Here is a 1,153,433-nt window from a genome sequence, read left to right as displayed (position 1 = left end):
TCGCGTAATAGCTTTATGCCATCAGCAATGGTTTCACTCACGAGAAGGACGTCATCGACGTAAACCAAAACGTTTCCAGTCTCAATCAACCTTCGAAGAGTACCGTTTATTATCCTCTGATAGACAGTGGGGGAATTGCATAAACCGAACGGCATCTTTAAATATTCAAAATGGCCTTCAGGGGTCACGAAACCAGTTTTGTGGATAGAGTCCTCATGAATAGGGATCTGGTGGAACCCTGAAGCCATATCCAAACACGAAAAGTATTTAGAGGATCCTAGGCGATCGATGTGGTCATCTATGAGAGGGAGGGGATATCTGTCTTTAACCGTGATCCGATTAAGGGCTCGAAAATCTACACATAGCCTATCAGAACCGTCCCTCTTTTTGACCAATAGTACAGGACTAGCATACTCTGATTCTGATTCTCTAATTATGTTTTTATCTAATAAATCTTTAATAATCTCTCTAACTTTTAGTTTTTCTTTATAGGAAAGACGATAAGGGTGATAAACTATGGGCGTTTCGCTTGTCAAACTGATATGCATTTGTCCTGTTTTCACGGTAGTAGTAGCGGTGCCAGATATTAAAAACTCAGAGAACTCATCAATAACGACCATTAATGCAGTAAAATCAGCTCCCTGTAGAGGAGTGTTCACTATACTTTGCATATCAATTCGAGTCGCGTTTACTTTAAGAACTTCGTTTGAGGATCGGCTTAAGTATTGTCTATCTTTTGTTCTAATGTAAACTATGCCGTCTCTGTTAAGAACATCTGTACCGATAATAATTGGAGTGTTCATACATGATGCGGGTACGACTACCAGGTCTACTTCGAGGGAAACGTGTTCAAACTCGACGGTGACTGTAACGTATTCTCGAGAAACTATTTCGCTATCGCTCACCCCCTTAATAACGCAAAGCGTTGATTTTCGCGGACCAGAAAATAATTTGGCAACATCTGAAGAGACTAATGAAATGTTAATCGCGCCGCTATCTATCAAAACATCTACCGGTATGCCTTGGACAACAGCAGGAGACACGTCACTATTGCTACAACTACTCGCGAGTTCCCTACATAGGTTAACTTTCCTTTGATTACCGTTTTGTGCCTCTGAGCGCTGTTTAGCAAAACAGTCTGCTTCCTTATGCCCGATCTTCTTACAGAACGAGCACGTTAATTTTGAGAAACTTCCTGAAGGTTTTGCAACGTTTTCAGATGGTTTTTGATTTTTAAAACATTTGTAGCTCATGTGTCCAGTCTGACCACATGAAAAGCATTTATTATTCGTGGGAACGTGACGTCTTTTTATTGCATTAGAGGGGGGCACACGCGTCTCATTTTTAGCACGGCCAGGCTTGACATAGATTGCTAAAAACGATACCAGATTTTCGATTGTCAGATCAGCATTCGCGGCAGCTGCACGAACGTGTGGGTCCATAATACCACGCACTACAATCTGCACTACGAGTTCGTTACTCAGACCCTTAACAATACGTAGCCGTAACAGTGAGCGTCGGGCATATTCGGCGTAAGTTGGGTATTTATCTGAAGTAGAATTCATGACTTCGAACAAAATGTTGGCATAGTCAAGTTTACGGGGACATAACGGTTTAAATTCTAATTGAAAGTTAGACCAGGATCGGTCATTAGTATTCCACTCACTAAGCCAAGTTTTCGCATCACCTTTAAGGCAGTTAGAAACTCGCGAAAGGCACTCATAGTCGCTCCAATGGTTTGATATCCTAGCGCGTTCCACCTCTTCACACCACACCTCAATGTCATGGATGGCGGGATCAAAATTGGATACGTAATAACCATGTGTTTTTGTTGTTTTTAACGTATTTAGTATCTCTGTTAATGTTTGTGTTGTTGAGGGTGCGGCGACATTTTGAGGTGTGCTGTGACCAGCGGGTCGCGGTGGAGTTTGAGGTACGCTTGCCGAACTCTCCTCGATTGCATTCAAACGCGAGATGATAGTCTGTAACGCTTGTTTTACAGAGCTTTCCCGGCTATGAGATCTGCGATTGGATCGCTCACGCGACCTGTAATGAGCTCGTGAACGTGAAACGCGTTGAGAACGAGACCGGGACCGGCCGCGAGACCGGGAATGAGACTGTTTACGAGATTTTTTACGATTTTGAGTGTAAGATGAGTCGGATGACACACTACGCGATCTTGATCGAGGCATTACTCAAATCAGTAATAGTAGCTGATTGTTTCCAAATGTAATTTTAATGTTTGTGGACACAGGCGAATCCCACTTCTGATTTTAGGAACCTGAAGTGGCTATTAAATAAAAAAAAACAATCGTTACACCAATCTACCTTCTATTTTATTCATACGCTTATTAATTACAAAATAATCACACACTTTCTTATTGGAAACAATCAACTACAATAAAACACATAAAACACAATAATCAAAAGAAATAAACACAAAATAACCACTTAGCTGTTATCTCTGACGAAATCCAACGATCTGTCCGCTTGAGCGTCTACCGGCAAAAAGGGGCGCTGTACGAGTGACAACTAGTTTTATAGACGTGGATGTGACGTCACAGATAACAGCTGTACAAAAACATTATTACTCTAATAATACATACATTACTTATAAAAAACCGGATTAACAGTTTTGCTGTACCAACAAAAACTAATATCCTAGATTACCATTGAAGTATAAACAAAACAGATGACAGGCGATCTAGAGTAATAAATAAAATTCGAATGTTTGTTTGTGCAACGTCACGCTTTCTATCCCCGAAGTGGTAGGCAGAGTAGCTGCGGACTACCTAGCGGGTTTATCGGGGCTTCAGCTAGAAAAGCAGGAGTAGGAACGGGGTGGTTTTCAGTCAGTAAGAGTCTGACACTCCCTCTCGCCTCGCCCAAGGCAGGAGAAGTCATTGGATGATTTTCCCCCAAGGGTAGAGGTGCACATTACGGCACTTAACGCCGCTATACAGTGTATACCCACTTTTCGCCATAATAAAGGATGCGCCTATTGCCATAATATAATATTATTCGTTTGTAATATTGACATAACTGCATTTTACTACATGCATTAGAATATTCTTGAAAATGGTATACATGATACATATACCAAAATAATATTTTATACAATTTTGGTCTGTTTGTTCTCGCTAATCGTTGGCAGGTACTATGGAGTAACTGAGGCTACTTTTATTTGACACAAAGTCCACGCGAGCGAAGCCGCAGGCATCAGCTAGGCAAAAAATAAATATTAAACATAACTGTGCCATCAATCTCACAAATTATTTAAGACATTTGCTTTCATAAAACTCATACCAATCAATGTTTATTCTGTGTACAGTTTGCAATAAAAGTGGGTTGGAATTATTTAGAGGAAAATTATTTTATATGGCCCAATTATATCTTATTTTATAAGCAAAAGACGGGGGATTACTTACTTATGGGGGTGATTGCTGTGGATGCATTTGGCTTCATCAATCATATGCATTGGTACACATACCTTAGCACTGGTGGAAACGGTCACATAGTTTCAGACATAGCCCCTCTCTGGTGGAAAAGAGATGGATCTATTAATCTGTCTAGGATCAAATAAAAATGTATTCAAGTTCTAAATCTATAATAATTAGGAAAAGAGATTGATTACGACAATAACGAGAATTTACGAAATAATGGATCTATAATTATGAATTTACCATCATAAAATCAGACCACCATGCAACTACTAAGAATTACCAGACATAGAAATACCAGAAGAACAAACAAACAAAACCGATGCACCAGAAAACAGAGACATAAAACAAATATTTCATAATAAACAAGCAACTGTAGAAGCTATCTGTACTAAGCCAGCAAAAACTTTATTAGGTTAAAGCGTAGTGTTGATTCAATTGGAAAGCTTGCAGATCACTGAATGATGATTGAATATCTTAATGACGGATTACATTGACACGCTACTCATTTACTACAAGACTTTTATACTAGTCATGTTGTGGGGGGCTTGGAAATGATTTGTTATAATAATTTACATACAATAATGTTTTGTGTATTTTCCCACGATAGGTTTAGTAAAGAAGATGAAATAGATTTTGTGAACTATGCATGTTTTGATTTGTATCAAGATATAGACTTTAACAGCTACACATCTAAAAGCAGAGCCTCTTTACAATCACTCAATTCAAAGTCAAAGTTAATGCATTTATTTTAATTTATATTTAATTAGGCAATTTGAAACATCAAATTGAATTGTCCGTCAGTCTGACTGTCAGTGAAGCTAGGTGATCGTTCCAAAGTGTAGCTTCGAGGATGCATAGAGGATTGATTATCGTCATATCAATGGTTTGACAATACTAAATTCTTTATGACTTTTCAGATGTAAGGCTTAGGTGCTAAACTTAAATATGACACAATGTAGAAGCAAATAAGCCGGTCGCTACTCTATTGAATTGATGAAAATTACAAAAAAAAAAAGAACGTAAATGAAACGAAAACATTTATTCCCATAAAAGAAGTAAACCATAAAGTTGCTGTGTCACAAAGAAAAATAAAAATAAAGAAGTTACAATGTATAAAAAAGTCACATTTTCATACAACACAAGACTCCATTTGCAAAATACCAAGCCTAATCTATATCTCCTATGGGAAAGGCACACAAGACGAGCGATTCATTCAAATATTGCTACTGAACTTGTCTGAGGGCGCAACACAACAATGGAACAGGTTGCCGCCATTTATAGCAAACAATTTACTTATTAGAAGAGAGAAAAATTGTGGCGCTAAAATGCTGTGTTGAGGTTAAAATTCCTGAAATTCTTTGGTTTATTTTTGTATTATAAGTATCGTGAGACATACAATTTGTCTACGTGTGTAATCTTTAAATATAGGAGAGCCATGCTTCGGCACGAATCGGTCGGCTCGACCACATCTCGGCCTCACAGAAAATCAACGTGAAATAACGCTTGCGTTGTGTTTTATTGTGTGAGTCAGGTTTAGGCCCAATCCCCGATTCCCCAACAACCTTTAAATCCCGCCCGGCAACGCACTTGTAGCGGCTCTGGTGTTTCCATCATTACCATCCAGGTGATCCATCTGCTCGTTCACCGGCTTGTTATATAAAAAAAAAAACTAATTACTCATCTAGTTTCATGCTACGTCAATGGCCAAAATTTTGTTGATGTTGGTGTTGTTATTTCTTATTATATCACCATTGTATTGTAGTCAATAAAAAAGAGTGCTGCCTATGCCTAAATTTTCTATGAGCATCTTTCACGATGAAGTTTATGGTATCTTCAAAGTAACGTTACTGAACTATAAAACGCTGCATAAACTTATATAAAACCACTTAAAATGCTCTCAGCATTAACAGGAGATAAACACACCTGGCTTAGCAACATTTTAGGGTCCCACAAGCAAGTTTTTGCGTCCAACCGATGAGTCACAGAGTCAACGCACGGAACCCAACCGCGCAGCTTTGATGGTACTTTTTGCTTTAAACCTTTTTTGCAAACCTCTTCCACTGGCGATGAATTCAATATTATTTACATTAATAAATTCTTTCGCGTACATATCTTTGTTGACTTGATCTGTACCGGTTTCTTTTATTCTAGAGTTTTTAGTGCTTGTATTTTGAAAACTAGGTCATATTAGCAATTGGATTTATTGGTTCAGATCATTTAGTGAGCTTGATTGCATGTTGTTTGTAACTGGACTTGCAGTGTGACCGGCTTTAATGTGTTTTCTCAAAAATATTCATCGTATTTTATCGTCTTTTATGTTTCTGTTTTCTTTGTCAGTTTTACTTAAAAGCCCGCAGATGATGTTTATGCTCACCACATGAAATCGGTAACTGTTGTACATTTGGTAAGTGTATATGTAACATGGTCTACATACCTTAACTTAAAAAGCGAGAGTTACCGTCAACATAAAAACCCAGTTTTAAGTCCTACTACAAAAATCTGCAAGAAAGTAAACAATTCTTATTTCCATCACCAGCCATCCATTCAATCCATTAACGATTTAGTATAGACCCATCTACAGGTTCAGAGCAACTACGTCTATACCCTATAAAATCTATATAATAAATCTCTTCATAACATTACTATATCAAACCGCTTATAAAACTTTCTCACCAAGAAAACATCTAACAATTAACTACCATGTACTAGAAATTACCCTGTCTGTAATTACGGTGCAATATTAGTATGGTCTCATACAAAATGTTATGGGGATCTTAAAGGCAATGATGACAATAAAAACTAATAAGAAGCTGAATAAACATCTTCAGCTGGTGGTAAGAAAATTGAAGGAAATAATCCAGTAGAAACTGATAAGCATCTTGATGAAGGTAATACCAGTTAGGAAAGCGGTAGTAAAGTAGGTGAATTAGTAGTAATTGCTATATCCTACGTAAAATGTTGAGTGTGAATCAAATTACATTGTAAGAAATGAGGGAAGCTAAGAGATGACTTACTTTATCATAGCTGATTATGAGATTATTAATATGGAGAGAGGAATCATTTCATTATGGGGATAAATATTTTCCTGAATTCGTTACAGAATGAAATTTGAGCCGATACGTTGCTCAGCAGCCAATTGCCCAGCCACCACACCCATCGTGCAGTCAATCAATATACTTAATGTATTGTGGAGGCCCAATTACCCCCTTCCCAATCCCCGATTCCCCAACAACCCTTAAATTCCTAACCCCCAAAACCCCGGCAACGCACTTGTAACGCCTCTGGTGTTTCAAATGTCCATGGGCGGCGGCGATTGCTTGCCATCAGGTGATGCGTCTGCTCGTTTACCGGCTTATTCCATAAAAAATTTAGTGTTTTAAACATTACATTTTTATGCGGCTCCTTTACTATATTTAACTTCATATAAAAAAATAATTGCCTCTTAAAGCATTACACATACAACGAAACAATCACAACTAAAACATATTTTTATTTTATATATCCGGTAGACACTCAACAAACCATTGCCTATAAACTGTACATGCATAATTTTGTTCTCACATAAAGTCAATTCTCATTCAACACACGAATGCGCCCCACATTTTATTTAATCACATTCATTTTTCAAACCCTTTTTCGGGTTTTAAGTAAACAGTTGAAACTTCGTTTTTTACCTTTCTACATATTTATTACTCTGTATGTGTTCAAGTCGCCTGTCAATTGTATTATTTTTAAAGGGATATTGGAAATATGGGATGGTGATTTTAAATTAAAAACTATGTACAATAAAACGCGTCCACAAGTTTGTTCTCATTATGAAACTTGAACCAATTTCAAAATTATCAACCATGACCAAAATTTGCCACAAAACAATTCAACGAACCGAAAAAGTCTAAAAATAGCATTCCAAAAGAGTTTAAAATAGAGCTAATAATGATTCAAACGAAGGAGATCGAACCTTGCCCGAAGAAATCATTAAAAAATATAAAGTTTCAAACTTGGGACCCTTTTTTGTTTAGCCGAAGCCGACACCGACTTCTATTGATGATATTAATAAAATTTTAGATATTTCTATCACGGCTTATAAAGATAAAACGCCAAACATTATAATGATTGATTTAATAGATGTCTCATTTACTGAATTAAATGATACGCCTGTTAGTATTTGCATAATTAATGAACACAATTTTGATTTTGACTTTGTTGATGTTTAATCAAAGCAATCAAACTGAATTACTATATTTGTATTTGACAGACAAGTTCTTAATTAGAGCTACATGCAAAAATCAACAGAGCAACGGTATTCGTTTAATAAATTGATGACCAACATTAACATGATTAAGGACAACTAGAGTAAACTGTCGTATAGAAAGAACTCAGTCAATAAAACATCAATAGCAACTGACAATAGTTCCAAAAACCGGAATAATAGCAACATTGTTAATAATGATCTCGGACAAGGTCCTAACTTAAGAGTTCGTCGCATAAATCCGACACAAAAACAACAAAAGGATCTTTTTGTGAACGAAAAAAAAATCTATGGGAAAGAAGCGAGGGCCGAACGCCTAAAAATGTTAGGAGCGCGTCTCACCCGGTACGGGAGCGGAATTTTAAACAGAACTCCTTAAAGGGAACGTCAGGGATGCCTTAGGCTTTGACGAAAAACATCCAGACAGTGAATCAGAACCTTGTCTGGCACTTGAAATTGCTGGAATTATTGTTTTCGATATAAATAAAGATGGGCGTGATGGCATGAAAGATGCAGATGATACTGGTTTAAGGGCAGGTGGACAAGTGATTTAGAGAGGTTTGTGTTCTCTCATAGCGACAGAAAAGAAAGTTATTACATCTAAAATGTTTCCTGATTAAAATCACTAGGAGTTAGATAAAATAAATGTTATATTAGCATTAACAAAAAACAACGTCAATGTAGAACGCAAACAGAACGAAATAATTTATTATCTGATGCGACTAGTAACTAGAAACAACCGCCTCGATCTCTGTACCAAATAATTTTAGTTTGATTTTTTGCTGAAATTAATACTGAGGATTAAAAAGTAGCGGCTGAGCATGCTAACAAGCTAATTAAAAACGTATAAAATAATAATATATGTAACTTAATATTAATCTTGTTAACAGACACCGTTCACAATCCAACTGAGATTCAAATCTATAATTTGCGGTCTACTTATCAGTAGTGTACCAACACTTGTAGAACTGGATCAAATTTATATAGCACATGTATGTATTATAAAATTAACATATTCTCTCGTTATTTTAATATGTACTTTACCATAATCTGATCTTGCACAATTTTCTTCACCATGAAGACATAATTATACGCAAAAACAGCGAAAAAAGATTCCTTAAAAGACAAGAGTTTTTAAAACACGTATAATGCTCAGGTAATTCGCGCCTACTTACATTTTAAATCATGCGCAGCATTTATAAATTGTTCAGGTTTTCCATCATCAATTTTATTACGCGGAATCCGCCCAACATCTGTGTAAGAATGGGTCATTATTTAAATGATGTATAATGACAAGTGTTTGGGATCATTAAAATAAAATCCACCTTTTACGATTGATCCCAATCGATACAGTTTCGAAGTGTTCGAAGATCGATTTAATGAAGTGAATATATGAATATCGATCGGGATTTTTAAGGGACATAAATTTTGCTGTCGTTTTAATTTCGAAATTATATAACATGGTAGTATGGACAATGGTACACCTGTCAAGGAAAGTGGGTCGATTTTAATAAATGCCTGCGACTTTATGAGTGAGGTGTTCCGCGGAGGTCTCTACATGGCATTAACAAATAAAGCTCAATGAATACGTCGAGTCTGATCAGTTTCAATTTAAATTAAATCAAATAAAAATATTTTACATTTGTTGGACCATAAAATAGTAAGCGACTACGAAAGGCAATTAGTTGTGTGTATGTGTAAGTTAATGCGGTTTATTTTATTTTTGTCTTTATTTAGGTCTGTAAGTGGTATTTTACCTTGATCATATTTTTTTATCAAAATCCAAAAGTATGAAATATAAATGTTTACTCTTCATATTAATTCCAATTTTAATAGACCAAAATTACTTATTGTCTCACGTGTATTTTGCAATGCAATTTATACCCCTATTTACTTATGCAGCAAGATCGAAAATGCAAAAGCAATAATTTCCAAAATTGTTGTTTACCTGTTCTGAACTTTCACTGTCGGGTATCAGTTTGTCATTCTTGAATCACTCACGATGATTAATGGCGTACAAAATTATAAGGTGGTCGCGACTGACGAAATTGGTCGGGGAATCATAGGGCCTTGGACCATAAAAATAAAGAAAGACGGTGTGGGAACATCCTTTCAAACATTACGTTGGTTTTGCCCTTTTTTCGGCTCATCGCAAGGAAGCACGCTCCATCTGATCCAATCTGATCAGTGTTTTATAACCCACTCACCAATTTTATGGTTTTAATTTCAATCAAGGGAGCTGATAACTTTTCAACTTTGATACATTTTGGAAAGAAATTTAAAACGGGTCACGATCACCCGCTTCTTCGTAAATTTGAATACAAAAACTGTATTGTTAATGTTAAGTAGAGGGTGGTATTATTACTATAGTATTGGCGCATGCGGACAGAACAATGCGTGTACTCACGGGAGGGGCACGCGACCCCTTTCGCAAGTAATTCGTGTACACCATTATCACACAGATTGTTTGCATGTTGGTTTTATTTTAAAAAACAAATTATAATGTGGAATGTACAATTAATTGTGCTTTTAACTTTAAACCAGTAAAATTAAGAATTATAGCGCACTCAATGTCAACAAAAGATAAGGCTATATAAGGAACAAAACATACAAAACAATATAGAGTATGTATAATCAGATTATCATGCAGGTCGGTCCGTCCAACATGAATCTAGGCGCACATGTCGGAACCGCGCGCAGCGTCATTCGCGTCAGTGAGACGTCGCGCGACGGACGTCAGCGCGCGCGCCGCTTACGTTAAAATTCAAATTTGAAACTGTTAACAGAAGCAAATTCGTGACATTGTTGGATTTGAGAAAACAAAGCAAGTGTGTGATAAACCTAATACGTTTATCAATGTTGTGTGTGAATGCAGTGATTTTTTGAAATAATTTATTGTTCAGTTGATCCTGTACTGGTGTGCATGTAGAGACAAGTGGTTGTGACCTTCTGTGTTATAAAAAAGGAGTTTGTTCTCAAACTTGTATATGCAAAAGTGATGGGAATATGAATTCGAAAAAATTGGAATGTTTTGACGACGATGATTCTGTGGATGGCAAGCCGAGTCTCAGCTTTTTAGGTAAGTTAGATATAAATAAATACAAAGTAAATCTATGTATAGAGAAATGTTTTCATTGATAACTCCTGATATTTATGAGGTTGGCTGTTGATATGAATATCTTGAGAATAGTGTGTCAGTGATAAAGTATAGGGTTAGGAATGCTATTAGTAAGTGTCGTATCTAGTGAACTTTACTGCAGAAATCATGACTTCGTAATGTACAATTATTATCTTTAGATTAGATTTCTACATCAGTAATTTGAAAAGCCATTTATGATTGCCATAATAGGGTGTTGTCTGATTCTAATTTGAATTCAAATTGAAAGGGGAATAACAGATTGGAGTCATTCTGAGTGAGACAGTTTGGCATAATGGGCTTTAATCCCTGGCCCTTGATTCTGCAAGACTTAAATCTACTTTCATGGTGAACTTGATAAAATGAATAACGGTTCTAGCTTGGTCACGAGTTAATGTTCAACTTGTACAAGTGATATACTAAAAAGATCGTGTCTCGCAATTAACCTTCGCAGTGTCCAACGACTGCAGTAATTATTCCCCTCCATTGAATGCGCTACACGTACCAACGTGTAAGATTTTTAGTGTTTTACAAAAAACTTGTTTTTGTCCGCTAACACTGCAATTGTTTGCGGAAACGTTAGTTTTTGCTAAGCACTATTATGTATAATTAAGTTTTTCATCAACAACATGGATTTGAATAACTGTTTATACGATTGTATCATAAAGAAATCTATCAACTTCAGATTTTATATTGCCTATAACTTCAATAGTAGAAACTCCTTCTTCGTTCATGGTTTTTGGAGAGGTCCATAAAAGAAATTGCTCAAACATTTCCCAATATTTCATAATGTCATCTGTATCTGGATTTTGTGGGGGTGTTTTGACTCATAGACAAATGAAGCCACGTATCCTGGTATGAGTCAGGTCCACCGAAGGTTCATAACCCACGCCCATAACTATGCCTGTCGGCAAACTGAAGAGTTTATGTAGGTAGTACAAGTGAAACACAATATTCTTTGCCAGCAAGAAATGTGTCTGGAACTCGGCAAGAAGCAAAAGAATTAAAAACAATATCAATAAACAACTTTAAGTTAAAACAGTTCAAAGAAACTGTAATGCGAAATGAGGTTTACAATTTCAAAGTGAAATCACTGGTGTATGGATTTTGATTACTTTTTAAGTAGTCTGACTGTCCGCTTTTTAATATCATGTTTCTGTTCGTGTTGAATGTAATTTAACACTGAATTAAGGATAATGACATTTCTAAACCACCGCTGACCTGGTTACGGTATCGTCTCCCATTAAGTCTCTGTCTCTTGGCCACGGACTTTCATGCTGTGCTTTTTCTTGTTCAACAGTTACAGACGAAAGAGATAAGATTAATGATATGCATTAAGAACAGCTTTAATCTTCCCCCATTTTAGTGTTATTAGATGAAGAAGAACAGACAGACTCTAACGAATCATTCGATAGAACATCTACAAGTCTAACTGCAAGTTGGTCAAAAATCTGCTGTAGAGTTTTAATTCTATTTGCTTGCATGCCTTTATACATTTGCGCGTACTGACGAAGAAAAATACCATTCCAAGGATAAAACCATGTCACATAGACCGGGTCAGTAATATTTATCATATTCATCAGGCTTTACATTATACCATTATTTTTGAGGTCAGTGCAAAGTCAGTTTTTTCATTCCTTACACTTGTCATTAGTGAAACAACTGTTTTTCGTTTATTAATGATCCTAATTCTTTGACGTGGGTTTCTAAAGGATTATGTTTGACCTTAATGTAAGTTGAATTGTCTAGAATAATACCGTAGGTAGTGAAAGAGTTAAATTCATTGACGAAGACGAAATATCTAGAGAATGCTATATCAAAAAATATTGAGTCAAAGTTGCATGTGACCAAAACTGACTGCAGATTGAAATGTCAATCAAAATTGCACAATGATTAGAGTTAAAACAACCAATCTTATAAGCATAGTCATAGAGTCCAAAGTGCAAAACATTACTTTCATTTTCATTAAAACAATAAACACAAAATTCCAACCGATGTCCTTGCGAATTAATGAATAAATTAACACTAATGTTTTCATCTATCAACGACTTTAATAAAAAAGTCCATTAAAATCGGAATGAAATTGTCGTAAAATCGGTATTTTGTTGTATTAACGCGTTTTTATGCCTTAAGTTGACTTATTGTTTTATAGTGCTGTTACACTTCTGAATTCACCAAGGTTTGTATCGAATTGATTATGTTTATCGATTCTTAGAAATTTTGCATTTATCTTTAACATCTGATTTTTATTTTTATCAAATATTATCTTTATTACGTATGCCACACGTTTTATTATTGCTTTTAAGTAAATGAGACGATTTATTGATTAAATTTTTATCGATTTATTTATTTGTTTATGTCTGCAATTTGTTTCTTTTATTGTTTTGTTTATTTTCATGGAGGATGGATTTTATATTCCAAAAATAACAAACACATTCTGTCAATTCAATCTAATTCAGTCTTAATTATTTTCGTCTCTTTCTAAAATTAGTAGCTGCTTAATTGTATACGTTTTTTGTTATTAATAGGTACTTTTTATATGATCAAAACAAGATTTCGATCGTGTCAACTTATAGTCAACTGGTCCAATTTGCTTGAACCATAACAAAACTAATTAGAATAAAACTTGATGGTCCTGTTTTATCGACAATTTAACTGGTTTCAACTATTAGCGATTAATTGAATTAAACTTATAGTCATGTATTATCCATTTAATTTAACTTTAATTATCTATAAGAAGGTAATAAAGTTTTATTTGTCCCTTAGGCCTATTCGGGACTTTATCTTAGATAGCTCATTATGCAAATGATATAAAATGAATTAATATTACTGTTCGTGTATTAAATCCAGATGGTGATATACTAGACTGGTGACAAGATTTTAATAAAGAAATAGATTTTGATAATAAATTAGAAGCTCATAAAATTAATTGAGTACACCTCTAGATTTCCTCTCGTGAACAAATGTTTGATAAAAACACAGGTGCACCCTAATTTAAACAATCATAGAAATCTAGGTTAATTTGTAATGCAGCAAACATGTTTAGAAATCTTATTATTATAATAAAACATTAAATGAGGACATTACTACTAAAAACTAAGATAATATTTGATATTTACACCAACAAGATTATACAGTCAGAATGCAAAATATTCAAGATAAAAAATCAATCGATCTTTGTTGCATTCTCACACACAGAACAGATTTAGACTTATTTAGAATACAGATAAGTCACAATCTTGCTATTTAACTACATTTTATTTAGCTTAAAATGGTTAAATGCTCACAAAGCTAACATGCGTTGTTACCTTTTAGTCTAATGACTTAACCAATTTAGATAGTGCAGGTATCATGGGCGTAGCTTATCGTCAAGTTTAAGACTAGTAAAGTACTTCAGAAATATGAGTTATTTTCCTCTGCACTGTTAAGAACCATTTCAAACCATTTATTGCTAACGTGCTTTTGATTATTGCTATACAATTCTAGACCTATATCGTTAGCCGCCTCGTCATTTAAAACATATGCTGTTAAATCTGTCTGGTTAAAACACTCAGTTTCAATTTGTACCTTCTAACTTTTGCAATATGTTTCAATTTCATTCGTGCGCTAACGCCCTCATGTTGGTGCCCCATTTTTTGCCAGACGTCGCAATGAGGTTTCGCTGGAACACCTGTACATGTTTTAGAACATAAATAACAGTTAGAAACAACTTCGATGATCGATATATTTAAAGTAATATGTCAAAATCGATCTGAGACGGTGGGATGACGTAATAGTCATTGTAGAGTCACAGTGACCTTGGATTAACAATGTGCGGAAGCATTGTTACGAAGTTCAACAACTTTTTATTAATTGTGATCTAATAGTAACTATGATGTTTTAGATAAAAGTTTAAGAGGTAGTTTTTAATTTGATTTAGATTTCGTGATAGCGGCTACTATTGTTTGTGGTTTAGGTAGATGATCTGGTTATCAATTTAACAAAACCACAACTAAATGAGCTTTTAAAAAAGAAACAACATCTTTATTTATTTCTACATTTGTTATAAAGCTAATTCAATGACATATTCAGACAATTCACTTCAAATGACTTTGGTAAAATTCATAAATTTCACATGGGTCCTAATATAGTCCCTGGCGGTACTCCTCAAAGCTTGTAATTGCTAGCGAACAGATAGTGCTGGCTAGTTTAAATATCGCAATACTTGGACTTCCACTCTCTCTGCGTATCTCTGTCATGGTCTGACGTGCCAAGATATGCATGTAAAGGGTGAAAGTTTTGACTTTGAAGGGTGAGTGAACGACTAGAGGAAATAAGTCTACAGTTTTAATTGCAATATTACGTAGGACTTTTCTCTAATTAGTTTGTCTTTTAGAATGTATGTTCAAGAAGGAAAAAATGGTACTTATCCAAATTAATTCAGAAGCTATCTAAAAAAAAGTTAGTGTAGCTTAAAATTTTAAAGTACATATTGAGTATTCTATTCATAAAGTCGATTCGTTTTCTGTATATTCCAATTACCATAATTCTTTTTCCTTGAAACAGTCTTAAAACTCTCTCCTTGAATTTGAATATTACAAAAATCGATTACCAAAACGAAGTTCCCATAATCGAATCAATCGATACCAATAACATCTACATAGTACCGAAACGTGTATCGTTTTATAATAAGCTCTTTAATTCCCTCACACCTGACAAATTCTTTACAAGATTATCCAATGTAATACATTTGGTGTAATCGCTTGAAAAGATTTTACCCACGGCACTATAAGCTGTGGGTAGTTTTTAATCTGTTTTATGACTGCGTTAAATTGGCGTGGTAATAGTCGTTTTTTCTGTCATTTGTTTAAATTGATCATGTAAACGTTTTACCATAATTTACTTTTAAGAGTTTGGTCAACAGTCTTCACACTCATGATGTAGAGCTTCATTTTGGTTTGATACTATATATTATTTGCTTTAACTAACACATTATGAAACAATGAATGTAAATGAAAAGTCTTATTATTGTATTCTATTTTGTGTTCCAAACAACAAAACATAATAATCCGAGATTTTTTCTTCAATTCGACCGATTATTTTATCACGTTCCGTCAATGACCTCAATTACTTTTTTTAATTTAATTAACGGTCTATGTTTATCCACAGAAGATTAGCCTGATTACATTTTTACATTGCATGCTTAGATGGATTTGGAATAAAAACTACGATAATCCCACGGATTTGTGTTAAAGTCATCATTTGAAATCTTTCTCACCACGGACCATAATTTTAAAGATCTTATTATGAAATAGGTACTTTGTGACTTAATTAATTTTGGTAAGCTTCAAGCTTTTTATGTTTCTCAACAAAATGCTCAGTATCATTGAATTCCTCTTTCAATTCCTTTATTGCATCAAACCCTAAATTTTTCCTAACAACAGTTAATTTGTCACCATATTTCACCCCATGCATCCCGTTAAGTCATCTTTATCCATTTTAATCCCTTCACATAAAGCTAGTTACACACCAGTGAGTGTTCATGCAGTGTGGTCCGTCGATCAACAAAGGGGCCGTTGGGTCGTGTGTCGTTGCCTTAGATACCGCTACCCTTAGTAGTTTTTTACCACCATTAATGAAGTGGCGTTAACTTGGACTATTCTACCTGAAGGTAGCAATAAAAGGTAAAGTTTTGCTCTTTTTATGGCATCGGTTAAAGTTTCGAGGAATGGTTTGATAGTGTCACGCTATGTAACTTTGTGAATTACTGTTTGCTAGTAGTACTGGTAGTAGTATTAAAATTACATTTACTATATTATAGTATCTTTATAATTTCTAACGTTGAAGACATAATTCCTTAGCTCACAGAACATGGGATAAACAGGATATAGGAATCTTGTCCTGAATCTAAAGCTAAACCTTTGACAAGACAGTTATTTAATACTAAGCACAGATATACCTTCCTAATTTAACTTATATAAATGCAAACATCTACAACCTTAATCAAATATTTAAATTGAAACCAAAACTGGACATTTAGATGTTTGTTCAAATCCGTGTCAGTATTTAAATAATTGCTTTACTATCGATGTTAAATATTTACATAAAAGCTATTTGATCTTTAATTAGATTTAGGGTATCAATACTATTTTTTATTTCGCTTTCACATTAATTTCAATATGTTTTTTGCTGTCGTAAATCTATAAATTGCTGTTATATTGCTGTAAATCTTTTATTTCTTTCTTATCTCGTATTTTACCTTTATAATAATTAGCCTGACTATCACTTTCATCCACAAATAAATGTTTTTCCACATCAAAAGCCTAACTTAAACCACCATTAACCTTATTCAAATCTCCAGCTTCAATAGTCTTAACTTCCCATACACTTTCATTAGCACTAAAGTTCTCCAAAGTTGCCTATTAATTGTCTAAACGATATTTCAAATGCAAATACATTACAGAACTGTATTGTTGACATTAACAGCCTAATGTCAACATTGCACCAACGTGCTTACATAACCTACACAGTTCTCGGTACATGAAGTGTTTCTCTTTCATTTTGCTCATTATTACTTTTAACTTGTTCTACTTATGCCAGTTTACAATTGTTTTGGTTATGTCTTTGTTATTTAGCTTTTACTATGTAGTTTTTGTTTTTAAAATTTTGAAATATAGCTGTTTTTAGGCTACTTGTTAGTGTAATTTCAGTTTTTTTATGGAACACGAGTAGAAGCAGAGCGGATGTATCACCTATTATTATATGGACACTTGAAACTTTAGACGTTCAAAAGTGCATTGCCGGCTATTTGGGGTTCGGAATTTAATTGTTGACTTTGATTTTGTAATTTTGGTCCTGTCATCACCAGCGTTATCTATATTAACTAATCTTGCTTCATTTAGACCATTCGTAACACAAAACTTGAAGCTTTTGTATTAATTTCACCAGTAAGACAATAAACTTATTGATGGTTTTAATGTTCTTCGAGACATAAATGGCCACAAGCAGAACCAACCTTTTCACTTTCCAATGAACCGCATACACCGTTGCTATTGTTTCCATTGTGTCTAGGGACTGTCTTCATTCAATTTTGATTTATAATCGTGCTTATATTATTAGAATTTAGAATTTAAATTCCCCTGCCTTAACACATTTTAATAATGTTTTATACGACTAAACGGTCGCATTGCTTCTTTTATGCACGCCATGTCTTAATGCATTTCGAGCATAAATATTAAGTGCACTATATTTCACGAAATCATCAACTCTGCAATCATTAAGTCGTTTATATTTCTTTTATTGCCAATAAAATGATCTTGAATTACAAAGTAATTAATACCTTTAAGCGTATTCTATTTTTAGGTCCTCCAAGCTTAAGTGTTGGAGTGGTCAAGCCAGTTCGTAAAATGGATCCTTTCTTCGTACTGCTTGATGGAGATCCATCAATACCTGAGTCCACAGTTGGGGTTAAAACAAAGGAGGGTTCGTCAAACAAATGGTGGCGGGCTCCCTCTAATTTGTTGGGTTAATATTTGTCTTACTTTTACGCTTCCTAAAATAGATAATGGATTTTAGAAACGCACACCTTTTTGGAAATAGCGTTATGTTAACAAACATGTTGGTTTATTTTTTCTTGGTCCATCTGTGGTTTTAAAATATGAATTAATCAAAGACGTTTTATAAATATTATGAATATTAATGTTTGTGGAACTTATTGATATATCGATTTAATCTAGTTATTAACGGTTCCTTTTAGATTTCCCCAAATTAGAATATCAATCAAAATCAAGAACGCGGTATTGAACTTTTTTTTGAAACTAATGAAATGGAAGATACTACAGACATCGGTGCTAATTCAAAACATAACGTGAAAGCGGCAAATCATAAAATAGAACGACAATATTTATTGCAGTCTGCTATAACCAATATAGATAAACTCAAAGCCATCTTCAGTCCTCTCAATCTCAATACCATCACAGTAATTAATCTATAAAATTTATCTAATGAAGAGGAAGTCAGTAAAACTGTTCTGGCTTATAATAATTTTCACATCGAATCTGATGATAAGGCCGTACAAGGCACTGATGTTAGGACAGGTAGTCATGTTAGGGTCTCAGACTGACCTTAGGAAAAGCAAATAGAAAGTCAAATCGAAATGTGACAGGTAATTTATGGGATAAAATGTAGCATAGTATGTGATGAAAGTTCAGTTTCATATTTAATCTATAGATGATCGTAGTGTTCGTTTGAATTTGCTTCGTAAGATTTTTGTAGTGAAGTTTTATCGTAGATACTTATAACTCAATATGAGGTAAAAGAATATTACAAAACATATAGAGCAAAATATTCCAGGTAGTTTTGTGCAGCGGTATTCTGAGAAGGTCTCAATTTGAATGACGATATAATTAAATCACTATATAGATATACTGAGACTATTATTACTAACTGTCCAAAGACGGATGCACCATCGGGTCAATAAACTATTCCAATTATTTTGAAACTGCCATTAATATATTACTGTTACAAAATTTAGATTCTGTAATTTAGTATTTATTGTTTTTCAAACAAGTTCCTATCCGGATCTGCATGCAAAAGGATGTTTTCATTTCACATTGTTTAAGTCGGTCAATGACATAATTTTACACACTCGTCCAAAGAACCGTTTGGTTATTGAAAAACATAAAATACTAGTTCTATGCTAATCTATTTATCAATCTAATCTGAGTATCTAAGATAGGATCGGTTTAAATAGAATCGCGGCGCCTTTAAGTTGTCACATATAAAGATAGGAGTAATCATTTAATCATTGTTGTGATAGATTTCATAGTTGAAATTGATAGCATCGATATCAAAAAAGTTATAAAAGATACTCTAGATTGTTTTACTAGTTAGATGTCTACAACTATTTGCTCAAGTAAGGAAGAGAGTACAAGAATTTACAAAAGCAAAGCCAACTGACCCAAAAGTTTTGTCGGTACACCATACACAACAGACAGATAAACAAACAAGCCTACGTGACGTTTTTTAAGTCCCAAAACGAAATAAACACCAACCTGCTTCCATCTATTCGTTTGCTTTTTATATTAGCATTTGTATGGACTCTATGCACCACACTTAAAGCCTTATTAAAAGCTATGAAATTCTCCAGCGTATGCCTCATCACGTTTGGCTTTCAAAGGTTTCAATTGAGTTCTTCTACGTACTATCAGAGGAGGCAATCTAAACGGATTTGTTGGAAATTTACGATTTTGGTTCTTTTTCTCTTGCATTACTGATGCCCTAACCTGTTTCTTCATTTCTTACTTCAAGATCAAGTTTACAGCATTCTGGTCTAGGATTGAAAAACTTGGAGTGTTACTTATCGTTTTGCGAAAGTTATGAGTCATAAGCCCTCAGACTATGGAGTGCTAGGCCGTCTCGACATTAATTGAAATATTTTATTCAGATTAGCTTTATCGAGGCTTTCTTCGCTACAAGTACTTTGCAACTCGTCTCAAAGTGGTTTTGCAAGCGTGGCAAGTTCACTCTTAGATGATGTTGGAGTAAAAATAAGTTAGATATGTTTAGTACAGAAATACTGATAAGTTTTTACTTTATGAGTTCATTTTAAATTATGTTTCTGATATAATCCTGGATATGACTATGTTGCATTTCAAAAAATCCTTTAAAAATCGACCAAAATTTTAATAAACCGACTTCAACAATCTTCATAATTATGAATTTAAAATCAGTTCCAAAGTAATAAAGTTTTAAATACCGTAACTAGTATATCCAATCAACTCGAAATTAAAAATAAAAAATAAAAATATAACATTAAAAGTACCATTAACAACATAGCTAATTGAATCGAGATCTTTGGAACCACGGGAGTCCCGTGGGCGTACAGAATTGATCTTTTATCTCCTTCTGTCATGAACTGTTAGAGGGAGAAAGAAATAGGGTCTATTTTATTGTTAGGGTACGGCAGCAGGTTTGAATAAGGGTAGCCATGTTTTATATGGTCTTTGAACCGATAGCTTTGAAGTGTTAAAAAAGATAACGCATTTTTGGAGGGTGTTTGCTGTGCGATTAGAATCAAATTATGCAATATTCATTTAAAAAGCTTTGGAAGATAAGCATTATTAATGAATGTGACTTATCTAACGCCAGTAATAAAAATGTTCATCCGATCATATTAAGTATAATAAAATTACTATGCAACAACAATTTCATTCTTTAACACAATGGTTAAATTTTTAAGTTTGGAAATAAAATTATTTTCTGTATCTTTGCCATTACTGAATATTTTTTTATTAAATCGAATATCCGATTGGAGATCTATTCCCATGTACCTCACATCAAATATCATCATCCTTAGAAAATGATTCTACATCCATTAGATAATTTGTTCTTTTAGCTTTAAGAAATTTCTCAAGCCTTGTGGATCCTTGAAAACAATTTCTCAGAAGTGGTCGCCCTAAGCAGGATGCCATACGCCTTACTGGTAATAGCACCACACGAGTATGGTTCTTTTGTTACCATATTTATGTGACATGTTTATTCATATTCTGATTATATAGGAAGTCTTAAAGCCCTTATAAAGTGCTAATAAGAATCGATAAATCTTCACTTCGCAATATGGATTTTGTTATTATCTGATTTATTTAGTAAGAGAACTGAGATGTAGGTTTTTTTTCGATTTTTTGGTTAGGTTATTCTGAAATTCTTACTGGACAGTTATTTATTGCATTCAGGTTAAAGCTTTCTAAGTCAAAGCATTTGAAACGAAAGACACTTTTGAAACGTTAAATTGTATTGTCTATCGGTATGTCTATCGGTGAAGCTAGGTGCTCGTTCCAAAGTGTAGTTTCGAATGTAGAAGAATGAGCACGACACTCCATCGCTACTCTTTTCAAATTTTTATTTCATTTTGCAATCTCTTTACCTTCTAGATTCTTTATCAACAGTAATTTAACATTCATTAGTATCTCTATGTGAATAAATAGTGCTTAATGTAACTACCACCAAAATCAATAACATCAGATCTAAACCCGAAAAGACACCTGCAACAGTCCATCGAAACGGTTTGTCAGTTACATCTACCCATCTACATTTCCAATTTCAACCAATACGAAGAAAAAAACTAATAGACCAGTCTTACACTACCTGTCAATAAAAAAAAGTGATATAAGAATAAAGGGAATGAAACGTTTGCTACAGTTTTTGTGTTTCAACAACTGCTAATTGAAAAGGGTCTTTTGAATTTGAAAAATTGTAATTATCACCTTGATAGTGAATTTTATGGGATTAGAAGTGGATTTAGATTGCCATGTCCTTTTTATTTTTGTATTGTTTGATTCAGGTGTGAAAGAATATAAAATGGAAGAAATGTGTGGATTTTAAAACAATTTGTGGAAGAGAAAATCTTGAAGGTTGCTAGAGATAGTACAATGGATTTTTTTCAGAGGATGCCTTTGCTAAGAAGCACTCTGAACTCAGAGATATTTTATAACTAAAGAGATTATAAAAGAAAGCAGTTCAAGATAAGAGGCTTATTATTATTATTATAAAAGAGAAAATAGTCCTACAAACATGTTAGTTATGTCAAAGCTGTCTCAGTATTTATTTACTGTTTTTGTTTTCATTACAAAACTACGTCCTAAAAACGACAAAATTTCCCATAAAGGTAAAGTTGACTTACCTAATGAGCTAGAAAAGGGCGTGTACAAAATAGAAAGTGAACATAACAGCGAAGAAAATGTAATGAAAATAACAATCTATAAAATAGTTATTTATAATTACCATAAAACAAACCTAGCCAATAGCAACCACTAGCACTGCTGACCCAAATTAAACCATCAGATACATGCACCTTTCATTACCACGGTAGAATATAATTTAGAAAGCATTAAAATCTACAGATTAAGGCTTGTAAACCCATACTAACAGAACAATCGACATCCAACTTTAACATTTGAATTATAAGGCTGATTTTAAATCTGATTGCTGAAGCAATTTGTCTCAACGAAGTCCTGTAATATCGAAATTTATTACTAAGAATTAACTATTGATTACCCCAGGAATGGTTCGCGTTTAAACTAACAATTTATAACGAACAATTTCAGTTTAGTATGACTGCTCTATTAATGTAGATATTTTTAATGATAATCTTTAGTTGGACAGTGATTTATATTCGAAAGTTTTTATTAGCTTCCAGTACTCATATATAACTTCTCTTTACTTTTTCGTTTATTTCTTCCATTTTGGTTTTCTTTGCTTCAGGTTTATTTGTTTTAACTAAATTACTTTTTTCATTAATTGTTGTTTTGGTGTTGTTAATTGTTATCATGGTGGCCCGGAGATTTAAGACCACCGCTTCTAACGCATAAGGGCGCGGGTTTGAGACTTACGAATAGCAAGTACCAATGTGACTTTTTCCAAGTTACATGTATTCTCTCCATGTAAGAAGAGGCCTTTGGTTAGCAGTGGCCACTTACAAGCTGATGACATGTGATGTGATGTTATTGTTATATTCTACCGTTCATTCGGTTGATTGTCATTTGTATATTATTTTATTAGGTTCTTTAGTAGTTTCATCTTAGTCCTGTCTAGCTACGTGTTCTCAAATTTTTGGGAATACGTACGTGCTCTTTTTAAACCTTAGAACTAGCTTCATATGGTTCATTTTCTAATGATACCTTTACATTTTTACTAACCTGTCTCTACTAAACTGTTTGCTACCATTCTTAATTAGTATTATTTCGTCGAATAATTGTTTAATTAAAGTTCAGGGGCATTGCAACACTATTTTGATTAAACCATTTAATTATGTTGTACGAAGGGCTATTACAGTTTTTTTCCTTATCGTTGTGATTTAAAAAAACGTAATTACCTTTGGTAAGGGCCGTAACAAATTAAGATTCATTTCTTTGGTACTGAATTGTGTCATGTTTTAATGTTGCGCAATGAGAATTACATTGTGTACATTTTTAATGGCACTTTGTACCTAATTACCTACATCTTTAGTGCCACTTTAGTCTAATTTGCTGAATTTAGAGTCGTCCACATTTATATTGCAATTTCGTCTGTTTCTGGGATTAATTTTCTATTCGTATAAAAGCTATGCTAAGGACCTCTATGGAAGATTTTAATACTAATTAAACTAGCTACATATCGAAACAAATTTCTACAAATTCTCAAAACGACTGTTATCTTTATTACAAATAGTAATCAATATCAAATCTATCATTAAATTAATCATTTGTCAGTTTTATTATTTTCATAAAAAAAAGGCTTTAGCAACAGACTAACCAACGCCTAGTTAATTAAAATGACAACAATAGTTTACCAATTTTGGCACAACACAGCTGTAAAACACCAAAATCCTATATTCAACTAACAAAAAGCCTTCAAAACACTACATTCGACTTTGAACCTTGGAACTAGTAACTTTAAAATACGTTTTTGCTTTTCACTGTCCATTTTAAAACATAAATATTTTGTTTCATTGTGTCTATCGCATACAAAGCATAAGAGGATTAAAACTGTGCTTATGCAAAGTTAAAAGTTAAATGATATGGCTATTTAAATATGAATTATAAGCCTTATGACACTAGTTTTTGTCAGTGGCTTTGTTTTGCTTTAATGTACTGAAAAAAAAGTATTATGTAACATGCTATGTATACGTATGTGTCTCTCGTCGTACATATTGTTATATTATTTGGACATACTAAGGTATATATAAAAATGTCGTGGTAGCTCGGAGGCTAGGGTGCGGGCTCGAAACCGACCAACGGCAAGTTAGTCCAATATGACTTTTTCCGAGTTATAATATTATGTACTTTCTGAGATTGATTATATAGACACCTAACTAAAACCATAAATAGATACTTTTGAAATGTCAATGAGTAAATAAATAATAATCTGTCAGTCTGTCTATCCGTCCGCTAGGTGCTCGTTCTAAAGTGTAGCTTTCATCACTGCTAAATAGCCAAAATCATCATTAGGTATCATAAATTTCTTGTCATCGCGTTTAAAAAGGTAATATAACAGAAAACGTTAATCAAAAGTTATAAAAAAATAAATAAGATAATGTTTTACAAGCGTGTCATTTGGGAAAGAGGGTCACACCTCCTCCGCAAATGTGAGGAAATAGATGTGACCTCAACATTGATTTGTATAGATTACCGTTAATCCCTCTTTATCAAAAAATCATTCACAAAAATGTATGACTAAGTGTTTCTGAAGAAAAAATTCTGCAAATCATTTTAATGGCCAATCTTGAAGACTTTGTGCAAAAAAATAATCTAAAGTCTTTTTTCTACGAAATAATAAGCTATATTCATGACTTAGCTTCTGCCAGTGGTTTCGCCCGCGTTACTGGAGATTAAAAAGTGTTAGATGTGATTTCCAAATCCAAATTTCCCTTATCCCCTCAGTCATTTTAGCATGATTGACTAACAAACATACATACAAAAAAGTCTACCCTCTCGCCTCGCTTAAAGTCATTGGATATTTTTTCCTTTCAAAAGAAAAATCCCAATCCAAAAATTAACCTTTACAACCAACTTTTAAACTGAACCCAACTCCTCAAACCCACCAGTATCAGAACCACCCACCATACGAAGGTACTCAACAAAATCGAAAGCAATAAATTAAGTTAAAGGCAGAATTTCTCACAACCTGATATTACCTGGCGTATGTGTTCACGATTACACGTGAAGGTATACAAAACCAATATAAACTGACCTTCGAATGTTTGAAAAGACCAAACAAAGCAAGACCAAGATAAACTGGTTATGTACAGCTATAAGTACAGCCGTGTGTACGCACTTCATCATATTTTACACCCTCAGGCTGCGCATGCGCAAAGAGGTCGATCGTGCTCCAATAAGTATTAATACAATGTTTTTTTTTATGCGTACTATTATCGGGAGTTTAATAGACTGTTGAGTAATACTCGTTTGGTGTAGACTACACCTGTTGTACAGTGAAGGCATAAAAACTGAGGCTTAATTGTCTAGCATGTACTATGACATCATCGTCGTGTTGTGTTTCTTTGACAGATTCGTCTTTTAGAGCCAACGTAGCTTTACGTTGGACAGTTTACAAGTCTGTTCCCTAAATCGTAGATAAAGTTACCGTACTCTGAGTAATTTGATAGTTACTTAGTCCAATCCTTAGCAACTGTTTTCTAAAAACATTAAATGATTTTGAGCACGGTAGATAGGCAATAAAATTTAACCCTATATCATAAAATTGATCACTTTAAATTCCGAAATAATTCAGTAATAGAGCACTTGCTAAAACTTTAGTTTCGTGCTACTGTTCTGAAAAGCCTCATCTGATGACTGCTCGTTTGCCCTCCTATTCCATAAAAAAGCCTTTAATGTTGGTCCCATATCTAAGGACTGTTGGTACCTTATTTTCTTTGTTAATTAAAGTCAGTGCACCAGTAGCATTATTTTCAACTTAGTATTTAACATTTTTCTTTAACTTTTAGCAATACTCGTACCTTGACAAGTTGTCCAAGCGACCATGTTTATCGGTAACCACATAATTGATTTAGGCGTCTTAAAAGTTCTGACACGCGGTGTATTTATACAAATTTGAGGTCAGATAACCTTTTAAGGGAACGATGGTACGATGCATGTTCAAGAAACACATGTTTAACCTTTTGTAAGATTACGTTTAAAACATTTTAAACACACGATTACCTTGTTGGTTTAGTAATTGCTGAAGTAACTGTTTTACGATAGCGTTGCTGATGTAAATGGGTGTTATTTGGAGAGACCTCTGTTTACTTCGTGGGAAAAATTGAAGAACATAAGCTTCAGTAGGTAAATTAATGCTACCTACCAACTCCCATTTCTCTACAATGATGTTATTTGACTTAATGAATCATCATAAGACTAAAGTAAGTTAATTGTCAAACCCTAATCTTAATGCAGTCCACGTGAAAACTAAGAGTTAGGATATATTTCTATGGAATAGGCTCATATTACATAGGACTTATAACATAAATGGTCAAAAATGTGTGTATATTGTAGAATGGCATTACGTGCCACGTAATGTAATGTGCACATCTGCTTACCCCTTCGGAGATAAAAGACATGACGATATTTTGTTATCTTTTTGACTTTAACTGAGATTAACTGATTTCCTAGCTTTGTGGTAGAAAATATATTTTTCAAATCCAAATCAAAAACCCAGTAACGCTTCACACAACTTTTACTCCAAACTCAGGAATTCAAGCAAGCACTTACGCTAAGTTGGCTAACAGCGTTCAAAGGCAAGACGTAAACATCAAAGGTGGAAAAGTCCATAAAATTTGTCGAAACTGGGTTTATTACACACCTCTGCCTAACTAAGAAGAGTGCAGTCGTGATTTGTGTCAAATGATGAACTGAATTGGCTTTCTTGTTTAAATAGATGACCATGTGGGTGTGGGACCGTCACTAAAGTGGGTAGTTGTATTTGAAGGTAAATTAAGACAGTTTTTAAATTGATTGATGTATTCCGTTTTTGGTATATTGCGGATTGATGTTTCCTGTCTGTTTTAGGGCTTTTTCTTTAACATTATTGATATTATTGGTAACATCAATGAAAGAGAAGAAAACTAAAGAAATATATCTATCAAAACATACCATGTCTATCAGAAATAACTCATCTTTATGATAATCAGTCTTGTCGTTACCTACTATAATTTCTGTATCAATATAATTTAGGTGTGCTTTATATTCTACCACTGGTGTACAATGCTACGTTGCTGTGGATACATTTAGCTTCCACCAATTATATTCATTGGTACACATAGCTTAACACGTAACGTTCTCAACAACATGAGTATCAGAATCCGTGACGAAAGTCAATACGTTATTTCAACAGCTCAAAGTATTAATATTACATTATTGTTAATAAATTTCTCAGCTACAAGTTTGTGTTAAAGTTATTAATGCCTGGCTTTGCCTGCTTTCCTTTCTGTTACGAAGAAGCACGATGCGTTTGGAACATGGAGTGAAACTCTATTAATTAGGATTTACTAGTAAGTTGGTTCAAGTATGACGGCTTTGTAACTTGTGAAGTGCTACTATGAAGATGAGATATAATATCTTGAAGAAAATGTTTGAAAAGTTAGTGAATTAATAGGTCACTGTGGCTTTTATACAGAATAGATTTTTATCATAAAATTGCAAGGATGATGGGGATTATGTTTTTGATAATAGCATGGAGTCTGGAAATGAATTTGCTTTTAAGAATGTTTCACAAGGTTCAAAGTACAAGTTAAGGGTACAAGTGAATGCACCTAGTATATTCTATAAGTTGCTTATTCATTCAAACGAAAAAGATCTTTATAAGCACTGATTTACTTAATAAATATGCCTCACTTTATCTTCTTTATCATAGTGTTTTCTGCTTTCCCCAAGTGAAAGCAGTTTCTTATTGCTATTAGGCGTCGATATTGCCGCCCTTGCACTTAGATGCATTTGTAGATAAGCGTCACCTACACAAGACATATTTAATTTAAGAATATACCTATAAATATTACCGACATTTTTGTATTTGGTAACGCAACTCCATAATATTTATCGTAAAACAAAATTTATAAAAAAAAATGTATTCGTGATCCTTTCGTATGTACCTATAACTTAACAAACATCAGTAGGCTGCACAACGTCGCTGCGTCTGCGCACGCTGCTCATGATGAAGAGTCCCTCTGTGACTCGAAACTTATAGAGCTTTTCTATATTAATGTACGTAAGTAAACCGTATTTTTTTAGGTAATTAACAAAAATCGTAAGATTGATATAAGTTTCTGAAATGGCACGTGACACAGTTGAAACACCAGCAGCTGACTAGTTAGCTACCTCAAACAGTAGCCATAACATGAGTGGCAAGAAGATATCTATTTACGGCTAGAATTCCAGAAGCTATTTTCTTTCACTACTAAATGCTCAATCCATAGAAAATTCAGGTTAATTTGAGCGTCATCTATCACGCTGTTGACATTAACGGCTTAAAAGAATGATAAACGAATGGATACTGTCTTTTCTATCTCCATAACAGTACATAACTTCATTTTGTTTTTCTTGAATGAATAGTCTGAGTGGGAAGAGTATACCATCATCAATAGCGTGTGGCATTTCAGTGCTAGAATATTTGTCATTTTAGTCTTACTAAAAGCAGTAAGTTTTACCTGTGGGAGAGCCATATCGCGGCACGAATGAGCTGGCTCGACCGGAGTGATACCATGGACTTACGGAAAACCGACGTGAAACAACGCTTGCGTTGTGTTTCGTTGTATAAGTGAGGTTACCGGAGACCCAAATATCCACTTCCCAATCTTTTCAATTGCCGATTCCCCAACAATCCTTAATTTCCTAACCCGCAAAAGGCGGCAACGCGCTTGTAACGCCTTTGGTGTTTCGGGTGCCCATGAGCATCAGCGATTGCTTACCATCTGATCCATCTGCTCGTTTACTGGTTTATACCATAACAAAAGTGAAACGAAAATAAGTATAAGTACACCTATACCTACCTCATTGAGTTATAAAAGGTGTGATGTTAAATAATAATCCTCATGTAAAACCAAGTGTAAGTAATGCCCACAAAGATATAAACAAAATAAAAGGCTATTGTGATTTTAACACGTTACAATAAACTTGTACGGCTTCGGACACTACCCTTGAGTCAATGTTAATACAATTAGTGGTTACACTCCTTTTACCATCTAATATGACATATTTACTTCCTGGATAGTAAAGCACCTAAACTTAGACATTTTCACACATGAAAACATAAAATGCTCTATTAAATTTATTGATACTGAAAATACTACCCATAAATTAAGACATGACAATAAAAAGCAAGATCTCGAACTAACACTCAACACTAAAATTGATGAACAAACCGAAGATAAAGTCAAACGAAACAACCATTAGCATCTATACAAACAATCACAAGCAACAAAACACGGCAATAATACAAAAACACGATTCCCATCATGCAAATACTCTGTCAACCATTAGGATAGCCAAGCGTCCGTTAGTTGAAATAATTCCTCATTGTAACAAAGTCGTGTCTTCCCTTGCTATCAATATATCCAGATGGAACGATACGCAGCATAATAAATTGGCTGTTGACTATCTCAATGCATACCGTTAACGAGTTATAGATAAAGTTCCTTTCACACGAACGGATGGTCGCTGCGATAGTTTAATTAATTTCCCAATTGTTGCTTCAGGACTAATTGGGATGAAAATGTTCAAATAGGAACGTGTACGGATGATTTATTCGTGTTACTTGATTCAAAGATTAGTAGGAGTTATAGTAGTAATTGTGGAGCTACGAGTTGTAAGATAAGCACAATTTATGTATCTAATGTGGAGATAATGATGGTGTTTTAAATGGAAATTAATGTCTAAATTAGAAGATGGTATCGCTTTAAAAGTCAATAGGCCCACTGGTGATTAGAAAGCATTTGGGTATGTTGTAGTTGAATCTTAATGTTCCCGAATTTTAATTATTCTGATAGTATAGACACAACAAGAGTTTCTATGACGTGGGACACTAATTTTAGAGACAAAAACATCTTAAGAACTGGATATTATAAGTATTTTTCAAGTACCACATAATTATTGTTCAGTAGCTACCTTTCTAAAATCGTCATCATCACTGTCTTGAGTAACATCATTAGCAAAAGCCGCAGCGACACCACCACCAATGTGAAGACCCTCTAACAAAATATCGAAATATAAATTATTTTCCGAGACCTTTAAAGAGAAATGCAGCAATAAGTATAAAATAAGGCTACCACCCTTCAATTTCTAGACTTTCACTATCATATTGCATAGGATTGTGGCTAAATAATCTTTGTATAGTAATGGTTCTATAATATCTCTTTAGCTTGTAAAGTTATTAAGGTATACTTCCAGGTTGTTCTTGGAATAACAGATGAAGTTACTTAACAAAAGGCCAGTTTTAAATGCTTTTAGACCTTTGACATGGATTTCTGTTTTTACGTAATGATCCTTCCATTGCTTTGTTATTGTTTTGTTTTCTTCTTAGAATAGTAGTTTCTGCTTCCGTAGTATTATAGTTGCTCTTCTTTGAAACGATTTTATTAATCTGCTTGTTGTGCCCGCTACTGAATGGTTATAGGTACGTCTCTTTACATCATTTGTATCTTTTTCTATTGCTATTATCATTGATATTATTTCGTATTGGTGCTTATATGTAGTATTTAGACAGAATATACTAGACAACGAGGCCTTTGCCCTGCCGTGGGACGATCAAGGCTGAAATCTAATGTAATCTAATTACACTAAAACTCCTACTACCTCTCAGATCAATACATAAAATCTCTCAAGGACCTAAAATTCAAAGTATTCATTCGAACCAGATAGAAACTAGAGACATTTCACACAGTACATAAACTGGTCACTCTTGACCCTAACCCATTTACAGCTCCATAACTCCTCAAACAAAAAGTGATCAGAGGAATTTCCACCATATTTTACCCGGAAGGCTAAGACAAAATTGCCCATAATTGCTTGCTCATGTCAACCTATCTCTTACAAAGTAATGCAATAGATAGTTGTAATATCTCTATCAATCAAGTTCTTACATAGTAACTAGTCCATTTCGTAAGAGTTACAAATGGTAACGTTAGGCACCTTATCAGTAGCATTGATGTTTTATTTCCTGTGCTTATCTCATTTCTGGACTTGTTTGAACATGTCCGTGCTTAATCTTGCTTTTTACTTATTGTGCTCTATTAAAAAACTTAATTTGTTCAATATTGGTAGAGTACTGATCCCAAATAACTTTTACATTAGGTCCAATTTTCAATAATTGAAAAATCTATCTAACACTGTTATAGATCAACTTACTCAATTCCTGAGAACATTATTTCAACTACACTTATCTTATAAAATATAAAATAAAATGGCTGCAACTACACTACCGTAGACTAGACAATTCACAATGCATTAAAGCAAACATAGCACCCAATATTGATTTTAATATTTAGTGCTAAACATTAAACTGTTGTGAAATGGATCTACTTATTTATATTGTTATGGGACCAGACCATTTAATGTTTAAATTCAAAATGTTTTGGCCTAGTTCATTTTAAGCTTAGGTTAGGAATTTACTCTAAATAGTCGATCTTTTGCATTACAATGAAATCAGAAACCTTGGCTTGATCTAGCCAACTTTTAATCAAACTAAAGAGCTTTTTGATTCGAAAGAGCTAATTATAAATAGATCCTAGTAACTATAACCTCTAGGTTCAAGCCAAAAGTTCTGAACACCTAAGAAAATTGTAACACTTAGATAGAAAGTGACAGACTTTATAGAAATGATATAAGAATATTTGACAATGGTACTTGCTACACAAGATCACCACACAACTATTGAGCAGAAGTAAGACTAGACATCAATTTAAAACCTTCCAACAGTAATAGCCATACCAAACAAGAAGAAACTCAGAAGCACTTAACTAATTATAGCTACCACAAAAACTTGCATCCATTATAATAATACAAACAATTTTCACTTAGCAAAAACTGTCATTATAATCAATTAAAGTGAAACTTTGAATGGTCACAGCAATCTTCATCCAGACTTTCTAGACACCAATTAACATTGCCTACTTGTGTCTAGATTGTAAGCGAAGATAACTAAGATGAACTATCGCGAAATTGAAATATCTGTACCTGAATGTTGGAGCCTGTTTTCGCTTTGATAGCACTTTGAGATGTTACAAGCAACCGCCTTGAGAAAGGAGTGCCTAGTTCAGGAGATAAGGTCACTGTTTTAGCAAAATTAATAATTAATAACGTTATAAGAGAGAAAGATGGTAATAATTATGGAATACTAGCTGCTGTGAATGATAGTAACGGTACTAAAATAGATGACGATGAAAATGTTTAAGCTGAGTATAAAGCAATTAAAGTTTCAAAATTCAAACATAAAGTAGTGCAACTTGAAAACAAATTCAATCAAACTTCTGACCACAACTAGGCCATAACAAATAAGCACCACAAAAATTCTTACGTAAACGATAATAACTCCTAATCATGGGGACATAACGTAGGTTTCAGATTACAGATTTAGCTATTATCAAGGTCTTTAAAACGATTATTATGGACCAAATTATTACCTAAAGGAGGTGAGTCAAGAATCTGATTAATAGAATAACCTTGTATTACCAAATTGATACGGCAATTTGTCTAATATAAAAATAAACAAATTCGTATTCAGTCAACGCGGTCCTACTTAAGAATTGCTTTTTTGGTGTGTATCTTGATTTGTGTCTTTGGATCGGGTATTTTACTCGTGTTTTTGTTTTAATTATTGCTTTCAAATATTCAGTATCGTCTTCATTTTCCTCCAACTTTTGATTATGCATATAATCAGCGAATATCTTGACAATTAAAGTAAGTATTATTTGCAAAATGGTTATTTTTATCAGTAAGCAAATGCTGAAACGAATCATACGTCTTAATATAGGACGTGTAATGTGATTTATTACCTTGTTCATTCTTTTCATCAAAATATATACCTAGTGCATTTACTAACACACAATTTATTTGAAAAGCCATAAATATGTAAAGATTTCTATGATTTACGAGAGTAAACTAGATTAGTTTTAAGGGCTTGGTAAGAACATTAAACTGCAGTTAGATTGATTGAACTAATATAGAATAATAAACCTTCATAAAATTGTTATTGACATCAAAACCGTAGATTTCACAATACTAAGATTCTCTAACAGTACAATATTTTTTGATGTACTTTTACAAAAATCACCATACAAATACCAAAAAACGTAAAACATCTTATTCTATATTTCATTCATACATTAACAAACTCTTCAGCACACATTGTACAAAGAAAACGATTACATAAGTATTGTTCTATTTGCATAACACAAAATACCGGAATAATTATGGAAGAAACCAAAGTACTCCTAAAGGAAAGATTAAGAGGAAAGTCGGTACATTATCCGTAGATTTATCTCATCTGCATTGCATCCTACGCAAGCTGTCGATGTGAACTGCAGTAATGTATCGATGCCAGCAGTGGGCGATGGGTCAGTTACCTTTTTTACATACATAGCTTTGACCCTTAACCTCATACTATCTACAACACTTTGAGTAATATTAATGTCCCTTGTTGACTCGTTGGTGCTATGGTCAGCTTGATTGCTTTCTATATTAGCCAAAGTTTTACTGATACTTACAAAATTTTTAGTATCTGTATTTGTATCAGTGTTTAGATTATCAAATTCTTCATTAACTACCCTATCAAGTGACGTTAAAAATTTTGTATAACTTCAAGATTGATTTTACCACATCCACATAAAATAATTTCATAGTATTACAATGTCTATCTTAATCTATATTTGCTTGAGTAAACCGAAAGCTTGGACATTTTCTAATCGTAAAGTCAGCGTTGGACCCATGGACCATTGAATGTTGAGAATCTAGATTTAATTGAGCAAGCTAATTATATTGAATGCTGAGGTCTAGATAAAATCTTTCGTGGGAATGAAGTCGTCTAACATGGATGGCTGAGATTACTGTAGATAGACCCAAACTAATGAATTTCGCTTGAATGGAAACAGGAGTTCAAAGATTATGGAAGCCATTGTTACTGTAGATGTTAAAGTGATGTTTTTCAAATAAATTTGAATTGCAAACTATTCGTTTGAAACAAAGAAGTGTCATGTTGATAATTTATCATTTAGCACTTTCAACCTTAACTTGTTTAACTTAGAATGCGATTTCTAGTGAAAACTATCAAAAATAATTCTTAAGATTAATTTTACGGGCGATTTTAAGATTTAATAAAACATTTCAAAGTAATAAACAGCAAATATTGTATAAAATTCTTGTACTCAATGGCGACCATAAAGAAAGTCATATAACAAACATTTAATTTAATCAAAACTTCGTTTCCTTTATAAAATAATAATTGCATAGATATACAATTGTTTTATGAATACTATCGAAATAAAATTAATTGAATAGCTTTATAACTGACGGTTAACAAAAGAAAACGATAACTCGGTACCAGTCATTAAATTCAGTATAAAATTATTACATAGAAGTTCCGAGAAAGGCTATGAATAGCATATGCATTATTATATTGAAGTAACGATATACGTTATCTGGTTGATAAAAGAACAATATGACTTTTTATGGTATAAGCCGGTGAATGAACAGACGGATCACTTGATGGTAGGCAATCGCCGCTGCCCATTACCACACCCGTAACATCAGAGGCGTTACAAGTGCGTTGTCGGCCTTTTGGGGATTAGGAATTTAAGGGTTGTTAGGATTGGGATGAAATTAGGAACAGGGATAGATTGCGCTCTGAAAAAAATCATAGGACTTTTTATCATACGGGAAAGCAAGCGAAGCCACGAGCAGCAGCTAGTAGTAAACATAAGTCACTGTAGCTCTCCAAATAATATAACAAGTTGATGACTAAGAAACACACACGTACATTTTTTCTGATACTCGTCTTTAAAATCCTGATGGCACTGCAGATTACAATTTTGATGTATATCACGTACTTTCCCACGAACGTCTACTGTCTAGTCGTCAACTAAGTCTCAATTCTCTGGAAATGTTAAACAGTAGACTATAACACACGTCTAACATTATGACCTCACCGTTTTATTACACGAATGTACGTTTTGTGCATTTCTTTTATTATATTCATCATAGTATTGCAAAACGTTTTTGAAATTGCTTTGTAGATTTCTCAGGGATTGGCTGATAAAGAACGATAACAATGTACATAATACTTGTCTGTGTGGCGATGACATCAGCGTTCGTCATGATAATTTCACTTTCTAAGTAAATAGCGATTGCTAGTCTATTGTTGGCTTTGCGATAGTGTTTGTGTTTGAGACTTAAAAATGAATCGTTTTTTTGTGGCAGATTAGGAGGATTCAGGAGACTTTTTGTAATTGCTTATCCATGCATGAATTTAGCTGCTTTCCTTGACTTAGTGTGGCATTTGCTGATCACTACAGTTGCATAATACGTATTTTTAGCTACACAGGAAATATTAACACTAATAACCATGCATTCACAAGAAAAGCCTAAAGTAACCTCACGAGTAGTTATCGCAATAGGGTAGATGACTAATTTTTATTTTAATGTCCGTCTTGTAGATTATTTTAAAATATTAGATACGTATTTTTTATTTTCTTACGGAAACAAATACTTTCGTAGATATATCGATTTGAAATATCGCGTGACGTCACTTTAGAGTACGTTTTATACTCAATAGTGACGTAGTTAGCTCCCACTCCTAAACTTTGATTCGTTTTATCTAAGTATTGTTATCTTATATGACAAAATAAAAAAATACGTGTCTAATATTTTTCCATTACCTAACTGACGGACTAAATAGATTTTTAATTTTCGTACCCCGTCATCATCCCTATTGTAACTCAGCCACGAGCTACTTCACAATTCGCATAAGAACAGAAAATTGTGACATCAGACAAAACAAGATAACAAAGCCTATACAATCCCTTTTATAACAGCAACAAAACAGAAAACATTGAATAGCAAGTAAGTTTCTTAACAAAATACGCTACTTGGTAAAAAAATTCAAAAGCAAATTACCATTGGGGATAATTCATGAGGCATTCTTACCCATAAATGGGTAGCAGAAAGTGATAGCAAACGGTTCGTACCGTATAAGGCATTACGATCCAGTTTCAAAAGCAAAATGCGAATTAATGTGAACGAATAGTTGGACAGAGTTGAAGATGGTTGTTGGGTAATCTTTGGTTATTGTTAGTTTTAGAATGGAAACTTTACTGCTTACGAAATCTTACTAGACTTTGGTTGTGTGGAATCTTGCTGACTCTTCTTTGCTTTAGTAGCTGAAGATACAATAACCTATGCTGCATTTACCTATTATTATTTTAAAAGAAACTTATAGCCGTTTTAACCAACCACTCCGAAACAAACTCTTAATTAAGAAAGATTTACTTAGCATGAGGGAGTATCAAAACTAATCAGTTATTTGCACCGTTAGGTGTCACTTATAAGTTGATGAAAATCAAAATATCGTTAAATGTCATCTATCTTATTTTATATGTTCCTTAAAATTAAGGAGAGACTGATAAAAACGGGCATTAGCCCTAACGTCTAAGATTACTGATTGAAAATTGTACTTTCTTTTTAAACGTTGCCCCACACTAGGATTTTCTCCTATGTCATGGATGCGTTTACAAACATACAATTTCACATACACATGACACCCAAACCCAGTGACCAGATACATAGACTTGCTATGTTTAAACCTTTTTATAACTTCATGCTACACTGCATCTACTCCAACTTGTTTAGCCTCCTAATGCTTATCTTTCTCACCAAATTGAATATGATTTACAGTATCCAAGTTCATATCTCCCCACGTTTCTCATAGCGATCCATCACTTTTTATATTACTCTGTTATCAGTTATCTGCACCGGATCAAACTATTTCAATGTTGTGGTTCACGGTCTCGGAATTGTATTGAAGCTAACCGCTTTTTATTTTGTTTTATAAATTCGGTAGTGTTTTTTGATTGTATTCGTTGTATGTGTTTTGTTTTGTTTTATTAGTCGTCTGGCATGAAAATAGTACAATCGTTAAGACCATATCATAATTGTCTTTCTTACTGTGATTTTGATGAAACCAAAATAAATAAATATGTAGTTAGAACTAAACAACAACCCACGAAAATTTTGCTCTTTTTTAAATAGAATAATTGACATACACATAACACCCATACCCGATACAACAATTTGTTGATCACACAAAGAGTTGATCCGTGTGGTAATCGAACCTGCTAAACGTTGTACGGCAGCCAGTTACCCAGCCAACTGAGCAGTCCTATGCTTCTATATCTCTATGTTCATGCTTCAAATAAGACCAGTTAAATAGGATTTGCGAAATTAATTATTATCATTAATCTTCTCAAAATATAACAAACCATTTTTGTAGTTGGACATTCCACAGGAAGCCGGGCTATTGATCACACGTCACTCAAGCTAACCTTTTTCGACCTCTTGTCGACCAACTGACCCTGAGTTGACCTCATCACTAACTCCAGTTGATAAGACTTGAACACGTTCATATATTTTTTCCTTTTCATTAGCAAATTGTGTGCTTAAACTAATTTTCACTTGATATAAAATGGAACAGTCAGAATCAGTCAGGCACATTTTGGCTTTAAGTAATTTTAAATGTATATTAATGGAGAAAAGCTCAACTGCACGACGTCGCTACGTCTGAGCATGTTCCTCGAGATGATACTAGTAGAGCTTTTCTCCATTAATACACGTGAGTAAACCGTGAATTTAGTAGTATGTCTCACGATAGCTATTATAAAAAAAATTGGTACCTAACCAAAAAATAAAGAAACTACAGTTTTAGAAGCTCTGGAAAGCTTGAAGCTCTACTAAAAATATCTGATTGATTTCCTCGTTGTTTCTCTGTTATGCTCACAACCACGAACCGAAAGAAACAGCCCATGATTTACCATAGTATGTACACGATAAATATTAATGGCAACAATAGTTACTACGTTAACTGACCACCTGGCGTTTGTATGATTATAATTGTTATTTTGATTGATGCAGCCATTAATGGAACACTGTGTTTTATTAGCTACATGATCTGTCGGATTTGGTTTCGAGCAACTAGGGCGTTTGTTTAGTTCAGGTATTGATACGCGGATCAGATTATCGATGTGGAGAAGTGATTTAGTTTGGAAGAAAAATGTATAAATAATCTATAGTACTAAATATAAGTGTCGTGGTGGCCCGGTGGTTTAAGACGCCTGCTTCTCATACATGAGAATGCGGGTTCAAAACCTACCAACGGCAAGTACCAATGTGACGTTTTCCAAGTTATATGTACTTTCTAAGATTATTTAGACACCACTGACAAACGGTGAAGGAAAACATCGTGAGGAAACCTGGGCCGTTCTTCTCCATTCGAAGCTGCATTTTGGAACGAGCACCTAACTACACTGACAAACAATTCAATTAGACGTTTCTAAAGTGCGATGCCTAAATAAGGATTTTTAATTGAAATAAAGGATGACTTGATAAAGCATTTAGCCCTAGTAAGCTACTACTTTGTAGTAATATACTATAGATATATTTAAAAATTATTTCATAAAGTTTTCTTCAATTGATAATCAGGAGACCAATGGAGACGCGATGACAAGAATGCAGTGTGCCCAAACAAACGTAACATTACCCAATATAATTTAGTTTTCAATTTGAGATATGAATTATTTAAAGCAAGCAGTTTGTATTCGAAATTTGAGTGGAGGCAGGTAATATGCCAATTTTATGTTGCGAATTCGTGATTGGTTGAATTATTGTATTGAGAGTTAAGTTTTGTATTCATGATTCAAAACTAGTGAATGTAGGACATACTATAATATTAGAAAATGACGATATAATCTTGACGGAAGAACAGGAGATATCGGGGTTCGATTAACGACAACAACTATTCATAAAAAGAATACTATGAAAGGTATAGTACAGAGAACCCGCTACACGTTGCGTGGCAGCCGGTTGCCCAGCCACCGTGCCAACCGTGCAGTCTGATAACATATTTTGTCGTCGTTTAAAATCGCTACTTTTAAATACCTAATCACCTTTTCTCATACATCACGCTACAACTTTACAACCAAAACCACTCTAAGCTTATCATTATCTATAAAACAGAGGTAAAACCGAGGTGAAGGGCCTATCTAATAAACCCGTTAATTCTTGCCATCTGCTCACAAAGACACATAAAGTCATTACGTCATTATCTCTTCTTGTAACAAGATAAACTTTATCTCCGTATAAAATTGCTTCTCGTGCATAATTATGCATTATTCCATTATTCCATGCGCATATATTTAATAATGGAATAGATATCCAGTCGTTAAATAGTGATATTCTTATTATTAAGGTCTTCTAGTTCACGATTTGTTTACGTTCTTATTTAGTTCAGTATTGTAATTGTAATTGTTTGTTCAAGGTTATTTTTGTTCTAAGATTATTTGAAGAAAATTATTAATAAGATTTATTTGAATATCGAAGTTTTTTACAAAACAATTGTAATCTGACCGAGTAGAAAACCTTCAAAAGGCGTCTAGCTTTTTGAGAAGGACTATGGAGTGTGGGATTTTTACCTCACTAAAACCACCTTCAGTACCGATAAGGGGCACCGAGTCTTCTCATTAGACCTGTTCCGGAGTCCTTATGGTGCAGCGCCTGTTACAGCAGACACCCAGCACTTCACAACGCTTCAAAACTCCAATCTATCAATCAGTTTTATTGGTCGCGCCAACGGCCCACGACAGTATATCTTAAAACAATAAAGTTGAAAACTTAATAAAGGAAATTGACAAAAAGGGTGTATCTTGCTAGTCGTCTGTACCATTGAGTTCTACAGTAATTAACTTCAAAATATTTTTTCTAATCGTTTCGCAACTTAACCCTGAAGACACGACACGTGGTTTAAACAAAATAAACCCAAGTATTACATTACTTACATATTGTTTAAACTATATGTTATAATAACTTGTAATAAAAATAAACATATGCAACATATTTTTACACGTTTAGCGTCAAACAATAACAATGAAACAGCTGTTTTGTATAATGTTATGAGTTGTTTTAATATGTATGTAGACTTGCTAACTTAGTCTAGAGTGTAGTATGTAGTCAAATGTCAATTATGATTTGCTTACGTATAGTCTAAGTGTCTAGAATAACGGTGTTAAATAACATCTCGTTTTTACAAAATAGGCAATAGGCATGTTTGTTTGATTATGCGTATTAACCACATTTGCAGTATCATCAAATAAACAAAAGGTATATAAACAAATCAACTGTATGAAACTTACACCAAAAACAAACTGATACGCAATGTATAGCGTATTATATTTTGACGATTAAGTGAATTTTTATATAGCAGTTGACACCGCGCTAAACACGCATTTAATAGTTTGTAAATTAATACCTACAAAGAACTCCTCAATTCAAGTATGGCTATATTTATATAAAATTCAAATCGTCACATTTCTCACCGTTTTTTTCCAAAAAAAAACTACAAAAAACGAGACCATTTCACACATTGCCATATCGAACTACACAATATTCATTCAACATTACCATATTTGGGTCAAATCGTTGATGCAATGTTTATTTTTCATACGATTCACGAAAACCGTTAATACCGCGCCCAACAAGTATTGGTACTTTAAAAAAAACATGAATGAATATGTCACTGACAAGTCCTCAATAAAAAAATCATTCGTTCATTCATTAACTGATCTTTACACCTACGCCAAAATATTTTATGGAATATACAGGCTGTGTTTTGTATGCTGTCATCGTTTAGAAATAAGAGGTCTTTGTCCAGCAACGGCCGTCTGATGTTGGTTATCATTTTGTTAAAATTGTTGGTCAGTTCAATTTAGTAGCTTGAGGTGGAAATTACCATGAGTCTCAAGTAGTGACTTCCCAATTAATTTGGGTCGTCACCGAATCTCGAAAATGTTTATTTAAAAATAGGCTAACTGCCATTTGGCTTCCTTCAACTCTAGGACTTACCAAAATGCCATGGTATTCTTTGCAAGACGTAAAACAATTTGCAAAGTTTAACTGCCGTTTTCGTTTTCTACCAAAACTTATTTAAATTTTCCTTATACTATTGTGAAGACAAATAAACCAACCTTTCTTTTCTAAAAGTAACTTTACGCATACTATTTTGTTATCCTATTAACGTCAATCTTCTACAAAAACGGTATGCCCTAGATACACCATGTACATAATATTATTCAAGCACTGATGTCAGCGTATAAATATTTCCTAAATGACGTAATATTTGTTCTCGTTTTACAACACTATCGAATATTGCATACGATCGAGGCCTTTGTTTAATGATAATTATTCTTTTTTTTTTTGTTTCAGGTAAATATTTGGAGTGAAATTTCATAACACTTTTTGGATTTTGGATTTAGAGGTAACACTGAGGTAACAAGAGTTGTCAATACTGTAATAGTAATGGTAATACTGTCAATGCTGTTTCTCTTTCTTGTCAATTTTTTTTAACTATACCTAATTATGAGTTCAACATTTCATATTTGATGACTATAAGTGGTCTTTTGAGAAATCCAGACTATTTTTTCCTTAATTCCAGTAGTCAATTTTCAGTCAATTTTCTGTACAATTTTTGAAACTAGAAACTCTTTTCATAACAAGTACTTTCCATTTACAATTTACAATAGACCTTCACATGCTACTAACTCTAGCTTTTAAGCAAAATATGCAAATATTTTCTTAGTCTGCTCTCAGTGGCATTTTTACCAGTTAAAAGTGCCAGTAAGTTCCCAGTAAACCTGCGTGTACTGACTGATTGATAGACTATTGTCTTCTAGTCCGGCTATAAGGAACCTGTTTCTGATAGTTACCCTTTAATGGCCCTTTGCACAATGGCCCGTGTTGACCAATTTCGACGCCTATTTTAGTACGTCTAACTATTATTTTCCAAGAAGAGCCTGATTGGATGGATAAAGTATGTTTTTTGTAATCAAACGATGATGCTGTTTTAACAACTACTCTAATTTAAAATAAAAGAACAAGAGAGAGAATGACATATTAGCTATAATGAGTAATTAAGAAGTTATTTTTGATTCCTTAAGAAAAGAAAACATTTACAGACGCGAAAATAAAGCAGAACTTAAAAGTGATCATACACCGGCAGTATATACAAACATAGTCAGACATCACATTGGATAGATTAAAAATTCTAAGATAAAGCAAAAGCAATGCTTAATGTTAAACTTATGAGCTGCGGACAACATAATAATACATAACGTACAGACAACGTAACGTAAAAGGTTATCGGGGCTCCGGCTCAAGCAAGAGAAAGACCAGATTTTTGTTAGTCATTAAAAGCCTCACCCAAGGCGAAAAATTCATTGGATGATTTTCCCTACTCAAAAAAAAAATGTTAATTCTAAATAAAACTTTCACCATCAATACCCACATTAACTATCCCACAAATGCTATAGAAATCAAAGAAGGAAATAGGTTATCAGATACCAATAAGAGATGGGCCATTATGTCAACAGTTACGCACGTTTGTGACCTTTGAGCTAACGCGTGATTTCTAATGGTGCCAACACGTTCTGCTTATTACTCGCGAAGATTTGCTAGGATTGCAAAGGATTGATGAGCAATTTAATGAAGTTTATACTTTAATTGTGAAGATTCAGAGACTAGATTCGATTGGACATGAGATGGGTAAATTAGGAAATTGGAAATTGTTGTGTCGTTTTCCTCATAGAATTACAATTTGGTTTTAACAACTGTTGACCACGAGCTTTAAGGTATGTTATTCATTAAAAATCTTTTTCATATTGTCACAATTATTAATGCTGTATAACAACCAACTTCACCAACCCTACCAAAACATATTTCATCTTCCTTTTTTTCTTTGTCTAGTCCAAAATTACTATTCAAAGTCAAAGTCAAAATTATTTATTTTAAATAGACCGGAAAGGCACTTTTGAACTTTACTTACAGTAAAATGGAAATACATATTTAGGTATCCTCTTGAACTTCCAACTAAATACATACCTACATACTTAAGCTAATCTCTGTCACTTCCTATGTGACAGCACTGACGTCATAATTGACCCTCTTCCTAAACGACATCCGCCCATAACTTAGCGTCACTGATAAAGTTAAAGATTCGCGCTTATTAATGAAGTAGACACCGACTATTATTCGGAACAACAAATATAATAGGGTTATCATGTAATTTTGTCAATGACCCGGTAAGAAGATAAATTCATTCATGAATTTTACCACCGATTTGTTTAAAGACTTAGCTTGTTGCTTGAGTAACCGGAAACGCGATATTAATGAATATTGGATTTACTGTTCGGTTCTTGGGTTGAGCAAAGTATTATTGGGCATTTAGATTTTAGAAACTGTCTGTCATATCACTTGTTGTGTTATTGTCAAAAAAATCAAAATGCCCAGCCTCTGCACCAACCATGAAGCAGTGTTATACAATACGTCAAAATATTGGCTTGTTCTTTGCTGCTATTATTACTCAGAATTTCGGATAATTTCAAAATCTCAACTTAATCCACGAACTAAGTTCGATGTCCTAAAATCCTTTGCTCAAACATGGTACCATCGACCGCTGAACTAACAAGACAGTCACCAATAAAACACTATTCAATAAACAAAGCATCCAATCAAAGCACGCGATTTCCCAACTGAAACCTCACAAACATATCAGAATTCGTCTCGCTTCGTTACTCCCAAAGAAACCAAACAATGGACTCCCATTCTGATATTCTGACATTTATATCATGATAACTCTTTCTCACAAAGAATGCGGTAGACATCTTGTCTGGAAGATTGACGCTAAAATTGTATGGCGTTATTGTATTTTGGAAGCTCGAGGCGAAGTAACTTGGTAATAGTAACTAAGCTTGATATGTATGGAAAGTTAATGATATTGCCATTAGATGTTTAATTGGGTTTAGTAGTGTGATTCTTTAAGAGCGGTTTGCCATTATTACCAATTTTGATAGGTGATTTGGTAATCGTAGTTAGACTACTATGTCTTGGTGGTTAATCGCATTTTAGGGTGAACCTGAGTAGTCTGCACTAAAAATACTTCTACTATCATCTTTGTGGGTATATCGTGTAACTCTAGGCGATACACTTGTAACGCCTCTGGTGTTTCGGGTGTCTATGGGTGGCGCTGATTGCTTACCATCAGGTGATCCATCTGCCATAAAAAACCTCTTTCACTTAGAGTTATGACTATATATAGCTAAAGTTTTGATTGTAACCAGTTTTTCTAACGAAACAGTCATTAAAGATGATGTTGATTTAAAAGTTCAATAAAATTTGAAACGCCACCAATAAAACGTAATGTTTTGTAAAAGAAAGTGTGTAATCGTTATAGTATCAATAAAACAATCTTTTAAAAAGACATTATAACTAAGAAATGGTTCGTTAACAAACACTATTACAATCAGTTACATCAACATTTTCTAAACAATAATTTCTACTCCAACTTCTATATATTTCAGAACCAAAACTCATTGAAAACTTGTCAGAAGTCTTTAGTATGAAAGCTTAATTAAAAGACGAAGACAAATAAATTCACTTTTTTCTTTACAATTCTAGCCAAGAATAGTACTATTTTCTATAATTAAAGTTTTACAGTAAACATTACTGCTTTAAATGGAAAGTCTAAAACATTCGCTTTTACTGGCGAAGTGATTAACACCCGAAGTAGTTCAGTAGATCGAACTCAGTGATTGGGAGAACAAGTGGTGTTGGTTTCGGAGCCTGTTCGATGCTTGTCCTATTTAGTATATCTACCTAAGTAAAGGAGAGTTGTGATTTTGTAGGACTTTTTAAATTAAATTCTAATCTTGTTATTAGATGACTTTAAATTTTAATTGGTACTTACTATATAGTTGAGTATAATAGCAAAGTATCAACAGAATATTATATGTTCAAAAATACTGAGAGTTAAATAAAAACTGACGCACAGTGGAGAAAATTATCAAAATTGTAGAAAAAATATTTGTGGCTACAAAATTTTGCAGACATAAATATAATCTGACAGTGACACTGTAGAATCTATTACTTACTTGTGAATGCTAAAAATCCAACATAATAATACGAAGAAAGCTTATTACAATACAATTTAAAACTTCATTACGAAAAACCCGAAAAATTCCCAATAAATAAAACTTGACTCAATCATAAAATCGTATCCAAAGCAATAGATAAATGGTTTTCTAAAGTGCTGCTAAACCTTCTACGCCTGTTCCAAGCCAAGGTTAGGAGGTTTGACAAGATTTTAGATTTTAATTGAAATTTTAATTGGACGCTGAGAAAGCAGTGGCCTCGTGAGTACTGGCTCTGTTTATTCATTGTAAATTAGCTTGCCAACGTACTAGACTGGCAAGAAAACTGAATATTGAGTTAGAAAACTTTTCTTTAATGGAAGGTTTATGGTTTAACTAGTTTTGTTTATGCATATGAGTTGATAACATAAATATATGTTATTATTAATTATGTGTTTATGTATGGAGTCTGGTTTGGAACTACAAAGTTACCCCTAACATAAGACTAGTTGGCAATATGACTGGTAAAAAGTGTATCTATGTTAAGTATGTATATGGTACCTAGCGTTTATTACATATGATTTTTAGTCAGTATCTGACTCCACCCAAGGTGGGAGAAGTCATTGGATGAAATGCTAAGTATATATACTGGTATATTACATATTATGATTGGCTACCTCTTGAGAAGCCAAAGGATATGATGTCATAAACATTTATACATATAGTAAAACCACTATCAAAGATAACAAAGATGTTTTTCATGACGCAATTCAATAAAAATCACCACTTATACAGTTTCAATTATACAGAAAAAGAAATATAAAGCCATGTAAAATGTTCTTAACCGCAGTGTAGGTGATGAAAGTAGGAATAACTTGAATCGTAAACATTATACTTAAAACCCAAAAAATCTCTTCGTAAACCGCAAAAGTAATATCATTAGCCGTAAAATACCAACAATGTAATGAAATGTCAACACAAAGCGCTTTATTTACTCGCCGCACCAAAATAAAAGTAACCTTGAGTTTCCATACACAAAATATCGTCACTTTCGATACAACTTTCATTTAAACAAAACACTAAGAATATACAAAAAATAATTAAGCTATAACAACTACACGTGTAAAAACTATTTTGAAGGCAAATAAATGTTATACCATCTATAGAATAAAACGTGAGAATAAAATATGCACAGTGGCCACAAACTATCGCCCACTTGGACAAATCATTTATTTTGGCAACAAATAAATTTATCTATCGGTCAGTAAATGGAGCACTAGTAGTTTCAATGGCAGCATTTCGCAACGCTGTATTTGCAGACAAGCTGGCGTATTTCTACACAAGTATTCATTGATAAAGGCCGTGGGCGGACTCGACGTGGTCCACTCCATTCATGAATTGGGCAACGCTTGCCCACGCGCCTAACGGTCGGTATTAAAGACGTCGATGCATACAAGTAAATTATGAACTTTAATTAATATGAATTTGTGTTTTCTATCGTAAATTCTACGGAACATGAGAAGCGAATGTTCTATAAAAATGTGAATGAAGAATAAAATGAAATCCAATATTGAACAGAAGCTTGTTTTTAGTACTTTTGGTCGGCTTGTAGTTTATACAGTCAGTTATGAGGCACTTTACAAGTGTTGAGCTAATACTAATTTGAATACAAATTGCTTGGCTGCGCAACAACCAGAAAACTACCGCGTACATAAAATTCTAATTAAAATTCTCTAAGTGGCTTTTAATATAAAACAACAATTTGATGGGTACACCTTGTTATTACTGGCATCACACATGTTAAGATAATTGTAAGTGACTGGTGTATTATTTTGACCAACATCAACGTAATTTACCTTCGTTTTAAACCAAATAAGTTTAAGTGACCTTCAATTTTAACTTGAATTCCTCAACTCGATTGCATTTTGATTGGAGTCTATAAAATCTGGGCTATAAATTGTCTACTATATAACCCAAATCCTATACATAAATTAAAATTATGTCTCCCTATCTAAAACCTACGAACTAAGAACGAGTTGAACTCGGTACCTGTTAACCGCAACCTCTTTAATTACAATTAAATCAAACACTATCATTTCTCTCATCATGAAAGCCCACTGTTTCAAATGTCATCTAATTAAATTTTGATTACACAAGACTATTACATCTGGTTCTCGTTTAATCATACACTAGAGATCTTAAATCAAACCTTTTTTGTTCGGAAACTTGACACCCACGTGGCATAATGACAGTTGACACTATTACAGATGTCTTGTCGCGGCTGTTAGAGAGAAAAAATGTGACGTTCGTTTGTTTAAATCGTTATTGCTTTGGGTAGTAAAAGTTATGAGGATATACAACTAGTATGTAGTTTGAATTTGTAGTTTTGTGTTTATAGGCTTGTAAAATGGTGGTAGAATTGTACTTTAAGAGTTGTATTTGGGATAATAAATGTGATAATATATGTTTAATGAAAGTATTTGTTCAGCATAGTATAAAACTTATACATAGATGTAGGTAAGAAGGTGATCTATTGGGTTTTTAAATTATTCATGTAAATTAACTCCATATCCAAAATAAATTATCATTTCTAATACTGAACAGTAACGTAATTTGAACAAATACTTAGTGTTTAAAATAGTACCTATGATTAAATTACTCTCTCAACATATTCATAACCATGTAATCATTTAAATATATACAGCTGATCATAATTTAATAAAGAACCTATGAATTAATTATAATCAAGTTTCAACAATATCCATATAAAAAAAAACTTTAACATTTTTTTTCTACAGTTATTTTGATTTGTCACACTGTGTGCCCTGAGGACTTTTTATAATAATTTATTTCTTTAGTTCATTAATATTTATTGCATATTGATAAAATACATAATGAATGAGTTTGAAAGAATATTATTTATACTTTATTCTTGAAGATAAAAGAAATGAGTGAGCGCCTGTTTCACCACCTTCATATAAAACACTTAATAAGGCAGAAGATAGTTCATTGAAATGACGTTCTGAATTCCCATTTATCTGGTATATAGCGACTATCCCGAGATCGTGAAATAGGCCCTTATATATGTTGATATGTACTAGTTTTCCACCTATACTTATCAGTAAATTCAGTACTGAGTACAAACCTCTTCTTATATGGAAAATTTGGTGCAATTTTATTTTGTTTGAACAAAATGATAATTAAACTTTAATTTGTCATGAGTTCAATGGTCACTGGAAGCTACTATGACGTGGTGGAATCACTCTATAACTGTCACAGAATTATTCCTATGACCGAGGTCATTGTTGATAGGGTTGCCACTTTGTGAAGTAGTAGTTACTAGCAAAACTAAATAAGATTAACTACCTCCGACTAGATAGCTTTATACATTTTTACTTTTTCCACTCTCAAAGGGATTATAGTTATATTATGTTAACTAGGCTCATATTTACCTTTATTTTATTTTTTTAAGACGACAAAAACTTAAACACTTTTCGCAATACCAATTAATAGGAAAAATAAAAATCTTTACGACAGATTTTATTAAATTTAAAATCACAAAATTAAAATACACATTTTACCAAGAGAATGAACACTGCATCCACTTCAAATACCAAATCAGCACCTTTAACAGTCACCCCTTTCGACTAACTATGATTGACAACTGCTTCAAATCCAGTACCAACCCTACGAGTCACCGTTGACCAGTCAAGTCCATTGCCATGCAGGCTACATTTCCATCGCCGCCTTATTGTCTGCGGTCCCCATGGCAAACCAGTTCGCTAAATAGGCTATTGTTCTAAGATATCTTAATCCTTAAACCATTGTGCACTTTTATTGGCATTTTGCCTCGTGCCAACTTTTGTGTTTAAGATTTTTTGTTGTGGGTGAAAAAAATGGTGGGTTAATTTTTTGAGGGATGCAATTTTGACAGGTTTTGTAGGTTGGTTTTGTTAATAGAGTTACGAAAGCTACTGTTACTAGTGAAACAGTATTTTTTATTAGCTAAGCTGTGAAACTATGTGACCGTTTCCAATGATACTAAGCTATGTAGCTATACGAGGAAGATGTAAAGCTCTAGTATGCGATGTATCGATAATAGAGAAACCATCCATAGTACACATCCATAGCACGCATTTTTTATATTAAAAATAGACATAGCTTAACTGAATCTGTTTCCATCATCCTATGCTATGTGTACCAATGAATATGATTGTTAGAAGCCAAACGCATTTACAGCAACGTAGTATAGCACATATCTGGTGGAAAAGCATCCTAACACGGCGGCGCGGTGATATCACGAATCATAAGGTGTAAAATACCATAATTACAATTGCAACACATGTATTACATAAATATCATAATTTCACGAAAACACATTATAATATCGATACAGATTATATTGAATTAACTGCACTGTAACAAACGCACGACTACTTTCACTACTGGCATAATTCTGGAATCAGGTAACATGATAAATACTGTTATCAGTTACATAGTATTATGTATAATATTACCGACTTAACACATAACGTCACACCTTTAAATCCTCGAAATGGGTAGGCAGAGGTGCACATAGCACCCCCATTTCTCCAGATAAGTATAAAAACAATTACATTTTGCTAGCAACAGTGCCGAAATATCGGAAACTCATCGACATAAATAAACATGGTAAATATCCCGTATCAAGTTCTAATGATAGTGTTAGTGACCATGTCAGTTTAAAAACTTATACATTTTGCTTGTTGCGGGAATGAACCTGTATTTGACATTCGCACTTGTGACCAATCGATAAAAGGGGCAGAAATAATATGTTTTTTTCTTTATAACTAAGTTATTCATAATTTAACGTACAATAACAAAATTACAACAACAATCACCCAATAAAAGCACAACTTTCATAACATAATTTAATTCATGCGTGCACGCATAAAAGTCAACTCTTTTTTTCACCAACGTGCGCAAACGCAAGTTAAATAACGATTGACATTTTCGAACAAGTACGTTGGGTAACCGATATACCGGTTCGGGGTTCGATTCTTGATTGGTGTAATACGTGTCGTGTCGCTCATTGAAGAACTTGTTGATACTGCGCCATTGAAATCTTGTAGCTGAGGATTAATGTCACCTATTGTCCGAGGTGATAAGCAGAGGTGTAACAGTACACGTGTTTAATAGGTACCTTGATTTTCAAGTAGACAAATGACTAGATAGGTCGCTTCTTAAAGTCATTGGTGGACACTCATATTTACTTGAAGGCTTGTGGCTCATATGATAATAATGATATCAGAAAGGCATCGAATTTATTATAACATTATTAGATACAGATGGATGACTACATTTTCACTGCAGATGATTGGTGCGGTGGCTGGCTGCCGCGCAACGTGAAGCGGGTTCGATAGAGCAACTCTTTGTGTGATCTCTAAATTGTTGTTTCGGGTCTGGGTGTCTTGTTAATGTTTATAAACGCAACCACGACACAGGAGATGCTCGTAATGCTAATGTGGGGCAACATTTAAAAAATATGTGGAAATTCTACTCTATTTTTAGGTTTTTCTAATCTAAAAAGTGTTCATAGATTACCAGTTTTACCTTACAATATCAAAGTATAATAAATATGAATATTTATTAACCCATTTCAACCAGAAGCCGGCTTGTCATACCGCATATAATTACGTATTTGTCAAATATAATCGCATGCAAATGTACTATTAATGTAATCTTATTGAATTTTATCTCCGAATTTTACTCAGCCTGGTCAAAAGGTCCACGCTATCTCTGTTTCTAGTAATAAATATTAACACTTAATTAAGTTAATGTATTCCGACTTTGACGTGGGTGGTCTAACCGAAATACATTTTTGATTAGGACAAAAATCATAATTGTGGTGAATGCTGATATGCTTGACTTTATCGGTAGGTCAGTTCAGCTAGTGTTAGGAAATATCTTCGAAGATTTAGGTTACCTATTTTTGTGGCGCCGTTTAAATGGTTTTATTGTTTAAAGAGAAAGAATGTTTGATAATTTATTTTAGCGGTTAAGTACAGACTAAACAATAACTCTGGTATCGTAAGAGAAATATTTATATCATATGAAAGTAGGAGCTTTAAACCAAACTGCCTTTAAAAAAATCACATGATAAGACAAAAAACCAACTTTAAAATTAGGACAAAAGGTAATGTCTAACAATTAACGAGACCAATCTTCAAAAAAAAAAACAATATCAACCCTAGAAGAGGAAACAAACTGACAAAAAAGAAATCAATCTCAAACATTTGACAAATACAACACCAATGGAAAACACACTAACACATAACTGTTAACCAAAATCCGAATGCACGAAATGAATCAGAAATGTCATCGGATGCGAAAGAATATACAGCCACGTGTCTAGACGCTTCGTAATCAGTTAATGAGTTATACATGTGTGATTCACTTTATGCAACACTATGTGATTCATCAGACCTTGAGATTATGCTGATGTGAGATTGACACAAAGAAAGTGAAGGTTAGTAAGTGTAACAGCTTCTAATTTTATATTCCGTATCGTGATCAGCTGTTTATACTTAAATGGTAACTGGTTTAATAATTATGGTAGTATAAAATAAAGAAGTTGATATTTAGATTTGTTCTAGTAGTCTAAAATTAAATCATGATCTGGTTTGTGTTTTAAATCATTGTTGCTTTGTATTTCATCATTTGTTGTAAGTCTCATCTCACATCTATTCATTTCATCACTAAGGATAGGTGTTTCACAAGAAAAAAATGCTCAAATTAGAATGAGTCACCTAAGCTTATTCTATATATATTTCACTATAGGCTATAATTTCACCACACTAGATAATAATATTAAGGCAATACCTAAGTTCATTGCTACCATCTCACACATGGCTTTGCAAAGGCTAAGCATCTCAAAATTCCAGTACCAACGGACATTAAAAAAGATCGTTACATAAAATATTTCCAAGTATTACGTCATTATCTACCATTCTTAAAATATTTGGTGATATAAAAAACTCGGTAGCCATCTGTGCAAACTTGGCACTTGAGTCCAAACTGACAAGTAGAGACCTGTGCAAGCAATTTCTGGGGCAACGAACTTGTGTTGAGAAAAAAAGAAATATGTATATGCGCCGTATGTGCAGAAACTGTTCAAACAGTTGCCATGACAGGTAGCTACATTAACTGTAATATTCTCACACAATTTATGAGAGAACTTTGAAACATGGCTTGGCTAAGCAACTCAAAAGTCAAAGCATATTTTAGATAAAAATAAATATCAAAGTTGAAACACCACATTTTTAGGAAAGACAATTCTTGATCTGCTAATTCTGATACTTTCTACCTATATTAGTTAAAATAATGAATATAAGTGACAAAATAAAGCTTTAGTTCTCAAATCCCAAGTCATCATAATCATCAACACGATCAAATTCTAAAAGGAACAGAAAAATTACAGTAAGCACATCATACTCAAGAAGAAAAATTGCTTCCTATTGCCTTAAAAGTAAACATAATGATTGCACATAGTGCTGTAGTAGGCAATAAAGCTAGAACGTTTACCGGCTAAAAAAGGAGATTTTTAGTTAAAATTAAGCTGATATTATTACAAGCATAAAGTAAACACATTGCTTAGACCGCATTACAAATAAAAATGCCAAAAAAACAACATCTGTTGAAGTGTGTGAAACTGTAGCAGTTGACGAAGCTATAGAAAAAAGTGAACACAATGTTATTGGAATCCCAATAAAAGGGCATGTAACAGACTTCCCTCTTATGAACACGTGTCGAAACAGGAAGGAAACGTTCATTCAGTTTGATGTCAATGAATGGAACTCGGTTGTTTTTTTTTAGTAGTAGTCAATTAAGACCTTGTTTCCAACGAGCTGGGCGATTGACGAATTTTGTTGTATGATTTTAAAGTATATTTATTTAGACTAGACGATAGACATGGATGAACTGTGGAAATAAATCTTAAAATGAATGATGGCTTGACAATAGCTGACTGTTTCAAATGCATAGAAGCTCATACTCAGAAGGAGCTCAATGGAAGTTAATAAGGAATCTAAATAAAGCATACCCATGGCAATGTTATTAAGTTAAACTTTTTATCCCCATTGATATGCATAATAATATAGAACAGCTCAAGTGGCTCCTAGTAGAGCAGAGGATCGTATAATCGATTAAGAGTAATCTTCAAACATAGTAAAGCAAAGTTCATTGAACTATTCACTTCAATGTGACGTTGGTATTTGATGAAGACCATGGTCAAGTACTGACTCTTAAGAGTTAGTTTTATGCAGGAACATTTTAATAACTTTTTAATGTCTCATAAAATACAGCTGTTCTTTCATATGAACATTTCAAACCATACAATTTGACCCTAAAAGTATTTACAATATCTTTTCCATTGAATTTTAATAGTTTTATTACCCATACTAACTATACTCCTATAGATTATTTAAAATCAACTGCAATAAATCCTGCATGCTTCTTTCTAGTATCAAGCGACAATAAACCAACAGTTGAGGTATTGACTTGCGATGTGGAGGTCGTGAGTTCAAATCCTAGCCGTTGAACTATTGATGGGCCCATGTCTGGTGTAAGTTGCATAGCGTTCTAAGAAAGTATGTCTACGTCTGCAAACGGACAGACAGACAGAAACAAAATACTCTCGACTATTCTTATAGCATATGCATGAGATTCAAGATTTTATCTCAGTCGAGTAAAGAAGTAGTGAAAGTTTAGTATGGCTGTTTTTTTCTACCATTCCCATCAATAGATACATCTCCACTGAAGCTTGGCACATCCACATTACTATTAGTTGCTATATTCGTAATGTACGTTTCACATGACCACAAATCATCTTTATACTAGTGCCAGACTGGTATTAACCGATGAACCGATGTGAGTATGAAACAAAGGAACTTCCATTTAACTGAACTTCATTTACACCGTGTTGTAATAAATAAAACGACGATAGTCATGGGCGATGAAGAAGAATAAATTATTTTTGTGCTTCTTAAATAGTGCATGGCAAATGTAAAGCAGTTTTGTGGTATGTCTGAGATGTAAATCAATTTACAGGAAAAGTTACGATAGCGAACTCAAACAATGCCGTCAGCTAAGTTGTTTAGGTACTATATTTTAATAAACTTACCATCACACATTTTATCTGTAAACACAATAGAACACTAAACTAAAATGCTTCACCAATAACACGACATTTCAAATAAATCTCAAAACAGAGTGAACTTAAACCATACCAGACAAGTCTATTCAACCGCACATATTTTGCTCGATTTTCTCCAACGCCCATCACACATCGGTGTAACAGGTTCTCATGGACCGTTTTATCACACTTCCTATGCAAGTTTGCGGGCAGTGTTGCCCTCTCAATTGCTAGGCTGATGCCTTCAATGGTTATAGAATCGCACCATTGTTTTATTGTACATTTGATATTATACGGGATTTATGGGCGTGCATGTGCATTTAAGGGTATTTTTGCCGTGTATTTGGGTATTATATTCGAGGTGTACCGCAAGGTGCTATCTTGGGACCTTTGTGCTTTGGACCGTCATTTGAATTAGCGGGACTTATACTAAGCAGGACCAAACTCTACTTAATATAAGACAATATTATATAGAATATTTACTTAATACAAGTAAAATTAACAAGTTACTTTGTAAAGTTAATCCCAGAAACCTTTATCTGTACTTAATTTCCCTAAGCACGAATCGTGCGTACATTGACACACATCTTCGAAAACAGATTGGATTAAGAGATTTGATTGCAAGTAAGACTTGTTCCCAAACTAAGACTACAAGAGATTTCCTTAAAGAAAACATGTTAGTGAAATCAACAATAAATCCGAGACTGCACGGTGCACTGTGCTGACCCCATGATGTTATCTTATCAGTAGCGATAAAGGAACCCACTTACCTGTTGTAAGTTGCGGAAGTCTTGAACCGTTCATTGTTGACTGAAATGTTACGTTTAGTTTGGTTTATTAGGAGATGTGTGTTAGAGTAAGCTTTTGATGTAGTTGATCGAATTACATACACAAACATTGAATACTGAGTTCATAAAACGTTATATTATCGTCATTTTTCATTGTGCCATGCTAGAGGCTCATATTTATAAGCAGCATTGGCTTGAAACTAGTCGAGTTCCTCGTCAAACACTCACAAAAGTTATAATAAAATTTTCTTCTTCAATTGCATTTAACCCAAGCATACAACTTATTATAAGAACTAACAAACAAACATACAACAAAAGATGATTAAAGATCCTTCCCAAGGAGAAGACATGATTAAAATTAATGAAAGCCTCTTTATAATGTATTCACAAGCTTTTTTATGAGTTTACTCAATCTTCTTAACACATAACCGCCACACAAGCTCCAAAAACTAAATTATCAACAACATACCCCCCATGACCAACAACAATCAATTTCCCAATGGCCCAAAAACTGCTTCATTTATCCACCTCATCATTATGCAAATTTTAACGCAGTTTCAATAAAAAATGAACCTATACCCGTTGCAATTAATCTTCATTTTCATTGTAAAGGTAAAAATAACGTTGGGAAAGGTATGACATAACCAAACAATGAACTTTACGAAATGCGAAAAAGCCATTTTCTGCACGTCCACAAACGGTTGTAATGTTAGTCTTGTGTGTGTGAATAGCAAGGAATGTCTTGTCGTTTCTTTATTATATTTTGACAAATTATTTGCTCACGAAGACTACAATACAAGTACTTATTTATCTTGTGATCTGCAAATAGTAGAAGATATTATTTTAGATTAAAACAATGAAGGCCGCAAAGAGAATGAGCTGTAAATTCTTTAAAAAAAAAATGAGTTATTCAAAGAAAACCGGCCTCAAAATCAATAGTTTCGAACTATTAAATAAATGAGAGCTCGTTAAGATACTCTATACTGGTTTTCTTTTTAAAAAATATTGACACGTAGATGGAATTTTCAATACTATTGATGCTAAAGTTATCATCTTAGAATACTAAGCTCATGGCAATAATCACATTTTTCATCCAGTATCAACAAACTCAGTTACAATAAAAACAGTACCTTTATTGTCTACTACACATCTATTAGATGAGCAACAGATGCCAGACAGAACGCCAGACGTGCACAGCTTTCAAGATCATTTCTCAAAACTGTATACCATATTTTGTTCCGTACACTTCTACATTCTGCAGGCTCGTTGCAAATTCATCGTCGTATACTGCTCATGTATAAATCGGATCACATAGACGTACTCAGTCATTGTCGTGACCACAACACTGTTAGGCTAGCTGTCTGCTGAATCAACAAAATGTTTATCTACTACCAAATCAGTGTAGGAAATGTTTATAAAAATTGAATACAATACGTACTTTTGTATTTTTTACGGAGATTGATGCAGCTGATGTGACTGGTTTATTTAGTTTCAGTCTAGCGGGATTACTGAGAATTTTTGGAGCTCTTTTTTTGTCACTAGGATTTCCAGTTTTGATGAACGTTAAATACTGCTAAAAGCATTGGAAACATGTCTTTATCAATGTCAGCTTAAACGCAGTCCAAAATCAAAACCAATAAAATATCTGGTACCATTTACGAAACAAAGTAACTCGTATCTTATACTGAATTTATTTGGTCCTAAGCCAAACCAGATCCCAACGTTTCGATTTCTAAATAACATTTATCGAAGTCCTAAATATATGGTCCAATTTACTTCGGGGCATCTACACCGATGGGTGGTCGGAATTTTACAAATCCGTATTGCAAGCGATAAAGCTTAAATTATTGTTTAAATCCTGTGATAACTATAAAATTGGAGTATTGTCATTGTTCGTGGGCTTAAAAGCATCTTTGATACAAAAAAGGCAAGAAGATGGGTCGCATGATTAGTATTTATGTTAAATGGTCTGAGTGCATGCGTTGAAGCAAAAAAATTGTTCAGGCAAATGGCATCGGTCACTCATCGGTATCAGTTTCAAGTTTTAATAAAGAATACGAGTATGTATCCTGTTTGAAAAGTGGCCCTCTCTTATAGATTCTCCAGTTGTATCGTAAGAGTAAAATTTTCTTCCTTTTTTAAGGGTATGGTGATCTTGAAGTTAAGCTATTAATCTAGAATAAAAAAAAGTAATTTGCGACAACCCTTTCACAAAAAACTATAACACTGCAATAAAAATTCCTAACAATACAACACATACATTGCAACAAAACGAAACATCATCATTCAACACAACAGTAACACTATGGAATTGTTTAAACATATTCAAAGGACCATTGTTTGCAATAAATTCGCAAACATGACATTTAGTTCTAAAATCATTCTTCAGTACAAATGGAACTATTAACCTTGTGCACAGGATGTGTGCACAATGGAACTCGGATGTGTGGTAGTTACATATCGTTGTTCATGAATCATTTTTAATATGCACACCATGTCATTTTTTGCAAAAGAAACAATTGATGATGATGTTGTTGGTATGTGAAATTGTTTTAACAATGATGGTGGAGTTTGCTTAGTAACTGATATTTGAGTGTGTTTTGATGAAGATAATGTTTTAAATATGTTTGAAGATATTATTGAGGTAAATGGTTATAATGAACTCAATGTAGTGAAAACCTCATAATTTACTAAATTAACTTCAAAACTATAGCTATCCATCTATGTATGATTTAAATCTTAGGTATGGATATAATTATAAATTAATTTATGTTAAAGGATTCCCACAAAACCTATTTCTTCAATAGCTATATATTATTAACTGTTAGACAATGCCAAATTGGCATGAAGTTCATCATTGTTTCAATATACATAAAGTGTAAAATAAAATAAAAATAAATAAATATAAACTATCACTAACTATCTTAGAATTCAAGTTATGAAAGTAAAAAGAAGAAACAAATAAAGGTACAAGACACAACAAATAAACACACAAACAAGAACCTACGACCTCATAACTCTCTTCAAACACACAGTTCCTATATCCGCATTGACATAAGTCCACAAAATTACCTAACCTAGTAAATGTCACGTGCAAACAAACAAACATTTGACTCCTACATACAAAACCTCACGAAATACTCGCCCTACACCTGTAGGCGATCATTCTTCCACATTTACTTGTCAAATGCAATAATCTTAAACAAACATTAAACAACAATAGTTTCCTATTGAACATCTTTATTTACGACTAGCTTCCGCCCGCGACTCCGTCCGCGCGGATGTCGGTCTTCGCGTGGAAGTTTTATTTCTCTGTTTTGAGTAACTCTGACAATTACATCTTCTAAATATCTGTTGGACCCAAATACGGCGGGGCCCATAATAATTAAGGAGACCCCTTTATTGAGCTACTGCTGTTGATCAGAATAAAACTGAAAAATAAAGATTTTTTTTCTACGTATTTTTCCACGATAAAAAGTAACCTATTTTATGCCCAGGATAATAAGATATAATTATACCAAATTTCATCGAAATCGAACCGTTAGTTTTCACGTGATGCCTGAACATATATAGACAGAGAGACAAAAAAAATTAATCACATATTTGGGTTTGGTATCGATCCAGTAACACCCCCTGCTATTTATTCTTTCAATATTTTCAATGTACAGAATTGACCCTTCTACAGACTTATTATAATATAACCACATAGTTCCCGATCTCGCGGGATCTCTTCAAAAATGAGATGTGGAAGATATTCCAGGGAACTCTTCAAAAATCAACATAATGAGCTCTGCGTTTGAATTTAATAGATGTATACTCACTTAGGGCATTGAAAAAATAGTTTAAAAACGGACTTAAACTAACTTAAAACTAAAGAAAGCTACGAATTACGAATTTATAACAATTAAAAAAGAAACTATAATACAACCTATCCTCTATGCTATAATAACCAAGCTTAAACTAAATAATTTAAAAGAAACGACTTAAATCTAATCTAATTAAAAAAAAAATTAGACTTACAATTTTATTAAAAAAACTAACTACAGTAACTACTAATAATCGATATCAAACTAAACCTACGTTAAATAGTTTAACCAAAAAACCAGGAAAACCCAACAAATAAACTTATTAATTGACAAATACAACGAAACCAATTTAGAATATACGAAACAGCAGGACCACTACAGACAAATAATCATACGACTGATAATACACTTTTTCGTAAAGGTCGGTCGGCTCTACGATAGTACCGAAGCGCTCGGCCGATACCCAACCAAATGAATGTAACGAAACCATAGCGCGATCTATTTCGATCCCAACGCCATCTATCGAGGATAAAGACAACTTGGATTATTTATTTATACTCCGTTCGGGCATTTTCTTTGTACTAAAAGTTTAATTATATTGATATTATTTTTTTCATACCTTTTTACTATTTATTTACTTTTTTTCGATGAATTAAAACAATAACATGAACCGAAGTCGTGTAACGATCGACATAGAATTATCTATACTCCGTTAGAGCATTTTCTTTGTACTAAATGTTTTATTATATTGATATTATTTTTTTCATACCTTTTTACTATTTATTTACTTTTTTTCGATGAATTAAAACAATAACATGAACCGAAGTCGTGTAACGATCGACATAGAATTATTTATAAATAATTTATTTCTTATTTTTATTTTTAGATTTTTGAAATAAAAATATATCTATGTCCTTTCTAAGGTTCTAAACTATATCTGTACCAAATTTCAACCAAATCCGTCAAATAGTTGCGGAGATTAATAGTATAAGCATAGAATGTTCGACGTGATTCTTTAATTTGACATAACTTTTTTATTTATGAACCGATTGACATGAAACAAACACTAAATGTAAATTTAAGCATCCCACAATATATTCGTGAAAACCGCATCCAACTCGGATCAGCCGTTTCTGAGATTAGCGCGCACAGACGAACAGACAAACAGACAAACAGACAAACAGACAAAAAAAAAGTTAATTACATTTTTGGGTTCGACATCGACATAACAATAACCCCTGCTATTTTTTTTATTTTTATTTTCAATGTACAGACAGCACTTTTCTACGATTTTATTATATGTATAGATAGCTCACTTATCATTGGAAATTGTGGAAAGTATGAGAAATAGTAAGTATGCACTGTTAAGTGTGGTATGCAAATCATTGTGAATATTATAAGAAAAAAAGAAATGATCCAAAGACTAATAACAATAAATGAACAAGAAAAAGGTATGGCCCTATTGCTATAGCTACTACATACTAGAATTTACTAGATCATGTAAAAAGACAGCATTATAATCACTAATTTACTGTAATGGCACAAAATTATAGCAAAACTAAACATAATGATGACACATCTGAGAGAGACCAATCTATAAAAAGATAACCAATATTTATTTGGTGCAAAATATATTTTAGAACACAAAACAGCAAACACAAAAAGCAAATACATACATATCTCAAAACCCACTCATAACTAAACAAATAACAAAATGAAATGGGAACAGCGAGTAGACTAATGTAAACAACACACTCATTAGGAGATATCCGCAATAATATCAGTCATTCATGATAACACTTAAAACAAAGATAGTATTACTAGTATCAATGAAGTTAAGTGTAATTTCATTGATGCATTCATTGATAGTGATGTCAGTTACTCGAAATCTAGTCGGAAATTGAAAGGATATGAAATGGAAGGAGCTAAAGAGGGGCTTAATGCATTCCATGCCATAATATTCTTGAATGGAATTCCAGAACTGTTAAGTGCTACTTGTACGAACACTCGTACTGTGTGGAAATTTTTAAGCTTAGTTGTTGAAGTGACCGATGAAAAAGAACATAACGATGATTGGAAAATTTCTGTTGATAATAATTTCCTTTTTAATACCTACAGATAAATATGTGACACCAGAGTAATACCTATATTCAATAAACTCCTAATTCAATACATAATATCTACCCCTTGAGGTAGAAGTAAGAAGGAGTGTCAGATTCTTACTGACTAAAAACCACCTCGTTCCTACTCTTGCTTTTCGAGGCAGAGCCCTTATAACTCGCTAGGCAGTCCGCAGCTCTGGAAATCCCTTACGGAGTAATTACTTGAATTTTACAATACTTTCATTTAATACATAATATCTACCCCTTAAGGTAGAAGTGAGAGGGAGTGTGACTCTTACTGACTAAAAACCATCCCGTTCCTACTCCTGTTTTTCGAGGCAGAGCCCTTATAACTCGCTAGGCAGTCCGCAGCTCTGGAAATCCCTTACGGAGTAATTACTTGAATTTTATAATACTTTGAGCACAAGCTCTCAAAATAAAAATAGACCAAACATTTCTCTACGAAACAAGAAATAATCAGCCATGATATCTAAAATCAGGATCCGAAGCAACCTTAGCGTGTTTGTCTCTCAATATTTTTCTGCAGTTACAAAAAGCTGAGCTGAGCTAGTAATCTTAACATCAGTATCGCTGTCGGCCATAACGATCTAGTCTTCTGATACTATTTTATCGAGCTACCCACGGCAACACATCAAACTACACGAAACCAGTATAAACTGGCCTTCGAATGTGCGCAAAGATCATACAAAGCCAGACCATGATACACTGGTTCTTGGTAGCTTGATATGAAGCCAGCAGTTCACGTAAACTTGAGCAATTTTTCCTGTTATGTTGTTTGAAAACCTGTTCTTAATGGATGGTGTTTTTGAGTAGCTTGAGCTATGGTTCTCTGTAATGGGTTAGTTTTATGTTAGTTTTGTGGAATAGCTCTAAAAAGTTATATGACATTATACTGGATATTTTCCTTAAAAATAAAGAGAATTGCACTTCAGAGTAACCACAAAGTACATTTTTGTCCCCTACTCTAACAGCGGGTATCGTACCTAAGGGTTTTTTTCATCATCATCCAATGACTTCTCCTGCCTTACATGAGGCAAAATGGAGTGCCATACTCTTACTGACTAAAAACAACCCCGTTCCTTCTCCTGCTTTGAGCCGGGCCCCGGCCCTGTTACTTGTCCAGAGGGTGTTTTAAGGGCTGACTACACAATACACATATGACAAAAACCAGATATCAGCGCTTTCTAATAATCCTTTTAAGATTATCAGTTTAATCTTGTTTGATGAATTTGCACTAATCAAAGTTCAATAAATATCTTTATATACGTCTAATATATATCTATTGCTACATAAAGTACTTTAAAGTAAACATATAAAATCAATTAACACTATTGAATCAGCTTTGATTAGAAGTTATCATCGTGTTATCTAGACGCCGTTTTCCGTCAACATTCTGTTTACAAATCTTTAATTAAATTAATTAAAAATACTATTATGTAATAATTACACAATATTTAGATGAGCCTATTTATTTAAACGATACAGATTCATATTCAATAATCAAAAAAAAAGATTTGTAAATTCTAAAAAGTATAAAATTATTTTGACTTATTTTATGATAACGAAAACTCTCAGTGGTTCTGGTTAATACCAAACTCTAACTACCGCATTTAAAGACATTTAATGATAACTTCAACTATTCTTTAGTAACGATTTTGTATCGAAAACAATAAGGACTAGGTTAAGTAATCATTAAATGACTCTAAGTACGACGGTTAATAATTTTATCCTTAAACTAAAACATGTAAAAATACTATATTATTAAGCAACAGCTACTGCATTTTACAACACTCCTCAACTATCCGATTTAAACCATGTTATACTACTACGAACGAACCAATAATTAGAACACAGTCTATCAACACTGCTATCGAAATGTACCGAGACTTCACATGCGATACAATCGCAAAACTAGTTGTACATTATCGGTAATCTTTGAAGGAACACGCAGCTGTTAATGCAAGTGCAGAAATGTACGTTAAGCAACGCGTTATGATAAGATTAGCGGATGTGCGTCGGCGTCGATTCTGACACTTTGGTCACGAAGTTATGATTGCTATCTTATATTAAGTTTGTATTGAGAAACTTTCTTTAGTTCTTAAATGAAATGTTTTTGAAGATGGTAATGTTGATTTTTGGATTTGATTCGGTTCGGGAAAAGTATTGTTTGGCTTTTTTCGGTTTTTCGAAAGTTTGTCAATAGTAGCACGGATTCCAGTATATGGCAATATGCTTACCCTGTATTACATGGGTCATATAACACAAGTAGTGAAAAATAGGTGAACCTACATTGTGCATTGGCATAATGTGCCGTAATGTGCACCTCTGCCTACCCCTTCGAGGATAAAAGACGTGAAAACAACTCAAGAATCATGATATCGTAATCCCAAACCAAAGAATCTCACAAAATGGTCTAATAACCAAACCCAACAGAAAACGGATAAGTAAAGGAAGCAAATAATACAACAGCCAAACAATTCCCAATCAGATTTCTTCATAAAACAATTCCATTCTTAAGACAAGAACGCGTTGAACCAATATTTAAAGAACAAGCTTCAAGCAAAAGATCTTAAACGAAACCTATAAACAGAAATCTTAAACAACAGAACAACTAAGATAACAAAGCCAAGAAAAGGCCAAATCATGATAAAGGTGAGAAAACAGACAAAAATGAACCTTAAAGCTATAACAGTAAAGACATACACAGTAAAAGGTGTAATTACAATTCATTTTCCATCGTATATCATCCGTTCTGATAGCTTTCTGCGCTGATTAATTAAATGATAAGCATTACAACATTGATTCATTAAGTAAATTGGTTTTTAAAACCTTTTTATGTCCACCTTATTAATGTCAAGCATTGGACTGAGATATGTCGAGGAAGTTAAGCATTTCTTGTTTTTAATCGTCTCAAAATTTGTACCAAAATTTTATTTACATAATAATCATTATTTTTCAAAGATTTGCAGTTGCAGATAAAGTTAAGTGCAACTAAGTAGTGTTTCTTATTGGCGTTTCGATTGATTTTAACCAAAATCAGACTGTATTTTGAACTTTAATATAACTTAAGCATAAGTTACACAAATACGTTCAGTCATTACGCTAAGTTTACTAGTTTAAATAATAACTACGAATCTAATTCAAGTTACTACAGATATCCATTTACAAAATATACATTTGCTTTTCCTAATCACATTATTTACCTCCCCACTATCGGGCAAATAAATTTCTAATCAAACTACGGCGCCAATTGCTACAGTTTCTTCACATCCATTTAGTGATAACAACAAGCCAATTTAAACAGATAACACATCGGAAGCTGATAATAATGCATTAAGATATTTATCTGCTAATAAAATTTTAAAAGCATATGTTGTACACATTAAAATTAAAACATTTACTGATTATTAATTACATTAACATGTAACTATTGACGTCAAAGAAATAAAGTAAGGAGTAACACATGAAAAAGCAAGAAGCAATCATAATGAAATCGCATACGAAGAAAAACTTGGCAATATCAATGTTTCTAATGTAACAAAGAATAAACTAAATACTATTGCAGGCAAGTAAACTAAGATAAAAGATAACACAAATAGAATAAATCAAACTAATGACAATAAACTCAAATCTAATAATCAAATGAGTGACAAAATCGATCTAAATGACACAAACCCTCATCATATTAATGAAATTGAACAAAAAGACTATGAACCGTGAGAAAGCGAAGACATATACAACTAATGGACTGATAATAATGATGAATTGTGATAAACTTGATGATATTATTCTTTTTAAACCAATTACATTCGTGGCCACAATAACTGGTTGTAAAACAAAAGAACGATGAGAAACGAAACGCGCGCTTGAGTGCATTAATGGGTGAACATTTTAGATATGATTTGTATTAACTATGAAAGATAGGGTTTTAAGAGAAGCCTCGAGAAGAGAACTACATGAGACACAATGATTATTATACAGTAAAATGGTCTATAACCTATTAATGTTTAGTCTGATTAAGAATAAGAAATAGAATCTGAAATAGAGCTTCTTGCTAGTAATGCCAAAAATAATATTATAATAGATGTACCTATACAAAGTCAAAGTGAAATCATTTCATAAATAGGTACTTTTGAAAACTTAACAAATAAAGAAATAGTCTGTCAGTCTGTGTTAATGAAGCTAGGTGCTAAGTACAATCGAAAAAACTACTGGAAAGATGTTATAGTAACACGTTATGCTACCAACCATTAAAAAAACATGTCACAAATCGATAAATAAAAACAAAATGCAGCTAACTGCTCCATCGATATCTATCGAGGCCACCACGTATCTATTCTATGAAGCAATAATATCAATTTTATCGATACATGCACGATACGACACTGCTCTACATGAAAACTTACGTAAAGTGTCTGGTTCAATATCTTTATAATCCCATTGGCTAGCCTCCATTATTGTTAATGCAGGGATTATTGAAATCTGTTATTCCCAAAGTGTTATTATGATATAGGTGCAGCTACTTATTGTGCATATCCTTGCTTGTTATGCTTTAAGTACCTACTTTAGATAACGAGGTAGTAGGTATAAAAAGTCGGCCAAAATATTATTCTAGCAATTTCATCAATGACTTAAAATTTTCAAGTAGTAAATGATTACTATTTTTATTACAGCCTACTTAAACTACCTTCTTCATAATGTACTTATGTACATAATTATCTTAATTAATTAATTATGTAATTAAACATTATTAAACTTAACTCAATTTTATTAAACCTAATTTAGTATGTGTATATGACGATAGCTATCATAAAAATATTTTATAAGATTTTAATGCTATAAAAATTTGAGAGGATAAGTTCCTAAAGGCATATTTCTCTTTTTTTAATCTGTTCGACAATCCTGAATTACTCATGTTTCTATAAATGTTACAGAACTCAAACCAACATCTTAAATCTTTACTTCTCAATTAACCAACTTAACCGAACTAGAAGTACTCATAGACGAAGACGAACTAAGCCCTTTAAATACCAAACAACCAAATACCAAACACGCCTAATTAAGCATCTCTTCAAAAATAATTGAAAATGTCACTCAATCTAATGCTTCTGCTAATCCTTCTACAATAAAAAGCGTGATTGTTAACTTACGTCTATAGCCGGAGAGTGATCGAGTTTATTTAACGGTGTCCCATTGTGCGCAAGCGCAGCTTCCTGTGTAAGTAAGAAATTACTGAGCGATTGTGACTTCAGTTAACTTTGTTAGTACCGGTTAAGTGTCAAGGGTTTGTTGGAGTTTGGAAATGTTATTTCCTGTTTATATTATCATCTGAAGATATGTGAAAGAATCATATTAGATAATTAAGACTACCTTAAAAGTCGAATTATCGCAAGGAAAAATAGACTTTGTGTAATATATTTTATGTTGCCCACAATAAAAATTACAATGTAAGTCACCAAATAATGATAAGGCACTTCCTCCCTGTACTGTTAGTTGGCCCTTTCCTTTTTTTATTTGGCTCCCGAGCACATAATTTGAGTACGATCTCAAGATTGGCAAATCATTCAATCAAAGACTGGATTTTAAGACCAAAAATTTACACTAATAACAGAATACCTTAAGTCTGTGATTGACTTGAAAGACATACACAATAAGACTAAATAACAATAACTGCGTGAGTGTATACTTTATGTACATATATATGCACATTCACTTACACCTCTGCTTTCGGTGAATAACAAACATGAATACATAATATTTACGAAACATATTTCTAGACTATTCAAACAATTCACACCTTTACCATTATCAAAGCTATTAAAGATAAAAATAACGATATTCATAACATTATCGCTGGCTTATCACATGAAATTGGCGGTCAGGCGATGGCGCCAGTCTGTTCATAAAAAGGAATGATATGAAAGATTATTGATAATATAGATTATCGTAAGTCCGTGGCGTGGGTCCTGACAGCTGTTTCTGTAGATGATAACTGTGTTATATTGAATGGGATCTGAGCAACGGGTGGTCGACAGGCTTGACGCGTTATTGATACAAGTAATACTGCAGCCATTTAACTGTATAGCCCAAGTCCTTAGTCCTACGCTTGTAATAAAATTCTGATTGGTATTCGCAAGCTCTTGGGTGTTTGAATATCTGAATTTTAATGTGTTGTCATGCTGGTGGGTATTTTGTATGCGGTTTTTTTTTTTTTGAGGGGGGAAAATCATCCTGTCTTCTCCTGCCTTGGGCGAGGGAGTGTCAGACTCTTGCTGACTAATAAAAACCACCCTGTTCCTACTCCTGCTTTTCGAGCCGGAGCCTCAGTAAACCCGCTAGGTAGTAGCTCCAGATCAGGCATCAGCCCTGGTAGTCTTCATCTGTGGTGGTTTGATGGCTCTTTGAAGCGCGCGTAGAATGGTATACGGTTTTGAATTAAATCTGTGATATATCAGAATTAAGAATGAGACATCTAGTGCTGCATGTAGGCCTCTCTCAATGAGTTCCAAATCGTCCATTGATTTTGGTCAATGTAGTCTAATCTTCTGCTCCTGTTTCTTCCATTTTCTAATTTGCTTTCACTAACGATTAAGTTTCAAAAGAGTTTCATATTTTCTTCACCATTTAATCTGATTCAAAATCATATCTGTCATTAACTTAATGGTTTCTATGATTGAATATAAAATTATTTCCATTGCACACATGCTAACCCGTACTCGTTCATAATTATCACTGCTCGTAAAATGATATCCTGTAGCGCCCAATTAATTACATCAAAACCAATTTCTTTATGCAGTCCAATTTCTATTCCATCATTCTTATCTTCTCAGCTTTAAGGTTGAAAATCGAGACGTGGCTGTAGCATCGCCTTCCTTCATAAGTTTGTTCGCTTTATCTCAAATGCAGTGTGATGCAATAAATTGTTTCTTATTTCATGCGTACTAAAGTCTATAATTGTATATTTTTTAGTTGGAAAACCGTAAATGTTTTATTGTTTTTGTAATGAATGTTTTCTTAAGACATTCTTGTCCATAAATAGTATGAGCATAATGTAGCAGGCGCCGGCTTGTGTACTTACCTACATACGACGTCGATATCAACGACGATTGTCAACGTCTCTCTCTCTCTCTCTCTCTCTCTCTCTCTCTCTCTCTCTCTCTCTCTCTCTCTCTCTCTCTCTCTCTCTCTCTCTCTCTCTCTCTCTCTCTCTCTCTCTCTCTCTCTCTCTCTCTCTCTCTCTCTCTCTCTCTCTCTCTCTCTCTCTCTCTCTCTCTCTCTCTCTCTCTCTCTCTCTCTCTCTCTCTCTCTCTCTCTCTCTCTCTCTCTCTCTCTCTCTCTCTCTCTCTCTCTCTCTCTCTCTCTCTCTCTCTCTCTCTCTCTCTCTCTCTCTCTCTCTCTCTCTCTCTCTCTCTCTCTCTCTCTCTCTCTCTCTCTCTCTCTCTCTCTCTCTCTCTCTCTCGTGTAAATGGTTCAAAGTCTAATCAAATGATTGAAATTGGGTTTGGTGTTAAAAACCCAACGGCAAAGACAGTTCTAATCGGTTGAACAACAGCTATTATGAGACATTTGTCAAAAGACATGTGGGCTTTTATATTGACTCAATTAGAATATCGTAAACATTCTACCATTTTTAATTTTTTGGAGGGGAGAATCATCAAATCACTTTTCCCGCCATGTATAAGTCGAAAAGGAGTGTCAGAGTTTTTCTGACTAAATATCACCCCGTTCCTACCTCCCTTTCGAGCCGGGGTCACCCAGTAGTCCGCAGCTCCAAGTTGCTAGTTGATTGCTCAAGGGATTTTTTTATACACTGTCATCGTATATGGACATGTCACGGACTTCCATACTACACAATGATCTTTTGATTACAATTTGAACTCTATAAACACACTAACATTGAACTTGAATACACAACACAATAAACCTTTCTCAGCCCTGAAAATAGAACTCAATACAAGCTGAAGCAGACTAAAAATAACTCCAACGTATTCATAAGTCAGTAAGACACAAACAAAGTAAGTATATTTGCATAAATAATGAAACTTTCCGGTGTTAAGCCTTTAGTTAGAGAAACAAACTCTGATTCGCAGGAACGCGTGAACGGTATAAGAGGAAATGCAAATATACTGATGCAGACAGAAAAAGTAAAATGAGATTCTAATGTTTGTGAACAAGAAACGAAAGTTTTATTTATAGATACAACAATTTAACATTGTGTTTCTTATTAGCACCCTTTTTGCCAGTCAATGGTAGGCTTTATAGTTAATAGGAGCAGAGTTTTGTCAAAGAATAGGCATGGTTAACAAGTCTATAAATCCGTATGGACTTCACATTAAACTCTAATAAATACGTACAATGGTGGTCACATACACTTGATCACCACTAAGTCAATGTTAGCTTACACCTGATGAAATCTACTCTCTAACCAATGACCTTCAATTGACGAATGGATCAGGCTGGTGGACGATACCAGTAATTTTAACAGATTTCAGTAATTATTAGTCTCATATAAAAGAGGATGAGCAAAAAACAACACACTGGGTAACTAAAACAGTTCCAGCCTCAACCAACGTTGCATTTGCCCGACTTGAAAATCAAATTTTAGACCTTTTGCTTAGCAGTTGTGCTTCCAACCATTAAATTAATAAGGCGTGTACATACAACCATATCTCTAGGTTTAAGTATGTAGAAATGAAAGTGCTTTATTCTTATATAAAAAAGAAAACGTTACATTATGTTTTTATAGCATACTTATGGTGTTATGAATCTCTATTATGGACGTGTCAAAATAATCGTGAGAAGTGTTACATTTTATGAATTTTATTGGGCTTTATTATGTGGTGAAAATTGTCTTGAATAAAAGATAGCATAGGTTTATATGTTACATACATTTCTTGATTGAATTAAGTGAATGTTTTTTTTAAATAAGTGGTGATATTGTATTGTGTTATGTCGAGAAAAACAAACGTCATTGTTTTGTAGTGATTTTATTAATTTTTCTCTGTAACACTCAAATAAGTAAATAATTTGAATGATAATTAATAATTATACATACATTTGGATTTGAAAAAATTAACTAGGTAATGAATTTATTAAACTATTTAAAACAACTATTAACATTGGACTCTTAACAAACAACTGGTGAAAAGTGGGTATTAAATATCTACAAATATCACCTATTTAGTACATAAATATTATTACGTACACTTCTATTAGCACTTCGTAAATTCCCAACGTGACTATAAAGCTACCTATCGTCACGGCTCCTGCTCTAAACACGTTCATTGTACCTGAACGTGCAGTCTTCACAAACAGTTGCACAAGCTGCACTGTGATTAATCGTATAGACGACGACAAAAGTAATGGGAAATTTAATGTTACTCTATATTTAATTGAATGTCAATAAGAACTGTATTATTTCAATTCCAAATCTTCATTCAAATTCTTCTTCTTACGGTAATTCCACTTCATTCCTGAACGTCATTTTAATTTGTCCTTTGTGATTAGTATTACTATTATTTTCTCTTCTCAATCTTCCTAATTGCCGATTCCTGCTCTCCAAAAGGCCGATATTCATAGGCACCGGCGATCATGTGATCCGTCAGTTCGTTTACCGGCTTATAACATAAAAAATAATGTTGTGTTTATTTTAGTTGTGTTAAAGACCTTGCTTTCTCTCTGACTGCTAAAACTGAATTCTTTCAACTAATGTATTTACAACGTGATAACTTGCTAACTAATATATTTACCAACATTGAACTACTCAATACGTATAAAACATGATTACCTATTTTATTTATTATCAAACGTCCAACTGCACCACAATCTCCAAACCGAAAGGTTGAGATCGACTTTTATCAACAACTGTACATATTAGAAAGAGATTGTAACATGAACTCGTGACTTTACAATATCCTAAAACCTTTAGGGCTAACCGTAGCACTGATTTAATTTTCGGTTCCAACATCTTGATCTATAAATTGTCCAACATGAGTGTTCGCAACTCGCTTTGTTACTGATTTATTGTAACAGAACTGAAATTGTGTCGATTGGAAAATGTATCTTATCTTCATTTGTTTGAGAATCAGTTTTGAATGTTTGTAGACTTGCATCTTTTAAAAATACCACGAGTCAGCTCAACTGGACAACTACACTTTTTCAAAAAATCTTGTAATTATTATTAAATGCTTGTCTGTACTAAAATCAAAGTTTGTTTTATAATCCGAAGCAGAGACAGAGGGTCTCTGACAAAATATTTTAACGAAAACGAGAACACAAAGAGAGCTTGCTCCTCTATTGCTAATAATAGTAACCTTCACGACTCAGAGAGGGGGTTGTATTGAACAACGCAAAGGGGAGATTTTAGTACCGAATTCGCAACTAGATGGCGGTGTGCAATGACGTCATTTTCTGAATCGCGGTGTTAAGATTCTCCGGCGTTGAACGACCCTCGCGGCTCGCTCGCCGTACGGCATACTTACCTGGCATAGGGGAAACCGTGATCAAGTAGGCGGTTCCCCCAGGGCGAGATCCTCTCATTGCACTGCGATTGGGTTGACCTCTGCGATTATCCCTAATGCGGATAACTCGGATGCGTAATTTTTGGTAGTGGGGACTGCGTTCGCGCTGTCCCCCAAGAATTCCTTAAAAACTCTGTTAGATAGATAACTAAAATCTGTTGTAGTTACAAACAGAGAATGCTATTACCATGAAATCGGACTTAATGCTATTGTTATATGAAATTATGATTTCTTTGATTTCATTCAAAATGATGTGGTTTAATTCTTAAAAAATACTTAACACATTAAACCTGTTTTTTTTTATTGCGTTTTTTTTTTTGTAACATCACGCCTTTTATCCTCGAAGGGTAAGCAGAGGTGCACATTACGGCACGTAATGCCACTGTACAATGTACACCCACTTTTCACCAATTTAATTGCGTTAAAGTTGATATCCTCTTTTCACTTTCACACAACAACAGTAGCTATCTGTTTTATTTCCTATCAACTTCTGGTTATAAAATCCAACCACATTGAATAAGCAACTTGTACCTACCAAGTTTATTATTATTACATAAGCATACTATAGAACAAAACCCAACACAATCTACTGGATATGCAAAATTAACCGCAAAAGCCTTGTTTTCTAATGAAACTCATGTTCTTTGTATTTTATTCTTATGGCAACCGTGTTTGTAATACTTAATCAAAACTTCTTTGTTGGAATCGCGGTTTTTTCTTTATAGCGGATAACTGTTATCCGCAGCTGCTGAATTTTTGATGTGGTTTTCTTTGAATGCCTTCAATATATCCATTTATATATCAGGGGTATACATACCTGGTATACCTACTGGGTTGGCAGTAGTACTGAATATTGGAAACGTCTTTTATCTTCGAAGAGTAATCTGAGGTGCACATTACGGCACGTTAAGACTGTATCGTTGGTCGAGTGGTGGCCATTGCGACTGCCGGGCAAGTGGTCTCGGGTTCGATTCTCATCGCGGGCAAAGTATTACTAAGCTTTTTGAAAATTTCTCAGTAGTAGCAGTGGAATTGTGTCAGGTATATGGCAATAGGCTCACACCCTATTACATGGGACTTACAAAACTAGAGAAAAAGTGGGTGTAAATTGCCTTAAATACTTTTCATAAATAACCACTTAGGTACTAGTGTTGGTGCAAAGAGAAAAGAAATGTAGTAGGAAATGAGGACAACGAGGTTTTCTAATTAAGTACACATGTCCTCGTGCTAAAGAATCAAAGGGAAAGTACGGTAAAGGGCTCAGTCGACACAGGAAGTTTAGTAGCAGTTGTGTATGTTGTTTTAAACTCATTGAAATATCAACTAAAATCGTATATAAAAGAAATCTTGTTATAAATTTACTAGATACAAAACATATTGAAATTAAATTAAATGAATTTGTTTACTGTAAATAAGCTACAAGATATTCCTTCCGTACTTACATACATCGATATTCCTATAGAAATCTTCGACCAACTTTGAAAATTCACTTCGCCAAAAAATGTTACATAGTATTCTAGCAGAGAGAGCAGTGACACAGAGAGGGAATTGGAAGGAGGATAGGGAGGCCTTTGCCCTACAGTGGGACGATCATGACTGAAATCAAATCAAATCAATCAGTATTCTAACAAGTTTTTTATCAAAATTGCTAGTTCCAAGTTTCCCAAAATAAAACGACTGTGTCATCATTTTTCCTTAGTAATTGTTGTCACGAAAATCATCACTGTTTCTTAGAAAACATTCCTCATTGTGCTAAATGTTAATATCTATTGTTTATTTGTTCACAGGTATGTCCTCTTGGTATTTAAAGAATGCTTCTGTAAAGCACTGGACGTGTTTTAGCATAAACCTCGAATGCTAAATGATCTTTGGTTGGTAAGTGATTGTTTATTATCATCAAGTCTCCTTCTGCTTAGACAATGAGGAGTCTTAAAGGTTAGTAGCTATTTGGCGCTGACAGTAAACCATCACAGATTGGGCTTGGTAGGGCTAATGCAGACCCGGAGCTTCAGACTACCTAGCGGGTTACCGGGACACGGGACAAAAAACAGGAGTAGGAACGGGGAGTTTTTAGTCAGTAAGAGTCTGACACTGTCTTGCCCTAGGCGGGAGAAGAGATTAGATGATTTTCTCCTCTTAAAAAAGTATTGATAAAACGAAATCTCTATATAATTTTACCTGATGAATGAATAAATTCCTAGAATAATATATTAATATCATTGTCTATCTTAGAATCTCGTTGAAATATGAGGCAATTTGTAAGACAGAGATTTTTTTTAAAGGAAGTGTGTTTCTAAACTCTGGTACCATACAGTTAAGTAAGACTTCCAAAATTAACGCATTAACGCTTCATAAAACCATATAAAAAGCCCCTTTTATTTACCCTGGAATCAGTCACCATGGGATCTCAAGTTTATTTATTCCACACTAAAAACTTTATAGAGCCTATTTACTTGGTAGTAGAGTTCAAAATTGCTTGATTGTACCTCGTATGTTTGACGATGAAGTTTATATTATTTGCCGTTGATAAGTTAATTTGGTTTACGGTGTTTTGCCCCCTAACGTAAAGTTTGAATGTAGCTTGAAAGTTGGAGTGTTACTTAAAATAATGTTGAGACTACTTTAGGCTTTTATACATAAGTAATTGTGCTAAAATAAAAGGCTAAGTACGTCATTGTTTTTAAAAAACAATATTGCCTACATAAAGGCATATGGATAACTTTTTAAAAACATATTTAGAAATATCAGTTTCTTCTTTCTTCGAAGTCAAATTGACTTTGATAGGCGAACAATCCTCGACACGATCCTTAGAATCCGTTATCCATTACAACCCTCTAACTTAATTTGACCCCCTTTTTTAAGGGGGAAAATCATTCAATGACCACTCCCGCCTTGGGCGAAGCGAAAGGGAGTCAAACTCATACTAACTAAAAACCACCCTGTTCCTATCCTGCTTTTCAAACTGAAGCCTAGGTAATCGGTGACAGTCCGCAGTTCCGTGAAAATCCTGTCACACATAACTTAAAAACCCAACAGACTACCGCACTCAGAGACATTTAATGATTACTTAAACTATTCCTCAGTAACGATTTTGTATTGAAAACAATTGCTAAGGACTGGGTTAAGTAATCATTAAATGACTCTGTGTACGGCAGTAAGAAACATAATTACTTATCTACACATCTACATCTAGGTCCAACCGCTTTCCATTATCCATTACTCCAGAATCGAATTAACATTTAATAATGAAATGTGCGAACATATCGGTTCATAAATCTTGGCTGTTGGGGAGTCAGCACAAGTCGTGACTAAAATGCCATCGACGCTTGTGTTGTTAGTAATTTATTAACTAACACTTTTAAGCTTGTAACCAAGGTGGTGATTGTTTTAAGTTCACTCTTTGTTTTTGTGGGTGATAGTGAAACTGTTTATATTAGAGCTATTAGATATGATAATAATTTTGGCAAAGAAAATAGTAATGATATAGATGTAGATGAAATAACTGAACTATTAGTAAAAGTAATTGCTTTGAATATGCCTCTAAAATTAACTTTAAAAGACAGGTGAAAACAGGACAATCCAATTGTAGTAAACACTAAAACAAGTGCATGTTAAGATTATAGATTATTGGCCAAGTATAGGTAAAAAAGATGGTACCTTATAAATACCGAACGGTAAAGACGTAGCTTATTATGAAGATGATGATAATAGTAATGCCGATAAAAAATATGATAATACTCTTATAGACACTAAAGAGAAAAAGATTAGAACACCTGTTTTATTAGACACTGTCTTAAGATGATGTGTGAATAGAGAAAACGTTACGAAATAATCTCATTCGCTAATCACGTGTGAGAAAAAGCTTTCAAAGATCATATATGCTGTAAAACCATAAAAGATAATAGAGGAAATCGATCCAGTTTTGTAAGTGAGACATAAATCAGAGCTAAGTTTAAAAGCATTGTAAAGCTATTGACCTCTTTGTGAATGCATAAATCATAGTGGATTCACTTTTGTTGCTATTATCAGCTTATTAGTTTCTTTTACGCAACAAGACGATACTATCTATTTTGCATTTTCCTAAAAAGGTAGCAAATATTGCTTAATGCAAATATGTTCTACTAGTGTTGTTACTTAATATTAAAAATATGCTTATTTCTAGTTTAACTTATTAGATACCTATTATGCAATCAGCACTAGCTTTATCTAATAATGCTTACCTTGCTGCTTAAGTTACGGCATGAACAAACCAATTTGCATCATTCTAATAAGCATCTAAACCAAAATCATTAACAACAATCGCTTATTGTTCCACTCTATCACTTCCCTCATCACCATCATCTACAAAACAGTCATCACCATCCAAATCTATATCATTAATCACCATTTCATCTAGAAAGCTAATTATATCGTCGACAACTGATGACATTATCACAAAGATTATTCAACTAAATACCTCTTCACGGTTGGTGGACGGAAAACAATCATATCACAGATCGCCTGCTATGTCCGAGTTTAGTGACCTGCCTTGTAATATATCATAGTTTTTGTTCGCTGACAATGATAATATATCATCATATTTCTGTTCTGCAAAATGAGTAAAGCGACAGGTTTAGCCTAATCTTTTGTTGAAACAGAGTCAAGTTGAATGTTAAGATGTTAGTCCGATTTATTGTAAAAGGAAATTGCGATGGCTGTATTTTTGGATAGCAATTTGTTTTTAATTGGACGTTATTTATTTGTTTTGTATAAATAAATAAACTCATAACCAAAACAATCTATCGCTTCTTCCTTTTGCTTCTGCAAACTGCTAATCCAGAAATTGCCATTGATAGTTTGTCATCCCATAAACTTCAAATAATAAACAGCGATAGTCAAAACATCTAAACCATTGAATCACTTCATTGAAGAAAATCATTCAACACAATTTCTCAAAACATTACCAATTCTAAATCTACAGTAAATACTAACAGTTTTCGTAATGCCCAACACAATGCCTAACTTATAGTGAAGATAGAATAAAGTGCTATTGTTAACGGAAGAGAGCTTCGCTTTCATAAAGGTTACGGGTTCAAATTGTATTCCATTCACATCATTGCCTCTGTTTCTACCAAATGGCTCAAATAAGTATGACGTTTAACGCCATTCCTTCAAACTAAAATTCTATATGACCAATTATAGCTACTCAGATTTTCAAAAATGAATAACCAAAATTTTTTAAGTGGGGAATATCATCTAATGTTTTCTCCCGCCTTGGGCGAGGCGAGAGGGAATATCAGACTCTTACTGACTAAAAACCACCCCGTTTCTACTCCTAATTTTTGAGCCGAAGCCCCGATAAACTCGCTAGACAGTCCGCAGGTCCGGAATATCCAAAATTGGTTCAAGTATCACATGTTCCACAGTTGTGACTGCATCCACAAGACCACCGTAGGCTTCCATTTTATCGTGAAACCATTTAACAAATGAAGAATTCTTTTACAGATTTCTAAAATGCCTTCTGAGAGAGTAGGTGTCTAAATTCTTATCTATAGCTAGTACACGTTATAAATCGTCAGGAGTTTCTATTCCACATACCAAGAGTACAATAGTAGTAGCCTGACCTTTGTATCTTGGTCCGATAAGCAGCTGACACCCTCAATTCTTATCATTTCCAGATCTGTTTATAGGTATTATGTCAATACTGGTGTTTCTATGTCCTTTGGTAGATTGACCGATCGGATAGAAAAACTAAAACATCATGAATTTTTATTTTCGAAATTGATAGTTCTTCCTTTGTCTTGTCCTGTAATTGTCACCAATCCATAATTTAGACTGATGTATAAGCTACTTATTTTAAAATGAAAAAACTAGTCAACTCTAAGTCATCAAACAAACATGTTTCTCATTGTGTCACTTGCCCATTATCAAAATAAAGCAACACTTGCGATTACATCAAGCAAGATGTCATCCACATAATGTAGAAAACGAGACGAAAATTGAGAACAAGATCGTTATTAAACGCTCCACGAGAATCTGGAACATTGACAGCCATCAAGCACATATCACAGGTATCCATCTAAAAACCTCATAGTTCAAGTAAAAAACTGACTCGTGCCGCGAACTCACATCTAGTTCGCATTTAAATCGTCCATCTTAATAGGCCGCTTTCACAAACCCAACGATAAACAAAATCAAAACAACGCAGACATGAATCCGCATAAATTCTCTTGCATTCAATACGAAATGTACGTTATATCTGATCAGCGGTTGTCAATGCGAAAATGGCGGAGCGCAAACAATATCGGAGACGGTAAATGCCATCGGACGCACTACGGGCGTGGTCCGTTCGACAGGGAGAAATCGAAAAACGTACAACGATTTTGTTATACACAATGTATAATTTAGATATCGTCTTAACGGTCACTCCAATATTAGTCACGTTTTGCGATCGAAACGCTTCTGTGACCTCTCGCCACTTATATGGGCACTAGATATTTACACGCTAAAAGCCATTGTCAATGATCATCGTTTAATGAAATTTATTGTACCATAAAAACCGAAATTGTCTTGGGGCGTCATATTTGGATGGAGCATCTAATATTGATTGTAATTTATTTTATTGCTGGCGATATATCAGTGTGCAAATCAATATAGGAATCGATTTATTGATTTAGTATGTGTATCTTATTGTCACCATTGCCAAAAAGGAAAATTTCATTAGAAGATTTGGAGATCGTCGTATCGTCGACAATAGTTTCACCCACCTTAATGAGAGTCAGATAACTGGTGAAAAGTAAAAATCACATTTAATATCTTAGATCATCGTGTAATTTTACCTTTTGTATGGCTGTAGACTTGCTTTCTATTTTCCAGGACTAAAACAAATATTTCTGATACTATGCGTAAGTATGTTTCTGTCCAATCCTTAAAAGAAACAGGTGTAACGTTATTGTACGAGTATTTTCTATCGCTTCCTTATGGAATGAAGTGAAGCAGTCAGGTTGATTTAATGCCTCTATAACCATAATAACAGCGTAACAATGTCGTTGACTTTGAAAACGGCAATGTGAATGAATTGTATAGGATTACGGAACATAATGTTATACCTAAGTCGCTGTGGTTAGAAGGCTGGCTTTTCTAATTGAGATAACTACTTAGCGTTTACTTCTAAGGTAGGTACTGTAAGGTCAAGCTTGTTACTCCCGAAGGGGTTATACTCCAACAGAAGTGTAATTAGCCATCGTAATAATAGGCAACGAAACTTTTTATCACTATTGAAAATATTTTTATTTGATCTAAGGAAATCAAAACTAAGACGGCCGGCTTGACTGGAGTAATAACCACGGCGTCACAGAAAACCGACGTCAAACAACGGTTTCGTAATGTGACTGAGATTATCGGGGGCCCAATTACCCCCCTTCGCAATCTTTCCAAACCCCGATTCCCCAACAACCCTTAATATCCTATCCCCAAAAGGCACACTTGTAACGCCTCTGGTGTTTCGGGTGTCCATGGCCGGCGGCGATTGCTTTCCATCAAGTGATCCGTCTGCTCGTTTAAAAAAAAACATCATCGTCGCTATTAGTTTCATCAACCATTAAATCCACGACACAGTCTATAACACTTTTTAAATAGACACTTTCAATACCAACAAAATGATCCTCATCAAAAAATTAACCTCTACAAGAGAGGAGTGCAAATAAAAACTTCATGTATACGTTGTCAAGCTTCACTTTCGGTTTTGATTAAGTAATTGATTCTTGTCTAGATAAGACTGACGTGTCGGCCATAAAGAAAGCGATCCATATCTCCCGTGCATAATGTTACAGTGTTGTGTCGTGTGGTCAGTTTTTTGCTGGACACACCGGCACTTTGAATTGTTGGGCTTTTACAGTTCCGTTTGGTTGGGGAATAAAGTGTGTTGAAATTGTAGTGGGTTTTTTTGAAGCGCGTCTAGGTTAAAGATTACAGTATGATATTTTAATTTGTACATGGTTTTGAAAAGTAGTTACAGTTTACTTTAGATCTTTACAACATTAAAATGACCTAATTGAATAATGGAGATAAGGTGTCATTCTATTGTTGCCAGAATTTCAATCAGGATTGGAATTTTGGCTGGTATTTGTACCAGGGAAACCCGAATTCCTTCATGTGTGTTCAAGCGCTGCATACCTTGGCAGCTGCCATTAAAATTTACACTTAAGATGTTCCAAAACCACAGAAGCATTATTAGACACGGCACAGCTTCAGCACGGTTATTTTGCTTTGGAAACAATATAAAATGCTGTAAGCGCGTTGTCACCTCGCAGCCCGCGCGCTTTCAGCCTTCTTGTATTGACTTTATGAAATATATCATACGACACAAGGATTTAATGTTCAAATTGAAATGACAAGTTATTGCTGGGCTTTAGCAGTGCCGTTAAAATGTGATATGTCCTTAAACAACATGTATCCGTTCAATTTAAATAAAGCCTTCAATTTTAATCGACCTTAATCGACGTCAGACTACCCAGATCACTTCAATCAAAAAATTTCCTTTACCAACCCAAACCATTACTGTAGGAACAAAGGCTTTCTCAAAACTTATCTGTCCATCAAACCAACGGCTGTAATAAAACAAACCGGAATATTAAGATGATGAACTGCACTCAGTTTTGAGAGCAACACACAAGACTCACGGAGTCACGAAAGTGAGTGCACGATTTATGGAGTACCAAGTCTGCTTGTGACAAACGCTTGGAAGGAATTAGGGCAGACAGTTATTTAATTGCAGTGTCAATGTTTTGAGTCATGGTTAAGATGATGGTATGCTGAGGTTTACTAATTTGCATAAACATTTTTCTCTAGTTCTAATATATTACTCGTCCCGATGTTATAAGGATGTCATGTATTGGGACCAATGCCACTCTCTCTGTTGTGTTCTAAGGGATCCGAAGTCGAAGTTCAGTAGCATTTTTGACAATTAAGGATTCCAGCTAGACCTTCCGCGTCTAGCGTTCACATTTTCGGAGCTGCGGGCTGCTCGAAGAGCAGAAGTAGGAACGAGGGTTTTTAATTAGTAAGAGTCTGACACTACCTATCACTCAACCAAGGTGGAAAAACCATTGAATGATTTCCCCCCCCTCAAAAAAAACCTTCACATTTTTGCCTAATCGTCCTTTTAGTAAGTGTTATCCTTAACGTGGGCTAGTTGAAAAAAGACTTTCTGTTACAAATATAATAATTTCGTATAATATATTTGTTATCCCTACCTTTCTTTAAACAATAGCAAACATCATATCAAGTTTCCTATCCACACATAAAAGTGAGAAAACAAGTCAAAATAGATTGTAATCGCAGTAGTAACATCTACGTCTACACAGACAGGTCGGTAACGTTCAAAGTCTTCGCATAATGTGTCGCGTTCAACGATAATGATCGCTTACAACCAGGCCCGTTAATTCATCGCCCACGGACACACTACTTCCTAAGATCTTAAAGCTATCAGTTAGTATAGCCTGTATTTTCTTTGTTAGTATATTATTATCATCTTTTTACGTCTTGGCTGTTTAGAGAATGGTTATGTTTCTGCATTTCTTGACAAAACCATTGTACCTACGTTCTTTAATATGCGTTAGTCCCGTTGTGATAATTTACCCTAATTTAAAATTAGTTGCATTTACTATGGATGTCTTCCTCTTTTTCGTCCTTGATAATCTGTATCAGCCGATATATTTGAAGTACTGAATCAAAATTGTACCTTTATAAAATTTTAACATCTACATTTCAAAATAGAATATCAACCAATCCTCATCCATCAACACTGCTCACGCTGTGAACTTTCCAGAAAAGTATAGAACAGTTCATTGAAAAAACTTTTTCATCTTGTTTACACAGAAATTCTTCTTTCCATCTAGAGAACCCGATATACCAAGTCAGGGTTGATCTACATTGACGTATTAGTATGTTAACGTTACTTAATGATACTTAGGAAAAGGTTTCCCGGTTCCAAATATGGCGGTGGATTTAATGTTATTGATACTTGATCTAACTTGTGCTTTATCTTCTTTTGTTTTATTGACTAATTATAGAGGTTTTATAGTTATTGGCTCTGTAGGTGGCATGGTTGTGACTTTACATTGAATTAAATAAGTTACTATTATAAATCTCCTTTAGTTCTTCACCTACTCTTTTGTTAGTTTTTTTTAAGTCTCATGTCTTAAGATAATTAACCCTTCGTGTGCCGGAACACATCCATACGAGACTCAATGTTTTCTATTGTCTTATATTATACAAGAGGTTAAAATATTTGACTCAGTTTGCTAAATCAAGCTCCATATTTGCTTGCAAATTCATAAAATACATTTCTTTATCAGTAGATTGAACCAAACTCATATATCGTCGTCTTTATGTATCTAATTTGATTGTAAACGTTCCATATGAGAAGCTCTGCGCCATCATAAACCCCGTTTCACGGACCTATGTACACAACTAACGACCCTTTCTTCAACCTAACAATGCACCTCAAATAAACTTTATGGCCAACGTAACATTTATATACAAATTGCTATCTCAAATTCCATGACGCATAATTAGAGCCTTGCTAATTACAATTTCCCATGTACAAGTCGAAGCTCATTAGAGGTTCAATTAAGTATCGACTACCGTTACGCGATATCGCTATCAGATGCTATCCCAATGACATTGATTCTCATTGATTTATTTCTTGCTTAGAGGAAGTTATGTGTTTTGATTAAGTTGGTAATTAAAAGGATTTTCTATATTCGGTATTGCGTACGGAGATACCGGTTGAAATAGCATAGAAATTGCTAATTGGACTTGAAAATGTCAATGAGTTTGTTGACCTAAGATTTGTTAGTTTTATGATGTAATTACTTTGCTTGACATTCGCTTGAGCTCAAGAACCTCTCTAACATTACTTTTACTGGTAGCTAATGAATGAAATTAGCAACTATGTATACGAGTATAAGCTTGAAGAGGAACTGCCGTTTTATGTTGACCTACAAGTATCTTGAGATGAGTACTTTTTTAATTCTTTTTAACAATCACTCACTCGTTAAATGTCTGCTAGATCTGTGTCGTTTGTGTGATCACATTTCGGTGTGTCAATAATATTATACCGAATTGATTTCCGCCTCTTTTTGCTTTTAGTTTTTCACTTTTATCCAATACTTTGGGAATATACAAAGACAATTTGTTCAACAACACTGCACTAAAACCCAAAATAAACCAGCTGTCTCTAATTGATCACCAATGTCATTTAACATACATATCCTTAGAACACCCAAACTCAATCCCGACAAGTTGAAACATGTTTTTGTTTCACTCGACCCAAAAATAGCTCTCAGACAGACAGACAAAAAGTAAAAAACGTACAGACAAACATAGCCGCTGGTAAGGGCAATGTTTGTATTGGAAACGTGAACACAGGCAAATTGAATTTGAATGGAACAGATGATGCTTTCAAGGTGAAGGCAAATATAGATTTAACTGATGGTAAGGGACAGGTTTTAATGATAATATAGGAAAGAAGGACAGTTAAAGGGTTGGTCGGTCATGATTTGATTTGAGTTCCAAACAAAAATGAAGAGCAATTTCTATTGCTCTTCATTTTTATTTTTTATTTATTAAGTAATTCTTTACTAAATTCAAAATACGGCAACGCACCTGTGACTCCTCTGGTGTTGCGGGTGTCCATGGACGACGCTGATCGCTTACCATCAGATGACTCGTTTGCCACCTATTCCATAAAAAATAAAATATAATGACTCACAAAGACGAAATGGCTAATTACAGCACAATTTCGACGTTTAATATATTTCGTTCCTGTATCTAATTCCTTCCTAATCCTTTGGCGTATCTGAACTCTTATTTAACCTTGTGGCAATGACTTTGAAACGTCCTAAAGTGCACCTGTTGTTCCCACTCCAGTATAATGTTACTCCTCGATATTTTTAGGTCATAAATTGCAGAGTGATTTATGGATGTATGCTTGAACAAATTTGAACAGATGTTTCGGTTGGACAGTAAACTTATCCCTATTGTACGATTAAATAAAAACGGGTCTCAATACACACGAATTTAGTCCTTCAGGTAAACGAATATTTACTGCCGTACTCCTCTGAGTACTGTAGTAAATATTTAAATGACTCTTCATTTAATGGTTACTTAATCCAGTCCTTAGCAATTATTTTCGGAACAAAATCGTTACTAAGGAATAGTTTAAGTAATCATTAAATGTATCTGAGTGTGCCAGGTAGTGTTACTTTTCTTTTTCCCTATTATCTCTCTTCGATGGATCGAGCACTTTAATCTTACCTTCAAAGGAATAATCATGTGCCTATAACGTTTACCATAAACCACTTTGTCTACTTCACACCTCACTACTTCACATACGGAATCATTTAAATTGTCGTCCTCGATAGTTTCCTGGTACATATACATAGGTTTTATTACTAACGGGACTATGCCACTTAGATTGGATGATGTAGCTTTTTTTAAAATAAAATTTTCATTCATCTTCAGTTGTCTAGTGTTTGTACCTACTACATATTACTGTGGCTGTGGCTATATAATATCAGTTAACCACGTTTCTTATCTACATACAGTAATTAATAATCCAATTATTACAAGAAATTAAACTCTAATCAGTTGATTACAGAGTACGATGATTTTGACTTCAATTACGTACATAACCTCACGCCTGTCTCCCATGGGGGTAGGCAGAGACTATATAGAACTACGAACTAATTGCTACGAAAATTATCGGTGCTGCGGCTTGGACATGTCTGAGACTTATCTCGCCTCACCCAAGGCGGGAGAAATCATTGGATGATTTTCCCCCACCAAATAAAGTGGAAGCAATTACAAATGTATCTAAAAACTTTTATACTAAAACCTTACTATCCATATACTAAGTCCTCACTTATATGGACACTAATGGAATAAACGTTAAGAAAACATTATTACCTGATAAAGTGACTCGTAAATCTGTCCGTCTGTGTGCAGTTATCTCAGTAACTAGAGTTTATCAGGAGCATGTGAAAGCTTTGAGCTAAGTGGAGTTACCTATTGACCAACTGTTTGTAATGTATTGGGATAATGTATGTTGGTACCTACTGGGTTTGGCTACAGGTACTGCATCGAAGGAATTTACATTAAAATACTGAATATTGGTTGGATAGTTCTCATTCTTCAAAAACTTACAAATTCAAGTCATCTGGTATTGCATGTATTTTTATCAAATTATAACTTTTATACAGCAAGAAACGCACCTAACACCAGATAATAGTGCTATTTCAGATTTGGTTGTAAAAAGTTTTCATAATCAAAAAAAATATATACTTTGACCCACCCAAGGACCAAACCCTAGAGTCATACCCAGTTAATAACACTCGACCAACAACTCAGTAATTACAACAGCTACAAACAAACAAAACCATGGGAAACATAGTAGTAACAAAATAATTTCTATCTAATAATATAATAATGTAAGCCTGGCTATTTGTCACGGTATATGGCTTCAAGCGTAACACCCTACGTAACGCATCGGTCACTTGCACCCCATGAGCCTATTGAAACAGGTGTGAGGGTCAAGGACCATAGGCTTTGAATGGCAGGTTAAAAGGTGTCCCTATTTTTGGTTTGTTATGTGGCTTCTAACGTGGTAATAGATAGATTTTTTATTAATTTTGGTTATCAATTTGTTGAAGTAATATTATTGGAAATACAAAACTAACGTGGCATGTAATGATGATGATGATAATAGATGTCACTAGCGGTAAATCAAAGCTAGTTTAACTAAATGCTTCATATTTTAACAAAGATGAATCATGCCAAAATAATGGTAGAGAATTCAATGAAATTGCAGATTGCAGTATTAACAGAAACCAAAGAAGAACAGCACCTATAGCAAAAGAAGTAGACAAAAAAGAAAATCACACAAATACAAACCTTAAACCAGTTAACAATACAAACCAATTTCCAAAAACAAAAACAGTATACATCAAAATAAACGATCTCCATTCATGAGTAACCAAAAACAACGTAAAAGAACATTTAACCATACACGATGGTACAAGAATCGATGATATTGATATTTAAACAACTTATCTTGACGTTGAAGCGGCGCCTTACAAGTATGAGGCACAACCAACTTTATTGAACTTAGATAACTGGCTTCCGACCGTAAAAATGAATGAAAGGTACCGACTGGAGTTTTACAAGGCAACTTATCTGTAGCTGTACTTAATGTCATAAATGCGCAAGCATTTGATGATCGTATTAATGAAAGATGAAATGTTTTGCTAGTTAATCTTGTCCTATTAGCTAAAAGGATTTGAGAAAAAATACATAAACATTTCTTGGAAAATATCAAATCACTCACTGACTGATAATTGATTGAACGGTTGACGCGGTGGATGGGCAATCGGCTTCTGTGCAATGTGTAGCGAGTTTGTTTCCTGTACGGAGCAATTCTGTGTGTGATCTTTGTGTAAACGCACCCACTACACAGGAGAAAATGCATGTGGGGAGCAACGTTTAAAAAAAAAACTCGCTCAATGACACAAGGATAAAACTTTTCAATTACTATTATTTTTGTAGACGATACTGTAGTTTAACCTTAATTGCAATAATATTAATAACATACTGGTAAAATCTGATTATGCTGCAAAAACGCTTCTAGTTACCCTTTTGGAGAAATGAACGTAAAGTTAATAAATTAAGCAAATTCACATCAAACACAGAATCAGATCCCACAGCATTTATCGCTAAATATTAATCACTATACATTAAATTAATTGCTTTATCAACTAATAAATCATTGCACCGTTATACGGTAGCTGGGTTATTAGAAATTCTAAGTGTACGTATAAATCATACGGGTATCGATTTGGATAACATTGGGAGGCGTGGAAACGTATTTAAAATATTCTGGCACTTAGTTATACAGAATTTATTAGTACATACTTACTTTTTACAAGCTAGACTTTCTCTCAGTAATCTCCTATAGATTGTTATTTAGTATGAGTACCGAAACGTAGGCATATTCATCTGAACCAATCTTGATTACTCACTAGGGATAATATGAAGTTTTCTATCTTTCCGAACCGATACGACCTTCAAACCTTCAAGAAAAGGGCGTACCTTCTTAAACCAGCAATGCACTCTGTTGATGTTGTGGACAAATGGACACCTACCATCAGGTGACCTGTCTGCTCGTATTCCCTATTCCACAAAAAAATCGTATTACTATACTTATACGAGTATGCGCCCTGAATTATTTATGAAATCCAGAAAAATGTAAAGATAGCAGATTTATTACTGATACAACCTAATTAGAAACATTTTACGACTCAAAACCAACACGGAACAGTCTTACTTCTGGAAAGCAGATGGACCACAGTACGCATCCATTATGGGCTTATTATGGGTATTAAAACGTACCTACTATTTATTCACGAACCAAGTTTACTATGTAAAAACAAAAATAAAGAAAACTTTAGTCCGATTGAATGGCATGACGCCAGGGGCCATGTGTGTAGGGCACTATCAATCAAAGGCAATGAGCGATCGGAACGATATCGTAATAAAATTGCATTCCGTTATGACCGATGTGTCTCGAATCTTGATGGAAAGACAGCACATCATACTATACACCGACACCAGTATAAATCAATCTCTGATCTTAAGAAAAGTCCTCACAGAACAAGGTCTTCATAAACTGGTTCAGTGTAGCTTGTCGGTGTTTAATTTTGAACATTCGTTTTGGACGTAAAGGGATTTATTTTTATCGATAAACTTAATGGTGGGTCGGATATTAAACAGTGATGCGTTACTGGAAAGGAAATTAATAATACCGATGTTGGGGAGGTAAGAGCACTCAGTGTGCCTATATAAATACAGTTACAAATGTAGGGTGTGAGAAAGAGATACCTTGTTGGCCGAACTAAAAATTAATAAGCTAGATTTGGGATCATTTCAAAGTATCTTATCTAAACCATGCAGTGAAGGTGTTAGCAAAATTTATAAGTTTGTGTGCAGCTATCTCTCAAAAGGTGTCTCAGTATAGTTAAGTGTATCTATCTCTATTAACGAGATACGATGAAGCTGATATAGTTATTTAATAATAAATAAAGATATAAAAAATATGGTGTATTCTCTAACTAAGTCTCTGTTGAGCAGAACAACTCCAAAGTTGTGTCTTAAATGTCACTTGGATCTTACTATCTAAACAAGCTACTAAAAGTAAAGCAGAAAGCACAAGAACAATTCCTAAATATACTTAGCATTCCTTCAAATAAGAAATGTGAACAACAAATCAATCTGAAACAATTAACTATCTGGGTGGATCGCCACGCAAACGCCACAGATGTTTCTGAGAACTGATTCGCGATTGCAGATCGTAATTGTCATAAAGAGATCGCTACATAGATGGTAATTGAGCCTATTGAAACTGAACAGTCTCGGGCGTAGATTTATAGAAAGATATGTCATATCTTTTATTCTAAGAGAGAGTAAGTACACGCACATCGCTATATTCGTCTAAAATGTATCCAAAACTAAAGTTAATTGAAGATTTAGAAGGGTTTCATAGCCAACAGCTTTAAATAAAAAATGCTCTATAGCTAAAATAATCTCTCGCATATACATATGAATATACAATAATCTTCACTAATATATAAATCGCATTCCATTATAAAAATAATATGATCATCATCATCATCATCAGCCTGTTTTCGTCCACTGCTGGACATAGGCCTCTCTAATAATATGGTGCCTATACCTAAACTGAACAACTAACTATCTAAACACAGACCATCAACACACACCTATCATCTAAAGTCAAAAGAAAACTATGAATAGAAAAAAACTCTATTCCAAAGTCCACTACACCTGCCCCGAACTATTTTGTAAAGCAAACATCATCATGGTGTATGACAGAACACAAAGGCGGATGACACATGAGTGCAAACAGAATGCTTCTCTATTATGAAGAAAAATTTACGGACGAGATTGCAGCGTTTGTGTGTAACCTTTGAAATGGTAGGTAGAAGTCTAGAGTAAAGTTTATGAGATAATCTCTTTTCAGCATTTGTGTTGTAAGACCCATGTAATTGGGGTTAGCCTATTGCCATAATTATATCGGCCATAATTCCAGACTCCGTGGTATTAATAAGAAATTTTCGAAAAATCGAAACTCGCCCAGCAATATTTTGCCCGACCTGGGAATCGAACCTGAAACCCCTTGCCTGGCGGTCGCACGTGCGACCACTCCAACGAGGCAGTGGTAACAAGATAACTGTAAATATAATTTTGAGTATAACATATTGTAGTGGAAATGTACAAGAAGTTGGTTTTATAAGAAGCTAAAAATATAATTCACTACCTCATTCACCATCATTACGATGAGCTACCATTAATAGGAATGATGATCATGTTACCTTAAATGGTAAAAACACTTTTAGTACTACTCTTCAGAAAAAAAATGGCGTGAAGGTTATTAGCTATATCATGTTACAATACATCTTGACACCAAGCTAAGTCAACTCAAGCATCAATTCTTTCATTGTAATAAAAGAACTAGTGTCACTGATCCTACATTTCAAAGTCCAATAAACATAAGCGTCTATTTAAAGATCCAGCTGATCAAACTTATATAAAATACTAATTTATATCAATAAAAAACGAGGCGACATTAATCAATGCATTGCATTGCAACCGATTCTGTAAATTGTATTGTCTCCACATGAATTTTCCAATTCTAATTTACCCAACATTGTAATCACGAAACCAAGAAAGCAAACCAAACAATAATCATAAATAATGGTACCAAACCAATAGTATACAAAACTATCAATACACTAATTACTAAAAAAAAAACATTGATTCCAAATATCCCTTTGAGCTCATATGGATATTACCATCCGAACTATTACGACTTACCGCTCCAAAAACCAATGAAGCCATTTATCAAAATGAATGTTGTAATAGGAGTCATTGGATTCAAAATATTAGACCACCGTACTATGGTTGGAGTCAAAGAATGTAGATAAATTAATGCCCTTCACTATAATTAGGGCAATGGTGAAGTAAGGAATGATACTTTCAAAGAAGACTGCTTCGTTGGTCGAGTGGACGTAAGTGTGACTGCCGGACAAGGGATCTCGATAGCTTTTTTCGGCTTCATTGTAAAGCGGCATTACGTGCCGTAATGTGCAACTCTGCCAACCCCTTCGGGGATAAAAGGCGTGTCGTATATAATGTATGTAGTTTCAAAGAAGATGATTAGACAATGAAACGTAAATAAAACTAAAGACTCGAGTGACTTAAGTCTAACTTTCGACAATGAAGACTTACATACTGAATTGAATAACTGCCAACTTACGACAATGAATATTTAGACATACTGAATAACATAATATATGCGTAACTATATGTACACAAAAAAAATGTGAAACAACACACCAATGGATGAAATAGATAACAATATTCAGACAACGTATAAAACTAGTTGAAGACAGACCATTTAAATTACTGTTGCAAATTAAATTCAGCGAATTGCAAAACAAAACGTCTCACGTACTAATTACATTAGAAATGCTCTGTTATCTATGAATGAGATCAGTCTTTTGCAATTAAGAAAAAAATAACAAAATCGTGATCGTAAGAAACATTAAAATCTATTAAAGTATAATTAACCTTGGCTATTAAGAAAGCAATCATAATTATTATTTAGGACATAACAATTATATTTAGTAAAGCAATTTAAAGTTTAAATATAAAAATAGTATAGAATCTTTTCAAAGATGATCTAGATAATGGGGAGATTTCTAAAGCTTTTTCTAATAACACTTAACTAATAAAATCCAAAAAAATATGTACTGATAATGACAGTGATAACTATTTATTTATGATATAAAAGATTAAAAAATACCATCTAGTTAAATCGAAATCTGCAAGGAATCTAAGTCAATACTTTGCCCTAATATTTCTACTGAGCCTGCTTGAAAAAGCTATTTTTATCTTCAACAACATCGCATAAGGAAAACCATTTCAAAAACTCTACAATCAACATTCTCATTATTACATTTACACTTACTCAATACAGTTCACCGTCTACAAACAAAACGATATTTAATTTTAATTTGAAAATAACAAAAAAACTTCCAAGATTAATTAAGTGAAGTGACCGGAGAAAGTAAATCTGCATAATGTAGAATTAATGAAATGTCTATTAGTCGTGTAATAGGACATCAGTTCAAATGACTAGACAACTTCTTACAATAACATTCTGTCATTTATTTGTAATATCAGCACATTGCTGACAACAGCTAGTGGAGGTGCTATTTCATTGTGTTCTTTCATTTTTTCTGCCATTGGGTCAGATGTATCTTGAAGAAATGAAGCTTATACTTCCTTTTGATATCCAAAATGTAATTTTGCTCCAATCTCTTCACTAATTTCGTCTAATTTAGTATCATGATACACAGCTTCATAGCTATCCATTATTTTCTTGTCTGTCTTATTGTACTTGAACAAGTCTACGTCTTCCTCAGAAAATCTACTTACATCGATAACCCTAACTGTACACTTCTTGATACATTATACGTTTTCACCTTGACGTTTAGTCGTGCGATTTTATCATGCGACATAAATGAAAGACAAGTCGACTGTATCGTGGAGTAAACTTTCTAATCTTTGACATGTTCATTACTCATATTATACCATTTCAAGTACCCTCTTAGTTACTTATACGCAATGAGGAATAAGTAAGTGTTCAGTCAATATTAGTAGCATTCGACATAAACGGTATTAGGAAAAAAATAAACAATACTTATGGTTAGTTAGCTAACCCTTAAATATTAGTGTTTGTAATGGATGAAGAAGGTGATGGCGATGGTGTTAAGCATATGACTTCTGACAATGGTATGAACGGTCACGTGCAAAGTAAAGATAATAAAAAAGCTGCCCAGGCGTCTTAATGGAAAATCATGAATACTCTTTTATTAACATAACTGTGAAACAGACAAGTTCAAGTACTGCACGCATCTTTAATACAGTAAGTGATATATTTGCAAACGTTAATGTTGACTACATATTTTTTTATGGAACAAACCGGTAAACGAGCTGTCGGATCACCTGATGGTAAGCAATCGCCGCCACCCATAGACACTTGAAACACCAGAGGCGTTACAAGTGCGTTGCCGGCCTTTTGGGGGTTAGGAATTTAAGGCTTGTTGGGGAATCGGGGATTGGGAAGATTGGGACGGGGGGGAATTGGGCCTCCGGTAACCTCACTCACACAACGAATCACCACGCAAGCGTTGTTTCACGTCGGCGTTGTTGGTCGGTCGGTCGGTCGAGCCGACTCATTCGTGCCGAAGCTTGGCTCTCCCACATTTCATATAAATAAATGACAATTTCTTGCCAACTTACCAACAATAATTTCAAACAAACTAAATGTGGGAAAAGCTTACGTGACCAATAAATCAGAGGAAAACAAATAAAGCAGAATTAACATAGGAAAATACTCATAAGGAAATCCGCAGCTCCAATAATAATAAAATCAGCCCATATTGCCACTCTGAATGCGACAGAAGCGCCACCTGCGCCACAAACGTGACGTGTTTAGCATTAATTGCCCTGATTGACGGCTGATTAAATACATATGACGTTACGTCAAAAAGTATCATGGTTTGAAAACATGAGCACGTAACAACGAGTGAAGACATGGGTTTTAATGTGGTTGGAATTAGTAATGATGTTACTGAATTAAACATTGATTAGGACATTTTTGTGGTATGTGTGCTTTTCTATTTGCATCATAATATGTGTTTGTTTAATATTAAAAGTGAAAATAGTGTAAGTAGTCAATGAATAGAACAATGATAGATGTTAGGGCAAACTTAGAATTTTGTCTCTTATTGATATTACTATAGGCAATAGATCTTAATCAAAGATTTAAATAAATCAATCGAGTTAAAGACTGTGTAGTATAATATTTAGTAAGCAAATATGTGCACAATATTATTGTTAAAAAACCAAATCTTTTTGATTTCTAATTTTTGAAACATAAGCAGCACTCTATAGAGTGTCCAATCAAGTCAAGGGCTCTCACTTAACAACCATTAGTAATATACCAAGAAGAAAATATTAGAAACCCACATCATCATTAAGATACACCATCTTAAGACACTTATCATCTTCGCAATAAATCTTTCAAAGCACATCCTAAACTTTCGCGGACAAAATTCAATCACTTTATGGTAATGACTCCTTTCAACAAATACTCAATTTACTGGGCTATTAAAATACTTCTTTTTACTATAATTTGGCCTTAACGAAGGCTCGATAAATCTGATCTAAGAGAGTCAATAAACTAGTGATTTACGACGGGTAATCTCAAGACGCTCTAGTAAGAAATTACTGTTTTGTACAGGATGTATTTAATATATGAGAAGCATTGTATTTAAAAATGTATTTGTATTTTTAATGGGTTCTCTCGATAAACAAATATCCGTTTAATCAGGATTCCTGTTTTCATCTTGGAAGGAATTTTATTGGATTCAAAGTGAAAAAGAAGAGTAAGGCATACATTGCTTGACATTTAAATTGTTGATCGTCATTTCAGAAGTAATATTCCATACTATGATGCGTAGTGGAAATATTATACGGAATCATTCTACGATCTAGATTTGTGTTGATATAAACATATAAGACACCATCTTTATTTACCCAGTAAGTTTACTTGATCAAGTACATCACATACCAGTTATACATGATACAGCGGTTCTTACATCACGCAATATTTTCTTAACACTCAAAAATGTTTAGAATACAGAATTAGGTAAACTTGATCTATATAAACAAACCTAATTTGCACCGTACCCTTTAGAAAATAGAGTTGACAAACGATGATCAGGCAAATAGCACAATAAATAAACTACGAATTTTGATGCAAATCTGCCAACCTAGCATAACTCAGTACAAAGTTAAGTAAAGATTAGCTTATCTTAACCTACTTAAGAAAGTGTCGTAAGCAAATGAACCAAAAATCTATATGAAACGAACGGCAAGGCACAATTACCTTAAACGGTGAAACTTGTCGCGAACGGCGCCGGCGCAGCGACCGTGGCGCCGCCTGGTGAGTCATGCCGTCACTGCGTACACGTACGTGCATGGATTGCACCGTGTTTTATGGTTCGTTGGTTGCATAAAAAGCGACACGTCATTGATTAAGGGAATTTTAATTGAATATCTGTTGATCTGAATTTTTGATCGATTGGGCCTACTTAATGTGTTTTTGGAAATACAGTACTTGGCTTATTAACTGAAACAAATGTACCGTTTACATTTAGCCCCATATCATTAACTACACTCATGAATATTATAATCGTCCTTCTAATGGCTACTACATGCAAATCCATCTCCATATAGCTGAATCTTTCAACTAAATCAGTAATAAGGAAATCACTAAAACTAAGCAATTAATTAGTCACTTAGTGCTAAAGCTAAACCTAAGTGATTCACACATCCTGTTACACATTTTTATGCCCAGTAGCCGGGCAGGTACCGTTACAGTGCAGTGTTGCTTGTGGAACACTTCTACCAAGCACACGGGCGTTATCAGCACAGCTGTTAAAAGCCAAATGTCTTTTTACTGTTGCTAATTTCAAAAATGTATTTGTGTCATATCAGTTTACTTGAAATTTTAAGTTTCTCGTTAGCGGTGCACCTAGCTTCACTAACGTACAGACAGTCAAAAGTCAAAATAATTTATTTCAAATAGACCAGGAAGGCACTTTTGAACGTCAGGAGACACAATAGTAACACATTTCAAAAGTACCTAGTATGGTTTAGTTGAAAAAATATCTTGACTTTGACTTCAGTGTGACTACAAATACAACGGCCGGCAAGGCAAGGAACCTCTTTTTGGTTTTGTTTTTATCACTATTCCTAACTACCAATTAATTCAGACCCTACAGCGTCAAATACATCATTTGACTTCTTATGGTCAAATTTTTTGCTCCAACACATAGCAGTAAAGCTAACATTACCGATGATCTAATACTACAAAATAGCAAAACTCCACAAAGCATGGAAACACATTGTTCATATGAAACACCAGAGCTTTACACCGTTTCGAATTCAAACAATCAAAGCATGCACGGATATGCTAATATTTGAATGTGTGAGCACACACGCGTGAGAGGCGGGGCCTAGTGACTGCGTTTTGGTGGCTAATGATTCAATTAATGCTACGGTTAATGATTGGGTAATGACGCACGTGCTTGCTGCTTTACTAAGATTCTTAAGTTTAACAAGTAATAGAGTCGAAAGTATATCATTTCTAGCTTAAAACTTTTACTAGTATAATCTATTTAGAGCATTAGACCATTGTTTGTATCCAGTATACTGTTGAATTGAAACTAAATAATTCTTACCTAGACCCTGTGCTGCGTTCAGTATATTAAGATTATCAAAGTCTTACTACTTACAGTGATATATATTTCATATATTTTACTAATTATATCCATGATTTATCATGAACAGCTTTCACACTATCAATGCTACAGGTTCTTTCAATCTCTCTCTAATTCAAACTAACACATCTTCGACCCACAAATCTATATTAACATGGCTAAGCCCTTTCGCAAGAACAATGAGGTCTGTACGTCCACGCTCTGCCGGCCACTTTGCTGATGATGTTAATATAGAACAATTGAATAAGTAGCTCGTGGGTGGCAATCGACATACCAAGGGAATTTGACTTTCATTCCTCAAAGAGATCATCCGTGATGTTGATGTAGATAAAATGGAATTAATTCTTACCGCCGTACTCAAAGTCATTTAATGATTACTTAACCCAGTCTTATATAATAAATCGTTACTAAGGAATAGTTTAAGTAATCATTAAAAAGACACAAAACAAGTTGCCATCAAAAATGCTGTTTGGCATAGGTACACTAAAATTTTTTCTCAATCTTCTATACAAAACAGTATCTACATAAATTAGAAAACGATCAATGCAAGCATATGTGATTGAACCTAGTCTTTTTCAATAGGTTCCAATCTTCATATATACAGAAAACTATCCAAAGACCATCATTCACAGTTATCGCAATTGCGACCACTAGACTAGAGATGGTCATAAAATAATAAATAGGAAACTATCAACTATAAACACATTAGATGGGTAGATGAATCACATAAAAACTACCATCAGTTATGGGATTTATAGTCAAATCATTTATATACGTGTATGAAACGTTTAACGACATCTCTTACTTCATTAGCCTGACAGATTTCTAACGCCCACAACCATCGCTACAAACAGGATACTTTCTTTATGTCACTCTCACGATGTGACACACTGAGAAATTACATTTCTACAACAAAATAGTGCTTTACAGTCTAAGCTAGATCAGTTTTAATACTCCCATTAATATTAATATTTTAAGTCAATCAGTATTATTAATAATGGACCCAAAATACTACCTTGCGGAACCCAAGCAAAGGACTAACCTAATTAGTATACCCTTTTATGTCGATTGTTGCAAAACTGTAGTAATAACATAATTATTAAGAAGGTATGATGTTTAAACATAAATAACACCTTCAAAATCCCATGCTGACTCTCGACAGATCTAATTATAGGGAGTCGAATGCCTACCTAAGTTCTTAAAAGACCTTAAACGGCTCTTTTTGATTATTTAAACGCTAAATATGCAGGCCATTTCCTAAGCAGGTAGAATGTGCAGCGAAACTGCATTTTTGTGTGATTCACCGACAAATTTAAACTCACAATTTATGGGTATGAATCATGTGAGAAAACTTTAGTAAAATGATGATGGTAATGATTGAAGTCACCATAAAGTTTAGAAGAAAGGTGGTTTGTTTATGGACGAAAAGATCTTAGTAGTGTTTTACTTGGTATGTGATATAAAGGTGTTATTTTATATGATGTGCCTCCAAAGGTGGTAGGATTTTTATCAACGTAGGTATACCGCAAAAGATTGATGAAAAAATTACAAGATTAAAGTATAATAAGAGTAGACTATTTTTCAAAATATAAAGGAATTACCATTTATATGGCATAGATTTGAATGAAAAAAAATTACACACAAGACCAAAAACAATTGGTAAAAAATATTAAATAAAAAGGATTATTTGCTTTTAAAATAAATACAAAAATATGAATCGTTAAATGATTTCCTCAATGATATGATGATCTTAAAGAACTTTTATTGATATCAATATAATAATTACTTTTCATTGAAAATAAACATCTATAAAAGGAAGCAAATTGCATTTCAACTAATAATTTAAAGATACTTATCAGTAGCAATTAATAAATGTCAACTGAAAGTACATTTCAATCTTCGATCAACTATTTTTATTGCACACTTAAATTTTTCAATAAAATGAAACTTTCCAATCGATATGTAATAAAAATATCGATATATTATCGATAAACTGTTAAGTAGCATTTTTAAATGACGCAATTTTAATTGTTCCCTCATTTTTTATTAATTTTATTAATTCCATGACACTGAAACGTAGGTGTTAACTTATTATGTAGTATCTTGGTCTTTTAATTTTTATTTTTCACATATTAAACTTAACCTTACGGCTACCTTTCACAAGATCGAGTGCAGTTTTAAATATCGTTATTTTACGATGTCGACTTATCGATTTTTCACGACACTAAATGTAAAATTTAAGAGCGTAGTGTTGTTCGTAAGAAATTAGCGATATAAAAATATTTTTTTGATGACCTTTAAGAGATAAGGAGGTATGTGATAGCTATAAATGATTATGTTGCGACTTTTATTTCTTGTCATATTTTTAAAATATAGTTTGTACGGAAGCCAAGGACCCTTTTTTTAAGAAGGGAAATCATCCAATGTCTTGTCCCACCTTAGGCGAGGCGAGAGGGAGTGTCAGACTCTTACTGACTAAAAATAACCCGTTCCTACTTCTGCCCTTCGAGCAGAGCCCCGGTAAACCCGCTAGATATTCCGCAGAGCCAAGGACCCCAAGGTGCTTTAGCATCAAGCTTTAGTATCACACTTCTTAGTATCTGTGTGTACCGTAATAACCAGCTAAACATATTTTAAGAATTTCTAGGTTGCTAGGAAACCTTGCCTATCCTTTTCCGGAAAAACAATTATTATAATTATGTAGACTATCTTGATCTAATAAAGATATATATGTGGAGTCATCAACACCGGAAAATCATTTCCTTTGGCATCTTAGCATTCTACTACTGAATGTAAGGAATTGGTGAATAATTGCTTCCTTAGTAGGTATAGACGTGTCAGTAAGGCATTTGATAATTAATTCGTATATTTAAAGTAATGACTCGAGTCGTTTAGGAAGATTATTATTTTACTTAAAAGAAGAATTAAAAAACCAGGATTTACTCGTTGTTTTATCTACTTTATTTCACTTATATCTAGTTTATTATAGAAAAAATCTCACAAGCTTATTTTAAGAAAAACCTTTAAGTTTCCTCAATTTATTTTTTATTACATCATTCAATATACACCTTTAAAATTAGTGCCAATAATTATCCATTAGAAAAAGCATTAGCATGAATATTTGAGCTTAAATGCATTTTCGTATTAGCTTGAATGCATTTCGTTAACCAAAATCTTTATTATAATCAACTAACAAGATACTAGTAGTTAACAATCAATATAAAATACATAACAAAACATTATTCGATAATTAATAAAATACCTTTCGACACAATCGTTAAATTAAAAGTTAACGAATTTAACGACACATTTACTACCGATTTAACGACTAATTAGTAAAAAGCTCGAGCGGGAGAGTAAAGTTGAATTCATTACGGTAATTTCATATTGCTTTTAACGGAATCGACATATTTACAACTATGATTACGCTCTATCAATATTCATAGACCATGTTATGTGCGATATCTTAAAGCTCAGTAATTAAAGATTAATTTAAATGTTTAATCGTAAAAATAGGAAGTATTCCTAGGCTTATAAGGTAGAAATTCATTACGAGTTTTCCTTTATCGATAGGAAACTATTTTAAGACCTGATTCAAATTAGTGGTCTTAGTTTCCAATTCGATTAACTCGTGTCCTTTTGAAACTGGTCCTTTTAACTAACCACTTTGATTAAGATTATTACAAAGAAATACATACCTACATTTTGCCTCATTTTATCATGAAATAGTGCAGGGTCCTGTTTTATTAAAAAGGTTTCTTTCTGTAATATTAATAATATTTAGTTCACGTGTAGCATTTAATTATAAAAATAAATAAACTCTAATCGCTTAGTGTAAGACTTACAAATAATCTAATTTAAAAATCGATGACTCAATTTTTATAGTCCTTTTTGACAAAAATCTTCTATTAAACCTCATACCATCATGACTTACCCACTAAAATATGTCTACAAATAACGTGGTCCTATTTGGTCCTTCGGTACAAACACAAAAATTCCCGGTCCTATCCCTACCACATTACCATCAGTCACTATTTACTATTTACCCAGGTGAGACGTTACGAGTAGTGTTTAAACAACAGTTTAACGGGAGTTCAGACGTGATGTCTTCTTCATTATTGTTTGTTACTCGTACAGAAGGTAGTATCGAGTATTGTTTTATGACATAGATATTGTTAGTTCGTTGATATGTGATTGGTTATGAAATGTACTATTGCAGAGGTTTGAAAACAGGATAGAATTATTGAACCTATCAATCACTAACTCAGCACGAAAATATACTTTCTTACCTATACTGGTATCTCTTCGCGCCTATAATATAATCTATCATATCAAACAAGATTCTAAGAATTCTTTTTAATAAAAGAAATAAATTTCTTCGTCTATGTGTAACCTCTACCTTTTATTACACAAATACACACATAAACGACTACCTGTACACACAGGAAATATTAATACAAACATTACATTTTTCTTCTAACAAACCAAATATAGAAACGGAAATAAAATAACACATTAAAGTCATACCTTCGCTTGAGTGAAACCAAAACCTAACATTACCTTTTATAAACTTATTGTAACAATCTAAAAATATACTAAACGTTACATTAAAAGTAACTGTCTGTTACAAATATTATGATTAATGTTACACAAACCAGATTTTGGTCCTTCGAGACTTTCTTTGAAATCTTTTGGTCCTATGGACTACAAATCAAAATTACGTTTATTCTGAGTATAAACTGACAATGTGCTCGCCGGATTAATTTTACGATTCTTATATTTATATGGATGTGGATTTTTATATTTCATGTCAGGATTTTAAGGAAGGAATTCCGTTATTTATTTCTTTTTTATTTTCATATGTAAACTGCTTGGGAATGTTTTGGTTAGTCCTTCCATACATTTTGAGATCGAGCTTATTATTGACATCGATAACTTTTCATACATGTCTAATGATTCTCTTTATTTTTGTTGCAGGTAAGAATTCAAAAAGATCATGTTGGAAACAGAAGCCGTTGTTGGTGAAGGTTTGAAGGTTTTAATTAATAGAATCTATGTATAATGGAAATGCAATGAAGAAGCTACTATTTAATTATTATGTTGACTTACTCACGTAACTGTTTGACGAGAACTCGACTAGTTTCAAGCCATGCTAGAGGCTCATATTCATGAGCAGCATTCCACGACACACGACGCGGCTATTGTCACGCTGCTACTATTTGATTTTTTTAATATTAAGTCTAATTTTATCTCATTTGGTATCAAAGAGGAAAATTTTCAATACAAATATTATATTCTCATGCCTCTACTTACCCAACAATAATTTCCCAATAAATACTTGTGTTCTAACAAGGCACTTGTTCAACAAAACCATTAATTCAAATTAAAGGATTAACAAACGCAGCTTTACGTAATAAAATTTATATGTTAAACTTTGCTCCTAATCTGATGTTTATTGCAACAACACTTAAAAGCGGTTTATTAAACTACTGCAAACGCTTTCGAGAGTTTCCGATCCGATATATCGGCTTAGGAAACCGATAGCCGATGTTCGACTAATCGATATCATTTGAAAATTTCGCATAATTCCGATAAAAACGTTCTTATATGGTCAATTCCTTGATATATTTTTTTAAAAACATAGGTACACAAAGATAATTTAGCTTCATATAAATACATAGGTATTTACTTAAAAAATAAATTTTCAACAGCTGAGAGGCGTTCTATTAGCACTGTTAAACTATCAGTGTCGGATCCGACGTCCGATATCGGATCGGATGATACTTAAAACAAATAGCTACACATTTTACTCACTCCGATATCGTATTGGTAATATAAACAGCTCTATTTCTTCATGAATAACTTATTAAGAGTATTAATAACACATATTTAAGTTACATGGTTTAAAATTAAAACTAATCCAGTAATGACAGGAAAACTCTAGTTAAATGTCTTGTTACGGATAAAATCCTATGTAAAGACTTAGTTTGTATGTAATTAGCACCTTTAAGTTTCAATTCGTAGTGAAAAAGTGTTATAAAAATGCTTTAAGACTAGTATTTTTTGTGTCGTATAATATGGTGTTGATACACGCATTTACAACACTTGTATATCTGTAAAAAAGTTTGTATTAAGAGCCTATTTACAGAAATGCGATTTTATACCTGTAAAACTAATGTATGAATAGTATAATGTGTGTGTAATAACTCGGTTTTAGTACTGACTAAACACGAGTTTGCTTTACGTCGATCGAAAACTTTTCGATCGTTTCGTTTGATCGTTTCGTAAATCAAATTTATACTAGGGGAACTGATCAAAATGCTTAGGGTCATGTTCATGCCCAAAAAAATTAATCCATGGCTTTTATTCTGCATTAGAGCTTCTATTTTTCTCAGATAGAAGACTAGTGGCCAGATCAACTAACATAAGTGATCAGCGCTGTCTATTGATACCCACAACACTAGAAACGTTACAAATTCATTCCTACAACGGCGAAGCGTGTGAAACAATTTTCACACTCAGACCATTCGACAAATATGGCAATTTCGATTAATTTATTTGCCAAAATTTACAAAAAATAAAATATTTTGTAAAATAAACTTCATATGTTAATAACTGGTAGACTTTAATGGTATATTGATACAACAATATAAATATAATTTTTGGATTTAACCTACAAACTACAATGTTGTTTAAAGCCATTAAAAGCAGATATTATTGGCCATAAGATAACACCGTTTATGTCCAAACTATTTTATCGATACAATTATTGGCGCATAAAACGTACACTGTTTTTATTAACCAATGCACCAACTGATAGTAATAAAATATGTAAAATGTACTTTAATATCCTTTAGTTACGACAGAAATTGCATCAACATTTATTTAGACCACCATTTAACCACATTTAAAAATAGATAAGAATAATATCTGAGCTTGCAATTTCTTAGAAAAACATTCAGTTGCGAGTACAGATAGACTGATAACACTTTACCTGACGCAAGAATCGAACCAAAGACCTCATTCTCAGTAATCGTATTAATATCAGACACCTATTACAAGCAAATCATCTACTTATTTTATTTCCTTATAAACTAATCCAATCCAATTCAGATATAATGTTATACTTACAACCCATTTCAATGGAATATGAATTCTATATCAAAGTATCTAAGGCTGGTTTTCTAATAGTACGGCAGTCAATTGTTTGAATATGGGTACCAACTCTCGCGCCGATGTAATTGAATAATTTGAGTCTTTCTAGAACAACGCTACCGGGACTCTGTGTTAAACAGGTTATTATCAGAAGTAGAACATGGTCCAAAACTTTTCTGTATATTATCTACTGTGAGATATGCCAAATTCATAAAAATATATGACTCTTCGAGAAAATCTCTACTAATTTCAAGTCATACCGGGACTTATAATCATGAGCAGCCTGATACTACTACTAAATACAATACTCAAAGAGTGTTTATCACAGTCCAACAGAGGGACAACGTAAAAGCCTATTAAAGGACTACTTATTTGACAACACACGACAAGTCAACAAATTTTAGATAAACTTGACTTTAATAAACCCCAATCCCAAATCCGTCTGCCAAGTGTGGATATTGCGACGAACTCTATAGAAAAGGCCTATAGTTCATAATTGGGACTATCACAGACTATTGATGATGAATATGAAGATTTTGTCAAAAAATGTTCTATGAACCATGTTAAAAATATGACTAGTACTTCTGCATACTCCCTGTATTACATACAAGTGGTCTAAGGATACTTTCTACTAGAAAATGTGGTTAAAGAACTGCTAGTTACATTTCCGACTATCTGTCACTCTGATTGGAATAGTTACGTGTTTTTATTAATTGATTTGTTATATAACATAGGAAAACTAATTTTCCTTGTCGGATAACGAAAATGGGTGAAGAAAAAAGACTTTAATTATGATGGGTTGCCAGGGATTCGGCTCTAAGAGCAGGAGTAGGAACGGAGTGGTTTTTAGTTGGTAAGAGTCTAACACATCGGAGCTGCGTACTACCTAGCCTTTAGGCTCCGGTTCGAAGCCAAGGATGATTTTTCACCCTAAAAAAAAATAAATAAAAATCTGATACTCCCTCTTCGCCTCACCTATGGCGGGAGTAGTCATTGGATGATTTTCGTTCCTCAAAAAAAGTGTTTTGCATTTATTTGTGTCCATACATAATTTTCTCCACACACAAGTACAAGAAATGTGCAAACATAAGCCTTCAGGACAAATCATTAACATTCCTATACAAGTTAATACCGTATTGTTGTTTCTTAGTAACCAATATAATCACGCTTCCTCCATCTCCGGAGGGTAGGCAGAAGTGGTGCTTGAACGTAATTACAGAGGAACGTGTTTTAAATTTAAAGAAATGTGTATATTTACGAAGAGAATTTGTGTAATGAAGGCTAAGTGTGTCTGAGAAATGGAGTTTGCGGGAAATAATTAAAAGGATGACATTACATACAACACGTATATTTGTAGACCAAAAATAATGTTCTAAAAATATACTATTTTTTATATCTTTTGAAATATACATAAAACTACAGTCTTTGTAAACCTCACAATTAAAAAAAATTACCCGTTGCTATAAGGATCACTTGACCTTTTTTTTTTTGAGGGAGGGAAATCATCCAATGACTTCTCTCGCTCTCTCGTGTCAGACTCTTACTAACTAAAAATCACCACATTCCTTGTCCTGCTTTTCGAGCCTTTTCGAGCCTGCTCCGGAAGATCACTCAACCTAGAAAATAAAACACAGAACCTCTTTAGTCAACTCTTAACCAACAATACACTCAAACTTTAAAACCAGTTCCTCAAAATGTAACAAATTGAAACACCTTAATCAAATACTTGCACACAATATCCTAAATTCCTCCTTTACTACTTCAGTTCACAATTTGTTTAAGCCCAACAAATCATAATAATTGACAATCACACAGCTCCAATTACAAACAAGATATAGTAACTCGTTTAGAGAATAAATTCCATTGATATTAACTATGGTAGATATAAGTTGTATTCTAGTCTGTTTGTCTACTCGTAACTCAGAAACTGCTGGCTTGCAACTGATGTAAACGACGCCAAATAGTCTAGTGTTGCTGCAAATTCTTGATTTGATTGTTTAGGTTTGTATATCTGACAGTTGTTAAAGGAAATAATATCTCAAGCTTTATATATATTATTATTCTACATTTTCTCAGGTTTCAAGTTGGTATCCTTTTAAATCAAACTAATAATTTATTAGACTTAAAATTTTTCAGTGATACTATGGCAACTGTATAAAAAAATATCAACCTAGAAAGCACCAGAAAAATTACTCTTTTAACTGCATGTAAAACCTTAGGTTTACAAGCAAAGAAAACTGACGTAACCGCGAATGTAGGCTGCATTAATGAATGCAGAGATTGTCCGATATAAGCTTATACAAGCGTAAAGACATTTCGATCAAAAAGTTCAGAGAAACCCAGTACTGGATTAAGTAATTACAGCATTGAACAGAAGGGCCGAGTCGTGACTTTATAAGAACTTGTACATCATTAATAATAATCTTTTGATAATACATTTGTCTGTGTTGAAGTCACACCTACTTTTTAGGGCGTAATTATAGAGCGTATTAGAAGGAATTCGATTGATAGTCGAGATAGAAAGCTTTGGACTATTGTTGGTACTCTTTCGTCTTGGAATTTGAACACCTCTGCTTATGCTCTAGTTAAGTTACTTCATTATAAAGAGTTGCTTAACTATTTGTGTCGTCTTTCGATTAGAATAAAGGTCCTATTCTTCTAAAGTTTGCCAACTGCTGTCTTTTACCTCTTGATCAAAATTATTATTCAAATAGTCTGATAGTAATCGATAAGAGATGAGATACTGTAGAGGTACTTTTGTATCAAAGGCCTTTGAAGAGACGTAAAAGTAAACAATTACAACTTTAAGACATTTTTTATTGGCTTTTCATACAAAATGGCTTATTGTCGACTATATTAATTCAGCTTTCATATGACAACAACATGGCTTTGCATATTAATTCAAATCTTGACACAATTTCTAAGCATATCAAGTAAATCGGCCTTGGTTGGGCTTCATCGACGCCCATTTGGGTCACGGTCCACCGTAATCCATTCTGTAGGGCTTCCCATTATCTGATCATCTGGACATGCGATTCATGCCAAGCAATGCGCAACTTTAGTAATCACGTAATTGGGAAATTGTTGAAATGATTAGAGAATACTAATTTTTGCTTATATGTGTAGCTAAGCTGCCATAAACTTTCAAGATTTTTAAGGGATTTGCAACATTACTTTACGTTGAATAAGGTTTAAAATCCGATTTCAAAGATTGGGGTAGTTTTATGTGCTGTTGTCTGTGCATAATGTGTTTGTTTGTATGGGTGGTGCAGCGAACTTAGATTTTAATCTAAGTAGATCTCAAGTATTAAATATACCGGCCAAGAGTAGAGGGCATTTTAGTACTGAAGAAATGGATTTTGAACATGACTAACATAACAAAACGGCAAATGTTGTTCTTTGAAAAGTTATGGAAATGTGCAAAAGAATAAGCATTTAAATTTAAGAATACTCCGATAAATCTTACAACCGTTAGATACCAAAAATACCCATCATCTAGAATTCTTCTTAAATGCCTACAGACTGAATATTGAGTAGATCCTATTGATTGGGAAAACCATTGGCTAAAGACGAAAGTACATTGCTCAGTAACATCATCAGTAGTCAAAATGTGAGCGGAATACTAAAGACACGTACTTTACGTTGAGTGACTGTCATGTTATGTTTCATTGTATCAACTTCACGATTGGAGCTGTAGGTAGCTGACGGTGCATGTATCACTGGTCTGCTACCTGTACTTAATTATTTTGTGGAATTACATACATACATAATTCGAATAAACCAACCAATCAGAGCTCCAAACGCACTCTCGTTTCGATTACTTTAAACGTAAAGCAAACTCGTACTGAGGTACTACTGAACTTGTCACTTCACTAGTGGTAAAATGTATTCTTTTGTTTTTTTTTTTTCTTTTTAGGTACTAAGTATTGCTTTTAGCTGCTTCTTTTTGTTTTAGTATGAAATAAGGGTCGTAACATATTGTGTTTATTGTGACTGTGCAGAATAATAATGCTTGTTTTATCTTGAAGTGGTAGGCACCAGTAGGAGTGCCTACTGGTGACTCTTTTGTTGAACTTTAAACGATCGTAAAATGTATTACACATTTTTACGTAGATGGATAATGAGCCTTGAGATTTTTGGTCTCACTTGTGACCATTCTTCCTACGATACTGCCTACGGAAGTGTTCGTAACTTATCTACTTAGTTCACGCATTGCCTAAAAAGGCCACAAAGGTGAAGATAAAGCCAAAAAGATTCAGATGCGGCTGATATGCTCTCCATAGTGCGAGATTTGTAATAATTTGGTTTAAAAGTTTTACAAATTCACCAAATTTCATCAAAATCCATTCAGTAGTTTCAGCGTGATTGCCGGACAAACATCCAAACAAACAAACTTTCACATTTAGTGAAATATAATGTGATGAAGAAAAACTTCGTTAGGAAATTTAAACTAACCATTTGCTTCAAAGCAAATAATAATTATGATGATCAACGCTAATATCTTCTCTATATGAGAAGAAGAATTTAAATACTCAAACTCATAAATAAAACCTAAACTAAAAATATATCTTACTACAATTTATTATGAAGCAACACTGCAATGTTACCGTTAATTGCTCCCGCGGTCTTGTCAACCCCGCCTCTCGCTAGTGTTGTACCCGCGCTTAATAAGTGTAATCGATAGTCGATGCTTTGACAACTAGGTCGCAAGTAAATAAGGTGGGAGTGGTGATTTTGCACCAAGATTCGGTTTCCTTTGCTATTAAAACAAGTACACAACAAGCTATACAAACTAGTATAAGCTGAGCTTCGTATGTGTGGATAAATTATACAAAGGGGGTCCATGATATAATGGTTATGTTTAGCTTGATGCAGTGAAGAGTGCAAAAGATTTTATCGATATTGAACTTTTTGTAATTTGCATCCTTAATGTAATGTAAGATGATATTGTGAGTAAATGTGTTTTAAATTGGTATCTTCTGCGTGGCGTATTGGACTTTAGTGTTAAAGTAATTGAAGTTACCTTGGATGTTCTTTTAAGATAATTTTCAATAATAGGCTTGTTTCCTACTAGTCAAATTCAATACGTATTTTGTATGAAATAGTGCGTTTTGACGTCAAATACCAGACTAATTTCTGGAAAAGTAGCTAGAAAACATATTTACCATTTTATTTTTTAAGTAGATAATCAAATCTATGAATGAAATTGTGATTTTTTTTGATATATATTTATTATTTTATAATTAGTAAGTCTCAGTCAAACTGAGGAAACTACTCACTTGTGGCTCTGGTCTCATGAAGGAATTTCCATAGGAATCTACATTTTGGAATGAGCATATATCTTCACTACCGACCGACACCGACTTTTAAATATTTATTTGACATACAAAATTCGGATTTTTTATTTTGACTTTGACTCATCATCGTTCGCCTCTTACGGGTCCTATAAAACAGACGATCCTATTGCCATATACCGGCCACAACTCCGGTACAAGAACCCATAAAACATAGAATAATACTTCTAAGAAACATAACATACCTAGCAAACTGAGACATATCGTTTTTGCAAGAAAAACTGCACACCGGTGAAAGGCATGGATGTAAGCTCCACATCAAACTATACATAACCAGCATATCATGGTCCCGCTTTGTATAAACCTTTAGCACTTTTAACGGTTCAGCTTATACTGGTTGTGTGTAGCCATGTGTGACATTGCACATCAAACCATACAAAAACCAGCGTATCATGATCTTGCTTTGTATAAACCTTCAGCACTTTTAACGGTTCAGCTTATACTGGTTGTATGTAGCCATGTGTCACATCGCCAGTAGTAGATCTGGATTAGATCGATGAAGGAAAAAGTTTATCAAGTGAATTATAATGTGGTATAAAGGAGATTTGTAGTGAGGATGTGATGGTGGTATTGGGTTTTTTGTTTGTTGAAGTTTTAAGAGAGTTTGGTTCAAATGAGTACAACATAAATACGGTACCGTACTAATTTCGTCAAGCATTCTTAATTCTAGTGTGTAATTTTGTAGGGAAGATTATTCTTATATACTATTTTTATATTAAAATCATCCAATGACTTCTTCCACCCTGGTTGAGGCGAAAGGAAGTTTCAGACACTAACTGACTAAAAACCGCCCCGTTCCAACTCCTGCTTTTCGAGCCGGAGCCTTGATAACATGCGAGGCAGTCCGCAGCTCCGACTAAGGAATAGCTAAAGCAATCATTAAATGTCTCTGAGTGCGGCACTAAATCTCCTACAATTAATATAATTACACATTAATGTAAAACAATAGTTCATACTGTTTGAACTGCGACCCGATCCGATACAAGTCCTTAGTCACTGCCCTTTATATCTAGGTAAGGTTAAAAATATCCTGTTACACAAAGCTAACCTATAAGATTATTAATTAAATCAATCGACGTAATTATTTATAGGAAACGTGAAAAGGCAGGAGTGTACTTACTTACTTACTTAGAGTGCTTATCCACCTGAGATGTGCTATGCTACGTTGCTGTGGATGCGTTTGGCTTCCACTATTCATATTCTTTGGTACACATAGCTTAGCACTGGTGGAAATGGACTCAGCTAAGCTATATTTTTTATATGGAAAGATGCATACTATGGATGACTTCCCTACTATCGATACATCGCATCTTCCTCGCACAACTACTTTGCGGCGACGCATCTTCATAGCATATCTTACTCGCACAGCTACATAGCTTAGTATCAGTGGAAACGGTCTCATAGTTTCACAGCTTAGCTATTACATCTTCGTAGCATAGCACATCTCTTTCTACCGAGTAAGAAATAGAACTATTCCTCCCATTCCATTTCACCGTTAACGTCACAATAAACAAAAAACAGAATTTAACACCCATTTTGAACCATTAATTTCAAAACACATCGTTAATTTGGGCGCTCGGCTTACGGTGTGTCCGTAATAAAATATGAAGAACTTAAGTTTTTTTTTCGTCCCAACTTTTTACTGTTTTAGGACAAAATGAGCACATAAAAATGGAGCCTGGTATGCTTTTTTAATCATCCAATGACTTATCTCGCCTTGGGCGAGGCGCGAGGAGTGTCAGACTCTTACTGACTAAAAACAACCCCGTTCCTACTCCTGCTTTTCAAGCCGGAGCCCCAGTAAACCCGCTAGGTAGTCCGCAGCTCCGGAGTCTGGTATGCTGAGGTCTAACGATGTTTTTTTTTTTATTCTTTTCTAGTATATACTGCTTATTGATTCAATGATTTCGATGAATGAAAGTAAAAAAACGTGTTATGGACTTATGGGACTAGTAATGGTAGACGGCCTATTGAAGTTATGATTGAAATGTATGTTGGTGTTGGAAGAAAAGATATTAAAGATTTTATTGATCTGAATTAACGGGGAGACTAGGATATGATATTTGTGTTAGTGATTGCTCCCAAAACCGCTGCAACTGTTAAATCAAGTCAAGTTAGGTTAAAATAGTTTTTTGTCATAGACCAGTAAGGCTCTTTTGAACGGCACAACAAATATTATAATATAAAATAGATGTTTGTCTATCTGTCAGTCCTATAGTGAGAAGCTCTGGAAGCCAGGATCAACAGTAGTACAACATACAGTAGATACAACCATATAAACACCGGAACACTAAAGCAAAAGTCCGGCGCGTCTCAGGGTCATGAATAACTGTCTTAGATCCCGTAAGGAAAATGTCGTCGTCTAAATGAAATAAATTATTTTGACTTTGACTTTGCAAAGTCAAAACAACCACTTGCAAACACTAAATATGAATACTTTATACACATAATAAAGATAGCCAAACAGCTAATTATAAATAGGCGCAAATTATCGTCAAGACATATCAAATTACAAGTAAGCAAAGAAGCGCTGAAGCAAGCCGCTTGATAGTCGTGAAGGATAAACGGTAAGTTATGATTGAAGCGCTTGATGTAGATATGGGTACTGTTAATGTTACCCGGTAAAGCACCGTTATAAATATTGTTAATAGAGCTCATATTCCTACGGCAGATGTGATGGTAAAAATGGTAGTATTACTCATTCACACACTAAAACACAAGCAAAATTACCAAAGAAACAGCATTCCCATTAAAATGTATAACAATGCAAAGTATTAATTTCTCACAAAACTTAAACTCTTACATAATCTTCCACCACAATGAATCATCATTCAAAACAAAATATTATAACATCAACATCATAACATCAAAAGTATGAACATTAAAACAGTTGTTTTTATCGTAGATATCTAATTTCGGTCAGTTTTCTGCGAACCGTAGAACAACAACGAAATTGTCAAGAGAAGCCTTTACAAGCACTGATTCTACACGACCGGTCGTAATTCCACACCTATAGGGATGGGACATGCAGTTGTCGATAAAAATAAATATGTTACAATTTCTGAATTATTGCAACGTCAGGCCTTTTACCAGGAGTAGGCAAAGGTACACATTACGGCACGTAATGCCACTATGCAATGTACACCTACTTTTTACCAATTATGTTACAATTTCTGCTAATCAAATAATTAGGCTTCATTTGACATTAGGAGAATAAATACATAAAAGGTAATTAAAATTGTATATTAAAGTGCTTATCTCATATTGAACAAACACAATGAAGAGAAATAAACCCTAGTAATTATTGCTATATTAAGTAATAAAATACATTCAAAAGACGTTGCTTAAAATCTAAACAAACAATGAATATCTAAACAAGCAATCCACCATTATAGAAACGACCATCTTCGCATACAAACTGTCACTTAGCGATACCACTGAGATGTATAGCATTCCCTAATTTTATGGGTCATTTAAGATTTACAACGACAATAAACTTCGACAAATTCCAATTGTAATACTAAATTAGGTGCTCGTTTTACTACGCTATAGATTCAAATGGACTATTTGTTTTCCTCGGAATAAGCAATAAAACAAATGAGGTATCCTTTATTGACACTGCTTGGCTAATACCTATCATAATAAAATGGCAATAAGATTTGATTTTGTGTTTATGTTGCTGTAGAGATTAATTTAAGTGGGTGTTTATCTTTTCCACATTATCGATTTTCCACAAAGTAATGTAAGTGAAGCTATGATCAAGTTTGCCCAGAGCTGCGGACTACCTAGCAGATTACCGGGGCTTCGGTTCGAAAAGCAGGATTAGGAACGGGGTCGTTTTTAGTCAGTAAGAGTCTGACACTCCTCTTGACCCGCCCAAGGCGGGAGAAGTTATTGAATGATTTTGCCATTTCAAAAAAGTTACGTATGTAAGATTCGTAGCAATTGGCATTCCATTGTCTCTGTCTGGGATCCCCATGGAAGACATGCGTAAGGTTATGTATGATTAACTTCAACTCTAAACAGAAAGCTCTGCATAGAAACGAATAGAAGGAGGGTAGGGAGGCTTTTGCCCTGCAGAGGGACGACCATGGCTGGAAATAAAATAAAATACTTAAATAAATAACTTCAACTCACTCAGCACAAGAGCGAACATCGATATCGACACACCCCCACCACTAGCGACCAGACAGGTATTATTACATCTTCCTGCTCTCCATTCGCTAACACGACAATAAGCGCACTCACTTCCAGACACAAGACGCCATGATTTGTTAGTTTTACAGTTACCTTAGATGCGGACTTGTATGTAAAATGTAGCTGATGTAGCTATTTGTAGTTCATTCAATGTCTGAGAAATGGTTGAGGTACAGTGAAGCTTAGATTTATAGGCAAGTCTATATAAACCCTAGCTTTTGTCCTTTGGGAATAAAGCCACAACAGCGCCACCTACAATGACCTAGATGCTACTATTGTTACATATGCTTCTTAAGCTTTAATTTTAGTAGACTTACTTGTAAGGTGAATATAACTAAGTGTACCTGTATTGCGCCGCACTGGTTGGTGGTTTATTCGAGCTGACCAATCAGACGCCGAATGCGCTCTCGTTTTGTTTACTTTAAACGTAAAGCAAACTCATACTAAGGGTACTGACGATGAAGAAGTGAAAGTCTAATTTCCTAGTCAAAACGCTTCCAGTAATGGTTTCAAGCAATAATGATATCAAACACCAAGGGCGTAAAGATAAATACAGTACAATAAAACATAAAAGCTACTCTTTAAACCAAATAACCAATCCCTACCTCATAATTAGTACCAAATAATAACAATCGATTCAAAATCGATTACAAAGTAAAAACAACACTATCACCCCTCAAGCGTATCGATTGTATCTAAAAAACCACACACATAATCATAAAGAATCGATTATATCCGTAAAACGCCTCGAGATAAAAACGAAAGTCGATTCCTAAAAGTAATAATCGTTATGAAATCTCGATTCGAATGAGCTTTATCGATAAGAGTCGTGGCGTTGTGCTAAATATTATTTTTGCGGACATATTCGTTGATATGCTGTGAAGGCATGAAAATACGCCTTACGTATTCGCGTACAAATTATTTACAAACAAATGATGTATTGAAAATGATAAATATGAATATTCAATGTTATTACGGTGAGCTTTGGTTTATTTTAGCATGGCAAATTAAAGTAACGTCACGCCTTTTATCGCCGAAGGGGTAGGCAGAGGTGCACATTACGGCACGCAATGTCACTGTACAATGTACAACCACTTTTCACCATTTGTGTTATACCCTAAATTCCATGTAATTGGGGATGAGAGAATTAAGGATTATTTCTATGTTTCTAGTCACATATCGTACGATTTTTCATAATATCATAGTTAATTTTAATTAAAAACTATAATTAGTGTGTGGCGACACTCTGACAAGTGACAGATGACAGAAGTCGCACATAGACTATCGACGAGCAAATCAACGGATGACGTCACAAATACCCTGCATCGCACATATGAAGTTTACATGCGAATTAACACGGATAGAAAATCCCAACGAACAACAGTTGGGCAGAAAGCCCACCAGGCATGATCACCTCGCCTGGTCGGAGGATCCTCCTTTTCTTAGGGAACTTTACTCGCTGTTCCCTAAAAGTGAAACAACTTGCCACAAAAACAAAAAAAAACATAAAAATAAAGGGAAATATTAAAAAAAAATAAGGTCGAGATTTTCACGGGCACTGCCATTTCCACAAAGAAACTAATTTGCGATAACAATAGCTACAGTAATGGCTTCCGTAGCATTACGTCACTGGGGGCAATGACCTCAACATTGTTGCTGGTACCAGTCAGCTGTTCTTTATAAACTATGGGCTATTTAACTTGTTGTTCTTAAAGACTAAAGGTTAGCGACGTTTTAACCGGAGCTGCAGATAACTTAGGGTGTTTACCGGGGCTCCGGCTCGAAAAGCAGGAGTAAGATCGGGGTAGTTTTTAGTAAGAGTTTGACACTTCCTCTCGCCTCGCCCAAGGCAAGAGAAAACATTGGATGATTTTCCCCCCTTAAAAAAAAATCAAATGACTGATGTATGAACGGCAATTGAATTTTTAAATTGTACAAACAAACAAAACCAAAATAAATCAACATCAGAAAATTCAGAATACTTAAACAAGACTATTAAACATTTTAAATATACCCAACTATACTTTCACAGATAACAATGCAAATCAGAACGAGTCCACCCACCAATTGAAATGCATCTATCCATTAAGACAAGAGCGACACACCCCCAAATGGAAAGAACCTTGTACTTTCAAACCAATAAACTGCAGCGACAATCATTGATGGCACCAAACGCCATCAATTACCATCAATTGGCTGGTCTTCCATGACGAGTCCAAATTCCCCGCAAATGTGTGTCAGAGCAATTGGTTTGGGGGCACGGCTACGATGGTCACTTGTCGGTATTATGAGTGCGTGTCTGGCAAATCATTTGTTGGATACAAAGTCTAGAGTTATAGTTTTTATTAGATCTATATATATAGAGTCGGAGTAGAGTGTGTAATGTATATAACATTTTAAATTTTTAACCGACTTCCTAAAATGGAGGTGACACCTAACAGTAATGGTGCTTTTCCACCAGAGATGTGCTATGTAGCTGCGCTACGAAAATGTAATAGCTAAGCTGTGAAACTATGTGATCGTTTCCACTGGTACTACTAAGCTATGTAGCAGTGCGAGGAAGATGCGCAGTGTGATCCATAGCACGCATCTTTCCATATATAAACATAGCTTAGCTGAGTCCGTTTCCACCAGTGCTATGCAATGTGTACCAATGAATATGATTGGTGGAAGCCAAACGTATCCACAACAACGTAACATAGCACATCTCTGGTGGAAAAGCACCCTTGAGGCTTATATAGTTTAGGTGCTACGTCACACTCAGTAACTTTTAATTAAATAATGGTTGGTGCAATACCCACATACTTTGTCATAGTGTAGTAATATTATGATTTCAAACCATTACAAGCCAAATCATTACCCAATAACATTAAGTGGAAGATTAAACACAACACCACATGTTTAGCAGCTGTACTTGCCACTCAAACAACTTCATAATTATGTATTTATTTATGTAACATAATGTGATGAGATCATATTAATATTTACACTCGTTTCTTTTTTTATGGCGTTAATAAATCTTGTACATAACTAGCTCAAGTGTAATTAAGTCGAAAGTTCTGATTCCTGATTGGTTAACGGAAGTGTGAATATTTCACGCTTCTCTTCATTGGGTGAGAATAAAGAATAAATCGTTAATAAATGAATGCAACGATTTCACAGTTAATCGTGAATTGATTGAGTTATTAAGGGCCTTTTCACATGGTTTTATTTTAACGGTAGTTGTTATTGGGAGTGAAGGGAAAGGTGTTTGTTAGGTGACTACTTCTTTTCCTAGAAGGCTCCGCAACAGGTCTAGTAGAGGACGGGTGATTACAGGTGCTAAGGGTGGCCACTCTAGTAAAGTCAAAAGACCGCACTTGCTGAGCTACATATACACTATCTTTAGCAGGGCAGCTGAAAGCAAAAGTACATTAAATAACAGATACCAAATATGACAAGAGCATGGACCAAGAGTACGTAGAGAACTAATACAAACGGGATTTCATAAAAAAAGGATGGCCGGGGTGTTTTACTGAGGTAAAAATCCTAGACTCTCTAGTCTTTTTGTCTAAAACGCTGCTCATCATGAAAATTCTCTCTGACTTGAAACTAGTTTGAGCCTTTTCTTCAAATATCTACGCGAGTAAACCGTGATTTGTAGTTAATTTAGTATGTCTTACGATAGTTATTACACAAATAAGAAACATTAAATAAAAATAAACATTTTATGCCAACTAATACTTATTAAAATTCGTCATCCTTCGTTCGAAACGTTTTTGCAGACAAAAAATTAGACTTTATTTTATTCCATTCTTTTTTTGCAAAAAAGTATGTATGAAAAAAGATTCCAACTGATACAGTCTTCCATCTGCCATATTTGGTTCGCCTAATTTTAGCAATCTATTTCAAGTGCTATAAGGTTGAATTTTCAAGTGTATATCATTACTAATATGCTGTTGGCCGTATAGAAAGCGTACATTGTGTGATCAGCCTGCGGCCGCGAAAGTGCCGACTCGGGAACATTTTCAATTGCAAACTTACTTGTGAATTGTATAATCGATGAATGGAGACTTGGAGATAGGCAGTCAAGTGTTCTGTAGTATCTATTGACTTGGTGCCTATATTTTTTATCAATATGTCATTGGAAAATCTTACTAACACATATTAGAAATGAGAAAGTTTAAGTGTGTGTTTGTAACTCAATCACATCAAAACGGCTAAAGGGATCGAGTTAAAATTTGGAAAACAGGTAAATAATTATAGTCACGAATAGCTACTAATATGCTACTTTTTACAAAGAGGGTGTACAATGTATAGCGTCATTATGTGCCGTAATGTGCACCTCTGCCTACCCCTTTTGGAATAAAAGGCGTGAAGTTGAATAATGCTACTTTTTATCACAGAAAAACGTAAGCGAAGTTGCTGGTAGAAGCTAGTATGTCAATAATACATAGGTGTGGTCTCGTTAAAGGTTTATTATGTATGTCCAACAATAAATAACACAATATACCAATTATTGACTCGAAAAAACAGTCGACAACTACTAGTTATTTATTCAAAATGTATAGGTGTAATGAACTGATGTTTTTGCGCTTTCGTTATAATTGGCCCTTTAGTTAAAATGTTTTTATGATGGTAGGAAGTAAATACTATACAGCATTTAACTCATACAGTAGTAATAAATAATAAATAATTTTGTACTGGTTTCAATGTGTAATAGTATAGAATTTTAAGTGTGGGAGAACCATGCTTCGGCACGAATGGGCCGGCTCGACAGGAGTGATACCACGGCCTCACAGAAAACCAACGTGAAACAACGCTTGCGTTGTATTTCGTTGTGTAAGTAAGGTTACCGGAGACCCAATTACCACCTTCCCCAATCTTCCCAATCCCCGATTCCTCAACAACCCTTAAATTCCTTTCCATCGCACTTGTAACGCCTCTGGTGTTTCGGGTGTCCACAGGCAGCGGCGATTGCTTACCATCAGGTGATCCGTCTGCTCGTTTACCGGCTTATCCCATAAAAAATAGAAGTTATTTCCCACAACTATTTCGATGATAGTTTTAATATATAGACATAAATAAATGAATGAATGAGACTTTTTAAATAAAATATGAGTCCAATCCATTTTTAATCAAGACAAATTCCGTCTCAATAAATAAAAATCAACACCAATTTGTCGAACCACACTTTCATTTCTAAATCATAAATAAAAAATACATTTCAAATGAAAGCATAAAATAAACGTAACAAGCAAATTAATTTTTAATGTTTTCATCTAGTAAGTAGGTACTCGTTATTTTTGTTTGGCATGAATAAAATGTCATGATTATTAGCATGCTGACTGGGTCATTGATCTACCAATTGAATTGAAACAATAGTACAACAACAAGATCCAACATAAATTGTTTCAAACTTAACTTAGGATTTAGGAACAAAGAATTTAGGAAACGATGTCCAATATTTATCATTACACTTCATTGAAATCAAATCACTTTTTGTATTCATCATGATCATGAATACCTATTATTTATTGATTATTTATCCATCGAGTCTGAATAAAATAGGTGTCTTAGAGTTAGTTCTAAATATGTCCACAGGTGGCGTTAGTTGTCATCTGTCTTTTATCAACCATTGTTCTACATTTTTCTATTTAAAAAAAAGGATTAAAAACTTATTCAATTTGATGTCAAAAGTCCAATACTCGATTAATATCAGCCATGAGACGTCAATTGCTGAATAGACTTCCTGCATCACCAAGATTTTACTCACTATTCAACCATCGTTCACATAAATAGATTTAATAATATTAATATACATACATAACTAACCTAACTGGCGAAACCTACACCATAAACCTCAACATATTTCATATAATTTATAAGTCATGATTACACCTTAGTAAACTTATAAATACCATAATGAATGATTTCAATAATTATAAACTTGGAATGATGAGACCGGTTTGTAGTAGCTACCGAACTGAGATCAACATTTTTTATATTAATTATTGAGTATTGAGATTTGCCATATAATTAAATCGGTTATAGATTGATTGAGTTTCGTCTCGCTAAATAATAAGCAACGGTTGCTGCTTAATCTAGAAGCTAGAATAAATTATAGTTATAGCGAAATGATTACTATTTCTGTCTTATTTTGATGCAAGTTGTTCAGGTTAAAATAATGTGTTTATTAACTTTTTGGTGGTACTATTCGCTGTAGTAGCAATAACGCTTTTAGAATTCAAAAACTAGTGGTTGGTAACTGACAATGTTTAGTTTAATTTTAGCGCTGAAGCCAGCGCTAAATTCTTTCTTGTTACTTAACAAGTTTCTTGATACTTAACAAAAACCTCAAGAGTCATTTACAGCGATGCGGACGAGTACTTCGACACCTAACGCCTTTATTTTAGTTATAAGTTAGTTTTTATTCCTTTTTTTTGGTATTTTTAAGTTGTAAATAATGTGTAAATAAATCAAATAACCTGAAAAAAAAACAGACACCACAAATACATCAATAAAGTCATCATCATCATCATCCGGGACAGGGCAGCTCGAGGGGGCCTATATCCACTGCTGAACATAGGCCCCCCTCTCAATGACTTCCAGATAAGTCGATTGCAAGCGTTCTACTCCCTGCGATTTTAATCAGGTCATCTAAAGAGAAATAATGAAAACTATTTAATTGGTCCTAATATTTTTAATGTGCAAGTTAGGAAAAGAGACTCAAGTTGATATTTTGTTAAAAACTAAAAGTCTTTGAATTCCGTCACACTCTTAATAAATTAGACACCCATATTTATAAAATTAGTTTTTTAATCCCACAACCCGCCAAAACAATCTTGATACCAAATTTCACAAAGGGCGCGAAAGTATAATTTCTCAAATGTTTCACAAAAATTATCAATTAAAGTTCACTTTACTGTAATTATTTTTAAATTCCAGATTTTTAGTACCCATCCCACACTTCAAACAACTTTAAACCATATAAGACTTGAACTAAAGTTGCAATTACATTGGAGATGATGATAATATTTTGCTTGGAGACAGGGCTTAGCCATCCCGGGACTTGTAACAATCCCGGACACATTCCGGGACACAAAACAAGGAATGCATTGTTGTACTAATGAGTTTTTAAAGTTTTTTAAAAGAATGTCAAGTCTTATAACTGGTTGCAACGACCTTTGAGGTTTTCGAGATCGAAATTCCAAACTTAAAAGCGAAAATGTGTTTCAATTTGATATATTTTATGAGAGTTCTTAACTTTGTTTGTGCAAATTTAGTTTGGTGGTGTAAATAAGGGATTTTATGAGGCTTGTAAGGTATTAATAACGAACTTTATTTAACGAAGTTGATCAGGAATTTGATTAGATTCAAGCTATACTAGGGGCTTATATTTATTAACGGCATAGCGTGACACGGTTACGGGAGTAAGCCGAAAAACATAATAATTAATTGAATATTAATTATTATGTTATATTAGCTGTAGCAACACCGAATGTGAAATATCAAAAATTTTTACTCATTTTTATTAAATCCAAAATAATACAATTTTGAAGCATTTTACAGTTTATAACAAATAAGCTATATAATTCAGAAAGAACTTTTTACAAATAAATAACATGAGAGAATTTAAAAACCAAAATTTCACAAAAATAACGAAAAATAACAGTGACATGACATTAGATGTCAAATGGTAATGGGTAAAATCACGATATAATCACAATATGATAACACGAAGAGCTGCAGCTATACAAAGGACACGCCCACCATCTCCGACCTCGTCGCCCAGCTCCGCCCCGCCATCATCGGCACCACCACCAGATGCAGTGGTGTCACCGACGGTTGCAGGCGCGTCGAGCTCTAGCGACGAGTATTTTTCCCCGCCCACGTCGCCACCACCTACACGTCGCCGGGGAAGACGTCGGCCACCGAGTGGCTTAGGACCACGAGGCCCACTGGCTTCGGGAGGAGTCCCAGCGCCCGGTGGTAATGTGTCGCGCATGAAATGGACAAGATCCATTAATGAAAATGTCATGCGCGCATATTTTAGGGCAACAGAGGGAGGAAGGAACCTGACAGCGTACCGTGTCAGAATGCTTGCCTTGTTTCAGGAGCTCGAACCAACCATCAATGTGTCGGCACAAAGACTGTCGGATCAGGTGCGAGTCATTCAGCGTAATCGTATGTTGGATGATATTGTACTTGATCGACTGCAAAGTGAAGAACTCAGGAGTCGTGTCATCATTCCGCTGCAACAAAATATAGAGGAACCAACACAAATTGAACCTGTTATTGCACCGAATGATGATAGGACTACGGAGGTAAGTACTCACAAATGCAGTGAAGAATTGAGGAGGGCTTTGGAGGATGCGATTCGGGAATACCGGTTTATATCGCCCTCTCTTAGACCGCGTTTACCTCGTCTGCCCATGCATAAAAAGAACAGGGCGCTAGTATGTGCCCTGGACTCGGAGCTATCAAATTATTTTGATAGTTCTGAGGACCTTATCGATAGTCATTCAATTCTGTACTGTGGAGCAATAGCAGCATGCCGTGTAGCTAACGTAAAACTACTCGAAAGAGAAAACAACAGCACACGGCAGAAACCAGCTGTACCAGCTTGGCAGTGCAGGATTGAACGACGTATCGATGAGGCTAGGACACTTATTGCCAAATTGATCTGTTTCAGGGAGGGCAACACGCGCCCAAGAGTGATGCGTTTTGTGAGGCGGGCGTTCCTGGGGATGGATATAAACCCCCAGGACTATGTCTCACATATTACGGAGCGTCTTGACTTCCTGAAACAGAGAATTTATGCATGGGCAAACCGTATTCGTCGGTATAAGAAGCGAGTGGAACGGTATACACAGAATCGCACATTCCAAAGGGATCAAAGGTGGGTGTATAGAAATTGGGAGCTAAAAGAACAGACTAGGACTGACACGTGCCTACCAGATGCTGATGTTACGACGTCGTTCTGGCGTAGCATTTGGTCGGCACCTGTTTGTCACACTGAAGGGGATTGGATTGAGAAGGTTAGGCGAAAATGTGAACTGGTACCAGAAATGGAACAAATCTCCATAACCACGGAAGATGTGTCTAATGCAGCCTATCCGTTGGCTAACTGGAAAGCTCCAGGCCCGGATGGGCTGCACAATTTCTGGTTAAGATGGTTTACCAGTTCGCATAGTCGCTTGGCATCTCAATTTCAGTCAGCTTTGGAGTCTGGATCTTTGCCTCAATTCTTTACGACTGGGTTAACCCACCTGCTCCATAAATCTGGAAGTACCGCGGAACCCAAAAATTATCGGCCGATTACGTGCCTACCGACAATTTATAAACTCCTAACATCCATTTTGAGAGAAAAACTTAATAAGCATATTGAAGACAATAATATCATGTCTACCTCTCAAAATGGATGTAGGAATAGGTCCCGTGGTACTAAGGAGCTTCTCCTCATTGACATGTCCATTTGCCAACAGGTTCGTAGATCTCACAAGAATTTGTCCACATGCTGGATAGATTATAAGAAGGCCTACGACTCCGTGCCACATACATGGCTCATGAGGGTACTGGAGCTGTACAAAGTCGATACAGCTCTGCGTGCTTTCCTGATGTCATGTATGAGACAATGGAGAACAGTTCTTCGCTATCCAGGATGTCGACAAATTTGTGAGAACGATGAACCCATTAGGATAGAGCGTGGTATATTCCAGGGTGATAGTTTGAGTCCATTATGGTTTTGCTTAGCTCTGAATCCTCTAAGCACTTTGCTTGAGGATTCCGGGTTAGGTTACAGGTTGAGAAGAGGGGGAGAAATTATATCCCACCTACTTTACATGGATGATTTAAAGCTATTTGCTCCAAACAACTCGCATCTAATGAAATTACTAAATGTCACTGAAACGTTCAGTAATGCCATTAGGATGGAATTTGGTGTGGACAAATGTGCAATCATGCATGTAAAGAGGGGGGAAATTGTGGAATCAGATGAAACACGAAACTCTGATACCACAAACTTTAGACTTCTCTCTTCAACCGAAACCTATAAATACTTGGGTATGTCAGAAGCGTTAGGCATTGATGTAGCTGTCATGAAGCAATCGTTGCGGGAGCGCTTCTTTGGCCGCCTGAAGAAAGTTCTCAATAGTCTTTTATCAGGTGGTAACAAGGTGCGCGCTTACAACGGTTGGGTCATGCCAGTACTGATGTACTCTTTTGGCATACTCAAGTGGACTCAAACGGAACTGGACGCCCTGGACAGAAAAGTCCGTTCATTGTTGACTGAGCATCGGATGCATCACCCACGATCATCAGTAATGAGACTGTACATACCACGTAAATGTGGGGGGCGAGGCTTTTTAAATGCCAAAACCCTACACAATAGTGAAGTGTGCAGTCTCCGAAAATATTTTTTCAAAATGGAGGTGGGGATGCATCGAGATGTTGTCTCAGTGGACAAAGGACTTACTCCGCTCTCCTTGGCTAATAAGGACTGGAGAGAACCTATAATACTAAGCACTAAGGATCGCAAGAATGTATGGCAAAGTAAGGAGTTGCACGGACGCTACTATCGGGCCTTACATGGGCCAGATACAGATTTCTTAGCGTCCGTATCCTGGCTACGTTTTGGTAACTTATTTGGAGAAACGGAAGGTTTTGTCTGTGCAATTATGGACGAAGTTATGTTGACGAACAACTACCGAAAGTATATTATAAAGGATGGAACGGCTGACATTTGTCGGGCATGTCATCGCCCAGGGGAATCCATTCGACATATAATTTCGGGTTGTTCTCATTTAGCTAACGGAGAGTACTTGCACAGACACAATCTTGTAGCCAGGATTATTCATCAACAACTTGCTTTAAAATACAAACTTGTTGAATCTGAAGTGCCGTATTATAAGTATCTGCCTGACCCAGTTCTTGAAAATGGAGATGTCACACTGTATTGGGATCGAACTATCATCACAGACAGGACAATTGTTGCTAACAAACCTGACATTGTGGTGATAGATCGACCAAGCCGTCGCACAATGATAATTGATATAACAATCCCACATGACGAGAATCTTGTGAAAGCTGAAAAAGATAAAGCCAGTAAATATCTTGATTTAGCTCATGAGGTTGTCGACATGTGGGATGTAGATTCAGCAATCATTGTGCCGATAGTCGTATCTGCCAATGGCCTTATAGCCAAAAGCCTCGACCAACACCTGAGTAGGCTAACGTTAGATGGTTGGATCAAGAGCCTGATGCAGAAGGCAGTACTTCTGGACACGGCGCGTATTGTCCGGAAATTTCTCTCTCTTGAGCCCTGACCACCGGTAGCTTGGATTTATCCCGTTACTGGTGGGCTACTGCTTTTTATATTTTTAAATGTTTTATTTTTTTTTTTTAATTTAATATTTAAAAATGTAACAACCAAGTAAAAGAAATAAATGAATGATCGAACAATTGAATATGTGTCTGTATCGCGAAGGTTTTAATACGAGTACAAATTAAGTTAATCCCCATCATTTATTCATAACCTACTTGTACACAATGAAACAGAAATGTAAACATTATTTCAATATCAAAATATTCTCCCCATTTCTCACATATAATCTAATTTAATCTTGACCTCTAATAATAAAATAGTTCGAACGTCAACAGAAACTGGCATATAATCACAACTTATTAATATAAAACCTTTCTAAAAAAAGGTTTTAATTCATTTACCCACCTGACATAAGCCTCTTCCATTATAATAATCAACTCGTTATAAATCCAAATACAACTATTTTATGTCATAAATAACTCAATAATAAAATGTATTTATGCACAAAATATCAACCTATTTTCAATGTATAAATATTAATTTATATCTAATAAAGTCTATAAATATATATTTTGATCTGTAAAAGAATTTATATTATGTATAATTTTAAATATTTTGATATCATTTTGCTAAGTGAGACTTATTTTGACACCTCAATTTAAAGTCTTAAGTTATTTATGATCAGAGACTTTTATGATCGTATTGACAACGAGGCGGTTTGTTTAAGATAAATGTCTAATAATAAATTTGTATTAATTATCACTTTTATAAAATACGAATTAGTAATTTAACAGCATGGCATGGTAATTGGTATTTTCGGATAGGACAGACTAAAAAGTTCTAGACTTTTTTTGAGACAAACCGGTCACAACCTCCCAACGCCGCTGCAATTTCTGTAAGTCAGGATCTACAGTAGATACAACTATGAAAACACCGGAACAGTGAAGTCCGGCTTATTTTGCATCCCAGGAACAAGAATGACTGTCTTGGATCTCGCAAGACATTTTTATCTTACTCGTTTTTACTCAAACACATCAAAACGGCTGAAGGAATCGGAATGTAATTTAGAACACGAGTAGATTATGCTCTAGAATAACACATAGGACATTTTAATCCAACGAGAACGTGGGTGAAGCCGCTGACAGAAGCTAGTATTTTAATATTTGCTTCGAGGTTCATAAATGCCTTACTGATCTATTTGAAATAACTGACTTTGACTTTAAATCAAACACAGTAACTACACACAAACAATTTTAAACCCTAAACTAGACCAAAACTAATTTAATCTTCCTACAACCTCTCAAGATTTAGCGTAAAGATACCCGAACATCTACCAGGTAATGTGTTTTATCCAAATATGGAAAAACTAGGAAAGACTAGATGCCTAGACGATTTCAATCTACACATACATAAAGCGAATTATTGGGTCTGAAAATGGCCAAAACACATTTAGTAATACCTAGGATTCTAGCGCAGAGCTTGTACCCATTACCTACCGTAACCTAGTTCCCTAGAATCTAGACTAGATCGATTTATAGGTAGACTAGTGAAGCAATGGCTAGACTAAGCTCTTCAGTTCTTTATTTATCTTTGTAGAGTATTTTTAAGTCTTGGAAATTTAAGTATACGATTATTTGAAAATTTTATTTTTAATTTTTTACTATAATTTATTTAAATATACTATACTTAATAATATTTACAATTAAACTAAATTTATAAAAAAATACGTCCGCATAGTGAATATTAATATCTTAATATTTAATTATATTATGTAACATGACTTGTGATTTGATTTATATTTTAAATTATTTGTTTTTATTGTTACAGGTAAGTTTTTGATCCAACATTCCCGCCAATCAATAAATGGATGTCTCACCTCAGTTACACGTATTGGTAAGCTTTAATGAAATCTCGATCTCGCGAGAACTCGTTCATTTCAACTGAGATTAATTTCACTTGAAAAATGGTTCATTTCATTTATTTATCTAACATTTACATTTATTATAATTATATGATAGAAGTTCTACGTATATTATGTTGTCACAGAAAGAAATAAATAAATGGCAGTAATTTTACATTATATTTTACTTTAAATCTAAATATTTATTAGGTGAGAAATATTATTTCTGCTTCCAAGTATAGTAAGAAGTAAATAACTAGTATAATATCCGCTATTTACATACATATATGGTAAATGCTACAAGAATGTTAATTCTTGCTATTTATACTGGTTGGTGCAGTGTTATCTGGCCATCTGTTTTTAAAACTGGGCAGCCATTTTCTTTTGTCCTTGGTTAGTATTTAAACTACCTAGCTTCTACCAGTAACTTCGCCCGTGTTCCAGTGAGATAAAAACTCATACCCAATCGCCCAAGTCAGCTCTTACCCTAGTTATAAAACAAGTTTTATCAAAATCCGTTCAGTAGTTTCAGCATGACTGACGGATAAACATCCAAACAAACTAACTTTCATGTTTATAATACAAAGTGAGATTAAAGAAATAGGTTTGTTCGTCTAGTTGTACTATAAAAGGCAAAATTCAATAATAAAATTTAAATGAACTAGTTCATGTTTTGTTATGTTGATTTATGCATTAAATATTATGAAGCTTGTTTTAAATGGACTGGATTGATAGCTATAACTATATTAAAAAAATAAATCTTTTTATCCTAAACTATTATCTTTTTTATTCTCTGAGTTCTATATCAATATATAGAACTCTGATTTGAATATAATATTTTTGTACATTCTTAAAATATAAGAGCTCCAAATGTTTGAGAAATATTTAAGTCGGTTAAAAATTACTATTTCTTTTCCACGCATAGAAAAGTACACTTAGTTACCAACGGTTTAACTACAAAAACTTTATCATTTTTGAAAACAGTTTAACTTTTCATCAAATCAGATATAAATATAAAAGTATTTTTGTTGGATGTTTGTCCGTCACTCACACTGATACTACTGAACGGATTTGGATGACATTTGGTATACAGATAGAGTATGAGCAGACTTTGTAGATAGGATACTTTTTATCCCACTAAAAGCGAAGCGAAACTAGACATTTATAAAAAGTACCAATTCACCACTCTTGCACAATTGCGCACGAGTGTACTGTTTAGTTTGCCTACTGTACCGAACGCTTGCGCCATTGGTTCAGTCGATCAGTTAAGTTGATTGCCCACTGGGGCCCTTAACTGAGGTCAACTAAGGGAAATGAGCCATCACATCTCTATGCAAATTGTTGGACCACCATCCTGTACATATGACGTCATTACTTAGGTACATAATATGTAATGCAATGTTGTTTATTTACTTATGGTGGTAGGAAGTGTAGAAGCAACATATTGAATTAAATGTGATAGGTACTCGTAAGTCATTTAAATAGGACTTGTTCAAGATATATATTAGCAAGTAGAGTAGCAAGAGTAGGCAGTGATGCACATTGTGGTACGTAACTTCATAAACGTTGTATTAACTAGATACCTATAATTTTGAAAATAAGCACGTATCTCAAAAATCGAACTCATTTCGATTGTTTTTGACAGAAACCAAAATTTTAATAACAAACTTAGCAAAAAGTTTTATTATTTTGTAAAGATTAACTTATATCTTTTAATCATTTGAATATAACTCAACTTGAAAATAAGAGCAAGGTACGAGGACAAACGTTACCGCTGCTGAATAAAAAAAATAGCAAAATATATGTTCCTCACAAATAAATCAGTACGAATTACCTTAAATCAGAAGTTATGCCAATAAAAACCTAATTCAATCACCATTACAATGTAAAATCGATCGTAAAAATCGCTCTATAAATAAATTATGAGAGTTCGTATAGTAATTTATTTCGCGAAGGTATTTAGGCATAAATTATACGAAGCCTCCATGGTATGGGTTTTGATAAACGAGGTCATTCACCCATCCCCATTGAAACACCTTGAGCTTATAAGATTATTTTGATTTTCCTAAATTATTATACTGAAAGCGATTTCGTTATAATATTTATAACTAAGCATGGCGGAAGAATTCAATTGTTTGAACGCGCTAATTTCAAGAACTACCTAATGGTTCGATTTCAAAAAATATGTTCTGTGTTGAATAGCAGATACATATTTTATCGACGAAGGCTATAAGGCTATAAAACATCACGCTGCGATTAATAGGAGCCGAGCAGAGCGGGTGAAATTATGCGAGAATAACTAGACTAGTAATAAGATTTCATATTAGTTTTATTTTAAAGAATTTCTTACTGAAACACAGGAGAAAAATATGTTCTCTTTAATAATACTTAATTACATTTTAAATATTACTTTTAAATATCGGATAACTGTAACCAATTTCTAGTCTAGTATTTATCTATTTCTAGATCGTAGCCTCTAGCTGTATAAGACATAAAATTCTGTTCAAAACATGTCCCATATTTCCCAAAGCTATCATTAAAAACGTTGATGATCTCAACATAATGTCCGGGTTTGAAACCAGATATGGCAAAAACGGAGATAAATCCTACTAATATATTTTTAAATGCGAAAGTTTGTCAAGATGTATGGATGTTTGTTGCTCTTTTACTCAAAATCACAAACGCAACGTCACGTCTATTATCCCCGAAGGGGAAGGTAGAGGTGCACATTATAGCCGCTATACAAGGTACACCCACTTTTCAATATTTGTGTTATAAGTCTCATGTAATAGGAGGTGAGCCTATTGCATATATTGGGCACTATTCCAGACTCCGTGCTACTACTGATAAATTTTCGAAAAACCAATAAAAGCCCAGGAGTAATTTTAACGCGCAATCATGTCCATGTTACCGTATCGGCTATAGAAATCTATTTTCTTATATCCATGATGTTGCCACTCTAACCGTTGAGCTCCAAACCGCGTGTGGTCCTCGTAAATTAAAAAGTCAGTTATGACATTTATCGTTAGAACCTTATACCAGCAAATGCATATCAAGAGCACAACTCCCAAATAGCAAAACTGACCCTTATCACTTCATCTTAAGGTACAATATAGGTCAAATTGACGACACCTTAAGTAGTACAGACTGATCTACTACTTGAGATAAGAAAATGAATTTTACGACCTTGAAATAAAGTTGTATTTAGATTGTACATGTTGTGATGGACCTGCTAAGTTCTTGGACCATAAACACAATTGAATGTGGCCGGTAATGGGGCACGCCTTTTCTTAACACTTGTGATTGACATTGATATTTTGAGTGTTGACATGTAAATTTTGATGTTGAATTAGTTAGGGCACTTCCTGGTTATTAAAAAGGTGAGTTCTTGGTTTAAATGGTAACATAACATACATACATACATACATACATACATACATACAAAAAGACACCCGAAACACCAGAGGCGTTACGAAACGAAACGTAACCCAAGCGTTGTTTCACGTTGGTTTTCTGAGAGGCCGAAGCATGGCTCTCCCGCACTAAAAGAGCTCTCCCACACTTAATTATCTTTGTTCAAACGCCTACTAAAGGTACAGAAATATGTCTATCAATTTGCAAAACGTGACAACACATAAAGAGATAAAAAACATCCCTTCCCATATTAATAAACCATAGAATACAAAGGTCATGTCAATGACTGCTTGTATGGGATCAGCAGTAAATGTCAGATGGGAAAAACTTGAAGGGGAGGATAGAGAAAGTATTGAACATTTTTTTAAGGGTAAAATAGTTGATTTTTAATGGATATAATTTTTTTATTTTTGATATATTTATTACTAAGAAATTTAATCGGAGACAGCTTTGAGGGGCAGGTCTTTGTTGAGCAGTAGACGTCTTATGACGATTTATCTGAATTTCTTTCTGTGAGGTGAGATGGAGTATCAGACTCTTACTGATTAAAAACCACCCCGTTCCTACTCTTGACTTTCTAGCCAAAGCTCCGGTAAGCTAAGCAGTTCGCAGCTCCAGGAAAGTCCGCATTATTATGTGCAATCTTAATACATTTGTATCATTCCACATTGTATTACTAGCTTTGTAGCCTTCAGAAATACTTTACTTAACTAAGCTGTTTATCAAGGCTTTACAAAAAGTGAATACCTGGGACTAATGTGCAATAAACGAACAACGACCCTTTCGATACATACTACAGGCCCCTAAAACATTGCGTTTTAATTGACTTCTAAGAACAAAACTCGTTAGGAGAAATTACTAATTAATATGAATGTTTCATGCTATACAATATACACTTCAAGTTAAACAAACCAGTGTAAGCTGACCGTCGAGTGTGCAGAAAGGTAATACAAAGCGAGGTCATGATAAACTGGTTATGTGTAGCTTTATATGCAGCCGTGTATGCCTCTTTTTCTAATGTCATGTTCGAAGTTCATCAGAAATATAATTTATAATTTACTTTCAGTTATGTTTGGTATTTGGTACATAAATATGGATTGCGTTTTTAATTGTTCTGCGGACCGGTATAGAGGGGTACTAAAAGTGTTTTAAACGGTAGCCATTAATGTCGAATTTATTACCTAATTGTCTGTCCGATATTGTTCTTTAATATTTTATTTGGTTTTAGTACGTTTACGTACGTACGTACGTAAGTTTTTTTGACTAAAATAAAAATCTTTATTAAGAATATAAATGCGAAATGTTTTTTTCATACTCTGACATGGTCACTAGTAATATCATTAGAACTTAAAATGGGATATTTACCATGTTTATTAGTCTTTGTGAGGCACTATTGCATGTATGTAAATGGATAAACATGGTAAATATTCCGTTTTAAGTTCTAATGATATAACATATCATAGTGTCACAAAATGTCTAAAACTTGACCAAAACTATACACAGTAGTACAGTTTTGGTCAAGTTTTTAATCAAAAACGATATAACACTTTACACATAATATAAAGTAATAAAATGTCGATAAAAATACCAACTAGTAACAGTATTTATATAGTAAATATCGTAATAACTGGTAAATGTTTCAACAAATAAATCATTTACACTCCTTGACATAAAAAGTGCGGCCAAAGAATTTATAAATACAATATGACACCAAGCCTACCCAACCGCTTTGCTAACACATAAATCAATTTTAAAAAGAACTTATATGTTACTTTAAATGTTATTTAGTGTGAGTAGTTAGTGTAGGATTTTGAGCTTAATAGCTATGCCTATTGACATCATCATTTAAGTTGCCAAGATATGTCGTTCTCCGAAGTGGCGGACTACCAAGCGGGTTTACCGGCGCTCTGGCTCGAAAAGCAGGAATAGGAACGGGGTGGTTATTAGTGAGTAAGAGTCTGACACTCCCGCGCGCCTCGCCCAGGGCGGAAGAAGCCATTGGATGATTTTACCCACTTAAAAATAAAAATGGATAATATGTCGTTTGCTGTGCAAAGATTTCCTTCTTTAGAAAGGGTACGCAGTAAATAAGTAAGCTATTAGGTGACTAAAGATTTAAAAGATACTAAATACTACTCCTGTTTTGGTAGCCTCTGTGAGTTGGTGATAATAGGTCTTAAACCACATTTTTGATAATTTTATGTAATTTATTTCAATCATTTATTTTTTACTCCTCCCACCTTGCTTGAGGCGAGAGGGACTCTTACTGTATTTTAGCTATCTCAGCAAAATACCTCTATGTATATTTGAGTAGGTATACTCAAATTACTTATTGGTATCTGAATGTAGCAAATAGTAGCAATATATGTACTACCGGTACAGTCAACAAGTCTGTTTACTTACCCATTAAAGTAAAATAAATATACATAGTTACAGAATGTGCGCAAACGCAAGTGTTCGTCAAACTTTACTAATGTAACTGACATTTATTCAAATATTTGATATTATGTCGGTATATGAAAGTTTACGGTTACGGTAATTTTACTTTTTTCGCTAGCTTTAGCTAAGCTACTGACTTCGGTTGCATTTTGAAATACAAAGTAGACTATGTGTTATACTACAATTTGTGTTTAAAGCCCAATTTTTGTTCATATTCTCGGGTTTGGCAAAGTAACATGGACATTGCGCGTTAAAATTACTCCTATAAGTTTTTTAACCAACTTCAAAAAATAAGGAGGTAGGTATCCTGATATAAGATATTATAAAGATGCTCAATTAGAGCACCCAAGCTAAGCCATTAAAATGAGCCTAAAGGTATCTTCCTTCCAGTTGTAGTTGCAGCGCATTGTTATGTATATGCATGAAGGTATGTTTGTTCGCCATTATCTCGCAATTGATTGAACCGATTTTGATGCGGGCGGTGCATCACACATGATGTGGTATAAGAAAAATGTTTATTACATTTATTTTGGTGCAACGATTAACCAACTTCATAAATTGTTTTTTTTAAACGTACTTTATAATTTTTTTTAAACTTTCCAATCCATGAACTTTCCTTTCTCACATGTACCTATAGGTACTACATAATATACTATATTGTATAGCACTAAATAAGGTAATACCATGTTCTAAGACTGTAATAAACAGCATTATGCAATTATTAATTACCCTAAGGCACGGATCAAATCCACTCGTGCGCATACGTGAACCGCATTACTCAGTATTACGGGGATTAAGTCCCTAACTCCTAACACCGGCCATTATGAGCGAGAAAGCGTGTAATTAAATGTGCGCGGATGTTTATATCGATTTCATGGTTATGTGACGATTATAGGACATTGAAATTCGTTTGGAGATTATGGGAATGGTGATTTGATTGTAAAGCTCACTCTACTGATAGTTGGCTCTTGGTATAATTAACTTTGTATCAAAATAACCTATTATGAACTCAAAAATTCATGAACAATAAATATTTAAGTATGGAAGAGCCATGCTTCGGCACGAATGGGCTGGCTCAACTGGAGTGATACCACAGCGTCACAGACTCATACCTCGCTTGCATTGTCTTTCGTTGTGTGACTTACTCACTCCGTTACCGGAGGCCCAATTACCCCAATCTTCCTAATCCCCGATTCCCCAACAACCCTTAAATTCCTAACCTCCAAAAGGCTGGCAACGTACTTGTAACGCCTCTGGTGTTTCGGGTGTCCATAAGTGCCTGCGATTGCTTGCCATCAGGTGATACGTCAGCTTGTTTACCGGCTTATACGGTAAAAAAAATACGCAGACCACACTCAATATACAGCATGACGTGCTAAACAGCTGTGTAATTCAAATGTGCTTTAAAATTATTTATAATTAATTGTATTTATGCAACACACATCGCTAACAAGTCAACGACCTTACATGATAAATTAATTGCCAAAACGTAATGACTTCAAACTTCTCACTTCATAAAAACTAGAATAGACATAAAAAAGTATGATATCACCTAACTAATCATAAAAAGCTATAACTCAACACTTTTCTACATGTTTTTGTAAAAAGACTAGCTTCTGCAAACGGCTTCGCCCGCAGTCCCGAGAAATAACGAACTTTCTCTATACCAAATCTTATTGTAATCTATACAAAGTTAGTATAGTTACCAACTTTAAAAGATGGAGGAGGTACTATGTTCGGATGTTTGTTTTTTTTATGTCTGTTCACAGATTACTCAGCCAATCATGGACCGATTTTCAAAATTCTTATTTTGTTCGAGTGGTTATACTTTTGAGAGGGTTCTATTTGCACCAGGTCAGGATCTGATGATGAAATCCTAGAGAAACCGAGGGGAACTTTCGAAAATTGTAGGAGTCGTTTTTTTATTTTATCCAATTAAAATATACTTACTCCACAGCGATTTATTTGTTACTAGTTTCTGCCAGTAGCTTTACCTGCACTCCTGTCGGATGAAAAGTGTCCTATGTGTTATTCCAGACCATAACACACCCTTATTCCAAAATTCATCTCGATCCCTGCAGCCATTTTGACATCATTGAGCAGCAAACATACACACAAACATTCCAATTTATAATATTATAAGATAAGATGAGAAATAAAAAATGTCTGTCATTATTCTAATTTATTCAACATTTTTATAATTATTGTGATGAGCAAAAAAATCGTTATCTTAAATGTAAATGTAACATAGCTCCGAGGTATAAAAGTGTGAACTTGGAATGATTTATTGTTAAGTTAACTTATACCTACGAGTATTTTTAGAAGAAATAGCGGAGTAGCGTAACTTATATTTATAACCCAAATGAGAACGTATAATTACGTATTGTACACATACAGTGTAGTCCCTTTAGTACGACTTCGCATATAGCGACCAACCGTTTTTAGCGACGAAAGTTTAGGCATTTGTTTGGTTTTAGTATAAACTTGCATTAATAGACATTCGTTTATTACGACTCCGCTTACAACGACCAACCGCTTTTAACGACCGAATTTCACACATAATTGTCCGGTTACAACGACAAAACGACGAGCGTTGCCGTGTTTACAAATAATTCATAGAAAATAATGAAATAAATGAATAGCTATCTCAACTATCGCCCCGCGCGACGCCTCTGATTGGAAATTGACTGTTTATTTTATTTAAGTACGTATTTGTAGGTAAATCCAAGTGACGCGATAAAACGCGAATAAAACCAAAAATTAAACAAAAATTACAGACTTTTTGCATTAAATGTAAAGTTGTTAGAATAGATTTACACTTCCATATAAGAAAGCGGTAGGTACATTATGTACGTACATTACACATCCTTACATAATTTGAATAATTAATAAATAACTATTTTGATTAAAATGAGTTTTTTTTATCTGCTCATCACCTAAACGGGCATTTAACTGTAATATCTGTTATATAAAAAAAAAACTTTTTTCTGTTCGTTTAATACGACTTCCGGTTAGTACGACGTAATGTCACCGGTCCCTTGGTAGTCGTTATAACCGGATTCTACTGTATATTTATTATAAACGTAAATCCAGACGTTTTGTTAATTTTTTTAACTGATATTAATTACTTTAATTAAAGTTTTCAGTACTAAAAAATTCAGAATGAAAATGTCTAGTGTACTGAGTGCGCCTAACTATTGAAAAATGATCTCTGATAATGATACAAGTGCACTCTCTGTTCCCCCACCCTCTAAGCCCGATGGGACGGCACGACGACAACCGGAGAAACGTAGGACCAACGGCTTTACGTGCTTTTCGAGACACGGGGGTGAAACACCGTCAAACTTCCTGACTCCGGGCTAATAATGGTCATTTTACTCAGAAAATGCCATTGCATACTGTCACTTATTGTCCAGAGCGAAAATCGAACCCGAACATTGCACAGTAGCCGGTCACCCAACCACTGCATTAACAGAGCATTCAATAATATGGCCATAATGGATCAGTAACATGGACATCATATTGCGAACATTGGACACTTAACCCGGTATCGCCTGGGCAAATTAGCACGCGTTGAGTGACCACAATAAATGTAATGTGGACCGATGACCAGTTTATGTGATTCGGTTATATTGGCAGCGGACAGCGATTTTAATTAATAAGTTTATGATATTATATTTGGCGACAAAATTACCAATGCCTCATTCGTTTAACACAAAATATTAATTTACATACTGACTAAAACGGACCCTGGATTTGAAGCAACTGCGTGACTAAAAACGCGCCCAAAATTCATCCTTGTTTAAATGTAAAAATAGTTGTAAATATGTAATTAAGAATAATATTTATTAAGTTATTTCATTACGCTTATCATAGGTAGCTGACACAAATAGGTACCTCATCAAATTCATTAAGTCTGAGAAAAAAAACGGAGATGACTTTTCTTTTCGCCAATTGAACATTCAGATATCATATTTCTCATCTTATCAGTTTGGCTTCCGTTTAGCATTTTAACATACTATTAAATTAAGAACATCATTGAAGTATAAAATTTATTACTCAAGATAAGAATTATAACAGTTCGTAACAGTAAATGTTTTAAAATAAAAAATAACTTTATTAAAATGAGCAATAAAATTATGAAATCTTTTTGGTTTATGACACATATAAAATGTACATTTTAAGTAGCTTCAGCTGTTAAAATTGTCATAACATTTATACGTTAAAAAACAATAAAATTTTGCGAATGCATAAAATGTTAATAATAATCTTATTATTTTATAGCAAAATAAAAAATAATTTACATCTCAAAATTACCTACTTACTGGTATTTTTATATTATTTTAAATATTCCACAAATATTTACTTCATAAAATTTATTTATTGATGGCAACAAATATTTCGAAAATGGCGTCATGTCACATTTCCCGCCTAAATTCCAATGAGCACAGCGACAACTGTCAAATCCTTTTTACCGAGAAATTAAATGTCGCTGTGTATCGTCTGTAGTCATATTAAATTAAATTTACATCAATATTGTGTTAATTTGGTGTTATTTTATACTTATTTTGCTTTTTCTGGTAATAATTGGGTGTTTCTATATTGGTAAGGTGACACTGTCAAATTAAATATACATTTTTTGAAAGAAAATACATATAATTAGAGGTTAAGAAATATTATCTACCACAGTCTTTAGCTTACAATAAAATTACACTGTACTTATAAAAATCTGCAATATTTTTGGTATTGTAGGTTTGAATTCGTGTAGATTTTAATGCAAAGCGATTACTTTTGTATTTGTAAGACTTGAAAAGTTGAAACGTAGTAAATAGGAGACACTCTTAGGCGAGAAAAATTACAGTCATTATGTTGTCAAAATTGTTTAATAGCTCAAATTAAATATACATTACATACAAAACAAAACAGAAATCCATACACAATGTAGGCCACCAAATTTTGCTCCAATTAAGCAACCACAATGGACAAAAAGTATATTAAAATGATAAAAAAAGAATACCAGAACCAAAATTGTGATGTAACAACATGAAATTAATGCAAATTATTTGTTAAATCTCGATGAAAACGGTGAACGCGTGCGTTTTGAGTGAAACCGTTTTTTGGTTTGCGCAAAAAATTCACAAATGTATGTGGTATACGACATAAAATCGTATCGATTACCGTTAAGGGATCTTTTTCTTGGAATTCCATGCTTTTACGAAGATACATGTATGATGCGTTTATCAGTAATGGGGATTCAATCGTTTAAATAAAATGTTATTTATTAACGGATTCAATCGTTTAAATAAAATGTTATTTATTAACGGTAGAATAATGTACTGGAGCTGATTACCGTTATTAGTAGCACTTGGGTGTTCATTATAAAGGACTTTTAAATGAAATTGGATGTTTGTTTCTACCACAGTGTACTAGATTTGCTTGTGATTCATCAACATCATGATTAGTTAAAAGACGTATGACGATTGCTGAATAATGGCCTGCTGTTTAGTGTTCCAGAGCTGATGGTCTAACAGTTTACTGAGAATCTGTTCCGGCTCAAAGCAGAAGTAGGAACGGGGCGGTTTTAGTTTTTAGTCAGTAAGAGTTTGACACTCTCTCACGCCTCACCTAAAGCGGGAGGAAATATTTAATGACCTGATATTTTTTTACCGATTTCAAAACAAAGAAGGTTCTCAGTTTGACATGTATGTATGTTTGTGCTCGATTATCCCGCGTTTGGATCAACTGATTTCAATGCAGTTTTCAGCATAGTATCTTATACTTAAAATAATGGAGGTTCGCACAGTAACTATATGTAGAAGGCGGATTTTTTTAAAGAAAGTTTTATTTTAAATACTACTTTTACCCATTATTTTCCTTACATACCTATAGGTACAACCAAGCTCCTTAACAATACCTTGTTAGTAAATAACAAGCGTCATTTGTTTCAATTTTACATAACACCAGTTAAAATTCTGACGTAATCCTGTTGAGAAGGGCTTTATTATTATAAAAACAAGTAGGTAATATATGATGCAGTTGAGTAAGTTGTATAATTTTACAATTACTGCACAACCGTTGCAGGCGTGAGTTACGTAATAAGCGCCTTGTTGAAGTTTAATATCTTAATGTTTAGAATTCGATTGTAATTCTCTATTCCTGTTCGGTAGAAGGTGTGTCCCTATTTAGGAATAAATGTGAAAATAAGTAAGCTTTTTCTTGTTTAACGGACTCTTGCTACATTTGAGATAAAAAAATAAGGGAGTATGGGATCCTTAAAAAATCCAGGCATCCATTGTGGCCCTACATTTCTGATCTCAGGGAACTTTACTCTCTGTTCCCTAAAACATGATATGTCAAGTCAAACACATACACTTCATCATATATTATATTGTAATCGTGACCAGTCACCATGAGCAATGAGCCATGAGCAGACATTACCCTCATTTCTCAAAAGCGACAGCTCACAAATGACATACATTTTAAATTTAAATAATCAGTAGTAGTGCCGCCATAATTGGCAGTTGTTATCTACCTGAAATAAGTTCTTATATCCTTCACATCACTCTTGAGTAACCTTAATTCTCTTTTATCACGATTATTTTTAACTAAAAGTTAGTGTATGAGCTTCTGCGAATGTCCTTTTAGATATCACCCTTTGTTTATGTTACTCGAGTTATCAAGTTATACATATCCCATGTATTAATGCAAAACTTAATCTATCTGTACCTACCTGCTTATATTATCTAAGTATGTTGAGCAGTCTTTGAGTGAAACCTTAACTAACGAGCATACATGAAAAGACTAATGAAGCGAAAGAGGTATGTAAGATTTGTAACAATCGACGTTCCATTGTAGAGACAGAGAGATAGACAGAAGCCTACCTCCATGGGGGACAGGCGTGAGGTTATGTATGTTTATTTTTGAGTGAAAGATTACATAAAAGTTCTAAAGATTGCGTAATCATTGTACTTAACTGTAATACCTACCTCTACAGCAAACACTTAGTTTAAATCCAGTCATTAAACCCATTGTTTCCAAAAAATAAAAAAGAAATCTATAATAATATCGACCTGATGCATAACCAAAATGGCGCATGGCCGAAACTGGTTGATCAAACAAGACGATGGAAGCCAAAAGGAGTAAGACTAATAATGTGGACCGAATGTACGCGACCCGACATCGAGACCGATAATAATTGGGGAAAATAATCACCATACACTTGCCGAATGTTTGGCCAACATGTTGGCGGACTTGTTGGCTATAGGAAGATATCCAAAAATTGAATGTCAGTCACAAGATATCCACTATTGAATGTGGGCCTCTTAAAATGTCCCATAGTGACACAATGGGTTTTGGCACTATGCGCTACCACCACCATTGTATCTCAACATATGAAATTTCTGAACTAACTAAAAACAACTGTTCACTCACGTAAATATATTGAGAAAAGCTCTACTAGTTTCGAATCATAGAAGGACTCTTTATCAAGCGCAGTAGGCGCAAACGCACTTTTCTCAATACAGTGTGTTGTTTATAGTTAATTTATTATGTCCCACGCAATATGCAATTTCTGAATTAAAATTCTTCGCAAAACAATGTTTTTATTAAATATAATTAAATTAAATCCATATTTGGAGAACTTAACCATCCAATCCACCCGTGTGTCTCCATTGTAACTCTTAACATAAACTTTATTGGGTGAAACTTAACTTTTTCCCTTAACCGGCGATTGTCACGAGAAGTTAACGGCAACAGCTTAACTGCAGTTAATTGTATGGTTAATTTTAACCAAATAAGAGATGCATCTTTTCAAGAAACGTTTACAAATACCCTTCAGATTGATTGATCATTTTAAGATAAGTAAATACGTCAAGAAAACAGATATAAAGTCTGCAATTATAAGGTAAGAATTTATGTTAAACATACAACCTTTTCAGATTGACGGGGTCGGTTATTAAACGGTTTTATTGAGCTGTTTGTTTGCTTGGGTCATATTTAGTCATTGGATGGTCAATCTGATATTTGGTTCACATTAAAACGTTTAACATAATAAAACTTAAAAAAAAGGAGCTGCCTTCAATTTTAGTTACCGTCTCCATTTTTTTTACTCAGGTGATATCCTGATGTGCTTCCTCCTCCTGATACTCTACCGAAAATCATATCAAAATCGGTCAACAAAACGCGATATTATCGCGCCCAAACATACATACAAGTCTAACTGAGAATTTAATTGTTTTATGAAGTCGGTTAAAAGTATCTTTTATTTCTAAACAGATGAATGAAAGAAAGAGTCTTGAACTCTAGTTGTTGTATGGGTTACATACGTAAGTAAATAACGAAAATTAAGTCTTACAAAATACATGCAAAGAATATCTTAATTTACATTGTCGAACAGCTGTCTACCACTCGAGACAAAGAATCATAAGTGTTTAAAGTTTTCGCAATAAATCCTTAAATGACAACATTAAAATACAACGTAGTCTAAACAATAGACAACAATTAAAATAAAACAAAGAACGGTTAACACAAAATTACACTTAGTGTTTCGAAATCATCAATTTATCACTGGCAACACCTACCAACGATACTTAAATCTTAACTCGAAGCCATCAATAAATAATATTGCGAAAAAGCTTATTTTCACTCCGCTGGTTACTATTACATACCCGGGGATCGAACCCGAGGCGTTGTGCAAGCGCATCTATCGACCGCACCATAAACGGATGCCATGGTATGGTTGGCAACTTGGTAATGTTATGGTGTGATGCGGTTGTTTAATGTTTTGATGCAGAGCATAAAATAATAACAAAAACAACATCGTGCTCTTTTTAACCAACTTCAAAAAAGTAGGTTCTCAGTTTGACCTGTTTGTGCGCGATTATCTCGCGTTTGGCTTAACCGATTTTATAGATATTTTCAGCGTTCGTTTTGGGTTCAGCGTTTCAGGTTTTGGGGATATCACTTGACTTAAAATATCCACTTGACTTAAAAGAACCAGTAAAGAAAATTAAAAGCGGTTCCCTTTTGAAGAAAAGCATTATTAAATGGGTTGTATTTAATATGGATAGATCAATTTTGTTAAAAAATAATAATAATAATGGGATCACTCCCACTTATAATTTTACCTTTTTAATAGCACATCTTTCTCGCACAGGTACATAGCTTAGTATCAGTGGAAACGATCACATAGTTTCACAGCCTAGCTATTACATCTTCGTAGCATAGCTACATAGCACATTTCTAGTGTAAAAGTCTTTACCCAATCTATCCTAAGTAATATTGGAAACTTAATAAAAGTTATAACTAAGTGCAACACATATCAATATATTAGCACCCAATCGCCCTACATTCCCCACAAATGAACATCTTACATTTATGCAGACGACTAAGTAAGGCACGCAATAACTTGTAAGTAACAGCCCTAACAGTCTTCAAGTGCGGCTGTTGACATTTTAATTCGAATACCTTCCAATATTATGTCCGTACTGAGCATTATTTAGACAGAATGTCATGATTTCTAATGTATAGTACTTTAGCTGTTGGAATTAGCTGTCTAGATTATTTCATAGTTCAGTTCGCTTATGTTTTTGATCAAAATGTTAGAAGTGGGAAAATTAAAACTGTTCTGTGTTCATTGATTTACTATTGCTGTTTCTGTTTGTGTTTTGAAACAAAGATTATCCAACTAATCATTACTCATTCACGTCAAAACGGCTGATATTGGAGTCTGGAATAACATTTAGGCCGAGTTACCAAGAGGTAACTGGGGAAGACCCCAATCTTCCCATTCCCCAATTCTCCAACAACCCTTAAATTCCCAACCCGCAAAACGCTGGCAACGCACTTGTAACGCTTCTGGTGTTGCGGGTGTCCATTAGCGGCAGCGATTGCTTACCATCAGGTGATCCGTCTGCTAGTTTACCGGCTTATACCATAAAATATGACCGCTTTTTGAAATGATGCTGAAAAATATTGATTAAATTTCAATGCAGGTGATTAAGTATTGTTTTTGAAGTTCCATAATCACATTTTGTTATCGAAAGCAGCAACATAATAATGGAAGTTTCATAGTCCCATAAACTTCACACCAAAGCGAACAAACCAGACATTGAAGATAAAATAACAGCAAATAAAATAACAGTAGCCAACATCTCAATATCAACGTTATCATTATCATAATGAGTTCTACATCAATAACAATAATTTATAAACCACTGCTAAGTATTGGAAGAGAAATCAGCAATTTATTCACTACCAGTACTAAACGATGTTTGAAAGTGACATCTGTCGGTGGTTAGCTTGCAACTTTCCATTTTAGTTTTTATTGCCTAGCGCCGCTTGTAGATTTATTCAAGTCTAATGTGTCAGCCTACTTTAAAAGGGATGGTAGTTATGTAGTTAAGATTTCTGACATCCGTGTGACTCTTTACCAATTAGATAACCAGATTTCAGTTGATCTTAACAATATCATGAATAATAAATAGGTAAAATAGTTTATTTTTTTAACGTTTATACCTATTGCTACGTACTCCTTAACCCTAGGAAGCATGTCCTTTTCTTTCTGGATAACAATACTGAGTCCTATGAAATCAAAGACCGCCTGGTATGCATCATTGTTACATTTAAAAATTGCTCCAAATATTTTTGTCAAATTACCTTTACAGTGTTTCTTGTGGTAGACGAAAGATATTCTACACATATTAAACAGGACCGTATACATCCGAACCGTCTTTGACCTAAAAACAGCATCAAAGAAAAAGCCCTTAAGCCTATTGCCAACAAGACGAATTAACGTCTATAACAGGAGCTAATGCCCACTACTATTATCATTGATTATGCGCAATTGTATTCACCATGTACACGACTACACATCAAACTACACAAACCCAACATATCATGGTCCCTCTTCGTATAACCTTTCCACACATTCAAAGCTCAGCTTACACTGGTTATACACAGCCTGATCAATGTACTACATACATCACCCGAGTCCGCCTGCAATGAGAAAGCGAATGATTTATTACAGGCCTGATTCATAACGCGTTGATTTTCTATAGACGTCATTGGTTAATGATGGTCGGATGTAGGTCTTACAGTTGGTACAGTTTCCTAAGATGGGTATTCAGATGACCAGGGCTTGTTTTGTACAGTGGACAAAGATGAGGTTTGAAGTGAATGACGAAGACTCATTTGGCCATATAGGTAATGTTTCGATGGTGACTCTATAAGCGTATTCTAAGAAAAATTGTAGTGTCCATGTTAACAATTTAGAGTTACGTAAAAAATCGTACGTAAAATGAATGATAGGGGTAAGTGATGTAAAAAATAGTGAAAGACCTTATTCTACCGTGTATTATGAAACAGATTATTGTATAAATTACATTTATTTTATTTAATTATTTTCTTGTTTTGCCTGTATTATTTTACAATGGTGGAAATATTTTTTTTTCTTTCTTTTCAATCATTAGAGATGTTTAAATGGTTGAATGGTCTGGATCTTTCTTTTCAAAACGGCTGACATTTTAGAAGTAACTGCTCCTTAAAAATCTTTGTAGACCAATACCTCTTCAAGCCAGCTCCAACCGTTTAGCATACAATTTCCAAGGACCATCCTTTCACTCAGCCGACACGACAAAATGTTCCGATTTTACTCCGATCATGTGTTTTATCCGTCTGCTCCCAATTCGTTTCTCACGACCAAGACCTTCACATCACGGAGACACTGGCAATTTTAACTGATGTCAGTCTTCAACTGTGTAAATGATTAACTGCGATTTGGGAATCATTGTGGCGATACATGACAAGTGGCAGATGACAGAAGTCGCACATAGACGATCGACGAGCAAATTAACGGATGTCGTCATAAAAATCCTACATCGAACATGTGAAGTTTATATGCGAATAAACATGGACAAAAAAATTGATTAAAAATAAACTATATATAAATAGGGAGTCCTTCTGTTTACGACACCCACGAGAAGAGTTACAACTGACACAAACAAAAAAAAATACAGGACTAAAAAACATAAATCTTCTACCTTTACAGTATTCTTGCCCAATAACACTGTGGCGCCATCTGTTGACTGTCATTCTGACATGGTATTCATAATTTATTGTTCATAATCGTGTGGGCTTACCGACTTCATTATAAAGGATTGATTGGAATATGAAAATCAAGTTAATTGGGCTTAGATTCCATATCCGACAAATATATTTTGTAGCCATTAGAAATAAACAATCCCGATCCGGAGCAGCGGACAATGTAACAGGTTACCAGGGCTCCGGCCTGGTTCAATGCAGAAGTTGGAACGGGGTGGTTTTTAGTTAATAAAAGTCTGACACTCCCTCTCGCCTTACCCAAGACGGGAGAAGTAATTGGATAATTTGTCCCCCCGCAATTAAAAAGGGATTATAAAGAATAATGAAATACTTACTATACATATACTTTATTACTATCCATATACTATACATATACGGTATACTAGAAGTACGCATAAGTTATGTGTTGTATGATGTGTGAATATGTATCTCATGTTCTCTTTGCTTTGTTCACAGGTAAACAACAATTATCACAAACATTGTCAATTCAGAATCCATGTGTCCTGAAACAAGGTTTACGTAAGTTAGAACATGACAATAAAACAGCTCCACGAATAAATCTCTTAGGGTGCTTTTCCACCACCGATGTGCTATGCTACATTGCTGTGGATGCGTTTAGCTTCCACCAATCATATTCATTGGTACACATAGCTTAGCACTGGTGGAAACTGACTCAGCTAAGCTATATTTTTATATGGAAAGATGCATGCTATGGATGGCTTCCCTACTATCGATACATCGCATACTCAAGCTGCGCATCTTCCTCGCACAGCTACTTTGCGGCGGCGCATCTTCATAGCACATCTTACTCACACAGCTATAAAACTTAGTGGCAACATTTACAAGAATCCTTTTTTAATCTACTTATTCATTTTAAAACAAAATATATTCTCAGTTGTAACTTGTCAGACATTTTAATAGAGGTAAAAATTAACACTGAATGCTGTCAGTGTCTAGCCTGGCGAAGGGTTCCGGCATTAGGGCCGCGCCTTGTTAGCCGTCAATATATTAGCTCTTAATGAATAGACTAGATTGAAGACTGCTGATAATGTTTTTATAGATTTTATCTTTTTATTTTAAATACAGGGCTTGTTTGTTACAGTTTAGTATTTGAAATGCCAATTTTTTTAATTCGATTTTCGATTCGATTCGAAGCAGAGTATGCTGCGCGACGTCGCCGCGTTTGCCTGCCTCCAAATATAAGGTGCACAGCCTTAATTTCGAAATTAAAATTTTGAGATAAGTAAAACTTAATTCTAGATTTCCACACAGACTATCAGTTATTTTTTTTTATTATTTCTATAACTCTTACATTTTTATTTACATTACAATGTAGCTAAACAACGAAAGCCTCTAAGAGATTAGAACCTCTTTATCTGTGTGATGACCAGTCGTTTTTAGTAGTGCCCTATAGTATATAAGCCCTATTGTTGCCCAATATTCTACCAAGGCTGTAATATTGTAACTAAACCCATATATTATTTACTATATTAGATAATAAACTTATAAATTACATGGCTATCAATGTCTAAAGCACTACAGTGAGAATGTGACATTTGGAAGATCGCTCAGTAATTGGCGAAAAGCGTGTGAACTAAATCAGAAGTTACCATTTGTTTTCGAACAAATTTTATTTGTATTTAACACATTAACATATATATTTATATAATAAGCATATATTTAGGTTTAAGTGTGGGAGAGCCATGCTTTGCCACGAATGGGCCGGCTCGACCGAAGTGATACCACGGCCTCAAAGAAAACCAACGCGAAACGACGCTTGCGTTGTGTGAAGGAGGTTACCGGATGCCCAATTACCCTGTTCCCAATCTTCGCAATCCCCGGTACCCCAACAATCCTTAAATTCCTAACCCGACCCAAAGGCGCACTTGTTACGCCTCTGGTTTTTCGGATGTCTATGGGCGGCGGCGATTGCTTACCATCAGGTGATCCATCTACTTATTTAGCGGCGTACTTCATAAAAAACCGATATTTCAAAGATTATTTTGTAAATCAGTATAAAAGTGATGTTAGTATTGGAATTTGAAACGGGATATTTACCATGTTTTTCTATTTCTATGAGTTTCCGATATTTCCGCACTGTTGCAAGCGCCATGATCACGGATGAACACTATTAGTGTGTGTGTATAATACTAGTGTTAGTGACCATGTCAGTTTAAAAACTTATAAAAGTGATGTTCCTTAAACAACGTATACTTTACACTCAAATCATTCAAAACTCAAAAACTTAAAACTCAAAATATTTATATGCATGTTAAGGTAGGTATTACAGGTCTTAATTTAAATGTTATGTACATCTTAACTGCCTTTTTCAGGCGTTGCAATTTGAGGGCTATCGCTAACTTATCCTAGACTACATTTACGTAACCTAGGACTTAATACAAACTTAATATGTAGTAGTGTTTATTTCTTATGTGTATTCGAGTTCCCACAGTATCCTGCGAGATCGTGCTCACTTAATAGAACCTGCACTAACTCACTACGTGATCCTCTAATTGCTTGCTCTATAACGGACGACTTCTCTCACCCCGGCCCTGTTACCTATAAAAGCAGTCATCATTACGAAATGTTACGCCTCTATGTCTTTAAAAAAGGATCCCAGATTGTAGAATTGCTTTTGAAATCTTTTTTTTTTTTTGGTCGTGTATTCCAATCCTGAAATTGGTGGTGTACCTACTCATACATATAAAAATAAGTGAAGCCTAGTTACATAATTATTAATATTTTTTTTTCTAATGCCACTGTACAATGTATAGCAACTTTTCACCATATGTGTTACCTGTCCTTAAAGTACTATGTCATATATGTCACATATTATGTCATATATTTCAATTTAACATATCCTGAGATCTTGTTTTTAGTAACTGCTATGATTTTGACCATCTAGGTATAAAAAGCGAACCCAAATTATATTATGACTGCGAAAATAACCCCCAATCTCCTTGAAATATAATATATTCACGCGGTCAAAGCCGCAGGTAAAAACTAGTCAGGTGATAAATAAATGCATTGCGTTAATAAGCCAGTATCTCACATATTAAATAAGGTTCCTACTGCAGTCATCAGCTGATTGTAATCAGAAGCCGTTGAACTTTAGTACTTGATGACGTTTTCTTAAGGTTCATTGTTATTTATTGCGTTGATAAATGTTCACATTTGGATGTAGTACCCATAACTTTCATAATAAAGAATTGAAAAAATCATAAGTCATATGAAAAAGGTTCAATTTTGATTGTCATTTTGATTTTTTAAAGATTGAGAAGGGTGTAATGGATCTCTGGTGGTACTCCTTGGGTAAGCGTTGTTTCGCGTTGGTTTCCTGTTAGTACGTAGTATCAGTACCGGTCGAGCGGACTCTTACTGAAGCATGGCTCTCCCACACTTGCGTTTAAAGATAATTAACATTTAAACTCGAAAAACCGCCTGTGGTCGAATTTCATTTCCTGTCTCAGCAAGCACCTACGTCTTAAAAAGAACCCCATTCCAAAATTTTACGTTCATACCTACATACATCCACCTTTTTTCATATCAAACCAGTGCTTTTCAGAATCATTGGTTGTCACAATAAAGTGTGAATGAATATCGCTGAAGTTGTTCGATAACCCTGTCAGAGCCAGAAGGCAGACACTCGATTCATATCAGCCTGTATCTTACAATCTCTGCACAATGGTAGCGTCTGGTCGTAGGGTTGGCTCAAGTAGTAGTATCTAAATTTTTGGCACTCGACACGATTGCTTTTCGTACTGTCTGTGAGTTGTTTCTATGTATTTATTTATCACCATGTAAAATGTACTGATCCTTTTTCAATCTCTTGCTTAATGAAAATGAAAACATATATCTTCTAAGTTTAAAATTCCTACAATAACTAATATTAGAACTTGAGACAGGATATTTACCATGTTTACCTATGTCTTTGATATAAACAGGGTAAATATCCCGTCTTAAGTTCTAATATCAGTGTTAGTGACCACTTCAGTTTAAAAACTTATTCCTACAATCAGCTTAAGAATTTGTTTCTATCAATGGATAAAAACGAAATATCTTCTGGTTTATTCATTGTATCAAGACAGTTAGTAGTTCATGTCCCTGAGACGCGTCGCACTTTCATGTATTTATATCTACTGTTGAACCTGTCCCCTCAATTTTCCACCAAACTCTTACGCAATCAAAACATCTCCTACCTCATCTTCTCTTAGAAAGTAACAGTAGTAACTACATATGCAATAATTAATATAATTGAAAGCGACTAGTAAGATACACATCATAACCATGAGGTTATACTGAGGAGATATTATACTGCGTCATCGCTTGCACTTTCCACGTTCAGTATAATGTTACGAAATTCGCGATAACCCTTTTTTTTTTTTTTTTTTTTTTTTTTGAGGGTGGAAAATCATCCAGGTGACTTCTCCCACCTTGGGCGAAGAGGGAGTGTCAGACTCTTACTGATTAAAAACCACCCCGTTCCTACTCCTGCCCGATCGAGCCGGAGCCCCGGTTTAAACCCGCTAGGTAGTCCGCAGCTTCGGATTAGGCATCAGTTGATAAATGGGCCCCATCTGTGGTGGTCTGATGGCTCTTTGAGGCGCGCGCATAACGCGACGCGCCGCACGCACGGGTCTGGTTCTGGTCGGGCGGCGAGCTACCCTTGCTCGCCGTCCGCAGACCCGCACTTACGGTGGCCGGAGATCGTTGCGCGACCCCCGAAACCCGGAGTGTCTCTCGCAACGGCTGGGGCGTGAGGAGGGGCGTTCGTTCCCTCACGCGCCCCGCCTCCTCCTTAGCTAGCATGACTGCTTCGCAGAAGGAGGAGACGGCATCCCAGTCCCCCTCGCTCCGCACCATGGCTTGTATCAGTGCCGGATGCGAGAGGGCGCCGTCGCCGACCACATCCCTGAGGACACGGCGGTGCTCAGCCCACGCAGGGCAGACCGCAAGCGTATGTTCTACCGTGTCCTCCGGGCGGTCTTCGCAGTGATGACACCCGGGCGTTTCCTCCCGCCCAATCAGAAACAGGAACCTACCGAAGCTTCCATGTCCGGTAAGCACCTGCGTCAGGCGGTAGGTGAGGACGCCGTGGCGCCTCTCTAGCCACTCCTCAAAGAGGGGACTTACCGCTGCAATGACAGCGAGCCCAGCCCTTGGTTGCGACAGTCGCTGCTGCCATTCCGCCATGAGATCGCGCCGGAGCTCATCCCGCCACGCATTAATCTGGCGCGGCAGTGGAGTTTCGCCCCGGCGACGCGCGTCGGCGCGCAAACTAAAGACGCGCGCGAGCACCTTCGCTTCCAGATCCCACGACGGGAGTCCGGCAAGGAGGTTGGCCGCCTCTCCGGAGATCGTGCGATATCCGCGGATCACTCGAATGGCCATGACCCTCTGGGACAAAATGTGAGCAGCGCCCGAGCTGGCCGCCGCATCAGGTTCGGCGCCCACACAGGGGCGCCGTAGAGGGCCATGGACCGCACGATCCCCGCGTACAACCTCCGGCAGGAGGCATTTGGCCCCCGAGGTTGGGCAGGAGCCGCTTAAGCGCAGCCCCCGTCCGTTCCAACTTAGGAGCCAAACGTCGGAAATGCTCCACGAAGTTCCATCGACTGTCGAGGACGAGTCCTAGGTACTTCATCGTCGTCTCGACGCCGATGGTAACCCCTCCTGCCGTTATTTGGGACCCATCCGGAGGTGGCGCGTTCGCGATAATAACCCTAGCCATACGTCGCGCGATAATTATCTGATTTAAACAAAACTGACACTTCTGCGATGGTATCAGAGCTTAGGGTTGTTTAAACACTACTGGGAAATAATAGATTTCGTATCTGGCATAGAATTCATTGAATAATTGTAATTAAATGTTTGATGATTTTTTTTGAAGTTTATAGTTTGAAAAAATATTTTCCGTATTGTAAACTATTTAGCACTGAATTGTCTGAGATATAAAGACATCGTAACTCTCACTAACTATTCTCATAAATCATTTCGTAAAGGTGTAGGTACCAAACTTACAAAAACATAGCAATACTTACTATAAAGTCTATCCTCTCTAAAACCTAGGTATCATGCTCAAAAGTCATCGACGGTTCTGTTTCCTATTAAAAAATAAATGCACAGATTAATTTTTAGGCCAAGCTGCAGACTTATAATTTTATAATATCTATCTTGAGACATACTAAATTAACGAAAAATCACGGTTCACTCACGTATAATGGAGAAAACTCTACTAATTTCGAGTCATGAGCAGCGTGCGCAGAAACGGCGACGTCGCACAGCCTACTATCTTTAAAAAAATACATTTCACAAATCATCAAATTCAGTAATTCTTAACAAAGTCCCCCACTTTTACACCAACTCATCTCATCACGATCAGTACGGTACCACATAAAATACATCGGTTTACGCCAGAGGGCGCCACGTGACAGTTGATACCTATCGCTCGTTAGCTCTTGATTATTGACACTATAAAGTTTGCGAGAAACCAGGGCTGTCGCAATCAGCAGCAGTGGAACTTATAGGTCATTATGAAGTAGTAAACATTGAAATGTGGGGGTTAATTTAATAGATGTTAGACGCCCCTAAAATAAATAGTTGATGAACCATTTGTATGTGCAGTTCCGCATACCTTTTCGGAGATTACAAGGCATGATGTTTTGACTGTCTCGTTGATAGACTTGTCACAAGTGTGACAATCAAGCAAAAGATTTTCAACCTCAATTTCTAAGATCTACTCTACACATAAGAAAAACGAAAAAGGCATGAGTCTACACTTTCGTTTGATTGGTCATCTCATCATTACTATCAACAGCCCGTGACTGCTGGAATGAGCAGTTTCATAAAAGGATTTCACTTCACATAGAAGTTTTAATTCGCTTTGAATTATTTCCAAAATGAAAATCCACCGTTCAAAAACCGACCCAACCCTACTCCAATGTTGCAACAATAACAGTTCGTGGCGAATCGTACGAATTTGTCGTCACGAACCGCTACGAGATGCAGATCTTCCGAGAACTGGCTTGTTCCACGTCACCAAGACTTCCTCGAACCGACTGACTGACTGGCTTTAGCTGAAAATTAAATACCCATTTTGAATCCTAAACTAGGGGTTCCAGTCACAATGCTTCGTAGAAGACAATATTGAGCAGTTAATCCCGATAAAGTAGCTTTAAAAATATGACAACAGGTCTTACCAAGAATATAGTACGGAGGGTGGTATGGTGATATGGAGGGTGCCTAATTAGCATGTGGGCTCCAAGTAAAAAACTCACAAAAAGTTACTAGATATTAACTATGTGCAAAACTTCAAGATATTAATCGTTTACCATCAGGCGATCCATTTGCTCGTTCGTCTCATGCCATAAGCCATGAAAAATAAGGTAAGAAGTCAAGTACAATTTATACTTTTGAGAATAGTTCTTTCATCACTTCTTGCTAAATCATTCCGGAGCTGCAAACTGCCCGATACTGCGGACTGCCTAAAGGGTTACCAGGGCTCCGACTCAAAAAGCAGTAGAAACGGGGTGGTTTTTAGTCAGTGAGAGTCTGACACTTCCTCGAGAGAAGTCATTGGATGATTTTACCATCTCAAAGAAAAAAACCTACCTAAAAAGTCATCAAGTATACAATAGACAATTGATAATACCAACCAACCCTTAAAATCTTCAACTAAACAAACAAACAAACAAACCGATTGTTTTAACCGGCAAATATTTAACCAACTTTCAACTCCAGTTAAAATAGTAAGACGGTTGTCGGTATCGGTTACGCACAACACAGTCACGATCGGGAACCATTCAATGGAATTACGGTTATAGTTCCAACTGAGAATTATTATTACCCATAAACTGGACAAGTACTAAATGTACGTACTTTCACCGGTATTACTAGAATGCCCGGATAAAGTATTAAAATGTCTTTCAAGATTTTCTTTACAAGGTTTCAATAATAAGAATAAAATTAACAGTATTTTTGGGAATAGTCCCTTTATAGACCTTTTTAGAAGGTTATAATAGCAAATCTGTTACTGATATTTCAATGATGTTGCCATAAAGCAAAGATTTAACGCCTGCTTAGCTAACTACATCTTAATTTAAGTGTCATTTCAGTATTCCACTTATATTTGAGACGTTCTTAGTTTTGAGTTGCACTTAACTGAGGGCTGTATTTGAGAAGCCTTGTTACTTTGCTTAAATGGAATCATTTAAAAAAGGTGTCAGTTGGAAGTTTCAGAAACACAATAAAACAATAATTTACTTTTGCTAAGGTCCAGTAACTCGTTCAAGTTACTCGTCCTAGTGTAAACGAGCCTCGACCATTAGCCATTAAGCACTCGAATAGCACCTCACGTTTTGAAAGGTCTAACAAAAACTAAAGCATCACCTCAGTGGCTTAAAAATACAACTTTGTTCATATTTTTAGAAGCAAACGAATCAATATTTGTCCTTCAAACATGTCATCCTAGTCACAGCCGGAAATCGTTTAAAAAAACAAACCTTACAGCCCTTCCCAAACTACTTTTTCTTTGCACTTTCTAATATTTAAATCAATATTTAATTTATTTCTCCTTAATTGGAACAATACTTCTTGAAAAGCCGCCTCGAATTAAAGTACACCAAAAATGGACATCGGCTTTCGACGGCCGTACCTATCCAATTTACTTAAGTAATATCTTTACGCCAGCTCGTTTCCGGGGAAGACAGGAGAGGGAACTAATTAGAACTCCACTAATTTTATAAGAATATACCCACATACAGAGAGATGCACTTTAATTAAACTTTGTTCCCACGTTTGGACGCATAAATTGATGCTGCGTTCGAACGTGCATAGTTACTTGAACGAGTTGAAATTCTAGTCGAGTGTTAAATGTTATTTAAACTGTGTACAGAAACGTGTTTCATTAAACTATGTTATTTTAGATTTATAATATTATAACATTTTGTGAATGTCTGAAATGTTCTAGGAACATTAAGTAAGTAAGTAACATTATAATGTTGGCGTTACGTAAAACGGGAAGCTTAATAAAGTTCAAAACAAACATTATTAGCCTCTGTAGCTGTGAAAGTCAACGAAGAAAGTTAATCGACATTTAAGCACGCACTTAACGTCGATAACTTTGTGATTTACTTGACGATGAAAATGCATAAATCTTTGCTAGTACTTGCTTGCAGTAATCGCATTCTAGTAACATAATATTTGCAAGTTGCTGTTTTACATGACTTTTATACATAATTAGTACATTTTGTATGCACCACTTACCTTATATCTAAGGTATTTTCTGGAGGTGAGTGACCACAAAATTCGTTCCTTCTCGGGGTTGACACGAGAAGGAGAAGCCTCACATACATTTTATCTTACATACTATATTTACTATTTTTTTTATCTATAATATAAAGCTGAAAGGGTGTGATAGCCAAGCAGAGTGGGTGAAACCGCGCCAAACTCGCTAGTTATGAATATGTCTATATTCCCTGTTCACTTTTTAACCTAAAGAATTAAAGGTGTGTTTTGACTGATGCTATAATGGAAACTGACAGCATATCAACTCTTTGACCAGATAATCTTGTACAATAATCATATATAAACACTTCATAAAACAGAAATACAAATTACTTAACACTATTTCATTATAATATTACTCATATTAGCATATAGTTTTCATTTATAATCATTTATTTATAAAGTACATAGGAATATAACTAAGAGTACTAGAACATAATACAATTAAGATAAAATCTTACAGGCTTGGTTCTTATGTAAAATAACTTATGGAAACTGTGTGTCCTTGCATACGTATGATCACATTTCGTAAATAATAATTATTAATTTTATAAACATGGTTATAAGACAAGACGGAGATTTATTTATTACACAATGTGCACGTCTGCCTGCCCCTTCGGGAATAAAAGGCGTGACAATACGATACGACACTATTTGTCACCATCCCTGTTCCATTGATCCTTTTAACCTAAAATCAACCGATACGACCCTCAAACCTTCAATAAATGAGCTTATTCCTTTTTATAAGACCGGCAACGCACCTGTGACTCCTCTGTTGTTGCGGGTGTCCAAGAACGCGCTGATCGCTTACCATCAGGTGACTACACTGCTCATTTGACCCCTGTTCTATAAAAAAATCTCCAACCCGCTTTCCAAGCGTAGAGATCATAACAAGTCTTCTTGTATAAAGAAGGCCCGTAAACCAGTAGTGAACTCTCAAGAAAATACAAACAAGTAATAAAATTCTAGTTTCCCCATTCTAACTCATTCAGGTAAACGATATCTTATCTTAATCAAAAACCTGATATTTTATAACCGATTACAGTTTAACCTATGCTCCTATCATAAAATAATGCAAACGCAACAGGTCCATATTGCTAAACAGATACTGGGCAGGTATTTACTGAAGTTTAGTAACTATTAATACCTAAATCTAGGCATTATTCGCTACTGCTGTGAATACTAAAATCGTATTGAGACATTATTTATTGTAATTTATAATATATTACGTTACATTATACTTTTATTTGAATAAAATATTATCATGAAATCTTATCGTTTATTAGCTGTGTTTAAAAGTTAAAATGTCAGTGGTTTCAATTAAAAACTTCAAACATACGTACATAACCACACGCCTGTCTTCTATGAGGGTAGTAGGTAGGATAGATAATCGACCGGCAATTGCTACTAATCTTACATGCTTATTTCGCTTTATCAACAGTAATCAGTCTTTTCATGTATGCTCGTCGGTTAAGGGTATATACTTTTACAATTAAAAACTAAACAGAAATATAGTAATAAGTTCTCACTTCATTGCGTCAGTAAATAGGAATGTAAATAAGGAAAAACATATTTAAAATTCGACTTGACATTTCAAATCATATTTAAGAATAATAAAGCGATTAATGTAATCATAACAACACTACCCATTCACTGCCTGGACCATAAACTGCGCCATATAAGGCAACAATATAACACACAGTAGCACAACAAAAAACCACTTTAATATTACTTAAAGAAATAAAAAAAAAACATTTCATTCTTCTCTACTGACTTGCGTACCAGTGCACTAGCATACGTTTAAACGAAGCACCAAACATTATTCAGGTACACACGACATCAAGTTATACAAACCAGTATAAGCTGAGCTTTGGATGTACAGAAAGATCATACAAAGCTAGTCCATGTTAAACTGGTGTTGTATAGCTCGATGTGTACAGTCGCATCATAAATGCATTCGTTGATAAGTGCACCACTGCCCACGCACTGTCACTTTTTTGTTGTATTTTGACAGCGAAGCAAACGTTCACAGCGTGATATAGAAAGCTTTTGTAAATAAACATGTTTTTGTATGTCACTGTACTTATTTATAGTGTGAATGAATTAAGGGATTGTTAAGAAGGACGAAGTGATTTGAATAATTTGTTAAGTGATTGAGAACTCTTAAGAATTGGTAGGGAGGTAGTCATATGTTTAGGAAAATTTCTGTCTTGATTCTAGTTTTAGTAGGATAAAAATCAGCCTATTTGTTATTTCAGACCCATAATCTACCCCAGTTTCAAATGCAATTTGTATGTTTGTAACTCCTTTACGACAAAACGGCTGAAGGGACCGAGATGAAATTTGAAATCTCCTGAAATTCAAGGCTGTTGAGATTATAGTCTAGAATATAACACATAAGTCACTCACACTATTTTTTTACTAGTCTTCTTTAAAGGCAAAACGAACCCGCTGGCTAAAGCTAGCTCTTCTATCTATAAATCTATCCAACAGAAAAAACTCAATTATTATCCCAAAATTCGCATTTGAAATCTGATTAAATCACACCAAAACAGCTCAATACGAAACAATAAAATTAATACTCTCTGATTAAAATCTTACAATACAAACAAACCAGTTAATCCAAGCTAGAGACCAGTTAACTTAGTTAAGTAATCCACGGTTTCCCAAGATGATTATGATAAGGAGGTCTTGTTTTAGCCAAGTTATAACTTGTCACTTGGACTTATCTCATCATCTGTAATGTTCATAAACGTTAGTGTGCTTTTCCACCAAAGATGTGCTATGCTACGTTGCTGTGGATGCGTTTGGCTTCCACCAATCATATTTATTTGTACACATAGCTTAGCACTGGTGGAAACGGACTCAGCTTAACTATGTTTTTCATACGGAAAAGATGCGAGCTCTGGATGGCTTCCCAACTATCGATACATCGCATACTCGAGCTGCGCATAGATACTTTACGGCAGCGGATCTTCCCAGCACATCTTCGTCGCTCAGCTACATAGCTTAGTATCAGTGGAAACGGTCACATAGTTTCACAACTTAGCTATTACATCTTCGTAGCATAGCAACATGGCACATTTCTGGTGGAAAAGCACCTTATGACTCTATGACATTTTCGCTAGTGCATTCATTCTGCAACTATTAGGTCATAGAATAATAATATGACGATGTATTATAATATTACGTCATGGATAATGGTGTGAGAGGTTATTCGTTGTTATATGCGTTTATTATGACCTGTGTTAAAGGTTTTAGTAGCCTTCTACATTGTTTCTGTGCGGAGGGGTCTCCGATTGATTCCTGGTTCAGATTCTAATGAAAGAACAATGATTCGAAATTATAAAAAGTTGAAAACTTGCGCTACTGGCCCTCTTTATGGGATAGGTATATTAAATGAAAAATAACTTTTCTTGTTTAGACTTCAATACAATCAAACACTTGAACTTGAACACTGACTTTCTCAGATTTATGTACATATATGTACTTTCTAAGATTATTTAGACACCACTGACAAACCTTCTCCGTGCGAGAAGAGCTAACCTTTAGTCAGCAATGCCCACTGACTAACTAGGTTGTTAAAGTAAAAAAAGAGTTATCAAACATGTGAGGTTATACCTTAAACTAAACACATCGCACAACCAGTCAAAATCAATTCAGTCCTTTAATACAATAGCATCAGAAATAATTTAATAACCCCAAGACAGTATGCAAACGAACCAATAGAATACCGAAGCCCTAACATTATTTCATTTACCGCTGCGTCTCCAGATCTGAACAATTTAACCGCGCCGTTAACTTGATGAACGACAGTTATCCAGTTTAACTATAACCATTACTTCAGGATAAGAGAAATTTAACTGTTTTCCTAATACAAAAGTGTGTCGTTAAATGTCTTATGGTTAAAGACAAAAGTTAAATTATTGAGGTTTAATATTAATTAGAGAGCCAATTTAAATTTAAATGGACCACCTAGATGAGAGTTATGTACTAAATTGTACACATTTTTATGGTAAAGCCTGATAAACGAGTAAAATAAGAAATAAAAACCTGATGGTAAGCAATTGCCGTCGTCCATGGATAACCGAAACACTAGAGGCGTTACAAGTGGGTGTCTTTTGGGGTTATGAATTTAAAGATTCTTGGGGAATCGGGCATTGGAAAGATTGAGAAAGGGAGCAATCATAAGATTTTTTTTCAAAATTATGTCCTTGCCTAGGTAATTGAAGACTACAAACAATAGACCTCACAAAATTAAACTTCAAACAACTAAAACACACATCTACCCTTCAATAATGAATACAAAACTACATGATCACATACCTCAAAGATTTCCATATGCAATATTGTCGTCGGCTCTGCGCGCGCGCAGGCCATAAATCTTCGCAACTCTGTATAGATCTGTAGATCATTCAGACGTGAAGTGATCTACGGCTGTTCGCAGATGTCTATATGTCAAAAAGTACTGTATCTGGGTGTTTGTGGTCGAAATGGGGTAAGCAGAGTGAGTGGTGACACAGTTTTGGGTCATGTGTTTGGTTATTGTGTGTGGAAAGTGTATTTAGTTATGTTTTTGAAAATTGGACTTTGGTGACTTTTGTAGGGCTTTAGGCGTACTCATATTCTATGGAAACTTTGGCCTGCATCAATGTTCTCGGTTAAAAATAAATAAAGTCTATGGAAATTACCTGCCTTCTGTAAAAAATTGAATTAGATACGTCAAATCAAAATCTATATTCGAATCGAAGGAATGTAATAGGCAAATCAAAATTAGGATTTTTTATACATAATTGAAGAAGAAGAAGACTGCCTCGTTGGTCGAGTGGTCGCAAGTGCGACTGCCGAACAAGGGGTCTCGGGTTCGATTCCCGAGTCGGGCAAAGTATTACTGTGCTTTTTATGGATTTTCGAAAAAATTTTCGGTAGTAGCACGGAGACTGGAATTGTGTCCAGTATATGGCAATAGGCTCACCTCCTATTACATGGGACTTATAACACAAATGGTGAAAAGTGGGTGTACATTGTACAGCGGCATTACATGCCGTTATGTGCAGGTGCACCTCTGCCTACCCCTTCGGGGGTAAAAGGCGTGACGTTGTGTGTATGTGTATACATAATTGATATCTTCCGGCCATAAGGGGTAAGCGGGATCATACATTCAATGGAGAAAAATTCAATATCACATAAAAATGTCGCTTACCGTCTCTTGGTCGGAAAGCATCGATATTTAATGGGGTGGCATAATAGATGTTATGTATAGTCTTAGGCCTAAAATAAAATATCTACATTTATAAGAAAATTCAACAAAACTGATATTTATTTTCTTTGTTATAAAGGTACCAGTACTGTAAAGGATACTCCTCAGCGTGCGTGAGTCAATCATGATATTAAACTAATGAAAACAATTAAAATAATACCCAATAACAACGGGTTACGGTCTAATATCAATTGCTTTACTCACGCATTGTAAAACCTTATTTTTTAAATACATATATGTAACATCTTTAACTTGATTCCTGTTAATCCCTGGGTCGAAATAAAATTAATTTTATAGGTACGACAATTCTCGATTTGAGATTCTAAATTGAAACTTCTGAGTCCTAAGTACGAGTTTGTATTACGTTTAACGAGATCGAAAAGAGAGCGCGTTCGACGCTGTGATTGGTTGGTTTATTCGCGCCGGTCAATCATAGCGCTCAACACGTCGTCTTCGTGTCGTTTCCGTTCAACGTAAAGCAGACTTGTACTAAGGACGGCCAATCAGAGCACCGAACGCGCTCTTTTTTTGTCGGTTCAACGTAAGGCAAACTTGTACTAAGAGTACTGGACTTAAACATAAAAATGAATCGTTAAATGTGTTGCTAAGCGTAAATCTCATTCAATCATTAGTGTTTTGTTGAGTTTGTTATTGTTAAGAGAAGTTTCTAGTATACGAAAATTCCAAAAAAAAAAACTAAAATTGTGGTCTATTAGTAAACAAATATAAATTACACAACACCATACATGTTACAAAATAACTAGGTATTTTGTACTTATGTTATTACACCATTGACCACAAAATATCACAATAACTATATTTCTCTAATCATCACATACAAAGCCAAGACAACCTCGTGATTACCACAGTTGCATTTCTGTGGTTACTGTTGAACCACATAATTAAACCATCTGCTCATAATAAAGGTACAAGTATTAATATCTGCTGTGTTATGGTATTTACAATTATATAAAAGAAAATAACTGCCTTTAAAAGTTTTTGAGTGTGAACCTCAATTTTTTTTTAAACTTTTCCTTTAACCAAACGCGAGATAATCGCGCACAAACAAACATACATATAGGTCAAACTGAGAACCTCCTTATTTTTGAAGTCGGTTAAAAAATACCTGTAACACACTTTTTATTCCCAGAAAATGTAGTCAGAACCTATTAATACGTGACTTACCCAGTTAGTTTTTTTTCTTATAATAAATTTTATCAATTTCTTCATTAGCTATCAAAAAACCAATCAATCATACTTACTTTTAAATTCTGTGACAGTTTTGAGAAATTAAACCTGAAAAAAATACCGTACTTTTATGTAATAGTTACTTAACCCAGTCCTTAGCAATTGTTTTTGGTACACAATCGTAAAAAGTCAGTCAGTACTCTTAGTATGCAGGCGCTTTCGGCGATTTGATTGATTAGTTTATTTGAGCCGGGAAATTAGAGCGCTTGTTTCGATTACTTTAAATGCAAAGCAAACTTATACTAAGGGCACAGAACTTTCATACAACCGTCTCTACTCCTAATTTCTTCCCACTAAATACCATCACACTCGACTTGACAAAAAATGCTAATTCCCATAACTTGATCCGCGGGTCGTAGTAAATTAACGGCCGCATGATTAATTGGTTCAATTAACGACTAGATTACCACATTAGTCAGATGTGACTTTATTATACTGTGGTGATGTCTGGGAATGTGGACCTATGGTCAAATATATCATGGCGTAGACATAGATGAGGTGAAATGTTGTTAAAGGAAGTTTGGGATAGGAGTTTGTTAATTAATTGTTTCAAGAAATAATGAATAGCAATTTTAAATACCTACATAAAAAAAACATAGTTTAATAGTTAAACGGTTTTAATAAGCTCTCTATTCCACCATAGACCATAGCTATTTGTAAAAATAATATTAAAATATTGTATTGTCATCTAGATTAAGAGAGTGTTCCAAATATCAGATCGATCTGTGGTCAGGGCAGAAGTAAAATTTCAATCACTAAGCAGGAGTACCTAGGAACATGATGGTTTTTAGTCAATAAGAGTCTGACACTGCCTCTCTCTTGCCTCACACTATGAAGAGTGGAGATTTAGATTATTTTGCTCTTCAATAAAAAATGCACTCCCTGTTCCCAAATATGAGAGTTTGATAACAGAGAATTAGATAGACTTGTTGTTCGACAGGGGGACAATCCGAATCCATTATCAGACTGAGAAGTAGGTACATCTCTATATCTATCTTCTAACGTATCATTCCAAAGTTCGAATCACTAATTACTATAGAATTTGTCAAGGGTATCACAGTTACTATTTCTGATTGTAGAAAAAAATGGCGGCTTTAATTCTGAGGTCTACCGATGCAAATCGATCATTAAGCCATGGCGAATGTGCATTTTGTATGCTTACGCGGATGTTAAATATAAATAAACATTGAATGTTTTTATAAAATATTCGACATTTCATAGAGATTGTTTTCCATGAATCTTAAACCTGAATACGTCTGTACACTGCTTTACGAAGATCTCTTTCTTTAAAGGTCATTGTGCTTGTCTAGCAAGTTAGGGATTACATTTAGTTCTATGCCTTTCATAACTATTAAAACATCCTTTTAACCGAGTTCAAGAAAAGGAGGTTCTCAGTTTGACCTGAATGTATGTCTGTGCGTCATTATCTCGCGTTCAGCTAAACCGATTTGAATGCGATTGATTTTCAGCATATTATTTTTTATTTTTAGATTTTTTTTGTTTTTGAAGGGGAAAATCATCCAATGACTTCTGCATAAGCCCTATATGTGATTATTAACTTTAGATTTAGGAGAAGGTTTTAGGTTTTTAGGTTTAAGTCTGGTGACTTAAGAAGAAATTGAGGTTCGCAGTTTAAATTGTGAAGGTGTCAGTATACAGAATTTCATCTAAATCCGTTCTGTAATTTCAGCGTGATTGGTAGCCAAATATACAAACAAACAAACTTTCACATTAATAATATTAGTGTGATGATAACTGGAACGAAAAAATAAAGACATTTTTATGTCCAGGAGAAAGGAGATTGCTCCTTAATTATTTCAGCCAATTTGTGCCCGGTTTTATAACTCAATCATGTTCTCGAAACCAATAAATATGAATTCTTAACAATGAATAATTGTGAAAACTGTAGCAATAAGCTATTGCAGCAATATAAAGCGTTTCCTGCTTTAAAACAATTAATTTGTATAGTTTAATTAATATTATAAATGAGAAAGTAACTGTTTGTTTGTTTAATCCGCTGTCACGGCCAAACTGATGAGCTAATTTTAATGAAATTTGATACATAGATGTGCTAGAAAATTGTGTTTGTCTAAAATACTACCTGGTTTATCAAGTATTCGATTGTTATCGATTAAGACTTAGGTTTCTTTCAGGATTTTTAACCGACTTCCCGATTCTACAAAAAATTGCAGTTTTAGTATTATCCTCTAATCTTATAGTGTCACATAGGTGCTCCATAAAATAAATGCACTTATGATTACAATTTCGAAGAATTAAGGTGTATATTGCTATTTTTATGTAACTACAGATGATAAAGGAATCATATTTGTCCATTCATGACACGGTTGTCAAGATAAAGTTTTATAAAAACAAGCAATAAAGCTGTTTATCAGCGGATAATAGTTGTTTCTGAGAAATTTGTGAATTACTAGTAAAACCTAATAACATAACGTATAGGTTGTAGATAGCCCCAATCGTTGTTCAAGGTGAAACCTAAAATATAGGTAGTAATATAGGTAATAGTATTAAGTGTTCCGTATATACCCATAAAACCATATATTTTAAGACTTTGTGAACACTAATGTGACTACCAAAGAAGTGGAAAGACTATGTTAAATTCTGCTGACCAAAAGTCTCTTCTCACACGGAGAAGGTTTGAACATTAATCACCACGCTTGCTCAAGACGGGTTGGCAATGACATCACCAACGAGTCAAGTAACTATAATCTAAATAGAAGAAAGGCATTACATAATTGTAAACTAGAACAGATCACAAACAGCCTTGAACTATCAGCTATTCTGAATGAGACCGTAGGAGGGAAAGCAGAGGCGGTGAGCATGTAGGAAGATCATGCGAACAATATCAATAGATCCAATAGTACTAATGAAAGGGTATGAAGGCTAAACTATAGAAATACTAGATTTGATTAAGCAGGTAGCAGAAGTATGAATGATCACATCATCACACTTCACACTAATTACACTAATATGATAAGGGAAAAAAATTGTTTGTTTGTTTGGATGTTTCTTCGTCATTCACGCTGATGCTGAAACTACTGAGCGTATTGTGATGAAATTTAGTTTACAGCCAATTTATGAGCTGACTTGGGTGTGACATAATGTTTATTTGAGCTAAGTAGCTTTTTTATTAGATGCTGTCTTGTGTATCTTTCTCATTACGCGGACCATATTTTGCCTTCTATGTGGTCTATATCCTCTATGTCCATAAAGGATCCGGTGCCTCCCCATACTCCTGATAGGTACTGATGGCTACCGGCCAGCTAAACTAACTGATGACCAGCCTATGGGATTTTTAAACTAAGCACATTTGTATGCCCTTATGAAAGACTAATTTTAATTCAGTCTAAACAAAATTTTAAAATGTATACAACCCATTCATTGTAAGACTGACCTCGACATATTACTAATACCTACAGACTGTAACCGCAATTCCTCAAACCAGATACGGAATACTGAACCATACAGTGCTATCTTATCAGACCAGATTCTAAGAAACATGTGCGACTAAACGTAATGGTAAAATTACCAGTACTCGTAACATGAGTTTTATACATGTATTGTACATATGACAAACTTTATGAACAGTCTGCTGACAATCTGCTGGACTGGGCCTTCTCTACGTTTGCGTTTAAAATCACAATGAAAAGATTACCAAGTAAAAAACTTCTATTTTTAATTGTATAAGCCGGTAAACCAGCTGACGGTTCACCTGATGGTAAGCAAAGCAATGGAAACCTGAAACACCAGAGGCGTTACACGTGCTTTACCGGCCTTTTGGATTTTGAATTTAAAGGTTGTTGGGTAATCGGGGATTGGGAAAATTGGGAGGGGGAGGTAATTGGGCCTCCACTAACCTCACTTACACAGCGGAACACAACGCAAGCGTTGTTTCACGTCGTTATCTTTCTCCGCTCGAGTCGGCCAAAGCATAGCTCTCCCACACTAAATCTAGCAACAAAAACATCTTTAAACAATTACTTAAACTAGTACGTAAAGTATAAACAAATAGGTTTTGCTCTAGACCAAAACAATCACCTTACTAACCTAAAAATAACGGCAAACAACAAAACATAATAACGCTGTCTGGCTATACTAGACAAAAAACTTTAAACCACTAAGAAATTGATGAGTTCTCTGAGAGAAAATTACTTTAATATTCCTATTGAGGCGTGACTTAAACCCGTTTGTGTTAAAACCAACTTAACTGTATCATCCCTTGAATTCAAATGTAGATTTAAAACCTATAGGGATAGAGAATATATTCGTCTGCAAGGGTCGTAAACTGATGGTATAATTAAGTTTGTAGACGCAGTCGCAAATGATTTTTTACCTTCAGTCGATTTGCGTGAGTCAGCGTCCGTTGCCAGACAAGCCTCATACCATGGGGCTTATGGTGTGAACTACTATCGTTTACTATGGGAACTATACATAGGATTCTGTGGTATAAGTAAATGGAGTTTGATATGTATAGTAAGGATGTTTTATGGATTTCAATTTTCAAAATTCTTATTACATAGTACATACATAGTTGTGTTCAGTCTGGTGTTCAGATTTTAAAGAATATGTTGTAGTAGTTTTTATCAACCAAACAAAACTAAATTTCCATTACATTAGCACACTACATCATGTGGTAACTCCAATACTATATCTCCAAATCGATTAAAAAGCAGCACGTAGGTTTTACGTTGCCAATATCTTAATTTATTTGTACTGTACACTGTACACGAAGGAATGCAAAATTTCGTGGTAGACAGAGCAAAAACAATGAAGCCGTTAGATAATTGACTCGACTGGCATGCCATGCTACCGTAGACCCCATGCGGCTATGATTTCATCATAGCCAAAAATAGCCTCTGTTTTTAATGCCTAAATTATATCTAGATTAATAGTACGCATGTGTCATTTTTATTCGCGTTGGTCTTAATATATATGTAGCTGAATGAAAGTAAACATAATCATATTTATTTGAAAAAATAATGATGTTTATAGTTTATCCAATCCGGGAATAAACTTTAACGGTTTCACTGTGAAGTCTCTTTTAATTATAATGATTTTTCAGCTTACTCAAGTAAGCATTTGACAAGGAACTCGACTAGTTTCAAGCCATGCTAGAGGCTCGTATTCATGAGCAACATTCCGCGACACACGACGCCGGGACTGTCACGCTTCTACTTTCTCTATCTCTCTCTTTCCCTAAATTCGTTTAACACTATCAATCAAGCAAACACAGCCCAAAACTAATATCATTTCCGTATTCTTCCAAAAGTAAATAAATGTCAAATAGCCGAAATAAATTAACATACTAATGTGTATACCTTTGAGAAATAAATTAAAATAATCAACATCGTGTTGAAAGGTGTGATTAATAAGATTTTATCAGATTAGTTTTTGGAGAATACGAAAAATTTATTTCTTGAGCATATAAATAATTTTGGCCTATCCAGAAATAGACATTACTCACCAATCACGCTAACAACTAAAAACTGCAATATACACCAAAATCGTTTACTTCAAAAAGACACTGTATTTTCAAAAGCCATAAAACTAATTTTACTTTGCACTCATTATTTATTTTTGCCCCATAAAAATCTTTACTTAAACAATTTATAGACAATATCAAAATATTAAACCACGATGCTTACGTTTAAGGGTTTAATAAATAACCATTATGCCTTTACACGACTATCATCGATACTTAATGTTGTCTTATCTACAAAAAATAATCTTAAACTGCACCTTTTAAACATTTCATAAGGTAACTCCTTTTTACTCTCTAAAGGTAGGTCCTATTAATCCTTTTAAGCAGACTAGTGCACTTTTTATAGCCTTATTTGTGATATGTCATTGGCTAAAAAAGAACTCTGATTTTGCCCTTTATGTTAAGAGTCTTTGAAGCACTGAATCTTAAAAGTGCAAAGTAATATGTATTACATTTTAACCACCCAAGGAAATTTATGAGGCACGGTCTTTTCTGTTAAGTAGTAAGTTCTATAGTACCAAACTCTATAACATTACTTTAGACTTTGCTATCTATACAAATTCACGTGAAAACTTTGCTTACACTATGTAATGCTTTTTTTATGTGATCACCAAACACTACCTTCTTCAAACCAGTCAATAATACTACTCTCCATTTAAGATCATACTCAATTACTAGACACTGTAAACAACTAAACTCTTTTCACAAGTACCATAACAAAACTTGCGTATTCTAGAAAAAAAGTATCAATTATGTCACGTACTCTTACATCAAGAGACTCATAAATTATCTTTAACTGCCTTCATTAACCTGCACGACGTCATAAACACGTTATTCGCCTGTCACTTACAGGGGAAGCATTTTGGTAAAGGTCAGAAAAGGAAAGCGAGAATGCAGCCTCATATAACTCACTTCAAGACTGCCCAGCACGCACTCCGTCTCAAAATGTTCAATTCAATTAATTGACGCCAGAGTTAATCCTGTTAATTTGAAACAAAAAAACTAATTTCGCCCACAATCCTCAGACGGTAATATAAAGAAAAGAAAAACCTGTAAAAGAGCTCGCGGTATGCGCATACGACGGTCAATCTTCTCATAATGTCATTTGTCCGTGGAATCAGGACACGGCGCGAGCTTTAACGTACGGCGGAGCGAGACAACACATCATCGCCTCGCCACCCCGCCTCGTGAGGCAACACGTCTCGTATTTAATTACTTCGTTTGCAGACACTTGATTTACGAATCGCTTAATTTGAAAGTGTTGATTTAAGTTTTGATGAGAGAGCCTGCTTCACCAGAAGTTATAACGACACCCACGTATAAATCAGTTTGTTTTAAACTCAACCGCCCGTAACATGAGAAATGTGAGGACATAAACATATTTATGACGCAATTACATTAATTTTCGAGATATAAAAGTACATGTATAGCAAGGAAACATTAGTGAACCATTAAACATCGTAAAAACTCAGTCATTTACTGTCGGCCCATAACTCCATTTAAATTCCGACGCAACATCCTCATTCGATATAATTGCTTATAACAGTCCGCCGCTGTACAGTTCAAATTATATTATTATCCTAAGCTAGAATAACTTCAAGGGTCGTTATTGTGTAAATCGATTGCCACGCATGGAGCGCCATGCGCTGTCGCATACTAATCGGAGAGTGACACAACCAGCGTTATAATCAAAACAATATTAACATGCTTCATTCCTGTTGCAGACTTGGCGGCGATACGTCAACTGCTGGAGAGCGAGACGGGAGGCACCACCTGTCCCAGCTGTAACATGCCCTTTGACAAGGGCAAGAAGAGGAAACTGATCGACACTTGCGGGCATGAGCGATGCTACTCGTGCATGTTCAGGAACGAGGCTTGTCCGACGTGCGCGAGGAATAACCAGGCCCAGCGGCGGCCGGTCATGGAGAGGTACACTCCCTCGCCGCAGCGGCAGGAGCCCGACTGGCAGGCGCCACACCGCCTGCCCAAGCCACCGAAGCAACCCTCCAACCTAGCACAGAGCTGCCCCACACCACCGCACACCAGGAGAAGATTCTTCCTGAGCCCCAAATCGCTCCGCAGTCCCTTCGGGCAGCGCGCGCGCCACTCGCACGACAACCACGTGCCCCTTTCCGGTAAGTAGTTCGCACGCACTCATATTTGCATACCCGTGGGCCTGCGCGTGGTAGCCGCGGATTTGCATCGTTGCGCAAGCGGCTGCACACGCAAGCTACACTTCATTGATCCCTTCTTGGGCAAAGTTGAAATCTCATTCACAAGCAGGTCGCGCAGCACCTCTCACTTCGATGGCCCGCTTTATGAGCTTTACGAAAACCGCGAGGATCCCTGCGCCGTAAATATCAGTGAGTGACAGTTGCGACACGCGCGCCCACGCAGCGCCGCGCCGGATGTACGTAGGGGTTCCTTAAAGGACCGGTTGTCTGTCTACTGTATTTATTAGTTAAAGTATAATTCCGTACTTTTGCAACGCTGCCCGCGCAGACAGCGGGCCGGCTGTGAACATTATCTCTGTATCTGTTACATTTTCCATTTCCATTAATTATATCATTCCGGTCCACCAGATTTCTTGGGTAATTGAAATATACACTTCGTTCACAGCTGTGAGTTTCTTAATAAACTATTAGTATCAATTCGCCACGGCCCTTGCCCCTTCACGTTTGTACTTAATCTGTCGATTGCTAACATTTCTATCTGTCGATATGAATAATGGTATCTTTTACAATTCGTAATGGTTTGTTAATGCGGCGAGGTGCAATTAGTTGACGATCGGCGTTCGATTGGGATCGTGTGATACAAATGTTACCGACTCCAGTGTTGATGGATGGTGAGAGATTTGTTGACGGTGTACTGGGTGCTTCTACAGGCTTGCCGGAGGAAGGGCCTCGGAATGCGGCGTGGCACAGCTTGGTGTTCAATAAGATCAGGTCGCTGTGGTCCACGCACTCCTCAGTGCCCCAAGGACTCAACCAACTGACAGGCACGAAGTCTTAATTTTGCATTGGAATGTGGATTATACCGATGTTGCTCATTTAATTGCAAATGTAGCTTTAAGAATCAATTATACGTTTGCATTTTAATGTTCTTAAATGTATTGTCAAGTTTCTGGAATCGATTTGGATTCGATAGTTGGATTATGTGGGGAACATACGACGAATAATTGATATGGTATGTTTCCCTGAACTGTATCGATTGATGGATCGATTAATGTGGTATCGATTGTTGCGGTAAATGAACAGATCGGTATTCAGTCCGCATTCCCTGGTGTAGCACGGTCGTCGTTTGATTTTTGCACATCTTATTGCCTGTACGCATCGCTCCGTGCGTTTGACACATAGCTTAGTACCGGTTTTACTTTACCATTGTCTATTTGCATTCTGTGTGTTTTTGAGTTTGTTTTGTGTTCAATTTTTAACGCTTGAACCATTTTTGTGTTGGATTTTATTTGAGTGTTAAGATTCCATGATTTATGTTGTAATACGCACATTATAATGCTAAGATGTTTATTTGCACAAAAATGTATATATCAGTGATTAATTTCATTAACCGATTTTTAATCGAAGCACAATTTTAACCGATATAAATACAATATTCACTCGCATGAATCATGAACGTATAGAACACGATGAAGACATGAGTAATCGATTCTTCAATCGAGATAAAGAATCGGTGACAAAAGTAACATCGATTTGTGGCCAAGATCATCAGTATCGATAAAAACTGATCGTGTCCGGAGATAAATACGAGAGGAATTATGATTTTCAAAACGTTTGTTGTGTGGATTATAAAGATTATTTGAATGGCAATATTTTTCTTCGGTACTATAAAATTTATTGAATTTATTTATAAGATGCTTTCTCAGGTACAATTAGTTATATTATACGGATATGAAATTGCTATTGAAATAACAGCAGCTTTTCTTTCTTTTTATTACATACACCGGTAAACTAGCAGACGGATCACCTGATGGTAAGCAATCGCCGCCGCCCATGGACACCCAAAACACCAGAGGCATTACAAGTACGTTGCCGGTCTTTTGGGGGTTAGGAATTTAAGCGTTGTTGAAGAATCGGGAATTGTGAAGAATACTTAGTAATTTGCATAGAATATGGAACAAAACTCCATATTCGATAATAAATTGTAAATAATTTAAACGTGTATAAAACACAAATAAACCTTTACCCAACACTTTAAAGAACAGCAGGATATGATATTTTATGCAATAACTGGCAATTTCATTCACGACCTAGTATTGCCAGACGACAAAACTCAGTGGGTAGTATGACGCGACGTGACTTTACTACGTAGGTTGGGTAGAGGTCGCTAGTTGTCACCGAGAGAGACGAGTGAGGGCGGGTCGTTGTCTACTCGGAACGGGTATTTGTATCAGTAAAAGTACTTAGGTAGTGTCGAGTTTGGCCTTTAATATGAACGAGAAAAAGAGAGGTAAAGTTTTTGGGACAGTTAATTGTTTTGATGTTTTTTATGTATAAAATTTTGGTGGTCTAAATACAAAAGGAAAAATCTAGTATTTGTGTAAATATTGATCCTATCGTTTACTTAATAAGTAATTTGCTTATTAACGACTGCACGGCTGGTTGGGCAACCGACTGCCGCACAATATGTAACGGGTTCGATTCCCGGACAGAGCAACTCTGTGCGTGATCCACAAAGTGTCGTTTCGGGTCTGAGTTTCATGTATATTAACTTGTATACTTCCGTTCTCAATTTTCCCAATCCCCGATTCCCCAACAACCCTTAAATTCCTAACTCCCAAAAGGCTTGTAACGCACTTGTAACGCCTCTGGTGTTTCGGGTGTCCTTAGGCAGCGGCAATTACTTACCATCAGGTGATCCATCTGATTTACCGGCTTGTAGCAAAAAAAAATAAAAACAAGCAGAAGATCTATTTAAAATCGCTACAGTTACCTCCAAACTGCTTAAGTTTAGAACTGTACTGTACTTGATAGTACATTCACATTACAAGTAAGTGAATGAGACATTTGTATTAGTTAAGGTTTGAAGTTATTGCAGTGTGGGTGATGTTATTGATTTTATAATTTGTACTATGTTATTGGATTAGACAATCTGGCGTGGTCGGCAGACATACTGTATCTCATTGTCACGATATTCTTGAGTTGAATTGGAACGAAGTAGACTTTTCGATTTTCTAAATGATATATTATGACGTAGGGCTGATGCCTGATCAGGAGCTGCGGATTACTTGGCGGTTACTGAGGCTTCAGCTCGAAAAGCAGGAGTAGGAACGGGATGGTTTTTAGTTAGTAAGAATCTGGCACTCCCTCTCGCCTCATCCAAGGCGGAAGAAGACATTAGATGACTTTCTTCCCTCAAAATAAAATGATATGACATCACATCTATACCAGGAATCGGATTACATAATCATCAAAGGCACGATTCAAAAACTAACCCTGACCCATTTCCACACTTCAACAACTAAAAACTTAACCCTAAAATGCTTTCCCCAAACCAGGAATTTACCCTCTTGACTCAAGATTCTCAACAAGGCAACATCAAGTAAGTCAACACCACGATCACTGCTCATACCCCGAACAAATGAAGCGTGTTACACCCGATACGATGCTTCCGTCATTGTTGTGAACACTGACCGATCATGTTGCTAACGTGTCTGGGTAACTCAGGTTTAAAGGTGACCCCGGCGTTTAAAGCGACCTTATGTGATGGTTTTATTAATCTGAGGGGCTTAGTACGAGTTAGTGAGAACGCGTTCAGCGCTGTGATTGGTCAGTTCATTGAAGCAGACCTATCACAGCGCCTTACCCAGCCTCGTTTCGATCTCGTTGAACTTAAAACCAAGGCCTCAGATCAGTCTGATTATAATGATTGTTTGTGTAAGATAACATTGAATGTTCAAACTCATTTCCCGAAGAATTAGACACGGGTATTTTAAAATTTTACCGGGGCTCCGGCTCAAAAAACAGGAGTAGGAACAGGTGGTTTTTAGTCAAAAAGTGTCTGACTATCCCTCTAGCCTGACCCAAGGTTGGAGAAGTGATGATGTTCCCCCTTAAAAAACATAGTTAAAATGACCAAGCAATCAATAGAATTGCGAACTTTAACATTTAATTTTAACATTGAACTCAAACTATATAACACTACATTTTTACATAACACATTGAACTATACATTGCGTGTCTAATTGGATAACCTTGACAATGTTCGTTCGAACAGGTTGTAATGGTTGCAACCATTATGTCACTCATTTAGTTAGTTAGAGTCAGTCGAAGAAGTCATGGCCAACTCTGATAATTGTAAAGGTTATTTGGTTTTTGATAAAGGTAGCTATGTTATTTTCTACAAATATCTTTACTACAAATAAATGCAAATCTATTAAGAAAACAAATACCTAATATTCTGAGTTTCCCTATCTCGGAAAGAGAAGAAGAGAATTAATTTAATAAAGAACTTAAGTGTGGAAGAGTCATGCTTCAACACGAATGGCCCCGACCGGAGTAATACCACGGCCTCACAGAAAACCGACGAAAAAAACCCTTGTGTTGTGTTTCGTTGTATGAGTGAGGTTATCTGAGGCCCAATTACTAACATCCCGTATTCCCTGAAATTCCTAACCCCCAAAAGGCCGGCAACGCATTTGTAACGCCTCTGGTGTTTCGGTTATCCATGCACGACGGCGATTGCTTACCATCTAGTGATCCGTCTGTTTAATTTAAAATTTTAATTAACCTCTAGACACCTGGAGTACTATAAATAGTATTAAATAAATGTTGCTGGTAAAGGCCGAACGTTATTTAGCGGGAAAAAACAAACACTCGGGAATTGATGCTATAAAAAGGCTGCCCGGTCGTACTCGAAGCACAAAGTTCTAAAACGTTCGGCCTTTACAGCAACATTTATTTAATACTATTTATAGTACTCCAGGTGTCTAGAGGTTAAACACAATACTAGACTAAAATATATCTTACTGCGCTGTCATAGGTGATTCATAAGCTTACAATAAATAATTTAAACTAAAATGTGCTCAAATATTTAACTGCAAATGACTATTCTAAGTATATAGAAATCACCAATCACTACTGAGCATAGAATAGCATACTCATACACCTTAGAACACATTAGAACAAGCTTACAGAGCGTGGGACTCGACAGTTTTTATCCCGACCACATCCCATCCCTATTGATTGGAAGGAAGTGGTCGGTTTTTGCTAGTAAACTTGTAAAGATAGACTTTTAGTGATGTGATGAGAATCTGTTAAGTGAAGTTGTGTTGTGTGAGCATTATTTTTTTATAATTGCGCCACACTATATTCTCCTGTGAGGTAGGTGCACATACACATGACACCTAGACCCGAAACAACAATTGGTGGATGACTCAATGCGGGAATTGAACCCGTTACACGTTGCGCGGCAGTCGGTTGCCAGCCACCGCACCAACCATGCAGTCAACTGTTGATTAAAAGCGTTATAATGTCGAATTTTGATAATTTGTGTTTATCAAGGAATTTGGAAATGTATTTAACAGACACATAAGCATTAAAAATGGGTCAGTTTTCAATGGATAATGTCTATTATATGAGAAAGCATCAAAAATCTCTGGATTTTTATTTGTATATACTGGTAAATGAGCAGACAGATCACCTGATGGTAAGCGATCGCCGCCGCCCATGGATACTCGAAACACAAGAGGCGGTATGAGTGCGTTGAAAGAATCTAACTTAAACATAGGACCACGTCCTTGACAGTTGCTCTTGTTTTTACCAGTGACGCATTAAAATGAAAGTGTTCCAAATATAAATCCATTACAACAAATGAGTACAATCATAATGAGTAACGTGATCATTCATGAACAGACACAGCAGATCAACATACCCGAACCAATCAATAGACATTCTACTTTATCCCAAAAGAACAAGATTGAAAATCGAATAAAGAAAATTGTCAGAATAGAATAGTTTGATGTGCAATGAATGAAGTAATTGATTCCATTGGATCGTGATGTTCTAATTATTAGAATTAATTACTTATGGCTCTTCTATTAATGGCTAATGAATTGGTAGTTCTTAATTATTTATTGCTGTGTGTTGAAATAGACTTAAAGCCAGCATTAATATCACTATGTTGGTCAAAAATGTGAATGACGAATATTACCGAAACTTTGTTACTTAGAGAATCGGTAGGGATGAATGCATGGCTAAATCTTCAGTGAATTACACCATTTATAACTTACATGTAATAAGTTTTTTTGAGGGGGAAAAATCATCTAATGACTGCTCGTGACCCGCGAGTTCGGAAAACGTTTGTTTAAAACCGTAAACATTTAATAAGGACATAAAGTATCTCCAACTTAACACCATTCGTATATTATTTTGTCAAATTTGGAGGTGATTTTTATCGTGAGACATATTAAATTAACTAAAAATCACGGTTTACTCACGTAAATTAATTTAGAAATGCTCTACCACGAGTCACAGAGGGACTCTTCGAGTAAACCGTGATATTTAGTTAATTTGGAGGTAACCTCAAAAGCATTTGAACTGCACACAAGCATAAAATGAAGCCATTCACTACAATATGGATGGATAGTAAGTCTGTCTGTAAGTATTGCCCTTTCACGCTAATTTACAAGCAACAAAATGTCAAACATCAAGCGAAACAACATGACATTTGGCAAAAATATCTTCATTTAGCAGCTTAACGAAGACATTTCAATAAATGCGTTAATTAACATTGAGCTGTATATTTATACGGTGACAGTTCAATTTAAATTGACGCCGGTTATTGAGTTAATGCGTTCTGGCTTTAATTGGTTATGTGTTTGGTAATGAGTAGTAAAATATCAGTGTGTGCTTATTAACTTACTAGCTTCCCGACTGCGGCTTGGCTTGTGTAAAATTTATATAGTTCAGGTCTTGTAGAAATATCAGTAAAATACGTAGCTTAGACCCTGGAAAAAATACAATTTCTAAAGTTTTTTGCATTTGAGAAAGAGGTCCAAAGGGAATAGACTAGTAGTCAAATTCAATCCGTTTTTCAAACATCAAAAACCATTTTTTTTTAATTTTGTATAAAATAGTGCGTTATTACTTAATCAGATTTTTACGTCAATTTTTTTTTAGAAATGTTCGAACGTTAAGTTGATCATCATATCAATGAATTTATATTGGAATTACTTTTGAATATTTTATTGCTTTAAAAAGTAAAATTTATTTTTTGACTGAGGAAACTACTCAACTTAAATAAATGCATTGCCAGACATCTAGAATCTTATTATTCTGAAATAAATAAATAAACTAAATTCCCTTAAACCTTGACAAAGCCACACTCATTTGTTTATCACACTATCCTTGTAACTAAGTAAGACAAAGTATCAAGTTCAAATGTTGGAAGTGCGATGTTCCCACGCCATCGTTTCCGCACCTGGTGTGGATCTCGCCTTACACCGGACAGTATGGCCGGTATTGCAACTTGGAGTAAAGGAAGACGAAGGTATATCCTGTTGGATAATGTCAAGTAAAAGTAATAAAGATAGCAGTGACTCCTGTAGGCTAATGTTAAGTTAAAGTGAAACAGAGAATGGTATATTGAAGGATTTCTTTTTCTTATGGAATATAATAGGTTTGGCAAACGTTAGACTTAGTACCTACCTATAAAATTTGACAGATAGGTACCAGACAGCAGCGCTCTCCAACACATTTTTTTTGAGAGTGAAATGACATCCTATATCTTGGGCGAGGCGAGAGGGAGTGTCAGATTCATACTGACCTAAAAACCACCCCGTTCCTACTTCTGCTTTTCGAGTCGGAGCCCCGGTAACCCGCTAGGCAGTCTGCAGCAGCATCAGCCTTACTGGGCCCCATCTATAGTGGTCTGATGCTCCTCGCCTAAACAAGGGTCTAGTTCTGGTCGGGCGGTGAGTTACCCTTGCTCGCCGTCCGCATTCTTCAATGCATACCTTCCTATAGAGAAATCACCCATAGTCCAACACTGTACTGCCACGGGCTGTTGATATGAAGTCACGGAAATAAGACAATACTGTGAATCTAAAGGAAAACAACTTCCTCATCTTTTCTTTTAAACTTTTTAGAAGTCTATCTCCCAACAATTGTTTCGAAGTAACATTCCCAACCGCTTCCAGTGTTAATTTCTTCCGCTACACAACAATTCAGTTTAGCACACAATGGATGACGCAAAAATATCTTGCAAAGACCTCTTTTAATTCCTAATATGGTGGCGCTTCATTAAACTCTTTAATTTGTTTCAAAATGTCATGGGAATTGAGAAAACAAAGGATAAGTATGGGTGTATAAGTTGGGCTTCTTACTGGTAGAAATAATTATCGGAAGTCGTTTAAAGGGATCGAGTAAATTAATTATTATTGGCGGTTGTTTTTATATGAAAGTCGGTGCTTGGTTAAATATGATGGAAGAAATGGTGTATTTTCTTTTCTTATTCATTGGTTGAACAAATGACTACGGACATTATTTTTCAGCAGTTTTGTTCTACAGAATACTTAGCTGTTTAAGTGTAATTACGTTATATAAAAAGTTATTAAATATTTGCGTATGTAATAAAATATTTCTTTTTTCATTATGGATTTATTATGTCATTTTGAAGTAAACTGATAATGGGGTAATGATCTAACTTAATTTGATCGTACTAAAATTTGTTAGTTTGGATGTTTATCCGTCAATAACACTGAAACTACTGAATGGAATTTGATGCAATTTCGTATACAGACATGGATACGAAGCCGCAGGCAAAAGCTATTTTGCCTATATATCACATATGTAGAAATACTAAACCTCACAATGAACATGACGCGAAATGAATTTTCGCTTTTATAAGAATTGAGTTGATAAAAAACATCTGATCGTCACATGATTGGAATAATTTCTTTAGTTTTCCCTTTGTGTAAGAATATTGCACGATTGTGTATATAAATGTATATTATGCATGGAGTTCACACAATTTGAATATTTCGTTGTTTTTATTCAATTGTTTTTTTTTTTTATTGTGTGTTTTGTTGACAGCTTGTGAACATAGGCATGTTTTATGGAAAGCAGTATTTGTAAATGCGTTTTGTTAATTGTTAGCCATGATTACACCGTTTGTATTGTTTGTATATTTTTGCACCTTTATGCTAGAAGTTACAATAGCTTAGATTTCAAAGTAAGAGTTTTGTTGTGAAATCAATTTTGCATTTAGAAATTGTTTATATTTGTAAGTTATTTTCGTATGATTTTGATCGTTATGTTACATGATTTAAAGTTAAAGATGCAATGAAAGATAAACACTTTTAGTATAGCTATGATAATTTCTAAAGTGAAATATTATTCTTATTTTCAAACAACTCCATATAACTACTTCTAACTATCTCTTTTTATGCTAATCTCCTTCTTCTCTCCCACAGATGACGAAGGAGGTCACATCAAACAGACTGGTTACGAGTCCAGAAGGCAGAATGACCTGTACATGCGTTTGGGACTACTTCTGGGCGAGAGAAGAGGAGCGAGGAACAAGGCTAGAGATAGCTGTACTTCTCTCGCTTCTCTCGATGCACATACGCTGGCGTCACATAATACCAGTCCTGTAAGTATTGCATTTTATTTCATAGATATTATGAAGATATATTGTTTGTCCTAAAGAACATCATGAAAATAAGTAGTCTACATAGTATGTATTTTAGTTTTTCGCTAAATTACGAAAAAAATATCGTGTTAAGGTTTTGAGTCACATATAACTTAAGAGAAGCCTTTATGTTGTTCATGCAATAACGTAAGAACGAAGCGAAATATGTTCAAAAGCAGACTTCTGTCAGAATAGTCTTTTTAAATTTATTTTGTCATCAAATCTTTTATTGTCATTCCGAACGCAGTAACATCAGTTACCTCAGTAAGCAAACTCTTAGAACTTTGCTTTACGTTGAATGAAAAGGAAAAGAAGCACGTTCGATGCTCTGATTGGTTTGTTCAATCGCACCAGCCAATCAGCGCTCTCGTTTTGTTACAGTATTCTTACCTTCAATATTCTCAAACAATTTCTGCAACATATACATATATTTTACCCTTCCAATAACCCTTTCCTTCCAGGTATCAACCCTCACTGGTTCTTCAGAGGTGGAAGTAGCGACGCCATTGGGCCGCGACTCCTTGGGCTCTCTGGCGTCCATGTCATTATCAGCAGCCAGCAACTGTTCCTCATCCAGTCCTGGCAGCAGACGGCATTCTGTTAACAGTGAGTAGATACCTGCATATTATATATCTTTTCTTGTTTTTCTTGTTTTTGCCTTTTGAGTACTGCAATAGAAGACCCATAGTATTTCAATTAAATTCGTTTCAAAACATATCAGTAGCTACCCTTAGTATGAGTTTGCTTTGCGGTGAACGAAAACGAAACGAGAGCGTTTTCTGTTCTGTTATGTTCTGAATGGCCGGTTTGAATAAACCAACCAATAAGAACGCCGAATGCGCTCTCGTTTCGATTACTTTAAACGTACTAAAGGTACAGGTTAATGAAAAAAATTGAAAATTTATAACTAACTGAGTTCGAATTGGAACTAAACTCAAATCCTTAATTAATTCCTATAACTTAAAAAATGTAAAATATTCTTTAAAGCATTCTCATCCCTTCTAGGATTCCATATAAAATATGTCAATGATAATATAATAGGAAATGATACAATGACAAGCCATTTATCATACCAGTTAAGAATATTAAAATCCATTATTTAAACCACATTTCATTAGCACAATTTTCGCCGACAACATCCCAAAAAAAAAACAATCAACTAATTAGCCAAATTAGTTTCCTAATTCCCTTTCCTATCTCTCCTAATTAGGCTCTTGGAGATTAAAGTGGCTGGTCATTAAGATACCACGCCCCTCCGTATTTATGGCTGCCAATATCGACCACTCACAAGGAAATGTTATTAGGTTTGGACACGAGAACCATTCATAGATTAGAAGTAATTTGGAAATTTTGGGTATAGGGATAAAAATAGACTGGGTTTCTGGAACAGTTTAGAGTTGTTGATTTGTTTTTTTTTTATTATTATTTTCCTTTTGTTTGAGATGAGTTGAGATTATTGGTCAAGTAGTCACGTGCGAATGCTGTACAAGGGGATCTCGGGTTCGATTCCTGGGTCGGGCAAAGTATTACAAAGCTTTTTTCGGATTTTCAAAATTTTCTCAGTAACAGCACGGAGTCTGGAATTGTTCCCAGTGTATGGCTATAGACACACTCCCTATTATAACATAAATGGTAATGAGCTCCTCTGCTTACCTCTTCGGGGATAAAAGGCCTTGTTTTTATTTGTATGAAATTCTTGAGTTCCACTTCATCGTTGTTTATCGTAGTATTAATCTTTCCTTCTCCACCCATCGTATTATTCTATCTTCCACTCTCTGTCACACAACAATCAGCTTTAATCATTACATTAATAAAATTGTTTTTCCCATAGCTCTCCAAAGCGGCAGATCAGATGAGCTGACGCGAATGTCCAGTGGATTCTTCAAAACACGGAAGACAGCAGCGAGACGATCAGCCAGGGTCAACAGCAAGCAATCATCGACATCATCAGAAATCAAAAAAGGTTATTTGTTTTTTTTTTAAGAGACGTAATCGAGCAGACTTATTACCTGATGGTAAGCAATCGCCGCCGCCCATGGACACTTGAAACAACAGAGGCTTTACAAGTGCGTTACCGGCTTTTTGGGAGTTAGGAATTTAAGGGTTGTTGTTGTTGTTGTTCGGGAATGGGGATGGGGAAGATTGGGAAGGGGGGAATTGGGCCTCCGGTAACCTCACTCACACAAAGAAACACAACGCATGCGTTGTTTCACGTCGGTTTTCTGTGAGACCTTGTGGTATCACTCCGGTCGAGCCGGCCCATTCGTGCCGAAGCATGTCGCTCCCACACTTGTAAAGCTAAATTAATGTTTTTTCCTAGTCTAGCCAGTAGTCACTATTCACTCACAGCAAAAACGTCCAAAAGATATTATTATAATGTAGTCGAAGATTATTTTTAACGTAATTAGGTTTCTAATTAAATGCAACTTAGATTATTTTTAAACATCTTCGGTAGGTAAAATGAGTTTTTGATTGTAATAAAACCGATTTAGACAATGATTTGCAAATCGTGAGTAATAAGATTTTATATTAGGTACCTACTTATTTTATGTTCATATGCCAATTCTAAGAAACATATCGATTAAGATTAAAATTAGTTCATCCGTGATCATGGCGCTTGCAACAGTGCCGAAATATTGAAAAGTCATAGACATAAATAAACATGGTAAATATCCCATCTTAACTTCTAATGATAAGATTAAAATTGTATCGCAGTCAGTAATTCGTTCCATATTATCGTTTACGTACATTAATGGAGAAAAGCTTTACTAGTTTCGAGTCACAGAGGGACTCTTCATCATGAGCAGCGTATGCAGACGCGGCGATGTCACGTAGCCTACTGACGAGTACGAGACGACATAAACTATGATTTTTACTTAATTCTTGACGATCTTATGCAAGTTACATCATTGTTCTAATAAATAAATTTCTCCACAGTTCATCCATCACCCCAGCTGACGTTACGACCACTATTCTTCGAGGTACCTTCAACAGACAACCAGACGTTCTTCTCAGGAAGACAATGGCTTATGAGGGATATGGAGAAAGCTCTTGATTCTAGTGCCTCAGGTTTGTATCGTACCTTCCTAATTTTTATCTTTATTTTTTACACAAACTATTTCAACTAGTCACAAAATAGATAGAATCTGAAAAAATACAGTTTTCTCTTCCACATGTCTAAAAAAAAGTAGATTTGATAGTGACACATAATAATATCGTAATTTTATCTTAAATTGTGTACCATTTGTAAAACTGTGATCATTAATTCACAAACTCCCTACTGTTTAATTTAACAAAACTTCTATTCCTTCTACAGGTATCATAGTATCTGGTTGTCCAGGCACTGGAAAGACGGCACTAATACTTCAGCTAGTAGAATACTCCTGCTTTGGTAGAAAAAGGAACTGCGAGTATGAAGAGCTACGAGAACAATCAGACATCAGGGAGATGCTTCCAGAGGAGCTCACTATTGGCATGTTCACCCACCTGGCTTCACATGTAGTCGCTTATCATTTTTGTCAGGTAAGTTTTGAAACGAAAGTAAACCTAATCACATCACAATTAAGCATATTTTTGTATAAATCGTTTGCTAATACGTGTTTTATTTTCAGGCTGATAACAACAGTACCTGCCTCGTCGGTGAATTCGTCCATTCTCTAGCAGCACAACTCTGCCAAGCTCCTAGGCTACAAGCCTACAGAGAATATCTCCTTAGCGAGCCTCATCTACTCGCTTGTCTGTCTCTGAAAGAATGCATCGCAGACCCAGACTTAGCCTTCATGAGAGGTATAATTGAACCTCTCATAATCCTGAGGAGGAATGGAAGTATAGACTCCTCAAATAGCATCATCCTCGTAGATGGTCTTTGTGAAGCTGAATATCACAGACCAGATCATGGATACACCATCGCCTCGTTCCTAGCAAGACATGTACCAGAAATGCCGACGTGGCTCAAAGTAGTTGCTACTGTAAGGACACAATTTTTGGAGCTGTCGAAGCAGTTGCCGTACACCAGGCTCAGTCTGGATGAGTCAGACAATGTCAACAAAGATCTCCTGGAGTATTTCAACACAAGACTACAAGCTGCTCCTATCATAGAAACAAATATCAAGTGTTCAACTGGAAAGTCTGAAGGAGTCCACAATTCCGTGATGAAGTTCGCTCAATATGTTCTCCACTTAAGCCAAGGCTCGTTTTTGTTCCTAAAATTAATTCTAGACCTACTTGAAAGGAGTCATATTGTTGTAAAATCCACGAATTACAAAGTAGTACCAATATCATTGGCCCAAATATTCTTGTTGCAATTCAATCTGCGGTTCCCTACGGTACAGTCATTTGAGAAAGTCACGCATATCCTAAGTGTGTGTCTTGCAGCATTATACCCTCTAACTTTGGTAGAAATATACTATTCAGTGAATTCATTGCTGGTCAATACGTTCCTTCCTTGGGATGAGTTCTGCCACAGATTCGAATCCTTGACAGACTTTCTGGTGAAAAGGATCGACAACACATACATGTTCTTCCACCCTTCATTCAGGGAATGGTTGATAAGAAGAGATGATAATGAAAGTCCAAAATTCCTCTGTGATTTGAGAGCTGGACATTGTGGTATTGCATTCAGGCTTTCTAGGGTACAAGCACCATTAGACTCGGAAAAGTCAATGGAGCTAGGACATCACATCTTAAAAGCACACATGTACAGAAATATGGGTCCAGCGCAACTAGGTTTATGTCCAAGAGATTTGCAAGCAATGTTGGTGGCAACAAGTTCGGCCAATGTTGGTGAAGCGATTGCCAATTTGAGGAATATTTATACTCCAAATGTAAAGGTATCTCGGCTGATGCTCTTAGCTGGAGGTTCTCCCAACCAGATCACGGAATGTCTTGGTAGCGCTCCATTACTATGCATGTATGCGTATCAAGGAATATTGGCCATGGTTGGGCTGTTGATAGAATTTGGAGCTGACATGGAAATGACAAACTCACAAGGTTGTACAGCTTTATCTTTGGCGTGTCAGAGAGGACACACTGATGTTGCGAGGAGACTTATAGCTGCAGGTAACTTTATGATCTAATTTTGTAACACTAAGTTCTACTTTTGATTGCCTTCAGAATTGTTTCTTTGATTAACCATGGTTTTATTATTTCAGGTGCATCACTTAGTCATACAGACACTGCAGAACAGACTCCTCTAGTCCACGCAGCGAAGAATGGCCACAGGGATACAGTAATTTACCTACTAGGTTGTCAAACAGGCAACGATAGAAATTCCTTAGACATAGATGATGGCAGCATTGAGCAACTAGTGCCAGGATCACGACACGCTTTGATAGCAGCTGCCCAGAATGGACATTTAGATATTGTGGAATACCTTCTCGATACTGCTGAATTAATTGTAAGTGTAGTTCTTATTCTTATTATTGTTTATATGCATAATGAAACTTTGCTAACTGCTATTCCTTAATAGGAATGGTATAAAATAACTACTCTGTTCTTATTTCTGTATAAAATCTATCCAAAGGAAAACGTTGCCTTCTTTGATGTTAGTTTTCCAATCACTAAAACAATGATTATTATTCTTTTCCAGCCTGACGGTATATGCCCAGTCACAGGAGAAACAGCTCTCACTGCAGCCTGTTCATCAGGCAACGCTGCCATAGCAGACGCTCTCCTCATCAGAGGAGCTACACCATACTCCCTAAACGCTCGGCAACTATCTCCACTGGCACTTGCAGCCAAGAATGGCAGAACCGCTTTAGTACTAAGACTCTTAGATTCAGGAGCTGATGTGATGGGTTCTGGTGGAAAGATTCCCTTGATATTAGCAGCAGCTGAAGGTCACGCTGACGTCGTTGAGATATTATTAAATCAAGGTGAGTTTTATGTGCATTTGTAAAATTTATGAGCCTTAAAATTAAACCCTAAAGAAATGTAATAAACTTTAAAATTGTCTTGTTGTTTGTGTTATGAAATCTTAAACTTCATATTAAAATTTGGTTTTTGTCTCAGGTGCTGACCCAGACGCTGTGGATGGTGATGGAATATCAGCTCTTGGCTGGGCGTGTCTAAGATCCAGATTGCCTACAATGATAGTGTTACTTGACAAAGGAGCTACCATAGGTAAATAGACTTAGCCACTTTTTTAGACATCGTTTATAGTCATAAGGTAGTGGTAATACCAAGAAAGCAGTCAGTCACCCAGTAACTACTGCTATTAAAAACTGTTCTTGTATTGTAGATTGCTCTAGACTAGCTATGTCTTATAATACATAATCAATATCTCCACGATGTCTCTCTTATCTTCAGGAAAAATGTGGTGTTAGTTTCCAAATTAATCTTTTCAACCACTTCTTTTCAGATCAACCTGACGGTAGCGGTCGTACGCCTCTGGGTTTAGCCTGCGGTGGACCATCAGATCTCGTCGACATCCTGCTGGAAAGAGGAGCCTCGTTGGAAAGAGTTGACCACAGTGGCCTCAGGCCACTCGACAGAGCTATTGGACAACGGAATGTTCCCGTAAGTTATATTTTCTATTATAGTTAACGAGTAAGATACAAATGGCTATTATGATTTAGAGAGCTTAAACTCTTTATCATCATAATCTATCATAAGCTTTTGCAGTAATGCATTTGAACACTCTATTGCCTTTACCATTCAGTCACTTATAAATGGTATAGAAATATCACTACTCTTTCAAAATACTTTTTTATATCTTATGATCAAATATTTCAAGTGCCTTACCTTACACCTTTACTAATAATCAAATTGCTATTTTTACAGGTCGTCAATTGTTTCCTGAGAAAAGGCGCTAAACTCGGTCCAACCACATGGGTTATGGCTTCAGGCAAACCAGAATTCATGTAAGTGATCAAAATAAGATGGATAACATTTTAAATTATGACTGCACGGTTGGCGCGGCGGCTGGGTAACCGATTACCAAGCAATGTGTAGCGGGTTCGATTCCCGTAAGGAGCAACTCTTTCTGTGATCCACAAATTTTTGTTCCGGGTCATGTGTATGTGAACTTGTATGTTTGTAAACGCATCCACGATATAGGAGAAAATCCTAGTGTAGGGCAACACTTTTTATATAAAAAAAAATATGATGCGGGTGAAACTAATAAAACTTTTCTCCCTCAGGCTAATACTGCTAAACAAGTTATTAGAAGACGGCAACATGCTGTACCGTAAGAACCGACCTTCCGAAGCAGCTCACCGTTACCAGTACGCGCTGAAGAAGATCAATCCACTGATCAGTGACGAAGGGCTGACAACTCCCACCACTCAGCCAGTGCCACATGAGCACGTGTCAGCGTTTGTGCAGTTGAAGACGAACTTGCTGCTGAATTTATCACGATGCAAGAGGAAATTGAATGTAAGTAATTTTGTATTTGTATATTACACGGGACTTATAACAAAAACGGTGAAAAGTGGATGTACATTGTATGTGATATAATGTGCACCTCTGGTTATTTCTTAGGGGATAAAAGGCGTGACGAGGCGTATTTGTAGAGATAAACTTTTTTACAATTAGATAGCCTTGAATAAGTAATTTGAAGAATATTTGACTGATTTCAATCTTGGTAACATATTATACATGTTACAATATAAAACAAACAAATAAGAAGCTAACCTACTTACTTTACTTTTTACTCGAACTAATTCAAATCATATTAAAAAGAAGAATTACTACTGAACATCTAATGAGACATTATAATCATCACTATACATACTTAACTTATCCTATCGACATTTTGATAAAATACTTTAAATATCACCATTATTATTTTCCAGGAACCTTCAGAAGCGTTAGACCTAGCGGCACGCGCCTCTGGCTTGCGTCCCAACGCCTTTGAGTGTGCCTACGCCATGGCCCGCGCCATCCTCGCCCTCAACAAGCCCTCAGAAGCTCTTCCCCACGCCAGAAGAGCACTACTTCTCGCTCCAACCACCGATCTCTCCGCCATGCGAACATTAAAAGCGCTTCAACAAGAAATTTTAACAAGGATCAATACTGGGTCCCATAGTCTTAACGGTGATACTCGATCCATGAGGAATTTTGACACAATCAGCCTTAATATGCCATAATGAAATTCAAAATGTGTATCAATATACAAAGTGTTATGTACAAAAATAGATAGAACATGGTTTTGTTAGATTTTTGATATGTAAAGTGACCTGGCTTTTGACGCTGTTTTTAATTTATAATTAATATTTCTGCATTGATATATTTCACGTAATAATTCTTTGAATCGAATTATTATGCTTGTAAATACTATCTATGGAAACGAACGATCGAACTCTTTAAAATGGAGTGTCTTTATAAAAGTCGTCATTGAGAAAAAGGGACAGAGCATCTTCTGTATACCTCTATCCCTTTTTTTCGCTGGTTTAGTGATGACTTATCACTCCAGTTATTATTGTATCTGTATAAAAGAATGGAGTTACTTGATTATTTTACAACTTTTACTTTAATTGTAAATGTTTTGTTGCAGTTTTTTTTCTATTGTTATTCATATTAGCAATAAAATAGTGCTTACATTCTACTTTAAAACATTTTATTAAACTTATAATGTTCATCTTATATCAACAAACTTTATAAATTATATAGATTTTTTGCGATATGTACCGCCTTATTCAGAGACATTTAATGGTTACTTAACCCAGTCCTTAGTAATTGTTTTCTATACAAAATCGTTACTAAGGAATAGTTTTAGTAATCATTAAATGACTCTGAGGACGGCAGGTAAAGTTCATTGAATTTGATTTGACTTTTTTATATACGTAACTTTAATGTGGTTGTCTTTTGAGTTTAGAGCTTTAAATACCTATCTATTTGTATAAAATATGCATGATATTTCGTATTTAAAATATAGACAGGCTATTTTATACGTAATACCAACAAGTTTAGAGTTCAAAATTGATTGGATTAGTCCTTCTTATACTTGATTTTTCATTATGTAGATATTGTTCTTTTTTTTAAATGACATGTTTTTTTTACTATGTAATGGTAATACATGTAAATATTGTAATTCATCCTATTACGGTATAAGTACTGACAATGTACAGCGTCTTGGAATATGAAAAAATATAGTTATAACCTCGAATAATATAATCGTTTAAAAATATCAATTGCTTGCCATGTTTTTTTTTACTAAACTATTTAGGGATGGTTCATATCTGACGGAACATGCGTCGCGTATCATCGGTCGCGTAACGCCAGAACAGACAAATGTATAGGAAAACAATAGGAATGATGACTGGGTTAAAAATAAAAAAATATTACAACTTTTCAATACAATAAAATATTGAAAAATAATCACACTCTCATTCATAAATTTTATGAATTATCTACTTAATTTTCGATTTTTTGTAGCTAAATTTCTAGAAATAAGTCTGCTATTTGACGTCAAAAACTAATGACGTCATAATAGAGTATTTCATACAAAGTTCATAGAAAATATCGTTTTTCACGATTCGAAAAAAGTATTGAATTTGACACACTCAACTGATGATACGTCAGTACGACCGATGATACGCTCGACGTATTTTACGTCAAATATGAACCGACTCTTAATGTTTTTTTTTTTTAATATCGGTGCCTAGAATTTTTTGGAATTTTGCAATCTTCTTTTTTTTTAATTTGTTATTTTTTAATCTATTTTAACATTTGAGTGAAACTCATGTGCCCTTTTTCTTGCTTATTAATAATTATCTTAATTAATTATAATTTATTAAAAATTTTTAGAGTGAATTTAAAGTATGAGAAAAAAAAATGATATGATGAAAATATGTAGTGGATTTGTTTGTTTGTGTTGAATGTATCTATATAAAAAGAGTGATGTACGTTATAATTTAGTAGTTTTTATAAATAATTTTATTTATTATTCTTTTTTGAATTCTTAAAAGTGCATAGCCGAAATATTAGCGAGTGAAAATCAAAATATATGTTAATCAAAAAATTTTAAAATAAGTTTATACGAAAAAAAATCTAAATATTTATGGAGTAATTAAAACGATTTTTTTAAATGAAATTTGTGAAATGTAATCTGGCCAAAATTATATACATTTGTATGAAGACTGAGGACAACATATTGGTGGAAAATGTTTAAGTAACAGATACTTATAGCTATGATATAGTATTGTAAGAAATATATTAAGTACAATAGTTACTCAGGCAGTACATATTATGATTGTATTAAATATCTTTTTCATATGGCTTCAATTTTGTTTTTTTTTTTTATTAATCTTAGTAATTAAACACCCTTTTTATCCTTAAAATCAAAGTATAAAGATATAAAAACCAATTTTCATAAATACTTATGCTTCTGAGGCTCACTAAAGAGGAGCGAAGATTTTGTGCAATCCTATTGGTTAATATTTTTCACAGATAATTTTATTATGAAAAGAAAATCCAATCTTTACGAATTAATTGAGTTTTAATAAGGAAATGCTCTATCTAAAAGCCACTAACAAAAACTACAGACAGAAAAAAAAATCAATTTGGAAACTATAGATTATTTAATTCCATAAAAAAACACTATTCAGGTCTCCCCAAATCCAGATCCCTATCCAAATTATTATCACTAATATATCTAGTTGGCAACTCGGGAGTCGGATAAGGAGACATCGTAGTCAGTTCAAGAGTCGCAGCAGTAGAGACTTCAGGAGAAATGGTCGAGGTGCTCATAGGCCTGACTTGAGGTATCAATAAGGGGTTTTGATGCCAAAAAACATTACTTCTGAACACACCATCACTCACGCGACCTCTTATAAAAGACGGAGGTCTTAGGTATACTGGGCGAAGAATTAATGGGGGTCTTACTCTGTGCGAAGGAGGTTTAACATGAGCAACTTTGACTGGAGGAGCATTCTTCGAATTAAGAATCCCGAATTGGTAGGCAGGAGTAACGTGTTTGGTATGCTTCTTTCGTATAACCACGTCGGCTCTGGAAGGCAATGGACGTGTAGGCATAAACACATGGTGGTAGTGCTTCATAATTTCTGCGGCTTTTTCTTTGGTCACGTTCTGATTGTCCTGTGGCGTTGATTTCACCATGTCTATGAAGAGTGTGATGCATTGCGGTGTGTTTTTACGCTTCGACACTGGACATGTCTGTTAACAAAAGGAATTCATGTAAATTACAGTAGCAACGTCACGCCTTTAATCCCTGAAGGGGTAGGCAGAGGTGCATATTATGACAATTAATGCCGCTATACAATGTACACCCACTTTTCACCATTTGTTTTATAAGTCCCATGTAATAGGGGTGAGCCTATTGCCATAAACTGGGCACAATTCCAGACTCCGTGCTACCACTGAGAAATATTCGAAAAACCGAAAAAAGCCCAGTAATACTTTGCCCGACCCGCGAATCGAACCCGAGACCTCTTGTCCAGCAGTCGGTACTTGCGACCACTCGACCAACGAAAATTTGTTAACTGGAATTTAACCCCCTTCCTGACGTCCGATCGATCTATTACTTGGTACACACTCTTAATCTTCATGACCATAAAATATAAGCCCATTAAACCTACATTAATATTACAAAGATCTTACCATCAACATAGTATCGATGACATTCAACAGCTTTCTCTCCGAGGTACAATGGTCCCCATACATCGGCAAGTTGATATACGCGCTGGTATAAATATCCATCATGGCGGACCATACAGGCTTGTCCTCAGTAAACTGCCTGATTCTATCCTTCATCTTAAAGTAGTCCATGAATTTATACCTGTTCAGGATCCCCATTTTATCCATGATACATGTTGTTTGGGTTTCTAATTGTTTGCACTGAAATTTGAGGTAATAATTTAAAGGTGACGTAAGTATAACAGGCGCAGTATGAAAATAAAGTCTTTGACTGCCAGTAGAAAACTGTTGAAGGCAAATCTTCCGCTAACTTCGGTCACCGGTGACCACTACGGCGTCCAATGTGTTAAAAATTAAAAATCTGGGTCACATCTGTGGTGGTTTGATGACCAGACCGCGTCGCGAGCTACTCGTGTTACCCGTGCTCGCCAACCGCAGGGTCGTGTTTATCTATGCTAACCCAGAAGGTTAAAGCCATCGCAACATATGTATAGTGATGTGAAGATATCCAACCTAAATATTGTACTCAACAATATAGATTTGTTGTTTTAACTACAAAAAAATGCGAAATGAAGTATAATTTAACTGTGGAAACTGTGCTATTTAACTGTGGAAACTGTTCTGGATCAAGTGTTGGCTATGTTTTTTGTGATTAGTTGTAAGATGATATCTGTTTGTTTCCCTAATAAAATAAATTACTATCTACAATAACGTACAGTGTGCCACCATATTTTTAGCTACATAGGTAAATTGTAGTGATGTGAAGATATCAAACCTAAAAATTGTACTCAACAACTCTCTAGAACTACAAAAAAATGCGGAATGGAGTATAAATTACTATCTACAATAACGTACATTATTCCAAAACCTCGGGAACGCATGTTTCTTATGTCTTACAGGCACCGGCACGCGCTCCACCTGGTATAGGGCATCCAGACCACACTCGTGCAAGTGATCGTGATGCACCAACTCCGGTAGAAGGCAGATCTCACGGCGGTTCTTCTGTAAAGGAATTTGAACTTTAAAGCTATAACATAGAACTTCAAGTTCACGTGACGAGGATCATGGTTCGGCACAAATGAATTGAAGTGGTATCTACCATGGCCTGCAAATTGGTAACTGATGAAGGGTCAATTTTATTTGTCTAAAATCCAATAATAATTTTATTTTAAATTAATAATATCCGAATAATTTATTAAAGGACAATAAGAAGGTGGAACGGTTGGACTAGATGTAGAATAGATACAAAGTCTAATTTTCTTACAAAGTAATAAGTTAAATTATTTAAATATAATATACTTACAGGTCTCGATTTTGATGAACTTATTTGACATGGAACCTCATGTTTGCCGTGCCTGAAAATAACATAACAGAGGGCTTAATACGAGTTTATTTTAAGTTGAATGAGATAGAAAAGAGACCGCGTTCGGCACCGTGATTGGACGGCTGCAATGGTACTTGCCAGAATTCGAAAGATAAAAAAATACTTTTTTTGACCGCACGATTGGCACGGTGGTTGGGGCAACTGACTGCCATGCAACGTGTTGCGGGTTCGATTCCCGCACGGAGCAATTCTTTGTCATGTGTATGTGAATTTGTATGTTTGTAAACGCACCAACGACACAGAAACAAATCCTAGTGTGGGGCAACTGTTAAAAAAAACCTAATAATCTATAAATAATAGGGACTTACTTGCAAATTCCTGATTTCCTCTTATACGGGCAGTGCTGTGGAATGAATTAAATAATTAATTACGCATTTACATTATGCATATGTATATAGTACTAACGCATAATAATACATAATAGATTCTGAATAATAAATTCCATTTGAAAAATAGTAATTTAAATACAAATAAATTGGAATAAGTAACTACGCATAAGAATGGATAATCAATGGATAATCAATCAAGTGATTGACTTGACATTATAATAAACATTTTAAGACTTGGCGAAGTAGCTGGCCAGCTGACTAAAACCACCTTGTTCCTAATCCTACTTCAAGCCGAAGTCCAGGTAAACCGCAAACCAATAGAAAGAAAGAAAGATAGAAAGAAAGGAAGGAAGAAAGAAAGAACGAAATAAAATAAATGTGTGTACGGCGCAAAAAGCCACGTGCTCAATTAAAATGCCGTGACCAGAGCGCAATACCTCGAGTCGCAGCGCTGATCATACATACCTCAGTGAGCACATCCAACGTACAAGCCAAAACGTCGTTAATAAGGCAGTCGCTCCTATGTTCCAGGTTATTAGCATTCAGACACCTGGTCACCACCTTTTCCGTAGGTCCGATCCACGCTTGATGAGAGCCGGTGAAGTTATTAAGCATTTCCATGAATGCATTTTTATCAATTTCTGTCCCCTTTATGATCCCCAGGTTACGGAAGACACAGGTCTCCTGTGAGCACTGGAAATGTTTAAATTATATTAATATTAATTGCAGGTTCTGCTTAGATCATTATAATAGGATAGGATTAGGTATCACATGGTCATCACATCACATCAGCCTATAAGTGGCCATTGACCAAAAGCCTCTTCTCCACGGAAAAGGTTTGAACATTAATCACCACGCTTGCTCAATGCGTTTCTTCACGATGTTTTCCTTCACCGTTTGTCAGTGGTGTCTAAATAATCTTAGAAAGTACATACAGGTCAAAACTGACAATGTTTCCCAATCTAAAGCAGTTGGCTAAGAATTTATGATTCCATTTTACTGGAGCACTACTCAGGATAATGTAAGAAAGACTAGAGACGAAAAAATAAAGATTTGTAGCAACAAGAGTCAAAAGACTGGCACAGGGTGTCGATTTCAGGGACACCCTGTATAACTCGGAAAAAGTCACATCAGTACCTACTTGCCGTTGGTAGGTTTAGAACACGCACCCTCATGCATGGATAGGATAGGAGATTTAGGGATTATAGAGGGGTCTCTATACTCACAGATTGCGGCACCAGCATAATATCGTGTAGAGCGTCAGTTTTCTCAGTAGTGGTCGTAGGTGGCTCAGTGGCTGGTGGCTGTGAGATGGACAACCTCTCCTTGCCTGTCCATTGCAAATGGAAATCGCATTCGGATTTCCATGAAGATTTGATGAAGTCCTCCATGTCACAACATTCCATCGGATCCATTATTCCCTGGAATATTTGGTTTTTAATTTTAATGCTTCCATTTTTATAGATCGCTGCGACATAACATGGATGGTATTTCCAAATTTAAAACAGTGGAATAAGTACCCTTAGTATAAGTTGTTTTACGTTTAAAAAGACCAAAGAACCAAAACGAGAGCGTGTTCGGCACTCCGATTGGCCGGCTCAAATAAACCAACTAATCAAAGCGCCGAACGCGCTCTCGTTTCGATTGCTTTAAACGTAAAGCAAACTCGTACTAAGGGTACAGGGCATTTTTCAGGACATTCAGGGTCTTTGAAATGTACAAAAACGCCAAACGCCAATTTGAAATGTAAAAAATGTACAAAAAGACCCATTTAGAAAAATAAGAAAATAGATTAAATAAATAGTTGTTATCCTTACACTTCTAGAGTTATCTTGTATTGTGTTCAAATCAACAATTTTGAGTCCATTGCTTGTATCTATACTTGTGATCGGAACAGGGCTAGTCACTCCGGGCATCTATAAAATCGAAAAATGTTAATCAGTGTTGTAATATTACCTGGAAGACCATCTTGTTGCGGTTCATGACAGCCGCTATTACCTAAATAATAAATTATAATTTAGGTAATAGCGGCTTCGCTCACATGCAAGCATTGCCAGTTAAGAAAGTTTCCTACTGAATCCAATTTAATTTAACACATTCAACGCCGTGGTGGTCACCGGTGACCGACGTTAGCGGAGGATTTGCCTTCAACAGTTTTCTATTGGCAGTCAAAGACTTAGACCAAGAAACATTATCTGTCCTCAATACAGTATTTAAATTAACTAAAAATCACGGTTTACTCCCATAAATTAATGGAGAAAAGCTCTACTAGTTTCGAGTCACAAAGTGACTCTTTATCATGGTACGCTGTGCACTCGCTTTTCTCCATTAATTAACGTGAGTAGACCGTGATTTTTATTAGTTAATTTAGTATGTCTCACGAGAATTATTATCTAATATATAAAATTGTCGTGTCACAGTTTTCGTTGCCATACTCCTCCGAAACGACTTGACCGATTTTAATGAAATTTTTGTGCTTATCCGGTGTCTATAAGAATCGGTCAACATTTATTTTTCATCCCCATTTTTTTCCAGACGAAGTCGCGGGCAGAAGCTAGTAAAAATATAGTATTTTATGCAACTGTCGTTATATATTTTGTAAATTCTTTAAATTCTTACCATAGTTGCTTCAGTCGTTGAATAAGGATGTTTTACTCCATGATCAATGTAGTTTATCACAGAACTGAAGCCACACTCTTCGAGAACCGTCGTGTTGAATATCACAGGCAAATCGCAGCAACTCTTGTCAAAATACTGTTGAAAAATCTCATATGAAGATACTTTAGACAAGATCAAATATATTATGGGCTTCTCATTTTATTTTTTTCTTAAAAAAAAACATTATTTTCTCTGCTCGATTGGTGCGGTGGCTGGGTAATCGACTGTCGCGCTCTGTGTACCGCGTTCAATTCCCGCACGAAACAACGGTCAGTGGGTAGCCTTAGGGGCGGATTTAACTCTTTATCTCTCTTTGTGTGTGATCCACAAATTGTTGTTTCGGGTCTGGGTGTCATGTGTATGTGAACTTGTATGTTTGTAAACGCACCCACGACACAAAATAAAACATTAATGTGGGGCAACGTTTTAAAAAAATTTAGTTTTATTTATTTTTTTATCTAGTTTATAAAAAGGATTGAAAAGGATAAAACTATTTTCATTAGCAAAAATACGTGTTTTGTAAAAACCAACCAAACAATACTGCAAAGAGGTGCGTTCTTTTGAACATATTCATTAAAAACTTACGTTTTTCAAGAACCAAGTCGGACGACGTTCTCTTGGCAAATTCTTTTCCAAATCCATGTAGCGACTGCAATTATAAATAAACTTTTTTCAATTTCACACGCTCATTAAAATACTAGTTAGCATTGCCAGAACGGAAAAGCATGCATCTCTCTTTACAATGATAACAAATTCAGCTTTTCTAAATTAACTTTAAAGTACCTTTGTGAAAACATATATTTCATGCCGCTTATGGACGTGACGACGGAGCAAGAATCATCATTTCTCAAACTGTTTATAGGACAAAACTGTAAAGAGTGCAAAAAAATAAATTAATTACATTTATAAATCTGCAAAAAAATAGAAGAATGTATAGACTCGAATTATCTAGAGAAATAGGTACGGTACCGTACCTACTTATTAATTCAACAACATTGTTCCAAAACTCAATTGAAAAACATGTACGAAAGTCTCTTTTTAAGGACATAGTCCAATTCCAATGACTTCTCCCGCCTTGGGCGAGGCTAGAGAGTGTTAGACTCTTACTGACTAAAAACCACCCGTTGCTACTTCTGCTTTTCGACCCGGACCTCCGATAACCCACTACCGTCCGCAGAAGTATGAAAGTCTTATTTGTTTTTTATTCGACAAAAACTAATGCTTGACTACAATCCCACCTGATGGTAAGTAGTGATGTAATCGTTGATGGTGAGGCGCACTAGTTTCTTAAGAGCCTATTCACTCTAGACTTGAAGACACCCACATTGTAGTCCGATGGAAAAACCGCAGTAGGCAGATTGTTCCAGTCCCTCGATGTACGCGGAATAAACGAAAATGAAAGTCTAAGGTATATATATACGAGTAGTAAGGGTTACACTCAATTTTCTTGACAAACTTTGATCAAAATAGGTAGGGTACCTATCAGAAAACCATCATAAGTAATCAACTAAACAATAATCAATCTTATAACAATAGCCATAAAACTCACATCAATCATTTGATCTACAAGACAGTGCATCAGAGCCTGTCCTGGACAGGTGTTGGTGAACCTTCGAGTCCTGTTCACATAGCACTGCTCCACAATGCTTTCCACCATATCCTGCCATGGTCCCTGAGGAAGTAACTGCCGAAGTACGGCCACGCTCTGTTCCTTAGGTGGCAAAGAGTCTTCGAGACCCAATTTTGTGTTGATGCAGTTCCATTGGCGACACTGTAAAGTAAATGGGATAAACATGAAGATTTTTGGCGTTGATAGAGGCGCTGGCGTCGCATAAAAGGGACCTCATAAAAAAATGTTTTTATGGTATAAGCCGGTTAACGAGCAGGCGGATCACCTGATGGTAAGCAATCGCTGCCTTTTGCCTTTTGGGGGTGAATATAAGGGTTGTTGGGCAATCGGGGATTGGGAAGGGTAATTTTATTATGCCTTTGGTAACCTCACTCACTCAACGCAAGCGTTGTTTCACGTCGGTTTTCTGTGAGGCCGTGGTATCACTCTGGTCGAGCTAACCCATTCGTGCCGAAGCGTGGCTCTTCCACACTTATATTATGGTACTAATGTAAATTATTTGTAATCTAGCCAAATGGAGTCACAATATCTACGAGGTGAAGTCAGAGGCAGCGGTCAGTTGCCAGTACAGTCGAAATACAACTTTAATGAAATCTTTAAAACATTGTATATTAACTTAATGTTGTTTACGCCAATGTTCTTATTTTTCGGTCACTCAGTTATCATGATACTTATTCGGATGAATAGGCATTTACTGATTAAATTGTTTTTAAACATGTTCAGGGTTCCGCACTTTAAATAACATAACACGTATTATTGGATTCCTTTTCTTTTAGGTTGTCTGTCCGTGCGTTGAATATGAGGAGGCGTACTTCTTAATCTGATAACTAAAAAACTATATAAATAAAATGTTGACCAGTTTAATAATTAATAGGTTACTTACCAAACGAGAATTCCCCAAATATGACTTTCCGAATCCAAATTGTCCAAAAACCTGAAAATATTAAAATACCAATTGTGATTTATTTATCAACCAGACTTAAGCTTACTTTGTAAGTAATGTTCGGAAGTTTTGCAAATGGGCCCACTTCACCCAAGGTCTGTCCAGGGTCAGAGCAAATATGTCTGTACTGTGTGTGAAAACAGGGCGTGAAAAGCTAAAAGAGTTCGAAAATTTCGGATTTTTTTCAATAGGACCTCTAATTTTTGAGATTTTAATAAAGATCTGAAAAAACATAAATTGAAGACTGTGTAAAAATACTTTTGGCATGTAAAAAGGAGTCTGTAAGAGCAGCCTTTTACCACCCTGTTTCCGTAGCCGTCACCAATAAATGACGATGATAGAAAAATAAATATTACTACTTCCAAACAAAGTTCAATTTCCAGTAAATTATTTGAAACGATGTAAAAATGCATACAACCCAACTTCAATTTAATACCCAAAATATTTTCAAAACCTCATACATACCGTTGGTAAAACCACAAATAACCACAGTAACCACATATACTTCATATTTAACGGAAGGTTCAAGAATAACTGAGTGTTCACAATAATGATAATTCGCTCCTTGTATCTGGGGTCACGACTCTGATAGTGTGTGTTTTGCGTTGTTATAAACGAGGACAACGTATTCGTTTGGCACGTGGCTACTTCTATACGAAATTAGACCTTATTGCTACTGTACCTCCGTCTTGAAAAGCAGGAGTAGGAACGGGGTGGGTTTTAGTCAGTAAGAGTCTGACACTCCCTCTCGCCTTGCCTATGGCGAGAGAAGTCATCGGATGATTATTCCCCCGCAAAAAAAATGGCTACTGTGCCCTTTTTAGAGGGGAGAATATCATTCAATGACTTCTCCCACCTTGGGTGAGGCGGGAGAAGGGACTTGGGTCAGACTCTTACTGACTAAATACTGAGTTTGGTTTATGTTTAATGAAGTTTGAGAGAGCTATGCTTCGGTACGAATAGACCGACTCGACCGAAGTGATGCCACGGACTCACAGAAAACCGACGTGAAACAACGCTTACGTTATTTCGTTGTGTGAGGTTACCGGAGACCCATTTACCGCACTTCCCAATCTTGAAAATCCCCAATTCCCCCGAACCCTTAATAACCCCCAAAAGGCCGTTTCACGTAAAACAGTAGTTATAATAGCCTGAAATAAAACCATGAGCTATTTTTTCCGATTTTCTATAGGTAAAAAACTTAAAATTGTTAAACGATGGTTTTGCAAGGAAAAACCCGTCTGAACACACTCTTTTAGTGATAATAAGAATAGTTTGTTTATAATACTTTTAATGGGATCACGATCTCAATTAATGATTCTGACAATCGTATCTAAATATTTGTGTTAAAAAATACATATTCATGTTAATTGTATTGGTCATTAAAGTTAGGTTACCTAATTGAAGGCTATTGTTTTTGTGATCACAAAATGGTGATATTCTAAACGAAACGACGGCGCGTACGGCGCTCTGATTGGTTAGTTCATTCGCGTCGGCCAATCAAACACCGAACGCGCTCATGTTTCGTTTTCGTTCAACGTAATCTCGAACTACTGTACTGTTTGACCAATAGAAACTTGTTTAGTGTCACACCACTGGGCAATCAATTTTTGACAGCTACAGTCATTGGACAAAATAGGATCGAACACAGAAACCTTCTCCCTCGTTTCTTTAAGGTAAAAATAAATAAAAAACAAATTATATCTAACATAATTTATTGGTGAATCAAATCCCATAAATTAAAAAAACTCGTAAATCAGCTACTTACAGAAATAAGCTAAGAACATTGATTCGGGAACACAGATAGATATACAAAGTGTAAAGAGGCTCAGCGCAAACCGGAAGAATGACGAAAATACTGAAGATATAATCACTGTAAAATAAAATAAACCTTAACTACTATAGCATACGGATGAAAACAGCATGCAAAAAAAATTAACAACGCACCGCGCGCCACTAAAACATGCCATTTTTATCCTTACGCCATAGTACTTAAAGTTTATTCTAGATTGATTTATTCTGAGTATCTTCACCGTGCCACCGCTTCACGCTGCGCCAGAGACCGAACTATACCAATCAGTGATCTCTTTCTATTGCGTATAAATTAGGTTAGAGTGAAAGAGATAGCGTATATGCGCTCGCGCTTAGCAATGGTGTAGTTCAGTCTTCTTTAAACCAAATAATCGTTGCTTTTACAGGATCGCGTGCGAAGGAAGATCAAGCTATAAATAAATATCGGATAGTTTTCATATAAAACAGCCAAAAATTTACAGAAAAAAAAATTAGTTAATTCATATTTTTTTAACTTATTACATGAATTTTAAATGCCATTAAATATTGCAAGATCTTTTTTAATCCAATACAATATAGCTAAAGGTATTTTTTTATTATTATTATGTCAAGACACTACCTGTATAAGACTAAAAAGCCAAGAAACTTATTACCTAAAAAAAACAATAGTACATAAGTAGAACGTTATTTGATTAAAGGTAAGCGTTCTCAGGCCCGCATCGTACGCATTCCGTATGACGTCATCAGTACGCATCGCATGTAGGCATTGCCGATGATGCGGTCCGTACGATGCGGATCAGTGGACGCACTTGTATGAGTTTGTATACAAGGCAAACTAAAATCCGTTGCATACGGTGCGTGCGATGCGTACGATGCGGGCTTGTAGACGCTTACCATAAGAGGGTGTATAATTTTCGTACGTTTATGTACTATTTTAAAGTCTATATATCTGTGTTTACGACGAAATTTTGATGTTCTAGGCGCAAACTAATTATAGTATTAGCTTATAAGATCCTTATTATTTCTTTACTAGTTATTATGGACGTGAATTCAAGGCTAGATTGAGATATCTGTATTGATAATCTTGGCTGCTAAACTGTCACTGGGAAATAAACGCTCACAGCGCCATCTAGGCATAGCAGAAATTAAAAATACATTAGTAAATTCTTGTTGAGTATTTATGGTATTTGGTGCTCAAATATATATATTAATTCATTCAAAATGACTAGTATATAATCCATATTGCATAAATATTGCATTTTAAACCTATATACCATACATATATCAGTGAAATACGTATAATATATAATTCTATTCAATAAAAATCAACATGTGATTACACAGCAGCCAAGATTCTCAACATAGAATTGTAAGTACAAAACACACAACTACTATTTATTTTAAATCGGTTAAAATTACTAATGGGGAAGAACAATGACTTTCAGCCATACTTAGAGCCATTTAAAGGTTCACCCAGTCCTTAGCAGATTTCGATACAAAATAATTACTAAGGAATAGTTTAAGTAAGTAATCATTAAATGGCTTTGAATGCGGCTGTTTATAATATTTAAGTTAAGTTTTCCATAGGCCACTAAACGAGGTAGATAAATGGCAGTACAACTGAAGTCATCAGAAATAATTTACCTCAACAATTGTATATTTATACACTAAACTATTTGGATAACATTCATATAATTATTATTATTAGTAACTAGCAAGCCACTGCATTCGATCTTAAACCTTATATCTGGCGTACAAAGCGCTATTTACCTTGCAATTCATTAACAAAGCATCACACAGGATCATTCAAACAGACATTACCTTCCTAGTATATCATTAATCAAGAAAGCAGTAATTTTAAATGTATCCATACAAATTCAACTTAATATACAGTGTTATAAAGTTGAAAATTGTGTTAGCATAGGCTTGTGTTCGCTTTAGCATGGCTTGCAATAACAATGAAACTTCTCATAGATTTAATTCCAAAAGAAATAGTATACAATCACGTCTGCTCTTGTTAAAAGGACTCTAATAGCATACATTTAAAGTATCCTTTTCATTAACCAGTACACACTATGATTTTAAATCTGTCTATTTACCAATACTTTAATAAATATCATGTTTTTTTTATTCTAGGGCTAAGAAAACTCCATTCAATATAAAACCAGTTCACATAGGTGATAATTTTCGACACTAGCGCCACTTTTTAGGTACTACCTCGGAACTCGACCGCAAATATTGGAATTAATTAAAAAAGTATTACTAACTAAAAGCCTTGAATTCATATCCACGGCAGCGCATTCACAAACCGGCATAGTTAAGTTATTCATCACAGTTTCATTACAAAATTTACATAAAATGAAATCTTGCATTGTACAAAACTTGTCGTTTTCGGGTGCTATCTTCAACAGAACCGCTTTACTGTTAAAATTCAACCTGGAATGAGAAAACATGTAATTAATAAATATTGTATTAACCTACTCGTAGGCTACGCACGCTGCTCATGATGAAAAGTCCCTCTGTGACTCGAAACTAATAGAGCTTTTCTCCATTAATGTACGAGAGTAAATAATTAATTAAATTTATAATATAACAGTAAACCAACAGCTACCGCCAGTTACGTTATTTATACAGGTTACATTATTGAGGCATAGCTTCATGCAGAACTCGATCCCAAGCCATCGCTAGGAGATTGGAGCAGCAGGCAGCACCCAGGTCATTAACCATGTACTTGTGCAGTCAGATAAAAAGATAATAAAAGACGGTAAAGTAAAAGGGGGTGAATAGAATTCAAAGGCTAAATAGACACAAGAATGGGATGAATAATATTCAAAGGCTGAAGACCCAAGAATGGGGGTGTTAGAACATTTTCCCAACTTTCACCCCTTTTTTGTCCCTCCATCCCTCAAATTCTATTCACCCCATTTTACAGTACTGTAATACAACTCTTAAATCACCCCTGACTAAGCAACACATACCTAATCAGCGTACCGCATCACAGGAACGCTCCGAAGCCGAAGGCTCGCTTAATACTGTCGAAGTAGTACCGCCGCCAGTTGTCGCGGGTCTGGTCCACCTCCGCGGCAGGCACCAGCTCCTGCTTCACTGTCACCAGGGTGTGGTCGTCCTGGAAATATTACCAAGAGATTTGTGAGGGACAAGTGAAGTGACTTAATATTTCGGTAAATTGAGTACAAATTAGGGCATTATTTAGTCCATAACTATAGAGATTAATTAGAGTGGAACAATATAACAATTACTGAGTGACGATATCAGAGGAAGAAACATGAAACATGAAACAGAAAAACAATTACTTCAAATGAAAGAACGTAATTCAGTTCAACAGAGTAGCAATTGATTTTCAATCTGCAACTTCAAGTTCAATTTCTTCACATCTTCTTAATAATGGCAAAAGATATGACATGAAATTCAATGAAGTAAACCTATCTTATAAATACTAAAATACTCATGAACAACAAGTAATACATATAAATATTTTATATGAAACTGTTTTAATGAGTCCTTATGTTGTATGGTCATCCAAATTAAGAGTGTGTAACAAATATCAGATTGATTAGACGTCAAGAAGGAGGTTAAATGCCAATTACAAAGACCCAAACAAACAACCCAAACAAATAGGTCAAATAAAAAAGCAGTTCTATTTGCTTCTAGAACAAAATATTCCTAAAACACTTACCTTCTCATCAATGATGAATGTGACTTCAGAGAAGTGCTGGTCGGGCCACTGTTTGTACCGCCAGTATTGGACTATCTTCTTGGGAGGCACCAGCTCTCTGAACTCGCCCGTAATGTTGCCACCAAAGAGAGCAAACTTGCCACCCTTCTCCGCTTCCATTTTGACGTGACCCTGTATTTGAAAATGGTTTGTTTTATTTTTGTACTTGTTTTACTAATTTAGTTAATGATAAAATTGGTACATGAACAAAATACTAACAATTAATATGTAATTTCAATTAGACACCTCCAATCCTCCAGAGACAATTAAAGCATTAACTGCCAAGAAAACTGTTGAAAGCCAATCCTCCGCTAAGCGTCGGTAGCCAGTGACCGACGTGGCTGTTAACGTGTTAATGATTACTTAAACTATCCCTTATTAATGATTTTTGTATCGAAAACAATTGCTAAGGAATTTTTTATTTAAGTATTTTTCTAAGGATTATAGTTCTCTGAGTCATTAATATTAACGATTTCGTAAAAAGCTATGTGAAGTCCGAATATTTTTACGAAACAAAATGTTACATACCTGTGTAAAAGCAGTAACCATTTCTATTCGAGTCATAGCATCATAGAACTCTTGCGCACGACACTGGAACTTCTCCGACAGCTCAATACTCTTTGTATCCAGCTTGCAACCAATCTGATTATTCTTTGGAGCTACTATAGGGTCCATGCTAACTTTCTTATTGAAACCGCTGGTGATCATCGAGACATTATCTGGTTTAACGGTAGTTTCTCCCTTCTTGGGAAGAATGAGACCTTTGGAGAATTCTTCTTTGAGACTGCGGACATACTCGGAGAGTTGCTTCCGGATTTTATCTCGGCCCACATTGTGCATGAACGCTTTGACCCTCTGAGCTTCCTCACCACTGCCTTTGATTGTGACTGAAATCTGCAATGGAATTTTGTAAAAGCTAATTAGAATCGGCTGATAACATGTTAATTTAATGAAGCTTCTGTTTTCAGCATGTATAGGTATACAGTCTATTTCTGGATTGTAATGAATTTGAACTTTATAATTTTCATTTACTCAATTTAGTCATATCAGTAACTATCATTATATTGAGTTTAGTTAGTTATCCACCATGAAATTCTGAACAGAATTTTGCAAGCAGATTCATGACAAGCATTTTTTATACAATAACAAAATGTAAATTGCGATTTACAGTTGAATACATATAAAATTCTTAGAATTTTGTATTTCAGTCTGATCATGCTGTTTTCATGAATTTATTTATGCAAGTGATCTGTTTACAGTTACAAAACTGCTGAACAGAATCTTTATATTCATGCAATATGTCAATAAGAATGGTGAATAAGAAAAATATAGAAAAAGGTTATTTTGTAGTTTAATACTATTATATAAAGCTGGAGAGTTTAGATTGTTTGTTTGTTTATTTATTTGAACACTCTAATTGGAAATTAAGTAACTACTGGCCAATTTCAATAATTGTTTTTGTGTAGGATAGTTCTATTTATTGAAGAAGGTAAGGTAAGGTAAGGCTATATGTATTTAAAACATTATGCTATGATAAATAGGAGCTGAGCAGAGCAGGTTAAACCTTACAGAAGTAACTAGATATTGAGTAAAAATATAGACAACTTTTTTATAAATTACACATGTTTTACTCACATTACCCTAATTTTAGGCTATTATATAGTTAAAACTAAGTAATCAAACAAAGGCATTGTGTCATTATCAAACAAAAACCACTTACTTCCTATCTGTGGTTTTAATTTATAAGTTTTATGATAATATGTGACTGAACATGGGGCTATTAAGTGATACCATATAATGTATCATAGGTAATTTATTCATCTATGTGATCAGTTTTGATCAATCAACTTACATGTTGAGTTTCAGCATATAGTTAGTTAAAAACAGTTATTATGACTATGGAATAGAATTCTAGGTTATCTAAACAGATGTTATTTCAATGTCACATTGCTCAGCTAGGAAGTGATTTAATTACTAAATAATGTATGAATACTCACATCCACTTCACTAACGTCGTTCTCCTCAGACAAGTTCGGGATGCTCACTTCTCCCTTCACAATATCCTTGCTACCAGCCAAGGTGCCTTCCCACTTCAATTTAATGTCCCATTCATAGAAAAATATTAACTTTCCTTTCCTATTATTTGCCGACGCCTCACCATCCAACTTCTCCACCTCTGTCACCTTACAATCTATACCGTTTTGGGCTATCTTGAAATTATTCAGCAATTCTTTTAGCCGCTCCTTCGACCACGGTCCTGCATTTTTCTCCGTCCAATGCCAGTTGTTCACATTTGTCGCGTCTGGCCGCTCCTCCACAATCCATCTAGGATCACCTTCGCCCCATTTGGCCATTTTTCAAGATTGATTTTACACACAAGGTCTCAGAATTAACTTTTCTTGAGAACACCACACACGGACTCAAGTCAAAACCGTGACAGTCAAGATTTTTGACACGTTGTGATCAGTGAACCCGATCGTAACGCTAGAGATTGATTCAACACACAATATGATTACAAATAACCCGCGTGCTAGTTAGCAAGCACTTCGTTTTCTCGTATTTTTCGAGAATAGTCTGGTAAGAAACGAACCATGCCATTAACAAGTGACAGTTACGGTGTTGCCATAATAAAATTTAATTTACCCGTAAGTCTCTTCTACATATTATCCAAAATTACAAACTAACAAACGTTGTTTGTTCATTGGTGTGTTCAATTCATTACCAAATATAATATGAGTTTTTTTTTTAAATTGGGGTATGTAAGCAAGCAAACTCTTGATAGTGAGCACTCGGCACCACACATAGACGTCTACAACACCAAAGGAGTTACTAATAGGTTGCCGATATTTGAAGATTAGGGATCGGAGGATGAATTGGGCCTCTGACTTCCAGAGTCACGTTGAGTCAGGTTTCACTCGCATAGCAAAACACACCATAATCACAAAATATACACACACACTATAATAACTCAATAGTATCTGTTCAGAACTAAAAGCAATTCTTTGCTATAATTACTATTCAATAATATATAATTCATATTAATTAATTTTATAATAAAGTAAAGTGATTCGCAAAATTATATAATTTAACATTTTTCCTTGTTTTTGTATTCATTAACTTAGTATGGCAATAAATTGTCAGTTTCTGCGTTATTCTAGAAAACAGAGATACCAACCTTACCAATACGTCCGGCTGTCAAAGAAAATTACGTTTCGTTTCACACAGCAACTTTACCGGCGTGATAGCAGTTTATTGCATACCATTTCCATTTACATTATAAACCAGTATTTAAAAAAACTTAACTTAAACTAAATGCCATAATTAATTCAAGAGTGTGAAGAAGCTTGTGTTCTTATTTATTAACTTAAATGAAAATGTTCCAATAGGACAAATGCCTGATGTATTGTAGGACATTGTCTAGTTGTTGTACATTTTAATTATTCCATGGTACTTAACTTATTTGTTTATTTTTATAATAATATATTTATTTTTGGACTATATAATTTGGACAAAAGGTTTTGTAAGTTTGGGTACAAGTTTAGGCTGGCTGATGACAAAGTGCCTAGCGGTTTTTATGAGCAAAAAGTAAACAAACATAAAAATTGATGTTTCCCTTTTTTGGTTAAGTAAATAACTTTGTGTACACAACCAAAACAAACATCTCCTAAATGCACATAGATTATAAGTACCTCTATATTTACCTATATAGAATAATGAAATAGACTCAATAAGCAGGTGTTTTAGATTTATTACCATTATTGAAAACATCACCGGGAGTCCGGGACCTAAGCGTCTTAAACCAAGGAATTAGATGGTACTAGAAATCGATATAATAACATCTATATACTAAAGGCTCTTCTTAGCTAGATGTATAGATATCTAAGAGTAATTCGTAACAACTCAGTCTATCAAGATTGGTGCACGCACGCACTAAGTTGATCCAATCTCGTGCTACATCATCTGTTTTAAGGAATTAATGGATCAATTGATTGTAACTACATTGTATCCTGTTCAAAAACTTCGCTAGCGAAAGAGAAACAGATATAGGCCAGTTTTAATCAATGCCAAAGCTTAGAAGAAAAAACAAACAAATTAGAATAGTTGTCTAGCTTCTTTAGTGTTAAGTATTTACTTATGTATGTGCAGGGTAGAGGATACTGTAAAATTAACACAGTTAGTCATTAACATACTAGGTAGGTAGGTATCTATCCATTTATTCAATGGCATAATACATGCTACTTTAAAATCATTTACAAAGATAATAGAGCACAATAAATTCGTATTTTGTAACTGTCAAGGTCACCAAAGTAGATTTGGTCGAACTCGAAACACGTTATCTTCGTGTGAGTGAGATAACATACCGGTCCCGAGAAATCAACTCAGTTCGACTCGGAGTTCGGTCAACGCAGGCGCGGCCGCATCTATTGCCTGTTGCAAACAGTATAAAATAATTAAAACAACAATGTTCCCATTACGCCGCGTTGGCAGCAAGGTGTGTGATCAGTGCTTCAATAAATAAAAATAAATATTACACTATGGTTCCATTTGAATTCGAATTCGATTTGAATTCTATTTAAAGTTTAGCCAACATTATGAATATTGATGTAGATAATCGATTGAGTTATAGTTAGATAATAATTATGTAGTAAAAAGTTATTTAAAAGTAGCCGGTTTTGCAGATTCTGGAGCAATGGAGGGCTCCCGTGGTAGCGGCAAAAGTGCACAGGAATTACAGCTCGGATGTGGTCACTCCTCAACCGTTGTCCGTGTTGACCGAAGATGAACTCGCCATGAAAGAAACAAGTAAGTGCGATTCAAGATTTTAAAACGCAAACAAACATGGTATGCGCACATCCGTAAACTACGCGACTCAGTAAATACATATAGAAATCAACGAAACAGCAATAATTATCCTGTAAAATATAAATAAAAAATAAAAAACAAGTTTACTTATCATTAAAATAAGGCGACACGATGCTATCACATAATAATTTGACTTGTAATATCAGCAAGTTACAATACACACGGATCAATAAAAAAAAATGAAATATGATCGAAGTTTACATTTATTAGATACTTATTTGCATTGTCTGACGCCATTTTTTAACGATCGTCTATTGTTTTAATTTTTGTCGTAGTTAAATACCTCAGTAGGTTCCATTTAAAGACTCCTTTCTTTGCCCTATTTCTATCTATCAAAGGTCAGTAACATACATCTGGTTAGATTCATATTACTGCTGGATTAACTGAACTCTGCCCCCTCTATATTTAGACATTGTCGGTTTAAAAATATATTCTTTAAGTAGGATGTAATGGACTGGACAATCAAAGTGATTGAATAAATAAATCTCATATCACACATCCAATTTTGACTGGACTTGAACCCAAGACTTGTGGTCTTATCAGTTATCACTAAGTAGGTGGTATGTCATAACGATAGGTACTAAAAGATACACAGACATATTTATAACTAGGTATTAGATAGGTTATATAGATACCTAGGTATACATAAGTGATACATGTATATGTATATCATCTTTACAGATGGTATCCAGTCATCAATGTGAACTAGTCTTTGAGTTTCGTCCTAGCTTTGCTTTTCAGCTTACCACTGTTAGGCCAAAAACATTTATGTAGGTAGATAGTTTTAGAGTAAGTTTAAAACTAACCCATTTTCATATAAACCATGAACCACCCAATAATATAGGGGTAGAAAAAATAAGATTGAAAAATAGTTTGTAACGATTACCACTGACCATTTTATTTTTTTACACACCTACCTATTAAAAAGTATCTAATCTTCAAATTAAATGTCTAGCTATTAATTATAAAAACCTTAGTAAAATTAATCGACTTATTATTGTAATGTCATAAAATTTAATGTGTGTGTGTAAAAAAGTTTTTCAGAAGATTAGGTACCGTTACTTGGTTACGTACTTATACCTTCCTAAGTAGTTGTAGTGTTTTAATCATTTGGCGAAAAAAATAAAACACTTCTATACATTATTAAATGTTTACTATTCGAAGACGCAAAAACTGCTAAGCGGATTACGGTGAAAATCGGCGAAAAGATGAGAGGCTCGTTTGCCAATTATCGATCCCATAAAAATACTACGAAAAATAATTATTTTTTGCTGGCGCTTGTACCTACTTTAGATACCATTATCGTATTATTCAATCTTACGATACAAATTCAAAGGTACCCTATAAAGCTGATAAAAATGATTACGATTGATTACTTAAGCATAACAATAAAAAAATTAACAAAATAAATTTTAATGTTGCTATCTTATCAACATTATAGACATACCTACGTAAGTAGTTTGATAAATCGATGATACTAGTTACTGCCCGTGGCCTTGCCCCTTTACTTATCGTTTAGAACTCTTATTTCAATTCTAGTATATTCCTCCCAATTTTGGGTAAAAGTCTCCCATACTACTGCCTGAATTCATTGAGTTTTGTAGCCTATAATAATAATGTAGATACATGACCTTTTTTAAGGGCGAAAATCATCCAATGACTTCTCCCGCCTTGGGCGAGGCGAGAGGGTGTGTCAGACTCTTACTGACTAAAAATCACCACTCTAAACACGCTAGGTAGTCCGCAGCTCCGGAGCTACAGCTACATGACCCTATTAATCGAGACGCGCTAGAGCACGTCCAGCCAAAGTCCAAACTCCCAATCTACATTACATTAGTGTCCATATCGATATCGAAATTCAACACTTTGCTTGACTCGAATTCAAAGCTGCAATCTCGTATTTGTTATCATCTTCTACCTTTGTCATAATAACACAATAACCAATAAGTATCATTAATTATTATATTATCGGCTTACTCACGTAACTTTTGATAAGGAACTCACCTAATTTCAAACCACACCAGAGGCCATAATCACACGCAGCATAATCGAGTCATCTTGTCAATAATAAGCCGTACAATCTCATTCATTTAAAATTAGCCTATGAAACTCAGCGACAAATATTATGACGTAGTTATACATGTTATGTATGTACATATACATGGTCGAACTAGATAGATAAGTAATATTAAATTAAATAATAACATTACCGGTCGTAACTGCTATCTTGTGTGCTCTTTATAATCGTTATGATGCAACACATCGTTATTGCGGTGTGATTGTGAAATATCAACAAATATGGAAATATTTCGGTGCATCTGTGTAGGAAAGTTTTAATTGCATATTGATACTATTAATTAGTCGTTGATGAATTGAATTCTGGGTAATTTAACTGTAGTTACCCACTAAGAATCGTGTTTTGTATCACAAAACGTTTTCTGGTAATGTAATTTTAATTGCTTACCTACATAGCACAAATAATATGTCCAGTGGCGTTACATGTCTTGGCTATCCCCGTATAAAAAATAGTTGAGGCGCCCATTTTTTGGGGTGAGAAAAATCATCTTCGATTTCTCCTGTGTACCGCTACTATAACAGCGAGCCCATGTTTGGGGCCCTTTATGACGACGATGGTGACGATGACGTTAATTTTTCTAAAGTAGCTGACTACTTTTGAAGGAATACATTATTTAAACATTTCTTGATTTCTGATTTCTTAATTTCTTTGTTTATGCACGTTGGGGGCCCTGCTGGCTCGGTGGCCCCGTTCATACGGCAGATACGCCGTAGGTAATGGAGCATCGTCGCCTTACATTTTCAAGGAAAACACACGTCGTGTTACTTGTTTATGTTTCCTCAATGATTTCCATCGTTGAGTACTTTGCTGGTATTTCTTTATAACAATCTCCTCTCGTCATTTCATTATTTTTCGGTTATACGCAATAGCAATAGTTCAACTTCGACCTATTACTAAAATAAATAAATAAAAGCTAGTTGTGACGATAATACATATGTATTATAAAGCTATAATTATCTTGTAAATATCGCACATGTGGCGGAAAAAGGAAAACATGTTATTTTGTTATAACCGTGTGTTGTTGTAATTTGTTATTTATGATGTAAACTAATGCCATAATAAAGTCTTAAAGCTGTTATGAATCAGATAACAATAAATGTGTACGCAATATAACTTCACTATATCATCACGCCTTTTATCCCCGTAGGAGTAGGCAGATGTGCATATTATGGCACGTAATGCCACTGTACAATGTACACCCACTTTTCACAAGTTATTTGTAAATCCCATATGTGGTGAACCTATTGCCATATACCGAGTACATTTCCAGACTCCGTGCTACTACTTTTCAAAAAAGCCCAGAAATAGGTACCTACTTCGGCCAAGTAACAGTTAAACTTCACAATACTACCTAAATTCGGAAACGCACTTGTAACTCCTCTGGCGGCGCTGATCGCTTACGATGGTAAGCGATCAGCGCCGCAATGAGCAGACTGATCACCTGATGAGGTGATCAGTCTGCTCATTTGCCACTTATAGTTCTATCTCACAAAAATATTATAATGCTTGACTTTTCAGTAGAAAACTGAACGTTCTAACGTCATTTATCAGGCTAGTCAGGAAATACCAAACTCGTCTGCAATTGCGGACTAGTTCTAAACGGACATACGATATCCACAAAATGTTCGTGTCACTAAAATCATTTGTAAAAGATACCTAGCGACTATCGGGACTTCGGCTCGAAAAGCAGGAGTAGGAACAGAGTGATTTTTAGTCAGTAAGAATCTGATTGAATAGACTGAGAGAATAGCTGAGGCGGTACGATGTTTAGTAGGCCAGCTTATTACTACAGAAGTTACTTTAATCTTAGAGAAATTAGCAACGTTATTAACATTTTAATTTCAGTGCTCCACGCCCACAGGCTAGTTTTAATCGTTGCTATTTTAGTTCGACTGGACTTTATCACTAACCTATTACGAAAACCGACCTATCCTCGCATGAAATAACGTAATCTTAACAGAACAACTGTAGTATTATAATACTTTTTATCTATCTTTCGATGTTGAGTCGCTAAAATACTTGGCAACAGCGCGCAGTAGATAAACGCTTGTTTTTAAACGTATGACTTTGATAAGATGGAAGAAACAGCGATAAAGAAACGTGGGTGTTACCGAATTAAACATATATTTTATATAAAATCGCGAATGTATATAAAGACTGAAATATGTGCTGTTGCGTCGGCTTACGTCTGGACACACCCGTTTTCTTGATACATTTTTGAAACGTGTTTATAAATACAGAAGCGTCTGTTTATTTCATCTTGAAAGTAGATTGATAGTTATAGTATCTAGATTGTCTCGTGGCCCAAAGTATATGGTCACGTGGTGGTATATGTGATAACTGAAAACTGTCTATATTACCTTTGAAAGAAACAGTACAAACTCTATTCAGTTTTTTTACGTTGAACTTTGCTCTTTTTTATGCGAAACTGAAAACGTTTCCGGTTGATACCTACAGAAAATGACTCCTGACTCTTTTACGATCACATAAATCTATGGAACTGCGACACTGCCTAGTGGATTGACCCTAGACATACCTACATAAATGGAAAATTGTAAACAATTTGCTACTTATTTCCAAACGCAAATAAACACCAATACTTATTTAAACAGCTGTTCCACTAACCTAACACATTATGTACCTACTCACACTACCTCAAAAAAATCTCCTTTATATAACTCAGACATTTAGCCTACCTAGCTTGCGTTTCACCATGTTTTTAGAACATAGGTACTTACAAGTTAGACACGCGACCATAAGTATAGAAATACTAGAAACCTAGAATCATAAAATATGACTCGACCGTCCTCAATAACATAGCATTTGTTGTACGAACGCTTTGCACGGCTGCTCGTTGAAACGATAGCGTGACATGTTTTTTAAGTACCCAAGTGCTTTATCGTCATTTAAATGATGGTGGTCGACGGTATCGAACATTATTATTATGACCGACTACTGATGTTTGTTTTTAGTCATATATACCCGTAGATGGGTAAAGTCAGGGTTTAGAGGCACATTTTTAGTGTTTTTGGAACTGAAATGGAACTACGGGTTCATGTTGTGATATAAAGTGTGGGAGAGTCATGCCTCGGCACCATTGGGCTGGCTCGACCGGAGCGATACCACGACCTCACAGAAAACCGACGTGACACAACGCTTGCGTGTGAGTAAGGTTACAGGAAGCCTAATTACGTAGTTTATTATTTAGTTATTTTATTATAGTTATACTACATGTATTAGTCCACCTGGTAGTGGCCTCAAATATTTTCAACTACTCTATCTTATGTAAACTTCTAGATGGGCCAGTCAGTCAGTCAGTCAAGATTGGATGGATTTGAGTGGGATAATAGTAAACCATCGCTATCTCTATGATAATAATCGACAATTGATGTGATAAAAGTAATACCAATAGACAGAGTTGTCCAAATAGATAAATAAGTAGGTACAACACATACTTACTTACCTATACAAATAGATAAATCATTCCAGAAATAATTTGGATTGAAACAAATTATCCTGGGTGTACACCCAGGATAATTTGTTTAACCATGGAACCTTTGTTTTACAAGACATATTATTAAATGCCATATAGTTGAAATGGCTCCTTGATGATTAACTCTTTATTTTTCTTGGTTACAGTCAGAAAACTGGCAACAGAACAGATTGCTCCCTTGGTCAAGAAAATGGAAGACGAACACCGCATCGATGACAGCATCAGGCAACTGCTTTTTGACAATGGTGTAAGTGTTCACTTCAGTATTATCATCACCATAATCTGAGGCCGGTCTCCCATGGGAATAGGCAGAGACTGTAACGCCAATTGCTTACATGACAAGAAGTAACCGAAAGATCGCTTCATCAACAGTCAGTCTTTTCATGCACGCATGTTGATTCATTGATTTATTTAGTTCCAAAACAAATCACCTCTTTATTTCTGCAGCAGGTAGGTCGTAAAAATTAGAAAACCCTCTTTGAAATGTGTGGTTTGGGAAGCTGGGAATACCAACCTAGGTAGGTACCTGTCTTACCGCGCTATACCAATTTCAATCGATCAATAATTAATGTATAACACTGCATTATGTGCATAACTAAAAAAAAACACCTATAAACATAAGTACCTAAGTAACTACTTATCTATATAGGTACATACATAATTACATAATGCATTTATTGTGCAAACAAGTGGCAATAAACTCTGATGACTTACGATATCAGTTTGACTTTCAATACAATGTCATGGATTTAAAAAGACTTAGATAACATCTTTTATATGCAATATTTCAAGTAGATTTATGGCTAAAAGTGAAAGGGGATTTTAAGGAGATGACTGTAGAAGTAATGCAATTACCTTAAGTACCTACATTCTACCTATCGGTGCCTAAAGCACTATCTGCCGAAAGAAAACTATTGAAGGCAAATCCTCCGCTAAAGTGTCGGTCACCAGCAGTGACCGAAGTGGCGGTTAACGTGTCAGATGATGATCTATGTTAATATATATGAGTACCTTAACAGATAGAGGTAGGGTTGCCAACTTTTTTTACAAGAAATAAAGTATATTTAGGTCTGAGAAGGAAAGTAAACAGTATTTTAGAAAAATTAACAGTATTTTTTTTTTTTAAAATATGTGTGAGCGTCTAACATTTAACACTGTGTAGTGTTAAGCATTTTGAAAACAGTATTTTGTATACTTTATTATTGTTCAACAGTAAAAAGTATAATTTAGTGAAAAACAGTATAATACTGTTTTTAACAGTATAGTTGGGAACCCTAGCTAGAGGTCACTTTCTGACTCATAAATACTTAAGTCCAATTTACAGTATATTTACTTACAGAAAGTCGTTAATGTCGTGTCATTTATAAATATGTAACTAATTCTTCTTATCTACATACAATATAGGATACCTAAAATAATGGAGATCATTATATTTAGGTTAATTTTTAAGGGAGCAAAATCAAGTTAATTTTCTTGCCTTGAGAAAAGCGAGAGGGAATGTCCGACTCTTAATGACTAAATTAAATACCACTCGTTCCTACAACACACGTTCCTACTCCTGCTTCAAGCCAGAAGCCCGATAACTTGCAAGGTTGTCTACAGCTGGTCAGGCATCAGCCCTATCTTCTTATGATCCATCTTCGATATCATCATTAAGTTCACCTGAAACCACAAAATTGACCACCGTTTCTCTGCTAAAATAAAATTCAGCCAAAACTATTAATAAACATTTAATTTTCTCCACAGTTAATGGGTATCGAGACCCCCACTGAATACTCAGGCTCCGGCTGCGGTTTCCTCACGATGATGCTGGTCGTCGAAGAGTTGTCCAGGGTCGACCCTGCGGTAGCTGCCTACGTGGACATTCACAACACCCTGGTCAACTCCCTGTTCATGAAGCTTGGTACTGAAGAGCAGAAACAGAAGTATTTGACCAAACTCTGCACAGAATACGTAAGTACTTTGACTTGATTACATCTTACTTTTTAGTTTTAGGATTAAAGACAATTGTGACTATTTTAGCTGGTTTCGAGTCGGTTAGGAGGTTTCCAGCTAAATAAACCGCCAAACCCATAATTAAGACTTATGGCATAACTGTATTTTGAATACAGTTCTATAGGGAGAACTGTTTATGTGGTATGCCACTTATTTCTATAAATAAAGACTGGAAGAATGTCTTCAACTAAAAATTCTAAGATTTTTCACCTTCCTTGAAGGAATTTAATATTATTTACATAATATACATGCATTAACATTATTTACATATTATAAACAGAATATTCATTTTCCTTTCTTCTCAGGCCGGCAGTTTCTGCCTCACAGAACCAAGCTCAGGATCCGATGCGTTCGCCCTGAAGACTGTTGCCAAGAAGGACGGTGACCACTACGTCATCAGCGGTTCCAAGATGTGGATCTCCAACTCCGATGTCGCTGGAGTGTTCCTCGTTATGGCTAATGCTGACCCGTCTAAGGTAAGAAAAGAGAGTTCCCTTTATCTGGCAGAATTTTTGCTATGAAATTTGTTTGGCATAACAGACTTGGCATCATCTTCTTTAAACGAATATACATATGGCATAAAAATCATTTAACATAATTATTGTTTTGTCGAATGTTTATATGTCCGAATTTACAAAGGCATACTTTTAAGATGGTAGAATTTTATTTGGCATAATTACGTTTGGCGAAGCTTAATTTTGCATAATTTTGTTTCACATAACGTTTATTTAGAGCGACGATTGTTTGGCATAATTTCACTTGGCATATTAAGAAGATGGTAGAATAAAAGTTAGTGAAGTGACAGAACCGAATCGCTGCAAAACCGACTGCACGTAGTCTTGTCTGCCCTACCCCTAGAGTGCAATTTAAAATCGCGTAGGCGCGGAGGGGCGAGGCGGCCCGCGGGCTGAGGAGCAGGCGGCTATGAGCGAGTCGCCGCAGCTGAGGCTGGCCGGCGAAGCCGGCCAACAAGCCGAAGTTGCGGTGGTGAGCGAAAGCCGTCTGCGACGATTAGCGCGCGTGGGACCGCCGGAACCCCGCAGCGCCGGAGCCGTGACAGAAACCATGGTTGCTTGCATGCTGCATGTTTGCTTACATGCTGCATGCTTGCTTGCTTGCTTGCATGCTGCTTGCTTGCTTGCATGCTACTTGCTTGCTTGTTTGCATGCTTGCTTGCATGCTGCATGCTTGCATGCTTGTTTGCTTGTTTGCTTGTTTGCTTGCTTGCATGCTGCATGCTTGCTTGTATGCTGCATGCTTGCGTGATAGATGAGTCTTTCAATTATTATGGATATTAAAAGTATGCCAAAAGACGATTCTAACTGTGAACATTCTGAGATATGATGGTTCTACTTTTTAATTATTATGGTTATGAAATTTATGCCAAAAGACGATTCTGACAGTGAACATTCTGCAATATGATGGTTCTACCTTTCAATTATTGTGCGTATTAATTTATGCCTAAAGATGATTCTGACTTACAAAATTATGCATTTTTAATGTATTACAAATGATGGTATACCAAATGATTTTCTGCAAAATGAAGTTTCTGCCATGCGTTGTTATGCAAAATAAAATTAGGACCAAAAAAATTCTACTAATAAAGGTAGACCCAAGAAAAGACTAGCAGTCATGATCGACTTCAAAACCGAATATAAGTCTGTTTATATGTTTTTTTGCGAGTCTTGAATTTGATCGATAACTGAATATAGGTAAAACCACTCCAATGACTTCCAGATCGGCTAGTATTGCTCCAATTATGCTAATTAGCAAAACTCCATCACTAAAACACCCCTAAAATTGCAGGGCTACAAAGGCATCACCTGCTTCATCGTGGAGCGTGATACCCCCGGTCTGACTGTTGCCAAGCCTGAGACCAAGCTCGGAATCCGTGCCTCAGGAACTTGCATGGTGCACTTTGACAACGTGAGAGTCCATGAAAGCAGCATTCTTGGAGAATACGGCAAAGGGTGAGTAGAAACTAGATGCTTACCGTTTCCTGAATAGAACTATAAGTCTCGGTGGTAGAGCCTAACCGCTTTATGTAATTTCATTGAGGTTTGGCTCAACTAGGGAAGTAGGTACCACCCGCCTATAGCATGCCAGTCTAATGGTATCGTACATAATGTTACTGAATTTTGTCTGGTAAAGGTTTCGAATGGCCAAAACGCTGTTTAGGTGCGTCATCATTTTCGGGGAGACATCGCTGTAAATTAGTATGGCACAAACGTAGGTAGTTGAACTGCTTACCTAGTACCTGGGTAGTAAGGAACTACTATCATTCAACTACAGGAATACGTAGTAATTTTATTGTGTGTCTAGTTAAGGATTTATAGGTATGCAGGTACTTACCTACATATCAGATTGTACGGTTAGTGCACTAGCTAAGCGTAGGTAGTGATTAGCTGCTGCGCTGCATGAGACGGCACTGAACAAATAGATTCCTACCTACCTACAAACTCCGATACACCTATTTCTGTGACCTATGAATAGACAAATACCTACTCTATAATTTTTGCATGTGAAGATACATAATCTTCTAAATCCAATAATTTCTTCATTCCAGTTACAAATACGCAGCCGGTTTCCTGAACGAGGGCCGCATTGGTATCGCGTCGCAGATGATCGGTCTGTGCCAAGGGTGCATGGACGCCACCATCCCTTACACACTTGAGAGGAAACAGTTTGGCAAGAGCATTTACTCTTTCCAGGTAAAAAACACCCCCCAATAAAACCTGGTATTGAAATAGAGACTAAATACTTAGACATATTGATGAGTTAAGTAGGCACTGACACTATTTTGGTAGGTAGCTATAATTTATGTAAATAAGTATTAACAGATATTTAATATTCATAATTAATATTCTAAGGTTGACTAGCAGAAAAACAGGCATTTTCTGTGATTATTACAAAAAAACCATACCTACACCTACTTGCGTACTTTTTGTCTACTGTTATGACTGTCTAATAGAATTTAAATTAGTATGCAAATAGGGATGATGACGGGGTAAAAATAATTGTAATAATCTATAAGAAATTATTGTATTGTATGGAATAATTATTAATCTAAACTAACATATTATTTACAACTTAAAAATACCAAAAAAAAAAAAATAATAAGTAATCTATAAGACGAAAATAAACATAAAAATTAGTCATCTCACTTAATCATAGTGATGCATAATTGGGTAATTATGCATAGTGGTGTTATTGTTATTATTCCACTTCCTGCTAGGGAGTGGAACTCCTTGCCGGAGTCTGTTTCCTGAAGGGTGTTACCTGGGTGTCTTCAAAGCCCGAGTGAATAGGTTGCTTATGGCCAGACGTGCTCCACCGTAGGCCGCAACATCAATTACCATTAGGCGAGATAGCGGCCCATTAAACATAAAAAAAGTACGACTTAATAAGTATTAGCTATAATATGGACTATTTTATTCACACAGGGTATCAGCTACCAGATCGCTCACCTCCAAACTCAACTGGAAGCCGCTCGTCTCCTGACCTACAACGCTGCCAGGCTCAAGGAACATAACATGAGTTTCGTCAAGGAAGCTGCCATGGCTAAATATTACGCTTCAGGTAAAATTAAATAAGTAAAAACATTGGTCATTAAAATAAGTCATTACCTCATTGATCAAGTGATGGCACATCTTTTCAATGATAGAATAGACCTTAAGATAAAATTTAAATTATATAGAAACTTAATTTTCACATCAATGAAACTGTGGGCAAAAGATGGTTTGAGCCCACCAGAAAAAATATTGTACCTAAAACCAAAAGTTCACTAACAACATGTTTAATTTACAGAAATCGCTCAGAAGTTGACATCAAAGTGCATCGACTTCATGGGAGGAGTAGGTTTCACCAGAGATTTCCCACAAGAGAAGTTCTTCCGGGACGCAAAGATCGGTACCATCTACGAAGGAACCAGCAATATGCAGTTACAAACTATTGCCAAGCTGATTGAGAAGGAGTACAGCCAATAGAGATTATAAAATAAAATTAAAAGTATGATATTTTGTACATAAAATAATTTTGAGAACATCCGAATTTAACGAATAGTACAGGTTACTATTTCAAAACGTTTGCATTTACTAAATGGTGAACTAAAGTTTGTTATTGCTATGTATACAAGGTAAAGAGATTGTAGTTGATATTAGTTAGACATTAATTATATAATTATAAATAATTATCTAAGAATAATGTCTTCCCTTTTATACAAAATCAAATTTTAATGTAACTAAAAAATATATATTTTATACAAATTGTATTCCAAATAAAAGACTTTTATAAACTATAATATTTGCATTTATTTACAGAAAACTAAGTCTACCTAAGATTATTGTTGTGTAACTTTAAGGTTTCGGTTCATGAGGCATTTTGAAACCGACCATTCTTGCCGTTTCTTCAACACTCCGTTCTCCCTTTCCTTTGAACTCTGCATTGATTTCTTTGTACCTTCTTGAGTGGTGGAGATAATCATAATAAGACTTAGCTCTGAAATGCATCTCATCCGCAGCCTTGCACAGTTGTTGGTCTGTAGTCTGATATTTCCTGTACTCTCTGAATATGTACTGAACCATTTGATTCTCTGCAAGCTTTGATGCCGAGCTCTGTTTACGTAACTCTGACAACAATTGCCGTAGAGTAACTAATGCTGGCTTCGTAGAAATGGATGCCATTTTTATACCTTCAAACAAATTAAATGTTCAGCTGCTTTACCATGAGAGATGTTATGAATTCTTCGGTATTTTCGTAAGTCGGTTTGTCGCCTTTGACCCAAAAATCTGAATCAAGTTGTTCTAGATTTTCTTTAGTAAAGTAATGGATAGCAGTATCATTAAAAATGTCAGTGAATTTGAAATTATTAGTTAGTGTCTCTTCGGAAGTGTGTGGGAATATTTTAAATATGTACGGGACAGTTTCTGATAGTATTCTACTCGGTTGATTGTCAATTAATGAGTGAAAACTGTTACACATGAGTACACAGTTTTGTAAATTAATACCCCAGTTGCTCCAAAGGAAATTATTAGTCAATTGTTTTGGGCAGTGAGGTAAATAAACAAGAGTAGGTCCTTTATCAGATATTACATAACCACCTTCATTATTTTCTGATATAACTTCTAAGCCTAACTTTTTTAAGACTTCACACTCCTTTTTATAGAAAATAGGGTCATGTACTAACACTTTAGTAGGTTTACAATGATCCCTTAGACACAGCAAGAGAGCTAACTGATACTTTGAAATATTACATTCTGCGACATGTCCGAGGCCTAAACAAACTATTTCTACAACTTTTCTGTCCTTTAAAATGCTACTCACGGATTTTATAACGTCCTCTAAGTAGCTAGACAGCCGCAAATCGTCTACAGCGCAGTAAATCCGTCTGTAAGATAGTAAACAACAAATGATATAACCTCAAAATATTGTCAAGATGTTTTTTTGGCTGAGTTATTATAGATACTTACTGAATGGTCTTGTCGACGTCTATATCAAGGTCTAGTTTATCAAATTGTATATCTCTGCTTGGTATTTTAGTAGGCTTATTCTTGGAAATTCGTTTTGATTTTACTTTCTGAAAACCATCGCTGTCGAGTTCGGGTTTTGACATTTTGTTGTAAATTGTTGCCAGTTGCCACAGTACAAGGAATTAAACGTTGATAAGACACCAGAAAAAATGCAATAAAGTAACCAAAGAAAATTGCTTCTATTTGTAGTTAATATAAAATTATTAACTTTACGTAAAACATTTAACATTACACATACGTTACATATGTTATCTGCCAAAATTAAATGTACGTGTGTTTCTATCATGTAGCTAGCGCCATCTAGTGAAGAGTTAGTTAGATTATTAAAATAAGAAGTATAACAATATTAAATTCTATTGTTTGCTAATAAATAAAGGCGGTTAACCTGTAACAATATTTATGATTAATCGTAATTTTATTTAAACCTTGCTAAATCGCCATGGCATGAAAACGTCTTGTTAATATGCGTCATCCCTCATCCCATAAAGGCAAGACTAGAGTTACTTACTAAAAACCACATCGATCCTACTCCTACTCTTCGAGCCGGAGCTCCAGTAACCCGCTAGGTAGTCCGCAGCTCTGGGTCGGGCATCAGTTCTACTGGGCCTCATGTGTGGCCTGGTTTATTGACTAGCACGGGTCTGATTCCGCAGACCCTCACTTACAGTAGTCGGAAATTCCCGACGCCCGTGTGTCGCAGGCTGCGCAGGCTGGGACGTGAGGACGTCAGTTCCTTCACGCACCCCTCTATCCCTCACCCTATAAGCTAACTAACTATAAACCATTCCATTCCTACTCCTACTCTGCTAAAGTGGTTAGGTAGCATGAGTGCTTCGCAGAAGGAGGAGACGACTTCCCAGTGTCTCTCGCTCCGCACCATGGCTTGAACCAGAGACGGACGCGAGAGGCACGCGGACGCGAGGTGCTCAACCCATACAGGGCACACCGTCACCGCATGATCAGTAGATATAGATATCTAAACACATAGAATTATAAAAAGGCTGACTGCTCAACAACTTAGGTACATTTTTATGCAGACAGACAAATCATGGAATGTAGGTAACTACTTTGAAATAGACCTACCTCCCATATCGTTTTCAACTACCCTAATTCTCAATTTTACCTAAAGTGGAACATTCAGGTAAATAAACTACACGGCCTGAATTATAAACGAAGTATCGAATGAGGGCGCGGCCTAAATTCGGCATTTAATTCACTTATGATACCGTTCCCACACGAGACGTCCTTGATCAGGTATTTGGGTTAGAAAAATTGCCTACTAACAAAACAGCGTTGAGGACGGGCTGTGGCGGCGCATACCGAATACCGAATACCTATTGTCCGTTTGTATGGGAGGGACAATCAAAATCTATGAGCAAAGCATTCGAATCACGCATCCGTATTCGTTCCAACATACCGTAACACGAATAAGGCGACAATTGTGCACCGAGCGATATTATTAACCGCGTATGTTCAGCCAAAGGACGACGCTTCCCGCCCCAGCCGGTCGGCGCGAAAATTTTATTTTTAAATTTTCCGCGTTCCAATTACGAATTTAGTTTGTTTTCATAAACTTTCTAATGTTTACTTGAGACGCAACCGTAACGGCCTCCTTGGTTATTTATTCAAGAGTTTTGAAGTAATTAAATCGTATTCGGTTCGTTACTTTTATATAACTTTATTAAAATGTTTTGGTAGGTAGTCGGTTTGTTTTCTATGTTTTAGTTGTAAGACGTTAGTGGACTGAGCCCAACGTGTGTAGAAGTGAGTGCGGTGTTTGCGGATGTTTTTCTTTTGAGTGATAAACTGATTGCTGAGCGGAATCAGAATGGAACGTTACGTGGTGACTCGTCGTTCTAAACATAAAGCTGATGGATTTTTGACAAAATGCAGGAGAAAATACAGCGTGCTGCGGAAACGTTCGTGGATCACTAGCGGTTTCGACCTCAATGTAAGTCATATTTCAATAAGATAATATTTACTAGACAAAGTGTACCTAATTCTGATTAATTTAGTGGTTACAAGAGTGACCACAACAAGCAACAAATAGGTATGTCTTAAGTCCACTGTCCGATTTAGAAGATCGATTTCGAAGTTACATGTAGTCCTCACATGGCTCAAGTCTCAAAGAGTAGAAATAGGTACTTATTTAAGTACCCATGTCTAAATTCTCAACCCTAACCGGGACTAACGATGCTGAACGAGTCCATGAGACCCCGTGCCCAACAATACCCAGACACAAACGCAACACTAAGTAACAAACCATAAAATAATATTATTATACATATATTTTTATGGGAAGTAACTAAAATAAGTAATTAATAGGAATTCTCAATTAATATTTCAATTGAATGCATAGTTTCCTTCACTTAATACATAACACACATTAATGGAATGAAAACCTCGTTACGTTTGCGTATAATAAAAATAATTCAATTTCAACAATAATGGCTTCCTATGTAATACCTATGTAATAAAAATGGCCGCAAATGTAATAATATTTATGATATACTGCAGACAGAAATATCTATTACCTTTTTGTGTTTAATTGATTGAAGTTGTTCGTAATAATTAATTACGATTAATCCAGTACTAGATCTTGAATTTGTCGACCACCTGTAACTGGGTCAATCTCAAACAAAAAAAAATATTATTTGAATATTAGGTATATCATTTCCATTAAATATCTATATCTGAAAAGCGCCAGAGATCACACGGATTCGCCCGTTTTGGAGATTGACCCAACCCCTCTCGAGTTGCGAGTGTCCAGTTGCATCAGGTGATCCGTCTGCTCTATTCTCATCCATAAAAAAGACCCTAAGGTTCTCAAGACCAAAGCTCAAAACCAAGATTAACAAGACCCGGAGTCTTGTAAAAATGTCGGAACGCATTGAGAACCTAATTTCTTTTAATTATCTAATTCAATTAGCGTCGATACACTAAATTAATAAATAAAAAAATCTATTAAATTAACCGATGTTAATAAATAAAAAAATCTATAAAAAAATTACCCATGGTGTGACAAATAGGAACATCCAAAAAAACACGACCCTTTATTTTAAAAATTCTCAAATAAAAAAGTTAATGACAATAACGTGACATGTTCTATAAAAGTTTTGACAGACGACCCAAAGGTTAGCCATTAGCTTTCACTTCGATTCTCCGAACTATAGGTAGGTTATGGTTTGGCCAGTAGCTTCGTTTTAAACACCTTGTCACGTATACTGAATGCATTCTTATTACGTGACTCGAAGACAATCATGACCCTGTGAAAAACCATTATGTGTGTAATGGGTCTTGTTAACATATTGTATTTGTGGGTGTTATTTTTATAGGGTTTTGTAGCTAAAAGAATTTTTTGGTCAATAATGTTGAATAGACCTTCAAATACAAGGTGGACAGTTGAAGAAAATACCTAAAAGTTGCTGCAGGGAGCCGTTTGGATACAGGTCATTTCCAATAATTGAGGGAGGTCTACGTTTAGTATTTAAGTAAGAATTACGATGGGGTTTCTCGCTGATTCTTCTCTCAACCAGACTACTAATTTATAATTATCCATTTGGAAATCAATCAGCTTATCTTTAAGTTAGATGAGAAAAAGTAGGTTGTCCGTGCGATTATATTACTGACTACTGCGTAACTAGGTCTGCAGGTCCCTTGCTTCGATAAAATGGAAACTGCTCATAGAATTGCTCATTCTCAAATTGTCACAGCAGCGACGTGATTAGCGAGAGACATATTTTACTTCATGCCTTACGCACTAAAGTTTTTACAATATTCAAAAACAATAGCATTTGAAACAAACGTTAGGCATAATAGAAATTTAAAAACATTATCTTTATATGCACGCTTGCTCGTAATTTGGTAAACAAATTATAAATTCAAAACATATCGACACTTTCTCCGATACAATAATTGTCACTTTTTTGGCGCGCATTAGCATTGGCACAATGCGTGACGCTTCCTTACATGAGGCAGAATGACTAGACTCCTTTGCCAACAAATATGGCTGCACTTCAAATGACGTTTAGGTATTCTATGTAAATTTTTTGCCTTTGTTTTGATGAATTCTTTTAGCGTTAGTGTGTCTGGTTATTTGGGTGACCATTGTTTTTCTAGACTAGGTTATTTAACTAGTCTAGTTAGTTATTAAGAGTTCATGAGTACATTTCATTATTGGCCATTTACATTTCATTTTGATTGCTCCCCGCTTTTGTTCCGTGCGGGAATGGAACCCGCTACACGTTGTTGCGTGGCAGTCGGTTGCCCAGCCACCGCTCCAAGTGTGCAATCAAATTTTATTTGCTTTGATAATTAATTAAGTAATAAGATACATAAAGTGTTGTAAATGGCAGAAGTGATATATATACCTAAATAATGTTCTAATTATGTGTTCAGCGAATAATTTGATCCAAGAACCCTAGGCTTATGAAACAGTTCTCAGTAAGGAAACTCGAGTCTAAAGATAGCTGCATCCAGTTAGGAATGCACCATTTTAGGCATGCGTATGAGATTGCATTCAAATGCATAGTCATAGATCATATGAAATGAGGCCAATTATGCCTAGCACACGTCTGTGTGTGTAGTAGAATCATAATTTAATACGTACCTTCTTTGTTTTATAAGAAGAATAGGTAGCCTATTGGCTACTAGGTGTTGCCTATTGGCTATCTCGTCTTCTTCAGATATGTCTGTCTTTAATTGTCCTATGGAGGACAGTAGAACGATTTTTGGAGTTGACATGTAAAATTAGTTTTTCCGTAGGACGGTTAATAAAATAACAATGTCCTAAACGAGAAAATCCTTTAAATTACAACACAAAAATCATGTCTCCTTTTGACCATTTCATCTAAAAAGGGACCTTAAACAAAGCACGTAAGATTTATTATTCTATCTACCAGAGAAATTAAGACGAGACGTTCTAAAACAGAAGTGCATGGTATACCAGCCTACCTGTTCTATTGAACAAGTCACGTTTCTGTCAATCATTACCTACACAAGGTTATCGTCTAACGCGCTATGAATAATCACCACCAATTCTTATTATTATAGACAGAAAAGTTTGTTTGTTTGGGTGTTTGTTAAGTTAACCGTTAAATGTTAACCGCTGAATTGCTGAGCAGATATTGATGAAATTTATTTTTGTTTAGAAAAATATGATTCACCCTTATTATCTAGATAGAGGATAGACGACTACTAGATTGTAGTCAAATGCAGTATAGGTATATATAATCTAAGTAGATAAGGGTCGGAGAAAGTTCTAAGTTCTGTTATCTTCTGACTAACTTACAGCCACACTCAGAGACATTTAATGATTACTTAAACTATTCCTTAGTAACGATTTTGCATCGAAAACAATTGCTGAGGACTGGGTTAAGTAACCATTAAATGACTCTGAGTATGGCAAGTACCAAAGAATGTCTATTTCATTATTCCGAGATTTGATCTGTCGCATAGCTCTTTCGTCCTGGCATAAAGGATGCAACATTGCATTGTCATTTTTGCAATGTCTTTTCAGTATTTTTTCTTAAATTGCCAATAGGAATGTGCGGATTTTAGAGATACATTCTGCATTCTGACGATATTGACACTCTGAATGCCATAGCAAAATACCAATACCAATATCAAATTCATAGGATTGAATAATACTTATTTCAAATTCATTCAATTGAATAGATACAAATATTTCTGAATACTAATAAAACACTTCTAAAGCATGTACATTTCAGAATGTTTATAGAAATTCAAATCAATGCTAAAATATGAAGACAATAATACAATTGTTTTGAATGACAAGATGAAATCAATAGAACATGTCGATTGTACGATAGTTGCACAAATATTGCCGCAAAACCGCAGTGTTGCGTATTTTCTCACGAATCCTAGCATGCCGTAACTTCTAGTATTTACTGGGTTAGTCTGTCTTGTATTGTTTTCTTACGTAATCTAGGTATGTTGGGTATTTTGTCTAGGTATTGTAGTTTTGATATCATATTGTGACTTACTTCTAGTAAATACTTAACTTTGACAATGGCCACGTGCTTTTCAAAATATATTTTTATTTTTATAAGTATCGTCTTTACTTTTCAACAATATGATTGTCTTCGATTTAGCTCAAGACTTCAAATTCAAATTCTTTATTATTTTGCACACTGTGGATGAGTTTCTATTTTCAGATTTGATTAGAAACACACGTAAATATGTACAAAGAAGAGGAGAAAATATTATTCTACTTTATAAAAGTTTCATATTTTTCGCGAAGAAGTAGACAAACTTCATGAGGAAACATAAAAACTTTTACTAGATAAACAACAGAAAACTATTAGAATCAGTACCAGTACGAGATTGCTTTACTTTTCAACTAAAGTTATCGAAATGATAGCACATTCTTCGCTCTGATTGGCTGGCTTGAATGAACCAACCAATGCGATCGCCGAACTCGCTCTCGTTTCGATTACTTTAAACGTAAAACACACATCACAACCACTCTCTATGCTAGGACTTGATCTAGCCTAGGTTTATAAAGTATTCCTAGACAAGTCAGACAGGTTGCTAAGGTTATACACCTGGCAGTGCTTTACTTTGATATAAATAGACATCATTAAAATAATTACATCAAGTATGGGATAAAATTATAAGGAAGACTGACTGAAAGCGAGAATTTAGATAAAGCAGATGGTAGCATTTTTGTAGCTACTGTTTTTGGGTGGAAAGTCATCAAATGACTTCTGGAAAGGAGTAGGAGTAGGTGCACTGGAATCCCCTGAATAGATGATGATACGTGGTAGATGTATACTTTTAGATACACATTATTTCAGTTACCTACATTATCGTTGACTACCGTGCAACGTGTAGCAGGTTCGATTCCCGCACGGAACAACTCTTTGTGTAATCTACAAATTGTTGTTTCGAGTCTAGGTGTCATGTGCATGTGAAATTGTATGTTTGTAAACGCACCCACGATACATGAGAAAATCCTAATGTCCCCACATTAGGTCACATTAATGTGTGGACACACGTTACACGTTGCACGACCGTCAATGATAATGTAAGCAACTAAAATTGTTTAAAAAATATCAGTTCTTTCAAAGTCCTTTTTAAATTGGTAAAACGGGGAGTCAAATTCGAATTTGGGGGAAAACCATTCCGTATTTTTTATTCTGTATCCCAAAAAGATGTGCCGTGATTCTGTGTCCTCTCGAAGAATTATATTAATAAGTACTTTAAATACTATGTATGTGACAATTTCATGTATAGATCTACCTATACTAAATGCATCTACCAAAGCGCCTTGTATGAACTGCTCATGAAGGCTCGCTAGCCTTTTATGGGAGAACTAATGTATTCTAGTTACTATGCTTTATAGTGTGTGCTGTTGAAATAAATAGATCAATAAAGGACAAGGATACATAGGTACTAGTCGATCGATGTGGTGCAAGAACAATTAACCGCCGTACTCAGAGTCATTTAATGGTCACTTAACCCAGTCCTTAGCAATTGTTTTCAGAAAAAAATTGTTACTAAGGAATAGTGTCATTAAATGTCTGTGAGTTTGGCAGTAAATGGTATACATGTTAAAAGATTTTTCAGTTATATTTGGACCCACAAGATTCCTTAAGTAACTCGTACCTTTTCGTAATAATTAAATGTTTCTGCGTAATATATGGCCCCCGACTACATGGGATGTATAACAGAAATAGTGAAAAGTGTACATTGTATAGCGGCATTACGTGCCGTAATGTGCATCTCTGTTGTTCTCTCAAATGAAGTATCCTCTGATTTGCCAAAGAAAGTTGATTTGAAATTTTACAACATTTTGTTTTTATTTATCAAGAACTAACGTCAGTAGATGTAACGTTACCCGCCCTTCCTGCGCCGTCTCGTAAGTCGTAAGTTTGAGGAAATGAACCGGTTGCTGGTGCAAAAACTATCAATCTCATCCGGATGATTGAACCGTGGCCAACGGTAATCGTGAACTTCCTTCTAACTTGTCTATTGGCTAGGGAAATGTACAGGGCGTGTTTATACAAGTTTTATAGTTCGGTACGATAAAATATGAGTAAAAGTTACTTATTAGTACGTTCCTAAGGTGTACATTAAAATGGATGTTATGGTATGTACTTGATCTTGAGCTGCGGACTACCTAGCGGGTTTACCGGGGCTCCGGCTCAAAGCAGGAGAAGCGACGGGGTGGTTTTAGTCAAATTTAAAAAAGCAAGAGTCTGACACTCCCTCTCGTTTCACCCAAAGCGGGAGAAGACATTTGATGATTTTCCCCCTCAAAAAAACGTAGGTACTTCTTACTAAAACAAAAAGAAAACAGAAAGTTTAAATACCAAAAAATAAATGTAGCAAGCAAGCAAGCAACTTATTAATAATACACTAATGCTCTACTAAAGTACCAACATAATAAACTTGAAACTTTTTCTTTTTTCACGCTTTTCTGAGTGCGCGTACCATACCATCATTAATTATACGGGTCGCGATCATGATATAAATGCAGTACTATCGTAAATCCAATCTGCACGTATTGAACGTGTATTGCACCTAGAAATAGACAAACTTAGCACTTATAAGAACTCTAAGCCCCTCAAAATAATCTCCACCTTATTGCTTAGGTAATAAAGCACATAGATGAAGTTCTACGGTATCGCTAATACTCCGATTGCGACAGTACTAGTCAAGTCAACGTTTCTTACTTATAAACATTATGCTTGTTGCGTGGTTTAGTTGCTTACAAAGTGTTAGAAGGGAAAGGTTTGCGTACAAATCGCATTCTTTAATTCTAAAGCTGCAATTCGCATTATTTATTTACTGTTATTAAGATTAAAACGAATAAATCGTAAGGATTATTGTGAAATTGGTTCGTTGGGAAATCAGTTTGCCGCCATTTCGAAGTTTCAAAAAAAGAACGGTGACCATGACATTGAGTGATAAACAAAAACAAAAGTGATGTTCTTTTTGCTACAGATAAAAAATTCAAAAAAAATAAATTAGAATTCCTTTTCGTTCGGGTTGACAATTTGACATTTTGTCATTTGTGTTTGTGATTGTGACGTTGGTGGGTTAAAGGTGACATTATGCCCCAGATTTTCTTCAAAAAAGTTATGGTGGTAAGGGACCGAGCAGACTTCGAGGTGAGCTACTTTCACTTTCCGCGCCGGTCCGTGGCGTATTGCCCCTTGCGACTACCGTGTAACTTGTAAAAATATTTAGAACTCAATAATTACTTACGGGTTTTGCTAAACAATAAACATAGAATTTGAACTAGACAGCTATTTCTTTTGCAGATTTTGTAATGTCTTGCGTGTTGGCTAAGTAATTGGGTAATAAAAATTTTTGTAACAATATTTAAGAAACATGAAACTTTCCAATGATTTACTACAATGGACGCATCAACACTGGTTTTAAAAATCTTATTAGCAACTATAAAAAAATTACCCTTACTTAATCTCAATTTAAAATTGGAATAAATAAACCTTTAAAAAGTGAAAACAAAATTTGATATGAATAAACATACTCATATAAAAGTGTAACCGATTAAAATATTCATAGAAAATACGGCAATTCGATTACTTAACTGGAAAATCGATTACACAACGATTCTAACTCGAATAAATATGAATTAATTGTCCGTGTGCGTATATTGATAGACAATAATAAATTACATTAACTAACATTTTAATTACTGTGATTTATATCTAGTTTTGTTCATACATTAATTCATTCGTAGATTTATTTATTTTCCTATTATCCAAGTCCGATTTAATTAGTTTAATTTCCTAATCACAAAAAATAACAGAAAGAAGAGCGTACCTACTTTTTAAAAGGCAACGAATCTGTGACTCCTCTGGTGTTGCGGGGTGTCCATGGGCGGTGCTGATCACTTACCTTCAGGTGTCCCGTCTGCTCGTTTGCCCTCTAATCCATAAAAAAATATAAGTAAGCTATTCCTGCGTGGTTTGACCCACTCCTCGGCTCCTATTGATGGTAGTGTGATGTTTTATAACCTAAAGCCATCCTCAATAAATGGACTAACAATCCAAAAAAAAGTTTTCAATTTTTTAACCAGTACTTCCTTAAGTTATAAAAAAAATTACTCGTTAATGTGTTAAAAGTGCTTGATTGCTATTATTACGAAGGATATTACTAAATTACTTATTCTGAAATATCTAAATGTCAAAAAATGATAATTGAGCACTCAGTAATTACAGTAAAGAGCTACTAACATTTAACTATCCTTTAATATGACAGTCTAAACGACTCGTTTCAAACCTTAGGCAATGTTTAAGTATTTTGTAAATGACAGGCAAGATTTGTATAGTCTATCTCTAAAGCTAGACTAGAATATTGGAATTAAAATACGAAATTCAACACATTTTCCCTTTACCCCCTACTTTTTAGAGATAGTTTTATTTTGCTAAAAATGTAACCTGTAACGGTATATTGTAATGCCATCTAGGTCTGCATTGAATTTCATCACAATCGGAGTAGCTCTAAGTGAATAAAATTAATAAAACTCCGTTTACTTATACTATAAATAACTAGCATTCTGCCCATGGCTTCTCTTAGTTGTGTCCATGAAGCGAGAATAAAGAGGAGATGCCATAATGTGATTGTGCACTGTGACACAAATCGGCCCTTCCCAAAGATATTTTAAGCAAAAATGTGTAAATAGGTTATAAGCGCTCTGAAAGTGACACATTAAAATGTGGACAATTGGCAACGTTTTTTGTAGTACTTATGGGACCGCTAGAAACCCCTTTTATGTAATGGGGACCTATAGTTCAATAATGACCTGTCATAAGCTATCGATGTTGATGATAATAATATCGTCACTATTCTGGAAAATGAGTTATCTCTTTATAACGACAAGTACTACACCCCTTCCCAATCTTCCAAATCCCCGATTCCCCAACAACCCTTGAATTCCTAACCCCCAAAAGGCCGGCAACGCACTTGTAACGCCTCTGGAGTTTCGGGTGTCCATGGGCAGCGGCGATTGTTTACCATCAGGTGACCCGTCTGCTCGTTTACCGGCTTATGCCATATAAAAAACGACACATAGCTTTGCATAAAAGCGAGACAAACAAACATACAAACAATCTGCAATATTCACAATACTATTACGACAAATTCGAGAATAATCTTGAAGGTCTAACGTTGATTGCATGTGCACCTCGTATTTGGTATCTATCTATCTATGAACAACGCCAACTATACAACACCCAATATGGAAGCGTGGTAAACGATACAACGGTTGTGAACCTGTTGATTAAAATTAAATCTTATTTATACTATGCATTAGAACTTATTATTAGACCCTTCTTATACTGAAAAAGTATGTAGAGAGTAGATACACTGAATCTTCAATTCGTTTGATATGTATACTTTACTACCTGTGTAAGAAAGAGTCAGCCAATTGCTCAATATAAGGTAAATATAATAAAAGTTTCGTGCCACTGGTAATCTAAATCAAAGTCGACCTAAAGTGCTATCAGACCGCCACAGATGAAGCCCATATGCTGATGTTGTAGGCTGCCTAGCGGGTTACCGGGGCTCCGGCTCGAAAACGAGATAGTTTTAAGTCAGTAAGAGTCTGACACTCACTCTCGCCTCGCCCATGGTGGGAGATGTCATAAAAAAGTCTTTGGATGGATTTAGATTTTTGTCGCAAACCTAGATCGTTGCAAAGATTTTGTATTCAGTTCGGTAGGTAATCAATTTCGGCGGTAAGGTAATCCAAACTTCTAATGTTGAAGATGTTATTATTTTCAAGATTTTTGGCCCCGTCTCATTTTAATATCTATGATTAAATCCTATAAAAGACAACAGTCTCCATAAAATTATTAAACGATTGTTTGGACCTAGGTATTGTACGTTTCTCTTGATACTGTCATACCATTTATAAAGGACTCGCCTTACATACGATACGTAAACAACATACTTTTAAAGGTACAGAAGCCAGCTCATCAAGCTACCCGACATCCAAAAGAATTTCAGCTTTATTTCAAAACACTTAAGGTTGAAAACGATATTTGAGATATTCGGATAGCTTCATGAGCGGCCGTCTGTGCGTAAGTTGGCACATAAATTGAAGGTTAATGACCTCCATCGTATTTTGCAATCAGAGCCAAGAATGGGTTCCAAATGACATGACAATGCAAGCATCCTTTAACATACATAGTAATGTTGTTTGTAGTACATAATGTCATACCTATTATTCCTCAGAGGGATAGGCAGAGGTGAACAGACTTATTAAATGTTACACTTATATTTCGCCACTTTGTAATGATAAAAATTCAATGTAAGTATTAAGAAGTAAGCCCTTGCTATTCCGTCAGATCAAACGTCGCAAGTGGGGATGAATAGGCCATTCGCTCAGAAGCGGTCCCGACCATTTTCCCAGACAGGTGGGATTGGGTGGTGTTTCCCAAGATGTGTGGGAGAGCCATGCTTCGGCACGAATGAGCCGGCTCAACCGGAGTGATGCCACGGTCTTACAGAAAACCGACGTGAAATAACGTGTTGTGTTTTCGCACGCTGCTTATAATGAATAGTCCCTCTGTAACTCGAAATGATTAGAGCTTTTCTCCATTAATGTACGTGAGTAAACCGCGATTTTTTAGTTAATTTAGTATGTCTCACGATAGTTATTATAAGTTATGTTATGTTACAAGTGCAACCTTTCGGTAATTTTATCAAAACATAGTAAATTCCACATACCGTAACTTACGTTGTGATCACGTAATTCCAATTTTACGGATTATTTCACTTGTATGGAAATTGTTGGTTTGTGCAGTTAAACAATGTTCAATTTTCATAGTTTTCTACCAAGGTCGAACCGTTACGAAATAACTGTGTTCGTTATTAATATTTATAATTATTCTTCATAATTGTTCTTGTAAACGTTGTGTTTAATTGTTCTTTTCCCGTTTATCGTAAATGCGACCTTGGCCCCGAATAGATAGAATTTGAAATTGATTGTTAGGTCTATGGCACAGATACTGGAATATTTCAAAAGAAAAGTTATGGCTTAATATTAAATTCTGAATTGTTTTCCTAGGTAAACCAAATTATTGGTCACAAAAAAACTGTTACAATTTATTCTGGAATTATGTTGCATTGGAAAATTCATCTCTATTCTTATCAGCATAAGCTTTTAATTGAATTACATTGATTTTTCTCCTACTATCGGTTCCATACTCACTCGATTATCACGTAGAGATAACACACTGTCAAACAAGTCACGTCTCAATACTATGCAAAGGTATTTATGCAATGCCAACACGCAAAGATAAATATGTAGTTAGCTACACTAGGATATAATGATATAGTTAAAATAAATTTATTTGTAGGGTCTTCAAAGAGATTGCAAATCTCCATACTTTTAATATAGTTGTATTATCTTTATGTTCAACTTTGGCGACGATTACCATACCATGTAGGTAGATTCTAGTATATTTCTCGGGTTGAATTGTTTTTGTGTAATCTTTATTATTTTATTTAAAGTGCTATAAGAACGGTATAATATTATAAAAAAAAATGATTTGGTTGTTTGTTTCTTTAAATAAGTTTCAAAATAACTGATGAGGCTTAATCAATTCTATTACAATTTACAATCTTTGAAACATAGACTATCTACTTGACAAAACGCTTAATTCCCAGTGCCAAGGCCGTATGAAGAAAAGTAGCATTTAACCTCTTTTCTGCCTCTTGTATGAGACACAATCGACAGACAGACATTTTATTTTAATATTGTAATATTTGCTTTGACGTTCAAAAGTGCCTTCCCGGTCTATTTGAAATAAATAATTTTGACTTTGACTTTGAATAGAAAACATATTGTGTCTCACGCAGATCTGCGTTTCAGCATACCATGGGTTATTAACCCGTCAGCGCTATTTCCGAACCGATACGACCTTCAAACCTTCAAGAAAAGGGCTTACTCCTTTTTAAAAGGCCGGCAACGCACCTGTGACTCCTCTGGTGTTGCGGGTGTCCATGGGCAGCGCTGATCGCTTACCATCAGGTGACTCGTTTGCTCGTTTGCCACCTATTCCATAAAAAAAATCTACTATATGAATAGTAGCTGCTCTCATTATCACTTTCCACTTCCAATCGAGTTACCAAAGACCCGTAGTACTGGTAAATGATGGTCACGTGCCATTAGCTGACGAATCAGAGCGCGGCGGCCCCGTTGCGTAACTCGCCTTGAGTGACCGCTGATGGGTGCTGAGCTCCCAATCCGACATTCGGCATGGTATGGTCATGCACGACCGGTTGCACAGATTCTGATTGTTAGAGTTTAATTTGTTGCTTTAGGATCGTGGCTACTGTTGTTGGTTTTGTAAATGAATGGTGGGTAATGAGAATAGATCAGGTAAATTACTTTTTTTATGTACTTATTTATGGAAGTGGGTACCTATGTATGTCCTAAAGTTGCTGGAAGGAAATGTTTAGTTACTAGATCAATGATAGCAGCAACTGTGTCGTTTGTTGGACATGACAAGCGAGACTATGACTACCGAGCAAAGGGGTTTTGGGTTCGATTCTCGGGCAGGACAAAGAGTTTGTTATCAAAAAAAAACAATATAAGTATTATGGGCAATGAGAATGTTAAGTATTACCGATATACAATTAATGGACCTCATAACTTACCTGCCGAAAAGTAGGACACCTTTTAGACACTTTTGGTGGACACACTGCCGTACTCAGAGACATTTAATGATAACTTAAACTATTCCTTAGTAACGATTTTGTTCCAAAAACGATTGCTAACCATTGGGTTGAGTAATAATTAAATGACTATGAGTACGGCGGTAAGTTCATAAAATGATCTCCCTATAATTTCTGGCGCCAACATAATCTGCGTTGGAGGCTCAATTGTCTACATAAATGATATCAAAGAGCTTAATGTTCCTATACTCATTAATATAACACCTACACCGCCTACTAGTGTAGGACATATATCAAATTGTAGAGTATCGTATCGAATTGTATGAGAGGACAGGTGATTCATTAAACAGGTGGATTTGGTTCATTCTTTTGGATATAAATCCGGGATCCCAACTGTCTTGGTGGTGGAGAGGTTGTGAACGTAAGCTGCTGAGCAATGGACCTCTGGTTCTAACAAAAGGCAGATGATGATGGGAGGACATTTTATTAAGGGTGAAAATACATCCTATGCCTTCTCCTGCATTGGGCGAGGCGAAAGGTGTCAGGCTCTTACTGACTAAAAACCACCCCGTTCCGATTTCTTTTCGAGCCGGAGCCCCGGTAAACCCGCTAGGTAGTCCGCAGCTCCGGATTTGCCAGGACTAATATGGCGAAAATGAAAGTAGTTCCACATGCTTAAAATAATTATAGTTGACTTGTAGTGTGACCGGAAACCATCTGCAAATATTTACTTAGTAACAAAGTTAGATAAAACGATTGAGATCGGTGTATTGCCGCATGGAAATAATAAGGCGCATCGCGTTTGTTTCTGTTTCTTTTTTATATTAAAGTGGGTATATCTGCAAGGACTCGTACTGATACGAGTATGTTTTATGACTGATCATAAAACATCAACTGTTGAGCGTAATGACTTCCAAAAACATAAGCGTGCCAAAAACATAACTCCAAATTGATTCAAACTCCATGATCTAAATGGAAAACATCACTCACTCAAATGACTGCACCGGTATTTAGTCCTCTGTTCAAAGGTATACTAAATATAAGTGTATCCCGATCCAATCCCCAATAAGTGCGGTAAGTACAGCGGCAAGCATGTCAAGCTACTCCAATCTGTGAATGTTTTCATTGGATTTTCGACCTTATCTGAAAATAATAAAGTTGAAAACAAAGAGATTGGTAAAAAGGTGTAGGTTAATTTGCTGTTGCGTACAGTAAGGGTATATTTAGGAGTTAGGAGCATTCCTAACTTCGTTCAGGGACACGCGAGAACAATCACCGCTGTTATTTCTGTTGCTTAGCAACGAGTAAAATAAGGGGTGATTTATTATTTGCAACAACAATGACAGTTTTTGTTGATTGTTTTCCAAGAAATGTGTGACACAGAAGTTCCAATGGTGGCTTAAATAAAAACAAACCCTACTACATTTAAAATAAAGTCCACAAGCATAAAAACGTTCAAAAAGGATGTGAGTGACGTCAAGCGGCGCCAACAGATGGCGTTAGTGGGTGCATTGCGCTTACGCATGCGTCACTTGTTGATTGATTGTGTGATTGTGTTGAACTTTTTAGATGCCAGAGACGTTAGTCGTTTGGGTTCAAAGTTACATACATAGATACTGAGTACCGATGTAAATATGTAAGCAAGAATCGTTTAAGTAGTTAATATTAGGTTTAGTAAGACTGCCAAACCAACACGTTTGAGAAGTAGGTGGTGTCTGGTGCCTGATTTTTATGTTAAGGCAAAAGCATATATTTTTTTAATATGAGATATCTTTAATTTGATAAGTTTCCTTAATTTTTTTAAACGTTGCCCCACGCTACGGTTTTTACAAACAAACAAGTTCATATACACATGACACTCAGACCCAAAACAACAATTTATGGATCACACAAAGAGTTGCTCCGTGCGGTAATCGAACCCGCTACACGTTAACCAACCATGCAGTCAGAATTAAATAGACACATCAAGAAACTAAGAGTCACCATAACAAAAACTGAAGAAAGTCTGTCAGTAAAAACGCTGACTACCCACATTTTTATACATTTCTATTTACCTATTAAAAAAAGAGTTTTGTAACATTTAAATCACTAATTAGATAAGCTTTTAATAAAATTATTATGCCGTGAAAGTTTCTGTCGTACTTCTATTTAAAAAAATAAAGATGCATCACTTGTCAGATGTCATATTTACCAAATTAACTTTGCGGTTGGTAAAATGGAATTAAGTTCAAATATCAGCCTTATTGCTTTGGGTTAGGGATTGTTTTGAAGTGGTTTGAAATGTAAATGCGATTTGTAAGTGGCAGGTACTTCGGTCGAGAGGTTGTGAGAAAGGTGTTTGGTTATGCAATAGTGGGGTGTGGCGCAAACTGTAAACTTGAGCGAGTTTAAAACTTAAGTATATTTAATTATTATGTTATCGGCTTACTCACGTATTTGTTTGACGAGGAACTCGACTAGTTTCAAGCCATGCAAGAGGCTCATATTCATGAGCAGCATTCCGCGACACATAACATAATAATTAATTTAGTATGTCTCACGAAAGTTACAATAAAATTAAGTATATTTAATACGAAACTTGAACATGTACTTAAATGTTAAATGTTATTGATTAGAAATTGCAATTCAATAATAATAAATGTGGTGACTTTGCATATATTTTAAAACATTTTCTTTAAAAAACGCTGACCTGCATTAGAATTTTCTCCAAACAGTTTCTGGATGACACTAATAGTTCCTCCATGCAGGAATCTAACTCGCTACACGTTGCGCAGCAGCCAGTTGCCCAATCACCGCACAAATCGTGCAGTTGCAATATAATTGTTTCTTAAAAAAGTGAACCTTGATTAATTCAGCATCAAGTCAAAATTTGCGCATGAACCGCATAATATTACTAGTATAACTACGTTTCTTCGACTAACTGACGAACTAGTAATTCTAGTAAATCCTCCGATTACCATTGATATTCAAGTCTTTCAAAAACGTATTAATAACCGCATTTCATTATTTTATCCTTGATAGTCAAAAATTAGTCAAAAGTTAAATTATTTCTTCCAATTAAACCATAAATACCTAGGTACTTTTCAAAAGTCAATAACTAAAGAAATAAATACTAGTCTGTCAGTCTATTATCAGTGAATCTAGGAGCTCGTTCCAAAGTGGAACTTCGAATGGAGAAGAACGAGCAAGAAACTCCATAAAAAACAACTTTTTCCTAATCGCTACCGCCTATACACTATCATCGCTACCGCTCACACCTTACACCACACACCTAGATCAAATACTATCACGTTCAGTTATGACAACTTATAAAATAATGGAGGTTTTCTCTTTTTGCACACGTGACGAGGCGATATTGTTCCATTGTCTGTTATATTACTAAACTTTATCAAAATTACCTTCGAGATTCGTGAAAAGGTTTATATATTTTTATAATAACTATAGTGAAACATATTAGTAAAAATCAGTCAGCCAGTACTCTACACGACGACGCCGCGACTGCGCACGCTGTTTATAATGAAGAGTCCCTCTGTGACTTGAAACTAATAGAGCTTTTATTTATTGATGTAAGTGAATAAACTGTAATTTATGGTTAATACTTTGACTGCCAAATAAAATCTGTTAAAGGCAAATCCTCCGCTAGCGCCGGTCATATTTGCCCCCATGACGTTTAATGTATTATGCCATTAACTGTATCAAGTTTAAAACTCATTCAATAAGATTTTGCATCTGTAATTTAGTATGTCTTACGATAGTTATTAGTCTTAATGGCAACGACATACCAATCAATTTTGAAACATTTCTTTAGCGAAGTTCTCAACAATCGCAACCACCAAACAAACAATTTTGAAGGACCAACACTTTCCTAAATGAGGTTAGCCAGTTCAATCCGGTTGGTAACTAGTAACCAGTAACTAAAATTGCTTAACTGTATGTAAATAGATTTAATTAACTAAGAACAGGTCTAGTGGTTGAACCTCTGTCTTTGTAAGACTATACGGGTTACACAATAACCGCTCTGGATTAAATTTAAACTTGTATGTGGTTACCGGATGGGAACATGGTTGAAAATAATTTTAGATAGTTATAAAATAGTTGTGGTTTGTCTGTGACTTTGCCCCTGTTGTTGGGATAACATAGCCTAACTTGAATATCATACAATATATTCTGATTTATTTCCTTGTGAGATCCAAGACTCCAAGAGATTAATGTCCCTGGGACGCGACCCAGTGTTCCGGTGTTTTCATGGTTCCGCTTACAGGAGTTGCAGCGGTTTTGGGAGGTTATGGCGGGCTTGTGTATGTACGATTCTTAAGTGTAATTTATTCAAAGATTTCATATGAAAGCGTCAAGAACAATCCAGAACATTGCCATTTTATTCTTTTTTTCGCACATCACACACTTAGTAACAATTAACTCGTACATTAACAAAATTAATATTATCATTGCCACCAAAATAACCTCAAACATTCGCAAATGTCCAATTTCGCGGCATATTTGACGTTTCTAACAAGATGGCGGCGGACGCGGCAAACAGAACGGATCGGTCACCTCTGAATGGCGTTAAATTTAAAACAATGCCGGTGAGAGCGGCAGAATTTCACTGACACTTGCTCTAATGACGATTCCATTACGTGAAATTGTTTAAAGTTAAACAATTTGTAACATTATTGCAAAATACTGTCAATGGAATGATGAATGATCATCTAAAGTTTCATAATTTTAATAATGACCAAGATTCATTAACTACATAGCTCATGGTCCTACAGTAACCTAATCTATTAGATTTGCAATTTCTTCTGCATTAATATTACCGACAGAAAAATTTCGGGATCATGACTTTTTGTACTATTTACACTATAATATATCTTTGTCCGGTCTTTATTATAATTCGTGCAGCTATTTTGACAGAATTGAATGACAAACATCCGAACATCTACAATACTTTTTAACCAGATTATCATTTGCATGATTTTGTATCTACGATTCAACGTAACAACGTCTTGAACATCTATCGCCTTTACTGCATACAAGAAAGAAATTACTCATATATGTACATTGTATGTATGCAAATTCTTATGTATATAAGCATCATGAATAATTCACAGTACAAAGAAGAGAGAGTACTAAGTGTTAACAAGCCGAATTACTGCCCGTTATATCAATATATCCTTTCGTAATCAGTAAAAGTAAGATGCATTGCAAACAAAACATACTTACTTATATTTCTTGCACATACCAAGTTATATTTGCGGATCAACGAACACAGCTTCATCATTCTCAACCTTATCATCAACAAATTAAGAATCAATTCTGTTTTTGTTGATAACTTCGATGGTAAAATTAACTTTGTCACCGTTTACTTGTTTTGACATAATATTTGGTGCCTATAGTGATTGGTTATGTAATCGTTACGTATTTTTTCCTCAATTATGAAGTAAATAAACCTTTCTTCGGTCGTCATAATCATAAACAGTTAAATACTTGTTTCAATCAATGGTTTTATTGATCCCTCTTTATATGATCTTGTTGTGTCATTAACTCATTAAATAACATGTAAACATGTTTGTACAATCTCTTATGTGATTTACACATATGATGTATGTCTTATGACTTACATCTTCTCAGCCTGTAGCCAAATGTCATTGAGCGCTTGACAGAAAACTGCATTGTATGGGATTGACGTACATTTTGATACCTGTCTGTGTCATTTGGGGATGATCGTGGCATTGATGTTTTCTTCTTTCTGTAGACAAGCGTTAAAGTGGTATTTGGCTATAAGGCTCTGGAATGTTTCGTGGCGTCCAATTATAACTCTTAGGTAATGTTTTACTGAAGAATAGGATTAATCAATTTTGTTCAACAAGAATGTAACTGGCCATCTTCATGTATCATTTCCTTGTTCCTTAATTATCTTCTACCTGTTTTTATTTACAGAGTATTTAAATAACGACAGACTTAAAGCCATCATCTACATTTTGTTAGAACCCAAGGTCCCTTGCTCAGCAGCTTCCGTTCACAACCTCTCCACCACCAAGACAGTTGGGACAGCTACTCTCCAAACACACTAACCGTGAAAATATGATGATACACAGACACGCTAATAACACCAGTTCACGCACATTTTAACACCAATAGTGGTAACTTGAACACCTCAGAACAATAGCAAATTACCGCTGATGGTACAAGAAATATGACAAGTAGGCTAAATCAACAAAAAGGTTTTGATACATGACTATAGTTTAGTGGAAAACATCGGTTAATGAGGAAATGTATAGCTTTTTGTCTTATCAATTAACCTTGTTTCTAAGACTTAAGATTATACACAGTTGAACATACATCACATTGATATATCATGGGTTTTATATGTGAATTTATAATTAGCTTTTTACCCCATCGTCAAGTTCATTTGTTATATTCTAATCTTCATAGAGTGTGTAGGCTACTGTGAGGACCGCCCAGAGGATACGGTGAAGCATATGGTGGCGGTGTACCCTGCATTGCTTGGCCTCAGGGATGTGCTCGGCGACGGCGACTTCTCGCGCCCGGCGTTGGTTCAGGCCGTGGTATAAAGCAACTGGGAACTAGTGATGCCGTCTCCTCCTTTGCGAAGCAGCCATGTTAGCTATGGAGAAGGCGGGGCGCGTGTGGAAACGAACCTCCTTGTACTCCAGCCGTAGCGAGAGACCCCGAATGTCGGGGGCTTTAACTGTACAGTTAAATCGTAAGGTGTATAGCATGCATTAGTAAAAAGTTCCTTCCTTTCTTAGGTAAAGGTTTAACTGTTTTTGTTCTCATCATAAAATACATGTAAGAACTACTCGTAAGAACATATAATGTTATGTCTATTTCCCCAGCAATAATTTTAATATTTATGACTCAATATTAACAACGAAATCGTAACAAATACAATACAAGACATAAGTTCCTTATTGCAATGAAAAACTAATTAAATGTAAGTTATGTAAAACTTGTAGAACATACATACATAAGCACTATATTAAAAAAGTTATTAAATTAGTAAGTACTAAATATACATAAAATGCATTATTGTATAATAATGATGTTCATACTAGCATACTAGGAAAAAATAGCGTATAAACACATAGGCAAATTTTGCCGATTGAAACACAAAATTTGGTTTTAATAAATTGAGCCATGTCACTGCTCTCAACCAATCCAATAAAAATAAGGATGATAATAAGCTACCACGATGCTTAATAAAGCGGGAGAATAATGATTTGTTAAATAAAAGTTAAGTTTTTTGAAGAAACACCCTGGTACTGGCCAGTCGCATTTCCAACTTTTCGACTACGATGCCTGATAACGAATCAGATGTTTTTAATTACTACCAAGCTATATCATCCGGCGTGTGAAAGTATGTGTAAAAGTTGTTTTATAGGCTTCCTAAACCGGTTGTCTATCTCTCTCTTTCACACGTTAATCTATATCACCATCTCCCTCGCACAGTGCAATGTCGTAGTACCGTTGTAAGTAGTGTTGCGAATTGCTTATTGATATAATTTTATCGATAGTTACACTCGATGGTTTATCGATGTTTTAAATGTCATTAATGTTTGTAGTGAAGATGATTAACGATTGGTTGTTAAGTTTTATTTTTGTCGATGTTTTTTGTACTTCCTTATTCGTTTTAGGTAACAATGTTTTTTAGTACTGTACTTTTATTATTTGTTACTTTTATTAGATGTTTTCATAATATGTATTATGAAATGTGTCTTTGAATGGTTGTAATGTGCAGAAGGATTCTGGTTCCATACCTGCCCCCAAAGACCAAAGTGTTATGTTATAATTTCGATTAAAAAAATCTTTGCAGTAAGAAAAATGACAGAATATTCGAAACGAAAAACGAACGTGGGACTTGTAACTTGTAACATAAACGGTGAAAAGTAACTTTAACATGTATACTTCTGCCTGCCCCTTTAAAAAACCGGAGTATTATATTATGTAATTACCATACACATACATAAACGGAACAATAACAACTTAATCATTTGACTACTCGATTACCCATTCAACCGATTCACATCCGATTATTCAATTCGATTAGGAAGCACATCACTAGTTTACGACATGGAGCATGTTTTTGCGGTATTATAACGATTACTGTAACTCCTAGCATTCTATGCTAGCTATATTTATAATAAGATTGCGGTTTTTTTGAGGTCAGCGAATATAGTCAGCTGTTATGAAATTGAAGGATGTCGTTATTTTGTTTGCTTAATATTAGGATAGGATCTTTAGTTTATATACCGCTTACTGCCACACTCAGAGTCAGTTAATGGCTACTTAAGTCGTTCCTTAGCAATTGTTTTCCATACAAAATCGTTACTAAGGAATAGTTTAAGTAAGCATTAAATGACTCTGAGTGTGGCAGTTTTAGATGTATTTTCAGCGTCTGGTGAGCAGCACCACCCACAATTAATGCTCATGCAGCAGAGGTGCAACATACATACGACATGCAACAAACTTATGCAACTCGACATACATATGTTTCGCTCCTCCACGGAGAATCTTCAGGAGGTGTTGACTCGGCGGCTCCCGCAACTCGAATTCGAGCTGTAAATTCCTAGACAGTACCTAATATATTCTATTCTATATACGGTACCTAGACCGTAGATACCGTCTTACTGAAAAAGTTGTTCTTAAATTATAGATAGCATCGGCAGACTAGTCCAATAGGACTAGTCTAGTTGGACACAGACTGGTCCCCATGATTGATATCGATCGGGAGATGATTGTATTGGCGATATAGGTATTTAGTGTCAGTACTAAACAAACACTAATAATAATTACCTCAAACTTGTAAAATTATAATGTTTTATTATCTTCAGCGAGTATCTAGTTAACACGAATTAATAATTTATCGTCTAACAATAATAATATCATAGTACTTAGATGTTTAACAATCAAGACACACGGCAGTGTGTCCGCCAAGTTCGAGCAAAAAACCGACACACCGGCCGTGGGTTATATTACACGAACCATTTCGGGCCAAGTTCGACCCACCTATAACTCAAAATCTATTTTATCTACGCATATGAAATTTCTAGTATCTGTTGAGATCTACTTACTTATCTAAAATACAAAATTTCATTAATGTACCTATTGTAGGTCTTGAGATATTGACGTCAGAAAATCGCTATTTTTACTATACACTCACTGACTGACTCACTCACTCATCAAAAACCTAGACCACTTCCAATGGTCGTATGACTTGAAATTTGGCATGGAGGTAGGTCTTTAGGTCAAGGTAAAGGAAAAAATCTGAAAATGGCCAAGTGTGAGTCGGTTTTAAAAATAATGAAGGTGTAAATTCATACCCCTAAGGAACTAAAACAAAAAATTTATCTATATCTTCCAATGGTCGTACCGACCTAAAATTCGTTACGGAGGTTTGTATTTAGTCAAAGTAAAGTAAAATAAGAAAAAAAGAAAATAAACCTTACAAAAATAAATGAAATCCCACCCAAAACATAAATGTGAAAGGCTGCCAAGTTCGATAATATTGGAATGCTTCGCCTATAAAAGAAGTGAGATCTAAATAAGTACCGAGTTCCATACACAGACCTCAGTTAAAAATGATATAACTTGGCAAGTTTTAATAGAAAATTATATACTTGACTCATTACGTTTAGTAGGTTTATAACAAAGTGTGTGAAAACTTGCCAACTTGTTATATCATTTTTAACTGAGGTCTGTGTATGGAACTCGGTACTTATTTAGATCTCACTTCTTTTATAGGCGAAGCATTCCAATATTATCGAACTTGGCAGCCTTTCACATTTATGTTTTGGGTGGGATAGTTAATATACATTCTGATCACGATCTCAATTGTAAAGTTTAATTAAGCCGTAAATTATAATTGTTCGCTGTTATGAAGATAAATTAATTATTTCTATCTAATGCTTAGTTTCAGAAAGATTTTAATCTAGAACAGGGCTTTTTAATGTGGGGTCCATGGACCCCTAGGGTACAAAGAGTACGAAGCATGTGTACCAGGGGTCAGTTAAAAACAGTAACAAAACATTAGTTAATTGAACAAAGAAATAAGTTGTGCCATTATTACTACCAACTAATAATTTTCAATATAAATTAGCTTGTTTTCTTAACTTAATATTAAGATATTCTTTGATAGAAGTCCGTGGAATTATTTATATTGTGAAAGTGGTCAGTGACTGTAAAAGGTTTAAGAAACCCTGAACTAGAATGATGCCCGATTATTTATTTATTTGCAAATGTAAAGTACCATATCAAAGTAGGTACAGATAAGATCTATGACGACACAATAATCACACTATTTTGGGTCGGCAGACATCTTAATTTATTGATTGCACCTGTGAAACGAATTGATATGTGATTGTTTTTTGTACGAACGAGATTTAATTGTTTTGTATCTGGAACTAGCTTCTTCCGCGCGGTTTCACCCGCTCTGCCTGGCTCCTATTGGTCATAGCGTGATATTTTATAGCCTATAGCCTTCCTCGATGAATGCACTATTCAACACAAAAAGAATTATTCAAATCGGACCAGCAGTTCTGGAGATTAGCGCGTTCAAACAAACAAACAATCAAACAAACTCTTCAGCTTTATAATATTAGTATAGATAATTATTGAGTATAAAGTGATTAAGATAAATGATATTGCGTATTGCACAAACCTGGTTTATTTTGAATATGCATTCGTGAAAAATGACCCCGTTTGATAGGTAGGAATATTCTGGTGACTTAAGTGCAGTCACCAAGTCGCCAAATTACCTTTGTATAGTGCCCTTAGTACGGTTTAATTGGTTGGTTTATGCAAGCCGGCCAATCAGAGCGCCGAACACGCTCTCGTTTCGGTTGCTTTAAACGTAAAGAAAAGGGTTCAGTACCTCTACCATGAGTTTGCCTTGTATAGTTTCCGCAGACAGTGTAGTTGAAAAAATGTATGCAAACTGGAACAGCGCCTCTAGCGGATAGTTTAAGTACCAAAATTGGTAGTATGAGTTGCTCTAACTATCACTGTCATCAATGTCATAGTTTACTATACTACAATGACTGTAGTTTAGCCATGATCGTTCATTCTTTTCAAACAATATTGGTACCATGAGTTACAAGTTTAGCCGTTGCTATAGCGACAAACTATTACTACCGTAGTTGCGGCACTCACCGACTTTGATGTACGTGACAGCATCTATTTATATTTTTCAAAAATAAATATTTTTGATTTCACTATGTTTAGTAGAACATATTTTGCATACGATATGTTGGAAACTGCTGCATTAGAGGATGATCGACAGGAGCAAAGAAAATATCAAAGTAACATGCGTAAAATACTTAAAAATAATTTTGAAAATATTAGTGACACAAAATTTATAAAATTATATCGGCTCACTAAAGAAGTTTTTAAAAAATTGTGCGATTTGTTACGCCAACACACGAATTTAAAATCATCTCAAAGGGTTTCATTAGAATCCAAGGTAAGCCTAACCTAGAGCTTAGAAAAATTGCTTTGAAACCCCATAGAAACAAATAAGTTTCCTAATCGTTTTTACAGGTATTATGTGCTCTACTATTTTATGCTCACGGGGACTATCAGCGCGTTGTTGGAGAGGCAAACCATTTTTCCCAAGAAGCCATGAGCGTATATATACAAGAGGTCACTGCAGCTTTGAACCATCCAGCTATCGTAAACAGTTTTATAAAGTTCCCGACGACGCGCCAGGAACGAGATTTTGTTAAACAAGGGTAAAAAACTATTACTAAAGTTTTGCCATTGGTACACACAGTTTTAATATTATAGCATCTAATAAGGATTCTGTTTAGTTTTTACAGGAAATATCAAATCCCTGGTGTGATTGGTTGCATAGATGGCAGCCACTTTAGAATTTTTAAGCCCAATCATGAAGTGGAGCATCTGTTTTATTGCAGAAAAAATTATCATTCCTTGAATGTCCAAATGGTAATTACTTAATTATGTATTAAATTTGATATATATTATGTAATACATATTAAATCACCTGGCACTGTTGATTTTAATGTTGTTGCTACATTTCAGATTTGTGATTCTAACTGTAAAATAATGTCAGTTAATGCTAAGTTTGGTGGAGCAACCCATGATGCCTTTATATGGGAAAATAGCGATGTCAATAATTACATACAATCATTGCATCGAAGTAATGAATCATCGTGGCTCCTGGGTGAGTGTATCAAATATACCAAAAGAGTACCATCAATAAAAATCTCTTCGATGTGATGTTTTTTTTTTTTCATAATAAAATTAATGAGAAATCATGTGTATTCTTTATTACAGGTGATTCTGCATATCCACAAAGGCCATGGATGATGACGCCTTATGCAGACTCATCTAACCCAATTGCAGAAATATACAACAAGAAACATAGTGCGACTAGAGTTGTAATCGAAAATACTTTTGGTCGACTGAAAAATCGGTGGCGATGTGTGTGCAAAGACAGGGTTTTGCACTATAAACCAGCCAAGTGTGCACAGATAATTATTGCGTGTTGCATACTGCACAACATTGCCACCGATTTTAACATTCCAGACCCTGAGGACAGTGAAGGCGATATTGCTTTGACAGGTTAGTTGCAAAATGCACGTGTTTGTATTTCTAATAATGCACAAGTTTTAGATGAAATATGATTGTATATTTGTTTTATTTACAGACACATCTGTCAATGATCCAGTGCATGAGCATGAAATCAATAATGATTTATTAATGGGAAGAGCTGTGCGAGACCAACTTGCCAGGAGAATTAGTGGAATAAATGTACAATAATAAAGTAGATAAATTGAAAAAATATATTTATTTATTTTTAAAAATATCAATCGCTTGATTCATTGTTTGGAGCAGTTGCTGAAATAGCTCTTGCCATCGAGCTTGCTGTTGCAGTTCCATCTCCCTTATCCGTAAATGCTCGCGTTCCCTGTCTTCCATGAAGGCGCGCCACTCACGATCGCAGTTCAAAAATATTTGGCGAGATATTTCTGACTGAGTTGGCTGGCGAGCATTACGGATAGGGGAAGTAGCAACTCGTACTACTCGCCGACGCCGTCTGGGAGTACCCCGTACTGACCCTGCCAGTGGATGCGATGGAGGTGAGCTCACTTGCTGTCTGGCACGTCGTCTGGGAGAAACCCGCACAGACGGTGGGTTTGATGGAGGCGGGCTGGCTTTTGGTTGAGATGCACTTAAGATGGCAGGCTCAAGTGCTACATCACCACATTCTATTGGTTGGGTATTCCACTGAAATGCTGAAAATTAATAAAGGCACAACCATTACTAATTTATGTATTAAATGCTGTTTACAAAAATTAGTTTTAACATATTATAGCCTCTTCTTTAAAAACAACAAAAGGGCTAGACACGCAGGTCGATCGATTAGTAATATTATTCCTGCCCAGTAAGTACCTACCTACTTGTGTCATGTTGTAAATTGTTTTAACTTTATTTGAACTTACAAGCTTCTGATGCGTGTTGGGTAACTGGTGGTGGTGATGTAGCTGGCCCAATTTCTTCTGAGACGATTTCCTATAAAAACAATGAGTTTTATTTTAAATAGAATCAAAAACTTTATTAGAATGGTTTATCAGTATCCATTAAACTTCATGTTTAACCACCGCGGTGTTCATCCTCTGCCTGTGGCTGTGACACGGGTTGCCGTTGCAGATTTACCGCATCCGTAAACATAACCATGGCTTGCACGACAGTCAACAGTGAGAGATCATTCCCGCCGAGCACTGTAATGACTTCATGGCGCAACCCATGCAGTACACTCAACGAGCGTATGCTGCGCCGTAGTACCGTATCCTCCAAGCCGTCATTGCAGTGATGACACGTCGACGTCTGCTTCCGGCCTATATGGCAAGTAATTCCCAAAGCAACCATGTCCAGAAAGAACCAATATTAATTACCACAACCAACCCTAACCTGGTTTAAGCCAATTTCCGACACCTCCGTAATTCCGGTTGCTGACTGAGTCCCGACAAGATTGAGCACTCGTTCCTCAAGCTCGCTTAGTTTTAATTTTGTAGCTGGCCCACCACCAGTTCCACTTGCAGCTCTATAAATTCGAGCTGCCTTCCTTTTTGTGTTATTTTTCAAATCACTCCACACCTTCAAAAAATATTTTATCATAAGTTGTATTTCAATTGAATATTCGAGCTAGTATGTATGAACTTATGTTTTAAACCCTTGACTCACAAACCTTTCTCCATTTGTCAGTAGATTTGGTATCTCCTGCGGCATCGGCATTTAAAATATTCGCCAGTTCAGACCAGGTCTTTAAATTAGTTAGTCTCCCACTTGGCCCTTCTGTGGGTTTGCTAAGGTCTCCATTTCTGTATAAACAAAATCATATGTTGTACACAACTATACTTACCAGAAATACATATTAATCAACCTAACCACTTCGATCTTGTGCATTCCTCATCTAAGAGGAAGCTAAGTGTTATATCACAATGTTCTTTTGGTAAAAAAGGCTCAAGCATTTTCTGACGCAAAAAACAAGCTTCTTTGATAATTATTATTAAATTAAGTAAATAAAACGTATGAAATATTATTATCTCATGAAACACTTACCTTTCCATAAAATCTACCATCATCTCGAATTGGGTTGCACTTGTCTTAGGCATTTTTTTAAACAATTATTATTTAGGTAAGAATAAATGTATTCGCAATCCCGGTATGTCACGAAAACAAACATGCTACAAAAATGTCCGGCTGACAATCAATGTCAAAGAAATACTAATAAATTTAAAATGCTCACAATAATACCAAATAATGTGTAATCGATGTATTATATTTTTTGTTGGTTAATATCACCATTTAGATTTGAAACATAAACAGTCTTTTCTCTCTTTCTAAGTGATGTGAATAAAAAGAGTTAGAACTACGATAGTTGAAGTTGGAAATATAGTGAACGATACTACGAACGATATAGATTCAACTATAGCGAGGGTAGTTGACATCAAAACATCTCATGGTACGAACATTGAAGCCATCTATTGTAGTTGCGTTCTCACATTTACTACTGTAGTAGAGTAAGATGTCAAAACTACGTCAACTCATGGTAGAGGTACAGGTTGGATGTTGAATTTTACCCCTAAAGTCTATGTTGCGTCATTTGACAAATACATGCATGCGATAGGCGGATTTTTCAAAAACGATAGATAGACTTTTCACCTTACCTCTTCGTGGACAGTTTTCATTGTTTCTAAGCAAGATGTGAGCATTTGTCTTTTGTAGACTGCCTTTTGTTTATGAGGGATACATGCATTATTACGAATTTCTATTACGACCCTTCTTACGATTAATAATCCGATTAGTCTGAAATAAGATCCAGTTATTTAAGATTTTAGGATTCGAAAATAAGTTCTCGAAATATTTGAAGATTTCAAATCATTTTCAACGTGTCCAATGGAGGATTAGTTTCTTAATCGTAATTGATTTGTCACTGCAAGTAACTAACACGCCAGGATATTATTATTATGCAAGAACGACAGTGAACGTTGCATTTAATGAGAACCCTATAGACGACGACCTTAGACTAGTTTGCTTAGTGGTGCAAACCACATACAATTATTGACAACTAGTTTTTACACGTGACTTTATTTGCTTTTAAGGTCTCTTATCCTAGGCTTGTAAACAAATAGTGTTATTATAATATTATTGGGCAGAGCCAATTTTTGGTGTCACAGTGCACAATATTATGGCATATCCTCTTTGTACTTGCTTCATGGGCAGCACTGATCGCTTACCATCAAGTCTTTCATCTGCTCGTTTGTCCCCTATTCCATGATCTATCTGTTCACTTGCTCCTATCCCTGTTCCTTAAACTGTTTTTGCAATCAATCTGATATTTAGACCCATCGCATTTGTGTGCGTCTATTCAGAGGGTTTTAACACAATTGGATCGAAAGACAAACCAACTAGTTCAGTGTTATTAGATCGGATATTATAGAAATTGTTTCACACCTCAGTAATGGCCGTTGGTCACCTGTCAATAAATCTCAGTGTTACTAAAAATTTGGACGGAATTGTGGCAAGGTCTTACGTTCGATTTGGTTTCGAAATGTAGGTAATGGTGAAGTTTTTTTTTTATATAGTAAACATGTTCGTTAATCTTAGTTTTAAGATACAAATCTCCGATTCTTGCCTCGGGTAAAGTTACATTAGTTGCTCTATTTTGTGTTCTAATAATCCTCACACTTGTAAGCTTGATGATCCCAGTTTGTTTAATGAAACTTTAAAGAATAGAAAGAATGAATATCCTACCCATGTAGTAAGATACAACAATAATAAGAAGCTAGTCTTACTAATATTATAAATGCGAAAGTTTGTGAGTTTATGTGTATCCTTATTACTCAATTGCATCAAAACGGCTGAAGGAATCGGGATGACATTTGGAACAGGGGTAGATTATGGTCTGGAATAACACATAGGATACTTTTTATCCCACGAGAACGCAGACAAAGCCGTTGGCTGAATCTAGTAAATAATAATTATACATTAGAATGTCTAATTCCACTTAGAAACATCCAGTCATACTACCACCGCGTCTGTGATTTCTTACATCATGCGTATATTGCGCTAGCGCCGGTCACCGACAGACCTTGGTGTATATTTCCTATACAAGTTGTTTACCTGGCGCCACTTATGTATAGACCATAGCACATCTAGATATACTAGCAGTCTTTATTAGATTTTCAACTGTTTAACAAAAATTCTAAGGTTGAAAATTGATTACAAGGTGTTGATTATTTAGGGTAGGTTGATTTGCGTCTGTACCTAGTTAGCAAGTCGGCTTTACTAATTACTTGGTTTTAGATAAAGTTGAAGTAATTTTGCTGTCAAGTGGTAGAATGTTGGTGGTTTTTAGTACATAAGTGTTTAAGTACATATTAAGTTCCGATTGATATCCTGTTTCTTTCGTTTTATCCTTCAAGCCGATATCTTCATGAAAAGAGCGTAAAACCTTTTTTAAAGACCACCTGTAACTCCTCTGGTGTTGCGGATGTACATAGGCGGCGCTAATCGCTTAGGACATGTCTGCTCGTTTGTCCCCTATTCCATTAAAAATCCACTTTCATATAATCTGATATATAGGTACTTAGACCTATATGAATACATACCTAGGTATACTACGCGGGACTTATAACACAAATGGCCAAATTGGGTGGACATTGTATAGCGGCATTACGTCCCGTAATGTGCATCTCTGTCTACCTCTTCGGAGATAAAAAGCGTGACTTTGTTACCTAGGTATATTATTTGATGATGTTATTTTTTCAGATTTTAATGCATAATTGATTATATTCCTTGTTTACATTATAATCATCATCAATAAAAGAACTAAGTAGTTATCTTTACATTATTTATTAACTTGTATCAAAACACCATACAACTTTACTTACTGTAAACCTGTAACAACTGTAAGATTATTATCAAATAAGCCAGATGAAACAATGATGCGTATTTTATGTTCCCTGAGAAAGGAACTGATGATATAACATACACAAATAATGATTATTGCACTTCCTATGTGCGCCAGTGTCCCACCGCGCTTCGTTGGCGCGAGACGTGCACACCGCCATCTTGAAAAAAATAACAAACGTCATTCATTGTCTGTGACTGTGGAGTTCAGTTATTCCAATTACGAAAATACTTTTTTTTTTGTTATTTTTTTTTTATTTGATTGTGTTCTGTTTGTGATATTATTATGAAGTTTATGTAAAATTGTGTTTTGTTGAGTTAAGGATTTGTCTGAACGTAACGTTTTGCGGGTAAGTCAGTTTTTTTTTATAAATAAACAAAATATTTTTGGTGTTTTGTGTATTAAAGTGTAGGTATTTTCTTCGTAATGTTTGTGATTCATGAATGAAGCATTATAATCAAATTACCTGCTTCTTTTATTTTACTTTAGTTATCGTCTATTTATTTACATAATTATTAAGTAAATACTTCAAAAATTAGCATCATCATTAAATTAGACTATATTAAGCTACAACATCTATAGCTACGCTTAATTATAGACCTCTAATAAGAAAAGCAACGTTTGTTGAGGTTATATTTTGGATGGGAGATTTATCTCAATAGCTTGAAACTTATTCATACTCCTAGCAGCCTATTAAGAATTCATTATTCTGGGTAGCAATACGGAATATGGAATTAGGATTGATCCAAAGCATTATATGGGATAATACGCCGACCAGGAACTCATAATTTCCCTGCCATGGAGGCGGGCTCCTCTAAAGACCGGCAACGTACTTGCAACTCCTCTGGTGTTGCAGGTATCCATGTGCAACTCTGCCAAGCCCTTTGGCAAACAAGAGACTTACTGCCGTACTCAGAGTCATTTAATGATTACTTAAACTATTCCTTAGTAACTTTTTTGTACCGAAAACAATTGCTTAGGACTTGGTTAAGTAAATGACTCTGATTACGGTGGTTAATGTTGTCGTTTATTGTAAGTCTTTGTTAGCAAAGACGAAACATATTTTATCTTGAACTTGATGTAATCTTATTGTTTCCAGTTTCATTGTAGACTGTAGTTGTGATAACGATTGTTCTGCTTATCAATGAATATGGGATCTGCTCTTAATCATTCAATGTTTTCATAACAATATCACGCTTCTACAGAAGTTTTTTGTATGAAAAGGTAGACGAAGTACTTTAACATCACGTATTTTGTGGTTCAATGGAGGAGACAGATGGTAAGTAGTAAATATATCTGTATTTTTTAAATTAAGTTAATAATTTCGACTAATTACTCCTGGTTGAGTAACTGAAATTCAGTATGTATTCTTGGTGGCCTGAAACTAATAAAAAACTGAATAAGTTAATATTCCTGACTTATGGCCATGGCCAGACTTTATTGTATAGTAATATGTTTGACAAATTTGACACTTAGAGATAGTCAAAGTCAAAACATTTATTTCAAGTAATCCTTAATTAGGTTCTTTTGAAACGTCAAATAGAATTGTCCGTCAGTCTGACCGTCACTGAAGTTAGGTGCTCATCCAAAGAGTAACTTCAAATGGAGAAGAACGGGCAAGAAACTCCATCATAACTGTTCCAAAAAGGTTACAGACAGATTACTAAAACTTTAGAATTTGTATTCCAGACCAAAAATATGTGTCCTGCATTGCAAACGCATCTGCTATAAATCTGACCAGTGATTAAGCATCTCACATTTCAGTAATGAACTGTAACCAATTACAATAACAAACATTACATTAAATTAAACAAACAATCCAATGATTCGTGTGTCCAAATTATTGTTTACATAACATAACATTACAAGGCAGACACTTGAGTAAATGTAATGTAAACAAATAAAGGACAATGTACAACACAAGGGAGTTTGATCAACAAAGTCTCGTTTCTCAAATTGTAATGTTACTTAGAATACATCTTATTATGTAGTGGGGGTCCGAAGGTTTAAGGCGCGAGTTCGAAATCTACCAACGGCAAGTACCAATGTGACATTTTCAGATTTATATGTACTTTCTAAGATTATTTAGACATTTTTGTGTATCGTGAGTGCGTTTACAAACATACAATTTACATACACATACAACTAGGCCCAAAACAACCATTGGTGGATTACACTAAGAATTGCTCCGTGCGGTAATCAATTTGCCCAGCCACCACACCAACTGTGCAGTCATGTATATAATTGACTGCACGGTTGGCGCGGTGGCTGGGCAACTCTGCCGCGCAACGTGTGGCGGGTTCGGTTTCCGTACGAAGCAACACTTTGTGTTATCCACAAATTGTTGTTTCGGGTCTGGGTGTCATGTGTATGTGAACTTGTTTGTAAACGCACCCACGACACAGGAGAAAATCATAGTGTGGGGCAACGTTTTTTAAAAAAATATATAAATAAATGTCAATAAATGTTAGTCATCTGTAAATAAATAAATGAATGAATTAACCCCTTGAATCAATAATTATAATACCCGAATATATAATAAACCTCACTACTTGCTACTACATAGCACCGAACGAATTACCAATCAATTCCAAATTGACATATACCTAATAGACAAGTTAATAAGCCTTATTATCAGTTGGTCTGACGTCTGAAGGTCTGGCTAGCATCAGAGCGTTGCCATCGATGTTGCAACCCGTTGCAGACACTGCACATGACGAAAACGCAACGATTTCCATGTCTGTGCTGGCGTAAGACTCGATACTTGGCTCTGAGCCGTTCTTTTGTTTTAATTATGGTGTAATGTTGTATAGACTATGTTATATCTTATATATGTATATGTCAGGGGATCCCAACCACTTTCTGGTCTTTTTTTTTGAGGGGAGGAAAATCATCCAATGACTTCTCCCGCCTTGGGCGAGGCAAGAGGGAGTGTTAGACTCTTACTGACAAAAACCACCCCGTTACTACTCCTGCTTTTCGAGCCGGAGCCCCGGTAAACCCGCTAGGTAGTCCGCAGCTCCGGATCAGTCATCAGCCCTACTAGGATACAAATGGGGATCTGTGGTAACCTTTTTCTGGTCTAGGACTACTTTTATAAATCTTATTATGTTATGGACCACTATTAAGTATTACTTTTTTCATGTGATCCCACGCACTGATTTTGTTATTCATTCATAAAAATAAAATGACTTGTAAACATACCGTTTATGTCACTTGTTTAACTTAGCGTGTGGAATTAATGTTTTTCTTTCTTTATTTCTAATATATTACTGTATTTTCAACATCAAAGTATATCGTGAAATAATATCTACCTATTTACGAGTAATTTCTTTCTAAAATCAGCAACGAATACATCGTGTTTTCGTGTTAATAGCCAATTAATTGGCATCTGAACAATGTACATGTCGAGTGTTGCGTTTTCATGATCAAACACTACCGCGTTTCAAATCAGACACTTGGAAATCTGCTCACCCCAGTTGAGAATGGAGCGTGACGTTTCACATCCATGTTGAAGTAACCAGTAATTAAGTTTTGTTTTAGATAAAAGTTGGTTTACGTATTTGTTTGTGTGATATAATAAACTGTAATGTTACTGACCGGTGTCTATATGTATAGTTTGTTATTAGTTCAGAAAAAATACAGTAAATATACAAGCTTCTGCCAGCGACTTCCTCCGCGTTCTTGTGGGATTAAAAAGACCAATCAGTCAAGTCAGCTCATACTCTGTCTGTATACCAAATTTCATCAAAATCCGTTCAATAGTTTCAGCGTAATTGACGGACAAAAATCCAAACAAACAAACTTTCACATTTGTAATCCTACTTACCTCCTACATGTGACACTACAGGTATAGGAACATCCTTCATCATACATCACATTTTTCGCAGGTGTGGCGTCCATCATTGCTTGTTTGCCTCCCTACCCACTTATCCCATAAAAAACGTAAAATTAAATTATGATTTAGTCCCATGTAATAGGTGGTGAACCTATTGCCATATACCTCAGACTCCGTGCTACCACTGAGAAATTTTCGAAAAACCGTAAAAAGCAGCGATACTTCGCCCGAGGTCGAACCTGAGACCCCATGCCCGGTAGTCACATTTGCACCACTCAACGAGGCAGTCACTTTATAGTTTACTCCTACGAGATTTCTTGTTATGATATTATCTAATACTATTATTTAATATTTATTAACTACAAAACAAACACAGCTGTCTATTTATAACGTTAATTACATAAGTGACAAAACGCTAGATAGACGCGTTTGGTTACCGAGATCAACTTTCGCGAACATAAAAATTAAATATTAAATATTTAGTCCTCGTAATATTTGCAAATTAGATAGATATATAACATATCTATTTATATTATGTTAGTTATATAAATTGAATATTATGCAATACTTCCTTGAGGTAGGTTTGATAGGATTTTCTAATTTATTGAGTTTTTTATTACCCTTGTTGTTTAGGAAGTAGATGGAAGTCGCTTCATGTAATATAGTGGTGTTCAGAATCTGATTCGAACTTAAATCATACGTACATGAGGGTAGGCAGAGGCAATGGAACGCCATTTGCTACAAATCTTACCTACCTCTTTCGCTTCATCAACAAAACTTAATCGAACTACTATTACCTTGGAAGGTCGACAAGGGTCTTAGTGGTCCTTTGAAATTCTTGTTGGTTGTGTAGGTTTGTCCTGTAGAATCTAGCATCTGAAAACTGAATACTAAAGCATCAGGGCCTCCAGTTTTATGACTATTTGCATAAAATAGGTTCACAATAACACTTAGGAAGAATTAGAAATTCCAAAAAACGCGACCTCACACCTTTTATTCCCGAAGGAGTAGACAGAGGTGCATATCACAGCAAGTAATGCCACTATACAATACACACCCACTTTTCACCATTTGAGTTATACGTCTCATGGAATAGGGAGTGAGAAGAAATCCCATGTAACAGTAAATATCGTACATACATAATTCCCGATTAAGACTGTGTACTGAACTACTGACTGACTACCAAGAAGTCTTTAAACATGCATTTGATTGAACGCCTTAATGAGTTATTGGTAAACCACACAATGGGGTTTGTTGCCCCATAACCATATGTAGCAGAACTCAATGAAGAGTACTTCGGTACTACAAATGGTATTAGGAACGTAAATAAAACCAGTTTCCCAGGATTTTACACAAATTTTGACGCCTTTTATACAGGGTGTAAACGGAACGCTCCCAAAAACCGCAAACAGGCGATGGTAAAAAACATGTTTTATTAATAAAAAATAATTCTTGAAATAATAATGTAATTAACTGCTAAGGCTGATGTTGTTATGAATAATACGAAAACTAAAACGATTAAAATTATAATCTACTACTCTGACTGCCTCGTTGGTCGAGTGATCGTAAGTGCGACTGCCGGGCAAGGGATCTCGGGTTCGATTCCCTTTTCGGGCAAAGTATTACTGGTTATTACTGAGTTTGTTTCGGCATTTCTTCTCAGAGTAGTCCAATAGGAAATGCCGGCCTCATCTAGTTATTTAAGAGATTGACGTGTAAAAGAGTTACATTGTAACCTATTTGCAAAAATAAATATCATTTATCATTAAAAAAAGAAATGTTTTTCTGGAGCGTTCCGTTTACACCATGTGGCATGCATATACCTGAAGTTTATACTGAACTAATATCTGTATAGTAACCAAAACAGACAAACAGCAATAGGACATTGAGACTGACCATAAGAATATAGATACAACTAGAGATAGTAAAGGTTACAAATGTAATTTCAAAACAGTTAACTGCACGCTGCTAAGTTCACAGCATGTAGGCCACGTATAGTTAGCTCACAACGGTATTCAAACCACTAACCAGTTCCAATGATGATCCTAATGTATGGCTGTTGCTTGGTACTTCGGTACTTGCTCATTGAATGTCTGGTTACATGTCATTGGAGGAATGAGATTAGATAGGTCTGATTGATTGATGTGTGCCATTTTGTTATGGGTTTAAATGTATGTGGATGGTTTCATGTGTTATTTCGTTAGATCTTTATTAAGCAAATACTTAGAAATAACCTTTTTTGAGACAAGAAAATCATGCAATGACTTGTCCCGCCTTGGGTGCGACGAAACGGAGTGTCAGACGCTTACTGACTTTAGTCATTTAACGTCTAAAACCACTCCGTTCTTTCTCCTGCTTTGATCCGGAGCCTCGGTAACCTGTTACGTACCGCAGTTCCGGACTTAGAAATAACTTAAAAAGGAAATTAACATTAGCCACAGTTGTTCCTTTTTTTCTATAAATTCTAAAGTAATGAACACAGTTAATGTGAACATTAATGTCCGTCTCTGCCTAAACTAAACTCTTTTCTGGGAAGAAACGTGGTTTTATGTCATATCAAAGCCGAAAATCTTCAGCACAACATCATATTTCTATCAATTTTGTTCCCATCGCAACATCTAAGGTATCTAGGGCAAATTAATATCGTACAAACGGTACAATTCCAATCAGCTGATAACATTCCAAAGTAGACCATTGGTTATTGCAAGTTCAGCAGTTTTAATGAACTACGCTCCCAGTTGTAATGAGGAAGATGAATGGACATCAATTGGAGTCGAGGTAATAGGTATCGACCTGATGATTGATTGACCTGAGACAATTCGATTATTGGGTCGAGAATAGTATCATAGTATCGCTGACTGCACGGTTGGTGCGGTGGCTGGGCAACTGGCTGTCGTATGACGTGTAGCAGGTTCGATTCCCGCACGGAGCAACTCTTTGTGTGATCCAGAAATATCTGGGTCTGGGTGTCATATATGTTTGTAAACGCACCCACGATATAGGAGAAAATCGTAGTGGGGCAAAATTTTTAAAAAAAAAAAAAAAATCTCATAGTTAGTTTGTGTAATGAGTTAAAAGCTTAAAGTAATAATGTGTAACAAATACCCTTACAACGATGGATGTGTGACTTTAAAACTTCAACACTTCTTCTTCCAGCGCTTTTATCCTAGATATTAGCGTATTGAGCAGTAACAGACCAACAGAAAGACAAATTGACATAAAGATATCCCAAATTATACACACTTTAAGTGCACGACTGCCTCATTGGTCGAGTAGTCGCAATTGCGACTGCCGGGCAAGGGGTTTCGAGTTCGATTCCCGTGTCAGGTATTACTGGACCTTTTTCGGTTTTTCGAAAATTTCTCGTAGTAGTAAGGAGGCTGGAATTGTGTCCGGTACCTATATGACAATAGGCTCATCATATTATATGGGACTTATATAACACAAATGGTAAGAAGTGGATGTACATTGTATAGCGGCTTTACATGCTGTAATGTGCACCTCAGCTTACCTCTTCGAGGATAAAAGGCGTGACGTTACATTATAAGTGCACCTTCGAGGAATTATGGCAAGTTTATAAAATTGTATATGATGAAGTAAATAGGCAACCGTGCCACGCTGGCTTTCTAGACGCCATATTGCAATTATCTCAAACACCATAACGTACAATCAGTGAGGTGCGCACGCGACGCTTATGAGACGCTTTGCTTAACCTAACTGTAAGTGTATGAAGATGCATTATTAGGTAGATGGGCGATGTTAATTGTAGTGTTTGTGTGATTATCGTGATCTCGATAGTATACACATACATATAAATTCAAAGAAGATATTATAATGTAGGTTGTGGAGGGAGATATTTAGCTTTTAAAGTCATTAGATCAGACAGATCAGCCTCATCTAGTTATTTAAGAGATTGACGTGTAAAAGAGTTAAGTAAAGCAGAAAGCTTTGTCGTACCCTACAACCAAACTCTTCGGTGCAACTTAAGAATGACAAAACGTGTTAGTGTAAATCCTACTAATATTATAAATGCGAAAGTTTGTGTGTTTGTTTGTTACTCCTTCACATTAAAACGGCTAAGAGATCGAGATGAAAGTATAACCATAGCAGTGTATTCTACTAATATCCAGGCCACATTCAATCAGTTACTACTGAAACTATGTCAATCTATTTGCCAGTAATATATTCACAATTTTAGATGAAGATTAACGAACAAACGTCGTATAGGTACTTTATCAAACTCAGACAAAACAAACAAATAACAACCCTAAACTCCCAAAAATAAGGTCTACATCAAATTGCAACAAATAAACCAAGTCAATGTACCCGAACTGGGAACAAAAACAAAGCTAGACAAGGTGAAGGTTACAACTTCATATACAGGATGTTACAACTCCTTATACAAAGGATGTTACAATAACGTCCGGTAGCCTTAGCCTACGTTAATCGGCTAATTTGTGCACATTTGTTATAAGGGCTCCATATAAGGATGTACGGTTGAACTCACGAGTTGATTTGCGAGCGTAAATTTTTATATGCGTGTGCGCATGTTTTTGTGATTTGCGTGTTTATAGAATGTTGTGTTAAACAAAGTAAGTAGTTATAAGATTAGCATGCGTTTTAACTTCGTGTAACTAAATACCAATATATTGTGTATTGATGATACGAACCGAATAATATTTCCTTCTTTTTTTAGTTGGACGTATGAATAGGAATGTGTCCAGATCTTAATCTATGTGCAATAACAATACAACTTTTGCTTATACTAGTATTGGTAAACCAGGGATTAAAAGGAGGATCACGGGTCAGCTACTTTTTAAAAATTTTGTCAGAATTCAATTCAGATTCAGAACCCAATATTCAGTAGTTGCATTTACTCGATGTCTCTAAAAAAGTTCCACCTAGAAAGAACGTAAACAGGAGACCCCGAACTCTCAAATAGAAATTACAACGAACGAATGATATCTGTAGGAAGAAATTCCTTAAGGAATATGCAGTCCCTTTGTACATACCTTTCAGTGTGATGTCCTTTTTAGTATTGTCTGTGTGTGGTAAATAAACAAATGAATGCAGTCTAAGTAAAAATAAGTGAAACTAGCTATAATCCCTGGCATAACACGTATAACAATACTATATCTCAGAAACTAGACAATACCAGCTCAGTGCAAGAAATCTTAATGAACCGTGAAGGAATTTTAATTAGTCTGTCTGTATGAACGAATGAAAAACGTTTGTGTGTATGTATGTAGTATGTGTGAGCTAATCTTGTTGCTTCTGGGAATTTGGTAGCGATGAACTGTTTATTATTGGCAGTTTAGTTAAAGATTTTTTCATGAATGAGGCATGGGTACTTTGATAAAAAGCCATTGATGTTATTTAAAGAAAAAACTATATTTTTGTGTAACTACATATATTTTAAAATAACTACATATCTATACATATAATAAAATCGTAGAAAAGTGCTGTCTGTACATTGAAAATAAAAATAAAAAAAATAGCAGGGGTTATTGTTATGTCGATGTCGAACCCAAAAATGTAATTAACTTTTTTTTTGTCTGTTTGTCTGTTTGTCTGTTTGTCTGTTTGTCTGTTTGTCTGTTTGTCTGTTTGTCTGTTCGTCTGTGCGCGCTAATCTCAGAAACGGCTGATCCGAGTTGGATGCGGTTTTCACGAATATATTGTGCGATGCTTAAATTTACATTTAGTGTTTGTTTCATGTCAATCGGTTCATAAATAAAAAAGTTATGTCAAATTAAAGAATCACGTCGAACATTCTATGCTTATACCATTAATCTCCGCAACTATTTGACGGATTTGGTTGAAATTTGGTACAGATATAGTTTAGAACCTTAGAAAGGACATAGATATATTTTTATTTCAAAAATCAAAAAATAAAATAAAAATAAAAATAAAATAAAATAAAATAAAAATAAAATAAAAATAAAAATAAAATAAAAATAAAAATAAAAATAAAAATAAAAATAAAAATAAAAATAAAATAAAATAAAATAAAATAAAATAAAATAAAATAAAATAAAATAAAATAAAATAAAATAAAATAAAATTAAAATTTATTTAATATAAAATAAAATAAAATAAAATAAAATAAAATAAAATAAAATAAAATAAAATAAAATAAAATAAAATAAAATAAAATAAAATAAAATAAAATAAAATAAAATAAAATAAAATAAAAATAAAATAAAAATAAAAGAATAAAAATAAATAAAAATAAAATTAAAAACCCTAAAATAAAAATAAAATAAAAATAAAATAAAAATAAAATAAAAATAAAATAAAAATAAAATAAAATAAAAATAAAATAAAATAAAATAAAAATAAAATAAAAATAAAAAAAAATAAAAATAAAATAAAATAAAAATAAAAAAAACTAAAAATTAAAATAAAAATAAAATAAAACCGGACATACAGATCTATTGTTCAATTTCGTACTTATAGCACGGAATTGAACAATGTCCTGTTCCTATACTCCGTAGATAGATGGCGTTGATCGCGCAATGGTGTACATTACAATTGTTCAGTTCATGTTATTGTTTTAATTCATTGGAAATTTGTTTTTACAAAATAGTAAAAAGCAATGAAAAATATAACATAATACAACTTTTAGTACAAAGAAAACGCTCTAACGGAGTATAGATAATTCTATGTCGATCGTTACACGACTTCGGTTCATGTTATTGTTTTAATTCATCGAAAAAAAGTTAACAAATAGTAAAAAGGTATGAAAAAAATGATATCAATATAATTAAACTTTTAGTACAAAGAAAATGCCCGAACGGAGTATAAATAAATAATCCAAGTTGTCTTTATCCTCGATAGATGGCGTTGGGATCGAAATAGATTGCGCTATGGTTTTGTTACAATTATTTGGTTGGGTATCGGCCGAGCGCTTCGGTACTATTGTAGAAAATGTGTATTATCAGTCGTATGATTATTTGTCTGTAGTGGTCCTGCTGTTTCGTATATTCTAAATTGGTTTCGTTGTATTTGTCAATTAATAAGTTTATTTGTTGGGTTTTCCTGGTTTTCTGGTTAAACTTTTTAACGTAGGTTTAGTTTGATATCGATTATTAGTAGTTACTGTAGTTAGTTTTTTTAATAAAATTGTAAGTCTAATTTATAAATTAATTAGATTAGATTTAAGTCGTTTCTTTTAAATTATTTAGTTTAAGCTTGGTTATTATAGCATAAAGGATAGGTTCTAATATAATTTCTTTTTTAATTGTTATAAATTCGTAATTCGTAGCTTTCTTTAGTTTTAAGTTAGTTTTCATCTTAAGTTCGGAAAGATTATAATATTTCTTTAGTTAAAGTCCGTTTTTAAACTATTTTTTCAATGCCCTAAGTGAGTATACATCTATTAAATTCAAACGCAGAGCTCATTATGTTGATTTTTGAAGAGTTCCCTGGAATATCTTCTACATCTCATTTTTGAAAAGATCCCGCGAGATCGGGAACTCATCATCATCATCATTGCCTATAGCTATGGGAACTATGTGGTTAAAACCAAAAATTTGCCGGAAGTCACTATTCCACGCGAACGAAGTCGCGGGCAAAAGCTAGTATTTTAATAATATTTTTGATTGAAATAACATCGTAATATCGTTATGGCATACCATTTTTTGTCCCTATGAAGTAAAAGTTAAAGCATTTATTTCAAATAATCCTCAATTAGGCACTTTTGAAACGTCAAATTGAATTGTCGCTAGTGTGTGTGCTAGGTGCTCGTTTCAAAGTGTAGCTTTGAATGGAGAAGAACGAGCACGAAACTCCATCATTACTCTTTTCAAAATAAATTCGCAATACAGCATTAGACGCCCACGTTATTTGACACGAGACTCAAATAAAATCAATATCTCACTCACTCGTAAGATTAGGAATTGATACTATTTATATCTTCCTCTCTTTTATCTATCACGTCAAATCTTATCAGTTCTATCACAGATGTGAGCCGCGACTGATAAGGAATGTTGTCAGAAATACTTGTAGATAAGTTTTCTTAACTTTATGGGAAAATTGGAGAGAATTATTGCAACATACATTTACTTGGAAATTAGGTGTGGCCTGCATATTTGGGGGATAGTGAAATGGAGGTACAAAACATTCACTTTTCACCAGTTAGTAATCGTCCCCTACCTATGTATTAGATATGAACTATAGCCATTATAATTGTCAGTCTGTAGCAGCTACCCATTGCCAAAGAACTGTTCTCAAACGGAAAAAGAATGAGCATTAGTCACTACGCTTGGTCAAGGCGAATTTTATCACTATCATTAGAACTTGAGACAGGATATTTACCATATTTATTTATGTCTATGAGTTTCCGATATTTCGTCTCTAGTTCTAATGATAGTATTATGACCATGTCAGTTTAAAAACTTAGAATTTTATCTTTTAGGTACAAAGCACATTATCTAATTATTTCTTTTTCCGAATTTCTAGAAAATAAGACGTTGCTTGTGTCTGATATCAAACTCTTTGCTCGCTAGTTGAACGAACTATGGATACTAACCCTTCTCTCTGACTTCCCTTCAGTCTTCAGCAAAAGTGATGTGTGAATTAATGGAGTTAAACTTGCAACAGCTAAATCGTCAACTCTTAGATAACTATACAGTATACAGTTACATATAACAGTACAGAGATAATTGTCGAAGCTATGTACTTGCAAGCAGTAAGTACTTGTGTGCATTCACAGTCAACCGTCGCTAATGACTCGCTAACGGTGCGCGGTGTTTCCAAATCATAGAGATCATGCTGTCAACTGTGAAATATGGCGATTATGGTGAAGAAATAGGTTTTTTTTTGTTTTCCAAATCGATGTTTTGATTGTTTTGTTACTCCCCTTTTTTTAACTGGTAAACTTTTCACTAGAGGTGAAAAGTAGAATCTCTTATTTCATGAAGGTATAGATATAATGTCGTGGTGGCTCGGAGGCTTAAGATGTTTCTCATGCAGGTTTGAAACCTACCAACGGCAAGTACCAATGTGACCTTATCCGAGTTCTTTGTTGCACTTTCTAGGATTATTTAGACATCACTGACAAATGGTGAACTGAGAAGAGACCTTTGGTCAGCAGTGGCCGCTAATAAACTGTTAATGTGATAGATGTTAACAGTCTTTGTCAGTTATGTAACCTCCTGTGTATAAAACCCTGTTACATATGACCCATTATATACATAGCTCGCTGAAATGAATACTGTATAAAATTGTAGACCACACTGTAGTTACACTATGGATGCGTTAAAGTGATTTGATTTGATTTGAAATGTGTAAGCTACCCTATTACCATTACCTGCATTTCCAATTTCCATGCTATTTGTAATACGACTTTATTCGTCCTTGGTTACAAATCCAAAACCTTGTTTGCAATTCGAATATTATAATATGTTTATGTAGGTTTCGAATAAGTTGGTCTATAGAGACTTCACACATTAGTATTACAAAACTCCCAATAACACTTTACTCTTCCAAGTAATCCTCATTATCGGCAGTTAGTTTATTTAGTGTATTTCAGCATACCTAAGTTTGCTTAACCTTGGAGTATAGACAGGAGTGTGTACTCATAGAAGTGATTGTGCACATCAAGAACATTACGTGGGAATGTAAGTTTGTTCGTAAAGTGCCGCTAAACGTCGATTTAGCATTAAGATTGTAGTTGTAGTACCGAGTGGCGTGGGAGTGTGTTGTATGATGCGGACTGTTGGTATACGTGTTCTTTACCCTTAGTACGACTTCCCTTTACGTTTAAAGTAATCGAAACGCCAGCGCGTTCGGCGCTCTAATTGGCCGGCTGGAATAAACCAACCAATCAGAGCGCTGAACGCGTTCTCGTATCGATTACTTTCAACGTAAAGCAAACTCATACTAAGGGTTCTGATCATTTGTTTTGTACGTGGGATTCTTTTGTGGAGTCATCTTCAGGTACATTGAGAGGAGCATTACCACCTCTTTCGTTTTCATCAACAGACATTAGTCTTTTCGTGCATGCTCGTCAGTTGAATGTACTTTTAATTTGTACTTTCTTTGATATATCGCCAATCTGGTTGCTAAATGGCCGTCTTGGCCGCCCTCTACCAACAGCCTCATTCAAATCCGCCTTCTTTCCTAAATCTGTTTTTATCCAAGCTTTTTACATGTCCAAACCATCGTAACATTACTTTTTTTCTTTTTCCAAACGTTCATAGTTAAGCCACCAAAAGCTTAGAAGACGCCGCTGTTACTCCCCCAGTGGCTGCTTAATTAAAGGATCCGACTTACTAAATCAAAAATTGATTTATCTCCAATTCTCCACACCCACAACACATTCAAAATAAAATTACATACTATCAACAAAATAAAGTAATGATGAATTGAAACTCCTTCGCAATCCTTTTAAGGAGTAAAGTTCACACGTAGGTGAACATTATAAAGGATGGAACACACGTGGGTTTCTTATAGTTACTTACACAATTTTCTGATTAGTACCCATTATATTGTCTAAGTAATCCATGATTTAAATGCCAAAACGCTTTAAGCTTTACCTTGATTGGTTTTACAAGGATTTTTTATTGTATTAGTGGCTGAAAATGCGATGGGTGAATATGAAGTCTTACATTATCTGCTAATTTAAGACTTAGACTTCTTCTGTAGTCTTCTTCGTACGGCACAATTACTTCCTCTGGAGTCTCTGACATGCTATTCTTTAAAAATATGGTTTTAATTTCAGTGTATGACAATTTAATAGCCTTAAGATTTTTGTTAGACACTCTAAGTTAGACTGCCTCGTTGGTCGAGTGGTCGCAAGTCCAATTGCCGGGCAAGAGGTCTAAAAATAAGATTAGTTTGTTCTGTTTATTACAATGGAACTAGTAACCTATTATACTGTCTAACCATTCAGAACATAAATAGCGTGATCATATATCCAGATAAAATAAATACATACATAAAGGTTGTCTGGAAGAAATCGCCGTGTGTGATAAGACCGCCCATTGTACTTATATTACTATTAATTACAATGTAAATGTGTTTATGTATGTGTGCAATAAAATATAAATAAATAAATAAATACATACATCTATCACACCTATCTCCTGTGATGGTAGGTAGAGACTATGGAACACCAATTGCTATTACTACAAATCTTACATACATACCTCTTTCTTTACAAAACAATTAAAGTTTCAAAATCTCATTCGTGATTCTAAATTAGTCAAACTCCATTTGAGAGGAGACGAGAAAAAAACAAGTGACGGTGCGTTTTATGGCGACCGAGACGAGGCAAGCGAACGGAATTGTGGTGAGGAGCTTAAGTCAGATTAGACATACCTACATTCAGTTTTATAGGCACTAAAAAGTGTTAGGTGACGTCGTTATTTGGTATTTTCGGAATAGATTATTAGACTCGAGTAATTTTGGCTTAACGGAATCGTAAGGCTTACTTTAAACTCGATTTCTATAAACAACCAATTAGTATATCACTATTCAGCGTAATTACCATCGGAGCTGTGGACTACCTAGCAGGTTTACCGGGGTCTCCGGCTTGAAAAGCACAAGTAGGAACGGGGTGGTTTTTAGTCAGTAAGAGTCTGATACGAGAGAAGTCAACGAATAATAATTTTCCCACCTTAAAAAAGAAGCTTAAATTACCATTCGGGGTCAGGCAGACACAGAATATACAGGACAGCAAAGCTAAAAAAAGACAAACAAACACATTTTGCATTAATAATCTATACATATAATAAAATCGTAGAAAAGTGCTGTCTGTACATTGAAAATAAAAATAAAAAAAATAGCAGGGGTTATTGTTATGTCGATGTCGAACCCAAAAATGTAATTAACTTTTTTTTTGTCTGTTTGTCTGTTTGTCTGTTTGTCTGTTTGTCTGTTCGTCTGTGCGCGCTAATCTCAGAAACGGCTGATCCGAGTTGGATGCGGTTTTCACGAATATATTGTGGGATGCTTAAATTTACATTTAGTGTTTGTTTCATGTCAATCGGTTCATAAATAGAAAAGTTATGTCAAATTAAAGAATCACGTCGAACATTCTATGCTTATACCATTAATCTCCGCAACTATTTGACGGATTTGGTTGAAATTTGGTACAGATATAGTTTAGAACCTTAGAAAGGACATAGATATATTTTTATTTCAAAAATCAAAAAATAAAAATAAGAAATAAATTATTTATAAATAATTATATGTCGATCGTTACACGACTTCGGTTCATGTTATTGTTTTAATTTATCTAAAAAAATAGTAAAAAGGTATGAAAAAAATAATATCAATATAATAAAACATTTAGTACAAAGAAAATGCCCTAACGGAGTATAGATTATGTCGATCGTTACACGACTTCGGTTCATGTTATTGTTTTAATTCATCGAAAAAAAGTAAATAATTAGTAAAAAGGTATGAAAAAAATAATATCAATATAATTAAACTTTTAGTACAAAGAAAATGCCCGAACGGAGTATAAATAAATAATCCAAGTTGTCTTTATCCTCGATAGATGGTATCGGCCGAGCGCTTCGGTACTATCGTAGAAAAAGTGTATTATCAGTCGTATGATTATTTGTCTGTAGTGGTCCTGCTGTTTCGTATATTCTAAATTGGTTTCGTTGTATTTGTCAATTAATAAGTTTATTTGTTGGGTTTTCCTGGTTTTTTGGTTAAACTATTTAACGTAGGTTTAGTTTGATATCGATTATTAGTAGTTACTGTAGTTAGTTTTTTTAATAAAATTGTAAGTCTAATTTTTTTTTTAATTAGGTTAGATTTAAGTCGTTTCTTTTAAATTATTTAGTTTAAGCTTGGTTATTATAGCATAGAGGATAGGTTGTAATATAGTTTCTTTTTTAATTGTTATAAATTCGTAATTCGTAGCTTTCTTTAGTTTTAAGTTAGTTTAAGTCCGTTTTTAAACTATTTTTTCAATGCCCTAAGTGAGTATACATCTATTAAATTCAAACGCAGAGCTCATTATGTTGATTTTTGAAGAGTTCCCTGGAATATCTTCCACATCTCATTTTTGAAGAGATCCCGCGAGATCGGGAACTATGTGGTCAAAAACCAAAATTTGCCGGTAGTCACTATTCCACGCGAACGAAGTCGCGGGCAAAAGCTAGTATTAGAATACTTATATCTAATTAAGTAACGATCTAAATTAAACCACACACTCACAGTAAGAAACAATTAAGATAAACCGGCAAAATGAGAATCATCATTTGTTTTAAATCTATTATAGGAAACGGATGCGTCCATTTTCTTAACTAAAGTTTAAAATTACCGTTTAAAATTAACCTCTGTTTAATTTCAACTCATCAAGTTAACTGGAAGGTTAAGATGAACGGAACGTTTGTTTTGAGAACTTAAGAGAATTAAAGTTGTTGTATAAATAAACATTACCGGTTTTTCAAAGTTGTGATTTCTTAAAGGATGATCGACCATACTTTTATCATCACGATAAATGAAATATCAAGCCAGATATTTTCACATTCTCAAAAAAAACTTACTACCTATTTGTTATAGAACATTTTAAAACTGGAAATCAGACTAAAGCTCATGTTAAGCAGATACCACATACGACGTTTATATTAGTGTTCGAAGGACGAAACACAACGCAAGCGATGTTTCACGACGACTTTTTCTCTCTCCGGTAGAGCTGGCCCATTCGTGTATGGCTCTTCCACATGCAATGGCTCTCACATAAATCATGATAAAACCATACAAATGGTTGTAGCATTAATTGATCACTTTCGTATTGATAACCATGTGAAGAACACCATGTGTCGAACTAATTGATGCCCATTTGTCCTATACATGATATTATCAATGATGGCATCGATTAGGTGACCCTCTTAAAACCTTGTATAGTTTTCTCCTGATAACTTGGGAGAAGCAAAGTTAAATAGCAAGATATTATTGGAATCAATTCCCGGACAGCGCATCGTATTATTGCCTCTTTTCTCGAAAATTCTACTAGAAATTAGCGCAGACACTAGATTTGCGCCTGGATTGTGGTAAATAAGCTCATGCCCTATTAACACACTCCTCGAAAAGTAGGCGTCTTACATCGAATCTGCTGTTAAATCACTTCGGAGACTAAAAACAGGTGATATGTGAAGAATACCACATGTTAGACAAATGAATTACTATAAACATCAATTGAGGTGAACTCCTAACCCCCCGAATAGTTTACTACTGATAATTTGGGAGATAATCTCCCAAATTGGGTGCTTTTGAGGGGAACGAATGGTAATGAAACGATGGTTGGAAATAGCTTCTCTATTAATAGCGTTGAACAGTATTTTTGGAATAATTCTCAATCTTGTGCTTGTGTTCGTAAAGATTGTAAAGAGAGTGTCTGTTGTATTCCATATTGGGACGTCAAATGTTATTCTTTAATGCTTTAAAAAAATATGAATAAGTATTACTGGCCAAGACAATGTTATATTATTAAAACAGTTTATTCTAAAACTTTTGTCTATACTAAAGTTTTAGAAAGAATAAGAAAATATTAAACACATATTTGAAAAAAAAACCCATACCATAATAATAGTTTACATGCCCTGTAAAGCTAAAAATATAACCAACAGAACATAAAAGATAATACAAACACACAACACCGCTACAGTTTCAAGCAAAACGTTAATTGTAAACAATTAAGCACATTAAAGTTAGTTAAGTACAAATAAGTTCCGTAGTAGCGGAGTGCATGTGAAAGAGAACAGATACAAGCGAACAGACAAACAATGGATGGTAATTAACACGATCAATGAAGCCGCAGGAAGCGTGTAGTGAATGGAGAAGAGCTACTGAGATGATTTTATAGCAGTTGTAAACATATGGAGTGGGTAAATAAATAAACTGTTTCAAAGATGAAGTGTAGTTATTGTGAAAGGTGATGTAGATTTGAATGCAGCCGGTAAAGGAGCAGACGGTTCACATGATGATAAGCAATCGCCGCCGTCCATGGACACCTGAAACACCACAGGCGTTACAAATGCATTGCAGGCCTTTTGGGGGTTAGGAATTTAGGGTTTTTGAGGAATCGAGGATCGGGATAGTTAAGTACAAATAAGTTCCGTAGTAGCGGAGTGCATGTGAAAGAAAACAGATACAAGCAAACAGACAAACAATGGATGGTAATTAACACGATCAATGAAGCCGCAGGAAGTGTATAGTGAATGGAGGAGAGCTACTGAAATGATTTTATAGCAGTTGTAAACATATGGAGAGGGTAAATAAATATACTGTTTCAAAGATGAAATGTAGTTATTGTGAAAGGTGATGTATATTCGAATGCAAGATTTTTTATGGTATTAGCCGGTAAGGAAAAGAAAGAAAAGAAATTAAGAAAGCTCTGGATAGGGACGAGTGGAAGGAGGGTAGGGAGGCCTTTGCCCTGCAGTGGGACGACCATGGCTGAGAATAAATAAATAATAATAATTAGCCGGTAAAGGAGTAGATGGATCACCTAATTGTAAGCAATCGCCGCCGTCCATGGACACCCGAAACACCAGAGGCGTTATAAATGCGTTGCAGGCCTTTTGGGGGTTAGGAATTTAGGGTTTTTGAGGAATCGAGGATCGGGAAGGTGGGTAATTGGGCCTCCAGTAACCCAGCCGACATTATCTACAACAGCCGTTCTGTTGTAGATAATCCGGCAGAATTCAGTCATACTACAGATTTTTTTTCTGTGCACTGGGCATTTCCAAGTAACGTATCGGAATAATTGTGTATATTATCCCAATTAAAAATATGCACAAATTAGAGTAATTTTGTATTTAAAATAACGTGAAATACATTCACCTTCGTACTTGAGAAGTTACACATTAACTTTCATATCATTATTGCGTAAAAATTCCGTAAACTTGATTTTTAAATATCAAAGGTACAAGAGACTTGTAAAAGTCTGAGATTTAATTGTACATGCATACCTATGTATTGCAAATTTACTTTTAAACGTGAGGTATTTCCACTCTCCCATCGCGATCTCGCGATCTCTTCTAAATAATCGGATAACTGTCAACATTATTTGACCATTTGTCAGTTTTACTGATATGATTTTTACTTTAGGTAAAAATTCAACATTCAGCTTGTCGAATTCTGATCTCACTATCAAAGTTTCGACATACTTAGTTCTGAAATTACAGTCAAATGTTCATAAAACTAAATCATCTTCTATTAATATCGCCTGTCTTAGAACTAAATTTAAATTAAACCGGATTAAAAAAAAAGTTTACTGTCTAATTTTATTTATTTATTTATACACTTTATTGTACACTATAAAAGAACAATTATGAAAACCAAAATGGACGATGACTAAAATAGTTTTAGAATATAAATTATACTAGCTTCTGCCAGTAGCTTCGCTTGGAAATGAAAGATATCATAATAAAACTTTATGATAGATTCATTCAACTTTTACACCAATATAGTATGTACTAGCAAACCCGGCGAACTCCTATCGCCAGCAATGATTTCCCTGTTTTCCTGCTTTTTTTCTTGAATTTTTCCTGAATTTTCTGCTATAAACCTTACGGAGCCCGATACCTTTCCAACGAATGCAAAATCGTGCAAATCGGTTCGTGCCTTCTGGAGTTACAGCGTCAGGAAGGAAAACCCGACTTATTTTTATATAATAGATAAAACGGTACAAACCCACAAAGAGTGAACAGTAAGCCATAAAAATGTACATTTATAACTCACTTGGGTATTTGCCCCAGAAATCCTCACACTTCATACATTGCTAGTTAAGTTTTTATGATCTTAGAGTGTTTTAGAACAACATCGTCAGTGTATTTTAGGTCATTAATGACTTTCACGGATTTTGTAAACTTTGAAATGTTTGCCCAGATTCTGTATTGGATATTATTATAAGCATGATCATAGTTTATTTTTATTTGTAAAATTGAGTTGTTGTATTGTTACCAACGCCTTTGACGAATCCAATAACCTAAACAAACAATGTCGAAGGCAAAGTCAAAGTCAACTTTATTTCAAATAATCCTAAATTAGGCACTTTAGAAACGTCAAATTGAGTTGTCCGTCAGTCTGCCTGTCAGTGAAGCTAGGTGCTCAATTTCGGACTTTCAGAATTCCCAGTCAGGTTTTTTTACAAGTTTTAAATCTAAGACTTTCTGTACATTCCCATTAACCCTTTGAGGAAAAACAACTCTAATATTTTCACATATACAAGATTTTCCCCACACAACAAAACACCACCGCCATCTAGGGAGAAAATTAAACCAATCTTGCGAGATCAAAGCGATACAGTCAAGCGGCGCATACGCAAGTAAATGGTAAGCCGTTTGTAGGCGAAGGACTATTCACCTGTCCAGTGGCGTAGCGTGAGTGTCGGCCGCCCGGGGCGGAAGAGAATTTTGCCGCCCCCTTATTTAGGTATTTTAATTTAATATATACTAGGTACACATTACATACATTCATAATAGAGAACTTTTCGGCGAGAACAGTCATGAATCAGAGCACTCCCCGTGGTATAGGCGATATAATGTACAACGAAGCTACATCTCTACGCATTGCCAAAGTGTCAAGTCGGTTTTAAATTTCCTGCCACTCAACAATCCAATTCGCACGGTTAGGTTTGGGTTAAGTTTGGTTTTAACCCAAACCTTTTTTTTTGTTTTTTTTTTGTCGGGGTGAAATCCTCATGGATTTCCTCTGGCCGGGGAAAGGCGGAGGGGTATGCCGGACTCTTACCGGCTAAAACCCCCCGGTGTCTACTCAGCACGTGATCGTGGGGGCCGCGAGAGTCCAGATTCTTCCGCAGCCCCACATCACATGCCGGCCAGGTCCGGCCTGACCACTTCTCTTGCACGGGGTAGGTAAGTTTGGGCTACCCCGTGCATCGTCTCGGAGGCGCGCGCCGACACCCGCATCAACACCTCGGGTCCATGGAATAGTGGGCGGGGACTTCCCCAAGTCCCGCGCCCCTGGACCCATTTATGGGGGCTGGAATTGGGCGTTGTCCGCCCTTCTCCTGCGCCTGGTGCGCCTACTGCGGGTGGGAAGGGAGTCGAGGTCTCCCTCTCCCGCTCCGCAGTTTCCTTCTGTGACAATATCACGTCCTCGCAGAAGGACACCACCGCGTCCATCAACACCTCGGGTCCATGGAATAGGGGCGGGGACTTCCCCAAGTCCCGCGCCCCTGGACCCATTCATGGGAGCTGGAAGAGGGCGTTGTCCGTCCTTCTCCTGCGCCCGGTGCGCCTACTGCGGGCGGGGAAGGGATTCGAGATCTCCCTCTCCCGCTCCGCAGTTTCCTTCTGCGACATCACGTCCTCGCAGAAGGACACTACCGCGTCTCACGACTCTGCGCTGTCGACCATCTTGCGTACGACGGCCGGCAGCGACAGATCCTATTTCGTTTGTCGGCAACAGCCAATCCCTTCAGGTTGGAGGACTTGGAGGCCACCTCCAAAATTTCTTCCTTGTCCTACAGCGCCATTTGCACTAGCTCAGCCACTGAGTGGTCTGCGTAGAGGACGTTGGGAGCCCCGTAGCCGGCCCTGGACCTTGCGGCACCGGTTGCGCGCTCCTTGGCGGCGACCTTCTCCTCTAGGTCCTTTTGCGCCTCCACCCGCTTAGCTTGCGCCAGAGACGCCCTCAGTTGGCGTTGAGCTTCATCAAGTCCCACATCATGGGAACTTGATTTTGCCTTCACCTTTTTTACCCTACCAATTACTGGTTCCGACGAATCGTCGGAATCTTGCCTCAGGTTGATTCTCTCGGGGCAGGACCACTCGTTAAAGGTTCCATCCCCACTATCACTACTTTCTCCGATCTCGTGTTGCGAAAAAAATATAAAATGGTTGAAATATTTACAAAATATTTTTATTATTTATTGTTTAAAATTTGCCGCCCCCTAAAAAGTGCCGCCCGGGGCGGGCCGCCCCTGCCGCCCCCACTACGCTACGCCACTGCACCTGTCACTGTTGTTACGCACATGCGCCTGCGCACAAGTGACCTTTTAGCGTATATTGAATATGAACACGCGACGCTGATGGTACAGCGATAAGTATTTTGCCTTGTTAGTAAAATGGAGCGTTTGTGCAAGATTATGTGCATTATATTGTTTTGTGTACAGATTTTGTGTATGTCCAATTACTGCAGTGGTTGTATGTGTTATTGTCCAGTAGGAGGTTTGATCATTGTAAGTTTTTTTAAGGTTAGGTAAGCATGGAGTCTGAAAATTATGTCGATATAAATATTCTAAATTGTGAGCAAAGCCTCAGGACGAAATTTAGTGTATGACTGCCGTACACAGAGTCATTTAATGGTTACTTAACCTAGTCCTTAGCAATTGTTTTCGATACAAAATCTTTACTAAGGAATAGTTTGAGTAATCATTAAATGTCTGTGAGTGCGGCAGTATGTATAGTAATCTTAACTACTCTGTTCTTTATTTGTCTGTTTGACTTTTTTCTACACACTAAGTTTTCTAGACAGTCTAAAACTGACTTCGTGAACTTATCGAGTACAATTAAAATGGTATAAAAAGAATGTTGGACATTATTCTTTATGCATTCAAGGTTAAGATACCTTTTACAATGACATTAAACACAGGCCCTTTGCCGAAAATACTTCGTGAGTCAGATACCCAAGGTGAAGTTTGAATCACTATATAGCATCTTGTTGTAAATAGAATATTTATATTAAGTGTCGTATAACAAAATTAAAACATATCACTTTTATTATTAGTAGAGGCAGATTTACTGCCTCGTTGGTCGAGTGGTACGGCGGCTACCGGACAAGGCGTCTTGCGTTCGATTCCCGAGTCGGGCAAAGTAGTAATCGATTTTTTTTCGGTTTTGTCGAAAATTTCTTAGTAATAGCATGGTGTCTGGATTGTTTATTACATATTGTTGCATTACCGTAATTTGCAACTCGGTTTACTCCTTTGGGGATAAAAGGCGTGACGTTTTATGAACCAAACACAACCATTGAATAGTCGGTCAATCTGTCGATCAGTGAAGCTAGGTTCTCGTTCCTAAGTGTGAGAAAATTGGTGCGGAGCGAGAGGGACTGGGATGCCGTCTCCTCCTTCTGCGAAGCAGTCATGCTAGCTAAGGAGGAGGCGGGGCGCGTGAGAGAACAAACCTCCTCACGCCCCAGCCGTCGTGAGAGACACTCCGGGCGTCGGGGATCGCGAGACGATCTCCGGCCACCGTAAGTGCGGGCCTGCGGACGGCGAGCAAGGGTAGCTCACCGCCCGAACAGAACCAGACCCGTGCGTACGGCGCGTAGCGTTCCGCGCGCGCCTCAAAGAGCCATCAGACCACCACAGATGGGGCCCAGTAGGGCTGATGCCTGATCCGGAGCTGCGGACTACCTAGCGGGTTTACCGGGGCTCCGGCTCAAAAAGCAGGAGAAGGAACGGGGTGGTTTTTAGTCAGTAAGAGTCTGACACTCCCTCTCGCCTCGGAAGACATTGGATGATTTTCCCTCCTCAAAAAAAAAAAAAAAAAAAAAAAGTGTGAGAAAATTCCTATCAACAGCCCATTTTCTATCGACTAAAGACCTCTGGCTTTGCCAATGCCTTCACCAAATCGTGGTTTCAATGTTTACATTGCAGATTTAACTCAAAGCAAACATAATTTAGATCGACCCCCGTTTCAAATCAAAACCAAACAATAATGTTCTTAACTTACACAACTAATTTCAATTCATTGTCTAACAAGTAATATACTAAAGGCACTTAATAATTTTGGAAATGAGCAAGTCCAAGGAACAAAGGGAATGCATCCACCACCCCCAGTACGGTTCACTGGAGTGTGACCCCTACAAGAGGGGATCCCAACAAACAGTCTCTTTGTTTTGTTGAAAGCTTTCTGGGATTGGATGTAACGGAGTGATTAGTGTAGAAAGCCAACTCATGTTCCTGTTCAATAGATTTGGAGATAGATTCGGAAACCTCTTGTTAATATTGTATAGTGATCGTATAGGTAAAATTTTATGGAAGAGTCATATTTTTACACAGTGAACGGATCGGTAAACGGAACGCCGATAACAGGTGTTAGTAGAAACTAGTTTTATTTTCAATTCAAAAGAATTAAGGAATTCAGGCTAATTTTGCAACGTGTAGCGGGTTTGATTTCCGCACGGAGCAACTCTTTATGTGATCCACAAATTGTTGTTTCGACTCTGATGTCAAAAATTGTATGTTGGTAAACACACCCACGACACACGAAAAAATCTAAGTATGGGACAACGTTTAAAAAAAGTTAACTATCTGTACACTTTATAGATGTCCACAAACACTCCAAAAACTCTATTATTAGAACTTATTACGGGATATTTACCATTTTCATTTACTTTGGTGAATTTCCCGTAATAAGTTCTAATAATAGTGTTTTTTTTTTTTTTTTTATATGTTTATTTACATTTGTTCTCCACGGACTCTTGGTCCGTGCCCTTGTCATACAATTTGTGTTTCTTTTTACAATAAATTTTATCAATATGGTATCTACCTTACGCACTACAATTAAACACAACTATTAGATTATAACTACAAAAATACTTATGATTAACATATTTGGTTTTTTTTATCCACTAAATTAAATTTACCGGCGGCTCTGCCAAGTCAGTCCACCGGCGCGCTGGGAGAGCCGACCTGCCCCAGCAGAAGGCACTCGTTCACGAGTATGACGTGTGTGTCAGCAATTGATCCGGTCAACCATTTTGTTGGGAACGGAACAACCCAACACACAGCGCCACCGACTGTAGGACATTTATGTGAGCGTGACGCCTCAACCCCTGTCGGGTGGGCTGACTTCAACAGAGCTTACAGAAGTCAAAGAGTTTACAATTATATAATTATGTATATAGCAGTTATGTACTTATTTACGATTTCCGCATACACATTACCTCCCACTATATAAATTTTTATTTTAGTCCAAGGAACATTTCTCACCCAAAAGCGCCCCCAGAACTGCCGCGTCTCTGTGTTTGATGGCCATTTTCAGGTTGTAGTCCATTATCCTATGGTCGCTCTCTTCAGCAGCCCTTCTGATCAATTTGCTTATCGCGTCATCACAGTTGTCCGTGTAGTAGATGCAACTATGTGTGTGACGCGATATTGCAACTACTGCATGTGGTACGCTGTCATGAATTTTCTGCCTCTTTGTTGCTGTGTTCACAACTACCACCTTCGCGGACGAAAGCCCCTGAGCCTCGTGTATAGTGAGAATGCGTGATCCCTCGCCCGACCCGTATCCCTGGTTCTTAAGGGATTCCTTTTCTGCCTGGGTGTGTACCAGGTATAAGGTGTCGGGGAGTGATTTTGGGATCATCGCTCCCGAGAATCTTTTTGTCTCCAGGGATCTCACGCCCGACCTGGACGAGTATATGCCACTGTAAACTGTGTTGAGGGCATAGGCCACGTCCATTGGATTCCTGTGGGTACACAGCAACTCCTGACTTATGGGTGTGATATGTGTAGGGCGGCCGTAGTGGAGAGGGAAGAGGTTGTCACGATCAATGAACGGGAGCTGATTTATGTCACCAATTAGCAGGACCTCCTTGGCTAAAGTTATTCGGGCGGCCATCACCACCGCTCCAAAGTGGTTCATAAGAGCCTCGTCTACCATTAGTCGAGTGCAGCTCTCTCGCCCCTTCAAGCCGTTTACTAAGATGGACGCCATTGTTCGAACCCTAGATTTGACTAGTAGTCCCCCAAATCGGCAAGATAGTTTGCCTCTGAGGTCATTTGCTGCTTCAGTTGTTGTGGTGACAATTAAATCTTTGTCCGCATCAAATTGATCCACTATCCAAGTCGTTTTACCGCATCCAGGGACCCCGTTCGTCCAGTGAAACCTCGGAGTGCACCAGCTCTCAAAGGTTATGCCGTCCGGTCCGGATTCCGATATGGATTTTGCCATTTCTAATATCCCATCGTCTAGCATAATCCTGGTACACTTGGCAACCACCACTAGGGAATCGTTGGGGGGAGTTTTAAACTTCACTACTCCGCATCGATTTGATTCCTTCTCGTCGAGAGACACAAATCCTGCAGTGGCGTTGTAAGCTGCCATACTACGACTTATAGAGGTTCCTCTCAGCACTCTCGATGTATTATTGTCGTATATGACTGCTTCTGCTGCTTCGAGTCTATCGTCCAGTATCAGCTCGTTACCTTGCAGATAAGTCTGCAGGATGGCTTCGCAATTCCGCAAGTTAACCTGCTTAGTTGCTTCTATTACTGCGACAAACTCGAGAAAAGCGTTTATGAGATGGTCTCTGGGAGTGGCGGCTTGTCGAAGCTTCGGTGGACAAACGTGGCCCATAGCTGCTCTTGTTGGGGATGACCTAGAATGAGCAGACTGTATTTGAGTGGGACAGCTCTCCGATCCTTGAGTGGACTTGGATGCATTTTTCCTGAAAGGTGACGCAATGAGTCCGGTTACTGAGCATATGGATGTTGTTATTGCCCACATTCTGCCTCGGGACTGTAGTTTTTTATTTTCCCTTTCGGTGGCCCGCTGTTGTTGTTGCAGAGCGCTCTGTTGCAAATATTGTTGCTGTAAACGCTCTGAGCCGCTTGGAGAATCCACCCTTAGCTGGCGCTGAACTGACCTCTTGAGGAAGCTCAAATCTTCCCCCCTGTCCTCGTACACGATGACCTCATGATGTTCTGAGGCCCTAATACAGCCCATAAGGTCTGCCGTTTTCCCTTTTTCATAAGCCACCACTGCAGCGTCTACGCTAATTATTCTGGAATGTATGCCTTCTACGTCTCCCCACTCACCCACGCCTGACAGCACCCCACATGCTTGTGCAAAACAAGTTATAGAGTCGACGCTGGAAAACATTGCGATTGTTTTATTGCGTGTTCGCAACAATCGACAGCTTCGACCCAACAGTTTCATGTCTGGTAGTGCGTCATAGACTTTGCGTCGCATGCTTGTTCTGGATGTGCTGCCATTGATCAGGGAGGCTAGGCCCGGTGAAATAGTGAGCCATTTGCTATTCCTTTTTTCGCAGAAGGCTATCCCTAGTCTTTCGCTGCTGGTGTTCATGAATAGGGCCACACCTCGCAACCGTATTCCTTTGGTGCCGCGTTCTCCATGTAGGAGTATTTGCTTCTCATTGATTATGAGCGGCTCATTAGTACGAGGGGTCTCGGGTACTGCCGTGGCAGTTGTTAATTGATTCTCCAAGGTGGCTATTTGGTGTCTATTATTTAATGTGCTGTTTCTTTCAGCTGCCCTGCTAAAGATAGTGTCTATGTAGCTCAGGAAGTGCGGTCTTTTGACTTTATCAGCTAGAATGGCACTCAGATTGGAGGTATCCAGATTTGTATCTATTTGAGCCTCTAAGCTGGATCTGGCGGCCAGAAAACGGGGACAGTCGAGAATAATGTGCCATACTGACTCACTGATGGTTAAGTCGCATTCGCAACCTGCATTTTCTTTTAATTTGAATCGATGCAGGTACTCAGCGATCCCTCCATGTCCAGTCAACGCTTGTACTTGGGCAGGTGTCAACTTTGTCGATCTCACTAAACGATATGCCTCATTGACATCCGGGAGAAACGTCTTAGTGACCTGCCCAGTAGTGGAGGTGGTATACCTGTCCTGCCACTTTCGGATGGTTTCGTCTCTGATTTTCTTTTTGACGTAGGACATGGGTACCATACAGTAGTCTGCCGTGGTGTTATTTTTCTTTTTGGCAGCAATTTTAGCTAATTCGTCTGCCCTCTCATTCCCGGCCGTTCCGACATGGGCCCTCAGCCAGTAGAACCGGATTTCTCTTCCCTGTTCCTCCACGGTCTCCACACACTGCTTTATTTCTTTGGCCAAACGATGGGTAACTTTGGGGTTCTTTAAGATGTCGAGTGATGACCTAGAGTCACTCATGATGTTTACTCTAGTTGCTCTGCTGTCAAGAACCATTTTGGCAGCTCTGTTCAAAGCGTATAGTTCAGATTGGAAAACCGTGCAGGTAGGGTCCAGGCTAAAAGTGGAGAACACCGACTCACGACCCTCCTCCCACCAGGTCAAGGCAGAACCGACGCCTCCCTCAATTCTGCTTCCATCTGTGTATATCTGAGGGCCGGTAATTCCTCGGACGAGAGGTGTTCCAGAGTCATCGCTCTCCAGAAGCTCATAGTTGATAGATATTAATTTTGAGGGATGTGGCTGATCTAGGTAGTTAACCTGCCTTTCTAGCTCCTTATGAGGTGGTAAATAGTCTAGAGATAATCCTCTTTTAGTTAGATACAAACTGGCACACTCCTGGACTCTCAAGTCGAGTGGGAGAGTACCCGACAAGACTGTTGCTGATGTGAGCGACACTGTACGATACGCTCTGCAGATTTTTTGTGCAAATCCCCTTTGAAGAGCATTTAATTGTTTTTTAATCAACTGTAGCTCCGTCACTGGGGCCCACACGTTTGCGGCGTAAAGTACAATCGGCTCAATGACCGCTACGTAGATTGTTCTCGTTATCTCGCCATTAAGACCCCATGTCACTTTTGCTGCGCGTGCCAGCTGTTTGTAAATATCCGCAGCTTTTTTACACGTTGCGGATATGTGTGACCTGAAGGTGAGTTTTCTGTCTATGGTGAGGCCCAAGAGCTTTACCTCATCTACAAGGTTTATTCTGGTGCCTGTCATGAACAGTTCTGGGGGTTCAAAAACAAGCCTTTTTGTCAGCAGCATAGCGTTGGTTTTGCTTGCTCCGAACCTAAGCTTGTTGCTGACTCCCCATGCTGCAACTATTTCCAAGGCACTATTTACCGATTGCTCCAGTGCGCTCACCCTATGGTTCGAGAATAAGAGAACGACGTCGTCCGCAAATGCCTGGCAATAAACTCCTTCACCTGTTAGTCTGTGTAGCAACGAATCGAGGATTAGGTTCCAAAAAGTGGGTCCACCTACGGACCCTTGTACACAGCCCTTATTTGTTCCCTTTTCGCTGCTGGCTCCGGCGAAGTTGACTTTGACTCTCCGTTCGCTGAGGTAGGAGTTTACCATGGCATACAGGTTTTTCGGACACTTCCTGGCTATCAGTTGATGTTTCAGGGCCGGCCACCAGGCGTTGTCAAAGGCGCCCTCTATGTCTAGTGACACCAGAACGACTATCTTTTTTTCATCCATCTCAGTTTTTATGCGGTTGACCAGATCATACAGTGCGTCTTCCGTTCCGCGTTGAGGCAGAAATCCATACTGGTTTTTGTGAAGAGTTGGAAGGATGTGCCACTGGATTCTGCCTATCATCAGTTTCTCAACTATTTTTCCAAACACAGACAGAAGTCCAATTGGTCTGTAGGACTTTGGATTAGTGTAATCATCTTTGCCTGGTTTTCGGAGAACTATAACATGCGCAGATTTCCATTGCTTTGGGAAGTATGCCCGCTCTAAGCATGAGTTCGCTATGGCAAGAAACACCTCCCGTCGACAATAAATAGCTTCTGCGCAGATATCAGCTGTCAGACCGTCGGCGCCGGGGGCTTTTTTAGGATTGATCTCGTTGAGAATCAAATCCAGTTCTGCCTGTGTAAAGTGAGGGTCGCTTTCCGACAGCTCCTCCATCCCACCTAGACATCTTCCATCCGTTAGTGCACGAAGGTCAGCATGGCCGGGATCATCCGTGGAGGTAGTGTCATCAGGGTAAAAAGTTTTAGCCAACAATTCCGCTGACTTGTCCGGGTTCAGTGTTTGACCCTCAGAATTTCTAAGCAGGGTGTTTTCTCTACATTTTGTTGTTTTCCTGATGACCCTGTATATCCCGTCCCACATGCTTTCCCTCTTTTGAGTCGAGCAGAACTCCTTCCAACTCTTCGTTTGTTCTTCATCGGCTTTTGACGTGTATGTTTCTTTTGCCCGCAAGTATTCCTCAATGACGAACTGTTTGCGAGAGGGAGCTGCGTTCCTTATCCTCCTTTTTCTTCGAAGCACGTCAGTTTTGAGATCCTCTAAAGAGCTCGTCCACCACGGGGGTTTTGATTTCCCTTTCCTCGGCTTATTTTTGGGTAGGGTGGCATCGCATACCTCCGTGATAGCATTTATGTAGGTCGTAATCACGGTTTCCAGCTCTTCAGGTGACTGAACACTCATGATACTTTCTGGAGTTATTTGTTTCTTCTCTAGAGAATCTCGCAGATGTGATCTAAATTTTGTCCAGTTTGCGTTTTTGGTGTTGTAGACTCTCGTTGTTATGGGCTTTGGGGGTTCCAATGCCTTTTCCAGCTGCAAGTCAAACGTTATGGCATTGTGGTCAGAGGTTGTAAGGCCTCTATCTACCATCCAGTTCTGAACTTTTGCTAGCAAAGATGTACTGCAGGCTGTAACGTCCACTATGCTTGTGAAAAGTCGGTCCCCTCTGAGTGCTTCGAAAGTTGGTGTATCCCCTGTGTTGAGAATGTGGAGGTCCATTTCGTTTAGGAACGAATTATAATCTGCTCCCCTCTGGTTCTCCGAGGCGCTGCCCCACCACGGGCTCCAGGCGTTCACGTCTCCAGCTACGATGATATTTTTTGTGGTCAGTTTAGATATGGACTCCTTTAAGCGGGTTAAATTTAGATGTATGTCTTGGTCCCCCTCAAGGTAAACCGATATCACTCCAAGCCGCAGGCTACCTGAGACCAACAGTATTGCTACTTCAGTTTCTGTTACAAGCTGAGGATCATGTATAGTCCTCAGCTGGTCTGAGAAAACGATTACGGCCGCTTTTACTGGCTTTTGTCGATTCATAGTACACTGAATTATTCTTGTGCCAGGGTATTCTTGCATTTCACCAGTGTTCCCTACGTAAGGTTCCTGAACCAGTGCTACAGATATACCTTTTTTCTCCGCAACTTGTAGCAATTCTATAGTGGCTAGCCTGGAGCGATGCAGGTTTGCTTGGATGATACGCATTCTGCCGTTGTTCACCTTTGAGGGGGTTGCGTCCTGATTCGCCTGGTCAACTTTAGCAATATGATATGCGGGAGCGTGCTATAGCATCCCATTTTTGACGTTCTCGACAGACTTCGCTGAAGGCATTATGCGTTGTCTCCGGCCCAACTCCCTGCGCCCTCAAGCAATTCCTGCACGTCGGCGGTTTGTTCGAAAGCCTATTTGGGCATTTCTCCCAAGTGTGTGGGTCTCCACAGTGGCTACAGACATGTTCTTTAGCCTGACAAACGGCTTTTGTGTGACCGTATTCCAGACATTTGTTGCATTGTACCAGTGGGGATTGGTCGAACACTGGTCTCCTCTGCAATCCCACATAGATTTTACCGGCCTCCAGGAATCGCTTGTGGGTACCCGGTGACAATTCCAATACTGGGTGACACTCATGTGGGTTTCGTGCCTTTTTTCTGTACTTCACCCTTATGATGTTGTCTTGCATACTGACGTCACCCAGAAGATGTTTGTTTTGGGCAAGTATGAGTTCTACTAGCTCTGCGTCAGTATGGTAGGACAGCACATCCGCTATTCTGAGCAGTGGGTTACTTGCTTTGGCAACTTCCACTTTGAGGTCGTCCTTCTTTTGGACCTGGCTTTGGACCAACTTCATGTCTTCTTTGGTGCTACAGCTGATAACTATCTTTTGGTTCTTAGCCTTTCTCACCTTTTCCACTTTTGCTCCGGTTTTTTTACAGTCCAGAGCAACCCTTATTTTTTCAATTACATTGTCCCCTGTGTTTTTGGGGTCGGTTGAACTGATTATAAGGGTGTGGTTTGGTTTGTGGACAGGTGGTTTGGATGCCACTTGCGCATACGTAGGTTGACGGATTTGTTTGACAATGTCTGCCAATGCCATTTCCGTACACACGCTGTGTGCAGGTGGGGGAGGCGTTCGCTCTTTGAGCTGCCTCATTGTCCGCAGTTCTGACGATACTGCATCCAGGCGCTCGGTGATAGGCTGAAGATTCTGTTCTAATTGAGGAGCTTGTGCCGATAGTGTGGAGGCGTCTCTGATGTGATCCGCTATGATGTTCATAGTTTTTTTAAGTTCGACTATGTCGTCCTCAATTTTTTGCTGGCTTTGGTTTGTTATTTCTGCTGGAACATTTTGCTCACGAGAACCTAACTTATCATTAATCTCTTGGCTTACTATCTGGAGGGTGGTGGTATTTTCTATGGCCTTGTGTTGCCATCTGCGCAGTTCGTCTAGTTGCTGTGACAATGTTTGTACTGTCGTGAGCAACTTAGCCTGTTTTTCTTCAAGAGATTTGAGGTCTGTTTGAGATTTCTGTGGGGATTTGTGACTTAGGTTTAGTTTCGTCACAGTTGCATTAATCTCTTTTGTTGTTCTTTCGATGTCTTCTATCCTCTTGTACGGTTCCATTGTCTCATAGCCCAGCCAAGCACGGATACCCTTTATTTCTTTGAGGCTCACTGTTAAATCGTTTCGGGCCAATGCTATTTCTGAGGTCAGTTCTTTTGTTACCTCAGCAATTTTTTTGTTGTGGGCCCTCTCGATTGCAATAATTTCCCGTGCATGACGAGACCTTTCCTTCTCCAGGTTTAGCATATGTCGTGACCTGGAATCTGAAAGAGCGAGACAAGTTTCGTAAAGGGACTGAAGACACTCTATTGCCGTTACTTTAAATTCTCGCTTCATGTTCCCGGCAGATTCCAGCGCTGTTTTGCCCCGCTGCAGCTGTTCGTTGGCATATTTGTTAGCCAGGTCCATGGTAATGCCCGAGCGTTGTCTGTCTGTGGTTAGCATGCTCTTTCTTCCTTGCAAGTCTGACGCATCCTGAGATCCGATTTCCCAGGCTTCGTCGTCTGAAAGGATGTCTGCCTGTTCCCAGATTTCTACTTTTTTATTGCTTCTGCAGCTTGGCAGGAAGGTGAGCGAGTCGTAGATCCGTCGTTCATGGATGACGTCCCTGCCATGGCCATCAAATGGTTTGGTGTACGCGAAGTCAGTGACGCACACCCGGACCGCGGAATGCTCGTCACTGTTTTTTTTACAGGAGATGGTGATGTGATTGTGATGGCGGCTGAGCGCTTACCGCGTGTGCTGCTAGTGGTAGACATTTTTAGTCTTTGTGTAAAATATAAAAAAGAGGGGGAAATGTGTATGCAGTCTAGTCTAACAGAATGTTTGTTTTGTTACAATGTTGTTTGTTAGTATTTTATAGATTATGTTAGTTTATTTTCTAGGGATTATTGTTGGTATTGTTAATCTATGAAGTATGATAGTATCCGACTGGTCCGCTGATGTCCTGCAGTGGTCGGGGTGTGGTGATGTAGCGCGCACGGCCCGACGTGTGTAGAACCACTGGTGTGATTGGTCCTGATGTTCCGTTCGTCGATTGTGAAGTCCGCTCCTCCTCGCGCGGGGCCAAACAGATGTTGCCTTTCCCAATTGTTGACGACCAGTTTTTACGGTCTATGTCAATGGGTCGGATATTTAGCCCTTAGCGCCGCAATTCTTGTGTGCAATGGAATTTGATGTGTCAGCAGTTTTGCAGTAGTCAGTTGTTATCGCCTTTGATTAATATGTTGATATATACGAACGTGCTGACGGCGCGTGCCTGAATGAAGGTCACGTTCGTGCGTTTGGTGATGCGGCGATTTGTAATAATTGTTGATATTATTACCGAAACATATGGTATTATTTGTTTTGATGTTTGTTTAGGGACAGAGAGTCTCTTTGCCCTTAGTAGTGCCTGCAGGTTGTGATGCGGCTATACCAATGTTCAGTTTCGCCGGAACGAGGTGATTACACTGACCTTTCTGGGTTTTATTGCTGAGTACCAGGAGTCTGGCTCTTTATTCCTGATCCTGTTGAGTTCCAGATTTGCCCACACGGTCGCTGATGCGTTGAGTATTTAACTTTCACTTTCTAACGATCACACGCGAATAGCTCAAAAATATACTATTTATAGCAATTTTTACGCGGAGCTAGATGTTTCTTGTTCAAGAGTCGTACGTGTTCTTTTTAATAATAGTGTTAGTAACCATGTCAGTTTAAAAACTTATAACTCCATAAACTCTCTTCAAACCAAGGTCAGGCCACAAAAGCACACATTCCCCGAACCCAGTGCACTGGGGTGTGACAGAACCGGCTTCCCATTCCTCACGATGAGAAGGCAGCCGAGCGTGAACTTCCACACGACCAGGTCTCCCACGGGCGCTACACTTCCTGCTATAATTGCTACTCCTGTGTGGTCTTAAGGAATAATGATGTGCATAATCACCTGATTATGATTACAAAGACGAAAGTCTAGACCTCTACTAGTCCGTATTTGTACCAGACAACATTCATTTGTAGTCATTCAATTGTATACTTATTTCTTAAAAAAATATTCTTATGTATGAATGCTGAGTTAAAGGCTTTTTTTACTCGGTAGGTATAAACGTGGAAATATTTTACATTCCCAATAATATTTTAAGCACACGTTTCACATCAGTTGCTTAAAAATAACATTACATTAAACCCTTACATTTACGTGCAAAGCAAACAAATTCAGGGTAAAAGAAAATAATTCATCAGTCCTTTACCGTACCATGGACCTTCTCTACACAAGAGGAACTGCTATACCAAAATCTTTTAATTGAAATCGATTTTGACATTTATTCTGTCAAAAACTTATATCAATCCAGAGATTTTCTATTAAGATCACTTGTCTTATGAATTTCGGCCATAAAGCCCTATCAGCGACCACTACTGCCCAGAAATACTAAGGCAAATTCAACAATAAAATAGCACTAACTCAATCTTAGCAACATAGTGCTTTCTACGTCCCGTATCCGGGACTAAACTTGTTATTAAAACTGTTAGAGAGGGACAGCAGTAGTGTTAGAGGGAGAGGCCCGGGTTCGTCGCACTGTACCTGTTCAGCCACTCAATAGCCTATAAAACATAAGAAGCCGATGTGTTTCGTAATATCAAGTGTACTAAATCTGTGATTTTTGAGGCATAAGCGGGAGCGATTTTGGGTTGTGTGAATGAAGTGTATAATTGGTATTAGCAAGTGCGAAGTTCAGTTCGGTAATTAGACATACCATTAGCACAGATGGATTTCTTTAACAATCAATCATAATAAGTTGTGTCTATCTTAAGATCGCCTTATTTTTAAAGCATTATCTGCCGAAAGAAAACTGTTGAAAGGAAATTCTCCGCTCAACGTCGGTCAGATAACGGTAGCTGTTAATGTGTTAATAGTTAGTCATGGTATTATAAAATTGAGCTAAAGCTAGAGGGAGACACTGAACTTATTTAGCAATGGACGTCTTTCACCTTACTAATGATGAACTGGCTACCGAAATCAGCGAATCGGAAACCCAAAATAGTGAACAAACCCTGATGCAAGCAGTGGGATGATCACGGGTAAAAATAAATAAATAAAGTAGGAAAATTTGGTGTTCATTTCTTTCGTTTTAGGGATAAAACTCATAAAGTTACAAAAACATTCCTACATACCCTAGATCCGGTATGACTTCTAACAACAAATACCTAAGTACTCCATTGCATGATGCACTCATTATTCATTAGTCACTGCAACTAAACTAATACGTGACGATACTGCACTTAGTGTTACTGAGACATAGTGGTTACTTCAGTACTTGTAGTTTATCTCGAACCTTCGTTAGTCATGTTTTATTATAAAGAACGTATTGTTTCGTTACATAATTGACTTGTTTCTGTATGAGGTTTCTTTGTTGCTATCTGTATGAATATCATGTGAAAAATATCGATTCGGTTGATCGATCTCAAAAAACTTAGGATAAGGACGAAAAGATGTATTGAAAACTTTAATTAGGTTCTAGTTTTTTAGTAAAATTTTAACGACTTAGAAATACATTTTCGAAATTCCAAAGGTGTAGAAATTACCAAACCGCAGTACAAAACGAATTAAAAGTGAATTATTATTTTTCAAGTTTTCTATAAAAAATAATCTAATTTAGTTTAGCTGTTTTAGTATTAAAACGTGTATAATATGTTTGTGTATTTTAATACCAAATATTCATAATTCATATTTTTGACATACATTTTCAATATCGCCTACCGCTTATATCAAAGACCACACCTTTAAAAATGTACTTACTCAAAGTCAAAAAGAATGTGCATTTTGTCTCGACACTGGACAGTCACACAAAGTCCGGGTGTGCAAAGTTATTCTTACTTGCATTGAATTTTTATTGTCGCTGTCAAACAGGAGACAAGCAAACTAATTTATGAGACACTGGTTCACATAGTATCACGTTTTGGATTCCCTAAAAGGAAAGGGAGGAGTTTACTGATACATGATACCTACCTGTCTACCAACGAAGTATTACAGTTAGATGATAGCTAGAATGTTTTTAGTATATAGTTCTGTACTAAGTATTACTGGGCTATTTTTGGTTTTTCCAAAATTTCTCCGTAGTATCCGTAGTTTCTCTACAAGTTCACAGTATGAGTAAGCCGTTAACTTTTATTATGTTACGATTACCTATATCTATTTACATCTCACGAGAATCTTCTAAAATATTTCCTTACTTACGTGAGATAGTATCAATATAACTTAGATTAAACAAGCCATACAAGTACCGTGTACTTCACAAACAATTATAAACCGTATTGTTATGGGAACTAGAGTTAATTACTAATGAAATATTACTCCCAAAACGACTCTGGGAAAATATTTCATAACCAAATTTGAACTCTGTTGTGTATTCAAAAGGTTGTTTATAGTTTGGCCAGTGTGTGTTGGTTGAGACATTTTGGTATATTTGAAATATGAGTTTTCTCTAAGAGAATTTTCTTATTAAATATCTTATGAAGTTATAGTTCTCATAATTTGAAGGTGAGAACTTTTTTCGACTTGCCCAATCCCTTTCCCCTATTACTCAAATTAGTTAAGACTGTTATCTGAAGACACTTTAATTAATTAATAAACTGTTTAAGCAATTAGATTTTTAGGAGATGATATCAGGAGAGAAATTATACTTAAGAACTGTATAATACTGCAAAATAATATAATGATACAAAAAATCTGATATAAAAGGTAGACGCATTAAATAGTACCTATTGCAAGATAACTCGACCAATGGTGCAGAACTCTTATACTTAGTCTTAAGAATATAAAAATAAACCTTTAAAAAGGATATACTCATATCCTATTGTCTGTAAGATGATGATCTAACTGAGACTATATACATAACTATGTACCTATGTATGTACATAAAGGCAACAGTTATTATTAACTCTGTGAGCACATGATTATCACACGTGGCTTATATACCCTTATATACTTAGTTCACATAGCTAGTCTAGTCATTGTATCTGTATAAGACTTATCTAGGATGTGTTGATAATATCTAAGTGTAGGAAGTACTCTCCCACACTTAGACCGGCCGGAGTGATACCACGGCCTCACAGAAAATGATGACGTGAAACAACGCTGGCGTCGTGTTTCGTTTATTACCACCAATAACCCCCCTACCCAATCCCCGATTCCCCATCAACAACAACACTTAAATTCCTAACCCGCAAATTACCGGCAACGCACTTGTAACGCCTCTGGTGTTTCGGGCATCCATGAGCGGCAGCGATTGCTTACCATCAGGTAATCCGTCGGCTCGTTTGCCGGCTTATACCATAAAAAAACTGTGGAACAATTTCTAGTTCTAATCCAATACACCGACCTGGAAGTAGCTAAAAGGTCTAAGTTCATCAATCACCGTTTTTCTGACATAATTTTCTATTTGGTATACCTAGGAACACTTTAGTTACAGGGTTGTAATGAACATTATTCTTGGTTTTCACTCCTAGAGATATATAGTATATACTTTCTTTAACACTATTTTCAAGAAATCTACATGCCACGATGTTGACCTGGTCTAGTTTCACGGCAATGTGCAAATTGTAACAAATGAGTTTACCGATTCCAATAGATTATGCTAATTGCTGTTTGCGCGATCTATTTATCTAACTACTCATGTTCCAATTATTGCAGACTTAGCATACGTCACGTCATGTGACGTCATTACCCATGCAGAAAATGGTACTTATAATTTGAAGTTAAAATGACAACTATCTTAATCAACTAAAAATTCACGGTTTACTCACGTATTACATTAATATTAATGGAGAAAAGCTCTACTAGTTTCGAGTCACAAAGGGACTCTTTATCTTCATTATGAGCAGCGTGTGCAGAGTGTGAGTAAACCATGATTTTGTTTTAGTAACTGTAGTAATGTCTCACGATAGATATTATAAAAATATAGTAGAGTTTTCTTCCTCTGTTATATACGACAAATACCAACACATAACTGCTGAAATGCATCTATAAATTAAATATAAAACTTTTAGTAGCAAAGAAGTCGTACTATAATAGTGTTTTATATGCTATAATAGTATTTATATGTTAAATAAAAGAAACGTAAATCTTTTAATATTCTAACCGAATTATGCAAACGTTATGTCAAAATTTATTGCGGTCTTATTTAAAACGGTAGACGGTGATATATTAGTTAATATTAGTAGTGGCCATCGTTTATACAACAGTGAATATAAATATCTTTAATGGCTTTCCTAATGCTAATACTTATACAACAAGTATTATAAAATTACTTCCCAAATTTAACAGGACACGTTATATGAATGAAAATATATTTTAAAATATATATATGGATTATAATTATTATTAAACCAAAGGTTACACATATTTAATTATGTACACTAAATTAACTAAAAATCACGGTTTATTACTCTAGAATAGGCTGCGCGACGTCACCTCGTCTGTGCACGCTGCTCATGATGAAGAGTCCCTCTGTAACTCTGAACTAGTAGAGCTTTTCTCCATTAATTAACGTGACTAAACCATGATTTTTAGTTAATTCAGTGAGACATCTCAAGATAGTTAATATAAAAATATGCATACTAAAATTTTAATTAAATTTTTTACAACTGTTTATTTTGATTCAAAATACTGACTACCGTTTATCAGAACATAATACTTAAATGATTAATCTCACGAATGATCAGTTGATACGCTTTGATTGTCATCACACGTCGTAACGTAAGCTAAGTATACACAGTCATGATGTATATCATACAGACACGATTAACCATCATCAAACGAAAAAAGACCTTACCATCCAACTTTTAAAGCTTAAAATCTCTTACAAGAATTTAATTAGCAATAATATTGAGCTCTATTTCATTTGATTAATGTGTTTTTTTTTTATTTCAGGTAAGTGTTGCAACTCGTAATTTTTCAAAAGCTACGGTAAATTTTAAGACAGGTAAAGTAAAAAAAGGTAGTTAATTACAGTTTATGGTTTATCAGTAATAGACTATGGGTGTAAATTGTGTGGTTTTTTTTTTAAACGGATATTCTTCAATCAAATTAATTTACAAACAAAAGCACATTAAGCTATCCACATTATCTTCAATACAAATTCGACTTTATCCCAAAGAGTGAAGGTGGAAAATCAAATACGAATGAGTGTATGTTGATGTGCTTTGGTATCTGTTTAAATGGTTTAGAAAGACTACCATAAAAATGTTTAATTACGGAAATATCAGTAGTTTATGTGTTAACGTTCTCTCTGGTGGAATTCAGGTCTTTTCTGTGTGATTCAAACGGTAAAGGTGTTCCGCCTTACTATCTAAACTTGCTCAGTTATTTAGAATTCAGATCATGTGAAGTAAAAATGGCATGGAAATAGTCAATACACAGCTTGATTCTTTAACATTTTCTTCACCAAACTTTTTGAGAGCTAGATATATTTCTTTAAATTTAAAGTTTATACTAAAATTTAACCGACTTTAATGAAAAATAAACCTCGTACTTAACGCTAACGTGCGCCAGATCCATCAAACCACCACAGATAAGCCACAGTTGCACTGATGCTGACGCGAAGTTGCGGACTGCCTAGCGGGTTACCGGGACTCCGGTTCGAAAAGCAGGAGTAGGAACGGGGTATCTTTTAGGCAGTAAGAGTCTGACACTCTCTCTCGCCTCGCCCAAGACTGGAGAAGTGGCGAAGTCATTGGATGACTTCCCTCCTCAAAAAATCTAACGTTTAACGAATAAATATCATCCATAGTTAATTATAATAATTGCAGACATATAATAAAAAACTTAATTAAAATTTAAATATAGTCACATCTGACCGAAATATAACGTTACGTCAACACAGACACCGGACTTAGTCGCTCTATTGACCGGAAATAAATAATAGACAAAATTAAAACTTTTTTTATAAAGTTGCCAGCCAAATAAATTAGTTTTGCTCACGTTCCGAGTTTATATTTTGAGGTTAGTTGTGTGTGATCATTATAATATGGTTTCATACACATTTGAATTTTCTCAGTTAATTAAAATTAAAACGAGTAATTATTATGAGAACAATTTCACAATGTAGGTATAGAAATTAAAAGTAATTTCGTTGAAATTTCTCTAAGTAGAAACGTTAGCCCTACTATGGAATTACTTTTACTGTTATTTAAAAAAAAAACAGTTACCAAATTATACTAAACTCATGCTTCATTGTGACTTAAAATTCATTATGTTTGTTTTGAGAAGCACTTGTGTTAGTGTATTCAACCAATATTTTGCATTACTTTTCAAATTAATTGACTGCTATAGTGTTAACAAGATTTCGTCAGTTATTTTATGAGACTCAAGCTATATTCGCAGGTTTTTTGTAATACACCGATCACACTTGCTACAAGATCGCAAAAAACGTAAAGAACACACAATTTTAATTATCGTTTTTTAGTGGGGAAAATCATTCAATGCCTTCTCCCGCCTTGGACAAAGCTTGTCAGCCTCTTACAGACCTAAAACCACCCCGTTCCAACTCCTGCTTTTCGAGCCGGAGCCCCGGTAACCCGCTAAGCAGTCCACAGCTACAATAATCAAACCTCACACTTGGAACTAATAGACCGACAAGTCAATCAAACACAAATAACACTTATCATTATATTAATAGATAACATAAATAAATAATATGGCCGCAACAAATCGGAAGACAGCCTTAAGAGGTTGCGTAATACAAATAAAATGAATTATTTCGTAATATTGGACGGCCGGAACGAACACAACTGTGAACTCATTATATTTTGAGGTTAGAGAAAGTTTAGTGTTGCCATGCGAATTAATATCAGCGTCTTATCAGTCACAAGAGGTCTAGTGCTGAACATAGACCTCCCTCATTGACCAATGATCGGTTTGAAGCGACTCGTATCGAGCAACTTCTTGAGAACTTTATCTGGTTCTCTGTCTACTTTGTGAGTAGATGTCCTGTCCAAACAGAAAAGCCCCAATTTAGCTTTTTTCGTTTTCAAGATCATCATTTATAAATCTACTTTCCTTCACCCTTTCAACATGTCTAAACCATCGTAACATTCCCTTTTCAATCCTTATCACTACATCGCCTTTCAATCGTCAAGTCGTTTGCCTCTATATCCCATAAAAAACATACATATTGTACTTTATTTTTTACATAATTCATTGTATCACAAATAAAACATTACATCACAAAGGATCCTATATAAAATCATCATTAAATCTAAAATCTCGTCCTCTTTAAAACCCCATAAACAACTTTCTTTTATAGTATCGAGGACATGGTGACGCTTGCTGCCATCTCACACGTCATCAGCTCGATATTTTGAAACAGTTCCAATGTTACTGAATCATCCATTCATGTTTTACAACACACGAATGCCAACGGAAAAAATCTAAATGCTTTTTTTCTTTCTAGGAATTCACAGTCAAAACATCTGACTAGTGCGGTCGTTTAATTGTGTGATTTCTAGTAAATGTATGATAAGTTTAATAATAAGAACGTGTAAAATGTGTGTCTCAGGACACAATTTTTTCATATTCATTGGGACGACCTTTGGCCGCTATCTCGAACATGACTGCCCATAAGCTACCTATTCACTCGGGCCTTGAATGCACCTATTATACCCATTATGAAACACAGACTCCGGCAAAGAATTCCACTCCCTAGCAGTTCAGTTCAGCTTTGTGCGAGTGGGTAGGAAATCATGGCCATGGTGTCCTCATGGTGGCGAACGAGTTAAAGATCACAGTTCAAACGGTTCAGGTTTACTATAGAGCACTGCTGCTAGATCTCTGCCTAATTTATAATTCACTTTTTATTTTTTGAGGGGGAAAATCATCCAATGACTTATCTCGCTAGGGTGAGGCGTGAGGGAGTGTCAGACTCTTACTGACTAAAAACCACCCCATTCCTCCTCCTACTTTGAGCCGGAGCCCCGGTAATCCGTTACTTTTTCCGCAGCTCCGGAGACAAATGTATATCAAAGACTGCCTTAGTTACTCCGAAAGAGTATGAGTTGTGATTCAAGAATGCTTTTCAAAAAAGCGCTAATAAAACGGGCCCGCCCTTATTTCAAAACACAATATGTCACTAATTTGTTCTCGAAACAAGACACAGAGACACGATCGTATCCGGCTTTCCCGTTACTCTTGCGTTGCTCTTGCGCATCCACTAAAAATATCGGCCCGGGTGATGAACCCGCGACCGATAAACGTTTGTTAATAACGCTAAATGTATCCGTTCTAGTTACTATTGACGTTTCCCCTTTAAGATCATTTTTCTTCTTCTTTCATTATTTAGTCGAGTTGTCTCCGGTTCGATTCCGGATGGGCAAAGTATTGTCGGGTTTTATTTTTAATTTTCTTGACTGACGAATTTGTAACCCAATTTCAAATTCAATCAGCTCTATCTGGTTAGTAGTAGAACTAGCAGTAGTGATGGACTGCCTCGTAGGTGCGAGTGGTCGAACAAGAGGTTTCGGTTTAGGTTCCCGGGTTGGGCAAAGTATTACTGGTCTTATTTTAGATTTTTAAAATTTCTTAGTAGTAGCACGGAGTCTTAAATTGTGCCCAGTATATACTGAAATTGTAGCCCATATGGCAATACTCACCCCATACTACATGGGACTGATGCAAATGGCGAAATGTGCACCTCTGCCTACTCCTTCGGGGATAAAAGAAGTACGCATTCAATCATAGTTGTTTGTCATCTCTCTCTAGAAAAATCATTGAGTTTACAGTATCACATCGTATTGAAGAGTTTACGTAAAATATAGGTCACTCCACATTAGCTGATTCACACTTTGAAGAAATGAGCCAATGATACGTCAGACACATGCAATAGTTTCTTCAAATGAAAAACTGTTACGTTAGCATTAACTATGACTAATGCTATAACATTAGATACAAGTGAGTGTTATTCATCACGCTTGGCCATTAGTGGGGTAGGCAGAGATGTAATATTATACTATTAGGCCTATTCTTTCAAACACTTAAGGATTAGTCATCTTAGGTGGATTTAGTTTGCAACTCTTTTTGTTTAGTACTATCATTATTTTGTATTCTAATGGGAATGCTCCTATTGCCATACATTGTTTTTTTTTAATAAAACTTTGGCACCAGACTAGGACTTTATCCTGTTTCTCCTGTTTCATGGGTGCGTTTACAAACATACAAGTTCACATACACATGACACCTAGACCCAAAACAACTATTTGTGGATCACACAAAAAGTAGCTCCGTACGAGAACCCACTACACGTTACACGGCAGCCGGTTGCCCAGCCACCGCAGCAACCGTGTAGTCAAATTGATCATCCTATTATCACAAAGAGATAGTATAGTTTGAAATTTTGAAATTAGATACCTCAATAATCTGCAACTTGCCAATTATAAGAACTATTCTACTATACATACTACTGAAATAAAATACGCAAATAACACCCTGGTTTAGTTTCCCCAACTCAAGAATTAAACCAGAAACCTTTGTTTGCAAACCATCCGTGCAATTCCATTAACAAGCCAATTGTATATCGTAAAAGGATCAAGAAATAACAAGCAACACACATCAGTAGAACTCCAATTCTAGACATAAACTATTTGGATTTTAATGGTAATACTGAACAGAGCCTAAATACTAAAGTTAGTTTCAACATTAACAGGCGTTGCTAAACAGATAAACAGTCTCATCTCGTTACCGGGGAAGACCACATCAAAGCAGGCTTAGTGTAAGCAAAATTGCTCTAGAATACATTAATTGAAGGATATTAATAAAGACCATGTTTAAAGATTTGAACGATTATAGCCTCTATTTATATTAGAATAGAGAATAAATAGATTTTAATAAATTACTAGCTGACCTAGCAAACTTAACCTATTGTTCTCACCTTTTAACCTTCCCTGGACTTCCACAAAAATTCAAAACCCATATTTGCCAAATTTTCACCGTTTTCGAGTTTTAGCGAGACAAACGAACAATCAGAAATTATATTTTTTATATATACATAGATAATAAAGACTATGCATTTGTAACTCTTTTGATATTACGAATGTCCACAGGTGCCGATGACCAAATGATCACCTACTATTAGTTAAGTGGAATAAACATTGTCATTTTATTTATCAACACTAGCAAAAATTATTAATGATAAAATATTATTCATACAATTTCGTAAATCTGCATCGTGTGCAAGGTAATCAACCTTAGAAATGTGCTCATTTGGCACAAAAATTCCATTAATTTCGCATGCAGCTTAAGCATAAATTATAATAAACATTTACGTAGTTGTATAATTTTTATCTGATTCTTGATCATATTGAATTTCACGCTTTCGTAATTCCCATTATAATATAAATTTACTTTTATTGGCGAATCATCAATTTTATACCCAAGTTATGATGTGTGATAACTTCGGTAGAATCAATCTTCCTATTTTCTCCAATCAGTAGTACCCTTAGTACGAGTTTCCTTTACGTAGAACGAAAACGAAAAATAAACCGACTTCACTAAAAAAGTTAAAAATAACTTTAATTTCGGAAGTCGGTGTTTCTCGGTATTATTTGTTTGCTACACCGACTTCCGAAATTAAAGTTATTTTTAACTTTTTTAGTGAAGTCGGTTTATTTTTTTGTAAAAAAGTATTTTATTTCACACTTTTTAGTTGCAATACTCAGTATCGCAACTAAAAAGTTAAAATTCTTTATCTCAATAACTACATACTTTATTTATTTGTATTGTCACAGTCACTTAATTAACTTTATTGGATTTCTATGTGATATGAAGACCATTGGCCAAATCTGGTCTTCAACATCAGTTCCACCTCTTCAAGGTTACTTTTTGACTGTAAATGCTTCAATTCTAGATAATATACCAAAATCACTATATAGTTCCTCTATAATATTTGAGGAGTTCCCTCGATTTCTCTAAGATTCCATCATCAGATCCTAACTTGGTGACAGTGGGACCACCTCAGAACTATCTACTTTCGAACAAAAAAAGTATTTTGAAAATCCGTCGACAATTGACGGAGTATTAATTAACTTTATTGAGATTTCTATGTGAGTATGAAGTTCCATTGGCCATTTCTAGTCTTCTTCATCAGTTCCACCTCTTCAAAGGTTACTTTTTGACTGTAAATGCTTCAATTCTACATGAATATACCAAAATCACCATATAGTTCCCTATAATATTTGAGGAGTTCCCTCGATTTCTCTAAGATTCCATCATCAGATCCTAACTTGGTGACAATGGGACCACCTCAGAACTATCTACTTTCGAACAAAAAAAGAATTTTGAAAATCCGTCGACAATTGACGGAGTATTCGATGAACAAACATACAAAAAAAAAAAAAAAACATACAAACAGCCGAACATAGTACCTCCGCCTTTTTGTGAAGTCGGTAAAAAGAGAGCACGTTAGGCGCTCTTATTGGTTGGTTAATTCACGCCGGCCAATCAGAGCGCTGAACACGCTCTCTTTTCATTTTCGTTCAACGTAAAGCAAACTCATACTAAGGGTACTTATGTTATCTCACCATAAACGCCTACTTCTCGTCCGTCTTTTTGATCATCCCATTAAATTCTAGCCATCATTATTTATGCAACTTTTTATGAATTAAATCATTATCAACTTATAGACATCTGCTAAACAAACATTTAGAAAATACTGCTGTCCGTCTTTCACACCTGGGTCCTATTATTGAAAGAATCAAAATATTTACATCGTAGACTTGTCCTTGTGTGTGTGTAACAATGTGTTCATACTTATTACAGTTATTACATAATGTATGTAACATCACGCCTTCGAGTTATCGAAGGTGTAAACAGAGGTGCAGGGTTAGTGCAAACATGTGTCACCACTTATATAAGTCCATTGTTATATCGGGCAAGCCTAATTGGCTCCAGCTCGAAAAGCAGGAGTAGGAACAGGGTGGTTTTAGTCAGTAAGAATCTGACACTCCCTCTCGCCTCGCCCAAGGCGAGAGAAGTCATTGGATAATTTTCTCACCTTAAAAAAAATAGTCTATAGACCAATTAAATTAGGATTAGGTATAATTAATTATTGTAATAAGAAGAACCAAGCGTATTAATTGTACAAAAATATTGTCACACAATTCAATTGGTTACGGTCAAATCATTGCAAATTGTTCCTAACTTGTACAACTACCTTTATTTTATTTGTCAACCTTGTGTTCACGGCCGTTATATACTTGTATACTTTAATATTTTAATTTGCTTTGTTGACCATGTAGAACAAGTAAATGAATTGTCAACGCTTACGGAATTAGATTGTGTAGAAGATATGATTAAAATTGATTATTTTTGAAGTTATTATACAGTAAATGTTCGTATTTTATATTGACATGGTTCTATAATTTTGCTGCTTAAACACTTTAACGATCACTTATTTAATGTAACTTTTGTCATGTTGTAGGGGGCTTATAAAAGGCTAGACACCTAGCAATAACAAAGTTACCGACGAAGCTCAAAGGATTAGCAAGCTTAAGTGGCAGTGGGCCGGTCACAATTGTCGAAGAACCGATGACCGCTGGGGTAATACGTGTTCTGGAGAGGAGACCGCGTCTAGGCAAGCGTGGTGTAGGGCGCCCTCCAGCTTGATAGAGTGACGATATCCGCAAGGTGGCTGACAGTGGTTGGATGCGTAGAGCTGAAGATCGAGTTCAGTGGCGTGCTATTGGAAAGGCTTAAAGGTACAGCAGTGGACGAGAACAGGCTGATGATGATGATGATTACCTAGCAACATCCTCTACTAACAAAACTCTGACGAATAATTAGCAAGAACTGGTCGACGAACGTTCCATTGTCTCTCCTACCCCCATGGGAGACAGGCGTGAGGAATGTATGTATGTATGTATGTATGTATGTACTGGAAATCGAAAACCTCATCATTCGTTAATTGGCTTGCAAACACTCGACAATTAACACTAACAAGTATATTATGCAATTTCTTTATCGCATCATTAGACTAGAGTGTAGACACGCCTTATATGACACACATCTCCTAATACGGTAAAGATGACATTAAAAAACTCACGAAACATTTGTCAACCTTGAAATGCTAATAATTTTGTGGTTTTGCATCATGAGTCACATCTTCTATTAAAAGTCACGTCTGTTCTACCTCTGAATTACTTTTTATTGCTGTTCACCTCGAGTGAAAAAAGTGGTAGGTGCCTATTTATTTAAGAACAATGAATTAAGTTGCTTTTTTATCCAGGGCTACTGTTAACAATGTCTGATTCATCTAATGTTTTTTCAGTATAGCGTAGTCTAGGTACTATATGTTCAAAAGTTCGCCTTCTGTACCATGCTGCTCTTAAGAATTGAGGCTGATAGAATTCTGCTTAATGCTCTAAACAAAATGAGTTTTTATTCTAAGTATTAATATTTTATCTGTCATTCTTTTTATGTTTGAACCTTTACTCTTGAACCCAAGTGCTCACTCTGTCAATGCTAATTTCAGTATCCTTATAATTTCAATCTCAATAATTATTCAATGTCAAAACTATACAACCACAATTGTTGCTGTTAAAATAGGATTCAGAGTATGCAATATAAAGTTAAACTCAACATCCACGCAATACGGATGCAATGGGTGCTATTGCTGCAACTCAAGAGTACGAAATTTCACAATATAAATGTTCGTCGATCGGAATCTGATTAAAGAATAAGCCCCCAGTTCTGTTTACTCAGTCTGTATAAAAACTGCCTCACGAATGTGACCTATCAAGCAAGGGGTCTTGAATTAGTTTCTCAGTTTCACTTTTTACTCAAACATTTCAAAGCAGCTTACCTATAGTTGCACAACTTGATTCCTCCTAGTCCTTTCCATCATCGAACCACAAGACAATCGGCGAGGCGTCACCGTTTCATGGTGGATATCCCACCCACTCGCACGAAGCGCTTCGCTTCAAGCTTCCTTGTGCGAACTGCTAGGGAGTAGAACTCCTTGCCGGAGTCTGTGTTTCTTGATGGGTATAACCTGGGTGTCTTCAAAGCCCGAGTGAATAGGTTGCTTATGGGCAGACGTACTCCATCGTAGGCCGCATCATTACTTACCATCAGGCGAGATAGCGGCCAAACGTCGGCCCATTTAACATGAAAAAAAAAGTTACTTAGCAAAATAACCTAGTGACACTTGGCTGACTCACAGTCAAAACAATATAATGCTAAAACCGTGACTCGGTCCGGTCTCCCAAAACAACTGAAAGGGAAACCACATTAGCTGACGATGCAACCGTGTCTGTAACGGTCCACGAGCTGCTCTCGACACACTTACCACCGTGAAGTTTGGCCAAAATATTAGCCATGCTGTGACCTCGTGCGAAATGTGTAAAGAAGAGTCTGAATTTAATTAAATCCTTTTTTTTAATAAGAACTGGTTTGCAATGATGCTGTATTAGATGCAATATGATGCTTTATTAAATGTCGTGGTCGCCCAGAGGTTTAGGCCGCCTGCTTCTCATGCATGAGGGTGCGTGTTCAAAACCTACCAACAGTAAAGTACTAATGAGACTTACATGTATAATTTCCGAATTATAGGTACATTCTAAGCATATTTAGACACCACTGATTAACGGTGAAGGAAAACATCGCCATCGGCATGCCGTAATGTACACCTCTACCTACCCCTTCGGAGATAAAAGATGTGACGTTGCAAAATAGTGATGCTCATGTTAATACATATAGTATGCACATATCTATGTAATGTATGTAGTTAGAAACAATTATTTTTGATCTTCATAAACTTGAATTGTACGAAGTCGGTCATATCGTGACTAGAGCTACGTAATTACCTTCCCTGTCTAATTGGCTTGCTCGAAATAAACATATGTTTTCTTTTACTTTGCCCTAAATGGTTCTCTTTATTTACTTTTCCACTCAAATCGATTTCATGGTCTGAAAGAGTTTAATGTGTGTTTGTTTCTGAGGTAAACTTTGCCTTGTTTGTCTTACCTAAAATATTTAGTTTCATGATTCCTAATACGTACATTGTTGAATATTTTAAGTTCTTGCTTTCCGCCTACGGGAAGGGCATGATTTTGAATGAAGATAGCATTACGATCGTTTTTTTTTATTTCATAGGTACTGATAGTGCTTTTTCACCAGAGATGTGCTATGTAGATATTCTACGAAAATGTAATAGCTAAGCTGTAAAATTGTGTGAACGTTTCCACTCATACTATGCTATGTAGTTTTGCGAGAAGAAACATACATATCCATAGAAAAAATATAGGTAATTCAGCTGAGTTCGTTTCCACCAGTGCAATGCTATTCAGAGTAGGGGTCGTGATAATGAATTCTGATCTATCGTCATCTTATGTGCTGATGATATTATTTACCCAAAGCACTAGAATAAAATAAAACACACAAAATCAACTTAAACCAAAATACCATAACATGACGGACACAATATACCATTTAATTACAAAGAATGCGTTTAATAAAGCCACAACGAACCATTTCTAACGACTCCCCTCGTGTAAAAGAATTAGCCGGTTAGGACAATCACACCAATTGAACAATATGTCCGACTGTCTGTCCGTGTGTTCGAAGGGAGAACAATAGTGACAAATTGTTATAGCCCTTTGACTCTTTAATTGGAAGTTAATACTTTAATTTCTTCGGTACTTTTACTTGTTTGGGAGTAGTTGTGCAATGGGTTAAAACTATTATCCTTTTGGGGTTTTTTGTATCACCGTTTACTCGTCTTAACAATTTTGTTATCAGCATTCATAAGTGACTTTTCTGTAGTATGAGTGGTGATGAATAAAATTGTAAGATAGGCATAAAGGATCAGTTAGATTCGGCAGTTGGCAAATTTAGAAGATCATGGAATTCTGGTACTGAAATTGGGTATGTCATATCTACTGCTCATTTCGGCAATATATCGCCTGGATGCAGGTCGCTTCCAACCGGCTTATCTTGAATCCATTGAGGGAGGCCTATGTTCAGCATGCAGCAACTGTGGACGTCTTGTGGCTGATATGATGTCGATGAATATATCGCTTTTCTAGCCCTGTAATTATCAATGTAAAACTGTTGGTGCCATACTAAGTTCATCAAATACTGCGTCTTTTTCTCTCCGGTTAAAACCGATTGGCAGACCTATCACTACAATGTCTACTAAAACCATAAGTTTTCTAATTCTACCGTTGTTTAAATTCTGCTTTACAGTTTGCTAACGGCTCTCAGTAGTTATAGCGAATAACCCAAGTAATTGCTTCTTTTATGAGTTTCATAATGTTCCTAGATTAACTGTCTTTGTTCTTGAATACTTTGTGTTCAAAATCTTAATGGTGGTAGGTAAACGTTATGTTAATAGTATGCTCAATGGAGAAAACTTTGCAAATGTTAATGATATTTGTATTAGCGTATGTTGTGTGTATGGGAATAATCTTTTACTTTATTTGTATTGGACTAAGTCATACTAAATTGACTGCACGGTTGGTGCGGTGGCTGGGGAACTAGTTGCCGCGTAACGGGTAGCGGGTTAGATTCCTGCATGGATCAATTAATTATTTGTGTGATCTCACATAATAATATTGTAGTTTCGAGACTGGTGTCATGTGTATGTGTACTTGTATGTTTGTAAATGCACCCATGACACAGGAGAAAAACCTAGAGTGGGGCAATGTTTATTTAAAAAAAAAAGTTGTAAAAGACTAAGAGATTACGTAACCACGATAGACAAAGTATAACTTGTAAAGTGACCGATATGTTTGAATAGACAAGATATTTAAAGTAAATACGCATATCGATAGATGATAACCTGATAACTAGGAATCCCTCGTTTACTTTAGTAGAAGCGGAAATTAGTCATATTAAGTACTTTCTTTAACATATTACTCGTAATTTTATTCCAGACAGACAATTGACTTATGTACCTACCAGACATGGATATTTTATCTTTTATTGAAGACTAGCTACTTCCGCGCGGTTTCACCCGCTCTACTTGGCTCCTATTGATCATAGTGTGATATTTTATAGCCTTATAGCCTTTCTCGATAAATGCGCTATCCAACACAAAAATAATTATTCAAATCGGACCAGTAGTTATGGAGATAAGCCCGTTTACTTTACAGAACAAATTCTTCAGCCTATATTAAGTAAAATATAAGTATAGATATCTTGTGTCTGATGTGATTGGGGAAAAGTCAATCTAAGTTCAACTTACATACTTTGGAGATTAGATCATGGTGAGATCTTCAGATCGAGGAAAGAAGTATTGGGTTTTTACGGAAAGGACAAACTCGGAATAAATCAGTTAACCTTTAATTTACCGTTACCTGATTTAATTTAGGCTATACGCGACATAGCCGAGGCATGACTGCAGCGCAGTATATACATGCATGTGTCTCCACCTCTACTGTTTGGGAATACATTTTTAAAAGAACCCAGCAGGCGCATTTACTTCCCAATCTTCCCAATCCCCTATTCCCCAACAACCCTTAAATTCCTAACCCCAAAAGGCCGGCAACACACTTGTAACGCCTCTGGTGTTTCGTTTCTATGGGTGGCAGTGATTGCTTACCATCAGGTGATCCGTCTGCTCGTTTGCCGGCTTCTACCATTTAAAGGCACATTCTCTGATGGACTTAATCCTTTTGGACTGCGACTTCTAACCCACTTGTCAAGCGAGAATATGGATTCCAAATCCATATTCCAGCAAATTCCAACAAATACATAGTCTGAAACATTAAAATCAAATCAAGAATCAAAATATAGGTTAGGAAATAGAAAACCCTCATCCTCATTCAAACCCACTTTTCTTCAAACAACAATAGAAATCCACAAACATTAACAATACAATGACTTTTGCTCCAAAAATTCGACAGGCATATCATTCATTTCAATGTCATCCGTCGACTGGTGTCGGGTTTTCTACGGCGGGCACAAATATCCGACGTAACGCGACACTTCTATTGGATATCGCGTGACAGTATGAATGTTTTGTTTTCATTGATATTTCGTTTTTATTTGTCTTTATAATTCCTCTATTAAGTTAAGAGAGTTTAGTTTAGTGCTGTGGTTTGTTGTTTTTATATTATATAGAAATAGTTTGCTCTCCACGGACTCAATTACATGCCCTTGTCATACAATTAGTTGGTTATAGTTTTACAGTCAATAATACTTGTGTTGGTGTGGTTGGTTAAAGAGTGTGGTGAAAATTGTTAAATCTTTGTGGTGTGAGAACGCTTCTGCTCATACCTGTAGCTAGTTAATAACGAGCTACTATACAGCGTCTATCAAGTCGAAATGTCCTGCAGAATAAATATTTGGTATAGCCAAACCCTAAGGAACAACACCACGACCATGATTGTAAATATTTCTTGATTTATACGATAATTTGATTTTATTGTGATCAAACTTCATGGGTTACTCTATTTGAACCCCATGCTTTTTATAACCCAAAGCTACGTACTGCATAGCGTGTTACCAGGGTTCCGACTCGAAAAGCAGGAGTAGGAACGGCGTGATTTTTATTCAGTACGAGTCACTCCCTCTTGCCTCGTCCAAGGTGGGAGAAGTCATTGGATGATTTTTCCCCCTTAAAAAAATGCTTTTTGGAACAGAGTCTAAAATGTATTGCAGAAATACTCATTTCAGTTCTCAACCATACAAACGTAGCTAAATAAGTTCTATATTATTTGACAGAGTATTGCAATATTAGACGTGTGAAGGTTAACGATACGATCTCTTGTTTAGATAGAGTATAGTGATACTATGTTAATGTAGTGCAAACATGTAATTTGCATGTTTACGATGGTATTGAAATTGATACTTTAATAATCCTAGTCTACCTTTAAGAAATTATAGTTTTGAGAATTCAATTTTAAAACATTTTCCATTGTGCCTTGTTTGACTTGATATCAACACTGGAGTCCATTTGAAGAGGCACTTGAAGAGATATTTCATCTATTTTAACATAATTATGACGATGAAGAAAGAACGACCAGCCTTCTATACTTTAAATTCACTAAAATACCCAAAAATCACACAATTTGCTATATAAAATTAAAACTAAACAGTGATTTATTTGTTCAAAAGTCTCACTATCAACACTAATTTAATCTCATCTTCGAACTACAAGCGAGAAAAACAAACAAACAAAACTAAAATAATACACAGATAATATTCCAGCTCTTAATCATCTTGAACAATGTCTAAACATGTCTTGTCTGTCTACTGACATCTATTCTTGTTTTACTCACAAAGAACTTCAATGGACACACGTTGCTCTAAACAAAACAGCATTTACATAATGTTGAAAATTAAAGAACAAGCGTTTATGACCATCCTGTTATTTTGTGATCTGTATCAGTGACTCTTACAACATAATTGTTGGGCTAAATGCAGAAATAATATTTGTTAGACATGCAGGTAGAGAGAAATCAAAGATAGACAAAATTAGTTTCATAATTTTTAAAGATAAGGACATCTCCTACCAAGGCAAAAGATGATGCAAATTCTGATGGCAATTTAATATTTCAAACTTTAGTTTAGAAGTTACTAGCAAATGACGTATAAAGTATGCCTAAATATTTGCTCATCTTCAATCAATTTTAACCGACAGTACCAAATATAAAGTAAGGATAAAATTTTTGACATTCATCTCCTAAACTACTATACAAAATTAGACTAACAATGATCAGATAAAACCATTATTACAAGATCTGCTTAGCAACAATGAGATCTAAAACAAAGTAACGCATGACTTTGTTCCAAATAGAAGATCCATCCGTCCATAGGAAGGCATCTTGCACTCTTGTAACATGTGCATGTGCAACTTCCTTCGTTTTGTTCTCAAATGCACCAGAACTTAGATTACGATCAATCGTTAGTGTTTCTTAGTACATGCTTTTATGTTCCACAATTTTAATACTTACCTTTAAGTCTTTAAATTGAGGTTGCCGTAAATTCAGATTTAGCTCCTGTTCTAAGTTCATTTTAATATCGTTAGACTCGGTTGATGCATTTTCGTCAGCATGACTCTTTAAAATAACGTTTAGAGTAGTTTACGCATGATCCGGGACAATGAAACATAAAATTTTTGGATTAGTTTTTGAAGCAGCGTCTCTAGAATTAATTTTACATGCATTTCAATTACATTGAGTCATCCTAGACTATCATTATTCACGGTAAAACAGCATCTTAATGCTTCCACTCCAACCGCTCCTTTGAGACGGAATGCTTTTCAACTGTGTGTATCATAACGGTATCAAATCGTGACTTGCCTTTAACTTGCGCTTACATCTTGTTTAGCAAGAATATTGCTTTAACAAGACTCATTGTAACTGATTTGCTTCAGCGCAAGGACTGAAACGTATGCCTAATAAAACAATTAAAACAGTTTTGAAAGGAAACATAAACGTGCTGGACGACAAAAGGTCAAAACAGTAAACAATGAGGCGACCGAGGGCTAGGGACGGCAAAAAGGGCAAAAAGGCGGAATACGAAGTTATTGGGCACAACTGCATAGCATAACAACCATTCATAACGGCGAGGAAACGAGACGAACTGGCGTATAGGAGAAAACGTGCGCATGCCTGAGAGAGCGAGGGAGATTGCATTCCAAATACAAGCGCGAAGTCCGGCGAGCGGCGCCCGCGCAACCCGCGCCGCTCACTGACTCCCGCGCAGCGCTGCGACGCGGCCGCGCGCGCACTTTACGCTCATCGTCCGCTCTCGTCACATCTCGCCATAATTTCGACAATATCGTAACCAAATCGAGGATCAGTTCCGGTGATGTCATTATCAATAAAAGTATAGTGTTATGTTCAAAATATTAATGGTGTTCAAATAGTGAAGTGTTTTGTGGATTGAGTGCATCAGACTGTAAAGGAGAAGACGCCGAGGATACTTTCACTGGACTGAAAGTTTTAAAATATTCTTACGGAGAACTTCTTAAAAAGGGACTTGACCTCAACTCGATGAAAAGGTAAATATTGATGACGATTACGATGTGAGAGACGCGAAACCTGTTACTGACCGATCGATAGATAAACATAACGGTAGACTTGAATCAGATTCGTTTTCCAAAAGGTTTGCAGAATTTTACGCAAATTTAAAACCGACAAAAGTAAATTTACTCACTGACTTTTTTAAGTTTAGGTATGAGATAATTTTTGCACAGACTTTAATTAAAATTTTTAATTAGGTGTGCAGTAGTAATTGAATATTTAAAAGTCAATGAATAATAAAAACTAAGATAATTGCCATTGTTAATCACGTGAAAATGTTTTCTCTGTCAACGATATAAGCTAAAGCATCTGTCGTTATCTCGCGAAGTTATCTCGCTGCAATCTCAAACGTGCTTATTCTGTGAGATAAAAAATGTATTACGAAGTACGAACGTCATGGAATTCCGTTTTTGTATGCACACAGCGAATGGACTCATGAGAATATGAGTTTTTGTTTAAAACCTTTGAACACATTTTGAATCGTAACTAATTTGCAAACTATAAAAGTTTATTCACCATCGCTTGCCAAAAGTGGGCGCAGCCGATGCCATAAAACCTAAAAAACTGGTTTCGTGCACAAAACCTGATTCCATCTAATCTGTCGAGAGACAATTATTTAGTGCCTCAACAACGTAGTCTTCGTGTGTCTTGGTTTATAGTTTTCTTGCAATGTTAGGAACAATTTTAATGTAGTTAGAAGAATAAATACTCTAGTATTGGACATGGAAAACTGAAGTATAACACCTAACTTTTAGAGTTCATTGTCTACAATAGACTGTAGAAGTCAAGTGCCAATCATGTCACTTCAAAATATTACAGACAATTTACCTCAATATCATTACAATTCTTAAATAACCGTGACATAACTAAAAAGCGAAAAATAGAAAATTCTTCGATAAATAGAGCTCCCTTGTGTCCTCAAAAACACACAAATATTTGCGCGGATCTTAGTGAAGCTTTCGACTGAGTGGATCACAAAATTTCATAAACAATTTTGATTTTAACACTATTATTGTAACATATTGTTTGGAATGTATGGATAGCTATTAAAATTATCTAACAGAATTATTATTAGACATTGCGTGATTGCAGTGAACGCACGTTTACACAGTAATTTTCTACTATTAACGTCTAATTCCTTAGTAATCACTTTTATTTTCTTGACGTATGCTTCGAAATATTATGTCATGCTCCATCGATTTTGGGTTGGTTATAAACCTATTATAATTATTTGTTACGTTTACCTTTGAGTCATCCTTTTACGTATTAAAATGTTACTGAATATGTAGTGCGATTCTATTATTCTTTATAGCTTCAGGGTTAAGCAAAATTTTAATACACTTTTCGATTTTAATAGTTTCAATAATATTATCGTCTGAATTTACACCTGATCTGTGTCAATAGGTCCACCTAATAACATGCAACTCACAACGTAATTGCCTGTACTACTATTACCACAAAAAAACACAATTATGTTCCACAGTAAATCAAAGTCAAGTCTAAATTGGATTTTATTTGAAACGCTGCAACAGCAACGTCAGCTAGAGCCTTTAAGTTTATTTTTGTTACCGTCATCATTATGTTCACAACTTAATGGTACGTGATGTTATGACCGTCCACAAACCAATTTAACAAACACTGAATCATTCAATATTGTCAGACGTTTCCGCGTCATTGTACGCCATTTTGTTTTTTATTTATTTAAAATCATGTTGATGGAAAAATTACATAAATATCCCCATAGGAACTCCTCACCCTTTCCTCTTAATATTGTTAATAATTCTATTTTTTAATTTCTTTTTCATTTTCATTCTAATTCAATTTCTTTCACTAAAGACTATCGACTCAGGCAAATTAATTGCAATAAATACTTGAATACTTGAATTGTGTATCTTTATAGATCAACTAAGGTGATACCATGGATCAAAAAAATATTTAAATTAGAAAACTTAATAATGCTCAATTATGAATTGAGAACTTTAAGCTTAACAGTAGCTTGTGACTAGAACAATGAACTATTCTCAGGTCAAATGCGAAAACTAGTTGCAAACACAATTCTGACACCGTTTAATGCACTCGCGGTTTACCTCAAAACTTTCGTTTATAGCCTCAAAATGGCTGCCATTAATAGACTTTATAGACATTAGGCTATTCAGGTTTGCTTATATGTATACTGTTCAATGGTTAAGTGCCGATAAATTATAAGCTTTGTTACAGTACATTTCTGTTACTTATTTGCAAAAATTGCTAACGTAAGTTAACATTATAATGCTATGATAACTTATGTTACGCTTATGCTACCAAACTGCTGCACACATTTTGATTTATTTTAGCAATGATACTGAACGAACATGAGCTTCTACTTTAATAATCTTAATTAGATTTCTCCACGTTTAAATTAAACGGAAAGAAAAGATAATAAAGTACTTTCCTTTGCTAAGAAACGAGAGACTTAAAATGTGAATATTCATAATTGGCGGTTCGAACATTGATTAAGTGGTTGTAGCAATACGGGAAGTGGCACTGGCCCTCATATCCGTTACTTATGATAAGTGACCACTTGACAGTGGCACTTCTAGTGTTCTTTATCAGTTTAGTTACTTGGGAATCAATTTGTGTGGGAGTTCAGTTGGTGTTCTTAAAGCCTGTTTAATAAATCCGTGGGTGGTTTATGTTAATAAATCTAATCAAGTTTTTGGTTTAATGTCAATGACCACTTGGCGAAGTGTTTAAGTGACTTTTTTTATCTGTGTAGTGACAAACATGGGTACGGTCAGTGTGATGGATAGTAGTAGTAGTTAGGCTATCGACACGTGTATATGAATGTAGCTCCATTGAATTTTGATGACTGTGAAATTAAAGAGAGCTAAATAAAATAATACAGACAGAACAAAATACTATTCTGTTATTCATTTCATTTCGTCCTGTCTATGACCACGTAATGTTTATTTTGTAAAATGATCGTACTACGTTATCTTAACTTATCGTGTCCAGTGTTTACCTCATCATTTTTCACCTAAGAGCGAGTATTTTATAAAATAGTCCAATATTAGATACCTTTGTTTTTTAAGTTACTATACCTACTTCCTCAGAAAATTAACAAAATAACTAAATACATAATTAATTACCGATCGATAGAATCTCTGTCTACCATTTTGGGGAACAACAAAAGTGATGTTACACATAGATATATTAACAGATATATTAGATATACTTTATCATTAGTTGTTGAGTGCACATTATTGCGTGTTTCTGACTCCATTCCAATACGACCTTTGCTCTCAAACGGAAATGCGTAGACTAAGGAACTAAGATACTGAGTTATTATTAGTTTGGAGTATCTTTCAAATTATGACAAGTGATAGTTAGGGAAGATAGTGGATTGTTTGTCCCTTTTTTTGAGCTAAAAATAGATATAGGGTGGTGTTTTGGGGTGAGTTTTATCTTAATGTTCATAATAAGCCAGGCAACACTTCGTAGTAAGACTTTTTTTATAAACGTTGAAATTTATAACTGACTATTAGCACGGTAGCTGGGCAACCGGCTGCCGTTCAACGCGTAGCGGGTTCGATCCTCACACGTAGTCTTTGTGTGATCCACGAATTGTTTTGTTTTGGGTCTGGGTGACGCACTCACGACAAAGGAGAAAATCGTAGTGTGGGTCAACGTTTTTAATGAAAAAATAAAAGAATCTTTGACAACAATTTTTTTATTTTATTAAAACTTCTGTCTCTAATATCTTGTAAACTACCAGTCTCAAAGTGAATAGAAGTCAGTTAGATTAGAACATTACTCTACTCCAATTAAAATAGATAGATGCATTTTCAACTTAACCATTTTCGCAATAAAGTCTCAAATCGACAACAACATTATTTTCTGGTATAGGTAGGTAACTTGATGTGCTTGAGTGAAAAAAAAACTTTCTTAAATATCCGTTTAAAATATTATTATAGCGACATTACAAGTTACGCAAGTTACGGACGGTTGGAGAAAGCCAGTGTTGTGCCTCGCGAATATCGATGCGATGTTGATGACGGATCGACCGTCGTTTGTCAATTTTTTTATGTAGGTAAGGTATTTATTTAAAGTGAGTAAAGGGTTTTGGTGGATCGTGTGTGTGTTGTGACTTTTATTAGAATGTGAAACTCGAAAAGCAGGAGTAGGAACGGGGTGGTTTTTAGTCAGTAAGAGTCTGACACTCCTTCTCGCCTCGCCCAAGGCGGAAGAAGCCATTGGATGATTTGCGAAAATCAATAAGAAGGTACAATAGTACACTACAGTAAATCAGTTCACTAAGGAACTAAGATTAGGAAATAATATTACTACAGTTTTCTCGGTTTATAACCACGACAGTCGTGTAAGAACACGACCATTGCGTCCTACTCGACCAACGAAGCAATCTTACGAGAATCGTCCTTAAGTGAAATCTGCTGAGATTTATACAAACAAATTAAAGTTTCCTTTTAATCTTGCGTAATTTTAAATGTAGGTTGTATTATAATAGAGATATAATATTTTATATTATGTATGTATATAGGTTGTAGGTGTTAAAATCATTTATTATAAGATTGTATAAGATTCATTAATTAATCACCGCGTGTGAATACTGTTGGCCAACTTAGTTGATTAACTGTCGATGTTTGTAGGTAGCTTTGTTGATGTTTTAATTATGAAGATGTGAGATGTTATTCCTTGTAAAGATGGGCAGAAGAGAAGCGTCACGCCTTTTATCCCCGAAGGTGTAGTCAGAGGTGCACATTATGGCACGTAATGCCACTGTACAATGTACACCCACTTTTCATTATGTATGTTGTAAATCCCATGTAATAGGTGGTGCGCCTATTGTCATATACCGGGCGTATTTCCAGATTCCGTGCTACTACTGTGAAATTTTCGAAAAGCCGAAAAAATCCCAGCAATTCTTTGCCCGACCCGGGAATCGAACCCAAGACCCCTTGTCCGGTAGTCGCATTTGTAACCACTCGGCCAACGAGGCAACGGGCAAAAGAATCTAATTAAAAATTAATAATTAAGAATGAACAGATATTGATTTAAAATATAGGGATAGCAAATGCTAATGTTTTGTTTTGTATAATGGTAAAGTAGGTTTTGTATTTGGATATATGTAGGTACTCGTATCTCTAACTACTTTCCTTCCTTCCTTCCTGCGACGATTTTATGACGTCATCCGTTGGTTTGTTCGTCGATCATCTATGTGTGATTTCTGTCATCTACTACTTGTCATGTGTCGCCACATAGGCACTAAAGAATGTTATACATCAATTTGACACTAAACTCTAAAATAGAACAAAAAATAAAACGAACTCCATTTTTCTTGCCCCATATAAAAAATCTTATTACTTCACCATACAAGTGAGTGACTCAGTAGCACATTACACTGACTTACACTCACAAAAACACTCATCACAATTTATCAAAAGATTGCCTCGAGCTTAAAAAGTGTAAGTGGAACACAAATGGCTGCCTTACATCCGTTACCTTTTGCTTATATACGTAACTTCAAGCTTTTAAGTTGCCTAAGGGGTAAGCTGACACTTATAAAATGTTATGTTACTGCATGTAGGTCTATATTTCTATCCGGAGCTGCGGACTACCTAGCGAGTTTACCAAAGCTCGGGCTCGAGAAGCAGGAGTAGGAACGGGGTGGTTTTTAGTTAGTAAGAGTCTGACACTCCAACGCGCCTTACCCAAGGCGGGATAAGTCACTGAATGATTTTCGCCCCAAAAAAAGGACGTGATTACCAGGTTCTTATTCAATTCCAAAATCAATGTTACTGAAAATGTATTTGAAATACCTAATGATACTTTGGCTACTATCCACGATTTAAACTCGATATCCACTACTCGAATAGCGCATTTATGTTTCTAACTTAAAATAGCCAATTTTACGCAAGTGACTCCTCGGGTGCAAATATTCTTAGTCAGAATACGGAAAAAACTATTTGTTATTGGAAACCGTAATTTTTTGACTCACCGTGTAGTGTTATAAAGTGTCAAATCTTCAAGAAATAAATTATCGAAAGTAAATCGCCGGTACACAAACCCACATACTAACAGTCAATTCTGATTAATGTTATTGATTGTACCCCGACCTCCATTGTATCGATTCTAGCGAATTAATCGACTAGTGCTGTATCGATATGTTATCACATCACTAGATCTGTTTGCTAAGTGCTCTAAGCATATCCGTAGATTAATAATGAATAAGGGGAAGTGTGACTGGGAAAATCTTATCTTTAATATTTAATTGGATAATTTTATTTAATTAGGAATTTAAGGAAAGTAGAAGTAAGCTAATTGGGTACCTACATAATCTGTTTAGATAAACGGAAATGTTTTTGATAAAGATATATTTTTTTTATAAATCATTGAATGCAAACTTATATCATAAACATTTCCGTTATATTTATAGTTAACTTATGTGATTATATAAGTTAACTAAAAAATATCTGCGGACTTTCCGGAGCTGCGGACTGCCTAGCGGGTTACTGAGGCTCCGGTTCGAAAAGCAGGAGTAGGTACGGGGTGGTTTTTAGTTAGTAAGAGTCTGACACTCTCTCCCGCCTCGCCCAAGGCGAGAGAAGTCATTGGATGATTTTCCCCCCTCAAAAAAAAAACGCCACTTAAAGTATACTTTGACTTTGAAGTGTAGATAATATAGTCACGAAAGTATCCCCAATACTTAGTACTTACGAAAGTTATTTCTGTAGAACATAAATCCATCGGCAAGTTCACGCCTCACTGACAGCTGTCACTTTGTCCCTTTTTGACGTTCCCACAGAATGTTTCTCTGTTTCAACACGTGTTTTTGAGGAAGTTAAAATTGTTTTTTTGAAAGATAAATGAGAAAAGACGTTACAGGATTGTTTGTTAAGGTTGTTTTAGTGTGATAGCTTTTTAAACAGTTTTGTTGATTGGTCAGAAGTGTGCCTGATACGTTGTTCTCACGTAGTTGAAACAATCGAAATAATGTTACCAAGAATTGTATTATGAACTTATTGAAAAAGAAGTGTTTCTTGCTCGTTCTTCTCCCTAAGAATCTACACTTTAGAACGAGCAAATAGCTTCACTAAAGGACTGGCCGACAGACAGACATTTTTCAATATTATATGCTTTGACGTTCAAAAGTGCCTTCCTGGTCTATTTGAAATAAATAATGTTGACTTTGACACATTTTCGAGTCTGTCTTATAATTTTTTGAAAATTCTCAGTGTTTTTATAATACAGAGTCCAGAATCATGCCCAATGTGAGACTAACATCATCACATTCCTTAAAAGTTTGATGATTTGGAAACGGGATATATGTAACTTAAAGAATGTAACAGACTTGTCAACATAGACTATTTGTCATTCATTACTATCTGACCGACCTTCACCTTTACTCTCTGTAGGTTATCATAATCCCTAAAACGTGTTATCTTTTCCTGCTTTGGCATTTGGTTATATGGATTGTATATTAACTTACTTACAACATGTAAATGTTTCCATGTATGTCCTCTTTTTAAATCATTCTTTCATTACATTCAATTAAGTTAATGCATTTTTATATATTTAAAGATTATTTATATAATTAAAGATCTAGAAAAAAAAATTCTTTTTTATATTTATGATAACATTAAATAAAGCAAAAGGAAAAATAAATTAATTAATTAATAAAACCACTCTTACTAAAATATTAAAAAGAAATAAAAACTAACTTAAAGCTTTGAAAAAATGGGAAAAAATCGATATTAAATAAAAAAAAATCAAAATACAGCACACAAAAACAACAGCATAACGTCCACTAAACAAAATCCTATTTCCCATATAACTCTTAACACCAATCAAAACGACCAGAAAGCTGCAAGCATTCCGACCAACATCCGCATCATTTGGCCAACGTTTGCCAATGACACCAACCACGTGTCAACCAAGCCATTGTTTGGGCCAAATGTTGGAACGAATATTGGTGTCAACGGCCAACGTGGCCCAATTGGCACGTGTTTTTCCGACCACCTATTGTCTCTTCTCCGTGATAGACTCTCACGCTTCTCATCTCTGATTTAATAGACAATTGTTTAAAGTTCAAGAACGCTGTATCAGGTCGGATACTGAGATTTTCATGTATAATATCATAAATGTACAGAAACTAGCAACTTATTGTCAAGCTACTTCAAATTGGTCAAAGTTATTTATTCGATTTTCAACCTAGTTACCATGGAATAAAGTTGGATATGTATAAATAGGAGTGTATAGAGGCAGCTGCTCCTTTGAGTGAATAATATAATTGTTGTTAATCAGACTGAGTCATGAACATTAGTCGAAAGCTCGACTGACAGATGTCATTCCGGAATTTAGTTCTCGAGTTAGTTGAACTAAGCATTACTAATCCTAATGTCCGAAATCGTAATGTTTTGAAGTCTAAACTTATTTAATCATTAATTATTATGTTATCGATTTACTTATGTAACTGATTTACGAGGAAATCGATTAGATTCAAGCTATGCGAGATGCTTATATTTATGAGTAGCATTCCGCGACCATTTACATGTAATTTAATCATGTTAAAAACACCAACAAAAATAAAACTTGTGAAAAGTTCTCCCTAAACGCAAGGAGCATTATGAACAATTCCCTTAGTTATCAAAAAATGTTACAAAATATGTCTATCATTTTAAGAAAATAAAATTCTAAAATTACGTCTTCAAAATATCTTCCACAAGACTCGAAACTAGCAGGGCTTTTCTCTATATTAATAGTACGTGAGTAAACCGTGATTTTTTAGTTAATTTAGTATGTCTCGCCATAGTTATTACGAAAATAAGTACACTATCTCTCTTCATCCCAAACTTATGACGCACATCAATAAGATCTCCTGTCGTGGAGATAGCAGTGTCGATGCCTGGGCCATTCATTATGCTAATTGATGTCACTTGCAAGCATTCCATGTCGACCACACGGATGCGAACATATGGCCGCCATATTTTTTTGTTTAGCCCTGATGACGTCGGCTCGAGAAATTGTAAAGGATGTTTGAAGATGTGGCCTTAAAAAAGTGTCGAGTTTTAAACAATAATTATTTATGGTCTTAAAACTATTGTCTACTTGTAAACGCACACACAGTAGACACAGTAACATATTATTCTGTTTAAATCATCTTCTTTTCAATAAATATAAAAATAAATTAAAAAATCTAAATTTAAATCCTCCGTATTTTAGGTATGTATAAAACGTACGAAGAAGTGACGTCACACAATATTTCAAATTAATATGACGCCAAAAGTATTTGTTCCCGTAAGAAAATAAAAAAATACGTGTCTAATATTGATAAACATGGACGTTATAATAAAAATCAGTCTACCCTATTAATCATTCACAAAGAAAGTTAATATTAACTTTCCTATGAATCTCCATAAATCAATAAATTGCCATTAAAAATTATAATTTCGTGCAACGGAAGCGTAAATCAATAACATAAACAAAACCCCACATGTATGGCGCATAATAAATGCATACTACACAAATAATTCAGAAGTTCCATTATAATATTTCTATTAAAACGTTCTTGGATTATAAATTTCTATATTCTCAACTGTATTATTAAAACAAAATTGTATTTTATTTTAATATTGTAATATTTGATTTGACGTTCAAAAATTCGCCTTCCCGGTCTAAATGAAATAAATAATTTTGACTTTCACTTTGAAAAAATAACTGAAATCACATTTGATAAATGGCACTTAGTTAAATTACAATACTATAAAGGAAGAAATAGAAATAAAAGCTTTTACATACATAACTCTCCGAGTCAGTGGGCTCGACTGACGACTCATAATCATGCGCAACATACTTGCGGCGGCAATCGATATCGTCGCACAAACAAAAAGTTTAAACCTTTGTCGTATTTGCTTGCTATTAAATATGCATAACCCTGTATTTGTTGTAAACATAATAAAAAAAAACTAAATGCCTTCTTCTTGACTGATGGCATAAAATTAGTTTACTGTAACACATCTATACAGTGGCACACAAGCACTCTGATAGCAGGGGTCAGTTAACTCAGCTAATAATAGAGAATAGTGATGTACCTATATTTACCCATTTACTCGATAGGGGACGCTAACATGCACTTTGTAATTCGAGACAGTTCTCCAACAATATTTGTTCAGTAAGATTAGGGATGTGGGCGCAACAGTTGGTTAATTGAATTTATTTTAATTCAATGCATTTATGTATTATTTAGGGAGCCGCTGGATGCAGGTCGCTTCCAACCGGCCTATCTGGAAGTCATTGGGGTAGGCCTATGGTCAGCAGTGGACGTCTTATGGCTGATATAATGATGCATTATTTACTTTGCTAACAGAAAAAGGTTTGGTAAAGCCATACCGTAAGATCGGGTTTCTTTGACCCTACAGGGTAAATTTGACCCAAACTTTTAGACTAATGATAACCTAATATGCCTGCCTACGCTTTGTTCGGGAATTTCTATTGGTTTTTAGGGAACACTGAGTAAAGTTCCCTAAGAAAAGGTGGATCCTCCGACCAGGCGAGGTGATCGTGCCTGGTGGGCTTTCTGTCCAACGTTGTTTTGTTGTGATTTTCTATCCATGTTTATTCCCACGAATATTTCATATGTGCCATGTGACGTCATCTGTTGATTTGTCGAACGTCTATGTGCGACTTCTGTCATCTGTAACTTGTCATGTGTCGCCACAAAACCATTCAAAGTACGAGCCAGACAAAATCATTCAGTCATTCGTTATCAGATAAAGTAGTGACGTACCCTAAATCGATAAAATATCGATTATTAGACTAGTATATCGAGCAGATTATTTACAATGTAAACAAAGCTGAAAGGCTTGTAAATGTGATGAGTTCATGCATAATACATATTGTTCAGTCGTCAGTCGATTGTTATATCAGTGTGAACAGTGTCGTGTAATCAGTATTGAATAAGTGTTCAGTGTTTTTCAATAAAATGATTAAGGATTTCTTTAATAAGTATTTGGGGCAGGTATGTCGTAGATTTTACTATACAACTAGCTTCCTTGCGTTCCCGTAGGATAAAAAGTAGTCTATGTGTCATTCTAAACCACATTCAATCCCTGTTCTAAATTTTCATCCCGATCACTTCAGTCGTTTTGATGTAATGGAGTAACAAGCATACACACAAACACTATAATTAGTTAAATTAGTAAGATTAGCATCGTTAATTATACACACATAACAATGTGTCTGAAACTAAATTACGATACGTAGTTGTTTCAAAATTGCATCTTCGCTTCGCCATTCTGGCAGAAAGCGAATTGGTGACCTAAAGCAGACTTATAATAACTAAAAAAGAAAAATGTATAATATAATACTTTGACTTTGACTAAAGGACTAAATAATGTATTTAAAAGAAATATAATTACAATAATAGTCATTTAAATGATAGGCATAGGTACATAATAATTAACACATAAGCTCATAAAGTAGGCAACAACCACAATAGTCTATACTACGTGCGACAATGTGGTTTTCACCAAATAATAATACAAATTAAAATAGGTATCCCTAATTTATTTTCCTTCCTCTTTTAAAGCACTAATTAAAAGGAATATACTACATATGACTCTTATAAGGTAGTGTTTAGTGTAATACCTAGCTCCATTTTAGGGACGGTTGTTTTTTTTTTTAATAACTAAAATGACTAAGTAATACCTACGTTTAACCTATACATAGTAAGTCCCTTCATCATTATTATTACTATGTATATTTATTTACCTTATTTGTTATTTATGATTGGAATTCTTAGATTTTTGGAAATTCGTTTCTGGTGAAATGTGGGTTTTACAATGAATATAGTATTATGCTTGCCTAGCTTTTCGAAGATTTCATTTAGGTACTAATTATCCCTGTGTATCTTATACAATCATCTTCAGCCTATAAGAGGCCACTGCTGCTCATACAGAAAATGTTTGAGCATTAGTTGTTTGGACTAGTTGTCTCCTACAGAAAATAGGTATACTTAAGTCATAATACTATAAGTATTAATAACCGTTTAAAAGACCTTTTTCACATCACAATTCTCATTCATTAGTCTTCATAACATTGACTTATAGGCGACACAATAGCCTAATGTAAGTCGAATCAATGTCATCGCTTACTGTATGAAATGGCGACAGAATGACAATAGTCTATACACGCACACTCAAAGTGGTTCAGAGAAAGTGTGTATAAAAACATACGTACATAGGTACATAGTTCTTATATTTATACATATGTGTATGTAGATAGTAGTTGGTAAGTAGATCATTATGTTTTTTTTAATGTTTTAGGACTACTCACTCCATACACTGTATTTTTACTAAGCAAAATTTTTAGTTGAGTTAGTTGAAATTTCTTTTTCTATAAAAACGTTGCCCCACAATAAGATTTTTTCCGCAGCTTCAGGTCAGAAATGAATGCTATAGGGACATTTTTTCGAACTTTTCACATTAGTTACAAATTAGTGCATTAAGTACCTACTTCACTTATGCCCAGTTTCTGAGTTACTTTTATCGACAGTTTATCTATTCGTTTGCACTATTGATTTGATAACCTACGAATGTGCGTTTCTGAACAACGTAATGTCAGTTAAACTCCGAATAAACTTCGATTAACTTAACTGACCAATGCTCGCCGTTTTATATCGGTTCCATAACTATTTGACGTTTCATTCTGTGACATAAGCTACATAAACTTTTATGTTTATACGTATTATTTAAAACTATTACCAGTGAAAACTAAATATTTTATATCATATTTGCATCATGAATACCAGCAGTTCATGATGCTAATGCAGAGTCTGACGTGGAAGTACTGGAGTTAATTTCGAATATATCAGTATCCCGAAACTTACGAAGTAGGAGATATCCTTTCGAAATACATATTTTCTTATGAAGAATTTAAATTGAGATATCGTTTTGAGAAGAACACTGTAATACACCTCAGTGAAATCATCAGCCCTGCTCTAACTCTAACTCAATGATATTATATACTAGCTTCCGCCCGCGACTCCGTCCGCGCGGATGTCGGTCTCGCGTGGAAGTTTTATTTCTCCATTTTGAGTAACTCTGACAATGACATCTTATAACTATCTATTGATTGGACCCAAATACGGCGAGGCCCATAATAATTAAGGAGATCCCTCTATTAGAGGTACTGCTGTTGAGCTCGCGTTCTGTAGAATAAAACTGAAAAATAAAGATTTTTTTCTACGTATTTTTCAAGGATAAAAAGTATCCTATTTTATGCCCAGGATAGTAAGGTATATGATATAGATAGGTATACCAAGTTTCATCGAAATCGAACCGTTAGTTTTCACGTGATGCCTGAACATACAGACAGACAGACAAAAAAATCACATATTTGGGTTTGGTATCGATCCAGTAACACCCCCTGCTATTTATTTTTTCAATATTTTCAATGTACAGAATTGACCCTTCTACAGATTTATTATATGTATAGATAATTAATAAAACCTCATTGCTCTAACTCCTAATGAGTTTGATAGTAGTATATTTTTTAAGAACTGTCAGTGATGTTGTTCATGCAGCCGCTGTATATATAATTATTGTAAATAATAAATAAAACTATTTGTGGCCACACATCTAATAATAATTAAATTATTATAAAATATTTCATAATAATTTACAACTAATTTAATTGATAAAATTAATTTTAGTTGATACTTTTTTATGAGACCCACCTAGTGGCGTAATAAGGAACTAACTATCGGTTTCATAGTTATAGAACGGCTCTTCGCGCATTCAGAAACGCAAGAATAGGTAACCGAGGTTTATCTTTTCCATAACTTTATTGAATCGATAGTTAGTGACAGTATAACTGATACCTTCAGAAACCGGGCATTAATGCACTAATTTGTAACTAATGTGAAAAGTCGAGCAAGGGTAGCTCGCCGCCCGACCAGAACCCGACCCGTGCGTGCGGCGCGTTGCGTTCCGCGCGCGCCTCAAAGAGCCATCAGACCACCACAGATGGGGCCCAGTAGGGCTGATGCTTAATCCGGAGCTGCGGACTACCTAGCGGGTTTACCGGGGCTCCGGCTCGACAAGCAGGAGTAGGAACGGGGTGGTTTTTAGTCAGTAAGAGTCTGACACTCCCTCTCGCTTTGCCCTGGCGAGAGAAGTCATTGGATGATTTTCCCCCCTGAAAAAAAAAAAAAGTACCTACTTAAAGAGTTTTCAGCATACCAATTCATTGTTTTTTTAAGTAATTCACATTTTATATCTATAAAACTTTATATACAAATAAAGTAATTCATACAGCAAACACAATATTGTCATTATTTTCCTTGATAAGATTTCCCGAATGAACACATGATCTAAATTTACAAATGCATTATTTATTACTAAATATTGGTGAATCATCAATACCGATATTTGTCATCGTATCAGTAGATATATACCTATTATTTATACATCCGTAAGATAAAATATATTTTTGAAACTAATCATTTGTTTATCATCGGAATTTGTGAGTCGTTTGTTATCGTCGTTTGATTACAAAAATCAGTACATTATACGGTCATTGTTAATTAGTTTCCGTATTTATGTATAATATTTTTATTGTGTTTAATGTGTAGGTATTGGCACGCAATTTCCGACTCTATGTTGTACACTTAGGACTTTATGTTCAATCCCTTTTTGACCATGAATTCGATAGAAGAATTTGATAGAGTCCACACCAGTTTGGCGTCCCACACATCGTTACGGTAGAGTGCAGGATATTTTTATGGGATAAGGCGGTAAACTAGCTGTCGTATCGCTGAAAGGCACCCGAAACACCAGAGGCATAACAAATGCGTTGCCAGCCTTTTGGGAGTTAGGAATTCGGGGATTGGGGAGACAATGCAAGCGTTGATTTACGTTGGTTTACTGTAAGGCCGTGATATCACTCCCATTCGTGCCGAAGCATGGCTCACCCACACTTCAAAATTCGAATAAATCAAAAACTTACTAACCAGTACCTATTTAAACACTAAAAATTTGTTTACCACTGTAATATTCCATCCCATTCGCCAATTGGCAAGCTATACTAACAAATACCTAACTGTCCAGTACTGTATACCCACCTCAATTCTAGTGTCTCACATCCGCAATACCTAAGTTGTTATCTTATTAAACCCACGTGCAGTACTAACAAGATTACAATAGCCTTTGATAACAGACCACTCGTATGGAACCGATTTATTCACATGTATGGACACCGGCACATCAAGCTACTCCAAAATTATTTTAAAGATATACTCCTATCTTCTCGCAAAAAGATGGTGATCACTGTACATTCCAGTACTCATGACAAAAATTTTAGATTTTCAATACTTATTATTAACCGAGTTCAACAAAAGGAGGTTTTCAGTTTGACTTTTATATATGTTTGTGTGCGACTTATCTCGCGTTTGGCTGAACCGATTTCCATGCGGTTTTCAGCATAGTATTTTTCAAACTTAGGAAAATGTTTTAGGCATATCAAATGAATTTAAGAAATGGAGGCATTAAAGAAAATTTAAGGTGGTTCTCTTTTTTAAGTTTTTATTTATTTTTATTATAAAGTTCAGGTTTCCTTAAAACGTTTTCCTTTATGATGAGTCAACTTAGAATACCTAAAATAACTTATTTCTTTGCCACTTTCGAGCAAAAGGTTAGGTAAGTTATATCAACTTGATAGTAATTTCGTAACGTGATCTCATCTCAGAAACAGGCTACCTTTGACATTCTTTCATTTAGGAGACAAATAAATAAATAATGTTTTCTTAAGTTAAAATAAAAAAATGCGGTTTTTAATATTTTTTCATTACTTAACTGACGGACTAATTAGATTTTTAATTTTCATACCCCGTCATCATCCCTATAATCATACCCATAAGAAGAATAGAGTTGGTGACAAAACCATTTAACTCTGCCACGACAAAACAACGAACACTCCTAAAAAAAAAAACCAAATCAATGATACACAAACCCACAACACAATCTATCCGATATAAATAAAAAAGGCTATACGCAATTATGTATCAATAGATCCGTTGCGCAAGCGCAGGTGCCCGTTACACTGCCAGTTACAGTTAGCATCCTATCTCACGATACCTGTGAGATTTCGATACTGTTACTTATACAATGGTTAATTATAAAACTGTAGTGAACTTTCTCAAAATATAATATCACGGCTTTTTATTTTGAGGTAGGTAAACATTGGTGGGGAATATTCACCTCTTAATGTGAAGGAAAATTATTGATTAGAGACTACTTGTAAGCTGGAATATAACATACATACCCCCTCCCATAGGGGTAGGCAAAGATAATAGGACACCAATTGCTACGAATCTTACATACTTCTTTTGCTTCATCAACAGTCATCAGTCTTTTCATGCATGCTCGTCGGTTAAGGGTACTTTTAATTAAAATCATAGAATAGTATCGTTTTTGACAGATCGATATAAGTATTGAATAAGTCTAGTTGTCAGCTAAAGAGTTGACAACTAGTCAAATTCAATACTTTTATATTTCTTCTCTTCTCTTGACATTGCAAAAGTATCTATGTAGAATAAATTAAGAATAGAAACCAATTAGTTATTACTCGTATATTAAAACAAACGCTTTAACTCACAAATGTTATACATAACCTATACAAAAATGTATAATATCAATATCATTGATCTAGTTTTACATTTTCTATAACATGCAACGTTAGTGTTATTCAAAATATTTACTTTTTCCATTCTTTTAAAGCAACGCACTATGCCGTGCCTTTTTAAAAATGTCACAATGAGTATTGTTACGCCTAGTTTAACTCCGAGGGATATTGGCTATTGTCAATTGTCATATTATTGGTAACTTTAATGTATTAATTTGAAAGTAAAATAACGATTTGATCTGGTTGTTTTATTTTGTTCATTTAATATAAGAAATATTTAAAGGCGGCTCCAACATTTATGTAGTACACAGTTCGAAATGAAAATCGTCAAATGACTTATCTTGGCTTGGTTGAGGCGTGAGAAAGTGTCAGACTCTTACTGACTAAAAACCACTCCATTCCTACTCCTGCTCTTAAAGCCGGAGCCCCGGCAACGCGTTAAGTCTTAAAAATCAAAACTCCTTCGTCACTAAACAACCATATGCAAGGCAAGAGTGAACAGGCATTATTTGAGCTTGCTTGCACCATCTAAGAACTCATCGTTGCTTCCCATCAGGCAAGATTGAAGTTAAACGCACTCAAATTTTTGGTAAAAAAATAATATTATTACAGTCACATTACTACAGTATTCATATTTTAATAACATACTAATCTAGTCTCTTTGGAAGCTACCTACATTACCTCTAGGTATTTTATCTCGCCAACGCCTTAAATCCAGGTCATATACATCCGTGTGCATACAAAGGCAACATCCTTACCCACATCACTACAGGACGGTCGGCGCCAGCGCCTGTACAAACTGCACATCAAGTTATAAACGACCAATATAACCTGACCGTCGGATCTACGGAAAGATGATACAACGCGGGGTCAAGATAGACTGGTTACTTGTAGCTTGTCGTGTGCAATGGGCTTGTACACACTACACTTAAGTTATATATAACCAATATAAACTGACCGTGGATTCTACGGAAAGATGATACAACGCGAGGTCACGATAAACTGGTTTTGTGTAGCTTGTCGTGTATAATGGGCCTGTACACACTGCACACATCAAGTTATAAACGACCAATATAACCTGACCGAGGGTTCTACGGAAAGATGATACAACGCGAGGTCAAGATAGACTGGTTTTGTGTAGCTTGTCGAGTGCAATGGGCCTGTACACACTGCACATCAAGTTATAAACGACCAATATAAACTGACCGTCGGATCTACGGAGAGATGATACAACGCGAGGTCAAGATAAACTGGTTATGTGTAGCTTGTCGTGTGCAATGTGCCTGTATACATTGCACATCAAGTTACAACAAACCAATATAAACTGACCGTGGATTCTAAGGGAAGATGATACAACGCGAGGTCACGATAAACTGGTTTTGTGTAGCTTGTCGTGTGCACTGGTAAGAAAAACTGCATCACCTTGATAATACTGTTTTTGTATTATGATCTCATCTCCGAAATAGGTAGATAGCATGCCTTTGTTTGGTGTTGTAGATAGTGAATAAATTATTTATGTAAATTGTGTGAATTTAATAATATTTATTTGTAAGTAGGTTTCATCCGTTTTTTTATATATGAGGTCTTGATTTAATAATGTCAAAGGTGTAGTTTTAGTTTTTTCATTCAGTCGATCGAGAGATAAATTTGCATCATATATTTCACGAAATAAGAGGAAAATACATTTAGACATCCAAAATCGAAACGCGGAAAATCTCATACAAATATTAGTTGTTCAATTAGGTACATATAAAAATTCCATTTTGCAGTTCTATACATCATATAAAAGCTTACCAGTTTTCTAAAATACACAGAAATACGTATTTATATGTACTCTAAAGTAATTACAAAAACATATTGCAAACTACTGTCCATAGGCTACAGTACAATAGTTTTTTATCAGACACGTCCCAAGCATATTTGTCATCTCAGTGTAATACAAAAAATACATTGACTCGATCACTTCCCAATCGATCTAAAAACTCCAATCATAAACAGCTGACAATATTCTACAACACCAAATAAAAACTTCAAATGACCTTGATAACACAGTTTTTGCGCGCTGATCTCAGAAACAGCTGTACCGAATCGGATGCGGTTTTTGACATAGATAACTATACAGACTGTCATTGATTGTAAGATATTTTGACCTTCGGTGGGAACAAAGGATTTGGTTTATCTGGGAAAGGGCTTATATCGAGGATAAAAGAAATTGATAAGGTTTCAAGGTAGATACGAGTAATATGTATGTTGAGGTTATTTTGCATATCAACATGGCGATATTTTCACTGATATATCGTTGAACTAAATCTCTTTCTTTGTAAACCTGAAAGAAAGACATTTTTACATAGATATTTAACATCAAAATAATATATCCCTGTGAATAACGGGATTATGATTGAAATGTTTTTCTTTAAGAAAATATAATACTTGTCATAATAAATATTACATTTTCTGACTAACACTAACTAAAAATAACATTTTTTCAGCTCTATAATATGTACGTACCTATAATCTAACATACAATTACCTTTCTTTAACACAACTTCAATTAAAACTACCAATTTTATCACTAATTAAACACATAAAATCGCCCTTTCAAACTTAAATACATAATTATATACATGTTATATCACCTTTAGTAAATAACAGCTGCATTTAACAACAGCGGCCATTTGCAAACAGACTATAAATTATTTAAATGTCACTAAAAGCATTCACATTCCATTAGAAACAGGCAAACAGGTGCCTTATAATAACTGGGAGTTTAGATAATATTATAATTGTTAGTTATTTTTAGAATTGGAACACAGGTGCCTGGTCTAGTTTAAATATTAATTTAAACAATGCATGCTTCGGCAGGAATGGGCCGGCTCGACCGGAGTGATATCACGGCCTCACAGAAAACTGACGTGAAACAACGCTTGCGTTGTGTGAGTGAGGTTACTGGAGGCTTTTATTACCCCCACTACCCGATTCCACAACAGCCCTTAAATTCCTAACCTCCAAAAGGCCGGTAACGTACTTGTAACACCTCAGGTGTTTCGGGTGTCCATGGGCGGCAGCGATTGCTTACCATCAGGAGATCTGTCTGCTCGTTTACCGGCTTTAAAAAAAAGTTATAATAAGTAAATTCACAATAATTATGAATATAGTCCTTGACCAGAAAAAGGTCAGAAACCCCTGGTCTAGACAGCCAACACTATAAACCGATAAAGCTGATGAAATACTGAGGAAGTACTTACAATATAATAAAAAATGAACATACAAACTCTAGATAAATTAAAACTAAAATACATAGTGCCATTCTCTTTAGCCTTCCGTAACTGAATCCCTAACCTTGGGACAGTTCATTGAACTTTAAAAATAAAAGAACCATCTCCTGCCATCGCTCCAATTAAATATACAATCTCCTCTACATATAAAACTAAATCAATTGTTGCAATCTGTCTGTCAGTCTTTCTGAAAGCGATAAACTTAGTAACTGCTGAACGATTTTTCATATCTTCGATTTAAGATCATAAAGGTTTTGTTTTTTACCACAAACTTTACATTTATAATAAGAAAAAAACACTTTTCTCAACCCGGGTATCGAATCAGAGATCTCATCACATTTACGGAATTCCAGACTAGTTTTTATAGCGTTTAATTTTATGGCTATTAAAATTGAACTTTAAGACTACATATGTTAGGTATCTTTTAGCTTCTAGACCGCAAAAACCATTTAATTCTTAACAACAAGGATATAAAAATCTATTGAAATTGCCATTTAAGAATCGGCTAAATGTCACGGGTGCAGTTTGGTTCAAAAACAACTTTATATACCCCAATATAAAGTTCGAATTACGGCAACACAAATCTCACCCACGCCAACCAACTTTTTTTGGCGAAGTTGTCCAATAAAATTGTCTTTAGGATATGAGTAGCATGTAATAAACGTAACCGAATTCCAAATTTAACGTGATCAGAAACTAAAAAAAAAAACTTAAGAAACAAACAGATATCACCCATCGGCATATTGTACGAAGGTATAGAAAGAAGGAACACCATTAAGTCTTTGACTGCCAATAGAAAACTGTTGAAGGCAAATCCTCCACTAACGTCGGTCACCGGTGACCACCACGGCGTTCAATGTGTTAAAAAGTAGATACCATTATAAATCATCAGCCCATTCGGAGTACGAGAGTTACTCTAAATAGAAACATTTCATACTTTGCCCAACCCGGGCATTGAGTTTGGAAACACATGTACACCAACTTTTAGTGACGAAGGAGTCAAACCTCTATTACTATTAACACAAAGCCTATTTTAGCAGCTCAGTAAAAAAATATGAACCTTCTTCTAGGTTGGGTAAAAAATGGAAATTATGAAAGTGCGTGAAACATCTTAAAACGTTTACAAGAAAAGCTAGCAGAACTTGTCTGTCTAGTATTTTTAAATATTAGGTTTCTAGTAAGTAAACACGCGGGGGAAAGCTAGTTTTTCACCTTTAGGTAGCTTGTGGAGTTGTTTATTACCATTGCTTAAGATTATCATTATCATACCAGCCATAAGACGTCCACTGCTTAACATAAGCCTCCCCTAATGACTTCCAGATCTGCCGGTTGAATATGACCTGCATTCAGCAGCTCCAAGCGACCTTCACAGGTCCGCCTTATCCTAAATTACGTCCAAATTAATTAAGTGACCGGTGAGCATAATAGGACCTCTATTTACGAACAACCTATTTTATTAGCTGCGAACCTCCTAGCAAGTTACCGGGGTTGCGGGTCGGAAAGCAGTAGTAGGAACGGGGTGGTTTTTAGTCAGTAAGAGTCTGACACTCCCTCTCACCTCGCCCAAGGCGAAAGAAGTCATTCGATGATATTCCCCTCCCGATAGTACGATACTAAAGTCCACCCAAGAGAGAGAAATCATTGGATGATTTCCCACCTGAAAACGGCGTCATTTTTTTCCCACCCAAGGATACATATGTCTTACATCTACTAAAAAGATACAGACATACTTGACAACAAATATAATTTGCAATAACAGGATATACGATAATTAAATAAAAAGATATAAGGAAGGAAACATCACTCAAATATAATAATTTTAATTTTATCTTAACGACTTTATCTAGACATTTTGTAACTAAATACTGAGACTAAATCTTAAGTGACTGACTGAAAGGACAAATTTCATTGTCAAACACACGTGTTAATACAATGTATATAAAACATCATCATCATCATCATCAGCCGAGAGACGTCCACTGCTGAACAAAGGCCTCCCCCTTGGTCCTCCACGTAGAACGACAAGCCGCCACCTGCATCCACTGGCTCCCCGCCACTCTGACGATGTCGTCGGTCCACCTAGTGGGAGGTCTGCCCACGCTGCGTCTTCCGGTCCGCGGTCGCCACTCAGTCACCTTCCTGGCCCAGCGGCCATCAGTCCTCCGAGCGACGTGGCCTGCCCATTGCCACTTCAGCCTGCATATTTTGAGAGCTATGTCTGTAACTCTTGTTCTTTGGCGAATTTCCATATTTCGGATTTTGTCGCGCAAAGATACTCCGAGCATAGCTCTCTCCATCGCGCGCTGGGCGACTCTGAGCCTTTCTAAAAGGCCAGCAGTTAGGGACCATGTCTCGGTACCGTACGTCATCACTGGCAACACACACTGGTTGTACATCCTGGTCTTCAGACACTGCGGGATTTTTGACGAGAAGACTTCATGCAACTTCCCAAATGCTGCCCATCCGAGTTGGATTCTTCGGGCGACCTCTTTCTCGAAGTTGGACCTACCTAGCTGGATGATCTGACCCAGGTATGTGTAGTGGTCTACAACTTCGAGTATATCGTTCCCAACGACAACCGGTATAGGTGCAACATGGACATTTCGACACCAGCAATTTATACTGCGCTAACTCAAAAAGCGTACTTTACAGTAGAGGCGTTTAAAGGGAAAAACGTGATAACTTTTACATTAATTAAGATACTTTTTTGAAATTTGGTATGCTTAATATTTAATTTATTCATTGTAATATCTCATATTTATATTTCCTTAATTATTTATATTTTTTGATTTAGCGTAAGTTAGCCGTATATAAACGTAATTCATCAAAAAAATGTTACATCTTATACACGTCTAACTAATGTTAGCGTAGTGTAGTACGGGACGTCGTAGTGCATGACCAATCATCTGATGCATATTTCAATATTTTATAAAGAACATGTACTTACTTACAAAAAGAATAGTCAACGTACCATTAATAAATTAATTAATACGTTAACACATAAGTATTTACTATGTAAAAGTCGCTAAGTCGTTCATTTTACAAACGAACAATTATACACACGAACGCACTAAACTACGCTAACTATGAGTTAGTGCAGTGTTGCACGGATTTTGACCAAAGTGATCCGCGCGCACACTCCGCTAATAATAGTTGGCGTAATATAAATCGAGTGATTTCAAAAAATACCTTTACTTAGCGTTTTATAAGATTTGTAACTTTCTTATTTTTGCATATTTCTTCTCAATTTTTTTATGACGTATGTAAACACACATTTTAAGCAACTTGGCATAAAAAAAGTTTTTTCCAAATTTCGAGTTAGCGTAGTATAAATTGCTGGTGTCGATTTGACATGATTTTCGTCTTGTCCATGTTCATTTTAAGGCCCACCTGTTGGGAAACGGTATTGAGGTCGCTGAGCATGGTGTTCAGCTCTTCCAGCGACTCTGCCATTACGACTATGTCATCGGCGAAACGGAGATGAGTGATGTATTCGCCATTAATGTTGATGCCGCGTCCGCTCCAGTCCAAGAGCTTAAAAACGTCCTCCAGTGCGTTCGTGAATAGTTTCGGAGATATAACGTCTCCCTGTCTCACGCCCTTCCGCAACTGGATTGGCCTCGTAGTCTCTTCCTGGAGTCGGATGCGCATGGTGGCGTTGTTATACAAACACTTCAAAACCTCGATGTATCTATAGTCGATGTGGCACCGCTGGAGAGACTGCAGCACCGCCCAGGTTTCGATTGAATCGAAGGCTTTCTCATAGTCCACAAACGCCAAGCATAGTGGCAAGTTATACTCCTCGGTCTTCTGTATAACCTGCCGCAGCGTATGAATGTGGTCTATGGTACTGAAACCTTTTCGGAATCCGGCTTGTTCGGGAGGCTGGAAGTCATCAAGCCTGCGTTCGAGACGGTTCGTGATGACCCTCGAAAACAGCTTATACACATGGCTCAGAAGTGAGATAGGTCTGTAGTTCTTTAGCAGACAGTTGTCGCCTTTTTTAAAGAACAGAACCACCACACTCCGTTGCCATGCTGCCGGCGTGGTTCCCTCGAGTATGACGGAATTGAATAGCTTCTGGAGGACTAAAAGTATCGGTTTTCCACCCGCTCGCAGAAGTTCCGACGTGATTCCGTCATCGCCCGGCGCCTTGTTGTTTTTAAGCTGTTTGAGAGCCATCCTAATCTCGTACAGGCTGATGTCTGGGATATCCTCAGTGTAGTGCCGCGTCAGTTTAATATAAAACATATATATGCTATTTATATTATAAATAAATAGTGTTTAAATAAATAAATACAATACATAATTACTTCCATGTGGTTTCACCCGCTTTGCTCGGGTCATAGCATAATATTTTATAGCCTACTAGCGGACCCGACAGACGTTGTCCTGTCTACACGTCTTTAATTTGAAAATTTGTCGGATCCAATGTAAAACATTCCAAAATCAACAACTACTAATAAATTAAAAAAACATTGTCCAGCGGACAAAATTGTGAATCTAAACCATTCTCAGATCCCTTTGAACACACACAAAAAAATTCATCAAAATCGGTCTAGTCGTTTAAGAGAAGTTCAGTGACATACACACTTACAGAAGAATTATATATATAAAGACTAGCAAACCCGGCGAACTCCGTTTCGCCACCAATGATTTTCCCTGCTTTCCTGCATTTCTCTTGAATTTTTCCTGTATTTTCTTAGTTATAAACCTCACGGAGCCCGAGACCTACAAATGCAAAACCGTGGAAATCGGTTCGTGCGTTCTGGAGTTATAGCGTCAGGAAGGAAAACCCGACTTATTTTTATATTATAGATATATAATTCTAGGCTCTGTCATACTACAGTATAGTATTCAAAAACCCTGGATAAGTCTGCAGTTTGAAATTCATTTCTGCAGTCTAAAATTCTGCAGAAATTGGCCCTAACACTCCATTGCTCATAAGTAACACTTGTAATTACTCTACCATGGAATCGTTGCAAAAAACAGTAGCAAATTAGTTTACTCAGTTACCATAGGTAATTGTCGGTTAGTGTAACTTACAAGTAACCTTGGAGTCTATGAGTCAGTGCAGGTTGAAAACAATCGGGTGTAATCGTAAGTCATAACAACACAGGTAACACTTGTTAAATGAAATGTGAGACAAGCTGCGTCAAGGTCAATGTAGTGGTTTGGTATATGGTGTATGATGCATTTTATTTCTCTATTCAGTGATTAGGGAACTGGGTAACAGGGTGTCAAAGTCAAAGTCGAAATCAAATCATCTATTCCACAGCAACAGCCTATAAGTGGCCACTGCTGACCAAAGGACTCTTCTCACACGGAGAAGGTTTGAGCATTAATCACCACGCTTGCTCATTGTGGGTTGGGGATCTCTATTCTATTCCAATTAAACCTTTGAAATGGTTCAGGTTTGGTATGTTTAAATTTAGGTTTTTTGAAAGAATGCTATGTAAATTATGCTTATACTTCATAAAAAAATACGCTCTGTAACAAAAAGATAGTTTTACTAACATACAATAGGCTAGTTTCTAGCAGGTTAGTAGTCAAAAATAAAGAGATATGCCTACTAAATTAAAACAATGCATCTCTCTGTGAATATACTTCAATTAATTACCATCTACTTAGCAATTAAAACTCGATAAATGCGTTATTCATTAACCAATTAAAATTACATGAGTCCACAGCTAATTACCGACTGATTATGTGACACAAAACAATTATTTTCTTGGTGTGATAACACTTACAATAAACAATTACATGAGATAAAAAGTAAACAGATGCCTATATACATAGGTAGGTACATTCAAACAATACTATGATGCCTTACGAAGATACATTATATTAAGTATATATTGGTTTGACTCCCTAATAAGGAGATTGACTTTTGGATATAATTCCAGATTCTATTTCAGCAATTTGGTTAACCATTTTTAAACACATTTTTGTCTTTTTTATTGGCTCTATCGTAGGTGTATGTATGTAGGTGTTTTTAAAACTGTTCCTATACATCAGTAACATTGATATCACATTGAAATCAATCAAAGCCTACTAATCGCTCGATACCCAATGCAAATTGACTAGTAGATAACTGTCGGAAATTATGTCCCTTAAAAAGCACGTCACGACCCTGCAATAGTCTTCGCAAGGCTCTGAAATCCAAATTTCTTTGGTAATGAGACTTTTGACACATAAGAAGTCGCAGATAAAAACCAGTATCTTAGTATTCTTTCGACTGTACTCCTAGCTTTGCAATACATACAATACATTTGCCAACAAAAGTTAGCATAGTTGGCTCGCCTCCCTGTTTTCACAACGACCGGTCAATGCCCTTTGGCTTTGCATGTTAATGAATTATTAGTCCGAGAACGTGTTATCTTTCTTTACGATAATAATCGTGTATTGTCTCTTTAGTTGTATATTAGCTGGTGGTACAAATCTTCACACCAAGAGCCCGTGACAGTCCATTTCTGGATTATATACCTCATTTTCTTAACAATTTGATAGCCTGATTAGAGATCGCAGTTTAAAAGGTTCTGGAGGCTTGCTCTTGAATCTAATTCAAGAGCATCCGAATTAGATTCAGATCGATCGACATTGATATTGTGAAATTTCGTACTCTAGTTAGTTGCATTGCAACACTAGCGCCCATTGCATCCGTATTGCGTGGATGTTAAATGAACTAAATGGTCTTGAATTTGGTTTTAAATACGGCTTTAAATTGGCTTTGTATCAGAGAACGGTACTCTGGGACTTAAAACACAAATGGTGAAAAGTGAGTGTACATTGTATAGCGGCATTACGTGCCGTAATGTGCACCTCTGCCTACCCCTCGGGAATAAAAGGCGTGACGTTGCATTGCATTACGCTACTCTGAATACTATTTTAACTACTACGATTGCGGTTGTATAGTTTTGACACTGAATATTTAATTGAGATTTTATTGAATTGAAATTGCATTGACAATGAGAGTGGTCCCAAGAGTAAGCGCCCTGTTCTATCATAGATAGCCCCATAGTCGGCACTTATTACACCAAGAAGAAAAGGTGTAGTGACAATGAATGTATATTCTCCTGTCGAAAAGTTAACCATTAATGTTCCTTGAATATCTATCTTTTAAAAGGAAAGCATTGAAGAAATTAAGACAGTGAGATAGCAACATCATTTTAATGTGCACACGAAATCACAGGTAAAACAAGTTGATACAACATATTTTGAAAATAACACGTCTTCAACACAATTTAGCATTACCTAATACCTGTATTATACACAACACAGGTGGACTTAGGTCATTACTCGTAGTTTATATAACAGACATTAGTCATTCAGTTGATTCATTAAACATTATGGCTGGACTATACTTATACGGTGTTTGCTAATTAGGAAATGGTCAATAATGGGAATTCTATGGCAATTAGGGCGTCACTGCTATTTCATGGTGTTGTGAGTCAGTAAGTGTAAGTGTAACGTTTTGTGGATATTTGGTGTTTTTGCTTTATGGAGTAGGGGGCAAATGAGCTAACTTATGACGAGGAACTCGACTAGTTCGCTGCTACTGACGTCTCGAGTAGTTAGTAACGCGACAGTCGCCGCGTCGTGTGTCGCGAAATGCTGCTCTATGGGTAGGCAAAGGTGCACATTACGGCACATAATGCCGCTATACAGTGTACACCCACTTTTCGCCATTTGTGTTATAAGACCCATGTAATAGAGGTGAGCCGATTGCCATATATTATACCGGGCACAATTCCAGACTCCGTGCTACTACTGAGAAATTTTCGACAAACCGAAAAAAGCTCAGTAATACTTTGCCCGACCCGGGAATCGAACCCGACGACCACTCAACCAACGAGGCAGTCCCCTAGTGTTGGTAATAAATAAGTATTTTATACTACCAACACTACACGGCAGACTGCTTGTTAATACAATTTTCTCTAATCAAATCAAGACATCGTAAAAACACATAAGTACTTACATACCTTAATACCCATAAATTAATTTAAACTCTCTGAAACTAGAAAGTCGTTGGTACCTAAGTGAAAATACTGAGCAACTGTTTTCTAACATGTTATACTTCAAGATTTTTCTTTACCAGCCTTACAGGGTAACAGGTTCGATTCTCTATATGGTTGGGGAGTTTTTATAGTCTGTCTTGAGTAGAAACTTTTACTCTTAAATAGTGAAGACGAGATAGTAGAGGTAGTAACAAGTAATAGGTACTTGTTACTTGAATAATGTTAGATGAAATATAACTGTCCTCTAAATTACTTTTTATGCTGCGTGCTATGGATGGCTTCCCTACTATCAATACATTGAAATCTTCAAAACAATTTGCCCTGGTATGGGTTGCTTTTACATACTCGAGCTGCGCATCTTCCTCGCACAACTACACAGCTTAGTATCAGTGGAAACGGTCACATAGTTTCACAACTTACCTATTACATCTTCGTAGCATAGCTACATTTTTAGTGGAAAAGCATCAAAAAGCTGAAATCCGACACTCCCTACGCAATGGGTACAGTTCATCTGTTCCAAGAATTGAACCTAAACCCAAAGTGTTTACCACATCAAACTCCAAACGCCGAGACGAGTAGATTAAAATTCTTTTAAAATACTTTAATGGCGTCTAATGCAATTATTCGTTGTCTGTGGGAAAAGGCCGACAACAGCAGATCAAAATACACTAAACTGACAAAATACTTCAATCGATATACAACCTTAAACTTCCAAAGATAAGATTGAAAGTCCCTTGAAGAAATTTATTAGCTTGCAACTATGTAATTATGGTTAGTGGAAAGGGCCTTTCATAAGAGGTAACTGCATACACGTGTTGTTTAGAGGTTATGAAATGTAAGAATTTGAATGTAATTAAGTTTTAAACTGTTTAGTTGGGAAGAAAGGAAAGTTAATGCAGTAAATGGTTTCTTAATTTGTTCAAGAGAATTTAGTAGAATTATAAGAGTGACTCATTGGTTGAATGGCCGCAATTCACAAAATTAAATTAGCTTTCATACTAAGGTTGGGTCTGCGGACTGCCTAGCGGGTTACCGGGGCTCCGGCTCGAAAAGTAGGAGTAGGAACGGGGTGGTTTTTAGTCAGTAAGAGTCTGACACTCCCTCTCGCCTCGCCCAAGGCGGGAGACGTCAATGGATAACTTTCCCCCTTCAAAAAATTCTAGGGTTGGGTAACACAATATGGGTGCTTCTTGGATTACCAGAAATTTTCTTAACTGCTAGTAGTCTAGAGTCAACAAAAGAGTTTACCTGTGACTAGGGTCATCCACCAATTATACATGTGATGTTCATAACGTAACTGACTTAAAATAAATACTTGAGACTTTTCTAACCAAAGACTATCCCTACCAGTATAATCACTTATTAAATCATTAAAATACTGATCAATTTTAAAATCCCAACATTAAAATTGTCAAATAAGAAAATTTATTAAAACTCAGTTATCGATTCTAATCGATAATTATCTATAGTTTATCGACTCGACTACTTTCACTGAGAACGGAACGGGAGCAATTAATTTACCATAGATAAACGACTCGGTAATTGCATCTTCTAGTAAAATATATACTTTTGGTAATAAATTATGAAGTTTCTCTGAAATAAATCTTGTGGTGTCAATATTATGATTGTGTTGATAAATAAATTGATCTTAAACTGTGAGGTCGTATTTTGAGGGTTTTGAGGAAAAAAGAGAAAGTTATGTGATGAAGAAGAGACTATGGGTAAAGCCTTCTCCTCCTTATGGATCCAAGACAGTCATTCATGTCCCTGAGACGCGCCGGACTTCAGTGTTCCGGTGTTTTCATGGTTGTATACTGTAGATGCTGGCTGGAGTCGCAGCGGATTCGGGAGGTCTGTGGCGGGTTTGTCTCAAAAAAAAAAAGAAACCTTTTTATGTACAGGAGGCCCGTAGTCCCATATTTTATAATTACCTAACTGACGGACTAACTAGATTTTTAATTTTCATACGCGGCATCATCCCTATTCTAACTTCTCATCACATCACATCAGCAGCATATAAGTAGTCACTGCTGACCAAATTCTTACTTAGACAGAACCTAAATTCTTTCATAGCTTTAGACCAAAATCAAACACAATCCTCCCAAGTCTTTAGAATACAAAAAACCAATTATAAAGAATCACCCAATAATAAAACTAACATAAACTTTTTAACAAAATACTAAAATCGATCGTGATGTAATAAGGTGATATCATCAAGCTATTTATTACTATATTGTCACTATTTAAGGCAGTTCTGCAACCAGTATTTAGATTATACAGATTTGTTTGTTCAAGGTGAACAGTGAAATGTCTGGCATACGAAAACACTACTTTGTGGGACACCTAAGTATTGGTTACTTGCAATAACAAGTTAATCAATGTACTCGTAGTGATTCATCGCTGTTTTCTCTTGTGACACAAATAGTTTAGGAGTTTCTGGTTTAGAATGCTAAAAAGAATATTTGCGTATTGTAGCGATTTCATGAATAAATTCCTGGATTTAAATTAATATTATTCTAGAAATGTACAAATGTAAGATCAGCAAGCCGTACCATACTAATTTATAATTGCTTTACGATTGCGCGGTTGGTGTGGTGGCTGAGCAACCGGCTGCCAAGCAACGTGTAGCGGCTTCGATTCCCGCACAAAGCAACTCTTTGTGTGATCCACAAATTGTTGTTTCTGGTCTGAGTGTCATGTGTATGTGAACTTACTTTGTACACACCCACAACACAGGAGAAAATTCTAGAGTGGGGCAACGTTTAAAAAAAGGATTCTTTATGGAAAGAGAAGTACCACTAAATACAGGCAGTTACATAATCTTCCTATATCCCTAAAATTAAGGGCAACTAATATTAGAACAAGTACTTACCCAGGAATATCCATCAAAGCGAAACCATTTCCGCGACGACTGTTAGAAGTTAATAGTCAACACACTGACCGCTCATTAGGGAAACCGAGACATACCTAAGACATAATGTTTAATGGTATTATTTAGATGCAGAATAGTTATGTTGCAGAAAGCAAGAAAAATTTAGTTAAAATCTGTATAATATAAAACTCTTTCGTTACTGAGTGAGTGGCTGACTAACAGACAACGCACAACCAAAACTCCTAGACATAGGAAGCTGAAATTTGGCATGTACACTACCGTTCAAAAGTTTGGAATCACCCCAATTTTCGTCGACAGAAAAACTATACCGCAATAAATCCATCAAAAAGCATATTGTTATTGGAGAATAGTATTTTTATGACCGTAATAACAACAATATTTAACAAAAACACTAATTTCTTATCAACTATCCATTGTTTTCAAAAAAGACCAACACACGTATTTCATGAACACTCAAGTTGCGGCACCGCCCTTTAAAAATTTGTTAGAATAGGCGGTTTTAAGCATTGTTATAGTAATAAGTAATGTATAATCTTTGGAATATGGGTGTATTATTTCTAAAATTATCAGTTTATAGTTCAGTGTGAGACGTGAGAGTGTGTGACGTTCATGTGATAGTTACAAACGTTTGCAAGCTCATAAAATGGCAAAAAGGAAACAAATTTCGCTTGAACAGCGGAGTGCTAACTGTACTTTGAGCGAAGAAGGCTATTCTTTGCGCCTAATCGCAGAAAAGGTCGGTGTTTCGTACATTATACTCTTGTACGAAAAAGAGCTACTGGAGGAAATCAAGACTGGAAGAGATCTGGACGTCCCAAATCTACAACTAAGCGAGAAGACAACTTCGTTGTGACATTATCAAACCGAAATCGACGTTTAACTGCACCTCAAATTGCCGCTACTTTAAATGAACCAGAGAAAAGTCAGTTTCAATAACAACTGTAAAAAGACGTTTGCTATCTGCTGGCCTAAGAGGATGCGTACCAGCGAAAAAACCCAGATTGACTAATGTTCATAAAAGAGGAAGACTAGAATGGGCTAAAAAACATAAAAACTGGACAGAAGAAGACTGAAAAAAGTTCTTTGGAAGGATGAGTGTAAATTTCTAATTTTTGGATATAATAGACGAGTTTTTGTGCGCCGATCAAAAGAGGAGCGGGCTTTAGAAACGTGTACTGTGCAGTCTGTTAAGCACAGCGGTGGTAGTGTGATGGTTTGGGGATGCTTTGGCAATAATAAACCCGGCCATCTGATCAAAATCACCGGGAAACTGAATCAAGAAGGCTATCTGAAAATACTTGAAGACAATGCCATTCCCTCTGGAATTAATGTGATCGGTCGTAATTTTGTTTTTCAACAAGATAATGAACCAAAGCATTCATCCAAATGAACCAAAGCAAAAACGATGTGAAAAAGTTTTGAAAATTATGAAGTGGCCCTCACAATCGCCAGATTTGTCTCTGATTGAATTAGTATGGGATGAACTTGATAGAAAAGTGAAGAACCGGTGTCCATCGAGCTCAGCACAGTTGTGGGAATATTTACAGAGCGAATGGAAGTCACTGGACTCCGAATACTTCAGTAAATTAATCAAAAGAATGAGTAAAATTTGTGAACAAGTAATAAAGAATAAGGGTGGCCATTTTGACGAAGTAAAATTTAACGAAGAGCGTTAACTTTTGGTCTTAATTGTGCTAAGTATATTTAACTGAATGCTAATCTATGATTTGATTAAGATTTAAGTGTAATAAAGTACACTTTACACATATTATAGTCGTTTTAATTAAAATTACCCTAGTGATTCCAAACTTTTGGACGGTAGTGTATATTGCTTAAGGAGTTAGGTGGGGTTGGACATTTGGCTAATTTTGGTTTTGAATTATTTGGAAGATTCCAAGGAATTTAAAAGTTTAGAAAAGTATTTAGTAGTTAGGCGGTACGAAGTTTGCCGGGTCAGCTAGTTTCTAATAAAAGTCTTATCAACCAGGATATGCCACTCCTAACTCTACAGCAGTTTATTTTGTATACCAAAAGGTAAAACTAGAAAGTCACATGCCACCCAAATTCTCGAAAACCATAACAAACACATTTACACGCTTTTACTTCTATTTTCAGCGACCCTGAAACATTTGTCTCTATACATACAAGCTGAAATATGTATTAATGTATCTAGGCCATCTTATTCATACAAATATGTATATAACTATGTATTTAAGATATGTTTGCAAAGGTGCTAGGTGTATAATTTTCACCTCGACCCGACTGTAGTATACATAGTATATAATTATGTGTCTATTTAAGCATATAAACATGTACACATAGTGTCCTGAATTTCGCAATTGCGTCTGTTTTAAAAAAATCCGTAATAATCTATTTTCGTAGTAAAATATTGAGTTAAGTTGTCACAAATCACATCAACAACCTATAAGTGGCCACTGCTTATCAAAGGCTTCTCGCACGGAGAAGGTTTGAGCATTAATCACCATGCTTGCTCATTGCGGGTTGTCTATTTCAAACTTAATTAAAAATTATAAGCCCTTCTATTTTTCATTTAGCGGTCCCTTTACTGCAAAAGCTTTTCCAATTGCCCACATCTTAAATGTGCCACTTTCTGAGCCATTATAACCTATCTACAGCTTTTCACTTATGATATCATTGGGCAGGGCCGTGTTTTTGTGTCACAGTGCACAATCACATTATGGCATCTCCTCTTTGTACTTGCTTCTATCTATCACTTTGATGCATCTGGTTATACATACATATACAAGCTGGTTAAAAGAACATATACAACACAAATAAATACTCATTCAAGAAATATCGTCCAAGGAGACGTGTATTATCTTTTAATAATAAAGAACTGTTATATTTTCACACATATTATGAGACAAACTAGATCACAATGATAAAATGCTACTTACTATAAATACCTAGGTATCTTGACATACTTTCACATTTTTCTTAATGATACTAGGTATAATCATTCGCTCCTAAATTATAATAGGTTGAAGAGTCACTTAAACTTAGTGTTTACTAACGTCTTGGAAATTTATTACTTACTCTCTTTACTCCTAAACTCATTTGTTTCGTTCTTATAAATCTTCTTTAAATTAATTTTGTTTACAACGAAAGCAATCATTTAGTACTTACTTGGCACTCAAAAATTCAAATACAAGTTAGAATACAGAAGTATCACACACTAAATACATAACAATAAAAAATCAACGATAATACATCAATTGCTAATTATGAAATACATAATACAACTGTGGGATAAAAACACCATTGTCCTGTCCGTACATTTAAAAAACAAAACACTAATACAGTATCAGTGATCCAATTGATCTCTAGTTCCCATTGAAACAGTACCATTACGCCAATAAAACAAACAGAGTATAAGTAGAGCAATAAAAACAAACACTAGAATGAACTACTTTCCGACTATCGAAGGACGCTGCTGACGACCTCATAAGTGTAAGAATACGCCTTAGTTACATGGTAATAAAACGTTCAGAAGCTCCATATATGCAACTGCTGTGTAATCACATTTGTGTTGTACTAAAAGATATAAATTGATACGTATTGTGGCATTATGTGACATAATGTACACCTAAGTGCCTACAACTTCGGGTATAAAAGGCGTGACGACAATTGATTTTAAGAATTTTTAATTTGAACAAAGCTAAGAATTTTTAATTAATAATCCGTAATAATATAGATAATAAAAAATTTGGAAACGAATTAATGGAAAGTTCGTATTGGTAGTGGAGTTGAAAGTACGTATAACAAAATGCTAATAAATCTAGGTAGGTACTGCAAACGTCACAAAAAACGACATATGCTCGCACGTTTCTTCAAAATGAAATAACAAGAATACTCAACAAGTGCTCCATTTACACTTACAAAAAAGTCTTAATATATTTTAAACCATATTTATTTCTTATTATATTCACCACTGTAACCCAAATTCTTTGACATATTACTTTTACAATACAACACAATACAAAGTGCTCCTTCTGCGCCGTACTTGTATTGTGAACACCAAGGCGCCTACTTACATACATAATGATGTATTGTTCAGCGATGAGCTGGATTGATATACTAGCTGAATATATATCTAGTAGATGCAATATCACGGCTTTTATTGAAAACGTTACCCTCTTTTTAATGCAGTTGGTTAACTGATAAATTGTTGTGTAGTTTCATAGCCGTACGGTTCCGTAATGTCATATATTGTCAGATAAATATGTCTTTTAACTAGATTTTTAGCACTGTTAGTGCGGTGGGCAACCGGCTGCCGCGCAACGTGTAGCGGGTTTGATTCCCGTACGGAGCAACTCTGTGTGATCCACAAATTGTTGTTTCGGGTCCGGGTGTCATGTTTTTGTGAACTAGTATGTTTGTAAACGTACCCACGACACAGGATTAAGTCATAATGTGAGGCAACGTTTTAAAAAAAGCTTAGGTATTAGATCAGATTTATTTGAGAAGTATCTTAACTTAATCATACCAATCATATGACGAACAAAGCTTCTATTCTGCTTATCTACATAAAGGAGTTATGTAGATTTTGAAACACGTAACTCTAACCAATGAAACCAATCAATCAATACTAACTAATGTGAGTGTTTCAACAACATTCCAGTACATTACGTCTTTATCGATGTAATGGCTAAACACATCGAGTTTACTGCTTACCACCCAGCAAACAGAGCGTGAAGATAAGTGAGTTTTACATAACATTTACACATAGTATAGTTTTGTAAGGTTGCAAAGATGCTGTAACACATGTAGTAGTTGTTGTATAAATACACAACAAATAATAATTTATAAATTGGCTTGGTTAACTTCGGTTAAAATGTTAATCTTTTAATTTGGCAAAGGGTTAATGTTTAAAACTATATTTAAATGGTCGTAGTCGCCAAGCTAACCTACGACTAGGCCGTAGTCTCTAGTCTATGTGAAGGATGTTTTATTTGCATTCGTTAAACGACACCACATGGACAGGTACCCTTTTTTTGAGCGGGGAAAATCATCCAATGACTTTTCCCGCCTTGGGCGAGGCGAGAGGAAGTGCCAGACTCTTACTGACTAAAAACCACCCCGTTCCTACTCCTGCTTTTTGAGTCGGAGCCCCGGTAAACCCGCTAGGTAGTCCGCAGCTCCGCGGACAACATATACCCTTAGGTAAATATGTGCGCTACCTCCTTAACTGAGTAAGGTCAAGGTGTACAGTGTGTGCATGATAAAATGTCCACTATCGCAATGCAATACAGCACATTTTGTCTGTGTCTATTGATTGTCAACTGCACTTAAAGACCATACTCAATAGACATGATCATTTCCAATCAGCTGACGATTGATCGATCGATTCTATATTGCTGTTGTTGCATGATCAATTGAATCGGCCGTCAAACGCTACTCTGTAAGATTTTCTCCATTAATATTCATATATCACGCAATTTCTATTTACTTATATGTATTGAATGGTCTGTGGAGGTTATTGACAGTGCAGCGTGCTTGATGCAGTTGCTAGGCAACTAGTTGTGTTAAAATTTGGTTTCAAGAAGAAACTATTTGTGTGATCGATAAATGGTTGATTCGAGTCTGTGTGATGTTTGTAAACATGACATGATGAGAAGAATTTGAAGATTAGGTAATGTTGCATACCTAATTCATTCTTGTTTTCTTAATTAGCTATTGATTTTTTCAAAGTACTGATCTGTGAGCTGTATAGTTGTCAGGTAGTCTGTAATAAACTATAATAATAATATTCAACTCATTTCCAGAGTCACATCTATATTTCTACAAAACTTTACCATTATCATGTCAGTTATTTAGGCGTTAAAGTAAACAAAACACTTTCGCCTTTAAATACCAAGACAACAAAAACAAGTGTACCAAAACAAACATTAAACTTATCTAAATTCAACATGTTTTATAAATAGAAACGGCATTCAATTACCGACCATATACAATATTATAAGTAGGTTCACATTACAATGAATAGTTTCCAATGTTTCCATAGCCTATCACGTGAAGGTATGAATATTTGAACAGTATCGAAGTGGCGACATCCATATTGTTTATAGAGAAAGCACATACTTCTGCTGTTACGCGTATTACCGGCTCAAGTGAGAAGCGAAAGCGGGGTGAAGTGTTATGGGCATTGTTGAAGTTGTTAGGTAATATGGTAAAAGCATTCATACCAACAAAAGTCTTCATGAACCTATTCCTTATTCTGGTTACGTCGTAAAATTTTACATAAATTCACCACCACGGCTATTTCCACCTCACGGGTGGCGCTCACGAACTATGTTCCTTTAATTAGGTAAAATAATAAGGGTCACATTACGACATATCTGTGGTCATATTAGCCCAATAAACAAGTTTTTCTTTTCTGTCTCGCTCTTAAAGCTAAGATATAACCATAGCCATATAACTAAATTATAAGGCGCCAAGAAAACTTAAACGTATTGACCATTTGCACTTAAATCATATCTTTGACTTCATAATTATGTCTTAATGAAGTATCAATTGGCATTAACAGATTTACATCGATGTAATCGATGATCATAAGGATATCAATTATCTATTATTATATCATCACTTCCTAATCAACAAGAGATGAATAATATTTAAGCGATTATGCTAATACACTTGTTAATAAAAGATAATCTTAATTCTTTCGGGTGACATTTCGTTATGTCATTATGACAGCTTCCGTGATCTGTCAGTGTTAACCTCAAATAATGACAGATGTCAAATATTATTATCTGGGTTTGTTTGCATAAACTTATAACCTAAAATACTGTTTACATTATTAAGAATGCTTGTCTATTAAAGGGGTCTCAATTATCATCAATCAAATTGTATTCTAGAAAAAAATATCTGAAAATGGAGGTAAAATGAAAGTAGGTTAAGAAACCTACTTTATTTGAGTCACACAGTATAGGCAGTTTAAATAGCACAATAGAGTTTTTAGCACTCGTTTAAAAAACATGTTCGTTCCAAAGCAAAAATTAAAAAAATCTTCACTGACGAAATGGAAATCTCTTTCTCCTTTAAACATCATCAACAGCCTGTAAGTGGCCACTGCTGACCGAATACCTCTTCTTACACAGAGAAGGTTTAATCACCACGCTTGCTCAATGCAGGTTGGCGATATCAAACTTATAATTAGAAATTATAAGCCCAGGTTTCCTCACGATGTTTTGTTTGTTGTGTTTGTTCCGTTTGTCAGTGATGTCTAAGTAATCTTTGAAAGTACATAGGTATAGTATAACTCAGAAAAAGTTACATTCGTAGGTATTGAATCCGCACTCTCATGCATACGAAGTGTCCTAAACCTCTGGCCCACCTATAACTTGCACCAAACACCAAATACATCCACAAGGGATTTATACCCATTTCTCGTATTCCAATTCGATAACAAAACGTGACTCGTTAAAGAATCGTTAATCGAGTGCAAACAGGTATCGATTCCCCAAGTAACTCGATTTATGTAATCGATCAGTTGGTACGCACGCACCATGATGCTTATGTAAAAACTGGATTGATATGTAAGTGTAGTACATAGAGTTTTATGTATTGCCTTCATTATTTGTTTTATTTCTTTAATGGTTTTCGTATTCAGACCAATTTCGTTGTTTGAATGCGAATCGAGCGTCTAAAACGTTTTGGGTGAAATTTTATTTAACGTAATTTAACTATACATAGCTTGTAAAATAATTACACTATAGCAAATCCTATGTACCTCCCAAATCCGACTAATTAGGTACATTCTAACTTCGAAATCATAGGGTTTAACCCCACCAAAAATTGAACCCAACAGTCCTTTATCAATACGAATATCTTGATTTCATCCCTATCATCACTATCCTACTCACCCTTATCTCCAAGAGGTCACAGTACACTAAACAATTGTTTATTTTATTACATTCCAATATATTGTATTTCCAAGACCCCACCAAACGCATTGGTTGCACATGCAACCAAGCGTAAAAGTCGCCTGCTAAGAAACAGTTGCAACGGCTCTTTTAGGTGACAATCGTGAATTGCCTATTTAAGAAATACGTGTAGAATGTAGACTGTAGACCGAACATTCTCGTGAAATTAGCATTGTAGTATGAAATAACGGGGTTTATTTGTTACAACACTAGTTTGATACCTTTTTCATTGTTAGCAAGGGTGTCTATAAAAAGTATAAGATAAGATTTCCTAGGTGAGAAAATAATATGAATGATGTAACGTGTTTTGATTCAAAAATTCTAAAAGTGACAAATCGCGATTACCAACATGGCAATACAAGTTAGTTTTACGTTTAACACGGTAGAAACGAAAGCGCGTTCGGCACTCTGATTGGCCGGCATGAATGAACCAACCAATCAGAACGCCGTACGCGCTATCGTTTCGTTTTCATTAAACGTAAAGGAAACTCATACTATCGTGTATAACTTCTATTCAAAACAAGGAAAAACGCATGTAAAACTTTATATCCGCATAAAGCTTTAAATTTCTTCGATATTGTCATCTCTGCTTATATTGAAGTGTTTACGGTCATTAACTTCATGTAAACTGGTTCCATTACGTTGTACTCATAATAGCAGATCATATTTCCATCTCTCCAAGACTCGATAGGAAATATGATTCAACACAATGCAAAGCAATAATTACTTTTTTCTTGGTTGCATACAGCGCTAGCTGTATCGAAAGCTTCCGCAAGAACTGTCATAGAATTCTTCTTACTATTTCCCATACTTTACTTCGTGATGTATATTTGAACTGATGAACTCAATAATCAAGTATATTGTGTAATATTCTTGGTATCACCTAGTTAATATCTAAGTGTGAATGAAATCGTTAATAAATTATGTTGTTTATGTTTAAAAATTGTCCGTAATACTTAGTTACTAAAGTTCCTTTTTCTATCTTTCCAGAATGCCAGTTACGTAATCAACAGAAGATACTCGAGAGACAAGATGTCGCCGGTGTGCCACAATTTCGTGCAGAACGCGTGGAAGAAGGACTTCTGCTCGAACTGCTTCAAGTCGCGCGAGGAACACGTCAAGCAAGAGCGGACGACTGACGGTGGCAAATACCTCGCCACGCCCTTCCAAAACAGAGGCACTTACTTCAAGAAAGCCCCACCAAGCATCCTAAAAATACACCCAAAAAAGAAAAATAAGCGAAATGTAACCTTTCCTGAAGAAGTATGCAGTGTCATAGGTTTCGGAGGTGATGACTGGTCTGATGGAGAAGAATTCGAAATGTCAGAAGAGACTGAAGATGAGGACCCGTTCCCAGACACAGAAGAAGAAAGAGAACTTCACAGAATCACTAAATCCAACACGGATTTCAACACTGTGAAAGCTAACTTACTCGCAGATTCAGCAGCTAAGTCCTACACTTCTCTTCTGTTGGGAAAGATGCAAACAGACTCTGATGGCAAAAAGAAGACTCTGTTAGTATCCGTCACACCTTTTGGGCAAGACAGCAAGCCTAGCCATAAGTCACACGTCCGCAAACCCGCCGTAATACACGTATCGGAAGCATCAGTCGAAGAAACGTGTAATAGTTATAAAACTAATATAATCCTTTCGTCGTATAAGGAAACAGAAACGATCATAAGTGCCGATAGTACTAGTGGAACGATTTGCACTGAGAAATCTTTGCTGGAGGAGATATCAGAAACGTTAGAACAAAATCGGATGACTAACGGTAATGATGTCCGCTTGTCTCCTAAAAATAGCAGTAAACCTACAGTAGTTGATGAGAAAATTAAAGAAAGCATGCAAGATGAACCAGAGAAGAAAGAAATGTGTGAAATCAAAAAGAACGGTATCGTGAGACAGTCGCCATTACAAAAAACTCACGAAAGGCCGAAGGTGAACTTGGGTCGGTCGGAGTTTAAATTCTGTAAGATTAATATTGAGAGCAGCAGTGTTGATTCAGCCGTTAGCACTTTGAACTCTACTGCTAACAACTCGTTAGCCTCAGACGATGAGAGTTTCAGTGGGCGGACAGACTCAGACAATGATGACAGTGGTCACTTTTCGGAAACACTTAAGTGTGAGGAAACCGTTAAAATAAAAGTGTTCAATGAAGGCGACAAAAACATAAAAATGTCTCCAATTGGACAACTTAGAAAAGTCGATGGACAAGCTAATAGCGGCTATTCTACATTCCAAAGTCCGATCATTGACATGCCTCCAATATTACCTAAACAGCCAGACAATATTTTTTCTGCGGAAGCCAGTCGCGAGTTAGCGGGCGAGCCGGACGGCAGGGCCGACCCGGACGATGCCACAGAAGCGCCAGCTTTGCCGAAAAGTCCTATCCCCACCTTAGACCCGCGGCCATCTTTCTTACATGGCATGATAACAGACATATTACCTGCACATAAACCGGCTTTACCAGAAAAACCAAAGCTACCGGTCAAGCCAGTTATCAAACAGACAACAAAAAAAAGTGTAATCACAACAAACCAGCAACAAATTACTATGTTCATGCATTCAAAGAAAGAGGATGATGATAAAATTATTGGAGTATTGAATGAGGAGAAAAATAACGAGATAACAGAAGTGCACGAGGACAAACCTGAACCGATTTACTATGCGCAGCCGGTACTGACTAAAGAAGACAGTGACACGTCGCTCAACAGCATAGGAAAGAGGAAAGCACCAACTCCACCATCATCTCCTACAGTAGAAGAGTACCCTAGCATTTACCAAAGAAACACGACCGGGTTTCAGAAGTCAGATGCACCAATTGTAAGGGAGCTGGAGAAAAGGGAAAGAGCCATTGGATCTGCGGTGAACAAACAAACGCGACCAGCTGAAGAGCCGATTGAGATCAAGAAAGCTGAAGGAACTCCTGAACCAGCACCGCGGAGGAACATTTCTTTGTCCCACGACAACCTTCTGTTGGACGAAAAACGTAAAGGCAAGCTGAAATTCTCAATCAAAAAACTCCTTAGAATAGGGTCATCAAAAGATCTCGACAAAAAAGAGCTTACAGTTGCGGCTGTCACAAAAATGACTAGTAAAACTGAAGAGATATATGACTTGACCCCGAAACCTAAGCCGCGTCTCGTCATCATACATCCATTGGACATGAACGGGTCTAACGGCGTCGAGGTTGTGAAATCAAACTGTGAAATTGCGGGTAATCTGCGGCGTCTGAGTCACGATGACGTGTCTTCAATATACAGTGGTTCTAGTTCTGCTACCGAGCCTGACATTCCGAAGGTGGTGAACAAGCCTCCTCCACCCCCGAGGCAGTCGAGTGAGGAACATAAAACAGTGTCGGGCGTCCCGAAGCCAGCTCGACCTCCGCCACCGAAGTCAGCAGCGTTGCAGAAGAAGCAAAAGCAACAAGCATGGTCAACTGCGCCTAAACAAGCTGACAGTATTTATGCTAATTTAGGTAAGTTCATTCATTACTCAAAAAAACTTTTCTAACTATTAATTTGACTATAGAAGTTGGCCATAATTCTAAAACCAAAACAATAAATAATTAAAAATGTAATTTCACTTTTACGCAAAATTAAAATTTTATTGTAATTAAAAACTAATTTAACTAACAAATTATTCATTTTCACAGGAGAAATCAGATCTGCGCTAGCGCCGAGAAAACCGGAACGGACAGCGAGTATGCGCGAGAGAGAAGCGCGTTTGGAGCTACCCAAACGTAGAACTCAGATAGACGACGACAAAGACGATTTAGACGACGGACCCCAGGAGTTGGTGCAAGCGACCAACGAGCCTGTCATAAACAGTTACGATGACGTGTACAACTCGTCCAAATACGACGAAGAAACGTGTGATTCAGCGAAGAACAGCGACAGTGACTATGAATACGTGCACCACGCTAGATCGAGCTCGCCCGAGTGCGACTCTGCCATAAAACCGAGAGAATCCGACTCACAAATAGAAGCCAGGAAGAGTGAAGACAGCAGCACCGAGTACCCTAAATATAACAACGGAATATTTAACAGAACGTCGCTTCCTTATTGTGGAAGTGAGACGGAGTCGGAAATATATTCTCCGTACAGTTTCTACAGCTCGAACGATAACATGGACAGTACAGGGAATGAAGATTATCAGAATGAGATGACTCCAAAAACGACTACAAATAAACTGCGAGTTAGGAAAGGGCGAAGCGTGGTGCATAGAAACCTGGAGGACAATTACGGTGCGGTCGTTATTGCGAATCACGAAGCACTCGCTCAAGTCTTAGAACAGGTAATTTGTTTGTCTTAGTACTTAGATTGCACGGTTCTATCGTTTGTATTGCAGTCACTAACTTAAGTACGAAATGTTTAATTTATTGAACATTCAAAGCTGAGGATATCCTTGAATGTAAATCTTAATCTGAGAATGTTTCGTTAAGTGGTTTTCGTAATAACTGGATCGCAATTTATTTAATTTGAGTTTATTCACGTGAAGCTCTGAAGTATAATCGTGATCAATAATTATACAACTTGAAAGCACAACTACTCACGTTTCTAATTATAAAATTAATGAGATCAAAACTATTATCATCTTAATCAACTAAGCCATTGGGCAATTAACAAAATAAGACATTAAATCATCCCAAGACCTAAAATAAATCTCAATGTTCTCAATTCCAGGTTCAACAAAGTGCAACAATGCAACCATCGTTACGAGGTTTGAAAGCATGCACCAACTTAAGGTGGAACGATTTTGCGATCCAACAACCCAAGCCAAGTCCAGTAAAAGCTGGAAAGCGGTTCTTCTACCCAGCGATCTGGAACTCCAACCAGGGTCCTGTGAATGTCACCCTGATGCTGTACAAAGAGCAGATGGCTTCACAGATGGTTTGCCAGCAGTCTGTCCAGCCGCAGACCCTCAGCTTGAACGCCATCACGGAATTCTGTGACTTGGTACCACTTCAGCAGTTCGGAGAGGAAGGCGAAGATTTGGTACAAGGTGATTATTTCACTTGTTCTATGTGTTGGTCTATTTTGGCTAATGAATGTTTTTTTACGAAGCTTTGTTATATGATGGGCCAACAAGTTCCCAGTCTTTTATGTCAACCATTTGTTACTTTTCACTTAAAAACTGCTCTTCTAATGGTGACATAGATACCTTGGCATATCACTTAAAATACGAATTTAATTATGCTTAGCAACAAACAAATCCTTTATTCAAATAAACAATTAAGCTCTCAAATATTATCCTACGTTGTCACAGCTATTGAGACCGATACGGACAAAGTAAATATCTAGTTCATCTAAATACATAATCCAATGTTTAATAAAACTAGTTTGATTATCTGAAGTCGTTCGACCACAAGTCTATAGCTATTAGTTATTTGACATGAATTCCTTTCCTAACCCAGATGCAGTTTGAGGCCATTAATGACAGGCCCCGGGGCTTGTGGTCAATCTTGAGTTGCTTTATTCTTTTTTTTTCAACGTTGAATATGGCCTTATTGTTAATTTAAAGCAGAATAAGTATAGACAGGTTATGAGAGAGTGACTCTAATAACGATCATGGTGATTTCAAAAGTATTCTAAACTACATTATAAAATGATAAATTGGTCTATTAACGGTTATAAAAAAACGGTTAATTTGAAAGTTAAGTCCAAACTATTTTTCGCAAAACAGATAAAAAGGTATCCTTACCTCTTTTATCTGATCTGTGATATTTCTAGTAACGAAATCCGCCCTCATCTATTATATAAAAATAAGTCGGGTTTTCCTTCCTGACGCTATAACTCCAGAACGCACGGACCGATTTGCACGGTTTTGCATTCGTTGGAAAGGTCTCGGGCTCCGTGAGGTTTATAGCAAAGAAAATTCTGAAAAAAAAATCATTGGTGGCGAAACGGAGTTCGCCGAGTTTGCTAGTTTAATATATTTCTACTTATAATAAAATGTTTGTCAGCTAAATATCAACAATAAAAAGCTCACCTTTTCTATTTTCTTTTCCAGCCACAATAGTAGTGCTGGCCCACGCTCAAGTGGACACCATCCACTCCTACGGAGAGAATCTCCACGCAGCCGAAGGTCTGACCACGAAGGAACATCAGCTGGTCCAAACGGAACAGATCCACGAAGCTATCTTCATGATGCTGCAAATGATTAACGGCCTCAAGTGCCTTCAAGCACGAGGAGTGGAGGAGATTCCGGAGTCCTTGACGTCTTTCATCGCCCTGAAGGAGGTGCAGCCACTTGTGTCTCATGGCAGCACATTGACCCTTCCCTCACCTGATGATAGGCTGAACTCCTTGTGGGCGCCGAAAACCAATTCTTACGGAAGACTTTGCATTTTACAAGGGTGAGTTGTCCTAACAAAATATTTTTGGTACTGTAAGCAAATGTTCGTATACTATGTTAATAGGATGATCAGTCAACAGCGTGATAATATTTGAAAATATCTCTTATCTTCCAAAAAAAACCATTAAAATTACATCCATTACTATCTCCGTTTTGTTAATTTCGTCAGTAATTAAAATTATGTTTTTCCCATTTCCAGATTGAGCGACGAAACAAACAGCAAAGCGACAGACGAGGGCCATCTCAATTCTCTGTGTAAATGTGCTATAAAAGCGACCGAGATCCTCCTACCAGGAGAGAAGCTAACCCCCCTTCTCAAGGAAATACTTCACGAGGAGCGCGCAGTGTCTCTCAACCAGGCCAAATCTGTGCTGGAGTTCATGCTTTGGGGACCTTTGGATGTCGTCCAGGGTGTCCCAGTTGAGGAGAGGGAACTATCTCTCCAACGATGGCTCGACCTTGAACGAGCCACCGTCCTCCACGGCCTCGTCAGAACCAGAGTCCAACTCAACGTGTTCGAACAACTTCATCTCATGTTCTTAGTTCGTTCCACGGCTAAAGCCATGTGCGATGCCTCCGTGCTCCTCGAAAAAGCCAATGTTTATTAATTATTGTACATTATTAAGTTTTATTTTTAACGATGACCTCTACGCACGTTTTGATTGGTTGACTCGTATTTAAAAGGATTTCCTGTAGGAAAAGTTTTTGTAATTATTCCCAAATTGGTAGTTTGGTAGTTTTTTGTTGGATTTTGTTATCACAGTGTGCGTTACGAGGCATCTTTCTTTAAATATTTCTTAGCTTAGTCGGGCACCTGAAGACTTGATATTTTATTATAGACTTGTATTATTCTGTGGGTATGGGACATGATTGGACAAGTTTGTAAGTTTAAAGTTATGTTATATGAATAATCGGTAAAACATAGAATGTTTGAGATTGTAGGTTAATTTAAATTTAAATAAAGAACGTTACTGCCATTGTATGGGACCAAACCGTTAAAATCAGTGTGGCCAGAAATAAAGATCTTAATTTAAATTGAAAATTGGAATTCATGGCACACGCTACTTCTCGCTGGAGTTGCCAATTAAAAATACGATTTGGAATTTTCTCAGAATTAAAACGTGTAAAAATAAGAGCATTTATTATCCAATCAGTGTCTTGAAAGGTGCCAATATAAATAGAACTGAAGATGTATACTCATACTAATTCCGGTGCCTTAAAATGTATTATACGTAAGTGCTGTATTATATCGAATGTAATTTATACTTATGTTATGAACTCCATTTAGGATATCGAGTTCAAATTTATTAATTTACCCTTTGTAAGAATTCATCGAATATAAAAATACATATTTCTTACTGTATGTTGTTGTTTTACTTACCATCACCTTCACACCAGCCATAGTTAAACATAGGCTTCCCCTAATCTATGATATAAAAATAAGTCAAGTTTTCCTTCCTGACGCTATAACTCCAGAACGCACGTTTTGCATTCGTTGGAAAGGCTTCGTGAGGTTTATAGCAAAAAAATTAAATTCAAATAATTTCAAAAGCCCAAATTCTGCCACAAGTCATTATTGTACGCGGACGAAGTCGCGGGTAACTGCTAGTGTCATATAAACAAGTCAAAATTTGCTTTAAGACAAATGGGTGCTAGCTGTAAGAGGAAAGATTGAATAGAATTTAATTAACCCTTCGTATGTTTGGAACGTGGATCCACGCGAGACACAATGTGTTTTCTATTGTTGTCTTATATGCGGCATACGAGAGGTTAAAGTTTAGTTAGGTTCCGACCTGATAGAAGTAGAAGCTCCACTGGGCGGGCCTCGGTGGTCATGATTGCAATTTACCTTTGGTATTTTGCATTGTCATTTCTCAACTGTCGTGGTGGCCTGGTGGTTTAGATGCCCGCTTCTCAGACATGAGAGTGCGCAAGTTGAGCAAGCGTGGCGATTAATCCTCAAACCTTCTTCGTGTGAGAAGAGGCCTTTGGTCAGCAGTAGCCACTTATAGGCTGATGACGTGACGCATTTGTATGTCAAAATCAACCTTTAGGCCACTGGACCTTTGGGAATTGAGATTTATGAAGAAAAACTCATTAAATAATTTCTAATACTTTAATTTTATTGTCTCAGCATTGCAACACATATTCTATTGCTACTAACTAAAACTACATAATAACAAGTACACTTATAATATCAATATAGGTTGATTAAATTAAGGAAACAGAGCAATAAATGGCACATAAACATAAAAAATAAAAATGCCATAATTATAAAAAACAAAACAAGACATGCATCATATGATTTTGATCACAAAATATTGACAAAAAATAAGCCATCAGTGTAAAATTATTCTTATAACATACAATTATCAATACTTTACAAGAAAATAAGAAAAAAATACTTATATTTATTTCACGATTAAGTTTTTAATGAATATAATTAAACTATCAATAAAAAGACAAACATACAAACAGTATAATATCAATGCTCTTCTCTAAAACAAATCCTATTTTGAGCATGTGTGCAATGTAAATTAATTAGTAAATGTCCTTCTCTTATTACATATTATATATAGCTTATACATAATGTTGCGTGTTTAGAGGCAAGACCACAAATAAACGTTTTAATATAATCCTTTATAGAATAGATACTCAACATGACGCGTCTTCATATTCTCCTAAGTAGGTATTACACAGAGGAGCATACCGATAAAAATTAAATCTCAACGTCTTTTCACGGACCTATGTTTAGAACTCTATACCCTTAATACGAGTTTGCTTTACGTTGAACGAAAACGAAACAAGAGCACGTTCGGCGCTCTGATTGGTCGGCACGAATGGACCAACCAATCAGAGCGTAGAACGCGCTCTCGATTTGATCTAGTTAAATGTAAAGCAAATACGTAGTATTGTTTATTCGAGCCGGCCCTCAGAGCGCCGGACGCATTTTCGTTTTGATTAATTTAAACTAAAACAAACTCATACTAAGAGTACAGGTCCGACCTATTTAGTGCTTAGCGTGTTAAATAATACATAGACATTATAAATATTAAGTACGCAATTAAGCTCAAAATATTCAAGTACAGCTTTCAGTATTGCCACTGCCCAAAAATCCCGCGTAAAAGTTGCTAGACTAGAAAATCAAAGTACAAAAATAAATTGTCTTAATTTCCAAATAAAACGGCAAAAAAATAAATAAATGTAAAAAGCAAGCGAATCCGGAATGTATACAGCACGCATAGAAGTAAAATAATATATTTTCTAGAACATTCCATAAAAACAGATCTAATCATTTCAATATAGAGAAGCTTAGAAAAATAAATAAAAAATAATAGGAATAATTGTTAAAAGCATTCGATTTTAAACTTTAAATTAATGTGTATAACGTACAAATCAAAATCAGTAACTTAACGTAAGTATAATTTAATATATCCAGTAAACTGGCAACATGTCTTCTCGCACATCTTTTCTCAGAATAAGATAATGTTCACTTACATTATACAGCATTTTAAGGATATCCGATTAATTTCGAGCTCAACCGGAACCCTTAATCTTAAATGAACTTGAACATTATCTTACATAAAGTTTCTCACGATATTTACTAAACAATCCTTACTTTGACGTACTGCAGCTAGCTATTGAAGCTAAATCAAAACTTAAATATAAAAGAATAAAGTTCAGAATCCTCCAATTGCAGTGTTATGGAGAAGAAAAGAAATAATAATACAAAAAAATACTTTCCTGATTGTATCGATCACTTATCTCCATCAACCAGCGACTTCAAATTGACTATAACTCTATAATATGAAATGATTCAAGAGTAGAATTATTTGTTTCATTATATATTACCTACTCCCGCAGTTTCACCCACTGTTCGGTTCCTATAAATCGCAGCGTATAACCTTCCTCAATTAATGGTCTATCCAACACGTAAAGAATAATTCAAATCGGGTCAATAGTTCCGGAGATTAGCGCGACTCTCAGGATTTCATCTAACATTTGCGAAATTGGTTTAGCCGTTCCCGAGTTTTTAAAGACATAAGAGTTGATAGCCATAATGTATGATCCGTTTTTATTATGATTAGGATTTCATTAAGTTATTTATCATATCAGGTGTCCCCAAAAAGGGAAATTTTGTTACACTTACATCTATTTGTGTTCACTTTCAACCGTTAAGACTTTTTATCTTAATGAAGTTAATCTTTCACAAATCCAGTTCACTGTTATTTCCCAAAAGGGGTGAGCAGAACTCTATATAGTTTTTTACAATAATACTACTAAATCTCTGAGGACCCCGGTGTCTTTTCTCACTCACTGCATTTTAAACCTTATTTTCGAGATTTAGAGTCAAATTTTGTTTAAAACAGTCTAGTTATTAAATATCAACATGTATAAAACGACTCTTGACCATTTCATATCTCACTGGACACATCCTTACAAACAACTTATACTTGCATCTTGTCTAGATTGTATTTTAAACCTTACGTCTAATAGTTTACAGTCCCTTATTGAAGTACACGTATTCCGGCGGCTTACCGTCCGTGTTCTTAAGTATTTGTTCGTAGTTGTCCTTCTCGAAACGTTTGATTGTGTCTATTGAGAGTTTGCTGTGGAGAGAAAAAAAAAATATTATTAATCATTTTTAGAATGTCATATTATTATATTAGATTTTTTTCAATCCCTACTTTCCAACATGAAAATAATTAAGGCTACCCTAGTAAGATTAGTTAGGGGCCGTCTATTAATCACGTAAGGATTTTTAGCGTTTTTGCCCCTTTTCCCCTGGTGATATGTGGTGAGGTTTTAGATTAATCCCCTATCCCCACCAAACATCACGTGTATATTTTTTTCATTATATTTCATATTATGTATTTCATTTGATTAACGTTTTAGTCTTTTAATAGAGTTACAACGTTTAAAAATCCCGCATTTGACGAAAAATCTATAACACGTGATATTTTATTAAACACCCCTTCCGGGGAGAAGGGGTATGACGTGATGTGAAGGGGTGGAGAAGAAGCGATTTTTTTATCACATCTGCCCCCTCCCCCCTCCACTCCTACACTAATTGAGTCTCAATTGATTAATGGACGTCTCCTTACTATATATGACTGCACTTACCATCTCTGTGGGAAGATCGCACAGGCCGTCGGTACCATGAATGTTAGGCTGGAAATAGGAAACAAATTATTCACTTGCCTAAGCAAAATAATAATTTTTTTTAAGTGTTTTTTGAAAAATTACATTGTATATTTAACAATGGAAACGTACACAACAAATTAATATTTCGCACGTAACCTAATATAAAAAATCATTCATATAAAGTCCACAGGCCCACATCATACGCATCGCACGCATCGAACGGATCGCATCAAACGGATATACGCAATCGGATTGCCGATGCCACTTTCACTCGGATTTTTGGCATCGGCATTCCACATGACGTCATTGGTACGCATCGCTTGTCGGCGTTGCGACGAGGTTCTATGCAAAGCAAACTAAAATCCGTTGCGTACGATGCGAGTCTGCGGACGCTTACCTTTAATAATAATTTAAATTACAATAGTGTATTCTAATTTGTTTGTTTATATGATACAACCACTCAAAGTTTAAGAATAAAAGTAAATACAACAGATAGCAGTATAAATGCAATACTCACAACATGCCGACGATAGCGGTCTGTATGCCGATGTGTGCCCAGCGGATGCGCTGCATCCACGGCTTGGGCTCCAGGCGCTCCATGATCACCGGCAGCAGCAACATGCCCGGGGCACACATCACGATCCTACACGATTAAAGGTTTTATTTCTTATGTAATAAGGTTGCTTTTGGAGCTGCGGACTGCCTAGCGTATTACTGGGGCTTCGGATCGAAAAGCAAGAGTAGGAACGGGGTGGTTTTTAGTCAGTAAGAGTCTGAGACTCCATCTTGCGTTGCCCAATGCGGGAGAAGTTATTGGATTATTTTCCTCCCACAAAAAAAGGAAGTTATATTGATAGTGTGGCGACACGATGACAAGTGACAGCAGACAAATGTTGCATATAGACGATCGACGAACAAATCAAAGGATGACGTCATAAATCCTACACCACACCTATGAAGTTTACCGTGCAGTCATTATGTACCGTGCAGTAATTATATATTTAATATTAGGTAATATAGTTCTCACCTCGAAGTGACCACTTGAGAGATTCCCTTCACCGGCGCTAATTGAGACTTGCCGATCACTTTTCCATTCTCATCAGTCACATCCAAACCTGAAAATCAAATTTTGAAAATGAACATAAATAAATCATACCTAGACACATTTATTTGTACCTCAAACGTGTAATCAGGTATACTTAATTTTTCGCCAATTTCGATGTAAATTGTATTCGATGTAATACAGGAAATATCCTATTTGTTGAAAAACTCAATCGCCCAAGGATCAAATAACAGCCTGATCTCACCTCGAGAGATGCGAAATGGTACCTAGCTGGTTGAGCTAGCTTGAGTTACCCGGGGCTCCGGCTCGGAAAGCAGGAGTAGGAACGGCGTGGTTTTTAGTCAATAAGAGAGAAGAAGAGTCTTACATTCCCTCTCGCCTCACCCCAAGCGGAAGAAGTCATTGGATAATATTCCATTTAGAAAAAAAATGTCTTAAATTTAATTTTAAACAAGAGATATTAAACTTTATTCGGTAAGATTTGTACAAGGTTTATCGACATTGCAATTTTCGATACAAAGTCATATCAAACTAAAATAGAAACGCTTTCTATACACGAGTCTAAAAAAATAAACAACGAAGTTTTGCATTCACAAAATAACTTACATGTGTAAACAAAAATACGTCATAAGCACGTGACATTAAGATTTATTTTTGAACAACAAACAACAATGTACGCACAAATATGAGTACACGAGTCGCATTTTATTTATATCTTGACTACATCTGTATGCAACTCCGTTGATTAAAAATAATTAATGTTTAATTGAAATGACTTGCTTGTCATTCGAAATTGAACCTTATTACCTATACATAAAGTCTTACTAATACTAATGTTTAATTGAACTGGGCTGGGCTAATGACTTTATTTTCGAAATTGCACTTTATGGCCTACACGTGAAGTCTTAGTTTTCATTGAAACCTTTTTTGCATACGCACTTTTATTTGATTTTGGATAAACTTAGCTTATGCATTGTAGTGATTTGATTTTGGATAATAAACTCTATTGCGTACTTATGAAGTATAATTTTATATTGAAGCTTGGTGTTATTGCCTTTCCAATAGAAAGTTGGTAAAAGAAACATTGTTTAATAATAAATCTAGTTTGACTACTACTTGATACGTTCTCTTGTTTCAGTCTGAACATTAATTTCATAGCTTTTATTATTTCAACATCACAGAAATTATTTATGTAGGTACTAACTTCTGCCAGCGACTTTGCCTGCGTTCCCGTAGAATAAAAAGTCCTATCACCCGAGTCAACTTATACCTTGTCTCAATTCCAAATTTCACCAAAATCCGTTCAGTAGTTTCAGCGGAATTGTAGGACAAACACCCAAACATACCAACAAACAAACTTTCATTTATAATATTAGTGTGATATCAATCAAAGTACATTAATAAAGTGGTCTGTCAGTCAGTTTGAGTGACTGGTAGATAACACACAGCTGAAACTACTGGGACTGAAACTAAGGGAACATTATTTACCTACATAAATATAATAAATCTCTATGGCAACGAGATAAAATGGGATCTAAGTGCGTATGAGTAACTAGATAAAACAGGATTTCTATTCATGTACAAAGTAGTAGACATTAAGTCTGGGAGAGCCATGCTTCGGAAATGATACCGCGGCTTCACAGAAAACAATAATTGTATTGTGTTTGTCTTTTTTCTATTGTATAAGCTAGTAAACGAGCAGACGGTTCACCTGATGGTAAGCAATCATCGCCCGAAACACCAAGGCGTTACAAGTGCGTTGCCGGCTTTTTGGGGTTAGGAATTTAAGGGTTGTTGGGGAATTGGGAAGATTGGTTGTGTGTGTGAGAGTGGTTACCGGAGGCACAATTCTCTATCAATATTTGAATCTGAAATATGCTTTAATAACACTGATATAAAGTTAATATTTGTATACATACCTAGAAGGATCTCATTCTGTCTCATCAATGGGATGTTCACCCAGTTGGCGGCCGCTACTGCCACGAAAGGTACGAAGCGCTGAAAACAAAAAAGAAATGGGTACAATTAATAAGATTTTTTTCATGGAACACGCAATTAACCATGTACAGGTAGATGTATGTATAAGCAACTGCAATTTCTTCTCCTCTAATTATTTCTTCCCAATTATTTTATTGCGGGATCCAAGACAATTATTCATGTTCCTGGAACGTGCCGTGGACTTCAGTGTTGTATCTACTGTAGATCCTGGCTTATAAGTTACAGAATATGCAGTGGTTTTGGGAGCATGTCCCAAAAAAAGCAACTGCGATCAAACATTGAAAACGAATGGCAGCATGTTCTAAATTAATAGCGACTGAATGCCGATAAAAAGTCACAGAATCAAAAATATAGACTGCACGGTTGGCGCTGTGGCTTAAAAAAATATTCAATTAATTGTTTGTTTTTTTTTCAAGAAATTACGATGATATAAAGAAAATTATTTCAGTCTAAAATTCCGATACTGTCATATGACAATGTACACTACAATGATAGATCGTGACCTTGAATGCGCCGGCGCAGACGTGCGGTTCATATAAAAGTTATTGACTTGACATTGTTATTTTCTCTTGATAATAATGTATAATGTATGTAGGTAAGTACGTCTGTCGATTCGCTCAGAAAACGTGGGTGATTTGTGTTTGTTAAGAATGAACATGGAAGAATATTACTGAAAATTAAAAGGGAATGGAATAAAAGGTTCATACTTCTTATTAAATTGAATTGGCGGTTATGTTTTCATCGGTCAAAACGGAAAACGAATAGACAGATAGACAGATCACCTAATGGTAAGCAATCGACACCACCCGCAGCTCTAGATGCGTAAGTTTTTTGTTAACGTTTTCAGGCAAAGGGCTTTCAGTTAACTATGGCTATGTAATTAATAAATCATTACATTTTAGGTTATGCTTAAAATGTTTAATTTCTAAAATTGCTATGTTATTTCTAATATCTATTTAAGATACTAAAATTGTGACCAGACAATTTTGCCTGCACGGTTAGTGCGGTGGCCGCCGCGCAACGGGTAGCGGGTTCGATTCCCGCACGGAGCAACTCTTTGTGTGATCCACAAATTGTTGTTTCGGGTCTGGGCACGTCTGGGTGTCATGTGTATGGGAACTTGTATGTTTGTAAACGCACCCACGACACAGGAGAAAATCCTAATGTGGGGCAACGTCTTTTAAAACAAAAAAAAATAGATACTTTAGATACAAAAAAAAAATAGTGACCATACAAAAAATATAAGCGTAACATTACACAGAGATAATCTCGTTGATAAAGATATAATACACGGTGATACGCCTGTAATATTAAATGTATTAGTTTCTTATCGACAGTAATAACTTCTTGTAAGCCGCTATAAAGATTACTATCAAGCAACAGTTATCATGACACGGTTTAAAACAAGAGTATTACGAAATGTTAAAAGATTGTGTAGCAAAGGGCCCGAGTTTATCATACCGTACGAGTAACATATTTTTTTTAAACGTTGCCCCACGTTATGATTTTCTTCTGTGTCATTGGTCCCATTTTGATCACACAAAGAGTTGCTCCGTGCGGAAATCAAACCTGCTACACGTTATGCGGCAGCCGTTTGCCTAGAAACCGCACCCACCGTGCAGAATTCTAGTCCATACTTATACTAAAATTAAAAAATCACTACATAGTATAAAACAAAGTCGCTTTTTCTGTCCCTATTTCCATTTGTATGCTTAAATCTTTAAAACTACGCAACGGATTTTGATGCGGTTTTTTTTAAGTCAATGTCAAAGTCAAACCATTTATTTCAATTAATCCTAAATTAGGCACTTTTGAATTGAAACATCAAATTGAATTGTCCGTAAGTCCGTCCGTCAGTGAAGCTCGGAGGTTGTTCCAAAGTTGTTTCGAATGGAGAAGAACGAGTAAGAAACTCCCTTTAATAGATAGAGTGATTCAAGAGGAAGGGTTTATATGTATAATACATCCAAAACATGCATAGTATATCACCATTGCACCCATGCGAAGCTAGGTCGGGTCGCTAGTATGCTATAAAAAAATAAACTTACAGCCAAAATAGGGTTCTTAGCACGTTTCTGGACGCTGAACTTGAAGATCAGTGCAGTGGCCATGGCGGCTGATGTGGCGGAGACGTACGCCACTCCCATCTGTGTGGTCGTGAGGGGGGAGTTCGCGTTCCGGTTGGTGTAATTCACGAGGGCATTGAACGACTGGTTCACCCACTGCCAGAAGACTACTGCTACTGGTGTTCTGTGGGTAAAGTAGACAGTGAAAACATGATATAAGTTTTTAAACTGACATGGTCACTAACAATATCGTTAGGGCTTGAAACGACGTATTTACCACATGGGTTTCCGATATTTCGGCACTGTAAGCGCCATGATCAATTAATAAGCATGGTAAATATCCCGTTTCAAGTTTTCTAAAGGGGTATTCAGAGGTGCATGTCTAAAAGCCCCTTTCAATACATGGGATTCTAAGGATGAACCTATCGCCATACAATACGCTGCGCATAATTCTAGAGACTCTAATTTACTTCTAAGAATAATTTCGAAAATTCCAATATACATACCGTACTTCACCCGACTCGAGAATCCAGTATCCTTAGTATGAGTTTGCTTTACGTTTAAAGTAATCGAAACGAGAGCGCGTTCGGCGTTCTGTACCCTTAGTACAAGTTTGCTTTACGTAGAACGAAAACGAAACGAGAGCGCGTCCGGCGCTTTGATTGGATCGGGCAAATGAATCAACCAATCCGAGTGCTTTCGTTAAACGTAAAACGTCCTAAGACCTTTGATTGGTTAGTTTATTCGAGCCAGCCAATCAGAGCGCCGAATGCGCTCTCGTTTCGATTACTTTAAACGTAAAGCAAACTCGTACTAAAGGTACAGAAACCAAGACTCGACAGTTGCGTTTATGAATGCTCAGTGTATGTATCTATTCAGTATTCAATTTTGCAACTCGCGAACGTTACAGAGGATGTAAACATTAAACAAACATTGACATTATTCAGTCCTTTGATACAATCTGCGAAGTTTTTAACTTTCAACTCTATTCCTAAGATCACACGATTGACATTACAACTGAACTTCGCAAATATAACATGGTTATTAGAATTTTGACCTATATTTGGCTAGATGCCACTGAAACAGCATTTTATTCGCATTTCACACCAAAGTCCTCTAAATTAATGGTTGTATGTGAGTAAACATGTTTTGCATGCAAACTAAAACTATTATTACATTTATTGTTGAACTCATTAAATTTGTCCCATATACACCTATAGGTTCACTCCAGTCTCCACATAACGAAAGCAAAATATGACATGGGACTTTAGACTTTAACATAACTGTAGTAAGGTGTTATAGTTACTAAACAAAAGAACTTCTGTCTACTTCTTCAGGATATAAGGGTGTGTTTTATTTTGCATTCCATTAATTTAGTAACATGTATCACAGCCAGCATTTCAAACTACATTTTCAACCCTATAACAAAAAACCCTAAGTTTCAAAATCGTCTGTACACAACCCAGTCACCTACACCATTGCAATTCAACCCTATACCAAAACACATAAGGTTCAAAATCGTCTGCACCCCACCTATCTTTGATATTCTACTTACCTATACCACTGCAACATAGCTCCAGTAATGAGACAGCCTCCAGGCATCTGGAAGGACATCCTGCCGAACACATTCTGCAGCTCCCCACTATCAGGGTGGAACGCTGACTCGTATAGCTGCTTCGCTCTAACCAGCTGCTCGTATTTTGTACCTGCTGGTTCCTTGCCTGATCTAGAGGAAAAAAGAATAAGTTAGAAAAAATTAAACAACAAAAATTAACAAAAAACCAATCTATTTTTTTATGTTTACTCATCAATATTCGTCAATTTCTATCATCATCAATAAACCACATCCCACACACACACAACGTCACGCCTTTTTATCCCCGAAGGGATAGGCAGAGGTGCACATTACAGCATGTAATGCCGCTATACAATGTACACCCACTTTTCACCATTTGTGTTATACATCCCATTTAATAGGGTGTAAGCCTATTGCCATATACTGGGCTCAATTCCAGACTCCGTGCTACCAATGAGAAATTTTCGAAAAACCGAAAAAAGTCCAGTAATACTTTGCCCGACCCGGGAATCGAACCCGAGACCCCTTGTCCGGCGGTCGCACTTGCGAGCACTCACAACAACAAACAGCATACAATTATTCAATGAATGTGAGACTGGTGTCTGCTTTAGGTAAAACCTGTGTTACAGATACCCAGGCCAACCCTTCAACGCAATGCATCACTTACTTACTAGATTGCATGACATAATTAAATGTTTAATATTCAACTTACTTGTACTTCAAATACAGATCCTTAGCCTGATGCAGTTCCTCTTCTGAAGCTAGAGAGAGTAATGGATTGGAAATGAAGGCGAAATGCCTGAACCTTCCCATGAAGGTGCTTTGGTCCCAAAGAGGTTGGGTGATGTCTATCCTCTCCATAGTCATGGTCTGATGACAAAACAAAGTTCCTTAAGTCTTTGACTGCCAGTAGAAAACTGTTGAAGGCAAATCCTCCGCTAACGTCGGTCACCGGTGACCGCCACAGCATTCAATGTGTTAAATAAATGCTGACAATAAATATGTAAATGTGCTTCTTATTGTAAGCAACATAGAGCCTAGATTGCAATAAAGATTTTATTATCTTTAGGGATAGGAATGCTGATAATACTAAAGAATGTCTTTGCTCATTTCCATAACAAACACAAAACATGCTTCAATACTAGTTAAGTAGTTAATTCTTCAATGCTTTAAGTAAGTTTTAATTTTTTTGTAGGTATTTTGAAGTTGTAAATATTTTAGTCATAGTTATTATTATTATTTAGTTAATATGGTTTAATTTAATTAACATTAATATAATTAATTTAAATTTAGTGTTTGAATCTACCACAATCTGCATCAAAATCTCACTGTTAATAGAGAATTTCAATTATTTTTTAATCTGTAAATTGATCTTGAAAAGGTCTTATACAACACTGCTGCAATGCAGTACACTGTACAGTAATAGGTTGAATAAAAAAGACATACACAAAGTTAAATGAAACTGACAGGTATTTATGAACAATCATTACTTTCAATAGACTGCATCATGTTTCATTTATAATAGACAACATTAATAAAAGATATATGCTAAGATACCTACAAGACACAATACAGAATTCTGATTGAACTGAATTGAGACATAAAAAAGATGAACATAATAAGCTGCAGTTCATTTTCACTGTAATTTATATTATATTATGTAAATAGAGTTCTTAATACTTAAACATCATCTACAAAGTCTGTTGTTAACTTACTGGCACATAACACAAAATAAAATCTGTTTTAAACTTACTGGCACATAATTTTAGCTTTGTATCAATAGCTGCATAATTTATTTTATTTTTCATTAATTTAGGTACATTCTCTTTACAAAACTTTTATAATTTCTACTTATTTTTAATTTATTTGCAGGTTTATTATCAGTTATTATGGCAGACATTTTAACTACACAATAAAAGTTACCTACCTACCTCATGCTATAATACTAATTATATTGTTTTTCACAGAAAGCAATATTTTATTTACTTTTACTACTACAGCTCACTATTCACCACATTTTCCTGGTAGGTAAATTTGATTCAATTTTGTGTTAAATACTACATATTCTCAAAACTGTTACAAGAAAAGAAATCTCTAGTGACATTGTACACTTTCTATGCGAAATTTCAAGGACTTTACCTGTACAAAATTAGTCTCATTACCAGATCAATTTTAACTACTATGTAATTAGTACTTACACGCTTTTTAAAAGTTTCAATAGTAGTCAGGCAACTTGAGCCAACAAGTTATTATATTCCGAGGCCTTGAATATACGGTAGACAAACACATGTACGACAAAAACTGCCGTTTAGCAAATCAATAAACAAAAAGGAGAATAATTTCGAATAGATTATGTAAGTCCGCGTTTATAAATTAAATTTCTATGAAATACAGATATATTATCAGTTAAAATACACACTATTTTACTTACTGTAGAATGTATTAATTTCCTGAAGAGAGAAAATTAATTTTAAATACTGATTTTTATAGAAAAAGATATAAAATACGTGCGCGTTTCGCCAACTCAGTAAAACAACCTACCGCGATCACAAAACGGCAAATGGCTGGAGAAACTGTCAAATGTCAACTGTCATGTTCTTATCAGCTGTCATCCCAAATGTCAAATTATTGCGTCCGAGTGAAACGGAACGTAATTTTACTGAACTCTGAAACATCTCGCGTTCAAGGACGTTGATATGTAAAAAAAATATAAATTAGAATGCAATAGTGTTGAACTTACAGGTCCTTAGAACATCTATTTAAAAAAGTGAAATCTCTTCTATTTACCTTACCTGAAAATCAAACCCGCTGGAGATAACTGAAAACGAGAGATTTCGATGGTATTGTGTGTGAGCCTTGTAGCTATGGCAGCTGTGATTTGATCATTCAACAAAGGATTACCTCATATAACGTTTTTTCTAATATAAAATAGTAATAACAAAATAACTAAATATAAAATACAAAAAAAATCAACACCACATTATTTTGTAACCATTTTTGTAGAAGTCGTGCGTGAAGTTTCCTATAATTTCATTCATTGTTTATGGCTTAACAAAATATGGCGGCTGTCGTAGCAACAGCCGATATGACGATTCAAAAGAATTCTCAGATTTTAGTTAATGTAGAAGAAGCTTTAGCTGATTTAATTGTTGTATCGTATTGCACTGAGGATAAAAAGTTTCAAGGTGTGCTCCTGGACTCCAACAAAGGGTAGGTAACAAAAACATGACCGAGTGTGCCTTTATCGATTTATGGAAAATCTCCTGAAATTATCTCTAATTTGACCGTGTTTTTGCAGTAATTTACCATATGGTGTCTATAGCCTCAACCCAGCGTTCAGTAAACAGGTTGAATCCACAAATGAGAGTGATAAGTTGCATTCCGTTAGCCAAAGGTTCACCTACCAAGAGCCTCAATATGAGGGCGAAAACTCGCAGAAATCAAGGAAACCAGCTGCGAAAGGTAAACAGCAACAAAAGATGACCGTAAGACTACGACCTCGAAAGGTCTTGTGTTCTAACTGCCAAGGGATTTGTAATGAGAATAATGAAAATGTAGACGTGTCTAAAAAACGTAAGATAGAATCTGATGACGATACATCACACTTCTCTGACTCATCAAGGACAGAAAAGAAATATTTAATGGGCAGCATGCTTATACCCAAGCTGTCCAGGCTGCAGCCCAGTGAAATCACGAGCGCAGTAAAGGGCGCAGCGAAAACTTCTACTAAGGCTAGTGACAAATCAATTAAAACTAAGAAATCTAATACAGAGACTGTAACACAAGAAATGGCGTTTGTCAGTGTATCTGAGGATATGGAAGGCGACAAGGATGATGTGAAAGATGAAAATGGCATTTCTTTTAGTTCTATGTTTTCTAGTGCAAAAACTCTAAAAATATGTTTTGGAGAAGGTGAAGGGACAGTAGTTAAGATACCACCACTTACAGGAGATTTTAATGAAGATTCAGGTGTGTCATGTGATATGGGAAAGCCAACTAAACCTGACTCAAAAGCAGCTAAAAAGGCATTGAAGAAAGCAAAAAAGCAGGCGAAAAAGAGTAACTCTGTAGAAAAAAGTCAAAATGTACAATCACCAAAACATATTGGAGCATTATCGCCACATAACAATGCATCAAGTCCCACACTGGACCCTTTAGAAAAGAAACAAAAGCATAAAGTAAAACATAAAAAGAAGTATAAGAATCAGAAGAAGCGTGATGAAAACACAAGCAAATGTGGAGAGAGTGAATCAGTGGACTATTTTAGTGATATTAAAGAGCACTGTATGAACCAGAAGCTCTCCATAAGCTTACGAAGACTAAGTAGTAATTCTCATGAAAAGCAGAGTGAAAATGATCCTATAGAAAGTAGTTCAGAAGACTGGGACAATGAGGTTGTGCCAGATTTCCCTGCAAATGGTACGGAGGGTGTTGGTGGCAGGTTGCTACGGGTTTCTGTTGGTGATGTAGTGTGGGGCAAGGTGGTAGGGTTCCCATGGTGGCCAGGCAAGGTTCTCAATGTCACACCATCATCTAGGGCACATGTGGCATGGTACGCTTCAACCACCTCATCTCTCATGCCATGTGATAGCTTGAGTCCATTTTTAGAAGATTTTAAGGTGAGTTCTTACCGCTGCTTTTTTATTTTGATCTATATCTCCCATCATTCATGTTACTTAAACAACCTATCATACAGTAATGAGATGCATGCTCTTTATGAGTCATTCTGAGATTAATGACATTGGCAGAATATCAAATGCTTTTCTGACAAATATTATTCAAAGCTTGCTCTTATTTTTAAAATATTACTATCTTAATTTCTTACTAAAGCCAAATATTTATTTTTAAATACTGAATAAGATAATAAAATAGCCAGTAAATTAATGCACAAAAATGTTTAATTTCGTTCATGAAATGAATGAAGATATTTATTACATTTTAAAGGGCCTTTTGTCTCACTTATCTGATAAATTATCATCAAAAAAACAATGTATTTTTTCCAATAAAATGACATCATCTGTTTTTTCTTAGTAAAGGCAGAGATATTTATTTTAGTCATAAATATTTACTCAATTTCCCTAATTCTACTTCTGGTATTGTCATCATACATCACATCCCATTAAATTTGATAATTAATAAACTGCCTACTAAAAAAATCAATCGACTTTACTAAGGAAAATCATCACATCTAGATACAGTAAAATAAGTTATAAAGAGGAAAAGAGTTAAATTATACACCAATATAGTAAAAACAACAAAATATTTACAAATGGTTTTAATAATAAAATGTTAAGTACCTATTTGTTCTTTCAATAGGTTTTTCCTCACAATGATGCTATGTTTACTCATGCTAGCAAATAGTGTGTCAACCAAGCTATTTTTAAAGTGCTCATGGTATATTGGCATTTCTGGAAAATACTAGAAATTGACAATGTTGTTATGAGATAAGAACATTTTAATAGATTACTGGTATTTTAACTACATAATTAATTAGTGTCTGTAATTTAATAGATGAGACAAATATTAATATCTTCATTATATTGTGATGGGTGTTATGCAACGAGGTTTTATGCTTAGCTTATTTTTTGCGCATTGTAATTTTGTAAACCTCAACACGTCTTAGGGTTGTAGCTTTATAGCATATACAAGGGCAGAATCAAAGTGTATCAAAACTAAAATTCATTCAAATCACGCGATTTGTCCACATTTGCCCGTTACTTTAGTTTCTGAACTAATGTGTGCATTACCCTGTGAAATTAGCTTTGAATTAATGTTAATCATTTGATATTCGCATCAATGCGTCAACCCTGCGCCCGTATATCAACTGACCCTTAAACTGTAATGACATAGCTTAATTTTCCACTGTTTCTGCCTTTCAGTTACGATTTTTGAAGAAAAAGCGGGGACCATACAAAGAGGCTGTAATACAAGCAACACTTGAAGCTAAGAGGAATGAATCTCATGTAACCGATCCACTAGCGAGCCCAACGCACACACTGGCCACGGTATCACCTCGACCCATCGATGTGTTCTCTTAGACTAAGGTGCATCCGAATTTATTCAAAGTCATGTGATATTTAATACATAATTACTTGATTTATCTGCACAAATAGTGTTTCTTAATGTGATTTAGTTGTTGCACTGCAAATGAAGATTAAGGTAATATTTTAAGCTTTTTTTTTAATTGTTCAAATTTTCTGTCAGTTTTTCTATATTCTACTGAACTTTGAATTCATTTATTCTTTTAATATTCCATCTGGAAATATTTAAATCAACAACTTTCAGCGTAAGTTATCTATCATTGATATTGAAACAGCAATATTTATTTAATTTAAATTCCAGTGTAACAACTATTTAGACAAAAATCGTGTTCGTATTCAGAATAACGCCATTTTGCAAATAATATTCCACTTATGATGTGAACTGCCACTTAGAAAGACCTATGTTAAGTTAGGAGCTAGCAGTCTTGTACCAACATACCTTAATGGACTGCAAATACACATTTTGTAGTTAGCTTTCTAAATAAGGAGTAAATTAATTAATAATATAAATAATTTCCTGTATAGGTATATCCAAATGTTCAATATTCTTATGTATAAAACTATAAAAAAACATTTTTATGTTGATTTTGAGAATTTAACAAATATTTTGTTTACAATACTTGTAGTCTTTAAAATTGAGATTCATGAAATATTCTTCAACGAAAGATAGGTGACTGTATTCCAATGGTTAATAAATATTGTATACTCATATACATATATTTTTAGGATAATCTCGCGTGATTTATGCTTATTAAAAACAAAGGGATATTATGATAGTAAATATTAGGCGGTGGTCTGTTCAGAAATAAGGTTCTAAGCTTGGATATCTGTTCATTAATAGGTTGTGCACGACACATTTATTTAGTTAGATTTACGCAAATGACAATGTTTGCTCGGAAACCATATCTAACGGAAATGAAAAAAATTACCTGCGCATAAAACATTTTTTTAGCAATTGATATGTATTACATATGTAACTACTTGTGTAAAAACATTTTATATAATCACTGAGTGTTCAATATTAAATAGACCAAATGATATACAATTCATAAAATTTAGAATAGTTATAATATATTCAACCGATAATTATAATGGTGACAGTTATCGTTATTGAATTTGTTCCTTGAAAATTGTATGGGCACCTTACTCAAGCTGCTTATAAAAAGCAATGGTAAATAACATACAAAATACAGTGCCATTAATATTTCAGTGTATTGAGCAAGATCTTGAGGTTTGAAGCAAACGAAATTATAATTAGTTTCTTTTATTCAATCTCGGTCTTGAACTAAAAAGTTTAATTGCTTTTTTGTTGTTGCTTATCAATATTGTTGTTATATTATAACAAGTACTTACAACAGTTAAAAATATTGATCTAATACTTATAATTATATATGTATTATTGAAACTTATGGCCATTCCTTTATCGTCTGGTCTCTTGGTTTTAAATTTTATTATTATGTTCCATAATATCTACATTTTTTATTATTTTACTTAAAAAACTATATGTTTTGTAAATATCCAGTTTTATATTTCTATTTTAAAACCAAGAGAAAGATTTTGTTATTTACTTTTTAAGTAATTTAGTTCCGTTTAAAAAGATTTATGTGCATTCATGTTTTGATTGGTTGCTAAATAATTATGATACTTTAATTTTACAAAAATAACCATAGAACTTTAATTAAAGAGATTGTGATGTAGGCTCTATACATTTTCTTTTATAGGTGATAAAAAGTACTAAAATTGTTTGTTTTAAAATGTCAGGTTACTTGTATAGAGATCGGTTGCTGGTACAGATGGGCAAATTACTGGTGTACGATTTTAGTATAAGTGAGCACACTAATTAATATGTATTTATTACTGTGCTCACTTGTCTATGGACCTGTCTGTACCGATTATGTGGTTCACTATGTAAGAACCATATTTTTAATAAGCATTAAAAATATACAAATGTATATTGGTGTTCAGGCTGTTTTAAAGTTATGTACATTATGTTAATTTTTTTTATTGTACCTATCTTCAAGCTTCTTCAGGGCGAGGTAGTCAGAAACACTTGCAAAGGAAAGGAATTCTGCCAAAGAATATTGATCTTTGCCCAACTTGTGGTGAATTAAGCTATTTGTTCATTATTATTATTAAACTATTATTGTGTACATAATATTCAGAATAAATCCGTATTTTATTAGTGTAGTTTGCTACAGTGTATCATCTTATCATTACAGGAAATGTATTTTTAAAATATAAACTCTTCACAAATTATGTGTTACATTTTACGTCATCCCTTCCCTCTATTTTAAGTTTATTTCGGGAACAGTATAAATAACTGATTTGAATTTGAGACGCATGTGGGGTTCGATTCCCGGCAAAGAAAATACTTTGCCAATGCAAAGTATTTTGTATTTCCAAAATTTTTTTAAGTCAGTCTAAAATTTTGAAGTACAACAATGATACAACGTTCCCTATACTTATTATACTCTTTGGGTACAACTTTACCACATACAAATATGATTGGGAGTAATTGGGACACCTGATCAATATCAAATTTTGAAGAATTAGCTGAATCTATAGATTGCCATGGTAGGCATATTGTTAATATCTGCGTATCAAGGTGATAGAAAGCCACCATGACATGACATCTTAACACAAAAAAAAAACATTGAATCTATTTTCGCGATAATTTTCTAAAAATATTTTACTGTCTATTGTTCAAAGTTTTAACCATAGACGAAACAATTGTCCATCAAAATGTCCAACTGTCAATTTTTGAAGTTGAAGTTGTCATCGAGAGCTTTGTTTTTCAGTTTGACGATTCGAAAGTTTGAATTTATTTTATTTTGATTTCGCTAAACGCGGTTTCATATTATTTATTAAGTAGTGAATTAATGTTTAGTAAATATGAGGCGAACTTATAGGTCTAAGAAAGACACCGGTGGTGTTATAGACCGAAGAGATTTGTTGCAGAACTTGGACGAGAAGAGCTCAGCTTATGATGCCTTTTTCATTCAAAATATTAAACAAACTAAGCGGGAACTTTCTTGTATTGGGTCTTCTAATGCTTACGGAGTGGCTTCTAACCGTGTTCGTAAGAAGAAATATGTAAAAAGGATAGTAAAAGAGCCGGGAACTCCGTGTCGAGAAAGTTTGTCCCGGTCGACGTATCTGACGCCAGACAAATCTATACGTGTGAACAAACCTCTGGATCCCTTCGATATGTTGTTGAATTCGTCACCAGCCTGTCCAGTTGAAGCTCCTAAAAATAAGCCTGAGTCTGTGACCAGCAAAGTGGACCTCTTTGATCAAATTGTGCGAAAAAAGTAAGTTCCTTTGCTTTAATTAATTTAAGTTAGTAATTAGTTAATAAATACATTTTGATTTCATTTTTATTTTGAGATAGTGTGATTGTAGTCATATTCTTTTGATTGTTTATTGTATTTGGTTCTTTCAGGGAAGGTAAAACTTATACTAGGAGAAGGCCAGTAAAACCTAAAAAGGTTAATTATTCAAGTTCTGAGGATAGTGGTAAGTTTATATTTAGTACTAGCTGGTCTGTAACTTCGCTTGTGTGGTTTACGGACTCTGCAACTAATAAAAGTAGCCTAAGTTACTCCTTAGTACATCAAATAAAAGTCCTGTCCAAATTGGTTTAGTCATTTCAAAGATTAGTCAGAACAAACAGAGAGACCTTCGTGATTTAAAAGATACTTGCATAAGTGGATCATATTCCAATTTAAATTCAACTCCAATTTTCAGATTCTGACAAAGAAAACTCTGATGAAAGAATTAATTTAACAAGAAATACTTCAGACATAAAATCTTACCAACTCGTAATAGAAAAAGAAGCAAGTCCTACACCTAAACGGTGCAATGATTCCATAAATAATATAGTTAATAACTTATCTCTACTAAACAAATTAAAGAATAAGAATAGCTTTAATGAATCTATGAAGAAACCTCTAAATTACTATAAGCATCGACTGACTAGAAATATACAATCTCCTATATTGCAAAAATCACCATTATGTAGCACACCTTTCAAAATGAAGTACAGAGGTGACTCCATCTTTAAATTCTCACCTATATCTCTATCTAATGATGACAATAGTCCGAAATATACAACTATAACAGAGGATAATGATAATGCTAACAATAGTATAATACTCATGTCTCATAGTAAAACTAAAAGTTTTAGAAGTCCTACAGAAAATAAGGATTTGACTAAAGATGATACAGTTCCTGATTCTAGTGTTAATAATGATGTAGATAATGAAATAGTTACTCCAGTAATTGAAACTAGTATAAATGAAATAGCTGAAGATGTGCCTGACAAGAATAATTCTGTACATGAAGAGGAAAATTCTGGATTAGTTAGTGAAAGTAAAGCAATATCTAGTATTGAGATTAGTTCTTTTCAAACTACTGAAGTTGAACCATTTCTGGGCTTCCCTACTGATCCTAATGCCAGTAAAGATATTATAGCGAATATAATCTCAGATTTAGATGAAACAGTAAATAATAATGATGTTACTGAAATTGAAAACAAAGAACAAAGTGACATAGAAGAAGTTATAAATGAAAGTATTGCTACTGAGGATAATATGAAAGTAAATGAGAGCAGTGCTCCTGAAAATGATATAAAAGATGATGATAATGAGTCACAGGACTTAGAAAATGATGATAGAGATTCCTTATATGATACTTGTACAAGTGATCAAAGTTCTATTGACGAGAATGTTGTCAAAGAGCCCATTGTAAGGCTTCAAAGAATGAATGATTCATCATTCTTCAGGTATTATGAAAATATGAAAAATTTTGACACTGAAGCTGATGACACTAAAGAGAGTCCTAAAGAAGAAACTGATGATGAAGAAGATATTGTTGATCATGATCTAAATGAAGATAATAATACAAGTCAAGATGAGGTAGTTTCTCAGGAAGACGAATTTGAAAGTTTCTGTAATAGTAATACTTCACAGGACCATATATCTGAAAGTGGTTCTGCTACTGATGCTAATGTAGATAATGATGTGTTCCAAAATGAGGCTGATGACTATATTGATATTCTTTCATCAAATGACGATGAAGGTGAAGCAAATGAAGAAGAGAAATGCATTAGTTTTGTTACAACAAGAAGAAGGAATGAAATTACGAATAATTCAATGCTGTCTATCTTTAATGATTCCTATGCTTCCACTAGTACTGATTGTGATAAGACTGTTCTTAGTAATAATAGAGTTACAGTAGATGATATTGATGAAGATATTAATACAAATGATTTAGATGAACAAGGTAAAAGTGATATTGATGAAGTAAGAAAAGATGCTGATGAGACACTTTCAGAAAACAACCAGACATTAAAAAAAGAAGAGGATAACAGAATATCATTTGTCACTACAAGAAGGAGTACTGTTGTTGATAGAAAGAGTGCAATAAGAACTAGAAAGAGTTCTATCAAACCTAAAAGACAGATTACAGCAGAGAGAAAGACTTCTCACTTCCCTAGAGAGAGTATGAGACACAGTCCAGATAGCTCCAGAAAAACGTGTTTTGAGAAACCAGGCATTGTTCTGCAGCCTGGTAAAAAATGGGAGAGGTCTCTGAGTATTTACAGAAGAATGACTATGTTGACTGATCATTTTGACCAATCTATTCTTGAAGAGGAACCAAATGAAAAGAAGGGCAGGAAATATCGCCAAAGTGTGATCAGCACTATGGAGATGCAAGATTTGAACTGTAAGTATTTTTTGAGTTCAATTTTAGTCAAACATAAAACTTCTTTGGTAGAAACCTATTTAGATTGACGAAAAGAAGGTGACAACCTCTGTAGTCTTTACATAATAATGGCATTTACTAAACAAAAACATAAATTAAAAAATGGAATATAATTGACACTTCCATCCAAAGTTTCAGTGTAATGTCAGGTTTGTGTTTTTTTCTGTGAAGAAAATAAATAAAAGCAGTTTATTTATAGGTAATTAAACACGTTTATTTATTGCAGGTTCCCTACATAATGAATCAATCAATAGTCGCAGAAGTACATTTGTTTCTAAACCAAGTCGATCTACAATTCGAATTGTGAAAGTAAGTATAGTTTGTCAATACTGATTTTTTTTATTAAATTGGACACTTCAACTAAATAACGTGGTTTTTCTTTCTAGGATACAGATAATTCAAGACTTAGTCTTTGCAACACCACAGTATTCGATGACCTAAAAGGTAATAAAATAACAGTATTAAAAGAACCCGTTTCGATACTAACTGCTTAATAAAATCTCGATTGAATTTAATATTGTAAAACAAAAGAATATTCGGTTTATTTAAATATTCTACCATTTTTAAATCACTCCAAACTGGCAACATTAACAATAGTAGCTTTTGTATTATTTATATGGCAACACGAAACGGCTCAAGCTGCTGAAAAATTGTAGTATCTGTGGACGAGCCGTTCTGTTTGTACGCTTTGTGGAAGAAGACGCTCCGTGGTCTTTGTCCATAATAATTTTTATTTTATTTTTATTTGTAACTGCGTGTTCCAAAGTTCTTAAGTGAATATATTTTTTTAGTACTATTGCAAAGCAATAGTAGAATAAACATTTTACAAGTGACAATTTGTGTTTGAACGCTTTAAACGAATTTGTATCTGCCATTGCGTATCCGTAACGGGATAACAGCTTGGTTCTACGCCCTTTGTTCTATTAAAGTGTAAAATCAGCCAAGTGCATGCATCTTTCCCTGCAATACACAGGTTAGTTCTTGATTCGTGGTGTTTTAGTGGTAAATGTTACCCTCAGTGTGATTTCGTTGCGTCAACGAGTCGATTACGCACGGGGGGAAAGTACGTTGAGGTACTTCCTACTTTGTGTCATGTACCGTGATTTTGTGAATGACGCGTACTCTTTTCCAGGTTTTTTGAACGAGGAGTGTGATGATACTATTATCGAATTATCCAAACTCTCGATTGCTGATCAGTCGCACGAGGTCACTGTACTAGACAACTTCCATGATACTTCGAGCCGTATAACTACAGCAAAGGATTACGTGTTGCGTCGATGCAATCAAACGGACGCGATACTCTTTGATGAATGTTATCCAGACGCGTGAGTACCCACTTGTCATTATGTACATACCTCTGCCTTGTAAAAAAAAAACTTATAAAACTAAGAAAAATTGGCGGTTAAATAGGTCATTTAGTTACAAAATGGTGGCATTGTTATTAAACACAAGTTGTATCTGTAATTTCTCTTTGAGATAACTTGTACTATTGTACCCTACATCTTAAATTTTACTATTCAATGACATGCGAATATGTATAGCCAGCCAAATTGACCAACTGCCCTAGTTTTGAGCTAAGAAACGAATCTTACAGTTTTAATTTGTTTGTTACACAACTTTTATATCATTGGAAGCAATAATGTCAAGCTAAAACATCTGAGGTTGAAGCAAAAAGGTTTTATGTAACGGTCTGACTCACTTAGGTGACTTAACTGGTAGACAAAAAGTCTTTACAGCTACCTGGGTAATTGGGATTTTCTAAATAGTTCTTAGAAAAGAAATCGTCAGAATTTTAATGAGAGTGAACTAATGAGTCATAGATTGGACGACTTTTTTGACCTTTTGAAAACAGATTAAAGGACATTGGCCTTTATTTCTCACATGGTTATACATTAAACAGCATATTAAGTAGGCATGTTGATATTTATTCACTAGTCATACACTGCATGAGTAGTGAACTTGAAGGATGTTTTTTGTTTTTAAATCCATAGAGGAAATACAAAGAGTTTACATTACCAGCTTGTCTGTTTATTTTTTTACAATATTCACACATTTGTGAATTTATTATGCTTTTTCAAGGATATTATAATTTATGCTATTGTATTGTTTTTTTGTTTGTTGTGAAACTTGTATCTTATACAATGTTCTGTATTAGTTATCTTATCAATTTGTCTCATAGATATTTTAATTGTGATTTTACCTGATTGTAAATCACTACGATTTTAAAAATACCACTTAGATATGCTGGCATTGTACTGTTTAATTACTGAATAATAGAATTATTAATGGTGATAATAGAGCTATTCAAATTAATGTTTGAAATTCAAATTAGGCTTAAAATAGTACTACAGTAGATATTGAATTTCATGACACCAACCAAATTCTTAGATTTTAATTTATTTTACCCTTCAAAGTATAATATTTAAATATAGATTAAGATTTCACTTCTTCAAAATAATAGACTAGACTAGGTTAGACTTAGGTATTGTTGAAACAGTGCCAGAAGAACACTAATTACTGTAAAAACCAATTTTCATTGAAAACTTAGTATTTGTTCAGATACAAGGCTGTGTCACAAGATATTACCTTGTCAGTTACTACTTAACATTGAACATCATACTATTATCATGTTCAATTTAGCAATAATGTTCTCAAAATCACCTGTAAAGAGTTTCTATTACATGTATTTTACTTATACAATACTCCTTAGTGAAAGTTGCAGAGTCGAATCTTTGAATAATAATGGTGTTGCCCAGTCTTTATTTGAAAGAAATATTAAATTAGAGAGTGTGTGTCTATGAAATTTGTTTTCTAATACTAAGCATACTTTCTTGATGTATTATTGCACCAAATTGACTGTGGTCACAAGATTACTTGGCATAAATATTAAATCTACTGTCCTTAATTACTTCAAGTTTGCTACAGAGTATAAATCATATAATTACAATCCTCTTTACGGTTTTATTATATTTATTTATTCAATTAATTATCTGTCCCAGTCTGAATGAATGTTCGTTTATCTTAATACTACAGACAGACAGATACTTCAATTATATTTGTATTGCACTCATAAAGAGTGAGGACTCATACACTTGATAGCTCTGTATTTGCCTTTGATAACACATAGCAACTACATTTTATGTGCCACATTTTTACTATTTCGCAACATTTCGTTATATAATACTTTATGTATGAATATTATGCTGAATCTTGTAAAAACAGCTTGTTAACATATTAAATAGTACTTTGCAAGCCATATTTTAATACAATATTCTGCAATCTTTAAGTTATATGTTAAATAGCTACTTCGGCGCGGTTTCACCCGCTCTGCTCAGTTCCTATTGATTATGGCGTGATGATTTATAGCCTATAACCTTCCTCGACAAATGCGCTATCCAACACAAAAAGAATTATTCAAATCGGACCAGTAGTTCCGGAGATTAGCGCGTTCAAACAAACAAACAGACAAACAAACTCTTCAGCTTTATAATATTAGTATAGATTTCCGTTTGAAAATATCTTCCTAGCAACTAAAAGGGTTCTCATATATGTTAATATCTTCATATGAAATTAGGTCGTCTAATCTAATCAGGAAATGAAGGAACATAGCATATTTGGTTTCATATGTATTGTTTACATAAGTTGAGCTTATCTTTCTCAATTGTTAATAGTAATGGATGTTCTACTAGCATTTAAGATGATGTTTCTATAAACATTATTAGTCTCAGTTGGCTTGAAGTTTGTTAAAAACTTCTGTTGTTTTTGTGTAATACTTTTGTTATGGTTGAGGGGAAATGCCAATGTAGAGGTATGTTCAGAAAGTATATGGGGAAGTACTATTAAGAGGTTTGTTCTTATTTTCCTTCCAATGTTTGCCAAACCAACAACAACAAGGAAAATCCATATTTTCATAAAGTTCAGTGTTATTATAAAGTTGTGTAACATACAACCACAGATTTCACCCTTACCCAAGTTATTTTAAGCTCTTTATTTTAAGAAGTAACTAAAAGAGTTTCTCAATTGTGTAGGGCTTTGAAAAACTGCCACAAAATCGGCGAAGGGGTGTACGGAGAAGTGTTTCTGTGGCGAGACAGAGATGGCCGAGCTCGCGTACTGAAGATCGTCCCTATTGCCGGCACGCTCAAGGTCAATGGAGAGAGTCAGAAGGACTTCCACGAGATCATATCTGAGATTGTGATTGCTATGTAAGTACTGTGTATTTTGAAATCATTTCACTTTGTATTATTAGTGTATTATGGTCGTATTTTGCTCATTTTCGATTTCGCTATCTGCAGCCCTTCGCAATCAAGCGTTACCACTTAGCTACTTAGGATAAATATTTTTAAAGTATCTTTAGGTCTGGATGTTTAAACAATTTGTTGTAATGTTTTATAACATTGGTAAATTTAACGCTTTTTCGACGTCAACTAATTTGAAATGCAATTATTAAGCATTTACTTAAATATTCTTGATGTTGTGATCGTCTAAAAATTCCGGTACTTATTGATCACACTTATTAACAACTCTCTGTTAATAGGTCAATAGATAAATAAAATAATGGGCGTCTGTCGTATGAACGCAATTATTTCATGTAGGTATACTCCTTGCCAAAATCAAAACAAAGTATTCAGTTTACCGTGAAAGTAATTCCAACCTTGTCGACTCTCGAAATGTACATTATCAGTGTATTTTGGCACTAATATTGAACAAACGTGACGTACTAGTCTTGTACGCGTTACTGTTATTCAGGTTTTGGGCTCAATGTCAATGTAAAGAGGCAGACAATGAATATAATATCACGTTATTTCATTCATTACGTAGTTAGTTTATACGCCGTTGGCGCCACTGTCGTTTTATGTCCTGACGGTCAAATTATTTCAAGCACTAATGAGATTGGAAATATTGTTCTAGAAACTAAACGACTGTTTCAAAATACTTTTATTGCATTGCAAAGTGCAAAACAAAATGCTGCAATACCGATTATTATGACACGTTTTCACGGTACTCCCTCAGACCTCACCGCATGACTAAATATTAGCCGAAACAAAGATTGTAATATTATTATCAACTACCAAATAAGGTTTATCAAAGTCTGCTGACTATTTATGCAATCAATTGCTATCATAATATTATAAATTAACGTCCTTGTATTTTCGCTAGCGAACCTACTTCCTAATTTAGATAAAAATCGCTATATTTGTAAAATATAATACTAAGAATTACAATCATACATCTTTCACGTGTTACAACTGATACTATAAACTAATTTATATATTTCTTCCTACAATAATGTTCAATTTTATATCACAGAACACATCGCCATTGTATTTAATCTGGGTCAATTTATCAGTACCCTATTTATATGTACTGCTAATGTAAATTAATAAACATAAGTACCTCGTTTGTTAATAAATAGATAAATATACTTAACAAATAGGTCGCTTGATTGAATTCTTTATACAGTCTCAAAAGCTTATTTGATATACAGCCAAATGATACACGAATATAGACTCTATTTCTTAGTCAAAAGAAACACTATAACACGTTCATTTGCCAAATTAATACTATACAAATAACCTCATTATACATCGTATCCGCTGTTAATTCTTATGACCTAATTTTCTTTAAATAATAAAACTTGTTTGCAAGCAATCTTTATGCCGCGATCTTACAATGAAACGGGTCACTTCCGCAGTGGCAATGGCTTGGCAACACGTTTATATAACAACAATGATTTTAGCTCTATATCAACTGAATTTAATTGTTTTAATTACGTAATTATGTGCTTTGTTCTCATTCTTGTTACCCAACTCTCTTTTGAACGTGTATTTAAGGGTCTTTGGAAGACTTAAACAAAGGTTTTGGTCTCGTAATATTTTGGCTAGCAGTGACGTAATACTTTAGAAAGACTTTTGTATTGTTTTAAACCATTTCCTTTAAGCTTCATGACGTAAAACATGAAAGTTCAGTAACTACGGGAAATATTTAACATGAAACTTCGTCCGTTCGGGAACAAATCCGTTTAATTCCGTCTCTTGAGCTCGTATTAATAGAATACTAGTACATTCTGGAATGTTTTACTCAAAATGCAATAGTATAATTCTAGTTTACGTACGTTTTACTAACGATTGTTTTCTTTTAACAGGGAATTGAGCGCACTACGCGCTCCCATAGCCGAAATTAATCGCCATTTTGATGACGGGAAGGACGTTGAGGCGCTGGATTTGCACTCTATAGAGAATGCCACTGATGTATTCAACGAGGTAAGTCAAAATTTCAATATAATTTCATTATAATAAGTTTCAAGAATACACTGGTAGGTATTCTTGAAACACGGTAACATTTTGTATTATAACTCCCGTGAGACATTAAATTATGCTTTACAGCTCAATCGCGTAACTATTTGACGAGGTAACTCGAATACAAATTTTGCTCGAATCTAGTCTCGAGTTACGCGTCAAACTGTTACGGGAGTAACCCCTAAAAACATAATTAACCTTTAAACTTATTGTCTGTGTATGTACTGTGCCAGATACGAGTACACATATAGATTCTACATCTATGTATCGTGTAAGCTCTGAAGGTTTCCGCTATGCGGTGCAATCGATACTCCGGTATTTGATACAAGGTCACTGTGGGATTTAGTTGGTACCTTACATAATCCTTGAGTATTCCTCATAGCGAGAAACGAATCATTTTCTTCGTAAAACATTAGTTTCATGACTCATTTCATGGAATTTTAGATATGCAGGTCTAATTTGTCATCGCTTTAAATGAAAGTGCAAAGTATTGTAGGTTCATAAGTGCAAGTTGATGACGTAAGGTGAGCGAAAAGTGATACGGTAGACAATGGGTAGTTACGTAATGTTATTGCGATTGTCCATAGACGTGTGTATCGAGCGGACTGGTGACGCCAGTGCGGTTAGCAACACATGCATTTGATACCTTTATGAGATAAATTGAACTAGATGCGCCCCGTGACTTCGTCCCCGTTTTAAGTTACAAATTGGATATGTATAGAAGATAGAATCGTAAAGATAAGATTAAAGTTGCGTTTAGATATTTAATTTATCCCATTGGAGTAACGTGATTTCCGGGGAGACAAATTTTAGACTATAATCTGTTTAAACCTTACATCTGTTTAGCCATGTCGGCATTATGTAGAAAAAAAAGAACGTAACATAAACTTTCACATTTTCGATGTTATGTAAAGTAGTTCCATATCATTAGCTAGCACAGGCCATTTAAAACGAGACTAATTCAGAACCAATAAATATTTTCATCTTAAAGTGTTATTGAAGGACTATTCAAACAAAAACAACATATTCGCAAACATATTAAGGTCACACAAATATTTACGTCAATAGGAATTCTCTCGGCGATGCCAGACGTAGTGTTTACGTGAAACACGTCAATTAACATTAATTTTCCTTATAACTCGAAATTACGTAGGAACTTCTTTATGTGTAGTAGTTTAATGTGATGTCAGCAGATATTGTGTACTAATAAATATGATTGGTGGAAGCCAAACGCATCCACAGCGACGTAGCATAGCACATCTCTGGTGAAAAAGCGCCCTTATTCTTCTCGTGGGTGTCAGAAGCCGACTGATGGCCGAAATTTTAATCGATTTTTGACAGAAACTTCATACAACTAAATTCAGTTATTAGGCGAAAAATATCTTAAAGATTGGGTAGCAGCGCTCTTTAATAAATCTTAACTTTATACTACGATCTGAAACCTGGAGATTTTGGAGAACCCTTCTTATGTAGAGAACGCTCCTCATAGACCCAACAGTGGACTATCACGGACTGTTGATGTGATATAGTAAACTATAGACGGTTTTACTGAAGGTGAAATGAATATCATACACATAGAACATGTACTATGTAAAGCATATAACGTCCACGTGTGAGCAATATTATGATACGACGCAGTACCTAATCGTGATCGAGATAGTTGTAGTAAAATGCACTAATTGAACTGTCATTATCTCATTGTTTGACGTGTTCGTTGATATTATTATAATGAATTATTGCCAATCTCCAGTTTCCTAGATATGTTACAGGAAAATGGTGACTAACTATGCAAGTCGTGGACTGCCAAGAATTTATTTGTAATAGTTTATATTTGCCTCTAGATTCAGTGTTTGTTTACAAATATCGTTCTAAACAACGTTAATTTTACCATAGCTATCAAGTATAATTTATATAAATTTCAAAAGTCAAATCGTTAGCACTTTTTGGCAAAACAACATCGTTTTTTGGCATTGATAGATCTTACAAGTAGTATCGTCGTTGTTGAACAACAACGAAGCGTTCTTTAAATCACAAAACTACTAAATAAATCACTGTCTGAATATCTTTTACGTAACAAAAGGAAAAATAAAGTACGGACAGGTTTGTAAATTGAATTCTCAATGGGCCTTACCTACCTGTATGTGGGAGTAACCTGTTAAAAGGTCTGAATCCTCTTTTACATAATAGATAGTTATTTCTATACCTAATGCGCTCTAACAAGGTGCGGCTGACAGATGCCAGTATGACGTTGACGTCTCTCTTTAGGGATGGACATTAGAAAAATCTTTTTTTATCGCTATCGATACTCGCAGCATACATTTAATTCTCTTGAATTTTTTTATTAAATGTGTGTGTTATTTAGTTGTGCAGTCTAACTACGTGTATACAATGTGTAACAAAAAGGGGTATACATATCAATTGCACGGCTTCTAGATAACATAACAAACGATACGGGAAGGGTTTTTAAACTCATGTTTTCATGGTACCAAGTTATGAATTTTTCAAATCGCGCTGCCGCGTGATTCAAAATTAGGTAGACAGGTACTAGGCGATCAGATTGACAGAAGAAATGTTTCGTAATACTCGCGAGTGATCCCTGTAGTGTTGTGACATGTTTGTATGATTTAAAATGAAGAAACATGCGATACCAAGTATTTGGTACAAAATTTTTTTTAATCGTATTTTCAGCTGAAACTTCGTGTAGAGACTCTATTCAACCTGTATTCATCAGCGCTTCTTGATGTATATGGGTATTTTGTTACACGTTGTATACTTGTCAAAATAAATATTTTATGACCGAGCCCTGAGGTGTTTCAGAGTTACAGTTTTACAGAACCGTGAAGAAAAAAAGGATATATTAGTTTGTATATGTTGGAATAGTACCACCACGCATTATCAATGGCGCCGGAAATGTCTAGAAAAATGCCTACTACATATTTCTGCTCAGATAATGTCACTGTGGTTTGGGCAGAGAGAGCCTCGTCTACAGTGGATTTACCCACATAATTAAAGGTTTTTTAAGAATGATAATTGAACGACGCACGATTTTCGTTTTTTATTCTAAAAAAACATCGACTACCTATCCATCGTAGCCGTACATCCCATCACTAAACACGACTATGGCTTTACGTTATACGCATAACACTTTACTTTATTTTTCATTTCATTAGATTTTAATTGAATACTAGAACATTCCGGTTGGTTTTAATTTAATTAACTACGCATCCGAATGATTTAACATAATACGAATGTGATACAGGTAAAATATTAAGGCTTAATTTTTAAATCGCAGCAACTTTCAAGAGTGATACGTAACGTTACTGAATCTGTCAGCCGCACCTTGTTAGAGCGCATTAGGTATACCTGCCTTTGACGTCACCTGTCCCTTTCATCTAATTATGTTACGAATTGAAAAGGTTTTATCCACCGTATTCTCTGTCTAGTAAGTTTCTTTAAAGTATGATAAATTGTTTAAAGTCAACAGAGTAAAACTGATTATTTAATCTATCATCACGTTTGTGGGCGATAAGCTTAGAAACTCAGCGCCTGCATGCAACGTTTCTACTTGATAATAATATGCAGTTACTATAGCATGTTGGGAAATATCTTGTTCAGCACATAAACAACCGACCTCAGCTCAACTATAAAGTCTTATCGGCAAATATTAATTGACATAATGTTCACTCGTCATACACGTATTTAGCATAATATAAAACCAATAGCCATACGAAATGAGGTCATTACATCGCGTCACGAACCGCTTCTAGGAATATGAATCACCGTATCCGCGGCACTACAAAACATTGAGCGCGTAAAATTTTACTTTCGAAACTCACGTGAATCATCGTATTGACGAAAACGGACAATGTTTGTTTGTTTGATACAATAACTAGGCCGCACTGTTATCGGAACAAGACGCCCCTATCTCCACAGCTGGCGCATAATTTAAGTTTGTTAAGCCAATCATAAATTATGATTATAAACGGACGCAATTTATTTCTTTCTTCCACAATTACTCATTGTTGTCGCTTCATTCATTATGTTTGCGGTAGGTAATTCTTTGTCGGGTATTTTATCATTATCTTTCTTTGTATGCAACTGCAATGTCTCAGCCTTATCTTGAGACTGACTAGCGATTCCTGCTATTCAAATTAGAGGCCGTTAGTACTATGTAATAATCTTCTGCAGTAATTTACAAAGCTCTGAACATACCACGTTTTGTTTGCACAGCCATTGTGCGATAGCGGCGACCTTATGTCTCTTGTATCACGATGTAAATAAGATTTTACGCCTTAATACTTTGTACATATAAATATGAATTGCAATAGTACAAATACATTGCGTTAGAAACTCGATGATTTCTTTCACGTTTTCCTGGTAGAGAAGAATAAAGGGGGAAAACTTTATAGCTAAAATTAACATCAACAACTGCTACACGTAGTAACAACATTATAACTCCACCTTTCCCTATTGATACGGAGAACACACGTTGCAAAACTGACATTTTAACCAAGGAAGGATATCTATTTTAAAATTCCGCTAAGCAACAGGTTGCAAGCTCGTAAGATGGCACATGGCTTCCTTTCTCTAAACGCGATAAAACAACAATTGAGCGCAGCTGCTGCACATTCTTTATTGTAAGTTGCGGACGTTTTATTGGCGCGCGCAAGCTCCCGCCGGCTGGCTTACATCTCTGTTACGACGGGTTTTCCATTCTACTCCACACGTATCCTATGTACACAGTACGATGGGAAACTTGACCTAACCCGAATTCTGGCCATTTGCCTCTATCGCTGAACGGAATATTAATATAATGTATTTCTCATTTCGTCTTGGACCAAGAGCAAAAGCCCGGATTTCAATGTATATTTGGCTATATTTAGAACTTCCGTCTACTGTTTGGTATACATTTGGCGCTTGTTAATTCGGGACCACCCAGAAATCTTACAAATTCACATGGAACACAATAACTAAAGCTATTTTGTTTTTTGTTGTAGGTTCTAGCTGTGAGATGCGTATACGGCAGCTACCCAGCTCGCTTGCTTGATTTGTGGGATCTGTATGACGAGTGCAAAGGCTCTGAGAACGACAACCCTGCTATACTGCCGGTAGACCAGCAGTTCATTGTGCTGGAACTAGCTAACGCGGGTCAAGATTTAGAGAGCTACCAGTTCAACAACGCTGAACAGGCTTATGCCTTGTTCCTTCAGGTATGTTTAATAAACTAATTTGTATTTTTAAAGGCATGGTTTTTTTTTTATATTGATGTTGTGTATGTATTCTTAATCAATGTTTTTTCTAAACAGAATGTTAATCTATTTTTTTTTGTCATGTTTTTGCGATTACTCAACCAATTGAGTGCATTTTTTATTTTTTGTTAACAACATTTACTTTCATGTAATGATTGATGTTGTCAGTAGAAAGTTACAAATTGCTGTGTTTATTTCGTTATTAGTGACTGATTTTGATTGCAGTCACGAAAAATACAGTATAATTATGTGAACTGCAATCATATTTATGTTTAATGGCTTTTTGTTCAAAAGTCCATACATTTATTTTTTGTTTATCTAACCTTATTTGTTCAGATCTCTTTAATGCATGATGACCATAGACTTTTGTAGAAGAAGTCATAGATGTTTGTGTTTGATTTTTGTTTTTTTTCTTGTGTTTTTTTTTTCAGTGGCTCTCACCCTGCATGTAAGCAGCCTCCACGGAAGATAAGCGATATTCTAGTATCAAGTTGTTTACGTATCTTGACTAGATTATCACTTATCCTCTGAGGTCGCTTTCGCGCGCTTTACATGTGTTACCAGTGTGTGGATTTTATTTAACGTTTTATTTTTTTATTTAGCATGTTTTTGTGACCATTTTTGCTGTTGTACGATTGTAGATAATGATTTTTGTAATGAAATGTATTGTTTGTAAAGGCCTATTTTATTACCTTGCTGTAGGAACCGAGTTTCTGTTTGATAGATTATCGTAGATTTCTTTGAAATTGTATTGCCTCGTGGGATAATAAATTCCCTTACGTATTTTGAAATAATGAATTTGTCGGGATTATAGAATAGACCTTTATTAACTTTTTTTTAAATTAATTTGTAATTTTTTCTTTTCTGTGTTATAGTTTTAATATGTGTTCTAAATTAATGTTTTAAAAGTGGTTTTTAAACGTAAATGATGTGTTGGCAGGTTGCGTATGGTCTGGCGGTTGCAGAGGAAGCCTTTCAGTTTGAGCACAGAGACTTGCACTGGGGTAACGTGCTGATTGCTCCCACAGAACAGAAGGTATGTCACTCTTGATGTTGTTGTTTGATTGTGTTTTATATTGAAAGATCAAAAGCAACAAATTGGTAGGCAATTAAATTATGAGTTGAATTTACTCGTCAAATTCATTACAATTTGACACAATAAGGATTATTATAAGGATATGGTAATCTTTATATTGTGATAAAATACTGACATTTAGCTGAATCTGTTTAAGACTCGATCTGAACGTACTTGTTCAAGGTCAGTAGAAAAACAATGTCAATTCATGACATTGCTTTGGTAGCATCAAATCTCACTTTTGCCACACTTTCTTATAATTAATGTAGATTCAAAATGTATCGCTTTAAAACTCTGCCAACTAAAATAAACAGTATTTTACATAGAACCAACAGTAAATAACCAGAGACTTAATAGTCTGTCCATTACCGACAATCGCGATGGTGTTCACTGTACCATGTCGTTTAGTTATCAACGCCATACTATCGCCAAGCCCACCGCGATGTCGCCTGATCAATTCACTTAAATGCTATCTTGGTATCTCTTAAATGATGCTGATAAGTGCACAAAGAAATCGTTGTCCGTGTCGACGTGTAATGTCCAGTTTTCTTGTAGATATAGGAATTTTATAAGCCAGTCTATACAGAGAGAGTTCATACATACAATATTATGTAGGTGTACTGAGATTAAAATGAATAATAATTTGGTCAAAGAATCTTTACCTAATCAATGTTTAAATCGTCATTAAAGTCTTAGAAGTTCTCCTTGATAAAAGATTACACCAAAAGTATATAAATGTATATTATAATCTTAGCTGGTGACTAATTCCCAAAGCATAACCAAAAGGAAATAGTAATAAATATTAATGTAATAGATAATTATTGAATTGCTATTTTACGCGCTCGTTTGACGTCAATAATAGTCATAAATTAACACAATAAAAAACTTAAATCTTACCGTTCAGTATTGCATTTGCATAAAACTGGTTTGCATTTCTTGTTTTATACTCTGACAGTTGCATAAACTTAACCGTGCATTGTATAACTGTATTGTACAGTCAATTTACTTATTTGGTATATAAGTAAGAAAATAAAGAAACCTATACTGAGACAGTAATCACTGGTTGGCTACTGACCCGGCAACAGACAGATCATTAAAGACAATCTTACTAATATAATAAATGCGAAAGTTTATGTGTATGTTTGTAACTCAATCACGTCAAAACCGCTGAAAGGTTCGCGATAAAACTTGGAATAGGGGTAGGTTATGGTCTGGAAACCGCATAGGCTATTTTTTATACCACAGAACAGGCAGAACCTAGTTTAATATAAAATTGCGATCTCCAACCCGCGTGCCAAGCGCGGAGATTATGGAAAACCCCCTCATTTATGCCCAGTGCCAGTGGACTCTCACGCGCTGTTGAATGATACGAAACAGCTTAGCTGACTACGTCAATATTTTTCACGCCATAGCCAAGAACTAATTTATAATTTAACCTTGGTAGAAGACAAGAAGGTGGTTGACATTTGGAACAAGCGTCTCGGTCTACTCAAGTCGGAGTGTAATGCTAACGCACCCAGCCCGACGGGTCAATAACCTCCCCCTGATAGTCTCCGCGAAATTGTTATCATTAACATTACATTTATTTGAATTTTGAAATCCGGTATTTTAAATATTTGATTTCTGAATACAATGTAATTGTTATATCAAGTGTGGTATAGTAATTGTTTTATTACAATAGTGTTGGAAAATTATGCAATATTGTGTTTATTTTTTTCAATAATTAGTAGAAGAATAAAATTAATAAGATTAATTATTTTCCGATTTTAACACCGCGGCTTATACCTAAGCAAATTCATCATATAACGTTTATTTATAACCTCAGTTTCAAGATAAAAGTAGATTCCAAAAGCGACCTTTTTAAAATTTCTGACGTAAATAAAAAATAATATATTTTAAAACTTAACTCGTAACCTTAGTTACATTGCGATTTAAATTAATTTAAATAAAATCTTAAACAAATCTTAATCGATTATCATAATATGTAGGGACTTTTTCCTATCACTCAATTATGATCAAAACAATATGAAAAATTTGTTTATATCTGAGTAATCATTATTTAAATGCATTGATAATGATAATAATAACATTTGATAACCTTGTTTTCAAACCTTCTAGATTTAGATCTCAATTGTTGATTGTGTAAAATGCATTTTCAATCAATATAATGAATAATTATGAAATATTTGAGAATAGTTACTGAGAATGCATCATTTCGTATGGTACAATGGTTTTAAAAGGCAATTAAACAATTGGAAATAAGTGGAATTCTTCTATTTTCAAAGATATTCATAGTTCTAGTAAACAAAAAATAAAATAGTTTAGATCGGTTAGCTCAGAAGTCACCTAGAACCGACCTTTGGAGGTTGACGGACGGTTTAAAGGCGCAGGTTCAAGTTGTAACCTCCGACGCGAGGTCGTAGCACTGTATCGAAGTTTTGGAGGTCACTGGGAGCAATGATAGAAAAACGTCAATGAGGAAGTGAGTGTGGCAGAAGTGTTGGTTAAATACTCATTTAATTACGAATACAAGTATTCCCGGAATTTGTCGGCACTGTGGGCAGTTATGCTGAAAGTTTTAGACAATAGCGTGTATTAGGAATGTCAGGGTTTTGTCCCTTCCGTGTTTTATCAAGCCCGGAAAACTTTGAAATTCTTTACATAATTCTGTACTGCGTATGAAGGTGATGTTTTCCACTATTTCTCTTTGTTAGATTTTCGTCATCTTGTTGTTAATGTTTTCTATTTCTTACACGATGTGTGTTTACATAATGTTACTATTTGCTACATTCAGTATGTAGCTACAAATATTTGTTTATTAAAGTGATGAAGTAGATAAGAACTTATTGTTTTGATATAGAAGCTAGATAAATATACAATTTTAATATTGATATAAATCTAATCTAAAATAAAGGAATCTGAGTAGGTTGACCTACTGATGTCTGATAGGTGAGTATGGAAAAAGAATGGTATAACCTGGGTGTCTTCAAAGCCCGAGTGAATAGGTTGCTTATGGGCAGACGTGCTCCATCGTAGGCCGCATCATCACTTACCATCAGGCGAGATAGCGGCCAAACGTCGGCCCATTTAACAAAAAAAGAAGACACATAGTATTTCAGGTGGATTAGGATATAAACAAGATGGCAGTATTGAAACTAATGATATGTTGTTGTCCCCAGTACGCAACGTTTGTGCTGCGCGGTCGGTCGCACCGGGTGGCGCGGTGCGGGGTGGCGGCGACCATCATCGACTACTCTCTGTCGCGCGTGTCCCTGCCGCTGGCGGGCGGCGACTGCGCGGCGCTCTACAACGACCTCGCCACCGACGACTCGCTCTTCGAGGCCGTCGGCGACTACCAGTTCGAGGTGTACCGCCTCATGAGAGAGAAGTTGGGGTAAGCATCTATTACACAGTCTTTTGGAATAGTACGGTAAACGAGCAGAAGTTCCACCTGGTGGTGAGCAATCGGCACCGGCCACTGACACCCGCAACTTTAGAGGAGTTACAAGTGCCTTGCGGCCTTTTTTATGTCTCGGAGAAATTCCGGTGAAACACAACGCAAGCGTTATTTCACGCCGGTTTCTGAAACATTTTACTTTCACATGTATTCCTCGAAGTTGTAGGTTGGGCTCTGTCTCAATAACCATTTATTTTCGCTCCATTCGCCCACTTATCTTTGTATCACAACAATAACAAATTGTATGGTTACTCCTCATTGAACCATCCTCGTTAGTTAGCCTTTGCTTTAACATTAAATTGAAAAGGACATTGATATAAACAGCACATGCTGTTCTTGTTATCCTGCCAAAGGTCGTGTGATAAAACGTGTGGAAGCCCCTCTCCCCCCAATCGTTTATTTGCGGACTTCCTCGTTTTTCCTCCCGCAAGACGTAGCTCGAACTATGAATAAAACATAAACTCTGCGAAGTAAATTGTTTGATAACGATACGTCACACTATGACGCATGATTTGTAAACTAGAGTATGATAGATGTTTAAATAATTCTTTACTTACTGTAAATATTTGCAAATGTCGTTGATGTAAATAATTGCCTTCAGTATTATTTTATAGTAGGACTTATTTTATAACATAAATAAATCTGCGTCAATAAAAATCTCTGTGGAAATGCAATGGAATTATTATTGTGGAATATTACCATTGAAATTAGCAATAATACTTCTAGGAAGGCCGGCGGTATTCTCATTTTATTTCCGAGGTCGTGTGAAATAGCAGTAATTTCTATTTAAAAATTTGCTATATTTTACTACGCGACCAGTTTCTCGGTCAAGTATACGTATGTGGGACTGCCGAGCGACTGACATGTATGCCATGCCAGTGGAGAGAAGTAGGCTCGCTCTTATTACAACTTCATAATTGAACTGGCGAAAGATGGTTTTTATTTATTTAACGAAAGACACAAAGTTGAGACTTCTCTACCTGTACCAATGACTGGCATTTAGCCAAAACAAAATGATGTTGAGGAAATCGTCTCCCGAATGTGAATTTTAATGCAATAACTAATGATTGGTTTTCCTTTGTTTGCAGAAATGATTGGAAGAACTTCGCGCCGTACACAAACATCCTGTGGCTGCATTACACTGTGGATAAAATGATAACGGCCCTCCGCTACAAGAGGACAAACACGAAGGTTCACAAGCACTACATTGACAAACTGAAGGGAATCCAGAGCAGAATACTAGACTACGGTAGCGCGGCTTTATTTGTGCTAACTGACAACGAAATATAAAAACGAACAAATTATGATAATATACAAAACAATTTCATATGTAAATTAATACAAACTAGTCTTAACAATGGATTTAATAAACTGCTGTTGCTATAAATCTGACATAACAATGAATAACATAAATTATTATAATGTAAATAAAATTTGCTTTGATAAATTGTTTGAAACGATAGACGCTAAAAGAGTTATTTACGATGTTGTCGCATTATTAGAACACTTACAGATAGAGGGTGCCTTTTTAGATAAGGTAGTGCCTTTGTTCACATTAATAAATTCATATATTGTGTTCCGAAATATTTGTTTTATTCAACCTTTATTGTTAAATATTACCCACACTTTGCAAGTTCCTTGTGCCGTATCAAACGCACAAATACCATTTTATATGAGAATATCACACTGAATTCCTTGTGAGAATCAAACCCACACAATAAACCACTTGAGGAATTTGAAAACACTGTGTAGGACTGGTATCCACCACACCTGCAAGTATTACAGCTATTTAGGTAGGAGGACTGATTGCCACGCAGTTGACGCAGTGCAGCTCGTCAGGCCTTTACGCAACCGACACGCCTTCTGCCGCCTCTATTTGGTGATATGTATTTGACATCTGACAGATGATGGGCATTCTGATCGTATACAAATTGTTCTATCCTACTAATATTAATAAACTAGTTTCTGCTGGGGGCTTCACCCGCGTTTTCGTGGGATAAAAATTCCTATCCTATAACCCAAGTCAGCTCAATCATACCCTGTCTGTATACTAAATTTTATCAAAATCCGTTCAGTAGCTTCATAGCTTCAGTGTGATTGACGGACAAATACCAAAACAAACAAAATTTTACATTTATAATATTAGTGTCATGTGAACGGCTGAAAGCTGGTAAAGATAGTGAGAGAATAAAAAAGCCAGGCCCGGCCCGTAAATAAATTTTGCTAAATGTGTGATTTTGCTAAACGAACAAAGGGCATATAGCCTACTGCTAACCAAAGAGTAAAATAAGTATAGGGGAAATTGTTAACTGCCTTACAATTTAACTAAAGATTGACATAAAAATACATTGCAAGTAACAATAAGTTTACGCTGTCTATTCTTCGAAGGGAATACATTTTTTAAATGAAAGTTAAAACCAGTAGAAGTCTGGTTCAAAAATGTTTTTCCCCAACCATTATTGCTTTACAGACGATACATATTTATGTTCTTATAAGTTTTACTATTTATACATTATTTAAAAAAATCTAAATAATGTAGTTTCTGAACGTAAAATATTCATTCGGAAAAATGATAATGTCAACGATTTCGAACGAATGTCTTATCTGTCAAATCAAGTTGTCAATTGCGGATTGTAGTCAATCGTTATCAGTTTTCCATTTCTTTTGCCAAAAATATTCAGAAATGTTTGTATAATAGCATAAATCTTACCAGAAAGCCAATTAGTACAAATATATGTAGGTGCAATTTTCATGCTTCACGTCATTTATATCTAACTCGACAATTTTATGTGTGCAAACAATAGTCTTTAGTAATTCATTCGAATCGTATTTTTCATGGAGTTTTCTTCAAGCTGGTGGTAAATAGACTAAATGAAAAGTGCATTTAGTGTAAAAATGGAGGCTAGCAATGATTCTTTGTCTGGTAAGTCGTGTACAGTTGTTGAAAATAGTTATGTAAAGTTGGTGTGTTAAAATCGCGTGTGTTGATGTAATTCAGTGCTGTCTCCGCCGATGACGGGTTCTCCTGCTGTGCTGCTGACTCCTGGCCGGACCAGGAACATCGCACAGGACATGGAAGCCCTCAGATTATCGCGACAAGACAACCCTTATCTCCAGGTGAGACTTACATAATTTAAAAAAACAATTACGCCTCATTGCGGAAATAAATTGTAATAAGATGCGTTTTCCGCGTAGATTATGTGTGAATATTGTTTTTATGGTATAAGGAACGATTTAGTATTCAATATTTTTTACTTATGTTTTTCATATTTTACAATTTTAATAGAAATACTCATAAAACAATGGATTGTACTGTTTCAAGTTGTTGTGTAAGTTCTGCAGGAATTTCTAGTTTTACATTGTTTACATAATGTGATAATGCTAAGCATTTTGTATGTAGACATAAAAAAGTATTGGTTATTACTTTGTAAGGAGTAATAGTTCTAGTTTTGTTCTAATTTACTTGAATGAGTTTATATTTTCAGCAGGTAATGGCCAGCAGAGAAAGTCTGATTGAAAGCCACGCTGAAGAGTGTGAATCTGACGACACAATACTTATGTCACAGGTGAATATAATTTTTATTACAATTTTCAGACACATCTTAAAAATACTGTATTATTATCAAATCAAATCAAATTGTTTGCTCAAACACACATATGTGTTATATTGTATATACAATATACATAGAATAAAACAATCATAATTACCTGCCACACTTAGAGACATTTAATGATTACTTAAACAATACCTTTGTAACAATATTGTATAGAAAACAATTGCTAAGAACAGGGTTAAGTAACCATTAAATGTCTCTGAGAATGACAGTATAACATGAAAATCATAGTTAAAACATGAAAGAGACACAAACAATCACACTTTTCTATTTAAGTTACCTAATGAGGTAGATAGTCATTTCGGAACAAGATTAATCAAACCATAGTTACCTATCTCTGTTCTATTAAAAATTTGCAAGAAAAAACTTGTTGGCAGTAATTGTCTTTTGCTCTTATCAGTATTAAAACATGTGGTGATAATACACTGATAGATAATATTTGCAAAAGGTATTACATTAAAAAACCTTCAAAGATCTGTATTACCTTACTAGCTGATGCCCGCAGCTTCGCTCGCGTGCATAACCAACATTGTGACTTAATTTTTTCTAAAATTAATGTTGCTAAAGTTACTCCCTGTTACATCAGCTACCTTTCAGTAAAAGTCCCGTCAAAATCAGTCCAGCCATTTCTGAGCTTAGCCGGAACAAACAGACAGATAAACAGATTTAAATATTATAAACAGACTCTCCAATTTTGTTCATTAGTCTAGACTAGATTGTCATAATCTGATTTATTTTAATCTAAATATTAAATGCATATCAAGTTGAGTCATTCAAAGTTAATTTGTGTGTTTAGGTAAATTAAATATTTTCTTATATCAGTTTATTTTGTAATAATAAAAATTAACTTATACACTGACTTACAATATTAATGGCCACTGCTGACCGAAGCCTCTTCTCACACAGAGAAGGTTTGAGTATTAATCACCATGCTTGCTCAATGCAGATTGGCCCAGGATTCCTTGATGTTTTCTTTTTTTTAGTCAGTGGTGTCCAAATAATTTTAGAATTTAACTCGGAAAAAGGTCTCATTGGTGTACCAATGCAACGGCATGTATGCCGTTGGTAGGTTTGGAATATGCACCCCCATGCATGAGAATGGAAGCTGGTTTTTCTGAAATATATTAGAAAATGTGAAAAACATACTAGGTTGTCTTGCCGCAGGACCCAAGTAGTAGTTGTTGTTAAGAGCAACATAATACAGAAAAATATAGCCCATCTAGATTAGAAGCACCTTTATAGTTTACGCTATTTTCACTGTAGCCGCGGACTTGAACGTGATTCTAATTGGCTTGTCGAGATTACAGCGGACATGTCGCATAATCTGCTTTGTATTGAACTTTTGGTAGTCTTGTGTGCTATATAATTGACTTATACAAATGAAATAATCTTTGTTTGCTTCCATTAATAATATTATTGATGGATTTATATGCCGTGGTTTGATTGTAATCTCCTTAATAGGTAATCTTTATTTGGTTAGTGACGTTGATTACATTTAAAAAGTAGGAATACTAGGGAGAAAGCTACTTTGTAATATTCTACTTTATCTAACTAAAACGTAAAACTGTATAAATGGAAGGACAGAAACTATGTAATTGCAAAATAAAATGCTTTTTAAATACTCACAGACACACACTAACAGTAGGTACTAACAATACCCATACCCTTATCTCCTCACTCTTATTACTTATTATTAATTTACATATATTTTTTCTTTACAGGAATTTGGAAGCACTGCCTTAGATTTTATAGAAGACGATCCTTTGACCCTGAAGGAGGTCCACGAACACATGATACGGTCACCGCCGCCCACTAGTTGCTGGCCGCACGGTAACAAACCTCTTTTACGAAATAAAAAAAGTAAAATTAACGAGTCTATGGAAAAGTTTGCCGCCTTTTTACATAAATTAAAAAAATATATTGTACTAACTTTTTATAAATGCCATATTTGCCGGTGTTTTTATTAAAATAATAGTTTGCTTTTATTAATATACAAAGTATAATTAATACAACAATTTAGTTTATGCAGGGGTTTTCACTAAAATAATATTAATTGATCGTATGCTTTGCTTATACCTAATTAATTATATTACTAACTTTAATAATTCATGATACTTTATATATCTCCTGATTACCTCAAAAATAAATTATTTGAAATAGTAATACACTTTCCTTAAGTAGAAATAGTAAAGTAAAAAATATTTAACAAGAGTACCCATCTATTGCCAATGTACAATAGCCAATATTACTTTGCTCATATTGTAAAAAGTATCCTTAGTATGAGTTGCTTTACTTTTAAAGTAATAGAAACGAGAGAGCGTTCGGCATTCTGATTGGCCGGCTAGAATAAACTAACCAATAGCAATGAAGAGCAATGAAATAAAATACTGGCTTACTACTAAAGCCAGTCTAAATTAACTGATGACTTGCATCGATCGCCAAAATAGCGATTTCCGTAAAGATTATAAACTAGGCCAAGGTGAATGACCGATTACGTTTGATTAGCGTCGTGTATCATGATATCGTATCTAATGAACATAAGATAGCTAATCGTTATTTAAAGTCTGTCTGAAATATGTAGGTTACTAATAAATGCTCTATTTTTATTTCCTCCCTAATACTTACCTATATATGGTGATATGTTGCAATTTTTGTGCAGTTTAATATACTGCTAACCATGATTGCAAACATAGGATAAAAGGAATCTCTATTTTGCGATTTTGCCTATACAGTATGGAAATCACTCATATGACTGAAATGAAACAACAATTAGTACTCGTCGTACAGAATCTTTTAATTAATACAACTAAATATTACAACAAAAAATAAAATAAAAATAATACAAAACAAAATTAATCTAGTATTAAATTCTGTGGCGTGTGCGGCTGTTATAATGCCGTATTAAGTATAAAGAGTGTTCAAATTAGCTCAAAGAAAATAATCCACTTTTTGGCTTAACTACTGGACCTATCTCGTTCATTTCGTTTAATATTTTCGTCAGACAAGATGATAACAAATATGTGGTTTGAATTATCGTAAGAGGTTTCTCCATACGGTATTTATAAGCATTAAACTTATTTTATGTTATATTAGTGAAAACTTCAAATTAATGGTGGGTACTATAGTGGTTCTGATTGAAGAAGCATCTTTACAGCTCAGCATCTTAGAGCTTGGAATTTACCTAACAATATGTAGGAAGGAAATAACTATACTTATTTATGCATACCTAATATTCTGACGATTGCTTTTCAGTATAATCACCCTACTACAATAACTACACCTTATAATAAGCTAATACCAATAATATAAGACTCCGCTTATACTAATGCTAATTTTCGATAATAATTTTACAATTTCCCGCCCTCCGTGAAGACACACTGTCGTATCGTGCGTCGAGCGCTTTCGACTTCGCTGCGGACAGTCCTGTCTCTTACAGCGCTTACTCAGTCAATTCCCAGGAAAAGGTTACTAACATTAATATTTAAGCGTGCTGTCCTTTATGTTCGTGTGTCGTTGTCACCACCGTTGCTTTTGTGCACTTTTTTATTTTTATTTTTGGTCGACGCCATGTTGGATTTCTTTGTAGAAATATTCTTATATGTATATTGTTACTAGTATTTAATAAATTCCGGCTAATCACTAAAAAATAAGCAATGTTTGTTTAGGTATGACTTCTATAGAGATTTTTTTAGAATATTTTTACAAGCATTTCTTTGAGGTGTGGCGTCAAAATTATTTCTTTATTAATTTTTTTTTAGCAAGTTGAAATGTTTTCTAGTTTTAATTTCTATTTTATTTTTGTGACTATTCAAAGATTGTAATTTAAAAATTCATATTTGGTTAATTTCTTTTGTATGTTTCTCATAATTATCGTACTTTAGTGGATTGTAACAATTTCTTTTTGTAACATACAAGATGTACATATATGTAATTGTTTGTAAATAGTTTTTGTATAAGCATGCTTCATGTTGATATTTACATGATATTTATTAACTTATGTGTGTTACAGGAGCTTCTAGGCGGTAGGTCTCCGCGTCGGAACACCAGATGTGATGAATCCCGTAACAATAATAATTCGAGTCGCCCTCGGTCCTCCAGGTCGGCCTCCCCGAGGTCTCATGACCTCACCCTCTGCGGACGACCTCTATCGTTACCAGGTAATACAGACAAATGTTTAATATTTATACTAACTTGAATAATTAATGACGCTGAGGCTCGCCGGACTATATCCTCTTCTGCATTTATAAGGCACGTTTAACATAGTCTCAATTCCCCCCTTTCCACTCTTCCCAATCCCCGATTCGCCAACAACCCTTCGATTCTTGATGCCCAAAAGTCCGGCAACGCACTTGTAACGCCTCTGGTGTTTCGGTTGTCCATGGGCGACGGCATTACTTACTATAAAAAAGTCTCTAGAGTTTTTATAAATAAAGTCTGGTATATCAAAGAGAGCTTATAATGGATCAAAACGTACTTTCTCTTTTTTGACAAAAGTGTAATGAGATAAATGGGTTTGTTTGTGTTAGAACTCTAACAATTTAATTTTGTTTTTGAAGTTAGCCAACAAAATAGTTTGGACCTAAAAGAGATTCCTCGCGTTGTTATACATAAAGGTACGTTCTGTGTATTGGGTATCTAGCGGTTTTAGTGTAGGCTATAGTATTTTCTTAAGGTCATGTTTACTAAAAAAAACCAGCAACAGACGTCTTGTATTATCAAGATTTAGTAGGCTAGACAAACGCAATGTAACAATGAAGTTTTGTTTATCACGCATTCTAGAAAAGCTAGGAACTCTCTAAAGTATCATATCGTGTTAATAAACAGCATATAACTTCAACATCTGATTACTCTGAATAGAAAGAAAGAAGATCCTTTATTTAGCACCTTACCAGCACAAACGAACAGCATAACATGCTAACAACATGCTTACCCCAAACGGGTTACCCACTCAGTACAAGCTAGGCACACAGGTCATCTATCACTGATTTTCAGTGGGCACCCTTTTGCAACCCTTGTATACTAAAAGATCATATGAAACCACATTTTAAAACCCAAAAACCTACTGTATTACCAAGCAATTCGGTTTAAATTCCAGGCGAGAGTCACCTTCGGAACGCGTTAAGCAAAAAGCAAGGCAGCAATCAGAGCGAGAGGTTTTCCCTCCTGCAACACCCACGCCCTCTACGGAGACCTCACAATCGACGAGACGAGGACAGTGTCCAACTTGTGCCAGACTGCGATAAGTAATACAATGCATATATAGATATATAGTCTGTTCTAACACAGAGTATATGGATATAGATCTATGTCTGAAAATTTCAGGCTTTTATGAGCGATTTTATTTATGACCTTGACCTTTGGATCCAAGGTCAGATATTTTTTGGACTTAGTTAAAAAAATCTATTGTTTTTCTGTATAATTCTAATGTGAAGTTGAAATCATTATTTTTTATATTTTTTTCGACTTCGGGTCAAGGTCATTTTGAAATGGTTTAAGGTCAAAAGATCGGTACGAAATGTGTTCCCAAACTAAAGCTAGAATATTGACGGCAGTTCGGTTATTTGTTGGACAAATGTTAACTATATTGGTTAATGCTTTGCGAGTGCTACATTTGAAGATTTCCAATTTAATTGTTGAGTTATATTGTTCTTCCGACAGTATGCAAGATACATGGGTATTATCGCAAATTTTCTTCTAATGAATATAATTCTTCAATACATGTTGTAAATGTCTGTTTAACGCCAGAATACTGAAATACTATTCAATTTCAAATTGTACTAAAATATACCGAACTAGTCTTGAGAGTATCTTAAAATTGAGTAGCGTTTGAGTATTTGGACATGAGATGGTTTATTTGACTTGATTTACGAATTAGCCACACCGCAGTTACTGTTTGTAGATCAACGTTTCCAGATGTTACTCAGCAACATCCGACAGCTAAAAGTTGATAATAAATAGTTAATAAGCCACATAGGTTACAGATAGTTACCCAATGTTACCGTGTTGTTGCATTTCGTTACTCCACAAAAGTTTACTGCGGTGTGGATGCAAGTAACTAATTCGCGGTAACACCCGTTTGTCTGTGTGTGGTAGGTACAGTAAAGGGTGGCCTTTTAGGTTATACTCAAATTCTGTTATAATTTCAGAATAAGACGAGAAGATAGTCAGAATGCACGATAATAAATACTTTAATAATAATGGCATAACTTTTGAAGTCACCTACGAGTTTTAGGTAATTTTAGTTAAACAAAAAGTTTGACTGACGATTTAAAAAAGAGAAAGATTTCAATTTAAAAAGTTATTTAGAAGAATTGAGAGAAAATTAACGAAAAATAAAAGAAAGTTAAAAAAATATCGACACAATAAAATAGTATAGAAAAAACTGCACAGTATTCTTAAAATACGAGTTTTAGGGTACCACGAAACCTTTTTAAATAAATAATTTACTTAAAATAGACGAAGTTTTAGAAAAATGTTTTACTTAGATACAATTTTTGAGGTTATTTCTAAACATCTTGTTAATTATGTATGTGTATTGTAAACATTCGTTCATGGGTAAATCTTAGCTCTTCAAAATTTTCATTTCCCTTGAGATGTTAATTTAGTTAATAAATACGTAATGGTTTCAACGCTCACCAGATTGCGCTGACAGCTGCAGAGATTGGCCAAAAGTCCTCTTGCGCCATCTCTGACCAAAAAACGGTAGCCCCATTTATTCCAGATGACACATAATGGCATTATTTACATTAAGATATTAAGTTTTGAGATAATAAGATTTATCCTTGTCCAGAGTTTTACAATAACAAACAAATTTTGATATTATTTAACGAAGTTTTTGAAAACAGCTGCAACATTGCCGAATATCCGATATTGCCGGAAATATCCGTAATGTGCCGTAATCGCCGGCAATGTTAACAGCACTATTGCCGATATTTGCCTCTAGTGGTAGATCGCCACGTGAATTCCTACAAAATGCTCACTGTAGTTATAAAGCTGTCCTTACCAAATTAGGTGGATTTCGAAAATTAGTTTGTAGGTCATTAGTATTATTGTTACTATTAAAATAAGCTTTATTAGTTAATTAATAGAATAGCGAAACGCTGAAGTAGTTGATAGAACAATTGGGGATGAAAATGTCTTCTGAAATATGTATAAACATTGAAAAATACCGAAAAAAAAACATGATATTATGTATCTAAAAAAATATTTGAGATATTTATTTTCGTGTTGTGATATTCGTGTCGATGGATTCGTTTTTATTGTCATTAGCGATGTACACCGATCGCATAGATATGCAACAACGTTTTCCAATTTATTATTATCGATATTATTTTTCCCTGTTGTTAAAATACTACAAAATAAAGAATGATCAGACTTACTAACATCGATAGAAGGTCGGTATTATATCTTTTTTGTAGTAGTTTATTTAAATTATAGAAAATTAATTACCCAGAATTTATTTATACTAGTTCAAAATATATCCCACCATTTTTATTGTTATTTTTAGTCCAAAATAATAGTAAATAATAGTACAGTCAGCATCTGAATGTTGCAAAACTATTGAAATTGTTAATGAAGGTAAGGTATTTAATGATGGGTTCGCGTTCCCATTATTTGTGAAATATCACACATATATGTACTGCCAGAATATTAAATACGAGAATTGGCTGTTACTCAGCTATATTTCAAGGTCAAGGTCAATGTCATATTAATGACCTTGAAAAAGAAATTGTAACGATGTTTAAATTGAAGTATTAAGTTTTATCTTCAAATTTTCTCTATTATTAGTTTAATTCATTACTCAATGCTATGTATCTTATGAATATAAAGTATTTAGTGAATTCTACGTGTATTATAATAATTTAGTGTCTATTCTAAAGTTATTTTAGTAAATATTTTAAAAACAATTATTAATTTTATACGTTGATTGTACTTAATGATATTATTATGTACTTGTTTAAGAGTAAATCGCCAAAAATGGCGGTTAGGGTAAATATAATTTTGATGTTTAATTGTAAAATGTTTACTAAATAATTAATTAAATGTAAAATTGTAACGAGTCAAACCCCGATAGTTAAAAATCAGTTTTATTGATCGAATTTAATATTAAATTAAAACATTGGTTAAAATTATAAAATTGTCATCTAATACTATTTACTTTACGTCGTTTTTAAAATGTAAGTTAGATATTTCTAATCAGATAATTTATTTATCTATGTCTGATTAAATCTTTATTTGACTATTGTATTGAGAAATAGCTAAAATTTAATTTTGGCTTGTCTATTTAATGTCTTCGATATAATTGAATTTTATTTTGAAAGAGGTATGCTACAATGGAGCCGTTTGATGTTAGGCGTGATGATTATGTATGTATGTATGTATCTATCTGTGTATGTTATTCCGATAACCTCTTTGGTCTTGTAGAAACTGTCTGAGCAATGAATACCTTTTTTTAAGGGACGAAAATCATCCAATGGCTTCTCCCGCCTTGGGCGATTCGAGAGGGAGTGTCAGACTCTTACTGACTAAAAACCACTCTGTCCCTATTCCTGCTATTCTGGTCGGAGCCCTGGTAAACCCGCTAGGTAGTCCGCAGCTCCGGATAGCAAATAATACCTGGGTTCGATTTCCTTGTCATGAAATATTAAACTAGCAAAATATTTTGAAGGTATACTATCTCTGCCGGTCTCCTATAGGATAAAAGTACGTGATATTATATTATGTTATATTCTATATTAATCCCTTCCCTGTTAAGTTTTGATATTATTAATTATTATTCTTACATTATATATTGTCTAGTGTGCGTCTCACAACCACTGAGCTTATGTGTCATAGTTATTATTATTAGAACGGGGTATTTGACTTAATAATAAGAATTATATATTTATTAATTTTAATTATAATTATATAGGGTGACTGGTAATTAGTGAAGGATATTTAAACACGTGATTGTACTCATGATTACAAATAACTTTCTCAAAGAAACATTTTTTGTATACTCATTAGTTTTATTTTTATCATATATAAAACAAAACAACAACATATTTTCACATAATAATTTCGCATGATCAGATGTAAACAGCGAGGCGCCCGCGCCCACGTTATCGGAAGACTTGTAACTAGGTAGGTATTTTGTAACTTTACTTTGTTATTGTGTAACTAATTACCAGTCACCCTAGTTATTACTACTCAGACTTTTAATTTTATTCAATAAAATGAGAGTTACCGTGTTTTAACGCAGTGATAATGAGGACATTCGGATGTACCTAAATTTATAAGATCGAGATGTAACTGAATTGGTCAAATCGATAATAAAATCGATTCGAATTACTTATGAGGAATAAATGGTGTAATGTTTTGTTATAAAATGTTAAACTTCGGATTTCTAAAGTTATATTTTAGCCATACATATTAAAATATAATTTTATAAATATATGCTTTAAACTTGTTTAGTTTAATTTAATCAAATGTAAATGCAATTAAATATATTTTAAAATGTTTTCTGAAAGGGTAGATAAAAAAGAACAAAATAAAACAATACATTTTGCCAGCTATTTAAGGAGCCAATTTTCGCCTCAATATCAAAATTGTCAAAGCAGTTTTCTAGAGTATGACTACAAATACATATGTATTCTAATAAGTTGTTAAACATAGGATATCATCCTCCTATTAACATGTATTTACCTTTTCAGAAAGTATTGTTAATTTTCATTTACTTCTTGTTAATTTTTGTATTTCTTGAATTTCCAACGAAATATGACATTCCAATGTAAATACTCGTTCGTTGTAAGTTTTTCAGTTTCAGTTAATCTATTGACCAATTTCGATAATCTATCTGTCGATAAGTTGACTACTAGGTATCTGACGGGGCTTGAAACTAGTCGAGTTACGTTGTTTTCTCCTTTTATCTCTCTTTCTTTCAAGCCATATTTACAGATAGATAGGTTATTGAGATTGGACTTAGTGTGCCATTTTATTCTTGTACAGTTATCAATTGAGTTTCCTGTTCCTAGACTAATATTTTTACCGTCTTGTACTTGCATCTTAATAAAGATAACGATTGTGAATTGAGATGTTATAGAAAGTTGGACTAAGGAAAAGGGGCTTACTTGAGGAGAAGCCTAAACTATTACACGACGCCCACGAAAAAAAGCAAGTGTGCTCTCAATTAGAAGGATTCTAGATGGCTATAGACTGATGATAACCTTAATCGCTTACCATCAGGTGATACAGCTCCTCGTTTGCCGGCTTTACTATGAAGAACCTCGATGATACATTTGTGAACCGTTAGGCTAATCTTTAACTGTCAATACGGTCCGTCATGTCATTGATTGTCAAAATAATCTCGACCAATCACGGGCAAGAATGCGATCGAGCACACTACAAATGTTTCGAGTATTTTATTCTCATATTGTTTTTGTTTTAACTTATATTCAAGACTTTCTTTTTCCAATTCGCAGTCGTTACCTATCTTATTGTGAAATAATGTTCGAAAAATAACTAACATTACAAGGTTAAATTAAATGAATAGATAATTATTTTGGTTTTGTGCAAGATTGAGAGTACGTCGAGGTAAGCGTGAAGTACGTACACTTCACAGTACTTTCACTAGAAATACATAATTTGTAAAATGGGATATATTATATAGGTACACAAAAGGTAAAATAAAAGATTATTAATAATTATAAATAACGTCTGCAGTAGTATGTTCAATATATTTATGACTTAGACCTATCTCTGTCTCTCTCACTCGCTATAGTTCGTGCTCACTTCCCGTCCAGTAGAACATGTCAATTTAACTTAACAATTATATTGAACTTACTATACTGAAGAAAACACCATAATACTATTAGGAACAAGGTTGAAATTGCAATAACAATGTGCATACAAAACATTGTAAACTCAAATTTGAACTTTATTGTTTTAAAGTTACGGTGTATTATTGTTCGTCTCCTGTCTTTAGTGTTAGTTATTTTTCTGATATATGAATAGTACCTCAACCAAAGAGTAGCCAATGTCTATGTACTATATATATGTATAATTGTATGTATGTATGACTGTTTGTATTATAAGTATTGTAACTCTGGTAATTCGCTGGTCGATGTAGCCAGTTTAGAAAATAATAAAGAAATATTTGATTCTGAATTCTGGCGTTTTATTCATCATACGATCATACCCAGATACAAAATTGAAGTAATTATATTACTCTGTGTGAGAATCGAACCCACATTACTTCGAACCCACATTCTTAGGTTACATTACTGAGTTATTTTGTAATTAAATTATCGATTACGAGAATCGAACTCGCAACACGTTACACAGCAGCCACTGCGATAACCGTGCATCCAATCATCACTATCACCTTCTCGACTTTGAAATCGAACTCATTACTCTTCTACCATTTAAAGCTGGAAATATAAGGTGATAAAAGTATCTGCCACGGCTTTAATGGGAGGTAGTTTTGTGTTTGAAGATTACAATAGTGAAGAAATTTCGTACCCCGGAGTAGTTAATTCATAACAATTAATAGCAATCGTTTTCATTGACACGAAGCGACAGATACAGTGAAAGAGATAGCTCTTTCATAACAAACTCATACGTAGATTTCTTTTTTGTATGAAAAGAAAATTACACATCACACACACATCTTCAAACACAACACTACCTCTCCTTAAAGCCGTGGCAGATACTTTTAGAACACCTTATTTTTTATTCCCTGATCGGGCAAAGTAATTGGGTTTTCTGATATATCAAAAAATTCTCAGTAGGTACCACCCTGAAGTCTGAAATTGTGTCCGGTGGAAGACATTAGGTTTACCTTCTTTCTTATCAGCTTTCCATTAATAGCATTGCCATTAAAAATATATCGGTGTTGTGTTCAGAGGTCATAAATGAGCCCATCCCAAATAAATGACCTTGAGTTCACCCAAGGTCACACTGACCTTGTCCATCAATCAGCAAACACGTCTTTGTGGATGATGTGATAGCTCATTATTTTTTGGCTAGGACCTCTAGTTTTCAAGTAGTAGTAGTAGTAGAATATTAATTAGACTGAAGAGTGTAAGTCAGCAGGCATCAATGGACAGCACGGAGACGGGTTGCAAGTAGATGTTTGGAAAAGGTAAAATAATACAAAATAAAATTTTATTTATAATTTTTATTAAATTAATTATTTCTATAACTTTTTACATATAGTAAATTATATGTGCCACGTTTCGTCAATTACATTGAATAATGCTGCCATGTCACATCAGCATAGTCACAATAGTACCTAATGTTTGCCTCTACGATCCGACAACGATTGGCAGGCCGCGGCGACACACAGCGTCGGTCGGTCGACGCTCCCGAGCGCAACGTGCTCGCCCGGCGCGGCCAGCGTGACCAGCTGGCGACGGGACGAGCACGGCGTGACGAGTGCAACGTGACACGGCGTGCCACGCCGCCCGGGAGCGTGACCCGCGGCCGCCGGCCCGCGCGGCGACTCGCCCCCGCACACAACTTGGTCCAAGAATATATTTATGAAATAATTTGTATAAAAATTTTGGCTCCAATATTTACAAATGCACTGATATTTTTTTACAACGCCGGACTAATTTTTACAGCGACTAAGTTGAGTAAAGGGTTGCGGGGGCGAGCCGAGCCGCGGGCGTGACGATTTATTGCAATTCATTTCTAATAACACATTTCTTATCTAATAAGAGTGCGCGCGTACAGTGCGCGTACGATCTAATACCCTATCGTTACAGTGGGACACGCTACGACTGGAGACAATGGGAAGAGATGCAACACAAGCGCACTGTAGCAATAGGATACAGAGACAACGTAATGAGAAGAGACAACACCGAAGGCAGAGCTGACTGGTTCGCTGGCCTGACGTCGCCCGCGCTAGCTACTCGGTACTCGCATTCTGACGATACCTTCTCCCTGTTTCGTGTTTTAAAATTAACATTTAGAATTAACACACAAGTTGAGGGGCTTATACAGAATTTGTACTCTTAAAGCGTCCCGTCGCCGCTTGCACCCATGTGACACCCGTACATACGTACGTCGTACGTACGTACGGAACAATGCACTACTACACTAGAGGCCCGCAGTCGCGGCGCGACTTGTTCGAAGCGAAACACTGGTACACTGGTACGATAAACGACAAAGCACGGTTCTAACAATAAATTAAATAATTTTGTGATACATAAATAATAACCGAATGATAAATATAGTTTTGTTGATATAAATATTCTGACAGAGGCTAGAGTCTGAGCGTTGGGCAGACGGCGGTGTGGGCTGCACTGCGGCCGCGCTAACAATGGCAACACTAACATTACGTAAGCTGAACATTTGAACTAACGGATGGATGGAATCGTTCGATACAACAGAATCAGTCGAGGTCACTTCACCAACAACAGCAACAGCAACAGACAACTGGCAACAAGAGGCGCGCAGTGCGCGTGCGTACACCGCCCTCGCAACATTACCGTAAGAGATCAAACTGTCGTAAACAAACATTATACTTACAAATGATAATACGTTACAACTATCCTTATCATACACATCCATACCTAAAACAATTTACAATCATATTTATGCAAATTATGTTTAGATACACGTTACACATTCAGTCGGGCAACGAGGAAGTAATGAGATTGACTCGTACGAACCCCACCGAATGAGATTGACTCGTACGAAGCCCCACCGAATGCCAATATGTAGATATTTACTGAAAAATTAATATAATACAATGAAACATTCAGTCGTTCATTTCAGAAATGAATCAACAATTTATTACAAGATATAGTCATAACAAAAATATATATTATGTACTCATTGAGATGTTATTCTGTGATCATTTTGTTACACATTTATGTATTCAGCTCCAGTCGTGTATAGTAAGTATATTACTTTTTTTGGTACATGAATGTCCACATAACTTAGGATCGCAACCAAATAACTGTGTCATCACGCCAGGTCGATGTACAGGACCCTTCGTACGAGTTAGCTTTACGTTGAACGAAAACGAAACGAGAGCGCGTTTGGCGGTCTGATTGGTTGGTTTTTTCGCACCGGCCAATCAGAGCGCTGCACGCGCGATCGTTTCGATTACGTTAAGCGTAAAGCAAATTCGTACTAAGGGTAAAGATGCGCGATAGTGAAGATAATATATCAATGCGAGAGTGTAGGTTAGCTCAATAAAATGCCTTGATTACAACATTAAAATATAAATTTTATTTGCTCAGAATTACGTTCCGGACAATGTATCAGTAAGTAGGTGTATGACACATTTACTCAGCCGATATTGTGTGACAATGAAGTGAGATCATTAATTATAATTCAATATTAATACTTAACAATACGATGGTTAGTGGATGAATTTACGAGCAGTTGAATTTTTTATGCCATTTTGGACTGTATCCTCAAAGGGATAGAGTCAAAAATAACATAGGATATAATATCGTATTGTCTACAACTACCGCGTATTTAAAAAATAAGAAGTACATATGAGTGAGTGAATGTATGTATGTGTGATGCGAGCGTTTACATCGCGCAAACCGAACGTTCTAGCGTACGGAGCAATATGGCGGCCAACATTCGATTTACGAAATATAAACGACGCATGTAGCATGTAGCCTGCGCTCAAATACAAGCCTTGTATTCTTTACCATAGAATTCAAAATCAATTTCGTAAACAAAATTGTTGCAAATAAAGATTTTAATTTAATTTAAAAAGAAATATTTGCCACAGCCAGGTCACGCTCATATGTCGATCGACGCGATATATGTATAACTAGTTCTCATAGCCGAATGTGTTAGTACCTGAGTTCAGATGGAAATTCTCGTTAGAATTGACTTAAATATTAAAACAATAATAATTTTTGGTGGGTTCCCTTTGTTTTGTGTTAATAAAACCCAATTATAAAAAATCTTTTCTCCAAATCGGAAACATATACAGATCTAATTCTATTTGATTAATTTTTACAAGAAAAATTATTATATACAAAATATAAAATTGATATATCTATACAACATACACTATAATAGCAACTTGTTTTTGGGGAAATCAATAACAATAAGTACCTAGAGAGTTTTTCAAAAACGATTTTCTTTTCTAAGACTTTTAAAATTTATATTCGAATATGTCCGATAGAAAAATTGAATAATAAATACAAAAATAACATCATGGTCATTTGATAATGGCGTGTCGGGGGCAGTGCGCTTGTACGAGTGGTGTTGTTACACACCCGCCCCACACATGTACAGTAAATGTGAAATACAAAATATTAAAATTATAGTGACATTATGGTAGGTAAAGATTTGCACACATTGCGTGTTTACAACACAGTGGAATACGTGACTCCATGGAATACAGGCGCCACCTGCCTACACAATATTGCAACTCATCCAATCGAGCCAGGCTCGGTACAATTAAATAGAAACAATAATAAGAAAAACAAAAATACAAATTCGTCTGAAATGTGAAAAATAAACTTTGAATATAAATTTTTGGCAATTTTGTACTTAGTGATGGTTCGCAGAGGTGTGTAGTGTGTTCACGTGTACAGTGTCGTGTGTGTGTGTGTGTGTAGTGTGTCGTGTGTGTGTGTAGTGTGTGGGTGTGTTGCGGCGCGGGCGTAGGTGTGCCGCCGAGTCACTCTGTCGCGTGGAACGGTCGCGATGTCGCCGGCGTCGAGTTCAGTCACAATAAACAACATTCGCCTTAGTACATGTATCAACAAAATGTCCTACGTTTGTTTACGTTATGAAGTTATAACGTGAGCCGCGGGCCGCCGTGGCCGCAGCTGTCCCGCGCCGCGTGCCGCCCACCTGCAACAACATTACGTTGGCGATTACAATTTAAAATGGCAACAAACACTAAATAACGCTACTTTAATTAGAAAAAGTAAACTTTTTGCTCCATTTGCATAAAATTTAAAACATATGTAATATATAGTTGTAGTTTAATAAGCGTATTCGCACATGAATCGTAAGCGTATCGCTTATTCGAATAACGTTAAAGCGACTTAACTACGATACGCCTGCGATACGGCGTCGTGAACGAACAAACTCTATAGAACAAAGTGTGAAATAATGTCAAAGCGACTTAACAACGATACGCCTGCGATACGGCGTCGTGAACTAACAAACTCTATAGAACAAAGTGTGAAACTCACCTAGACGAGCTTCGTGAGGCGAGCGGCGCGGCGCGTCCGCGGCACGTTGGCGACGCGCGACTTGAGCGGCGTGCGCGGTCGTCGCCGCGCGCCCACGCCCACCCCGCTGTCGCCGCTGTGGCCCGACACCAACGACTCACTGTCGCTCTGGTTCGACGTGTAGCCGATCACGTCAACCTCATCTGGAAATTGCAGAAAGTCTTTTATTAATATGGGGAAATGTCTAGTTTTGTCTATAAGTAGAAAAAGGGAAAATCTAAAATCTTAAAGGATTATAACAAAAATAATTATGTAACCAAATGAAAGTAATCTTGGTGTGGACCAAAACAGACAGCTTGCACGAGCGATCTCTTAAGGCGGTAGATAATCCGATTTGTATTTTATAAAGTGTGTAATTTCAATAAATACAGCATTTTATACAGGTATTCAAAGGAAATGAACCTTTATACCCGAAATACAATAAAGCATATAGTTCCGTGATCACTTTTCCGTCAGTCAGGTGTCCTAATTTTGTTCCTCCCCTTGTTTTATCCCCGTACCCACGGGGAACTGCAACGAGCACTTTTAAATTGCATCTTTAATTAAAAACGAATTCGTACAAATTGTAGATTTTATAAAATGTTTTTAGTTTTCCACGAAACTGTATTTTAATTTAAAGGAATTAAAGTTAGTTTAGTTCTTTAGTATTTTTTTTTCGTTTTGACAAACTAGTTTCACCTACATTTTTTTAAAGTACCATGGATTCTTATGTCAACTAGGGATAGTTACCTGTTTACTGTTGGAGAAAAAATACGCGTGTAACGTTATTACGTTATATATGGCTATTGCCAAAAAATCTTAATAATGTATTCTAGCAAAAAACAAATTGTCAGAAAGCAAAAGTACTCAAGTACCTGCTTAATACTTCAGTAAAACATTTTACTTTTAAGTTTTTATAAAAAGTAGCCATTACTGTAGTTACTAAGTAAGGCTAGCCAAATACTAAACTTAGGTAGGTTGTAACTTAAGTTCTTTAGGGCATTTTTGACCTCTGAAGGGTAATTCAAATGCTAATTTACTTAGTTGACTGTACTTAACAGAAAACTGTTTTTTCAGTCAATGTCAAGACTATACAACTCCAATTGTAGCTGTTAAAATAACATTCAGAGTACAAAATATAAAGCTAAACTCAATACCATTTAGTACATTCCATATATACGCAATACGGATGCAATGGGTGATAGTGTTGCAACTCAAGAGTACGAAAATTCAAAATATCAATCGGAATTGGATTCACAAGAGTTGAAGAAACCTCTACCAAGAGTTTGAAGCAATAGTATCTGTCAATATTTTTTGTATGGCAAATTTTAGTTCCACAGGTGACCGGTAGAAGCGTTGTAAATTTTTCCATAGAAAAAGTTGAGGTCGTCGCTAGTGACTATCGATAAATACTATTGCTTCAAACTCATGGTAGAGGTACTGGGGGTTTCTTGGTAGCTACTGCTGTCAATAGATATCAGGCTACTTCTTCTTTTATGTAGGTATTGAAAACCAATAAAAACTCCAAGTTCTAAAGACTAACCAGGGAATGTATGCAAATTACATTTAGTGGAAAACAAACTAGCAGCATGTTTGCTAGTACCTAACTATTAACAGGTAATCCGCTTTGAGCTCGCAAATAGCTATACAAACAAGTTTGCCGTGCGCGTCGCTAATTCTACATAGATATTTAACTTATTCTGTAAGGGTAGGTACATGCGAAAGGGTAAGTAGAAACGTATTTAAAAGTGTATTAACTCATCAATTGGTGTCATTGTAATAGAGAGTGATTAAATGTTAAACGCTAAATTCAATACTCTGTATTGCGAGTCATCCAATTGACTTCTTCCACCTTGGGTGAGGCGAGAGGGTATCACACTCTTACTAACTAAAAACCACCCCGTTCCTACTTCTGTCCTTCGAGTCGGAGTCCCGGTAAACCCATACATTTGATATTGGATATCAAAAAGTCATGTTTAACATGCACTGGTCGGTCTATATCTGCTTTTAAATTCCACAAAGTTAAAAATTTCATACCGACATTTCAGTTTTTTTTTTAATATAGGTAGATAGTCTTTGAAGTTTTCTACATGTCTATAGTTAAATGAACTTGTTTACTTTTACACAGTTTAATTAGAAGCCGCCCCAAAACCTTTCGGGTTCATTGAACCGTAAATCAGTATTGGGCACTTGATAAATTGGTAGATCAAAAGAATGTACAGCGAAAAGTAAATCTTTAAAATAATAAATTGATAGCCGATCAATCAGGGTATTTTTCGAATCGGGCAAAGTATTATTAGGTTTATTAGTTTTCGGTTTTTTTTTGTAATATCACGCAGTGGAATTGTTACCGATGTATGGCTATATACCTATTAATTATTTTTTGCAAAGAGCTGATCACTGCTGAAAGGTGAGCGTCACATTAATTGAGCTCTCAATCTCAAGAAACAAAGAGGTACGATATCAAACAAATTCTATTTCACAATTCTTAATCACACATAGAATTTGTGCCATCCCTACGAGATCCCAGTACAAGTTTGTTGAGACTAATTATAACACAAACGGCAAGCAAGCGAGTGGATCGCAATGTGGGTAGGTGCGCGCCAATTTCCTGCAATACATGTTAAATGGCGGCCAATCGTGCGCCGCCCGCCGACCGAGCAACACGCCCCTTCCGAGAGCTCCGCACTTGAAAATTACACTACGAAGTTATGGTATAATTTGCTATTAATTTGTTGAATGTTTGATTTGTATTGGAGGGCTGTGTTTTGGTTTGAGGTGACTGTTTCTTTAGAATTGAATGTTTCGCATTGATTATTTATTCACGTTTTGTATTCTTAGTTTTGCATTAAAGTAACAGTGTATTTAGGTACACTATGAATCAGTATAAGTTCAGAACTTGGAACCAACACAGGTATCATCGTCAGCGTGTAATGATAAACACTGTTAACTCTGCACCAACCAACGATATAATTTTAATCAACGAACTAAAATTAGATTTTCAATTCCAACAAACATGCTTTAATATCCGAATCTATTATTAATGTAAATCCGATAATACAGTTTTAATTATACAGTGAAACACAAAGGGTCGGAAACGCTAATGGCGCCCAACACGGGGCCGCAGACTGACATCATAATAGCGGCTTGTAGACTTAATATGTAATCAATACGAACACTGAACATCCCGCTAGTTAAAGCGCAATGTATAAAGCTCGGGCACAACCGGGTCCTTGTGTAACGCACCTTTGATCACGGCCCGTAAAACTGAGGGTAGATATAAATAAATGGATGGATGGATGGAATTTTTCGGTACAAATCGTATTTCGGTATAAATATAACATATAAGGCTTGCTTTTATATATCATTGTTAATATGCTATGCGATACACATCATATTTAAGTTAAACACGTAATACCGAGTAATACCGGCACGTCCCACCCACTCAGCCGTGCAAAACTTACAAAGGCCAAAACCTCATCTACATAGAAGCAGACACCTCAATGGAGCGCAAAATAAATCCCTCCAAGTTATTACCAACACATAGAGCGCATGAATCACTCACACAATCCACGCATACAAAAGCATAGAGCCTGCAGCGCAATATTTCGTCACAAGAATTTATTTCAGCCTGAAATTGAATAGTACGGCGTGGCGGCCAAACCGTGTTAACGCGTTACACTTCAGTGCTGCGCTGGCTGTATTCAGTTTTTGGTTACAGCCCGTTGTTGCTTGAAGCTATGAAAAATATACGATGAATAAGTTTTTTGTTTAACGTAACGAGAAATATCGGTGGCGAGCTCTCCTATCTAAACGGTCAATGAAAGAGATATCGCGTTACACGGTTTCATAGCTTTTTTATGAAGCACGCTGTATTGTGCGCTCGATGGTCGTGTTTTTTATTGGCGGTGTCTGTGTCTATTACGATGCCTGTACATATGTATTATATTAAGTGATGCTTAGTGCTTCCGCATTTATCAAAGCTCACTTTGTATTATTTTAACCTATTTCCAAATTATTTATAGTTGGCTAGTAATTTATTATTTGCTTACTACCCATGCGTATGTATGGATGTGTTTCTATTAGATTCATCATCCTCCCACAACCAGTTTATACTTTATACGACTAACGTCCACTTCGCTAAATATACAAAAAAATAACAAAAGAAGCTACCCAAAAGTACATGTATGATATCATCTCTACGATATATTCCTGCCAGCACAGTTCAGGAAGTCTGTAATACAAAATGTTATTATTCCAGTGTTCAACCCAAAATGCAACAATGTTGATGATCGCGCTATTAAAGTCTCAGGTGCGGAACTGCGGGCTCTAAACCACGCTATTTGTTATCAACATACAATTTCGAGGGTAGATAACTATTATTAAACTGTTATTTCCATAACTTAACCCAACAATTAACTTTATTAAAGTTTTAGAAACGTTTTAACTGAGGAAATGTTAGCAATTATCATAGAGAAAGTTGTTGCCATCGATTTTGTATTACGTAAACCTTTCTGTGCCGACTAATATTGGCGTGATTATTGGTAATAACATTCCAAAAAACATTCTCTATAAACGAAAATAAAGTCGAAATTACGATGTTTTTATCTGCTAATGAAATTATAATAATTTACATTATACAGAGTTTCATGGCGCCCACGTGGGACCATGAGTTGATAATGACTAATGCCAATTAATCAGTGTCAGTTGACAGACAATATATCAACATTAAATTCTTAATGCGATTACTCCAAACATAATTAGTTTCAACACGTTGTTATTTAGGTTTCAGGTCGTATCTACACGAAATTACGTCACCTTTTGTGAATATGGAACAAAATCGGTTCGTGTTTTTAACTGTAGTAACGTTTGAAGCCTGGCTCGGCGTAATTTGGTTACAGTTCAATGTTATCTGTCACATAAATAGTAAAAGCCTCGTTACGTCGAGACCTAACACTAATTGGTGAAAAGTGGGTAGACGAAAGTTAAATTTTGCGTGCCCGTTGGGATTCAATTGACGGTTTGTTCTCTAATGGGCCACTGACTTCATTACGTACTGAAATCCGAATATCCGACGTACTTTGATATTACATAACGCACTTAGACACAGCCATTAAACTCCTGAGACCGTTAATCTATTAGTTGATGTCTTCATGAATTCTTAATGGTGTTTGGTATTGTTTGTTGTGCGAGCATTGCTTTTGAACAGAGTATTAGTGATGTATTAGGCACATATCGACGACTATTGATGCTTAGAGCTTTGATCAAATACGTATTCCCGTTTGTATTACGTTTGTACATTTGCTGATGAGTTTGTTAAATAAAATAAAAGATATAGTAAGTTTCATTATTTGATGATGCTATAAATGATAAGTGAGATAAATAAACCAATAGGACAGAGAAAATCATAAGAAATAATCATAAAATTAATAGGGCCATCTAACATTTCGGCACCAAATAGAACATGTATAATAAATGAATTATTTATAGCTATATTATACGCGACTAAGACACCTGTCCCCTTCGAGAGCGTCGATAAATCTCCTGCCGATAATTTACTGATTGTTTGTCTCGGCACATAAATTCCACGGTGACGTCACAGACCCTGGCGTTTGCACCTCCGCAACTTTAAGTTATTTATTTGTTTTGCTTCGTGAATTTATCGCAAGATTTTCGACGGAGTTTGACTGGGCCTCGATGTGGACTGATGGCTGAAGTTTCACTATAAAAAACTGGACCGAGACACGAAAAATAAAGTTTTAATTTATATTGATAGCAATCTTTCAGTTTGTAGTCCCACGTTGGGCGCCATTAACGATGAAGCATGTATATTTAATTGGAAAATTGTTCATTCCGTGTTTATTTTCACGTTATTTATATTTACTTTGACTACGTTTCGTGAACAGCCATCCGTGCCGGTGATCGTATCGTATTCACATTATCTGTTCTCATCGAAAATAAATGATGTTTATGAACACATTTCTGATATAACAAAAAACCTTATCAATTCGCAACAAAAAATCCCGAGAAAATATACAGAGAAAGTTATTTTCGTGAAATTAGGATCTTATAAGACATTTGACGCGCAGGAAAATTGGATTCCATTCAAATTGAAGGGCGAATTAGATCTTGTACAGCAGGTTACGAGTCTCTGGCCGAGTGGGGTAGCTACTAAAACATTCAGAAAATCCTACTATCCAATTTAGTTAATTTGGCCCCCTGAATTGTGTACTGATTTCTTAGAACGTTAATATTAGAGTTTGCCCTTTCTCTTAAATTAGTTTTCTAACAATCGGAACTTAGTTCATTAATTGTCGTACTTGAATGGCTAATAAACAAATATTCAGGGTAGTTGTTTATTGTGAGGTACGTGCTGGAAATTGTCCTGGTATTATCTTAGAGAAGTTTTATCCATTTGATGGAAAAACCTTGATCAAATATTTCTTGGATAGCATTGAGAATGACTTTTAGCTTCATTTATTAAAATTTGATGAACATATCCGATTTAATTGATTTGATTTATCTCAAAACCTCTTTCCCATGATAGCTAAGCAACTGATGTTATCAACCACCGTCTTCATATGAACAGTATTAGCACTATACCGTGATTACATCACATTACATGTCCCTGAGTTGTGTCTTGTTATACTCCACGAAGATATCGACCATTATCTTAACTAGATACCCACTGTATTACATTTTAGTATCCTTGAGCAGTTTAGTTTACGTTCAGTAGTCCCTGCTGGGCGCCAATAGTAAAATATTTTACGTTATCGCAGAATTTACGTTCATTGGACTATTTGTGTATTTATTAAACTAAATAACTTGTTTGAGTTGATATGAATAATGCTAACATTGCCGTGTTTTCTTAATTTAAAACTCCCTACCCTCGCATCCTATCCACACATCAAATTGGCAGCGCATACGAAAGTGTCCCACAACTACTCGCAACATAAACAAGTATGTTGCGACCTAATTAAAGTTGGATAGTTGCGGTAATTAGCGACCGAGCGCCTCCCGCCAACCCTCGGGCCACTGATAATACCGGAACACGGAAGGCTTATCAGAGCAAGGGTGCTTCGAAGCAGGCTACATGATATTTGGACACGCGAAGTGTGAAACTTGCCTCTGTTTTGGAAGTTATCGGGTGATGTGTATCGGTCGGTAGCCGTGTTTTTCTTTCTACCGAAGAAAGCTAGGTTAATGTTCTAAGAAATACTGCTTTCTTGGTCAATCTACAAGAAAGTTATAATGTAATTCTCGGGGCAACCGACGACAGTTTTTCCAACTCGTCCCTTTCTCAAAATACCCGACCGGAAGATCCTTACATAATTGAATACTTCTTAACATTTCGACTACCTGTCTGTTAAGTTCAATAAAATAAATCCAATAAGAGGGCTCACCGCCGAACGAAGGTTTTTGCCAAGCAATGGAAAATATAAATTCCACCTCGAACTGAAAAATCGGTATCAATTATGGTGGACTTTGACACGGGATGGGGGTGTTATGAATATCTGATATTTTGAGCTGCGTTTAATAATTCAATGTTAGTTTCAAGATGGCGATCGTAAATTGATCACGTTGTAATATAAAGTGCACACAGGATCATAAATACGTTGAATTTGTTTATTCAAAACAAGGAAAGGGCCTCGCTAGTTTTATTGTATATGATATATTATGTTCATAAAAACGGGAATAAACCAATTTTCCGTTTATGGCCTCCCTCTTTTGTCTCTGTTTAGTTTGGGAGGTCATGTGTAGTGTTGTCTCGCTCTAACCTCAATATACGCATAGTTATTATCTATGTTGCTCTTTGTCTGAGATATTGCTGTAATTTTTTTTGCTGGCCCTCTATCGGGAAGACAGAGATCTGATAATTTCGCTTTAGGTACGGATAATCCGGGCATTTTTTCTTAAATGATGATAAGGGGCGATATTTTACGGTAGACGAACCATTTTTCCTCGCTGTCTTCCTTAACTTTACAGTGTTTTTCGTTTTTTTTTATGGATTATTAATTTTTTTACTTAAAGGATTATGTATTTCTTTTTGGACGAGGGGTCTTGGTGGGATCTAGCTATGGTTTACTTTGGTGGATATTTAGAGAATATATCTCATTGCATTGTTTAGCCTGTATTCTTGAAGTCAATGTTTGATGTAACTCACACGCTGGTCCTTGGAGGCGTGCGTTGCCGGGGTGTAATTAATAAGCGAGGTGCTAGAGAGTGAGAGCGCGATAAGCCGCGCGCCTCTCGTAAATCACCCACACTAATGACGCTGCATGGCTACACGGATGTCGGTAGCTGGAAGTGCGCGCACTTACTCAGCAACTCGGTATTGTGGAATGGAGGCTTTATTATTGGCTTGGAAAGTTAAAGGGAGAGGCCAAAAATAGAGTCAACCAAAAATAGTGTCTGTTAAGTAATGTTTTATAGAGTCTCATGAACATTGGTGTATTTTTTTGAACTTTGTCTTTGGCTATGGACTGTTGACTATTCTTTATTTTCACTGTATCACTCATGTATGACTGACTATTCTTTATTACACATTTATCGTCACAATTGACTGCACAGTTGACGTGGTGGCTGGAAAACCGACTGCCGCGCAGCGTGTAGCGGGTTTGATCCCTGCACGAAGCAACTTTTTGTGTTATTCACAAATTGTTGTTTCAGGACTAGGTGTCATGTGTATGTGAACTTGTATGTTTGTAAACGTACCCACGACACAGGAGAAACTACTAGCGTAACTTTATTTTTAATTACAAAAATAGCTTTAATAATCACAATCAAAACAAGCCAGCATTAATCAAATATAATTTAAAAGTGTGATCCACAGAGGCACAGGTAGCGAACGAACCGTCTATTCATTACCAAAGTTTACGAATTAAAACCAGTAAACATTTTGAATTATGTGCCCTCCCGCCGTTTATAAAGCAACGGTGAATTACAGAGAATTAAGGTAAATCCGTAGAGTTATGCTGGAATCCTGTAACGGTCGAATGGATGTTTGTAGTTGGAGAGGTTTGGGCGGAATTATTATTATATGCCTGATTTCGGGTTTAGTATTATAGAAATGCTCGTTTTGTGAAAAGTTAGTTTTTTGTTAAATGTTATCTTATTGGGTTTGTTATGAGTGTTGTCAAAGTCAAAATTAGGCACTTTTGAAACGTCAGATTTGATTGTTTGTCAGTCTGTCCGTCAGTGAAGCTAGGTACTTGTTCTAAAATGTAACTTCGAATGGAGAAGAACGAAGGCAAAACACCATTGAACTTTTTTTTTTACTATCTCTCTGATACATTATATGTGATTATATAAAAACATGTAACTCACATCCTAAATCCACCTTGCGTTAGCCGGAACTGTGATTGACTTTGAGAAAAGGCACACAGACATTCACAAATCTCATAGTATTTTCAATAGACACCTTCCAATTAATTACAAAGCACAGAAGCCACATCCATTCCCCATACATTCGAACAAGTCTCAGCACGCGGCCTCTCGAAGCGAACAAACAAACAACACTTCACACACACACGCACACACACACACACACACACACGCACGCACACAACTACGTAAACAAACGTATTTATAAATCGCTTGCACTCGATTTACACAGCACTAAATAGTTTTTAATTTATTGTGAGTGAATGCAGTGTAATTTAAATTCATTGTGGATGTTTGCGGTTAGTATTGCTTTCGGTTGAATAAAATGGATGTGGTGTACTGTTGTTTGATATAGAGTAGGTGGTAAAGTTATACTAAAGGGCACCTAGCTTCATTGACGAACAGACTGACAGACTATTATTTATTTCTTTATTTGTTGACGTTTCAAAAGTACCTAAGTATTTATGATTTAATGGGAATAAATGATTTAACTTTAAAAAAATATTGAAAATGTAATAAATAAGAAACCATTTCCTAAACAAGGAAAATGACTGAGTCAAATAATTCATTTCTATTAGATCACAAAGCACGTTACGTACTTTTGTAAGTCAAACTATTAAATAATAACATGTCTGTCTACCGATCTGTGCTTAAGTGATAAAAATACCTCACTTTTTGAAGGTAGAGACATCACAGACACACTACAGCGATCATCCACACACATTACATTTGCATCCCCTATCGTAACACATCAGTTGCAAAGCGAGGAAAAAAGTAATCATACGCTTCAATATTTTGCTGCGAAATTCTGCCAAAATCTCGAGCTAGGGACACATATAGTAACGCAATATAATATGTCCGTCGGTCGGTTCGCGTCACTTCACATACGCGATTACGGTAATGCGATTGCGCTTCGCCGTCGGCCAAGTGCGCGCGCCCTTAATTAGCGCTGCCCGCACAACAACCACCACCCAAATCCAAACTCTACCCCACACGGCTATACGGTCCATATTCATATGAGCAAAATATTCCATCGAAGGCAGAGTTAATTATGTGATCGCGAAATCACATTTGACGGTATCGGAAATCATTAAACGGGTGCGTGTTTTCATCACGAAATTTTAATTAATGGGGCGAAAGGGCTACAATTTTGTTAAGAATCGCTCTTTCAACTTCCTACTAAAATTAGGAAAGGTTTAATTAATATTTGTAGTCAATTGGGCCTTTTAACGCCGAGCTACGCTTTGAATGCTACGTCGTAGCAACAGTACTACGTTGCTACGTGCGTAGTCGATAAGCTACGAAGTCGGGGCTACGAATTAAGCTACGCTTCTCAGTCCTTTGCTACGCGCAGTTAATGTGCGTAGTTATTCAGTAATAGGCCATAATGTATTCTTATTAACAATTAATAGGCTCGAAAGTATCATTAAGTAGACAAATAAAACCCGTTTATTTACCATATCAATTCGATGCGAATAAAAACGTAATAAAGGACGGTGTTAGACTGGGGAACTTTTTAAGATGGCGGTCGACAATGGATTACGAATTTATTTGGGGTTCCCCGCTTTGGGAGTAAGTGTGGTGGAGACAGTTATATTGCCTAAGTTAATGCATAAATAAAAGGTAACAATATAGACTGGTTTTAAGGGCTCGGAAGCGGAGGTTATAAGGTAGAATAAAAATTATGTTTGTAGTTCGTAAGAAGTAGGTTGGGGATTTATTTACATTCCCGTGTGTGGGTGGGCAGAGGAAAGAATTAATCTTTGCAGTCGTTAGTATTTATCCTTTATATCTAGCCTGGAAATCGCTGTTAAAAGCAGATAGTACTAGAAACAGATAATAATCAGTAAAACACTAATTCACGAAGCAATTTTAACAAGAAAATATGTTCATACACCTTCCTGCAGAAGCGGCTTAAACGAATAAACTATAAATGGAGATAAAGATCGTATTTATTATCTTGCATAAGTCAGGCCACGGTTGAGGAAGCCGGTAATAACTAAAGCTATAAAATGTTCGCGTTTATTGTACAGCAGCTACATATCAAGGTATACAAAACCAGTATAAACTGACCGTCGAATGTACGGAAAGATCATACAAAGCGAGACCATGATAAACTGGTTTGTGTAGCATGATGTGCACGCGTGTGTACTACAACAGTTATCAAGGCACTTGATTAAATTTTTATTCTATTTTTACGAGCTATCAATTAGACACGTTTAGTTCACGAAATATCGTGTAAAACGAGGTGTTTTTCGTAACTTTTCTAAGAATATTATTATTTGTATTAATAACTAGAATGTACTTTATTTTCGTGTCGTTACTTTGAAAGGAATCCTTTCAGTTACAAACTTAATCATTACAAATATGAAACTGATTTTGTTTTTAGCTTAATAACGACCTTGACATTAATACTCTTTACATATATTTGAGGAAGTATTTTTAGTACCAATAACCTACCGATCGGTAGATTTGCCTACCAGTACCGTACCTCGACTATGAGTTTGAAGCAATAGTATTTGTCGATAGTCACTAGCGACAACAAAGTAAATTTTTTGTAAGTCAACTAAGTTTATGGTAATTAGACTAGTTTATGGCAATATACAGTATAGAACCAAAGTACTTACCACTCTCAGAGACTGATGAGGGTGACCGCTCCGCCGTGGACACTCCAGACGACGAGGATTCTAGGGACGAGAGCGAATCAGCTCGCGTTGTGTGCGTATGCGTCATCGAGCTCTCCGATAGTCTTGAATCTCTGGGTGCATCGCTCAGCTGGTTCAACCGCCGCTGTAGGTAGCGCTGCTCCCTCGCCAATTGCTCCTTGTGACTAACATGCCTCTTCTCTCGTTCTTCCAAACTCTGTAACAATTGAAAAATTATATTAGAGATTTTAGGTCTAAGAACCAACATGTCGGTTGGTTGAGGGCAATTTTAGGATTACAAACTTGACATTAAAATACTAAATCGAAGTTAAATAACTTTTTCTTTCAGTAAAACATAAAATACCATAAATATAGAAATGCCTACAAACCAGAACACGAAAAAAGATACAATACTAATTAGACATGAAGAGAACAGAAGCGAACAACAATTTACTGTGAAACTTCTTCCTATATTAGCTGAAGTACTCGTTCAGAGTAGACAGGGCAACATTCACGAAAGAGATTAATAGTATCAATAACAAGAAACTATTGGGTAATTAGACACACATAATGTGGTACTCGAAACACATTAATCACTGGAGCCTGATTTACTAACTTAGGCCTTTGACGGTTAGCGTTAGTCATAACTAGTGTTCTTAGTTTCAGATAGTTGGATTGTGGTACCCAAATGAGATGTTGTGGAATCTTGTGTCAATGATTTAAATGTTTTACTGTATATTATCATGTTACTTAACTTAGGCATTACTAAATGTAGTATAAAACAGAACTGATAAACGAAATTCTATCTGTCTATTGAAAATTTCCCCATAATTTTCCAAGTTAATACAAAAACATAATAAACAATCTCATGCTAAAACCCTGTGGGTGTAAAAAAGACGAGCACCAATCAATAAGCCTTTGCGAAGTAAGCTCGGTGCTGTAAGTAATAAGTAAATATTAATTTATATCATCAATATTGACAAGGGAACACTAATGCTCTTATTGCAGCTTATAGTCCTCTTGTTCCGGCGACATCGAGCGACAGCAAACAAAGCAAGCGAACGTCGGCTCCTATCAATAAATACTTAATGACGCAACACGAAACATTTATAAAGTTTCGCCAGCTAAACACGGCATGTGTTCATTCGCCCCAACACATCAGACGGTCGACGTCAGCCTCTGCACATAGCAGTTTTTTGTGAAGCTCTTAAGAAAATGGCTTTTTCTAGAGCCCTATACACCGGGGACCGACCCGCGGGAAAAAAATGAGGATTATGTACGAGCAAGTTCGGGCAACTTCCAACACTGCAGGGTAGTCGATGAAAATTTCTCGCTTTTGTTTTTCTCTCAATGTGTCCATAGACTTATCTATACATTTATATACACAATGTATACTTAAATGGGAGTTACCGAGTTTCTTCGCGAGTTTAGAATGAATAGCCGTAATGTTGAATAATTCAGGTTATTTTCAGTACGGTTACGGCTTAGTATAATTTTGGAATGTTACCATTCGCTGTTTGAGTCGATGTATTTTTGGAGCAAAATGTAGATTATAATGAGTTAGGTAATGACTGTGTAATCAAAATAGATTGAGGATTATTACTTCACGACGCTTAATTAGGAGTTGAAATAACACTTGATTACACAACTGTTGAGTTGCTTAATGAACTTATTTAAGAGTCGTTAGAAGAAAATAAGGGAGACGTATTAAAATTCAACAAAACAATGAGCGTGATAGCAACGTATTCTTTTTAATTTTTTCCCATGAGCAGGGTGGCGGCCACCCTTAGTAGCATTACGGCCAGGGCAGGGAAGGCCTTAGATGATATATCTGATCATAAATCTCTGGCAAGTCAGCGGACGGTGCAGTGCTGTCCTTATTTTGCAGTCCAAACGTTAAATGCCGGGGGAGATTTTAAATTTTCGCTGTTTTTGCGAATGATTAAATTATGGATGGAGAGAAATGGCCGTGGAAATTGTTTGCAGATGATGGATACGGAGCTCTTTGATTTTAAGGGAAATGTGAAGGCAATTTCGAAAAACCAGATGGAGTTGGCGCATTTGCATTGATAGATAGACTGGAATTAATAACTGACGGAGCTTTTTAAAATAATAACGCAATTCGTAGTTTATTTTTTGTTTTCTGTAACAGAGAAAATGAAGTCTTCCGTACATTAACACTACATGGATTAATTAACACATCGTTGAAGTTTAGAAACTAGTTTGGGCATTAAGATTCAATACATGCCTCGTACGTAGACCCATCACCGAAGTACACAACGTACGTGTACCAGCAGAAATTATCCAATTTATACGTTCGAATGGACAGATTTCCAATATACTCGCACATAGGCACAAACCACAACCTTTGCTTTATCGATTTCCTGTCAGAGCATTTGAGCTCGAGCAATTCCGAATTATGTCATATTTGCTATACGTACGTATATAGCATGAGCTGTACCTATATTTTATGGATTACTGGTGGCATCCTACCCTCGTGTTATTGCACGCTATTTATTTTTTACGACCAGCGCCCCGTTTAATATGAGTAGATTTCGCCTCTCCAAATAATCCACTCGTATTGCAAAAACCGGTGATACTGAATAATCTGTGCACTCCGCTTCTCGAAATGTTGATGTTTTTTGAAGGATTTTCCAGAGAATCGGAAATAAAATGTTAAGTGACGACTGTTTCCAATGTAGGGTGAATATAAATGGGCACAAAAATGAATGTTTCGCTCTTAATGATGCGGTAGTAAGTGACAATCAGGACGGACGATTTAACACAGTTCGCGTTAAACGCGTATTTAAAACACAACTGACCCATTTCAACATAACCATTTCAGAATCTAAAGAGCTTTGTATTAAATTAAAACAAGCTCATTATAAAAAGAACAATACCGACGGAAGGCGTGGAACGTTTCCCATAAAACATGTAAATTTTGAGGCTGATGAATTTTAAACAACACTTCGGAGTATCACTTATAACTTAATTGGTTATTAGAAAAGTTTTCCAATCTGCATGAGGAATTGCTTGGTGGTCGGAATTTTTAGCCGCTGTAAAATATAGCCGACATTGTTTATTTAGGCAGACTTGATGGAAAACGCCTGAGGAGTTCGCTCAGCAATTTGGTCGGTTTTTGACCTTTGGGCGAAGTTATTTCATACCGTCTGTCTTGGAATTTTTGAAGCTCGTAATAAATGTTACGTAGTACAAGATAGAAGGTAACAAATGCGATCAATTCTGTTTCGAAATCCGAGTTTTGCTTAAAGAAATATCTCACGTGAATTTCTTACCTCGGCTATATTTTTTCTTACAATCATAGTCGACAGGTGATCACCGAGTGGAAAATTAGATGGACCGCTGACCTGGAAACGCTCGCAAGGATCCGATGGATATGAAGCCGTGTGTTGAGGCAGACTATTATGTAAACGTCAATCCATGAGTGGACGTCTTCTGACTACCTACTGATATATTCCATCAATATTTAGGTGTATCGAAGCCCACGCTAGATTTAGGCTTTAAATAAGTAAAGACTCGATTCCTTTATTATTCCATTCGTATTTGTTGAGGATGAAATCAGTTTATTCTAGTGTGTACTTAGATTCTGGCTCTAAAGATCTTGTAGAACATGATATTGAAAAGATTTAGATATTCCAAAGACCGTGCAATGTTTTGTTTCGAGACATGGCTTTCAAATCTAAACTCTACCTACAAGGACTTAGAACATAAATCTGGAATAAAAGCCAGATATCTGTATGCATGGCCGTTCAAAATGATAGATGGTATTTTGAGAGAGCAATTTTGTGAAACTTCGTGAGTGTATGTATGTTGTATCTGTGTTAGTGTTGTCTCAAGTTGCTGGCAATTCGCTGGCTTATCGCTTCACTGGGGAGGGGGCGAAGGGTTGTCGAGTGAACCGAGAATTTATCCTTAAAAACATTTTTTAATTTTTCAAACGTAATACTGCTTCTAGTCTTTGTGCCATTTTTATAAAAGCAGGGATTTCTAAAAACCTTTCCGTATTTTCAAATATTCAATTCCAAAATTTGTGAGTAAATGTGAATATCGAGTTAGCGACTAATTGAAAGGAATGATTCAAATACGGCAGGCGATCAATTAGAAATATATTTTGAGCTTTACCTCTATACACTAATTAACAATTTTAATGAACGTATTCATTGAATAATTTGTTATCATGACATTTCAATTAAGGTACATATAGCTTAACGAAATTAACTGTGCTTACATTTGGGTTAGCAATAAATAAATTATTTAATTTGTTACGTTTGATTATAAAATTGTTTAATTTTGAAATTGTCACGATACACACATGTATGTATATCTATATTATCATCATCATACTACCACAGAAAGTTACCTAAATCTCCCTAATCAAATAGTTTCACGGAATAACCCGTTGCTATGGCAACCAACACCTAAATTACAAGCAAATTCAATTCCACATCATGGTTCACATTCCCGGACCCGCTCAGGCGTTAAAGCATGGGGCACAAAGCATGAATCTTCACTTCACATCTGTACTCTATAATTAATAGTAAACCTGAAGAGTTTATTTGATCGCACTAATCTCCAGAACTATTGGGTTGAATTGAATAATTCTTTTTGTATTGAATAGCTCATAAATCGAAGAAAGTCATGAGTAACGATGGAATTTCTTGCTCGTTCTTCTCCATTCGAATCTACCCTTTGGAACGAGCACATAGCTTCACTGACGGACAGACTGACAGACGGTCTAGTCAAACATTTACTGTCATTTTAAAATTAATTATTTATTGTTTAGTTGAAATAAATGCTTTGACACGGAGCCGAGCAGAGGGTGAAATGACGCGCATCTAGTTGTATAATATTAGTGGGATCCCTCACTAACAACCCTGAATCGCACGACTCATTACAATGTTCGCGCGGGGCCCGCAATCGTGGTTTTACTAGAAGCAAGCTACCATGTGCCCTATCACTCGCGAATTCATCTTAATTATTTCTCTAAGCTCGTAGTCTAGTGACGAGGGTCTGATTATGTTCATAATTATAATGTTTTAGGTTTGTTTGGAAACAGTTCTTTCGAGTTTATTGGTATAAACTTGTATTTATAGATGGATTAGGAAACTATTGAGTTTTTGCTATAGTGGTGTTACACACTGTGTCAAAATGAATGCTTTCGATCCTAGTTTCAAATAGATAATTCGGATTTAAATTCAAGATTGACAATTCGCCACACATCGGAATTATGATTTTCTAACTATCCATAACAGTCTATACAATCTTCAACATGTAAAATATCATTTGAAACGATTTGCATATCTATTACTTAGCGACGAGCACGTTCCCTCGGGTCCAAACCTTTACAAAGAGCAGCCAACAACATAATATTTCCAATTCCCATCCCGGACTACAATTTACGTAAGTCGTGAATGTTTTCCGCGAAACGCAAATGAATACTGGCATTGCCTTCGGTTGCGATGTGCCCGCTTTAACTACGATGCCTTTTAATTAGTCCTGCATATTAATCAGACTAACGGTCTAAGTTTGTAAATGTAGTGCGAAGCGGTTGAGACGGGTGTTTTTCTTTTAATTTTTTCTCTCTTTCCCTATTTTTCTTTGTGAACAGAATCTATAAATGCTCAAAAATGGTACTGGAGTTCCAAAATCTGAATTTGCAGAGATATACATTATGATAGGGCAAAGAGATGTGAAAGCAAGAACTTATTGCATGTTCATAATGTATAAAACTGTTATATACAAATGTAAAAACAACTAATACATAGAACAATAAAGATAGTAAATAAAAAGACCAACAGCAACTGTCCATAGTCGCAATAACGTGTGTTTTCACAACAACAATAAATTGGCTAAACTAAACAAAGTGCGCGACCATTAACATATTAGATTCGTTCAGTCGAGAGCCTATTTACGGCAGCGGTTTTAATTACTTATGCGTTGTGAAAATTCCAAATGAATTTACCTAATGTACTTAATTAACGATGTCTGGGTAAATGCTTCACGTTGAATTTTATACGAAGAGCTTTAGACTTTGAATGTGATGTAAGGATTGTTTCGTTTTCGAAAACTAGTTTCTAAGTACATAATAATAAAGTTCTGACTGCCATAACAAAGGTATCAGGAAATAATCACGGCAAACATCAGGTTCATAAAGCACTAGAATACACGTCAAGTATAAACCAATTGTCAAAGGAAATGACTTTAACAGTAAGTAAGCTTATACCACACTAAATGAAAATTCATTTAATAATAAAACGCTTTCCATAATCTTCATTAAGTTTCAGTAAACCCATCTCTACACTGACGACATAGAGTTGAAATTCCTTTAAGAATTTTGGAAATAATATTTGGTGAAGCGAGTTTGGAATAATAACGCATCGCTTCATTGACAGCGGTTTACTTTACGCTCAATTAGTGGAACGACACACGCGACGTCCCTGAGCCTTACACCCCCTCCCTCACACCCCTCAAGTGTCTGCTCCCAGTTTGGGGTGTGGTGAAATTTGTACTACTGTTTTAAACGTACATAACATCCCTTGTATGCAAATTCTGTGAGAGAACCAACATGAACGACTAGTAGAGACAATTACTCTTGGACCTTGAACAATAACTTTTATTTAGCATTTGTTGTCTAAGCTTCGTGTTTGGACAAAATAAATAAGAATAAAATATAACATTTTGTTAAAACACCTAATAGCATTAGTGTCATGTCACTCATTTAATAGTCCATTAGAAGGCAAACAAATTAATTTTGTCGTCAAAATACACCATCGAGCATTTACGCGACATAAAGTCGGTCCTAAGATCGCACCTTGCGGCATCCCCTTACCTGCCGCCACTAACATCGCCTGATAACGCAATAAAGCGAAGTTACAACCAAGACAGCGGTCGAAACACCTTGATAAACCATCCCGTGAACATCCCGTACCTCTCCGCACCCGATTTCGCATTGTTTCACCCAAGCGATATTGTCGAATGCCACCTGCCGTTCCTTTTCACAAATGTTCCTCAGTTATCTCAATTTAACGACAGCTAGGTGTGTTATGGAAAATAAGAGCTTCTATAAGGTTAAAATAGAGTCTGAATTAGAACACATTATTCTGTTTGTATCTAAAATCTAGAATCGTATGTATATTAAAGCAATGTAAATTATAAATACTCCTAAAATTTATTACAACCCCAACTATACGTAAGGTATAAAATACATTCAAACGGGGCCCACAGAAACGTGACTACTAACAATATACTCAGTGTTCTACCGTGAATTATAAATAACAGGAGATTAGGACGTTTTTGTAATTGGCCAGATTTCGTCCACTGATATAACATCTGACACTCGGTCACGTTCGGGAAAAACGGCGAAGGGGATTTATTTCCCATCGTTAAATATAAATTGTAACTTCTGCTGCTTTTATGTGAATTAAATTTGAGTTAGTTCTATAAAATTATATTACATTTGTGATTCTACATCCCAAATGAATTTTATCTATTCTCATTTACATAACTTACGTTTTGCTATTTTCTCTCTTCTCGTAAACTTATTAAATTTCATAACGCTAGAAATTGCTCTAAGTGTTCAAATGAATTCTTCAAGTCCAACATTTTTGTTGAATAAATAAATAATACTTTTCTAGAACTTCACTGACTGCGAGGAAAAAAGTTTAAATTACACCAGAACTGTAGGTTTTTTCCAACTTGGCTATGAAGATATAATTTGTTTAACGTTGTGAATACTAACTTAAAATGGCTAATGAGAGTTTCTCATAGTCAACCCGCGTATTATTTTCTTTGCAAGAAAAACGAACAATAAGCTTCGTTAGTAATATTCGCAATTGTTAACGGCTTTGGATACTCATTCGTTTCAAGGAGAGAAAGAACATGAAATACCAATGCAAAGAAAATTTTGTTGGTTGACAAACACATTACGGTCATAAAAGCTATAACGTCTAACACTAGTATACGACGCGCATGAAAACAATTATATGCCATCAGTACATGTACGGCAGGTAATTTTTTAAATAAATACTGGCTAGAACGCGGCACGGGTGAGTCATTATAGGTTTTATGGGCCATAACGCGGTCCCAACCTTATAATTCCGACTTATTCAACTACGTGAAAACAAAAATAAATCACGCCATCGATATCATGGAGGGAATGATCGCCGGGAAGCCGGAAAATGTTGCGTAAATGTACACTGCGCGGTGGACGCGTGCTGATGTACGGTACATGTGGAAATGCCCGTGAATTTAGATTACATTGTTCCTTTTTGTAGACTCCACTTAGCTCAGAGCTGTGTTCTAGTAGTTTTGTCTGAATGCCTAGTGGTTTTGGCTTTTGTTTTGTCTAGTATTTTCGTTCCACGCTTCAGAGCAAATTCTTTATCTTCTACATTTTTAAATTTAGCATTTCGAGATAACGTAGCTAAATAAGTTACTGGTTTCTCATCATTATTTTACCTGAAATATGAAAATATCCATTTTAATCTATTAGAAGCATAGTAACTGACATTTTTCTTGGAATCGTATTGTTCCACGGTATTACAATATTCATAAAGACCCGTTTGTTTCAAAGTAAAATTTGACAGAGAATTCCCACCTTATTTTAACAATATCATTATCGCTAGAACACGGACGTTTAAGATTTGAATAATATACATTTTTATCTAAATTCCCTTTGTAGGTATTGTACTAATTTTCTTTGTAATCATTATGTTCGTCATTTTATTGAGCCATCCGTGTTAATTAGAACAATTTTGCCTCAATCTCGTCTCGAACAGAGGGTTCGCGAATGCTTTGTCTATTTCCCGAAGATACATAATTTTGGAAGATAATTTGGACGTTTCGACGAGGGTCTTATTCCGAATATTGTGTGCGCCGCTCATGTACTTACCATCGGCATTATATACGAAGGTATCTGAGGCAACAGTAAACACTCGTTATATGTGATTATTGAGCTGGAATATATTTTTTTGTTCTACAATTCGTTCCGTTCTTGTGTGTTGTAGTTGCGTAACGACCAATGATACAATTTTTTGATATCGTAACGAGGGAAATGGTTATGAATGAATGTCTTTGTAAATCGTTTGAGCGTGAAAAGTTTAAAGAGTCAATTTTCCTGGAAATGTGATTGATGTAAGAATTTTCGTCGTTATTCGTCCTTTTTAGGGGACGAGAGATGTCGATAATTATTTTGTCTGTATATTTGATATTTTCTTCGAGTGCTTATGTAACGTGAGCTTGTGGCTAGATTAAAAAGTTATTATGAGCAGTCAAAAGTTTTAAAATGATTGTAGGTTTGATTGAGCTCACTCGAGTACTCAGTGACCCTTTTGTTTTCAGGGAAGGAGTGTGTGGTTTTAGTCGGTAAGAGTCCGACATAACCTGCTGTCTGACGTACATCGTAAGACAAAAGCTATCCATGAGGACAAAAGCTATCCACACGTAAAAAAAAAGGTTTGATTGAGCTCGTCACCAATTAATACATCGTTAAATATAGCTAAAATAACATAAGGGCCATGAACAGATTAATCAACTTCAAAGACTATTAAGTAATAATTTTAAACTTAAACAAAAGCCAATTCATTTTTGCGGCCGCGTGTCAGTTTGTCGACTAATATTACTTGAAGAATATCCCGGCTCTTATAGCGTTCCCTTCCCATTGATAGCGCTCTGCTTATTAAATTTCCCATGAAAAAGTGTCAAGGGACACAAAATGAATGGAGTTTTACGCCTGTTGAAATTAGCTTGATTTTTTTTCTTATATTTTTTTTATATGAAGTATGAAAGAAAAGTTATTTTTGGTCGTGAAAACAGTATCGCTTGTCTTATGTAGGAACTATGTATTGAATATCTCTGGGCAACTTGCTGCTGTGTAACGTGTGGCGGGTTCGATCCTTGAAGAACCTTTGTATGATCCACAAATTCTTTTTCGTCTGGGTGATCCACAAATTGTTGTTTCGGGTCTGGGTGTCATCTGCATGGAATATTGTACGTTTGTAAACACATCTAAGACACAGGAGGAAATCATAGTGTGGGGAAGTGTTTAAAAAAAACGTTAACATAGTATTTTTATACCAAAACGTAATCGGTTAAAAGTAGCTACCACGATCACATTATATCAAAATTAAAAATCTTCACATTTTCACCTGAAACTTCATCATAAAATATTAAAGTCCAATATTCTAAAAATATCCAAAATAAAATTCAAACGACGAACACGTTCTAAAAATCAAAAGCTTCAACGGCCAATATCATAGGAGAGTGACGTAACGCCACGTCAGCGAAACGGAGGACGCTGATTGGCGTTCGAATTTGATCCGACGTCGGCGTTGATACGAAACTGCAGCGACGTCACTTGATGCGTCGCTGACGTGGCGCGACTGACGTTTATTGGTTTAGAGTTCCGAGATTTTATTACGACTTCAGAAGCTGATATTGGGAATACGTAATAGTGGCGTTTTATTAGCCTGTTGCCTTAGGGAAGTGGGGGTTATAAATTGAAATCTTATTTTATGACAATTTTATGCTAACTATATTAAAACTATGTAGATTTTATTTATTGGAAATCATTGTATTTTTCAATATCTTAAGAATTTTTGCTTATACAACAAGAATATTAAATAAACATTTATTGTTGGGTAAACCAGTTTTGGTTATAAGGCAAAAACTAAAGTTTTCAAATTCAATACTCCATTAACGATGTATTTAACAAAAAGCAGCTCAGAGTATTACTAAAACAGACTAAAATAGGTCGTCTAGAGTGTAGTCTAGACTAAACGCTAGGCAGTACTTACATCACTGTCTAGGTTTTTGTCCAAAAACTAATGAAAGTGTACACGGTGTCATATTTCAGAGCGACTTAGCAGACAGATTGAGATGTTTATTGTTTTTCTGAAGAAACAAATCATTTTAGGCAACCTTTTAAAAACAAAAGAAAGATACGTAAGATTTTTTCTAGAGACAAAGTGATATACGTTTTTATTTTGTAGGTATTAAGGTTGAAAGCTATTATTTAATTGAGCTTTAGAAGGTTTCAGCTATAGTTGTCAATCTGTTACAGCATGTAATGCCGCTATATAATATACACCCACTTTTCACCATTTGTGTTATAAGTCATAATATATGTAATAGGGGATGAGCCTATTGCCATATACATACTGGGCACATTACTAGACTCCGGCCGTGCTACTACCGTAAATTATGAAAAACATATCCTAATTACTAATTACCCTTTGCTCGACCTTTTAACTCAATCAACGAGGTAGTTTATGCCGTCAACAATGTAGATATAACAGTCCTATAGCTAGCTACCACCAAGTAATTTAAGAAGAACAAAAAGTATAAAAAATTTACAAGTCGCTGGATTCATCGCAATTAGCGATCTTTTCCTTCGACGAACATAATTTTGCTGTGCAGGTTCCAAGCTTGGGTGATCAGCAGACCACGTTTCACTGAGGAAGGTGAATAAATCAACAGCTAGGTATAAAACTGCGATTTAATCATTTTAGTTACGAAATTCTTTTCTTAGATAGCATGGTTATTTTAAAATATGCATAATCAGGATATCGAAAACGTTATTTATAACTAGTTCACGGAATGAAATAGTCAAATCATTTCTACCGCGCCAATATCCAGATTACAAATAATGTGCGGGTCTGCGGATGGCGAGCAAGGGTAGCTCGCCGCCCGACCAGAACCATGCCCGTGTGTACGGCGCGTTGCGTTCCGCGCGCGCCTCAAAGAGCCATCAGACCACCATAGATCGGGCCCAGTAGGGCTAATGCCTGATCCGGAGCTGCGAACTAGGTTTAACGGGGCGCCAGCTCGGAAAGAAGTAGTAGGAACGGGGTGGTTTTTAGAGAGTTACAGTTTGAAATTCCCTCTCACTTCGCCCAAGGCGGAAGAAGTCATTGAATAATGGTCCCCTTTAAAAAAAGACTATAAACGATTACAAAATATATTAATTCCCAAAATCTCCTAATACTTTACAAAACGATGAGCTTACTTTTCATTATGAGAAACTTAAAATAAGTATTTTTTTGCCACAATGCCAGAACCGTGGCCAAGTTCACAAGTCCCTTGCTCCCTATCTTAAGGCTTTATTGGCTAAATTTTCTTTATTACGCAACTTGATGAATGATGAGCCCTCTTGCTAATAATAAAAATGTGGTAATTAAAATATTTTGGAATTTTTCCGCCGGAGAAATAATTTAGAGTGCGGTTCCGTAAATAATGGGAAGTTTAGAATGATAATTTATTAGGGAATAAAGTATATTTTTTGTTAATGTGAATTAATTAGGTATTGTTAATTCTCGTAGTGTCGGGATTCGGAAACCGAAACATAATTAATGTGTTTGTATAATAAACTAGCGGGTCCCGCGAACTTTGCTTCACATAACAACTTATATGTATTGCGCATATTTGTTAATTTCTTTGTACGAACCTTCTAACATAAGAAGTTCTGCTAACAATAACAAACTAAAAAAAAATAGAATTAGCGTTTCGAGATTTGCGCTTAGCAACACATTCTCCGATTCCTTTATATATTTTAGAAAATAATATAGATAAGCGATTCCATATAATTATTTCGAAATCAACGTTTTTAAGTACGAGTATGTAATTATAGAAAGTGCAATACTTTCTTAAGTAAACACAGTTTACGAACATCCTGACTTCTAACTCTCAGCAAACTGCAAACTGGATTCGAACCCAGTTATTGCTAGTTCACTGCCGTTTAAATATTGGTTCAAAAGATTTAACTTTTTGCTCTTATTCTTAGTTCAACGTTTGTGTAGACATCGCATGTCCACCTATACCAAAATGTTACTCGATTTTCGCCTTTATACCAAGATAGATAAAGTTGAAAATGTAATGAAGAATTGACAGATAAGGGTAGCTTGAATTGCTGTATGTACAGGGTGGTATATTTTACAATGTTGTTTAATCGTTTTTAAGATTGTAAAATAGTCATTTTGTGTTAAATTGTCGTACAATTTTTACGACAGTGGTTACATTGATATCAGCAGCTATGGAAATGGTTTTTGAGTGAGATTATTACCCACATTTAAACATTGAAAATGTACATAATTACTCAATACATACATACATAAGATCACGCCTGTGTCCCATGGGGGTAGGCAGAGACAATGAATAGCCAGAGCAGAGACAATTGCTACGAATCATACATACGAGCACCTCTTTCACTACATTTAGTAATTACTGAAGTCAAATTTAAGATACATTATGATTTCTCAAACATTACAATTTACACATTAAAATTTCACACACATTTCTATAACCTCAACCGCCAAATATATTCCACAACTCGCAATAAAAAACGGCAAATCTTCACGAACCCAATAACAGCGAATACATTTAATTGAATCTCCCATAAATAAACTGTTTACAGCCAAAACATCGTAAATAAGTCCGGGATGCCTATTCTCATAATTAAATCTTTACATTCGAACACGATAGCTAATATCTATCGACTTTATGCGTCACTTTAGTAGCAAAGCGTCAGAGTTACAGCCAGTTTATACGTCATAAATAGTTAGGATCGATTCGTCGTGTCGGTCGTGTCGTAAACGTCGCGTGAGGGACGAACGACATCGAAACTGGTTGACAATGTAGATTTGCGTAATTTTTTTTTGCAGTTTTACTAAGAATGGCTAGCTGAGAAGAATGTAGCAGTGCAACAATCGCCGCGTCATGTGTCGCGGAATGCTGCTCTTGAATATGAGATAATACGAGATAGCAGCCAAACGTTGACACATCAAATGTAAAAAACGTCTCTAGCATGGCTTGAAACTAGTCGAGTTCCTCGACAAATAGTTACATGACTAAGCCGATAACATAATAATTAATTTAGTATGTCTCACGAAAGTTGTAATAAAATTATAGTGTTGAAAACAATGGTTTATGGACATTTTATTGTCTAAGTTAATAAGAAAAGAAGTTATTCTACGTAATATGTTACAGAAGAAATCTATTTATACCATCACATACATAGGTACCATAAACCCAATCACAAAATCAACCAATTACAAGCCAATACCAAAACGACCATAGATAAAAATCGCCATTTTGTTTACTTGTCAAACAACTGTCATTGGAATGAAACCAATTGACATTCAGATAGTTCAATCAATTCATAGCACAGATAATCTTTACGGGTCGTACATCGGAAATGAAAACACAAAGGAAAGCGAATCGCTCCATTTAAGCGTTACTATCAGTAGACATTTTACGAGTGGTCGTAAATCAACATTGTATCGTAGTATTATAGAATAGGCCCTCGCCTGCACTTAAATAATTCATGGTATTTGCTTTTAAGGGTGCAGTGCCTATATGAGTAGAAGGGTAAGCAGAGCTCCAGGGTTTTATGACCGATTTTGGATTTTCTAGGGAGATTTTCCTTTCACTTATTGGAGTTCCAAATCAATAGGCTTGAACGTTCAACTATAATAATTTAAATTATATGTAACATTTACTTGTGATCCTTAATTCAAGAACTTAATGCTAAGAGCAATTAAGACTAGCTTTACACCCGTAGTTTCACTTGCTCGGTGAATGGAAAAAATAACTATATCACTTTCCAATCTTTTACTATCTCAAGACACAGTAAAAAGGCTTTATTTTGACGTGAAAGACAGACAAACAAACTAACATACTTTCCGAAAGTTTTTGATATTAAGTAAGGATATACAAATATACAATTTCTACCAAACTTTTAAATAAAAGGCATATGGATCGGTTTTACGTATGAAACATATAAAATGCAATATTTTTAATAACAAGCCGCTTTCCCTTGCATATTAATGATCCATTTGCGATGAAAACATTTATTATTTACAACAGAACATGTATTTAATATTGATGTCTATTGAAAAACTATTCGTTAAGTAATATTGGATAGCACTTTTTATTTTAGGTTTTAAAATATGACGTCACATGTACCAGGAGTGGGTAAGTAGTGGTCCAGGTATTATTACTTTAATATAGTAGCGTACTTTGTCCATTATTGTCAGTTGTCGCGTTTGTTATTTATGTTTAAGGGCTCCTAACGTGGCTTGAAACTAGTCGAGTGACCTTGTCGAATAGTTACGTAAGTTATCCATATAATTTAACTAGCTATTTCCGCGTGGTTTTACCCGCTCTATTCGGCTCCTGTTGTTTGTAGCATGATGTTTTATAGCTTAAAACCACCCATAATGAATGGACTATCCAACACCAAATAATTATTCGCATCGGTCAAACCAACAAACTCTTCAGAATTAGTTTACTGTTCAGATTACATTTTAAAGTTTTAGTATAAAACCGGATATAGAAATTATAACACAATAATATAAGATTATTAAAAAGTGAATAGTTTGTACAACCATCGCTATCTACCCCATCAACGAATAGCAGTCGTGATGTTAGCTTAGCAACGAGTACACTAACAAAACTAAACTTATACAATAGTATTTTACAATAACTAAGTAGGCATTGAAACTAAAATGTTCAAAGACTTGAACAAAAACTGAAATTACATTGTAATCGCTCCCCCCTGAACTGGTATTGTTAGTACATCGTTATTTTACTTACAAAAGCTGAAACTTTAACATTTACAGTTCATTGATTGTTGAAATATAAATATTTTTTTTTATATGAAACTTTTTCCGTTGCCGCCTTAGTAACAGCGTGGGCTTATGTTTAAGTTACGCTGAATAAAAGATGTTTATATTAACCGACTACAAATAAAAGGAGGTTCTCAGTTTGAGCTCTGTGTATGTATGTTTACGCGCAATTATCTCTCGGTTGGCTCAACCGATTTTGATGCGGTTTTCAACCTGTGTTTGCGCACACACTTGTGCACTATAATATCTTCCGTGTAGTGGATTAGTCTAGTTAGAAAATCGACCAGGAGATTATATTTATATTATTTATATATTTACAGCTAAAACCTTAGTACAAGTTTGTTTTACGCTTAACGAGATCGAAAAGAAAGGGCTTTCGACGTTCTGATTGGTTGGTTCAATCGCACCGTCCAATCAGAACGAACGCGCTCTCGTTTTGTTTTCGTTTAACGTAAACCAAACTCGTACTAAGGATACTGAACACATTAGGTTTTCACCAATTGATGAACCTTAAGCTGACTTCTAGATCAACCGGTTGGTAGGTTATTACCATTAAATATAACGGACTGAAGTATAAATATATACATTTTGTATAGAAAAGTTCTCGTGAATCGTGATAGATCATTTTGTGTCCGTTTTTATTGCTCTCGCCAACAATTTATAGCTTCCGAGTGCCTTTGAATAATCTTTTCATAAAAAAATGTTTTTAAAAACTTTTTTTCATAATGAACTCTTTTTGTTGAGCGGTCGCCTTTCAAAAGAGGATGTTTGTACTTCAGGATTGAGAGTTGAAATGTGTCTAGGTTTTAGTGTTTTTTAGATGAAGGATTTGTATTTCTAGTATAAGTTTGCTTTACGGTTAAAGTAATGGAAATGGTTAGTCTATTTGAGCCGGCCAATCAGTACCTCTACCATGAGTTTGAAGCAATAGTATAGGTCGATAGTGTTTGTTAAAAGCGGCGATACAAGTATTAAGAATACTGAATAACACAATATTATTGAAAACAAAACAATTTTTTTAATTCTCACATTCTTTGTTCGCAAACTACAAAATATTAATTTTAATAATCTGAATATTTAGCAGAGTAAACAATTTTGTTCGGCCCATTGACTCGAGCTTTTGGATCGAATTATTTTAAAGCATTTCTAGTTACTATATAATTAATAGAAATAACTAGTTTTTACTAAGTTTTAGAATAGACTATAAACAATAACTTTTTTGTATTCATTAAGTGGTCCCAAACGTAGTTGCTGAGTTTGAGATACTTATTAGATTTGATTTCCGAGTGTAAAAAGGAGAGATTTTCGATTATAAGTGCCATAATGTGCACCTCTGCCTACCCCTTCGAGTATAAAAAGCGTGGCAATTTTAGTTATAAGATATTGAAGATACAGGCTAAAGTATCTCTTGAAATTATCTTTCTTATAAAGACAAAGTATGTACGAAAACATGTCAGAGAAGACGACAGCCTCGAAATAGGCTTAAATAATAACGACGAAGCAGATTACTTCGGTAAAAAAGTAATATAAACCTAAAACACACTTGCGTACACCAAAAATAAAAACCTCATCATATTTTAGGTAGTAAAAAAGGTTTTATTTTGACCTAAAAGTTCGAGAAAGCGATGTAACAATGTCTTTAAATGTAATAAGCTTTGCGCAGGCGTTTTATCAAATACAGGATGATACACACACTTGCACAAATATCAGTACATTTTGTGTAATGTGGATATTTCCTTGATTCGTAATGTGATATGACGGTTGAGCCCCAAAGGGATAGGCAGAAATGCTGCTTATGTTATATAGATGCCAAATTTTCACCCGATTACATCGAAAGCCAAAAAGAGGGGGATATTCATCTATACCGTAAGAAGTAACAAAACTAATTACCATAGAGGTCTTATAATTTGTAGTGTACTATGTATTATTTCAGCAAATGAATTAAAATATGATCGCTTATTTCTGGTCCCAGTGATGAGCCCATGTAAAAAACGTATTCAACAACATGATTTTAACTATAATAAACATTATGACAAAGTTTGTCACACAAACTAATTGTAAACGTGTGACCTACCATATTGCCATAAATAAAAATACTGTAACTAAGACTAAAATTAAGCAATACACATTTAACGCCATCACAAAAATTTGTTAGAGCTCTCCCAAAAAAATTGCCAACAGACAATTTCTGAAAGCACTTTTTAACGACACACATTTTAGGTTCGCGATGTTTTAGGTTATAAAGCAGGGTTCCTATGTTGTTACCTAGGTATTACAGTATAGGGAGGACACTCTACAAAATTGGCTGTGACGTCAGCACGGTTGCTACTAAATTGAGGCTGACAGTCTCATTTTACGCAACTAAATTGAGTTGTCGGAAAAATAAGGGGGGACGCCTGTTTTTTAGCTGCGATATTATAGGGAGAGTTACGGGGTGTGCAGTAATCTGAGCGGTTATTACACATTTAAGACGTGGAAATTAAAATTGTGATTCGTTTTTTTTTTATTATGATTTGTTGGTTCAGGGAATGGTTGGGTACAATTTTGGGTATATTCGATTCATTCGAATTTGAATGTAGGTGTAATTTGTACATAATCTTACTAATATGTATTATAAATGCAAAAGTTAGTGTGTATGTTTGTTACTCAATCACGTCAAAATGGCTGAAGGAATCGGAATGAAATTTGGAACAGAGGTAGATTATGGTCTGGAATAACACATAGGATACTTTTTATTCCACAGGACGCGGGTAGATATGCTGGGAGAAGCTTGTTAACTATTATTTATCTGCATAAGAACATAATTTAAAATTTTTTTGTTCAACTATCAAAAAACAAGTTACACACAATTAAACATACCTAATAAATTCCAAACGAAACTCAACGAATCGTTCCACACGACAACACTAAACATTCGAAAAAAAAAAACAAATATTCATCTAAAGGAACTAAGTCACGCATAAAACCTTCGCAACTTTGACATCTACTAAATCTTACATATACTATGTATACATATATATATGTTATATATTATATATATAGCCAATAGAACTTTTACAAGCGATACAAAGCGAGTTATACATTCGATACAAACAGACCGTTCCACCTTCGCGGATGAATGGCGACTATCAATCAATGTCTTAATGCCAGATATATATATAACATATATTTATAAGTTATTCTTTATATAAGAAAGTCAACTGTGACATATTATTCGGGATTGTGACGACGTATTGATGGGAATGTGAGGAGATTCGACCTCGGGGCCGAGAGAGTTGTATAAGTATACAATTGAGTTGTATTTTTGTATAGAAGACCCTATTTGTCCTGTTGATAACGTAATATTGGGATTATTTGATTTATATTGAAAAATTGATACAATGATTACTCGATCAGAATCTTGTACCTTTTAAATTGTGATTTTTAAACCGATTGCTACGTGTGAAAATTCTAACAATCGACTGTCCTAGGGTATTAATAAAATCAATAGTAAACGAGCAGACGGATCACCTGATAGTAAATAATCGGCGCCGCCCATGGACGTTACAAGTGCGTTGCCGGCCTTTTGGGAGTTAGGAAGGAATTTAAGGGTTGCTTAAAGGTTGGAACTCACACATTGGTACCGAGGCATGGCTCTTACACACTCAAAGATTAAAATTTAAAACCCAATAACACCTATATTTAACTGTTGACCAAACGATATTAATTTGTTTACACAAAATTATATTATTTGCGAATGCTTCACAATTGTGCCTATTGTGTAACTAGCTAAATCAACCACTAATGAGACTAATGACCATAATCCTATTAATTATATTTATTTAACTGAATATAATTTATCATCTGTAAACATTTTTATTTACAATTTATTTAGTACAGCGGACAAAAATAGGACTTACTTGCATTATACAAAATGTCTATTGTTGCTTGCCGCATTTCTTGAAAAACATTTGTATGTTTAAAACTGTGAAACTATGTGACCGTTTCCACTGATACTAAGCTATGTAGCTGTGCGAGGAAGATGCGCAGCTCGAGTATACGATGTATCGATAATAGGGAAGCCATCCATAGAACGCATGTTTCCATATAAAAACATAGCTTAGCTGAGTCCATTTCCGTCAGTGCTAAGCTATGTGTACCAACAAATATGATTGGTGGAAGTCAAACACATCCACAGCAACGTAGCATAGCATATCTCTGGTGGAAAAGCACCCTCAAAAACCAATCTGAAACCGCACACAACCACATCCGAGACACATTACCAGTTACCGTAGCGAAACCGTCATATGTCAAACATGAAAGTTTTTTCTTTCTTTTACAAAAAACCGGTTATTTCAGCCGTTGCATGATAGTGAAGCCACATTTATCATGGACCGGCTATTAATTTAGTAGACAACGTATGCGACACACGCCATGCAAGCTTTGTAGCATCATGTTTAGTTAAGGTAAAAGACATGATGTAAAAAATATATAGTTTGTTAATCTATTTTTATTTAGCTTGACCTGTTTGTTTCTTTGGGTCAAAAGTAATTGAAATTTAACCACCTTCCTGACGTTCGATTGATCTGATATTTGTTATACACTCTTATTCTTGATGACTATGCAATATAAGCCCATCAGAGCCGATTCCATAGGTAAACACGTAATTATATCATCTATAAAAAATCTATCATCTGCGAATCTGATTTCTGCACTACGAGGAAAAATAAGTTTCTATAAATAACTACAAACAAATGTGTGTGTTACCTATAATTAATGATTTACTATTAATCATCAATCAATGCATTCATCACGAGAAGCACTTCCTCCTATTTCTACCCATTCATCGATCTCTTCATACATTTGTCCACACTTTTCCTGGTACACATGAAACGATATATTGATATGGACCTTCCATTTACATTTTTGCTGGACCTCATACAGAAGTCACATATAAATCATACAAGGCGAGATAGTGTAATCTAACTATAATCTATTACGAACCGTTGGGGCGGTGCGAATCTGTAAGTTTTCCGATTAGCGAGTCCAACCCCCCACGTCCGGGCTCACCCCCTCCCCCATCCTACCCCCAAAAGCGGGGTAAACCCCCGCGGAAATTGTAAATCTTGGTGTTGGCTTCACAGAAATTTATTAACCATTATGGCTAAAGGGGAAATTGATAATTATTTTCACTGCTATCTCAAATATAGGTGGTAAATAAATAATATGGTGTGTTACGTTTTCATTTCGTGAATTATTGAAATATTTCCGAAATGCCCGTTAAGCCGGAGAAACAAAAGACAATTGTTTGCTCTACATAAATCACGGCTGTTTTTCCTGAAAGGGCAAAACTGTATTGTATAGTACGAGTACACCCCAGTTTTTAGCAGTTGTATTAATTATTTATTGCCTATTCGAGCGAACTTTGTACTTAAAACACGCTGCTTCGTAATCATGTTGAAAAAATAATTATTTTCAAATTCGAATGATGATTGAATTTCCTTTTTTGTGTCTTTGCTCTATAATGTTGTACTGGTTGACTTTATATTTCTTTAACACAAAATTGCACATTGATTAGCTTGGTAATTAAAATGTAGCTTGCCAAATTGGCATTAAGTTCACCATTATATCAATTTACATAAAATGTTAAATAAATAAATAAAGTAAATTGATTTCGTACAGTTTATTGACATTGAAGTCCTTTACCTAGTTTTGGACCTAAGTTACAAATTGTAAGAAACTTTTCAAGTTATAATGAGAAGCAAAGGCTTCGTAGAATAAGGCTTATTGTGTCAGGACATGGACAGATTGGATTTACAAAAGTCCATTACAATTTTGGAAATATAAAGAAAAGTGTTTTCTTCGCCAGCCTTCCAAACTCGCCTAGATTAAGACTTATCCCCGAAGTTTAGGCTAAAAGGGAAATATGTTTTTGGAGAAAATCAAAAAGATACATAGGTATGTAGGTAGGTAGGTATGTTTTTGTTTGTCATGTTTTTGGCTTATTCTCATTAACAACTAGGTATATGATTTTAACCATTTTAAATAAAACAGTTTAACTTCACAAAAATCTAAATATCATTAGAATGAAAATATCACCTAAACCATTTTTCTTAATTAAATCCCATTTTACCAACAAACACCAACATTAAGACAAAACCTACAATCGTATAAAAAAACCTAGCAATTAAAAAGTCTTTCGCATTAAAAATGGAAAGGGACAAATTCCCGTGCATTCGCTTCCAAGTCCGAACGTATAATTTAATCCCGGGAAAGGCCGGGATCGTCCGGGAACGCGTGCAGGTGACAACACTAGGCGGTGTAACTACGTTCTCTAATTGAAAGTGACGTTAGCATGACTAGGGATGTACTGTAGGGCTCGATAGCAATGACATTAACGGGATTGTGCGGATGTGTGAACTAAGCCTTACACTGCTACATGGTAATTGGAATTTCGTTTATTAGTTTGCGTTGTTTACATTGGTTCTGGTGGTGTGATCTCAGGTTCAATTGGAGGTTTAATTGAGTTCTTTTGTTGCTGAAGATTTCTTAAACTGTGTTTGATTTCCTGGGTGGTGATAGTTCTCTAGCATTAATCAAGGTTGCAAGTTGCTTCCAGACAATATAGAAAAACAATATAGTCAAAGTCAAAATGATTTATTCCAAATAGACCTAGAAGGCATTTTTGAAATTCAAAGCAAATATTACAACATTTAAAAAAATACAAAATATCTTTCTATTGGCCAGTCCTCTAGTGAAACTATTTTGCTTTGCGTTTTGCTCGTTCTAAAGTGTAGATTCCGATGGAGAAGAACGAGAAAAAACTTCATATGCCATAGCATTTAATGTCCTTTGGTTGGTATAATGATTTATTTATTGTAGTACTAGAATGCAATTAACCATGTGTTAAAACTAAAAGGCATAATCATATACACCTACTTTTAAAAGACACAATCATATTTTGACAATGAACACAAGTACATACTTAATTCAACCAACACACCGCCGAAACAAAACACTAACAAGAAAAATACAAAAGTAACGCTAGCAAAAACATGCTGCACACACACATACATACATATCTGTACACCGTCATATCTGTGTACGGTCAGCAGCGGCGTCATGTTTAATGTGACGTGTAAAACGAATAGTGTCGTGCGGGGGGAACGGACGACCGGTGAGAGGGGGGGGGGGTCCGATACCATGGAATAAAAATGCACTTTTCTGCGAGGTGGATGCGAGTTTTGGGTTTGTGAAAGGGGTTTTGGTCAATTTACTGAATAAATAGTAGTTAGTATCTGTAGTTGGCTTTCTGTTTTAGTTAAACTTTGGTATTGTATAGGAGAACATTCTAATTAACACATTGAACGCCGTGGTGGTCACCAGTGACCGACGTTAGCGGAGGATTTGCCTTCAACAGTTTTCTATTGGCAGTCAAAGACTTAAGACTATTTATATGGTCGCGTAATTACTGAAATAAATTAAGTAGGTATGTCTCTTGAAAGTTATATTTTCTAATTAGTACAAATGGTTTACTAGTTACTCAACACGAGTTACTTATAACAGCTTCCATCTTTACTTAATTTCCAAAAGACGAAAAGAAATCAAATCATTCAATTGCATTCCGCAATCATTAAACAACACACGACTAAAACCATTCTAATTCCACAAACGCAATTCAATTCAAAACAGATTCCAATTCAGTCCATAGTAGCGCCCCTGCACAAAGGCTGGGGTGACGAATGCGCACTGTGTCCGGTATACGGCCATCGCTCACTGCCGTCCGTCGGCCGGACGCACGGACGCACGGAGCCACGGACGCCCGGACTGCCGGACGCGCCGAAACGCCGGCCGAAATGTACGACGCCATTCCTAGTCAATAGCACGGACATTGGTCATCTTTGACACACCCTGTGTATTGTGCACGATGGGGGATTATAATGCGCCTGTCATATCTAGATGTCAATTAGATTATCTTGGTAATATTGGGCTTGTTGAAGTCAATAGGATAATGGTTGTTGGATAGGAATTTCTTCTTTTTTTTCAGAGGTTAGTGTGGAGTACCTTATTTTTGTTGACGGGGGATCCTTCAAAAGGCGTCTAGCTTTTTGGGGAAAAAACTAGGGAGTGTGGGATTTTTACCTCACTAAAACCTCCCCGGTGGCCACCATCTGCACCTAAAGGAGGCACCGGGTCCTCTTAGTAGACCAACCCTGAAGAAATATGGAGCACCTGAATGACCTTGACAGGAAAAAAAATATAATTTGATTTTCGCGCCAGTCAAAAGTCTAATAGTACGTTTTTTGAGCTCGTATCTTCACAATAGATAGTATTTATGGATACCATTACAATATTCTACAGTTAGATGTTATATTATTCGTCTAATGAATTCAAGATTTATAAAGCAGACTGTGAGGTTCCGTTGCCACGCGGAACTTCAAAAATGGACTAAACCAAAGATGTACTTTATTAACGTTAAAACAAAAGTAACTTTAGTCTAAATTGAATGTGAAAATGAACTCAAAAAGTTTAAAATTCAATTAACTAACAATTAGTCTAACTTAATTTTGAGTTTCATAATTTTATGAAAGTTTTATAAATTCCCGTTGAGTTCAAAATCCGTTGATCAACCGCCGACCTGCGGGTTACGCGATCTTATGATATGAGATGAGATGAGATGAGATTGAAAGTGGATTTCTATGGGGTTATTAAATTAAGCAAAAAATTTAGAAGTACAACTCATTATTAATAAAAAATAACTGTTTATGCTATTCAAAGCTATTATTTCCTTAAAGGCTATCGTCATTTCTCAAATGTTCTGCGGTCAACAATTTTCATTTAGGAATCATATAAAGACATCCCATCCAACCAAAAAGAGAGATTAGACAAAAATCTCAATCAAATCGCTTAACCTTAGATTCATGACAAACAAAGCATTTTTATGAGTAAAACCTGTAATTTGGACCTGCTTTCATTTATTAAAATTTATAGTAACCCGGCTAACCAAAAATCAACCTTAATGACTTTAAATATGTTCATCCACTAATTAGTGTATTCCCAGTAGAGTCTCCTCATGAAACAGTAAAGTTTCTACAACAAAGCTCTAATAATTACCCCGCAGCATACGTAGGTAGTGAAAAAAAAAACAAGCCAACAAGGTTCTGGTACCTCCGAACCTCCGGACACAACAGAGAGGATTGGAGGAGGGAAGGATGTTACGGTCCGGAAACGGCGTCGGGCGGAAGCTTGAACCCTTTGCCTCCTCCCTTTGTTTATAGAACTAGAAGTTGCCAGCTCAAGTCCAAGTGTTTAGGATTGGTTTAAGTATAGAAACGGGAGAGTAATTCGGATTGGATGTGTAATTGGGAATGGTTGTGTGATTGGTTTTAATGGGTGCTATTTTGTTACAGTTATTAGCTTACTGTATTAAACGTCAGATAATGAAGTATTTTCCAAAAAAAAAAAAAAAAAATGGAATATTATGAAACCAAAATAATGTTTACCTTTTTATTACAGTTTAGTTCCTTTAATAGTCCTCTTCAATTACGTTACAAGGTAAGAAAATATTCCAAGAATTTCTATTTACATTTCATAAACAACTAAATCAAAACGTAGATATTTATCATTTCAATTAAAGAATAGCTCTAAATGGGAGGTAGATATATTTTGACAGGCACCGCTACAACAATACATCTCGCAGATGGCGCCACCAGCGCTTTTGATATACTGTCCGTATTTCCCAGCGACAAAAGCCTTTCTCACAACTATTACGCAAAACAGGAAACGGATGTCGTTGCTGCGATGCGACCGACACCAGAATTCAGCTGTAAGGGCGGCAAATAATCCTGAAATACGCCCTTTCAGCGGTTGTTTAATGAAAAAAGTTTAAAAGAAAACGCTCGCTGTAAAGTACTTATTTTTTGGACATCAAATATTTACACAGCGACGAGTTTCTCGGGCCACTTAATAATGATCTTACTTTTTTCGGGAACATTTTTTTTGGACATGATAGAATAGACTTGTAATCGTCTTTTGTTCAGGATAATTTATTTACGTAAATATAAGATAGAGAGAGATAAAGGAGACCTATATACTTGATTTAATTTGAATATTCGCTTTATACCATTGGGAATACATGTATCAAATCTTATTGTACCTTATAGAGGGTGATTTTCTTAGTCATAAGTTAGTTTTGTCAATTTTGTATTGTGATTTTATTGCCATTATTAAAATCTTAAACACTCAATATAACTTTTCTCGATTAGCACGTAAGTCTCGAAATGAGGATTGTATATTTTCTGACATATTCTTAGACGTGATGCATTAAGATTTCTTACCACACACATACACACATACATATACACAATAAGACTGCACTTAAAATAATTTGCGATCATAAGAAAAACTATAATAACATTTGACAGTGAACAGCTATGTAATAAAAGAAGAAAGTAGTTTGTCGTCTGCTTAGCTGACAAGTTGTAGAAAAAACATGGACAAGGGGGATTATCTTAATTGTTTTTGCAGATGCCCGGGCGGGGTCGTAAGGAGATACTACGGTATATTTGTCAGCCAATTATATGGACAACTAGCTTTCTTTCGGTGTTTTGCTCGTTTAGATTTATGCTATAAGACAAATTGTGAGGATTTATTAATTGAAATTGTGTTCCTGGTTTTTTGCTTTTATTTTATGATAGCATGCGTCTTTTGTTTTTAGTACAGGTATAGGTATAATTATGCTTGACTACATCATTTTGTAATGGTGCGTCCACATTTTGATCAATATAATAAATTCGATCTAGATCTGAACGCACCCTAATGATATTTATAGTTAAATCTGGACTAATAAATAAAATTGGAATGTCTGTTTGTTATTGATATATTTGATTTTTTGTACTTTACAGTTGCACTTGAGCATAAAAGCGGTCACATTTTCAACTTATTTATAAAAGAACCGACTTAAATAACTACGAGCAGGACTTAGTAAAACCCTCCCCCTAAAATATCCAAATGTACATAAAACTAGAAATATTTCTATGTAAACTAGCCGGTTTAAGTTAACGACCAACTTGAGAACGGATAGCTTAAGTTAATACTGACTTAGGTCAAGTTATATTAAGGATGGCCGGATTTAGGAGCTCCGTTAGGAGAGTACGTCTCACTGGCCACAGTAAATACATGTGACTCTGACTTAGTTTTAAAGTCTTACATCAGTGTTACGTAATTCTATATTTACATGATACTTTAAAGTAGTAGTAATATGTATGTAGTTGAGATTTTCAAAAGCTCTTTACTATATGTATATTAAGTAAGGGATATCGTCACACTTTTTATCTCCGAAGGAGTAGGCAGAGGTACACATTACGGCACGTAATGACACTGTACAATGTACACCCACTTTTCACCACAATTATAGATACCGTGCTACTACTGCGAAATTTTCGGAAAGCCGAATAAAGCCCAGCAATACTTTGCCCAATCCGGGAATCGAGCCTGATCGAAAGTAAGAGATATTTAGTTTGTAGTTAGATTTTGTCTGCTTCTTTTCGCAATAGAATATATATACTACACTTTTGCTTCATTCTAAGTATTAGACTTATTCAAAATATTCCCATTATAGTAATGGCGACGACGTTCAAAAGTACTCCAAGGACATTATACACAAATTATTTGTTTGTAAAAGGCACTTACCTTTATAAATCTTTTGGCTTTCGTTAATAATCCTAAAGTTGTGTGTCGCGACGCTTCGGGGCCTAGGGGTACCATATCCTTTAATTTTTCCAAGCAGCTTCTTAAATGTGCTCTCCTGGAACAAAGAGAACGATTATATTAGTACAACTAGCTTTTGCCCGCGACTTCGTTCGCGTGGAATAGTGACTTCCGGCAAATTTTTGGTTTTAACCACATAGTTCCCGATCTCGCGGGATCTCTTCAAAAATGAGATGTGGAAGATATTCCAGGGAACTCTTCAAAAATCAACATAATGAGCTCTGCGTTTGAATTTAATAGATGTATACTCACTTAGGGCATTGAAAAAATAGTTTAAAAACGGACTTAAACTAACTTAAAACTAAAGAAAGCTACGAATTACGAATTTATAACAATTAAAAAAGAAACTATATTACAACCTATCCTCTATGCTATAATAACCAAGCTTAAACTAAATAATTTAAAAGAAACGACTTAAATCTAATCTAATTAATTTATAAATTAGACTTACAATTTTATTAAAAAAACTAACTACAGTAACTACTAATAATCGATATCAAACTAAACCTACGTTAAATAGTTTAACCAAAAAACCAGGAAAACCCAACAAATAAACTTATTAATTGACAAATACAACGAAACCAATTTAGAATATACGAAACAGCAGGACCACTACAGACAAATAATCATACGACTGATAATACACTTTTTCTACGATAGTACCGAAGCGCTCGGCCGATACCCAACCAAATGAATGTAACGAAACCATAGCGCGATCTGCTATGGTTTCGTTCCGTTCGGGCATTTTCTTTGTACTAAAAGTTTAATTATATTGATATTATTTTTTTCATACCTTTTTACTATTTATTTACTTTTTTATGAATTAAAACAATAACATGAACCGAAGTCGTGTAACGATCGACATAGAATTATCTATACTCCGTTAGAGCATTTTCTTTGTACTAAATGTTTTATTATATTGATATTATTTTTTTCATACCTTTTTACTATTTATTTAATTTTTTTCGATGAATTAAAACAATAACATGAACCGAAGTCGTGTAACGATCGACATAGAATTATTTATAAATAATTTATTTCTTATTTTTATTTTTTGATTTTTGAAATAAAAATATATCTATGTCCTTTCTAAGGTTCTAAACCAAATTTCAACCAAATCCGTCAAATAGTTGCGGAGATTAATGGTATAAGCATAGAATGTTCGACGTGATTCTTTAATTTGACATAACTTTTTTATTTATGAACCGATTGACATGAAACAAACACTAAATGTAAATTTAAGCATCCCACAATATATTCGTGAAAACCGCATCCAACTCGGATCAGCCGTTTCTGAGATTAGCGCGCACAGACGAACAGACAAACAGACAAACAGACAAACAGACAAACAGACAAAAAAAAAGTTAATTACATTTTTGGGTTCGACATCGACATAACAATAACCCCTGCTATTTTTTTTATTTTTATTTTCAATGTACAGACAGCACTTTTCTACGATTTTATTATATGTATAGATGTTTTAATACTTTAGATACTTATTACTAAACAGGAGAAAAAAGTTAGGTAAATGACAACATTATATCACTTCTTTTATTTGTGTTCGGTAACAACGTGGCACCCACTTTTAGCCAATTTTATTAACCGACTTTCCAAAAAGGAGGAGGTTCTCAATTCGGTCGGTATATTTTTTTAAGAGTCAATTCCAGATTCCTTGCAACTATGAGAATTTTCGAAAAAACAAAAAGATATAACTTTTTATCTCACGGGAACGAGAGTGAAGCCTGTGGCAGAAGCTAGTCAAATATATATCTTCCTCTAATAAAGCAAACACAAACAATATTTAGGGATTACATAATATTAATTAGTTATACACCGTACATGTTCACATTTATCGTCGACTTTTCCGCTTACCTAACGATACGTATTTATTTATTAGGGTGATTTTCCAACAGAGATGTTTTATGTTTACTATACGTTGTGGTGGATGCATTTGACTTCCACCAATCATATTCATTGGTAAACATAGCTTAGCACTGGTGGAAACGGGTTCAATTAAGATATGTTTCTTATGTATGGAAAGATGTGTGCTATGTATGTGTGCTTTGCGGCAGTATATTTTCGTAGCACATCCTACTCGCACCGCTACATAGCATAGTAACAATAAAAACGGTTGTATGTAACCGTTTTTATTGTCTCTTATTTCTCAACTTAGCTATTCGCAGCATAACTACATAGCACATCACTATTAGGAAATCACCCTAAAATCAATAAACAATATCTCAATATCTAACACACGAATTAAATATATACCTACGTTATTACATTTCATATAACATAAACAGTACAGAATCCGAGCGATTCTCACATAATTCTCTCGCAGTACTTAATAGTGCTCATACATGATAATACAAGGCAGTTATATTTCAGCCACTAAGAGCGTATTACATTACAGTTACGGTCGTTTTCACGTCTCAGCGTATACGTAATACGTTCGCTTTGGCGAAATTTGCGACTTCGTTGCTGCTACTATTTGTTTTTTCGTGTATTCGAGTTGGGTTATCACTTTTGTGTAAGATTTAAATGTCCATGTGGGTTCGTAAGTTGTGTTTTTATAATAGCAGTTTTTGTATTTTACTTAGAGAAAGCTTAATATTGAACTCAATGGTGTGCTATTGGAGATTTTTTAAGACGAGGGAAACCTTCATAAGGCGCCTAGCTTTCTGGGGATAAACGACTAGGATGTGTGTGATTTTTAGGAGAAGAATATACCTGTGTTCAGTAGTGGACAAAATCGAGATGCCAAATTATTGACAACTTCTGTGCATAACTCGATTCTCACATTAACTATCAGACGCAAAAATATGTTTTAAATTGAGCTGTTGCGTCAGATATACTCATTGGCATCAAAACACTTAGTAAAAATCTCAGAATATTATTAAAAAACATACAGCTTTCGAGTTGATTTCGAGTTCCAAGCGTAGTGTTAACAAATAAGCTTTGTTAGGAGTAGGTCGGCCGGCCGCGCGTGCCGTGGAACCGACTCGGCTCGGCTTTGAACCTCACTCACTAATTTCCTACAATGATATGTACCAACAATTATTTTTGTTTTATTATTTCGCATTGTTGCTTGCCTTTGTAAAGGAATTTTATTGGAATTGTTAGTCTGTTTGTTTGTCAGTACCTTGTAGTTAGTTTCTAGCGTCTGTCAACGGCTTCGCTGGCGTTCTCGTGGGATAAAAAGTATCCTATCACTCAAGTCAGCTTATACCTTTTCTGTATACCAAATTTCATAAAAATCCGTTCAGTAGTTTCAGCGCGATTGCCGGATAAACATACAAACAAAGAAACTTTAATATTTATTATATTAGTGTGAAAGTTATATCGAATGGAGGATTGGAATTAATACTGCTTTTGCAAAATTAACAATTAGACAATTTTACCAAAGGTATTTATGTAACATACACATAACAATCGTAAATAAGACATTATCAGGATTGAAAAAGTCTATCTTAATAAGTGGTTGTACACAAACTTGTTTTATTTCAACGTGACCTCTTACTGTCACCGCTACCTGGCTACAAATTAGTTTTATCTCCTCGCTAACTTACTAACGTTATTATTTTTCCTTCTCACAAATAACACAGCAATAAATTTACAATTTTCTAAGAATAACCGTATAAGATTTTACGAGGGTAGATAGAAGGTGAGGTATAATTACATAATATAGTATATCTGCTATATCTATAGCATGCGGGCGTTATCGAGGACAGCGCCTGCGACAAAATTAATGGCAACAAATACCAAGATAATATTTTTGGGAACATAAATCGGTGATATTTAAGCTTTATCTACGGATTAACGGCTATTGAAACTGTTTTACTATGTGCGTTATATTTGGGCAATTAAGACTGAAATTGTTTGGTGTTTTTTTTGAAATTGGTCACTGGTTACTTTTTTATTATAGTCTGTATTTATAATTGATTTGGGAATTTAGTTTTTATCGCTTTTAAATCACTACTCCTTAGCATACCTATGTGTAAAGCTACCTTATGCTGATAAGCATTTGACACTCAGGATTTTTTTAAGTGATGCTTCACACTTGCCTTTTTCTCTTGTGTCGGGGGTGCGTTTGGAAACATACAATTTCACATCCACATATAGTTCTTATTTGATAATTTTACCACGATAGCTTAGATTATAATGGCAAAGAGGCTTAACGTTCGTATGTAGGTGGAATTAAAAATACATTAGGCTTCATGAAAATAATATAATGGGCACTGAAAATAGGTTTCAGTATGTAATGATGTTAGTACAGTTAAAACATAATTTAGTACTGAATAATTTATGCGTGCTTTTTTTAAATTATGCCAGTTGGCTGGGAATTTTTAAGAATAAAATATAAATTTTCTTTTTCATACGAAAAAGTAATTTGTGACATAATATTATGTATTAGGCAATTTACATTAAATAGATAAAGAGAATTTGATAAAGTTGAAATATGAAAATCAAGAAAAGTTGAAATATGAAAATAAAAGGTGAGAGAAAGAGTAGCATAGATGAAATGATTTCAAAAACATTTCGATGATACATATGTTATTTTTTCCTCTACACGAGAAGCGAAACCAAGGTGTCGCTTAAGAATTTCCTACATATTTGATCAGATAAAAAGGTTTCATAGTCTTTTAGTCTTTACTTAAAATTAAGTTTGACTTATCAAAGTTCAATAGAGGACAGACAGACAGATTCAATCACCCCACTTGAATGCAGTTGCAGTAAATGCAAATTGCTGGGGAGTAACTCCTTCCGGTCGGATATTGGAGGCCGCGCGGACAGGTACCAACGCACAGACATACGAAGTCATTATTTTATAATGAATCGGATTTTTTCCTAAGTTAATGAGTTTCATATATCGACGCTGGAAAGGCAAAATGTATTAACCGCCATTATATGAATTGTTCAGTAGAGCGATTTGAAGTTTCAAATTTAGCAAAAAAATTCATAACTAATTAATTACTGAAGCTTTTTCATTGAAAACCAAAATAGTTATTACGAATAACGTTTACTATGAAATGTAATAATAGAAAATAATCTAGGTGTCTTCGTGTCCAAGATTTTGGAGTTAATACAACGCAGGCCCATAATCTTCGTTAGGTAAAATTGACTTAAGTCAGTTAACCATACTCACCGTGTCCAGGTAAAACATGTTTTAACGAACAAAAAGCTGCATAAAATGAGCTAGAAAAAATGTGTTATATTCTATAGGAAATTGACTTATGTGTAGATTTTATAATAATTGCCAATCTGTAAAATGTTTTATTGCGTTATTTTTTAGAAAAATGGAAAGGTAAAGGGTTTTAAAACCAATCTAGTTGTAAATTTAAGCAGATATAAATGACTTATCAATAGTTTGTTACTATCATGTACGCTTTATGAGCCAAAGTAAAAAAAATGAATGGATTTAAAACAAAAAAATATACGAAAAAGTCTAAAATCACCGGTGTATTAACCGCCATCAAAATGCTCATATTAAGGCGTGACATATACCATTCGAAAGAGAAAAATCAGGCGATTCCAACGGTATATATAACTCATTTTCGACCAAAGTGGCGCTTAATACATTTTGCCTTTCCAGCGTCGATATGATAAGTGACGTTCTGTCTTTAATGTTTTTAGGATAAAGGAACACATATGCAACTTAACAACTACTTTTTACCGACGTCAAAAAAAGAAGGACGTACTATGTTCGGATATGTTTTGTAAATTTTTTACTAGGTTGCGTTACTAGTCCCATATCAGAAAGAATTCTTGCCGAAAAGACACTTATTTTATTTTGCCTAACGCAAGAAACAAATCAGATACCTTTTGCTTGCAGCCCTTAACATTCATCTTCTCCCTACCACACTCTCTGTACATTCTTTTTTCTCCTATTAAAAGACGACTTTTGTTAGTTACCTAGCTTACAAACCAATAAACAAACAAAAATACATAAAAAAGCAACAATTACTTAAAGCTTGCATTATACTTATATCTTCAGTTCCAACCCCTCGCGAACAAGAAAGGCATCGCGTGGCTATTCCGAACAATATCTTAACACATTGTTATCAAGCGATATAGCTGAATGTTTACGACACCATAAATTACTTTATTTAGCTTACTGGCAACCCAGTCACTTGGTTTACTGGCCTGTGGTTGGTTGAATTAGAATTTTGGGTATGCGATTATTTTGGTATGGCTACACTGGGTCGTTTTTAACGAGCTTCGGACCGTGAGTTTTCAGATATATAGATTTCAGACGAATTTATGTTCAAGGTATAAAGTAATATCATATTTATTTCTATTTACAGTATGTACCTTCTACACTTACAACACACATTGAAGAACAAATTATATTGTTTTTCATTGTGCAAGTGTGTCAATAATTAATTTGTCAGTGTGATGGTGAGTAGGTGAATTCTATGTGACCTTGGTCTATCTTCTAGTTTAAAGCGGATTTTAAAGGTTAGTTTAGGTACGTACATAGTAGAAGCTTACATTAAGCCATCAGGGAAACAATTCACTAAAACATCTTAGTACATTGTTATCAACACGATATGCCGAGCACGGAAACTTTACGACATCGTAAATTACTTACGAGTCGAAAACTCGTAAAAAAGTCGTCAAGCCGAAATTGGACGTACTCTACTATGATAATGTTGGACAAACGCCGTAATTACGGGACACAGCCACCGTAAATGCTTAAGGGTGCGTGCAAACGACGCGTTTTTTTAAACCGCGACGACGCACCTGCGACTGTTTTGTTTATGGGCAAAATGGCGGATCATCTGTGGAGCGAATTTATTCGTGTGCTGTTTTTCGTGTCCCTTTCACCAGCACAAAATGGCACACGAATAAATTCTCTCTCTCATTTAAATGTAGCTACTTTTTGAGTATCATTGAAAAATATGATTCTACATACATACATACATAACTTCACGCCTGTCTCCAATTGCCACGAAACTTACATATCTCTTCTCTATCAAAAGTCATCTTTTCATGCATGCTCGTCTATTAAGGGTACTTTTAATTTGGCCTATCTTTAACATATCGATTAGATGGTCGATATACCTACATCCATCAAGGGCGCCCTCTACCGACTGTCTCAATATTTATTATGCAAAAACTCATACAATTTCCCAAACATCTCATGCAAGTTCCTAACCAATTTATCATAAACCATTTCATTTTCAAACTTAAGTGCGTAATATTTTTTATTGCCACACTTATATTTAGTTTCTACATATAAAAAATGTCAATGAAACCTCAGCCTAACCACGAGGAAGGTTCCAGAAATAATTTCCACCAACTATTAAACATTAGTGGAGCCGACAGTTTATCGCTGGCTAACAGATAAAACCAGTACATATAACGTTAAGTACTGCATTATCAAGACTATGTACAGAGTCAATAAAGAATACTTTTATAGCTTACTTACTAGATCCTGGTTTTGCTCATATTTTTATTAATTAATTAATAATGTCCGGAACCATTGGTCCGATTTGAATGATTCTTTCGTGTTGACAACGCAATGTAACGTCACGCTTTTTATCCCTAAAGGGGTAGTGCAACTGTTCATTACCGCACGTAATGCTATTGTGCAATGTACACCCACTTTTCACCATTTGTATTATACCGGGCATAATTCCAGACTCCGTGCTACTACTGAGAAATTTTCGGACAACCGAAAAAAGCCCAGCAATACTTTGCCCGTCTCGGCAATTGAACCCGAGATCCCTTGCCCGGTAGTCACACTTGCGACCACTCGACCAACGAGACAGTCTATAGGTTTGTGCATTGCATTCATCGAGGATAGCTATAGGTTATAAAACATCACGCGATAACCAAAAGGAACTAAGCAGAGTGGGTGAAACCGCGCGGAAGTAGCTAGTCTATTAATAAATAAATCTATTACTTTGCTTAATTTGAAGCTACTATAAAATAGTAATAAAAATGCTTTCCGTAATATTAACTATTAGCAAGAACTTTTCTATTAACTGTAGCGTTAACTGGCGCTGAAATTTCTTTCTTTATATATTTTTGTCGCGTCGATAACTACCTTCAGGTTTATAACTTTTTTTATTATCAACAGCCAGTATTATAGTTAAGTGTTTTTCTTGTTGAGTAGTAGTATACAGCTCGTACTGGTGGCAAATGGTGTTTTTTTTTTCAAAATTAACATTTAATATCAAAGTCAAGATTATGTATATGTAGGAGCATTTAATTAATTAATGTAGGTATATGTTAGTGACCGTAATTTGTACCTATGCGGGGTTCATAGTATAGTATTAAATGCAACATTACACCTATCATCCCCGACGGTGTAGGCAGAGGCGCACATTACAGCACGTAACGCCATTAGAAGAAGCCCAGTAATACTTTGCCCGACCCGAGAATCTAACCCGAACACTTATGACCATCGATCAACGAAGCATCCGTATCAAATACAATTTAAACTAATATTATTCAAATGATTAAGTTTTGTTTAATCCAATTCCCTATATACATATACATGTTGTTCGAAAAACTTATAGTAACATAACTCTCCACCCTGTAGATGTCGTATCCGTGTCGTGGTCGTGTCGTATCGTTACAAATGTCGTCGTTATCGTGATTGCTAGCTTCTGTCCGTCCATATTTCGTTGTCACAAGAAACTACTAAAGAAAACCAAATAAAAACTTACTTACACTATATATTTTTTTATTTGTTTTTCTGTCAATGATTTTTTTATGTGTTTTCGTGATGAATGAAATGTAAGGAGCAAGTATCTGAGTGTTTCTTTATATTGTTTATTTTTTATGTTACAAAACAAACATCGTAGTTTGTTTCAGGGCTTGTTGTTAGAGACGATACATATTTGAAGGCTAAATAAATATTTTAGGAACATTTATAGTGTACTTTTAACTCAATAATAATATAAAACACTATTTGTCAATAAATATACTCATAACAATAATTAAATATCATTAGAAAACTATTCATTGTAAAACATCTAGTCCGTAGCATTACATCAGCTACGGGCTACGATTATCGCTACGATTGCCGTAGCCGATAATCGTAGCCGGCGTAGCTCGCGCGCGCCATATTATTCAATAATTACGTTACCGCGCCGCCCTGCGTAGCGCCGTCGGCTACGAAGCGCTACGAAGCTAGGTTGCTACGAGCTACGAGCCAAAATGTTGGTAACAAATATTTACATGTTATTTTGAAGTAGAATTCTGTTTAGCATTTTTTTACTACTGAGATTTTAGCTGGGTCAGTAAATAATAGAATTTTCGTCTGTAAAACTATGCAAAAAAGACATCATAACATCATAATTGTCACACACATAAAATAAAAAATGATAGACAGTCATTTTCAATATTCATATTTATCATTTAATAAAAGCTAACCGCTCTACCTTGACTCCCACACATCCCCGTCCACGAAAACAGCGCAATCATTCCCTAAAATTCCTGTTATTTATCACTAACAATAAAAGGGAAATTACTTTCCCTGAACGCACGCGTCGGTGTGATACACGGTCGTAATAGACCGCCCGCGGCCGCATTCACACCGTCACGAATCAATGTTCAATCAATCATGCTCGCTCGGAACGATAATGTCGCCGTGTGAATAATCGTTCTTCACTTTATCGTTTAAAGTTAAGTGATTTTTAAAAGGTTTACGTTAGCTTACGGCCGGCGCCGGCGCGAGATTGGGATTTTATTAGCAATTTTTATTAATTTTTCTATTTAGGTGTTATTTGGATTGGATAGAAGAAGATTTTGTAGTAATTTCTTGATTGAATGGTTATTTTATATTTCATTGAAATTAACTTGTTAATGATTTGAAAGTGCCTGTATGATTGATATCAAAGATTTGATTTTTAGTTTTTATTTAGCGTTGACTTATTATAGGATTTAAATTAACGTTTACAGCTCAGAACAATTTCATCGATAATAACAAGAGACTAAAATTTACTTTAGACAAAGTAAGTACCTCTGCCTATCCCCTCAGAAGCAACAGTCGTTCAAAAAGTGAGTGCACCACCTGCTTCATCAATATTTCAGTTGTTTTAAAATTAGTAATGTAACGAACAAAGTTGAGGCAGTTTCTATATTTTTTTATCCCATCGTATAATACATTCAGTCCCCCCCACACGTTAGGTCCCAGGTGATAGGGGGCGAGTCTATACCAATTTATCGGGAACCCAGTTTTTTAAACCAACAAAATCCAATTATACTTTCATCCAACTGGGGATTCCATGTTTGTGTGGCTCCAATGTTCGTATGTATGTAAAAATGTAGCTATTACATTGTTGCTAGGGTATAATTACCATTTTAATTTGTGTTATCGATATTGTTTTTCTGCGTAAGTTGCCGGATTTTTCTAGTAAAAAAATAAGTTATTTTGTTGCTAAGTAAAATGTGATTTTTTATACATATTGAGTAGTTGCCCGAAGGCTTACCTACATAATTATGTCGTACATGGCTACTAAAAAGAACTTTATTAATTTTCAGTTACCAAGCAAAATTGTACAATGTCATTATTACATAAAAAACAAAAAATAAAACATTTAATCCAACATAATAACGGCAGAAAGAGCAACATAAAACTTAATAAACTTTTGTTTATTTATTTATTTTTTACATAAATGTTTTTGTAAACAATGTTTCGGTGAAAAATGAGACGCGTAGTTGTGTGGGCTCGTGTCTAAATTATGTAGGTAGGTAAATAGTCCATTTTGGAAACAAAAAGGCGAGGGAGGGTCAAGCGGTAATGGAGCTCGAATGACCACCACCGGCCTTTTAAACAGTGTACCACTACACACCACTGTATATGCAAAAAGTTTTGTACTATGAACAAAATGGGATTTTTCTGCATAATAAAGAATTGTAGAGGCATGAAAATATTTCAATTTCACGCACGGTTATCAGGGTGAATATTTAGTAAAAGAACATCGTCTATTTTATTTATTTATTTATTTATATATGCTTTATTGTACACATTTAAGTAGGCTTTAAGTAGTATGCGTACAATGGGCGGTCTTATCACATAATGGGCATTTCTTCTAGACAACCTTTGGAAGGAATATTTATATAAAAAACCAGGTAAGTTATGTGCACAAAAAAAAAATAAAAAGTAGTTTACAGAGCAACTATAAAATAAATATAATACACCAGTAATATATTAAAGTATAATATCAGAAGAGTAGGAAGAATAAGACAAAAAGTATAATATTCAACAGTTATTTAAAGACAAGTTCCTAAAACTAGTTCCAAAACCCTTCCAGCATCATTAACACACTCGACTAACAAAACAAACGAAATCTATAAATAAACCCCTAACTTGCAGAAGCCAAACAAGTACACCAACAAATGAGAAAACAACTCGCATTTATAAAAGGGAACAATAAGAAAAAAGGAGACATTCATAATTTATCATCTACCTGTAACAAATTCTCGAACGAAAACCCGAATAGCGTAACACGGCAACTTGCCAAAACCGGACCCGGCGCGGCACCACCGTTTCGGCTGCGTACCCCGAAAACACGTATGTTCTGATGTCCACCATATCTCGCGAACTCCGTCCAACCCAATCTGTATGCAAAACGTCCCAGAGGGTGGGGGATCTCATTTCCTCCCCCCTCTAACCCCCGGGCACGTCCGTCGGTCTAACTGACCCACCCCGGGCTGTCAAAAGATGGATGAATTTGAAAGAAACTTGCGCCCTAAAGCTATGCTAGGGTTGTCTGTTGACCAGATGTGCTAGTATTTACACGTCTTACACAAAAGATAGAGTAAGCACGAGTTGATGACTTATTTTTCGCTATTCGGACACAGTTTAATGTAGTGCAAACTTGGATTTTTAAGTAAATATTCCAATTCCGTGTTATTATTTTGATTCTTTTAACCAATTTTAATCGATATTCAAGCAAATTCAGACCTCAACCATGTTGCTTTTATTAAGGTAGCTACTATTTCGTAAAAACTGTTGAAAATTAGCATAAACGGGCAGCCCTAACCGTCCACAGGATCGTCACGTTAGGGTTAAGCATATCTTAACATTTTTGCACGGCCGACTTCGCTTTGATTTATTTTTTATATCTTCATTGTGACCCTCGCGTGGAACGTTATTCCTACCCTTTTATTCCTGCTCTCGGATGATTTATAATCCTCCGTGTAATTTTAGATAATCTTGTAAATGCCTCAGACAGAAAAAATGGGAAAAATGCTAAACTATACATTCACGGCTTTTTGTTTTTTTTATTCGATACGTGGGTGAATCGAGTGGACGGATCATATGATGGTCCACAGAGAGAGAGAGAGAGAGAGAAATTTTTAACATTATATTTTTGGAAAGAGTAACGATTGGAGATTTTTGCTCGTTCTTCTCTGGAACGAGCGCCTAGTTTCACTAACAAACAGACTGACACTATTATTAATATCTTAATTTCTTGACATTACAAAAGTAGGGATATTTTCAACACAAGAGAGTTACAACGTGATGAAGTTTTACTCTGGTTTCTTGTACTTTTTTAATAAAATCCATCCAATCTATATTCGAACTAAAACAACAGAAAGAAGCAATTATCTGAAGCAGTTCATTCCTTCGAACATTCCAAAGAAAATAAATTGATTACGTTAAAATATTGAATACTAATTAGTTTGTAGTCAAATACTCAGTTAAACTTCCTGTTAATACTCCAAGTTTAATTTAAACCGTAGTTTAATCAATGCTGGTATTCGTTTAATGTTTAATGAAATTTGCTATCGATATAACTTGATTTAATCTAGGTAGTTGTTTGATTGGAGTAGGTTTAATTAGGATTTTGTATTGCTGTAGTTAGATTACCCATTTTTTTTAAGATATAAGCCGGTAAACTAGCATACGTTCTAGCAAACGGAAACCCGTCACACCAGAAGCGTTACAAGTGCGTTGCTGGCCTTTTGGGGTTAGGAATTTAAGGGTTATTGGGGAATCGGGGATTGGGAAGGGAGGGGGGGGTAATTGAGCTTTCGGTAATCTCACTCACACAACGAAATACAACTGTTTCACTTCAGTTTTCTGTGAGGCCGTGGTATCACTCCGGTTTTGTACTATGAACAAAGCACACTAGAAATGTCTAAAAACTGTCAAAATTTTCAAAAATCCAATCGACACATGAAACAAGCCTACAAAATACGCCATTTTTAAAAACAAACCCCATTCTAAAAGGTACAGGGTGTACAAAAAAAAAGATGTACACGGTGTTATATTTTTCCGGGGATCACCGTCGCGACATGTGTCAATTGTAAGGGTCACAGTTCACTATGACAGCGTGACATGGAACATCATACGCGCGGCAATGACTCGCTTGTTCCAAACTCTTTTGTTTCAATCCATGTTCATATTTCAAATATGAAGGCCTTTGAATACAATTTTACGCTGATATGCCACGGCAGGGGTGGCATGCATGAAGTTAAAATTGACTGAGTAATACTCATGGTGGGAGCGGTACTCAATTTTAAGTTGGGTATTGGTTTCATGTTTTTTTTTGTTGTTGTCAGTCTCACTTATATCTTTATCAGTGAAATGAAAGAGGATGATTTTAATGATATTGTCAAATTGTTTTTTTTTTGTTGTGTGGTGAGTAAAATAAATCTTATAATATGACCGTTTGCAGAGTTTCATATGTTTATTTACTAGCTATGTATAACTTATAACACGTTAGAACACGTTAACCGCCTCGTCGTCCGATGCTTAGCGGAGGATCTGCCTTCAACAGTTTTCATTTGGCAGTTAATGCTTTAAACAGCGTTTGCGCATTTATTATTATCTCTTATATTATTCTCATTATCATACCATATCATCCGATTACATTTATGACTTAAAATTAAGATTCTCATGGCATCCCAATTTCAAAATAAAAAGCACTCTAATCCATCAACAGTAGAGTCCATTTCAAGTTAACAACAAAGTTGGTCGGTGTCTCTATTTGTTTACCCTACAAGGTTACACTGCAGTGAGCATCAAACATTAACGTTCACACGTTTGAATGTCCGTCGTACGAAGAAATACGATAGTTTAGACGCTCGGAATATAGGTGGCGCTGTAATACATTCCGTGATCAGATAACTGATGGCTTACATACATCATTCATGAAGGTTTCAGGGCGGACTTTGAAGTCAGCGAGATACTTCTATTGTGATGACTCGGGAAGAGGTGCTAGAGCCTGTGATAGTGTGATTTAGATAACATAAAATCATGCCCGATATTCTGAGAGGACATAGGTAGTGCCATTCTAATGGGCAAGTCCATTGTTTATAAAGGCAAATTGGTGATGCATACATTTTATCTACTATTGTCGAAATTATCTTCAAAATAAGGTACGTTTCTGTTTCGTTTTTAATCATCATCATCCTTAACAGCTTATCAGTGGCCACTGTTGTCAAAAAGCCTCTTCTCGCACGGAGGAGGTTTGAGTATTAATCACCATACTTGATCAATGCGGGTTGACGATTATAAACTTATAATCAAAAACTATAAGCCCAGGTTGCCTCACCATATGTTTTATTTCACCGTTTGTCAGCGGTGTCTAAATTATATTAGAAAGTAGATTTATAACTCACATTGGTACTTGTCGTTGGTAAGTTTAGTAGCCACCCTCGTGCATGAGAAATGAACGTCTTATAAGCTTCTGGGCCACCACGACAACTTTCGTTTCGTTTTTACTTAGTGTAAAATTACTTAATTTCAACACTCTTTTAATTCAGATTCAAAATGATAATAAAGCAGGTACTTTATATGCCTCATCCTCATCCTAAACACAGAATAAATAAGATAAATCGCAGTATTCATGGCCACATCCACCGCGTTAAACTAACGCATGACATTGGGATGCAAACGATAGGGCTCAGTGCTCGTTTCAAAATAACACCCTTTGTCAAATGTATGGTTTGGAATGACAGTTTTATTGTACTTACACGTGTCTGATATATATAATATACTACCTATAAAGATATATGGGTTGTAAAACTTGTATTAACAGTATAACTGCCGTACTCAAAGTCGTTTAATGATAACTTAATCTATTTATTAATAACGATTTTGTTTCGAAAACAAATGCTAAGGACTGGGTTAAGTATTTTACTATTAAATTACTCTGAGTAAGGCGGTAAGAAACTTAAAAATAAATATCAATTTGAGTTGTAGCAATGAAAGTGCTTCTGGAAATAAAAAGGGGTATAAGGTTCGATTTCCGGGTTCGGCATTATGCGATTTTTAGGATTTTTCGATATTATAGGCACAAAAGCAGAGTCTAGGATTGTGTCCGGTATATGGCAATAGGCTCACCTATTACAACATGAGACGCATTATGTAACTGGCGAAAAGTTAGTGTTACGTTGTTTAGGAGCATCTCTGCTTACCCCTTCAGGGATTACAAAGCGTGACATTAATTACGTATTTTCATCCAAACATGCCTTAACAATAAAACTGCTAAAAGTTATAAACTTTTCTCTTCCTTTCTATTTAATATTCCATCATAAATTCTACATTTACAACATCTCTACCTACCTTACTTTAGACTGAAGTTAGCAGGATAACGAGTGAACTAAGAGCTTTGTTAACTGTTAACTTGTTAACTCATCATGTTTTTGCTGCAGGACTTAACTGTAAGTTTAGCTTATGGAGTTTTGTTTTTAATTTATATTCTAGACTAATAAATAAAATTGGAGTGTCTGTTTGTAGTATTAAAATAACCGCTTTTACCATACATGCGATACATGCACCAAAATCACATTTTGAACATTTTTGTCTATCTGTCTGTTTGTTTGTTCCAGCTAATCTCTGAAATGGATGGACCGATTTTTACGCGACTTTTATTGGTAGGTAGCCGATGTACTAAGGAGGAACTCAGGCTTACTTTCATTTAAAACAAATATTTTATTTTAGAATAATTTTAAAATCCAAAATTCTGTCTGAAGTAATTATTCTACGCGGACGAAGTCGCGAGCTACAGCTAGTTCTAAATATAAAGGTTTTGTTAACTTTGCACTTAGCAGTTAATTAATAGTTTAACAGTTAAAATTGAAAAGTTTAATGGACGGTTTTACGTGCAGATGATGAGCTGTGGATGTGAACTAAATCGTACGGTCGAGTAAGGTCGGTACCTATTGTAACTTTACTATAATAAAAATAATATAGGAAGGTTGATATTGTGCTAGGTATGTGGTAAATTCTTGGTAGGTGGTATTATGAACATAACGATTAGAAAATTAAAAATACGTCGTGTAACATCTATATCGCGTACTTTTTGTCTTTTTTTATTAAGCTGGAAATTCATCCAATGACTTCTCCCGCCTTGGGCGAGTCTCTTACTGACTAAAAACCGCCGCCTTCCTACTCCTGCTTTTTAACCGGAGCCCCGGTAAACCCGCTAGGTCGTCCGCACCTATTATAGTTTCTTTAAGGTTTTGTAATTTAGACATTTCTTTTTATTTACTTAGGCATTATCGGTAACATCTAAATCAACTTCGACAACGGTCTATTATTTCTCTATTTTATTATGTATTCTCATTATTTGTACCTTCCATAATAGAATACGATCCAAATAAATATATTTAATAACCCAATACGTTGGAGTATCGGTACAAAAACAATTGGGACACAATAAGTTGTCTTTTTTCATATTTTTCGTATTGTTTTCGTGATTATTCCCGCAGTTGCCATGTAATCCTATAATAATAAGTACAACGTATGAGTAGGTTGATAACTGTTTTGTATCAATTTAGGGTTCTGTACGAATAATTATGTATCGTATAGTATTATTGCGTCTTTTTATCCACGAAGGGATAGGCAGAGGTACACATTACGGCACGTAATGCCACTGTATAATGTACACACACTCACTTTTTAACATTTCTGTGATAAATCCCACGTAAGAGGGTGAGTCAATCACGCTGAAACTACTGAACGGATTTTGATAAAAATTCGTATACAGATAAGGTATGAGCTGACTTGGGTGGTACTTTCTATCACATGGGAAAGCGGGCGAAGCCGCTTCACGTGTTTAAAATCACGGAATCATAAAATTGTTTTGACACAAATGAAAGAAAATAACTAAACCTGGATTCTTTGTTACCAAACTACGGAACGTTTGTTACCAAAATACATAATACAAAAATGAAATACATACTTGTCGTAACTATTGTTTATACGAACAAATAATTCTTCGGAAACTGTAATACTATAGTATAAGAGGATAATTACCAGCTTGTTATTTGATTTATAAAAGCCAATTAATGATACGATCCTCATTACTATCGGTAATGAGATATATCGTGTTATTGTTATTGTTCTTCAAAATAACTTTACAAAGAATTCTTTGTGCGTGGAAATTAGAAGGTCAAGTTATAATATCTTATGGAGGTAATTCAAGAAGACTTTGTTTGTTTGATTGAAATAGATTATCTAGGATCTTGGATGAAATTCCTTGGGGCCCAGTAGGGCTGATGCCTGGGGCCCAGTAGGGCTGATGCCCGATCCGGAGCTACGGACTACCTAGCGGGTTTACCGGGGCTCCGGCTCGAAAAGCAGGAGAAGAAACGGGGTGGTTTTTAGTCAGTAAGAGTCTGACACTCCCTCTCGCCTCGTCCAAGGCGGGAGAAGTCATTGGATGATTTTCCCCCCTCAAAAAAAGGATTTGTTTTTGCATTTGTTAAGTCTTTTTTTAACTGTGCAGGGGAGACAATCTCTTTTATGTAAAGTTCAAATCGAGTAGTAGCATCCTTTAAATAACTGGGGATATTTCCACGCACTAAGTCAACTTTTATGACAGCCAGTAGAAACTAAGAAGCTACTACTTAACCTAAATATAAGTTTTCAAAATATTATCGTGACAAAATTTCCAACCGAATTGTGAGTAAGTAAATATTAGCTATTACTCTGCAATAAAGTAACGAAACAGTGCATTATGGAAGCAGGGAACAAATTCTCGAACGACGTGCCACCTTACTTGCACTCACTACATGTAGGGCTGCCACGGTAGAAAATGAAAGATTTACGATAAAAAAATAATACAAATTATGAGATTAAATCTAATAATGGGTTCCCTTTCAACTAAAACTTGCGTTCATGCAAAATTGTTAATAGGACTTATTAAAATTAATAAAATAACATCAAGAACAAACAATGAAAAAATTAACCATGTTGATAAGATGAGATATTTCCTGTTGTTTCTGACTCGTTACTCGCATTTACCCTTTGTTCTCTTTAATATCGAAACATAAAGATTAAAAAAAGCAGGTAAAATTAATTAGAATTGTGTTACAATGAAACAATGAGTTTATTTTTGTAAATAAGCTGCAAAAGAGCACTTTTACACGACAAAATTATTATAAAAAAAAATCTAAATGAAGTTGGAGATACAACTAAATCTTTGCGATTTAAAGTTCTATTACAAGATACTCAAAGTCCAATTTTCATATACCAAAATCATCAATAATTTAAACCCTTCTTTCCAACACACTGATCAACAACCTACAAATGTAAACAAGCAATTCTCAATTATAAAACCAAAACATTAAAGTCCATTTTAGAAGTCCCAGCCCTAGTAGCACACGTTTGTCTTCAATAATCACCAACAACCTTCAAATAAAAATAAGCAATTCTCAATTATAAAACCAAAACATTAAAGTCCATTTTTAAAAGTCCCAGCCCTAGAAGCACACGTTCGTCTTCAATTAGACGCGAAGTGTTTTCCTATTGTTACCATACACTAGAGGTAATGGAAGCTGTGCACTAGTAAAATTTAGAATCGTGTCTAAATGTGCTCTTGCAAATAACATTATTTCCTTTCCTTTCCATTCTTTCTTTTCTTTTCTTTTCCATTCTTTCAATGTTTGCTGTTTGTTCCATTGTTGGAAAGGGTTTATTAGTTTGGAATGTTTTTAAGTGAGGTGCTGTTTGAGGAAAGGTTTGGGGTAAGTGGTGTATGAGATTGTTAATGGTAATTGAGGGTGATTTAATTGGTCTTAAAAACTGTATGGTTGATGCAGTGCGTGGACTAATGACTGCTGAATGCATTGGTTCAATTCTAGAACGAGTATACCTACGTATAACCTAGTATTTTTGTGATTATCCAAATCTTTATAGAGAGCGAAGTAAACATTTTACACAGGCAAAAGTTTCTAAATAAATAAACAAAAAAGAAAACATATTTTGTTACCCCTAAAAAGCTTCGTACATAAGTACATCCCGCCATCATAGCATCATAACTTAAACAACAATGTAACAGCATACATTCGCAGCCCATAAACAGGAGTAAAAGCATAAAAATCATAAAAAGCATAAAACTTAAAGTTACTTTCCTTCCGTAATTTCATTGGTAATAAAAATGTACGGGCACAAAGTGTCGGCGAACAAAGAGGTAATACCGGGCCGGTTATCAATGGCGCCGTGAATAGAACGTACCGTGGCACAAGTAGCGGGTGGCGCAACTACTGTAGCTTATGCGCTCGTCGAATAGTAATGCAGTGTGAGATGTGCACTTATTTTGTCAGGTATTTTTTTTTGGAATTCGTTTTTGGGTTTAATGATGTAATAATTTTGAAAGAAACATGTATAATATTATGTTTTATTTAATTGATTAGTAGAGGGAGATTTTGATTAATTAGTAGGTAATAGTAGTTCTTCAAGAAACCTCACGTTATTAGGCTTGAGTACACATAAAGTAGAAGAAGAATACAAAAAGTAAATCATAGTAAAAGAGAAATCCGCAATAAACTTGGACTGAAGCCTTATCTAATCAATTAGCCAATCTAAGAAAAACCCGAGTAATGTCGACTACACGGAGCACAAAAGTAAATTTACTCAAAACGAATCCGTTGGTATTATTTACACTATATTAGTAAAAAGCGAGCGGATCCCGGCGTAGGGCGGGGGCGGAAGCTCCCCGCTCGCCGGAAATGAGCTTTCGATATCCGCCCTCCCCTCCCCGCGCCCACTTTGTCCAAATCAATTTCTCTTTACAACGCCCCGCGCCGCGCCGCCCAAAAAATGCATCGCAAATGTTTGAACGAGCAATCCGTGTAAATTTAATTATTGCCTTTTTCGGCGATTTTTTTTAACCAAAATGCCTTTGTATTCGTCGCAACGAATCGAATCCAATTGGAGTTTATTTTTTCGCGGATTTAATTATTGCTTTATTTGCGTGTAGAGAGAGCCTTTGTTAATTTGAGTGTCGAATGTAAAGCTGCATTATCTTAATGCATCGCTAATGCTCGCGCGAGCAAATCCCTTAAATAAGTCGGTGCTTTTTACTCGATTTCTTTATGAAGCAGAATGCTCTCGCATTTAGGCGTCGCCTCAATTTATATGGCAGCCGCATTACCTTGTATTCACTGTAAATTATTGCTTTTGCGAGCGATTCGTATATTTTCTGTGGAAATTCAAGCTTATTTGGTCCGGAGCGATTGTTTAAATGAATCGAATTTTGGTTGCATTATGACGTAAATTGTATTTTTCCATGTTGATGTAAAATTGAATAATAAAGCTGCATGTTTATTTAACGAGTGAAATAAAAGCTTTCCGCGGGTAGGCACATTAGTGCTAATAAATTAAATTCCACTTGCACTACGTGATACAGGGTTGTACCGCGACGAGTGAGTGATGTTTTTTGTTCTTTGTAAAATGAGAAACAACGTATTCATATAAACGAACAAAAAAATAATGACAACGTATTATATTATAGTTTTACAAGCCTGAAAAAAGTAGAGAAATTTCAAAAGATTTATTTTTACAACGATTTAAATAACCACCCCAAAAAATTCAACTATCCAACAGCAAAAATAAAACACGAAAATCATACAGCAGCCCAGTGAGACGATCTCCAATGAAGCTAGAAAAAAATGAACTCTAGGAAAAGTCTCGAGTGTTCACTTAACTTGCCGGCGGCTGACTCCAGTTGAGGTAAGTACGGTGACTGGGAGAACCAGCCCACAAACTTTTAAATTCAATCTACCGGTTAGAAATTTCTCCAGAAACAAACACCGCTAGCCTTTTTTTCTCTTGTCTTTCGTTCCAAAAGCAATGTTTGACTGTAGTACTAGCCACCATGTTCAGTATTTAGCCTTGTTTTCAAAATTAAATTAGACTGGGTTCCCGTGATCTGGGGTTTAGTGCTGGAAAGGATTTGCAGTTGGAAAAAGTGGCATGGTCCAACAATCGAACGTTCTAGTTTAAATTAAATGAACACGGAATTTGTTTGGTGAAACGATACGTGTAATAAAGTAATTGTATTTTGATTTTTTCATGTGTAAAATCTAAAATAGAGACAGAAAATTTAATTGAAGTGTGCCAAATTAAAAATTCTGAAATATCGCAGCAATATTTTTGATTAAAACAATTCTATACAGTTATAACGTAGTCAATTTTGAATAGTAAATTAACAAGCTTCCATTATGGAAATCAAGCGTCTTGCTGATAAAACTTAGTGTTTTTTTTAATCTGCAGTGCGGCGGGGGAGTGGCTCGTATCTCTGGTATTCATTGCTGTTTCACCGTCCACTGTTTTTATTCGCGGAAAAACGTTGAATACTTTGAATGCCTCAAAGTGTATTCAATTAAGAGCCCGCTGGACATTTTAAAAAGAATTTTTCTTTATACATACTTTTTCTGGGATGTAAGGCGATTTAGAGCACCGGGCGGTCGCCAAGGAAGATATGAATGGCATTAAATTATGTCTGAATTAATTAAAGTATAAAATAAAATTATTTATGCCATATTCGGAGTATAAAGAAAGAAAAATTTGGAGCAAAAATATGTCACATGTAATGAAACGTTCACAAAAGAAGGGGCGATGTTTCTAAGTTTTTTAGACAAGAAAAAAAATCTTGTATATTTGGCTTGGAGGCCAAATTACAGAGCGTTTCGGCCGGATAGATATTATAACACGAAGTGACACTTGACAGCAGCCATTACTACTGATATTCGGGAGCAATTGACTGGAAGACGCCTTAATGTGCCCAGCTAGTGCGACTTCGGAACTTGGGAAATTAATGAAAATGCGACTTCGTAACTTCAAGACTGATATTATAACTTATAAAGACTGGGCTTTATTGAAAGACACCCTAGGTATTCATATAGCCAACAAGAGAGCCTAAAACACAAAATTGTGCTAGTAAAAAGTAATGTTAGTTTTTTCTATATCATAGAAAATGAAAAACTTTTAGGCAACATCGGCAAAAATTACGTTAGTGGGGCCACTTTTGTAACTAGTAGTATACTAAGCGTAAATACTTGCTCGGCTACCAAAAAACATATTTTCACTTACCTTTAGCGTAACTTTAGCGAAGTAATAAACTCGTATTACTTTTCCTTCTTGCGATCAAATATTAATTGCTTTTTTAAGAAACTTACTAAAGGAAAAACATTTTCATTTATAACCTAAATAAGGAACGAGGTACCAGGCGCCCAGGCAATCAAGGAGTTGTATTTTTTCTTCAAGTGTAATATATAAAGGTATGTTTACACAGAAAGGCATGTTTTTCGCAACGTTAGCGTTTCAAGTATAGCTCTCGGGAGAAACATTCGTTGGTAGCTCGTTAAAGTCGCGCCAATTTATTAAATGCGATATATAGCTTGTGTTCGTAGGTAGTGCGGCTGTCCTGTCCGACTTTAAGATTTAATGCTACAATTTGCTAACTTTCTCTGAGATCATGCTGCCTTGGTGTAAGTAGATAGCGGTCTAGGATTAATATATCAACACGGTTCTATACTTTTCTACCAAGTTTGGTGTTTCCTTATGTTTAGGAGCTTGATAAATATCGGGTGAGAAAGAAGGTATTAATTCTAATGTCACTAGATATAATATACATTCGAGAATCCTACCGTTAAGCCCAACATAATAAAACGTTTAAGTCCTAATTTCTGACACACGATATTAGTATTAATATCTTGACTATTAAGGTCCAACTAACAGAAACCAAAAGCTCATCGAAATTCCCCTTTCCCCATCATTAAAGTTAAAAAAATTAAGTTGGCATCATGTAATTCGACTGAGTGTAAACAGGGATCCAACCGAGTTGGATTAAGACTGTAATTAATCGAGAGTGTGCCTTCGCGACAAGACGAGACAACCCCCCCCCCTTCTACCCCTCAGTTCGCGTTAACCCCCTCTGTCGCCCAGCAGTTTTATTTTCACAAGGCAGAGGACCGTTTCATTAGAAAGCCACAAAAGACAGAATAGTTAGTTATATTAAACGCTCAATTGAGTTGGATTTTTATAGTTTCCTTTTAATTTTTTCTAAAAGGTCTCTTTTTAATATCATTTCTTTATTTTCCGAGGAAAACTAGAGAGGTATAAATTGAAGAGGATTTTAAGTAAAGACTGGATCATTTTCTTTAGTTTTTAGTTTAATAGAAATTCAACTAACCTTTTATAAATTCGAAGCACTTAAAAGAATTGTGGATACAATTCTCAAATCTTATGTAAAATTGTCGAATAATCATTACTGCACTAGCAATAGTACTATTTTCTTTTATTGCCTTTTATAGCAATGTACATTTGGAAAGGGCAAGCCCCTCTTTACATGGAAACATAAAATCAAAGTGCCAACATAACGCGAGCTAAGCTAAAACTGCAGCGTCGGTCATAAGCGTTGAAGTTTAACGGTAGGGCCAACATGAGGGCAAAAAACTAATTTCTGGAATGTTCGTTAAAATAATTTAATTGGTAAACTGTTGGCGCCTGATAAGAGATGCACCGACGACCGACCGTTAGTTTTTAGTGGAAAAGCGCGCTAAAGATAGACGTGAATTTTACCGTGTATCAGACCGACGCGTGGTTAAAGACATACGAGTTTTTGGGATCTTAAGAAATCATGTCAAATTGCCAGCTGATAGTGTTTTGGTAAAGTATCAAGAAGTTAGTAAGCATTTAAAAAAAAAAAGAGGTAATCTGGGCATAATCTAGGCGAGACCAGAAGTGTCCAATGACTTCTTACTAGAAATCACAATAAAAACCACCCCGTTCCTACTTCTGCTTTTAGAGCCGAAGCCCCGGTAAACCGCTAGGAAATCCGCAGAAAAAAAATCATACAGAGCTATGAGTATAATTTATTCATTTTTTTAATAAAAACCAGAACTTAAAACTATACACTTAAAAAGCCGTGAATCACCGATGTTCCCACTACAATCCATCCACGCTTCACACAAACGAATGAACAGCAACGATGCGCGTTTTTCTCGTTCCGCAAACGTCTCGACAATTTATGAACGTTGTTTTGTATACGAACGCTACAGATTAGTGTGAAATGTTGCGTAAACAATGTCATCTAGCACACTTATTAGTTTAGTTTTTTTATGTGAGTTATTACAGCAATTATGTTAGAACAGGCCGTTACCGACGTCCGAAACAAATTACGTTTTTTCGTTTTTTCTTGGAGGTAGGAAGATATATTTCTTTAGTTGTAAGTAGTTTTCTGCTATTTGATTTTATTATTGTTCCATGTATTTAATTTAAAATCAGTGCAATTTAGTTTTAAAATTAAACTAATGAGTGACAAAAAAAAATTTAAAGCGAAAAAAATCACCAAAAAATTCCAAAAATATTTTTACTTCCCACAAAAAACCATTTAAACCATTTGACAGTTAAAAACGTTAGAGTTTCGCGTAGTGCGGCCATTAATTCGCTCGTTACGGTGTGAGCGGCGGCCGCTGTCAACACATGCCGGTAACTACCGATATTGGCGGAGGCGGGATTTATCGCGCGATGCGACACTCGCGCGTTACTTTTACGATTCTCACTTCTACAATGCCTGGGTTTTGGTACCTAGGCTATCTATTTTTGGAGGTTTTTGTACTCTTTTACAGATTAAACTGGTCCCCATAAACGAAGGAGTAGGCAGTAAGGCTGCACATATTACAATGTAATATTTATTTTTATAATTCACGTTTTATGAATCTCACACAATAAGAATTGTAAGCCCATTCTCAAATATGTAGCGGGTGTGACTGGCCATAGTACCGTTTCTAGACTTGCCTATTTATAGCAATACATTTGACAAGGGCAAGCAGTTTACATGCCAAATAAAGTATCTAGTATTTTAATTTTTTTCAATAAGCTCATACTACGTGGCAGTTAGCGTTGAAATTTATACGTGGGTGTACATGAGTATTATATTTCTGGCGGTATTACGTTAAATAATGTCTAAACTTTCGGGGATAAAAGGCGTGACCGACCGTTAGTTTTTCAAACCCGAAAATCTGAAAAGTTATTTCTACCAACCACTAAAATATTTAACTAATAAAACTAAAGATAATAGTACCAATGCGTTAGAGGCTTACGTCTAGCGTAAGGCACTCGTTTTAAATTCGATTTACGGGCTTACTAAATTAAACTAAGGCTATTAAATCTTCGGATTAAGTTTAAATAACGATGTCCCTTGCACTCTAATGCCCATAACTGTATAAATGATCTGTTTTTACTTAATCTATACTTATCTATACTGCAAGGAAGTCCGCCGAAAATCTGAGATGAGGTATATTCTGTACATTTTAAATATATATTCCAAAGTAACTATCAGCGGGTGATTAGTGATCGACTACTGACCACGCCAAAAATGCAATCAGAAAATGCGCGTTTTTCTGTCTGTCAAACTGTCTGTCTGACAATGTCTGTATGTTCTTTATAGAAATAAATTAACCAAATGTCGTACAATGTCAACGAAACTTATAGTATTTTTTCTTCATACTCCAATTATGTGGGCAGGTTATAGTAAACAAATTACTTTTCATTTTTTCACGCTACGAAGATCAATAGGAAGCAGAGCAGTGAATTTGAAATGTTAAAAATAACAGGAGAACTTACTCCATTTTTTAAACATTCCGTCGCGTGTGCAGAAAAATGGTTAAAGCTACACAGAAAAATTTCTATAAATGTTCTCCTTAAAATTGTTTAAAAAATATGACACAAAAGCAAATGTCTTAATCTCTTATGGTTGACGGCACAACAACACGTATAACTCCCGATAGGCTTAGCAGTTTGGATGCTTTCTGATTTATTTGTCTACTCTTACGTTTATAACACTCTCATTCATTCATTCATATTCATTCATATTACTAATAAATCCTGTATAAGGGTCAATTCTGTACATTGAAAATATTGAAAAAATAAATAGCAGAGGTGTTACTGGATCGATACCAAACTAAAATATGTGACCCACATTTTTAATCTGTCTAAGTCTGTATGTTCTGGCATCACGTGAAAACTAACAGTTCGATTTCGATGAAACTTGGTATAATTAACCTTATTATCCTGGGTAGGATACTTTTTATCCTGGAAAAATACGTAGAAAAAATCTTTATTTTTCAGACTTTATTCTACAGAACGCGAGCTTAACAGCAGTAGCTCAATAGAGGGATTTTTCTAATTATTATGCGATAATGCCGTATTTGGGTCCAATAGATATTTATAAGATGTCATTGTCAGATTTACTCAAAATGGAAAATTAAACTTCGGACGCGAATAACCGAACGATCCGTGCAACGTAGTCGCCCATAACTGAAGCTAGTTTATAATATTTCGATTGTAAAAGGGTATGATTTTGAATAGATATAAGTAATTTTAATGGATCTATCTGTACATAGCTCTTTTTTAAGGTTTAATTTGGCACCACGTTTGCACCTAAAATATATTTTTTAAATACAAGACAAAGTCAAACTTTACAAATAATTTAATTAACAAGGTTACCTTAGCCAAGGAAATGAATGACTATCAAACCGGTGAAAAAAATTACTTAGTAAGTTTGTGCTTATTTTCTTATAACCAAACTAAATATCCTATTTTCTTACTAACTAATGTTACAATACGAAAGTCTGTACGTTAGTTTGTTTATTTGTTTGTTACTCCTTCACGTCAAAACGGCTGAAGGTATTGGGATGAAATTTGGAATATAGGTCAATTATAGTCTGGAATAACAACACATAACCCAATTTTTATCCAATAGAAACGCGAGCGAAGCCATTGGCAGAAGTTAATAGATCTATAAACGTTATCATACTAATATCCCTTTCTACCATAACATTTCTATATCATGCCTGACTTCAAAATATACAGGAGTGAAGTATAAATATGAATTTAAAAGGTTTTTTAAGCCGTCATTTCCGGGGCTGGCGGTGCGCCAACACCTCACGATACTCTCATCGGTTCCTTTATGTCAAATTAATGTTCATTGTCGTGATAACAGTTACAGATTTGTTTGAGCACTATCATTGGGATAACGGGTATATTTTTTGACCTAGAAAGTACCAGTAGCAGTACCGAGTAGGTAAAAGGTAGGAAGGAAGGTAAGGTAATAAATAACCTTTTTTGTTGAGGGGGTAAAATCATCCACTGACTTCTCCCGCCTTTGGTGAAGTGAAGAGAGTGGCAGACTGTAAACTAAAACCCACCCTGTTCCTACTCTTGCTCTTTTAACCGGAGCCCCGGTAAACAGGTAGGTAATCCGTAAATAAATAGCCTAATGCAACAGTTGTTTACTTTAAAACTCATAACTTCGTCACTTGATGTAAACTTTACGTGTATTATTAGTACAAAGAGCCATACATATAGTCTTCCCCAATTTCTGTCAAGGATAACCGAAATGATTAGGTCCATCCAGGAATTGTAAAAGTATGCAATACTGATTAAGTAATTCTAATCGTATCTCAATTGCATACAAAGAAATAAAACCATCCAAATCTAACTAGCAAGAACATCAGCGTCTTAATGTTCGGGCAACAAATTAAAATCACAGTAGCACACAGTTTAAACCCAGTTTAAATTTAAAGCACTTGTAACTCTACCCAACTTGCACTATAAGCACTAAACGATAACAGTGTTCAAATGTTCAGTTTACAGCCAAAACTGCACAGCAAACAAACAAACTTGTATTTAACATAAATCTACCAACAAAACTACACAGGGACAGTTAAACAGGAATAGTACTCATGTAACAGGTCACGTCGAGTGCTCGGCGCAGGCATCGAACCTGCGGCCCACGCGAGCACGTACGACCAAACTTAGTAACGACCACTCTGCTAGGAAATGCTTGGAAAATTGTAACTGGATAGACTGGATTGGAAATACTTGCGATGGGATTTTTATTTGGACTTTTGATTACAAGTACGATAAATAATATTTTTTACAATTTCTGTCTGTCTGTCTGTCTGTTCCAGCTTATATCTGAAATAATTAGACTAATATTATGACCCCTACCCCCTACCCCTAGATTTTTTTATTGGTAGTAAATTGTAACTTAGCTTTTTACTTTGTTTTTAACTTTGCCCCACGCTACGATTTTCTCATGTGTCGTGGATGCGTTTACAAACATACAAGTTCACATAAACACCCAGACTGGAAACAACTATTTGTGGAACACACAAAGAATTGTTCTGTGCGGGAATCGAACCCGCTACACGTTGCACGGCAGCCGGTTGCCCAGTCACCGCACCAACCGTGCAGTCAGACAGAATAAACAAAATACAAAGCAATTATCCGACTACACACAAACATTACATTTCACATTAGTAAAGGATAATCCGAGCCATATATCACTTATTATGTATCAATTTAATCGTCGTACACGGCCGTATTATGTAAATGGTCAGTGGCCACGTGACCATGACTCTTTGTGTTCATTAACTATATTTATGAGCTCTAGATGCGATATTACCGCTTAAAATGGACTTTAATTACAATTTCAGTTATTAATTGATGTCCGTCCGTACATTTTAATGATTTATTATGTATTTCGCGTGTGTTCCGCTGCTATTTACTTTGCGAGGAAATTGTGTGTGATTTAATTAAGTAGTGGTTTAGTTTTTTTGCGCTATGTGTTACAATGTTAGTGGGTTGGTTTTCAGTAGTAGCTGTTTGGAACTACGTTTAATATTTCATTAAAGATTTACCATTCATCCAGCCATTGTCTCCAATAATATGGAGTTTCTTGCACGTTCTTCTCTATAGGAATCTACACTTTGGAACAAGCAAATAGCTTCACTAGAGGACTGATCGACAGACAGACATTTTAATATTTGCTTCGACGTTCCAAAGTGTCTATTTGAAATTTTGACTCTTGACTTTAATATCATCATGATCATCATTCGAACTGCATGCCTCACTTTCTCTAGATCAAAAAGAAAGAATGATATTACAACCGGTCGATCTTCTGGTTACCATTAACTAAAATGCACTTGCATCTTCAAGTACCAATTACAAGCACTGTTCACAAAACAACGACTTAAAATCAATACAACAATCCCAACCAATGAGAGACCAAAACACCAGTTTGGACCAATTAAAATTTTCCGCATCTAAATATTTAATTGCGAAAGGAAATCGCGAGGAAGCCCACACGTGTACTGTGGGCTATACCTAAGTAGATGCGCCGTGGGAAAGGGGACAGCTGACAGTACCTGCCTACTTAGTAATGCCGCTTGGATTTTATTGATTGGCAACCATGTCATTTCTTTAAATAGCGAACCGTGATAGACGTGGGTCCTCTAACTCGATTGCAGCGCCATCTATGCAATAGAGAATCTAGAATGAACTAGGTGAACGAAAATAGCCTTTCAAACCTTCGTTTTGAAGGAATGGTGTTAGAATGTAATATTCAGTAAGTCCTTTGTACAGCTATTCTAGAATGCGAGATTTTATTAAATATTTACCAATGTGAAGAAGCTCTAATAATACCAACTTAGTACGAATTAAAGATTGAATCTATGAGTTCATGGGAACATTCTTGCCTATAATTCTTAAACTACATGGTTAAAAATCTTTGTGTAATTTCAGTATGAATAACTAGTATCTGCCAGCTACTTCGCCCCCATTTCCGTGGGATAAAAATCCTATCAGCTAAATCAGCTCATACCCTGTCTGTTTACCAAATCTCATCAAAATCTGTTGAGTAGTGTCTGCGTGATTGACGGCCAAACCACCAAACCATACAGTGTCTGTATACCAAATTTCATCAAAATCCGTTCAGTAGTTTCAGCGTGATTAACAGACAAACATCCAAACAAACAAACTTTCACATTTATAACATTACTGCCATAGTATGATGACACCATCACTTACAATATCTTCTCCTATAATATGACCCATCAAAAATCAAGATGATATCTGATGGCGTGATAAGGTAACCCTGCTCACTAGGGATCAATCTTAGAGGATAATGTAAATACCACGATAGGGTTGCCATATTAAACCCACTGACACGGTACACTGCCTATACAGGGGTGGGCGAAAGGTCGTAGATAAAATAGGCGTTCCCGAAATGATCAAAGCTTGTTGAGTTAATGTGGATGTGATCATAACCGGTTAAAACTGGTTTAAGCCTGGAAGTGTGCGGAGAAATGTATGTAGAGAATAAGGAGTTTTGGTTAGTTATCGTACTAGATTTTGAGTCTTATGGCCATGATTTTAAAGACCAAACAATTACGGAGAATTTGGAAAATTACATAACACTTTTCCTTTAGCCGACTCCAAGCAGAAAGCCAGTTCAACAATGTAAGGGTATCGTTAAAAATATTACGAAAGCATTTTATACATTTCACGAGCACTAGTGCTCTATTTAATAAACTTCAAGCAGCATAAAATCCTTCAACGCGTCAGCACAAATTAATCGCAAGCAGAATTAATTGTAAAGATCATTATTCAATACATTCCACCGAAGTGTAACAATATAAACGACTAGCTTCTCCCAGCGGCTTTGCCTGCGTTATCATGAGATAAAAAGTCCTGTGTTATTCCAGACCATAATCTACGCTTGTTCCAAATTTTTGGCGATCCCTTCAGCCATTTTGACGTGATTGAGTAACAAATATACACACATACTTTCACATTTATAGATAATATTAGTAAGATATGAAAATGAATATTATTCATTATTAAAGCAAAATAACTTACGTTCAAAAACAGAAGTAATTTATCAAATGGATCTGATCTAGTTTTGGTGGAAAAAGTTTTCAACTATTTGCCGTTTATCGTATCATTTGTAAGTTGGAAAATTTAATTCATCAGTATGCGAAGTAATACGGAGTTTGGAACAAAGAATGTAGTAAAACAAAGGAATTGCAAGTAAAACAACGAAAAGGGCGATAAAAGTATGATAGGCAAATTGTTCAAGTTCTTGATAGTGACTATGATATTTGGGAACGCGAAATATTTCATGAATAGTTTTAACTTAATTCGCTGAGTAACGATCTGTTCATAAACTATGAGGATTTAAAAACATCGTAACTCTGTGAAATAAATGTTATTTATTCAAGCGTTATTGTGTAATATTTTATTTCAGTTTTAGTTGCCTCTAATCTGTTGTTTTATGGGCCCATACAATACGGATTCCCAGGTATCACAGAGCTGCGGACAATCTAGCGGGTTACCGGGTTTTTAGCTCGACACAGGTGTAGGAACAGGATAGGTTTTAGTCAGCAAGAGTCTGACACTCGCTCTTGCCTCACCAAAGGCGGGAGAAGTCATAGGATGATTTTCCTGCTCTCAAAAAAAGTACCAATTCAAAGTTAATTTACCAAAAGATTTTTGAAAAAAAAGACATAACCATCTCCATATACCACACTTGCGATTAGATACTACCAAATACATAACTTATTCTACACACTTAATTTCAAAACTAAATCAAAAGACCACCCATTAAGCCGAACTAAGTATTTTAAACCACAATCACACACCACTATAGTAGCTACTTAACATAAATTCGTGACAAAAATCCATTAATTGTGATACGAAGAGCTTTATGTTACGCGACGGTGTGATACGATGACCGAATCCTTAGATAACTCTATTATAAAAAAGATAAATTGGTGATGGCATTAGATTTATTTGAGTTTTATTTAAATAACGTTTAATTTCCTTTTGGTGTGTTTTAATTTATTAGTTATTTCGTTGAGTAGTTTTAATTTAGGGTAGTATATGAATTTGTATGGTTCATATTGGATATTAAACTTCTGTTACGAGTTATTTGTGTTATTATTTTATTTTTGCACACTTAACTACATAAAATGCAATGCAATAGATTATACTAAATATTATAAAAAGCTGAAGAGTTTGTTTGCTTGAACGCGATGATGGTTCGATTTGAATATTTTTCTTGTGCTGGATAGTTCCTTTGATCGAGGTAGGCAAGGCTAGCTACTGCGCGTTGCTGCCAAAGCTTGTTGGAGAAATAAATATATGGGTAGAAGAACCTGCTTGTTCCCTATACAATATTGCATAATATAAGTATTAAATAAAAATCTGTTATCACCTAAGACAGCCTTTAGACTTTACCGTCTTTTACCGTGAACCAGAGGGCATTAAACCACAACAACGCCATATTAATTTCAAGATAATCAATATCTAGTACCTACATAATCACACGGTAACCATGGCGAAGTTAATCACAGTTACTGCGCAGTACTTCGCATACTTTCACTGTAGTCCGGTCTAGCTGGTCTAAGACTTCTGAGAAGTGCGTAAAAGCGGTGCGCGCGCATGCAAGCAAATTGCTCTGCGCGTGAGTTTCACTGGCCAAGGGACGTGTTTAAATTGTTAGCCGTGAGAAGGGATATGCGCGTAATTAGATTTTGATTTAGCTATCTATCTATAATGGTGGTGATTTACTTTCTATAAAGTGCTAGTCAATTGTAATTATGAAGTACGTGGCTTATAAAATTGCTGGTACAGAAGTATTTATGCACAGTTAGGTAAAGACCATTTAAGTTTATACGTTATTATCTTAGGAAATACTAGTCAAAATGGAATAATTCTTATTGTTTTGAATAGTCCATTTATCGAGGAAATCTATAGCCCATAAAACATCACGCTATGATCAATAGGAGCCGAGCAGTGGTGTGTAACAACGCAGGAGTAGGTAGTAATGTAATACTCTGCTATCACCGAAAGACACTAACTAAGTACAAACACTAAAGAAAAACGAGAAATGAGTATAATTTCAATCACAAACGTTGTTCTATTTCTGTCTACCATTTAAAATAAAGACAGAGAACCGTTTCATATTTCCACAATGCATGTCTCAAATGCAGACGTACTAATTTAATATAAATGAAACGGCAAAACTATAAGTGCATTAGACGCCTCCACTCGTACATACGTCGCTTGTGGTTGTGTGGGTGAGATTAGGGTTGGTACAACGGTTATTATAATAGAATTTTATTATAAAAGATTGGCTTTTCATAAGATTTTTTTTAAGAATCGTGTTAGGTTGGTGTTTTTTTGTCTTTGTCTAACTTAATGGGAGACAGGGGTGACGACACATGCATGTGAGTTATTCGGGTAGTTTTAAAAAGTGGCCTTAATTGGTGTTTTGGAGAAATTTTTTTGTAGATTTTCAGAGTCGTGTAGATGTTTTTGCTTTGGTTTTTAAAGATGAGTAGACTTGAGTATGGGTGTACTTATCTCCTTATAATAATAGTAAACTATTCATAGTACTAGTGAGAACTATGCTTACTAAAATATAGGATAGCCAGCATCATAAATTAAACTAAATTAGCTTTTCAGCTTGCCTAAAATTCCGAGCTCTCCGACCGTAACACAATAGCCAGCCTTCAGCATCTCCAAAATGAAATCAAACAATATTCTCTCGAGTTTCATAGAAACAAATCAAGCCGAGTTCCTCTATTCTCTCCTCAAATTTCATCCTGTCTAGAATTCTAGATCTCTGCAAACTGCAATGTACAATTACAAAGGAGTTACGTCATCGTTCGTTGAAAATCTCATCGGTTGCAACCCTAGAGTCGGTGAATAATTTACACGCCAAATAGGGTTGTCGCGGCGTAATTTCTTATGGACAGCGGCCGAATAACCGGGTGACGGGTTTTCTTGGAACTTTTTGATTTCTGCCTTATTTTAGAAGTGACATTTATGGTGTGTAATAATACGGTTGATATGTGGCACGGAGCGATGTTATATAGCTGTCGATAATGTGTCGACTGCGCTCCGCGTTTACATTTTTTATGAATATGCCCTGATTATTGGGTGTGATGAGGGGTGACATAATGTTACATGTGATTTTATTGTTTCTGTAATCTTTTATATTTATTGTAGGTACGCTTTGACGTAATTATAGTGGCTTAATGAGTTAGGGTATTGTTCGTGTGATTTGTTTCTTGCAATTGCATATTCTGTGTTTTATTAGAGTGGTATGTGTTGAGTAGAATATATGATTAAAAACTGCTTAATAGAGCTTTATTTAAAAATGCACAAAGTAAGATATTAGACATTTAGGTATATCTTAAAACATTTGCAATGACATCGAGTTCAAGTACAACTCGTGCCAATCAATATTTTATTACTTAGTTATAAACTTCTGTTATTTATTAACAGACATAAACTTAATTTAATTACACATTTAATTGACGCAAATGTGATTATATTTGAACGTTATTCAGGCTTCTTATACCTACTGCTTCCCTAATCGACTGATTGACAGAACATTATAATTTGACATTTCAAAAGAGCCCAATTGTATACTTTGACAGGCTTTAAAAACAGCACAGCAACAGCACTTATTCTCGCTCCATCTGTTAGCGACAACCCTACAATGAGTCCGGTAGGGCTGCGACACGTGCTAGTTCACACACAGCCTGCAATTTGCGACGGCCGACCGATTAGCTTGCATTAACTATGGAAATACAAATAGCATTTAATCGCACCGATTCCGTACTGAGCCAGCCCTACATTGCGTACTTCGTGACAAAGCATTCTTTGTTTCAAATTAATAGGAAAATGATTCTTAATGACCTGCTGTTGTAGGCTGTCATCAAGTTTTTTCTTTGTATCATCGCATCGATTGATTATATGGTGGTCGATGCAACTGCTGCTTCACTTCGTAAATATTTATTGGAGCTGAACTTATAATAGGTTTGAAATAGTGTTTTTTTAGCAAAAATATCACCCAAGCCCCGAGTATCTTGCCCGACGAGTATGCATGAAAAGACTGATGACTGTTGATGAAGCGAAAGAGGTGAGTATGTAAGAATCGTATCAATTTGTGTTCCATAGTCTCTGCCTACCCCTATGGGAGACAGGCGTGAGGTTATGTATGTATGTAATATCATCCAGTATCATCATCCACATCTGACTAAGAAGGTTTTCCATAATCGTCACGCTTGGTAGGCGCAAAAGCGTTCGCAATTTAATAAATAGACATAATCTTATACTTGCAGCAACTATAAATACAAACCATTATAGACTGAAATTAATAATAAATAAGGTTTAGTTTAATAATAAAGTGTGTACAGTTCTTAGACGAACACCTACACAGTAGAACAATACCCCTCAGTTTCACGTCAAGACTGCATTGAAGCTGCTATTTGCATTTTACATAATTTTCTTTTTATTTCAGTGAGAAAACCTAACACCTAAGATTATTTAAGGATTTTTTAAACGTTAACAACTAAAAGAGTTGTAAAATATAAACGGAATGTTTTTTTTATGGTTTGAATAATTGAATTTCAAGGAATTACTAAAGCTACATAAAGATTTATAAAAAATAATAATACTTTTTTAAAAACATTCTCAGTATAGTCCTAGCAATCCGACTTAGACAACAGACACGACCAGTGCAAATATTCTTAAAAAAAATCTTTAAAACAATCTGATACGAAAACCATAAAATTATGAAGCACTATAAGAGCAATAATGGCTATTATTTCACGGTAAAACCTTGCCTAAACACAACATAACTGCGAATTAAACAAATTTCTGAAAGTCGATAAATCAACTTGGTGTTTAAATTATGCAAGTTGAGGGTAAAGGGAACGCGATACAAAAATTTTCTATAGAAACTACACTTGTGAAATATGCGACCTTTATTATTGTAAAGGGTGGTTTACAATGGAGCAGGATCGGGTTGCGTTTCGGTAATTCGAAACTTGTCGGTATAGGTACTAAATCGATTTTAGCTTGAGTTACTGTTGCGATATTTTCAAGGCCTTTCTTTAAATAAAGATCGTTTGCGAGTTTTTTTTAATATACCGTTGCCCTGTTCCCTGTGGATTTCCTCCTGTGTCGCGGGTGTGTTTACAAATATACAAGTTCACATGACATGACACTTAGACCCGAAACAAAAATTTTCGGATCTCACGAAGAATTGAATCCGCTTCATGTTGCACAGCAGCCGGATGCCCAGCCACCGCGCCAACCATGCGGTCAATTCTTTGAATTAAAAACACGTCTAATAAAAATGGAAATACGAAATTACCAAGCGTAAATCTAATTTCAAATCCTACTAATTACAAAAAACTAAAAGCAAGCTTTCATAAGTCTCACATCTGCCTTGTATGAACTAACCCTAAAACGCTCGCGTGCTATCACTTAATAAATACATTAATGTGAATAAAGTTACATACATAGGTCGTATTTTTTTCGGCCTTAATCAAATCGCCTGCAACTAGCAATGCGTGTTCATGCATAATCCGGGAACGCGATGCCGACATCAATTTACGGTTGCACTCTTGTTTCTGTTAAATTTCGGTCGGAACCATGTTTCGACAAGTTTATGTGCTGTGCGAAATTGTTGTTTATTAGTTTCGCGTATGTTTTTAAACAGGTGGCTGCGATAGGGTTAATGAGTGGGCTGTCTCGAGTAGGTTTTCGTGCGGTTTTAACAATTTTTTTGGAGACATTTTCCGGTAGCTTGGATTTGAATTTGCATATTTTTGTTGCTTAAGGATATTTTGCAAAACTGAGAAGTATGTGAAATTAATTCTAGTCCAAGCGCCTGTTACAGAATTCAAGGTACTTATTAGGTGGTACAAAATTACACACGACGAGCACGCGTCGCGTGCCAGCGATCAACACGAATAGAATTAAAAAAAGCACCCTTCCTTCCGTTTAATTTACGCATCCGTTTAATTGGTAGGACAAGAGTCCGCAATCAAGCATAGTACTGAAACTGACGTACAAATAATGAGCTCGGGTTTTGAGCGTCATACCATAAAACCGGGTTTTATTACGAATTTTACGAGTTTATTTGAAGAGCAAGCGCGGGGTTGGGGAGGCGCGCGCGCCGCGCTTAAGTGATTAAAATCGCGACTGGTGCGCGGAAACAAAGCGGCCGTAATGTTCGGATGAATTTAAATGGAGGAGCGAAACAAAAGAGTACAGCATGTCTTGTTGGGGCGAGCTCTGGAGTGATACTGTCTGCGAGCCTCTACTTGCAGCTAAGTGATGCTTAGCGCGCTACTATACTGCTACTGGCCGGTGTACCTAGACCTACGTTCTAAAATTAAACTAAGAATTTCGTTTGACTAGAAGCTTTGTTTCATATTGAAATGGTTTATTAGAATTCTGTTTTACACTTCAAACTTATTGGAAATCTTCCATCAGATAAAACTAAAGTGAACATCCTATTATAGTGCATGTGCTATAAACATCATCTGTAGATCTTCCACGTCTATCTACATACATGCAGCGCTGCACACAGCCTGTATCTCTGTATGCCGACCTTTCCAACGCTCCGTATCTGCCCCTATGCACTTTACGGTGCCATTTTGTTTGCTAAACGCGTTCTAAAAACGTTTTTGTCAACAACATGTGTCGTATATTGTTGAAGGATTTTAGGTTCCTCATTTTGCTGGACTATTTTTCTTAGCGACGTGCACAATATGTGCTAAGTGCAGTGTGCGAACAAATATTGTTACGTAGGATAATGATATAAGATCATAAATAAAATAAGTTAAATTCAGACCATATTAAAACCAATTAGATATAATCCTAAACACAGTTTAAAACAAACAATGAAAGACCGACATATCGTTACGAGATTCAAACTACCAGGCGCACATAACTACACAGAATACAAATTCAATACGAAGACACTCATCGCACGCGCCTCGAGCGCCGAGCTCGAGCGTCAAGGCCCAGTCTTCGTGCCGGCGGAGTGGCCCGGCTAATGATTTGCAAAGCACTACAGAACGCCATGTATTTATGTCACCCTGGTACTTGCATGCGACGTGCGCTTCGAATATGGTTTAATTATTCATGCAACGTACTGCACACGGTTTAAGATGTGATTTTTATTTATATAATGTGCATTTTTAAAGGGAGAGTTTTAAAGGCACATTAGACGAAGAAATAAGAGTAAATCATTAGATTGACATTTTGGTAATTGTTCAAAATTATGGAATTAATCTGTTTCTGATACAATATGAGTGTTCGGGCATCAAACACCCTTGTCCCAAGACCTGAGGAAGACACCTATATCACGGATATCCGTAGTTTAATTATCAACGGTTCGAATACCCGGGGCGGAATGTTCTTTGTTGCATGTCAAACGTTATCGTCCGTCCTCAAGTACGGTAACGTATAGATTAATTTGCAATAACATTCTTGGGGAATTTCTTGCTTTCAATGGGCCTCAGTTAGGAGTGTTCGTAATTTGGGCAGGGAATGCGGTTGACTAATTGTGTGATTAGACAAGGGGTAACGAAATGGAAGTGACTGAGTGGTCCGGTATAGATGAAGCGATTAGTGTGAAATTGAGCGCAAAAAGGACGGATGAATTATATTGTGTAGTTGTGTACACGCAGTTTGGGAATAATGAGTTTGTTTATGTTTATTGAAGGGTCATTTAATAGTCTTGGCGGGGTCATTGTTACTATTTTCGGAAACAGTGGACCCTGAAATGATAATGAAGGGAATGGACATTATTATGTTATGTTCGTCATATCAGTCTGGTAGATAGTCAGTGAGCTTAATATATTTCATTAATCAAAGTTTTAGAAGAGTGAGTCAAACTAAATATCTCCTGTTTTATGGACGACTATTTCGCTTACTTATAATGGTTTTATTTAATTTGGTCCAACTTAGACATAAACCATCTTAAACACATTACACATTCCGCGTAAACCACATTTACAGTTTTTAATTACAATTACAAGATGAACTTGAGAATCCGATTACTAAACTACGGAGCGAATAAACAGAATTCATCCTCAAAACTAGGCACTTTAATTTTGATTCAGTTTCGGGGAAACCAGAAGATATTTTAGTTTAAAACCAAGACACTCACGAGGATAGAAATCCAAGAGCTTTTCATCCCAGTTGCGTTGTAAACGGGTGTGTATGTCGTGATAATTAATTCATGGCGGTCTGTGGGGGTGTTGGGGGGTGTTGGGGGTGTTGGAGGTGCTTGGAGGTGTCTGGAGGTGTTGAGACCGAGCACTGCCGAACTACAATTAGTTGCGGCATTCGTTACGTCATGCATGAAAGTTTTAGTATGGTGCAAGTTACAAGGGTCTTGATTAGATTTTCATACCGTATTTGGATGGTGTTTTGTTGTCATGTTTCTGCTTTGGTTATTGACGTGGTTGTAACTGCCAATAAAGCAATAGCCAGGAATTGTGTGAATAGGAAAGAAATATCAACAGGGAACCAAACCTATCTATATCGTAATTAGTTGAAAAAAAAAAGACTTTTATTTTCGTCTTCTGGGGATTCTTAAACTTCGTCTTTGTAAGGAGTGATAAACTGATTTTTAACTCTCAAGTTACATAAAAATTGAAATTTAGCATACCCATGTCATGATTGTGAGATGCTAGATTTTACTTTTTAGAGTTTAAAATCATAAAAACCGCGACATCTCCTAACTCAAACGCCCATAAAAGATAAACTGTTTGGAGTCGAAGCACGGCATTCACATTACATGTTTAAGGACAGACAGACAACTTGTTTTTATTTATACGCCGCGCTAATAGGGACCCGGGTACATGTCGCCTTTGTTACGTCACGCTCATTACGTCATCAAATGCCCGTGTTAATGTTGATGACGAAATTAATAATGTAGTAATGAGGGGGAGCGATATTTTTCTGGTAAATATGTTTTTTGTGTTGTTTTCGTAGTGGAACGTTATGTTTTTTGATAAAGCTTTTGTCGGTTATTTAGTTTTTTAGACTAGAAGAAATGAAATAAAAGGGAAAACCTTTGATTGAACTCACTTGGCTCAGCATAGAGTAATAAGTAAATTAAGTAGTTATCTATTTTATTTTGTCTTTGAAACAAGAAGAACAGATAATTGTAAGGAAGTATAGATACAGTCTTTCAACTAAAAACCAGATTGAAATATGATTCAGTAATTCAATTCGCAATGATACAGATGATGTTAAAACCGAAGCCTGCAGCATTGCTGGAAGCAAGTAACTAATATCACGAAACACATTTTCCTCACTCAAGATAAGATATATAAAACAATAAAAAGAACACGAAAAAGATTATCCTTTGTAATCCATTATTTACATTGTGAGTTTGTGAGAAAATATATTTTTGCGCATACTACGTACAACCACACCTACACACATTGACGAAAAACAAAAAAATAGGAAAAATAGAGAAGAATGAGATCCACATGCTTTATTAAATTACAGTCACCTTTTGAAAATGCGGACAAAGCCAGGTGAAGTTGTGGGGCACACGTTTTGATATATTTCACGGTGACCACAATCCCATTTCGTGAGGTACCCTAATTCTAGTTCGACAATGGACGCGGCCGAGATGTTTACCTCTAAGGACGGTGGAGGTGGTACAGCGAAGCGAAGGATTTGAGTAGCTAGGAATTCAATGTGAATAGAATGATTTTGGATGGGCGGCTTGAAAGCGAATAGTTATCATGGTAGACACTAGTGTTAATTACCTATATAGGTACGGACACTAACATAATACCTATAACATAAAATAAAAAAGAAAGATTATGTTTGAAGGTTGGATAATTTTATTGGGATTAAAATTTCTTAATCTTCCATCGCGCGGAGTCTTAATTTCCTATTCTGTAAATGATACCTAATATAAAATAATAAGTATTGGTACACACTAAAGTATTGAATGCTACCTTAGCAAAAAACGCTATCAACAAATAGTATAGCTTACACTGGACCTCAAGACCAAAAACCTCGTAATTTCAGTGTGAGTGACGGAGCCCGTAGGGTCCCGAAATAACAAATAACATTTTGTCGCTAGTGTCGTTTAATGAAACCCTCCTTTTGTTGCTTTAATATCTTATAGACTACCTTTATTGCAAGCTCCGCCTCATTGATCATACGAGTTTCAACTTTATAGACCTTGTTTGGTTTGATTTATATTGTTTTTTTGTTTGGCGTAACTCTGAAATCAAGTTTAAGTGACAAAATATTTCTGCAGTTGGTGTATTGATTAGACGTAATATGTATTATGGGTTTTGTTATGTTTGAGAGGTAATTTTTATAAACATTACAGGTTGTAGACATGTACAGTAAAATGTAGGTAAAAATAAAATCTCCAACAATGCTTGAATTAACGAAGGAAAAAAGACATGTTGAAAAGTCGTGTTTTTTATGTCACAAGAAAAAAGTTACGCGGAAAAGTAAAAAGTGTACCCTTAAAACTGTTAAACTTACAAACCCCAAAAAAATTTTTCACGAAAAAAAAAATGTTTTTGTCCAAGTACCCACTTGATTTTAATGAAGACATTATGTTTCGTTTATACTTAGAGGAGAAAAATAAACTTTGTTTTCTTTCCTTTTTGTTATTGAAAATTGAAGTGTTTACTGTTTGTCGAAAAACAGGGGTACTTGTCTATTTCTATAACGAGGTGGAATACAAAATTAAAGTGAAGACCGGATCGGTTGCCGTGGAACGTAATTGGTGCTTGATGTAGCCCGACTTTTGTGAAACAAAAAAAAAAAAAAAATGGCAACTGAATATTATTTCCGCTGAGCACAATGATAATATAATTGAAGCCGTCAGCGAAGTGGAATATGGATTGCTATTTAATAACATGAAAGAATAAAACATTATTTTCGCTTTTTCAGAAGATAATATAACAGATGTAGAAACCTAATAACAATGAAATGGATTTTTAATTGATAATTGTGTATTTAATCAAAATACATACGGTATTGAAATGGTTTTTAAATAATAATAACTATGACTAAAAATACCTAAAAATAATTAAAACTGATTTAAAGTGTTAAAATAATCCTCATTAGAGTCGTGAGGTATGAGGCCTAAAAGACTGGCAGTATTGCCACATTGAATAGCAATGCTTATAACCTTTAACCAAGGTACTAGCCAGCTTTTCGGTCACCTGAAGTGTCAAACATCCTCTTTAAAATAATCTTTGTAAAGCAGATGTTAGACCCAAAGGCCTTAAAGTTTCTACCCCAAATGGTTTGTCATCATCACCATATACAATCATAAATCGAAAACCGTAGATAGCCAATCATTTTTACGCAAACCGGCTTCGGTCAGCCCCTCTACGTCCAGGAACCCATATAATTTAACCTAGCAAATGACATGGATATTCAGCGCAACGAAAATGCATATTGCTTCACTACACAACACAATTCAACTAAAATGTCGATACATTTCCCGATACAAAGGAATGGTATTGACTTGACATTCAAAGTGGCAATATGTGTATATCAAAGAGGAACTCGAGTTATTTATTTACCTGCAACTTTGTATGTAGATAGGGAAGGATAAATATATAGAGATGATACAAGAATCGATGTTGTGCAAGGAGATGTGAATATCATTGTCTTGAGTATAAGCGACATAACGTTGTTGGAATCAATCACACAGATTTTATTGTGACTACATATACATATATGCCACATAAAAGTTTAAGTAAAGAATGGTTTGATGAAGACTTTAAAGACGTATGGAAAGGTGTGCTGACTCTAATCAAAGGCTTGGGCAGAGTATAGGCAGTGCAAGACAAAGGAGACCCAATTCCTTCCCAATCCTCAATTCCCAACAACCCTTAAATTCCCAACCCCCAAAAGGCCGGCAACGCACTTGTAACGCCTCTGGTGTTTTGGGTGTCCATCAGGTGATCCGTCTGCTCGTTTACCGGCTTATACCATAAAAAGCGACTTCACGTGGCAAACACGAAGGTTACACAGATGACCTACTTCTTCCCAAAAAAGTATGTTTCAGTAACAATCTACATATTTCAAAGTCCATCTTATCTTTTATGTAGGGCACCACCATCCAGGGACAACATTCAACTATCTATGTCCTGTTGAATTTTCTTGCCAGTTGAACAAACTATTTGTGCTCTTTGGTCACGTAGGCAAATACACAGGCTTAGCTACGTTTGTTTTGGACGAGAACAGGCCAGTGTTAGTATTCTGGGCTTAGGACCGGGACATTCCGTGCTTGGTCGGGTACAGTCGGCCGTTGTCGGCGGTCTTCGGGTAATGCTTTGTTCGGCAAATACGAGTTGACAAATACTTGCGGTTGGAATCGTAATGTCTGTTGCTTTTTCTACTTCACTTCACATTATATCGAGTTTTGAAACTCTGTTTGTTGATCTCAAGTGTGTTGCAGTAAGAATAAATGAAGAATCTATTAATAGTACATCATTTGTCGTCAATATTTACAAATCACTTCGTTTTATGTGGAACGAGTAAACACACAATTAATAACATTCTACTCGACTTTTATTTACAAAGCAATAATTATAACTTTTCTGTTTGCCGTCGAACAGTTGAGCTCGTTACATTTGTACTTGCGACACAGAAATCTTTGTAATCAATAGCTTTGGACGTGAATCAAAGCGTTTGATTGATGATAGGGCAGTGGTCATATGAATACGTTTTAATTAATGGTAGTACCGTGCCTGTGTAATTGGAGTAACTTACCGACGCTGCCCTATTATGGTGTTTCACAGTCTGATATTGATACGTACCTGGAAAAATAAAGAAAGGAATATTAATATAAAGAAATGCGCACAAACAAAATTTCATTTTGGGGAAAATATTACATCTAAAGTTTCAGGAAAGTTTTCGTGTAGCTTCTTGATATGATATAGATACTACATCACCAAACATTCTATAAAAGACCGATTACAACAATCCCTATAGACATCACCATAAAATAAAATGGAGGCAATAAACCCATCATTTTACCACATTTTTTCCAACTAACCGAATATCTTTTTAACTTTTAATACAAAGCCTTGGAAACTACAAAGAACTTAATCGATTAGAAGGGATTCGCATAACCGCAACGTTTGCAAAACGCTATCGATGTCGTCCGCAAAGGAAGCCCCGTTAGTTACCAACCGCTTTATGTAAAGGTCCAAGTATATAGAGTCAAATTCGAGGGAGGTTTTTGAACTTTTGTAGAAAAATTACTAGAAGCCATCTATGTGTGGAGTTAAAAGCGAAAAATGAATATCAAATGTACGTTTTTAAGTGTGGGTACTTTCATCAGTTTTGAAGTAAGTACTTTTTAGTCTTTAAGTCACGGTCACAATCATGATCTTTGAGCACAAATCTACATTAACCCAGAAGCCTTTTATCCAAGTTTTCTAAAAGAAAAACATTGAAAATCTTACTCAAAGTAACTTTACTCAGCGAACAAAATGTTCGCGATGCTGTAAACAGAGCTCCGGCAAAATATAATCTCCCATCAGTGTTTCGCGATGAAGCTTGAGAATCTATGCAGGGGTGCACCTATGAGCCGTCGAGAGCAACTTATTATAACTTAGGGAAGAAGCGACGGCGCGCACCGTACTGTAGAATTAAGTTATCTGCTACTTACTTAGATGGACCTACAAGTTCAGCATTGAAGTGCACATCCCTGTCTCTAGAGTTATTGCTTTTGTAAGTCTTATGGATGTTACGTCTATACTAAGACTCGATATGTCATGCCTTCTGTGGAAGTTTTCGTTGTGGTGCACATTTTCATCAGTATGTTGAGAGTTTCTAATAATAAAAAGATTAAGAGGAAGATAGAGAAGAAAATGATGCCATTAAATATCACAATCACTTTTAGTCAGTCACACAATAATAAAATCCCTTTTAATAGTTTAGTCCAACAGGCACAAATTCTATAACAAAATAGTTTTACTTAGCCAATTAATAATTTCAATAAAAATCATAACAATGATCAGACAGAAAAAAAAACACAATATACAGGCAAGACAACTCCATTTTAAACCTGATTACTTCACAATGTTCTATAAGTAACTGCGTTCCCAGTTTCCACATCCTCGTAACTCCTCAAAATGAAACAGCACGAATCCTTGGATTGTATCATTGACTTGCTGGTAGTCGGGTACGTACTGCGGTATTGCGGTTTCTACAGAAGGAACTCAGGACTTTGAAATTTCAATACTTAGTAATGGTACGTATGTAGTTTTGGGTGGTTTGAATGGCTGCACTTGGGTTAACTTTCTTGAATTAACTAAGGTGGCTTTCAAAATAATGAGTGATTTGAGAGACTAAGTTGTATTTGGTTTTCTTCAAAGGGGGTGGCAGAAGTGCACACTAACTAGACATAATGTAATAACTTTCATTATTGCAAAAAAGGCGAGTTTTTTTGGAATCACCTGATGGTAAGCAATCGCCGCCGCCCATATACAATACACTAAAATCACTGCGTGTGTTTTAAAAAGTAATCTCATAATTTTAGAGACATGAAACGTAGTCTTAAATCCTGCATTGTTCAACTAACAAGATATTCATAACTTATTCGTTAAAAAATAAAAAGGTATGTTTCCACAATGAGCGAGGGAAGTCCCTCCCCACATGTTCGTTTTAATAACAGGGAATCCCTAACTTTAAATGACAGGGACGAACATTTTTACCTTTTAATTTCCACGATAATTTCACAATAATATTCCTACTTTTAAAAGATAATTTGTCGCGATAATTATGTGCTCTATAATGAAACTTGTTTAGTGTATATTGTGTTCAATTATTTAATTTGATGTTTAGATATTTATGACACGTGATGTATAAATTAGTGAGTGAAATATGAGTAAAAATGTGTTGATGTAGTTGTTAGATTCTGGGATTAAAATACCAAAATCTAACTTGGTAGAACTTATGCAAGTTATAGAATTTTGCCCGCTTGATTGAATAATGCATTTTTTGTATTTAATTGGTCTAACATCAAAAGGTAAATAGCCATCATTCGATAGCATGTTTTTGTTTTTTTTTTCTTCTCCTCTAAAAATAATATTTCTGATTTATTTCGTTGCGGGATCCAAGACAGTCATTTATGTCCATGAGACGCGTCGAACTTCAGTGTTCCGGTGTTTCTCACGTTTGTATCTACTTGTAGATCCTGGGTTACAGGAGTTGCAGTTGTCCCATAATAAAAATGTTTTTGCTACTTTCCATTTTAATTTCCACCATTTTAAGACTATTCCGCTACAAATGCAGTTTAAATAAGCATAAATCATGTGTAAGGCGCAATATCCTTTATCAGCGTGTCCAATAAACCGAGGCGTTATCAGTGACGTCACCACTATATATCCGATAAAAGTGATTTACAGGTCATTCACCTACATTTGTTACGCGTTATACGCTTTTGTTGGAGATTGTACCTGAGGTACCTGAGTATCGGGTTTAGCTATGCTATAGAGAAGTGATCCCAATTATGTTCTTCAGTGTACACCTGATAGCAGGTAAATAGGACCATAAAAGATTTTCGTAGGAAACTTTGGATCCGCGTTAAAGACCTACTGCTGCACTTAGAGACATTTGAACCAATGATTACTTAAACTATTCCTTAGTACCGATTTTGTATCAAAAATAATTGCTAGAGACTGGGTTAAGTAACCATTAAATGACTTTAATGACAAAAGAATTATGAAACCTTTGTTACCAACACATAAAAAAAATCTTAAGGTAGTGCTCCACTCCAGACTTCCTTTTAGTAAACCTTAACTACTGAATAATTAATTCAGCCTACATACCAAGTTAACAGTTACAAAGAACTAATATTTATTCACCCAAAATCAATGAAGAACAAACAACAGGAAACAACAAAGATCAACAGCCACGTGCGACAATGAACTAGAAATGACAAACATTCTAAATGCCACCTTGCGCCCCAAATTATAAGCATGACTTTACATTTTAAGCTGTGTTTACATTGTGCCGGTCTCCCCGTGGCCTTTCCAGAAATCCATTAAGCTGAGACTCCATGATATATGGGCAGAACCTGTCACAATTGAATTATCTACGTGTGCAAATTGTAGTGAGATAGGCCTGTGTCGGATTAGTGGTTTTTGTATCCTACGTCCTACTGTTCGTAGGATACTTGTTCGTGTTACGATGTTTGGGTGTTTACTGAATTGATTCAATAAGTTTTAATCAAAACAGAGTGGGATATTTGTGGTGTGTCCCGGATACTTGTGGTAAACTAAAGTTTACTTGATTTGATTAGATTGAGTGCAACTTTGTTGATTTGCAGACACATGAAATGTAGTTTGAAGAAGGTTTAAGCTATCAGCCTTTAGACAAATATAATTTTCTTTTAACTATTGTGACTTAATATTACTGAAAAGACTTTAAAATCTCGTACTAATTTTTTCACCAACGAACGAAAAAGCTGGCTTTTCAATAACTGCGAAATATTGAATAAGAACTCTCATTTACGGTTCCCATATTATTTTTAATTTACGAGTGAGAATTCCTTTAATTAGCTACGGATCACGTCGGAAAACATCGTAAAATCCAGTCAGTTTAAAAATATGCAGCGTTGAATTTAATTCACTATCATAATGTAAAAATACTTCGCTTTCGTTTCGTTTTCCAGTTTTCCAGGTAATTAGAATTCCTAGGTACGTTTCTCTTAAAGCATTTTTTTGTTTTAATTTTTGTTTAAACCAAGCGCCTCGGGGTCGGCCGGGTTTTTATATAAACTAGACTAGATCGTACTGGGGCTTTCCTTTGATCTTTTTTAGTCTTAAATATTCAGCAGATTCTCAAAATCTCCTTTTAATGTTTAAAGAGGTTGTTCATCTGATCGTAAGTGGACAATCGTCTTTTAAATTCGATTTAGCCTATGAAGATAATTTCGAGAGAGAGTTGTTCTTGTGAAATTTTATGGATATTTTATTTTAGTAGACATCTTTTAACGACATTTTTAAACAAACACTGATGTATTTTGCTTGTTGTTAGTGAAAGTGCCCAATCTGGGGAGGAATCATATGAATATTTATCTTTAAATGTCCCACTTATATCATCCATAGTTTTTTAATAAAGCAACCAATGCTATCTAATAGCAACATCCAAGCTTCGACTACTTAAACCTAAAGGACCAACAGACTAAAGTTGAATACCATTCATTATCTAATACCCCGGACGTACGATGAACAGTGGTGCCAATCAAATGGTCGTAAAAAGATCGTTTCCTGCTCTTCTCATTCAATCAGTCACGACTGGTAAACTAAAGTTTATAGTACGGTGAGATTGTGGAACGAACCGTGATAGTTTTTATTGAGAACTGATTTGAATTAAGTGCCTTGTGTATGTATTGGTCGTTAATGTTTAGTGTGAAGGGCTAAGAAAAAGTGTTGTTAGCATTAATTGTGAGTTGTGTACAGTAGATGTCTGTAGGTAATGTGTAAGTTACCTATTTACTATTAAAGGAAACACACAATTTTTTGATGAAATTTTTCTAGACCCGATATACAAGGACCAACTAATTATGGGCCTTCGGGCAAAAAAAATCCTCTTTGATAGTATGTATGTATTTTAAAAAAGAAATCGTACATATGAAAAAATAAACCAAGGCCAAAACCAAACCGAGTCCTTATGCTCACTAGAAATAGAATATCCCAACGTAGGGTTAAATTAAGGTACAAGGACCATGGGATAATCCAATAACATTGCTCATACCTCATTCAAACCACACTGTCGGTTATAATTTAGCGTTCAGCCCATCTGAACGGCATTTAGCCTGTCAGAACTAAATGAGAACCATTTTGACATTTGATATTGATATAAATAAGGTCTAATTTGACATGTCTTTTGAATAATTGTTGCTTATTGGCTCAATTTCGCATAATTTGTGTATTTGATGTGTAAATTGTAATGTTTATCTTATGTATTATTGTACTATAACAGTTAAAAGGTTTATAGCTGTTATCGTGTTTCCTTTTAAGTCAAATATGTAAGTAAAAGCTTATATTTTTCTTCAAAGTCAAAGTAACACATTTGTAGCTGCAGAAAAATATTGAAATAGAAACAACAAAGAGGACACTTTTACCAGACAAGAGTGAGAGAAGAGCAAGCAAAATTAAGTATTATAATTTAGTCAAGAGTCTGTAGGTATTTAAATCTCACACAAACCCCAAAAACTCAGCACTTCACACACGTTTTCTTCAAGAACCTCTCAAAAGCGTACTCAGCACGAACATACTGACAAATATCTCACCAACCAATTGTCATATATCACAAAGTAGCAGATGAGCGTGGAAGCCGAAGGTTTCATTAGAGTACTTCCCTGGATGGCTGTTAGTAGAAGTGGGGGCGAAAAGTTGCCGCACACAGGCACACGCCTCTCAAAGCTCAACACCGACAATAGCGCAACTTTCTTACGGTATTATTTGCTAACTGTAGGGCTGACAAGCGTGCTTTTAATTTGTAAAGATTTTTAATGGAATTGATTTTTTCCTTTTGATTTGATTAGTTTTTTTTTTGTATATGTTTTTAGTAGGGATTGTGACGATTTTTATTTATAATGTAAATAGCATATCTGGTAAAAAAGTCCAATAATTTACTTAGAAAATATTCACTATAATGACCACCAATTCTGAAATTGTTATGAAGACCTGTACATATATTTTATTAAATTTTATTTACAGATACAATGACCAACGATTGATTTAAAAAAAATCAGTCGTTGGTACTTTCCTTTAGGTAACTGAGAAAAATATGTTTATGCTGCAAAGAACCAATACTTTTCGTCCAATCATGTCGACAGCCCTACAGACAGCCAAATATGGAAATTCAGTCTGCATTAGCCAAACGGTACAATGCGAGCAAAATACTCCCTGAAGTATAGGTAACGTTTCAACGCATACAAGCTATAGCTCGCGACTTCACCTTTTACAAGAGGATTTTTTGACCGAGGAATTTTGGTCCTTAGTTCCGTATAATAGAAATAAACAAGCATCATTTTTAGTACAAGTATAGCTAGATTTTAATAAAGAAGAAATGCTTTTAGAAATGAACCACTCGTGTTTGTTTAAACTTTTGACTGCACGGTTGACGCCGCACCGAGCAACTCTTTGTGTGATCCACAAATGGTTGCTACGGGTCTGGGTGTCACGTGTATGTGAACTTGTATGTTTGTAAATGTACGCATGTCACAGCAAAAAATCCTAGGGTGGGGCAATGTTTTATATAAAAACAAACTAAGCAATAAAAATCAATCATTATAGGTATGAAATACTTTGTCCATACAGTAAACAGTACATGATTCCTTTATAAAACAATATTAAAATATTATTTCACTATCAAAGAACCTTAAGAAGAACAAACAAATAAATACTGAAAACCTTAGTACAAAGAAATAGATCGACCGATCCTATCTCAGAATCGGTTCACTGAGTTAAACAAGTAACAGACGGGCTAATTTTCTATAGCACTGACGTTCCCTTAACTACGAGGTAGTAATGAACTCGGCGTGTAAATTCCAAGGAAATATAAACTCTATTAACAAAGTTCTATGTTTAAAGTGATGCCTTTAAAATTCTTAGTAACAAGAACAACTAAACTTTTGACAACCGTTATATTTTAAAAATGGAATTCCTTTTTTGAACTGTTCCTTTTCTTTTTTTATTTTATTTTTAAAGTAGGCGTAGTCTAGACTGTTTTGTAATGAAACGCTTAGAAAATGGAATTCTTTATACTTTGAGAACATACTGTAGGCGTGGGTGACCCGTTTGATGGCTTCATGATTATTTTAGGAAAAAATTATATTAACGGTATCGAGAATTTTGTGCCATTTTGTATAAAAAATAATGAATTAGACGCTGACTTAAAGACATCGACATTGAAAATGATTTGCTTCTATTTCAGTTGTCAATTGACAAAATAATGCCTGCTTGTTAAACAGCGGGTCACACTAAAATAGATGATTTTACTTCCCAAAAAGAGCCAAAAGCAAATCGAAAACACAACCTCATTTTTCACAGACAAAAATAATTACTATTACAAATACACCTACAAGATGAAACGACTACGAAATAGTTTTTTTTTTCTTTTAGGAGCTGTACAATGTACATATATTCGTAGGATCCGTAATAAAGATGCTCATATATACTACATCAGACTTAATGATGGCATTAAGTTGTCTATCGCCTAAGAGGCCCATTAACTTGTTTCCTTCAACCGAAACTCTCAGGACAATGATAGTATACGTCCTAATTTTTTCTCCCAACAAAATGTATAGGCTATTTGCGGTTACATATTATTATGATTATTCCTCCCTTCCAAGTGTAGAACTGACATAAAAAGACAATTTGCAGATACGTTATGTTCATTACCCGTGTTAGGATTTTTTTGGAACATTTTAGGCTAAAACTGCGAACAAAATTACTTTTATAAGATATGGTACATAAGACGGATGCCTGGTTTAATAATGTAATAAATTCTAAAGACGTGGTAATCCATATTACAACACCTTTTAGTAAGCCAACAGTTTGATTCAGGTACTATAGCTACTACTATACTATACTATACTATACTATACTATAGCTACTAACGAAAGTAGAACTATGGCGCACAGAGCATGCTTGCAAAATCGACACAATATAAGAAGACCGCCCGAGATTGACAATAAAAATGTATATAAAAAGTAGAATATATAGACGCTAGGATCAATATAGTTATGTATAACCGAACATAACAGTATAAATAAACCGACCAGCAACTAAAACACCCCAATCAGGACAAGACCCACACACCCACATATCCTCAAAACCTGACTGACCCAAACCCCGGAAGTCAAAACAAACAAAACCGTGCGCTGATTGATCATGATGACGATTTGAAAGGCCACGACCTATTCACCACTATACAGCCGGTCATAAACGAAAGTCTTCAATCACCGGACAACTATAAAACCGGATCGTTTGGACCCGGCCTATGGAGATTAAACGCTCGTAAAAAGTGTATCGGCAACGGGGGACGCTTGTCAAGAAGATTGCCTTCTTCTCAAATTATACTGTTTACTTTGTGGTGGGGTTTAACTGGGCTGATTGTGGGGTAGGGTTCTTTTTTAACTATATGGTAGGAACCTTATTTCTTTATTTGTTGGGAGTTAACGTGAGGGTGCATCTGTCACCTCTTATGTAATAACAGCAACTCCATTCCTCTTAACAAAAGCTACTGAATATTTCGTAATCCAAAGTCCTTTTCAATTCCTTTCTACCCAATAAACGACATAGGCACAACACTAATCTTAACTACACTTTCATCCAGATAATTTGCATTTAAATCAACACATATTTAAAGCTATAGCATCAGCCATTACTAGTTTACTAAAACCTGCTACCATATGTTAAAAGCGGAGCTTCTAAAGCATTATAAACCTATGAAGCTATTAAGGATCGGCAGCAGTCATTCGTATGCAAATCGCATCGGAATCCGCTAAGTATTCACTTAAAGGGTTAAATAGATATAGGGGGCGCTGTGGTCATCTCTGTTGTTTTAAGGGGGAGATTAACTTTATGGCCAGTTCTTTGGACTGGGGTATGAAGGAAAATGGGGTTTGTAGATAACGAATACTGCGCTAATGTTGATGGAGTTTGGGTGATTTAAATTTTAATAGGTGCAATGATCGTGAGTTGCATTTTGAAGAAGATTTGCACATATTTGTAAGGATAAACTTAATGTAAGCGTATCCACGGTACAGAAGAAGAACTTAGTATTGGAGCAAAACAAAAAAGTTTTTATTCATTATGGGACAATCTACATAATAGCTGTTACATTTTGTCACTCGAACAATGCTCTTCCATCACCGAATCCAACGCAATCAGCGTCACCAAATCCATCCGAACTGATTGAGCAATTTCCGATATCACCCTCGACACACGAACATACATACATTATTTACGAAACAATAATGACACTGAACGACAGATGCAACGTACTTAATGGCGTGGAAAGCAGATATCAGCACACTATACATCATATCACCATCTCACTCTACCACTACGTCATTAGACAGAGAGATCCGTGTAATTAGCAAAGTTGAGAGTTTGTCAGAAAGTTCTGTGGGAATCGATATCATTAAAGTTTGGTTGTTGGTAATGGCTCGTAGCTGTTCGGAATGGCCGATCAAAGTTGCAGATTTTGATAAGTCATATTAATTCATTTGTGTTGGACTTTGAAGGAGTTTATTGAACAATTGTGATATTCTATTTGAAGTTCCTTACTGTCTTGTAATTGTTGTAAATGCTGTTTCAAAGATTGCTACATTTATATACTACCCTTCACCCACTTCGCCAAAATGTATCGCAACAAAAGGACTCTCGGAAAACTGTATTTACTGAATCCTGTCAATTGTCACTGAAGATTACCTACAACATAAGGGGTGTTCTCCCCACTTTCACGAGATACGGGGTAAAGAAACACGTTCACAAACAAAAACCGATACAACGCTTATGAAACACAAATAGTGCTATTTCACTTAACCCGTCATCGGCGACGGTACAGCTCGCGTTGTTTGCGCGGCCGGGGGTCTCAAGTGCCGAGTGTCTGAACGCCTAGACATTCGCTACGCAAACAACACGCCACTCCAAGCGAACGCGAGGGGAACTTTACACTAACTCCCAATAACAAAACGTGACTTTTAATCGGGATATAATTGCATTTCTGTTTGATTTATAAAGGAAATTAGGCACAAAACAAATATCGCCTCAACTTTATTGAGCCAACATTGAGTATTTACTTTGTTCAGTTAACTTCGCCGAATAAATATCTCTAAAAATAAACATAAAAAAGCACTGCAAACACCATTATCGAGAAACGCTTCAAACAGCAGCATCGCTTCGCTGTAAAAAATAAAAAAATGTTGTCTAGAAAATCTCCCCGCAAAGCTGCGTAGTTAAACATCGCTAGGTATTTACATACGTGTAGGCAAGTGCTGGGGTCGTGGTGAACAGCGCTCGATATCGACGAGCGCTTGAGGGTTATAAGTGCAGCAAGCGTACAACACTCGACTCGCCTACCGGCGCGGCGCGGTAATGACACCGTATCATGTTTATTCCACGTCTAAAACTTATCGTTTCTACATCGTTAACGCCGTCGACGAATGAAGCACTAAACGATCCCCCTAAAAGCTGTTTAAGGTCCATTATGAGCGAAAATACCGAGGCACTTAAGGAGTACGGGATTCCACGTTCGGGGCGGGCTGAATTTTCCGGAGTACTTTTTCAGATTAAAATTTTGGCATCGGGGAAGCGGTCGGTAATGAAAGCAGTACGGGCCATTAAGCAGCGGCTCGGCCAGCCATTAGTTGTTCACGTTCACAATTACACCAGTTCGTGAGTTACGATTGTTACGCGGTGCCCACTCGCACCCGCCAGCCGCGCCACACCGCGCCACACCGCGCCGCGGACTCGACACCGACCCATCGATCGCGCTGCTGCCACCGCGGTAATGACCTTCACCACTGATTCCGTTTCATTCTCCGTTCCAGTGTCATTAGTCTTCCAATTACGTGCCATAATATTCAAACACTTTCTACTTCCCGACATACTTTAATAAGGTAAAAATCACCAATAAATTAATGCAGCTTCAACTCGTTTTATAAGCGTACAGCCCTATTACTGGCACCTGGATAACTGGCAGTAGACTCGGACGCGGCCGCAAGCTTTACCGCCCATAGCATTTATAATGACGGACACATTATCGCGTTATGCAGATAAGTAACCGCAAAGTATTAACCGGCGATATTTATAGCGTGCACCGTACATTATTAAAAGTTATTGAAGGTTTATACACTCTGTATAAATTCTCATGCTTTAAAGACTACATTACAAACATCAAACAATTTCTGTACAAAAGGACCAAGAATGATTTCACTACGGTAAATAAATAAAGTCTAAATTGCTGTAAACATCGACGCAATAAGTTGGAACATTTAACCGCACTAGAACTTCGATAAAAAGTTCACATAACCAAACATGCCAGTAGCATTACTAATAACCAACATTGATACAGGAGAAATGTTCAGTGAAGCCATTCCCTAAGGCCATTCTCGTTTTACTAAACAGAAAATATGTAACTAAATTCTATTCTCGTTCTGTGAGCTGGAAAACAGAGGCGGGCTCGTTATATCGGGGTCGGATCCTCAAAAGCGAGCTAGTGATGTGGCTGTTTGATTCAGTTTTACTCGAGTTTGGATGAAACTTAACTATTTCAATTCAAGCTTGTGAATAGATTAGTGAACAGTGGTTGAGTTAAGACTGTACTTGTATGTATGGTAATCTAGAAATTGCCAAAAGAAGACAATTTTGGTAATCCAGCACTTTGACATTACATTAAGATTTTGAAGAAAAATTGTAACATAACCGAACTTAAAATGTAACAAAAGTTCGTATACTTCGCAACTGTCAAAGTGACATCACATGTCAGATGTCAAATGAAGTCACAAATCGAAACGGCTCTAGCTGAAACAATCGACAGAGTCCATCCCTAGCTCACATAAGCCAGTGTCACGTCCAAGTGTACGTCTAAGAGGATTAAACGTTATTTCCACGAGAATCGCTACAATATGGACGACTAAATGATAATAAACGGTGCTGTTATTGATTTCGATTTCGGCTGCCATATTGGATTCTTCATTGTCGAAGTACACGTTGGTTATATCGAGTGTTTCAAGCGACTTATACTATTCATATGCTAAGTTATGATGATAATTTAAGTTATGAATAAAGAAAAAATGATTTAATGTTGACAAGTGTTAATGGCTTTTCACGTAGAAGAGCCATGCTTCGCCATGTAGATATGTCGTATCGATTGGAGTGATACCACGACCTCACAGAAATCCGGCGTGAAACAACAACTATTGGTAGTTGGTCCGAAGTGGTTTCTTTTTAATTTTAGCAAGGCATAGGCCTAGCTACCCTCCTTCCACTCCTATCTATGTAAAGTTTAGTGTTTATTTTCTAGACTACCAACAACTATCTGTGTCCTAAAGCATTATACTGTTCAATGTACCATAATTATGTACCAATTTAGCACCTCTCAGAGAGTTCTCGAAGCGTTAACGGTTTTTCTAGCTGGTTTCACAAGTTTGTACCGAAGGACCACTTTAATTCGACGCACTATACTTCGAATTAAGTTCAAGAGACTGTAAAGGCCTCCTGCCGAGTTTATTATGATAAATTGTGTTTTGCTCCATTATTTAGTCTTATGTAATTACACTACGTATAATTAAGAGAAATGGACTTCTTGTAATAATAATAACATCCAAGTTGTAATGAGCGCGCTACGGGGGTCCACGAAATTTTTTGATATTTCTTTTCCGACTTATTTATTGCTTTGGAATTGGATGAAAATATCTTATTCTTGTTTATGCGTGATTTATTTTATGCCGCAATTAGTATTTCGATGTAGTGAACTTTAAAATATGTTCATCTTTAATTTTCATTAAAAATAAAGAAGCGTTGCCGTTCATTAGGATTTTCTCCTGTGTCGTGGGTGCGTTTACAAAAATACAAGTTCAGATACACATGACACCCAGACCTGAAACAATTTGTGGATCACACAGAGTTACACCATGCGAGATTCAGACCCGCTACAAGTTGCGCGGCAGTCGCAGCACCAACCGTGCAGTCAATTTTCTATAGCCATCAAAAACTATCTATTTCCAAAACCATCCCTTTATTTAATATAAATCGCAACAAAGCAACGAAAGCTTAGCAATACAGGGTGATCGTAAATAAACGCGATTGTCATTATGTCACATAATTTCGAGTCACATAATAACCAAACGTTAGGGTCCCGACTAACTAGATCGTAACAAAAACTACGGGCGAACGGACAATGCAAGGGAAGCGATTCGAGTCGGCGAAATTTTAATTTTTATAGGATTTTTATGTTATATGGGGTATTAAGGAGTGTTTCGTGAATGTGGGGGGAAGGTATTACAACAATGACGGTTTACACTTTATCTTCCTTTTTTATTGACGTGTTACGTGTAACGTAAGCTTGTGACGTCGTAAACTTTAGTTTAAAGGTTCGCTGTCAATTTTGTGAAACAGCTGTAGTTGTAGCTTGGTGGGCGTAGTTTAAATTAGTGATTAAGGGGTTTTGTTTAGTAGTGTTTGAATTTGTTATTTTGCAAATGTATCGACACATGATAGATACTCTAATACGGTAGTATTGTAGCACATCACCAAATTTTTGCGTCAAGTATTTTTCATAACATTAGCAACAATAATTTAAAAATAAGTATATCTTCTAATGAATGAAAGTATGATTATTGTAAGTATTAAAAAGTAATAATAACAATTCCTAAACAAAAGAATAAAATTATTTAATAACTCTTATCAATTTAACCCCTTAGTGTCAACAGTATCTAATAGATGGCGTTAGTTGTACAATAATAACTAGAGACGCATATTTTTTTAAATAATTTCTAATTAAAAATACTTGTATAATATTGTTAGTGAATAATTAGAAATTACTATCTATAATTTTAATAACAAGCTCAATTTCAACGCTTAATTACCAGATTTACACGTGCAAACATAAAACTTCGTAACTCACAGTAATTTAACATTGATTCAGCATCGAAACAAAACACTACACGTGTCTTACGACTATCGATGTTTAATTCACTCGAAATGTTGAACTCGAGTTCTCGATTAACGAAAGTCTAATTCGAAACTTGATAGTCTCAAGTCACGGGATAGCCGTCCCTAGGGTGCGCACGATTTGGGGAGAAAACCGAGGAAATTAGAGAACGACAATAATAATTATTAGTATTGTTATTATTTCGTTTCCTTTCTTTTTCCTTATCGAGTTTTTTTGATTGTATCAGATTTTTTTTTACGGAGTTTCGTTGATTTTTTTAAATTGAAAATCTGATTCTTTTTCTTTAATTGAATTTGGAAAATCGACAACATTTGAATAATGATTATGGACTGCATTAAAATCAATTTAGATTTCATTTCCGAACTGATATTTTTATACACGATTTTTTTCAAGGGGGAATATCTGTGTGCTTTCTCTCGCCATGAGCGAGGCGAGAGGCAGTGTCAAACTCTTACTGACTAAAAACCACCCCGTTCCTACTCCTGTCAAAGCCCCGGTCCCGCTAGGTAGTCCGCAGCTCCGGATCAATTTCATACCTAATGTCAAACGGTCAATGACCTAACTAGTACTATAAACAAACATGACCGTAGAAGTAAGACAAGACATATATTCAGGAACTACTAACTTTTTGTTTTAATCATTGTAATAAAAGGTTACCGGTAAAAGGTTTGGTCCTATCGTCCATTTAGAAGAAGCATTTTCTTTGTTAGATATTCCCGGTTAGAAGGAAAGAGTATGTAACATAAAGATCCACCCGGATTACCACGGACGAAGACTAGAGAAAAAATATGGTAGTATAAGAGAATGCTGTACTTTACCTTCCACTAGTTATTACTCGTTTTACTTGTCTTAATGTAAGTATAGTAGTCAGGAAGAAGATATAGTACATCACTGACGATGTCTACTTAGAAGAAGACTATGAATAACATAGTGAAAGCAGTGTTTGCTACGTTACGAGACCCTAGTTTCAACACTACACTAAAACTAGAACAACAAAAACTTAAAGACGGGAAAAATACAAAACGGTTCGTCAAACTATCAATTAAAACTCGATTGACATTTGATAGTAGCTCGTCCACTTAACGAAGTACAGAACAGAACGTCTAAACCGACAATTAAACACCTATCGAACCATCTTATTAATTCTTTTCACATACTCCATTCCTTTGTTATGACTGACAATTAAACGAAACATGAAAGCGATAATTATAGGGCAACGTTTTCTACTTTTTAATAAAGAACATCGAACATCACCAACTGTCAAGTATTCCAACCTTTAAAAAGTTACAAATGATTGGAGCCGGGACAGCCATTAACATACGGAATGACACCCTCGAGCCTGGCTAGCTCCACACCGATGCCCTTAATCTTACGCTACAATTACATCGTCTATTTGGCCGAACACCCGTTTGTCAGTATCCCAAATTGCGTACGGCCGTTCGACGTATATTTACTGCGCCCCGGGCGTAGTGTGGCCGAGACGTCTCTATCGATGCCCGGGCAGGGTCTCTCCACGTCGTAAATTAGCGCCCTCCACAATACAGACCGGCACCGCGCACCGCAGAATTAACATAATAAAAAGGGAGCATTCATATGCCGCTCGTAAATAAATTTTTATGGCCATCGCTCTAATGCGTCGAAAAATGTCGCCAAAGGGAGGCCACTACCGACTACCGACCGAGCGAAAATCGTGCAAACTTTATAACACAAGAATTCACACTCGCCTTGGGGTTACCATAATAAAATATTCGCATGGAAAATCCGGACGTTCCTCCACACGTACCTATGCATAGATAACGCGATATAAAAACGACATTAAGTTTACGAGCATCGATGTGTACGCGCGTCAACTCATCAAACATTTTTATGGATATAAATATGTACATTTTTTCTGGTGCTCACATTAATTTCTTTATTATGCTTCCCATATTTTTATATAAACATGTAATCTTTGGGAGAAATTCATGAATACATTTCCTGCGATCATAAAAATACTCGGTATGCTGAATAAACAAATTACTTTATGCATCGAATCCTACACTTAGTAGACCCATATGCTAAAATGAAGGCTCGGCAATATAAGGAATTCACTTGTGTTTTTATCTAAAGCATTTGTTACGAGCAAACTTGTGAAGGGATACGGTATTATTAACATCAGAACATATAATAATTTAATGCTGAGGTTCTGCAAGCGAGACGCGTTGCTTTTCGACCTTTATAAATATTTCAATTCACAATTCGGCTACCTACAGGGTTTATAAAGCGATGTCCGTCGAAATGGTAGTTAATGGTCACCGTCGCGTGTATGAGCGATTCAGCTGTGGCTTAATGACGTGCTGGCTTCGCCATACACCGCGCTAAATAGCTTGGAAAACGATTTTTTGAACCAAACTCCGATTTCATTCGTTTCATTGATAAAATCAACATGGACGCATTTTGCGAGATGTGGCAATTTAGCTGTGATTTATCGCAAGGGTCATATTTTTGAGCGAAAAAATGGTTCTTGGTTTGTAATAATGTGATTTAAAGCCAGTTTAACCAGGTGAACAAATAATTTGCCCTTATTTCTTCCAACTCGAGGACGTGACCTTCAAAAAGGTTTGTTTCTGTAAAACGACATCCATTTGTTGGACTCTTCTTTAGATATTCCAACTCCGATGTTCTTTTAGCTGGAATTTGTTTAACACAGGTTATTTAACTTCTCCTAAACGAATGTTTTACCTTCGTTCATTAAACAACAATACCACCAATTTTAGTCTAAGTTTCTTAATTAAAACTGTGAAAGTGAAACACGTCTTTGTTTTGAACGCAAAACTTATTTCATTCGAGACTTTAAACAGAATACTAACATAAAGACAACAATAAAATTTGATAGAGGCGACAGCAGCCATACCTAACGACGGCGCTTATAAAACACAATCACTTCAATTTCAATTTCATCTCCGATTCCTTAACAACTACTTGAGAAGCTTACAAGAAAAACGGGGAAGAATGGCGTCGTTAAACCAAAACCAAAAACATTTGACACTTTCATTTCTTTGCAAATGAAAAATAAAGAGGCCGCGGAACGCCTGTAGCAAAGTCATTTCTGAACGAATTATGCCCTTAAGTAGATAATAAACGCGGCTATATCGCGGCGACATGCGACACGCGACCGACGCGACTTTGTCGTGCGACATTAAAGCCTCAGACGAAATATCGCCGTGCGTAATTACAGGCTGTTGTATAGCACGCAGCTAAGCATAAACAGCGAGACAATGCTGAGGACTCTTTGAGACTCCGAACAATGCAGCCATCATGCAAATAAGTAGTTAAACTTAATGGAAGTTGTTGAAACTAATGCGAGAAACTTGTTACGCCTCTTTAATTGTCAAGACATGAAAAAACATTCTGCGATGCCTAGAAATGAATATTCTATGAACGTAGCTAGGTAGGTGCCGCCACATACGTACGCGAGCAGCGCTAAAGCCGAGTCGAGAGAACGGAAAGCCAATGAAGAGCCAATAGAATCCAAAGGCTTCGATCCCTTACACTTCCCTTCCCTTTATTTGTATAGTTTTCTTTGTGTGAGTTGCGCTTTTAAGCGTGTACGTCTCAGCGATGTCGTGATACGTCATACTTAATCTCCATAAGTTTCTCCCCTTTTTATATTCTTCTACGTTGAATGCAGTAATCCGAGCGTCACAAAAGGCCATAATATGTTTCATCGGTAAATCCTTTCTATATAACAATAGGAGCAAACAGGCGGACTTCCAGTATGTAGCGTACAAATCACAGTGCCGGAACTGCATACCAGCGCCCAATTATTTGATGAACAATACACTGTTGATTTACTATATGTCCGGGTACTGTGGGACTGACTTATGTATGTGTAGGGCTGTGGCAGGTTTGATGTATTCTCCAATTGGGCGGCTAGGACCTCTGATAAAGGTCTGGGGTCTGTAAAATTGACAAGTATACGGTTGGCACAGTACACATCGATTGTCTTGTCCTATTACTTCACCTTTGTTACTAAGATATTACATGCATTAGAACCCTCATTTCTCTTAGAACGGGGACTTTTTGTTAGGACCGTCGTTCTCATAGCTTTACGCCGGCAGCCCTGTGTATGTGGGTCGGAGTTGAGATAAGGGGTCGCTTTGTTCCCCGACGTAAATATAAATTGCGCCATAAATGTCAAATGGACACAATTGCTCAGCTGGCCCGTGATTTTAACCGATTTAAGTGGGCTTCCTAGGACGTTGGAGTTTTAAGTGTGGCGCGAAAGTATTTTGTTTGGAATCTGTGGACGAATGGCGGCATTAAAAGTATCATCGCTTGCTCTGCGGTTGTAAGCGGGATGTTTAATCGAGTGTGAGTGGCTCGATGTATCCGCGTCGCGGTCCGCTACGTCGCCGCTAACGTTTTAAGTGGTGCCCTGAATCGCTTTTGTTCAGATTTCAGAGGATTTTTTTAATAAAACCAGAGAGACAATTGAAAAGTTTCATTACGTAAAAATGTGCTACGCTTGAAAATCTCGCTGTATAGTTGCCGTTCGTAGTTGCAAGTCTATAACTTATCGATTCAATCGTCTGTAATTCAATCCACTACAGAACAAAATCCAATAACACCGCACCAACGAAACAATTACCAAAAGTCTCTCACTAGATGTCGCTACAAGCCCGGCGATCTATAAAAGCCATACATTTTTCGAAGAAGAAATGCAAGGAATTCCTTCGAACAATCCTTGTGCTACGGACGGGCTAACTATAAAAAGGGAACGCGACAAATATATCTATATACAAAGGAATTTTAGTCGAAGAACGTCTTAATAAACGATATTGGAAAGCTGTTTTAGAAAATGTATTGTTTTAAAAGAAAGAATACAGATAAAGTAAAAAAGGAACGGTTTAAATAGAAAAATCATTACATTTTTGAGTAAGGCCCTGAAGGCTCAACAAAAATTTTAAAAAGCTAATTCTTTGTTTCTTTCAAATGGAAATCATCCGTAAGGACCCATATTTGATGACCAACTTAAAGAAGGAAAGGTTAAAAGACCAGTTTTATCCATTTCAGACCTAAAACAACTTACAAATTACATTTAAAACCTAAAAATCTCATTTTTCTTGATATGGACACTCCAAAGCTCTGCCATTGAGTTGAATAGAGCTGTTCCCCTTTCCAGTTCGTTTCCTGGCTATCAAGACGTCGACAGCTCGTACTTTATGCGCTATTGTCATCTCTAAATCCAATATGTTATTGCCGCACGTGGCTCTCAAATGGTCTTCCATGTGTAAGGTCCTTTCAAAGCTATAAATACATCGGGATTGGAATAGCTGGTTAATTTGTGTCCTGATCTCTTGAGATGATTTGAGTAAATATTACCTACAAACTTGTAGTTTTCATGTGAATTGTAATAAAAGGAACATGTTAATAGAATAGTAACTTAAAACTCCGTGTTGCGGAGTGCCTAGCGAGTTACCAGGGCTGCAGTTCGAAGCGCAGGACTCCTTCTCGCATCCCCCAAGATGAAGAAGTCATTAGAAGATTTTCCTTTCCCTATAAAAAAACTTTAAACTCCATGCAAGTAATGTCTGTTGTTGTCGTCGTAACGTTTATTTATTAATTTGACCGTTAATGTACTCATTTTAAATTTCATATTAATTTGAAACCAAGAAAAATAACTTCAACAAACCATTTGCATTACCAAACTTGGAACCTATTATATCGTTGCCAAAAAATAGATCAAAAACTTTTTAACTACTGGCTAAAATTATGGATGAGTCCCGTGATATATTATGCTGAAACTCATCTTGGGATAAGCGATCTATGTAAAATATTACCTGGCCATGTAACGTAGTTGAAAATCTTATGTTTGGTGGTACTGACTTAACGACTATGCGATGGCTTTCTAGAGTACCGTTTTGAGTGTGGTATAAGTTAAAGGAAACCAGAAGACTGCATGGTTGGTGCAGTGGCTGGGCAACCAGCTGCCGCGCAACGTGTAGCGGATTAGATACCCGCACGGGGCAACTCTTTGTGACCATCTGAACTTGTATGTTTCTTAACACACCCATGACACAGGAAAAAATCATAATTAATTAACATACGTGGTAAACCATAGCAACATTAACACACAATTATCACAAAATCACACATGCAAGCCAGGTGTCCCGAAAGAAATACAAAAATCATGACAAAACAAGCATATCAACATCTTCAAACAAAAACTCGCGCCCGCTTTCACACCCGCTACCTCTCATCACAAACACCACAACCTTATATCCATGTAGAGCCCGATCATCAGTTGCAGCGACGTGAACTGCGCAAGTTCCAGCGATTATAATCAATTATGTACACGCTCCCGCTACCTCGACCTCTGTGTGTTACACCTAATGGCCTCCGGTTCACACATGGCTTTGTTTTTAAAAGGGTTTAAGTAGTTTCTGCGGAAAACTGGCGATATCGGGGAGCTGAGAGGTCGGGAACTGCCCGCCCCTTTGTATAATGTGTATTGCTTTAAGAATCCTGGATTTAGTTTCTGTAGTGTGGAGTGAAGTTTGGGTTGATAATGGTAATATAGTCCCTATAACGTTGAGTGAAATGTACTGCCATTTGTGCAGTGTCAGTTAAGTAAAAGGACCAGTGGTCCTTGTGGATACATAAGAATGACTTATTGATCTCCTAGTCAACTCATAAGCCATCTCATATGAGCTAGTTTCTATGTTGATTGAAGTTATTTGAAATCCAAATAATATATTTGTACTCCCACAAATCAAATAAAAACAACACTAGTAATAAATCTACAAAACAACATAATAATATCTCAACATCTAAGACTGATTAGTTCGGGCAAGTTGTCACGACGAAGTGGTTTCATAACCAAGCATCAATTACAATTGACAAGTCGACTTCAAACCTAAAGACCAAAGCCTTGACTAACGATGTTCATAAGTCAGTCATTGTTTTCCAAGATACGGCAATGATAGGATTAAGAACCTTTTATATATTGAAATAAAGGTTTTTCTTTGTTTTAACGTTGAAAAGAATGGAGTGACACACAGACAAATTGTGTGTTGGACTCTTTTATAGCGAGGAAGCGAGTCTTCGTTTCCCTTGGGAAAGTTATTCGTTGCTGACTGTCTCATTTAAGTTGTAGACGAGAAACTTTTAGTTTTCTTAGAAAATAAAACAATTTTGTTTAATATATAGATTGTAGAACTTGGTAAAAATAATTAAAAAGTAGTAAAATGTTTTGAAAGCTTGTTTATAGCGGACTATCACGGCAACGTTCAAATTACATGACAATATTATAATTAAATAAACTGCGTACCTGGTGTTTTCAGCGTCATTTTTCATTTAGGTCAATTTTGTGAACAGATTTATTCACGAATATAAAACCAAATCTGTTTGTTCACTGAGGTTCTAGTGGCTATTATATCATAAGTATTATGTCATTAAACGGACGAGATTATAGCCTAAACTAAATAGAGCCAGTGAACTATTTACATTTTAAAATGAGCATACCCAATGCTAATTCGCCTATGCGAACAAAACGATCGACAAAGGACCACGTTTTAACTCGGTACATATACGGCAGCTTTATACAGTAAACGAAATACGATTACAGCATTTCATTTAAACATATATTACGTTCCACTCTCAAAAATGCCAACAGCTGATCCCGAACCCATCGCTCACTTCAGCAAATTAACCGTTCGGACCAAAGGACCAAATGACATATTCTCACAGAAAAAATCGAGCCAGTCCAAAACTCGTTTCAACCAGGGACTTTTAATCGACAATTTGAGTCACTTCAAAGGCTCCAAGATACCCCCTTGTAACTCAAAAAGAGTTTATTTTATTATAGATAATTATTCGACCCCTCTTAACGTGGTTATGAAAGTGGATGTTTGAGGACAACCAAGGAATTTGTGATGAAAAATCTAAAATTGTTTTTAAAAGGTCATGTTATTTACTGCTGTTTGATGTCGAATGTTTTATATTATGCCCTGTATTTTCTGTAGGTAAATCTTGTTATGAAATCAGTACTGATTTATAATATGAAATATCTTGATTACTAAACACAATAATTAACCTTAGAAAGAATTTTATTAAAAAAATCTTCTAGAAATATAAAACTATCGGTCCTAAAGTGTACCTTTTCATCATAAAGTCACTGAAACAGCTATTTTACAACAAGAAACCATACATTATGTAGACATACCAACCTTCTCTATAAGATAACTCCACACTAACTAAACACTCTCACACAGTACCTAATTACGAACTCCACCTAACTAGAGACTCTGCTGATGCTAATAACGATATCGCCGTTAAGACAATCGGCTCTCATCGAGCTGCTGCAACATAATCGGCCATTACTTTAATCTCGTCTGCTGAATCGGTACTACATGGAAATGTGGGGCTGAAATCAATTGCGTTGGGGTAAGAGGAAAATGAAGGAATATTTTCTGGTTTATCTTGCAAAAATAGATTTTGTGCTTGTGGATTTGAAAATGTGATAGCAATTTTGCTTTTCAAAATGTGGAGTGTATTAGGAACATCATGATTTTTGTTTAGAAATAAATCTACTAAAAAATATTTAATCTAAAGGTCTTAAGAGATTGCTAGTTCGCGAAAAAATTAATCAATCGAGCAGGGTTATAATAACCCATTTCGATATTCAGTTGTTTCACAATAAATTGCAACCTACCCAATTAAAATATTCGTAGCACCACAGTCGACATTTAAAAACAGTTTCTATTTATAGACACTTAATGCACATATTTGCACCAACAAAATAAAAACACACATCACTCGGGTTGAGATTATCGTAAAAGCAAACGACGATATCTGCTGATTTAATATTATCACGCTATTTATAACATGGAGGAATGTTAATGTTATTTACATTTCTTAATCTGCTATTAACATGTCAGTTTATGTTAAACATATAGTGTATTATTGAACCAGATTGTGCTTTGTTAACGCGTCTTTCAAAATTTCTTGTAGAAATTATAGAATGCACCTTTGACATAATATGATGAAATTGGAGGTTCTGGATTATGGAAAATATTTTATTTTTCCTGATCTTCTATACAAGAACAAACTTAGTCGAAGACTTTTATACTTGTAAAAGAGTAACGTGAGACGAGATGATCAGTCAGCATTTACTTATAGATTACCAAAAGCAGATACAACTTACAATTTACACCTAAATAGATTCCAGATCGACTATTTTCAAAGCAAGACAATATCGTTCAAATAAGATAACCCGAGAATAGAAGGCTTGCAGCTACTGAAACGAGATTGTAACACAGTAACAGGATTACAAGGCATTAGAAGCAAACTACAAGACGGTAACTTGATTGCCTTTCGTACTGATCTAGTACTTATTGCGGCTGAAGAGTTCATAGTAACTGCTTCTGCAGAAAACATTGTTCTAAATCAACAATTTAAAGTTAAACTCGACATAAAGGGAGAAAAGAGTAACTATGGAGTTTCTTGCCAGTTGGACTTTATACTAGTTAATGGTTTAGATTGAGTTTACGGTCAAAAGGCTAGCGATTCCGTTTGAGCGTTGAACTACTTGAAATCGTTGCAAGGAGTGTTAAAGATATCCTAAGTTATTACTTAAATATCTAAAATGTATCAATTATTTTCCATTCTCTTAACACTCTTTTTAAAAATATCATTCGCATAATAAGCATGTCACTTTAACTTAAAATTACTAAACAAAAAAACATACTGTTCCAATTTTGTATAAGAAAATGTATCCATCAAAAGTCGCGGTTGAACAATTCCATCATTTTGTTTAACACTCATAATCGTAAGTCGTAAGTTTAACCCCTCTCTAACAAGATGAGTCAGCGGCAAGACTTGTTCGGGCTGGTTTATTAGGGAACATTTCAGCTCTCCGAGTTAATACACCGTTTCCCGAACAAATGTTCGCTATCCGCAAGTCATTGGCGGAAAAATTACCGTCGGGGGTGCTGTACCGTGCTATTAAAAATTTAAATTTTCTCTTTTTGTGTGTCGGGGTTAGCAATATTGGACTCTGGACCACATTAGGATTCCGATCGTGGAGTAATGTGTTTGTTTTGTTGTTTTTTTCTGTTAACATTTACCAGCTCATTGCTAAGGTCCGCGTTCTAAATTAGTTTTTCTACTTTCGTTCAACTTTTTGATGAAATGAAATTACTTTTTGGAAATTCCATTATACGAAACGTCGATGTATTTAATAATCCTTTATTGTAGATTAACTAAATAACAGTATTATACAATTTCAAATTAAAAACTAATCTACCGAGCGGCTAAAATTTTAATCCGAGGCTTGACAGGCAGCCATGTTTCTCGGCCATAAATCCAAAAGGACCTGCGTCTATTACAGAATTTAAGCGTCCTAAAGGTATTTTAAGTCAACGTCAAGGTCGCCGTAAATTAATATCAGGGGTCTCAGCAATTATCTACAATACTTTCGTAAAATCGTTCTGCAGTGTCAACGTGGCAAGGTCTTTCGTAATAAAATAAAGGCTTTTATTCGTCCCAAGGTTAACCTAACTTCACTCAACAATGAACCAGTTTCACCCCAAATACATTTGTATGATTAATTATTTTCACTCGTAGTTGTTTTTGATAGATTTCACGCTTTCAACTTTAATTTATTTTGCAGGAATTGTTATTTGAGTATGAAATATTGTGTGTTTAATGTAAAAGAGTTTGTTTGCTGAAATGTTTTTTGGAATTGAATCATAGCTGTCATCTTTTTGTACTTTACAGCAATCTGTTTAAGGTGGATACATTACTTATCTTCCATTATTCAGTTCTTTCGTTTCTACTTTTAAAGTCGGCAACAATCACAAACGAATTTGTCCAAACATCGATCAAAGTGAAATTATAACATCCTTCCTTAACGTCAATTTCAAACAAAGACTACATTGAAACAGCGGCCGACACAGCCACAAATACACCGAACAATACAAAACCATACAATTTTCCAACAATTCCATGCTTAACTCCGCAAAAGCTATCAGTAATTCATCAGTTAATAGCATTTAATTCAGCCATTGGACGCGAAACAATAGTTGTCATGGATAATGTGCATACGACGTCCATTGATATAAACTGTTTTGCATCGATCTCTGTGACCCACATCGTTCGATGGCCGTTTGCTAGATGCGGTACGGTGGTCAATTTTGATTCACATTTCAATATACCAAATACATATTTGATGTTTTGGTTTTGGAAACAAGTTTGTAGCTAGAAGGTGTTTATTTCTTCGATAAAACTTTGATATCATTGCGAATTTTACATCTATACTAATATTATAAAGCTAAAGAGTTTGTTTGTTTGAACGCGCTAATCTCCGGAACTACTGGTCCGAATTGAATAATTCTTTTTGTGTTGGATAGTGCATTTATCGAGGAGGGCTATAGACTATAAAACATCACGCCATGACCAATAGGAGCCGAGCAGAGCGGGTGAAACCGCGCGTAAGTAGCTAGTCTGTTATAACACAATTGACGTAATGGTGGAAACATTAAATTATTTAGTTGAAAAAGATTACAAAGCAGAAAGGATAAAAAGGGTAGTCATTCTGGTCCTTTGAGACGCATTTAGTCAAAAATCTCGCAATATCCAGTAAGTACTATTTCCTTGGTAATCAGCATCGCCCGTATGATAAACACGGGTCTCTGAATAATGAACACGGCCTTTAGAATGCAACCAGCTATCAATTGTCTCATAAATATTAAGCCGAACTACAACCAGGCAGCGGCAGCCATTCCATCATTATTTCTAACTATATAATTACAGAGAAAACTAAAAGCCTTTGTTACTGTGTTTTGTTACATAATGTTTAATTTGTAAGACTTATTTACAAACAAATTAAAGTTTGATAAGTTAAAAACTTACTCACTACCTACCAAATTATTTTGTTTTATTAAACCTTTTCAACACTATTTTAAAATCTTTGGTTTCAAAGATTCAAGTGATAAAATCCAATCATATTTTTAAGCTAAATTTCAATTAATTAAGTGTTGTAAAGCCATGTTTTGGCATGAATAGGCTGGCTAGACCAGTGACACCACGGCCTCTCAGAAAAGCAACGTGAAACAACGCTTGCATTATGTTGAGTGAGGACTCACACGACGAAACAGGACACCCAACAGGAGGCCAGGAGGAAATTTGTTACTATTTTATCAAATCACTGAAAATTAAACCCCAAATCTCTATACCCAAAGTCGAACTTGCAACTACTCCGTCAAAAAGTCTTGATACATTGTATTATTTATCAGACATGTAGACTTATTGCATAAATGGATCCAGTGCAACCGTCAATTGTTTTACAAATATGACACAAAGCATGTCAAGTCGATCAGTCAGTTGTCAAAAGGTCATTGACACCAGACTGGTGTTAGACAAGTTTTCAAAATCAGTTTGTAAAGTAGGACATCTATTTTTGTTTTTAAAGGTTGTAAGCGAGAATTGTGTGAAGTAAATTTTGAACACCGTGTTTGTATTAGGTCGTACGAAACTTAGGACTATGTTTACGCTCCTTATACCTCAAAAAGGATAAAATTATTGCCACTGTAGTTTTTTCAATAAAAAGCATAGGTATACATACGTTGTTTTTTCCCTACACTAGGAATTTCTCCTGTATCGTTGGTGCATTTACGAAGATACAAGTTCACATACACATGACACCCGCTACACAGCACTACATGCAGTCTCTAGTCTAGTCAGTATAAACTATGAAACAAAACCCTAATTTTACAATTGTCAAAATATCATACGTTGTTAGCCATTTAATATACAGATATACCAATTAAGATTATGTCAATAAAACTAAAGTTAATCAAGACTACATCTCTAGTCACTTAGTTACCAACCGTTTCCGTCTCTCGTTGTCGTTACAAACGAAAACGATTCGATTAAAGTTACTCGATTAGACTCATGGAGCTGAAATCGATGTCGTTCGACTATGATTTACGACGTCTAGTATATTTGCATCAACGATTTATCGCATTAATGCAAGCTATATTACTAATTCGATTCTGAATAAGTCGTCATATTGATTTATATGGTTTAGAGTTTAGCTTTTGTGTATAATCTAGGAACTAGATTTTGTTAAATGAATATGTATCAGATTTTAGCATTAAAAAAGAATAAGAATATGTATTAGATGAGTCATAGACATAAACTCTGTGTAGAACTGTAGTCATGAACTTAGACATTAAGTTATTATGCAATATTACCAGTTTAATAAAAAAAACATAAATTATTGAGAAGCTATAAAAAAAACAAAAATAAATCGAACGCTATTATTCTTTCCTTAATTTAAATCCCCCGACATACGATACTGGCATAAGATGATACGAATTACAAATTCGTATTCGAATTTGGAACAAAAAAAAGAAGAACAAAGAAATTACCGTTACAAGTTTTATTGCAAGTGATACGTGAAAGTTGGAAATGGCAACCCTACACAACTGTTTTACTATGAATAAATCTATTCACATAGGAAACTGTGAGGCACAATAAAGAGATACGTTATTTATGGCGTAGAGTAAAAATGTTTTTCATGTTGACGCAAGCGCCACTCGGCGTAAATCAAAATCGTAAGCGTAATATTGTTGATGTAACGTCTGTCAGGGCCGTAATATTAAGTTCGGTGACAAGTTTTGACGACCCTAGTCCGTCATATTATTAGTAAGTACATATTTGCTATCGGCATTTTCTCATGTTTTATGTGAAAAGTAAAATTTGCAAGTTACCATGTTCAGCGATTTCGGAGAAGGGTGATGTATGACTAACGTATGTACTAAGTTATGTATATAATATGTATGTAGCCTGAATTAGTTATACGAATGTGAAAGTAAATAAAATTTATTCTGTCTGCCTTTGATATGTGTATTTTACGAAGTCTATTAATGTCTAAAGCTTTTGTTTGTTAACAGCATATTTCATGTTTCAATATTTTATACATAAGGTTGGCATTGGATGTTAAACTATGCTCTCAGTTTTATAAAGCCAGGGAGGTTACCACATAACATAATTTGAGGTATGCTGAGTCTATGTATGTAGTAATTGTAAACATTACTTTCATTTACAAAACGCTAAACGCTGGTTGGTTTTTATTCAGTCGGAATCTGACACTCGCTTTCCCCCTTAAAGAAAGCCAGTTTAGAACGTTGATAGCTTCTAAATTTAAAAAGCTGTCAATTTAAACAAACCCCACTCCCAATATCAACCCTCGCACGAACACGGAACAACTGATCTATCCATACACGAAAAAAAATAGTTTTTGGCAAAATCATTGCCATTTACCACACATAAATTGCCAATAACAAAGCGAGGATACGGAAAAGGGTTAAAATAAAAGTATGCGTGAGAAAGCGACGTCTTGATGATCATTACAGTTCTAATGTTGGAAAATTACAGAGAGCGTACGAAACGGCACGCTCCGGCAGCGTACAACGCGTATTTATGCATGTGCCGTTCCCGTAATTATTATAAATCAAGGCTTTATGGAAAGAAAGGTCTTTACACTAGTCGTTAGATCTATGATTGAAAGGAAAATTAGTAGGAAAGTATGGATTGGGAAGTCATAGGGAGGGCTCAGTGTGGAACCGCAATGATTTTGTAATTATTGTAATATATGGCTTAATGTTTATAATTATGTTATTCATTTGATTAAAATGTAAATGCGTTCGACTTCAAAAACAGACTTTTAGAGTTTTCTTTCACGAGATTGCGCTAGTGAGAGGTAAGGTAAGGAGTGGACTGAAGTTGACATCAAACATCGTAATGGTAACAGATATAAACCTACACAACCAAAGTGACGCAAAAACCTTAACATTTAAAAGAAGTGACAATCTATTTAATGATATAGACAACAATACCTAGGTACATAACACAATCGAGTGGTCACGAAAACGCAATGAAACATACGGCGAGCGTAGATCGCGCGTCGGTGCCAAATGTCGCCTGACTACGCCTAGACGTCACCCCTTACCCCTTCCCCCTTCGATCCCCCTTCCCCCGTCCCCCCACATGCACGTGCAAGCGCAATAATAGCGGTAATATCGAAGCCGATTTAACGACATGCAATGAAACCCGGACAGTGGAGGGTTAAATGTGAAGTCTTGTATTGTTTTAACCTTTACTGGGCTTTTGAATTATTGGTCGGGTTGGACGGTATCTTGTGTGTTATTTTGTAGTCATTTAATGTTATAGACTCTGTGAACAAAATCAACGGTCGTGTGGTCTAAGGTGTCTGACTGCTTTGATTTGAACGAAATTGTAAAGTATTGAAGGAAAATTAAGAAGTTATGCATGATTCCTTGTTCATAGAAATTATTTCAAAATTCATCTAAAAACATTACATTAAAACTCACCGCACACCAACCAAGCAACAAACATCGAAAAACGAAACGAAAACCAATCAGAGATCGCAAACTTACATCTCAAACGTATTAAACATTCAAGTCAACCCTAAAGTGCGCGGTCAAAGTCGACCGCAAAATAAAAAGCCGCAGCGAGTGAGCTTTTAAAAGAAAACACCAATTGTTAGGTGACCGCTGCCGATCGCGATAGCCGTCGCCGACATTGTGGGGGGATTTATCGCAGGCCACGCTGCACACTTAAGTCCTCGGGAGCTAAAAAGGAAAGTTTAAAGTCGCTGCCGTCGCAGGGTTAAAAGGCCGACCATGTTGTATGTGTTTTTATGGGACTTTGCTAACGGATGATTGGGAAAAAATGTTTAAGGAGCCTGATTTATATGAGGTCCGTTATGTATGGCGTAGTGGAACAGTTTGTCGGATGAAATGTTGTAATTTTGTTAAAAGGTGTATAACATTTATTTTGTTAGAGCAAAAGTTATAGCGGCGAGCTGTTTTTTGAGAGAGGAAAATCATCCAATGACTTCTTCCGCCTTGGGCGAAGCGAGAGAGAGTTGCAGACACTTACTAACTAAAAATCACCTCGTTCCTACTCTTTCTCAAGTACGAAGTCCGAAGCACCGGTAACCCGCAACTCCGGGTATGTTCAGCAGTATAGCATTTCGTAAAAAGTCTAACTAAAAGACTAGCTACAGTTACTCTAATTCATACTAAAAAAATAGACAACAACAAATCCTATAACATAATAGATTACAAATTCACAACTCAATTAAACTTTCAATTCTTCTAACATAGCAACACCAACCAGTTATCGAAAGTGAAAACACAAAAAACATTAAAAAAGTAAAACTAAAACAACTAAAAAACAAAACCGCAATAAATTTAAGACCTAGCTAGATATAATGTGACCTTCCACAAACACTAGGTATTCAGAACAAAATATTTAGCGTAATTTATAGCATATTTATGCAAATGTCTGCTGGCATTCAAATCTAACACATTCATATTGCACTTTACAAAATAACACTCGTAATTTATTAGTTTATAAATGTCAGCTCTTCATTGGATGGGCTGTGGCTGCTTAATATATGAAGTGGAGTTCACATCTAGTGATAAACAAATAATTATTTAGTTTTACGATTGAGAACATGCTAAAATTCCTTCGTAAACTATAGCTAGAGCACGAGTGCATTATAAGAATCCCTTTAGAAAACAATATGATATACGTAATTTATGTACCGTAGCAAAAAAAAGAACGTTAATGTCGCCAAAAGGAAAATGTCTTGAGTTTAAATAATGAGGTTGTCAGAACGCCAAACCCAAGAGAAAGACGCCAGCATCAATATCCATACGGCTCATTACCGCGATAATAGTTGAGGATAACGCAAATGCAGCGCCCGCCGCCCGCCCGTCCGTCCGTCCGACAACTGCCAAATATCAGATGGCAGATAACACGATCAACTAGACACTGATGTTGGCAACACCCGCAGAATAGGGCTCGCAAGAATACTAATGTAAATACGCCACGTTATATTAATTACGCATCATAATTTGGTACCTAAATTTAATTTCTCTTTCACCACTACCATTTGTAAGTCCGAACAAAAATATTAATTTACATATTTTTTACGAAGCGGCAACATTCTCTCGACGAAACAAAAACGACCACAAACTCATTACCGAAAAAAAAGCAGAATAATCAACAACAATAATAAAAAAAAAAGAACGACCGCACAATTTAAATAAAGAACGTCCATATCCCTAATGTCGCGGCAGTACGAAGTACCAACTGAAGGAAACAAAAATTTTAATTAAATCGGCGCGAAATAATCCGTCAAGTGGATTATTTGAATGCATAGTTCGCGTGAACATCATTAAAGATTAACGCGGTATGTAGGTTACAAGTCGCACGCGATATTGCCACGTGGACGCAGCACGCGATGGACTGATGACTCTGCTCGCTTTTATTCAAAGACCATCTTTTTAATAAGTTCTTAAGAAACCAGAGCATTATTAAAGACTAAACAGTTACTCTCTTGCTAACCAAAAACCAATTTTAGAAGCACTATTATAATGTCTGGTCGATTCTGGTCCTAATCCTTGTTGATCGTTGATTTATGTAATTAGATCTTTAGAGCGAGCGAAATTTAATTAATACGAAGGTCTTAGTGTTAATAAATTATCTAGACTTAGCAATCGTGGTACCTACATTATCGTATACTTGGTGGCATAATGATCTCAGTACTAAAAGACGAAATATTGATAAAGGTCTTGGGGATGAGGTCATTAATTTAATGTTAAGATTAGGAAGGATTACTATATTTACTTACATAGAACATGTAGCTTGAATAGAGCTAAGGTTTATAGGGTTACCTCGTACATGATTGCTTGTTTTAAATTGTAATGACAAAAATACAGCAACTCTATATAGGTAAGTAAATTTTAAATCAGGATGTAAATAGCTGAGGCAATTTGAGCAATTTCTATATAAAGGATAGTAATAACATTAGTCACTATTCGTTAGATCAACTCGATGCAACGACAACATTAATTTCACGCAACAACTAAACATCTAATCACAGATAAATCGTTGACAAAGTCTCTCATTTAATTCGTCGACTAACAATATGACAGCCCTGGATCTGAGATAAATTTACGCGATTTGGCCATGATTAATGCGAGCCCGGCCGCCTCCCACACGATAAGAACTGTGATAGTCCTCCACACACTCACTGGTCCACCAACTATTTAGTGGAACATGCTTTAGTACCTACGCTACCGGAATAAAATCTACCATTAGTTTGGATACTTTGACCGCCCAGGGACACTCAGATACAGCCCAACGTCCAGATAAGAAAGCCCAGTTTACTCCTATCTTTACACCCTTTTAGGGACAAGAATTCTCCATAGACCACTAAGATATGTAAACATGATACCAGAATGTTGTTGAAACCGGAATTTTAATATTAAATACCGTCGAGAAAATATTACAGAATATTATCCACTCAACGAACCACTTAACACGGAACATAAATTAATTGTACGCAATAAATCGCAATCTGCTAACAGCTCAGTTATAAAACAGAAGAGCACTCGACATTATCATTGGCATTCGACCTATTTTATAGAAACATTTATTCGAGAGTGAGGGAAAAAAGAAATATTCGACGCTTCGTTTGAAAACGTCTGCGACACAAAGCGGGAATACCTAAAGCGACAACAATACGTCTTTAGCACAATGATCGACAGACGCTTCGCCAAATATACATTTAAAGGGAAGGTGAAGGAACTGAGGGTGGGAAAGAAATCTATAAATTTTGAACGTAGGCCGAGAAATCAGTAGGACATAAATTGTAAAAAGGCGACGTCGAAACGAGCAGAATCGTCAAATGGTGTGGACGAGATACATTTTAGATATCGATAGGGTTGCTCGGCGCTCGGCGCGTGCCGCTGCCGGCTGCTTGATAAACTAGCTGCGGGCAATGTGAACGGATTCGGTTTAATACTGGACTTTAAGGATTTTATTTTTTATTATAAAATGGATTTTATTGTTTGAATCAGAACATTTTATATCTCATTATATCTTATATGGATATTAAATTAAATCTATCGTTAAAGAGCAATTCTACCAAGTTCACATTTAATAAACGAAACATTGACAATTTAACAAAAATATTTTAGACAATAAACCATTCAAACAAACAAACACACAGACAAAATAACAAACGGGCGTATATAAATAACGTAAATAAAACAAATCACGCGGCGCGACAGCCCTGTGAATGTGAGTGGAACGCGCGACGCTCGGAAACTCGGAAACTCGGAAACTCGGGAACTCGGCATTTGTAGGCAGTAGGCAATAGGCAATAGGCGGTAGGCACTTTGAGATTTATGTTTAAACCTGGTTACCGGCAATATAACCGCGATATGCCATACACAAGAAACTGTGTTTGTTTAATCGATTTACATAGTTAATTAGATATTTGATGCATAATTTAGCTAGATTACAATATGGAAGGGAGATAGCTATTGTATTTAAACTTCTTTTATTATTATCAATGAGCTCCATTGCATGGCATTACACATTCGACATTACTCGGTACACCATTCACTTTATGTATTCGTACACTATATATAGAGTAGTTCGTTCTAGGATAAATAGTTCACTGCAAGGTTCTCTATACAGATATGTAAACGGAACGCTCCCGAAAAATGCTACAATTATTTTTTGTTTTTATAATTTTAGTCGTTTTTATTTTCGTGTTATTCATGCAACATCAGACATTACAACTATGAAATTCCTTAATTTTTTTTAAAATACGACTCGTTTTTTACCATCACCTATTTGCACCATTAGGGAGCGAGTATAATATAGTAATTATAAGCCTAAGTATCTTATAAAAACTTGGTACTTTAGTCCCATATAAGATACACTTACATACATTAAGTGGTTTCAATAACACCAGAGTACTTAATAAAACATATCTACGTACATTTTAAAAGCTTCTTCAGCGATATATTAGAACCGTGTGTGGTTGGAAATTTTAATTAAACCAACGTTAGAGTTTATATTACAACTGCAAGTTTCTCATACAAGGCTTTTCATATATTTTAATATATTCATACGAAAAGGCTTAATAGAATATTTAAGACGAGAATTTACTTAGGATTCTTCATATTTTAATAAAGTCTAGAATGTTAAAATTTGATTAAGAGTCTAGATAAATATCGCGTTTTCATTCCTAGTACGGTTAGTTAGACGTATCTTTGCATAACTTGAACTAAAACTATTATTTAATTATATAACTTAAACTATGTGTTAAATCTGTACAATGAAACATTGAACCCAAAAATGTGATTAAAAATGTAGTGCATCTGTCTGTCTGTCTGTATGTTCACGCATCACGCAAAAACTATCGGTCCGATATTTAATAATATATTTTGCATTTATAGTTGTGTTAGGAATCGAATCTCGAACCTTCCAAACTGTCATCGAAAGTAATTCAAGTCGTTAATCTAAGAGGAACACAATAAGCCTAATCTTCAAAGGACCAACAAACATCGTTAAAAGAAAAAGAACTTAATCTTGTAACTAATAAGAGTCAATCTTGTTTGAGTATCGTATCGTAAGTCAGTTGATAAGGTTATCTCGGCTTGTGTGTCGACGTTTTGTTTCGGTATCGAAGGGACAATGAAAAACTAGTGGGGAAACGAATGGACATATTCGAAAAGCTATTTCGAACTAATGTGACCAAATTGGGTGCTTTAACGTAATATTAAAACTATGACTAATTTATTCACTGTCGTATTCAGAGAAATTTAATGATTATTTAAACTGTACCTTAGTAACGATTTTGTTCCGAAATCAATTGCTAAGGATACTGGGTTAAGTAAGGATTAGATGGCTCTGAGTACGGCAGTTACTTAGTTTGTTTTTTTATCTTTGGTTCCACGAATTTATAAATTTATTTATAAGCAAGCAGCAAGTCGTAAATCCCTTCAGTCTTTCTCAGAGAAAATAACTCAACGAACAACAGTAGGTCAGAAAGCCTGCCAGGCACAATCACCTCGCCTAGTTGGAGGAACCTCCTTTTCTTAGCTAACTTTACTCACTATTCCGAACATAAAAGCAAGATTAATCTAAGTTCAAGCTTAAAATTAAAGACATAAACAAACGCCACTGACCTTCAAAGCAGATTTCAGTTACATAATTATGTATTTAAAGGGTTTTAGCTCTGAGTCATCGTTGGTCTAGCAAGAACTAAGAACTAACACTAATACCTATATTTAGGTCCTTAGATAAGGTGGATTAAACGCCATAAATCTTTACTCACTGTAGAGTTTCTTAGTATCATTAATCAAACACTTATTTTAATACCTATAGTAAATAAAGCAGCACTTCAAAGTACCCCAAACTGTCAAAATTCGTTATTGGAAATACAACTTTAATGCGAAAGAATTAGGGTTTAAACTTGTTTAAAGATTAGGGTTGCTTGATGTGCTGGTGTATGTACTATGTTATACATAATATGAATGTATGTAGATAATGTAGATTATATAGCAGGCTTACTGTAATTAGGCAAGGGTCAGCCTTATTTCGGTTCGAAACATACCTGAAACAAAAAAGGATAAATTGATTAAAATTTTATTCAATTTAGAGAACACGGCTAGGTAGAAGTATATGGTTTAATCTTAATATGTACCTATGTAACTCAAAGGTGACTGACTGACATAGTGATCTATCAATACACAGCCCAAACCGCTGGACGGATCAGGCTGAAATTTGGCATGCAGGTAGATGTTATGGAGCTGACTACGCGGGTTTACCGGCCCAAACCACTGGTGTTTAGTCAGGACACTCGGCCCAAGGCCGATGATAATTTCGCATGCAGGTAGATGTTATGACGTAGGCATCCGCTAAGAAAGGATTCTGATCAATTTTACCCCCAAGGGAATAAAATAAGGGATCAAACTTTGTCAATTTTAAACCGATCGGGCTGTGACTTTGTATACATAAAGCTACTATGACGTAGGCATCCCCTAAGAAAGGATTTTTATAAGAAAATATTTTAATAAAAACTACGGTAATAGAGTGACTATTGAACAATATAAATTAAGACCTAAAACGTAGCTTTAACTTTTATTTCACACTTTTTTCATTAAAAGGCACTTTAAAGTCTTGAAAAAAACCATTTTTACAGAGTTCCTATAAAAATGAGAGTGCCTACTGAATGTCCAATTTTTTACTTTCCTCTATTCATTATTAAAAAGTTTCAGAGCCCTCTGAATTATCTATTAGCGGGTTTAATCAGCTGAAAAACTTTTACTGATATTTTTAGTAATTTGAAATTTAAAGTAACGCCTAAATTTTTGATTACCTAACACTTTTTGAAGACATTCGAAATTATTAGTTTTTTTACTAAGATGTACAAGGTTTCCTACATATCTAGACTAATTTAATAGAGTCGGAAAAATATTAATATTGGAAAATGATTAAGTAACTTAACTTAAAATTAAAACACACTGTATAAAACGTCGTTTAACTTTTTTTACTACACCGTTGATGCGGTGGCTGCGCAACCAGCTACCGCGCAACGAGTAGCGGGTTCAATTCCCGCACGTAGCGACTCTTTCTATGTTTTACAAATTGTTATTTCGGGTCTGGGTGTCATGCGTATGTGAACTTGTATATTTGTAAACACATCCATGACACAGAAAAATATCCTATTGTAGGGCAAAATTTTTAAAAGAAAAATAAACTTATAAAGACCGCGATTCATGTGAGTAGGTAATTTGACATAGATTTAAAACCACCTCATAGGTAGATAGCCTACATAAATACAAGAAAAACCATAAATCTACACAATTGGTTCAAATAAAACGGGCCACTAGACAATATATGAAAACACCCAGTATATCGATGTTATGAGATAATATTTACCAACATCGCCGCAACCTGTGCCAAGGAGCGAACGTTGCAATAAAAATAACTGCACGAGGTGCGTCCGTGACATGCAGAAACTGAACCCTGCTGCATATCACACCGGACTGTAACTTATTAACGTTGTTAAGTTACTAGCTGATGCCTGCAGCTTCGCTCGCGTTGATTAAGGGCTTTGTGAGTAATAAAAGTAGTCTATGTTACGTTCCTTAGTATATTATCTACCTGCCAGTAAAAGTCGCGTCGAAATCGGGCCAGTCATTTTAAAGATTAGCTAGAACAAACATACAGACAGAAAATGTAAAAACAATGTGAAAAAATAATATTTTGATGTATGTATCGTATATTCATTCATAATATGCATGTATCAAAAGCGGTTATTTCAATCAATTAGAAAATGTCGAAACTCCGAAAAAGCCCAGCATTAATTTGCCCGAAAAATGCAATGTAAGAATCGAAATTGAGACTCGTCGTTCAGCAGTCGAACTTGCGACCACTCGACCATATTTAGAGGGTGGTAAGTCAAACACTTCCAAATCATAATTGCACTGACGAACACTTGATCACAAGCCAATCTTTACGCCAAGTAAACAAAAGGGCAATAAGCACACAAATGAAAAGATGTGAAGTATTACTTAATGTTTAATATTACTTCTCCAACCTACTTCATTCTCCCTTGATCTTCGACAAAGTAAACGGAACAATTAGGAATTTATTTATTTTAAGTGAAAATCAATCACCAATCACTCTACTCTTTGATCTTTCGAGTATGAAATGCTTTACACTAAAAACAAATTAATTTCTTTTGTAAATAATTAAGTGGAAACAAAGGGTTGTAAGTTTCGTTATCAAGTTGTTTTTCGTCAATAATGTTATTGGGTATCAAAAGATATTGTTTCTATTTCTATTTGTCATAATATTATTCTACGCGGATAAAAAAAACTACAGATGATTTTATCCTAAACCCAGGAATAGAATAGCTTCTGATCCGGAGCTGCGGACTACATAGCGGGTTTTTGGGGCTCCGGCTCGAAAAGCAGGAGAAGGAACGGGGTGGTTTTTAGTCAGTAAGAGTCTGACACTCCCTCCCGCCTCACCCAAGGCGGGAGAAGTCATTGGATGATTTTCCCGCCTTTAAAAAAAAAGGAATAGAATAGCTTCAATGAAACATAATACACAGAAGCCATAATAAAAACAATCGCACAAAACAAAATATTAAATAAAAATCTAAGATAGCCAAGAGTAGGAATGTAACAAAATTCGCGATACAAATCAGCTGAGATACCGGCACGGTGTGACAGTGCCCATTCGCCATGATAACATCGCATACTGGCATTGCCCGCGTCGCGGCCTGCCAAATTATTAACATAAACACCATACGATGCCCACTGTATTCGTTCTCTTGTATATTGAGAGTCGCAATTTTGTTCTTGGCGTGCTACTCCCCAATTTAGAATACTATGCTTACCATATTTTATCAAGATTAGTTGCCTTCCTTTATCTGGGGTAATCGTTTAGGTAAGGAGGTAATCCTAAAATTTATATTTTGTTTTCAAGGCAAAATTTTATTTGAAGCAAGTCTAAAGAAGAAGAGCGAAGAGGAACATCTTAATGTGTTTTTGACAACAGAAGTCAACAGTATACTTTTATAAGTCATGACCACGATCAGTGCAACCTAGTCGAAACATCAAGAACATTAATAACCCCAATAGAATTAAAATCCTTCTAACAAAATCCCAAAATTAAAACAATTATTTGTAAACAACCGCACTCCCAAAACGGACAACCTCACTTTACAATTTAAATATTCCGAAACGTATCCAATTTTATTCCAAGGTTTCGTAAAAGTTTACTTCAAAACTTGAAATGAACATTATTAAAATTTGTGCCTACACGTAGGCCAGGCATTTTGCCTACACGCAGTTATTTTACATAGGGGTTGGAAACGGGAATCAATAAGGTCGTAAATCGAAGGAACCCGGTGATTTTTCGCATAAATAATGCAAAAACCGATTGCAAAGTGTTCGTAAATAATAAAATGCAAAATGTAATGATCGATCGGTTTCTAGTACAGACAGCGACAGGAGTTATTCAATGTTTTATGAGAAATTTTAATATCCTCTTTGATTTACTGGTGTACGGTCTACGCAGTGAGTAAACTTGTTTTTGTTTTTAAAAATTCTCTGAAATAAAATGTGTTAATGATGATGGATGTAGGCTAATAAATATACATCGTAACACAAACATCTTCATAGTAGCGAAATAAGTTATGTCATAGGATCACCTCATCAAGGAAAACAACTACACTACGCTTCAAAAATTTCGAACAGATTAGTTAACTTTTCCTTTTTAAACTGACATGGTCACTAACTCTATCATTAGACATTGAGACGGGATATTTGCCATGTTTATCCACATACAAAATACAAACTCATTAACATCCACCCGCATATACTCTAGTTCATCCGTGATCATAGCGCTTGCAATAGTGCCGAAATATCGAATACTCATAGACATGGTAAAAATCCCGTCTCAAGTTCTAATGATAGATTTTTTTCCATTCAAAATTGAAAATGTTCGACAAATTCCCCATATACTTCTGTCGATGACCGTACCATAGGTTGGGGCGTCTCCCCATTGATGTATGCACTTACTCGGCATGTCTGTAACAATGGATTTTCCCTCAAGTATGGATGTTTGAATTTCAATTCACTTTGCCGGCTTTTAACGGTTGATTTCGTGAATACCAAGATTGGCTGCTTGTCCAGTAATTGAAGGGTATCGTTTATTGTCTGTAGTGGTTCTTTTACATATTTTAGTAGACTTTAAGTGTTTCTTTTTGCTTTGATAATAAGGTTCGGTTTGATGGTGAAATTAGTAAGTAATAGGCAGGCTATGCACTGGAAGATTACAGGGTTTATTGGAAAATGAGGCGTATTTGTGCATATTAAAGTTCAATTATAGTTTAAAATAAGGCATCATATTAATTAATTGTAACTAATTCATTTTATAATCGCGATTCTATCATTCTGCCTAAGGTTAATCAATGTTCAGATGCTCTCAAGACTGTTCTGTCACCACCAATTCTTTATAAAACAACAGAGATAGCACGATATTAAAGTATAATGTAAAATTGAGTAGCATTTCAGTATTGGGACGTAAGTCCATCTGAAACTGTTAGGTTACGACAGGCCATGAGAAAAATATTAAGATCGGAACCTTCTATAATAAGTGTTAATATCAACGTTTGCGTGTTGTTACCCATTCATCCGTTAATTACACTATTATGTGATTAAAGTTAGTAGTGACAATGTAATTACCTACAAATATAATGTAGAAAGTTAATTATGTAGGCAAACCCAAGCAGGTACTTTGTAGTAATTTTATATAAACTAAGTTAATTCAACTAACTTCTGTGTTCTATGAATTTCCTTTGTTACATTTTACGGGGTTTAATTTATTATTACGATTAGGGTTGTCATTTTTAGAATTATGTCCGTTCCGTAGGTAGTTTTATATAATTTATGTTAAATAAACAAAGTATGACTGCCTCGTTGGTCGAGTGGTCGCAAGTGCGACTGCCGGACAAACGGCCTCGCGTTCGATTCCCGGGTTGGGCAATTTATTACTGGACTTTTTTAGATTTTTCGAAAATTTCTCAGTAGTAGTACGGAGTCTGGAAATGTGCCCAGTATATGGCAATAGGCTCACCCCTATTACATGGGACTTATTACACAAATGGTGAAAAGTGGGTGTTCATTGTATAGCGGCATTACGTGCCGTTATGTGCACCTCTGCCTACCCCTTCGGGGATAAAAAGACGTGACGTTGTGTGTGTGTAAACAAAGTATGATATTATAAAGGATACATTTTAAATGTGTTGGCTAGTAGGTAATTTATTACTCAGTACCTACTTACATAGCCCGTCGGAGTTTCAACAGTAAAATAAATATTAAGTCCGTGGAGCTTTCATTTTGTTAGTTGAGATTTAATTAGTGTTATTTTAAGGGAAATTTGTAATTAGGCTTAATACGACCTTTTTGAACTTTTTGTTGTGACGAGAAAGTGTTCACCTGTGTCAATGGCATTGGTTGCTATGCCAGATAATAATTACAGTACTGGTGAATGATCAGAAGTATTAAAATAAAAGATCAGCTCTGACTGAAAAAAGCTGAGGTAGAGGATATCTAGTACGTCATTTTATTCGAAGATGCGTTATTGAACACATGGCAAACATAGCAAATACTTACTAACTACGTGGTCTGTCAGATATGCCGTATACATATATATCTATTATATAATATCTTCTTTCGGCTGTATAACGTATTGGCGGAAGCTGTAGGTACCTAATAAATTTGATTTAATTTTTCTTAAGAAAATTGTACAAGTTTCACCAAAACGAATATTTCACAAAGTAAAAAAAAAAACAAAATAAAAATATTCACAGCCCCATCTCTATCAAAGCCCAGCCCTAAACACACGATCGCGTTCGTGTAGTTCCGTATGCATTCGCCTATTTAAAAATAAACTACAGGGTGTATTTAATTAACTCCTGACTTCCACTTAACTAGAATGCCTTGAAACTTGATTCTTCTGTAGAAACGGCTAGCGAATAGGTAATTGCATTTACTCGTGCATGTTAAGCGGGTTTTAATTTTAAAAAGGATTGCGTTTTGTTTGTTTTACAGTTATTTTTGTATTGTTCAAGTTGATAGAGCTTTTAAGGAGTTAAATTAAATTAAAACAACGTAAAATCGTGGAGATTGGAGAATGCCTTATAAAGAATAAAGAACATAGTTACGAAAATACACGGTCTACCAAAAAGATCTTATGAGGTCATGCTAGTGGCGCCCCGCAACAGTTCTCGGGTTGCCAGCTATAAAAAAGCCTCGACACGTTTGAACAAGTAATGCTTGCGTCAACATAGCGCCTAGTGTAAGGAAAATCTCTTTTTTCCAAGAGGGGATAATATTACTTTCTGGAAAACGGCGAGAAATGGCAGATTAAGTGTTTCGGCGATTTGATTTATGAACATCTTTTTTTTTGGAGCATTCATCGTAATAGTCCGCGTCATATTTTCTTTAATATTATTTTATTTGGGTGCAGGACTTATAGCACTAGAAAGATGAAATATTTGACCGAATCTTTGCGGATGACAAATTACTCTCCCACATAATTCTCAAAGTAATATTATTCCAAAGTTCGGTCTATTGTTCTAAGTTGAACAATTCACGAAAAATTCGACCGAGAATGGCTCGCGCCACTAACAGGATTCCGATCATCGAATCCGAAGACAAAGACAAATCGACGAATCAAATTCTATATTGTTTTTGTCAACGTTGATTGTTTCTGGTAACGTTGGACTCATTTGTCTTCGGGATACACGTATGTTGTACGAAAGCAATTTGGAAGAAACCTATAAAGGCGGGTATCAATAAAAAAAGATTTGCCAAACGTTAATCTGTGAGGAGAAGAAAATTTCTTACTGATTGTATGGGGACGGAAAAGTTTTCGTAAGAAAGTTTGTCGTTGGTGGGTGAATAGACATACAGACAAGTAAATGATGGTGATGTTCCAACTTGAATATCGTTCATCTGCGAGTTTCGCTACTAGAACACGATAACAATAAATCAGAAGACAAAGGAATCGTCCTTTATAAAAAGCTCCGAAACAAAATCACACTGCCATTACCAAGTCTGCTAGCAGCAACGATAAATTCACCAGTTGCCATGCTTGTGTAAAAGACTTTGCAAAACTTTGAATATTTAAAACCACAAGCGCAGAACACGAAACGTCAAAACATTAAATTCAATGTACAAACTGGAAATTAGCTTCGTTTATATTTCAGCAAGCGACGTTTAGTAAACAACAAGAAACGGGTCACAACAAAGTGCACAAAATAACTACGGCGCTACATCTACTTCTAAACCTGCCATCCTCGTAACTTGTAAGGTACAATATGAATAAACTCAAAGTAAATTTCATAACGGGAGCACAAACACCTCAGACTTGCGTTTTCCAACTACACACAAACAACAACATATTACGGCATGTTTATTCAGCAGTGTTTACTACAGTGTCGCTGTGTGCTCTGCCGTTTCATATTTGTGAAATGCAAGCTTTATAAAGCCGTATTTGGGAACTTGAATCGCATTAATTCAGTATGCAACATATGCATGTAATATGGCTCTTGATATTGTTAATGATTTCGAATTCACCACTTCGGGATTATCATTAAAATACTTCATATTCATGTGGTGGTTGCACGATGCAAAGCCATAATGAAATATTCCGATTTATATCTGAAATGGATTTTGGTAATTTGTAACAAAGAACCGCAATATTATTCGGTTTTAAGTACTTTTGATTACGCTTAAGTGTATTTATTATTTGGATTTCACAGTCCGGATATCATTGTTCGCGGAGTTGTTTCGACAATTGCCGAAGCTGATGGCGTTCACAAACAATATTTTAACGCAACGGAACTGCGTCGTGTTCCGATAATTGTCTTCGTCTCATTGCATATCAAATAAAAAGACAATGTTTTTTTCATTCGGTCGCTGTTTCTACTTCCATTGTTTAGGTTCCATTAGGAAGTTGTCTTATTGCATCTGCATTTAAAATACACTTCCTCGATGGGAAGAGTATTGTCGCATACATCTGTTTTGCTTCGAAACCTTAAATTGTATGTAATGGACAAAAAACACCCGGGGTCGGGAATGTGGAATTGTGGAATGTTGTGTCCATCAAAAATGCATAGAGCTGGACAAAGTCAAGAAGACACAAAATTGGGTCATGCCAACATGCTCTAGTAGTGCGGTCCGTCGGGCATTACAGTGTGACCAACATTCACATTCCAAAGTTTTAAGAATTGATATGAAATGAAATGATAATTCTAAGACAAAGCAACTAAACCAGCATATAACAATGATAATGCTATTACAGAATCAAATAAAAAACAATGTATAGTAACAAACTAGATTAATAAAAAGATAAGTCTTTCCACGAACCCTCATTATCGATTGCTAGTAAAGTTTTCCACATTCATAAACCAGTAGATGGCACCAGTAAGGAGTTAGTCGTAAAACGTTTTAAACATATCCGTGACCAGATGGGTTCAATTGTTCACGTACACACTTGCAGTACTTTGTAAGAGAATTTCGTGGAAGTGGATGAGAAAATTCAGTTTCTAGTGTAAATCTTTTAGCAGAGTAATGTAGTTTAGTGCTCGGTAAAAGCACATTAGAGCTAGTAAAAGAATAATCCCGTTCGCTGGCTTAATGGCAGTGAATTAATTGAAGCAGCTTTTTTGGCTAATGATGACGATAAAGTAGACGCTGATAAAGTCAATTTTTGAAGGCATTTGCACTTTGTGACCTGAATATTTTTAGGTACAGAACATACAACCTGCTAAGGTTGTTCTAAAATCTAGACCATCCTTAAAGTTGGTGTGCACGAAAAATCACACAGAATTTAGGACGAAAAATATCACGGTAAAGTAAACTAACAACAAAGCACCAAGCACACCCAAGTTTGACCTTTAAAGAATTTCGTACGTTATTTTAATATGCTTAAACGTAGAGAAAATATTTACAATGCTACAAGATGGAAAGGGACTTAATACTAAAGCGACGGAAGCAAATATTTGAATAAAAGCTGACGACAAAATTTAATTAAATAAAGTTAATGATAAACAAATAATTATGGAAAGCAATAGGCCCACAGTTACATCACAGCATAATACTCAAATACAATAACGGTCTCGCTTCTAACATTGTAATTTATATTACATTCATAATTCGTGTACAGCTGAATTTATTACAGACAAATTAATTTAGCTGGGCGCGCCCCGTAATCCGGCCACATCTGCGCTACCCTCTGATACTCCATAATATCGATATTAAAAACATTCGCGAGTGCTTTATACTGTTAGTGTTATGTACTGGCTTTCACTGTTATCATGGGACCGGAATGGTCTTGAGTTAACGGAAAATTGATGAAGGGAAATAACGACGAAATGGACTTATAGTATTTGTTACATTTTTTTATAGTACACAATGCAGTTAAATGATTTGTTCTGATGGGACAATGACCTTTTGAATTTACGCACTTCCTTAATATTATCAAATTTCTCGGATTACGTAACACTAGAAAAAAATTAATAGCAACAATACGCTAAAACGAAAAATGCTACTCTTCAAAACATAAAAGGCGCTAGTGTCATTTTAAAGCTAGAACCTGACAAGCAAAGAGCTCAATCTATTTTATCACAAAAGGATCTTCAGCCAAAGGATCCATGAAGGGAACTGGACCATAAAAAGATCTTCAAAGTAGCTGGGAAACTTGTACTCTATACTTAATTAATAGGACGTAAAGGACCGGCCATAACTACGAGTGTTCATAAATAACACCGTTTTATCGTGTAATTACTGCTGATCATAAAAAAATCAATTTGCCAGAGCCTGGCTTGCCATCTGGGTTGAGGGGTGTGAGTAGTTTTTGTCTCTTAATGTTTGTGTTTGATGATGAAGCTTGACTCAGTTGGGTGGGAGTGGTCGTTGACTTTTGCTGTTCCTATATTATTGTCGTTCGTATTGTTACCCTGTTTCTATACTTTAGTTGATCCTAGTAATGTTATATTTTTAGTTATAGTTAAACGGGTGAGTCAATTCATCTTTTCTTCTCCTTTTCGCTCTATATCAGCTCTCTGGATATTTCTACTAAAATTGTTTAGTGTTCTTGAACTGCAGTTGAAAGCATGTTGCATTTTACTGCAAGTAGTAAAACTTCTATCTCAGTTTAATTTTATAGTTTTTGGCTTCATTGTTGAACCGACTTCTTTCGTGATCACGAGTAGACCAAAGTTCGATGTACGATTCGTCAGTTTTATTGTTTCGATCCTTTTTGCATTTATGTAAGAGAGAATCAATGTCGCCACACAAATGTGTATATTTTTCTGTATTTTTCTTAAAGTACTTTGAAATGCATTCATGTTTAAGAAAGGAATATGAATTTTACATTGTCTTCAGATACTAAATATTATTATTCGTTATATTATTTTCTTATTTATACAATAATTTTGATTTAATCCCTATTAATCAGTTAATAAACAGTTACCAAACATAATATTTAACTCAAACTAAGATCACAGACTTGTCACCGGCAGAACTAGTTGTTCTAATTAGCGGATGACAGGAAGCGTCGTTCCTGACAAATCAATTTCCCTTCGAGCAAAACAAGGGAGCTCATCCCTGGTAATACGGCTTCGAATAAACATGTTAAACCTCGAAATCAAAGCTGAAGATCAAACCATTGCGAATTGCTTATTGCCTATAACCAATACATTACTGATTGGTATATCAAAACCACATACCGAATCGTGTAATCAAGCTTCAAAGATATGTAACTCTAGGTATATTAGCAAGTAGATACGAGGCAATTGACCGGTATATTAGTATCCGAGTATACGAAATGTTTTCACAATCGATTCGGTAATGCTACAATCGAATCGATTACAGCCAAATTGAGATGTTAATTCGAGAATATCGATTGGTAAATCGGATAATAATTCTTGTGTCTATTTACTGTTTTAGATGGTATGTAATCATTAAGCCATTGTCGGTTGTAAATAAACAATCGAGAAAAAGTTCTGGAATAAACCGACGATTCGAATTGTAATCGTTTTACTCTGTGCGATGCTATAAAGATTGACGTCCATGATTATTGCGTCATTGCAAAGCTAATAGTTTCGGAAGTCAACTGTAATGGGGTTATAAGCGTGCACTTTATGTTTCTGGTTCAGTTTTAGGACGTATTAAGAGTTGAGCATTTTCAGTGTGCAGTTTCGCTCACTTGAGTTCGTGGCTAGACGAAGAAGGCAGATGAAGTAAAGTCTTGACCAAATGTTAAACTTTGGATAAAAGAGTCAAGGGAGGCCAAAAATGCGTTGGAATGAGACGATATCATCAGAATCGCTGAAAGCAAGATGGATGAGAGGTGCTTAAAATTAACAAGTATCACAGAAACGTGAGGAGACCCAACAATTGGTGAACCTAAACCAGAAATGATGAGCCGCGGGCAACATAACAGGTTACCGGGTTCCGGCTCAAAGCAGGAGAAGAAACGGGGTGGTATTTAGTCAGTTAGAGTCTGACACTCCCTCCTCACCCAAGGCGGGTGAAATAATTGGATGATTTTCCCCCTCAAAAAAAAAATGCCCAGAAATGATGGCTAAAGGACAATGAAATGAAACATTAATAATTATAAATCATCGCAAAAACCAATAGCAATATTCATGTCATGGCGTACCAGTACCCATGTTATCCTATACGAGACCTCTCATATAACAAGATCCAATCAGTATGCAAATACTATTTAATTGGTAACGTTACACCGCTCTCCTGTAACTGTTGTATGTTATTCTACTTCAGCTATAATTATAAGCAATTACATTAGACAAGTAGCATTTGGTTGTAGTTTTATACGCAGTGTTTGACCATCTATCTTTGTTGCTAATTTTATTAAAACTGACCCATCTATTTATATTGTTTTGTTTTAAAAACAAGCTCAGTTTTATTGTGTTCCACCATTTATAAATATACTATTACTAGCTTCTACCAGGGATGAAAAGTCCAAAAGTCAAATGTGTTATTCCAGACCACAATCTACCCCTGTTCCAAATTTCATCACAATCCCTTCAGCCATTTTGATGTGATTGAATAACAAACATACACACTAACTCACGAACATTCGCGTTTATAATATTAGTAAGATAATTGATTGAAACTTATATAATTCCAAGTCACTGGATCCACGTTACTTCCAAACAGCTGATCTGAAGGTCGATAGGGGAAGACTTATGTTTAGCAGTGCATGTCTTGTCGTTGTGACTAATATGATGATGATCATGAAGATCGATTGTCATAAGAGTTGCATAAAGCATAGAAAATTGAATACGGTAAAAAAGAAACAAAATAGAGAAAAATCTAAAAACAAAACAAGGAAGTAGAAATAGGAAGGACAACAAAAGCAAACGGTTTGCCAAAAATACAAATACCGGTACTTAAGTACGTATTACCATATAATCTTATTTCGGATGGGTCATACAACCTTTTACCCAAATTGGTGGACAGTTAGGAACTGGCAGGACACCAAGAGCCTGATTATGGGTAACCTTTGCTGGAGCACGCACACATCTTATTAAGTACTTGGTGACGCGTACTGTGTGGCCCTTTGAATTTTATGGTCCCCACTTCCTGGATTGGAACTTTGTGAGGTTAGTTAAAAGAATGTTGAGTAAAAGAATGGTATGTTAGGTTTTTAGAAAACAATCAAAATTGAACAACTGAAAAACGTGTTTTGCATATTTTTCTACATCATCAGCCCTATAAGTGGCCACTTCTGACCATAGGCCAACTTCTCACACGGAGAGGGTTTAAGCATTAATCACCACGCTGGCTCAAGGCGGATTGGCGATTTCAAACTTATAATTACAAATTATAAGCCCAGAGCCTCACGATGTTTTCCTTCACCGTTTGTCAGTGGTGTCTAAATAATCTTAGAAAGTACATATAACTCGGTAAAAGTCACATTAGTACTTGCCGTTGGTAGGTTTCAAACCTGCATGAGAAGCGGGAGCCTTAAAGCCCGGTAGTTTAAGGCACCACGACACTTCACTTATTTTTTTTAGCTACATATTCATGAATAATTCTTAATTATGAATTATGCTTCTATGTTATGCTTATGGTCAACGCAATAACAGTGGTCTATATAGCACTGAATTAATTCTTCTTCAAAATGAAAACTAAAGCACGTCATAAAATCCCAGGCGAGTCATAGTTGCAGTTGTACTATGAACTCGGTAACAACACTTCGTTTTTACGTCAAATATTCATTTTAGTGTACATTGCAGTTTTTGTTCCACAACTCCATGTAGCTCAGCGTTATTTTCCGCGGTTATGTGAATGAATACATATTCTGTAACCTTTTATACGGATCAACGGAGTTTTTTATTGTGACACTTCACTTATTGACTTATTGTAATTCACTTATTGTATATATCGAGGATGTTTTGCTAGATTGCTTCAATGCCTTTTTTGAGGGGGAAAATCATCCAATTGCTTCTGCCGCCTTGGACGAGGTAGTATCACATTCTAATTGACTAAAAACCACCCCGTTCCTACTCCCTAATTTTCGAGCCGGAGCCCCGGTAAAAACGCTAGGTAATTCGCAGAATACAAAGAATGAAGATTTTAAATAGTTGTACCATAAAAACCACCATTACTTTAGAAATATTATGCATTGGTTATGTATTACATAGTTACACATAGATAGTTTAATAAATATAAAGTAGAGGTACACTATCAGTGTTCCCAGGTAAGTCACGTTTGTGGACGTATAATAGTTGGATAACGCAGCTTTGAGGATAGAGTGTCAAAGGGACAGTCGTTAGTCTTACACAGGGCGCCAGCCATAACTGTTACTATAATCATGTCAAAGGCTTTGTTTCCATGGAATATTGTTATTAGTATGGGTTTAATTAATCTTCGAAATATTTTTTTGTATGGAATAGTAGACAAACGAGCATACTAGTCACCTGGTTGTAAGCGATCAGCGTCACCCGTGGACACCCACGACATTTTTTTTAAGGGGATATATCATCCAATGATTTTTTTCGTCTTGGGCGAGGCGAGAGGGAATGTCAGACTCTTACTGACTAAGGTGTCACTGCCGGCCTTAAAAAATAAGCCGGTAAACGAGCTGACGGATCACCTGATAGTAAAATATATTTATTTGTAAAAAGGTTACAAGGTCGAATTTATCTGCGCTATAGATACACCTGTTTTGTGACTACCGATATATGAAGGTTATCGGATAACCCCTGTCTAAACTCTCTTAACAACATGTCACGCTCGTGTGAGCCAATAATGTGCCTGAATTATAAATATAACCAAAACAACATCTAAAAATTGATACAAGAATAAATATGAACTAAATTAGATTTATTGATTCTAGGCAGTAGACCGCCATACACGACCCTGAATAAAGAAACCATTCCTTTTCAGGAATTAGTGAATATTACGTACATCTTAAAACAGTTTAAACGTTAAAAAAACCTAACCTCATTTTTTTCCCGCCACGTCAAAGACCAAACAAACCGTCCACAGATAATAAATACAACTGTCAAACAGCAAAAAGGTTTATATACAAATCAATGTCGAACTCATTCAGTAGGGAATGGTAACGAGATTTCCGTATCAACAGGAGTAGAGCCCAAATCGTGACACCATCGTGTACCCTCGTCAGCCATGTTGATGGTGGATCACCTCATTAAGCTGCCGACGTGTCACATTCACGGAAAAACGTGTTAAGTAGTTCAGACTAAGGACGTAATGGAGTTTCGTAACTTAAACCGAGAATCATTTGGGTATCTATGCTAAATAAACTCCTACCTGTTATTGGAACCGAAACTGTTATTTTTAAATTCGGATAATTTCGCGTAGAGGTGCGAAATTATAATGTTGCGAGTATGAGCAGATTAAGTTAACATATTTAGGTACAAATGTTTCTATTAAATTCTACAATAATGTAATACCTTTTTCCGAAGTCATCCCTAGGTCACAGATTATCCGAAACCCGTATTCAGATCCGAAAGGTGATATTAGTAAGATTTCTAGTTCAAACAACATGTTTTTAATGGAATGATCCGAAGGTGTTGTTTTTGTTGATAATAGATATAACGTGCTTGTTTACCCAGGCACCTGACGTCGTTGATGATGACTATGACTCGTCAAAATCATGTGTTGGTGGTGTAACGATTTGAGTACACACTTCACTATTTTGCACAAAATATTGGAAGGTTCCAACAGTTATATAACAAAGCAGCTCTACGGCAATGCTCGTCAATATTTTAAAGATGGTATCGTCACGCCTTTTTCTTTTATCCCGACCCGGGAATCAGACCACTTGCCCGGCAGTCGCACTTGCGGCCTGCGGCCACTCGACCAACAAGGCAGTCATATTACATATTTTAAAGATGGCTTCTATTAAATTAATTAGCAATTCATTAGTTTTTATTATGTGTTAATGATTTCCAGATACAAAAAATCATAATCTCATAAATACTTTGCCAAGTCATTTGAAGCATATTTTAATATCTGTGGAATGCGATGATTTATCTCAAGTGCAAAGTTCAGATAACATTAAGGATATCCGACAAATTAATGTGACATCAAAGCGATAGCTCAACAGCTGCAACTCTTATCATTAACACTAACCTCACCGACAAATATTCAAGGAAAACATTCAAATATTTTAAAAGAAATGTAAAAATATCGCAAATTTTTCCGCGACATCGCACTTTGTCGAGTAGGCCGTCAATTTGCAAGTATCCCCCCGACCAATGAGAGCAGGGGTCACGTGAGGGCATCGGCAAGGTCGCCGCTTGCGCAGCCGCGCAGACTGCATCTCACGAAGGCCGCGCACGTGGTCACACGCGCGTACATACGTTTTATTATTATCGATGATGTTATGTATGCGGGGTGTTGCAAACTCATTTGTTTTGCGAACTCAGTAATTTTCTTATACAGTATTCACTTTGAACAAAGAATTATTTCTAATACTAAACTCACGTATCACGAACACTCGTTTGGCGAGTTACAAAACCGGTCGCTTACCTGTAACGAGAAAAAAAAATACATTAATCAAGTTTTATTAGCAATAAATCATGCGTTCTGTTAAATTCACGAACACTGCGTTACGCAAACTATTATAAAGGTAACATTATTAAATATTTGTATAGAAAAAATTGTATAGGTTACAAAATGTGGACGCATGACGTGTCTCGGTCACGTTGCGTCGAGGTCGGCGCGCGCGCATGGACGCGACAGACGGTGCATGAGTAAATGCAACCAGAGGAAAATTATTGCACGCATTAAATTATCGGGAGCCGTGATACAATGATAGGTTTCCATGGAGGGCTGTGAATACTTAGCAAGAGGCTCTGTTTCACACGCAAAACTGTATGCATGTAACTTTATGAGCATTTTTTTAAACGCGTACTCGGTCTAATGATTATAAGCCTTTGAGTACACTCCATTAAGATACGCCTGTGGTTTGTACCTAATTGTGATCGAATAGTTAAACCACTTAACTTTCTGAAATAATAATAACATATCACTTGAATGTTGAATTATTTAGTTTTATTTGACGTATTTAATACAAACAAACAAACAATTATAAAATACCGATTCAGAGATCCGACAATGACCCGATTTCTTGAGATTATTTAAAGACAAACCTGTCACAATATCTCCTTGAGAATCTCGAATCTGGATCATCAAAGCATTTTAAAAACGTCAGTTATAAATTAAATAATGGTTCTCTTTCAAATCTATGTATAACTTCATTATAAAACTGATGAGTTTGTTTATTTGAACGCGGTAACCTCCGGAACTACTGGTTCGAACTGAAAATTTACTTTTGTGTTGGATAGTCCATTTATTGAGGAAGGCGATTGGGTATAAAACATTACGCTATGATTAATAGGAGACGAGCAACGAATGGAACAGTGCAGGAGTAACTATTGTTATTGTAACATGGAGGATTAAACTCGGTCACTTACCGAGTGCAACTATTTAACCTTCAAACACCAATTAGCCGTAACGACTTTATAAGAAGAAGGACGATTGGTTATTTTTAAAAATAGAATCAAGTGATGTTTCAAGACAGGGTTGTCAGTATCATAGTCTTGTTAAAAAAAGTGCTGCAGTACATTGCAAGATAAATACTTAGGAAAAGAAATATTTTTATAATAACTATCGTGAGACATACTAAATTAACTAAAAATCACGTATTATTAATGGAGCTCTACTAGTTTCGAGTCACAGAGGGACTCTTCATCATGAGCAGCGTGCTGAGGCAACCGCGATTTTTAGTTATAAAACGGTGTAACTTTGGGTCTTGATTTAATCTTAAATTGGAAATAAGTGTTTTAATAAAGAAAGCACTTTTTCACATGCAAATACAATACTGTACCTATCTAATCTCTTTCTTTCATCGTCAATTTACATTCACCAATGAATTTTCACTAATTCCTTATCATAAAACAAATAAGATAGCATACACGTGCCTTTTGAACAAACAAAAATGTTTGCAGTCTTTAAAACATTATTTTAATGACACTCTTACTTATACTTAAGTTATAAACTCAAGAGGAGAAAATGATCATTCAATGACTTTTCTCGCCTTGGGCGAGGCAAAGGGGGAGAGTCAGACTTTTACTGACTAATAACCACCATGTTCCTACTCCTGTTTTTGAGCCGGAGCCCCGGTAAACCCGCTAGGTAGTCCGCAGCTGTATGCTTTAGTGTTAATATTGATATAGTGCATAATCTTATATCTCTTGAGTCATACAGCACGGACATTTAAACGTGATCAAGGCTGTCGACTACCAGATCAACGCCACTTTTATCATAACACAAAAGAATTAAAACAATAAAAATATTGGCAAAAACATTGCCAGGTCACGATAATAAAAATAAAATAATAGCTACTAAGATAACTCGATTAAATTTTGTTCAGCATCTCATTATCCGAATTCGAGTAACTTCGAGATTTTAACAATGTTGAGTGTTTAACTCGATATCAAAGTCATCTCGATACCATAAATCAACGTAGGGTTAATAAAATAATTCAGCAGTCGTTAAATTTTAGTAAAAAAGTTTCTTCTTAAAATTTTGTTTTCGTCATAATTTTAACAGGTGAACATGATTTTAAGTGTCATAAAGTTTAGTTTTCTCGAATATAATTGATGTTTGCAATCATATATCATATTGAGAATCACAACATTCATTATTCGATAACTTAGTCATTAATCTCTTTAAAATTATAATATTTTTATGACACTCGCTCTTTTATTACAGTTTTACAACGTTATTTTTTGCCAGACATTAAATATGACGCAAGTTGGAAAATATAAAAAGTAACAAACACATGTAAAAATTAATTCTTTACAAAAATACTACTTTATATCGATAGAACGAAACAAATATCGTAATCTGAAAACAAAATCGTAATCGAAAATCGGAACTCATCATCATTACGCAACAGCCCTAAAAATAATTCGTGACGTAATCGTATCGAGAACAAAATGAGTTGGAGCACGTTGGTAGTCAATGTCAATGTCAGGAGCGTACATCGCGCTAGCACATGTTTATACCTACTTGTGTGTTATGTACACAGATGACATTAACGCTGCCGAATTATAACATTATTTTTATCGCAGTGCCGATAAGGAAATCGTTAGTACACGAGGACTTATACCATACATGTGTATTATTTATGTAACGCTGTGTTTTCATACGATTGTTGGTAAATCACGTTGCGGACTGAAGCGATTCGTATCTGCGATCATGCGGGACTTCGTTTTGGGTTTTGACGTCACCAAATTGTCTGACGGTGTTTTGGGACGAGTTTTGATGCTGGTAATGACACGTGGGAGGGAAAGTGGAAGTCCAAGGACGGCCGCTGAAACGAGATCAGTGGGTTAGCGTATTTTACTGTTACGTTTAAAACGAAATGACTCAGTTGTTTCCAGTATTTACGATTCTATAAGCTTGAAGGCATATTTGATGTTTGTTTGACAACAAAGATACTAATGATAGTGTATCATGAATGAGCAAACCAACCAGTGATAGAAATATAGCTCCATGGCTTAGCGATGCCAATTGCCAATCGAAAGAGATTAAAACTGAATATGTGTGTGTGTCATATAACATTCTTTGCAGACTGGTATAAGTCGTTGGCAAAGACGGATTTGGTTCTATCGTCTCTTTGGGAACGAGTAACTAGCTTTATTTGGACCGACAGACATTTTTGACTTTCAAAAGAGTTTTTATACTGAAATTTTGACTTTAACTTACGATGTTCTTAGTTAAATTTGCTTTGCTTTTCGGATCCAAACATAGAAAACAATTCACTATCTCCGAATCCCAACATCGATTCCTCAACATTGTTTAGACAGGGAGTCTCTATTTGACGAGTATTTACGTTTAAGATACAAGTGACAGCTCTAAAGAGGCTCCTATGTTTTGCTATGTAATTGATACATGTTTACCAACACTTGTTTGTCGTAGGCGTGTTGATTCAACTCCAAGTAACATCTAGGGCACATTAGAGGCACGAGTATAAAGTGTACCGGCTGAGACTGTTCGGTGCCTGCTCGTGACGTAACGAGTTTGTTCAACGATGCCTTTGTTTTAGATTCGAAGGTTTTTTGGTTAGAATGGAATTCTTAGCAAGAGACCTATTATAGAGAAGCCAAGTGACATGTGACACATGACATATTTGTTCCTCGTTTCTTTAAAGCATTAACTGACGAAAGAAAACTGTTGAAGGCAAATCCTCCGCTAAGCGTCGGTCATCAGTGACCGACGTAGCGGTTAACGTGTTAAGATATCCTTTTTTTATTTTTCGACTCGAATCTTTCAACACACGACCACATTTGTTGACATCATTTAAAAGAACCGTGAACGGTAACAAATTGCCGCCGTCGTCGTTCGAAAATTAAAACACAATTGATACATAAATCAATTTTATACCTTTGCTCGAAATTAAAAAAATACATTTGACACACGTCATTTCTTTTGACGTTTCATCTTGACATTGTTATTTTGATGTCACGATGTCACCCTAATGAATAGTGATGGTGTGACCAGCTGTTATCTGTCAGTCACGTTGGCAAGTAGGTTGCGTAAAAGCAGGTTATATAACTGATGTAAAAATATATTTTATTACGTGGAATTGTGTCAGTAGTGGTTGGAGTAAAAGTGTTATTTTATTTATAGGGTTTCTGTTACGCGATATAAGTAAGCATAGTTTTTTTTATATAAAAAGGAAAGGTAAAGAACAACGCTCCATTAATTTCCTTGTGCAGTAAATAATAACTCACGCCAAAAAGACTATATAAGTCATTGAGCCGTAAAATTAAACATTTCAGTTGGAACCCAAAGCTGTCTGAAACAGAGAAGCCGTCGTCACACAGCCTTATATAAAATAAAGGCAGTATGTTCCAGGGTATATGATGAATGGAATGATCAACCATACTATTAACCAAGACCCATGAAATGAGGTTTACGACAGAAGGAAACACCTGACACTGTTCTTTAGATCAGCCATCGACACGTGGAGGCATGCGTGAAATAAAATGCAAGGGATCGTAAAATATGGAAATGCTTGTTCAGATCTTCTGTTGGGGGACCATGAGATTGAGAATTCTTCATATTTTGATCTTATTCAGTGTCGAGTTTGCGTAATCATTCTAAGTAAAGCCTTCATATTCTACCCTTTCCATATTTTTAATGTAATATTTTAATATTTGACGTCCACCCACAAGGTGGACAGACGATCTGATTAAGGTCGCAAGGAGCCGCTCGATGCAGGTCGCTTCCAACCGGCCTATCTGGAAGTCATTGGGAGAGCCCTATGTTCAGCAGTGGACGTCTTATTGCCAATATGATGATGATGATGATGGATATTTTCAAATTAAATCCAACTACAAGACAACAAAACTAAAGTACAAAGGTCCCTGCCCAGTATCACGAGAACCCTTGAAATGACTTTCTCATTACGTAAACAGATACACAAGTTATCTGGTTAGTAACACGCAGTTGACATGGACACGACAAATGTATGATTGCACTTCAGTAAACAAACACTCGATCGGTGAAAGTTGATATGGCCGTCTATAAGATAGCGGTATCTAACACTGCGTTAAGCTCTCTGATAAACGATAAACATTGATAGCTGATTGAATTAAATAACGCATGTTATTTTTGTCAAATGTGAATATTTTCTATTTTTTGGAGACTAGTACTTGCCCTAAATTTCCTAAGAGCAAATGAGCAATATGTTAGCTACTCATGACATAACTAGCACAAAATCGATCTAATGACACTCTGCTTACCATTTTAATAACGTTAATAGTACAAGACCCAATTTTATCACATTAACACAAGACATAAGTTCAACAGAAATATAAAACTCGTAATGTACCAAAGACGAGGTGAAAAACAAAATTCCCATGGTAACAATGGAAGTCCGCCCAAAAATAAACTTAAACAAGTCATAGGAAATTAGATCACGTCCTCCTTATATTGTAATATGAAAACTTGGACGCAAATCCAGGAAACACATCGTGAAAACAAATCTTAATTAGTTTTGGAATTAGGAACAACGTGAACGTGGATTTGTAAACCGATTTCCGAAGGACCAAGCCCAAATAGTTGGAAGATTAGAACTGGAATTAGTTTCAGTTTTGGTGATTATTTGAGCTCATGTTTATAGATATTTGGTTGTAGCTAGATTGGTAATATTAATTTAATACCTAGGAACTAGATTGGACATAGAAGTTAGTTTTCATAGCTGTTTTCAAAATCGCAATTTATAACTGCTGTGCAAGGGCGAGGACAAAGTATGGAATATAAGACACTAGTATTAAAGAAGCCAACACAAATCTGCCAAACACTTAAATTATGTCTAACATCCACAATTCTAAACAAGAGCATTCAATGATATCTTAGGACAAAAAGCCGGCTTCGCAAGGCCAGTGACGTCACGTTACAGTGCACGCTCTCAACGGCCCGCTACACACACTAAGGTTTCTTGGTAGCAACTAGCGACTAGCAACTGCAACTGTGCTTAATGTACAGTCGCTGTAATAATAGCTTCGAACACATAACACATATTTATTGTAACCGCTACATAAATCCCAGAATCCGATTTATTGGTAATGCTAGTTAACGATGTTGATGACTAGAAAAAATCGATACTCTTTGTAAAATGATTGTTGATAATATATGTGACCGATTCTTTTTTCATGTCAAATATCATACTGATAAGTTAGTAGCAAAGATGTGAGAGAAAACAATCGTTTAACAATAACATCACTCGCAGCATTCCAATGAACGGATAAGTTAGAACGGTTTAGTAAAGAAAACGACAATATTTTAGTACCGTATCTAAAATATTAGCAACGTTGAACACAATACAAAGTCCATGCAGAGTCGATGTTTTTCAAGCAGTGAAGTATAATTCCTTCCGCTGCATGTGCATAATTATGACTTCAAAAGGCATAAAGCATTCACGACACTGTAAAGGAAAGATTCTTAAACCTAGCGACAGTTTTCCTGCAGCGACTGTACACTCAATTGCTCCATAATTTCGCTAGCTCATTGTATTAGAACAGACAGCGTCATTTTAGTTCCTCGTGATTTTTATGTGAATTATGGCGACGGAAATAAAGTGGACTTGGAAATTAGAGGCAGTGTACCCCGCAGAGATAAATGCTTTAAGAATGATGACCATGAAATGACATGCTGACAAAAAACACGAAATGTGTTTTATGAATAATTTAGATTTAGACTCACGTGTAGAGGTAACTGAAGGATGTATGTGGGAAGAGGGAAAATAAATCAGATACCAATAAAATGTATTAGATAAAAATAATTCGAACATAACAAATGTATCTGCCGGAGAGCAAGAAATGTTTGAGATAAACATTAGTTACATAATGCCAGTGTTACTAGGTCTAGCTCAAGAAAAAGTAGATAAATTGAAACGATATTTAGATAAAACATTATCGGCTGACGTGGGTTGCAAGATTGAGTGAATGCTGATCTTGAAAACAGCAAAAGTATGAGGTACGCGCAGAATACTAATCATATTTTTATAACAGCGGGACAAACAACATTTTTGCACGCGATATTTACTTGAAGGTTACTTCACGTTTTTCCTTTTTACTGTTTGTTTTAAATTTTCCTTTAGTCCAGTTTAATGCGGCGTTTTAATTCAACTTTTTCTATTAATTAATTCTATTTTTTGCACAAGAATGAACATTAGTGCTCTTAACCTTCCCATGACCTTTTCGTTTACTTATCTCTGTTGAAAGTACTTATTTACGAGGAACTATTATTATTTACGAGTATTGTGGATTATCATAATCTAGATCTGTTCCATCATTAATGGATTCTATAAACTCTTTATTACATTTTCATGTTATTCTTCACCAAGTTATGTTGATAGCTGTTGCTACGTTGCGGTGGCGACAACTAACCATTCTTAAATCAGATCTTGTACCTGAAACTGAGTCATTACGCAAACAACTGAAAAGGTCTTATTAAACAACTCCGACAAGGAAAGAGTACCAGTACGAACGTAAGACAAGTACGTAATAGTTCATTAACCTGAGTCAGTTAATTAGGTCTCCGTTTGAACCAACTCATTAATACGGGTAAGTGGAATCGAAGCCAGAATTCTTGGAAATCCAGATGAGATACGTTTGAGGAAGCTTGCTTATGTCGGATTGTTGGCAACTGCTTGTGGTGTCACTCAAGAATTTCAATGGTGACTGTAAAAGTTACTATGTTGTTGTGAAATAATGAGTGGAATCATATGTAAGATTCTGGTAATGAAGAAGACCCATTTTCAAACAGTCTACACGATCTTATAAACCATGTACCAATTAGAAATAAATTCGACATCCAGACATAACACTGTCATATTTAAACCATGGAATAGAAAAACTAGTTTCTGTATATTGTGTATTCAAACGCAATTCAACCAAACAATAAAATCAAACTAAATACAGAAATCAAATCCTTAATCCCAACCCCAAACCCATCCAGAGGCGACATTAACAAAATCAACAAAACGTCATCTCCATTGGAAATTCAACAAAAGAATGACGGAAAAAAATATAATTACACTTTCGCCACTCGGGACAATCTCCCGAGACACTCGAGAAGTTTCCGAGTTGATTGATAACATCGATTTGAACTTGATTGTACGCTGTTACTCCATCAGAATCGATCTTTACGAATTTGTAAATGAAAGCTTGTTTGGTGTACTGTCGATGTAGATAATAGTACTATGTAGCGAATCATCATCATCATCATCTGTATTAATTCCGTGATAGTCTACTACTGGACTATTTACCTCAAGTATAAAATGGAATTAATTAGAATTAATGAGCAGAATTTAAGTCTTCTCAGGATCTAAATACCTCATAGCATCTGCAGAAACATGTCTTATATCTTCTACATAGTCACAAATTAATACCAATATCCGTTCAATATAATCAAATAGATTCATAGCTTGTCCCAAAGGCATTAAGGTACATGACACACATTCGATACGTAGCTTTGTGGTGGCATAGAATACCATAAATGTCACTATCCATCGCTCTTCCCCTGGGTGTCGTGAGAGCCAACGAAGAGACTGTACAATTAACAGAGACCAGGAAGCAGCTTCTCTGATAAACTGGAACCTTTTAAATTGCAATCTCCAAACCAAGCGTGAGGATTATTTTATATGGTATAAGCGAGCAGACGGATCACCTGATGGCAAGCAATCGCCGCCGCCCATGGATAACCAAAACACTACCAAGGTGTTACAAGTGCGTTCTCGGCCTTTTGGGGGAATTTAAGAGTTCTTGAAGAATCAGGGATTAGGAAGATTGGTTTCAGAACGAAACACAACACAAGCTTTGTTTCACGTCGGTTTTCTGTGAGGCCGTGATATCACTCCGGTCGTGCCGAAGCATGGTTCTCCACACTTTATTATGTTATACTAAACCTCCCTTAAGTAGAAGAGGCCCTTGCTCTAGTAGTGGGCTATCACGGGTTGTTCATGTACTGTGTGTATTTGTATTCGATATAATACGTATTCGCTTTCGCTATAACAGCTGGCGGGCGGTCGCAGACTGCGTGGCGTCTAGCCGACTCTGTCTTTCTGTACTGTATTAACATAAGGCTAACAGTTCCATGAAATTATATGATCGTATTTGTATGTTTATTCCTTATTTTACACATTTGTTATTAACTTCTCTGAAGTCGTAGGTGTCCATGACGCTGTCTGTTTGCATTTGCTCCTCTAACTCGTAAAAAATAAGGTAAAGGAAAAACGGATAATTCATGATTATGTGCGCAAATAACAACAATAATCATGATTATAAAGTTCATTTCAAATTAATTTAGTCACGGTGAGCGAGCCATTTTGAATAAGCGTAGCTTCTTTACCCTTTAAGTCAAAAAGACTTTCCTAATACTATAAAAACCTTCAGTCCATAGCCCTTACACCTAAACTAACAATTAAATTATTGAATCAGATAATTGTTTCATGTGTGGCAACCACTATAATGTCCACACAGGAAACAATAGTCATCATGACACCGTACGTTGATAGCCAATTATCATGCACCTGTATTCATTGAATTTCTAAATACATAAAAATAATCTAGAAGTATAAAAGAGGACATCCAAACACGTTTTAATTTCTCAAAATGGAAATAATAAATGTTACCGTACTTAATTATAAATGCCATAGAGCGGGCTACTGGCTAAACATGTTACTGGAAAATTCCAAAAACTGAAAACACCGAATAATACTTTCCCCGACCTCGAACTCAAAAACCTTTGCTTAACAGTCACTTGCGACTACTCGACCAAAAAAAGTGAACAAAACACGTTGCCACCCAAAACCGCTTCGATACAAATAAAGTACTATAGATAGATATTATTATAACACAGTACATACCAGCAAATGAAGCTATACTCGTTCTAAATATGTAACTTTATTTCGTTGGTAACAAAGTCGAAAATAAACTGAACGAATTGTAGGTTGACCTGCGTCTGTGCCTACAGCCCACGTTGTGGGCACGCTAGACAGAGTGGCGACGATCAAGCCAGCTGTACATACTTGTACATAGCTGACTTAGCGATATACGACCGACGACCGTGTTACATTTCTGTTGGTTAAGTATTATTCTGTATTTCGTGTTACGTTATGTACTTATTGTAAAGAATATAAGGTCTGTTTGGGGTGCAAAAGTAAAGGTTATGAAAATTTCGCAATAGTGCCAAAGATTCACGATAAATGTGTCAAAAGGTGTTTAGATTTTGAAGTTTGTTTCGTTTAAAGTTAATGAGCAAATCTTTGTTCGTTTAGAAACCAATCAATCATAATTTCCTAAAGACTTTTCACCCTCTTTATTTAAACAACAAAGCAACCGAGTACTTCCAAGCATTTTCCTCAACTCCAAAAAAGCGTGAACCAATCACGCATAATTTGAAATGCATCCCCTTTTAACCGGGCAAAGTTTCGATACTTTTTCTTTTATTTTTTCCAAAAACTTTCATAGACGTTGTACTGAAACTTCGTTATTAACACTAAGTTACTAGACAGTTACTCAACATGATAAAGAATTGAAAAAATTCAAATTACTTAACTCAGATGAGCGGGCAGAAATAATTGAGTGAGCTCTTAGACGGGACAGGGGGCTAGGGGAAGTGGAGGGGGTGTTCACGCGTGACTGACCCCAGCCAAGATCCCCGTATCGGATGCTTTGAGACTAAAATGTTTTCGATACATAATGTTGAGTAAAGCGGTCGCTGTTTTGTCAGATTCTATCACTTCAAGCTATCCTGAACTGTCAGGTTTCTTTAATAGATTTCCAGCTTTATTGTTTTGTAGTAAAGGTGAAAATTGGTTACCGACATTCGTCTGTTTTGGGGTAGGTTGATGTGCGTTTGTGCTTGTTTTCAGTGTTGTGACCAATCTCCAATATACTTAAGCATAGAGAATCAGATGTAATTTAATACTGTTTATTTGATCTTCTGGTGACGTGTGAGCTACAACACTCCAACGGGATTGACAAAGAGTTATAGGAACATGCAGTTAATTAAACTTTTCACATTTATTAAGAAACTAGCTTCCGCCTGCGACTCCGTCCGCGCGGATGTCGGTCTTCGCGTGGAAGTTTTATTTCTCCATTTTGAGTAACTCTGACATACAAACACATACAGACAGACAGACAAAAACATTTTTAATCACATATTTGGGTTTGGTATCGATCCAGTAACACCCCCTGCTATTTATTCTTTCAATATTTTCAATGTACAGAATTGACCCTTCTACAGATTTATTATAATATGAATGAATGAATGAGAGTGTTATAAACGTAAGAGCAGAAAGCTCCTAACTGCTAAGCTATCGGGAGTTATACGTGTTATTGTGAGTCAACCATAAGAGATAGACATTTGCTGTCGTAGAATATTTTTTAAACAATTTTAAGGAGAACATTTTCGTCATACATGATTTCTGTGTAGCTTTAACCATTAAGGCTGCACACGCGACGGAAGCTTAAAAAATGGAGTAAGTTCTCCTGTTTTCTCAACATTTCCCTTCACTGCTCTGCTCCTATTGATCGTAGCGTGATGAAAAGTATACTATAACCTGCCCAGGAGTATGAAGAACAATTGTACCAAGTTTCGTTGAAATCTGTCGAGTGGTTTTTGTTTCTATAAAGAACATACAGACAGACAGACAGACAGACAGACAGACAGACAAAAAAAATCTGATTGCATTTTTGGTGTCAGTATCGATCACTAATCACCCGCTGATAGTTATTTTGAAAATATATTTCATGTACAGAATTGACCTCTCTACAGATTTATTATAAGTATAGATTACGAATCTGAAAGTCATTGGAGGAGTCCTATGTAAGCAGTGAAGTCTTGTACTGGTTGTAACTAATACGATAACGACGAAGATAATTACTCAAACAGGTATATCAAATATAAATTTAGCTCCATAGCAATTCTCAATTTTTCCGTAGGAACGTGAGCGTGCGTGCATTACGTGTAATTACGATAGCGGCGATAGGAGCGCGGCGGCCGCACAATCGGCCAATTTAAATAAACAATAAGCGCCGGAGTCCACGCGCCCTGCACAAAAACTGTTGGCACTGCACCTTTTGTGCAGAGGTGCAGGTTAACACTGCTGTAGTTTTTGTTTATTGGTGATACATTTTTGGATATTGAAAATCCGTATAGGAAATTGTAAGTAAAACACATCACTGTATTGACTACAAAAGCTTGCTCAGTTCCACATTCATAAAGACTCACTTTCCAATTTTGGATACTAGTAACTATAGCTACTGTGTGTTTTGTCTTATACTTTAGAAATTCTATAGACAACTCAAGCTTAGCTCAGCACAATTTTCCTAATACAGAGCAAAAACCTGTCAAGAAAATTTCCAACAACATACTTTCGCACAACATGGAAATGCACGACCATATTTAGCGAACACCAAAACAGTATACCATAATACCACAAACAAGCTGTCAATTACACCTTGTTTCACTGTTCAGGAGGTACTGTGGCACCGCACCACAGATAAACATGGAAAACAGCGTGGCAATTATGCAAATACATTAAAATCCATGCATTGTCCCGTGGCACGTGAACTAGAACCAGTCGCCGGTGGTGTCGTAGTGTCGTAGTGTCGTAGTGTCGTAGTGTCGCGAACGACACTGTTATTCTGTCTGCCTGTTATAATATAGGGAGGGTTCAAGACCTGTAGATATTGTTGCTTCACGTACATGGAGTATTTATACACAGTACTATAATAAGACTGCACATTACACAATCTCATCTGTGGTATTGTCCTTTAGTCGATTCTAAGTCTTTTTTATGGAATAGGGGGCAAACGAGCGGGTCGCTTGATGGTAAGCGATCAGCGCCGTCCATTGACACCCGCAACACCAGAGGAGTCACAGGTCCGTTGCCGGCCTTCACCAAATTCAGTAGCATAACCTACTAGAAAACTGTATAATCGATCTTTACAGTCTTTGTTTTTTACTAGTTGTAACGAACTACCTGATATTTATTACTTTATCTCTTTATAAACCGGAGCCGCGGACAGTCAACTCGTTATGAAATCCATCTCGAACTCAACAAGAGCATTTAACAAAAAAATTAAACCAAAACAAATCCAGTAACTCTCTCAATTTACACTTAGCAACAACACATTAAGCGATCCATTGTTGTAACACAGACATAATTATCTGAAAACACCCGCAAACATTAAGTAAACATTTCTTTTAACAACACAACATTCGCACTCGGAGAGAAAGGAACACATTAAATCAAAAACTCATTAACTCATAACAGAAACAAAAACGAAAATTAAAAACGTCCGCAACGTAATTATTTTGAACAATAAACGCTACGCAAATCCCCTAACAAAAATACCGAGGACCTCAAATTAAAGGACAAAAGGGGGGCTTGAGGGGCTGAGGTCACAGGATTTTCTAAACCCATTAATTTCGTTACAACTTTGTCACGATCGAATTAAAATTTTGACCATTAATCCATAACAGTGGTTGATAAGGATATTAGTTGAAGGCAACTTGCCTAATTACCTTCGCAAAGTCGTTAACAAAAGTTCCTGGGATACCCGTATTCATGATAATTATGTTATATTCGATTTTAGTGTTAACTCATTTGGCTGAAAATCATTTACCATCGGTTAAAGGGGTTGTTTTATAAAGACAAGTTGCTGAAATAATGCAGTTCATCTCCGAAATCTAAACTGGCAATAACTATTACACTAGAAGTACCGTTAAAAATAATATTACGAAATAAAATTCTTAAAAGAACCCAGTCTCAAACGCTTTCACGTAGTTTTTGATTAGCTTCAACTGCAGATAGAGTAAAAAGTAAGAACTTTTATAATTTTATATGTAGCAGAAGTGTGTACTTGGCCGCTTAAAACTTTGTTCAGCAATGACACAGAGTTTAAATGCCCCATCTAAAGTTACGCCGCAGAAAATTAAACTCGAATGCATTTTTAATACCTACATGCAATCTTTGTTATTTATGTTCAACAAAGGAGTTTGCAGTTTGCACCTTTCTCCATTCTTGGATTAGAAAAACTGGCCAGTAGCACAGTTTTTAAATTCCGAACACTTTGTAAAAAAAGTTGTATTTGCGAGTTTCGCGGCTATCGAAGCGGAGTGCATAGACAATAAATCGAGTACATTGTTGAGTGCAGTATTTACGTCAGAACGTTCATGCAAGGCGGTCGTCAATCACGCTAGAGCTCTTTAACTGTGCAAAATCAATAACACGAGTGTGGCGTGTTGTTGAGTAGCTTGTACAGATGACGTATGGCTATTGTCATTATCGGGATTTATATTTTATTTATGTATCGTCTGCTGAAAGTTAATTCGTTTTAACAATGTAACGTACAAGATGATTCTTACAAGAAATATAATTGCAACGGAAATCAACTCACGTATTGCCAGGGATAAAAATATAATTAATTTTTATTGCGCTTACTGAAATAAAAACTAGATCGAACACGAATCATGGAAAAATATAGAAAAACGTTAACGTTTTTATAGCAATTAAAGTCTAAATAAATGATCATTATAGTAAATTGTATGAGTCATCGAATGACATTGCACTAAGTCCCCCTCAGTCACAGGTCACTCGTATTGTAAGCGATAATCGGAAGTTAATTAATGCTAATTAATTGCAATGTCCAACTGTACACAAGTCACACATACATATTTATGTTTTTAACAAATAAATATAGATTGTAGGTATTATTTATTTTAATGAAGAGGCGCCATTTGTAAAGATTATAAAAATATTATAGTTTTTTTTTCTGAATTAATAAATAGTAACTCCAACAGTATTAATAATGTCGATACAAATCAGTTTGGCTGCAAAAAGTTTTGATTAATTTATATTTTGACAGATAAATAAAATATGGCCTTAAAAAATAACATCGACATTTAAAAAAGTTCCAAATAACAGACAGCCAGTAACAAATCCGAGGTGGAAAAAAAAGCAAATGCAACCCGACTACCGAATTCGAAATTTGAAATAAGCTAAAATGATTGTACCACAGAAGTAGTATGGAAGTACTACAACAAACGGCTTCATTACACAAAATGATTTGCATTTCCTCATTCGAGAGCGGTATTGTTATTCGCTCACGAACAGAAAGAGCAATGAATTGTTTGCCATGCACTTAATTCGACTCGCGGTCGTATTGTTAAGGAGTTGTGTTGAAGGTTATTGACTGTTGGTGTTGGAACAAATAATTATGGTGTATTGTTACTTATCATTGTGTTCTCTTGTTTTAAAATAGTTTTGTTATGAAACGTTCGAGTGGTTTCGTGTTTTCGATTTAAAAACAAGCTGTACTAATAAGGTGTTTTAACAATACGCCACTGTAGGATTAGTCATTAACTGATTATGTTTTTCCGAGCTACTGCGTCTTCTTTCAACCCTTATTTACTAACTTAGTATCGACAGAAGACATGTATGTTATTTGTGTTCTCCTTCAATAACAAAGCTCTGCATCTATCTAATCAATTAAAGACCAAATCTTTCTACCCATTTCACAATAAGATCTTCCAAATTGACCAGCCCAAGATTAACTCGTTGGTACTAGATTTCTTACCGGCTCAAAGCAAGAGTGGAAATGGGGTGGTTTTTAGTCAGTAAGAGTCTGTTATTCTCTCGCCTCCCCAAGGAAAAAGTCATTGGATGATTTATCCCCCTCAAAAAAAAAGAAGTACTAGACTCCACTACCAACAAACTCGATAAGATCAACGACAATCAATTAATTATTACCAGTTACCAATAGGATCGAAGGACAAAAGCCCTGTATGACTTCTAAACTGCCTAAGGAGAAAGCCCTTAATCAGAACTAGCACCAAATATTCAACAATATGCGTATCACAGTAATATTACACACAATCACCGAAATCAAGTTACCATCTAATTAAAACTTGAGAATGCTCATACATAATATAACTATTTGGAATAATAGTTAAGTTGAACAATAGTTTGACTATTGAAACCCAACTGGTTGATTGTAATTAGAGCTTGTATCTCTATAATGCGCCACATAATTATAATTGAAACAATAGACGCTTTAATCTGCAAGGAGGTGGTATTGCGTAAAATGTATTTGGTATAATATGGCGTATATAGCTGAGGGTAAAGTTAAAGGCATAGATTATAGCAGCACTATTAAAATTAATTTTGAATGCACTTGATTAAAAGCAACAGACTTAAAAATATATCAATGGAGTTTCTTGCTAGCTCTTCTTCAAATTAAGCTACACTTCACAACAAGCACCTAGCTTTACTGACAATTCAATTTGATTTTCCATTTGACGAATTAATTTAAAATAAATACTTTGACTTATTCAACCAAAATTGTTGTAACAAATTAAGGTAAGAAACTACATGATTTTTTCACCATCATCATTCGTTAAGATATAGGTACCTATATGTACCAAGTATCCACATAAACATATTGATTGCTTCTTAAATTGACGAAACATGGAGATAACTGGCTTCGTCTAGAATCATCACATTTTTTCAGCGAGCCCTTAGAAAGCATATCTACATATCTCATATACGTAGCCAATCCATGCGCTACTTAAAAGGATAACTCAGCAACATTTCCTAATTAATTAAGAACTTCTCATAAATAAAACAAAATAGTTTATTAACTGAAGCAAGTTTTAATAAATCCACGTACAATTTCAACATTATCCATCCCACTAGATACTAAGACTGTTATTAAACTCGTTAAAATAACTAACTCCATTTTAATCGCACTAACATATTCTTATACAGCCACTTAAGCGCTTTAAGCGCTAAATAATGTAACTACGTTCATGGCCATATTAGTTCTTAGGGCTGGATACAGCACTCGCTTCATCCTAGGATGACGGCTATAAGTACTTAAGTACCTACGTACTATGTATATAATGTTGAAGTGTATATGGTTGGATGAGCGTGTTAATCTTGGGAACTACTGGTTAGAATGGAGTAAATCCTTTTGCATTTTAATGTTGTTTTATTAAAAATTGTAGGCCCTTCAAATATATGGAAGTAATTAGGAGTTAAGAGAGACCTTTGTTTTATTTTCAAATAACTATCGTGACACATACTAAATTAACTAAAAATCACGGTTTACTCACGTATTAAGGTAAACTATTTCCATCTTATACGACCTTCAGGAACGAAGCAAAGACCAAATTCCCTACAATGAAGTTTCAAATTGATGTACGGTAAAATTCAACCAGTAAAATATGATAATGGGTACCGTGCAATATCGCAGCGCCTAATAAGTAAGACCCAACCATCCTTAATAAAACCTAATGATAAATATTACTTTGAATACGGTAAAGTGTGAGCGCTGATTAAAATTTCTTGTTTAGTACAACAACACTTACGTAAAAAAGTAAAAATGTGGGAAAGCCATGTTTCGGCACGAATGGACCGGCTCGACCGGAGTGATATCACGGCTTCACAAAAGACCAACGTGAAAAATCGCTTGCGCAGTGTTTCATTGTGTGAGTAAGGTTACCGGAGGCCCAATTACCCCCCTTCCCAATCCCCGATTCCCAAACAAACAAAAAATAATGATACACTAAAATATAAACGTCACGAAGTTACAACCTGTTGACAGACAGATGGCGTTAACGTAGCAAATTGTCCATAAGCCCTTTTGTTAAAGGAACCCCAAAAAAATCATATTAATTCAAATTAAGTAGTTTATTAACTTATTCAGGCAAAGTAATAAATTAATTGTCCAGTAAAGAGATGGGGAAATTGGGCCGTTAACATTAACTAACATAATTATTATGATACTAAAGAAAACATTCTAAGCATCAAAGTGCATCAAGTTACAAGTTCCCAAGGCAAAAGTAATTAGCTTTATCTCGAACATAAGGAATTTAATGACCTTATTATTTTTGTCAGAATTAGCTTTCAACAGTAAATGATACAGAAAATTGTAATTCCAGCCTTTTGTTGTAACAGTTATTTATACATATTACCGGCAATTTCTGTAACTCAGCACCGTTCCCCCGGGTGTGTATAGAATTCGTACTTTTGCGCTGAAATTCTTATCAAGGCCAAGGCTAGACTTAGGAATAAGGGAAAGGAAACATTCTTTTTTTACTTACAAACTTGTACACATAGCATTTTATTCCTTTCTTTTATTTAGTCTATAATATTCGAGTGCTTCGACTGCCTCGTTGGTCGAGTGGTCGCTAGTGTGGCTGTCGGGCAAGGGGTCTCAGGTTCGATTCATGGGTCGGGTTCAAACCATTACTGGGCCTTTTTCGGCTTTCGAAAATATCTCAGTGGTAGCACGGAGTCTGGAATTGTGCCCAGTATATGGTAATAGGCTCACCCCTTATTACATGGGACTTATAACACAAATGGTGAAAAGTGAGTGTACACCTCTGCCTACCCTTTCGGGAATAAAAGGCGTCACGTTGCATTATATTGGTGTTGTGACATGATAAACCACTGCTCGATCCAAACGTATCGATCGATTGTATTGTCATCAGAAAGATTAAGCTGTTATGTCAACTATGATAATGTCACTTAGTGTACACAGTTGGTATTTGTTTATCTTCTACATACATTTACATAACCTCACGCCTATCTCCTATGGGGGTAGGCAGAGACTATGGAAAGCCAATTGAATCTGATATACTTATTTTTGCTTCATCTTTTCGTGCCTGCTCGTCGGTTAAGAGTACTTTTAATTTGACACTTCTTTATTTAATTTAATAATATATCGTCAATCTGGTCGTTATATGTCCTTCTAGGGCGCCCTTTACCAACAGTCCCATTCATAACAGCTCTGTATACTTTTATCTTCAACTTTCAGAATGTTAGGTAAAGAGAGGACATCTAAGCATACACATGACTTAAAACTCAGTTACATCATCATAAGATGATGATGAAAATGATCATCATCGCCATTTCAGCCACAAAACGCCTTTCAAACCTGCCTCCAGTATCTATGAGACCTTTGCCAGGTCGTCTATACGATTTAAATCATATAAAACAATAGAACATCGTATAACATGTATCGGCAATGATACAAAACTACAAACTTAGATCAAAGACAAAACACGCTAGGTAATAGTTTACCTAATTCCAGACATACTAAATGCGTAGTCTATCTAAAATTATAGTCTATAGAGTCAGTATTAACATAAATAGAGGCAAGTATTGTAACTCCATCGAAGGATGTAATATCGGGTAGCTTTGTAGCTCGCATTTATTCTGTTGGTCTTCGCAACAGTCGTTATTGCGGCTACCGGTGGTTGGGGGCAGGGTTATGCCCACGGAAATATTTAATTTCTATGGACTAAAACTAGGATGGCAATTTATGATCACCATTACATGAATCAGAGAGACGTACGAATTAGATAAACATATTATTCGATAATTAGATCAGAAAACAGTAGCATGTAGTGAAGCATTAGGTCAATAACTGAGCTTGAATAAAACAACAAATATGACTTTGCTATCTTTCAATGTGCAGAATCTTACCTATTTTATATAACGTTGCACAAAAATAACACTAAAACCAATAACAATGTTCAAATCCAAATCACCTAATTCAGAAAGCCATTCAAACAAGATACGTATCTCCAAAAGGAACCCTGCCAACCCTACACGGGAGAGTAATACTATTTATTATTTTTCCCGTAGTCACCTGTACCCAGTACCCATTGTTGGTATCGGGAACAATATTAATGAATGTTACTTCCCGGTCCTTGTGTAAATGCAACTCGATTGTACCCTATCGAGCTACACAACCAGTGTATCATGGTCTCGCTTTCTATAATCTTTCTGCACATTCCACGGTCACTTTATACTGGTTTTGCATAGGTTAATGTGCACTTGTGGGTACAAATACAATTTATTGAATACTATTCCGCCACTTCTCATGCTAATGGCCCAACTTAGTATACGATTTTGAATAAAATGATAGTACTATGTTTCATCTGAATATCTTCGCTGCGATATTTGTAATTCTATTCCAATTCCTTGTTTGTTGTCTTTGTTAGAAAGATAAGTTTCTTTTGCTAAGATTCGGAGATTGTATTTAATCTGTAATGGTGCTTTTTACGACTGACTATCTCAATAAAATACGGTGATTCAGTGATGAGGATAACGAATGCTGAGCAAAATTTCCCGGCCACTGGGAAATTCAGTCCGGAAAATTTTGAAGCAATTTCATCATTCGATACCTAGGTATTTATACATTGAAAATTTCTTTAAAAATGATGAATCAGTGATTGTATTTTTTTTTATACTCTATAATGTCTGAACTATAAAAATGAATGAGAAGCGTTTCGAGTCAGGCAAAATTGCGTAGATGCGGCGATTTTTACTAACATATTTTTTACATGTCTAGACTAAACCATAAACTAGGCTGTTCAATCCCAGAAAGTGACGAAAGAACCTTACTGCTAGGCTAAATAGGCCACCACTATTTTAAGGCTAAAACTTTTTATTACGTACCTACAAAACTTAAATTATGAAAGTTCGTTACCAACAGAGGGTTTATAAATCTTCTTGGGTTTTTAGAAAAAGTTTTTACCGAGGAAAAATAGTGTTTTATTAGGATTTCGTCGTAAGGCCTAAGTTAGCAACAGATGTAGGTCTTGTGAAAATAGACGGAATCCTGTTTGTGTCTAAAGAATTTTACCCGTGACTTTGCTTAGTATTGTCATATGTTAATAACCTATCTCAATGTAGATTATTATGCTCAATTTGTATACAAAGTTCCATCTATATGTAAAACCGTACTCAGTAGGTAAACTTTCCTTTGTAAAACCCAACACCCAAAACCATAAACTTCAAATCCTACAACATAAAGTAGGATTAAATAAAAACACAACAAAAAGGAGAACTATTAACGCGGAATTAGAAGCAGCTGATATAATATTTGGACTATTTAATGTAGAATAATAAAATGTCGCACCACACGGCTCTAAACAACTAATTCTCACCCCGGTTCACATTTCGGAATAAATAACCCATATTTAATAGGACCCCTTTGGTCGAAAACAGGTAACAACAAAAAAACCTTGTCAGAAAATATTCGCGTCGCCCGTATCAAGTCGCTAGGCCAAAAATATGGGCCTGAGAACAATAGGCCTGTTAATTTATAGATCACGATACTATTCCCCACATTTTGGGATAGCGTGACCGTTGGACTGAGTTTGACCCCAAAAAAAAAACATGTTTTAAAAACGTTGCAAGCGGACATCTGTGAATGACGTCACTGGCGTTTTGGGGCTATTAAAAATGTAATCAGTTGGTTTCATCTATGGGAAAGGCAATAAAATCGTTTGTTAATTGTACATTACTGGTTTATTACTTTTTTAGGTAAATAGTGCGAGTACCTGCATTGTCATAGTAAAAGGCCGGGTGCCGAATACTCATAACTCAAAATCGAAGCCAAATACTTCTATGACCCAAGGTTTAAATGTGACAGAAGAAACGTAAAAATACCACTAAAGTTCTGTAGTCTCAATAAAACGTATCAAATATTTGTCCATTATAAATTAAATATATTCGTCGTTTCAAAACTTATCATTAATTCATCAAAACGTCGTTTATATTCGTCGTAAGAAAACATCGCAAGGCAAGTTTTTGAACTATTTCAAGTGTTACAATACTAATTGTTCCTTTATTTAATTACTTTTCTTCGAAAGCCTCGTTCATATTACAAGAGTACAAGAGCGAATTCAAAGTACCAAGATATACTGGAATTGGTACAAATGGTTCGGTACAAAGTAAGTAGGTATAGGAGATATTATGTTATGTATTCAAATATTGACATATTGCATAGATAATGACGTTGGAAAAAAAAATAATGTTAAGCCCAAGTAACTTACTAGGGCTAGCTCAATGTTACATAGCTGTAACTGTAAACATTTTGAATTTTGAAATGACTAAACATTGAATTTCGTATTCTGCTATCATACAATCATCACTTTTCCTCAACAATTCTCACTATCAGATTAAAACAATGTTTTAATTTATTCCCACATGACAGTTGAATTAACAGTTAATTCGAACACAAGTCCCATTGACAACGGGTCCCTAAATTAAAAAAAAAACGCTAACGAACTATCATCTACAACAGTACACCACTCCAAACATAATTAACACTCAGTTTGCATGAACCTACTCGATTTATAATTAAAATATCACATTACAAATTCACGGGAAACCCTATTTTTTTATTACCTACAAGCTTTTTTTTATCGTACATTTTATCTCTATTTTACAAAAATGGGAGTCGAACACAAAACTGGCGGGTAACGAATGTAATTAAAATCGGTCTATTCATTGCATCGAGTGGAATTCGGCATACATTGTCCGAGGTATCATAAATAATGACGGGACATGCAATACAAATAAATATTACATCAACGCATAAAATATTATTTGACATGTTCTCATGTAACGTGGTTCTCAGTTCTCATATAATATATCAATAAAAAATGGCTAAAATAACGACTTCATTTTACCTAGAAAATCGTAAAAGACAAAAATGTAATGAGTTATTAACATTTTTACATCAAAACCTCAGTTTTTACTACACTGTGGTGTGCAGTGATGCCATTGTGTAACTTGTAACTGGTTATTTTTAGACACAGTATCGCCAGCTGCAAGATTGTGCATCATCTCTCATAAATCTGGCATATCTATTCATCATATGCAAAGTGCAAACAATATTAGCAAAGATGTATGCCACTTGAGATAAGTAGGGTCTTCTAAAAATATCTCTCAAACTGCCGTACTCAGAGACTTTTAATGGTTAACACAATCCTTAGCATTTGGAATTTAAGGAATAGTTTAAATAATCATTAAATGTCTCTGAGTGTGGCAGTAAAGTACAATAGTACTATAACGGCCCTGTATGATATATGGAATGAATAATAACTTACATAGAGGGAGGGTACAGGTGCAACCTAGTTTAAGGGACTAATAATCAAACAAAGAGACTATTATTAATTTTATCACAAACTAAACTGTTATGACATCAGTGAATGTAATCTTTCCTATTACATTATTCCTCAATCTTTCTTCGTTTAGTTGCCGTTATCAGCTTATCTCTGGTCATAAAAATATTAATATGTACATTGGATTAAAAACACTTTCAATGTGACTTTATAAATGATTTTCTAATGTGAACATCTGCCTTAAGTACTCTTTTATCAAGTCCAGTATAGTCACGTTGTCCTTGAGAAACAAAGGTTAGAAACGATATATACTAGGAAATAAAAGTCTACGACAACTAGTTAAGGGACTTACCGATAACCCAAAAAAAGCTAGCTTTACTTTGACATCAAAAAACGGAACTTGTCCATTACTTCCATTACAAATACTTTTTTCCCTTTAGGGCGAGTAACACGTATCACATTAGGTCGACAGAGTCAAGCTGTTTTTCATGTCACTGAGCCAGTCCCTAAGGACAGATTCTAGGTATGAATAAGGCCCGAGCACATGATATATATTACAAACGATAAGGATAGATTCCGGATAAATCGTGCGTGAAATACGAATTCTAACAAAAACTATCCTTTACACTCCTTCTGCTAATGTGAACGTTTCTACGTTTGTTGTAGCGGACAGAAACAGCTGTAGTTTAAATCGACTGCACTGCAATTAACACATGAGATGCTTTTGTCCTTGCAACACAAGTGAAACTACTCTCTCAGCGCACTGGGTAGCTAGAGAATGGAATTGGAGAGTCAAAACAAATTCCTTCGACAGAACATTCTAGTTATTCGAAAACAATCGTAGTTCGAATAGGAAATATAAACATTTAGGAATACGTGACTAGTAACTGGAGTGTGCAATGTTCGATGTTTCGCCGGGTACACAAAGCGCGTCATATGCGTTTTCTAAATAACATGAAACCCCCACCTGTAATATTTGACGCTGAGCCAAATTTTACCGTCCGCCATAATGTAAACAGAGGGAGATATTTCAATCAAAATTATGTAATGCATTATACATTATGCAGCTACTTATTGCTCCTCCCGAGTGAGGGATCTGCCGATGATGTCATGCAGTCGCAACCTGCCTCAATAAATGCAACTTGATATCTGACAGAAGTTTTCAAGTCTGGATAATGGTCCTGACTCGGCTTCAGGGGAAAGAGTTATTAAAATACTTGGCAAAGATCTGCGAAATCTCTCCGTATTTATTTGGCTTCATTTAGACTGTGATATCGATAGTCTAAAATACTGTCTGCAAGATATCTGAAAATGCAAGGTTTCTCAAGATCCGATTGATCATTATCGCCTCGAACAGTTTGTGGGATAGAGCCAGAAGAGAAAAACATAAAATTATAGTTCTTAAGGAAATAATACTTAGTGAATTAGAAAACCATCAACTTTTACTACTGTTCGGCACCATTCTATCTACATTGAATTCAAATCAACAAAATCGCCTGCGAGTAATCTTGCCCAGTTACAAAACACGTGACACCCACTAATGTATCCCATATAGTATGGTAATAAGATGTCCACTCATCCATGAGATCCGCGTGCTGTACGCAGAACCTCGCGTGGTGGTACAGTTGAAGGTCAGGCGATGGTCAACCATGTCCTTGTTCGAGAACAATATAGGGCGTGGCTTATTGGATACATAGATTAAGGAATGTAGATTAGCAACACACGTTTAGACAGAGATTTATTCCACTTCAGATGGCAGTTGACGCAGTGGCTAGCTATTTATTGCAGCTATACTGTCGTAACTCACTTTGCTAGCACATAATTTACACTAGCAAAGAATTTTTAACAAAAAAATAACTAAAAGCTTTTCACTTTTCTAACCGAAGTAAACAAGCAATTCTACACAATACTTCGTCAACTACATTATCACCTACGCATAGTAAAAAAATCAGAACACAGGTTCACGCTTAAAAATTTGCATCTACGTAAAAGAATCCATTCGGATATCTCAAGGGAAAAATCGGGAAGGCAAAGGAATGCCAAAAAATCCATTCAAGATATTTATGCAAATTGATCAAAGAATTGGCTTTCGCAAATAGGATGCCCAAATTGATTTCTGTCACCCTTACCTTTCTGTGTGTAACGTTATTACTGATACCTCTACCTTCGGATTCTCCAAACCTGTCTTCACACAAAAAACCTTCAACCGTAGTCATCCGATTACACTACTCAACAAATTTACAACTTTTAATTTTATCTGAGTTTTCATTATGTGATTATTATTCCTTGTCACTGATATTATAAAAATATATAAAGAAGCACTTTCTATCACATCTCAATTTTCAGATATACAGCTATGTCCGAAATGACAAAGTTGTCATGATTTTATTCTTGTTTTAATTGGAATGGTGTGGTTTTTTGGAGTGACAGGCTGTCCTCTTGTACTCAGATGCTGGGGTACGCCTAAGAAGGCTCCAGCAATAATCTGGGATCCCATTGATTTTTTCAACACGAAGTAACTGTGGATGAAGAAAATGCAGTTTTAATGACATACCGCATCCCATTTTATGGTAGCAGTCCAATAATATATCTATTTTTTCGCGAAAATCATCTGCTTTCTTGTTACCAAGGAAATTCTTCGCATCGACAAAAGCTTGCTTGCCATGCTTGTTTTTCAATATTGTTGAGAGTAGATGTAAAAGACGAGTCTAGAATTAGTTTATTTATGTCTGGACCAACGAAAACACCCTCTTTGATTTTTGCGTCACTAAGTTTAGAAAACTTTTGCTTGAGAAACTGGAATACTGAACCGTCTTTGCTTAATTTTTTGACAATTTTTTTTATAATTACCAATTTGATGTGCAATGCCGGTAAAATGAGTTTAATCTGGCGCAACCAAAGGATCTTTAATGTTTTGTTGTCCCAGTGAAATCTTTATCTTGATAATGTTTTTGTGGACTTAAGGTTCGCCGAGCGAGAGAGATTGAGTACATTAATGGTGTGTGACGTGCTCTTAATTATCTCCTCTAGATGTGATATCAAAATAAAATGCCTATAGTAGGAACCTCATTATGTTATTCAGATATTTTTTTTGTGTTGAATAGTGTTATCTTTGGAGTAGACTTCACTTCATTATGGCGGCTTTCGGCTGATCTTTAATTATAAATGAGTTCACATTGCTGTTTTAGCGTAAAGTCTAATGAAACCTAACCTTCACAATGTGTAACCTAGTGAATTTTGTCACTTTCAGATGTCACCGTTTGGTCCATCTGCCAGCTAGTCTATGTTCGCGAGCGGGGTGTGCCGGTGCGCGGGAGTGCGCGCGGCGGAGCGTGACGCGAGCCGCGTGCGCACCCAGTGTCAAGGTCACGCTCGTGTTTACAGAAATAGCGGCGCACACAAAAATACTCTACGGGAACAAGTATGTAGTTTAAACTCGTTCCCAACTTCGCGTATTTTTCACGACATGCATAGAAAGAAGAAGAATCTTTATAAAAAAAAGTTTTGATTTTGTAGACCATTTGTAGACGGCTGGCATCGTTTCTGTGTTTACAAAAACTGTTTGTTCATTATTAACATTATGGCATAAATCCAAAGTAAAAAGAGAGTGGCGCATTTAGAATGCATAATTGTAAACAAAATATATCAGATAATCATGTCATTAAACCGATATGGAAGTATATACGCCAATACTTTCTTCAACGCCCTATCTACCGGCAAAAAGTCCTAATAAATAGGAGATAACCTTGCTTATGTAATTGATTAATGATAAGACATTATCGTGTATCGTCCGTAACCTTTGGAAATCGATTATCGCTTAGTCATCGATATGTTTTTTTGTATCTAATAATCACATTTACGTATTAAGATCGTTATATTGACGGATAGTGTTTTCATAATTTCTGCAGCTGAAGACGTTGCAATAAATGCATAACAAGTTTTATACAGTTACGCTTGCTTTTCACAGAAAGGTTGTAGAAAAGTATAGGTTTAGGTCGCAAGTGCAACTATCGGGTTCGATTCCAGGGTCGGGCAAAGTTGCTAAGCGTTTTTTAGTTTTTCGAAAATTTCTCAGTCATAGTCTGTATCTGTACCCGGTATATAGGGCAATAAGCTAACCCCCTATTACATGAGACTTATAATATACATGGTGAATAGTGGGTGTACATTGCACAGTGGCGTTACGTGCCATAATGTGTACCTCTGCCTACCCAGTCGGGGATAAAAAGGCGTGACGTTTTGAAGAAGTTTAGGGTAGCCAGTTTTATAATTAGAGCATTAATATTGTTAGTTCTATAACAGTATTTTTTTAATTTTCTGGTAATGAAACCTCTAAGCCATTGCCAAATTAATTCCCATTTTTTGACTAGAGACCTTTAAGCTTAATGCTAACAACAATAACTACAACATCCCACAGTATATATTATGCAACAGTTTTAACATAAACACCATCTTTGTGTAGTCCGAACAAAAACTCGTTTGTTCCCCGTCAAGTTAAATGTGTTGCTTGCTGAACTAACTCGTATAACTAAGTGTTAATTACACGTTTCTATTTATAACATAACCTCACATTTGTTATACCCTGTAAAAACAGAGACATACAATATAAGGGATAACTAATTCCCTCCGGTATGTTATTAAACTCCATTTACCTTTGTTTTTTTACAAAACTGCGTCTTTGTTTGGATACTTCAGTCTTGCAAAGTATGATTATGGGCCCACAGCGTAGTCTGAAACCAATCGAGTAACCTCCTCGATCAGTAAGGAGAGTGTACCTTACAAGCTAATTAATATGAAATGTTCTCATTGGTTTAATTACTACCGATGTTAAAAAAAAGTTATTTACATTTATTCGGAACTTATTTATAACTAGACATTAATTAACTACTAATACTTATATTTAAAGGATACGGAAAACATGTATCATTATGTAATTCGTTTTTAAGTATTCCATGATTAGTTGGCTCGCGCACAGAATTTCAGTTAAAACAGAAATTATTGGCGTCATGTCTAGAAGAATCATTAATTTTTATAATGAAGTGCACTTGAAGTGTCAACTGTTGGGTGAAAACATGCAGATTTGTGACGTCATAAGATGTGATTATAATGATCCTCCCATGACGTTTTGTTGGTAATATTATAACCGGTTCTAATCTCATTACTGTAAAAAATAGTAGGACTCCATTGGTGTAAATTAAGCATCAGATAATATGAACATAACATGACCCATCTTGATATCCGGAGCCGCGGACAACGAGACTGGTTACCAAGGAAGGAAGGAACGGGGTGGTTTTTAGTCAGTTAGTCTGACTCTCCCTCTCGCTTCACTCAAGGCGGGAGAAGTCATCGGATGACATTCCCGAAAAAGAAAACCCTTTTGGTCTCATCGCCTCTCATCTCATCATACCATCCACTTTTCGCCGGTTGTACAAAACATCACGGTCTCAAATTCCGGCATGACAACAGCAAACGTTTGTGTTTTACTCAAAGAAAACACAAATTTCGGGAAAAACTATAAAACAGTATTAACATAGGTACGATACCGAGAAACCTGTAAGGGATCCCGTTTGATCTCTTTATGTCCTCGTAAAAATATATCTAAATGAAAATAATTTTCTCGAAACTCATTTCACTAAAGCATTTCATAGCAATTTTCATAAAAGTACACGAGTCTCCTATTGTGGCATTATAGACGACTACTTAGCAAACCACTTGGTAACCTTTAAACTCCACGTAATATTATTGTTGCGTGGCACATAAGTGGCACAAGATATCATGCTCAATTTGTGAGCTTACTAAAGAGAATAATTTATAACAATGAAAACGGCTGTTCATTCCGTCGAATACCGAGAATAGAAAATATTAATATACCTATAGTAGAAAAGCATTCGCATTGCAGTCACTACGCAAACTAGTTCTAATTAAAAATCGCGTCGTTTTAAGACAAGAGCTCAATGTCAAGCTTCCATTACATTTGTGGGACGTAAATATTGTGAAGTATTTACGGCGGCAGCGCTGTTTCGTGCTGCAGAAAAACTAATTTGCAATTTGCTACGTACCGCGATGCCATACGTTATATTTGTCAAAACGCTGCAGCGCTGTTTTATACAAATTAATTTAACATTCGACCTACGGAGTTTAAAATGTTTTGTGGAAAAGCGCTCGCTGAATACATTAATGGTGACGCAGTTGGATGCAAGATATAACAAATTTCATGCGGATGACTCTTTATATAATAATCTAAGACGTGTTGTTTATCTTTTTAGTGTCGGAATGAGTTAGTGTTCGCATGGAAACTGCAGCTCTTGACGCACAGATTAGTCACTTTGCAACGTTGCCGCGTTATTCGCTCTTTGATCACTCATTCAGCGCTGTTAAAATAATTCTAGTGTATTAAGTATGCATTTCCGTTTGTCAGTGAAATTTTCTTAAAAAAAAAACGACATCAATTGATGTTTAATTTTATAAACGATCTACGTTTTAGTTTTAAGTCTCAAGAAGAGAACAAACCTGACATGTTTACTCAAACTACAAGACCAACGTCCATTCCTTCTGCAATAGTTGCAAGTCTCAATACAAACAAGGCACATCAACAACTCAAATCAAAATTATCACTTCAACAATGTTTTTGGACATCTCTAAACTTAAAACTAACATCCTTAATATGTTTATGTAAGTTTAAACAAACAGAGAGCTACTTACGTCACAGTATTACACAGTCAACACAACAAAGAGGCTTCTATGATGACAATCAGAGACACAATGTCTCATCCGAATATTTATGATGTAAAGCTACTAATGATTCTGAGAATGGGTCGGTTAAGATCGACGGTTCTTGATAACTGTCACGTGTAACACTATTAGGTTAACGTTATTGTTTAACGTACTCCAGTAGGCTATTCTTGGAACTGATTTTAATTGAGGAGTGTTCAATTGTGGGGGAATATACTTAGATTGGTATTTGACAATGTTGTTTTAAGTTGCTTGCTAATCAAATCGATGCTAAGCAGGAATTCGTACTAAGCATTGCTTGTCTTGTAAAAGTCTTGACTTCTTCGTGATTTTTCTTAAAGGACCGTAGCTCCTCTATTACTCGAATAAAGGATAAACAAACAGATGAACAGGTAACGCAATTGTGTGTGACGCCTTTGGTGTTTCAAGTGTCCATGGGCAAAGACGATTGCTTTCAGATGACCCGTTAGGTCATTTACCGGGTTATACCACAAAAAAAAAAATTCACCGTTCCTATTACTTTAGAATTTCTCTATCTCCTTATTATTCTATCCGTGTAATAAAACCTGTGACGGATATAGAGCAGACGGTTGTGTCACTGGAGGTACGTCGTGTCGATACTTGTCTGAAGTCATTAAACCTTAAAGGTTATTGCTAGCCGTTCCCTTAGGGTCGCTAGTCGCTACTATAGGCTTATGTGTCACGTATATTTTATATAATTTAGGTATTTAGGGGTTTCATGTCATTGTAACCTAGGTAGTCTGATGATAGCTGATCGTGCGGCTAAATGGTTTAAGTATTTCGTTGATTAGTTTAATTTAGATTTCGATTTGATAGTTGAACACTTTTATTGGCTTTTAGTTTAATGAATTAACTTATGTTCTTGTAGAATATCTTCAAATATTCCCTTTTTACTTAATTTCAGTGTTACATGGGCCATGTATGCCTCAATCAGCAAGTCGACCAAATGTCAAATCTCAAAAACTATTACATAAATTAATACTCCACATAAAAACACCAAATACTTAAATCTCGATTAAGCATTTGCTCACCATGGCACGTTTTTTGCGCACTCAATTAAAGATTGTCACAAAAAAGTGTCGTAAAAAATCTGTGAGTGTAACATAAGCGCCGGTGCTATACTTGCGTCATTTTCACATGTCAGTGTGCTATTTATCATGTGTTAATTTATTTTTAATCTTGTTGCTAAGCAACATGTCATATTATCCAAATATAAATCTTTTGTGGATTTTCTAATTAGTCGTTTCTACCGCCTTATCTATAGAATGGTCACAAGTGCAACTGCTGAACAAGAGTTCTCGAGTTCTATTATTGTTTCGGGTAAAAGAATCTCAAGACAGAATATTTAGAATTGAGATCGGTAAGTATACGTCAATAACATCACCTACTACAAATTGCATGAGACTAGTAATATCTACATAAGATTATTATTCACTCAACAATTCATTCATGACCTTTCCCTTTTGATGACTTCTAAATCAATGATGATAAAGTTCAATATGTCAATGGTAACACTATCTGTCATCGCAAGGACCAATGACTTAGTTCTCCAATCACGGCACGCATTCGCAACCAAAAGAAATGTACGTTGGCATCTATTCAAGAATGTAAGGGAAGTGATCTATTATTTACATTACTGAAAGGCATTCGTTATTATTAATGCCTACGACTGATATAAACAGGTTTATTATTAACTTCGCGCACGTGTTGGCTAAGGGAAATTAATTAATGAATTATCCTCAACAACTGTATAATCCATATTATCCTCAACAAACACTTTGACTGCACGGTTGGTGCGGTGGCTGGGCAACTGGCTGCGCTAGCGGGTTCGATTCCCGCACGGAGCAATCTCCACAAATTGTTGTTTCGGGTCTGGGTGTCATATGCATGTGAACTTGTATGTTTGTAAACGCACCCACGACACAGGAGAAAATCCTAATGTGGGGCAACGTTTATATAATAAAAGTAAAAAAACTTTTATACAACTATCTCTCTCTCGCTAATGGTGGGAAATCTCGTTTTCCTTTTGCTAACTAGTATTTATTTTATAAAACTGGTTATAACCAGATTCATAAGTCAAAAGTCAATATTTGACAAGCGATTGACATCTGTCATCTGTCACACATTCCAACATGGCCGCCAACATTGTCAGACAAATCATAAATAAAAAACCCATTCGAAACTATATTTTATCTGTAACATGAAATCCTATTTCCTACGCTGTATAATCGAATATCTTCAAACGATCTCGTTGAACATTCAAATCCAGAATCGAACTACTAAAGACCTCTACTTTATGTACTTACTACAATGTAAAACGCGTCTTTGACATCCAGTAACTTGACTAAACATTATACTTGAATAAATTGGACGGACCGTACAAAGAGACTTGAAACGAAGGTTCGTAAAATACGAGCTATATTTGCGAAGGTGGGACGTTGAAAGACACACACACCACCGTACATTACCACTGTGTAACACAACACAGAAGTGTAACACCGATAAAAATGTACCGACCTGTCGTTAATAAACGTAGAAGCATAATTAAAAGGTTATCATCGTTATTAAATAATGCATAATATCGCGCCCTTTATTCCCTGAAGGGGCAGTTATAGCATCTATGCTACGTCCACGTTTAATCAGTTTTGTTATGACTCCCACGTGACTGGGGGCGAGTCTTGCGCATGCACCGGACTCGAATCCAATCAATATTAAATGTTAATGTCAAAATAAGTTTCGATATCGTATATTTTTATTGCACAATACAAATATTTATAAACAAATATGTTATGTTAGCACATGACATTCGGTGTTCGGATTGGTGACGTAAGATTATGAGAGGTCGTTGACCTACTCATATGTTTTTACATTGGCGCTAGGTGAGCGCGTGTGAATGTGATATCCGTCGCACATTGAGAAGAGTTTGATGTAAGGTGTTTGTGAAATAGTGTTGTGAAGGGCGGATGATAGGACGCGATAGAAAGGGAACTGCATTAGGTACCTATTAGGAGGGATGAAAGGAGGTTCTTCCTGTAGTACAAGAAGCTAATGATGTGACTAGGAAAGCTGGAATCCTCTGTTCAATACGACTGAGATATAACATTCCATATTTCTTGAGGTATAGTATTGTAAATAGCCACATTTTTCATTCCTAAGTAACTAAACATTTAATAGGTTAGGATCCCGTCAAATCAGGAAAAACTACCGCGTCGGTAGTTTTTAGTCAGTCAAAGACTTTTAAGTCATTGGATGATTTAAAAAGTAAGACATTTAGTGTCTCGTAATGATATGATTTCGATGTATTATCACATAAAAAACGCCCGCTTCTAACTGAACTAAAAATTCAATGAATAATAAAATAGACTTATCACATAAATTGTAACCACATTTTAAACTGTCACCGAATCTTAAGCGGATTTGATAAAGTAGGAACAAACTATACCATATGTGTAAAAGGTGCTACACTATGACTGGCCAGTAATAAAATTGTAACGCCGAGCATGGCAACACCGAATTCGGTAATAAAGTGGAGAAACGGTCGTCCAAACACAAGTAGCCACTATCCGTGTATGATATATGGACTTCCCGGAAATCTGTCCTCGATTTTTATAACAAAGTGTAGATACCTACTGCACGATGCAGTTACATGCTTACTTTCGAATATAATAACATTTGCTTTGTAAAATTGGTTAAGTGATATCTTACAATTGTTTAAAAGATAATAGATTTGAACGATTAAACAGAGCAATTAAGGTCTACAAATACATACCGTGAGACATACTAAATTATCTAAAAATCAGGGTTTACTCACATATATTTATTAGAGAAGAGCTCTAATAGTTTCGAGTCACCGAGGGACTCTTAAAGGGCGACGTCGCGCAACTTGCTCTAGGCTACGTCACCATGTCGGCACAAGTTGCTCATGAGTAAACCGTGATTTATAGTTAATCTAAAAGGTTTCTAATTTGCGTTACTCCAACAAAAAATTAAACCTATCTACTGTCGCGAACAAAAAATAGACACAAATACCAATGTTATACGAACCAATACTTTTAACTTAACAACAGCTCATGATATGATTGATATTTTCAAACACAATTTCTTCATATTTCGAAATTTGAAAATCTTCATTAGCAGTTGACAGCTAGCAACAACATAAGATTTTTAATCTTACCAGCCAGTGTTGTTCGTACGTCATCGATATCCATCACACGTCAAACAATAATGCGCAAAAAAATTCTAGAAGCCATTCATTGAAGTCCGTCAAAAGAGAGAGTAAATAAACTCTATGGATTTTACTTTCTTTTCTTTTTTGGTACAAAAAGTTTTTACATGCGTGCCCGTTCTTTTTTTTCTGTAGTACCTAGATACCTATTTGAATTGCGAATACGCATTTGTTTTGTGCCATCCAATTTCGAAATTTAAAAAGCTTTGAGACTACTTTTTATTTTGAGGGTTTTCGCTGCTAGAGGCGCTAGTGTACTTCAAGATCTATTGGACTATAGAACAATTGCCAAAGTTAATTCATTACTCAGTTAATGCATGAAAGCTGAACAGTAACTAATACTATTTAGAACAAGTAAATATTTAAGAACCATAATCATTAATCACAATCCCTACTTAATTCTCACGTCGTCGTTTTAAGACGCTTCCTAAGCATGAGAGTGTAGGTTCGAAACCTACCAACCGCAAAGGACCAATGTGCCTATTTCCTATAATTACTGATTATAAGTTGCATTGAGCAAGCGTGGTGATTAATGCTAAACACTTCTCCGTGCAAGAAGAGGACATTGGTCAGCAGTAGCCACTTATAGGCTAGCAACTGTCACAGCAATGCAACTGGATACACTCGTAAGTATGAAAACAGCGCAACGAAATGTGACAGTGCGTTGATCGTAAACTGTGAGTTCAATTAAGTAGGAATGCCGTATCGATTGTTTAAACCGATCGTTAAATGTAAATTGTCACTGTTTGGTGAGGTCATGGCTGCCTGCTGACTGCTTTATTGCTGCGATGACATAAATCGTGCTTGTAATGTTCGGAGAACGGGATTGTTGCAGGGTTTGGTGCTAAATATTGACTTATATATGTAACGTTTGACTATGCACTGGATATAAAAAGTTTCTTTTCATATTCTCGTAAAATGCATCTGTAACATTATGATTTTCTGTACTGTAACGATGATTCTCAAATTATGACGTGAATTATGACGTTTCAAATTATAAACTCAATGAAAAGACTCAAAGGACTTCTGCCACATTGGGCGAGACGAGAGGGAGTGTCAGACTCTTACTAAATAAAAACCACACACACACAACAACCATTTGATTACCAACAAACCTACTATAAAGTAAGAAACACATGGAAATAGACCATAAATTAATTAGGTGCTGTCTCAAAATTCCTCTGCCTCTTCATACAGCTGTTACTGAGTACTCAGTGTTACATTAGAACTAAGTTCAAAAACGCCACCGTAAGTACCATAACCATATGTTACCATTACCAAGCCTATCGCAGCAAACTTGAGAACTTTTCAACACAACACACTGCTTAAGAAACCAACGGTAATCCACAAAATCTTCGTACGAACGGCATCATTAAAATAAACGAGGGAATTTTGAAGCGAACCCGCGACGCAAAGCACTGCCAGTGTCTAATTTCTGTCGCAAATATACCTAAGTTTAGAATGTTGGTGTTGGTTTGGGTAGGAATTAGACAAGGTTTAGATTTGGTGAATAAGTTAAGTATAAAAGAATCTCAATGTATAGCCATTTATAAAATCCGACAATGAAGTCGAAGCAACATTTGTATAGCTTTGAAAATGAATTCTTTTCTTTCTATGAGTTAAATACCTACTATACTTTCTTCATTTAATTCCCTATCTACTTAGTGAATATCACGATACATTACATAACAAACCAAATCTAAGAAAAACAACAGTCTTAGATAACCAATAAAAAATCCAAAATTATATAAGAAACTCTAAGCGCTCTACGAAATATATACTGCAACGTCTAATTTGAGTCGCGAACACAAGTTTAGGATAAGAACGCACTGCTAAAGCCATAGTAATTACTGTTACAAAGGAGAGTACACACGCGACTCCACTAGTGGATAATCCATGGTACGGCTGTTATCCCGCCTAATCCGGCCAACTATACAGCACACGTTATAAGCGAGCAGCGGTTTAGTGTGCACCCCGCTTAGTTATTAATCGGACGGATGTAAAGGAATTAATTCTATGAGATTCTACTGGTATTAATGAAGCAAGGATTAATGAGGACAGAGTAGTTTTGGTTACAAGTCTTTGTTTAATAAATTATTACGACGTCAAAGTCTTACGTCGTAACGTTGATTGGTGAGGAAATTGATATTGTAACATTATCTTGATGAAGAAAGCTCGCAAAAGATTTCTAACGTACTTATTTGAACGTAGAAACGTGTAAAGTTGCTCCAAAATAACGTCATTACAAGTCCAAAAACAAAAGAATATAACCTAACCTATAAAATGCTAAAAGTAATTGAACGTATAAAGAACATATATCACTGACAGACAGTCACAAGAAACGATTCACTGTCTAAGACTAATCTTTACAAAACTGGTTCTTAGGCGCCATCGGCCATGGCTTGAGTCGGCTAACGGTCGGGACAGGGCACTCACCCGGCCGGCTACCGGAGTACGCAACACCACGCGCACTCCACGTGGTCCACACAAAAAATCGACTCATATTAGGTATCGATATTCTGCGCACTATCGATATTTCTCGACTCGGTTCCATTCTCCTTGACCTCTCGATTACGTTTCGCTTGACCTATTTGGTTAATTTCATGGGAATTTTGTTACAGTTTAAATTTATATCGGGTAACTAAGTTGTGGGATTATAATTTAATGTTTATACATACATTTAGGTATTGTAATAAAATAGATGTTCGTATTGTAAAACCAAACAGCTACGTCTATTTTATTGAGATGAAACTTGATATGAAGACAAATACTTATAAAAAAAAATAGAAGATTTAATTTCAAATCAATCGCAACTCTTAGGCTATGCAGACGAAGCCACTAATATAAAATACATTCAATTTCGCATACAAAAATTATAACCCCCAAATAATCGATAATTTAATTCGGTACAGTTTATCGACAGTGTAGTTCACATCCCCACGCGTGGTTACTTTTACGAGCAGTCGTTTTAAACTAGGCACATAGTTTATTTGTTTTATGTCATAACATCCTGAGTTTGGGCTCCCTAATGAATCGACCACTCGAGAGCAAACTTAGTAATACAGCTACAATATTTTAATATGAAACCTTTATGTAGGAACAGTGTAATTAATATAGAATCACGCCTTGTATTCCCTATTAATTTTGTTTCAGTCAGAAGTGCACATTACTGTAATAATGTTGTCACCGGGTAACAGAGAGCTAATGATCACATTATTCAAGACTTCTTTCTACCAAAGAATCAATCACTTAACCTACAAAGCAGAAAGCAACAAAAAAGTAAACATATTTGACTGAATACTATCCCACAATGTTTAATATCTTCAAAATTCATTAAAAGTACTTATGAAAAGCGCCATTTTTTGTCGCGCAAAAAATAAACCGGTCAAGAGTGTGGCGTGTCGAGCGTTTTGTGCCATGAATCATTTGCTTTGAGAACGCTTGTCATAGCCAGGGAGCCATCCTAACAACTGAACTGTGCCGTTTCCCCCAATTCCGGCTTTCGGCACGGCCAGACTCACAAACAATTCACGAAATCGAATCTCTGTGTGTTTTAGAGAAACAATGCTATTCATATCTCGGGGTACTAACACAGGAGCTGTATATGCAATATCCGTAGGTACATTGGTGGTAGACGACTATGCTGGCACGTTAAATTGTCCCAAAGAAATAAAAAAGAGAATGGTATTTAGTTTAAAATCATCCTCTGTCTCCTTCTATCGTTACCAATCACATATACAGCAATGTTGCTTTCCGAATATGTATCAAGATAATTCTGTTTGATTACAAAAGGTGACATCATCGTCATTCATCACATTTGATAAAAAAAACGGAATTCGCAATGCATCCGGCCCTTTCATTTCAATAAACTTTCTTTCACTTGTAGATTTTACATGATGAGGCTTAATGACTTATTAACACGGTAGGAAAATTATCATAGAAGATCATGCCCTTTTGATAGAAGTCTTAGAAGTAAAGTGTAGTTTTATCCTTTATCAAGAATACCATATAAGCTTCGGTGGGAAGAAACAGGATTAAATAAGTCTTGAATCAGTAATACTAAGCATTATTCCTACCCAGTTCAGAAAAACAATAAAATAACTTAATCAAGACGTCGATAAAAAGATAAATGATTCATGTAGTTGTACATAATATATCTTTCTTGCAATCGAAATCTTTTATCTTTTATGTAACTTTATTATCATAATTACAGCAGATCCGGCATTTTGTGTTTGAACTGAATTAATTTTAAGACTGAGAAGGAATTTGATCAATTTTTATTACGTACCTACTTTAAGTAATGGAGGGGCAATATTCTGAGAGTATATTAATCTTCTTTGTATAGTGTCCTTGAATACGGTGATATATTTGAAACTAATATTTCTAGGCAGTCTTGCTCGAGTGACGACTAGGCGAGGTGAGCTAATAAATTAGCTACGGCTGCGCCAGTGTTTGGAATAAGTCGGATGAGATCGAAAATTATGTTGAAATTTTTTTTATCTAGACACACGGCAGTGTGTCCGCCAAGTTCGAGCAAAAAAACCGACACACCGGCCGTGGGTTATATTACACGAACCATTTCGGGCCAAGTTCGACCCACCTATAACTCAAAATCTATTTTATCTACGCATATGAAATTTCTAGTATCTGTCGAAATCTATTTACTTATCTAAAATACAAAATTTCATTAATGTACCTATTGTAGGTCTTGAGATATTGACGTCAGAAAATCGCTATTTTTACTATACACTCACTGACTGACTCACTCACTCACTCATCAAAAACCTAGACCACTTCCAATGGTCGTATTGACTTGAAATTTGGCATGGAGGTAGGTCTTTAGGTCAAGGTAAAGGAAAAAATCTGAAAATGGCCAAGTGTGAGTCGGTTTTAAAAATAATGAAGGTGTAAATTTATACCCCTAAGGAACTAAAACAAAAAAATTATCTATATCTTCCAATGGTCGTACCGACCTAAAATTCGTTACGAAGGTTTGTATTTAGTCAAAGTAAAGTAAAATAAGAAAAAAAGAAAATAAACCTTACAAAAATAAATGAAATCCCACCCAAAACATAAATGTGAAAGGCTGCCAAGTTCGATAATATTGGAATGCTTCGCCTATAAAAGAAGTGAGATCTAAATAAGTACCAAGTTCCATACACAGACCTCAGTTAAAAATGATATAACTTGGCAAGTTTTAATAGAAAATTATATACTTGACTCATTGCGTTTAGTAGGTTTATAACAAAGTGTGTGAAAACTTGCCAACTTGTTATATCATTTTTAACTGAGGTCTGTGTATGGAACTTGGTACTTATTTAGATCTCACTTCTTTTATAGGCGAAGCATTCCAATATTATCGAACTTGGCAGCCTTTCACATTTATGTTTTGGGTGGGATTCTTTTCACAGTCTCTTACACTTACGCACTATGTTGATGATGCAAATAGATGTTGTTCTTACCTGAAACAATAAGTCAAAAATTAGGCATAGACCTTAAATATATTCACAATAAGTGCTGCGACGTTGCACAACATAAGGCAACCTGTTTGTGGTAGTAGTGTGACAGAGAACAATATGCTGCAATATGTTGTGTCTCAAATGAGCGAAAAAATAACACAAATAAACAATAGCATCATCCCCTACCACAGCTAAGTTAAGCTGTAGAGTACAAACATACCGTTCTTGAGACTAGCTATCTGTGTGTACTCAATCAAAGATCATAAGAACACACGTATACATCGTGTACTGATTCTGCAGTATTTGATAACAATTTATTTATTGAAGTGTTCAATTTATTTGTACAGGATTTTCTATAAGGATTACGTCGGCTATGTCAATTTTGTTACTGATACTCTTGTTTTATCTTTTGTTTGAGTATTAGAACTGTCTTTCAAGTTTTTTAGTGTTTGAGAGGATTCTTATTAGTTCTACGAGAGGTAGAAAGTAGTTTTTAGGATAGACTTTTGGAAAGGCATTTTTAAAGGTATTTTTCGTGATTACTATTGAGTTGTAAACAAGATATGAGCGTCAATACAAAGTAAGTGGCAAGTATTTGTTTCCTACAAACAATTTAATCGCCTGACAATAACAACGTTAAGTAAATAATAAATCCGCACAAACAATGCATGAACCAAAAACGCGAGCGTTACAAACCCAGTGTTTAATCAAACTCATTTGCACAAAATACCATTTTAATATTTATGCAACACCACGTTTACATTTAGCGAATAATTTTGTAAATTCACGAGAACAAACAAAGCCGGGGCACGGGCCTAGTGTACAATGAGGGCATCATAAATAGAAATTCAAAGGCTTTTGTGAATTAAGATAACAAAATATCGAAATATAAAGTTACATGCCGACGAAATCCCTTGGAGACAAAGCGATGGACAGACTTCAGTGGAACAGGGAGAGCACAGGGCTGCCTCCAGCGACGGCACCGTTATTGAGAACAATGGCTACATTGATAACAGGAGCAGCAACTCTTTAAAGCAGCTGAGCTTGCTTGAAATTCACTTGTAAGGACCAATCCCTCAGCCAATTCACCGTTACAGAAATTATATTATTTACTGATATAATACCTCATAAGAATGCACATGTTAAAGTTCCAAGGGTGTTAGATGATGACAATAAAATACTCGACGAGTAATATTTATTATAATATATTACGCTTAGTTTTCTGTATACATAATTCTTTAATTAAAGACGAAAGATTTGCGCTGTTTGAAAAGATCATTCGCGTAGAAAACATAATGTAGTCCAAAAGTTGGTTACAGCATCATCTCTGGCAACTTGTGCCCTCTGACAAATCAATGTCGAAGGACAATTCAAACTCGAGCAAGCGACGCGTCGCCCGCGACAGCCCTGCTCGCGAGTGTTGTTCCCCGCGCCGCGATTGCTGCAATATTACTTATGAAATAAAAGAGGTCGGGAGCTCCTTTCGAATTGCAAATTTCCGTAACTTATGCGCCTCCTCGAATCTCCATTAGCAAATTACTGCTGTCTTCCGCGAAGCTTTACGTAACACTAACAATATGTCTAGAATAAATCTGGCTATATATCAACCTGAAATCACTTTCCTAACTTATGATAATAGGCGGGACGAGTCCGCTGGACATCAATCTTGATTTTTTATTCGCCATGCCAGTTGTCGGGAGTCGGGCAGTCGGCGTCACTAGTCATTTTACGATCTCCAGTAATTTTTATACGATGTGTTATAACCGGTGTCATTCACCTCGTTCAGTAAATACGCAACACTTGAGATAATTTTATCTTCCATTTTTTCGACGGTCCTCTGCGGTTTACTCGCAGGCTCTTCGGTTAAATTATGGTTAATAAAATAATGTCATTACGCATTCTTACGACTTTTTGTTAGGGATTTTTGTGCTCAAGTAATATAGGGTGAGTGATGGCGACATGTATTTATCGTGGGTTCGAATCGGGTGTTACTGCATAATACCCGTAAGAATTAGTTTGTACAAGGGTCCGCACCTTAGTCGGGGTGAATGTATTGCGTCACGGGCACCCTCGAGACGCTACAACAATCTTCTCAAATCGTTGTTGAAAATTCAATGACATTCGCCCGAGGCGAACGCTTGCGATATCTTTTTACGAGTCACAAAAAAATGGCAGAAACTTTTTATCGGATCCAATTTTGTTCAGTAACTATGCCGGGTGGATTCGTGATAAGCTTTTTATAACAAGGGTGAGTTTCTCAGCAGCGCGAGTGTCGGATGGCACGGTGCGTCCGTCTCGGCCGCGGCGCGGCGGGCGACGCGACTCGATGCCAATCACAGATGGAGAGCCAGTGATAAAATGGGTAGTTGACTAGCATAAAGCTTCAGCGTGTTGTTATGGAGCTGATGAGAGTGTGCGATGTCCACGTCTGAATGGTTTCTGCGTTGTAGCCAGTGGAACGTGTAGTTTGTTTAGCGCAGCCAGCGCGCGGCAGAAATAACTTGATAGAAGCGCGCGGCCGTATCGCACAGCTCGCGATCGCGACAAATTCCATCAGCTTCGTATATGAAAATGTATAAAAATATGTCAGTCAACACAGCGCCGTATCAATAAGTTGTATTTTCTCGATATGTTTTGCGGCGATATTTTTCTTAGACGTTCGGTATTTTATTTTTGCTTGATACTAAAATTTTGTTTTGCAAAAAGACACGATAACGAAGTTACTCTTTGCCATCTGCGTTTATTTTTTCAGGTTAAGTATTGTGGATTTATCTTTGCTTTAGTTGGTGTAAATCTAAGTGATGGATCTTAGCATGAGTCGAGTAGATGGAATCTACTTTCTAAATAATAGTCTTTACGTTTTATTTGAACAGAAAGCACCTCGTATTTTAAATGTACCACGCCCTTCGAAGCTGATGCCATCTTAAAGGTCTATAACACTTATCAAACTCCAAAATAAACCAGTTTACTATATCAATAAAAAAGTAATTTAATCGCGTGTTGGTAAAAGTGAAGGCCCTGTGTCCAAGTAAGGCGGCGTTGGTGTCACCACTAACTTTATGGACATTATAAATTCAGAGAGCAATTTTATTAAAACCATCAACAGTTTGGAACCAACCAATGGGAGTTGAAGGTCAACAGTGAAGTTCAAGTTTAAACTTTACTTTGTCTGAAATTATGGAGATATTTAGGATTATAGCACATCCCTTGAATAAGCTACTTATTTTATTGACTTAAAATAAATTGCTTAATTATATGGTTTGGACATTTTATAGAAGTCAATAGTATAAAATACTTCAGTTTTGCGTTCATTTGGCATCATAGTGCCATAAAAAATGGAAGTCAAACCAGAAATGAAGAGCCGACACATTTCAAACCCAACCTAAACAAATTGCGCACGAGTACAATCAACCTTCTTTACGCACACGCGGTCTAATTAACCCACAGGGGAAAAAGAGCAAGCAACAAAAATACATTGTTTCAATTCATCGACACGAAATACTTTTCATATTTCGACGGAGCGAACCCCAAGTGTGAGAAGGGCTGAGGCCCGCGGGGCGTCGAAAATTAAATGTGGTTGCGGAGGTGAATGACAAACGAGCCTGATGCTGGATAGGCGGTTTTTCATGTACCTTCCAGCCCGCACAGCGGACACCTTTAAACTGGCGCAAAAATATATTATGCAAATTGAGATTTATACCGCGCCGAAGGGAGGGAGTTCCGAACTGACAGTATCTATGTTATCTTTACCTATATAAAGAGATTGCTTGTTTTCCTTCCACATAATCCGGGAAATTACCTCGTGTACTTTTGGGAGTTTCGCCAGCGGGAAAGACAATATGGAGCCTGAAGCAGCTGTCACCATTTGTCTTCCGCACAACTTTGATCACCTGACACCTACTTATTCTGTCACGAGTCAATGAACTCGTAGCCTAAGAAGTACACAAACTTGATTTTCCTGTATTAGTTATTCAAAATTCATAAATTACCCGAACATTTATATAAATTATTCGCAACGTTGAATCGATCCATTAAGATCTCATTGTGTTCGATAACTGATGGCTTCCAAAAATAACCCATTAATGGATAAGGCTGGCACGATCCGGCTCGTATAAACTAAAGAAAAATAGTTAACCCCCAAAATGCGAGCGAGGGACAAAATTACCCATCCCAAAAGTATTTGCAGACGGCTTAATAAGAAGCGCGTAATTATCCGCAAATCCTCCGTCGGCAGAAGAGCCCATATCCGTAAAGGACTTGAGCAAACTCAGTTTGGGTACCGCCAGTAATAACTTTTTGCGAAGTATGCTAACCTAACCCAACATGGAAGGAGAGTTTCTCAGTACATAATATTGAAAGCATCGTATATCTGTCGATATGTTTACATTTCCGCTTGGTAACTGTAAAATCATTCGGATTTATCGCGTCCGTATTAATGTGTGGCTTTACACGCATGTTTCTGGTGAGACAGCTTTGAATAGAAACCTAATAAAACGGAAATACAGTTCAAGTCCAAGTACCTTTCATTTGCCATTAAAACATTTTCTAAAATTAATACTTGTGCCACGAAGTGGGGAAGTGTGCGGGACAGAAGTAGTTGTAGTTTGTAAGTTTAAAGTTGCCAAGGACGCTCGTGCCGGGAACTTGTGCACCGCCGTAAAAAGTGAAACACTCGTACGAGTACAGGAATACCTTTATACACAGCGAAATGTAATAAAGTGTAACCGTCCCAAACTTGGTAAGTTCACCACATAAGACACGATTGCCACTAAATTATGAATCATATAAACACGACAACTCGAAACTTGCGAGTTATTACGTAGTTCATATCAAAATTTTAAATTGAACTATAAACTTGCTTAATTCAACCGGGGTTGGAAGGGGTGAGCTATATTTTGGAACGTAAATGTGGCATTAAGCACTGGAGCGAGGGAGAGGGACGATGTGAAAAGACTAGCAGTGACGTAAATTGCTACAGCGCCGGAGATGATTCGTGGAGACATTTTTATTTTGCATAGCGCAACCTTCTTGCGTACTGGTGACTTTGTTCTTTATTGGGTTAATTTGTAGGTACGTTGTGTAATCTCTTCGGGGAATTATTAGGCATTGAATGCGGAGCGCGTTTGTAAAGTTCATTAATTTCGTATTATTACATCATTGAACAAAGTAAGTACATCACTTGTTCGCGTGTCATGTAGAAATTAATAAAAAAGCTCAATTGGAATTTTATTGAAATTGCCCAAGTATTTAGTTGAAATAATTGTTTACTTTCGTGATTTCTGGATACCGGTAATCGTTAATATTTGTTTAAGCAGCATCGATATTTCTCGACATCGTCACAGTGAGTGATGTATTACGTAAAAATGTGCCATACATTGAACCCTTTCAGTGCACAGTGCAAGCGAGAAAGCATCAGGGCCGTCGATCACTGAGCAAACACGCTGCCGCGTCCGCCGCACGCTCCGCTCGCCGCAAATTGAATCGTGACGTAATATTTAACGTAGACATTTTGCGCTACCCTCGCCCTGGCGAAATTACGCGACACAGCCTTGCCCGGGAATAACTTATCATATAGCTCGTTTAACTCAGCCATCAATAAGTCATCGTCGAATAATTTTATTTTGATGTCGACTAGAACTCGGCTACCGTGTAATTCATTTCCGTAAAGTTAAGTCATGTAGATAAATTTATATCGAAATACTAGCTGATGGTATCGTGCCGACATTTAAGGAATATTTGTTTTTAAATTACGCTACGGTCTATTCAACGATTCAATGTAAACACCGAGCTCTCTACACGTCTCCGGGCTTTCAGTGATATTTTGGGTGTTTACTTTAGATGGTACACTGTACACTGATATGCTGCCATAAATAAACGTTTAATCCATGAAAAATGTTTCACATTCGTATATCACGTTAATTCCATTCAAATTGCACATTATTTCCGAATGTAGCAATACCCATTTGTTTTTCGTAAATGCGTACACCAATATTGTGCCGCAGCATATTCGTCTACAATCAAACTCGGTACACATTTTACGTTGCATCTGAAAGCAGCATAATGCGTTAACACACAAAAGTGAGTTTAATACACGCGTCGTATGCATGTACGTGTAGGGAAGCTCTTGTAAAATGGGCCGAGGCTCTTGTAGCGAGCGACACACTCGTCGTGTTTGCCCGACTCACTCGCAGTGTCGGCGCGAACATATCGCTTCCCTGATATCGGTAAACAATTTACACGTTTCCTATACAATACAAGCGGTGTGCACACGTTCGGATGTATTTATGTATGTCGGGTACAAATCTTGAGAGGTGGGGTAAAATGTACCCGCATGGCGTAAGAGGGTTAGGTGTTATTGATGTGTTGTTACATATTTTTGTGTACTAGTTCGTTATGTGCAGTGACGAGTACTATTCTGAGTGCCTGAGTGAATGGCGGGTAGAGTGCCAAGTTCTGTGTGACACACTGTATTTATTTTTACGTTTACTAGTCACTGTACTGTAGGTACTGCGTGTAATCTAGGTGAATCGGATTTCGATATTATGTAATATGATTTTGCAAGGGGAACAATCAAAGATTGATGGAACAAAGAACAAAAGTGGGTTCACAAGTCACAAAATCCGCTAGCATCCCTTCGCAGCCACACACCGGCCTCCTGTCTGAACCAATCTACCGTGGAACGCGCTGCTGTCATATCGGCGCGCTCAGCAATTACTCAACACCTGCGGCCGAGCTTATTACCCGCAGTTTTCGACACTTTAATCTCGTACTAACTTATTTATACAGGCGGATGTATTAAGCCAAGAATAGGAGTCGTGTCATAAGACGTTATGTCAGGTGGATGGACATTTCACACACCTTCTGGGAAATCAAAAGTTTTATTTTGCGAAAATATACAATGCCTGAAGTAATGTGAGTTGGGTATTCATGTAATCATGTTTATTTGTAATGTATGAACATTAAAACTAATTTCACTATTAATAATAATCATGTTAGGCTACATTCTATGCCTTTATATCGTCCTAAAGGAACGTTGGTAGAGAAAATAAAACGAATAATAATAAATAATGAGTCCCTTAATGAACATCAACCACACCCTTATTGGAACAGGAACTACCTGAAACAGATTCTGGTTTACCAGGACATGCGTTGATCCCATAAATTAGATTTAGAGAGCATATTTGGTCCACACAAAAGACTACCTGCGGCACCACAAAATACATTTAACTCATTAAGGATCTTCCACCATTCCCCAAAGCCACGTAATTGGACATAAGTAGTGACCACAATTGGGTAACCCTCACAATAATCAACTGAAACTATTGATTATAATTGAAACTAACACGGGGTGTGAATGACCCCGGATTATGTTTCGAAAGCAGACACTGATTCACATATTGCACGCAGCAAGGGTTATAAGGCTAAGGATACAATTTTAGCGTGATTGAGAGCTGTATCGCCTTACAGAGTGCTTAGTATTAGTACCGACCTAGATCTAGATGAACACATGTTCTTGACTACTTGACTAGCTGCAAATGATACGGCACCCAATTTAGTAATCCTCACTAAAGTCATTCAACTCACAGCTTGTTTTAGATTCTATAAATAGATAGTTATTTTAGGCTCGTCTATAGGACTGATTATAGTAGCGTACAGTACTTATTTAATTACTCGGAGGATCGCTGTTAATCGTTTACCAGATGGAAACGGTACAGATTTAGATAATGGGCTCGGCATTAGATTATGTCGACTCTTAGGACCAGTATAATGGGCAGGCGCGGTACGTACGGAAGGACCACTCGATATATCATTTTACGTGACAAATTAAACGGTAATAATTTTCAATCAAGCCCCAATATTTGGCTCGATGCGAAACAAAGCTAAAATGAGAGCCACGTATCCACGTCGGCGTGGCAACTGGCGCATTTCGCCCAATAAAACGTATTTGCTGAAGGTGGTCTCGTCCGTACATTAATATCGTTCGGTTCAGCCTCGCCTGATTTACGAGCGCCACCACTGAAAACTCCACCTTCACTGGAAACACACTGAGTTGCGGTTGGTACGAGGCGGACTGGAGTGATTTTAAATGATAATGTAAGAATTACTTTGTTCATTCAGAAACATGTTTTAACAGGTGATTGTTATTTGTGAGTAATGAGAGCAAAGATCGAGTTCAAGGTAAACAACATGGTGGTTTTATATAAATAAGTAGAAATATAGAAGTATATCAACACTTTGTGTCTTACAAATTAATAGATCGATTAAAAATCAATAACAATTTTCTCAAACATCATAAGTAAAGCATCTGGTAAAAGATATAAAAAATAGATATCCAAACTCTTCAACCGAAAGTAAGCAATAAATAAGACATAGATAAAATAAATTACTTATTTTCGCCGGACCTGCTTCCTTAAAACCAAGCAAGGAAGAGGTAAATCACAGCACATTGTCCATAAATCAAACACTGATATTTACCGCGGCCGAAGACAGTTACTTTAGTTTTTATTTCAATAAAACTTGGCAAACAACTGACAATGAGTCGAAATAACATTCAGACGGTTTTAATGAATTGAAATTAATGTAATCAATAGTGAGATCAGAATTATGTAACTTTTTACTAACGTCGCGGCACGTGTATGGTAATGAGATAGCAAAAGGTATGTTAGTAAACTTTGACATAGTCGCCGATGATTTTCCTCACGAAGGAAAACAAGGAAAAAATATCGTTGAAGGATGGGGATCCGTTGCCAATGCCCCGTATGTTTCCCAAGTAACACTTCTCACACGTGAAGTAGCGAGGGTAGCAGCGAGATAAATTACTTAGTCCGGACATCTGAACACTGTACTTTTGCATGAGAACTCCTTCCCCACTGTATAATCGTGTCTCCGAATGTCGGAGTGGATTTCGATACAATTTTACATATTAAACAGTTCTAAGATGGATTTAAACTTTACGAACATTGTGGGATTCTTAAGAAGATAGTTCCAGGAACTACTAAATCTCAATATGCATAAGATTTCTTACGAGCCACGTGCGGCAATAACATATTGGATTTAGAGATGACAATAGCGCATAAAGTACGAGCTGTCGACGTCTTGATAGCCAGGAAACGAACTGGAAAGGGGAACAGCTCTATTCAACTCAATGGCAGAGCTTTGGAAAACATTGTAAGTGGACAATTTATTTTTGATTTAGAGGTAATTGAGTTCTATTATTTCGAAACGAATGAGAAAATATACAAAAGAAAGGCGGGGCGAAACAGGACGTTGTTTCTAATCGTGTAATAGTAAAACCAAATCAATCCACCGCCGATCGTAAGTAAGGAAAACATAATTTATTACCGACATCTATCTACGCAAGAATCGAACAGCTACATACAGTACAGTACCAAACAAGTCGTATACAACAGTGCTATCTAACCGTCATCCTGCCATCAATTTACCATTCGTAGGTCGTCAACGTCTCTCACGGTACACGCAGCCATACAAGGCAGGCTGCCCGACCACCCGTCCATCTCGCGCGTAACGAGAACCCAGCCTGCACTGACGGAATAGGACATTTCGTGTTGTTAAGTGTGCTAGGTTCTTTGCCGAGTTCAACGTCAGGAGTTATAGGTGGTCCGCCATGTCTGGATTTATTATGGCGGTTATGTATCAACCTGTTTGCAGCCACACACAAGGAATCCGCTTACGTATGGACTCCGAAATGAAGAAAAACGGACAAGCGTTGAGATATTTGTTGATATCACAAAGTTGGACGTGTAGTTTAACTTTAGCCAGGACGACAACACCTGGCAACAATACCTTTTACTTAACAAACCAAGATGCAGTACGCTTAGTAGTAAGTTAGTGCTAGTCCCCCGACGCGGCGTATTTCTCAGCGCGTCTCAACCCGTCAGCTCGGTGCGCGGCGCGCGGCGCGCTAGCCGACTCAAGCGCTCCGGTTTTACGACACCCGCATTATTTTCGCTTATACAAAAACCTTTAAGTTCCATGCTGATCTTTGCGATGAAAAATGTATGTGTAATATCCGTCGCCGGCTTTATTTTTTATGATTTTTTAGTATAATAAAGTTTGTATTATGCGACGATCTACGTTGAGTGTCTAAAGCCCTGACGCGACATTCGCGGGAGATCAACTCACTTTCATGACTAGAAGAAGCCATGGCTCAAATCGGATTTTAAAATAAAGATTACTTTATTCCGCGACCCACAATTTATTCAGAGTTGTAAAAGAAAATAATATGCGCGGAAGGTTGATTTCATTTCGAATAAGTATGACTCCGTCAGAATATAGCTTATTTTCTTTAAAATTGTTAGATTCGTACGAGGGAAACGGTAGCTCGGGGCGTTTCGCGGTAAATCCATTCTGGAAGATACCATCCACAATTCTAAATAAAATATCACCGGCGAGAGCACATCCCGCTACCTCTGCATTTCTACAATATTTACCGGCGAGCCATGCATCAATGTAGCCAGGCTTCCCAGGCTTCGCGGTACCTGCCCGCGCCCAACTTTCAAACAAAACACATTAAATTAAGCGAAATAATACCGTTTAATATTTTAAAACAAAAGTTGTGAGCATTATACGGGGGCTATTTGAATGGTGGTCGATTGTTGTCATGTAGCGAGTGGTCGGTCTTTGTTCGGGGAGCGCGTCGTAGGCGCGAAATGCAGTAATGTAAACACGAATGCACGACTAAAGAGGCCTTGGAGCGCAAGTGAACGGCCCGGGCGGGCAGAACAAACAGCGCGGAAGGGTTACGTGCCTTGCTGAATTATAATGTATGCAACACATGCATGATCAAACAAATAATGATGCAACCTGTCCAATTATACAATTAACTGTATTCATGTTTTAGGCTAATAATATTTATGATACGATTTGCAATTCTAAAGTACCTACCTAATCCACGTACGGAATATTAATAGCGAAACCCTAAAACTTCATCAAATTATAATTTATCACAAAGGTAATATTATGCTTATATTAATATCAAAGATTATTTGTATATGATCTAGCACTTAGTCATATTCGTGTGATCAGTAATTACGGCTACAAAGAAACAGTTGACGCTAGAGTAAACACGAAAGCGGCTCCTTGAATAAAATTGCTGTCGAGTTAAACAAAGTTGGAACAAGTTTACTGGGGAACATGAACACAATGCTTCAATAACTTGTCGTTGTATAAAATAGAGTTGCACCCGTACAATACGTCAAACAAGAATATCGATTGTGGCTGCTGTACGCGGAGGTTCGTCAGCCGTCACAAGGGAGTGCATTTCGGAAAGAATAACCTACCGCACTAGGGTTGTGCTAGCGACCGGCGCGGCGACCCTCGTCCCTGATGTTTCCCGTGTCCCTCTGGTTTCGGGGCCGCGTCGTAATGGTGCTTTGTGCGGAGCGCGCAGGGCGCAGGGCCGCCGCCCGATCGATACCGCTCACGTGCGCTACACGCGGCAAAGCCAATTCTTTGTTCTGCCAACTTATCGCCTAACACGACCCTTTATTAACTTCCGTGCGATACTTCGCGTTTTTCGCGTGACAATATAATAGTCTACCAGTTTTTCGGGGTGTAAACGTTTTCGCGTGTTTAATGTACTTGTATTTTCTTAGACGTTATGTGGAAGTTTTTATGTAACGCATCCATAATAGATTAGGTAACTGAGCGAGTTGAACGAGAGCGGTGACGAGTGAATGAATGGAGTAATGAATGTAATGGAGGGAACTAAATAGATTCAGTTCTGTATGTGAGCTCGTAAATTTGAGGTATAGTGGGTTTTGTAGAGGTGCGCGTTTAACATTTGAAATATCTTCGCATTTGTATGCATGTCGCTCGGGGTAGTTCCCTAGCGAGTTAAGCGTGCCTCCTTACCATTCCTACTGCGAGATGAGACTTAGATTCTATATCTACGTACAAACTACAAAGTAGTCTTAAGTTGGTTCAACTCTTGCAGATTTATCAACGGCTCATTGCAACTACATCGTATTTCCCTGTTTCCGATACAGATTTTGCAAAGTTAGCTAAGCAACAAAGTTTGGAGTGGGTCATTTGTTGCGTACTGAAATACTGAAACGATGGCGATTGGGTCACAGCTCAGTTTTACAGACGCTAGACTTCTGTAAATACGGAAGAAAAATTTCACCTCTTTTAAGAAAACCCTTTTCAAAATCGAAACATTATGACACAATTGTTATAAAGAAACAAAGCTACAGGTTGTTGTAACAAAACATCGAAATAAGACAGAGTGCTCTAAATTTTTAAATAAACAAGTGCAATCAATTGAATCTCTTTTTATCGAACAAATTGTGTAAGACTTCGACCACGCTTTTCAGTCTAGTCTAGACGGCTATTTCTAGACGTCTAGAATGATATGCAACAAGTTAGTCTCGAATCTCGCATTATTTATGTTCATGAAATTACGTACTTAGGTATATGGGGAACCAGACGTGATTTATTAACCGGTTTAAAAAATGGGAAGAGTTTTAAATAGCTTGAATTTTATCACGTGTATGTTTATTAATGGATGTCATCGTATAAAAAAATACATTTGGAAATTACATTACTGATATTTTGCTCCTAGTTTTAATTCTTGTATTAAGACCTATTCGTACTTAAGGACCAATATTTAGAAAAAGCTTTTCAATAAACATTTTTTTGTAGATATCAATAACCTTTTAAATCTTTAACGAAATAAATCTACTGGCATCATAAGGTTAACACAAATGACATGAACTGCTAACTAAAAACTTATAATTATGATTTATAACGTGACAGCCCCTAAACTTAACACGATAATACCTATTTGTACTAGAAGAACAAAGCGGTCTTTTAATTCTAACTCTACATAATACAACGGTGTGTATATTTCAATCTTCACGCCTATTTAACTCAAGTAGGCTAACAGAAACACGTGCAGCGATAAACGTACATGTATATGTACCTACTTGTGAAATCAAAGAATACTATTGTGAGCTATGACGTCATTTAGAAGTTAAACGCATTACTTCCCTCTTATTAAAATGGTTTATTATTCCTAGAGAAGTAATTTATTAACAAATAATTTGTCCTGAAAGTTTATTATGTTTTGATTGACGTTTTTGCGTTCAGTAGATGGCGCTGATGTGTCGTAATATCCCAGTCACTAGTACTGTCAATATTATACTTGATCACATAGTTTGAGACCCATTTAGTTAATGTGTTGTTGCATAGGGAGCTGATTACTTGCTCAGTGCCACCCCTTGACTTCACTAACATCGAAGAGTAGCAAGTGCTTTACTGGCGTTTTAGAGGGAGAATGGATCTAGTAACCAAGCCTAGATTTATAAGCCATATCAAAGCATATGATGAACGGATGAACTGAATTAATCGAGAAACCTCTACCGATACATCATCTATCAGCACTCTTTGACACTTAAAACAGAGTTTATTGGAACCACGGTAAAAGTAAGTTATTAATATCCCAAAAAAGTGATACGATCAAACAGAATGAACGTTTCAAATATTACATTATCCAGCTAAATGTGTCAGGGGCCGATACCACGAATTTGACTCCACACCGACACGAAACAGACGCTCACAAAACGATTGTGTAATCGATTTAATATAGAAGATTAAAAATATTTCAGTTCAATGATTGAGCAATTTGCGACACATATCACCTCAATGGATATTCTGCTGAATATACGTTTTGTATGTATGTTTATTTTAAACGATTTTAGTCTGTACTCGTGTTGATGTAGAATCGGATATTACTTTTTGATTTTTATTGATTAAAGTCGTTTTGATGTTGGGTATGGGTTATGTCAAACTTATCTCTGTGTAGGCAGATTTGATCAAGTACACGACCTCTTATTATTGAGTAAATTATGCAAGTACTTCAAAAGTAAAACGAAAAGTAAAGTAACAGTAAGTTATGTACTTAAAATAAGAATAATAATGACTGCACTATTTAAGTTCGCCTTATGACTCAGTAGAACACTAAACTATTTCATTGACTTATACCTGTCAAGTTAACAGCTTCTAAAACACATAAAACAACAGAACGATCCATCACGCTACGCGTTCAGAGAGCGCGGCAGTAAACACTCCACAAAGGCACGCGAACTGAATTAAAAGTTAAATATACGCCACTAAAACTGTTAATGATCGTATTAAATATGAACAGTCGTTGTGTGGTCGTTGTGTGGTCGTTGCGTGGTCGCTGCGTGGCCGTTCCCGCCACGTAAGTGCACGTCACGTGGTCGCCGCTGCGTTTACCGACGACCACATAACGCGCGTGCTGTTTAGCATACGTGTAATGCATTCGATCTGCCTTATAAAAACCGATGCGAGGTTTACATCTTGTTACGTCCCTACGTAAACTGTTATTGAAGGAGACTCAACAAGAGATCGCTAAAATAAACTTAAATGCAATATTGTCCAAAAGTTCCGCAGTTTTAAAGCCATTAAATCGCATCGAATATCTAACTTCACAAAGCTAATTGTGTTTTAATTGTTCAAAAGCGCTTCTCTGAAAGCGTTTAAAAAGCTTCGACTTTGACACTGCGTCTACAATCCTGATTAATTAACACCCCTACGAATTGTGAAGCACGACGCGAAGTCGTAAAAAGAGCCATAGCCGAGTACCCCCTGCTTACTCACTTCAAACAACGCCGTGAACAACAAAATACAAATAGCAAGCAAACCTGCAAGTCACCAGATTATTTAACAAACTACGATCACGATAACGTAAGCGGATCAATCGGTTATTCAGAGTCACGTTGCCATGGCAACCGGCCCGATGACAGCTTGTACTAGACGCCTCCTATCAATCTATTGTCCGCTACTATCAATCTATTTGTTGATACCGTATTTATAGAAGGTTTAATTATAGATTTTTTTATTTAGATTTGTTAGTCGTGTTTCATTTCATTCGTAACGAGGTCAGTGGGTTTTAATTATAGGTGCTGAATGCTGATTGAGCATCAATCCAATATGGCTGACGCTTATTTTGACAGCTGTCAACGTCAAACTCGCGGTCTTTGGTAATTACATAAATCAGCATTTTATGTATTCCGTGTCAGATTCAAAGGCCATTGTTACGTAATTTTAATACATTTTCTAATTTTTTTCTAGTTTTAAAACTCATGTCGCTAAAATAACGGGATTAAACGAATTTACTAAAGACAGTGCTTACTTACTAATACTCGCTATTTTTATATTTCCGTATGACAGACGTGGTGAGAATAAATCGTATTACAAACTTCCTAACATGGTTACGTTGTGTTAGTCAGAATTTTTTTATGCTTTTATAATGGCCTCCACGTGGTCGCTTGGGGTCACTGATTCGTGGAACCATGAATCTCTTATTATTATTTCCCCGATAGAACATTACATTTTCGAGAATTTCAATATTGAAGGGATTTCGTTCAAACATTTGTTTTTTCTCTATTATATCACTGTTACATTGTATACGAATATGAAAGTTCATTTCTATGAATTTGTTTCAACCATGCAAATACCGCCGAATGGGATTGGATGGGATTTGGTAAAATATTGGAATTTCATATATTTTCTTGTAACTCCATCGCAAGCACAAACAAATCCTAATGAGACAAACACCGCACCAATTCCAAACCCCAATAACGCATTTACAAATCAAAAATGGAATAAAAACCGCCACTAGTTGTCTCCGGCCAACCCTTCCGATGCACACGGCTAAAACAAAAGCCATCCGTCATCTATTACGTCATGTCAACAAACATTACCTCGTCCAAGTTTAGTCGTTAGCCCTCCTCGAGTCATTAGTCACTGGGATTACATCCGCCGTTCACACGTACCGTATTGATTGCACTGGTCATATTGACCGGCGCCGTTTACATTTGGAATTATTTCCTAATAACGCGCTCGGAGGGTTAACGATAACGGATGGAATGGGAATTTTAATATGGGTTACTCTGCAAATTCCTGCTTAGGGAATACCTCGTTACGATTTCGTGGGTTTTGTACGGTTCGAGAAAGGTAAGGGGAAGGTACAAGGAAGGAATATTTATAATTTAATTTTATACATTTACGATGACTGGAGAATGTTTCATAGGTACTTGAGTGTAGCTATTTTGTAAATGTACGTGCCCGTTCTAATGGTTCAATTATCTTTATTCAGTAAATAGGGTTTAAACTAGCATTTGTACACCAAATTATTATGGACGTTAAGTGAAGAGACTCCGAAACAAACTTATAAGACATTAACTTCAAGACAACCAGCAGCAGCGCCCGCGTTCCCATGGGATAAAAAGTATCCTATCACCCAAGTCAGTTCATACCCTCTCTGTATACCAAATTTCATCAAAATCTGTTGAGTAGTTTCAGCGTGATTGATGGACAAATATCCAAACTTAAACATTAGTGTGACTATGATAATCTTCTGATGACTGATCCACTCATAACGCCTCAATCTTATACATCTCTAGTACCAACGATATACCAATGAACCAAGATAATAGTTTCAATTCCACACAAATCGTAGGTACACACACAATTCTGTCTACATTTAACCGACGCACTTTAAAAACACATAATACATATCTCATTATGTTATTATAATAATATTGTTATTACACTGTCCGACATAATAGTAACATGTACTAATATAATGGATCTAACTAACGAGTTCGAACACGCGACTCTACTCGTTACGTCACGTTACAAAATTACTGCACCTGCTGGTGATAAACTACTATCACTGTTGGAGTTAAGAGTGTAGTCAAAATCAAAGGCAAATGGATTAGTTCAGGGCCCAATGAGGGCATTTTTGAAAATCAAAGAAAATACTCAAAGATATGTTAAGAATGTATCGGATAGTCAGTCCCTTAGTAAAATTTTAACTGTCTTCTTATACACTATGCAATGATGTCCAAAAACAAAATTAAATACTATCAATTCTACACTTCTACCAGAGCAAAAGGAAAAGAACTCAAAATTATGATTGTACGATCTAGGGTTGGTCCCACGATGGGCGCCAGTACAAAACCTTACAAATTCCTCCAACTCAATATGTCTACAACACCACGAATTAGTTTCCCTGCCATGTTACGTAACAATTTCGATATCAATCATAATTATGTCACGCACGAACTTAATAAATCTTTAAACAAACATTAATATTATCTACTCTTTGATTTAGGAAGTCAGTGCAATGATTACAGGGTGTTGTTCATTAATAAAGCAGTCGACTTGTTATGATGAAGGTATCATTAGTTGCAACAAATTTTCAAGATTGTTTCAATCTTTAATTTTGTAAAAAAAAATATTCGTCAACTGTTGGCTTGGCTTGGTTAATTTGGAATACATAATACGCCTGCTTATTTCAAGTTTGCATGTTCCATGGTTTTAGTATAGTAGAAACATTTAGGAGGGGTCATAAAGAGTAGAGTTAACTGCACTCATATCTACATAAAGCACACCACACTCACTCAAAATTAAAACTCATACTTTTAAAACGTGAACTTCCCTCCTCCCTATGGCTTCGACATTTCGTCCAGTATTACATTACAACCCTCAGGGTCAAAGGTCACGAGTATTTATGTAATATATGGCTGCAGACCCTCAGATCCCAACAGGTAGCTATTCCCGTCATCGCCAGAATTACCGTTGCTAAGGCTAAATTGAAATAGCCTAAAGGTCTGTCCGGTGTCTGGTTTCTGGCTTCTGTTTCTATCTTGGTTACTGGTTAATGTGATTGGTTATTACTTTGTCGTGTCATATTAATGGGTGGGAAGGATATTTTGGTGTCCGATTTTCTATATAGATGTTTAAATGAAGCTTCGTGAGTATTGGAGACGTTTAAGATACCAATGAGGTTTTCAAGGTCGAATAAGGTACTGTAAGGGTTTTCTTATTGTCATATAGGTATGGTCCAACAGGTTGTAACCCACGACGCTGTACTTATGTTCTGTCAGATCCTCAACAGACCACTCCAATAAATCAGTCAACCAGACTTCCAACATTAAAAATACTCGGTTATGCAACAATCCCTTACGCAAATGTGATCAAAAATATAATCGTAATGGGGTCACCTTACTTACAGGAGTGTCACAACAAATCTGCGTTACACTCGCAACAGTAGCAGGCTGACATATTTAGGAGATGGAACGCGAACATACGACATACATACGAGTCGCGACGTGATGACCGAACCCTTTAATGCAGGCGACATAGATAATTTATTTGACACAGATCCGTGGCGTATTTATCGTAACGGTTGAAATCTGTATCAAATTCAGTATCAACTAACCTAGATAAAAATATTTTAGGAAAATCATGTCTGTACCTTTGGAACTAGAAAAGGTATACCTATTGTTGCCATACACAACATTACACTGACAAACCAGACCTGTATAATCATAAAAAGACATTACCGTTTCAAAAAGTAAATCTGGTGTACAGATGTCGCTGTCATCGCTTATGGTTTCGATAAACAAGGAAGTCTACAGTATTAATGTCTCCTAATACTTAGTGCCTTAAGTAGCTTACTTGTTACACTTCATTAGACACTACCAATTAACTTAATCTAATAACTGCTGAACAGATTTTTAATATGTACTGTCTAGGTTTTTAGAATAGGCTGTAAGACAGTTGCTAAGCATCAAACTCGCAAAAAGCAAAAAACATTATGGACCAGTTCTTTCTTATAACGCCTTTAAAAAATATTGAAGTCCAAAAATTTTACGCAGATAAAAGATAAAATAAAAATAACAGTTGCGAGTATCAAGATTCACATAGTACTGTATGACCCAACTATAATAACGATACACTGTCGTTCCGTAGAAACTTATGCCAAATAAATTGTACCGCGAAGGCCAACGGTTATTTTAGTGAAAGCGCAGCGCTTTAACAGTACCTTCTGGCTTCTAGAAGATTCTTTGACAGATTACATTTTTTTTATTATTAATGACATTGACAGTTGCGTTTTGTTATAGCATTAAAATATTTGCGTTTCGAATCATCGTCGAATCATTTCTGCATAAATAAAAGTAAGTAACTGTTATTTCTTATACTTAAAATTTTGTGAATAATGACTTTTTGCGTTTTTGAATATAATATTTTTCTTACAAAAACGGTATTCTAATGGAATGTTCAGTTATGAATCAAACACATACCGCCTAATCTCAAGTTCAGAAAGTCGGCTTATACTAAGTACTAGAACTTTTTCGAATCGTTTTATTATCTAAAGTGCTTTTAAAACTTTTTTCTCTATTTCTTTTCAAATTCAGCAGCTGTTGAAAAAACTAAATGGTTTAATTTAGAACTAAGTTTTTACCGTGACTTCTTTCGTGTGAAGGTACTTTAAAGTTCAAAAGTTGAAGTAAATTGTCTGGCTTAATCAATTATTGTATTTGTTGTATTTTGGTCATGATACAACATGACTGATGATGACAGACATGTCATGATTTCAGAAAATTTTATATTCATTATTAATTTAATATCAAGCTGAATTTCATACTTATTATAATTAGTAATAGGCTATTGTCTATCCCATTTGTAATCTTTTATAAAACTACAATACAAGAGCACCATTATACCGATGTGTAATGAGGCAGAAAATTAAAAATTTTGTTCTTTCTACATTTTATCGCCACATAATATTATTTCAATGTGTTTTTAACGTGAGTTCGCTTGTAAATGTGTCATTCGTTTCACATCACTTACTTCGAACTGAAACTCACATGTGACTGTTTGCGACTTACCCTGATAATGCGATTATCGTAATAATGCAAATATATTAGATGACGTCACCGATGACGTTACTCACGATAACGAATCGAAGTGTGCTCTATTTCAATTTCAAATAGGTAAGTTTTATGTTTGAGAGTTTTCTTTTGAAATTTTTTTGCTTACTTTCGTTATACGTTCTTGCACGGACTGCACTCATGATTTTATATGTCAATAAAAATTAGAAACATTTATAACTTGTATATGCGAATGTTGCTGCATACGTCTACGTGGACATGTACTTGTAATTTATCTTACGTACAACAAAACAAACTTACACAAATGAAGACTTAACTCTTACGAAACACATTACTGGAAACTTGAATCATACCTGTGAACAAAATAAAACAAACATTAATTTGGCATTCAGAGTCGACAACGTCAATTTTAATTGAACGCGCTTCATAATACCGACACGTAACGCCGAGAGCAATAACAAGACGCGGAGTAACCGAGGCTGGCAACAAGACCGCCCCAAACAAAAAACTAGGGGACGAACACGTAAATATTAAACAGGATGAAGTTCCCAAAGGCCACAAGTCGCGCTGAACGTCCTTGTTAATAGAAAGCAGAGCCCTGCCGATAGCCCGATACTCTAACAAAGGAACCGTTAACTTTATGGGACGCTCATAAGCGTGTACGCATCTTTATGTAGGTGTGTGTTGTGTGATACCAGGGCAACGACCTCGCGGCCCCGACACGCAATTCCGAATCTTCGGTCACTTGTTTCCAACAGATTAATGGCCACTATTCATATCAGATGGCTATTTGCTGTCCCCCGACTGAATGCCCGGACTCCGCTATTTGTATTAGAACTCGTTTTCATACGCTCGCTCCTCGCTACTTACGAGCTCCGTGAACGCAACGTTATTCATTCTTTTTTCAACACATCAAAGGAACGGGCGCTCGAACTCGTAATTTACGTAATTGTATCAAACAGCTGGGAGCAGGAGCACTAACATTAAATATGGATACACTTGTCTAGGATGTTTGTTCGGCTTACAAAAGTTCCTCGGGTATTAGCCACTTACAATGTGGATTACGACGGGCCGGGTGTGTTGTGATATACGCGAGCCTTTGTGCAAGTGGACCTTGAGTAAAATGAGAATTCGCTAAGTCCCGGCAAATTGAAAACGTTCCAGCTGAGCGGGAACGCAGCCCGTAAAACGGTACCGAGCTACCGAACGTCGGATCGCATTAACCAGGGCCCTTTGTCGACGACGCTCGACGCGTATCGCCCTTTCACTACCGTTTACAGACATTGCTGTGCGCTCAGATAACGACGAACAAAGCGTTCCCGACTGGCGAATGCCAATTCGGAAAATGCTCAGTCACCCCTGCGAGCTACTGTCGATGTTGCTGCGCCGTGCCGTGTGCGCTCCACACGACGCATCCGACACTCCGACACTCCGACACTCCCGCACCGCGCGTTACTGCCGCCACGCCGCCACCGCTACCCACAGTACACACTACTTCAATTTCGATGATATTTCATTTGAATTCGGATTTGTCGAATAAGCCGGCGTCGGCCGGAGCTCGGCTTCAGTTATTTATTACGTCATTAGTGGTGTGTTAGTTCGCACAATGCTTTATCAACGTATTGTTTTAATATGTACGTGTATGTGTGCCTGCACATCCGATATTTACATAGAATTTATCTCATACAACTATCAGAGAGCAGCCAAAACAAAAAGCAATATTTCAAGAGATTCTGTTCACTGAGTAATGCTACGCATTTCTATGGTATTTTGTCTCCGTAACAAAACGTTGTGTCGAAAGATACGGAGCGATTATCATCACGTAATGTTCAAAGGAAATGGAGCAATAAATGTCATTGTCCTACTCCGAAGGTCGCACGAGCGCGTCGTGTGGACACAAGTTAGTCTTTCAAATATATTTTCCGTTCAAAACGTATTTTCTTAGTCTTATTTGTTTGGCTCGCAGTGCTACCTCTTCCAAAACGAGTCGATATTGCACCTTTGTTATTCCAAGTTTCTATAACAACAGATTCTCTACACGTCTTTTCAATTTGACTCCCTGATTGTTTTCCCTGCATTTCGAGTCGAAAATAAATTCGTGAGCTGTTTACATTTAGTAGCAAAACAAGGTACTAAAACGTTCGGCTGGCTTCTAAATTCAAGTTATAATTGAACGAGAACGTCGCAAGCGTTCGCGGCATTCAGAAAATTCGCTGACAAGAAAAACTGGGACTAAATCAAGGCGCGTTTCACAGACACGGTAACTTAATTAGATTCCGCAGTCGGCCGCCATAAAGGGAGAGGAGAGCCTCCTCCGTCGCCCACGAGGCCAATAAAGACTACACAGCGTAGTAGTTTGTAGAAATCGTCTAAACGACGAACGAAGCGTATCGTTCGCGGACTTTCAGATTGGTTCAGATACGCGCGTAGGGCGTTGACCTCGGCGCGCGCGCATGTTCGCACACAGCTCTCGGCACAAACATGGTTAAAAATAGCTTGTGACGTCACTTGTTTATCATCGTACGCAAGGTTACGCAGCGAGCGGCGACCACGAGAGAGCCATGCCGCGGTGCGCGCCGGCCACGGCCCGGCTGTGCTGCAAGGGTCGCTCCACCTGCATCTCATTAACCTCAAACTATTAGCCACTTCTTACTCCACGGTCTCTAGCCACTCCTGCAGTATTCGAACAGTCCAAAGTACACCAAGAAATAATTACAAATAATGAAGATTGTCGACTCGAGCATGTAATTGAACGTCAATAGAGGACTCTCAAAATGCATACAAAAACAAACTCTAATCACTATTGATAAAAGCGTAACAAGTAAAAGGATCGACCAATGACTGATAATTTCTCCATTATACCCTATCAAGGATCCTTTGTCTACATTGTTTTTCATTGTTTATAGGAGAAAATATCGGATATTCTATCTTGTAAAGTTGTTGAACATTTTTCTTTTTATAATAGGTACTTTTACTCTAATAAATATCGTTGGAGAATAATGGAATTCTTTCTCTATTTTATTTCAGCACCTAAGGCATTTTGTTCATTTATGGAATGAAAAGAATTTTTGTAACCTGCCTGTCTACGTTGAACGAAGTAATGTACATACCTATCCGATAAACGAGGCATCAGCTTAATTAAAAAACAAAATAAAAAAACAAGTCAAATGTCATTTTTAAAGAAGGAACGCATTAATAAAAAATAAGTTTATTATTTACATGTCAGTTTCGAAAATAGAATTCGTTACAATACAGTATGATGTCATTTTTGAAAATGGTGCTCAAAAATTTTAAAGAAAAAAAGATTAGAATTTACATTCTGAGTCGAATTTCTCACCGATGTTTGAGCAAACATTTTTTTCACGGTACATCGAACCCTAGCTGGTACGCTTATCCGCTCCGAGATTTAGGAGGCGTTGTAATAATAAATGTAAACATTATAGTACACATAGTGGCACGTTAATCGTTATGTAAACGAGTGGGCTATTTACTTACACACACTGTATTTCATGTGTGAATAATAAAATACTAAAGATTGTAGATAAGGCGTCCGATTTGAATCTTACAAGAATATCGAATTATGTATCAGACAATGCTTATGGTTATGATACATTAACTTTAACATAATTTTACGTGGGTAGTTCTACAGCGGAAAAGGTAAACCTTGTTGACGTCTCAGCAGTAGGAGAAGTAGTTCTATTCCTATTTTCATCTCTATTCTTTTGTAATACGCTCGAAAATCATTTGCAGGAATTAACAAAGGAGGATCGGTCGCAGTTTTCATAGGGTCCAAAATAGAAATGTCTAACTAAAACCTAGTTATTCACGCAACTTGTTGTAAAGAACCGTGCAGACTCGTAAAGGCAAAGACACTTAAACCCAGCTTAACATTTGCTAGAAACATCTAAAACAGCTTTACAGTGTGTTAACACCTTTATGAATATTTAAATACAGGTGTCAAAACTATAAAATTAACATTTCATATTTTGCTCGTGGACCAAAATACTTACGTGTAAAGAACTAGTAATGTTTGTGTTAGTCTTGCAATCGTAAATATCGTTCAATACTTAAAACAGAAAGTCATTGTGAGGCAATTGTTATTTCACTTGAAAGTCATTTAACTAGTACATTTTACATGGATATAAAGAAATATATTTTCAATTATTGATTGGAAAAATGTATCAGAGAAATTGTAAACGTATGTATTTTATAAAAGAATGACAAATGGAGTATCTCGTTCGTTCTTCTCCATTCAAAACTACACTTTGGAACGAGCCAGCTTCACTGAAGGACTGTGTGAGATGAATTTACGTGGCAGCGCCACGTGTCATAGGTTTGATTCCCGCGCTGAACAACCATTTGTGTTCCACAAAATTGTTGCTCTGGGTCTAGGTGTGATTTAGTTTGTAAATGCACCCACGACAGGAGAAAATCCTATTGGGGCCTACAACATATCCAGAACCAATACATATTTATACCAACACAACACAATACAACACAAGTATTTAATTCATAAATACAGATGGACGCGAGCGATGTGACGCGTCATTGGCCGCCATACTTATATGCACTAATTTATGTTGTACATGAGTAGCGAGGCAATTGTTTCCAACATACCTGCCCTAAACAGACGGCCGATTGTCTATAGATAAGTCTGTCGCATGCAGGCACCCGTATGAAGAACATGAATGTGATATTGATAAATAAACTATTTTATTCCTTTTGTGAGTTTATTTTAGTTGTTTGTGGGGAATTGTGAGTGGTTTCTTTTGATAGACAAAGATGGAGAAGGTTTTTGTCGTTTTTGTGTGTGATCTTTTGATATTGGTAGATTTACAATGTTTTAAAGGGTTAAACCTATATAGGATACTGCGGACTGCCTAGCAAGTTACCGGGGCTCAAAAAGCAGGAGTAGGAACGAGATGGTTTTTAGTCAGTAAGAGTCTGACACTCCTCTTGCCTCGCCCAAGGCAAGAAGAAGACTTGGATTATTATCACCCCCCAAAATAGAATACTATAATCTAGGTATATTTGTCTAGATCAAAACAAAACTGAATTATCTGCAACACATCCTATATAAAAAAGGCTAATCATCCAAACAAATAAACGTTGTACCTACTACAAGTCGACAATAAAGGTTTTCAAAATTGACAAGTCAGAACATATATAGATAGTAAAAGATATAAGTAATTAAACGTCGTAACACAATTAATTGTGTTCCCGTAATAGAATGGAGGCTAGACGAATGATTCACGCAATCTAATGTCAATTTAAAAGTAGGGATGTCATCAAACGAAGACGCGGTATCATAGAGGAAGCATCTATTCTTTAGTTAAAAATGACGAGCTGCGGACTACAGTTTAATAGGAGTAGGAACGGGGTGGTTTTTAGTTAGTAAGAGTCTGATATTCCCTCTCGCTTAAGGCGCAAGAAGCCATTGGACGACTTTCCACACTCAAAAAAATATATATATAGAAATGACACCGTAAGCAATGGAACACGTAAATGAAAGTCTAACTAAAGTGGGAAGTTTTCTAATAAAAACTTTTAGACTCAAAAAATCAAAGAATTTTAACTAAAATCCGTGATATATAGTTACACATCAGAGTCGATATAGTAACATAAGCCCAGCTATGTTTGCCAAGATAAAGTATGAACGTTCAACCAATTTGCAAGCCATCAATATTTAATCCGACACGTTAACATGTGGCAGCCCTAGCGCGCGAATGATGCGACACTTAATAATGTATGTGCATATGCATTTATTACTCGACTCCAACATCGCGAGGGTCGTGGGTTCAAAGATCCCGTTATGTAACGACACTTTGTTTGCAAAGATTCTGTGGAAGCACACTCAGGTTACAATTTTATCGATAACTGATACCCTACTAAAAATGGAGTGGATTAATTCTTCTGTAAATTAATTTTGCTTTCGTCATCGTTATCGAGCAAATTATTCACTGCATTGAATTATGATTCATATTCATATTCCTTGCAGTCGCTTCCTCAACAAGAAACAAGCCAATATCACTTGTAAAGTCATCTAAAAACGCCCAAAATTAGTTATCACCTATGCATAAATATGTATAGAGGAATTTTAAGGAACAGTGCAAGATAGTCCCTAAACTGGAAAAGGGAATCCAAACTAAGCCTAGTCAGTTTCCTAAACCGTATACTATTAGTCTATATGCAATGAAATCTACGTAGTACCAATATCTGTAGTGAACAATGCACCTGCAGTCCTGCACGTATCAGCACGGCGAGCAATCGATAGACCTTGATGGATGACCTACAAGTAACGTGACGTCATCTGCACGAGCTTGCAATTTGAGTCGTAAAAAACGTAGGCGAGAGGTTGTATTGTGTCACCTTCTTAACTGCACGTTCAACAATACTGCTAGTATTCGGATTAAGTTAAAATTAAATGTAGGTATTTAATCTTATTCGGATATTGGTTTTTGAGTGCATTTTTGGCAAACTATAAGTAAAGGTTCAAGGGAAATTGATTGGAATTGAAGTTCAGGATAATTGCAGTGAGCATATTTTTTATGAAACCTTACTACCATATCAGTTCAGCTAATGATATATATCCAAATGTAAAGTATTTTTTACATGGTGAAGAATATAAAAACATCTGAAGCGTCAAATTCAATTTAAAATCGAGGTATTCAGCAAAAGATCATAATGTGACTTAAATTAAAGACTGATGAAAAGTGGGTGTGTACCATACACAAAATGCGCACTTCTGTCTACCCATTTAGGGCATAAATCACGGTGATATTTTCATCACTTACCAACTTTAGTATTTATATGATAGTCGGGTTTGTCTAACTCGAATTGCCCTATCACGAACTGAAATATGGTTTGCTGTGAAAGGTGGAGGTTTGAGTCAGTAGTCGTGATCATTGCAAACGTTTTTGACACTATTTGTAACGATACTTCACAAATGAAGGTTATCTAATATTACTATGTTTATTTGACCTCATGGCTCGGCTTACAAGAGGCTGAATACGAGATCTATGACTTCCGGCTCAGAAATTGCAACATTTGTTTTTTAAACTTTGAAATCGTGTAGTATGGCTAATTGACTAGCTTCCTAGATATCTCCATGATCAGTTTTGATTCTTTGTTCCGTTATATACATCGTACTTGTTGAGACTGATGAAGTAATATAAGTAAACGACGCTCCAAATATTACACCTTCCCATACACATAAAATATTAAAGCAACAGTTGCTAAGCCATGGTCGATAAATAATTTAGCAAAGTATACATTTGTGCTATGACGAGCTCGTAAAAGAAGCATTTCGGCATAAATCATGCAGCCCCTTCTTTGTTGCAGTGGCGATACGAGAATATCCAAGTATAGGTCACACCCATTCAGTACTGGCAACACAGTAACACAGCTGTTCAATGTTTATAAGAATCCTACGCCGTCGCCGTATTAGTCATAGCCCTACTTTGTAACACTGCACTCCAACTAGACACAAACAAAAACGTGACCGTACATAAATAACCAACTTAACGATTATGCAAGAAAAGGTACGTTTATAAAGAAATGTGACAGTATCATAGTGACACGTTTTCATTTCCAACTATCATAAAGAACATCTAATCCCATTTAAATTTATAGTCGGAGGACTAAAATGTATAAGAACAAAGAGATTTTGTAAGCCAGTAACAATGATGAATGGCATCCTGCAAATAATTGTCCTTCGGAGCTAAGGGCGGGGCGCGAGGGGTGTGAGGCAGCGCGGGGGTGCGGCGGTGGGCGCGGCAGGGCCGTGACGTCACGAGCCCTCCGGTCGTCGACCCGCGTGCAAAACAGCTGAGCGGACAGCGGACGAGATGTGCAAGTTACGCAGTGCGCGGTGCGCGCCGCCACGTAACGGTATTACTAATTAAGGTTTTAGCGCCACTGACCGACTTTTTATTGTAAACAGGTTGTACTGATGCCCCTCGAAGGGTTCGCCGCAGGTCTTAGTGCTCGCGTTATGACAATAACTAGTTTTTTGCGGTGTTGTGTAAGTAAACACTGTAGTCGTATTTACTTAAGGCACACGCGAACAGATAACGGCTATCTACAATACTATTGTTGGCAAAACAGGTTATCGGCTTATGTAACAAGTCACTGACCTACAAGGCATCAAAATAAAGAGTTGTCACTTGTCGCGCCTGCTATTATTGTGGAGTATCCCAATCCGCCAGCAGGATGGCTCAATTTTTCGAACATCACTCCAAGACCGCACTCGACAGTACAAACGGCTAATTTAAATTTGAAGCGTTCCCCTCTGGGTTCCTAAGAGTCTCCAAGTTTCTAGGTCGAGGTCTTTAAGATATGATAATGAAGACTGAGTTCCAGCCGTGCCGCACACACTTCAAACATTGTCGGATGAGTTTTGGCTGAAATGAAAATGTATTTCTGGATGTTATAACAGTTGGAATTTAGACAGTTCTTTAATAAAATGCTTACTGGTGGGTTTTAATGGTGAGATATTGCATTCAAAGGAAGAACATATTGAATTGAATGTACGTGAAAGTAGAGGGAAACTGATGTCCGATTTTCGTTTAAACTTATGCGTAGCACTGAGAGATCCGCTTGCCCGGATGACCCGATGACCTGAATCAGGCAGCTAGGGTACATTCTAAAGTAAATAAACTTTTGGGATGGCGAACCTTGAGAGCTGTACGTAAGTAGATCGGCAGAACTGATTGAAAGATTAAATGCATGTTAATCTTAGCTGAAGTTAGGAATCTTTGTGTACTTTGGGCGAGATTGGAAACTTGGACTATGAATGGGGTGTATTTGGGAATAGGATTGGTATTTTGGACATTTCGAATATAAGAGGCATCTGAAACGTTAGCAGATCAATACCATTCGGTTTATTGATGAAATGCTTTCAAATAATGAGTTAAAGCACTACACAGAACTTCACAATAATTTAATTTAGAAATACACATACATTTGAAATACTTTACATGAGAGAACGAGATAGAATATTCTCCTTATACTCTAGGGATGTAGAATAAAGTATTGATACTTTGGATTACTTTGAAATAATTCAAATAGAAACAAGTGCTTCTGAAACCAAAGTCAAGGTTTGACTTATTGGGGATTAGAAAGGATATGAAGCAAGATTCCCTTTGCAAATAAAATGTAGAACAAATTTTCGATGCCGACGTTACCTTGAATGAGACAAGGTTCTTCACACAAACCACTGACATTCAGCCTATAGTTAGACTGAACGTTGACCCCAATTAACTTTGGAAAAAGCCAGGAGATAGAAAGTTTCATAAAATCAATAGCTGTAAGTGCCGACATATTTTTATAAAGCTCTTTGAATATTTTATGTAAGTGACACTTAGAGTTGGACACAATTAGTATAATAAGCTATTGTGATACTAAGTTGCTATGGGCCGTAATGGTCATATTATCGTCATCGTAGTGAATTTCTTTGTGTTATCTTCGCTAGCTATACTTAAATTTGAAAAGGGCTTTGTGTGTAAGGTTTGAAAGATAACAGACCATAATATACGATACACTCATCTTTATTTTGTCCATATTACAGGTTTAATAAGAAGGATTAAACAGAAACCAACCACTAGAACCACATAGACATAATAGAAAATCCTTACACAACGGATGACCATAAATCGTGCTCCATAGCAGCTACTAACAGACAGGAAAGGTTGAGTTTGAGTATCATTAATCCACAACACGGTAGGCTTGAGCAGCAGTATTGTTTGTCCTCCTAATATAGGACGAACAGGATTACAATATAACAGTATGTTTGTCCATCTACTTTAGGGAGTTTAATAACGTCGTCGTGTACCCGTTTAACACCATTGTTTGCCATAATATTAAGGTCTTCGGCCTCCACTGAGCGGGGATTGGGGATTCGTTCCCATGAAATTTTATGGGTATGTTTATTTTTTGGTGACCGGGAAATATTGGTTCGAGTGGAGCTTTGGATTGGAAAGTTGTTTTTTGGATGTCTGTTGGGATTTTTAATGGTATTATGTGTAAGGATGGTGATTAAAAAAATATTGAAGGTGAATTAGGCTACTGAATATGAAGACTCAAGTTTGATCTCTAGATAAGTTCTTAATATAATTTCGTCTATTATTTTATTACGTTTTAAATCCCGAGAATAAGTCTAAATACTAAGAAATATACAATAGAGATATCTAATAATAAGTTAGCCCAAAATCTCGTTTCCCATCCCAAACAAGAAAAAACAAAATCTCAGTCAGTTTCGCAGAATGTAAGCGAATTGTGAAACTTATATTAACAAAAGTTTCGGAACTAATATCAGGTGTATTTTAAAGAAAATACTGGAATAGCTGTGTATTTTAGCCGTCCAAAGATATAGTTTAGGATTTTAATTAACTTTTGTTCGCAGGACAGTCTCCTTACTGGCGCGGTACAATTCTAAAAACTATTTCATATTTGGGAAGCTTATTACAGACAGCAAATCTGCTGCAGACATTTAATGAAATTCTCTTTAAGTATTGTGTAACGGTGCACCTGTTTCCTGGAAGGATAGGAACACTTTATTTTCAGAAGATAATATTAATTGAATGTGTGGAACATAGAGGTGTTAATAGAAGTTCTGCAATTTTCAAATTTAAGTCAAACTAGGTAATCAAATTAGCCTTGGTCTTATAGGTTGGTCTTATACTTTATCAATCCAATCCAATTTCCAACCTACTTTACGATCAACAAACGTATTACCAGAAAACTCCAATCCAATATTCACAAACAACATAAGGAAGGAACAATATGAACTGGTAGAAAGAGAGAAAATAAAACATCATCATTTAATAGAAAATTTCCCCGAAGAAATCCTACAAACATCGACAAAACAATTCGTTTAGCTTCAACGATTGAATGAAAAAGTAAATTCGATGGATCCCTGGGAAGAACACAAGTATAATTCGAGTGTCAATCATCGGCGGTCGTGATTGGCACGCTGTGTTGCCATACAGCCACGGGCGCTCCACGCCACGTGTTAACACCACCGCGTTTTTGTGTGCACAAAAACAAGGTAACCAGGCCACTGACCCATCCCATCCTACTTCCTATTCTAGTATTATTATTTGTACAAGTTTCTGTTTATATATCCTCTAGCCGAGGATGTTTAGATAGAGTTTGCACGACTGTAGATAAGGATGTTTTTATTCGAATTTTAGAGATTCTAGTATGAAAAGATGGTGTTACTTCTTTATTACATCTATCTTCAAAGTACACATGACGAGAACACGCCAGTTAGGTGTATTATTACATAAGTCTAATCATCTTGTCGTAATCAACACTTCAAATGTCAAGTAACAACCATTTCAAATGTCTCCATCTGACATTTGAAACGAAAAATATCAAATAAACTCGATTCCAATTACCTACACGTTAAAGTCATGTTGGTAAGCTATTTAAGATCATTCATGAAGCCTTTTATAGAGAAAATCTAATATGGAACCCAGTAGGTAACTGTATACCCAGTGAGTATTGAGCATAAAGCAGGAACATTGGCAAGCAATTTCCACCGATTTTCTAACACCGCTTAGGTACAGGAGAATGCAAAATTTCTAAATTAACAACACGTATTTCGAGCTGTGAGTCAAAAAGAAAATCGTTTTACCTTATTTTTCCCGGCGGTGAAAATTGGTTATTACGTTCAAAAGTAGGCCAAGTGGCAACATTGAAACGACATTCAGGTCACTAGTGCGGGGATTTGAAATATTCCTGCTCAAACCTTGCTCATTCATATGATATGGAAAATTAAATGTAGCATATCTAATGCCCTGCGGAATTCTCGAATGGTCAGAATTATTCAAATTCCAGAGCTTATTACTAATTTCGTATACACCCCCAGTAGAGCATAACTAAAACGTATGAAAACTAAACTTGGAACGAGCTCTCAATTTAATTACAGCAAACATGTTGGACGAAAGTTTACACTAAAACATTTTGTTTAAAAAATGTGTTCTATTTAAAACTTTGTTTTTTTTTTGCATCCTTGCATCCGTAGGGTGTGCCCCACATTCGCGAAACGGAAACCAACTACGGAAGAAAGGGTGTGGTTGTAGCAACCACGAACCGGAAGGCGGATCGTGGGACTTGCTCGCAGGCAGACTGACGACCTTCCGAGGGTCGCAAAAAGCTATAAAATGTCGCAGGAACTCATCAGGGGAAGTTAGTACTGACATACACATTCTGCCTCGCAGCAACCCTGTTTTATTTCATATGTGAGACACGTTGAGCATATCAGCTTGGCCTTTGAGATAGCGCACAATCTCTCTAAAAATGTAATTTACATCATTCATTTGGCAACTGATGGCTTTTGTCATGCTCGGCTGTAGAACACAACATCATTAAAGAGATCTCATTGCAACGAGAGGCGCCAAAACGCGAAACAAGATGAAAATATCGACGCTGAGCTGGTGAGATCAGAATATCTACATGAACCCTATTAAAAAAGTCCCATTGTTACGTCTGGACGCTGATCCCTACTTTCATTAAAAAGGTATGCACTATTAATAGGTACAAAGGGATCGTAAGCTTCGGAAGCTGAATTCAATGTCGAGGCCAGAGCTCGGGATATAATGGCCCTACAGACTATCGGACCTGCTATGTCATTTATGTGTGTTAAGCCGGATTTACAGCATTGTGGTGTGGCGTGTGTCGTGACGCGTTATGACGTCATCTGATGCGCATCCAATCAATGCGTTTGGTAGGTAAGTGCACGTTATTATGTATGGGAACACAAATCATTTTGGTAATATCACAATACTAAATTGACATTCATTTACCTTATATTAGCAACTAAAAGCACTAACAGATGATTATTATCAAATGTTCAAAAGTAAACAACACAAAACATCAAGTAACAAAACAGTTTCCTCATCACATTGCTTCTTCAATCCAATCAAAATTTATGACCAAATTTAAGGGGAATTCAATTCACATTAATAAGATAGCCGGAGTCGGGGCGAGACGGTCGGTGAGTCGGCGGCACCCGTCAAACCCTCAGAGCCAACACAAACGCTACCCTCAATCGTAGGTAACATCTCGAGCTAAAGTTTCGCCTGACATAAACCGTTGTCAAAACCAAAGCCTCACAAGTCCATAGCACAATGGCTCGGTCCCAATACCTCTGTACGATAATACGTGTCGGTCGAACTCCTAAACTATCGAACTTCGGTGCTGTATGTACACAGACATCCAGCTATACAACCAGTTTATCATAATCCCACTTTATATGATCTTTCAGCATGTTCACCGGTCAGTTTATACTGGTTTTGCATAGGTTGATGTGCTGTATTATAAGCATGATATACGTCCGCGTCAGCGTCACCCATCCTAATCAAATAACGAGTTATTACGTTAAACACTTAGGCCGAGTACGTGGGGGCGCGATTGTGGCTTCTTACTTCTCAATTTCTAAATGACTTGCAAACACTTTCACTGTCGAAATTAGCTATAAATAGAAGTGTTTGTTTAAGATTTTTTGTCTATTTTAAGTAACAATCTACTGAAATATTTTGTAGTAGTTCTCACAATACGTGATTTCACAAGAACACACCAAGATACTTAATTGGGTTATCTCATGGCCATCTGAACGTGACCTTAAGTACAACTTTACACAGTAACACATCGTGGACGGAATTAATTGCTATATACAGGTACTCACTCATCAAAAGCATTTTGCAAAAATCGACCATAAGTATCTATTAAACTGATTCCCATAATTTTAAAATATCACAAAGCAAAAATGCTTAAAGCCCTGTCACACACGTTGTAAAGTTCGCAGCGATCTTCCTAGCACACCATAATTGAATTCATAGACTGAACTTTTCTATATGAATAGCATAAACATTTACTCACACTAAGGCTATATATTCACTGGCGGACAAATGGGAGGGACGTGAGACGCGAGCACAGCACACGTGGTGAGGGCCGGCACGAAACGAATCGTGACGCTATGAGATAAGTACGTGGAAAAAGGTTTACTCCATGTTTTGCTTGTAAGGCGCAAAAGCAAAACAATATTACGGCTAAGTATTATATTCCCTGGAGAAAGCTGATGGTGTATACACCATCATGCTTATACAAAATACAGTATATGCATTTATCTACCTTTGGGGCTTTTAAAAGACTGACACAAAACACAAGCAAATGTTTGCTATAGGAAAACTAAACCGATAAGTAAAATCGATTGCTAGAATATTCGAGTGGGTTAGTAAAAATACGAGCTAATATTGAATATTAGACATGAATGTTAGGAAGTTCCAATCATACAATCTGCAATAAGGACTCTCAGACTCCCCTACAAACAGGGGGACAACAGAAATATAGCTAAAACGTGTTCTCTACTTAGAGCATTGCTCTGCTACGAAACTGCACAATTTTGCGTAAATTCTAAACATGTATTGTGCAATTTCTTTATTGTTTTGTATATTCGTTGTAATAACGCAACGTCTTTATCCGTCTGGTGCTGCCTTTATAACATAACGTGAAAAACAAATGCAAAAGATTTTTTAAATAAATATTTTTACTTGTTATTTTTGAATAGTAGTTCGTGTTTACAGTTTTGTCGAAAGTGGTTCATGGTTAGCCTTCTGCCTCATTTCTTTGACAATGCGGGTGTATACGATGCGCCAATGCAAGTCTCATTAGATAACCGCAGAGAATGAATACTAACACAGCTCACGGTCAAATGAATGCATCAAATAAATTTCCACCATTTTAGATCGGATCATACACGACACTACTAATAGTTAAATTGTACATTGTTGCAAGATTTAATGGTCTTTTAAGTATTTTTTTGTGTTTAAAATCAAACAGTGCGACGTTTACGACTGCGCCATTTTTCAAAGTAAATAAATAACGCGCATTCCATCATTCCGTTTTAAAAAAAGTTAAGAGACAATACAGGTAATTAATTTTAGTTGAAGTACAAGATACTTATGAATAGCGGTCACATTTTAAAGGACAAGCTTGAAGGTTGAACGCCCTATTTGTTATCCTTATCTTGATACTTGTAAACTTTTTGCTATGCTACGTTCTACATACAGTATTATAAAATATACACACTATATTAACAACATAACTGAAATGTGTATAAATACAATATAGCACACAAACATTACATAAAGTCTAAACATTCACATATAAAACGGAATTTTACGATCAAAAATATCACTCGTTACGCGTGTTTACCGTTCTAAAAACCTAAGCCGTTTGTTTAAAGGACGCACGAGACGCGTCGGACATTCGTACGACGAGCACATACTTGCTAATATCATTAAAAGCTTATAAATAGACCTACTTAAAGCCCGAAACGAATGTAGAACGATAATAAGATATGCAACCCGCGTGCACTCGGATCGCAGAGTCGACGCGCGTCTCGTGTGAGAGCCCCCTTAGCGTAAAATTAGGGCTGTTAAACATGCACGCTGCTAGAATAGGGTTCGTCAAAATTGTTTTAATTGAAATTTCTCTGGCGACATTTGGTACATTTTGTTATTGGATCCCAAATAATAAAACGAAAGTTCCTTTTGTTCGCCATCGCGGGTTGAAGTCTCAGAGGGATCGGGAACGAAGGAAAGTACTCTACTAAAACATAACTTTTAAAGTAACGTCATTGGGGAATGCAAACATCGGCACTTAATACGTTAAAACTATGGAACTAAAAGCATTAGAGGTATACGAGAACCTCAACCTACATAATTCTCTATAAGTAGTTAAGTACCTAATTCGAATTCTCAAAAAATGTTAGCCACTAAACTAAACGTAGTAATTAAACACGATAATAAGTACGTAGAAACAATTAATTCAAAGTTACTTCTTCACTTTCCCAAAAATTAACGCTTGTAATTAACACGAGACTCGGGCCTCAAACTTGGGCTATTTACCAGAGTATAATTTAGAAGAAGAGAAGTAATCTACTGTGGAAACTTCTTCGAGCGATAATGATGGTGACATATTAATTCACGCAAATACAAAAACAGAATTCCTTTTCTCTTTGAACGACTGCTAGTTCGTACATTGGGTAAACAGTATTAATTACACGTCATGTACGTAATATAGTTAATTATACACGTGAACAGAAGTCAAAGGCAACGCCTCGCACAGTCAACACAATGTCATTGATACTCGCACAGGGTACAGTACAGGCAGCCCTACGCACACAACCGTTTACAAACAGATTTCACGTATGTTGAAGCCATAAAGAAGTGGCACAATCAATTACATACGGCTCTGGCGTTGTGAAATCGTCAGTTTAATTAGTAGATACTCGTTGCATAACTCCGGCGCGGATCGCGGCTCTGTGTGAATACAACACTACATTCGCAACGTCGGAGATTCGCCCATAAACCGTTCGTTGACTCTAATGTAGGCCTATAAAAATTATACTAATAAATGCGCGTATTCCTCTGTTTGAAGAGTCGTTCGCTGATGATAAATGGCAACGTTTATGGAGCCCGGGTGTTGCTCTGATAACGTGATGCAAGGTGTGCGGCTCCGGCCTGGACCAATGAATCATGACTTCAAAATAAAGTCGAATTATTATTGATGCAAATAAAATGTTATGGGTGGTCTATTTGTTATTGGATTCAGGCCACCGCCTGTCTGTATTCCTTTTCATCTTTACGATACCTATTGTATAAATCCGATTTTCATAGGCCATCAACGTTATGATGTGGCGTGAGAATACGTACGTTTAAGTAATCTATGCGTGCGGAGGTTCAACGGACCGATTTTTTTAGTATTTAGGTTGCAACGATTTGCGCAAACGCGCGTGCATCGGATGCGTAGAGCGCGTTATCGAAGCCGCGTGCGAAGAACCAGCTAACGGGTCAGCCGGGCCAAAGTAAACAATTACGATAGCATTGTTAGCGCGGTCGACGACCCGCGCCGCCGCTCCGCCCCGCGCGCTACGTATTACCAAATCGCGCGGCCACTCGCGCGCACCAAACGCCACGCACGCGCCGTTGCGATATCATTTGCATGCGAATACGTGATTCACCTGACGCCGCCTGTTGACGCCCGCGGTACGCCAATCCGCTATCTCATTATACTATCTCGCACTCCCGAAAAAAACAAGCGCCGTATCTAAGATCGCCGATAAACTAGTTACACAATTCAATATTAAGATACGAGTCACACTACTTTCCTTTTCACAGAGAATTTGTAACAGTTTTTGAAAAAGTATGTAATCACGCGAGGTCCGACCGGCATGTGGCAGCGCGAACCAAACGTTGTTTTTCATTTATCACGCGGTTCGCTTCATATTTCATGTTGTCTCAGCGAACGAGCGCGTTCTAAAATCTTACCAGAAAAGAAAATATCCTTCCATTTTCGCGGCGCTAAACAACGACAGTGATCCGGGGGAGGGAGGAGGCTCCTTACTGTTTTTTCGTCGAACAAAATGCCGTCGGAAACTCGTCAATATATCAGAATTGTCCAACGCAGAGAAAGAGAGGAAAACTGCGAGGGACGCGATACGACCGTCGATAGTTTCTGAAGCGATAATACTACAACTCTAGACCAATTTACGCACCAAGGGTAAGTAAATTGCGGGCCCTTTGGAAAATTTGGGGTCTGAGCGCACGAGATACAGCCGACACAGATACAATGGAACGTTCGCGTAATGCAATGACGTAAATTGCGTTAGTTAGATAAGATAAAGGGATCGAAACATTGCTTGCAAACAGGCCAGTATCAGGATGCAAGCTCCTCCGAATAAATCCAAAAAACAAACAGATCACATGATTACCTAGGTATACATTTTCAATTCGTTGTTGCCTTATTGCAATGAGGAGCTCCCGTCTGCATTTCCATGTTCTTTATGGTTACAAGCCTCATTTAGTCTTTCTGTCTCTGCTTTGTTACGAAAGGAAGTTGGATATTGCTTTTTTGCAATTTTTCCTTTTGATTGAGTTCGTTGTGTTCGTTCCAAGACAATTTAACGTTCAAGGAATACCTCAACTGTTATGCGACGTTCCCGACGGTAAATTGTAAACGAGAAATATGTTATTTTGTAATTCTGTGGTATTTGCGGTTGAAAAAATTACAAATATGACTTTTAGAGCCTTCAAAGCAGCTGTTGTTAAGAATAGCAATATAGAGAAGCCTCAAAAGGCAGTTAAATGTAAGCTCGCAGTCGTACCTAATCCAGTCAAATAGGGTTTAGTTCGAGACCACAAACCGCATTTCTTCATAGTTCGTGCGGACCACAGATTCATTATAGCGCGGGTGGAAATGCCACAGATATCAAAGGTCATGTAATCGCTCCGCTCGACCTGAGCCGATCCCTAGGGCATGACGAAACTTACCATCCTTACAGACATTTATCTTCGGAGGAACTTGTTTTTCTTTGTTGTTGAAAGCCAATATACACGTTATTACATTTATTTATTTCATCCCGTCGTATTATTAATGCAAGGGCTTGAACGATTGTTCATCAGATTGGTGAAGACGTAAACATTTATTACTTGAGGCTCTGCGCTATTTCGGAAAACAATATAGTAAATTGTACTGATGAAATGTATGCCCTCTCAGAGGTACGAGGAATAAGTAGTACTTCGCACACAACATGTGGTACGGTTAGACTTATGCATACTGAAACTTCTATGAAAAGTAACTCGAGCAACATACCAAAAATGTAAAATAAAATGAAATGTTTAAAATTAATAAGAGATATCGGAAATTGCATACATTATTCACTTGGAAATTACAAATATAAATAAGACATTGATTTCGATTGTAATCTTTGCAAACGTAAAATGGGAGAACACAATAAACGGACGTATGAAGACATCTGTTACACAGGCAGTTCCGAGGAAGTAATCAAAGTGTACCAAACATTCATACAAGTACGGAGTAATATAATCAGCGCCTAACTCAGCCATAAATCGTACGATTCGCACCAAGTGAAGTGAATCTGATTTGTGTCCCGGCTGCGTTGGAAAGTATACGCAATATGTGGCCGTGCGTGCGCGCGTCATGAATAGAAATCGGTTCGCCGATAACTTTCGTGCTGCCTCGCTCCCTCAGTAATAGCGAAGTGATAGACAAGGGTACATCTACTTTTGTTTTATTAGTACGTATTCTACATATTATATTGGGGTGTTTGTTTGAGCACTTGAGTTAAGGAGATTGCTACTGCCAGGGTGCATTGACACTGGCGACATTTTATTCAGGCACTCGATTACTTCAGATTACGGGACAAGGAAGTGGATGAACAGACATACATAAACAGTACCATCTGATCTGAGACATTTAGGAGCTCAGTTTGATATACTATGATATGGATAGGAGTTCAAGCGACCGAACAGCATTATCAGAATCAATCCCAACCATAACAATTTTTCAAAGCAAATCCTCATTTACGCATCGGAATCTTGTCGCTATCTTCACCGCAGAAAGAGCAGCGAGTATATCAATTCATAACATAACTAGGGAGGGAGATAGCCAGTAACTCGAGTGAATTACACCTCCGCCCAGCGGTTGGACAGTAAGGGCCAATATTTTCTAGTTTTTAGAGACCGCTGTTTGGTACAGGCCGCTGTGTGCTCTTGCGTTGCCACATTCACCCACTTAGATTACTAAAATGGAACGGTTTTTGCAGGCTTACGTGGGCTTATGCCGATGGAGATTGGAGGTTTTTATGTTTGTGTGATCTGATATGGTGATAAAGATGTGGTAATATACGAGGTGCCTACTTCGAAGAGGCTTTACTTTAATCTATGAATTCTGAATTTTGTGGGGCACGGATTTTGAAATTGTAGGATTAAAATGTTGACATAAATCGTATATTGGAGTAAGAAACTTTGTATTAGAACAATCTCATATATTTGATCATCCTTGCATCCGTAGGGTGTGCCCCACATTCGCGAAACGGAAACCAACTACGGAAGAAAGGGTGTGGTTGTAGCAACCACGAACCGGAAGGCGGATCGTGGGACTTGCTCGCAGGCAGACTGACGACCTTCCGAGGGTCGCAAAAAGCTATAAAATGTCGCAGGAACTCATCAGGGGAAGTTAGTACTGACATACACATTCTGCCTCGCAGCAACCCTGTTTTATTTCATATGTGAGACGCGTCGAGCATATCAGCTTGGCCTTTGAGATAGCACACAATCTCTCTAAAAATGTAATTTACATCATTCATTTGGCAACTGATGGCTTTTGTCATGCTCGTCTGTAAAACACAACATCATTAAAGAGATCTCATTGCAACGAGAGGCGCCAAAACGCGAAACAAGATGAAAATATCGACGCGACGCTGGTGAAATCAGAATATCTACATGAACCCTATTAAAAAAGTCCCATTGTTACGTCTGGACGCTGATCCCTACTTTCATTAAAAAGGTATGCACTATTAATAGGTACAAAGGGATCGTAAGCTTCGGAAGCTGAATTCAATGTCGAGGCCAGAGCTCGGGATATAATGGCCCTGCAGACTATCGGACCTGCTATGTCATTTATGTGTGTTAAGCCGGATTTACAGCATTGTGGTGTGGCGTGTGTCGTGACGCGTTATGACGTCATCTGATGCGCATCCAATCAATGCGTTTGGTAGGTAAGTGCACGTTATTATGTATGGGAAAACAAATCATTTTGGTAGATATTACAATACTAGATTGACATTCATTTACCTTATATTAGCAACTAAAAGCACCGACATAATTATAAAACGGCCAAAAGTAAACAACACAAAACATCAAGTAACAAAACAGTTTCCTCATCACATTGCTTCTTCAATCCAATCAAAATTTATGACCAAATTTAAGGGGAATTCAATTCACATTAATAAGATAGCCGGAGTCGGGGCGAGACGGTCGGCGAGTCGGCGGCACCCGTCAAACCCTCAGAGCCAACACAAACGCTACCCTCAATCGTAGGTAACATCTCGAGCTAAAGTTTCGCCTGACATAAACCGTTGTCAAAACCAAAGCCTCACAAGTCCATAGCACAATGGCTTGGTCCCAATACCTCTGTACGATAATACGTGTCGGTCGAACTCCTAAACTATCGAACTTCGGTGCTGTATGTACACAGACATCCAGCTATACAACCAGTTTATCATAATCTCACTTTGTATGATCTTTCAGCATGTTCGCCGGTCAGTTTATACTGGTTTTGCATAGGTTGATGTGCTGTATTATAAGCATGATATACATCCGCGTCAGCGTCACCCATCCTAATCAAATAACCAGTTATTACGTTAAACACTTAGGCCGAGTACGTGGGGGCGCGATTGTGACTTCTTACTTCTCAATTTCTAAATGACTTGCAAACACTTTCACTGTCGAAATTAGCTATAAATAGAAGTGTTTGTGTAAGATTTTTTGTCTATTTATAGTAGCTAACTGCTGAAATATTTTGTGGTAGTTCTCACAATACGTGATTTCACAAGAACACACCAAGAGATTTAATTGGGTTATCTCATGGCCATCTGTACGTGACCTTAAGTACAACTTTACACAGTAACACAACGTGGACGGAATTAATTGCTACATACAGCTACTCACTCATGAAAGCAATTTGCAAAAATCGACCATAAATATATTTTAAACTGATGCTCATAATTTTAAAATATCACAAAGCAAAAATGCTTAAAGCCCTGTCACACACGTTGTAAAGTTCGCAGCGATCTTCCTTGCATCACCATAATTGAATTCATAGACTGAACTTTTCTATATGAATAGCATAAACATTTACTCACACTAAGGCTATATATTCACTGGCGGACAAATGGGAGGGACGTGAGACGCGAGCACAGCACACGTGGTGAGGGCCGGCACGAAACGAATCGTGACGCTATGAGATAAGTACGTGGAAAAAGGTTTACTCCATGTTTTGCTTGTAAGGCGCAAAAGCAAAACAATATTACGGCTAAGTATTATATTCCCTGGAGAAAGCTGATGGTGTATACACCATCATGCTTATACAGAGTACTGTATAAGCATTTATCTACCTTTGAGGCTTTTAAAAAGACTGACACAAAACACAAGCAAATGTTTGCTATAGGAAAACTAAACCGATAAGTAAAATCAATTGCTAGAATATTCTAGTGGCTTAGTAAAAATACGAGCTAATATTGAATATTAGACATGAATGTTGGGAAGTTCCAATCATACAATCTGCAATAAGGACTCTCAGACTCCCCTACAAACAGGGGGACAACAGAAATATAGCTAAAACGTGTCCTCTACTTATAACATTGCTCTGCTACGAAACTGCACAATTTTGCGTAAATTCTAAACATGCATTGTGCAATTTCTTTATTGTTTTGTATATTCATTGTAATAACGCAACGTCTTTATCCGTCTGGTGTTGCCTTTATAACATAACGTGAAAAACAAATGCAAAGATGTTTTTAATAAATATTTTTACATGTTATTTTTGAATAGTAGTTCGTGTTTACAGTTTTATCGAAAGTGGTTCATGGTTAGACTTCTGCCTCATTTCTTTGACAATGCGGGTGTACACGATGCGCCAATGCAAGTCTCATTAGATAACCGCAGAGAATGAATACTAACACAGCTCACGGTCAAATGAATGCATCAAATAAATTTCCACCATTTTTAGATCAGATCATACACGACACTATAGTTAAATTGTACATTGTTGCAAGATTTAATGGTCTTTTAAGTATTTTTTTGTGTTTAAATTCAAACAGTGTGACGTTTACGACTGCGCCATTTTTCAAAGTTAATAAATAACGCGCATTCCATCATTCCGTTTTAAAAAAAAGTTAAGAGACAATACAGGTAATTAATTTTAGTTGAAGTACAAGATACTTATGAATAGCGGTCACATTTTAAAGGACAAGCTTGAAGGTTGAACGCCCTATTTGTTATCCTTATCTTGATACTTGTAAACTTTTTGCTATGCTACGTTCTACATACAGTATTATAAAATATACACACTATATTAACAACATAACTGAAATGTGTATAAATACAATATAGCACACAAACATTACATAAAGTCTAAACATTCACATATAAAACGGAATTTTACGATCAAAAATATCACTCGTTACGCGTGTTTACCGTTCTAAAAACCTAAGCCGTTTGTTTAAAGGACGCACGAGACGCGTCGGACATTCGTACGACGAGCACATACTTGCTAATATCATTAAAAGCTTATAAATAGACCTACTTAAAGCCCGAAACGAATGTAGAACGATAATAAGATATGCAACCCGCGTGCACTCGGATCGCAGAGTCGACGCGCGTCTCGTGTGAGAGCCCCCTTAGCGTAAAATTAGGGCTGTTAAACATGCACGCTGCTAGAATAGGGTTCGTCAAAATTGTTTTAATTGAAATTTCTCTGGCGACATTTGGTACATTTTGTTATTGGATCCCAAATAATAAAACGAAAGTTCCTTTTGTTCGCCATCGCGGGTTGAAGTCTCAGAGGGATCGGGAACGAAGGAAAGTACTCTACTAAAACATAACTTTTAAAGTAACGTCATTGGGGAATGCAAACATCGGCACTTAATACGTTAAAACTATGGAACTAAAAGCATTAGAGGTATACGAGAACCTCAACCTACATAATTCTCTATAAGTAGTTAAGTACCTAATTCGAATTCTCAAAAAATGTTAGCCACTAAACTAAACGTAGTAATTAAACACGATAATAAGTACGTAGAAACAATTAATTCAAAGTTACTTCTTCACTTTCCCAAAAATTAACGCTTGTAATTAACACGAGACTCGGGCCTCAAACTTGGGCTATTTACCAGAGTATAATTTAGAAGAAGAGAAGTAATCTACTGTGGAAACTTCTTCGAGCGATAATGATGGTGACATATTAATTCACGCAAATACAAAAACAGAATTCCTTTTCTCTTTGAACGGCTGCTAGTTCGTACATTGGGTAAACAGTATTAATTACACGTCATGTACGTAATATAGTTAATTATACACGTGAACAGAAGTCAAAGGCAACGCCTCGCACAGTCAACACAATGTCATTGATACTCGCACAGGGTACAGTACAGGCAGCCCTACGCACACAACCGTTTACAAACAGATTTCACGTATGTTGAAGCCATAAAGAAGTGGCACAATCAATTACATACGGCTCTGGCGTTGTGAAATCGTCAGTTTAATTAGTAGATACTCGTTGCATAACTCCGGCGCGGATCGCGGCTCTGTGTGAATACAACACTACATTCGCAACGTCGGAGCTTCGCCCATAAACCGTTCGTTGACTCTAATGTAGGCCTATAAAAATTATACTAATAAATGCGCGTATTCCTCTGTTTGAAGAGTCGTTCGCTGATGATAAATGGCAACGTTTATGGAGCCCGGGTGTTGCTCTGATAACGTGATGCAAGGTGCGCGGCTCCGGCCTGGACCAATGAATCATGACTTCAAAATAAAGTCGAATTATTATTGATGCAAATAAAATGTTATGGGTGGTCTATTTGTTATTGGATTCAGGCCACCGCCTGTCTGTATTCCTTTTCATCTTTACGATACCTATTGTATAAATCCGATTTTCATAGGCCATCAACGTTATGATGTGGCGTGAGAATACGTACGTTTAAGTAATCTATGCGTGCGGAGGTTCAACGGACCGATTTTTTTAGTATTTAGGTTGCAACGATTTGCGCAAACGCGCGTGCATCGGATGCGTAGAGCGCGTTATCGAAGCCGCGTGCGAAGAACCAGCTAACGGGTCAGCCGGGCCAAAGTAAACAATTACGATAGCATTGTTAGCGCGGTCGACGACCCGCGCCGCCGCTCCGCCCCGCGCGCTACGTATTACCAAATCGCGCGGCCACTCGCGCGCACCAAACGCCACGCACGCGCCGTTGCGATATCATTTGCATGCGAATACGTGATTCACCTGACGCCGCCTGTTGACGCCCGCGGTACGCCAATCCGCTATCTCATTATACTATCTCGCACTCCCGAAAAAAACAAGCGCCGTATCTAAGATCGCCGATAAACTAGTTACACAATTCAATATTAAGATACGAGTCACACTACTTTCCTTTTCACAGAGAATTTGTAACAGTTTTTGAAAAAGTATGTAATCACGCGAGGTCCGACCGGCATGTGGCAGCGCGAACCAAACGTTGTTTTTCATTTATCACGCGGTTCGCTTCATATTTCATGTTGTCTCAGCGAACGAGCGCGTTCTAAAATCTTACCAGAAAAGAAAATATCCTTCCATTTTCGCGGCGCTAAACAACGACAGTGATCCGGGGGAGGGAGGAGGCTCCTTACTGTTTTTTCGTCGAACAAAATGCCGTCGGAAACTCGTCAATATATCAGAATTGTCCAACGCAGAGAAAGAGAGGAAAACTGCGAGGGACGCGATACGACCGTCGATAGTTTCTGAAGCGATAATACTACAACTCTAGACCAATTTACGCACCAAGGGTAAGTAAATTGCGGGCCCTTTGGAAAATTTGGGGTCTGAGCGCACGAGATACAGCCGACACAGATACAATGGAACGTTCGCGTAATGCAATGACGTAAATTGCGTTAGTTAGATAAGATAAAGGGATCGAAACATTGCTTGCAAACAGGCCAGTATCAGGATGCAAGCTCCTCCGAATAAATCCAAAAAACAAACAGATCACATGATTACCTAGGTATACATTTTCAATTCGTTGTTGCCTTATTGCAATGAGGAGCTCCCGTCTGCATTTCCATGTTCTTTATGGTTACAAGCCTCATTTAGTCTTTCTGTCTCTGCTTTGTTACGAAAGGAAGTTGGATATTGCTTTTTTGCAATTTTTCCTTTTGATTGAGTTCGTTGTGTTCGTTCCAAGACAATTTAACGTTCAAGGAATACCTCAACTGTTATGCGACGTTCCCGACGGTAAATTGTAAACGAGAAATATGTTATTTTGTAATTCTGTGGTATTTGCGGTTGAAAAAATTACAAATATGACTTTTAGAGCCTTCAAAGCAGCTGTTGTTAAGAATAGCAATATAGAGAAGCCTCAAAAGGCAGTTAAATGTAAGCTCGCAGTCGTACCTAATCCAGTCAAATAGGGTTTAGTTCGAGACCACAAACCGCATTTCTTCATAGTTCGTGCGGACCACAGATTCATTATAGCGCGGGTGGAAATGCCACAGATATCAAAGGTCATGTAATCGCTCCGCTCGACCTGAGCCGATCCCTAGGGCATGACGAAACTTACCATCCTTACAGACATTTATCTTCGGAGGAACTTGTTTTTCTTTGTTGTTGAAAGCCAATATACACGTTATTACATTTATTTATTTCATCCCGTCGTATTATTAATGCAAGGGCTTGAACGATTGTTCACCAGATTGGTGAAGACGTAAACATTTATTACTTGAGGCTCTGAGCTATTTCGGAAAACAATATAGTAAATTGTACTGATGAAATGTATTCCCTCTCAGAGGTACGAGTAGTAGTACGAGTACTTCGCACATAACATGTGGTACGGTTAGACTTATCCATACTGAAACTTCTATGAAAACTAACTCGAGCAACATACCAAAAATGTAAAATAAAATGAAATGTTTAAAATTAATAAGAGATATCGGAAATTGCATACATTATTCACTTGGAAATTACAAATATAAATAAGACATTGATTTCGATTGTAATCTTTGCAAACGTAAAATGGGAGAACACAATAAACGGACGTATGAAGACATCTGTTACACAGGCAGTTCCGAGGAAGTAATCAAAGTGTACCAAACATTCATACAAGTACGGAGTAATATAATCAGCGCCTAACTCAGCCATAAATCGTACGATTCGCACCAAGTGAAGTGAATCTGATTTGTGTCCCGGCTGCGTTGGAAAGTATACGCAATATGTGGCCGTGCGTGCGCGCGTCATGAATAGAAATCGGTTCGCCGATAACTTTCGTGCTGCCTCGCTCCCTCAGTAATAGCGAAGTGATAGACAAGGGTACATCTACTTTTGTTTTATTACTACGTATTCTACATATTATATTGGGGTGTTTGTTTGAGCACTTGAGTTAAGGAGATTGCTACTCCGTCAGGGTGCATTGACACTGGCGACATTTTATTCAGGCACTCGATTACTTGAGATTACGGGACAAGGAAGTATATGTCTGTTCACATACATAAAACAGTACAATCTGATCTGTATATTAAGGAGCTCAGTTTGATATACTACGATATGGATAGGAGTTCAAGCGACCGAACAGCATTAACAGAATCAATCCCAACCATAACAATTTTTCAAAGCAAATCCTCATTTACGCATCGGAATCTTGTCGCTATCTTCACCGCAGAAAGAGCAGCGAGTATATCAATTCATAACATAACTAGGGAGGGAGATAGCCAGTAACTCGAGTGAATTATACCTCCGCCCAGCGGTTGGACAGTAAGGGCCAATATTTTCTAGTTTTTAGAGACCGCTGTTTGGTACAGGCCGCTGTGTGCTCTTGCGTTGCCACATTCACCCACTTAGATTAGTAAAATGGAGCGGTTTTTGCAGGCTTACGTGGGCTTATGCCGATGGAGATTGGAGGTTTTTATGTTTGTGTGATCTGATATGGTGATAAAGATGTGGTAACATACGAGGTGCCTACTTCGTAGAGGCTTTGCTTTAATCTATGAATTCTGAATTTTGTGGAGCATGGATTTTGAAATTTTAGAATTAAAATGTTTACATAAATCGTATATTGGAGTAAGAAACTTTTATTAGAACAATCTCATATATTTGATCCATGAACTCTTTAATAGTAGCTCGTGGATCAAGAACATAGACAATATTGCTGTACCTCGACAGATGTAAACTACCGATAGATGGAGTCACGTCCTTATCTAGCGCCGCCACCGCAGATGTTGTTGTGCCATCGCTCTCACGTATCCACTCCAGCAATTTGTGAGAAAAAATTGTGATAGTTCCTACGTGAGCCTTTGTAGGCAAAGCTTTTAATTAAAATTATAAATCTGCCCTTTACTTGTTTGCAGTCTGTTAGTTGAGTCAATGTTGAAAAGGTTCTCGTTGAACCTCTAGTCAAGGTTCCATCCGATTTAAGTAACGAAGTATTTTGTTAAATATACAGAATGCAACGGAGTGATATCAGAAATATCACTAAGCTAGCTACTATTAATCCATTTCTTTCTCCCCTTTATATCAAGACAAGCGCTAACACACGACTGTATGCAAAGCACAACAAAAAGTGTAAACTAAGTACTAGAAAAAGCATGAGATTAGTTTGTCCTCTGACATGAATACGTTAGTAATGGGGTCACTCAAGACTGATGGTGCTCAGTGCCGGCTAGTGACACGCGTTTTGTATGTACACATTAATCAGAGAAATGTACCGTGGCTCGGAGGGAGATATGACACGCAGTCCTAAGGTATCCGAGAAAATAGGGGGACCAATCCACGGAGTTGTTGAGGTATTCAATGATTGGGAAACTTTGGTCATTACGGAAGAAAAATATTCTCGAGTCATCCCACAATGCCAATTAATAACTATCAGCTCTTCGAAATATTTCTAATTATGGCAACTAGTCGGACCAGTTCAAATCGCTACAGAAACATCTAATTCTATTTCTGCCAAAATTGCAAACCGAGTGAAATTTGTTTAACGAAGTAACATTTGACATCTGACTGGGTAGAGAGAAACGATCTTTACAACACATTGCGTTGTATTATAATACATTGCGTTGAAGGGTGACGCTGCACCGTTATCTCGAGAAAATTTTTGCGTACACAATAGACAGTCGATACAAAGTGGCGCGTATCACAAAGAAGTGTGCACGTGTGTGCAACAATGCCGAGTTAATGGCGGCAACACGGTGCGCACTCACTGTCGACGCTAATGCCGATAACAATTGACGTACGTTAGCGAACACTCCGAAATATACGCGACGAGGCGAACAATGATTGACGAGAACCGCCTCGAGACGCAGCTAACGTGTCTCGCGATACGCGACCAATGAACCGAGCCACGCCACGAAAAAACAGAACAGTTGACAATCTTATTATGCAGGGACTAATTAAATCAAACTCGGCAATAAGCGTCGCTGCGCTACCCCTTATTTTGATTGCTTCCATGTAAATTCAGTCTCTGTTATTCGTATTCGGTTCTAAATGAATTTCGTGTCCAACGGCATCCGACCGCAACGGCCCGACATCGGAAACTTTATAAATTATTATTACAGCTACACAAGCGAACAAAACAATCTACAAATTCGAACTATATAACGGGAGTGTTCAAATTGAATTGTAAAACTTCTGGACAAAACATCGTCCTCGCCAGCAACTACTGCTTGGGACGTTTAGTGTTCATTGGAGATTATCTGAGAGGCCACTGCGTCCAGCCGTTCATTAAAATTAACATTAAGAGAAGGGAGTTATGTAAGCCGATACAGCTGAAGTATTCGCTCATTTCAGATAATATACACATCACATTCCGGCGTAATTAACAGAGCACGAGCCACGCATCATAATGTTTTCATAACGGGGCGCGTATTATGTTCAAAAAGGCGGGCGCGGGCGGCGCCCGGAGCAGCATATTAGTTTCGGCGGGAAGTGCGGCGACATTCACGTTCGCGTTCGCGCACGACCTCCGCCTGTCAGATGTCACCCTTTACCGCATTCGAGGGAAGATATCTGTAGCGTCACAAGTAATTAAGAAGCGAGCCACGCTTTGTCCCGTCCCCGGGGACGACTCGGGGGGCTTTCCGCGCCTCTCCCTACTTACATAATTTCTCTTAACTGCATAATCGATATCAACGTGTCGCACTTATCCCGTCTAGACGTTGACGGCTGGTTCATAAGTCTGCATCGCATTGCGTTTCGAGTGGTTCGCGAGCGATGCAGCGCCGCCCAGCCACCCAGCCACCCAGCGCCAGGCCTATCCCTCACATCTGTCAAGGACTTCAAGTGTTTTGGTGTCTCGTCTCTCGTCTCCATGCTTTCAACCGATGTGCGAATACTCTGGAACCGACGGGGCGTTAATAAACTTCGCACCGATATATCAAATACTAAAGTTTAACCGTCCGTATAAAATTTCATACTTAGAAGCGGAAAGTATTTAATTGACAATGAATGTGACAGTGTAACGGCACGCGAGAGGGTTGCGAGCCAAACGGAGCGCGTCTCTGTTAATGGGGTCAACGAAATTGAGAAAAGTGAAACGGTGGAGTGGGCCGGACGGGCATTTATTACCGGCCGGACCCGACAACCCTCGTCCTGAAAGGGACGAGGCCATACACGGGAGAGAGACGCCACGCATTCTAAATAGCTGTGCACAAACAAAGAGAGAGCTAAGCGGAGCCCGCGGCGGCAGCGGCCGGCAGCGACACGGCCACCCCGCCGCCGAGTCCTCACTTCCGAATTAATAAGGAAATTTGTAAGAGTGGAGGTGACAGGGATCGTCTGGTGCGCGGCCGCGGCTGGGCGGGCGGCTCCGCGGCCAGGCTCCGTCGTACCGCTCATTTATAAGAACTATAAATAATTAATTAGCCGCACCGCCTCGAGGGACGTGTTCAGTTTACCCACGTCAAGCCTGTGACATTTTAATGGCCTTTTAAACGTGCATCCACGTGAGCCTTCAACCCATTGTACATTGCATAAATAATTGAATATATCGAATTGTTGGACGGTCCAAAGATTGAGTAATTATTTCCACTATAACCCAATATCCGTACGCAAGGCAACAAAAATGGAGTCTGTTACAGGGCGAATCGCTGCAGGCTGTCTCCCTACGTAGTCGGAACGTAAATCGGTGCATCCAATCACGAGCGCCGGGCGACGGCTCTAGATAGGGAGTTGGAAATCAGTTTGCCACTATTGAATTATACGAGAGCTGCAGCCAGGACGTCATACGCCAAAGTTTAATCTCCCGGAGCGGCGGACGGGCTTATTATGCAAATAGTCGACGAGTCTCCTCGGTCATCTTACAGTCACGTACGGCGCGCACGTACCGAGCAGCGCAGAGCCGCACCGCGTGTCGCCGTGAGCCGCGTGCGCCCGCTGCCAGCCCGCGCCGACCCGCACCGACCCGCCGGCAGCTCACAAATCTCGCAACATTTTCATAAACGTAATCGTAAATGCTCCCCCGATGAGAAAATAATTTCCCCAAAACGAAATATCTTCATTACAAGACGATAACAAAATGGAACCTTGATGAAGATAAAATTATTTGACTATCAAAAGACGGGAGAAACTTCGACGACATCAATTTATTGCCTCCGAATAAAGTCCGACCTAAAATTCAAAATGAAGAAGGCATCGAGCGACGGAAACGAACGGGAGCGAGAGGAAAATCTAACTCTTTCTTTCGACGAAAGCCAACCCCGACGAGCGTTAATTAAGCGAAAATCGAAACGTCAAAGCTCGACTCGGGCTTTATGCAAATTCACCAGAATTGACTTTCGTGTCGACGGCGTTAGAATTTTTACCGCTTTCCAGACGATTGTTTGAACGAGGTAATTAGGGAAGCGATAAAGACACGTACATGACAGTCTTTAACTTTCTACCGACGTTGACGGCTCCAGCGAGACGTATTAATTTGGCAGCTGGAGCGGCGCTGGCTGCGCGCAGCAGGCTGCCGCTGCTGTGGCGAATGAAGGGCACGGGACGTGTCGCTAGCGGCTCGGTACCGGTACGTACCGTTAGAGTGAACTCCGCAGCGCCCGCGCGACCTCGCGCAGCCCTGGACAAACGGCCTGCACCAACTATTATATAATTTCCTAATAAACCCACGAACACATAGCACACGCGCTCATAAAAACTTTCGTAATTACTATAGAAAATTAACACCGAATTCTAGCAACAATATAATCGGGGAAGGGTGAGCGGAACGACGGTGAACGGGGAGTTTTTGTACTCGTATCGTGAGAATGGGCATTTAGCGGCTTGGTTGTTCGAGGCGTATCGCGTGATATCATTAGAACATTATTGCTACCACAAATTTCTTTGTCACTTAACCGGCACTGGATTTGTTGGATTTATTGAGCGTGACGCTCCACGGACGGCTTCGAGAATTTTGTAGCTGTCCCACATAGCTGGGCACGCCCGCTGTTTCTGCGTGAAATATGCTCTCGGAACGCCCGTTTCTGATACAATGTTAAGAAGCGCACTAAACTAGTTTCCTATGCACGGACCATTGAATTAGACGACCGAGCATTAAATAAGGATTTAATGTATGTAGGTATCGGTGCACAGAAATATGAAGACAAGCGTGCAGTGGGCGGGACACTTGGCTTAGAACCGGCCGCGGTAACGAACTGATAGCCAAGAGCAGTTGGCAGCAGTGTTGCTAAAAATCATACGTCAGAAATGTTGGGAAATTATGTGGAAGCCTGCTTCCGATGCGTGAGGAATACGGGGTGGAGAGAAAAGGTGACGAGCGCCAGAAACAATACTGTTTTATTTTAGCGTAAAGGATATCCTCAGAAATATATCTGAGAGCACTACATTTTTACCCAACTCTCTTTAGAGACTATATAGACAAATATTATATACAGCAAATCGCGTTAACTCTAGTAATAACACTTGTGTTCTAGTGGACAGAAGATATCGCCGACACTGCGGGGAGTTTGTAACAGAATAGTTTTTACCGAAACTGAACAAAATGGTCGTTTCGCGTCGTAATTCGTTGTACGCTTTTTGTTAATCAAGAGAAATGGTTATCGTGTAAATATAACTAGACCCAAAGGGACTTTTTGTGTGAATTTTATAACAAAAGTTCTTAAGCCTTTGGACCTAGATATTTTTTTTTCTTTCTTTCTTTCTTTAAAAAAAACGTTGCCCCACACTAGGATTTTCTCCTGTGTCGTGGGTGCGTTTACAAACATACAAGTTCACAGACACATGACACCCAGACCCGAAACAACAATTTGTGGATCACACAAAGAGTTGCTCCGTGCGGGAATCGAACCCGCTACCCGTTGTGCGGCAGCCAGTTGCCCAGCCACCGCACCAACCGTGCAGTCAAAATATTACAGCAGTAACTGAACTAGAAAAGTATCAATGACATAATTTTACGTCCCTTTAGCAGTTGAGTTACTATAATACGAGTAGTCAAGTAAAATAATTATTTACAATAATATCCAGAATAAAGTCAGACATCAAAAATGTTGTAATAGGAAATCTGCCAATACTTTGTCGTACCAATGATATTTTCGATATATTTTCTTAGTCTCATCAATAAGACACACGGAATCTTGTCAAAAACATTTTAGCAGAAAACAAAGGCGTCTTTATGCCACTCGATGGAGACATTGACGTTAACATGACATTGTCTTTACCTCAATGCATTAAGAGCTGTTTTTGCAGTTCAAATTGAATTTCATCAGAAAAGAGATTGGGTGTTTATTACTTTGATTATTTTAATGTTCACATAATGCGTATGTACTGTAATCATAATTAACGATCACGATAGTTTTGTTGATAAAGACAATGTGTGAAATGATTAATTGCACCTGAGAGATAGGGGGCTTCGAGTCTCGTGTAGAACAAAACATAATAGCTTTAGGTTTTCCAACCATGTGGCAGAAATTGATGTAAATGATGTAGGATAATTAAGGAGACATTTACTGTCATAATAAAATGTTGAAATAAAGGAGCATACACACAAAATTATCCCAAAAATGCCATAAATAAACTTACAGTCAAATTTGAAGCAATAACATTTGCGTCGTTGAACGACCGAAGCTATCAGAAACACCAGGTACTTTTAGAATGGTTACAAAACAGGCATTAATATCCATGCACAACAAAGTGCATAAAAATACAAATGGGTACTTACATGATTTCCTACACATAAGTCATCACGTAATGACTTACGCACTGACGATATGGGTACGTAAGTCTGTACAGCCATTAGACATCGTAATCGAGTCTGAACGGCTTTTAATTTCACACCATCCATCAATGGGCCACGCCTTAGGATGTGCGTATAATAAATACATCAAAACGCACTGGGCTCGCCAACTTGCGAAGCTACAGGGCTGCCATTGGACACATCATACAATTGATGACTTTGTTTGTACTTGTTGTGAGTTTGAAGTAACTTCTGTCGTTAGAATTTGTCATTTCTATATTATATTAGTATCCCGAACCAGAGAGGGTTAATTTGTCAAGCAGACCAGATGATGTTAGCATACCAGTACCTATCAGATGAAATATCCACGAGGATTGTGCAATACTAATGCGTAGGTGATTTATACCCACAAAGAATAATGCATCCTAGTGAATCATAGCTCCAGTAGCCTATTGTCATGTCCACAGGCAATGATAAAACTTGCTGGAAGGTACTTCCCCCACTATTTATCGAGACACGTGTTCCTATTATTTCATCATCCCACCAACGCATATTAATCTGACTGTTATTGAACACGATTTAAATCTATTGCCGGAATCGATTTTTCCAGAATAAATTGTTTATCAGTGCGTTGAAAACATTACATGCATAAGTTTCCGGAACACCTTTCATTCATAATTCCATTTTATCTATCAATGGATCTGATGATTCACACCTTCACGCTTTACGACGAAATACTTGGAAATTGCTACAGTTTCTTTTTTTATCTGAATTTGTTTCGCTGTTCATACAGCCCTGGTATCGTTCCGTCGTGTGGCGTAATGGACAAATAATATGCACGTCGTCAGCCAACCATTATAATGTTATTTGAGGGCAGGCAATAATTGCTGAGCCAGACTGTTGCTGGCTAAATTCTGTTACCAACTGCTAACGTTCTAGCTAGACATTCGTTTCAACATTTTACATTACCTAATTTAGTACGCAAATCGATGTTAGAGGTCTGATACAGCAAAATGTAGACCCAAGTTCACAAGGATGCAAAGTTACACACCCGTAAAACAAAATTCCTTGATAGAGTATTCAGTTTCAAACTAAAATAAAAGCAGCAGACTGTGAGAGCACAAGTTTCCAAGGTAAATCGATGCTAAAATACAGTTTTTTAGTTGGGAAACTTACTTTGGGTTACATAAGTCGAAAACGCTCCGAGGCGTTCTAATAAACGTTATAGTCACCTTGACTGTAAGTTATGGAGGAATTGCCTGTCTCCGAAATAAAGACGAGATGCCTAATTACGCGGCAAGTGTGGGTGTGAGTGAGATCGGCACGCCACGCGCCACAAGCAGCCGGCAACAATTATAAATTCAAGGAACTTAGTCGGGTAGCTCCGCGCCGCGCCGCGAAGCGCCGTGCCTTTGAAAGCGAACCACTATTTTGATGCATCAGAGCCGCACTCGAGGGCGTCTGGCTTTCAGTATCGCAGACGGTTTTTGTTGCTTTAATACAGAGATGCGTCGGATTTTGTCGTACATTGAATTGTTTGTAAGCAAGGCTCGGAACCGGTTTAAAAAATACCGGTTAATACCGGTTTATATCGGTTTTCCTCCGAACTTTTCTTAAGAACGTGAACATTAAAGAACTTTATTTTAACCTAAATTAACCGGTTTATTCGACGAGGGGCATGTCGGTACACGCGTTGAAATATTATTATTGAAATAAGCTGAACAGCGCGCGGCGTTTCTTTGATGTGCGTCGTATTAACCGGTTTTTATTGCTCTAAACCGTTTAATCCGAAAAACCTTTATGAAAATACTGTTCCAAATACCGGTTTAAAAAAACCGGTTTCGCGAACGAAACCCAATGTAAAGGTTTTGCGTACAAGTACATAATAACGGTTTGAAAATTTAACCGGTATCCGAGCCTTGTTTGTAAGCTCTAATATGTACATCGTGTTTACTTAGTATTGATGTTTAAAATTGTTCTGGGGACAGAAAGTTAAGTAATGTTATTGAGAAAGGAGAACATAAAATTAGGAGTCGTAAAATTAAGGTTAATGAAGGTCCAGGTATAATAAACCAAATTATTATAAGAAAAACTTGATTGCTTCAATCGTTATGCGAATATAAAAACGAGTCAAGAGCTGCTAATAACACATATTACGGATCCACACTGATGACACTGAAACTTTGCAATTATTTAATGGATGTCGCTATTCAAAACGAAGTATTCGTAAGTAATTAATCCCCATCAAGTCTCATTTAGTTTGGGAACTACAGAAAACAAGCGGGTTTAGAGACAAACCTAGTAATTTGAGAACTATGTGAAACTTAGGTTACTTTATAGTTAGGTAGACACACCGTGTTAATTACCATCGTGCGTCCCTGCCTAAACTTCGTGGAACCGCACATTGCCTAAGCAATATTGGACACCTTTGACGTAACATTCACACAAGTTATTACTAATTCACTACACCGTCAAGTAAACGGTTCGTTACTCTGTAAAGTTTAAAGTCATGTTTTCAGAAGCGTGGAATATCGTGAGACGTAAGACAGAGCCCGTCTCAGAGAAGACGTTAAGTCATATTATTAACACTGCGAGAATCTAAATTGGACGGTGTTTAATGCCGAGATGCCGTAATAATTGTAAGGAATTCATTGAAATATTCAAAGCTAAAAGAGATTTTAATATTAATCAAAAATGCCGTTCCAAGAATTTCCAGGTCCTTATTTTGCGCGCTTTTGATTATCCGCTCATAATTTTCTTTTTTAAATGGACCATTAATGTTTAGGTACGAAAAATTTTATATAAAATAAACTCCTAAAACATTTGTTGCTATGCGTTGAAAACGATTATCCGCAACGCAACAGTTAATTCGTCGAGATTCGTGGTTCAGTTAAAGTAATATGTTGCTACAGTCCGCACGTATTGGGGTACGCGAACAAATTCCACTCGCCCGTCTCTCGTGATTTGATTATATTACGAATGTGCTGCAACTTTGTTTTTTTCATCTCCTGCAACATTGTAATGTCCGATCCACAAAGTACATTAAATATTTTTAGATGTTTCTTTTTCAGCGATGTTTATTGTTTTGTTGATCATTTCAACTGGGATTTTATCTTTATAGCTGTGACTGTGTGCGTCTAGTATTTCTAATAGGCCACCCTCTGTTCCCGAGAGTGTCGAAAAACAGCAGCATCCGGCTGCCAAGTGATGATGGATATCAATCACCCCAGATCATGTTCATCTCGAGTAGATTGACATTGATTGTTCTGGTTTATGTGGGAGACTCGTACACGCACATACGTCATGTACACCCGTCGATTACATGTTTTATTGTTTCATTTTAGCTGAGTGTAATTTTATTTAGTTCAATATTGAGCAGCATAAAAACCGTGAGACTGTTCTACATGCATTCTATCCGCCATTAATTAGTGAGACTGAACAAGTCCACGAAGTTCATCAGTCACATCTGTCACAATGTTGTCATTTACGTGTGTAACAATTACATCTGTGTTTACGACCACTTAGAGGACAAATAGAGATGAGAAAGCGCAAGCGGACATTTTTCTTCATCAAAGTTCGTAGTGACAGATACGTTACTCGTTTTCGTGTAACGTTGTCAGTTTGTGCATCTATATTTAGCCGTGCAGTACTATCTATCCATGTTATCGGCGAACACATTCCGCGATGGAACATATCGCTATATATTTAATGGATCAGAGCATTTTGTTGGCGACCGTCGTCGATGTTGCCCTACACTCGACCTTCCCCGACGCTTCACTGAATCTTCAGTGTATGTAACGTTAATAGTTTGTTGTTTCGAGGAGAAAACTCGACTTCAGCGCTCAGTTTTACTGCGAACGTTAGAATTTACTTTCAATATTGAGAGCTAGACGATGAGAATTAAAATGTTTATTTTTATGTCTTTTCCGTTCATTGCTTGAGCTTGAATAGTTGCGTTTTTATAAAGTACATTATTATGAACTTAATCCTACAAATGTTTTACAGAAAAAAATTAACTGCAGTGCGAACCTGTACCATGTAAATAATCCACGGCTGGGAATATTTTACTTCTCATCATATGTGAATCCGTGTCCCATGCAATATACGAGTTGAACGCGGAAAACGAGTGGTTTAATGGTCTTATAAGCATTGCATAGTAATAATGGGGAAGTGACAAGTCGTGTTAGTTTTTGTACACAAGCGAGTGGTGCTGTGGTACGTCGAATAATTGTTTACACGAATAAGGCGGCGCTGCACAACTGTTGGTATAACTGTATGTCCATGCCCATGTACGACTGAATAGACACTCGTATGATGCTAATATCCCGCTATACATGAAAAAATATGTTTTGACTGATGTGCTTAACCAGTCTGTGAACATATTTCGTCTTTAGAAGCATATCACGATTTAGAAGAATAGCGGGAGAAATCACGGACTAGATCAATTTCAAAATCTCAGCGCTTGCTACGTAACATGATAAACCCAAGAATATGATACACGTTCTCATTTGGACTAGAAATGGAATAACATTTAATAACAAGCCTAATTTGTAAAAACGAACACCCGTGCCTAATGTGCCTATGTCTAAAAATGGACGTCTCCTAACTTAGTCGACACGATGACTCATTAAGTCATCAAACTTTATTCTGGACATTTTTGGGGTCATTTTAATTTAGTAAAAAAGTCTCTCCTACTATACTAGCGTCCGTTTCTAGAGTAGTAATAGCTACTTCTACTACGGCAAGGTAATTATGAACACAATTAAGATAGTTTACTTATCTCAGTTGTTGCTCTTTAACAAGACCACTGTTAATCTTGTAGCCTCACGGTTCAAATACCGGTTTTACGTTTGGAGTAAAGTTAGAGATGTGTCACTAGTTAGCTGAGGCCAAGGCAGGATGTTGTTAAGATTTCGAATGTAAAAAAAAAAATACAATAGAATGAATTCTTTATTCAAATCATCGATTATTAGTGAGGTAGATCAGATCTGTAAGAGATATTTTGTCCTGGCAACATTATAAACTGTCAGTTTTGTTTTCAAATTGCGAAGCGTCTTCCCAGCAACAGTAAAAAGGCACTAGCTGAACTATTTTTACGTGTTGCCCGATGCGTTTACATTAAATAGACCCAGGTGCTTTAAATATTTTATAGACCAATAAATAATACGACCCGTTACCCGGGTTCCTATAATAAAATAACCAGCCGTAATATTGGTATCGTGTCGTCTTTTATCCGTTAGAAAGTAATGGCGTTTTATTTCACAGATTCATAATTCATATTATTTGCAAGCGACTCCTGTTTCTATACTTAGTATCTTTGTAAACGTTTATAGTGCTATAATTTGTAAGATTTTAATTAACTTGAGGTAAAACCCAGTTGAAAAAAAAAACAGTCAAAATAATTTACCTAAAATTCTTTCTAAGCCATAAAATATCGGTAAGAGAAATTATAAGCGCCCACTCAAATCCCATTCGCCAAAAAAAGCAACCCACGGAGCAATTAGCTATAAACTATTTAGTATTTCTCCTCATATAAAAACGTTATTGGAATCGAAATATTCCGAAGCAATACGAATACAATTTTATTGTTACTATGTACATAGTTATTTCTATTTGTAAATATAATACCCAGTCTACTCTTATTATATTTCATAACAGAAAATGGTACGAAAAATATATAATAATTCTTTACAAATACGAAAATAATAAAAGAGCTTTTTGCTCCAGACTTGCCAATTAAAACGATGGTAGAAAGAAAAAAATATATACAGAAAAATACATTTCAAAGAAATAGAGGTATCGAATGAAATAATAATTGGAGATAAATTAAATATCAGTATACCATTGCCAGAAATAGTAAAAAAGGAACAGCATTGATTTATTTCTGACTTTGAAAAACATCACTATTTATGAATAGAAAGGGATGGTGTTATTCACATGTATAGTTGCATCTCGTTTTTGCATAAGGATGGGATACAACAAATAACGTATTGATATCGGTATTAGTAAATAGTGGTATTAAATACTTGATAATATGTATTAGTTAATTACTAATACGTACGTTATGTACATTGAGAGGTTAAACGCTGAGGAGGGAAGGAGTTGACCTCTACCTCAAGTTACTATAATAGTGTTTAAGATTAATCGTTGCGTAAGACCTTACTAAGTAAGGCCATGTACAATAAGGCACAATTTGTTATTGCAAAAAAACACGTCTTTCTGTTTGTCTGTCTAATATTAGTGGAGCCCAGGTTCTTTGATATGGTAATGAACTAATTAATTATCATCTTCTATAATGTGTCAGAAACTCTTATAATCTCAAGGCATGCGCTACACATGGAAATGCACGTGACGAAACGCTGCAGCAAAGCTAGTAATATCATCAAAATACGGATACATTTGGCTGATTTGTAAGAAATCTGCATTGCATTTGCATTTGGCTGTAAAATGCTGAGTTTTCGGATATGTAGAGCAGTACTCGTGACGACATATTGCGCTGAGCTACATTTAATATTCTGTCGAGCTAAAACGATTCTCACAATCATGTAAAGCGAAATAAGTAGAGTGCTTTGCGTTATATATTTTTTCCTTAGTCATAGGACAATGTAAAGGCATTGCGACTCACATACAAACTAAAGTCGAGTCGTGACTGCCCGTGATCACTCAGAGTATGACATTACAACACGACACATACGATTCAAAAGATTAACAAAAAACAAAGCGGCCCATTCATTATGCGACGGACGCGTCGCTCACACTTTTATCGCAGTCGTAAAATCGTAGTCTACTGTCTCGAACGTTACTGTATTATGTAAGGACACCTGGACTAACTCAGTACCACAACAGGCTATACATCACTAGACCAGTTTAACAATGCTGTTTACAATATAAAAATAAACATATCGACCTCCAAATGTTTTGCGTTACGTACATTATCACAGCAAGGTTATTGCTGTTTTAATGCTTATTGATATGCGGGGAAAGTCCTATTTGTTTTGCAACAAAATATTATTAACAGATAACAGTAACTTTTTAATCCTTTCAGCTACAATGGAACGGAGAATACATTTAAGAGACAGAAACGTGTCTCACGTTCTTGCCTCAAGTTCTCGTCAGCTGGCAAGGTGAAGCGTAACAATTAAAATTTAAAGCGAAACCATCGCAGCGCGGGCGCGTTTACGTCGCGTCGCGGGCGGCGCGGCCTGTCACGTTGCCGTCAATGTGTAGCCCGCCTTACCTCATGAACAGCCAACCATACACGACACGACTACCCACGCGACGAGCCATACAAAACGTATGAGAAATAAATTGCCATCGAAACAAAGGCACGCCTCTTTGAAGATCAGGCCTTTTACTACGACTTTACCTGACACGGATGAGAATAAAAAGATTGAGTACACATTCAAGGAATAATGTGCGCTACGAGAGAGGCTGCTTAATATCGTATTCTAACAGGTAAGATAAAATAACAAATATTTCTTTATGGCCGCTTCGTTGTCAAAGGCAAAAACAATTGAGATTGAATGATAAGAAACTCCATGGATGAAGAAACATCAAAAACTTGTTTTACATTCAATCACTCGGGGACCGGGCGGCCATAATAGAATTTCGTTTATTTTGTTATATTCATAATTTCCTCCGACTGACATTCAATAAATTACTTTAAACATTTACATAACAATATGGATGTTTTCATTATTTAAAACTGAATATTATATTCATGGTACACATTGTATTTATTGTGCCTAGGCCACGTAATAACTTAAAATAGTGTAGAACACAGGTATAAAACAGCAGTGGGGCGCACAAACCGATCGATAAATAATTGCAGAGCAAACAAATAACAAGTGTTATTATCGAGTGTAACAAAGTATCATTCTTTATCTTTGTTCTACTTATACTTATGGAGCTAATTAAAAGTTTTTCCTTAGACAATAAAACAGAACACGGCTATAAAGGCGGCTCGAGGAGGAAGGAGGCGAAAGCGAAGCGCTCAGAAACTGATAAGTTACGTAGAATTTAAGTAGCGAATGCGTTTCGCTTTATCTGCTTGTTATTTAGTTAGCGAAGGGCGCGGCCGGGCCCGCTCCGCGTATTGATTGATGGCCCAACACGTGGACCAGGGGCGACACTGACATTACACGAAACACATTATTTCTTTACAACACGCCCACACCGTACAGCGAAACAACCCGACACGAGGCAGCCCTACACCAGCCGGTGCTCAGTGAGCCCTGAGTAATCAGTACATCTCATCGAATACTCAATTAACATCCCTACACACGGACCGGAGATTACCGTACAGCGCACCGCACCGCGTATCAGATGATCGCGCTTAACCTTCGCGTGTCATGTATCCAACTATACAGTACGACGCCCCTACCGAATTAAAGGGGCTACGATTGCGATTCAATCAAAGCCCAATGAATTCACTATAAAGAGAAAGGGTTGCGACACTCAATCAACTGAACGTCCGCGTCCAATCGAAACTATGAATAATGTAAAGTTGAAGCACGTTTTTTTAAGGTACCTTCAAATTAATAGAGGGACGCGAACAGGACAAAAGCGGTGGTGAAGGAGCGAGGATTTCCTGAAGACAATGGCCGTAATCAAGCCGGTACGAGCGTGATTACCGCGCCGGCTGCCCCCCGCGCCGCCCGCGCTGCTACACAATTTATAAGCTTACGACAAACAAGCTTGTATTACCACCAAATACGATGATTAAAACGCATTGAAAGTCAGACCGAACGTTCGGAGCGCTCGCTTGTGCGGCTCTCATTCAATCGCGCTTCATAAACACTCGAATTAAGCCGTGATTGGAAATATATTCCGCACTCGTACGCTGCACACGGAATTCAAGGTCCGGAATTAATTTGCAAAATGCAACGAAGAAACTCTCATCAAACGTGACTGAAGGCACAGAGTTTGTACCGAACGGAACCCGACTGTAACAAAATTGAGAGTCCTTTCGTCGGCAACACGAAACGCATCGCGTAAAAGACCCAATACACGGACCAAATTCAATTTGCAAATCTTCCCGGCAGCAAAGATAGAATCAATTTATACAATCGCCTAAGCGAATTACGTCATTCGGCTGCCGAATATCGTAACGAGAAAAAAAAGGCACCAAGGCCGATGGTCGGTGCAGTCCGTTCACTTGCGATCTCGACCGGTTGGGATGGCAATACATAAACAGTGCGAGTGGATCATGTCCGTGCACCGTGAGCTCGGAGCGCGCCAAAAGTCAAGGTGAACCGGTGCTGTTTACAGACTGTGTTGTGCTGCGCGGCACGGCGTGCTGCACCGGCCGCATCCTGCGCACCGCCCGGCCTGGTGCAGCGCACCCCGCGCACTCGATGCATCAATTAGTCATAGACACGTGCCAGTTCGCATAGAAATAATGGCTATGACAATTCGATCGGCTTACACGACTCCACACAAACGAGGTCGGTGAAACTGGGCGTCGTCGTACAATTTTCTTCACAGTAAGCAGACAGCTGTCTGCGGAGCTGAGTTTTCACAACAATAAAGTGTGAGTCAACAATAAGCCAACCGCAGTGCCGCACCGCCGCGAATGCAATCAAAGTGGTGAACCACACGCGTACGCGCTGTTTGCTCGTTTTCCGAATTAGGGAAGCGTTTCTTACAAGTGCACGCGCATGCGTATGCGTGTAATAACATTCATGTGTGCCAGCAGCCAGTCTACCCACGACCATAACGCTTCAACTACAAGTACTTTTCTAGGTTAAGTATCATCTCGAAAGTTGACTGCGCATACTAAGCGACTAGTAGACAAATAAGGAAATAATAATGAAAACATACTGACTCTGTCTCCAAGATAGGAGAGGATGAATTAGACGATAAAAATAAACAGCCGGAGCCGGAGGTTTTAGAAAGCGTAAGATTATCATGTTGATGTACGCGGGCGGCGGGCGGCGGGTGTGTGCAGTGTGCAGTACTGGCAGCGCGCTGCAGCAGCCAATATCCATATTCATGTAAATATCGTGTTTTTGTTTACTTTCAGACAGCGAGCCGGCATGAGACAGTCTGTCCGCAGAATGCACAGCCCGAATGTTAATTCGGAGCCGGCCTATCATATGTAAACATTGTTTTCTGTGCGCAGTTTATCTGGCGAAACGTCGGCCTGTCTGTTTCAGTCGGCGCGGCCCACGACACGGCCAGTAGTGGCTCACTCGAGCTGCCCTTGCCCGGCTGAGAGCCCTAAGTGCAGTTCTCGGCGCTTTCTCTCGCCGGTGTTAAGGCCATGCACATAAATCAAACGCTCTCTAGGTATATGTAATATAATTAAACGAGTAGAAGCGTACATAGAGGTCGGCCATACTTGTTGTCCTAAGATAGTGCACGGCTCGAGTGTTATCGCGCACGCCTACGCGACATAATTTACTCTTATTATTGTACTAAATTACTCATTTTACTACTACTCGTATCTGCTTTGATAAAGGTACTGCCTGTGTAACAAGTGTGTTCCAAACATAATACGGTTGTTGACTAATGGAGAAGCAAATTAAGATATAATGAATGAAATATTTTTAAAATTAGCCAGCTAGATAGAGGCTGCATTAATGAGGGCTGACGTCATACCTTGTCAACGTCAAAGTACCTTCGCTAACAAGAGTCTCTCGCGCGACAAGGACGGAAAATCTGCTCTTGGAAAATGTTAGAGGTACGTTAAAAGTAGCTCCACTATTCTATTTGCGCTATTTTCAACTGTATTACATTTGGCGCATCGATAAAGTAAAATAACTATTGAAGTTTAAACAAACAGAGCAGCTTCAGTTATTAAATTCTGTTAGCCCTAAAGGCAAAAAGGTTTTATCCGAACATTCCGATATTTTCAGCAAAAAAACATGAAAACACAACGATACACGTGTTTTATTCCATCTACAATATGGAAGAGTAGATATATTGAAAAATATTTACTTTGTTCGAATTTTATATTGAACATTACACGCATAATGGGAAAATAGTTCCTTGAACGAACAAAAGGATGGACTCCATATTAAACTTTACATACGTTGGTATAAAGGGCATTTCAATTTCAATTTTTCGGCAAAGTTATTTGTTCTTTCAATATAAAGTTGTTTATTACGAGACGGGTAAGCTATTGTGGAAGGGGAGGTAATAGGTGACCCAGTTTCACACATAAAAGGCGTGGAAAAGTAAGATAAATATAAAATACAACATCACCAAGATGAGCAATTTTCTTTATAAAAGCAAGATGTTAGGTAACCTAGAGTTACGATTACAGAAAAGAATACGTTCTAATAAATCTAGAGTAAGCCGCTTTACTGGAATAGAATAATAAAGTTATTTCCTACGGAGCCGAAACGTAATGGAGCCCAAGTTTAATAGGAGCAACTAAACGATACCACGATACCAGTACACCGCAAATAAAGAAAACATTTCGCCAAACGTCTGTCACAAGCCGAGCCGGGCGACACGTCACGCGGCCGCCACCACCGACAATTACCCTTGACAAATATATGACAAATCTTCATTGGAAATAACAATAACATTCTTATGATTCGAAGCCATAAAGAGGTCCTATTTACGAGCCAGTGTGGTGATTTCTGTAATATAAAAAAAAAACTTTGTCCGGATCCAATATAAAAAATATTGTTAGTTGAGCAGGCATTTATTTTATGGGCCTATCGTGAGTTTATACGGTCTGCATCGCTTGAGGAGTGGGCGCACAGTCGAAGGAAAATGTCTTAAGGCCTTTTGACGGAGCTCAATCATTTTCCTTTAGGAATTCCCAGGGCTATGGGCGTAACGCCAGGTATTTGTTGAAGCTCCAATTCGTTTCACCCTCACTAAAGACGGGAGGGTTTTATCTTTTTGTCTACCTCCGTATATCCGCAGTCGTAAAGCTTTAGTCGAAACTGTCCGTCTTGCCGTATGTGTGTGCCGGATCTTAAACGTTGAAATAAATAGGAGAGTAAAGTTTATTGCCGCTACACAGTAGTTGTTTGGTTCGTTGAATAAACAAGTTATCACAGATGAGCTGTGCTTCGTACTTCTGTGTTATTTCGTGTGTTTAACTCGGGGTAGTAAAAGGAGACTTGTTTTTGGATGATTGAACAGTTTTTAAGATGTTAGATATTTGTGTTACTGCCACCCTCCAATATAAAATAAAACTGTGTACAATTTTCCAAGTAACAAGTTGTGTACGCGAGTGTATTGCTAATATCTCACGAGTATTAGCAGGGAGTATCCTGGCGTCGCGTCTAATTTGCCAGTCCATACAGTAAGCGCTCACTCGGCAAACTTCTCGCACTCCCGTCAACACAAGTTTTAATATTTCTACATCCATCTCCATCTAGATCATCTCAACTTAATGACCGACGAACGTGCTCCGAATGAGAAATGTTAAATTTCTTCCAAAACGTGATTTTCACGGTTCGACGTAATAATTAGAAGTCCAAAGGATTATTAACCTTTCAACGTGAATGAATTCTGCCATGATTGAATAGTTTTCCAGTTCGCGCCTTGAATTCTAAACTAACTAACTGGGCCTTTTTCTGTTTAATTTTGGTAGTCAAGTCGATAAACTAGAGGAACCAATTAGTTACATGTACTAAACTACTAAGGCATATTCATTAGAACCTGACGACAACATTACAACTTATTAATGACTAGCGAATAATTATCAGTATCAAGCATCAGCCCGTAACTACCGAAAATAAAAACAATGTTTCGGTTTATTGAAGCGCACATCCATATTTAACGTAGTAACAACGATTACAAGTTTACTAGATACGGCCTTTTTTGTGTAGAACCTTATGCGTAAGGTTGAATGTCCCGTGTGGGACGAGCGTGGGCGATACCTTTCCAATACTCTCGACTTGTGATAATAGATGGCCGCTTCTAGTTATTTAGATATCTTCGGGTCAAGTAAGATGTTATATGTTTAGACTATGATGGAGACATAACATTGTGGACGACTACGAAAACAGAGGGGCGTTGAAGCGAATTTCCAGTAAAGCTGATTGGCTGGAGATCAAGTCAATAATACGGCGATAATACCTATCACATGTATGTTTAGATTTAACGCAAAACCTGCGGGTTGTTTACTAGACATTTCTTATCTGTATCTCTTTATAACATCGAAGTTTCGAAAGAAACTATAGCGTATCTTTAAACGATTTTGGCATGCCAACAAAAGGACTTATAAAAAAGGAGCTAACCTACTTATCGATACAGAAATAAAAATAACAAGACAAATACATTAACGTATCTTATCTGCGAGCCCTTTGTTTAAATTTGCATTAAAACCCTATAAGTAAAGAGGTTTTACTGTACAACTGTACAATTTACACTCAAATTATGACACTGAGTATAAAAATGTATGCAAACGACGTCATTTGTAAGTATGTAGTCAGATATACGATGCTATGCTAATGAATGATAGTAAGGACGTGTCTCAAAGATACAAACTGTACTTAGAAAATACACAATAGCTTATTGGAGTAGTGGTTACAAGCACGACTGTTGAACACAAAGTCCAAGCAGCTTCGATATAAGTTTAAACTTCTAACATGCAAACCTACTGCAAGAAATAAGTCCCATAAAGATGTAATTTTGCATGCGTAACATTTATAATATTAAGGAAAAATGATAATCTAAACTTATCTTAAGTCATTATAAAATCGTAGGTGCCTCTAATGGTTATAAAAACTCAGTGGCCCAAGGTCCACAGTGCCTACAGAAAGACCTAAGTCCCTCAATAATGAGGAACTTGACCTTATTCAAAGTGACCCCAATTTTTTACCAACAATTTGTGAATTGTCGAATAAGACTCGGCATTTTATATGAAAAAAGTTCCACAAGTATTTCAACTAATTTTCGATTCGCAATTTACTGCTAAAAAGGGACAAATGACTCATTGTAATTATGAATCATTGCTTTATATAGAACAGTATAAAGAAAAGCTGCATATGGAAATAGTTATTTATACACAGTTGGTTGTCCCATTACTACAATAGTTCTCTATAAAACCATAAATTTCCACACATATAAAAAAGTAACTTAGAATATTCACGTTATACTAATGTTACTAAAATATCATTCCCATAACTCAAGTCTACATAAAAGTGACACATAACAAAATGTATACAGCATGTGCAATCTAATTTGTTACTTCCAAATAAGTACATATTTACGTTAACTAACCCATCACTCTACCTAGTTAACATTATACATAAGGCCTTACACCCTACGGGTGTAAATAACGCGACGGATACTAAAAACACTTATTTTAACATATTTATCTATTTTAGCAGCTAGTAGAAGACATGCTAATACCAAGATAAGCACAGATAAAAAACACATCAAGACATGTTTATGAAACTAATATCGTTTGTCCTACTAACGCGTCGACTCCGCCCAGGAGAAAAAAAAATGGCAAACACGTAAGTAGTAACTACTAAAACAGGTTTCTAGTCTATACTTATGCTAGAACTCATCAAATTGCGCACAGCAGTTTAGGTGTTACGCAAAAAAGATTAATCAATGCCTAAAAAGTTTTAGAAGCAGTATAGTAATAGAAGCAGGGGTACGGAAGGGTATGCAAAACTAGTGTTGTGTGCAAACTGACGGGGGAGCCAGAGTTTATAATCAAGGCATGTGGGACGGGCGAATCCAAAAAAGTTTGCTGGGACATGCAATGGGTTCGGGCGAAACCAATATAACTCTGTTTCCGCCCGAATGGGAATTTGAGGAAAAACTTCATCTATGTTTCAGTTGTGCTACGAATACGTCATCGAGTTGATACGGGTTTATAAATCACTAGGTTTTGTTTAGTTTTGTTGGTATTTATTTAGATTTTGTTATTGGATAACATACTTTATTTCTAACCCTCTAGGTTTTATTTCCACAAATAAGACTAACCGTTTCGAAGGCCTAAAATCAAACTCATCTCACATGCTCAGTAGTTACGGTTCTGATAACTGAATTAACAAGACAGTTAATTCGCAAGCAATAGCATAAAAACTTTATATTATAACAAGTAAATTAAATAACAAGGAAAAATATGTTTCTAATTTAGTATTTACTTAGACTGGCTGCGTGATCACAAGGTTTATCGCTAAATCATATCAACTACAGGAAATTATGGGTTAAATAACTTCAAACGTTTACCGATTGGACCTTGATTCTAAAAAAATAAACAATTCATTATAATTTTTTGGAAAGAAACACAGAGTACCATAACACAGACTCATTGCAAGACTAGTTTCCTCGAAAGAATAGGTAAGAGAATTCACATGAAATGTAATAACTTTTTCGCTAACTGAAAGTCCCATAATAATTATTATCACACACCGAACAAAATTCTAGTCTCCATAACCGATAATTACTAAATCGAAATACTCAACAATCATATAACTATCAGAAAAAAAGCACTCTCACATTATTGAACTATCACAAAGCACTATTGCCCGTACTATTAACTAATTACGCAGACATTACACGATGTGGGTTACCATCACCACACATATATTGAAATGCCCTTATTTTGTGACCTAACAACACATTAATATCACACACTAGTCTAGACTAGACCATTATAATTTTCCACACCCATTCTGTCAACAATGATTTTATACCTGGCTGTCTAGGTACGCTAGATGTTATCATTAGCACTAGAATAGACGTAAATATATTACATTGGAATCAAAATTAAACATTAGTCTAGTGGTTACGACGCGATCATAACTATTATGACTTCATTTAAGCATTTTTATAATTATAAAAGTGGTTAGGTTGATGACATGAACTTAAAAAGACTAAATAATGTTCGATTATTACGTTATAATATTAATCAAACATTATGATTTTACAATCATTTGTTATACGAAACGAAACCAAATTAAGCCTAACAAAATTATCAAGCCAAAACAACAGCTTCACAACATAATCTCCGAACAAAGTTAGTCCAAGAGCCTGTCATATCTACACAGTATTACATGGCAGACAGACTGACGCAGATAGCAATCTCATCGTATAACAGCATAGCAACTAGCCACGGTCACATGTTTGCAATTGCGTCTGGTCTCCATCCCATACAATGTACTGAGAATCTGTATGACTGCGCGATTGGTTGGAGGATTGCTATGCAACGTGCAGTGAAGTTGATTCCCGTAAGAATTATTTGTATGATATGATATTTGTAAAGGCAAATTTAGTTACTGCTTTACTGCAAAAGTGTTACAAACACGTCAGCACATATACAATAGGAGATAGTTACTTATACCTAGATGATACAAGTTGCAGTATGTCGACTTTTTGCACAAAAGGCATGCATGAGCATAATTTTCTATCATTAATTACAAAGCAATAAGCCTGGATATTGCATCAGTTCATCAATTTGGGTTAATAAGGTAATTTAATGCGATTTCTTTTTCGCTGTCAATATGGTATCTAGTTGTTTGTAACTCTGGAACTTTCTATTGTTGTTTACAAGAGATTAAAGAATTATACGACTGCCATTTTTAACACAAAAGTAATTGCTAAGCTTTTTTGTGCGAGTCAGTGGCCGAAGCCATGAATACACTCAGTTGCATATTAAATTGCACAGGACAAGCGGCTACTTCGTTTTTCTTATTCCCATATCACTATGGAATTATCCATTGTTGTCCGGCTGTATTGTTCGTTAATTATATAATGACGCCTCGCTATTCTATCCTAGTTTTTTAGGTTCAGATCCAAGGCGATACTAATAATGTGTAGTTTAGATCTAATCTTTGTGTCATATTTTTTTCCTTGTTACTATGTAAAGCAATCAAGACAGATGACATCAAAAGATCTTTTTGTACAAGTTATTTTATTATACCATCTTGAATGGGAACGGAGGTGGATACGGTTTTTTAAATACGATCTATCACCTGTTCTAAGCAGTCGGTAGTAAATTAAACATGAACTGATGGTAATCAAAACGATGGCTTCCTATTACATCTGAGCCCCCGTCCGTCTGTTATGTCAAAACGCTAATGGTTCAACATAATTCTTAAACTCTCCCGAGTAACCATGGAACTTGTAGAAAATGTCTTCCGTAATATTGTTACGGTTAAATTAAAATAATGGACCTCAATTTATTTGCTGACTTTACTGGGTCTTAATAGGAAACAGCGAGCTACCGACTAGTTACTTTTACTAATAAGAAAAAAAAAGCCAACTCGAGCGTCCATTAAATGAGTACTTTGTGAAATGATTTCGGTGAGAATTTAGCGAATAATTAACTTTACGTTTAGATTTAGTGCAAATATCTTTAGGCTCTTTTGGAATTACTTTATTTTTTTACTTAATTGGTAGAGCTTTTAGGATTTTAGGGACAAATTTTAATTTATAAAGGGATCTTCCACATCATTGCGAAATGCTGGAAGTCGTTGCGAATATTTGAACAAACATTTGAGCCAGCATGGTTCTGTCGGCCAACATAGAAACATAGCATAAGGGCATAAAACGCTACAAGATAGAAAGCTCACAAGAGTCGTTAAAGTTGGCCGAACATGATGAACAATATAGTGGAAGCGGCAATTTGAACGGGAAATCTACGCCAGTCAAGATTCACGACGCCAGAAGGATTTTAAGAGGCAAGCCTAGTAGATGGCATCGTAAGGCGTAGGTGGGCTTTACATATTATTGGTCTACATTTTTGGGGATTCGGAGACTTGTGAGATCTCAACTGGTTAGCTATGTGAGAAATTATTAAAGAGAATCGATGTCGTGTTTTTGTTAAGTGATTTAAAGTTACACAAGTATTTTGGACTGTACTACGTTTTGAAACAAAGGAATCCTTCGTTCGTCGTAGGAGGTAAAATAGATACCTAATGTTCATCCTAACGTTTGTTATAGAATTTCAATTAACCAATCAATATTTATAACTCCAGCATGGATACAAGCTGTTATTTTATCAACCTTGTCCTTAAAACAGGTCTAGGTTCCCCATTGTTTTCTTTAAAAGGCGATAAATCATCATATACTAGACGTTGTTCTATTTATTCTGATTCGTATGTCAGCACAATATGAAAATATGAATATCTACGGAAATGTACCCTGGAAATGGTTCCAACAGGCTTTCATCGCGCGCTTTTAAATCATATCTGAAATAACAGTGCAAGGTCTTGTTTACTATACGAAACAATAATGCTCAGTGCGAGCTACATACATCTGTCAACACCATTTATAATCTGTAGTGATCTATGGTACGGGTACAACAAACTTTTTGGATGAATGAGGTTGCAATACAGCTTATCGTCTGTGGCGTTTTATAATGTTTTTATTTATAATCTGTTTTTAAATGGTGTGACGTTGATATGACTTCCCGCCTACTATTATCCTGTATTATAAAAATCCTGCTGGAGAATCCGTTTGTCGATTAATTAAAATGGTATTTTACGTTATTATTTATTGCGTGGCGATAGTGATCTTGCCAAGAGAAATAACAATATTTATTCATAATGCAGCTACATTGTAGGTTAGCAACTTAAAGACACGTTTTCCTGTAGCTACCTATTTACAAAAATGGCTGCTAATTACACTCCCTACTTGGTTGCTATAGATTTATTTTGGGAAATCCTCATAATAATCCATGGCATGTTTAAAGGCTTCTCGTAATTTTTCCTCGCTGTTTTAAACCCCTGTGTACTTATAAAGAAATAGGTAGGGGTGTTTTAAAAATATATCAATCATTATGTTCATTCATTCAAAAGGAGAATAATGTTTAAGTGAGATAATAGAAATAATTATACCATAACTACATCCCTTCGGAAGTGTCTACTGTTTCAAATAACCAAACAGCGGTTAGTCCGATCTAAGAATCAACCAACACGTCACCAAATCAAGGAATCATTCAAATGACAACTAAATTAAGAGCATCATTGAAAAAAAAACCATCTAAATAAACACGCATCAAAGCTACGCAGTACAAAATCACATAAAAGAGAAAGTCAACAAAAAAGAATCACAATTTATTTCTAACCAATGGAAAACATTGATAAGCAAAGCAAACCACGAAATAACCGTTCAGTAACGATACACGGTACGTAATGGTGATGTCATGTTTTCACTGACTAATCACATTCGGTCTATATCGAAGGTTGTGCTATACATCGAGTATAATAACAAGACCATTAAAATGGTTACAATCGAATGTAGGTCGCTAAGGAATGTACAAGATTCATTCGGAATAAACATGACTTCCCTTACCAATAATAAAGCGTGGGCTTTCGAATAGAGGTAGAAAATTAATAGCCGAATGATTATACAATATTTCATCAATATCTTTGTTAAATTTCATCGTAATTGGTGCAGCGGTTTAGGAGATAACGGCGCCGTAGCAAACTTTTTGTCTAACTTAAACTTTTTGTTTGTATTAGCACAAAAAATATACAGAAAAGTAAATTGAGAAAGTTGGGTAACAACACCCGAACGAAAGTGTGGGGTCGCTAGTGTAGTTTATTACAATATACCACATTGAATATGGAGGGTACAGGAATATTTAAATCATGAACATTGTAGGTATTGCCATATTTTGCGCACTTATTGCTGTATGGAAAATTTGCATCCGATTGTGCCGATAATTACGTATGCATGTCACATCTTTGGTCTAATAAACATGGCTACCGATGCAAATTATTGGAACGAGTACCTAATAAATAAAAGAATATAACTACAGTACCTAACTACGTCGCGTGGACGTACAAACTGAATTCATTTTATTCATGACTAGCTACTCCCGCGTGGTTTGACTCGCTGCTCGGCTCCTATTGATCGCAGCGTGATGTTTTATAGCTTACAGACATCCTTGATAAATAAACTTTCGAACACAAACAGAATTATTCAATTCCAACCAGTAGTTTTGGAGGTTAGGGCGTTCAAACAACCAAATTCTTCAGCTTTATTAAATTACCTAAATAGTAATAGAAGTATAGATATAGATTATGTAGCATTTATTCGATTCAATAAATAAATATCGGACGTCTTCTACCACTCCCAATACAAGTAAAGACACACACAAACATACCTATAGCATAGCTACTCTAATAACACAATATCCCCTTGCATAACTGACGGCACGTCGCTAAATCATCGCCTAATAACGGCCATCGGAGCTGTTTTCCTCAATAAGATAATACGTGGTGAACAGGATAGAAGCATGCACGCTCCCCTGTATAATGCCGGAAACATCATAGAAATATTTATTAAACATTTTTATATAGGAATAAAAGTAATTAGCCGGTCATCATTCACGCGGTTGTTTTATGGGATGCGTTATAATAATATTAAAATAACATATGTATTACTTGATGTTGATTTATATTTCAACCTGCACTAACCTAACATTTAAATGTCTTCAGATCCTACTTACTATTATAAATTTCACGCAAAACATCAAAAATTACTGAACGAATTTAGATCGAATTTGGTAAATAATTAGATTTTAGTCTGGAATAACACCGGGCGAAACCGCTAGTAGATGGTATTTTTCCATGTTGTTACAAATTATGTTTTTACTTAGTTAGATAAAAAACACAAAATGCGTACCTATCTATCTGTTAATCTGTGGTAAAAACCGTTTTAGAACATCACGTTTTGATGCGTTATCATATTATGTTTTTAACAAAATAATCAAAATATAAAAGTAAATATCAGTTCGATTAGTTTCGTTTATGACTGAAGTTTATTGTCTGTTTAATATATTCCAAGTAAATGAGGAGATACACGTGTATTCCATGCGAATTAGTCACAGAAGAAAACATTGTCATTTTGCACCGTTAGTCACGACTGATTTCTACATTTTTAACGTTATTTTGGCATCAAAAGAATATTTTTTTTAAATAACCTAAGCAGATTATTTTCCATTTATAGATAGTTAGTTTTAATTTGCATTATTTAACGATGTTCACGCAACAATAGTTTTAGCTACAGAACTACACAATTAGGATAATGTTCGCTCAAAATCGTTTACACAATAAATCAAAACATTGTCTACAAATAAGATATTTTGTTTGTTTTTCAAAAGTCACCTAGCAAGGTGTCTCCGCGAGAACGTGACCAAATTAGGAGCACGTTGCTACAATGTCTCGGTACCAATATATTGATAGGATGACAAATAAAACAAACACACGACACACGTCGGTTGGCAACAAACGATTTGCAATTTCTGTGTACAAATACATGATAGACTATAGTTAACTTCGGTTTATTGGAAAATTACAGTGGCAGCGGCTGCGCGGGCGCAGAGCCGCTGTCTCCGCTCCACGGTGCGCGCCACGTCACCAAAACATTATGTAAACACGATGTATTATGTATACGAGTACGTACCACTGTGGCTATTCAAGCGATTCGGCGGTACAACGTGTGAATATATCTAATCTGAAATGCGCGAGTTTTATGATCGTTTTATGCTTGCGCGTGAGTGGATTGATGAACACATTAGCATTGAAAGAGTAAGCGGTAACCGAGATGTAAGATTGGAAACTTCTATATACATATTTAGTTGACGCATGCACTTTGCATACATTAAGTAAACGTTGCAGAAACCGCCATGTCAACAGGGTCCTGACGCAGACCTGTCCATAAATCACGGAGCACTAACAATAAATAACTTTAGACATTATCCCATTCAGCAGCACTATTATGAAATAAATACTAATCATTAAAGTCGGCAGTTTATAGCTTTACGTCAGCCAAATTAACTATAATTGAAATTGTCTAATAAAATACTGCGCTCACGAGAGAGAGACATGAATACTTTCATAATAAGCCAGGAAATGGGCCCTTTCTAGAATATTACGCCACAGCACTTGTAACGAGCATAAACCACACAAAACTAGTATAAACATTCAGGCGTAGACAGTTTCCTAGGCGAAACACAAAGTGGATAGATGTTTCAAGAGAAAGTAACCTAAAAACACGGCGGCGTTAGTTTCTGCGTGCATAGAACACTGTTAGTAAAAATATTTTTCACACAATGCCCGTTTACGTAATGTTACTTACTGTCCATCAATCATGCTCGCATCTTACCAACAGATTTATAAGCACACTCCCGTACTCGGAAAACCTCTTCCGAATATATTAAAATAGGACTTGACAGCTTCGTAGGTCTCCCCGGCTGCCGTATGCCGTTTGGATTACCACGTCAGATAACGTATTATTGAGTTTATCAATTTTGTAATGCCTCCGTCATATCAAATTTACTATTCCGTTTCGAGTACAGAATCCTCTTATTGAAATTGAACTGGTACGGTCCTTGCCAAAACAGAGTCCTAAATGTCCTATCGACCAAAAATATAAATATAAAAGACGACATCAAATCAACTGTCTAACATCTCGGAGTAATTTACTATACCACAGACATGACCTAATAAATTTTATACAGTTACTTAAAACTGCTGAATTAACCAAGTTAGTCACGTACAAATATTATACGAACTCAAAATTATTCACACAATCTTCGGATAGTGAAATAGTTAGGTTATTAAAGTAAACGTATTTGCGTACACCAGTACTTTTCTAATTAAATCTAAGAGCCTCCGCTACTGGTTTGGGGTTAAACTAATATCATAAAAGATGGAAGTTAGTAACCTTGTAGTAACTAACTAAAGTTATATGAATACGTTAATTGAACATAAAGTCGTGCCTGTTCCTTTCAGACTGGGTGAAAAGTGTAGTCTGTGTTAAAAATATTTGCAATTAATCCGCATCATACCAGTCTCATTGTGTTGATGCAAACACATGTTTTACGATCAATAAAATAAAAAAGCAATGTGAAACGTTAACATGAATTAAAATATTCTTTACATGGGATCTTATTATTGGACTTCATTGCAGATTTGCGTTTTTCCAAGTTGTCTAGCCCATGTGTTTGATCGTCAAGTACTAACGACTGGAGCCGCCCGGTCCGATGTTGTTTAGTCTAACAAACAGGTTATCTTTTTATACAATGCAATAAATATGTTATCGTAATTAACAATGTTTATGTACCCAACACTGCTTAATTAATTATCGCAGATATTCTGCTGCTTTATCGTTGCACATGCATGTACAACGCATTTTTTTATTCCTATTTCGGTGAGTCAATTTGCGCGTTACAATATACATACAGAACTATGTATTATAGTCAGCACAGATTAATAAGATACCATTAGCAGTTCTACTTAGAAGCCAGGTATTAAATCAACGGGCACGTCACTAGAACAACCTATTATTAGAATTAGAACAATGGACCTACCTCTAACACAAAGCTGGTGATCATGATACCAGTGAGTACTTACTGCTTACCATGTAGCTTGTACAAAATACCTTAGTATACAAGTACATCCAGATTCTAGATTCTAGCCATCCTTTCAATCCGTTTTTTAACCTTCCACAAGTATGAGAATCTGTTCGTGAGTTCATTAGTAAGTGCACGACTAGTTTCTTCATCTACAATGAGGCGATTTTCTGGTTTGACGGGGTGTGGCGCAACCTGGGAGAGGCCTATGACCAGCCCGACTACACCGCGATAGACTGGGATGCGTTCAGATACTATACTATAAAACCCAACTCGCACATCTCAAAAATAAGTCAATGTCCCAAGAACTTCACAAATATTTCTTGTTCAAGAATAATTCATAAAACAGACGGAGACACAAGACTTAATACGACTTAAAATCTGGTTTCATTTCAGTATTCGTGATATGTCACATTTAGCAATAAACACCGGATTTCATATAAAGGACAATTTTGGCATTCTGTAACCTTTAATATTCCTGTTTGTCAGATGAAATAATGAAAGTCATTTGAACTGTTTCAAAATGAAATATAATTTTACGTGAGACAATAATAGCTGACGGCTGCCTAACTTGAACGGTATTAGATAAGTAAGAAATGAAAATAGAAGGTTCCTTTGAATCAGCCTCGAAAATTTCATTTCATTTCGTTTGACGAAGATTGTAAGGCTTTTAATTTCATAAATATCATGATACCTACAATATTTCTAGTTCCTATATTGATGTTTCGGATATAACCCGATAAAAAATTAATTACCTAATCAAAAATAAATTAAAGGAAAGTGACAATTATAAAAATTGGAGTCTCTGCATTTTAGAAACGTGACACAGACCACACCCTACATTTTGAGAGAAACATCACGATGTCTTAACATTTTGGGCACGTTTTTAAGATAAATAAAATGAAAATGTAGGTTTAAGTAACTAGGTAAGTAGAAAGCTTATAAAAACTGTAGATAAATACGAACTAGAAGATGCATACGTTCATGGAATAATTGTTATAACGAGCGCATAATAAACAGTCATTACAGAACAGTTAATTGTTAACACGATTAAATACGAACGAGGTTTTTTATGTTATCTGTATACATTGCAGGCAATAAATAGGTTTTATATCAGAGTGCAGAATAGTTTTATGGACTGCGTTGCAGTTGTCGAACACTCGAGATATGCCTCACATAATTTCAATTACTTGATGCTATTTATATGCCGCAGATAAACATGGTAACATGCATTTGTCCGTGGCAACAGAGTAAATAACACAACTGATACAGCCCAGAAAATACGAAACGGTGTTTGACGTGAATTATTATGTTACCAACGGTTTAGAGAAAGGTTTTCGCGTATGAAATGTGAATTTACGACAAAAACGAGACGCGTAAAAACGATTTTAGTGGAACTAATCGCTGCTTCTCTACTTACGCGACGTATCAGTTTTTGTACCGATACAAGCAAAAACAATATAATACGTTGACGAATGAGCCCTAATAGCTGTCTATCAGTTGCCCACAGACATTTGGCAGGTCGGCGATTAAAATCTTTCGAACAACATACGAAAAAGTTGTTATGGTTAATGGACGTTTCACCTTATCAGCCCTGCTTCTATTCATTACTGCTGTCTACAAGTCTAGTCGTTTAATCCATCGAATCGAATCAATAGTTCAATTGCATTACTCTCTGTAACGAAGCATAAATTAAATAATCACCACCGCCCTATTGGCTCTCGTCGAAATATCAAATTCAATGATGAAAGCGGCCTCTAACTTAAGCAAATAGGCACATTCCCCTCTATTAGGGGCCGATGAATAACTTACAATTTTATTATGCCGACTGTACTTTCACCACTTTCATAATTCAAAAATTATTAAAGGTCCCTCGCAATCAAATTCCTATTATTCTCTGGACTCCGGAGGGTTTGGTATGGCGCGGCGTGGCTGATCACCACTATTCTCCAGAACATCAAAGGGCCATGTTTATAATTGCAAATGTGGATTGTTCGTAAGCCTCAGGATAACACGGTCCCGAGTACCATGAGCCAGGGGAACTGGCTACGTTTTGTTACTTTAATGAAACGAGAATAACTGCCTAGCTAACAAGTTACCGGTTCTAAATTCCTATTCAACGCGAGTAAATAACTATGTAGGCGAAATAGTATGTCACGTAGACTGGCTTTGTTTCGCAAATCGTCCTCGTTTAGCGGAGCTGGTGGTCGAGCGACGAGCGACGAGCCACTCGGCCTAACCAAACACGGCGCGTAAACACGCAGCGACGCAGCGACCTACAGGTAGCCGTGATGACGACGGAGGAAGATCACTAGCAACGTGACGTAACGGCAGCCAGCGCCCTGCCGGCCGTGGCAGTGCTGCCAAATGGGTTACGAGCGTCATCCGCCCCACCCGTCTCATTACGATCATGCACTCTTTCCCTTGCGACTAGACGGCTGCCAAGGTCACTGCGCCACGCGATAAACCACCGCGCGCCGGCACCCGCCACCGGCACACGGCCACCGCATACACTCCCGACTTCTAACTCACTTATCAATCAAAATATAAACACTCACCTGTTTTTTTCCAACTCGTTATGAGTGGTCCTGGAACAGAAAACATACGATATTGTACGACACGCCGACACTTGACACAGAACACCACTGAGATCACATATTATCACTGCACTAGCACTACACCGGCCGCAACTCACCTGCTGCCCTGCGATTTCTTGGTCTTCGGCCGCCTGCCGCCGGAGCGGGACTCTTCGTACGCCGGTAAACTCGACGCGTATCCGTGCTCAGCTTCTGCAACAAAGTACACTGCCATTCCGTCAAAATCAGCTGATTATAGCACGGCAAAAATAGACGGGAGCCATGTTGACGTGTGCGTGTAGTTGCACTCGATTGACAATTCAAACAAAGAAAATCCAAATCACCTCTATCGCGCCTTTCGATGTATTCAGCAGCTTGGATCAGAGCAGCAATACTCATATTTATTGTATCCCGGATAAGCACAGGTATTCACAAACGCAAAGCGACTTTATTCGATTTAAACTATAAATAAAAGTATCTATGCGCTCCGAAGTTCACGACTGCGTTTACCGATGTCAAAAACACACTAGGCGACTTGGGACGCGCGACCGTGTAAGCGGTTCGTGATTTGTCGGCGGCGCTCGTGCCCCGCTCGGTGGGCCAATCGCGATGCAGCAATGCCCACAATAAAATACCTGGGTCAATCACGTGAACTTTGTGTTTCCAAACAAAACATTTTTTTTCTATGCGCGCTCTTTGTAGTGGAGTTGGATATTGAAGAACTTTTATTTTCTTGAATAATTTGTAATGCATGTGGATTTCGCACTGAAGTGCACTTACGGTATTGAGTCGGCCTCGTAAATCAATGTAATAAACATAAAAGTATGCCGCCCATTCTCAAATAAATTAAAATTGTTTACGTTTGAATAAATGCCGAAAATAAGAAGTAGCATTTAAGAATTTCATATTGCATTAATTCGTATTATTAATTTAAAATATATTCTAATAGGGTAATTAAAATTCTTAAATACCAAGCAATAAAAGATTATGATTCACATTTGGGAAACACTTTTAATATTTAAAATGTTCAGACAGGTCTTGAGTGTTTCATTTAATATTTTCAGCATATGGATTCTAGCAAATATTACTGGAAGCAGATGTTTTCTGGGCTCCTGGAAAGAGGAAATAGCTTTCTAAATTTTATTAGAATCCAATTTGAAATTATTAATCTAATTGGATTCATGTTAGTATTATTTGGGTGCAAAAATTACATTGGACAATATTTTTTGTATTGGATGATGCCTCGTTTTTCTTTATCATTGTAGATTAATAGAATTAAAATGCCAATGAACGAAAATACCTTATCTAATACAAAATTGTTACAATGAATTACCCAACATAATTGAGAATGGCATTTGACAAATTGCTATTGCACACAACAATTAATTCTGTGAGCACAAAAACAGAACAAAAGGTATTTGTATTCTTACATAGTGTATTTGGAGTTTTTACATGGCAAACATGTCTAACAATATTTGCCAATAAAATTATGTTATTTTGCAGTAAATTACTGAATAGTTTTGGTACACATTTATTCTGTTTTTGATCTTATGCCTAGTTTATTTGACTTACCACCAGGATTCTAGTTTTCCTATAATACTGGCTGAATATTCTGACCATAGAGCAGAGGTAGCTGCAAATGTGATGTGGTCGGAAGTCACAGGCCCGGTCGTTGACCTCCACACTATTGTTCAGTAGTGATGGTAATCCTAGTATGTAGTTGAATATTAGGTGCCATTCATCCTGTAACAAATAAAAGTGCTTTAGTTTGTTGTATTACAGTTAGTGGTAACAATTTTGGTGACATAATATTTTTGATAGCATTTACAACAGTATATTAATGCAATAATCACAACATACTTAAGATTTTCTTATATGCCTATTCTAAACCTTTCTTATAGCCTAACTATCTTATAAGAAAACATATGATGTTTTCTGATGTATGGATTATCCAATACACAGATATTTTTAAATCAGACCAGTACTTCCAGGGATTTTTGCATTCACACAAACAAACAAACTCTTCAGCTTTATTTAACAGTAATACAGGGTATGATTTTAAATCCTGATGCCTGATCTACGATGCTACCATAGCAAAATACTAATGATACTTAATTCTATTATAAAAAATGAAAGCAAACCATCACCTCTTGTACTAACAAAGAGAAATCCACATCATCAAACTGTGGCAGCTCAGGATATGTTCCATCAGCAACTTTGTCATTGTATGTCCTTATTATAGTCTCCAGACGGGCACAATTGTACAATATGAACGATGCACCTGGAACCAAAATGAAACGTAATGTATTTTATATTAGTTCATGTATCATTGATTGTGAAGATGTGAATGCAAGGTCAGTTCTGATTATTATTGAAATGCAGTACAAGTTGAATGGGCTAGACTAGAATACATGGATTGATATTGGTTTTTAGTATGTTTTTTGATAATGTATTAGAATAGAGTTCTTATTAGCTATAACTACAATGGAAATAGAGTTGGAAATTCCTCATACAATTTCTTAATAGAGAGAATGAATTAGTATGACTATTACTTTTTTTACCAAAGGATATTCACCTTTACTAGACCCAGCTGAACAATCGAAATTGATCTTGACAGCACCACTGGGCTTTGTCTGTAGTAACTCAAAGGCAGCTGCGGACTCCCCCAAATGAGCTAGGAACTCCTTCCATTTTGTATCTGTTGATATTCTTACTCCATACTTGTGTTGTGCTATGAGAGTCATCTCGTCTTGTCTTAACCTGGAATTTTAAAAATGGAATATGTCATTATTGGTGTTAAACAAAGTGCTTTAGGACTTTGAGTGATGGAATTGAGAAGAGGAGAAAATATTGTGTTTTATATTGTAAGATTAATTTTCCTACAAATCAGTATGGTTAATGGAAACTCACACAATTTTAAACTGTAACAAAGTTATAAAAGTGATATTTACCTAATAAAATCATCAGCTCTTATGTTAACTTCTTTAGCACCAGTTTTAGAATTTAGTACTGTCCCACAGAGTACTTTGTGGCATCCCTCACATGTGGTAGAAGATTTAGAAGTGACCATTACAGGCGAGTTTACTTTGCTCAGCGCACACAAGTTCTTCACAACATTACAAACGTACTTCGCACGTAACGAGGTAAGGTCCGATTCCTTCACGCAAGAAGGATCTAACTGAACTTCTGATACACTTTCATTTAATTCATGTGTTAACACTGCATTATTCCGCAGTCCTTCCGCCAACCCCGCACGGATAGCTTTTGGTCGATCTAAAAACAAATAAATACGCCCTTTCTCCTCCTTCGCTCGCTGCACAGCCAATTCCCACTTTTTAGATTCATTTATTATATCTTTACACTCTCTACCAATTGCTTGAAGCAATGTTAGAGTTTCGTGATCAGTTTCTTGACCACAATAATAATTGACATAATCATGCCAAGATTTCAGCGTATTAGGAAAACTATAATCGCCATGGGTATGAAAATTTTCATTATGTTTCTTCACTAAAAGACTTCGTGGATCTTTCGACTTTCCCGTTAAGTATAAGAAAAGTTTGTCTGAAAAATTATCTAGCGCACTTTCTATCATTGTAATCGATTATTTTATACAATTTCAAAATGTATTGCAGAAAAAACGCAAATCGCAAACACGTGTGACAGTTTTTGACAGATTATGCTGTCTTACTTGTCAGTAGTCTGTTGTCAAATTCCATAATTCGTGCAATAATGTCACAATGACACACGTTCTTATATTTCCACCGATTCTCTCTTTTAAATAATGGTATTTCCGCAACTAAAATCCCAATTCATTTTCAGATTAATATTTATATTTTGTCGGTAATCAGCTACTTGTATTAATATTATTATGACTAAATTATTAATTTTTTCTTGCCTTCTTTTAGTTGCCATAAAGAAAAAAACATTTTCTATATAAATAAGCTACGTTGCCTGTGACGTTGACAGTTTGCGTTTAGTAGCTATTGTCAATTTGACAATCAGTCGTGTTGGTATCGTAGCATATTTTAAAAATCTCTGAATTATATTTTAATTATATCTAGTTGCTAGTCACAATTTATTGCATTTATAACATAGAGTATGTGTTAAAATAAAAATGAATCTTAAATACAATTACTTCATCTTTGTGTGTGTAACATGGCAGTTCGCCGTGGTCTCATCAGCGGATCATCTGTTAGAAGGAATTTACTGTGGAAAGGAGAACTGTTACGAAGTACTTGGTGTCACAAGAGAAGCTACTAAAAATGAGATAGCTAAAAGCTACAGGCAACTGGCCAAAAAATTTCATCCTGATTTACACAGGACACCCGAAACTAAAAAGGAGGCCGAAGAAAAGTTTAAAGAAATAGCCACTGCCTACGAGATCTTGCGCGATGATGAAGAAAGATCTGACTATGATTACATGTTGGACAATCCGCAGGAGTACTACGCTCACTACTACAGGTATTACAGACGCCGTATGGCGCCGAAAGTCGACGTCAGAATCGTGATCGCCGTGACTATTACCATCATATCGATCATTCAGTACTACAGTGCGTGGTCTAAGTACGACACTGCTATTAAATATTTTATGACAGTGCCAAAGTATAGAAATAAGGCTCTAGAATTAGCCAAAACTGAAATGAAAGAGGTTCAATCTAAAAGTAAAGGCCCTAAGAAATCAAAAGCTGAACAGAAAGTAGAACAGGATAGGCTTATTAGGAAGGTGATTGAGGAGAAAATGGACATCAAGGGGTCTTATGCAAAGCCAGAGATAGTAGACATCCTGTGGGTACAACTCATTATTTTACCTTACACTATTGCTTACTATATTTACTGGTACCTGAGGTGGTTCTGGAATTTCACATTAATGAAGCGTCCATATGGTGAAGAGGAAAAGCTATATTTAATCAGGAAATATATGAAGCTTGGACAGCATCAGTTCAATGCTATAGAGGACTCAGAAAAACAAGAGTTCTTGGATGAGGAACTCTGGATAAAAGAAAACTTTAAAGTTTGGAAAGAAATAAAAGATGAGGAAGCTAAGAAAGCTCTAGCAGAAAATAATAAATACAAGCAGTACAGAAGGTACATCAAACAACATGGAGTTGGCAGGATGACGTTTGACGACTCATAGCCATGTGATAGTGGAAATATTTATTTAATATTTATTAATAAATTTAGGATCAGTCCAGGTGTCGCATTTTATTAACAGTTTACTATCCATTTACTTAACTTTCTTATTATTATTCTTTTAATTAAAGCAACCAAAAATTATACACAAAAAATAAAACAATTTTTTTACACAATTTGTTACTTTATTTCTTTTATCTCTATTTGTCTCAACATGTACTAAGATGATTTCAATACAATTAATCATACAACACATTCATAACTTACAATCATCACAAATGGCAATTTGTTAAGGCATACTACACACTGGGTGCACACAGACACAAGACTTGTACAATCTCACTTGTCTCGCGACAACCAGAACATGGAACAATGTCCATGTGTAAACAACATAAAACTGTGCTCCTCACTTATCAAGACAAATCAAAATCGTAATACAAAACAAAATGAGATCCTTATTACAAATTATAACACAGTGACCGCAAATCAAGCAATCATATTGCATTGGCAGTGCTTCTGGCTCCTAGACATACCTTTACCCACAACTCCAATTATAAAAATGAAAATTTCGGAATGTAAAACATACATCACTTGTACAGCTGCCGCATTATACGCATGTTTTCAACTAATCATGTAATAACCACCTTTGTATTTGTAGGTGATCCATCACAAGCAATACAAATCATTTGCAATAATTATACATCATATTCTTAGGAAGACATCACAAAAAAAATCAATAAAATGTCAAAATAACTTGGTCATTGCAGTTAAAGTTTGATTTGTTACGTAAGTAAAAATAAAGCAAATTGCACAGTCGACTGACGCTATCGGAACCGCAGTGAAAGTCCGATTAGTTTCGACAGCATTGCGTCCGACGACCGCCTCGCTACTTGACTACGAAAAAAGGGAAAATCTATTGTTCGATGTTGTGCTGAAATATGTGCTAACTACAAAAATAGGTATTAAGTAATTTTGTTACGACTATTTGATTTAGATCGCACCTGAGTAAATAGTTCGACTAAAACAATATAATAACTCACATTAACCATCTTTTCTGACTCAAGCAAACATTTATCCATTGTACTTTAAAATAAACAACTAATTATGTGTTCAGACACCTTATCGTCTTACAGTAGTGTGCATTGATAGGTACCTCCAACAATTTGTACAATAATTCAGCTCGATATATATTAACTCAGTTTTATATTATGGTCTTTCTCTAATTCGTGATTAGATATACTTTACCACAGAACAGAGAAAAAGAAGTAGAAGTAGTATGTAGGCGGGGCACGCGTAGCCCCTGATAAGTACAGATATGCTTATGTTTGTCATTTAGGCGTTTGTACGCATATCAGTCTTCGTTGGACTGCATAACGTCAACTAGACTTGGAAAAAACCGTCAAAAATCGAAAAAAATATAAAAATGACGAAATGTGCTATTTTATAGTAAAAAGATGAAAGCCATGACAAAAATGTGCCTTGTAGTGGTATATCGTATCATCGGTAAGTGCTATTTTATTTTATTTTAATTTATATTTGGCTTGAAACTAGTGACATATATTTTTTTAAATCTACAAACTAAATATAAGTTTATGTCTAAGATGATAGGGTCTACTTTCTTTCAAACGCAAACCTGATGTTCTAGAAGATTTCATTCGTGACATCTAAAATTTTGCTACTCGTTTAGGGATTGACATTATCGATAACAAGCTGTCGATATAATTAAAACTGTTTATAACGAATATAGAAATATACAAAAAAAATGGATAATAAGTAACTTATTAAACATTAATTATGTTGTTTTAGATTTCCGAAGGATCCAGAAATAAAAGGAAAATGGATCGAGATGACTGGAAGACAAAATTGGTTTCCTGCCACTAACTAGTACAATTTGTTTGGACCATGTTGTACAACAAGATATTATATTATGAGTATAACCGAAAAAAATGCGCAATTTTTGACTATAAATAATCAGTTAAATTTCTAGATTGTGCAGGCAGAAATACCTAATCACGTTATGTTTGTTTAACTTTGTTTAATGTTCAGTTTTATTTTCTATTTTTTGTAACATACGACCGTAATAAAAAGTACTTTATATATAAAATATGATTTTTTATTTTTGCAATACAAATTTTGTTAGAATACTACGAACGGCATGTGACTCTTTCCGAGTTATATGTACTTAACTAAGATCATTAAGACACCACTGACAAATGGTGAAGGAAAACATCGTGAGGAAACCTGGGCTTATTATTTTCTAATTACCTATTATAAGTTTGAAATCGACAACCCGCATTTGGCAAGCGTGGTAATCAATGCTCAAACTTTCTTAGTATTAAAATGTGTTGAACATTTTAATTATATCGATAAGTAAGCTTTCGATATCGGAACATCACTAGAGAAAATACAAGCGATAAAGTAGCTCGTTAAACAAATGTCAACCTTAACATGATAGCAATACAGCGTAATTGAATGCATTTATGATAGTGACATCTAGCGTCGAGTAGCAGAACTTGTTAGTGAAATTATGTTGCATTGAAAAAGAAGATTCTTTATTTTAAAATTAGTAGACAAGAGTCAACTCTATTAATATGTAATTAATGTGTTTTTTTCAAAGTGGTGACGGCTGATTTAAAGGCTATTTAACACGGACCAGTCACAGAAAGATTTTGGTAGTGTGACATATTATGATTATCCTGGAGATGTGTTAATTTGGGCGTGGCTTCAGAAAAATTGCCACGCTGGTTCTGATACTAACACAAGCGGTATACTATTTCTATCTCTTCTTCTCTATTCTGTGTACTTTACGACGGAACTGTCCAAAGCCAAACGTGTTTTCAAACTATTTTCTATCTTATTACGGTAACAAATAAGATTGAAAATTACCTACGTGATTAGCATTTGGACAGTTTCGCAACTCTATGGTAACATGCTATTGCTTTTTAAGGCCTGCTCGTTTTAATTTGTGACTTACGTTCAGTAGACATAGTTCGTTTTTATTATGAAAGTAACGTAAAGCCGCTGAAATGGCTGCAAGTGCTACTATAATAATTTTATTATTCGATAATTTATTTATCAAAGTATTTAAAACGCAATTGCAGCGCTTCCAGCGGCTTCACACTTATTGTCCACTCGACAAGTTTCTTTACAACAAATGTTTATCAGGTACATCAATATGTGGCGTGTTCCAATAAAAGAAATCTTGTAAAGTTCGACAGGGATGGATGATATTATTACAGGAATCATATCTGTAGCATTCCCTTGAAAAAATCACAGTTTTATGTAAGTAACAAGTAAATATTTTCCTCATAAAAACATACATATACAGTATTTATTAATAGACACGATACAAAAGCGAAATACAAAAAACATCACGTTGTGCATTTGTTTACAAAGCTACCTGATAACAGCGACCTGCACTTACTATCAACTGACAAAGATAATACATAAAAAATATTCTACAGCAAAACAAAATAACACAGTCCACTTACAGGAAAACTTAGTTGTTTGTTTCTCAAACATATTGACAGAACAAATATAGTTACAATCACTTACATATTATACGAGTTATTTTACGGCAGTACCGATGTCAAGTAATATGTAATTTAATATTTTATGCTACCTCGAATTAAATAAAACTGTGACATTTAGAAGGCAAGTATTGCTTCCACATCATGGCCTCTAAGAATCGAATAGAATACATATTTTGTACACACAATTTCCTCAATTCTTTATACACGTACATATTCTTTCTATAATGTATTTACACAAAACATTTCTTTAAATATAACCTCTCGTTTTATACTTTTATTGGGGACAATACGACGCCATATCGAATCAATATTTAGTTACAATATGTCTATCTACATAAATAGTATACACAAAATAATGATTCTAGTCTTTTTTCAATGTGCTATTTCGTTTCAGATCATATAAGCTATTCCTTATTAAAAATCATTGTTTACTATGTCAGGGAACATCGTACTTTGTAGTTATACATCAATATAAAAGTTCAAAGTAACGATGGCTCTCACACGTGTAAATAGTTAAATAGGCTGACATTCAATCGGTTCAACAGTCGATTAGTCGATTTATCGATTAAATTATTATGCATTAATTATTATTATATGAGGTAAAGATTTGATGAACTCATGTCGTCTCGCTACAGCTATTCTAATTAGTCGACTAAAAAATAATTTAGTCGATTTTCAAGTACACAATGACTTCAAGAAATCTTTGACTGAATATCTAGATTGTATTCTATCTTATCACTAAAATCGAATTATTAAACTATAATTCGTAAGTGAAAATAGTAATATAATCGACTAATGAACCGATGGAAACCGCCAAAACATCGACTCACGCAACTCCAATCTTCCAGCTCAAGCCACAGCACTTCACACAACTTACTTCCTGTAATAAGATCTACATAATAATATACGATATGAACGTTCGACTTTGTATCCTACAGTCCTCGACATAGAGTTCGTTATTGAGGTAGCCAGGTCCGACGAGCCCGGCTCAGTCTGGTGAACCTTATGCCGTACGAGTTAAGGTGTATGTTGCACTAGCGGCGCGGGCGTTTGATGCGCGGGCGCACCGCTACGTGCAAGGCCCGGCCTCACACGGGCGTCTCGTGGTCGGCTTCCTCTATTCGGCCCAGGCGCCACGCGTTTGGGTCTGTCGCTGTCGAATTGAGAGAATAAAGTGTTAAATTTTTGATCATCACATTTTCGTTTACACTTACGACCTATTATTATAGAAATAAATCAATAATCTAACACCAACCCCTCAAAAATGTAGATCACACTGCAAATCGTAAGGTGTAAACGAATTCTGAGTGTTGCATGATCAAAATACGCATGTCCATAGTACGTTTTCAAATGTCGACATTAGTATTTTGTGCATATTTCGGTAATATTTAAAGTAGGTTCACCTCACAAATGTAGCCAACATTCACACAAGCTAGAACACCACGTAATACCGTGTTGTGCACGTGTCGACGACTGTTAGAGACGGTACACAAAACATAAACACTGACTGTGTTGCCAGTTCAAAAATATAAAACGTTTAGTCTGAAATTTACTTTCAAATTGTTTATTTGTGTGCTTTTGTATAAGCATTTTATCATATACTGTGGGAATTACATCAATTAAGCTCGTTTCTAAATATTAAACCACAGTATTTAAAAATAAACTCTTTGTCTAGTAGTTAAAGTACATTTCAGACTGTATCACACGTAGATAACAAATTGGCAGTTATGTATAACAAACAAAAAGCGCAACTTCAAGCAATGTGTGTTGTGTGGATGTAAACTAGCAAATGTGACAAAAATATTGTAGTTTTAAGCCAAAATAAAACTTCAAATATTAAAACCATGTAAGCGTATCCAAGCTGTTGACCAAAAGGGCTTAAAAATACAATATAAGCTAAAGCCAACAAGGCATTTTTTTAAAACAACAAAGGTCCAATGTATTGCAAATATGTGTTAGGATTGTGGCAACATAATAATAATAATATTGATGATTTTTAAGGGACATGAAAAAAGGTTTTATGTGGCCAGTAGAAAAAAATATGCAGCATTCTAAATTCAAAACTTAAAATAGGACACGCCTCCTTTTAGGTAGGCGATAGGCAGATAGTTTGTGTATATATTTGATTAATGTTTAGAATAATCGAATACTCGAAAAGTCAGTCAGGCGTAAATTTGTTGTAATGAAAGAAGTACGCGAAATCGCAATGTCTTTCTGACTAAAATTGTTTGTACGCCATTAATTATTTTTGTCTACTAACCATATAAAACCAAAACACACAGTGAATGTTGAATGAGGGGTGAGACAAATAACATAAAACAAAACTTTACCTTGAATTGTCGATCTTCCAATCATGCTTTGAGAGTTCGGACATAGGATGGGACTACGGGAGTGTTATAGCATTTATAGCTTATACATACAAACTACATATAACTTACATATACATACTTAGCGGGTAAAGGTAACGACTATTATTAAAGCATACAGTTATTGGTCGTGGATTTGAAAACACATTCTTTTATTTTTATCATAGAATTTTTGTCTGTGGTTTGAGTATGAGTCTTTTTAGACTAAATTTTGCTATGTTTTAGAACAAGGTGGGAGAAAATTAATTGAATGCCTTATAGTATTTTACGGTCAGTTACAATACAAGACTTCACGGAACAATGGAAAATAAAAACGAACGAATCACGAAATTGAAAGAAGATCTTACGAAAAGACTTTTTGGAGCAAAAGTCATAGAAAAAATGATATCTGTGTTTTCTCATCCCGACCATTCAAAGTCGAATCACATGCACCAACATTACGATACCATACTCATAATTATATGAAAGATATGTAAATATGAACTGATTACAGACTAGTCACACACTTAATACTCAAATCAAAGGAGGCTAGACATGCCAGTATTACTTAAACACATTACTTACATATATTATTAGGCACTCTAGGCACTAAATTGTTTAAAAAACTATTCTACCAATACAAATGAATCCTTATAGTCAAAGAATAAGGTTGATTATGCATCTAAACACGTCAAACGATGTACTTTTTTAATGCTACGCTATGAAAAGCTTATTATTAAAGCGATATTAATAAAAATGTCATGATTGTTATCACACGTTATTAAAATATATAATAAAATATTATTTTTATGATATAAAGGCAGGATATGTAGGCAGTTTGATATAATTATTGCTATATTTTCTCTTATATAGATAAAAATTCCATGCCAGAAAACAGAGTCAAGTTAAAAAAATTACAGGGACAAGACAGGTCTGAATATAGGACATAGAAATGACTTAAATATAATTATCTTATTTATAGATGTGATATTAAAATATACTCTATATACTTTAATATTACGGCTCATAATCGCCTGAAACAAATAAACGAATTCAGATAAGTAGGTAGTCCGGCATGGATTGGTATTAAATCTTAATATAGTTAATATAAAGCCTTATAATACTATCGAAGTAAATAAAACCCATCACCACGCAGCTCCATATATATACTTACATAGAATATAAGATAAAGTTTAATAAATATAGGGATATGCATATGAGATATGTATGAAGATAAATGTGATGTGATTACAGTAAGAAGTATTGAAGAAAAATATTTAAAAAATGTTTAAATGAGAATATTAAGCTTTTTGCAGACATAGCAGACTATTTTTTTATTTATCTATACATATACTTAGGTGGGTTTGAATTTGATACAAGACCTAAGTTTAGGTCTGTATTTCATCAATAACTTCTGAACTGCTTTGCATGAATATGGTGATTATATGGGATCAGGTTTATAGGAAAGGATTTATTTTATGCTTTAAGACAGTAATACTGTTGTAAAAAATATAATGTTACGAAAATGGCAGTATCTACGCCAAGTTTAATATTTTTAAGTTACATTAAAGATTCTTTGTTTTCTTTTATCTGAAAATTTCTTTACTTTTTGTATAAAATCTGAAGCATAAAATCGAGGGCAGGTGGGGTTACAAGCAGGTCTGGCAGTTTGGTAGCGGACAGTGGTGCGATGGGAGTGTATCGGAGTCAGAGTGTCAGTATTCAGTAGGGCGCGGGCGGCGGCGCGCGCAGCAGCGGCGCGTGCTCGCCTGCAGCGACACCGACACAACACGCCGCACAGTACGCCACAGTACGCCACGGTACGCCACAGTACGCAGTACGCCACAGCACAGCCACCACCCGCACGTCATCGACACGGCACAACCACAACACCACACGGACGCGTTACGCATTGTCCTCTTTACAGCCTACACGCGATACATGATCGTTATGATAACATCGACATTCACACAAAGAAAGAAAATGGATCTATTTTATATCAGTTAAAGAGAATAAGGCATTTACCAAGAAAATTTTAAGCTCGACTTGGCAAACGCACTGCCATACCCCTAGATATACATTTTTAAATAGACGACTCATGATTCTCAATTCAAATAAAATATAACGTGATTATACCACCACGAAAATGCATCGCGTATTCATTCATATTTAATTACTATAGAAATAATGTGCAAATTAAAAAAGAATATGGTTTGTGAAATATGAACTCTATAGAATATTAAACTAGCAATACGATAATCGAATAAACTATAAGAGGGACTCCACGTACGCCTATTTAATTAGCTAACATCAAATAAATACCAAAGCATGTCAGCCATTGTGTTAAAAAACAGATTGGCGCCAAAACTAGCCAACTGTCAAAATTATAAAGATGGCGGCTCGTCAATCTGTCATTCACAAAAGCGGGCACACTTCAGTAATGTAAACATTAAATAAAACACAAACGACCAAAAAAACGGGAGTTTTAATTAAAAAAGACAGAAATCATTACACACTATCATTTTAATAATAATAATTAACATTTGTAAAGAAATATAATTTGTTTTGTTTTTCTTTTAATTATTCTGTTATTATGATTTTCTCGTGACTTTGGAATAATATCACATGATCAATGTATCAAGGTGATCTGAGGATGTTTTGATACTTTTTGTTAAACATATTCAGAGATTATCATTTGTTTTGGATTTAACCTTAAATTAAATTTAAATATGTTTTGAGTGTGTGTTTATTATATTAACATTATGCATTATGCAAATATTTGTCTCTTTTACATTTTATAAATATTTAAACCTCAACTCTATTGTATATTTAAAATATTTGGTATTTTATTATTACAAAATTATTTTGATTATTAGGTACTTTTTCTTCTCAGTAACGATAGTGTGTAAAGACTCCAAATAACTTTAACTGACAATACTACCTCTGATGGTCCTACACTAGTTGTAATATTATCATGCATTATGAATGAAACGTTTGAGCATTTGTTTTGATATTTATCAGAAACATTTAACCTTGGCTTTCAAGAACTTTTGTATAAATTAAATAATTTAAATGATCCATAAAATTAAATCAAAGTAAGATTATCATACTGAATTTAAAACTACAATCTGACTAAATACTTGGTACTAACCCAAGATCAATTTCAAAACAGAACACACAAACTAACTAAAAAAAAATATCAAATAACTAAAGCTTTTTCTATCAAATCAAATGCTCAAACCACTGTCTTCAAATGAGTATAAAGTACACAAGTCGTCCATACCTTGTAATTGCCGGTTCAGCAAGGCGGTGATGCCGGGTCCGTCGCCCGCCTTCTTCACAACTAGCATGGGTTTGTCCTCGCCCTCCTCATAGCTGTTCGGCAGGTGACCGTTCGATACTGCCATCGTTTCGCTCACCTGAAGATTTTTAAAAAGGTAATGAGTTTTTGGGATCTTTAATTGTGATGAAATCTTTAAAGGATCTATGAAATAATGAAACACGATAACACTGTATTTCCCTAGATACTTGATTGTTAAATAGTAATTACAAACAGTGTACCAAATCTGGTAAAACTGAGTTCCATTGTGTATGTGTACCTCAGCCTCAGCCTATCACTTCGCAGATTAAAAGGTGTGACATTATGTTTTATAACCAGAGTAAAAAACACACAGAGTAAAATCAAGTAAAAAATAATTTGTTTGGCGCAGAAAATTTTATGATACCGAGAAATTCAAATTAGGTTGAAAAAGGGAACGAAAAGCCCAAATCACATTGATTCTATTAGGATCGTAACTCGAGCCAGATGTGCTTATAGTATCCATCCAACCGAGAAACTCATTTCTGTAATCTAGGCACGTACAACAGAAAAGCCTGCAAACAGTTTAGCGTCTAAACAAGTACAGTCGATTTTCGAATAAAAAATGTTCAGGCGGCTTGATGAAATTTTACCCAAAACACAAAAGCGAAATCCCACGAGAAATCAAAATAACACGAACCGATACCCGATCGCTTGTTTAGAACATAATGCAGCCGTTCTAGGGCCAAATGTGGGTCAACAGAATTTTCACGAAATACAAGCCAGTACTATGAATAAATAATTGTTCGTAGTGGTCTGCTGTGAATTTGTAATAATACACTAGCACTATTATTTACGATGAGTACGAGCCATAAACTCCAGATTTTACGATGGTTTACCACTAAATTGTTTTACTGGCGTTATTTTATTTTTGTTCAAATTGACAGGTCCACAATTAAATGTTGAGCAGGCACTTTGGAGCTGCAATATTAATTTCCAATCGTACATTTTAAAAAGCAAAGGTTGGTTAAAAGGGATAAAAGGACCAGATAAGCCTTCTCATCTGAAAACTCGATTTACAATGCAAATGAGTAACAAGTGGTATTCAAAAATGCCTATCTGTAGAATCAGACTTTTGATCCTAGGATAAAAATGTAAAATAGCTCACATTTTACAACTGAGAACTTCATTTGAATATTTTGTTCAACCAATTAGGTCAAAATTACTGAAGGCATAAAAGCCACTATTGCGCCATTTTTCTGACTAAACAGTTCACACACCAATAAAATTGAGAAATGAAAAAGTAAATTAAAATCATATTTCAAAACTACGTTACACTAAAATATTAATTTTAAACAGGTTTTAATTCAAATGTACAATAGCAGAATATTGAAGACAGGCGAGTTTTAATTAAAAGTAGAATTTCCAATTTGTACAGTACCTGCATGAGTTTATGAACAACGTCTCGACCGAGTATGTGATCGAAGACTGCTTGCAAGAAGGCGTCCGACATGATGGAGAGCTTCAGCTTGTCGCGATGCCACACCAGCACGCGAGACTCCTCCATCGCCATTATTGACACCTGAAACAGTGATCATGAAGAATTGTGAAACTTTCTTTTGTGGTCCTTATTGGCGCTGCTGTCGAAAAAGGTCTTAGTTCTCCTCCATGTCCATCACATATTAAGGCTGTTAATGAGAAATTTAGTGTGTAAAGTTTAAGTTACCAATAGGGTTCACTGTATCTTATCTTTAGAAAAAACAAGTCGTAATTATGTAACCAATACCTTACTCACAATAAAAAGTTTAATGATTTTTGTACCTTGATATTTTCTACTTGTGCGGTGACTTGTCTACCTGCAGAAAAATTCTGAACACGTAATCCAATGTCATTTACACACACATACATATCATACAGATAAAACAAAACACAAATACAAGCTAAATCGTATAGCGCATATACAGGGTGGCGTGTCAGACGGTAAGTGGATCCGAAAAGCGGTAACGTCGCTCGAAAACAGTACTTGAACGGGTAAAACGTGCAGATCGTTTAAACTAGGCTATGTTACGAACAAAACGGGCCAGAATTGAATTTTTACTCCCATTACAAGCAAAGATACGCCGTCGAAAAACGTATTTCAGCAGAAATTGGTGTGATTTACCAAAGTGATATTGTGTCGTTAGGTAATCAGTGCTTCGTGTTAAATTGCTAAGCTTTTATCTTCTACCCTGTAGAAAAATGTCTCCCGGCATTTATTGAGACAACAACGCATTTTCTCATAGATAAAGACGTTCAGATATTAGATGTCTATTTATCAAACACCTAACTAAAAGTTCAGGGATAACCCGTGATGCCTGAGGCATTGCTAGACATATATGTGGCTAAATATTGTTGTTTGCAAACTTTATATAACCCTCCAGGCTCGCAAACACTGTGAGCCTATAAATCAAGTTTTAATACACATTTGAGGTTCGAAGTTAGCGCAAATATGGGATTTCTTGGGCCATAATTTCTACCATTACACAGTGGTTACATTTCCACGAAAACGAATAAGAGAAAAGCTTTAATTAATGATGAACTTCTTGATACATAATAATACGAAATGTGTATAATTTACGAAACGTCACTTTTACTCTGCGCGCCCAATAGAACAGAACCCACGTATATTATGGTAATGGCAGGCTGAATGAGAGTGAAATCATGACTGGATCGTACAATAACGCATAAACGTATGCTTGGGAAGCCAATAAAAGATACATTTTGAGAAGGTTCGCTTTGTTGAATATTTGAAGGCTGTGTTATTGGGAGTTTTATTAGAGTCGAAATATTTTATGAGCAACAGGCTTTTCCAATCATATGAGGTTGAATAACATAGGTATTTGGCGAAAATTGGGTGTATCATGTAAAAATCATCTCTGGTTATTTTTTCGAGTCATAGAAACTAACAAATTTTGTGTTGCATAGAAGAGGAAAAGTGCAATTAAGTCGAGAAAAATAAGAAACGACATATGTTTCGATATCGATACGTTACATCCAAATAAACCTTCTGTAACCTCTTCTACTATGAGCAGAAAGGTCGCAACAGACACCCACCTAAGCTTAGGCGTGATTACAACACCAAAGCGTACATTTTCATGTGATATAATATATACGTAGATATAGTACATTTCATAAACACGTATTGGATGGAAATAGGCCGCTTCCGTAGAACGTAAAGTATGTTATTTCCTTTAGATAAGGGAGTTAATGTAAAAAGTATTGTCGAGTTTTTGCTTATATGGATAATATTTACCAAGCTAAAAGCTGCAAGACTGGCAGTTGAAAATGTTACACCGCTTTAAGCATTTTGAAGTTTATAGTAAAGGTTAGAGAGTTTTAATTCGTGTGCATTCTACATATGACACACCACTAAGTGATTTTACACATGTTTTGCCAAATGTGGTCAGATATGATAATGATTAGTTTACCACTCTAATTAAAATACTTATTCAAAGCTATATTAATGTAATAAGTAGTGCTTAACCCATCTGCCTGCCATCTGCATAAGCTTAATATAGTTATACACTTTTAACCTAGCTAGCTTAGACATTTTGCGCCCGACTTCGCGACCTATTTAATTATCCTGAGCCATATTTAGACTGAATGCCGTCATAGAATGAACTAGGGCTTTCTTATTCAAGATCTAAATATAGTCAGAACACAAACTGACCTCATTGGTGATAATGAACATACTAAAGATGAATAAGAGGACGATTACTTGCGAAAAATAGATGTACGAACAGAGAGGAGACCAAAATGGCACACAAAGACTTTCTCTAAACTCAGTCAAATTGGGGTTGGGGAAACCGAACATGGAATATGCAACATCTTCAATGGAAAATAGGTAGATAGGTTTCGAAAATACCAGCACATCACATAGTCTAAAAGATAAGGTAAACTTTTGGCAACGCTTTACTCTTTACTATTTAGCACAGGAAGCCTTAAAACCTATTTCAGTCGAGATTAGCGCTTTATATGCACTTTACTAATTTAAAAATGCAAGAAATGTAAATAGTTGCGCTGTTTTCAGTAGAGTGTGTGTAAAACTAAAGGATAAGAAAAATTCGAAAGTATTTTGGGCGAGCTTCGTGTTCAAAATATTTGTTGAATAGGATGGCACCAATTTAAAACTAAGAACACAAGTACCTCTGTATTATTATTGAGAGTTTAACAAGCTAGACGTCTATCTCGTATCTGTCAAGTAAGACGAGCTTGTAAAGTCTAAAATAGTGAGTCGACAGTTGGTCGACGTAAAAATCTGACATAAATCTCAAACTGGATAAAATCTGTCGTCGCCAACCCTGATCCGAAGCTAGTTTAAGATAAAAAATACTAGAATTCTTTTTGCGGTCCGTTCTATATTAACACAAGGTCCTGGTTTAGATTCAATGATCGGATACAGTGATACTGGGCTCAAGAAAACCCTAAAATAAGGTGCGGTCTGCAATACGAAAATGTTTTTTTTTTATAGTAAAAAGTCATGGTCCATAAAAATTTTTCTCCTGAGTCATAACATGACACCTAGACCGGGAACAACAATCTGTGGATCCCACAAAGAGTAGTTCTGTGCGGGAATCGAACCCGCCACACGTAGCACGGCAGCCAGTTGCCCAGAAAACTGTGCAGTAAAACACCAACTGTAGGTACTCATACAAACCTAGTACTACTGAAACACTACTGAACTTAAATGCTTACAAGTATATTATAGGTACCAGAAAAAACGTGAAAACACATGACCTGTTTATTCACTTAAAAGGCCTCTAACAAGCCCTTGCATCGTAAAAGAGGTTACTCGATTTACACTTTGATTAGTCCCCTCACGGTACGGTTGTGCACGGTCTGTTAGCAGTACGAGATCAGTTTACACATTAATTAGCACCGTTAACTGCCCATACTCAAATATCCGAGACGATTTAACAAAAAACACGAGAAACATACTCGTAAAACGTGGGCCTACATCGCCATTGTTACCCAGTCGCTAACAAATTGGTCTTTTGAGACGAGATTCCATAATAACAAAAAATATTTTTGATACACGTAACATGCCTATTTCTACACATAGAGCTATTGATTGACATAAATATTATGCCAATCAATTTCCTATACGTATTCAAAAGACGTTTTGAATAAATAAAGACAAATATAGAGTAAGTAAGACTCATAACATCAAATTCAGTCTACAATATTACTGGCTTACCTGAAAAAACTCATCTGTGGACACGCCAAACCATTCAGGCGAGTCGAGAAAGTGATGAGGAAACACTATGTGCAGCGCCCGCTGATTCTGAGACACCACTAGTCTGAAACATTACAAGTACAGCAATGATATAAAGCTTACTCTTAAATTATTTACAACAAAAATATTTGAAACCTTAGTGAAGCAAATCGTCAATGCCTATGTCTAGTCTAGTTTATTTTTAGTAGAACTGAAACTGAATCTCAGATTGTATGTCGTGGACAGCATAGCTTAGCTTTGTTTCCAAAAGGCCAAATAACGACTGATATTGGTAAGTAAAATAAATTGTTGCGATTAGTAAACCTTCTCTATAAATTATCTCTGTCCTTATATCTGCTAATGTAAGGGAAGCCATTTGTTAGTTTGGAAGGTGACTAAAGCCCCATAGGGGTTGTGAATGCGGTGATTGATTTTCTTTAGCTTAATGCACATAAAAAAACTCTCTACCGGTCTTTTCACTTGTGAAGAAGCCTCTAGAGAATATTTAAACCTCTTTCATATTAAAGTACAGTGCAAATTACAACCGCATAACCTCAAAACGAAAAGAAGATTTTAAGCGTTATTTATGAAGCTCATACAAGAGAATTACATGAGCAGTGGTCTAATTAAAAAGCTCTGTGATAAAGTTCTGCGGTAGAACAACACACAATTCGTATGTTGGCTAAGTAAACCTACACCGCATTAGGTAGCAAGAGACAAATTACATAATATATTCCCCAGAGGAATAGACAGGAATATAAACCAAATTTTGATGTAAGGAAACAAGAAGTGGTGTGGAAGCTTAGCAACAATTGCAAGATAGAATCCAAAATGTTTGATTTGATAATGGCATCTTAAGTGCGTCTGTTCTACAGTCAACCTTGCTACAACTAGACTAAAGAAGACTACAAAATGAAGACCTATTTCATCATTGATAAAGAGTGAGTTCATCTAAGAAAGTTAGGGAATGTTTTACAAATAAAAGTACTCAGAAGATACTTGTGATTAGCCCGAAGTATTAGGGCCCGCATCCTTTCCACAAGATCTTACATCCTGACTGAGTAGCAAGATTAATCAAACTTCCTAGTAATAAGTACGCGTAATATAAAAAACACGGTTAATTTTATTGGTCAAGGTATGAACAGCAATGAACATTTCCGGACCAGAGGGAAATATGAGCAAGTACCAACACAAACTTTTAATGAGTTCAAGTTTAAATAATGGCAGTTTAATAAGCAGAGCATTATAGGAACAGCGCTAATTAAAACGTGCGGCCGCGGTGCCAAACGTCTCTACGGCCGTATAACACACAATACTGTGTGTTCGGGAGTTCATTACCTGCGCTGCGGTCGTTCGCGGATTACTGCCGAAATTATTAAATTTGTTCGCTAATATTTATAGCATAAGGTATATTATTGGGGTCGTTATCGTTAGTCAGGCACTTTCATTAAAAATTAAGGATATTCAGGATTAAGTTGACAGAAAAGTTCAAAGCCTCGTTTTAAAGGCTTGGAGGATTTATTTTTTGACCTACATCAAGTCCATCGTCTACGCTTCAGTGAGCAAGATTACTTAAAACTGAATAAATAACTTTCAAAGTCATAAATCGCTAAAAATAGAATCTTCCAGGTCGAATAACTAAACTCGATTCAGAAGTAATTACAACGTTTCCATTTCAGTAGTCTCAGCCGTTTCTTTAAGATGAGTTTTAAACCTGTTTGCCTGGGACTAGCCAAAAGATGTAAGTAAACATAGAGTTGTAAAAAGCAATTCGCAACTAATCACAAGGAATCCCCGACTTATTCTAGCTATAAACACGATAAGCAAATTGCTTTTCCACGAACAAAATCGAATAAAAAGCATCTTTATTTTTTCAATCATAAATTGTTTCCATCGCCCTTTATGGAGTTTAGGTCGTGATGCTTGACATTATGTCTTCTACACCCGAATAAGGGAAAGATAGGGCTGCCCAATCTAGATCGATTTTTCACTGCCGAAGCTTATCAAAAAATACAATCGCGACCCTCTTGGGTCAATTCCAGCTAACTTGCAGGTCTTTAGCGGTTTTAACTTGAAAAATGACATACAATTCTGCAGTCTAAAATTATTTCTTTTTTTTTATAAAAGCCATCGTGTCTTTGATAAAACTTTCACTGTTAATTGTAGAGTTTCGAAAACATGATTCAAACCGGTTTGAGCAAAAAATGATAACTGTGCAATTTGTAAAGATATTGTAGTCGCTAGCCCTGTGCAGTCATGCTTCCAAAAGCTCGGTGTCGCAAAGGTCGCCTCCCTAATAGAGTTTCGCGACAATAAAGCGCTCCCACAATGCTTGCTTTCCACAAACCTTTAAAGGAACTTTGCCGTGAATTTTCCGGACATTTCAATAGTCAATTCGTTATCTCAATAAATTATTGCATTTCCGAGCAACCTTGTTAAGAAACGCTTCTAAAAATGGAACACAAATAAAGAAGTAGTTACATAATAGAAATAAATTAATGCTACTAATTTCCAGCGTCGTTAAATCGCGCCTCCCACGCCAGGTCATCAAACTGCATGGGCGGATGAACTATTACAAAATTGTTCGTTAAACAAACACTTAGTGGGATCTACAATCGTTCACATCCTGCGAATGGCTTCATAAACAAAAGACAACTGTTCCCGTAAAAGGTCGGAACAAATAGGTCCGTATTAGAGTGTGTAAGCACCGCAAAGTAGCGCAATGTGGGACTGGCTAAGTGGCTGGAAAGAGGGCCTCGTTCAAAGTTATTGAGGGTCGCATCGATAGTGTTCCGCGAGCCGGCCGTGTTCACAACTGTTCAGAAACAGGCTGTGAAACTACGGGACTTTATTTCTTGTGGACGGATAGCCCTAAAAAGGCAATCCATTACATTCGTTCACTAGAATATCTACGCTTAGTGTCACGACATTAATCTTCTATTCCTAGTCTTTACCGTGCAATGCATTTAAATCAACTGATTTAGAAGCTACATCGGTATCTACGTTGGAAACATTTGCATCATTATTGCGAGTTGCGTCTTTATATTCTGAAATATTTCCTGCAGTACTCTTACAAAGTGCTGTACATCTGGCGACATATACGAGGACTCGTAAATAAAGCTTAAAGCGCTGCAATTACTACGTCTGAGTCTGTAGCTGTACTGTATCGTTTTATAGCTACGTCGCTAACGCGGGACAAGTTGTTAAACTTTATGTCTGGCCTAACTAAAAGGCGGTATGTTTAACCATCATTTTCTTCACTTATTTTAACTGTTGAAGTTGTTACATGGTTAGCGGTTCAGACAATAACTTTTTCGAAGAAATACATTCTTATAACTTGAACTACAACTTCTTCATTCTGCTAAGTGAAGTTTACTTTAAGCGAGATAGTAAATTGATAGTTCGAATCATTAAAGTAAAAAGACAACAGTCAAGAATTAAGTCAAGTTACGTTTACAAAGTATCGTGACATTTTACCGGGCATATTTTTAAACTCGCTGGTTCATGTCGTTGCGCAGCGTAGAAACTAATTAGTGACTAGAAGGACCGCCCAGGTAATTGCTTTAACATGAACTTTACTAAAAGAGGCTATCTACACTAGATGTTATGCTCAAAGCAAAGTAATTATAACAAGACAGTTCAAAGAAAATGTCCAATATTCCTGTTTAGCTAAAAGGGAAGAACATTAACTTCTTTCAATTATATAATACGGTCAGAGAACATTTATTTATAGCACAAGCGACGCAGAATCTGAAAAACACAAAGCTAGAGATGACGAATCTAATCGCTATCTGCCACCAGACAAGTCATCTAGCAAGATTTTTTCAAACAACGTGAGTCACACTCACTAACAAAGAGAAATGAAGACTCTTCAATATTCACATTTTTGACAGCTTACAGCGTTGTTCAGCCATCTGCTTAATGATGCAAAGCATATTAATCTTTATTACATAACATGTAAAGCCCACATTGGACAAAACGAAAACATGACCGAGCGACCTCAAAAACGAAAAAGGAGTGAGTGGCTACTAGGTTATCATTAAACAAAACTGGTATCAACATCCAAGGCTGTCACCCTATGTGGGTTTGGTCAGATTTGATGAACACGTGCAACAAACGGACTGAATTTCTTCAGCCAGAAATGTAAAATGCAAATACTGCAAGACCGCGAACACAGTAAAGCACTCAACACAAAATTATCCGCAGACTAACATTTTATTAAAACATTTTGTCCCTACATAGAGTACATGTTCACAATACGAGCAAAATTCGTAAAGAGGTCGCCAGTTTGTGCAAGCCAGTTGCGCAATGCGCCTGCGACACTGTATACCGTATGTCGATAATTTCCCTTTCATTGGGCGGTTCATTCACAAAAACCAGCGGGCAAGTCAAGGAGAACGCCATATTTTTAAACGGTTTTTATTTAACAATAAAAACTGTAATTAAATTACTGTATCAATTTCTTAATCTGATGTAATTTGATTTTTATTGAAGTTTATTTCGTGTGCATTAAAATATGAATGCAATAAGGAATTTGTTGGAATTTTAATCTGAAATTATCAGTTAGATTCGACAAAACGTTTTTTGCATTGAATAGAAAATTATTTAGGGTTTCTGACATCAAGATTCAATACTAGAAAATAGGAATGACTAGTTGACTCCCGGGAAAGTAACTGCTTCTATACTTACATCACGTTTTTATGAGGGGGACATTCATCCAATGCTGTCGCCTTAGGGTGAGGCGAGAGGGAGTGTCAGACATCACTGACTAAAAACTACCCTGTCAAGTCCTCCGTGGCACAGTTACATAACTTAGGATCAAAATAATATAAGGAATTCTTGACAAAAACTAAACCAGTTCATAAATAAAACAAATATTCAGATAAAAACAACTTGTTATTCTGTCAGTCCGTCAATGACATCGCAGAGCCTTGATATGTTCCGGCTCCAAAGTGATAGTTCATGTTATGTTAAATAACTTGTCAACTGTATTTAACATTTCAATAAAAAAGTAAAAATCACATGAGCTTATAAGTATTCTTCTTTACACCTGGCACTATGTTATTGAACAGGAATATGTTTGTTATTGCTTGCTATTAGTTCTGGTTAAACTTGAATATTCGATTTTATTATTCGAATGGAAATCATTGAGAGACGTCTGGAGAGGACTGGAATTCATCTTCCGCAATGGACGTCCTGTGATTGATATGATAAATCGTTTTAGAATGACGCGAAAAATTATTTCACTTTCAAAATTATTACACTCCATTTTGCTACCTGTTAAAAACGTTTTTGCTAATACAGTTACACGGCCAGCAAAAACGGTTTACATAAGTGCACTTATAGTTACCCTTTTAAGAATAGTAACTGGGACATTACCATTATGAAATAGTGAACAAACATTCGTTACCCAAACACAATACATCACATATTGATCCTTTCTCCTTAGTATACGAAGGACCAATTCTCGAGGAGGATTGTCCAAAGTTATTCAAGTGAAGATAGATTTGCTCTGGTTATTATTAATCATTGGAGTGAAAACGTCGGGTGAGGAGTGATGTGGGAGGTCTGTTGTTGCTCTCAAATGTATTTACTTAATTACCAATTGTGGTAAAGCGTTAAGTTCTAACTGAGTGCTAGATGTGTAGAATAGATAGTACTGTAGTTGTTGGTATGATTATATGCTATGATATGAAGTGTTCTCCAAACACAAGTTAGTTTATGAAGTTTTTGCATATTTTGGCAGTAAGGTTGGTAAGGTTAACAGCACGCATCGAAACTTTTGGATTTCGTACTGGAGCACAAATATTGCGATGGTCCTATGACCGACCCTAGGAGCAACCCTACTTAGGGCCTCCGCACACACAGTCATGCTTGCTAACTCTTCACAAAACTAGACAGACAACGCTTTAGATCAGTCTAAACATGAAACCAATGTTATTGTAACTAGTCAACTTCACAGTACCTCGTTAGATAGTTGTAAGTCTAGCCAAGTGACCTAAGACCTAAGTACTAAGTCCGCAATGCAATCTAAACTTGGTGTAACTGTTGAGTGTCTAATATTATTAGTATCGACAATAGTTTTGAGTAATTGGCAATTGACAAACTTTCCGGCAAAAGTGGTTTAGTTAGGAGTTTAGTTTGAGGTTTGATCAGAATTTGAATTGAAATTAGTGGTAGGCCATTCTTACAACTAACGTACTAATTTTATTTGTGTCACCAATTTCCAGTTAAAACTAAGATACCAATAAGAAGATGATAATACATTTTGATAATAGAAAATAACTTATTTGGTCTTGTTATCGAATGAAATATGATTTCTAAAGTAAATCAAGAGAAAGACTTTATCAAGTTGCTGAGATTCAAATGAAATTAAACTGCAAAGTTTCGGATGCTTCAAGTAAAAATGAATAAGATGAGTGGGTACTATACAATAATACTACTTAACGTCTCATTAACTGTTTACTCCAATTTGAACATTACGTAATCAAGAATGGAATAGCACGACAATCCACCAGTCCTCTTCAATCAAATGACAAAAAAATCAGTTTCGCTTCGGATCGACATTGAACCGTTACATAATAAAGAAGTGGTCGACATTGACCGACATACATCACAACCGTTGCGAATATATTAATTACTTTTTAATAATAACATTGATTTTCGTGTTCTTATTTCTGCTTTTAGAGTACGTAATATGATAGCTAGTAAGATATTAATCTAATAAGATTTGAATTGACTTGGGGACCGCCGTAGACGCTTTGGAACAAGGAGCTAACTTCACCGACAGACAATTAGATACATTTAGTGTTTACAAAAGAGCTTATCTAAAAACTGACTGAGGTGAAATGTCTTGACAGTCCAATTAGCAATTACTAGTCACTAGAAGAACTATGCAGTTATCTATTAAAACGGAATTCATCAAATACCAACCGAAGATGACGACTAAACACCATGTTTCCGAAGGACCAAAACCTAACAAACCAAATTCAATATCATTGCATCAGGAACCTAATTAAACCTAACATTGTGCGATGTAATTAATCGCACAATCTCATTAATTAAATCATGGAGTGGATCTTGTTTACCGGTAATCGGACGCTTTGTAACATTAAACAATACATAAAAGTTCACACAGCTTGTTATGTTATGGGAGTACATTACATCGACATTTTACCTCGTCTGGAGTATGATCCGAGCATATTTATTAAGTTTTAGTCTCACTATTACATAATAAGTTCAAAGACATTAATGAAAAAGGTATCTTTAAAGGCTTAACAGGATTGTGTTAAGGGATGGTCTATCACTACATGTTATTTAGCGAAAATAGCAATACAATTTGCTACTTTCAAAAATCAAATCCAAGAACCTTTTGTTCGACAGTCGCGATTGTGCCCACTCTATCATAAGGCATACAAGGTTACAAAAATTGTAACAACTAAAATACAAACTACAGACGTCTCTAAGAAGAGGTGAGTCACATATTGTTTGCTGACAAATTCCCAGTATTTTTAGGAGCTGTCAACAACAAGAAAGTTATTGAATTAGTGCTCACGTCACTTTTGCTATAATTTTACACAGTTACAAGCAAAATGTGCCGTTTAACCGTGAGTCAAATGTTTACTGACGGATTCCAAGTATTTGTCGGAGATGTGAACGATATTGTTTTGTTTTGTTTGAAGAATTTATTGGTTTTGATTAATTATTAGTGCTCATTGAGTACGAAATTTTCTATTTGATATTTGGTTCCGAAGAAATACGAACTAAATTCTCGTAGTTCGGATCATTTTGTGTTTGAAATTGTAGCTTTCATCAGCGAGCGCGTATGTAGGCAGATGCGCGACGTTAATCGACACCAATTGCAGAAAAAAAAAACTCATGATTATAATAATTCTTAATACAAACTCTTCAACTGGTATAATGCTCACTGTAGCCTATTTTTAGCATTACCAATAGAAATCAATAAAAGCAAACCAAACTCATGGAAAATTCATCTCCAATCTAATGACTTCCAAAGTTTCTATGGTTTGTGTCTCCCGTGATGTTTTCCCGTCACCCGTCAAGTCCTTTACTGAGTATTTCCAAACTCTGTCAGCTGTCAGGACTTCCGAGTATTTTCTCTTTATTCGTTCGTCATAATGGCACGTGTTTGACGAGTGCTAGCTTTTTAATTTACAACCACAGATATTCTAAACAGACGTGCTAATTATATTATCAAATATTTGTTGAAGGATTCCGGAAATTTTGTGGAATTAGGACACAGTTGTAACATGATTTAGTGGTATATTTGAATTCATACTTGTTAATTGATGTGTGTAACGAATGGTTTCGATAAGTAGTGATAAATACAAATGATAATTATGGAGACGATTAGAACGTAACATATGATTTTACTAAATAGAAATTGTTGTCCTTGAAATATTATAAATAATTGACATTGGTGGTCTTCTCGATTATAAAGGACAGTTTTAGGAGATCAGCGAACTATTTGCTACTCATCAAACTCAAATTTTGAATTGCAATTTTTTCAAGGTAACTTTATGGTAACATTGCTATTTTTATCAGTGTGTTGATATCAGTAGTGATCAGTGCCACATGTAACGTATCGCTCGTACTATAATGTGTAAACACGTCGTAAATGCGTTTCATATCAAACATAATAAAAAGTCATTTATCATTTTACCATTCGCGTCTTTTATGGGAGGCTATCGCGCGACACGGGAGGAAAGCATGATTTAGTTTCTTCGCTTTAACGATCTCTCTGGAGACTACGATTTCAGAAAGGAACTTTATGTTTTCAGGATATTGCTTTCCATAACTTAGAAACGAAACAAAGGAAATCTTATTTTTCTACCTTTTCAACATTATTAATCAACATTCGCGAGACCACATCATAATAGAATTGTTATCTTAGAACATAACACAAGAACCCCGAAAGGGTCAAAGTCGCCACAGTACAGTAATTAAATACTACACACAACAATAATCAAGTTGGACATTATCACATAAACTGTGGACCAAGTGTAATTAACCCAAAGCTGACAATATGGATGAGGAGGATGATCCCGCGGACAATGATCGAGACGTCTCCACGTCTCCAACGTCGGGTGGACGGTAACTAATGGCACACTATGAATATGATATACTGCCTCATTTGTTAACGTAGTTACAAGACTTCAAGTTGAAATTAGTAGACAAGTAGTTGAAACACTTGAAGGATCTGTTGTCTTGAGAAATTCTAGACTACAATTGGAAAGGAAGACTGATTACGAATGTAAGACGTCAATCAAATAATGAAATAAATAGTTTCAACGAATGTCGAGTATTTTTGTTTGGTTTTTATTGTATTGCGTATTGGTAACACTACAGGCTTATGATAGTGATATTAGGTTTCACGTTACATCAACGATTGCATCAACATTATCTATGTTACACACTGTTACTTCCTTCAAATTCAAATATATCAGAGTTAATACACTTAGAAAGATAAAGTTTCCACCACTTACTTGCCAGACAGCACTAAGGAGAGACTGTCCACTTTAGTGACCTTCTCGTGTGCGTACAACTCGTGGCACTTTAAGTGCCGCACGTTGCGCATGCACATCAACACGCGACGGAACTGCCGTCTGGAGACACGCAGTGGCTTGAACAGTGCCACGTATACCTGGGGACAAGAGATAAGAGATTTGTTGATGATCATAAGAAAACATTAGCAATCTTCAGTAGAACTTGAAAATTTTAATAGGCTAATTTGATGGTAATGGGTTGTCTTAATTGTCATTATCAAAACCAGAACTATTAAATAAGAGTTTTCTCGGTGCATTACCTTTAAAATTTCCGGAGTGCTTAATTGCTTTATAATCTCAGAACATATTCGATACGAAAAATACTAAAACGCGTTAATGACCGCGAGAAATGGATACAAATACACAATCAACTGAAGGCCTCCAACAAGGTTGTGTCGTAAATAAACTTATACAGGTATAATTAAAGTTGAAACCAGAGAGTAGTGCAATGATATGGAGTGACAAGTCACCAGCTCATCGCGTTCCCAGTGCCCCACTTCCGACGGGTGACTGACAGCTTGCGGACAAGATACGACGCGGATTTTTATAGGATATTTTACTTTGTTCCCTCGATAATTTTATATAAGATTTTTCCGATAGACCTATCATTTAGATCAGGCAATTATGTTTGGAAATTGTATCAGTTATTTCAAAGATGTTAATCGAAAGTAGGTGTTGTTTATATATTATGTTTTCTTCAAGTGCCGTAGATAGGCGAGCGGCGTTCATAATTGACTCGTTTTATAAAATAATTTAATCGTTGCAGATGGGAGCAGGACAAACTAATGTATCCTTTCAAAACCTAGAACCTGGAGATCCACGAAAATATCTAAAAAAAAAGTTTACTACTTTACGTAACATTAAGAATGTTCATTCATTACTATTTCCACGCGAATCTGTAACATTGAACGCAATCCATTTATCAGAGTAAACAAACGGCTACCTTGACTTGTCAGCCATTTATTTATTAACGTACTTAACTTCGACAATCTAAGCATTTAACTTTTTACAAATGTACATTTTAAGAGTACCTAATTTATATTATGAAATGTGTCCAAAGCACAGTTGTGGTGAACGAGAAAAAGTAAAAAGAAGTACGGAAGGGGACATAAAACATGACACCAACGACCATTGCTCCGTGGTGTCACATGTTGTATTAAAACGTAACTCTATCTGCTGACATAACGGCTGCATAAGCTGCGTTATTATCATTATTGTTATTCCAAATTGATAAAGTGCAGCAGACTAACAGACATTGTTTAAATTAAAATGAAAGGTATGACTCGGTACGATATTTCATTTTGATTTTTTTCCAGACAACGCCTGTTGGATCAACTAATGTCAGCTAAACAGATATACGTAGATGAATTAAATTAAAAAATGCAATTCTTCCTATTAATGGATGTAAACAGACAAATTTCATTTAAAAAAGTAATATGCATATATATGGAACCTTTTAAATAAAGTTTCATGTGACACAGGTCAATATTTACAGAAGGAACGGGGTAAACACGAGCGAGGCGGCCGAGATGAATATTTTTCTGCGCGCACACGGTGCTGATACAATAGCAGCGAACAATATGGCGCCCAGAATTTCGCCATTCTCTAAAAAGGTTCCATTGTTTTGCCTCTAAACGTGGGCGGAAATGCAGCTGCGCTTTTGCTGGATTAGGCTGATTAAAACGTTCGTTACAGCACGAGGTCTCAAGGATTTAGGGCATTTGAAACAATGGCTAGCATTAATGAGCCCTCCTCATTACTGGGAGACTTCCTGACGGCGGAATATGTTCGCTCCGTCAACGGTTAATCCAAGATCACTGAACTTCAAACAAAGTCTGTCCCAGTTTGAAACATGAGTAATTCTCGTTCTGAGTCGTAAACTCACCAAGCACATGCTTAGTGTTCTGAGGGCAATTTTCAAATTCCACGGATGTCTGATGTCTGGTCTGTACATCTCCCTTTAAGATGCATTAAGTACTGAACGGAGTGATTAATTAACAAAGGATATCTTTGTTTTAGTGCCCATATGGTAATCGAACAATGAACATTTAGTGTGGTGGGTGGGCGTGCTGGCTCGCACGCTATAAATAGTATTCCAGGAGAAGCTGATTATTAATTCAACTTCTCGGAAATTTTGGTCGACGCCTATCTACCAATGTTATTTAATAACATGTGTTTTGAAAAGATGACGAAAAGAAACTGTAATTTACCTACTTGTTTGACTTGTATTTGTAATGTAAATGAGAATTTATTTAGACTATCATTAGCACTGCACTTGTGAAGAACAAGTTTGTTTTGTTTGGAGCCTGACAAATGAAGTAAACTACATATTACACATCATTGACTGCCATATTATATTTTTGAAAGATTCAAGCTTAAGATATGAAGTAATTAATGATAGCTATTGAAGACAGCAACTGACAAGGATGATTATACAAAATATTAATAACCACCAACTGCCAAAGTTTATAGGATAATCGAATTCACTAACTATATTAAGCCCGTCAATATTATGTAATTAAGATAATTCTATTCATCTGTGAATTGCTCGCAGCTGCAAATAACGAATGTTTGTCCCTATTAATGAACACGATTCATTCAAATGGATATTTCAGCCGGTTAGAAATGGCCTGAATCATTATAGCGTATGACTGGGGCAATTGCGGTCACGCGTGCAAATTTCAGATTACTGTGATAACAGAAACAGGAAAAGTCCTTTAATGGAACGCTGATAGTCTGTTACACTCGCTGTTAATATGCAACGTGACACCTAATCGATGTAAGCAAGCAGTATCGGAATACAAATTAAATGTAAACAGTGTAGGGAAGCGATCCGAGGACGCAAACACACGGGACAAACAGGAGTATTAGCTCGAACGTCGTATGTCCTGGATTTCTATACTTTATGAATCTGTGAGCCAAAAAATCTTTTGTTAGCTAGAAGTAAATACAAAAACCCAACTTGTTGCAAACAGACTAGGAACCATGAATTCCTTCAGGACACGAAATGTTAATCACAGATTATGTGAAATGATCAGCTAAAAGACGGAAATATCGGTCACAACAATTGCAGTTACGAATCCATCTCATGAACCAGTTACCATATAAGTTTCAAATAACATAAACTATACTATAAAGCATGACACATAATTCCATGAAATACCTTTAGGAATGTTATCATGAAGCATAGGTTTGTAATGTATGCTACAATTAAACGGAGAATAAACATTCCTTTTAAGAAAACATGACCTAAGCCCGCTTCGGTTAAAAGGTAAGTATGTAGTTGAAAATTTCCTACGTTTTTTGCGGTAATATTTGGGCCAAATAAATCCACTAAGCGGGCGTTTCGAAGCCCTTACTTATGTGTTGTGTTACTTATTCGCCCCGTAGGACCAGAAACTTATTCCTTAGTTTGTTTCACGGTTCACGAGGTATAAAAAGATTCAGGGGCATTTTGCTGCGGTCATGTGAAAACAAATTTCGAATCCGCGATTGTGAACTTCTCAGCATCATGGAATTTATTTTATGTCCAGAAAATTGTTTTAGTTATCTCGCATTAGATAAAGCCTCCTTTTTTTCAGGAGAAACAGTCCTAGAGTTATGACATATTTAAAAGAGCTTCCATTTTGCTTCATAAAAAAATTCTTAAAGAAATGGTAAATTTCCGAAACAACTTTTTGGAAGAATATTTTCGACAAGTAATTGCGCTGATACAAACAAATTCGCATGTATTTTCGTATTTATGAGATATAACATAATTAAGAACAACATTTAACGAAAAAGTCAAGCGAAGTTCTTACTGAACATAAAATGAGACGTAATTTGTTGCTTAGCAACGGGAGAAGCCTCAGATAAATCGATTCTAGAACATTCACAACGTAAGTAGATCTATCATGTGATACGTTATATTTATTTCTGAAGATGCCATCTTTTAGCAATGTGAAATCGCCATTTCATAACCTCACTGGGTTCACTGGGATGATATACTAGGTACTTACTCATCTCATTATTAGGGGTTTTCCTACATTCTTAGGACAGTTAATTGGTCACATTAATAACATTGGTCTTTTAGAGGTTCTAAGCACGATATTCTTAATAAAAACATGCCATCCACCTTTTAAATCCCCATGAAGCAATAGTAGATACTGCTATAAAAAAAGAAAATGAGTAACTAACTAGTTACCATACAGACGCACAGAATTTCAATGACAACCAAATCACAGTGTTTCCAAAGGAATTGCGTACAATGGTAGGCGCGTACGCATTAATGCCTCGTATATTTCCGTCTTTAATAAGGTCGAGCTAATGACTTCAGCCGAAGCGGTGACAAGGCTGACTCGAACCTTACTCATTTAACATTTGATAAAAAAACCTGTTCCTCACAATTTAAAACATTTACGATATGAGACGTAACTAATGTAATAGGGTATCAGAAGGTATTTAAATGACTGTAGATCATATATCGTTATCTGCTGCTATGAAGACTGGCTCCTGGATTGAAGAACGATGAAAAATTTCGGTTTACACTTTCCAGATGACTTAATATTAAACTTTTGTCTTAATGACTTTGTTCATTATTTTCTAATGAAAAAGGCCTTGCATAATTCTTTTATCTAGAAGCTGCAGTGTGATATTATTAGAGCAGCGTTTATTCAAGGGGCTTAGGTTTCCCCTATTAAAATAGACCATTGCCTCTAACTTGAGCGCACACTTTGAAGAAAATTACAGGACTATGTATCACTCTGTAACTAAGTAATATGTTACTTGACGCTTTTTATTCTTAGTTAATTTAGTATAAACTAAATTAACGACTGAAAATTGTTAGGAAAAATAAGGAATTTTATTGTCGGATTCAGTTATTGTATTCTGTTTACATCTCATTATTGGATTGTCTGCTCTAAATAGTACAATTACTTCTATGAATATCGCACAAAATTCACATGACATCGCACCACGTGAAAAATGAACGCTTTCCATCGATTAAACCTGTGTTAAATATGGAACATACATTTAAATTAGGAAGATTAATAGAAATTAGGTATAATAACGTTTTTAGTTATTGTAATCTTAGGCACCATGTTTGCTCATATAAACCTGCTGTACCTACCTACCTACCTATCTACTTCTACATTATCTACAATTGTTTATTACAATTTACAATCAAGCAACTAATTTAATCCAGTGACTAATGCAACTCAGCTGATTTAAATTTAATGCCCGTAATCTTATCTAATCAGAGAAACAGCTGGAGTAGTACCTATCGGTAATCCATTACGAATTGACAAATAAATACAACAATCACTTCGTTTTATCTCTGCTGAAGGTATTAAGGAAGACAGGTGGGTAATTAAGTATGAAGTACAAAGTATTATTTTTTATCACAACGTTACGCCTACTAGGTACATTTATCTAGGTATGTTATTTTTCCAATTTTAAGGTAGTCTACTATCAAAAACGGGACACAATTGCAGGCTTGACGCAGGAGTGGTGTGGTGCCGCGAGGTAGTGTTTAGACAGTAAGAGTCCTGACACTCTCTTTCGCCTCATGCAAGGTGGGAGAAGACATTGGATAATTACTCCCCTCAAAAAAATAGGTGCAATTTATTTAATACTTTATACAATTTAACAGTATAATTTGCGGAAAACACAGTATCGTGAATCGTGCAATGTTCCCGTTCAATTGGGTAGTTTCCTAGGTCAAAAATATAATAAAATATCCCAAAATAATCGTATTTTCATTCATTCATTTGACGATATACTTATTTATTTAATTTTTCTTGCTATTTTTTGCGTAATAAGTATGCTATTTGACGCAAAAAAATTATGACGTCATAATTTGCAATGTCATACAAAATTCATAGAAAAGTAACGTTTTTGACATTTCGATAAAAGTATTGAATTTGACTAGTAGGATAATACCGTATTCAGATTGAACTAAAAAGATTGGCAGCCGCACTCCATTGTTAAGTAATTAGAATTGACAAAAAAGGTTGGCATTGAGGGCTGAAGAACAATAACCATTGACAACTGAGAAAGCCGTGAACTAACAATGTGCCGTTTTCTATTGAATTCAGAAGCAATTATTTACTTCCCCGTGCTTCTATGGGAGTTGGGAACATTGGAACATTTCATTGCGGTATCAGAGACAGTTACACCTGTATTTTAAATGATGCAATCAATTCAATTGTGCTCAGGTAAAGCACTTTTTGTGGTATCTGTCCCTTTTAGGAAAGGACCGTAACCGCACTTGACTCGAAGATTATCGACATTGTGGAGCAGGTTGGCTATCGACATTAGCAGGTAGAGAACCCTAGCAAAAAATACAAGAACAATACGGGCGCCAACCAAGCCGAAAGTGATTTTGAAAACAGACATAAAACAGATATAGGTACTTCACAAGTAAACATAGTTATCGTTATTCAAAAACATGTAGCAATCTGCAAACAAAACTTGTGAATATATGAATGTGTACTTTCTCAGCTGCGAGCATATCCAATTTTGCAGTCTTCCCAATGCGACTTTCCGCTGAATAATTTCGTAGTTTGACAGCAGATTCGTCGCGGTTGCACTACTTTATATGGGGAAAGCATTGCATTGTTAGAAAAATCAGACGGCGAAGATAAATGGAAAAGTTGTTTATACAAGAACAAATTATAAAGATAAAACAGAGCCTTTTCTGTTGACGGCTAGATTATTAAGAACTCAATCGTTATAATAATGATTCTGTCGATACCATTATAGTAACAATCGACTTCAAAGTAATAGCTTCAGTAGGAAAATTTTATTTTTCAGTGATTGCTTTGGTCATTAAAGTGAAGGTTTTGGTCCTTTGATACCCATTTGAGGGATTGAAATTATTTGGTACTGAGTAGTACGATGATCAATGTTGACTAACCTTATTATATGTTTAGGTTCCCAGTAAAAGCTTTCTGGAAACCAGACAGTACAGTCGAGTGATTCAATAAACCAATCAGGGGCGCACAGGGTAGCACATCTGTGGAAGGCAATATTGGCATCGCATTTAGGGTGCAACATACCTTTGCATAAAATCAATAACTTGGTTACCAAACACCTCGGCAGCGGTCGCGTGATTTGTACCAACACACCTTCATTATGGAAATTCCTAATACATTTTTGCTCGAAATCATTAGGAAAGCATTATGAGGATAACGACCTCCGAATGTTCCAATTTCTTTAGTCTATTGCGATCTTTTGTTTTGACGATATTTCGACTAAAATATCGGAATGAATACAGAATTAAATACAGGCTTTGTGTCACTCCATTAGGTACGCTCCAAAATTCTGTTCTCACTCAGGCATTAATGCGAAAGGCTCTTCAGTTAGCTCAAAGGCGGTGACAGCAGGAGGATTATAATGAATATTGGGCTGACGTCGCCGAATTTTTAATATATGGGCTTGTGCGTAACCACGGTGAAGAGGCAATTAAACATGTTCGTCCAATTGTTTACTCGGACACAACAACGCAACCGTATTACGCAAGCGGGGAAAGTAGGTGGCTAACAAACTATGAGTTCCTTACGTTAAACTTAGTTATTTATTAGTTTTTGACTCTTTAGGGTTGGCCTAACTTTAAAACTACACTGTAAACTATCGGAAATTTTAACACACGGGCAAATTATTTGCGTATTCATTCAAACGTGTAAACAATTTTAAACACATGTACGGCCGTATCACGCCGCTTTCCCGCAATACGTAGTTAGATACACATTGCGGATAGCCGTCACTGATACACGTGTCGTTGCTCCTCGCATACAGAGCAGGAATCAGACCTACCCATATATTAATTAAAATCCGACTAGATACAATTTTTTGTCGACAGTTCAGGTCGGTTTTAAGCTATTACGTAAGAGCTTTGAATAGTTGCCAAAACCGAGCCCTGCACGAACTAGTCATGATATAACAGCTTATGTTATAGACCCAAAACTTTATTTCTAAAGAACCACGTATTGTAAGAATGTTTATATTGGTATTTTCTCCGTAGAGCATCCCGAGACCTTTCAAACGCTACAGTACAAGTACAAGTTTATAAAGAGGAAATCCGATATCCCGCCGATCTTACAGCAAAGAACTGCAAAGTTGTGTGCTTCATCATAAATGTGAAACTTTAAGTACGTTTAGCCCTCGATGGGTGGTAAGTGAAGCGGTGACGTCACTTGCTGAAAGGCCATTCACTCCGTCTTGCCCCACTGACCTCTGGGAACACACTGAAAGGACTGTTGGCAATCTAGCCATTAATCCCCCGTCCAAATGCGGTGAACTGACATTTTAAATGTAAATCTTCCTCGTTCATTAAGCTGAGCCAAAGCCTTGATTCTATATTGAAAATTATTATTACATTATCGTTTCCCCAGCTCTATGTAGGTAACGAAAATGTCAACCAAGTTTCGGATTTCATTAGAAAATAGTTCGCATTATTTAAAGTACAATTAACGATTTGATCAGTACGCTGACAATTTTGTGTGAATAACGCGTTACCCGCTAATGGCTTTCTAGTCGGCTTTTAACAAGCAATTTACAAGATAAATAATATCCAAATTAATAATTTTGGATTACAATCGATTTTGCGGTTCTTTGCCATACGACTTATATTAATCGATCATTATTTATTTTGCGGAGACATGGTATTAGGGGAAACTTGTTTGTTATGTGACTCTAGACTTCGTTGTGGGGTCCCTGTACACGTGTTTATAGTTAAATGAGAAGCTTTAGCGTTTATTGTGCAAAGACAACAGCTACTTGAACTATACATTGGGGTGAAGCCCTAATATCCGTCGACAAAACCATTGAGCGGCGCGTCACTGGCGTCGAATAGCTCTGATTAATTATTCACACATTTTAGGTGTACCATTTACATCGCAGAATTATTTACTAGTGCCATCCGGCGGATCGGATATCGACAATCGACATCACGTACGTGTATGCGTGATCCATACATGCGAATACTTTACGAATAATTACGACGCGGGCATATGCAATATCAACCCTCTCCACATAAGCAAGGGTAGCCATGCATTTTTTTAATGAGGACATTAAAAGGAAATTTGAAACGTATGCAAGGTGAAACGTAACATACGTCGTAATGACTTATGGGGTACGTAATGTATTTAGGAAATGTGATATAGAATTAGTGTTCTTAACCTGTGCTTTCAACCACGGGCGGTCGACCGCAATCTACCGCACTACTCTATCGACTTTCGAAACCAATATGATTCACGGTTTAGGTAAAGTTCTTACATTTATTACTTTTAAAAATAGATAGATACACAAAAGGTAAGTTTGTAAGTTATTTCAAACAATGGAGGCGTACGTTGATGATTGAAAATTATTGGCGTTTATTTCATACCTACCTGAAACATGAAAAAAATGTCGGTGGACTTTGATAATAAAGATTCTCGAATTGATAAAATAATATAAATACCTAGTAATAGTAAAACAATCAGTTTGATGAGATATGAACATCAAAACAACCTATTTTAAATGTGCACGTGTGTTTTAATCATGCCGATAAAATCATAAAGCAGGAACATAGTTACTTAAGTGAAGTTTTACGATTTTTAGGTATACCTACGGTTCTTTATAAAGAACCGTATTAATTTTATCGCTGTTTCGCGTAATAAAGGCGATTATAAACCCGGTAGTGCGATTTGATATTTTAGAAACTAGGGATTTAATATTATCAATAAAATACCAAACATAGTATCGATAGTGTTATACGATAATCTTTTAATGTATAACAGGTATCAGAGTTCGTGTCTGTTCGAGTAAATAAATCGGAAATGAGATCAGACGCGTAGTAATTGCGTACATATTAACACGTATTGATTCGACGTGTAGTTATGATAAGTAAATTATCAGGTTCCGAACTCGACAAATTGTACGAATCGAGTGCTCTCTCGGATAGGCGCTGATGTAATTTGCATTTAAAATGGAGTACGCTGACTGCTGACACAACCCGACATAAATTAACAACTGACTTATTTGCTTCAAGCAAATAAAAATCTCAGTTCACAGAAATGATAAAGTGTGTTTATTTTTAGAAATTATATGACTTTGTACAGCTGGACTGTGCGCCATGATTTTCGCCCTTCACTTAATGAGCTTTTGTAGGACAGACTTCAAAGAGGGGGCAATCCGTCCTTCATCATAAATAATAGCCAGTAACTACGATAGTTGCTCTAACTAGCTATTATTTCTTTACGTAATTATGACGACCGAAGCGACTTTAAAAATCAAATTAATGAGCTACGTTAAGAATACCGAAATATGTACATGATTTTTAAAATAAACGAAATTATACCTAAAATTGAAAACAAGAATTTAAAAAGTTTCTCATTTTCCATGGTTCTAATAAGCCATTAGGCTTATGGTTTTACCACTTAGGTACTGCTGTTTTATTAAAACATTATCATGATAACATTGAAATGCAATGTCATGTTCATGGTAATGTAAGATAACAAATGTTTAACAAGGTGTTAGGTAGGTGTTTTGCAAAAAATATTTCATTAGGTATTATATTTTTTAGTCATATCATATTTTACAATTAGGCTAAGGCAACCAGAATGAATAATAATTTCAAAGTCTTGGTTTAAAATTAAACATCATGGTCACCCCTATTGATGCCTAAAGTAATTATACAGCCATTTATGTGTCTGTTACAGATTCAATATGGATGCCAAAATTTAATTCCATATTCAAATGATTATGTTCATTTATGATTTGTAATATGTTTTTTTTTTTAATTTTTTATTATCTTAACACATATTCAATTGAGAATTTTCATTATAAAGTTGTTTGCAAATGTTTTTCAGTATGATGTCATCAAAACATGTACCAAGTAATTTATATTTACAGACACAAACAGGTTACTGGTTGACCTCAAGCCCTTGAGAGTTGAACATGATTGACCTATGACTCACCAACTTGCTAAAATTATTGATCACATCTCTATAAAAAAATAATATGATGGGACATGAATTTATCTATGGTAAGTTGTAGTTTTATGGCTGAATACACTACTAATTTGGTGAGCTAGCCTAGAGATTAACTTAATAATTTAAGAAATGTTATGTTTAGATAGATGTTTAACATAAGATTTTGGAATGTATTTCCTTATAGTTAGTAGGTTGGCAGTTACCAAGTTTTACTGCAGCTTTAAAGTGTAGTTGTCTGGTGGCTGGCTATTTAACTTCAGATAAGGTTAAAGTTCAAACTAACAAATATATTATAGTAAGAGAAAAGTAATCAAATGATAATTACCTCCTCAATATCCTTGTGGAACTTGATGGGGCGCATCAAATAAAACTGTATGGAGAAGTAAATGAAGTTTATCACAATGAAAGCACTGTTCCAGAGCACAGCGTCCAGGTAGCACTCGATGCTCCACGCCCACATGGCGGAGAAGGCGCAGCCCAGCATCAGCGCCACGCGCAGCCACACCAGCCCGCTCGCCGTGTGCGGCGCCAGGAACGACAGCAGGAAGAACACATTGGCCACTTGGAAAAACACATGGTTCACCGGCCGCCACTTCGGGCAGTGGTTCAGGTACATGTCCCACATGGAGGGCCGCTCGTGCACCGTCACGTTCACCAGGTCCCCCGACTGGCCCGACAACTTGGTCGTCTCCACCAGCCCCATCTCGCGCACCGCCCGCTCCGCCACGCTCGTCACCGCGCTGCCGTCACTGCTGGGAGCGGGCGCCTCCGTGGTCACATTCTGCAGCCCACCTATCATACCGATCGCTAAGGCACTGAGAAACAACATAGTCCCACCGCGCTCTCACACACACCCCGATTGAATTTGTCATCGAAATTTCAGCGGCAATTGGCATTTGAGTGTTGTTAAGTTACACTAAAGCCCGGGTTTTATCGTCCTTATTATTCAAAAACATTAATTTATTGTTGCGTTATTATTTACTTTAAATACAAAATAATGATCGCACGGCTGCACGCATAAACTAAACTAATAGACGCAAATGCACAGAGAAAGTTAACTAACAATACATCAGTCACTAAAATTAGAATAACTTATTTTGAATTAAATTCCTTCAGAGTCCAAAATAAAACGTTAGGAAACAGTAAAGCAAACAATCGAAGCACACAAATGACAAGCAGCACTGTGTATTATTGACAGAAACCATAGAGCAATCGAAATGGCTAGGGCTGGTAAGCATCAAAAACAAAACTAAATAAATATTTATGAACCAAACGTAAAATTATTCAAAAACTGTAATAGTAAACAATTTTAACCCAAATATTGAATTATTAATTATATATTTTTAAGTATATGCCTCGCCTGAATATATAAACAATACAGAAATGTTATTTCCAAATAAAACGTTTGGTTGTCGCCATCACCATGCGTTTGGTTTCACTATTAGTATTTATGAAGCTCGCTTCTAAAATATACTTTTATTTATGGTTCAGAAGTATATAAAAAACTGTAGATATTATTTTTATCAACCTTATTATATTCGACAGCTATTAAAGTATTCAACAGAATTTAAAAAAAAACTTATAAAAAAAAACATAACGAAATCGATTATTGAATTAAAAATATTTATTATTAATTTCTTGTTCTTCATCATTGTCTTCGTAAACGCTTTCAGTATAACTGTCAATAGTGTCAGTGTCAATTTAGCCGACCCGACTGGTATTGTCAATGTCATTGTCAAACAAGTCGAAACTTGTAACTGAGAAAGGCGGCATGAAATTGTAAAATAAATTTTATAGTTTTTTATTTATTTAGTAATGTTTTGTTTTTACAATGTCGGTCCCGTTTGATATGTTATTGCATCCAGAACTTTTAAGTAATGAACAGTTGATAAGAGTTATCCAAGAGGTAATAAATACATTCTTGCATTGTGTTATTATGGCAAAACAAAAATAAACCTTAATGTATTCTTCCTTCTTTTCTATTTACAGAGACATCTACGAGTTCCAAACTTGGGTTTGTTGCACAGAGATGAACTATTGGATATATTTCATAATTATTGCTTGCCTCATGGCCAAAGGAAATATAGAGATTCCGGGCGAGGCAAAATACTGAACAAATCGCGCCAACTAAGTCCAGAGCCAGTAAGAAAGTTAAATGTTATGAATAATCAAGAGAGTAAGGTTTACAAAGGCAACCCAGGCTGTGATAGACTGAAACCTCCACCAGATTGTGTCTCTAGTCACCCAAAGAGGATTAAGATTGAAACTACAATATCTCCCATAACAAATACAGGCTTCCTCAATACTAATAAAAGGAAAAATTGTGCTGATTCTGTAAGTACCTAATAGTCTCTTATACTGTTTAAGAAGTATTCAATATAAAATTTAACTATTTGGGCATTGATTTATTTGCTAAAGTTAATAAACAAGTGATAAAATTCATAGGTCTGTTCAAGGTTAATTCCCCAAAATGCCCTTAAGTCATCAACATGAGAGTTTATTTTATTTATGTTTATAAATAACTAGCTTCTACACCCATATTGCCGTAAGTTAAAAAGTATTGTATCACCCAAGTCAGCTCATACTCTGTTTGTATAACAAATTTCATCCATGTCTGTTCAGAAATTTTCAGTGTGATTGACAGTCAAACAAACATTCACATTTATAATATTGGTCTGATTATCATGTTCTCATTCTTTCAGATCACTACAACAGACAGTCCGCCCTCTAAGAAAGAAAGGAAACCAATAACATATCCATGAAATGTGAATATAAACATTTATTCTTATTTATTTATCAGCATCAGTATTAGGGTTATTTTCCACCAGAGATGTGCTGTGTAGCTATGCTGCGAGGATGTAATAGCTAAGCTGTAAAACTATGTGACCATTTCCACTGATACTAAGCTATGTTACTGTGTGAGGAAGATGCACAGCTTGATTATGTGATGTATCGATAGTAGGGAAGCCATCAATAGCACACACCCATAGTATGTATCTTTCGCACCAGTGCTAAGTTATGAGCACTAGTGAAAATGATTGCTGAAACCCAAATGCATAGCACATCTCAGGTGGCAAAGCACCCTCAGGTGTTTTAAACCATCACAATGACAATAATGGTAAACTTATAACTTTATCCTCATCATGATCAAGCAATGGATATGTAAACTACCTTTATTTTGATACACCAAAACACTAAATATATTATGTACCTAAGAAATGTTGAATAAAAATAAACTTTAGATTAGAAGGTGCCTACATCATATTCATCATAAACCATCATGTCATTGTAAATGTTACCATTTTATAAGTACACAAATTATATAACTCATTCCCATCACTTATGGTATAATATCGCCAACCCGCATTGAGCAAGCGTGGTGATTAATGCTCAAACCTTCTCCATGCAAGAAGAGGCCTTTGGTCAGCAGTGGCCACTTATCCACTCTAACGTCCATGGATACTATAGTATCCAAAGTGACGAGTTCTGTTTAACTCCCTCTAGTTTAAAATACGGTCTTGTTTGGTGAGTTTTGACTGATTATCTATACAGCTGAATAAATTGTTCGACGAAAAAATAAGACATGGCGTTGTAATATGCTTTGACAAACAAAATATAAATTTTTAAAGTTAGTTGACTCGTTTTTGAAGTGTTTTTGTGAGTTCCAACAATTATGTCGTAAATACTACAGTTTTGTTTAATTTATCTTGCAAGTGTTATACATCAAAATAAACTAGAAGATTTGTGCTTTACGATGATGTACAAATATCACAGTTTTAGCTGATAAATCTAGTCTAATTTTAACTTCAAACGATTGTTGTTTCGAAAAAAATGGCCGGTCTGGTGTTGGCCACTTTTAGTTTTGTTTATACATATTTTACATACTTTGCATTACAATAGTATATAAAATATCGAAACACATTTCGTAATAAGCAAAATAATACATTTTTCAAAGAGAAATATACTAAATTCATTGAAGATTCCATAATAATGTCAATGTGTTCCTCAGGTTTTTTGATGTGTAAAATTACGAGTAGTGTTTTCTTTCGATTTAATTACAATACTTAGAGTAAACCGAATATAATCATATATACATCAAAAGAAAGGGTAATGAGTCTAGTTTGTTGTAAAAATATTTTATTGATAAAATATGCAATAGTTGTGCCGTATATTCTAAAAAGGTAGAAATAATTCTGTTTTTTTTTCTGTGTTTCATGTTTAACCCGTTTTATTGTATTTTAAAGATTAACTAAAGATTTTAAAAAATCGTTAAGATTGATCAGTATTCTTCAATCTTTTTTTTGGTATTCTTTTCTTTATTCTAGGCATTACGGTTCAGTAGCTATATAGGTTTTTTGTTACGACGAACTTGCGAGTCGCGCGCGGTTCGGATGCCGTGCGCGGCTGGACGTTAGAGTGGTTATGGGCTGTTAATATTATGGTATAATAATAATTAGAAAAGTGTGTTTTATGCTATTGTGGTATGGTTTAAAATCATTATATTTTTTCACTGTGACAAATAATATTTTATATTTTATTAAATAAAATTATAAAAGTGCTGCTGTAAACTATCTTAGGAAAAAAATGCTATTGGAAATTGGCATGCAAGGTTGTAGTTTATAAAATTCCAAAATGTTATTCTAATCTATTCTAATAAGTTCAATAATATATTTTACTATTATTATTAATTTAATAAATTATGTTGATTGTCAGCTAAATAACGAATAAGTGTATTGGTTTGTACAATACTGACTTTTGGTGCAATTTTTTTTTTAATTTTCTGACAATATACAGCATGTTACAATAATGTATCTGAGTTTGAAATATGATGTTATGTAGCATTGACCTTATATTTGTAATTTGTATATAAGAAATATATCGCAAAATTTTATACAACAAAAAAAAAACATTTGACTCAATAAGTACATGAATTTAGTTGTAAGGTGTAATGTTCAACAGTATATTCATTAAGAGTACTTCAAACTTCAGTTAGTAGGCTTTGATGGTCATTTTCAAATTCACAGTCACTGTAATTGCAGAGACTGTTGAATTTTTATGTTATGGCCGAATGTTTGCCCAATATGACTTGCTATTCACCCATTTGCTTACTCCTTCAGTAAAAGCAGTGCTAACTTACATCACAACAGACAATGGTCCTCTGAATGTTTGGTTCAGCCGCCCTTTCTAGCAAGTTTATTTACATTGAATACCGACAGCTTATCTACAAAAAAAACTGACGTGAATACTCCACACTAAAGCTAACTGATTGTCCTATATAGATGTGGTGGGGCAATCTTTGGTCTGACAGAATTATTTGATACGGTTATTTCAAAAAAGATACATTTATGTTTAATATTGTTTTATTAGATTATATTAGTGCTATCGCAGCCAAATGACGTGAAAGAATGATTGTGTTACTAGTCGAGGATTGATTGTAAGGGGGCACACCATTTTAGGGGTTTGTACACCTAAAGAGAAATATATCAAATACTAAGTTTCTGAGGACATTATGAAGTTTTTGTTTGTGTAAATCAATATGAATAATGTTGTCCTTGACTTTATGTACCTGTTAATCATAAAGACATTTACATATTTCCATCTCTGTCTAATATTCGCATAAAACGATTACTAGACAGGGACAACATTATTGTACTAGTAAGCTATCTCTATGTGATGCGTTCAAAATATTTGCTATAGTTATGCCCTTTTATTAATATGGTTGTCGTTTATTTAAGTACTGCTATTTGTGGTGTCTGGATCCCGTATGTAAAGGATTCAATTTGGATTTAAGTTTGTAAGTGTTCCTATAATGTTTGTATCGACTGTACATATGACTGTATGTAGCTAAGTTATTTTGTATGGATGAAATCAGAAATATATTAATTTAAATATAATTTCTTATGTTTTATTTATTTCAAATAGACATATCTTATATGGAACAACCTGTATACCCATATCAGTACCCTTAGTACAAGTTTGCTTTACGTTGAACGAAAACGAAACGAGAGCTCGGTGCTCTGATTGGTTGGTTTATTCAATCAGCGCAGAACACGCTCTCGTTTCGTTACGTTCAACGTAAAGCAAACCCATACTAAGGTTACAGACCACGAGGCGTTGAGCTAAGAATCTTCAGATAGACCGGTACTGACACATTTATGGTGAGTCTATCAACATGAATTAAATACTCGAAGAGGTAAAACACTCGCAGTTGTGCATTAGCTATGCACTCTGCCATAAAAATTAAAAAAGTATTTTCGAAATAAGAATTGACAGCTGTTACAAAGTCAACAACACAATTTTTATTATAGCTTTCTTTAAAAATAGAATTTCGTATTTATTTTAGTACTTACGTAGTTTTAATTGATAATATAATTTACAATCATGCAGCCGGCGAAACATGTTAGGTCTAATAAGAGTCGGTTGGACACCATCAATCAGACGCAGTCACATTTTCTGGTGCCTTCAGAGAAGTTGGATAAGGTTACCAGGAGAGTTATAGCTCCTTATGCACAAATCGAGCGAAAAGGTAAGGCTCAGTTAACAAGTTTAAGAGTGGGCGAGCCATGCTTCGTTACGAATAGGCCGGATTGACCGGAGTGATACCACAGCCTTACAGAAAACCGACGTGAAACAACACTTGCATTGTGTGTGGGTTACCGGAGGTCCAATTCCAACCCTTTTTTTTTTTTTTTTGAGTTTGAAAAATCATCCAATGAATTCTCCCGGTTTGGGGCAAGGCGAAAGGGAGTGTCAGACTCTTACTGACTAAAAACCACCCCGTTCCTTCTCCTGCTTTTCGACCCGAAACCCCGGTAAACCCGCTAGGTAGTCCGCAGCTCCGGATCAGAATTCCAACCCTTAAATTCTTAACCCCCAAGAGGCCGGGAACACACTTGTAACGCCTCTGGTGTTTGAAGTGTCCATGGCCGGCGGCGATTGCTTACCATCAGGTGATGCGTCAGCTCGTTTACCGGCCGTATTCCATAAAAAAGGACAACCTGATTAGCGCACAGTGGACCCAGCATAAGATAGCTCAAGTAGGTACTCTTGGCACAAGACGTGACAGTAAGTACACGTTATACTGGCCTACTCTACGAAAGGTAAAGAGGCGTTACCATCGTCTCTAAAGCATTAGGAAACTACGCTAGTTACAAATTAAACCTTGATGCTTATTGTAATATGTACCATTTTCCAAATGTGTAGGTCTGAAGGAGGAAGATGACAAAGCTGGCATGTACCTGGACATGAACAGGTTCAACGTGTTCTTGGAGGACACGGTGGACCTGGAGTCACTTCTCTATGAAACCGCTATGGTGTTGAAGACCGTCACTGATAGCACAGGTCGGTAGCAATTTTCAACTAGCACTTAGTTTATAGACCAATGAAGGTTTTAAATAAAGTTATTAAAACACCCTGTATCTGTGTCGAACCATACCGAGCTATAGGGTACCTACCTATTTAGCTAAATTCAATATACTTAGGTATACATTTTAGAAGACAAAAGCTCTTATAAAATATCTCCAATGATAAGGACACTCCAGTTATAATAGGAGTATCGATATAAACAAAGTGGCTTGACTGTAATTGATTCCGATACTGTTCAAGTACAATGTAACAGAGGGCTTAGTACAAGTATTTTTTAATGTTTAACGACATCGAAAAAAGAGCGCTTTCGGCGCTCTGATTGGTTGGTTCATTAGGACCGACCAATGAAAGCACCGAACGCGCTCTCGTTTCGTTTCCATTCAACGTATTGCAAACCCGTACTACTTAATGGTACAGATAGCGAGCCTGTTTCCATAAACGATATTACGAAGCACTGAGAATATTCAATACGAAATTAACACCGACAATTTCTTCGACGATGAGTTTCAATTTGTTTTTCCAGGCGTATTCGTCTACATAGTAGACAAGCTGAAGAACGAGATAGTATTGATGCATCCAGACACGGAGAATCCCGATCGACACGAAGTAAATATGACCATTCGTAAGTCTCGTTATTTGATCTAGGTTTTTAGAAACACTTCCTGCTCAGGAGGTGACAATTATTGGCGAAGTCCACCAGTACCGTAGATTATTAGACAATTGGGTGAAGTTGGAATTGACTTTTATTACCTACAAACCAACCTAGGTACATCTTTAATTAATTTCCCTACGTTAACACGTTAATCAACCAGAATAGGAACCAAATACAAAAACAGAATTTATAAAGGATATTTTCTCCTAAACTTTCGACCGTTCTCTCATACATTCTAGGTGAAGGTAAAACAGCAGCAGCCCACGTGGCGTACACCAAGGAGTTCCTACTGTTAGAGGACGTGCAACGCGACCGACGGTTTTCTGATGGTCTCCGGTGGATAGACGCGAAGGTGGCGCTCTGCATGCCGGTCGTCAAGCCGGATGGAGACTGCTACGCGGTGCTGGAGCTGTACCGGACTAACTCCAAGATTTATGACGATGTTAGTTGTAGTTTCTAGACAATTTTCTTTTAATTTCTTTTACCAATGTCGTGTACGTTCATTGAAATCATAGATTGGGTCCCGATTTGAGGTTTGATGCTAAGGATGACATAAAGAATTTAACTGTGGTCTTGCCATTCTATTACTACGCAGCAAATATGAAATTGGTTTACGTGAGCTAATATCTATTCACTTGATTTCCAGAACGTTGTATACACAGTAGTGAGCGTGGCATGCTGGGCCGGTGCAGCGGTCCACCAGGCACAAGCGAGGGTCACCTTACAGAAGACAGCCCACCTCAACGCTGAGCTGCGCGCGCTACTACAGAACTACTTCTGTGACCTGGCGTCCATTGATACTATGCTTACTGATATGCTGGTAAGCAAATTAAATGATTAATCTAATTCAATAGGTTAGCTATCTTCGCAAAGCGAATGCCTTCTTAGCGTAATAGCGGCTAGTATTGCGTGATCGCTTTAAAGCTTAAGGTGGTTGGGCTGTCTCATTACCTACCTGGACCTAGGTAGTGAAGGTTTTATTTAAGTCCCATTAGACCATTGTCCATTTGGACCTAAAACATTTCTTCCGCCAATATAAAATTTTCTTTTTAGTACAAATGTGAGGAGATATTGTTGCACGCAAGGATAGGCAATTTATAGGACCCAGGAGGTAAGGATATTGGCTTCACTTCTCTATTTGCTTTCGCGTCCAGTCACAAAATCAGTCGAGTGAGCGACGAGGATGTTGGTAATTTTGCAATTGAAGCATGCACTGACACCAATAGTAATTGAAAGATTGAAACTGCACTCTATTGTAGGCCTGTTAACCGGTGCTCCACAAATCACTGCAGTTTGTTGACCTTTTTTGCTCTAGACGACTTTTATTCAATACATTTTCAACTTTGCAGTTTTGTAATAAGGTCCAATGATCCATGTAAGTTAATTATGTCTCCAGACGGTGGTGAAGTCGTTCATCGGAGCGATGCGCAGCAGTTTCTACATCGTCGATAAGGACCACATCAGTGACCAGATACAAGCCGACATGTGGGACGATGGCTGGTCCAGCGAGAAGACCACGATGCCCAAAAAGAAGCTTAAAGTCAAGTTCGTAAACTATATTCCCTTTTAAGTATATCAAAGCTGAAGAGGTGTTTTCAAACATCATACTGGGTATTCCGATGAGAGTGCACTTATCAAATACCTACTATTCCGTCACAAGATAATGCGTGTCTATTAGTAAGAATCCTAGCCACTCCACTCTGTCCATTAGACAGTAGAAAATTGTAAGTCTAACGCGGTTATCTCCAGAAGCACCAATCCAATTAAAAAAAAAAACATCTAATATAGTATTCAAAATCTTTTATGTATATGTTTTCAGTTTAAGCCTAGAACAGACCCCGGCTGGCTACGTGGCCCGCACTGGCGAGTCTCTCAATGTGAGGGATGCGTACAAGGACCCTCGGTTTGCCAAGGAGATAGACCCCACCACGGGCACCGTGGTCAGGTCCTGTCTCGTGTCTCCTATTATGGACAAAACTGGAGTTATTGGTAACATAATAATTGTATTACCATGAAGTGTTATTTCATTTAAGAAATTTTGGTAGATGATATTAGATCTAAATAATGGAGGTGAGATTTTTGCCATATCTAGGTACATTGAGTTCCATTAATGAAACTTGAAACCCCTTGCTAGGCAGTCGCGCTTGTAACCAGTTGACAAATCGAGGTGTATGGTTGATCGTTGATCATGATGAATGAATAGTCCATCGCAACGGATATAATTTATTTAACAACTATGGAAGACGTTAGTCTGTTACAGAAAGTAGTAGAAAGTAGAAATTGTATGGAAGACTGACAGCCAGTAACAAGTCTTTACGTATAGCTATACATTACTCAAAAAAGGAAAGGCTAAGGCACCTTGAACGTAGATATTTTAGCTTCGTAGCAAAGAAATTAGAATCATGAATTGATCGTATTTCAACACAATGCTGGTGCCACAGGCGTGGTCCAGCTGACAAACAAGACGACCGCGCAGCCGTTCGACGTGGACGACGAGAAAGTGTTCGACGTGTTCGTCAGCTACTGCTCGCTCATCGTGCACTTCTACAACATGCAGCAGAAGAAGATCTTCCATGTATGTAGGCTGGTCTGCTGTGACACCACCCTTTATCTTTTAAGGGACATTTGACAGAGACTGGGTAGCAGCACTCTCTGGACCTTTTAACTAAGATTTTTGACCCGTCTGCTAAGTATAGCGTTAATGGCAAAATCCCTTATGTAGAGAAGGACCATATGTCTATAGTATTCTCTTACGAGCTGTCGATGTTGTTCTCTGAGTATGATTACCAAATTGTCTTCTCAAATGCAATGCAATGTGTTTACGTGAATCTCCCTCAGCCTCCATGTTTATATGTAATTTTATGGTGTTTTTGCAGGAGAACTTGAACCGCGTGTTCTGTGAGCTGATGAGTCTCCACATCAAGCCTTGTCACCACGACATGGACGAACTCCTCGAGTCCAGCACCGTAGTCATGGCACCCAACAATTTCAGGAGGTAACGACTCTTTAAGAACACGTTTTTTGTGGAGTTAGAAAATCATCAAATAACTCCTTCCATCCTGGTGAGGCAAGAGGGAGTGTTATTACTGTTTTCACCAACCACCCCTAAACCATCTTAACTAAGAGCGTGAAGGAGCATATAAATTAACCCCTTACCTTATTCCGTTAGGTGGCACTTACAAAAGAGTAACCTGTCTTAGCTTAGGAGTTCCATAAAATTTAAGACCGAAACCAAACCTTTTCTTAACCATCTCCCTTCCAGTTTCGACTACCACATAAGTGAAGGCAGTAGGGATGACATGCCCAGCCTCGTCTGGATAATGTTCTCCGAGACGTTCACCAACCGGAACTTCGATAAGATGGCCATGGCAGACTTCCTGCTGTCTGTGCTCTGCAGTTACCGCGAGAATCCCTACCATAACGCGGAGCATGCCTTCTGTTTCACGCACACCATGTATCTCATCCTGTTGAACAACCCGGGATACTTCGATTTTGTTGAGGTATTTGTACAAGTTATCCGTTTTGTTTTGATTCCTTTTTAGATATATAGAAATCAGATTTTGTTTCTAGTGAGTAATGCTCAAACCTTCTTCATGTGAGAAGAGGCTTTGCTCAGCAGTTGCCTCTTATAAGCTTATGATTAATAACAATTTGAATCCTATCAGCGATATGTAGGTAGTTAAACTGCGATTTCCAACTCGCCTAGTAATCGTGGTTATTATGGCGAAGGCCAAAGCATCCTTGTGCTCTGCAAAACGCATTATGCAGAGCATAATAGTGCTTTGGCCTGGTGCCTAGCAGGTGCATAGTCCAGCACTAGATTGTAACATCATATTATCGAAGTTAGGTATATGAATGTCTCCCGCTGCGATGTCCCCAGACAGTGTCCCTGATGCTGGCGGGGCTGTGCCACGACGTGGACCACCCCGGGTTCAACAACAATTTCCTCACGCTGTGCAAGCATCCGCTCGCCAGCATGTACCGGACGTCCACGCTGGAGAACCACCACTACTTCCTTGCCAAGAAGATGATTGAGGTAAGTACCATTACATTACAAAGAGATAGAAACCTCCTTACACTTACTGCCTTCTGTATCAACCTTGATCCATCCACCTAACGCCAGCCTCCTAAGATGGTTGTCAACGCTTTTAGGGATCAGTCCAATCGATTGGCCGATACAACTATCGGCATAACGAAGACAAACACCCTCGCTACTAAAATTAAACATGGTTACCTACTTTCATACATCTAATGCTAGCGCATGTGACCATGCAGTTCTGAAACGTATTCTGCCTACATACATATGTTTCATTAATTGTCCAGGACAAGAAGATCCTCAGCAGAATGACAACGAGCGACCAGCAGCGCATCCTGGAGGAGGTGAAGTACAACATCCTGTGCACGGACCTGGCCATCTACTTCCAGATCCGCGCGCAGCTCACTCCGCTGCTGGCAGAGCGAGTCTTCGACTGGACTGATAACTCGCATCGACGGATGCTCAAGGTATCAGTCATTTTATTGGAAGAGGTCTGGGGCCTTAGTCTGCTATTACAATTGTGTCACAATGGTCGATCACTGAGCAGTGCAAGAGGGATGGAGTTATACAACCTACATAGCTCCATCCCTCTTGCACTACTCAGTGATCGATCATTCTAACACAATTGTTATAGCAGACTAAGGCCCCTGGTAAGGCAGCACTTGCTCCTGTATTTGGAGTTGCGTGTATCACTTACCATGAGGGACCTCAGTACCTATGAGTTTGCTTTACGTTTAACGAGATCGAAACGAGGGCGCGTTCGACGCTGATTGGTTGGTTCATTCGCGTTGGCCAATCATAGCACCGAACGCGCTGTTGTTTCATATGCATATTATAGTAAAATGAGGTTATTTCAATATTACAATCGGATGCTCAAATTTTCTTTATTAGTCTAGATTTATATGATACTTACAATTTTCAGGGCATACTTATGACAACGAGTGACCTGTCTGGGAATTGCAAACCGTTCGGCGTATCGAAGGCGATAGCGGAGTCCGTGTATGAAGAGTTTTATGAACAGGTGACCTTCTTATTTGTGGGTTTTGTGTGGGGCATCAATTCCAGAACTATAGATTTATAATCTCGGAGCTGCGGTTAGAAAAGCAGGAGTAGGAACGGGGTGGTTTTTAGTCAACAAGAGAGTCTGACATTCCCTCTTGCCTCGCCTAAGACGGGAGAAGTCATTGATTATTTTCCACCATAAAAAAGTAGTATATGTGAATGTACGTGTAATATACGGACTCCTCAGGGTGACCGCGAGCGTGCGATGGGTTACACCCCGCTGAGTATGATGGACCGGCGCCGCAGCATCAACCAGCCGGCGGAACAGATCCAGTTCCTGTCGGTGGTGGTGCTGCCCTGTCTGCTGATGCTGCAGAACGTCTTCCCCAACACCAGCCCGCTTACTGACAACTGCAGGTTACATTATACGAATCTTCCTAATTTGTAGAAGAATAACGTTCGAAGTTATCAAAGTGTGAATAGATTTTAGATTTCCAAATGTATTGCAAGACAATAAGGTTGATAACCTACTAGAAGTAGAGATATCTGATAGTCTGGCTACTGTTAAATATTTTTACCAGTAGTTTGCCCTCAATAATGGGCCTTGTATGAAATTGGATAAAGGGAAAGGATAGTCCTAAAAGTCCTGTGTAAATATTTAATACGAAAGTTTTTTACATACATCTATAGAGGTGACTCCTTCTTTGGAAATAGGTAAATAGTACCTACTTACTGTAAGTTGTTTCTATCTATTTATTCACATACAGGAAAACTCAAGAAGCGTGGCACGAAGAGATAGAGATCCGCGGCCAGAAGCTGTGGCGCCAGGAGGAGTCCATTCCCGACGGCGGGAACAGCCGCTTCCTCGGAGGGGAAACCAAGTCCGATACACATGAACCCAGCGCCAACTAATTGTGTTATTGTATGCAGTAGCTAATTACAATAAATAATTAATTATGGTTTAATTGTAAGTATGAGTTTTGTGTTTCGCAGATCTCAGTGTCTGAGTTATTGGAGACTCAATTCCCCCTTCCCAATCCCCGATTCCTCAAAAACCCTTAAATTCCTAACCCTCAACGCACTTGTAACGTCCATGGTGTTTGGGATGTCCATGAGTGGCGACGATTACTTACCATCAGGTGATCCGTTTGCTCGTTTACCGGTTTATCCCATAGAAAAACTGTATCTTGCTAAAAACATTTGTAGACAAATACTTCAATAATTTGACCGTTAGTGTTCTTGCGCTTATAGAGGCGCTAGTGTATCTTAAGATCTACTGAGCATTAGAATATTTACTATAATAACTTGCTAGCTCATAAATTTGTGACAGCTAAAGCTGATTATGTTAATATATTTTGTTAATTTGTCCATTATTAACAAACTATAATCAGCTCATACAAAAAATAGTTAAAGAGCTTACGAATTAAAACACGCAATGACATGATAGCAAATTTATTTATCCTAATACGATAGACATAATACATTGTATTCCAATTTTATTTGGTGTACAACGAAAATACATGTAAATTATACTTCTGTGTAACTAAACAGTCGATTATTATCTAGTGATGGACACACTTTACAGCTAGTGATATAAAGCTAACTTTTTTTATTTATTTTTGTACACCAAAAAGGCTCAGTGTCATTCCTTATCTGAAAACATTTTTTTTTCCATTTCTATAAATAATATTGCCAAACTTCTGATCACCCCTGTAAATAAAGAAACACGTTTTTTAAACTATTACCTAATTTACATCTATGTTATTCAGATTATTTTTAACTTTCGCTCTTTCAACGCACTAACGGTGCATTACAATTTTATACAAAACTGCTCAGCCGTTAACACATCTTTACATCTACCCATAGAGTAACACACAATAATAAATACAAACAATTTCCTTAACGAAATTATAAAAATGAATTAGCCATTAAAATAATGAGATTTATAATGCATTACATGTCCAAATATACATGGCAAACCACAAAACAGTGACCAAATTATGAGCTTGATCGATTTACTAATAATTTCAACAATTCCCAATTATATTGCTTCATCATTTAAACAATAACTTATTTTTGTTCTAATACATTATACTGCGAAACATTATGCACCTCGAGTCGTTCACTGTTCCATTTTTAAAATGAAAAAGAGCATTTTTCTTTTTTTTTATAAAATATAATATGTGGAATGCTGTGCTGTGTTGTTGTCTCAAATAGTTTGCATTACCTTAAGATAATTTATATTGTAATCACTGAAGATTATTGCAAATTGTGTTTCATAACAAAAACTAGAAGGCAAGGTATTGATATTTGTATGTCACAACTGCAATAACATTCGGGAGGAACTTTAAAACTACTCACTTGGTGGAGAGACTGGCCTATCAACATTCAATACCTGTTGTCTTTTAGCTGTCTATTCATTACGTAACACATTGCAACACAGACGCCTGTACCCGAGTCCTCCATGTACCAGACAGACGGACTTATGAATGTAAGTCACCATAAACACTTTCACTGATCAAATTAATATATGTTTACACAATCAACATACATCTGTTATAGGAATAATCTGTGTAGCTGCGAACCTTGTAAATAGTGAAGATATTTGAGTGGGGTCACACACAAGGTCGGAGTGCGCGTGAACTTGCAATTACGGACGCACATACATAACACATAACATCAACATCACGTTTAACAAGGGGAACTATAACACGAGTCCAAAACCTTTTTGGTAATAGGCCAATACGGTGACACAAGGAGGTTGGTTTTAAAGTTCGAAGCTCGCATCTGTTTCCGGTATTGTCTATTATGTGTTTCGTATCTTTCCGGGGACGTAGCTCTTGTCTATGGTGGGCTCCTGGAGGAACATGTGAAGGCACCGCTCGTTCTGCGCCAACGGGTGGCCGGCGATCTTGTTGATGAATACTTCCAGACCTGGAATTACATTAATTACCATTTGATAAACGAAATTTTACTTAATTCTAAAACTTATGATCGAACGGGTAGGGGTTTTTGCTTATTTCCATGTGTCTCCTGTTGAATAAAGGTGTTTATAATATTATATGTACATACGCATGTAATCAAAATGTAAGACACAATGCGACAAAATCAAATAGTTAAGGTATCGTTGAGACACTGCGCTGGTAAAATTGTTAATAGTTATCTAATCATAACTTAAGCTTAGCTGTGAAAGCAAATGATAAAATATTTCCGGTCGATATATCGTAGGATTTTCATTCAGACAAACACATATAAAAAATAGGTTCGTAATCTAGACAGGTGATGCAATAAAAATATTTTATCATAAAATACTTCATTCAGGAAACATCGGGTTCAAATCCCGATATAAATCATTGGAAAGTACAAAAACCTTAGTATATAATTACATATTAAAAAAAAACAATTTATTAGTAAAGTATGTCCGCCCAGTTACGACTACCACTAGATATCAGATCACGTCAAATATGTACAAATTTGAATATAATACATTAAATACATGGCGAGATAGCGACGTATCGCTGATAATGTTAATACGAAACTGTAATGAAATTCGTTTTGTACGCTTTATCTGAATTTCAGCTACATAAGTACATACATGCTACGAATTTTATTATTAACTAATTCAGTTGTGGACTTCCGTAAAAAATGTTAAGTCCGTAAATTGCTAAGTAAGTGTAAGTAAAAAGTTGTTCGTCTGCACGTGCACAGTTAGCCCAGTGGCAGGACAAATGGCTGCGGAGCAACGTGTCGCGAGTTTGATTCCCGCACGAAAGTCACAAAGTTTCATTTCATAATTCCTACATGTAAAACCTATTTTGAAAAATGCACTACGGCAGTTATATAGTAGTAGTAAATGTTAGTGTTAATTAGTACATTCATTTAGTTCATGCATAGATTGTTATACGTGTAACTTTTGTACCTTTTCGTACATGTAGCTTTGGTACCATGTACCTTTCTAGAAGGTACAAAGAAATATCTTAATATAGAAATCTGTCTCAATCAGTATTTTCCGAAATGGATAAATCGACATGAGTTACTATGTATTAATTTCTTAATTATAATTATAAGTAATAGGGAAAATTACTGTGATAACACTGAATAATTAATTAATGCATTTATGTTTATAAATAACAATCACACATCATTATAGGAATTTGCACAATATTAATTTCTTTGAATGCCGAACGATAGTAGAATAATTTTATGACCCAAATTAAGGAAAATATAATGTTAAAACCATTTTCTTATCTCTAGGCTGGTCAGGAAAACCATAGGCCATACATAGAAGTATGACAATAAGTACTACTACCTAATAGTGAGTTCAGGTATTCAAAAAGACATTAAACAAATATAATAATTGTCTACATTTAATAACAATGAGTAATAAAAAAAGATATTTGCAAGATAAAATAGTTTTATCGCATGCAAAACATGAAAGGCTTAATATCCGCTAGATAAAAAATATTGATACAAACTATAACGTCACGCTCACGCATAATAATTAGATATTATTCGAAGAAGTGCCGCCCACTTCAGTCATATTAATTTATATTATACATTTTTAATAGATTAAAAAAATAGAACTTAATTATCATTGCTCCAACACTGTACTGTAAGATAGAAACGTTCTTAAAAACGTTTGGTCCCGTAACTGCAGTCACAAAGTCTACTGCCAAACGTGAAAATTATGGCGAATCACTTCTTAAGAGAGGCCTTTGTTCAGCACTGGACGTAAACAAATTAATCATATTTTATTACTGAGAATTCGGGAAATTAATACCTACTTTACATTTATTTACTGAATATTGGAACTAAAAATAGTTGATTCGAGCTTAACTCACTGGTTAATTTGAGCAGTCGGTGTACTACACCATTTATTGAAACCATATGAAGTACACTATATCTTTTTTAAGTATTACAATCCTTATTGCTTTCAAAATAAAGTTCATATCAAATCAAATTGTCATCGCCGTTGTATGGCTTGAGCAGTCTCATTGCTTTCTACGATTTCTTTAAATTAACTAACCATGATATTATGTTTCCTTAAGCGACAAAGTTTTACTTAAGTTCGCTGGAAACTGAAAAGAAACTGGGCTTGGACAAAGGAATTTTCATACTAGGTAATACGAAAGTTTGTTACATGCTTTTTTTTATTGGGGGATAATCATCCAATGACTTCTCCCGCCTTGGGCGAGCGCGAGAGGGAGGGTTACTCTGTCTTACTGACTAAAAACCACCCCGTTCCTACTTCTGCCCTTGGAGCCGGAGCCCCGGTAAACCCGCTAGGTAGTCCGCAGCTCCGCATTTGTTACATGCATGTAGTTGGTATTATAAGAACAACGTAATTTCAAGTAATCTTCGTTTTAACTATCAAATTATTGTATTTTTCGTGCAGCTAAGTTTGAATACTGATAGATCTTCACAGTTCACACGCGATCTGCCTTGATCAATTCAATTTATGGTATCGTTTGTGTGCACACAACACATAAATCAAGTGGAACATGCAAGGAGTATAGCCAGTATAGGCAGAAAGACGTGAGTGACGTATTTTTTATACAAGCTTTAGTTGTTTATAGTACACCAGGGTATCACACGCAATCAGTATCTATGCGAAACTGAAAGTTATTGGTAAAAGATCAGTATGATAATAATGATATATTGAAAATCGTCACACCTTTTATACCCAAAAGGGATAGGCAGAGTGCACATTGCGGGATGTAATGACACTATACAATTTACACCCACTTTTCACCATTTGTGTTAAAGTCCCATGTAATAGGGGGTGAGCCTATTGTCATAGATATACTGGGGCACAATTCCAGACTCCATGTTACTACAGGAAAACCGATAAGCCGGATAAGCCTAGTAATACTTTGCCCGACCACTCCAACTACGAGGCAGTCACTATGCCCACAACAACTCAAATATTGCGTTTAACAAGGAAACTAGGTACATCAAGAACTATACAAATTAAGTGTTATTGACCCTTCTGAAAGTTTAATGACCTTTCGTTTTATTTATCTGCAGTTTTTTTTATACATATATTTATACATACATATATTTTATGCTTTGCATCCATTGATAAGAATTCTTATAACAATTTGTGATAGTTTTGAGATATCATTATTATCAGAATGAATACAATCACTGATGAAAAATAGGAGGAGCTCCCTCTTTAGAGGGAGTTTACGATAATCCTCACGCGTGGGAGATTTAGGGTCACTGTTTAAGAGGATGCTGCTGCTTTAACGCGCGCGTTTTTGGGAAAATCCATGTCCTTTTGAAAAATAGGTGTCAAAAAAGTTGTACTCAATGGTAAGGTCACATTTTCTAACACAGGGTGACCCCTCAGTACAAGCGAATAAACCAATAAATTACATTTATGCATTGCCCCTTACAATGGAATACATTGTTACGATAATTTGTCTGTTACAACTATTTTTATTTTGGCACTATTTCAAAGTATTTATGCTGTCAGCTAAAGACATTTGTTACAAAATTTTTCTTTAATATGATATCTTTCAAAGATATAGAAAACATTAAGATGCAAACTGCATTTTCCTATAAGAATAAAGACAGAATGTATATAGTAAAAAAGAAAAATACAACTTGAGTGCCTATTATAATATTATTGGATGATAAATCAAGGTGACATCAAAATTGAAATGGACAATTTCACCTAAAGAGACAAAGAAGAGATTGTATCTGAGATAATGATTGTCATTGAATAAGCATAGATCTGTACATGGTAACCAAGTAAAGATCAACTTAATAAAAACTGTAAATAATGCATGATGCATACAAATTAACATAACTAGTCATGTTTCTACAATGTTATCTAACTCAGTATTATAGTATGTAGTAGTGAGCAAAGTATGCTTGGTATAAATCATATTATAATCTGGTGTTACACCTATGATACTGTGTAAGCTGGTTTCACAGATTTTCAGCTTTAGCAAGGAGTTAATGTTGAATTTCCATCTCCAGTCATCGAAAGCTATTAACTTTTTTATTTCTATTTTTCAAAACCTTTTCTCCTCTGTCATGAGTGTGTTTACAAACATACAAGTTCACAAACGCATGACACCTTAAAATTGCTCTGTGCAGAATTCGAAACCACTATACGTTGCGAGGCAGCCGGTTGCCCAGTCACTGCACCAACCGTACAGTTAAACTAAAATAAGTGTGTGGAAGAATTCACTCATCTATTCACCAAAGGGAATGGTCATTTATGTACAATATTGTATAAGAATTTTGCTATTACCAATAAGAGGAATGTCTCAACAAGCAATCAAATAACAAATATGGTCATTCCAATAACATATTGTTTTTAGCACAAAAATATTTGTGTCTTAACAATCATGTAAGGCTTTAACTCTTCTTTTGTGTTGTGTTTACAAGTTTTTAAATAACAAGAGTCAAGGTTATGTTAGTTACACCAAATACTGTTGCTATTTAACATTGATGTTTGCCCTCTGAATTTTATCCTTATTCTGGTTTTAATGCAACCTTATCTATTTTTAATATAGTTGTAACTGGTTTTTGGTGATATTCCTGCTAGGTGCAGTTGATATCATATCTGGTTTGATTCTATAGGATAAGATACACTATAATGTTATTGCAGAATTTAACCTACTGTGTAAGTTTTCATTGAATCAGTAAAAATGTTTTAATGTGATTGCATGATTAAACATTCACATTTATAGTAATACCTAGTATAAACTACACATTATATTATATTGAATATTTATAATTATAATGATTATAATATTAAAACATACCTTTTCTACGATCCTCAATAAATTCCTCTTCAAATATACCATCATCTCCACGGAACGGTAGCTGTCTTTTGAGGGCTTTGCCGGGTAGGGGCGGAACCACAATCTACAAAAAATATTCAGATATTAAATTATTATGACTCACTCATTCATTATTTTATTTTATACATTTTTTGCTATAAGTTACAAAGGTCAAGTTAAGTAGTAAAACGTTAATTAAAATCAATGTTTTACATTGAGTTGATAATGTGACAGTGGTGAGTCATACTTCCTATAGTGATGCATCTGTATCCCACATTATTTCATTCATCAAGTTATTAAATTCTAGACAACTATAGAAACAATCTGTTTTCACATATAAACCATATTTAGATTCATGATATGATAATAACATGCAACAAGGCAATTTATACATTTAATTTGTTACTATGTGTGCATAAATAAATCACAATGATGAAAGTTACAAGTTTGGGTTCTCTTCAAACTGCAAAAGGCAATCATTTGAATGTCACCAGTTCAGTGCCCCTTCTTTATTATTAAATGTGAATAAGCCAATTGTATCACATTCTTACACATATTTTGTAAACAAAACTAGCATAGAAATAAAATATACCAAAAATTATAAACATGCTACATAAAAACAATAAGTTAACATATCAAATTAATAGAGAGCTAGCTCACAAATGATTCATACGTAACAATAAACATTTTTGTTCACTGATAACAGAGAAAAAACATGAACTCTTTATCAATCATCAAATTTATGTTGGACTTACCTTACTGTCTCTTTCCAATTCGTTTCTAAGCCATTCAAAATCGCTGTACCGCCGTCTCACGCTGGATTCTTTTACTTTAAACACTGGCAGGTTCGTCTGGAAGGAAAAAACTTGGTTTGCTAGAATAATCTCATCGTATCGGCGTACTGTCGCGACCCACCGAGATACGCCCACTAATTCTCGTTGCCGCGTCGATAGCGGCCGTTAATCTAATTAGATGACAATAATAGAGTCGGCAGCTTACCCTCATACGAACTTCGTAATCCGTGTAACGTTTTTTCCCTACTCCCATGGTCGTGACTGGGTTCACGACGTCGATTTCTAGGAAGTTAGCCGGTGCCGCGTAGGCATCATCCAGGGTCTGCTTCTTCACGTTCAGTCGCCTCGTCGCATCGGCTGTCGTGTCTTCAGCCATCATTACTCTTTATTTATTGTAACAATCACAAAAACTATGAATAGGACGGTCCACTAATCAAAAAGGAAATGAAAAATGACAAGAGTGAAACATCGTTTGACATTTCAACAAATATGGCGGCATTGGCGTATTAAAAAATCTACCAAAAATGGTAATTTTTGTTGGATTCTTGTAACAAACAATAGGAATGAAACAGAATATTTTTCGTGGGCTTATCAGAGTTCCCATAAAAATGAAAAATTTTTGCTATTACTTTCAATACTCGAACATTACCATTTATTTAACATTATTAGGTACAAATGTTTATTTTCAGATGGTAACACTGAACGCATTTTGATTGCAAACTTTAAAATTGGCAATGGAAATTATTGTTCTGCCACATTTATGACATCATTAAATAAAATTGCATGATTCACAAGCGTTGAAGGTAAACAACAAAGAGTTTTTGTATAAAGCATGTTTGGCATCATAAGTCAGTGAGCTCTAAACTATTTATGGAGGCGATAAAACAAAAGTTTTATATTAATTCATATTTTATTTAACTTATTTACAATCATGATCATAGAAATTGACTCATAGGGTCTTCCTCGCGCCTCTTCTTCATTTTGTATGCCTCTAATTCATCTTCTGTGGGTGCCTTGACTTCGTACATACTGTTGTACGGACGTTTCCTTTCGTCCACTGAGAGAAGATATTCTGCACGTTTCTGTTGTCTTTCTTCCATTTCCAAAGCCTGACAGCGCAAAAATAAAAATGTAATCTTAAAGTTCACTTATTCTAGAATATCTTGGCAAGAACAAAACTTGTAATGTTTAAAAGGTTGGTCATCAAATTAAAAAAAAAGATAAATAGATAGATAAAGCCTATTAATTAATCAGCATAACAGCCACCAGAAATTCACTGCTGAATACAGGCTAAATCTAAGTCATTCTATGTAATTCTAAGGCTGCTGACTTAGAATTACATTTTGAACACAATGAAATACCTTTTTCAATTTATCTTCTTCCCGTTTCTCCTTCTTAAGGTCCTTCTTCTTCTTCTTTTTGGCTTTCTTCTTATTCTTCTTCTTCTTACTAGTCTTTTCTGTCTTAGATCTAATTTCCTCCTCAGACTCTGAGGAACTGCTGTCTGAACTTGATTCTGATGATGATGAGGATTTCTCTGCTTTGTCCTTCTCTTTTTCTGAGAAAATATGGATAAATATTTAGTCTTAGCAAGAATTCGCGGTATTATTTCTATCCTATATTTACTACTATATGCCATAAAATGTTTAAGAACAGTCAGATCAATTACAGTATAAAAGATAAATATCGAGTTTGAGCTGCTTCAATACAAGGGGAGAAACAAGTGTACAGTCTACAACTATAAAATATATGGATCAATGATTGTTAATTACCTTTTTCTTTCTTCTCTGTGTGTTCCTGTGAAACGGCTGCTTTCTCTTCAGGTACGTCCAACACCACGGATTTGCCTGCCTCGCCGACACAGTACGACATCTGGTTAAAAAATAAGTAAGGTTGAAAATTATATAGAATACAAGAGCTATGAAATATTGTAAAGGAAGTAATTTAAGTGTGGGAGAGCCCAGTTTCGGCACGAATGGGCCGACGACTCGATCGGAGTGATACCATGGTCTCACAGGAAACAGGCGTGAAACAACGCTTGCGTTGTGTGAGTGAGGTTAAGCCGGAAACGCACTTGTAACGCCTCTGGTATTTCAAGTGTTTATGGGCGGCGGCGATTGCTTACCGCGATGATCCCTGTGATCGTTTACCGACTTATTCCATAAAAAAATCGTCATCAATGTCGAACAAAGTACATACCTTTATAAAGGAGTGGCAACACTTGTACCCCCACTGTCCGTCGTGCCAGTACGAGCCCCACACGGACGTGTGATTGTTTATCAACACATCTTCCTCGTATTTACTCCTGTAATTACACAATCAACATTACATAATCTGAGCCTAGTTTGTTGTTGGGAAATTATGAGATCATATAAAAAAATAAAAGACATTGAACAAAATACACTTGGGAGGAAAGAAATTAATGAAGCCAAAAGTGTTTACTTTTTCATTTTAAAGAGTCCTCTATAAAAATATATTCATTTTACAACATAATACACTCTTTCCAAAGCTAATTAAATTGTCTTTTAGACGACATACATAACCAATCAATACTTGTAACAGAAAATATTTATCAAGAAATATAAAACAAAAATGCTATCGGCTCTGTTTCCTTGCAATTAATTCTGTCACATCCAGTTTTGAATGTATATCCACATCCATCATTCATCCATATCATGTGTACTCACTTGGCGAGCTGTTTCTCAGGTCCCTGTACGAGTGTTCCGTCCCTGTTGTACCTCGTGAACACTTCGGTCTGGGCTAGCAACAGCTCCTTGGGGGGCGCGGCCAAATGTTCCTCGCCGCCGTACTTCTCTAGTATAGATTGTTTCACCTGAAATCATTGCAATATATTATTACTAGCTTCTGCCAGCGGCTTCACGTGTGTTCCCGTGGGTTTCACGATCCCTTCAGACAGTAAAAACCATAAACTCACAAACTTTTACATTTATAATATTAGTAAAGTTTTACCCTTTTCTATTTTCGAAAGAGCAGGCTTGTAACTTTTAGTCAGAAAATTTTTCATAGGGTTTGGTATTATAACTTTTGTGATACATACTAAATTAATTATTATACTTTTCGGCTCACAAAATTCAAAACTCAACTCAATAATTACACATTTCAAAAGTACAAAACTGACCTGTGACTTAAAATGGTCCTTCTTATGATGGTACTGCCGCTGCAGTAGCTGCAACTTGGTGGGCTCGGCCAGTAGATGCACGTCGAGGCCGCGGGACTGCGCCTCCCACGCGAACATCTGGGCCTCCGCGTGAGAACGAGTGTCGCCGCTAAACCGGACGAAGTTCTCGCCTTGGTAGTCTGACCTGATGATAAAAGAAGAGATTAATTTATTATTACAAATAACATATATTGTTTCCTAAAGAATTAAGTATAGGTACATATGGTCGGTCCAGGGATAGGAAGAGTCATTTGATGATTTTTCATCACGTCATAATAATAGTAGTATTCACTTTCTACCGCATGTCGGGTCGATCGGTGGGCAAAAGTACAACTGAGTATAAGCCCACTTAACGTTAACTGGCTTCTAGGCAGGCCCAGAAGGAGATGGCGGGACGAACTTGACACCTACGATAAGGTTTGGCCACAGAAAGCTCTGCACAGAGAGGAGTGGAAGGAGGGTAGAGAGGCCTTTGCCCTGCAGTGGGACGATCATGGCTAAAAATAAATAAATAACTTTCTGCCAGTTATGTTATGAATCTTGTCTAATCGGTATAGAGCCTATTGTTCAGTACCAGAACTAGATACAATACCAAAGTTTGTTAAATTACTAAGAATTTTGATAAACTTACTCAGCCGCAGCAGGATTAGGGTTGTCCCTCATGGAACGCGTCTTGGGGTCGTAGTAAGCGGAGTTGGGGTCCAAGTTGCGCAAGTACTTGGCGGTGTCTTCTCTGATACGCAAATTACGCACCGTGATACGTTGTTTGGAGTCCACCTGGAATAATGACAGTATTTTAAAGGCACTGTGTATTACAGAAACAATGGCACACATAATATTAATTAAGTATAATAAAAAGGTATTTTTTACAGTTTGTTACACTAAATTGCATGCATAAATCAATAAGAAGATAATATCAAATGCACGGTAGGCGCGGTGGCTGCGGAACTCTGGGTTAGATTCCTGCGAGGAGCAACTCATTGTGTGACCCACAAATTGTTGTTTCATATCTAGGTGTAATGTGAAGAAATGTCTGTCTAGAAATTAAAAAATATCTTATGCATACCTTAGTACCAGGCATGTCTACTTCATCCACATACTTATCTTCATCCTCCTCAGCATTGTCGTCATCTTCAGTGGCTGTTGGGTCTGGAATTTTCAAATAATTTTGTTAATTTGCTTAATTTATTATTATACTTATTAAAAGTTGAAAACTAGAGCATTAAAAATAGACCTCAACAACCTACGTCATTGAAATAACTATTAAATTAATTGAATTATGAATTTCAAACATAAATGTCTGTCGGTATGACAATAGAAAACACATGGTGTTTCACATAGATCTGTGTTCCGACATACAATGGGTTAAAGGAATGGTGTATGAAACCAAAGTATATATATATTATTATTATTATCTTCCAATGAACAATATGAAGTTTAAATTTTATTTCATACCTTCTTCCAACTTCTTAGCTCGTAGTTCCCTCTTAGCATCTTCAACTTTCTGGTACTCCTCTATGATAGCCTTGTGCTGCTGAGGATCGTAACCGTTCCACCTGTCGCGCTTGCCATCGTAACTCAGGTTCAGGTTTGGTTGCGCAAACTCATCTGCTGCAATACCAGCATTAGTGAATTTTGCTCCGATCTGTAAATGTGAAAAAAAATTATGTTAATTTTTAACTTTTATAGAAGAAGCTATTGAAGTGTTTGAATGTTATCTAAATAGAAATGGTCTCCACATTAGACTCCAGTCCTATTGGTGCATCTCGCTGCCTTGCATAGTCACTGCATCAGTTTCATTTTCTATGACAAACCCCATTTTCCCACAGCTGTTGCTCTATGTGCAACAGACAATTGGTGCCAGGGCCTAATCAACATGTTAAAAACAGAGTTTTAACTTTAAATACTTTTCTTAACTTTGGTAGCTAGTTTTAAGTGCTGTGAATTAGTTGTATTATTTAGGTGAACGGATGAACTGAAACTTACCTTTCTAGGTCTATCTAAGCAGTCTTTCTTTTTGTGTGTCATTGCTCCACAATTCTCACAAGCACCCTTCCTATATTTTGTTGCTACTTTGGTCTGGAAAAGAAACAATGAGTTTGAGTATTTAGTTAAATCAATATTTTAAAATAGAACTTAAAACTATTCATGATCATGGCATGTGCAACAGTGCCGAAATATCGGTAACTCGAAAAAACTAATGAACATGGTAAATATCCCATTTTAATTTCTAATGATATTAATATGATCTATGTATGATTTACAGTATGTTTTTTTCTTTTTAAATAAACTCTTTGAACATTCAAAGAGTTAAAGAATCTTAGACAATGTAAAACTAATTTGATTTCAACACAATCCGTAACTAGAATTCAATTTTAAAATACCACTCACTGTATCCACTCCCTTGTGGTAGTATGTGTCTAGTTTAGTAAAGGAAGCTTCCTTGTCTTCCTGTGGCCTCTGATGCTTCAGGGTCGGCCCAGCAGTTCCATAGTACCATGGTGCAGAAGATATGTACTGAGGAATGTGAGGGTTTATGTCCTTGCCTGAAAAAAGAGTTTAGATGTTAGGTAAAAGGTTCAAATAGTGTCTCAATCCTTTGTTAAGTTTCATTATACTTCAATGTAACCATACCTAGTATTATAATAGTGGAATAATATTAGAATATCACAACAATATACACCATGTTTACATCGAGATTTTAACTGAACTAAATAAAGATTCTGTTATTTATACCTGTTTCATCCACAGCAGCGGGTGCTGTACCAGCCTTCCGAGCCTCTTCCAACTCCTTGGCTTTCCTCCAGTCCTCCCTGGACTTCTTTTTTGGTTCATCTTCTTCATCACCAATGTCATCTTTGTTACGCAAAATTTGCGACACAGCGGTGCGAGCACCCGTCGCCATTGTACTAGATTGTTTTATTTATTGTCTACAAATATCACTTGATTATTGAAATAATTATTAAACACAAATTAATCCCGAAACGTAAATGTTTGTGTGATTATATGGTGGTTTTTTGACAAGTGTTTGACATTTGTGCCATGTTTTACAAATGGCGTCGTATTTTTGACATGACACGTTTCGTTCGGAAATAATATGCATCAATCGTTTAACTTTTAAGAAAAAAACAATAACTAAATTCTCATTTTAGTATAAGGAAAAAAATATTTAAAATCAATAATCTGTCCAAAACCACAGACATGACCAGCTCATTGCTATTTTTTTTATGTTATAATAAGTCTGCAAACAAGCAATTGCCCTATTACTGACTACTACATACCTTGATAATAAGCAATAAACACCGCCCAGCGAAACTTAATAGAACTGACTCAATTTAAAAAACTCACTACTGACCTGTCTCTTTGGCATAGCATTGATACAATTTTGCGTAAACGGGAGTTTTCGCTAAATTATGAAGGCATTATGAATATCATTGATCGATTTGGTATCAACAATGAAATAGATTTTAAGGGCTAAAGGTAAATAAGAAACGCAATATAAACCATAAACCATTTAAAATAACCATAATTATAATTATTTATTGATACATCATAAAGTCATTTGATACAATAATAAAATTTTCATTAATTTAGATAAAGAAAAAAACAAATTCGTCAATTCACAGTTTGCGGCGGGCTCGCGGACGGTGGTAGGAGGGTCGTGGTACATAAATACGTTCGTTACTGTCTCCCGTCTGGCTGAGGGACTCTTCCAGAGGTTCCGCGCGAGGAGTGAACAGTTTGCGACGACTCCGAGTGACGCTGCGGAGAAATAATCATTTTAAATCTCCCACATTTAGTCTGAGGCAAAACGAAGCTTAGCATAAGTCACACTAGTTAGTGAGCCAGCGAGCGAGCTGGGCGAACATTCTCATCACCATTATATCGCCGAAGTAATTAAAAAGCTATTTGTTTACAATACTCGGTCGCTCGCTAGATGGCGCAATGCAATGTGGAATGCGCTTTAAAGTCAGTCATAGGAAGCGCAATGGTTTTGATAATAAGACTTGTGATTTTACTTGTATAATTGTATATTGTTGACTTAACTTTCATCTTGCGGTCCATCATATTTAGCCCTATTTTTATTAATAGAGTTCCCCCCACCAACAAAATCAGTACCACGGAAAACATAAAACTTATTACTTGAATAATTTAAAAATAAAACTAACTACCTATCATCTGTCAGAATCATGTCGCTGCTTAATGCGAAGAGACCGTTTCGAATTTCGAAGCATCCTATAGGAAAAAATATAGAAAGAGTAAAGAAGACAGTATTTTAGGAGTAGATAGAATAAGAAAGGTATTGGAATTATTCCCCAAAGGAGAACTTTGTAAGAGCAAACTAACCTTTTAGATGGACAACTCTGTATCCCTAATAATGGCGGTAGATTCTCCTCTGCGCCTTTTTCTGGTGAAGGTATATCTTTAAGGTCTTTTTTAGGAGCAGGCACGTCCAGAGTGACGTCAGAGAATTCGCTCTGCAAGTTCACGATATCTTTTAGCTTATCATCAGATTCATCGTCCTGATTCTTCCGCCTCCGTAATCTAAGGTTCCTTTTACGAGCTTTACTTTCACATTTAGCTTGACTCTCTGCCAATATTATTTCTTCTTCTTTTCCTTTATTAACTTTAGAGTCCTCAGCCTTGGATTGTTTCTTTCGTAAATTGTATTTAGTTTCGTCTTTGTCATGCTTTTCATTGTTTTCGTTTACTTCTGACACTAATAGTTCGAATTCTGTGGCTCTGGGTGCTGTGATGTCTTTGTAGATGTTTTCAAATTCTTCAATTGTATTATCTGGTTTAGCTCCATCGATTGTATAATCTCCTTTAGCTAGTATATCGTTAAAGGTCTGATTGGGTTCATCTGTAGATATTGCTGGCTCTAACTTGGCCTCCTTTGTAATATCTATTTTGCATTTGCTGATTTCATTCGCATCTTCAACTGATGACATTGGTTCTAACTTAATTTCTTTCTTTATATTAATTTGTACTTCTTTGTCCTCAGGTTCAATTACTTCTCTGATAGATAATCTAGGCTCCAAATCAGTTTTTGCTCCTTTCTTAGCAGATAACTGGTTTAGAACGAGTTTCTCGATAGATTTCCTTGCAATTTCAACATTATCATCTGGCTGGCATTCTTTAGGCTTTTGTGTAACTGGTGAATCGAATCCATCGAATATGTCAACAGAGTTGTGTTTCTTCGTCAACCTAGTTTTATGTACGGACGAAATAACATCTGATTTCGTGAAGCTCTCGCCTAGAAGTTTTTTGATAGTGCTAGGTTCAAAGTCAGCCGCAGCAGCGTCTTTGACAATAGATGGCGACCTGTCCTCATCATATTTCATCAAATTATTTATTTTCTTATTAGAGACTTCGACGTTAGCACTAATATTATCAAAATAAGTGCGTTTTTCTTTAACTACAGTGGGTTCTTCTGCCTTTTTATCTTTATTAGAAGTATCATTACTTTTGTCTGATACATTGTCGAAATATGTTCGTTTTTCTTTTAGGATTTTGATATCTCCAAATATGTAATAGTTTTTACTGGACTCATCATCTTTATCTTCGCATTCCTTTGAAGCTTGTTCCAGCTGTTCAAATTGCCTTAGCGATGCATCACTTCCCTGATGAGTTTTGAAAGATCTGATGATTTTCCCAACTAATGTGTCTGAGACTTTTTCTGCAGCCTTCATATTAATATTAGTTTTTGCTCTTATAAGACTACTAACTGGTTCTGTTTTTTCAGGAGCTTTCATATCGATATGAGACTTTCCTCTCAGCATTTTACTGATTGGCAATTCTGATACTACTTCTTTAGTTTGTACATCACCAATTTTATCAGTATTTGTTTCAGGAGAGGTACTTTTGATTACATTTTCTGAAGATTTGATGTCAACATTAGATTTTTCTCTAACAATAGGGATTTTGAACACTTCAGTGGTAACTTCATTAGGGATATTTTTATTACTCTCAGTTACATCATCCTTTCCATCCCTCCCATCATTACTTTCACTAATCTTAGATACATTTGTGACGGGATCTTCCACGAAATAAGTACCTCTGAAGGAATTGAGCTTATTTTCCTCTGATTTCTCAATAACTTTACTATCATTAACAAAGTAAGTCCCTCTCAAATCTGCTTTAATACTTCTAATGCTCTCATTCTTAAACTGTATTTCATCATCGTCCATTCTCTGATCAGTTAGACTTTCGTTCTCCTTGTCAAAAGTAGTTTCACTACCATATGTCATATTTACATCATTTTTCAGACTATCATCAACATCCTGACACTTATTGCTTGTTATAAGTTCTTCATTAACTTTTACATCACTTTTGTCATCATGGTATGTTACATTCGATTCTGTAGCTTTGCTTTCCTCTAGATTGTCAGTAGTTATTTCTCTTTTACTAATTTCTTCATCCTCGCCTGCAGGATAGGTAGAGTTTTTCGAATCATCATCATTTTGTAGTGTTTCATGCGATTCTTCAAGGTCACTGTCGCATTCCTCATCAATGTTGTCTATAGTGTGAATGCTGCCATTGTCTCGTTTCTCATTTTGTAACACAATAGATATGGATCGGTTTATTTCTTTCTTGAAGATAGGTTCGAGACTTTCGTTAAATGGATCATTTGTTTCTTCGTCTGATTCGTCCTGTTCACTCTCTGAGAGCGACATCACGTCTTCTTGTGGAGGAGTTGTATCTTTGAATGCTTTTTCTGGAAAAAATGGAAACATCAATTAGTTTTATGTGATAAAATTGACAGGATGAGACTAGTCATAACTAAATAAAAGGTTTTTATAGTCTTACCATCTCTCTCTTCTATACAAGTACGAAGATGTTCTACTTCTTTCTCGGCTCTTGCCCTCGCGAGTCGTTCAGCTGTTAATTTCTCCTGTAACCAAGGATTAACGATTTGAATCGTATTCTGAGAAAATTTTAAGTAGAATTCAAAATGATAATTAGGTTTTGAGCTCACCTCTAGCACAGCTATTTCTGTCATCAGTTGTGAGACCTGTAAAACGGAAGAAAGTATTCAGTCTCCAAAGATAACATATTTTTAGAAATGATAGCAAGAATTGAAAGTCATTAAGTTTCAACAAATTTGTTGCGATTTGTGCTCACCTTGTTTTGCAGGAAACGTGACGGAGTTCCAGCGTCATTTTTGGGCGGCGCCGGCACCTTAGCTAGTCTGCTTTCATATTCTTCGATCATGTCTTCCATCTGTAATATCAATTACATATTTAATTATTTGAGATATAAAAAATCATTATATTTTTGCAAGGAAAAGTTCAAATAAAAATGTGTTAAGTTATAGTGCTATGTCTATCTCTTGTGTTCTACCTATAACCCAATCTCTCATACCTCACAGCGTAAAGCTTCAAGCTGCGCCTCATAATACTGCTTGGTCATGTCCTTGGCTTCCTCCACCAGCTCGCGCATGGTGTTGGCAGACTCCTGCTGTTTCTCCTCCATGGCTGCCAACAACTCTTTGTTGCGGGCTTGTGCTCTGGAAATTAATAACATATAACATTTGTTTTACGAAATAAAAATTGTTAGAGTTGTAGGATTTATTTTGGGTTTTGTAAATACAAATTGAGTTAGAGAAATATCTCAAATCTAATATGTTTAACTGTGACTAACTAGAGTTGAAACATTCAAGTCACAAGTAACTGTTGGATAAAATAGTGGAAGTAATTGTTTAGTTGAAATATCTTCCAATTAGTGACAATAAATGAAGTAATATTGCATCTTCTTGAATATTTTTAAATAAAACTTGTATAATGCGTTATAATTTTCAATTAGCAGTATACATATACTTACTGCACAAGTTCGAAGTGTAGTCTCTCGTTGTCGGCGCGTAGTTTCATGACCTCAGCGCTGGATCCGATGGTAGTGTCCTGTGCGGTACTGCTCTCAAGGGTAGTTGTTAACATTGTGTTGTTTATCTCTGTGGGACACAAATATCTTTTAAGGAAACTCTCAGTAGCAATAATCACCAATATTACGGCTAATGTAATAGTTTGATGAAACTAATATACAATAAAATTAGTTACCACTAATGAACCAAATTATGTTTGTTTGTCCGTATAAGTATGTTAACGTAATTGAGCGTAAGTATGTACTCACGTATATCTTGAGCGACAGCTGCCAAACTGAGGACATGTTTAGTTTCGTGAGCATACTCCGGCGAGGGATTGAGCGTGACCACCATACTGACTGCCTCGCCTCGTACTCCTGATAGACCCGTGCCGAGTAGACGGGTCAGCTTCGATTCTCTGGGAGTGGAGTAATAATAGTTGTAGTTAATTATGTGCTAAGCCTTTAACCTGCTAGGCTGACGAACGAACAAAGCGTAGAATAGCGAAAAGTAGTTGTTCTATGAATGTTATGGATTGTCATTTGATGTGGTGGAACAATATTTTATAATTTACAGTTCATTGAAAGGTGTCAGACGACCTATTCTCGAGTTACACTCGCAGTTTTGCGTGTTCTAAAGATATTAGTACCTGTAGGGCACCATGGCTTCGTGTCCCGTCCTCTGCTTGCGGCGCAGCATGTGCAGACAGCGCTCGAGTACATGCAGCGAGGAGTTGATGGCGCGCGACTCCAGCATGCGCGCGCCCGTGTTGCGCGTCGCACGCGCGCGCTCGCACCCCGCCAGGTCGCACAGACGCACGTACGATGTACGGACGCCCTCCGCTGATTAACACAAAATCAATTATACTACGATCATTGTATTTGACATCGATTAACGCGGCGATAACGCGTGTTGAACTCAATTTGGAAACCAAGTAAACAGAGCCTGTCAATGTACAGTATCGCGCATTGTACCCAGGTTAAACCCTCATGACTATCTGCTGATCAAGTATTGCACATCTTAAATGTAGACAAAAAGAAGCTTTAACAAAACTGTCATAAACACGAGTTAGTGGCTAGAAAGTATATTCTAAGCTAGTTATTACTAACATGTCTCAGTAAGCATAGTGATGGTAAAGATGCAGTGTGAGCGCGAGGAGTGCGCGTGTACTCCGGTGGCTGCCACGACGAGGTTGTGTTTCCCCGCTACCATCACGTCGTATGCTTCTTCACCGGACCGGACGAAAGCTTGGGTTGCACCCTGAAATATGCAAAAATGTAAAGAAACAACTCTAATAATACGAAATTTTGGACAAGTAATGATATAATATGAATATGTTTTCACAACTGCAATGAATTGATAAAGGTTGACTAATCAAAGTTTTAAAGTCTTACTTAAAATTGTTGTTTATACCTTAACATAAACATTTCCAGAGGTGTCTTCTCTTATTCTTAACTTAGTCCTCTTCTCTGGAGGTGCCAGTAAGTCATACACAGCTTCATTGTAAATCTCCACAAAAGATACCTGTAAAGAACAAATATATAATACAAATATTATTAAAGGTGTACATGCAATCATTAAGCCGTAAATCATACGACATCTCCTCCATTCTTGAATGATTTTGCCTATGGGCTCCCACACAAAACTGCGATGCGATTTAGTGCGGCGTAGTTTTGTATGGGAGCCCATAGACGCAAAATCATTCAAGAATGGAAATTGGAATTCATTGATGGAATCTCATTGGGAAATGGTTGAAACTAAATAGATGTAAAGCATTTCTTACCCAAACATAGTGTCTGATCCTGTTGGAGAGGTCTATAGAGCTCGCCGTGAGGTCGCTGTGTAGTTGTGCACTCATGCGCCGGTACTTGTCGCGGAGCGGCGCCGATACGTGGCGCAGTCGCTTCACCCACTGAAAGTAAAAGTGTTGAGTTAGTTCTGTGTCTGTATTTTACAAATTAATTTGAACTAGTATAAATCTGAATTGGAATATGCATAATATTTTCTTAAATTTTAGTCGTTGTGCCATTGATTTCATGATTTTAGCTAGCAAATCATTCAAAGTTCTTTATGAATACAATAGACCTACTGAAGAAGCTATTAGCTTCTTCTTTTTTGTGAATTTATGAAGTACCTGTAACTCATAATCCTGTTCATGATGATCTAGCTTCTCAGCTCCACTCTCAGCAGGTCTGAAGGCAGGTTGCTGTGCAGCGTCCACCAGTCGGAACACATACTCCAGGGAGCGAGGCACCAGGCCCGGGGCTCCCACCGTGCCCATCAATGTGTATGTCTTGCCTGACCCTGATGCTCCATAAGTGAGCAGAGTGAAATTCTGACCCTCTGGTAACTTTCGAAGGTTTTCTTTCACAACTGCTTCAAATATTTCCTGGAAATAAAATTATAATCTAACTATTTATACATAAATGATAGATAAATACTTTATCTTACTTGTGTAAATTTACAAATAATGTAAAGGTAAGTCTTAGGAGTAAGCAATCATAAAAATGGATTTTTTTATGGGTCTAGTTGGAATCTGGTAAGAATCAAGTCACAATAATTTTTAAAACATATAATAAGTTTTTGAGTTTCTAAGATCCACAGATCAAGAACGGTAGTGATAGAAGGTGTTGGAGAATTAAAAGGAACTATGCTGATAACATAACCAGTTACACCAAGGTCAAAGTCAAACGGCAAAAAGTAAGGTAAACATCACTCACCCTCTGACTACATTCTGCACCGAAGATTTTGGAGAATGTGTACATTTTGGAGACATTGTGCTGGGTGCGGCGCCCGTGGCCTGCGGTAGCAGTATCCAGTGATGTAACCAGACATCTGTCTGAACGGACTTCGTACAAAGTATTTGGAACTTTACACGGCTTTAATCTTAAGTACACCTGCACCAAATCTGGCTCTTCAATCTCTGAATCCTCCTCAAATAATTCCAATAAATTCGTTCCCTTCTGAGGCCTCGGGCGCATAAACGGATTCTGTATCAACGGAGGTCTAGGCTCGATAAACGAAGGAATGTCTCGCCTCGACACTTCATTGTCTGAGTATCGCTGCTCTAACATTTTTTAACCTTATATCTAAACACTAACTACACATTAATTAATTAATTCGTAAAATATTTCATCTATCAACGAACAAAACAAACGGCAAAACGGTTCAACTTTTGAAAATATGTTTTTGATATTACAATGTTGGTAGCGCTGATTTGACCACAGACTATAACAGACCGATAGTGTGTTTTCAGTTACAATTTAAATTAGGTAAATCTGGCTACACCGATTGCGATTTTTTAACATTCTGTAAAATACGGCTCAAAAGACTATGGCTTGTACCCTCAGGTCTATAAATTGAAAAACAATCAGTCAAATTTTACAAATGTCGGATGTGTACTTGTGTATTGTTTTACAGTTGTTTATTTTTGTAATATAAATAAAATATAATCAATGTAGAGAGAAATGTGACGGATTTAGTGTGGCATATCACTTACAAACGACTGGACATTTGCTTGTATGGATAGTTAAGAAATGTCATTGATGAATGTAAAGAATTTGTGAAGATGCGATTATTTTTCGTATTTGGCGTCGTGCCATAGTTTTAATTGCAGTTTTATCGAGGATACGAATCATGAAGTGGTCGGCGCTAGTTATTTTAACGTTGTTGTGGGTTCAAGGAGTCGTGGGTTTCTGTCCCTCATTATGTACCTGTAAAGGCAACAAAGCGGCTGATGGGGCGTTAGCGGAGCCCCAGCCGGACGAGCTGTTGAAGCTCAAGTGTGGTGGAAGTCCAGCACAAATCACTGAGCTTAAAGAGATAGATTTGAGTAAATTATGGACGACAGTAGTAAGCCTGTAAGTATAACTTGAACATCAACATCTGAACCTCACAGAACCCAAGTACCCTTATTATAAGACTTCCTATTTACAGGAACCTATCTGGCAATGCGATATCGACGTTATCAAGGGAGTTGTATCTGCCAAATTTACAGAAACTGTGAGTATTACACCTTGTGCAGTAAACAATAATTAGTGAGCTAATAAAACATGGAAGTTTTACTGGCATGTCATAATAAACAACAATAAACATGATACAGTTGGAACAAATTGCGAAGCGTGTATTACTGGCCGGTTGGAATAAAGTTCTACTTTGGCAGTGCAGCCAACCTCATGGGCCATTACGGAATGAAATGACACACATTTCAGTTTGTTTACACGACTCTAAATCCGTTTAATGTGCTAGTAGTGAGCAATGAATGAGCTCGTACAAATGGGTATTGGGAATAGATTTTGAAATAGCATTATATTGTTTTGATTGTAAATGCTTTTGTCTGATGTAGGTTTTGTTAGAACTTTTGGTTGAATAAATTAATGTTTATCCTAAAACAATCAATGGCTTAAAGAGGTCCTGCTGTATATTGTTTTGATTGGAAATGCTTTTGTCTGATGTAGGTTTTGTTAGAACTTTTGTTGAATAAATTAATCATAAATTATATAAGATATATAACAATATAACATAACAGGTTGATTTCTTTAAAGGAAACTAGATAGATATCAATATAGAAGTAATTAAATAATAAGTAAACTGGGTTGTTTTAAAAATAAATAAAATATCTTGATTTAGATTATCTTAATTTAATCTAGAACTTTACAATAAAATTTATAATTAATAATTAAGTATATAAGTCTGTAACAGCATATGTGTTAAGTAGTTAGTTAAACAATAAAAAGCAATTAATAAGATAAAATCAATGCATTAGATAGATAAACACTTTAAATGTGGCTATGTATGTTATCAAAAGGTCATAATTACGACACTTGTTATCATTAATTTAATCAATCTGATTTCTAAGCTATGCTATGCTATATGAGCAATATGAATAATATGTAGATTTACATTTAAATGTTAAGTGTGTATGCACTATAATCTCACTAATATTATAAATAGGGAATTTAGTAAGTATATGTAGATTTGTGTATGTTTGTTTGATACTCTTTCACACAAAAACAGCTATATGAAATTGAATGGGCTCACAAACATATAGTCTGGAATAAGACACAGGATCAGTATCCTGTATGAACAGTTTTATCTAATCTAGTAAGTTCTAATTAAACATAATTTTCACAGGGATCTAAGCAGAAATCAAATCAGCTTGATAGAATCAGATGCATTCTACAATATGACAGCAATTCAGCGACTCGATCTATCTTACAACCAGATCAGCAATGTTTACAAAGAGATGTTCAAGGGACTGACCAATCTGGAGCGCCTGATACTGTCTCAGAATCATATATCTGCTATGGCGGCTGGTACCTTCGACTATCTTATTGGACTTAAACAATTGTGAGTAATAGCTTTGGTGATATTCATTAAAACTTTGAAGAGTGTATTAATAGGATAGTAAAGTTAATAATCTTAATTTATATGTTGTATTTTTGGATTCAACACTTTGAATCTTGCATGATCTCACTTCTAAAAATGTGGTTTAGGATGATTGCCTTGATCTTATTTATCTGTCATCCTAATAAAATTTTTCAATTCTATATTATTTTGTATTTCTAACTATTAATATAAGCTATGGCTTCATTAAATAAAGGTTTTGTATGTTATTACACAAATAGCCTTTTACTAAAAGGATACAAACTTACATTGTTGCTATAAAAATGGCTGCTTGTCATTTGTTATGACTGAATGAATATTCTTTTTCCAGGGACATAACTGATAACCCATTAATATGCGATTGTGACCTCCTGTGGGTGGGAGACTGGTCTCGGAACACAAGCGTTAAGTTAGTGGGCAGTCCAAAATGCGCCTTCCCTGAGAACATGGTAAACAAACAAGTGAGAAAACTGAAAATATTGCTGGACCGGTCGGCCTGTGGCAACGCAGTGTCTGGCAACAATTTGATAGTGAAACCATCAAACGATCAAGTGGTCTTTGTCGGAGACACTCTAACATTGACCTGTAATGCTCCCTTTGCATCCGGATTAGCTAAATACGAGCTGCGTTGGGTCCACCCAATGCTAGAAATCTGTGATGTAAACGTCACTAACACAGATATGCAGGAAGAAGGTTTGGCGGAGACTACGGTGCACTTTCCGAACATCACAAATCATCATATGGGGAACTGGACCTGTATGTATCATGACCAGAATCATATAAAGCATAATCATACAGTGCAAGTGTTGGTGCTATCAAACTCTACACAATATTGTCCAACAAACTACACGATAGATAATAAAGGATTGTATTCATGGCCTCAGTTGCTTTTGAACCGGACTGCTGCGGTACCATGTCGTAGCGGGGAAGGCATGGCGTATAGATCCTGCTTCGCTAACGCTACGTGGGGCCACGCTAATACAAGTGAATGCTCCTACATAAGCAATGTGACGAAGCTCCTGCAGCAGTTTGCTCTTTTGAACGTGAGTTTGGTGCAATATTCCGCTGTAAATGCTACAGAGAGACTAGCTATGTTAATCCAAGAGAAGACATATCCATTAGCTGAGATTATTGATCCGGACGATGTGTATTTTATTGGGAAAGCGATAAGGAACTATATGCAGTATATTGCTGAGGAGAAAGATCTTGGTGAGTTTATTTCTATTCTTTTTAATACAGTGTGTGATGTCAAAGTCTATTTTTAATTTTAAATGGCCTTTATAGTTGCGTATCGCGATGGAAACGCGTCTGTCATAATCAGTATGATTCATAATACAATTACAACATTCTTAGCTCTGTTTGTACACGGTTTTATTCCTGGAATAAAAAGATAATCGTAAATGTAGGTCACGTAATACATAAGCAAGTTCTTTTTATTGGTCCCATTTAATTTAGTGGACTATAATAGCTGCTCTCATCCTGACGAACTAATTGTGCTCCAAATGAAATGTGGGTGTACTTATATACGCACATTTACACTTTTTTTAATGAAATAACACACATGCTACATTTTATGATACTTCTGATACATTTAGTATTGAATTTCAAGATTCTATTAAGTTACACTGATTGTGGTCGCAAGCACATCATATCCTTGACTTATGTCTATTGTTTCACACATTTCTGGGCTCCAGGGTATTTATTACTCGGGAGCTGCGGACTACCTAGCGGGTTTACTGAGGCTCCAGCTCGAAAAGCAGGAGTAGCGAAGGGTGGTTTTTAATCAGTAAGAGTCTGACACTCCCTCTCGCCTCGAGAGAAGCCATTGTATGATTTCCACCCCTAAAATAGGCTATTTATTACTGTGTAACTGTTAAATGTGTCTTGTTATACCTATTCATGTTAAAACTACATCTCCCGCAGGTCCGACACTGCTGGATGTGATAAGTTCGACAATGAACATCAGCATGTCGGTGCTGACCCGCGCGGAGACGTTGTACGGAGTCTGCACCGACATCCGCCGCGCCGCCGAGGAGATCTCCAAGTACATCGTCAATATGCAGGGCCAGAAGGTATGTCACTGATTATGATTAGCGTTTAGAACGGTATATTTTATTATGTTGCTATTTGAAAGGAATATACAAATATGGATGTTCATCCATATCCATCCGTGCTAACAATTTAATGTCGATTACCATTAAATAATCAGTAACTAAAGCGAGCAATCATTGTGTGTTGCTGGCCTTTTGACGAACTAGGTCTCCGGTAATTTCTCACACAGGACACCGTACTGTATTTTGGCGGCGTCAGATGGAAAAATTATTTCAACGGCGAGTGATTAACCATACATCGCGGCCTTGCTTAGATCAAGAATAGGACCGGGGTGGTTTTAGTCAGTAAGGCTCTGACACTCCCACCCGTCCTATCCAGGGAGAAAGGAGTAATTTGAGGATATCGCTTGCATGATAAAAATTACATTATTTTACGCTGGTTTTTGTTGTGAGGTCGAAATATAACACGGTGCCTGTTCTTTAATCTTTGCAGTCCAACCTAGCAGTGGAGCACTTCCGAGTGAGCGAGGGGTTCGGGGGCGCGACGTGCGTGTGGTACAGCGCGGCGCGGGGGGCGGCGCCCCGCCTGCACTGTACCACCACCAACCGGACCGTGGCGCCGCTACTCACCGTCACCGACGCGCTCATACATGCTAGCGTGCAGGTAATTATCTACTTTATATTTTATTGAAGTATTGCCAATCGCTGTTATATTAAAAATTTGTAGAAAACAGAATCAATTAATGTTAGAGAACATTATGTATAGGGACTATGTAAACTAGTTTTTATCTAATATTTTTCTTTCAATTTTGTGTCTGTTGACTCTCTTTTCTTTATTACTATACTCTCTATCTATAGCAAACCTCTTATTTTATATGACTCCAGTCAAAATGTTTAAACTCTAAGTTAATCAACATATCTACAATCTAAACTGAATTCAACTAAAGACATTTTCACCATTACAAATCAACATCCGCCTCTATAATAACATAAACCTATCTCCAATCTTGCAGATACCACAATCCCTTCTGTACAGTACGACAGACGCAGGAGTACTACTCCAGAGTCACCCACAAGACCTGGTGATATCCATGTATGAGGACGCGGCACTGTTCCCTCTGTTACCCCTCACTGACACGGACTCCGACGCGCGCCTCACCCAGCACCGAACCAAGGACTACTACGGCAGGAGCACCAAGAGAGAGGATATGAATATTGAGATCACTTCGCCAGTCGTTGGATTTCAGTTGAGTGAGTATTTTGTTACTAAAGAGCTTATAAATGCATCTACAACTGTGTATTTAGATTTACTTTGAGTCTGTTAAAGTATGGCTCCTTATAATATTCAACATGAGATGATGGAATTGAATTTATTTTATTGAAAGTTTGTAAAACTAAATACAATACAATGCCAATTTTCGCATAGCTATGGTATATTTATATGCTAAATAATTGTTTAATTAAAAGTGATTATATGATTTTATTACTTTGGCAAATGTAATGAACTTAATAGGGCTTGGTTCTCAAAATTGTGGCTATAATTTTTTGTCCACTTCTCTTACAGTGAACACGAAGGTGCGCGGTGAGTTGATAGAGCCTATTATAGCGACAGTACGCGCGCGGTCTGTGGGCGGAGTGGACGGACGGGCCGCTGTGTGGGACCCCGTGGCCAGGCGGTGGCAGGATAATACTACAGGTGGGGGTTTTGTATTTATTGTTACTAGTTCACATCAAATTTTACAATTCTAAAGTATTTCTTTTTTGGCTTGACATTTAGTACCTTCAGTGGGAATCTGTGCTTATTTTTCACTATAATCAGCTCATATTTATGCTGTAAGATTGCTATTTGTTATAGCATGTTTTTGTCTAGTTTTATCTTTATGCATGATTATTATAGGTTCTTTTAGCTAGGTTGCTTCTCATCTAACTCTTTCTTTACATAACCTGTGTTCTACTTCGTGTATTGCAGACTGCAAGATATCGCACGTGGTGTCGGAGATGATAATAATAAGCTGCTCCCGTCTGGCGTACGTGGGGCTGCTGCAGAACGTGGAGACGGGCATCTACGGCGCGCGGACCGACGGCGCGCGGTTCAAGGTGTCGCACCCCGCTGTGTACGTGGGCAGCCTGTTACTGGGAGCCAGCCTGGCCGCCGCCGCGCTGGGGCTGGCCGCCGCCTGGCCGCGCCTGGCCATGGCGCCCCGCGCCCGCCACGCCCTCGTCAACACCTGGGCCGCCATGGCGCTGCTCTGCTTCATGTACACGCTCGGCATCTACCAGACCGAGGACGTCAAGCTGTGCCAGGTCCTGGGCCTGCTCATCCACTACTTGTCCCTGTGCGTGCTCCTCTGGATGTGCGTGCAGGCCAGCAACATGTACAAGTGGGTCACTAAGACCCACAACCCGGTGCGGACTCCTGAAGATGATATACCTCCTGACGTGCCAGTGCAGAAACCTATACTAGGCTTGTACTTGGTGGGTTGGGGGATAGCGCTGATTATTTGCGGTATATCAGGTGCAGTGAACTTAAAAGACTACGCGGGTTATTCTCAGTGTTTCCTCAGTACAGCGCCAGCTCTAAGTGCGTTGTTCGTGCCGGGAGGGATTCTTCTAGTGTTTCTATTGACTCTGTTCTTGTTAATTCGGTGTACGATAAGGAACAATAATGTGCAACTGTCTGAAGGGACGCAAGCTACTGAAAATGTTGACCTGGAGATGTGGGAGCCTCAGAGTAACGAGAGAGCCGAGCGTAGGAGTGTGAAGTCGGCACTAGATTCTGAAGTGGAAGACATAGAGCACACTCCCATTATCCAGCTGCGTGCGCAAGTGATAGTGCTGTGTTTGTACCTGGCGGTGTGGACCTGTGGCGCGGTGGCCGTGTACCGACCACTACCTGCCTACCTTCCGTACCAGGAAGATATCTGCAGCATCATGTACGCAGTCTGTGCTACTGTGCTCGGCACCTTCATCCTCTTCTTCTACGGCATAGCAAGAAGTGACGTCAGAGCACAGTGGTCCATGATGCAGTGCTATCTACAGAAGAGTAAACAGTGCTGTCGGAACAGAAGCGTTTTTGATGCTAACCAACAAAATCTGCCTCCGAATCAGACTGCCACGCCTCCCATATTGCCTATACCCAATGACAATAGGTCTCGATCAGGCAGTAGAAGTTCCAACCGAACGAATTCTAAAACCAACAACAGCGGGACGTACAAAGCCGCTGCAGAGCTCAACGGACAGACTCTACAGAAAGATACATTGAAGAACACTAATGGGAAAGCTCCAAACATCAATTTGGTGGTTTTACACAGACAACAATACAGGTCTAATAATTCCATGATGACGTATCCCGACAACGGGACTGTAGGACCAGAAATATTCTACAATCCCAATCAAATGAATGTCGCCAAAAAGTTCTTTAAGAAACAAAGACAGAATATGAAGAGGAACTGTTTGGAACTACCGACAAGAAGAGATTGTGACAACGACTCGCATTTCTCTTTACCATTGCCAACCAAAGAGGCTTATAACGGTGTTGCCAACATTATAAACTCCGGCTCTAAAGTCAACAATACTAATATACACGTGGAGAGATCCAACAACGGGATCAAGGAGACCCGCAACGTATTGAACCCGAACCTGCTAGAAGACGAATCGAAGGACAACTACAAGAACTATTCTTCCGACAAAAAGTCGTGGAATAAGAACGAGGATCCTAAGACGAGTAGAGGACAGATCATGAACATCTATACAAATGTCCCCGAGACATTGGTACCTCAACACCAAGTTGTTAAGGCGAATGTCCCGAAGAACTTTAACGGGCAGAGAAGTAGTGTGTCCGAGGAGTGCCTGCAGAGCCACGCCAGTGAACAGCCAGAGATGAGGACCATCTCCCAGCAGTGCAGCTTGGAGTACAGCTCAGCATCAGAAATAGCCATGCCACACACGTGCTCCGACCAAACTCTAAACACACATTCAGAAATGACCTCTTTCCAAGAAACGCACAGTGCCTTATGTTCTACCAACGAAATCACCGACACCGAGAGCTTTGGACAGTACATAGATTATTTGCAGCCAGGGAAGCAGGAGAAAGACAATGTGGTAGACAAGTCACTGCAAGATATCTCTGAAGAATGCACCATGAACTCTGATGATGTGAACAGATCTAGTACGCCGCAGCGACTGGAGGCAGATCCCGGGGAGCTGGATAACCTGCTACAAAGCCAAGAGTTGGAGGGATCTAAAGAGAAATTGGACGATGATAAGGACACGTTCTTCATGGCGAAAACGACGTATGACTTCGAGACTTGCAGCACGAACGCGAGCGAGCAAGGCTTTGAGAACGAGAGCGACATCTATTGTCCAAACTACCAAATGTCGGAAGTGAGTATCCGAAGTCACGGGCTGTACGCTCCTTCGCCGTCGTCCATGTGTCCAAACGAGATCAGCTTCAGCAACGAAGACGTTTCGAACATCGAAAGCCAGTACGTGAACTACGATCCTGGGTGGAGGAAGACTATAAAGAGTAATCCTAAGTTAGGTAAGTACGTGCCGACGCCGGCGTTGAGTTGCCCCGAGGTGAACAGGGACAGCAGTCCGGTGTCGTTCGCGAGTGAGATAGACGAACTATATACTCAGATCACGAGTAGAGACAGAGACAGAGAGAGGACGCCCAGGAAGGAGACAGGGCTAGACGTGACGTTGAACAGTGACGTCACACTCAAGCCGGACAGCGACAGTTGTGTGAGTGAAGCGGTGTCCGACGTAGAAATAAAGGGAGAAACCACAGTGTAGTGTGAACTGAACCTTACGGAGGCATTTTGATACCTAGTACGTTTTTACGTAGATTCTCATAGCCTTCCTTCTAGTGATTTTGGACTTAAAGTAAATTATATTATGAACTCTTTGTTATTCGAAGAAAATGTTGTTTATGTATCATAAAAGATATTATTGCAATGCTATTAGACTCTATACGTGCTACGATTTCAGTTATACGCTTCGGTAATCTTCGTCTGTGTTCGGAAAACTTGACAATTTATATTTTTTACATTTACCGAGTTCCTTATTGACACTGCCATAAAGTCGAAATTAACTTAGCGCATAACTTAAATGTTAGGACCGAAAGTGTGCTAGAGTAATCTGATATGTTTGAAATCTCATACTAATGTATAGAATTGTTGACTGTCTGTATATATTACATATTTTACTTCCCACAAGATTGTGTATGCTTGTGTAGCCAATGTTCTCGAGGCACTATTACTCCTGCCGGCCCCAAAACATTTGCATTGGACAACTAATATTACGTAAGTATCGTTTATGACAGCTATTACGTGCCATTTATGACTTTTGCATGTACTATTGAAAATTATCGACATTTAACACGAGTAAATAATTAAGTAATAATAATATTATTTTCATATATGATTGGCAGCTAGACAACTATTTCTATTTCTTTACAAAATTATTAAATGAAAAAAGACAGTTAGTAGTAACCTAGGAATATACTTTCCCCTTTTTCCAATGAGCCTCAAATTACTGCATTTAAAAAGAAAAGATTTTAGACAGTACATGCAAAAGTCAGTGTATAATTTCTCTTTTAGCGTTTAAGTTGTATATGTTAAATGTATAGTTATTTATTATTAAGTTTATAACAGTCTGAATAGGAGGTAAAGCTTCTGTCTCGTGTGAAGTATGCTTGACTTGAAATACGTAAACATTAATGTTAATACAGCCATGCTTTAATTTTGTTGTTAAATCTTGTAAAATAGAATAATTTTGTTTAGTAGAAATAATAGTTTAGTAAAGTAATAATATACTGTATTAATTTGCGCAATTTATAGGTTAGCGCAATAGTACTTGCGCTACATTGTTGCGCAAACAGATATTATTTTGCGCAATTGAAAATCTTGTTAGCGTACACACATAAACTTGCCTCTTCGTCCAGTTTAGGTATACGAAAATACAGAACGCCACTTACTACAAGTTTTACATTTATAAGTTCAATCCGTTTGAATGTAAGTTTGTCTCTAATTGAAATGCAAATACAGTAAAACAAAATCCATAACTTAATATTTTAGACTTTGCAATTTTAAGAGTATCTTACAGTATTTAACAACAAAATAAAAGCATGGTAAAACAATAAAATATGTGCCAAATCTCAATAGAATTTCAGTAATGTTTTGTACTTAATTCGAAATTGTAACGTATATGAAATTGACTGAAAACACCACCCGCCTTCGTATCTAGTCCAAATTTCATTAATGTTTGGGGTGAAATGTAACTCATGGTGACGTTTTCAAGTTATTGAATAGAGTAGTATTTCAATAAGATTAATTTAATTCGGGTAAAATTATAATAGAAGAAAATCGGTGCTTTCTGAATAATTGCATTCTTTTTTATTTTGACGAAACTGCAAAAAATCAGCGACTTGAATAAAATGAAAATCGTATCATTGAGTTACAAATTCACCTCATACCGACAAATCATTCATTGAAGATGTATAAAAACTAAACCCAGTTGATTTTTACTAGATGTAGGTTCAACAATTGTTTGACAAGACGATGAAATAATATTTTTGGGGAAAGATATTGTAAAACGTATTTCGAAAAGTAAATAAGTACCTCGAAGGTATTATTTCACCTCTCCCTTGCTTCCAGAATTCGTGCCTACTATTCTATACTTGGCCTAATTGTTTTCGCCTTTTCATAGTTGTAATGAATGGGACTACATAGATTTATTTTAATTTTTGCCCATCTGCGATAAATTCCTAAACGCTTTTCACCAGTGAGATTTTTTTCAATGTGATTTTTACCAGTGGTTAAGTTAATAAAGTTATTTTTGAGGAAGATTTTAGTTTATATTTTGTTAAGATTAGTACAGGCAGCTAGTTTTATACATTTTTCAATACTCATTGTGTAAAAATGTAGTCTCATTTGTTGTAACAGGGAGTGTTTTATGACATGAATCTTTGTGTAAAAGAGATGCTGCTATTCCAGATAGTTCCGTCTCCTTTTACATGGAGATGTCAGAATTATAGATAGAATTATTTGACTGTAGTGAATATAAGACCACTTTGTTGAATTAACAATTCTAAATAGAAAACAATATACCTTCTAAATAGAAAACGGGGTGAATAGGGATCGAGAGGTGAATAGGGACAGAAGAGAGGTGAGTAGGTATAGAGAAATTCTTCATAGTATCTATTCACCCCTCTTCTGTCCCTATTCACCTCTCGATCCCTATTCACCCCATTTTACCGTTATTACTTTTGCATTCTATAACTGGTATTTTGACAGCTAAATAAAAAATATTTAGTCATTATTTTATCTGTGGTTCGATAAACGTCATAACACTGACAACACTGTCTTCTATGTAGATAATAAATAAATTGTAGAAGTATTGTCTATGCAGCTATTGTGATATAAATCTTCCTTGTTTGACGCAGTTGAATGCGCCTGACTCGACTGTAGGTCGCTCTTTATCGTAATTTGTATTGTACTATGAGATTTGTGAATATTATATAATTATAGTGAAAATTTATGAATGGTTAGCTTTTTGTGGAGCATATTGCGTATTAAAGAAGCGTTTGCACTTGTTTATGTTTTATTCATTTGTAGATTCAGCCTTCCCCCACGATAATTCACGTATAAGATTTTGGATTGAGATCAGATCAAGTTTAAAATATAAAAATGCAGTAAATATATAAAAATATAATGTAATAAAATTAAAATTACATTCCTTATTAAATTAAAATATTATTTACTTAATAACAAGATATTTTAAACGAGTAAAATTATAAATTATGAAATTAAATAAAGTCTTTGGTAAGACATGAATTTTTAAATTACAATAATAAATTATAATATAATAAATTATAAATAACTAGTTATAAAATAGGGTTAACAATAATTAATCCATGCTACAGTCCAAAGTACACTGGATAGATGTGACTACGTATTATCTAATCGTTTGTTTTATATACCAAAGTCCACATTTTCTTTCAAAGAAACAATGGACTTTGCCACAGATTTATAAGTATCATGTGACCTTTGGACCAAAGGCTTTGGAACATTATTTATTATTAGTATGATGCAATGCAGAATCACAGACTAATTAAGATTTTTCAATGAGTGTTTTCAAATTTGCGCTGACGAGATGGCGCTGGTGAGCTATTAGGAGCTGTTAGTCTAATCAACTTAACTGTTGCAAGTTGATCGATGCCTTGGCTATTTAGAATCGAAAAACACAAAATTGATATTTTATATAAATAGTCTATCTACATATAATTATGATTACAAGAAAATATTGGAGCAAATTAAGAACTTAAAATTATTATTATACAATAATGAAGTGAAATTACAATAATGCCTCACATTTACACTTTAACTGTACACAAAACGTACTAAGGTGTTTGACACACAAACACACTTAAGTACCAACACACACTATTATCGAAACACTAGCACTGAATAGGTAGAGCACTTTTTGGCTTTTCAGGAACATTTACGCACTAGACATTATTACTAGACAATATTATCACGCTTGTGTTGGCGGTAAGACTAGTCTAGCCGTAAGTTCGCGCCCTCTGTCGGCCACGGCGCCAAACACACGACCCATCAAACCTCTTGGTACTTCTTCTATGAGCTTTTCTTTTTCTGAAAAACAAAAATGAAATAGTTTTGTTTAACGCAAAGTCGAGTTTTTATGTCCTATTAACTTTTACACGGGGTCCTAAGTAATTGATTTATGATCTCCTATAAAAGCAAATTAAGGCTTTTCAACTAAGAAAAGCCTCTTTAACCTAACGATTTTGGAAATCGAAGAAATTCAACCGAATCCCCAGTAAAAATCGCAAAGTAGACGTTACCAAGAAGGCAACAATAGGCGTGTTTTAAAAAACATTGGCTGTTCCAAAAAACCCAGTTCATGTAAAACTCACCTATAAGAAAATCCAAGAGTACATCAGTGACCTCCTTACTGCTGGGCTCAGGTTTGGTGACGAGGCGCAGTGTGGACGCGGCGCAGTGCTGGGCACTGGCCACCAGCTGCGCTGCACTGTCCTTCTTACCGACCAGCAGGGCTGGGGTCGACGTGCGGAGACCTGGCTTCACTTGCCACCAGGCTGCTCCTGAAATAGGGGGAAAAGAATATTTTAGAACATTATTAGACTATTTGCTAGTTCTTGTCTAAGGCAAAACTGGTTGACTGGTTCTACAGGTAGAAGTTATAATAATACCAGAGATAATAATACCAATTTACAGTTAAAATGAATAGAGGAGTATAGAATATTAAGAAATTGGGTATTTAATAAGTGTATTGAAAAGCTTTGATCTGAGGCACCAGTATTCAGTCACTAGTGAAAAGTGATCAAAGAGTCAAAAGTGGTGTTTCCATTAGTGAAGTCCGTGGCCTAAGATACAATTAAGTTGTTGAACACACTAAGTAACAACGTACAAGATACCAACCTCTAACATAGTTAAGCGCACCAGTCCAGTCGCAAGCCCTGGAGCTGGTCCAGCGACCCTCGCGGTCGTTCAGCTCGCCCTCAGCCAGCCACCGCTCCGGGAAGTGCGGCCACTGAAGCAAGTACATTGGGTTAATATTCAACGGTATCTGTGCCAGAAAAATAAATATAACTGTAATATTTTCGCCTGGTAGAATGCTGATGATGCTTGAAGATGTTCGTGAAGATCATCATGCATTTGTAAAGCTGTTGGCTACTTACCAGAGTCCTTAGTCTCATCTCATCTCCAAATAAACAAGTGCAGTTTGAAGTCAAACACTTTCTGCGTGTTCCTACTGTAGTATCAGAACTTTCCGATTGTCTAAATACGTTCTTTACTTCTTTTGTTGTTTAGGTGATCCTTAATAAAACTTAAAGTAGCTATTAACCATGAAGATGAATGTGCTGGCAAAATTTGGTGCTCCCACAAACCTGTATAAACTGCAGAGCTCGGTGGCAGAAAGTGGCAGGTGGGTACTGCCAGTAGAGATTCGGATGAGGAGCGTTGACCACCGCGAATTTGCTGATCAAGGGGCCTCGAGAGTGGACTAGATACCTGGAAAGATTGTGATGCAAAATAAGCGACTGTTTTTGATGACCCTTCTATGAGACCGCTGAGTAAAAAAAAAACAAGTCCAAGCCCAACCTTTTGTTAATCAAAGAACATTTTTGTTAGGCCAGGAATAACTATTACTTTTAATTTTTTTCATGGGTTCACATAAGATTTTCTCCAGTCGTGATGTTCGTTCTCATAAAGATAGTGACTTTGATTATTGAAATCAGTTGTGACATACATTTTATTTGAGCTTTAATCGTTGTGTTTTTACTAGGTGTTATTTTTATGTTGGTAATTCTCTTGTTTCGTGGACCATATTATGTTGTCTATTGTGGACTATCGGTTAGGAACCACTTCTTGAGTCCATCGGAGTGTAAAATCAAGAAAGAAAACTACTAAATAGGAAGTTGAAGCATAAAAAGGAGTTGAATTTATTCCACTAGCATCAGTTAGTCCTTTTGAAGAAAGCAAGTCATCTCTTCCTTACTCTGTAACTTATCGCGTCAATAGCATATTTGCATAATACGTACGTGGGGAAAGTCGTAGATAATTGGCGTCAATGCGCACTATCTATCAATTAGACATGACCTCTGTATCTGCCGGTATGCGCGTCACTAAACTTGCATACTTGATATTATGATGCATTGATATTATCGCGAGAATTAGGTATCGCTTATATCGTATGATTTAAGATGATGTCTGTCTGGCGTGAGATGCAGTTCTTTAAATACTAAAGTCATTGGTGAATGATCATCTAAAGTACAACCACTACCTATGAAATTATTTTCATATGATACCATTGGCAACACCTTGCCTATTATTCTATGAAGAGGGAGACAGAATTGTTCAAAACATACTCAACTATAAAGAACCATGACCGAATTGTTCCAAAATAAGACTTATCTACAATTTCGGTTGTCAAAATCTATTTAATCGTAATTACTGCTCTAATTATGACTCAAGGAAGATAATAAAAGATTAGTACAAGTCTTATTTTATACTATATCCGACTCCAAAGGGCATTATGACATCGTTTCAAACACTTAAAATAAATGACTGATAATAACATCGTACGATTATTTCCCGGTTCATGCGTAGACGCATGGCAGACAGTTCGTTCCCGATTCGCTACCGGGTCTGATAAAGATTATTGTTGTTATTTAATTTATTCTTTTGTTAATTATAGGTAAAGTGTCTGCCTCATTGATGAAGTGCTTAGTTAAATTTAGTTTTATTTTTAGCTAGATGCAGATGTTGATATAAAATTAATAAAATAAAGATTATTTTATATTATTTACCTAAAAGAGATAAAATTCATTCAATTATCGATAAAGCTATTTTTAAGATGGTACGATTTTATGTTTTTGAAGTTATGATAACTTTTTGGCATCTTTATCATAGTTACTAACCTACAAGGTATCAATCAATTAAGAAAATAATTAATTTTAAGTTTAACGCTAAAGTCCTACGCAGTCTTCTAGACTCTAGTTTTAAAATCTTTAAACATCAAAATACCAAATTACCAAGTAAGCATTCCTCCAATGCCGAAACCAATCACCACAGCCTGTCTGTTCTCAGACACTCCTAGCGCCTTCAGCAACGCTGACAACTCCTCGACCGCTCTTGGAGGAGACAGCTCACTTCTCGACCCCCCTTCACTTCCACCAGTGCCCCTCAAATCCAGGGTTACCACGTGGTGACCGGTTTCTGCCAGTCTTCGAACGAGATTAGCCCAGTTTGGCCCCCAAAGGTTGCCAGTGTCTGGCGCATCTTTGAGGATCAGCACTTTCTGGCCACTCCTCGGCCCCGTCTCCACGTAGTGGTATTTTACTCCCTGGAAAGACAAAAAGTGGTTTAAATAGGGACTTAAAGCAAAGTGAAGTAAGTTTATTAACCGACTTAAAAAACTTAAAAAGAGGTGAGACTACCCACAGTTTGGCCTGTATGTATATTTGAGCGCGATTATCTCGCGTTTGGTTGAACCGATTTTGATGTGGTTTTCAGCATAGTATTTTTCAGACTTAGGAGAAGATTTTTTTTACGTTTCCTGACTTAAATAAAAATAGAGGTGGTAAAGAAAATTGAAGGCGGATCTCTTTTTTTAGTTTATATTGTTGGCAGAAGCACAATCACATTTTGTAGGTGTGCCCGCTGTGTGCATGTGATTAATTTCAATTTGCTATCTGTATGAATCTGATATCTAGTCGTGATACAGTGACTCATTGTTATTGTAAGAAATGAATATGAATTTAATTCCGTTCCGTGTAACATGTGTATCATCTCGGCTACTGGATTAGTAACTACGTGTGTTTGTGCATACAGATAGGATGATGGGTGCATACTTGCATAGTCTTACTAATGGTCATTATAAAGTTGGGTTAGGTTGGGTTTTGACTGCACGATTGACGCGGTGGCTGGGCGACCGGCTCGAAGGTAAGATTATGAACCCCTAGCATTGCTTGAAACTAGTCGAGTTCCTCGTTAAACAGTTAGGTACATGTGTAAGCTTGTATTATAAACATTTCGAGCTACTCCTATTAGTCTATTAGTCTCCTACTATTAGTTATACTTAACTTGATGTTTTATAGCCTATAGTCATGCTCGGTAAATGCACTACCCAACATAAAGAATTATTCAAATTGGACCAGTAGATTCAGAGATTAGCGCGTTAAAACAAACAAACAAACTCTTCAGCTTTATATATATTTAAAAATTTAAAAAAGTGTAGACAATTAATATAACGACAATGTTTATAATAACAACATCTTTTAAATCAATTATTTATCTGGAATTCTTATCTGTCACTGTACAAGCAAGTGAAGCAAGGTTGTAAATCAATAGCGCCTCGTATATTATAAGTACCTATTGTAATTATCGAAATGTAATCATTTTGATATTAATTATTGTAATGGGTAGTTGACCTGCATAAACATTGATTACCTGCTTATACAAAATGCATTCTATACATTCTAGATTGGTAGGTAAATAAAGCCTATCAGTATTGTATTTACTATGGCTTTTAAAATAAAAAATTGTAGAAATATTGCGATGTAACATTATTAAGGTAGATTGTTTAATAATAGCTTGCATTTAACTTTTACTCAAAAATAGAAAATTCAATAAAATGATAACATGATTTATTTCTTTTATAATCATATCGAATTAAGCCGAGCGCACAAAAAAATAAAACATCATCAACAAATAAAAAAAAAACACAATGTCAAAACAAGTTCGAAATTCAAACAAGCTCACCATAACTTTGATGTAACAATGCGTTCCAATAGACGAATCCACGGTCAATTCCACCGGTTGACTTTCATCAACTTTTCTTCGATAACCTTTCCATAATCTTTTGACAGAAATCTCGATAATTTGCCAAATGCCGACAAAAACACATGTTAGAATCAATTCTACGGCTTGCCACCCAGAAATCACTTGTAACACTTTCAAACTACGTGCGCCCATGATGAAAGTACATTCGAACTGAGTTGGTATCGTGGAACATTAAATGAGTGTCGTGATAGGCTCAAAGGTTGCTGTAAATTACTCCAGTGGCGACGCGACCAGCTGTTATCAGTTATCAAAGTTTTTTTACGAAGCAAGCGGATATCACGCATCGTGAGTACGTGCACACATGATAGTGATTGGTGCAGAAGGTTCGCGATGGGGAGGGATGGATTTGTAGTTTAAAAATGCTAGGCAGACATACTTTGGTGTTAAAGTCGACTAGGAGCTTAACATTTGACAGAGTCCAGGTAGTTTTAAACCTAAACCATTTATACTGCGATCTCTAACTCGTTTACCAGTTTACTTGTAGGTTACTTAGCAGTGCACTGCACTGTCAAGGGCCGTTAATGATCACTTGATCAGGTTAGACATTGTCCAAAATAATTTTCGATGTTAAATTAACGTGTCAACTTTTATGCCAGTTGTGTTTTAGCAGTTGTAGTACTTGTAGCGTCTGATTTAACTGCATGGCTGGTACCGGCTGCCGCACAATGTGTAGCGGTTTCAATTTCCGCATGGAAAAATTCTTTGTGTGATCCACAAATTGTTGTTTCGGGTCTGGGTGACATTTGTATATGAACTTCTAGGTTTGTAAACGAACCCACGACACAGGAGAAATCCTAATGCGTGGCGACACTTTAAAAAAGTACTGGCAGATGCACTTTAATTACAAGTTTTTTTTTAGTTGTCTTATATTTTTTAATGATATTATTTTAACTTCCTATTATATCTATTTCCACCACCTTTAATTTTATTCTTGCCATATTATACAAAATTATTAACGTTTGGAGTGGTATTTCTGTCCCAACACCTACATGGTGGTTCCCAATCTGTCAAAGTGCGTTCACTATCTCATTACTGATGTGTGATTGGTGCATTGATTTGTTGTCTTGTACACATCGGAATTAGGTTACGCTGTCCCCTTTCCACACTAATTGCTTGTTGTTGTCAGTAAACGGAACAATTATTGTAGGTTACCCGCATAAATTAAAAAAAGTCATAAATCTTTCCTTTATTGGACTCAATACCTCGCTAATTAGTACGTAATTAATCTACAGCAGACAAGAAATTGATCTTTGTTTGTTAACATTATACATAAGGTTCGACAACACACGTCTTGTAACTTCTGCGTGGTATACCGTTCATGGGTGGTGGCCAGTGCTGATCACTTAGGTACCAATTCCATCAGGTAATCGTCAATTTGTCCCTACCCCATTAGAAAAATAATATATGTATATGGTGTATTATAATAAACACAAAACCTTGCAGGCCGGGAAATCTTACAACGTTTGGTTCAAAGTTCTGGAAAATTAATTAAGTTTTCCTATACAGATATTTAAGTTTGCTTTACAAATTAACTAGCAAGCTGCATGAATTTCTATACATTATTTTAAAACGCTAATAACCCTAAGCGTAAAAAAACAAAGTCACTAGACTACTTTGTAAACGTAACGTCATAATAATAACATCATCTATCCACGCCATTGCTTGCTCATAATAAATTATAATCTCCTGACAGATTAGCTAATCACTTTCCAAATAAAATAAAAAACAATATCAAATAATCAATAACAAGATAGTAAAGTAGTCCATCACACGATTAAAAAAAAGGTTCACTGTTTACAGAAACAAAACCTTTTTGTTTCTTTTGGCTGTATGGATGTATGGGCGTGAGGGTTTTATTTAAAAACAAATTAAGTGAGGTCCGAGACGGTAGGCACTCAGCTCGGGACGAGAGGATAATGTCAGGAACATATTGAGGTTGCGTTCAGACATGTGTTGGTTGTCGAACGGTAGGTATTTTAAGGTGAAAATGATTTTTGTATAATGTAAAAAGTTAAGTTATTGGTTAAAAACAAATGTAAAAGTATATTGTGTGTATATATAAAAGAAAACAGACACACTTACATACGTTAGTTGCACATTGCATCGGCATCCATTTATTAGATCCTTTTGTTAACAATTCAGTAAGACGTTAAATAAACTTCAGTAGAACATATAATAAAGATTCAAGAAAATATAATTCTCAAGTCCAAATACTCAGTCTATTCAATCGATCAAAAATCTCAATTCAATACTCCAACCAATACCACTATCAATAAATAGCATCCTCGAACGAGAAACCTACCCAGAATAAGCGATGAGGTCACGTCCTGCAGCGTATTATAAGTATATTCCCACTAATGGGTAGCGAGAGGACATGCAGAAATGGCCAGTCACCGTGGCTAACGACGGCTAAAGGCCAGCCATAGTTATTGTGACGTTTTGTCTGCGCCCAGACTACCTTTCAAAGGATAAAATTGATTTTCAATATGATATTATGAGACGCCTGCAGTAATGTCAGGAGCAATGAGTTGCGGATGTGTGTTATTATCGTTGCGCTTGTTATTTTACAATGCGCTCACATGAGTGAAGAGGTGTAGTATAATAATGTGAAGTGATTCGCGAAGTGTTTTGTAATATTCAGTTAATTCTATACTTATGTATGTATGTATGTGTGTGTGTGCTGTGGGAAATTTCGCAAGAAGCGGTGGGTTGTGTAATGTGTTGTATGCGGGCTTGTAGGTATAAAATATCTGTTAAAAAAATTTACAGTTTCAATTGTTGAACACTAATTAAAAGCGGTATTTTAATTTAAGTTAACAATCAAACTATATTAAAAATTACTTCGTAATATGACTGATCCATCATCCTCATGACTTCTTACTGATTACTATCTCCCAATGTACCAAACTTTGCGAAATCTACTTTATTGTTTTGCAATAAAGTCCGTGGACACCAGAAACTCAGTGTAGTGCAGCAGATTGCCTAATGTTTATAAATAGTAGCCTTTTGAATAAGATATTCAGAATGAATTATATACATAGATCCGTTTGATCATTTCAACCACACACACAATTTACAAGATTCTACGAAGCATAATTAGAATTTACTACAAGCTACACACTAGGAGCTACGCACTACGAGCTATGCAGTACAGACTACGGACTATGAGCTACGTACTACGCACTACGAGCTACGGACTGACAAGTTACGCACTACGGACTACGTACTAAGGGCTACGTACTACGGGCTACGTACTACGAGCTACGCACTACGACCTACGGACTGACAAGTTACGTACTACGGACTACGCACTACGTCCTACGTACTACGAGCTACGCACTACGGACTACGTACTTCAGACAACGCACTATGAGCTACGCACTACGAGCTACAGACTGACGAGTTACGCACTACGGGCTACGAACTACGAGCTACGCACTAAGAGTTACGCACTACGGGCTACGTATTAAGGGCTACGCACAACGAGCTACGGACTGAGGAGTGGCGCACTACGAGCTACGCACTACGGACTACGCACTACGGGCTACGCACTATGAGCTACGTACTACGAGCTTTTGTACTGTGATATTTTTTCCTTTACCGGATATTATCTTATGTATGTTGATATATCTTATGTTTAGGTATTCTATTGAAATGTTTTCTCTGCTGCATTTATTACCTCACAACCATTTTACCTATTCATTGTTTCTTCATTCATGTCATATATTTTTCTGAATAAATCTTTCCATAATTTTACACAAAGCAAATACTGTGTAGCTTCACGGCGACCCTCCTAAGAGGAGGTGACAGGATGCGTCGTCACGTCTTCCGACCCTCGCCGACACCTTTGTCTGCACCCTGTATATAAGGGGAGATTCTACCTATCTTTAGAACAGACAATATTATCTAAAGAAAAATACATTTTTATCTTTTCAATGGGTTTGTATTGTTCACGAAAATCATTTGAGAATGCTTCCTTACGATAGATTAGATCTGAGAGGTTTTAAAAGACGTTTCTATTGATCTCTGTGAAGATGGACTGGCTTGGATATACACATAAATAATACTTGCTTTGTGTAGTGAGGACGTATAGTAAGAGGAACATATACTATTGCTACTAGTGTAAGGCAAGATTCGTAATTTTTCAGTAACTTGTCTCGTATAATTGGGATTGAGTTTGGCAAAATTCTTTATTACGACAAAAACTTATTTTAATTATGCATTGTGTTTTTGGCTTACTTAAGTAACTGTTTGACGAGGAACTCAACTAGTTTCAAGCCATGCTAGAGGCTTATTTTTATGGGCAGCATTCCGTATAGCATGTCTCACGAAAATTATTATTAAAAAAACTTATTTCTCAATCTCATCTGTAGATATTCTTACATTTTATATAAAAAAAGAGAAATATCAACTCTTCGACAAATTAATGAATTACTTCTACCATTGGTATATATTTTTGCATTGAATTTGCAAGCTGCTAGTATTTTCGTGACACCCTTGACAAAAACTCATTCAGAAGTGGGCCGGCTGATCGCAGCCGTCACGCAGCGATAACGCAGCGTGCGATCAGCGCGGCGGCATAATGGCGCATTGTATGTACCGTACAGTATCTATTAATTGTGAATACATAATTCGTGTCACCATGAGTTATGATCAACACCCAGGACTTATCCTAAACAAAACGATGTATCTCAGTTACTGAGGTTTATGTATTTAATATTCAGGTAACTATTATGATAAATCGCAAGAACGAATCCCAGATAAAGAGGGTTGTTTTTCCCACTAATAGAGGTAATTCAGTGCCAATGTGTTGGGACCACAGTATGAGTTCCAGTTGTGGAGGTTTCTCACTTATCCACTTAACCAAGTTTCACTGTATTATGTTATCGGCTTACTCATGTAACTGTTTGACGAGGTACTCGACTAGTTTCAAGCCATGCTAGAGGCTCATATTCATGAGCAGCATTCCGCGACCACACGACGCGGCGATTGTCACGCTACTACAGAATATAACACCATTCCTAACAGCGTATGAATGTTTTACTTTAATATTAGAACTTGAGACGGGATATTTACCATGTTTATCTATTTCTATGAGTTTCCGATATTTCGGCACTGTTGCAATCGCCATGATCACGGATGAACTCTCAATATCCCGTCTCAAGGTCTATTATTAGTGTTAGGGACCATGTCAGTTTAAAAATTTAGCTGTTTTACGTGATTACTTAAGTATATCTTTTAATAAGTAGATATAACTAACGAATGTACTGGAAAATATGCATAATTTCTCGGCCTGTCCTTTCATCTCCCATCGTAAGGTCACAGTATACATGGCAGGAGTGCCTAGGGACAGATCGTGCGATTGTCATGTTAATGTCGCGGGGTGCCGCCAGGGGGCGTCTCTCGCGAGCTGATTAATAATTATTTGACACTTCCATCTCCCCTTATGTACTTGCACGAGACACATTGTTATTTTATGGTAAAGTATATAGGTTTGTTTTTTTTTTAAAGTTAGTCGTGGATAACATTCAGTTTAATATGAGTATAATAATTATGAAATCTTGAGTAATTTTGGTGACGGAAATCAAGATGGTATTGAATTTTTACCTACTTGCAGTTACTTAAGAATACATGGTTCTAGTGAGCTAATTGATATACCTTCTTAGATTACTCAAACATTATCGAAATATCTAGGTAATCATACTCGGTAATAATCAGGCTTCAACTATAGTGATGAAGAATTCGTTACTTTTCTAAAAGAGGACTACAATTTGAAACCATATTGTGTCCAGTAAATTAAATTATGTCCAACACAATATCCATTATTACACCATAGCTGTTACAAAACTACTTCTATTATAAAATAAACCAGATTTGTGGTCACGTCTCATGTAACGCTCACCATAATCGGATTTACCACGAAAACGACACCCTATAAAACCTACAACGCAATTTTAACACACGCTGACTTATAAAAAAACTTAATTATTACAAACTTATATTTACAGCTACAAAATCCCATTCTTTAGAGAAAATCTTTGGAGTTTTATAAGCTCAGGTGCATTAGTAAGTTGGTATTCTTATAAAAGGAGGTTTCATATTTCGAAGGTAAGGTATTGCAATAAGATATCTTCATTCATTTCGATATAATGTATAATAATAGTATTGTATAATATAATTTGTTAAGTATCTCGGTTCGGGTGTGAAATTCAAGGCGTTTATTTTGCTAAGAAACTTCATACAGTATCAATGGTTTGATGTATTGATGTTACCATGGTGTAATTTGATGTGATTTGTGTGGATACGTTATTTTTTGGTTGTATTGTGTTAAATGTACCTTTTCAGCTGCCCTTATCGCTTTTGGTTCACCACATTTTGTAATAAGTTTTCTATAAAAGTCTTGCAGAAGTTTTTATTGCAATTTCTTGATTTGTGGCGATTTCTTGACGTCTAGAACGAGTACCTAGCTTCACTGACGGACAGACTGACAGACTATTGTTTATTTCTTTCTTTGTTGACGTTTCAAAAGTATCTAAGTATATGGTTTAATTGGAATAAATGATTTGACTTTTTGGCGTCTGGTATGTACATTTTTATCTCCACAAAAATATACTTAGACAACAATTGTACATTTTGACATCCACGAATCCCGGAAACTAAGATAATTCGTTTTAGCTACAATGAGGACAAACGTTGTCAAAAGCTTTTGTAAAATCAAAGAACAAATATAACAGCTAATGTCAACAATACAACATAGAATTCTGTGAACAGTAAAGCAAAACGGCTGCAGTGGGCTGCATAGATAATTCGTAAATCTCTCTTCCTTTCAGTTGACCGTACACAAACAAAAATAGGAGCAAGAGATCATTAAAATCCGTACTTCCCACATGAAAAAATGAACGAAAAAGCGCGCCAATTCGGTTCACAGCCGTACCGTGCAGGACGGTCCGTACTTTTTTAATTTCTTTTTTTTTTTCTGTGGCATTAGCATGCACCGAGTTCGGTCGGTAACTGCGTTACGCGAATTACTCTGTGTACAGTTGGGGACGCGCGCGATTGTTGGGTGATGCGGAGTGAAATGCTTATAGGATTCTCGACGTTGATGTGAAGGCTGTAGCGTTGATATTGGCGTGATATTTACAGTGGTAGTATGGAAAGTTGGTGCGTGTATTGTGCCTGAGTGCATTACAACAGGGTACAATACGCGAGAGCCACTCGTTACCTACTTGACTGTGTAACTTCGTTTGTGAGTTCGCGTTGCCTCGTGCTCTGGGTTGTGCTGGGGAGTAGATAGGACATACACTAGGTAGATTTTATATAATACTTTATTTATGGTGGCAGAGATATTAATCTAAATTATAATAAACCAATATTAACAATGTAACGAATATTTATGTTAAAATAATAAGGATTGTATGAGCACCTAACGATTTTAAGCTACGCCGTAGGCATTGTAGCGTGTCTACGAGATTGCCATTAACCTAATCCATGAGTTTGAACTACCTCAAAATCGCATAAATTATTTGACTTATTGACATATTTGAAAAGAATTTCATAGTTCCTTCCTACATTGCGAATTAAATATATTGAAGAAAAATCAATGAAAAATCTTTGTAGGTATCCTACTGTATGTAACTATAATTTGTCCACTTTGTTCCTGGCCTCGAGCCCAACATTTTGATTTCCTCCACGAGGGTGCGTCACTCGTTGCGAGAGCTCGTAACACCTATTATGGCGCCCCCTACAAAAAGATTTATTCAAAATGTTATTTTACACCGTCTATATACGTTGCTCTATTGTGCTCAATCGGCCCATGTACAATGACGTTCTAATTTCAAATAATATTGTGTTCGATTTTCAACTTTATTCCCGTAAATTATTAAAAGATGTCGTGCCGCCATTTTGTCGAGCCGTAGGGTGAGTGTGACTGTTATTGACTCGTATTATTGAGTTACATTGAGTGGCTAATGGGTATTGCGTTGTTGATTTGAAACGCATTTTGATACAGTTGTTGTTTTAGAAAATATTTTCGTGGCAGGAGCTTGTTAGTTTCCCTTACCTATGCTTGTAACAATAAAGTAAAATGGAAATTAGTAGGTTTTCTTCATTGTCAGTTGTAATCATTAAACAAAAGATAGACCAGTAGAAGTGACTGGTCCATGACAGCAGCCACAGCGATGCTACAATCTTTCAAACCTTTCGCCTTTCATTGACTGCAAAAAAGTTGATGGTATTTAAAAAAAAGTTTAGACGGTTGATGAAGGCTTCAAGTATGTATTGCATACAAATGTACACATACATGTAGTAGAAATGAAATATTAAGTAAGTTTACAATTTGCTGTCGGGCTCAGCAAATTTTAAAATTAGACGGAAAGAGGAAGGTCATATAGAAAGAATAATTATAATATCAGATCGTATTATCGGTTATATTTTAGTCAATTATTTTCAGTAGATCGAAAAAAAATTAAAGTAACAAACTTCATGCAAATCTGTAAGCACCTATGTGCAAGCAAGTTCCAAATAACGTAAAGTCCACGTAACAATGTATCTCCAGGTACATTGTAGTTTGTAAAACTGGTGGCCGGGTATCTGCTAACGAAGGCAATTTGCCCGCCTGCCTGCCCACCCATCTGCCTGCCCGCTTGCCCGCCCGGTAATGAAGCACTCGCGTCCATAACGCCAGCACACCGTTAACAATTAATTTTCTTCTTCATTTTACTTTTATTGGCACTTCGGTTTTCAAAAACGAGGTTTATGACAAAGAAGTATTTTGTTCAACATGCTCATTAGATAGTCGTTTAGAGACCGGCTTGGATGTTGTGAGGTATTTTTCTTTCTTTAAAATTATAATAAAGTATTATTAGATATTTTATTCTACGTATTGATGTTTCCTAAATCTAGAATGTTCTTCATGTAATTCTATGAAATGTTACATCCAAAATCAAATAGGCCTAGAAAACAACCCCAAGATTCACTCTCTACGAAACAAAAAAAGAAATCATTTCATTCCCAATTTAAAAAGCGTAGCAATTTAGTGTTGGCGCCTTTTTTCTCCGCCAAATTCCCGGGAGACTAACAAACGTAGTATAATCTGCAGGAGAAGTGACAGGCAGCTGCCACTCAGGCAAGTGGCTTCGTTACCCCGGCACGAGAGGGCGCTCGTGTCGGTTCGCAGTTTCACGCCGGCTCAACTCCGCTGCTTGAAATGATGACAATTATACAGACTTTGAGTAGGTTTTGTTAGAACACGAGTTCTCGGCCGTGTTGGCTCATTTTAAATGGATATTTTTCGGTTCTGCGGGTTTATTTTTGGTAACGAAGTAAATGAGTTTGGCAGGTATTATTACCTTACCTCTACCTTAATTGTTGTCATAACTCGAAGCAGACAATGGTTTAATTAATATCTTAAGATTTAGTATCACGGAAAACGGTTTAATCGAGTTAACCGCGTATAATTGGGGTTTCTTCAAAATGTTTCAGTCTTGAATGAGTTTTGAAAAACACCTTTAAAGGTTTACCTTTTACATCTGAAACAAGTATTTTGAATGTGACTACTAATACTTCTCATTAAATCCCGAGAAATTATATTTTTTTTGTCCTATTTTCATACACATGAAAATATAGTTCCACAAATACATCATAGATGGCGTTACTAGGAACACAAGCAATGAGTCTTCAAAGTGAATGTAAATTCGAAAGCCTTGGCTCCAAAGTGCTGACATGGTGTGTCAGAATGTCTGATTGCTGTAGATTATATTACATACAGGTACTTACATGTTTCTACATACAATTTGGGCTAATGGACTATGTATGGATCGAGCCTATTGTCCATTCGTGATTGTATAATAGCATAAGATATTGTTCGAGTTATAACTCGGCTTGGTTACTCCACTGTTGTTAGCTTTGAGGTCTATTAGCAGTTATTTACTGGTTTATTTAATTTAACATTTTTGTTATCAATACGCACTTAAAAGTATTTACTAAGTCTACAGGCGTTTCAGACATATTTAGACTTTTATCTACCTAACTGAAAAGATACGCAAAATGTCACGCCATTTGCGAATTCGTAAAATTAATTATTACTTTGCTCTTTCAGAATAAAGATCTATATTGTATGCTCATAACAAATTTTATGGCCATTTAACTGGTTCGATATTTTAAAATAACACGTTATACGTATTATAACGTAGTTAATAAGTTCAACGGTTATTTGTATCTCTTAAAATACTGCTAATGGAAACACATAACTCTGTTTTACAACAGAACATGGTGAGAATTCGATGTAAGCATTTATGTTGTATGCCTATGTATAGGCAGGTCTTTAGGGCCCTGTATGCGAAGAACGACTTTTCGAGCTGGAGCCTTGGTAACACGATAGGCAATCCACAGCTACGGGGTTTATACCGACTTAGTCAGAATATTTACATAAGTGTTTAGGGTATTCAGTTTCAGTCGATAGCTACAGTCTTATAGTTTTTAATTTTTATGTGGAACTTTTCCTCAGTAAGCAGTTTGGTAGAAAACGCCGATGTTATTTTGTTTTCAATTTTTTTTGTTATTATACAGGACCTACATAATTTGTAGAACATGACTGGTAAATTAAAAGTTGGTTTAGCACTTAAACTTTCGATTCTTTAATTTTACAAGTGAAGTTATAACACATAAAAGTTCCACCCTCATCGTAAGTTAAGAAATAACAAAACGATAAACTATTAAAGCCATTGAGGTCCATTTAGAAGTAAATTGGTTCAATAAAACTGTTTGTACAGTCGTTTATTGGAGCAACGTAAATAAATATTTGAAGGGACATAGCTCATCGCGTGTGACAAATGGATATATCTTTTTAGGATAGTGGTTTTTTTAATATCATTTGTTTTATAAGTGACGGTGAGAACTTACCATCATGTGATCAGGTGGTTTTACTTCTTTCTCGTGTCGTTATGCCAATTTCTTTTTGTGATATAAGCCGGTAAACGAGTATACACGGATCACCTTATGGTAATCAATCGCCACCATCCATAGACACCCAAAACACTGAAAGCGTTAAGTTGCCAGCCTTTTAGGGTTTAGGAATTTAAGGGTTGTTGGTTAATCGAGGATTGGGAAAACTGGTAATTGGGTCTTCGTTAACCTCACTCATACAACGAAACACAACGCAGTCGTTGTTTCACGTCGGTTTTCTGTGAGGCCGTGGTATCACTCCGGTCGAGCTAGTTCATTTGCCCCGAAGCATAGCTCTCCCACACTTAAAGCCACACCACACCCATCTCTCTTCCCATGGGTATAGTAATCACAGTAACAATTATATTCTAACAACACCAATCCACCCGGTACACAACAACCTATATAAACGTAGCAACCAGCCTGCATAGTGCATAATATCACAATTCACAATGTTTTCACATTGAAAACGTACGAGGTTCGAGTTTATCATTCGAGTGTTGTTATGAAGTTGTAAAATATTGGCGCTAGTTGCCGCCGCACCGGAAGCGACCATCGTTTCCGCTGCAGACACCCGTTATCTATTTACGACGCTTATTTATAGCGTGCCCATAAAACGGGTAAAACTTGTAAACTCACTTATATATACGAATGTAGCCACTTATTGCTATTTAGCATGTTGTAATGCCACTTATGATTTTGTTTTTGTTTCGTTTAAGTATCAATTTGTATTATCATGTGTTGTAAAATCTTAATTTTTGTGGTACATCGACTGCACCTGGCACTGGCTGCCGAACAACGGGTAGCGGGTTCATTCCCGAACAGAGCAAACTATTTGTGTGATCCACAAATTGTTGTTTCGTGTCTGGGTGTTATGTATGTGAACTTGTATGTTTGTAATTGCATCCACGACTCAGGAGAAAATCCTAGTGTGGGGCAATGTTTAAAAAATAATATATATTGTGTTTTAGTTTTTATCTTCTTTATTTAAAAATAGAAGTCTATTACTAAACTATATTTCACTAGGCTGCATTCATTTAAACAAAATGGTTAACAATTATTTCGAATAAACAACGCATCGTCTACCTACACAACACTCACAATTGTGGCTTAATCAACTAAACAGTCAACAATCAGCAACTTACAATAAAAACCCAAACTAATGACAATCGGCTGTCTATAAAAGTCTAAATAATGAATGTAACTTGCTTTTACCATAAAAATATATGAAGCAAGGCACGTAATACTCAAAAGCAGTAGAAATAACATTTCAACGATAATTTTATTTATTCATGCAAACGAGACAGCTGACCAAACGACAATATTGAGTTATTGATATCATTCGGCCTCCTTTCCTAGCTCTATGGCCACTTATGTCCACTCTATGGTCCAGTTGCATTGTCTATGGTCACGTATCGCCATTGTCCAGGTCCTGAGCTACTTACAAAAGATGTTTTACTAATTTACAATAGTATTTGTGTCTCTGTCACTCAGCAAATATTAGAAAGGGAAGAGTTACTGTTATCCGAGATAAAGCACGTGCTTGTTATGATAAAATACCTGTTTATTTAAAAAGGGATGATTATCAAAACACACGAGATGCTGCGTGTTATTTCAACTGGACCGTGCGTGATTCTTTCGTATAGGTGACGTATTGAATATTTAATTAGCCTGCTTATACGGAACATTGACCAAACAAATAACGTGGTTATTCAATTCAAATGCGTCTATTGAAAATTAAAACAGTTGTAGTTTTTTTCAACAACACTTCTAAAACTAAGTGTAACCAACTACCAACTACTGACAAGGCCATCATTCGTGCATTTACCCTACGACAATTTGACAGCTGTCACTTTTAAACTTTTTAATTTCGAATGTCACAGATAATAAATCACGGAGCGTCCCTATTTGGTGCGGGCGTTGTGTTCGATTGGCTATGTGCCTTTGTATCGATTACACGTAGTTATGTTCTCGGGTACTCGGTGGGTGGACTTTAGGTGTGCGTGAAATGGATACTGCCCTACTGGGCGGGGTCGATGTTAGCCAATCCTGTAACTGATACTCTACTTCTTCTCTACTTTTTGTAACGGAAAAGCAACCCTAACACATCTTCGTACAGTTCAAAATGCCAACTCGCTGACTCGTATTCTTGTAAGCGATACCCTAGTTCTTTATTGCGTCATACGTTTGAAAATAGACTTTATTTTGGAGAGGTTAGAGTTTTGAATGGAGGGAGAGTGGTGTGTAATTGATATACCGTGTCTAAATTTGGTGTTATTTGCATTGTTGGGTCGGTAAAGTATATAACGTAAACGTATTATGTATATTTTGTGGTGTTCCCCTGTTTGGGAGTGAATAACTTGACTTACTAAAAAAATAATGATAGTAAAATCTTTACCTCTACAGATCTTATACTAAATAATTGACATTTGACAGTTCAAATTCAGGAGTTTCCTTAATTTAAAAGCATGTTACACTGACTTAGACATGATCACATTGAAAAGGTCAATGAACCCACATAAGTACATTTCTATTGCCTACAATATAAAATATAAAACCACTATGTATACATAACTATTGTTACTCAATCAGTATGTAGATATAGCTACGATTTGTTCTAAGAAGTGCAAATCTTTTATTGGTTACAAATTAGTCATATACATAAGTAGTTCTTCCTATTGTGTCTTCTATATGAATGTAAAGATACTACCGGGTCAATGACCTTAAAGTTTGTAGAATTGGTACGTTATTGTTTAAATAGGCGTTGATTAAGTAGTAAGAGTGTGTTTAGGATACCTTATTATATTTAGTTCTTAGGTATTATTTGTTGGGAAGAAATGTATCGTTTTATATAGTGTATTGGCTGAAATGATGTGTTTTATTGTGTTGAATATATTTAGGCCTAAGTATAGGTAAGTTTTAGGTGGTTTGAGGTTTTATGTTTCTAGAGTGGTCACTAATCACTATCATACATTTAGCCCCTGTTTCACCACCTGCATATAAGTGTAATTTATAATACCTATCGTGAGACATACTAAATTAACTAAAAAGAGAGCTTTTCTTCCATTAATAAACCGTGTTTTGTAGTTAATTCATATAACTGCCCGATAAACTTGTGTGACAGATAGTCCATGCAAATTACATTCTTAATTATACATTGTTAAATAAGTCCTACTTTCTTGTTACTTTCACTGAAGTAACAAGAAATAAGGACTTGTGTGACTATCAAAAAATAATAATTATAAAAATAGTTCGTTATGTATTCAAATATGGAACAATACACGAAAAAATCATTAGAAAGGGGAGGTAGGGGAGCACCTGACGCCGGAAGTCATTAGTAAATAGATGGACACGAAGAAATGCGATAACGCCCCGCTCTCCCCAAAATTACGGACTACCAACTTATACATTACAACCACTAAAACCGCATATTAAAGAAAAAAGAACTTTACTTCTATGTAATAAGGTGGGTTTTCAGTTATATTTGGTGAATGACAGCTGTCAGAAGTAAATTTGTATTTGGAATATAAAAAATGACATTGTGTGGCCATCACCAAAACATTAACATCTATTGTTACGATCTAAGGATTCTTTTGAGGGTGGAAAGATAAAGGTTTTTTCTTTGCTGCCGGATTTAAATACGTTTTACTTAGGTACTCAATGTACTGTGGGTTACTTGGAGATTTTTTTTAGTAAGACGTTGGTATAAGGATGTAGAAAAAGCAGTTGTAGTAGAGCAAATTATTAATATTTTTGGTTGTGTTGCTAATCCTTTTGTAATAACGGGTGAGTTTTATGCATATTGAGCTCAAACTTAAATATTAATGTAGGTATTACTTAAACTAAATTCAAGCCAAAAGTGAAAGAAAAAATGACATTACAGAGTCATTGTACATATAATAATCATGTGCTAATAGTTACAGTAATAAAAATTAACATTTAAGAAAGACGTCTAAGCTAGTGTTAACAATAATACTTACTTATGTGTTTATCTAATTTTAAGCACATATCCATAGCAATCTTAATGTTGAATCGAATCTATCTCGAACTTAAATTAAAAAAAAAAAATAACAAATAAAAAAGTACAGACACAATCCTTTTAACATTTTTGTTCAATATCTAGAAACTCCTTGTTAATCAAATTCCAAATTTAAATGTCACCCGTTCGAAGTTAACCGTTCGGCTGCCGTGGTGGTGTCATAAAGACCGCGCGACTCGTCACTCGCGCCCCCAACCCGCTCCGCTTATTAGCTTACCAAAACCAACAATCGTGATTAAATCGCGCGTGAACTAATAAAATAATAAGACTCTTGCTCTCGACGGATCGTCGCGGCGTAGGGTTACATGCTGCCACTTTTGTTCCATATCGATCTGTGGCTTTGTCACGCGTCGTAATAATGTTATTGGGTGAGCTTTTATTATTTTTGTGAGATGTTTATTTATTAATGAGTTATAAAATAATTTTGCTGCATAATATTGTAATAATGAATATGTGAATTTAATCATGTAGAATGCATTAGGTATCGAGGACTTAAGCATTTGCAAAAAATAACATCAAGGACCAAGTGTAGACCGTTGGTAGTTATTTTTTATGTAGTTAGAGTAGAGTAGAGTAGTCCAATGCTTACATTATTGTTACACGTTACCTATACGTATAATTTCTAAATAATGGGTGTTTGTTCAAACTGTTGTCTTGAAAACTGTCTAGTTAACGTGAAAAAGCGTACATAACATGTATTGTTTTATTTATCAACATTCAAGTCAACAATCTAATACATAAATTCATCGCCGAACTAACAATTACCGGGCCACGAGCATGATACGAAACTAACGACCACCATTGTATAACTACCAACAAAACACGTACAAGTTAAACTTTTCTCAAGAAATTTAACGCTTCGCTCTTTTTACAGCAAAAAATTGCATAGAAACCGATGACGTGAGAGGGTGGAGGAGGGGGGGAGTAAATTTCATTACAATTAGCTGTCACGTCGTATGAATAATTCATGGCCGGGGTCTGGGAGGCCCCGCAAACAGTGAAGGGTTGATTGTTGGCGTCTGTTTGCGCGCGGACAGTAATTTGTGTCGGCCATCGTTCATTAAGCCACGTTTACGTTAGGATTTTGATGTTACCGATAATTTGCTTGTGATTACTGATTAGGTAGCTTTGCTTTGTTTGTAGGGTTTAGTTTGGTGCCTAGTGTGTCTAACTGTTGCTTGTGTAGCTGGTAATACTAAGTAATACTTTATAGAAATTGTATTTAGATTGGGAAGACTGATGACTGTTGATGAAGCGAAAGAGGTGTGTAAGAATTGTAGCAATTGGCGTTCCATTGTCTCTGCCTACCCCCATGGGAGACGGGCATGAGGTTATCCTGTCTCTCATGTATGTATGTATTAAGATTGGATTTTGACCAATATCAGAAGAGTAAAGATTGTTTTAGATTGTAATTTTGCCTCTTCCCTACCCGTCTTTCGTAGCTTACCTAATCATTATACAAGAGATTTTAAGGAAAAGTCTCTTTAAATCCCCATATAACAATACCAAGTCCAAAGACTCAAGACTTTTTAAGCTATACAATGTCGTTTTCCCCCAAAAACAGGTGATGCCTGTCAGAGAATTCAAAAGTAAAAGAGATCAGAGGTCTCCAGAGCCGCAGCTACTTGCTCTAAATATATCGGGGACGTGTTGACATTGTGTTTAGCAGTTCATTACGACGTGACACGAGTGATGTCAGTGGAGTTTAGACGTGCTATCGTCTTACGACACAAAGATTATCGCGTTTCACTTTGAAATACTGGTTTTAAGTACAAGATTTAGCGATTTCCTATCACCATTGCATGTATTTCTTATGTGTAATAACACTCATGTTCATGCTAATAAAATTTTCTTTATCTTTATCTTTAGATTTCTGTGATTGAGGTTTTGTCAAATTAATTTTGACAGTTGAACTTGTGTATAGATTATGCCACTTCTTGCCTTTGATGGTTTAATTTATTTTAGCAAAGTTCTCTGTTTGCGAAAAATCCCGAATTTAGGTAAGTCTAGAGTTGTTAGTTTTTATTTCTATTTCATTATTTTCCTCTAATTTTTATTTACTTTTACAAAAATCTATTGAGAGAAGAGCCATTGGCTGTTAAACTGAAAACCTTATTTTAACAATTACAACCAATTCAGTTCAGATAATATTGTTTACTTTTGACAAATAACCCTTTCTCTACTCCTAAGCAATCAGCCTGTAACTTGCACCACATGTTCCCTGCGCCTGAGACGGGCCAACTGCTCGGCTGCGCCGGCGCCACAGCATCCGTTCCTACTGTCATGTTGTTCCATCTTCCAGTGTTTGATTACCTAGTAAGCTAGCACTACTGTTTGAACCCTGTGTGCAAGGGGGCGTGTAGGCTCAGTAATGTATGGCTAATTTTGGACTTGCTAAAGTTTTCGCTAATGTACCACACACGATGTTCTATTTAATGTTATTTTAATAGTTATACTGCTTGCTTTCTAAGCTGCGGACTACCTAACCGGGGCTCCGGCTCGAAAAGCAGGAGTAGAAACAGGGTGGTTTTTAGTCAGTAAGAGTCTGATACTCTCTCTTGTCTCGCCCAAGGCGAAAGAAAACATCGGATGATTTTCCCTCCTTGAAAAAAAGACTGCTTACTTATGCTTTATGATTCGATTGAAATTGAAAGTTTTGATTATTAGGTATATGTATTGAAACTTTGTCTTCTATTTTAAGAATACTCGCAACTGTTCATGAAAGTTAAAACCAATTCATGATTCTTGTAACTAAATGAAAACATTCAAAGTTTTATATTAAAGTTAAAATAAACTCTCAAAGTCCACACAAATACAGTTAATCGTTTGCAAAACCAATACGGCGAGTGTACACTGATGTTTTCCGTCGACATCGCTCAATATTATTCTACTTACGAACGACAGACCTAAACAAACACTCACATACTTCCGATATGACATTAGAACTTTGCAAAAAATAATATTTAAGTATTAAATTACGAGGGATATCTATGTTTTTCCACGTTCTCACGTGGCGTGGCGCCATAGACGTCGTTCTATTTTTTTTTTCTATCGTGAGTTGTCAGTTTTGGCGGGAGTTCACGTAATTATGTCATTGAGTGTCTCTTGTGTTGTTATTTCGAATTCTTTTTAGGCCGATCTTTGTAGATTGTAAGGAGATAAATATAAAACGTATCGTGAGTCGACGGTTTTTGGTCGTATTAATATATTTTGGTATACATAAGTATTATCTAATGAAACGGTTGTGGTGGAAATTACTTAACAAGCTTTTGGGCGCAATGACTTTTGTTTAATTAATTTATTAAGCTAGCCAGATATTATTTTGAGTCTAACTTTGTTTTATAACAAACAAAATAAACTAGAAAAGCAACGACGCTTCCCCCTTCTAAAAACAATTAAACCCACTCTATACCAATAAACAAAACATTGAACCTACCTTTAACAATTAAGATGTTGCCAGTAGCCAAAACAGTTTCGATGTTGCCACAAAAAAAAACACATACACTTAAAAATCTGTTAGTCATGTATCCCCTAAACATGGGACTTGATGCTTTATATTATTAAAGTTGCAAAAAACATACGAACGTAATCTTTTTTTAATTAAAAGGCTGGGGAATGTAGTCATCTCTTATAATTACGGGGGGCGGCCATGACAGGGGAAGTGGCGGTAATGACGGACGGATTGTGAATGAAAGCTCTTCATGTAACGGAATTAATTAATTCAGCCAGTAAAATGAATAGTTTTGGTTTTGTGGACTGTGGTTGTTTTTTTAATCTGTTTGTGTATTGTTGGTGGCTTGGATACTTTATAAAAAATCACCTATTATTTTTATATTTCTGTTTTGTATAAGTGTTCGTCAGTTAATGTTATTAATTGTTGTTATTTTTTTATGGAGACAGTGCTGATTATAGGAATATTTTCTAGTATTTTATTAAACTTTCAGCCCTCTGTGACCTTTTCTTTGACAGCTATCAGGGACTTTATACTAATATCTGAAACAAACTTTAAACTAATGTTGAAAAGAATAGCAATAGACATAAACAGCACTTGCATACTTTCAACTATAAAACATTAATAGATTTCCAACATTATCACAAAGCTGTAAAGTTGAAAATCAATAAAATAAGTGTTTTATGAACTTCAATGAAGTTAGTTGTAGTACGGTAACTTTAATGAACCTGACATATATCTATGTGATTAATAAAATTCTGCTAGTACATTTTTATTATAATATGGTGGAACAGTAACTGATGTCAAATGTAAACAATAGGATTTTCTCCTGTATCGTGGGTGCGTTTACAAACAAGTTCACATACACATCACACCTAGTCCCGAAACCACAATTTGTGGGTCACACAAAGAAAAGAAAAGGAAAAAGGTTAACAAGTCAATTCAAGCAATAATTTTAATACGATTTATGCATTCCCAATGAATTACAGACTCTATTAATATGATATACCTACACCCCGTCCGTCTATCATTATTTTGTATAGATGTAGGTATGTACTGCAACATAGTATATCGGTTAGTTACACGGCCAATATATTCCGGTCTCGTCGTTAGATTATGTTGAACAAGACAGGTTCGCTTGTCACTTTGCACGGAACATAGCATTTAATTATAAATGCGTGAGTTTGACACGTCTGCTTGATAAATGTCCTTAATGTAATTGGTTTTTTTACAAAATGACAAACATGGTAACCATTTTTTAATAGACACATTTTAATATTGACTAACTCGTTGGCCGAGTGGTCGGAAGTGCGACCGCCGGGCAAAGTATTGCCAGGTTTTTACAGTTTTTCGAATAACGGTCTGGAAATGTTCCCAATATATGCTCACCCCCTATCCTCTATTAAATGCGATTTATAACTCATGAAAATCAGTTTAGCCAAACGTAAGAGAATCGCGCCTGGGGTAGGCAGAGACAATGGACCGGCAATTGCTACGAATCTTACATACCTCTTTCGTTTCATCAACAGTCTTCAGTCTACATAAACATATATACTTACAGGTCAAACTGAGAATCTCCTTTTTTAAGTCGGTTTTAAAAGAACGTACCTAATTGAGTGGACACAATTCTTACTGTCTTGCATCTATATCACAAGTTGCATAGTCTAAGTATTGCATATTGTTGCATAGCGCTATCTCAAACGGTCGTCTGTCCTGGTGGGTTATGAATCACATGTGCACCGTGCATGCATTGTGCATGTACGGCCTGTGCGCATTCAATACCGTATTAGGTATTGCCTAGTTCATTTGTTAAGTGAGGAAGTTGAATACTCTTCCTTTATTGATTAATTGTATTACTCTGAGAGGAAGGTTCAGAGAACTTGGGGAGATTGTTATGTTTCATTGTCTTTTGACAAATAAATAAGTGTAATGTTAGGCCTGTCAGGGTGTGTTCTCACCTATCTCAGGAGGACGGAATCTCTTGTGTTTCGTCATGCGGTGTTTTTTATTTTAAACTAGCTTTTGCCCGCGACTTCTTCGCGTGGAATAGTGACTTCCGGCGTAATGTGCACCTCTGCTTACCCATTCGGGGATAAAATACGCGTGACGTTGTGGTCGTATCTGTAATAGCTTTTTTAATCAAACTATATAACAGGTTTTGAATTTGTATTGTGTTTATTAGGTACTTAAAAAATTACCTTATTTAGTTTAAGTAGGACATAAGGACATATATACTTTGCTTTTGTTACTCAAAAATTTTCTTCTATATTTTACAAAAGATGTGGGAATAGTCGGGTGTGTTTGTCCGCAGAGCTCTCCTGTAGCAGTGGCACTCTGTGTGTCATTGTGTGTCACTGTGTGGATGTGTGGCTGTGTGCTGCTGTCCGCGGATGCGACGTGTTTTAAAACATCCACTATTGATCTCGCGTTACTACACACATGCACACTCAGGGTTGCTAACGGCCATCAATATTTTAAAGAGTAATAAAGTTTGGAGCATACTCGGATCAGCCGTTTCTGAGATTAGCGCGCACAGACGAACAGACAAACAGACAAACAGACAAAAAAAAGTTAATTAATTTTTGAGCATAACAATAACCCCTGCTATTTTTTTTATTTTTATTTTCAATAAGAAACTTTTCTACGATTTTATATTTCTTTACCTAAGTCACTTGTATATAATGGTTCAATTTAAAAAAATACCCTTATTTGGGAAAGAAGATTCATGATAGCAATAATTTTTTTACTTGTCGAAGATTCGCTATTTCAGATATTTAATTTCAAGTACACTAATCGGCAAAGCAATAATTATTTACTTTTTTTTAGCCTTTTCTTGACATAGTTGGAATCGTCAAGAGATGTAATCTTCGTATTTATAGACAAACAAAACTAATAACTATTTTAAGAATAATGAAGCTGTAGCAATGTAGCTACAAGTTGGTGGCAGCCCTATTGGTCGTAGTTGTTGACTTGTGTTTAAAACTGTGTAAATAGGAGAGGTCTCAAGTTACGGGATCGATTTTAAAACAATATTCGGCCACGAACGAGGCGCCTGCGAACAAACATGGCCAACCATGGGTACTCAACATTTTTTTGGAGATTAATCCAGTTTCGCAAATAGCAATTCAAGAGAATTTATAACGAAATGTTTGTCGGGCAGATCAAGTAAAAATCTAAAGATGGCTAAAGGAAATTATTTCAGGCATCTCTAGATTATGTTTCCTGAGAAAATCCAAAGTTTGGTAGTTAAGTAAAGTATGTGTCATCTTCTGGTGTTGCGGGTGTCCATGGGCAGCGCTAATCGCTTACCACCAGGTGACCCATCTGCTTGTTTGCCCCCTATTTCATAAAAAAGGCTAAGTACTAGCTAATTCTTTTAAACACAACATAAAATCAGTATTTGTTGCTTGTGTATGTCTATTACATTGCTCTTAAAGAACTTATTTGCACACTGATAATGCAATTAGTTAGACTAACTGACTAGATGGTATAAAATACCATCATCATAAAGACGTTAGAAAAGAGAAAAAGAGAAAAATATTTCTTCTAATTATAATGATCTCATCCACATTGAAAACCACTGTCTTAGATTCAAAGATAAAAAACCGAGCCCCTCTTACGTTCGGTAGTTAGGTAAAAAGTTGAAGTGTTCCCGAGAACACGGATGGGACAAACAGTTTGATTGGTGTTTCGAAACCTATCGAGATGATACGAAGATGTTTAGTAAACATGGAACATACTCCGGTAGTTGTCCAACATATTTATGTTATTGTTTTACTGGAGAGAATTTCTCATGAACCCTCATTAAGCTCTTAAGAAATGATTCTTCTGCCATGACTTTCCTGGCGAGTCCTTTAAAAAAGCATAAACGTTTTCATACTTTGATTTGCAACCCACTCGTGATATTGCAACCTGCATGTGTACTGAGGATCGTAAGTATTTTTGCTGTTGATATGGAAAGCTTATTAAAATACTAGCTTCTGCCAGTGACTTCGCCCGCTTTCTATTGGGATAAAAAGTATCCTATCACTCAAATGCACTTTTATCTGCTTTCATCATTGAAATCTGTTCGGTAGTTTCAGCGTGATTCACAGACAAACAAACTTTCACATTTATGATATTAAGTATGAAGTGTGATCTGTCTTCTACTAGAAACGATAAAAATTGAAGCTTTTTCTTTACTTCTCTTAATGATTAGATTTTCGTTAGGGCTTTTCAGAAAGTTGTTCATCTCCCTGGGGTGCACCATACACCTGGACCTGTTTTTTAGTACACCTTTATTATCCTCTATATTCGACCTTGGTCCATTAATCCTGGGATCCAGTACCTTCAAGACAGTGCCTCATTAAGACTTCCAAAATAAGATGTAATGTCCTAACATGGGCAGAAACTATTATCTGTTTTTCTACATCTTGTTAGTTCTGCCCATCACCCAATTAGTAGTTGACACCATGCAGTATGGTTATCTTAAACCTGTCGCGCTGGTACGGCAGTAACAGTGCAGTTAATCCAATAATTACGTTCGTTAACATAATCATCGGTTGTATATGAAACAACTCGTAAATAATACGCGATTAAGGTATTGTTATGTCAAAGTTAAGTTAGAAGGTTTACTCTTAACATTTTAGAGGAGAAGTAAGCATATAAAGTAAATTGAAGAGCTATGCTTCAGCACGCATGGGTCGGCTCGACTGGAGTGATACCACGGCCTTACAGAAAACCGCCGTTAAGCAACGCTTGCGTTGTGTTTACCCCTTTTCACAGTGTATCTTCCTAATCCCCGAAGGAGATTCGGGGACAACAACCCTTAAATTTCTAACCTCCAAAAAGCCGGTAACGTAGTTGTAACATGTGTGGTGTTTCGGGTGATCCGTCGACTTATACCATAACAAACGAAAATTTACTGTTTTAAGTTCTGTAATTTGATATCTACGTGACTTTATCATCCTTGTGTTAATGAAGCAGATATATCTTATCCTTTCATTGTCATGTTATACACACCCTTCTTAACCGTTTACACATAATTATACCACCTTTGTTGTTTCTACGTAAGCATTACCACGTAGCTACCAATATAGATAAGTCGAAATCAGACAATTGCACTTTAGCTACAAACTATTAAAAATATTTACTAACAGACAACAATCAAAACACTAGGTAATAGGTACCATTCTAGATTTAGACCTTCTGTCGTAATCTCTCATTCGCGAACAGGTGGGGCCGCAAAAACTAGCGGTCGATCGTCCCCGGGAAAAACAATCAAAAGGCGCCGCGCCATCACAGGAGCCGCTCTGATACCGGGACAATTACCTCCCCCCCGCCTCACACCGCAGGGAAACTCATTTTCCAACGCGAAGTAAACCTGTGCACTTATTAGACCCCCACCAGCTTATATTTGCGGTTCAAAAGATTTAACTGTTGGCTTTATTACTGCGAAGTAGGGTTGAGTTTCCTATGGCTGCAGTTTTTTGAACAGCAAATGTATTTTGGTTAGTTCGCGTTGCAGCAACGTTGTATCTGCGTTTGTGGTTGCACGGGTTCAGTCTTAACTCAAAGTGGTAGAGTTTGGTTTTGCATGGCTGATGGTTTCGAGGGTGGATACTGTGGTTGTACCCGCAGTTCTCGCGTCGCGGATCGACCGTCAATCATCTCGCGATTCGAGTACTGACAAAGGAAAAATCCTTGAACACGAAATAACTTGAACATGATCAAAGTGCTATGTTGACACCGTAAGTAAACGCATGGCGAGTTAATTTCGCCTTTGACTGAATTTATGGCGGGTGCGGGTTCAATTCCCTGTTACAGACGTTTTTTTTGCGACACCGCGGCGTGGATTGAAAGCGATTACTGCTAATTTGATGCTGTGAATGTGTCGCCTTGTTGGCCGCTGTTGCCTTTGTTCTGCACAATATTGATTGAATTATGGAAAGCTTTGCGATCATGGATTAAGTTTTTCTTTGCACGATGTTTATGTATTATTTCAAAATCAGATCCTATCCTTAGCAAGAAACAGCTTGGGGAATCAAAATGGTTGGCTTCATCAACTATAGTCCACATATACATATATAAAAGCCAGAAAGCATAGAAAGGAGATTTCAAATATTTTTTCAAGTACCCAAAAAACCGCTCAAGTTAATTTCGCTCAAACATTCCGAGACACGTCTTGCGATCGCGACCGAATGAAACTGGAGACTACAGAGGTCTCATTCATTTCATTCACATGTCGTTTGAAACGCGATAACCCTGACAATGGCGCAAGCGACAAATATTCCTACTAATTTCACCTACCAATTTGCGGGGCACATTCTTTTATGGCGTAGGGCTGGCACTTTTCATATTTTAAGGTGTTAGGAAAATTATTATTAGGCATGCTGATAACGTAATTGCGGGAGGCCTATGTTCAGTAGTGGACGTCTTGTGGCTGCTATGATGATGATGCTGAAAAATTGCCCGTTCTTGTAGTATAATTATTACTAATTAGAAAAGTAAGGTGCTTTGTTAGGTACCTTGTTCAACTTCATTTACAATTATATTGATTTTACTAAGATTATAGCTGCTACTTAGCGTAGCTATGAACATCTTTAGTCTTTAGGTTTAGATTGGAATTGGGTATTGTGGTTCTTTGATGATTTTAAATCTTTGTAATGTTGTGAATTAAGACGGATTCCCATCTATCCCCAGAAGGCAGTAAAAATAGCCACCCTCTTCCATTACTCTCTAATATTCGATGACACTATCATTATCGTCGAATACGGGACAAGATCCTACTGCTAAACGACTTTTTTATTTCATTAGAAGCAAAGCCAAAGTTTAATTAATGTTTAATCCTAAATTAAAAAACGAGGACAGCCCTACACGGCATCATACAAATCGGCACCGTTTGACATAGCCGCTTCCTCCGTTTTATTCCATTCATGAGCACAAAATGGCGGAGTATCGGCATTATATGTTCATTTGCGGTGCATTGAGGCTGACACGCGGTCACACTAGCAGCTTCCTGCTCTCACAGCAATTAGCTCTCCGTGTGGGACAATACCTCGTTTGTTTAACTAAAGTGCATGCTAAATGCAATCAATAGTTTTGTCATTGAGAGCTCTATTGCTTTGCTAGTGTTCCGCCCGCAGGTCGCGCGATCTTACAAGGGTGTCCATTGAAGAGGTTTGTTCTGTATGCTTCTCTCATGATGTTCGTCTATTCGTATGCTTTGATGCCAATTTTGGGTAATTCAAAGACAAATATATCTATCTACTAAATTGATTACAGTAAACAAAATTGGATCATACACACAACTTCTTGTTACTTCTAACACTTTCTCTTCGTTCAATCATGGTTGGGTTAGCCTTAAGTCTTAGTCAGTTTCAGTTGACTCGCTTTCACCATTACAAGTTAGGATGGTGGCACATATTTTTTGTTTGATCTGTAACTAGATTTTTCTACTCCAGAATACTAAAAATCGTCACACGATCGAAAGAAATGACAACCGGAGTATGGTCCAAATGGCTTAACGTGTTCTCCGAGGCACAGATTACTTGCACTAATAAATTGTATTACTAAATCCCTACCACCCCCTAAAACCGGACCAAATATTAAAGTATCAAAGTATCTTTACATCAAATCTAATTGTCGTACCATCCTGATCGACCAGGGTTGGCATTGTACGGTATCATATCCCCGACTAATGCTAAGTATAAACTATAAAGTAAATTTGCGAGGCGCCACGTGCCACATCATCAAGCTCCTTTGTTGTAGGGGGGTGGGTAGTGATCTGCGAGGTGACGTTTTACACATTTTAACATAATGTTGCAAAGAAGGGTGATTGAAGTGACAGTTTTTGGGAAGAAATTTTGAATATTGCTGTTCAGTTCAATCGCAATCCATGGATAACTTTACTTTAATGACGATCACCGTTGTTAATCGTTTCTTGAGTTAACACGGATTTTAGATTTTAGACTACATTGGAGTTTAGTTATCTTAATACATGTTTTCTTTTGAGGTGAGAAATCATCCAATGACGAGAGGGAGTGTCAGACTCTTACTGACTAAGAACCACCTTGTTCCTATTCTTGCTTTTTGAGCCGGAGCCCCGATGAACTACAAGGTAGTCCGCAGTTCCTGGCCAGGCATCACCACTACTGGGCCCCACCTGTGGTGGTCGAATCGATATCGACGCGATCGAAGGCGACAGTCGTACGCACGGGCTTATTATACGCTAATAATAAGCAAACGCAGCCTTTTCCTTCTTTAAACCAATTTTCCATGTGACCTTTAACAAAATCAACTTCAAAACGTAAGGCAAGTCTGACAAATCAATAGAAGCTGATCGAAGCGTTATTTTTATTCAAACGGAACCCCACACGGTGGGTTCCGCTGGTAATTGTGAAATTAGCGAGCGCAGATCAAAGGCGTCGGCGATTTGTCGCGTTTTCATAATGTGATAAGTTTCGCGCGCGATTACGTTGGGGTTGGGTGCCAGTGATGGAGGCGGCGGGTAAATTCGCGTATTCGGATAGGTAAAAAATTAAGAGGAACTGTTTAGAACAATTGAGGATGTGTAAAAAATGTTAAAATTAAGTACTTTTTGCATAAACTTACGACAACGAATATACTCGTATAGGTATGTTTTTATAAGGTAAGCCACAGTATTTGCTGATGCCTCATCCGGAACTGCGGACTACCTAACGGGTTTACCGAGCTCCGGGTCGAAAAGCAGGAGAAGGAACGGTGTGGTTTTTAGTCAGTAAGAGTCTGACAGTTCTCGCCTTACCCAAGGCGGGAGAAGTAATTGGATGATTTTCATCAAAAAAAAAAAAAAAAAAAAGTACAGTATTTAGGCGTTATGTAGTGTTCATGACAACAATTTTATTTGCTTAGTTTTTTAAGTTATAGTCATGTTTATCTGGAACTTATAAAACAATTGAAGTGAAACAAACAGAAATTACAGCAGTACCATACCGTATTTTTAAGGAAGAACCGAAAGAAAGAAACCCGCTGCAGCAGGCACCACACATTGTGTTGTTGACTCTACTCCCCTTCTCTTGCAAGGGGAGCAAAATGTTCAAGTAGGGTAATTTGTTTTGTTACCCAGTAACGGATTACTATTAGTAACTTTATACAAGAATTTGCAACTTAGTACTTAATGCTACGAGAAACGTGACTACTTAAACAGGTGATCTTGTTTAGCTATTATCTACTTATTATTTAGTGAGTGCTTATTCTTTTGTTGACATTGTATCGTTTATAATGAAGAAGTAAATATTATAGTTAGTAATTGTGCACTGTAAACATTGTAAAAACTCTACTTAAACTAAGGAATTAGACTAGGAATATATGTCAGGACGTGGTCTCAGCAGGTAAACGAGCCGACTGATCACCTGTCCATGGTGGACACCCGAAACACCGGAGGCGTTACAAGTGCGTTGCCGGCCTTTTGGGGGTTAGGAATGTAATGCTATGGGCTGGTCCATTCTTGCCGAAGGATAGCTCTCCCACTCTTGTCTTATTTTGTAAATTTGTAAAAAATATTGCTGAGTTAATATGCAAAGCTTTTGTTAATTAAAGGAGCCAGTCATCACCCCTGGCACTATATCACACCGCTACAGACCGAATAAAATTTATAGTAACACTCATTATTCTGCAAGGCTCGTTACTAAGCCATTCATATCATTATCGGATTCCACAAAACTTGAATGCCATTGTAAAACAAAAATAAACAGTTGAGCGCTACACTTGCTATCATTACCGGAGCTAAAAACCGCCACTCAGCAGCGTTTGATGCCTGTCATCGGGTCAGCACTAAATAAAATAAAAAAAAAAGTATTTGAGAAATGGAATAATAATCGTCAGGCGTCCGGTAGCCGGCCGGCTCCGACCGACGCCTTTGTCCACCCGTCACCGGTGACTACACAAAATACTAACGATCCAAAATGTTTTTAGAAAACAATTTAAGAAGCTCCCGTTTAAACTCGGTTTATTTATCCTATTGTGCGTAAGCGGATCGTTTCGTATAGTAATTGTTGACTGACAGACGTCTGGTAGCTGTGGGAAGTTAGAAACTGTTTTTTTCTTGAATCAAATAAACATTAATAATATTACAATATGGCTGGCCTGCCGGTAATTATTGTGGTCTGTTATTGGAACGGCAACTGACGTGTGAAACGGAATTTACTAATGAAAATAGGTATTATTTTTAGTTTTGGTATTTGATATTTATTTTTGTGTAAGTGAGCATGGCCCGTGACGGTAGCAGAAGGTGTTGTGTGTTTTGTGTACGGAGGCTATATCATGTTATTATTGGATATAGCTACAATTCCATAAAATATAGTCTATTACTTGTATTGAAAATGGAAATTCATAATCGTCATAGAGCTAAGATACAATTGCATATTTTTTAATCAAGGTCGTTCAATTTTAGAAAATCATAATTTCCCCACATTTTCCCCGCTGTAATTGCCTTGTCCTACTTTTGGGCTCAGGCTGTTTCCCTTATATTTATCAACCTCGGTTCACACGAAAATGATAAGTTTAAAATTTAAAATTAGTGTTTGAAGACTGAAGACAGGCCTTCTTTGCCTGTTTCTTCAGGATCTTCACAGTGTGCCAGTATTTTTTTATAATATCTTTGTCTCAACTGAAGTCTCAATATCACCACTTCCCACGATGCTCCCCTAACCTGCCTTAACAACTAAGTCCCACCACAATTCCCACCACATCTAGTCAGATAAATAATAGCATACCTATTAGGGACCCTAACATATCCGATTGTACGAATTGCCGTCATCCGTGGCTCAATGAGGATGCTGCCATCTTCGTGATTGGCTGGTTCGCCGGAAGCTCGCCAGTTCGCCCACTCACGCGCACCTCCCTAGCGTGTCAATCTTTATTAGTCGACGTTTATGTGTTTATGCAGTAACTAGGTATATACACGTTTGTACATACATATGTATGTATCTGTTTTGAGTTTTGTATGAGAAATTGCTAAAGGAACTGTGCCCTGTTTATTTTTTTTTAAACTCAATCCTGGTGATATATTCTTCTACTCCTCTTTTCTATGGCTATGGTCATGTTATGTCATGTATTCCAATTGTCAGGTTGTAACCAAACAATAAAATTCAAACTTAATTTTCCATATTTTTTTCAAAGTAGTCAATATCAACTAATGATGCTGTAGGGAACACTCTAAAAGAAAATTCTGTAATCAAGTAACAGTTGTAAAGAAACGTCACATCTGAACTGCAATAACAAAACAAAATATAATCCAATCAGCTTCATAATAAAATATGACAAAACATGATGTTTATTTTTTTAACACGTTGAATGCGGTACATGCCAATTTTGGCTTGTATTAGTCTTTCGTTTGATGCGCCGTTGAAAGTAGGTGTTTTCTCTCTAGTGCGGGGTTGATTTTTCATAGAAATCCTTTAGTCCAGAAAGAGACAAGTATACATTTAGGTTTGTTACTTCAAATTGTATCCAATAGGTAGGTTTAAAGTGTACAAGACATATTCGTCTTGTACCGCACCAGTTGTTAAAAAATTACATTCGGTGCGGTACCAGCCAAAACTGTCTTGTACGCTACCGCCTTGTATCGCACCACAGGAACTAGTCAGTACAGGCCAGTGCAGTCATTAGATACCGACGTATTTTATTTGTGTTTTATTTGTGTTAATTTTATTAGCAAAAACGCAAAATTTCGCAATAAGATCGTCGCGATGAATGCACCCAGGAAAAGATCGCGGAAAATGTTGTTAAAAGTGTTTGAACATTCAGGAAAAGGTGACCAAAGTGATGATCGGCACTTCAAAATTGCTAGCGGAAACAGAGGTAGGACCTCTTCTAAAATATAAATTAAATATTAATGTGTTTGGAATGCTACAACAAATCGCATAAAAATATTTAGGATTTGTGAATTAATTTTTCCTTTACTAATTATAAACATCGATGGCGATATTTTGTTTCACTATATTTCCCTTCCCTATAAAACTATCGACACAACAAACCTTGCCCTACCACCGTGATGCGGTACAAGACGAATCCGTATTGTTATTTAAATATCATATAATTACTAAACTAAAGTTCGTATTCCGTGGCGACGACAAATATATCTAATTGAATATGTCAACTTGCTATTGCAACTATAAAATTATATATTATTATAAAAACCAAAGATTTATTGGGCAAAACTTTTTCATTTGTTTACAAACCATTATCGTCTTGTATCGCATCAGAATAAAAAACGGTACATGTCATAATTGGTATGTATAGCACTGAACGTAATTCGTAGTTATAAAGTCTCGCATTCAACGTGTTAACAAGCTACAGTCCTTATTTAAAAAAAAGAAAACAATTTAAAGCTGACAGAAGCTCAGTGAGCAACGAAACGTATTCAAATATCGAAAATTGTTGACAAATTAAGTTCCCTACGACTCCCTTACCACTTGAGAACGACTCGACGAAATTTTAAACTGTCTAACAACTTTACCTATACACACCCCAAATTGTAACATGATCTTTAACACAAGGAACTAATGTTCAATTTTGATTGTCGTATGTATTTTTGATTGCATTTCTAACTTTGTAAAGTTACTCGAAGGGACGGTACCGAGCCGTTCGTTTTACTAGTTACTCAATTAGGCCTTTTGTATTTGTTTATCTGAGTTTGTATAGCGAGAGAAAGGGATAACGATACAATTTGAAATGTATTAGAAAGAGACGGTCGATGCAAAGTAATTTGAGACAGTTCTTTTCACTGGCGCGGTAATACGTTCCTATTTTGAATGGCAACACGAAACTGGCGGGAAATGCATTCAAATTGTGTTCTGTTTTTACTTTTTCTAATTTGTGTAATGGCCGACGGGCTTCGGATTTTATTTGATACAGTTTTTTCTTGAATTTTCTTTTATAGATAAATAATATTTCAAAGTATTTAGAAAGGCTTTTTGTAATCAATTTGTCCAAACAAATAAACACCTTACAATATTCTATCCAATCATTACAAAAGACAGCAAAACAATCAAAATTATGATATTTCTTTGAAGTAAACACAGAAAGTGAACAAAATGTAAAAATACACGTTCATCCCTCACTTTTTAAGCTAAAACCTCGTTGGTGGGGGCGAGGGTTGTTCAAATGGCTCACCCCGTCCTGATTGAGCAAATATCGTAATATCAATGTGACTGCGATCGCGGCCGATGGTGCATAAAACATCCACGTTATAAACCCAAACAAACTGTGGATGGGGTTATGACAAATGTAACCATTTTTTTTACTGTTGGTCATAAATTCAGTTGCGTTTGAGAGATTTTCTTTAAATAAGTACTACAATTCATTATTATGTTATCAGCTTACTCACGTAACTGTTTGACGAGGAACTCGACTAGTTTCAAGCCATACTAGAGGCTCATATTCATGAGCAGCATTCCACGACACATGACGCGGCGATTGTCGGTGCTGCTACTGAAACTAGTCGAGTTCCTCGTCAAATAGTTACGTGAGTAAGCCGATAATATAATAATTAATTTAGTATGTCTCCCGAAAGTTATAATAAAATTATAAGTACCACAATATTTGCTTTTTCCTGGAACAGACAGTTCCAGCAGGATATATAAAACGGGGATTTTCATTTTAGATTTTGGTGCAGTTGTCAGTTGCACTAATACGTAAGTATTAGTGCAAAATCGGTCACCTAATAAGTAAACAGTGGCCGTAGCTTTTGCACACCATTAAGCTGTATTTTTTGTTCTCATGACTTATACTGTGATTTATAAACGATTTACTGTAACTATTTTTATAATATCTATTGTGAGACAAACTGAATTAACTATAAATCACGGTTTACGCACGTAACAGAGTAGGCTGCGCGTCGACGATGAAGACTCCCCAGTGACTCGAAACTGGTAGAGTTTTTCCCCATTACTTTAAACCGTTTACTTGGTTTACTGTAACATTTTCACAAATAAAAATTTAAACCTAAATATCCTATAATATTGTCAACTACCTCTCTACCCTATCACCCCATCCTTCGCACATCACCGCCCTCTATGGGCGATCCTCGGTAATGAACTGGGAATCGCGGCGGTGTGCAAATTCCTGTACTTTTGTTGACGCACAATCATACTCGCTGACACATGGATTTATTCCACTTCGTTGTCGATGAGGCTGCGATGCTCTTTTTTCTGTTTATGTAGTTGTAGCTGCCATTTTGGCTTGGTAGATGTAATAACTGCTTGGTACAAGGTTTGTGATTATCTTTAGAATAGTAAAAATTGTTTAGATATCTAAGTTTTCGATTATAGTGAAATAGATAATTGAAAATATCGCACCTAGTTTTTTATTGGTGAAAATCATACAACGACTTTTCCCGTTTTTAGCGAGGCGAGAAGTAGTGTCAGACTCTTACTGAGTAGAAACCGCTCCATTCCCATGCCTGCTCTTCGGGCCGAAGTCGCAGTAACTCGCTCGATGTTGCTTCAATCAACAGTAGTAATTTAGCACCCATGTTTAAACGTTTCGACTATCGATATATAAGATAAAATAAAAATGTATTGTGCCTCGTATAGATCTACGATACCTGATGTTAAGAACTTCTTTTTCCTATATAAAGCTATTTAGGAAAAAGAAGTAGCAAAATTATCATACTATCATTTTATGATTCTTAACAGTAATTCTAGCTTTATAGAAGACAAAATCACTTAAGAAAATGTATATTTAATCCAATATTTACTACACAAAAACAGCAAACTTTTAAATCACGACCGCTTTCCCACGTGAAAAAACAATGAACTAAACAAAATACAAATATACTGCGCAATAAAAATGTCGATTTGTTTCAATTCCCACTCAAAATCGAGTAGTGTTTACAAAATACAGTTAAATTGTGTTGAAAAGTCAACCCTTTGTCTTTGAGGGTCGTTTGGACCCTTAAACACTTGATTAGTGGAGGGTTATTCGTCGCTTTGCGGTTAATGTTCCCGTGATGGGAACTTTGTTGAACAATTGTTATATTTTTGACTTTGTAGCGTTGTAAGGGTTGAGGCTAAAGACTTCAAAGTGCTATTGACTTATTTTTCTTTAAGATTTTTTTGTTATTTTGTAGGACTTTAGTTGTTTTGTAATTATTTAAGTATGTATTTAGTTTCTTACTAAAGTATTGTTTTAGTTTGTATGAGATTTTGATTTTAAAGTCAATATAAATTGTATTGTTACCCGACTTGACTTCGACAAGTTCTCACAGGATATTTTATTCTTGTTAATTATGAAGTACTTGGTTTTAATAAAGATATTTGCAAAGGTGAGAGTTTTTCATTCATTGCCTTCGGTCCGATGTAGCTTTTAACGTTAGGTTTTTCTATTATGTAGAGCGCTGTAGAATGAAATCTTTTTGAAATACTTAGAGTATCGGTCATGTTTAGTAATTTGTTCGACATGGCGTAACCACTTTTAGGATAGCGATATTTAAATAGTGTCTGAAGTAATATAGAGAAGAAAGAAAGAAAGAAAGAGAGAAACACAGTTTATTTGCACTGTTGTAAAATATAGTAGACAAAACAAGAAAATAATTAAAAGGGCGCAAAAAGGCCAGTGCTCAGCTAAAATGCCGTAGCGAAAGTAAAATCGAGTCACTGATCTGATTTTCAGCCAGTTTGATGAGAGAGCTAATAATAACATAATGTTCTCTTCTGTTAGTATCTTATAAGACAAGACTGAGATTTGTTGATATTAAGTAGATAACGATTAATTTGAATGACAGTACATTCGTTGAATGCCATAGCATCTCATCTCATCAATATGCCAATCCAGCTTCCAGTCCCAGTAGTTTCCAATGAAATTGTAACATTTTTCCAGAGAGAGCAGCTTGTCATAATGAACGGGGCTTCGTTAAATGTTTGAAGCACCCTCCGGCCGGTAGCACCGACCGGCCGACACTTTATCCATTCCACTCCATCCTACTTGGATCCAAGTCCGACACGTGCCCACTAAAGGGGTGACATTTTTGTTTTTTGAAACCTTCTGTTCATTAAGAACTTGTGTTTCTACTTATACATGTTGCAAATCATTTTTTTAGATGTATCTAAATAACTTATAGGTTCCTTTAGAAATACAGACTGACTGACTGCGAAGTTGACATTGTTGCTAGGAGATCTGCTACGAGGCGACGCATCGTGAATTCCACTGTCTTCTAAAAAGATGTGCCTAAGGGTCGGTTCATATCTGACGGAACATGTGTCGCGTATCATCGGTCGTGTAACGTCAGAACAGACAAATGTATAGAAAAACAATTGACTGTTCACAATCAACTTAAGATACGTCAGTACGACTGATGAAACGCTCGACGTATTTTACATCAGAATGATTTGTAACCAAAATCACCATTAGTCTGAAAATTCCACGGTGCCTCATACCTAGGAAACTACTCCCGTATAACTAAAGACAGTTAAAAAGTACAAGGCAAAGCTTAACTCAGAAGTACATACGGTAAGAAAAAATCACAAAAATTACTGATACATTGTGCCGTCCCGTCGGATGACCTCGAGTGAAAGACTAGAGAGTGCGAGTGTCAAAAGTCAAGTTGCCCACCATGGGAACTGAGCTCTTGATGACTATCTGCTTGTACCATGGTACCATCACCATCATTCAGCTATGGGAACGTCATGTACTACGTCAGTGTTGTTTTAAGTTGAGCGATTGGGAAATGTTCTCGTATGCAAAATTTATTTTACTGGTGGAGTGATTTTGTTTTGTGTGACCGTGACCGTAAATTGTAATTTTCTAAAGAATATTTGGTATCTGTTAAAGTAATTCGTCGTCAAACAGTCGCGAAATTGATATTAGTTATCAGCTCTCCTCATCATCATCATCATATCAGCCACAAGACTGCTGTTGCGCTACTGCTAAACATAGACCTCCCTAGTGATTTCCAGATACTCCGGTTGGAAGCGACCTGCATCCAGTGGCTAACTGCGAACTTTAATAGAAGATAATTTGGGGACAGTTAAAATGACTAGTGTTCCAGTATCCATATGCGTTAAGTGTCCCAAAGGTGTCACTGTAAAAATCATATTGAGAAAATGAAATATAAAAAAAAAAATATACATCCAAAACAAAATGGAATAAAAAAATGGGATAAGCGAAACAATAAAGCATCGAGCGTACCGATGCAGCGATGCGACAAATATAGTTAGGCGAGAATTGTTCGTCAAAAATACGAGTAATTTTAATTGCGTCGCGGATAGAGGCGGCATTATCGCGTTAATTACGCTCGCTGCCCGCTCCCCGTACTCATTCATCTTAATGCTTCTCTGATTTTTATGACAATTATTTCTTCTTTGTTCTGTATTTATTTTGACGAGTTCCTCTCGTTTTTTGCGCTCTTAAATACACTGTAGTTTGCTCTCTTAGTTAATTTAACTCTTCCCTTTGTCCAATTCTTAAATTAACCCTGTTGTTTAATTGTATAATCAGATTTAGGTACAGTTATAATCGAATATGGAAAATGGTGAACTCTTTATTATGATACTTATACAATAGAGACTTTTACCAACTAAAATGTGGATGTTATAGTTCTGATAGGGCAAAAAACGTGCATTATCCAATGTAAAGAAATATCAAAAAAATATTATGCAATACCTATATGGATATCGCCAGTTAAAGCCCAAACCTTTAGTAACAAAACCAATCTAAACACGAAACAGACGCGAGTAGTATCCAAATGTAATACAGTGACAATCTCGGCTGTATCATCTCTGCGTACAAATCGAATCACTCGCAATCCCACAGACATATTGTTCGGCGGGAAAAGATCCAATCTGCGGATTTGTTGACATCGCCCGCCGTCGCCCGCCGTCGCCCGCCGCCGCCCGCGCCCCGGGGCCACGGAGTCATGTTAACGAAATAATTTCGATATAGATTTACATGACAAATTCTATTCAGAGAACATTCAATATGTTCTTCAATTGAAAATGGATTTGAGTTGTGTTTAGTTTAGTTTAGGCGGTGTTTTGACGATGTGATTAAAGACCTGTGTTTGTAATGGTTTAGTGCTCATGTGAATTCGTATAGATATTTGACTAGTGTGGTATTTTGTATTGCTTAGGTTTTAAATTAAAGTCGTGATGTTGGCAAGATATTAATGATTAATATTCGGACGGCTAGACATAGTCAGATTATTATGAATTTAACAGGGTATCGTAATATTATACAGAACGTACTTTTTGCGACTGTCTTTACAAAAAGTTAATTTAGTTTTCGCACACAGCCCAGTAGGACCTTGCTACATACTTTAATACAAAAATCTTCGATCACACTGACCCATGAATGACCACGTTAATGATTTCACGTTTACCATAAACATTATAAATAAACAACAGATAATCCCTCCATATTAGAGAAATCCAAAACCCGGTTAGCATAAAATAGAAGAGAATCACCGTCATTTGGGATTTGATACATTATTTATTCATTGCCTCAACTAAACAGGGCATGAAGTATTGGGTTATATTCCCATTCAGTTCAGACATTACGGCCTGTAATTGTCTAGGGAGCGGTGTCAAGTTACTGAGGGTCTGCTGATGGGAAACTGTTAATAGAATTTGAATTGAAAGTTTTTAAGGAGTCATTTGTCGAGTTTTTGTTACTAATTTGTGTTTGTTCGGTTATTGTTCTGTTGGTTTTGTCAAGGGTAGTTGGGGTTTTGTTTTATGGTTTTTATGGGAGTGTTTCCGAGACATACTTATAAGTTACTACGCCATAGTACCTACATATTTGCGTTAATGTTCAGTGTTTTATATTTTCTTTTTTTATATAAACTTTTCTCTTGTGTCGTGGGTGCGTTAAAAATCATACAAATTAACATACACAATGATACCCAGACCCGAAACAACATTTTGTGGATCACACAAAGAGTTGCTCCGTTCAAGATTCGAATCCGCTACACGTTGCGCGACAGCTGGAGGTCCAGCTACTGCACCAACCGTGCTGTTTACCTTACTTTTATTAGTAACCTATGTTTTCTTGAAGAATTACTTTCAGTTTACAGCTTCGTGTTGTCTGTTTGATGAAATCTAGAATTTCGCACGATTTTAACCTTTCTGTTGTCATATATCAAAGCATAATATGGATTAACACATTTATTACAATTTAGAAACTGACATAACATTAACAGAACACTTTTGTCGTCGACAATATTACAATTACCTCCAATGTCACAGCAGCCATCCCCGACCCCAATCAACAAAGCGAGTATGAACAAATTACATCTCGTACCAAGCCGACCTTGGAGGCAAGCCGTACAATATCTCAGTGATTACAAGCCTCTCAATTTTCATTACAAACCATAATACTCTTCAAACGTAAACGAAGTCCTGAAGCCATTTCTAAAGCAATTTCTCCCGATCCAAGTACTGAGTATCCTGAAATGATATTAGCTGTATTTCAGGAAGGAAGTAAGTAGGCGACACAGAGCGCTTTGAAGCCTTAATTGTTGGCCTCTGGCTAAACCATAGTCTAACTATAATGTAAACGTTTCTCTCTCAAAGCCCCTGAAAACCTCGTTTACATGAGACGAGATGAAATTTCAGCTGAAAATAATGTAGTTAATGCTGAACGGTTTTCGTTTAGATGGGATTGTTTTGGGTTAATTGTAGTGGGTTAGTTAGATTCAATATGTCTTTGGTGGGAGATGATAGTGGATTCTTTGGATGGATTTGATAGTTGCAAAATCTGGGAATAGTTTAAATTTTAATGTAATTGAGGTTCATGTGAAAGTATTATTCACGAACTAGCTTTTTCCAGCGGCTTCGCACACGTTTCCGTGGGATAAAAAGTATCCTATCACCAAAGTCAGCTCATACCCTATCTGTATACCAAATTTTATCAAAATCCGTTCAGTAGTTTCAACGTGATTGACGGACAAACATCCAAATAAACAATGACTTTTTTTATGATAAGACAAAATGTTTAATTTTGTAACATGCAACAGCAGTTACAAATGCAGTAGGTAATTATGTTTACTACAGTGTAATTTAGGTTTTTATTCTAGTGAGTAATGCATGTTATTAATACGTAATCCAGGATTCTACTCTTTTTTCTATCTTCTATCCTTTCTAAGCTAGACATCGAAAACTACATTACGTATCTGGTATTCTACGAAAGGGTCGAAACAAGCCGGTTCAAATAAAAATCGTGTATAGCAACGTATTTGAAAATAGGTTACATTATAACAAAGAGTCTGTTATCCCCAAAGTACTGGGATAACTAGATGAGTTCGGTTCGCCGGCCGCAGATATTGGAGTCGGCTGCGACGCCCCAGGCTATGACATGGAACTGCGGACAAATATGCCGTATTATAGTCAATTTTGTATATGAGTGTAGTATATTTCGGATATGAGTGTCGTTATGAGAGGTTTTATTCTGAAGGGTTTTTGAAAAATGAGAGTTTAGTAGTCAAAGTAAATCCGGAGCTGCGGACTACCTAACGGGTTTACCGGGGCTCCGGTTCGAAAATCAGGAGAAGGAACGGGGTGGTTTTTAGTCAGTAAGAGTCTGACACTCCCTCTCGCTTCGCCCTAGGTGGGAGAAGTCATGGGATGATTTACCCCCCTCAAAAAAAGGAGTCAAAGTAAAATCATTTATTCCAATTAAACCATATACTTAGGTTCTTTTGAAACGTCAACAAGGAAAGAAATAAAACAATAGTCTATCAGTCTGTTCGTTACTGAAGCTAGGTGCTCGTTCCAAAGTGGGGTATTTTAAGACATGAGTAAAATTTGGTCATGAATTATTATAATTTAATTAAGGTTTACTTAAGAAGTTACCAAGTTATGGTAGAAGCTTAGGTATCGATTGCAAGCTCAAGATACCGTTTAATGGAGTGTGTATATGGCCAGGATATAATATTATTGGCATGTTCGGTTTCGGGTAAATCCTAACATCGATAGCCATGACGAGATAGCAATATTCTAACAGTTTTGATAACCTATCTATTAAACTTGAGAGAGGAAAATCATGGAATGACTTTGGACGAGGCGAGAGGAACTGTCAGACTCTTACTGACTAAAAACCACCTGGTTCATACTCCTGCACTTCGAGCCGGAGCCCCTGTAAACCCGCTAGGAAGTCCGCAGCTCTGCTGTGCTAACTTAAGGGTATTCTGGCTGATGATGATCTAATATCAATATTCTCAGTAATAAGTATAACAAATACAATTAATATTTTTCTAACTAAAAACATTGAACAAGAGTTATATTAACTACAATTAACACGCAACTATAACGAAACACAGTATGCAAGCAACAATGTAACGAAACAAATGGCCTACAAAGCATTTTATTAAATACACCAATGATATTTACTCAGTAAGAATGGTTATAAAGAAGATATCAGGCGGTGTCGTGCGTTGCAGCGATATATCACGGCCGATATATCGGAGGGCACACCTCCTTACCTCACTTTATTTAGCCTCTTTAGTACTCTTTATTAGGGGCCAGTAAACGTTTTTTGGTAGTAATTAGTCTGTAGATTCTGCCGAAATAGTAATAAAATTCGACTGTGTAATAAATTATCTTATGCTGTTGTACAGTGATTTTAAATAAGTGATTAAGAAAATTCAATTACGTGGTCTCAAATCTTAGCCATTTCTAAGTAGCGCTTATTCACTGTTGCTGAATATTTTAAGTGTCTAACTGCCGTACTCAAAGTCTTTTAATCGGGGCATTTCTGACTACTCATAAGAAGAGTAGTTTAGTTTAGCATTATTTTATCTACGATGGATAGTCGTACTCTTTAGTTTAGTCTTCTTTCTTCCTCATAATCCCAACTCAAAATAGTATGCAACGTCAAGCCCTGAAGGAGTAGGCAGAGGTGCACATTACGGCACGTAATGCTGCTATACAATGTACAATCTACATCCACTTTTTACCATTTGTTTTAGAAGTCCCATGTAATAGGGGGTTTAATACTTCAAATAGTATTTAAATTAAAATGCTGTTCTGTTTTACATACAATCCTATTGTATGATATAATTACTATTATATTCTACTCAATATACCGACAAGATTGTAGTATCGTGTCGACTTGGTTTCTCCAAGTAACGTTATTTGCCTCATCGTACAGGAACGCGCTATCGATTCGCGCAGTCAGTGAGACAAACAGACCGAGCCAATGTAATCTGAACCTCATTGCAGCGATACACTGCCATATAATATTATAAGCTAGGTATACAGCTAGGTGAAATATTTATTTATTTTGAGTAACTAACTGCTGTACTTAGAGACATAATGATTGCTTAAACTGTTTCTTAGTAACGATTTTGTATCGAAAACAATTGCTAAGGACTGGGTTAAGTAACCGTTAAATAATTCAGTTTGTGTTGCAGTAAATGAGTTTTATTCTAGGTATTACATATGTATGGGGCAAATTGTGTGTTATACATAGGCATGCTTAGGGAACTTTTTTTTTGTATTGGTTAAAGTCAATAAACAATAAGGTATGTAGGTAATCGTTAGAAGAAATATTAAAAATTAAAATAAGTTTTTATACAAAAATAAAGAAGAATCCAAGAATGCATTGCTTAGACAGCACAACATTAGTTTTAATTCAATAATTATAAAGCTAGCTAGCGTAACCATGTAACTGCTGTTTACCTATTACGGCTTTGAAACATCAGTATAAAACTATACAAACTACTACGTTACACAAACGTTTTGCTATGAAGCCATTATACTATTCTATAACTACATTATTAGTTCTAACCCTCTTTGGTTCTAATTAGAGTCAAGAGTTCAATACCTAGTCAGGAAAGTCAAAGTCAAAGCATTTATTTCATTTAATCCTTAATTAGGCACTTTTGAAACGTCAAATTGAATTGTCCGTCAGTCTGTCTGTCAGTAGGCTAGGTATGCTCGTTCCGAAATGTGTAATAATAGGTAGGTAATCTGAGAATTTTCTAAAACTGTACATAATAAATAAAGTATACATAAAAATGTGTAAAATAAGTATAGTAATTGGACTTATAGGATCGATTGAAAAACATTTTCAGGTTTTTTCAGTGTGTATAAACCGCAAATGGTAAAACTTGTTGTATAATTAGAAAATAAAACTATGAATCGTTTTTTTATGTATTAAAGGACTTTATCAATCATGCCACTACTGACTAAGTTACGCCAACAAGCTGATATGTTGTCATATTAATACTACAAAGTACTAGCACCATCCGACCTTTTTTCCGCATGACATATTATTTATCTAAATCGATCAACAGCTATTTAATTAGACCACTAATCCCCAGTTATGGTGATGCCAATTACTACACAATTATACTACGCATTATTACGCTTGTTATTGCAATAAGATTACATATTATAATTTGTAATTAAGTATATTATAAACATTTAATTATTTAGTTTAGTTTCAAGTAAGCGATTCGTTAGTTTTTGCTAAAGCTTTTTACCTAATAAAGTTTTATAAACCTAAACTTAAATACATTTTATTTATTTTAAATATGTACATATAAGAAATATGGACTTATGAAGTCAAGAGCAGAAGTTATTTTTCTACTAGCTTCTGCTAGCGGACCCCTAGCTCACCCATATCAGTTCAAACCCTGTCTGTATACCAAATTTCGTCAAAACCCGTTTAGTACATTCAGTGTAATTGACGAACAAGCATCCAAACAAACAAATAAACAAACAAAATTTTACATTTATTATATTATATTATTGTGATAAGAGGCCTAAATGGCTACCAATATTAATGAAATTCCATGTTCCAATTACCACACATTGTATCTCCTAGTACCTATACAGAACCCACCACGATCATCCACACCGCGCGTGACACAGTATGCATAAACATCCAAACATCTGCTGCAAATGAGTTTTTTAAATTGCATCCTTAACTGGACAGTTTGACCATCATTAGTTAGATCCTCACTAACTGCCTAGATCAGGGATGGTCAACCTTTTTGTTTTGAGGGGGAAAATCATATAATGACTTCTCCCGCCTTGGTGAGGCGAGAGGGAGTGTCAGACTCTTATTGACTAAAAACCACCCCGTTCCTACTCCTGCTTTTCGAGCTGGAGCCCCGGTAAACCCGCTAGGTAGTCCGCAGCTCCGGTTCAGGCATCAGTCCTACTGGGCCCCATCTGTGGTGGGATGGCTCTTCGAGGCGCGCGGAACGCGATGCGCCGTACGCACGGGCCTGGATCTGGTCGGACGGCGAGCAACCCCCTACTTGCCGTCCGCAGACCCATCTGGAAGTCCATTAGGGTGATCTTTATTCAACAGTAGCCATCTTATGATGATGTTGATTATAGTTTTACTATATCCCGGTCTTTACATTACCATTTATGGAGTTTCTTGCTCGTTCTTCTCCATTCGAATCTACACTTTGGAACGAGCACCTAGCTTCAATGACAGTCAGACTGACGGACAATTCAATTGGACGTTTCAAAAGTGCCTAATCTAGGATTAATGCTTTGACTTTGACTTGTACTATATTCCGGTCTTTATATTACCATCACTGATATTAACGATTCGCAGTTCCACGTAGTTTTTTACATTTTATAACACTGTGACATACCCAAAATATTGTGTTGCTACAAATTACATCTCATCAATGATACCCAAACCAAGTATTTACAATCCCTGGGCTAGATTAATAGGTGCCTATCATTAATACTCTATGCTTACAATCGTAGCACGTGCCTTGGAGAACAGGAGCTCATTACTTACGCACCTATAATCGGGCTAGTTTGCTCCAATTAGGTTTTACTTTTTGTACCTATCAACTCCTTAATACTTTGTATGAAACTGGGTTCCTGTACATCAACTGTTTGTGACTGTCCTCGGTTGCTGCCCGGTCTATGTCAGTAATTGTATTCGTTTGCTCTTAGGATACCGAAAGTATGAAGAATGATAACTATGCAAAAAATTGTTTTAATATTGATATGCACATAAATAACAAATATTAATAAACAACCTACTTACATTTTACCTGAATTCATCACAGAATTACTTACCGTGTAAAATTTAATTAGGACAGGCAGGTGATACATGTTTACCCTTTTGTCTATTATAATACTGAAATATTTACATTTTAGCAACATTTTATTGTGTAAACTAGCCGATACTAGCCTCTACAGACGCCATATTAAACCAAATTCAAATTACGAACACATAGAGAATGAATAAAAGAACACTCAGTTTAAACACAAATAAAAAAAACAAGTTGTCAATAAACAGTAGTGCCAACTTAAAGAAAATAAACCATACTAATTATAATATCGAATAAACTAAACACATATTAATTAAAGAAACAAGCATGACTAAGAAATTATCGCTTGAATAAAAGGTCATAATTGTTAACCCGAAAAAAAGCGTGCGACAAATTGACGCGTCGGCGTCGTGTCATTCTGCGACAATTGATCGCAATCTTTGACCGGATACCGATCAATTAGTGTTTAAAGTGTAGTGTACATGCGATTGTCGTGTTCTATAGCACATCAGGTGATCGTGCGTGTCAAGACATCATTGTGCATTTTACAGATTGTCTGACGTGTGTTTTTATATCTACGAGTGTTCTAGTGATAGAAATTATTTATGGATTATGTTGACTTGATGTGCTTTGGCTTTGAATTATGACTAAGTACAAGTAGGACGGCAACTATTGACAAGCGACATACTTTTTTTTGCAATAATTATATCAGACTATTTTTTCCTGTACCCGAGGCGGTCTAAAAGCTTTGTCATATTTGTTTCTTCCTGTTTTGTCAAAATACGTGTAGTAGCGCAATCTTCTTTTCCAATCACTGCCAGTTATGTCAGCCATATTTTTAATTGTTCTCCTCTTTTTTTATAATAAGTATCGTAAGACACACTAAATTAATTGCGCGACGTCGCGGCGTCGCCGCGTCTTCGCACGATTGCTCATGAGGAAGAGTCCCTCTGTGACTCGAAACTAGTAAAGCTTTTCTCAGTATGTTCATCTCTTGTTTTAAAAAGTCATAAAAGTTCTATGCTCTAAGCAGTAGAATAAAAAAGGACTTAAATTTTTTTAATGTTTCAGTGTTTAACACCAGGCATATCCATTCTGTGTAACGATAATTAGTTACACTTCTAATTAGACACAAGTTAATGGTTTTTTCTAATTACTGTACAAGGCTACTACCCGTATTTTTATCGCCATTACTATTTTCTAAATGTCAGAATATTAAAAATTTACTTTTACACAACATAACGCTGGAATACGCTCTGAGAGGTCAGCAAATGTCTCATTATTTAATCTGATTATGTGGCATCTAGTTTTATATTTATTACCGTTTAGGTAATTAATAGGTGTCTATAAAATATTATTACAGACTTAAAACTATATCACCTACTTTACTCACTTAAAGTGTGAATTCATTACTAGACCACCAGCTTCGTTAGTGCTTATGCATATTACACCTAACGATAAAATATTATTAAGCCCATTTTGGCCTTACTCAAGAGTAAACTTAACCTTTATTTTCAGGTAAATTTGTAAATTTATTTTACGCTAACGTTGTGCTAACAATAACGCGTTAAAGTGTGGGAGAGCCATGTTTTGACACAAATGGGCTGGCTCGACTGGAGTGATACCACGGCCTCACAGAAAACCGACGTGAAACAACGCTTGCGTTGTGTTTCGTTGTGTAAGGTTGGTAACCGGAGGACCAGCTACCCCCTTTTCTAATCTTCCCAATCCCCGATTCTCCAACAACCCTTAAATTCCTAACCTCCAAAATTCCGGCAACGCACTTGGTGTTTCGGGTGTCTATGGGCGGCGTCAATTGCTTACCATCAGGTGATCCGTCTGCTCAAAAAACGCACAAACATCATAAGAACATTTCATCAAATTCGGTGTAGCCATTCGCGAGATGTGCACATACATTTTGGAGATCGAGAGTAGTGTGAGATAGTAAATGGAAATACATTTATACTTTTATTAATGACTGTCGTATTTTCCCGTGTTACTAAGTAATACTGACATGTTATACTTTGAGGCCCGAAGCTACAAGTTGTAAAAGCAAGCAGCTGGCCGCTAGTATAGAAAGATGTTTGTTTCTCCGCCATGTTTTACTTAGAAACATAACCAAATGCTGTTTGTATTTTATTATTAAATTATTACTTCGCGTGTCTTGTCATGATATGCAGGTTTTTTTTCTACATTTTCCATAAATTGTTTGCTTTGCGGAATATTTATGGGAAGATAAAAATACGAAAGTTTGGTTCATCGTAAATAGTAACACCTACTATAATTGATTTCTTTTGGCTTAGGCCATTTAATGGACATTTTATTTTACTACATGATTTATAAACCCTACAGGATTGCTCGTTCTTCTCCATTCGAAGCTAAACTTTGGAACGAACAGACAGACTGACGGACAATTCAATTTGACGTTTCAAAAGTGCCTAAGAATTGCATGTAAAACTATTTGTATGATTAAATATATTTCATTCAACGCTGTAATGTACTTTTACTCCAATTTCTCCTCAGCTAGTGTGCACAGTTCTTAACAAACAGATGCCCACCATCTGCCGATATCCTAATACGACGTCCACATTAGTAGAACAATGCTTGCAACCGCCATTATGGTAATGTGGCAAGAATTATTGTTATGCTATTGCCATTGCTACACGTAATTAGGCAACCGGCCTGTAATAACTCATATTCCCAACTTATACATGTTTTTCTGGTTTAATTTTTGTATTGAATGGTCTGTGGGATTACCTAAATAGGAATACATGATAAAATGAGTGTCTAAGGGTTATTGTCAATTCGTTCGGTTGATGCATTCGATGCGTTTTGAATAATGGCGGTTACCGACGCCATATTTGTTTGCTTTTGAATTATGTCTATTAAATTGACAGTTTATTGCGATCAATTTATTTTGTTTATGGTTGGTTAAGTGTTTAATTTTAATAAACGTTTTGTGTTACGATGAGAGTAATTGCGGTCGTAAGTCATATTTATTTGAAAACACCTTTAAATTGTACTAAGAAACCAGTTAGATACGGCACGCGTTTAAACCAAAAAGGTCAAACATACATAAAAATACCTGAATTCTAAAATGAACCCCTAAATCTTACTGACGAAATTAGCACAGAAACGTAGCTTTTTTTAGATTGGCCTGATACTCCCAACAAACAGGCTCCACTGACTACCAAACTAGCCCAACAATTCAAAACCCATGTCACCATCACGATCCCAAAAACCCAAATCTTCCTCAATATCAATATCAAAAGTGCCGCTTGGAGAACATAAAAACACGAATATTTTGATTTCAATCGGACTTGTAAGATTTATGGCACACCTCGCGACTGATCCTGCACGCCCTCTAGCGGCCCGCGATGATATATCATGGGTAACTATACACCATAAGATGATGGGGTATTGATCGGATCATTGCGATGCTAGTCTGCAGTGGTGGATATGTTATTGGGTTTAACTGGGATTTTGTTACCACTGCATATAATTCTGAGTAAATAATTATGTTACTCGGACTAGGAAACTAGCGCTTATATAATTTTACTACCGCTACTAACACTGCTCGATTGCCTGAAGAGGCACCTAATTTCGTTGACGGACAGACTGTGATTTATTTATTTTTTTGTTGACGTTTCAAAAGTACCTAAGTATTTATGGTTTAATTGGAATATATGATTTTTGCCTTTTTTTTTAGGTTCTTATTAATGTAATATTTCACAATAAGTCTTCTTGTGCCACTTTTTATTTCTAAAACTTGGCCGTCTGTTTCATTTTTAAATTCGTCCTTGTCTAGCAGAATAACAGTTTCACAGAGTTGATACTGGATTTCTTTCACAAAAATATTAATAAAATTGCAGATAATTTTCAAGCAAACGGATACAATTTAGTCAAGTGTACAGGTTTTAAATTAATACCTATTTCTTACCTAGTAACATCACAATCTTAGGTAACAGAAAACATACGCAGACTTGATGACTTATTAATTGTCACGAATTATCCTCTTGGACTAGAAAGGTCGAAAGAGATTTTCAGTCCAAAACCGTTGTCTACATTTTGGCCAACCTACAGCAATTAACATGTAAATGTAGGCCCGTGTGTAATTAGTGGCGTTAGGTGTTAGTTGGCCCCCGGTGTCCGTTTATTGTAATTATGTTATTTATATCTTCATTGGACGATACTATCGCGCACTAACTCGCTCGCTGGAGCCTGCGGTGTAGACTTGGAACTGGTATGGTATAGTTTGTGCTGATTTGAATTGCATTTTGAATCGAGTTCTTTGCCTAAACAATGTGTTTCTGTGACAATTATGGTTTGGTATTTTGCATAGAGGTGGGCAAAAATTATATAAGTAATTGTGGCATATCGTTTTGTTCATTAAGGTGTGTTTATGGTGTGTATGAAACGTGTCTCGACATATCTTTGTGAAGTGGAATCTTGCAACTGAATTTTGAGGCAGATATCTTTAACACGTTGATCGCCGTAATGGTTACCGGCGACTGACGTTAGGGGAGGATTTGCCTTCAACAGTTTTATATTGGCAGTCAAAGACTTAACCGATTGAGCCGAATTTTTGTGTATATTTAGTTTGCATGACCATATAAGCTAGTTTAAAAAATGTTTTTAATGTTAATATGTGTCCATGTAATGTCCGAGTGGAGTTATAGGTAACAAAACAAAAAATAAATAAAATGAATACCATATTTATACTAAAACATATAATTATGTAGATAATAGTAAGATCGACGGGCCCCCCTCAGGCGTGAGATACAATGATACAAGATACCCGTATAATAGTGATCTGTTGTAAATCTGTCATAGATTACACTATTACAGTCTAATGTAGCAGATTTACGATCATTTGTGTTGGTCAACGCCGTTTCATATCACGCCCTCTTTTTTTGTAAAGAGATTGGCCATCATTTGCACGTAGAATGGTATCTGGAGACAATAGTACATGTCTAGGACATGGGACTGTTAAAAGAATAAGGAATGGAGTTTCTTGCTCGTTGTTCTCCATTCGAAGCTTGGATGAACGAGCATCTAGCTTCACTGACGGATAAACTGACAGAGATTATTTATTTCTTTATTTGTTGACATTTCAAAAGTACTTATTTAAGATTTTATTGGAAAAAATGATTTAACTTTGGAAATTAGTATTGCGAGCGTCTCCTAACTGTTGAAAACCTGAACCTAACTAACTGAAATTCTTCTTTAACACACACTGCTGGACTATATGGACCTCCTTTACATGAGTAGATTCGTCATTATGTTCTTATCACACCCACAGCAAGAGTTAGGGTGGTAATGCATGTATTCTACTCCGGCGTCAAAAGCCAAATACATTATTCTCGTTATATTAAATTCACATCACCGGCGTGTACGCCATCAGAATATTTATGTCCGACAACCCCTTGTGTCAATCTATGAAAAAATAAAAGTTTCCAGCCAACCCACCGCCTGAATACCGATTCAATTCGTCTGTCTGTCTGTCCTGATTGTTTGAATCAATATTTGTTGGGGCTTTGTGAGAGGACGTGGTTTCACAAATGAAAATCTTTTTACTTTTTTCTATCAATTCAGTTTTTAATCTCTACTTACCTATCTATATACATATCTATTTCTTAAATAAGTTGAGAAAAGAAGAAGTTGCTATTGAAGAAACGACTGATTATTATTAATTTGTTTATTCTATTATCCTATATTACTTTTACCTATTTAGGTTTTTTGTCAATTTTACTGTTTTACACTAAAATGTGCTCTAGATTTATTTATTAATTTGATAAGTGTCACCAACATAAATACAGTAATATTGCACAATGAAAATAACAGTAATATACAAAATACTTTTGGCTTATCTGTATTTACAATTATGGATAATCACACAGTACACACAGTACATTGTTCTAATGCTACATAACTACAGTTTTTAATATATTCCTTTAAATACTCAATACACAATATCCAAAAACTTTAAAAAATATAGTATCTAATAAGCAGGTTACCATATAAACCTGCAACCAGCTGACAGCTCCTAACCTCATTGTCCAGGTTTGGGCAATTAAATCAATCTCCCACAGCTGACATTGTGGGCAACAATTAGAGGGAAATTAATCACTCTCTACCCTCCCTGCCTTGAGGCTGTGACGTCACATGTCCGGGTTATGAGGTCGTAAAGAGGGAAAGATTAAGAATGATGAACTTAGAAGAGTATCGAGGAAAGGATTTTTGTCTAAATCAAAGCATTTTTATTTTGATTAATCCATACTTAAACACCTTTGAACTATCAAAATAATGTATCTAGTATTTTATTTATTTATACTTAAGTAAAAAAAACATGCAATATACAGTTAAAGTAATATAAAATACTTCACATTATGGAATTACCTATTTAACAAAAACAACAGTTACAATAATGTTAATGATTTACATAACTTTTTTTTTGAGGGGGAAATCATCCAATACTTCTCCCGCCTTGGGTGAGGCGAGAATCAGACTCTTACTGACTAAAAAAAACCACCCCGTTCGTACTCCTGCTTTTCGAGCTCGAGCCGAAGCCCCGGTAAACCCGCTAGGTAGTCCGCATTCAAATTACTTAAAACTAATTCATCAGTGATGTGTTTTTACTTCCCAAGTGTTGGTTATACTGATACCTACTTTGAGATTGATATTGAAATTCAACCAGTTATGTCAAACTTTGATGAAACTACAATATGAAATATTGAGAAAGTTAACTTTGCTCTACGCAACGCTTGCGGTGGCTTTAATATTTCCACAATTTCCTCATAAAATACCATCCACACGAATCGTACGAGCCGCAGCGATTCGCTAATGAAGATATTTGGGGCAGTACGCTATCTCTTTGTCAATAAATAATGTCGGCCGCCCCTGCCCGAGGCAGTCTTCCGCCCCGGTCGTACACAGCACTTTTGTAACCTCTTTTGTTACGAAATCGATATGAACACACCCCTTTAGCGATTTAAAACGGCGCGATACAATCTGAAACACCTTAATAACGTACAGGTGCTCTGATTGTAGTGTTTAGTCAGCCAGTTTTGGTGTATTTTACTTATGAAGACGTTTCCGAACTAATTTGTTAGCGTCGAAGCTTCCTTATACGTTGATAGCATGGAATCACCTCTAACGTGTAGAAAACATTAAATCTGTGTAAAGTTTCTCGAATTTCTCTCTTAGTAAAATCACATCACACATCAACTGCCTATAAATAGCCACTGCTGACCAAAACCTCTTCACGGAAAAGAATTGAGCATTAATCATCACGCTTGCTCAATGCGGATTGGCGATTTCAAACGTGTAATCAGAAATTATAAGGCCAGTTTTCCTCACGATGTTTTCCTTCACCTTTTGTCAGTGGTGTCTAAATAATCTTAGAAAGTACATAAGTCACATTGGTACTTGTTGTTGGTATGAGAACCGTCTTAACAAAATGCGTGCTTAAAAAGTTAAGCTAATTTTGATATTGAATTACTTTTTCTGATAACTCTTGATATACAATAGTAGGTAGAAGATTCCAGCAACGACAAAAAACTACAGAATCGTTACAGTTCTCTCTAGTTCCAGTAGGAAGGAAAAAATGGCATCCCACACATCCCGTACTTAGCATATTTTAAGAGAGATCGAGAACCGCATTCATTGAACTAAAACAGTCAGTTAATGTTACTGTAAAACCTTGTATAACGGTCAACCTTAAAAATCACTGGTAAATTTAATAACTGAACATGTGGAAAGTGATTTCCATATTTTGGACGCACTATTTTTTATAAATTGGACGGACTATTCTTCCCTGAAAAACTAAACTTACAGGAAATATAAACTTAACCTAGATATATCTCCTAAGATCCATTCCAAAATATTTTTATAATAATTATCGTGAGACATACTAAATTAACTAAAAATCATGGTTTACTCAAGTACTTTAATGGAGAAAAGCTCTACTAGTTTCGAGTCACAGAGGGACTCTTCATCATGAGTAGCGTGCGCAGACGCGGCGACGTCGCACATCCTACTCTGCTGTGCGACTACGACTCGATTTTTAGTTACTCCATTCCAAAATCTTAAAATCCATCTTGGAATCATTTGCGAATGGAAACAAAAGGATTAAATAATGAGATCATACAACTTTCACTAAACCCATTGTTCAAAATTGGCTAACCCCAAAACTTACCAAAGAACCAACTTTTACAGTAACTTATAGGTACAGTTCGCACAATTTGCATACGACATTCTCAAGAACTGCTTTGCTAAAAAGGACTTATGTTTTCTTTAGCGTACATCGGACGAGCGACGGGATAAAGTCACAACAATTAATTATCTTACGCAACTCGTTACTTGGTACAGGCGGGGTCGGGACGTATTCTTAGTTAATTAAAGGGTCTTTGATCGTAATCAGGGGCTTTGTAGTGAATGAGTGACACTCTACTGTGTATCCGTAGACTTGTTAGTAGGCGGTTGGTTCAGTTTTGGCATTTACTTTCGTTTTTAATAAAATAAATATTTGAATAGAATTAAAAAAAACTGTCACTGTTCTTGTTGATACTGTAAAGGGCAATAAACAATCTACTTATCAATTTGTGTATTTATTGCTTGGGTATAAATCTCAATATCGTCACATAGGGATAGGCAGAGGTGCACATTATGGCACGTAATGCTATTGTACAAAGTACACCCACTTTTCACAATGTAATAGGGGGCGAGCCTATTCTCTATGAATGTCAATATATGTTCGAAAAATGGATTCTAAATGACCTGTGCTGTAAAAATTGTTGTAAAACTTAGGTACTTATCACTAAACCTGTTCGTGTCAAAATGTACTTATTCGTTTTTGCGTATCTTTTTTTCTTTCTGACAGAAAAGAAGCCTTCCCATAGGTAAGTCTGGTACCATTCCAAACTCCAAGATATTGCAAATAACTGAGAAAATAAAAACTCCAAAGCGGCTCATGATTAAAACAAGGTCTTACGCCTCGAACGTTGCCTCAAATCGGCTGTCACTTTATTTCGTCACCGCTCCTCATAATTAGCTCCAATTCACCAGTATCGGTCCTTGTAAGTAGATGAAATCGAACCAGAGGCTGCGTGCCTTCGTTTTTGTCACAAACCATTTCGGTTCACCGTTTTTGCGTCGGCATACGTGCCGTCAGTGGCCGAGACGCAAGTGGATGCAATTTATGACGTATTCCAACGCATCGCGAGTGAGACATTACATTCCTTTTAAGTTATAACTGCGCCTGCTGTTTTTCTTGTTCCGTTTCTAGATTTTGTGGCTTTTTTGCTAGTTTCTGAATCTGTTTTGTTATTGTTTTTGTACTATTTTTGGTGGACTATTTGGCACGAGGGTAAAGAGGGTTCTTCTCGGACGAGCAATATGCTAATAAGTTTCCCAGTACCAGTTGTGCTAAATGGGGGATTTGAAATAAAATTCGGAGATTAGTACCATGGCACTTGTTACTAATGGAAAGCCTATCTGTGTAAGCACATACATTTTAAGCTTCTCCGCTACTCTAGTCTAGTTTATTATCGCATTATACCATTTTAATGGAAGATATTTATCAGCAGTAGTTATTGGATTGACCTCGTGTGTGTTTCTTGACGTTTATCTACTCTCCGTACGTAGACCAGTTAATAACAGTATGTCTGTAGGCATTAGAGTTATAAATAAAGTAGGCCAAAGTTAAAGACATTAAGTTTAAATTAGACCATTAAGAATAACATTGCACATAACTCAGAATTGAAGCTTAGCGATTTCTCTCATTCTGTAGGGTTCTAACCTGCTGGGCATGCTGTTTGTTGTGGCACCTGATGTATTTCAACGCAGAGAACCATCGAAGTCTCACTGTTGCCTCTCATGTAAGATTTCACCGCTCCGTTCGGCTTCGAGCAAAAACTAGTGCGAACCTAAGATTGTAATCGATACAAGCAACAATAGCTCACGAGCACCGACTGAGAGCAATCCCACGGTCTTGCACTGATAATTATTTTCACTACATATAAAGCTTCAATTATCTTCAATCACACTTCGTTAGCAACGAATCTGGTGTTATTAACACTTTGTAGGCTTTTTACCCGCGAACCAATCGGCCGCCGCCGCCGCCATTTGCAGTAATTACTCATAAGATGGCGGAACAAGATGGCCGACTTCATTCACCGGTTTTTGTAGTGATTTTATGTTTTAATTGTAATTAACTTGTACGGTGCACAAGTGTGTAATAGATCATTCATTTGCACGTACTTACATTTAATGGTGCAGTAACGTTTACTTTATGGGGATTGGAAAACTGTTCGGCATGGATTGCTCGAGGAATCTTGATAATTATTGGACTTATTTTGCGGCTTCATGGGTTGCTTGCGATTATAATAATAACGGATAAGTACTCTGTGAGCAGTTATTACTTAAATTTTTTGCACTAGACCCATTTTTATGACGATATCTGAACTCTGCCTATCCACTGTGTGAGACTGATTGACCACACCTTTATAGAGAACTAGGGATTCATTCAAAATCGTACTTAGTCATCTATAAATATTAGCGTTTTGTGTTGTACAGCTTTTGAGAACTTCAGAAACATGCACTAAACTGCAACTAGAAAATTAAGCAATAAAATCAATTAGCTTTAACAAAAAATAAAACGGTATCCGCCTATCTGGACTTTCATTACGCACTTACCATTAAATTAATCGATATGACAGCAAAAAGGGTTAGGAACGCGTAAAACATGAATTACACTTTAGCAAACATTCCGCTCTGGCAATTAATACCGCGCAACGGTGTCGCGTTTAAGGGTTGTTTAGCAGATGTGAGCGTAAAAAGACGAGTTAGCATCCTTGTAGCCCGCGATTATGTCATTACAGGTCGGTAAAAAATTAAAGGGCATTATAGTATGCGATGATATAGTGCAATTAAATATGGCGGTAAAAACCGAGGCGCGTTCGGGAGTCGTCGGCGCGCGATCGCATTGCCGAAATGTCCGTGCGCCCGCGCTTCGTAACGATTGACCGGAATTTTCTTTTTCGATCCGTGTTTTTAGTGTGTGTCAGCTTTAGATGGGATCGATAGAGGATTTGTGCTGAATAGGTCATTGGTTTTGAATTGTTAATGCGATGAAATCTAACTTAAAATTACATTTTAAAAGTTAGCGAGTTTGATTAGCGGTTCAGGATCAAAATTTACCACTTAAAAATCACAGCTGTTATACTCGAATGAGAAAAAAGATGAAGTTAATTTTGTTGAACTGTACATATATTATAGTGATTATTTCTAAGTACTCAGTAATTATTGAGAATATCAACAGCAAAGACCTGACACTCGAACACAAATATTATTTAACCGCATAGTAGAGGTGTTTGCCTGACAATAGGGAACCAGTTTAGACATTATTGAAGTCATCCTAGGCCGGTGTGAGTAAATTAGTGTCTATAAAATAAATGGTCCAGCTAATGGGTACATCGTCGCCGTATAATCAGCTCGTAATGATACAGTATAATTAAAGGCCCAGGCCAAAAAAGGCCCAGCAGGCTCAGGCCGGTAGTCGCGCATCGCACGAATGTTCGCTTTGGTGCGCGCGCGCCGCCCGATACCGATTTATCAATCGGTAGAAATTTTATCAAACAATATCGAGATCGAATTCGGATTCTGTTTTCAAAGTCGATTTTTAATTAAAAAATATTTCGAGTTATTTTTTGTTTTGTTTTTGCACGTTTGTATTAATTAGACTGTGTTTTTCGTCTACTGGTCTTATTGCTGTTGTGCATGAGATATTAAGTTTGATACTTGAGTTGGGCAAAGTAAGCCAATCTTTAAATATCGATTAGACAACTTGCGGACAGTCTCTATTCACTCCAGCAGGAAATATCTAACAGATGCACTGTATTGTTACACTTATATAAAAAATACTTTAACTGGATTTCTAGACCACACGCCCACCTACGATATGACCTAAGTCAAGCCAATTTACATGTATATTACAATAGAATGGAGGAACACATTACTAGGTTGAACTAACAACTTCTTGTGTGGGATGCATTGACAGCTGATACGATTAATAGAATCAAGCCATTATCTGAGTCATTCTTAATTACCATTAACGTAATTGTAAACTGTAATAAAAGGTTTAGAATCGGTTGTTAGTCGTTGTCAATGCAAAGCAATAAAAATAACAATACAATAAAATAGAATAATGCAAGTTTTGAGTACTTATAAGGTCTGGTATGAAGGGTATCATCCTCTGGATATTTTGCAACAGACTGAAATATTTCTTTATATTTGAAGAATGATGTTATTTTGATCAAAAGTAATCTTAAAAGATAAAGCTAAAAAGAGAAATGGACGTTTAAACGCTAGCAGAACAGAGTACAGAAGCTAGTGTGAAGTGTAGGAGAGCCATGCTTCAGACCGGAGTGATACCACGTCTTCACAGAGAACCGACGAGAAACAACCTTCCGAATCTGCCTAATCCCCGATTTCCCAACAACCCTTAAATTTGTAAACCCCAAAAAGCCGACAACGCACTTGTAACGCCACTGGTGTTTCGGGTGTCCATGGGCGGCGGCGATTGCTTACCATCAGGTGATCCGTCTACTTTTTTACCGGCTTATACCATAGAAAAGATATGAGACTGGGATGTAGTTGTTAAGTATTGATGTTTCTATACACTTGTTCGACTAGCGTTGTAATTTGTATACAGGGGGCAGGTCATATTTCCTTATTAGGTTTTTAAGACCCATCAACTTTATGGTTGTAATGGTGTTTAGTTTTGTAAAATATTTGTTATGAAAATGACAAGCTACTGTTGTTTTGAGTCAACTTATGCCATGTACTAAAGTAATAAACGAGGAATCGTAGAATGTATAACGATCATTTAATTACACAAAGCGGCCATGTCGGGAGTAATTACATTAGTAAACAAAAATACTATGCACGATTTTATTGCATTTTTATAGCACAAACATATTGAATACATATTGTTTTAAACTACGTAAATATTACTTATTCAACTTTGAAGTACAAGCGACCATTTTAATGTCTGTCCTTAAGTAATTTCATAAAAGCATTTTTGCTGTTAACTAGATAAAAAACGGATTACTATACCTACTATTAAAAGCGATAGCCTTTTTGTACTTGTACGTTGTACGATCTCGTAAAAATGTAACTGTCGTCTAATTTAAATTAGAAATTACTTGGAAAATATTATTTCCTACAACCACTTAAGATACCTATCGAATATTTATGCTAATTTTTGCCAGGACGGTTTATTCTGCCGTCGGCTACTTTGAAGTTAGTCACTTGCTACGTTATCAGCAATTCTTAGTCTACATACATTTTATTTACGAAAAAAATGGCTGCCGCTAAAGCGTTGAATTGTAACGTTATTTATTGAAATTAACAGTTGTAGATTCATTATGAATTATGGTTTATGTAACACCTTTGTGCAAGCGTTTGGACGGAAATAGGATGGTGCTATTGCTCAATAAATAACTTAATTTATTGGAACTATTAATAGTCATTGTATTCTCTTTTGTATTTCGGTGGGGACATTCGTCTACTTCGACAACGTAGCACTTGTCTGGCTGGTCTCTAATAAAGTAGAGTTAGCATGGGCACGGACATAGTGAAACAAACATTTTTCATCATCAAGGTATGCAACGTTGTTTGAAGATGGTGGTCAGAAGCTCATGGTTTCATGTCAGAAAATGATAAAAAGATAGTGTGTGTGACTATATGAAAGAAATGGGTTCTTTTTTGAGAGGGAGAATCATCCAATGACTTCTCGTGCCTTGGATGAGGCGAGAGGGAGTGTCAGACTCTTATTGGCAATAACCACCCCGTTCCTTCTCCTGCTTTGAGCCGGAGCACCGGTTGCCTGGGACGTTGTCCGCGGCTCCGGATGATGTAATGGGGTGTATAAAGAAATGGGAACTAAAGAGGAACGTGGAAAAGAAGAGAAACATGTTGTCAAATGTAAAAAAACTCAATTGTGAACTCATAAAATATCATTCATTTAGTTAACATTAATCTAATTGGTTATCCAAACCGAATTCCTTTTATAAAACAGCAAAGTAAACACATAACTTAATAAAGACATAATTAATCAACCCATTGACTAGCAGGCAGTAGACAATGAAATCAATAATACTAAAAATAGTCAATAGTCGCTCTATTAACCCATAAAGATACAAGCGAGCATTTTTTGTTTCCCCACAATGCCCGTAAAAGATAAATTTTCACACTCCTCGAGAAACAATTTAAATTCTTTGTATCTATAACAGTGGGCATTAGTGCGTTTTGTCGCGCCATTTTAATAGGCAACCAGTTGCGGTATTATGCCCAAAAACGGACGCCATTTTGCAAATGCGCAGTGCTGCCAACTGCACGCGAATAATCAGATGGAATTAATTTAAATATTCTTTTGTATTGCCATCTAATTATTATTAGTTGATAGTCATTATTATGCTATTAGTTTATTTTATTTTATTATAATTGGCGGGTATTTGCATACACTTTCTGATTGTGAAGATAAGTGATGAATAATGTTCAGTTGCAGGGTTTTTGCAATGATCAAGATATAGATAATTTGGTTTGCTTCATTGGTCTACTGATCATGCGACTTGAGTACTAGATTCTAGATTCGATAGGGTGAGTGGTTACGATTAAATTAATAGTACTTAAGCAGACGTAGGTCGTTTGCAACCAGCCGTGTTCAACACTGCCTGGATGTCTTGTGGCTGCTATGATGAAGAGAATGATCAAACAGCAGACGTTTAAAATGGGATATTTTTTTTATTGGTACAAGCTCTCCACAACCTCTCATACCGCTGTAACTCTTGTAAACCAGGATCTACAGTAGATATAACCATGAAAACACTGGAACACTAAAGTCCGGCGCGTCTCAGGGACATGACTGTCTTGGATCCTGCGACGAAATTTCAGAAGATTTTATTAGAGGACAAAGGAAAAGAATAATGGGATAGAAGAAATCATTTTGTCTACATACCTACTATTTATTATTTTATGCCAGTAAGTGCTACTATGTTTTAAAGTAATTTTATACAAACTTCCGAGTAATCATAATATAAATTATACTTAATTGGCGGAAATAAGTTGTCTATGTAAACTATAGCTGATATCATTTTAATACTCTTGTGATGTAAACTATAAAATTTTTATTAAAATAAAAACGTTATGATTCTAACAATAGACACCTATTACTATACAATCCAACTTTATATTGATAAAAACATAATAGTGGCACTATAAAACAATAACACGTATATGTAATTGAAAATTATGTTTTATACAATTAAAAATAACTGAACAAACAAACATTATAATTATGGTTATTGACCATAGTGACCATACACACGAGTGCACCATTAAGATTCTTTCGAAGCACTGGAAAGCCAATAAATCAGGCTGCGCTTGCGCTGGTGACAACGATAGGAGGTAACTATGCAGCGGTTAACGATTATCGCACATCTAACCACGTTTACCTACTTGGTTACGTACTATGTCTAATTTGTTTGAAAGTTGGTACCTAATTATGAGTTGAGCATACTAGGGTTCACGCTTAATATTTTTACCTAGTCATTGGGTTTAATATGTTTAACATAATTATAATTAGGTACCAGGCGAGATGTAAAAATTATGCCCTAAAAAGTATGGAACTTGGGTCTGTCAAGCAGGGCTGCTTGACAGTTGCGGTTGCGATCAAAATTTTCTGAAATAAGTTTTTAAACTGACATGGTCACTAGTAATATCATTACTTTAACTTCTAATGATAATTGTCTGAAACAATTGAAAGCGAACCGAAAAGTCATTAAAAATAAACCATCTCAGTCAGTCTACAAGGTATTTTATTATTTCCCTATCACATATTCACAATCTAGTTGCCCAGAAATGACTAACAAGTACCACCAAAAATCTTCACTACCATCGCAAGCGCACCCTAAGTGAGCTACAAGACCTTAGAATGACCCCAGTGACCGCAAGGTCAAGCACCCACGGCCAACGACAATTACACTTTAATAATGAATGGGACAACGTATATTTAAACAGTAAGTAGTACAACTTTATCTTCTAATTAAATGTTAATAAAACAAAAACTGCAGCGAATAGGGTTGCGGCTGGTGTAAGGCGGTAGCGGGTAGCGGGTTATGTGTGAATGTCAACATTCTTGATGATTGGGATGATATGTTTGACGACTGTCAAGCGAACTCGATAGCAGTAGTTAAATTTTTTTAAGTATTTGATAATAGCAAAATTATTTTCAACTCTTAAATTCCATCCTATCGGCGACGGCGACTGCTTACCATCAAGTGATCCGTCAGCTCGTTTTATCCTCTGCCCGGGTTATACCATAAAAAATTGATCTAAAAATCACGTTGCTTAAAGGGTTCATCATTTTGGACCAGTGGTTTAGGTGGTTTTAGTGATGTTTCTTTTACGCGTAGCTTCTATTTTGTCAATGAGTTTTGGAAATTAAAGAAGACAAATATTTGGGAGATTTTTTGTACAAAATTCGTTAACATGCGAATATTACTTGATTAAAGTTATATAAGAAATCTAGTATACACAAGGGTATCCAATTTCCCAGTGCAACGGTGCAACGTAGCCAACGTAGTTTCCATTCAACCATCACCACTTTACATAATTAGTAATCAGCTGTTTGTCATGCTGTACGGCGCACCCAAACCACAAGCGTACGCGTTTCCCGTCCGCTCCGCTCGGCCGACGCACGGCGACTGCGACAAAAACTGCCAGAACCAGTTGTAACGGCCTGCGCCTGCGCTTCTCCCGCAACATTATAGAGCTGTTTATGCGAATTTGCATCGACTTAGATTCAATTAGAGATTAAATTGGAGTAGCGTTCGTAATCGATTGATCTCACTATAACTGGGCGTTAATTTGAAAAGTATTTTTACATCAGTTGTATGTTAAGTAGCTGTAAGTCAATTTAAATGGCGGCCGTTTGATTATTTCATCGCAAGGGCTTTGAATTATGTGCTCAGTACAGGTGGGTGAGCCGTTAATAAACATTGCCTTGATAAAGTGCGGGCATGAATTGAATACGCTTATTTTTACATGTCAATTTAGTTTTTAACAAGTGTTTTAATTATTCCTATGTCCTGTGTATTGCAACATAGTTCTCTTAGTTAGTAGACTAAATATGTAATCATTAGCACCTTTCTTTTTAGTATTGAAGTTTCGTAAAATATGGTTCTGTCCCCTTTCGATGTTTTTATATTAAGATTATTGCAGTTTTATTTATGTACGTAACACTAGACGTACTTTTAATATTAAAATTTATGAGAATATAAAATGGTTTAAAGTATAACTTAGTACGTATAATTAAATGAACAAAAAAGGCCTGCCTTTTGGAAAGGCTTCTAAAATATTTGCAATTTTTTAAAATACACATTGCAGATCAAAGTAGATACCTCAGAAAATATAGCGGTTCGTGGAGATGGAAAGTATAGCATAACTATGGTATACATATTAAACAGAGCCGATTACATATAAAACCCACATTTCACCAGCTAACCAATCAAGAGAGGGGTAACATCAGCTCTATAAACATAAGCTGTATAACAAAACTGTTACACTATAGCGATTTTTATGAAAATCAGTTGCAATTAATTAAATAAGCGGCTCGCGAGTCGGCCGCGTATTAATTGCCGTATTGATGAGTTATGTTTGTTAATTAGCGATTACACCGCGCCGGTCGCGCGCCAATGTGCTGCCCCCGGCCATGTGGGTCACTCGCTTCTAAACTTGTGATAACAGGGACCTAGGTGAAACCTAGGATTTCGATATTAGTTTTTAAAAGGCCGGCAATGTACCTGTGACCGCTTCTAAACTTGTGATAACAGGGACCTAGGTGAAACCTAGGAATTCGATATTAGTTTTTAAAAGGCGGGCAACGCAATCTGTGATTCCTCTGGTGTTGCGGGTGTCCATGTGTGGTGCTGATCGCTTACCATCAGGTGACTCGTCTGCTCGTTTGCCTCCTATTCCATAAAAAAAGACAAAAAGTAATGATTAAGTTTGAAAAAATCCCATGACTACTTAACACTTTAAACGCCACGGTGGTCACCGGTGACCGACGTTAGCGGAGGATTTGCCTTCAACAGTTTTCTATTGGCAGTCAAAGACTTAAGGTCGTGTGACCTTCGGCCTACCTTTGATCAGTCTTTCTATTTCGTCCAGCTAAATAAGTGTGTTTCATCAATCCTTTGGAAATTGGCTTTGGGTATTTCCAAGATTTTTTAAATATGAGGTCAAGTGAGAAGAGAAAACAGTATGTTCATATGTGATTTTCCCTTGAAATAATCAATTTAAATGTCCAAAAAGATCATAGCTTAAATCAAAAAATGAGTTTGGAGCTATGTACATTATGTTTATCTCTAGTGAAAAATGCATTCTTTGCATTTACTTCCACAATTTTAAATGAACACTTGGGCACAAACGAGCATATTTATTTGGGCATCGTTGCTACTAACATTTGATCAATATGTATATCAATATGAAGGTACAGTTATAAGATATAAATCTGGCCGAAATCCTTCGCGAATGTCTTGCAAGGTAATGTAACGTTTGGATCGAGTCGACGGCCATATTGCGCGATAGCCATCAGCGTATCACTCGCGAACGATTGCGTGTTGTTTCTGTATCACTCGATCACTTGTCATTGTTTGTGAGTACATATATTATCAGAAATATACTTTATTGTGCATTCACACGAACTTCTTGTTGTTCTACTAGAGAAGTCTAGTTGTGTTGTTGGACGTATGATTCAGTTATTACTTTCGTATCAATGTCGAGTTTTCATTTTCATTTTCAAATATGATCGGGTTCGGGTGGGCTTAGTAAGATTCGGTTGACATTACATGCGTTATTGCAATCTGCTCTTCATAATCTGTTAGACATGATACCATGGTTTGCTACGTAAGGTTTCTGAGGTTCTGGAGCGGTGGACAACGTAACAGGTTACCGGGGCTCCAGCTCAAAGTAGGAGAAGGAACAGGCAGGTTTTTAGTCAGTAAAAGTCTGACATTCCCTCTCGCATCACTCAAGGTGAAAGAAGTTATTGGATGATTTTTCCCCATAAAAAAGGGTTCTGAGATTACACAGCTTAGGTATATATTTTTATACACCTAGGTATGTACTAACTATTATTTAAAATAAACTAATAATGGTTATTAAAATGTTTCTCTAGTCACTCTTACAAAGTGAAAGAAGAAAGTGTATTTCTAAAAATTCCGCCGTAGCTCCAATACTTGAAGCGTCTATTTATAGAGTATTCATATGAAGATCTTACCTAAGTGCTGGATAGAAAGGCAGTCACATGTCCTTTTCAAGATAATTACCTATCCGGTAACCATCTATATGCACACATGTGCATGCTTACAGGATTCCGGTGCATAGGGCTGGCTAAGTGGCTAATCTGCTTTCGAATGTATAATTTGGTTATATTATGCATTAAAACAATTTACAGGTTTATTTGAGTATCTTGACGTAAGCTAGAGTATAGTCTTTGTATATGCTACGATACCCTTTTTGATCATTCACCTTTAAAAATTCTACTACGGAATGCTAGCGGTTTACCGCGGCTCCGGCTTAAAGAGCAGGAGTAGTAGGCTATAGTGCTTGGTAAATGAAACGATACCCTTCTTCGTCATTCATCTTTAAATATTCAACATGGACTAGCGGGTAACCGGGTCTGGCAAAAGCAGGAGTAGGACCGGGGTGGATTTTAGTCAGTAATAGTCTGACACCAAGGTGGGAGAAGACACTGGATAATATGTTCCCCCATAAAAACAAATAGGTAACCTTAAATTCTACCTCACTTTCCTACTCACTCAACCAGCCCACACAGTGACACACTTTTCTTGATTGTTCGATCCTTACCTAACTTGAAAAAGTACTATGTATAAAAACTAAATGTATGAAAACTAATAACTTAATCCTACCACATTAAACGACAGCCCTAGACAAACTCTTTAGTATGGAAACTAGATGATGCTTTTTCCATATCATTTGTCCGAGTACAGGTAGCGGGCAGAACAGTCGGCGACTTGTTTTTATTTTCTAAGCTCTAAGCTAATGAACGTTAAAATCGTTGCCAAGCTAAACTAATGACGTTTCCTCAAGAGATATCTCATTTCTAACGCCTCACGATGCCTGATGGCGATTCAGATTAGATTAGTTCACTTTCTAATTACGTTTTAATTTAATTAAATAAATAATTCTTGTGGTGAATTTGTTTTGCAGCGATGTATTTTAGTTTCTTTTGCTGTTTGCATAAGAGTTTTATTGCCAGCTGTGTCTTAGAAACTATTTAAACATTTGCTTGAATTTTTTAAATTCTTAGTAGTTTTTGTATTCGTATACGTAACCTACGCCTGCTTTTAGACAATTGTAAGTAGTGTAGTGTTGTACCTAATAGGAGACAATACTATACTTCAAGACTCATCTCACCCCCTCTTCTAATATATTGGAAAACGATATAACAATCTCTTAAATAAATATTTTCTATTATAAGTATTTAATTACGAAGAAATGCAAAATCTTTATTGTAATGAAATAGCCGCATGTCGGCGGTATTTCTGAACCGATACGACCTTAAAGAAAAGAGCGTACTCTGTGTGATCCGGCAACGCACTTGTTGACTCCTCTGGTTTTGCGGGTGTCCATGTGAATGTGAACTGGTATGTTTGTAAACGTACCCACGACATCAGGAGAAAATCGTTTGAGGCAACGTATTAAATAAAATAAAAAATATCAAGATATTAAAACATGTTAATTGTAATACATTGCTAATCCTATTTCTTTAAATTATAATGAAACTATCAATAGGTACATTTATCGTATTGCAATAGTTTAAAATAAACGAGTCCGACCAAACATAGTCCCCCCTACGACGTGATCAGTGACCACTGCATAATGTAACACAATAATTACCTACTTATTACTTTGAAGCCTAATTACAATTAGTTCCCTGGTAATTGTATGCCAAACGTGTTTAGTCTAATTGACTGACAATCAATACGGTTTTGTTTTCTATAATTTACTGTGGAAGTACTATCGGCGAATGTCACTGGTGTCATAATGAGTACTGGTTGTTTTTGTTACTTTTTATTTTTATGTGTCGGTTAATCTCAGGTGAGGTTTATTTTTTATATAAGTTTATGTGACTGTCTGTTTACCGTTTTATATGGAAATGTTATTGTTATATTTACGTACTCACTTATTTTTCTAACTATTGGGTATCGATACGCTACTGATAAATTTTGCAGATAGGCTTCGTAATAAGTAATGTTTTCTAAGAATCAAATCCGAATACATATACTCTTGTTGGCTCATCAGTCTTTTAAGTATCTCGGTCAATCACATAACAAACTAATTAATTCTTTGTCATTATAGAAAGAAGGTTCCTAAGTTTTATTATCCATTTGCACCCGAGCAGGACACAATTAGTCGATTGTACCAACATTACCTGCATTAGCGGTTTTAGTTTTCCTGTGACAATTGGCAGCTGCTTACTGTATTCTATTATTAACATAGTCTCATCTATTAGACCACTCTTGAACATGAACTTGTACAAAATACACTATGGCTCATTAATCTGAAATAGCAGTCAGTCTGACTGCATGGCTGGCGGGGGCTGGGAAACCGGCTACCGCTTAACGTGTAGCGGGTTCGATTCCCGCATGGAGCAATTCTTTGTTTGGTTCGCAATTTGTTGTTGGTCTGGGTGTCCGGTCTATTTGTCACGTGTATGCGAAATTGTATGTTTGTAAAGACCCCCACGACTCAGGAAAAAATCTTAGTGTAGGGTGAAATTTATTGAAAAACCACTCACAAATAGCAGTAACAAAAATATTATACTTATTTCACAGTTACGCATAAACGCCTCAAGTCTAGCAAATAGAAAAATTAACGAGTTCAACAGCCTATGTGCTAACATCAAAGGAAACATTTCAATCACGAAACTATTAACGACTGTTTAAAAACCAAACTACTGCACCATTTGCATACTTAGTTTCGGCTGCAACGCATCTAAATCAAACTGATAAACGGCCGACTACAAAGTAATATCTAAAATTAATAACTTCATCGACATAAGAGGGAAACTATAACGAATAAAGGCTAAAAAATGCAGTATGTAAACGCGCAATAATAAATCTATCGCAGCCATTTGCATGCTGGTGTATGCGCTAATTCATGCCGCCAACTTTTTACCCCACAATGCACATGTAGATGCACCAGTATTTCGCGTGTTTACAGACGAAAATACAATTTATAACATTGTTTGTTTTCTATTAGTCTATTTGTGTAATGACAGGATGAGATGTTAACAGATTTACGCTTGTAGTTTCAATTTGCATGCTCTTTTTTGCGGTGCGTAGGTGGCGCTGTTGTCGTATTAAATCTCAGTGGGGTTGATCTCTAACACTGCACCAATCCTTGGGTATTGATATAATTTTATAATAGACATATCATTAGTTAATCTTACTGTTTTATGCATATCATAGATTACCATTTATGTAATAGCAGATAACCATCATTCTTCTCAAAAAATCAATTCTTATCAAGCAATGCTAATATTACAAATCAGAACTTGTAAATGTCACTCTACGATGTAAATAAATACGCTTTATTATAGACTATCTTTTAAAGGAAGAACCTAACAAGAAATTGTATAATAATATGTAAATACAAATTCATAAAACTACTTTCTATCGGCACTTTAGTGCTTCAAAACCCCCTTAGAAAAACCTAAGTTCTGCAGTGGTAATAGCAATAACTCGTGTATAGTTAATGTTGGTAGTTCAGCTACTTCTGGTCGTAATAATTCTTGGAAGATAGTGCTTGTAGCTTGTAGCGCTGTGTATGCGTTACGGGGAACGCGTCGGAACATTTGCATGGCGAGACTGATCATGCGACCAATTGTTTTAGTTTGTATTGTGATGTTTCAATCATGGATAGTTTTAGATAGTGTAGTTCTTTTGTCTTCTATAGAGGACTGTTTTGTTGCATATACTTGATAATTACTTTCTTAAGTACCTATGAATTAAATCCATCTCTAAATTAATAAATTCCGGCTTAGCTGCGAACAGTTTGCCTAGGAACTCGACTAGTTTCAAGCCATGTTAGAGGCTCATAATAATGAGCAGCATACTGCGAACATGGCGTGGCGTGTACTAGTCGAGTTCCTCGTCAAACAGTTAAGTGAGTAAGCCGATAACATAATAATTAATTTAGTATATCTCACGAAAGTTATAATAAAATCCATCTTTGGTTCTACATTTAAGTTATTTTCTTTTTTCCTACGACTTGCCATTGTATAATTTCTGTAAGTGTAAGTTAGGATTAAAAAATGACAATTCTATTTTTACCATTACCATTTTACCATTACCCTTACCTTTCAAGTGAAAATAATAAAAATACACCTATAATAATTCCTCTATTATATTTTCTTCGCACAAAATACAACGACAATGTGGTTACCCTGAGTATTGGCATACGCAACATTATAAAGTTAATTATTGATAGTGTGGCAACACTGGCTGCGGAATGTCAGGTGTTAATAGACATTTGCATACTATTGTGATAATGAATATTAGGAAATTGTGTTAAGGAAACTCATTAGTTGCGGGCGACGACTTACCGGGCTAATTGTGGTGCTGTAGGCTCGGTGACATTTCTATTAAGTTATTCATACATTGTTTTACTGGACGACTGGTTGATTGGACGTATGGGAGACTATTGAGTCAGGTGTTCGATATTCGGAGCCTGGGAGCATCGAAAAGTCTGATATGTTTATTTTATTTCAATTCAGTGTTGTGTCTCGTTTGTGATCTCACCAAAAACAGTGCATTTCTTATCACTGCATCATTAACTGAGATGAACACAAACAGGTGCAACATACTCCATTCTCAGCACATTATCCTTTATCCTTACTTTATAAATACAAAAGAAATCTGTTCTTACATCCATCGATTGAAATTTAAGTCGCCCTGTGTTATAGTAGCGGCTCGCTAATTCAACCGTACCCATTTTATTTATGTCTTCATACGCGCCGCCGATAGGCCCTAATTACGCCGCCGACGCAAAAACGCTAATCGCGCATCGTACACATACGGACGCACCCTTAAAACGATTTACCACATCCACAATCCAATCAAAACTCAACTCTCTATCTATGTACTTTGATTGCATATTCAATTGCAACTGTTACCAGTTAAGACGTTGCTAAAATACAAAGTCACATGTAAATCGCGGTCATAAAGCCTTATATGAATTTAATCAGACCGCTGCGTTTCAAACTTTATGGCATTTAGCATAAAGACCACTTCAGAACTGGATGGACACCAAAGAGAGTTACAGCGTTTTCTCAATCTAGGACTTCAGATATGAAGATTAAGGGTTTTGAGGGTTATGTATAGGGAGATTGGGTTGAGTATTGAATGTAGGGGAGTTGTAGATATAGGCTGATTGTGGAATGAGATAGTTGGATGCACAGGAGAAGCGTTAATGAGCGGTCTACCTTCAGATTCCTCCGCAGCAATGTTAGTGTATCAGCTTTTGTCGGCACATGGGACTTTTTGCGATGTCCAATGATAACAATGACTTGTAAGAACGAAACGAGATAACGAGAAATGTGATAATGTTCGTGTTAATTAATTAATGTTTTGCGCTACATTAAGTTATTATTAGAATATGGAGATTTTAACGTGTTCCTCCGATGGGGAGATAAGGGGCATAGCTTTCGTGTCTGGTAGAGATTGTGAAGAAATTTTGTGAGAATTAAATCCCTTGAATGGAAGTTTCACTGAACTTCTGAATTGTACAGTTAATTGACTGACTAAGTACGTCAATTTTACCACCTGAACATGTAAACAATTTTTGTCCTTTGGAAAATGTCGTCAGTCAAATGTCACATACAACATACATTTAATTGTTTGCAAACAAAAGAAGCTCGTATGCTCAGTAGTATTTTTGTGACCCACATTGTGACCAATAGACTGTTTTTAAGTCGGTGTGGTGGCATATTTTTGGAGATTATAGGGCGTGATGTTATTCGTTTTTGTACCACAAACTCAATCTGAGAAGATTGTAATCTTTTTTAAAGTCTGATAAAAACACCAGAAAGCGGTTGTTTTGCACATTGTATTTTTGGGGATTATAAGGCGTGACATTATGTATGTAGATATAGTAACTTTGTCAGTTCTGGAAATCGAATCCACTCGACACATCTTCATTAACCAATAAATAAACAAACAGCATGATTATAATAGTTTCAAGAACGCATGCTAATTGGAAAGTGGGTATACAGAGGTTACGCAAGTGGCATGCAAATGGCGGAGTTATAAATCTATATTGATTAATGGACACTGTTTTTGTAAAAATGTGCAGTTGAATTGAGTTGTTTCCTAACTATTTTACTTGTTTGCTTGTAGGGGGTAAGCTGGGAAGATAGTAATCTTAATTATTCAATGGGAAATTATTCTGTAAGGTAAATACAACATTAATTTTGAGAAAAAAATTAATGGGTTTTTAAGGGGATATTATCTGTTTGCGACAAAATGTCTGAAATTCTGCCTACCTACTGTTGGATGATCTGATCTCAATTTCATCCTAACCTATTATTTTGGATATAACACATTCTTATATCACATATCTTGTTAGAATTGGACTCAATATCAAATACCGTGCTATTACCGAAAACGTCAAAAATTATTTTTTTTTCAGTTTCCCTTATCCGAAAATCAAACCTGATCCAAACTCTTCTCACTATCAACCACTGGACCATCGACTCAGACAGAGGTTATAATTATTTATCGATATCCGATCAAGTTGCAAGAGATGGAGTCATTACACCTCACGAACTGGTCCAAACGGACCTCGAACCTCGGCCCATGCAGCCGGCAGCCGTTAATTACAGCACATAAGTCAGTGGGATCGTGTTTGTTTCACTCTTTGCGCTAATTTGTTTTAATGCTATCTGATCCTGTGGTTTTTGGTAGGGCTGGGAGTCGAACTCACTGTAGTGTGTATGATGTGTCTAGTTGGTACTGCGATAGTAGTTTGTGCTATAAGAGACTCGAGGGATGGAGTATAGATTAGGTATACAGATTTATATTTTGAAATTCTGAATGAAGCCTAATTAAGTTTATATAATTATGCTCCTAGTTTTATTCACAAATTCGTCTCTATATTATTTCAAAATGATACTAATGCAACACAGTAAATAACTAATCATATACCTGAAATGTTAAATTGAAACTCCTTTGTCTTATTTTGTAAATCTTGGTATTATTCAGTAAATAGAAATTCGTAAATTATTTTTTCTTCCACCAAAATACTGACATGACAACCCTATCCAGAAAGAGTTGGACAAAATCCAAATAATAACCAATAAAATAAATGTCGCAATCCATCGCCTGCTATCTGGAACGGAAGCTATGAATGTACACTTAATACCGAGCAATGAAACGAAAACGTTCATAAAACTTGGATTTATAAAATGTTTACTGTTTAGGGTACCGCAAGAAATGCAACTAACAGCAATTAAAATTAACGGCTGACATAATAATAGTTTCAGCCAGGAGCGACATTCAGAGTCAGACGGATCATCTGATGTACACCTGACGGTAAGCAATCGCCACCGCTCATGGACACACAAATACCAGAGGCGTTACAAGTGCGTTTCTGGCCTTTTGATTATTAGGTTAGGAATTTAAATATTTATTGGGAAATCGGGGATTGGGAAGATTGAGAATTTGGTGACTGGGCCTCCGATAACCTAATCACACAACGAAACACAACGCAAGCGTTGTTTCACGTCAGGTTTTCTGTGAGGCCGTGGTATAACTCCGGTCGAGCGGCCCATGTGCCGAAGCATGGTTCGCCAACACTTAAAATATAAAATTTCCTTTAAAATCATAGATCCAGACAATTTGGTTGAAAATCGGTTATTATTTTCTTATCAAATTCCAGGATTTTCACTTGTATCATGGATGCGTTTACAAATACCTTCCCTGGGCCAAAACAAGCCTCAATTATTTGTGAATTACTGAAAAAACCATCATTTGCATAGCAGGCAGTAGTGGCATTTGACAGTACGGAACCATATAAATCCACGTCTGAGTTCATTCTGGCAAAGTTTAAAAAAATTGCGTTGCATTTTATAATTGACCGTGTATCAGATATTGTAAATGATTTATTCGAATATTTTCATTTAAATATTCGCAATGTATACAATTTGAGAATGTCGTTAAGTGAGAAAATAATTTATTATTGCAATATTATGGTTATTAAAATACTGTCCCATTATGATAAGAAACCAATGCAGTGAGGTTCAAACAAAGTATAAAATGAAATTAACGTTTAACTTATACTTTTGTTCTAGAATGTTGGACAGCAAGCTATGCTTTTAAGATTTAAATAACATCTCAGACTATAGGTTCTGAAGCTCTGCTCCTTTCTTTCCCAGCTGTAATGATGTGTCACTGAGTCCTACCCCAGGCTTATTTCAGAGTCTGATATTAAATTTATTCATACGTACAATTGTAACGTTGGCACGGGCTTAGCACCTTGTTATAAACAGTCAACAATATGCAAGTAAAACTGATGAACGATTAACTTAACCAACAAGCGTTTTTATTATCCCGCCGGAGCACGGCATCACGGCTCACAGCCTATATGATCTGACATTAAAATGGTACACGCCACATCCGGAGATATCATAATTAAGTCGTAGCGGCCATGTTCAAATTAAATTATGTACGAATTAAAGGTAACGGCGCAATAAATCCCACGTTGCGCAGGCGCCGCCGTTACGCGCCTTGTGATGTATCGCCCGACACACCTATGCGATACCGGCTGGACCGCTGTGTGGTGCAAACTGGAAGATGTGGAAGTCTTTGGGTCTTTCAATCAGGACCTTTGGCAAAGTCGCTAGCTGAGAGTCGAATCAAATATAACGAAGAAGATTACAACTTTCATAAAGGCAGTATTGGTTTTCTACTCTATGTAGATAAGCTTACAAAAAGAAGCTTTATCTTAAGTGAACCCAATACTAGCATAAAAAACGAGGCAGAAAATCCAGAAAGACTGTATAATACTTACTCAACTAAAGATTCTGTTGCAGAAGAATCAACAGATTCTTCTCATGAAGTTTCCTAAAACCCTAGAAAGTAACTTTAATAATGACCTATTCTACTACCTACGTATAAGTTAGAGGTAAAGCCGTTTTACGAATCCTCTATGAAAACATTCTTACTTACAAGGATCATGCATCATTCCGCTCTTCTCTCACATCTTGTACCACACTACCAATGAGGATACAACTTAATCTGCACACAGCGGCTTCCATTTAGCCGTGTTTGTTTTATTTCCAAGAATCAATAAACAGCTCCGATGATATTGGACGCGCCAGCGCCATCTCGCAACAGATCTCCGATACGCTCAGTTGCGCACTTTTTATTTTACTGACGAACATCGATCTTGTATCCACATGTGCATTTTTATGACTAGCCTGACTAGCTATCCAAATACATTGATTGCTTTAATGTTTAATGTATTGCTTGTGCTTAATACTGTGTTAGGAAGGTAATGATAGGAGACTGGAGTATGAAAAAAGTGGTGTTTCACTGGAACATGGTAAATCAATGTCGTGACACGTTTCTCATTCACGAGTGTGCGAGTTCAAAATCTACCAACGGAAAGTACCATTGTGATTTTTACCGAGTTATGTTTTTTCTAAAATTACTTAGGTACCAGTGACAAATGGTGAAGGAAAACATCGGGAGGAAACTTGGGCTTGTTTTGAAATAACCAACCTGCATTGAGCCGTGGTGAATACTCCAACCTTCTTCGTGTGAGAAGAGGCCTTTGGTCAGCAGTGGCCAATTATTAGGCTTTTGATGTGATGATTGGAAACCAATGGTTCTATGCCTGATCTTTCGCTACTCGTTATTGTATGAAACTGCATGAATTTTCTTACCACTCTGTTGAGTATAAATAGATATATTTCAACGGCTCAAAATTGACTCTGTAATAATCGAATGTCTGTTCATACTACCGACAGCAACAGCAACAAAGAAAACTTAATTCTACAAGATGTAAAATTGTAATCAGCTTAACACTTCATCAATCAACTTAATGATATCCGTTAAACGATGCAGATGACTTAAGTACAGTATGAAGGAATTGTATCTTCAAGACAGTTACCATGAAAGGTCGGCCAGCTAATGCCTATAATCAGCACTTAGTAGACAGATCAGTGATCGCATTATGCTAGAATGAATGCCCATCAATAGATAATGCTAGGTTTGCTAAAGATAATAGAGAATAAGTACAGATTAATAATTCATCGTCTAATTAAGTCTAACCATGGACATAATTAAGTTTGCGTCGGTAACTTGGTAGGTTAAAAGAGTTCATAAAGAACCTGGTTTTTGGTTAAACTTGACTGCAAGTTAAGGGCTAGGGTAACTGGTGTGAAGGTATTATAAATTTACGGTACGGTAATGCAAACATAATTTACCAAAAGACTATAAATGTTCATGAAGTGTAAGAAACATTCAATCATATTAGAATTGGTCCAAGAACGCGTCCTTAAGGAACACCAAGTCGACACCGATTAAATCCTCATAAGTCACTTCTTCGTCTGCATGAATCTCCTTTGCACTCTCGTGAGAATAAAAATAACGTATTGTCATAATTTGTTACTAGGCACATTAAAAATCGAAAAATAAGACTTTATGCATTACTACGAGCCCGCCATCACTTGCACCATAAACAATTTGCTCACAGAAGCATGTCGTCGGGTCCACGCTCCGTGTCTATGCCGCGGCCGCTCAATGGCGGATGCTTTTTGCAATAAACAGTGTTTTGTACTCTCTGCTTTATTATCTACGTTTTTATCAATATAATGCTTGTTTGTGTTTAGTTTTAAATTAGCTGTTATATGCAACACACCTGTTATGCCCGGAGGGATGGGCAGAAGTGTACTTAACTGTAGTATGTAGATCCAAAGCACGATTAACGCTCTAGTTTCATTGTAAATAGGCGACAAGAATGTGACCACCAACAGCTTACTGGACACCATTTTACATTACAACACTGCTGTTAATATCACTACTGCGACAGTTACTAAGACTCTAATATCATAAAACAAAACCTTTGGTATATCTGTGTATTGAACAAGAGACATCTTGTAAAGCAGTTGTGCTTTTGTGACCCTACGATTAACACATTTGTTTTAGTTTTCAGGTGTAGATTATACAGCGGTACGGTTTACTTAGGGGTCAATCTCCAAAACGGGCTTATTCTTGTGATCGCACTGAAGCTTAATGTGTATCTAAATAAAAAACTAAAATGTACTATTTGAATGTCATTTTCCGTTTCGAAGATTGACCCATAGGCAGACAGAATTTTAGGATTTAAAAGATTTTCTCTTAATAACATAACATTTTCTCCTTACTCTTCTTCATAAGCTCCATCTCGCTCCTCACCAGCTTGTCGCTCCCCGTCATCAGTAGGCCCACAATCCCAGCAGAGAGGACGGCTCTCCGTATCGCGTCCAGTTTTTGTTCCCCCGCATTATATGCAGATGTCATGAAAGTAACACCGCGAACACGGTTCTCTCAGTTTTTGCACTCTTGTTAGTCAATTACGTTGGCACTAGTAATTACTATCTTAGGAAATGCTGCTAGTGCTTGCTATGCATAGATCTAGGATTTTATTGGCTATTGTTATAGTTGGAAATTCATTATCTGACATTAGTTATATTGATTTTGAGCGAGTGATAATAATTAGATAGGTTATCTGGAAGACCATTTAAATCTTCTATTCGTATATTTATCGAATTTCTTGTTACCAAATATGCTTCATGAATTTAGGAACATGCTTAAGTCTAACGGCCGTATTCAGAGTCATTTAATGGTTATTTAACCCAGTTGTTACGTTTCACTTTCGGAACAAATTCGTAACTAAGAAATACTTTAAGTAATCATTAAATGACTCTGAGTACAATAAGTATTAAAATTTACTTTAGAACAAGGTACATCAAGACTTTACAATCAAACTTACCATCACATAAACCATTCACACACAACAACAGTAAACTAAAAGCCTCATATAATAAAACACTCAATATCACCGATCACATGTCCAGCTCTGCATATTCACTTAATATTCCTCGATCATAATCGAACAAATTATCGATACTGCGAGACTTTTTGTGCACATCGACAGCGATTGAGTCTTTGGCCCTGTAATTAAGTGACAAAAAGCACGAGCGAAGCCTGGCGGCACGGTAGTCAAGTCGCGACGATTCATTACGAAACGTGTAAAAACATGCGTCATTACAGTCCATCGAAACGGGAACCGAGTGAATACTAATACGATATGATTACAGCCTGTCTCTGCTTTTATAATTCTGTAATTAATTTGTTTGGGAATGGAATCGAGGTGTGGCATTCATGTCCTTATGTTTTGGTCTGTTTTGTCGTATCGTGCTGGATGCATAGTACACTACTTTAAAGGCTTTGGTACGAGTTTTTCTACCATAAAGTTTTTTTAATCATCTTCCCCTGTCGTCCATAAATAGTTTTTGCGAACATACTGTAGTTCTTTAACAATATCTATGCCTAAAATTATAACGAAATCTTCTCTAAAATTTTTATTAAATTAAATTACCGTAGAAATAGTTTAGTCACTTATACCTACATATGTAGCCATGTATATCTGTTTATCAACCTGCGCTATGCTCTATCTCTGCGTTAGTCTGTGCATGTAGGTGCTACAAAGCAAAAATATCTGATGCGACACACTTCCTCGTAAGAACGGTTTGCGCTCCTGTCACATACGGCTGTGTACGATGGAGAACTATTCTACGTATTTTCTTTTATGTTGAAGATGCAGAATATTTAATGAAATCTTTTATTTTGAAAGAAAAACAATTTCTTTACTCTTCTGTTATCTCTTCTTTCAGTATGAATGACACAACTTTAGACCACACATAGCAATTCTCATCAAATAGTAAAATTAATATGTGATAGAAACTGAAAAATATATTCATATTATTTCTCTTACAGACAGAATCTCGTAAAAATCACATTACAACCACACACCAAGAAACCTCCGACAAGTCTTTGAGTTAACCTGGGTTTTTGAAAACGCACTCGTATAGCGTACAAACACGCAAGCAGTATGTCCCCCCCAGCAAAGGCTATCGCCTAGTCACGTAGGCGACTGAACAATTAACATTTCGAGCTGCAGCGATGCCGACGGAGATGCAGCCACTAATATGGGTTACCTCTTAATTACGTCGGCTCCTTGCAAGGCACATTGCGTGCTAACTACGCTTTTGGTGTGCAACTTGATTTAGATGCCCTTTGCTCGCGAATTTGTCGACTATTTTGTGTTTAGTAATTGCATTTGAATCAATAGTTATTATTTGTGGTTTGTAATTAAATATTTGATCTGTTTTTAGATTGATAAGTAACATATGTGGCTTCATTAACATCAGTTGTTTATAACCTATTGGTCGTTACCAGCTACGATCGATTCTGGTCCTTTGAGTCGAAGCACTATGTCTGACATATTTTCTCTTGTTCAACCTCCAAAATCTCCCTCCACTATGGTAAAATAGCTTTCACGCAATGTTATCTCCCATCTAACAAATAAGACACAACAAACAATAACAATACAAATACCATAATACGTAATTACATTTCAATAGCCGTTGTCAGAATAATCTTTAATATGGCACCCTGTGGCTCAAACATCTACCTCCGTCAGTCCGGCCCGGTCACCCCAACCTGCACCTGACATGGAATTGACCGTGAAAGATATTTTGCAAAAAAATTAAACTGCTTTAAATTTAGGGGGCGAAAATTGATTGAGACGTTTATAGGGTGACCCCTGGACGCGTTTGGGGTGACCGGCAGATTTAGTCGGGGGAAAATCGGGGAGAATGAAAACATTTGCATTTTCTTTTTTGGATTTTGTTTGTGGATTAGGAATGAATTGTTGATTGAAATGTCTTTTGTATTTCCTTTGTTATGAGCTGAATTAAAATATTTGTTACAGCTTTTCTTGACTTATTGAAATACATTTTAATACTCAGTGCCCAAAGAATATATCTCTATATATGTCCTGATAATTCGACGTTGACACTGGAGAAATATTTTTAAACAGATTATTATACTTAAAGTTTCTCGAATTTAGACTGAAGACTTTGGCTCGTGTTTTAGGACACGCTTCCAATCTAGCAATCTTATCATTCACGTTCCTAATGTAAATGATAATTTCGTCAACCTAATTCATGTCACCGACAACATACTTCAACAACATTAATCGCAACTTTCTTACAAAATGTCGATAATTACCGCCAACTGTTATATCGTATACTCCCCATTGTGCGAGGTACGGCGTGGGACTCTCTTCTTGTCTACTAATTGTAAGAGATTAGCGCTGCGCCAGTGAGAATATTTGTCTAGTACTTGTTGTACATGAATTAGGTGGGTTTTATATCGGTTTTGTAATGTGTGTATGTTTGTTTGTGCGATGACATGTCTGAATTAATTTGAGTGCCCAGATAGGCTTAATATAAAGTACCTGTCTAAAAATATGAATAAATGAATCGATGGAAGGTAAGGGTCCTTCGGTCCGCAAAATACAATAAAACAGTCCTTTGGTCCTTTATTCTTAAACAGTTTTGCACTTCATATGCAAGAAAAATAAATATAGTTTTTGTTCTAAAAACATACATTTTGATCGCTTAGCATTAGCAAATTATTAACCTGAAACAATTTCCCAATAAAATTTGTACGTACTATAAAAAAAAAAACACAAGAAAACCCTATAGAAAAATGTAGTATATCCAGCAACAATCCCGTAACAAAAGTATCTGTGACATGTAGACGACAATGGTGTTTCTTGCACTACAACCAATGATTTACTGATCAATTTCCTATGGTGATCTGTATGGGAATTCACTCTATACCTTACTTACCAGACTCACATTTACACAGCAATCAATTCCTTCTATTTGTTTGTTTGTATTTCTGATGGTAATTAGATAATTGTTTAATTGCAGCTATTGTTTTAATTGCTATTCAATTGTTTTGTGTGTTCAGAATGTAATGGTGTCTGTGAATCGCAGTTTTATTTGTGAGGTGGATTTGCTACATATTACATTTAGCCAATTACTCCCCTTCTCAATCTTCTATTCCCCAACAACCCATATATTCCTAATCCCCAACGCACTTGTAACGGCTCTGGAGTTTCAGGTGTCCATGAGCGGCGACGATAACTTACCATCAGGTGATCCGTCTGCTCGTTCACCGGCTTGTACCATAAAAAAGCTAGAAAGTCTCGTTTACATTTTCTTTTAATCTTTATACTTTATCCTTGTCCACTTTTCAAAAGTCAAAGTCAAAGTCAAAGTCAAAGCATTTATTTCAATTATTCCTAAATTAGGCACTTTTGAAACGTCAAACTGAATTGTCCGTCAGTGTGTTTATTAGTGAAGCTATATAGGTTTTATTGGAAGTATTTCAAGTATTTTAGTAGTGAAATACCTACCCAGTCGTAGTTTGATTTAGAATTCTTTAGCAACATATCGACAGCTAGTCAACAAGGTTTATAAAACCTTATCTAAAGATCTCATTGAATGTAAAGCAGCCGGTAAGTAAAAGTTTTCTCACATAAACTCATGCTACTCGAACATATGGGTCACTAATCACCATGAAGTTTCCCATAGTTGAGAACTTGCCAATATTCATGTTATTATAATTTCTTGTCTTTGTCATATTCGATGAGACGATCAATTTTGGAGCATGATTCAGTTGCTTTATTGGCTATGTTTAGACTACTATAAGTAACAACCACGTGCCTATGTGAAATTATCAATCATCACATCTTCATATTAACCGGAAGACTTCAACGGTTGAATGTCAACCAATGATTTTTTGGATGGGCCAGTTGGAAGTAACCTCAATCCAAATCACTTTTGATGTACCGTAAAATCGGGTTATTTTGACCATAGGGGGAAATATTGACTCTAAGTTTAATGAGAAATAGGTACACGCTTTGTTCTAAATTACTATTAGTTGTAGTATTTGGATCAAAGTTACCTTAGTCGGCCCAAAATAACCCGAACTTATCCGGTACTTAATTCAAATTTTATTTTTGACAATGATAATAACGTGAAGTCTTTTAATTTCCAAAGGGACAAGCAGAGCTAAACACAAATAGCTACACATGGAACACCCATTTATTACAACTTTTTACCGAGGCGTGACAATGGTCTAACGTTTATAAAACAGTGTTTCGAAAGGTGGATGTCAGTCATTGTGCCTCTAGAGTGGAATTTAATTTGCGACTACTCACCAGAGGGCTCGCAGGGCTTAAGTCCGTCCGGACCTATTACGTGTAAGTATTGTTATTAACGCCATACCTATTTCTATCAGACAATATTAATGATTAAACTCTGCCTCGATTTTCGGGTCGGGCTAAGTAATACTGGACTTCTTTAAAATTTCTAATGGCTTGAAACTAGACGAGTTTCTCGTCAAACAGTTACTAGTTCAACATCATCAGCCTGTTCTCGTGCAATGCTGGACATAGGCCTCTCCAATACTAACTTGTTTGACGTAGACCAAACCACAAAAGTCACCAAAATCAGTTCAGTAGTTTTCAAGTAAGAGCTTTAAAAACGCACAAACAACGTCTTTGAAACTTAGATTTCGATTTTAATACACACTTCAATTGAACTGCATTAAACCCGTTAATCAGATTATAAAAAGCAGTACAAGAGTGCTAATTAATTATGTTCACAATACAATGTGCTATTATCTCGGGAACATGTTCGTTTCTTCTGTTAGTTCGGTTACTGCTAATAGATGGCGCGCAATTACAATTCATTAAGTTAAATAATGTTAATGGTAATAATAATGGTGTTGGTGAACTTTTCTTTTATTTTTATGGAGGTTTTTTAGTTTGTTTAGGATTTTAAATTGCTATTATAGTTAGTATTAACCTCTTGTCTGTCAGTATATGAGATACAATAGAAAAACACATTGTGTCTCGCGTAGTTAAAACTGTTTTAACAATTTTTATAATAAGTCTAAAAATTTTTATAATAACTATCGTGATACATACTAAATTAACTAAAAATCACGGTTATTCACGTATTTTTTCCATTCATAATACGTGAGTAAGCCTTTTTAGTTAATTCTGTCAATTGATTATTATTTTTTTCTTTTTCAGATATTTGTTCGTCATCGTAGATGCGGTTACCAGTAGACACAAATTCACTTCATCAGACCACGTGCATCATTCTAATACCGATTATACAAATGCACTTTCTATTACCATTTTCCTTGCCAATGTTAGGAATACAATTTCCATCAAAATTCACAAAAAACTAACACGTAATAAACCCCGGGCTACCGTAAGTCCGTCAGAGGGTATAACAGTGATTTTCCCAACACCTCACTGAATATTCAATTTTGTTTACAAAGACCCCGTGTATTACAGACTGACATACATACAATTTTCATGGACAGACTCCTTAGACATCTATCCTCTCTGTCACACTAGTAGAATTTTATTCAAGTGTAAAAGGGATGGAAAGAGGATGAAAAGTCAAAGAAATCCCGGTTTTATCCCGGGTTCCATTGGGGCAGTTGAGTGGACAGCTACAATGAGCCCATAATTCGTTGATATTGCGGGATTTGAGCTACTCTCTCCTAAATATTTGATGGACTCTGAAAACGCTAATTGCTATCAAATTTTCAAGAAGACGTAATTAAATCCTTGACACGGTTTTATAAAGGTAATTTCGTGTTAAAGCTACCTTGTTGGTTGATATAACAGAAGCTTTTATTTTAATTCAGGAGGTATGCAGAGCGAAATACTACTTACATCCTACTAATATTATAAATGCGAAAGTTTGTGAAATGTGTCGAAAGTGTGTGTGTGTATGTTAGTTACGTAATGACGTCAAAACGGCTGAAGGCATTCGGATAAAATTTGGAACATGAGAAAATTATGGTCGGGAATAACACATAGGTTATTTTTTATCTTACGGAAATGCGAGAAACAAAACCGCTGGTAAAAGCTGTTCTTCCGGGTGTCTGAAGCCGACTAAGGCAGTATGAAAATAGCAGAGACCTTGAAATTAGGCTCTCTAATAAATGGAATCTCTGACTCTGCCTGCCAAATGTGGAGGTTTCTTATGTTGAATAGACAAGAGAAGAAAAGAGAGATCAGGGATTGTTGACATGATATCTAATATCCCAAGTATCTTTTATAAAAAGTCTTCTTGAAAAACCTGTTCAGTTTTGTTTTATGAATACTAAAGCAAGTACAGCTCTCTATTTACCCTGTAGCTATGTTAAAGTACAAGACAATGGTGTCAGGCTGTCAGGTTAATTAGACACTAGATACGGTTGGCACAATGTGAGGAGGTTTAGACAAATTGTGTAGCAATCTGTTGTTTTAGCTGGAGGGACCATTGTGTCGGTAACAACATCCTTAGTATTGTTTCACTGTTTCTATTCTACTGCCTAGATTTACGTGAATGTGCCTAAAATTGGGTTTTCGTTATTTATGGAGTTTTGTTTTGGAAACTGACTGCCTCGTTGGTCGAGTGGTTGCAAGTGCGACTGCCGGACAAGGGGTCTTGGGTTCGATTCCCGGGTCGGGCAAAGTATTGCTGGGCTTTTTTCGGATTTTCGAAAATTTCTCAATAGTAGCACGGAGTCTGGAAATGTGCCCGGTATATGGCAATAGGCTCACCACCTATTACATGGGACTGACAACATAAATTGTGAAAAGTGGGTGTATATTGTACAGTGGCATTACGTGTATATATGTGCACCTCTGCCTACCCCTTCGGGGATTAAAAGCGTGACGATATGTATGTATGTATGTATGTTTTGGAAACCTAAAATAATTTATGTTGGTTTCTATTCTAAATCATCATGATTTCAACGTTTTTTTTTCTTCTAAAATCAGTCGTAGCTAGTTAGTAATGGGATTAGGGTGAATATTTGACCTTAATAGAAACAAGGAAAGCACAGTTATGCTTTAATTTTCTCTGCTACTGCTAATAAGATCACCTACCTAAACAAAACGGTCCCTTTAAACTCCCGGATTCTTCAAACTCCCTTCAAAGTAAGCACATATTTGCAGTAATATCAACCCTAAGTAGCAACAATTTAAAGTCGCGTGTAGTTGTGTGGCGCACTAATGCGCTGTTGTTTAACAAATACTCTGTGACGTCACGCAAACACTAGAAAAAGACAAGACAGTTACAGAATGTCAACGCGCCGAGGGGCTGTTAGGGTGCGGGGTGACTTACGCGCAAGGAATATTGCGAATTTTTTAAAGATCGGGAAATGGATAAGTTTTAATGTAAAAGTTTAATATCAAATGTGCACGTAGTAACAATAAAATATGTGATGCTAACTATTGCGATATGACCGGATAGTTTCGATGACAATTATATTCAAATAATGCGAAGCGAAAAACATAAAACAGGTAATAGAACTACAGATTTGTCAGAATACATTTAAGACACTACTTCACATCACCTGCATATAAACCACACCAATAAAACACTAACACATAATAAAAATAAAGAAAAAAAAACTTAAAACAAACAAACATCCTACCTATCACACACAACACACATCACTAGCGTAAAACAAATGCCAGCTTCACATTGCACAAACAGGGGCAGTGACAGGGGTGGCATTGTCTTACGAACACTTGACTAAATGGAGTGGCCGCGTTTTAATGCACCGATGTGCACTCTCCGCCACTGGGGACCCGGGATGTGGTGCCAACAGATCGGGTCATTAATTTATTAAGTATTTGTACTTTAAACTTAAGTAAGGGGTTGTTAATTAAGAGTTAAAGTTTCTGTTTGTTTATAAGGTCTAATAGATATGTTGTTATCTAATGTATCAATAATGTTAATATTTTGTCACTCCTTTATATATAATATGTATTGCGAACATACATTTGTACCGAAGGACCATGCCAGTAGCCAAATAGTCACCGAGGCTTGGTGTTATATTTTATACAGTTGAGCTTTTCGTAACAATACCTGTATTGATTAATAAAAGAGCGAATTCCCTTCTTTAAAACCCAGTTCTTAACAATTTTGTGAGGCAAAAGTAAAATAGAATAATAAAAAATATTAATTAATTAAACCACAGGACTTCTAAACATCATTTTAGTCTTTAAGCCTCACTCACTTCACTATCCACCAAATCACACCACTTTAACAGAGTTGCTTTAAAAATCTCACTCTGACACCGAACTCCACACCAGCCCCTGCCGAGCACCGAACCAACACATTTAAAGTCAACAAACACGAATTCAATCACGCGATCAAATTGTCCCGCGTTAATCCTTAATCTTGTGTAGTTCCTGCGTTGTACAGAGGGCGCCACCCCTGCTCAATGGACTGAGCAAAGCGCTCTCAAATAGTGTTGATTGCAGTATTGGACGGTAGATTGAAATGATAGACGGATAGATAAACATTTGTTTGATGTTTAAAAAGTCGAATTCACGCTTGACAGATATGAGAATTCTCACTGCAGTTTTTTTTTTTTGGTAACTTAGGTAATAAGGAGAAGACTTGTTCTAGTGGGTAACGTTTTCATTGTTAAGGTATTTTTTATACGTTGCCCTACATTAAGATTTTCTTCTGTGTCATGGATTCGTTTACAAATATACAAGTTCACGGAAACATGACACTCAGACCCGAAACAACAATGTGTGGATCACACAACTCGCTACACGTAGCACGGCAGCCGGTTGCCCAGCCACCGTACTAACCGATGTCGTTAAAGTTGCAGTCAACTTTATCAGTGCTGCCGTCACCACACGGCTGAGATAAACATTAAAATTTAAGATATATGTAAATAGTATTTGTAGACATGTATATACATCGGGTTAAATAATAAATCGAACAGTAAGCTGCCCCCGCGTCGGTGTGACTACCCAGAGACGCGCCGAGTGCCGAGTGTCATCGTGATGAGCTTTCGTATTACTATTGAGATGCCGCCACAATGCACGTGCTAAAGCGATGTGATGAAATGAAATAAATCTAGATTTTTTTACGTTTCCATTTTTGTAAAATATTTCATATTTCTAATTTCAAATTCAATATTTCAATTTAAAAAAATGTCAAAGGACTGGTGAATATTCTATTATTATTAACCAGTTATGATAAGCGTCAGATCTAGCAGAGGTGATCTTACGAATGGTTATAATCTTAGTATTATTTCAAACAGATAATAAGTTATTTTTCAAAATTGAAAATTGTCTCAGTATAACTCAGTTCATACCATATCGTACATATATCATCATATTGCAAAAATATTTATAACAATTTGGTCCTTCAGACCTCAAGACAGAATTTTAGCACAAGGTGCCTCGCTACCTCTTACTCCTTCCAACCTCAGCATCGATATTAACTGTCACAGTAAGAATCGCTGGTTTGATTAATCGCAGCGACAGACAGACAGACACACAGGTGAGCTCATTCCGAACTAATTGCAAACAACAACCTCTTTTGTTCAAGTGATTGTTTCCTTTTGTATTCTGATTACATTCACTGAAATGTTTCTCATAATGTGACGGCGTGGTACTATGTAGTATATCATTTGTCAAAATCAGATCGAGCTGTCGTTGAAATCATGTATTAAAAGTTATTTGGTATGATATTGAAGTTTGTGATTGTGATATGTGGATGCATGTGGCTGTTTGGTTGCGATTTGTGTGAGTAGGTGAATTTGGTCCTTTTGGTGAAAGTACAATTGCTTCTTCGGTTTTCTTCGTTAGTGATGACTAGAACCATTTTAGAAGAGTATAATATCCTTGTTAACTAAAGTAATTTTATTTCGAAATTATCACATGGTTACTAAGTATTATTGAGAGTTTGTACGCTTTTCTACAACAACAAACTTTTGTACAAAAACATTCGCTTTCCTAGGTTTAAAAAACGCTCAGTAACCATCAATTTAGCTTTTAATTACAACTAATGAATCGAAATAACACTATAAGCCATTCACAACATCCTAAATATCAATGAGTATAATCTGTCATCGTTTTATTCCTATGTCTGTTGAGTGATATTTGATAGCTGTTAGCGATAAATAGGGCCTATTCAAATATCAATTATTCGATCATTCATGTACGGCTTGAATGTGTTCGTAAAATGCCAAAATAATATTGAGAAATATTGCTTAAGAAATTGTAGTTCGTGGAACATAAATTGTTATTGGATTTTAGATTTTGATGTCATGTAGTCTTATGCAACGCAATAGGCCCCAGCTAATAGGTGCTAAATTATACTATTGCTGTGATATAAAATTGTGTATAACTGCTATAAAACTGCTTATGACTTTATCTTCTGAAGAGACAACACTGGACCAAATATATTTTGTTTATACTAACTAGTGAACAATCTAATTATAATACCATCTAAACACAACTACAATAATTTAGCTCATTATTACAAACTTCGACCCAAAAACCTCAACAAATAAATCCTATTCACGCATAATTTTATTGTGGGTAACTTTAAACGATTCAACACTCATACTAATTATTCTGTTTGTACCTTTGTACCTGGTTCAATGCCTGGAAAGGGCATAAAGCGAGCTAATGTGCCCAGATATTTGTGCTAAGTTGTAATGTGAGATCCTGCAATTCAATGCAGATTCATTCAAAATTATAATATGGGGTTTTGTTTTAATTCTTTATTTGTATTTATGTTGATTTGGCGAAACGAAAGGGGAATTTATATTTCATGGTCTTATTAGATTTGTTTATAATCTTAAGCTAATAGCAAAGGACAGAGGTGATCAATTTTCCAGAGCACATTTTCTTTAACATAAAGATTAGAAACAGAAAATACAGTTCCAAAAATCACACCGAAACAACCATTATCGCGGATGGAAGGACCAAATTACCAGCACGCATGATTCTCATAAAGAAAACTACAATACACGAACGCAATACCTCAAGCTTGTCATAGAAAAATACCTTAATATTACACACGAAAACGAACCAATTAATAAGGGGCCTATTCATCACACGTTGTCACCTCCATCGGTCAAACACAATACTCCACTTTGTCCGACAGTCCGACACAGACCTCAGTTCACACGGACATTAATAAGCCTCCTACTGTTTCCTCTAGTATATTTTTGCAAGGTATTTTCAGGCTTATTTCTAGTTTTACAGGGTTGAATTTAGTATAGTCATATTTAGTGGATAATTGAGTAGCATACATACTGAAAGGATGGTTTCTAGTGTTAAACATAATTTTTAGAGTTGAAACATTTACAGAGGAAATAATGGCAGTCTTTGAATAAATACAGCAGAGTTTTTTAAACTGAATTATAGATGACAAAAAAATTGCAATTTACAATAATAGCTGTCTGTACTCATTTATGCTTAGCCTCTAGTATAAAATTATTACTAGTATTCCAATTGTGAAAAGAACCTTAATAATCCGCATAACACCTTTACCACAACAGTATTAAAAATAATTTATTTCAAACTCAAAAACATTCACAAGCTTCATATTACGAATTAATATACCTAATATTATACTATACTTAATTAGACGCGATATTCCCAAATAATTTCACTCATAATAACATCCCCTCTTACGAAAACAGTAACAATACATCATTGTCCGGCGGTAATCGCCCGCTGTTTTTCTACCTAATTGGACAAGAAATCAAAGGAAAGAAAGAAAAGTGTCAAAGAAATGTTTTTCTTTCCCTCCTTTGATTGTCACTACATGAAAATGTTATTAATCGTGTTTATTATTTGTGTAGGGGTAAGCGGGGAAGTAATACAGATTGTTATAATGATTTCAATGTCATAAAAGCATTAGAGTACGATGTGTGATTAGTCTTAGGCTGATTCCGTAATAATTTTAAGTTTTGAAGTTTAATTAGAATAGAAGTGTTTCTTTTAATGTATCATTATCAATCAAGATTTATTTCTGTATATCTATTCCCTGATCTTTTATATAAATGTAATTTAAAATTGCATATGACTTTAAACATAAATAAAAAAATTACCCACATGACTTTCAAGCCTAGTCATAAAGCAAAGGTCTCAGTGTAACATAAATTAACCATTGCATTCAATTTGGAGAAATATTCCAGAACACAAAATACAATGTATGGCTAGACCATGAAGACACCATTTTGGATAACTTGTCATCTCAAATGACATGAGTAGTAAACTTTATGCTTGTTTCATGAAGATAATGCAAGAAAAGTATCCTGGTCCTTTCTGGTCCTTCGGTACTAAAGTTAGGTTTAAAGCTGACTAGCCCGTACACTTATGGCCTGTGTCGACATCAAACGACGCCGCCTCCGCGCCGCGCCGCGGTTACTTCAAATAAGTATCTACAAGTTTGATATTGCATGCACAGCAAATTAACTTAATAATTCCTTGCCTTTCCTTTTGCTCAACACAAAAGGATTTATTTGATTGTATCTAATTTCCTTTTTTTATGATCAATGCTAATAAAGCCATTTGCACTCTCGATCAATCTTTGTAAATTAAAGCTACAAAAACTGTGGTATAACTTTCTAAGTCTATCGTTTTAATTACAAGTTCGTTTAATGATAGTTGCAAAAAATCTCTGACTGCAACTGCAACTTATTGCTAATAGTGTTGCCCAAATGCAAAACAAGACGAGACTTAGCCATCTCTTGGTCTTGCGCCAATACACCTGGTCTTGGTCTTGGTCTTGGTCTTGCGCTCCCAGTCTTGGTCTTGGTCTTGGTCTTGCAGCAAGAGTCTTGCACTTGCAATTACCTATTAATCTGATTGGCTTATTGTTTACTTTAAATCTTAGAAAAACGTATTAGAATTGGAACATTGTGAGCTAATTAACATAATAGTAAAGATCAAGCAGATTAATAAATAACTGAAGATTTGATAAGAAATTCGAAAAATCAACTGACCTATATGTCGTTTTCCATGGAAGTAACTGTTTCTTAACATTGTATGATTATAAGCACATGTATTATAAGTAATCAATATTATAATATATACTGACTAGAATGAATCAATATGACATCTACTACCTTTTTTTTTTTGTGGAAAATCATCCAATGACTTTACCGCCTTGGGCGAGGCGAAGGGAGTGTCTTGACTCTTACTGACTAAAAACCACCCCGTTTTTGCCCGTCGAGCCGGAAAACCCGCTGGGTAGTTCGCAGCTACCATTTTATCCTAATCATAATACTACTTGCGTGATCAGTATAATGTATTAATTTTCATTCTAAGCACTCTGAAACTTATTTATTCTTTGGAACACCTGTACAAATTATTTTGCATGAGTATACCTACGCCCTATGGCGGCAATCAAATAGTGTCATTTGATTTCGGCGTGGCGGCAACGATTGTTTTAGATTTCACACGAATCCGCACGGCGCGTGTATCGTAACCATGTACTTCCGAAACGCAGCAAATTTCTTTGAGAAGTAAGTACAAAACCTTTGATGCCGCATTATCAAAGTGCCGATGGTTAAAACAAACTATGCATGCACTCAGTTTGATATTAATAGATATCATTCGCTATGTTTATGGTATTAGTCGTAATGCGCATAGGTCCAGTTTTTAATATTCTTTGCTTGATTTAATATTGTCATAATAATAAAAACGCACTGAAGACTTTGTCAGCTGATTGTGGATAGATGCGATAGTTGTGTTGTAGGTACAATAGTGAATGATAGGTTATATTCTTTGCTAATTATCTCACTGGTCTGCTGATCACGTTATTTAATTGATTGGCTTATTGTTTTGGGAAATAAAATTAAGTATCTAATGTAGTTAGCAACGGTGTTACATTCTGCACACAATCTGATTTTGAATGGCCTTGGGTTCCTTCTGGTGTATCCTTGCATGATTTAAACAAAATAAATGACGAATTCAAGACCTATTCTGTCAACAGCTTTAGGATAAAGTGCTTGCTCTTTCTATTGTCTTTTTTACATCCACCAAAAACCATTGCCAGCTAATTTTTGCCGCGAACACCTCAAAAAACTGACGACAAAGTTAACCCTGCGGCGGCCGGCATTTGGTACAAGTTACCACACGCACAGCACCCGCGACGTCGTAACGAAACGCAGCGTTTTTTCTAACAGCAGTGCATGTAACCAACGAGACTCCAATAAATCATCCGGCGGCCGCCCCTTGATTTAATATTGTCATAATAATAAAAACGCGCGTTAACGCACTGAAGACTTTGTCAGCTGATTGTGGATAGATGCGATAGTTGTGTTGTAGGTACAATAGTGAATGACAGAGTCTCATGATTTATGTATTAGATGTCGTTTTACATTGAGACGGTGTAATGAGTTTATAGTCTCCTGGTATATTCTCAATCTAGGATAAAAATACTTATTGATCTTAACAAATAAGTATCTATTTGCTTTGGTTGTGAAGGGTGAATTATTGATTAAAAACGTTTTGTAATTAAAGTCTATAGGTATTGGTAATTTTATATTGGCTCTATAAACACAGGCGGTTATTATTATTATTTTATTAATGAAGGGCTATCTGTTTTCCACAAGACAATGTCACATCTACATACAAGTCTTTGCCCGCAATCCGTCTCCGCGTTTTATAGCTGATGACCTTTTTTGCCCCACTTCGGCAAAGCTTTTGACACCTGCGCGATAGCTACTTTAATTTGCCCCGGGTCGGTTAATGCGGTAGAAACATCAATAACACTTAGCAACGCGGCGGTCTCGCGGACCGGCCGCACGTAATTAGGGGTTAAAATTGACACGTTAGCGAGCTGATGGGATATAAAGAATATTATCATTTTTATATTATTATTTTATTCATTCATTTTAACTTTCTTTTTTTGTGTGGTTGCATTTAAGGGTTTCATTCTTAAATAGGATGTGGTTAATACGGTTTTTGATATTATCGTTCTTTAGAGTAATAGATAAGTGAATATATTTATTAAGCTCCTTAAAAAGTACAACGTTTTCGACTGTCAGGTACCTTTTCAAATCAGCTTCATATCTTTGAAATTCGTAATGTGATCTATGTACTTTTTTACATTGCTATGTATTTTTGTGCACTGACACAGATACAATAATGATTATAATTTAAACATTCATGATGAATTTTCGAAAAGCTCGAAATATTATCTCAAGTTCGAGATTGGCGAAACCACCATCCATTCCATTTGCAAGTTCACAATGACATCGCGTAAAAAAGCGGCAATAAACGAGTTTCCCCAAATGAAAAGTAATAATTTAACGTTCCCTTTGGCAACATCAATCAGTAGGTAAAAAACACAAGATATCATCTATAAAAATTATCCGTGGTACATTTAGCTGCGCCCGCGCCGCGGAATGGCCGGAATGTCCACCGCGCATGCGTCGAATTTGTTACACGCCCTCGTTATACGGTGCGGTAAAAACTGTGGGACTTGACGGATTTTTGGAGATTGGGGCAAATGATAGGAGGATTTTATCAGATTTATATGTATGTTGTCTAATTAAAATAATTTTCGTATTATAGTAGAATTGATAATCGAGATATTTGCAAAGCTATGAATGAAGTAGGAAGTATCTTGTGATATGAAAATGTAATTCTTCAAATGTGAAAAATCTTTTCCGGATACGAAGAGCTGCTACCAGATCCAGCTCAATATTGTGCTAGACTTAATACCCCAAACCTTAATTCCCAAGAGATAGGCAGATAGGCACTTAAACTTGCTCCGGAGCAAGTCTATTAAACGACCCGGTGCCCCGGTTATAGGTACTGAGGGTGGCCACCGGGATCCCACACTCCCTAGTCTTTTATCTACAGAAAGCTAGACGCCTTCTGAAGGTTTCCCCCCGTCACCAAAAATAAGGTACTTGTACTTAAACAATTTGAGATATACCATATACTCAACCCACTTCTAATTACACTACCAACACAACAAATCGCTTCAAATCTAAACCTTGCACCACACTAGCCCACTAATGACGAGTTTGGGAAAAACGTTTAAGGCTGCGATTGCGCAGGAGTCATTCGTTACGGAGCGCGGCGACACACGTGTAATGATCTAACACTATACATTATATCTATACACCATGTCTCGAGTGGGAATTTAAAACTATTTAATATTATATGTACGATTGTACGTACTAAGATTTTATTTATGTTTGTGATTAAGTTGGGTAGATGGAGCCACTTGTCGGTAAAGGGTGTAAGTTTTTATTCAGTGCAGTTTAGAGGTTTATGTTGTCTTTATTATTGAATGTAAAAGTTTAAAGCACAAATAGATGAACCGAACCTCATCGTGCCATCAATTTGGATCAACAGTCGGCGGACCATGCGCCAAACGATAGCCTATGGTTCGGAGCGCACCACTATGTTTATGGTCCAACCCGAACCAAGTTCAATCGTCTGTGGGTACTCTTAGATACAGTACCCGAGATGGTTGAAGTTTTAGTACCTTTATGTATCATTTGTTTGAAAACCATTTCCTTCTGTATTTACCGGTGTTTACTAAATAACTTACTTTTTTACACAAATCAAAATCCGATGAAGTCTGCATTGATTTTTTGCGTTGCGTAAGTTTTCATATTTAAAAAAAGTCGTTTTCAGCTTAAGATTTTGTAGTATGTATATAAATTTCCTAAAACTGCACGTCACTGTTCTACAATAAACCACAAAGTCCAACGTGACGCAATCGGTAATGAGTTCTAAATGCGCAGGAGTCGACCGACGGCGGAGATCCCACGGCCTCGCGATTAGCGGTCAGCTTAGCATCGACGGATTATCTGGACATTATGACCAATGACCAATGACACACAAGAGGTCATACATCTATAGAACAGAGTTTTTGTAGTCATTTTTACCTAGTATTGTACTAAAGAAGATTCTGTGTGATTTATAATTCTTTTTGGTCATCTGAATGTGTTTTAGTTAATAATATAATTCATTATAGTTGTTTTGTTGATTATTTAATTATTCTCTTGTCTTACCTGCAACATCTTATAATGGTGCAAATAGTTATTATAATAAGTAGTGCAAATACTTGTAAACTGCTTTTATTATTTTTTTTATTTTAACACTTTATCGAGAGTTGTATTGAAATAATCGTATCAATTAACTTTCCATTGCCTCTGCCTATCCCCATGGGAGACAGGCGTAAGGTTATGTTTACATGTATGTATGGAAATATTGTTGCTCAGCCTATTAAACTATACTTAACTATGTTAAGATCGTTTAATAAGTTTCCCATGACCTCGTGATTAGTGAATGAGTAACATGGATTAAGTAGTAACTGCTCCGGCTACCATCAGTCCTAACTGTAAGGTTAACTTAGGGTTAATTACTCACTAAATGTTATATTCCACACAGGGCTGTATTTAGGATGAGTTTACCTATTGGGGTTATTTAAAAGAAAATTGGATGTTTAATAATAAATTTTAAGTTTAGGTAAGCAACTACATATTTTAATCTAATTACCAATCTTAAAATGCATTTAGTTGAACACAACTTAATAAAATTATTTTGATGTCAGTTTAGGGTAGGATGAGGCATTATTTTCAATATGATTTATGTTTTTATTTAAATGAAGAGATCATTACTTTTCTCATACTTTTTAAACCATAAAACAGAGAGAACTACAAAATAATGAAATGAAAAACACTTTTTTTTTTTAATCCGTGTTAATCCGTGATCATGGCGCTTGCAACAGTGCCGAAATATCGGAAACTCACCAAATTCAATAAACATGGTAAATATCCCGTCATAAGTTCTAATTATATGAAAAACACTGTCAAAAATCAGACACATTTTATTTTTATTTTATTTTAATAAAAACTTACATAGTTTTATGTCGTGGTACAACTTGTATGACCTTCTCTACCTGGGGCCCTGGTGTGCAATACGGCCCTGGCAACCAATAGTAATTATTAATTGTCGATCATTTATTAAGTTTTTTCTGCTTTCTTTATAGCATTAGGGACATTAGGAGCAGAGTGTGTAATCACGATAATTAATGTATTTGGTTATATGATCTAGTTTTGATTTTATGGGTCTTGAGTGTACCAGCAGCGAAATTGATGTAAAATGGGTCTCATTTGTCATTTAATGAAGAGGCTATGCAGAAGTTGATTAACAACACAATAACATTTCACCACTTTCTCCTGTGTCGTAGTTGCATGACACCCACACCCGAAACAACCATTTCTCGATCAGACAAAGAATTGTTCCATGCGGGAATCGAACCCGTTACACGTTCCACGGCAGCTGGTTACCCAGCTATCGAGCCAACCGATTTAGCAACCATTTTTAGAAGCCTTTCGCTAAAAATATAACTCTGTGACTGGTGAAAGTAGGTGCACTATGTCTACACATCCACACATATATTATATGTCATATATCTATCACAAACAATACAGTGTAAGGTTCATCATCCGAACTATCTAATAGAGATATTTGTTTATAATCAACAATGATAGATATAATTAAGTTTAATTAAGTTCGCTTCTCAGAAGTGGCACTCGCTGGCTGCGCGGCAGGCGCTCGCTTCATTAATTTAGAGTAGGGATGTTAGTAAGACTCGTAACTGTAACCGAAGTTATCGGGTATCCGATAAAAAGCGTAACCAAATGTAGAATTCGATTTATAAAAAAAAAAAAAAAACTAAAAATTTCGCATTTGGGTTGAGTGTAATGAGACATGTTAGGATTGATTTTTCGTTAAGTAAATTAGCTTAAGTTATTTTTACTGCAATTGTTTGGCAATACTTACTTTCTGCATGGAATTCACATCATAACTGATGTAAAGTGGATTTTGCATCTAATTTGTGAAGCTAACCTAACCCTTCAAGTTCGGTGTATTGACAATTTAATTCTTATACTTATCTGTATCCAGATCCGAAACACCGGTAACATCACTAACAACAGAGATGTCTTCATCTGCGCCGGCGCATATAACAATGCTATCAGGTTACTGAGCTGCAGGCCACAATGGCCGAGTTATTTTGTTTTAATTTCGTCGGCTTTTGAAGTCGAGGAGGAAGTGTTTGTGGCTAAATGTCACGCGGTAATTAGTGTTTCGTGGTTAATTTTATATCAGTAGATACATGTAGGTACGGTACTTATTAGATATGTATATCAATATAGTCCGTTTTAGTCAAATGAAGAGGTTGAAGCGGTTATAACAGCCATTCTGCTTATTTTTCGTTGACTTCAATGATTATAATTTAACACTGGGTGTACTGATGATTGTAGACGTCACGTTTTCACGTTTATTACTAACCGGGATACCATTTAGAAATGGGGTAGATTACGGTCTAGAATGACACATGGGCTACCTTCTATCCTAAGGGAAGGCGGGCGATGCTGCTGGCAGAATCTAATTTATTTACTTACCTGAAGGAGTCAATTAAATATCACGGGCTGTAGATGTGATACATACTACTTTAATTTAGAGAATAAACTGTTTGAAATTATATTAAAATTAAAGTAATGTAACCCGGTACAGGTATCGCAACAACAACAGCTGACCACAAGAACCTGAGTTCAGTTCCAATGCAGAACGTGTCAGCCTGAACAAATATGTTCAAAACGTGCAGGTATCATGTTTCTAGACAATTATTTTTAACTTAAACTAAGTATAAACTGCTTAGTATCTACACAGGAATGTTTAGGCTTTACGAAAATAATGGCGTTCTGCTCACCACCTGCTTAGTTTATTAGGAAATTAATAATTAGGTACTTTGTGTTCGCGCTACTGATATAGCGTTATTGGAGTTTTGTCGTGTTAAAATGTTATTAAGTATACATAGTTAGTATGTTTACTAAATTCTAACAGTGGTTTGTCGAGTTTCAAAGCTTAAGTTCCAAGTAGTCTAAAATAAGTGTTTATATTTGGTCTTCGGTGCTTCCCCTTTTGGGGGATATTAAACGAAAAATTATATGTAATTTACCAATACGCGAAAATTATCAAAAAATGCAGTGCAGTGGAGAAAATGTGATATTATGGTAACTAATTTAAGTTACGCTAACGTGTTCCCGCTTGATTAAAAATATTTTCTAGAATACATATTTACAAACATACATACATGGAACAACAACACATCTATCTGTAAATAGCATTACAAAATAATGATTAAGTCCAGGAAACAAATTTTAAAACATTCAATCAATAATAAAAGCACTCGTTCAATTTTATCTAATTGGATTACTAGACATACAAATTAAATAATAACTAACTACAAAGTAACTAACAAACTCCTTATTAAATAGAATAAAAAAGGTTTTCAAAATCAAATTAAGTATAGACTTGACCTACATCAGTTTCATTATAAAAATAATTACCCACTAAATACACTTCGTTTTAAACAATTACTATGAAATTGCAAGATGCAAGCTACTTAATTTAGTTTCATAATTTTAAAAACTTTTAATTAAAATTAAAAACGGGTGCAGGTTGACGTTGTATGTCAGTCGTCTGTCTGTCATGTAGGTATCCTACGAAAATTACTTTGTCGGCAGTTGCCTACTAGAAGAGTGGACCTAGGAATTATTAAATAACGATTGTAAGCAATATAAAACTTCTTAGGGGTTTTAAAACCTGACTAACTAGACTATTTATTAAATGATTTTATTCAGCTTGTTTGTTTATTTGTTATTCTCAAGTTTAGTAGTTAGAATATAACCTCCTTCCTGACGTCTGACCAATCTTGATGTTTGGTACACACTCTTAATCTTAATGAACAATATAAGCCCATTAAATCCGAGTTACAAAGGGAAGCACCGGGGTGAAACACCGCCGAACCTCCTGACTCCACGCTAATAAGAGACTACATGTGGAATAGCAGCCGTTTACCCAACCACTGCGCCAATCTTAAGCGCATATGGCATCTAGGCAGACAAATAAGAGATAACAGTTTAAAGAAAATATCAAAACCACTGCTGCCCTGTCTCTGTGTAGCTGATTCTTATGAGTAGCACCCAGCAGAAGAGCAGGGGTGGTGACAAAACCTATTCTACCTTGTCATCACCACACATTTCTCATCTATTTATATATATCTTCAATTATAACAACTGCACGCTTTATTTCACTTTATTGTTAATTTATTAATTATCTCCATTACTGTAATTACTGGCCAGCTGTTCTCAGTGAAATATCATAACGACTGGCGTTTTATTGTGGGTCTACACAGTTGCATGGTTATAGGCAGCTACCACGCAAAGCTTGTCTGCCAATTGTAGGCAACTAGTACTTCTTGATTATAGTATTCAAGTATTCTAATTTGAAAATTGTTATTAACATAAACTTACATATCTTTATGTCTAGTATTGTGGGAATACAGATGGGGCCCAGTAGGGCTGATGCCTGATCCGGAGATGCGGACTACCTATTGGGTTTACCGGGGCTCCGGTTCAAAAAGCAGGAGTAGAAACGGGGTGGTTTTTAGTCAGTAAGAGTCTGACACTCCCTCTCGTCTCGCCCAGGGCGGGAGAAGTCATTGAATGATTTCCCTTAAGGAATACACTAATATAATACATCACATCAACAGTATATAAGTGGCGGCTGCTGACCAAAGGCCTCTTCTCACACGGCGCATTGATCACCACGCTTATTTTAATATTATAATACTTATACAATAATACATACGTATAATAATAAAAGTATCTGACTGGCTCATTGGTCGAGTGGTCGCAATTGTGACTACCGGGCAACGCCTCGGATTCGATTCCCGTGTCGGGCAAAGTATTACTGGCTATTATCGGTTTTTCCAAAATTTAGAATCTGGAATTGTGTCCGGTAAATGGCAACACTCTCACCCCCATTACACGGGACTTATTATGGCTTATAACACAAATGTTGGAAAGTTCGTGTACATTCTACAGTGGCATTATGCCGTAATATGCACCTCTGTCTACCCTTCGAGGATAAAAGGCAATGCAATAATAAAAGTACATAATTGTTTGTAACGCACTCGACATTTTCACTCACTAAACACTAACAATTAAAAAAAAAGTGAAAAGACTCTCAAAATCTACGTGAAGTAACCGAACACCAGTATCTCTGCCGCCCCCCGTAAAAGATAGCGCAAATATAGGTTCGCAATTTTGCAAAACGGTAGAGTTTCATAGCCAGGTGGTCGGTCGGCGCTCCGATGCGTAAGCGCAGGATATTGTGTTACATTACCTGCGCGTGAGTCGGAGACCCATAGACCTATATCGTGAGGGATCGGGTTCAAACCAGTAGCTGGACAGGCTACATGATCCACTTATTAATGGACTAATGATCCTACTAGGGTTAAATATAGGCTACTAGATTTTGTGAGACAGAATGTGGAAAAAGTAGCTATAAGTAACTTCTGGGTATGGTAACTATCTCTGCAAGTCAACAAAAATTTAGTTAAAATTAATTTAGTTATTGAAGTGTGATTTAATATTTATTGAGAAGATAAAAGACTGATATAAATCTTGATTAAGCGAAGGAGGTATGTAAGATTCGTAGCAATTGGCATTCCATTGTCTCTGCCTACCCCCATGGGAGACAGGTGTAAGGTTATACATATATGTATGAGAAGAAAAGTAATTCAAGACAAAACCAAAATTTAGTAAAAATTAATTTAGTGATTAAAGTGTGATTTAATAATTATTAAGAAGATAAAAGACCTTGAAAATAATTTGTATATTTATAACTGACTTTATGTATAATTCTCTATTCCCTAGTTTTGTTTTCAGAGTAGATGGAATGACTGCTATCTGGCGCTTACAACCAGCTAAGGATTCCTTCACCACCAGCGATGGAGGCGTCCAAAACCAGCTAAGGATGCGGCCACATCTATCAAAGGATGCGTCCACAATCAGCTAGGGATGCGTCCACTTTCTCATAGGTGAACATGTTTATACATATATGACATACAACATTAAAACAATAGTCCCTATTATACCAATTACCTATTTCTTCCTCGCACAAATTATGAACATAATAAGATCATTTAAATAAGATTGCGAAGGTCTTATCCAGGTAATTCGGTCCAAAAAACCTCGGTCCATTCACAAATGAGGTTCGATATATGCTATCAGGTTTCCTGGTTAATTCCAAGTACTTTGAGGTGGCTATCTGCATTCATCCAATTGATCGGATTATAAAACAGCGAGGGAGCAGGCGGTGTCGCGTTACTGAATCTGTATGCGACTACAATGAGCATGCCGTTTCGCGGTAAAACGTGTTAATAATGTGGTATAGTTCCAAGTTGTGGGAGGTAGCGGTTACTGGAAAATCTTCTTATAAAAGCAGATAAGGACTTTAAAATTACGCGCTTAAATTGTGTAAGCGAGGTTACCGGAGGCCCAATTACCCCCTTTTTCAATCTTCCCAATCCCCGATTCCCCAATAACCCTTATTTCCTAACCCCCAAAAGGCCGGCAACGCATTTGTAACCCCTCTGGTGTTTCGAGTGTCCATGGGCAACGGCGATTGCCTGGTGATCCGTCTGCTCATTTACCGGCTTATAGCATAAAAAAATAAAGTAAATGAAGATTCACCAGTGTCAAAATTGTACGCGTAGTTGCTACAGCGTAGTAGTTAAACGCTACGCGGTCGACTACGCCGCGTCGGCGTCGTAGCGGATAGCCAAATTGCGCTTTACAGCTACGAAAAAAGTAAAATGCTACGTACTAATAAACTTGGCTTTTATTTATGCACTGTTGAGTTACAAATTCTCAATCACACAGCTCAACACACACACAATTCGACTAAAACCTGTACCTAATTAAAATCACTTTTCCTTTTACATTTATTTCTACTGATATAAAATACATCGCTCCCGCTCCCACCTTGTCCCACGGTAAGCCGATACTAGTTCCCGCGGCTACATCCCGGCCCTAATTTTACGGCTCATTAGCACTTTTGCTCATCATTTTTTGCGAACCCGGTGTCTTGTGGTCGCTGATTTTTCGTGTGGCGAGCCCTTTATATCCGAATCTCCGTAAACTTAGGTATCGATTACGAGTAATTACAAAAGCATCGATGTTTAACCGAACTATTATTTAGTGGTATTGTATGTCAGAGAATTGCTTTATTAAATCTGTTCTGGTGTGCTCAAGTAGAAGGTATAAGGCCGTTTTGCGTGCTCTTTTTGTTTTGTTTGGCCATTTTTTTTTTTTTTTTTTTATTTGGCGTGTGTTCCGTTTAAGTTTTTGGGTAGCTAGCTCTATTACGTAAGTTTGTTTGTTGCCTAATTAAAATCCTACAGATAATATAATTGTTGTCGAAACCTTGTTTATGAACTTTACATTTTCTTGTTGTTTTTATATTTGATATTACGCTCTCGTACTATATTACTGTGTACTAAAAATAAATTCATTTCATTTTATTTTAGTTAATTTCATTATTGTGATTACATTTATTAATAACACTGAATAATCTGTGAACCATAAGGATAAACAAAGGATAGTAACCAGTATTTTCTTAATTACTTGCTACTTCTTACTTTAGGAAGAAGAAAGACTTTGTATCTAACAACTAACAAAGTATAGAAACATAATTTAACAAGTTACATAGACAACAGTTTGCAATTATGTTAATGAAGTAATCGCCCTGAGAATTCACACGTAGGGCTGCACAGTGGCGCTAATCGCCGGTCATTGCGCGCGCGCAGGGCGCTGGGTCAGTCCTCGTTAACATTTCTGCGCATGATTACCCCGGCCGCGTGCGCCGGCGCCGTTAGAACCACATGCCCAGATTATTGTCAACGCTATCAACGTGTTTTCTAAGAAAATGTTTATTTATACTTGTTTTATATTTATTTGAATTATTTAAAATGTGTATTTGAACAGATAGTAGAGCATTTTTGTCTGACTTCAAAAGTAGTGGTAAGTTCTGAATAAGTCTCAATGCGTTTTTTATTACAATAAGTACCTAATTATTCTCGTTTTGGAATGCAGTATAAATTTATTAACAGAAATAGTAGTAGAATTTATTAGTCGTGTACAATATCAATTATGTTTTTCTAATATTCAAGATATATGTATAAAATTGCTCTTTGAATATTAATGAAATCGATGTTTACACATAAACACTAAATTAATTAAACTGCATTACAATCAATTTTATAGTAATAAGCAATATAAAATCTAGCATTAATTAGCCACAGAACTTAAATCTTTCCCCTCAATGTTTTAAACAATAAATTATTAACTTTTTCCGCCATTTCACCACAGACTATAGAATACGAGAGCACAGATAATGTAGAACAAAAAGTGCGCAAATCCCCGCGGATACGCGCGTACTCGGATCGCGTTACACGCTAATGGAGCGTACACGCGATCCAGACAGCATTCTACCATTATAATCTCACAAAACAATACCATATTTCCTAACCAATAAAGTCCATTTTCCCACACATTTTCCACCACCAATGTTCAGTTGACTCTACCTAGCTCAAGTATCGATGTTTTTTGGAAATTAAAAAACTTTCGATGTAAGTAGATACGCTTGGTAGGCGATCTGCTAACACATAAATACATTTTGTAAGTCGCTATACCAGATTCATAATTTCTGTTTTTCTGAATTCCATATCGGTTTGGAAAGCACATGAAATGAAATTATTACCCTATTTATAAATAATGAGTATAATTATCTTTTTTTCACATTTTAACGAAGTCGTATTTTTCTAAAGACTTGAATTACGTATTATTTATGCATTAATCTAAAGTTTTTCACTATCCACAAAAACGAGTGGTCATGTGATGATTTTCTTTGCGATAAAATAAACGAACTTTCCATTTGGCTTTTATTTTGTGTATACAGTTACAGTCTGATAAATATTTACCTAATCATTATTTGGTTTTGCTTCAAGCTTCCTTGTGCGAACTGCTAAGGAGTTGAATTCTTTGCAGGAGTCTGTGTTTCCTGATGGGTATAGCCTGGGTGTCTTTAAGCCACGAGTGGATAGGTTGCTTATAGGCAGATGTGCTCCATGGTAGGCCGCATCATCACGGTTTACTCATCATACGATGATATGCGAGAAAATATCGTACTAGTCTTGCAAGATCACAGACAAACGTCAACCCATCAAATTAAAAAAAAAAACAAATTATAACACGCTGCCTAATTACTAGTGAGGACTGAAACGATTAATGACAATTACAAATGCGATGTTTAACATACCTAGTTAAATGCCTCTATTACTTTCTCATCGTGATAATATTTGTTATACACATTCTGACATCTATCCTTTCCCTGGTCGTCTTCTTCTAATCCTCGTTGTAAGAATTTATCTAACCAATTATATTTTAGGAGAAAAACAAACCTAACTATTAATGAACTCATTAACCTTACCTCACAGATCACAACAAACAAATCAATTAACAACTTTAATCTTAACCGAACAGAATCCAATTTCCCATTTTCTAAACCTGTCCCCTCCCGAGAGTTACAATGACGCTATCACGGCAGTGATTGGTAAAACATGTGTCGTCATGTAAACAGACAATGTTTGTGTGTTTGTATGTTTGTACTGATGAGATCTGGCCGAGTGGGCGACGTCGCGCGCAATTACTTGTCAATTGAACTGTAGGTGCTGGCACACGCCACTCTCCTGCGCAGTTGAGGGCAGAAGGCCCAGTTGGAGTTGGTGAACGATCATGTATAATCACTACTTAGTATAAAACAAAGTCGCTTTCTCTGTCCCTATGTGCCTTTGTATGCTTAAATCTTTATTTAACGCAGTTAAGGGCAGAAGGCCCAGTTGGAGTTGGTGAAAGATTACGTAAAATCACTACATAGTATAAAACAAAGTAGCCTTTTCTGTCCCTATTTCCCTATGTATGTTTTAATCTTTATTAAAACTACGCAACGGATTTTGATGCGGTTTTTTTAATAGCATTGATGCATTGATAGAGTGATTCAAGAGGAAGGTTTATATGTATAATACGTGCACAACATGTCACCTTTGCAGCCATGCGAAGCTAGGGCGGGTAACTAGTTGTTAATAAAGTATTTAAAAGGGAACATTTAACATTAAACAATGTATTTTTTTCTATTTAAATAGTTTCATAAATATCGTCCTTCAGACATTTTAACTCGTACGAGTAGATAGTTTCAAGCATGTGGTTGTTGCTTGAATTATGCAAGAGTTTTGATTCAAATCCTCAATGTGTAATAGTCTGATGATTATGAAATTGTATTTTTTTTGTTTAATGATTGATTTGATTCACACATTGCATAACCGTGGTTATTTTACTTACTTATGAATTTATGAAAGAAGCACTCACAAACATAAATACATTTTACTAAAATGAGGCAGTTACTATTTTGCGTAATCTAAGCACTAGTTATGTCTACAAAATAAGAAGCAAACATCTTCTAAGTGTATCCTTGTTACAAATAAGGCAAAACTAATTGACTCCATTGCAAACCGAGATTCAAATTCACAAAGTCACAATCCTTAATTTGAGTGAAGTAATTTGCGGTCAGCTGATCACTTTGGGTGATATGAATCATACAATTTGCGATAAGTCACACACACACAACACACTTTTACAGGAAACTGATACATTCTTTTGTATGAAACATGTAGGAATAATGTCAAGTCATTCATTCATTGTTCTTTTAACTTTTTATATCATCTACCTACTTTATACGTGGTAATAGATATTTTAATGAATGAAATCACTTTAACCAAAAACTAATGAAAGAAAGGAAGAAAGACATTATTCTCACACAAGAATACAGAGTATTGAAACTGCTATAGTCCTAACATGGTTACAAGGTGTCCCAACCATATGCTAGAATGGACACCAGTTTAGCATGTGTGTAACACAATGAAATGAAATCTTTATTACAGAGTGATACTACTGCTGTTCCTTCACCCAGTAAAGTTAACGCCTCGGACAAACTAATTAAACGTCAAGCATCGGGAGCCGAAACACAAACAAGCGTGTTTGCACACAGATCGAGACGCGACCGCTGTTAATATTTTAAACTGGCAACATTTAGTGCGCCCTCATTGGTGGACGCTGGCGGGAAGCGCGCGTCATTTATTTTAATTTGTCATTTGATTTGACACTTGACAGGCGATGTCAACTTGACGTTAATTGAAGCTGGAGATTACGAGTGAGGGCACTAACTCCTGATGTAGTGAGCACTGATTGGAAGCCGGTGGCAATAGGCAGCAGTAGTTGCTGGGTAAATATTTATGTCGATGATTGGTACAATGTTTGTTTGTTTTGATTCGTAAAAACTTCGGTAGTCGCGTGCCGTCTTAACATAAAAATGCTTTTTAAAGGTATGAGACTTGTCTTGATTGATTGATTTGTCATATTAAAAGTATTAAGTAGTTTGACAATTGATTCTGTTCTCTTAAACGACGATGGTCATCGAAATACAAGATGGGAACTGATTAAAGGACCTCGGATTAAACAACCCTATTGCTACTGCTAGATCGACACAACTTCAGCTAACAGCATCACTTTTCTGGCAATCAAATACAACAACCCACCAGACATCCAGAAAGACTAGAACACAAAACAGCCACAATACCTCAAAAGAAATTCGCATCATACTCTTTTGCTTCATGATATGAAGCGTAAGTATAGCACAATAGTTTGGAACTGAACACTACACGTAGTTAAAACAGCGTGAACAGCTAAAAGCCTGCCTACCCCAGTAAGGGGCGCAGTAACCGTCGGAATTATTTACTGACGGATGGCTGGGCGTATGGGGGCACACCGTATTTGTTTATAGAACTTGATGGGCTTAAATCGATGTGCTTTTTGTTCACAATGGACGCGGAGATTTGTTATTAAATGGTATGTTATCGCCTGTGTCTGTTTGATATACGTTGTGGGTATCTAGTTATAAGGAGTAGGTATAATGACTTCTTTATATCGTAAGTTTCTATGATGGGTCGAACCATATAAAATCTTACGAATAGATCCGTTAGTTTATAAATCTACCGAATGACGTCGGAAATTGATAAGTTTACGAAAATGTGGACGTAAAATATTACAATTTATCTCCCGTTTAGAATCCTACGAAAGTCTATAAACTTCCTAGTAGGTTGATAAACTTACGGATCTTGTTATTTTTCGGTGACATCTTTCTTCTCATAATTTTTGTCTAACGTCAAAAAGTAACTTACTGCCAACATTGAAAAACAAAACAATATACGCGCGCGAATTTCATTCCATTCGACATAATTTGAAAATGGAACAGATAAAAAAACTTTAGAATCAATGCGCTGCGTTCGTTATAATACAGTTTATTATCAATCTCGCGTTATTGTAAGATGGTGAATGCGCTATGTTTAGTAATTCTCAGCATCATAAATCAATGAAAAGCGCGGAATATGACTCAGTTGGCATAAAAAGCCACCGTCTTTTGTGCCTTTGTGCCTTCAAGTCTCAAGAGGATTTCAAAGGGTTCGAGTGCTTAATGACTGCGTTCACAATAAACCAAAACATATTGATGTAACGTCATTCAGAATTTTGTTACAAATATAATAATGTTTTATATCAATATGAGGTTTTTTTTTTATTTTTTGCGGTCGATGCTTGTCCTCAGACATTTGTATGGTGAAGTAGCATAATTATACTTTTTAAAAATATGTTTTGAGAGTATTTTAATGACCAAGGATCTTGGTGTTCACTTCAATGATTCTCAAGAACAGTGAGATTTTATAAGATACATTTATATGGTTTCTCCTAATTTTTTACCTTTTTGAATAATTCATCGAAGGATTAGGATGGGTTATTTTCCGAAATATTACCTACTGTAATTAAAAAATCATACAGATTATTAAGAAATAATCTAATTTAGAACTAGAAATTCAAAAGTATATACGACGCTTTCAATAGTAAGACATGACAAAGGAGCTTATAGCTATCAAAGCAAAAACATACCTTCCATACAAACGCACCTGTCTATTTTATTTCTCTAATACGCGACACAAATTAACATATTACAAAACACTAATCCATTCCTCGTTATTTATTTAAATAAGTACAAGAGACAGTAGACCGAGGTGATAATTTAATCTATTAATATTTACACATTTTACTTACCTATACAAAAAGACATATCCTGTGCTGTTTGCTAATTTTATTAAACACAAATACGTGTCCTAAGGCATTTTACGAGGATAAAGTAAAAGTTTCAATGCATATTCAAACTCCTTGCATAAATTAAAAAGTAACATGGCCCTACATTGACCATAGATTATATAGAGCGCGATAACGATCACACTCTCAGGCAGCTTTATACTCCGTTTGCATATTACACTTTGACAAATGAAATGTGTATGTGGAGAGAAGTTTACAAAGTTGCATGAAAAAATATTTCTTTTCGCTAATCATTTTATTTATTTATTTTTTAGGTAGTTTTTCTATGTTTTATGGTATAAGCCGGTAAACTAGCAGACGGATCACCTGATGGTAAGCAATCACCGTCTCCCATGGACACTTGAAACACCAGAGGTGTTACAAGTACGTTGCCGGCCTTTTGGAGGTTAGGAATTTAAAGGTTGTTAGGGAATCGGGGATTGGGAAGATTGGGAAGGGGGTAATTCGGATTCCGGTATCCTCACTCACAGAACGAAACGCAACGCAAGCATTGTTTAACGTAGGTTTTCGGTGCATCATGAAGCATGGCTCTCCCACACTTAAAACTTGCCTCCACTTGCCTAACTTCAATAAACTAATTAGTTATTAACGATTAAACTTTTATTTACCTATTCACTAATGTAAATTATGTGGTAGTATAAACCCGACACAAAGTAAAATTTCTATGTAAAGTTTCAATATTACAATAATAATTACTTAACTTACCTTTTGTAACGTAAAGTCTAGAAATGTTTTTAATACCTTTGCTGGTAACATTAGCATAACTTTTAAAGTAGTGTTGTAGTGTTACAAAGATAGTAGCTACTGAAACTATGCGACTTATTTTTAATAGAAATAAACCAACAACCAATAAATACAATACAATACACACCTGTAAGCTAGTGTTTGCATTTTCTATTTATTTATTTTTTCTTAAAGAGTTTCCAACACAGTAACACAAGCCTGATATATCCTACTTCAGGTGCTTTTCCACCAGAGATGTGCTATGTATAGCTACATGTATGCTGCGAAGATGTAATAGCTAAGCTGTGAAACTAAGTAACCGTATCTACTAAAACTATGCTATGAACCTGTGTAAGGAAGTGCAGTTCGAGTATGCGATGTATCGATAGTAGGGAAACCTTCCATAGCACACATCTTTCCATATGAAAAACATTGCAGAGTCCGTTTCCACCAGTGCTATTCTATGTGTACCAATGAATATGATTGGTGGAAACCAAACGCATTCACAGCAACGTAGCATGGCACATCTCTGGTGGAAAAGCACACTTACTATGTAAAACTCAAAACATGTCAACAGTCACAATGATCAATACAACAACAGGACATACAGACTATCTAGTAGTAAAAACTATCACGCTACACTACACAGAGAGACAGCAGTAATAAATAAAACAAACATTGAATAAATAATACTCGTACATGGGCACACCGCACAACAAGATACCCGAAACAACCACAATTTTTAAAGGAATTCCCACTCTATTTCAAGTAGTATAAAGTTGAATATGAATAGTTATAAGTATACTAACACACCGCACATCAAGATATCCGAAACTGACAAAATTCTTTATTGGAATTTCAACTCTTATTAAAAGAAGGTAGGGTTGAAAATAAATAACTCAATACCTTTTTGAATAACAAGTGTAAAACAAATGACGGAATTATGGCTTTATTCAAATGATGTAGGAACAGTTTTTGCACTACTCTGCCGACCCCTCGGACGCCTAACGATAGCGAGGAGATCTATAAATAATTAATAGATAGCTAAGGCAATATTTACATGATGGGAGTTTTAGATTCTTATAGGGAAACACGATGTTTTGAATTTGCAATATGTCTGTGTCAGAAATTAATGAATAAACTAGAAAATAGGCATTCAGACTAATTGAGAACTTCTTCTTTTAGAAGTTGGTTAAAATACATAGTCTTTTAATTTTCCATGCTTCATAAAATAGTAAAACTTACGCAACGATGTATGTTTTCATTAATTTATATAAATGTTTTATGTATAAGACTGCAGCAGTTGGTAACTGCTGCTAGACTGCACCAGCCGCTACAGTCTTCACAGCACTTGCAGTCACACAAAGTCAGGCTGTGCAGCCGGCTGCCGCGCAACGTGTGGCGAGTTCGATTCCCGCACAGAAAAACTTTTTGTGTGATCAACGAATTGTTGTTCCGGGTCTGGATATGATATGTATGTGAACATGTATGTTTGTAACACGCACCTACGAGAGAATCCTAGTGTAGGGCAACGTTAAAAAACGTAGCCTGATATCTTAAGGTAGTTTACCTTACCATAATATTATTGTTCTATAAACATGACATGTTGAATTTGGTAATTAAACTTTAGCAATTTTTATTTTACTCCTCATCAGCAGCTCATATTCGTCCACAACTGAAAACAACACTCCCTAGGCTGAATTTACACCTAATTTGTTGTTCTGTCTATCTTATTACCTAAGCTTTTAACCCAACACGACTTTCTTTAAAATACTTCGTCTTAAGTAAGATAAACATGTTCATAAACACTATTTAATAGAACAAACATTTAGCTAGTCATATCCCAGTCTAATTAGAAGCATACAGGAACCCTTTTCATTCGAAATGATTAAGCCATTACGTAGTTATCATATTACTTATAAAATACAAACAACATCAACCTGTCGAAAGGGAACCATTTTATTTCTATTTAGTTTTAAAATAATCGGCCGACGCGACGCGACGGATGGTCGAAAGCTTTCCATCCGATTCCTGCAAGTCACCGTCGACATGTGGCGACTTTAAAATTGGAACGCACGTCGCGAGCGCGTATTTACTTTTTAATTCTTTTTTTTTATTAATCGAAGGAGTCATTAGATTGTAACTCATAACGGTCAACCTTTTTTTACTGTCTGACCCAAAGACTTGTCAGGTGCCTTTTTAATATTTCGACGTAACTTATTTGGTGCAAAAACTCAGTAAGACATTAACGTCTGCAACTGTTCGTATTTCACTTTAATCGTTTACACGAAAAAGGCTACATTAACGTTAATATCAATATTGATGGGACTGTCTAGGGATACCAACATGACAACATGAATTGTCGATACCAATCGATAGATAGCCACTTTGCATACTAATGCTCTGATCTAAAAGCAAAAGAGGTGGAATAATGTCAAGTGAAGTACAAGCTAGATCGTTGGAAATGTCTTTTCATCTACTTACTTAGTCGAAAGGTGTACCTAATTAATTGTTAGGACAAAGACTACGTTCCACTTAATTAAGTCATTGATGTGCGTATGTAAAGCTATTTTCAGTCATGTTACTTATTTTATTATTTACGCTGCCATGTCTTTATAACTCAAGGCGTATTAAGAAACTGCTGAGAAATGACATGATAAAAATCAATAAATATTGACCAAGCGGCTATAGTTTACAAAATTCACAGAACACAAACATAATACACTCACCTCGTTTGATTGATCATTCCATCAAGTAATCGAGAATCGAACATCACAACTCGAATCAGTTCCCAACGATCTCGCGCCAAAACTTCGCGTTCCATTTTTAATAATTCGAAAATCGAACATCACTTTTTAATATCAGATCAAAGCGGTCGAATCTATCGGCCTAATATTTCATAACAAATTACAAAGACGTCTCACTACATGACACGGATTCATCGGGCGCCCGCCGCGTCCGTCAGACTTTAAACAAAAACAAGCCGTCATCTCACAATGGAGCAACAAAAAAAGCAGTATATCGGTAACACAATCTATACATATTAAACATACAATACAAACAATGCGATGCTGATTGAAACGTCAAGCAAATGACGTCCCGATTGATTCAGATCGCTGCATTGTACTTATTAACAACGTAATTACGGCACGCTGAGATATAACTATTTATTTTGTGTCCAAATTTTATTATTGAGACGTCGAAAAAAACAGATCACGATGCAATGATTCGTAATTTTTGTACGTCCGTCCCTTTCTATCGAGTTTTATATCGATTTCCATATTGAGATCAGTGATGTATCGACAAAAAACTGTTTGTTCTTTTTTCGAAACGAAATTGTTTTATGATGTTGGCATTTTGTGCGTACGCTTACTTCTTTTTTTGTCTATTGTAATTTGTAATAAAAGTTGGCAGTGCGTGAGGTTTTTACCGGGTCTATGGACAATGAGGTTGTAATGGAGAATTTGATACTTTGTTACATGATAGAGCTATTGTAATGTGATTTTTAATAGATCCAACACAAAGAATATTATTACGGTGTCGTAAATAGCGTAAAACCTTTCTTCTTACAGTTTATAATATACAATTTTTGATGTGCATCAAATATTTGTTTTTGTTTTCCAAAGGGACAGTAACATCTACAAAACAAATACCTAGTTTCTAAATAGAAATTAATATCTATCTTAAATTATTTTTTACCACACATAGCACATCAAGTTCTCTGCTAATTATGACATAAGCGAAACTCTTGCGCAGATGGACGTTGAGACGCTGATCTTTCACGTCAGCGGACTGACAGGGGCGTGTACCGACATTGTCGATATACTTGTAATACTGATCGAGCGATATGTTATTAGAAATCATGCTCGATACAAACACTATGCAGTATAGGGGGCCTAGGTTATCAGCTTATCTTTTTTTTAGTCTAGAGTGGAAGCGCGGACTGAGGTTTAATGAATAAATATTTATGATTTAAAACTTTTTTTCATGTTATAAGCCGGTAAACGAGCAGATGGATCACCTGATGGTAAGCAATCGCTTCCGCCCAATAACACCCGGAACACCAGAGGCGTTAAAAGTGCGTTACCGGTAAGGAATTCAGGGGTTGTTGGGGAATCGGGGATTGGGAAGATTGCCCAGTTAAATATCAATTACCGTGCCACTAACGCGCGGCTACAAATCGAAAATGATATATATGCACTAAATAAGGAGGAGCGATCGCACGAAAAAATCATGTATGTTTTCTATCGCAGCAATACGGCACGAGCAGTAGAGACACGGAAAAATGTGTCGCATGTCGCATAATATATATGCGACAAAACCGTCAAATAGAAAAAACTATCCTCTTTTATGAAATAAATCAGTTTATAGCCATCTTACTTCTATAGCCCAACCAAACCTATTACCTAATTGATACCTAAACCGCTTCATGTCGCTTGTCAAACGTTATGTCTTAGTAAACGGCGCCATTACACTGCAGCTCTGCGCAGGCGTTTTAATATCAACTTGCATGTAAACTTGAAGGCGATGGATGATGGCGATTTTTTAACGTTTAATTGAATTGTAAAATATGGTCACAGTTTATGTCTGTTTAGAATTGGATGGGTATACCAGTAAGTATATGTTAGTATGCAAATGACAAACAAGTTCCTTATTAATTGATTATTGACTTAGAAAAAATTAAGTAAGCGTTTTAATTTCCATCTTAGCCAAAGTATTTTTTCACAACATATTTTTAGTTTAAAGCCTAAAAGTATAACCTCCTATTAAAAGTTTAGTTGTTAAAAGTATTCGTTAATTGATATTTTAGTTATTTAAAGTATTTGTCTCTCATTAAAAGTTTCAACAATATTTGTTTTAAATAGAATGAGAATGACAAACCCTATAAACCTAGAACTACACGCCTGTATCCCATGGATGTAGGTTGTAGGCAGAACATAGACTCTTTCGTTTCACACTCCCTATAATAATCTTTATAACATCAAACATAATATTGATAAATACTTTATGACATCACTCTAAGTACATATACTTTACGTTCTCAATACAAAACTTCACAGGCATCTGTCAAACTGTAGAAATCTCATAGCTAATTAAAATGCTGTCAGTTTGTGTGCGCAGGAGTGGATAAGATCAGATCCGTCGATATATTCGCGTTGGTACAGCCCAGTGATCTGCGCAGCGTGAGACTGAGGCACACTTTGATGACTGTATCGATGATTTCTGAAAGATATTGCTATGACGAACATAAGTACTTACGTTCATGATGATTTGGAAATGATTGGTGTATTGGAATTTAGGTTCCAAACTCGACTGTTCATCATAAGGCTTTGCATTCGATCCATAAGTTTAAAATCATTGATTCAATTCTTGCTATCATACATTTTAATAGCAGTTAAGGTTCTTATCGGTTCTGTAACCGAATTATATATCCTAAATAAATCTGGTATAACCTGTAATTAGCCGTACTGTGCTGTTATGTTTCGTTTGTGTTATTTTATTGTATCGCTGTTGGTTGTCTAATAAAAATAAACTTCCCTTATCTACCACTACCCATTGCACTAACTTGATAGTACCTATTCAATACATAGGATGTAGATTGTTTGTGGGAAGTAGACAACGAAAGGTCCTCTATAAAGGACACCCTCAACTCTTTAAGCCCTTTGGTTTAAAGATTCATTCGATTCCCATCCCAAATCAAATTCCCACGACAAACGAAAACAGTAGCAAATATCATATCCCCCTGAATAGACCGTAACGAGGTATACCTCCATATCACCACATACTTGACCAATTTGTATCATAGTTACTCGTCAAAATAAGTTGAATTCCTGTGGGCCGTTATTAGTGTCGTCTGGACGGCACGGCACGGCACGTAATGACGGGCGAGCGGCGCCTGCGCAGACTGCAGCGTCACCGTCTCGTACTGTGGGAGTCTCGCAGTAGGGACAGTTCGAGGTACGAGGTTGGTGTAATGGGAGCGTGGGGATTTTGGTGATTGGGATTCAAATTGGTGGTTGGTATTTACTAAAATAAATTTATCATAATTTGCAGCTTTGAAAGAAACGAATGTAGTAGCTAAATATTGCTTACACAAAAGCTTGCTAAAATTAATTAATATTTAAAAATATTAATTAAATTATCTGTCGAACTGTGACAAACAAACATTTACAGAACGAGGTAACACTAACCAATTAATTTCTTACCCATTTTTTTTTTTATAAGACGGGGAAAGTCATCCAATGACTTCTACCGCCTTGGGCACGGGAGGGAGTGTCAGACTCTTACTGCCTAAAAACCACCCCGTTCCTTCTCCTGCTTTGAGCCGGAGCTCCCGTAACTTGTTACTTTTCCCGCATTCCGGAAATTTCTCACCCATAAACCCACCTTCCTAACTATCGCCCCGACTTGACACACTGCTACACGTTTACTACGCCACACACTCGATCACTCACTCACAGATACCCACAATATCATCCGAGTTTCCCACATGCCACGGTTTGACAGCCCCGAATATGACGTCACCGCGCGATAGGCGCCACCTACCTTACTCTAATCTCTGATAAACTTTTTCCTGTACTGTATAACATAGCCTTGTAATATTAAACCATGTGGTGATAGTATAGTAGAATATAAAACTTTGTGTGTTCATCAGAACCGAATGATGAACTGCACATTTGTCAGTGACTAGGTAGCAGTGGTCTAATCCTATGAGGTTCACAGGTTAGAAATGAGGGTGACAGATAGGAGCCGGAGAATTCAAAATCCCACAAGTCTATAAAACAAAGTCAGGTCGTGTTGTAAGACCAAAACACAGATTAATTGAAGAAATTGATTGATTATCTTTAATTTAAAATGTTAGATGTTACATCACTATTTAGTAAATTGTCATCGGCACTGTCATTCTTAGCATGTATGGAGTGCAGACGTTCTCTCGTTATGTGGTATTGATAATGATGATGGATAGTGTGTAAAAATGCTTCTTGTAACCTAATTGCAAAAAAAATCAATGAACATTGAAAATCGAAATATCTCAATTAATTAACTAAAGTAACGGTTTACTCACATATAAAATAACTCACAGTTAGTTATTAATTATTATTATTAAATAATAATGGTGTAGTACCTAAGCATTTACTTAACACTAGATTACAAAAATGGCTACCCAAATATAGTGAGCACAGTTTAATGGCACAGCTTGCCAAATGTAATGAACGATATAAAAACTTTGACATTGATCAATAATAGCAATGATAAATACATATATTTACTTCGTTTTTTCTTTCACTTATAGTTTTATATTCAAGTTATTTATGCAGGTAATAATATCAGATTTCTTATTATTATATTTCTTGCTATTTTATTCTAATTATAATAATACGCGGATAAATTTCAAGCTGTAGTGTGCTTATGTCTCATTATTAAGATATATTAAACTTCAGTTCCATTTCTTGTGTACTATAATACCTTCTACTAGCTACTCCCAGGCGATGTCACCTGCTCTTCTGGCTTTTATTTGCAGCGTGATATTTTATAGCTATCCAACAGAAAAATAATTATACAATTCGGAAAAGTAGGTTCGGAGATTAGCGCGTTCATACAAACAATCTCTTCAGCTTTATTATTAGATATAAGTACAATCTATTAATATACATATTATATAGATTAAATGATTTTGTCACCGTAAGACTAATAACCATAATAAAACAACGATCTCTTTAAATGTAAAAACAACGGCTTTACTTTAAAACCTCACACAACACAATTCCGACTAAAAGATTACCACCCACCACTAACGACTTACAATCCCCTAAAATCGTTCGATATTAAAACAAAACACAACACAACCGCCAACTGTCATCTTCACACAGTTTTTGCCGAGGGAGGGAATGTCGCAAAAACTAAGGGAGCCTGATTACAAAACTTTATTATAATATGACATTGGATTAATCGGTGGCCACCTTGCGGCATTCATTAGCACAAATGGATTCACGACTCGTTCGCGAACAATAAAAATCGTATTTACTCACAAAAAAACGAATTGATTAATGACGAGTAACTTTGCTATAATATACGAACGTTGTGCCGTGATCCACTGCCGCGGAGAACGACACGCGAGTCACACAACGGCACTTTATCAAAAAATTGTATTTACAAATGATTTATTACTCTGCGTTTACACGTTTGCATAATTCATCGCAGATCGAAGATAAATCATTAAAATTTCAATAAACGACTTAGATATTGTTGGCAATTTGCAACTGTGAGTTATTATCGACAGCTTTATAGGCACGTGAATCGTGATTCGTCTGCAACTTGTCAAGTTAAATGTTCCGTTAAAGACTGAATGGCCGAAATATTGGCTTAACGATTTAATAACTAATAAATAAATAGTGGAAAGCATGACGATTTCGCATGCTAAGCTAATGTAGCCATTAAGATAGTTATCGCAGAATTGAGTGAAAAGAAAACGCTGTTATTGCATTTTGCACGAAACTCGATTACAGAGACAACTGTCGCGTTGGACGTGTGTAATTAATACCCAGTAGTATACTCTGTACAATGTTATTAATATTGTCATGTTTTGTTAAGTCCAATATTACTATTATATTTACGACAATTTGTTATTCTAAAACAACAACAATATATTTGTACGACATAATGTTTTTTTACTAATTGGCACTAATTCCAGTTGTTACGTCCCAAAGAAACAATTTAAAGTAAAAAAAAAATGTATTTTATATACACCAGTAAGGCACTTTTGAACGTCAAAGCAAATATAATAATATTAACAATGTCTCTCGATCAGTCCTCTAGTAAAGCTATTTGCTCGTTCCAAAGTGTAGATTCCAATACAATTCTTGGTTACATTGTATCGATTGCTTCAACTATGTCAGAAAAATGTGACACTAATATTCAATTAAAGGGATAGAAAAAGGAAAAACCTTAAGGACTTGGTCTTTAGCACTAAGTTCTCATTCATTACCATAAGTTTGTCCCCCATAAACGAAATAATACTTAACGTTATTCTCATCAAGCGACTATTTCCACTTCTGTCCACCATCTGTACAAAAACAACTGTGATATTATGCTCCTCTCATATCTAATACATCATACGCGACATTTCAAACAAATCTACAGTAACTCCTCACGTAATGAAACGATAAATTAAATCTATCGTCGCTCACCAACAAACGGAATATATTTACATTTTACTTCTCGACTTATCCGTCCGTGTGTCACGCGACAATCACACGGGTCCGCGAATGCGATGCAATTTATACTAGCGACCCGTTTCTGATGTAACTCTCGCGATAAATGTATATGTTACAGTCAGAGTGATTAAATAGCAATTATTCATAATGACTGGTTATTATAAATAATCGTATAAAAATGCCAAATTCACTAGACAATGTAATAAATTAATCACTTTGGCTGGATATTATTCATAATAGGGAGTCCAAGTTAGTCAAAGTAATAATACATTTGTAACTCAAAATGTCACAAGACTTTTACTTGTAAGAATAACTTGTAAGAATAAAAATTAATCTTTAAGATCAAAGACTAATTTGTTTTGGCATAAAGACTAATTTGATTCGCATAACGTTAGTAGGCCTAATAACTTATGTAGGAAGTGGTGGTAGAGAACTTGTAGTGCCCTATACATAATCCCGATCAAACTAATTTGCTAAAGTTTCTGTAACAATTAAATAATAATGTTGGTTAATTTAATATGCTATGTAACAAAAGTTAGTGACAAAACCGAATTGCTACAAAACCGACTCCACATAGTCTTGTTTGTCCTACCCCTAGAGTGTAATTTAAAATCGCGTAGGCGCGTAGGAGCAAGGCGGGGCGCGGGCTGAGGAGCAGGAGGCTGCTAGCGAGCCACCGCGGCTGAGGCTGGCCGGCGAAGCCGGCCAACAAGCCGAAGCTGCGGTGGTGAGCGAAAGCCGTCTGCGATGATTAGCACGCGTGGGGCCGCCGAAGGCCCGCAGCGCCGGAGCCATGACAGAAACCCTGCCTGCTGTATGGCATGTTTGTTTGCATGCTGCTCGTTTTATTACATTATCCAAGTCTTCGAAGATAGTATATAAAATTGCTAGTTAATGTGATTAATTTTGTGTCATTTATCACTTTATCTAAATTGAGTAGACGTTATATATAATTGCTAGACAGTATATATAATATCAAGATTTATTACTTTGGCTGTAACATATATATAGGTAGCTACTTTGCCATTTTCGATATTAAAAAGACTTGGGAAAATAGGCTTTAGTACTGATTGAAGTTTAATTGAAGAAATGTTGCCTTTTTGGTTGTGACTGTTGAGTTTGAGGTCTCAGTCTTCGATTCGGTTAAGTTAATACTTATTAATGTGGCTGGTAGTGGTTGGATGTGTAGAACTGGAGATCTAGCTCAGTGGCGTGCCATTGAAGAGGCCTATGTAAAACAGTGGAAGCATGCTGATTATGTTGATGATAATAATCATAAATACTTATTTTCAAATGTTCCCAGTAAATGAAACACATTGAATGGTTTCTACAAAGACAAATATATCTTTCCTAATGCTTCAATAATATTCAATTCTTTGTTTAGTAACAACTTTTATGGTATTATGATACAACATAGTCTCCTACATCCGGGACGGTAGATAGGCGTGATCATCTCAGTCATAGACTAACTGCCGTACTTAGAGACATTTAAAGATTACTTAAACTATTCCTTAGTAATAATTTTGTTCCGAAAACAATTGCTAAGGACTGGGTTAAGTAAACATTAAATGACTCTGAGTACGGCGTATGAAATTATTCATTTGACCATGGAATGGGCACTTTTAGATCCAGACTTACAGAAATTACTACTGACACAAACCTCACGCAACAGACTTAAGTGTACATACTTTAAATGAAAGATGCTGCCGTATACCTTAATTTTTAGTTACGCGATACTATCAGAAATTTAAAATGTGGAGAGAAAGTGATTGGTATAAATACTCTACTTTCTAACTATATTTCACGTAACATTAAAAAATAAACAACATTAATATCAATAAATCATCTTCAAAAAGCAGAAGTGATTAGTTTTTTCTGATGTTCACAAAAACTGTTGCACGGTAGCATATTATTTGGTGATCTACTCTCACTAAATCTGAGTAGAAACGTCATTAAATACTAAGTTGAAATGTTACATCTTTTATAATTAAGATCACTTTGTAACATTTATTAAAACTCCAGCAAAATAACTACGCATCCGTCACTCACTCCTTCACACATAAAATGTTTTCTGTCGCCTATTATTTTTACTTAATTACTTCTGCCATTTGCCAAAAGCAGCATCTCTTACCGTCGTACTCAGAGTAATTTAATGATTGCTTCACCCAATCCTTAGCAATTGTTTTGAATACAAAATCGTTACTAAGGAATAATTTACGTTATCATTAAATATTTAAACCTTTAAGCATATATATCTTAATAACATAGCATAGATCACAAACTATTTGTGGTATTGAAGAGGCCAACGTTGAACAGTGGACGATAACGAGCTGGTGATGAAAATGAGCTACTCCAAACAACTAAATAAGTCTTATTCATGCTTAACAAAAAGTATCTACATATTATACATTTACTTAATTTTGTCTTTTACTTTTACAAACTCACTAACACCTTAAAAATACAGTCAAAAAGCCTCCGACCTAAAGCAGGCTCCATGAAAAAGAGCAGATCTAAATTATCTGTGGGCGGATACAGCGAACTGTCATTCGTCTCAACGATATAATGAGGATCACTCAACTTCCGTATAATGGCCGACTTTTTGCCCCCACCGACCGCAACGTCTTATTATCTTCGAATCCTGACCTTGTCTAAGTTAAATCTGGAAAAAATAAACCTTCTGTAAGTACATTTCGTGATATTAGCACGATGCAGTAATGATATGTTTTCGTAAATGTACCAAGATCCTGTTACAAGTTTGCGTTTTTAGTTTTTTGTTGTTGTCTTCTATTTGTGAAGGTGTGCTGTGCTTTGTAGGTGTTGCTTTAAAGATAATGAAGTCTAGAAATATGTACTTTATAAAGAACATTAGATATAACTGTGGATTTTACTTAAAAATTAACAAAAAGAAGAATGATTTTTTCAGCCTATTAAACTGAAATAGCATTAATTAGGTAGGTTGTGCTTGTAATTAGAACTATCAACGCTGAGTTGAAATTATTATGACGTATGCTTTGAATCTTGAATTAAGGCTGCCTAGGTATAACATAAAAGACCTATGAAAGATTGAACGTAACTTTCTGTAAACAATGGCCGCTTCATTTGGTTTTACACTATACATTCTTATAGAGAACCTCATTGTAATACCAAAATACTTCCATAACAAAAATCGTCAATACAAAATAAACGTTCATAATCAAATATCCTGAAAACAGAAATCATCATAAAATTACGAACACCGCGTTTTATTCAATCTTTAAGTCAGTTATCAGAGGAATGACAAAGGCACGACAAAGGAAAGTATTTGATAAGCAAATAACCATCAATTTTGATACAATATAACATCTATATTGAATTCGCTAAATCCAATCAATATACTGTGCGAGGTAGGGGCGCTGTGTGAGCGGGTTGGAAATTACTTGAAAAATGCATTGAATTTCTTCTGAGTCCTTCTCTTCATTACTGAAGGTCGTGTTTAATCTGGTACACTGCGTCACTTGATATAAAACCCTCCTCCAAGCACGCAAGCCCTCCAGCTGAACTGGATGCCGTGTATGAAGTCATAAAATGTGTCTTAAAAATATAAATATGTATATATATACAAAATGCTGAAACCAAAACTAAACAACTACGATCCGAAAATATTTTGGAAAATATGTAACAGTTAACCGCTACTGGGTATAGCAATATGGCTTTTCTGACACGTTTCTTCAAGCTTCAGCTACAGGTGATTCAATGATATACCACTAAACTTCGATCTTCGTCTATTCAACTACTACAAATCAATATCAACGAAGTAAATAACTTACAAAAGTTAAAAGAAAATCCGCCCGCAATTCCCGAGCAGTAGCACCCCACCCGCTACGCAAGACGCTCTCCCCTGGGATTCGGTTCGTCAGTCCCCTGTTATTGTTTCAATCTCCTAACTTTCAAGTAAAATGAAAAAGTTGGTGGCACCACGCCACGCGAAGCCATCAAACGATGAATATTTCCATGTCTCGTATTGTTCACGTCCCAAAAATATCTCGTGAGAAATAAAACAATCGTGTCCAGAGTAAGACAATTTATTGCATAAAACACTGCTCAGGTCATATATTGACGGAGACTCTTAACATCGCCATGTAGAAAATGACGTCACGGCACAGTGTCATCTATTATTTAATAAAGGTACTAAACTAAGAACATTGACAGTTGACATTGACTTTTGTCATAGTAAATAAATAAGTAATGTAAACAGAATAGACATTCCGCCCACCATGGACGGCTCTGTCCATCAACCAAAACATGACAATATTAACTTAAATTAATTCGTTTTCGATTACCCATTACAATCTAAATCTAGGGCCTTATATCTACAATACAAGTTCATGCTTTATGTAATAATATATAAATTTCATCAATAAAGTGATAAACAATAACTAAGTATTGACAGGTAAGATAATTAATTTAGATATAGGTCTTTTAATCTCATTATTTTTACACCGTATTGTTACCACGCGAGTAATATTGTCCAAACCTGGATGTTTATTTGTAATGATACCATATAGCCATCTAGCGGGTGGAAGACCATCCTCCTTCACCAGAACTATGTCTCCAATCTCAGGTTCAGGCTTACAATCTGTCCATTTATATCGGTGCTGCAATTGAGTTAAGTACTCTAGTGACCATCTACGCCAGAAATTTTGAAGCATTTTTTGAGTAAGATGCCACCGCTTCAGATTACTAACAGATGAATTTTCATAATTAACATCAGGTACAGTTATCAGAGGTTCACCCACGAGAAAATGTCCAGGCGTCAATGGACACGAATCCTCTGGATTATTAGAAAGCTGAGAGATAGGCCTCGAGTTTAGGCAGGCCTCAATTTGAGCCAGCACAGTTGTCATTTCTTCAAATGTCAATGTGCTGGTGCCTATAATTCTCTTTAAATGGTGCTTCGTGGACTTGACACCCGCCTCCCACAATCCTCCAAAGTTTGGAGCATGGGGAGGTATGAAATGCCATGTCGTACCATTCATAGAAAGGAAATCCGCTATCTCGGAAGCTACCACAGACCTTTCAGCATTGAATAGTTGTCGCAATTCTTTTGCACTACCAACAAATGTGGTCCCGTTATCACTCCACAGGTCCAATACTCGGCCACGTCTGGCTACAAAACGCTTAAAAGACGCAATAAAACTCTGAGAAGTCATGTCGCTGACAACCTCGAGGTGAATGGCTCGAGTGGACATGCAGACGAATAAACATATGTAACCCTTAGTGGAGTGATGACCACGACCTTTAGAGCTTCGGATGCTGATTGGACCTGCGTAATCCACACCACTGCATTGGAAAGGCTTCTGAACAGACACCCTGGCTTTCGGTAACTGACCCATCATTTGTTGATGTGTTTGTGTGGAATGGCGAATACAGATTACACACTTATGAACATGTTGCCTAACGAGAGTCTTTGCATTGATTATCCAGTATTTGGATCTTAAGTAATTCAACATCAATTGCGGCCCGCCATGCAAAGTTCTCTCGTGAGCCTCTGCAATCAAAAGATTGGTAAAGTGTGATTTGTGAGGAATTAAAATGGGATGCTTCATATTCTCATCAATCGAAGCCCGGTGCAAGCGGCCGCCAACTCTTAAGATCCCGTCATCGTCAAGAAAAGGACTCAACGAGGTAAGTCTACTACCCTTATTTAATTTACGGTTCTTTTTCACAGATTCTATTTCATCACTAAAGGACTGGAGTTGACAGAGTTTGATACAGGTAAGTACAGCTTCATTTAATTCCTTTGTAGTTAGCCAAGTAGTTATTTTAATTTTATTACGTTCTGATTCTTTCATTCGTAGAAACCTTCTACAATAAGCTATTACTCTTATTAACCTACTGAACTTAGAAAATCTAGTTAATAGACTGTCATCAAATTCTACTGCAGTTGCATGACATTTTCTTTTTATCTTTCTTTCTTCTAACGTAGTTTCTTGTATATTTCCTCTATTATAGTCTATTTTTTCATTCTGTAACCATACCGGACCTCTTTTCCAGAGTTGCAGGTCGCTACATTCAGAAGGGCTAACTCCCCGAGATGCGCAATCTGCTGGATTTTCCGACGACAACACATGTGACCACTGACTTCTATCCATAATGGTAAGTATTTCGGAAACACGATTCGCGATGAACGTTTTCCACCGACTAGGGTGGCTGCTTAACCACGCCAATACGACGGAGGAGTCTGTCCACGCATATAAGTGCTGTTTGGGAACTTCTAGAGTTGAAGCGACTTCTTGAAGAAGTTTTGCTAGTAAGACAGCTCCACAGAGCTCTAAACGAGGGATTGATACCTGCTTAACAGGAGCAACCCTGGTTTTTGAAGTCACCAAGGTTGTATGAATTTGTCCTTCTCTATCAATGATGCGAACGTATACCACCGCGGCGTATGCTACATTGGATGCGTCTGAAAAGCCATGCAATTCTAGAACCCTGTTCTCTTTGCTAGAGTTGATCCAACGAGGCAGACGAAACTTAACAAGGTTACAAAGGTTCTTCCGAAAGTCAAGCCACTCTTTTAGCAATGGTGCAGGTAGTTCTGCGTCCCATTCGATCCCAGTCATCCATATTCGTTGAATGAACACCTTCGCAGTGATGATTATCGGTGCTAACCATCCGAGGGGATCGAATAGTCGCGCTATGTCCGAAATAACCTTACGCTTCGTAACTGGCAAATCTAGCTCATTAAGCTGAATAGTATAAACGAACTCGTCATTGTCTTTGTCCCACGTTAAACCTAATATTTTTGAAATTGCATCCGTTTTTAGTTCCATGTTCCCTTGTGTTTGTGGTATTTGTTGACCGTCTTCAATTAATCTCAATAATTCTTTGTTATTACTAGCCCACTTTTGGAGCTGAAACCCTCCACGTTTAAGTAGCTCCGATATCTGCTTGTATATCTCTACACCTTCTTCTATGGTTTGACAGCCCGTCATAAGGTCATCCATGTAGAAGTCTGAAAGAACGCGGTTCTTTGCTAAAGGAAATTCAGCGCCTTCGTCCTGAGCTAACTGCTGCAATGATCTTACCGCCAGGTAAGGCGCCGATGATGTTCCGAACGTTACTCGCAAATGACGTAACACCTGAATTTCGTCATCTGGATTCTCACGCCACAATATGCGCTGAAAATCTGTGTGATCATTGCACACCCTAATCTGTCGGTACATCTTGACGATGTCCGCGACCAGACAGATAGGTTCACAACGCCACCGCATGATAATATGACGAAGTTCAGGTTGTAGAGGAGGACCCACCATTAAATCGTGATTAAGAGATACCCCGTTGCTACCTACACATGATGCATCAAACACGATGCGCACCTTTGTTGTACTTTTTTCATTACGGATGACGGCATGATGAGGTAGGTACACACAACCTTCTTTATCCCTATCTTGTACTATATCCATATGATTAAGAGCTATATATTCATTGATAACAGCTGAATACTGAGCCTTGAACTCTGGATTCCTTAGAAATCGCTTTTCTAAGGTTAAAAAGCGTTTAAGAGCAATGTCTTTTGATCCACCATATTTACAAGCAGGATCGCTTGACCTGAAGGGCATATGCACAATATAGCGACCAGATTCATCTCGTTTGGTCGTGCCCTTAAATATCTCTTCACACCTTTGTTCTTCTGGGGTCAAGTAGACCTTGTCGTTAACGCCTTTGGGTTCAGCTTCTAGTTCCCAGAATTGTTTGAGGAGTGTATTCTCATCTGTGAGAGTAGAATGCAATGTGACGACTGTATTGTGGCATGTCTCGCTTTGATTGATTTCACCTACTTGACCAGACAAGATCCATCCTAGTCTTGTATTTTGTGCGATGAGTTGACCAGGTGAACCTCTGATTAAACCTTCTAACAAAATCTGGCCATAAACTTCAGCACCTAAAAGCAAATCAATCTTGTTCGGAGTATCGAACGAAGGATCTGCTAAAGTCAAAGACGAGATTGTAGTCAAAACGTTTGCCATAACTTTCCTTTCCGGTAAAATAGTCGTCAATTTCTTTAAAACATAAGCCTTAACCGTGATAATAAAACTAGGGTCAACGCGTGATTTTACCTTAATGAGAACCATCGAATTTAATGAAATTGTTGATTGGTCTTGATCACAACCTATACCTGAAATTGAACCTTTAGTTGGTACTCTTTTGAGACCTAAGAGCTGGACTGCGGACTCCGTCACAAAGGAAGCCTGAGATCCCTGGTCTAACAGAGATCTTAATACTATAGCAGTACCGCTCTTTGATTCCGCTGCAATCAGCGCAGTAGCCAATAATATTTGGCTATGACTATTAGCAAAACAACTTACAATATTAGTGGAATTACTCTGGTTTGAAGTGGCAACAGCAGACACACTGCTTTCTGCAACTTGATCAGGTTTGTTACTATCACCACCTGATTTGGAGACATTTTTGAGATGAAGAAGACTATGATGCTTCTTTTTACATATATGACATCTAGTGGACTGGCGGCATGCATATACGGAGTGATTTGCCCCTAGACAATTATAACATAAACCGTTTGTTTGGACAAAATTACGACGCTTATCAATATCGAGACCGGCGAACTTTTTACAATTAGCAAGCTTGTGGTTATCCTGACAAAATATACACAATATAGTCGATACATGAAGTGACTTAACTGGCACATTACGATTGAACTGACGACCTTGACCTTTGTTATCTAAAAATTCCAAAGACCGAAATCTTTGTTCAAGGAAAGATTTGAACTGATTCATTGTAGGCAATTCGTCTGAACAATCACTAATTTTCATTTCCCATTGTTTACGTGACTCAGTATCTAGTTTTAAACTCAATACGTAAATAACTATAACATCCCAATGCTCAACCATTATGCCTAAATTTCCCAAAGCATGCAAACATTCATTAGAAGTATCTAATAACTCCTTAATAGCACTAGAAGATTCTGTTACAATATATTTTTGACTCATAAAACGTTTAATTATACAATTAGCTAAATATTTTTTATTGTTATAGCGATTCTCTAATTTACTCCAACAGGTTGCATAATTACTACTAGTAATAGGGATGTGCCGTAAAAGACCTTCAGCCTCTCCAGACAAATGTGATTTCAAATAGTGCAATTTTTGAACGTCGTCAAGTGCACTATTATCGTGTATTAAGGATTTAAATAAATCTCTAAAACTAATCCATTCAGAATAACTTCCAGTAAACATAGGCAATTCAATCTTAGGCAATTTCACAGAACATATCTCTTTAGAACCTTTCGCAGAAGATTCAAGTACTTTAGCTGAACTATCCGAACAAACAATTTTTTTCAATGCTTCCTTCAACTCTGTTTTATACTCAGTAAATAATTCTTCCGTAGTCTCATAAGTGTTTTTTATGTTATATTCAGATTTTTCGTAATCAATAGACTTAACAGATGACACAATTTTCCTATGAGTTTCAAAAAAGGCTGACCAGTTAGCTTCTAAATTTTCTAGTCTAGTTTCTATATAAGAACTGGTTAGTCGCTCCTTAGGTGATTTCTTAAAATTAGACCTTGCTTTACTGATAGTAGACTCTAGATTAAATTGTAAATTACTCAACGCTTCCATGTTGATATAAATAAACAAAGTACTTTACACAAACTGTTCTGGAAAGTTATGCTAAGTCCGTAGTCAACACGTAAAAAATCACAAGTCTTTGAACTTATTACACTTCGCTGCAAAATCGGGCATAGGTTCCCCGTAGTTCACTTTTTATCGAAATTATTCTAAGTCCAAATTGTTAAGTAAATTTTTCTAAGTTAATAAGGTCTAAATTTGCCTGTTATGGTTAAGTCTCAATGTATTAATTTAGTCACTTTGATATTATAAAGTACATACTCACAGTTTGTCCTCGTATCACATCACTTCACTGTCACTCACTTTTACGTAGCTCGTCGCAATGATATGCGGGGTACTCCTCCCCCCGCACCGCAGCTGCCGCGCACGCCAACAGGAACCACCGCCGACCGCTGTGTACCACTTGTACATATACGCGTAAGCGCCAAACTTATACGATCCGCCGATGCTGCCCGCGCTGACGTTACACTCGCGGCAGGTTGACCATGCAACCCTACGTCCACAGGAAGACGATGCACACCAGTCCTTCATCCGGCTCGAAGGACCACTTGTTCACGTCCCAAAAATATCTCGTGAGAAATAAAACAATCGTGTCCAGAGTAAGACAATTTATTGCATAAAACACTGCTCAGGTCATATATTGACGGAGACTCTTAACATCGCCATGTAGAAAATGACGTCACGGCACAGTGTCATCTATTATTTAATAAAGGTACTAAACTAAGAACATTGACAGTTGACATTGACTTTTGTCATAGTAAATAAATAAGTAATGTAAACAGAATAGACACGTATAAAACCATGTATTTTGACAACTTTTGATCGAAACTTGATGTTCACAGATTGGTGAAAATTCTCCGCATGTGAGATTTTGTTTTTGGTTCACATTTTCATGTTGTTTTTGTTTAGAAAGTACTTCGGATTGAATTGTTTAACTCTTGAGTGTTTTGTTTGAAGTTGTAAAGTATGTATTTTTTGTATTAGGTATTTACTTTTAGGTACACATAATAGTAACACTTTTTTTAAGAGAGGAAAATCATCTAATATTTTCTCCCGCCTTAGGCGAGGCGAGAGGGAGTGTCAGACTCTTACTGACTAAAACCAGCCCGTTCCTACTTCTGCTTTATGAGCTAGAGCCCCGGTAAATCCGCTTGGTAGTCCACAGCTCCGGATCAGGATAATAGTCGCACGTAACGTATCTTATTTCAGTTGCTCTTTCAGATTTTCCAATTGGCATACTACAACCGGCCGACCAGTTTACTACGAATATAACGCTAGATCAATATAAAACAGGTAGCTTATTAACTTGCCTGTTTGATAAAGCAATTTGAACTTTATTTGCTTTGATTTAGCTCATTGCACTTTTTAAGCAACATGGTCTTACAACATTTAACCTAAGCCACTTACACATACACACTTAAATGAAACAAAGCTTTCGTTATATTTAATTGTGTGGTTACCGGAGGCCCAATTTCCCCCCTTCCCAATCTTCCCCATCCCCGATTCCCCAACAATCCTTGGATTCCTAACCGCAAAAAGGCCGGCAACGCACTTGCAACGCCTTTGGTGTTTCAAGTCAGTGTCCAAGGGCGGCGGCGATTGCTTACCATCAGATGATACGTCTGCTCGTTTACCGGCTTATTCCATAAAAAAAACTAAAGAGTACAGATTCCCATAATTTGCCACCATTTAGTTCACCTTGGTTACCGACACATTAACCCAAGCGTTCGTGTCCTACTAATATGTCCAGCCATTATCATTAGCTCTATGTAACCGCTAATATACTGGTGTAACCTGACCTTGCTAGAACTTGGAAAAATACATTAATTTTTATTTTTACAAGTAATCACTTCTATGGAAATGTAAGTAAGAAATGTCAGTTATTATGTGAAGTCAACAAAGGTAAATTTTAAATCTTTATTTACCTTGAATGGAAACTGATACTAATGTTCAAATTAAATAAATACTAACAACTACGATATTATACATACTTACACTGCTGCGAGTGGAAACTAACGTTTTCTTTTTCTTCTACAATAATAATATGTTCTGATTTATTTCGGTGGAGGATCCTAGACAGTCATTCATGTCCCTGTGACACGACGGACTGAAGTGTTTCGATGTTTTTATGGTCGTATCAACTGTAGATCATGTTTTGGGAGATTGTGGCGTGCTTGTCCTATATTTACTACTGCTGAAAAAAATGAATTCGAACAAAAACGTAATGTGTTACTTTTCTCAACACAGAAATTAACTTTATCACCAACATAGAAATGAAATTAGCTCTACAATGAGTTATTAAAAGACATTCTACATAAGTCGATGATCAAACTTGGACCACTATTTACCACCAGATTGGTTAGTTTATTAGAGCCGGCCAATCAGAGCACCGAACGCGCTCTCATTACGATTACTTTAAACCTAAAGCAAACTCATACTAAGGGTACAGGACAATCACAATCGAATCAACACAAACTGCCGGACAAGTTTAAAAAGGAAATGATTCGCTTTACTACAATATTCTTCCAGCCCCGACATGTTGGCGAACATATCCGTCGTGTCGGCTCGTTTCCGCGCTACCGGAAGTCGCTGCCGTCGCCGGAAATCCATGAGATTGGACAAAAATTGGCAGCGCTTGCGACTCTGTGATCGAATAACGCGCCGTGATTGGTTCACGACAACTTGTTAACGATATTCTTGCTTTATCAACTTTTATGTTTATTTTCGTCGATGTGGGTATGTGGGACGAGCGCTGGGAAGTGGATTTGTGTTATTATTACATGAAAATGAAAATCTATTCGACTGCCTCGTTGGTCGAGTGGTCGCAAGTGCGATTCCCAGATTGGGCAATTATTACTAGGCTTTTATCTTTCGACGTTAGTGTTTCGCTTTTGTTTTTCAAAAAATTCCCAGTACCTACCGTACGGTGTTTGATATTGTACCCAGTAGGTATATGGCAATAGACTCACCCCTCTATTACATGGGACTTATAACTCAAATGGTGAAAAGTGGATGTACATTGTATAGTGCCACAAGTACAGTACCGCAAACAGATCTAAGATTCATCGTGTCACTTAGAAAATTGTAAGCTTACAAATAATATAACTAAGTATCGAAACCATTATACTTCTAAGTAAATGTTAGTATTTCACAACAAAGTAGCACTAAAATAATTCCTTCTACTTTCCTAACACCTTATTTAGAACACAAGAAAAACAAAATATAAAATTCAACTCCCCGATCAAACGTCCCGCTACACATTTTATTTAAAACAGAAACTTTTTCAACCAAAACATCAACTTTTCAATACACAATGCGCAATATACAACAGGACATTAAAAAACAAATAAATTATCCCTGAATACAATCCTATAACTACAATAAGTTTAAAAAACCCCATCAAAAGTAAAAACAAACACAAACCCTTTAAAAACTAAAAGGTACATTGTCACATTTAATGGTGGTAGTTTTTGTCAACCCTGTAATGATGTTTTATGAGGAAATTATACGGTAAAAGGTCTTGAGTTGGTCCCGCATACCACTGCTGGGTAGTCCATTCAATTTAATACACTTTTTTGATGTACTACAGGGCTATAGTGTTTATTTATGAAGTGTACTGCAATTTCTGTCATTATCATAATGTTCGTTCGTCTGTTTGTCGTTAGTTTAAGATTATGGAATTGTTTATGGCTTCATCGTGGTTGGTGCAAGGCGGGTGTGCAATGTGCATGTTGAGAATTGTTTAATCAATTCATTGGTATACTTAATTACGTTCTGTGTGTGAATGAGTGATCAAAACTGACACAGTTTTGATCCTCGGGTCCGATGAAATCGATACTGATTGATCAATCATCAATCTTAACAACAAAACTTACCGAATAAGTTACAGTGCATCTCGTCCTGAAATTCCTATTGGAAATAACATAAGTGGTAATAAAATGCGTACCTGTAAGTAAGTTAGAAAGATACACATAAAAGTAGCACCTAGCTGCGGGCAAGAGTGGTACGAATAAATAGGCCTATCATCTACTTGTAGGTAGTAAACTGACTACTGATCAGGCTCACAAACAAACAATAAATAAATAAAAATAATAATAAATCGTCGGCTTATTGCAAGAAATCATTAACTGCAAAAAGCTCTTAATACGTTTTTAAATTTAGTCTGTGTGTCTTATCTACATATCCACTTTTCCGTCAGGCATCGCACATCTACCTAAGTTTTTGTTGTCGCATTTCGATAAAAGAATATAATTGCATTAACAAAAGCGTGCCAGAAGCCATTGAATTATTGGTCCAATAAAATTTGAACCCCACACTATATCAGTATGGTTTTTATCCAGCACAGTTGGTAGAGAACGTCCTATTATGGTGTTCTGGTACTACACAGGAAAGTACAGAAGGTGAAGTAAACCGGGGCTACGAACTTTGCTAAATATGCAATTCTACGTTGATTTTATGTAATAATAGTTGTAAAATACTAGTATAGACTAATGTTGCATAAATAATACGAAAACTAAAACGATTAAAATTATAATAACAAAAAATAATTATTGTGCGTTAACACATACATAAGCTTATATTTGAATGAAGCATCAGATACCAAAAATCACAACAATAAGTATGTCAGGCAAGCTCGACCAAGGATAAACCTTCTGCACTTAACTTTTATTCGTGACCATTTCGACAATGTCACATTCGCAGCAACATTGTTTCTCCATCGATTGATTTACGTGTAACTATCTGAAAGTAATGGTAACTGAATAGTACATCTATCTTGTTCATACAATCATATAATTGTATGGGTTATGTATGTCACTCAGTATTGGCATTGATGGTAACCCGTCAAAATGATGAGCACCATGACATATTGATCGTATCTCACTTGTTTATACGTTTTTAAATTAGTCGTTTAATGTATAGTTTGTGATGAAGGAGATAGGGAAAGATAATACATAATAATAAAATCATTTATTTGTTTTATACAAAATATGTAACACGATATATAAATATAAAACCACAATTTTTTTAAGACAGCGGGAATAGTGCTCTTAATTTTACACCTATAATTACATAAACACATATATACCAAACAAATAAATACCATCAGATGTGTTTGTTTGCCTCTTATTCAATAAAAAAGCTAGGAATAAAGTTGACCTTAAGAAACAAAAAATAGAACAATTTGTTTCGCTTGCTATGTGGTCGCAATTGTAACTGCTGATCTGAAATTTTCAGGTTCTCGGGTCGCTTACTTAAAGTCTGTAGGTAGATCATCAAAATCTATGTATATACAAATTTAATATGTGAGATCTAAAATATTTTTGTATATTTACGTTTCTGAATAAAGATTATTTATTCATTTATCTAGTGCTATACGTTGGTCTAGCTAAAACTGGAGAATGGCTGGACCGATTTGTCTTGACTTTGACTTTGTGAAAATAAAGTTTTAGCAGGTATGAATGTCGCCGGCGGGCCGCTAGTTCTCAAAAAAAGGATAGTTTTCTACTTTTGTGGATGTAGTAACACAGTGATTAAATGTCAGGTGTACTGATTAATCTCTGCTGTCAACATCTTCTGGTAAATAACAAATGACGTAGCACAATGTCCTATGCTCAAAGTCAAAGCAATTATTTCAATTAAGCCACTAAATGCATTATGACAGTAAAAAATCTAATGCAAGTAAGCACAATGTCTGTCTGTCATCTTAATGACAGGTTTTGCAATTCAAGAGTTGAGACTTAAGTATTCTGAGGTTCTCAATATTAAAATTGTTTGGTTTATGAAAAAAATCATCACATCAAACTGTTCATGGGCTGTTCATCGCTTACCATCAGGTGTATCTGCTCATTTACTTACCTATACCATAATAAAGAGATATTTCAATGTGAAATAGTTTTTTTTTCTAAAACAACATTGCCCCACACCATTGTCTCCTATGTAGTAGGTGTGTCTACAAACATACAAGTTCACAAACACATGACACCCAGACCCGAAACAACTATTTATAGATGACAACAAGAGTTGCTCCGTGCGGAAATCGAAGCCGCTACACGTTGCACGGCAGCCGGTTGCTCAGCCACCGCACCAACCGTGCAGTCTCTGCACAAAATATCTAAGAAGAAGAAACAACATAGACAGAGTAAACTATTTACTCCATACCCGTCCTTATTTCGATAGAAAATTAGGTCTCATATTATAATTCCTTCTTAAAACGTTCTCAAAGGTGTATCGGTATGAGTTCTAGGTATTGCTTAACTCATATGTATAATTAAGGTATGGTAGGTATGAATAAATAAAAACATTTTTCATATCAAAACAATAACTTAGAATCATTAATGTAGTAGTTTTTGTTAAGAAATTCGTCCGGTTAACTAAGCGATTACTTATGTAGTGAAACGTTAACATTTTCCTAATTGTTTGTGAGTCACCTTCCAGGGTAATACAATAACAAAAATAAAGTATGTACGTACTTACTGCAGACTTCATATTTGTGTAATCTTTCAGAGAAGTGTGGCGCCTGGTACTATTATATTTTGTACCTATTTCATGTAGGTTTACATTAACACTTTTTCTAAAAACACAAAGTCAAAGCATTTATTTTAATTAATCTTTATTTAGGCATGTTTCAAATATCAAATTGAATTATCCGTCAGTCTGTCAGTGAAGCTAGGTGCTCGTTACAAGTTTCGAATAGAGAAAAACGAGTACGGAACAAAATCCTAATTCCAAACGATTCTATATCATACAACCAAAAACCAAATAGGATAGTATTTGCCAATCGCACTATCGAGCTCAAATATCCGCGTTGTAATGAGAATCGCGAATTAATACATTATGGCCAAGCATCGAGCATCGAGCTGCAAGCCCGGCGCAATATCCTGTCGCCTCTAGCACTAGGCCACTGGGGGAACAACCACCCGTTTGAAAAACAACCTTAATATTACATGGTTACAATATACATTACATTGTGCGAATAATATCAATTAGGTCCTAGGAAAAATGTGCTGTAGGTAGTGATTTAATACTTTTGTGTGTGAATAATAATATGTTTTTGTGGAATGATGTTATTTAGTATTGTAAAAACTGCCGGTTTAACCAATTCTATGAAACACACAATAGAAAATATATTGTGTCTCGCGTAGATCTGCGTTCCTCCGGAGTTGCGGACTACCTAGCGGGTTTACCGGGGCTGCGGTTCGAAAACCAGTAGTAGGAACGGTGTGGTTTTTAATCAGTAAGTGTCTTACACTCCCTCTCGCCTCACCTAAGCCGAGAGTCATCGGATGATATACGCCGCTCACAAAAAAAAGGCACACCATCAGATACCTTGGGGTAAATGATAATGGATTTAGTGTTGGGAAGGTCTAGAATATACTTCTAAAGTAACATTAAACGATGTTGTAGCATGACATTACTACAAACACATCTTTAATCGCATCGGTTTCATTATCGGATCGGAAATATTTTCGGGAAAACCCGAAAACGCCTCAACGAGACATCATTTGCTACCTGATCTGATGAACTCACAAAAAACAATTAATTACAATGAAACTACAACTTAAAGAGCTTTGTTTAAATTTTGCTCTTATCAAAAATTACTAGCACATTCTTAATTAAATAATTCTTAACAATAATTCTTAACAATAATTCAATGTGCTTACCTCCTACTATAGCTGGTTTCATAAATAAAAATGGATGTTACACTGTTTACTTTCGAACCACAAAATCAATATCCTCTATCTCAAGGTCAAAACAAAAGAAATCAAAACTGTCATTAAAATAAAGCTCCAGACAGTATCTTCAAGGCAATCCGTAGGAGGGTGGGCAGCAATCAAGTTTATTGAGTTTGCAGAGCAACCCTACAAATCATTTTACTATAATGCGCTGCGAGGGTGAGCAGGGGACACACACAAATTGTTTTTTAGGTCACCACGCTTTTTCAAATGTGATTTGCAATGGTTTTTGTATTAGACGCTTTTTGTTTTTAAAAGCTTTTGAAAATTACATAAATAAACAAATATTAGGCGTATTTTTTTACACTATTATTAATAAATTAGGTACGAATATTACACTAAACTTGTAATATTTTTTGCAGAATAGAATCCCAAAGCCCATTCTGACCATGTCTAGCATTGATAACTGACGAAAAGACTCTTTTCTTCTCCTCTAATAATATCTTCTGATTTATTTCGTTACGGGACCCAAGACAGTGCAACGCGAACTTCAGTGTTCTGGTGTTTTCATGGTTATACCTCATATATATTTTGGCTTACAGGAGTTGCAGCGGTTTTAGAAAGCAGTAGCGAGCTTGTCTCCAAAAAAAACTTTCGTCTAAAGAGCTAAAAATGCAAAAAGGAGTACCACTTCTGCTTGTCCCTTCAAGAAACAAAAAGCATGACATGTTTATCTTACAATACTTTACCAGAACCACTACTCAGCACACCTCTACACTCCACCAACATTGTTATTAACAATCCATTGACGCTTCAAAACAGTGTACAATCAAACACGACACACAAAACAAGCAATGGACATTGAAATCCATCGGCCAATATTGTAATAGTACCACAAATATGCCACAGAACAAGAAAGCAATAAGGGACGTCCCCAATGGAGTGTCGACACTAAACGTCAGTGTCTGACACTTGTGGCCGCTCTACAAATATCGGGTAATTGAAAATGGACCTTGGGTGGTACAAGTGGTTGAGTTATTGAGGTTTTTAGATATGTGACTTATATTTACTACGTATAATAATATGTCAGTTACTTTAATTGGTTGTCTACTGGTGTAATTGTTGAATTAAAATAAATAAATATTTATTTTTAATATCTATAACATATGAAGATGGTTGGACCTTTAGATTGATTTGATGGCAGGCTACAACTGTGCGCTTCTCACGAAACTTTCTGCACAGCAAACTGTGGATTGAGTTGTCGTCGGCGGTAGGTATTTCCGAACCGATACGACTTTCAAACCTTCAAGAAAAGAATGTATTTCTGCTCAAAAGGCTGGCAACGCACCTGTGTGTCTCCTCTGGTGTTGCGGATCTCCACGACGATGTGATTAGATTTGTTCATAAATTAAAAACTTATTACTTGCAACCGCTTCTTATTTAGTAGCTTTTCCCAAATAAAATCTTTTGCGCCTTTTTTATCTTTGTACCAAAATTCAGCTATTGCAGCATTAACCGAAACCTCATAATGTTAGCTACCTAAAGTACAACTTTAACGACATTGCTTAGTTTAACTATAACAACTTTTGATACGCCATGGCTTACACACATTCTTAACAATTAACATTAAACATTTTCCCTGTAGGTAACTACTAACTATACTCACCATATATTTTTTTAAGAAATTATTATAACATCGATCACTCTGTTTCTCTCTCCGCCAAGTCACTAGATCTTCACCAACAAACCAACCTGTTACCAACCGCTGTCTCCAACTCCTTGCACCACACCTCATCAGTCCAGGACAGTCCCCAGGGCCCGAGTGTTGCCAGTAACAACAACATTACGACACCCGTAAGCTGGCAACCCCGACAACCTTAGCCTTTTCCATTGGCGGCTAAATAGCCCCCTGCCAACCCTGTTGTTCTGGGGACTTACGCATGGAAAAACAAACGACGAGTATTTGTGCACTTTAATGTAATACCCCTGCTAATAGGGGTTAGGTTAGAATTCATTATGTTCAAGGGGACTCGGTGTTTCGGAGTTGTTTTAAGAAAATTTGGTAAATAATGTTTAATAGCTAATAATAAGTAAAGTATACGCTTCTTCAATATATTGATTTTGTTTGCAAAACTATTTGTCAATAAATAATAAACACTGCTTCGTTGGCCAAGTGGTTGCAAGTGCGACTGCCGGGCAAGGGGTTTTGGGTTCGATTCCCGGGTCGGGCGAAGTATTGCCGGTAATAATTTTCGGCTTTCGAAATTTTCTCAGTAGTAGCACGGAGTCTGGAAATGTGGCCGATATATGGCAATAGGCTCACCCCCTTTTACATGGGACTTACAATGTAAATTGTAAAAAATGGTGTACATTTTATAGTGGTATTACGTGCCATAATGTACACCTCTATCTACCCCTTTGGGGATAAAAGGCGTGACGATATAAAAAAAATATAGTAAACATTTTTTATGAAAGCTGCTAATGCATTATTACTTTAATTATAATTAGTGTTCAACTGTACCACGACATTTAATGATTTTGCCACTTTGCCACACAAACCCTCCTTCGCCAACCTAACTAATTTCTATTCTAACGATCAAAAAAACAATTTTCAAACAGCAATTTTTCAAAATGTGTATAAATTGAGTGGTAGCAATCAACGGTGATGTATAAAAAGTGCAACAAATGCGTTTCACCCTACATTATTAGCTGTGGGCAGTACTAAGATTAATAAATATGTCGGTCCGTCCGTCCGCATCACGCGAATTAGTTGTACAACACGTGACGCGCATAGAAATCGTCCATAAATAATAATGAAACTGTAATCTGCTTTTTCTTGATATAATTAAATAATTTGCGGACAACATTATCAAGCAGGTAGCGTTTTAAGTGTTGAGTTTTCTACTTTGATGAGGAATTGAAATATTGCTTCCTTGTTAAACTTTTCTGTTTGTTTATTTTAATGCAAGTGTCAAGAAATACTCCGACTGATTGGTTGTAAGAAATAAACATAAACATAGAATTAATCATTCTTACGTACATAATTACGGGTATTTTCGAATGTCAAATTTAAATTATTTTGACTTATCAATAAGAAGTATTTTTAACAGTTCGATAAAAGTATAAAATTTACTAGTAAGAAACTACCGTATTATAGAATGTAAATAACCATCGATAAGAAAAGAAAAAAAATATTATAACACAGCTTAATAAAGCACTTTAAAACGAAACTAAGTTAAAACCCCTATTGACAATATTTAAAAAACCCTCAAGCGAATTACACAAAGCGGTCATACCTATATACCTGTATACCCGCAAAGTAAAAAAATGTCTCACACCTAAAAATATAAAATGTAAACTTAAGGAATATTACCTAAGTCCTATTTAAGCAAAATGATTGTACCTACCTTTATATTACAACATTTAAGGCAGATTCCATAGCACGGATCTAAACCTTAGTGGTTTTTTGGTTGCTATTTGTTATTGTTGTATTATTGTTTTGTGTAAATGATAAATAAAGTAAAAAATAAAAAAACCTATTCCTTGACTAATATTTCTTTTCACCTATAATATTCTGTACCATCTCAATATTTTACACCAATACTACCTGTGCCCGCTGACACGTCGCGCGCCTGCCCCGGTGGTCACGCGGGCATAAATCGTCCCGGTAACGCCTGCCCTGTCACGCTGTCCACTAAATACAGTTTACAACGTGCCCACACGACGTGACAGTTACGTGCTTCATACTGTGTCATATCTAAAGATATTCCTGTCTTCAGAATATTATAGTAAATTGTTTTTAGGTACTGATAGATATCGAAGGTATTGATAGGCACTAGTTACCTACTACAAGTTCACATTAGAGAAGAAACAGTAAACAATTTTTAAATCAAAATTGCCTTAATTTATACTATTCCGGTGACACGGTAGTACCTATTTCAACACATTAAACGCCGTGGTTGACCACCGGTGACCGACGACGTTAGCGGAGGTTTTGCCTTCAACAGTTTTCTATTGGCAGTCAAAGACTTAAACTCTTCCTTCAGAGTAATTCATTAAATAAATAATCGCGTTAAAGCTACATCGGTCTCGATTATCACACTTATAAATTTATGACAATCGTATCCACGACTAGTCAGAAGCTTCGAAATCATTCAACAAAACTAACCACTATATGGGTTCTTAGTGTTTTCATTAGCGACTAAAGGACATGTAGCGGTCGCTACACGTAAAATATGTCCTGAATTTCAATGTTAAGTCTATAAAACTTTTCGGAAAATGGACAGGAAAGAGAAAAGAATACATTTTTAGGGCAACATCTATGAAAAATATCGAATTATGTGTCCGAAATCGGGCAACGTAAACATGCTTAAAGATTTACAAAATATTAATCATAAATTATAGAAATTTATAGCAAAAATCAATAAAATAATATCCCAAAACAAAAGCCTATATTTCTAGCATCTCATACGTCCGCCATCTTGATATTTAATGGTCGGCCATTATGCATAAGTGACAGTCGCTTTTCCATTGTCTATGGGAAACACAATAAGTCATTTCCGTCGGTTAGTTTTACAACTTGTTTTAAGTTTATACTCGTCTGTGTACGTATTTCGTATAGAAAATAATGGAGACAATCTATTGTACGTAACTTATTTAAGTGATATTTTATAATATCTGTAGGCTGTATTTAAGTACGTTGGTAATGGAAGATTTTGAAACTGTGAAAAGCTGTAGTACCTATATCTACCTACCTATCAATTTTTCGTTACGGTTTAAGCCTAAATACCTACCCTAACAACATTATATTATAATCTTTTCTTTTTCTAAATAAAATTACTTTAATTTACTGTATTAATATAAAAATCTTTTTCAGTTCATCCGTGATCATAGCGCTTGCAACAGTGCCGAAATATCGGAAACTCACAAACACTAATAAACATGGTAAATATCCCGTTTTAAATTCTAATGATAATATAAAAATCGTTCTTATTTCTGCTGCGATGTTGTACCTTAAACTCATATGTGCTACCTATTTAGTCAGTTAGTGAAAGATCCATATTTTAATACTAAGGTAATATTTTTAAATACGTGTTTATAATGGACTTAAAAACCATATTAATACGTTAACCGTCGGACACTGGTGACTTTGCGGAGGATTTGCCTTCAACAGTTTTCTTTCGGCAGTTAATATTTTAAATGGATATTTCTAATTATATGATGTATATGAGAGACAACTCAAATAATAAACTCTTATATTTACATTTTAGATACATTTTCTATTTAGCTAATTGGCGAAAACAAATGAAAATATAAAGGTTGATTCAGACTATCAACTCTATAGCGGGTATACAAATATACAAATCGTTATTGGGAAATAACATTAGTACAGGTAAATATATAGAATTAATATCGATCGTAGCTAAAAATGATTTTTTTAACTCTAACTTCATTGATTCCTTAAAGCCTTTTCTATAGTCATATCGCTACATATTCACTTTAGTATTTATAACATTTTTAATGGGAATAAGAAAAACATATACATAACATACAATTAAACAGGTACCTTTTTAGCTTAAAGTAAGTTTCAATTGAAATAAAACTTGACAAAGGCAAACATTTTAATCACTCATCTTTCCACCGTTAAACCCTAATGACGGGCCCAACAAAACATTGGGCCACAACTTAACACCAGACATCTGAATAAATCCCAAATCAACAACACAAATCTCTAAAATGTTTTGTCACCAAATAAAAATAAAACTTGGCTGAATAGAGTTGTGTCTGGTTGTCTAAAGCCAAAAGTAAAAAAGTTACGAGCTGTCAGTTTGACACCGCCGGCGCCGGGAACACGACACGGCCGACACGTCAGTAGGCCTAGCCAGTAAGCAAATAAATCAATTCATCTAAATGCTGTTTAATTTGAAAGGAAAACTCTTTTTGTTACTAATTGCTTGATGATTAATGACTTCTAACGATTTGTTTGACTTCCAGACATTGATAGGTGAAAAACGAAAAAGTTGCCTGCTTGGATTCGAAAAGCCTGCTGCCTATATGTTAATGTATAGCTTTTTTAATAAAATTATGTCTATGTAAATTCAAAAATACGTGTATTAAGTACTTCACCAAAATATAATTCTGTCGTGTCACTATATGCAATAGGCAATTTACAACCAGCACTCACAAATTCAAGTGGCGTATGTATATTTAGTGGCGTCCGTCACGTGGATATGTAAAATACGTTGTTAGAGCATCTATTAAAACATTACATCGAATGTTTCATTAGCTAGTGATATGTCCGTTAATTTGTTTGAGTTGCAATTAACATGTCGGGTCGATGGCCGGCTTTACATTTTGTTGACTAAGCCTTAGAAAAAAATTATAAAAAAAAAACTTAACGGCTGCGTTCATATTTGACAGCTCCACCGCTTACTGATTCGTTCTTAAGAACAGATTATAAACTAATATTAAGACCTTATTGGCTGTATGGCTGTGGGATAAGGTTGAATTTTGAATTAGGCTTTGAGAATGGCGTTTAATTTAAATTTGTCGGTGGGCAATAATCGGTTGGGCCACGTGAATACAAACTGTTTAATCCATTGTTACGATAATGTTACAATTAATCAGTTGTGAGCTGTTTATCGTTGTTGTTTGTGTATCACGACTGATGACTGGTTGTGAAATGAAGCCTGTTGCTTAATATATCATTTAGTGATCATTAGTGTCTGTCTATGTAGATTCTATGGTTATATATTTCAATTTAGGAGAGCGAACTTTAGATTATAATTATAGGTAGTTAGTAACGTCTGCCTAGTTTTTATTCGTATTTTAATGAAAACTATGTACTACCAGCATCTTGAGAACTATATCAACGAAAATTATTTCACAAAAACTCATATCTGTCTTATTTAGCTTTTCAAAGTCAGATAACACCTTTCTCCTAGCGATACCTGATTCAAATGACTACCACCTGCCCTTTACAATTGCGGATACTACATTTTAAATCCTCTGCCCTAAAGGCTTTTGACATTTAATAGGTATTTGTCTACTATCAGGAAGAACCTTTGTATGAAAGACTAAGTCCTAAGTCAAATGGTCATTGCTATCTTTTTGCCGTGTTGTCGCTAATCCCTTCTAGTAATAATAATTGTAGAATATTTCGGAATGTTGACAAATGTCCCTTATCGTGATCCCTTGGCTGACTAATCGCCAGCTCATTCCCGTATAAGTTCCTGATAAATATAACTGGCAGATAATTTGTTTCATGTTCTTTCTAAATGGTGGATAGCTTTTCTTCCTATTTACAATATTTGTTAGATGTAGTAATTATTCTAAAGTATATGATAAAGGCAACGGCTTTATGCTTCCAATTTGTGGAGAGCTATGCTTCGGCACGAATGGTCCGGCTCGACCGGAGTAATACCACGGCCTCACAGAAAACAGACGTGAAACAACGTTTGGATTGTTTTATTGAATGAAGGTGCCCTTCCCAAACTTCCGAATCCCCAATTCCCTTATAATCCTTAAATTCCTAACCCCCAAAAGGCCGGCAACGCACTTGTAACGCCTCTGGTGTTTCGAGTGTCCATGAGCGACGGCGATTGCTTACCATCAGGTGATCCGTCTGATCGTTTACCGGCTTATACTATAAAAAATATATAAAGTCTATCTGACTATACGGCAAGGTGGCAGATGGAGTAAGGTTCAGAAGCACTAGTGACTGAGGTTTGAATAAAACTATACTAGTTGAAAAAAGCGAGAAACATCGTCTATATAGCGAGAATTGGACACGAAATGCACAAACCAGAGAAATAGGTAGATTACTTATGGCAGAAATGGAAACAACGAGTGGACGTGGGCTGAATAATAACAATAACTATCTAGGTAGAGCCTGTTATAATAAATATGGATGGAAAGATACAAATTCGTTAGAGCTTTTACATAAAATTACTTGAATGTAGTCTACACTTTTTCTATAGACAGTTAAGTAGGTATAGTTACTCTTGGAGCCAATATGTCACAAATCCTCTAAATGACTTGTAAGTCACCCACAGTTTTACACAACTGACATACGTAGTACCACAGATATAATAACAATTAATAAGTACCTGATCATTGCACGAAACTTCACGAATTGAAGAAAAGGCGCCGGCAAAGGACGAAGTAAATTAATAGCAACGTTTAATTAACGACAAATAAATACGTTTTGCACTTTAAAATATGGCCGTCCCACTTAACGATGGTATTATTAGCGCTATTTCATCTAATTAAGCGCTAAATGTACGTTTTATAAACATACAAACACTACCCGACACACTCAAGTTCCTACATCGCAAAAAATATAGGCAGCTACTTATTTTACTAAAATAAAATGTCTCCATATTTAATTAACTCTCATTAATAAAAAGCAATTAAAAACGAAACGAAACCCGGAAGCTTTTATACAGCTAATTAAATTTCTATCGAGTGTTGCCATTCGTGAAATTTTATATTCCCATAAAAGTTATCACTGATTAAGTAATTAAAACATTCTGATGTGATAATTGATCGCTCAGTGTTGCCATTTATTGAGCCGTTGTCTATGAATTGTGGAAGGAATTCGAGGTTAATGAATGCCCGCGGCGTGTGTGCATAGTTACTCTTAAAAGGGTTGCCATAAATGTCGTTAGACGGATAGGGAAGCTTGGGAAAAAACTGCACGGCGGGTTTTGTTTCCCATGGTCGACGGATCGAGACGGTAAACAAAATGGTATAATGCTTGTTGTGGCCTCTGTTCCTAGATTAGCACCTATAGCCGTTGATTGGTTACTGAGAAATTAAGCTATCATACATATTTAGAACGTTTCTTATGTAAATTACGTTCGATATTACTTGATTAGTAATGTTGTGTTGTAGTATGTTGTAGTGGTGGTTTAAATTCAACGTTTTCTAATATCCTTCTTTTTGGAGAGCTGATCTGGAGATATTTGAACACAGGTTCCTTTAAAAATAACCAAAATAATATTTTCCTATCGATCATAGCTCAAATCTCAGAAATTTCGACGACACAGCAAGTCTGCGACTTAAACATGATATTCATGTTAGGTAAAAATTTCAAGCAGCTTACACAGTATTGATAATGATGAATCTATGACTTTACATTTCGGAAACCGAAACCCTCTTTAAAACTATCTGATTCTAAAATCAAGCCCTAGAATCGCACTAGTGACCACTCATTAGGTACAAATAAACTATAAAACTTAGTAAAAAATATCCCTTTTACTTTTTGATTAATGATAGTCAAACAGAAGCTACGTAAACTGCCTCAGTAAAGTAATACGTGCCTTATATTCTCCGTACTTAGAGTACAGACAACTTATTAAAATATGATTTAACCGATAAACACGCTCCCTCCATTAACCAACACATAACGAAGTTTGTCATAAGACATGTGTCGACTAAAGGTTAAGCGCTCTGCCCATATCTAGAGTACAATGTGTATAACTAAATACTATAACGATCTGTCCGTTTGTTTCAATTCTGTTTTCATTAAAAAAATCAATGTTATTAAAGTTTTTTCACTAATAAAACCCTTATTGTATAATTATTTGCATGTTCATAATTACACCGGTCGTTATAAAATTACTTTTATTTAATTAATGATTTGCTTTCCACGTATGCATTGCAATTTATAGAAAAAACCGCAATAGGAATTCGTAGTCTAATATATTTTTAATAACTGTCCCATGTGTCATTTTATACACGTAAATAATGACTTGTACACAAGGCTATAAAAACATTAAGACGATGCCAGGCGCGTAGATACAAATAGTGGGCTGCACCTGCGTTTTGTCCTTCAGAACATTCAATTACAGTGAAATACGCGGCCCACTATAATATAAACTTAATTAGCAACAATATAAATTGAGTCGCTCGTAACGAATTACGAAAAATTACACTTTATTAATCTATGGTCTATGAAATGCGGACTTTTTGTTGACCGCATTCCTTATCCCGCTAAAAAGGTTTTGTAATTCGAATCGATTTAAATTAGGAATATGGGATTCCAAAGAAGTAGTTTATTGAATTTGAATTTATGTGTTCGAATGGCGTAATGGTTCGCCGTACTTAGTAACTGATATCTACAAAAGCTTCACTTTTTAAACGCCTCAGTGAATTAGCTCTTTAAAACTCTGGTCTCTACGAACTTGGAATAACGACTCTGTCTACCTTTTTATCATCATTGGGCAGTAAACAATGGCGGGTTTTAATATTCAGAGTTACTTTGTAAGTGCCTCATTAAGTCCAAATTAAACATATTTAACGTAAGTAAGTAGAAATATTGTTCTAGAAATTCAAACATTCGATCATTTGTTAGTTTAGTTTGTAGATTTTGCTGCCCTCTTGACTGGGGGCCTTAATTTTAAGCTCACTTTATGGATTAAATCGGTTAAGTAAACAAACTACAAGTGGTCTTTATAAAAAAAAGTGTAGGTAAATGTTTTTAAAGGCAGTCTGCCTTATAAGGTGATTCATACACAGATAAAAAATAATACAAAGATAAATTGTTTACGAATATAATTTTATTAACAATTTTAATTTAATGACTGTAATGTAAGTCGATATCATATTTACAATTTGCATTTTTTGTTTATTAATATTTATAATACATTTTTACAAAGTTCTCTCATCGAGTCTACTACTAACTAGCCTAGCGCGTCTCATGACGCTTGCGCGGGAAATTTACAAAAAAAGAACAACGGTAAAATGTTGCCAGTACAATTATAATAACTAAATACTTTATAATTTTCGTTTGAATAATTTTGATTTGAATAGAAGTGCTGTAACAGAGTTTCTTGTAAAATATTCAGAATAAATACTCTTCTGTGTTTATTTTTACGTACATTTTATTTTGCAATTAGCATGACACCTATATTAATTACGTATTTAATCTGTTTTCCAAAATTATTCTGTACCACATAATATTACAAATCAGACTTAATAATTAGGTAACTACTACAATGTAATAAAAATTGTATAAAAGCCTCTATTTTCATAAGTATTGAACTAAAAACAATCGCATTTTAATACAAAGATACAATAAATAATGCATTTGTACTGAGAACTCGCAAATAGTTGGAAACTCGAAACAAATTAACGATACGAAATGACCTGCTTGCAATTAAAATTAGCACCAAGAAATATTTACACAATACAATAAAAGTGCAGCCAAGTTCGAAAAAGGAACGGATGACATTTTTTTTTATTTCGAATTCATTTAACGTTCCAAACAGTTCTTTACTTCATTCAGTTAATGTGTCAACCAGTCTTTAATATGTTATACCTATAATAAAAGTAGGAAGTGATATTTCCCCATAGTCAGATCCCTAAGTCTTACATGAATAGATACAAGTACCTACCTACATAACAAAAGGCCTATACCAATCACCGGACACAATCCAGGTTCCGTGCAAATACTGAGAATTTCAACAACCAAAAATCTCGATCATATTTTACATAAAGCGGACATAAAATCCTTCATTACCATTCTCAACACTCGACAAAACCATTATTGCCTTGTTTGCATTACGCTAGTATTTTAATCCAGTAGCGAAGTATCTTACAGTACAGTAGTTCTCTCTCGCTTCTGTTCCAAAATGGAAGCGAGTGAGAACTACTAAATATTCGCTACTTGACTAAAATACTAGCGTAGTGCAAACAAGGCATAATAGCCAAAAATTAAAATCCTTTGTTAAAAAAAAAGAAATGATATTCCAAATTCAAAATGTAACCGTTATAAACGTGTTCGATTTGAATTCAACGTGGGTGTTTCACTCGTTCGCCCGTTTACCATAGATACGATGTAGAACAAAGGTTTGATTGACACTATGACAGCTCAACAATGCCTAAGTGCAATTAATGTGGCGTGATTTTTTTTCGCCACACACTCCAACCTTTCCTAGAATACTTGTTAGGTCATTTAGATGTTTGCTTTCTAAATTAGAAATTAGTTGTTGACTTTTGACTTTGGAAGAGAAATGTGATTGAGTATGTCCATTTGTTACATAACTTTAAAGAAATAAGTTAAATGTTAAGTGCCTAGATAAAATTCAAAATTGGTGGAATTGTAGTGCTTCGTATAAAATATCCTTTTGATAAATTGAGAACAGAATGATTTTATAATAAGATGACAATAACGGTAGCTTTCAAATAGTTTCCAATATTGTTACTGACAATTAATTAATATCACCCTACCTAGGTATGTTATTATTATTTTTTACATCGTGTAAATATTCAAGCATCAAAATGATTCGTTTACTAGCAACAACTCAAAAAATGTCATCCCACTTCAATTATCTGTGCCAAAACTGGCATTTAAAAAAGTACGGAAACGTCAAAATAAGAGCGGTAAAGCCACAGAATATAAGTAACCGTTGCGTTCCATTTCAATCAGACGTTATAAGATTTATCGCCGATATTATAACGCGGCCTGACATCTGAATGCAACAAATGATGGATTAAGGACAAGCCCAGCACAACACGACAGGTTGAATCGATACTTGATTATTCGAAATGGCTAAAACAAAAGGATATTCACATTTATGTAGCGTATTCATCTATTCGAATGTGGACAAATGTAATTGGAATCGATAAATATGAAATGTTGAATGGTAGGTACTAAATATTTACGAGCCTCTACAACTACAACCCTTTTTAGTTCCTCAAAATTTCATCGGAAAACGAGAATAAGTTTTATTGACGTCCTAATGAATCCATAATTTATTTGTAAGAATCCTTTTTGTATTATTTAACAAGAAAAGCCATTCACGGCAAGTTATTTTCGGTAGAATTGGCGAGGAAACATTTTCAAGAAGGTTCTGCAATTAAGGAAACACGGGCTTCGATAATGGGGATGATGACGAGAAAGAATGGGATTTGTTACCTTTAAAATTTTGACATTTTCATTGGTTTAAATGTCTCAGACAGTCAAGTAAATGGATAGTCTAAAATACTGAGAACATACCTACTTTTAAAAATCTTATTTCTTATCTTACAAATATGCGAAAGGTTGTGTGTTTATTTGTTTCTTTCTCCTTCGCGTCAAAAGGGATGCAGATGATGAAGGTATTAAGATGAAATTTAGAACAGGGTAGATTATGGTCTGGAATAACACATAGGCCAGTTTTTATACCACGAGAATGCGAGCGAAGCCGCTGGCAGAAGCTAATTACAATAATATAGATGAACTTGAACAGAAAAAATTAAAATTTCTAAAGATAAAATCCTTATAATTGTAAAACAAAAAGTATTGTAGGAATTTGCATCTAGATTCTACTTGCAAAACGATTTCTGTTGGGCAAGAAAATACGTCATAATTAGATGTATATAATTTTGGAGGTATACCTATTGTTCCAATACAAAATACGAATCATCTTTTTAGATAATTTTCATAGCCTATATTTAAGATCTTCAAAACAAAGCATATTTTTATTGCTTACCGGACGCAAATTAAAGTAGCAATATTTAAAAAAAAATACTGATAATTTTAAAATTCATTAAATACAAGACAAAACGTTTTGATACTTGCATTTTTTATTTTAGGAAATTATTTTTGTACTAAGTCTCTGATTAAAATTTGCGAAGACAAATGCATTAGGTATTGCAGCTCAGTTGTTAGGCCTATATTTAAAAAAATAAATATTCACTTTTAAGCGATAAAGAAACTCTCTCACAGCATTCTATTCTTATCATTTGATGAACAAATAATTGCCGTCTTCGTAGAAATAAATAATTTATCATAGATATATGTAATTACAATTAATATGAGATAATATCACTAAACAACGGGTGTCGCGGAGTGATCGTGCTCAGGTACAAACCTTCATAATAGCGATACTTTACATCTACGCCACGAACGTAATTATCTACATTTTTAATAATAACTATAACATACAACTAAAAGCTGATATGATAAATAAAATCTATATTTACTGGTAAAATAGTTAGGATGTATAAATATTTACGTAAGTAAATGCTTCTCACGGAAACGCATCCATATCTACCGCAGCCGCGCGAAGGTATCAAATAAATTAGCTAACGTTCTGAGTAGGAGTTTAAACACGAAATTATACGTAAAATGAACCCTGTCAAACCTTAACAACGAGCAAGTTATCAGTGCAGTCGAGGCGGGCCGGGGCCGGTACATACCTGAGATACGCCGATGGTGATACTTCGAGCACTCGCTTACACTTGTTACGATACAAATACGCCCTAATAACTGGTTTACAATGCCTTAACATCACATGCATCACGGACTCTGCGCGCTAACTAACATACATAACTGTAGTCTATATTGCATCGTCAGTCACTGAGCGTCCACGCCGGCGGCGTCGCTGTTTAACACTATAGTCTGTAACTTCATTCCTCGTCCACGTTGATCTCCGAGTCCACCGAGTCCTCGTCGTACGTGGAGGAGGAGGCGAAGCCCTGGCCGAGCAGCGCCGAGCGGTTCTTAGCGGCAGCGGCTCGGTCTCGTTGTCTCCGGTTTTTGAACCAGTTCCCCACTTGTGTTGGCGTCAGACCCGTGGCAGCTGCAAGTTCACGCTTCTTGGTTGGATTTGGGTAAGGGTCCTGTAGATACCACTCTCGAAGAAGTGAACGCGTGCGCTCCTTGAAGCAGTGTGTCTTCTGTTCTCCGTCCCAGATAGTGCGGGGCAGTGGGAACTTCTTCCGCACACGATATTTGTCCACGGGTCCAAGTGGTCGTCCACGTAGCCTCTCTGCTTCTTGGTAATGAGCCTCAAGCCATAAAGCCTGCAGCTTTGCGTGACTTGAACGTTGAAACCGATGTCGCTCCAGAATTGAGTAAAGTTCACGGTGTCTCCCGGCATGGAAGGCAACTACAGCTCGCGCTCGAAGCACTGCTTCACAGCGCTCCAGTTCGGCAACATTGGGGTGAGCCACCGGCAGAGACCAGAGGAATCTTGCCAGCCGCTCCACGTCGCCACTCTCCTCGAGCGTCTCGCACACGGTAGCAACTTGTGCGGCGCTGAAGGAAAGCGTGGGTAGTGGCAGTAGAGGAGTAGGTGCCGCCAGTTCTACGCTGAGCTGCTGAGGAGCCGGCTCAGCACAAGCGGCGGGCTCAGCAGCGCGCTCGGGCGCGGCGGGCCCGCGGTGCGCCTCCAGGATGCGCGCGTGCAGCGCCGCCGTCGCGGCCTCGTCCCACGAGCCGCGCATCGGAGCGAGTGTGCGCGCCGCGGCCGAGCGACCCGAGACTCGCCTGCCAGGGGCGGGCCGGTCGTGGGCCGCGATTGGCTATCGCTTACGGTTCGGGCGTCGCGCGGGCCAATCGCGCGTCTGCCAGCCCGGGGGGCCGGATAGCTTTCAACCGCGGCGCGGCGCGTATCCGGCGGGCGCGTTTAACTGTGGCGGCGGGGCGCGCGCCCCCCGCGCCGCCATGATCCGTCACGCACACCGGCGCGCCGCCAGCGCTCGGACCGCGCCTCGTGATCCACGCTCGCCTGCCACCTCTATCGATTACCTGCAAACCTGCAATTAATAGCCTCCATACAACAATCCGGGTGGATTACATGCTAGTGTTTGTCCTGTGTGTCGCGCCTGGTCGATAAAATAATAATTTAGCGCGTAATTTACATACTTACCTGGCCATAAATCATGGCACGGACACCGATGATCAATCACCAGTGTTGTCTATTGACACAACAATACCTACATGACACCGTACACAGATATGTTTAGTCTCCCACCCTACAGTTAGGTATTTGTGACCGTTATTTAGTTACCTATGTAGGTGGCAGATGGGCAAGATTTGTTTTGATTTTTTTGCATTTGATGACTTCCCCGTCGGTGTTATAGGGAGATACAAAAAGTAACGACAGCTACTATATTTCAAAAATAGTTTACCTGCATGTTTCTTACGTCAAAAAGAAATAAAGTAGGTACAATTTGCTACTAAGATGAACCGTATTTGACATCATATACATCAGATAGAGTTCTCTCAGGACAAAACGAAGCCGTCCATCATAAAAAAAATGTATAAACCACCCATATTTTCAGCAAATAAATTTAGCCAGGCAAGTATCAAGACTACGGGTCGCAGTATTACCGAGCGAGATTTCAGCGTGAAAGCCTTCCGAGTGTATTAAGTTATTGAACGGCAAACCACACCCCGCTGTAACGGTACACAGGTGGCCACCCCACGCCCACCCCCAGCACGGGGGAGGGGGGAGGGGTAGCCCACGCACATTACGTATTGTCATCGTGTCGCCTTTTTATCTACCACTATTAATATTATTCGATTTTTTCTGTTTTGTTTTCATCATTCTTATATTCAGGCTTGTTGTTTTAGTGGCGTGTGCTGGACTTGAGGTTCAAGTGGCAACACTTGTGGACCGACACAAGTGTTGTGTGTAGGTATGTCATCGTCTTGTTAGATAGTGAATGGGTTGCTAATACACCTATCCAAAAAACCTGTGTTGTTTATACTTGTGATTAGAGAAACTGAAGAAATTTTGCTATTGGTTAATGCAGATTTTTTATTGAAATACTGAATATCATCGTTCACCTAACTTGGTATCTATATGACGGATATCTATGTATCTGAATGTGTATGGAGCAGTTCACTGTGTGTACTGATTGCAGAGTTCCGTCGGCGATGCTACGATGCGATACTTAACTTTCCTATGAGTTGATAGAGTCAATGCAAATAAAATTAGTAAGTATAGTTTTAGAGTTCACTCTAGAAGTGAATTATTTTGTTGAAGAATAGGAAAATTCAGTGCTCACATTGGTAAAACCCAAAATGATACAATCATGAGTTGATGACACTTCGCATGAGTGCAAAGTACCTATGAAGGTACCTATTTTTATAGTTAGGTATAGGCAAACTCAGTTTTCTTTATAGGCACCTAACGAGAACGATAGCCTACCTATGTCTAGTTACGAATATATTTTACCTATAAAAACCTACCTTTTTTAAGTACTTAGTAGAAAGAATAAGCCGTATGTTACTTATGAAGTAGGTGGGGATATAAAAAATGAAAATTGTTTAGTTTGTGTTCAGGAAGTGTGTCGCGTCGGTCCCGGGTTATCTTGGATTTGATATCTAGGGATGAAAATGACATCAAAAATTCCAGAATAAATGTATATCCAGGTGTAAACTTCTTCCGGACCTGGAAAGCGCCTTGCGTGTAAGAGTAGGAACGGGGTGGTTTTTAGTCAGTAAGAGTTTCACACTCCTTCAAGAAAGGATCGCTTCGGCCAAAGCGATAGAAGAATGACTGAATGATACCAAGTTCCTTACCCTCAGTAAAAAAATAACAAGTTGGCAAGTGTGTAAACTGCCTAAAATATTCTGTTTTTTTCTATTAAAACTTGCCAAGTTATCTTTTTAACTGGGCATTTTGTGGATAATAGACCAAATATTAGTTATAGTGACCCAACGTAACTGAATTATTTTCCGCATATTTTTTTCGCCGCTATCACCTAGCAACAGTCTATTTTCGTATCGAACGAATGTATCCAGGTCACTTAGCGCCGCGACCGCCGGCAGATGGCGTTGGCCACCGATATCTCTGCCGATATCTTTTTTATAATCTACTTCGTTAATCTCCAACGAAGGAAAACGCTAAAGCAACAGCTGTTTATGCTTGCGAAGTCTAAAAAAAAAGTTGATTCTATCTTTAGGATAGTTTTTGGGTAATGAAAATTAAAATCTTTTTTCAGTAGGCTACTAATTAGGTGCACTAGATAAGTGTAATAATACAGTTGTAAAAACAACTTGATGTAGGTGCTCATCTCTGAAAAAATGACTTTCCATAATTCCAGAAAATATGGGATTAGAAGGTAAAAAAACAATCGAGCGAAACCGGAACTCTGTTATGTAAAATAATAATAAATATAACTTCTACCTCTCTAGACTATCGTTACACTCCTTACCTACTGAGAAAAGCTTTACTATATTTTTATAATAATTATCGTGAGATATACTAAGTTTACTAACATCATAGTTTACTCTCATACATTAATGAAAAAAGCTCTACGGTTTCGAATCACAGAGGGACAGTCTATCCTCAAGATCAACATGTGTGAACGCAGCGACGTCTACGTCAGAGGCTTGCGCGACGCAAAATCTCTACCACCATTGTTACTATGTTTTAACCTGCAAAACCTTCTAAAGATACTATACGTTAATATTTTAACCATCATGAACAATACAATTTTTTGTCCCTAAGCATTAGTATGCATAAAGTTAAATATAACTACGTGTAATAGGATACGAATTACTTGATATTAATTACAATGTATCAGCATTATTTGGAAAAGCTTAGTCATTGTATTTAGACCACGTTTAGCTCGCATTGTGTGGCTAGTCGCTACCGTTCAACGTTTAATTCTGTATAAATATTTTGATATTCCATTTCATATATGGAGAGATGTTTAATCATAATTATTTGTGGGTTTGTAATCGTATATCGATAATATTGAAATGTAAGCTTTTCCAAATAACGCTGATACATTGTAATTAATATCAAGTAATTCGTATCCTATTACACGTAGTTATATTTAACTTTATGCATGCTAATGCTTAGAGACAAAAAATTGTATTGTTCACGATGGTTAAAAGATTATCTTTGGATGGTTTTGCAGGTCGAAAAATAGTAACAATAGTGGTAGATTTTTGCGTCGCACAGCCTATTGACTTGCGATATGGCCACGTCCGCGCACGTTGCTAAAGAGGAAGAGCCCCTCCGTGACACGGAACTAGTAGTGGTAGCTTTTCTCAGTATATTTAGGTGAATAATCCATTATTTTTAGTTAATTGTGGTAAATTCTTGTCTAAGTACATACTTACACCTGCAACAACATGAGAGCTGATCATCAATTATTTTAAATGGATGAATGTAATGGATTATAATTTATAATAATCCATTACAGAACCAATCATAATCATCCCTGAAAACAGAGATAATAATAAAAAATATCATATTCCAAAACGGTCCAACTTTCTACTTCGTCAAATAAATCTAGCATTTTATAACTTAACTCAAAACTACATATATCTATGCATACCTAGCTATCTAACCACAACACGTTTCGACGATTAAGTAGGTACTTAGACTACTTAGTTTAAAAAACTTTTAATAAAGTACTAACTAAAAACTTGTAACATCGTGATCATCAAATTAAACCAATTAGCCGAGGCAGGCCACACGTTTGACCTGACTGGACAACTAATGATGTAGGTAGATCCTAAATTATCTACCTACGTACTGATATTTGTGAAACTCATTCATCATAATCACACCTTTACTTTACCCGACTGTAAAGGAGTGAAGGAGGGTTGTGTGTTTTAAATGTTGTAGTAGTATTGTTCTTTAGTAAGCAGCTTTTTGAAGTTTGATTTTATTATACCTACTCATTAGTTACCTACATGTTTTTTTGCGGAATCGGCAAAATCAGCGAAAACTAATAAAAAATATTTTCCTTGAAAATTGGCAGTTAGAATCAAATATTTCACCTAAAGTACGCGGACGAAGTTGAAGGCAGAAGCTAGACATTTTTAATGAATTTTAATACTGTAAGGGTAGGTAGAAGTACTAATGGTAACCGCGTCAGGGCTTCAGGACCTTACTAAATTTCAATTAAATATTCAGAACTCTGTCCGACCCATAAACCAAACCCAATAAGTACCATAAGCTCGGCAGCCCCACTTGCAACAGCCAAACCAACCACTCTTTAAATATCTCTTAACAAGCACTTAATAGACATTTAATTTCAAAACCAAAGATAAATACTTTTAACATTTAAAAAATCGTTTACAACTCAATCAACTCCTGCGCATGTCGTGTTTGAAAACAGAACCATTTATTTTTAACGAGTGATTACGTCATGCTCCGAGCGATATTGGACATATGACGTTTGATGTCCACAGTTCGATGCCCGGACGTGTTACAATGTGTTTTTGTAACTTTATACTTTAAAATGTATCGTTATATTTAAATGGTGTTGTATTATGTTTGTGGTAAAGTAAACCTGGCGTGCTGCCAGTCTGAAAGTCATCCTTTTCGAAAATAACTTGACGCTGGGTGACTGGGTGTGCTTTTAGTCTGTCTAATAGGTGGTCTAAAATACTAGGAAACTAATTGATCATGTACATAAAGTCACCTTTACATGTTCTAACAACATACCTAATTATGTATCTAAGTATACAGTTACTGTTTTATCACGACGTTTTATTTCAGAACACGATATTTCAATGTCAACGTCAAAGTCAAATTCAAAGCATTTTTTTCAATTAATCCTAAATTAGGCACTTTTGAATTGCCCGTCAGTCTCTCTGTCAGTGAAGCTAGGTGCTGTCTGAATGACTTTATAAATATATTAATTATATTTTTCTTTTTTGATTCTGTTTATGCCTTTTCTTGTTTAAAAATTTGTAAATAGATTTCGTATTAAGACCTTGGAAAAACTCTGGAATTATATATTTTAGGTAACATTTTATAATTAAAAAAATAGATGACCACTGTTGGTTGGGTTGATTTTAGTCAGATAAAAATTCGACACAACCCGGTCTTTCATCTCAATTTTTTTATGCCTTTATTTATTGGTACATTCTCCCAAATCCGCTGCAATTCCTGTAAACCAGGATCTACAGTAAAACATTGAAAACACCGGAACCAGGCGCGTCTCAAGGACATGAATGACTGTCTTGGATCCCACAACGAAATAAATCAGAAGATATTATTAGAGGAGAAGAAAAATAACCGTTTGATGCCTTTTGAAAATTTACCTCATTATGAAAAATAAATAGTATTTAGGTACTTGCATCTACTTAGTAGGTAAAGCTCATAACTTAATCTGACGAACTCACCCGGCTTGGGATAAGAATGTATATGTTAATACTTAGTTGAGTAGCCGGGTGTTGGGGCGGTAATCCTTGTAAATGGAGCTACGTAGCGCCCCTTGATTGAAAAGTTTTGCTTTCAAATTTTAAGTTATTATAAGCAAGTATGTAAAGTCTGTGGCTATGGAAAATATTGTAACGGTATTTATGTACGTAAAGGTATAACACTTATTATGTTTTGCTTTCAAAAAGCAGGTAGAGTTTATTTTACGTTGAATGTGTTTGAAACGTGCGTTCCTGATTGGTTGGTTAATTCGCACCGGCCAATCAGAGCGTCGAAGGCTTCGATTTCGTTCAACGTGAAACAAACTTGTATTAAAAACCCTCTGTTTTAATAGGACATCGAAAACGATTCTTTGTCACTTCTGAAATGAGAAAAGCTTTTGGAAAGCGTATAAGTACATAAGATGCGTAGTGTACATTATTCTAAAAATATACAAATACTTACAAAAATTGTAAACCCAGTAGGTACCTACTATAACACCTGAAAAGGTAAAAGGTAGTGCCCTAACAATACGAGGCTACCTTTAACATTCCCATCAATTCAATTTCCACGTCCATCATAAAAATATTCATTCTCCGAGTGCTGGAGAGGTAGATAGAGGTAGAGGTAGAGGTGGAGTAATAAATCATAGTAATGGAACGTCCGGACAATCACAAGATGTGTCCAGTGCTGGGTCCACGCGATCGGGATAGTCATCGGACAGTCTCTAATAAATAAGTAAAAAAAAGTTTAAAAAAAATCGTTTCCCCACACTAAAATTTTCTCCTGTGTCGTTAGTGGTACAATTTCACATGCACATGACACCCAGACCAGAAACAACAATTTGTGGATCACACAAAGAGTTGCTTCGTGCGGGAATCGAACCCAATACGATTGCACGGCAGCAGGTTGCCCAGTCACGGCACCAACCACGCAGTCAAAATGTGTTTTATTTGTTTGTATTTGGTTGATCTCTTGATTATTTAGTTGATTCATCATTAGTTGTTAAAAACCTATGACAGTCCACGGCTGGCGTATGCATTTCCTCTGCATATGATTATGCAGAGGAAATGCATCTTTAGTCTGAATCTTTTAGACTGTGATCAGTCTAAAAGATTCAGTTTATAGAGAACGGTACCGCTCGGTTTCTGCTAAAAATGTTCCTTGTGACGATAACATCTTTGAGGTAAGTAAATTTAATACTTATACATTTGCCAATAACTTTCCAGAAAGTAATAAACTATGACACTCTTCACCTGATACTCTGTTTTGAAATCCCTTCTAGAAACACCTACAAAAAAAAACTTTGTTCACAACTTTCCTTCAACTCTCCAAGCTTACAGAAATCATGGTTCACCTACCAGACCACACCCCCTGAAGATTTTATATGATCCAAACAAAGGCAGCGCTGAAAGGGGCCCGCGATCCTATCGATCTGTTCACCCCCTCCCCCTCCCCCCTGCTGGAGGGATCCCGACACCAATACCTTCGTGATACAGTATACCTCCACTGGTGATATCGGTTCGATGCCTGTATGGTGTAAGTAGCGTATGTAAGGTATTCTGTTGGTTGAGCAACATGGTGTTTTATTGAATTTATTTACTCCTTTATTGATAGCTATACATATGTATAAATACTGTAATCCAATGATAATTTTAAGCATATTGTCTTTTCGTGATATAGAGATCGATTTAATGTAGAAACCATCAATAGCGTTTAGAATCGATTGGTATCCGATTACAATTTCTCTAATGGTAACTTGGGAAAAATTTACTAAAAATCACGTTTTACTCACGTAAACTAATGGAGAAAAGCTTTACTAGTTTCGGGTCATAGAGGGACTCTTCATCATGAACAGCACCATGATTTTTAGTTAATTGGGAAAAAAATATTCTCACCCAGTAACTACATACCTTGTTACCTTGAACTTAGAACCATACTTCATTTGTACAATTATAATTTCTGTGCCCCAAAAAGACTCATACACGAAACGTGCAATGTGATAATGGCATCAATATTATAAGAGCACAATAGAAGTGACTCTAAAATATTTCCCAAAGCAATCATCATTCGACAGACAGAAGCGAGGCTCACCCCGCCTCACAATCACAATGCCCTATTCCGAAAATAATGCGTCAAAAATCTCACGTCCCAATGAAGAGTTCACTCTCTAACAGAACACCTCCAACGAAATAATAAAATACACAACAGCTACCTCCACGAACACAATATGCTATTTTGCATTTGTAAATTTGAAAGTAAAATCTTCCTGAGCTACTGTCTCGCAACATAGTAGACGCAGCTTACTTGCGACAAACAAAACTTCAAAGGAAAATAGACCTTATGACATAAGAGATAACTGTTGTAACGCTAACGTGGGTATAGTTGACCCGCAAATATATTTTTGTGCATCAAACAATACATAATACGTCATGAGGCGCTGTTTACGGTCGCGAGGTATCGCTAGCGGTTTGACACATCGCTTAGCGTGGATGATTTGTGAAGGGTTAAAATCCTTGTGAATGATCACTCTGTGTGGTGTGCTGGTAGATATTATTGGCGGTTAGTAGGTATTCTAGAACATGTTGCTTGTAAACATATGCTATGACACAATCTATAACACTCATATTTTAACACATGCCATACATCTCCGTAGCATCATTTCCAGTCGTCACCTAAACTACAGGCATATTATCAAAAAAGTTAATTCCAGACTAAAACAGATCAATGTCTACATTTCCGCGTCAACGACCTAACCCCAATCCCCCATAATCCGCGAAATAGCCGCACCGCATCACCGCATAACAAGAATACCAAAAATGGAACTAGAGTGATCACAGGGACCGTAACCCTTGCCACGGTTAGTTAGGCGGGCGCAGGGTTAAGCGTAATGGGACATGAAATCACCCGGAGTGCAGTTAAATGCGATGCAATGTCGATTGTGGACATCAAAGATGAATTTATGAATTGTAATAGAGTTTCTGATGAGTTGCCAGTTGTCAGTCTGTAACCAGTAAACGACTGAATGAATTGGGATAGAAATTGTTATGTTGGACGTTATTGATGTTGCAGTAGGTTGCGATTTTTGAAACGATGTATTGATTTGTTCATAGAAAGGGTTTGTTAGATGAGAACGTTCATATTTCCAATGTCAAAGTCATATCGTTGAACGTGTGATCTGTTTGGCAACGGCAAGAAAAAAGAATGAACAAATACATAATGTAATTATTATTTTGATTTTAAAATTTAAGGTGAAGTGTACAGTGTTATTGTTTTACACAGATACATGACAAAAGATTGCCTTAGCATTAACCGTTGACGATGACATCCATCATGCAGGATTACATCATTACGACTTCGTTAGGCACCATATACTTTTCAAAAGAAAACTACAAATGAATTATCGACCTCCACATCCAACACAGAAATGGATTCTAAAAACCGTTCAAGTTCAAAGGCAGACCATCGCAGAATATGATAGACTTGGCCAGCATATTTATTAGCATGACAATGTAAGTCGGCACGAGTCGGCAATAGAAATACTGCGACTAGTGTAGGAACACCCACAAAGGGACATTCGACCGATGGCGACCAGCCTTCCGTCGTTACGCACTGTTTTGTTATCGGCCAGCCACTGGCTTAGGAGACAAGATACAGCGGGAAAGTCCATTGTCAATAAAGAAAGATTTAAAGAAAAAAACGTCTAATGCCTAAGCTAAATCTCTTTCAAATCTCCAAACATAGTTACGTTTGAGCAAGTCGATGTGGTGACAGTGACTAATAATATCGTAAGATAATTCCATACTTTGAAAGCACGTACAGCTGAAGATGACAAAGATCATATAAAAAAACCTTTCAAAATAGTGTTTAGAATTGGTAGTTAGCTAAAAATATGGTAATTATTCGAGCTAGGAAGTTTCATGAAACTTACGCACTGACAATAGGACCTCAGCTCAAAGCTTTTTTCGAGTTACGGGAGCCGCCAAGTCGACAACTCCTGAAAATGCTTTGTGAAAGAGCGAAACATATGTGAGTGTGGTTCGGAAATGTATCCTACTGTTAGTATAGCATGTCGATGTCCGCTAAGTAAAGCCTGATTCCATTCCATATAATTATATTCGTAACTAATCCAGTAAAGAAAACAGCAATAGAAAAGAAATTCTTACTTATCTACCATACAGCTACTAGGTAAATCGCTCCCTCCCATCTTTTAACCCACAACCCAAGCCCATACATTCCGCAAGCATCCTTTGTTCAAGCTGCAGTTTAGCGAAAGCAATTTCGTGTTTTATGCGCAACCAGCAGATACAAGGCGACACGAGATGTGAATACCTGGAGACACATCAACATGGAACTAGGAAAAGGAAATATTGAAGACGCTTTAAAGGATAAAGCTGTTGTACATAAACATATAAGTATTTATGGTCTTTTAGTTTGGGAAACACATACTAATATTGCTATAAAAGATCCGTCTTTTGTAAACAACTAAACAATTGGTCCGCGTTGTTGGTAATGCCATTGAAATCAATGCCTAATTAATTTGTAAGGGTTCAAAGCTAGTTCATAGTGTACAGTAATTTCCACCACTGAATTAATTGATTGATAAAGAAATATTTTCATAGACAGATTCACCACGTCTGCTATTTCGGATAGTAAATGCTTTAGTTGGTATCAATAGTATGTGTATGTGTAAAGAGCTCGCTATTCACCACACGCATTTTTCTCGTTCTACCGCTATGGCAGTCTCTACACATAAATTGTTAGACATAACTCTAGTTTCAGAACAAGCATCGGACGTACTGACTCTAAAGGGAAATACATATTTCCTAAACGAAATCTTTGTGTCATCTTAAGTGCCAAAGATTGTCCATCTTTGTCTCCTAAGATGACTTTGTCTCAAAAGTTGTCAAAGACTCCACCAGGACTTAAATAAACCAGCATTTTGACAGGATCCTTTCCTAATCTAACTTGTTGATTTGTATGGCAGTCAGCCACTAATGATCAGTATTTATGCGATCACCTGTCCTCGCACAAAGGGTGATTTACCAGCGCCCGCGCAACCACACCTATTAGAGAAGCGTCGTCATATATCAGCCAGTGATTAGTTTATGTGACGTGGCTCACCGGTGCGCAAGAGTTGCGGTTTTGGACTTATTACGTGTTGCAAAAATGTTTTTGGAGTATTGTGAGCCGTGATGGAAGCGTTGTTCCTTTTAAATGAGATAGGTAGTGCTTATTTGAAAAAAGCACAAAGTTTAATATTTTGTCGTTATGAATTTTCGGAATAGCTTGTGATGTGTTTAATAACGTTTATGCTCGCATAATAATATGACCATTTTTTAATCATCAAAGTCTTCCAATGGCTTCTCCCTTCTTGGGCGAGTCGTGAGAGAGTGTCAGACTCTTACTGACTAAAAACCACTACGATCCTACTCCTGCTTCTATCTCCTTCTAACATCGATTTTCTTTCTATTTTCCTTTCTTTTAATACGGAATCTCAATCAACTATAATACACGTAATTGATGACAAAAGTATTGGTGCGCGGATAGTATGAGGCTCATGAATCATGTGCTAAGTCTGCGGTGACGATCAGCTCACAGCTAACCTCTTGACACTGCCTCGGGTCATTGTCACCATCAGCAGATGGAAGAAGGTCCTGGAAAAAAAGGCTGAAATGTTTTTTAGCAACGTTATACATATTGTTCTTTATATAGAGAAATACTTACTCATTGAAACATGAAAATTTCAAATCGTCAAAACAGCTAGGCTATTCTATAATTTTCAATATAAAAAAACGATTTGAGCTCAATCGCATTCTCACCCGTCATTGGTCGAAGTTAATCTCACAACCAATGACCGACCGCGATCGAATTCCCTCCGATTTTTCGAATTGAAAGTTTCAGAAAGCCTAGCTGATCTAAGCTTACTCTCTACTATCACGCCTATTGTATGTGTAATTAACATAGTTTCTTACATAAGTGATTACATCTAGAGTTTTCTGGGTGATCGCATTAGCTAAGTGCATTAGCTTGTGAAAAACAAACCGACGCACATGCTGCTTGACGCTGACGCTCGCGCGGTTAATCCGGGGAACTGTGCTCGTTGATACATGCGACACGACACGGGATTAAGGGAACTTCGTAAAATGCTGTGAAGATGGCGATTCTATGAAAAATATTTGTCAAAAATCACAACGACAACTTTATCGCTCACGTAACAGTTCGAAGACCTAATTCGACTAACTTCAATCGAAAAGAAGGACTCAAAATTATTTACGAAATTTAGAATTATTGAACATCTATAATATCTTACGAGATTGGATACAGCAAACCTGATGAAAGGATTGTCAAAATTGCTATTACGAGTAATTAAGAAAATAAGAACTTACGTTACTTCGGTACTAATTAATCTAAACATAGTTTCTCTAGCTCTAGTAACGATACTAGAGCTAGAGAAACTATATGCTACTAGCTAGATACGAATCTAGTAAATAATATCAAAATTAAACCGACATTTGAATCCGTTCCATTTCCATATGTTCCATAAATTTCCTGTATAAAAATACTCCTAATCCTTTAACCTTACCGTACAACACAATGTAAACAAACTCCCGTAATAATTTCTCCTCAAATCCGGCGGGCATTACCATCCAATAAGCCATAATGCCCTGTAACAACACCGCGGCATAACATCAACACCAACGAATTAGTTCCCGCCGGAGTATCCCGCGGATTTATTTGAATAACTCCTGGAGTCTGCAGCTGCTGGCTCCCAGGGTCCGTGGTTAATCTGGGTTGTGTTTCATCAGGCTTATTTGAGATCCTAACTAGGTTAAAGTTTGTCTTATTTTCCTAAAATGGTTCTAGAGAATGGCACCAACTGTTTGCTTGTTAAGTTTATGTCATGAAGCATCGGATACTTTTTCAGATTTCTTACTATTACTGAGAATTTCGACTAAAAACATCTAATAATAGTTCCTATTCTGACTTTGACTATCACATCATCAATATTTTATAGGCATCCGATAGATATTAACTAGGGGCTTATACGAGTTTACTTTACGTTTAAATAAAATAATCGAAACGAGAGCGCGTTCGGTGCTGTGATTGGCTCGCTTAAATATACCAACCAATCAGAGCGCCAAACGCGGTTTAACGCGCAAACGTAAAGCAAACTCATACTAAGGGTACTGATCTTTACATTGAACCACAAAGACCAGAAACAGTAAAGTCAAGATACCCAAACCCAGCAGAAAGGTGACATAATCCCCTCATCACAGTAAACAAAAACATTCTTTATAAAAACAGCTGTCAGACTGTACATCACATCATATCGATTCGCAGTATACATGTCTGTATGTGCGTATGTAGATATATTATTATAGTTAGTAGTAGTGAGCCCAGCTAGGCAGCTAGTAGCCCACAATATAATGTAGGCAGTCGCCCCACACCGCTGTCAGCTGTCACTCATACCAGTAAGCGGATTTGTACTCCACCTCCTTGTGTGGGGCAAGTCAGGAGAGTACAGCGGATTGGAAAACGCGCCTAAGGCAAGGATAAAGTTCTGGTATACTTATGTTATTCTTAATATGGAAGAGACGGCATTTATTTTGTAAAGGTCAAAAATCTTTATTATAACTTTGTGTGTGTGTTATTATAAAAATAAGGTCGCGGAATGCTGATCATGAATATGAGTATCTAGCATGGCCTGAAACTGGTCAAGTTCCTCGCCAAACAGTTACGTGAGTAAGTTGATAACATAATAATTAATTTTGGTCAAAAATCTTGTGAAATTAATCACTCTTTCCATCTTACCGGTATTTATCTTTGCTGTGTATCTGCCTTTACGTTAAGTGTTAAGATTCTGAGGGATTTCCTAATTAAATGGAAGATCAGACTAACATTTTATTTTAGAGTTCTGGTGGCTTGCCAACTACTACAAGAATTATAAGACTTTATTCACAATATTACATTTCGTCATATATTTTTAATACAATCCTTTCTCACTATTTGTAAGACTTTCCGCTCTGTAATCCTCCCCGCTGCCATCCCCGCTACCGCTCATACCTTACACCATCTGCTAAACATATCACAATAGTAGCGTGTCGTTATATTTCGCACTTTCTTTGTATGTCGGTCACACAATTACTTTCTCTGCCACTGACAATTTACTGCTGATGTCACTCTGTAATTACTGGCAACACTAAAACCATATAAACCATCGTTTTTTATACTGGCAAACTGTTATGGACTAGAAAATGGCGATGTAGAGCGTATTAAAAAAGTTTGTAAGAAAAATATGGTCATAGTTAGCCTCCTTTAGTCCAAATATTTGCAGAGTGAATTAAGTATCAGGTTTGATCCCTGTTTAATAAATCAAGGTTACAATCCTTGTTAGATACTAACAAGTGGTTAAGCTAAGATACTAAGGGTGTCTGTCCATGGGCGGTGCTGATCGCTTACCATCAGGTGACCCGCCTGCCCGTTTGCCCCTATTCCATAAAATAAATTCTAGCCTCGCTCAAGTAACAGATTTAATACCTATTTCGCATATATAAACATGTCCGTTTTTCATAATGAACAAGGATTTTTACCCACAAGGATAACATTTCAGCAATATTTAAATAAGAAGGAAATTAATGCATTGTCCAGTAACATAATATTACGAGGGCATTATTAACAATCGATTTACTAATCTCCACAACTTTTTACAAATTAATAAAGAGATTGTAGACTATCCAAACTGAGGGTGACTCCATCAGCTTTACATCTGCTATTCACAAAACAAAATAAACCTTAACTTTATGCTTATAGAATTGATTTTGCAATACCTTTCTTGATGATACAAAATAGTAAACTGTTATGGGAATTTATACCTTATTTCTACACAATAAAGACTTACTTTATAGTATAAACTACGAGAATGTTACTCTCAATACCAATACTAATTTGTAACACCCTTATAAGAAGTACATAAAGTCTAAAATCGTGTAAACAGGAGGGAAATATTGTGGAAACACAAAATTAAAAGTTCGGGGTGCCAGCTAATCGGTTGTGGGACTTTACTAAGCTCATCGAGTTACTAAAATAATGTTTATGTTTACTCTAAGCTTATATTTGCCATAGGGTCGCCATTAAAACCATAAACCCATACGATTCACATACAACCCCATTGTAAGTCGGTAACTCCCCTAGCACAGCTCAACGCAAATCCATTTTGGTAAACTTCACTAATACGTACGTTCTGTTAAATTAAAATGGGTCTTAAATAATGTATGTGTTACTAGTCCTACTACTGATCATTCATCATCATTCATTTTAATCACAAAACTCATGTATCTTAGAAAGTAATAAAACAAAGATTAAAACACCTCTAACATTAATCTCTTAAAACCAGATCAGTGAATAAAAAAACTTCACAATCAACAGCTTCCAACAAACCATCTTTCATGTGAATACCTTTTACTTAATGCAAAATGCGTTTATCAACAATAGCAGTTCATGGATAAACTTAAATGCGGATAATCCGCTAAAATGTGTCAAACATTACAGGTATCTGTGGTCGATACAATGGCCGCCTGCCCGCGCGTTTCGTACAGGATTAGTCAAAGACGTTTTTGGAAAATACGCGTTGTAGCGTAATGCAAGCACAAAAATATTATGCACACTGTGTGCATGGATCTGTAATTAATAGTTTCTAGTTATTTTGGGGCAAAAAATAATGATGATTGGTGTGATACTTTTGGATTTGATGTTGTTTTTTACATAGGTGTCAATTAGACAGTTATTTTATCTATCTGATCACATTCGTAATGAGACTGGTGACTGTTCAGGATACAAAGTTCATTAAACATCAGTCCACGAAAGCTTTATGAGCTCGCTTTTCTATTTCTTTACAAAGATTGACTTTAATAATATTTGTATCGCTATACGAAAATTCAGATATCCTCCACACATATTTATCAAAAGCATTTCACTTAATAATACTTCTCATTTTTATTCATATCTCTTTTACATTGTCTCCTTTCCAATAACTAACTGTTATTTAAAATCTACAACAATAAGTATAACATATCGGTAGCTACAACATGAATGGGTGAGCGGACATTATCCGGCCTAAGCTCGACTCCTGCGCATTATCTGACCGGCCGACGCGACGGCGACATGTCCATTGTTGGACACGTTAACATCACTATTAAATACACTGTAACACCTGGCCAGGGAAAATATTATACGTGAAATGATAATAAAATCTAAAGGTTTATTCAGGAGTATTTAAAATTAGTATGTCCTGAAAATTCATCACACTTACTGTAACAGGTCTATTATGATTTTAAAATCAGTATGTTTGTTTGTGTCGTTTAGCAAAGCAAAACAGAGTTATTCTCTCAGGCAAACTATTCCAGGACTAAACCTACCACATTCATAAAAATGGATGAAAGTGAAGAATGTGAATGGATTGGAGTAAGTACGTAATTGGAGGAATAACTGAGTATGTGTAGAGAATAGAAATAGACACTGACAATGTCAAGTAGATTAGAATAGGGAAAAACACTGTTTTTGTAGAAGATTTCGAACAATTCGAGATGTAGGAAAGCAGAAGTAATTGAAGGTTTTCATCCCTGAAAACATTATAAAATTAAAACAGTAGTAGGTATAATAAACAATGGCATTACCGTCATCCCTTCAGGCTGTACCCGAACCCAGCAACTAGTAAGTAACCCGAAACCAGTACCGGCTCCATCCGGAATGATCCGGTAATAGCGGGTAATTGGGCGGAATAACCATGTTAAATTGTAACCAGAGCCACACCGCACCGCCTTGTTTAGCTAACTGACGGGCATCGATTTACAATCACGAATTACCATGTGGCCTAACTGTATCTAGTGTTTTAGAATGCTGAGCTGAAGATATGGTGACTATTCTACATATGCTAAAAACCACTAAACTTTAGTTTATCGGTCATTTAAGAAGGAAAATGGTCTGCAATGCAATCACGATGTTTCTAGTGTTGCAGATATACAGTGTACAGCTGCGGTGGCCGTTTATCATCAAGTCAAGCCTAAAAGTTTCGTTGCTGTGGAATAAAAAAAGGATTCAATGTTTGACAGTAATTGATTAATTACACGTTAAGAAATTAACCAATAAAATTTTAAAGAAAAATATATGAAAATCCGAAAACTCCGATGAAAACTTTGAATTTTACATGAAATTTTAAGGGAAAGGTAAGCGTTAATGAAAAATCAATCGTTACTCGTGATTAAATTTACTAAAAACTAACCTCAAAATGTAATGAAAATATTTAACGACCGACTTTTGTACATTATGATGGCGTCGCACTCACATCTCAGTTTCAAACCAGTATGACATAACATAATTCAATCCCTTTCAAAAAGCATAACACCAGTAGCAGCAGCGGCCATAAAATAATAATAGCACATCGAATCGCATTACAAAAATCATATTTAACAAGTAACTTTCACACCCCATCGAATTCAATATGGCTGCCGCGCCACGCTACATGGTTACATAATTACGAGCTGGCACAATGGGCCAGCACAATGGGAGCGGTGAGATGTCGCCCGCCAGGGGCTCCAAAACTAAATATGGCGAACGTATCTTTTAATATTATGTACATTTTTATATTTCATTGGTAAGGTCTTTGGATTTTCCAAGTAAACTTGTCCACGGGAAAATGGAGATAGGATGTTGAAAATGGTGGTCTTTAATAACTTTAAGCATTTATTTTGGGTGTTTCCGTTTTCATCCCAAGTTTTCATCCCACAAATATTTTATTCCGTTTTCTACCCAAATCTTAGTCCGTGTTCTACCCACAATCATAATAATAGTTGTTTTTTCCGTATTCTACCTAAAATATATTCCGGTTTCTACCCACTGCAGTTTATAATTGTTTTTTGTACAGACAGAAAAATAATCTTAAACTATTTAAACTTTTTATACTTATAATTTGATGAAGAAAATAAAAGAACAAGTCAAATCTGCCGATGGTCGCCCTATTCAACAGATCTACGAAAATGAAGTTTTATTAATAAAAGAACAAGGGTTAGATTTAGTAGAAGAAATCCCCAAGTTCTCAAGTGTGAAAACAGCATTTTTCGATGCCCGAAACAGAAGTCAAAATGTTTCTAAATTAGTATTTAAGAACAAAAGTGAAGTAGAAATACCGAACAACTTTAAAGATTTTTTACTGTTTGATTACGAAGATAATAATAGATTAATAGAATAATTGCGTTCGCTACACATGAAGCTAGAGATCGAATGAGTTAACTTGCAATGTTTTTTGGAGACGGAATATTTAAATGTTGCATACGACCATTTATGCAGCTATATGTCATTCATGGTGACATGGGCAGCACAGATGTAGGATGTAGGATGAATAATACTTACAATCTGCGATTTTTTTAAAATGTAGAATTGATAATAGTACGAATCTGTGATTTTCTAGATATCAATATTCTAAAGACTTAGTTGTGTTAATTAAGAATAAAGATTTTTCTAACAAAGTTTGTTTGTCTGCTAACGTTACTTACATAAGTACATAAGTTACTAAACAGTTATGTACTATGCCGTGGGTTGAAAACGGAGTCCATTTTTGTTGCGGGTTGAAAGCGGAATAATTATTATTATTTTTAACTCCTGGGATGAAAACGTGGGATGAAAACGGAAACACCCTTTATTTTCGGTTTTTGAGTAGAATTATACAAAAAAATCATATAAAATAAATATAAACTCTACTAAAATTAAACACACAAACTATTCAGTAAGCAAGGAAACCTACAGTCCGGGATTTAAAACTTTACGTATGGTATCAGACTGACTTAGGTACCTACAATGCCGCCCATTACATATTTTTCCTATAGAAAGTAATAGAAACATTGTATACCTAATCCCCACAACATACACGGACATCTGCCACGCGCGGACGTAACTACGAACGACTATAATAATAATTTAATTAATCAATTATTATCCCCATGAGGCCTCGCACACGAACACTACTCGCGCTACTCCTGCTGAGGCGCCATTGTTGCTACACTTTCAACAATTTCCCGCCAAATGTTAATGTTACACAGTCTGTTTTATAGGACCAAAAATTATATTATTTTATTTTTTCCGATTTAAACTGTAAAGTAATTTTACCTACAAGTATTTTTATTTTTGCTAAGGCTTAAAACTATCATTATGGATAAGGAACAATTACGAAATCGATGCCGTCGGCAAAAAATATTCCGCTGTATTCCATACCTATCCATAAATTGCAGTAAGGATACCTACCTCTTCATAGTCTATACAACAAAAAAAAAACAATCAGCATTCCAAATTCAAACCAGCATAAATACTTACACCTAAAAAAAAAAGAAAATCCTCTACACGTCAAATTAAAACTTTTTAAACTTGACAAAGCAATGAAACGTTAGACGCGCGGCCGCGCACGGCCACAGATAATTGAACATTTTTGTACAGATACTCGAATTTTAGATGTGTCGTGTTACGAGCTGAAACCAGACACTACCGGGTGCCGTTGATTCGATAACAATAGGATATGTCTAGAGGAATTACTGAATTTGTGGAATTCGATAAAAGTTTTATGAGATTTTAAAATGACGTGGGCGAAATGTGGGTTCATAATAATAATTTTATTGATGAAAACAAAAATAGCTTTTAAAATCTAAGTATTTATCAAAATGAAAATGCAATTTTGTTTAACCTTTCGATGTTAAAACTAAGATTAACATTAAATTTAGCTAACATTTGAGTTAACTTCGCTTTTTCTTTAATCCATCACTGAAAACAGAAATAAGTGAAGCTGAAATTAAAATGGCCCTTTACTCCTACACTGCCTGAAAGGTCGTACGGTCGGTCGTACACAAATCAATTGGAATACAATCTAAAAATAAAGTCAAGTTTAGCAGAGAAAACATTTCGATCATAAAAGTTTCATTCTAAAATAGCCTTTGGAGTTTGGATAGTCAAGGACTATTTTGCAATATATATAAATCTAAAAGGTCAAATCAGGGGCCGAGGCAATACTTATGCTTGTGAAGCTGTTGGTACATAATTCTAAATTATCTAGATATATTTATAAGGTATTCTAAAAGTATCTGCCACGGCTTTAATGGGAGGTAGTGTTGTGTTTGAAGATTACAATAATATGAAGAAATTTCGTACCAGTTAATTTAATTTAAGAACATAAAGAAGTTAAATAAACATTGACTTTGCATAAAGTGGTTCACAATACGTACTATGCGTCGCTTCGTCAGACGCACGCACTAAGCGACAGAGACAGTGAAAGAGATAGCTCTTTCATAACAAACACATATGTATAGAAAAATTCATAATCAATAATTTACATTTAGTATACCTTTTATATGCCTACTATATTTTAGCTTACTACTACATACAAAAGATTTTATTAATTTTTCGTAAGTGCCTTAAAAATAATTTAAAAACACACACGACACATTCATACCTCCATGTACGTTTTTATAACCTGCAATGTAATGAGCCTTCATGCAAACGGATAAATATAAATAATTGCCAGCACAATAAACATAATAGCTGTTTTGCTGGTCACACCGGAGTAGGTATCAGCATTATGTATCATTACTGGACTATCATCAGCGCAGTGGTGACGAGTCATCGGTAGATTACTTCCGTATCAACCTTGGTGTGGGCTGCTGATGAATATCAATTTGGTGGAGAATATAATGTAGATAGTAGTAGATACCCCTATGTAACCAAACGCCTTATTTTTATAATAACTATCGTGAGACATAAAAACTACAACTTATTCTGAAACGCCTTATTGAACTAAAATTTACTTATGATGATCCAATGCAAGCTTTACCAAAGAGTTAAGAATCTTTTACTATGTATTTATATTTATTTACTAGCTTCTGCTAGCGGCTTCGCCCGTACTCCCGTGGCATAAATAGTCCTATCACCCAAGTCTGGTCATACCCTGTCTATATACCAAATTTCGTCAAAATCTGTTCAGTAGTTTCATCGTGTCTGGCAAACAAACTTTCATATTTATAATATTAGTGTGAAATACTGCCAAACTTAAATCCTATGTGCAATTTGTACTGGCTAACTATGCTCCTAAAAAACAATTCTGGTACCATAAATCTTTCCTATAAGTAAATACCGGGCAAAAAACATGACACATCTTATGAACAAAAAACTAACTTGTAACACAACTACAGTTTACTTGAGCTCTATATAATTTGTATGAATTAGAATCATATTCTAATCTGCGAGCATTACAACGAATGGCCCCGTAAATCATCCGCCATGACGGACTGAAACCATTACTCCTACACACGTATACTGCTTTTAACACTTACAGTATTACCTCGGATAATCGTTGGTCTACATCTAACATTTAAAACTTTTTTCACTGTATCATAGAGAAACTAAAACCATTGTGAAATGTTAACAAAAAAAAGTAACGTTCTTATTTTGAATTTGGTGTTAATGTTCATTTTATTCGTATTATTAAAGCATGGGCTACACTATTTTAATATTGAAGGGCAGTTTCAAACAGAGGTTTGAAATAGTATATTTACCATCAAAAACATCCTGTAAAAAAGCCCAAGTCTCGCATCTCAATTTTTCTACCGCAAAAAGTTGTGAGATCCATGTAATACCAAGTCGGTTTTTTTATTCCGCATTTTAGGGACTTCTGTCTTAAGTTGATATGTAAATTGTTATCATATAGGTAAATATTACATTTATTTTACGTTTTAAATAAAATAGATCGACTTGGCTATCGCACGTAATCATGCAATTATTATAGATCATAGTAATTCGTAATCATGAAATAGACTAAACAATATAATATGAGAAATGTCAATAAAAATAGGTATACTTGTGTTTCATGCGATATCCAAGACAATCTATTTTATTTAAACACAGTCACAAGCGGGTGACAATATATAGAAAGAAAGGAAAAAGAAAGACAGTTTCTTTGCACCGTTACAAAATATTGCAGGCAAAACAAGAAAATAATTTAAAATGTAAATAAATAAGCATCACGGCGCAAAAAGCCCAGTGCTCAGCTAAAATGCCGTTTATTGAATTTGACATTCTCATTTCACAGTAAATTATCATTGTAATAGGATAGGTATCTGCAATATAAACGATTGAGCCGCCGCAAATATTATGCGCATATTTATAGACTTAAATACGCGTCAATCGAGAATTACATTTTAGGGGGGAAATGCTTTAATGTGATTGTAAACTGCCGTCTTTTTCTTTTTCTAGATATTCATGCTTGAAAATGTAGGTAAATAAACCAAAATAAACAAATAAGAAATAGAGTTTGTATCATTATACCGAACGTCGCACGTTTAATTTTATACAATATCTAATTATATGATATTTTTTGTTACATATTAGAATAATCGGGTATTCACATAGGTACCTACACAAAGGTAGACAGAAATCTAAAGTACCTATATTTATTCAAAGAAATAACAACCCACTGCGATCTGCCGACGCCGTATTAAACAAAAATTAAATATGTATTCTTATAAAATAAGATTCATTTCCATAGCCAAGAAACAGTAAAACAAATTGTTTTTTATAATTACGCCCTGGGAACCGAAACGACTGTTCTCATTGAGTACAATTTTACCTCTAATACATAGTACTTACACTGGTTAATTAAAATTTTACCATCAGATAAAAATATAAGTAATTAAGCAAGTATTATAGCGCTGTCGAGTGCTCGCATCAAGTGTAATAGAAATTTTAAGCGTATTCCATATTGTTTTAACCATCTGATAAAGAAACTACAAGATTTATATCTTTACGTGAAAAATGGCTGAGCTTTCGCGGGCTTTTTGTTTAAAGAAATAGAGATTAGTGACTGTTTTTGAACGTAATTCGAAAAATAGTTATTTATTACTAAATCATCACTACATAGCATAAAACAAAGTTGCTTTTTCTGTCCGTATATCCCTTTGTATGCTTAATCTTTAAAACTAAGCAACGGATTTTGATGCAGTTTTTTTAATAGATAGAGTGATTCAAGAAAGAATATTTATGCGTACTTATACCTACATCACCATCACCCATGCGAAGCTGTTAAAAAAATTAACGTCAAATGCTAGATTGAAATACATTCGAATTTTGAATTGAAAACAACACCTAACCATTTTCTTTTTTCACATAAACGGCATCTTGGCGCAAAGGAAAATATAAATTGAAATATATCTTATTAAACCTCCTTTCTCCGTCGGAAATAGAAACGTGAGCTACAAAACGGCTACTAGATATTACCAATAATAAGAAAGCTTAAAGCTGGCACCATGTTATCTGTTCGAAGCTCAATAAACACTTGCACTATTAAGATAACACAAATATTTATTTTGTATTAGGATACTTTAGATAACGTGGTGGCGTCATACTAGTTTTTAATTTTTATAAAGTATGTAAAATTAATAAGTACTAAAGGTTTTTGACCTTTGAAAGAAGTTAGAGAATAAGAATGACTTTTGTTTACTTAAAGCTACGCATTAAATTATTATAAATAAAAAGTGTTCCTAATTCCTAAAATTCCGTTAGCACTGGCCACTACAAAAGTGATTAGAGCGAACAGCAAACAACTGTCTGGTCTCCCTTCATTCACATATTGACACAAGCGTATAATAGGTGCGATCGCGAGCATCCGACATGATAGCGACTCCAAGTGCCCCGCAAATATTTGTCGCCAGCAATCACCGAGCCGATTTATTCCTAATCCGATGCGACGCGACAGACACCATAAAAACATTATCGCAAACCCCATACAATGATGGCACAATAGTCCGGGACAAAGCCATTCATCCCTACACTCTCGCACTGTATTTATTTACACTGAATAATATACAGATAATAAATAGCGTTTTTTTTATTTCAGAACGCAGCCGTTGGTGTCAAAATTGACGCCTGTCGTGTCGTGGTTGGTGTACCCAAATCTACAATTTTAACGGGATAAAATATTATTCATTGGATGTGTCAAATCTTCATTTTGAATAGATTATTTCTCATTTACATACGCTTCCTTGATATCTTTGTTATGTTAATCTTAATTTAGACAATAATTATTCAAACTTATTAAAGAATTAATTAATTATAAACAAAATCTCTACAAGCGTTAAGATTGCAACTCATGACAGTACAAAACAAGTCATGTCAGCCCAAAATTATGGAGAAAATAAACGTTAATGTTTCTAAAATTACCAAAAAACGTCGTCATGCAGAATTACTCGACATAATAATTTAAAGCTTAAATATCTGTGTGTCCCATAAAATGTGTAGCAAAGGTGTCACTGCAAGGTGTGAGATTATTCGCAGATATCGATCTGGGCCGATCAGCGAGCGCTGCCACCATCGCCATTTGTACGCGACCACCACACAAAGGCGGATTACTTCACGATGTTTTGATTGCAGGACCCAAACGTGTGATATTACACGTTTAAAAACCACATTTTAAACCCCCAAAATCTTGTAATTTGAACCTTATCACACTTAAAATTAGAGTTATGCTGCTATAAAGAGTAAGTTTTGTGAAAATTGACGAAGCGTAATGTTTTAACGACTCAACACTTCTCAGAAGATTATTGGGCTCTTTGTGGCAGCTTGTAAGGTATTCTGGCTACTTTAAGGTTTAAGACATTGGAAACAAGGACGGTCGAGATTAAGATACCGTGAATGTAACACTTAGTTTTTGGGGTAAGTAGGAGTTTAAGTGACGTGTGTCTGCTACAAGTTGACGGGCACGTATAAACCTGATTCTTGCAGATTTTGAGAATGATACTGTGTAGCACATACCGTTAGCGAGAGGTGTATAAAATTAATCAGATCTTTAATAATACTACTATCAACGATTTTAATGAAATCTGGTGTCATTTTGGTGTATGTTTGTTACACTCATAGCCAGTTTTATAGTTTCTGAACACTCATTATCCACCAAAAAGATAAAGGAATAAAATTCATATGGTTTTGGTCTGCAGTACTCAACAACAACTATGACTAAGCTACACGCCTCGATGACGAAATTTCCAAATTCAAAGTCATTCAACAGTCGTTAGCTTCAAAATCTCGAACCGTGAGAGAAACTACGGAAACAAAGACTTTAACCGAACAGTAGCTAAAACCAACTTTCACAAAAGAAATATGCAAAAGTCATACGTAATACTAACAATGGTAGGACACAAAATACAATGCTACCCTAAATCTTATCATTAAGGAGCTAATCCTTCAACGAAAGATGGTGATAATAGAACTTAATCCTCTGAACAATTCATTCAAAGGAAAATAGGACAGGAAGACGCCGGAGCCGAGATAATAATTGAAGTAATATTTACTGCGGTTGCAAGGATAGAACTTGGTCTACATTGATGTATTTATGTGCAACTCTTTTACAAAGTGGTTCGCTAGTTTCTTGTACGATAAGGCACACATGACTGAACTAACTGCGTCAACGTAAGAGATTCTATGATTAGGATATATGTAGATTATAGTCTATAGAAAACAAATCATTAGGAATAGCTGTCCTTATGACCAAAAATATTGCGCTTTGCTACATACATTTGCGACAATACATCATTGTGCAAGTTAAAACCAGTAAAACCTGATTTTACCCTAGAGGTCTGACCTAACCATTGAATAAAATAGCGAAGTCTCTTCATATAGGTACAAAGCCCTAAAACCATATACAGGACGATGACAGGAGTATTCACAAAGGGATATATAAACTGCGGAGCTGGGATTTCCAAGAATCCTGTCAAAATAGGTTACTGGCCGCTCGCCATAATCCCTGCAACGTCCGGCATCGATTACTTGCTTTCCAGACACAATACGTAAGCCTCCATTGTGGACAAAAATATGTCAAAATAATGCTTTGTCCATTCCGGAAGGATTAAGTCTTAAGGAAAGGTAACGCCAGATAACGTTTTCAATCAAACATTATTTCGTTTTTGCATAACACTAACCGTTTGATAAAACTGTGATAAGGATGGAACTATGGAACTTTTCAAGAATGGCTCATCCTTTTTTTTTAATTTTGGGATTTGTTTTTGTCGTTTGAAGCAGAAGCATGTTAGACATGGTTATGGTCGGATTATAGAAAACAACAGAAACAAATTTCCTCCTTGCCTAGTGTATACCTATGCATTTCAAAACAGGTGACCCTTTCTATATATCTGTTACATTAATGTAAAAATCACAGAAACCTTGAGAATACACAATGTGTACCACAAACATTAGATTGATAATATTAATTCGACTGCACGTTTGGCGTGGTGGCTGGGCAACTGGCTGCCGTGCAACGTGTAGCGGGCTCGATTCTCGCACGGAGCAACTCTTTGTGTGATCCACAAATTGTTGTTTCGGGTCTGGGTGTAATGTGTATGTGAACTTGTATGTTTGTAAACGCAAATTTTTTTAAACAAAAATAATAATAATCCAATTCAGTAATTCAAACACATCAATTCGAATCGACAATAAAATTTATTTCGACAATTGCTTTAAACACAATAAATTAACTGGATAAATACATCGTTGATAAACATTTATGGCCAAAGTCGGTTCTTCTTATACTCGTTACTTGATCAACGAACGTAGTAGGAGTAGGGGCTGTATGCGTAGGAATAGGGGAGAGCGTAGTCGTAGGCACTGTAGGAATAGGCGACAGGTGCTGTGTATGCACTGTAGGCAGCCACAGGAGCGCTGTAGGAAACCGGGTAGTCGTATTCCACTACCAGAGGCTTTGGCTTAGCTGAGGCGAAAGCCAGGAGGGCAGCGAACAATACCTGTAGGAAGAAAGATTTTAAGTCAGAAATGTTTTTATTAATTTTAAATTGTATAATTATGATTATAATTAAGTGTATCGGAACCGTAGGGCTTCTAGGTGGAGATGGCAAAACTATACAACAAAATTTAACAAAAAGATTTCGTTACGGCTAGAATTATTGAAATCCTCTAAGTAAATTTCTATACAGATGTGAACAAAATAACGTAAGTACATAAAATACCTAACAAAAGAAAATTTAAAACAATTGAACTTAAAATCAACAGAATAATATCTAAAGCAAACTAGGTAGGCAGGAATGTACGCATTTATAACAAAAAGAAAAATCAGTAAAAAGAACTTACGTATTTGAACATCTTGCGGTGGTTTTGGTTTTGTCTGAGGCGTTGGACACGACAGGACACAAGATCCGATGTATAATGATTGATCAGACAACGATCCCCTTTTATATATCATCGAATCGATAAACATACGTGCCTGGTATCGCGCGGTCAAAGGATAAACCGTCAAATTATCCTGCGCACGCGCAGCCTTGCGCAGTGTCACCGGACGGAAAAAGGTATTAGACCAAGGACTGCGCCTGACTCCACTTCTAAGCATGGTGTTATGGTGTTTGACCCTATTCCCGACATGGTATCCCATAAGGATAAACGATTGGAATGTCTATAATTATAGGAAAATGGACGTTATATGTTAATTTGATTTAAAATTCTATTTTGCTGTCAGTGACACATCGCATTATAATAAATTTACAAAAACTATAAGTATTTTATTATAAATATTCTTTTTTTTTGTTCTTTTTGTTTTAAAAAACCGTTGCCTCACACTAGGATTTCCTCCAGTATCGTGGGTGCGTTTACAAACTTACAAGTTCACATAAACATGACACCCAGACCCGAAACAACAATTTGTGGATCACACAAGAGTTGCTCCGTGCGGGAATCGAACCCGCTACCCGTTGCACGGCAGCCAGTTGCCCAGCCACCGCACCAACCGTGCAGTCAATAAGAACCTACTTATATCTATAGAATCGTATACTATTTTTTTTAGTAGACATATAAAGCTCTGGATAGAGACGAGTGGAAGGAGGGTAGGAGGCCTTTGCCCTGCAGTGGGACGACTATGGCTGAAAATAATAAATAAATATGAAGCTGAGGAGTTTGTATGTTTGTTTAAACGCACTAATCTACTACTGGAATGTCGAATCGAATAATTATTTTCGTTTTGGATAGTTCATTTATCAGGAAAGGTTATAAAACATCAATAGGAGCCGAGCAGAACGTCAACAACTATCTACATAGGCAGTATTTGACACCGGTCTAATCCTTTGGTACTATCCCCAGGCATGTAGCTAGGTAACCGCTTCCCGAGCAAACTCGTCAATAAACGATAGATCCCATTAGTAACACGACTAAACATGATTAGCCTTCAATTTGTATAATACGAACAAACTTGAGCTCCGTGCTCCGTTTAATAACAATTTACGTCTAACGAAGTCATGTAACAAAACTCCGTCATTTTGTCGAGCGATCCGCCATGATTAGTGAGTGAGGTACCTTTCGCGCCATTTTCCCAGTAATGGCGACATACACTCCCGTTACAGAGTAATTACCGCCCTTTGAGAGCTGAGCCGAGCATTGCCGGTAAATGCTGCTTTGTCGATAGTTATCCAGGGGTTAGTTTTACTTTTAATAGGTCTGTTCTGGTTTGGTGTTGGGTTGGTGGTGCTTACCTATTAATACATAGGTGTGTTTAGTAATCGCCTGCCAAGTATGGAGATTTTGACACATCCTCTTCCTGGTGGGCCAAAGATAATCTAGCTTCTTTTAGATAAATATTGGAGGTCAAACGTTTCTGAAAAGGTGGTTAAGGAGAACTAAGATTTTTTATTTAGGAAATTTAATATGCGGTCCGGCGGTTATAATTTAACCTTGACGATCAGCAGTAAATGCAAATAATGTAGGTAAGAAGACGATTCACCTATATTATTATCGTCTTTACTTGTACCGGGATTAACACGGACCATTCAATAATTACCGTTCAGTACTTAGCTATAATCTAGCTGTCTAGCAGGCCTGTCTAACAGAAGAAAAGTAAAGTCATTTTAATCAAATGCTTATTAATATTTATAATTTTTTTACTACATCTATTTTCGCAAAAAATACACTAGTAGCGACATCTATGAGGAGACCACTACAACCAAATTTTTATTAGTTTAAATTTGTACAATAGGTGGCGTTGTCAGAAAGCGTATAAAACGTTTTTAAATGCTTTTCACCAATTTTCTTAATGAATACAATATTTTTATTCGAATAACATGTAACAAAATAAAATTATTTTTAGGTATCTAGATAAAAAATAAACAGTCGAGATGCAGTTTCTGAACGTCAACTGTCATCATTTTAAGTGTCAACTGTCAAATATTCATGTTGATTTGTGTTTGTGTCATTGACAAATCAAACTTGTTTGGTATTAATTTGGATTGAAACAAACTGAAATAATAAACTCACAATGATCGGTGTGCGCTTAAACTCTTTTAATGATAGTTCTGGTGAACCAGAACAAGATGCTAACTCAGCGTTAACGGAGTTGGATAAAGGTAAAACTTAACCTTACTTTGTGCTTAAATGTCCTTTGGATACGTACAAAAACTAACAAAATTACACTATTTTTAGGTCTTCGATCAGGGAAAGTAGGCGAGCAATGTGAAGCTATCGTCCGTTTCCCGCGTTTATTTGAAAAATATCCATTTCCTATACTCATAAACTCTTCATTCTTGAAACTTGCCGATGTGTTTCGAATGGGGAATAATTTCCTTCGTCTATGGGTGCTACGTGTCTGTCAACAAAGCGAGAAGCATTTGGACAAGATTCTGAACGTGGATGAGTTTCTAAGGAGAGTTTTTAGTGTGTTGCATTCAAATGACCCGGTGGCTAGAGCCTTGGCTCTAAGGACCCTTGGTGCAGTGGCTGGGATCATACCAGAGAGGCAGAATGTGCACCACGCTATACGTAGAGGGCTAGACAGCCATGACAATGTGGAGGTTGACGCTGCTATCTATGCTACAACAAGATTTGCTGAGCATTCCAAGTAAGAATTCTTATTTAGTCTTTTTAATTAAGAACATCATTTTATTATTTAAAATATGTAAAGAATCATCTTCTTTGAAAACATTTTATATTTAGAAGTAAATAAGTTGACATAGGTACCTATTTATTTCTTATCTGAAAATCTGAAACTCAACTCAACTAAGCTAATATATATAACTAGCTGAAGAAAACTAAAGGTAAAATCATCTTTGTGTTAAAAATTTTACTTTTCAGTTGAGTTTTCTTTTGTATTATTATTAAAATCATTCTGTTTTCAGTGCATTTGCAGTAGCCATGTGCAACAAGCTGTGGGATATGGTGGACTGTGAGAGCACAGCGGCTGAGCGCAGAGCTAAGCTGGTGAGAGCTCTCCGAACAGTGCATGGAGGAGGTAAGGTCTTGGAAAATAATAGAATGGAATGAAAAATAAGATCACATTTGCTACAATGGTTATGTTGAATAACTTGAAAAAAAATTGGTACTTAATATGATCTGAGAATTAGACTCAAAACAATTAAAGTATTGTACAAAAACAGTCTAAAGGGGTGTTCCCCATAGAATTCTAGATTAATTGATTTTTTGCAGAGTACATTTAAAAGTTCAAAATAGATTAGAAACAATGTCTCTTTTATTCCTAAGCTGTGAGAGCCCAAGGAGTCCTGAAGCTGCTCCGTTCCCTGCTGGAGAGGTTCCCGTCGTCTAGTTCTGTGCGCGCCGCTATAACTGCGCTCACTCACATCGCAGCCGACACCGTCGTACATGTGCCTGATCAAGTAAGTATAAATAATTTATTGTTTAGGTTATTTCTCCTCAAGGTCTTTTTATTTTAAAATCCTTATACATAATGGATAATCTCAAACAAAAGATATATGCTAACACAGCACCCCAATCTATCATATATCATATCTAATTAATAGATGTATAATTTTGCGTTTTATCTCTTGCAAAAACATAAAGTACTCTGTACACTATGGAAGCATTAAAGTGATTTGATTTGATTTGAAAAGTTAAAAAAGTAGTTAAATGAATTCTAGACGCATTTAATGAGGTCCCACCAAATTAAAACAATCCCTAATCACATTGTTCTCTCCCTTCCCTAGGTGGAACTCCTCCTCAGTATCTCAGCGAACGACGCCCGGTCGTCGGTCCGTCGCGCGGCGCTGCTGGGGCTGCGCAAGCTGGCGGAGCACGCGGCGCTGTGGCCCAACGACTGCGTCGAGAAACTCGTCCGCGCCGCCTCCGACGCGCAGGAGATGGAGCATACCATGCTCTGTCTGCAAGTCATGCAGGTTGGTAATACTGCCCCATTCTGGTTCTATCATGGATCGTCATTAGCTAAATTTTGACAAAAATTGGGAGATAACTACTATTTGAATTTGTATTTTTATTATATTTCGTGTAACAATAAACGTAATAGTAATACACCAAATAGATATTGTGCATTTCTATCTCATAGGAAATAGTTACCATAAGTAACAATAACAATGAACACTAGAGAAACTACAAAATACTCTCCAAAAAGATGGTTCAATTGACCATTGCGCTAATGCGCAACTGTATACATACACTACCAATACCCAATTCAGTTACAATAACCTATATCTGTGGATTTGCTGACTAAAGATGGAGTTTAGAATTTAACATAAGTTCGAAACAAACTGTGCCATAATGTCTACAAGCATCATAACGTGGTATTCCAGAAGCTAGTGTCGTGCCCGGCGGTATGCGCGGGCGCGGGGTCCCCGGGCGAGGGCTGCGCGGCGCTGCGCCGGTACTGCAGCGAGGCCGCGCTCTCCGCAGACCTCACGCGGGCCGCCACCGCCGCGGACGTACTCACCAGGCTCATCGTGCACTGGTATGGACAGTTTTAGATTTTCATGTAAAGTTAAACATCGGAAATAGCAATAAACATCATAGTGTTATTTTTGGGTAATAACTATAGTTAAAAATTAATTAATTACGTAGTTTCCTCAGTCAAAAATCAATTATTTAGATATTTGAATACAAGAAAATAAAAAATTAAAAGTCAAAGCATTTATTTCAATTAATTTTAAATTAAATACTTTTGAAACGTCAAATCGAATTTTCCGTCAGTCTGTCTGTCAGTGAAGCATGGTGCTTGTTCCAAAGTGTAGCTTCGAATGAAGAAGAACGAGCAAGAAACTCCATCGTTACTCTTTTCAAAAAATTTTTTACAATATCTCTGATACCACTTTAAATAGATAAAAATTGATAAAAATCACCCTTTTGATATAGAAATATTATGACGTCACCCCACGGTAGTATATAATTTCCCTTGACATAACTATAGGATCAGGTTGCGCAAAAGAGAATCCCATTGCGCAACAATATATCAAGAAGCTAGACCTAGCTTTACTGACAATCAGACTGATGGATAATTCAATTTGACGCTTCAAAAGTCCCTAATTTAGGATTAATTGACTTTGACTAACCAAATGTTGTTTCTATTTTACACAAAATCCACACCCGTCATCTTCATGCATATATCAACTAAATTGTGCTTTCAGCTATGAAGAAAACCTTCCAGTAGAAGGAGGAGACTTGATGCTGGCGCTAGAAACCTTGGTCATTGCCACCGGAGAGAATAATAGTCCGAGCAACATCAAGGCGCTGAGAGTTGCACTGCGGTGCTTGGTAAGTTATCGACATAAATTAAATAGTATATACTACACTATTCTTATTTTTTTAAACTGTTTTATTTTTTAAGTGTTTTGTACTAACATAATGCCTTATTCCTTGAGGAAAGATGGGTTGATTCGATGTAGAATTATTCATTCACCCTATTAAGTATAAAAAATCACACTTTCTTAAACAAAATCCTCTATCATTTTCTAGTCGTTCTAACTCACCCAATAGGACTATTAATTACTACAATGAAATAAATAAACGTATTGTCCTCCCAGGTACAGTTAAGTCGCGCAGAGCCGACAGTGTACGCGGGTCGCACGGCGGCCGTGGTGGGGCGCCAGCTGGGCGGCGCCGGGGGCCCGCCCGCCGCCGGCCCGCGGGCCCCCGCCCTGCTCGAGGCGCTGGGGGCGCTGGCCGGGGCCCCGCACGCACCCGCGCATCTGGGGCCCGCCATGCCGGCCCTGCATCATATGCTTGAGCAGATGCAACGGTACTTTATTATTCAGACTTTTATTAGTGATTGATTTCAGACAATAAACTTAAAATGTGATGGTGACAATCTGTGATAATCGATAAACAAAATACATAGTTCTATGGTTTTTAGACATTTTTATTGTGTAAAACTTGCCCCTATTTTTGATTTTATAATGATAATGCTACAATTTTATGCTATTGAAAATTTTACCTATATTGTTCATTACTTAGGTAACATTCCAATACTTCTCAACTCATAGAAAATCTTGTTTCCAGCGACAACACGATCGAGAACCCGGCGGACGACGGCACGACCCTGGTGTTGCTATGTACAGTACTACTGCAGGAGCGGGCCGCGCGGGCCCTCACCCAGCGCGTGTCGCCCGCCTGGCAGGACCGACTGCTGCCCGTCATACAGCGGGCAGATGGATGGGTGCGATACAGGGTCGCCAGGGCTGCGCTACGGTAACTTACTATACTACTCAATTATAACATACTGCAATATACCACAACAAGCTACTTCCGCGCGGTTTCACCCGCACTGCTCGGTTCCTATTGATCGTGGCGTGATGATTTATAGCCTATAACCTTCCTCGATAAATGCGCTATCCAACACAAAAATAATTATTCAAATCAGACCAGTAGTTCCTGAGATTAGCGCGTTCAAACAAACAAACAAACTCTTCAGCTTTATAATATTAGTATAGATAGACAGTACAGCTATGAGTGATTTTGAAGCAAAATTAAATTAAAATAGTCAACATCATCATCATCAGCCTATTCTCGCCCACTGCTGGACATAGGCCTCATGGCACGCTACTGAGTTCGATCTTCAGTTCTACGCATCCAACCACTACCAACTACTTTACAGATATCGTAATTCCACCTGGGAATAATCAACATGAACAGTTTCAATTTTAAATGCTCAATAAAAGCTAATTTTGAGTTTGCGCAACTTCAAAGACATGCGCAAAATTTAGCGCAACACAAATTATTGTTCTGAGTCAGGGTGTAATACCTATAACACGTTACAGATACGGCCACCACCGCCTCGCAGGCGGTATCCTGGCGCGCCTGGCCCAGGAAGCCCCGAGCGAGCCGGCACAACGTTGGCTCACCGCGCTACATCGCGCCGCGCTCGCTGACGCCAAGCTGGTGGAGGAAGGTTTGTGTAGCTTGCTTTGGTAGACATCAAAAAATAATGTTAATCCAAAGATGTTAGATCAGTTTACATTTATTATTATTTATTTGTCTTAGAAACTTAACAATTGTGTGGCCTTAAATATGGACTCGTCAAACTGTTACGTTTGATGGCGAGACGCGCTCATTTATTATTGTATTACTTAAAAAAAATAACAATTAGGTACAATGCCAATGGCAATTAATCTGTTTATTATAAGTTAACCTACTTATACCTCACTCGTCTTCATATCAGTCACAAGACGACAACTGTTGAACGTATCCTTCCGGAGTGACATTCAGATCGGTCCGTTTCTATTAACCTCTCTTTGGTATCTATTCCCTCCCTAGTGTTATGAAAACTCTCAAAATTCCCCACAGGTATAGCAGGTCTAGAAGAAGCTAGTTCCGGCTGGGAGGTGTGCAGTGGGTGGGGTGGTGCAGGGGGTGCGGGTGGCGCAGGGGGTGGTGGGTGCGGCGGGGGGTGCGCGGGGTGCGGCGCGTGCTCCCCGCTGGCGCCGGCGTGGATGCGGGCGCGCGCCGCGGGGCTGGCCGCGCTCGCCCGCACCGCCATCGCCGCCAGGACGCTCTGCACGCAGCCACCGCCCGCCATTGCACATGCCTTCTCGCAGGTATGTAAAATAAATATATAATCCTTTATTTCATTATTTCACAAAATAATTTACATGAAACAGCCACAAATAAGTATTAATCAATAATTATGCTAGTGCACTAGGAATAACTTAATAAGTAATGTGTATAATAATATGATCTCTATCATCACTATCATTATAGAATCAGTAACAAAGCTGTTAGGTAGTCCACCTAGCGGGTTTACCGGGGCTCCGGCTCAAAAAGCAGGAGTAGGAACAGGGTGGTTTTTAGTCAGTAAGAGTTTGACACTCCCTCTCGCCTCGCCCAAGGCGGGAGAAGCCACAGGATAATTTTCCTCCCTTAAAAAAACTTAAATAAAAAGATCAATCACAAAACGTACACTAGTGAACATAGACTTAGATATTCCACTCATTCATATAGTTCTTATTAATGTGTAACATATAATATTATTATGTTGTTTAAAGTCTAGTATTTTTTTTAACTATATTAATTTTAATTATAATAATTTTTGCGCAAACATTGCGCAAAAAAATTTAAGCTTGCGCATCAAGCACTTGCATATAAAACGTTTCAAATAATATCTTCACCGTGTCCCTCGTAGACTAGCCGCGACCCTGCCCTGAAGGCCGGGGCCTTCGCCCCCGCGATCCGCAAGGCGGCGCGCGCCGTGTGGCAGGTGGCCCACAAGTACTCCGCCATAGCGCGCACTGCATTCCACGCTGACGACTCCACGCTACGGCATCTGCAAATGTATCCTTTTATAAAGCAAAAGAATCAGGAAAATCGATTCATAAAAACTATAATTTCGTCGTAAATAAATATACACTTCATAAAGGATTTGAATAAGAGCCTTTTGATTTTTGTTGTCTTTACGTACCGCTAAGACAGGTCAAAATAAAATAATAATTCATATATGGTACTAAAATATTTTTTAACACATTGTTCAATTGTAAGTCTTTCTTATAAGGATATACTCGGTTCCAACACCATACTACAAATTAAGAATAATATTTATATAAAAACTACCATATAGCTCGATAGATGGTGTTGGGATCGAGTTAAATCGCGATATGGTTTCGTTACCGGCAAAACATTAGGGTACTTGGTTTGACAGCAATAAATTTGTCTCGCTCTGAGGTACTGCGTTTCATTGTAGTATCAGTGGCTTCATAGGACTATGTGCCGATATTGTTCATGGTCCTTCGAGCCGGATGGTGTTTTTGGAAGAACACAAATAATTAAAAATAGTTGTGCTAAATGATACGAGATGGTGCTAGTTATTGGTGAACAACAAAACTACATGTGGAAGAAAACGTGCTGAGCTGCTGGCTGTCAAAACATCGGGAGTCATCGTGAAAATTCGAGTGAGTCCCGTGAGTAGTGAAGTGCATTTGTGGACAATAAACTGTGAGTACATTCAAGTGTTATTAAGATAGTTCAAAGTCAGGAATTTAAATATTTGCATGGACTTAGTAAAATAAAGTGTGCAGTCTTGGTCGGGGACTTAGAATAATTTCGATAAAAACGACCAGACGACGAATCCATGCCCGATTTTGCATCGATTTTACAAGTGTCAAACACTTAGAAAAATTTCAATTCACCGGACTTAGAATATTTCTCACTTATTGGGACTTAGAAAAATTACGCCACTTCGGACTTAGAAAATTTCTCTCTTGTTGGGACTTAGTGAATTTATCCTTCACTGGACTTAGAAAAAAATCACATTGGTTGACACTTGCAATAACATAGTTGGAAGACAACATGGAAAGGGAATTGAGAAAGTTGAAGGATGTCAAAGGACAGATTGAGAAGGGCTTAATAAACTTTAAAAAGTCTCCGAAAGACCGGATGAATTACAATTATGTGGATACGCGTCTAGAGATGTTAGAGACTCAATTCAAGAATTTTACTGTAAAATACGAAGGAGTAGTAGGAGAATGTGAAGGTGAAGAACTCTACGAATTCTTTCAGGAAGACATTTATGAAAAGGTTTACGAAACGTATTTAACTTATAAAGTCGAATTAAAAAATGCTCTGTCTCAATTAAAGGTTCACAGTTCCAATAAAGAAGTTTGTGATGCTTCATCTGACACTGTAGTACGATTGCCAAAAATTGTCTTGCCAAATTTTAGCGGAAGATATACAGAGTGGTCGTCGTTCCGGGACTTGTTCGTGTCGTTAGTGCACAATAATAAAAAGCTCGACAATGTGCAACGTCTTCATTACCTGAAAACTCAGCTGTCAGGTGAGGCCGAACAACTTGTGAAACATATTCCTATAACCGATTTGAACTATAATAAATGCTGGGACATGCTAGAGCATAGGTACAATAATAAAAGGTTTATGTCTACATGTATCTTAAATCGTATTTTTAGCCAACGTAATATTGTAAACGAGTCGTCGAAAGCATTGAAAGATTTACTTGATGTCACGAGTGATTGTTTGCACGAACTCACTAATATAGGCATTGATGTTAGTACTTGGGATGTAATTATCATTTATGTAGTAAGCTTGAAGTTGGACGTAGAATCCAGGAAGCAGTGGGAACTGCATGTTTCTAAATTATCCGATGATCTACCCTCTTTTAAGCAGTTTTGCGAGTTTTTGGAGACACGTTTTCGTGCTCTAGAATGCGTAGAACCTAAAAATAAATTAAAGGCCGATTATCATTCTACATCGCATACTAAGGTCATGCACAGTACGACTAATGTTTTATGTCCACATTGTTCTGAGAGCCACAAACTTTTGAATTGCAAAAAGTTTTGTCAGCTGGATGTTGACGGACGTCGCGCTGTCTCACAGTCTTTGGGAGTTTGCTTCAATTGCTTAGGTAATAATCATTCTTCGAAATTTTGTCGTGTTCTTTCAAAATGCCGCATATGCCAGCGTAAACATCATACGCTGCTACATCGTAAGAACCCTAGTGGAGTCTGTGAAGCTACTACGTCTATGGAACCTATCAACCTTGAACCTGAACGTACTTCAGAGCCAGTCCATGATGTCAAGGTAAATATAGCAACTCATTTTGTGAATGAACGAGTGCAGGGTCAAGTTTTATTAGCCACAGCTTTAGTTAAAGCTGTTTCACAAAATGGGTCCTCTCAAATTTTGAGAGCTTTGTTGGATCAAGGATCACAGGCATCTTTTATAACTGAGGCAGCAGCGCAGTTGCTTCGTTTAAGGAAAGTAGTCTCTAAGACTACTATTGCAGGTATAGGAGGTAGTCATAGCAATATGGTTTCTAAACATGTGGTGAATATTAATATTCAATCATTGCATGATCCCTCTTTTATCGTTAACGTAACTGCGCATGTGTTGAATTCACTGACTTCAGTTATGCCAGATGGAAATGTCAACCTTGACAATTGGCCAGAAATTCACAGCATACGTCTAGCCGACCCAAAATTCAATTGTCCTAATAAAATAGATATTTTATTGGGGGCCGAAACGTATTGCCGTATTTTAAAGGAAGGTCTAATCAAGAGCCCTACAGGCTCTCCGGTTGCACAAGACACACATTTAGGTTGGATTGTGTCAGGCCATGTTAGTAAGGCAGATAGGACTCTAAATTCTCATAATACTGTAATTGCAATGCACACTCAAATTGAAGAGAATGAGATGTTAAAACGTTTATGGGAATTGGATTCTGAACCTGCTCGAACGAAAACGTTCATCACGCCTGAGGAACAGGCCTGTGAAGAGTTTTACGCTCAGTCGACAAAAAGAGATGAGAATGGGCGATATGTCGTAAAATTACCTTTTCGTTCCGAGGATCCACCTTGTAAATACGGTAATTCTAAAAATATTGCTGTTAAAAGATTGCTAGGTTTAGAAAGGAAGTTGGGTAAGGATGTTAAATTAAAACAAGAGTATGCTGATGTAATAAATGAATATTTATTGTTGGGCCATATGGAGAAAATCGTCGATGAGGCTGAAATAAATAAAAGTGATGCAGTTTATTTGCCTCATCACGCAGTGGTTAGACAAGATAAACTAACCACCAAGGTAAGAGTGGTTTATGACGCGTCATGTAAAGGAACAAACGGCGTTTCTTTAAATGACACCTTAATGGTAGGACCCACTCTTCAGGCAGATCTGCGACATATTGTCATGAAATGGCGTCAACATCCGATTTGTCTATCCGCAGATATTGTTAAAATGTATCGCCAAATCAAGGTCGCTCGACCTGACACGGATTTCCAAAGAATTGTTTGGAGAGAGGACCCAAACAAAGAGATCGAAGATTTCCGGCTTCTGACTGTCACCTTTGGTACCTCATGCGCTCCTTATTTGGCTGTCAAGTCGTTGCAGCAAATTGCGTGCGATGAAGGTCACAAGTATCCAATGGCTGCTGAAAGGGTGAAGTCAGACTTCTATATGGACGATCTGATGACTGGGTGTGAAACTGAAACAGAAGTAAAAGTTATTTATGATGAAATGAATAGTCTATTAAACCAGGGAGGGTTCCAGTTGCAAAAGTGGACAAGCAATAGACCATCCATATTGGAGAGCTTAAAAGAAACGTCGGGTAGGGACCTGGAAATAAAAATGGATAACGTAACTAAGATTTTAGGACTTACCTGGAACCGGAGCACTGATGAGTTTGATTATTCTGTAAAGACGTCACCTCCTGCTGCATCTGAAACAAAAAGAACGGTTATATCAGAGATATCACGACTTTATGATCCGTTAGGTTGGATAGCGCCATGCATTATAACCTCAAAAGTTTTTATACAAAAACTATGGATTAATGGTATCGGCTGGGATGATGAACTGCCACCAGATCTCTTACAAGAATGGAGATGTCACAGAGCAGAGTTAGAGAAGCTGGTGAATTTTCACATTCCCAGATGGATAGGTAAAAAGGAAAGGGATATTACTATGGAGTTACATGGCTTTAGCGATGCGTCAAATATAGCTTATGCGGCTGTGGTGTATTGTCGCATTGTCGATGCTGATGGGCAAATACAATCGCACCTCATAACCGCAAAGACAAAGGTAGCTCCTATCAAGCAAATATCCATTCCACGCCTAGAATTGTGTGGTTCTGTTTTAGTAGCAAAATTATTGATCGAGGTAGCTGGAGTATTGAACATATCGAAGACAAAAATACATGCTTGGACTGATTCATCAGTTGTTTTGGCTTGGTTGAATGATCATCCAAGTCGTTGGCATACTTACATCGCTAATCGCACTTCTGAGATTCTTAGTTTGCTAGACAATTCACAGTGGGCTTATGTGAAATCTAAGGAAAATCCCGCTGATATTGCTTCTCGAGGAGCGTCTTCAACATCTCTCCTTGGCAATGATCTTTGGAAGCATGGACCGGGCTGGTTAAGAAACGCTCAAATAGACTACACTAGACCTAGTTCAATTCGTACAAATGAGGAAAGGAAACTTATTAATGTTCACACTGCCAGCGTGGTTTCTGATTTTGAAGTCATATGGGGATCTAGGTATTCATCACTTACACGTTTGGTCAGAGTTGTTGCGTATTGTAAAAGGTTTTTGCAGTCATCAAAATTACGTAAAGCAAATATTCAAGTTGCACAATACCTGTCATCTTCAGAGATCCGGGAAGCCTTGAATGTTTGTATCAAGCAAAGCCAGCAGCAATGGTTTTATGCTGAATTGACAGCCCTAAAAAATAAAAGTCCATTAGAAAAGTCGAGTTCTTTGTATAAGTTAAATGTATTCATTGATCAAGACGGAATATTGCGAGTTGGAGGAAGGCTACGGTATTCACCATTACTTGAAGATACAAAGCACCCAGTTGTTATTCCTCATAAGTCAAGTTTGGCTAACTTAATTGTAGCCGACGCACATGAAAAGACTTTTCATGGAGGACAGCAACTGGTACTTAATTTCATACGCACCAAGTACTGGATCAGTCGGGTAAAAAATATTGTAAGAGCTTATATACGTCGTTGTGTTCCCTGTATACGATATGCGGCGACCACGAACCAACAGCTTATGGGAGAGCTTCCAGCTTGCAGAGTGACGCCCAGTAAGCCATTTCTTAACTCCGGTGTTGATTATGCGGGACCTATCAACATTAGAGTCTCCAAGGGTCGTGGACACCGGTCGTATAAGGGATATATCTGTTTGTTCGTGTGTATGGCCACACGCGCAGTACACATTGAGGCTGTTTCAGATATGACAACTGAGGGTTTTCTGGCAGCATTCAAACGTTTCGTTTCCAGGCGCGGTCAGTGTCGGCACATCTGGAGCGACAATGGTACAAACTTTGTGGGCGCTGCTAGAGAATTGCAGATGGTTTTCAACCAAGAGAGTTCTATGTATAAAGACATTGCAACTGCTCTTGCAAACTCTCAAACAGAATGGCATTTTATCCCTCCCCACGCTCCAAATTTTGGTGGATTGTGGGAAGCAGGGGTGAAAAGCGTAAAACACCATTTGAAACGAGTGTTAGGTGACTCCACTTTGACGTTCGAAGAGTTATCTACAGTCCTATCTCAAATTGAGGCATGCCTAAACTCCAGGCCACTGTCTCAGGGCAGTACCGATCCAGAGGATCCTGTACCTCTGACTCCGGGTCATTTCCTAGTGGGTCAACCATTAGTAGTGGCGCCTGACTACAATTATGAGGATGCCACTGTTAGCACTTTACGCAGATGGCAATTAGTGCAGCGCATGGTGCAGCACTTCTGGCGTAGATGGAAGCAGGAATATTTAACAAGTTTTTTCCAGAGACATAAGTGGAATGTTCGTAATCCTGACTGTAAAATAGGTGATGTAGTTTTAATAAAAGAAGATAACTTACCTCCTGCTAAGTGGTTGTACGGCAGAATCGTAGAACTGCATCCGGGTAAAGATAACTTGACGAGGGTTGTCACTGTTCGTTGTAAGGGCACTATGATTAAACGTCCAGTTTCAAAATTGTGTTTTCTTCCTGTTACTGAATAATACAAATTTTGTATTGGATTAATTTAATTGTTTGAAATGAAAGTTGCGTATGTTTTGATAAGAGTTTTAATTTTACTTATAAAGAAACTTTATTGTTACACTCTGTTTAATTCAACAATGTATTTTACTCTTATGCACTCTTATGTATTAGTTACAATGTTTATCTAAGATAAATTAGTTTATCTAGTACCTAACTATTATTAAGCACTTGTTAAGTAATTTGTTGTATTTATTTTGTCATATTACTTTGATGGAAACCATATGTATCCGACCCAATGTTTATAAGAAAAAAGCCGTCCATTATTTTTATCATACAGTCCATTGTTCTTTTAATTACTAAGTTTTTTCATGGTGGGCGGTACGAAAAGGAACATGTTCCTTTTGGTGGGCGGAATGTTCAATTGTAAGTCTTTCTTATAAGGATATACTCGGTTCCAACACCATACTACAAATTAAGAATAATATTTATATAAAAACTACCATATAGCTCGATAGATGGTGTTGGGATCGAGTTAAATCGCGATATGGTTTCGTTACCGGCAAAACATTAGGGTACTTGGTTTGACAGCAATAAATTTGTCTCGCTCTGAGGTACTGCGTTTCATTGTAGTATCAGTGGCTTCATAGGACTATGTGCCGATATTGTTCACACATTGAACACCGTGGTGGTCACCCGTGACCGGCGCTAGCGGAGGATTTGCAGATATTTGTTGGCAGTCAAAGACTTTATCAAAACAATTTGACTATCCCATCATTTTGCTAACATTCTCTTAAAAAGACCCAAGTGAAAGTAAATATTCCTGAACAAAGCCCGTTCAGCTCCCAGCACACATACAGCCAGCTGGCGCAGTTCCTGGAGCGGGTGACGTCCAGCAGCCAGGAGCGGCCCCCGGAGCTGGACGCCGTGGACCTGAAGCCCGCCACTCTGGAGGAGAAGATAGCTCTGTCTGCCAGCACACAACTTGCTGAGATCTCCAGCAAACTGTTTGATAATCCCACTACTGGCCCAGGAATTACGCACAGGGTAAGTTTAGATTGACTATATAGAAAACATATTATGTATCGCATGGCTCTACGTTCCAGCATATTAAGGGTTAATTGAGTTGTTATTACCAGCCGAAATAATATGTCTATTGTTATTGTTACATATAACATTCTTACATTATTCCTACATATAAAAGATACCTGTTTTATTTACTAAATGGCGCTAAAGATCTGTTGCGTTTGTTGATCGCGTGGTCCTTAGACAGAAGGAGATTAGGGTTTTTCAGTTCTTCGATAATTTATAAAATGACAGATATTTTGACATATCGGAGGTTATATGGAGATTTTTGAAACATATTATCTTTTGCCCGTGACTTCATGTATTGATCAGACAAAAATGTTGTTTAAGCTTATTGTACTTTATTGAAGAAACCTTTAAAAATTGGCTATTTGCAGTCATTATGCACAAATCAAATGGAAAGTTACGAGCGCATAGTTGTGCACAACGCTTTAGTCGCCAGCTGGCTACTAACGGTTAATACACCGCGACTCATTTGTTAACAACTTGTACTGAATGTTTGTATTTATATATGCTGTAGGCCGCAGCAAGAATTTTCAAGAATATAATTTGTGTTTAGCACATGGAGGCGGTGCTGGCGGCAGTGTCAGCATGCAGCGGGGGCGCGGTGTGGGCGCGGGGCGTGTGCGCGGGTCGCGCGGGGGGCGCGCTGTGCCGCGTGTCGCTGTCGCCGGCGTGGCGCGCCGCGTCCTCCGCGCCCAGCGACCACGCCGCCACGCTGCCGCTCAGCCACCGACTCGCGCTCAAACTCGAGGGGGTCGTACTGCCGCCCGTACCGCTCAGGTATGTCGCTTTACTACCGGACGGAATTACTGTAGATGACAAATTGCAATGGGGTCAATATGAGAGCCCTGTAATTAACTGAAAGTCAAAGTCAAAGCATTAATTTCAATTAATCCTAAATTAGGCACTTTTGAAACGTCAAATTGAATTGTCCGTCTGTCAGTCTGTCTGTCAATGAAGGTAGGAGCTCGTTCCAAAGTGTAGCTTCGAATGGAGAAGAACGAGCAAGAAACTCCATCGTTACTCTTTTAAAAAAGAAATTTTTACAATTTCTCTGATACACTATTTATCTATTATATATATGTAGGAACAATGTAACTACAATACGTCAAAACTAACGGGACAATAAAACCAATTTGTAAAGAAAATAAAATAGCGGGTTATTTCAAACATAGTGCCCACATATGTACACTTACAATTTTGAAATAATGCTTCTATACAAATAATAATAATATATAATTTAATCTTTCACATAAAAAAAAAATCTAATTAGACTAGTAGAATGCATTTATGTCAGCTTGGAGTTGTCATGCTCACTCAAAGGTCTCATTGGCGGTGGCACGGGCATTGGATCGTTCGATTCCCTGCAACATGGTTGAGTTGGGCGGTGCTGGTGTACGTGTCATGTTCGTGAACGGGCGCTGTCAACTGGGACTGGTCAGCTCCAGACTGCATTAATTTTTATTGTCCTCTAGGTTATTTTCTTTTTCTGTCGCTTTGACTGTATATTAGTTTTACATTGTTCTCACATAGTTGAAGCAATTGAAACAATGTAACCAAGAATTGTATTGTAAATCTGATTGAAAAAAAATAACCTATGGAGTTTCTTGCTCGTTCTTCTCCATAGGAATCTACACTTTGGAACGAGCAAATAGACCAACTAGAGGACTGACCGACAGACGTTATTAATATTATTATATTTGCTTTGACATTCAAAAGTGCCTTCCTAGTCTATTTGAAATAAATAATTTTGACTTTGACTTTGACACTCTACTACCGTCTGCCTCAGCCCGTATCAAACTAAAATCAAACTAAAAGTCAAAATTATTTATTACATATTATTATATTTACCACATTTATTTGTGAATAAGCATGGTAAATATCCCGTTTCAAGTTCTAATATCAAAATTATTTATTTCAAATAGACCGGAAAGACACTTTTGAACGTCAAAGCAAATATTACAATATTAAAATAAAATGTCTGTCTGTCGGTCAGTCCTCTAGTGAAGCTATTTGCTCGTTCCAAAGTATACATTTCAATGCAGATTTCAATGCACGTCCTACTACTTTCCTATCAAGCTATGTAATAGCCCAATCCTTCCCTACCCTACAAGTTACTCACGTAACTGTTCGTGTGAACTCAACTAATTTCAAGCCAAGACACATAATCATCAACAATAAACACATAAAGCGTAATGATTGCGTTAAGTCGTATTGATGTTTGCGCATACAATTTTTATCCTTATATTTTCTTTCCCAGTAAACGCCAGAAGCCGCGCCAAGTGAAAGGAGTTCAGATCACGGTGACTGCGACACCGCATCCTCGCACTAATGAGAAGGTAGATCCTTTTATTTTAATTAATGTAATGACTGCCTACCTACTGACTACCACAGTTACCTTCATTTAAGTCCTTTTGTAATAACTATCATGAAACACACGAAATTAACTAAAAATCACGGTTTACTCACGTAAATAAATGGAGAAAAGCTCTACTACTTTCGAATCACAGAGGGACTCTTCATCATGAGCAGCGTGCGCAGATGCGGCGACGTCGCATAGCCTACTGTCTATCGTACTGTCAGTAGGCTGCGCGACGTCACTCCTACTGCGCAATATTTACGTGAGTAAACCGTGATTTTTCTTCTCGAACTCGAACTTCCTTGAACTCTTTGTTAATTAATTTAAATCACTATTATAAAAATACTGACATATAAAACAGCAATATTCTATCCTAATCATATAAGCATAAAGTTTAATTAACACAACATTGTCCTTAGACGGTGGAACTGAGCAACATCCCGCCGGTACTGACGGCGGTGCAGACGGTGACGCCGGTCCGTGACTTCTTCTCCGCGCAGCAACTAGTGTCGGTGTCCACGCCCGGCCTGTATACTGTCGCCGTGGAAGCCGCCTTCGTCGATGAAAACGATCAGCTGTGGAACACTGGGCCTAGGACTGCTATCGTTATTAAGGTAAGGAGTTATTTTAACTTGCAATGTAAGTAGGTATGTGTGTGTGATGTGGAATCTTGTAGCTAAATTGGGCTGAAATTTTGTATACATACTAGCTACCTCCACGCGGTTTTACCCGCTCTGCTCGTCGATCGTAGCGTAATGTTATGTAACCATTACAAATGGACTATCCAACACAAAGACATTTATTCAAACCGGACCAGTAATTCTGGAGATTGAAACTGAGAGTGTTCAAACAAACCAACAAACTCTTCAGCTCTATGTATTAGTAAATATATATACATATATAGATTTCAATCATTAAGGTTACGTATTCATATCGTCAATCAAAAAGGCTTGTATGTTAACTTTGATATTCGTTTCAGGCTCATGAAGATCCGAGTGTGAAAGGAAGCACGCAGGCGACGCGCAGCAGATTTTAAATTAATCTCTAACGAGGGAAAATTAACATTCAATTGTTGAAAGGAGCCGAACTATATATTTGCTGAAGACGCTAAAACTGTTTTGCCCCATCGAGCGGCAGCATTCGTGATGGGACAAAGTCGACATGAAACAGCCGGCAGGACCGATGTTTCAAGGTTAATTTCAAACCCAATAAGAATTCCTAAGTTTTATTTCACTTAGTTAATAGGGTAAACGATTAATTTTTATTTTAAGGTCGTCTAGTATATTCTTATAAAACGTCTTTTGGAGTGAGTTTATAAAACTCACTCCAAAATTGACGTTTTAAGTCAATAGTGACGTTTTGAGCTCCCACTCGTATAATTTAATTCGTTTTATGAAAGTATTGTTTTTGTATACGATAAAATAAAACAAAATATGTGTCTAATATCTTTCCATTGTTTAAGTGACGGACTAAATAGATGTTTAATTTTCATACCCCGTCATCATCCCTAGTACTGTTTCTAAAGTTGTAGATCTTGTTTGCAGCGTTAAAATTAAATTAGATAGTGGATAAAAAGGACTGTATCTTCTGCCAATGTATTATATTACGCATAAATATATTATTGCCTAAGATTACTACATCTGTTTAATTATAAGTATTGTTTCTCGAATAGATACCTAAGTACATATGTATTTTAATTATATCTCTAGAATATTACCAACTGCATAAATACTTCATTATATAATAAGAATTTTTGTGTAAATAAACAAATAAAATTCATAAAATATAACTCTTGTTTTTGTGTTAAATAACCTAAAGAAAGACAAAGGGAATAGTTAGGGAGACATGACACATTCATTACAGGAAAATAGCATTCGTAAGACGCGCAATAACATTCTTTGTCTCATCAACAACTCAACATTTCACTACACAGTGCATAATGTAGGTCAGACTTCAGACATAAACACACAAAACGGCGTAATTTTCACTTTAGAAAATAATATATTTGATAAATATATGTCGTACAAGTCTATCAAGTGATAAAACTATTCACAGCGTCATAAGTGAAATGACCAAATAAAACATCGATAAGAAATTATCTAGCGGCGATAAGTGTTCATAGTTATCGCTCAGTACCTGGGCTAGACACGCGGCAAAATGTTCGCGTTCGTATTGATACTCGGGCTAATATTACAAATAAACTGTGCGGACATCTGTGATAGTGACATCTGTCTGTGTAAACGGTACAACAGTGACAAAGAACAGGAGCTGGAAGGTGTACAAGTGGTGTGTGCGCACAAACAAGTCAATGTGCTACAAAACAACTACACTCTGCCCGATCTAGCGCACTCGCTGGACTTGTCTTTCATTAACATTTCCACCGTACATTCCTCGCCTCTACTAACATCCAACGTGCTAGTAGAGTTAATTCTAAACGACAATGTAATCACACACATCGATGTCGACAGCTTCCAACTACCAGAACTAAAGAGACTAGACCTAAGTAACAATCTACTGGAGTTTATAGACAAAGACACCTTCAAAGGAGTCAAAAAACTAGAATATTTAAACCTTGCCAACAACAGGTTCACTACATTCACAAAGCTTATGTTCCATCGCTTAAGCAACCTCAATGAAATCATCCTGGACAACAATAACTTAGGTCCTGTGCTAAGGAACTCGAATTTGTTCGACAGAAGTGGTTTCGGACTGACGGACAAGATCAAATCGTTGAGTATAAGTGGCATCAATCTGAACCAAGTGCCCGACAACTTCTTTGTCGATGCCTACGATATGCGGCAACTGATAATTTCGAACAACAATATCAGCCAAATGTTTGAAATCCCGATGACGTTAGAATACCTGGATCTATCAGACAATCCTATCACGGCCATATTTAGCGAAGACTTTGCTAATTTAGTTGCATTGAAGGTGTTGAAACTGAATAATTTGCAGATACAAACTGTCTCTGAGTCTACATTTGAATATCTACCAGCTTTAAAAACTTTAGAACTCGAAAGAAACAGGAATCTTACTTCGTTCAGCAAGCTAGCTTTTGGCAGGGAACCTTTAGTAGACGCTGACAATTTCGCCTTAGAAAGATTGTCCCTAAAAGGATCGAGAGTGTCCAAATTAGATGAAGACTTGTTGACGCCGTTTGGAGTACTGACTGAATTAGATTTACAAGGCAACCCTTGGAATTGTGACTGTCAGATCGCCTGGGTGAAACAGCTGCAAATACCAGAGGAATTAAATGACCATTTGAGGTAAGATGAACAACTTTATGTAGAGATTTTAATTCAGAAATAATAACCAGCTATGTTTTTAAATCATGCTATACGCAGGTACGAGTAGGTATGTCTAGTCTTGCAATTATTCTGATAAACCATACGTGATGTAAGCCGTGTCTTAAATATAACGATGCAATCATAATTCGATTAGGTATAATCAACAGTTGAGGAAATGCTCGTGAGTCGTGACACGTCGTATGCACCGAAGTTTATTATTATTATTGCACTTAAGTAGTTAAGTACAAACGCGCGATATTTAATTCTTAACTTGCATCTGCATCTACCTAGCAAGATACCTACTTTCATTAAGTCTTCTAGGTGCCTTTTTTTGAGAGGGGAAAATCATCCAATGACTTCTCTGTGTGGGAGTGTCAGACTCTTACTGACTAAAAACCATCCCGTTCCTACTCCTGCTTTTCGAACCGGAGCCCCGGTAAACCCGCTAGGTAGTCCGCAGCTCCGGATCTTCTAGGTGCCTAGTTAAGCCTTAAAGGCCTTTAATCCAGTTCTATGTTTTCCTTAATCGGTATCCGTCTGGCGGCGGTCACTATTTTATAGATGGGCCCACTTCACCCAAGGTCACTGCCCTGTCCGTCAATCAGCAAATATTTACATCTTTACAGGGGATGTGGACACCTAAGGAGGGTGTGGTCTCTAAGACCCCTTTTTGGCTAAGAGCCTTTTAAATGTTTTTCATTTCTCTTCTGATATGGGAAAGCAATTACCTATATCTCCTTGCATTCCTACTAACAGCAACCATAAATAAAGACCAATCTAATGCCACTTTATTTAAATACAAAAGAAGAAAATATAATTTATGGAACAGGAAAATTGCAAAAACCTTGGAATCCATAATGCTATAGTTTTTTAAACAATGGCGCATAGAATTAGCTATGCATAGTTTGGCCATTAAATCCAGCGCCAGTAGCGCACTAGATAATGCGCGGTTCGACCTTGCCAGTATTGTAGATCTTAAAGTATTTACTGTGTAAATATGAGTCACCGACATTATCACACGCAAATAGATTACCAGCTGATGAAGAATGACAATATTTAAATTCACACTTAAGCTACTTTTTACATGAAGCTTAACATATTTTTTTATTTTCCAGATGTGCCACCCCGCGGAATTTATTCAACGCACGAATTTTCGACTTGAAACCAAAGTACTTTTTATGTAACGAGAAGCACGCTGGTCTCATCATAGGCGTGGTGTCGGCGTGTGCGACTTTAGCCCTTATTGCCTTGTGGATATTTATCTGTTTGCCTAAACGACAGTCCAGGTGCCAATTCATTCAAAATATGTCGTCATCCACTGCAGCATACAGCGTTCTTCCTTTGGCTTCTAGTTATAACAGTCATGATTTTAATAGGTAGACATTTTTTTAATTAGGGTCCTACTAGTATTATAAAATTATTATAGATATAAATTTTTAACCCTATTGCACTTTTTCTACTCTATATCTTCTTGAAATGTTGTTACCATATTGTTGAGAGTATGGAGAAGAATATGGGCTAAATTCATGCGGGGAAGACCGCGGGTGAATGCTAGTATTTAAAAAAGCATATTGTCGTTACAATAGCATTTAAGTTAGTGTGTAAGCACAGATATTTTATCATGAACAAATGCTCTTATTGTGTTCGAGTTACCAAATTATGTGATCGTCTTAGCTTAAGATAAATATTAGAAATAAATAATGTTATTATGTTATAAATAAAAGAATTTGTTACTTTGATAATAAAAACCGTATTTTTATTTATTTATGAGTGAGATCTAACTCTTAAACAATATGACATGATTACCAATAGGGGTAGACAATTTCCATCACCAATCGAGCAGAAAATAAGACCTAGGACAACGCTCCGTCTATCCACTTGGTCATTCGTGCAATGCATTCACTACTAGTGTATATTTTGCTTTTCATACTGAAAATATTATTACCCAAAAACCTTATTGCAAAGAAACAAGCTGTTCATTAAAAGACTGAATTAAACAACATATCTAAACAGTGAGCCTTTGTCTTAAACCCTTGAGTACAACATACATACCTATATTAGATTTATCAGAAAAGATAAAATAAATCTGTATGACAAATCAGAATGACGCAGTAATCGGTACGCAGAATAAATAGCCAGTACAATGAACTATATTCTTCTTCCTTTGTTTGTAAAGATAACGTTTTTATTCAAATTAAATTAACATAGAAATCTAAGATCGACGTGAAAAATCTGTGTCGATTATCTAGAATAATCTAGATAAACGTGGTACGTGTATGATACGCTTAATGCATTTTACATCAGATATGAACCTTCCCTAAGGGCTAAGAGGTACTTAATTTCTAGAGGTTTGAAATAAAAAGCAGACATACAAAATTCACTTTATATAATTTAAAAATACAAAATGTGTACAAATTGTTTTACAACGACTAAGATATTGTGCATCATTACATCTATAGGCGTTCATTGTGCGCTGAACTGAGTCTTTTCAACATAACCAATTTCAGTTAGCCATTTGGTTTGTTTATTTTAATAAATTAATTTTATAAATGCTGATGGGCAGTAATAAGGAGTTAAGTATATTTTTGTAACTACAAAACATTTTGAGCATATTTTTCACTTTGGCAAGTACCAGTTGTTTAACTGATTCAGAAATATACTAATCGCAGAAATTGCTATCATTAATTCTATTTAATTTACTGCCAAAACCCCGTCCAGAGTTTTTGACGTCATATCAGTTGCCAATTTCAGCCAAAATTAAGTTTACTTTTAACCCAACTAAATAATGATAGCTAGGCAGTAACACGCGTTATTTGAACTAATCCTGCCACCAACTTAATAAGACAACTGACCATCAGCTTACACTGGCCAATTATTCATTCTTCTAACTTCATTTAAAAATACATTATAAACAATAAAATTAATAAAAATGTCCTATTAGCCTATTTACCTATAATTTCATGGAATAATTTCACATTTTATTACAATATTAATTATTTATTCTAAGCAGGCACAAGCATTTTACAAAAAGGCTGCGTTTTGAGCATTGATATACAGCAATAGCTGATTTAATGAGGCGTGTTACAATTTTGATATTTTGATAGTCATACAAGATTGTTTTCAATAACCAATGCTGATGAAAGTACATGGTACAATGTATTTTCTATGGAATTAGGGTAAAACAACCAGACTGATCACCTGATGGTAAGCGATCAGCGCTACCCATGGACAGTCGCAACACTAGATGAGTCACAAGTTCCTTGCTTGCTTTCCAAGAAGGTGGTATACCCTTATCTCGAATTGATAAACGTTTTATTTTTTATTGCATGGATGGCAGTTTTTTTACGATATCCACAAATTATTGTCAAGCGTCTGCTAGTGACAAGTAATACTCATGATGAATATGGAACTAAGAACCGCAAGCCACTTTAAATATTGGTTATTGAAAACAATTTAAAAGACAAAAAAACTCCACCTCTGATATAATAATTCTGTGATATGACAATACACATCGATATTTAAAAAAGGTTTCTAAATCTCCAAAATTGTCAAAAATATATTTGATAAGTCTTTATAGAAAGCTTAAACATAAAAAAATAATTTACACAAGACATTCTTGAAGTACATTGAAGCCGATAGTCTTTACAGAGATTCATTTTTTAAGCAATATGCCTTTAGCACGATAAAAGCTATCAAAATTACGTATCAAACGATTTTAGACCTTAATTATTTTACAAATTAGCTACGAATTCCAAGCGCTCTTTGGTCATATCAGCGACACCCACACATTCATAATTGTTCTAAGCACAACCTCATTCACTTGCGTTTAGTGTAAAAAGTATTTAAAAATGTTCATAAAACCAGTCTTACAACTGTCTTTTAATAATCTTTGTATATTTTAAAATATTTATTAATAATGGAAAATTAATTTGTAAAAAAAATACTTATCAATCATACGCATTAATGATTTTAAATACTGATTTTAGTAGCTTACGAATTTCGAGCTAGCCCGACTAGTTTCGAACTAAACCGGAGCTCAACTTCACAATCGAGCGTCGAAGAAGCCCGAAAGAAGTTCACCATTTCAATAAACATTTTAAACTATACCACTTAAAACTAAGACTATAATTAAATAGCTGCCTATTTTACTTAGTTAACACAATAAATATTTAATATAAACCTATGATATGGTATAATTAGAATTAATATAAGAATATACAATATACTCGAGATTCATTCGTCTCCACTGGACAGGTATATGCACAATGCGTATTTTTTCAAGTAATACATTTGGCAAGAAATATGTTATTGAAGAACCAGGCATAAACCAGCTTAGTCAAATTATTATTAGTCTGCAAGAATAAATCCAGATTTGATGCTAGTGACAAAAAACAATAACACACACACAACTAGGAGAACCGATCCATTATGGATTCATACAAATATAAATTAGTGGAGAAACGCACTACTACTTTCGAGTTACAGAGGGACTCTTCATCATGAGCAGCGTGCGCAAACGCAACGACGTCGCGTAGCTTACTGGCTGTAGACTGATGAAACTAGTAGAGCTTTCCTGCATTAATTTATTTATGTGAGTAATCCATGATTTTTAGTTAACTATATACAAAAGATGTATAATCTCCTTTTTTAACGTCTGTTAAAAATACGCAAAGTACATAACAGGTTTCCATTACCTAAAATGTAACCTAAACCCTAACTAGAAAAATTGTGCTTAATACATAATACATTATGTAAAATATGACACGAATGTACAAATTGTTTGCTATACACTAATAAAATAATATAAAACATTAAATGCAGTCTAGTCTTTTCTAATTAATGTGTAATAATAGTAACAAAATGGCTGCCTTGAGTTTGTTTCCTTATAAAACTACTTGAGATTCTTCTTTGTTGAGATTCCATTCAAAAATTACTATAATTGAATGGTAAAAATTGGAGTATTTGTATTCACCTAGCTTCACTGACGGGCAGTCTGACAGACTATTATTTATTTCTTTATTTGTTGACGTTTCAAAAGTACCTAAGTATATGGTTTAATTGGAATAAATGATTTTACTTTGACTTCACTTGATTAGGTAAAAAATTGGAGTATTAGTTGCCATTTGATTAAAGTATCGCTGAGTATTTTTCAACGCTCTATTGATATGTTTAACGTGATATCAAAACGTAAAGTAAAATATTATTGTACAACAATATTTAACTTGCTAGCTTGACTTTATTTATATCCCCGTATATCAGAGTATTTTATTTTCTGTGACGTCAAGTTCTAAGTTGTCATTCTTTGTATAAAATAAATCTTTATCTTCTGCAAAGCATACAATCTGTAAGCTTGCATTGGGCTTTTATAATAGAAAAATATTTTTATCAAAATCTTAGAATATGGTCTACCTAATGGTAGAATAAAATGGAAAGTGTTCTTGTAGTCTTACGAAAAATTACAATATTCTAAGCTAGCGGTTTGATTGCTCACCAGAACCCTTAGTACGAGTTTGCTTTACGTTCAACTAAATCGAATTCATTCGAGCTGGCCAATCAGACCGATGAACGCGCTTTCTTCTCGATCACGTTGAACATAAAGCAAATTCGTACTATGGCCCTAGATAGCGTTAATGTAGTTTGAGGTCCGTTCGTTCAATAGAGAATTAGCCAGTGTGTAACTATTGAGCACTAAACTTATGACATCTACATTTATCTTACTTTTTTCCTAACATTTGACAGGACAAACAGACCTCATGCTTCATAACTGCCATCTGGTGAACCAAAAAACAGACATCATTACTTAATTTCTGAACTTTGACAGAAGAGGTCGTTTTATTTTAAATTCACTTACTATGCGCTGCATAATCTAAGATTCAATCCATAAATAACAACCACACAGTACATTAAAACATTTGCAGAAGCCATATTGAATTGACTGCAAAACGAACAGCACATTACTTCTCGAAAGGTAATGAACAGAAGCTTTACTTCGCACCAAATTGAACACAAGCGTTAACAGACGTATTTTTTTATATATGTATATAATTCAAGCTAAGGAACTTATTTACAGTATTTCTCCTCAGAGTTGCCAGTTGAAATTATCTACACTTTAGTAGATGTTTCATATGGCAATATTTAGTTTAATTCAGTTTGACTATCATTGTTATATTGTACTCCAAATGGAAATCTAGATTTGTAGTATAGATTTTGATATTGAAAATCCCTTAGAAAAGGAGACACCGAGTTCCCGAGCCTCACTAGGTGGCGCCACTCGCGATTAGAGTCCAATTACTGTTGAGTAAAAGTTTCCTTAGTAACAGTCATTGTCATTTTTCTTACCATAAACAAATTTTTGTCACTCCAAACACACTTAAGTACCGATATAACATTAGAAATAGATATTATACATATCTACACACAATCTCAAGGGTCGAAAACAAAACTTCTGTCCATAACCAAACCTAAAAGTACTCCGTATGTCATACGAGTCTGAAGTCATCCCTACTACAAAACTCCTCTTGTCAAACGGACGTCTCTGAATTTAGCCGCAAAATGAAACGGTTGCTCTTGGGGTCAACGACCTCCTCAGTCAGTGAGAACTTGGGCAGTTGCTTTATAGTACAAATAAGTGAGATATCACCCTGTCTTAGTTGAAATTCCACATTGTCTGCCAGCGGTCTGGCTAGAAGCTCGTCGGAGATCAGGGACCATCTTTGGATGGGTCTGGTCTCTTGGTCAGCTGCTAATACAGGTCCTTCAACCAGGAATGGTTCTAGGAAGGCACGTGGAGACGCGTCTTGGGAGAGACAGCGCGCTAAATGTGCGAGGACCTGAAAATAAGATGTTTCAGTTAGATTTTTGTCACCTGACATGATACATTTCTTTCTTATTGTAATGAGACGTTAAAAAAACTTTATTTGTGCACTATACTGCTCATGACCATGAGCCCCTAGTGTAACTCGAAACCAGTCGAGTTATCCTGTGAGTTACGTAAATAAGACAAAAACTATGCTCTTGATATAATTATGTTTATAAGTAGAGTTAATTGTCTTATTCTAATGAAGTAGTACTCACCGAGTCAGCGGAGTGCCTCGGTTGCTGTCTCGTGGCCCGCAGGTACTTCTGCAGCGCCCGCGCCAGCGACGGGAACACTGCCTGCGCCGCCTCGCGGGGACCCAGCGCACCGCCTGTAGAATTATTCAAATATTAGCGTACATATAATGCTTTGGCCTTACAACTAGAAAGAATTAACCTAGCCACGAACTCGAGGGTAAGAGTTCAAGAAAAGAAGGTAAACCTCCGAAATAGTCATGTAACTAGCAATCTCCCAACCGATGTTCGTAAAACCCCGTCTTAAGTTCGCTGAAATATCGTATGTCGCTGCAGGAATGAGTCATCCGTTGATCTAAAGGTCGGTTCATATCTGACTGTAACTTGTTACGTCGAGCGCATCATCGGTCGCACTGACCGGAGGTCGATCATGTTGAGACGGTTGAGCTGTGATGACGGTCGCTTGATTTTTTACATTTGTCTTTTCTGTCGTTACTGCGACCGATGAACACGCGAGTCGCATGAGCGGTCAGGTATGAACGACATTAACACTAACAACATATGCAGTTTTCTTTTTTATTCGTTAAAAGTAAAGAAAAGGTGCTAAGAAAGCACCCGTACCATTACTAGACACGCGCACCCTGCGTACATGCGCGAAGGCGTCCTCAGCGCTGGTGAGTAGTCGCGCGCGCCGCTTGCGCACGCGCCGCTCGCGCTCCGCCTCCTCGTAGTACCGCTCGTTGTGCGCCGAGCCAGAGTCGCGGCGACGGGTACTGCCGCCGCCACACGAGCCCGTTGTAGATCTGTTGAGAATAAAGAATGTTTACTTATATGAACAAAACGTACACACATCATATATTATAGAATTAATTGTCAACTAGATAATTATCAGACATTTTCTTGTAAATGTTAAGTACCTACATTATTATATACTTTCTAGAAGAAGAGATACTACTACGTAAAAGATGTCTACTTCATTATATATTTTATCCTTTATTTTACTTTATACTTTATTTTATACTTCATCTATTTGTTTATCTAGAACTAAACATCATACACTACCAGGGATAAAGAAGCACATCCTATCCTATTCTTCTTTTTTATGTTTAGGAATTTAAGGGTTGTTGGGAATCGGGGATGGAAAGATTGTAAGGGGGAGGGGGTAATTGCGCCTCCGGTAACCTCACTCACACAACGAAACACAACGCAAACATTGTTTCACGTCAGTTTTCTGTGAAGCTGAAGTATAGCTCTCCCACGCTTCTCTTAGTTTCAGCTATTATTTCATTACAAATCAACAATTTATTTTATTTTTACTTTATTTCAGTAGTAAACAAAAGATCGAAATAACTAATTCTTCGAAATTACCTTGGGAACCAAATGAACTTGAAATGAGAATGAACTCGGAAGTCTGTGCGAGGCAGAAGCATCAAAACAATTATCTAGCGTCCAACCAGCAGGCGGCAATTAGTGCCGCTCTTTAAAACATCGATTGGACACACTTCTTTTCGGCATCGATGGTAAATCCATTACCACCATGACGGTTACTCTATAAATACCAATCAAAATCGACTTCCTAACTGTTTTATTTTGTTCTAATGAGATTCATGGAGGTCTGACTTGGAAATAGTTTATTATATTGTGCTACTATCATCTCCTAGCGAGTTACCGTGGTATAAAAAGTAACGTTAGCCTATGTTTTATCACTCCAGAAAATAATCTCAAATTTATCCCGATCCCTTCAGCCAGTTTGACGTGATGGAGTAACAAACATACACACTTAACTTACAAACTTTTGCAACTATAACATTAGCTGTGACATTAGTTAGATTAGATTACACAGAATTGATTTTTTTGTTATGGCATGACATGGATGTAATGAATAAGAACATGGATCTAGAATATACCGTCATATTGAGCGATACACTTATTGTCTGTCGTAATAGGAATGGCTATAAGTTTACCCCTTAGTAAAGCCGTAAGTTATTTTAAGACTGTCAAATGAAGGTAGGTTAGTATGTAGGCTTTGTCCAAATTTCAAACAATTTGTGGACATCTGATTGTTGCAATTATATGGGTGAAAAAGGTGAAAATAAACACGATTTGACTGCACGTTGGTGCGGTGACTGGGCAACTGGCTACCGTGCAACGGGTACCGGGTCCGATTCCCGCACGGAGCAACTCTTTGTGTGATCCACAAATTGTTTTGTTGAACTTGTATGTTTGTAAACGCACCCACGACACAAGAGGAAATCCTAGTGGCATGAAAAAAAAAAAAGTAGGTGGGGGCGGCATATTCTCAAATTTTGCCCCGGGTGAAAAAAATGTAGATCCGGGGCTGGTCAAATGTTATACTGTCAATCTAACAAAGACATATTTAAACTAGTTTAATTCAATCATTAATTGTTTCTGCCAACAATAGGATAGGTGTGACAATATTATATACTTCTGTGGACTCCTTTTTAAGCTTTTGTTACTTGCTTTGTGTTTAAGATAAAAGAATTCTTTCATACAATGACAACAATACAACTGTTTCTGTTTCAATTAGGTCAGTATTACTTTATTTATTATCCAATGCAAGTATTGAGATATGATACTCACACAGAGAACAATATTACATTGTCTTTATTATTTGAAATCTACATAATAGATAGTTGAGAAAGGCTATAAAACTAGTGAAATTTACTATTTGTGTTTGGTTAAAAAACGTGAAACTAGAAAAGATATGATTAAAGATGAACTAGATGAAGCCGGCATTTTCTATAGGACTACTCTGAAAAGAAAAGCCGAAACAAACATAAGAACTACATGGTAAATATCCCGCCTTATGTTACTGTTAGTGACCATGTCAATTTAAAAACTTACAAACACAGAGGTCAATAGGTATCATAAAGTGTAGTTTAGCACTCACCTAGCTTGTCCAGGCGTGGCATTAGTGGACCCATCCACCTCATAGAACTTTATACTAGACTGTGCCTTCCTCTGCGACTTAGATATAGGAATCTTCTCCAAATAGGGGTTGTATATCGGAAACTCAGTGTAATACTTCTGTAAAACCCAAACAGCTGCTCTTTGTATACTCAACTGTCCAATGGAATAAGACCTGCTTTCACCATCAGGGCTCCGAACTATCTTTATGTAGTACACAGGCTCTAAATGCCTGATCTCCATCAAAATTACAGCTACATAGTGTATAAACAGTAATGTATCAGCGAAACTGGATACGTAGGATACTAGAGAGTTATAATCAATTGCTTCCTCGCCCACTGCAAGGGCTTTAGTTGCCTCCGTTATTTGAACAATGTAGAACAACCAGTATGAAAATATACACACAGCTAGGATTACCAGTGTCATTGCCCTGAAGACAAATATTCTTGGTAATATTGCGTTTCTTGGTCGTAGGAATACTGCCCACACTCCAATGGCAAGTAATACAAGTTTGAAGGCAAGAGAAAGGAGTATTCCTTTACATTCTGCTGTGCAAGAGAGCAGCTGTATCCTCTGACTTGGCTGTATAGCTATATTATCTGACAATCCAGGGAAGAATCCAATCTTTGGCAGCACTACCATTGCTAATGGACTCACAAATGAGACAAAGGACAGTCCAAGAGCTATTGTTGTGCCAAAATATCTGGTGCACACAAAACCAATTCCATTATCTGACTCCATGGGCCAGTTGCTGACATCCTCCATGGATTGGGAGCCCTCGGAAGTGTTTCCAGTGACTGCGGTAGTGTTTTCTCCCCAGTTCTCATCCTGTGGCAAGATTTGGACCTCTATAACTTCCTGACCATCTCTACCCATCTCCGGGTTGATGTTTACACTGGTTTGGAATGGTGCCATTGTGTTATCTGAAGATTCTTTTCTCTGTGACTTTGTGCTCCTGAAATAATACACAGTAACTAATTAAATAGAAGACATTTACATACTAATTTCTACATTGTTTAACTTAAAGTCAGAGTCAAATTATTTATTCCAATTAAATCATACACATAGGTACTTTTCAAACATCAACAAAGAAAGAAATAAATAATAGTCTGTCAGTGTTATTTTTGTATGTTCATGTTAGTATTGGTGAAGTTGAATCTCTAAAATCTGGTTGACAAATCAAAGCATAGTCCAGTACCCATGTTAATAAACTCATAACAATTACATTCAAAGCATGGCACACATAAAGATTCCACCTTAAAAGCTGGTATACTCTTAAACCAGGATCTTGTCAAAATAACCATACATAAAACAGTTATTATTTAACAACATTAACATACACCTGCCATGCATACTATATGTTTTACAATAATCCCAAAACAACTTTGGAATATTAATGAGAGTTTTATGTACATTCCTGATTCTTCTCACTTTACTGAGCAGTTGTAGGGCTTAAGCGCGATAACATAGTAACAGTTATTTGGTGGGAGGACTGTAAGTTGTAATTATGATCCTATCACACTGTAATTAACTTAGGGGAAATTCCCATTGGGTTTGTAGCAAACATTTTGAGTACAATGGGAAGAATTTCGAAGTATTAGTATGCAGCATTGAATGGAGGGTCATAGTTTCTACTTTTAGTTAAGAATGAACCGTGAAGGTGTCTCTCACCGGGTGCTTCGATGCGTGTGCTGCCGGTGCCTCGAGCTCCGTCGCGACCGGCTGCTCAGCTCAGACCTCACCGACTCCGTTTCCATTGTACAGCCTCCTCTCTTCGATCCTATCCATCAGCACTGCACCATAAACACCTACACCAACACACAACAATTTATAACACCAAAATTACGAGCAATTAAAATGCTTCACGGAGTGTGAACACGATGTAAAACATGATGTCACATGGAAAACATTACACTGCACTAGTAAATTGTATGCTCCACTTATTACTACCAAATTTTAACAAGATTTCATTTAAAATACCTTTGCATTATTGAAAAAATCATAAAATTCCAATTAGAGCGTCTCACACGAATGTCGATCAAACGGATTCATTCATTTTGTAATAACCAACTTTGTTGAAATTACGCTCTACAGTAATCAAATATCGGAAGTCTCATTTTAGCTGATGCGCTATCGTATATGTCTGTCACTCTCTTTCAAGATGGCGAATAGTTCTGTATTTGGGCGTATAATATTTTATTATCTCTTGCATTCGTTCAGAAACTACATTGCTTTAACTTCTACTTGCTAAAATATTATTATTTTCTTATTTTTCCTTGACCAATATTTAAACAGTATCTTCTAAAAATGTGTTCATTATTTGTATCAATCAGTATAAAAATAATGTGAATGTGGTGTAGTTGTGTGTAGTGTTGGATTAAATTGGCGCTGAATTTCAAAATCTAGAGCAAGTGATTACGCCAAATGATAATGATAAGATAACACACCCATTCCACCTAGATAACTAAGTGACTGCATGTATTTTTATAAAATGAAGAAATTGTTTTTGTGACAAAATAATGGAAGAACAAACGAACCGGGCCCCGAGTCGCATGGAGCGAGGTGAAAGCAGGGTAGACGACTTGCATTTGGACAGAGTTGTGGCTTCACAGCCTGAGATTGGGCCGACACCACCAGACGGCGGGTATGGATGGTTGATTGTTGTGTCAGCAGTGATATACCACATCACAGTGCCAGCGCTGCTATCGTTGTACGGACTGATAATCCTGAAAGTGATTCGGGAGGAAGGGTACGAGGATAATGAAGTTTTGAAAATATGGGACGTGGATATAGCGTTGGTGCCAGTGATAGCGTTGGTGATAAGACTGTTACTGGAGTCATGGTGTCGGGCTGTGGTGAAGATCTTCCACATGCCAAGGTTCATGGCGCTGTCAGGACTCTGCCTGACCGTGGCGGGAGTGTTGCTATCAAGTTACTCAACAGACGCAGCAAGCAACGACCACATAGTGAATACATTCTCCGGAATATTTATAGGTAAGTAAATAATCTACTCTCCATGTTTCGCCTTGTGAGCAAGGTCACTGTTGAATAGAATCAATAGAATAATAAAAACGTCTTTAAATAGTTTAGTGCATACTTAAGAGACATTACGTTTCCATTGGCCTAATGGGAAACAATTGTTCAAGAAAATACTTACTATATACCTATAAGGTAGACTTACTTAGGTATACGTATTATTTGTGTATTAGGTACCTTAGTATTGTTCTCAGAAACATTGAATCATTGAATGAAGTCAATCTTATCGTTCACGGTTTACCTAGGCACTTAAGAAATTAATAGAAATGTCGCTAGTACCTACTTACTTAGGTATCAAACTATTGTCCTACTTAATCCTAGGAGTCATAGTCCATAGATTATATCTACCAAACTATGTTTATTTCAGTCTATTAGTCATTGTTTTACAAAGAATTGTTATTTTTACGAATGATGTCTTTTAAAAAGTACCTACCTAATGCATTATTGAAAAATGTATTTGTGAATTTTGTTATCAATCACTGGATATCTTAAATCTTACTATACCGAATTAACTTTATCAAGTTAGATACTGACTGATTTTATTTCTGTTACTATAAGTACCTACCTTTTTCTACTTAATACATTCATGTATCAAGATCAACTAACTACCAAACACATACAAAACAGTCACTTAGGTACTTGGCCTTGATTAACACAGTTTTAAGAAACATTTGTTTTATCAGCCATTAAATTATTAATTAATGATGTAACTAATTAAATACAAGACAAGATGGATAATCGATTTGATAATAGTCGCAGGGAGCATTAGATGCAGGTCGCTTCCAACCGACTGATTTGGTGATGATGATATTTATATAAATAGCCATTTAATCTTACCTAACTAATAAATAAAACTAAATAGTTTGTTTGTTTGTTTGAACGCGCTAATCTCCGGAACTACTGCTCCGATTTGAATAATTCTTGTAGGTATGTTAGATAGATCATTTATCGATGAAGGCTATAGGCAATAAACACCACGCTATAACCAATAGGAGCCAAGCACAGCTGGGTAAAACTGCGGAAATAGCTAGTAAAACTATAAAACATTTTTTTTTTTTTTTTTTATGGAACAAGCCGGCAATCGAGCAGACGTATTACCTGATGGTAAGCAATCGCCGCCGCCCATGGACACTTGAAACACCAAAGGCGTTACAAGTGCGTTGCCGGCTTTTGGGAGTTAGGAATTTATGTTCGGGAATCGGGGATGGGGAAGATTGGGAAGGGGGAATTGGGCCTCCGGTAACCTCACTCACACAACGAAACACAACGCAAGCGTTGTTTCACGACGGTTTTCTGTGAGGCCGTGGTATCGTTCATAGCCTCGTTTTAATAAACCTTACAAAGCATTAAAGTTATCTTCAGTTATTACGATTTGTATGACTTTTAATGGAACAATAAAACTTAGATTTTATTTGAAATGAAATTATCACGACTTGTTTACACAGATGTCGTGTTTAGTGGCGGAAGAGACTTGAATAATATGAAGAGAAATGTTAAATGATATTCAAGGCTTGAGGATCATTTGTAAAAAATATTCGACAACGTAACAGGTTATCGGGGCTCCGGCTCAAAGCAGGAGAAGGAACGGGGTGGTTTTTAGTCAGTAAGAGTCAGATACTCACTCTTACTCACATTACTCTCTCCCAAGGCGGGAGAAGTCATTGGATGATCTTCCCCCCAAAAAAAAACCTACTTATCTATAGAACTACCTAATCTAGGCAGTTACAATGCTTATATCTTTGTTAAGGTTAGACATAATCTAGGTACATACCTAGATTAGATTTTATTATCTGTACTTAACGTGTAAGTAAGTACATAATGTGCTATGATTAACAATAGCTGCTGTCTTTATGTGGAACACGACGGGCTGTCAGTAAAAACAAAATCAGATAATATATTGATATATTGATGGACTTAAAAACTAAATGTAATAGGTAGTTTGTTTGTGTTAAACTCGATGGCTACTGACGAGCAAGCATTCAAGGGTTTGTTTCTCGGACCTATTCAACATAATTATTAGGCATTATGTTTTTCAATTCTCATTATAGCTACTTAAGTACTTAAAACATAGGAGTCTGAATTTGTATTCACACATTTCACGTACCTAAATAGAGGCTATGTAGGTGTAATAATGTACCTACTTACGGGCGTTCAAGGCTTAGGTATTATGTAATCCCTAAAATCGCAAAAAGTTATGTTATACTTCATATCCTTGGTATACTTTTAATTGCCTTAGTAGGTACGTGGATCAAATGAGCCTTCAAAATGTTAAATAAATAAATGAAACGTGTCACGAAGCAGAGAAGACGCTAAATTTATCTATTTAGAATACATTGTTAGAATGTCAACGCTATATATGTAATTGTATCTTACGTATTTACATAATGACGGAAACGTAGCGTGATACGTGTAGGTATTGTCACTCGGTATATATTCTGTTTAATTAAGGCGATATTTGTCTAGGAAATTTTGGGTTCGATGCCCGGGCGTATCAGTGGTTAGGTGGTAGGTATATGGTAGTACAATTTAGATGTTAGTAGATATACCTACTCGATACCCAACCATTAATTTACCTACTCAATTTTTAAACGGATTGTCCTATGCGCTATGTTTATTCCTCAAAAAATTTGCTTGCTCGTAACTTATACTCCATTAACAAAAGTAATAATGAATTCCAGGAATTGGATGCGCCCTGACTGGGCAGCAGACTGAAGTGATCATCACTCACTACTTCAGAGAGAAGCTCACGATGGCGCAGAGGATAGTGCGCATGGCGCCCTCTGTCGGCAACTGCCTCGTACCGATACTAATCGGGTATCTCAGCATCGTGTACACCGGTGATGTAGTCGTCATGATCTACGGAGCCATCCTCATGCAGAACTGCATCTTCTTAGCCTCATACTCCCGACCGATCTACATAGAAAAAGTCATCCGACACACATACAACATGCTCAGGGATGCGGTAGAGGACGAAGATGAGGTCATATTCTCCAATCAGGCACGAAAGAGTGAGGCTGAAAGAAAGAACAATGAACCAAACAACTCTCAAGGGGAACCATCATCATCACACAACATGGCAGTAGAGGAAGACGGAACCGATGTGGTGGTCTTCAATTCAAGGAAGAACGCGAAAGAAATTCTAGATCCTTCCATACAGTACAGAGAAAACAGACCAGCTTCCAAACAATCCAGGTTTTCGTCTGACTTCAGCACAATGTATGACACAGGTGCGAACAGATTTTCTTCAGATTTTGGTACTTTGGACATTAATAGCTATGCAAGAGTTAATGGGTACCAGGAGTTGGAGAATATTGACACGCAGGCACCCCAGCCTTTGTACAGGGAGACGACGGTTAATGCTCCGGCCAATAGCGTGGTGTTTGCAGCTGAAGTGTCACCAGGCACTGCTAGAAGAACAGCCTCTTTGAAGAAGAACTTCTTCACGATTACCAACATGCTGAAGGATATCAACTTCTATTTGTATGCCTTGCTGCATGTCTGTACGACCTTCTCTATTCTGATACTGGGATTAATCTTCCCCCCCTTGATTTGGGAGCAGAATCCTTCCATGAACATTTGGTCGGTAAGTGATCTTTTCTTTCCACCGTTTGATAAACATCAGCTCGTAAACTATGTCACAAGACACAAGCGGTTTTCCTTGTAACCATTTGCAGATTATATTATTTGCATGAAGTATCATTATGTATGAGGAAAATAGGCTGAAAAGATTAAAATATTGCAGCCAAGAACAGAATAATATTACCTATGCGATTTTTTTACAAAAGTCAAATTAGTATGATGCAACAAAATTTTGAAACAGTTTTTCAACAAAACTTCTAAATAATATTTTTGATGTCCTTCCTCAGGTTTCAACACTGATAGCGGCGGCTCACGGGTCAGCATTGTGCTTCATAATGCTTTGTGTGGTGCTGCCAAAATCCATCAACGAGAAGGCAAGACTGTGTGCTGCCTTCTGTGTGGCTGGTGCAATGGGCTTCTATGGTAAGTTGGAATCTCCAAAATTAACAGTTTTATTTATGTCTGGTGTAATAAATTCTTCTGAGAGTTTCTTGGACTTGTTTGGAGCGCGAATAATCCAAGATTTTGTCTTTCATTTTACCATAATAGTCTCTGATACAGAGTGGTCCTCTTCTCGATCTTAAAAATTGGTCTGGCGATTTCAAAAGATCCATTAATCAGGTCTAGTATTACTTATTACCGAGACTAAATACCTTTCGTTGGCATCATACAATTAAAAACCGACCTCCAACTACTCTTTCAAGAAGTTAAAATCATAATTTCCTCTTCTATTCTTTTTAGACCTTTAAGAAGTTTAGTTAAAACCAAAATCATCTCTTCTCCAGGTATAGCCATGTCGAGCAATAAGAGCCTGCTAGTGGTATGGTGTATGCTGGCCAGCTTCGCTACAGCAGCGTCCAGCATCCTTCAGCAGCCACTATACAACAGCACACTGAACGAATTCGATACCACAGCCACCATGACAGCGTCCAACACCATCGTCGCCATTTTCATCATGGCGTGGTCTCTGTCGCAAAATTATGATTACAAAACGTGTTTCTTGACTGCTAGTATACTACAGACTGTGACCGCTTGCATGTTTTTCGCTTTGTCTTTTAGGCGGAGACGGTAATTTTTGGATTTTAATAAAAGCTACCGTCTTTATTACCGTTTTAAAGTAAGTGTCCACAGGCCCGCATCGTACGCTTTCCGTATGACGTCATCAGTACGCATCGCATGTAGGCATTGCTGATGATGCGGTCCGTACGATGCGGATCAGTGGACGCAGTTGTATGAGTTTCTATACAAGACAAACTAAAATCCGTTGCGTGCGATGCGTACGATGCGGGTCTGTGGACGCGTACCTTTAGGCAGATTAAGTTTAGCTCGGATTTTCTAGACTACTTGGTAGTCCAATACCCATAGTTGCCGTGCTACTGAAATCAATAACGTCAAATAGTTTAGGTGCAATAACCAGCAGGGTAACCTATTCCGTTTGTGAAACTTTATTCGATTTTCAACTTTATTGTTATATTTTAAAGTCAAAAATCCAATGAAGGTTGACCTGCTGACCACTGTACTAACCTCGGAGTGACTTGAGCAATAACAATCATATTGTAGAATAAACAAAAACAAAATAAAGGTTGTGTACTATTAAAAGTAATGATGTCGGAATGTGTGTGCGTCCGACATTTTTATATTAAGTATTCATATTTAAATAGTTTTAAACTAGAATTAAGATAATAATATATTTTGTACAATGTACTTTTTAATATTAATAAACTTTAGTTGTATGTGTTTTAAAACTATGAGTAAATGAGGACTACTGTAATTTTGCCCACCAGATGGAGCTAGTAAACCTCTCGTTTTTCGACCAATAAAAACTTAGCTAGTGTCACACCATTGGTCATTCAATATTTGGCAGCTGCAGTGATTGGACAAAAAGTTGCAACATTTGCGCCATCTGATATCTGAGCAAAAATACAGTAGGCCCAATTGTAAGCTAAAGTGTTGCTACATGTAAATATGTCTTGCCATAATGAAATAAATAATTAAAACTGCGGTACATTTAGTAAGTTGTTTATTTTTAAGAGATCACATCTGATGCAGTCTGTTTAAAAAATAAATGTATCACATCTACGGTAGACAACGCACTGGGAGAAGGCGGCAATTCATCAACCAAAATTGACAAGATTTAATAAAAAAAAATGAACTCTATGAATATAATAACAAGGAGTATAATTGTTTGGATTAAATAGGCTCCGTAATTATCGGATGGACTTGAAAAACTATATCACCATCAGGAAGCTTTTCAGGATTCATTCAAAATTGACCAAAAAGGGTTTACTTGATGTGTTCATACATATTCAAATTGTGTCAGTACCCAGTGCGTCGACTACACATACTAACGGAATATCATGCGAAAAGAGTCGAGCAAATTAATACCTTTACACTATAAACATAAGATTGGTTTTTCAATACACAGAGGTGTCCAATTTCACAGCCTCTTGCTATACAACATAAGAGTAACGCTAAGCAATTTTGGACTCTAAAGTAAGGGGATAAGACTCTAAATAAGTTTCGAGAAGACTAAAACACTGGTTGTATTGCAAAAGACTAGTAGATATAGTATTGGCCAAGAGTTTCAAGAATTCTGTACATATAAAATATTTCTATCCTAAATAGTTTAATACATTTTTGCAATTCAATTCCCTAGTTCCCTAATACAGACGAAAGCACGTCAAGCTACCCCAAATCTAGCAATTTTTTTACAGAACTATAATGGATGACCTGGTAAAAGTCTCAGGGAGCTGCTGGAAGCAGGTCGCTTCACAGCGGCCATTTGAAAGTATTGGAGGAGGCCTTCGTGAAGTAGGTAGGACGTCTTATGATCATCACATTACAGCGGTAGCGACCAGTAAATGCTGATCAAAGAAGCCTCTTCTCGCATGGAGAAGGTGTGATCATGGGGATACTCAACATTAAGCACCGCGCTTGTTCAATGCGGGTTGGCAATTTCAAAAAATCGAATGTAGTTCGAATGGTAGGTTTCGAATTAAACCACGACATTTTCTTGTGATATGATGATAAAAAAATGAAGAAAATGATATTTTATTTAAAAAAAGTGACAGATTGTGAGTAGCTTGATGTGCTTTTGTCTTTACATCGTACCTGTAAGATTTTCTTTAATAGATGTCACTATTAAAAAGTATAAAATCGAAGGACTCTTTCTGTAAATCGAAGCATTTCATTTTGTTACGATAAAATAAAATTAAAATATCGGTTTAAAAGCAATAGTAAGCTTGGTGTTTTAGAGCATTATAGACTATTCGAAATGTTGCCATATTATTAAAATAAAATACCATTTTTAAAGTGACCTTTTCACTGGCTGACAAGAAATAATAAATATGATATGTTCTTAAAAATAATTTTTAAACGCTATTCTATTTTTATATAATTCGAATAAATAATAAATTTAATAAGAAAAATGTCATTTTAATACAAAATAAAACCCTCATTTTGTTGCACCTAAATCATAATAAATACGGGCAGGAATGTGATGTGACAAACAGTCAAACGATAAAATAAAAGCGATTCAATTAAAAAAGAAATTGTAAAACTAAAAATTTTCATCATTTCCCATTTTTTTACTTACTTTTTAAATCACGTAGTTGCATTATAAATCCATAAACATAGACACATCCCACAATTTAGTTTGTTGAACATTTTTGTCTGGCAACCCGAACTAACCATAGATAATTAACCGATCACTTTGGATTTAGCTCAGCAGATCCATCATTTCATTATCTGACAGTTTCTTCACGTTACTATTTGAAGGGGTGTTATTATTAGGGGTTGGTAATAGAGATTCGAAGGCCGACCAATCCTGTTTCTTGGCCTGCGACTGATTCTGGTTATTGGCCCATTTATTGTTAAAGTTTCCGGAAGGTGGTGCGTTCCAGTTGGTTGGTAGAGCTGGTTGGTTGTCAAACGGAGTGAATTGGTTTTGGTAACCAAAGTTGGTGTTTGCGGGCATGCCTGTGGTGCTGAAATGTGTGTTGGTAAGTTGTGCCATGCCCTGGCTTGGGGTGACAGGGTTGGACATTGAGGAGGGGATGGGTTTGGACAGTTGGTTGAGGTTGGACTGTAGTAGTGTCGCGGCCAGGTCCACCGGTTTGTGTGTTAAGGCGTTGCTCCGTGGCGCGGGGATCGCTTTCGGTTGTTGCTGGTTCGAAAACTTTCGGACGTTTTCTTGCTGTTGCGCTATCCTGGAATTAAATAACGAGTTTATTATTACGATGTTTTGGTGTCTTTCGATTAATTTACTAAAAAAAAAATTGGCATGCACAGCACAGTACATCACACATAGAATAACAATACTATGTAAATCACAGTTAATTTATTTTCAAGGTCACAAAGTTACAAGTACGTCTACAATGACACGAGACGCCCGTGACAACCTATAACTGTGAGCTTCTATTACACCAGAGGGTTTGTCATAATTTCCAAGCTTACCAGAAGTTAGAGATAGCCAAATCTCTGTTGAATATATTTAGCTTTTACTTAACCAGTAGGAAGATTAGAGATGATGACATTAATACCCTACTCTAGCTTTCACAAGTGGCTTACTATCGAGTTTTATGTACTATCACTTGATCTGTAAAAACAAAAATACAAAATTGCTTACCTCTGTTTATCCTCAATACTGAGTCTTCCATTATTGCTGACGACGGTCAGGGCTGGTGTCTCCTTCTCCCTGCTGGGCGGCTGGTTGAAGGAGAACGGGTCTATGCCGAGCCCCGTGAACATCTTGTCCAGGTCTGACGGCGGTGCCGGGGCTGACACCAGCGTGTCTGGTGTGGGAGACATTGTTTGCTCCATTATCCTGGAAAATAAATCACTCTTTTAGAATTTGTCTCTAATCATGATGATCATCAGCCGGAGAACGTCCACTGTTGAACAAAGGGCTCCCCCTTAGTCCTCCACGTAGAACGACAAACTGCCACCTGCACCCACTGGCTCTTCGCGATTCTGACGATGTCGTCAGTCTATGTAGTGGGAGATCAGCCCACGTTCGTTCTTCCGGTCCGCGGTCCCCAGTCGGCTAATCGCGATTGAAGTCAACTTCTCTAATCAGTGATGGCTTTTGTAAGCAATATGTGTCTCAACAAGCAATGGATTGTCCGATTGTAGTGCCCAGCAAGCGGTCTGCCATGGGCATCTGGTGATTTTTGATCTTATAATGATCAGTTCATTCCGTCACGAGTTCGTAACCGCAACTTTTTACCTAGTAGCCGATCGCCCAGCCGCTACCCGAGCAGTCTTCAACGAAACGAGTTTGCGTTCGGCGCTCTGAAACGGCGTTCGGCATTCGGTGCAATTAAATCAACTAATCAGAGCGTTCGTTTTCGTTCAACGTAAAGCAAACTCGTACTAAATGTACTGAACTGAATGATAAAATGTTTCTACGTTTTCAAACATAATCTACATCTAAACTACATAATACTCACTTGGACTCATTATTAATAGAATTAAGTTGTTCCAGCTTGGCTCTATGCTCCGTCTCCACTTTCGATATCATCTGCTTCACCAACGTGATGAGGGCGTTGAACTGGTTCAGCGTGAGGCCGTTCTCCACACAGAGGGGAATGAGGAACGGGAGTACCTTCGTAGCCATCACCTCCTTGGTGATGCCTAACTTGGAATGACTTAGGGCTAGTTTGTAGATACCTGGAAAAGGGGAGATACTCTTTTGTAAGTAAATCTGTGGTAAAAATGGAGGGCAATAATCCAAACTCCGCAGTAATACTGATAATTTAATATTGAAAAGGTTTAATGTCTAATAACGCTTTGCCCGCCCTTAGGATCGAACATAAGACCACTTGCGTATTTAGGTAGTACAAAATTATGGAAGCTAAATGTGTAACGATTAAAAGATGGCGCTCAGTAGTTTCTGCCTTGGAATAAAGGCGTCAGTTTATGTATCAATGTGTTCTTTAAAGCATAAAAACCCTTGAATTCACACAATACGCTTTCTAAGCATGCCAAGGTAATGTCGTAAAAAAATTCAAGGTAGAAATCTAAATAACCTATTTTTATTGTTATTAAAATGATTATATAGGAAGAACTTCCGACGCTGATTCATAGAATGGTACTTAAGTTTCTACATACCTAGAATCCCCATAAGCACAGCTGGTTCCCTTGAAGGTATCTGCGGCAGGAACGGTATGATCTCATCCAACACCAACCATTTGTCCAAATGCTCCAACAGTTTCCCCAAACACAGCAGACAGTTCACTCTCACCGATATATAATTTGTATTGTGACACAATTTCTTTATTCGCGGCAGGAGAGCATTCTTCATCGCCGGGTAATCGATCAAGGACGCAAACGTTGGTAGAACGGACAAACATAGCTCTTGTATCTGTTGGGCATCCGATTCCAACGCCCTGTACAACATTGGCAGTATATCCGACTTCACTTCCTCTCCCGGAGTTAACTTTAGAAGCAGTTCCATTTTCTGCATAAAGATTAAGAGGATCTGTATAGGATCCTGGATCATCATCACAGGTTTCAGAACAGGGAGTATGTATTTTATATATTCTTCTTTCGTAGAGTTCTCAGCGATGAGTAACACGTTGGGGAGCACGAAAGGAACCATGGGCGGGTTTACAAACTCTTTGGTAAGGCATGGCAGTATACGGTAGATGCAGATACGGTGCGGCATCTTTTGTATGATCTGTGGTAAACCTTTGTAGAACTGAGACTTCTGGAGGTTGTCCCATTGGAATAACGAGTCTAAGTAATTGAGGGTCTTCACACCTACATCCTCGAAGTACTGAATCTGCAAAAATATAATTGATTATAAGTCAATTACTCATCACATTTAACTTTAAACCTTATTGTTAATTATGTAAGACTTACTTTCAAAAACTGATGAGGATCTGGCCTTAACTCAGGCGTAGCATTCAACAGCAGCTTCACATACTCCCTCAATCCATCGGTTACACACGACAACCTTGAAGGCGGCAGATTTCTAATCTCATTCACAAATCTCTTGAATTTCCCATAGTCATTACCTACATTACCTAAAGTCTGATGTCCAGTGCTATGCAGAGCATATATCACCATACCCAGAGAATATAAGTCACTGGCAGGAGAGTGAGTAGCAGACAGAACATACTCCGGAGCCAAGTAATCAAGAACTGGTTGAGTGAGAGCCGGCATAGCAGGACAATACTCATTGAATGGCCAGAACGGAGCCGACCCTGGCGGACTTTGATTGGCGATGCAGAAATCGAAACCGAATATCTTCCAAGCTCCTTGTTGGTTTACTATTATGGACTCCGGGCATATGTTGTGGTGGAGAAGCTTTACATCATTGTGTAGGAACGATAAACCTTCAGCTACCTGCATTAATCCGTACTTAATCTCAAGTTCGTACAGTTTGTAGTTGACTATGTGAGCTGGTGTGGGTTGTGGCATGTTCTCTGTGTTACCGAGTATGTTGGCTAAGCTTGCGAACACTGGTTCCGTTGCAAACGCAATACTCTCCCTGCTCTCCTCAAGTCCATGTTGTACCGTGAGTATCTGCGGATGCCGTAACTTCGTCAGCTGTATGATGCCCCGTTTTAGAGTCTCCAGCATTATATCCCTGTCTGGTTTCGACCATCTTTCCAAATATTTCTTTTCGAAGAGGAATATTGATGCTTCCTGTTTTGTGGATTTTTTGTAGCCTTTGTATATTTTCCATAGTAGACCTGTGAATTAAAATATTATTGTATAGTTAGAACAGGATATTAGTCACGATATTATCTGTAAAATAGATAAACAGTTTTCATGTATCCGCATATAATTTAATGTTAATTTATATGTTTTAGTTGTTATTAACAGAAATTTAGAATAATATTTTTTAATTTGGATTTTTAATGCATGCATACAAAGCATAAAACGATGATTCACAGTAGATTATGACAGGAATAACTTAAAAAACTAATTTCATATTGCAATATTGATTTAAAATTAATAAAAACATTTTATTTACATAACAATCACATTTGTATTCTTATTAAGTAGTGTATTTAAATGGACATTATGTTACTAAATATATTGTTGTTTAAATTTAAATAAATTTATATTAGATACTAATCTAGTTCATTATTTTTGTTGTCTACAAGATCTAAATCTCATGAATTTTCATAAATTAACATTTGTTTACCTAGCATGTTAATCACAAAAATATCAACTATCTAAGCACTTCTCTAAAGATAAGAAAGGTAAATAACATTCTAGAATAATAATTACAACATTGCAATGTTGTTCTTTACTCAGTTATTCAACAGTTTTTATGTCAAATACCCAACAATAGACCTGAATCAACTGTACCTGATTCAGTTGCATTAGCCAGTACTGAAAATTATCGACTTATTGAATCTATTCTATTGACACTTAGTCAATAGATTAGATGTACACAAAAACAAATAGAATCAAATGTATACCACTCCCTGTCACGCATATCATTGAAGTCAGCAATCAAAGATCGCACAATCGGCGCAAATAAGGTGCACAATAGTCAGTATTCATGTCTGAATGCAAATTATAGATCAAATCAATCCCTTTATACCTGGACCAGCGCTGGCTATGAATTGTGTCGCCTCAAATTCTCTTGTCACAGGATTTCCGGGCAAAACTCCAGATAATTGCGAAACTGTGTTGCTTACTGACGAATAGAACTTGTTAAACACCTCCATGTTCTTGTTACACTTTTAACTTTTTATTGTATTGTGAAAATAAAAATCATTACGGAGCCAGACAAAAATGTACGGACATGAAGTGTCAGTTTGACATTTAAAGGTAGGTTTGGAAACTATTACCGGTTAAGGCGGTTTGTTTTGTAGTAAAATAAAAATATTAGTATCATCTTATTTCCCACACTTCTTTCTAATAATAAATAAACTTTTTATTTGAATATTACTACTCAGAAGTTTTATTTAGAAATAATAATTACTTTCAATTTCTGAACTGAGTGAACACAGTGCATTTACGGATATCGTTTGAATAGTGAAAATGGTGTAAATAATTTATGATTGCTATTAACATAAGATAATAAAGTGAAAATAAAATCTCTATTTCATTGTGAACCTTTATATTATTTAATTAGTATACTTTTAGATATAGGGGTTATCACAGGATTAGTGAATAGTTAAATACGAGATTGAAAATATATAAAACAGCATTTTAAACGCTCATAGAATGTCATGGTGAATTGGTCACGAATACGATTTGTTTATTGTTATTAAAAGTAAAGGCAATAAAATCTTATGAAACGAAACAAAACTAAGTGAAAATGTGGGGACCACGTTCCACAATCGTAATACCATTATTTCTATTAATTATACCAACAATTCTATCAGAAGCTGACCCATATGCCAACGAAAAGTATCGACCACTTGGTCCCCTGGTGAAATGTAACTTTTTACCGCTAGAATTCTTGGAATGTGATGAACCAATCGACCACAAAGGGAATCATACTGCGAGGGAAGCTGTTGGGCACGGCTGCGTGAAGTTTGGTGGAGTTAGATATGACCAGGTTGAGAAAACCAAAGTGCAATGTAAAGCTTTAGATGGGATTGAGTGTCACGGGAGCAGAAGTTTTCTAAGAGACGGTTTTCCTTGTGTCCGGTACTCAGGACACTACTTCACCACTACGTTAATCTATAGTATACTTTTAGGGTTTTTAGGTATGGACAGATTTTGCCTCGGGCAGACTGGGACAGCTGTGGGCAAACTCCTCACACTAGGAGGCCTAGGCATTTGGTGGATAGTCGATGTAGTATTACTAATTACAAATAGCTTGCATCCTGAAGATGGAAGTAACTGGAACCCTTATGTTTGAGAAGACTGTCTGTTTGCTTTGAGTTGTGATTTCAGTTCAAACCTCCTAACTCTTTAAGGTGCTATAGAAAGTGTACCAATTATTGCAGCACCTATAGCTAGATAGTAAATAATGTTGATAAACATGAAATCTCCATGAGACTTGACCCAATTCTTAATTTAGTTCTTAACCCTTATCTATCTGTTTTCAGCACATCAATTGTATGATAAACAGATTGATATTGATAAATGTAAGATATTTTATCTCCTAAGAATAATTTTTGTAAGTTGAATACAGTTCTCGAAAAATCAATTTTGTTTAAATCTCTTGATAGGAGTCGAAGAGTACTTATTTTTTGGATAGTGAAGTGTTGTCATTGAAAATTGTTCTGAAAATCATAATGTTGTGATAATTTGTAAATACTAATGTTTAAGTGTAAATAAAATGACAAAGTTAAATATCGAAGTATAGTTTTTATTCATCCATAGCCTTGTTAAGGTACTATTGTCTCCTAGTGTATTCACTATTCTGATACCTCTATTTTACCTACTCAAACTTTCAATCTCATTCTTCTTCAGGCTTGATCATAGTATAATGTCTTAATAGCCTAAAACCTTTATAAATGGACTACCCAACACAAAAATAATTATTCAATTCGGATCTCTAGTTCCAGAGATCAGCACATTCAAACAAACCCTCTTCAGCTTTGTCTTAGTGTAAATTATAAATTCATAATGTATTATGAATGTCTTATTCATTTTCACATAAAAGTTTGAAGTTGTCTTTTTAAAATACTGAGTAAACAGTCACTAATCAATTAATCATAAACAATGAAAATAAAATCTAGTAAAACTACACAACATGTGTGAATTCTATTTTTTTTTATTTGAGACATGTAAAAGATTTGAAGTCACAGATCTTATTTGTACCAAACTAGATATGCAGGTGTAATTACACTTGTCCATCAAAAGGAAGAAGTATTTAAGTGCATATTTATTATGTATGGTAACTTAGTAAGGAATTAAGCTGCATGCTCATATTATGAGACTAAGTTTTAAGTAGCAGAGAATTAAAAAAAAAATATTTTAAATGTTGATACTGCTTATAAAAATCATAGTAATTGTGTAGTGATAAACTTATCAGGAAAGGCCAGCTCAAGAACCTGGTTGATTTACTAAAACTATAAATAAAACAGAGTTGGAAATTTATTAGTTTATTATAACTTAAGCCACCAGGGCTGAGGCGGTGCTCGACTCATATTTCCAGTTGGGTGGGAGCACACTCTTTGTCTTGTAGTAACGGGCCAGCCTGTGAATTCTGGACTCGACAAGAATCAGCCTGAATTTGCTGTCCTTGTCCTTCCTGTTGCGTTCCAAGTGCTTCCTCATGGCAACGGCTTTCTTGATCAGGTAGTACAAGTCTTCGGGTAGGTCAGGGGCAAGACCCATAGCTTTCATGATACGCAGGATCTTTTTGCCAGTAACGAATCTGACTTGTGCGACTCCATGGGAATCCCTGAGCATGACACCTGGAAACAATAAGGAAACCAAGTTAGAGATTGCATTTCTTCAAGATTTTTGATTTTTCTCCAACCTAAACCGGTAGTTATTTTAATTGAGGTCACTGCACCCATTTCTACTGATTATCCTGTCAAGTTCTTAATAAGATGCACTAATACTGATATCTAAGCAATGCAATATGTGATCATGACTGCACGGTTGGCGCGGTGGCTGGGCAACTGGCTGCCGTGCAACGGGTAGCGGGTTCGATTCCCGCACGGAGCAACTCTTTGTGTGATCCACAAATTGTTGTTTCGGGTCTGGGTGTCATGTGCATGTGAACTTGTATGTTTGTAAACGCACCCACGACACAGGAGAAAATCCTAGTGTGGGGCAACGTTAAAAAAAAAAAAAAAAAAAAAAAAAAAAAAAAAATTGATGTATTTCAACAAATGTGAGTTTATAAAGACTAGACTTGTCATTCTACATGGAGGCCCAAGGGGAGGCCTTTGTTCAGCAGTGGACGTCTCTCGGCTGATGATGATGATGATGAGTTTATAAAATGTGTTAATATCATTGATTGAGGTGACTATGGTGATACAAAATAGAAATATGAAAAGATAATTTCAATTTAGTATGATAAATTGAAATCAGCAGTTGTACTTGGAGAACAATAATTCCATGAATATGTTTATCAAATTCAAAACATTAAATGAGGCGCTTCAACTAACCTAAATCAAAGAAACATAACAAGAGCATCATGAGGCAGTCTGTCTGTCCATGAAGTTATGTACTAGTTAATTAGGTGTAGAAATAAATAAATAAGTTCTAATCTATTCCATTCTATAGACACGTTAAGCCGATCCCTATGTTATCTCAAGAGAAAATAAATAAAAAAGGACTAGGAATGGTGTTTTTCACCAAACATGACATTTCACTGTAAACATGCAGCATTGGAATTGTAATAATGTGATAAATGATAACAACATTGATTATGAACCACGCTGTGACATTTAAGATGTGAGGAACCATGGAAAAGACCTGCATCACCAGAATCATACACTTTTTGTCAGGTCCAAGATTGATAACCACATTGATAAATATTCCACATTAATTACTTCCTAATGTATCTAACAACCCTTAGAAAGTGATCTATGAGAGAAAACACACTAAAACCACTTTGGTGGTAGTTATCACGTCAAATAAAATGCAGAAGCACCACTTACCGATTTGGGAGGGAGTAAGGCCTTTCTTGCCGAGTTTGAAAATCTGTTCCTTTACATCGTCAGCGGTCAGTTTTAGCCAGGTTGGCACGCTGCGCCTGTATGGCAGCGCCGATTGGGAGATACCCTTACTGAAATCATAAAACACACACTTTGTAACATCAAGCCATGTGGTGACCACTCACCGAGTAGGTTATGTTAATGTCACAAAAACTTCTAAATAACGAAAATTTTATACTGTATCGTTATTCACACATTATACACTATAAATAACACATAATATTACCCAGGTGCGTGCATACGACCCATGGTTGCGGCTTTTTAAAAAATCGCCGATCTGACAACGACAACAAGGGAATACGAAAAGATGGTTGCCGGAAGGCGGTCAATCATTCAATTGTCGTTCGTCATTGTCTATGATCGGTCTATGTTCAATAGTGTTGTAGCTGAAGTTAACCGGTATTGTTCCTGAAATTGTCTTTGATCAAGATTTTTCTGTCAATGTCAATTTTCTAAAATGTCATAGAAATGTCAATTAGAGTTTGACAGTAAACTACTTCACACCATCCGAAATCCAAAGTCAGCCTAAACACCAGAATACCTGAGAGAATTTTCCGCAAAAATGACTAACCCTTTTGGTGTTTCTCAAGCGGAGTACAACCTCATCAAACAGCAAGCTCAGAGGCGATCTGAGCTTAGGAAAGAGTTCTTAAAACAGAAAACCAACCCTTTTAAACATGCCTCCGAAGCTGGTTATGTCGTGAGTATTTAATTACGTAATTTTATTATTGAAAGTCCAAGTATAAACAAATATTATCTTTGTTCTAATATTATATTTGTAAATACTATTTCTAATTTTTCAGTTCGACCCAGCCATGCAAAAGTTCTTATCAATGAAAGTGACCCAGCTAGAGCATTTCCAAGCCAACACTAGAACCAGCTTGTTTGGTATCTGCACTATCATTATTCCCATGTTTACTTACGGATACGTACTCTGGAAACACAGGACTACGCGTGAAGAACAAATCAGGAAAGGTGAACTTGTTTACAAAGATAGAATGTTCAAATTGCAGTAATTATTTAAATCAAAATATAAGATGATTGTCAAGTAGAAATAAAATCAAGTAATTGTTAATTTACTTTTATTTATTTATTGTTGTACAATAAAACCATAAATGGCAATATTATTTGCAATATAGAGAACAACACTATTTTCCAACATTTCTCTTTTATTCAAATTGTTCTAAATACTGGCAGGTATCATTTCCATAGTCTTAACAAAATGTCCTTCCAAAAAATCATTGCTGACACCTGTCATTAGCAAAAAGGTTGACAGTGTGCCATGCTGAATAATATTGATAATTGATAAAATATTTTTCTAACCATGGCTAATAAATATGGATTTTCTGATCTTGAGTGTAAAATAATATTGGATCAAATTGAGAGACGTGCCAAGTATAGGAAGGAATTTTTGAAACTTAGGACTGATCCTTGTAAACATACTCAGCAAGCAGGCTATGTTGTAAGTTAGTTATTACTAGTTTAGGTTTTTTTAAATCTCTGTTGTGGAGTAGTCTCAAGTATCATCATGAAGTAAGGGGTGTTGGGTCAGCGAGTATTATGAGACTATTTTCTTCTGACCCGGGTAACTCTGGGAAATCTGAATGTGACATTATCTGCATTTCTATGACTCTTTCATCTGTCCAGGACTTACAGTATCCAGGACAGGACAGGGGCCCCTGTCCAACTAACCGGAAGATAGGGATTTAGGAGGGCCTAAGAATTGACAGGGGTGTTGCTGGCCTCTAGGTGGTGGAAAAGTTTACTGGTTGACAGTGACAAGGGTTGTTTACGCTGCTTTTTTTTGCAAAATCTATTTAACTAAGAATGTAATTTCAGTTCGACAAGGCAATTCAACATTTCTTATCCATGAAAACATGTCAGTTAGAATACTTTCAATTTAATCCTACAACAATAACTATTGGACTGCTTGCTTTGGCGCCAATGTTCACGTTCGGCTATGTATTCTGGAGGACCCGAACTGATAGGGAGCGGGAAATACGCTGCGGCAGACTGAAATACAAGGACCGACGGAACAAACTGGCTTAAATTACAATATTTTGAACCAATATAGTCTGTAAACAATTATATACATGTTTGAAGTTATTTTTGTGTTTTCTTGTAAGGCTGGGGCATAGAATGTAGGACTGGAAATGTGGAGAAAACAATAATTTTGAGCAACGCCAACATTGGTCTATTTGGACTCTGAGAAAATGCTGTGTGATTTTACTTTTTTGTAGCATTATCAGCAACTAGTTTTCGGAGAACCGGTAGACCGTCATCATAGCCTCAGACGTATTGCGCCCTTTAGCTAGGGTGAAGTGATCCGCAAAAGCTGGCAGGATGAAGATGGAACTCAGTGGCGTGCTATTGGAGACTGGAGAGACTAGGTACGTGCAGATATCTGCATATACCTACTACCACAGGACTAGGTATATTCTTAGTACCGGATAATGAGTCTAAGTAACGTAGTAGATACCCCTGTACCAGGGGCCTGGCCAGAGTCAACCTCGCGATCGCGATCATTGAGCAGAAAAGAAAATTGGCGCTTGCCGTTGAAGTCTTTAAATAAAACATTTCAATACAATTAAAAAGCTTATATTTCTATATTCAATTAAATTAAACAATGAAAGAACTTCATACAACATAGTATAGCTTAACAACATTGCATTGTATTATAGTACAGTAAGATTCAAATAAACCCGCCATTTCGAGGTTATGTGTCATCTCTGTCACTCGTATTGCTCTTGTGTACTTGCGTCTCGTTCCCTCGAGAGGAAAGGCGGGAAAATTATTTGATGTACTGTAAGCTATGGACGCTAGAGTTAGCGATCATCCAGGGATTTGTCTCTTGCTATGACCGAGTCTTCGAACTTCACCATGTAGGTAGTCCCTTTGTGCCAGTGGGCTGTTACTTTGGCAGGCTGTAATGAAAAAAATAGAACCTTTATTACCCTCACGCTAGTCACGCTCCATCCGAACTTCACCATAACAAAATAATATTCCGCTATTTTGAACCCAAAGTGGAAATAACCTTGGAGTAAATGAAATGAATGATTTGTAGATTGTCATTTTCATCCTACCAAAGATCCTTGATGTAAACATCACAATAGGTGCTTAGGGATTTTAGCTTTAACTCCTGGCTTTATTATATAAATAATGTAAGATTATAAGTGCAAGGAATTAGGAACAAATGAAATAATTCTTAATATTTGTATGTATCGCCACACCTTTTATCCTCGAAATGGTAGGTAGAAGTGCATATTATCACACATAATGCCACTGTATAATTACACCGATTTTTCACAATTTATGTTAGTTTGCCCAATGTAATAGGTGGTGCGCCTATTGCCATTTACCAGGCATATTTCTAGGCTCCATGCTACTACTGAGTAATTTTCGAAAAACGGAATAAAGCCCATTAATAGCCGACCCGGTAATCGAACCTGAGACCCTTTGCCCGGCAGTGGCACTTGTGACCATTCGGCCAACGAGGCAGTCTTAACATTTCTACAGCTGATAAACAAAAGGTTCCTCAACCAGCCATAAAAGAACAGTTTAATAATGCTAATTGGCTGTAATACTTACAAATCCACTCTTAGTGAGTACCGCTTCGATGATGCCAGCGTTGAATGTGGCGCAGTTGAGGGAGCCCTTGTCCTTCGGTACACTTATGAACTTGTTGATCTGTAATCATTGTTTGAGTATTATTATCTTGGCATTTACTAAATTGCTACAAGTATTATATGAATGTGCACCTCAATTGACTTTTTTTAATATTATTTTTTATTTAGGACAACAAACAACAGTATATTAAACAAAACACATGAATTAATAAAAAAAGAAAAATAATAGATTTAAGAAATACACTACTCGCAACATTCATATCACAGAATACCATAGACAAACTTAGCAATAAAAAATAATTGTAATATACTAGTAGGTACCTATATTAAGATAGTCTTTACATATTTTTTTTTTTTTGAAAAGATGTAGCAGAAGGTTGTACAGTAGATAGTTTTGGTTTTAATTTTTATTATATTCTGGCTATGAGCCAGTAACTATCTAAGATTATACTTACAAGAGCATCCTTTTCAATGATGTAATAAGTTCTCTCATCATCATTGGCATGTTCCAGCTTGTCTGCTTCCTTACCAAACAGGACCTGGAACATTTTGATATTGGATTAATGATACACACAAACTACTGAATGGATTTTGATGAACCTTTTTTTTTTTTTTTTTTTTTTTCAGGGGGAAAATCATCCAATGACTTCTCTCGCCAAGGCGAGGCGAGAGGGAACCCCGTTCTTACTCCTGCTTGTCAATCTGGAGCTCCGGTAAACCCGCTAGGTAGTTCGCAGCTCCGGATTAAGCATCAGCCCTATTGGGCCCCATCTGTGGTGGTCTGATGGCTCTTTGAGGCGCGCGCGGAACGCGACGCGCCGCACGCACGGGTCTGGTTCTGGTCGGGCGGCGAGCTACCCTTGCTCACCGTCCGCAGACCCGCACTTACGGTGGCCGGAGTGTCTCTCGCGACGGCTGGGGCGTGAAGAGGTTCGTTCTCTCACGCGCCCCGCCTCCTCCTTAGCTAGCATGACTGCTTCGCAGAAGGAGGAGACGGCATCTCAGTCCCCCTCGCTCCGCACCATGGTAAAAGCTAGTGTTGCACAAAAATCATACTCTCCATAAAGCTAACTAGTTCATAGAAAAAAGTGTTGTATCTCACCTTCCATAAAGTAGATTTTACAAACAGCAGCATGTTCAGTAGCTTAATCTCTCGCTTACTGTTCCTTTCTCTTACAAAATATAGATCCAGGAGCCTGGTTCCAACATCATGACCAATGTCTGATAATCTGAAACAGATTATTAAGAATTTGTTAAAAAGGTAACAGGGTTTTGTTTGTTGGTCCCCATATCGATGGAAACTTACTTGGTCTGTAGTTCATGTATAGAATGTGAACGATTCTGGCAGTATTGAACTATTTCGGAGAATAAAAGTGCATAGAATGCTAATGAAACCTCCCCCTTGCCTTTGCTTAGCGGTTTGTCGAGAATCGACGATTTTGATCGACTGGACGACATGGTTTCTTAATTCCGCTTCACTGATTAATACTTTTATCTGTCGTTATTCACTGTGATTCGATTATAATTCACATTATTTCACTTATTCTACCATCGCCCAAACGAAACGATTTGTTTTCCCTTTTCAAAATTAATGAGTTATGACTTTTTTTTACTTCCATGTATTGTTGTTTCAGTTACACTTTAATATATTTTGTATACACATCTCTTTTTAATGCCAAAGATTCTACTATTGACATTAAATAATTGACATTGTCAAGGAAGATGTCAAATTGTCAATAAACAATTCTTTTTGTTACAAGACGTGGATGGTATCTGGCTATCGGTCTTTTAGTCAGCGTTTTTGGTAAACTGCTTTAACAAACGACAAAATATTAAATATACGTAGACATTATATTATATTGTAAGGAGAATGAAACCACCTCTACAACTTACTAAATAGTTTTAATATTACTAACACAAATACAATGCTTGATATTACCAATTTCTGGCTACAAAGGATAACAATAAAGAGATACGATTCAAAAGCGATATCATGCACCGGTCGCGGTGCGGTCTGGAGCGGAAGTGACGCTTGTCTTATCCTGTCAATTGAATTTGACAGTTCGACAAACGTCAAACCGACGACGTTCCCTTACACGGCCTCTCCTGACACACTGGCGTCCTCGACAGGCGTTGTTGCACCAACTTCTTCACCGTCGAAGACTGGAGTGCTCAGCACCTCTGTCATCGGAAGGATCTGCACGAATAAAAACACATCCCAAGCTATATTAAGTGGCAAGCAAGTGTTGAAAAGAAATATTAAGATTTCCAGTCCTGTTGAAAAGAAATATTAAGATTTCCAGTCCTGTTGAAAGAAATATTAAGATTTCCAGTCCTGTTGAAAAGAAATATTAAGATTTCCAGTCCTGTTTAAAAGAAACATTAAGATTTCCAGTCCTGTTGAAAAGAAATATTAAGATTTCCAGTCCTGTTGAGAGAATAAATGATGTATTGCAATAATAATTAGTCATATACAAAGCAACATAAGGTCTAGGTTGCAAGCAAGGCTAGACATAACGCACAACGTCAAATTATTCAACAAGGCATAATACACAAGGTCAAGTTATTCAACAAGACAACACACAAGGTCCAGTTATTCAACAAGGCATAATACACAAGGTCAAGTTATTCAACAAGACATAACACAAGGTCAAGTTATTCAACAAGTAACACACAATGTCAAGTTATTCAACAAGGCATAACACACAAAGTCAAGTTATTTAACAAGACATAATACACAAGGTCAAGTTATTCAACAAGACATAACACACAAAGTCAAGTTATTTAACAAGACATAATACACAAGGTCGAGATATACAACAAGACATAACACATAAGGTCTAGACATCCAACTAGACATAATACACAAGGTCGAGATATACAACAAGACATAACACATAAGGTCTAGACATCCAACTAGACATAATACACAAGGGCTAGTTATCCAACTAGACATAACACACAAGGGCTAGTTATCCAACTAGACATAACACACAAGGGCTAGTTATTCAACTAGACATAATACATAAGGGCTAGTTATCCAACTAGACATAACACACAAGGGCTAGTTATCCAACTAGACATAACACACAAGGGCTAGTTATCCAACTAGACATAACACACAAGGGCTAGTTATCCAACTAGACATAACACATAAGGGCTAGTTATCCAACTAGACATAATACATAAGGGCTAGTTATCCAACTAGACATAACACACAAGGGCTAGTTATCCAACTAGACATAATACATAAGGGCTAGTTATCCAACTAGACATAACACACAAGGGCTAGTTATCCAACTAGACATAACACACAAGGGCTAGTTATCCAACTAGACATAACACATAAGGGCTAGTTATCCAACTAGACATAACACACAAGGGCTAGTTATCCAACTAGACATAACACACAAGGGCTAGTTATCCAACTAGACATCTGACCTATTTTTATGATATCTTTGATTGCTTATGAGCCTTTTTTTTTCTTTATTATTGATTTAATTTATTTTAATTGTATAATTCTTTATTATTTAATTTGAATTTTTAATTTGATTATTTGTAATGTTGATTTTAAATTTGTATATCTTGTTTTTTTTTTTATTTTATTATTATTTTAATTTGATTATTATAATAACTATTGATTGTAATGTTATATAGTTATGCATGTAATTTGTAGAATTATGATTTTATGTCTCGATACTGTATCAAAACTGGGGAGGAGTAAGACAACCCCAACACAAGTGTTATTAACCACTTTCAGGGGCTCTTTTGAGCACTTGAGACATAATACACAATGTCTAGACTTCAAGCAAGGTTAAACATGGCACACAATGTCTAGTTATCCAACTAGACATAATACATAAAGTCTAGTAATTCAACAAAACGAGACACAACACAAGGTCTAGGTTTTAAGCAAGACTAGACATAACACAAGGCCTAGTTATTCAACAAAACTAGCTATGGTTAGCCATTCAGCAAGTACTCACATGCAAAGAAAGCAGCACACCCATAAGGAGTCCATTCGCCATTCCAGGGCACTATGAACTGCAACACAGCAAAGTTACCTTTCCATAAGCCCCAGCAACAAGTTTCAACTCATTTCGGTCATTCTTCAAGATTCTTGTGACCCTATAAGGTCCGTGCATTCCAGGATCTGGTTATGACAATAGCAAGGTCTTCCTTTTGGAAAACATGAGGTGCTCAGCATACTGTGTCACACTCCAATGCCAATCAAAAAGTTGAGTGGAGACGGTTGAGTAGTTTCCTGATTGATGACATTTTGCAAATGCCACAGCTCTTCAGACCACTTATTCTTCCTGTTATAGGTCTCAACCCTTAACATATTGAAAAGAGTACAAACACCGCTCCACTTGACCATTGGCATGATACATCTCAAGAGTTATGTAGTGAATGGAGCATCCTAAATCATTACCCCATTTTACAAAGTTTGCTGATTCTAACATGCAACCACAATCAGCATCTATAAGATGCAGAGTGCAATACAAGGAGATAGCATTTATAAATGCTTTCTGTAGCTCATAAGAATACTGTGTGTACAGTAGGTAAATAAGACAGCAATTACAAAAAGCATCAACCAGAACAAGAACATGCTCATAGCTATTATTCCAGTAGAGGACCCAGGACATCGGTATGAAGCAACTTAATTTAGGTATGAAAGCAACTTCTGGCTTTCGCCATGAAGTAATGGGTTGTAATGGTGCTTAAAGAATCCACTTACTAGCCATGCAAGCTAAACAATATGCCATATACTTTTTCACAAAAGCATGAAGACATGGTTCCTAAACCAAAAGTGATTTGGGATCAATCCAATAGTTTTATATGCACCGATGTGACAATTTTAATTATGAAAGATTTTAAGTACCGTAACCATAACTACTAGCATCAGTATGTGCCTTCGTATTTAAATCAGTTTCAAAGATAGCGATAATAGGTTCATCTTTAGGAAAAACATTTAAGTGTAGGATTTTGAGCAGGTCTGTATTAAGTAATGTAATTTTACAGCCTCTTTAGAGTGAACAGTCTCGATTTACGCGACCTTATTACTCCCGACTGGTTTTACAAAAGTAGAAAAATAATTAACTAACTCACACGGTTTCAGATTTTTATTTGTAGCAGCAGCTTTTAAGTTAGGTTCATTGACCCCACGCATAACGATCGCGCTAATTAGTTCGTCACTTAACAATTTGTAATCGTAATAATGATCGTCTTACGTACTCAGCATACGTAACAAAACTATCAGAATTGGTACTCATGACCTCGTGTAACATGTTCGCTACGTCAATCTCGCACACAATGATTTAAAATCTCGTTTGAAGTTACTCCAGGACCGATCCGTAGTAAGTAACCCACTCGTCTAACCAAGATTTCGCGTCGCCTTTAAGACAGTGACCGATACGTGACAAACATTCAGCATCATTCCACTTATTAAGAATTTGAGCTCGGTCTACCTCATCAAACCAAGCATCAACGTTGTGTATATTCGGGTCGAATTTGAGACGTAAAAATCACGTGTTCCGCCATATTATAAAGAATGAATTGCCTCAACGACTTTTTCTGTCGAATCACAATTTGATGGTGGTACTTCGATATTAGACGATGTACCTAACGAAGATCTGTCCTCTAACGCGTTTAGCCTCATAATAATTGTTTGAAAGGAGTTACGTAGCACTGAATTACTCCGAGTTCGCGGGCTGCGCGCGAGACGGTTACGGTGCCGACGCCGTTTTGAGTGTCGACTCCTCGAACACGAATCTCCACGGGATCCGTGAGATCCACTGCGTGAACGATCACGTTTGCCCATTGTTACACGCAATTACACAGTAATCCGCCACTAGTTACGCCACGAATCAAGAAGCCAGAAATTAATAATTAAAGACTGCACGTGGATATGCAATAGGTAGGAATCCCACTTCTGATGTAAGGAGAATGAAACCACCTCTACAACTTACTAAATAGTTTTAATATTACTAACACAAATACAATGCTTGATATTACCAATTTCTGGCTACAAAGGATAACAATAAAGAGATACGATTCAAAAGCGATATCATGCACCGGTCGCGGTGCGGTCTGGAGCGGAAGTGACGCTTGTCTTATCCTGTCAATTGAATTTGACAGTTCGACAAACGTCAAACCGACGACGTTCCCTTACAATATAATCTGCAATTACACTGTATTCTTTAACCTTTTGAACGCCACGGACGTTTATAGACGTCTAACGAAATCGTGCCAAACACGCCACCGACGTCTATAGACGTCAAGAAAACGACATTTTTTAAATACAAAATAAATATACTAAATTAAGTTTTCTGTGTTTCTTTTTCCTATTATTTCAAACTACTTTAGTGAAATATTGTAAATTGACACAAAGATATATTCATTATTTGAATTCACAAGAAAAAACAATCGTCAAATATTGCTAATCGAAATCCGTAAAATTATGTATTTCCCCACGCCACAGACGTCAAGACACGTCAGCTAGTGATGGGTAGGTAAGGTAACTTATATTCCAAATTTATGAAATATTTTATTGAAAGTAGCTTACTATTACTTTGACAATTACTTTTTACTGACAAATATTCGTATCTGAATATTCCTAATGTATAATATTTAAAAAATGTGGAAAAGAACTTATAATTGATATCCTTAAATCGATAGTTTACTGTCCACTCTCGCGCATCCCTATGTAAGAGCTCATAGACAGTTACCTGTACGCCACAGACGGGAATGGACGTCAAGCGGTGACGTCATTAGCGCTACGGGAGTCTGCTAGTGCTTTACTACATTGTCTTTCCATATATTTATTTAAAACACTCTAAAATTATATTTTTAAACATTACTTATAAAAATAAAAAACAAAATAACATTTAAAAATATAAAAATAGGAGCCGACCAGTAGCGGGAGCATGGTCCAAGCTACCGGTGGTTAGGGCTCCAAAGACAGAAACCTCCTCACAATACGTGCCGTTTTGAGGAGTACTGCCTTCTGCATCAGGCCCTTGATCCATCCGCCCAACCCCAGCCTCCTAAGGTGGTTGTCGAGGCTGTTGGGTATTAAACCGTTGGCCGACACGACTATCGGCACAACGATAGCCGAATCCACATTCCACATGTCGACAACCTCGTGAGCCAAGTCAAGATATTTTATTTGTTTATCTTTTTCAGCTTTCACGAGGTTCTCGTCATGAGGGATGGTGATATCGATTATCATCGTGCGGCGCGCTTGTCGGTCTATCACCACTATATCAGGTTTATTGGCTACAATAGTCCTGTCAGTGATGATAGATCGATCCCAGTACAACGTGATATGGCCGTTTTCGAGAACTGGATCGGGCGCATACTTGTTTACTACATTTATTATTATGATCGGTGGTAATATTAAAATTTGAACAGCAAAAGGACTTGGATGACATAAGTTTGCCAAGTTTCGAAGAATCCGACTAATAATTATATGTAAAATGATTAAATTGTTTTAAATAATAAAATATTATTATTTTTTATGTACCACAATATCACATGATCACATCCCTACTCGCATGCGAGAAAGTTGTCAAAAGTCGTGCCAGCCACGCCAGAGACGTGTCTTCACGTCGGCGGATGACGTCACGAACCAGATTAGTGATGTACCTTATTATATTATTGATTTATTCGTTTGTAGTTCTAATGTTTGCTTTTAGGTTGCTTAGAACTTAGTAACTGCTGTTTAATGATAGTATGATACCAAATAGGGTCAAGTTAAATAAAAGACCAATGCAACGAATAATATTTATTTAAAAAATATAGAACGAAAAGCACGGATTCATTGGTTATCGATAACTTTTCGTTAAGATGTTGGAATCACTATTTTTTTTGTAGGTTTTTGTACTGAATTTGTGGCTTGGCGTAGAAGGGGCGCCGATGTGTTTACGCTCTGGCGTTCAAAAGGTTAAAGAATAGTCACCTAGATCCTAAAAGAATTACAGCTACTATAAACACTATACTTACCGATCTTTACTACCAACAGTTAATCAGGATATTGTTCGCATTAAAAAAACAGCTTTATGAATTTATCATGTAGAAATCAACCTTGATGTAACTTTGGCGAATACTTACATATTTACTGAACAACTGAATGTAGGGACTGGACCTTGATAATGAATTTATAAATTCAATGCATAAGTAGGTAGGAACTTACTTATGTTTGTGCTTTGCTCAAAAGAAACGTGTGATAGTAATCTCTCTTGATCCTGACAGTTTCGTATCGTGAGTCGAAGAAGACTTTCGAGTAACGATTCTCAAATTAAGGGCTTATTTTGAACGATTTTTTTTTGTAGGTTGTCGCTTGTAAGGGATTGATCTTTTGGGTAGGTAGATACTTACTTTTGAAAATGCTCCTGCCGCTAAGTGGCAAATAAATATGGTAGTAGGATTAGGATACGACAGCGAAGTAGGATACCTAAATTTTGTCCTCTACTGGCTAAAAGATTAAGGGAGTGGACTACTGTGGACTAAACTGATACCGGGCAGCAGCGTTCGGTGATATTTTAAACTGCGATCTCAAATCCACCTGGAAACCTTCAAGAAAAGAGCGCATCCCTTTTAAAAAGCCGGCAACGCAACTGTGACTCCTCTGATATTGTAGGTGACCATGCACGGCGCTGATCGACTGATCGCTTACCATTAGGTGACCCGTCAGCTCGTTTGCTTCCTATTCTATGAAAAAAAAAAATTTTTGGAGCTTAAAGCAAAACCTCGTATCGTGTCTTAAGTGTGCGAGGTCTACTTACCCACATCATACATGCTCAGCTTCACCGTTTCAATAAAACAGCTGAAAAATGCACGAATTACCATTCATTCTTAATTACTACTCCGTTGTATAACACACGTAACAGTTAATGCTAAATCCTAGTTTAAATCATGCAATATGATATTTCTACTACGTAATGTTCGTTACGCTGTGTTAACAAGGAGAGTGGACAGACGAATTAAATTACCTACGCTACGGTTTTACGATACAATTAACGCATGTTTTTTCACTTCTATTAGGGATTGCTTACTTAGCTTTGACAGCAAATAGTTTATATTTTAAATTATTCAGCTTATCAGTTTTGACTATCTACTTACATGTATCGTGCGCACGGAACTATTTGGCCGCTCCTTCGTTAGGTGGGGACAGGCGTTGCAATCAGTAGAGTAGACAAAAGGCCCGGTTTGCCTAGGTACTGTTTGTAACGCATATGATAATCTAGATATCTATAAAAATAATTGTTTAATTATGGAAAAGAAAAATGAACGGCAAATTAACTTTTGGAAGAAGTTTAAGGCGAGCGGCCGACTAGTCCTGCCCAGACTATAGTCAGGTATCTAGTTGAAGAGTGGTATAAAAATGTAGTGAAATCATTTCAATAGCATTAATGTTCTTTATTAACCACTAATTTCATTGATCTAGTGGTCGATAGGTACATACGTCGCGCCAACTGACACGGCAGGTCTTAGGCTCAATTCCCGAGTTGGTCAAAGGACTATTTAAATTTTTCCACCATTTGCTCTAGGCGTAGCAACTGGATTCGGCTGAATAGCACTTCAGATGAAGAGGATAAGACATGCGAGGATGTCATTTTAGGGTGATTAGGTCACCCATCCGCCAACTAACCTTAGCATACGAAGCTGACCCTGAGCGCCATGGTCACAGTCACATGTCACGTGGCTGCTAAACTAATAAATATGTAGACACAAACCTAAATCTACAACTGTTTACTATTAAAATAAACCCGGTTAAACTATCAAGCGCAGACAGTATTTGTTTACTTACCTACTCTATGCATTTATTGTTCAAATCAGTTTACATGTAAATGATACGATAAGCTGGTGCATGCCGCGTGCAGCCACTAGGCGACTGTCATTATCAAACTATGAATTGTAACCGTGTGCCTGATATCTTTAGTTTATGTCCTAATTAAGTTACTTCATAGAAATTAGGTCATTTACTTGACCCAATGTATCGCGACCTCACCGAAGTAGCGCGCAATAACTCCGCAATAAACCAAATAAAACGATACGTAATTAACAAAAACTTTACTTCATATAAAGCATTATTATAACAGCGTATTATAAGCTACTCCAATAAAACAAACTGTTACCATAAGATTAAAAAATAACATTTTTAAATCATTCGTCCAAAAGTACAATTTCGTTACGACAATACTAAAAATATTGTCAATCGCCTACATTATGTATTTTTTTTTTAATCTTGTTATCTTTTAGTCTTATGCGATGACCTTAAAATTATTCAAATTACATAAATCGTGTTCTAAACGTATTACAACATGTAGGTTTCCCTCAAACCGTATTACGCATACCAGTGCCAAATTCAGAAAAAAAAAACATAAGTATAATTTTACTAAAAGTTTACTAATTGAACAGTAAAAAAAATATTGCATTGCTAAGAAAAGCGCTGGGAAGTGTTTGTGCCGCGCAAAACGGTTCATTTTAATATTACAGGTTTCCAGATATCCGGTATCCTTTTACATATTCCATCATTCCAATAAATCTAGGCGTACAAACTCTAACATTAACATTATCATAATTTATAATTCAGAACTTACTTTATAACCATCACGTTCAATTGGAAAGATTAGTACATTGGTAAATGTGAGCTAATGTTTCAACATTATAGGTAATACCTACATCTTACGGGCTAGACTAGAGTCTAGGTTTTACATCACATTTCAATGCATTTGTATGCCTTCTAAGATGAATAATGTGTTACAATTGTCCGTACTAATGGACGGCACATTTATTTAGATTTGCAAGTTTTTGCCAACATTTATTTATTCTTATTTCAATGAACATAAGTGTTAAACTTGCGTGACAAGGTTTTGGGGCCTAATATTACGACTTGCTATAATGTGGTTATTACATTTATGTAGAAAAAAGTATTCTACATGCTAATTTCATTATCTCCAATTAAACTAGTCCCTTTGCCTCTACACAGTGTAACTTTAGCAAAAAAACATGTAACCAACGACAATGGTCGATTCTTAAATTACAAATGTTAACTAACGATTACATAATATGGTGTTGCAGGTACAATATTCTTTAACTTATAGTTAGTAGAGGTTAATGAAACGATTAACATTATTCTATACAGTTTGAAAGAAACAAAATCGTAGGGATCATTTTCGAATTCTTTGGTTCAATAATCAATTTACACGCGTAATGTATAAAGCGGTCCAGATGCCACGGCGTCAACTGGTACATTATGTAAGCCATTTACAAGGCAAATAGTATTAGTGGTAGGCAGTAAAGGTGTTATGAGATCAAGATAATCTTCTGTTGTACCATCCTTTCTATTAGAGCCGACGTTTAAGTTCCCAGGGTTGATATATCGATATCGGAAATTGCTTTTATTGTATGCATAAATGGAAAACTAGGGTTTTATAATAATGTAAATGACATGTTTTTTCATGCGACTATGACTATTTGTCTTTATACCAGAAAAGGATAGGAAGTATAAACATTTTCAAAGGAAGGCAAGAAAATAAGATATAGGGGAACGATTGTTGATACACCAAATTGAATCCCTTGTGTGCAGATGACTCATTTCTCATACATTGTCCACCAATGGACATTGACAACTATCGATTTCCGCGGTCTATTTTGCTAATACAATCAATCAGGTTCCTAAAATGCTTGAATAGATTACCTCTGCTACGTTCAAGGTAATTTTAAACAAGTATGTAAATAGCAAAGCAATACATATTACCAACCCTGGCATTGAACAAATTTGTGGCATTTGGATCTTAAATATACTTTATGGGCATATATTTTTTTTTACAATATTTACATAGACTAAACAATTCATCAGTTATAAGTTCATTTTAAAGTGTAAATAAATGGATTTCTCAACATAATATAAATATAGATAGGTATTTTTGAAAGACATTGTATTGCCAAGTACCCAAAACGAGTCTAGATTTTTTATTACATTTTCAAACTAGGTTATAAAACTTTCTGTCTAGTGCTTGCAAATACTCTCACTTTTGTTGTGATCTGAATATTTATAGCTTTGTGAAGTGAATCAAAATAAATTAAATTCCTCGACGGTTACAAACAAAACCTGTTTACATGCATAATTAAAATGCAAATGATACATTTTGTAGTACAAATGTTAAATTTATTTTGTTATCTTTTGAGCAAAGTGTTGTAGTAGTACACACATGATATTGTATTATTTTAATGTATGACAGTTCACCAAATGTTCCTTATACACATATATAGGAATAGGAATTTTTAAAATGTTGTTTATGGTATACTACAAGTTTGTAATGTAGAAGATTAAATAATTATATTGAATATGTGGTGTAAACTGTTATAATAATTCTAGGTAGTATTGTTATATATAGTAAAATAGTATTGCAGTTAGATAATAAATATGATGTAATCTATGTATCTATAGAAAATACACCAAAACTTTAGTTATGTACTGCTACTTTTGTGTATTTATTGTTTACGAATATACCTACAAATATGTATAATTTATATTGAATAGACATAGTAGCAAAATTAACCAGCCTGGATTAAAACGGCATAAAAAATAAAATTTGAAAGCAGTTTTCTGATCTGTACTTAATTTTTTATGACTTCTAATAGTACTCTAGTTTTTTTATAATAGTGTTAGTATTTTGTTTAAAGATGCCATAATTTTATCTCAGTTAGTAACATTACAATTAACTATACCACATTTTAAAAAGTAGTTACTTCAAGATTAAATAGAACCTATGAATGATGGCCTTTCTTAAAAAGAAAACTATAATGAACAAAAAAAAAATGTTATAACACATTTCAAATTCAATTATGGAATACCAAAGTCTATGGTATAGGAAAATATTTATATTTTCCATATAAAAACTCTTTTGAAATAGAACTCAGCTAAGACCATCAATAAATGAAATTGAATATGTATAACTTAAGGTTTCAAAATATAAATTAAACCAAAATGTTTATACAGCAGTCGCCACACCATATCTACACAATATATATAAAATTATGCTTACTCATTGTATATTTACTAAACTATTGTGAGTCAAATATATACACTTTCGTCTTTTCCTAGCAACATGTGGACTGTACCGTTTCAGCTTCAAGAAGGTTGAAGTCCATGCCGTTGGGACGGTTGAAACCAGTCTTGATTCCATCCCATCCGTCCTCTACTTTGTATTCTCCGGTTTGAATGCGGTTGTATACTTCTTGAGCGACTAGAACAAATGCTTCTTCTACGTTCAGACCTGTTTTAGCTGATGTTTCTACATGATGTAGACCTAAAACAAAAGAAAGAAATTAATTTATTACATTCAAACATGAAGGTCAATGGTTTTGTTTCAATCCAACTAATTAGTGAATACTTCACTTGAATTGTTTGCTATAAAATGTAATATTACTTGAAAATGTACTAAAAACACAATGTTAAATCAATTATGTTTCCTTTATCACAATGCACTGGAATTTACATTAATGAACCACTTCCTGGCACAGGCAGACTGTTGACCTTTCTTATCCAATAAAAAAAGTACAAAGAACTTTGTAGTAAATAAAAATAGACTATTGTATTGTATGTGAAAGAAAGAACTCGTAGAGTAAATAGATAATGAAAATAGAATACAATAGATTACTTATTCAATTATGTAAGTATCCACTAACACCTGTTAGTAAAATAATATTTTGAGATAAAAATAGCAAAACATAGCTAAATTGACCTACATTGAAACAGTGATAGATAACACACTGGCATGAAAATAAAATGCATATTGTGAAATAGTTGAACAACTCACCATTCTCTTCTGCAAACATACGAGCTTCCTCACAAGTGACTTCCCGTCTCGCACCGTTTTTGTTATCTGTGCCCACCAGGTCCACCTTACAGCCCACCAGTGCAAACACTGGCCGGTGAGGCTCTATGTGTCTCTTCGCCTCCATCATCCACAGAGGTATATGCTCAAAACTAGATCTATTACACACATCATACACTAGTAACGCACCAACCGAGTTCCTATAGTACGACTTTGTTATAGATCTAAACCTCTCTTGACCAGCCGTGTCCCATAACTGCAGCTTAATTCTCGTCCCATCTTGCACTTCTATGATCCTTGCGAAGAAATCCACACCGACCGTAGGGTCAGATAGCTAAAATTTAACGCGCAATTTACAACACAAATCGTATAAATAACATCAAAACAAAGGCAACTGTATGTACTTACCTCAGCGAATTTCCCATCTGTAAAATATTTCAACAAAGAACTTTTTCCAACTGTGCTGTCTCCAATAAGAATAAGCCTAAATTGATAATCGAATATTGGATCAACCATTTTTTAGATGCACTTGCAATAACATCAATTGATAGCAACAAAGGTCTTCCCAAAAATTACGTATTTTAGAAAAAGTGACAAGACAAACAAGAAACATCAGTCAAGTCATAATATCATATCACTAAGCGACTGGTCTACATTTTCTAGCTCTTGTCTATGGTAGAAAAATAGTTTGATTTGTTTATTAAGTAATTATGAATGAAATGCAACAAATTGTATCCTTTTATATATCTTATCACATTTTAAAAGGAAAGCAAAAAAATTGTTGAGTAATCAAGATCAGAGAAAACCGTAAATTATGTAACTATTTGTTGACAGGCGCATGACTATTTATTTCCGTAATTTAAAAATCGTTCGAATTTGAATGAATTTAGGACTGATACGCTGATACGAGATAATGAACGAAACAATTTCATTGTTTATGTCATTCAATCATTCATTGCCACAATTTTTCAATGAAAGCGTAGGTATTTAAAAACCACAAAAACTTACAAATAACGCGATTACAAGTTACAAATGATATAAGATTGTGTTATTCAAAGTAAACACTTTTGTTGTTTTCGTTGTTATAGTATAAGTTGTATCAGCAAAATGTTAACATAGTGTAAATAAAAGAGCGATTAACCTATTTTGTTAAGGTTTTTCGCTGCCGGCCATTCCAACCTCTAGTGTAAAGGGCCAAGTAATAAAGTAAGTGTGTAATTATCTATTGTGATCTGCTTGTGTGTTGATTGTAAACTCCTATCTTCCATGATTCTCGTGAAAAAAAAGTTTACTATTTACATATTTTGTTTTTTTAAACGAATTGCAATTAAGACGATTGTATTTTTTCAGCTAAACTTGTTTTAAAAACGATGAATACAACACAGACTTATAAAATGAAGGAGAATACAACGGAGCACGGCGATAATAAAGCCAAATCTACGCCTATCGGTGGGTATAATATAAATAAACAACTAAATTTAAAGTATATAGAGTAAAGGTAATATTTATCAGTGTAATTTGTAATATGCGTTTCTGTCTGTGTCATTGAATGGCAATTTGAATACTTTCTAACTTTGAAATATAATGTCAAAAGTAATTCATAGCATCTATAGATTATTTGAAAAATGTACATCATCAATCATCATTATCAACAGCCCTTGACAGTCCACAGTCCTGGAATAGTGGTTTCATTTACATGGCTATTAAATAGGAGACCCGTCTTTCCTAGAAATCATCATAGCAATAAAAGACATGGCCTGCATCTAGCAGGTCATTTGTCACCATTGTTGGTAAACATCTGACCATTGAAGAGGCCTAAGTTCAGCTGTGGATAACGAGTAGTTGATATGATTATGTACTGAAGTATCAGGATGTAAAATGAAATATTTCTTTGACCTGTCTCCCAGCTATGGTGGCACCAGAACTGAAACAGAATGCGGATGCTGACACAGAAATAACTAAAGCCTGTGCTGTGTTGGGATGTGAAGACTTCAAGAATTTGGATGCTGAGTCTTTCTTTAGGTAAATAATATTATGCTTGAAAGGCTTACCTTTAATTTTATGGTAATTGTGTAGTTGTGATAAGCAAATTTTTCTATCTTTTCGTAAAATAATTGATGTAATGAGACATAATACATTGTAACCTCCTTTGCTGAAAAAACTTAATGATATAAGACTTACTTAACAGTACTTTTCACTAGTTGCTAGTTCAAATCCACTTGAAGAGTAACCAATTACCAAATGTGTAAGCTCTTTTTGCATGCAGCTGCTATTACACAATCATGGGTACAATAAAATAAAATCTACAATGCAGCATTTAGTAATTTCTGTCTTTCTGTAGGTTTCCAGAAGACGCAAACCTGAGACAGATTTGGACGGACCTGACAGGTCGCAACAACTGGACTCCAACGGACTACTCGTATATTTGTATGCAACACTTCTCCATCGACTGCTTCAAGTGTGATGAGAATGACCAGATGGTGCTAGTTGATAAAGCTGTTCCATCTCTTAAGTTACCTAGACATGTTTTAGAGGTGGGTTTTCAAGTAGTTTAATATTTTTGTACCTATTAAGTCATTAGATCTGTTGAATATTCCATTATTTGTCGAAGTAAACAACTTATCCAATAGTTTTGTACTATTATGTCAAAAACTATTTAAACTAAACTATCTTCAAGAAATAGAAGAAGGAACAGTCTTCTTCAGAATATAAATAAGTTTTTATTAGGTATGTCTTCTCAGTTTGTAATTCAATATTTTTGACCAACTTCTACAGAGGAGATTATGAATTTGACCTGTGTATATGTATCTGATATTTTGATTCTAATCATAGTTTTTATATCAGGTTGAATACATAGATGAGGAAACCCTGGACAATGAAGAAGACGATTACATGTCTACTGATGAGGATGAAGAGAAACAAAACAATACTTCCTTAGACCTGAACATACCTCAGAAAGAACTAGATAGCATTGAGCTGCTCAAACTATTCTCTGAAGTCCAAAGGCTGCAAAGACAGGCAGTGGGGCTAAAGGACAAACTTAAATACAACATGAAGGTACATAACAGACAGAACAGGTTCCTGAAGAGAATAAAGGAAATTATTGAGATGAAGAAGAAGGTGTTGAACCAGAAACGCAAGAAAAAGTGCAGGATCCTCCTGTCCTTACAAGATAAAATTAAGGAGGACACAACAGGACTGGTGCTTGCCATGCCCATGCGACAGACAGAAGACTTGAAAAACTTCGCCCTAAGCATCTACAAATACTCCCCACAAGCCTACATTTACATTAGGAACACGTTACGAACGATGTTGCCAAGTACTGAGATTCTAGATGCATGGATCACCGCGGGTTACCAGCCTAAAAATGTTATTTCCAATAGCAACCTGATAAAAGTGGTTGCTGAACAAACAGAGACACAACTTTCATGTAAAGTTATGATAGGATAATAAGTGTAAATCACGGAAATATTGTTTTTTAAATAAACTAGGAATTTTACCAATTTATATCCTTGTTTTTATTTTGAAGCCTAGTACATATTATCTCTTTAACACATTATACCTTTACGCCACTGAAAAGACTACCAAATTAAGCTACAGTACTCCCAAATTAATAATGCGCATGCAGATCTTCGCTAATTGTCGTATTCCCGGAAACACCTGAATCATTGAATCGTAAGAGCCCTAAACAATGCACTTGCATTTTGCACCTTGTTCGAAAGAAATAGGAGTCAACAACAGCAACAGGTGACCACCTGTCAGTCAAAGACCTTTGAGTCGTCTTTATATTGGTGGAGACAACACGTGTTTTCTCTATATGGAATTATATAGAGCTGCTGTTACACACCCTTCCCAGTTTTGTTTTCAAACACATTACCACAGAATAATAAGTAAAACATTACTATCATCCGATGCTCGGGTAAACCGACCGTTACCGAACAGTGACGAAAATTTCTATGCGCATTATTACCTACCACTTATTACTTTTGGTGTATTGTACCTTATTTATGTGACTGATTTTATCGCTTGGGTTCTTTCACAATTTTAAAGATTTGATTAGAACAACCTGATTTATTTATTATTTCGAACTTCGAAGCACATTTATAGTATGTGTGCATTTAAAAAAAAATCTTGAGATCCAATAGCTTGGCCCCGGCGTAACTCCTTGGGGAAACCTATAAAAATACCCTCATATGGATGATATTTGATTTCGTAGTGTACCTCGCATTAATAAAACTACAACTTATTTTTGTTTTCGCTGTTCTTGTTTGTGTTTAATAGTGTTGTGTAGGACATACAAGAGGCAGTACATTTGTCCCGTACATGACGTCAAAATGTAAGAGCGGCTCGGCACTATAAAATGTACCACTTCAAATTTTATGTCGCGGTAGCGGTAGACGTCCTCGTCTGTCATCGTAAGAGTAAGAGGGACAGGGGAAGCTAGCCTCATGCTACACATTCAAAAATGTACCGATAGTCGAAAGGAAAGAACAAGACCGCGACAAGTGATAAAATTATTTTAGAGGCAGCAAAGTCGCCAAAATATTATTTTTAAATTGTAATCTTTAACTTTTTTTATATTTTTATAATTTTTCTATATTTTTCAAAATAATACATATTTTGGTTTATTATTTTATTTTCCTCCAAAAACCCCTTTTTATCAGTTCAGTGTACTGTTCTTACTTTACGATGTAATACATTAATATGTCATGCCCTCAAAATCAAACAGACTATTACAATGACAAACTAACACAGTAATATCAAACATTTCAAACGTACTAGTTCCTTCAAATGTGTTGCCGGGCTTCAATACGGCTCGCCTCATTTGAAGTGGGACATTGTACCGGCTCAGTACAAAAAAGAGGCTACTCTTACAAACTCTTTTTTAAATTGTGTCCTACCCAACACTAGTGTTTAAAAGTTTACTGAATGACATCTATACAAAACTGCTCATTCCACTACAAACGAGTCGTGCATAGTGCCTGCTCGGACCAGGCAAGCGAGTGTAGTGGAACCTTACTTGGTTCGCCTACTACACGCTAGGTGGAGCTGCAGTCAAATGCTTATTAGAAAGGGAAGGCGAAGTTGAGCCAAACAAACGCGGTGTTCCGAGTCAGTGGCGAGATTCCCTCCGCGCGGACGGCGGTGCGGCGTGGTATCGTGGCCCGCGATCTTACGTCGCGCGTCAAACCAAAATAAATATCCCATCTGTTCAAATATTGTGCAAGTTTTTTATTGTTTCCCAAAAACGTACGCAAAAGGATGTGTGTGTCTGTGTTTTACGTTGCGCCATATGTTACTACGTGAGAGGCCCTAAGTTTCGTATTATTTTTGTGTTCGCAAAGTGCTCGAGTGGTTTTTGTTTCGTATTGTGAATGGATTTATAAACCCGATTATGAGGAAGGACGCTTCATAAGGTATGTTTTTCTTAAAAAAACTTCATTCTATTTTTGTTAATAACGTTGCTTACTATTGGTGGGTTGTATCCCTGTGTAGTTTAGTTAAAACACTGTGAATTAGAAGTATAAATTGTCTAGAATCCGAGCGTAGCGAGTCGCCAGTAACTGGACTTTCGCAATATTTATTCCTTATGCGTGTTTCCATGCCTTAAGCGTAAGAGGCAGCGCCATAAGAGTAGCGGTGGTACGCGTTGGACATACGTGTAATATTTTTAATGTACACTATTATGTTGCTATAAGCAATTATAAATATAATAAAATGTTAATGTCATATTCAAATCATGTGTCTAATAAATTTCTCCTTGCTCTTTATGGCCCACAGGTAATTTTCTACTTGTTACGCCAATTGAAAGTATCCGTTGCCGATTTCTTTTGTGTACAATTAATTGCACAGTATTGTTGTATGAGTATACCTTTTGTTGCATTAGGTAACTAATACTATTTTGCGCGCAACTGGTTTTGAAGTGGAGAGCATATCTTCACGCTACTCGTATCCGGGTGGATAGCACGGATGATTCTAGTCTTTCTTAGTTCCTCACAGTCTTATATTCAGTTCCTACGCAATAGTTTTCAAGCAGAGAATTGTTGTTGTAAAGAATAATGCTTCAAGAATGTACGATCCACATTTACATGTAATATTGTTAGCAGAATTGCCTTGAACTAGGATAAGTCTGAGACGTTTCAGCACTTAGTGAAATATTCAATTATTGCTTTCAGTTCGTTACATATTTAAGTGGTTCGTGTTTCTCCCTCGTGTTAATCTGAAATAGGAATTGGTTCGTCTCATTCTATAACTGTTTTATCTTCATCTTCCGTTTCGGATGTTCCCATATCTCTACTTTTCGTCTATTCTGGTCGTAAGCGTTCATCCTAAATAACTATTACGGTCAGCCCACTATGGGGGCTATGGGGAATTCTTAATTTCGGAAACAGTTGGTTTTGTCGGTGAAACATTCTAAATTAATTGTTTTCCGTGAAAATTGTGAAATTATGTGGGCGTCTATGTCGGCATTTCCGTTTTCTGGGAAATAATTCCTTGTGCGTGACTATCCGGACGGGTATACCTTACTTAGAGAGGGTATTGTGAAAAAAGTAAACAGTACGTACCTACTTCAACATATTAAAACATACCACTGGTGTTAAAAAAAGGAACGACCTTAATCAGTCTTCGAAATTTCAAAATTAGAAACCACTGCTCCTTTTATTCTTGTTGAAGCAGTTACTTCCCTATTCTTTTACACTTGTATTCCTACTATAATAATCTTCCTATTATCCAAGTACCTACAATCTGATATCAACATGGTTGACAGGACTCTAATTTAACCAGAGGCACCTTTTAGGCCATGATCCATCTACGGCTAGGTTAACAGCACCATTACTCACGAAGTTTCGACAGTAGCCATATATTATTGCAAGCATCCATTGTAAGCACCCATTTCTCGATTTGGAGTGACCAACGACCATTCATTTCTGACCGAATGATTGAATGAAATTACCCAAAAGGTCACCGTGCCGAATATGGTAGAATGCAACTTGGTACTCGGGAGTTTTAACGTAAAATATTGTAGATACAAATGGCAATGGTAAAGTAAAATAAAATTTAAAAAATCGTGGTTAACTATAAGAATAGTTAGATGCCAGGTTTTAATCCCGGATAGGGCAGGCTATTTATATAGAGCTGTGAAAGTGAAATTGTGTCCCATTTTTTGGCAACTGCACACGATAGGATTGATCAAAAGTGCTCCTGTCTATCTCTTCGAGAATATTAAGGCGTTATTATTTTATTATTGTTATAAACTACGTAATCTATGTACAGAATGTTGGTATAGGTAATGGTAGGTATATAAACAGTAAATGCCTTCACTATCGCCCACTACTGCGTATCCGTTATCCTCAGATGAGTCACGCTTCGATTCTAGAATTATTATAAATACTAGGTACCTATGCTAATTCTAAAATAGCTTAGTTTTTTATTCGGATTCTAATTTACATTATAACGTGCTGAATTAATTAATCTTGAATATTAGTCGATCTTAGATAAGGTCAAAGTCGTAATTAATATATTTTTGTTTCATCTTTTTGTAATAGTTTCAGTCCTTACGTCAATGTCATGACTGAGCATGGGAGAATAGATAGGGGAAAACCACACGTTGTTGTTTTATTTTTGAAATCATCATGTCCTTCACACATTTCCAATTAACTACTACAGAGGCACAGGTAAGCCAAAATCTACAGTGGCGACCTCTACCTATAAGGAAATATAAATACAAATTCTCAGATGGTTTCCAGTTCTCAGGGACATGAATAAACTTTCTCAACGTCGAATTTAATGAGAACATTGTCTATTAAAAGTATTAAAACACTTTTATTATTTCTTTCCGGTATTTTTGTAATAAATCATTAGTTAGTCGAAAGTTACTATAAGGCTAGCTCTAGAAATGATTTCTATAGGTACGTAGGTACGTGTCTTCATTGAGTACTCAGTTTGCAGAACACGGAAATCTTAGCTTGTGGTCTCTATGGAATAATGGAATGGATTATTAAAACAATGGCAGAATCCTCCGAGATATATAAATATAAGAAAGGAATGAATGTAATCCCTTAAGAATATATTGTTACCTAATTAAAACAGACGTAGATATCAAATAAATAATAGTTATTGTACTTAGTTCCTACTACCACGAGATGGATTATGTTCCTGGAACATATTGCACTGAATTTTATCTATGCTATTGGGCACACGTTCCGCTGGCGCCACTGTAGATTTTGGCACACGGGAGTTGTGGATTGTGCACAGTCTATACAAACGATAAAGATAGTGAAAAACTAACTACAAATGTAAGTATATAAATGATTAACTACCGCCATTAAAACCTCAGGATTTTGAATACAGTCATCTCCTCGCAATGAGTGTTGGAAATCGTAAGTTTGCGCAATTTCGCCACACGATGCCATTAACCGGTTTACTGGCCACTTGTTACGCGCAATCGTAATTTGAGCGACTATTTCGGTTTGGACAAATCTGGAAACAATTGGGTTATTTGGACTGTTTTATTAATGGTTTCAATTATGAGGCGAAGGTAGGAAATGGGCGTGGCGAGATTACACAAGTACACACATTGTATTTTCAAAAAAGTGTGTTAGGGAAATTTTTTAGTTAGGAATCGTTGTTTTACGGGTCCTAGTTACAGCTAGACTTTGATTTTAATTTTGTCGTTTTCAATTATAGTCTTCTTCATAGAATCCATGAGATATTCAACGTAAATATTCAACCTATTACCCGAAGAACGGATGCGCAAAAATAGACATGACTAATGCTCAGAAATAATAAATCATTTGATGATTTTAATTACAGTTATTTGTTGAACAATATTAATACTTCAACGTCAATATTGCAATTTAGACGGCTAATGCCATTCACCTACTTGCACGGTTTTACATAAGTATACCGTACTTATATGTATGTAGGCACATACAACATCCGAATATTTATTTATTGCTTCCTTTTGGGGTCAGCAGGACATACGCATTTATTGACAGCTGTGAATGCGAAAAAACTTAGGTTTAAATGAATACGTAAACTAAGTCGCTGTATAGAAAATGATTTCTTAAAATAAACAGCTATAGGTCGAAATTCGGATACATGTAAGAATGAGAAAGGCATGGTGAGATTTTTATTTGAGAAAAATACGATGTTTATCCTTTTTGGTTTTTCCAGAAACATGATTGGAATGGTTCATTTACATTCTGCTTGTCTATTGTCCCTATGATAAGGTGGAATCTTATTGGACACAATACCGATTTCTTGCTGTTACCAACAATTTTTCAATAATACATTGCCTTACTCTAGAATAGAATTAAGATTTCTCCTCTATTTTAGGTTCAATTACTATATCGAAGGCAAAGGTATAAACATCAGATACCAATCACTGAACTAACATATAATTACATTTAATGTTTGCCCTAACTAACTAATTACCAGAATACATAAATTACATTCAGACGCTTATTTGCAACCAAAATAAATGCTCGTTACGAAATTAAAATGAGTTTCACAGTGTAGTTTAGGTAGTAGGCACATAGTACCCGTAGGTCAATCTAGATGGGCCGATAACACTCAGTTTGGACCGTGTTCTACTTAATTAGTTTAGGCTGTGGTCCGGGCAAGGAAATTAAGTAGTTTTGCTACTAGATTAACAATTTTAGGCATGTTATGTTTAATGAGGATTGGGTGTTTCGATTAAAATCTGTATACTTATTTACATAGTATTATAGTTGTTAATCTTGATTCGGTATGCTTATAACCAAACATCGGGCAGAATTCTAAACTCCGTGTTATTGCAGAGAATTTGTGAGTATACCTTTTTTGCCTGAGTGATCAAAATTCTCATGTGCACTCGGTCCTTTTAACCACTAGAGCAACCAATTGAATTTTTATATGCTATCGCCAATACACTTACAAAACTAAGTAGGTAAGGTAAAACGTGAAAAGTAAACCAATACATCGTTGATAATCTATTTATCAGCTAAATAACTGTGGGGTTTTCTCGCTTCGTTCAAGTAAAATTAAGATTTTGCGCCCTCCCTGAGGGATCGCACGAATGGCGGTCAAATCAAGTGAAGATGCGGTTTGGGGAAGAAGAGTGATTCTGATACTTACAGATTGCTGAGATGTGGGAGATAAGAATAATGTAGGTACTTTTATTCCCTGAAATGTTTTAGGGACGTACGATTCTGGTACAAGTAGGTTGGATAGAAAAGGTTAGAAGATATTCCAAAGCATTCCTACTTTTACGATTTTACCAACAATTTTTCTTGTATTATTAGAACTTAAAACGGGATATTTACCATGTTGAACTGACTGACAGGTCATTCGAGATCATGGCGCTAGCAACAGGGCCGAAATATCGGAAACTCACAGAAATTAATACCTAAACATAGCAAATATTCTGTTTTAAGTTCTAAAGATATTGGTAATGACCATGTCAGTATAAAAAAATATTTTTTTTCTTGTGATTTAGATTATCAATCCAACTTTTAGACTTGCCCTAACTAACTCAGTCAAGACGATCAAGTTCACGGGCTGGCAAACTGTAGAACAGTACCTGTTATTGTTGTATTATGTAAGCGGGTGCAAACCAGAATTACCATAAACATGTCTAGCACGGCTCAGTGGCTTCAGAAACAAACCGTGCACGTTGCCAGTTGCCAAGTGCGGGCTGTGAATGTACGGGATTTATATTATTGCTCATTGGCTGCTGTTGAGCGCTTTTGGAATAGTGCATGCGTAATTTTGGGTTATAATATTGAGCGTAGTAAACGCAGAACAACAAAGCGTTTTAATTGGCTTAACTTGTATGCATTCATTTTAGCGTTCTAACCAAACAGCAATTGATTAATTGTAGATTCTTAGACCTGTTGGTGGAGATGGTCATTTTAATACGAATGTATTTTTGGTGAATCATCATCATCGTCATCAGCCTGTTCTCGTCCACAGCTGGACATAGGCCTCTCCAATGGCACGCCACTGAGCTCGGTCTTCAGCTCTACGCATTTTGGTGGATGGGGATACAAAAATAAAAAAACAAAATAACATAACAACACCTAAACCGAGTCTAACCTTTCAGGGAATCTACTACACTTGAGGTAAACTAGCCAGCATTAAGCAGCTGACATTCATGCACTATAAACCAGGTTCCTCTACTAAGTGCACATTGCGACAGGTGGCACGGATTCAAAGAGAGCAGGAACATTTTTAGCGCTAAAATGGTCCGGCAAAGGAAGATCTTGCTGATTGCCTTGTTAATGGGTGAGTTCGTGACCCAGAGAGCTTTTAGTCAAGTGCTTTCTTGTATGGAGAAAAGTAAATGTTTTGTATTAACTAAGTAGGTGTTGATAGTCTACGTTTCACGGAAATATCCATTTATAGGTGTGAACGCAAATGTTTTAGGTTATTAAACTTTTATTTTATTGCCACCCAACATGTGGTCTAGTGAATTTTATTTTATTTTCACGTGGAATTTAGAAATGGACACAGATGGTAAAATGATGCCTATAACCTTTTCCAAGGTCTAGTCTATCTCTGGCAAATATTCATCAAAATCAGTTTACCACCACTTAAACTAGGTAGGTTCTGGGTACTTATTGTAATTTTCCCAGGCCAAAAGGCCAGGTTAAGGAGTGTTGATCTTGTTCCTAGGCCAAAGACAGTAACTAAATGATTCCTTTTAATACTCCTTATCATTTATTTATTACGTTTGTCAAAATGATTATTTTCCCCAGCAACGTTGTCACCACTAATTCGTGACATCGATATTATCCGGACCTCTTTTATCTCATCCCGGTTATATCGTTACATGTAATTAGTTTCCGAGCACATAATAACATGTTGTCTTTCCTTATTTGTTTGTTCTTTTGGGTAATAAGTGGTATAAGCTTACTGTATTGTTTGGTCAAGATGTTGTGACATCGATTGGGTGTGTTTCTGTTTTTCTTTTGAAGATGTTTTTCATTAAGTCTAGAAGTCTTTCACTGTTAATTTTAAAGTACTACCTAGTAACTAGTGACTACGACTAGGGTTACAAAGTAAACTAATACAAACTCGCATTAATTCCCTTGCGCTTTGTACAGTGCAGTGTTAGGAAAATAGGCGACGCAATCTTTAATTAAAAGTTTGCATGTCTCCCAATTAACGACAATTTGTTCCCAATTCCGTAAGGCTTAACTATCTGCCTAACAACTAGCGTCCTGATCATGATATTCTCCTTGTGGGAGCTGTGTACCAGTTTTAACTGGTATAAACCGGCGCTCACCGGCTCTCACCGACGCTGACCGGTAACGGGCGGTAATTAGTTTGGAAATCTGTGCACAGGCCCGTGCATCAGCCTGGTACCTTCGATCGTAGATAGCCTATCAATTAAGATATTAACTAGCTGGCATACTCGAGCTGGTAAACCAACACTGCTTGCCTACCCGATACGCTTGGCTAGTGCTAACTTGCAAAACGTTTGCATACATGGACTTATGAATATTAAAATTGCAGCTGTTATTTTGTGCTGATAGAAAAATACGCGTATCCATTTTATTTCTCACGTTCATTACATTAGCTTTATTAGGAGTGCAGTCTGCTGCGTAGATTAATTAATGTTAAAATGTTGCTCGGCCTAATGGTAAATGTCTGGTTGTGAGAAATTGCATAAACTAACGATGGGATGCGATTCGATTAATTTGTCTCGTAATTTACGAGTATGAACGTTTCGTCTGTGATTTTGGGTGATTGGACTAAATACTGGAAATTGCTACAGTGTCAAATGGTGCAGCTTGATTGACGTTTTCATTGTAAGTGAGCAATTACACTGCATGTTCAATTATTGCATGTATTTTCTTGGTACATAATTGGTTTGTATTTTACACTTATTCATCATGATTACCATCAGCTTGAAAATCTCTTCAGGTATGGCCTTCCTCTGAATAGGGGATTTATCACTATCCTCATACTTGGTAGATTAGTTTGGAGATTGCATTAGGTAGGTAGGTTACCTACCCAAAAGTTAGAGGAGGCTACTGCTCACCTGTGGCTGATTGCAGTTCTAGAAGATATCCGAATGCCCGAATACCAAGCACATACCTAGCTTATTAATATGATTTATAAGCCCATAATTTTTTTAATAAAGGGACCCCATGGTGTCGCATTGTATTAAACTAAGTACCGACCATATCATTATAGCCAAACATTAGCGATCTAGTGACAGTCATAACTATTGTGTTTTATACAAGCTTTCAACATTATATCACAACTGTTGATCATACAATTAGCTATTACCTAGTTGTAGCATTTTTACTTTGATAAATTGTGAAGATAAGTGAGTTTAACAATGTTGTGAATAATACAAAGCAAGTCGTTACGAAATAGAGACAGAATAATATTATGTTTCGCGAAATAAATGGACGAAAGTGGAAACGTACTCGAGGAACATGAATAAAAGGATTTTCGCACGGATAACGATAATCTAGATTCTAGAATTTCCAGACGTTGTGTAACCTTCTTTCTCGGCCTGTGACGATCTATTTATCTTTCCTGCTTTTCGTTTTGGGTTCTACGTGTCTCGTGATAGAATGAAATATGAAGTTGGTAGCACGGCTTTATTAACTGTCTTTTGGAGGTGACGTTGTAATAAAATATAGTTGCGATTTAACTGTTTTGGACTTAATAAGATTCAGTCGAGATTTGGAACTTGGAAAAGACTCTTTTTTACAATACCATAAGTAGGGTTAAGCACGTAAATTTTCTGGTTTCTGGTAGATTGCAATGATATAAATCCCTTTCATTTTGCCTAGGTATAGATTGGTAATCCACAAATCTTACTCACCCTCCACCAAAACCTTACCACATTGCTAAACGCTAACAAATATGGTTTTCCTTCCAAAAAGATAACACCGTATATCGACACGCTTACCAAAGAGGTGGAAAGAGGAAAATTTTCGCGAAAACGTCGCCATTTTCTCAAGTGACGGTCCTGAGTTGTTCGGTTAAATGCGGGAACAAAGGACCTGAGAGGATTTGACCTTATGTTTCTGACCTTGGGGAGCGGCCATTGTTTGTTATTTGATTTTGGAAGCTACCTGATTGATGGGTATAGACTATGGAGTGGTGTATCAAAATGTCTGCGTAGGTGCTCGTGTAAATGGTTCCTGGTAAACTATTTACGGATTATTACGTGTTTTCTGTGCTTTTGTTGGTCTCTGTTCTTTTTCTCTTTGTCTGTTTTCTGGGAATTATTTGTTGTTCTTATTTAGTTATAGTGTGTATGTAGAGAGTGTGTTTAGTAGGTGTCTAATAGCTATGGATCAATAAAGAGACTATTCACAGTTGCTGAAGTATTTTATCTATTAAGTCGCATCTGTCGTACCTGAACGAGCAGATAAAGTATGCTTATAATGAAAATCCAAAATGATTTTTCCATTCAAGATCGACCATCAAAACTCTCCATAATAACGAAATAAACATCAAAACTTCACCATATTTACATAACAGAGATAAATAACTATTACACAATCATCGATGTATTCGATAAATGTCGCAACTCACAGCTCGCAGTGTGACCGCGCGACAAAGCGCAGTAATCAACGTTGATCGCCCAAAGTCGACCGCAGCGCCACGTTCACACGACTAGTTTTCGCAAATTACGTCGCGCAAGACGCTACACTTCCCGCCAATAAATCTAACCACCCCACATTGGATTAATGGCTGACTTACACTGGAGAGCAATAAAAGGTTAACACGGTTAGGCGACGCTTGTCTTTTCTGTTATAAATATTAAATGTGCAGAGATAATCGTGTTACTCTGTCAAGTGGGGGCTTGGAATATCTACTTATGTCAATTTGCGAGGTGGCCTATTTATTGTGGTGTCCATTTTGTTGTCTTGACTTGAGTTGGTTCTTTAGTTGTTTTGTGGTAAGCACGATTATACGAGAAGAGTTATTGGGTGTGTGTTCTAGATGAAGCATAGGTATTAGTCGATTTTCCAAATTCTCAATCTCATTGTAAGTTAGGTGAATGAAGTCTAGAGTAGATCCCACGCTTGTGGATACGTTATTTGATCACAATGCGACGTGGGATTAAGTAATGGATTATGGTAGTGAGAAATTTTGTGTCTGTAATAACATATATCAGTAGTTCCTAATTATAATGTTAAGTGTTAAACATTTCAATGGCTGTTATAACGGATACAAGTATTTACCAAACATTTATTCAATACATGTAACATTAATGTTAATGCGCGTTTCCCTGCGATAACGTTCCGAGAATTATATAGAATTTGGGTTAGAATCAACCGAAACATCCTTTGTTTAGTATATTAATTCGTGGTTTTGTTATTTACCAACAAATGATGATAGAAAAGGGTTTGTTCATAATTCAACGTAACACGTTTCTTTATTCTACTACCTACTAGGAATACCTTGCCTTAGGAATCATTTGGAACCTAATGTTCAGAGTTAAAAACCCAAAAAAAAATATTTTCTCGTCTCGGTTATCGAACCCTTTTAAGGACCTAGTCAGTAGAGCAACCACACAGAAGTATTATGTAGTTACTTAATAATTAATAAATTAACTAACAGAATTCTTCATAGCACATTGTAAAGTGGGTCGAAATGTTCAACACCGCACAAGTTCAGCCGAAGTTTGACAGCTGTCAAATATGGCGGCCGGGGAAATAGACGTAACAGTACAATCTTCATTTAAATGTTCGTGACATGACATGTCTGTCCGATTTGCGCAATCATGGCTTTTGATGTTCATTTATTCGGAAACTAAAGAATATTTATTTCTGGATACGCTACTGGGCAATTGTTATTAATGTAAGTTATAGGTTCTTTAATAGTATGTCAAATTCAATAACCATTTTATATGTTTGTATAAGAAATTAGTTCAATAATAAAAGTTTAACATAAAATATGCGTTATATTTTTTAACAAGAAAGGAAATGGTTATATAAATTAAACTAACAGCTAACAAATCGCTAATGGGCATGACAAAAATTCCGTACCCTTTTAACAACGAAAAATAAAAATGGTAGACTAGTGGAAATAAAATACGGACAAGGAATTAATAACATTGCAGTGGAAACTTTCCCTTTCGCTCGTTTATTTCGCAGTTAAATGTCTGAAACAGTTGAGACTTGTGGAACTTCAGTAATTGGTTCTGTGGCTACCGTTACAACCATCCACCATTAACTTCAGGGTTGCCAACTTAATAAAATTGCCGAGCACAGATTAAAAAGGAATGTTGAAAAAATTAATGGGATTACGCGGCGTGTTTGGAGTGAAAATGCTCGGATTTAGTGGTAGGCTTTGTTTTTATCTGACCTTTCCCTAAGTTTGTAGGTGGCGTTAATATTAATTCGATCTGTGATCATATTGTCAATAAGTGCATGTGTGGGTGGAGCTGCTACCCACCTAAGTACTTATTGGAAATGTGATATTTTGGAAACAAAGCTAAATATACAAGATAGAAGAAGTGCCAAATAATCTCGAATAGGTTTGATTGATTTAGAAAATAAATATATTGACAAATAAAATTGCAATGTGCTAGAAAAATACATTTTCAAATTAAACGTCTTTATTAAAATAAATGTGGGTTATGTTGGCCAACCCTGCACACAACGGTGCTCTTATAATCTGTGCGCGGAATTGAAAAATGGAAGTCCTACCATCCAAGTGCGTAATTTTGTGCTGGAGACTTTAATACTGCGCTTGTTGTGAAGAGACATTAAACTATACATATATAAAACTCTCGCCTATGTCTCTAATCCATAAACAGAGACTACATGTTCATATGCTGAGCATATTCAAGGTGAAAACATCCAATCACTTCTCCCGCGTGAGAGGAGAAAAAGAGCCAGACTTTTACTTATTAAAAACCACCTCGTTTCTTCTCCTGCTTCGAGCTGGAACCCCGATAACCCGCTACGTCATCCGCAGCTACGGAATAACTGTAAGAAGAAAGTAGAAATTCAATTGGATTATCTAGAAACTTCTTTATTTTGTGCTCTAAACTGTAATACCCAGTGTAATACCTAGCTTGTTACGAAGACTCGAATGTATTGCTGTGAGTGGCTTAGTAACAGCGGCGGTCCCGCGGTGTCCCTGCTCGGAAGTCCAATCATTCAATTTGTGGATTTCTAGACTTTTCGGTTTAAGATTTGCTACAATATGTATCTTCAGTTTATTTCTTTTGGTTAAGGGTCTATCTTATATAGTCAGTCCACAGCTGGACTCATAGTTTCTTTAACGAAGGTTTGCCATAATTAGTTTGGTAGAGTTGTAGCAGTTTATAGGGTTCAGGTTTATCAGAGAGTGCAGTTGTCTGGTCTTTCGGAAATGCGTAGTTCCTTTTACTTAGTCGACTCTTACAACTACATGACATCCACGCGAAGAACAGTAGTGGTGACAAAGGAATTCTTTTTAGTTTAGTGACTGACTGGCTGACCAAATACCTCTTCTCACACGGAGAAGGTTTAGAGAAAGGTTAGAAATAATAAGCCCAGGTTTTCTTACGATATTTTCCGTAGTGTCTAAATAATCTTAGAATGTACATATAACTGGGAAAAAGTCACATTGGTCGGTTTGCCGTCGTACTTGCATTTGGTAAATTTCGAACCTGCACTCTTATGCATGAGAAGCTTCTTACACCTCCAGGGCCACTACGACAATGGGAACTAAATTGGGAACTTGTATGTAAAGTCGACTCCGTGCATTTGAACAACACAATTCTAGTCCTAGACATATCCAGTGTAATTATTTTAAGCGTCTAGTAAATAAGATGTCTATTTCAGGAGTACAACTTGTAGATACTTATAGTAAAACAGTCTGGAGTAGCCACCTGTGTTCTGAGATCAACTTAAATAGGTCGAGAGAGGACATAAGACTAAATAAAGCCAATGAACTCGGAAATAGAGAGTTGTATGTAATCTACTTACATGTTGATATTGTAACACTGATTTTTGATATGGAAGTGAGTTACCAGGGATAATATGCTGTTGGCCATTCTCAGCAATTACTCCTAAGCCATTCTTTACTAAGAGTTACTTAGCGTGAAGAAGCATCTATTCTAAACTAATACCCTTCCTGAGGATTCCTTATAAGAGTGTTTGCTGTAAAAGGGCATAGGATCAGGGACACGATCAGTGTTATCCCTGTATATAAATAATTTTTCTGTAAGTGTGTATGTCACTGAACTTCTTTAAACGACTAGACCGATTTTGATGACATTTTTTGTGTGTGTTCAAGGGGATCTGAGAATGGTTTAGATTCACAATTTTGTCCGCTGGACAATGTTTTTTTAATTAATTTTTAATTTATTAGTAGTTGTTGATTTTGGAAATTTTCAAATTAAAGACGTGTAGACAGGACAACGTCTGTCGGGTCCGCTAGTCACTGTATAAAGCCTAAAGTACCCAGAGGTATTTAATTTGTCCTCTTTCTATGGTCGACGGACATTCTGTACATTACACTCATAGCATGACGTCATTTATCAAAGTACACGTTTGTGAGAAGTACCTACTCGTACTCACTGATTTGTTTATAACGAAAAAAACTACGCATTAAGCGAAGCCCACGCTTTGTGTTCAAATTTTATGAAGCTGTGTTAAAATAACTACAACTGGTACTTTAGTACTTGGCTATCTACGTTTTTATTTATGGAGTTCGAAACCGCACTATTATTGATATAGTTTCTGAAGTGCTGAAATTACATCCTATTTTTTTTATATCTTTAGTTCATTTTTGCGGTAAACCAAAATAGGACATTTTTATAATAACTATCGTGAGACATACTAAAATAGAAAACACGGTTTACCCACGTATATTAATGGAGTCAAGCTCTACTAGTTTCGAGTCACACGCTGCTCATAATGAAGAGTCCCTCTGTGACTCGAAACTAGTAGACCTTTTCTCCATTAATATACGTGAGTAAACCGTGATTTTTTTGTCAAAATAGGACACATTCAGCTTAGTTCCCTACTACTTGACCTAACACACTTGATACTGCCAGAAGTGCCAGAGCAATAAACCTAATCCCCAATTAGTCCAAACAATCACAGATTATGAAGTCGGTACATATGTACCCATTGACTTTTACCCACTCCGGGATACAAACGCCGGATACAATACTTCCTGCGATCGGGTTTATCTCTCAAGGTTTTTATATCGTGTACTATGAATAGTTGTGATGTTACGAGGGAAGGACCCGACTATAAATAGCCACGTCAAGCTTACGTTGACGTGTATCGAGAGTTTGTACAGATACAAATGTTTATTCGATCATGTATCTTAAATTAAAGGCCGTGGCGTGTATTTTTGTCTGTCGCTGAATTGATTACAAGTTTGGATTTGTTTAACCCTATTTACTTTGATCTTATTCGTTCTCAATGAGATGTTTTTGTTTGTAATATTGTTCAAGAAGATAATAAAAGTCTTGTTATTGGATGTCAAACAATATTATGTTATAATTTTATTGTAACTTTCGTGAGACATACTAAATTAATTATAATGTTATTGGCTTACTCACGTAACTGTTCGACGAGGAACTTGACTAGTTTCAAGCCATGCTAGAGGCTCATATTCATGAGCAGCATTCTGCGAACACGATATGGCTTGAAACTAGTCGAGTTCGTCGTCAAACTGCTACGTGTGTAAGCAAACATAATTATTAACAAACTTATTATATAGAAAACAAATTCTTAAAAAAGAGCCAATTTTTTGCCCAACAACAGCATCTGTATCGATTCTTTTCATTGCAGTAACTATCAGAAATCTTTTATCTCCATCAATACAACAACTGTCAAACGTACACATTAGAAACACTGTAAATAAATAATTTATCTTTCAATTAATACGGAATAGAGAACAACACCGTTTACCGCGCAATAATCTCTACGAGCCAACTAGAGCATAACGTGATCACTTATATTGCATACTGTTGCTAATGTAAACGCTACATTCGTAAGTCGCTGGATCAATTTCTGCAATTGTTACGAGCTGTAATACCTTCTATACTAAAGCCTCTGATTTTGATGGCTCGTAAACTAAATGTTCAGGGGGAGATTGCGATCAATATGCCAGTCTACCCCTTCGACGCTGAATGTCAACGAAGGTGTGGATCCAAATAAATTGGCATACGTTCTGGTTTGTCAACGAGGTTGTTCCTTTATCTTTTTAGTGTGGAATCGGTGCTAATGGAAACGCAGGAGTTTTACCCTTGCGTTCTATTAAGACTTAACAGTTTTTGTATGTGCTAGAGGGTTCTGAAATTTAGACTTCAATTCTTATGATAATAAATGGTGATCTGTACAGTATACATCATTAAACACAGGCAATAGGCTCACATGGGACTTAAACCATAAATTGTGAAAAGTGTAGTGTGTACACAGTGGCATTACGTGTCATAATGTGCACCTCTGCCTACCCTTTCGGGGATTAATGTATGTATGTATGTATGTATGTATACATCATTAAACACAGTTCTTTTCTAAAAACCGTTTAAGCAGTTTTAAGGTAACTTTCAAAATAACAAGCGAGGAATTCAATAAGCATTTTCACGCTAAAAAACCTATTTTCAACGTTCTGAACATCACACCCCAATCCATTATCTTCCACCTGCAGTCAAACCTAATTTACCAAGTAGCTGGTGATGTTCTCACAATATAAAAGTTGCTGAGAATTTTAGTAGCACAGTGGAACTTGTAATCGGATTGTAGGATTTTACAGTCCACAGCTAAAAAGATTAAGGTTCGATGGAAATGGCTTTAAAGGAAGGTGCAATGAGGTTACGGAAGCCAACACCTGCTCTATCAAGTGGAATGGATAGTGAATTGTAGTATTTTTGACTTGGATACTTTTAAGTCTGGTGGTTACAAGTGGTGTCAAGCGTTAATGTCGAATTTGATTTTATTAGTGGTTGAATTTATCACTTGACTGCCTTTTTGGTTGAGAACTAGTACTGTTTGATTACATTTTTTGTGTAAATATCGTTTTTAGATTAAGATCGATTCTTGAAGTATTATTGAAATTTTTGGTTACCGAAAATTCATATTAACTACTTAGGCCCAGCCTTGATTACCTGCGTAGGATTTAAAAGGAAATTAACGGGGCATTTTCATTCTGAGGTAACATTATCAGTAGGTAACAATGTGGAAACCCTAATTTTATCGTGATGGCTTGGCAGTGAACTTGTCGTCAGTAACATGATGGATAGCAAAAAGCGGGACCTGTCCACTTTTGTCGGCCAAGAAACGATATGCTGTGCTGGTGACATACGTATATTATATGCTTGCTTTTCCTTTTCCACCAGACATGTGCTATGCTGTGTGGCTGTGGATGCGATTGACTTCCACCAATCATATTTATTGGCACACATAGCTTAACACTGGTGGAAATGGACTCAGCTATGCTATGTGTTTTATATGGAAAGATGTGTGCTATGGATAGTTTCTCTACTATTGATACATCGCATACTCGAGCTGCGCATCTTCCTCGCACAGCTACATAGCTTAATATCAGTGAAAACGTTCACATACTTTCACAGCTTAGCTATTACATCTTCGTAGCATAGCTAAATAGCACATCTCAGGTGGAAAAGCGCCCTTACCCATAAGCTTTGCATCCAAACAAAGTTTCATAAAAAGCATCACTTAAATGCAAATCGGGGGGCGTTTAAAGAAAAATATGAGGTGCTAACAATAATGTTCTGCATAGGGTCCTCCATACATTATCGTGTCACGCGCAGGGAGGGCGGGAGGAGGTCTGGAGGAACAATTGTGTCTAAATGTGACGTGAATTTGAATGAACGACGAATTCATAATAATAAAGGTAACGCGTTGTTCGGGGTAATGTGGCGAATGGTAGAGTTATGGTGATCACGTGCTGTAATCAAAGATTGAAGATATTCTTTGATGTGGGGTAATGTGTTTGTGAATGGGGATCGTGACATATTTTGGTCGTGTTTGGGAGATGAAGTTTGGTGTTTTTTGTCTTAGCTTTGCTTTGTTTTGATGTTGTGTTTGTAACTTGATTTCGGTTTCGATATCAGATTTGTGTAAATAATTATTTGGCAAGAATTGGTGCAATATGCTTTAAAGATATTTTTTATGAAATATTCTCTCGTCAAAATTATTGTCTTTACTTACCCTGATGGGAAACGGGCTAGACGAGATTAACGTATGTAAAATTATGATTAAAAATCGAATTACTCCATGGTCTCGTGGTCAATTAGTGAGTCAGGTAAGGATGACTTTAGCACCCCCAGGCATATTAGGTAATAAATATTTATGGCTAATTTTTCACCTACCACTCTCCACGTGTATTTCCCGGGAGCGTTGACATCACCCAAGGTCAAACTAACGACACATTAGCTTTACACAATCAATTCTTACCCGACACTTCATTAATTTCATTAATCAATTCCTCACTGACCTTTTGTGGCACTCTTATCTCGTCACACTAAGGCCCAATTTCCATTAGCAGTGTTTTCAAAGGTTTATATGAAGGTATACTAATCCAGTTTATCATGGTCTAGCTTTGTATGATCTTTCAGAACTTTGGAAGGTCAGGTTATAGTGGTTTTGTGTAGCGTATGTGTAGGCTCAGCTGTGCGTATACAGGGTGTATCGTGGAGTACATCAATCACTTGATCGGTTGATTGATGTCGGAGTGCGCTGACGCCTCGACATGGTATCCGTGAGACCACCACTGTATGTTGCTTATTTTTTATGGCTTTTGTTTCGATGGCAATTTATTGTTTTAGGGGGAAAAATAAATGAAAAGTAGGCTACATATATTTTAACATAGAAGGTAACCTCATTAATAAAACAATATATTAGGAAAAATATATAGAAATGGAAAAATTCTATAGGTACTCATTAACTAACACAGAGGCTGACCTATAATCCTCATGTTTTGTCGTTACAATTACGGATACTACAACCCAAACTAGCATTTTGGGACAAGCCCGCCGCAACCTTCCATTCCACCAAAACTCCTGTAAAGACCAAAGCAACATGTCAAAGAGCCTAAAATTGTTGAATTTGTCATAAACAAAAATTAAATTGAATGTACTTTCATAGTTATTGGCATACACACCCTTGTTTACCTCAAAAAACAAAAGTAACTCCAATATCAAGTAAAATTGAAAACGGGTGTTTCTATATTTTTGCAAATACAATTTTTGGCAGCCCGCATTTCAGCACTGTAGGGACAAACTCCCTCACAGCCTGAATCACGATCAAGACGTATCTTACACTTGATTCCATTCCTCTCCTAGATTGGAAAAAGGGAAAAATTGGGAAAAAAGGGAAATGCGGGAATATTTCCGTTCCCATATAATATTCCTTTGAAGCATCGTGCTCAACAAAAGTGTGTATTGGTAAAGGAGATACGTATTTTTGTGTAAAGTAACAACATATTTTAGGTTGAGGCGTTTTTAACATCAACATGTAGATAGATAGGTGATTGCTTGATGGGTTTTGATGGAAACACATTCAGAATTAGCTACTATTTTAATGATTTAAAAGTGTGTTTAAAGAGGTGTATTTTCGAAAATCTCAGCCTCTTTACATTTTGAAAATCATCACACTAATATTATAAATGTGAAAGTTTGTTTGTTTCTTTGGAAGTTTGTCCGTCAATCACGCTAAAACTACTGAACTGATTTTGATTTTTGGTATACAGACAGGGTATGAGCTGTCTAATAAAGTTCTTCTTATCTCACGTTAACGTGGGCGAAGCCGGTGGCAGAATCTAGTATAATCATATTTATTAAGAGCACACACTAAGTGAGTACGCCACTCGACTTCTTTCAGACCATTCGAGGAGTATAATGCTATACTTAAAATAATAGAAACTAATGCATTTATCCTAGTATATGGAAATAACCTCACCCCCTATTACATGGGACTTATAACATAAATGGTGAAAAGTGAGTGTACATTGTATAGCGGCATTACGTGCCGTAATGTGCAGAGGCGCACGCCTACCCCATCGGGGATAAAAGGTGTGACGTTGCGTAATGTATTTAAGAAGCAGTTACAACTGGTATATGCAATATCCAATTTGAACTGTGAACAATGGACCTCATCTCAGTTATAATTTCTCGTAAAAATGTCTATCTATCTATCAATCAGTAGCTAAATCAATCAATCTTCTTCATTTCTTTCAAACTCCGGAAACCATTGTATATTTACACATCATACCTACATATATATTTTATATGTTCTTATTTATATCTACGTCCAAGTTGTGCGTAAAATCTTCGATAGTGACGTCAATATTGCTAACACAAAGTACCAAATAGTTTGTATGAAATATGAAGTATGAATCAACACGTTTATAGGTTTCACGTGGTCATGTACCATATTAGAAAAATAAAATAAAATTAGAATGGACTGTTTTATTGTTTTTCTTTAAGTGAAAAATATCAATATCGGCTCATAGCAAAGCAAAATTCAGTACTAAAAACATATTAAAGTCAAAGTCAAAATCATGTATTTGAATTAGACCAGTGTGGCTGTTCACTAATTTTTAACCCCCGCAAAAATTGAGGGGTGTTATAAGTTTGACGTGTCTGTCTGTCTGTCTGTCTGTCTGTCTGTCTGTCTGTCTGTGGCATCATAACTCCCGAACGGATGCAGTGATATTAAAAAGTGTCAGTCTATCGGTCAGTCTTCTAGTAAAGCTATTTGCTCATTGCAAAGTGTAGATTCCTATGGAGAAGAGCGAACAAGAAACTTCACCAGCACAAGACCGCTACCCACATACATGATTTTATGAACCGCGAAATTAATACGTTATATGGACCGATCAAAGGTACCATCAGGCTATATTAAATGGCCTATAGCCGTTAATAATGTTGATGACGAGATTGCGGCTATGAATAGCCCACAATCCCTTTTTCGTGGGTGTCGTAAACGCGTGTAGCGTGCGTCACTCAGGGACTTGCTACACCAGTCTACGTTGGTGTCTTAAATAGTAGGACTAATTTAATCGTTCTGATAAAGATAGGTTACCTATAGAACTACATATTTTTAACAAAATTTGGTATGCCTAATTCATGGATAGATTGGAAGCGATAGCCTTACCTATAAAAACGCGTCAAGTATTTGAATGATAGGACGTTATTAGCTTAATGTCGAAGTACTTTAAGATAAGCTTCATATCATTTTTTAGCCTGAGACAGTGAAATACTGAACTTTTTATGTGCCCAATCTATTTTAATGTTCGTCTTGTAGATTATTTTATTTTAACATTTTTCAGACAAGTATTTTTAAAGTACTTAGGAAAACAAATACTTTCGAAGATAAATTAGTTATATTGATTTGAAATACTATGGCATGTGGACGAATCACTCATCTAGGCATTGATTTATATGTAGAAATACGTATTTGGTCTCACTCTTAAACTTTGATTCGTGTCTTATCTAAGTATTGTTGCCTCCAGTGATATTTATATTATATTTAGATTCCTATAGCGAATACCTAACTGACGGACTACCCATAGATTTTTCATACCCCGTCGAAATCATCCCTATTATCCACTCTTGGCATCAGGCTATTTTAAGGGTTCAGCTTTATCAGAGAACACTACTGTCTCTGTTTCGTCGGTTCCTAAACGCTCATGGTAAGATTAGGTAAAGGTACTGACAGAATTATTTTATTCTGTCATCACCACCCGGTGCTGTTTGATACAGTATGACACTTTATGATAAGTAGGTAAGGAATATGTGTCATTTTGGTTGACATTGATACGCTGCCTCTCTATACGTATAAACTGTAAATATTTATGACAAAAACGGAGTCCCGTTGACAGTATGCCACATAAAATGTGGAGTGTATATCGGCTGTTTAATATTCCACACGAGCTGACTGGCTGACTCAACTGATACATGAGGCATCGATATTGCATTCAGTTTGTTACCGCATACACGCAGCTGTTTGTTAAAGGATAATTGTTGTTTTTATACACTTTTAAAGTATGCTTTGAAGTTTTTTTTTTGTGGGGGAAAATATATCGGGGAAATAAATGATCAAGTGTGGGAGAGTAATGCGTCGGCACGAATGGGCCGGCCGGACCGGAGTGATACCACGGCCTCACAGAAAACCGACGTGAAACAACGCTTGCGTTGTGTTTCGTTGGTGAGTGAGGTTACCGGAGGCCCAATTGTGTCATTTTGGTTGAATCTTCCCCATCTCCATTACCGAACAACAACCCTTAAATTCCTAACTCCCAAAAAGCCGGTAACGCACTTGTAAAGCCACTGGTGTTTCAAGTGTCCATGGGCGGCGGCGATTGCTTACCATCGGGTAATACGTCTGCTCAATTACTGGCAAGTCCAATAAAGTTTTTTTTTGAAAAAAAAATAAATTCAATGTCTTGTCCCGTCTTGGGCGAGGTGAGAAGTGTTAGACTCCCACTGACTAAAAACCACCACGTTCCTCTCCTGCTTGTTCTTTCTTTAGTAAAGTTGTTTCCTTGATTCTGATGGATTCGTATTTCGTACAATACTAGTGAAGAAGCTCTGAGTTGCTTTAAAAAAAAATCACGTTCAATATTTTTGAAAATAACAAAACTGTTGTGGTTTATTTCGGGGCACTAAACCATCTTCAAATGTTATTTTACATACACATATAAAAACACTAATGCTTGTAATAATAAACAGTTAGTATCGTGCGGTTTTGTATATTTTTTCGTGTCTAAGGTCAGACAACGGGCAAAATAATATTTTATTTAGTTGAGTTTTTAAACAAAGTAAATAATTTTATAGAACTTTATTACTTTAAATAGTTGTTTGTGGAGCCATACCGAAGTTATTAAAACTCTTTGCTAAGCACCCAGGCTTATTTGGGTCTTCATAATTAACGGCCCTTACTCCAGTGCTATGCAATACTAAGTACTTTATTTTTAACCAACAAACTTAGTAATTTACTTTTAAAACTTTGCGTTTAACAAAAGAAAATGAAAAGCAATTATTTTTTTTCGTAAACTGTTATAAAAGTGCTTCGAAGATAAGCGTGGCTATTTAAAAAAAGAAGGCCTAATTATGGCAATAAAACAATGAACAAAGTTTGCGTCAATATTTACTTGGGATGTTAAAAAAGGTTTTAAATTATTCTCAGAAAAACACAATGGCTGGATTCTGTTTTTCTTTTTTAATTTATTACTTTTTTATCTACTTACCTAACTATAATTTTGAATGGGCCGTTATGCTTCGTTATTTAAAAATGTAATTTTATTACCACCGCAATATATATCGCGTTATCCTACTGAATTTGATCATCACTTAAGAACAGTATTTGAAAAAGATAAAAATGAAATGCTACCTTTCTACCATTTGTATATACCTAGCTCAAGAGATCCGTATAATATAAATAGCGAGATATCAAAACCCTACGTTTCCCGATTGCACTTAAGAGAAGTAAAAAAGGGCGTCCAGTTACAGAATCCCGGGTATCCATTGATATAAAGATTAGTAAAGGAATCTTTTAAAAGAGGGCGCTAATGGATCGCCGACTCACTTAGTTTTGTAGCCTTTGTGAACCTTCTACGATTCGAGCTCCAAATGACTATCTACTTAGTTACCTAATTGCCTAGTTTTAGGCTATCCATTTAATAGTTCGATTTGAAGATACTTAAGAAGTGCCTGTAGTTCAAAATCATTTCCAATTATTTCATTTATATGTTGATGTTAAACAGTACAATGTAATCAAGCTTATATTTATAATCAACACAAAAATCCGGCGTTTCCCTAATATTCCCTACCCTCATTCCACCATCAAAATGCCGCCATTTTTTGTGTTAGGTGCGGTACGTTCGTTAATCAATCGTGTGGTTCACACGGGTGGACTGGGAACGCCTATCAATCAGTCGCTATCTACACACGACACGACACGACACGGCGCCGACACGACTCCGGGCACGCACGACCGCTTCCAATACTCCAGCCTTAATTTCCCCCCCGTTTTTCCCTTTGACTCTTTTGAGTAACGGCTCTAAAGCAAGCAAAAGAAACGTTCAAAGCTCAAAAGTTCGTTTTTCCTACCAAATGTGTCAAATGAGGTTGGAAATATTATTAATGTGAGCGAACGCGATGCTTTCTCTGTCGACTCTAGACTCAACTGGGTTTATTTAACATTCATCTTTATTACATTTGCGTTTTTCTTAACTTGTGACATGAATATTTATAATAATATTCTAGGTATTATTCCTGCCAGTATGATAGGAATTCTAGCTATGAATTTTTGTTCTTGTTTCCTTAGACATTTCTATTTACACTCACGGCCTCTAGCGTTTGTTTCTTTATTCACAAATGAATGCTATTCTTATCCAATACTTATAAAGCCAAAGAAAGCAAGTCATTGAGAGTATAAAGCAATATTTGCGGTTATAAAAGAAAGTGTGCTCGCATTGGCATAATATTACAACGTCATTACGAAACGTAAACAATGGTGGAAAAATATCATAGAACGTAACAGTCACGGGTCAGTTGATCTAAATTGAGTGGGAACAGTCTCAGTAATAAATTCTTTCTCGCCATGGGCTATTCTTTGCCCAAAAACTGTCGTAGCATCAAGATTTCGCAATAAATGTGATTATTGTCGTAAGTTTCGCACAATTTCATACTTGTCACGTGTGTGTGTGTGATCTACATCAATTTTATTGTCTGTGGCTTACGAAATGTGATTTTGCCGCGGAAATATTTATGTTCCAAATTCGAAATTGTTTGAATTCGGAGCGTACGTTTTACTTTTTACGTAACACGTCGAAGTAGCACCTTTAGGAATTCAAATATGGTTGTTCTTAAGATAATATTTTTCACATAACTTCTTCGAACAACAATAAGAACTTTATTATCTACATAATTTTACCGGCCTCATCTAGTGGTTTGAAAGATTAACGTGTAAAAGAGTTACATTGTAACCTATTTGAAAAAATAAATATTATTTATCATTTATTGCAAATAAAAATATAATATCAAACCCTCTTTAGCTATATATTTCTAATGTAAAAATCTATGTACGTTTTTCTTTTTCAACCATTCTGTCGTATTCACAGTTCCGTTTGAACTCTGACTCGGATGAAAGCGAGTGGGCTCGACGGCCGATGCTCGCTCCAAGTGGGTAGATGAAGTGAACTGTGGCATTCTTGTCTACAACACCTACGCTCGATAAAGTTCATTATTTTTTTAAAAGAATGGAATAAAATGGAATTCCTGTTGATTGTAGAATGATTGCGTGGTCCGTATAGTGGTGTTTAAGTAGCTATTGTGTGTGTGAAGTTGAACATGGTGTGGTGTGATGCAATTATTTATTGTTTATTGCTGTAGTTATAGATCACAGCAATCATCTGGAATAATGAGCGAAGAATTGACATTATGTGTGATATAGGTATATATAATTCACCTTAGCCTACCTTTTCTGGGATTAAAGGCATAATCTTAAGTTATTCATAAGCACCGTTAGCTTAATTTAAAAATAAGGCAGAATAAGTATCATGTCACAGTATTCGACAATACACAATGCAATATAGTACTCGCACTTTCTGCCACTGTTTCTAACTTGACAAAGTATCTCTGTACGAAGACGTGAATAGAATAACAATTTAAAAATGTTTCTCAATATTGAATTATTTTCCCTAAACAGATAAAGCGACATGCAAGTTCCCCAAAAGGTCCCCTTTAATAGAATGTTTCCTTCCAGCATATTTTCTCGTCCCTACCCTATAGAAAAGGCATCGATCATCTATTCCTATAGAAATAGCATTTACCATATATCCCGCATACGGAATGAATCGGGAATTCGGGATTATTCCTCGTGCCTACTCAAAGAGAAGGGTCCATTTTGTTTGTTCGAACTAGGAATGCGAACACAAATCTTTGCCACAGATACTAATACATATTTGCATTTGAAAATATAAATGTTTATAGTCAATTAAATATTTAAATAAATAATTTTACAACCCTTATGAGGTTAATTTTTTATTGATAATGATTTTTTCGAGTTTGTTTTTATTTATTTTCCTATTTTTTTTTTTATGTTACTTATCATATAATTTTAATTTTTATGTTGTAAATTAGTCTTAGGTTTCAAAATAATTTAAGTATTTATCTTCAGTTATTTAGAAAGATTGAGAACCGATTTTTATAATTTTATAAATGAACACAGAATTGAAACCACACTGCTGTCAAATATGACATTTGCGTGTCTACAAAAACAAGTAGCTCTATGGTTTTTATTTTTCTAAATGCATGGAAATATTGTTGTGTGCCAACATGACCTATATTATTGTACTTTCGTGATTAATTTACTAAATGGTTGTTTAACTCCGTGTTTATACTGCGGACGCGGAAATTTGTACATAATTCATTGTTTCGTTTATTATTATATTGAATATAATCCAGCGTTGTTTGATTGACGGAATATTGTTTTATGAATATGATTTATGTTATGATATTAGTATTTCAATTTCAGTGTGGTTGTTATTGTTTTAATAAGGTACTTATAGTTCTGTTTCAAGTACTGTGGTTTTCATACTCGAGAGAGAAGGCTGTGAAGTCGTGAATTATAATTAAATATAACTTCCGACGTTTTATCATTGTATCAAGTTTACCCAGTAATTAACTCTTTAGAAACTTAGGAAATATAGGTACTTAAAAATATTGTAAGAACATTTTGTCTTTGATATAAATTTTAAGTAGGCTTGTATTAGTTTAAACTCTGTTTCTATGCTTCTTACAAACTGTTTTCAAATAATAAACTTAGCTAATATTATGTTTCCATAATAATATCAACTAAAGTTTAATAAATAGGAATATCTAAATAATTAGTATTAGTTTAATAATTTAATAATACGTAACAAATCCGTTTCATTTCATATTGCCCTCATACTACTGGAATCCACTCGAGAGTGCTCTCTACAGCCCGTAGACGTCGAAAAGCCAATTAAATTGAAAGTAATTACACTTCTTAAAGCTGTTCAACTTGTAATTGTTACATTTGTGAACAATGTATTAAAAACTTTTTATATTTCTTGCTTTGGACCGTAATACTTCAAAGGCTGGCTGGAAACAAAGTCATAAAGTAATAAGTAAAGAAGAAAAAAATTCGAATTTAAAATTCGAATATCGACAAAATTCTTATGAAAGACTTTGCAAACAAATGATTGTTATAATTTTTAATACTTAATTATAAGAATTAATTGAAAGAAAATCGAAATCTGCCCGTAACAAGATAAAACACGAAAAAATTGACCATGCGCAAACTACTGAGTAACAAGATTGACAGGCGATAACGTATCGCAAACCCAGCAACATAATCTTGAACATTTTTCTTAGTCGAGTATTTGAAGGAACGAACTAACGAGACTAAAAGGCGATTTTTAAAAGCAGACGAGTTTACACCTTATGGGGGTTGAACTGGGGTTTATTTTTGAATGGCTGCTGGTGAAATAGGGGGTTTGCCCTATGGTTCTTAGGCAGGAAGTGACGACGGTAATAAGGAGTTTTTATGCATGTTTCATTATTTGAATACAGACTGTTTATTTTTAAAAGTTTCGTGTGAAACGGAGATTTTGTCGTTGGCCGCTACATCGGGACGTTTCCGTGTGTTTTAATTGCTTCGAGTCAAGTTTATGGGGTTTTCTGTTATGGGGCTACGTGCAACGCATGGGTAAGTGTTATGTTGTAAGCGAGGTGTAAGTGATAAAATTATTTAACCGCTACGGGCATTCGTCGCGGAGTTGAGAGTGTAGGTTTGTTTGCTAGCGTCTATTGAACACAGTTTAATTTTTAAATGGTTAGAAAGTTTGTAATTATTGTGTGTAGGTAGTTAGGTACCAAAGGTATCAGGACTGTACGTAACCATCAATCAGCATCGTAAACTATACAAAAATAAACTTGAACCCTATACTCCAAGTTCAACAGGAACAATCCATAATCTCAAACTGATCACCATTCACTTGATATCCACAATTTCAACATAACTCGATTGTACGCGTCGTGCTCGACTAAAATAGCATTACAATCGATCGACTAGCGCTCGCTCTATCAATTTTTCACAACACTGGTTCTGGGTTGCCATCACAAAATTTTACGGGCCCGTCTAGTCACAATGTTGCTAATATAATTTTATGGGGGCTGTTATGTCGCCTGCGATTGTCTTCAGAGATTGATGTACGGTTACATACGTTTTTATTAGAACTTGCTAGTAAATTCCGTCTGCATTGTGTTTTATTTCTTCGTTCATTCTTCGTGAAAGAGTGGCCGTTACCAGATATTGGTCAAATGATGACATTTTCTTTAGAAAACTTTCTATAGTTACTCTGAAGAGTGAATAGGGCTATGAAGTAATCAAAATGATGACTTTTATTGTTAATAACACTGTTAACAAGCGTCGAATGGGTAAAGAAGTGGCATAACCAACAATTAAAGCGTAGGTAATGGAATTAAAATACCAGTTACATGCAGCCGGCATTCACGTAGTCAGCTTTATGCCACACGAGTGAACAGGTAAAGTGCACAAGAAACTGTAACTTTCTATTTCAATGTCCACTAACAATAAGGTAACATTTTTCTTAAGATTTGCATTTTTATTTGTTCGCTCTGATATAATTATGTTCCGTATGCACAGCACGTAATAATTACTCGACGAATTTTAATAGTATTGTACTTTCACTGTTACGAATGTGAGGAAAGATTTATCAGCTGTTTCAAGTGGATTCAGGCATAAATATTTATTAGCGCGAGATGTAGGTTGCGTAACAAACTTCACAACCTTCTTTTCAGTAACCTCATTTGAGAAGACGTAAAAATATTACATCAGAACAAACAATTTGGGCTCGGTTTATTTATTTAACCAAGCAAAGCTGCACCTGACAAAAAGGTTATAATTTCGTGAATAACCAACAGTAACTCACCCCAGCTGTTGGCGTACTTTGGCTGAACGCAAGACGCAATAAATCAGAACATCACAGAAAAAAGAAAAGAAAGGCGGGAAGAAAACTGTCATGGCGTCTGAGCCGCTTAGACGATTTGTTATTTCCCGTTGAGTGAAAGGTCCTACGAAATTGTTTCAGAGAAATATGTTTGTGTACGTGCAGTAATCGTCTTACGAGCGCAGATAATGGCGCTGATTAATTAAAGTTATGTAAACGTAACTTGCTCCATTTACTTTGTTGACGGCCGCTGCAATTTGTTACGGCCTCTTTTGAAGTGCGAACATATTTCACGAAAGCCGAGTTCATTTGTATTTGATATTCGCAAACGTAATAAAATCTGACCTAATGCTTTAATGGAGTTGTAAAGGTAAGTGGAAACATTGCCTTATTGGTTCATGGAACACGCATAAGAACCCAATAAGTGGTCAGAGCTATAATTACGTAGTTAATACGGTAGGCACCTACTTCATTGTTATTCACAGAGCATACGAACACGGAAACCCTTAACCGACCCACGAGGATGGTACAAGAATACCCAAGACAAACAAGCCACTAATTCCACTTGTAACACAAGATTAAAGTTACTAGTTGAAACTATAAACACGCCGAAAAAGCAATCAAACTAAGTGTGAGATAGCTAATCTCTCAACGGCGCGGTCAGATCCGAACGATCCACGAAATGTAAACAGGAGTACGTCTGTCAGTAGTACACGGAGATAACTAAGCAAAGCGGTTTTATGTGCTAGCACAACTTTTTTAATTAAAGCATCAGGAAAAATAGCGCGATTTTTTGCCGTTTGTAATACTGGAGTTTCGTCGTACGGTTTTGTGATGGTAATCTGACATAATGAGAGCGATTACTTTATGTTTGAAGTTGTGTTGCGTAACGGGGTTACGAGCTTTTTATTGAAATTGTTAATTAGTTACACAAATAACTGGAATAAGGTTTATGTTAGCATAAACTTCGATCATCAATTTTAACAAATCTCTGTACTTAATGATTATTAACGGCTGATATATATATTCATTTTATAGTTTCACGTATTAGGGCTACACGAATCATAAAATAATGATCTAAGAATAATGAAGACAATGACTTATTCATTAGATATCTATATAGTTATTTGCAGTAAAACGAGCGAGTGCGAATTGATTAAAACGTAATGCCCATCTTCCTGCGTGTCGACATGCAGTCATATCCGTGGCTCGAGTAACTTGAACATAACCTCCTGTTGAATAACAACACAAGAAACGACAATATACACATTACAAAACATTTTGACGTTCAGTAACATGAATATTAAGATTATTCAAATATTTTCACTAGGCTGTACGGTATCACCTTTGCCTGCCTAAAATAATATTAAAACCTTTAACTGTCAAATGAAATCTTGCGCCACAGATTACAAATACTCTGGCAGAATACGCAAAGAAAACGGAAGCGTTTGATTCCTCGACTTGATTTAATGAAAATCGAGATAGTGATGTGCTTAACTGTAGTAGAGTGGAGGGGTCCGCAGCCGACGCTTCTAATTTTAGACTAGAATGGTGGCCAGATTAAATTTTTAACGCGCTCGGTTTCGACACGGTAAACTTCGTAGGTTCGTACAAACTTTGCGCTAGCTAGCCTTTTTTTAAATTGAAACTCACATTGTTAAGCAAACTGGACTTTGATTACTTTTATTAACTTGCTATAATGGTAATTTTAAAAATTATTTTTAGTTTGCAATATTTAAATTTCCGGGAATAAAGTCTACATTAAATAATGGAATATCACTTTCAATCCACATAAATATTTATTTCGTAGTTACCCAAGAGCAAAGCCAATCGTATTAACACTCGTATTTATTCAGGATTCGCGTATAAACGATTCAATTCCACAATTAGATCCATCGCGGATCCCAACAAAGAACGCAGACCGCCATCCAGACACAATTTACATTTCAAATGGAACCCAGTTCCTTCAGTGTCGGTTCTTGTAAGAAATTACCTTGAAATTATAATTGCAGGCTTCAGCGAGGGAATAAAAAGCAGGACTAGGTACGTTGAGGTAGGACGTCTTTGAGTTTGCTCGTAATTGTGCTCGAATTGAGCTGCTTCGCTTGAGTCGGTTCGCTTGAGTCGGTTCGCTCGAGTCGGTTCGCTCGAGCAGTCCCGCTGACGGTGGAGCGTGCAACTTTAGTGGAGTTGCACATTGAATTTAAATGTAACGTCGTTTTTGATGTGATTTGTATTATACGTAATAACTCAAAGGGATGTTGAGAGCTCATACATAGCAATTGAAGCAAATCTTTCTGTGTGAAAATGTAGATGCAATAACCGTAACTATTTCAAGAGGTTCTACCGCAATAGATATTCGATATATGCTCGTAATGTTTAACATAAATGTGTTGAATGCTTTCTGAACTTTCATCAGCTATTCATATTGTATTTAGCTTTCTGATTTGTGCTGATGTTAATGTCATTAAGATCTGACGATGCATGATCATTCATTTTTACCTTTCTCTTTCCGCTAATCGCTACATTAAACATGATGGTTAAAATTCATTCTAAATTATAAGAACACATAAACTAAATACGATTGATGTATAAATAATAATACTTGTGTATTTAAGTTTATGCAAATACATATAATCATTTACAATAGCGTCTATAGTGTAAATGTTTAAAATACAGTATTTTGTTACACATTAGACCTTAAGTTGCGTGACTGACAGGGTCATTAATTGTTACCAATATATTATTTAAGAACCTGTCTAACTTACGGATAATTTATTTAGAAAAGAAATATTAGTACCTACTCCTTAGCACTATTCCTTTTTTATGGAAGCATTCGGCCATTATAAAACTGCGAGGACTTGTAATGGTTTTTATAAAGATCATCAATCATTCTTGAAAAATGGTCTAGTACTTAAAAAAATCTCAGAAGCTTTTAGGAAATTCGGTAATCTTTCGATAAAATAAATCCTACTAACAAACATATCAACAAACTTCAATATCATTTCGCAAACAGAGTGAAGCTTAGTGACATCACACGTGGTTGGATTTAGGCTGAGAGCTCGAGTGTGATCGGCACTGACCATCATTTGATCCGGCCGCCCGGCCCATCAGCACGTCTGCAAACAATAGTCTATGGCACTGTTATCATAGACAAAGTTTGTGAGCTTGACTTTTCATAACTCGCTATAGTGTGATTGGGAACTATTGTTGGGTGTATTTTACGTAGGATTTATTTGATTTTACTAGAGTTAAATCATATACTGATCAATGAGAATGTCTCATTGGCTGAGTGGTCGCAAGTGCGATTGCCGGAAAAGGGGTCTCGGGTTCGATTCTCGGGTCAGGCAAATTATTACTCGGTTTTTTCATCCTCTAGGAATTTCCTATTACATGGGACTTATAACACAAATGGTGAAAAGTGGGTGTACATTGTACAAAGGCATTACGTGCTGTAATGTGCACCTCTGCCCACCCCGTTGGGGATAAAAGGCGTGACGTTACTATCAAACCCAGAGACGCTTATAACCTTTAAAAAAGTGACGTGATGTTATAATAATCCATTGTATAAGGTCGGCCATATTATGTGATGTACAGCATAAAATATTTCAGCACTGTATGAAACATGTAACTTATACAATACCCACTCAATATTATCGAACCTGGCGATTAGCAGCCAAGTAATTGTTTGCGCAACACAATTTAATTGATTTTCACGCATTTTTACCGCAGCCGGTAATCGAACCGGCGTCCATTAACGTTGCTATCATGTTGCGAAACTTCCGATAAGTGTTCGGGAAATAACTACCTATGTGGTTGTTGCTTTTAGTGTGAGTAGAGTTACTTGTATATGTAGTATAGCGTGGTTTTGTCTGATAGATTGAAAATGTGTTTTTTTAAACACATTTCATAATAAAACTTAGACTGCATTGTTGACGAGTGGTTGCAAGTGCGACAACCGGCCAAGGTAAGGACTCACGGGTCGCCGAAGTACAGTAAAAGCTCTTTATTCGCGGGGTATGCGTTCCGTAAATATGCCGCGAATACAGAAACCGTGAATATGGAATGGTAATTTGTATGGGGTTATAGGGGATACGTTCCTAGATGACGAAATTAAGAAGCAAATAGTAGATAAAAAAATGTTTAATTGAACTTTCTGATCATACAGATTGCCTGATGATAATATTATTATCATCAGGTTTGATAATATGATGATAATATTATTATCATCAGGTTTGATAATATGATGATAATATTATTATCATCAGGTTTGATAATATGATGATAATATTATTATCATCAGGTTTAGGTCACACTAGGTTTAGGCAGAAGTCACAATCTAGACGTAGCTGTAATAAGGTCTATTTTATTTTTTTATCCTTCTACTGACGCGTTGACAAATGATAGCGAATGTATTTTTTCCTTTACGCACCGATATTTCGATTTGATCCGCGAATAAAGAAGTTTTAGACCGCGAATATGGGAATTGGGTCGCAATTTTTCAATCCGCGAATAGTGAAAACGGGAATGAAGGAAGCGCGAATAAGGAGCTTCTACTGTATTTCTGGGCCTTTTTCGGCTTTTCAAAAATTTCTCAGTAGAAGCGCGGAGTCTGAAACACCAGAGGCGTTACAAGTGCGTTGCCGGCCTTTTGGGGGTTAGTTTTTAATTTAAGGGTTGTTCGGGAATCGGGGGTTGGGAAGGGGGAATCGGGCCTCCACTAACCTCACTCACACAACGCAAGCGCTGTTTCACGTCGGTTTTTGGTAAGGCCGTGGTATCAGTCCGGTCGAGCCGAAAAATGGCTCTCCCACATTTAGTTTACTACTTAATTTACTATATCTATCTACAAGGAATCTGTCTGGCTCTTCTCTATAACTGAACGTCTGAACATTATCTAGCAAGACGCCATATTTATTTTCGTCATGTTGTTGGTCAAAAATAGTAATTGGATCACTTTATTCCTTTGATGAGCGGTCGGTTTTTATGTCTATTTTAGTGGTTACATGACAGACAGACTAACGAGACGTTAGTCTCAAAATAGAACTTAGATTAGTATAGATTAGTGCAAATTGATGAGGACATTTTAATTCGCTTTTATTATCTGTGATGTAATGATGTTGCATGGGAAGAAAATATTGCATCATCGTCTGGGATTATGGTATAAAAAATGTAGACAGTTTGTTTAGATACAGGACTAGTGTCATCTCTTAATATATTGCTTTGAATCGGTTGATAGTTTTGTGAGAAATTAACATTTAATTACTGTGCTGTTATATTAAAGAAGGGCAAAATTAAAACTACCTTTAACCGACGAGTATGCATGAAAAGACTGATGACTGTTGATGAAGTGAAAGAGGTATGTAAGAGTCGTAGCAATTGGCGGTCCATTGTCTCTGCCTACCTCCATGAGAAACAAGCGTGAAGTTATGTATGTATGTATGATAGTTTTGTCAATAAATAGTGGAAGTACTTAACTGTTTTTGGTAGGTTAACTTTTATAGGTAACTTGAGGGCGTGGTAGCAAACACCTTTAGCTTAACAACAAAAACTTTAACTTAAAATGTAAAAACAATTATTTTTAGTAAAATCTAGTAGGTCTAGATCGGTACATAAAAACCGTAGTCTTGTCCAGCACAAAACTTAGGACTGACTCAACTCAGCAATCATAATGCCCATCTTACATCATCCATCATCCATCATCTACCATCCATCATCCACGACGTAACAAAAAAAAACGGTTTAGAAATGAGCCAATTTGACGTGAAACAATATTGGTACGTTCCAGTAGTTTGTATCATTGCGCTATTACAGTAACAGTGATCGATAGTGCTCGCGAACAGTTACAAGTACCGTTCGCTTCGAACACTCGGACTTTTATCGATGTTGAGAATTTTAAACATGCTGTATTATGTTATGAGTCGAAGTATGTGGTCGCAATAGCTAAAGTGCCTATGGGTGTCTTAAGGTTACAATTTGTCCAGGCGGGTAAAGTATTATTAGGATTTTCGGTTTTTTAAGAAGCTTTTAGTTCACGGGCTGTTAATACGTGTGTACTTTTAAATGGTTTCTATTTACCATCAAATTATAAGGAAGTGTTCTTATTATTAAATCATCACATCTGGAGACAAAAGGCGTAGGCAGTAGTTTATGGCCGAAGAAAAACTGAATCGTGCCTAGTTAGCAGTAATGATCCAAAAAACTGTTAGATCTCTCTCTAGACACTTTTTTATCGTCAACGCCTTTTCTCTCCAAGCATTCTTTCTTCGAATCTTTTTCGTGAATCCTGTTACAATTCACTTGATTTCTTTGGTCCTTGCGACTTAAAAAACAGATATCTAACGTTAACTGCACACAGAAAGATATTCCTGCTCCGTCCCCTCCAAACTTCCACGCTTTCCTTTAATTGATTATTTTCTCGTCCGCTGTTTTCAAATTTCACCCCTGTTAAAAGATTCCAGTTTACAAAAGGAAATAATACTTAATTTAACTAATAACAAATAAACAGAAAAAGAACTTATCTCGAGGGATTTCGTAATTTTAAATAAGAACTCATTACCTCTCAGGAGTCGTGTCAAAGGGCCCTCGTGGGACGGCCGCCCTCCAATTTCAAGGGATTTGTTTTAACGAAGACTACAATTGAGTAAGAAACAATTCAATTGAACTGGAAATAATAAAGTCGACCCGTTTAAGTCGTTCTATTACTGAGGAGTGTGAAGGAATGGCGTCCTCAGTGCGAACAATAAACTGTTCATAGAGCAAATTGCGAGCTGGAGGGAAATTTCAAGCGAGCCATTTTTAAACTTGTGCAATTTAAAATAGGGTCGAGAGTCACGGCGGCCGCTGCAGCGCACCTGTGACGTTTAAGGCGCTTCATAGACAACTGACAGCTTCCGTCAGTAATCAGGTCACGTTCCTTTTTTGAAATGCGCGCGGTTGTCGCGTTCGGTTCAGGCAGCGTGGAGAAAATGTACCGTGTGTGAGCCGCTTTGTGCGGTGTGTATGGGCTTGCCCAAAATAGATTTTTATTGTGCCCTAATATGATTTGCGCGTTACTTTCCTGGAGCGTAGGTCCAGCACTTAACGCTACGAAATGTTCGCGTCACTCGATCTAATTTAGTGTAATAGTGAGGATAAAGGAAGTGGAGGCTTTCGTTCTTTTATTCTGATTTTTATAAAATGATCGTCGGTCCGCCATTTTCCGTGCCAGTGCCTCCATCCGCGGTGACACAAAAGCTGTGAACGATTATGGACGCAGCGGAATTTCGCGGAGTGTAATGGAGTCCCTGACGTACTCGAGACTGCCGACAGCGGAGCTTCAGTAATTGTCTAATTTTCGTCTTTTCCACTCAAATGAGCGCAGGGAGCAGCTGGTAGGCATATTATGTTAAATAGTTTCACAAACGTCTTTGATATTGTTTTCCGGATAAAGGGCAAGGAGTTTCAGAAGGATTGTGTCCGCTGAAGGAATTAGGAACGAAATTAAATGTAAATGACAAGTCGAATTATATTTGGAATTCCATTTTTGATGGAATTTGTTTCGTGTTAAGGAAAAATTCTTTCTGTTTTATATTATTTCGCGAATTATTAATTACAAAATATGTAGATTTCTTCGGAAGGTTTTAATTAATATTAATTGAATGGCTGTCTCATCAGTTCGAACTTGGCTTCGTATCTCAAAAACTTTCTTAATTAACGTATGATGTCTGATTCATCAATTTCTTCACACGACACTTGCTTTCTCAAACTAATTGTTTTCACTTAAATGTGCTTTGAATATAAACAAACCTCGGTGCATTGACACACATAAGGCATAATGCGTGCATTCCTTTGCGTGCAGGAAAGTATAAATGACATTTGATGTTTCATTTTTTTTCGAACCGGGTCAGCTGTCATTTGGCATGATTTTACTGCCTACTGAATTTAAATAGAGAACAAGTTCTTTTGAAAATAGAATTAATAAAAAAAGTAATCATTTAGTTTACGGAAATTAGCTTCCATTCCATATTTATTTGAAAAACATTGAAAGGATAAACAAAACAAAACAAGTTTACGCCAAAATTTTAACACGGCCGTTTAATAGCAGTTACAATTTAACGATAAGCCGTTAAAACTAAATAATCTAACGCAAGAAGCTGTTAAACTCATAGGAACTTGTTGAAGTCGCGTTATATGGCGGGCTTTACGAGGTACGCTAACTACGGCCGTATTAAGTAATAACTTTCAACGCTCAACACTCAAGAATTTCAATAACTAGCTGCAGAATAGAGGCTGTTAAACTGTCGCCAAGCGCCAAAGATCTTCCCCTTCGTTGACTTTATACAACCTACTTGGTGAAAATCGGGGGTGTTGCCAGAACTTAAAATTCCGCGATGCACAACTTTGGTGAATATTTTGAAAGTTGTTCGACTATGCTGTTGTTGTTGTTGTTCGCAAACTGCTGAGGATATTTTGAATTTCGTATTTCGAATATGTGAGAATGACGGTTTGTTTATTTTTGAATAAAGAAATTCTTTGTTAAATAATGTTCTTCCTCGATAGAATATATACTTTTTAAATTTTCATTTACTTTGCAATTGGATTGGATATCAATAAAACCAAACAATACAAAACCCTCCAATTATTTAAACCACTTAAGTTACCATTAAAAGTGCTGACCTGAAAAATAACCTAAACAAAATCTACATAAGATTTTTTTATCATATTATGCCATACGTAGGACCAAAACGTCCCCTTTTTTTTATCACATTACACCACTTTAACGCATTATTTACAAATACGGGCCACAATCCTACGTGATTTCGAATAAGGGGGTGGGTAGAGAAGCCTGTATAAGTAATTATGGCACGGGCTGCCATCACGCCATCCCATACATATTCATAGAATCCTGGGGGATCAGCAGAGTACCAATTAGCGCCGATTGTGCATTACACTCTCATTCATAATTGTTGAAGGGTTCCTCTGTGTATTTGTTTCGTGTTTCTAGTTTTGCATACAAGTATTTTATTATTTTTGTTTGAATAGGACTCTTTATTGTAAACCCAAATTGCTGACCTCGGTTTGTTCATGTAAGATAACAAAACTGCATGGTAGTTTTAAGTGTGTAAAGGAGAATAGAAAGAAGTAATATATGTATGTATGTATGTAGGGGTAAACTCGTGAATTGCACATTTACATAATTATATTTAGCATTAGGGTCAATCTTCAAAACAGAAGTGTTTATATGATCGCACTGGCGATTTCAGATACATATGTTTAAAGGTGGTTATCTCTTTGAAAATAATGATTCAAATAGTATATTTTTGTTTTTTTTTTAATGAGATACATAATTACCAATAAATGTCTATGTCTGAGGGGCGCTAAAACGATCACACGAGTTAAATGTTTTGGAGATTTAAAACCATGAGAATAAATTTAAAACACATTAACTACGTGTATTATCCGAATGCCAAAAGGAGCGATAAATATTAAGGATATCTACTTTCTTACCTTAATAAACTAAAGTATCTAAGTAAAAATAAACAAAAACGAATTCAACACCCATTATCAGTTAGCATCCATTACAATATAATATAGCAAGGAAATTAAACGAGGAAAAATGGTAAATTCTGACATTTTGCGAACCGGATATTATTCGAAAGAAGTATTTTAAATCTTGCTTCAAACATTTGTGCTGATTGACATGCTATTAAGAAGCTCTCTATTTATACCCGAAATATAAAGTAGGTAGGTATGTGGAAATGTGGAATATTCCCAACGATTACGCCATGGGTTAATTTATATTAGATTTATGTCCTTATAGCGTTTTCTTTTGATCTCTGTGAGGAAATTATGTTTTAATATCTCATTAATGCGCTCGTTTCGTTTTGAGTCACTTGTATCGTATATGGGTATGTGTAACTGTCGTGTTTGGAAATTTCCAAAGATAGGAGACCAGATTGTTTCGATCTTTGGATTAGTTATAGGAATATTAGAATACTAGTGAGGGTGCTTAAATGCTCCATTCGAAGCTACACTTTGGAACGAGCACCTAGCTTCACTGACAGACAGACTGACGGACAATTCAATTTGACGTTTCAAAAGTCCCTATTTTACGATTAATTGAAAAAATACTTTGACTTTGAATTTGACTTTGACTTTAAAACACGTTTCGAGAATTTTTTTTTTTTCTTGAAAAAAACGTTGCCCCACACTAGGATTTTCTCCTGTGTCGTGGGTGCGTTTACAAACATACAAGTTCACATATATTGAATGAATTATAGGTATCTTTTTAGAGGCTTTCCTGTAGTTTGAATGATAGACAAATAACTTTTAAACTCATATAGGTCATGTACTGGTAACTTCTCTCCTTCTCATGGTATCGATGGGCAGCGCTGATCGCTTACCATCAGCTCATTTGCGTATCCTACAAAAAAGAAACAAAACAGTCCTTCGGGCTTTAAAACACAACTCCATTAGGGAATGTATTTCTTTATTTGAACAAGGGAAGCCAGAAAAGACAAAGGATTAGTTGTAGCCTCGTGTTGCGCCACGCCTGGCCGGGGGACACGCAGACCCTTAGGTCAAAAACCGCAAACTTTACGACATTCGCTATTGTGTTACAATACTGCGACACTGATTACCGACACACATGGAGATATTGCGAAAATTTTATGGAAAAACGCATAAAAATTGATAAAGAAACGCCTGTCTTTCATATATTTCCCTACATTTGATTGAAAAAGTGTTTTTCTTCAGCTGTTACTATTTCACACACAATAACGTCACGCCTTTTATCCCCGAAGAGGTGCAAATTGAGGCACATAGTGCCACTATATGCTGTTACTATCTATACATTAGATTTATAGTTTAGATTTTAGACCTCTCAATAATTTGTTTCTTTTTTGTTTCAGGTACATATTTTTATAATGCCTTGGCAGTTGGTATACGATCTGTGATAGATGCAGACATCTACGGAAAGTAAGGGAAACGGTGAATGTAGTTTTTAATAGAAACTAGTTGTTAGAGTAACCGTCACACTCAGAGACATTTAACGTTACTTAACCCATTCTTAACCAATAAAATCGTTATTAAGAAATTGTTTAAGTAATCATTAAATGTCTTTGAGTACGACAGTTAGTATATTAATTTTAATAAGGTAAATAACGACAGACAAGTGAAGCGGCGAAGAAGAATACTTATTTATTTTATCTTTCCACGCTCTCACCCAAATTCTCATGAATGAAGTTTGAAAATAATATTATGACTACATATGAGGATACGATTGTGTCTCATGTGACACTCCATTTACCAGTGAATCTCTGGCTAGAAACGGTATACTGTTGGTGTTGCCAATCTGTGTGGGGTTCGAAACGTAATGAAACACTATCTGGGGTTCAGTTGCTTGTTTTAAGGAAATAGGGACTGTAATGGAAAAAGGACTTTATATACCTGTTATATTGGCTGGCTTTACTCGCACTAAGATAGGTTGTATTTGACTTTTCGTTATTTTGACAGAGAATTTCGATGAAAATAAAATAGTAGCTTTATAGGCAAACAAAGTGACGATTTACTAAGCAAGAAAGCAAATTGGAAAGTTAATTTATTGACTTACATTCAGAGCTTGTTAAGATTTAATGTAAGATAAAAAAAATTATATTTTTTTATATTTTTTTGGCGATTGCCAGGCATATCCAGGCACGTTTTTAGAATTCGAATCTTCGAAAAAGTTGTTTACGGGTTTTTCTGCTGTTCGGTTAACAGTTCTTATTAGTAAGTTAAAGCATGTTCTCAATTTCAACACAGACTTTAGAATTGTATGGCCAAACGACTTGTTAGTCTTGTTACATGAGAGTCAAGGGATTAAAACTCAGGAAAATGGGCGAAAAGTTGGTGAGATAGCTAATATGACTACGTTTACCTACCTTTGGGGAATAAAACACGCATTTAAATCAACGCCACGCCTTTTATTCCCGAAGGGGTAGGCAGAGATGCACATTACGGCAGTGTCGCTATACAATTTTTGCCATTTGTGTTATAAGTCCCATGTAATAGGGGGTAAGCTTATTGTAAAATACGCATTTAAACAAACAATATTACTATAATAACTCGTCTATCTTCAAAATAAGTCTTCAAACGCGGTATAAGCCATGACCTGTCCATTTATTTGTAACTAATCTGGTTATCTGTCTCGAATTGATTGTGTCTGCCGTGTCTGGCCCGTTGATGTTGGGTCTACTAATATTTCATTGTCAAGATCAGGTTTGAGATTAAGTTCGCTTGGATTATTATTTATAGTTTTGACTTCTGTGTTGATTTTTCTTGGAATATCATAGTCGATGTCAATGGTCTTGAAAGGTTGAGAAAGTTTTGATTAAATCTTACCTTATGATATTTTTGTTTATTTAGTTTTACTGTGTATAATATCCCTCGATATAGATAAATAGATCTTAAAGTACAGCTGCAACTGTCTAGCTCTAAACGTATATAAAGTATAAGTATAACATTGGTAGGCCAAAAATGTCGTCGTGCACTATACACTGCACAGAGAGGTTTAAGGATGAGATATAGGTGTCCATAGGGATAAAGATAAGTGCACCATGTGGGCTCCGGTGTTGGTCTACTGAGAGGACCCGGTGCCTCCTTTAGACGCAGATGTTGGCCACCGGGGAGCTTTTAGTGAGGTATAAATCCTACATTCCTTAGTTTTTCCCCCAAAAAGGCCAAAAATCAAACTCACCCAATATTAAAACTACAATTGATATATTCATTACTATAGAACAGATAGAACTCCCATACAGCACTGTTTACCTACAATATTGCCTAAGTCCGGGCAACAATTTGTGAGGAAACATTCCTTAATCCGTCCGCCGGAGAAAAACCGTTCCTATAGTCGGCACCAGCTTAGTACCGGATTAACTGAGCTCGCAACTAGTGCCTGAGTATTAATAATACCAGCTAACGATATATACATATCACTTACAAAAATAGTTTTGTATGTTACGTACTTTTATGGGTTGATTTTTCTTAATAAGGACCGCTAAGGAGTAAAATTCTGTGTTTCCAGTTTTAATTTTGCCCTTCTTTAATATATCGCCAATCTGGTCCCTATATGTCCGTCTAGGTCGTCCTCTACCTACGGACCTATTTATATTCGCCTTGTATATTTCCAGTCCTTTCTACATGTCCAAATCATTGCATCTTCACGTCGAGAGTAAATATTGAATATGAGAGTCCATAGAATAGGATGCTGAGAGGCTCTATCATTGATTGTATAGTAACTTATCATCAAGTGAAATGGTATCCAAGAACAAGACAAAATATAATTTTAGGAGAAGCCCGAGCAAGTAATTCCTTTTTTTATGTAATAAGCCGGTAAACGAGCTGATTGATAACCCATAGACACCCGAATCACCAGAGGCGTTACAAATGCGTTACCGGCCTTTCGGAGGTTAGGAAATTAAGGATTGTTGGGGAATATAGGTTGGAAAGATTGGGAAGGGCCTCCGGTAACCTCACTCAAAAATTCTTCATCGCTCTATATCCCATTCATACCCCTACTTAAGTCCAGTAGTGAGCCTGAACGAAGTAATCCATGGACAAGTTGACGCGTTTATTGATGGCCGCGGTGACACTAATTGTTTCTTTTTTAATTCCATTCCCATTTATAATTGGAACTGGAATATATTTGGGTCGTTTCTGGAATAGTTTGTCTACAGTTTATGTAAGACTTACCGCCGTACTCAGAGTAATTTAATGGTTACTCAACCCAGTCCTTAGCGATTGTTTTCCTAACAACATCGTTACTAAGGAATAATTTAAGTAATCATTAAATGTCTCTGAGTACGGCAGTTAATCGATTATTATTTTATCTGATTCATTTATTTCTTTTACTTGGTTATTACATTTTTAAATATTAAATTAAAAAGAAAAAAAAATAATAAAACATTTAAAAATATAAAAAGCAGTAGCCCACCAGTAACGGGATAAATCCAAGCTACCGGTGGTCAGGGCTCAAGAGAGAGGAATTTCCGGACAATACGCGCCGTGTCCAGAAGTACTGCCTTCTGCATCAGGCTCTTGATCCAACCATCTAACGTTAGCCTACTCAGGTGTTGGTCGAGGCTTTTGGCTATAAGGCCATTGGCAGATACGACTATCGGCACAATGATTGCTGAATCTACATCCCACATGTCGACAACCTCATGAGCTAAATCAAGATATTTACTGGCTTTATCTTTTTCAGCTTTCACAAGATTCTCGTCATGTGGGATTGTTATATCAATTATCATTGTGCGACGGCTTGGTCGATCTATCACCACAATGTCAGGTTTGTTAGCAACAATTGTCCTGTCTGTGATGATAGTTCGATCCCAATACAGTGTGACATCTCCATTTTCAAGAACTGGGTCAGGCAGATACTTATAATACGGCACTTCAGATTCAACCAGTTTGTATTTTAAAGCAAGTTGTTGATGAATAATCCTGGCTACAAGATTGTGTCTGTGCAAGTACTCTCCGTTAGCTAAATGAGAACAACCCGAAATTATATGTCGAATGGATTCCCCTGGGCGATGACATGCCCGACAAATGTCAGCCGTTCCATCCTTTATAATATACTTTCGGTAGTTGTTCGTCAACATAACTTCGTCCATAATTGCACAGACAAAACCTTCCGTTTCGCTAAATAAGTTACCAAAACGTAGCCAGGATACGGACGCTAAGAAATCTGTATCTGGCCCATGTAGGGCCCGATAGTAGCGTCCGTGCAACTCCTTACTTTGCCATACATTCTTGCGATCCTTAGTGCTTAGTATTATAGGTTCTCTCCAGTCCTTATTAAGTCCTTTGTCCACTGAGACAACATCTCGATGCATCCCCACCTCCATTTTGAAAAAATATTTTCGGAGACTGCACACTTCACTATTGTGTAGGGTTTTGGCATTTAAAAAGCCTCGCCACATTTACGTGGTATGTACAGTCTCATTACTGATGATCGTGGGTGATGCATCCGATGCTCAGTCAACAATGAACGGACTTTTCTGTCCAGGGCGTCCAGTTCCGTTTGAGTCCACTTGAGTATGCCAAAAGAGTACATCAGCACTGGCATGACCCAACCGTTGTAAGCGCGCACCTTGTTACCACCTGATAAAAGACTATTGAGAACTTTCTTCAGGCGGCCAAAGAAGCGCTCCCGCAACGATTGCTTCATGACAGCTACATCAATGCCTAACGCTTCTGACATACCCAAGTATTTATAGGTTTCGGTTGAAGAGAGAAGTCTAAAGTTTGTGGTATCAGAGTTTCGTGTTTCATCTGATTCCACAATTTCCCCCCTCTTTACATGCATGATTGCACATTTGTCCACACCAAATTCCATCCTAATGGCATTACTGAACGTTTCAGTGACATTTAGTAATTTCATTAGATGCGAGTTGTTTGGAGCAAATAGCTTTAAATCATCCATGTAAAGTAGGTGGGATATAATTTCTCCCCTCTTCTCAACCTGTAACCTAACCCGGAATCCTCAAGCAAAGTGCTTAGAGGATTCAGAGCTAAGCAAAACCATAATGGACTCAAACTATCACCCTGGAATATACCACGCTCTATCCTAATAGGTTCATCGTTCTCACAAATTTGTCTACATCCTGGATAGCGAAGAACTGTTCTCCATTGTCTCATACATGACATCAGGAAAGCACGCAGAGCTGTATCGACTTTGTACAGCTCCAGTACCCTCATGAGCCATGTATGTGGCACGGAGTCGTAGGCCTTCTTATAATCTATCCAACATGTGGACAAATTCTTGTGAGATCTACGAACCTGTTGGCAAATGGACATGTCAATGAGGAGAAGCTCCTTAGTACCACGGGACCTATTCCTACATCCATTTTGAGAGGTAGACATGATATTATTGTCTTCAATATGCTTATTAAGTTTTTCTCTCAAAATGGATGTTAGGAGTTTATAAATTGTCGGTAGGCACGTAATCGGCCGATAATTTTTGGGTTCCGCGGTACTTCCAGATTTATGGAGCAGGTGGGTTAACCCAGTCGTAAAGAATTGAGGCAAAGATCCAGACTCCAAAGCTGACTGAAATTGAGATGCCAAGCGACTATGCGAACTGGTAAACCATCTTAACCAGAAATTGTGCAGCCCATCCGGGCCTGGAGCTTTCCAGTTAGCCAACGGATAGGCTGCATTAGACACATCTTCGGTGGTTATGGAGATTTGTTCCATTTCTGGTACCAGTTCACATTTTCGCCTAACCTTCTCAATCCAATCCCCTTCAGTGTGACAAACAGGTGCCGACCAAATGCTACGCCAGAATGACGCCAAATCGTAACATCAGCATCTGGTAGGCACGTGTCAGTCCTAGTCTGTTCTTTTAGCTCCCAATTTCTATACACCCACCTTTGATCCCTTTGGAATGTGCGATTCTGTGTATACCGTTCCACTCGCTTCTTATACCGACGAATACGGTTTGCCCATGCATAAATTCTCTGTTTCAGGAAGTCAAGACGCTCCGTAATATGTGAGACATAGTCCTGGGGGTTTATATCCATCCCCAGGAACGCCCGCCTCACAAAACGCATCACTCTTGGGCGCGTGTTGCCCTCCCTGAAACAGATCAATTTGGCAATAAGTGTCCTAGCCTCATCGATACGTCGTTCAATCCTGCACTGCCAAGCTGGTACAGCTGGTTTCTGCCGTGTGCTGTTGTTTTCTCTTTCGAGTAGTTTTACGTTAGCTACACGGCATGCTGCTATTGCTCCACAGTACAGAATTGAATGACTATCGATAAGGTCCTCAGAACTATCAAAATAATTTGATAGCTCCGAGTCCAGGGCACATACTAGCGCCCTGTTCTTTTTATGCATGGGCAGACGAGGTAAACGCGGTCTAAGAGAGGGCGATATAAACCGGTATCCCCGAATCGCATCCTCCAAAGCCCTCCTCAATTCTTCACTGCATTTGTGAGTACTTACCTCCGTAGTCCTATCATCATTCGGTGCAACAACAGGTTCAATTTGTGTTGGTTCCTCTATATTTTGTTGCAGCGAAATGATGACACGACTCCTGAGTTCTTCACTTTGCAGTCGATCAAGTACAATATCATCCAACATACGATTACGCTGAATGACTCGCACCTGATCCGACAGTCTTTGTGCCGACACGTTGATGGTTGGTTCGAGCTCCTGAAACAAGGCAAGCATTCTGACACGCGATTATTATTATTGTTAGGTTTTCGTAATCGTATTTGTATAACTTAGGTACTTAAGTTATGCTCTAAATTAGCTTTAGATATTATCGTCTGAGGCATAATTAGATTTCGAAATGTGGTATCATTCAATTATGATGATAATAATTGAATCAGTGCTCAGTATAATGGTAATAGACTTACATACTATTAAAGTTAACCTTCATGATATTTAGAGACGGTTAAATATTGTATAGACTCCTTAGTAATGTCTGCACTACATTACAGTAACTTTTTTTAATACAATCGGTTTTATTTAGCTTGACCTCCTTGTTTGTTTAGATCAAATTTAGTAATTAGAATTTAATCCCCTTCCTGACGTCCGGTCGATCTGATATTTGGTACACACTCTTTATCTTGATGACCATACAATATAAGCACATTAAAACCGTTTAACACATGTATATTTTTTATTTTGAAATACTAATTACATTAAGAACATAACTACTATCGACAATCGATCTCCTTTTGCGCACTTGACGAACAAACATCCAACCGTCCATACTCAACAATATTAAGTAGGATTAAAACTCTTCAACTTCATCTCCAGAGCTTTACCTGAGGATTCCGTTACGCACAATTTTGTCATTTCAATGGGCATCCATCCCCCTTTCTAATCCCCTAAAGCAGATCTTCATTGACAGGTTTTAGGTGGATTATATCCGTCAAAAAGTTGAAGATATGGAAGGTAGAAGTTCATGGTGAACGCGAATTGTTGTCAACTTCTTGTGAAATGTAAATGAGAACAATTTTAATTAAAGTTGAAGCAAGATGGCCGCCGCGACTATGCATGCGGTGTGTTTTATTGAAAGTCGAGATAAACAGCTAGGTATTAATGTGGTTTCTTCTTTGTCTGCTTTGGTTTAGTTTACCAGTGACTATGGTTAGATATTGTTTAAAAATATAATGTTGTCCCTGAGGTATGTTAAGTCGACACGAATGGACCGGCTTAACCAGAGTGATACCACAGCCTCATAGAAAACCGACGTGAAACAACGCTTGCGTTGTGTTTCGTTGTGTGAGTGAGGTTACCGGAGGCCCAATTACCCCCCCAACATAAAAATAGTGAATTTTTTTTTAGGGGTCGTTTCGGTATTTATGCTCAATTGCTTTTTAAATCATTGAATAACTACACAAAAGTTATTTTTTGAAAACAATAATGAAATGTTTGACCAATTCAATCTTTTGGCTACCAATCTTTAGAAATCAAGACATAAAAAATATTCTATCCTATTCTATCAAAAGACACTCCAACTTCAATACACCAGCAATTAAGTGGCCCAAACAACGACCTTTAGGACAACAATACACTATAGGTATAATCCTGGGATAGAAGCACTAAGCACTAAGTAGTCTGAATATTTCGCGCCAGGATTTTAGAACGGACTGACACACGGAATTTCATTATTGTCTGAGTTATTCGCTTTGAAGGATCCGTTGGTCGAATGCTTGAATATTTGGCTAAGCGTGCGTTATTAGCGAGTTAAAGCGGTTGAGGGAATGTGGGGGGGAATTGGTTTGGAGGTACACAGTGACGTGTAATGGTGACTAAACAGAGATTTATTGCTCATTTACATGTTTACGTGTTTGTCGTTGTACAGGTGAAGAGAATTTTGTTGTGTAGTTTGTTGTGAATATGTGTATGTATGCGATTATCTCGCGTGAACCGATTTTGATGCGGTTTTCAGGATGGTACTTTATAGATTTTGGAGAAGGTTTTAGGAATAAAAAATGGAGATTAGCACTTTAAATTTTGAAGACGATTTCCTCCTTTTTATATTTAAATAAAATAAAACTTTGATTATGATATTTAGATTAGGTATGGACTATTCTTTTGGTTATTGTGAATACAATTATATCTAAATCTGTTTAGTAGTTCGCTGAGTAACAAACTATTATTACGATTAGGTACCAACTTTAGGAAAGGGAATAAATTTAAAATATTCTTCTTTCATTTTGTCGTGCAACTTTTCTTCTTTTACAAAACAATCCTTTTTAACCGATTTCCCAAAATCCCAATCAAACTCCCACCATAAAACTCCATTACGAACCCCTTTGACGCTGAAACTCTCAAAAATGGCGTCAGTCCTCAAATGTCCATATTACGAAACAATAGGAGTTCCCTAAAGTTGGGCAAACAATGCTATTAATACGGTAATTGTTTAGGGAGGGCCCCATGACCGGTCCGGTTGTATTCTGCCGGGTACCTAATTAAATGTGAGGGGTTATGCTTAGTTGCTTACCTAGCCGTTACGGGAATTAAGTTATGTCAAGTTTTTGCTCGGATTTTGTCATGGTGTTTTAAAAGGGGGAGTTTTTGGAATTGGAAATGGGTGGTTCAGATAGTTTTCTAAAACATGGAATACTTTTTAATGATTTTAATTTTAATTCAATATTAAAGTTTTTAATTTGCCAGTTTCAAAATGTTTGTTTTCAATTTCGGTTTGTGGGAAAAACAGGGTGTATAAGAAAATCTATTACCAGCACTACACACTCTTGTTTATTCATAAATGCCTATGGCTTCGTTCGCGTGGATTACGAACTTTGTGACAAGTAAAAGTAGCCTAAGTCTCTCCTTGGTACATCAACACAGCTACCTGACAATAAAAATCCCAGCATAATCGGTCCATTCCAGAGATTAGCGCGAAAAAACAGATAGACAGATATTATCAAAAATGGTGTGTAAATCATATGGATATTCATATACATGTAATCAAAAACGCTTAATTCAATATTAAAAACTGACACTAACATTTTATTTATTAGTTTAGAAGACCAGCGTATTTTTTCACACTTTGACATTTATCACACCAGCTAACTAACGTTGAAAAACACAAAAATAAAATAAGCGTAAATTCTCACAAATTGTTAGAGCCTTAGCTAGAAAATTGTAATGAATTTCATTACGAATGCTAAACAGTTCACGAAACAATATTACGGATAACTCTAAACGAATTCTAATACAACTTGACAAAGCAATTTCGGCGAAAACGCATTAGTGAAATTATATTATGTACAAACACTTAGGGTTGTCAGATACGTATAGGATTACAGTACAACTTAGGACATTTTACATAGTCCCTCTATTTTATATTAGTATTTTTGCTTGAAATTTCTGCGTTGGCAGCCCTGGCTCAAGGTCGATGACATTAGACGTAGAATCTTTGTAATATAGGCGTGATAAAATTATATTAGTTGGTAATATATTTCGGTTTAGGAGACGTTAACTTTAATATATGTGATGTAAAGTAAATGAGTAATAATGGTTGTTGTCGTTGTCGTGAAATGTAGGGAGATATTTAGGGAAGCAAGCGAAAGGTTTATTAGATGAAATAATGATAATCTTGAACGCGCTTGCCAAACGTGGAGATTTTGGCAAACCTTTTTGTGAAAACGAGGTTCATAGTCTAGTAGGGAACTGTTATGGGTCTTTTTTTAATGGGGAAAATCATCCTATGACTTGAAATACACCCCGTTCTTACTCTTGCTTTTTTGAACCGGAGCCGCGGTAACCCGCTAGGTAGTCCGCAGCTCTGTCATGGGCCTGGTATAGTTATCAGCGGAAATGCCAGAATACTGCTAGGTTATTGGTTGTAAGAATAATCTCGTCCAATGACGGGCGAGAATTGACAATTACAGAATACCCTAGCTGGTCTCCACTAAGGCAGGGCCATATTTTAGTATAAATGACGAGATATTTTTGTATAAGTATTATTTAAAACGTCAAACGCAATGAAGGAAAGAGGGACCGGCGCAGAAAATTAGCTTTCAATACTTTTTATTAGCAGCTAAGGCTTAATTGAGTTAGAGTCTTAATTTCCTTATTCCTTTTACATTTTACTATCGCATTGCAGTTGATTCATTTTAATGCAGAACTGTCTGTCTTAATTCAATCGGCAGGCATACCGTACGTGATACAGAAATATACAGAATTTCCACTAAAGAACACATTACATACATACATAACCTCACGCCTGTCTTCTCTGGGGGTAGGCAGAGAGTCCGTATAGGACGCCCTCATTACATTATTTTGAAAACATATTTCGAAAACATTACATTATTTTGATTTTTTATTGAAGTAACACAAGTACCTATGATTCGGAACAGAATTGGCAGTAACCGAACATAGCTGAAGATTCTAGAACAAAATCAAATAACTGATACATAACCTAGTTACTTCATTAATTTATTAATTAAGATCGCGCATTAAGAACATGACATAAATACCTAACACAGTAGATGCAAAATATCTTTAGCTACGTAAACTACGGTTATGAGTATGATTACCTTGTAACAAAGTATATCACTACTCAATTTATTACTGCACAATGGACCTTCTGTACTGGTTGGGCTACGATGCTGAAGCCAGCCAAGTGCCTCAAGTGGCCAGGTCAACCGCTGCGTATAATTGGGATCATCTCCTCGACACGTCACGATATCATTGTCAGTATTCCTTTTGATTTTTTTTAAACGTGGCCCCATATTTTTTTCTCTTGTATCATTGATGCGTTTACAAACAACACTACAATACAAGTACATATCCTAAATTAACTATTATATTTTTCTACTTACTCGACTCTAGTCAAGAATATTATGAATATGAGTCCTAGCGTGGCTTGAAACTAGTCGAGTACCTAGTCAAACAGTTACGTGAGTAAGCCGAAAGACATAATAGTTAATTTAATATGTCTCATGAAAGTTATAATACAAATAAATTACACATCAATACTAAGATCATAGTTCCGTACCGGCATCAAATCCAAGTCATATTATGCGGCAGTCGGTAGCCTAGCCACTGCGCCAATGGTACAATCAGCAGTTAATATTGCCACCACTAAGCCCGTCTTACTCCCGATCCATTTCAAATTATATTCATTAAAGGGAAATGTTCACTGTCTCTACTAATTAGTTTTTAGTTCCTCGAGGAAAAGTGTTGCAAGATGTTTAATTAAATGTCTTACGCTACTGTAGTTGTTGTTTAATTACGTTTGTTGCACTTCTGTTAAGTGTTTTATGATGGTAATTAAAATTGTCTGACAGTGTCTTAAAGCGTGCGGACTGCCTAGTACATTACCGGAGCTCCGGCTCGAAAAGCAGGAGTAGGAACAGGGTGGTTTTTAGTCAGTAAGAAGTCATTGGATCATTTACCCCCATGTGTGTACGTGTGTTTGTCTGTCTGTGAATATTTAACCTAATGTTTTATTGAACCGATTTTAATACATACGATTGTGCAGTTCTTTATTGATATCAGCTGCAGCGCAAAGTGTCATGTGTAAGCAAAAGTAATATAAAAATTCTTTGGAAAATTTATTTTTTTATAATATAATTATTCTATTAAAATATAAATTATTCATAATAATAAATGAATATTCTACTACACAATACTCTCTTGAATTGATCTTCAGCAATCAAAGATAAGTAAATAATAGAAATTACGTTACTCGGTGGCCATTAAAATTCATGATTACAGAATGTATCTGCAAATGGAAACTATTAATTTGCGTTAACCGTACAATATCTATCTAAGATGGCGGCGAGACTGGATGGGGGTCAATTGATCGCCTTCCTGTCACCCTTCCTCAATCCGATAAGGGATGAAGTTTCTTGCTTCAGAGATACCGGATAAGATTATTAGTAAAGGAGTTTTTGTATCTAATAATATTGAGTGAATTTTGTACATTAAGTTTGCTTTTTCACCAGAAATATGCTGTGTAGTTATGCTGTGATAATGTAATAGTAACTGTGAAACTATTGTGACCATTTTCACCGATACTAAGCTATGTTGCTGTACGAGGAAGATGCATGCGATGTATCAATAGTAGGGGAGCCATCAATAGCAAGCCAAACATAGCTTTGCTGAGTCCGTTTCCACCAGTGCTATGCTATGTATACCAATGAATATGATTCTTGGAAGTCAAACGCATCTACAGCAACGTAGCATAACACATCTCTGGTGGAAAAGCACACTAAATATGTTCAAAATTCACTCAGCATTCTACTTTTGTTTAGTAAAAAGTTATTAACACATTGAACGCCGCGTGGTCACCGGCGACCGACGTTAGCAAAAGATTTGCATTCAACAGTTTTCTATTGGCAGTCAAAGACTTAATAAACGTCACAATACTTTCAAAATACCTAACTATTCAAACAGCCACAAAAATGCAGTGTCCTTACAAATGACATTGAACAAATTAACAATACACGTTACACCTATTAAAACAAGATAAATAACGTTCAGGTGTTATATTTACCTTGTTATATACCAGCACATCAAGCTACACCAACCCGTTAAACTACAATCAATTCTAAACTTTACAACAAACTATTCAAAGTTGAAAATAGCTTAAAGATATTTTAAAGTTTTGGTGTATTTTGACAAGCTGTTTGTGTACAAAAACGTGTCTAAAATACATAAAATTAATCTAACGATTAGCTAACCTTCGCTTTATTTTGATAATCCATTGCCACGCAATCTATTTGTGGTAGCAATTAACTGTTGTATTGATTCCAATGACATTTGTTCACGATACTAGATATTATGAGAATTACCTAATAATATTTAGTTAAGGACACAATTTTATTGCCAAAATATATTCGTATAGCTATAATTAAGATAGCTAACTGCCAATTTCTCTAACCGATCTTTTTATGGTATAAACCTGTAAACGAGCAGACGGATCACCTGATGGTAAGCAATCGCCGTCGCGCATGGACATCCGAAACACCAGAGGTTTAGGAGTTTGAGGGTTGTTAGGGATTTGGGAATTGGGAAGATTGGGGGTAATTGGGCCTCCGGTAATCTTATGCATACGACGAAACACGACGCAAGCGTTGTTTCACGTCGGTTTTCTATGAGGCCGTGGTATCACTCCGGTCGAGCCGGCCGTCAAAAATACTTAATTATCAGGATCAAGCTGTGTTATTGTTTGAGATAAATTATTTTAATTGCACAGAGTTCATTAGGTAATGAGTCTACATTCTCTCCAGGAATAAGACACGTAATATTACGTTATAAATACTCAAGGTAGCACGAAATCTAGATTTGTGGCTCATGTAAGATAATAGGCACGCTCCTTATTACCAAGTCTTAAAACATGTACAACATAAATGGGCGTACCAAACAATTCTGTGTAATCGCGTTCGAGGAAAACAAGCGATGTTTTTGATACAAAATTTAATATTGTAGACTTAGGCAGGCCTCGGAATAACAAACAACAGCTTCAGTAAAGTATACAGATACAAGTTTTTTTTTAACCAGGTCTACCTCAGACAACTCTTAAGCACTGCGACAACCCGAGTCCTTAACCGCCCACATCCAATTTACTCGCCTACCTTAATAATATGCAAATCTCTACAAAGATCTCCGCTTCTGACACCCCAACATTTAACAATTCGTATTTCAGAGAAAAGGATCCCAAAAAAACTTACGTAAGCTGGCCATTTTCCTTTAGCAACACGCTTTCAGAATAAAAAAGGGATCAGCGAATTCGGATCTTCAGCTAAAGTTTTCTCACCTGCCAACAAATATCAAGGAATTCGTCTAAATAAAGAGATCTTGTGAATTCTTTGAGCATTTTCTATTTTAAATATAAGTTTTGGTGTTCGGGACCTTGGTTGGAGTTGGGAGGTATTCGTGAGGAACATTAAAAGTGTCTGGGAGTGCCACCTGCCACGTCGTGACAATAAAAACGGACAAAGGTGGATATTGCGGATGCCGAGCAAAGAATGCCTTGGCCCACATTCATATGTACTCCTTTCTTTGTCCCCAAGCCGCATATTACTCTTTTTTATTTGCCCACGTCGAAATAAAACATTTGTCTTATTTATAGTGGATGGGATTGGATAGCTTAAGTTATGAGTGTAAGGGACACCGGACATTTTTTGACCTTTTGTCCCAATATCTATGTGATATCTCTTATGGAACCGATAAAGGAATGTTTCATTGTTGCCGTATTTATGGCATTATTGACATCGAAGTTCTTTCATTGATATTGCAAGTTATTAGAGTTTATTTTACCACATTAAATCCTTTAAGTTATTTAAGTTGCTGATCCAAAGCCTCCGTCTACACTATACAGACTCCGGGTAACTTTTTAAAAACGCGTTCCATCTTCATTTTTCTTTTTATCACCTCCGCAAAGTCAGCTAGTTAACCGAGGATTTTCATATTTCATAAGATCTGGAAGGAAACTAAAAAAGAGTTTTTATAACAAGTCGAAGTTTTGTCCAAAGTTCATATTTCGCGTGGCTTGGTACTGGGATGGGTCTCCTTGTTTGAAAGAAAACTTGTAATAGCTTGCTGCGAACTTGGTACATCAAGCAGTTCTTTGTGTAACAACAGACTTACTACTTGTTTGCGGTGAAGTGTTCCTTTATAACGCTGATTAGTTTTGTATTGGATGAGTATTTGGTGAACGTTTAGGTGAAATATGTTATGTTGAATAAATAATGTGAGTATAAAAATGAATCATGCTTAGTAAAAGCTTGATGGCCTTAGCAGAATATCTAAATGTTACGAGTAAGAGTGATTTTCACGTAATTTATTGATCTACCATAGTTTTCAAAACTTCATTTGCAGCTTCCGTAACTCCGTATTAGTCATTAAACCGACGAACCAGTCCATTTTAAACAGCTACTTCTTTTACGACATCACTTAACAGCTAAGAAGCTAAAACTCCAAAGAGTTCTTTTATTGAGTCCTCTAGAACATCTCCGAAAACTTTCCTAAAAGACACATAAACTCCTACCCACTCAATCCGGGAACATAACTAACTTAACCCGAAATCACTTACGGAAACTTAGTGTCAAGTGCGAAGAGGTCGTAAAAAGGTCGGCTCCCATCAAAAGTCGGAGGAATATTCTCATAAAGAACGGCTTTATTACTAAAACCAAGCAAAAACTCCGACATACATGCAAAATATGGCTCCATTTTTATTTCTCCACTAAAATGCTTTATGACGTTTTTATATTGTTGAAAGATTCCGGATTATGGGGCGTTTAGATGCGAGCTTTTATCACCTGATGTTTCTACAGCGTGGTGGTTAAAGGTTTCCACTCGTATACATACGATAAGCATTATCATTGATTTACTAGTTTGCAGTTTTCTTTTAACACCTTGGTAAATATCTACTGACGTAGCTTAATCTTATAGTTCCTATATCTCTGCTATAATAGGCAAGGGTGCATATTTCACTTTATTTCTTGTCAATACAATCAGATGCTGTCGAGAACTTTGATAACACCTTTTCACAAATAAAGCCGTCTTTGAAATATTTTGTCACTTTATTTACATATGGTTTGTTTAGTTACATATGAAAGACTAGTAATTAATGATTTATCACTTTTTAACACGACATCCAAAGACACCATTTTTATAGACCATTAGTAAGATAGAAATAAACCTCAGATATCATCTCATATCAGACACTAAAAGATTTCTAAAAGGTCATTGTATTCTGCCATTTCATACCTACATACAGCACTATAGAACAGTCTGGCGGTCTACCGCATTGACCAGCCTGACCGCTTTCTTGCTGAGCTGTCACTTTCTACAGCAGGAATTGAATCATACCTTAGTACGTGACTTTCATACCCATGAGGCGTCCGTGGACTAAACTTGTAGCCATTGAAACCAGTTCTAAATGATAGTTTCAATGATTGATTGTTGTGATTTATAAATTAGTATTTGTAGATGATTGTAAACGATATGGTTTAGTGGTTTTAACTTTGTAATCTTGAGAATTATCAAGCCTATTTTTAGTCTGTAATGTATCTGTATATTCCCGAATGGATTAGCGAGTTACCGGGGCTCCGACTTTAAGAGCAGGAGTAGGAACAGGGTGGTTTTAAGTCAGTAGCAGTATGATACCTCTAGCCTCGCCCAATGCAGGAGAAGTCATTGGATGATTTTACCCACTGAAAAAAAAAAACTGTATTATGATCACCATTTCACCATAGCATAAAAAGACAAAGTCGTGAAGGCTCTTTCGTTTATATCCTAAAGATGAAACCTAATAAAATGAGACGAGTATGAAAGTGTGAAATAAAAAAATATGGAGAACACTAAAGAAAGCTTTTAGCTTTAAGATGACCAAAAAAATATAGTAAAAGGTTTACAACAGCTTAAAATTAAATTCTAGTTAAAAAGCAGTCTTAGAAGTAAAGTATTAGAATCAGGTGATAATTTAATCTGTAACTATTTCTAAAAAAAGGGGAACTGCCTCATTTTTTTTACCGCCTTAATGTTTTTTATTTTTCTTTATTGCCTCCATGTTTTTTTTAAGTCATGTAATATCCCTAAAACCTTCTCCTAATTCTAAAATATACTATGCTGTAAACCGCATCAAAATCAGTTCAGCTAAACGCGAGATAATCGCAAACATACATACATACATACATACAGGTCAAACTAAGAACCTCCTTTCTTTAAGTCGGTTAATAAAACATGAACACATTACCTTGTCTTTAGCAGTAAACAAGCATGATATTCACACAAAAAACCATGTAAATGAGCAAGAAACAGATCCTAAGTATGATTAATCCAATCAAACAAATTCACACGGATGTCTAAATCCGTTAAATCCGCACAAATGTATTGTTATCAGTGTGGCCGGTACAAAAACAAATGCGACTCGCCCCGTCAGAATGTTAATTATGAAATTCAATTATAACCCTTTTGTTTTGTGGTTTGGCTCAAATAAAACAAACCCCTGTTTCTGCGTATCACAACAATTTTGCCTGTTTCTCGTCAGTGGTTAGCAAGGATGTTTGGTTATTTATTAGTTCTATGTACTCATGTTTGGATTGGTAAATAATGTCTATGGAGTTGTTCTTAATGGTGGTTGAGAACAATGTGAATAACTTTATGAAATTAATAAACCGATTATAAAAACCCAATAGTAGTTTATTTACCAATAAACTACTCCAGCGCAGTTTCACCCGCTTTGCTCGGCTCCTACGGGTCGTAGCGTAATGTTATATAGCCTATGGATCTTCCTCGATAAATGGACTTTCCAATACAAAAATATTTTTTCAAAACGAACCAGCAGTTCCTGAGATTAGCTCGTATAAATAAGAGAATTAAAAAAAGAAAAGAAATAATTAATAAAAAATAAATAAGTAAAGAAAATATTTAAAAATTTCAAAAGGACAACTCAATCAATTTCAATATTTGTAGGAAAATTGGGAATCGAACCCCCAAGGTCGCATTTGAGCAGCCGATCCAATTTGGACAATCACGTCACACAGATTCAATTATCGGACCTCTCTGTATTTTGGATTCGCTATCGTAAAACGTTTTTGGACCCTTTGCCACGTAATAAATGATAATCTGGCTTGTGGATGCTGCATGGCCGTGGGTAGTAAACGGTTCCATGCCGGTAATAGGTCCCTGGGTGTCATATAATGGTCGGTTATAGGAGACAATCACCATAATTACGTCTGTTAGTATTTTGTTTTGCTCTGCTGTCTGTCACATTGATGGCTGAGATTGAGTTATTTTAGGGTCTTTTTTTAGAATCTTTGTTCGATATGGTTTTTGCTTACGCTTACATGGTACTTTACTTACTGTAGAGCTTATATACCGCCAATTTAAAAATAAAAAAAACCAGGTGTTTTCTTAAGAAGCGTTGCTCCACATTAGGATTTTTGTCTTGTGTCGTGGGTGCGTTTGTAAACATACAAGTTCACATACACATGACACCCAGAAAAGAAACAAAAATTTGTGGATAACACAAAGAGCACCGCACCGCACCAACCGTGCAGTCAATTAATTTATATTAGGTGCATATGGTAATTTCCGTTACATTTGGTCTTTTCTGAAATTTGTGTTAACATGTTTATCTTACTTTCGAAATCTCAAGCAATACTCTCAGTCTAAATATTGTTTGATTTTAAATACTTTTGATGGATTGCATTAAGACCATCTCACTTCTATCAAGGATCTATAGCTTCACAAATATGTAGATATATATGTAAATTAGATTTACCTCTCCATGCTACACCACAACAAATAAAACGAGCCAACATGTTACTACTAGTACACAACCGTGTGACGACGGTGACGTAACGACGCTTGTAACACAATATAAAGATGGTACATTTAACATTAGCAACAGGTTGACCTTAGCCCACGCGATGCCACGCTGGTACATGAGTCATCACTCACACCAGTATACAGCATAGAGCATAAACACTATAGTAATCGTCATTGTTTGGAGACTTTAAAGTAGTAATGTTTTATTGAATTAAGTACATGATGACAAACATAATATAGACTAAATGATAATAAGAACTATGTCTAAAATATTATTTACAGCTCAAAAAAACTAATAAATAATCTCTCCTTTAGGCGTCAAACGAATCACACTCACTCATTGGGGAACGTTCCCAGAAGACTGGCCGCATACGTTTGGAGTCTACTTTTTGACGACCAAATTAGGCTCAGAATCTGGAGTTTTTGGAGTAAACTGCATCAATAATAGTGGTTTTGGATTGTTACTCATCTTGCTAAATAAGTCTATCTATTCTCTATCTACTATAATATTAGAATGTGACTTGGTGCCTTTTAGAGAGGTGTCGTTGTGTATTTTGCGTATATTTTTTTTATGGTATAATCGATCCATCAGCTCGTTTATGCTACAAACGAGCTGACGGATCATCTGATAATAAGCAATCGTCGCCGGCCATGGACAGCCGAAACACCATATACGTGCATTTCCGGTTTTTATGGGGGTTAGGAATTTAAGTGTTATTGGGGAATCGCGGATTGGGATGAGTGGGAAAGAGGGTAAATGGTAATACATCTAAAATAGGTAGTCATAATATGCAAAATATTTGAAGCATAGTATAAACCTTAATAGAAAACTCTTATTTAACTTGTTCCGATTAAAGTATTGAATGAAAAGCATTGTTTTAAGATTTGTTTTCTGTGATTTTTGTGTGCAAAATGCAAGTACCTATAGAATACCATGTGGTCATTAATCGTGTAGCCTTCTTCGAAACAATAGACTGCCGGATTAATTGATGACTACAAACCAATGTTTTTATGCAACCTCGCTTGTTCATCCGACGATATTATTAATGGACAACACTGCCATAACCTTAAACGTAAAACTATATCTTACCGCCGCACTCAGTCATTTAATGGTTACTTAACCCAGTCCTTAGCAGTTGTATTCGATACAAAATCGTTACTAAGGAATAGTTTAACACATTGAACGCCTTGGTGGTCACCGGTGACCGACGTTAGCGGAGGATTTGCCTTCAACAGTTTTCTATTGGCAGTCAAAGACTTAAGTAATCATTACATGTCTCTCCATTCGATTCACTTTTTACACTCAACACTACACAATCTCATCACAACAAAGTAGATACAAGTCTTAACCAAAGCAGTTAATTAAATTAACTAGAAGGATCTTCTAAATGAACTGCAAACTGCTTATCTAAGTTATTCATTTGGGAATCGGGTCATTGAGTTGAAGTAACATTGGTGAATGGCTCGGGAGTTCCCGATGCCAATTGACTTGGTACTGAGGAAATCCTCATTATGCTAACAGTGGCAAGTTGTTCTTTAGAGATGGGAGCATTCATCTGTGCACTGATAAGAGTAGGGGATGTCCTCAGAGGTCAGGAGGTGAATGGATTTGATGATATCCATGGGGTCTACTATCATAAATTATTTTAGGTTGGTGGGAGTTTCTTCTATTATTTGTAGCATGTGGGGAAGGTAGTGTTCTTTATTTATGAAATCATAGCTTGTCTTTGAAACAGAATTTAATCAAAATATTGTAACTGCCGTCCTATGATTGCGTATCCTGTTTTTATTAGGAAAGCAAGATTTTGTTTAAGCCAACTTATTTTACTCGCACTTTGGAACTCTTACAAAGATTACAAAAACACGCAACGAAAACCCTTTACACTAAACATTTCCGTTCACAATACTCACACAATATAAAACCACCTATTTACCGACTATAAATACCATTTACTAAGCGCCGCGCCGCCCGCGCCGTGCCTGCGATACATCAAAATTAATTTGTCATCGCTTCCGAAGCTCCGAAGCAGTATTTTGGGGTATTTCCAAAAGGTTATACCTTTAAAGGAAACGGAACAAGTTGAGCTGTGTCGAGGTTAACCGCGGCGACCTGTGGATCAAAGTTTAGCACATAATGTTACCTGTTTATTAGTTAGCCGTCCAAGTAAGCGGTCGTGTGGTTTTGTAACTGCTAGCAAAGTATTCGGATACAAGTTTTGAACTTCTGTTCTGTTGGGATTAACGGAGTTTAGGGGTTTTGAATTCTTAAAATGTTAGACGTTAACCTTAGAAATTAACCTTTTTATTTCGAGGTGGTAAAATGAGTGAATGTGGCGAGAAGGAGTATGAGACACTTACTGACTAAAAACCACATCGTTCTTACACTGCTTTTCTAGCCGGAGCCCCGATAACCCGATAGGTAGTCCGCAGCTCCGGGACAAAAATTAACCTTAGGAGTAACTTTTAGAAATTGATTGGAATTATCATCAATGTAAAGTTTAACTTCCAATTAAACAATTTTCAATGCTTGCTTTTTCAGGCTCCCCTAACACCCTGGCAATGTTACTCTAACAGGCTTATTTTCAGCAACTTTACAGAGCCTTTCAAAAGCGTGTCACACGTCAAAAACACTAAAGCCTTTTTGTAAAGCTGTAGTTTCAGTGTTCCCTTGTTCAGGGTCTATTGTAGGCTCCGATCAACTTTTGGGAAATGTGTCTATTACTTTTTTACGTGGCTAGACTTCGGATGACGAGCAGACAAAGGGGTCTCAAATTCATTAGGTCTTTTGGATCGTGTGTGTGTGTATGAAAATGTGTCGTTGGTTAAGTGGTTGTTAGAGCTGCTGCTGATCGTGGGGTGTCATTCATTAATGGTAGGGGGTTCTGAAATGTCATCCGCTGTATGATAATAGGTTCTAATAAAGTCATATCACTTACTTATGTCTACACGGTTGATGCGGTACCTGGGCAACTTGCTGCTGTGCAACGTGTAGCGTGTTGCATTGCCGCATAGAGCAACTCTTTGTATGACCATCAAATTGTTGTCAGTATTTGAAATTGTATAAATATAATTGCACTCACGACACAGGAGAAATCCTAGGGTAACGTAATTGCTAATAAGTTGGTATAAATAACAAAATCCAAAGCAACATGAAACAGTAACAGTTACAAAATAGCAACAGCATTATAATAAATCAAGTATAACTAAAATAAGGTTGACATAAACTCTAGATACTGTAGACATTTAACACGTAGATTAGAGCGAGGCATTTACGCTCAAAGGTTGAAGTTCAATTCCCACATTATCAGAAGTTGCTGGTCTAGATCGGGCCCAGTCCAATCAGTTGACATTTAATGGCCTTTGTTTCAGTCCAAAGGCCACCCTGGCCTGGCCTGATTGGGTCCTTCCACAGACGTGTGATATTTTGGGTAGTTCCCAAATCAACAGGGTTGTCAAATGTTTGAAGTTGTGCCCTACTTTGTGATTGGACTTTGATATTATTTTGGCTTTCATGTTCGCATGTTGACCGTTAGATTTTGGGATTAATTACTCTTGTAAATTAATTTGGTGTTTTACTGTAGTCTTGGGTGTTTTGCCTGGAGCGATAAACTGTATTATGAGCTATTACAATACAATAGAAATAGGTACAACTTCTACTGAAAATATCAAGTAAAAACTTTATAATTACAAAATCAATATCACCTTTAAAATAAGTTTTCTTTACAAAGAACAGAAGGTACAAAATCGATACACGACCTAAATCGTTCCCCTTGCGTTTTTACCAAACACGAACATAAACTAATTTACAAATCTGGCTCGAAGGTACTTCGTAAAGATCACAGTAATTAGGTTACTATGTAACATGTTCTGTTTAGTCTATAAAACGTCTGTTGTAATATTATTAAAACAATAAACTTCTTTATTAACTAGGTTGCGTACAAAATCTGTTCATAGTACTTTACAATGGAGGTCAACGACCGGATACCTGTCACATAAAACTACGTCTATCTTTGTCTAGCTTGTTGATATTTGTATGTTCTATCTCGTTCTTTCTGACGTGGAGCGTGTATCTGACAGGCATTGTTAGGAGTTCTTAATCGTTGTTTTCCAACAAGATACTTAGTTGATGCTTAGTTGGCGGTTTATTCACCGTCTGTGTTGGACTTGGCACCGTGTCAATTTAATATCCGACACCGTGCTCCAATTGTTGGTTTACAGTATACACTACAATACTACTGGTTGATTCTTTGTGTAGTTTTGTGGACTGTGAGCCCTTTTATTGTTAGACAGACATATGTACTTTAGAACTAATATCACATGTTAATATTAGTAGTTACAAAGTCGATGGAACGCTTGATGGCAAGCAATTACGGAGCTAAAGCGCACCCACAATCCTAGTGGCAACACGAGTGCATTGCCGACCACATAGATTGTTCAATTACTCCATTGCCTACCAGAGAATGATGGTAAAATTTTCACTGATAATACGAGTAATTATACCAATATAGGTATTTTAATTTAATAACATGTATCACACAGTAAATTAACGAATAATCTTTGAACAAAAATGGAACTCTACAAATAAAGTTTAATAACACTTCATCAATTTGCAATTTGTAGAAAAATTCATACCTGTATCTTCAGAAAAGGTACTCTGAATAATTAGCCTGATAATAAGTCTACATGCTACTTAAATCCGAAAGAGAATCTTCAACCATGACATAAGCAAAACGGTACTTAGTGTACGCTTACTTCTTGTATTATATTGTCGTAACAATATTGTCACTTGTTCATTTTTGTAGCTTGCGGTACTGAGTGACGTAGTTTGAGTCCCGTTTTGGTGATTTTTACATACAATGCCATGTAGTAATGTGTTGTTTGGAATTTGTTTATGTTAGGAATGTATTGGAATTTGATGAAGTTGGTATGAAGTGTCTGTAGTATGTGATTTACATAAGTAAGATGCAAGTTGGACAATTTATTACCTAACTTACATTCTTATTAATGCTCAGCGTTAGTTGAGTAGCTATCCAAAATTTCTTCTCAACATAGAATAAACCTTGGATTCAGGACTATAGGATTGCCCATAATGTATTCAGATAATCATGATCTAATATAACTGACTGCCTCAATGGCCGAGTAGTCGATTCCCGTTTTTCGAAAATTTCACAGTAGTAGCACGGAGTCTGGAAATGTACCTAGTATTATGGCAATAGGCTCTCCACCTATTAGGACTTACAAAATAAATTGTGTAAAGTGGGTGTACATTGTATAGTGGCTTCACGTGCCATAATGTGCACCTCTGCCTTTCCCTTATGGGATAAAAGGCGTGATGATATTGTTGTAATATAATTTTGTTTAATGAAGATATATTACGCTATTCACACCTGTGCTTACCTCTTCTCCTACCTAATGGGGTATTATGAAACTCCATTATTGATTTTCCATACAGATACTCACTATGTCTGCCATCAGCATGGAACCATCAATCCTTGTTTAGCCATGGTATTATGAGGCGAGGGTTGATTCTAATGGAGTCTGGCAACCTCGTGTAATATCTTGCTTAACTTAAAGCTTGCTCTAAATATAGTTTAAGGTTATTAAAAAATATTTGCCTGATTCCACAATGATTTTGACACCTTCAAAATCTAAGTCAGCTTTTATTTTATTTAGACTATACACAGGAATTTTTGGATAGTCAAATAATACAGAACAATCCGTCCTACTGAATCAATCGTACATACATAACTTCACGCCTGTCTCCCATGGGGGTAGGCAGAGACAATGGACCGCTAATTGCTACGACTCTTACTTATTTATTTTTGTTTATTTTATTAAGAAAACCAACAGCGTTACAGTAGGTAAAATAACAATATGGATACATTTTTACGGTAAGGCTAATAACAGGTTTCCCTTAGTATAACATTACAATTAGGTATAATTCGGCTTATAAACGGACAGTAAACAGTCATTTATATATTAGTTTGCTCTTAAAATGTCTAACAGATGTCAGCGATGCAAATAACTTACATACCTATCAATATGAATGAATCAATCGCTTTGTCAATAACAAATATTTAACACAATACCTACATACGTCGTAATAGCTATTTGACTTACGTAAATCACATATAATCCGGACAAGTGGCGCCACCTAGCTAAGCAGTACAGCGCTAGGTAATCTAGTGATAATAGAATTAACGTGACAGCCACTTGATTAACACTACTGTCAACGCGATTAACTATAATTTGCGTGTCTGTGTGTAATATACGTGTTTAGGGTAGTAAGTGGGTGGGCTATTAGGGGACGTGTCGATTTGTGATATGGAAATCTGTATGATATAAAAGTTCTAATATCACGTAATTTTTGAACGAATATTATTTTAGACTTTTGTAACATTTTTAGCAACAATGATTGATATTGGTTTAAAAATAGATAAATAAGAATGATAGGGTATGGAAGTTTAAAATCTATTTAGTCTGTCAGTTAGGTTAGAGCACGTATTTTTTTCACATAAGTGACAAAATAAAAAAGTTTTGTCGTTCGTTTCGTTTATTTATTCGATAAAACGAATCGATAAAAGTTCGATAAAAGTTTAGGACTTGCAAATACGTCATTTATACGTATAATATGTCAAATCGACATATCGAAAGTATTTGTTTCTGTAAGGAAATAAAAAATACGTGTCTAATATTTTAAAATTATCTACAAGACCATAATGTAGATTCTAAATATGTACTTAAAATATAAACGTTTGAATATAGATCATCTCTAATTTACATTAACTTCTAACTTCGTCATATTACCTACAGGTATTATAAGGTAACTATAGTTACTCAATAAATCATTACAATCATTACAATCAATTAATTCATTACATACCTATAAATAATATGAAATCAATACAGACACACATGACAGGATAAATAATATGTCAAAAGATATCAATAGATTGGCGGGAATCGGCAATATGGCCGTCGGTTAATCCGTCCACGTCGTGCCAGAGACAATGATTTCGGTTGGAGAGTTTTTATTGTTACAATTTACGGAATCCGGAGTACCACGTCGTGCCAGAGACAATGATTTCGGTTGGAGAGTTTTTATTGTTACAATTTACGGAATCCGGAGTGCGCAGCGCTTGTTTGTGTAATCCCTCCTCACAGGAGTGCTATTTTATTAAAACAGGCGCGGTAAATTAATATTTAATGTTTGGGATGATATTTAAATTATGTCCTTTTGATGTTTACAGCGCTTTGCTTTGCACGACGATTTCATTTCAATTTATAGATTGTGTATTTGTTGCGAGAGATAAATGTTTGTTATGTACAAAAGTTGTAGATAAAAAGTCACATAAATATTATGTATTACTTATTCACTATAATAAGTGCTGCTATGCAGTATATTATATGCATGAATTTTTATTATAATCAGCATAAAATAAATCGGGCTTATATTTATTAATCAAATGTCCTATACTATTTCAAACGATATACACATATGTATATGCGGTTTTATCACAATATTCAATTACAAAACTCCTGGTTTACCACAATGATATTAAATTTTATATCCGACCCATTTATTCGAACCCACACCGCACGCGCTAAAGGTTATCTTACCCCACTTTCCAAATAACCTAATCCCCACTTTATCGAGTGGCCAAAAAAGCGCGCGTAAACAAAATGCCATCGTGAAAATGGCGTCCATTTTCATTCATATTTCGCCGTCGCGTTCCAGCGATTACGGTTTGCGAGGCAACGTTTGGGTTCTTTTTTCGCGGCAATTTGGGCGGTATTTCCAGTGGACTTTTTGCGGCCAGTTTTAATCGGTGTTGCCATTTTAGAGAGCTCGCCGACGAGGGCGTTTCATTTGTCTGTCGTTTTTTGAAGCGTTGTTGTTTGAATGTCTCGAATTCTCCTACCTGCGACACAATGTTTTTAACAAATGGCTTACAGTTGTTTTTCTTTTCTTTTCAGATGAACATAACCTTGAATATGAAACGATGACGTGAAAGCGATGCTGCTGCAGCAGGCGTCGTCGTCGCCTGGTCCCAGCGGCACGGCGAGTCCCAAACTAGCTCCCAGTCCCAGACCTAACCCTAGTCCTAGTTTTAACACTAGAGTGACTGGAAGCCCAAGTTTGAGCGATGGAGCTTCTAGTTCAAATAGTCCCAAGTTGGGCGCCAATAGTCCCAAGTTGGGTGCCAGTCCAAAGTATGGCAGTCCAAGGCTGGGTACTGGGAGCCCAAAACTGGGTAGAGCGGCGCTGGAAGATGAAGCTGCACTGGAGAGGCTGCAGGTAGAACTGAAGGAGGGCTGGACGGTGCACACGGGGAGAGATGGCAGACTGTATTATTGCAAGTAAGTAACTTCATCCATAGTATTATGCATTGCAATCAGAATTTACATTTTGCACTCCACTACGAAATAAATATTTATGTGTTTACATACAGACTGTGTACGCCACACTTGTTAAAATCACAGAATATAGGAGCAGATATCTCATGAATAAAGAAATTGCAAAAACAATTTCGTGAGCACAATTTTTTGTAAACATTTTGTTAAACGAAAAACATTTTTATGAGCAAAGTTATTTTATAGACTATTAAACTCTGTACATTAATTTTGGAACGGCAATTTCGGTTGTGTAGACACTTACGTAATGTTAAGTATGGAACGTAATCACAAAAATAATTTTACGAAAACTAATATTGGAATAGAGCGGGACATAAAATGGACCTCATTAAAAACGCAAAAGTGTCCTTCTTTCCTGGTAAACGACAGATTCCAACCGATCGGTCGTTTCAAAGAACTTTAGCAAAAAAAAACTTATTACATTTTCCAATAAGGAAAATTTTCAATTATTCTCGGAGCTCGATAAGTAGCTGAAAGGATCAGTCAGTAGAAAATTCATTTAATTTCCTTTGAAGTGATTTATGTATGTGTCCCCTTTTGATTAGCTGCCATTGGGAAATGGTTACTTGTATTTGCTAGTGGGCAACCATTGTATGTTATATTTGAACTGTAAAGTTGGTTTTTCTCGATTGAAAACGAGCAGCATAACATAAGTAAACAGTATTCTATTGCAAACTATTGACTTTCAAGTCTCAAAAGTCTTAACAGTATTTTACGTTGCTTTGAAAAATGACGTACCTATGTAGTATATTATATTGTACCTATTTCATGGGCAATCTTTTAATTGATCCAGGCGGCTTATTTCCGATCAATCGACATTACTATGAAAAAATTTCGTACTCTTGAATTGCGAGCGCCCATTGCATCCGTATTGCGTGGATATTGAATATGGTAAATGGTATTGATTTTGGCTTTATATTATGGAATATATAAGAAGAGATTAAAATAGCATTCAGAGTATGGACTCTGAATGCTATTTTAATATCTTCTTGTTTTAGAATTATTTAAAAATTGCTAATTATTGAGATTTTATTATATTGAAATTGCATTAAAATTTCAAGAGATTGGTTTCAAGAGTAAGCGCTCAGGTTTCTCTCCCAAGGTATTCAAATCCAAATATAGCATTACATAAGTAACCAATCTTGCAGCTTGTGTAATAATTCTGTGTGAAGCCATTACGGGCAGACTCGTGAAGTTAAAGCGCTAACGGATCTCAGTTTGCGCACTATTGATCAGTGACAGGCTGACAATGTTCCTCCAACAAGAGATTCAATTATCGAGGCAAATGCAACCGCACACTGCGTCCAAAGTTCAGACAATGGGTAGTAAGATGCAGAAGGATTAGTTTTATTAGTATCATCTGCTTTTTAAACCCACTTATGCTATGTCATAGTGAACGGTTGTTCCGAGTCTGGGAGTGATATGTACGTGAAATTATGTTTTTTGTAAACACACCGACAAAACAGGAAGACAATCTTGATAATATGGGACCGTGTTTTAATAATATAGAGAACGAGTGTATTGTTTAACATCGAATACAGTTCCAAAATACTAAAACCCAAAGTTAATAGTTGAATTGGTGACTATACCGCATGAGCAGAACGGTGTACATTACGCCACATACCTTATTCAAATCACTTGCAATAATAATAAAACTATGTCCTGGCCCTCAATTAAAACTTCTGTGAACTCAACTGCAATGCAATATCTTGCGATTCAATGCAATCTATCTTCCTCCTTCGTCTAAGAATTGGGAGTCAGACAGGATCTCAATGTTAACCGACGTATGCATTTTCTGCTTCAACTAATTTCCAAACTTCTCAAAATTGACTTGACGGCTCCCGTATTTGAGAGGAGCGAGATTTGAAATGTTCCATTCTTGTGAATGAGTTCAACAATCTTTGGAAGGAAACGTGAACTGGTATTGTCTTTATCTTTATTGCGAATAATGGTTGAATGCGCTCATTTCTTGAAATATCAGCTGAGTTTGAAAACATTGTTTATGAGCAGAATCCATAGTAGGTACAAGTACGGTGAAGTGTAAAATACCTACTACTGTTTTTCTTAAATACATGAATAGGAAAAAAAGGAAAGGTTTTTATATCTTCTGGAAATAAAAATAAGACAAGAAATCACATCAAAGAGCTAAATGTCCAAATCACGTCTTCCTATTTCTGATCCTAACATAAGACACAAAATGACTAACCCCTAACAACAGTTACCTAACTACAAAGTCCATTTTCTTAATAAAAAAACCATTTTATGTCTTTAGCTAACTTTTGTGGGCTTGTAACGGTATTTTTATGATCCATTCGACAATAGAAATGGCGATATTTATTTGGAAAGAGCAGAAAATGGAGGTCAGAGGACGAACATTTATTAGTTATTGGTCGTGTATCGGTGTACGAGATGATTTGATCGCAATAAGAGGTCCGGCGTGCCATCAATATTGTATGGCCACTCTCTTATCGTGATACTACACAATCGATTTATTAACTTGTAAAGGATTATTGCTTTGTTTTTCGGAATACGTTTGTTGTTTAGGAAATGGTTTGAATGTAATATTGAGATACGCTTTTTCAAGCTTGACACAAATGTAGGATATCAGGGGTTTTTTGGAAGCATGGTCACTGCTTGTACGTATTTGCCAATTTTATGTCCCTTGCACTAGTGTTATTATCTTAGTTTATGTAGACCATCTTACTATCATCTCCACACCACAATATGCTCTGGTAAGCTGACGTAATATAGATTAGGACCGGCCCTTTACGAAGATAGATCTTGAACAACAACTTGAGGAACAACCCTATTATACGACGACACACTAGAGACACAACAACGTATCGAGATAATATTACGAGATACGATATGATCTCGGTATCGATTCCGCGCCACTAGTTTATAATAATCGGGTGCGTTGGACGGCGCGGCTCGCAGGCTCCGAGAGGCGGAGCGTGCCTCTACAATGGCACAAACAGCGTCGCAGCCGACTCGGAACACGCGCTTCTGACGTCACTATTTTCCCGTCATTGTCAGTTGCCAGGGTTGCTAATGCTCATTTTAAATTAATTAATAATTTGTAAAATGTATTTTTAAATAGGAATTCTTGAATTGCGTGTGTTGGTTTTGGTTTTTATGGAAGAATAACTTGCGTTTAATAGTTTCAGTAGTTATTTCACTACTTGAGTGTGGTTTATTCATGATACATCTGCTTATTTCTACAGATATCAGCGAATCAAGCTACAATAAACTGATAAACTTGAACAGATTGTCAGCTGTTTTTCTTTATCAGATAAAATATTGTGCCTCCGTCTATACCTACACAAAATAAGACCTTAAATGTGGTAAGTAAGGTCTTATTTTGTTAGGATAAACTCATAATACACAAAACGAGTCGCCACATTATCACAAGCACAACAAACAGAAATCCGTCACCCAGTATTAGTTTAGCACACACACGCCAAGTGTTGGTACAAGATTTGAATGTGATTGCATGAACGTTCCGAGCCAGCTATTTCATTCAATTTGCATGCAAATACGTGTGTCTGTGAGTAAATAAACACGCGTTTGGCGTCACTACATGGTTTGTGGTTCGTCGAAGATGTTCGCGAGAGATTAGGGCGGCCGAACCAACTTCAGTCAACGGATCAAAAATAGATCGTTTCAGACAGTGTTGTGACACCGGCTCAGTTTCCAATCGACTTTCTTTGAACGCCATTTTAATCGTCTAAACACTTGAGAATCTCTTTAATCTTACATTAGTGCGCGCTTTTAGCAATTTTGTTTCTCTTGCTTTTAAACGGTTTTGATTGTACTTATACTCGTTATTGCTTATAATTTTTAATTGAAATTAAAATCTTTCGTTTGCTTTTAACCTCTATTGTTTTATTGTTGTGTTGTGAGTTGTGACTAATACAAAAAATGTTTTAAATTATTATTTCATTACTCTTCTTCATATACCCTTAAACTTCAAGACCAAATCTCGGTCAGATATAAGCATTTACTTATATGTATATTTTCAATAGCAATTTTATTGTTATTTTAATTTATAATCGCAATGTTCCAACCCTATTGCAAAGCAATGATGGCGGACGCGCGTCACTCGTTCCCGCCTTCATTAGACGGATTGAATCGAGACAATGTACGCGATATCCGCTTGTAAATTATACGCACACGTCCGCCTATGGCAAAATAATACATTTTTGATTATAGCTTTCCTGTTTAGAAACAATAGGACAGAGAAATACTCTCGTTAATTGATGTTATGTTGGAGTTGCTACATTGACAGATGTCAATGTCACGCCTCTGTGATCGCGCGGGAAATCTTTGACACGTGTGAGGTCCGCCATTTTGCTTTTTGGTAACAATGTGATATTCATCCAACTAATGTACCTATATTTTTATTATTTTTTGTTACTAAAATATCAAGATAGCCACAGGTTTATTGAGGGTGACGTTTCAAAAAGAATCTCTGTGTAATCAGTTCCTTTGAGAAACCTTAAGCCTATTATTGCTTTCCTTTGAGCGGGAGCATACAAAGCAATGCGAAACGAATGCCAATTCATACTATCACTAATGCGAATCTCAAAAGGAGGCAGCAGACACGTTTTAATATCAACGATGTTTTGCAAACGTGCCTCCACATTTTCTTTCTCTATTCTGCGTTTTATGGCTTTAAAGGTGAGCTCAGGATGCAGTTTTTTTTTTGCATTGCTTTGTAGATAGGAATACGTACTCAATTGAAGACAGATATGGCACCTCTTTGCATGAACTTAACGTAGGTAACTGCCGTATTCAGAGACATTTAATGATTACTTAAATTATTCTTTAGTAACGATTTTGTATCGAAAACAATTGCTAAGTACTGTGTTAAGTAACCATTAAATGACTCTGGGTACAGCGGTAAGAGTAGTTATTTATCTATACTCAAATTACAAAACTTTATCCTTAAGTAGCTACTCTTTCTAAAGATTCTTAAAGAGAAGATCCGTTAAGATTCTAACCTAAAAATAGGCTCAAGATGTTTCAAACATGTCTCATCATTCGCTACCTACCTATGTACTAAAAAATGGTTGTATAATGTAGTGGGGGTATCGGAAAACGCTCTGAATCTGTTATCTAGGCTGGTTCGAGACTAAACCGCGCTCGATTATGCAGTCCTGTTCATTTCGCCATGAAAAACGATGTGTCGAATATGGAATTTGTGAATTGTTTCCATATTGTATTTGGATTATTTTGATAGCGTATTTTATGCGGCGACTGGTTTTAGGATTTGTCTGTTAATCCAGATTTTATGATTTTGGTTTGGTAAATGTTTTGCGGTTTTAGCTGATAATTGATGACCAGATAGAATTAATAATATGAGTTGTGTTTTTACGTTTAGTATGTTGTGTTTTCCATGATACTAATCAGTGTTTAATTAGAGAATTTTACGTACTTATGCGACCTTCCTGACTTTGGTCAGCTGTGGCTGCTTATAGGCTGATGATGATGAGATGACCTTGAGATCAATTTAGTCATTTTCCCCAAATCATAAATATCTGAAAACAATTAAGATAAACATTACAAACAAACCAATGGACAAAAAAACCTAATTTCCAGTAAATTTCCTTGCGATTGGCAACACCAGCGTGTAGTTGGAGTGTTGCCAGTTAATTACCGCTGTCTGTGGCAGACGATCGTACATAATGTACTTATGTTTGCATTAGCTGACGTTTCAATGTCGCTGCCATGCCCTCGGCTGTTAGCGGTCATGGTAATAGATGATTTACACTGATATAAATAGCATTAGACCTTTTAGGTGAAGCTCTTAGGAGTTACTAGGATATTGTGTCTAATTTAGTGGCTTATGGACTGTGGTACATGGAAATTCTTCAGTCTCAGTCAGTAACGTCTCGCCTTTTATCCCTGAAAGGGTAGGCAGATGTGCACATAACGGCACGTAATGCCACTTTCTGAAATTCTTAATTCAAATTACGTGTCCGTTTTCCTCACAAGTACCTAGTTTGACTGCACGGTTGGCGCGGTGGCTGGGCAACTGGCTGCCGTGCAACGGGTAGCGGTCTGGGTGTCATGTGCATGTGAAATTGTATGTTTGTAAACGCACAACGCACCCACGACACAGGAGAAAATCCTAAGGTGAGGCAAAGTTTAAAAAAAAAAATAAAAACCTAACAGTTAATCTATTAGAAATTCTCTTTATTTTCTTACCAGACTTTTGATCTGATGGATTTATATACATATTTTAGATACATGCATGTTGGCACTTGTTATAAGGTTACCCCACTACTTTTATGAGGCCGGTAAATTATCTAATGTCTTCTCCCGTCTTGAGCGAGGCGAGAGAGGGTGTCTCTGACATTCTCTGACTAAATACCACCACGTTCCTGCTCCTGCTTTTCGAGCCGGATCTGACTAAGGCCCCTGGTAACCCGCTAGGCAGTCCGCAGCTTCAGGTTGATACCACTCTTAGGACCAAAGCATAGTATCTTAATTGTTTTCAGATACTTAAATGGAAAATACTAGTAAGAGTCTTTGGTCATCTGTTTACTCACTTTATCAAAAAACTAATGCAAAATAAATGCTAAATAGTAAGCTTATTTACCAACAAATCTCACAATCCAACTGTAAACCCCACACAATAATTACGAAACAATATACTAAACTCCATATAATAATGAAGGCAGAGTTTGAGTGAATTTGAGTGTTTCATAACATATATTCTCAGTATTTTCTCGCGGTCTCATGTAATAGAGGGGTGTTACACACCCGCCTGTGTACGAAACGTTAATTAAATATTTGATTGCCGTTATTACAGAACAAATAGTTGCCGGGATAAGTTAGTTATATTAGTTTAGGCCCTGTGTAGGTGGGGCTACAATTTGGAAACGGAAAATGGCGGCTATTCGTCTAGTGAGTTTCACTGAATATGAGTACTAGTTTCGAAAATTGTTGTGTTTTAGAGAAAGGTCTTGCTTAATAGGTGCTATAATTTTTTTTATTTAGTTTTAGATAAATTGTACCTGAAAGTGAGGCGTTCAGTTATTTACTTGTGAGACAATTTTGAAATGATTTTAAATGAAATGATTGAAATAAAATGATAATGATTTTATATTGTGTATGACTTTTTTTCTGGATTGAAAACATGTTTGACGTTACTTATCTGTTCTGCTGGTATATGCCATGTTAATTCATATTATACTACTACAACACCAGAGGCGTTACAAGTGCATTGCCGGTTAGGAATTTAAGGGTTGGTGGGGATTCGGGGATTGGGAAGATTGGGAAGGGGGATAATTGGGCCTCCGGTAACCTCACTCACACAACGAAACACAACGCTCATTTTTCTGTAAGGCCGTGCCTAAGATCAAGTCTTCCCAAAACGACGAAAAATTCCAAGGTTATTTCAAAAGAAAAATACATTACATACATGATAACACACATCACGTTCCCACGCTCAAAAAAATAATTTAACATCGCCATCATCCCCGTCCTTGGGATAAAATCTTTCCAATACAACTCGCAATACCGGGACCGTTTAACAATAAGTATTGTTGTCGAATAAAACCCGATATTTTGACGACATTCGGGATACGGGCCATTGTGCGGGATATCATGAATACCTGTAACTGTGTCTCTTGTATCATCTTTTCATCTCACTATCATTTTGTGACTAGGGTTGTCAACTCATCGTGCCGAGATAAAATGTTTTAAAAGCTTAAATAGCATTCTACATTAATTTTTGTAGGTGACAAATTAGTTTTTTGACCAGCTTGAAAAAAAGGAGGTTGTCAGTTTTACCTGTATGTATGTATGTTTGTGCGTGATTATCTCGCGTTTGGCTGAACCGATTTTGATGCTGTTTTCAGCATAGTCTTTTTCAGACTCAGGATTATAAGGAATATTTTATAATGAAGGTGGCAAAGCAAACTGGAGGCGGTTCCATTTGAAAACAGATTTTACTAAATTATGTTAAACTTTCAATTTGATTAACTGTCCTTCGATTTCTGACATCATCTAGTTATTTGATTAACTTCATATTATGATATATTTTCTTACACACTCGTATAAGTTACTAGTAACAGCTAACACCCCTAGTACGAGTAGCGACCCAAATATGTCAGTTAAGTGCACAATGACGCAAGGACTACGCAGGACGCCGTCTGAGGCTGAATATATGATAAACTAATATACACATTACGCATATAATAGTATATATATCTGGAATTGTGAGAAATCTATAAATAAATGAACTAGATCATGTTCGCAGAATTATTTTTGCGGTTACAGTTACAGATTGGACATTTTACGTAAATACGGTTAGTATTTTTTATTAAACACGATTTTTTAATAAGTTAAAAATAAAATATGGTTCTCGCTAGTTATCCACGAATGTTGGCTCCTACTCCTACGTTTTGGTTTTGATCTTCGGTTTGGGTTGAGTATCTAGTTGTTTTTGGTTCTTTTGATTTCAGGGTAATCAGGGAGCGATAATATGGTCCGTAGTTTTTGCCAAAAGTGTATTATTTATGTTATAAGTCGGTAAACGAGCAGACGGATTACCTGATGGTACGCAATCACCGCCGTCCATGGACACTTGAAACACCAGAGGCGTTACAAGTGCGTTGCCAGCCTTTTGGGGGTAAGGAATTTAAGGGTTGTTGGGTAATCGGGGATTGGGAAGATTGGGAAGGGGGAATTGGGCCTCTATTTACTTAATTGGTCCTTATGACACCTACAATATATTTTGCTTAAACTATGTTGTCACCAGTCACCACAGACAACAAACCAACACTTCTATCTTTTTCAACACTTTACATAAACCAAAAACAATATTTTCTGTTACAGCATAACCCTGTATTGTTTTGTTCGCCACGATTTACCTTCACACGTCGCCACATACCCAGGGGATTAGGAAGCGGTGTTACTGTACCATGTTACGTGTTACGCGTTACGCGTACCATGCTACGTGTAACTCGATAGTTTGATAGTAAACCACTGTGTAAGTGTGACTCGAGTGAGATCGTGTAGCGTGAATGGGGTTATTTATTGAGGAAGATTTGGGCTGTGTGTATGTTGGAGTATGTTTGTATTTTAGTTTTTATGGATGTTACGTTATGTGATTGGTATAATTGTTTTTGGTCTAGTTCGAAGTGATGAAGAGATTCAGATAAAGATCATTTTATCATTTGGCTAAAGGAGAGTAAAGTTGCAGAAGCAACTCAAAAAGTTCTATTTCATAAATGGTTCTGCATCGTCTATTTCGCAAATGGCAACAACGACAACTATAAGAATAAAGGTATTTAAAAGTTCTTTATGTTTGACCACACCAAAACATTAATGTGTTGGTTAATACTAATATTATAAAAAAATGACACCTTAAGAGAACGTGGCCAATAAAACAACAACCACGGACTTTAACTCGCTGAATATTTCCCACAAAAATCCAGTTACAATACCTCCCCAAAAACATAGCCTCTCACATCACACTTCACACAAAAAGTGGGTAAGCAGCTTGCCAGGCAGTGTTGCCAGTTCTGTGAATTATTCATGGTGGCCGCTTTCTCGCCCCTGGCAATACTTTAATCCCGGTTATCTATGGGAGCACGCCAGCCGGCTTATGGACACAAGTTATGGTAACACGGACAATAGACACATTGTCGCGACAATTACAATGAAAATTGATGTTTTTTTTTGTAGTTTTTACACCTTCGTGTGTATTTTGTATGCTGAAATATGTATTTGAGGTTTTGTTTTGAAGTGTACTGTATTGTTTAATTCTTTCACTGGATAATTTTGTTGTGTGATTATCGTGTTTGGTGATAGTTGAATGTTGAAGAGTGATATAAATCTCATTTTTCCTTTGTCCGTTCATCACGCTGAAACTACTGAACGGATTATGACGAAATTTAGTATACAGACAGGGCATGAGGTGACTTGGGTGATAAGATACTTTTTATCCTACAGGAATGCTTGCAAAGCCGCTGGCGGAAGCTAGTATCTACATATTTATGGATACATATTTTTCAGAATAATTTATCAATATGAGATGACATATTTTTAACATTCCGTAGATACATACATAATTACTGTTTATGAATGTTGAATGGGAAATATTTGTCCAGCATGCGTTCGTAAAATCACGTTGTTTATTCATGAATGTCTCTTTGTGGTGCCACGTCAAAGTGAATACTTCCATATTGAAACAGAATAAAAGAAATTTTTGCATAAAATTGTGGCAATTTTTTTCTGTTTGAAAGTGTAGACGGACTCCCATGCTTTATGCCGCTCCAGATACAAATAAATTAAAAGCTATACAATATACATCATATATTATATCAAATTAAAATCTTACTTTAGTTTGCACCCTGGTCACTCCTCTGGTGTTTCCTCTGGTGTGTCACCATGGGCGACATCGGTGACTTGCCATCAGGCGACCCGTTTGCTCATTCACCCACTATCCTACATAATTTTTGTATAATAACTTTCGTGAGACATACTACATTATCTTTAACTCATTATTTGTCTTTACCCGCGTCCAGTACATTCCCAGCCTGACATGGCTCAAGTCGTCAGCTTACCATGTGTCATACCTAGTCGGCCACATTGGAGTTAGGCTCAACCCTTAATCCATCGTGTTAAGGAAGGTGTATCTTGGTTTGCGTTGTTATATCTGCCATTCTTTGAAGAAGTCTATACTTATAGGTGTTTTGACGTACTAAAGTAAAAATATTTGAGTTAGCCAAGTAAGGGGAGTTATTTGTGGGTAATTTCGTTTTTGAAAATTTTCAGTTCCTTAGCAATTGTTTTTGATTAAGTATAACTTTAATAAGAATAATTTTTCTCTCATTTATTTCAATCAAACCAAAACAAATCACTTTAATGCATCCGAAGTGCACAGTGTTTTTTTAAGGTGGGAAAATCATCCAATGTCTTTTCTGGCCTTGGGCGAGGCGAGAGATAAGAGTGTGACACTCCCTGTCAGACTCTTACTAAATAAAAACCACCCCGTTTGTACTCCTACTTTTCGAGTCGGAACCCCGGTAACCCGCTAGGTAGTCCGCAACATAGTGTACAGTGTGGTCTACAATTTTAATACAGTAATATTTGATATCCCAACATTTATCCATGGAATGGAATACACTTTATTACAAACTATTCCCATATTTTCGTGCAGTAAATAAAACAACATCCCAATATTGTACCTCCTGTGTATTAAAATATTATGATGTTTGTACAACTATATCAATTCCACAGTCGTCGGGATATTTGCGCGATATAATTGGACGCGAAAATATTTGCGTACACAACATAACTGTGTTTGCAGTATTTAAATTAATATTGTTTTGTTTTCATTTGTGATTATGTAATTGTTATATTTATTAACTTTGCTTCATTTCCTTTAGCAGAATGAGAATGTCAAGTGTCCCCTACACTTAGCAGTCGGAGCCTGTTGTTTAATGATCTAATGAAGTTGCTTTAACTTAACTGTCTCACAATTTGACACATTTTGTATGGAAAAGACGCCAAAATGGACTATAATAGAAACTTATCTAGATATGAAATAAGTCTTAAGTGTGTTTTGAGAGCAAAACATGACAACTCAGAAGAGAAAAAAATATTTAAGATTGTAACAGTTAAAGAAGTTACAAGACATAAGCTCATTAGAAATTTAACTAAACCTTGTGCCAATACCCGGAGCTGGCGGACTAACTAGTGGGTTTACCGGGGCTCCGGTTCGAAAAGCAGAAGTAGGAACGGGATGGTTTTTAGTCAGTAAGAGTCTGACAATCACTCTCGCTATGCTCAAGGCGGGAGAAGGATCATTGGATGATTTAACCCCCATAAAAACAATACCAGGTGATTTCGCACTGAGAATTTGAGAAACTTAATACCGAAGAACCCATCTATTACGCCTCAGTTTCTGAAAAATCCGTAAAGCTCCTATGTTATTTAATACCTACATGAAAAGTAGGAAAAATGCGTAGAATATTAATTACGTCATCATCTGCGGAAAGTTGAAAAGAAAACAGTCATGTTTTCTTAATTAAATTCCAGTGATTTTCCTTAGTAACACATTATTATAGTCTTTGGTTAATTAAAGCTCACCATTTCATGACTAAAGACAAGCTAGTCAGGTTCAATATTGAAATTCCAAAAATAATATCATCATGGAAACTAATATTAAGTTGATATTAAATAAAATACAGTGTTGTTTAATTAGAACTTTTAGAAAATCATATGCCGCTTTTTGCTTCGGTATATCGAGTAACTAATGAGCAGTAATTAATATTGTATTAGTATTGTTTCCATTAATTTACTGACTGTTATTGGAAGTTGCGTTTTAAAACAACATTCATGAGATTTTTAAATTTCTCTCTCTCTAGTACATACTAGGATACTTCAGCTCTAGTATTATTTATCACATTAATGTTATAAATGTGAAAGTTTGTTTGTTTAGATGTTCGTCTGTCAAATACGCTGAAACTACAGAACGGATTTGGATGAAATTTGGTATACCGATACAGTATGATCTGACTTGTGTGACAGAAGCTAGTGGATAATAATCTAAAAATACTTACAAATAAGTTAGGTACATGGTATAATCACTATTAATAAAAGATCTAAAATCTAGTCACATCAAAAATTATACGACCAGAAGGTTCCCAGAATCGTGCCAAGAGTGTATCCCTTCATTGGGGAATCGGGGAATTAAAAAAAATAGGAATCAAAAACTCATTTCGTCTCAAAGGCCTGGAGGCCCAATATCCTGTGACCCTCTTAATCGGGGATGTCCTCTGGTGGGCCATAAAGGGAACGAACAGAAGTGTAGCTTCAGAGATCTGATATAGTGTTCAATAGAAGTTCAGAGATTTATGTGTACATGGAGTAGATATCGGAAAGGCTTATTTTAATTTTGTAATTTAGTATATAATGAAAAATTTGTATATACTTATTAGTATTTGTAGGTAGAAGACTAAGGAGGAGGTCTTTCGGCTGATGATGATGATGATTTTGTAATGAAAATAATGAATAAACTATTTTAAACCTCAAATAAACTTTGACAAAATCAGTCGATGCCTCTTCAATTAATCACTGTGTATGTTTATAAAACATCATTCTTTTAAGTCAGTTAAAAAGGAAAACAAATGAATATTTGTTATTGTGAGTCTTATGTTAAACATATTACCTTTACTTACAAATGTGTTTTCTTTTAAAAGAAGCTTACACGACGCAGGTGTGTGAAAAACACTCAATACTTCAATGTTATCACTCAAAATAAAACAATACGTTATTGTTACGACCTACTTTTTTTATTCAGTTTCAGAGTTCATTGACGTTTACAAAATAAAATATTCCAGGTTCTTAGAACTGACAATCATTTAGTACTCACATCAATGTGATTGAATAATTCAGTTTCTGAATAACTCTTGTTGTACCCTTTTTTAAAGGGGGAATAATCATCGAAATTTTACAATATCAATGTTGATCGATCGGAATTGGACTCAAGAGTAAATCTTCTGGTCTCTGTTAAAGGTGTACTGTAGTCATGGGGCTAAGCGACTTAGAGGTCTTATGATAATCGCGGGAAGAGTAATGGTCAAATGGCAGCACATAAAGAAATAAATAATAGTCTGTCAGTCTCTCCGTCAGTGAAGCTGGTTGCAAAATGTAGCTTCGAATGGAGAACGAGCAAGAAATTCCATTCGTTATTCTTATAATAATTCCATGTTTACAATTTAATTTTATTAATTTATTTTAATTCAAAAATTACAACGGTAGACAACCAATTAAAGCAACTTACATACATAACTAAAACATAATTAAACAATATCTCCGATACATTTTTTTATCAATTATTGTACTACATATATAACTCACTAAGACTAAGCTCACGTGTACATACTGACAATCTAAAAGAATGCTTCTATACAACTGGGTGTAGAGTCACTACATAATAATTTATTTTAAACTATCCCTCATTTAACACAATTCACTGTCTAAACCACTCACTGTTATGATAGTATCAATTGTCCTAATTGAGTTTTCTAAGGTCAGCCTGATAAAACATCAAACTGAACTATTAGTGTGAGATAACTATTGTAATTTGACGTAACCGTAGCCCGGTTAAAGATAACACAGACAGTTAGTTAATTGACGTTATCTGATGGGCCGACTGAGGGACTAGTATGAGCCTGTTTAACGAGATCGACACGTTTATGACGTTCGGCGCTCTGATTGGCCTGCTTTAATGAAACAACCAATCAGAGAGTTAAACGTGGTGACGTTTCGGTCTTGATGTAACGTAATACAAACTCGCCTTAGGCCCTCTGTTGCTCTCGAGTTTACGAAACTTGGTTCAAATTGAAAGTTAATGTATTTAGAGACGAGTAGATTGAGTTAACTGTTGCGTTTTAATTTAATTTCAGTTTGTTTTAATTGAAGCTTTCTTTTAATGGTTTCTTTGTTTTCGTTGTTATAAGTTTTTTTCAGTATATTATCGTGTTTCGAGAAGCAGTCGGTGTTAAACTATGAATGAACTTATTTATTTAAAAATATGTAATCCACATATTAGGTATTGATGTTATATTGTTTACGATTTAACGTCCCAGGACATGATTTCCTGTAAATCGATACAATGAACGGATTAAGTACAATAAATCTGATATTTTTACAACAAATTACATCTAACCACATCAAAAATCACACCCAACAAGAAAAACATACTTACTGAAATTCTACCTAAATAACACAATTCCAAAACTATCGGTAAACACATGAACTAGAAGAAATAAAATAAAAGACTACTCTCAGCACCAAAGCTCAATTTCAACAAAGTATCAAATAAACTTAGTCTAGTATAAAATCTAGCTAACAAATTCCTTGAGAAAATTGGCAGCACGTCTAGAAAATGTCTGAACATCGTAAACCCTTTCAAGTCCAAACAATCTCTATGCATTTAATCAGGCGACGTAGCTACGAACGGGAGACGCAGGTAGCGAGGTAGTCTCGCGTCGGTAGCAAGGTAGTCTCGCGCCGGTAGCAAGGTAGTGATGTCGGTAGCTAGGTAGATAGTGTGCTAGGTAGACAGGAGTAGGACATCGAGTGGTTTGTATTCATTAGCTTGTGGCTCACTGGCCGGCGTTCGATGTTAACATACGGTCGGATTAAATCGCTTGATTTTGAATTATGTTTATAGTTTTTAAAGCAAGTTTTAAATAACATGTTGAAGCTATAGGTGGAAATGCTGCAGTTTACTCGTAGAATAATTGTGATTATGATGTGAATAATATATTTTTACAATGTGTTTTTTCTATGTAGGAAACTGCATACCAGTTTCTTACGGCTGGAGTGTTATTACTACTTAGATCTCACTCTCTCAAACTCTTCTTTATTTTTAGTATAACATTGGGTAATAGTGTTTGGGGGACTCCTTTTAAGCAAAGTATGCCTGTGTTATTAGACCTCGCTATTTCATAGCAACTTTTTTAAAAAGATAACAGTTGTAGTATTTTCTCTTCTTTTAAATTTAAAGAAAAGAAGAAGTTAGTTACCATATCAACTGTCAAGATAACTTATTTTCTTTTAATATTTATCTAGAAAATACCGAAGAAACGTCGGTAAAAATCCAGAAAACAGATAGCAATACATTAGGCTCACAAGCCCATATACTCGTAGATCCTATTTGTATCTATAATGTTGTCCGCCCGATTCAAATAAAACAATGCTCCATCCTTTCTGACCGTGTGACCCAACACCCCACCCTTTCAGCCCCATCCCCTTAAATAATCTGTTCGACGATCGAAAAGAATTTTTTCACAGTAAATTGAAAACGTTTTGATAAAGTAATATCGAGTGGCCAGACCTTTTCAGTAGCTAGTGTTATCAGGATTAAAAATGCTCGAGAATTTTTATTATTGCAACACTTTTGTGTGTAATGGAATTTTTATTTTAAATGGCGGCTTTGTCCTCCAGACGCGGGTGTCAATGAACGAGTGTTCCAAGTTATTACAATGTGATTTTATTGAGATATTGTGCCTATTTGTTACTTGGTTTTATGATGTATGTTAAGCTTTCTATATGTTACGTTTTATGTCTGGATTCTGGTTCGTCTGTCGGTTTATGTAGCTAGATTTAGACAACACAAAACAAAAGGGAAATAAAAAGTGGTAACATTTATATCGATTTTGTCTTTCACGCCCTCTTATCCCCGAAGGTGTAAGCAGATGTGCACATTACAACACGTAATGTACACCCACTTTTCATTATTTGTGTTATAACTATATACTGGGCACGATTGCTACTACTGAGAAATTTTCTAAAAACCGAGAAAAGCTTAGCAATGCTTTGCCGGACTCGGGAATCGACCTTGTCTGTCAGTCGCACTTGCAACCACTCGACTCAGGCAGTTATTGATATGCGCATTATTATACAATCTGCATATAACTATAGACTTAATGAAGGCGTAAAGAGATGTGATTGGTGGCCCAAGTCCATATAGGTCCATCTATATTTTCATCTTAGCTGCTATGATAACTAAATTACAAGTATATTATAATGTGTACACACAAAGTAGGATAGTAATATGTGTTTGGCACAACCATGCAGGTTGTATACCGCTACAGCGACACAGCTAGTGGCAATTCATCAATCATTAGTCCTATCAGCAATCAGCATATTTATCAATCCGCTGGCCTCTGTCAATTTGTGGGCGATGGGAGAACATCGCCGTGATTGATTGAATCGTTAGTTCCTGTACCGTTAGTTAGGAAGGGGGGAATTAACTTTAATGTTACGGTTTATGGCACTGCATTGGGGTTGGCAGAGGTGTTCACTTTTCATCAGTTTTTCGTATCAAGTATGCGTATAAAATATGACATGTTTACAGCGTAGGTACCTAAATACATTGTATATAAAAGATAAAAATACGAAGTACCTCTATTGTAACTAATGTCCCAAAACGCACGCAAAAAGTATTTTTGATAGAAAACATAGGTTTTTCTAGACTAGGAAGTGAGAGATACTTACAGTAGTAGTTTTTTGGGCTGTATATGAGGCCATTAAGCCGAAACGCTGTTCCATACGTAATCCTATACTGTATACTATAAAAATAATAAAAGCCCATTTTTTTATTATAAACCTGTGATTTCTACTAAAATTACTTTTTGCATTAACCCTTCAGTAAGACTTACGAAGAGTTTATTTCTCATCATTTTCATGGTAAGAACTTGTAAGAAAATTTAAAATGCTAATAAAAATAATATAATGCTAGTAATAATAACTAAGTAACTTGTATTAAAAAAAGGGTTGTTACAGAAGTGTAAAGGCAATTATTTAATTTAAAAAATCAGTTGTCAGTTAAAATATACCTTCAACGCCAATACCAATCACATTGCACTTAACCAAACTACTATAGCACTTTCTCTCCTCACAGCTTACCAAACCACCTGAACATCTGCTATCCCCAGGTTTGGTAAAAACGGCCCTAATAATAAGAGTTGCCAGAAAATTCGTAATTCCATTAAGCGAGCGACAAGAGGGCGGAATGTATCGGTAGTTATCTTTCCAGTCGTGCGAGCTCAGCAGGGAGGGAGGTCTAATGGTGCTTGTAAGGCTGCCCACACGGCCACATCGGTGCTGCGATTATTGACCAGGTTTATATTGGTTGGTGTGAGCAAGCGTGGTGATTAATACTCAACCGTCTTCTTGCGAGAAGAGGTCTTTGGTCAGCAGTGACCACTCATAGGCTGTTGACGATGATATTGGTATATGCAATTGATTCAAAAATTTTAAAAATGCTTTCTCTGTTTGAATGTCTACATTATCTTGTAACTGTATTGTATTTAGCAAATGTACCTGTATTGTATTTACCAAAATAAATATAATAAAAAAAAAAATATAATTAGACATTTTCCTGATAAGATAATGACGATAATTAATAAAATTGATTTGCTGAACTTAGGTGAACAGTTGATATTCAGTTATTTTACGTTTTTTGTGATATTTTAGTGGCAAATAAACTGTATGATCACTAGAACATAAGTAGTCGATATGCAAGCAATATTTACTAAATTACAACTGAATATTTCCACGTACGTTTTAGATTTTGTCGGCTGTCTGTAAATTTCGATCCGACAGACGCGACAAGCTATTTTCACCACCGACAAAAAATACCCATCACCGACTTTTTGTCGCACGTGGTTAGACGGCCTTAGGTGTAAGGTACCTGTATGTATGTTAGAGGAAAAGGTGCGGGTATTAGTTCCGGTTGTAAGGGTGTAAATTGGGGAAGTCGGTGCGTAGTGTTATTTAGTGCGGCTGATTTAAACGACTGCCGGTTTTATCTTGATTTCCCGAACTGCCGTAATGGATTCTTAGATTTGTGTGTCGATTCATTATTCCGAAATTTGAGTGTGTAAGGTATGGGTGTGGGATTGGTTCTGTGGTTAAACTTATGAACAAAAAATGTGTCATAATTCTTTTAATTTAAAAAAATATGCTTATAAATCTGAATTCCTATATCTATTTTTGGGGAAAGTACAGAAAGGAGGTTACGTTGTGTGAAGAATATTGAAAGAATTCACACAGTAATGAAACGAATACAAATCAATGTAATAAAATCCTAAAGGTAACAAAAAATCCAATCCCGAATTGTCACGTACATAACGTGCGAATCCCAGTTTAGATTTTGCAAAAAGAGTTTAGCGAATATTATTCAAAGTGCAAAATAATTAGATTATCGAGCGCCATTTATCTGAAGTAATGGTCCTTTAAGCTAAATAATTACAGGGCACAAATTAACAGCCATTATAAGTTTTAACAAGGTTAATTCCTTTCGTCGAACAAGATACTTGGTGAAGGACCCCCACGTTCCTATTATTATGCCTCCATCAAACAAAACCAAAAACAAAATGAAGCCCATTATAATCTGTGGACGCTATCAGCGCTGCCAACTTTACCAACTTGATTACGATTATCGTAATACCAACCTAACCACGAACAATGGCGCAATAGAAATATTTTCAATGGATTTACAAAGTTTTTGACAAATTAATTTATCAGTTGCTTTGCTATTACCTGGCTTGATGGAGTCGTAAAGGATTTAATATTTTGTTTTTGTTGCATGTGATACGCTTACAGCGTTTTGTAGATTAGAATAGTTCTTGAATGTGTATTAATTTCTATTCCTTTTTGTTTCAGGTAAGTAGAGTTTTAAGTGGCTTACACAACAGTGTCGTACGTATTATTTTATTTTATGTAAAGCGTGCAAATGATCCGCTTCTCTAGTAAATACTTTGTTACACGTTCGGATCTAATCAAGTTATTGATCTCCAGTCGACACATAATATTCGACGACTAAGGACAGTTAGCCAAAAGAGACCCCCAAAAGTTTCACTTATCAGCAAGTACCTACCCTTAACCACAAAAATCTCGTGGCTTGTGCCCTCAAGTTTTAGCCCCCCTAACTAATTTACGTGACGACTTGACGAGATAGGATTAATAGAATTTGAGGACGAGCCGCAATACAGTTACGGCCGGTTACGGCCATCTCGGTAACCGGTCCGACCCTCAGACGTGCCGGATTAAAGAAACCCCCGATTTTTATATTTTAAGTGGCGACTTTTGTGGCAGAAAATTGGATATAAAAATGTTTTAGACTGGCGGTCTTTAAGTCCGATGTAATGACGTGATGTCTGTGGAGGGTTTAAGTATGTAGATTTTTGAAACGTATTAAGTATTGTGTGGTTAAGTTAAATTATGATCAACTACAATTGGTCCATATGTTGAATGAGTGTTAAAATGGTCTTTTCTATTTGAGGTTGTGGCGACACTCTGACAAGTGACAGATGACAGAAGTCGCACATAGACTATCGTCGAGCAAATCAACGGATGACGTCACAAATGTCCTGCATCGCACATACGAAGTTTGCAAGCGAATTAACACGGATAGAAAATCCCAACGAACAACAGTTGGGCAGAAAGCCCGCCAGGCATGATCACCTCGCCTGGTCGGAGGGTCCTCCTTTTCTTAGGGAACTTTACTCTCTGTTCCCTAAAGAGGTGACCCCGACGTGATTGAAAGCAACCTTCACGGAGCAGATCGGCACCGTCATCCTTATCGCCATCTCCCTCACCCATCACCTTCTCCGCTGAGCGGTAATCAAGTCGCAGCCAACCAGCATCCTCGGCCTCATCAGGGACCACCACACGCTACATCGAAGATATGCAGCCTGGTTCTTCCATACGGCCTCATCAGCGTCTAGGCACAGCATTCTCTGCACACGGTCTGAGGACGTCTTCCTCCCGTCAACGCAGACGCCAGCCACTACGCACCTACCCTCGCAGCATCAATTCCCCGACTCACCGTGGGACACTGCGAGCTTCACTACTCCGACTCACTGGAGTATCACCCTGCACCGCTCACCCGACTCACTGGGCATTCAGCGGCACAGTTCCGACTCACTGGAACTAGGGATTCTACACTGGCTCTGGCACCGCTCATCTCAAGCATCGACAGCCGTCTCAACAGGATCGACCTCCGGTCTTGGGGGGGAGTGATGTGGCGACACTCTGACAAGTGACAGATGACAGAAGTCGCACATAGACTATCGTCGAGCAAATCAACGGATGACGTCACAAAATATCCTGCATCGCACATACGAAGTTTGCATGCGAATTAACACGGATAGAAAATCCCAACGAACAACAGTTGGGCAGAAAGCCCGCCAGGCATGATCACCTCGCCTGGTCGGAGGATCCTCCTTTTCTTAGGGAACTTTACTCTCTGTTCCCTAAAAGGTAGTAAGTACTTTTAGAATTTTGCCTATTACAATTTTTCCCTACTAACTTTATTAACGTCATCGAACGAGGCCTATGTTTAGCAGTGGACGTCTTGTGGCTGATAATGATGAACTTTAATAACAATCATCATCTTCTCAATAACATCAGTGGCCTTAAGAAAAGAATCCTACTGCTGTACTCAGAGACCTTTAATGATTACTTAAACTATTCCTTAGTATAGATTTTGTTCTGTAAACAATTGCTAAGGACTGGGTTAAGTAACCATTAAATGACTGTGAGTACGGGGCATAGTCAATTTAAATAAAGGTTATTTTAATAAACACTTAAACTTCACTTAAATAAACACAGATCCATCAGTTCGCTAGAAACTCGCGTTTTATTAAAAATATTTCTTCAGGCAACTATGAAAGATCGATCTAACATTTTTCCAGTGTCGAGTTATCCTCGAATCGATCATTTTGTAATACCAACCGGCGCGCACTAAGCCGCCATATTAATTACACTTTGAGTACTGGCTGAGACGAATGAAGAACAGGGCCGGCGCGTCCGTAGAGGGCGCTTGTGTTGAGAATGGAACAATTTTAAATTAAAATTTATTTATTCAAATTGGAAGAGTAAAATGTGTTTTTATTTTTGCTTTTTTTTGCATACATAATACTTAGATGGACGCATGTAATTTATTTTATGTCTGTGATTTGTTTGTCAGATATTTTCGTTTGGGTTTTTCGATCTAAATCGAAATTCGATCCAAATCAAAATCCTCAATATTTTCCTTCCCCGTATTATTAAAAATAGGTTTTCCTCCTAAAACGACAAGACATAAATTCAAGATCAAGGAAAGTCATTAAAAATATTCATACATCACACATTATCTGTCTGCCCTCGTGTTTCTGAGAATATCGAAGTATAAGGTTTTATTAACAAAAAAAAAAAGAAACATTTCTTGTAGGTATCATTCCTTATTCATATTTTAAAATTCAACTGGAATTTAGAATGCGGCCCTGGCGACAGCGACACGATTCTAGAATTTCATTTCTACTTAATTAATGCCTTGTAAAAGGATTTGAAGCTTATAATAATATCACTAAGAACTAAATTAACTTGATTAATATACCTACGTACCTATGCGCCAGCCATACCCTTTCAGGAATATGAAGGTATTTTCTTAAATATATTGAGAAGCGCGCATAAGATTTTCCATTAAAATTTTAAAATTACTTTAATTAACTGCCGCATTGGTCGAGTAGGTAGTACACGGTACACGGCAAGCATGGGGTCTCAGGTTCAATGTGTAGTTTTTGTATTTTTGAAAATTGTCTTGTTCTATTTTATTAGAACTTATGACGGGCTGTTTACCATGTTTATTCACTTCGATGAGTTTCCGATATTTCAGCACTGTTGCAAGCGCCATGGTCACGAATTAACTGATATAACATAACAGATGAAAAAAAATTGTCTTGTTAAAAAATGGGAATGTACATTTACTACGTTACCTACCTTTACATCTCAGTGTAATGGAAAATGGATTGACGTTAAATCCCGAAATATTATGTGATCTAAAATTAATTTAGTCACTGAAATAATCCTCATTAAAACTCACTCCACATCTCATCAACTAAATACAAGAATCTTAAACAAAATATCTTCGCCATAAGCAAAAGAAATACCGAACAAGTAAGAGACAGTTGTAATAACTCGTCCGCGGCCGCAGCTTCTTACTTTAATAGGGGATTATCCCACCCTCGCTGCTTAGTCCACTTTGAGCCAGATTGATGATATTATTTACTCGCAACTGTGACGTTTATTTGAGAGACAGGATAAAATAAAAACTGCCACCAGAGACTCGGTTAGTGTGAGATGGTTTTATTAGAGCGGGTTCTGTATGTACAAGATATTATTGTGTTTAAAAAATATATTGGTAACCGCGCACTTAATTATATTTTTTCTGAAGTAAAATTACTCCAAGTCATTTGAATTGATGTCTATCAGAGAAAATTTGTGTACGTTTTTCCCACTAATATAAAGTGAGATTAATTTTAAATTACATAGTAACGTGATATTAAGCGTTTATTTAGAGAATGTAACTTGACTTTGATGGTATGTACAATATCTGTATTAAGTACCAATAGGTACCTCTACACATGAAACGTACAATATACATAATCTGAAACCTTTCATACTACTGAAAGTGTTGCACTGAAACTGACTATTCCAAACCTATCTACGCTACATTCAGGTATGTCCTTGTTATTTTATAGATAGCGTCCAATTCCAACACCACAGACGAATGGACCTTTTGCCAACGGAATCCTAAAATAATAAGATACAGGGTGTTACGTTTAATTTCCGACGTTTGCGGTCGCCATTTTGAGTGTTGAAAATAAATGTCGAGCATTTTTCCGGAGAGACGCGTCTCTTCAATGTTTATAAGGATAATGAGATAGTGAAATTGTACGTTTGTTTGTAAAACGTGTTGAGATTGTGATGGATAAGGACTTTTTGTTAGCTTTTCTTGAAGGTTTCTTGTTGTTTTTTTTGGTTAGTGAGGTTAAGTTAGCTGTTTATAGTATTGCATAGTAATTGTAAATTTAAGTAGGTATTGATAATATTTTTTGTCAACTTTAGTTTGAGTGAGTTTTTTTTAGCATATAACTACATTTATATTATGTAGCTTTAGCTTTTTACCGTGCTTTAGCTTTTCCCTAAAATTTCTCAAAAAAAAAAATTCTCTAAAAAAGTAACTTATGGAGTTTCTTGCTAGTTCTTCTCCATAGGAATCTACACTTTGGAACGAGCAAATAGAGCAACCAGGGGCCTGACCGACATAAATAATTATGGACTTTGATTTGGTCTTTTGACTAACAATGAAACAGGGTTTACGAATTGTCAAAAATCAGAATACCTAAGTCTCTCTCTTCATAACAGACATAGATAATATAAATATCCCATTCATACAGAGTCCACACTCGTACAGTCGTGCTCTAAGTATTATTTACCAACAGCTATACAAGTTATTCCCCCGGCGCCGTACGTTTTGCATTGGAAGCGCAAGCTATCCGCACTCGTAATCAGCGGCTGTTGCCTTAAATAAATATTTAAACTGCCTCAATGTCCCCTCGTAAACAGCACGTCAAGCTATACCAATCTGACATTTTTTTACACTGGATATTCGACTTTATACCTTCGACGTTAGAGTTGAAAATTGAATGAAGAAATTTGTTAGAATGGAGAGGTTGACCCGCTGGTTAATGTACTATAGAAGTACAGGTACTGGCTTGGAGTATACAGGAATGGAGTGTTTTCTATTTTGTTTTGTGTCAATAGATAAATGTAGAAGGAAATGTTTGGCTTTGGCTGGGAAATGGATTTTTATCTTGACTGTTTTGTTGCTGTTGTAAGGTTGTGAGTTTAGCACTCACAACCTTACAACAGCATGATGATCTTAGGGTTGATTTGTGCTCAATGTCGTAAGTACTTTTTTGTATTCTATCGATGTTAAAACTGCACAATTAAATCGTAATATGTGTATCGTGTATTAAGTTGATATTGATCAACGTTTTTAAGAATTAGTATATCCTGTTGAATACATGTAATAAGTATTTCGAGAGTGAGGGCTGATAGAACTGAAATCGACCTTCAAGAAAACAGCGTATTCCTTTTAAAAGGCCCGCTGACCTTTGACTCCTCTGATGTTGCTGATGATGTGTTCATGGGCGGCGCTGATCGCTAACTATCAGGTGACTTGTAAAAAAGCATCTGAGTATTTCATTTCCTCATGAATCCGGACTACAAATATCGAAAGGTCGCCGTGTCGTGTTACGAAACATAATTTTTTGTTACAGTAATTTAACACGTAATTTTGTTTAGGATCTGAGAATATTTAACGGCTGTTACTTTTACAGGTGTTTATGCTTTTACTTTAGTAGAATATATTCGTTTCACGTTATCGCAGGAATTGTGATTAGATACTGTTTATTTATGTATGTCTAGATTTTATTAGAGTTCCAAAGTTAAGGTTTTTTAATTCAATCTACAATATGATTTCTATTGAATAAAAGCAGCATTTTTTGGCTAAATTCCTGTGTTCAGTAAAATATGATCGCCACATTGAAGATCACACATCAACAGCCTATTAGTGGCCACTGCTGACCCAAATCTCTTCTCTCGCACGGAGAAGGTTTGAGTATTAATCAACACGTTTGTTCAATAAGGGTTGGTGATTTCAAACTTATAACTAGAAATTATAAGCCCGGGTTTTCTTAATGTATTTTTTTCACCGTTTGTCAGTGGTGTCTAAATAATCTTAGAAATTACATATAACTCGGAAAAAGTCACATTGGCACTTGCCGTTAGTAGGTTTCAAACTCGCACCTTCATGCATGAGAAGCGGAGACGTCTTAAACCTTCGGGCCACCAAAATTCACACATTGAAAATCATCAACCCATAATAGTGCCAAAAACAACACATTTTAAATGTATACAATCAAACTATAAAGAAGATCGTAGCACCTCTACCTATCTACAAGAACACAGGTACATTATAACCTAATTTCCCTGATTGAATCTGGGAGCCGTTTCATCACTCGACTTGATTGTATTCACCTCGGTAATTGCTGACACTGATACCTCACCTCCAGTGCAGGAGGAAAGAGGAAGTCAATCTTAATTTGTGTTCACGGAGGGATTAAAAGCCCTCTCTGTTTTGGGGAACTGAGTTCTTTATACCCTCTGGCATATTTTATTAGTGGGTAAAAAGTTTTGCTCGTCTGTGTGTCAAAGTCTTTGCACATGTCCACTGAGACAGTTCACTGTTGGACTATGGGCTTTCTTGACATACGTGGTGTATGTATGTAATTTCTTGGTTTGGCAGGTAAATCAAAGAGGCCTAGGTATTCTCAATTAATTAGTCATCAAAGATTATTAGAAAAAATATGTACGCATATATAGGGTGTAAACGGAACGCTCTCGAAAAACGCTACATTTTTTTTTGTTTTTATAATTTTATCGTTTTTGTTTTCGTGTTATTCATGCAACATCAACCTTAAGCAGTTGATTACAACTACATATTATTACATAAAATAAACATTATTTTTTTTTGTCATTACCTGTTTACGGCGTTTAGGAGCGTTTCGTTTACACCCTGTATATAAATCTTGCAAGAAATCATGAACAGCCAGTCTCTGAAAGTTTGTACAGATCACCAGCACAATAAATTGTACCACCTGCCTAAATTCTTTAATGGATTTTCAACCCAAATCTTTCTGTGATAAAGTTTTAAATCGATTACAGAGGCTTATCGGTTTAGTGTAGCTTGACGTGCAGTCGCCTGTACGTATGGTTTCTTCTTTCTTGTTATCTTTCACGCAATCGCGGGTCGTTATGTTTTTGTAAACAGGGGAAATGAAGCAGACGCTCCGAGGGAGACAGCGGTTCTCAAACTCAAGAGTTTTCTTTTTCTCTTGCCGTTTCTACAGTTCAAATACTACCTTTGTTCTTTGAACTTATTTGCAAAGTGATTGAGAATGAGTTTGAGAGTCTATTTCCGATGCATATTGCCTATTTGTTTATTTTTTTATTAAGTTTGGAGTTATACAGCATTTATAAAATGGCGTATTTTCTTATTTCTCAGGCAGAATATAATTTATGCTTTTCAGGCAATGAAGGAATTGATGTTATGTTGTTCCTTTTTAGTCTAAAGTTTAAATAATGTAATAAAAAATTACAGTGTTTAATCAAAAAGTAAAATCAACAGAACGTTACTTGCAATATTAAGCAAGAGAAACTTTGAGCACCACTGTGTCAGACGATGAAATAAAAATATGAAATACCTTTATTGAAGCGACTCCGGTTACATCGTTTGTGGATGAAGCGTTTTTATTGGATCCTATACTTGTAGAGCTGGGTATGGAGATGAGACAGAGACAGAGTTATTCTATGATGATTCTTGTCTTTTGTCGAATGGGTGAGTGTTGCTAAGGTGTTGGTAACGTGTCATGGGTTCGATATTTGCTCGGGCCTAAGAAAAATTAAATACTGTCACATCTGGAATTTGCTCACTGTATACCTAGTAACATAGTATATCACCATTGTATGGGATAAAAACATAACAAGTAAAAAGTGGGTGTTTCATATCCCATCAGTGCACCAACAGGCATTTTTCGGAAATTACAATCATTATTTTATGCTACATCCGAAGATACTTCAAGAAAACAAGAAAAAGATACGACAATAAAATCTCACCAAAAAACACTCAAAATAAAAATCATTACCCTACTACCGAATATAAATCTCAGCCACAGAATTAAATGTAACAGCGCCCCCTAGCGTACGGCGTCCGCAACATTTATTTTTCACTCATTCCGTCTCAGTATAATCTGGCCCTTCAACCCTTAAGGTCGCTAAACAAAGTAATTTATTTAACAGCTGTTTGTGGATGGAATGAGAGAAGCAGTGTTTCATTTAGACCCGCCATCGCCCCTCGCTGGCTGTTTTTTAATATTAACTTTTCCAACCTCTTCTTTATCGTTATTATATGCTTTATGTAATTTTGAGTTTATCTTTTTGAAGAATAGCATTCAGTATGGTACTGAATCTTAAAACCGTTTTATTACGTGATGCATATTCTTTTTTATTTAAAAAAAATGTTGCGTCGCACTATGATTTCCTCCTATGTGGTGGATGTGTTTACAAACATACAAGTTCATATACATATGACACGAAGACTCGAAACGGCAATTTGTTGAACACAAAAAAAAGTTGCTCCGTGCGGGAATCGAATCCGCTACCAGTTATACGGCACCAGTTGCTGAGCCACCGCATCAAATGTGCAGTCAATTAATTGGAAAGTCATTATTTATTTATAATTACGAATAAGTTTACAAGTTTCTATTGGAATGAATATCATAATAAATTCATGACGTCAAATGGGCGATCTTGATACACAATCTCTAGATTGATCTAGAATTTTGACAGAAATTCAATATTCGATGGTGGAAAGGCTAATTGATTGATATTAAGTTATATTTGCTATTATGTACGATATATTCGGTTTCAGCGATTTTTTTCTATCAAATGATGTGTCAAGTGTATGTGGTCAAGTGAAAAAATATCGCTCAGATCAATTAACCTTTCAAGCGTCGATATGATTACTGCCAAAAATCTAACTCAAACTTTGCCAAAAAACATGTGCAAAGTAGATGCGAATTGTAAGCTAACGAATAACCCACAAACTTCAGTTTTATGAACACGTAGTAAGTAAAACATCAAGGTAAAGGATGGTACTGCAAAGCGGTGAAAGGTGCAGCTTGTAAAGTAATTAGCGGGGGTTTGGCGCCGCGCCAGTATGCTGCCGGCCTGCGGTGCAGCAGGATCGCTACTGCTATTTGATTAGGAGAACACGAACCATCGGGGAAAAACTGCGAAATTATGAAAATTAGGCGAGTGTATTATTTTGTGATTGGATGTACAGGGTGTTTGGAGATTGATGGGTTATTTTAATTTATTTATTTTCCGTTTTTTATGTTTCTGTCTATGTTATGTATTGAAGCTCATGTTATGTCTATTATACAATGTAAAAAATATACTGATTTGCTAAACACAAAAAAATAAAATAAAGTAAAGTAACTTTGTACCTATACTTATTTTACAAGCAGTAGAATGTAGGTCCTATTAATAAGATTTTGCTGTAGATATATCTTATTATGATTTATTATAAAACACATTATTCTAATGTAATGAGATATTTTTGTAATAAAAAAGACTTATTTCCTTTTACTTCAGAAAAATAAATAACTTAATCTAAAGCAGACATCGAATCGACAAAAAGACATCACATACTTACCAACTTGATTATCAGTTCTCAGAAAAAGGGTATGACCTTATTAAACCTGGACTCCCGTTAGTCCTAACAGTGCTAGACTTCACAGAAGCACTATAGGGATCTAGATAAAAATCTAGGCGTACCTAAACAAGCCAGTATGTTTATTGTGTACTTGGCTAGTCGCCAGCGTGCGGTCCCAGGTTCGGTCTTTATCTGGTTGTATTAAATCAACATTTTGCTTTGCTTATGTTTTCGGAACAGCCTGTAGTTATGGGCGGAGGTTATTCATGCCCGGTTTAGGGAAATTATGGAGTTTTTTGTGAACTTTTTTGTCGCTGCGGTTTTTGTTTGGTAAATTGGAAATAGGTTTTTAAATTATAGGGAAATTGGTCTACTGTTTTCCTGAAAGCAAGAAATAATGTTTCGGTACTGAACTGATGGACGGTTAGATATTTTCAGTTACAAGTTCAAACTTGGTTATATCTAAATAAACTGTTTCTCTCTTACTCACAGACATAAATGATTACTTAAACTATTCCTTTGTAACCATTTTTTTTATTTGAAAATAATTGCTAAGGACCTGGTAAGTGGTAAGGAAACCTTTAAATAACTCTGAGTACGGGGGTTAGGTATAGCGATTTTCAAATTGTATAGATGTTACATAAATAGCCTTCACTTGCAATATAACGTATGTTCTTTCATACCATTCTTTTTGAGTCTCCCAAATATTTCAGAAGTAATAGATATAATTCTGTGACAAATGGACGGACGGTCGGATAACATAGTCTTAGTGAAGTACTTATCCCTTCAGAAACTTATGGCTGAGGCACCCTAATAAAAATATACTGCGAAAATAATTCAGTAAGTTGAACCATTTAGGGAAGAAGTTTTATTAGAAGATCCTGTATTGTATAACTTTGTATAATATTTTGTGAGAGTTGATATATAAGCTATTGTATTAGAACTATTAGAAGGTAATCTGTTACTATTTGGAGTATAGCTCCTTCGTTTTAGTTGTTTTTCTTGTTAATAAACAATGTAACTTTTTCCAAGTTATTCTTTGTAAGATTATTTAGACACCACTGATAAACGATACAGGAAATCATCGTGAGGAAACCTGGGCTTATAAATTCTAATTACAAGTTTGTAATCACCAACCCGCATTGAGCAAGCGTGGTGATTAATGCTCAAACCTCCGTGTGGGAAGAGGCCTTTGGTCAGCAGTGGCCACTTATAGGCTGTTGATGTGATGATGTTGAAGAACAACTTAGTTAGGTATTCTGGAACAGGTCCTAAATATCTTAAGCCTAACAAATCACTCTAAACTTAAAATCTCATTAAAATACGAAAATGTTTGTTATGATATCACTCAATAAATCCCCTACTTTATGAACGATTCGGTTCGTCTGTTTGTTTGTACAGGATCCGAAGGAAATCGTAGTATAAAGCAGATCTCATCTCATCCATTATTTGTATGATTAAGTCATACAGTCAGATTTATGTGGATTTTAAGTAGGTTACACGTAGGTACAGTTGTGCTGTGCAGTCTTATCATTTTGGTGATTGGTTTTAAAACGGTCAAAGTTAAAGTCAACTCATTTTATCATTATCATTATCTCCAGCCTGTTTTCGTCCACTGCTGGACATAGGCCTAAATTATTCCAATTAAAGCATAAATTCTCCTTAAACAATTTTACCTAATTTAGTTTGTTAGCATTGTTTGTAATTATGTGCATGAAAATAATTTGTGAACTTTAAACGCTTATTCCATCATATACATCGTTCACCGCTGACCAATTGTTCATTTCCTTATCCGCTACTCTGAATAACATTTCATTTAATAAATATTCTACATATATTTGTCCATAACAAAAAAGTAATACATGAATATAAAACCCGTACACTTAATTGTACCAATTATACTTTGCTTTCAACCCCGATCCCTGGTCAATTCAACGTCTGCGGAGAAATTAATTTTCCGCTCCGAAGGATCACGAAGTAAGCCGAGCATTCCCGAAGCGTTTCCTCGAGTTAAGGCAACAATAGCTTCAGAAATACACGATTATAATTGAATGTATTTATTAATTTGGTCTTTTGAATTTGAAATGCTATAGGAACTCCGCGCGCACCTCAAAGAGCCATTTGATCACCACAGTATGGGGCCCAGAAGAGTTAAAGCCTGATCCGGAGCTGCGGATTATCCAGCGGGTTACCGGGGCTCCGGCTAGAAGAGCAGGGGTAGTAACTGACACTTTCTGTCGCCTCATTCTAGGCGGGAGAAGTCATTGAATTATTTTACCCCCTCAAAAAATGTTATAGGAACGTATAATTTGGAGTACCTGTCTAGGTACTTTTTAGTTTATTTATTTTGTAGGTATCCTAGTTGGCTTATTGTAAAGCATGACTTGGGTATAATCTTTGAGTATAATATTAATTGTAGGTTTGTAAATTATGTAACCATAAAAGGAAAGATTTCAGAACATATTACTTATTTTCTAAATTATACTATGGTAATATAAGGCAGTTTCTATCATGAAAGCCTAATCAATACTCGTGTAAAGTTCTTTTTATCAAAAGAATCTGAAATTATATGTACATTACAGATATACAAAGTAATTGTTTGAGATGCCCGCGGGGATAATACATTGTTATCATATTACAAACTCACGTCAAACTCCCAAAAGAAATTAAAAAGGTTCTCATACAGATTAGGTCTTCATCAATAATGCTGAACTTAGGTTATGAGATGAAGTCTAGACAATTTCAGATCAATATGATTAGGTCTTATCGGACGGGAGAAGAAATTATTTTAGAACTTATATTTAGGTTAAGATTGATGATATTGCTATAAGAAAGCGTTTAATGAGTTTGTTTCTTGTCTAATACTTATTTGTCACTTCTGAAAGCAAAGGTGAACTTCCAGTACATTCTGTTTTCAGGACTCTCCTTTTTATAGATAGACTAACGATTATGTGTTGTTATAAAACACATACAATTAAGACTTAAATGAGGGACAAGGCAGCCACGCCCTGCCAAAACTGCTGCAACTGCTGTAATCCAGGATCTACAGTAGATACAACCATGAAACACTGAAGTCTGGCGCGTCTTAGGGACATAAATAAATGTCTTGGATCATGCAACGAACTAAATCAGAAGATATTAGGGGAGAAGACAGAAAAAACATTTTTTTTTATGTAAACGAGCAGACGTATCACCTGATGGTAAGCAATCGCCGCCGCCCATGGACACTTGAAACACCAGAGGCGTTACAAATGCGTTGCCGACCTTTTGGGGTTAGGAATTTAAGGGTTATTGGGGAATCGGGGATTGGGAAGATTGGGCCTCCGGTAACCTCACTCACACAACGAAACACAAGGCAAGCGTTGTTTCACGTCGGTTTTCGGTGAGGCCGTGGTATCACTCCGGTTTACCCGGCTAATTCGTGCCGAAGCATGGTTCTCACACTCATCACATAAACATAAAAATGTAATACATATACACCATTGCACTCTACAATCGGTACTTCCTACATCGATATGCGATGTGTACTCAAGTGTACCTGCACACGCCTGCAGGTGCATTCGCAAACAACATGTTGTATGAGGATCTTACGGAAACGGAAGATCTGCACGAGTCTGTGTAAACATGGATTCTTGTGCATTATTGTGCTCTGACGTGGATTCCGATAGTGATTGTGAAGTGGAGAAAAATGTTGAAGGAAATATTTTAAACTAGCTTCTGTTAGCGGCTTCGTACGCTTTGTGGTGGGATAAAAAGTATCCTATCACCCAAGCTAGCTTAAACCTGGTCTGTATACCAAATTTAATCAAAATTCGATCAGTAGTTTCAGCGTGATTTACGGACAAACATCTAAACATTAAAAAAAAAGTTTCACATTTATAATAGGTATATTATGAGTTTGATGGCGGCTAGATGGAGTTACGATGTCTACAAGATTTCTTGTATTTGTTGTGTTTTAATTAATGTGGTTGCTAGAGTTAAGATGAGAAAACCCGAAGATTAAGGTCAGTAGTAAGCTATTGAAGAGACCATGAATTGTTTCCTCCATGGAAGAGACCTATGTTTAGCTTTTAAGGGAATGATGGCATTATATTTTTATATTTGTTATGATTTTTAGAAAAATGCTACAATTCTATATTCCAGAACAATTGCTACTAATTTAGTTGCCATTATGCTATTGACGCTATTATTGCTATTATGTTATCAACCAATGAAATATTAACAGCGACGGCAGTCAGTCACGACCTTTGTTCGGTGATTAAAAAGATATCTAACAAAATACGTGTGTAGGCGTACAATTTGAAATTATTCTACCACGCAGCTTACTTTAATAATTGTGGAAAGGGCAAACAGTCCACGTGTCCAGTGCTCGTGTCGGAGTCGTCACGTGGCCGCCCCGTGCGGCTCGACCCTTGTGTAACTGTTAGGTTAGCAATGCTTAACTTTGTACAAAGTGTAGGATTAAAGTTTAAGGTCTAATTGTTTAATCTGAGGTTTTCTGTTTGGGAGCTGAGTTCTAGTGAGTGTAGGTATGTTTAAAGAACACGAGGTCCTTTTTAGGGTTCTGTAGTAAACAAGGAACCCTTAATATGATTATAGGAGGAATGTAGTCAAAGTCAAAATTATTTATTTCAAAAAGACCGGTAAGGCACTTTTGAATATCAAAGCAAATATTACAGTTACAGTCTCTTCGTTCTTGTAGTTTCACTACATTCTTGAAGCTTTGTCATCATCTGTTTATTTTTTAATTCGCCCTTGTCATTGACTAAATGGAAAACTTTATCTTAACTTGCTTAACTTTATCTAGATATAACTTACTTTCTAATAGAATATGAATGACTAATAACAAAACCTTTAAATATTCGATAATCTGTTTCCTTAAAGCTCTTAAATAAAACAATGTTTCCATCTTAATACAACATATTCAAGTGAAAGCAATCCCATCCCTGATCGGAGCACAATACTGTACAAACTATGTGTTGGCTGCGCGGTCCAGTTGCCCAAGTATTCCAATCTGATGCTCCGGAATGTTACCCAACTGTTGGGTATGAGCTGTTCTGTTCTCTCGAGTATAGATACGGGTATAAAGTTGATTTCATTATTAAAGTTGTTATACGTATCATTGTGTTGTGTTTCACGCTTGTTATTTGTTATAAGGTAAGCAGAGTTGCGTTTATTGTAAACTAGTTTTTGCTTGTGGCTTCGCTCGCGATTCCGTGGGATAAAAAGTGTCCTATGTGTTATTCCGGATCGTCTACGACTGTTTGAAATTATTTTTCATCGTGTTATTGAGTAATAAACATACACACAAATTCGCTAATATTCATTTTTATATTATTAGTAAGACAAATTAATTTGTACTTTTTGACGAAATATAAATAAAATAGAACTGACTGAAAAGACTACTGAAAGTTTAGTAGAATTGATTATAAAAATCATAATATGTGATACGGTAAATGGTGAGATTAGTTTTTTCTATCATAAGTAGATACATCTTTGTGTAAAAAGGTGTGATTATATCAGTTTACCTAATTGTGACAATAAAACTGATAAGCAAAAACAAACCTTATTATTACACTATCCACAATTGAAATTCAACCATAACCAAACAAAATTACAGTCCAAATTTCACATACACGATTCTGAAAGATTCAGGACAATTCCTATAATGTCATTGTGAGAATAGTCCGAAGCTATGCGGTCGTCAGATCTTCACGCTGATAGCCGTTTGGGGTCTGGCAGCGTGTTATCATGGTACTGGCAATGTATGGCATGTTACTGGCAGTTTTGGAATTGAATTCTTTCTTATGAATATTGAAATGATAAGGGTGCTTTTGCATCAGAGATGTGCTATGATATGTTGCTGTGGATGCGTTTCGCTTATACCAATTATATTCATTGGTACATATAGCTTAGCATTGGTGGAAAGGGACTCAGCTAAGCTATGGGTATTATATGGAAAGATACGTGCTATGGATGGCTTTCCTGCTATCGATATTCGCTATACTCGAGCATGCTTGCGTCTTCCTCGCACAGCTACATAGCTAAGTATCAGTGGAAACGGTCACATACTTTCACAGCAAGCGCCCGGGTTTATAATTATGGGTTCATGATGGGTAATTTTTTTTTCATGATGTGTAAGTTAATTTATAATCCCAAAGCTCTCTAATTAAAACTGATTTCAAATATATAATAAACTAGCTTTGCCAGCGGCTTTGGCGATCCCGTGGGATGAAAAGTATCCTATTCCCCATGTCACCTCATACCCTGTTTGTATAACAAATTTCATCAAAATTCGTTCAGAACTTTCAACATGATTGACGGAAAAACATCCAAACAAACAAACTTTCACACTTATAATATTAATGTGATGTAATGACTCGTTTATTAATTAAGCCTGCTCAGAATGATCGACATATCACTTGATAAAGAATCCATAAATGTGCATTGATCTGAAATGTACCGAAATAAGCGTTGATGCTGGAAATGGGAGATTCGCAGTGACCCGTGGCTGGCCGTTGAGCTGATCTCAATTCCAGATACTGCGATTACAACGGGACGGATGACTGTCCGGTGTCCGGCATATGTCCGGCCGGCCGGGACGGGCGCGGATAATGTACGACCAAAGTATAGAGACAGAAGTACCTATCAGACAAATTGTTAGAGAAATCAGTAGGCATTGAAAAGTTTAATGACAAAAAAAAATTTTATTTTTATCTAAACACTGGGTTCTCTACTTCCACGCGGTTTCACCCATTCTGTTTCTTTCATTACGTACTGTTTACAAGATAGATTATATTGCGGTAGAAACGAACACGTTATTGTAAATTTTAATTAATTAATAAAGAAATTAATTATCATCTTTCATTTATAGTATTATTTTCATTATTGAACCTCCTACAGTAACCAATCAGCGCCGCCTAAGGACACCGGCAAGACTTGAATGTTTCACCAAAATATTATTTTCAAAAAAGACTCCTTCCTATTACTTTAAATGTTACGTGATTTCAGTACTCAACTACTGTAATCTATTATTCTAGGTTAGGTTAGGTATTTACTTTAAATTCCAAGAAATCATTCATGAACGTTACCTTACTTTATGTAACAAATTGGACTACTGACCCAATAGTTCCAGTGGCTTGCAATACTAATGGACCGCGAGGAATCTTTATAGATTTGACCTGCGCTTCCGATAGAGGGCGCCGGTTGGAGATTAGATGAATTGCTCGGCTTGTCACTCCGTGCTGATATTCCGATAACATACAATATGTTCTGGGGTAGTTTGTAATAGATATTCTGTCACGAATATCTTGATACGTGATCGATGGCTACCGAAATGGATTTTAAGATTATCAACCGGTAACTGAAATGTGGCATTGTAGTTTATTTAGCTGTTAAATATTAAATAATTCACTCTTTATGCAGCGTTTATTACATGTATTGTCGATTGCCTCCTCGGTACATTTTTTTTTACAATTTAAAGGAGACCCCGTGTCTCCGTTAGCTAGCTGATCGTGGCGATCAGAGAGGTTTTAGTGCGGTAAAGATTCACACTCCCTGTCTCTCCCCTCTCATTTCTGACTTTGAAAATTATCATTCGTTGATGATGATCATTAGACTATTTTTGTTAACTGCTGGATACAGTACAGGTTTTTCAATACGAGTAACACATCATAAAACGTCCGCCTTATGTATGTTTGCATGAGATCTTTACTCCACAACATGTCTACCTCGAAGATCATTAGATCACTATAACAAAAGAAAATATGCATTCTTGTTCATGTTTATTAAATAATCACATAATCAATAATTATATAGGTATTCTCTCCACCCTGGAATTCCATTGTGTAACATCTTAAGTAAATCTAGACTAGTCCTTAAGTAAATGTCTATTGTCTAGCACTAATGGATCGCTGGATAGGCGGATATATTCCTTGATTCAACAGAGATGCGAACTAAGAGCCCCTGAGTGATAGATTAGGGAACCTGTCTACAGATTTGTAACGATTCCGATTTGTAGACGAGATTCCTTTGCTCGCAATTTTATACATACCTATAGATATATATTTAGGTTGAATGCTTTTAGAACCGAAGTATAACTTATTGGATCCCATCAAAAACATCCTGTAAAAAACCCAAGTCTCACTCAGTCTTTCTACCGTCAAAAGTTGTGAGATCCATGTAATACCAAGTCGGTTAATCTATTCTAGTGTCTACTTGATTCTGTCTTAAGTTATTACATAAGTTATTATCATGCCAATATTAAAAATATTTAACGTTTTAAACAAATTATACTTGGACATCGCTTGATTTGATTATTAGTATTATCACACTACTCAGCACGACGGGCCAGCGACCAACAGGAACGAGAGTTTCAATGTGAGGCGCGAGAGACTAAAGAATCTAATATAATATTGTAAATCTTCATTTTGTTTTCATGCGATGTCCAAGTCGATCTATTTGTTTAAAACGTTAAATATCTTTAATATTGGCATGATAATAACTTATGTAATAATTAAGACAGAAGGTCCTTCAAGTGGACACTAAATAGATTAACCGACTTGGTATTACATGGATCTCACAACTTTTGACGATAGAAAGACTGAGCTGCGAGACTTGGGTTTTTTACAGTGATGATTTTGATGGGATCTCACTTCTTTTTGTAGAGATTTCTTTTTGATACCATCGATTCTAACGAATTTTGTTAAAGGTCTTATGATTTTTTCTTATTTTTATATGTAGTCTTCCTCTTTTTCTTTTCCGGTACTACTTCTTGAGCTTCAGCCACAGTTTTTCTCAAAGCCCACTCCCTGTGTCATTTTGGCGTATATTTTGCTTGTCAGTCATAGAGTAAAATAGAGGCCAGTCTGTCTGTAAGGAGGCTAGTCGCGCTAACAATTTATATATAACAGATTTAAATTATAATATATTGTTTTATTAGATTTTCGTACTTCAAGACATGTCCAATCATGTGTTTTTCATTACGTCGACCATTTTACAAGTAATAATGTTGTCCAGTTTCATGTGCTAAACACACCCTTACCCACCCTATACCCCCTCCCTTGCCTCATATGGTAGGTACCTATCTACACCTATTAAATTTATAACCACCACCAACCACCAACTGCATAAATAACTTTGTAATCCCATATATTTATATGGGATTACAAAGTTATTGATGCAGTTGGTGTATTTGGAAAACTGGACCGAAATTACAAAATATTTAAGTTTTCCCATGATTAAGACACTAAACTCTATATGTATTCCAAATATGAAGCTTCTAAGTCTGCTAGAAGTGCCTTGGACTTTTGATGATCGGTGAGTCAGTGAGTGACAAAATTTAGAAACTTTAACAAGTTGTCATTCTTAAACTACTGGTTCAAATTGACTGAAATTTTAAATATTCCGTGTTTATACAATGCCGGATTAGTTACTGAAGATTCAGGTTTCTTGCTTTATCCACAACCGAATAACAGGGGGTCGAAAAAGGCCCGAATTTCGAGAAAAGGATGGTACGGCCGTGCCGCTTTTTTTGATCGATTTGGTCGGATTGCCGTGCCCCCAGATATATGAAGAGGTGTATTTTTTTTAATAATCATTCAATGACTTATCCCGACTTGGGTGAGGCGATATGAAATGTCAGACTCTTACTGACCAAAAACCAACCCGTTCCTACTGGTTTTCGGGCCGGAGCCCCGGTAAACCCTTTAGATAGTCCGCAGCTCCGGATCAGGCATCAGCCCTAATGGGCCCCATCTGTTGCAGTAGGGTTTAGAGTTATATTTAATTATTCCATTTTACTGACACTGAATATAAGTATGACGCGGGTTAGCACCCATGTTTATACTTTTTTCTTTGAACTGAAAACATTATGAAATACTGTCGCAATAATAATGAAGTCATTCCGTATAACATCAATAGATGGCGCGACTGAGCCAATTTCGTTGTTAAACAACTTTGGAGTGAGATGCAACGAGTCAGGTAACTAGTGATGGGCTGTATCTATTTGTGAATCAATATCGATAATTAGATTATAAATTATCTGATACCTTAATTGATGTAAAATAGTCATGTAGGTATCATTCATTGTTGTTGAATCATTGAAATGACATTTTAAATAAAACGTTCAAGTAAGTTATTGGAATGGAATAATTAATCATTCCATTTAGAGTATGGTAAAAAGAACAACAAAGTTGGCTATTGAAATTCTGAGACCTTTACCCTGCAGTGGGACGATCATGGCTGAAATCTAAATCTATTGGAATTCTACATATCACGCGTATAATATGTTTTGTACAAAAGACTGAAAGTACATACCTACTGTAATAAAATTCCAAAATCCTCGTCTAAACGATTAAATATGACAAACGAAGCACTATGCAAGTAAAGTGCACGTGCAGATCAGCACGATGCGGATTTAATCGAAAATCAATGAATGCAAGGCGCCGATATATTTATTGGTAAAGTTTTACCGCCTAGAGCCAGAGTTAGAACTGCGACGTAAATTATGTATGGAGCCTCAGTTATGCTCGATTTAGGTGGGAAATTTCTACGACTAATGTGTTTTTTAAATATTACTGTCTAATACTTTGATGGTTTGTTATGTTTGTTAGGAACAGAGTATTTCATGGTCATCTTTTAAGATTGTGAATAGATTTTTTCTTCTTATCTGATATATGTATGTATTACCGAAGTATAGATTAATTCTATTAATATTTCAATTGTTTATATTATATCTTTGGTGAGACATATTAAATGAATTGTACTAGTAGTAAATAGTTACGTGAGTAAGTCAAAGGCATACTTATTAATATTTCAAATAAAATACGATATTCTCATAACCTAGAAATTATATAGAATATTACAGAAATTATTAAATTATAAAAGACCACCTCCAATTTTCTATTTAAGTCTTAAAACATATTTGCATGAATCGAAAGCCGTTGCATTATATTTTAGTCGATACATCAAAATATCGACATTTCCCGTACCTATCTCAGAGCAGACAGTCGAGTATTTAGCAGAGTGAAGTGGTGCGCGTCTCTTCTCGACAGAATTTGAAGTACTTCATTGCAACTTCATCCCTTTATACAGGCAGTAAGAACGTAGACAGGGTACTTCATGCTATGCTATCATTCTTTTGATAGCATAGGATACGTAGGTTTTATCAATTTCTCCTAAATTTTAAGGAAACTAGGTAACAACATTTTGATTTATACCAACCTATAAGTGAGACCTAACAGTATAAGAATAGCGGTTAGTTTAGGTGCTACATCACGCTAAGTAAAAAAGACGTGGTTTAGGGATGGTTAGTGAACGGCCATTGAACTACTCACTATTAGGTTTGGAATATTATTTTTTAAATCTATTCGTCGGTCAATAATATATAATAGAAATTCTTTATACCAAAGTAATAACATTGAAAATCCAAGGAATTTTACAGATTAAAGGTATATTTCGTAAAATATTAATTGAAAATGATCTTTAAAAGCAATCTAATAAAGGTTAGTTTTACACCTCTGTGTGCCAAATAGTTTGTAAATTATCCTAGGACTTTAGAAGTTATAGGTTCTATATAAAAAGGATGTGTGTGTGAGTCTTTAAATCCACCTGTTGAGTCGACTGTCCGACTTAATCTTTTGTGTCAGACCCTAAAATAGAGTGAGGATCACTCTCCCTCGCCTGGGGGAGTGACAATCAAAATTGATACTTGAGCGTATGATTTTAAATGTAATTTTTCAATAACGATTTATTACTAATCGCCATACGTAGAGTGATTTCATGGTTACTTAGCCCAATCCTTAGCAATTGTTTTTAGAACAAAATCGTTACTAAGGAATAGTTTAAGTAATCATTAAAATGTCACTGAGTGCGGCAGTAAGAGTTAAAGATTTATCTAGTTAAATGCTTTTTGATATTCATTATGTTTTGTCAAATGTAATTGGGCTTTCGGCAACCTCACTCACACAACGAAACACAACACAAGCGTTGTTTCAAGTCGGTTTTGTGTGAGGCCGTGATATCACTCCAGTCGAGCTGGCCCATTCGTACTTAAAAAAAAATCAGATAAAGATTGCCAGTTAAGGATAAGTTATTATCGTACTTTAGAAAAATAACAAATATCAAGTTCTAACAGAAAATTCCTTCGAGTCAGAAACCGATGGTTTTCAAACTCCTAAACTTTGAATAGGAACCGTATTTCATGGAAAGTTACCATGATAAGGGTGCAATTAAAATTCTGGCCGCGTTTACGATCGTCGAATGAAAATAATCTGGTGCCGCGCCATCAGTAGCTATCGTAAAGTATAAAACCGTTTTACTGTCCCCATAGAGCCATAGAATTGAGAATATTGTCACTCGCTTTTTGAATAGCCTGCAATCTTTATTTTTATGTAAATAGAAGCAGGTACTATTTCAAAAGGCCGATAACGCATCTGTGTCTCCTCTGGTGTTGCGGGTGGTCTGGGCGGTGTTGATCGCTTACCATTAGGTGACACGTGTGATCGTTTAACTCCTGTTCCATAAAAAAAATATATAGTGGTTTACAATATACATGTAATATTTGAGTAGTTTTTTAATCTTTATTTTTAATTATAGGTTTTTTTTTCACTACAGATGCTTCCCTTGAGTTAATTTTTTAGGTCAGGCTCAGGGTCATTACTTGATTTTTGGTTCTGGCATTCCGCATTTTTTTTCTGGTTCTGATTTTCCAGTTACATGGGACTCATAACATAATTGGCGACATATAGGTGTTAAAATTATCTGAGTAACTAAGCTCTTTAAATCAGGTGGTGAAACTTGAAAAACAAAAATATTTTCACGAGTTATTAGTATTGGTTCTGCAATACTAACAGTATTCGTGTTGAAAAGCCTTCGATTGAGTTTAAGACTCCCAAGGAGGACGTAACGTTTTAAATTTACAACCCTCTTTATGATTGGGACCGCCTCGCAATCATTTCTGAATGAAATTCACATAAACTGAGAATTGGTTACGCGTGACGGTACTTATGCTTTGTTGGGTAATGCCTTACTTATTATTTAACTTGGTATAACAATACATGTTAAAATATTAGCGGGATTTTGTAGTTTCAGAGCTACGAATGTTAATAGTGGATGTGAACCACTACTTCTAATTGACGTCTATTCAATTGAACCATATCCAATCGCCCAATCGATTTAGGAATTATAAAGTTACGTATGAATTGTCTATATCAGAAATTTCATTCGTTTCACTTGATGTTTATGATACATGTATATATTATATGTTTATTTGTGGGCCTCTTTTAAAGATTTTATCAAATCTTATTTCATCTGCTGCCATCAACTTATTTAAGGTGTTCACGTGTCAGTGATATCCTGTTACTTATGCCCTAGAATATAATATGTGGTTGTATTTCTTACTTATGAATCCACGGGGTTGGTATGTTCTAAGAATAAAAGCCCCTTAAATAAAAGATAAAAAAAATGTTTATTTGAATGATATCTAGTATAGTTAGTATACTTTCTATCATTTACTTAATACAGTAATTTAAATACTCTTCCTATCTAGTTCTTTGGATAAAAGAAGACGCGATGATACCAAATCGTTTTTTTTTCAAAAAAGAAACGTTGAAGTTTCGTGCTCGTTCTTCTCCATTCAAAGCTACAATTTCGAACAAACACCTAGCTTCATTGACTAATACTTCCTCCATACTTATTATTCCGTACTCTTTGGATATTTTTACGGACAATTCAATTTGATGTTTCAAAAGTGCCTAATTAAGGATTAATTGAAATAAATTCTTTAACTTTTACTTTGACTTTGTGAAATACACAATCTCTTTTCTTGATTTTTCGACTTTCAAAATTTCTCCCCGCTCACATCCCATAACTTGAACCGCTTGCAAAGCATAAAGCGGTATAATATACCCACTCGTACCTTACTGAAACGTTCTTTCAGCCAGCAAAAGGCTTCAGTAGGCTGTAATGAATAGAATTCAGTGGCTAATGATGAAGTAAATTAATGTTGTGTGGTGTATGCCTTTTGTGTGAGTGAAAGCCTCCTAAATTATGAGGCAAGGAAGGTTCGCAGGTTGCTGTCTTTTTTGTACTGACATGCTTTGACGTGCCTTTGGGGGGAGGAAGCTTGACTTAATAGCTTGGGTTTATTATGCTGTGCTTTGTTTTCTTTCGCTTTTTGGAGTAGGAAGGTGTTGTCTCGATTTGTCGGTTGAGTAGTTGCAAATGTTTGTTCTTGAATTTGACAATAGATTATAGACACTAGATTGAATTAGATTTACTAACAACTATATAATACATATATAGTATCTTAGTTATTAGAATCTTTTGATATCAGTTTTAGTATTGATTAGTATGGAGGTAAAGTAGTTAGTAGTAGTAGTAGTAGGCAAAAAAGTTTAATATGCTGTATGTTTTCCTCGTTTTTACGATACCTTGTTTTCGCATTGGGTCATACCTGTGATGTTAAGTTGTGTGTAATAAAAAATAAAGAAATAAATCAGTATAAAAGTTTGAGAGTTAGATAGTTCGATCCATCCTAAAGATTTAGGGTTGGAAAAACGAATAAATTGGGTTTTCAAAGTAAACATTTTATCAGGAATGTGTTTTTTTTAATTGTTTAACAAAACAACCTCAGTAATTGTTTGAAAAATGTATTGTGGGTAGCTTTATACTAATGACTGTTCATTTTTTTTTTGCTTTTACTCAGGCATTCATTATGAACAACGCATGTACAGAATTGTTTTAAAAATTCAACGCGTCATTGTAAAAAATATATTTGTAACGTAACCAAAACGGTTGCCCGGCTTTCAGACTGAAACACATCATTTAGAAAACCTCCACCAGTTCATTTGGACTCGTGAAATATTCCTGAAAGTTCCCAAACTTCTGTTTTCCATTGAAAACAGTTAAGAGTGGAGTTTCGTTTGTTTCATTAAGATGGAGCCATTTTTCGCGGCTGTCGGCTTTCAGGAATTCTGGGGAAATTGTTACGACACGTTTTTGTTGAATTTGTGGAAAGGTGGGTAAATTAATGATGGGTGTATTTCCGAGAAAATGTGGTAGTGTGAGTTAAAAAAAGTATTAAGTACTATCTTCTGCCAGCATGGGATAAAGAGTCCCCTACCTGTATATCAATTTTCATCAGAATCCGTTCAATAGTTTTAGCGTGATTGACGGATAAACATCCAAACAAACTTTCACATTTATAATATTAGTGTGACATTGATTATAAAAGAAAACATCTTAAAAAATAGTATTTATGTAGAGATAGGCACTAATCATTATATAAGTAGGGTCATTAAGGCGCTGTGCATAGTCAAAATAGGATTGATTTAACAGTGTTTTTGCCCAATGTTTACATGTTAGAGCAACAAAAAAAATATATGTTAATCTTGATCATTTTTATAAATGGACCATCTTCTTCAAAACACGTTTTCTATAAATTTTCTCGATAGAAAAAAATCATAAACTAACCATTTAAATTGAAATTCTAGCCATTGTAACTATATTATTTATGAACATATCTTAATAAAATTAATAACAGTGACGTAATTTAAAATAATAAAAGGATCTGCCGCATTTATTTATCGATTGAAATGAGATATTTGTAAGAATTAATATAATTCATGATAAATAACTCAGAACGAATCGAACAAAATGTCGTCCGATCATGACATCTATTCGTTTCTCTTTCATTCCTACGCGGACCGGCAGTGACCGCTGAGGCGCGCTGCTTGGTGGACCTATGTCAGTTTGTGTCAATCGCCGCTCAGAAAATAATCATTCACTAACATATCTTTTTGCTGTTTGTAATATTTTATTTTGTAATTAGTATTTTCTAAGTTGGGTTGTCAGTATATTTTTTTGTACGAAATCGATTTGAATTATAAGTTGTGTAAATACAATTAATTTTTTCTTATACTATTACCGCGTAGCATGGTGCAGATGACACATTCAGTAACGTTCCGTATCATTCTTAAAAGGAGCGTAATCATTCTTAAAAGGAAAGGGGACTTTTGGGCCCAGCAGTTAACTAGTTGAAATGTATATTAAAAAAACCGTCATATTTTTCTAAGGGAAATCACAAAATATGGTACCTTGTTTCTATCTAGGAAGCGAGAAAACTTAAATTAAGTTGTGTAATAATGTATGTAAAATAATGTATGTATAACGTACTCTTTGATTTAAACTTCTTAAAACACTTCTGTCTGACTTCAGTCAGTCACCGATTGACAGATGACACTTTCCCTATACTTATTATACTCTTTGGATGACACTCGTTCGTTGTGTTTCGTGCGCACGTATTTTCCATGTTTTATTGTTTAACCCCACGACCTCGGCTTTATAAAGGACTTTTGACGGATCTTGAATCTATAAATTACCTGACTCTCTATTTTGGACAACTGCAACAAGCCTATCAATCGAATATTGACGACATAGATCGCTGTGTAAATTGTACGATTGCGACTGGTCGCTGTAACTCTATTGGCAGAAGAGTCTTGGAAGATGAGGCGACTTTATCAGTTATTCGTCAGTGGCGTGCATCTCAGCCTGTATAATATGGTATCTCAGTTGGGAAAGATACCAAGAAAATATACGTACCCCGAACCCCTTCACAATTCTAAGATGACATTCTCCTAATTATTCAAGATGATTAATACATATTTTATACTAATATTGGTGTTTTATTTATAAATCCTCCTGTCCCTTTTTTAATTTTTAAAAGGTTAGTGCCTACCTACTGCTTCTAAGGGCCTATGCACACCACGTTTTTTAAACGCGCCGGGGCCGCGCATTTGTATCGATACAAACGACAACAAACTGCTCTGTAGGAGAAAAACGCACCGTCGACGCGTGTTTGTAGCGATACAGTCGCGATGCAAACGCGCGTGTGTAGCGATACAGACACGCGTGTGTAGCAATGCAAACGAACCTGCGCTTGGTACAGGCTCAGCAGTTGTTTCTATCTATCTTTCTATCTATCATCACTGACAGGACTATTGTAGCCAATAAACCTGATATAGTGGTGATAGATCGGCAAGCGCGCCACACGATGATAATCGATATCACCATTCCTCATGACGAGAACCTCGTGAAAGCTGAAAAAGATAAACAAATAAAATATCTTGACTTGGCTCACGAGGTTGTCGACATGTGGAGTGTGGATTCGGCTATCATTGTGCCGATAGTCGTGTCGGCCAACGGATTAATACCCAACAGCCTCGACAATCACCTTAGGAGGCTGGGGTTGGGCGGATCAAGCTGGGCCTGATGCAGAAGGCAGTACTTCTCGAAACGGCACGTATTGTGAGAAGGTTTCTGTCTCTGGAGCCCTAACCACCGGTAGCTTGGACCATGCTCCCGCTACTGGTCGGCTCCTATTTTTATATTTTTAAATATTATTTTATTTTGTATGTTGTAGTATTTAAAAATGTAAATTTAGATAATTTTAAATAAATGTAGATAAGAAATTAATGAGAATACAATGTACGCTGCGAGTATCGATAGCGATAAAAAAGATCTTTCTAATGTCCATCCCTAATCATGTGGTACTGAGAGACGTCAACGTCATACAGGCAACTGTCACTAGCGCAAAAACTATAGTAGTAGTAAGTTTATGTAAATTATTGTTCGATTTCGGTTTTAGTCATAAAAAAACAAAATAAAAAAATAAATAAAAATAAAATAAAAATGTATACAACATAATATTGAAAAAATAAGAAAACAAAAACTAATACGAGTAATGAGATTCGATCTTAAGGATCACGGAACGCGATTCTAGACAGCAACGCATTGGGCCAATCGTCCATGAAACTATGGAAGCGAAATTACGCTCCTAAATAAAATGGAATACGCGTATCAATGACATTTGCGCGGTGCACCCCTCAGTACACGAGACCCACTTCACCTGCTTCACCCCCTCAAATACATAAAAGTCGTCTATTCACCGCGCCTTAATATATAAGATATTAATTATTGAAGTACTTATTGGATCTTAATAGCTAATTATAATATATTTTTTTCTTTGTTTCCAGGTAAGTTCCCGCCAATACTACTCATTGATAGTCTCGTCAACTACAATCCACGTAAGAAGGTATTACACAACAGTAATTTAAATTTAAAAATAATTGTGTCGGCCGAACATTTATACTGACATTGTATTAATTCCACGGGTTTTTGTGAATTCCCCTCAACATCCCCAATTTTCGCCCGGGGATTAATACCCGTTCATTTTTATCCTCGTCCGGTTTTTTAACCGGCAGCAGTGACCCGGATAAATTATCGCTCTCACTGGTACTAAAATGGTATTTTTAATTATTTTTTCGAAAGCCCTATAATGTTGAAGCGGTGTAATGGCTAATTTTGAGGACTTTTAATTGTGACGATTTAAATTTTTGTTATTTGAAAATGTATCTTAGTATCGTGGTATTTAGGTAAGTTATTGAGCTCGCAGAATAGCTTTAGAAAATAGCAATTTTTACGTTAAGGTCTAAAATGAGGTAGGTACTTATAATTAAACTTAATAACATTTGATTTCAATTTATTTATCAATAAAAATTAATACTTACTTCTAATTAAAACTGAATCTACTCAATTAACGTAATTTCTAAAAGTACAAAAGTTTATTTTAAACACATACCTAACTCCATTTTCACTACAGTTCAGAAAATACTTATCTTTATTTTGTCTTAACAATAACATAACAAACATTTTTAACTGTTGTTATTGTGGATAGAAACAGTACAAAAACATATTTAGAAATTAAAATCTCTATTTTGTTCTGTCGTGTCGTTATCGTGTCGTAAACGGTAAATAGCATTTTTGCCTATTAAATCTGCTTAATAATTTAGAGAATACACGGTATTAGCTTAGGAATAATTTATAATTCCCTTTATTACAAAAATGGCCAATATTTCAATTTCTATTAAAAATATTACAAAAACCTACACGTAGGTAATAATAAAAACAATATTAAAATTTCTCTCTATTAATTAATTTTCTGGCAACATTTAACGTCTACTATTTCTGTTTGTTATTTTCTTTTTTTGAACGTTCGATGTTTAAATAGTGACAGCTGTCAAATCGCATTTTACGTCATAGATAATACAATTTATTTTATTGAATTGGGTCTTTTACTGAATTGGAAAATCGAACTTTAAAAAAAAAATATATTGTTGTTTTTATTATTTAAGGATTAGTAGGTACTGTTGCTTCTGAATATGAGAATTGTAAGTCCTCGTACTCTTCCTCTGGGTAAAGCATGATGAATCTGAAACAAAATGTATGTTACTTCGTGAATATTGCAATGAAAATTGAAGAAAATTAAATAATATTAAAAAAGTAATTAAGAACCATTATCCCATATTAGTTTGACAAACTTAGAGAGCCTAGCCTAGCCCTAGATGGCTTATCGATCTTTTATTTTTAAGTGGTTCTTGTCACTGAAATACCGCATTTTTCAGGAACGATTCTTTATATTAGTATTCTTATCATGGTTTTTAACAATTCAAAGTCAAAAATAACTATTTTTTGGGGTGGAAAATCATCCAATGACTTTTCCCGCCATGGGCGAAGCGAGAGGCACGAGTCCGAGTGTCAGACTCTTACTGACTAAAAACCACCCCGTTCCTACTCCTTTTCGAGCCGGAGCCCCGGTAAACCCGCTAGGTAGTCCTTAGCTCCGGGTTCCAAAATAACCTTGTAGATTAGTTTTCACGAACAATATCATTTACAGAGGATCAGATATTGTAATATTGCGGTACTTGAGAGATAACCGCAAAACTTCGCCATTGTTTTACACAATGTAATCTATTTTAATCGAGTCTCCTGCCAAACGGTTTATAGTTATAGCCTTTAGGTACAAGTCTGTGAAATTTAGGGTCGCTCTATACCTAGTTTTGTGAAGAGGTTTGTGATTGAGCCTTGAATTTGTATAGTTTTACTAGCGCTGTTGGTAAGCTGATGGATTCTTGAAATCTGATTTACAGGTTGTGGTTGTAAATTGAAATATGCGCTTTGGAGCGAGGCTTGTGTGTTCATTTAAATGTTATAATCACACATTTTTACTGGATAAGGGTGCTTTTTCATCAGAGATGTGCTATGTCACGTTGCTGTGGATTCGTTTAGCTTCCACCAATTATATTCATCTTCGTAGCACAACTGTGCTATGTATCTCTCGTGGAAAAGCACAAGATAAAGATACTAGTTTTTAGTTTTCTTACTTAATTTTATGATAATATGGTTTATAGCCAATGCCGTATAGTGCTTATAACGTTCCTTTTTACAAAATTATGTTTGTACATCCTTTTACCAAAAAAAATGTCTTTCCTTGTTCTTTATTTCCCTACGTAACATCACTTTTCATTAAAAATAATTGGTACCTGTATAAAGGTAGATGGTCCATTAGGGTCCGTAGCTGGGAGGTGTATGGGAGGGCGAAGTACTCCGCGGCGTCCACGTGTTGCACCACCTCGTACGCCCACTCCGACCACTCGTACAACTTGGCTGAGGACATGAGTAGACACCATGTTGTAGTACATTTTTTAAAGCTATTTAAAGTTCAAAGTTTCTTCTAAAGGAATAAAGCAGCCCTATTTCACTCCCTTAAAGGAAGACAAAACCTTGCATCCTTCTATAAGCCCATATTGGTGCCTTCCGCAAAAAAAGGGTAGACAGAGGTGCACATTATGGCACGTAAAGTTGCTATACACTGCACACCCTCTTTTCATCATTTGTGTTATAACTCCCATGTAATCGGTGATGAGCCTGAGTACTGGGCACAATTCCAGACTCCGTGCTACTACAGAGATTTTTTCTAAAATCCAAAAAAGCCCATTACTACATTACCCAACCCAGGAATTAAAACTGAGACCTCTTGTCTGGCAGTCGCACTCGACTACTTGACTAATGACGTATTCAAGAAAACAGGCAAAATAACATTCTCAAATAAAAATACTATTTACCTTCAACCTCGCTGTTGAGGTGGAAGTGGCTGAGGTCCGGGATGTGGAGGATCACGTCCAGGTTCAATATATTCTCTATATACCCCAGGCACAATATATTCTCTAATAAAAATACAATTTACCTTCAACCTCGCTGTTGAGATGGAAGTGGATCACGGCCAGGTTCAATATATTCTCTATATACCCCAGGCACAATATATTCTCTATATACCCCAGGCACAATATATTCTCTAATAAAAATACAATTTACCTTCAACCTCGCTGTTGAGGTGGAAGTGGATCACGTCCAGGTTCAATATATTCTCTATATACCCCAGGCACAATATATTCTCTAATAAAAATACAATTTACCTTCAACCTCGCTGTTGAGATGGAAGTGGATCACGGCCAGGTTCAATATATTCTCTATATACCCCAGGCACAATATATTCTCTATATACCCCAGGCACAATATATTCTCTAATAAAAATACAATTTACCTTCAACCTCGCTGTTGAGGTGGAAGTGGCTCAGGTCCGGGATGTCGAGGATCACGTCCAGGTTCAATATATTCTCTATATACCCCAGGCACAATATATTCTCTATATACCCCAGGCACAATATATTCTCTAATAAAAATACAATTTACCTTCAACCTCGCTGTTGAGATGGAAGTGGATCACGGCCAGGTTCAATATATTCTCTATATACCCCAGGCACAATATATTCTCTAATAAAAATACAATTTACCTTCAACCTCGCTGTTGAGATGGAAGTGGATCACGGCCAGGTTCAATATATTCTCTATATACCCCAGGCACAATATATTCTCTATATACCCCAGGCACAATATATTCTCTAATAAAAATACAATTTACCTTCAACCTCGCTGTTGAGGTGGAAGTGGCTCAGGTCCGGGATGTCGAGGATCACGTCCAGGTTCAATATATTCTCTATATACCCCAGGCACAATATATTCTCTATATACCCCAGGCACAATATATTCTCTAATAAAGATACAATTTACCTTCAACCTCGCTGTTGAGGTGGAAGTGGCTCAGGTCCGGGATGTCGAGGATCACGTCCAGGTTCAATATATTCTCTATATACCCCAGGCACAATATATTCTCTATATACCCCAGGCACAATATATTCTCTAATAAAAATACAATTTACCTTCAACCTCGCTGTTGAGGTGGAAGTGGCTCAGGTCCGGGATGTCCAGGATCACGTCCAGGTTCAATATATTCTCTATATACCCCAGGCACAATATATTCTCTATATACCCCAGGCACAATATATTCTCTAATAAATACAATTTACCTTCAACCTCGCTGTTGAGGTGGAAGTGGATCACGTCCAGGTTCAATATATTCTCTATATACCCCAGGCACAATATATTCTCTAATAAAAACAATTTACCTTCAACCTCGCTGTTGAGGTGGAAGTGGCTCAGGTCCGGGATGTCCAGGATCACGTCCAGGTTCAATATATTCTCTATATACCCCAGGCACAATATATTCTCTAATAAAAACAATTTACCTTCAACCTCGCTGTTGAGGTGGAAGTGGCTCAGGTCCGGGATGTCCAGGATCACGTCCAGGTTCAATATATTATCTATATACCCCAGGCACAATATATTCTCTAATAAATACAGTTTACCTTCAACCTCGCTGTTGAGGTGGAAGTGGCTCAGGTCCGGGATGTCGAGGATCACGTCCAGGTTCAATATATTCTCTATATACCCCAGGCACAATATATTCTCTATATACCCCAGGCACAATATATTCTCTAATAAAAATACAATTTACCTTCAACCTCGCTGTTGAGATGGAAGTGGATCACGGCCAGGTTCAATATATTCTCTATATACCCCAGGCACAATATATTCTCTATATACCCCAGGCACAATATATTCTCTAATAAAGATACAATTTACCTTCAACCTCGCTGTTGAGGTGGAAGTGGCTCAGGTCCGGGATGTCCAGGATCACGTCCAGGTTCAATATATTCTCTATATACCCCAGGCACAATATATTCTCTAATAAAAATACAATTTACCTTCAACCTCGCTGTTGAGATGGAAGTGGATCACGTCCAGGTTCAATATATTCTCTATATACCCCAGGCACAATATATTCTCTAATAAAAACAATTTACCTTCAACCTCGCTGTTGAGGTGGAAGTGGCTCAGGTCCGGGATGTCGAGGATCACGTCCAGGTTCAATATATTCTCTATATACCCCAGGCACAATATATTCTCTATATACCCCAGGCACAATATATTCTCTATATACCCCAGGCACAATATATTCTCTAATAAAAACAATTTACCTTCAACCTCGCTGTTGAGGTGGAAGTGGATCACGTCCAGGTTCAATATATTCTCTATATACCCCAGGCACAATATATTCTCTATATACCCCAGGCACAATATATTCTCTAATAAATACAATTTACCTTCAACCTCGCTGTTGAGGTGGAAGTGGCTCAGGTCCGGGATGTCGAGGATCACGTCCAGGTTCAATATATTCTCTATATACCCCAGGCACAATATATTCTCTATATACCCCAGGCACAATATATTCTCTAATAAATACAATTTACCTTCAACCTCGCTGTTGAGGTGGAAGTGGCTCAGGTCCGGGATGTCCAGGATCACGTCCAGGTTCAATATATTCTCTATATACCCCAGGCACAATATATTCTCTATATACCCCAGGCACAATATATTCTCTAATAAATACAATTTACCTTCAACCTCGCTGTTGAGATGGAAGTGGATCACGGCCAGGTTCAATATATTCTCTATATACCCCAGGCACAATATATTCTCTATATACCCCAGGCACAATATATTCTCTAATAAATACAATTTACCTTCAACCTCGCTGTTGAGGTGGAAGTGGCTCAGGTCCGGGATGTCGAGGATCACGTCCAGGTTCAATATATTCTCTATATACCCCAGGCACAATATATTCTCTAATAAATACAATTTACCTTCAACCTCGCTGTTGAGGTGGAAGTGGATCACGTCCAGGTTCAATATATTCTCTATATACCCCAGGCACAATATATTCTCTATATACCCCAGGCACAATATATTCTCTAATAAAAATACAATTTACCTTCAACCTCGCTGTTGAGGTGGAAGTGGCTCAGGTCCGGGATGTCCAGGATCACGTCCAGGTTCAATATATTCTCTATATACCCCAGGCACAATATATTCTCTAATAAAAATACAATTTACCTTCAACCTCGCTGTTGAGGTGGAAGTGGCTCAGGTCCGGGATGTCCAGGATCACGTCCAGGTTCTCGTCCTCCAGCTGCAGGTACACCATGCCCTTCTTCTTCTTCAGTTTATATGGATATGTTATTCCTATGGTTGCTGTAATGGAAAAGGAACAATTATTAGAATTAGCGAGAAAATTCTAATAATTGTTTTTAATACAGCATCCTTACCGCCGCGCTCATTGTCATTTAATGGTTACCCAGTCCTTAGAAATTGTTTTCGGAACCAAATCGTTACTAAGGTATATTTTAAGTAATTATGAAATGTCTCTGAGTCCGGCAGTTAGTATGAGTTTGCTTTACGGTTAAAGTATTCAAAACTAGATCGCGTTCGGCGCCCGAATAAAACAACCAATCAGAACGCCGATCGCGCTCTCGTTTCGGAACTCGTTCTAAGGGCCGTACCACTGCTTACCTATACGGGGAATCAAACGCATTACGACGATAAAATTCAAAATGATCCAGTTTAACCTACTACAGTGATATACACACACAATAAATTACACAAATATTTGCAACAAATAAAGTTAAATTTCCAATAATTTTAGCTCGGTGACAGCAGATAGTTGATTTAGTTAATTGAGAGTAAATGAAATATTCACAATGGCGATCCGGCTGGAATAATTGTCGCTTCGTAAACAAACGTTGGAGCTTTCAATAAATATGCAGTTGATTGCATTTTATTAGGAGCAGTTAATTATTTATTTATTTGTTGTACTAGGTACAATTTGTTATTGAACTTTTATTAAATCAACCGATCCATTCCGATCAGTCTGTCTAACTAGACTAGCCCACTACGCAGGAGATATTATAGTGCACAAGTGTGTGCGCAAACACAGGTGCATTTTCTGTTCCCTCACTCTCTGAACCCGATGGGACGGCAGACCGACACGACTGGAGAGAGGTTAGGCATTTTGACGTTCAAAAGTGATCCTCTCCTGGTCTATTTGAAATAAATAATTTTGACTTTGTCTTTATAGGACCAATGATATTACATGCTTTCCAAAGAAGAAAATGAATATGAATATGAAACATCGTCGAACTTCCTGATTCCAGGCTAATAATGGTCATTTTACGCAGATAATGCAGGCCATAAAGTGATAATGGTATCACTTATATGGTGATAGTGATACCAGTATCACTTTATGGCCGGCACGGGAATCGAACCCGACACGTTGCCGTTGTCCGCCATCGTATATTATATACAGTAAAATAAAAATATCTACTTAGTAATTATTTAGCTTATTAAAACTGCTACAAACACTACCAACGATCTATCTAGCTGCTCTTTTTACACCAACCATAATATAACAGAACGGATACCCTTAACATCCTCAAAACATCAAGGATGTAACTCTGAAGGATCCCAACATGACTATAGGTCTATAGACCTTCAAACATCGCTCTACCACGTCTTATATCAAGAGGTAATCTTTACAAATTGGCTGAAGGGCCGCTCCAAACAATGGGTTGCCTAACAATAACCCTGGAGTGCTCTCCGGGCTATGGCGGGTATTAAACGGTCGTGGTGGACAATTATTGGGGGTATGTAGTTAGGTACATGTGTACTGGAGCTATGTACTGTGTGTGTAAGGTATAGAGTGCGTCTGGATCGGTTGGTTAGTTGTGGATAAGATTGGCAAGTAAAGCTGGACTTATTTTTTTTCTTTCTGTTTTGATTAACGGACGAAAGCTTCACCTTGGAAAATTGTCTGCACATTTTTCTCTTTTTTTCTTACTTAACACGTCAAACGCCATGGGGTCACTATGTGAGCCCCGCTAGCAGAGGATTTGCCTTCAACAGTTTTCTATTGGCAGTCAAAGACTTAAGAACCTTTCCCTAACCATACCGAGTTTAAATCTACCTTCACACCTAAAACCATACCAGCTCATGGCAATGCGCCTTTCAATCAATGGGCAACCACTGGCATCTATAAAAGTAGGAAACGCCTATATGAGCTTTATAACGAGAGGATATTTATAAACACAATTGAATTTAATGAATATGTAAAGAAGTATTCTAAATTGTTTAAAAAAGTTTGCTCTATTGCTAAATCACTATATTTGAGCTCTAAAATAAAAAACAGTTCCAATGTAATTAAAGCGACCTGGAGTATTATTAATGGTGAAGCAGGAAGATCTAAAAGGAGAAGTAGTGAATATAATCTGGTAATTGATAATAATGTAATTAAATCAGATGCTGAAGTTGCAGCCGCATTTGAAAACTTCTTTTCGGACATTCCTGTTTCCACTACCAGGTCCTTGAATTCATCACCCACTGTCGCAGAATCTTTACTAAAAGAAAATGTTGTAGCTTGCCATTCAAGTTTCAATTTTGAACACATAGATTATACAGATATAATTAAAACGTTCCATACTTTGAATAAGAAAAAGACTGCTGACCTGTGGGGTAATTCTGTGTACATTACCAGCTCTGTAATAACTATTGTGGCACCTGTATTAGCTTTAATTTTTAATAACTGTATTGATCGTGGTGTGTTTCCTGATCTCATGAAGAATAGTAAAATAACTCCGTTATTTAAATCGGGTAGTACTTCTGACCCCACTAACTTTAGACCTATTTCAGTACTACCTACATTCAGTAAAATTTTTGAAAAAATTATTCTAAATCAGATGCAAAGATTTTTTAATAGAAATAAATTATTGCATGGTAACCAGTTTGGATTTACAAGGGGTCGTTCAACAACTGATGCCGGTGTTGAACTTCTTAATCACATATATGACGCGTGGGAGGACTCGGGGGACGCATTGGGTGTTTTTTGTGACTTATCCAAGGCGTTTGATTGTGTCCTTCATGAAACACTGATCAGGAAGCTATCCCATTATGGAATGCGGGGCAACTCTCTGGACCTACTTATCTCTTACTTGAGTAATAGAATTCAGAGAGTTGAGATTAACGGGAAAATTTCTGCCGGGTCTGTTGTTAGGATGGGTGTTCCGCAGGGGTCAATTCTCGGTCCGTTTTTATTTCTTATTTATATTAATGACTTACCTTACCTTGTAAAGGATAACCATGGGATAGTACTGTTTGCTGATGATACCTCTTTATTATTTAAACTCAAACGTGGACAATTAGTCAGTGATCATGTAAATAGTGCTCTCTCAAAAATAGTACGCTGGTTTAGTGCCAATAACTTGCTACTTAATGAATCAAAAACTAAATGCATTAAATTCACAACACCAAATGTTAGGCATGTCAAAACCAGCGTGCTAATCAAGGGCGGGGAGTTGGACCCTGTAGATTCAGCTATCTTTTTAGGTATAACCCTAGACGCTAAGCTACAGTGGGCCCCACATATAGATAAGTTGTCGAAAAGGCTCAGCTCAGCAGCATATGCCGTTAAAAAAATTAGAAATTTAACTGATGTAAATACAGCGCGTCTAGTATACTTTAGTTATTTCCATAGTATCATGTCATATGGTATTCTCCTGTGGGGGAATGCTGCTGACATTCAGTCTGTCTTTGTGCTGCAGAAGCGAGCCATTCGATCAATTTATAATCTTAGTCCGAGGCATTCTCTCAGGGAACTATTTAAAGAAATTAATATAATGACTGTTGCCTCTCAATATATCTATGAAAATATAGTGTATGCTCATAAAAACATAAAATTATTTAAAAAGTACAGTGATATACACAATATCAACACTAGAAATAAAAATAAATATGTTGTTCCTACTACTAGACTTAAGAAAATAAGCGGTTCGTTTAGATGTCAATGTATACGCTTTTACAATAAAATTCCCAGCCATATTCAAAGTTTAAACCTAGGTAAATTTAAAAATATTATTAAAGAAAAACTTTGTAGTAAAGCTTTTTATAAAATAAAAGACTACTTGGAGGATAGTCAGGCTTGGGAATGAACTGCTATAATGTCCACACAGGTCTTGCTGACATGTTTGTAACATATAGTTACATTTTTTATACAATTTGACATTAACATAATTTGACATTGTTTTATATATTTTTTTTTCGTTTTATATTTTTATATTTCCTTTTAAAATTGTTAGTTTGAGGACCGTGTGAGACTTTTGCTAGTCATTTTATTTTTAGTAAATTATATTCTGACAGTTTGAGCATTTGTGTGGCCTACCCAAATGTTCTTTTGGTTGGTGTTGTTCGTCGGATCATTCAGCAACAGCCGTCAGCTGAGCTGATTGTAAACTGACACATGCGTGCTGCCATCTGAACAGGTCCGCTCAAACTGCTGTGGTTCTTTCCTCAAAAGACCACTACAGAATCAACTTGCACGGTTCTCCGACATCTTTAATTGATTTTGTCTGGACTTTAAAAGAGACTATGACCTCTGAGTTTGTTTCGGCATTTCTTCTCAGAGTAGTCAGATAGGAAATGCCGGCCTCATCTAGTTATTTAAGAGATTGACGTGTAAAAGTGTTATTTTATAACCTATTTGCAAAATAAATATCATTTATCATTTATCATTTAACAATAAGAAACCCCCAAAAAAAGAATTACGAAATCCGTTCAACTGTTCTCGAGATTTGCGCTTAGTAACACATTCAGCGTAAAATTTTTGTATTATAAATTTCTGTAAATCCTGGCACTTTACTATCAAACAGTTAAAAGAGGATAATAGAAATTCAAAAGCAAAACACGACTGTATGTTAAAAGTAAAAATATTTATATTATATGTTAAATACCGTACTGGAGTAAATAATGTATAGTATTATATACCACTTACCATTGCCGGTAAACCTCATCAGGGGACCTGTAAATTGATCGAGTATTAATTTAACATATTTTAAATAGATATTAAGCCGTTTACGTATGAATGATATTTTAATGAATAATTTATATGTAAAGTGAAACCAAAACTCACTCTTTTGAGGTTGAACGATGTTGAATTCTGTAACAATAAATAATTTGTAGGTTAGCAACATAATATTATTGTACTTTAATAAATAACTGGAATCTGCTTGTAGACGTAATAAATACGGTTTATTTATTTATCTTCTCTTATAGTTTATTTAGTATATAACGTATTTAGGTAAATAATTGTATTGTAAGTAAGGTAGAGTACTTAGAATTTTGTAGGTATTTCTAAATGAATTATTAATATCATCCACTTTTCGGAGAATTTCGAAAATAATACGATTTTGTATTATTTTGTAAGATAAAACAATATATATATTTTCTGTTTTCGTACATATTGGGACCATGAAGCAAATAAAATGTCATAACTCATACTTCAAACATTTTGCTAATTGTCCACATTTTAAAATGCTACTTTTTGAGTAGGTACTTATAACCTATATTCATCTTTTTACTTATAATATCATTGTGTCAACTGTATATTTTAGAAAATTAAGGCTTGTAAAAACATTTTTTTTTATGGTATAAGTTGGTAAACGAGCAGACGGATCACCTGATGGTAAGCAATCGCCGCCGCCCATGGACACTCGAAACACCAGAGGCGTTACAAGTGCGTTACTGGCCCTTTGGGGGTTAGGAATTTAAGGGTTGTTGGGGAATCGGGGATTGGAAAGATTGGGAATGGGGGTAATAAGGCCTCCGGTAATCTTACTAATAAAACGAAACACAACGCCAGCGTTGTTTCTCTACGGTTTTCTGTGAGTTGTATGATGTGTAACTCACCTCGATCAGGTCTGGCACACATTTTGATAGTATCCTTGACTTGTTGGATCCTCAGCGGCAGTTCCAGCACCAGCGTCAATTTCTTCTGCTCGCTTTCAAATCTGAAAACACATCAATTGAACGTTATGTATTTAATTTAGTACAAATTGGTTGGTCGTCTTTTTTTCGCACATATAATTTATTTATTTATTTACACTTCTGTTTATAATATAATATAATATAACGGCGAACTTAATTGGTGGTATTCTTTAACAGTCCACCATTAGGTGATACAGAGATGTGAAACAGTTAGGATTTATTTATTTATAGGGATTATGAATCTCTTATAGCTGGTGGCAACTAGTATAATATAAGAATAGCATAGAACTTATGCATTACCCTAAGCACGTAAAGAGCTAAGGGAGAAGGCTTTAGTTTAACAAATGGACGTGGTCCAACGAGCTGCTTAACAAAAGAACATCAACATTATTTCTCCAACTCACTTGATGGCCGCCAATTCACTCTCCTCCAATCCAGTCAGCTTGACGCAGGTGCCCCCTCCGTAGGCGAAGACATAGTGCTCGTAGGTGGGGATGCCGAGCCTATCGTTCCCCAGCAACACATTGTCGCGCAGCGCCTTGTACTGCCGCTTGAAGCACTCGAAGTCGGTCGTGTGGCACGATATTATGTAGCGGTCTGGAATACAAGGAAATTTGGAGTTAGGAGTTTTTTTATATTGGTGGAGTTAGCAGTTACTGAACATATCTGGAGTATAGTGTCTCGGAGTCCGAGTAGTCAGGGATAGTATAAATTGGGTTTCGTTTTGTTCCCATAGGTTACTGAGCTTAGTAATAGTTATTTTGTATGAATTCGCCAATAAGTTAGAATTTAATGAAAAAGTCAAAAAATAAATAAAACTGGTAAAAATGCATTGAGTGGTGCGTCTATATTCAGCTGTAAATGGCAACGACTGGTTCTTTCACCAGAACCTATCTTGAGGCACCGTAACCTACCTAAACCAGTCCACTTATGGGCAGCTTTCTTAGCCCAACACCAAATAAAAATCATTCTTAAAATTGACTTATTAAGATCGCTTTTAAGACGCACAACGCTCAATTTATTATCCAACGTATATTCAATAATATCTCCACAGTTGACACGAGACTTTAATAATAGTGTGGAGATTTATTTTCGGATATCTAATCCTGGACTAAAATTAACTTGTCTAGACGCTTTGGGGACAATAGGAGAGGTGAAAGGGGGGTAGGGGGAGGTGTCAGGTTAACGACTGTATCCAATACTTTAATAGCATATTATGTCTGGATTCTTGTATATATTAGACGTATTTGTGGTATAAATAGAAGTAGGGTAGGTATCCTTTTATCGGGGCTAAAAGCTCAGCATCGATTTTATTGGTGTACTTATCTTTTTCTTTTTAAAAAAACATTGCCTCACACTAGGATTTTCTCTTGTGTCGCAGGTGCATTTACAAACATACTATTTCACATGCACATGACACCCAGACCCGAAGCAACAAATTGTGGATTACACAAAGAGTTGCTCCGTGCGGGAATCGAACCCGCTACCTGTTGCATGGCAGCCAGTTCCCCAGCCACCGGATCAACCGCTACTGTGCTATTATTATTCAAGTTCAAGTTGCTTTTTAATCTAATTATTCTTTTATCCTCTTCATTGTCCAAAAGAGCCATAAAAAATCCAATAATGCATCGGGTAGCATTTATGAAAAAAAAACTTGTGATGTAATTCTGCAAGTTATTTTTTTACAAGTATCTAATGGTCATTATAAGGTTTAAGATAGCCTTCGGATTTATGCATCGTTGCTGATTGAACACGAGTACTCGAACAAATATAGTAACATATTATTATCATAAGTATAAATGTTACTTACGAATACTACGAGTGACTTTATGTTAAATCTAAGCTGTTAATTACGACCGATATATTGTGACTAGGTTGTATAAAATTGCCAGTTTAGTAATTTTATGATATTACCAAAATTGTGGACATTACCTAGAGTTCTTATATTTAGATGTAAAATCTTAAAGGCACCCGTAGTATTGCCGACTCGACCACATTCTTCAAAGGAGCAATAATTCGATTCTGAAATTGAGGGATGTTCTATATATCATCTAAATAGCGGTCATAACTGCACGGTTGGCGCGGTGGCTAGGCAACTGGTTGCCGTACAATATGTAGCGGATTCGATTACCAAATTGACCCATAAATTATTGTTTCGGGTGTTGGTCTTATATGTATGTGAAATTATATGTTTGTAAACGCACCCACGGCACAGGAGAAAATTCAAGTGTGGGGGAACGTATTTCTCAGATAAAACAATTTAATAAGGAATAGTTTAAGTAATCATTAAATGTCTCTGAGTGCGGAAGTTAATCTTGAGACTTTAAAAGTAACTTATTAGAACATTAACTACTTTTAGCTTTCAGAGTAGCAATTACTATACTCAGTGAAAGCTATCATAGCAAAAGAGGTCTAAAATATACAAAGCAATAAAATTGAATTTTCCTTAACGAAAAAAAAGTACCCATTCCTTTTTTAAAAACGAAGATTTGACAAAAGGACACACACACACACAAAGAAAGCTATCTACAAGAAATGGGGGTAGGTAATAACGATGACGGTATTAAAAAAATGTCAACATTACATCGCTGTATAAGTACACAGGGTGTCCCAAAAGGAGTCGAGCAAAGAATAATGTCGAATAGAAGGTCAAATTTGCTTTTCTAATAATTTGGAGATTGGTTTTCTGTTTGTAGAGATTTTATAATGATACTGTTGTTTTAGGGTAACTGAGGTGTAAGATAGAACGAACGATGATTTGTACTGTAGTATATCAAGTTAAAAGCCTGTTGTGATAGTCGTAGGACGGTTCCAGGCCACTATGACTTTTTCGACAAGAAATCGTATTTTGTCTAACCCAGAGACCTAACTTCTATAGTCACCTCCGGTGTTGCGGGTGTCCATGGGCGGCGCTGATCGCTTACCATCAGGTGACTCGTTTGGTCGTTTGCCACCTATTCCATAAACAAAGTCACAAGTAGGTACTCAGAATAACCGTAAACAATTATTTTAAGTGTCTATCTTTTAGCAACACAATAAAATACCTATCAAAGAGGTCAAATGATCGCTTTACAACAAAGTAACAATCTATTGAGCTATCAGATTGCGAACACTCTGTATAAATCGTATACACATTGTAACCCCCTGTAGGTCGAGGAGGGGAGGGCGGAGGCATTGTATCGCCATGCTGTTGCGTCTCTTATTTGTTATAGGAAACGGATGTGCTTACAAACGGATGATTATTTTCATACCCTGTATTTTTATACTGATGCCGTGTTTGTATCATTTATGGAGAAGTAGGTTGCGTTGTGTGGAGTATAAAATGTCATTGCAATATACAGTAACCTCTAATTTTATTTAAATGAAAGTCATCGTAAAGGTATAGATATTTTTACGTTAATTTCAATAAAAAAATCGGAGGCTACTGAATATAAACATATTCAGATATAAAAATATGCGATCAACCTCAGCAAGTTTATTTATTAGTCGAATTCAAAAAAGGAGGTTCTCAGTTTTACCTGTATGTATGTATGTTTGTGCGCGATTATCCCGCGTTTGGCTGCACCGATTTTGATGCGTTTTTGAACGTAGTATTTTTCATTTGGAAGGTGGTTCTAGGGATATTTTCGGACTTAAAAAAATGGAGGCGATAAAGAAAATTGTTGGTGATACCCTATTTAAAAAAAAAACAGATTTTAAATTTACGAATATTACAGAAATCTCCCTCTAAAACGACATAATCAACACAAACAAACAAAATCAACTCCACCATAATATACACACTCAAACATCGATTTACATTTTCTTCCCCTACACATTTCTTCCACAACACAGTCTTAGTGACTTAGACACTCGACACTCGCTCCGTGTGCGCAAGTAGTGGGTGCCGCGGCATGTGTAGCGTCAACATTGACCAATGACAGCGATCCGCTCGTCTTGTACACTACTTACATTATAATGTTTGCTTTACAAACACATTTCGATATTGTTCCTTGTTTACTTACTTACTAGAATTTTGTTTTTAAGTGTTTGAGGTATTCTGATGTCAAGTACTGGGATATTTTAAGTTGCGTTATAATAGAATTGCGTTATAAAAAAAATGGCTAAATTAATAAAAGAAATGCAAATAAATACACTGTAAGTAGTTATTCACTCGTTTCTCAAAATGGTGAACAAAATCATGTAATTGTTATCCTTTTTAGTAGTCCTTACATAATTACCTACTAATATAAAGCTTCGCTCTTCTGCAGTCACTATTAGAAGATCATAGGTACGCTCGATTAATACGCGCAGTATACTATGAATACGTAATCAAGAGCATAATACATTATGCTATTATGCTACTATATTATACAAAGCAACGGCAACGTCACGCCTTCTATCCCCGAAGGGGTAGGCAGAGATGCTCATACAATGTACACCCACTTTTCACCATTTATGTTATAAGCCCCATGTAATAGGGGGTGAGTCTATTGCCATATACTGGACACAATTCCAGACTCCGTGCTACTACTGAGAAATTTTCGAAAAACCGAAAAATGCCCAGTAATACTTTGCCCGACCCGGGAATCGAACCCGAGACCCCTTGTCCGGCAGTCACATTTGCGACCACTCGACCAACGAGGCAGTCGTATATTATACAATTTATCTTAAATCTGTATAAGGTATGTGATGCTAACGGTTCACACCATAAACATATATTTACACCATAAAAAAATGCATTAAACCATAATCAAAATAAATCCACGATCATCCAAAACGCTGAGTAAGTATCAGAATCATTAAGCTGAAAATTAAGCGGAAAATACTCCATTACACCGGTACTGTGCCAACCCTCGTCGCGCCGCGTCCAAAAAAGAATTAGAATTTACAAAACGGGTCAGAGTGACACGCCACGATAATAACCTATTTAAAAAGGGAAAAACAATCGCCAAGCGAATTGAATGAACGACTATGAAAGGGTGTTTTGTTGGTATAAAACACCTCGGTCTCATAAATATTTAACGTGGAATTTTTGATATCGGACCAAACTTCGTTTATCATTTTTCCCCCCACACTCCCCAAAGGGGCAGATTTGGTAATCTCCTCTGTATAGCTACAGAACGCTTTTTATATATTAAACGGTTTTTGGTTTAGGCTGTATGTATATGTGGTTTTAATTTTTTATCAGAGTTTGTTAATGTACTCTTGGTGTAAAAAAAAACAAGTGTAGGAAAATGCTTTTTTTAAACGATAAAAGAAGAGTTGCACTTTATTTTTGTCATCCAGTGTACACAGTGTGTGTTGGGTAGTTTCCTCGGTCAAAAATAAATTATTACAACTTTTCAATACGCACTTTACAATACATTAATTTTCGATATTTTCTAGCAAAATTTCTAGAAATAACGAAGAATTTCTAGAAATATAAAATAGAAATAAGAAATAACGTCATATTAAACAATTTCATACAAAATTCATAGATAATATCGTTTATGACGTTTCGAAAAAAAGTATTGAATTTGCTAAGTATTAAACTAGTAGGAAACTAGCCTATTGCAATCAACTTTTAAATAATAAAAAAATGTGATATCATATCTATGATCTATGACTCTTTGCTCAACAGTTACATTTGCAAGCACCTATTCCATTCCCAACAGACAAAATTTCGTTGACCATTCCTCCCCCCCTCCCTAAAGGGACAGGTAACTAATACATGCTGGGAACCCACTTACCTGCGCACTTAAGCTGAGATTAATTTAATTCCCTTACCCAACTGTTTTGAAGATTTTATGTAAAACGTTTTGGTCCCGAATTAAAAGTTAAAACTTCATTTTTGAGTGAGGATTTTTACCGAATTAAAAATAGAGAGCGTTGACATTTTAAATCTGTTAAAATTTTATTCGATATGAAATCTTTATTTTCTTTTAATTTACGGTATTTGTAAAGAAATGGATATATGTTTTTATAATTGTAAAATCCAAAATGAATAAGGCCACAGATTGGCTGTAATTAATTAGGTATACATATTATCCATCTATCTATTTATCGTTTTTTATACAGCCCGGTAGGGCCGTAAAAAAGTACGGTAGTGCCGTACCGGTTTGCTATATTTTTATAATAATTATCGTGAGACATACTAAATTAACTAAAAAATAATGAGTTACTCACGTAAATGTACTAAATGTACTGAGAAAAGCTCAACTAGTTTCGACTCACAGAGGGACTCTTCCTCATGACCAATAGCGTACAACGTGCTTGGACGCAACCGACTGTATTTTTTTTAGTTAATCTACTATTTTCTGTTTACCCACTGCTTATCTAATTGTTTTAAAACCTTGAAGGTATTATACCGTTACGTAATAATTACGTAATATCCATTGTCTGTCGGTTATCAAAAAAGCTTCGTGTTTCTATTATAATTCGATTGTTTTCATAAAACTTCAGTCTTTGTCTACATCTTTACAAGCCGAATGAAATTACGTGAACATCCTTTCTTGTTAATTTTGTTTAGTAATAGCTTTTGTTGTGGTTTTTACTTGTTTTTCAGGAAAATTATATTTTACGTAATAAATTAAATATTTTGTAAATGATATCAGTATTGTATGTTGCTGAAAACTTGTCAACATTTGACAAACATAACGAATTAATTTAAAACTACACGAAAACTTCACTTAAAATATCGTATTCGTGATGGCCCGGAGATTTTAAGACGCACGCTTCTCATGCATGAGAGTGGTTTCGAAACCTACCAACTGTAATCACCAATGTGACATTTTCCATGTTATATGTACTTTCTAAGATTATTTAGACGTTGAAGGAAAACATCGCGAGGAAACCTGGGCTTATAATTTCTAATTTTATTATAAGTTCGCCAACCCGCACTGAGCAAGCGATTCATGCTCAAACCTTCTCCGTACGAGAAGAGGCCTTTGGTCAGCAGTGGCCACTTATAACCTGTTGATGTGATGCGATTTACAACTACAATAAAATTTAACTCTTTACTCAAGTCAAACCTTAAACTGTATGATTGGCAGTTGCAACTATACTTTTGGATGTTATATTCACTACTGAAAAGGAATCTCTTTCAAAATGTATCTACCAAGAAATAAACCAATCATAACTTCTCATTAGCTTTATTAAACCAATAATTATGGCTAAAACGTCACCATAACACATACAAATATGTCCGGAGATAAATAGTGACCTATAAATCAGTTTGGGGGCCGTCCTATGTCATCCGAGATCTAATTACGACACCGCCGGCCACTGTGGGGAGACAATTCAACATTAAATGTATCGCTTGTGTACATAGAAAGATTTATACTAATTGGAGAATATATATGTCTTAATTAATGTAGCCTATCGTTTCCTGAAAGACTTGGTTATTGTAAACTGCATTATTAGGGTGCTTTTCCCTGCAGACAAAGTAACAGGTTACCGCGGTTCCGGCTCAAAGTAGAGGAAGGAATGAGGTGGTTTTTAGTTATTAAAAGTCTGACACTCCCTCTCGCATCACCCTAGGCCGAACAAATCATTGGATGATTTTCCACCCTCATAAAAATGGGGTGCTTTCCACCAGATATGTGCTATGTAAAAACATAGCTTAACTGAGTTCGTTTCCACCATGCTATGTGTACTAATGTATATGATTGGTGGAAGCCAAACGCATCCACAGCAATAGCACATTCCTGGTGGAAAAGCACCCCTATGCAGCTTTTACTTACACATTATAACTTAGTTTGATAATAATTGTATCCACTCACAAATGCTAAGTAAAGCTAACTACTAAATCAAAATAATCATGTAATTAGATAACTTTTGCTTAACACCCCGCTTTTTATTACCCAAATGGGTACACACTAGACAGAGTTTAGGTTTATATTTGATATCCCACCCGCTTTGAGTGTTTCCACCGACTACGTCGCAACGTTAGAAAAGGATCATGGCTACCAGTTACTAGGAGAATCAATTTAAAATTGTAATAGATACTATAATTTCATCTACACCTAGATTTTTTGGATAATCTCTGTCTTTGGTTCAATGCATGGAGTTTAGATGACTGACCCATGGTTTGCGGTATCTGCCCAGTATAATTATGTCTGGTACCTGTGCGGTATTCGCATTGTTCAGTTTTGTTTCAGAGGCTTTACAAACAGATTATGGGGTTGAAGTATGTGATGAATGTTTGTTGTTTATGTACCCATATGTAGGTTTTTGATACAATGTTCAAACTTGCAATTAGAAATGTTAAATTAAAAAAATACATATTTACCTAGAATATTTTACACTTTTCACATTACACAAACACTTTTTTTTCGATGTGTAAGGCGCTGAAGAAGTTCTAGTAAGCACCAAGTAGTGCTTAAAGCGGACGATTAAAAAGAGATATAAAGTATTTATGTGAAATCAATAATCATTGGAACTAATCACTTCATATTTAAAGACGAATAAAAATTATAAATAGCACAAAACTTGATATTAAAAACATCGGTGGAGATATCCATGAAAAAAATTAACCAAATAATTTTATTTCATAGTTTTTAAAACCAAACTAATTCTCAAAAATTAACTAAGTAAAGCACCATTAAAAAATATCACGTAAATAAAAAAGCCGAAAATATAAATTATAACGCACAAGCATTAAAAAAAAATAAACTCACCAAGTTTATCGAAATACACTTTGCAGACACAGTGTCCGAACAGCAGAGACAACAGGCACCACACACGCATACTGCCTAAGTGGAATATATTAAATAACATTACTATCGGAAATTAATTAAACACGTTACGTTAACGATAACGTAAACGGACTGTACCGGCCTGCGCATGCGACTGGTAGCACGCAAATATTTTGCAAATTCTACACACAACCGCTATGACTGCGGACTTGAGGCAATTTTCAAACGGGGCTCGATGATAGTTAGGTATTTTTTTTTGTTGGACAATGTGTTTCATGTTTCAGTTACTCTTTTGTTATTGTTGATGCAAAGTATGGCTTGGTTTTGTTCGAGGGATAGGTGGCGCCACTCCCAGACACCTGCAACATTAGAACAGTTAGGAGTGCTTTGCCGGCGTTTTAACAAGGAATACAGTCTTTTTTTCGGCTTTGGTCGATTTTCAGCATATGACAATGATGACATGGTGGGCAGATAATATTTGATGTAGATTTTTGTAAATATGTAAAGTCTCAAAGTAAATACAAACTCGCTGGATTAAAAAAATAGTTGTAGTGAAAGCCTTTGTCGAACTGGTAAATTAGATTATGGCTAAAAAATAGTTACAATGCTATTTATAATGAATAAGCTCTTAATAATTTTATGAAATCATAATGTAAATAAAGCAAAATAAACACATACAGGGAAGGAAAATGCATTAATATTAATTAAGCAGGTATTTTTAGACCTGATATATGCAATTAATAGCAAGCACTGATATCTTCTGAATGCAAATAAACTTCAGGATTATTATGTTATATTTATACATCACATCAACAGCCTATAAATGGCCACTGCTGACCAAAGGCCTCTTCTCGCACGGAGAAGGTTTGAGCATTAATCACCACGCTTGCTCAATGCGGGTTGGCGATTTCAAACTTAAAATTAGAAATTATAAGCCCAGGTTTCCTCACGATGTTTTCCTTCACCGTTAGTCAGTGGTGTTTAAATAATCTTAGACAGTACATGTAACTTCGAAAAATCACATTGGTAATTGCCGTTGGTAGGTTTCGAACTCCCGCCCATTTCTCATGTATGAGGGTGCCTCATCCAATGTGTTAATCTCGTACAAACATACATACTTCTTTTTTGAAGTCAGTTAATAAATGAGGAGTTTCAGTGATGTTCTGGACATAACATAAGGGTCTGCTCTAGAGATCAATACTTTATCTTAGCTAAGTACATGTAGGTACAGCTGTCCCTCTAGTACATAACAGTTATGTAAGGTCACTCTAGTCACAAACTTCAAATGGTTTCTTGTAAATTGTTCCTGAAAACTAAAGGTCCATTCACAAGTTTGCGAGAGCATACATAGCGTTTCATTTTTTTTCTGTCAATTTATTCTAAATTCTGCTCTGTACTCACTTACAAGTAATGGAAGATTAATAGTCTAAATTCGACTTAGGGTCTATTTTGAGCAGTCAAGTCCCCACAGGTTCCATTCTTAGCAAATTATAAGTCTGAAATTATGTATAAATACTCTCCTGGTGAGAAAAACAGATATCAATATTCATCAGCGCTTAACACACATGGTTTGTTAATCAGTACGACATGTAATATGACTGTAAGAATTTGCTTCGACATGCCAATTCCTAAAACTAATCCATTTTTTCTACTCTGACTAAGGTTGGACGCTATCCATCATCACGTCAACCACCCAGTAATAGGAAGGCACCACAAACGTACCCCCGCTAAACGCTGCGGTGTACACAAACCCTAACACTAACTATTAACTGACTAAGCAGGCAAGATGGGTTCCCAGATAATGTCAGTGTAAATTCCCCGCATAATATATGTAAATAGGGATCCCTCGCGTAATTGTGTGACATAAGGGATGCGGACCGCATTCGAAGGGGCCCCGGCAAACTTTAAGGAATCCCCAAATTCTGACAGCTTAACGATTAGCAAAGATGGCGAATGGTGGATAAAAAGCGGCTTAATTGCTGTGCTCGGATACAATTTTGTGGATTTGTGTGAAGTTTCCAAATGGAATCAAAGTTGAATGAGAGTTTTTGTAAGATTTTTCGTGTTGTAATTTCTAATAAATGGTTTGTAAGGATTCGTCATTCGTGGCTCTAGGAAAACCTTTGTAGAAGTTGCTTTTGTTCGTGTGCTGCGGTTTAAGGTCGGTTGTTTGTAAAGGTCATTGACTTTAGTTGGGAACAGGGACGCTAATTGGCACTAAGATCATTTCAAGAGAACTTCAGTCAAGAGATAGTTATTAATCTTTACTATATTAAGACCCTTTCTTATTGAATCCTATTTTAGAACTAATATTTTGAAATACTTTTTCTTCCTTTGTATTTAAACTTAAATATTTTCTCTTTTCTAGACCTGTAATGTAATCTACATGCCGAGTAGGTACATAACAACCTTCTTTGTTATATTTTTCATCGTTGTAATGATAACTTAACTATGTAGTTAGGTAAAATATGTGCAACGTCACGCCTTTTATCCCCGAAGGGGTAGTCAGAGGTGCACATTACGGCTAATGCCGCTATACAATGTACACCCAGTTTTCACCATTTATGTTATAAGTCCCATGTAATAGGGAGTGAACCTATTGCCATATACTGTGCACAATTCCAGACTCCGTGCTACTACTGAGAAATTTTTGAAAAACCGAAAAATTCCCAGTAATACTTTGCCCGACCCGGGAATCGAACCCGAAACCCATTGTCCGGCAGTCGTATTTGCGACCACTCGACCAACTAGGCAGTCAATTAGGTACAATATCTTTCTTAGTATGTCTTATTCCCATTCTATAGTCTTAAGGCTTGCACTTTTTTGTCCAACTTCACAGTCTCAGTGATTCCGTAATAGTATTGTGAATAGTAAAGAGACAATGGCCGTTTATTTATTATTGTTGTTGTTACGAGCTCACGAATCCAGGTTCTAAGCCGGGCCAGCTATACAAACAATGAAATCATGCAATTCATGTTAGTGAGATTTTTAATAAAACTCAAATAAGGTAGTATGACTTCATCTATTTGGTGACGTAATTTTAAAATGAAAACATGAATTGACCAAATTGTGATATTTATATTATAGCTAAGAATGTGGGATACATCGATCATCGGTGTAACTGTTCCTGAAAATTTGTTTATATTTTTATAGTTTATAAGTTTATATTCTTCTTACATCTGATTCTTTTCCATGGGAATCTATACTTAGGACGAGCAAATAACTTCTCTATGGACTTACCGACATATAATTATTATGTTAGCTCTGACATTATTTGAAATAAGTAATTAGACCCGTCACAGACTTTTTTAGTTTCTAAATATAAAATTGACTTTGGAAAGTACCTTTCTGATCTAATTGAAATAAATAATAGACTTAATATTTTGAACTAGTCTGCACGCCTAGCTCAATCTTCCTAGCATAAGATTTAGTTCAGACATCCCAGCCGACATAGGATTTAGTTTCATAGATCATTGAACGAGCTGTGAACGTAATGAGTTTCATATCCTGCCCGGAGTAGCTTAGGAATGTAGATTGATGATTAAATTATAATGTGCGTAGAAACAGTTGTAATATCTAATGTTACTACACAATGATTGTGCTGTATAGTTTGCATCATGCTTTATGTCATTATACGATGCAACGCGGCGCTGATCGCTTACCATTTTGATGCCGCGTTTGTCTCCCAGCCTATAAAAAAAGAGTCAATTAAGGAAAAAAGGGTAGTATTAATTGAACCACACTTGGGAGCAAAAACAACGAACCCACTAGAATATTTTCTTTTTCATTTATTGATAAATATTTTCTTATAAGTACAAGTATTTTAATTAGTTACGTATGTCGCAGAAAAATCTAGTTAATAACTTTTAAAATGAAGAGATTTTTTTTGTTAAACGAATATTATGCTTTTTAAGTTATAGAGGGTTTTTTAAAACGAAAAAAAAAACACGTATATGATTCCGTTTCTTTACTACCAATTGTATTTTTCACTTGTTATGTTTTTAGTTTAGGATAAAGAAAGGTTTTAACATATCAGCTTATGATGAGCACATGATGAGCATCAAAAGACTGGACGAAAATTCCTAACTGGGTTCCAAATACATTTTTGAGGCCGTCTGCTCATCTAGAATGTAGCACGTATTGTGTCATGCTCTATTTTTGCCAATTCGCGGTCTAAAGTCAAGGACACGTCTCTCAAACAACGGCCTCCAGACTTTTCTGACAACTTCACAGGCATTCGCGGCTAGATCGAGTTATTTCAATTCCATACCTTATTCATACGAATTTGGGTCGAAATTCTTTCTGCATAACTTATCATAAATATCATTTTGTCTTATTCCTTGGAAAGGATTGAAGGAGTTACGCTAAATCCATATTTTAAGAAGTACAGATATCGTAAAAACGTCCTATCATCCATTCAATCAAAATTCATAATTTTTGCAACCACTGCCCTGTAATTTATATTTGCAACAAAATATTTAGTTTAATTCTGTAAGTACTTCCAACTAAGAAGAGTGAAGAGAAATTGAGAGTTTAACCGGAGCTGCGGACTACCCAGCAGGTTTACCGGGGTTTCGGCTCGAAAAGCAGGAGTAGGAACGGGGTGGTTTTTAGTCAGTAAGAGTCTGAACCTCCCTCTCACCTTGCCCAAGGCGAAAGAAGTCATTGGATGACTTTACCCTCTTAAAAAAGAGATGAAAAACTTCAATACGAAACTTTAAATTGAAAATATCTCATATCCGCAAAATATCTAAAAAGTTACAAAAGTGGCATTGCAGTGCTATTTGCCAACTCCCTGTAACTCCGTGTACCGTGCAACTCATACTGAGATTAATATAATGTAATCAATAGCTGGTTCGCGGCTATATTTCAGCAGCACTTGCTTGTCCAACTTACCAACTGCTAGCAGTGGTAATAACTCACGGCTTGACAGGACCGAACTTGCTGTGCCACTGCGAATTGCTTAGGGAGAGGACACACTGTGGAATGTCTTAGAAAATAGTTTATCTTTAGGATATGGTGGTATTTTTTAAACGTTGCCCTACACTAGGATTTTCTCCTGTGTCGTGGGTGCGTTTACAAACATACGAGTTCACATACACATGACACCCAGACCCGAAACAACAATTTGTGGATCACACAAAGAGTTGCTCCGTGCGGGAATTGAACCAGCTTCACGTTGCGCGGCAGCCGGTTATCCAGCCACCGAGCCAACCGTGCAGTCAAGATATCAAAACCTAGATTAGTAACTACTAATCTTAGTTGTTATCGGCTATTTCGTTCTACTACAATAATAACTAGATACTTTTACGTAACTGTCTATTTCTTTTACTTAATATTATAGTGTCATGATAACGACGCGTTCGGTGACAGTATTTCAGCGTTATTAAGTTCTAACCAACAAAACTAAAAACTAACATCAATATGTTCCATATTGTTTCATTTAATCTCATACTGTAAGACAACTTACACAGCTTATACACTTATACTTTTCTGTACCAATTTCGATGCTCGTAGATATCCTAATAACATTTAAGTGTGTGACTCTACCCTTACAGTAGCCACGAATTTGTACCCTCATACTTGTACCGCGGTAAACTGTTGGGATTAATGCAACTTATTCTTGTTCCTAGATTATATAACTACATAAGTTTAGCTACAAATATCCTTTGATTAAACGTAGCTAACTTTTTATCAGTAGTGGTAAGTAATACAAAAGGTGATTCAGTAAAATATGAAGCTCGCAACGCATCTTGCACCGTTTGATGTCTGTGTTTTATGGTATAAGCTGGTAAATGAGCAGACGAATCACCTGCTGGTAAGCAATCGACGCCGCCCATGGACATTCGTAGCTAGATGGATGGATTCGCGAGAGGAGTTAGAAGTGTGTTTCTGGCCTTTAGGGATTAGGAATTTAGGGTTATTGGGGAATCGGGAAACCTGAAGTTTAGGGAGGGTGCAATTGGCCCTCCGGTAACCTCACTCACAAAAAAAACAACACAAGCGTTGTTTCACGTCGGTTTTCTGTGAGGCCGTGGTATCACTCCGGTCGAGTTGATCTTTCACCTCCCTTAAAAGTCTTGCAGTTCACAAATACCCATACATTATGTAGCATATAACAGTGGCATTACCCTACCTCAGTATACTCGAGTTTCAGTAAACTGTTGGACAGATTAGCTGCTGTTGTTAGTTGTTGTTCCTTGTAGTTTGGGCGGTGTAAGTGTGTGGCTTAAATGGTAGCTTAGCTTAGGTGATAATCTGAACTAAAGTTTTTAGGAAACAGCATCGTAAAAGAGATTGGAGACTAGTGTTGTAGTTTTATCTGTAAGTACACTTTGGACAGTGTTCTTGCTGTGTTGGCAGCGTTATCTCACAACATCTGTTTGTTTATGAGCCCCGTTGTAGTCTGAAAGTAGTCAAGTAACCTCCTCGAAAGCCTTCTGAAACACTCATTTCAATTAATTCGAAATCCTACTAATATTATAAATGCGCGAGCTTGTGAGTATGGTATGTTTTCTACTCTTTCATGTCAAAGCGGCTGAAGGGATCGGAACGAAATGTGGAACAGGAGTAGATTATGGCCTGGAATAAAAGATAGTTTACGTTTTATCCATCTGGAACGCAGGCGAAGCCGCTGACAGAAGCTATGTATCTCATAATAGTTGTTACAAAAAATACTTTTAATCAACTTCTTTAATTTACCATATTAATATAATGTCACAAAAAGTCTCCGAGACGTACAAGACACATTATTAAGAAGATATTATGTTCTGTAGTTGACACAGAGAATATGAACGACATACGTGGTTGATTACTGACGCCCGATCTCTCCTGACTGGAATCGCAAGCAGATCACATGGGACCGTATTAACGTATGACGAATAATGTTAACGTGTTGCGAATAACGTATTTTGAGTAAGTGCGTTTTTTGGTAGGGTTTTGGTAGGCTCTAATTTGTTTTTTTTTCTAATATACTTCTATTGTTAGGCAACTATGGCCCGTACATTTATATAAGGTGACTGGTAATTAGTGAACGATATTAATACATGTATCTGTACTCATGATAACAAAAAACTACTTCTTAACTGTCCTAGAGAAACTCTTTTAGATACTCATTAGTTTGATTTTTGGATTAATCAAAGAATTGACTAAGACTACAACAAACAACATTTGTTGTGCTATACAAAAAAAAATATTTTTTATCCGGGGTTAAACCCGTAACACATACCTAGATACATTTTCTTAGGCAATAGTATAAATTGCCTCGTTGGTCGAGTGGTTGCAAGTGCGACTGCCGTATAAGGGGTCTCGGGTTCGATTCCCGGGTCGGGCAAAGTAGTGCTGGGCTATTTTCGGATTTTCGAAAATTTCTCAGTAGTAGCACGGAGTCTGGAAATGTGCCCGGTATATGGCAATAGGCTCACCACCTATTACATGGGACTTACAACATAAATTGTGAAAAGTGGGTGTACACAGTGGCATTACATGCCATAATGTGCACCTCTGCCTACCCCTTCGGGGATTAAAGGCGTGACGATATGTATGTATGTAGTATAAATTGCTTATTTTATTAAAACAGCCCAGGATTACTCCTGTCACGTGATAAATTACTGTACCAAACAGACATCTAATTTTCAATAAATAAAAAAAGCTTATGTATATAGAACGAACAATATACATACTACACATAATATAAATATTGAAGTTTATAATACTTTCGATATAAAAATGGCGAAGCAGTCTCTACCAAGGATCTCAAATGAAAATCTATCACAGCTCGATTGTGTATGCATGGAAAAATTCTAATATTCCTCCAAGGCGAGGTTGGGAGGTAAAATATTTTATTATGACTTGGCGACCTTACAATAGGTAAGCAGGAGTCTAGGGGTTAGAAGGACCACTTGAGGCTCTACAACCTGCAGTACTGTTGTCTAGATGCAATTCAAGCTATACCATTACTTGAATAGGTTTTTGAATTTTGTGCTGTTGTGTTAAGGTTGATAATTGAATGAAGGGATTCGATAGTTTAGGGTAGTTTGATGTGCTGGCTCCTGGATGTATACATAGAAGTATGTAGATATTTATGTGGTATGCAATTATGGTCTAGTGCTCTTTGTTAGGTTGTTGAAAATGGTTCTTGAGATTTTGAACAGTTCGGAGCTTGAAATTATACCCTGATAATATCAGTAATTTGGTTCAAGGATTGTTAAAATTATAAGACTGATCATGTAGCTAACTGGTGGAATGAGGGTGTTATCATACTATTTAATAATATTATAAATGCGAAAGTAAAAGTTTGTTTGAATGTTTGTCCGTCAATCATGTCGAAACTACTGAACCAATTTTAATGAAATTTGGTATACAGACAGAGTATGAGGATACTTTTTATCCCACGGCAAAGCGCCGCTGGCGTAAGCTACACGTAAAATCCAATTACATAATAATAACAGACTCATGAAATTGAACCTACTGCCACATAGTATCTAAAATAACACCAATATAACAAATTACTACCAAGATCAGATGCTAATTATAAGGACCCGTGTCTCAATGAGCGTAAACAACCATTCAAGCAAGCATAGCTCCAATGTTTGCCCCAATGCTTCCAATATTTGACCCAAATTGGCAGCACGACATTCGGAGCTCCTCGTAAATAGGCGGACAGAAATAAATGGGTATAAATAACATAATATAAAGCTTATTGAGCCCAGAAGGGGTAGGCAGAGGAATATACGTACGTATGTGATGTTAAGATATATTGGTATTGGTTTTATTTATATGTTACCTAGTGAATATAATTATTGCCTCGTTGGTCGAGTGGTCGAAGAGACACCCGGCCAACGGGCCTCGGGTTCGATTCCCGGGTCGGGCAAAGTATTACAAGGCTTTTTTCGGTTTTTATTAAAAATATCATTAAGTCAGTAATGCACGGAGTCTGGAATTGTGTCCATTATATGGCAATGGGCTCATCAACTGACGACAAACAGATAAAAATAGTGAAAAAAAAGACGTTTGTATGTGTCGTATGTATACTCAATGTGAGAGCATTGAGTAAAAAACGGTTATTTCAATATTACGAACAGACACTTATAATATTTTTAATAGATTTATAATATTTTTTTTTGTAATAACGAGATAATATTATCTACTCCTTTAATGCTAAGCTAAGAAACAAACAAACAAACAGACACACATAAAAACAATATATATTTCTGTCTGTCACAGAAAAAGGGTGTAAATAATTAAGTTTAGCGACGTCAATTTAGTTAACTTGTCTCCAGTGTGCTCAGAGAATGGTGCTCAAGAGGACAAATGTAATTACGCGCGCTGCCGAGCGACGCCGGGCGGCGCGTACATGTTAAGTAATGGAGTTATGTCTTATGTGGCCCGATATGGCCAGACACACGAGTCGCTCTTGACCTTTTTCCTAGAACTGCATGGTTTATGATTCTTTTTTTGAAGATCTGTGTGAATAATTTTGAAAAACAAAGGACAGCGCCATGTTTCTTAATCAAAACAGTTTTCGTTTTTTTTTGTTAAATAGCTCTTATAATGGTTGGCGCGGTGGATGGGCAACTGGGTGCCTTAATACGTGTAGCTGATCCGATTCACCCACGAAGGAACTGTTTGTGTGATCTACAAATTGTTGTTTCGGGTTTAAGTGCATGAGAATATAAGAAATTGTATGTTTATAAACGCACGCACGACATAGGAAAAATCCTAGTGTAAGGCAACGCTTAAAAATATAGGTGCTGATGATGATCACTGAATTGTATTTACATATTGAGTTAAGAATCTCACACTTCTATAGTATTTCTCTTTAAAAAGATCGTCATTCATGAAAGGGAGAATACCTACAAAAACTCTACTAAAACTCTCAAAACTCCAGAACAAGTCGTCAATAAACCAGATAATTTCGTTGATCAATCCATAAACATGAAATAATGCTACATCTCTACCGTTCAAAGCAGTTCGGCAATATGGCGGCCGCCTGATTATCTGTTTACGGCCGGATCCCGCGGATATTTCGCGGTAAACGGCTCGGAGCCGGTTATTAGCTCCCCTGTTGAAGCTAGACGGCGGCGGAGGGTTAACACCGGTACTATATATGTGAGACAGAAGGTTAGTGCTTGGAAATGTGGTAGAATGTCTTATATGATAATATATAGGCTGCCTAGAGTCTTGAATGTTGAACAAGGGCTTTTGGGAGTTCAGGAGCGATTAAAAACATTTTTAAGTTTGGAAGTCGCTACGTATCTATCTTGGTTAAAACTAGCTGGTCAAATTCAAATTCAAAATCATTAAAGTTTGGTTGTTAGATATATTTCTCTGCCCAAACATAATAATGATTTTATCTCTATGCCCGCTTAGGTATAAAGAGAATTTGAGTTGCGATCTTGTGCACAAATTCTCGACGCTTTTCCATTTTTTATGGACGCTAACAATATGTTATTTGATCGAATCTACCATGGATTTTCGATATACATAACACATGTTCAATTGAAATATACTGTCTTCATATTTTACCACAATAGTTGGGACTACTGCATATAGTCACTTGCACTATGAAACTGCTGTAAAGAGTTGAGTGCGTTAACTCCTCGCTTGTGGCAGGATCAAGGATGTAATAAGCAGGTGATCACACTGCCTGCTTTGAGGATTATATTGGAGTTGATGGCACAGCCACCACGCTCGCACATTATGAGGTTCAAGAGAGGAATTTGTATTAGTTGTTGGTAGTAAATAGCTAATGGTGTAACAATAGTCGACATGCATGCAATTTGCTTCCCACCGGTAAATTTGGAAGTCGGCGGAGAAGGGATATAATACTAGCAGCAAATGTTTTGTGTTTTATATGTACGAGTTTATATGCTGCCTAATAACTCTTACATTCCTAGCCCCTAAAGGGCTGGCAACGCACATGTAACGCCTCTAGTGTTTCGGGTGTCCATGGGCGGCGGTGTGCTCGTTTACCGGTTCCTAAGATAAAAAAAATTTAACCTTACTATTTTCTCAAAGATGGTCCATATTTTGGTTAAAGTTCATACTAGAAATGTAAGAATAACGTAGAATTTAAAGAAAAATGCATTATAAAATAAAATCTCCACGTTATTCTAATGAGCACGTTGTAGTGCGGAGACCGACGCGACGCGGAGTCACGCTAAAATAACATTACCAAAATCTAGTTGCATAAACAAACATAATAATATACTCGAGGCAAACACGACTCCTGTCGCCATATTTATTTAAATTAACATTTTCAACTCTCGGAATCCCGGCCGTAATATTTCCAAAATCTGTTGCGAAGCCAGAGACGTACTTCACTGCGGTGGATCCACACACCGCGATTTTCTGAAAGATCTACATGAAATATCCCTGTCACCCGCTCCGCAGCTAAATTACGACTACATAAATTACTGTCGCAGATACGAGGTGTCAAGGTTCCGTGATGTGTGAATCGACCCTCGTCGGAATGATGTGGATGTGAAGGATCAGATGGAGTAATAGAGTCACAATCACTGAATTTGTTTGCAAGGACGGTATTGACGGCTGCGTGGATCAGATGCTGGGTAATTTACAATTGTAGCGGATATTTGTTTCAGGTTATTGTAAATAATGATGGTTTTTCTCTGTTATTTATTAGATACTGCTACTTTCATTTTATGTGATGAGTACCTCTCGATAATTCAAACCTTTGATCATTCGAACCTCTTGATAATTTGTTAGAAGGAAAATGCGACAGACAGACCTTAGAATTTGCAGACATAGGTACCGAATTATTGAGACACGTTCAAATTTCGGATCATTTGATATTTCTAACATTCAATAATGTATCGCTAAGTCTATAAATCCACATTCAGACCTTTTACTAATCTACAGCCTCTAGTGTTCGATTGTAGACGTCTCTAAAGCCCCAGGGTTACTCCCATAGATATGTAACAAATACACCAACTAAATACCTATAAATTAGGCTGTCCTGCAGTATATCATCCGATTCTAAGATAGATCAGGTCACTCCACAACCATCAGCATACTATAAATAGAACTGATATTCATTAAAGATGAAACTCGTAAGTAAACCCCGCCAGGATCCAGTCACGTCTGCCAACAGAAACTTGGCCGAGCTGTGGACAGATGGAAAAACTTGGAGGAACTTCTGATAGCCTTCTGGTGGCAAGGATCTTAGTTTCTGGGTACACTTGGAGATCGATGTTCATTGCGGTTTTGTTTATTAAATATGGTATTATATAGGGTTTATGCTTTGTAAGTGTTTATTTACGTTATGTTAAATTTCAACATTTGTGTTGTTTCTGAAGATTTTGAACAGAAAATTTAATAACAGTTTGGCTGGTGCGAATGTCATATATGAATGAAATTTAATTGATATAAAATGTTTGCTTGCAATAAGATCCAATAATAAGTAGTTCTAGTAAATCTTTATCAATCTGTGCATATCGAGAGTCAAAGTCAATAGGCACTTTTGAAATGTCAACTAATAAATAAATAAAAGTCTGTCAGTCTGTCCGTCCGTCCAGCTAGGTTCTTATTCAGAAATGTAGCTTCGAGTACACTAAAAATTATACTCTTGGTAGATTTATTTTGCCTTGAAGCCGATGTGGTACTGCTTCATCACTGTGTTGTGTATAGACAGCCTGGTAGAAAACACTCCGACGCAAAAATTAATTAAGAAAGGTACAGGAAAAGATCTTAATGAGAATGCTGATGAAACAAATGATATTCATTTGATTGTAGAAAGGACAAGTCCTCTTAATTGCTGTAGAGTACTGTTTATTTATCAGCTTATTCAATTATAGCTCGACAAAGTTGCGCTGTTTGCTTCAAACATTTATCGACAAAAGTTAGCCGGTCGAGATTGCAACTTAGTTTAACTTTGCAAATTGAAAAACAGTATCTTTCCCAAAGCAATAAGGAAAACACGAGGATTTTTGTTTTTTAAACTTGTTTCTTATTTAGATGTCAAAAAGGTTTCGTTGAGTTTTAGTGTTCTAGTTACGACTTCGCCTGTGTTGTTGGGATAGTAATATTTTTCTTATGCTCATAATATTTAGGTATCTGACAGATACCTATAATGATACTATCTAGGATTACTGATACTATCTGTAAAATTATACAAATTATTAACAGTTTTATTAGCTTTAGTATTATATTTATATTTAGTAGCTTCCACCCGGGGCTTTGCACGCGTTCATTTGTATTAACGTTCCTCTTGAAATACCCTTTCAATTAAAACTATGTAGTGATAAATTTACATATTATTTGTAAATCGGTCTTGAGTTTTGTTTTGTATTTATCGACCGCTCCGGGTATCAAACCCTTAATAAAATTAAAGAGGGACTACTCGATAGAAAAGACAGCCCTTTAATAAAGGCTATACATAACCTATTCAAAGGAGCCAATCAATCTCGAATAACCAAATTCACATGTCCTTATCAATCAGTTCTTACCAATCCGCACCCAATACCATTTTCAATAAGGGTCGTGTCCGCATTACGCGCCGATGTCCGTTGACGCGGGTCCGCGCGTCCGCGGGATCGCGCGAACAAGCCGCGTCACGCCGCAATAAATAGTTCTTGCAAATCACGCTCCACACTATCACGCAGTCATGTCCAGTATTAAGGGAATTACAGGGGTTTGGGAAAAAATAAATCAAGTGGAAGGGATTTTTTGGGATTTTTGGGTAAGTTAAGCTTTGGTTTTTCATGTAGTGTTTTGGTTTTATTTTGTTGTAGGTCAACGCACTATTTTCTATCATATTTCTGTATTAGATTTTCAACTACTTTATTATTCTGGTACAATGCCGAAAATCCAATGACAGAATGAAGTTGATTGACGTGGCGACTCGATAGTAAACAGTGAGTTCCTAGATCTTACAGATCCGTTGATAAATACATCATTGAATTTTTTGATATCTTTAGTAGTAGCTTTTTTTAAGCGGGAAAATCATCCAATGACTTCTCTCGTATCGGGCGAGGCGAGAGTGAGTGTCAGATTCTTACTGACTAAAAACCACCCTATTCCTACTTTTGCCCTTTGAGCCGGAGCCCCGGTAAACCCGCTAGGTAGTCCGCAGCTCCGGATCATCCTTAGTAATAGTTTGGAGTTCACTTAGTTATGGATTGTTAATATTATTTAATTTATATAATATCTGTGTGTCATAAGTATTACTTTATTCCATCATCCTACGGTAATGAGACAAAACCATACATGAACAAAGTCGCGGGCTACGCGTTGTACAGTGTAATGTAATATTACTCATGTGTTTCCATTTGCTACCGGCGAGGGATGGCCGCGGCCATGTTTAATTTACTGAACAACTGCGCGCTTCCACGTACGGAATTATTAAAAACGGTCATTATACAGCGATTGTAATTAAGTGTTTAGTACGTTCATTACGGTTTCAAGCGTTTATTATTAACTAGCGACCTGCCCCAGCTTCGCTTTGGTGCAATGGCGATATATATAAAACTTCCTCTTGAGTCACTCTATCTATTAAAAAAAATAGCCGTATCTAAATCCGTTGCGTAGTTTTAAAGATATAAGCATACAAAGGGAAATAGGGACAGAAAAAGCGACTTTGTTTTATACTATGTAGTAATTTAGTGGTACTGCGATTTTTTGTGTAATTGAAAACAGGGTTTATTTTAAAGGGCTCGCGATTAATTTAATAGCTAATTTACAAAATTAAAAACAAAAATTCCTTAGGAAGCGGTATTCCCGAATCGCGATCCTCACTAAAAATTAATTACATTTCGTGTTCCTTAAGCCTTTATTGAAAAAATATTTAGGTACGTACTTAATCTTTCCAACTTAAAAATATCAAATAATAAATTCTTTGGTAATCTCTTACTGATCTTTCTTTTTCTTTTTAAAAAGGATTATACTCGACGTCTTTACGTTCACGGCTTTGCAAGCAATTAAAAGTTTCACTTAAGATAACGGGGTCCGGGGTCCGGGGTCCGGGTTCGGGACGTGTCGGACCGACTTGAATGAGTGCCGGACGCGACTTTTAGCGACTTTGGATTTAGAGCCCGCGTAATGTGGAGCTGGGTTTATTTTTAATAAAACTTTTGTTTGAGAATATAAAGTGATTACCTACAGCTTCTATTAATTATTTTTTGTTTTGGTTATTAACACTTTGAACGCCTGTTGGTGGTCACCGGTGACAGACGTTAGCGGAGGATTTGCCTTTAACAGTTTTCTATTGGCAGTCAAAGACTTAATTTTCATTTGTTTAAATTACGCCTGTTTTGAATAAAGAGTTCTTATATTTTTATAATAACTATCATGAGACATACTAAATTAATTAAAAACAACGGTTTCCTCACGTACTATATACATATTGAGAAAAGCTCAACTAGTTTCGGGTCAGAGAGGGACTCATCATCATGAGCAGCGTGTGCAACAACTGAACACTATAGTATGATAAAACCAACCACCATAAACAAAACCGTTGCCAAGCAACGAAAAAACATGTTTTTTTCGCCTCATTAACTTGTATTTAAGAAAATAAGCTGCAGTGTCCCATTTTAAGGGTTAGTGGAGTATGCGTCGCGTGTTCAAATGCAATAAGGATCACTTATAGTTCAATGTTCATGGGATCGATATTTCACGTCGCATTGCGCTTATGGGGTGCATGCGACGTCACCGCTTAGAACACCATGCTAGCAGTAATTAGCTTATGT

At 36.2% G+C, this 1,153,433-nt stretch overlaps 38 protein-coding genes, 2 long non-coding RNA genes and 2 other non-coding genes across 110 annotated transcripts in view; 20 read left to right on the top strand and 22 right to left on the bottom strand.

Moving 5' to 3' along the window:
* The window catches only part of LOC118276042 (protein TANC2), a 310,683-nt gene extending 124,292 nt beyond the window's left edge, over positions 1 to 186,391 (top strand). For 2 of the 5 annotated variants that reach the window (XM_050707485.1, XM_050707484.1), the window contains 15 exons: positions 166,246 to 166,656; positions 167,406 to 167,519; positions 175,950 to 176,128; positions 176,629 to 176,773; positions 177,999 to 178,130; positions 179,105 to 179,236; positions 179,484 to 179,689; positions 179,779 to 181,225; positions 181,318 to 181,562; positions 181,755 to 182,040; positions 182,177 to 182,287; positions 182,526 to 182,683; positions 182,948 to 183,027; positions 183,307 to 183,541; positions 183,961 to 186,391. In XM_050707485.1, the coding sequence (XP_050563442.1) occupies positions 166,246 to 166,656; positions 167,406 to 167,519; positions 175,950 to 176,128; positions 176,629 to 176,773; positions 177,999 to 178,130; positions 179,105 to 179,236; positions 179,484 to 179,689; positions 179,779 to 181,225; positions 181,318 to 181,562; positions 181,755 to 182,040; positions 182,177 to 182,287; positions 182,526 to 182,683; positions 182,948 to 183,027; positions 183,307 to 183,541; positions 183,961 to 184,254 (4,175 nt within the window). In that variant the 3' untranslated portion in view covers positions 184,255 to 186,391. Of the gene's footprint in view, positions 1 to 10,376; positions 10,772 to 157,852; positions 157,887 to 166,245; positions 166,657 to 167,405; positions 167,520 to 175,949; positions 176,129 to 176,628; positions 176,774 to 177,998; positions 178,131 to 179,104; positions 179,237 to 179,483; positions 179,690 to 179,778; positions 181,226 to 181,317; positions 181,563 to 181,754; positions 182,041 to 182,176; positions 182,288 to 182,525; positions 182,684 to 182,947; positions 183,028 to 183,306; positions 183,542 to 183,960 lie in introns of those variants that run through there. The other 3 variants (XM_050707487.1, XM_035594174.2, XM_050707486.1) reach the window with 3 other exon arrangements.
* LOC118276519 (U1 spliceosomal RNA) lies at positions 71,851 to 72,012 on the top strand. Its single transcript, XR_004783674.1, has one exon. It is a non-coding gene; the product is annotated as a U1 spliceosomal RNA (small nuclear RNA).
* Positions 186,392 to 186,668: 277 nt separating the features above from the next.
* LOC118276362 (uncharacterized) lies at positions 186,669 to 195,316 on the bottom strand. Of its 2 annotated transcripts, XM_035594638.2 has the most exons (14): positions 195,172 to 195,315; positions 194,647 to 194,697; positions 193,683 to 193,904; positions 192,917 to 193,002; positions 192,719 to 192,782; positions 192,095 to 192,229; positions 191,293 to 191,391; positions 190,702 to 190,896; positions 189,941 to 190,168; positions 189,455 to 189,489; positions 189,066 to 189,117; positions 188,618 to 188,764; positions 187,727 to 187,963; positions 186,669 to 187,282 (listed from the first exon to the last, which is right to left on the bottom strand). In XM_035594638.2, exons 1-14 carry the CDS (start codon positions 195,214 to 195,216, stop codon positions 186,707 to 186,709), a joined length of 2,172 nt encoding a protein of 723 aa, XP_035450531.2. In that variant the 5' UTR covers positions 195,217 to 195,315; the 3' UTR covers positions 186,669 to 186,706. The 2 variants fall into 2 exon arrangements, with proteins under 2 accessions (XP_035450531.2, XP_035450532.2); XM_035594639.2 differs by lacking the exon at positions 189,941 to 190,168 and having other exon boundaries at positions 195,172 to 195,316.
* Positions 195,317 to 196,404: 1,088 nt separating this feature from the next.
* On the bottom strand, positions 196,405 to 202,854 carry LOC118276243 (activator of 90 kDa heat shock protein ATPase homolog 1). The gene is made up of 5 exons (XM_035594486.2): positions 202,231 to 202,854; positions 200,762 to 201,127; positions 200,195 to 200,365; positions 199,476 to 199,624; positions 196,405 to 198,933 (listed from the first exon to the last, which is right to left on the bottom strand). The coding sequence occupies exons 1-4, from the start codon at positions 202,585 to 202,587 to the stop codon at positions 199,493 to 199,495; spliced, it is 1,026 nt and encodes a 341-aa protein (XP_035450379.1). The 5' UTR covers positions 202,588 to 202,854; the 3' UTR covers positions 196,405 to 198,933; positions 199,476 to 199,492.
* A 1,707-nt stretch (positions 202,855 to 204,561) lies between these two features.
* LOC118276297 (short/branched chain specific acyl-CoA dehydrogenase, mitochondrial) lies at positions 204,562 to 216,961 on the top strand. Its single transcript, XM_035594556.2, has 9 exons — positions 204,562 to 204,725; positions 204,913 to 205,036; positions 210,813 to 210,913; positions 212,413 to 212,619; positions 212,967 to 213,137; positions 214,468 to 214,631; positions 215,228 to 215,372; positions 216,105 to 216,240; positions 216,469 to 216,961. The coding sequence occupies exons 1-9, from the start codon at positions 204,696 to 204,698 to the stop codon at positions 216,645 to 216,647; spliced, it is 1,257 nt and encodes a 418-aa protein (XP_035450449.2). The 5' UTR covers positions 204,562 to 204,695; the 3' UTR covers positions 216,648 to 216,961.
* On the bottom strand, positions 216,947 to 218,303 carry LOC118276298 (protein FMC1 homolog). 2 transcript variants are annotated; one of them, XM_050707574.1, is made up of 3 exons: positions 218,130 to 218,214; positions 217,984 to 218,047; positions 216,947 to 217,351 (listed from the first exon to the last, which is right to left on the bottom strand). In XM_050707574.1, the coding sequence occupies exon 3, from the start codon at positions 217,341 to 217,343 to the stop codon at positions 217,017 to 217,019; it is 327 nt and encodes a 108-aa protein (XP_050563531.1). In that variant the 5' UTR covers positions 217,344 to 217,351; positions 217,984 to 218,047; positions 218,130 to 218,214; the 3' UTR covers positions 216,947 to 217,016. The 2 variants fall into 2 exon arrangements, with proteins under 2 accessions (XP_050563531.1, XP_035450450.2); XM_035594557.2 differs by having other exon boundaries at positions 216,947 to 218,047; positions 218,130 to 218,303.
* Positions 218,304 to 219,649: 1,346 nt separating this feature from the next.
* Positions 219,650 to 352,923, top strand: LOC118276011 (uncharacterized). Of its 4 annotated transcripts, none has more exons than XM_035594136.2 (6): positions 219,650 to 220,140; positions 346,194 to 348,681; positions 348,859 to 349,499; positions 349,889 to 350,207; positions 351,216 to 351,561; positions 351,760 to 352,923. In XM_035594136.2, exons 1-6 carry the CDS (start codon positions 220,018 to 220,020, stop codon positions 352,166 to 352,168), a joined length of 4,326 nt encoding a protein of 1,441 aa, XP_035450029.1. In that variant the 5' UTR covers positions 219,650 to 220,017; the 3' UTR covers positions 352,169 to 352,923. The 4 variants fall into 4 exon arrangements, with proteins under 4 accessions (XP_035450029.1, XP_050563263.1, XP_035450033.1 ...); XM_050707306.1 differs by lacking the exon at positions 219,650 to 220,140 and adding an exon at positions 226,945 to 227,326; XM_035594140.2 differs by lacking the exon at positions 219,650 to 220,140 and adding an exon at positions 250,453 to 250,672.
* Positions 243,746 to 245,688, top strand: LOC118269228 (putative nuclease HARBI1). Its single transcript, XM_050707311.1, has 6 exons — positions 243,746 to 244,347; positions 244,425 to 244,615; positions 244,694 to 244,829; positions 244,926 to 245,067; positions 245,181 to 245,468; positions 245,554 to 245,688. Exons 1-6 carry the CDS (start codon positions 244,102 to 244,104, stop codon positions 245,664 to 245,666), a joined length of 1,116 nt encoding a protein of 371 aa, XP_050563268.1. The 5' UTR covers positions 243,746 to 244,101; the 3' UTR covers positions 245,667 to 245,688.
* Positions 245,694 to 247,969, bottom strand: LOC118267367 (uncharacterized). The gene is made up of 5 exons (XM_050707312.1): positions 247,470 to 247,969; positions 247,096 to 247,228; positions 246,819 to 247,004; positions 246,350 to 246,419; positions 245,694 to 246,142 (listed from the first exon to the last, which is right to left on the bottom strand). The coding sequence occupies exons 1-5, from the start codon at positions 247,520 to 247,522 to the stop codon at positions 245,694 to 245,696; spliced, it is 891 nt and encodes a 296-aa protein (XP_050563269.1). The 5' UTR covers positions 247,523 to 247,969.
* A 2,878-nt stretch (positions 352,924 to 355,801) lies between the features above and the next one.
* LOC118276133 (sideroflexin-2) lies at positions 355,802 to 366,001 on the bottom strand. The gene is made up of 9 exons (XM_035594321.2): positions 365,840 to 366,001; positions 364,121 to 364,278; positions 363,388 to 363,558; positions 361,815 to 362,016; positions 359,688 to 359,766; positions 357,733 to 357,820; positions 357,223 to 357,348; positions 356,685 to 356,732; positions 355,802 to 356,170 (listed from the first exon to the last, which is right to left on the bottom strand). The coding sequence occupies exons 2-9, from the start codon at positions 364,273 to 364,275 to the stop codon at positions 356,059 to 356,061; spliced, it is 981 nt and encodes a 326-aa protein (XP_035450214.1). The 5' UTR covers positions 364,276 to 364,278; positions 365,840 to 366,001; the 3' UTR covers positions 355,802 to 356,058.
* A 434-nt stretch (positions 366,002 to 366,435) lies between these two features.
* LOC118276132 (PWWP domain-containing protein 2A) lies at positions 366,436 to 371,702 on the top strand. Of its 2 annotated transcripts, none has more exons than XM_050707309.1 (3): positions 366,436 to 366,618; positions 366,707 to 367,827; positions 369,288 to 371,702. In XM_050707309.1, the coding sequence occupies exons 1-3, from the start codon at positions 366,467 to 366,469 to the stop codon at positions 369,347 to 369,349; spliced, it is 1,335 nt and encodes a 444-aa protein (XP_050563266.1). In that variant the 5' UTR covers positions 366,436 to 366,466; the 3' UTR covers positions 369,350 to 371,702. The 2 variants fall into 2 exon arrangements, with proteins under 2 accessions (XP_050563266.1, XP_050563265.1); XM_050707308.1 differs by having other exon boundaries at positions 366,437 to 366,618; positions 366,707 to 368,027.
* A 524-nt stretch (positions 371,703 to 372,226) lies between these two features.
* LOC118276215 (uncharacterized) lies at positions 372,227 to 392,879 on the top strand. The gene is made up of 12 exons (XM_050707307.1): positions 372,227 to 372,760; positions 372,892 to 372,965; positions 373,197 to 375,176; positions 375,442 to 375,524; positions 375,602 to 375,659; positions 376,348 to 376,540; positions 379,244 to 379,420; positions 381,361 to 381,478; positions 386,512 to 386,724; positions 387,704 to 387,799; positions 391,018 to 391,232; positions 392,384 to 392,879. Exons 1-12 carry the CDS (start codon positions 372,342 to 372,344, stop codon positions 392,583 to 392,585), a joined length of 3,828 nt encoding a protein of 1,275 aa, XP_050563264.1. The 5' UTR covers positions 372,227 to 372,341; the 3' UTR covers positions 392,586 to 392,879.
* A 1,018-nt stretch (positions 392,880 to 393,897) lies between these two features.
* LOC118276351 (uncharacterized) lies at positions 393,898 to 404,766 on the top strand. 2 transcript variants are annotated; one of them, XM_050707314.1, is made up of 7 exons: positions 393,898 to 394,218; positions 394,294 to 394,412; positions 394,784 to 394,861; positions 396,631 to 396,739; positions 398,282 to 398,373; positions 398,919 to 399,066; positions 400,005 to 404,766. In XM_050707314.1, exons 1-7 carry the CDS (start codon positions 394,167 to 394,169, stop codon positions 400,154 to 400,156), a joined length of 750 nt encoding a protein of 249 aa, XP_050563271.1. In that variant the 5' UTR covers positions 393,898 to 394,166; the 3' UTR covers positions 400,157 to 404,766. The 2 variants fall into 2 exon arrangements, with proteins under 2 accessions (XP_050563271.1, XP_050563270.1); XM_050707313.1 differs by having other exon boundaries at positions 394,781 to 394,861.
* Positions 404,767 to 407,051: 2,285 nt separating this feature from the next.
* LOC118276468 (max dimerization protein 4) lies at positions 407,052 to 664,932 on the bottom strand. 2 transcript variants are annotated; one of them, XM_050707315.1, is made up of 7 exons: positions 664,729 to 664,930; positions 664,504 to 664,612; positions 664,367 to 664,396; positions 450,431 to 450,545; positions 423,102 to 423,336; positions 411,073 to 411,254; positions 407,052 to 410,725 (listed from the first exon to the last, which is right to left on the bottom strand). In XM_050707315.1, the coding sequence occupies exons 1-6, from the start codon at positions 664,781 to 664,783 to the stop codon at positions 411,073 to 411,075; spliced, it is 726 nt and encodes a 241-aa protein (XP_050563272.1). In that variant the 5' UTR covers positions 664,784 to 664,930; the 3' UTR covers positions 407,052 to 410,725. The 2 variants fall into 2 exon arrangements, with proteins under 2 accessions (XP_050563272.1, XP_050563274.1); XM_050707317.1 differs by having other exon boundaries at positions 407,052 to 411,254; positions 664,504 to 664,597; positions 664,729 to 664,932.
* Positions 664,933 to 665,375: 443 nt separating this feature from the next.
* LOC118276467 (DALR anticodon-binding domain-containing protein 3) lies at positions 665,376 to 668,066 on the bottom strand. The gene is made up of 5 exons (XM_035594798.2): positions 667,336 to 668,066; positions 666,960 to 667,144; positions 666,532 to 666,665; positions 665,957 to 666,127; positions 665,376 to 665,496 (listed from the first exon to the last, which is right to left on the bottom strand). Exons 1-5 carry the CDS (start codon positions 667,974 to 667,976, stop codon positions 665,377 to 665,379), a joined length of 1,251 nt encoding a protein of 416 aa, XP_035450691.2. The 5' UTR covers positions 667,977 to 668,066; the 3' UTR covers position 665,376.
* Positions 668,067 to 668,351: 285 nt separating this feature from the next.
* On the top strand, positions 668,352 to 669,690 carry LOC118276060 (dnaJ homolog subfamily C member 25 homolog). The gene has a single exon (XM_035594196.2). It carries the CDS (start codon positions 668,499 to 668,501, stop codon positions 669,516 to 669,518), a length of 1,020 nt encoding a protein of 339 aa, XP_035450089.1. The 5' UTR covers positions 668,352 to 668,498; the 3' UTR covers positions 669,519 to 669,690.
* Positions 669,691 to 670,628: 938 nt separating this feature from the next.
* On the top strand, positions 670,629 to 671,618 carry LOC118270610 (uncharacterized). The gene is made up of 2 exons (XR_007707583.1): positions 670,629 to 671,017; positions 671,321 to 671,618. It is a non-coding gene; the product is annotated as an uncharacterized LOC118270610 (long non-coding RNA).
* Positions 671,619 to 673,034: 1,416 nt separating this feature from the next.
* Positions 673,035 to 705,662, bottom strand: LOC118276059 (blood vessel epicardial substance). 5 transcript variants are annotated; one of them, XR_007707582.1, is made up of 7 exons: positions 704,788 to 705,662; positions 693,451 to 693,608; positions 683,927 to 684,029; positions 680,132 to 680,272; positions 678,676 to 678,811; positions 675,378 to 677,161; positions 673,035 to 674,200 (listed from the first exon to the last, which is right to left on the bottom strand). XR_007707582.1 is itself a non-coding variant. In XM_035594192.2 (6 exons), exons 1-6 carry the CDS (start codon positions 705,289 to 705,291, stop codon positions 674,136 to 674,138), a joined length of 1,107 nt encoding a protein of 368 aa, XP_035450085.1. In that variant the 5' UTR covers positions 705,292 to 705,661; the 3' UTR covers positions 673,035 to 674,135. The 5 variants fall into 5 exon arrangements, 4 of the variants coding, with proteins under 4 accessions (XP_035450085.1, XP_050563529.1, XP_035450088.1 ...); XM_035594192.2 differs by lacking the exon at positions 675,378 to 677,161 and having other exon boundaries at positions 704,788 to 705,661; XM_050707572.1 differs by lacking the exon at positions 673,035 to 674,200 and having other exon boundaries at positions 675,758 to 676,426.
* Positions 705,663 to 706,189: 527 nt separating this feature from the next.
* Positions 706,190 to 708,693, top strand: LOC118276459 (ashwin). The gene is made up of 3 exons (XM_035594785.2): positions 706,190 to 706,368; positions 706,452 to 706,796; positions 707,165 to 708,693. Exons 1-3 carry the CDS (start codon positions 706,294 to 706,296, stop codon positions 707,222 to 707,224), a joined length of 480 nt encoding a protein of 159 aa, XP_035450678.2. The 5' UTR covers positions 706,190 to 706,293; the 3' UTR covers positions 707,225 to 708,693.
* A 2,035-nt stretch (positions 708,694 to 710,728) lies between these two features.
* On the top strand, positions 710,729 to 718,488 carry LOC118276487 (cAMP and cAMP-inhibited cGMP 3',5'-cyclic phosphodiesterase 10A). The gene is made up of 15 exons (XM_035594824.2): positions 710,729 to 710,988; positions 711,666 to 711,803; positions 712,351 to 712,449; positions 712,719 to 712,921; positions 713,126 to 713,299; positions 713,876 to 714,024; positions 714,299 to 714,468; positions 714,921 to 715,054; positions 715,356 to 715,474; positions 715,742 to 715,979; positions 716,360 to 716,515; positions 716,803 to 716,982; positions 717,438 to 717,536; positions 717,765 to 717,934; positions 718,285 to 718,488. The coding sequence occupies exons 1-15, from the start codon at positions 710,844 to 710,846 to the stop codon at positions 718,427 to 718,429; spliced, it is 2,319 nt and encodes a 772-aa protein (XP_035450717.1). The 5' UTR covers positions 710,729 to 710,843; the 3' UTR covers positions 718,430 to 718,488.
* Positions 718,489 to 718,953: 465 nt separating this feature from the next.
* LOC118276254 (sorting nexin-12) lies at positions 718,954 to 726,613 on the bottom strand. The gene is made up of 4 exons (XM_035594500.2): positions 726,316 to 726,613; positions 726,072 to 726,167; positions 725,299 to 725,401; positions 718,954 to 720,451 (listed from the first exon to the last, which is right to left on the bottom strand). Exons 1-4 carry the CDS (start codon positions 726,487 to 726,489, stop codon positions 720,324 to 720,326), a joined length of 501 nt encoding a protein of 166 aa, XP_035450393.1. The 5' UTR covers positions 726,490 to 726,613; the 3' UTR covers positions 718,954 to 720,323.
* A 388-nt stretch (positions 726,614 to 727,001) lies between these two features.
* LOC118276427 (pre-mRNA-splicing factor Slu7) lies at positions 727,002 to 732,341 on the bottom strand. Its single transcript, XM_035594730.2, has 12 exons — positions 732,025 to 732,341; positions 731,680 to 731,834; positions 731,275 to 731,367; positions 730,744 to 730,933; positions 730,355 to 730,437; positions 729,920 to 730,065; positions 729,250 to 729,433; positions 728,798 to 728,943; positions 728,310 to 728,415; positions 727,883 to 727,982; positions 727,472 to 727,668; positions 727,002 to 727,219 (listed from the first exon to the last, which is right to left on the bottom strand). The coding sequence occupies exons 1-12, from the start codon at positions 732,191 to 732,193 to the stop codon at positions 727,046 to 727,048; spliced, it is 1,743 nt and encodes a 580-aa protein (XP_035450623.1). The 5' UTR covers positions 732,194 to 732,341; the 3' UTR covers positions 727,002 to 727,045.
* Positions 732,342 to 732,787: 446 nt separating this feature from the next.
* LOC118276358 (kinesin-like protein KIF20B) lies at positions 732,788 to 740,353 on the bottom strand. Of its 2 annotated transcripts, XM_050707229.1 has the most exons (15): positions 739,870 to 740,353; positions 739,284 to 739,538; positions 738,933 to 739,061; positions 738,563 to 738,673; positions 738,259 to 738,409; positions 737,799 to 737,991; positions 737,419 to 737,567; positions 737,113 to 737,239; positions 736,654 to 736,798; positions 736,414 to 736,512; positions 736,268 to 736,303; positions 736,099 to 736,183; positions 733,636 to 736,006; positions 733,461 to 733,524; positions 732,901 to 733,050 (listed from the first exon to the last, which is right to left on the bottom strand). In XM_050707229.1, exons 1-14 carry the CDS (start codon positions 740,221 to 740,223, stop codon positions 733,464 to 733,466), a joined length of 4,266 nt encoding a protein of 1,421 aa, XP_050563186.1. In that variant the 5' UTR covers positions 740,224 to 740,353; the 3' UTR covers positions 732,901 to 733,050; positions 733,461 to 733,463. The 2 variants fall into 2 exon arrangements, with proteins under 2 accessions (XP_050563185.1, XP_050563186.1); XM_050707228.1 differs by lacking the exon at positions 733,461 to 733,524 and having other exon boundaries at positions 732,788 to 733,050; positions 739,870 to 740,352.
* Positions 740,354 to 740,516: 163 nt separating this feature from the next.
* Positions 740,517 to 750,925, top strand: LOC118276204 (adhesion G protein-coupled receptor A3). The gene is made up of 9 exons (XM_035594439.2): positions 740,517 to 741,009; positions 741,086 to 741,151; positions 742,283 to 742,498; positions 742,866 to 743,743; positions 744,458 to 744,606; positions 745,079 to 745,249; positions 745,599 to 745,836; positions 746,150 to 746,281; positions 746,555 to 750,925. The coding sequence occupies exons 1-9, from the start codon at positions 740,786 to 740,788 to the stop codon at positions 749,377 to 749,379; spliced, it is 4,899 nt and encodes a 1,632-aa protein (XP_035450332.2). The 5' UTR covers positions 740,517 to 740,785; the 3' UTR covers positions 749,380 to 750,925.
* Positions 750,926 to 752,814: 1,889 nt separating this feature from the next.
* Positions 752,815 to 758,277, bottom strand: LOC126912889 (uncharacterized). 2 transcript variants are annotated; one of them, XM_050707236.1, is made up of 6 exons: positions 757,896 to 758,277; positions 756,167 to 756,477; positions 754,520 to 754,643; positions 754,050 to 754,197; positions 753,524 to 753,712; positions 752,815 to 753,239 (listed from the first exon to the last, which is right to left on the bottom strand). In XM_050707236.1, the coding sequence occupies exons 1-6, from the start codon at positions 758,106 to 758,108 to the stop codon at positions 753,121 to 753,123; spliced, it is 1,104 nt and encodes a 367-aa protein (XP_050563193.1). In that variant the 5' UTR covers positions 758,109 to 758,277; the 3' UTR covers positions 752,815 to 753,120. The 2 variants fall into 2 exon arrangements, with proteins under 2 accessions (XP_050563193.1, XP_050563194.1); XM_050707237.1 differs by having other exon boundaries at positions 754,050 to 754,161; positions 757,896 to 758,271.
* A 119,755-nt stretch (positions 758,278 to 878,032) lies between these two features.
* LOC126912862 (uncharacterized) lies at positions 878,033 to 891,687 on the bottom strand. Its single transcript, XM_050707173.1, has 4 exons — positions 891,596 to 891,687; positions 880,700 to 880,869; positions 878,874 to 880,510; positions 878,033 to 878,071 (listed from the first exon to the last, which is right to left on the bottom strand). The coding sequence occupies exons 1-4, from the start codon at positions 891,685 to 891,687 to the stop codon at positions 878,033 to 878,035; spliced, it is 1,938 nt and encodes a 645-aa protein (XP_050563130.1).
* An 8,698-nt stretch (positions 891,688 to 900,385) lies between these two features.
* LOC118281566 (homeobox protein SIX6) lies at positions 900,386 to 905,499 on the bottom strand. Its single transcript, XM_050707172.1, is given in 4 exon segments — positions 900,386 to 905,137; positions 905,176 to 905,304; positions 905,307 to 905,393; positions 905,485 to 905,499. Coding segments are annotated over 4 exon segments (1,128 nt in total). The 3' UTR covers positions 900,386 to 904,240.
* A 28,480-nt stretch (positions 905,500 to 933,979) lies between these two features.
* LOC118276279 (integrator complex subunit 7) lies at positions 933,980 to 951,017 on the top strand. The gene is made up of 17 exons (XM_050707225.1): positions 933,980 to 934,151; positions 934,228 to 934,642; positions 934,920 to 935,032; positions 935,281 to 935,414; positions 935,742 to 935,930; positions 936,342 to 936,496; positions 937,170 to 937,296; positions 937,566 to 937,780; positions 938,041 to 938,229; positions 938,799 to 938,929; positions 939,325 to 939,575; positions 940,160 to 940,308; positions 947,305 to 947,509; positions 948,108 to 948,331; positions 949,812 to 949,890; positions 950,330 to 950,524; positions 950,890 to 951,017. Exons 1-17 carry the CDS (start codon positions 934,064 to 934,066, stop codon positions 950,944 to 950,946), a joined length of 2,916 nt encoding a protein of 971 aa, XP_050563182.1. The 5' UTR covers positions 933,980 to 934,063; the 3' UTR covers positions 950,947 to 951,017.
* Positions 951,018 to 951,836: 819 nt separating this feature from the next.
* Positions 951,837 to 954,945, top strand: LOC118276268 (leucine-rich repeat neuronal protein 3-like). The gene is made up of 2 exons (XM_035594519.2): positions 951,837 to 953,176; positions 954,313 to 954,945. Exons 1-2 carry the CDS (start codon positions 952,068 to 952,070, stop codon positions 954,575 to 954,577), a joined length of 1,374 nt encoding a protein of 457 aa, XP_035450412.2. The 5' UTR covers positions 951,837 to 952,067; the 3' UTR covers positions 954,578 to 954,945.
* A 3,531-nt stretch (positions 954,946 to 958,476) lies between these two features.
* Positions 958,477 to 965,395, bottom strand: LOC118276265 (vang-like protein 1). Of its 2 annotated transcripts, none has more exons than XM_050707506.1 (6): positions 965,156 to 965,395; positions 964,847 to 964,983; positions 963,159 to 964,130; positions 960,863 to 961,050; positions 960,272 to 960,384; positions 958,477 to 960,027 (listed from the first exon to the last, which is right to left on the bottom strand). In XM_050707506.1, exons 2-6 carry the CDS (start codon positions 964,930 to 964,932, stop codon positions 959,719 to 959,721), a joined length of 1,668 nt encoding a protein of 555 aa, XP_050563463.1. In that variant the 5' UTR covers positions 964,933 to 964,983; positions 965,156 to 965,395; the 3' UTR covers positions 958,477 to 959,718. The 2 variants fall into 2 exon arrangements, with proteins under 2 accessions (XP_050563463.1, XP_050563465.1); XM_050707508.1 differs by having other exon boundaries at positions 960,869 to 961,050.
* Positions 965,396 to 965,511: 116 nt separating this feature from the next.
* LOC118276264 (uncharacterized) lies at positions 965,512 to 971,801 on the top strand. The gene is made up of 4 exons (XM_035594513.2): positions 965,512 to 966,169; positions 968,890 to 969,794; positions 970,078 to 970,213; positions 970,576 to 971,801. Exons 1-4 carry the CDS (start codon positions 965,695 to 965,697, stop codon positions 970,860 to 970,862), a joined length of 1,803 nt encoding a protein of 600 aa, XP_035450406.2. The 5' UTR covers positions 965,512 to 965,694; the 3' UTR covers positions 970,863 to 971,801.
* Positions 971,794 to 978,585, bottom strand: LOC118276260 (SCY1-like protein 2). The gene is made up of 6 exons (XM_035594507.2): positions 978,354 to 978,585; positions 976,655 to 977,490; positions 975,902 to 976,574; positions 975,241 to 975,460; positions 974,418 to 974,615; positions 971,794 to 973,998 (listed from the first exon to the last, which is right to left on the bottom strand). Exons 1-6 carry the CDS (start codon positions 978,478 to 978,480, stop codon positions 973,509 to 973,511), a joined length of 2,544 nt encoding a protein of 847 aa, XP_035450400.2. The 5' UTR covers positions 978,481 to 978,585; the 3' UTR covers positions 971,794 to 973,508.
* A 377-nt stretch (positions 978,586 to 978,962) lies between these two features.
* On the top strand, positions 978,963 to 980,069 carry LOC118276191 (TM2 domain-containing protein CG11103). Its single transcript, XM_035594419.2, has one exon. The coding sequence runs from the start codon at positions 979,077 to 979,079 to the stop codon at positions 979,623 to 979,625; it is 549 nt and encodes a 182-aa protein (XP_035450312.1). The 5' UTR covers positions 978,963 to 979,076; the 3' UTR covers positions 979,626 to 980,069.
* Positions 980,070 to 980,801: 732 nt separating this feature from the next.
* LOC118276301 (40S ribosomal protein S13-like) lies at positions 980,802 to 982,778 on the bottom strand. The gene is made up of 3 exons (XM_035594561.2): positions 982,613 to 982,778; positions 982,330 to 982,457; positions 980,802 to 981,132 (listed from the first exon to the last, which is right to left on the bottom strand). The coding sequence occupies exons 1-3, from the start codon at positions 982,633 to 982,635 to the stop codon at positions 980,828 to 980,830; spliced, it is 456 nt and encodes a 151-aa protein (XP_035450454.1). The 5' UTR covers positions 982,636 to 982,778; the 3' UTR covers positions 980,802 to 980,827.
* An 81-nt stretch (positions 982,779 to 982,859) lies between these two features.
* On the top strand, positions 982,860 to 983,461 carry LOC118276302 (uncharacterized). The gene is made up of 2 exons (XM_035594562.2): positions 982,860 to 983,086; positions 983,190 to 983,461. Exons 1-2 carry the CDS (start codon positions 982,949 to 982,951, stop codon positions 983,400 to 983,402), a joined length of 351 nt encoding a protein of 116 aa, XP_035450455.1. The 5' UTR covers positions 982,860 to 982,948; the 3' UTR covers positions 983,403 to 983,461.
* A 1,507-nt stretch (positions 983,462 to 984,968) lies between these two features.
* Positions 984,969 to 987,607, bottom strand: LOC118276255 (trafficking protein particle complex subunit 5). Its single transcript, XM_035594501.2, has 5 exons — positions 987,319 to 987,607; positions 987,115 to 987,241; positions 986,468 to 986,551; positions 985,975 to 986,073; positions 984,969 to 985,310 (listed from the first exon to the last, which is right to left on the bottom strand). The coding sequence occupies exons 1-5, from the start codon at positions 987,468 to 987,470 to the stop codon at positions 985,212 to 985,214; spliced, it is 561 nt and encodes a 186-aa protein (XP_035450394.1). The 5' UTR covers positions 987,471 to 987,607; the 3' UTR covers positions 984,969 to 985,211.
* Positions 987,608 to 987,895: 288 nt separating this feature from the next.
* On the bottom strand, positions 987,896 to 992,186 carry LOC118272225 (uncharacterized). Its single transcript, XR_004783337.2, has 2 exons — positions 989,999 to 992,186; positions 987,896 to 988,209 (listed from the first exon to the last, which is right to left on the bottom strand). It is a non-coding gene; the product is annotated as an uncharacterized LOC118272225 (long non-coding RNA).
* A 3,885-nt stretch (positions 992,187 to 996,071) lies between these two features.
* LOC118276380 (ras-related protein Rab-39B) lies at positions 996,072 to 1,000,491 on the bottom strand. Its single transcript, XM_035594676.2, has 3 exons — positions 1,000,268 to 1,000,491; positions 999,842 to 1,000,193; positions 996,072 to 999,331 (listed from the first exon to the last, which is right to left on the bottom strand). Exons 1-3 carry the CDS (start codon positions 1,000,373 to 1,000,375, stop codon positions 999,123 to 999,125), a joined length of 669 nt encoding a protein of 222 aa, XP_035450569.1. The 5' UTR covers positions 1,000,376 to 1,000,491; the 3' UTR covers positions 996,072 to 999,122.
* Positions 1,000,492 to 1,000,794: 303 nt separating this feature from the next.
* LOC118276376 (THAP domain-containing protein 1) lies at positions 1,000,795 to 1,003,366 on the top strand. The gene is made up of 5 exons (XM_035594671.2): positions 1,000,795 to 1,001,065; positions 1,001,210 to 1,001,308; positions 1,001,767 to 1,001,881; positions 1,002,201 to 1,002,393; positions 1,002,704 to 1,003,366. The coding sequence occupies exons 2-5, from the start codon at positions 1,001,230 to 1,001,232 to the stop codon at positions 1,003,307 to 1,003,309; spliced, it is 993 nt and encodes a 330-aa protein (XP_035450564.2). The 5' UTR covers positions 1,000,795 to 1,001,065; positions 1,001,210 to 1,001,229; the 3' UTR covers positions 1,003,310 to 1,003,366.
* Positions 1,003,367 to 1,048,995: 45,629 nt separating this feature from the next.
* LOC118272850 (uncharacterized) lies at positions 1,048,996 to 1,049,991 on the bottom strand. Its single transcript, XM_035589562.2, has one exon. It carries the CDS (start codon positions 1,049,989 to 1,049,991, stop codon positions 1,048,996 to 1,048,998), a length of 996 nt encoding a protein of 331 aa, XP_035445455.2.
* A 67,659-nt stretch (positions 1,049,992 to 1,117,650) lies between these two features.
* Positions 1,117,651 to 1,137,898, bottom strand: LOC118276378 (uncharacterized). The gene is made up of 8 exons (XM_050707454.1): positions 1,137,712 to 1,137,898; positions 1,129,477 to 1,129,669; positions 1,128,995 to 1,129,095; positions 1,128,219 to 1,128,245; positions 1,128,081 to 1,128,107; positions 1,123,319 to 1,123,456; positions 1,119,508 to 1,119,631; positions 1,117,651 to 1,118,396 (listed from the first exon to the last, which is right to left on the bottom strand). Exons 1-8 carry the CDS (start codon positions 1,137,809 to 1,137,811, stop codon positions 1,118,315 to 1,118,317), a joined length of 792 nt encoding a protein of 263 aa, XP_050563411.1. The 5' UTR covers positions 1,137,812 to 1,137,898; the 3' UTR covers positions 1,117,651 to 1,118,314.
* LOC126912927 (uncharacterized) lies at positions 1,120,218 to 1,123,383 on the top strand. Of its 50 annotated transcripts, none has more exons than XR_007707524.1 (8): positions 1,120,218 to 1,120,358; positions 1,121,115 to 1,121,410; positions 1,121,510 to 1,121,671; positions 1,121,920 to 1,122,068; positions 1,122,344 to 1,122,421; positions 1,122,548 to 1,122,736; positions 1,123,010 to 1,123,087; positions 1,123,216 to 1,123,310. It is a non-coding gene; the product is annotated as an uncharacterized LOC126912927 (transcript). The 50 variants fall into 50 exon arrangements; XR_007707525.1 differs by having other exon boundaries at positions 1,122,290 to 1,122,421; XR_007707547.1 differs by lacking the exon at positions 1,121,920 to 1,122,068 and having other exon boundaries at positions 1,121,630 to 1,121,671.
* Positions 1,137,899 to 1,153,433: the final 15,535 nt, after the last annotated feature.

Source organism: Spodoptera frugiperda, chromosome 31 (assembly GCF_023101765.2).
Source record: "Spodoptera frugiperda isolate SF20-4 chromosome 31, AGI-APGP_CSIRO_Sfru_2.0, whole genome shotgun sequence".
In the NCBI taxonomy this organism is placed as follows: Eukaryota; Metazoa; Arthropoda; class Insecta; order Lepidoptera; family Noctuidae; genus Spodoptera; species Spodoptera frugiperda.
The sequence above is the reverse complement of the archived record's forward strand: the minus strand, read 5'-3'. Positions and strand labels throughout refer to the sequence as shown.

What these genes read in the sequence shown, in the direction of transcription:
- LOC118276362 (XM_035594638.2), bottom strand. Translation starts at nt 195,216, where the DNA reads ATGAAGTATATGTGGTTACTGTGGTTATTTGTGGTTTTACCAACG. An exon ending in AAATATATGTTTTCACAAAG is followed by an intron (nt 192,783 to 192,916) that starts GTACTTTAAAGT and finishes TTATAATTGCAG; the next exon opens with TCGCTACATGGATTTGGAAA. An exon ending in TCATCGATACTATGTTGATG is followed by an intron (nt 187,283 to 187,726) that starts GTAAGATCTTTG and finishes TTTTGTTAACAG; the next exon opens with ACATGTCCAGTGTCGAAGCG.
- LOC118276243 (XM_035594486.2), bottom strand. Translation starts at nt 202,587, where the DNA reads ATGGCCAAATGGGGCGAAGGTGATCCTAGATGGATTGTGGAGGAGCGG. An exon ending in ACGACGTTAGTGAAGTGGAT is followed by an intron (nt 201,128 to 202,230) that starts GTGAGTATTCAT and finishes ATTCCATTGCAG; the next exon opens with ATTTCAGTCACAATCAAAGG. An exon ending in TGGTTACTGCTTTTACACAG is followed by an intron (nt 200,366 to 200,761) that starts GTATGTAACATT and finishes TTTCAAATACAG; the next exon opens with GGTCACGTCAAAATGGAAGC.
- LOC118276297 (XM_035594556.2), top strand. Translation starts at nt 204,696, where the DNA reads ATGTTCCCATTACGCCGCGTTGGCAGCAAG. An exon ending in ACTCGCCATGAAAGAAACAA is followed by an intron (nt 205,037 to 210,812) that starts GTAAGTGCGATT and finishes TCTTGGTTACAG; the next exon opens with TCAGAAAACTGGCAACAGAA. An exon ending in AACTGCTTTTTGACAATGGT is followed by an intron (nt 210,914 to 212,412) that starts GTAAGTGTTCAC and finishes TTTTCTCCACAG; the next exon opens with TTAATGGGTATCGAGACCCC.
- LOC118276298 (XM_035594557.2), bottom strand. Translation starts at nt 218,272, where the DNA reads ATGTCAAAACCCGAACTCGACAGCGATGGTTTTCAGAAAGTAAAATCA. An exon ending in GACGTCGACAAGACCATTCA is followed by an intron (nt 218,048 to 218,129) that starts GTAAGTATCTAT and finishes ACTATCTTACAG; the next exon opens with ACGGATTTACTGCGCTGTAG.
- LOC118276011 (XM_035594136.2), top strand. Translation starts at nt 220,018, where the DNA reads ATGGAACGTTACGTGGTGACTCGTCGTTCTAAACATAAAGCTGATGGA. An exon ending in CAGTATTTATGCTAATTTAG is followed by an intron (nt 348,682 to 348,858) that starts GTAAGTTCATTC and finishes TCATTTTCACAG; the next exon opens with GAGAAATCAGATCTGCGCTA. An exon ending in AGACTTTGCATTTTACAAGG is followed by an intron (nt 351,562 to 351,759) that starts GTGAGTTGTCCT and finishes TCCCATTTCCAG; the next exon opens with ATTGAGCGACGAAACAAACA.
- LOC118269228 (XM_050707311.1), top strand. Translation starts at nt 244,102, where the DNA reads ATGTTTAGTAGAACATATTTTGCATACGATATGTTGGAAACTGCTGCA. An exon ending in CGAGATTTTGTTAAACAAGG is followed by an intron (nt 244,616 to 244,693) that starts GTAAAAAACTAT and finishes GATTCTGTTTAG; the next exon opens with TTTTTACAGGAAATATCAAA. An exon ending in ATTCCTTGAATGTCCAAATG is followed by an intron (nt 244,830 to 244,925) that starts GTAATTACTTAA and finishes GCTACATTTCAG; the next exon opens with ATTTGTGATTCTAACTGTAA.
- LOC118267367 (XM_050707312.1), bottom strand. Translation starts at nt 247,522, where the DNA reads ATGCCTAAGACAAGTGCAACCCAATTCGAGATGATGGTAGATTTTATG. An exon ending in ATGGTAGATTTTATGGAAAG is followed by an intron (nt 247,229 to 247,469) that starts GTAAGTGTTTCA and finishes TTGTTTATACAG; the next exon opens with AAATGGAGACCTTAGCAAAC. An exon ending in CTACTGACAAATGGAGAAAG is followed by an intron (nt 247,005 to 247,095) that starts GTTTGTGAGTCA and finishes TATTTTTTGAAG; the next exon opens with GTGTGGAGTGATTTGAAAAA.
- LOC118276133 (XM_035594321.2), bottom strand. Translation starts at nt 364,275, where the DNA reads ATGACTATGGAGAGGATAGACATCACCCAACCTCTTTGGGACCAAAGC. An exon ending in GCTATGTTGCAGTGGTATAG is followed by an intron (nt 362,017 to 363,387) that starts GTAAGTAGAATA and finishes CTTTACCCACAG; the next exon opens with AACACCAGTAGCAGTAGTCT. An exon ending in GCGATCTTCCCACAGAGATG is followed by an intron (nt 356,171 to 356,684) that starts GTAAGTGCAGTC and finishes TTCTCTCCACAG; the next exon opens with CAAACTCTCAATAGACACAA.
- LOC118276132 (XM_050707308.1), top strand. Translation starts at nt 366,467, where the DNA reads ATGGCGGCTGTCGTAGCAACAGCCGATATGACGATTCAAAAGAATTCT. An exon ending in CTCCTGGACTCCAACAAAGG is followed by an intron (nt 366,619 to 366,706) that starts GTAGGTAACAAA and finishes GTGTTTTTGCAG; the next exon opens with TAATTTACCATATGGTGTCT. An exon ending in CATTTTTAGAAGATTTTAAG is followed by an intron (nt 368,028 to 369,287) that starts GTGAGTTCTTAC and finishes TCTGCCTTTCAG; the next exon opens with TTACGATTTTTGAAGAAAAA.
- LOC118276215 (XM_050707307.1), top strand. Translation starts at nt 372,342, where the DNA reads ATGAGGCGAACTTATAGGTCTAAGAAAGACACCGGTGGTGTTATAGAC. An exon ending in AGTATTCGATGACCTAAAAG is followed by an intron (nt 375,660 to 376,347) that starts GTAATAAAATAA and finishes ACTCTTTTCCAG; the next exon opens with GTTTTTTGAACGAGGAGTGT. An exon ending in GATGAATGTTATCCAGACGC is followed by an intron (nt 376,541 to 379,243) that starts GTGAGTACCCAC and finishes TCAATTGTGTAG; the next exon opens with GGCTTTGAAAAACTGCCACA.
- LOC118276351 (XM_050707313.1), top strand. Translation starts at nt 394,167, where the DNA reads ATGAAAAGTGCATTTAGTGTAAAAATGGAGGCTAGCAATGATTCTTTG. An exon ending in CACTAGTTGCTGGCCGCACG is followed by an intron (nt 396,740 to 398,281) that starts GTAACAAACCTC and finishes CCCTCCGTGAAG; the next exon opens with ACACACTGTCGTATCGTGCG. An exon ending in CAGTCAATTCCCAGGAAAAG is followed by an intron (nt 398,374 to 398,918) that starts GTTACTAACATT and finishes TGTGTGTTACAG; the next exon opens with GAGCTTCTAGGCGGTAGGTC.
- LOC118276468 (XM_050707315.1), bottom strand. Translation starts at nt 664,783, where the DNA reads ATGAGTATTGCTGCTCTGATCCAAGCTGCTGAATACATCGAAAGGCGC. An exon ending in CATCGAAAGGCGCGATAGAG is followed by an intron (nt 664,613 to 664,728) that starts GTGATTTGGATT and finishes ACGGAATGGCAG; the next exon opens with TGTACTTTGTTGCAGAAGCT. An exon ending in AAGCCAAAAGATTTATAAAG is followed by an intron (nt 423,337 to 450,430) that starts GTAAGTGCCTTT and finishes CAATTGTTACAG; the next exon opens with AGTTTGGAAGAACGAGAGAA.
- LOC118276467 (XM_035594798.2), bottom strand. Translation starts at nt 667,976, where the DNA reads ATGATAGAAAGTGCGCTAGATAATTTTTCAGACAAACTTTTCTTATAC. An exon ending in TCTCTTTGTTAGTACAAGAG is followed by an intron (nt 666,128 to 666,531) that starts GTGATGGTTTGC and finishes TATTTGTTACAG; the next exon opens with GATGAATGGCACCTAATATT. An exon ending in GGAAAACTAGAATCCTGGTG is followed by an intron (nt 665,497 to 665,956) that starts GTAAGTCAAATA and finishes TCCTCTTTCCAG; the next exon opens with GAGCCCAGAAAACATCTGCT.
- LOC118276060 (XM_035594196.2), top strand. Translation starts at nt 668,499, where the DNA reads ATGAATCTTAAATACAATTACTTCATCTTTGTGTGTGTAACATGGCAG.
- LOC118276059 (XM_035594192.2), bottom strand. Translation starts at nt 705,291, where the DNA reads ATGTTGTTTCTCAGTGCCTTAGCGATCGGTATGATAGGTGGGCTGCAG. An exon ending in TCCTTAGTGCTGTCTGGCAA is followed by an intron (nt 684,030 to 693,450) that starts GTAAGTGGTGGA and finishes GTAATGTTTCAG; the next exon opens with ACTAGTGGTGTCTCAGAATC. An exon ending in GCTGAACCGGCAATTACAAG is followed by an intron (nt 674,201 to 678,675) that starts GTATGGACGACT and finishes TCAATTCGACAG; the next exon opens with CGACAGACCCAAACGCGTGG.
- LOC118276459 (XM_035594785.2), top strand. Translation starts at nt 706,294, where the DNA reads ATGTCGGTCCCGTTTGATATGTTATTGCATCCAGAACTTTTAAGTAAT. An exon ending in TGATAAGAGTTATCCAAGAG is followed by an intron (nt 706,369 to 706,451) that starts GTAATAAATACA and finishes TTCTATTTACAG; the next exon opens with AGACATCTACGAGTTCCAAA. An exon ending in GGAAAAATTGTGCTGATTCT is followed by an intron (nt 706,797 to 707,164) that starts GTAAGTACCTAA and finishes TCATTCTTTCAG; the next exon opens with ATCACTACAACAGACAGTCC.
- LOC118276487 (XM_035594824.2), top strand. Translation starts at nt 710,844, where the DNA reads ATGCAGCCGGCGAAACATGTTAGGTCTAATAAGAGTCGGTTGGACACC. An exon ending in GCACCCAACAATTTCAGGAG is followed by an intron (nt 715,475 to 715,741) that starts GTAACGACTCTT and finishes TCTCCCTTCCAG; the next exon opens with TTTCGACTACCACATAAGTG. An exon ending in ATGAAGAGTTTTATGAACAG is followed by an intron (nt 717,537 to 717,764) that starts GTGACCTTCTTA and finishes CGGACTCCTCAG; the next exon opens with GGTGACCGCGAGCGTGCGAT.
- LOC118276254 (XM_035594500.2), bottom strand. Translation starts at nt 726,489, where the DNA reads ATGATGGCTGAAGACACGACAGCCGATGCGACGAGGCGACTGAACGTG. An exon ending in ATTACGAAGTTCGTATGAGG is followed by an intron (nt 726,168 to 726,315) that starts GTAAGCTGCCGA and finishes TTTTCCTTCCAG; the next exon opens with ACGAACCTGCCAGTGTTTAA. An exon ending in AATTGGAAAGAGACAGTAAG is followed by an intron (nt 725,402 to 726,071) that starts GTAAGTCCAACA and finishes TATTTTTTGTAG; the next exon opens with ATTGTGGTTCCGCCCCTACC.
- LOC118276427 (XM_035594730.2), bottom strand. Translation starts at nt 732,193, where the DNA reads ATGGCGACGGGTGCTCGCACCGCTGTGTCGCAAATTTTGCGTAACAAA. An exon ending in GCTTAGATAGACCTAGAAAG is followed by an intron (nt 730,934 to 731,274) that starts GTAAGTTTCAGT and finishes TCACATTTACAG; the next exon opens with ATCGGAGCAAAATTCACTAA. An exon ending in TAGACATGCCTGGTACTAAG is followed by an intron (nt 730,066 to 730,354) that starts GTATGCATAAGA and finishes TCATTATTCCAG; the next exon opens with GTGGACTCCAAACAACGTAT.
- LOC118276358 (XM_050707228.1), bottom strand. Translation starts at nt 740,223, where the DNA reads ATGTTAGAGCAGCGATACTCAGACAATGAAGTGTCGAGGCGAGACATT. An exon ending in CACGTTTCCTGCAAAACAAG is followed by an intron (nt 736,304 to 736,413) that starts GTGAGCACAAAT and finishes TCCGTTTTACAG; the next exon opens with GTCTCACAACTGATGACAGA. An exon ending in CAGAGTTGTCCATCTAAAAG is followed by an intron (nt 733,051 to 733,635) that starts GTTAGTTTGCTC and finishes ATTTCTCCGCAG; the next exon opens with CGTCACTCGGAGTCGTCGCA.
- LOC118276204 (XM_035594439.2), top strand. Translation starts at nt 740,786, where the DNA reads ATGAAGTGGTCGGCGCTAGTTATTTTAACGTTGTTGTGGGTTCAAGGA. An exon ending in CTTATTGGACTTAAACAATT is followed by an intron (nt 742,499 to 742,865) that starts GTGAGTAATAGC and finishes TTCTTTTTCCAG; the next exon opens with GGACATAACTGATAACCCAT. An exon ending in TGCTGAGGAGAAAGATCTTG is followed by an intron (nt 743,744 to 744,457) that starts GTGAGTTTATTT and finishes CATCTCCCGCAG; the next exon opens with GTCCGACACTGCTGGATGTG.
- LOC126912889 (XM_050707236.1), bottom strand. Translation starts at nt 758,108, where the DNA reads ATGGGCGCACGTAGTTTGAAAGTGTTACAAGTGATTTCTGGGTGGCAA. An exon ending in GAGCTCTGCAGTTTATACAG is followed by an intron (nt 754,198 to 754,519) that starts GTTTGTGGGAGC and finishes TTTCTGGCACAG; the next exon opens with ATACCGTTGAATATTAACCC. An exon ending in TGCGCTTAACTATGTTAGAG is followed by an intron (nt 753,713 to 754,049) that starts GTTGGTATCTTG and finishes CCCCTATTTCAG; the next exon opens with GAGCAGCCTGGTGGCAAGTG.
- LOC126912862 (XM_050707173.1), bottom strand. Translation starts at nt 891,687, where the DNA reads ATGTTGTTGTTACTGGCAACACTCGGGCCCTGGGGACTGTCCTGGACT. An exon ending in GAGACAGCGGTTGGTAACAG is followed by an intron (nt 880,870 to 891,595) that starts GTTGGTTTGTTG and finishes TTTTGCTAATAG; the next exon opens with TCATAGCCAAATATTATTGG. An exon ending in GGGTTGCTCCTGTTAAGCAG is followed by an intron (nt 878,072 to 878,873) that starts GTATCAATCCCT and finishes TTTTGATTGCAG; the next exon opens with AGGCTCACGAGAGAACTTTG.
- LOC118276279 (XM_050707225.1), top strand. Translation starts at nt 934,064, where the DNA reads ATGATCGGTGTGCGCTTAAACTCTTTTAATGATAGTTCTGGTGAACCA. An exon ending in CCGAACAGTGCATGGAGGAG is followed by an intron (nt 935,033 to 935,280) that starts GTAAGGTCTTGG and finishes TTTATTCCTAAG; the next exon opens with CTGTGAGAGCCCAAGGAGTC. An exon ending in TCTGTCTGCAAGTCATGCAG is followed by an intron (nt 935,931 to 936,341) that starts GTTGGTAATACT and finishes GTGGTATTCCAG; the next exon opens with AAGCTAGTGTCGTGCCCGGC.
- LOC118276268 (XM_035594519.2), top strand. Translation starts at nt 952,068, where the DNA reads ATGTTCGCGTTCGTATTGATACTCGGGCTAATATTACAAATAAACTGT. An exon ending in GAATTAAATGACCATTTGAG is followed by an intron (nt 953,177 to 954,312) that starts GTAAGATGAACA and finishes TTTATTTTCCAG; the next exon opens with ATGTGCCACCCCGCGGAATT.
- LOC118276265 (XM_050707506.1), bottom strand. Translation starts at nt 964,932, where the DNA reads ATGGAAACGGAGTCGGTGAGGTCTGAGCTGAGCAGCCGGTCGCGACGG. An exon ending in CACACGCATCGAAGCACCCG is followed by an intron (nt 964,131 to 964,846) that starts GTGAGAGACACC and finishes GTATTATTTCAG; the next exon opens with GAGCACAAAGTCACAGAGAA. An exon ending in CGTGTCTAGTAATGGTACGG is followed by an intron (nt 960,385 to 960,862) that starts GTGCTTTCTTAG and finishes ATAATTCTACAG; the next exon opens with GCGGTGCGCTGGGTCCCCGC.
- LOC118276264 (XM_035594513.2), top strand. Translation starts at nt 965,695, where the DNA reads ATGGAAGAACAAACGAACCGGGCCCCGAGTCGCATGGAGCGAGGTGAA. An exon ending in ATTCTCCGGAATATTTATAG is followed by an intron (nt 966,170 to 968,889) that starts GTAAGTAAATAA and finishes AATGAATTCCAG; the next exon opens with GAATTGGATGCGCCCTGACT. An exon ending in CTTCCATGAACATTTGGTCG is followed by an intron (nt 969,795 to 970,077) that starts GTAAGTGATCTT and finishes GTCCTTCCTCAG; the next exon opens with GTTTCAACACTGATAGCGGC.
- LOC118276260 (XM_035594507.2), bottom strand. Translation starts at nt 978,480, where the DNA reads ATGGAGGTGTTTAACAAGTTCTATTCGTCAGTAAGCAACACAGTTTCG. An exon ending in ATCCTCATCAGTTTTTGAAA is followed by an intron (nt 976,575 to 976,654) that starts GTAAGTCTTACA and finishes ATATTTTTGCAG; the next exon opens with ATTCAGTACTTCGAGGATGT. An exon ending in TGTGCTTATGGGGATTCTAG is followed by an intron (nt 975,461 to 975,901) that starts GTATGTAGAAAC and finishes CCCCTTTTCCAG; the next exon opens with GTATCTACAAACTAGCCCTA.
- LOC118276191 (XM_035594419.2), top strand. Translation starts at nt 979,077, where the DNA reads ATGTGGGGACCACGTTCCACAATCGTAATACCATTATTTCTATTAATT.
- LOC118276301 (XM_035594561.2), bottom strand. Translation starts at nt 982,635, where the DNA reads ATGGGTCGTATGCACGCACCTGG. An exon ending in GGTCGTATGCACGCACCTGG is followed by an intron (nt 982,458 to 982,612) that starts GTAATATTATGT and finishes TTATGATTTCAG; the next exon opens with TAAGGGTATCTCCCAATCGG. An exon ending in CCTTACTCCCTCCCAAATCG is followed by an intron (nt 981,133 to 982,329) that starts GTAAGTGGTGCT and finishes TATTGTTTCCAG; the next exon opens with GTGTCATGCTCAGGGATTCC.
- LOC118276302 (XM_035594562.2), top strand. Translation starts at nt 982,949, where the DNA reads ATGACTAACCCTTTTGGTGTTTCTCAAGCGGAGTACAACCTCATCAAA. An exon ending in CCTCCGAAGCTGGTTATGTC is followed by an intron (nt 983,087 to 983,189) that starts GTGAGTATTTAA and finishes CTAATTTTTCAG; the next exon opens with TTCGACCCAGCCATGCAAAA.
- LOC118276255 (XM_035594501.2), bottom strand. Translation starts at nt 987,470, where the DNA reads ATGTCGTCCAGTCGATCAAAATCGTCGATTCTCGACAAACCGCTAAGC. An exon ending in TCATTGAAAAGGATGCTCTT is followed by an intron (nt 986,074 to 986,467) that starts GTAAGTATAATC and finishes CAATGATTACAG; the next exon opens with ATCAACAAGTTCATAAGTGT. An exon ending in TACTCACTAAGAGTGGATTT is followed by an intron (nt 985,311 to 985,974) that starts GTAAGTATTACA and finishes TTTTCATTACAG; the next exon opens with CCTGCCAAAGTAACAGCCCA.
- LOC118276380 (XM_035594676.2), bottom strand. Translation starts at nt 1,000,375, where the DNA reads ATGGTTGATCCAATATTCGATTATCAATTTAGGCTTATTCTTATTGGA. An exon ending in CAGATGGGAAATTCGCTGAG is followed by an intron (nt 1,000,194 to 1,000,267) that starts GTAAGTACATAC and finishes GTTAAATTTTAG; the next exon opens with CTATCTGACCCTACGGTCGG. An exon ending in TATGTTTGCAGAAGAGAATG is followed by an intron (nt 999,332 to 999,841) that starts GTGAGTTGTTCA and finishes CTTTTGTTTTAG; the next exon opens with GTCTACATCATGTAGAAACA.
- LOC118276376 (XM_035594671.2), top strand. Translation starts at nt 1,001,230, where the DNA reads ATGAATACAACACAGACTTATAAAATGAAGGAGAATACAACGGAGCAC. An exon ending in AGCCAAATCTACGCCTATCG is followed by an intron (nt 1,001,309 to 1,001,766) that starts GTGGGTATAATA and finishes CCTGTCTCCCAG; the next exon opens with CTATGGTGGCACCAGAACTG. An exon ending in GATGCTGAGTCTTTCTTTAG is followed by an intron (nt 1,001,882 to 1,002,200) that starts GTAAATAATATT and finishes GTCTTTCTGTAG; the next exon opens with GTTTCCAGAAGACGCAAACC.
- LOC118272850 (XM_035589562.2), bottom strand. Translation starts at nt 1,049,991, where the DNA reads ATGCTTGCCTTGTTTCAGGAGCTCGAACCAACCATCAACGTGTCGGCA.
- LOC118276378 (XM_050707454.1), bottom strand. Translation starts at nt 1,137,811, where the DNA reads ATGTTATTTAATATATTCCACTTAGGCAGTATGCGTGTGTGGTGCCTG. An exon ending in AGTGAATTGGCGGCCATCAA is followed by an intron (nt 1,129,096 to 1,129,476) that starts GTGAGTTGGAGA and finishes ATGTGTTTTCAG; the next exon opens with ATTTGAAAGCGAGCAGAAGA. An exon ending in GTGTGCCAGACCTGATCGAG is followed by an intron (nt 1,128,246 to 1,128,994) that starts GTGAGTTACACA and finishes TTATTGTTACAG; the next exon opens with AATTCAACATCGTTCAACCT.